This window comes from Vicugna pacos, chromosome 25 (assembly GCF_048564905.1).
Source record: "Vicugna pacos chromosome 25, VicPac4, whole genome shotgun sequence".
NCBI classification, from domain to species: domain Eukaryota; kingdom Metazoa; phylum Chordata; class Mammalia; order Artiodactyla; family Camelidae; genus Vicugna; species Vicugna pacos.
In genome coordinates, this window is record NC_133011.1 from 8787611 (window position 1) to 9917829 (window position 1130219).

The following is a 1130219-nucleotide window of genomic DNA, read 5'->3' on the forward strand; positions in this document are numbered from 1 at the left end:
AGATTTTTAACTCATCTCTGTTGTGATCCCCAGTTACTTCAGAGGTCTGGGAAAATGGATATTATGAAAGTGAGAAGACAAGGGGAAATTGCCTGGAAGATATTGTTACTGAGTGGGAGGAGATGAAATTAACATAGCCTGAGCAGTCCAGAAGAAATCAGCAGTGTAGTCTAACGCTATTTGTGTTAGATTGGAATAAAATCACCTTTGTTTCAACTGGTTGTTTATTATCCCATTTTCTAGAAGATTACTGCCTTCAGTTGAAGTACATGATATGTTTGCTACATGACACTTCAATGTTTCTTGGTTGGTGCCTAAAGAAATTTTGCTATGTGAAAAGCCATTATTATTCCTTATCTGTAGCACTCTCCTTCAAGGGGAGTCAAATAAGAAAATCAATTATAATGAATTTTCTGCCACCCATTGAGGTGATAGTTCCACCAACCTGAAACTAAATTAGCTGTTTAAAACAGTAGAAATGCGTTATTGGAGAGTACATTAAAACTGATTCAAGTCTTTATTCCTAATTAAAATAAAACTCATTTAAAATTTGATTAACTTTCTCTTGGAATCATATTAAATTTTGGTGATGTGCTTGTACCTCTGAGCAGGCAGGTTCTATTTAGATTTTCATGTGGAAAAGCCAAATAAAATGTCTCAAGACATTCTTGGCACAGTTAGAAGCATGAAGTGCCAAAAAGTTTCATGAGAAAAAGACAACCTATTTTCTCAAGATTTCTAGTCCAGCTAGCGAAATTCAAGGAAGAGGAGATTCTTAACTCCTAGAACTATCTTTAGCTTATGGAAGAGAAACCAAAGGCCAGCAGTTAAGTAGCAGAAAGCAGGATAGTAAAAAAGTGTTGCCACCTACTTTGCTTGATAAGAGGGAAAGATAAAGTGTGTGCACATGCGTGCAAGTGTGGGTATAAAGTGCAGGCCTTCAGAAGCTCAAGGTCAGTCCAAAAGTGAGTATTGATGCTGATTTGCTTCCAATTTCCAATTTGTTTCCAACTCTAAACACGGTTTAATGATATAAAGTGCTCCAAATCATAATCTCCTTTTTCACTTATCAGCATCTTTCTCATTTTTTCTTCAAACTACAGCAGTTTTATTAAGCAGCAATAATACCAAGACAAAAAAAAATCTTCTGCAAATATTTTGAGTCAACATTTGATTTTTTTTTAGATCTGGCATTCTTTTTATTTGTGATCACATATTAATCTACTTTTCTCTGCTCATAAGCAAATTTTCATTCCTTTCAAGCCTAATGCTGCTCATGCATGGCTTTGGTTTCTTTCATTTCTGTTTCATCATTACATGTTACATCAGAACTTTATACAAAAGTAATTTGTGAAATAAAATTGGATTTTCTTTGTTTTGTTTTTCTGAATATTCAGCTATTTATTTTTCACTTCCATCTCCTCCCCCTGCCAACCCCGCACCTCTGCCTCTCCCCACTTTTTATTTCATTTCCTCAGAAGGAAACAGCACTTATCATTTGCCTACTATTTGCCAATCTCTTTGCTTTTCACATTTACAGAGAAAAGAATGTCAGCCTAGAGAACTTAACGTAACTTGCCTAAGGTCACATAGATAATTAATGGATGAGTTGCTTTAAACCCACAGTCAGCCTGACTCTAAGACTGCCTCTCTCCAGTGTGCCTTGTTTATCCTTTTGTCCACACTCTTCAACTCTGTTCCCCCCTCCCCTCTCCTTCCCTTCCCTTCTTTCCTCTTTGGCAGCAATTTTTTCTCTGTGCGTTTCTCTTCCAGCATATTCTTTCCCAGCTTTCTCTTGCGGCCTCTCAAACTCTACCTTTTCTCCTAAATCACAGTTTTGTTTTCTTTCTAGTGAGAAATCAGAAGTGGCATCAGATGATGATTGCATTTTTGATTAAATAACTTAAAATTGTTTATATCTCCTGACCTTGTAATTCTAAGTTTATTCTTAAGAAATCATCGGAGACATATGCAAAATGTATGTACAAGAAAGAAAACCCAAGCATTATTTGTAGTTTTAAAAAAATTAGAATAATTTTGATGCCTAAGAGGAGGGTTAAACATGGGTTAAATAAATCCTAGAAGATATATATTGGACTGTTACAGAGTTCAGTGAAGTAATGAATACTTAATGACAGAAAAATGTTCATCATATATTATTTTTAAAATTCATTTATTATAACTCATTTATTATAAACCTATCCTTCATACAAAAGAGAACTAAAATGTACACATTTAATTTAAAGAAAAAAATGAATACCTATGTATCTACTACTCACTAAGATGAACCAGTTTCTTTAAATCCCCTGTTAAGACACCATATGATAAGTAAAAGAAACAAAAAAGCATCTTAGAAAATAGTACATAAAAATGATAATAGTGTGTTCAGTATAACTTAAATTTAGTGAACAAATATATGTATAGTAGAAGTCTGGAGAAGTATACACTACAGTTTTAGCAGTTGTTACCTCAGGTTGATGGCTTTGTGGGTGAAATTAATTTTTTTAAATTTCTAATTCTTTTTACCTCATTGTTTTCCAAAGAACATTGATCAGATTTATGATAAAAATACATAACAAATGTTTTATATGTACATATAACTTTATTATTATCCTTTTTAGTGAAAAGGATAGATTGAAAAGTCAAAAAAATTTCCTTTTTTCCTTTGAGGCTGGGAAGATTATAATTGGAGACTGGAAAGTAAAAGGATGGTTTCTGATTCACCAGTAAACACAAAGATTTTTAAATATCATTCTTAATCAGTATAACATTACTAGTTCCTTTCAGGGACAAGTTCTGTACTAGGTGGCTGGTATAGAAGAACTACAAGTGTGTAAGTGCTCGAGGTATTCAAAGTAGGCAGAGAAGTTCCTCTCTAGTTGCTGTGGTCAAAGAGTATATCAAGAAGGAAGGCTTTTTTTGGACTTTAAAGGGTACAGAAGATTTAGATTAGCATTGTCAAACTCATTTAATAATACTCTTCAAAATTATTGCGGACCTCAATGAGATTTTGTTTATGTGGGTTACATTTATCCATGTTTATCACATTAGAAATTGAAATTGAGAAAATTTAACATATTTATTAATATATTTCAAAATAAATTACATGTAAATATATATAATACAATTTTGTGAAAAATAACTGTATTTTCCAAAACAGAACCATTTAGTGAGGAAAATGGTATTGTTTTACATTTTGCATTTTAATATTTGGCTTAACAGGAGACAGCTGGATTTTCTTATTTGGTCTTTTGTGGTATCACATGTCATATAGCCTCTGGAAAACTCCACTGTCCACTGTGAGAGAATGAGAGTGGAAAGGTAAACAGCATCTTAATATTATTACGAACACAGGTTTGATGTCGTGGGCCCCCTGAGAACTACTGATTAAAATAGACTGAGGGCAAAATAGAGGGATGGCATAATCTCAGAGGTGGAAAAGCTTAGAGCATATCAGAGAGTGAACAGACCAATCTGGTGGTTATGAAAGATTCCTATGGGGGGAGGTGGGAGAGAGAGGGTTAGAAATGTAGGTTGGGGGCATCATGTCAATTGAAAAATACCAGCTTCCCTATTTATGACCATAGCCTCTGAACTCTATCTTTGACTTTAGAAAACCTCAGGACAGGAGCGATAAAAGAGAAGACTATACTTGGTTCCAGGCAATACCAAGTTATGTGGCTGGTAGTATTCTTATTGCCTTATTGATTGCTTTATTCATTCAATTTATTTATGGTTTACTACATTTCAAGCATCAAAATAAGAACTAGTGATACAAAGATGATAATGACATAATCTCTACCCTTTGACAGCTCTCAATTAAGTGGGAGATTCAGATGTTAAAAGATAAGTAATACGTTTTTAAACTGGAGGAACACAGAAAAGGGGACAGCTGCTTGACTGGAAGGTGTGGTGAACAGGTTGTGAGATGGACAGGAAATCTTAAAGGTTGAAGCCCTAGACACCAACAACCAGTCATATCTAACCATGGTGAAAAATACTAGAAGTATAGGGTTGACAAATGCAGAACTAGAATTAATACAGTAGATCTGGGGAGATGGTCAGATAATAGCATAGAATAATTTCCTGAATATATCTTCTCTTTTGGAAAGTACAAGTGTTCAAGGTCTCTTTCTCCTAAAGACCTACAGAGTCTTTCCACTGCCAGGCCTGGGAGACACCATCAGTTATCTTAACTTCTCTCTTCTCTTCATTTGTATCACCTTTTTTCAGTCTTTTTGTTCTCCTCTGTGACTCAGTAACCAGAGCGAGGGGGAGGAAGAAATTTTGACAATTACAACAGCTTGAAATCAAGTACCGAGAACACCTTTGCTTGCCCATATAATTATGGTTAAGTAAGTAAATAAATAAAGAACCTGTCTCCCAGCACCACCTGCAGGGGATGAAGAAGCCTGCAACAGGATTTAATACTTCCTTCTGTGCCAGAATATCTTCAATCCAACATTCCTTTATTGAGCATCTACTAAGTAAAAACCCTGATTTTAGTAGCTAAGGCGAACACAAAGTTCAGGAAGGGACCATGCACTCACACTCTAAGGAACTTCGTTAGAACTTGCCAGATTTTCGTGGTGAGTAGAATAGCGTGGAAGGAACTAGTTAATTCTAAGAGAATCAGGGTTCTTTCATGCAAATTGAATAGTAGAACAACTACTGCATTGCCTTTTTGCATCTTTCGTTGATAGAAACTAAGAACAAAGGTGATTCCACAGTTTCAAGTAGCGAAGTGATGAAATCTGTTGAGCCTGTAACATGATGAGAAGGGCCTGTGTTGCATACCATTTTATGTGGGCCAGTTAAGGTTGTTCATTTCCTAATTTAAGACTCTCTCCAGACAGCTGTCTCATGGACTGGTTCTCTTCTGGTCATAAGAGAGAGCAGATGGAAGAAGATACATAGCTTAGTATAAATCCATAAACGCTTATTTGAAATAAACTCAAAGTGTATCCTGGTAAGTGCCCTTTACTTTCCTTATCAAATCATGTCCCAGAAGCTAGGAAGAATGAGGTTTTCAAAAGTTCCTAATCTTTGACAGTCTTACAAATTAGTACAGAATATCTTTCTGATTTCTAGCGTTTAAAATAGAAGCAGAATGCACCACATACAAAAGAGGCAAAATAAATTATAACACCTTTAGAGCAAAGAAAGACTTCCGCAGGGTGAGGGATAAAGAATATGAAAAAGGCTGATTTGCAGGATGGCTTTCAGTGTTTTACTTTGTCTAGATTTGGAATCTTCTTACATATAGAGACAGGATTTTTAGGGGGAGCAGCCAGTCAGCTATCACTCCTATCACCCATCCCACAACCCCAGGCGAATGCATACATGAGTTTGGGTAGTCCTATTCTGGTATTTTTAGCTTTTTTTGACTAGGTATTTGAATTAATGAAGATTAAGTCTCCCAGTCGTATCTCTTTCTAAAATCACACCATTAAAGAAAAGATACGGTCTGGTAAGTAAAACAATACATTGTCAGGGGTTAGGGTGTAGCTCAAGTGGTAGAGTGCATGCTTAGCATGCGTTAGGTCCTGGGTTCAATCCCTAGTACCTCCTCTAAGAATAAATAAATAAACCTAATTGCCTCCCCCCACCAAAAACCAACCAACCAAACAAACAAAAACAATACACTGTCAGAGGTAAGGGGAATCTTAGTATCACATAGTCCAGTATTTCTCACAGTGTGGTTCCTTTGTCTGCTGAAGGGTTTCTTGCTCATTGCAACTGCAAATTTGGGAATGACATTAAAACTAATCAATTTCAGTCCTAAGGGTGACAACTAAGTATCTGCATTTTTAGCAAGCTCCTTAAATTGATATGTATATTAAAGTTTGGGAACCATTCATCTAGTCAAACTACTTCATTTGACAGATGAGGAAATAGTATCAGAGAAGTCAAGTGATTTAATCAAAGTGACACAGCCAGTCAAACGCAGAAACTGGACTACATTTCAAATCTTTTGACTCCCACATTAGAGTTTTTCAACTACAAGTAGTTTGTATTTATTTGTAAATTCCCAATAGAACTCAATGAAATGGAACTTATTCGAATTTTTTTTCCTTGCCAGCCTCCAACCCCAATTTAATACCAATAGTTTACCATCAGTGGGTTCCCCAGTACTTGCTAAGTAAGCTATTGCCTTGAAATTTTGGGAGTATCAATTGTAGAAGCTTGAGGACAAAGGTATTTTGTTACCTTGTTACCGTTCCCTTCCCCAGCCCAATAAGACAAACAACAATCAGCAAGAACATGTGCCCGTTTTCCTCAAATCACAAGAGACAAGAACAAGAAGTAAACGGAAAACCCTGCTACTAGTGTTAAACAAGAATATCCCACCCTCTGTAACAACATACCATATGGTCCTTCCCTACCTGGTTCAGTATTTAACCTAACAATTTATTGCTAGGCGTCTTGGCAGCAAGCTGTGCAAGCTGAAGTGGAATCTGATTGAGGTGAGTTAATTAATGTGGTGGCAGCTTGGAATGTTGTCCAGCTGCCAGTGAGAATTATGTTTGTTTGCCTTTGGCCCAAGTGTGAAATGGCTGGCTGTTGATTTCAGAAGTGTGAGTGTACATTTTTATATCTCGCACGAATGAATACATTTTTTGTATCCTACACATTTGGGGAAATGCTAAAATTTATTGGGTAATGTTATTTACCACTTGTGTGGCAGAAAGAGAAAGGTGGAATTTTGCCCCAGAGGTTGACTTTGCAACCGTAGAAAAAGCAAAAGCAGGTGGCATATAAATCTATGAGCAGGTAAATAAGCCATCTGAAATTAGCTCATCTGGGCTAATGTTTTCAGGAGTAACTGTAAAAGGCAGGTAAGCAAGATTTGAACCAGAAAAGAATAGCTCTTGTAATGATGAAAAGATTCTGAAAGTAGAAAGCACAATGTAACACTTCCCTTGAAAGGAATGGTTTTGGGATATACTATTGACTTCCGTTGAGAATTTTAATTTTCTCTTCCCCAAACACAACCTTCGGTTGAAGACATCGTCTCTCTGTGCAATCTTCTTTCCCATCAATAATTGATGATAGTGATTCCTGTGAAGTGTTTTTGATGTTGAAGGTACTGTGTAGTTTTGGCTGGTTGTTACTGATAGGGGCAGGCGTTCTCTGGCTCAGGTAGTCAATAACTGACACTAAACCAACACAGTTCAAAGTACATTTGAAGGGGATCAGATATTATTGTTCCTCTATTTTTTCTATGTCTAATACCATTTAGATAAAATGCTTTGACAAAAGTTTACTTTAGTAGACTAAGGTAATGAATACTTAAAAATGTAATGTATACACACATTCCTTTCTTTTATTCCACCATTCTGAAGAAATTTAAAATCCACTAAAACTAAATGTAAGAGCAAATCATATGAAGAAGAGTTTGCACACCTAACAAAATGAGTATCGCCAGAACTCCTTTTTGATGCTAAAAAGATTTCCTTAAATGTTGATGTTGCCATGAGAATATTAACAAAACTTTAAAATGAAAATGTTCACACTTTGAAGATACTAAATGAAATTAGTTTGTCAGGTAATGATCTAGCGAAAGTAGTATTTTAAGACTCACAGACATAGAAAACAAACTACAGTTACCAAAGGGGATGGGGGGAGGGATAAATTAGGAGTTTGGGATTAACAGACAGTACTATATATAAAATAGATAAACAACAAGGGCCTACTGTATAGCACGGGGATCTATATTCCATTTCTTGTAATGAACTATAATGGAAAAGAATCTGAAAATATATGTACATATATATGTATCTGTGTATAAGTGAATCACTTTGCTGTACACCTGAAACTAGCATTGTAAATCAACTACACGTCAATAAAATATAAAATTAAAAAACAGTATTTTAAAGGTGGAAATGTATAGAAAGAAAGCACAATGTAGTTCTTACCTCCTAAAAGCTTTAATCTAAGAAAATGTGATGATAGCGTTAAAACTTTTTTTCAGGTAAGTGAGAACTATTGGAGGTTTGGACTTCATTTTAATGGAAGTTGGAGAAAGGCAGTTTTTTTTGAGGCCTAATAATAGTATGTGATAATGTTTCCTCTTTCCCCAAGGGTATTTGATAGAATATTATTTATGATGCTTTTCCTATGCTGAAAAGTTTTAATAATAGAAGCAATTATTATAATTATAGCTATAGTTATCCCCAGGTAACTTTATTTTTTCTTTGTTAGGTATGACAATTTCAAATATGAGAAAGACATTTTGTATCAACCTTTCACATAAAAAGTCAAAAGGAAAAACCTGGTAAGTATTGTACCCTTCAGATTATAGGGTTATCATATCCTTGACCTTTCAGGCGAAAGTAAGCCCCAGAGACTTGTTTTAGATTATATTACTGTCAGAGTGAATAAGAAATCAAACATTTTAATCTAATGTACACCCTCCGGGCATCTCATAAGTTCAGACTTACCACAGATAACTGGCCTGAGAATGAACTTTTATAAATTATTTAACTGTTATTGAAAAAAAATTTTTAATTTAATTTGGCTGGGGTTTTTTAGACAAAATGTTTGCCCCTTAACATTTTCTGATGTTTATGGTATATTTACAAGTATGTAATGATTGTGAAAGATGTCCTTATGCAAAATTACCCTAAATTTGATTATTGTTCTCACATAAACTTTACATTAACAAAGTTAATGTGTTAAATACTTTTTGTGAAATGCTAACTTTTTAAAATGTGTTTTTTTTAAAGAAAAATCAGGATGATTTAATGAATGCTAATATTAATGAAAGGTCCTCAAAATAATTCTAACATCAGGAGATTAAAATAACAATATATTACATATTTTCAAAATAGTGGAGGAAACATTGTGCACCTTCTATGTACAAAATAATACATCAGTGGGGGATAAGTTTAAATAAAATCAATTGTATGGCCTAGTGAAGTAATTTATAGGAAGCTTTTTTTACCTTTAGTTAATGAGTTCCACCTTCATTTTGCACCACCTCATAAGTTCTATGTGATAACATTTGAGTTGTTATTAATGAAATGGTCAGTTTTTAAAAAACTATTCTGATTTTAGTGCACTTGAAGTTTTCTTAAGCATTAAGAAATCATTTGAATGCTTCTTCATTTTCCCATGTGCTTTTTTCAGATGTAACTGGGTTAGTGCAGTAATAGAATCATAGGTTCAGAGAACTTTTGACTTTAAAATAGAGAGGCTCCAAGTCCCTCAGTCTGAGATATAAGGTGAGCAAGCTAATGTCTAGAGATTTAAAGTGACTTAACATTGAAATCACAAACTAAATTATGGGTAGAGTCAGGCTTGAGACTCAGATCTGTAAGTTCAACGTGCTTTCATCTGTATTATTGTCCTAAATAACTATATATATGTATGTATAATTTTTTAGAATAGTTTTAGATTTACAGGAAAATTCTGAAGGTAGTTGAGAGAGTTCTCATACTTCACACCCAGTCTCCCCTATTACTGCTATCACGCGTTAGTATGGTACGTTTGCTACAATCAATGAACACACATTGGTCTATTATCATTAATTAAAGTCCATACATTTTCATATTTCCTTCCTTTTTACCCAAGGTCATTTGTTCTGTTTCAAGATCCTATTTAGGAATCCACATTACCTTTGGAGTTTTTCAGACCCTCCTTGTTTTCAGTGATCTTGACAGTTTGGAGAGGTGTTGTCAGGGATTTTGTAGAATGTCCTTCAACTGAGATTTGTCTGATGTTTTCTCATGATTAGATTGGTTATGGGTTTTTGGAAGAAAGACCACAGAGGCAAAATGCCGTTTTCATCAATCTTATCAAAGGTACATACTATCAGTGTGACTCTTGGTGTTGACCTTAATCAGCTGGTTGCGACTGTCAGGTTTTTCCACCATAAAGTTACTCTCCCTCATCTTTTTTCACCTTTTCATACTGTACTCTTTGAAAGAATTCACTATGTGCAGCCCCCACTTAAGTTATGCGCCATCTCCTTGGGTATATGCATAAGTTATTTGGAATTCTGCAAAGAAGATTTGTCTCTTCTCGTGTGTGTATCACTTCCTTACTCTCTGGCACTACAGGATGCTCCAGGCTCATCTTGTTTATTCCCTGCCAGAGTCCTAAAATCTACCAGGTTTCCACGGATCTCTGGGTCCTTTTATTGGAGAATGGCATTAGAAAATAGGAAGCAGGCACTAGGTATGATCATTATGACCGGTATGTCATTGCATCTAAACCCTATCAGGTGACAAAGCAGGAAAATAATTCTGCATGTAGATACACATATCTATAAATACTTATTTGTGTAACCAACTGCATCTATATTAAGCTAAACATTGATTCATTCTGTCTTAATTCAGTATATATATTTTAAAGTTCTCTTATTAGTTTGATAAATGTAATCCATATTTTTGGTATGAAATTTACATGACATAAAATTAACCATTTTAAAGAGTACAATTCAGTGATACTTAGTACATTAATAGTTGTGCAACCATCATCTCTATTCAGTTCAATAACTTTTTCATCTCTCCAAAAGAAAACCTTTACCCATTAAGTAGTCACTTTCCATTCCTCTCTCTCTCAGCCCCTGGTAACCACTGATGTCCTTTCTGTCTCTATGGATTTACCTATTGTGAATATTTATTATAAACCAAATCATGTAATATGTGACCTTTTGTGTTCTTTCAATTTGCATAATATTTTTGAGATCCATCCATGTTGTAGTATGTGTCAGAACATCATTTTTATGACTGAATAATATTTCATTGTATGTGTATACAACATTTTGTTTATTCATTCATATGTCGATAGGTATTTGGGTTGCTTCCATCTCTTGCCTATTGTAAATAATACTGCTATGAATATAGGTCTACAAGTTTCTGTTTGAATCTCTGTTTTAAATTCTATGGGGGTATCTACCTAATGGTGGAATTGATGAGTCATATGGTAATTCTATGTTTTAAGTTTTTGAAAGAGCTGCCATACTGTTTTCCACAGCAGCTGCACCATTTTACATTCCCACCAGCAATATACAAGAGTTCCAGTTTCTCCTTATCCTCATCAGTACTTCTTATTCTCTCTTTTAAAAATTATAACTATCCTAATTGATGTGAAGTGGTATATCATCATGTTTTTGATTCAGATATCCCTAGTGACTAATGATGTTGAGCATCTCTTCATATGCTTATTGAACATTTGTATGTCTTCTTTGGAGAATCTTTTCAAATCCTTTGTGCATTTAAAAATCGGGTTGTTGGTCTTTTTGTGGTTGTGTTGTCAGAGTTCTTGGTATATTCTGGATGTTAAAACCTCAGATATATTATTTGCAAATATGGTCTCCTGTTCTGTAGGTTGTCTTTTGACTCTCTTGATAGTGTTCTTTTATGTACAAAATTTTTAAATTTTAATGAAGTTCTATTTATGCCTCTCCTTCCTTTTTTCTTTCTTTCGTTCTTTCTCTTCTTCTTCTTCTCCTTCCTCTTTTGCCTGTGATTTTGGTGTCATTTAAGAAACCATTGTCAAATCTAAGGCCATGCAGATTTGCCTCTGTGTTTACTTCTAAGAGTTTTATTTAGAAGGTTAGCTTCTAAATTTAAACCTTTGATCTGTTTTGAACTAATGTTTATACATGATGTGTGATAAAGGTCCATTCATTTGCATGTGGATATCCAGTTTTCCTAGCATCACTTGTTGAAGGGCTTATTCTTTCCCCATTGAGTGGTCTTGGCATGCTTGTCAAAAATCAATTAACCATAGATTCGAGAGCTTGCTTTTGAGTTCTCTAGTCTATTTGTCTATCCTGATGCCAGTACTACACTGTTTTGGTTACTTACAGCTTTGTAATATATTTTGAAACAGGAAGTGAGAGACCAACCTTTTCTTTTTAAGATTGTTTTGGCCATTTGGGGTACCTTGAAATTTCTTATGAATTTTAGAATGGATTTTTCATTTGTGCAAAAATGCCACTGAAAATTTGATAGTTATTATATTGAGTCTGTATGTTGCTTTGGGTGGTATTGTGATTTTAACAATATTAATAACATTAACAATATTAAGTCTCCCATTTGTAAAAAAGTTTTGTTTTTTAACAGAGATGTAATTATACTATCTTCTTGATCAACTGATCTTTGTTTCAAGTATACTGTGCATCTTTGTCTCTTACAACAATTTTTGACTCAAAGTCTATTTTGTATGATGTTAGTATGGTTATCTAAGCTCTCTTTTACTATCTGCATGTAATATCTTTTTCCATCTTTTCATTTTTCAGTCTGTTTATGTCTGTGGATCTAAAGTGAGTTGTAGACAACATATAATTGGATCATGCTTAAAAAAAAAACCCATTCTGCCAATTCTCTTGTCTTTTACTTTGTGAATGCATTTATATTTAAGACAATGCTGATATTTGTTACTTTTTTCCATTGAATAGGCCATACTTTACTGTTTCTTTGTATAGCTCGTGATTTTCTTTTGGTCAAAAACTGAGCATTTTGAATATTATAATTCTGGAAACAGATTATCTCCTCTCCCCAGAGTTTGGTCTTGTTGCTTGTTGAGGGCTGCAATCATCCATTTGTCTAGTGATTTTCCCCTACTCCTTTTGCAAATATTGTATTTCTTATTTGTGTGTGGTTACTGAGTCTCATTGTATTATCTGAATTGTCAGCCAGTGACCTGACAGAGGTTTCTCTAAATGCCTGGAGTCAAAAAGAAAAAAACACACTCTTCCTGTTTTTGCAGATTGGCTCTAAGCAGAGGCAATCCTTCAATGCTTGGACAGGCCACCTAATTCTACCTCAGCTATTTACTTTCTGCTTGTGCAATCCCTCAAGATCAGCCAAAGGTGCAAGCTTAGGGTCCACTCAGGTCTTTTCTGAGCATGCATTGAGCTTTGGGGATGCATGTTGCACATACCAGTACTTCTTTTATTGCCAAATAGTATACCTTTTATTGCTAAATAATACTCCATTGTATGGACATATCGTATTTTATTTATTCATCTATCAGTTGATAGACATCTGGATTGTTCCCACTTTTTGGCTGTTATGAATAATGCTGCTATGAATTGTGGATTATTTCTAGGCTAGTATGTGTAAATATAAATCATTTCTATCTTAAGAACAGACTTATTTAGATATAATTGATACATAATGAACTGCATATATTTAAAATTTATTATTTGATCAATTCTAAACTATGTATAAGTCTGTGAACTCATTACCATAATTAAGAAAACAAACATTTTCATTGCTTTCACTTCAAAAGTTTCCACATGCCTCTTTGTAATCCTGTGCAATTCTACAACCCTATCTGACCACACCCACTGATCTGGTTTCTGTTACTATACATTAGTTTGCTTTTTCTAGAATCTTATGTTAGTATAATAATAAAATATTGCACTTTTTGTCTGGTTTCTTTCACTTGGCATAATTATTTTGATATTTTCCCATATTGTTGCTTGTAGCAATAGTTCCTTACTTTATCGCTGAGTAATATTCCATTGTATATCTGTATCACAACCTGCTTATCCATTACAATTACAAATGAGCTTCTAAATGATCTGCACTATTACAAATGATCCTGTCTAAGCATTTTTCTACAATCTTTTCGTGCACTAATTCTTTCATTTCTCTTTCATAACCGTTTAGAAGTAGAATGGCTGCATTGTATGGTAAGTGAATGTTTAACTTTTTAAGAAACTGCCAAGCTGCTTCTAACAATGAAAAACAATGACCATTCAGACAATAGCCAACTATTGTGTCATTTTACGTTCTTAACAGTAGTGTATGAGAGTTCCAGTTCCTCTATATCCTCATCAACACTTAGTATGGTCAGTCTTTTAAATTTCAGCCATTTTAGTATGTGTGTAGTGGTATCTCATTATAATTTTCTATAACGTTTTACTAGTGAGTAATGATGTTGAGCATCTTTTAAAGCACCAATTTGTTATCCATTTTTCTTCTTTAGAGAAGTGCATGTTCAAATCTATTATGTATTTTAAACTGGTTTTTGCTTTACATTATTACTGAGATTGAGGGATAGGAGTTAATAACATACTCTAGATAAAATTCCTTTGTTGTGATATGATCAGTGCAACTTAACCTTTACATGCCCGAGTTTCCTCATTTTGCTATACTTTTGTCAAAAAAGGAACGAGGTATAACATGTAAGAATATTCAGTGACTAACTCAGGGATAGTCTAGGTAAGTATATTTTAAAATTTAATTCAACAGTGACAATTTTATGAGTAAATCAATACAATTTTAATGTTCCTGAAGTAACAAAGTTGAATAGATTAAGCTCAGCTCATGTCTATTATCTATTTACCTGTGTTACTTAAAATAATGCTTCTTGATATAACAGATAAACCCCAGGATCTAATGATGTAAAAGGTTTACTTCTCAATTGTGCAAAATTTGGATGAATATTACTAATCAGCAGTTTGTGTTACTCTAGGCAATGATTCACAGACTCAGTCTTCTGTTTTTTTGTCCTTGATATCTCCATGGACCTTGGAGTCCTCTGTTGCATCCTACTTATCTAGCTTGGTGATGGGGGGACGAGTAAGGCTGTTATGTGAAAGGCTTTTATGAGTCAGTCCTCTGCCTACATCACTTCTAGCCACATTCAGGTGGTCAGAACCCAGTTATTGACACCTGAGTGTAAGAGAGCCTGAATAAAAATTTAGCTGTGTGCACAGGAGGAAAAGGAAGGCAGATTTAATGAATAATTGTTAAAATCCATCACTGCCACAACCTATTAAGTACTACATAATATGCAAGGTGCTAGGGGTATAGGTCCTTGTACTTAATAATCTTATACATACACTACACAGAATAGAAAAATAAATAATACACAAGTCTTTCTTTAACCTTTTTCAATCTTTTAAATACCACTCAGGTATTTAAAAACTTCACCTGAGACTTTTCAGTTTCTGGTCTAGTATATGAGTAGCTCAGAAGTTGCCACTCCATCTTAACAAATCAAAAGCTGAACAATCTGAAATACCACCAATTCTTCTTAGATCCATCAGAGAAGTGAGATCACAGGGTAAACCACTGCTCCCCAAATTGGAGACAGGTGTATACAGAGAATCACAACTTAACACAGCAGAAACCCATGAGCAGAAACCTCCTAGGAAATCAGTGTCAGGGTAGGAAAACCTAAATTGTAATTAATGAATTTCTGAAGGCTCAGTGTTGACAAGCCTGAGCAAGCAAACTTATTACTTGTCTTCGCTCCCTTGTGCACTAGTCCCAGTAAAGCCTCACCTGAATTTCATATCTGACCTCTTATAATTCCTATTGATTAAGGAGGCCAAGAACCCTGGTCAGTAACATTACAGTACAATCCAACAATTGTGCTCATTAGCATTTACCTAAAGGAGCTGAAAACTTATGTCCACACAAAAACCTGAATAAGGATATCTATAGCAGTTTTATTCATAATTACCCAAACTTGGAAGCAGCCAAAACGTTCTTAAATAGGTAAATGGATAAACTGTGGTACATCCACACAAGGGAATATGATTCAGTGCTAAAAAGAAAAGAGCTATCAAGCCATGAAAAGAAATGAAGGAAACTTAAATGCATATTACGAAGTGAAAGAAGCTAGTCTCAAAAGGCTACATACTGTGATTCCACCTATATAACACTGGAAAAGGCAAAACTATGGAGACAGTAAAAAGTTCAGTGGTTGCCAGAGGCTGGGGGAAGGGAGAGTTGAATAGGCATAGAAAATATTTAGGGCAGTGATACTATTCTGTATATGATGGATACAAGTCACACTTTTGTCAAAGTACACAGAATGTACACCACCAAGCGTGAATCCTAACGTAAACTATGGACTTTGGGTGATAATGTGTCAATGTAGGTTCATCAAATGTAATAAACGTACCACTGTGGCGTTGGGGAAGTTTGTATGTGTGTGGGGACAGAGTATGGGAACTCTGTACTTTCAGCACAATTTTTCCATGAACCTACAACTGCTCTAAAAAAAAAATTAATTAATTAAGAACAGCAAAAAACTTCACCTGACTCTGGAGAACTATTGCCTGTATACCTAACCTGTCTCAAAGCCTTCTTGAGATTTAAAAGATTCTTTTTTTGAAAAAAAAAAATCTTTCAGTAAAAAGACATATAATAGTAGATTTGGAAAAGGCTGCTTATTTGACATTAAAAAACCATGAGCAATGAACGAAACATTAGTGAAAAGGAACTAAATTTACCTTGACTGCTTACAGAACAGGGCACAGAACTGTTGAAAACCACTACTTTTTGATTCTTAAAACCAAACAAAAAAATAAGTGCCCAAATAATTTTTCCAAGGCATAATTTGGTAATTTTTTTGTTGACTCCAAGAGAAAATTTAGTATTCCATGGTTAGTTATTATTTTGTTTATACATTATAATAAAAAATCTATTTTAAATATCTGGCTAATTTATCTTAACTCCTTGGTCTTACTTATTAAATTGCCACACAAATAAGACTAAGCCCTTTTTCTTTCCCTAGAAAAATAACAAGATTTGGAGCTCCTGCTCTAGACCACCTAGAACTTTCTTACAATTAGAGGAAGCATTCATATTATAACCTCTGAGTCATGGCTTCAACCCGTTCACTTTTCAAGTGAAGCACATAACTAAGAAATTACTTGGATAATTTACTTAGGTGACTTTGCAGATTTTAATAAGACTCAAATTATTTGGGTTACTCATAAAAGCTTTCCCTGAGAGGACAGTTGCTCTGAGTTAGCAGTTAGCCGCTTCTCTTTCTTTTCCTTCCTTCCTCTTTCTTGAACACCTCCCCCTCCTCTTCCTTTTTGAAACTTAGTTCATTGTTTTCATTAGCACAACAGATCTAAACACCTTGGCATCCTCACTTATGCTTCTTTCCTACCGCAGTTTTTAAAATACTTTCAAGAAATCATAATCTTAATTCTAGCAAAGAGTTTTAGGAATTTACTTATGAACTTTAAATGCATCAACCAAGGTGGGTATTTTAATAACTTTATAAGGAAAGTCTATTTTCAAAATGCAATGGTAGGTGTTTTCTTCAGAGGTTACCCAAAATAGGAAATACAGATTAAGAAAAAAAAAAAAGGCAGCATGTCCCATGATATCCCTTTAAGCCAAGTGTATGTTTCCGAGTTTCTTGACTTTGGTTAGCTTGCAAGATAAAAGAAGGAAAGGTAATTTTAAAAAATATATTCATTTAAGCTTAATAAAATCAACACTGACTCCTAAAAAACTCTGAATTCATTCTCGATCACCTGTCCTCCTCCCGCCCCCCCATTTTGTCTTTAAAGGTCTTTTGTCTTCTTCTTTCTGTTACTCCCACTGTTTTTCTGAAGTCTCATATATCAGACCAATGGATAGCCACAATCTTCTCTTTATTCCTTCCTCGCTCCACAAAAGCCTGTTTAGCCATATTTAACCACTCCTTCGTCAAAGTAAAAGAACGCAAGAACCTGTCTACACGTTTGGTCAAAACGCATTCCCCGACATCACATATCCTAATCCCTGCAATTTCTCCTTTCCAGCAAATGAACCTCTTGATTTAAATTAAAATCCCTTCTCCTACCTGCAGCCTTATTGCTATTGCTCTGCCAGTGAACCCAAGTTCTTCCCAGGCCATTTCCTAAGAAAAATAATAACCACCTGTTTTTCAGGGTTTTAATCGCTAGCACCCGCTTTCTTTCCCTAATCCGCCCTGCGTGCTTCCCTACCCGGATTCCACCTCCACCATCCACAGCCACTCTTCCCGGAGCGCCACTTCCGGATCTCCGGTGTTTCCACTTTACGGGTCCGCCCACCTCCCCCGCGCACTTCCTAGAGCTTTGTCCTAACCACTGGCGGGGTGGGAGCGGAGACCCGGGCTCGCCGAGCGCAAGAGGTGTCCTAGAAGACGCACTGCGAGACTGCTCCAGCCTGAGAACTCCGGTCCTGCTGCGGAGTCGAGTGGTGGCGGAGGACGGACGGTTTGTTTCGAGAACCGAGCGGGGCACACCCGGAAGTGGCGCCGTACGGGAGCTGCGCCGCCGCCGTGGGCGGGTGCCAGGTACCGAGAGGAGGAGGAGACGCCACGGTACTCTCTGGCGTGAGTGTCAGCCGACGGTGCAATAACGCGGGGGGCGGAAGCCGGTCTGCCTTTGGCTCTGGTTCAACGGTGGAAGATCCCGCCAGGTTCCGGGAGGCGAGGGCCTCGTGGGGCGGCTGGGCTGGCGTAGGGGTGCGGCGGCCAAAGGCAAGCCTGCTTCACTTCATTTTCCCACTCCAGGGGTCCCGCTTTCTGCAGGTCACCACCTTTTTCTCCCACTCCTCGCCAGGGGAGTTGTACTAGTGAGGAAGTCGGGACTGGAGCAGAGAGTCAACTTGAATTTTCTCGGTTTCTGTAAGGAGGCGAGCGGCCGCTTTGGTGGGGATTTGCTTTTCGGCCTCTTCAACCCTTTCTGAGAAGTGCTTTTTCCTTCTGCACTACCGATTCAGTTACCTCTAATGTTTCTGTCTTTACTCTCTTCAGCATCTGACTTTGACTCCCCTGTACCTTAAAGGATGCTGGAGTCATACGTGACTCCAATTTTAATGAGCTATGTGAATCGCTACATCAAGAACTTAAAGCCATCAGACCTACAGCTTTCACTATGGGGTGGAGACGTGGTTCTCAGCAAGCTCGAGTTAAAGTTGGATGTGCTGGAGCAGGTAAGTGGTGTATCTGTCATTGATTGGAAATATTTTCAGCTGTTTAGAAGTAATCTTGTTTCCTAGAGTTTGACTTTATGCTTTGAAGACTTAGTTTTTCTGCTAATGTATTTTGGGCTACCCTGAAACTAGAGACCTTCCTTTACAGAATATTTTTAAAATGGTTTGTTACTAGTGATAGATTGTTAGAATCCCAAAAGTTGTCTCACCAGATGGGGAAACAATTTCCTTGTTCTTGCTGTCAGAATTGTTCACTGTTTACTCAGTTCCCTAGCATTACCGAATGTGGTGATTTACATTGCTAGAATTAGGAATATGACGCCAGATATTATATTCCTTTTTTCCTTTTTGGGGAATGGAAGGGTTGGAAAGACAGTAAGGTCAGATCTTGAGGAAAGTTCTGTTTCTTGGTAGGAAAGATGACACTACCCATGGCATCCTCAGAATACTGAGTAGACAGATGCAGATTGAGAATGACAGCATAATTGAAAACATCTTTCTTACTCACTTTTCAAGTTTCTTTTTTTCTTAATGTGAGAATGATCTGATGCAAATGAATTGAACTGTAAATTCAAAGCTCATATACTTATTAATTCGTTTAGTACATTTATTATTAGCATATGCGAGGCATCTGTTAGGCTTGAGGATACAAAAATTATCTCTAGAAACTCAGAAGAGTCAGAAACCAATTGGTTTTTAGGAGACAAGTGAAGACAATCTTATGATGATGTTATCAATAACTTTTAGTTATATTCTGCTACTTTATTATTGAGTAATCTAGAGTTAACACTGAGAAATGATGTTCTTGGTTCCTTTCCCTTCCTGTCTCCAAGGCTGATTATCTTAACAATGTTGTTGTATGAACGGTAGTTTATTCTTTGTATTGCCTTGTAGTATTCCATTGTATAAAGATCCACATTTACATATTTATTTTCCTATTGATGTACATTTGGATTGTTTCTACTTTTGGCTATTATGAAGAAACCTCTTATAACATTCTTGTATTTGGACATAGGTATTGATTTCCCTAAGTTACATACCTAGGTAGGCATATATTTAACTGCCAAATAGTTTTCTGGTGTGGTTGTACCAATTAACATTCTCATCAACAGTGTATGAGAGCTCCAGTTACTTCAGGTTTTTGCTGTTACCTGATAAGTTTGTTATTTTTAGCCTTTTTGGCAGTTGTGTAGTGGTACCTCATTGTAATTTAAAATTGTATTTCCCTAATGACTAATGATGTTGAGCACTTTTTCATGTTCTTCTTATTAGCTATTTGGATATCCTCTTTTGTAAAGTCTCTAATTCTTTTCCCTTTTTAAAAAAAATTGAAATTGGTTTTTCTTTTAGCCTTTTTTCTTACTGATTTGTAGGAGTTCTTAATATATTTTGGAAATGAGTCCTCTGCTAGATTTTATAGTATTTATAAAATTTATAGTATTCTTTGTAGTATTTATAAAAGTATTTTATAAAATTTATTTATAGTATTTATAAAAGTATAGTATTTTTCCCAATCTATGGCTTGTGTTTTTACTCTTAGAAGTGTCTTTTGATGAGCAGAAGTTTATAATTTTATTGAGGTCCAGTTTATCAATCTTTTCCTTTTATGGTTTACTTTTCATGTCTTGTTTAAGAAATCTTTGCTTATTCCAATAACATTATTTTCCTATATTTTCTTTTAGCAGCTTTATTGTATTTGTGAGTCATATGAAATTAATTTTTCTGCATATGTAAAGTAAAGGTCAAGATTCTTTTTTCCCCATTAATCCACTCAACTGATCCACACCACTTTTGAAATTCTTTCGCTACTGAATTTGCAATAAGTCTTCGCTATAAGTCAGGTTGTCATATGTGTGTGAATTTGTTTTGAACTCTTTTATCTGTTCAGTGGACTGTCCATTCTTGTGTCACTATCATACTATCTTTTACAGTAAGTCTTGATATCTCATAGTATAATTTGTACAGTTTTGTTCTTTTTTACTTCAGGACTGTCGTAGCTATTGTAAATCCTTTGCATTTTCATATATATTTTAATTTCATAAATTTTTGTATTTCCCCCCCAAAAAGGGAAACCCATTTTGAATTTCCCCCCAAAAAAGGGAAACCCATTGATGTTTTTATTGAGATTACATTGAATCAATAGATTAACTTGGGAGGAATTAACATTAGCATAAATTGTGCTGACTGACATACTATTGTGTTTTTCAGTTTGTGTTCAGGACATTGCTTTCTGTGTTTTTAGGTCTTTACTTTTTCTTAGCAGTGAAGTTTTCAGAGAGGTTTTACATGTTTCATCAAATTTTCTCTCTGTTTTTTGATGCTATGAGCAAGATTATTTATTTTTTGAAAATTTCATTTTCTAATTACTTGTTACCAGTACATAGAAATACAGCTGATTTTTAATATATTGACTTTTCCATTGGCCTTTCAGATTTGTCCAATACTTTTTGGTGGATTCTTTTGGATTGTCTGTACACAATCATGTCATCTGCAAATAATGACAGTTTTACATTTTTCTTTCCAGTGATTAAACCTTTTATTTTTCTTTCATTATTGTACTGTGGAGTAGAGATCTTGAAAATACATTCTTTGTTCCCAACTTCAGTGGGACATTTAGTATTTTACCAGTAAGTGCATTGTTAGGTGTAAATACTCTTTATTGGGTTGAGGGAATGTGCTGCTTTTTTTTTTTTTTAATTTTTATTTATTTATTTTTTTTGTGGGTGGGGGAAGGTAATTAGGTTTATTTATTTTTTAGAGAAGGTACCTGGGGAACGAACCCAGGATCTTGTGCATGCTAAGCATGCCCTCTGCCACTTGAGCTATGCCTTCCCCTCTGAGGGAATGTGCTTCTATTCCTGGTTTTCCAACAAGTTTTTAAAACCATGAATAGGTGTTGAATTTTATCAAGTATTATATTTAATGAATTGATAGGGTATTTTGTTAATGTGAATTTCATTGAGTTTTCAGATGGAGTTTGCATTCCTGGAATAACCCCTACGTATTATGTATTATCCTTTTTATATATGGTTGGATTCCATTTGTTAAGTTTTTGGTTAGTTTTCTTTCATCTATGTTTACGTGTGTTACTGGTTTGTAATTTTCTTTTCTTGTAATGTCCTTATCAGATTTTGATTATGATAGATTTGTTGGCCTTGGCCTCACTAAATTATTTGAACTATTTCTCTTTTCATAATTCCTGGAAAAGTTTGAGTAAGATTGGTATTATTAGGGAGTTTTTTGTGTGTAGTGAAATATATGTATCATGAAACTTACCATTTTAGTCATTTTTCATGGTATTTATTTTTTATATTTACCCTCTATTTGGAAATTAATAAAAGCTTTCCCTTTTATTTCTTTTTTTTCTTTTTTTAAAACCTTTTTTGTTGATTTATAATCATTTTACAATGTGTCAAATTCCAATGTAGAGCACAGTTTTTCAATTATAGATGAACATATATATATATTCATTGTCACATTCCTTTCTCTGTGAGCTACCATAAGATCTTGTATATATTTCCCTGTGCTATACAATATAATCTTGTTTATCTGTTCTACACTTTTGAAATCCCAGTCTATGTCTTCCCATCCCCCACCCCCTTGGCAACCACAAGTCTGTATTCTATGTCTATGAGTCTATTTCTGTTTTGTATTTATGCTTTGTGGTTTTTTTTTTTTTTAGATTCCACATATGAGTGATCTCATATGGTATTTTTCTTTCTCTTTCTGGCTTACTTCACTTAGAATGACATTCTCCAGGAGCATCCATGTTGCTGCAAATGGTGTGTTGTCGTTTTTTATGGCTGAGTAGTATTCCATTGTATAAATATACCACATTTTCTTTATCCAGTCATCTGTTGATGGACATTTAGGCTGTTTCCATGTCTTGGCTATTGTAAATAGTGCTGCTGTGAACATTGGGGTGCAGGTGTCATCCTGAAGTAGGGTTCCTTCATATGCCCAGAGTGGGATTCCTGGGTCATATGGTAAGTCTATTCCTAGTCTTTTGAGGAATCTCCATACTGTTTTCCACAGTGGCTGTACCAAACTGCTTTCCCACCAGCAGTGTAGGAGGGTTCCCTTTTCTCCACAGCCTCTCCAGCATTTGTCATTTCTGGATTTTTGAATGACGGCCATTCTGGCTGATGTGAGGTGATGCCTCATTGTAGTTTTGATTTGCATTTCTCTGATAATTAGTGATATTGAGCATTTTTTCATGTGTCTATTGATCATTTATATGTCTTCCTTGGAGAATTGCTTGTTTAGGTCTTCTGCCCATTTTTGAATTGGGTTCTTTATTTTCTTCTTACTGAGTCGTATGAGCTGCTTATATATTCTGGAGATCAAGCTTTTGTCGGTTTCATTCGCAAAATTTTTTTCCCATTCCGTAGGTTGTCGTTTTGTTTTACTTACGGTTTCCTTTGCTGTGCAGAAGCTTGTAAGTTTCATTAGGTCCCATTTGTTTATTCTTGCTTTTATTTCTTCTATGAGAAAATTTTTGAGATGTATGTCAGATAATGTTTTGCCTATATTTTCCTCCAGGAGGTTTATTGTATCTTGTCTTATGTTTAAGTCTTTGATCCATTTTGAGTTGATTTTTGTATATGGTGTAAGGGAGTGTTCTAGCTTCATTGTTTTACATGTTGCTGTCCAGTTTTCCCAATAGCATTTGCTGAAGAGACTGTCTTTATTCCATTGTATAGTCTTGCCTCCTTTGTCAAATATGAGTTGACCAAAAGTTTGTGGGTTCATTTCTGGGCTCTCTATTCTGTTCCATTTGTCTATATGTCTGTTTTTGTATGGATACCATGCTGTCTTGATGCCTGTAGCTCTATAGTATTGTCTGAAGTCTGGGAGAGTTATTCCTCCAGCCTCTTTCTTTCTCTTCAGTAATGCTTTGGCAATTCTAGGTCTTTGATGGTTCCATATAAATTTTATTATGATTTGTTCTAGTTCTGTGAAATATGTCCTGGGTAATTAGATAGGGATTGCATTAAATCTGTAGATTGCCTTGGGCAGTGTGACCATTTTAACAATATTGATTCTTCCAATCCAAGAGCATGGGATATCTTTCCATTTTTTTAAGTCTTCTTTAATTTCCTTCATCATTGGTTTATAGTTTTCTGTGTATAAGTCTTTCACGTCATTGGTTAGGTTTATTCCTAGATATTTTATTACTTTGGATGCTATTTTGAAGGGGATTGTTTCTTTACTTTCTTTTTCTGTTGATTCATCGTTAGTGTAAAATGCAACTGATTTTTGAACTTTAATCTTGTAACCTGCTACCTTGCTGAATTCTTCAGTTAGCTCTAGTAGTTTTTGTGTGGACCTTTTAGGGTTTTATATATATATTGTAACATGTCATTGGCATATAGTGACACTTTTACCTCTTCTTTTCCAATTTGGATTCCTTTTATTTCTCTCTCTTGCCTGATTGCTGTGGCTAGGACTTCCAGGACTATGTTGAATAGGAGTGGTGATAGTGGGCATCCTTGTCTTGTCCCAGATTTTAGTGGGAAGCTTTTGAGTTTTTCACCGTTGAGTACTATGCTGGCTGTAGGTTTGTCATATATAGCTTTTATTATGCTGAGATATGTTCCCTCTATACCCACTTTGATGAGTTTTGATCATAAGTGGGTGTTGAATTTTATCAAATGCTTTTTCTGCATCTATTGAGATGCATGTGGTTTTTGTCCTTTCTCTTGTTGATGTGATGTATTACATTGATAGATTTGTGTATGTTGAACCACCCTTGTGTCCCTGGGATGAACCCCACTTGATCATGATGTATAATCTTTTTTATGTGTTGTTGGATTGTATTTGCTAAAATTTTGGTGAGAGTTTTGGCGTCTATGTTCATCAGTGATATTGGCCTATAATTCTCTTTTTTGTTAGTGTCTTTGCCTGGTTTTGGTATCAGGGTGATGGTGGCTTCATAGAATGAATTTGGGAGTATTCTCTCCTTTTCATTGGTCTGGAAGAGTTTGAGAAGGACTAGTTAATCATTTTTGATTATACAGATCTTCACCATTGATTACATTTATATTGTTGTGCAGCCGTCACCAGAACTTTTCAGTTTCTCAAACTGAACCTCTATACTCACTAAGCACTAAGTCCCCAGCCCCTGGCAACCACAATTCTACCTTATGTCTTTATGGATTTGACTACTTTAATACCTCATAAGGGGAAACATACAATATTTATCTTTTTGTGGCCAGCTTATTTCACTTAGCACAATGTGTTCAAGATTCATCCATATTATAGCATGTATCAGAATTTCTTTTTTTAAAGCTGAATAATACTCCATTGTGTGTACATACAACATTTTGTTCATTTGTCAGTGCACATTTGGGTTGCTTCCACCTTTTGGCTATTGTGAATAATGCTGCTGTGGGTATACAAATACCTGTGTGAGTCTCTGCTTTCAGTTTTTTTGAGTACACATCCACAAGTGGAATTTGATAGATTGCATCGTAATTCCTTTTAATTTTTTGAGGAATTGACATACTGTTTTCCACAGCAGCTACACCATTTTATATTCTTACCAGCAATGCACAGGGGTTCTAGTTGTTCCATGTCCTCACCAACACTTTTTTTTTTTTTTTTTTGGATTATTGCCATCATAATGGATGTGAAATGTTATCTCATTATGGTTTTAATTTACATTTCCTTAATGATGGAGATGTTGAGCATCTTCCCATGTGCCATTGGTTGTTTGCATATCTTCTTTGGAGAAATGTGTTCAAGTCCTTTGTCCATTAAAAATTTTTTTTTTGTTAATTGAATTGTAGGAATTATTTATATAGTCTAGATATCAATCCCTTATCATATATGATTTGTGAGCATCTTCTCCCAATTTGGGTTGCCTTTTGACTTTGTTGATGGTGTCCTTTGAAGAACTAAAATTTTAAACTTTGATAAAGTCTAACTTAAAATTTTTTCTTTTGATGCATAGGCTTTTCATGTTATATCCAAGAAGTCAGTGCCAAATCCAGTGTCAGGAAGCTTTTCCCCTATATTTTCTTCTAAGTGTTCTATAGTTTTAGCTCTCACATGTAAGTCTTTGCTACGTTTTGCGTTTTTGTGTATGGTACAAGGATCCAAGTCCATTTGTTTTTACATGTGGTTAGTCAGTTTTCTCAACACCATTTGTTGAAGACTGTCCTTTACCTGTTGAATGGTCTTGGCACCTGTCGTGAAAAATCAATTGGCCATAGATAGGAGGGCTTATTTCTGGGCTCTGAATACAGTTCCATTGGTCTGTATATCTGTCTTTATGTCAATAGCCCATTGTTTTGATTACCATAACTTTGTAGTAAATTTTGAAATCAGGAAATGTGAAATCTCCAACTTTCTTCTTTTACTAATTTTTTAAATGTTAGGAAAAATTTAATCTTGAAGTCATGTGGGTCAGGAATTTTCTTAGTTGGAAAGTTTTTAACTCCTGATTTACTTTAACAAATATGGGACTATTTAGATTTCTGTTTATCCTTTTGTTAGTTTTGGTTAGTTAGGTTTTTCGAGGAACTTCTCCATTTCCTCAAAACCAGGGATCAGCAGACGATGGCGTGGGACTACTTTTGTAAATAAAATTTTATTGGAGCACAGCTATTCTCATTTGTCTACATATTGTCTGTGGCTGCCTTGGCAAACTAAAATGACAGAGTTAAGTAGCTGGAACAGAGTCTGTATGATTTGCAAAAGTCTTAAATATTTACTATCTGCTCCTTACTGAAAAAATTTGCCTGTCTCTGCTCTAAGTTGTCATATTTAAAACTATAAGGTTGAGTTTTTTTTTTTCCATTTTAACGTCACCTCAAAAACAAATCTAGGGGCTGTTAATATCCTCTTTTCATTGCTGATATTAGTAATTTATATTTTCTTCACCAGTATTGATAAGGCTTTATTAATATTTACAAAGAACCAACTTCATTGATTTTTTTCTTTTGTATTTCTGCTTTGTTATGTATTTTTGCTCTTATTTTTAATAATTTCTGTCTCCCTTCTTTCTTTGGATATGATTTGCTATTGTTTTCTCTAGCTTCTTGAGGTGGAAGCTTAGGTTATTTATTTTCTTCAGCCTTTTTCTGCTCAAATACATGCATTGAATGCTATAAATTTCTCTTTAACCACCTATTTAGATTTGTCACACAGAATTTTATATGTTTTCTTTTAATTATTATTCAGTTAAAATTTTAAAAATTCCATTTGATTTCTTTTTTAACACATAGGTTATTTAGAAGTATGTTGCTTAATTTTCAAACATTTAGGGAATAGTTAATTATCTTTCTGTTATTGATTTTTAATTTAATTCCATTTTGGTCAGCACATTCTCTGTATGATTTTGATCCATTATAATTTATGACTCAGTGTATGGTCTATTTTTATAAATGTTCTATGTATCTTCTATATCTTTGATTTTTCTGTCTATTGTTTTCTTCATTACTGTAAGTGAGGTCTTTTTTTTTTTTTTCTTTCTCAACTGTGAACTTGTTTTTATTTCTATTGGGAAATAGAGGATGGATTGGGAAATACTTATGTAAGTTATACCCCCCTAGGAAACGTCCATCCTAATCTTGCTGGGATAGCTTTTGGAGCTTTTTCTATTTCTTGGGGACACTCTTATTTCCTGATTCTTCAAGGTCAATAACTGGTTCCTCTTTTGGGAAGGATTTCTTCCTCTTAGGAAGACTAAAGCTGCCAGCTATCTCTTCAAGATCACTACTAACCAGCTTCTCCTTGGAAAAAGATTCTTTTTCTTGGGTTTGGAGAAAGAGACAGTTGGGTCTTCCATTCCATTTTCTGGAGGAGCCTTCTGGGGCTTTTGCTTTTTCTTCTTTTTGGGTCTTCCACTTGTCTCCTCACACTCCTCCAGAGAACTGCTGCTATTATATGAAGATGCCAGGGCGATTGCAGCTAGCCTTTTCTTTTCTTTCTTGAAGCTTTTCTTCTGTTTCTCCAACTTCCTAGTAATCTCAGCAGCTGCTTCCTCTCCCTGGCCAAAGAAAAGGGCTGAAAAGGCTTTGAAGATCCCCGGCTCTCTGGGCCCTCTCTTGGCTTTTTTGGAAAGTCTTTATGATTAGTATTGAATTACCTATTTCTCTTTTCAGTTTTTGCTTTATGTATTTTGGGGCTCTCTTGCTATGGTCGTGTATGTTTTGTGTTTTTTTCTTCAGCTGACCCTCTATCATAAAGTGTCCCATGTTATCTTTAGTAACTTTTTTTTTCTTAAAAGTCTGTTTTGTCTGATAATAGTATAATTACTCTAGCTCTGTGGTTTACTGGTTGCATGCAACATCTTTTTTTTTTTTTTCTTCTTTTTCCCCTCTGTATACTGCTTTTTAAACTGTCTTAGCACTTTTCCTTTGTGTTTCAAGCCTGGTTAGCATACTGTTTGAAAGTTTTATAGCCATGTTATTTGGCTTCCACAGCTCTTTAAAATTTCATGTGGTTAATAGTAATTTCAACCTACAACTGGGATAAATTATTTTTAATTGCTATTTATTTCCATTGGAGAAGAATCATGAAAAACAGGGGAAAATACTGTTGGAAATTAAGATCATAGAACTTAAAATTCTCTAAGTAAAATAGAATCGTATACCATTTCCCTAAATAGCAAGAAAATATGGTGATTTGAGGTATTCAAGACAAGCAACTGGATCACATGATTTCCTGGGATCTTGTTTATTCACTTTTTTATTGAGGTATAATTGACATATAGTGTTATATTAGTTTTGAGTGTACAGTGTAATGATTTGATATTTGTATATATTGCAAAATGATCGCCAAAGTAAGTCCAGTTAAAACTTCTGTCACCATACAGTTAAAAAATCTTTTTTTTATTATGATGAGAACTTCTTAAGATTTACTCTCTCACCACCTTTCAAATATGCAATACAGTATTATTAACTATATTCACCATGCTGTTCATTATATTCCAGGTATTTTATAACTGGAAGTTTGCATCTTTTGACTTTTACCCATTTCACCCACTTCCTATCCTCTTTGCCTCTGGCAACTACTAATCTGTTATCTGTATCTATACAGAAATAAGGTACAGTAAAATTATGGAAAAATAGTTTTTTATTATTTTCAACCTATTTGTGGCTTTTGAATCTAAAGGATGTCTTTTGTGGAGAGCATGTAGTCAGATATTATTAGTTTTTAAAATCCAGTTTGACGATCTTTGCCTTTTGATTGGAGCATTTAATCTTTTCTCATTTGATGTTTTTGTTCATATGGTTAGATTTCTGCCTACCATTTTGCTATTTTCTGTGTGTCTCATGTCTTTTTTTTTTCATAATCCTTTGCTGCCTTTTTTTATATTAAATATTTTTAATGTTTCATTTTAATTCCTTTAATTTTTAAATTATTTTTGAGTTGTTTTCTTAGTGACTGCTTAGAGGATTATAATATGCATCTAATTTATCAGTCTATTTGAGATTAATACTAACTTTATTACATTTAAATATGGAAACTCTTCACCATAGCTCCATTTCTTCTGCCTCTTTTGTGTTACTGTCAGGTATATTGCATTTCTCTGTTACAAATCCAATATTACAATTGTATAATTGTTTTATGTAATTGCCTTTTGAATCAGAAAATGGAAGAAAAAGACATTTATACTGTCCTTTAATTATTATATACATAAATACTTTTAATAATGCTCTTTATGTGGTTTTGCATTACAACCTGGTATTACTTCCTTTCAGTCTGAAGAACTTCTGTTAGCAATGAATTATCTGAGACTTAGTTTATTTGGGTATGCCTTTATCTTGCCTTCTTTTTTGAAGAATACTGTTGCTGGATATAGAATTTTTGGTTGATAATTATTTTCTTTTGTTATTTAAACACGTCATCTCACTGCCTTTTTGCCTTATTGTTTGTAATGAGAAGTTAGCTTTTAATCTGCTAAGTTTCCTTGTGTGTGACAAGTTGATTTTCTGTTTCTGCTTTCAAGATTTTCTTTTTGTCTCTGGCTTTCAAAATTTTTGCTCTGTTGTGTCTGGATGTAGGTTTGCTGATTTTTTCTTCTGCCAGCTCAGATCTGATATTGAGCCCTTTTAGTGAAGTTTTATTTATTGTACTTTTAACTGCGAAGTTTGCATTTAGTACTATCTTTTTTGTAATTTCTGTCTCATTCTTTGTATTTTCTGTTGGATGAATCATTGTTGTCATATGTTCCTTTAATTATTTAAATATGGCTCTATTTCTTTGAACATACTTTTGATAGATGCTTTGAGCATCCTCAGAAATAATTTCTGTTTGACTACTTTGTATGCTTTTCATGTTTCATAGTTTTGGTTGAAAACTAGACATTTTGGGTAATATGTTATAGCAACTCTGACTCTGATTTCTTCTCTCCAAGGAGTGTTTTTTTTGTTGTTGTTGCTGTTGGTTCATTATCTGTTTAGTCACTTGCCTGGAGTAAATTTTTATTGTCAGTTTCCCTTGCAGTGTATGGCCTCTGATGTCTCTGCTCAGTTTTCTTTTTTCTCCCCAAATGCTTTGTTCTTATGCTTGGATTTCTAGGGATTGTTCTTGGGTCACTATAATTGAGTCATCAGCTAGTGATTAGCTAGAAGTTGTTTAAACTTTTGAACCAATAAAGTTTCTAGTCTTTGGTGTGGACAGATGCATGTACTGGATAATGCTTTCAAAGGTCAAGGAGTCTAGAAATCTGACCCATTTTTTAACTTACTGTGTTTACACAAGTTCTTGGTTGACCATGAGTAGATTGTTAGGGGTCTCTGCGGTGTCTTCTAAGTAAGCACAAGCTGGCATGTCCATATAGCTTCACATACTACCAGCGACGGATCATAACAAGGCCGTCTTTGGCTATCTTGTTCTCTGAATGTCTCTGTTTATTTTCTGGCTGCTCTGCTGTTTTGTTGCTTTTACCATCTGGTGTTGTGAACTCAGGCTAGCCTTCCCTTACTGCTTCTGAGATTGCTATTGTTTTTGATAGCTTTGTCTAGGTTTGTCATTGCTTTTTGGTGGGAGGATTTTCTAGCCTTCTAACTCAGAATTCTCTATGTCTTGTCTTATGTTTTTATTTTGTGGTAAAAAGCACATGATGTAAATTTACCATCTTAACCATTTTAAAATATACAGTAGTGATAACTATATGCTGTATACTGTTGTTCAGCAGATCGCTAGAACTTCTCATCTTCCAAAACTTAAACTTTGTATCCACTGAACAACTGCTTCCCTTTTCTTACCCCAGCCTCTGGCAACCACTGTTCTGTGTCTAAGAATTTGACTGCTTTAGATACCATATATAAGTAGAATTGTACAGTATTTGTCTTTTTGTGACTGGCTTATTTCACTTAACACAATGTCCTCGAGGTTCATGGTATATTATAGCATAAGACAGAATTTCCTTTTTAAAGACTGAGTAATAATGTTTCATTGTATATATGTACTATATTTTTTAATCCACTTATATATATATATATATATAATATATATATATATTTAGCCATATTGCTACTGTGTTACTAAACCAAGTAGGTGAACAGTTCTTGGATCAATGAATAGCTTACATTTTCTTGACTTTCACAAGTAGAGTTATAGTAACTAAAAATGTGATTGAAATATAATCTGATTATAATTTATTTTTGTTGATTTGTAACCAATTTTTTCTGAAGGTGAAATAACTTAGTATAAAGTGATTGTGGTGACATTTTTAATAATAATGGAAACCAGTAAGCAAATATTTAAAATTTATGACCAAATAGTATCCTGGTACAATCTTTAATTAACTAAAGCTTGATAAAATTATTTTTCATACTTAGTTTTTATTTTGTCAGGTCATTCTGTCTTTAATGTAGTTCCCCTTTCAACTTGCCTTAAAATCCTATTCTGTTAGTTTAAAAAACATTTTGAATACATTTTTTTAAGTGGTGATTTTAAACTGTATACCATTCAATTATCTCAGTTACTGTTGCAGTCTACTACTGTTACTACCACCACCAGTACCATGTATGAGCCATTATTATATACCAAGTATTGTGTATTATTTCTATTTAGCAAGATAAAAAATGGAAGCCTAGACAGGTTAAGTAGTTTATTAAATGTAATTTGCACAGTAAGTTTTTGTAGTTTATCATTAACTGTAGTTTAGCAAGTTATTTGATATTGTTTGGTGAACAGTAATTCCCAGAGTGTTTTTATGTTGGAAGTTTTCTCTTTTCAGAAAGTTATTTAGATGTTAGAATGAAAAATATATTAAGCACTTACTAAATTTTATTTAATATTTTGTGTTTTAAGGAACTGAAATTACCATTCACTTTTTTAAGTGGACATATACATGAACTGAGGATCCATGTACCATGGACAAAACTGGGTTCAGAACCAGTGGTAATTACCATCAATACAATGGAATGCATTTTGAAACTTAAAGATGGAATACAGGTAAGAAAGTATTGAACCTAGTTATTTATGTTAACCAGTTTTGATAGTTATTAGTAGTTGATATTTCTTTAACTTTTGGAGTATGTCAACATAAACAAATCTTAGCTAATACACTTTTTATTACATACCTATTAAAGTAACATAATTAATTGGAAAAAGGTTTTCTTTTAAAAAAATTTTTTTATTGAAGCATGGTTGATTTACAATGTTGTATTAGTTTCTGGTATACAGCAAAGTGATTTGGTTGTACATACATATATTCTTCATATTCTTTTCCATTATACATTATTATAAGATAGGAATATAGTTCCCTGTGCTATGCATAGTAGAACCTTATTGTTTGTCTATTTTATGTATAGTAGTTTGTATCTGCTAATCCCAAATTCCTACTTTACCCCTCCCTGACTTTCCCCTTTGGTAACTGTTTGTTTTTTATATCTGTGAGTCTGTTTCTGGTTTGTAAATAAGTTCACTTGTATCATATTTTAAGATTACAAATGTAAGTGATATATGGTATTTGTCTTTTTTGTCTGACTTCACTTAGTGTGATAATCTCTAGGTCCATCCATGTTGCTGCAAATGGCATTTTATTATTTTTTATGGCTGAGTAATATTCCGTGTGTGTGTGTGTGTGTGTGTGTGTGTGTGTGTGTACGTACAAAAACCATGTTTTTATTCATCTGTCAGTGGACATTTAGGTTGCTTCCATGTCTTGGCTATTGTAAATAGTGCTGCTGTGAACATTGGGGTGCATGTATCTTTTCAAATTAGAGTTTTCTCTGGATATATGCCTAGGAATGGGGATGCTGGATCATATGGTTACTCTATTTTTAGTTTTTTAAGGAACATCATACTGTTTTCCATTGTGGGTGCACCAATTTACATTCCCACCAACAATGTAGGAGGGTTCCCTAAAAGGATTTTCTTTAATTTGGATAAAATATTCTTAAGGTTATTTCCATACTAATTATACTTAATCTGATGATAGGGATTATGTATATTACTTATTACCTATAACTACTAGAAATGGAGCATGATAGCATCCAATTTTAAGTGAACTTTTTTGGATTTTTGCAAAGAACTTGTATACTTTTTATTTACATGGCATTTCTTAATGAGATGAAAATTTTTCAAGTCATTTGTTGAGAAGATGAAAATATGTTCAATTTGCCTTCGTACTACTTTTCATTGTCTTTGAAGTTTTGTCATCAGAAACTGTTTTTTTCTGACTTACTTCTTCTCTGGCCCATGTTTCTTTTCAGTGTTTTTTATTAGGGATGATACTGATTTTAAGGAGTTTCTTCCAAAAATTTTCTGATCTAGGAAGCAAATAGCAGCATATTGTGATAAATTTTTCCACTTTTATCTTGTAGAAAAGTAGTATCTTTGTCTTTCATTTTTATTACTTTTTCCTTAGCCCATATTTAACTTTAAGTTTTAAGGAAAAGTTTCTAGAACCAAGTGAATTGATGAGTATTATTAAATTTTTATCTCTGTGAAATTAGTTAAGGTTATTAGTGAATTGTTAAAATAATTTCCTGTTATCAGTAGATCCTTTTAGTGTCATACGAACACACTGGGCTCAAATCTTTTTTTTTACTTTTGTGAAATCTCTAATTATAAACCTTTATTATCCAATTTAACTGAAATATTGTAGCTCTTGAAAGTAAGTGGACCCATGGTATATTCTCGTTAAAATTTACTTTGTGACCTTCAAATAGTTGGGAAATTGATCCAGGAATCTGTAGATAGTTATAGTGCAAGAAAGTTTTATTTTACATTTATATTTAGTAATACTTGACTGGTTCTTAATCATCATCTGTTCTTGGAATTTAATTTTTTTTAAAAAGTCTGGACTTGGTTATACCACCCATGCAGTACTCCATATTAAGAGGAAAAAAAAATCCAGACACTAAGTATTTTTTCAGTGGGAAGGTGGAAATTTCAAGGCCAGATGTCCCATAAGAAACACATTTTAAGAGGCAAATTACAACTAATTATAGAGGCTGCAGAAAAAGATTTGTAACACATGACAGTGTAACCTAGAACTAATATTTGATATTGGACCATGCAGATGGCTACTGCAGGAATGATCAAGTTTCCTGCTTGCATGGTATTTGAGACTTGAGTTTTGTGGTGTGTACAGCAAAAGGTCAAGTGTCATGAGTGTAAACCACTCTCAAAACAAGTATTTTTTACAGATGTTTAAAATTTTGAGGTAGAAGGGATTTTTGAAAATTACAGTTGACATTTGGACAAATTATTGAGCAGTATACACCCATGGATTGTAATAACTTGAGTTTATGCTAGTGATTGGAATTAATTTTTCAGTAAAAACATTATAGATGAAACATTTTTAAGAAGTTTATTTTCCTATTTTAAGCTTTGATTAGTATAGTAGGAAATTATGTTTACAAATTACACATGTACTAGTAAAACTCAGTAAGCCCATATTTATATTACTTTGAATTATTATAGACTCACAATGAAGAAGTCTTAATTTCTAAGTAAAATTAGTGTGGGATGGTAGGTTAAATGAAGAGGTGTTTTACAGTTATAGATCTGAATCTGTTAAAAATAACACTATTAATGTATGAGAATGTAATATAATTCTAAAGTTAGAAATCTGAGGTTTATTCAGAAAAGATCATTAATCATTACAAAAAACCAGTATTGCTAAATGCCTTTGATAAGAAGGCATGCCTAGTTTGTAATTTGTAAAAAATTAGTTCGTAATTTGTTAAAAAAAATTAGTTTGTAATTTAGTACAAACTAACTAGTTTGTAACTTGTAAAAAAGATTTATAATGATTGTGACTCTTGTGATAATAGTTATACTGCCTTCACGTGTCTTTGTAATCATTTTTAATTATAGAGATTATTTTTGATGTGAAGGTGACCAAGTTGTGTGGCAAAATGAAGTCACCTTGATGTTCACTGTGAATTATTTTAATATATTGTTATTTTACTTAGAAAATATTAACTATTTGCTATTTATTCTAAGAGACATCTGTGTCAGTCATGGCTACCTTGAGATCCTGCAGATCTGTCTGTCTTTTTCTTTTCTGGGCTTGAGACACAGATTTTGATTCATGACACATTATCACTAGTGGTCCAGGTCTGACTTTATTTAACTACTTTTGTCCACATTAATCTAATCTAATACTTGTGGACCCAGCACCCAGCCCAAGAATGAAATCATTACCAGGAAGTTACATTTAACTATGTGCTCCTCTCCTTTTGTGTATTCCTGCTTGTTCAGCCTCTGTGGGCCTCATCTGTAAAATAGGACGAGACTTGCTACATAGTTCTTTTATTCTGTGATTGTATATGCTTTCTCTGCTCATAGTGTTAATAAGTCTTGGAAAAAACTTCAACCTAAAGAGAGTAATAAATTTATTTTTAAAGTACTTATCTATTCTGGTCTTTGAATCAGCTATGAAGTAGACTTTCAGAATCTTTTAATATAATAATATGTAAGGCTGTTCTAGAAGTAATGCTTGTTATTAAAAAAAATTAAAAAAAATCTTTTGAACCTAAACTAAAACTTTAAAATTCCATTCAAAACTTGAGATAAAAAAACTAAGCTTTTTGTTAATGTATGTACTTTTAAATCCTGGTTAGTGCTTGGGGTTACAGAGCAATCTTGACTGTCATTTCCTTTCATGTTTTGGGGCTATGAAAATTGGTTATTGGCTTAGATAGTTGCTAACACAGTAGAGAAGTATCATATCCTATCTTTGAATCTTGAGCACTGTTAATGTGTTAACGCTATAGGAAGCTAGAGGAAGTATTGGTAAGGCTATTAAGAATATTTACATGTCTTTAAAAAAAAACACTTTAGTTCTGTTAAATGAAGCTGGATTAATCTGGTTAACTGCTGCTGTGGTTTGAATATGTCCCCTCAGAATTCATATGTTGAAATCCCGTCCCCCAAATATGATGGTATTGTGAGGTGGGGCCTTTGAAAGATGCTTAAGTCATGGGAGTGGAGACCTCATAAATGGGATTAGTGACTTTTAAAGAGGCTCCAGAGATCCTAGCCCTTCCTGCCAGGTAAAGACACAGTGAAAAGGCACTGGATGTGAGCAAGAAAGAGGGCCCTCACCCGACCGTGTTGGCACCTTGGCTTTGGACTTCGCAGCCTCCAGAACTGTGAGAAGTAAATTTCTGTTGTTCATTAGCTACCCAGTCTGTGGTATTTTGTTATCTCCCCAAATGGACTAAGACAGCTATCTTTTCAGAAATTCGGATAGGGCTCAGAATTGTTGATTAGGTTGTGGAATTTATTGTACTATTAATGATTCTTTCACTTGCACTGCTCCAGGTTAGTGACGGTGACGATGATAATAGCAGATAAGGTAGTCTAGATTCTGTCTGTAGATTCCATACGTGAAAAAAGAGAAACAGAGTTCCCTATAAATTATGAGTAGTGTCTTTATTCCGACTAGGGAACCCCTTTATGTTGGGTGCATAAATATTTACAAATGTTACATCCTTTTGTTGCATTGACCTGCTTATCATTATGTAATGCCCTCCTTTTTCTCTTATTACAGTCTTTGTTTCAAAGTCTATTTTGTCTGATAGTATAGCTACCCCAGCTTTTTTTGTTTCCACTTGCACGGAATATCTTTTTCCATCCCTCTGTTTCAGTCTGTGTGTGTCCTTATATCTGAGGGGTTTCTTGTAGGCAATGTATAGTTAGGTCTTGTTTTTAATTCATTCGCCACTCTATTTCTTGTGATTGGAAAAGTTAGTGCATTTACATTTGAAGTGTTGATTGATAGGTAGATACTTGGTGCCATTTCGTTTTCTGGCTGTTTTGTAGTTCTTCTCTGTTCCTTTCTTCTTTCTCTTTTCCTTTGTGATTTGATGACTTAGTGGTTTGCTTAGAATCCTTCCTCAGTCTTTTGCATATCTACTCGAGGTTTTTGCTTTGTGGTCACCGTGAGGCTTATATGTAACAGTATATGTTTATGATACTCTATTTTAAATTGATAACAACATACCTTTGAATGCATTCTAAAGCTCTGCATTTTTACCACCGCCACCACATGTTGTTTTTGATGTCACATATTACACGTTTTTATCTTGTGTATCCCTCAACTAATTATTGTACTTGGTTTTTCTTAACTACTTTTGTCTTTTAACCTTTACACTTCATAGCTTTATAAGTGATTGATTCACTATATTTATATATTTACCTTTACCAGTGAGATTTATATTTTCATATGTATTTTTCTTTTAAAAATTTAACTATTTCTTAAAATTGAAGTGTGATTAACTTGCAGTATTATATTAGTTTCGGGTGGGCAACATAGTGATTCAATATTATACATTACAAAAGGATCACAGGATAAGTCAGGTTACCATCTGTCAGCATACAAAATTGTTACAATATTACTGACTATATTCCCTGTGCTGTATGTTATATCTCTTTGACTTATTTTATAACTGGAAGTTTGTACCTCTTAATCTACCTCACCTACTTCACTCTTCCTCCCTCACTGCTCCCTTCTGCCAGTCACATGTTTGTTCTCTGTATCTATGAGTCTCTTTCAATTTTGTTACATATATTTTTTTGTTTTTAGATTCAACATGTAAGTGAAATGATAAGGTATTTTCCTTTCTCTGACTTACTTAGCATAATGCCCTCTAGGTCTGTTTATATTGTTGCAAATGGCAAGATTTCATTCTTTTTTATGATTGTGTAATATTCCAGTGTGTGTGTGTGTGTGTGTGTGTGTGTGTGTGTGTGTGTGTATGTGTATCTGTGTGTCTATGTATATATACTACATTTTCTCCATTTATTGTGAACACATAGGCGACTTTCGTATTTTGGCTATTGTAAATAATGCTGCAGTGAATGTAGGGGTGCATATATCTTTTCAAATTAGTGTTTACTTTTCTTTGGAAAAATACTTATGAGTGGAACTGCTGGATCATATGATAATTTTTTGAAGAAACTCCTTACTGTTTTCCATGGTGGCTGTACCAACTTGCATTCCCAACAGCAGTGCATGAGGGTTCCTTTTCTCCACATCCTTACTAATGCTTGTTATTTGTTGTCTTTTTGATAGTGGCCATTCTTGTAGGTGTGAGGTGATACATCATTGTGGTTTGATCATTTTTATTTCCCTGATGATTAGTGATGTTGAGCATTTTTTCTTGTGTTTGTTGGCCATCTGTGGAAAAATTCAGGTCCTCTCTGTATTTTTTAATTGGGTTGTTTGTTTTGATGTTGAGTTGTGTAAGTTCTTGGTTTATTTTGGATGGTAACCCCTCTTTGGATATATTGCTTGCAAATATCTTTTCTATTTCATTAGGCTGCCGTTTCATTTTGTTTGTAGTTTTCCTTCACTGTGCAAAAGCTTTTTAGTTTGACATAGTCCCATTTGTTTATTTTTGCTTTTGGTTCCCTTTTCTGAGGAGACATAGCCAAAAAATATTGCTAAGACTGATGTCAAAGAGTATACTGCCTGTGTTTGTTTCTAGAAGTTTTATGGTTTCAGGTCTACGTTTAAGTCTTTAATCCATTTTAAGTTGGTTTTTCTGTATGGTGTGGGAGTAAGTAGTCCAATTTGATTCTTTTTCATGTAGCTGTCCAGTTTTCCCCATTTATTAAAGATGGTGTCTTTTCCCAATTGTGTATTCTTGCCTCCCTTATCATAGATTAATTGACCATATAAGTGTGGGTTCATTTCTGGACTCTGTATTCTGGTCCATTGATCTATGTGGCTGTTTCTGTTCCAGTACCACACTGTTTGATGACAGTAGCTTTGTGGTATAGTTTGAAAGAAGGGAGTGTGATACCGCTAGTTTTGTTTTTCTTTCTCAGGATTGTTTTGGCTACTTGCAGTCTTCTGTGTTTCCATTCCATACAAATTTTAGAATTACTTGTTCTAGAACTGTGAAAAATTCCATTTGTCTTCTGATAGGGATTGCATTGAATCTGTAGATTGCCTTGGATAGTATCGTCATTTTAATAATAATAATTCTTCCAGTCCATGAGCATGATATATCTATCCATTTGTTTGTGTAGTCTTCAGTTTCTTTGATCAGTGTCTTACAGTTTTCAGAGTACAATTTTTTTACCTCTTTGGTTAGATTTATTCCTAGATATTTTATTCTTTTTGTTGCAATTATAAATGGGATTGTTTTCTTCATTTCTGTTTCTTTTTTTTTTTTTAACATTTTTTATTGATTTATAATCATTTTACAATGCATTTCTGTTTCTGATAGTTTATTGTGACTGGTAATAGGAACACAGAACATTGCTGCATATTAACTTTGTATCCTGCAGCTTCACTGAATTTATTAGTTCTGATAGTTTATTGATGAAATATTTAGGATTTTCTGTATATAGTATCATGTCATCTGCAAACAGGGACAGTTTTTTTCCTTTCCAATTTGGATTCCTTCTATTTTTTTTTTTCTTGTCTGATTGCTAGGACTAGAAGTCCTAATACTTTGTTGAGTAAAAGTGGCAAGAGTGGGCATCCTTGTCTTGTTTCTGATCTTTGAGGAAATACTTTCAGCTTTTCACCATTAAATATGGTGTTAGCTGTGGGCTTGTCATATATGGCCTTTATTATGTTGAGGTATGCTCTCTCTATTCCCAATTTGTTGAACAGTTTTATCATTAATGGAGGTTGAATTTTGTCAAAAGGTTTTTCTGTATCCATTGAGTAGATCATATGATTTTTATTCTTCATTTGGTTAATGTGGTGTATTACATTGACTGATTTGCAGATATTGAATCATCCTTACATCCCTGGGATAAATCCTACTTGATTATGGTATATGATCCTTTCAGTGTGTTGTTGAGTTTGGTAGGCTAATGTTTTGTATAATTTCATTTAAAGAATAACAAATATTAATGGAATTCTTCAGTATGTAATATTTTGAGGGTAGCTTTTTCCACTTATTGTAAGTTCCTTGAGGTTCAGTCAAGTTGGTGTGTATATCAGTGATTTTTTTAAAAATTGCTGAGTAGTATTCTACTGTATGGATATAACACAGATTGCTTAACTATTCATCCACTGAAAAACCTTTCAGTAATTTCTATTTTTCAGTATTGTAAGTAAAGCTACTATAAACATTTGTGTACAAATTTCTACGCATACACAAGTTTTCATTTCTCTGGGATAAATACCTGAAGATACTATTGTTGGATCCTATGGTAATTACATTTTTATTTTTAAACATGATTGCTCAACAGATTTCCAGAGTGGCTCTGCACACTGTACATTCCCATGAGAGGTATATGAGTGATCCGTTTTCTCTGTATCCTCACTAGCATTTGGTATTTTAATTTTAGCCATTCTGGTAACTACATGGTGATGTCTCATTGTGGTTTTAATTGGCATTTTCCATGTGGGAAATAATCTTGAGCATCTTTTTGTATGCTTATTTGCCCAGTGAAGTGTCTGTTCTTATGTTGATTTTCTAATTTATTTATTTTCTCAGTGTTGAATTTTGAGAGTTCTTTATATATTCTGTGTATAAGTTCTGTCTTTGTTAAAGTAATAACATGCCACATGTTATTAGTTTTTTATTTGTTCGGTTCACAAGCTCTATAGATTCTCTTTCAATCCATAAAATTCAACAATTCTCTGAATTTTGTCTTGATGGTTAGATGCTGCTAATTTTCTTTTTTCTTAAATTGATTTCTTTTTGAATTACCTTGATTTTCTTTTTGAAACTTGGGATATCTTATCTTTAGAAACTTTACTGAGCCTATAGCTGAACTGAGTTTTCTGTAGTCAGTTATAATTGGACATTACTAGTCTAAATAATAATTTCTGCCTATTAATTTTAGTTTTAGATTACTTACATTTTATGTGATTTTTAATATTAATCTAATTGAACTATTCGGAGTTCTGTAGTGATATATTAGTAGTCCTAATTTTAATTTTTGGTTTTCTAGTTTGAGATGATTATAAATACTATAATATTCAGATTTGCTATCTTACTGGTAAAGAATTAAATTTGCCAACATTGTCCAAAGATGGATTGATTTCAAAGAGTGCCTCTTGCTTGCTGTTGATGGTTATTTTGTGCATCTGCATATACAGAGGTACTGATGATCATCAGTACTCCTTAGTTGTTGAACTCTTCTTGAAGTCTAGACTCATACCTCCAGCTTTGCACTGTTTAGCTCTCCTGACTTGTCTTATTGTTTGCCTCAACTTGTCTAAAAATAAAGTTTTCTCCAAATTAGATCTCTTTCTCAACTTTAGTATCTTATTTAGTAGAACCATTATTTGCCTCTGAATGGCATTTGCTTTATTTATTTTTATTTTATTAAAAATTTTTAAAATTGAAGTATAGTTGGTTTATAATATTGTGTTAATTTCTGGTGGCATTTGTTTTTTAGGATAGATAGGATATATTATTGTTGACTGTAAATACAATTTTTCTAATATTTATAATGCAAGTGCAATGCCAAGAAAAAAGGGAAGAGTGTTATTTAGGGTCCAATTAAGTAGTTCAGATTAACAGAGGATTTTCGTATGCATCAAAGAAGAGCTAGTAAGAGACTGGATATACCTTTAAGAAACAAAATATCATTCTTATTTTCTTATTTTAGAATGAGACAAACTTTAAACTGCGAAAAACTATGTGCTCTGAAAAATTAGTTTATTATACATAAATTTTAATTTTTTAATAGATGAGACTATATTAGCCTCTTATAATAGTTAAAGGTATTTAGATCTTTTCTTAACCATTGTTTGAAGTGTCTGTGAATATGGATGGACACTCAAGTATAGAATATATGTTAGGGGATTTCAAGTACAATCTAAATAAGTGTTTCTTATTTAAACAGAGGTGCAGTAAACATTATGGCTCTTGAGGCTCCCCCCCCCTTTTTTTTTCTTTTTTAGCAGCATACTCATGCTATAGCTCTACAAAGTCCCTTTCATACCTAAAGTGAAATGAATCATTATAATCTGACTACTTAAGGATTTAAAAATTTTGTATTTGCTAATATTATTGTAGTGTATAGTTTAACTCTTTTAACCTTTATTTTAGTTCTTGAAAATCTTTAAAATTCTTTAAAACCTTCAGTTGGCTTCAGTAGTATTACTGAGATATATTCATGGTACTAATGAGAAGATTCTACTCTGTTGAAAACTCATCTTGAAATGTATTCTTTTCTTCTTATATACCAAATGCTCCCTGGGTTTCTCTTCTTTTGGAATTATCTGTGATTAGAAGCTGTATCCAGATTTCCCCCCATACTTACATATATCTTTTTTCCAAATTACTCTTAGGTTTTATTTTCTTTATCATGTTGGCCAAATTTTTAACTTTTAGTTTTGCATATGTTTAGAATGTTCTGTTTTGATAATATGCAGCAGTTACATATTCTTTCTTTCCAGAAATGTCATATTTTTTTCTCCTTTGAGTCTCTAAAATCTTCAGCCTGTTTTCTTACTGACAATTGCTTTCCTTTTTCTTATTAAACCTTTATTCTTTTGTTAAAATTAGTTAAAGGGATAACAGTAGAAATGACCTTGAATAACCAAAACAATCTTGAGACAGAAGAGTAAAGCTGGAAGTATCACATTCCCTTATTTCAAACTATACAGCAAAGATACAGTAATCAAAGACAGACACATAGATCATTGGAACAGGATAGAGAGTCCAGAAATAAATCCATGCTAATACAGTCAATTAATCTATGACAGTGGAGGCAAGAATATAAAATGGGAAAAAGACAACTCCTTCAATAAATGGTGTTGGGAAACTGGACAGCTGCATGGAAAAAAATCAGACTGGACTGCTTTCTCTCATCAGACAGAAAAATAAACTCAAAATGAATTAAAGACTTAGATGTAAGATCTGATACCATAAAATTCTTAGAAGAAAACATAGGCAACACACTCTCTGACATAGGTCAGAGATATTTTTTTTCAATTTGTCTTTCAATCTGAATTTTATATTCTTCTGCCTCAAGATTGTCTTGGCTATTCGAAATTTTTTGTGTGCCAATACAAATTTTAGAATTATTTGTTCTACTTCTATGAAAAATTCTATGGTATTTTGATAGAGATCGCATTGAAAGACACCATACATGCAAAAACTTTTGTGTCAGTATCACTGATGAACTTAGATGCAAAAATCCCCAGCAAAATATTGGCCAGCTGAATTCAGCAATACATTAAAAGGATCATGCACCATGACCAAGTAGGATTTTTCCCAGGGATGCAAAGATGGTTTGATATTCACAAGTCCATCAGTGTGATACATCACATTAACAAATTATATAATAAAAATCATATGATCATCTTAATGGAAGGAGAAGACACTTTTGACAGAATTCAGTGTCCATTAATGATAAAAGTATGATAAAAGTGCTCAGCAAAATGGGTATAGAGGGAGCATACCTCAACATAATGAAGGCCTTTTATGATGTAGCCCCAGGAAACATCATTCTTAATGGTGAAAGTATTTCCTCAAAGGTCAGGAACAAGATAAGGGTGCCCACTCTCACCACTTTTATTCAATATAGTATTGGAAGTCCTAGCCACAGCAATCAGACAAGAAAAAGTGGTAAAAGGAATCCAAATAGGAAAGGAAAAAATAAAACTGACACTGTTTGCAGGTGACAAGATGCTAAATATAAAGAATCCTAAATACTCCAGCAAACAATTAGTAGAACTAATAAGTGAATTTGGTAAAATTGCAGGGTACAGAATTAATATACAGAAATATGTTTTGTTTCTATAGACTAATAGCAAATTATCAGAGAAATGAATAAAACAAATCTATTTACAGTCACATCAAAAAGAATAAAATATGCAGAAATAAAACCAAGAGGTAAAAGTGTTCTACTCTGAAAACTGTAAAGACATTGATGAATGAAATTGAAGATGACATAAATGGAAAGATATACCATGTTCATGGTTTGGAAAAATTAGCATTATTAAAATAACCATACTACCTAAGGTGCAGTATACAGATTCATTGCAATCCCTGTCTGTGGCTGTTTTCGTGTTATAGTGGCCAATGGCAGAATTGAGTCACTGGGACAGAGTCTGTATGGCTTTACAAACGTAAAATATTTATTTTCTGGCTCTTTAGAGAAAAAGTTTGTCTACCCTCTTTTAAAGTATTTGATCATTTTAAAATTGACATTTAATTTCATTAAAATTAAAAATACAAAATAATAGAACATATATTGCCATTTCTAGATTGATTATTCTGAAAGGAATTTATATGTCGGTAGTTACTAAAAATTAAAAAAGCTGTATATGAGCTCTATGTCAACAGACATATGTTGAGGAGTTAATATTTTACAAGTGCACAGTAAGTTATTATGTATACATATATATTATATTTATGTTGAAATAGATGATTGAGAAAGGTAAATTTTTATTTAGTGTTAAATTACCAGATACTTTAAGTAATACACAAATAATTTGAGTCCTTAAATAAATAGAATCAATTTGGAAAATTTAGAGATAGAAGGAAAAGTTAATGATTAGAAATTAAATTATTAGAATATATGTATGTATGTGTATTTTGTTTGTGTGTTTGTTTTCATGTCTGGTATGAGGCAGGAATATGGCTAACCAGTTCTTTCTGTAGTATTTAAATGGTCTCTCTTTCCCATTGATTTATAATGCCACCTATGTCATGTTCCAGGTACTCATATCTATCTGGATCTGTTTCTGGATTCTTTTTTTTGCTTGTTTCATTTTTGTTTGTTTAAATTTTAATAATTCTATAGTAAATCATAATGCTGAAGGAGGGGCACTCTTCCCACTGTCTTTACGTATTATATATGTGTATGTTGATATTCATTCATTTGTATTTCTCTGTGAGGATCCTAATATGTTTACTTTAAAATCTTTTAAGCATGTTCTAGACGATTAATTTTATTGTGACTGAATTTCATTTATTTGTTTTGTTATGTTGGCAAAGCATAGTGATTTGTAAAATTTTTTTGAATAGGAGGGTCACTGTCTTTATTTCACCATCTTTTCTCTTTCTCAGCCCCTTGTTTTGCTCATCCTTTCTTGTCTAGTAGTTGTACAGTTACTTCCTCTGATCTCTAGTCTAGAACCGGTTCTTATTTTGGCAGTTCAGGGCTCCTGCAGTGTTGATATGGGATGATATAGAGTTACTTGTCTCAATTCTTATTTGCAAGGTTTGTTTCCTTCTGACTCCTTTTCCGTGCAGCTTCATATGAAGTTTTAGACAGCAGTTGGCAGCAGCTTTCTTCAGCCTCCTTGAAGAGTTGGGAGTTTTATTACGTTACTGATTCCAAGTGTTGGGCCTGGTGATGGTCTCCCTGCCTTACAAGGACCAGTTTCAGTCCTCTTTATTGCTCACTTGCCTTTGCCAGGTTTTGCATCTTGAGCTGGGGTAAAATTTTCCTTCTTTTCCTTTACTGTTAGCATCAGCGCCCACCCCCACCCCCCAGTGTTTCCAGTTATCTAGTCTTCCATATTTTTAGAAGCATAAATCCTTATCTTTTCTTTAAATTGGAAATCTAATTACTTAAAATATCACTTGTGTTTGGATGAGGCCCAAATCTTATCTAACTCCGATTGCTGTTTTTATCTTTACAAGTAAATGTTCAGTTCCCTTGTGGACAAATATGATTGGTGTGATGTGCCTTCACTGGAGATGCCACATATCTAAAATTGCATCTGCTATTTTACTTTAAAAATTAGATTTAAAAAGTCAATTGGTTATTTTTGGGTAGTCTGGAGCTTAGAGTCTATCCTATACAATTCACGGTCAAGCATCTCTCTCCTGAAATTTTCAAAGCTCGTTACAGCATCATTTTGCAAAGTTAGAGCAGATATAATAGAGTCTTAGGAGACTGAGACTACGGTAGTGACATCGACTGAATTGGGATGTAAGGACAGTATTTTTTTTTTTTTTGAAAGTAGGGGTTAGGGGAAAGGAACAGAATCTGTTTCAGAGTTTGAGTTTTGTTTTAACATTGAGTTTGAGGTGCTAGCATTTAAAAAAAATTCTCATGGCTACTTCCTTCAACATTTAATTTCTAACTTTGTATAATAACCTTTCAATTGTTAGTATCTCTTTTTTTACTTTTTGTCACATAACTGGAAGATTCTTCTTCCTAAATGAAATACTTCAGCTTGTTAATCTACTGCTTATAGGTTTCATTGGCTTGATATGTAGAATAAAGCTTACAATTCTTGACCTGATGGTCATGTTAGAGACCGTTTGCTTTAGCTTCTTTTTATAGCCCAATATTTCATTGCTCTACTTTACCTAAATTGGACTACTTATTTTATTTTCAATAAGACAAGTGCTTTCTTTTTTCCTACTTATTTTTGTTCAGCCTCTCCTTTTTTTTTTTTTCCTGCAGGACACAGTCTTCAAACCTTCTGTCCTTTGTGATGTTTTCCCGACTACTCTATCTCCCTGTGATCTCTCTTTCAGAATATATGGCGCTTAGTACTACACTGTTGTTGGCCTTTTCTTATAGGGAGGCTGTAGAACAGTGTAATTAGGATTGTGCCATTTAGTAGCGGTGTGATTTTGAACTACTTACTTAATCTCTTTATGCCTTTGTGTCTTCATCTTTAAATGGGGATGTTCTTGTATGGGGAATAGTGTACTTTATACGGTTGTTAAGAGAATTAAGAGATGTGAATGTAATGTCAGTAGTAGCTCATGACACATTGGAAGTGCCATAAATAAAAACTTTTTTCTCTGTGTCTTTTCCCTCTCCCTCCCTGCGATTCTTCTTTATTCCCTTTTCCCCTGCTTTCCTGTCTTTCAAGTTTAGTAGTAATGGGAGGGGCTTTTCTATCAGACATATCTGAGTGTTCATCCCAGCATTGTTACTTCTATCTTTTTGACATTGGAACCTCTTAAGCCCTAAAATATTTCCTTAAAATACTTGAGGCCTGGCACTATAAGTGCTCAAAAATTCTACTTTTGTTTCTTTGTGACACTTGTTATTGATGGCTAATTTAAATTGCTCTTAACTTTTTTATGCATATAAGTATTGTTCCTCAAGTAGGTAAGTAATGTTACCAGGATAAGGGTACTGGCTATTTGTACTATTTACGTTCTAACAGATACTTAAAAAAAACACTCAAGTATTCCTTGTTGAGGGAAGTGTGTGTATATATGTATATATTGTATATATATATATGGAAACAAAATACAGTTTTATTAATCTGTTGATGCATCCAATTCCCTCAGTGAATTTTTCTAAATATTAGATGGTAGAATGTGGTTTAGGTCAGAATATCTCTGTATAGTTTTGATCTTTCCTCCCTTAATTTCGGACTATTTCATCTTCCAAATCTAGCAGTGAGTCTAACCACTTCAATCCAATGGTTTGAAAAGAGGGGAGGAGAGCTTGGCAATATGATATATACCTACTGAGACAAAGGAAAGGGATGTCATAGACAATAATAAGGAACCATTTTTTTCCTAACACGTGGTGCTGTTAAATGGCATAGTTTGACTGTTCTCTGACTTGGGTGGTATCCTGGGTTAGGTGGCCATGAATGTGAAAAGAAGGCAGAGGAGCCATGGCTAGTGATTGCATCATCTGGGAAACTGCTTCTGTTACTCAGTAACTTGAATCTCAGATAGATGAGTAGCCCCATCACTTAGGTGTTTACAGTGAATACAGTGATCTCTTTGATTATTAAAAGGTAGCCTAATACAGCTTAATGTATGTTCAGCTTTGGCCTGTCAGGTTAGCTATTCTTCCTTTTGGAAGGTTCAAGTAAAAGGATGCAAGGGAGCGTCAACTCTCTTCTTCCCCAGGCTGTCATAACCTCTTATCCTCACTCTTGATGGGAGAGAAGCCGGAAGCAGCCTCTTCTGTGGGTTTAAGTTGATGTGTGAGGAGATTGGGAACATACATTTGTTTTTTGTTTAAGTGTGCTTGGCATTATTTTTAATGCCTAAAATTGTTTATTGATATTGCTGTCAGGGTAGAGGTAGGTGATCCAGAGATTCCCATTTTTATCACAAAAGCTAGTAAATGTGGTTTCTCTGGCTTGCTCTTGTGTTCTCCAAGTGTACCTCAGCGTTGCTGACTTTATTTCTCTGACCCCTGGAAGTTTAGGGTTACTCTTAGAAATTCTTTATTGCATCTAACTATTGCCATTGTACTTGCTTCTGGAGGAGATAGAGGTGAATGTCGCTAAGAGCTTTGTAGCAGTTTATTGCCAAGGTCCTCACACTGTTTCAGAGATTTTGGTGACCAGAGCTGCCAGGTGAGTGAGTCTCAGTCCTCCTTCTCTGCTTGCCAAGTTTGGTTCCTTAGGACTGAAGAGCATAAAGCATATCACTTCTTAGTTCTGCCTTTCAGTTTCTCCTTCTTCAAATCTTCCTTACTTTTAACCTCTTTGTTTTTAAACAAGAACTTAGAATGATTCAGTCACCTGTTTTAAGTTTTGTTCTCAATCTTATTCTCACAGTATTGTGAATGTGGGAGTAGATGGTTTTCCGGTTTTAATTGACTAGCCCTGTAAGGACTGAGGTGAAAAGTATGTAGCATGATTCCATAATCTGTTAAGCAGGAAAGTAATGGATCTGTTTACATACAGTGTTTACCACATTTTCCCTCTGTTAGGAACTTTTGTAAGGAAATGACATTCTTGCTTGTTTCATGAGGAGCAAAGGGCAGTATTTTCAGAAATAGCTATGTGGTCCCCAAGAGACAACATTCTTTTGCCATGAAATATACTTACCAGACATTTTGGAAGAATTGCAACCTAAATAAGAAAGATATAAATGTAATGTGTTTGGGGTTAAAAATTATCTCAAAACATTTTAGCTAGTATTTTTGGGAACAGAGTTTCTTTTATTAGAAATTAGAGGCTTTCAATGAAGTAAAATGTGTAATAGTCCAAAGTGATGCATACTGGTTAAAAGCAGATGATGAACTCAAACTAATGATGGAAGTAATTCCAGTTTTAATAGTAAATATTATAATTCTTATTTCACTTTATTTTTATTTCTTTAGTTGCAGCAGGATTTGAATGGAAGCTCACTTATAATTGGTGCAATTAAAATGAAATTGAGACGAAAACAAGTTGAAATTATCAAAATGATTATTTTCTAATATATGCAACCATGATTTCCTAATTATAATTAAGAAAGAAGTGTTTACACGTTTGGTAGTGTTTGTTTCATAGTATGTATCCCTGTGGGTACCATGATTAATGCTCATTTTTAAGGCACACTAAAATTTCAAGTTTATTAAAGTTTTTGTTTTAGCAAATATTTAGTTTGTTTTTCTTTTAAATAATAAAAATGTGTAGTTTGTAGGGAAGCTTTATTCACTGTGTTTTTTAAAAAAACTTTGAAAACTCATATTTAGTCTATACACTTTACCCCTCTTGACTGCTAATAACTTTTAAAAAATAAAGTAAAAATAACTTGTTCTTTCTTTTGCTTTAAAATGTTTGTCATCTCATGTATGCCAGATTTATTGGACTGCAGTAGTTTTAGTGCATTTTGGCTGGAATGTTTATTATGACATCACTGTAATCTATATACAGTATGTGATTTCAGATGGTTTCAGTGTTAAATATTTTCATAATTATGCTAGTTTTGGCAGTTCACTTGGAACTTTTTCACATCTCTTTAATGAATATGTTTTACTTCTGGGCTTTTGAGACAACCATATGTTTCAAAAATTAATAGTGTGCTTTTAATGTTAACATTGTGCAGAAGTGTATGACTACAGACATTTTTAAGGATGTAAGTTGAACTAAAAGTAATTACAGAATGGTTTTATTCACAGTAGTAGTCTTTTAGTATTTAGAAACTGTAACATCCCCCAAAATAACAGAAGATGTCATTATAAAAATTGAATAGTGTAGTTGTTTCGTGGAATGAAATGCTGTGAAGTTTGTTTTGCATTAACTTAAAATGAACATAAGTTTGTGTGAAATTTTTTTTATTGTTTATTATAGCAAAATTTAAACTTTTTGCTTATAGTCAAGTTTCAAACAAAATTTTTCTCTTATGCTAATATATTACTAGCATCTGAAGCTGTGCTATATTGTAAAAGATTCATCTTTATTTTTGTATAGTCTTCTTAGTGTGGTAGTGAGTAAGAATTTTTGTTTCCTAAAGGAGGTCCTGTCATTGTTCTTATTTGCCTCTGGTACCCTTTTAGATAAATTAGTGGTTATCCTTATTTTTGTTCTTTAATTTTTTCTTCAAATATATAAAATAGAAAACCTAAATTTACCACAATTCTTTTAAGTATTATGAATTAGTTTTATTATTGATCAATGAATTGATGGTATGCAGTATACTATCAGTTCCTCTTTATGTTGGAGAGATGTTTGATCTCTCCCACCTCATATGTATCTCTCCTTCAAGCAGAATGTGCTTTTATCCCCCCAAAAGGAATAAGCTGATGTCAGGTGCTTTTTACCACATACTACTACCCCACCTGTTTCCTCCTTGTAATACTTGTCTTCCTGAAAGAGCAATCTATAATTATTTTTTCCATCTTAACTTCTTATTCATTCTCTGACTACTCATTTACTTCTCCCACTCCTGTCCCTTTACTGGAATTACCAAATCTCCTTTTTTATAGGTTATTGGCACCCTCCTCCTAATTACCAAATCGTGACTGTCAGCTAGAATGAATACCAAATCTTGAGTGTTATCTAGAATGAAGACAGAGAACATCTCTGTAGTTCTTAACATAACCTTATTTTTATTGAACTAATCCATGCCTCTAGCTTCTGGTATTGTTCCCCCATCTTAAACATTGTATACTGTGGCTTCTTTTTTTTTTTGGACTGATCATTATTCCTTGAATATGCTACATGCATTTGTACTGTTTTCTTTATAGTTTTCCCCCTATTTAGCTGCTGATCTTAACCTAAAACATTCCTACATTCAGTTCTAAGGGCCTGATTTCTTTAATTCTTCCAAATAGAATGACTTTTGTGTTCCTTTCAGTTAAAAACAAAGAAAGAAAATTGCTTTTGTAGAACTGGTTATGTATGTTTTAAATAGATCATGAAATCCTTGAGGACAAGTATTGTATCTAATTTGCTTTGTAAATCCAGCAATTAACACATAAGAGTATTATGTAAATGTTTGTTGAATGAAATCAGGAAAAGAGTACTCATTTGCATTGTATACATTTCAAAAATATGTATGGTTTTTTGATATTTTTGTTATTCATGTCAAAACCCAATTAAACCTTGTGTCTAATCTGAATAATATTCAATTCAGTGAACATTGTTAAATAGGATGTCAAGGATTCTAAGGATGGTTAAGATTAGATAAGGATGGTTAAAGATGATTAAGAAGACAGCTTGAATTCTTATTTTGACTCACATAATAGTGAGGAGTCTTAACATATAAACAAATAGGAAAAAATTAAGACCTTTTCCATTTATTTTGCACTCAGATGGAAAATGTTTAAAAGTTTCTATAAAATTGTTGTCTTTTGCTGAAGCCATATATAAGAATTTTTTGACATTATCAAGTGGTTTGTTTTGATACCACCTAAAGAAATGAACAATTTGTAGTTTTAAACTTCTAGTTATTTTTGAAATTGAGAATGCTAATTATGAAAAATTTTGGTTATGTTGATTTTTAGAGCTAAAAAAATAAAATTAGGAGAGTCTTGTCTAATCACATTCAATAACTTGCATTCAGTCAACAAAACTTTTAAAAATTCTTGAATGCTGATTGATTGATTTACTTTTCTTTCTTCAAAATGAAAACAGGATGACCATGAAAGCTGTGGTTCTAATTCTACCAACCATAGTACTACTGAGAATACAAAGTCATCAGTAAAACCCCGAAGAATTCAGCAGGCTGCTCCCACAGATCCTGATTTGCCACCAGGTAACTTGATAAAAGAGAAAATTTTGATTGTTATTAATCATTGTTTTAGCCCTTTGGAGAATAACTACTTTCACTATTCCTTAGTGTCGTGAAGTGTTTAAACCATATGTACGTTTGCTGCATATTGTCAGGACGAATTGAAAGACATTTCTGAGGGCTCTGGGCTCATTTAAATTTTGATGCTCTTTTGCCCTTGGTGGTTATTTAAGTTTCTTACATCCTCTCCAAGCCAAGACTTACCTCTGACTCCTAGTCATAGTCTCTTTGTTCCTCTTGCTTCTTGATGAACAAAGGAATGACACTAGATTGTTCTTGAGTTTCTGAAAACTGTAATATTCACTAACAATCACACTGGGAGAGACCATCTCTTCTCTTTCATTTCCTAAAATTTTTATTTACCTAGAAGAGTAGTAGCTTACAAACAACAGTTCCTTGGTATTTAGTGAAGGGAAAAAAACAGTGATCATTACATATCAGTCCTGTGGCCAAAGTGCATTGCTGTCTTTTTACAGTTACTAGTTATCTATCACTTCTCTTTTGATTTTATTTATCAGTCAGTTTTTTTTTTTTTTTTTTAGCTATAGGTGACATTGGTAAATACTTGTTTTCTACACCAAAGATTTGGAAGCTTTCTGCTGGTTTTAACCTAGTTAATTTTTGATAGTCTTCTGGGGCATCATCTACTTCACTTGTAAGAGATTAGAGTTAGATATATCATTTCATAGCCCTCCTCCCTCAAGTACAGGTTCTAAATTGCCTTTGAATTGATTTTTTTTTTTGGTATATGTATTGCTGAAGTGAGCACTAAGCTGAACATTTTTCACTGTAGTGTTATAGTGATGTTAATGCTGATGCTTTGTGTTTTTAGGAACTTTACCTAATAGTTCTCAGTAATCCCTCTGGCTTTAGAATACATAGATTAATTGCTGTAGCTGGAGAAAGTGCCAGAAGAAGGTATTTTACTTCTGAATATTTCTAATTCTACTTTGAGTTGTGTGATGGTTACAGAACTTTCTAAATTCTTTTCTTAATTATCAACTCCTTGGGAGAAGTCCCTGGTGAATTAAACTGTAAGTTAAACTATAGTTTATTCTTGTTTATTAAGTAGACAACCCTTTCACCCCTCCAAATTTCTGACTACATATCCTCTTAAAACTTCTTTGTATAGAACTCTCTCAATCAATATCTTGGCAAAAAATAATCAGTTTTAGGTTTAACTATTAAGTCTTACTACATTTTTTTCTAGTGGGAAAGAACTTGTTTAAGAAAAATTTAATTCTTTTGTCAGTTTTTGATTTCACAGATAAAAATCTGTGGGCTAACCTGCATGTAATCAAAACAGGTCGCAGACTTTTAATGATTATTTAGAACCTGTTTTGCAATTTACACTGATAATCAGGATTAGGAGAATTGTTCTGTTTTTAGGAGCAGAAAGCATAAAACATAAAAACATAAATGTAACATAAAACATCCTATTTTTAGTGGCATAAAACAGAGCTGTATTCTCTGTGAACTACTTGAGGTAGCTTTTGGATTAACATGTGCTTTTCTGCCTCACCTAATAGGAGGACTCGTATCCTCTTTTATGCTGACATAAGTCACAGTTAAGGAATTGCTTTAGGAAGTCACTGAACTTATTGGGCAATTACTGGGAGGCAGAGCAGCTAAACGTAATCTTGCCAAAGGAAAAAAAAAGGGATAATTTGAGAATCCAGTGGGATAATAGTAAATCACTTTATTTAAAGATTAACTCATACAATTATTTGAGGACTCATTTTTGGTGACATTATCCTGCCTGGAAATTATATTAAAGTTCTTTTATGGTAGACATGAATTCCTGTTTTCAACATTTTCTAGGGAAAGTTATTTTTTCTAGAATCTGTGGTCATAATTTTGGAGTTTGAACATTTGCGTAGATCCAGAGATACTTTTTAAGAAAAGTTTTGGTGTTGCCAATAGTTGTTTGTAGAACAATATATTCTTCTCAAATTTCATTGAGGAAAACTATTTGCAAGGACATTATAGCGTAGAAGTATTATCTCGGTAACAGTTCTGTATTCTGGGAAGGGGAGCACAAAATATTGATGGATAGCTAGCCATTTCTGTCATACAGCTGTTCTTTTTCATTAATACGCTGATCCTTTTAAAAGTAGGTTATGCTTCAAACTATTATCTTGTTAATAAGCTTCAAGATATCTAACATTTATATTTTGTTTATAACAGGGAAAGTGTTAACTGGAGAGCCTTTATTTCATTCTAATTAGATTGAATTTCAAAACATTGCTTGGTGGTGGCAGACCCTTTAGTTCCCTAAATCTTTATTGCTGTGTGAATGAGAGTATGCTGGAGCAGCTCATTGGAGGCTATCTTTGCCCTCAGAGAATTAATGGCTTAGTATAGGAGACTTTGTGAACTACTAATTAGTGTAAAACCAAGGCAGAGAGAAGCTCTAAGGAAGCACAAGTACTGTTTTTTGGATACTGAAAGAAAGGAGTGGTTATGTCTGTGTGTGTGGCTTCTAAAATATGAAGGTAAAATGGAAAAGTAAGAAAGATTGCAACTGAAAGAACGGGAAATGGCACAGTAGACAAGTACTATCCAAAAATAAATCTCTACTTATAGCATAAAAATTAGGCAAAATGTAACTAAGGCAAAAGCATTGATGGACACACATAATAGATGCTGAATTATAATAAAAGGTACAGTCCTCCAAAAAAATTTATGACGATTTTTTATGTACCTAGCAACCTAGCTTTGAATTGTGATAGATCAAGCAAACAAAAATATAAAATCCCCAAACTGGATCTTTGAATATCAAAATTAACAAGATTGTTCTATAGATATTTGTAGAACTCTGCACCCACCAGATAAGACAGTTGTACATTTTTATGATGCACATGTTGGATTTCTATAGACATTGGGAAAGACTTGGTCAAAAGGAAGTCTTGACAAATTTCAAAGAACCACTATCATAAAGACCATCCTCTCTGGCCCCAATACATTTAAATTAGAATGTAATTACTATACCATTTGATATCATTCATGTGTGAAATCTAAGAGAAAGAAAAAAAAAAGAGGACACTAATGAACTCATCTACAAAACAGACTTGCAGACATAATAAACAGTCTTACGGTTACTGCGGGAGAGGAGTGGGAAGGGATAAATTTGGGAGTTTGAGATTTGCAAATATTAACCTCTCTATATAAAAATTGATTAAAAAATTTCTTCTATATAGCACAGGGAACGATACTCAATATCTTATAACAAAATTTAATGAAAAAGAATATGAAAATGAATATATGTATATATATGCATGATTGGGACATTATGATAAAATGGTAGAGATAAATTCAGTATTTTTCAGTTACATCTTTTGGATTTTCTGTATAAAAAAGTCATCTTGTAGTGACAATTTTGTGTCCTCCTTGTCAATGCTTACACTTACTTTTTTATCCTTACTAAGTTATTTAGAACTTCTGTGTCTATCTTAAATAATAATAAAAGTATCTTCAACTCACAGCTATTTTCCTTTGCTCCTGCAGTAGCTGCCCCAAGTTACCCTCTAGTTACCAGATCTGATGGATGTTTTTTAAATTCATGTGTTTTTGAACCTTTCTACTACTGCATTAGCAATAAGGAATCCTAATTCTTTCCTAAACTTTCTAAAAAAGTTTAATTTGAAATAATTTCAGCCTTCCAAAAGATGCAAGAACATTACAAAGAATTTACTTTTCTTCTAACTATTTGAGCATAAGTTGACTGTATGATGCTGCATAGCCCCCAAATTTTACACCAGTAAGTTGACCAGGATGTTTTTAGGTACTGTGACAAATCATCAACCATATAATTTCTGGTTTTGAGCAACTTGGCATCCTAGTGACCAACTTACAGTAAATCAATTGCAAATATTGTCTCTTTGTAACCCAAATTATTTGCTATACATTACTTAAAGTATATCAGAGAAATAATTAAGATACAATCTTTGTCCTCTAGGGTTTCATAATTTAACAGAGAAGGTAAGTATAGATAAACATATACAAAAGGCAGTTGTAACCTAAGCCCAAGAAGAGTGGTAAAGACACTCTCTTTAATGTTGATGTGGAGGGTGAAGGGCATTGGAAAAGAGGATATATGGCAGAGGGTATACTGGACCTGAACAAGAAGGGAGAATAGACAGACTGTTTTAAACAGAAGGAAGAACATGAGCAAAGTCAGTGAAAATTCAGTTTTATCTGGCCCTGTGGGTATATGTGTTGAGAGGAATGGGATTTACGGGTGGGAGAGAGTTGAATAGCGATAAGAATTTCTGGAAAGGCTGACTAGGCTGTTGTTCTAGAGCTATCTAATATGATATCTTAGAGGTTCTTATCCCCAGAGTGCTTGTGGAATAGATTTGGATTACTGTTACTTCATTTGAACAGATAAGATACACTCCCCGGGAGTCTCTAAATATGGAGTATTGAGAGCTATTAGATCTGCTGTTTGACCCTTTTCTGTGGCAAATTTAGAGCTAAGTCATTAGGAGGGATTAAAGAGAGAGTATATTATCTATTCCATTGGATAGTCACTGTTACTTGCTTTGGCATTGAATTTTTAAATAAGAAAATGTAGTTTTATGTAGTTCTATTTAGGTATTTGATTCTTTTACATTGGTGAATTGGCTTATTCATCTCAGTTTGTGTAAAGAGAAACTGAGAGAAGATATTAAAAGGTATATGAAAAAAATCTACCAGTAGGATTCTGTTAGTTAAAATACATTTACATTATTATGTTTCTGTTAACTGCTTTGCATTATATGTTTTGCCCAGTTCTATCTCTTGAGTTTTTTATTTATTTATTTATTTTTTATTTTTTTGAGGATAATAGAAACTCATGAACTCTTACAAGGTTTTTATGAGTTCTTTTTTATTGCTGACAGATTTTTCAGAAATAGGAAAACCAATATTAGTCATGCTTCTTGACTTTACAGAAACAGTTTATTTTTATTTTTAACATCTGTGTTGAGTAATAATAGCATGGGGAAATATACATTCTAAACTTGAAAATTTAGATACTTAAATTTTCTTTTTGAAACTTAATTTGTTAAGCATTATTGTAGCATATACTCACATAAAAGAATATTTTTAAACTTTAAGTTTGTTGATATTTTGTGTGTTAATTTTATAGCATATGATAATTGGCACTCTAAACATTGCTAATAGTCACCATGTATGTGAAAAACTTGAACATAGTCATTTTACATTTTTTTCCTATTTGTATCCATTGGGAATGAATGAAGGATTTGGTTTTTGGTTGAATAAATTTAAGTAAGCTTTCTCCCAGCAGACGTCAGTGTAGGTGTTAACAATGTCAGTTGCTGACAGAAGTTGGTTCTGTTTTGTCCAGTAAAGTTCTGGTTTAAAGAATACAACAGATAGTTATTTCATGAAATAAGCTAAAATTTTAATTAGCTTTTAAATAGGGTTTATAGTGGAAAATGTATTTGAATAAAGTGAAGTTTTTAATCTTTTTCTCCTGTGTCTTTTTAAATGCTGTTTATGTTTAGGTTTATTTATATTTTCAATTTAATTCCTCAATAATGTATCTCTATATACATTTATTGTGTGCGAGAAACTTCAGAGATTATGGATTCTCAATATGCTTTCATCCGTTCTCTTTCTTTCCTTACCCTTCTTCTGTCTTCTTCATTGTATTCTTTTTCCCTCTTTAATTTTTTCTATGTTTTCTTCCTCAGTCATACTTTCTCCCCTTCTTTGTTTCAATATTATGTATTCATATGTGGAAATAGTTGAATCTGTTATGATGGTCTTGTTTCTGTTTTCTTCTGTGCCTAACTTTTGAATATTTTTATGGCTATTTAAAGTAGGAAGAGAAGATGGCAGCTGGTTCAAAAAGAACCTTGAAGAAGCTCTTCTAATATATTGTATAATCAGTGTATATAGTAATATTGTTTCATTTTGGAAAATGTTTATAAAATAGGCAGAAATCAGACAAAGTACATGTAGTATAGGGTAATCATTTAATGGAATCTAGTATTATGTTATGAAAAGATGTATAGTGCCCATGGTTTCTCTTAATATGCGAGCACTTCGTTACATAAAACTTCTTTGTAATGGCTTTTTTTGGGGGATGGATCTGTTACTTACTAGCTATGTCACCTCGGTAAGCCTAGTTGAATGTTACCTAGGCTGAATGTTAGTTTCATCTTTACAACATATACTAGATAATACCCATCTTTTACATACATTAAGTTCAGTAACATTTTAAGAATAATTATTTATTGATAGACTTATGTCTAACTGAATTCTTTTTTCCTGTTTTATAGGTTATGTACAGAGTCTGATTAGACGAGTTGTAAATAATGTAAATATTGTGATAAATAATCTCATACTAAAATATGTTGAAGATGATATTGTTCTTTCAGTCAACATTACTTCTGCAGACTGCTATACAGTGGGTGAATTATGGGATCGTGCATTCATGGATATTTCTGGTGAGTAAATGTCAACAATAGTATAGATTTTTCTATTATTGAAACAGCTGTCCTGGATTCTAAAACTTTTCTGGGCCAACAGGCTGTTTGAAAAGTCTAATGAAAGCTTTATGCCTTCAGCCTGAAAAAAGGCATATATGTAAAATTTAGCATATAGTTATAGGAGGTTAATAAACCCTCAGATTAAGAAATTTCAGACTTTTTTTGATATTGTTAATTTTTATTCTTTCTTGCCTGTCACATACTTGTTTCAAATGTGATAAATAATATTTTACAATGCTATGGATTGAAGCAATAATAATTAAATAATATTTAGTTAAAATTTTGAATGTTTTTGAAGGAGGAAAGGAAACATGTTGCTTTTGCATAGTTGGATAATGACAAAACAGTGTATCTGATTGATTTATGTTTTAGGTTTATATATTGCAAAGCATAGTTGGGAGTTTTGGGTAGTCCCAAAGCCTCCTTTGTTACCTGCTGCATCTTATTCTGCTTATATTAAAAGAACTATTAGTAATAATTTTAATAACTCCATTTATTTATTTTATTATGTTCTACGTGAAACGTAGGCACTGTGCTAAGCACTGAAAATACAGCTGTGAAAGAAATAGACACTGCTTTTTCTTAATTTTGTCAGAAGGCATAATAGTTAAATAAGTCACAATACTTGTTGGTACATGTTCTGATGGGGTAAGGAGTGGGTATTTTTGGAAAATATAGTAAGGAGACTATCATGAGCACCTTTTATCTGTGACTTAACCATGATATGTAATTGCTAAAGTTATCCTACCCGAGTTTGAATCCTGGCTCTCCTACTGAGTACAGATTTATGACTTCACTGTTTCTTAGTTTCCTCAAATACGTATCACAGCATAAAAGTGTCCTGTACATAGTGCTCAGAAAATTAGCTGCTGTTCTTATTATTTATATTCAGTCTCAAATTTTCATAGCAGTTCCATAGAGTGATATCTTTTCTCATTCATTTACTCATCTTAAGTTGTAATTAAAAGAAAGTAAAGTGAAATTGAGTCTCTAGATTACTTGACTTGCCTTGTTAAGACATACAAATAGGAACTAGCAGAATTGGAATGCAGTTTCATTTTTGTGCATTCTTTAAGGTTTGATCTAGAAATTTTAAAAATGAAGAATAATTCTGGTCTCAGCTCTGTTGTGAGACATAATTAAGAGCACATGCAAAGACCCAGGGTTTGTTTCTGAGACATTGTTAATTCCTCCTCCGTCTTATCCTCTGTGGGAGGAAATACTTGGTAAAAATCACAGAAGAAAAAGTTAAAAAAATAGAAAACAAGCAGAACTGGATAATGCAGGACTGAATAAACGAGTTGACATTTTAGGGAAAGAAATTTCATTTATAGTTTTTTTTAATCAAAGTAATGCAAATATTACTTTGGGAAATTATTTATAATGAATTAGAGTATTGGATTGGGAGTTAGGGGGTCTTGGTTCAAATCTTGTCTTCCAGCACTGACTTAGTGCAACCTTGGGTAAGTCATTTGTAATGAAAATTCACATTTGTAAATTTGTAACTGCCAACCTGTCAGTGTATTTATGAGAATCAAGGATGATACCACGTGAAAGATCATGATGATGGTGGTGTTAAGGACAGCAAAAAGAGTAATTTTCATTTATTGAGCATTTGTTTAAATGCTGGACCTGGTGCTGTTTTTTTTTTTTTAAGTTAATTATCTTGTTTTAATCCTTTAATTTCTGAGGTAGATGTTTCCCCTTTTATTAATTTTTAACGCAACATTTGGTATTTAAAAAGGATTTATGTAACGTATTTGTTAAAAAACAATGTAATGAGCACTTATACTCTGAGTAGTAGAACATTGTTTCCCCCATCAGTGTGCTTTTCCCTGTCCCATTCCCTTGCTACCTCCTAGAATTAACTGCCATATTAAATATTGTTTATGATTTAATTGCTAAAAAAGCTGGGCTATAAAAAGGAATGAAGCCCTGATACATGTTACAACATGGATGAACCTTGAAAATGTGTACATACATATAAGCATTTCTAGGACATATACAGTACTTACGAGTAGATTTGTTGGATGGGAGAATATGCAGATATTCACATTTTCAAAATAATGTTACATCATTTTCCAGAGTGCTTCTTAGATAGGTATAATTATCCCCATTTTACAGATTAAATGGTAACACATTATCTAAAGTAAGTACCAGAATCAGCATTCATTTTGTATGTTTTTAAGATAGCTCCTGTTGTAATAATGTTTAAGAAAAACATTTTTCAAAGCTTAATCATTTCCTCTCTCACTGAAAAGTTTTCTGAAATATCCTTGAAGTATTATCACTTTATGTTCTCATAGCATGATGGATAGGAAAATGTGCTTTGGAGTAAGGCTGCTAGAATTTGAATTACAGCTCTGCTCTTCTTTATAAACTGTCTAACAATAGACAGGTTACTTACCCTTACTTTTCCTTTGTTCCACATCTTTAAACAGAGCCATATAAATATTATGAGATAATACATGTAAAAGATTTAATATAGTGTCTAACAGCAAATATTCAGTAAATTATAATTACTATAAAGAGAAGGAAGGAAGTATTTAGTTTCTTTCATGTCGAGTCCTATTATAATTTCTTTATTTTGTGTACATGTATATAATAATAGTAACTAAATCATTTATGTATATACTGTGTAAAATGAAATAATATGGTAACTTGGTTTTTTTTTTTTTTTTATAAAAGTAGATTTATTTAGAGAGATGTACATGGTAGGGTTACGGGTGGTGGTTAAAGTAAAGGTAGACGTACAGTCTGTAGACAGAGTGCAGGCCGTCTTGGAAAATAGAGCGACCGTTGTTTGTATATTTTTTCAACAGACAAATTTGATATTTGCTTAATGAAACTTTATTTTCACACATGTACATACTGTTTAAGTTTTTAAAAAGTAAGTAAAAACTAAATCCAAAAAAAGAAAAGAAAATTAAATAAGTTAATTAGAGGTTGTCAGAACATACTCAGAAATAGAATGGACTAAAGTATAATTTATTGTTTGATTCCCATGCCCATAGCATGTGGATAGCTGCTAAAAATTACTGATCAAGTAAATTTGGGCCTGATACTTACCTAAGAATTGCTTATTAGTTAGGAATAAAATAACTCATTTGCTGAAGGTTTCACCTTCTAGTTTATACTTTACCAGCAATTGTTTCCATTTTTATTCCCTTGAAGACAAACTTTATACTGTCATTGATAATTTGGTAATTTCTTCATTAGTTATTATTTAAAGAAGTGCTGTCCACTAGAATTTTCTGTGATGATTGAAATTTTTCATGTTTTTACTGTCCAGTACTCTAGCCACTACTCACCTGTGACTTTTGAGTTCATGAAATGTGGCTAATCCAACCAAGGACCTAAAGTTTTATTTTCATATAATTGTAATTAGTTCATAGGTAAATTTAAGTAACTACATATCACGGGTGGCTACCATATTGAAGAGTGCAGGTTTGAGAGTAGCAGCAGTGAGTTTTTTAGTATAAGACAAATGATAAATGTTAAATGAATGACTGTTACTCAAAATGTTATTTTTAATATGATTTCTCAATAATTTGATTGTATTTTAATATTTCATTGCAGATTGTGAAATGTGACAAAATTTTTTATAGACTTTGTCTACATTTGTAGTTAGGTGTCAAGCAAATTGGGGGTGAACTGCTTCATTTCTTTGGCTTCTATTTGATTCTTCATACATAAAATGGGGATTATTGTGCCTATTTCATAAGGTTGTTGGAAGACAAATTATATAATAAAGGATAAGTTCTTTTCTTAGGCTCTGGCATCATGTATTAAATATGCTGTTAATCTTATTTCCATTATTTTTATTACTATTGGTACTAATAAATAATAGTTGCATTTTCTTCTCTAACTTTCCTTTTTACTTAAAATGTTTTTCTTTTCTTTTTAGCAACTGATCTGGTGCTGAGAAAGGTTATCAATTTTTCCGACTGTACAGTTTGTCTTGATAAACGAAATGCTAGTGGTAAAATAGAATTTTACCAGGACCCTTTGTTATACAAATGTTCCTTCAGAACTCGTCTACATTTTACATATGATAACCTAAATTCCAAGATGCCATCTGTTATAAAAGTAGGTGTTTCTTTTTCTAATAGTTGAGTTGCATGTCTCTACTTGGTTTATTTGCTGTTGTGCATATTAATAAATATTGAAGAGCAAAGAAGAAATTAACCTCATAAACATATGTACCATTAATTTTTGTTAAAAAGTTTTATTTATATTTTTTAACTTTTATGTTATTATAGTTATAACTTTTTGCAATGTGTGTTCTAGTAGAGATATTTTGGGATCAACTTTTTTTTTTTCTATGACTGTACTTTCCTTTTTAGTTTGTCCAACTATTTGTTAATGATTTTTACTTTGAGGAAATAGAAGAGATCATATGAAAAAAGTGTATTTTTACCCACAGTGGACTGAGTATCAATCTGTATTTCAGTCCTTATAATTTGTTTAGCACGATCTGATAACTGTATAGTTACTGACTCTTACCTTTCTTAAAGATATATAAGGCTTAATTTGCTAGCCTAATCTTAGTTGATTGGTTCAAGAAATTTTAGCTTTTTATCTGTGGTTTCAAATTGTAATTAAAATCTTAGGAAAAAGGAAACTTTTCAGATAATGTCTTTTGATCTGTGTGAAACTTTGTTCTCCAAGGTACTGGTGTATATATTTAATGTGTATAGTTATTCTCTAAGTGTAAATCTTGTGTTCTTTTATTACATAACAGTTTTCCTACTTCTTGTCTGACTGTTTATCTTTGAAAAAGAACATACAGTGACTTGTCATCTGGTTAACTAAGTTTTAATGTGGAATGAATTTTTATTATTTGAATTACAAGCTTTTGAATGCTTAAGTACTGCAGTGGAAAAGCCTGCCTTGAGTCTGAACAGTGGTATTGACTACTATATGTGTTTGGGCATGGCTATATAAATGATTAGTTTTGCATAATGTTTTTTAAGACAACACTTTCTATTTTATGAAGCTTTATTAAAATTATATTTATACATGAAATCTACCTGTTTTTCTTTGGTAATGTTCAGTTATGAATATTTCATTTTTTCTCTGCACATTGTGCCGTGCGCATTGGTTTGTTTAAATTCTGTTACTTTCTTCTACTTTTGAATTAGCTTCTTAGGCAAAGATAAGCATGGAAAAGTATGAATTCAATAGTAATTAGGCCTCTGTCTCAGGACAATGGACTTAATTTCCTTCTTTGGCCTTGACTCTCCTCCTAAAGTTAGAGGATGTTAAGGGTGAATTAAAGCTATATTTTGAAAGCAAGTAATGCATATATGGAAGCCTTACTATATAAAAAACCCTTATTGATCATTGGTACAAATTCAATTGTGCATTCTAGGATGTGGCTAAATTAGAGAAGAGTATAAAGAAATGAACTTGAGGAAAGCTTAGTGTTAGCAATATTTGTGTTCTCAAAATTGATTAGCCATGACGTTTCATTGTAAAAGGCACTTCAATATAAATAAGCTTGTTGACTTGTGGTTTTTGACTGATAGTCACTGAGTATGAGATACTATTGTGCTCAAAAGAAATTCGGTTTTGAGTTTTTTATTAATACTATTGAGATGTAAGATTTGCTGTTTTGAGTTAGACCCATCATTCTTCCAACTCCCATCCCTAGGAAATATGTATTAAATGGACATGGTTAACCTTATCTATCACCTCAGAGACAGGGAATTTCCCAGAAGTGTTCCAGATACTGTAATTATTTGTGTAAGACTCTTATGTATGTTTGTTTGAGTGGCTTTTGAATTTGTTCATATTTTGGTTAGGCTTTTTATGATTTCCTGTCTTTGTGAGAAAAAAATATGTCTGGAGATTATATCACCTATGAGATATAGATCATATGGGTATGTGATTTATTTAACATTTCTCTTGGTTTTGAAAATTTACTTTTTTCTACAGTTTCAGAGGAATGAAAGTCTGCAATAAATCTTCGAGCACATCTCTGATTAATTCCTTATGAAAGATTTCTGTAATTGCAAATATCTTATTAATGGATTTAAACTTTTTAAGGCCTGTGATCTGTGCTGCAAAATTGTTTCCAGAAAAGTTTAACCAGTGTATATGCTCATGAACATTAAGGGGAGTGTCTATATTGCTTCTGCTGTCCTTAAATATGATCATGTTAAAAAATGCCAAATTGAACAAAAATAATATGTTTTAATATTTGGTTATTATTGAGGTTAGATTTTTGAAAATATGTTCACTGGCCATTATTTTTTCTTTGAAAAATTCATTCAGGTTCTTTGTCAGTTTTTCTACTGGGGATTAATCTTACTGATTTTAAAGATACTTACATATATATAATATATAAAATATATATTTTAATGACTGTGTGTATGATAAATACATTCATACATATATACAGGGTTGTTTTTTTGGCATTGGTTTTGCTAAGACAGGTTGTTACTGGTGCTTTTGGTGCTATGTAGTATTTAAAAGGATGTGGCAGAGAAATCTCAAATTTAAGAAGAGTTTGGCAGAACTGTACTGCATACTTTTCCCTTCCCACCCCCCTAATTTTCTTATCTCTTTATGGTGTAGTCAGTGTATGATTTTCAAGTCAATTTTAAGAAACCTATACTCATATTTGAATATGGTATGTTACACTTGCCCCATACAACTTTCTTCCCTTTCAAATACAGTTCTTCTTGCCTTTATGCCTAAAAATATGATGATTATCATTACCTCTTTTTCATGTTTCATAGACAGTCAAATACCAGGTAGTTAAAATAAACCTTCCAGGAGACTTGATTTTATGACTTAATTGGTTTTACTCCATGTTTATGTAACAGCAGGAAACCATTAGATTGAGGCTGTGTTTATATTCCATTGACGTCTCTTTCTTTAAGGAAAACCTAGATTTGTATCTTATGGATAGTAATTAATCTTATTTTTCACTTATAACTGATTCATGTTATAAATTTTATATCATGTTTAAATCTTATTTAAAATTTGTCTAAGAAACTTTCCTGAACATATATTTCACTTGGTTTTTGTATTTGACAATAGACATGTTTATTGTGTGCCTACTTCTGTAGTTCTAATGTTAATAATTCCCTCACTTAACATATGTTTTTAGGATGTGTATGTATTCTTTTGGTGAAGAAGGCTAGAAAGGGTGATTCAAGTCTTACTAAAATGACATAATGAAACTTTTATTCGTAGTTGTGACAGAGATCTTTCTGGTTTTTGTGGGAGTACTATCATATTCTTAACATTAGAGGGTGGGTATTTGCATAACAAAAACCTCTGGGAAAAATTATCTGGAAAGCCACTGTGACTGTATCAGCTCAATATCATTTCTATTTCCACTTATATACTTTCTGTCTAAAGTTTATTGATCATTATAGCAAAATTTGTTTTAATTCTTAAGATTTTAGAGTAAACTATTATTTTGTCTTAAATGTTAGAAGTTTGGAGACATTACTGTTTCTCCTGTGGTATTCCATTTTAAGACTTAACGTTTCTCTAGTTATACTGAAAGGTACTCTCTTTGAATATGCTTTTGTTGGTGTTTTTGTTTTTTTCAAAATACAGATTCATACCTTAGTAGAGAGTTTGAAGCTTTCTATCACTGATCAACAGTTGCCTATGTTTATCCGTATAATGCAACTTGGGATTGCTCTTTACTATGGAGAAATAGGAAACTTTAAAGATGGAGAAACAGACGATTCTATCTGTCACAATAAAGATATGTTAGGAAATATTACAGGTAAATATAACAAAAACTTTATTTTATAACTATTGTTCTTACAAAATGTTTTCATCATTGTGAAACTTTAAAACCTACGTTAGATTGAGTTTTGCAGTGTTCTAATGTGATGGAATGATTTTATTTTGGTTGTTTGACACTAATTTTTTTCTTTTCTTCATTCTGCATTCTATTCTGATTTTGTTTTTTCCACGTACTAAAAATAACTTTAATATTTCTAATAGGTATTAGTGTTCAGAATGTACGTTACATAAAACTTAAGTTAGTCCAACCTCAAGATTTCCTAGTAAATTATAGTACATTTGACCCTTGAACAACATGGGTTTGAACTGCGCAGGTTCACTTATACATTTTTTAAAATAAATACTAACTGTAGTACTGTATGATCCATAGTTGGTTAAACCCTTGGATGCAGAACTGTGGCTACAATGGAGGGTTGACTGTGAAGTTATACCTGGATTTTCAACTTGTGCCTTTAACCCTCTCATTGTTCAGGAACAACTATATTGGTAATTTGTCTGAGAAGTCTCACCAAGAGTTATAACTAATTAAGTTATTTATACTTAATTATTATATGTAATTATTATTAACTGTAATTATACTTAATTAACTATATGCTTCATTGGAGATACCTAGTTAATTAATTGGAGCATTAATTAATGAAGTATATACTTCACTGAAAGATACCTAGCAGGTTAACTTCAGTTATTTAATTCATTTTGCTTTTATTAACACCTAGTGTATGTAAGACATTATTGTTGGTAATGTGGGAAAATACAGAGAAATTCTTTCCTTAGAATCTTAATATATAATGGAGTGGACAGAAATGTGAACAGTTAAGTTTGATGTTTGGTAAAATGGTAGGATATTTGATTAAATAGAAGTATGAATGATCTGAAGTAGAAAAATGCTGAAAGGAATCATTGATTTGCATTGGGCCTGAGATTCAGGAAAAATTTGGAGAAGATGATGATTAATTTCTATAATTAGAGCCTTTAGAGAAGGGCATTTAAAACTTAGGAACAAATAACCCAATTAAAAAGTGGGCAAAAGACCTGAATAGACATGTTTCCAAAAAAGATACACAAAGGGCAATCAAGCACATGAAAAGATGCTCAGTATCATTAGTCATGAGGAGTAATGCAAATCAAAACCACAGTGAGATACTGCTTTACAGCCACTAACCAGTATAGTTATAATTAAAAAGACAAATAATAACAGTGTTGGCAAGAAAGTGGGGAGATTTGAACCCTTATGTATAGCTCATGGGAATGGAAAACAATCTGGTTTGTCACAAAGTTGAACACAGAGTTACCATATGACCCAGTAATTCTATTCTTAGGTTTATATGACAGAGTTGATAACACATATCTACATAAAAATTTGTATGTGAATGTTCATGGCAACATTATTCTTAATAACCAAAAAGTGAAATAACCTAAATGACCATCAGCTGATGAATGGACAAACAGTGGTGGTATGTCTATACATTGGAATATTATTCAGCCATACAAAGGAATGAAATACTGGTATATGCTGCAACACGGTGAACTTTGAAAACGTTAAGTGAAAGCAGCCAGTCAAAAAGGAACATGTTGTGTGATTTCATTCATATGAAATGTCCATAATAGGCAATTCTATAGAAACAAAGTAGATTAGTAACCTGGGCTTGGGGGAAGGAGGTAGCAGGGAGTGACTGCTAATGGATAGAGATTTTCTTTTTGGAGTTCCTTGTTTCTTAGAACATGAAAATGTTCTAAAATTAGATAGTGATGATGGTTGTACAATTTGTGACTGTATTAAAAACAGCTGAATTGTACATCTTTAAAGGCCAAATTTTATAGGATTCAAATTACAGGTTAAGAAGAAAAATCTTATCACCTTAAAAGAAAGCTTATGGGACAACATTAGTAAGCATATGTAGGTGTAACACATTTTATTTTATTTCACACTAGGCAACAAATTTCTGTTAGACAATGAACTCCTGAGACAGGAACAATGTCTAACACCTAGGACAAAACTTGGCATATAGAAGGTGCTCAATTCATTTTTTCCACCTTGCTATTATGATTAATTTGAAATATATAGAAAAGTTGAAAGAATATTATACTTTGGACACCCATATACTCATCATCTAGATTCTACAATTAATATTTTATCACACTTGCTTTATCTTGTATTTCTGTTTATCTAACACCACTTTCTCTCCATCAATTTAACCAATGTTTTTGATGCCTTTCAAAGTAAGTTATGGACATTAGTACACTTCACCCCTAGACTTCAGTAGCATATAATTAACTAGGGCTTATATTTATTAATAGTTCTTTTTATTTTTTCAAAGGTTGAATTTACAAAGTGAAATGCATTAATCAAGTGTATTATTCATCAAGTTTTGAGAGATGTATATGCTTGTGTGATGTAAAACACCCATCAAGATATAGATTATTAACATCTAAAAAATTATTCATTAACATCTAAAATTATCTCATGCCTCTTTCCAGTCATTCCCTCTTCCACCTGTCTGCCCACCCCTACTGCACTCAAGAAAATACTATTCTGAAGTTTTTGAAAATTCATGGATTAGTTTTGCTGATTCCAGAATTTCATGTAAATAAAATTATACAGTATGAATTCTCTTGTCAAAGGATCCTTTCATCAAACATAATACTGTTTTTTACCTTTTATTAAGATTTAATTTTTAGAGCAGTTTTACATTCACAGCAAAACTGAAGGGTAGATACAGAGATTTCCCATGTACCCCCTGTTCTTGTACATGCAGAGCCTCCCCCATTACCAGCATCCCCTCCAGAGTGGTGCATTTGTCACAACTGATGAATTTGTATCATTATAACCCAGAGTCCATAGTTTAAAGTTCACTCTTGGTGTTGTACATTCTCTGGATTTAGACAAATGTATAATGACATGTATCCATCATTATGGTATCATACAGAGTGTTTTTGCTTCCTAAAGGCATAGTATATTGGGGATTCATCTGTGTTGTATATATCAGTATTTTTGGGGGGTTGCATTTTGCCTAGAAACACTTGGCATTCTCTTTCTCTGCTGGGCGCATCAGGAAATCAAGAAAGTTTCTTGATCTTTTTGGTATTATGTTTCTGAGAAAAGTCAGTTTTTCAGCACTTTAGCCTTATTTTGGGGAGGTGGGTTTAAGTTGTTTTTTAAGTTAGTGAAATGATAATGAATTTATTTTTTGTGTTTATCAAATACATTTAGGGTTACATGATAAACTACTCCCCATGTAACATTGTCAACTATGAAAGGAGATTGATACAGTACAACATATAGAAACTTGAAAGGGGTAATGCTACATTATTGGTTTCAAAGAATAATAACCAATGTGTGATTTGTCCATACTTTATATGTAGAAAAAATCATGTGAGAGAAACGTCTTTGTATAATTCAAATTCCTATTTATCCTTAGTTAAATTGTCTTGATTTTTAACTTTATTTTGATTATTAGGTACAGAAGATGAAACAAGAATAGATATGCAGTATCCGGCTCAGTACAAAGGCCAAGAGCTGTATTCACAGCAGGAGGATGAGCAGCCACAGGGATGGGTATCATGGGCGTGGTCATTTGTGCCTGCAATTGTGAGTTATGATGATGGTGAAGAAGACTACCTTGGGAATGATCCTACATCAACCACACATCAACAAAAAACACAGACTTTGAAGGATCCTATTGTTTCCATAGGATTTTATTGTACAAAGGCAACTGTGACTTTCAAAGTAGGTTTCCTTTTTCTTGCTGTTTGTCTGTCTCTCAACTTTAATGTTTAAATTTTGATTTCCAGTAAGAATCTAGCTTAGTTTATTTTATACTCAGTAGATTTAAGGTTGAGTCTTACAGTCCTTAATTCTTAAAACCATATGTCATCTCTTCTAAAATCTCTGAATTTTGATGTCTTTTCCTATCTTCTTAAGGCCTTCTCCACTTTCCTTTTTTATTAGGATTATAAAAGGAAAGTTTTTTAATTAGCTTCATGGAAAGTTCTTCTGTCCCTTCTGAATCTTTCAGTTGGCATACAGGGTACCTTAATATTTTTATTAAGAAAGAAATACACATTAAGAAAATACCCTGTGACTTCATATACTTTTCCAGCCACTATTTCATCTCTGAGCTCTCTTTCATTACAAAATTTCTTTAAAGGGTCATTTATATACATAATTTATATATATATACGTATATATATGTATATATATATAAAATTTTCTTTAAAGGGTTATTTATTTCTCTCTGTTTTCACCTATCTTTCTTTAAGGTTGTTTAATTTTTTATTATCTAGTTCCTAATCTAACTCTATTTTTCAGCTGTGTTTAAAATACTTTGAATACTTCCTCCATTAACAAATACATGTAAAATACATTCTTAAAAGAGATTATATAATAGTTATTTTCAGGTGAAAGAATAATAAGGTGATCACTCTTTTATTTTAAAAAAATATAGTGCCACTAGTACTTTGGTACCCCTTATTTGTTCTTCTTTGATTATATAATGTCTTCTCTGCCCCTCAACTATAACCCAACCTTAATTTTGTGTTAATTTCTTGACTTTTTATAATAGTACTACTGTACATGTAATATTCTTGAACAGTATCAAATTCATTCAAGTATATATATTCAAATTAATACATATTAATGCTATCTATGTACCATTGTTTTGTCTCTAGAGAGCCACAGTGAATAGATCAGCTATCAATCCCTGCCTCTTAAAATGTAAATTGTTATTATAAACAAGTAAGATATATAGTATACCCATTATTATATGTAGAAAAAATAAAAGAGGAATAGTGAATGCTTCCCCTAGATGGGATGGGATTATGCAAGTTAAAAGCGATGATCAGGGAAGGGCTTAATGGAAAGGGGATATTACAGTAGAGACTTGTGGAAAAGGAAGCTTTGTTGATGTGTAGGAATGAACATTCTAGGAACAGCAATTTAAAAGCCCTGAAAGTTCAAGGAACAGCGAGGAGGCTGGTGAGGCCAGAGCAAAGTGAGCTAATGTGGAAGCAGTACAAAATCAGGTCAGAGAGGGCTGAGGAAGGTCCATAAATTGTCAAACCATGTAGGTCATTTTATGGACTTGGTCATCAATCCTGGGTGAGATAGGAAGATTTTGGATAATTTTTAGCATAGTGGTTATCGGACGATCTGAATTATATTTTAGATTGCATCACTCTGTTTGCTGTGTTGAGAATAGATTGTAAGGGGACAGAAGCAGAAGTATGGAGATCAGACAGAGGATTGCAATTTTGAAGCAAGAGTTATGATGTCTTGGACTAAGTGGTAACAAGTGAAGGTGGTGAAAAGCAGTTGGATTTTGGATGTATTTTGAAGGTCAAGTGTCCAGGACTTCCTGATAGATTTTATTGTGAGACATAAATGAAATAAAGAGGATCCAAGGATGAGTCCTACACAAGTAGGAGGGTTGAGTTCTGATTTTCTGAGATGGAGGAGTATGGCGAGAGGATTAGCTTTGAGATAAATATCAGGAGTTTCATTTTGGAGATTTCAGTGAGGGAAACTGAAAATAAGTGACTCAGGATGTAGGTGAAAAAAACCAATAGAGTGCCTGTCCAGAAGTGCCATGAATGTTTTCTAGTGGAGGGAGTAGGTTATTTGTGAGAATGGATGATTGGATTTGGCAATGTGCAAATTACTGTTGATCTTGACCAGAACAATGATTTGACACTGGTGGAATCTTAGTTGGAGTTGGTTAGCAACAAATGGGAAGATTGGTGGGAATGTAAAATTGTGCAGTTGCTGTAGAAAACTGACGGTTCCTCAAAATGTTAAACATAGAATTATCATATGATCCAACAATTACACTGCTAGGTATATATTGAGAAGAACTGAAAACTAAATTCAAAGAAATGAAAAAACACGAATCTTCATAAAAGCACTATTTACAATGACCAAACAGCTAAAATAACTTAAATGTCCATCAGATAGAGGAAGGCATAATAGCCTTTTCAGAAAGTAGTGGCTATTCTTTTTCCATCGTACACCAAACTCAGTAAGTGGTGGTTTTAAAAAAATGACTAGTTGTATCTCTGACTCTTGGAAATTGTCTGGTACATATTCAGCAAATAAATGTTTGTTGAATAAATCCATCATCTATCCATTTACCCATCTGCTTTACATTTTTCTATATTTTTGGACCCTCTTTTAGATTTTTTTTCTTTACTTTTATCTGTCTTTGGGCTTATTTTTTTCATGGAGGCATTTTTCTGAAAAAGATAAACTTATGTGTCCAACCTGTGAGGTAGCATTAAAGGTATTATTCCAGGCAACTTGTTAGATACTGGAAATGTAGCTGTGAAAAATCAAATTTCTGCTCTGCTGTCTTTAATTTAGCTTGGATTGTTTAACTGCTTGAAGTAAACTTTTAAAATCAGTAGTAAAGCTATATAATTATTAACGCTAGCAGATGGTAGATTAAAAATATTTTAAAATAAACAGTCTTTAAAGATTTTTCTTGTGAAAACCATTCAGTATTTTCTAATTTGACAGAAGCTACAAAATATAGAGGATAAGTTTCAACAAAAGTATAGTCATGGCATGATTGGTTTAAAGAATATTTTTTTGGGGGGTAATAGTTTGGGTCAGAAATGATAAAAATGCCTACATTAGCTGTACTACCTTAGCACTACTGTTTACGAATTTTATGAAATAAATTATTTTTAAATTGTGTTACAAAATTTACAGTTGAAATTCATTGATTTAGCTTTGTTTAAATTAAAGGGATATGGGTCAGTCTGCAAAAATAAAAACAATGAAATATAGAACTCTTTAAAAAAAAAAAGCCAACTGTTGCCAACTGTTTAGATATCTTGCCAGTTTTAGATGATCCAAATGAAGTTATTTTTGATTTAAATTTGTGAGGAAAGTTAAGTTTTGCTAGTGAAGAACTATCTTTTCTTACGATTTTTTTATGTATTTACTTTCAAAGTTGAAATTTTTCTGGCACTTTTCTGTGAACTTCATTGATGAGAAGAATAGTATTAAACTGAGTCAGGCAGAATAGGCATATATAAAACTTTTATAGACTTTTGGGCTAGTATTTTGTCATTAGTTAATACATCTTTTAAAAAATTTGAAACATTTCTGTCTTTCTAAGGTTCTGTAAAGGAGATATGTTGATATTTAGGAAGAAAACAGAATTCATTGTTCAGCTTGGATTTGAAGAATGTATGGAATTAATTTGTGGTTCATATTTTGGTCAGAAAATAAGGTCATGTTTCTACATTAGCATTCTGAACAGTTGATATTAATCCAACAAAAATCATGCCAAATTAAAGGTAGCATTTAAAAAATAATGTTGAAAATTATTCTTGTAATGTTTGAGTCCTTTTAATCAATTAATTGCTTTTTTTCTAGAATAATTGTAGACAGCTGAAGGTTAATCAAGTTTAAAATATTCAGTTTTACTTAAGCATTTTAGATTATAGAATTGTACTTTACAACAGCAACATTGTGTATACCTGTTTTAGAAGCCTCCAAGAAGTAAAGCTTAAATTTTATAAAAGCTATTTTTTATAAAGAATGAGAATAATTTAGTTGATTCTCAATATATAGAGTTTATCTTGCTTACAAGTATAGCTTTTCAGCTTTGACCTAAGTTAATTTTTTTTTTCTTTGGAAGTGTGATCATTTGTGAGGTCACTAAGTCATTAGCAACATGGAGAGAATATCTTTTAAAAAAAGAAATAACATTTTTACTTTGAAATAGTTTTAGATTTAGAGAAATTTGCAAAGATAGTACAGACATGTGACATATACTCCTTATTCAGTTTTTCCTGTTGTTAATGTCTTATGTTATCATAGTACATTTCTCAAAACTAGGAAGCCAACATGGTGCATTATTATTAAATTCTATACTTTAATTTCATAATGACCTTTTTCTGTAACATGATCCAAACCAGGATACCACATTGCATTTAGAAAAATATCTTTTTTTCCCTAAGAAAAGTATCTTTTAAAAATAATTGGTTTTTGGATACATAGAAATGTATGCTGTAAGTTTCAGAGGAGCAAGAATATATATAAATATATACATTTATTTGTCAGCATCTAGATTAGTACTTGTTATCTAGCAGGCACTCAGTATTTGCATGATTGAATGAGTCTATGACACATGCTGTGAGATTATGTACTTAGGAAGTAAACAGCCGTGAATCTACTTAGCTCATAGAACTAGAAAAAGTTTTGTTTAATCCATGTTTTTTCACAGCTTTCTTTTTGATTACAGATAGAGAGAGATCTTAGAAATGATTCAACTAAATCTGATTGAATAGTGCATATAAAATGACCTGAGGTTAAAAAGTATATTTAAATTTTTGGCAGAATATATGAGCCATTTTATGACTATAGGACTATTACAGCTATATAGCTTTCACATTTTTAAGAAATATTGTTAAGAAAAAGGAGTTAAATAAAATAAAGTGGTGCTTAAATACTCCATATGAATTTATTAGACTAGCATATTCAGCCTTTATACCATGGATAATCTGTTACAGCTGTTTTTGTTGCACCTGTTTTCCTGCTTAATAATTAAATTTCCCGAGTCTTAAAATTGGCCTTGTTTCCATCAATTCATCATAGTAATGACAGTTTATTGCCATTTACTACTAATTTGACTTACTTAATATTCTTACATCGTTTCTTAGCTCACTGAAATGCAAGCCGAGAGTAGTTATTACAGCCCTCAAAAAGTAAAATCTAAAGAAGTATTGTGCTGGGAACAAGAAGGAACTACAGTTGAGGTAATCTTTCAACACTGAACATATGTTTAAAAATCTTTTGAATGGTCCTTAAAGTTAGTATTCAGTAAATGCAGGTTTTTATCATAGGTAGTTTTAAAAAAATAAGTTTTCTGTTTCTGTCAGGGTCAGTATTGTTTGCAATAATTTTTCTTTAACGAAGATTTTACTGTGATATGTGACGTTAATTTTTTTCTTTCATTTTTCCATTTGACCTGTGTGTACTCATATGGATGTGTGGATTAGTGTTCTTGAAGTGCAGTTGAGGATCCAAAGTTTTGATGATACAGAGACAAAAAAGATGTTTCTTACTTTAATAGGGTTTGTGATCTGAGGAGAATAAATTTGGAAAGGTCATAATCCTAGAGATGTTTCAACTAATTTAGAAATTCTACAAGGAAAGCCTGTAACATTTTTATGAAATTCAAGTTCATAGTTCTAATGTTCCCTTTCCTCTTGTAGGCCCTTATGATGGGAGAGCCTTTCTTTGATTGCCAGATTGGTTTTGTAGGTTGCAGAGCCATGTGCCTTAAAGGAATTATGGGTGTTAAAGATTTTGAAGAGAATATGAATAGAACTGAAACCGTAAGTCAAAATCTCCGCTTTCACCCATTTTTTTTTTGGATAGAATGCAGGGATAATGAGGTGCTTATTGAAGTGTTTAACCATACCAAAAATTTTGTTGGACTACATATATCTTTGGCTTGAGAAGGGAACTTTACTATTTTCCCCTGTAAGAAATTATAGAGCTCCGGGGAATTTAGAAAGTTGGTAGTACTTAACACCTGGACAGTAGTTCCAAATACTTTCCAATTCATAAATGTTTCTTCTTTCTTGTTTATGGCAGCTACTTGGAGTTCCTCTTTGGTTTGTTAAAATGTTCTTTGCCAAAATAGGCAATGGAAATGGAGACAGCATTCCTTGTCTTTTTACAGGTCTTCAAATAGAAGTGATTTGTATTGACTACTGAATTGGTGTTATAAAACCAAAGTTTTATTTTCCTTAACTGTCTAATGATTTTTCCTCCTGTGCAGAAACTTTCTGTTTATTTTCAGGAAGCCTGTTTCTTCATTTGTGGTGAAAATTTGAGTTTAAAAGGTTTGACATACCTCACAAATTCATTATTTGATTACCGAAGCCCAGAAAATAATGGGACTCGTGCAGAATTTATCTTGGATGCAGTTAATCATAAGGTCAGAGAATATACATTTGAGCCAAATTCTAGGCTGTGTTTGCATGGACACTTTATGTGAACACTACTGATTGCCATCTTTTTTCTCAAAATAATGTATTCTGAATGCTAGTTGTTTCCTGAAACATCTAGAATACTTTTGTCCAGCTTCTATATCTAGAGAGGTTTGGGAAGTGCACAGAGAGATCTCTGCTTTCATACAGTATATAGCCAAGTTAGTTCACTTAGTCATTCCCTACTGTTAAAACTGTCATGGAAGAAACATGTAGAATTATTTCTTTGAATTTCAGTTACTTTTGAAGTGTGGAATTAATGAAATGAGATGAAGAATTTCATGTTTGACTTCATGTATATCTTAGTATTGTTTGAATTCTTCGTGTAAGATTATGTTAATGTACTTTTTAGGGCATAAATTAAAAAATTCAAAGAAAGTTACTGAAGAGTAGTTTAATAGAATCAATAATTTACATTTTAGCCCTTTTCACTACAAACTTAATTTTATAGTTGAACATAAAAGAATTTAATTTTTACCTAATTAACATGTATTTAAAATATTTTAGTATATCTTTAGTGTTTGAACTGTTTTATATAAATATACTGAAATATTTAAGGAGTAACTCTATTTGAGAGTATATGTTTGACAGTTTTGTGATGGTAATAAAGGTCAGGAACCTACTGTCCTACTCCATTATAGGTATTCATTAACCAAACATTATTGATGAAGTGGTCAAATTGTCTAGTAGAATTACAGATGTCCTTTTGTGTTGTTTGTAGCAGAGGTAACACTAACTTTTTTGTAACTGAATTCTTCGAATAACCTCTGTTCTTCCGTTTTGTTAATCCTTTGAGTTGGTACACATTCTGTGTTAGGATATATGTCTGATTCTTGACCTATTAGATTTTAAACTCAAAAGTCTCCTCTGTACAACATCCGTTCTGTTTGCTTTTCTTTGTTGACAGGAGACATACACTGAGATAGCTGGAATGCAAAGGTTTGGGGCTTTTTACATGGATTACCTGTATACAATGGAGAATGCCAATGGCAAAGGTACTGGTTTCTTTCCTTTATGTTTGCTTTTCCTTGAACAACAGAAACAAACACTTCTTAGGAATCAAGTGTTACCTGATTAGTGTTGCACTCTGTTACATCAGATTAACTTTCCATTACTTTGGGGAATGGTTTAATTTTAAGGTCATGTTAGAATTTTCTCAGATTCTTAATGTTTTTAGTCCTTTCTTTGTGCAACTGACTGAAAAGACATTTTGTATTATTAACTAGAATTAGTTCTAATATGTACCAAATATTGAAAATTTTGATACATCAAATTTTATATTAAGTTGTCAAAAAGCATAAATAAACATTTCTTTCTCAAAACATACATTTTGAAGATTATATAGATCCTAAGCATCTACTGTATGGCACAGAAAACTAAATTCAGTATCTTGTAATAACCTATAATGGAAAAGAATCTGAAAAAGAACATCTATGTGTGTGTGTGTGTGTGTGTGTGTGTGTGTATAACTGAATCAGTTTGCTGCACACCTGAAACTAACATAACATTGTAAATCAACTATACTTAAATAAAAAAATATTTTGCTCACAAAAACAAAAGTTTATATAGATTTTTTTATTAAAAAAGAATTTGTTGTTTCAAGCAGAAAAGTAGAAATAAGTTCTAGAAACTATGGACAATCTTTTATTATTTTATGTGTTTCATTCTTATTATGTTAGCAATCAAATGATTTCAAAAATTTAACTATTTGATATTTTATTTGCACATCAACATACTGTGTTGTGCTTAGTACTCCAGTCTTCATATTGAAAATTTAGTTAAAAGATTCACCATTTTTTGGGTTAATTTTTTATATTTTAATGATTTCTTTGTGTTAGGTGATGAGTTAGATATTGTGAATGCAAAGAAGACCAAATCATTTCTTAAAAAACCAATAGATAGTGTTTATGCACTTAAATAAATGATTACAATAATAAAGCATGTTAAGAATAGCAATATGAACACACAAGTAAAAGAGGTCCAGGTGAGAAAGTGACTGCTTTTGGCTGTAGGGTTGAAGACTTCATAGAGGAGTTGATCTTGAAGGATCGTTAAGTTTTGTTAGATGAAAACAGTTTAGGAAGGAAAGGAAGTAAAGAGCAGTAATTTTCTGCTTCCTCCTTTTGTAATGGATTTCTAAATGTTGGTGTTCTGAAAACCTTGGATTCACTTCTTTCCCTGAACTCTTCTTGAAGTAATTTTATTCTTTTCCATGGATTTAAGTACCTTCTGTATGTACATACTTGACATTTCCCCTCTGTATCTTACATATATCTCAAAATTGAATACGTCAAAAATTGAATTAGTAATACCTCCATGGTCACCTACTATTTCTCCCCTATTTCCAGTTTTCTTTTATTGGAAAAATTTTCTACCATCTTCTAGTTGCACAAGCCAGAAACCCAGGAATCATCACGACACACTTCTCTCCTAGCATCCTAACCATCAACACATTTTGTCAAATTTTATCTCCAGAATCTATCTTGAATTCCTCTCCTCATAAGCACCACTGCTACCACTCTTGTCTAATCCTCTATCTTCTCTAGATTCTAATAGCTTTTTTACTGGCTTCCTGTTTCCACTCTTGCCCTCCTATAATTCATACTGCAATCAAACTGGTTTAATTTTGTGCTTAAAATCCTCACTGCCTTTGCATTGCTTGATTTAAAAACAAAATTTAAATAGTTTATCAGATTTTGGTTTTTAGTTAGTGGATAATGATAACCACAAAGGAAGATAGAGACACAGAGGGAAGATGTTTGGAGGAAAAGATGTGTTTTGAGGTACCTGTGGATATTGGTAGAGATGTTCAGTAGCCAATTAGATGTTTCAGGTTCCCCCTGCTGTCCAGAAGAACAGCATTCCTGTGAAACCTTTGGTAATCCGAAGTGGTGTAAAGTGAAGAAGCAGTTACCTTAGGACACATCTTGTTAATGGATGCACAAAGTAAATTGAGATAAAATACAGATACTCACAGACACAATTCAAAGCTATGATGGCTTGATGCTGAGATTCTGAGTGTAGTTGCTGGGGAAGAAGCTTGGTGGTGCCACTCAGTGCTGGGGGTTTGCACTGCCTCTGTAATGCCTTGTTGCAAAACAAATGCTGAATGCTATTCCTGCCTTTTTTCGTTAAAGTGAAAATCCCCTTTGGATTCCTTTTGGTTAGGGAAACAGCTACTAATATAGATCTTTTATAAAAGTGAAATGGCATAAAGCTAACTTTTGAAAAGCAAGGGATACCTGTATATGAATGTGCAATTCAGAAGTCTCTGTTCTAAGAACTTGCAAATTATTATTGTGTTGTAGTTGCCAAATGTAGGTTGGTAGGTTTCTTCTGGTTTAGTGTGATGTCTTATGCATGTGCTATGGATTCAGTATCTTGTGAGGAGTTGGGGTATGAAGTAGTGGCCTTTCAAGGAAACCTAACACTCAAAGTTTTGTTATTTGTACATATTCTGATTCTAGAATTTTTAAGAGATTGAAACCTGATTTCTATTTGCTAGGGTGCCTATATGTTTTCTGCCTGAGAGGCTGGTAGTTAGTGTTTGAATTTTTCATATATTCCATTCTTGTGAATAGTATGTAGTGTTATAGATATCTTAGTCCTTAATTTTTTTAAACAAAATGATGGATCAGAACATACAAGCAGAAAAGTTCTATGCATTTATGTACAGAAATGCAAAGAATTATAAGCACCTGTGTATTACCCACACAAGCCAAGAAACAGGACAGTGTTAGCATCTTAGAGCCTTCTGTGTGTTCCTTTTCCATCAGTCTTCTCCTCCCTCACCAGAAGAAACTGCAGTTCTGAGGTTTGTGATAATCATTTTCTTGTTTTTGATTTACCACTTACACAGAAATTTTGTGAGCGAATAATTTTTTTGAGAAAATGATAAAATTCCACTGTTAATTTAACTTGTGAATGTCACATGTACTTTAAAAATGTATTCGTTCACCCAGTAATCTGTTCATTTATTCTTTGCCTGCTTTTAGGTAGCTGCTTTCATATGTTTGCTTCTTATTGTGAATCTATATTCACTTATAATGTAGTGACAGTGATTATAATAGCTAATGTATATTGAATGATTTTAAATGAAAGGTGCTGCTCTAAGTGTTTTATGTATATTAGCTTATTTAATCCTCATATTAACCCTATAAGGTAGATAATAATACCCTCATTTTACAGATAAGGAAATAGCAAATCTTAACACAGGTTAAGTAACTTGGCCATGATCAAATACCTGTTATATGGGATTTGAACCCAACTAGTATAAATCTATAGCCTACATTCATGACCACTGTGTTCATATTTTCTTCTTTCTTAGATTACTTGAAACAAGAAATTTGTAGATTTTTCATTATTTATGAGCCTAAGAAAAATATTTTGAATTTTCACAAGAAGTTAATTTTAAAACTTGGAAATATTTTATCTAAAATTCTTGATTGGTTGTGACTCGACGTTTGTTTCTTCAGTCCAGATTATCAAAAAGTGCCCTAAATTTTATTTTATCTAAATGTAGTATTAAACTGATAATTACACAAAGTTTGTAGTGAATTTTGAAATTTTTAAAGCAGATTTGATTGGTATGCTTTAAGTAGCTCACGCTAGTGTTCTGCTTAATGTAAAAAAAACTAGTAAATGCAGTAAGAAAAAAGGTTATATTATTTATTTCTGTTTTGGTAAATGATGTAGTAGTACTTTGCTCACATTATAAAATAGCATATGAAAAAAAATTCAGTTTATAAATTTCTGGCGGCTCCTGCTTGATATTAATAAGCATTCTGATAGTTATTTCATTTTTGTTATGCTACTTGAAAGCACTTAGTGTTTTAAAAATGAAATTTCTTACTAATGTAACTTTAAATATTACTGTTATAACTACTACCTTTCTACTCTTTATTTAGGAAATTATTGCCAATTTTTTATGGACCTAAAATAGATAGCTGAAAATGTAATCTACCATAGAAAGATTTTAGAGACATAGAGATAAAATTGAAACCATTCAGTTATTGGATTGAGGAAAAGGATGAGAGAGAGGCATCATGGTTCATTGCCCTTTTGAATCTGGATATCTTGTGACAGTATTGGTGTTAATTTAGGTGAATGTTGAAATAGAAGGATTCTTGATTCCTACATTATTCTCTTTAAAGGTTAACTTTCTAGCTTCTGGAGTAGAGCTATTCTCTTTTTTTTCTATAAAGGTACGGATTTTTTTTTAAACTGAAACTCAGACTTATAAGGTATAAGTTAAATATAAGCCAACTTTAATAAGAACCAGTAGGGAAAGAAATCAGGTGAATCTCTAGTGCAAGAGGACAATGAGGGATATATAGTTCTCACAGATGCAAGTAGAGTTCCTTCTTGCACACTGACAACACAAATGGTTGATGGAGTTGTTTTGATAATTTGCAGATTCCTCTTCAGAAGGGAAGAAGAATAATTTTGTGTTGTTAGATATAAAAGTACAGATAGGTGTGGGCTGTGCAGGTTTGTTGCCTCCGGTTATCCTGGAGGGACTGACAGGTCCTTCCTTTTTATTAGGCTAACTGGATATTGTCTTGACTTTTAATGAGAATAGTCAGATATTCAGGGAGCTGGAATGACCAGGCCTTGAGGGTGGTTACAAGTAAATACCTTGCTGAAAAGATACAGCTAAAAGCCATTCACAATTTTACATTTCAGATAAGCCACTGGTATCTAAATTTAAACTGCCTTATAATCAAGTTGCATTATCTGGGAAAAAATACAAGCCTTCTGTTATTTTAGAGGCAATCTGAAAAAAGAAATGTCTTCTCATAAAGTGTCATGATAGTCCCTTCAGTACTCAAAGCAGCACATTTTCCTTGTTTTTTGAATATTGTGATTTTCAACCAGATTCTTCTGGTTGTGTTTAAGTTACCTCATCCTAACAGGTAACTTCAGAAATGCCTGATACAGCTATGAAAAGAAATTTTTACAATGTGAATGGTATTTTATTTATACCTAACTTCTAATGTGACTCATTGTTATTTATGTGTATCATAAAATGATCATAAAATATGCGTAAGATTAACTTTGTATGTTTTGTGACATTTAATTCTGTGTGATCATCTTGTTAAGAATATATGAATAATTATTTTTTTGTCTGTGGTACCGAGACTAAAGATTGAACTGAACTCCTTTGTTTGAAATGAGGGAAATGTATTTTTGGAAAAGTTATTAAAAGGCATAGATAAGGAATTTTTGTGTTCAACTGGACCTTCCTAGATTCTAAAGATAGTAAATGTTGGAAAGTTTTTCTTAACTATATTTGTTTGAATAAAGAAAATGGCATAAGAGTTAAAAAATTAATATATGTTGTCCCTTAAAATGGTGGATTTATATGTTAAAACCAAATCTCTAATGTAAGGTGTGTACATGGTAGATAAGGAGACATACTGGTAAGTAGAGCCAGGGTTTTCTTTAGGAGACAGCTTTGGTTCCTCTTCAATATATGGGCAGGTAAGGAATTGAGGAAATTAGATTCTGCACCGTGGAGCATGGCCATAATGATTTTATTCTGGAAAAAGTTCAGAACGAGTAATACCTATTATTTACTTCCATGGTCATTATAAAATTCTCAAGGCACCTTGTGAACATGTAATTTTAAGCAATCTATTTTTCAGTGAAATGTCTAAGATAAAATAATAGTAAAATATAACTTCCTCCAGAGTCCTTCCTCCCAGTCAACATAATAGTATTTATTGTGCATAAAATTATTGGATATAGGCCAATTAGATTTTAGAGAATAATTTTTTAAGAATGACCATTTCAATTTTATAGCACTTCATTAAGTAGATATGAAGAATGCTTGTTTTTTATTTGTTTTTTGTCGATAATGTCTTCTCATCTGCACAAAGAAAACTATATTCCAGCAGGGTACTGTGTATCCAGCTGATGGAGAATTTGTTTTAAGGCATAAGCTATAAGCTAAAAAGATAAGAGTAACATTAAGACATATCCTTGATATATCTGGTGCTTAAAAATTAATATAAAATTTGGCTTCTTGTAGGTTCTGCAAATCAACAAGACTTTTCTTCAGGGAAAAGTGAAGATTTGGGGACAGTTCAGGAAAAGTCTACCAAAAGTCTTGTTATAGGTCCTCTTGATTTTCGCTTGGATAGCAGTGCAGTACATAGAATTTTAAAAATGATTGCCTGTGCACTGGAACATGAATATGAACCATATAGCCGACTGAAGCCAGGTTTGTTTTTTGCTTAATTTTGAATCTCTTGCTAATTGATTTGAATAATTATATGATCCAATTTGTTGTATTTTGCAAACTTAACCTTTTTAGTATGTTTTCTCTTATCTAATGTTCATATAATTAGTTGTTAACTTAAAGATAAACTTAAGTGTAGAAGTTATGGGAGAAGTCAAAATTTAGAAGTTACTTGTATAAGTACGTACTTTATTTGCCAGTATTTGTCAGTATTTTATTGTCATACCTTTTTGATACTTTTTCCATTGGATACTCATGAAATATGACCATTCTTCTACCATAGTGAATTCTAAGGAAGAGACATGAAGGTGGGTTCTGAACATACACATTTAACATTGAAGAAAACTTAGGTCTTACGTGTAATAAGGAATTTTCTGTATGACTGATATTTTCTACATGGTATGAAGATTTGGTTATCACGGTTTCATAAAATACATGTTAATATTTTATGCAGTAAAGCACTCTAGGACACATAGCATAATGAGGGTGTATAGAATAGTGAAGAACTTAGCCCGTGGGGTGAGACTATGGTTTGAATTCTGACCTCTACTTCTTATTGACCTTAGCAAATTAAACTAACATGACTGATTTTTCCATTTCTCTATCTCTATAATGAATTTAATTATTGTGACAGATAGTTAAATTGTCTCTTCAATATTCATTCTCCTCTTATTTTATAGTAATAGAAATTTCTATGGTAGAAATTTTATTACAGAAATAAGGACTCCACATCCCAAATGTAGTCATGTGACTATGTTCTGGCTACTGGAATGGAAGCAGAACTTCATGTGAATTTTTTTGTAACATGACTTTAAGAAGAAAAGAGCATGTCTTCCTTTTTTTCTTTTCCCCTTATTTCTGGATGAAAAAAATTATAATGGCAGAGCTGGAGCTCCCAGCTTAGACCATGAGATGAGAGCTGCATGCTGAGGATGACAGAGCAACTAGACAGAGCCTGGGTCTTCAGCAGTGCCGTGGCACCATGCCAGGATGGACCCTTTAGACTCACATTGTTGCATGAAAGAGAAATAGGCTTCTGTTTTTGTTGATGCTTCTAGTATTTTCTTTTGTTATAGCACATTTACTCTTATCCGAGGTGATACACTAACAGGACCCACTTGGAAAGATTAGTGCCTGTAAAAGCATGTAACCAGGTGCTTAGTCCATAGTTAGTGCTTGATATGTTCGTTCATTCATTTCTTGCATCTTGCTTGAATGCCTGCTCCATGCCAGACACTCTGAGAAGTGCTGGGGTAGTATGTACAGAATGGCTAGAACAAAAAATAGTGACAACATCAAGTTTGGGGGAGGATGTGAAGAAACTGGGTCACTCATTCATTGCTGGTGGGAATGTAAAATGGTATAGCCACTCCTAAAAACTGTTTGGCAGTTTTTTAAAAAAATCAACATGCAACTGACCATATAGGCCAGCAGCTGCACTCCTGGGTGTTTATCCCACAGAAATGAAAACTAATATTCACACAAAAAACAGTACATAATTAATTTTTCTCATGTAAAAGTCCAAGCTGGTAGGTACTACAGGGCACTAGGGTGACTCTGTTTTATGAGGTTATGTTAGACCCAGAATTCTTTCTAGCTATTCTGCCATCCTCTGAAGTGTATCTCCTCCACACAGTCAGTGTTGACTTACCAGTTCAAGGTCTAATTTTAGTCAACAGGAAGGGGTAACAAGAGAAAATAGTAGGTACGTAGTCTTGTTAAATGATAATGAACGGCTCTGTCATCCTATTGACCAAAACTTAGTAACATATGTCTATACCCAGCATCCAGGAAGGCTGGAAAATGTATGCTCTGAAGGAGTCCGTTTATCTGACATAAAATTCAGAAAGTTTTGTTGCTAAAAGGAAGAAGAGGAGTTTGCAATTAGCAGTCTCTTCCACAGTGGAATTATGCCATACAGACACACATACACATATACATGTATATATAAATTAATTTTTATTTCAGTTTTTATTTGGAATATGATGTATATAAGGAACAACTGCTAGCTGACTGTATACAGGCAGTCTCTGCATGGTAGTTAGAGACCATAAAGCTGTGCAAAATGAAATCAAAGTGATCACAATCAGTGGGGCAAATTAGTTATTCCACGCTTTTTGATATTTTTGTCAAAACAATAAAAGCTTTAACTATAAATTTTATAGAAGTGAAAAAATAGTAAAAAGTATAGCAACAAATTAAGTGTTTTGTTTCTTTGTAAAAAAAAAACTAGTAGTTTGAACAGTGCTGTCTCCTTCTTGTTGTATAACTTACAATATGGAGCAAATGTCTTTCCTATGTCTTGGCAAATTGTCAAACTCCCAAGTTTGGATTACATTCCAACATTTTATCCCATACACTTCAATGTCCTAAAAACCTCTGTGAGTTCCTTTAATGGAAAGTATTTTGCTTGCATCACTTCTGGGACATCTTCATCCTTTTTAGCACAACCACTTTTCTCATCTACATTGATGTTTGTCTTCATTAGGTTTCCCTAGCTGCACAATCAGGGTCTCTCCAGTTGTGGAGTGTCAGTATTCCCACAGTCAACTATTTCATCTGTAACTCCATTTGTTTTTTGTTAGAATTTCACTTCCAGCATTTTCATTTTTCTTTGCTGCACTTTCATCTTTGATTGCCAGTTCATTATTTCGATAATCCAGTTTTGTAAAATGTCACATGGATTTATCACTAGTAAACAAGGAATCAGTACAAGTACATGCTTTACTGTCTGTGCCAGAGCTATATGACAGGTACTGGTAACCAGTAACCAAATCTGACAGACTTTAAAAGAAGTGACATGATTGGTCACAGAGCATATGTTTATCTCTAATGATTGTGGACTGTAGGGTTAGTAGTGAAGTTAGTACTTTATGCAGTTATTTACAGTCATTGTACTGTGGGAGCTGATATTTAATCTGTGTTTTTTGGGAACTGGTTTTTTTTTTTTTTTAACTAAAACAAGGTAGTTGGAATTCAGAACTGTGCAAAGTGAAAGCTGCCTAAATGTACATATATATGACTGCATAGGGTTAAATCTTAAGTAGTTATAAGTCCTTCTCCACTCTTTTAAAAATTATGTATTGAAGTGTAAATACATACTGGAAAGCATACAAAACCTAAGGGTATAGTTCTGGGAATTTCACAAAGTTAACCACATCTATGTGTCTAACTGTTCAAGAATTGGAACTTTACCAGCACTCCAGAATTCTTCTTGCCCTCTTCTGGTTATTACTCTCACCTCAGGGGTAATCACTGTCCGTCCTTCTAACATCCTAGGTTTAGTTTTGCATATTTTAGAATTCTTGTAATTGTAATTGCACGGTATATACTCTTATCTATAGCTTTAGCTTACATTATGTTTGTGAGATTCCTTTTCATTGTAGTATAGTATCCCATTTTGTGAATATAGGATACCTTACTTATCCATTTTATTTTTTTAACATTTTTTTGAGTTATAGTCATTTACAATGTGTCAAATTCCATTGTAGAGCACAATTTTTCATGAATACATGAGCATACATATGTTCACTGTCAATTTTTTTTTTTTGCTGTGAGCTACCACAAAATCTTGTATATATTTCTCTGTGCTGTACGGTATAATCTTGTTTATCTATTCTGCATATGCCTGTCAATATCTACAAATTTTGAAATCTCAGTCTGTCTCTTCCCACCCACCACCCCCTTGGCAACCACAAGTTTGTGTTCTATGTCTATGAGTCTATTTCTGTTTTGTATTTATGTTTCTTTTTTGATTCCACATATTAGCGATCTCATATGGTACTTTTCTTTCTCTTTCTGGCTTACTTCACTTAGAATGACATTCTCCAGGAACATCCATGTTGCTGCAAATGGTGTTATGTTGTCGGTTTTTATGGCCAAATAGTATTCCATTATATAAATATACCACATCTTCTTTATCCAGTCATCTGTTGGTGGACATTTAGGCTGTTTCCATGTCTTGGCTATTGTAAATAGTGCTGCTATGAACATTGGGGTGCAGGTGTCTTTTTGAAGTAGGATTCCTTCTGGATGTATGCCCAGCAGTGGGGTTCCTGGGTCATATGGTAAGTCTATTCCTAATCTTTTGAGGAATCTCCATACTGTTTTCCACAGTGGCTGCACCAAACTGCATTCCCACCAGCAGTGTAGGAGGGTTCCCTTTTCTCCACAGCCTCTCCAGCATTTGTTATTCTGATTGGTGTGAGGTAATACCTCATTGTAGTTTTGATTTGCATTTCTCTGATAATTTATGATACTGAACATTTTTTCATGTGCCTATTGATCATTTGTATTTCTTCCTCGGAGAATTGCTTGTTTGGGTCTTCTGCTCATTTTTGGATTGGGTTGTTTGTTTTTTTCTTAAGTCGTGTGAGCTGCTTATATATTCTGGAGATCAAGCCTTTGTTGGTTTCATCATTTGCAAAAATTTTCTCCCACTCCGTAGGTTGTTGTTCTGTTTTACTTATGGTTTCCTTTGCTGTGCAGAAGCTTGTAAGTTTCATTAGGTCCCATTTGTTTATTCTTGCTTTTATTTCTATTGCTTGGGTAGACTGTCCTAGGAGAACATTTTTGAGATGTATGTCAGATAATGTTTTGCCTATATTTTCCTCTAGGAGGTTTATTGTATCTTGTCTTATGTTTAAGTCTTTGATCCATGTTGAGTTTATTTTTGTGTATAGTGTAAGGGAGTGTTCTAGCTTCATTGATTTTCATGCTGCTGTCCAGTTTTCCCAACACCATTTGCTGAAGAGACTGTCTTTATTTCATTGTATATTCTTGCCTCCTTTGTCGAAGATTAGATGACCAAAAGTTTGTGGGTTCATTTCTGGGCCCTCTGTTCTGTTCCATTGGTCCATATGTCTGTTTTTGTACCAATACCATGCTGTTTTGATGACTGTAGCTCTATAGTATTGTCTGAAGTCTGGAGAGTTATTCCTCCGGCCTCTTTCTTTTTCTTCAGTAATGCTTTGGCAATTCTAGGTCTTTTGTGGTTCCATATAAATTTTATTATGATTTATTCTAGTTCTGTGAAATATGTCCTGGGTAATTTGATAGGGATTGCATTAAATCTGTAGATTGCCTTGGGCAGTGTGACCATTTTAACAATACTGATTCTTCCAATCCAGGAGCATGGGATATCTTTCCATTTTTTAAAGTCTTCTTCAGTTTCCTCCATCAGTGGTTTATAGTTTTCCATGTATAAGTCTTTTACCTCCTTGGTTAGATTTATTCCTAGGTATTTTATTACTTTGGGTGCTATTTTAAAGGGGATTGTTTCTTTACTTTCTTTTTCTGTTGATTCATCGTTAGTGTAAAGAAATGCAACTGATTTTTGAACTTTAATCTTGTAACCTGCTACCTTGCTGAATTCTTCGATTATTTCTAGTAGTTTTTGTGTGGACCTTTTAGAGTTTCTGTGTATAGTATCATGTCATTGGCATATAGTGACACTTTTACCTCTCCTTTTCCAATTTGGATCCCTTTTATTTCTCTCTCTTGCCTGATTGCTGTGGCTAGGACTTCCAGGACTATGTTGAATAGGAGTGGTGATAGTGGGCATCCTTGTCTTGTCCCAGATTTTAGTGGAAGCTTTTGAGTTTTTCACCGTTGAGTACTATGCTGGCTGTAGATTTGTCATATATAGCTTTGATTATGTTGAGATATGTTCCCTCTATACCCACTTTGATGAGAGTTTTGATCATAAATGGGTGTTGAATTTTACAAAATGCTTTTTCTGCATCGATTGAGATGATCATGTGATTTTTGTCCTTTCTCTTGTTGATGTGATATATTACATTGATTGATTTGAGTATGTTGAACCATCCTTGTGTCCCTGGGATGAACCCCACTTGATCATGATGTATAATCTTTTTTATGTGCTGTTGGATGCTATTTGCTAATATTTTGGTAAGGATTTTTGCACCTATGTTCATCAGTGATATTGGTCTGTAATTCTCTTTTTTGTTAGTGTTTTGCTTGGTTTTGGTATCAGGGTGATAGTGGCTTCATTGAATGAGTTTGGGAGTATTCCCTCGTTTTCAGTCTTCTGGAAGAGTTTGAGAAGGACTGGTATGAATTTTTCTTTGTATGTTTGGTAGAATTCCCTGGTGAAGCTGTCTGGTCCTGGACTTTTATTTGTAGGGAGGTTTTTTATTGCTAATTTGATTTCATTTCTAGTGATGGGTTTGTTCAATTGGTCAATTTCTTCTTGATTCAGTCTTGGTGGACTGTATGTTTCCAGAAACTTGTCCATCACCTTTAGGTTATCCATTTTACTGTTGATGAGTATTTGATTAGTTTCTGGTTTTTGGTTGTTTTGGTAGTGATGCTACCAACATTCTAGCACATGCCTTTTGATAAACATACAAACTTATTTCTTTTGGGTATTTAAGAGTTAATATCACTTAGGCAAAAGGATTGCATATGGTCACTTTTAGTAGATATTTCCAAACTGTTTTCTGAAGTGTTGAACCACTTTACCTGCCTACCAGCAGTTATAGGAGATTTTTAGTTGCTCTTAATCATGGGGTTGGCAAATTGTGACTTACTGCCTCCTCCTCTCCTGCACCTTATGAACTGATAACGGGTTTTGCATTTTAAACAGTTGGAAAAAATACAAAGAAGTATCATATTTTGTGACAAGCTGTATGAAATATAATTTTCAGTTTTCATAGGTAAAGTTTTATTGGGACATAGTCAAGCTCATTTAGTTATGTGTTGTCTGTGGCTACTTTTGTCTTACAGCGGCAGAATTGAGTAATTGTGACAGAGACGGTATGGCCCAAAAGACTAACATATTTTCTATATGACTCTTAACAGAAAAAGTTTGCTGATATTTGGTTTACATGCTTACAAACTTTTAGTAATCTTAGTCTTTTTCATTTTAAGCGTTTTCGGTGGGTGTGTAGTGCTATCACATTTTGACTTTATTTGCAATTGTCTGATGCCTAATGATGTTAACTAACTTTTGACATATCTTTTGGCCATTTGGGTATATTATCTTTTGCTTGTTCATGTCTTTTTTTGCCCATTTTTTATTGAATTATTTGTGTATTATTGTTTTTTAGAAGTTTTTAAAGCTTTTGATTTTTAATATGCTGTGGCTACAAGTCCTTTGTGGCAATATCTATGTATGTCTGTGTATCTGTCTATGGCAAATATTTTCTCCCCGTCTGTGGCTTGCTTTTACATGATCCCAGTGGTGTTTTTATGAACAGAAGGTGTTATTCTTTTAATGAAAGATTAAGAGTTTATTGATTATTATTTCACTTTAGATATTAAGGATGAAAATGAAACAATGCGGAATCCTGAGGAAGTAGCATCTTTGGAGGAATATATTCCTACTCGACATACAAGTGTTACTCTCCTCAAATGTACATGCACAATTTTCATGGCTGAATTCAACTTGCTGGACCATTTGCTACCTGTCATTATGGGAGAAAAGGTATATTTTGTGATTCACTACTTGTTTTCTCATGTACATATATTTGTTGGTTCTATGATATTGTTGAAGAAGATGATAAGTAAAAGAATATCTGTTTATTAGTTATCCATGATGAAGGTAAAGCAATGTAACTATGATTTTTAACTGTTAGAAAGTAATTTATATATATTTATGTAATAAATAATCTCTAGCTTAGGCTTTATAAAGAAATGTTGAAGATCGTGGGCCTAGATATCAGACCATGTACAACCAGTGACACCTTATGAACTTTGTTTTATATCTCTAAACCATGTTTTCCTTTTCTGAAAAACAAGAGGAAATTGTATTTTTAAGCTGACAGATTCAGCCAGCAAAGAAGCAGCAAGCCTAGATAGTTTATTACTTACATAGACAACAAAAGCAAATCACTAATGGTATCAGCTCACTTTGTCCGTTTTAGGACAGCCCTGAAACCAGAGTGCCAAATGACATACAACACACATGGTAGGGTACCCTTTTGACAAGGATTTAGTTCCACACTGAAGCCAAGCAACTATATAGCCTACAGTTGTATTGTGAGAGGGGCAGATGGAAAGCCCCCTATCTTATGTGAATGAGGGATGCTGATGAGAAGACGTCCCATAGCAGCATTTCTCAAGATGAGAAGGTGAGTGAGAAATTGTCTCTTAGCAGCTCCTCACAAGACCACCTCACCTGTTCTCCCCTGTTCTGATAGTAACACAGGATGGACTGCTGTGGTTGAGCCTTGCCTTTGTGTTCTAAATGGATTTTAAGATTGTCAGGGAGCTGGCACAGAGCAGTTTCCCTACAGTACCTAACTCTTAAAATTATTTTGAATACTCAGTGAAATAATTCATGTAAACCATTCTGCATATATTAGGAACCCATGATTATTACTGCTACTGTTAATGAGAACTTACTAGATGCTTAATATTTAAGGTCTATTTACAATGTGTTGCTTTCTGAGACTGCTGTATATATATAAAGTATTATCTGTTATCTTTAATTTTTTATTTTTTGGGTTATATTTCTTTTGATGTCTACATAATGATGATGACTTTGAAAGTCAAAATTGTCCCAAATTTAAGAAGAATGTATGAAAGTATGGCAGAGGATTAAGCTGCAGTAGATTCATTTTGTATATTTGCTCTCTATTTGCCACTCATAAGTAATTATTAAATTGCTGGGTAAAGGGATCACCTGGGGACAATTTTCGTGGAGAAAATTAAAATTTGATTTTGATTAGGCATGAGCTTCAGACAAGAAGTTTAACTATGATTAAAAAGTTGAAGAAGAGACAAAAAAAAAAAAAAGAGTAGAAGATTTCAAAAGACCTCAGTCTGTTTGAAAAAAGAGAACCAAAAGAAATTCTGGAACTGAAAGTTATAACACTAGTTAGAAATAAAAAGATAAAAAAAAATATACCATTTAAATGCTAATCAAAGAAAAGATAGAGTGGCTATTTTAATATCAGAAAATGTAGAGTTTAAGACAAGAAATATTATTAGAAATAAAGAGAGCCATTCTGTAATGATGTGTCAACTCAAAGAATGAACAGTAGATAATTCTCACATGTTATGTTGGATGAAAGCAGGCAGACGTGAGTATATTCTGTATGATTCTGTTTATATGAAGCTGAAGAACAGACAAAACAATGGTGATTGAAGTGAGGATATTGGCTACCTCTGGTGGGATTTGATATTACCTGAGAAAGGGTATAGGGGAGCCTTCAAGGTATTTGAAATGTGTGGTGGTTACATACATAAAACTTTGTTGAGCTCTACAGTTAAGATTTATCTCCTTTACTGTATACTTCAGTAATCGAAATACATTTCCTTAAAAAAGTAAAGTAATTGCTCAATAAGTGGTGGTTTAAAAATTATTATTAATAATGAGTAAAAAAAAGATTGTACGTTCAGCTTAGTCTTAGGCATAGTGTTTCTCAATAGTGGCATGTTGGCTTTCTGTACTAGAGAAGGGTTAGGTAGCATTTACCATCTTTAGCCAATGCCAGCTAAATGCCAATACTGTTGCCGAGTTATTGTGATAATGAAAGACAAACAAAACAATTAAACTGCTCTTCCCACATATTTTCGCATACCCCTGAACTGTTCCTCATTGAGAGCTATAGGTATAGGAGTAAAGCTCAAGGACTAGAAGGGGTTGCTTGCTAATCAGAGTTCATGCTCTGGACATCTTGAAACTTAACCTGCATTTATGGGAAGCTTTGAAAGATTCTGTAACACTGAAAATACCAAACCCACCTCGAGATTCTTAGGAGTTATGAACCTTTACCTTGATTATTATTAGTAGATATGATATGGATCAGAATTTTTTCTGTCCTGCAGACTTTGCTTGTTGTGGCATATCTTTCAGACTGTCTTGAGTTGTCTGCTTAATATCTTAGTCTTTTAAATGAAGGAAAAGAAGATAAAAGGTGGCTAGCTCTGGGATATCTAGGATTTTTTTTTTTAATCATTGAGCTTAAGTAAGTACCTTCAGTGTTCCAAGGCATGTAGTGATAATATTCCAGTTGATTGAAAATAATAAAAGTTTTAGCTAAAAGGACATTGATAATTTTGTATTAAATAGGCATTCTTTGAAATCTGGGACATACCTGAAAATATGTTGAAGGTGTTTGTATTTGGTTATGGTAAGAGAGTCCCATAGGAAGGCATCATTTCCAGGATGATTTGATATCATTGTGTCAGTCTGAAGCTTGTGTAGACAGCTTTGTCCATCAGTCACTGTTCTCCTGAAGTATAAAGTGAATACTATTATTTTCCAGAACTCAAGTAACTTCATGAATACTACAAACTTCCAGTCTGTTCGGCCTTTGCCATCGATTCAGATACTGGTGGATAAAATTAATCTGGAACATTCTGTGCCAATGTACGCGGAACAGTTGGTGCATGTGGTTAGCAGCCTTACTCAGCCTTCTGATAATCTGCTTCATTATTGCTATGCACATTGCTACCTTAAGGTATGAAAAGTGAATTTTCTTCTGTATTAGTATCTGGTTGGCTTTGTGGGAATTAAATAAAACTTCATTCTTTGTTGTAATTTTACAGAATTAGTACTACATAAGATGAGATTTCAATAAGATATGGATATATTCATTATTCAATATAATTAATATAAAAAATAAAAGTGTACCTATTTTAAAGATTTCTTCAATTGGAGTTAATGACTTGATATTTATAAGGTAATTGTAATTTTTGAAGATTTTATATATCATTGATATTTATAAGCAGTATGAAAGAGCACTTAGTTTCTAAGGATGTTTTAAAGGCTTCATTATTTCTTTGAGGAGAACATTTATGTGAGATGATGTTTTATAGAGTGGGTTTAACACATTTTTTTTTTAGTCATTTTCCTCTTACTGAATTCATCTTAATTTTTTAATGTAAAGGAAAACTTTATTACTTTAAATCAAGCTATATAAAGCTAATTATTGGAGACTTTGCTCAGCTCTTCCATCTCCTTTTTTTTTGGTAAATTATTAATACATCCCAATATAGGTACTTAAAATGAATAAACTCAAATGTTGAGTAGTAAGTGTTTTTGCTAAGCAAACACTTATATATTTAATATCTAAGCAGAGACAGCATAGACCTAATCAAATTCTGTTTTATGGCCTAAGGGAAACTGTAACAAGTTGAATTCAAGAATAAAATACTAAAAATGCACTGAATTTTATGTAAAGTACTAAAAAGTTGGAGGACTCCAAAAATAGACTCTTGATTTTATCGGTTCATGCTTGATAGTTTGATGTTTTACAGTTTTTAAATATTTGCATGTTTGTAGAATTAAAAAAAAACCAATTTAGAGATAGCAGTTTTAGATCACCTCTGGGCATATTTAAATTTAAGATGTTAAAATCTGACTATTTTCAAACCACGTAGAGTGGAAGAACACATTTTTCTAAATGTCCATGCAAAGCCCATTTTTAAGAAGATGGAGGAATTTGACACAACATTGTAAAATGACTGTAACTCAATAAAAAAATGTTAAAAAAAAAAAGATGGAGGAGATTTCACTCCTTTGGTGAAGGAGTGACAGTATCATATTGCAGAGGGGTGTGGACACAGGAAAGTGTGTTTCATTGGGGGGCCATTATTACAATGATCTATCATAGTGTTTTATGTCATTTGGAGAATAGCAGAAGGTATTTTTGAAAGTTAGTTAATAGAGAATATTTTATACTTGTGCTTTTTTATTCATTCCCGTAACTAATACACTGAGGTGTGTGATTTAAAAAAAATATTGGTACAACTTGAATATCAGATTATATTGTTAAACATATTTGCCTTGTTTTGTTGAAAAAGTCTTAATTTTAGGCAGTTCTTTACAAGGTATTCTACTTCTTTGGGATTCATTCATTTGGTAAATATTAAGTTCTTACCATATTGCAGATACTCATGATTAAAGATGAGCAAGCATGCCCTATCCTCAAGGAAAATGGCCCTCAAAGCCATCGGTCACCAGTATGGGTGTCATCCATACTGACATAAAAGTTATTGGCATAGTTGACCACCTCTACTTGTTAATATGTTAAAAACTCATTTGAATTTTTAGGGAAATGTGAAAGTTACAGTGTAGTCCAGATAAAATTATGTTTTGGGAATATTTTGCTATACTTTCTGTCTAGTTATCTTTTATATTTTGGTTAGTTTGACTACAGCTACAATGGATAAGATAAATGTTCCAGAAAGTTAAATGTTGGGCATAGTATAGCATGTAGAAAAACTTTTCATTGGTATTAAGTATACTGAATATGTTAAAAAAATAAAGCTTTGACTTTTGACTATTTCATTGCCTTTTGTTTTTTGAAGGTTTTTAAAAAATTTTGCATTATTTTTTATTGAAGTATAGATAGTTTGCAATGTTGTGTCAGTTTCTGGCATACAGTGCAATGTTTCAGTCATACATATACATACATATATTCATTTTTTATTCTTCATTATAGGTTACTACAAGATGTTGAATATAGTTCCCTGTGCTGTACAGTATAAACTTCTTATTTATCTATTTTACATATAGTAGTTAGTGTCTGCAAATCTCGAACTCTCAATTTATCCCTTCCCACCCCCTTTCCCTACTGGTAACCAAAAGTTTGTTCTTTGTGAGTCTGTTTTGTTTTGTAAAAATAAGTTCATTGTATTTTTTTTTTTTAGATTCATACGGTATTTTTCTTTCTCTTTCTGGCTTCACTTAGAAAGACAATCTCCAGGTCCATCAGTGTTGCTGCAAATGGCATTGTTTTATTCATTTTTATGGGTGAGGGATATTCCACTGTGTATATACCACATCTTCTTTATCCAGTCATCTGTTGATGGACATTTAGGTTGTTTCCATATCTTGGCTATTGTAAATAGTGCTGCTGTGAACATTCAGGTTGCATGTATGTTTTTGAATTACAGTTTTCTCTGGGTATATGCCCAGGCATGGGATTGCTGGATCATATGGTAAGTCTATTTTTAGTTTTTTAAGGCACCTCCAGACTGTCCTCCATAGTGGCTTCACCAATTTACATTCCCACCAACAATGTAGGAGGGTTCCTTTTTCTTAACATCCTCTCCATCATTTATTGTTTCTAGACTTTTTAATGATGATCATTCTTGACTGTTGTGAAGTGATACCTCATTGTAGTTTTGATTTGCATTTCTCTAATAAGCCATGTTGAGCATCTTTTCATGTGCTTGTTGGCCATCTGGATGTCTTCTTTGGAGAGAAGTCTATTTAGATCTTATGCCCATTTTTTGATTATGTTGCCTTTTTTTTTTAAATTAAGCTGTATGAGCTGTTTGTATGTTTTGGAAATTAGTTTCTTGTCAGTTGCATCACTTGCAAATATTTTCTCCCATTCTGAGGTTTTCTTTTCGTTTTGCTGATGGTATCCTTAGCTGTGCAAAAGCTTTTAAATTTAATTAGGTCCTATTTGTTTATGTTGCTTTTGACAGTGTTCAGTTTTGAAAAAAATCTAGGTGAAGAAAGATCACTTATTGTTTATTGTTTCCTTGTTTAATTAGAAATACTTGATTTTCTTTCTACAAGAAAAGACTGTATCAGTTTTAGTTCAGAGTTTCTTTTTGTTTCAGTGGATACATGAATAGGAAATAGATTTAAAGTGTTTAAAGAATGAGTAGGCAATGAAAAAAATGTAGCATACTCCAGGCTACTTTAAGATACTTGCTGATAAGAGGTGATAAATGGCATCTTACTGATGGTTAGAGGAGAGGTAGTGGTGAGAAAGATTGTTTTTTCTATTCCAGCAATAAGTAATTCTAAAGTCCCCCTTTATCCTTTTTGGTTCTCATTTTTCCATATATAAAATAAGGTGATTTAGTTAAATTGTTTTCTAATTGGATTTTTTAAAAGGTGGCACTACATTTTTAACTTTTCATTTAACATGATATATAAGTCATCTTACTCAAGTTGACATTTCTTTCAGCTAAATTTTTATTAGTAGTTACACTTACTGCTTCAGACATTCTTTTTGCTTCAGACTGTTAGTTTGCGGTGTTAAGTACTTTTATTTTCTTTCTGAATATATGAACAGTCATGGTGAAAACAACCTCAGTTCATCCTGCGCTGGCTTCTTTTTTCTAGTAAAGTGTAATCTTGGCCAAGGGTTGTTAACAAGTTATTCCGTTATATAGATATTTTAAGTCTATGTATCATATCGCTGTAATTTAAAAGAGAGAACTGAAAATTGGTTATTTTGAAATAAGTATTTTTTGATGTGGTAGATAGCCCTCTTTCATTATAATTCATACTGCTTGAATGTTCCCTTCGAGGCATCTCTGGACAACATGTAAATTTAGTAAAAGCTTAAAAAAAATAAACCTGCAGAACAATAAGCAATTTCCCCAAAGTCCTTTGCAGTTCTGCAGACAACCAGCAGGGGATCTCCTCTACACCCAGTTTCCATCTGTGTATATTAATGATAGTGTCTGTAATTATACTGTTGGGACATTTATAGAATACTAGAAAGTGGCTTGAGAGTTCTTACTTGAACACAGATAATCTAGTTTGCTAGCACATTACTGTGATTCATACTGTAGAAATATTTGGAGGTTGGGCATTGTTTCAGTAATCATGCTTTGTATTAAGTGGTGTTAATAATTATAAATTTCATACTCCTTTAAATCCTGAGTCTTTCAGAGGAAATACAAAATGCTGGAATTGTACAGTGCCTACAAGTTCTTTGCATTTGTGCTGCTCAGAACAAGTCTTCGCAGAAAATGAATGTGGAATAACAGTCTTTAAGGTTGATCAATCAAGTGTTAGAAACAAGCTTTTTTCTTTTTCTTCTCACTTTAATTCTTGCCTCTTGATTAGTAGCAGGATTTATGGAATTAATAAGTATATCACTTTCATTTTTCTTGATAGTAATTATGTAGATAGATCCTTTGAAATGCAGTTTTTTTTTTCTGGAAACACAAAATTCTAACTAATGTCTGTTTTCCAGAAAATTATTTTGTTCTCTGAAAACTTGACTTTACAGGAGAAGATTTGACATTGTCAGTTTGATGAATGATAGGAGCATAGTAGCTTTTTAAAACCATTTGGAGCTACTTTTACTTTCTAAGAAATTGATTATTAGTTTGTGTTCATTAAATGAAAGTATTTTGTTTTGAAAATTAGTTATTGAGATTTTTATATGTTTCACTGTTGAATTTAGCAGCTAATATTAATTCTAGAAACAGGAAAGTCAGTGCTTTATAAACCTAAGGAATGAAAAATAAATGTTGGGGTTAAACTGTTTCTGCATGTTGTTGGAAAACAGTAACTGTTTGTTTTGTATCCCTGTGTGTCAGTGTTTCCTGTTTGAGACATTTATCTTTTATCTCAGTGGAAATAATGGAAGAAAATGTATCTGTCATATTCAGTTCTTTGGAATGTTTCATGTAAAGTGTGGTGTTAATACCTTGATTCTTCCTATTAAGGTAAATGTAGAGTTCAGGAATTTCAGAGAGTGTTTAAAGTTCTGATGGTGATCTGCTTGTTTTAAGTATAAACATATGAAGAATCATTTTTGCCATGTACAAAATTTCCTGAGGTGAGAAACCTTAGCTCTACAATTATTTTCACAAAAGAAGTGGAAAAGATGTAACACTTATGGGTATATCTGGATATCTGTTTTGTGTGTGTACTGTAACTTGAAGGCAAAATACATTTTTAAGATTGTTCATGTAGTTACTGTTCTTTTAGGCATAAAATGATATAACAGTAATTTATTAAAGTTAATATCTGTATTATGCACAGTGTAGTCAGTTATATATCTTAAGAGAGAATATGTGCATTTTAGCAGACAGTAACATGCTAAAGGAGAATTATGTGTAGAAATAAAATGTGAAACTTAAAATTAGTGAAAAGAGCAGTGATCTTTCAGGGTTGTGAATGAAATACTGTATATTTAAATCTCTCAATTCTTAGTATCAAATTGAATAAAGAAAATGTTCATGTTTGGGAAGTGGAAAAAGACATTGGAACATATTTAGTGTGCAGCTGTTGTAGAGCAAATTGAAACTGACGTATTTCATCCTGTGCTTATTAAAACATTGTCTCTGTGAACATTTGGATCTTTTCTTCTTGTTTCAGATATTTGGTTTCCAGGCAGGACTGACGTCTTTGGATTGTAGGGGATCTTACTGCTTACCTGTTCCCATTATTCCCTCTTTCAGCACTGCTCTTTATGGTAAACTTCTTAAACTACCCACATGCTGGTAAGTATTATGTTAAAATGTGGTTTATGAAAATTTTCACTTACTGTTTTAGGAGAGAAAAAAACCCAGTTGTATCTGTCTTATGCCAGTGTGTTAGTTTTATACAAAACCTTAGAAAAATCTCTGAAGTTAATACTGTAATATAACTTTTTTTAAATGTCTGAAATGTATTAGATCATAACATCTTTCGTAGTAGTGGTAACTGTTGCTGGGATAATAACTGTTAATTCATGTTGCAGCTATTAGTAAAATGTTGCTGCTTCACATTGTAGTGGGAACTGCAAGAGCAAGTACCTTCTTTCCTTTTTGAGGGGATACAAATTTTTTTTTACAATTCATATCAAGGCCAAAGTATTTATCAACTACATACAATTTCATGGTATTCCTAGCCACTGAAAAAAGTATACCCATGATATAGATTTAGTATATTTGATATGCCTGTGTGCAGTCACTGCATTTTGGAAGAAATTGATTTTAGCCCTTAACTTTCATTTAGTTTTGGATTACTTTACTTGGAGGTCATATTTCCTGAATTGAAAGAGATTTATGAAAGAGAGCCTATAGTTATTAATCATACTTTTATTTTTAGTTGAAAGCAGTAGTTTTAATATATTAAAGGAATAATTATTTAACTGTATAAGGCTTAAATACATGAAATTCTAGTGAAATGTTTCTACATTTACAAATTTGGATTATTTCAGTCATTTGGAATATATTTTACTTTCCTATCCTAACTAGTAATCTTATTTTTTTTGTCGGGTGTAGTTTCATTAGATATTTATGAAAAACAGCATAATTTTCAGAAAATACATATCGATTTCTTAATCTAAAGTACTTCATTTCTTAAAAATATATTTCCTTTAATAATATATAACTTTTGAAATGATACTTGTATCCAGGTGTCCCCTCTGAAAAAAGATACTTGTCAGTGCTCACATTTTCAAGGAAATTTGCCTGCTTATTAAGAAAATTAAAAAATATAGAACTTGAAGTTAACTAGGTCTTGGAACTAGCTTTTCTGTAAAATAAAATCATTGTTAAGTGATTATTCTTAATTTCTCCTGGTAAGTTTAATTTTGTCCTTAATTGTCTGTATTCCTCATATATCACATTATGTTGTTCAGAATTTCACTTTGCAACTTTGTATTTGTGTATGCATGGCATGTTGCATTTGAGCCAAATATAATATTCTGATCTATTACACAAAACCATGAGATATGTCCCAGTTAATAAGTTGATATCAATTTTAATAGATATTTGTGAGTACTATTATCTCAGTTATGTGCTGATTTATTTATCATTCATAACACTAAAATTTTATTAGAAACAGTGCAGTTTACTATAGAAAATACTTAAAAAATACAACCAAAATTTTCCAAGTGAATTATATTCTTTATATGAAAAAATTGAATATTTAAATAGGTAAGGCTTATTCCAAGGATGTATAAGGCTTACTATAAATATTTCCAAATGTGGCTTAAAATATGTCTGCTGACGTCTAAATGAAAATATTCCAATTAAATACTAAAAGTATGAGATCACAGAATACTAATATTTATTTGGAGGTGATTCTTTTTTTTTAGGTAAGACCACTTCTGCATTTTTTCAGTGATATTTTTGTATTGCTTTGAAATAGCTTCTTTAAATTGTTTTCCTTAGTAATAGAAAGTAAACTATAATTATTCTTAGCAACTCTAAATTGAACGTTGATAATTTACACATTCTTGATCCACGATTTTAATTTAAAAATAAGTACCTGAATTTTGTTTCAATTTCCTTTTCATTCCTTTGCCATTTTTTCTTTCCCTTAAGAAGCTTCAATTGTATTAAGGGACATTAGATGTCATCAGATATTTTTTGATTTTCTGTGTTTTGATAGACACTGTGCTATGTGTTGGGATTGGGGAAAGAATGAAGTAGAATGCAGTGAGGGTAAAAGATACGCCCTGACTATGAAAACTTACAGTCTAGTTGGGGCGGGAGGAGGAGCAGGACATTAAACACATATGTGAACAGTTGTCATTAAATCACCAAGTTGAGGCTTAAACAGAATGTGCTGTTAGTTTAAAGAAAGCAAAAATTTCTCTAGGACCTGAGGGATGGATAGGACTTCAGAGAATTGGCATTAGAATTGGGTTTTAATGGCTGTATCAGTTAGATATCCAGGTTTGAGGTTGACTGGGGTGTAGAGACTCCTAGGTGACAATATTGTTTGAACAAAGTTAGGGTTAGTCCATTAGATCTGTGAATGGATACAGTGGGGGAGGAATTTGGAAAATTACTTTGGGACTGGACTTGTACACTAATAAGGATGTCTAAGCTTTTTAATATGAACACTTTAAAATAGTTAAAATAGGTAATCAGATATTCACTAGTCCCCTTTCTTTCTGATCAGACTTACTGAACTACAACTGTAATATAGTTTTAAGTTCACCTTTTTTCCTATAATTGAGGCTTCAAAAATGTGATCTTATTTATAAGTATATTTTGGAAGTTCAGAGAACAATTACTTTGGTTTAGAAAGTCATGGAGAACGTGGAAAAGGTAACTTTTAAGTGGGTTGTTAAAGAATGGGTAGAATTTGAAAGAGAATACTTTTTTATACGGTGTCAGATATGTAGTTTAATGAAGTTTTTATAATAGCCCTGTGAGGTTAGGTGATACTGCCTCTTATAAAACTAAAACTCAGAGAGGTTACATAAATTGTCCAAAGTCACACAGTGGCTGGACAAGGATTCTCTTGGAGGGTTACTTCGTTCCAAAGTTTTGATCCCTTTCTTGCCTGAAAGGAATGAAGACATACATTATCTTTTGTTAATCATCTTTGAAAACTCAAGATCCTTCTTGTCTTATAGTAAACATGAAGTTCCATATATAGAGAGGCTAGTTATGATAGTACAGCTAATGAATCTGAATTCTCCTAGTGCCAGTTGGTAGTATATGGATATTATGATGCTGATCTCATAGAATTGGAGATAAAAGGGTTAGGCAGAGTCTTATTATCTCAGTTACTAAGTCTTTCTGACATAGCTTGATTTATGGTCATCTATCCAAGGCTTGTACATTTTATTCAAAGGGAGTTAGCTACTTTCACATGCAGCCGGATTCATTGTTGGGCAGTGCTAAAACTCTTTCTTTTATTGAATCAAAATCTGCTTTCATGTTTCTTTCTTTCTTTCTTTTTTTTTTTTAGTAATTATTGCTTCTTTATAACATGAGCCATTTTCATACTCATAGGAATGTGGGCAAAAGCATATTTCTTTACAAGATAAAGGATTCCATCCAAGTACCTGTTCCTTTCTTAGCACGGTGCCAGATAGCTTGGTTTTGAGCAGTCAAGTTACTAAACTGTTAATTTGTGGGAGGAAGATGCTTCTGTGGAATCCGTGTTTGAGTTCAGTGTTAAATAGGAAATACAGGATGTGGTGCTAGTAGGTTCATGGTATTGGTGAGGAGAGGGGAGGCAGATACTGATTTTTTTATCTCCCTGAAATGGAAACTGAAGTAGCCATTCTTCTGCTTTAGCTCAGAATAACACCAGAATAAATGATTTCAGCTTCAGTAGAAACTGGGCCCTTCAAGTCTAACAAAAATGCCAATAATATTTATTAGCAAACAGAGAATCAGTAATCCACCTCACAAGGCCCAAAATGATGTTTGCTCAACTGCCCTGTCTTTTATAGTAACGCAGTTTGTGACCTCAGGAACATAGAGTTGGGCGTTTTTAATGTTCCTGGAGATAGATCTTTTTAATTCCCTTGTTTACAAAGCTGTGTTTATTTTCTTCTGTCTGCTTTTGTGATTAACATTCTCCTTACAGAACTTCTTAAAACTGGTAAGACTTAACTGGGATGTTAATTCTCTTATCTCCACTTGAGTGGCAGCAACCTTATTTTCAGCTTTGGTTTGTCTGGCATCTGGAATGTGCTTCCCTGGAATGTTTTGAACTGAGAAGAAATACTGACATCATCTGTTATAATCTTCTCATTTCAAAAGTGAAAAAACTGAATCCCAGAGAGGTCAAGTTAGTTATCTAAGAGCACATAGTTAATATCAGTACCTCAGTTTGATTTTCATTTTCTTAATTCAGGGCTGTCTTTTACTGTATCACACTGCTTTAAAAATTATTTTAATTTTTATCATGATAAAATATACCTGACATAAAATTTGCCATTTTAACCATTTTTAAGTGTACAATTCAATGGCATTAAATACATTCACATTGTTGAGCTACTCTTACCACTATTCGTATTACCACTACCCTGAAATTTTATGTTCTATACCCATTAAAACAAGAACTCCCATTACTCCCTACCTCAAGCCCTGGGTAACTACAATTTTACTTTCTGTCCCTATGAATTTGACTGTTTAAGGTACCACATGTAAATGGAATCATGAATATTTGTCCTTTTGTATTTGGCATATTTCATTTAGCATACATAGAATTTCCAAGATTCATTTATGCTGTAGCATATATCAGAACTCCTTCCCCCCTTCCCTTCCTCCCTCTTTTCTTTCTTTTTCACCACCCCCCCTTTTTTTTTAATGAAGGTAGTGGGGGTTGAACCAAGGACCCTGGGCATGCTAAGCATGTGCTCTACCATTGAGTTATGCCCTCCCTTCTTTTCAGACTTTTTTAAGTTTGAATAATATTCCATTGTATGTAAATATCACATTTTCTTAATCTGTTCATCACTGGACATTTGAATTATTTCTATCTTTTAGCTCTTGTGAATGATGTTGCTGGGTGTACAACTGTTCAAGTCCCTTCTTTCAGTTCTTTTGGGCATATAGCTAGAAGTAGAATTGCTGGATCATATGGCAATTCTTTAAGTTTTTGAGAAACTGCTATTCTGTTTTTTACAGTGACTGCACCATCATTCCCATCAACAATGTACAGGCATTCCAGTTTTTCCACATCCTTACCAACACTTATTTTCCTTTTTTTGATAATAGCCATTCTGTTGAATATGAAATGATACCTCACTGTGGTTTTGAATTGCATTTCTCTGGTGGTTAGTGATTATTTTTCTGAAGTATGGTTTAGTATAATGTAATGATTCAACATTTAAATAAATTTTGAAATGATCATAAGTCTAGTAACCATCTGTCACCATGCAGTTTTTTACACTATTATTGATTATATACTTTATACTGTATGTTACATCCTTGTGCATTATTTTGTAGCTGGAAGCTTGTACCTCTTAATCCCCTTTACCATTTTCCCCCAACCCCTAACCTCTCTCTATCTTTTCAAGTGCTTATTGGCCATTTATATATCTTCTTTGGAGAAATTTATATATTCAAATTCTTTGCCCATTTTTAAATTGGATTGTTTTTGTTGTTGAGTTGAAGGTTATTTATTCTGAGTTGTAGTTATTTATTGTGTATATCAATCCCCGATAATATATATAATTTGTAAATTTCTTTCCTCCAATTCTGTGGGTCTACATTGCTTTTCAATGTCAAGTCTCTCTACTATAATCTAACTCCAAAACCAGAGGCTGAGTTTATCTTCTTTATGTTATTTGCTTTTTGTTTGAAATGTTACCTTTTAGATTTGACACAGTTTTTCTTAAGAATTAGTATTGCTTTAGCAAGTAAAAAGTTCTAGTGTGTTTATTTGAAATAGTTCTACCTAATTTGAGAAAAAGAAGAAAGAGATGAATTTATCAGTATTCTTTGGGTTCTTTACAAGTTTATCTTTACAGTAATTTATGCTCTTACCAACTGTGAGATGGCTTCCTTATAATTGTTTTTCTGCAGAATCATTTTATAAATTTCTGTGATATAGGGAGATCTTTTTCTGCTTAACTTTCTCCTCATTTTAAGCCTATTTTAAACACATATGTCTGTTAAGCTCTTCAAAAGTTAAATATAGTGCTTGACATAGACTTTACAGTCTTTAGATTATAGACCACTTCAATACCATAATAAAATAAAAATTAAAACAAATGATCAATCAATTAAATCAAATGACCATTCAGCTAGTAACTTTCTGTTATTCAGGATAGGGTTCAGGAAGACATGGAGGTTTTAGAAATAGCAGGAAGTTTGGGATATTAGTACCCATTTTTAATGGGAATTTATAAATACCTCATATTTCCTACTCTGGGTTGACATACATATATACATCATGTTTTGAAATCTGTATACATATTGGCTTCATCACCTTTTTGTTATTAGTAATTGTACTTATTAATTACTGGAAGATAGTTTTTTTACCAACAAAGTAATACTAAAGTAATCCAAAATTATTTAATTATTTTTGTATTATTCATTAAAAAGATACTATCATAGTCCTAGTGCTCATTGCTCCTCAACTTGAACTCGAAGAGAATATTGAAATATAACTCTTTGAGGTATTATTAAATGGTAAATCAGTTCAGTCAAGACACTTATCATTCTGATTACAAGATTATTTCTCTAGTAATAGATATTAATGTTGATTTTAACAATCTGATGCTAGAGAATATATTTTAACAAGTCCAAGCAAATATGAACACTGATCTTTGTACGGTCACAGAGTTAAACATTTCAGAGTAGACTGGGATTCATATGTTAGTCTCTGAAAAATCCAACATTGTTTGCTTCTTGGCTCTGTCACATCCTCTTGAAACTGACATATATTGCTGATACAGGTTTCTACTTCAAAGATAGATGAATTAAAGTATGATTTCTTCATCAAAGTAAGATTCAAACTCATCAAAATGTGTATATGGCTTCTGAAATTGTGACTTTTTTTCAGTCAAATGGCACTATAGTTCTTAATAATTTATGGGTCTTTTAAAGATGCTTAGAGAAGTTTGAGAGTGAGACATAGCAGCCTTCATGTGTCTTTGGCTGAATTCATGCATTCGCTTTGCATCTGAACTTGAGTTTCTTTAGAAAATGCTCTTTTTCGTCCATGTAAAATTTTAGACTGGGTACATAAAACTGTGCTAGCTGTGAGACCTTAAGGGTGGGGTAAGTCCAAATTTTACAGCCTTAAATGAAACAAAATATGCAAGCTTTATCTCAGTAGGTTACACATTAGAGACGGTTAAGTATAATCACAATGAAAATATTCCATTGTGATCAGTTTCTCCATTACATCATATGGCAAATTTGATTTGGAAAGTTCATAGTGCAAACTGTTCTCATAACAGTTTTCTCTTGATTTAGATAACTTGCTGAATTTTTTTTCTTTGTAGCAGATGATTAGGTCTTATTAATACTGCTTATTAAGGTGGTATATTTTTGTATGAGCTGTAATCTCAGGTCAGGCATACAGCAGTGGATTCATTCTGGATGGCATTGTTCTTGATGTAACTTAATCTTCCATCTTACGGGATTCTGTGTTGTGTGACTTGCCCTGCTTTGTTAATGAAACAATCTTTTCATTATTAAGCATTTTTTTGCATATTTTTAAGAACCTTTCTTCGTTTTGGTCATACTGTTTTTGCCTTCTAACTTTTTCATGCTTAATTCTTCTTTTGTGTCTTTATTGGGATAATTAAAGCAGGGAAGTCTGACCAGAATAGACAGGATACATGTTTTCTTCAATTTTTGAACAATGTTCCCCAGTCGATGGCACTTTTTTTTAAAACTCTAGTGAGTTTTTCCACTACGTCTGCAGTTTTGCACGTTTGAGATTGTTTTTTGTTTGTTCGATCTTTTCCACAGATAGAGATGAATGCCTGCTGTACATCCACTTTGCAGGGCCCTGGCTAGAGATGCACCAGTAAACAAAATAGGCACGATACATGCCCTCATGGCAGCAGAGAATACACAATCAATTAAGAGAATTTTAGGGAGAGAAAAAATGCTTTAAGAGGCAGTGTATATTGTCTCTTAAAATCTAGTTATAAAATTGTCCTTTTTGCTATCTTGGACCTCAGAAGGGGATGCTTATGTAGTTTTTAACTGTATAATGTTTTAAAATTATTCAGTATTTTTCTGTTTAATTTTTATTAATGATTCATGTTTAATGATTCATGTCTGAAATACAAGCCATCTAATTAGTGGAGGAAACACTGATTGAAACTGAAATATATGTTCCTGCAGATAAATGAAAACTCATTGAATAAATAGATTAAACGTATCAATGTTTTATCTTCCAGCTTTTTGAAAACATTCTTCAGTTACTATTGAATACTTTTGTGGCTTGTATTTGATAATTCTGGATTTAACGTAAGCTTTTTTCAAAATTTGATTTCTCAGCAGTTTAACATGTGTACAATCTCCAGTTTTTACAGAGGTTAACTTATATTAGGGCTTTTAAGACCTGTTTATAAATAGACACATTTAAAAATTGCATCCTTGCTTTATACTCTTAATATCCACTTTTCTGCATTACAACATTTAGTGTGAATACACATCAAAAATCTGTAAAGTTTTTCTCATTTGAGGATTTTTAATTATTGCGTTTTTAAATATGTATGTTTATATGAAGCTATATTCTCTTTGATTATAAATTACTGAGATTAATTTTTCTAGCAGGACTTTCCTAAGAGTCTTTTATGTTTTATCTCTTTAATCTTCACAGCAACTTTATGAGAGAGGTACTATTATACATTTTATATATACCTTTGTCTTAACTTGGTAATGCTTATACATCTACTAAATAGCAAAGATGAAATTCAGTTTTAGGTTTGTCTGTTTGAATCGTGACCCAAGATTAGTACTCCCTTCCACCATTGATGAGAGTGCATTGCAAGTTGGCCGTTACGTTTGTAACCGTAGACATCCTTTTATAGGAATAGCTTTGCTAATTTGTATCTTTTTAATAAACGCTTTTATTGAGGCATACTTTATACAGCATAAAATTCACCATTTCAAATGTACAGTTCAGTGGTTTCTGGTGGCTTACTGAATGGTGCAACTGTTAACATAAATCAGTTTTAGAACATTTTCATCCCTCCAATAAGACCCTTCATACCCATTTACAGCTAATCCCCATCTCCAGCCCCAGGTAATCACTAATCTACTTTCTTTTTCCATATATTTATCTATTCTGGTGTGTAAATAGAATCATACAATATGTGGTATCCTGTATCTGGCTTGTTCCACTTAGCATAATGTTTTTGAAGGTCGTCCTTGATACAGCATATGTTAGCAGCTAACTTGTCTTTTATTCTGCATCTCTGTGTGGCTTTTCCTTCCCAAGTAAAACATATTCAGGCTTACAAGTAACTATCCTTACTCTTATCCAGAGATGTTTAAATTCTAGAGTTGGATGAGGGGTTTGAAAACCTTGTTACAGTTGCTGCTGTAACTGTAACTGTGACTTGGGATGTTCTAAGACTATCCTTTCATGTCATTAGCCCTTTCTTCAACCATAAATAGACATAAGCTTTTGCCATAATTTCTGAGAAATTATGGAGGTGGGAATAGTGTATAGACTCCTTGCTCTGTGATTACTGGTATTGAAATTCATATAAATATAGATTCTAACTCTGTATCAGTCTTGCTTTTCTCAGGGAGAAGGATGGCTGGTAGTGTTTTTTTTTTTTTTTAATCTTTGATAAGTTAACTCACTTTGAAATGCCTAGTCTTGTCATTTTAGGACTTTATCATTTTTGTATCTTGACTAACTTTTCATATTTGCATTTATGCTCCAGGACCTAGCATATAGTTGATTTTCAAGAAATGTTAATTAAAATGAACTGAACTAGAATTAATTTTATAAATTTTTAAATCAGTTAACTTATGTTTTGACGATGACAGAAAAAAGAAACAGATATATTCAATCATATTGATGTTTAAGGAAGAAAAGTTAGCAAAACTACCCAAACTATTTCCTTTTTTGTTCATCCTTAATATTTTTTAAATAAACAAAGCTCTAATATTATGAAGTATTCTTTTAGATTCTAGCATCTAAAGAGAAATATGGGTTAAACGTATCATTCTTGAATATTTTCAATTTTTGTTCATCCTGATAAATGCGAATAAATATTCAGATATGAGTACTCTTGCAATTTGTATTTCTAGATGTTAGTGTTTTTAGTCTCACGATGTTCTTTTAACTTTTTTTGGAGGAATAATATTTGAAGGTGAATACTTAATTTTTAATACCTTATTTCTCACAGTATTATTTTAGTTTCATAGAATCCCTGTGAGTAATTTTAAAAAATTATAAAAGTACTGAGGGATCTTGCTACACCTGAAAATAGTGTATAACTGTGCTAAGCTTTCATAGTACTTTAGAGCTCTGTAGACTGTGGTAAGCTTCTCTAAAATGGTTTATAATATGAATTATACCAGTGTTTTCAGTAACGTTGTTTTCACTTTTAAATTAGACTATAATTTTAGTCTAAGTACAACAATTTTATGTGAACAATTCAGTGACTTTGACAGACATGTAGATGTCAGATGGTCATCATCAAAATCAAGCTATAGAACATTTCTTTCACCTCCCCCACCAGTATTTCTCCTTCTGGAGTTTGTCAGCTTTTGGTAAGGGCAGTTGGCTCATGGCAAAGGTAATGCCTATCTTGATTCCCCAGTTGTAGGGTGACCAGGGGATAACTGGTTGGCAGCTTGTTAGGTAGCAACTCACTGTTCCTTGCTTTGTTGCTCCATCCCTCACCCTAACCCATCAGGTGACTGGTTCTCTTCACTAGGGCTTCTAGGCTTTCTCTAGCCCACATGGCTGCCAGAGACCGAGCCGCTAGCATTTTCAGTTACACAATAAAGGATTTTGTGACTGTATTTTATATACACAATTTCACATATTTTCTTTTCATTTTTTGGATTCTTTTTTTGCCTAGGTAATTTTTTTTAAAGTAATAAAAAGAAAAATAGAAATGTAATTTTAACAAATGAGATATCATAGGACTCTGATGTTATTTTGTGACAACAAATATAGTAGCCTAACCCCCAAAAAAGACTGATTTAAAATTAAAAAATTATTTTACTATTGTTTACTACTTATTATTTACTATTTTACCTAATTTGATTAATTTATTTACAGCCTTGTATTTGTATCAGGGTGAAATTCTTAACCAAGATTTCATTTGATGTCTGAAATACCAGTTTATTTAAATCTGAAAGAATAGTTTTATTACATAATCCATATTTTTAAAAAATATTTCTTTTAGAAGTTGGGAAATACAGAATAGAAATGAATCTAGGCTTTATTTTGATTAAAGATGTTTTCTTCCCAAATAGGTTCTTACTTTATCTATGAATTTGTGTTGACTGAATGACTTTTAATAACAGATTTTAAAATTTTAAAGAAATAATGCCTCATAAATAATCTTTATATGAATGGTAGTCCAGAATCTTAAATTTAACAATTAACATAATTGGTTCAGAATGTGTTTTCATTAGATGTTCTGTTTGTTTCCATCTTAGCACTAACTTGTAAATTCTCTGCTTTTCTTGGTGTTGGATTTAGTTTGGTTACTTTCAACACTTTGCCACATTGTAGGTAAAAAAAATTCAATTATGAAATTATAAATACTGTATCATTGTATTACTATGATTTTATATGTTACTAATAAAGTACATTTATTTAGAATATTAATGTGTTATTATCTGAAAAATAGTACCTGGAAAGGCCAACTTTTATATATGTTAATAATCCTATCAATTTTTGTCATGTTTTGGTTTTGATTTTATAATGTGTTTAAATAAATGACTAGCTGAAAAATACCTATTTTTATAGTTTTTTAATGAGTGTGTATATGAATAGAATTAAAAAGACGTGAAATACACAGCTATAGGTAAATAGCACTTGTCTTTATACAGTTAGATTTTTCCCTTTGAGTTTTTTAGTAAGTGCATGAACAGCATACAACATATGTTAACAACCAGGACATGCTGGTCCAGTGAGAACAGAAGGTTTTCTCTGATTTTGCTTTTGCAAAATTTGGTATTTTATGATTAGTTAGGTGTGAAATTGTACAGACAAATATGACTCATCTATTTCTCTTTTTTAAAGTTTTAGACTTAGTAAAATAGTTTTAGTGATACCCAAATGAGCATTTGTAATTCCTTCTTAGATTATTGCTTTTAAATTTGAGTTATGGGTATTGGAGAGTATTATTACAAGACCTATACCTCTTTCTATGAGATGAATAACTGTCTTTTTCTCAGAATTTGATTTTATCTGTGTACGGTGGGAGACATTTTATTCTGTCTCAGTGTCAGTGTATTCTGTGACAACATCTACTGATAATATCTATTACATATGTCTGCATTTCATTATTTTTTGGGGGACTGAAACTTGAGTATTCAATAGAATTTTAAGTTATTAGTATATTTATTAAAAGAAATGTCTTGATTAGAAATCACTAAATTTTGACTAAGTTTTATTTCTTTAATCATTGCCTCTAAATTTCTTAACTGTATTTGACCATTTAATCTCTCTTTAATATACTAACTTGAAGTTTAGGAAAAAATAATCATTGGAGGCCCCTATTGGGGTTCAAAAGATCATACAGTGCATATTTGGTAGCAGAAGAAAACCTCTAAGAACAGTATCATAATATTCTAGTATAGCATTTTGCACTTAGCTGATGCACTACATACAGGGATTCATTTGCACCTCACAATGGATCTTTGGAATAATGAAGTCAGGTAATATTATCTCTTTTATGAATATGAAAATGGAGGATTAGAGAAGATGAAACTGTGGATCAAAAGAGGTAAAGTCACTTGTTCTAGATGTTCTGGAGGTCTAGTTTAGTTGGTGACGGAACCATTAATAGCTTATTGATAACTATTAGCAAACTCTGGATAATAGCTTTTATAGTATTCTTCATTATGATTTATAACTATAAATATATTTCCAGTTTCCTAAATCAATCTCTTAATACTTGGCACTTTTCAAGTTTCAACTGATTAATGAATCATTTGTTTTAGAAATAATTTTTGGCACCTACCAAGTGAAAACTGTTGTGTTGTAGGCCTCAAGTCCCAATATGAGTAAGACATGGTCTTTGCTTTTTCTTTCTTGATTCTTTGTATTTAGAGAGGTGTTCTTTAATACTGGCTAACTCATACATCTGAATCCAGGTTTGTTTGACTGATTTGTTTTTGGAAGATAATTTTACTTATGTCCTTCTCCTGCCTAAAATACTTTGCTTCTCACAGCTTTTATGATAAAGATTAAAATCTTCAAAACATTCTGTGATGCCCTCAGTGGTCTGGCCCCTTCTTGGCTGTCTAGATTCATTGAATATCTTCCTCTCTGTCTCCTTCTACCTTTTTGCCTTTTTTCAGTGTGTCCTTTTTCAGCCAAGGTTTTTACCATATCGTCTTAGGAGTCAATAGTTTAAATAATTTTTACTCATTCCTCAGATATTCACCCAGTTGATACTTTCTGTGACCAGATCACATCCCCTCAATGTATTCTTTCAAGTGATATTTTTCCTGTTGTTTCACTGTACTTTGCATAGAATTGATTTTACCCTGGTTTGTGTGATTATTTAAGGTGTTGCCATTCTTTTTACGTTAAGTTCTGTGAAGACTGTATCTTATTTTTTTGGGTGACATTTATCTTCCAAACCTTGAAACTATAGGAGAAAAAAATAAATGTGTTGGCATGCAGTTGATGATTTCTTCAGCAGTTTTAGTGTTTTTTGATTGATAAGGTTTTAGGTTGTATGCTTTTTTGGTAACCATGATTGTCTCCAATTTACTTACATAGTATATGTAAAATGTGCTCTTGGTCAAAGCAAAAACCAATGACTTTAATTACTGAAACTGAATTAAAATTTAAGTGATTTTTTTACTAATCAGAATTCTCAAGGTACGATTTCAATGTTTTTAATTACATGTGTAAGATCTATTGCATAAACTTACTTCCTTTCTCTCTTTTTTCCTGAGTAAACATTTTTACTTATGTGGATGAATTATCTATATTGAATAACTTGTCTGGGAGATGATGAGATTAATGAAGAGAAAACACTTTGGTCCATTCCTGTTTTGTTTCTTTGCTGACACCTGTAGTTCATTGTAAGATTTTGAGCTTTGTATATTGTAATAATCATGGCATTCATTATATTTTTATTTAAGTAATAGACAAGTTTTACTTCTCATTTTCTCTGTTCATTTGTTACCTAACACGTTCAAATATTTATTTCAAAAATTTGAAAAATGGTAAGATATTTTCATATTTCAACACAACAAGCTGTAATTTGTATTTTACAGCTATTTGCAAATGCTTAAAATCATTGTACTTAAATATATATGATAGTTAATACTGGTGGGGATGTTGAGAAAGTGGTATGCTGATACACTGCTGATGAATGTAAATTTTGATTCAAACAGTGAAATATCAAGTGTGCATTAAAAAGACCAGTGTGGAAGAATCTGTACTGATGCAGAAATGTCTTGATGATCAATCAGTTAGATCGGTTGCTTAGTCATAAAAGGCAGGCTGTAGACATGTATATATATCTCCATTAAAATGATACTAGTATCTATGAATGTATAAAATCAGTAGACAGAGATCTGTAGATATGTATGCTGAATTCATAAAAAGTGGTTATCTATGGGGAGTGGAGTGGATCAGAAGGAGGAAAGAGGAGTTTTAACCTTTAATTTTACTTATTTAATTAAGACATTTTTTCCCCTTTCATTGAATATGGATATATCGTGAACGTTAAAGTGTCCCTGTATGCAGAACTAAATACAAATTTCTTAGCTTTTTAAACTGCTTTCATTTCTCAGTTGAGTTAGTGAGTTTTACACTCATTTTATTTTGGAAAAAGTGATCTAATCTTATTTTACTGTACAGGATATGAGTAATAACAAAAATACATTTTTGGAACCAATTTGTAGGTTCAGACTTTGCATTTGGGGACTCTGTATAAATCTTTAGATCCAGCTGTTGCTGAGGATATTCTTTCAATTGCTATGAGGTGTGTTGATTTTAAAAGAATGGATGGTTGTTTCTCAAGTGTATGTTTGGCAAAAATTTTATGGTATTGCTATGAATGTGAATGGATTGTTTAATTCCTTTGCATCGAATAGTAAGAACTGCTCCCATGTTTTTTATTTAAAATTAAGGGAGAATTTTCTTTATAGAAATGCCAGATTGTTTCAGAATTTCATCAACTTTGTATTGTAATTTTTCAGCAAATGTACAGGCAGAGTCTTTTAAAGTGTTTGTTAATTAAGGCATATTCATTTTCAGTCTTTGCTACTACACAATCAAGACTTACTTGTTTCTGTTTCCTTAAATTTATCCTGGAGTTTGTCCAAGTTGAGTTTTAATGAGTTGTTTATCCCACTAGTTACATTAGGATTTATTTTTCCCTAGAGAGTAATGTTTGAATTGATAGTTTTTAAACCTATTCTGTAAAATGAACATATGTTCAGACTAGGACTTCTGGATATGTGAAATAGGCATTTGTTAAATAAATTTTTTTATTTTCACCAACTTAACTGTTAAAATGTAGGCTTAGTGATATTTAAAAAAACACAAAGTAGCCCAGAAGTTCTTAGATAATTTTAGTATGAATTTTATTGAGCTGTTTTATTTTAAGCAAAGTTTAAATAAATTTGTAGTGATATAAACCATAGGGAAAATTACACTTTTATTTTGCATTTTCATTGACATTTTAATGAGCTTCCCAAGTAGCTTTAAGTTATAAAGGCTATTGATCTGTTTAGAAATTCTGAAGCAAATATGCTATGGTGGTATGGTTTGATGAATTGGGTTTGATGAAATGGATACATGGGTATTTATTATTTTCTTGTTAACCTGTTAGAAATATTTCAAAATTGACAAAAACGAAAGAGAAAAAAACCCTTCATTGAGACTGTTAAACCAACAGGTACATTCTATAGTCTACCATCTATTGCCATATCATTTTTAAATAGTTTATTTTAGTTCACATGCTAGTGGAGTGTTTAACAGAAGTATAATAAAATGTACTTTTATTTGCAGTCAGTTACAGCTGGAAAGTAAAACAAACCACAAAAACGTGTCCTACGTGTATGATATAATTTACTTGTTTATTATTGAATTATGGCTTTTGTACAAAGTGAATTACTTCCTTTGATGTTAAATTGAACCTGAAGGAGAGAATTGTCCCCTACCCTTAGGCATCATTAAAATGTAGAATAAATTAACTTTTTTGAATTTGCATATGTTTAAGTTTTTATTCAAGTCTGTGTTATCCACTTGGGAGTCATTTTATGTGACATATGATGACTTAAAAGCTACAGTACCATATACAGTAGCTGAATTTTTTATGAAATAGTAAAGACCAACTTGTAAAAAGAATCCTGACTGTAATTTTGCCTTATAAATAATTATTGCTATAGTTATAAGAACATGGCTCTTCCTAAACCATAGGATTTCCTAACTGCCACAGAGTATCTGGCTGAAGATAGAGTGGCTAGATTAATTGTACATATTTATATTGTAGGTTTCTGTTTTGTTTACTTAGTGTCACTACTGATTAACTGTTTTTTCTGGTCAGGAATTATGAATGAAATTTGAGAACATAGTAGAGAGAGAACCACCTCTCGATTTTTAATAAAAGACAAGAAAGAGACTTAAAAAATGACTGCAATGTTGAAAAAGCACAAGAAACCAATAATGATAATGAAATATAAGTTGTTGAATTAGATCCTATTTGTCTTTCCTCCTGTCTCATTTAATCTTTACTATTTTACCTGATTGGTTGAAGGAATCTTTTATTCAGTGCATATTTCTAGTCCTTTGATTTTATGGTAAGATATGACCAGGATTGTAAATTGAATAGTAGATCTAGGAAGAGCCACCTATTGCTATTAAATATTTAAGAGTTGTATGGACAGGGTTTTAGATGTCTTAACGTGCAGCTGTATATTTAATTACGTGACGTCAGCTAAACAAGAGACAGATTATCCCAGGGTTTTGTTCCTGTTTTGATATTTTTGAGTAAGAGAATGCATTCATTAGTTGCTTGGACTAGTGTTCCTAGGAACAGAGTTCTGAATACTTGAGGGAGATCTTTTGTTTTAATTGAGGTAAAATCCACATAACATAAAAGTTACCATTTTAATTATTTTACATGTACAATTCATTGTTTTTTTAGTATATTCATATTGTTATGTAGTCACTATCACCATCTAACTTTAGAGCATTTTCAAAACTTAAAAAACAAAACCTGATTCTATCTCTGATTCTAGATATTTCATATAAACAGAATCATACAATATGTGACATTTTCTGTCTGGCTTCTTTTACTTAGCATGTTTTCAAGGTTTCTTCATGTATCATTACTGCATTCCTTTTTATGGCTTTATAATATTCCTTTATAGGGGTATACCACATTTTGTTTATCCATTCGTCAGTTGTTGTTTGGGTTGTTTCTACTCTTTGCCAATTAATAATAATACTTCAATGAACATGCATGTATGAGTTTTAATACAAACATGTTTTCATTTCTCTTTAGTATATACCTAACCATATAATTGTGTATTACCTTTTTGATGAACTGTCAAATTTTTACACAGAGTGGTTGTACCATTGTATATTTCTGTCTCCAGTGTATGAGTGTTCCAGTTCCTTCTCATCTTTCCCAACACTTGTTATTTTATTTTATTTTTTTTTCCTTATTATGTTCATCCTAGTGGGTGTGAAGTGGTGTCTCTTTGTGTTTTTGATTTTTATTTCCTTAATGATGTTGAGTATCTTTTCATGCTTTTTGGCCATTTATATATATCTTCTTTGGAGAAATGAGTATTCATGTTCATTTTTTAAATTGGGCTGTACATATTTTTGTTGTTGAGTTGTGGGAGAGCCTTATTAGATTTATGACTTGTGGACCCCCCCATTTTTTGTTTTTTTTTTTTACTTTCTGGATAGTATCCTTTGATACACAAAAGGTTTTAATTTTGTTAAAGTTCAATTGATCTGTGTTTCTTTTTATTGCTTTTGATATCATATTTAAAAGACTTATTAAAATCCAAGATTGTGAAGATTTACACCTATGTTTCCATCTAAGAATTTTATGGTTTTAGCTTTTTGATCAATTTTGAGTTAATTTTGCTATAGGGCATGAGGTAGGGGTCCAACTTTTTTCTTTGGCATTTGGATATGCAAAACCATTGTTGAGAAGACTGTTTTTATCCCCATTGATTGTTCTTGACCTCTTACCAGAAATCAGTTGATGATAGATGTCTGGATTTACTTCTAGACTCTTCAGTTCTAGTGCACTGATTTATATGATGTGTATTTTTGACTACTGTACCTTTATTAAAATTGGAAATTGGAAATTGTGAGTCTTCTAGCTTTGTTTTTCTTTTTCAGCATTATTTTGGCTATTCAAGTTTCCTTTTAAATCCATATGAATTTTAGAATTAGTTTACTCATTTACCAAAATAGACAGCTGGGGTTTTGATAAGGATTGTGTTGAATCTGTAGATGAATTTGGAGAGTATTGTCATCTTAGCAATAATAAATTTTCCAATCCATAAACATGTGATGTCTTTCCATTTATTTAGTCCCCTCCTTTAGTTTCTTTCAACAATGCATTGTAGTTTTCAGTGTAAAAGTCTTACATTTCTTTGTTAAATTGTTTCTAAGTATTTTATTCTTTATATTGCTATTGTAAATTAGGTTGTTTTCTTATGTTCATTATAAGTGTATATGAGTACAAAACTAGTTTTTGTGTAATTACCTTATTTCTTGCAACTTACTTGAACTCGTTTATTAGCTGTAATACTTGGAGTGTGTATGTGTGTTCTTAATGGTTTTCAATGTATAAGATCATGCCATCTGTGAGTAGTGATAGTTTTACTTCATTTACAATCTGAATGCCTTATTTTTCTTGCCTCATTTTGTGTCTAGAACCTCTACTACAATGTTGAATAGAATGGCAAGAGCAGTACTTGATGTCTTCCTGGTCTTGGAGAGAAAGCTTTCAGTCTTTGACTGCCAAGTATGATGTTAGTTGTGTGTCCTGTGTCATACTGAGGATGTTCTCTTTAATTTTAGTGTGTTGAGTATTTTATATCTTGAAACAATTTTGGATTTTATCAAATGTTTTTTCTCTGTCAGTGAGGGAACATGTTTTCTGCCCCCCCCCTTCATTCTATAATTATGGTATCTTGCATTGATTGAGTTTCTTGAGCCACTCTTATTTCTGGGATAAATTCCAGTTGTTGTGGTCCATAATGGGTTTAATATTATTCTGAATTTGATTTGCTAGTATTTTCTGGAGGATTTTTTTGTCTGTGTTCACAAGGGATATTTGTGTGTAGTTTTCTTTTGTTGCCTTTGTCTGGCTTTGGTATCAGGATAATACTGGCATTATAGAAGAAACTGAGGAGGGTTCCCTTCTCTTTGTTGTTGTTGTTGTTGTTAAAATTTGAGAAGGATTGGTATTTATTCTTCCTTAAATGTTTGGTTGAATTCACCAGTGAAGCCTTCTGGTCCTGAGCTTTTCTTTCTTGGAATATCTCTACTTCATTTTTGAAGGGTAGTCTTATCAGAATTATAATTCTTAATTGGCAATTCTTCCTTTCACCACTTTGAATATTTCATCCCACTGCCTTGTGGCCTCCATAGTTTCTGGTGGGGAATATCTTCAAAGTTCAACTAGGCAGTTTGCAACTCTGCTGCCTCTTCTTTTTGTGTAGACCCTGAAAGTCAGCCAGAAGTGAGAGCTTAAGGCCTTCCTCTTGCCAGTGTGCAGCCCTGAGCACATGCAGGTATGCCTTCTGTATTCCCAGGAAGGTGCTGGAGCTTTTCAACATTTTTATTCTTCAAAGCATCATTTCCAAGACTTTCTAAGATTTTGGTTAGTCTCTTTTCTCCTCCTTTTCTTAACCATTATCCCAGGCAGCAAGGACTCATGTAATACCTTTGCCTGTAAATATTTTCTGCAAGTGTACCTGGGTAGTTGTTTTAGTTCTGAATTACGAGAAATAAAGCAAGCCCTTTGAGTTGGTCCTCTAGGTAGCCACCAGATAGGTCAAAACAAACAACCACAATTTCTTGTGAACAAGGTCTGTTTTGCTTTCTCTGTTACCTCTGCCTACATTGGGAATATGGGCTGTTTGGTGCCACTGCCGAGCTGGGGTCTGGGGGATGTAACATGGGTAAGTAAAAAATAACACAAAACTCACTTTTCCTATTGATATTGAGCTGTTTTTTAAACTTTAATTTTTTTGTTAATATGTTTCCCTGTTGGCTGCAGACTTTTGGTTAGTTTTTAGAGTTCTGGAAAAAGTCAATTCTTGATAGTTTTTGCCAGCTTTTTTGTTGCTGTTATGGTGGGATAGACTTTTGATGTACCTTACTCTTCCAGTTTTGATGATGTCATTCTTCTTTTGGAGGCTTTAAAGTCAAGTTTATTTGTATGAAGATAAGAAATGCTTTGATAATCCAGTGTCAGGGCAGAGTGTGGAGGTAGTTTGGTAATGCTGATATCTTATCTTTGTATTTTAGAAGTATTTTATGAAATTATTTCATTTTGACACAGTTTGTGATTTCTATAGTCCATTCTTAAAATGTTGCAATTTCTTAAAATTTTTTGAAAAAAAATGATACTGATTTCTCAAAGGACCAAGTAAAACAATATAGACATGTATATAGGGGAAAAGGGGAGAAGATCACAGAAAAGTCATCCTCTGTTCTCATTTTTGAGGAATAATTTCTATTAATATTTCTATCCAGAATTTTTAATCTCAACATGCAAGCACATTCGGACATACTTTTATGTGTAGGTAACTCACCACTTCCTGCCATTATGTGGGACCATATTGTAATGCAACTATATATCTTGTACTCATACTTCAGGATATCCTTTCATGTCAGTTGGTTTATCTAACTTCATTCTTTTTAATAATCTGAGTAGTTTTGCATCAAGTCAATACAACACAATTTATTCAGCAATGACTTTTTCTCAGATTTAGACTATTTTAAACAATGTTGCAAACACTGTCATAGTGTAAGTATTCTTGCAGACTCGTGAGAATTCCTTTCAAGTAGATTCCTAAAAGGTGAACTAGAGGCTGAGAGATTTGCTAATCTGAAAGGTTAAAAAGAGTTATACATTGATTAGTTTGAATTTCCCTTTTTACTGGTGAGGCTTAGAGTCTTTCCATGTTTGTGGATCATTTCTGTTTTGATATTCTGTGAGTTTCCTGTTGATGTCCTTGCAGTATTCTTGTATTAGGATATCTTTTTTCTTTAAAGAATTTACAGTTATTCTTTTCTGAAATGGTTCATATTTATTCTTCAGTATTCAACTTAAATATGACACCTGCATAGTTTTGCTCCATCATTTTGGTGTATTTCACAGGAACCTGTACATAATAGTTCATTCTTGTTTCGTTGTACAGTGTATTTTTCTACCCTCTGCTTGGTTTAAGATTTTTTTTTCCAACAATTTGGTTATAATGTACCTTTGGTATGATTTTAAGTCTCTTCTTGGAGTTTGTTGAACTATCTAGATCTTTGGTTTTATAGTTTTTCTTTAGAAAAAAATTGCCCATTATTTCCTTAAACATTGTGCTTTTCTACTTGTGCCATTTCTCTTCTCTCTTTTGGGACTCCAAGTACACCTGTTTGAGATTGCTTGATATTGTCCCAAAGCTGATTAAGGTTTTTTTCCCCACAATTATTTCAGTCTTTTTTCCTCTCTGATCCTTCATCTCCTGAGACCTTCCTAAGAGGCCTCCTGAGACCTTCCTAAGAGGCTGAAATGCATCTCAGAATTGTCAGGCAGGGAAACAAAAGAGGGAAGCATTTATCCCTACACTTCCAGGCTCTGAATAAATGAACACACAGAATTCCCACTGGAGTCTCAAACTGTACAGTGGCCTTTTAGGCATTGCCACTGAAAATCTGCATTGAATGGTCTTCATAGCAGTGGCTGGAATAACGGGTGGGCTGAGAGGCTTTTGAGGTGATAGACAGGAGATGTCCAGTACTCTCCTTGTGGGTATGGTTGGGGAAATGATAAAGTGTTGAGGTTTATTGGGTAAGGAGGGAATTAGGTATCTGAGTCTACTATAGTAGCATCCTACTCTTTTTTTTCCCTATCTCTTGTTTTTCTACTTTCCACTTTATCTTGCATATTTCATTAACCTTCGCTGTTAGCTTGCTGCTCATAGACATATTTAAATGTTTCCTTACTTTGAAGCTTTGCTATTTAGGAAGTTCAATTAAGGCAGCTCAGTCAAAGGCAGAACCAGATAAATAAGACAACAATGAGTTAGATATTCCAGGGCAGAGGGTCTAAAAATAATTTTTCTGTTACTCTCAAGTAGGAACCTGAGTATAATGTAAATGGTTTGTAAGTACTTGTGAAAGTATAGGATAGAGGGCTCTGGATCAGATTGCCTAGACTTAAATTCCTAATTTTTTAACTTTTTAGTTATATGATATTTGACACCTACTTCATACCTGTATCTTAGTTTCTCCATTTGAAAAATGAAGATAATACCTCCATCAAAGTGTGTTATGAAAAGATTCTATGAGTTAATAAATATGAGATATTAAAAATAAGGCTGATCTGCTTATAAATTCTGTTTAAGTATAATTAGTATTATTTTTGATAATTGACTTGATTGAAAAAGTATAATTGTTTCAGCAGAATGCATGTGTATGAATATGTGTGTTGACATTCTAGTTTGTATTTTTATTTTATTATTGTGAGAGTTCCTGAAATAGTGAAACATATTTAGTTAGTAGAATTGTGTATCTATTTGGTTTAAATTCTATTTTAAAATATTTTTAATGTGTACTTTTTCTTTCCTTATAGTCTAGTTTATTTTATATGTTGTTTGTAAATGCTTTTTAATATATTACTTGCTGTTATTCTTTCTATTTTCTTATGCAGGACCAAAAGGTCTCAGATTGCTATAACTGAAGGTATATTTGAACTTCCAAATCTCACAATTCAAGCTACAAGAGCACAGACACTTCTGCTTCAAGCAATATATCAAAGTTGGTCTCATATTGGAAATATCAGCTCTTCAGCAGTGAATGAAGCTTTGATGAATGAAGTTTTCCAAACTATAGGTAAGAATAGTCTTTTTGACAAGTGTATGGAAAATTCTTATTAGAGATGACTGATATTCTGTCGTTCAAACCCATATGTGTGGCATGTTCAACTTAAATTGTAGTATATTTCTGTGAAAGCAGATATGTATAGGTCCTGTGTAAAATCCAAGATATAAGTTAAGCCATTCAATCTTTTTCTCTGCCACCAATTTGTGGATACGTTTTATAGTTCAAGAGATTATTTTCACCAACTCCTTGTACAATTGACCTTTTGGCCTTACTTGGATAACTTCTGAGGGGATCAGTATGCATGTTTGAAATGATAACCAAGTCAAGTATAAATATAAATATTTGATTATGGTGGTAGAGTGGCATGAAATTCTTGATATTATAGAATACATTAACACTTGGTAAGCAAATTATTCTTTTTGTGTGAAAATTATTAGTATTTCACCTTGAATGAATTAACTACAGAAAATTAAAAATCTGCTTTGATGCCTGTAAAAGAGATATTATCTTCATCTTATTATTCGCTTTGTCAGTAAGCAAAAAAATGTTACAGAAGACTTGCTTCTTTAGTTGTTTCAGCTCATAATAATTATGTTACTTTTGTCAGTGACACAAAAGAAGGATATATTAAGTGTAATCATGCTTAAAATAATAACATTTTTATTTTCTACTTCATTTATCTGTTGAAATATTAGTTTTATTTTTACATGATGCTTTTGAAGGTTTTAATTTCAGACCTTACTATAGGGAATATATTATAAGGTCTAAAAAATGCATTTTTATTTGAGTCTTTTCGTTTGATACAGCCATTGCCTAATGTGGAATTTTATAGTTGTGTCAGGTTTTAGGATTTTATGAAGAAATGACAAATGTTTCATTTATTTAGAAGTTCTTAACTTGGGGTTTATGAAAAGGCTTTGAATACTCTGAATTTCCTGAAATAGTATGCAAATCTTAGTGTGTGCATAAACATATGTCCCCCCCAACACATATTTATGTTCTCTTCTTAAATAGATTCATTTATTAAATGTGCTGAGTCTGTTCTTTATACAGTCTTTTGAGTTGTATCTATTTTTTCTTCTATTAACATTTATAATTAGCTTTTCTTTGGTTGGTATTTGCTATATTTTGCATTCTTTTACTTAAAACCAATGTTTTTATGCTTTACGTGTATGCCTTAGAAATAGCATACAACTGGATATTTTAGATCAAATTTCATAATCTGTCTTTTATCTAGTAAATTCAATCTACTTATATGTGTGATTGTAGTTTTTTTGACTTTGTTTCTGCTTACTATCTTACTATATTGTTTCCTTTTATACTGTTAGCTACAGTGCTTCTTAAAAATACTATTGTTTCTTAACTTACCTCTTTCTACTTGTTTGGAATTGTATACTCTTATTGAATTACTAACTTAAAAATAACTGATGTTGCTTTGGAAAACACTTTGGTAGTTCTTCAAAAAGTTAAATTAGAGTTACTATATAACCCAGGTATTTTACTCCTAGATGTGCACCCAAGAATTGAAAACATATACCTGTGTAAAGTCTTGTACAGGAATTTGTAACATTATTCTTTTTTCCTTTTGCATGCAAGTTTATTTTTTATTAATAATTTTATATATTTAAGGTATGCAATATGATATTTTGATATACATGGTTAAATGATTACTACACTCCAACTAATTAACAGATATGTCCCCTCACATAGCTACTATTTTTTTTTCCCTGTGGTGAGAGCACCTGAAATTTACTCTTAGCAGATTTCCACTATACAGTACAGTATTATCAACTATAACTATCATTCTCTACATGAGATTTCTAGAACTTACTCATCCTGCATAACTGCAGCTTTGTCTCCTTTGACCAGCATCTTTCATTTCCCTCATCTCCTTGCCCCTGTAAATACTGTTCTACTCTCTGCTTCTATGAATTCGACTTTTTAAGATTCTGTATGTAAAGGAGATCACATAGCATTATTCCTAATAGCCAAAAGGTGAAAACAACAGAAACATCTGATGAATGGATAAAATGTGTTATATATGTACAATGGAATGTTATTCAGACATAAAAAGGAGTGGAGTACTGATATATGCTGTGAATGAACCTTGAAAACATGCTAAGTGGAAAAAGCCAGATGCAAAAAGTCACATATTATGATTCCATTTATATGAAATACTTAAAATAGGCAAATCCACAGAGACAGAAAGTAGATTAATGATTGCCAGAGTTTGGAGAAAAGGAGAACTGGGGAATGACTTCATGAGTTTCTTTTGGGGTGATGGAAATGTTTTGCAATTAGATAGCAGTAATGTCTTCATACTTGTGAATCTGCTAAATTCCATGTAATTGTACGCTTGTAAAAGGATGAATTTTATATTTATTTTATTTCATTCAAAAAATCATTTTAAATTGATGAATATTTAAGTGGACTAAATTTTGTGTTATGCTCTGAATGTTTACATTCCACCAAAGTTTACATGTTGAAATTCAGTGCTCAAGGAGGAGGACGGGCCTCTGGGAGCTGATTAGATCATGAGGGCAGAGTCCTCATGAATGAGATTGATGTCTTTAGAAAGAGGGTCCAGAGAGGGCTCCTTTGATTCCTCCACCACGTGGAGGAAGTAGGCAGCCTTCAGCAGGAAGCGGTTCTCTTCGGAACCTGACTGTGCTGGTGCTCTGATCTTGGGCTTCCAGCCTCTAGAATCGAGAGAAATAATTTTCTGTTGTGTATCTGCTGTACAGTCTGTGGTATTTGTTATTAGAACCCGAATGGACTAAGACAGTGTTATTGCCATTGTTTTATGTGGAGTTACTGTGTGAAACCTCTTCTTTTAGATCCTCACCCTTAAGGCCTGTGGTGAGGCCTTTTTTGGTAGTAGCATTTTTCACTGTATATTATTTTGTTTGTCAAATTTGTTTCCTGTGATGTTCTCTCCAGAAGTTTGTTTGTTTAATGTCTCACAGTATTAATCCACCCTTATTTATTTAAAATTTTTGTTTTTGTCAACTTAGTCTAAAAATTCATATTAATAAGCAGGTGGTGGTGGTATTGACTTTTATAATTTTTTCCCTGACAAACTCATTCTGCATTTTTTTCGGAGTTGATCAAATGGACTGTGCTAGGCAGATTCTATGTAAAAGTTTTTATTCTGTAAATATTCTATCCTAATAGAATGCTGCATAGATATTAAAAAATGGGTCAGATAAGTACACAGAACAAGTGATCCATAACCTGATATGCTGACATTGAAAAACCTAAAATTAGTGGAAATAAGTTTTTGGAGATTAGAGGAGTTGAGGAAAATGGAATAATGTTAGGAAGTTTCATCTCTTCACCAAGGAATCTTAAATTTATGAAACGAAGCAGCTATAAAATTTATAATAGGTAAATTAAGAGTTAGCCAAAATTTTGTTTTGAAAATCTGGTTTCCAAGTGTCCAATTTCCTTATGTCTTTTTTTGCTCCCCCCAAATCTTATTCTGTTCATTTTATTCTTAACATAGTGCTTGCTTATAGTATTTCTCTAAATTTTCTGTCTTAAGATCCAAGAAGTATGTATTTAAGGTGTAAAGTTTATAGCATTTTATTGTCTTACATCTGTGGGCTGTCAGTAGACATCACTCAGCACTGTTAAGCTTTGTATATGTTTGGTTTAACCAGGGATCTTTTGCTTTACATTGCAGCTACTTCTCATTTATTACATTAATGAAGTGATAATGCAGGATTATGTACATTCTTCAACTTCTCAGATTTTTATTCTGATAATGTGTGGAAGAAGAACCATTATTCTTCCATTCTACAGTTGACTGTAAGCTAAGCACTTGTCTTCAGTGTTTCTGCCTCACCTTTCATGATAATCGTATACCTCTTGCCTACCTTCCTACTTCTTGCTGTCTTTTTATTGCTAGTTGCTAACCCACAGCATCAGTCTCCTCCTGTCCATCACCTTCATGGCTTTTCCCTCTGTCTCTGTTGAACGTAATTTTGATTTGATAACATTCTCCTACATTTTTCTCTTTTCTTTGATAACTAGTTCTTTAACACAAGTCGACACAGTTTTTTCCTTTCCTGTAGTTCAGGAAACTGTAATCTGCATTATAGTCTGCGGGTTCCATAAAAAAATTACATTTTTTTCCACATTTATGCCTTTGCCCAGGTTTACCCTTCTACCCCATGCCAGAAGCGTTTTATTTCGCTTGCTCTCCTCCTTCGCATTCCTCCTGTTCAGTTTTTCAAAACAGCGTTATTGAGGTATAAATCACATACCATACAAGTCACCCTTTTCAAGTAGGCAGTATTTAGCCTGTGGTATATTCAGAGCAATGTCTTCATCACCACAATCAATTTGAGAACATTTTCTTTACCCCAGAAAGAAGTCTCACATTCTTTAGCCATCGCTTCCCAAGCTTGCCATGCCCCCCAGCCCTAAGCAAACAATAACCTGCTTTTTGTCTATGGATTTGCCTATTCTGGGCATTTCGTATAAACAGATCACATAAAATACAGTCCTTTGTGACAGAATTCTTTCACTTAGCATACTGTTTTGAAGTTCATCCATATTGTAGCATTCATCAGTTTCTTTTTATTGTCAAATAATATTCCATTGTATGTATATACTATTTTGTTCATCCATTCATCAGTTGATGGACATTTGGGTTGTTTCCACTTTGACATTTATGAATGATGTTGCCGTGAACATCTATGTACAAGTTTTTGTGTGGACATACGCTTTTATTTCTCCTGGGTAGGAGAAGTAGGAGTAGAAGTGCTTGGTCATATGGTAACTGTATATTTAACCTTTTGAGAAATTGCCAGCCTGTTTTCCAAAGCAGCTATATCATTGAATATTCTTAGCTGTAGTGTATGAGGATTCCATTTTTTTCCCACATCCTTACCATACTGCTATCACCTGTTTTCTGGTTCCAGCCATCCTATTGGTTGTAAAGTAGTGTCTCACTGTGATTTTGATATGCATTTCCCTAATGGTTAATGGTTTTGGCCCTTTGTATATCTTTTGTGGAGAAATGTCTACTTAGATCCTTTGTTCTTTTTTTTGCTGGTCTGTTTATCTTTTTTGTTTTGAGTTGTGGGAATTCTTTCTATTTTCTAGATACAAGTCCCTTATCAAATGCATGGTTCACAGAGGTTTTCTGCAGTTCTGTCGGTTGTTTGTTCACTTTCTTCATGGTGACATTCTGTCTGACTTTTTCCTCAGTTGTAGCCCCAAGTATATCTTTACATTGGACCCTGTTATCTTTTCGAAGTGGTTTATTTCTCCTTTGTTACTGATTCTGCTTCTTGGTCTTCATCATTACTTTCAGCCTTTTAAGTTCTTTTAAGCTTTTAATATCACAGAATCCTTACTGCTCTTGTTACCCAAGGCCTTGATTTCCCAAGGCCAACAATTTCAGTGATACTAACCTTCTATAGTCATTTCTTCCTTTCTCTTTTCATCTTTGTTTTCTCCATGCCTGTTCTCACAAATAAGAAATTTATGTGTTATCTCTGCAAGCGCCAAAACAACACTATTCTATCTGAACTGAACTGTTACTGATTTGGGGGAGATTTAGAAAGATTCATTTATAATTGAGTTCTTATCTTACCCTTTCATTAATTGCAGGTTGTAACTTATTAGTTGGGTTTGAAATTGACATCTTTGGGTACTCCTAAGAGTTTGAAAGAAATGAACTAGAATTAAATAGAATGCATGTAATGTAGTAAGTTGAAGTATTATATTTATTATATTTATAAACATAAAAGGCATACATTGTTAGTAAATACAGTTATTGCTCTAAATTTTTTCTTGGTAAGACTAGGGATTAAAATTCTGTGCAACTGCTTCCTGAATATTTCGGTTTTGGAAATTTTGAGAGGACATGAGAGATGCCCTGAATAAAAAAAAGGGAAAAAAATTTAGTATTTTTTCCAAAGAGAAAGAACTAAAAGAATTGGGTGATAAATAATTAATGACATGTTTTTGAAATTCTAAAATTCTTTAGCTATAAGTTGCATTATTGATTTTTATGCTATTTTAGATGATATGATGAGGGATAGTACCAGGTCACTAGCAAAATACATGTACATGTAAAGCATAAGATGCTCCTGGAAAATTTTAAATGTGAAAAATTTCATTCTGAACTCTTGATTCCTAAGAAAACATGGTTATTGATTTCCTGATTCTAATAACAAGAAATTCTTAGTGAAGAGTGAGCAGTGTCAAGTTGTGAGATAATGTAATTTTATCACTCAAAGGAAATAAATTAGTTTGATAGTTAAGTTTTATGTGTCCGATTTATGTTGCATTTTAAACGTTTTTTAAAAATTGAAGTATAGTCAGTTTACAGTGTGTCAATTTTCTGGTATACAATATGCTGCATTTTTATATAAAGAAAACTAAGTGCAAAAAACTTCTTTGTTTCTTTATAGGTACAGAATTATTTCACTATTTTATCAACTTAGTTTTTTTTATAAATACGTATTTATTTGATCTTTTTTTCCTTTTAATAACTGAAGTTGTTAAACATGTCTCTATGTAAAACCAAGTAAAGTTAGGTTGTTGTATTTGATTGAGTCTTAGAATATGCAACAACCTTGTACATTAGTCTTCAAAATGTTGAAGTTATAATGGTACTTCAGAAATGTGATATCAGACTTAATTTCAAGCATCAAAACTGCAAAATTCCTTTAGGAAGAAAAGATGTTTTCTTTAATAGAGTGTACTATACTGTGACACAAAAATGTGGTAATTTTCGTTGAGTCAATTTTTAGTTTCTATTTTGTGAATGACTTTACTTAAGAGGCTTTAAGAGACTATCTGTGTGAATATTGAACTATACTAGTGTTCTTTAGAGCTACATCGATGAATTTTTCTTCCTCAGCTCTCGTAAAAGGAGAATAAAATTAAAGATATTAAATTAAGATGAATAGTAAAAAAGTTCTGTGCCACTGCTTCTTAGAGGTTTAATTTTGTCTGTTGAATTTTATTAATCTATATGCTATATAAATATTGGTGTAATGAATGTTTTACTATCTCTGTCAGGTAATAAAAATATTTTCACTCTTCGACTATTAAAATTTACTGAATTGTAGTGTGGAAATCACACTACTTATATGTCTAAAGAAAGGTCAGTTTGTTTCATTGAGTTTCAGTTAACTTTCTCATCTGTAAAATGGTAATAGTACCTTTAGATCTACTCATAGAGTGCTTGAGAGTGCCAAATACAGTGTTATTTGCGGAGTTGATTCATTGCTCCTGCCCTGGCTGTGGAATCCTGCTAGAATCATACATATGGGGATATTACCTGTGGAGGTGGTTGTAGGGTATGAGGTTCTTGGAGGCATGAGATAACTATCACTGTCAAAACTGAAGCTTCAGTGACCCAGTATTTTAGGTGAGAAGATACAGGGCAAAGGTAAATTCTAAGAGTAGGGCAGGAAAGTAAATAGGATAATGAAGTAGTGAACTTGATGAGAGAAGATTGAAATTCAAGACATTGGTTAGGTCTGGTTGTTTGGACTTAATGAAGAAACTGTTCATTGTGCTGCTTTAATACAGCTGTTGACAAGAGGCCTTGCAAGCTCATAGACACCTATGATGAATCGTGTATTCTCTCCTGTTAGGATTCCCCAGCGATGTGGAACAACAGGTTGCTGCAATGCAGTGGGAGAATAGAAATACGAAACCCTATCCTTTAATCTGCTTTTCATGTAGTGAGCAGCTGCCTACCAAGCATTTTTCCTCCACTGAGCTGCATATTGTAGCGACTGGATACCATAAGACTTACTGAATAGTCTGAATTGGCTCACCTTTTTAGGTTGATGTTTCTCACGCATTAATTCCTCTGGCTTCTCCCCAGTACTATTGATGTTGGCAGGTTATGTGTCCTGTGTTACACATGTGAAAATTTATGCGTGGAACAATTTAGTGTTCTTAAGCATCCTCCCACAGATACTCACTGAGTAAGCTAGTTTTTGAAGCCATGCCTTTGGACCCTTCTGTTCTTACTTCTGCTACTACATCAAACAACCTCTCTGGTAAATAAGACCAGAAACAAAGTAAGATGATTATAGTTTGCTATTCCATTAGGAATTCTATAATGAAGGAATAGCAAATATTGGAAACTTTATTAAAATAATAAAGAAGTTTATAAAGAACAAACAGATGTTAAAGTTTGAACTAAATATGTATTATTAATTGGGATCATTGAATTATGCACTTTTATTTTCATGTTTCTTATGGTACTCAAATCATAGAAATTGTAACCTTTGTAATTTTGCCAGAAGATAAAATACAAAGTCACACGTGGCTTTTGTTTGCTTAGGAAAACAAGGACTTGTTACCACGTTTTCCTTACTCAGGTAGTTCATTGTTTTGTTGACAGTCTAGTTCCATTAATCTGGTATTTGCAGGGAAATTACCTACAGACTCTCAAATCTATGCTGAAGGTGATCAAATGGACATTTGAATCTGTTATTTAAGTGATGTCTTAATGTTAAAATAAAAATCTACTTTCCAGAATGTAACTGTAAAAGTATTTTATGCAAGATTTCATGTGGGATACCTTAATGGTTGAATAATAAATTTTACCTCATAAAAATGAAATTCAATAATACAGTAGCTTTCTCAGCTCAGTAGCATCTGGTCTATTCTCATGAGAGCCAATATTTTCCAACTCATTAGGATCATGTCGTTCTGTATGTCGTCAACATTGACTTAGCCAAGCTACCTTTACTTACATAACCGCCAAACTATTAAATAGGTCTCTTGTGGAGTGAAGTCAAATATTCCTCTTACTTTACTTCTGCCTTAGAAGAGGGGAAGAAAATGTACATACTGTAACATTTAAACATCTGGTCTAAAACCACATCAGTGTAACTCTGAGCAAAGTTACGGATTTGGTATTCTTCCCAGGTGTGCATATAAAAAGGACTTTGGAGTTGCTGAACAGTTCTTTAACCATTTAGGAAAAGGATTGAGGTATATAGTGATATGCTTTTTCTGTTCCTCTGTTTTTAAACTACTTTTTTTCTCATACACCTCCAATGTGTTCTAAAATATATATTTTTGAGCTGTTACAAAATTTTCTTTCCAGATAGGAGAAGTATTGATTATGAATTTATCCTTGCCTAAAAATAAAAATGAGTTAGTTTTGCATTAAACACTACCAGTGAGACTTTCTGATGTTTACAATGGAGTAAAAATTTAATAAAAGAATTGAAGAAGACACAAATGGAAAGATATTCATGCTCACGGATTGGAGAAATCAGTATTGTTAGAATGTTCATGCAGCATAATGACTTGACTTAATATATTGAGAAGTGATTACCACAGTAAGTTTAGTTAACATCCATTGCCTTGTATAGATACAAAAAAAGAAAGAATATTTTTTTTCTCGTGATGAGAACTTTTAAGATTTACTTTTTAAGCAACTCTGAATTATACCACAGCAGTATTAGCGATAGTCATCATGTTGTACATTACATCCTCTACTTATTTATTTTCTAACTGGAAGTTTGTACCTTTTGACCACCTTTATCCAATTTCCCTACCCTCCATCCCCTTCCTCTGGTAACGACAAATCTGATCTCTTTTTCTGTGAGGTCCTCTCCCCACCCCCCCAATTCCTCATGTAAGTGAGTTCAAACAGTATTTATCTTTCTTGACTTACTTCCCTTAGGACCTCGAAGTCTATTATGTTGCAAATGGCAGGATTTTCTTTTTTGTGAGTGAATAGTATTCCACTGTGTACATACACCATAGTTTCTTAATCCATTCATCTGTTGATGGACACTTAGATTGTTCTCTTATCTTGGCTGTTGTAAATAATGCTGCAGTGAACATTGGGAGTGCAGATACCTCTTTGACATAGTGATTTTATTTCCTTTTGATGCAGACCCAGAGGCATAATTGCTGGATGATATCATAGTTCTGTTTTTAATCTTTTGAGGAACTTTCATATTGATTTCCATAGTGGCGCCAATTTACAGTCCCACCAACAGTGCTAAAGGGTTTCCTTTTTTCTACATCTTTGCCGGCATTTGTTATCTCTTATCTTTCTGATGATAGTTATTCTAACAGGTATGAGGTGATACCTCCTTGTGGTTTTGGTTTGCATTTCCCTAATGATTAATGATGTCGAGGACCTTTTCATATACCTGTTGGCCATTGTGTATCATTTGGAAAAGTGTTTAGATCTTTTGCCCACTTTTAGATCGTAGTGTTTGTTTTTCTACCATTGAGTTATATGAGTTCTTTATATATTTTCGATGTTAACCCCTTATCAGATAAATGATGTGGAATTATCTTCTCCCACTCTGTAGGTTTCCTTTTCCTTTTGTTGATTATTTCTTTTGCTTTGTGGAAGTTGTTTAGTTTGTTGTAGTCTCATTTATGGTAGCTTTTGTTCCTTGTGTTTTAGGTGTCATATTCAAAAAATGGTTGCTAAAACTATGTCAAGGCGCTTTCTTCCCCCTCCTCCATGTTTTCTTCTAGGAATTTTCTAGGTCTTATGTTTAATTCTGTAACACATTTTGAGTTAATTTTTGTGAGCGATGTGAGATTGAGATCTGGTTTTATTCTTTTACATATCATTTTCGAGTTTTCTCAGCATCATTTATTGAAGAGACTGTCTTTTCTTCATTGAGTATTCTTGACTCCCTTATCAAATATTAGTATGCATGGGTTTATTTTTGAGCTCTTGATTCTATTGTATTGGCCTATGTGTCTGCTTTTATGTCAATACCATACTTTCTGATTAATATAACTTTATAATATGCTTGAAACCAGGAAGTGTGTTATCTTCAGCTTTATTCTTTCTTCAGATTGCTTTGGCTGTTGGGGATCTTTTGTGGTTTTATGTAAATTTTAGGATTATTTTTTCTAAGTCCGTTAAAAAAAACCTGTTATTGGAATCTTGATACGAATTGCATTGAACTATATGTGGCTTTGGGTAGTATGGACATTTTAACAATATTAATTCTTTCAGTCCATGAGCACAGGATATCTTTCCATTTATTTGGGCCTTCTTCAATTTATTTCATTATTACTGTCTTCTAGTTTTCAATGTAGAGATCTTTCACCTACTTGATTAAATTTGTCAATTTTTCATTGTTTTGGATGACATTGTAAATGTAATCAGTTTCTTTGTCTACCTCCCCGACCCCAGATAATTTGTCATTAGTGTATAGAAACACTACTGCTTTTTGCCTTTTAATTTTGTTTCCTGCAACTTGACTTGATTAACTCATTAGATTAACAATTTTTTGGTTGAGTCTTTGGAGATTTTATATATATAAAATCACATCATCTGCAGATAGGGACAGTTTTACTTCTTTCTTTCCAAATCTGATGCCTTTTATTTCTTTTTCTTGCCTGATTGTTCTGGCTGGGTCTTCCAGTAGCATGTTGAATAGGAATGGTAAGAGTAGGTGCCCTTTTCTTGTTTCTGATCTTAGAGGAAAAACTTTCAACTTTTTACTGTTGAGTATGATGTTAACTGTGGGCTTGTATATGTCCTTTATTATGTGAGATTGGTTCCTTCTATACCCAATTTATTGGGAGTGTTTATCATAAACAGAAGTTCTGTTTCATCAAATGCTTTGTCTGTCTCTATCTAAATGATATGATTTTTTAAATTTCTATTAATGTGATTGTGTCACATTTATTGATTTGCATATTTTGAACCATCCGTACTTCCGAGGGATAAATTCCACTTGATTGTGGCGAATGATCCTTTTAATGTGCTGCCGATTTTGGCTTGCTGTTACTTTGGTGAGAATCTTTTCATTTACATTCATCTGGGATATTGGCTGGTAGTTTTCTTTTCTTGTAGTGTTCCTATCTGGCTTTGGAATCAGGGTAATACTGGCCTCATAAAATGAGTTTGAGAGTGTTCCTTTTTGATTTTTTGAAAGAGCTTGAGAGCCCTGCTGTCTGTCAACTCTGAGGCTTGACTGGTCTGAGCTTGTGTTCTTGTCATGGATGGACAGTGGATTGGATAGATGATGGATGGATGGGTAGCTATGGATGCACAACACCTTAACACATGTGCACACAAACTGCTGAGTGGAAACATCTCAGTGGGTATTACAGCCTGTGGCAGGAGTATATATGTGTGTCTTTTTGGACAAAATCTTTACATTTTAAGGTTTGCAAATATTCAAGAGGAAATGTCAAGGAAGCAGCAAAACCAAGGACAGTACCACCTGTGGGTTCTGAATATCACAATGTGAGCAGAACTGTGCTTGAAAGCCCTGATGAGTCATCTGTTAGGGCTTTGGTTAAATAAAACACTGAGCAAATTGAGTAACCAGCATTGTGTCTGTGGATCTCCTTCACAAGAACTTGTCTGACCCTGATGGTAGGATTGGGTCTGAGGCCGTGTCAGTGGATTGGGATTGGAAGGATCCTGGGGGCATGGCTTCATGCTTTCTTCTCTGCCTTCCCGTGAAGTCTTTCAACTCTTGGATGATAGTCCTGCCATGATTGGCTTTAGCTTTGAACTTCCCTTCATTTGGCTACTAAAGTACCTCTGGATTCACCCTTCCTAAAGCTCTGCATCAAGAAGGCAGGAGTAACCTTATCACTCTACTCCTCAAGAATTGTCAGTGGCTCTCCTGTGCCCTCAGGATAAACTTAAAAGACTCCTGGTATGGCACTTTAGGACCTGGGTTCTCCCCAAACATGAAGCTCATGCTTTACCTATGGTTGAATCAAATCCTGCATACTTTGCTCTTCAGATTTCCTTGCCTTCATGTCCCCCCTTTCCCCACAAAAGATGCACTGATTTATTACCTCTTTTCTATTTGAAATGTAACATTAGTATTAGTGTTTAGTATTAGCATTAGTATTTCCTCTACAAATACTTCTCTCATTCACTCAGAGTTAATTATTTTTTCCTTTGTGATATCATTATGATTAATATATTGCTCAGTTCAACAGATGTTTATTATGTAGTAACTGCTAGATTTGGACCCTGTTTTCAGAGATCTTTCAGTCTGGGAAATAAAATATTTAATTTTTGATTACACACATCATTCTGTATTATAGTTATGTTTGTACTGAGATTTTCTGACAAAATCTAGTATGCTGTAGTAGATCTTTGTTTAGACATTCACATGAAGTATCTTTCAGTTAGTATACTTAATCATAATAACCGGATTAAAAATTTGTTGCAAATATTCAATTAAAGTAAATTCAATAAGTCATTGGTTTTAATTATCAAATATAATAACATTTACTCCAGATTTTATTGTTAAAAATAAGTAACAGATAACAGATAGTCCTCCACAAAAATTTTTGTTGGTGATTAGAAACAGCTTTATTCTGTTTTATTAAAATTTAATTATGAGGAGAAAACATTAGAAAATTTCACATGATGTTAGACTAATATTATTTGTAAACTGGAAAGCAGAACTCATCAGTAAAATAGCTAATAATTTTTTCCATATCTGACTTGACCTCCTGTTGTAGATCTTCCCCCATGAGAAATAGTTACCTTTTCTTAATTCTTCTAAGAGCCTGCTTGATACCAACCTTACTCTTCTCTGCAGCTAGACCACTGATCTCTGCTTGTTTTTTCAGCCTTGCTCCATGTTTGGGTCTGATTCTATGATTAATCTGGGGATGATTTAAGGAATACACATCCAGGTGACTCAGGAGCATCTCCTGCGACTTTGCTTGACTATGTGCCTTAGCTCTATTGATTGAACTTGTACTTGAATTGTTCAAGCTGCCACCTTAAACTGCAATTTCAGTTGCTTAGATGCCTGTTTGTTCTGCTGGGCCATTCCCTGTCTCATCAAAGACTAACATCATGAATTTCCCTTTCTAGACTGCCGTAGGTTCTTGAGGCTTCTCCTTAATTTTCGCCCATGGATGTGGTACTCCCTACTAACTGTTACCAGACCAGTTTTGAAGAATCCACCTGCTGACCGCAAATGTTACCTTTTTTTTTTTTTTAAGGAATTATTGATTGTATTACATTTGCCTGCAGGAACTGCATTATTTCTTATTGAACAAGTATCTGATCTGACCACTTGTCTTAGCTTTTGCATTTTTTTTCTCATTGTTATAGATCTGGCATTGACAACTCTAGCTCACTGCTTGTTTTTGTAAATAAAATTTTATTGGAACGTAACTACACTTGTTCCCTTAAATGTCTGTGGCTGTCTTTGTCCTACAATGTCAGTGTTGAGTAGTTGCAACAGAGACCAGATAGTTCACAGTCCGAAATATTTGCTATCTGGCTCTTTACCAGAAACATTTTGCTGACCTCTGATATGGTTTATAGTCTTGTTCTTTTCATTTGGTGCCTATTTTAAATATTGTACTTTTTATTTTATAGAGGTTTTATGAGAAAATGACCATATTTATTCATGTGACTTCCATGTAATTTTTAAATTCAGTTAATTGGATGTTTGGCAGAAGATGTCTTGGACTTAAAATAATCTTCATTGTTAACTTTTTTCATTTTTTTTAACATTTTTTTATTGATTTATAATCATTTTACAATGTTGTGTCAAATTCCAGTGTTCAGCACAATTTTTCAGTCATTCATGGACATATACACACTCATTGTCACATTTTTTTCTCTGTGATTTATCATAACATTTTGTGTATATTTCCCTGTGCTATACAGTGTAATCTTGTTTATCTATTCTACAATTTTGAAATCCCAGTCTATCCCTTCCCACCCTCTACCCCCCTGGTAACCACAAGTCTGTATTCTCTGTCCATGAGTCTATTTCTGTCCTGTATTTATGCTTTGTTTTTGTTTGTTTTTGTTTTTTAGATTCCAGATATGAGCGATCTCATATGGTATTTGTCTTTCTCTTTCTGGCTTACTTCATTTAGAATGACATTCTCCAGGAGCATCCATGTTGCTGCAAATGGCATTTTTTTAACTACCATTTTGTTAAAGAAAAGTGTCTCTTCCAAAATAGATAGGATTAAGTGGTTATGATAATTGATACTTTCTACTCTAATCATCTGCCCATAGTAAATCAGTCACCAAGTGTTGTCAAATTTATTTCCTAAGTACTTTTACAATGCATCTATTTCTCTCCATTTTTACTTCTGTCACTCTAAGGCAACTTCATTATTTCTTTTCCCCCTTCCAGTCCATTTTCTACCACGTACCAGAGTGAGCTTTGAAAAATTCCGATGTGATCAAAGCACTCAGCCTTAAATGACTTCCTATTAACTTCAGGATAAAGACTCAAATCTGGCTCTGTACTTCATTAACCTTTCAGTGTCTCAAAAGAGCTGTGCTTCTTTTTGTCTTACGGTTTTTCTCAAGCCATTCCATCTTTCTGCAATGTTCTTCTCCCTCTATTTCACCTATTTATAGCAACTTGTCCTTTAGAGTCCAGCTCAAGTGTCACCTCCTCAGAAGATTCTTGAAGTAGAAAGTAGATTCCACGAGGGCAGGTTCCATGTTTCAATTTGCCCTGCTGTATCTCCAGCGACTAGTATATACTTTGGATAGTGTCTAAAGATAGTACATGTCTGCTTTTTTGAGTGAGAATTCTAAATGTAAATAGACTACAAGTTCTACCAATTCTTAGGGTCACCCCCCTTCCCCACCTGGCTCCAACATCATCTGTAGTATAGTAAATAGGAGCCAGGAGATCTGTCTGCTACTGATTGAGCAATCAACCACTTAAAATAAAGACTATGATTAAATTATGGGAGATAATTGTTAATAAGAAATTACTATGATTTAAGTTACCTGTGAAAAATGGTTAAAATAGAATTGCTATATGAGTTCTTATGTCTGGGGTCCCTAAGACCCCTATATTGGAGATTCTGTGGAAGAACTCAATAGACAGCATAGAGTATGTTTGTGTAACATTTTTGATAATTAATATTTAATAACTCAGAGTTATGTCTAGTATGGTAGCTTCTAGCCATTTGTGATTAATCTGAATTGAGATGGCTGTACATGTGAAATTCTTACTGGGTTCAGACCCTTTTTTATAAAACAAAATTATGTAAAATATCAATTTTTTGGGACTGATTAAATATTAAATGATAGTATCTTATATTTGGTGAAAAATGTTATTAAAATTAATTTCATCTATTTTTACTTTTTAATGTAGTTCTCACAAAATTTTAGGGGAGAGGGAAATAGCTCAGTGATAGAGCCAGTTCTTTGCATGCATAAGGTCCTGGGTTCAATCCCCAGTACCTTGTGGTAGATAAAGATTTGTTGAGATCCAGTGTCACCTTACCCATTTTCTTCACTCTGAATTGTATTTATTTCTTTCAAATATTCAGACTCACCCCTCAGATGATCAAGATTTGTCATTATTAGGACAGTTCAGAAGAAGACTTGTAGGTCATAAATGTAGTTGTAAATGAGGAGTACCAAAAATATTTTGTTCAGTGAGACATTGATGTAGTTTAAGACTACTTTGAAGGACAGTTCTTGGCTGTCTCCTAATTCACTATATCAGTCAGGATCTATGGTTTAAATTCTACTTCCATGCAACTCCCTCTTTCCCAGTTCTGCATACTAGTTTTAGGATCTTAGGTGCTTAAATTCTTGAAGTTTTAGTTTTGTCATTATGAAAATGGATGATAATACGTTTTTTATGGTTTTGTTGTGATAATTTGCATTCATCACAATGCCTGGCTTAATGATTGGTGGTTACTGTTACAAATTATATTGACAACAGTAATTAAAATATGTCGGATTATTTAATGATTTTATAAAAGATAGCAGGGTTTTCTAATTCTATAAAGGAAGAAATGAGCTAGAACTCGAAAAAATTTAGTTGGATGAAAAGAAGAACCAGTGGTGTTGCTGCATCTCTGAGACTGGAATGGAATGGGATGACAGTTACTCATTGAATGGCATTACATTATTTACTTGCTTTCTAATACTTCTTCCCTGTAGAAATCATTGTGTATGTTTCATGTAATAGCTGTCAGTGCACTGATCACAGGGGGTCAGTTATTTAAATATCTCCATTTCCTTTGAATGGATCTTTACTTTTTTTCTGAGGCACATGGTTTTAATGTACACTGTAAAGAGAGCCCTTACATAGTAAGTGTTCTTTATTGGTGCAGTATCGCTGTTCATACTGGAGATGATTTTAAGTATGTTGGAACCTGTTTTTAATTATAAAAATTATTTTACTGCATATTAGGAAAAATATATCCATATGTTACACCCATGATTTCAGATATTATTACTTAAGGTAATAATGGAATAACAGTTTGCTCATGAAATAAATTTATCATCAAGTAAAAGTAAAAAAATTGTGGGTAAATTTAAAGAAAAATGTTAGTATTAGCTAATTACTTATTTAGTCCTTGCTTTGAGCCAGGTTCTCCTCTAAGTGCTTGATATCTACAGAGTCTTTTAATCCTTACAACAATTTTGAGAGGCAGGTACTATTATTATCACCATTATACAAATGAGATACTGAAGCTCAGAGAGATTAATAGGCTTGCCCTTGGTTTTAGAACATGTGAATGGCAGAGCTGCAAAATCACTCCGTGTGCTCTGACAGTTTTCAGCCTCTTAGCCACTGTGCAGTACTGTGGCTTCTTGACTTTGTTAAGTCAATAATAGTACAAATGATACATGGGTAGAGTAATATTGTTAGTACACAAATACATGAAGTTTGTAAAAACTGCTCTAGATAAGAAAATTATTCTTATCTATAATGAATATATTTCCATACACATATGGAATTAAATAGAGATGCTTTCCAAATATCTGTCAAGGTTATTCTAAGTATTAAATGAAGCATTATCACTATCATGCCTTTAATACTTTAATACAATGAAATAATGCTATATTTAAAAAAAATCACAGTATTGTGAGGTTTGGTGTCAGTTTTATCACCACTTCTGCACCTGTTTCTGTGAACAGGAAATATTCATAGTTTATAACTAGAGAAAATTCTTTTTTCAGGTCATTCACAACTGTGTTCCAAACTGTTTTGATATTTTAGTTTCAGGATTTAACTTCCTAAAAAAAAAGTCATGTGACATCAGTAGTGAGGTGCAATGAAAGCTCTCTCAGGAATACTCTTAATAGAAAGGAAGACTTTGGGTCTGTGAGGTTGTGTGGGCTTGAATGTGATTTTTATTTGATATATGAGCTGTGACATAACTATTGCATGACTGAGATGTACTTGTAAGTGCCGTACTATGCAGATGGGTTTTTTCTGAAACAAAGCCAGAAACAAAATCTTGAATGCGTTCATTTAGTGGGGAAAGAATACTTCATAAAAACATATGGAAACATTTCTAAGTTTTTTTTCATTAAATGAGGCTTTTACTTTCTAAGCATTTTTATGATTGTTCAAGTTAATATGTCATTTGCCTCATATTTTCCAAGTTTAGTGAGACATGGGAGTCTTACAGAATTGGGATGTTTTGAAACAACCAGATCACTTTTAGGAATGTACATTTTAGAATTAGACAATTATTAAAAATTATGATTGAATCATGGATATATTTTTTATTAAATTATTAGTCATAAGACTGTCCATCTCCAAGTATTTTAACATTATGATTGGATTTCATGAGGAGATGTATAGAGTCGTTACTCTTTTTGTTCATTTTTAAGTTGTAAGAGCATAGGACAACATTAAAGGAAATCATAAAAAGAAAAAATACCACAAGTATAACATGACTGTTTTTAATTTTCCATGTTCTGTTCTAACCCATGTCCCTCTACATAAAGTTTTACATGGTTTTTATTTATTATGTATATACCACTTTATGTTATGCTTTTCTTTTATAACATCATATTAAATTGTTTTTCTTTTTGGTGGTCACATACTTTTGTTTTTTCCATTGTGAAAAGCATACAAAGAAAATTTCCCTAGATTCTGCCTCCCTCTCAACCTCTCATTTTATCTTCCTCTTTTCCTTCACAGAGAAATAACTTAGAATGATATACATGTTGCCTTGCCTCTTAGCTTTGATACTGAATCCACTATATATTTTGTAGTTTTTATCTTCCTTGACTATGTATTTGATACACAGAGAACTCTTTTTGATTTGTGGGCTCTTTTCCTTTGTCTTTTATCCTTGACCTTGAGGAAGTACTTGGAGTAATCTTTTCTTTCTGTGTGGCTTCAGCTACCACCCATATACTGACAACTGCTTCATTTAGTTCTCTAGCCCAGAACTTACTCCTGAAACTGATAAATTTGTTTGGATGTGCCAAGATATCTAAAACCGACTATACTCAAAATGAAACTTAACTCTTTTTTCTAATTATAGCTTATGATATTACCCATGGTCTCATACAAAACACCTAGGAGTCATGTTCTGTCAGTTCTTCCTCTTAAATCTTTCCTAACCTCTGACCTCTGCTTTGTGTTACTGCTTCTTTTTTCCAATTGGGATTATTGTAGTATCTTATCAAGTGATCACTCAGTCTTCTCTTGTTCTTTTCCAGCTCTTACTTTCCATTGCAGTCTCAGTGATCTTTATAAAATGGAATTTTGCTCATGTCCTTCGGTGGTTTTCCATTTGTCTTCAAGATAAAAGTGGAACTTCTTTGTGTATCAGTACAAGGTCGTTTCATGATCTCTCAGAACTATCACTCAAAACTTTATTCAAGTCCCTTCCTTTAGTCATTTTGAACTACTGGGTGCCCAAACACACAGAAGTTTCCCATACCTCTTTGCTGTTGCTGCACATGGTATTGTGTCTGCCTGGAACACCCTCATGACCATTTCTTCCTCTTGTCTGCTTAACTACTACTTTTCCTTTAAGACTTAACTGAGGCTTCATTTCCTTCAGTATGACTCAGGTGTACTTCTGTATTCCCAGAGTATGCTTTTTAACATGATGCCACATATATACTGTATGACTTAAAAATGCTTTTAATTGAATTATTAAATAACATTCCTCTGAGTTAATTTTTGAGAGTTCATTAACACTTGGAATTTAGGTGATTGATTCTTAGATAAAGCATTTTGCATCTTTGCATATGTTAATATTTTTAAAAGTTATTTCCCTGCAAAAATAGTCCAAGAAATATTGTACTAAAGGTAAGGACACTTTTTATGACTCTTGGGCATCCTCCTTTGGGTAACAAATTTTAATATCATCTTGCCCCAAATACATGTTATTGGATAGGTATAGTGAGTTTTGAAATCAATACTGTTGGTACTGGTAACATTTTCTCATTTCAAAAACATTTTTTATCTTTTAAAGAAAAACTGACCTTGGGATATTCATTCATTTTTGCATTTAGTAAACATTTGTGGGCACCATTGTATGCCACTCTTTGTGCCAGGAACTGGAAACAAATGTAGTAAGATTCTTCTCCTCCCTATTCTTATCTTGGTTAATTGCAAAATACATTTCCCAAAAGATTTGAACAGTGAGACACATATTACAATTCATACATGTTTATAATGCTAATTGGAGCTGTTTATTAAACAGGAAGACAAATTAATGTTAAATTTAACTGATTAATGCCATAAATTTAATAGAGTTTTTGTTGTTTATATTTGAGGGTGGTTTTCTTACTTATAAAATTGCCCTTTTCTATCTTAGCATTGTATTTTTGCTTTTATCCCTAATATTAGAGGAAGGTTGTTTCAATTAGGATCAGATTTTAATGAGTAGTAGAAATTTTTTTGTTGGAAAATATAATTAATAGATTGCTGAATGAAGTTTAGTTTTTTTAAAAACAAATTGAATTAATGGGTGTTTGTAATATAGTTTATCTGTGTTTATTTCTTAAACTGTTGTTCTGGTATGTTACATATTTCAATATTAAAATGTAAGCAGATGGTTATAGTATTTCTTTGTACATGATATCCACACAAGAACTCTTTGTACTGTTGGCGGTAGTGTTACACAGTTCCTTACTACAGTAAGTAAATACATTACCTCAGCCCTTAATCAGCCTACCATTGCCACTGATGACCCAATGCTTAAGTTGTAACACTATGCTGCTGACCCAGACTCTGGGGGCTTATTTTATTTTATTTTTTGATGCATTGCTGTAGGCAATTTTAAGGGTGTGGAACCAAGCCATTTTCTCCCTTGGACTCATTTCCACTTTTATTTCCTATGGGAGGCTTAGCCTTCCTTTAAAACACTAGGATTTTAAAATTGTTCACCTATTCTGTGATTACCGGGTGGAGGAATAATGTAATGCTGCTTGTCCATTTTAGCTCACTGAATTGAAAAAAATTAGTTTGACTTAACCATTGGTGTTAAACAATTCTCAATTAAAATTTTGGGATTCATAAAATGCTTTTCTGGTGTTAGACACTTTATTTTTGTGTGTGTATGTTTGTGTGTTTCATAGTTTAGATTTGTTTTTATGCTTGTATGCTAGGAAAGTTTGACCTGATTTTGTCCTGGGAGGGTGTAATTGAGAAGTGACAGGTTATATGAAGTCAAAAAGAAATTTAATGAGTTGTGAAAACCAGTGCTTCATTTTTCCTTGGTAACTAATATGTTATTTGTAAGGAAATATCCTAAAATGTTCAAAATGGGCCTCTAAATTGCCTAGTAGCTTTCAATTTTAACATTAATAACTGCCTCTTGAAAACAAAATGAAGTTTATTCACTAAGAAGAATAAAGTTATTTTAGTTTTAGAATATGAATGGGACTTGGTATGTACTTAACATTACAGATTAAACTATGTAAAAATAATATGCTTTTTAAGTTTTTTAAAAAATTACTTAGTCCATTTCCTTTCTTCATCAAGAAATTTATAGAACATCTTACTTGAACTAGGTACATTATAAGGCACTGGGGTTATTAACAGGAGGCAGGCACAAATTGAAGGAGCTCCACTCTTAATAGGGAAACATACATAAATAAGCATGTAATTTTAATATAATATGGTAAATACTGCTAGATTGTTAAAAAAGAGGCACAAAAAAGATCAGTTAATTGTTTTTGAAGGCTTCATAGAGGAGGTACCATTGGAATTAAGACTTATCTATAAATAAAGTAAGAATCTGCTAAGTGCCACGTGGTTAGGAGTTTGGGGGAGTGTGTGGGTATATTTGTTGTATGAATGTTAGTGGGGAATGGGGTGATGGTAACTTTTTTATCAGATGCTTGATATAAAGTGAATTCTTGATGCACTGTTAAAAATGACCAGCTTGATTCATAGTCATAAGGAGTGATTTTTGAAATGGAAAGAGTGCTGGTTGAGTTCTCCAGGGAGCAAACACTGAGATGGAGTTAGGCTGCGAATGCTTTACTGACAAGTAACACCTGTGAAAAGTAAAGAGTGGGAGCAGGGTTGATCAGGAGGAGTCCTTGCATTGTGAAGCTGACTTGACGACGTCTCTGCTAAGCCAACAGGGGCTTTTGAAACTAAGATTTTTAGAGGAGTCCTGCACTGGGTGGAAAATACTACTCGATCTGTGGGTGGTTGAATCTGCAAATGTGGAGCTTGCCGATACGGAGGGTTGACTGTAAGAGACTTGAGCATCTGAAGATTTTCGTGTCTGCTGGGGTTAGGGAAGTGGAGATCATGGAACTAATCTGCCGCAGACATCCAGGGAAGACTGTCCTTGACTGCATAGCTGAGGCAAACTCTAAAGAAGCTAACAGCTGGAGGCTGTCAGCTAGGCAGTGTGTCTTTTGTTGAAGGGTAATCTAAGGTGATCCATGTGTCTGTCCCAAGGATGCGATGGGCCTTGGGATGATAGTAACCATTTAGTAAGTAACTGTCACTGGACACTTACTATGCATTAGGAATATATTGTACTGGAACTGGGTTTTGTGAGCAAAGCAGATATGTTGCTGTTCTTACATAGGGCAGAGATCTGGAGGAAGAGTATTCCAAACAAAAGGAGCATTAGATATAAGGCCCCATTATGGGCAACAGCTTGACAAAAAGAGAAAGGGAAGGCCGAGTTGGAGAGTTCTGAAAAAGAGTGTTTGTGGAAGTGTATCTTTTCTGCAGACATTATACTGTTGCCAGCAGTGTAAAAGAATTCTCCAAGTGATTTCATTTTTGAAGAGCAACACTTTTTTAAAATGGGTTTTAGTTCAGAATACAAAGCAAAGTGCTAGTTGTTGCCTCAGTGATAGTATAGTGGTAAATAGTGACTTTTACTCCGCCCATTTAGTCAAGAGAGAGAGACAGAGACAGACAGACAGACAGACAGACAGAAGGGAAATGAAATCAGAGAGTTGGAGGGATCTGATAAAGCCTTGCAAGCCACAGTAAGGACTTTGGATTTTATTCTAATTGCAAGGGGAGGTCAGTGGAGAGTTTTAATCAGAGGAGGACACAATTTGACTTATGGTTTGAAAGTTGACTTTTGCTTACCAGTTTCTGCACTTAATAGTAACAATGCAAGTATGTTTTGTCTTCTGACTACAACATGTAGTCACTTGGGGAGAATTCTTTTACGTTGCTGGCAGTGGTATAATATCTGCAGAAAAGATACACACCCACACCCATACCCACACATGCACGTGTCAATTACTTTATTAGAGTCTGTTTTTATGCATTTTTCGTATTTCTATAGTAACTCATTAATCAGTTCTTTTGTTTTTAAGTGATTATATATTACTTAATTATAAGAGCCATATTAGTTATAGTTTTTAGTTGACTCCATAGAACTGATTTTTTTTTTTTTGCCTATTCTTAAGTCTGAAAAAAGCAAATAAACTTTTTTGGAATTTTATGTAGGCATTTGAAACTCTTCATGAGTTTGTGTTGTGAGTCTTTAAAGTTTAACTAGTCCCTCACTGAATCCATACAGCTCTCTGGTGTAGTGCAGGACAAAATTTAAAGATCCCAGGTTTCTTGCATATAGCAGAGACCTGCACATTGCTGGCTACAAGAGCTGCTCTTATTTTTCTTGAGATCGGAAGTTTGCCCTCCTCTCATAAGAATGTTTAGGACTCTATCTTCACCCCAATATTGACTTGCCTAATTGAGAATGATTTTGGTTGTCAGTGACTCTTTTTTAAGGCTTGTGTTGTTTGCTGAGAATTAAGTTCCGGTTCTGAGAAGTGTTTTCTTAATGCTAAAGTTTGAACCTTAGCCACGTCATTTATTACCCATGTGACTTAGGCAGGTTTCTTGACCTCCTGTAAGACTCAGTTTCCTTCTTTGTAGAATGAGGAAGACCAGTAGTACCTGTTTTTATAGGCCGATACTGAAGAGTAAGTGAAATAATACAGAATGTCTGGCATACCATGACTGTTCTATAAATGAAAATTATTACTGTTTTCACTCTTTCTTTAAGTATGGTTTTTACTTTTCTAGGGATGTACGCAAGTACAGATTCATTTTGAATATTTATTTAAAATCTGCTCTTTGGCTTTAGCTCTGACCTTAAGTCTTTGAAAGATTGATCACAGAATAACGACTTCAGTGCCATTTTTGGCATCTTTAAATTTGTGTGTAAAAATGCTTACCATCATATCTAATAGTCTAACAGCATCAGTTTACTTAATGAGGCATATCACTTGGATTTATTATTAATATCTCAATTTTCACTTTCAATTATATGTAAACATTCTCTGTGTAACCAAGTATGAGCATTTCCTCATCAGTTTTATGTGTTGAAATTGTCAGTGAGTTGAAGTATAAATATTTATTATAAGAGTAAAATACTACAAGTACCAACGGTTATAAACACTGTAAATTTAATGTGCAGAAGTGATTACTTTTTAATTTTTCAATGATTAGGTAAAGAGATTGATAGTTAATAAATATTAATAGAATACCTTATTTAGGTAACTTTATAAAAGTCTTAATTTTTCTAAGTTAAAATGTTCTTACACATTTGATAAAAAGAAATACATTAATAGAGGTTGGATTATAGCTTCATTCTTTATAGAATCTATAAAATTATTTAGTCTGCTAGCATTAATAAAACTTTAAAATTATATTCATTTTCTAGTTATTTTAGCAACAGTTCTCTGAAGGTAAGGTCCTGGTTGGGAATTCACATCTTATAAGTTTGAATTAAAGGCAGAAATCAGAATGTTTGTTGAGGAATATCTCAAAATGATGTTCACTAATATCTAAGAAAGTAATCTGTGATTAAAATATAATAATGGAAAAGTATAAAGAGTATGAAAAGAAGAAAGTGTTAGAGAAAAATGAGCTATCTAGAATGCATTCTGTTTTCCCAATCAAAATTACAGACTTTTACAATTCTTTACAATGATTCCTATGAAGGTTTAAAATTATTATCACAGAGAAGGAAAGGCTTAATTACTTAGTAGAAATGTCACCCTCAGCAATGTTAGCTAAAAAGCATCTTGCTTACTCATCTACTTCAGTTGAAAATTGAGCGTTTACTTAGTATTGCAAATACGTAGACTCAACACCACAGAAATAACCTAGCAGCAGACAGCAGATGAGAAACTGTGTACTATTTTATCAAATTAAAAGTCAGCTCTTAAGATGCTTAATAAAATTTATAGTAATTTTTTACTAGAATATTTACCCTTATATTTCAGAAATGCATTCTGTTATGATAATATTTGACCTTGGCTAAAGCTGAGTAGTATGCTATATTTTAATAATATAGGAAAGTAGTAAAATCTTTTTCATCTTCTTTGTGCCAAAAATATCAGTTTACCCAAAGTATGTAGAATGTTGGGTAATTTTAGAAGAAAGGATTTTTAACATCAAAATCTGCATTTTCATTCTAAAATTTTTCAGAGGCCAGTGTCTGTATTAATTAATAATTTAGTAGATTGCATATTATATATAAAATTTGAAGGGTTTCTTACAGGCTTCAACACGTACAAACAGAATCATTGCCAAATATTTTTCTTCTTAGTTATTTCATTACTTTAAATCCACATTAAAAAAAACTGAAGTACCTTTTAACATAATTTGATATAAAGAATACTACCATGAAAATATTTTATACCATTTAATATTCCCCGTAGGTCAGTGCATACAATATTTACTCTCAGTTCTTATGTAAAGATAGTTAGTGGTTTTAATAACTGTGAAATAGAAGTGATACATAAATAAAATACAATTTTGCCTCTGTTTTTGCTGCAGTAAAACACTTTGGTAACTCATTATTGATTACCTTGCCAGTGGATGGAACAGAATAGGGTTTGCTTATAGGTAGGGGATGGAGCTCTTAAAATTGAAAAGCAGTTGTGTAGCATCCAAATAAATAATACAGGACACATTTTAACAATACAAGCACTGGTTTAATTTAATTAACTGTGGTCCAATGTGATGTTTATCCCCACTCATGGTAAACCACAGTGGCATTTACTGGCTGATGCTTCAGAGCACTACCGATTTCATCCACTTTGGCCAAAAGTGTCATAGAGGCATTATCTAAGGTCTGGGAAACGGTTCTCATGTATTTTACTTTAATGATAAGTCTAATATATAGTTTATTTGTTGATATCAATTCAGTTGGACTTCTGAAATCTGTTCTTAATGACATTTTAGTGTGAAGCTGTGATGATTTTACCATGTTTGCTGAAGCAGAGAGCAGATGAACTAGAAGGATTTGTTTTTAGCTACAATTCAGCAATGATCATCATGACCTATTACATTCACCCCATAAAAGAACCTCTGTTGCTAAAAGAAGGCAAGTAGAGAATGGAGATAAAAGGATTACATTTCTTATATGTAGAATATTCTGGAAACTCTTACCATTTTATATTGCTGTGTCAACTGTCTTATACATAAGGCACTTATAAAAAATAATAGTTCTATAATCATTTTAACCCTTGGAGTAAATCAGATACCTGATTTTATATATATATATATTTTCTACAAATGTTTACTGTTTTCTTTTACAGACACATTTTGGATTACTTGCTAAGACCTGTAAAAATTGCTATAAAAGTAGAGGATTATAACTAACATTCTATCACTGTTATCTTTCAACATGTTGCCAATGCAATGGTGACAATCGAAGTCTTTTGTGAAAATGGTGAGGGCGGGTGACTGTAATAATAGGTTTATTTTAGTCAATAGGAAAGCAGATCATAAAACTCTGTTGTCAGTGAGAACTGAACAAATACTAATATGAAGTCATCATTCAAACAGAAAGTGTCATGAATGTCTTTGGAAAATGGGTTACACGATAGGGATATGTAATTAATTTAGGAAGCATTTCTGTTCCTACTTGACTACAATAATGCAGTTTGGGTGTTTGTTGTTGTTGTTGTTATTGTTATTGTTGTTTTAACTTAGGAATGGTCAAGTCCCTTACGAAATTCTAAATGGTCTTTGTTTCTCCAGCTGCACCTCACATCACTCACCCCTACCCTCCAATAAGTTCCATTTCCACTGACCTGCTGCAGACAGTCCCAGCTCTTTTCTCAGGTTCATGGCCCATGCTTGGAGTACTCCAGTTCACTCCACTCTCATTCCTTTTTCTGATTTACTTGTCTTTATCTTTCAGTCTGATTTCTCTAGATCAGGCTGGGACCCCTTTGTATATAATTTAAAGGCACTGGATACTTCTGTCATAGTGCTTATCACATTTTGCTTCGATTCTTTAATTATTCATTTCTCGAAATGAGTTTTAGATAGTTACTGTGGGAAAAGACAGTATCTGTTGTTACCAAGCACAAAGTAAATGTTTTGACTAAATGGATTCTGGTTCTAGTATTTACCAGTTCTTAACTTTAGGGAACACTTATTAAATACTTAGATATTACCTCTTTGTCCTGCCTGGTGGGGATGGGAGAGAACAAGTGGCTGTGGGGCAAGGATAGGTGAAAAGATGCCTGTACTGAGTTTTGAAAGATAACTGAATCTGGACATAGGAGCTGGAAAAAATAGAATAAATTTTGTTAGGATTTCTTAATCCTGTGTATTCTGGCACTATTTTAGTAGAATGAAAAAGAAGTCAAGGGATGCTATCCTGTAGTAAAATTTATATTTGAAAAAATAAAATTTTCAAAAGAAATTAATTTCATGTGAAAACTCTAAAAAGGCCATGCAAAGTGTGCAGATGCTTCATGTTAATTTAGACAGTTATTGTCTATTTTATCTTTATTTCAGTTCATTTTAAAGTTCTGAAAAGAATTAAAACAATTTTAAGCACTAAGAAATTAAGTAGATATTGAAGAATAAATAGCATTATATCCAAAACACGGAATGCCTTATGGTGGCATTTTGCTGTTCTATAGTGATTTAACTTGGTCTAGTGAATGATAACAGTATGTTTCAGATATATGTGTTCAGGATTTTACAGAACATGTCAAAAATTCAACACAAAGAGGAAGATATTTAACAAATAACATGTGAAAATACCTAAAACTTACATATGTATAAGAATCATGTGGAAGTACTGCTGAAATGCAGGTTCTCAGGCTCATTCTTAGGCAAGGACCTTGAATTTGACTTTAAATGAGCTTCCAGGCAATTTTAATACTTGTTGTTGACCCTTACTCTCCTGACTGTTTAGTGGTAGGACTGAAACATTCTGTATAAGCCTAAATTCTTTTAACCAGTTATGTTCATTCTGTCATGAATTTTGAATATTAAGTACATTGAATGAATGGGATGTTACTTTTTTGAATGCATGAGGCTTTGTATGTGGATTGATAAAATCAGAGTACTTTATACTTATCCTGTGGGTACTCAACTTTTGAGAGTAAATTGTATTATAAGCTATTTTGCTTATTATAGTCTGTGGAAAAATAAAAATCTCAAGGTCTGAATTGTTCAGTAATGTAAATAATAATCTAAACAGCAACAACAACAATAATAATAATTAGTTATCTTTATTGATCTTGTATAGTTTACTTTAGTATTTCTGGCATTCCACTAAAGCCATATCCTGATAGTAAGTATATCTTAATAATTGTTGGTAAACTATCAGTTTGGTTTTTAAAAAATAGTCAATTTAAAAAAATGTTGTAATATAGTAGTGTTTTTCCCTGACTTTGTAAGAGAATAACTTTCTTTTTAATTTTGGTTTTCTTTGATTATATGTTGCTAATATCTTTTATAAAAGCTTAGGCATTAATTTTGTTTTGTATTTTTAATTTTTTATTAAGTAAAAAGTAATACCAGGTAGATATCTTTGATGAATATAGATGCAAAATCCTTAACAAATTATTAGCAAACCAAATCTAACAATGTGTAAATAGGATCATACACCATTATCAAATTAGATTCATTCCAGGGTTGCAAGGATGGCTCAGCATTTGCACATCAGTCAATATGAGCCGTCACATGAACAAAAGGAAAGGCAAAAACCATTTGATCATTTCAATAGATGCAGGAAAAGCATTTAACAAAATTTAACATCCACCAATGATAAAAACTCTCAACAAAGTGAGTATAGAGGAAGCATATCTTAACATAATAAAAGCGATTTACAACAAAGCCACAACCAACATAACACACAACAGTGAAAAGCTGAAAGCCTTTCTACTAAACTCAGAAACAAGACAAGGATGCCCACTCTTGCCACTTGTATTCAGCATAATTTTGAAAGTCCCAGCTACAGCAATCAGATAAGAAAAAGAAATAAAAGATATCCAGATTGGAAGTGAAGAGGTAAAATTCATTATTTGCAGAAGATGTGATACTCTATGTACAGAGAGCCCTAAGTCTTCACACAAAAACTTTTAGAATTAATAAATGAATTTAGCAAGATAGCAGGATACAAGATTAATATGCAGAAATCTGTTGCATTTCTTTACCCTAATAACAAAATATCAGAAAGAGAAAGTTAAAAAAAAAAAAACCCTTTAAAATTGCATCAGAAATTACCTAGGAATAAACTTCACCAAGAAGGTGAAAGACCTATATGCTGATAACTGTGAAACATTGATAAAGGAAATTGAAGATGATTAGAAGGATACTCCATGCTCTTAAATTGGAAGAATTAATATTGTTAAAATGGCCATACTACCCAAAGCAATCTACAGGCTTAATACAGTCCCTATTAAAATACCCATGACATTTTTTCACAGAATTAGAACAAATAATTCTAAAATTTACACTGAATCTCAAAAGGTCTAGAATTGCTGAAGCAATCCTGAGGAAAAAGAACAAAGCTGAAGATATAACCCTTTCAGACTGAGACTAAACTACATAGCATCAGTAATCAAAACAGCATGGTATTGGCACAAAAACGATTATAAATCTATGAAACCAAATAGAGAGCCCAGAAATAAACCTATGTACCTATGATCATTATGACAAAAGAGGGAAGAATACACAATAGAGAAAAGACAGTCTTTTTAAGAAATGGTGTTAGGAAATCTGGGCAGCTACATATAAATAAGTGAAATTGGAATGCTTCACACCATGTACAAAAATAAACTCAGAGTGGTATCAAGACTTAAATATAAGACATGACACCATGAATCTCCTAGAAGAAAGCATAAGCAAAATATTCTCTGCTGTAAATTGTAGTAATATTTTCTTAGATCAGTCTCCCAAGGCAAAAGAAATAAAAGCAGAAATAAACAAATAGGACCTAATCAAACTTAAAAGCTTTTGCACAGCAAAGGAAACCATCAACAAAATGAAAAGAGATTCATGAGATGGGAGAAAATATTTTAAAATTATGCAGTTGATAAGTGGTTAATATCCAAAATGTTCAGAGAGCTCATACAACTCAGTATAAAAGAAAAAACCCAAAACAAAACCCCCAAAATGTGCTGGGGATCTAAATAGGAATTTTTCCAAAGACATACAGATGGCCAACAGGCACATGAAAAGATGCTCAGTGACACTAAATATTAGAGAAATACAAACCAAAACCACAGTGAGGTATTGTCTCAAATTGGACAGAACGACTTGTCATCAAGAAGTCTACAAATAATGAATGCTGGAGAGGGTGTGGAGAAAAGGGAACCTTCCTCCACTGTTGATAGGAACGTAAATTGGTGCAGCTACTATGGGAAACAGTATGGAGATTGCTTTAAAAAAATAAAAATAGAGCTGCCATATGATCCAGAAATCCCACTCCTGGATATATATATGTAGAAAAGTGAAAACTTTAATTTGAAAAGATACATGTACCCCAGTGTTCATAGCAGCACTATTTCTAACAGCCAAGACAGGGAAACAACCCAAGTGCCCATCAACAGAAAATCGGCTTAAGATGATGTAGCATACAGGTAAAATGGGATGTTACTCAGCCATAAAAAAGAATGAAATACTGCTATTTGCAGCAACATGAATGGACCTAAAGAATATTCTACTTAGTTAAGTAAGTCAGGCAAAGAAAGAGACAAATAGTATATGATATCACTTATATGCGGAATCTTAAAAAAAAAAGAATGAATATATGTACAAAACAGAAACAGACTTACAGGCATAGAAAGCAAACTTATGATTATGAAATGAGAGGGAGGGAGGAACAAATAAGGAGTTTGAAGAAAGAGTATTTGTAGATTTGCGTTGGGTATATGTATGTATTTTCATGAGATCATATGCATATTCTGGATCCTGCCCTTTTCACTTAATACTTTGTTATGATTATTTTTTCAGTATAATAGTACAAATATAACTTTCTTTTCTATTAATAGCTGCATACTACTTTATAGTGTAGGAGTACTATTATTTATTCAGTCATTCCCCTCTTGAACATTTAGGATGTTTCCTTTTTTGCCACTACTTGTGAGTAGTGCAGCAGGTAACTTTGCATATAAAATCTTTCCATATTTTTTTTTCTATAAGATAGATCTGAAATGTGAGATTGTAGGTCAAAGAGAAAGTGAATTTCAGCTTAATGAATTTTCTTTATAAGATACAACAGTTTAAATGTCTTTTACTGCAGAAATATTGTAGAAACATGGGAATTACTAGAAAACATGGAATGATATAAAAATCATAAGTCTGCCACCAAAACATAATCTATGTGATAAATCAAAGCACATTTTCCAATTGTTTTTTCTCATTATCTACTCTTTCCAATTCATTACGTCAATTGTGTTATAAGCAGCTAAAGTTTATTTTTACCTTATGAGAGAGGTTTTGCGAATTATTTCAAGTTTCTAATTTACAGGGTTTTTTTTAAGGGCCTTCAGTTTTTAATGTAGACTTGTCTTTGTTTTTTCTACCACTTTTGCTCAGAGGGAACAGCTGAAAATGTCCAATAAAATTTATAATACAGTCTAGGAAGTACAATATTAAAAGAGAGAGGAAAAATAGTTCTGAATTAAGACTGAGAAAGCTCTAATTCTGGAGGTGGCTTCTACCTGATTAGTCATGGAATTTTGGTTGTTACTTGACCTCTCAGAACTTCAGTTTCCTCCAGTTTCCAAGTGTTGAAAATAATGACTTAGTATTTTGAGAGTTATTTACCTCCAACTGAAGAAAAAGAAGCAAGGATGTCAAATAATCTGTTGATAAATGGTTTTACTCTATGTCTTAGAACCAGAAATAATTTCAAAGTTTTCCGGAATCAGTAATTGGGAGTTGCTTTATACTCCCTTACAAGTCAATCCTAGTCACCCCTGTAGCCAGTTCTTGTTTGATTTTTGTCACCATTGATTGCCTATCTTTGAAGTTCATGTAAGTGGAATCGTATAGTATATATTCTTTTGCGTCTGATTTCTTTCTCTCAGCAGAATATTTGTAATTCATCCACTTTGTACAAATATAGTATACAGCTATGCTATATAATATTATGCTGTGCCTTTTAATATTAATCATGTATTAAAATAGGTAGCATAAGTTCTAAGTAAAAACTAAGTTTCAGACTAATATGTACAGTACCGTGTCACCTTTGTTTTTAAGAGATGGCTATGTGTATTCGTGTGTGTGTGTGTGTGTGTGTGTGTGCAGGTGTACATGTGTGTATGTTATTGATAGATGACTAATTATTAGGTAAGATAGGTAGACTGAATTGACAGAGTTGTGTGCAAAAAATTTTATATATAAAACTAGTACCAGTTGTTACCTCTTGGGAAAGTGTAAGGCATGGATGAGATGGAGAATGGGGTATGTTAGGCCTACTTCTTTATAAAATTTAAGAAAAGCCGTGTAATTATGGGAGAATTTTACGTTTTCATGTTTTTTCCCCAAGTATCTTTTAAATGGTGAGAGGACTAAGCATCACCCTACCAAATCAATAAAAAGTTGAAAAATTCCCCCCTCTTTCTCTTCCTTATTTCATTCTGTCTCCTGAAAATTCTAATTTTTGTCAGAAGTGTATTCTCCAGTTTAGCTCTTAGCATTTTAAGAATTGCTCTTAACCTCCCATAAACAAGAATATTATAATGCCTGTTATGTTTTTTCTTGTATGTTGTCTGTGCATGTGTAAATATGTGTGTAGAAAGCTGGCTATCTATTATAATTAACTCTCTCTCCTCTGATTCTTTTAAGAGGTCTCTTAAAAGTTCTAGTAATTATTTACTAAGTATAGTTCTTTCAAGCAAGCGAGATATGATTCATTTAGGTAAAAGCCAAACTTTCAGTATTTGGTAGTAAATGTTTTAAACTCTTAAAGATTGATCATTTTTGGTGACGGAAGCATAATTCCAGTGTTTATATTTGGGTGTTAAAAATGTAAACAGAATTAGAATTAGTTTTGGGTATAGATTTAACCTCTAAGGAGTCAGTGAAAGTAGCTTGAAAATAATGATGTGTATCATACCTTGCTATCCATTAGTCACTCTAGTTTATAATCAGGTCCATGCATATGAATGTCATTAATAAATAACAACAAATTACAAAATAAAATACTAACTCTTTAATAGAGTAATTGCTGGCAAAAATAGGAATTTTTCTTTTTTTTTTAAAAACGATATTGTTACTATACTGAGGTAGCCAGTCTCCAAAGATGGCTATGAGTCATACTTGTCAGTATCCTTATATAGGTTCATCCCTCTGAGTTCAGGCCAGCCCTGTGATGAATCATCTTTGACCAACAGATTGTGGCAAAAGTGATACTGTATGACATCTCAGGCCAGGTAATAAGCTCTGCAGCTTATGCCTGGGTTACTTAGAATATTTGCTCTGGGTGAAGACAGCTGCCATATAAGAAGTCCAGTGACCCTGACACTGTCATGGTGGGAGGAAGCTGATGCTAGCCAACTAGAGAGGAGATGCCTATCTAGCCCCCAACTGTTCCAGTCCTTTTGACTGAGGGATCTGGCATGTGAGTGATGACACCATCTTGGATAACCAGCTCAGTAGAGACTTCAGATGATTTCAGCCCCAGTCACCATCTGACTGCAGCTGCATGTGACAGACTCAGGCAAGATCCACCCAAGTGAGTCCAGAGAATCCACAGAACTGTAAGAGATAAAAATAGATTGTTTTAAGCCACTAAGTTTTGAAGTAGTTCCACAGCAATAAATAATGGAAACAGGTACTATTAACTAAAATTTGTTTTAAATGTATTTTACTGTGGACATTAAGGGCCAAGATATTTTACTCACCCTCACAATGTGACATTTTTCTTGATGACAGTATTTTGGGCCAAAAGGTACTGATGTAAATGTTTGAGACAGAATTGCTGAAAAAGAGTTTTTCTGAGGTTCAGAACCAAAACTCAGCTGGATCCAACCTGGAGGATCTGAGGCTACTAGGAAGCTTTAAAGAGCTATAAATCACACCTCTGGGACCCATCAGTAATATGGGGATCCAGGTTGAATTCCAAGTATTTCCTATGTATAGTTTCAGAATAGAATATGACATGAGATAATTTGCTTTGTAGGAATCTAATTAAATAATTATAAGCCTTTCACCCCTTTTTTCACTACTTTTTCTTTTCCTACTTTATTCATTTAAAAATTTACTACTTTTTAATTGAAATATATTTGACATATATGTGTTTAAGGTGTACAACTTGTTGATTTGATACATTTATATATTGCAGTATGATTGCCATTGTGATGTTAGCTGGTACCTCTTATCACTGAAGCTCATTAAAACAGAGAGTAAAATGGACATGGGAGTGGGGAAATAGGAGAGTGCTGTTTAACGGGCGGAACTTGCAACTCGTGGACAAATAAGTCCTGGAAGATCCAATGCACGGTATACTGGTTATAGACAACAGTATTATACTCTAAACATCAAACTTCCTGAGAGACTAGATCTTAATTATTCCCATCATACTCAGAGTTCTAGATGTTACAGAAATGCCTATCAGCCTACAGCCAGCCTGACCTACAAAACTAGGGCAGATTTCAAGCTTTTGTTGCTATTGTTTTTCCTTCTTGTTTTATAAAGATATGATTGACATACAGCACAGTTTAAGTTTGAGGTATGGAGCATAATTATTTAATTACATACATTATGAAATGATGGCCAGAGTAAGTTTAGTGAACATCCATCATCTCATATATGTATAAAATAGAAGAAAAAATCTTTCCTTGTGATAAGAACGCATATCTCTTTTCCTAATTTAGATCCTATTTTTGTGGCTCATTTTAACTACTATAGTACTCAGTAAAATTAGGTTTCATGTAGAAGGGTGTGATTTGTATCAGACTTAGTTTTTAAATACCTGTATACCTTCCAGATATAAGAAAACATGAATCCCCTGCTGTCAGAGATGGCTAGGGTTCCTTGATTAGTAACTCTTTGACCTCAAGTTCACTGAAGATTAGTATATTAGGCATAATGCATTCAAGCTCATTTTCTAAGTTATCTTTCATGTTTTGTCAACTGCCAGGTGGACTCTGAGCATTTGGGGGGAAATGTGGTTAAAACAGTCATAATTATCAACTGCTTGAAGTGCTCACCTGGTATTTTGAAGAATATTAATAAGGTCACATTTAATTTTGTTTAGGGGCTTTCACTTGATTGCAAAATGATCGTGTCTTATATTTTCCTTTATTTCCCCTGCCATTACTAGGTTGATGTGCTTTCATATCATATTTGAACACTAAACATTTGTTGACAATTTAACATTAATATAAGCATGTAACTTTTGATAGTTAAATGTTATACATAATTTTGGACACAAATAACTAGCATTGGCAAGTTCATCTTAAAAGCATATGAATGTAAAAGTAGAATTATAAATATAATAAAATGTATTATAGAACTGATAAGTGTTTTAAAATATACTTATTATGATTTGTAAATATTATAGCCAAGGCATTCAGTTGAGTTAACTTCCAAAAACACAAAACGAATTTGAAAACCTTTTCACACTTTGCACTTAATGAACTCATTTATAGATTATTGCTTGTATTTAAAACTAAAAAATGAATTCCACTTTTCTGCAGACATTCTAACAAAAACTTAATAAGTAGGCATATCTTTAAAAATGACACAATCCACCAGTTATTTGGTAAGACTAGCATAATCATAAATTTCCTATCCATGCTTATTCCAAAAATACTAACCCATATTGTTCTCCCTGGACCTGTTGTAGGGATGACTAATCCAACTGCTGAGGTTTCCCTTTATGTGTTTGATGGAACACTTGGCTTGCTGGACTACAGCTGTGTGTTTATGTGCAGTGCACACCTGCAAGGGCCTGACAAATAGCTGTAGTATGCGGAGGATACAAAATTACCCTGGCAGTGCTGCAAATAAGGAAGTTTCTGTTTTGAAGTCCATATGTGTGTGTGCTTGAGATGCCAGCTGGTGTATTTATGTTGCATGCACAGATGTAAAACTGCCAACTGATTTTATACCAAATAAAGTTTAATCTTTTTATACGTACTTGGTGTCAAAGTTATGAAGTGGTACGTAGAATGTTCTCACGACTTAGGTCTTTTAAAATAAAAGGTGCTTTAAAAAATATGAACTCATGACATGATTAGGAAAGAGGATAGTGACATATATGGTATTAACTATTATCTTTGCGTGGAAGAATGCTGTTACTGCTATATCATTATATAAATAAGGCATAATTTATTATGATCATTGATATATATCCTCTTTTGTGGCTAGAGTCAATCAGGTCTGTGTTTAATCCAATTTATGAATACTGAAATGTGAAAGCCAAATTTATACGGTTACCTGAAGTCTTTGGTCTTTCCATTTTTTCAGTGTCCTTAATTTTAACAGGTTGAAATGATTGTGTATTTTAGGTGGCATTTTAACCAATGTATTTAATTTTTTTTTTCTGAAAGAAATACCAGTATTTATGGGGATAATATTTTCCAACTCTGTGGAAATTTAAACATCCACATAAAAACAGTAGAAGAGCCATTTATTCAAAAGAATCTTTGAAAGAGTTTTTTTTTTTTCGTTTAACTTGTCCCCTCTAACCAAATGAAGAAATCAGTTTTATTTAATGTGCCCACCCTAAATAAGAATGATGATTTAATTACTGGAAAATTGATCTTCAAATTCCTGTTTAGAAATTAACCTAGTCTTATTTGTTATTCAACTGCAGACTTATTTCAGAGTTGGAATTCTTTTTGATTAGTGTTTGATGCAGTCATTTTCTCTTAACTCTCATAGCTTACCACCTATGATTTTTTTCAATATATAGTTTCTAGTATTAATGGGCATGTTTCAGTTGAGCCATTTTCAAAAGTATTGATTTTTTCTTATATTTGAACTATGTCTTCAAATTAAGAATTTTTAGACATTGCATGAGAACTGGTTATCTGAATGGGTATATTTGTTTTTACTTTGTCTAGAGTTTCTTAGTAGTTTTTAATCTCACTGTATGTGATTTGTACTGGTTTATAACTGTAAGTGTAGAGGAGTTTAAGTGCTTATCTGAAATCATATTAAGTTTAATTAGAAAACTGTGATGATGCTGTAAAATTATGTTGGCCCACAATCTTCTATCCAAGTTTGCACCTGAAATACACTAAATGTGTGTTTTACAAATGTACATCTAAATATATTAATTGATTCTTCTTGCATTGATGTAAGTTATCAGTTTGTTCTGACTTTCTGCCTTATCATAGTTCTATATTTGATTATATTTGTGCTATGTTTTGTATACCTTTCTCATCCATTGTTATTGATATCATCAAGTTGATGAATATTTTTAATAATGCCTTAATATTTATATAAGTAGCACCTTAGTAGGCATGGTTTATTTTTCTTCAGTAGTAGACATTCTTTTGTCATAAAAGAATGTGCATTTGCTATTATTTCTGGCACAGTTTTATTTGAACTTTAGATTTCATCAACTATGAGAAGGGTCTAAACTTTTTGCATTGTCCTTTATCCTCGAAAGCATGAATTTTGATTGAATCAGGCCTCCGAATTCATGAAGACAGCTTTATCTGGAATAAGCTTTATATAATAAGACCGAAAGGTAGAATAAAAACTGCACCTCCTAATGGCTAACCTGGGGATAAAATGGTTCTGGCAAAATGTGCAATTAATCACATATCAGAAGTATATCAGGAGACCCAGGAAATTCCAAAAAAGGTAGAGCAGAAAGCAGTGTATTGCAGTTGAATGAGCTATTATTGATCAGAAGACAAAGAAACCCCAGGCTTGTTGCTCACAATTGTGTGATATATGGGTAATTTCCTGGAATTTCAGTTTTTCCACCACAGGAAGGGAATAGTAATTCTGGTTTAATGAAGTTAATGTGAGTATTAATAAGATAATGGACATAGATCTCTTCCTATTGTTAGTGTGCGAAGCATGTAGTAGATATTCAATACATTTTTTTTAATGGCAGTAGTTGTAACAATTTGAGATAAGTAATTACATAGGAAATAAGAGATGTATGTGATGTTAACTCAGAAAAGGATAGAAAACGGGAAGGATTAATTGTTGCCTTGTATTTTTTCTTAAGGAATATTTTAAAGAGAGGACCAAACCTCAGGTTTTTATAGCTAAAAGACAGAACCTTTTATTACTCATTTGAGAGATTATGTTCCATACATCGTTTTGTTATTTAGTGCCAGGGCCAACTTCTTTTAGTAGGGTATCACTTCAAACACTGCAGCCGCCACTGCAGGTTGCAAGCACATGATTGAAGGCTTCTAGTTCTCAGCTCATGCCCAGATGTCTTTCAATAACTATAGCCAGTAATTTCTTCAAATTGCTCACTTTATCAGCAGCACATGTCATCAATCCTGAAGTGGTTGCTCAAGTCAAACTGCAGAATCTTTAGCTTACAGACGCAGCTGCAAACAGGTGAACAGGCAGAAAGTAATTTGTGCAGCTTGGTGGCTGTCAGACGAAAGACAGACAATCTGTGTTTAAAACAGATTGCAGGCCTTGTATGGGCCAGACAAAAGGGAATTCTCCAACTGCAAATAATTCCAAGGTTAACATATTTTCCTTTCTGCCATTAGGTGATTTGTTAAAATTGGAAACAATGAACATTATAAATCTACACAGAAACTGGAGACAAGATGAAAGAGAAAATCAGATCACTAAATAGGTTTACATTTGTCTTTCTAGAGAAATACAACTGGCATTCATATAAGCTATTTTCTCACAAATTAAGTCAAGTTATAAAATAATTCTTTGAAACTTACAAGATTATAAATGTTTCAAGTTGCATTAAGAATTACTGGTATTAAGAAACAATGAAACCTGAACCAGTACAGTTTTTATAATAAACATCTTGCTTTTTAGAGTTAATTGTTAATTTGTGAATGTTAGAATTTTCTCTTTTAAAATATGATTTAGTTTTTCCGTTTAAACTTTCTTAATGTAGATTTAGAAGTAGCATATGCCAGATATAACACAATTTTCAGCATATAACGATCTATTATGGTTACAGAATAAAAATTCTTATAGAGAAAAAAATTTTCAGGGACTTAAGCATTTAAAAAAGTTATTTTCACATTTTATTTTCCTGGGAGTTACCAGAGCATGACTACGAAAGATCTGAATATACTTGTAAGATAGCCACATTTTAGAAGATTGTTCCACAGCGGTATTAAGAATATTCATTATTTGTCCATGTATCTCAAAATTGATACACTATGTTAGAATAGCCTAACTCAGCGACATATTACTTGTCAGTGTTAGTTCCTATGAGTGCTTACCCACTAAACATGAAAGAGGACTGTATTACATTAGCTTTATGAGTAGTTCGTCATGGAAGACTACTGAAGAAGATACACACAGACATCTTTATATATTTAAAATATACATGCGTGCGTATGTGTAGCACATGGGAGGTAAAAGATGAGTCTTTCTATCTACCAGAGCTTATGTCTGTGATACAAAGAATATCTATAAATGAATGTGACTGATCTGTTCTCCCTTGTTCTCTGGTTCTCTTGGCCTTTCTCTTTTGTTTCACAAGCACTTTAGTATTGTAATTGTTTTTAATGGATGATGAGCTTTTGTTACATAGTGTTTAGGAACTTACTCTTCAGTGTCAAACTGCATTCAAGTCCCAGTTCAGTGATACTGTATGACCTTCGACTAGTTACTTAACCTCTTAAGTATTCAGTTTTCTGGTGATGATAGTGCTGTTTGTCTAACTTGTGTTCTTTTTTTTGATATTTCAGAAAAATTAATATAAAACATTGTGCATGGTGTCTTGTGCATATTTAAAGGTTCAATAAACCTTAGCTATTTTATGCTACAATTTAAACATCCTGAGGAGAGGGAGTGTGTGTGTCTTGCTCCTAGCTGCTTCCTAACCATTTGCCAATTTGCCTTGAATCCAGTAACTAATCAGAATGAATTTATTATTGGTTCTGTAAATTTCAGAGTCCGCTTTACTTTCTTTAGTGGTAACAATCTTTCTTTGCTAAATACCTTACTTTAGAAATTAGAACAATTCTGATTTATGTTTTGAGTGCAGACAAAATGAAGGGATATGAGTATTTTAGTTTTTCTTAGTTTAGTTTACTTAACAGTAAGCTTATTTTTATTTTTAACTTAAAAATTTTTAATTGAAGTATAGTTGATGTACAATGTTATATAAGTTACAGGTTAATAATATAGTGATTCACATTTTTAAAGGTTATACTCCATTTATAGTTCTAAAATATTGGCTATATTCCCATGTTGTATAGTATATCCTTGTAGCTTATTTTATACATAATAATACAAAACTTATTTCTGATTGAAATTATTTTTCAAATATCATTGTTTTTTTCAGCTTTATTGCATATAATTGACAAAATTGGAAGATTTGATTTATTTACGTATTTGATAGTTGTGATGATTTGGTGTTCATATACATTGTTAAAGGATTAATACATTCATCACACATATTTACAAAGCCATGCATACTCACACACAGATGTATTTGGTGAGGACATTGAAATTTTAGCAAGTTTCAGTTATGCAATACAGAGTTACCAACTGTAGTTACTGTGTTATACATTAGATCATCAGACTTCATTCATCTTATAGCTGAAAGTTTGTACCCTTTTACCAAATTCTACCCAATTCTCTCACCCTCCAGACCCTGGCAACTAATTTTTAGTCTGTTTCCAATGATTCTGATTTTTTTAAAGATCCCACATGTAAGTGATACCATGCAGTATTTCCCTTTCTCTGTCTGGCCTATTTTACTGAATATAATGCCATCAAGGTCCATCAGTGTTGTCACAAACATCAGGATTTCCTTTTCCATGGCTGAATAATAATTCCATTGTGTGTGTGTACGTATATATCTATGTATATATATGTACACACGCCCCCTACATCTCTTTATCTGTTCATCAGTTGATGGGCACTTAGGTTTCTTCCATGTCTTGACTATTGTGAATGATGCTTCAGTGACCATGGGAATGCAGGTATCTCTTTGATTCAAATATATATTGATTTTTAGTGCCAGATTATTTTGTAAGTAAAAGCCTTATGATCTCTAGACCGACCCACCAGTTTTCCTCTTTGTTTTCAGGCCAGAAATTAAAGAGTGCAAGAATACAAGTCTTAGCTTTAGTTCTTGCACATTTCTCTGATCAAAACTTCTTTGCCTCTAGAGCAGTAGCTAGAGCATCTAAAATATACTGATGTGCAGTCCATACCAGACCTCTTATTTTGGAGGTCTCTGAGGGTGGGACTTTGATACTGCTCATTTAAAAAAACCTCTGTGTCTGTCTAATGTGGATCCAGGGTTGAGAACAACTCCTCTAGAACAGTGATTGGCAAAGTACAGCCCACAGGCCAAATCTAGCACACTGCCTGTTTTTCACTGGAACACAGCTGTGGTTGTTTAGTTTTGTCTATGGCTCCATGTACTACAGTAACAGAGCTGAATAAGTGCAACAGAGACTACTGCTCACAAAGCCTAAAATATTTACTGTCTGGTCCTTTATAGGAAAACTTTGCCAAACCTTGCTCCATATTCGAGCTCTGATTATCACATCTTTGCCAATTTTCTAGATTGCATGTTAATACTAGAATTAATCTAGTGGTGAGTTTCCAAAATTTTTGGTTGTCTTTTCATTTCTTGCCTAATGGATTATGAGATATTGGAGGGCAGGAACTATATTTTATAGTCTTTGAATACCTTAACACTTAATACAGTTTACTTTGCATAGTTGGGTCTAAGTAAATGTTCATTATTTGATGCTAGCTATTGGCCGTAGGTTATTGCTTGAGGGTACCAGCAAGGGGCAGCGTGGAGCTTTTGCCTTGCCCACTTTCAGTTCTTTATTTTTTACGCATTCATCTGTGATATTACAGTATGTTAAAATAGATATGATAGTATTTTATAGTATTACCAAGCCATAGTTTTACAATTATGGGAAATAGCTATTTATCTGTAATTCCCTTCAATCTTTATTAACTCTTTCTATTAGTTGTACTTGAGTTTTAGATCCGTCTCAGCTATAAAGTAGCATACCATGTTTTCATCATTGTTACTCTTTTAAATATTTTTTATTATGTGTTTTTATTGAAGTATAGTCAGTTTGCAATGTTGTATCAATTTCTGGTGTACAGCACAATAATTCAGTCATACAGGAACATACATATATTCACTTTAATATTCTTTTTCAGCATAAGTTACTACAAGATGTTGAATATAGTTCCCTGTCCTATACAGTATAAATGTTGTTTATCTTCTTTTTAAAATTTGCCTTCATTCATTATTTCAAGAAATTTTGGCAATGACTGGGTTATCCTTGTCTTGAAAATATTTTGGGGCCTGGCAGATAGGCAGGTGATCCAGCTTTATAGTTTAGCCTTACTTGCATGCCTCTAATGCGTCAAAATTAACTTAGCTTTTGTTTGTAGTGTGAATTACAGTAGTGTTTTAATTGTAGGTTGCTCAGGAGAAAAAGCAGGCATACAGACATCTCGTATAGGCTTCTGTTTTATTCCCCTGGAATGATGTGTTCAACTAGTTTTCAGCTATTACTGTACAAATTTTGTTCAAGGATTGTGTTTCACCATTTGTATTCCAAATATAATTCACATCCACGTGTTATATATTTATTAAGAAAGTAAGATCACCATCTTAAAAAGATTTTTTTCATTTGAGTTGTTGAATAAAGTGAGTATGTTATTTAGGGTAGGGAAAAAAAATAAAGCACTCAGGCAGGTTGCTGACTGCAGTCCAAATGGCTGATCAGAGAGTCTTTATATGCATTGGTAATGTGTTGTGCAATATAAGCTGAAATATATTCCACAAGGGAGGAAAACGGAATAGGTTACATACGCTGTTCCTAAGTGCAATGAATATAAAACTCCATTACTCACTTTAGGCAGGTGCTTTTTATATGAGGCTTTAAAGAAATATAAAACTGCTGGTGAAATGATTGGTTTGTACAGACACCACTTAGCTCCTAGTGCTTTGACCAGATAAAGAGGCTAAAAATATTCTTGCAAACATTTCTTGAATGAGTCAGGGATTGGAGGTTAATATTCTCTTGGTGTAATAACTTGTTAGTATAACTATTTTATAGTATGTGAAATTTGTCTCTGACTTGTTTATAAAAAATTATTTTCAGGGACACAAGGATAATTTTCTAGTTTTTCTTTTTATCTAGTTAATGATACAGAAATGCTACTTACCAAAAAATATTTTTAAGGTTTACATATGTATTTAAATATATTTTTTAGGAGCTTCTTAAATAATATTTGTTTGTAGTTCTTAATATTTGTTCTTTGAGAACTATGGAGTATTTTATAGGCATTAAAGTTGAATAAGCTTTTGGAATGTAAAATAATTCTTCTTAGGATAACTCTGCAACTGGTTAATGAATATCATGAAAAATTAAAAAGTATGTTAATTAGTCCATAAAGACTTATAGTGATTTCACCTACATATACAAATGCCTATATTTTTCTTCTCTTCAACTCTTAGAACAAGCACCTGCTTCTAGTTTAAACACTAAACATTCTTGTACAAATGAATTTTCATAAACATGATCTAAAAGGGAGATAGGGTAGTAAAATGGCATTTTTCAGATTTCTTTAAGGTTTTAAATATGTGAACCAGTAGGTTTTCTTTTTAAACCCTTCTTAGATTGATTTTTTTCTCTTTCTCTGTATAATTGAGGTAAAATTCTTATAGCCTATTATTAACAACTTTAAAGTGTACAATTCAGTGGTATTTAGTATATTTACAATGTAGTGTAACTGCCTACTCCCTGATTTATAAACCTTTTTATCACTCCCTAAAAGCACCTCATACCCTTTAAGTAATCACTCCCTGGTTCATCCTCTGCTTCATTCCCTCATGGCTTCTAATCTTCTTTCTGTTTCTATGCATTTGCCTGTTCTGGACATAGCATGTAAAAGTAATCGTGTAATATGGGATAATTATGTAAGAGAATTATCTAAGTTGTGTGTATCAGTAGTTCAGTTTTAGTATTGCATCATATTCCATGGCATGGTTAATCACAGTTTATTTAATCATTTATCTGTTGAAGGACATATGGGTTGTTTCCAGTTTTTTCCTTTCCTGTCTGTACCTGTTATTTCTCTTTCTTGTCTTATTGCAGTGGATAATGCTTAACAGCATTATGTTAAATAATCGCAGTGAGAGCTGACATCCTCTGCTTTGTACCAACCTTAGCGTGAAAGCATTCAGTTTTTCATCATTAAGAGCTTTAGGTATTTTTGTAGGTTCTCTTTCTTATGTTAAGGAAGTTTTTCTTTTTTCCTTTTTCTCTGAAAGTTTTTATCATGAGTAGATGTTGAATTTTGTCAAATGCATTTTCTGTATCAGTAGATATTATTAATGATTTTTTCCTTCAGCTTGCTAATATAGTGGATTACATTTATCTTCCAAAATTAAACTAAACATTCATTCTTGGAATAAACCCTACTTGGTCATGATGTATTTATTTATATTTTATATTTATATACCTGCAAACTCAATGCTGAATTCCATTTTCTAATGTTTTGTTAAATACTTTCATATGTGTATTGATGAGAAATATTTGTATGTAGTTTTCCTTTTTTGCAATGTCTTTGTTTTGGAATCAGGGTAATTTTAGCTTCATAAAATGAAATGGAAAGTGTTTCCTCCTTTTTTGTGTTTTGGAGGAGATTGTATAGAAGGGATATTAATTCCTCTTTAAAGACTTTGTATAACTCTCCATTTGTCTCTGGGGATTTACCTTTTAGGAGTGTTTTATTGTTTGTTTTTTGTTTGTTTTTTTTTTTGATTTATTGATCCGTATCATTAAAGTTATCACAATCTCTGTGCAGAATTGTTTGTGGTATTTTCTTATTAACCTTTTGATGTTTGCAGTCTGTAGTGATATCCCATTTCATTCCTGATATTGGCAGTTTATGACCCCTCTTTTATTTTTCTTTGTTAGTCTTGCTAAAGTTTTGTCAGTTTTAAAATTTCATTGATTTTTGCTAACTTTATTATATCCTTCCTCTGATTGCTTTGGGTTTATCTTTCTTTTCTTTTTCTATGTTTTTAGGTGAGAACCTAGATTATTGGCTTGAGACTTTTACTTTTCTCCAAAGTGTGTATTTAGTGCTATAAAATTTCCTCTCTGCACTGCTTTATTTGTGTTGTACAGATTTTGATATGTTGTCTTTTCATTCACTTCAATGTATGTTTTTAATTTTTCTTGAGTATTCCACTTTGACTTCTGGACTATTTTGACTTCTGGACTATATCTGCTTAACTTCCAAGTAATTGGAAATTTTCCTGTTATTCTTTTCTTATTGATTACTAAGTTGAATCAGTTGTGGTTAGAGAAGAAACTCATTTTTTTTTTTGTAATGTCCATGAAACTACCAGATAGGTTTATTCTGGAAATGTTTGCATTGGAACAGGAATTTAGTGCTTTTGCAAAGTAACAAAATGATCATACAAAGAAATTACAGTATCTCTTTGAGAAGAAACTCTGTTGACTGCAATTCTTTTAAATATATTGGGGTTCGTTTATGGCTCAGTATAATATGGTCTATCTTAGTGTATATTTTGTAGGCATTTGAAAAGAATGTGTATTCTTTTGTTGTGCTGCAATACCAAGAAGAGCTCATTGGTTGGTTGTGTTTTTGACATCTTCTGTATCTTTGTTGATACTCTTCTAAGTTTTCTGTCAGTTTTTAAGAGAGATATTGAAGTCTCCAGTTAGAATTGTGGATTGTTTATTTCTCTTTTTATCAGCTACATGGCACAGTTTTTTGTGGCTATATTAGTTTCATACAAATTTAAGATTGCTGTGTCTTTTTGGAGTATCTGATCTGGTAATTTTTTTTTTCCTCTTAAGTCTACTTTATCTGATGGTCATATAAGCATTTCAGCTTTTTAAAAAACATTGAGATTAAAGTCATACATATAAATTCATAACACAACATTTAACATTTAGCCATTTAAAAGTATGCAGCTCAGGTTTTTATTATATTCATAAAGTTGTGAGACCATCACCACTGTCTAGTAGAACATTTTTATATCACTCCAAAAGATCTCATATCCTTTTAGCAGTAACTCTCCATTCCCGCTTAACTCTAGCCCCAAGCAATCACTAATCTTTTGTCCTTAGGGATTCACCTGTTGTTAATATTTCCTATTAGTGAAATCATGCAATATGTGACCTTTTCTATCTGACTTATTTCATGTAGCATGATGGTTTCAAGGGTCATCCATATTGCTGCATGTATCAGTACTTCATTTCTTTTTATAACTGTATAATACTCCATAATGTACTACAGATTGTTTATCCATTCATCAGTTGGTAGAAATTTGAGTTCTTTCTACTTTTTAACTGTTAAGAGCAATGCTGTTATGAATATCCTTGTACAAGCTTTTGTGTGGACATATGTTTTAAATTCTGTGGCGTATTTACCTAGGAGTCGAATTGTTGGGTCATATGTTTTCTCTGTGTTTAACTTTTTGAGGAATTGCCAAATTGTTTTCTATAGCAGCTGCACCATTTTACATTCCGACCAGCAATGTATGTGGGTTACAATTTCCCCACATCCTCACCAATATTTGTTATTGTCTCCTTTTTTAATAGCCTTTTAATTGTGTCAAGTGGTGCCCTGCTATATTCTGCTTTCTTTTGAATAATATTTGTATCCTACCTTTTTCTGTTCTTTTACCTTCAACTTGCTTACCTCATTATATTTGAAATGAGTTTCTTGTAGATAGCATATAGTTGGGTCATGTTAAATCCAGTCTGCCAATCTTGTCTTTTAATTGCTAGATTTAGATCATTTACATTTAATGTAACTATTGGTTGGTTAGGCTTTAAGTCTGCCATTTTAATTTTTAGTTTTTGCTTTCTGTTTGATTGCTCTCTTTCTAATTTCTTTATTTTCTCCTTCCTTTCAGTTACTTGAACACTATTTAGAATTCCATTTTGATTCATGTATAGTTATTTTGAGTTATCTGAGTTATGAGTTATGTATAGTTATTTTGAGTTGTTTGAGTATTATCTTGTGAAACTTTTTTAGGGATTGTTTTAGGCTTACATTTCATATATTTAATTTAATACTGTCTACTTGTATCATCATTTTTCTAGTTCAGCTGATGTGTAGAAAGCATACATATTTTTGTTTCTTTACCATCTCCTGTTTATAATACAGGTGTCTTAAATATTTCCTCTATGTATATTGAGAACCACATCAGATCTTTTTGCTTCAACATGAAAGATATTTTAGAAAAAATCAAGAAAAGAAGGACAGTCTGTTATATATACTCTACTTTTGCTTATTGTATTCTTTCTTTTTTCCTAATAGTCCAAAGTTTTGTGTTTTATCTGTTTTGTTTGGAGAACTTACTTTAACTGGGTTCTTTTGGGGAAGGTCTGATAGTTACAAATTTTCTTAGTTTTCCTTCATCTGAGAATGTCTGGTTTCTCCTTTAATCATGAAGGATATTTTCAGCTGTTGAAAAGTGTTGTGCCACTTCCTACTAAACTTTATGGGTTCTAATTTTAAAAATCTGCTGTCATTTGAATTGTTCTTCTTCTGTGAGTAAGGTGTCATTTATCTTTTGCTCCTTTCAAGATTTTTTTCTCTGTCTTTAATTTTTAGAAGTTTATATGTAATGTGTTTTGATTTCTTTGATTACTCTGGGGTTAGCTCAGCTTCTTAATTTTCAGGTTTATGTCTTTTGCCAAATTTGAGAAGTTTTTTGCAATTATTTCTTCATGTATTTTTTTCAGCATCATCTTTCTCCTTTTTTTGGGATTCTGATGGCATGAATGTTAGATCTTTGGTTATGGTCCTGTGGATAACTGAGATTCTGTCCTTCCTTCCTTTCTTCCTCCCTCCCTGCCTTCCTTCTTTCCCTTTCTTTCTTCTCCTTCCTTCCTTCCTTCCTTCCTTCCTTCCTTCCTTCTGTATAGTGCAGATTGGGTAATTTCTTTTGTGCTGTCTTCCAGTTTAGTGATTCTTTCCTTCATCTTACCCAGTTTGATATTGAACCCATCTATTGAGTTTCTTCTGTTACTGCATTTTCCAATTCTAAAATTTCTATTTGAGTTATTTTTATGTTGTAATCCTGTCCTCTCTCTCCCTTCTTTCATTTCCTTCCCTTCTTTCCTTTCTTCCTTTGCCTCTCTCCTTCCCTCCTTTCCTTCCTTCCTTTCTGTTTCTTTGCTACATTATTATTTTCATTTGTTTCAGGGATGCTTGTAATTGCTTATTGAAATACTTTTAAGATGGCTTTTTAAAAATCTTCATTAATTGGTTCTGACATCTCTGTCATCTCAGTGGCATCTATTAATTCTCTTTTAAAATTCACTTTGAGATCTTGGTTTTTGGTATGACATGTGACTTTCTATTGAAGCTTAAAAATTTGGATGCTGTTTTCTGAGGCTGTAGATCCTATTTAAACCTTCTGTTTCATATGGCTTTATCTGATAATGCTCCAGTGGTGAAAGGGGACATGCCCCCTTTTTACTACCAGGTGGAGTAGAACTCCAGGTTTTCCACTTGGCTTTCATAGATATCCAAGTGTGGAAGAGCTTTGTAATTCTGGCCTGGGGTAGAGATTCTAGCTCTCATTTAGGACTCCAGTGGTAACCTCCTGGCTTGAAGTGGTTGGATTTTCTCATTACTACTTCCCATGAGGTACTGACACCACACTGATGGAGTGGCTCATTGTTGCTGAAGTTTGGAGAAAGTCCTGACTCTCCACTTGGCCTTCTTTGATACCACCCTGGAAGTTTGAGGGGTGCCTCCTTATTGCTGGATTGTGTTGGAAGTCCAGGTTTCCTATTCAGCCTTCTTTTATACTCCCCAAGTTGGGGGCTGTTGGGTTTCCTTCTTAGAGCATGTTGAAAATGGAAGTCTAGGCTTCCCATTGACCTTTGTTAGTGTTGGTGGGGTTTGGGACCACAGTTTTTTCTGTGGTGTTTGGCTGGAGTAGAACAATTATTGTCTAAAAGATTTTTGTCTTGCTTGCTTTATTCAGGTGCTTTGGCTAGGGAGAATAGGCTTTTGTTAGGACTTTTTAGTTCTGTACCTATTGGCCTTTCTTGGTTGCTGGCTTCTTTAGCTTCAAGTCTGGAATGTATGAGGCAGAAACAAAACCTGTGTACCTCACCACTGTGTATTTCTTTGGATTCTGTGGTCCCTAACTGGTTACCTTCTTTTACCTTTCAGAGTCTTTTTGTTTGTTTCATACATAATTTTGGGTTTTCAGTTGTACTTAGCATGAGAAATAGGGAAAAGTCTACTCCATCTTCCTGAAAGTGGAACTAGTTTATTTCCATAATGAACTAAGGAAAAGTGTCTTTAAAAATCTTAATTGTGTTTCTTTTTGGTTAGTATAGGGGTGAATGTGACCTTGAGTAGTCTTGTGTTTGTTTTATGCTTTTATTTCTTAGCCTAGCCATACCTAAGCTACCTGACAGGATATCTAAATCTGAATTTGGCTGTAGTAATGTTTGTTCTTAGGGATGTGGCATTCATGAATAATTTAGAGCTCAGTTTATGTATAGATTGGATTGTCATTTCTATTCTTTCTGTCCTAGCACATATTTTAAAATTTTTTTTTAGTTTCCTGAGATTTTCCACCATTTAATTTTTATATTTGAGTTATTTATTGGAAAGCTAAGTGTTATTTGTAAATTTACACATTGATCTCTGTTTATCCTCTTTTCTTTCATTTATAAATTTGGATATATATGCCAGAATTACTCGGGGGTGTTGTTGCTGTCTTCTGATACTACCTACAGTGATTACGTGGTGTTTTTCTGTAGTCTTTAATGTGAAACCTTATTGTATGATGGTACTTAAGCTTCCAGACTTAGTTAATTTTTGTTATATATGAAGTTTTGGAAAATTTCCTATTTTACACTAATGCCAATTTCTATATAACTTATGTTATTTTTCTGTGTGTAGTTTTCATAGTCGTAACTGTATTGCATGTACCATCTAATGTTCTGTTGTTGTTTAACATTTCTTAATAAATATATTTTGTATACTTCCACATAAATATCAAGTAAAATAGGTTTTTAATAATAATGAGATATTGATAATGCATCTAATGATTTTCCTTTTAAGTATTTTTGATTTTCGCTGCTGTAATTAATATTGCTGTAAAACCTTTTTCCTTCTTTTTAGTTTTTTCTTTAAGATAAATTCCCAATACTGAATAACTTGGTTATGGATTATAAACTTAAAAAAAGTAGCATATAGATGTATTGCTCTCTCAAATCATTCCATGATTGTATACTGCAACTGGTAATGAGGTTTCAGCAAAACCTCGACAACATTAAATATTGCTATTTAAATTTTCAATTTTCCTTTAACTCACTTTTCTTCAGTTAGAGCAAAACTGGTCTTGCAAAACTGGTCTTTCATCACATAGCTTTTTATTATTTGTGTTTCCTCTTAACATGTGAACTAGCTTTTGTGTTCTTTACCATTCACTGATTCATGAATTCATTTATTCATTCAACAGATAATCTAAGTGCTTTATTAAGTGATTCCTTAAGCTTTTAGTCCGTTTGTTAAAGAAATTTTTTAAGTTTCTGTAAGTTAAAGTCTTTGCTTCTCCCTCTGAATAGTTATTTATGCTGTCAAAATCAAAACATGTCAAACTGTCAGAGAGGGCTACATTTGATTTCTTCTTATAACAATAATTTTTCCCAGCAGGTTTTATGTACATAGTAGTTGATAATCTTATCTATTATTGTTATTACCTTTATGAAAATGAGACTTGGTGGTATATGGCCCTTTGAATAAATGATGTCCACATTGGCTGTCTGTTTGCTATTCTGGTTGTGACATTGTATCTAGGCAGACAGTATCCCATGGGGGTGAAACTTTTTTCCCAGTTCTTTCTTTTGGCTAATTTCTTTGTTGTAGCTTAAGCGGTGTTTTCTTAAGACTCCCCCGACTAGTTTAACCCCTCCCTTAAGTTTTCTGTGTACTTCCCATTTTTAGCATTTTTCATAATATCAAGTATTTTTAGCATATTTTTTAGCATTTTAGCATTTTTCAAATATCAATACATATTTGTGTAGTTATTGGTTTAAAGACCAATAGCACTTCTTTCTATAGATTGTGGATTTCATGAGAGAAAAGCCTGAATTGGTTTTGTTTACCCCATAACCCTGGACTGTGCTTGGTATATAGTAGTGTATTAAAAAACGTGATAAGTTAGTTAAAGTTAGTATTTGCATGAAGAACCATTAGTGGATGATCATCCTTAGGGGCAGACAAGAACTTGTATCCTTAAGCCAGGAATATTGCCCTTTATGGTGAGAAACAGTCTAGAGTTCTATGCAGTAGACCTTTGATTTTGTCATTGGAGGTCAGTAATTGAAGTAGCAAGAGTGAATCTTGGTTGCATGAAGTCAGAATTCTTACAGTAAAAGAATGCTTGTCAAAGTCAAGGTTTCACAGTGCTCAGGTACTTAGTGTGGCAATTTTACCTTGTGGTAGAACTGAGAGTGGTTTAAGGCAGAATTAAACTAAGGAAAAAAGATTGATCTTGTCCTCTGCAGAGAGAGTGAACATTGTATTTATTTTTATTCTGGTGTGCCCTTTACCAGCTCCTTCTAAACACACGCGTGCGCACACACACACACACACACACACAATTTCCTTCATTTAAAAGATAATTTTGCCCTTTGCTATGATGTCATTTACTTTACCATCTAGTCATTTAGCATTCTTATCCACATTTAAATAATTAAAAAAAATCTTCGCCACAATTTCTCCTATGTTTATAGTAAGCTTTCAAAAAATAGATTCTAGGCTTCCTGTGTGATATTTTTTAAACGATTTCACTTCATTTTTGCCCTAATGCCTGCATAGTGTTTTTTCTTAATTTCGTGCACATGGGTGATGACTTTTTTCCCTGTATCCACTTTGGCCGTCATAATGTGGAGTTTAATATGACTTTTATGTGGTAGTCCTTCTTTAGATATTTCCACCAGTGGTTATTAATGAGAATTTATTTTTATATATTTTCTTTCCATATGTGTTATGAAATACCTAATCCAAGAAGGAGGCACTTTGTTTTTTTCTAAGCATTTTATTTTCTTATCCTAAGTTTTATTTTTTAAAGTTTATATATGAGGATAGTACTAAATGATCATGACTAGTAATTGGGTGTTATTTATTATTTCAAATAAGAACTTTTATGTATAGAAAATCCCAATCTAATAATGTATGACTTTATTATTTATATCACAAAGTAGTCATTTATTATCATTCTTCACCTGACATTATAGCTCTAGAAGCTAGGGGGAGATATAAAAGATTTCAAAAGTTATTCTTGCAATATCAATTTGTAAATTATATTTATTCTTTTAAATTTTGTGTTTCTTCTTTCACTAAAGTCACTGACTTTCCTAGTCCATATATTTTGTTAATCATATGTACACAAACATCATAACTGCTTCATCTATTAGTGTAATTTTTCTTTGCCTTTAAAAAAAAAACTGATGACAGATGACAGTATTGCTCCCTTCAAAGGCTACTTTTCCTTTCCATATATCCCCTCATACAGTCTTTAATCTCCTTTCACTGAAGTTAATTATGGCTTTCAATGCTTAAAGAAATCTTAGTCATAGTCAAACCCAATCACTCTTTTTTTTTTTCAGTTGAAGAAATTGAGGTACAGAGATTTTCAGTCCAAGATTTCAAAAGTATTTGATGACAGAGTTTATACTAGAATAAAAGTCTAGTGATTAGTGTATCATTTCAGTAAACTCTCTTATTCCTCCTTAATGTATATAAACTGAACTTCCATGATCTAAGCTTGTATTGTTTTTAATAATAGTAACAATGAGAATTAACATTTATTGAATACTTACGCACCAGATGCTCTGTTAACCACTATCCACTTTTTCATATCAGCACTCAAGATTATTCTGTAAGGTAGCTAGTGAATTATGCTCACTTTATAGTTACAGAAAGAGTAGTTAAGTACATTTTGGGGTTCATACTATGTTTAATATCTCTGCATAACCTGCAGTGTTTAATCTTAAAATAATAGTCCTTCCTCATCTATCATGGATGAAATCGTAGGGAGGAGAAAATTCAATTACAAGCTATATTTACTTAAGAAACGTATAGCAGAGCATGATGACTTCTATGCCTGGTAGCATGGCATGCTAGTTAACCTGAAAAGCTTTCCTCTACAAACAACGATAATTCTAAGTGAATTGCTCTCAACGTACAAGAAAGAAAGAAAAAAAAAAAAGTCCCCAAACAAGGATGAAACTGAAAACCAGAATGGGAAGCAGGCATTCATGCTTTAACTATCCTAATGGGCTGTGGCAACCTCGGTTATCAGTGGTCTTGGCTTTTAATCACCAGAAGTGGGATGGAGACAAGAAAGGAAGAATTGGGAAGTGATTTCCATTTCCCTAAGCTCATAACTTCTGAGGACTAGTGGAAAGGGGGACTGTTTCAAAAATCTGCTCCACTCTCCATTTAACAAAGGAGCTTCTTTATTTTGGCCTTGATGGGGAAGGAGGAGGGTGCTTTCCCGAGAATTTGTAACCACAGTCTTGTCATCATGCAGATTTTAATTTCTGCATGGTGTAGGAACCATCACACCAATAAGTTAACTTAAACTGTGATCCTGGGTGGACTGGTTACATCTCTGGATATCTAGCAGTAAACACAAATATTTGCTTTTGGCATATACCCTTCACTCTGGCAATGTATTTAAAAAGGAAAGCATTGTGGAATATTAACTACAAATCCAAAGTTACTGAGAACTTAAAAATAATCCCTCAAGAATAAGACCTCCAATGGCTAATTTAGTCTCCTAGAATTTCAGTAATATAGTAACTGGAAAAAGTATAAAATGACTAAGTTTGAAATTATTAAAGAAATAAAAATGCAGTTGGAAATATGAGAGAGGCACAGATATTGTCAGTAAAGACTAGAGAATTTAAAAAGAGAAAGTCAGAAGTCACTGAATGAATGAACATAGGTTAGATACAGCCAGACAGTATTTGTGAACTTAAAGGTGCATATAAAGAAATTATCCAGAATGCAGCATTGAAAATATAGATGAAAATGTGAAATACAGGTCAATAGATCTGGTTACTAGAATGAGAGGATTCTGTATAGGTCTAATACAAGTCTCAGAAGAAGAAACTAGGAGAGGGGCACTAGAGACACTTTTTTTTACCCTACAAAATTGGTGGATGATGTGAATCTTCAGATTTAAGAATCATAAATCCTGAATAGGAAAAATAAACTTAAATTTCTAAGTAGATACATTGTGGTGAAACCCCAGTATGCTAAAGACAAACTTAAAACTTTAAAAGCAGCCCAAGGAAAAAGAAATTAATGATATGATCTGCCAACATTAATGTTAGTTTTTTAGTTTCCGCACTTGGAACTGAATATCTCAAGGATAAATAAACTTGTTCTTGAACATTTATTAAATTTGAGGCACTATGGTAAGGTATCTGGAGTTCTTTTAAGCCCATGCAGTTTGGTGATCTTTCTCTTCCCAGCCAAAATTGGTTATTGAACTCGTCTTCTTATCTAAAGACTATGTCCCAAAGTTGTAAGTTCTTCAGTTTTCTAATTAGGCTCTGCCTTGCTCCAAATGAAAAGATTTTTTTTTCTAGTTCCTTATACCCAGGAGTGTTTAAATTCCTACACCTGTAACTGTAGTGTAATGTTAAGTAAGCTTGAAGAAGAACAGGTTGATTCTTATTAATAATGCAGACTAGTTTTCCAAGAATGTATGTGGCTATGTGACAAAGCTATGTAGGAATGAGACTCTGATTCATAGAATTTTAGAGCTAGAAGCAAATTTTATTTTGTTAATATTTAAGAATTATGTCATAAAATAGGTGGCAGAATATATTGTTTTAAATTAAGGCATCTTATTTCATTCTTTTGTCAGTGTGAAGTTGAGTTTTTGTCAAATGTTTATTTGCAGTTATTTATGTTACAAAATATTAAGAATTAAAGAAGCCAGTCTGTAGATAACATGTTGCTCAGTAAATACCTGTTGACTCTCTTTTTGTTGGAAACTGCAGCAATATGGACAGGGATTGCAGTGAGAGTAGAACAATGAAAAGTTGGCTCTTGCTGTAGAAGACTTTGTGGTTTGGTCCTTGTGAAGATTTAAAGTTCAGTTCTGTCACCTAATTATCATTGTGAGCTATGCTTTTGAGATTACTTTTTGTTTTATATCATTTAATTGGTTATAATTCAATGGTTATATTTTATATTCTGTTGAGAATATTAAGTGATTTTTACTGAAATACTTTGGCTTAACCCTGGAATGTTACTTCATCTGCTTTTCCATGTTAAAGGCAATAAAATCATCATCAACAGTAATAATAAAACAACCACTATCTTCTAAAGTTTGCTGTCCCCTATTTGCGTGTGATCTCACTGGGAGCCTTTCCAGTCTTTGTCACGTATCGAGGCTTGAAGCTAACCCGCTTTCCTACTACACCTATTTGTTCTTGCCTGTCCAGCCATTCTTAAGACTTCCACTTTCTTCTCCTGTGATAAATCTTAAAAACTCACTCTCATTTCACTTTCTCCTTTTATTTTTCATCTGAAAGGCTAATGCTTGGTTTTTACTACAATATCAACCATTTGGAAGCTCTTTACTTTTGTCATTTTGTGGAGTGTTCCTTAATAATCCTACTGGGATGGCTATCCATTCAATGCATATTTTTTTAAGAACTTAACTGCTTCCCTCTTCAGAAACCTTTACTATTGGTTCACTGTTCTCTGATTTTTATTATTTTTGTGTATCTGTACTGAGTCCTGGATGCTTGAGTGTCCTGAAAGACTTTGTGTTTTATTTGATTAAATTACAGGTTTTGTAAGGCTGGTAACAAAAAGGGCAGCCCTCTGGGCCCTTATCATCATCACTGTTTTATTAGAAGCAGTCATTTTCACCTCAGTCTTAGATACCTCTAAATTTCTAAATAAAATGTGTACATTGAAATTTTTTAACTTCTGCGTTTAGGTATTATGTACATACTTTACTAAAACAATCATAATGCCTTAAAACAACCTAAGTTTATTTTCTTACAATTCTGTAGTTTAAAAGTCTAAAATGAGTCGCATACTAGAAGCATGGTGTCAGCAGGGCTGTGTTCCTCTTTGAAGCCTCTACAAGAGAATCTGTTTCCTTGCCTTTTCCACCTTCTATAAATTACCGGCCTTCATTGGCCTGTGGCCCGCATCCCCACCTTCACAGGCAGCAACACTGTGTTTCTGTGAAAGTGCTTCTGTTATGACATGTCTTTCTCTGACTCTCCTCTTCTGCCTTCTTTCTTTTTCAAGAATCCTGATGATTACGTTGGGTCCACCCAGCTAATCTCTGTATTTCAAATCAGCTGATTAGTAACCTTAATTCTGTTGCAACCTTAGGTCTCCATTGCCATGTAAGGTAATATATTCTCAGGTCCTAGTATTATGATGTGGACATTTGGTTGGGGGTTGGGGGCAGCATTATTCTACCTGCCAAGGGGATTTAACTTCTAGGGCCAATACTCACTCTTCTTATCTCTATTCTTCTTTTTTCCAAAATCGTTGACTATAATTAATTTTCAGTTAAATATATATTCAATATTAGTATATTATGACCATGTATACATGAATTATAGTGTACTATCATGCAGTTTTTTTTAATGCAGTTTCTATTCTTGGAGGTAATAACTGCTTTTTTTTTACTTCATTAGTATTCCATGTCCTTAGTATTAATTAATTCCCCAGAATTCTTAGAGAAGCATAAGTCTTCTCTCAGTATGTTGAGATGCATTAGATAATTCATTTTAACTTTTGTAGTCATCATTTTTTTTAGTGTACTTTCCTCCTATTTCAGTCTCTGTCTGCTTCTAATCCTGCTGTAGAGATGTCTTGAGATTTCCTTTTATCGTTGTCCTGAGAATTCCCTTTTCTCTTATGTTGGATCCCCTGTGTCTTAGGTCACATATGTTATTCTTTCCTGATTTACTTCCTCTTTTTGGTGGAGCATAATTCTCTAGTTATCTTTCTTTTTTTTTTAACATTTTTTATTGATTTATAATCATTTTACAGTGTTGTGCCTAGTTATCTTTCTAGCAGAGGAAGTAAACTTTTTTCAGATCTGTTGTGTTTGAATGAATCTTTATTCTACCTTCGTACATGAAGGTAGTTTGGGTGTATAAATAGAGTTGTAGGTTGGAAATGATTTTCCTACAGAATTTTAAAAGCATTGTGCTGTTGTTTTCTTGTTTCCAGTGTTTCTGTACAGAAGTTTGATGCCATTCTAATTATATGTTGTATGTTAATTTTTTTCTGTTTTTATGCTTCTGTTTTTTCCTCTCCGAAGCTTTTAGGAGCTTTTCTTTAGCCTTGATACTTGTTTTTTCATTTGCTGTGCTGGATACATGGTTTACCCTTTTAATTTGAAACTCATGTACTTCAGTTTGAGGAAACCTTTTTGAATTATTTCTTTGATTATTTTCTCCATTTTGTTTTAATAGCTCTTCCTAGAACTTTTGTATTTCAGATATTTCTTTCTGTTGATCCTTTCATTTTTGGGTCATTTTTCTTCCATTTTCAATCTCTTTGGGTTTTTTGTTTTTCATTTATGTGGTAGATTTCCTCAATTTTCTTTTCTTTTCTTCCTGTTAATTTAGGGAGAATTAACATCATGTTCTTAATTTCAAGACATCATGTTCTTGTTGTAGTATCTTCTGTACTGCCTCCGAGGATACTAGAAGTAGTAGTAGTAGCGGAAGTGGTAGTAGAAGTAGTAATAAATAATAAATAGTAGTAATAAGTAATAAATGATAATAATTATCATTATTTTAAGTTTTCTATTCCTGGCATTGTCTTTTTACCCCAAGCTCCTTTGTGTGTGTGTGTGTATGTTTTTTTTATCTCTACCTTTCATGCTGGTGATTTCTACCTAATACCTGATGATTCTTCATATTATAGAATAAAATACTAAATAATTAATTGGAACCTGTGTGTGAGATTGCAGCTTATTGGATGACTGGTGTTGTTGTAGGTGAATTGAACACTTACTAACTTTTTGTCAGGGGATAATCGGTTATCAGTATCTCTGCTTCGTTTTTCTTGGACTGGCCAGTTTTCACAGAGAGAACTCCATCCATTTCCTTCCTGCAGGTAATAAATCTGGCATTCAGAGTTCTTAGAAAGTGACAGAAAGGAGATTTCATTATCTAGTACATCTATTTTATATAGCTTTTTCGACAATCTCCCATTTTTAGCATGCACCCTTTCTTTTGATTGTATCCTTTCAGAGTCCTTCTGGTTCAAACTCTGACAAGTGAACTCTTCAGTTTTTTGCCAGGATGAGTGTGAGGTAGTTGTGTGGTGAAGGATTAAGGCAAAGGAATTGTAGTCATTAGACAGACTTTCAGTTACTCCTCATCTTTTCAGCCTCCTCTGTATTCCTGCCCTCTTAACTGCCTGGCTTCTTTAATTCTTATCTTTCCAGGGCTTATTGCAGATCAGCTTGCTTCCTAGTTTGGTTACCCACAGGTACTTTTCTCTAAGTCATTTTGTTGCTACTTATTCATCTGTATCCATCCTCCAAATTTTTGATGACAGCTCTCGCCTCTTCCAGAGCTGCGCATTCAGCTCTTATCTTTTCATCTTCATTTCTTTGTTGGTTTTAGGACCCTACAAATTAAGGAGGAAACGGAGGTAAACTTACATATGGCTTGACTCTTTAATCTTTTACTTCTATACAGATATGTAGGTCTTTCTTATTAGTTCATCTTTTAGTTTGTAGATGATAATTACAGGAGTGATCATAAGTTGATTACTGAACACTGGAGTTCACACCAAAGGTTAATGTCTCAGTGAGGCTAGGAGAATTATTTGGGCAAGAAAAGTGGTGGAAAAGAAATCAGAGTTAATAGTGTACCACAGGAATAAGAATATTATTATTAGGTGTTAGGAGTTAATATTTTTCAGAAAAATCCCCTATAAGAAGAAGAAGTAACTGCATTATTTTATATTACATCATATTACAAAAATTCAGTATTATTTTTAGATTATTACATTGATAATGTTTACCATGTAAAATTATATTTGTATTGCAGTGCCTTAGGGATTCCCTTTTCCCTTCCTCTAGTAGATTATGACAGCAATGTTTGAGTAAATGTATATGAAAATGCTTTGTAGTCGTTATTTCAAATATAAGACTTTGTCACTGTCTTTGTGACTTTTATTGACTCATGTCAGCTAACTATACATCTTACCAAAAGTCTGCACCTATTCCCTAAATTGTGTTCAAAGTTCAAAATTATGTATAAAATTCAGCTGATTTCTCAGAGTTAGATACTCTGAACAATAACTCTAGTATTTTGGCCTCCACAGGTAATAATAATAGATGGCTTCCCTTAAGCCATCTAACTATTTGATACATAACGCTGCCTGCATCTGAAACCTTGCTCTTTCAGTTTCAGAGCTTTTGCTCTTTTTGTTTCACCATATTGCACTGATAACAGGAGATTTCCTTTCACAAGTTCCAGAAGCAGCCTTCGTGTCCGTTGGGAACAGTGTGAATGGTTGTGTAGTCCTGAGTTGTGTAGTGCTGAGACTGCTCCTCTCTGCCTCCCTAGTGTTTATTACGTTTGGGGTGTTGTACAAATTTTGGTTTGGTGATAGAGTGGAAAGAAATTAAGTTTGTAATAGAATTCTTTTTTTTATTAATACTTTTTTTTCCCTTTAGAGCAGTTTTTGGTTCACAGCGAAATTGAGGGAAAGGTACGAGATTTTTCCATGTACCTTCTGCCTCCGTATCTTTCTGCGTTGCTTCCCCCTCACAAGAGTGGTACATTTGTTACAACTGATGAACCTACACTGACATACCATAATCACTCAAGGTCTTATATACAACATACATTACGTTTTAACAAAGATCTACCATTTGCGATTCAAGGTAGAGTCGTAAACTTGGTAAAAAGAAGCAGTGTTAAGTGTTTCTTAAAAAGCCATTTTGGCCTATTTATCTTTCTTTCCTTTTGCATCTACTAGAAACTAATTCATTTCTTTTGGTTCTTAACACCCCCAGTAACCCTTGAGAGAATCTTTCAGTAGCTCTTGCCTGCTGATCACTATCTAAATTCTTCAAATTTTTCAAAAAGTTGGCGTAGAATGAGTGTCTGACTCTGGGGGCTTAAGAGCTAGAGGAAGGTATTATTCCATTTTGTATCCCTCTCATCACATAACATGATGATTGGAGCAGGTTGAATTAGCCGCTGATTATAACTTCTGCATCCGCAGTGAGATGTTAAGTACACATAGTGGCCCAGCTTCTTTTCTAATGGGGAAAAAAGTGTTGGTTGAAGGCCTCCCTCCTGTCTAACTTGAGCCTGGGCAAAATCCTTATTTCTCTTAACCTTGGTTTTCCTGTTATGTAAAATGGAATAGTAAATAGCTACCTCTTTTTTTTTTTTTGAGATGAATAAAAATAACAAACTAGGCATAGTGCGTGGTACTTAGTAAGTGGTCAGTGAATGTTAGGTGTTGTAACTACTGCTGTGTTTATATATGTATTGTTGGCATCATTTAATTTTGTGACATACTGCTTAAGTTTTTTGAGTCATAAATTTTGAGAATTTGAGAAAATCATAGGAAATGTGTAAATACACAGCATTTAGACTCTTGCTATGAGGATAATAGATACCACTGCAAATGGAAATAACATGGTGGTAAATACTGGAAAAATAAACCATTGATACATGTTTATATAACAATCAAATAGAAATTGATAAATAGATCCTTCTAAAGTAAAGATTAGTATGTGAGAAGGTGTTACTCAAGGTGTCCTTTAACCATCTGCAAACCATGTAGTTTATTAGCTAAACTGCAGGTTCCTGGGCCACATCTCAGGAATCCTCTTGGAGGACTGTGGGGCTTTTTCAATACACCAGAGTTTGAGATTAGAGATTTTAGAATAACATTTAATATATGTATCATATAAAATTTATAGTTTTCTTAGTTATTCATACATAGTTCTACTTAAAGGAGTTTCAAATATGAAGGATAATATATATTTGATTGAAATGTGGAATGAGGGAAAGTAGGGAAGTTATGTTAGCCAGTCTTCATGCACATGGGTGAAATGATGGGTGAGGTTTTCATTGATGGGACTAAGTTGTGTTAACCACCCCAGCTCTTCTACTGCTGTAGGATTGAGCAAAAATTACTTAACTCCTCTAATCCATTATATCCTAATTTGTAAAATGAGGATAACAATAACATCTTTACTACAGTCCTGTTGTGAGAACTGAATGAGATAGTGTGCATAGCACATGGTAAGTCCTCAGTAAACGTTAGTTAGAGTTCTTTGTATCCTCATCATCATTTAAGTGGTTTGCAATAATGTTAGTATAACATTCTTAAGGTTTCTCTGCCTTTTTAATTCTCACCTACCCTTCAGGGCCAAAATGAGTTTCTCCCTTTTGAATTAAGTTTTCTGTACCATTTATTTCATGGTAATTGTTCCCTTCTGTGCTTTTATGTCCTTCAGCAAGTAGCAGACAGGAGAGACGTTCATATTCACTTTTTTGTCAAGTGATATAGTATCCCTTTGGTTTCTTTTATCTACACATGGCATGTCAGTTTTGCTTATAAGCTATTGTATTTTAACCTAGGAGCTGTTTCAAGCTGTCTTGTTTCTCTCTTTTCACCCCATCTGAATAAGATATTTTGAGGAGTCTGTTTACTTAGGAAGTTTCCTATTTAAGTTAAACGTCTCTGCCAAAATAAAGCTCAATTTGTAAGTTAACTTTGTTTCAAATTAAAATCTTATTCCATATTCCAAAATCAAATATGATTTTTAGTCCCCTCATTTTTAAACAAATACTTGTTTAAAATTTACTTTTATCTCTTGAGCTTGACTAAGAGCCAACTTTGTATAAATATAGTTGTGAGAGTTCAGCCCATTTATTTTAAAATTGCATCTTTTTACCTCCTAAACAGTAAACTGTGAAACCTAACACAAATACTGTAAGAACATCTGAGGTAGATAATTAAAGTATAATTAAGTTTAAATGCCTTGGTGAAGGAGTATAAAAATTATTTAAATTCAATCGGCTAGTACATTTGCAGTTTTCTTTTATTAGGTGTGAAATCTAAGAATCCCCTGCCAACTCTTGAGGGCTCAATCCAGAATGTTGAATTGAAGTACTGCAGCACATCATTGGTCAAATGTGCCTCTGGGACCATGGGATCAATAAAAATTTGTGCCAAAGCCCCAGGTATGTGCAGCTGGACCGTGTAAAACTTTATTGCCTGTATAGGAGAATTGGCCTTGCATTTTACAAGGAGCGTTACTGAAACAAGAATTTACTCATTGTTCCTATGAATCAGAGGTTTTAAATTTTTTTATTTTTACTTGAAAAAAATTGTTAATTGTGCCAGGATGATACTTCTTGACTTTAATAAATTAATTTTTACTTAAGGAAAAAAAAATCTTTGCATAATTTTAGGTGTGGTTATGAGGGAGGAAAAATTAAAAGAAAGTTTATTCCTATACTTTTAGTGGGGAAATAGGAGGTTTACATATATATGACACAGAAATTGAATTAAAATGTTGTTAGTGTAATAAAATTAAGCAGAAAACCCAGCTGTTTTTCAATTTAAGGTTGTAATTGACTTCACCTTCTTACCAGTACTTTATTTCATAATATTTTCCTTAAACTATTTGTAATTTAATTTTTTCCAGTGCAAACTAAATTTCTAGATATGTTTAAAGTGATACAGATTCCACTGAATATTTAGTATACAGTATGTTCATGTTGTTTTATTTTAAATCTTTTCTGAATATGTTCTACATTCATTAGCTAAGTATTAAAACAATCTTTTAAGAGTTAAAAGTGCTTTTAATTTTATCATACTTTTTAGAGTATAACTAAATATACAGCTAAAATTACCAAATGGAAATTGAAATTTTAATTATGATGTTAGTAAATTTTAAGATCAGGCATCTACAGGCTGTTCTTATAATTTTATTTGATGAATTTCTTTTTCATAAATATTTCTCCTCAGGTGACAGTGGAAAAGAGAAATTAATTCCATTGCTTCAGGGTCCTTCTGACACTAAAGACCTTCATAGCAGCAAGTGGCTCAATGAGAGTAGAAAGCCAGAATCTCTCTTAGCTCCAGATCTGATAGCCTTCACAGTCCAAGTTCCGCAGTATATGGACTACTGCCACAGTTCCGGTAAGGACATCATTATTCATTTATTTTGCATTTTCTTTTTCAGCAGGGCTTTTAAAGACAACACTCCTTAAAAAAAAAGTGTTCATTCTGATGAGAATGCGTATGGATCTCTAAGGAAAAAAAATTGGAGAATGAGGCCATGACCTAAGACTGTGCCTGTAGATAAAAGATTTTACCCATCTTCTAAGGCAGGAGCTGGTAAACATTTTACTAAAGGGCCAGATAACTCACATTTTAATTTTAGGCTTTATGGGCCTTAGGTCTCAGCTATTCAGTTCTCCTGTTATAGCACAAAAATAGCCAGAGACAATATGTAGATGAACAGATATGACTGTGTTCCAATAAAACTTTATTCATAAAGCAGGAGTTGGGCTGGATTTAGCCTATGTGGTTTGCTTATCCCTGTTTTAGGGAGAAGGGATTGGTGGTTAAATAAATATCATGCTTTTGTTAATGCCTATTTAATCAAGTTTTTAACATATGTTGTTTGGGAAAATCCTTTATATAATTGTCCATATGGTAGTTTTCAGTAGGTTTTGTTTTCAAATCATCAAGTCATTAAAGTATTATTTAAATGACCTGACAATCTGGTTAGAATTTTGATACCTAGGGAGGGACTAAGCTTATTTGAATCTATTGCATACTCTTTTTTGGGGGGGGAGGGGTTGGCATTAGGTATGTTGGTTTGTTTGTTTATTTTTAGAGGCGGTACTGGGGCTTGAACCCAGAACCCTGTGCATGCTAAGTGTGCGCTTTACCACTTGAGCTGTACCCTCCCCACTATTGCATACTCTTAAGTTGGACAGGACTTTATGTTTCTTGTTTTGCCATATACACAGAATGACATGAGTCAAGCTTATTTAAATAATAATCTGATCTTTCTCATAATAATATTCATGTTATTCTTTGTAATTTAAATGCGTTTCTAGGGTCACAGAAATATATTTGCTTTTTGAACCTTTTCTATGGATCTAAAAGTAACTATTATAAAAAAATTATACCTATGATGTTTCTAGGGTAAAGTTTTACATTTTTTCTTGCCATTAAGGGAATTCACCTAATCTTCAACATTAGTGTTATGTTTAGTAATATGTTTATGGATTTGCTTGTAAAATTTTAATGTGATCAAACATTTGGTGCTTTGAAAATAATCCTTCGGATGTGTTTTACTCCTAAAATGTAATGTGTTTTTACTTAAACTACATTCACGTACTTTATTTACAGTATTTTTAAATTTAAATTTTCCATCTATCCTGGGAACTGCCACCCACATTCATGGCTTAGGCATTTATGGTATGGTTATGAGAGAGCTCATAAGTATTATTTTTTAAAGCCAATTTCAAAATAATATTGATGAATCGTATGTTCCTATAAGATTTAAATTGGGGAAGTGTGTGTGTGTCTTTGTGTGTGTGTATGTATATTGAATGATGGTATAAATAAATTGTAAATGAATACATCTTAAGTAAGAAATAATTTGTTAACAATCTTTTAAGACTTTACTGAAGTATCATGCTTTCAAGCACGTGCTTTTCTGACCAGTGCATATAAAATTTTTTTCTCTCATTGACATATGCACATGCACACAAACACTGACACATTTTACTTTCCCACTCTTCTAAAGTTTTTCTTAGTACTTATCACAGTCTGTATATGTTACTGATTTCTCTTGTTGATTTTTTTCCCCCTCTGCTATTAGAATTTATGCTTCATTAGGGCAGGAATTTTTGTCTTTTTTGGCCACTACTGTATTCTTGGTGTCTAGAACAATATCCCACATAGAGTGGCTATCAATAAATATTTAGTCAAACTTTAACAATTCTACCTAATAAAACTGAAAAATGAAAAAAAAAAAGGAGCAGGAGAAGCAAATAAAAAGGAGTGGATATAAAATTAAAAAAAACAAACAAACCAAATAGTGAATGCATGAGCAAGTAAGTGATGACTACATTTGCTTTTCTTTTGTTTTTGAGGCTAGAACACCTAAGGGAAATGACACAGAATGAGTCTTTCCTGATTTTTATTTACTTTTTAAAAAGATGCTGGGTAGTGAAACTCATGTAGATAACAATTAAAGGGAAGCACAAGTAATCCCTGATGTCTTTTTCACAGACAGACAGATGTCCAAGTGAGGTTGTTAATGACCTTTCCCCATGGGTTTATAGTATTTGAATGAGAGGTATTTGAATGCAGAGTAGTAAGTGATCAGCTAAGTGATTTGAGGCAATTTGTGTATTTTAGAGGAGTTTGGTGATCTTTCGGACTGGCTTCTGTTTATCATGGCATGATTTGTGGAAGATAGCTGCCTTTGTGCGTATGCCCCCAAATTGAAGGTGGGATATTAAAAATAGGGACCAGAAAATGTTGTGTATATTATATTAGGAAGTGAGTTTTGAGAGAAGCTCAGTTAGGATAAAGAGAGAATTTTTTGACTCTTCAGAATGTGAGGGAATGGACAGCTTTATTAATGGGAATGAGGTATTACTTTACTGAAAGAAATATTATTAGTGTTAGTAAAACTCATTATAAAAATAGGATTTTACAATTTAAAAATCACTTTCATGTAAATTATTTTCTTTGATTATAAAACAAGACTTTTCAGCACAGCAAATTATATTCTGTCTTACAGAGGAGGAAATAGATGCCCAGAAACTGTCCTAACTGTTTAAGAAGTCAGACTCTGAACTTGAACCTGGGTCACCTAACCATGTAACATTTCCCACTGTACTAGGGTATTTATCATTTTGCCTTTTAGTCTTAGAATCCATATCGCTAACGTGCCCTCCCCAATACCTCCCCCACCTCAAGCCTTGTAAGTTCTTACCTTTGAGGATCTCCTTTCTTACTTCATGTTATGCACTATCTAAAGAGCCACACTTCCATGTCACAGAATTGCTTTGTCTTTGAAGTTTTAGCAACTCCCTTTGCACTTTTTCCTCTTCCCCTTGATCAGATTCTTTCCTTGACTGGCTCTGATTACGGTGAAGTAGCTGAAGGCTTTTGTGGGAGTCCAGTGTTCTAGCCCATGGTCTCTATTCATTGCTTTTATTCATGGGAACCATTTAGAGGTGCTTCTTTTCTTATATTTGTAGATACTAGATGCCTCTTTGGCTCCTTCAGAGGTAGAAGCACTTGGTGACTATAATTGATGTGTGTAAAATACTTTAAAATGGGTTCTAAACAGTTTTCTTCCTTTATCTTTTACATATGAACTTTAGCCTTTCTTTGTATGCTGTATTTTGCCTATTATTACAACAGAGTCGACTTGTTAAAAAGTCCTTAGTCTTTGTTAATCCTGGTATTAATGTGTAAATAAATTTTGAGGTGTCTGCTATTTAGGACTATAAAATGATCACTAAGTACTACAAACTTAGAATCCAAGGAACTTCGAGGCCACCCGTTTCCATTTCTATGCCAGTGTTAGGAGTCCTTTCAGCGTGTCCCCCTCTCTGTGTGCTGCAGATCTTCTTGGCCTTCTTTCAGTTTCCCAGTGGTGGTTATGCTTTTGTATCTACTGTTTTTTTTTGGTTTTTTTTTTTTGGTCTGGGATTCTTACAACTGTTCTTACCCTTTCCCCTCATACTTGTTTAATTCCAGCTTAGTCTTAAGATCTTTGTTCAACTACCATATCTTCAATTAAGCCTTTTCTTGATGCTGCTCCCCCACTCACAATTGGATTAAGTATTTCTGTTACATTTGTTTTCCTAGTTCACTGTATGTTTCTTTCATAGCACTTAATGACAGTATGTATTTATGTAGTTGTGTAATTTGAATGCTGTCTTCACCACTTGACAGTGAATTCTGTGAACACAGGGTTAGTCACTGATTCCTTCTTTTATCTCCAGGGCCTAACATTGCCTGACACGTAGGGAATATTTGAAAAATCATTTGTTGAATGAATGAATAAATGAACATTAGTGACAGATGGTCAAGGGTATGAAAGTATCTCACAGATAAATAGTAAGCACTTAATACTTATTAACTGCCTTCCCCTTTCTCTCCCTGTGCTTCTTCCTCCTCTTACTTACATATGTATCTACCATTGGAGAGAATATCTACTAGTATCTTTCATTGTTAGACAAGTCTGGTTACTACCAGATCCTCTTTTGGCCTGTAATTTCCATTCCTTGGTCTGGTTTCAGTCTTATAAGTGACATGAAATAATATATCAGTCCTTAATATACCTGACAAAATTTATTGTTATCTTACGTTTCTTGGCATTTGTGTATGACTGTACCCTTTCTGTTGAAACATTAGTCTCTCTTGGCCTACAGGTGTTGAGAGATAACTCTTATATGTCTTGAGGTTTTACATATCTTGGGAATGGAGTCATTGACAGCTCTTCATTCTGGACTATCTTTTTTAAGGATGTTTGTATAGTGAACCATCTTGGAAGACAGATCTAGTGTCCCTCTGGAGGCAAAATGGCAGGCGTACTTACTGCCCCTTATAAAAGATTTGGTGCCTCAATTCAGGGTTCATCTCTTATAATGCGTTTCACTTCATGTGCAGGTATCCATCTAGATACATCTTTATTGTCTCCTCTGTGGACTTGGGGGCAAAAGGAACTGAATCAGGTATGTTGATACTCAGGCTGCTTGCTGTGCCAGGAATAATAAAGTCCTTTGTCTGACTCAGGAGTCTCTTGTCTTCTGTATTATTCATGATAGTGTAAAAGCATAGGCTCACAATTCTTCACACCAGAAAATGTAGTTTCTTGGTTCTCCTTGCTGATCCATCTTCATTTCCCCCCTCAAATATGTTTCTTTCCTTTGTGCCTTAAATATAGGTTGTTCCCAAGGTCATATTATTGGCCCTCTACTATTTGGATGATTTAGTCAATACTGTACGTGTGTGTGTGTGTTTGTTTGTGTGTTAAAGCAACCACCCATATGTGTATAGCACTTTGTCCATTTATTTTCTTTTGAAATCCAAACTTCAGATTTTAGGAGTCCTCTTTACCCTTGCCCTGTGGATATTTTACTGGTGCCTAACATGTTTAAAATGAAACTCAGTGAAATCTCCCCCACCCTCTTACATACTCCATTATTCAGTTGCAATTAATGACTACTTCCCTCCTAATGCTGCAGATTTTAATACTAGCTCAGCTACTCCTTTTCCTCTGCATATGGTAGATGTTCCACAAAAGCTTTTTTAAAAAAATTGAATAGTCCAGGCCAAATGTAATAAATTAATTTTAGTCTCTTCTCATATCATTTGCCTTCAGATTCATTGCCATACTGATTACTTCCACTACATGTTTGAAAATGTCTCTTTTAAAATTTAGCACAATCTTCCACATAGCACAAAGTACAGAATGTATTTCCCAGATATGAATCGTGAACTTCTATTTAGTTACTGTTTATTTTAGGCTTATGTGCCACTGGACGTTAGAGTTCTTTTTCACATAACCTCTCTTAAGACAGTTTTCTTTATTTTATAGCCTACATTAATTTATGAATTTACATGAATAATACCACACTTATTCCTATGAAATTTTATCTGATTGATTTTGGTCCACCATTTATAAAGAAGATATCTTTAAAAGTATCTGTTTGGCTGTGGTTACTTGTGCAAGTAAGATGAACATACTGTATTTACTTTTGATGTATAAAATTCAAAATAACTTTCTTCGTAACACTAGAATAATAGAATTAAATGATTATAATGTTATTTAAAAATAATTTAAGGCAAGTGTTCCTCTTAAAATGTCACTTAAATATAATACAGTTTAAGCCAATCTTTTAATTCCCTAGTATAATCAGTTTCAGAAATAAAGTTTTAATTTTACTAGATTGTTATATATTAAAAATTATTTTATATTTCTCCCACCAAATATGGACAACTTTTGATCATCGTTATTGGAGAGGAGAGCCACATTTACAGTTCTGTTCTCAGGAAATTCATAGTTAAATTGGAGGAGTAATTCTCTTTCTGGATTAAAACATACCGGCAAATACACATGCTCTTATTTCACCATCCAGAGTTGGTTGATTAGGATATGAATAGTTAAGGAGTTTTTAAAATGAAGATATTTTAGATTGTAAATTTTAATTTATGGGAAATGGTTTTTTGTTCCAAAAAATTCTCCTCATAATGTAGAATTAAGTGAATTGCCTTGAAGTTATGTTTTTAGTATTTTTGACAGGACACATGAGTAAGAATGCTTATATATTGTAGCAATTAAAGACAATTCACATTTGTGGTTTGGGCATAAATGTGTAAAAATTATACCCATCTATCTTATTACATTTCCTCTCTCCTCCCTGAGAACTTTACCTTGTACTTTATCTGTAATTGTTGCCAGTTTTCTATCATGTTCCCACTGGGCTTCTGGTGCAAAAAATCTTATCCTCTTGATGACAGAGCTTGCCTGAATGATTTCATGCTCCTAGCATTTTTGTTCACGGGAATTAGGGGCAAAATGTAACTACAGCTGAACAGAGCGTCTATTTTTGTAATTTTGGAGTTTAGGCTCTGTTATTGGAACTAAATGAAGAGATGCAGGTGTTCTCCAGTCTAAGCCCTTTGGGAGTTTTGATGGTAGATGCTTGAAAAGAAAATGCATGTGTTTCCAGAGTCAAACAGCAGCTGTGACACAAGGATTTATGATTTTCTCAGAACTTTGGGATTTCAAAATGTTACATTTAATCACAAGCACAGAAAGGGGAGCAAATGTTAAAGATGTTACGCATAAAAGTAAGTTTACTGATTTCTTTACCATATGAACTATTTGTGGGAATATAGGAGCAAAGTGGTTTTTAATCATAATATAAACAATTTCTAAAGGATTATGATAGTTTCCAGGACATAGCCTTTTGAGAATGTTGCATTTGTAGCACAGAGAGTTTTTTTATCTTACTAATTACTTTAAAAAATTTCTTGTTTTTTTTCTTCCCCCTTTAGACAGATACACACACACATACAATGAAAGGTTTGGTAAAAGATTTGCCAGATGAATTTTTATTATAACTTTTTTGGAAAAAAAAAGTAAATCATAAGTATCTTATAATAATAGCCCGGTGTTTTCAAGTACAAGAAATATAAATTCCTAGCTAGCATAGTAATTAAGACAATATACATATACATGAAACCATATTTTTTTACATATTAAAACAGAAATTTTTTTAAACATTTTTCTTTTTCAAATAATGAAGTTTGTGTTGTGATTGATTCTCAAATTCATCTATTTAAGTAAAGGAAAACTTTCCAGTATTTCTTTGCCATTCTTATATTATTTCTCTTTTTTTAATAAAATTATTCATTTATCCACTCAACAAATATTTATTCCAAGTTCTTTTTGTATAGAAATATAATGAACATGAAAGGCTCTACGGTAAAGGAACATATTGAGGACATAAGCATATAAACATCAAGGGTGAATGAATGAAAAATGAATGAATGAATTACAAAAAAGCTTATATTCTGAGTGCAGCTTTATTCATTGTAAGCTATATTACTTTGAACAAGTCAACCTCCTGAGTATGGTTTCTTACTTGTAAAATGAGTATATTCTTATCTGATTGCTAGGATTGTTGTGTGGGTTGAATTAAATACTGTACCTTCAAGTCCATTGTACCTGTAAAAATAATGCAGAGTTTAAGTATCAATTACTCTGTCCAAAATAGTACCCTATATTAGTCATTTTTTCATTCAAGCCTTTAGGCTTTTCTCTGGAGTCCTTTCCTTTACTACCATGTTTTCTGTATGTCTGCTGATTTCCACCCACTTGAAAGTTTTCTTCAAGTTAATTCTATAAACCTGTGGGTATGCCGTTGTGAAGCTAGGAGCAAATCTTTACCTAGACCCAGGATCCTGCCTTCTTCCAGTTTGAAATGTCTCCTGGATGGCATGATGCTAGGAGGCAGGAACAATTTCAATAGCAACAGGAAATTACTTTGCTTGTGTCTTTGAAAGGTCCCAGATTCTGGAAGGAGGCCAATGGAAGAAATTCATGAGCCTTGTAGGGGACTAGTTGTTTTCCTTATTTATAGCACAAGGTCAAAATTTTTGCATTTTTTTAACTGCTTATGTAGTAAAATGAAACTGGTATTCAAAATAAGCAAGTGGTAGCATCATTTGTAAATAGTAAATTATTATTCTAAGAAGTATTTCAGGTTATAATAGTCTTCAAGTGATCTTCAACATAAAATGTATAATGCCTTGTATGTTTTTATGTGGATCAAAAAGCTACCATTATTACTTCAGTTTATTTTATATTTTAGATAGTGATATATCTTCAAAGTAAGATTTTGTTTTTTTGCAATTTCTGTTCAGATGTTGAAGTTGGCTGTGTAGTAGTTGTCCTAATGGCTGAATGAAAAGTCGTAGCTTTAGTGAACCACTAGCAGTTGATTTACAGAACTCTTAGGAGTGAAATTCTCATCCATCCTTGCTACCTGATTCTTCCCTTAATTGTCCCATCCCTTCTAGAAGAAACTTTATTCCACAGATAGCTTTTGCATCCACTTCAGTCAGTACAGTATACATAGGAACCATCCTTATGCTTTTACTTTGTTTCCTAGATAAATGATGAAAGTCTGTTGTCCATTAATGTGTGAGAACTTTTAATCACTTTTCTTACTGTGTTATGTTTTATTTTCGCCTTCCTCTGACTTTTGCTTTTACTCCACCTCCTCTTTTTTCTCCCTCTTCTCTCTCCTCCCTTATGAATTAATTACTCCCTTCTAAGCAGCACCATGGCACTTTGATCATATCACAGGGCAGACACTTGTAACTGTTTGTAGGAACCTTCCCCGTGAAGCTGGGCAGGGATCATGACAAGTACATGATAAGTATTTGGTAAATACAAGAAAATGCTTTCTGCCATTTGAGCATAGCCCTATTGTCTACAGGCTCCCATCATTTTATATCTAAATTGATCTCTGGGGGAAAAAATGTAATCTGACTTGAGCCTATTAAAGAATAATTTTAAAAAAAGTGAAATTATGACTTGTACAGATATGAAATTGACAAATGTTCAAGATTATTAACATCATCAATGAGACAACTAGGCAGATGTTACAACCAAATCAAAGGAGAATTAAAAACACAGAAATTTATAGATCAATAATACTATAATAAATTTGGAAATAGTCACAAAATAGCCTTCTTCCCCACAGTGGGAAAGAGAGGTGAATTGAATTTCTACCTGACAGAATTTACATGCGTCTATAATGAAGAATTATTTTGCACTGCTGTTGGTTATCTACAATTTGCAGATCTGTAAGATAGCTCAGAGGCAGTGAAGAGGTGCAGAGTCCTCATAGAATCAGACTCCGATAACCTGGGAGGGTGTACTCTCAACAATGCAGAGCTCTTCGTTGAAGCACCATTTTTTCGCTGTAACTACTAAATTCCAGATGGCTAGGCTATTTTTAGCTGTGGTGGTTTAAATATAGAGGCAGGTCAGAAGTAATTTTTTGTGAGGCAAATATTTAGTACCTGCAGGGAAAAATTAAAGGAAAATAATACCACCGGCAGAGGGCAGTGATGAAGTTAACAGTTTCCTCTTGTCTAAAGGCTGTATTGATTGTTGAATAATTCTGGGCTAATTCCGTAGAACTTGACTTGAGTTTAACCTTTGAAATCTTCTCATAGTAAGTTCTCTTCAACCAGGTGCTTTGTCAATATCTACAACTTTCCAGAGAAAGGACTTTTTTTTTTTTTTGTAGTTGTTGTTAATTAAGTAGAGAAATGAATAAAATGTTCTAACCTAGTCTTAAAGTAAATACTGTGTTCTAACTTACTAAAAAAGCTTTCCTGAGAGAAGTGTTTGTACATCAAATGTTTGAATACCTACTTTATATATAAATATCAGGCACTGCTTTTAGGTATTGTGAGAGAGGGAAACAGTGTGTGTGTGTGTGTGTGTGTGTGTGTGTGTGTGTGTGTGTGTGTACATACAGGAAAGAGGAGTTCCCACACCTCACAGAAGTAACATTTTCTTGATTGACATTTTTATTTTATTTATTTAAGTATATTGTATTTTTTCTCATTAGAATTGAGTGCTTTATATAATATTATCTAAATTATAAGAAGCCTTTTTTAAATGAAAAATTATATCTTCTCTGATTTTTTTTCCACTTAAGAGATAGAATTCTGATACTGAAAGTATTTGTGGGACTATAACAGAGTTATGCAGAACTTCATTACAAGTAAATAACAAGGAAAAAGTAAAAGTGCATCGCAGGAAAATGGCCAAAACATAGAAGTAAACAATATAAATGGCCAAAAACACATGAAAAAAGTCAAACTAACAAATAGTCAAAGAAATTGATATATATAATGTCCAGTAATAATGAATAATTTTTACCTTTTTAATGAGTTTAATAAATTATAAAACTGAAAGCTGGGAAATTTATGATAAGCACTTTAGTAAAAGTCTGGTCTGACTATTAATTGTTGCTGACTATCCAGAAGTCAATCTCACAATTTATTAAAGACTTTAAGAGTGGTCATCATCCAATAATCCTACTTTCAAGACTATATCCTAAAGAAATAATCCAAGATGCATTTAAAGACTTGTATTTAAAATTAAGAGTAGTTATGTCATTTTATTTATAATAATCACAAATCTTTGTTGTTCAATAGTAGGTTAAGTATAAAATAAAGGTACGTCTTTGAAATCAGGCAATAGAAAATGTTCATAGGAAAATGTTCATAATAAAAGTTTTGTGAAAACAGTGTATAAACCTACATACAATAAGACTGTGGTTTTAAAAATTTTCTCTCGATGTATGCATATGAATATATATTTACATGTGTATTCATAGAAAAAACTTACTTTTTAATAGTGATTATGAATGCTTGATGGGATTATGAGTCATTGGTTTAATTATAGTATTTTTCTTGTTCTTCCTATGTGCCAGATATTATGCTAAACATTTTAAGTAGAAACAGTTTGACTGTAGAACTCATGCTTGTAACCATTACACCAAAGAGCAAAGATAGTGAAGAGATTCAGTCCCCAAGACGTTGATTAGTCAGTTTATTTAATTCTGTTTAATTCCATTTATTGGCTGCTAGCTGAAAGCATGAAGCTGCTAAAGGCTGGTATAAGAAGATATTTGATACAGGGCCCTATGGAGTAGTATACACGCAGCTGATTCTAAAACAAGCCTAACTTTAACAAATGCTAAGTGTTTGGGAGAAAAGTGTGTCTGTCTGAAAATAAATGGGAGAGATTAATTTGAATGGGAAGGGAGGATTGAATGATATTAAGAAAGGCTTCTCAAAGAAGGATAGCTATTGAAGCCTGGAATGATAAAAGATTACGTATGAGTTGAAAATTCTTATTTAAGCATTGGAAATTCTTTCAATTGGCTTATGTTGTCTTGTTTTAAATGTTGGTAATTATTACTAGCTCAAGTCCATATTTTTGTATATTGTAACATTTTGTATGATGTTAAAAAATGCTTGGTACATATTTATGGTAAGGTAGTTTTCCTTCTGAAGTATTTAAGTATATTCAGAGAACTATTACCAAAATTGTATTTAAAATTTTAAAATTTTCAGTGTGATTGTAAAATTTAAAATATTTGAATATTTGCTATTACTGCTTTTGTTTTCTAAGACAAAATTTTAAAATTAAAGTGTGTTGAGTTCATTAGATTGTATTTAGTTTATGTGGTTTAGCTTGAAGTTAATTATTAAGTAGAATTCCATTTTTAGCTTTAAAAGAACAAATGCAGCAGTTAACAAATCTTTTTAAAAATATATTGGATTCATTGTTAACAAAGCATAACATAAGTAAGCCTCAGTCAGCCTGTGAAAGGGATGAGTTAACACAACTGTTGATGCATTTGGAGTGAAACATCTTTATCAAGTTAATACAAGAAGCAGTCATGCCCTACTTGAATTACTCATTTATAATAGCTGAACAGCAGCCTGCATGTGGACTTTGAAATCCTGGGAAAGTAAGATGCCTGTGTATATCCAAATGTTGAAAGCCTTTACTCCTCAGCAGCTGGAAAATGTTGAGCTCTGTTGTCATCTAGGTTTTTGGTCTTCAGGGAGATGTGATCAATTTAATTACTGATCAGCTTTACCCATTACTTTTAATGATTGTAGCCTTTGCAGTCATGCTTTGAAGTTTGTAGCTTAAAAGGTAATGTTAAAATATTTCATATTTAAAATTTACAGAAATCAAACACATAGTTGATATTACTTTGCTCAAGTTTATCACATATACTCAAGATTACTAAACATGAAATAATTCAGATATAATAGTAGAAATTAATTATTTACTTTAAATGAAGTCTAAAATGTGTTTGTCTCCAGGGTTCACAAAATATACTCCATATATTGCTCTACTGGATAAATTTTATGCATTAGATCCATTTATATGCATAATTTTTAATTTCCCCTGTTTATTTTGAATCACAACTACCTATAAACAAAGGAACTAATTATTTATCCTGCTTATTTAATCATCTTTTCACTACCATCTGATATCTGATGCAAAGTGAATTTTTAGAAAATATGGAATGGGAAAAGATTCATGTTATATGAAGGAAGAAATGTATCTGTAACTTCAAGACTGTTACTTGAATTCTGGTCTAACTGTGAGGCCCAGTCTTTGTATAAATCATTTGATCTCACTTTGTTTCTCAATCTGTAACATGATTGCAACACCAGGCCCTGGATACTTCTGTGTCATTTGTCCATTATATAAAGACATCCTTTTAAAGAGGTCACCATTCGTGTCATAAACCAAATGAATTTGCTTATTGATATTATTATTTATTGCAGGATTTTCAGGCAGATGACAGTAAAATGATTATTACAAACTTGGTATATTATGATCGTATTGAACAGATGGATGTAAAGTTGAGGAAGGTGCCATGTAGCTGGTTCATGGCTATAGGCAATATTGATGTTATCATGTTTGATATGTTTCTTTTTTTAAGTTGATAAAAGTATTTCTCAGTATTAAGTGTAAGATATCATCCTCACTGACAAACAGTTGATCATCATATATTTAGAGTTATTATGCTGGTGACATAATGAGAAATTTTTACAGATATTCATAGTAACTATGCTTATTCTTATAACATAGATGTAGAGTTAACATGAGCTAAATAGGTTGCTGTGCTTCGGTATATGATTATATCACTACCACCTGCTCATCTAGGAGCATGTTTCACAAGGAAAAGTTTTATTTACAACATCAGATTTGTATATGTTTCTGAATCTTTGAGTCTTCTTTCTAATCCTATCTTTTGATATCCTTTCCTACAGCTGCTTTATTTAGACCCCTATAAACAAACCTATGTGTGTGTGTAGCCAAGGGTGACACAGTTTTGCAAGGCTTCCCCCAGCATAATATCAGTTCATATACCCTCATTTATTTTGTATGACCTTCTCTTATCTTCAGTTTCTGAAATACTCCCAGAACTTTATCTGTGGTTATACCTAAGTTAATAGTACATGGGGCATTAATTTGCTCTTTGATAAACAGTAGGTCACTTACTCTAAATAATTTTATGTCAGCTTTTCAAAAATAATTTGTCAGTTAAAAAAATTTCTCAACAAAGTGTTGGTTGTAGAGTAAATACTGAAATAGCATGCAATTATGGTAATGTTGGTATGGGGGTATATCAGGTATCCTAAACAAATGGTTCTTTGAAATGTATTTAGACCTTTTAAAATTCAGTGAGTCATACTTAAGTTGCTGTATCTCCAAATCAGACTGAACAACTGTGGTACCTGTTTGATTAAGAGTACAGTACAGGTTTCCGGATCCTTATTGCTTTGTTTCTTCCAGCCTTGGTGTTAGTTGTGGAAGGGCATTTCCTGGGAGATCTGATGGGTCTTCCTGTGTTCTCTTACTTGTACTTCTTTTCCTTCACCTACCTGTTTAATAGGGATTATTGTAGAGCTGGATTCAAGACTCAGATGCATCTTTTATTGGGTATTTGTCACTTACGTAATGTGTACCTTAAGTATTCTCATCTGGGAAATGGTAATATTAATAAATACTAGCCTAACTCATAGGGTTATTGAAAAGAGCAGATGAATTAATGTGAGTGTGATTTTTTTTCATAAACTGCATTCTGTGCGTATAATGAAAATACTAGCTTTTAGTGGGTGCTTCTTAGTGTCGGGCACTATTTTAAGAGTACTATCTCATTTTATCCTCACAATAACTATGGAACAGGAATTTTATTTTTTTAAGTTGGAATTAGTCATCATAGATGATATATTAAATGTGTTCATGTAAAATGAGGCAGAATTTGTATTTGAAGTCCTTGATTCTACCTACAGCAGAATATTGATGAATAAATAAACGTTTATGTTTTATGTTTAAGTAAAATACTTGGGGTATCGATGTATTCTTAGGATTTCTCACTTTACTGATTATTTTTCTCCATCAGTTCAACCAGTTGTGTTTGTGTGTGTGTGTGTGTGTGTGTTTGTGAGTGTTTGTAGCCAAGGTCAAGTAAGCCATAGTGTCAGTTCTCTCTAAGTGAACCCAATCTAAGAAAGCAGGGCCTTCCAGATTTTCTCCTGCTATAAATCATCATCCAGGGGTTTAAAGATAATGAGTTTTCTGCCTGTTACTAGACTCATTTGGCTATCACTTCATCATCTCCAGCCAGATTACTAGGGCAGTCCCTAGTAATCCCTAGTTCTTCAGATTAGTACTTCAGTATTTTGATGTTGAATACCAGTAAAAATTATGCTAAGTAACATGAAAAGGTCTTACTTTGTTGTTTAAACCCAGTTGAGAAAGTGAAGAGATAAAGCATCATTATTTTGCAAAATTGATAATAGAGACAGTGGTCACACATTTCTCATACGGTGGAGATTTACCCATAATTCATATGGTGCTTCAACTGTATAACTAGCTATGTTTTCTGTATAGTGATACCACCATTAAAGGTATTGAGGTGGTGGTGAAAATGAAGAGTGTTTCAAATATTTTTAAAGGCTGGTGCATTCTAGGATCAGTGAATCCAAAAGCAAAATTCCAGTAGCAGTAAGATTTCAAAGCAGCTGTAGAAATTCTGGGCATAGCCCTCCATGCCATGCAGCTTTAGAGTGCTTGTTTCTTTGGTGTGCCGACTCAGTGCGGGTGTGGCTCAGTGCCTGAAATTTATACTACAGGTATCTCACTAAGGAGAGCTGCTTTTCCGTTTATACTCAAATCTGCTTATTCATTTCTATCTATAATTCTTCATAGCTTCCAAATAAGTTTTGATGTTTACATAATCCTAATCTGTTAGAGAAGTATCATTTATGACAGATGACGTAGTATAGTAGTTAAAAGCATCGGCTTTGAATCAGACTGATTCCTGGCTTCATTATGTACTATCTCTCTGATCATGGGCAAGTTTCTGGAGTCTGGAGTCTTCAGTAACTTTGTTTTCTCATTGGTAATGGGAATAATAATAATATCTACCTCATAGGGCTGGCACAAAGATTAAATGAATTCATGTGACCAAAGCATTCAGAGTAAGATGGGCACATACAAATGTTAGCAGCCATCATAGTGGCAGAAGTTTGTGACTAGAACCCTCAAAACAGAAATAAAATAGTCTTTTCTGTGAGAGAATATTCATGTATAAGGAAAGGAGGAAAATTTTAATTTAGTTCATATTTGCTATTGGCAAATCTGACTTTTAAAAAACATTATTTTTTCATGGAATAAAGCATGGTATCCAGTGGGTAAAATGAATTGATATTGTGTGCCCAACATTGGATAATTCCAATCAGTTCTGTAAAGATAAAATGTTACATTTGTGCTATTCCCAACGTATAATATGGAGTGCCAGCATTTTCCCTGAGCAGCAGATGAATTTTTGGTTATACATGAACATTTCTCTTGGATAATTCACCGGAACATTAGACTCAGCGCTTCCAAGTTAAATTCACCATTTTACTCCAAGTTGGCACCTTGACCTGTATTCTCTGTATCAGTGAACGGTGGTAGTATCGGAAACCTAGGGATTGTCCTAAACTTTTTCCTTCCCTCATTTCCCATCTTTCCTGTTTGGGCAGTCATAAGATTCTAAGATCTTCCTATGAAACTTCTGTGTAAGACAAATCTAATCCTTTTACTTCCTTTTAAAATAGGCTTTAACATGCTGATTGCCACGTCACCCAAATCTAGGTGACAGCTGTGTTTCCTTAGGGGCACCCAACACACAGTGGACAATCAGTGTGTTGAAGGCTCTCTCATTTCTTTCTGCATAAAGATCAGGCTTCTTAGCCAGATATACAACTCTATCCTTGTATAAGATAGTGTTTTCATATGTACACCACATTACGTGGAACTGTTTTCAACCCCGGGAATGTGCTATTCTCACGTACTGTTCTCATTTGTGGATACAAATTTCAAGTGCATGGGAAGCTTTCTGCATGTCTTCTCTCTACTTTGATCTACTCAGCTGAAGCATTACTTCCATTGAAAATTAATTTGCAAATTTCCGTCCGAGACAAGTTAGGTGCCCCTCATGGTTTCTACTCCTGTTGCATTCTGTAACCTCTTATGAATATTTTATTAAACCATTTATAAAATTATGATGATTAATATTTGTCAGCATTTTCCACTAAATTATAATAGCTCAAATACAAGGATTATTTTATTTATCTGTGAATGCTTAATATTTAGTTTTAAGCAGATGGTTGGTGTTCAATAAAAGTTTGTTGAATTAATAAATGGTTTTGAACGAGAACAAAATCTTTGGTAACAGCTACATACGTGGTAAACCTGCCTTTAATGGAAGATAATGAGAATTAACTGCCATTAATTATTCTCAAGAGGCAAAAATAAGAAAATGGACTGAAATTCAAGCTTTTGCCCATTTTATGTTAGTCATTCTGTTAGTTTCTTCCTCTTATCACTTTGGCAGTCACTACTTGGTCCTGTCTTCTTTTTTTGTTAGTATTAGTCATTGTCAGAAAGTGCCTCTCACTTAACCTGTTTACAGCATCAGTCTTCTTAACTCTTAACTTTTAATTTTATGAATGTTGTTTATTTTTGTTTTATCAGATGACTGGAAATATGCATTTCTCTTCTTGTTTTGCATATTCATTGTAATAAATGTAAAGTGGGTTCACTGAGTTGATATAAGGGAATTTTGCAGATTGGTTAGGAGGACTAGTCCTTGGAGGACATGAAGACAGGAATCTGTCGTTCACAGGATAAGAGGTCAGAGAACTGTGTAAATAGGATAAATGTATGTCAGGGAGTTTTCTCTGAGAGTGGCCAGAGGCTAAATATCTGACCAGGCGCAGGTCAGGACTTTGTGGCCAGGAGCTAAAAGTGGTATGTAGAGTGCCAGAAGGGCCACGGCGATAGGGGTTGGCATGTCTTCATTATTGTTGAGCGATATCTAACTTTTAAGTTAGGAGAAAATGCTGTTTGGGGGGAGACTGGATGTGGATACCACTTAATTCCCATTAGAAATCGATACAGCATATAAATAATGGAGCACCTTGGCTCTGGTAGTGTGAAAAAATTATTTTTATTGTATTGACACTCCTAGGTTTAAAACTATGTATTATTTTTGCCTGTGAATAACCTGGTTCAACTTGGCCTTAGCAGAAAGCTAGAGACTGATGTTCAGATCTATTTAGTAAATAAATTTGACTGGTTTTCTGTGCCAATGGCGGAACAAATTAAACTTTCACTGGTTGAGTGCTTATATCTACACGGTGTAGTGTGGGAGGATTATCAGCTAGTTTGTCTTATTGGTTTATTGGCAGCAGAAAACTCTTAAACTGAGTTTTCCCATGGAAGAGGTATCTTTCTTGAAATCCCACAACTTTTACTAAAAAAATTTATGAAGTGGGATGACAGTAAATTACTGAAGAATCATCAAAGCAAGTGTGTTATTAATTGACAATTTATTGACTTCATCCCCAGGCCAGTTTAAAGAAAAGGGAGAGTGGGTTAGATTTCAAGCTACACTTTGAATGCTGTGTGAGGTCTGTTTGAGCTATTTTGGTTAGGCTGTGATTAATTAACTCAATTAAACAAGTGTTAGTACATGAGTAAAAGTACACCCCTTGATGGATCTGTCAAATTGATAATAATGGATTCAGTACTAGTGATAAAATTGTGAATCTAAATCTGGTTAACATTAAAGGCACACAAAAATTCACCTGTCGTCTTCAATCTTCTTTGATAAAGGATGGAAGTAATTCAGGGTTCCCTATATGTCTTCTCTATCTTTATATATATATGTGTATATATATATACATCCATATGTCTATAGATGTCTATATTCATTTGACTTCAGAGATAATGAAATTAAGCTTTAAATTTCCTTTGAATTGTATTTTAAAATATTAACTTTTCACCTAGTTTGACTCTTTTAAAAACTTAGAAATTGCTATCCTTGGGCTCTGTATCTTACATAGTTATGTAATTTTACTGATGCATGTAAAAACAAAGAAAAATTTGAGACTTCTCTTCTTACTGTAAATACTCCTTAAGAAAGAGGTGCTTCCAGTTTATGAACAAGAAAGTATAATTCCCTAGCTAGAACTTTGTGTTTTTTTTTTCTTTGAAAAATCCCTGACTATTGAGATACTGAATCCCTTTGTTCTATTCCCTAAGTATGATTTCATTTGTTTTTGTTAATTCTGAAAGCATCTGTATGCTATTTCATTGATTTTCATTTTGCAGCTTTTCATATTTTAGCATCTCTGAAATTGAGTCAGTGATATCTCACAATTGCTCATGGCCTAAGTTGAGGTCAAGGTCTGCCAGAGAGGTTATGTGTTGGCCTCTGCTGCTCATCTGGTGGCACTGCAACTTGAGACTACCACAAGTTAGATTGTCTGCTTGAGAAGTTTTTGGTCTTCATTGGTAGTGTGGATTCAGACTGCAAATCTAAGTGAATATCTGCTTATGGTTCAAATTCCCTAAGATTTATATTTGTCTCTCTACCCAATGTGAAGCTTAAGTCAAACAACTTACCTTTCTGCTTGATGGCTTTTTTTCTTGTTTGCCATTACACTGGCAGGTTTCATGTGTCAACTTTATGCAGGACTTCCCTCTTAGACTTTTTTGAAAATTTTTTTCTTTTTTAATGACACATTAAATAATGCTGAATCTTTAGAATTAATAATGTCTTAGCTGTGATGATATGCAGGGGCTATGATGTAGCCAAAAGTCAACTGCATATAGGCAGCAGAAAATGGTCCATGGCCTTGGAGCTACTTCAGAGGTGGCTTGGAGTGGACTTTTTAGTGTCACTTTTTGTGGCTCAAAGTGGTAATGAATTCATCTGCTGTATTGCCTACCGTATTTATAAGAGAGACCTCTTTGAACACTGTCCCAAATCTGGTAATGCAACATAGTGCTGTATCTTGTGTAGTCATTTATGAGCAGCTCTTGACCTGAAATTTAGTAAAAGGTCTAGAGATGCTGAACCATACAATTATTATATAACTAGTGGCATCTTAGTCTTATTTTTGAGGTGAGAGTTATTAGAGGATTCACTATTAATAAGGATTTGAAATGGGGCAAAAATTATTCAACTCATTCTTTTAAAGTTTTGTCAAGAATTTAGGTGTATGCACCAGAATGTAATGTGAAGTCCATAAGCTAGTAGAGGATACTTGCTTTCTATAGATACGTGTCTATCTCCAAACAACTATTGTATTTTGTGGTAGGAAAGTTATAGGATCCTTGGAAAACTTTAATTCACAGTTAGTATTTTAAACCTTTACTTTAGTTTTTAAACTCAGATATTTAGACAGTGCTATTGTGTGCCTGCTATAATTTACTACCTCTGCAAATTGAGAATTCTTTTTGTGAAATTTCATATTGGGTGGGAATAATATTTGAGTCTATATACTCTATCAAAAAACTATTGTGAGTTAGAAGCATTTATAAAATGGTTGATGTATTGGATTGTTCAGTTCATGAGCACACTGATACTGAGTAGGAATGCTATGGAGTTAATTATTGTTCTATGACTAGGCATTCATTGAAAACTTAACCGGGGCATATGGTAAGTAATAGTGAGACTGATAAATTCCAGTGATAAAATACAGCCTCTACTTGTTTCTTCTATTTGAGCTATTCTTGTCTTGCACAGTAGATGTCTTAGGACAGAGGAAAGAATAAACATTTGAATTATAGAATAAGGAACTTTAGTTCATTATAAAAAATGTCCTGCCATTGAGAGTATCTTTTATGAAATTTTTCAAGAGTAGAGTTGAATCTTATCATTGGAATGGTTCCAACTGTGTTATTTTAAGGCCAAGAATATAGCCTAGTTAATATCCCAGTTAGAACCACGTGGTTCTCAGTGCTATTTCTATAGCATGTATTTTCTGATAGCTCTTTATTATCTTGATATACAATTTATAGTTAATGTATGTTTTAAGCTGATAACTTATGGAGAAATCAATGTTGATTTGCCATAGTTTGCCATTGATTTGCCATTGATAATGCCATAGTTGTAGTAAGGGATAAATAAGAGGAAAGCGATTTATTCAATATTTAGAATGTAAGTAGACTAGAAGACATGATGAAGTGCTCAGGTAAGTCATTTAATCTGCCACATGTGTTATATCAACACAGTTATAAATCTTACCTGCCTGCATGTTTGATACATTGGCAGTACAGATACTCAGATGGAATAGCCATGAGTGAAGTTATTTTCTGAAATGATAAACACCTCTTGGTCATTTCTCAGTGATTGATAATTTTTCTTCTGATAGATAAATTTCTGAAACTTTCAGGTTTATTAAAAGTGAGTATGGAAACCACTATGTGTTTAAATGTAAAATGGAGTTAGAGTCTAGATTCAAGTAATTATAAATAGATTTTCCCTCACATGAACTGTCAGGATATTTGAAAATTGTGTAGGATGCAGAACCATTCTTATGTAAGGGACTGTTTTGAGCATTGAACAACTTTGAACATTCTTGATTGGTATCTAATGTCGGGTAACATCTCCTAATCATTGTGACAACCAGAAACATTAATTTCCAGAGATACTCCTAATGGATGGTACAACACTTATATAGCATCTACTGGCTATAGGATAGTGAGTACAGGCTACTGGCAGGAGTCACAGTCTTGGATTTGATTTTAAGTTCTTCTCCTTACAGACTTGTTGTTGACTGTGACTTTAGACAAATCAATTAACCTTCCTTAGTCTCAGTTTCCTTTCTGGAAAACTGGGAGAATATCTTAACAGTTGTTAGGTGGATAAAATATAATATGTTTTAGGAATGTGATTCATATGAGATGGGACTCTGTCTCTCCTATTCACCTCTTTATTTTCTAATACTGGTAGGTATTTAATAAATATTTGCTTACTCTTATTATTTAACTCTTCTGTGTTACACTGTTCCAATATTAAAAGCGTGTATGGGAGTGATTGCTTATAATAGGTACAGGGGCTATCATCTGTGTCTTTACTCTTGTGTTTTGGAACTTGTGAATCTTAGCTGAGAATGCTAGCACCCTGGGATTATGTCCTCTAGTTTCCAAGAGTGTATTAAATTAGAAATATGATGATTTGCTTTCTGTTTGAAAGAGACCTGTAGGATAAGGGTCTACCCCATTAAGCACGTTCATTTCCCAGAATACTAAATTTTCTTAATTATGTTGTTTTGCCAATGTCAGAGTGTCAGTGGGGGCTATGGTAAAAGGCTGAGTACTTTTAGTTTCTTGTTAATGCTGATCTTTGTTACACAGATGTTTAAAATACATCATCAATAATTTAGTTCTCTTTTTCAACTCTTTTTTTTCGTCTTTCTGTCATTATGGCCAACGCATTTTATTTTCTCAGTAAATATTTGTTATCTTTGTCTTGTTATTTGATTTGTTCAACTTTCATCTTAGTCAATTCAAACCATTTACTAATAGACTAAAATGGAATAGTTACTTCTGGCAATTGTAATGATACTAATTACTTTGAAAATGTGGAAGGTACCCCAAGTCTTCTTTTAAAAATTGCCATCCACTTTAAGAGAGGAAGCATTTAATTGTAAGTGCTGCCCTACATTTTTACAGACTTGTGAACCTTGTAAGTATTGAGGTTTTCTGCAAGTAAATGTTTTAACTCACTTAAATATATGATGATTATTATGAACATGAGTTTTTAAAGCAGTTATTTACTTGCTTTGATATTTACAGTATGAAAAGCTAAATTTTTCTCTTTTCCTTTTATTCCTCCAGGTCACCTTTGGCTCAGGCATTGCTACTTTTGCTAATATGCTTACTCTTAACTTTTAATTGCTCAGAGTTTAAGTTTGGTTCTGAGCCAATGACTGATAAAATTTTTAAAATTAAAAAAGTGTTTAGCATTCATTTGTTTTAAGAATGGTTTAAAGACCAATTGTCTTTAAACATTCAGCCTCTTCCACAAGAAGAGTAACTATTGTCAGCTTCAGGCTCTATTACCAAAGTCTAATTCTGGAGCATTCTGTAAAACTACTGAAAACCTATCTGATTGTAATGCATAAAGGTTCAGATGGTTTTAGGTTATTTTAAAGTCTGAAGATTCTTCTGTGCACAGTTTTATGAATCTGTGTAAATAATTAAGATGAATGATTATATTAGGTAATGACTTTTCCTAAAAAAGTTAAAAAATTTAAAAAATCTGTTCTATTATTAAACTTGTATCAGATAAACTTTTTATTCATTTCCAGTGCTGAATTGGTTAATTTAAAATTTGCATTTGAATAGCATTTATAGTTTTACTTCACTTGCAAATAACATTTTTTTGCTTAGTAAGTTTATGGGTCATTTATTTAACTCCTACCATATATGAAATGTGACATGGGATATCCAGAGGATTAGTATTTAGCCATAATAAATAATTAACTTTATTCAATCTCATTTCTTTCTGTTTGCAACGTAGAGGGTTTCTAGACTTCTTAGATCTCTTTTATATATGCAAGAAAGAAGATGGAGCTTTTGTGTTAGGGTTGCTGTTCAAAGTGTAAAATTCCCAGGAATGCTCTTTTGCTTTCTGCATTGTAATTATTGTAGGGAGCCAAACAGGCTGCTCACAAGTGTGAGAGAACACAATAAAATCAGGGCCTATTTGCCTGTGTATGAAGGCTTTTTGTGTCTTTAGTTGTATCATTCTGATGAGAGCCCCAGTTATTGGTTTCCTTTCTTTGTCTTTATTCATATGACCTTGTTCTTTCCTTAGAGCTCTTTGTTATTGACTGCTCTTTACTAATAGTGTTGAGTGAAACAGTCACTTTTTTGTGTGATGTACTTCAGATCTCATGCATCACTGAAATGTACGTTTGCTCTGTTAAAATGTGTTCAGTTAGTAAGGTCAAACTGAATTGTTAGATTTAGGGCTTTACTAGATTACTAACATTTTCTGAGGTTTTGGGGATACAAGTCTGCTCTTTATGTTGTGCTGGATGAACAAATGTAAATTTGCATATTAAAAAGTCTCCATATCTTAAGAGAACATAAGGGGAAAATAGAAGTAAATTTTTAATTTGAGGATTGCTTTTGGTTTTTGGTCATATTAATCCAATGTGAACAGTGATTACAGTATTTTAACTGAATTATTAATATTAACCAATTTTCTTATAGACATGTATTGCTTGTGAGATTAAGAGCATGAATACTTGTTTACCTATTGAATTGGGAATTTAATATGAATACAATCCACACATCGTTGTCAAAGATTTTACTGGAAGTGGGAATCATAAATGTGCAAAGGCTTAGCTTTTGCAGGAGTCCTGTGTTGTTTCCTTTCACTGTTCTGTTTTGTTATCTGCATTTACAAAGGGATTTGAAGAAATTAGAATGGATTCGAAGAAGAGGCATAATGATTAGGATAGCAACCAGGACATATGGAAATTATACAGCAATGGCTTGTAAATGTTTTTGCCTTAATTCATTGATAGTTTACTCTAACATGTTTTATTCTCTGTACCCTACATTTAGTCACAAGGATCGTTAGCATGACCAATCCAAATTATTTTTATCAGAAAGAATAGCAGGGAGGGTGTTGTTGAAATGGTAGAGCACATGCTTAGCATGCGTGAGGTCCTGGGTTCAATCCCCAGTACCTCTAAATAAATAAATAAATAAGTAAACTTATTACCTCCTCCCTCCACCAAAAAATAAAATTAAGTAAAACTAAGTTATTAAAAAAGAATCAAACAAGCTGAGAGCCACAGAACATCACTAAAAAAAAAAGAGAGAGAAGTATAGAACAACACCCCCCCCAAATAAAAGAAAGGTTAAGAACTAAGAAAAAAAATAGAACAGAATCAGAGTATGAAACACTTTCTTTTGGGAAATTAAAGTTGGACAGTTTGAATTTGACTTGCTCTCATGTCAGTTCGCTAGACTATACAGGTGTATATTATTGGTTTGGGTTCCTTGCCTTTCCTACCTATTTTTCTGGGAGAGAAAGTTTCAGACCTGAAAAAGTGGCATCCTCTCCAGGTTGTGATGACAGGTCTAAGCAAGCTGTAATGCCTGGTACTTAATAGTTGTCTAATAAATGTCAAGGGAGCTCTTAGTCAACAAACTGCAGCCCTGAATAGACTATAGCTTTTGGGTTTCGCTGGGATTAATTTCTGTCCATTTTGGCAATCTAAGAGTGGTTAGAGTCCACTGTGAAGATTCCTTGGAAGGTCTGTAGCATGGTCAACAAGAGATTGTAAAGATTTATTCAAGCCTGGGCTATTCTACTTAAAGGTACTTGCTTAGAGGATAGTTATCCAACATGGTTTAATGACTGTCATGAGGGCCAAATACTAGCAATGACGGTGATCATCAAGTTAGAGGCCGGGTACACAGGCTTGGCCAGCTTATGTTCTCTCATTCCTGTTGAGCAAAGGAAAATAGATGTGTTTAATAGGTGTATTTTCACATATGTGTATGCCAAAAACTGTCCCTTACACTTTTATTCCTTTCATAATTACCCTAACTTTCTTGACTCCATGACTGTACATGCAGAGATGAGATTTCTTAGTTTTGGTCTCAGAGAGTGTAGAGAGTTTCAACAGTAACTCTAACTAATGTTGGCAGTTTTCATTTCTACAAAGGGTAGATAGAGGAAAACTAACAACTATTGAACATTTACTATTCTTACCCACACTGAACATTTATTAAAAATACTGTTACCAGGCACTATGCTTGGTGCTTTTGTCTGACATCTTTTTAAAATCAGAATAGCCGAATAATGGAAGAATTATTTGCTTCATTTTTACATGGAGAAAACAGGTTTAGGGAGGGTATTAACTATCTCAAAGACACATAGTTAATAAGTGGCAGAACCAGGAATTGAACCAGTATGTTCATGTCTCCAAAGCTCTCTGCTGTCTATCAAACTGTCTCAAATCCGGTATCTGAATGATTGGGAATGATTGTGATAGATAAGTATATCTGTTTAACTATAAGAACAATTAAAAACTAAGATAGGTTACTAGGTATGTTTCAAATCATACTGCTGTACTCTATTTTCCCCAAAGTTTGTGGTTCTAAATAATCAGATTGTGTTCTGATTAATCTTTATTGTACTCTGATGCAAATTTTGCCTTTATTTGACTTGCAACCTCCTTTATAGAGTTAGTGATTTATTAGATATCTTGGAAGCAAGTGCTTGACAGGCAGTATTTTAAGGTGAAATTGCTATGTGAGGATTTTGTTAACCTGACATTTTGTGGTTTCGCCTCATAAAACTGGCAAAGGACTCCCAGCGTGGAATGTTAATGGGGTGAAGTAATGAATGCAGGCTGGGATACAAGTAATGAGACATGAGCAATCCTATAGTTCATACTCCATGATTCTTGGGGGAGGTCTTTGTCAACAGTAGCTTAACTGAAAGATAAAAGCAGTAGGAGATCTTTTTAACTCAGCAGTTGATCAAACTCTTTCTGAAATTTAGGCTTAGAAGCCAAGCAGTGGTACGAACATGGGAAAGTAATTAAAATTAAGCAAGTGCAATCTCTGATGATAATTTTCACTTTCTCAAGCTGTTGAAGTAAATAATTATTGAGTACCTATTTCCTCTAACCAAATAGTAGCCTTTTAATTCTATTCAGCTTTCGAGTACTGTCTGTTTCACTTGTATACCTCAATCTGTCAATAAGGTAACTAATTTAATTTTAGTGTTAGTTGTGCAGATTTTATCCCACTGGACAAAGCAATATATAATTTTCTCTTTTCCATTTAATTTAATTTAAAAACTGCTCTGCAGAGCCCAAGGTTTCTTAGAGTTGCCGTTGGGTAAGGCTCTGGACCTTTATTTCTAGACTCCATAAAAGCAACTCTACTTTTTACTGATTAATTTGTTGAATTACTGTGTAAGATTTTGTTTGAGAAAAGGGTTCTGCTCATAAGAAAGTCTTAAATTCTCATATTTAGCTTCTATTTAATTTACAGACGATTAGTTTTAAAATATATTGTCAAAGTTTTTATGATCAAAACTTAACGTGATGAAAGGGTATATATAGATTACCTTGAGTCTTTTATTCTAAAGAAGAGAAATGATTATTTACAGGTTGAGGGTGATTTCTGAGATTTGTTCCTATGATATAATCATTTTGTAGGATTATCTTTAGTTGCAGAGATTATAAATAGTTCTTAAAATAATTGTTTTGTTGTATTTTGATACTTTTAATTAAAGGCTTTTTCCTTCCACTGGATAAGCTATTAAAATATTTTTTAGATAAAATCTGAAACAGTTGTATTAACCATCCTCACTTTTCATTTAGGTCCTGAACATGTAAACTAATATTGTTATTCTAAAAAGGCATAATTTAATCTATATTCTGCTTTATTGCTTATTCAGTTAACAGGTCTTAAAGTTTTTTTTTTCTTTATGATTCTTTTAAATTTATCCCTTGCTTTTTATTCTTACTTCCCATACTTTAAACTAGATTGTCAGCATTAATCACAGAGTAGTTGGATCACTTAAATGTTCTCTTGCTAATTTTGCCTTCCTTCATTCCTTCTGTATAAACCGTCCATTGATTTTATCACTTGAAAACCCACAGTGATTCCCATTTGTCTGTCAGATGAAATCCAAATGTTTCAACCTTTCCAACTGTTCATATATTACCTAACATATTGAAACAAGCCAGTTTAATTTTATGTTTCATTTGTTCTTCAAAATATTACCTTCTAGGCTAAAAGGTATTGACACTTGAGTTCTCAAAAGCAGTTTTGTAGAATTTATTACTAAGAGCAATCTTAGCAGAGTAGTTCTAACCTATGTGTATGTAAGGTTTAGGTTACAATCTCAATCAACATAAATCTGGTATCTCAGGGGAGAGCTATGATTTAGTTCTCTCAGGAGCATTATTTTACATGATTGACAAAGACCTAATCAAGACGTTAGTTCCATGTAGTGAAAGGATCACTTTTGGTAGGACACAGGTAAGTGCATCAGCTTTCAAGTATGAGCCAATTTCCTGGGAGAGTGTTTAAACAGGTGCCTGTCAATTCGTACAGTACTTTTTATATTATCCCTCTGTTGTCTACCTTCCAAATATTTATATTATGCATTCTTTTCAAGGTTTTTATTATTTCTAAGAAAATGACATTTTCTTTCTTTGAATTTTTCCCCCTCGTTAAATTATTTATTTGTTGCTCATAGGAAATGGCTTCGGGTGGCTGTTCTTCCATGCGCCCATAGTCGTACCTTAATGATTCGTTACTTTTTTATCTTTGCCACTAGTTTATTGAGAGAAAAAAAAATCTTATTCATCATTCTTCCTTCTCATCTATTCTGTACTGGATTCCCTTCTATCCTGTGCATCTGTGTTTACCATACCTGGAAGAATTGAGAAGATAATGATTCAAATAATTTTCCCTCTTTTTTGGTTCAGATGAGGAACCATATAAGACTTATATGTCTTTTGAAAAGGCTTGTATGTTCCCTGGCATTTACAACAGGTACTCAATATATATACTGAGTGAATAAACTGGTGTTAATTCACATTTAATACTTCAGATATGTAATTTGTTTCCAGCTAGCTTCTAAGCTTCATGAGAGCTAAGACAGTGTGTTCTCTGTTATGTGAATGTTTCTAGTTGTTGAGTAAGTAGTTTATAAAAAACTTAAATAATTTGGAATAAGGCAGAATTTCTCTCTACCCAATTGGTTAAAAACAAATTAGTTTGTAAAACTAATTTTGCTCAAAATGGAAATGGAATTTGATAGTTTGGCAAACCAAGATATTACTTGTAAGAGTTGAAAAAGAACTTGAAAAATCTCGAAGTTAAATTGTTCAAAATTGATTCAGTTTCCTTTTTGAATAACGCAAGTAGTTACTATTGAGCACTTTCGTGTGCCAGAGACCATCCCATGCTCTTTCTATATATTAGATTATATAAAGGTCATAACTGTCCTGTGAGGTATAACTCTTCTTCCTTTTCCTTTTTTCCCTTTCTTCTTTTCTTCCTTTCCTCACCCTTCTTCTTTCTCTCCCCACCCCTCTTCCCCCAACAGGTGAGAAAACCATGATACATAGAGGCTAATTACCCAGGATCAAGCTGTAGGTAGTCAGTTAGGATAAAAGAGTTCCATCTCAGGAAAGTTAAGAGCAGTGCTCATGCTTTTAACCAAATATAAACCCCAAACAGAGAGAGATGCAGCCTTGGAGAGGAATTCTAGCATTCCGACAAGTAAACCAAGTGGTGATTTTTGGGTAATACAGAGCCTTTGAAGGATGGTGAGAAAGTCCAAAATAACCCAGTGCAGTGGTATTGTTGGGTGGGGCAGTAGGCTACTGCAAAAGATTTACTACCATTGCTGTTTTATTTCACTGATAGGTTAGATTGCTCTTCAGTTAAGTCTTAACTGTTGCTTATTTTGTCACTTTGAGTGCTTCTTGGCTTACCATTGCATATGTCTTAAGAGTAAGTACCCTTTTTTGAGAAGTTTAGCTCAGGATGAATTCTAAGTTTTCATTTAGTATGGCTATTTCTGGATTATAGGACTTTTCTGCTTATAAAGAGGTATCTTGCCAGTTTTATGTGAAATGTACTGGGTGAAATTTTCAGTCTCTTGGCATTTTTTGAGAGGTCTAAACCCCGTGTTTTAGTTTGAGGCATATTGTTTTGAACATCATTTCAATAAATACTACTTAAGTAGCTACTGTGAGTTAGAATCTGTCCTATTTTGAAGCATGTGTTTTATAAAATGAATGATTAATTTTGAAAAGATACATTTTTAAGTTATTCTGAAAGGACACTGTAATCTGTGTATCTTGTTTGACAAAATCACTTAGGGAATGCTGATCAAAATTTTGTTACATTTTTTTGCCTTGACATTCAATGCATGTTGTTAGTGGTTCAAGGAAACCCATCTACAGTAAAGAGAAAAACCTTGTTAGTTCCAGCTTATAAATAAAACTGATCTTTTTGCAGTGTTACTGCCAATTTCAGTTTTGAAGCAACTTACTTCTTTTTGAGACATCAACTACAGTGGATTATATTAAATTTAACCACCAAGCTTTCTCAGTGATCTTTACTTTCCTGTTCTGTACTATGACAATATTCCCTTTGAGATTTCACTAAATAATGTCTTTATTGCAACAGGTTCTAATTTTTAATTTTTTTTAATTGAAGTTGATTTACAATGTTGTGTTAGTTTCTGGTGTACAGCAAAGTGATTCAGTTATATATATATTTTTCATATTCTTTTCCATTGTAGTTATTACAAGATATTGAATATAGTTTCCTGTGCCATGCAATAGGAGCTTATTTATCTATTTTATATATAGTAGTTTGTATCTGCTAACCCGAAACACATAATTTATCCCTCCCCCTGGTGACAGATTCTAATTCATATTGCAGTACAGACATTCTGCCAGTAAATAATTTACTAACATTCATTGTTTCTTTTTTTTTTAATTAAAATTTTTTTGGCAGGGGGAGGTAATTAGGTTTATTTGTTTGTTTTTTCAGTGGAGGTCCTGGGAATTGAACCCAGGACCTTGTGCATGCTAAGTATGTGCTCTACCACTTGAACTATACCCTCATCCCTATTCATTGTTTCTTTAGAGCAAAAAATTTTTTGACAATGGCTCTACTGACATTTCTGAATAGATAGTTCATTGTTGCTGGGGACTGTCTTGTACATTTTAGGATATTTTCTAGCATCCCTAATATCTACTCACTAGGTGCTAAAAAAAAAAGTTCAAGAACCACTTATTCAGCATGTATGTTTTATTCTGTAATTTATATTAAGTAATTGGAGATGCCTATTTAAAAGTGTTCTCCTAGGATTTTAGGAAAGAATTGAAAGTATGGACATGTTATTTGGAGCAGTTATCTTGGGGCTACTATTTCTGTATGTCCTATACTGGAATTGTTTTATAAAAATTAAAGTACCCCATATCAAAATCTTTTGACCACAGTATAATGCTAAACGGTGACAGGATTGTCCTCATTGTTACATTATTATGGCTATTTATAGAGAATATAAGGTACTAATTAGGGTCCCATGATGGAGTGTGTGTGTGTGTGTGTTTAATGAAATTTTTTTATTTGAAGGGTGGAACTTTAGAAGAGAAAGGAGAAATAAATTTTGGGAGTTTAATCAAGTGCTGAGTAAACGTCAAAGAATAAGCTTGAAGTTTCTTAACATTACTTAAGATAATTGTTTCTTACCCCTGGACACAAGCTCCTACATTATTCTAGCTTGTGTCATTTCCTCTTTCTTCACATAATCCTGCCTTCAGGCTGAATTAATTGTAGCTCCTAAGTATTCCCTTCTTTGTGACTTCATTTTTAATATCCAAGTATTACCATCTGTATTTTAATTTTTGATTGTCTCCTACCTTCTGAGTTGTGGGAGAATGGAGTACTGGGTTGACAAGTGAAGGAGTTAGGAGGAAATCATAGTGATACGAGGTACTATGTTAAGTTAGTTGATCCTTGTGATTGTCTTTAAACAGAATGGAAACCATCGATATCTTGTCTTTGAATAGCCTTTAAGAGAATCTCCAGTTCTCTTGGTAACTAGAGACAGTTTTTTACTAAGAGTCAGTAGTCAGAAATTTATTTTTTTCCACTTGTCTTAAAGCATTTAGTATCAATTTAGTCTTTTATTGAATTATAGCAATAGATGGAGTTCAGGTTCTTAAAGAAAATTCACACTATTCCTGGTAAGGATTGTTCCTTCATTTTTCAGCTTAACACATTAAAAATGCTTTCCTCCAGATTCTTTAATCATAGATAAACTTATTGCACATCCATTGAACTTCCTCTCTTATATTCTTTTCAGAATAAGGATAGATAGTTCGACTAAACTTTTATTTATCTGGCCCGTGACAAGGGATAAACCCTATAGAAGAAAAGTTAAACTTAAGTGAAGACTGCTGGCAATTTACTTAGCTGTTTTTTTTGTTTTGTTTTGTTTTGTTTTGTTTGTTTGTTTGTTTGTTTGTTGTCATGGATTGGTCCTGAAGAGTGCTTAGAAAACCTTACTTGAGGGATTGACTCTGTTCATTCCCTTCCCCCCAGTTGTATTGAGAAACAATGGGCATATGTCACTGCATTAGTTAAAGGTGCACAGCATCATCATGTACTGCAAAATGGTTACCACAGTACAGTGTTGGCCGAACTTACTGTGTCAGTCAGCTTTGTCCATTTTAAGCAGCATTTCCTACCATGGCATTGCAAGATAGCCATTTACTACAGTAGCACTACAATGAGAGCTAGAGGACAATAGAACTGTCAGACTGTGTAGCAACATTATTTGTAGCTACATAATTTGAATCTTGCAAGTTATAGCTCTAGGGCACTGAGACTTCTTTATGAGGAACCTCTCTTTTAATAGGCTATGTTCTCATTAGCATAGAGGCCTGAGTGTGCCTTTATACTTTTAGTATATATGTTTGTGTCATTTAAAAAATTTATATTTCATATGTTTTGATTCCTTTGTTAGTTATATCCTTTCAAAAATGGCTTTTTAATTCAGTATTAAGTTTTCATTCCTGTAACTCTTACTTCGTCATTTAACTGCTGTATAGTAATCTCTTTTATGAATATACTGCAATTTCCTTTCTTGCCATGGTTCTCATATCTGATCACAACCCATCTGATGCCATGTTTCTTGTAGTAGTCAGGGCAGTCTCAGGGATAGGACAAAACTCCTGGGTGACAATATTGTGCATGGAGTTATCCTTGCTGTGTTTGATGTTGATGGTGCCAATAAGCAGATTGTTAGAGATACTATCCATGTGCCCCAGAACTTGAGCCAGGTGCCAACAGTCAAGGTTTGATAAGTGATATATTCTCCTTTGACCTTTATAAAGATCTGTAGGCCACCTGGTTCTTTGCCATTCACTTGTCAAAAGGCTCCAGGAGCTTCAGGCTCTGTCTTGTGGGGCTCATATCCACTCTCGGCCCAATGCTGTCCTTGGGGAGAGGGTGCTGGTAGGTGTCCTGCCTGGGGTCTGCCTCCACTTAGGGTAGCTCATCTGCATCTGGAGCTGCCAGCCTGAACTTTTTTCCATCCTTGCCTGTCAGGAAGTCAGTCTCTGGATTGCTTATGAGGGTGCCAGGAATGACCAGGGTTGTGACAATGCCTGGGGACACAATGGAGGCATGAGTCTCAGTGTTTACACTCTTGTGGCCCTTGAAGTTCCTGTTGTAGGAGTTGAGGATTGTGTTATTCCTCCTGTTCTTCTTTCTTTCTGTTCTACCAGCCAATGCAGTGGCCACAGACATTGGCTAGGACAAGGCCATCCACATCCTGTCGGATCTGTGTATAGCCGTTTTGCTCAGTGGTAGTGTATAGATCTGCTCAGATCCCAGTGCATTGGTGAACTGGGACTTGTGCTTGAGCCTGCAAGCCAGCTCCTGCCTGGCCATACCTGCTGAATGCCCCCTGGGCTCATACCTTGAGTTGGTACAGCTGCTGATCAGCCCTGCTTGGATGATGAGAAGCCATGCTTCCTTCTCTGCCACAGTACCCACTTCTGCCCTAGAGTGGGCTGGATCATGGTAAAGGGCACATCAGTGTGCTGCTTCACCTTGTTGAGGTTAATTTCAGTCAATTGGCTGTAATGGCAGTTAGGGTCAGGAGCACTGGTACCCAGTGATCCTTAGTTTTATATGCTAGATTTTCCATGTCTCCTCACCCTCCTTCACTCAGGTATTTCTTCATTCTGTGCTTGTAAGAGAGTACTGAGCCCCCCCCCCATTTCTTTGCCCATGCTGTAGACTGTCATCATGTCAGTATAGGAGATGGGTTCTACACCAGGCCCATGGTACTCCACAGCAGCGCCTATGTCACCTTTCACTGCAGGATGCCTGCCACCTTCGGGATTACATCTGTTGGTGAGGTCTCTCTGGAGAGCCTATCAGTTTCACACCAATCACCTTGGGGAAACATAAACAGCTCCCATGGCTGTGCCATCCACAGCTTCAACACTTCAATTCCATTTCAGATGCCTCCCAAGCCACCGCTGTTGGGAGTATGGGAGTAAGCTCCCAGCAGAAGAATCCCAGGGTATGTGATTTTCCAAAGTGATACAGTGAATAATTCCAGATCCAGGCCCTCATTAGGACATACTATACTTGGAAGCTGAAGTTGCCAGGAATTTATGCACTTTCTGGTTTATGTCCTTGGCATGGGGTAGATGTTTCTCTTCCCTGAGCTGGGCCTTGATTAAGTGGTCACAGTGGATGGTGGATAGTATGGTAATTTTGGGCACTCCACTGCTGATGAACCATTTGTGTCATAACATCCTGCCTGGCTGTGTAGTCGGGCTAGCAGCCACAGATACATCTTGCCCAACTCAATCTCCTGGTTGGCTGGGGTCATTCAGGTTTCCATATACTATCTTCTGGAGAGGATCAGGGCCTGGTTCAATAATTTGTAAACAGCATTAATGTTTTTCTCTAGCAGGTCTGAATGGATGTGCTCATTGGGCTCTAATAAGCTGATGACCACCTTGGCCCACTGGTATGGGACTGATGCTATGTAGTAATACTGCAAACCCTCGGACTTTCTGCACCTGGGTCACTAATAGGCATTATTTTGTGGACCGATAAAGATGAGATCACATCTTATATATACTTTATTTAAATTAAATTTTTAAGTTCCAGGAAAATCTGTATTTGGACTTCAATTGAAATCTTATTGTTCTTCTTGTCTGTATTTTATCTTACGTGTATGTGAGTGGGTGTTTTTATGTCTGTTTTATACTCCATGCATATAATTTTAGTATATTTTATTTTTTATTTGTGTTTTAATTCGCTGGCTAGGACTTTCAGCACTGGGAGTAGTGGTCAGCATCTTCTATGTCATGATTTTTTAAAAAATCCAATGTTTCCCCATTAAGTATGATATATTATTAAGTAGAATGTGGTGCTAAAAATATATGTGGAACATACCGTAATTAGGTTGAGAAATTTCTGTTAAACTATTTTTGCAGGCTTACAACAAACCCATATTAGTCATGATTTATTTTTTATTTTTACTAAAGATGATACTGTCAAATTTTATGAGAGTGCTTGGAAATTTAATTTATACACCCAAATAATTCTACAGGTAGCCATGGAGAGAGATGGGGGGGAGGGGGGAGAGAGAGAGAGAGAGAGTGAGAATGAGAAAGAGTGTGTGTATGTGTGTGTAAAATAGATAACTTTAAAAAAATTCTGGAAGAGTTTGTTAAGGTCATGTTAGCTTTGGCTAACAAGTGAAACAGAATAACTTTTTATGTGATTGAAGAATAGATTTTTTTTAAGGAATTCCAAAAAGGAGATTCTAAAGATTTTATTCAATAAGAGCATAATTTGACTGAGTGCTTTTTCTTCCAAGTTTTAATTTCTAATAAATTTACTTAAAAGCAAAACCAAACAAAAACATTTCTGTTCTTGATAGTCACACATGTATGACTGGGGAAAAAACTGGTAAAAAGGGCACAGTAGTCCCAGTGACTGTTCTAAGGAAAACTGCATGACAGAAGCTTATAATAAAACATGTGAAATTAGGACAAATAACCTTGGAATTCTAGTTCTTTCACATTGTGGAGCAGTATGTAATGAGAGGTTAAAGGATGGTTAATTTTAGGACAAACAAAAATTAGTTCATTGATTTTAAGGGCAGGCCTACCTTAGGTTTAAGTTGAATAGCTTGTTTTAAGGAGATACAGTCTAATATAGCAAACTTCTTTCAAAAAGGCCAGAGTGCACAGCACTTGTTTGCTAATGTTATCACTTATTAAGAAAAGATAGCACTAAAGGCATTCCTTGATCTGATTCTTGTTCCATTTACCTGACCCAAATCTCCCCGAAAGTCTCTCTTTTTAAAGTGATTGAACGTATTTGTAAATAAGTCCTGGATTTATATCCTTGAGGAAGGCTCTTGATGATTTTTAGCACTTAAAATAATTATGAAAAGCAAGAAATGAACTTTGAAATGTACACTGTGTTATTGTATAATATTATCTATGGTTTTATGTGATTTTTTTCCATTTTAAAATGTTTTATTTTGTAGAATACATGTGTGGCACTTATAATTGATTGAATATAATTATCTTGGTTTCCAAAATTACCAGTTTCATGATTAAGAAAATAACCTGTATATTACCAGCGTTTGTATGAGAAAATGAAACTGAAGTCATTTCAACTCACAGTTTATTTTCAAATATACATGTTATAACTATGAAGAATTTTTGTTTTGAGGAATAGAAATTGCAACACAGATTGCTTTCTGAGACTTGGATAATGTTAGGAAACATTTGGTTAAGTTGAAAATGAGATTTAATTTTCACTTAATAATTGAAAACTTAGAACTTTGGGGCAAAACCATTATGATGAGGTTTATACTCCAGGCCTTCTTTTCATTTTGTATTTCCACATCTGTGCTTTCTAAACAATAGAGAAGAAATATCCCAGGATACAAAGAAATGAAACTTAAACCAAAATTGGATATTTCATCAGATTCCAGACAGTGGTTTTAATTTTCATAAATATTTTTATTGTGTTCACATGCTAGAAATTTGAATATCTTTAAATATTTATTCTCAAACTGCATAAAAATTTGCCTGCATTCAGAAAACATGTCAAAATTGGATTTTTAACTGAAAATTGCCTATCACAGTCTGCGTTATCTTTAGTGTTTTCTTGTATAGGACAAGTCATATTGTTCAGAAATCTGTTTATTTGTGGAGATGTCTTTTTAGTTGCCTCTGTTCAGAATCAAAACTTTTTAAAGTATCAAGAGTGTTGAATTCAGGCAATTTCAGTGGTCTTTAGAGACAGAAATCCAGTTCTGGTTGAATAGCATTCAGAGCGGACTTCCAGCCTTGACAGAGGAAAAGGAAAAATAATAGAACAAAAAAAAGGAAAACTGTCCAATCATGGGAGAAGGGAAGTTGAGAGTGAGCAGTGGAGAATGCTACCAACAGTCTCTCCTAGAATGGAGCCTCTAGAAGAGAGCAAGTTTCGTCAGAATGTCCTCTCTATTGCTGTTATTACTTGTTGGAGAGCATAATTTCCTTCAGTGTTCGAGGTGGGGGAAGGTTAAGAGTTGCTAGACTAGTACTGCTTTAGCTCTCATTGGTGTCTCTGCTTCTAAGCTTGCACTGCTGTATTCTTTACATCACACTGAGTAATTGTTTTCCCCTTTAATATATAAATAAGCTCATGTTATTGCCCGCTATTTCCTATCAATTGGAAACGGAAAACTCCAGCTGCTTTTTCTAACTTAAAAATCCCCTACCTACCTCTCTGACCTAATTTATGACTCTGTCCCTTTCCCACTATATTTTGGCTAAACTGCCTTTATCGTTGTTTAGGGCTGTTCTAGCTGTGCCTTCTGTTTGGAATGGTGTCTTACCGCTTTGCACTTGGCTGGCTCTGTGTCAGCTTACATGTCAGTTTCATAGCGAGGTACTCATGACCATCCAATACTAAAGATTCACCCATTCATTCTTTTTCCTATTACTGTATTATAATTCTTTGAATTATACTTACCACTATCTGATGTTTTCTTGTATGCTTGCCTTTTGTTTATTTCTCTATTAATTACTGTATCTTTAGTGCCTAGAATGGTGCTTAGCATATCATTGGTGCCTAATTAATACTTGTTGGGTGTAGAAACATATGATCCACTGCTCTGGGGCTAGATATGCTACCCATGTAGTATTAATAACAGTGTATGTGGTTTAAGTCATACTGTCCATAATTTTTAGAAATTTTACCTGCTTGCACTATATGTTTTATTGTAATGAAAATACAAACCAAACAGTAAAAGTGAAAATGAATTTTCAGGTCAAAGTCTGGAAAACTGGGTTGGAATCTTAGCACTTTCAGGTATAATATAAATTAGATTTATTCACCTTACTTCTGTGACTATGTTCCTTCTTCTGTAAAGTAACTTATCATAGGGTTGTTCTAAGGTTTAATTAAAATAATATATTTAGGAACTTCTTATGAAGTCACTACTCAGATTATCTTAAATTCTCCCTTATTCCCCTCCCCAAAAATCTTTACCTATTTTTAATGATAAAGTAATTTCAAAATATGAACTTCAGTTTTATATTACAATTTTACTACATATACTGTACAATGATATAACTTAAAATTAAATACCTTAGAGAATCTCCTATATTGCTTTTGAATATTTTATGAATAGCAAAATGGTTGACTTAATAATTTCTTCAACTTTTTTTCCTATTAGTTCTTTCATTCCTGTGTCTTTTCCATTTCTTTCTGTCACGAGTAGCCAATTTCTTTTTGATTGGTTCTTCATGTAACTTGAAATCCTGTTTCTTTTTCCTTTCTGAAGTATTTATTATAGAAAATATATTAGCAAGAAACATAGATATATTTATTTATCTCTAGGCTTTGATGACTATGGAAGAATAAAGCCCATTTAGCTTTTCTTTACTTTTTTCTCTGTGTTAAAAACACTACATTTAATTACATTGATCTATTCCTGAACACAATTTACAGTTTTCTGCCTCCATACTTTTAGTCATACATTAAAATGCTCAAAATGTCCTTTCTTCCTTCTTCTCACTTGCCCAAACCTCTCTCTTCATAAAGATTAGTTACAATCTACCTTTTTCTGGTGACTTTTCCAACCTGCTGTATCTGAAGTGATAGCTTATTTTTAAAAAATCTTAAGTCAGCTATTGTTTGTAATTAATCATATTTTACCATTTCTAATCTTACTTTGTTTTCTTTAGTCATTGGTTATTAACCACTTTACTTTTTTTTGCTATCTTATTTTGTGGTTTTTAATTGCCATTTTATTTCCCAACTTAATGAGGTGTATATTCCTTTCAAGATTTCAAGCTCTTTGAAGTCCCTTTCCATAGTGTTGGCTATAGCATTTTTTTCATTTTATATGCTTAATAAAAGTATTTTTATTCCTCATAACAGCCATTTATTTTATTCCCAAAGGAAATAGTTCTGTATTTTATGAGTGGCAATATTATGAAGTGGTTAAGTGGCAGACTTACTGTAGCCATATTGCTTGGATTCCAGTCCCAGCATAACCACTTAATAATTGTAGGACCTTGGGAAAGTCACCCACTTTCTCTGTGCTGCAGCTTGGTAATCTCTAATGAAGAAAATAATAATACTTTATAGGATTGTTGTGTGGATTAACTGAGAAAATAGACATAAAATGTTTAACACATTGCCTGGCACATAGTTGCCACTCAGTGTTCACTAGCGTGTGTGCGTGCTCTCTTTCTCTCTCTCTCTGTATATAAAATAGTTATATACTTATACATATATAATATATATGTAAAATAGTTTATATATATATATATATATATATAAATCAACTTTCTCTAGTAACTCTTTCTCTCCTTGTCTCTATCTGAATTGCAGTTGTATTTCTAGAGCCAGACCACTGCTTTCCTCCCTCCCTCACACCCTCTCATCTTTCTTCTCCCCTTTTTCCCTCCCTCTCCTTCCACGCTTCCTCTCTGCTTCTTTTCTATTTTTTCGTCTGTGTGTGTCTGTCTGACTATAAGCAACTCAAGGAAGGATGACCCTAACAGTTGGTTTAGTGTTTTTAGAACGTGAATTGTGTGAAACCCTGACATGTTTTTCTAAGAGTCCATTATGTTAAGAAGATGAGTAAGTATACAGAAATGAGTGAGAATGTTAATTTGGGAAACAGATTTTGGCAGTATGAATGTGGATTTCATAATACTGGCCTGTTTTATCATCACTTATACCAGTGTCCCACATAAGAACCCTATTGATAAAGAAGTCTTGACTTGTACATGACGATAGTTTATTCCTTAAGTGTAAATTAGTAATTTCATCTAACAGCAGTGTAAAGATAGTTGCTTATACGGTCACCTCCTTTTCATGTAAAATATTGTAACTAAATGTGAAGAACGTTGATGCAAACCAAATGTTAACTCTAGAAAATTATTAATTCAAAAAAATTTTTCTACCAGGAACAATCAAAAGCTTCCCAGATTGTTAATGGTTTGGTTTTTCTCTTAGACCAGAGAATGTTGTAGTTGGGTAAACACCGTGTGAGTTCCAGAGCCTCATCTTAGGCCACATCTGAAAACTAGCAGCAGTGGTCTATCCAGCCAGTTATGAGAGAATATTAGCACCACCTTGTGGTGTGTTCTATACCCTGCCATTTATTTTTAGTGCCCTGTCATTACAGGGATCTTGATAATCAGGAAAGGAAAAATATGGAAGACCTCAGTTTAGCAATTACTTTTCCAAAACAAATACACATTCTGGTCATTCTTCTTACTATTGAACTCTTAACATTTCCATAAGATTTTTAATTTCAGACCTTGCCTATTATAATAATTGATTTAAGTACTTTAAATTCTTAGGCATTTGTAACAAGATAGTTTTAAAGTGTGTAGGAATAATATTCGAGACTACTCTGGTAGAAATTATATTTTCTTTGAATTATGAAAGATTATTGAAAAATAAGTCCTTTTATATCTTAAAAATATTTTAGAAATAAGTATTTAAGTACAATGTATTTGTTGAATTTTGTCTTGATTTCTATTGTAATATGTAGTATATAAACTGACTTAAAATACAGTTCTTTGCAAATTAAAATACACTCTTAATATTTCTTGAAAAAATTTTATAGTCATGAACTGACATTGATGTTTAAAAGCAACATTTTCATGAAAGTTAGAATATTAATTTTCTTACAAGGATGTATTTTATACTTTTATGTTTTGAACAGCTGGTTCCTTAATTTCATTCTTTGTTAAAATATTTTTAGATTTTTCTAATTTGTCTGGAAAGTAAAATATATCAGTTATATTCAAGATTATGGGTTCTATGTAATTTCTGAAAAAAATCAATGCTAATAATGATGGATAAATATAAAGAATTGGAGTAGTGTGGGTATCATAATGAGGACATTTTATGTTTTAGACAGTAATGGAACATATACTGTGTAGACTGAGTCCTCCATATAATTAAAAAGTGCATACTAATTTTTTAATGTAAATTTCCAAAGTTGACTGTGTGGCTCAACCTTGAATAGTTGTAATAACAGAAGAGAACAATTTAAGGTTTTTTTTAAAAGGATAAATCTGTAGTTTATTTAGATTTTGAAATGCAACAAAAAGTTTCAAATCAATCAATCTAGCTAAAAAGAAAACTGAAATTACTAGAATTAGTAAACACTTCTGATTTGTAAAATAGTAATGAGCAGTGTTCATTAAAAAGTAACTTATGATAAAATAAACAATGAAGTGTAGACTTAAATAGAATTTGTCTAATTTAGTATGTGGGTTAACCACATAGCATTTATGCAGTAAGCAATGTGTTCATTCTAATTGAAAAGTAGGGCCACTAGGTTATGAATTAGTGTATGATCAAGGCCATGCATTAGTATTACTTGATTACAAAGGAAAACCACTGTTTTTTTCTTTCAAAACATTATGTTGTAAACTTAGTGAAATTATAACCAAGATTAATTAATTAATCTTAATTAATATAACTATTTTCTTTTTTTGAATACCAACTTTCTTTTCAAATAAGGAAATTTTTAAAAAGTTACTACTGAAATTCACCTTCATTTCATAAAACAAAATGCTAAATTAATGTGAACAGTTTAATAGGAGGGCATAATTTCAGACTAAAGACATATTCTCTTCTAGTTATCCCTTTCTCAGTGGATTTTTGCCTACTCGTGTATGATCTACTGGCAAGAGCAAAAGGTGTTATAGGTGGTAAGTGATATAACTTGGAAGACTGAGAGACTTACGGTATCACTGACAGAAACAGGAGAACCAGCTGCAGGAGCCAGTTTTGATACGCGTGTTTAGTTCTTAGCCACTTGCAAAAAGCTTCCTTGGCTAGATTATCCCTTCCTCTTGGGGATGTTGGTTTTGGTTTCTATAGAGCATTTGTTACTTCATCATTATCCACTTCAGTGTGGAAAATTATTTTCTTTTGAGGGGGATCATTAATTTCGATTTCTTCTACTCTCTGTACTCTTATGTCAGACAATTGTTATACCTTCGGGCTTTGGAGGACAGAATACTTAGTTTGACATACTAGCTAAAGTAAACTTGAACAAGTTACCACCACTCCCTGATCCTCAGTTTCCTCATCCTTAAAATGAAGGTGAAAATAGCTGGCATGCAGTAATAAGTGCTTGGTAAATAATGGCTATTACCTGGTATTATTACCAGAAATGGACTTCACAGTGGTCTTACCAGAGTCTTAATGGAAAATCCATTTGACACTGTCTTATTAAGGAACTGGTAGTCATTCCCTGCCTCTCAGTGTTGAGGCTTGGAGTCATACCTCTCATACACTGTCTTAGATCAAGGGTTGGCAAACCTCTTATAAAAGACTGGATAATAAACATTGTAGGCTTTGCATACCATAGGTCTCTGTTTCAGTTATTTGACTCTGCTGTTGTAGCAGGAAAGCAGCTGGAGACAATATGAAAATGAATGAATGTGGCTGTCTTCCAATAAAACTTTATTTATAGACACTGAAAGAATTTAATATAATTTTCATATAATCTTTTGAACTTTTTCAACTTTTAAAAAATGTAAAATCTGTTCTTAGCTATATTCTGTACAGAAGCAGATAGAAGACTGATTTTGGCTTGCAAGCTGTATTTGCTGACCCTCTCTTAGAGCAGAAATACATGAGAGCAGGGTAGCAGGCAGTCTCTGTAGCCAGATGTCAAGATAGCATCTCCCAGGAATGAGGGATATCGGACTTGTACTTCTGATGCAACTGTAAAGCTGATCTTAATTAAGATAACTTGGAGAATATTATCATCCAGGATTGTCAGTCTTGCCTCCTTGTATTCTTAGATAAATGAGGCTTTTTCCCCAATAGGTGCCTAATGTGCAGTATTATCCTCCTCAGATGTTAGCAGTTAGGGACAGAGTAATTCTCTCTCTGTCAGCTATTTTAAAGACTTACACAAATGGAGGGAAAGGATTGCTATTTGGTAAGTCTCCCTTTAGGCATCTATAGAAGTCATTTCTTCCAGGACCTTCTAGTAAGGCTGGTTTGGTTAACGTATACCTCACTATTGGTTTATAATTTTGACTCGACTAGATTTTCATTTCTTAAATGTGCCTTTAAGAGCACTGCATCCCCTCTAGCATAGGATGCTGAGTCTTTCTTCCCTCACATCTGTCTCTTGGAAGACCATTTTGTTGGATTGGTTACCTTAGATAATTCAGCAAGCTTTTGGTACTGGAAAATGGCATGTCTTGTTCTGGGAAATCTAAAGATAGAACTATTTTTAATTCTTCATTTAATTTCCTCCCTAAGATATGATAATGATGGTGATGATAATGATGATTGCAGCAACTCTCACTTTTTAGGTTTCTATGTAACAGGCATTTTATAAACATTTTCTCATTCATTTTTCATAACAGCCCTATAAACTATGTGGTATTCATCTCGTTTAACATTGAAGAAATTTGCAGTGAGATGGTATGGTTAGGGACTTCACATAGGTGGTGTCAGTGCCAGATTCAGACCTATACCTTTGACTTTGAAGCCTTTCCACTAAACTTTGTGCATGTCTAGGGCATTACTAGTCTTACTTGTTTATTAGTTCAGTGTCTCTATTGAATAAATATTAATAAGGTAGTGATTCCCGTCTAAATTTGTATTTGTACCTTTGGTTCCTGTTATAGTAGGTGCCCAATGAATGTTGATTGAATTAATGATTGACTAACCGAGGACAGATTCAATATAATGGTGAAATAAGGGAAGAATGGTCTCATTTAAATTAGGAAGTCTCCATAAGTAGTGTAGTATGGGTAAAGAGGGACGTTTAATATAAAGTGAGTCTTTCCAAAGACCCTTTCAAGGTTTCTAGTGACATTAGATATGTAATTGTCTGTTGAGACTGTTTCAGTTATCAGATCATTAGATGTATATGGTTATTGCTTTAGGTGCGTTTTTTTTTTCTTTTTTTTAAAATCATACCCTTTTGAAGTAAGTAAGTCATGGTCAGGCCTAGGATAGTCCCAGCTACAGAGGTGTCTTCACTTTCTCCTCCCTCCAACCCAAACCACCTTAGGTAACTTTCTCTCTCTTGTATTTGTGTGTGTGCGTATATACATAAAAGTCATTAGTGGAGACTAATTAGGATACTAATTAGTGTGTATATATGTATGCATATGTGTATACATATTTTAGATTACAAGTAATTCAAAGTTAATAGATCATGATTATTGAAATGAGAAAACTGTTGAAACTTTGTGAGAAGCTCCTGTGAAAAGTATCATACATGTGTATGTGTGTGATTGTAAAGATGTTCTACAGTACAGGCATATCTCCCATAGTGCCAGGCACGCATCTTTGAAAAATCTTGCATTTGGCACATAAAATCAACAGAGCTTTTAGGGAAGATAGGACTAGAAGTAGTACCACTCATAAAGTATGGAACTTTATAGCAAAAGTATTAAGAAAAACAGTAACAATTTTGGTAAAAATACTAGTACAGTTACCTCTCCTCTGACAGTTGTAATCAGCATAGTTGTCACGATAGCCTTAAATCTTGGGCTCATGATTTGTTTATGTAGATGTTTGAGAAAATTTGCTTTTAAGGGTGATCACTTTCACCAAGATGAAAAACAATGGAGCAGTATATGGACTTTTTAATAAAAACAATTCTTTAAATATAGGGTAGATGTCTTAGCATCTTCTTCCTCTGCACTCCCATCTTCTTTAGAAAGCTTAGCATGTGGAAGGTCTAGTGAGTCATGAAGCTTCTGAATCAGTCACTGCTTGTGTGAAAGGAAAGCACTTCTGTTGGATCGTTGGCCTTTTCACATCATATGTTGTGAAAGCTTTCTCTTTCATCGTGAGAAAGCTGATAGCTTCAAAGTGTGCTGAGCGCCAATTTAAATCAGTACAAGCTTTTGGTTATATGTATATTGGCTGATACCATTTCCCTATTTGCCAAACATAGTTGACTAATTTGCTTTAAAGAAACATAAATTATGATATATAACAAACTGTTTAAATTTAGTCTTTTTGCTTCAAATGAATAGATACTGACTTATACTTTATTCTTACTCCAAAATAGGATAAATTCTATTACTGTTTTTTAAGAATCTTAATTATAATTAATAAAAATCTAGTTAACAACTTACTGCATAGCACTGGGTAATGGAAATAATGTGAATGGACAAAGTTAAAAAAAGGCATAGGGACTAAAAGAGGTTTCAGTAAAATTTAAGTGTACATGGAAGAAATAATAAGATTTAGAACTTAAGGGGTATGAGGAAAATAGGGTGTTTACCTGAAATACATATTTTGTAAAAAGTCACTTGTGGATATTTGAAGAGCAGTAACTTCTTTGAGAAGTATTATAGAACAGAGTTTATATGTGTAGGGTTAGTAGTCAAGTTGACCTGATTTTGAATCCTATCTTCTGACCTTATTTGCTTTTATGATCTTGGACATGTTACTTCATTTTTCTAGGGCTCAACTTTAACTTGTATAAAATGAGTTTGATGTGTACCTATTTCCTTGGATCATTGCTAGAATTAATGAGATAAAGCCTTGGAAGTTTTTAGAGTAGTGCCTAGCACATGAAAAGTGCTATTGTTTTTATTTTGCAACCTGAAAGAAGATTATAAGAATCACAGATGGATTACTCTTTTTTGCATTTAGATATAATGATAATAACAACAACCATTTAAGGTGAAATCTTTTATTATTCCAGGTAACAACTCTTTGAGATCAGAAAAAATACATAGTCATGTTGACTGACCTCACTGTAATTTTGCGACCACTATCCTAGAAACAGGATCACTTACTTGCAGTCATTCTTTTTTTCCCCGCTATTCTGTTTGTCCTATGCTCTTATATACCCGTGCTACTCGAAGTGTAATCACTTTGGAGAAGGACAGTAGCGTCATATGAGAGCTAGTTAGAATTGCACCATCTCAGGCTACACACCAGAATCACAATCTGCTGCCCCAGGTGATTCTTAAGCACTTTCAAGTTTAAGAAGTACTGTCCTTAAACCACTGTTTCTCATTTTATCTTCTCCTCAAACTCACCCCCATCCTTAACTCAGCTCCTTCAAACCCATTTCATGAATGATGACCTTGCTTCCTATTTCTCTGGAAAGAGTGATGCTCTGAGAGGAGACTCTCATACACTTACACACAACCATCTTAACTGACTTTTCAGTAACTACACCAGTACGGAGCCTTCCCGTTACTATAGATGAAATAACCACGCTCTTATCTAAAGCTTGTTCACTACATCCTATCTCTTCTCCCTATTCAAGGACGTCAGCTCCAGTAAGTCTGTACTCATTCACTTGTATCATTCATTTTTCCCCCTCTGCTGGATCAGTCATTTCCTTCAGCCTATAAACATGCTGGGTTTTTTTTTTGGTCCCATCTTAAAAAAAAAAAAAAGAAACAAAACTTTCTTTGTATCCCACCTTTCCCTTATCAGCTACCATTGCATTTATTTGCCTCTGCAGTGAAACTAATCAAAACAATTGTCTTATACCTATGGTATCCATTTCTTCTCTCCTTGTTTCTGAATCCACTCCAATCAGTCTTTTGCTCCCCCTACTTCACTGAAACTGCTCTTGTCCAAATTACTAGTAACCTGAACATTGTTACATCCTACTGGAAGATGACAGTCCTTGTTTTCTCTAATGTGGCAGCAGTATTTAACAAAGTTGATCACTCTCCTTGAAATACTTTCTTCCATTTTCTTCTTCTCTTGGTTTCTCTTCTTTTTCTCGGAGTGTTTCTTATTCTTATTGTCTGATTCCTCTTCCTTTCCCACTTAAAATATGAAACCTATTTCATTTGGCTTCGTTCACTTAGCATAATGTTTTCAAGGTTCATCCGCACTGCAGCATATGTCAGTGCTTTATTTTTTGTGGCCAAATAATATTCCATTCTATGTATATACTACTCTTTGTTTATCCATTCATCCTTTATGGACATTTGAATTGTTTCTACCTTTGGGCAATCGTGAATAGTGTGCCTAATGAACATGTGTATACATATATTGTAGATACATACATGTATGTGTACATATATTGGTTTGAGTACTTGCTTTCAATTATTTTGTGAATTTACCTGGGAGTTGAATTGCTGGGTCATATGATAAGTCTATGTTTAACTTTTTGAGGAATCTCCAAACTGTTGCCACAGCAACTGAACCATTTTGTACTTCCACTAGCAATGTACTGTGATTCCTGTTTTTCCACATTTGTTATTTTCCATTTTTTTAATCATTGCCTTTCTAGTGGGTATGAAGTGGTTGTGATTTGCATTTCCCTAATTAATGATGTTAAGCAGCTTTTCGTGTGATTATTGACCATTTGTATATTCACTCTTTCTTCTGTGTGTTGAAAACTTGAGGAGACCCTTTGAAGATCTGTGGAGCTCTCTCTTCGTTCAGCTCTTTCTCCTCATTGGTGCTCCTTCCTGAGAACTTGAGGCACTCTGATCTCCCTGTACTGTGAGCTCTGTTTCGTCTGTTTGGGGAGAGTGCCGGGCTTTGCTTGGTTCCTCTCTCTGCACTGCATCCTGGAAGTTCTCTCAAGGAAGTAAGCTGGGATGATTGTGGGGCTCAGCTTGTTTGGTTTTTGCATGTCAGGCAGGGTCCATAGTCCTCTGTTGCCTAATTTCCATTGTCTTGCATACTTTTGTTTCATATATTTCCCCCAATATTTTGATTGGTTTGCATGAGAGGGTAAATCTAGTTCTGTTACTTGGCCCCATGTGGAACCCTTTCATCTTTAAAATGGAGAAAATAAGGCTCAGAATATGCCAAATTCAGATTAATTCTGCTGAGATTCCCATGAACAATTCATGTCGTCTTTCCATGTACCATCACCATCTTGGATGTCAAACATTTGTGCTTTGGCACTCTAATGGCCGGACTTGGCAGAGTTTGATGCTGGTGCAGGGGTGTATAATCAATTGGTTTACTTTGTCAGGGGTTGTAGACATTGATTATTATTCACCTGGGAGTGGAGAACTTTCTAAATGAAATTTGAATCTTTTTTATGACTACTGGCAAGAATTGAAAAATTCCCAATAATGAAAATCACATGTTTTAAAAGAAATGGACTGAGGAATACTTACTTTGTTTTAGCGATGTTACGTTTTCTCTTTATTTGTAATGGAAATATCTCTTCTTTCCAGGAATGTTAAGAGACTTCATGACACAGACCCTTTAAAAAAAAATTCACATTTGCCTAAAAACACATTTATGCAAGTATATGTTTTTAGTAAATACACACTGACATATTTAGAGGTAAATGGGCACCATATATATATCCAGTATATTCTGAAATGGATCAGTAAAGGATTCTACACATGCATACACAGACGTACACACATGCTGATGTGTGTTGGCGTGTATAAAACAGTTGGGTCCAAATTTAGACCATTGAGGGATTTGGTTGAAAGGTATTTTAAAGTTCCTTGTACTATTCTTGCAGCATTGAAGTTTGGAATTATATTAAATTTATCAAATTTTTAAAAATCACAACATTGTAATCATTTACTATACTGACTCCTAGGTGTGAAGTGTGATATTTCTTTTGCTTTCGCCTGTTCATTGTTCATTTCCTCTTTATCTGGTAGTAGCTGTAAGCTATATAGTTCAAGTGGGATTGATTTCACAGGGTAGTTCCAGGATTGAACATGTGACCCACGCCTGGAAATACAATTTTTTGTTTTGTGTGTATGTGTGTATGTATATATGTATATGTACATACACACACACACACACATACACACACGAGTTTTTTTTAAAGCTTGATTTGATTAGCATTCAGTGCTTTGGATCATTCCCTTGAAAATATTGAAGAAAAAAAGATAGGATGTATCTTAATTTTTCTGTATTCTAATTCTGTCCTTCTAACCATTCTTTAATTTCTTTTTCAAAATTTTCTTTCAATCTGTAACCATCTGTACATAACCATCTAATTTTCTTGATGAACATATTCCAAGGTAATTTTTTTCTTTGACTACAGTTTTAGCTATATTTATTTATTTACATATATATTATATAAAATATATTTTATATATAATAACTATATTTATATATGCATTGTTTTCACTGTTTATTATATTGTATCATATTTAAATATGTGTTTATTTTTATTTTACCTTATGATTATAATTTGATTAATATAATTCTTTCCTTCCATGTAGTTCAGTTATACTTCTAGTACCAGGGATAATGTTCTACCAAATAATGCTGGCCTATATATTATGATTACTAGCAAATATCTTTACCTTGGTGTCTAATAGACACCCCAAATTCCCATTTCTCAAATTGCTATCTCTACCTCTGTCTTCAAACCCATTTCTTATTTTAGTTCATTTTATCAGTAATTGTACCACTGTATCTTCTCACTGGCTTGAGCCATTCTTTCCTATATCTGGCATCTAATATAGTTATGGAATGTTATGTCTACCTCTCAAATAAAATATTTCTGACTTCTTTTGTGTCAGGCTATGCTTTTATGGTTTATGTCCTAAATGCCTAATTAATTATAAAAGTACCAAATTTTACCAATTGTTTTTTGCCTCTAACCCCTCAGTCCATAATTCATACTCTGTTCATTTTGATCATTCTGAAATGCACATTTCTTTTTCTCCAGGTTGAAAATCTTCAGTGGCATTTAACAGCCTCAGAATAAAATACTAACTCCTTAGAATGAACATTCATGGTCTAGTAATATGCTTTACGTATCTTCAGCTCCAGCCTTTTAAAATTACTTGTATTTTCCTAAAGACACTGACTTTCCCTTACCCATGTATTTGCACAAGTGGTATTTATACTTGTGGTGTCCTCCTTGCTTCTTGTCCAGCAAGGGCAGAATTCTACTCCTTCTTTAGAACTCCATTCAGAAATCATTTATCTTTGTACCTTGAGTGCCTTGTACAGTATCTTATACATATTAGATCTATAAATGATAGGTGAAAAATGGAAAAAAGGGAGGGAGAGAAGAAGAGAGGGTTGACCAAATCATATGCACAAGGTAAAATGAAATAGATTTAGCTTTATAGGCAATTTAGGACAAATTTAAGGTACTAGATTTCAGTCACATGCATATCCTTTGGGCAGGGAAGTATAGAATACCTTGATTGATAATCCCACTAAACTATGTGTGATTCCAAGGGAGAGTGCGTGATAATTCCTGGGAGGGAACTGGATGGAATGCTTTTACCAGAAGGATCAAAAGAAGAGTTTCTCGGGTTCCTCAGAAAGCAGAAGCTAAGAGAAAGGCTTATGTGCTACTATTATTAGGGATTATAGTCAGATGAAGGTTATGAGTCAGCAACGGAGGGAGACCTATATGGAGACGTATAGTCTAGTTGGCTACCACTACTTCCTAGGACAGTTCTTTCTGGGAGAGATTTTTTTTCCCCCACTGGCTCCCACACTCCATTGGTCAAGGTTCTACCCTTCAGGGCACTAACTTTGCTGCTGTTCCAGCTTCTGCGTATGTTTGTGGGCACTGAGTGTGGAACAGCACTGTTCCTTATCTCAGGAGTCAGCTGGGAGGCCCTGGATCCAGAGGAAGGGACGTGTTGGATGGGCACAGGTCTAGGCTCTTTCAGTTTGCCCTGATGGAGTTGGTTAGGAACCCACACAGAGGTGACCACCACTGCAACTGCGAGAGTAATTTAGGCACAAGTAGGGAATTAGAGGTATTTGAGTCACAGGAAAGGAATGCCGGAGAGTAAAAAGCAATAGCTCTCTGCTAAAAATGACGCACGAAAAGGCTCATCATGAAACATTGAAGAAAAAAATGTATTATAGAATGTAATGCTCGTTATATCTTTAGAAAATATATTTATTTCCGGATACCAGCTTCATGTGACTACAGTGTAGACATAGATGTTGAAACAGCTGGGGTTTAAGTCCTCAAACATTAGGAGTCTTATCTACAGCCAGATGTTAATATTGATTAAAAATATTTTTCTTCTAGTTTTTGTGGACTGTAAAATATCTCCGCATATCCTATATTATTTATATAATCAGAAAAAGGCTTAACACAACATATATGAAGTAGTATCACACTGGAATATTGGATTACAGGCCAGGAAACAGATCTGTTTGTTATCAGTAATCAAAATGTGTCTTATATTAAGTAATATTTGGGATATTCTTTGATTTGAAACATATTTTTCAATAATTGCTTCTGAATGAAATGAAACTATACTTAACAATAAGTACTTGAAAGATTAAAGGTAAGTATAATCAATTATTCATATATTCATTCATTGAATTTAGCATTTTCTATGTGCCAAACCCTGTGCTTGGCATTGGTCACATGTGAACAGTAGAGATAGTCTGTGATCTCACAAGCTTACATTGTATCTGAGGAGGGAGATGATGAGTAAATAAAAAATTATATAATCATAAATATAAACAAAGATACTGTATGACAAAGAGTGGGAAAATCTACTTTGGATAGAGAGATCAGAGACAGGCCTGTATGAGGGATAACAGAGAGGTGACTGATGGAGCAGCATAGAATTTGATAAGTTCAAGGATAGTTGGTTATGGTCAGCAGGGAAGAGGGTCAGAGATGAGATTGCAGAGAGGTGAGTCAGATGTGTCATGGCTTTGTAGGCTATGAGAAGAATTCTACATTTAATGCAAAGGAGGTTGGGAAGTCAGTGAAGCAGAGGAATAACATTTTTATTACCTAAACACATGAAATCTTTAGATATTTTCATATATTGTTCTTATTATAGATGTAATTATATCTCTGGTAAGTAGAATTTGGAAAGTTAAGAAATCTAGAAAGCAGAAGAAAAAAATTAACCTGCAAACCATTATACATCATCTTAGGTTTTTTTTCTGCTATGTATTTACTTCGTGTTAAATTGTATTTAAAATTTCTGTTTATGTCCTAAAAATTTTCTTATTATCACAGTCTTCATAACTAGCATTCTAATGATCGTGTGCTATTTTGTCACTTAAATACATCAGTTTTCTTAATTAGTCCTGACTGTTAGAGATTTAGATCATTTCAAATATTCTATTGTAAATAATTAAATGTGAAATTCTTGATGGTAAGTAACCCTGTATTTCCTTAGCATAGGTTTCTAGAAATGAAATTAATTAGTTAACAGTATTAACTCTTTATTACCAAATTCATATGTAAACTGTTAATTAAACTCCTGCCAGCAATGTGTTAACAGGGGTCACCAAACTTTTTCTTAAGGAGCCATCTAGTACATATTTTAGGCTTGTGGGCCATATGATCTCTCTAGCAGCTACTCAGTTCTACTGATTTTGTGCAAAAGCAGCCATAGACAATATGTAAACAAATGGGCATGGCTGTGTTCCAAAACACTTTATTTATTAACGTAATTTTACCAAACTATCTCAGTCTGTGAATGGAAGCCTGTATACACTATCAGTTTTGTAACCTTGCTAGCATTTCAATTTAACCTTTTAAAATTGTATGTATAGAAATTCTGGGAATTAAATAAATTGACAAACTTACTTTAAAAAGTTCTAAATCACATGTCATTCAAAGCATCATTTTCATTTTTTAAAGTTTACAAGGTAGTATGAAATTTGTATGCTTTATAATTGTGGTTGAAATTAATAGCTATAGCAGTGATTCATTAATTTTCCTCCTGTTCTGTATTTTATATACTTGCTCCATATTAATCTTTGATATTACGGAAGACTCTAATCCAGTTTGAATTCCAAGAATAGTAATGACTTCTTAACTCTTTCAAGGGTTGGCAACCATGAATTCGATTTAATACTGGAATGCTGTTCAGAAACCGAAACTCTTTGAGTTTTAAAGCCTCTACTTTTGTCAACTAATCCTCCCACCCATGTAAGCTTTGTAACCTTGAGAACTGTGTATAAGGCTAATGTTGCCTGCTCTTCAAATTTACGTGTATCTTCTAGTGTTTTATGTCTATGTCACAGAGGAAAGATGTAAAAACTGCAACCATACGTATAATAAAGTATTGGCATATTTCAGAGACCTGCTGTTCTTTATGCTGTGCTATATGGTGTGAATAGAGTAAGATTCTAGATGACCATCGTCTCTACTAAGTTCTCTACTAAGTATTTTTGGAAAATAGTAAATAGGCTAAATTAAACATGCAAATTTACTTTTTGAATCAGTCATCAGTTTTTTTCCCCCAAAGGCAAGCCATATCAGGGGGGAAGATCATTTTAGTTTCAGGTTACTTTGTGAAAAACATAAATATTAGGGGTTTTTTTTTGATACATGCAGATAACACTTTTCTAAAACGTTTTAAAATTTATGGTGATCCTAGTGTTCTTATATTTAAAAAGCAGCCTTAATTTCTGAAAAACTGAAAGAAATAACTTGGCTGGAGAAGAATGACTGATGGGATGAAGGGCAGTATCCTGGACTTAGGAATGTCAGAAATCTATCCTGTGATTTACGGCACAAGATTTCAGATGAAATGAGAAGTCATGATATCAAATATCAGAAAATTCATGCTTGACTGGTCTTCATCAAAAAAGCATTGCTTTTCATTTCCACATTAAGATTTATTATTATTAATAAAAATTCAGTATGCAAAGAGTTCATAATTAAATCAAAATGTATATTCTGTCTCTTAGTTAGTCTGCTGAATATTATCATAATTTTGAGAGAGTCCTTTCCAACCACTACTGGTATATGAAATTTAAAAACTACAGACACTGTGGATGACTTTGAAGATTCCAGTTCATATTACGAATCATCATCATAAAAAACATTTGTTAAGTTTCCTGCTAGCATCTGTAACAAGAAATACATGCGTATGATCCTTAACTCTGTGTGCTTAAAATTTAAGCCAGATGTGGGTAACTTTCATATAGTCAGCAAAATGAAAATTCTAAATCAGTACATTATTAATTATTTAGAACCAAGCAATCATAGATTATCATTATTGGCTTTAAATGCCTTAAACCAACTAAATACACAGTTTTATTCTGAGTTATTGTACACTGATTCATAGTTTACGCTTCATTAATTCAAAAGGTAATTCTCTCCTATTGTTGACAGTGTCTTTACAGTGCTCGTAGCCTCAGGTTATTTTTTTTTAACATTTTTTATTGATTTATAATCATTTTACAGTGTTGTGTCAAATTCCAGTGTTCAGCACAATTTTTCAGTCATTCATGGACATATACACACTCATTGTCACATTTTTTTCTCTGTGATTTATCATAACATTTTGTGTATATTTCCCTGTGCTATACAGTGTAATCTTGTTTATCTATTATTCTACAATTTTGAAATCCCAGTCTATCCCTTCCCACCCTCTACCCCCCCCCCCACCCCGGTAACCACAAGTCTGTATTCTCTGTCCATGAGTCTATTTCTGTCCTGTATTTATGCTTTGTTTTTGTTTGTTTGTTTTTGTTTTTTAGATTCCACATATGAGCGATCTCATATGGTATTTTTCTTTCTCTTTCTGGCTTACTTCACTTAGAATGACATTCTCCAGGAGCATCCATGTTGCTGCAAATGGCATTATGTTGTCGGTTTTTATGGCTGAATAGTATTCCATTGTATAAATATACCACCTCTTCTTTATCCAGTCACCTGTTGATGGACATTTAGGCTGTTTCCATGTTTTGGCTATTGTAAATAGTGCTGCTATGAACATTGGAGTGCAGGTGTCATCCTGAAGTAGATTTCCTTCTGGGTACAAGCCCAGGAGTGGGATTCCTGGGTCATATGGTAAGTCTATTCCTAGTCTTTTGAGGAATCTCCACACTGTTTTCCACAGTGGCTGCACCAAACTGCATTCCCACCAGCAGTGTAGGAGGGTTCCCCTTTCTCCACAGCCTCTCCAGCATTTGTCATTTTTGGATTTTTGAATGACGGCCGTTCTGACTGGTGTGAGGTGATACCTCATTGTAGTTTTGATTTGCATTTCTCTGATAATTAGTGATATTGAGCATTTTTTCATGTGCTTTTTGATCATTTGTATGTCTTCCTTGGAGAATTGCTTGTTTAGGTCTTCTGCCCATTTTTGGATTGGGTTGTTTATTTTTTTTTATTGAGTCGTATGAGCTGCTTATATATTTTGGAGATCAAGCCTTTGTCGGTTTCACTTGCAAAAATTTTCTCCCATTCCGTAGGTTTTCTTCTTGTTTTATTTCTGGTTTCCTTTGCTCTGCAGAAGCTTGTAAGTTTCATTAGGTCCCATTTGTTTATTCTTGCTTTTATTTCTTCTAGGAGAAAATTTTTGAAATGTATGTCAGATAATGTTTTGCCTATGTTTTCCTCTAGGAGGTTTATTGTATCTTGTCTTATGTTTAAGTCTTTAATCCATTTTGAGTTGATTTTTGTATATGGTGTAAGGGTGTGTTCTAGCTTCATTGTTTTACATGCTGCTGTCCAGTTTTCCCAACACCATTTACTGAAGAGACTGTCTTTATTCCATTGTATATTCTTGCCTCCTTTGTCGAAGATGAGTTGACCAAAAGTTTGTGGGTTCATTTCTGGGCTCTCTATTCTGTTCCATTGGTCTATATGTCTGTTTTGGTACCAATACCATGCTGTCTTGATGACTGTAGCTCTATAGTATTGTCTGAAGTCTGGGAGAGTTATTCCTCCAGCCTCTTTCTTTCTCTTCAGTAATGCTTTAGCAATTCTAGGTCTTTGATGGTTCCATATAAATTTTATTATGATTTGTTCTAGTTCTGTGAAATATGTCGTGGGTAATTGGATAGGGATTGCATTAAATCTGTAGATTGCCTTGGGCAGTGTGACCATTTTAACAATATTGATTCTTCCAATCCAAGAGCATGGAATATCTTTCCATTTTTTAAAGTCTTCTTTAATTTCCTTCATCATTGGTTTAGTTTTCTGTGTATAATTCTTTCACCTCCTTGGTTAGATTTATTCCCAGATATTTTATTACTTTGGGTGCTATTTTAAAGGGATTGTTTCTTTACTTTCTTTTTCTGTTGATTTATCGTTAGTGTAAAGAAAGGCAACTGATTTTTGAACATTAATTTTGTAACCTGCTACCTTGCTGAATTCTTCGATCAGCTCTAGTAGCTTTTTTGTGGACCTTTTAGGGTTTTCTATATATAGTAACATGTCGTCAGCATATAATGACACTTTTACCTCTTCTTTTCCAATTTGGATCCCTTTTATTTCTTTCTCTTGCCTGATTGCTGTGGCTAGGGCTTCCAGGACTATGTTGAATAGGAGTGGTGATAGTGGGCATCCTTGTCTTGTCCCAGATTTTAGTGGGAAGCTTTTGAGTTTTTCACCGTTGAGAACTATGCTGGCTGTAGGTTTGTCATATATAGCTTTTATTATGTTGAGATATGTTCCCTCTATACCCACTTTGGCGAGAGTTTTTATCATAAATGGGTGTTGAATTTTATCAAATGCTTTTTCTGCATCGAATGAGATGATCATGTGGTTTTTGTCCTTTCTCTTGTTGATGTGATGTATTACATTGATTGATTTGCGTATGTTGAAGCAGCCTTGTGTCCCTGGGATGAACCCCACTTGGTCATGATGTATAATCTTTTTTATGTGTTGTTGGATTCTATTTGCTAAAATTTTGGTGAGGATTTTGGCGTCTATGTTCATCAGTGATATTGGTCTATAATTCTCTTTTTTAGTAGTGTCTTTGCCTGGTTTTGGTATCAGGGTGATGGTGGCTTCATAGAATGAGTTTGGGAGTATTCTCTCCTTTTCAATCGTCTGGAAGAGTTTGAAAAGGACTGGTATGAGTTCTTCTTTGTATGTTTGGTAGAATTCCCCGGTGTAGCCATCCGGTCCTGGACTTTTATTTGTAGGGAGGTTTTTAATTGCTATTTCTATTTCCTTTCTAGTGATCGGATTGTTCAAGTGTTCAGTTTCTTCTTGATTCAGTTTTGGTGGACAGTATGCTTCCAGAAACTTGTCCATCTCCTCTAGGTTATCCAGTTTGGTTCCATGTAGTTTTTCATAATATTCTCGTATGATATTCTGTATTTCTATTTTGTTTGTTGTAATTTCTCCATTTTCCTTTCTTATTTTGCTAATTTGTGCTCTCTCTTTTTTCTTCTTTGTGAGTTTGGCCAGAGGTTTGTCGATTTTATTTACTTTTTCAAAAAACCAGCTTTTGGTTTGGTTGATTTTTTTCTATGGTCTTGTTAATCTCTATTGTATTTAATTCCTCTCTGATCTTTATTATTTCCTTCCTTCTGCTGTTTTTTGGGGCTTTTTGTTCTTCTTTTTCTAATTGATTCAGGTGGTGGGTTAACTTGTTTATTTGAGATTGTTCTTCTTTTTTGAGGAAGGCCTGTTAGAAAAGAAATGATTCTAAAGGTTATTTTAAATATGCTAATAAAATTGATGTATGTTAGAGTTTGGGGCCTATGTTTAAAAGAAATGGAGAAATATTTGAAATTAATAAAGCTATCATAATATTAGTAATAGAAAAAAATTTACTGAAGTATATGAGTCAATGATAATAAGTGATTATATGCTGATTTTATTTTGATTATATTTCACTGTAAAGTTCAGTTTAAATTGAAGAAGTGGTTTTAAAGATTACTTTTTAAAAGATTCTAAATTTGTTCAGGTTGGTTTGGTGCAGGATATTGGGATGGGTATTCTGAATAATGAAAATCCTGAATAAAGAACAGTGACAAGTTGAAAATAAATAAAAGAAGACTTATATGAGATCTGGTAATTTCCTAATGGTTTTTACTTGTGGTGAATCAAATTTTTGCTTTTGTTTCTTCTTTGAACCAAAGTTTTTGTTGAAATTCAAGTTTTTGATCAGGAAAAATGCTGATGTAGCTTCATGCTTTTAGAATATCGTCAATATAGTAATACATTTTTTAATCATGAAGTAGTATGTTTGTTCTCCCTTGATTTATATACAGCTTGGTTCGTAAACCTGCAGATTTTTTTTAAACAGCGTATCAGTTGTATATTCACCAACATCTACACATATCACTGTTTTATGTTTTAATATACTTACATATATAATACCTGAGATTTCTCTGCAATACACTTGCATATGCACTTTAACTTTTTAACTTTAAATATACTATTCTGTACTTGTTTCTGTGTCATTATATACCTCTGTGCTTCATAATTTAATAGCTGAATGATGTGCCATTAAATAATTGTAATTTAACTATATACATAGATTTTTTTTACATGTTTTTGTTGCTGTGTTACTGTAAATAATACTACAAATGAACATCTTTGTGCATATACTTCTAAGAGCATCTACAAGTGCTAATGTAGGATTCGAAGAACTAAAATTGCTGCATCAATGAGTTGCACATTTAAAATTTTAATAGGTAATTCCAAAATAGCCTTCCAAAATATTGTACCACTTTCTTTCATCAGTGCATGAGAATGCTTTATACTTCACAGCCTTATCGGTTAATAGAATTTAATTCATTTAAATTTTTGTTAATTTGTCATTGAAAAATTGTCTTATTGTTTGGCCTTGAATTTCTTGGCTGTTAGTAATGTTGAACATTAGTAAAGGCTGGTTGTATTTATTTTGTGAGTTGTCTATTTTCTTTTTCCATTTTCCTGTTTGGTTGTATATCTTTTTTTCTTAGTAATTTTTAGGAGGTCTTCATATGTCATGAATATTATCTTTGTTATCTATTTTTCCTAATATTTTCTTCTAGCCTGAGTTTTGCCTGTACTTTTGTCTATGATATCCTTTATCATTTAGAACTTCTAAGCTTTTTGCTCTCAGACCTGTTCATAGATACCTCTATGGTTTTAGGATTTTATATCATGAATATAAAGATAGAGGTAAGAACTTTGAAATGCCACAAAGTATTGATTATTGACACATATCTCTTCCAATTGAGAAATAAGACACCAGAGTCACATAGAAGGAAATCAGTTATTAACTTAATACCTGAAAAAACTGATTAGGTAACTGTTTGACCTAGGGAGAAAAAAAGAAAAATAACAGCAGGAAAAATAAAATAACGCATGGAGTCTTATTGAAGTCCAGTTCTTCTGCCTTCTCTGTACCTGAACTGGACTGGAGAAGAACACGCAACCAGGATGAGTTAACTCATTTTGAATTCATGACCAGGAAATACATATGTGTCTTTCATGTTACAAAGCAATAGAATGTATCACTGTTTCACATAGTCTGCAGTTTCCTAAAGCACTCATTATCTCCTTTGCCATTCTTATTTTTAACTTATAACATTCTTATTTACTGAGAAAACTGAGTTGAGTCAGTGACTAAAATGAGCTCTGTAATACTCATTATTGCAGTTGGCCAGAGAATGGAAAGGGTAATGGTGATAAGCAGTCTTAATTATGGAAGTTAATTTGAATCAAAGGATGTGTAGTCTTTGGATACATGGAAATAAAAAAGTACAGTTGTACATAAATAGGTGTTTAATAAGTATTTTTAACTTCATCTAACTTGGGCTTGAGAGTAACATTGATATATGTATATGTTTGTGTGTGTATGTAATAATAATAAAATTTTTAAAGAGGTCTTTATTAACCAACATGTTTTACTCTTTCTGGTGTCCATTCCTTTCCTAGAATTGAATTTCTGTCTGGTATAATTTCCTTCCAGACTAAAGTACTTCTCTAATAATTTCTAATAGTGCAAGTGTTTTGGTGACAAATTGTTCTTGTTGTTTTGTTTTTTTAATTCTGTCTTCATTTTTAAAGAATATTGTCATTGGATATAGAAATCTAGTTTGTCTTTTCTTTTAGCACTTTAAAGCTATCATTTCATTGTCTTCTGGCTACCATTTATTTTGATGAGAAATTATCCTTATTGTGTTTCCCCATATATCTATATATATTGTGTCTTTTTTTTTCTCTGTATGATTTCAGAAGTTTTTTCTATCTTTGGTTTTCTGTGTTTTGATGATGATGTGTCTAAATCTGGTTTTCTTTTCATTTATTCTTCTTGGGGTTTGCTGAGCTTTTTGAATCTGTCAGTTGATATCATACATCTGTTTTGGGAAGAATTGTAGAAAGAATTCTTCACTTATGATACTGCATTTTTTGAATTCTGGTATTTCCATTTGGCTCTTTTTAAGTTTTTGTCTCTTTGCTGCAATTCCCCTTCAGTTCATGCTTGTTATCTACCTTTTCCACTACATTCTTTAGCATATTTCTCAGAGTTCTGTAAAGTTCCTGTTTGATAATTCTAGTATCTGCCACCTTTGGGACTGGTGCTATTGACTGTTTTCTTCTTTGGTATTAAGTCATTTCTTCTTGTTTTATTGTGTGTTTCATATTTTTTTTTTATTGAATGCCAAACATTGTAAAACGAGTAATAGAGCCTGTGGTTAAAAAAAAAAGTTGATGCCGAGAAAGGGGCATACCTCTTATTTTGTTACATTATTGATGTAGTTGAGTTGAATCTGGTCTTTGCTTTCTGTTCTCTGGTTGACCTGGATCTGATTCTTGCTTTAATTATGTTAAGTCACTCCAGACTTCAAACATTTTTGAGAGCAGGATCAGAGTTTTCTTTAAGTGTGGTTTGTGATTTTCTCTCGGTTCTTCTGACCCACCCACAGACTTCAGCACGCCTTGTTCATCTGTCCTTAGTTCCTCTTTTCTTCTCCTGGCACAGGTTGCCCTGCTTGGTGCTCACTGAACAGTTCAGAGTGGCTATGAGATTTCTCTCAGTTCTTCTTTGCACTCAGCCTTCATCAGGCTCCATGTGCCTGTGCACCAGTGGGATCTTTCTCATCTTCCCAGACCTGTCCCTCATTATTCTGATGAGCATTTGGTGGAGGCTTGTTGAAAAGGGATGGCAGGTGGGTGGATTCCCTGTGTGTCTAGGGTTCTCAAAGATTCTATACTGTCATTTCAGCCCCCAACTAGGACTTTAAACATTTGTTAAAAGTTCAGCTGTTCTCTTCTTACCAGCTTTCTTCTCCTCTGTTGCTGTGTCGAGAATGAAAGCCACTATTCATTCCTTCTGCCCTATGAGGGGCCTTTCACTTTTATGATTTTTGTTCATAAAAAAATCTGTCTGATGAATGTTGAAAAGCTTTGATAAGTTACATGACTTGTTCTTATTGTTACAATGGGATCGAGTGTTCTTGTGATTTTCTACATCCTAAGAGAAGGGGAAATAATTGTTAATTAAGTAACATGAGCTACCATACACACATAGCTAAAAGATCTTATGATTCATTTATACTAAATTTGATAGTTACCTTGCATAATCAGATGCCAGCAGTTGGCAGTGCATCCCTGCTCTGTCCTTCCTTAGCCTTTGATTGCTCTGTCTTGCATTTATTCCCCACCCTTGTTTTTGAAGTATTGTTTCTTCCTTTTTTGTTTATGTAACTGTGTAGCCAGAATTCTTGAAATTATTCTTAAAAATAAGAGTAGCAAATATTTCATAAGAGATTTCATAAATTAAAATACTTCATAAGAGATTTCACAAATCTAAAAGTTGTTGCTTTATTGTAGTTGCATAATAGAAAAATAGTGAGTTTTAGCCACTTAAACTTAGATGAAGATTCATATATCTGTGCTTTTGTCTCATTCATTGATCCAAGATAAGTGCAAGACACTTTTTTCATGTTGATAATTTGATATTTTACAAGACCGTCTAATTGGTTGACAGGGTTTCTGTAGCTAACAAGAAACATGTATGTTTAACTTCACTGCTGTGCAATTTTGGACTCTAACCCTTAATTCAGTTCTCATTCTTCAGCTTAGGATGTAACTGAAAATGACAGTGGTTCCTTGGGTTAACTAATTGGTGAAGCCTGAATGGAATGTGGATAAGTGAGCCATTTTGGCAATGTGCAGAGAAGTAAAGTACACTTTTCTCATTAGTTGTCTCCCAGGCTAAAATTAAACAGAATAATATATTGCCAAATTTTAGTGATTTATGGGGACTCTGTTCTGAGTCAACTCAGTATCAGACTAATTGTCTGCACACTTATATGTCAAAACTTGTGTTATTTTTAAAGGCTGTATCTTGTAAATGGAGTATACTATAAAAAATATCCCCTTAAATTTAAAAGAACATAATCTCTAAATTACAATTTCATTTATATTGTTGTTAAATTAATAAGATTATTCTCTCTCTCTCTCTTTCTTTTTAACTTGTTTAACACTCATGAGGTTCAAGTTCTGGCTATGTCATTTAGTCATTTTTGGTTTTAATGTAATCATGTAACTTATATGGATGTTGGTGAAGTATTTAACTTTTTCATTATAATATAATAAATAAAAGCTTCAAAATTAATTGTTCACATGAAAATATTTACTTGTTTACATTTGTTTCTCTAAAATCCCAATTTAAAATTGTGATAATAACTTTCTGAGAACGTTTTTCAAAACTTACTCAACATGTTTAGTTTTTGACACATACGAAAAGACTTTTAAAATAACTTGCCTAAAATGGAGAATGTCTGTAATTCCTCAATTTACTGTTATGTTTTTCAGTTTGCATTATTTTAAATTTAAAACACGCAGATCTTTTTGCATATTTTTTTATCATAATTAAGAAAAAGTTTATATGTGGCTTGTACTTGAGATGTATAATATTAGAACAAAACTTATCCAGATATATTTGCTTTTAAAAAATCAATTTAAATTCTTCTTTTATCATCTTTTAATTGTTCATTTAGGGTCCTTTTCTGATCTTTTTCTCATCAGTGTTTTGTATCTCTGTTTAATGTAGGTCTGTTTTTAGTTATACAGTTTGGGTTCATTGGGCTTCTTGAGTGTGAGGCTTACTGTCTTTCAACAGTTTTCTAAAGTTCTCAGCTGTTACCTTTTTAACAGTAGTGCCTCTGTTCATTCCTTATTAATTCCCTTTGGAATCTGATTAGTTTTTGTTACTCAGTCCTCATATCCCCTAACATCATTTTAATAGTTTTCTTTCATTTTTCTATCTCAGATATATTCTGAGTTATCTTACTGTGTTTCTTCTATTTCATTAATTTTCTCTTCAATGACATCTAATTTGGTGCTTAACCTACCCAATGAGATTTTTACTCAGCAATTAAACCTGTTATTTCTATAATTGCCATTTTTCTTCAAAATATGTTCTTTGCTTATACATTCTCATTGTTCCTCTTCATGATTTCATACTTTTGTGTTTTAAACATTTCCTTCATAGCTGTTTTATGTTCTGTATTCAGATGTCTTCAGTGCTTGAAAGTCTAAATTTGTTGTTTATTCATTTTTCTGACCCTCACTTGCCTCCTGCAGTGCTTACTGATTTTTTTAAATGAGAACCATTTACAGATCTTAGTTTGTGGCTATTGTATGACAATGAATTGGAGAATTTTTTTCAAAGAGAAAATTTTGTTCTGCTTTTTGCTAGTGGCTGTAAGGAAGAAAGAAAATCTAAAGCTCATCTACTTCTCTTTTCTGTTGTCCCCAGTTTGAGAGCTCCAATTATATTTTCTCTCATGTCAACTGCACCTTTTTTTTAATGTTCCCTGTTCAAGAAGTAGCTAGTTTCAGATCTTTTCAGTAATTATTTTGGTGTTTACATCCATATTTTTAAATAACAGGGCTTTTCCTGCTCTTTCTTGATTGTTCATTTTAGAGCATCATTTATTATTACCTTACTGTGGAAAATGAAAATTGGCCAACTTTACCCTCTTCAGCTCCCATCACACATTCCTCTTAGGTACCCATAGTCCCAGTTTTGCTGTATCATACATTTGATTAATCAATTAATTCATTTTTTCAGAATTTACATTATTCTGTCTATAAATATTACTCATGGCACAGTCATGTTTATCCTATGATTAGTTATCTTTTACTGTATAACATTTTCCCCATATTTAATAGTTGGGTTTATTATTACTAAGTTTTCCATGTATCTGTCACTAATTTACTGTTGTGATCCTGGGGATTCCCATCACTTTTTTCCTATGTTGGATCCTTTGTCCTCTGGATCCCCATGTCTGTTTTCTTGTATTTCCTTCTTTTGATGAAACACATCCTGTATTGTCAGCCATGTATTATTTTGGTGTGTTTAATATTTGTGATACTAATTATAAAACAGACTATAGTGGGGTCATGTAGCAATTCATAGTAATTTAAATGTAATTGTAATTTCTTTTCTGTGTATGGATTTTTAAAAAGTCTTAACTTTTGTGATTGAATTTTACATTCTTGAATTTAAATATGTTTTTGAACTCTCTATTTAAATGTGTTCAACTCATTTCTTTAAAATAAAAAGGTTTTGATAAGCAGTTTTTAGTAATTAAGGCCAAGTTCTGTTTCTCACCTAGTAACTAACATATTTGAAGAGGATGAATTGTTATAAAATAGGAGTGCTCTTTAAATTAACTCTTGTTGTTTTTATGTACTGTATCCTGCTACATTTTTATACTAATATATCTGTGTACTGTATTTGTGTTAGTTTGCAGATATGGTAGTGACTGGTATAGTAAAGCTATTATTTTATCTTTCTTAATAAAATATAGCATTTTAAGCCTTTATTCTGTACACTAGTAGTAGTTTTTGAGAAGTAGAAGGATTTAGATTCTTATGAGAGATCTGTATTCTATTAGAGGAAAAATATATGTTAAATTGCCTTTTCCAGTTGACTTCAATTATAAACCCCCTGTTTTGCAGTCATTTTGTATTTAGCCTCTCACCATCATCCCTTTCTGATATATGTTTGAGTGAATCACTGCTCACTAGCACATGCATTTGTACATGGAAGGTAGGGATTGCTTGTGTTGTCTCGGCATGCTGCCTAAGAGTCTGTGCTGATTGTGGGTCCCTGGGGGAAGCAGCACTGTAAGGCAGAACAAGAGCTCACATGGCAAATTTTGGTTCCTTGAAAATTCTGTGCAAAGCTTTGAAAAAAGTGGACATTTCTCTTTCATTTGCTTCCTCTATTCCATTCTTGTATCTTCATCTTTGTGTGGTTCACTTTTCATAGGACTTTGTATTAGTGCTAATTATACAAATTGTACTAGTTGTTTAAATTATATGCAGCATTATAAAACAAATGGCTCTTTCCTCCAACTAACGTGAGAATCTATTTACCATTTATTGTGACTTTTTTTTCAGCCCCTGCCAGGTGGTAGGTACTTTTTTAGTTGCTGGAAATACAATTGAGAGCAAAACTGACTAATATCCTTTCCTTCATATTCCATACATCCTAGTGGTATTTTTTTTAATCAAAAGATAAATGTAGAAATGTAAAATCTTATTTATGGATATTTATCACTTGCCACACATAAATTTAAAATGGGGTGCTTTGCTTTAGTTAAGTTTATGTGAGCTACTTTTTATCAGAGAGGGACAAAAATATTTTAGTTAGTAGGATGGAATTGCAACTTGTTACACTTCAGCTTTGTGTTTTATGTCAGAGTGTTGGCCTACATTTCATCTAGGCAGATCTCTCTCTTTGCTTCTGCACATTTAAAGCTGTAATTTACAGTGATTTATTGAGTGGTTATGATAATACTTCCTTTCACATTATGAGTTAGTTTTGTAATATAAACAAAAAAGGAGATAATATTCCATTCTCATGGCCAGTATAGAAATTATTGTTTGCCTAAAAATTAAACTTATTACTATTTTGTGAAGACAAGTGCACTTTTAATGAGATGTAAGTCACATTCCATAAAATACTTTATTTTAAAGTGCATAATTTAATGGTTTTTAGAATATTTGCACGCTTGTACAGCAATCACCATTTGCTAATTACAGAACATTTTCATCACTCCCCAAAGAACCATGTATCTATTAGCAGTTATTTCCCATTCTTCCTTCCCCGCAGGCCCTGGCATCCACTAATCTACTATTTTTCTTTATGATTTTGGTTATTCTGGCCATTTCATATAAGCAGAATCATATAATATGTGGTTTTCTGTGACTGACTTCTTTCACTTAGCATGTTTTCAAGGTTTATCCATGTTGTAACATGTATTGGTGCTTCATTCCTTCTCATGGATAAATAATTTTCTTCCGTTTCATGACTGTGCCACATTTTGTTTATCCATTCAGCAATTCATGGGCATTGATGTTGTTCCCACTTTGTGACTATTGTGAATAATACTGCTGTAAAAATTTGTATGCAAGTTTTTGCATGGGCATGATTACCGCTCTCTTGGTATATACCTAGGAATAGAGTTTTTGGGTCATGTTGTAACTGTCTGTTTTGCTTTTTGAGAAGATGTCAGACTGTTTTCCAAATTATTTGCACAATTTTAGTTTCTACCAGCAATGTATGAAGGTTGAATTCCTCCACATCGTTGGCAACTTATTACTGTTTGTCTTTTTATTGTACCTATCCTACTGTAATTGATGTAAAGTGATACTCAGCTTATTATTTTTAGGAGGAATTGTAACAGTTTTCAAACCTCGTTTTTTAGGTGCTATGCTTCTTTGTAGTGTACAAGGACTAGCAGTTAATATTGACCCTATCTTATACACTTGGCTCATTTATCAACCTCAGAAACGAACCAGCAAACATATGCCACAGGTGAGAAACTCTTCATAATTCTCAACGAGTGACTCTTTTTCTCTTACTTATCGAAGTTATGTATTTCCTCTATTGATTTTACTTATGGATGTATCAGGATTCTTATGACCCCTGCTATACCCCTTTAAAAAATTCTTTAATTTCTTTACAAGAAATTACAGCTCAGAGTTGAGTTGAATTAATTTTTAAAGGGACTTGCTGTATAATTGCTCGTAAAGCAGATACTTTAGAGAGACTAGATTACTGGCCTGTTTTCCCTCAAAGTGCCTACATGTTTATTCTTAGAGTGCCTGATACATAAGACTTGTTTTCACTTTATTATCTCTACATTTCTTCGTATTTATGTTTATTCAACAAAAATGCACTGAGTGTGTCTAATCCTGGTATTGGGATGGTTGGTGCAGATGACCTGGGATATATGTTTGGTTAAGGGGGTATAAATTACAGAGTAAAGAGTAGCCAATTACAGTCTCTAGGATACTTATACGTAATTTTCCACATCACGATACAAATGTAATTCTGATGTTTTTTTATTCCCATTTTAAAGATGAAGATATTTATGCTTATTGAGCTTTATTTACCTACTGTCACATCTGGTATATTCTAGAGCCAAGAATTTTTGAGGCCAAATTTATGCAGTATTGGATTGCATTTTCCCATTGACTCAATTGCAGTTTTACAGTATTCTACTTGAAATAGCTTTGTATTTTTTTCCTGAGGTAACTTAAAGCTAGTTGATGGGAGAAAATGCATAATTTTATATTTATATAAGAATATACTAAATTAACTAAAGTATAACTCTGCTTCTCAAGGAGCATCTGTTAAAGGCTTTTCTTCTTTGTCCTAATGTCATTTGAGACTTCTGCCATCCTTTTCCCACTTCATGCTTCCTTTTGTCAAACAGTTGCAGAATACAATGTAGTATGTTAGATATGGGGCTACACAAATAAAATCATGGTTGAGACCATTCCTCCCTCTAGAAGCAGTTAGTGCATTGGAGAGTATGAAGGAGTATAGTAATGCCATTCTTAGCACAGTCCTTCCTCGGTATCCACAGGAGATTGGTTCCAGCCCTTTCTCCCACGTGGATACCAAGATAAAAACCTTTGTATCAAGAGAGCAAGGATCTTACATGTGTCCTACACAGCTGTATTCTAAATACTTATAATGGTGTCCAACAGAGACCCTCCATAAATATTTGCTGAATGATTGCTAATGTAAGTGCTGCAGGTCAGGCATGAAAAGATACTGGGTAAAAAATAAGATGAGTGACTCTTACCACTTTTCTGGAAATATGGCTACCCCAGTCAAAACAAAAGCAATGCCATTTATTTTTAGCAACCTCTCATTGCTCTGCTTACATGCTTCTACCTTTTGGTACTGGATATTCCCCCAAATTTCAGTGGCATTTTAGCCCCGGCTCTGTCCTTTCCTTGCCTCATCAATATCCATGGTTCCAAAATACCTAAGAAGCCTTTCGTCCTTCTTCCTATAAAATTTTCCTATATTATTAAATTTAATAAGTGTTAAAAATACAGAAAATTATAAAGAATAAAACATACATATTCTATTATAACAGTAATTACCGGCAATTTATCACATTTGCTCATTTTTAAAAGAGATGAATAAAATATTACAAGTAAAGCTAAAATCCCCTCTGATTGCTAACTGACCACCCATTCCTCCCAGAGTCAGTCACTATTATGACACTGATACAATCCTTTAATTTTTACACCTGTATTTACTTATATACACATACTATATATGTAGCATGTATAATATGAAATATATAATTTGTGACATGTAATATATAGGGTGGTTTTGGGAAAATATAATTTTCTCTGATTATTTATTATTTATTAATTTTGACCCTCAAATTTGTTGTAATTTCTTAGAGTTCTTCATCATATTCTGAGTTTATAAATGATGGCCAAGAAACCCAAGGCATTATAGAATCACTAAATATTAGAGCATAAAGGATTTTTCCAGTAGACATCTCCATCCTGTTAACTTTCATAGATGAGAAAGTTTAAATTATGCTCAGCATTTCTCATTTAGGTTTTAAATGCTATTTCTTATTTGGAGTTGTAGAAATATTGTCAGCTTGACTAAATATTTACATAACATGAAAGTGGGTGTTCTACATTGTAGTGGTTCTCACAATATAATCTTTTCATTTTCTCATTATCCTTTTTCTTGTCCTTTTACTCAGCCTAAGTAACAACTTGCAAAATAATCTGGCTTTTTTTTTCCTCTAAGTCATATGTTGGTTGAATATATTATACTGTTACGTAATGTACATATGTTCTCATTGAAATATTTATTCACAATTTAAATGATATTAAATAAGACTCATAAGTTGGGTGAGGCTTATAAAAGTGTGGATGCTGTAGTGTTGAGGGTAACATTAGACTGCACTGCAGCCTGACCAGCCTCCTCCAGATTCACCATCTGATGCAGCTGTATCACAGTTATCATCTGTTGTTTCCCAAGCTGCAATTTCCTTCTCAGTTTGTGGCTAAAACCCAACATTAGATGATTGTTTTCCACCCAGTTCAACATTGATCTTTGATCCTGTAGCAAACTTAAAATACTTTTTTTATTTTATTTGCCAAAAATCTGACAAGATTGTGTTGGGCGTCATCAGCAGTAACATCAGACTTTATTTCAGTGAATAAAGATGAAACAGCTGCGTTATTGTCCAGCTCAGGACTCATGCATTCAATATAGGATCATAATGTTTTCCAGCTTTCCCTAACTATAGATATTTTTCTATTCTTTCTAAATATGCTGTGAATATCACCTTGTCAGACAAAATATAGAGATTCTCAGCAATTCTTAAAAAAAATTTGACTGTATTAACATGTGCATAAACACTTTACAGAAGTATGTCCCTAAAATACATTTTATAACTTTTCATTTTCTAATAATCCTAAATTTCAAAGTTAATTTTAGTCTTGATTTATCCTTACCATTATTATCTTTATACTTCTTATTAAAATTTATATTAAATTTTAATTATTTCCAAGCTCTCTTGGGTTTTGAACAGAGTTATAATTTAAAATTGAAATTGAGTGTCCTTGTGTGAGTGTGTGTGAAAGAGACAAAGAGGGTAGGTGGCAAAGATTGATTAATTTGTTTAAAGTAAAAAAGCCCCTTGTACAACATGGGGTATATAATCAATTATATTGTAATATCTTTGTATGGTGAAAGATGGTAACCCAACATATGATGGTGATCATTTTGTAATGTATAGAAGTATCAAATCACTATATTGTGTATATGAAACTAACATAGTGATGTAAGCCATTGGGGGGAAGAAAAGATAAACATTGAGAGGAAATGTATCAAAATGCTAATGATTATTATCTCTGGGGTGGTGGGGATTATGGTAATTATTAGTTTAAAAAATAATAATAAATAATGAAACCTCAACCCCAACATGTGAAGGACTTTCCTCAGAGATGCTGTGTTTAACCTTCTCTGCTTTAGAAATAGTAAATAATTTACTTTTTCATTTGGCTCTTCCAGCAGCCTGTGATAGCTGTTCCTCTTGTTATGCCAATTAGCAGAAGGAAGGAGGATGAAGTGTCTGTTGGAAGTGCACCCCTGGCAAAGCAACAGTCTTATCAGGCCTCTGAATATGCCAGCAGCCCTATAAAAACAAAAACAGTAACAGGTATGTGTCAAGAACTCTAAAGGGTCTGTGATTTCACCCTACCTCTAAGCTGACAAGTTATCATGTTATCCAGGATACAGTTTCATCAATGTTTGCCAAAGACATGAGGCTCGTGGAATGGAGACAAAAGACTTTATAATCTATGGCATTAGGAATTACCAGAGTGTTAGCATTTTCTTATGTCCTTGCCCTACACCTGATTCCCACAGGGTGGCACAAAGAGGGCCAGGGGATACCTGTATACAGTGGATTATGTTATAGCAGCAGAACCCTCCGTTAGGGAACCTGAACCTTTAATAATGGGTGGAAAGCATGCCTGCTGTTTTCTCTCGTGGGGAGCCCTATGTATACCTAGCAAGACTATAAGCAAACCTGCTCAGAAAAAAAGACAATGTCTGTCTTCTGAGGGTGTACACTGTACAGATATCCTTAAAAACACCTTTGGGAACAAAGGCATTCACTGCCTCTACTTGTAAGACATGCAAAAGCACAAGAGACCCGTGGAGAATCATCTCCTGATATTTCCCTCTTAAAGTGAATTCTTGCAAATGCAGAATATCTCAATCTTCTTTCCTCCTCCTCTTTTACTTTCTTAGCTAGAACATCTATGCAAATATAAAACAATGTTTTAAATTTCCTTTTAATGTAATTAAAAAAATTGTATGATTTCATTTGAAGTAGTGTTTTTCTCTTTAACGTCTAATAATAAGCTGTAATGAATTTGGTAAGGTATTTATAACTTCTTACATATCATTTTTCTTGTTTTTCTTGTACTTTTACCATCTTAACCTTTTAAAATGTACAGTTTGGTTGTATTAAGTATACAGACAGTCCCTGACCCACGGTAATTTGACTTCTGGTTTTTCAACTTCATGATGGTGTTAAAGCAGTACGGATTCAGTAGAAGCCATACTTTAAATTTTATATTTGATCTTTTCAGGGGCCAATAATAGCAGTAGGATACTCTGATGATGCTGGGCAGGGGCAGTGTGCTACAGCTTTCAGTCAGCCATGCAGTCACGAGGGTAAACAGCTGATAACACCCACAGCCATTCTGTCCCCATACAGCCATTCTGGGTTTCACCCTCAGTACAGTATTCAGTAAGTTACATGAGCTGTTCAATACTTTAGTTTAAAATAGGCTTTGCATTAGACAGTTTTGCCCAATTGTAGGCTAATGTAAGTGTTCTGAGCACATTTAAGGTAGCCTAGGCTAAGATATGAAGTTCAGTAGGTTAGGTATATTAAATGCATTTTCAACTCAAGATATTTTCAACTTACAGTGGGTTTATCAGGATGTAACCCCACGGTATGTTGAAGAGGATGTGCATTCACATTCTTGTGAAATGCATATTTTAATTTTTTAACTGAATTTCACAGTGAAAAAATGTGTTAATTTATCCCTGAATTCTTATTAAAATAACCTTGTAGTTTTATATCCTCAACCTAAAGTCCAAAGATGTTAAGTTCATCCCTGTGTTATATAGTATTTTTGGCTCAGGAAGACCAAGGGTTTGTGATACTGCACTGGGCTTGATTTTCCTTTTTTTCAATAAGAAGCAGACATCCTCTTCCAATCTCAATTAAGCAGTTTTAAGTAGCTGGTTGCAGGGGGAACATGTGCTTGATGGCTGAAAATGTGTTGACAGCAGAACAGCACAATTTGAGAGATATAGGCACGCAGGGCAGGCCAAGCCAGAATAAAAGCATGTTTCACATGAAGATAATATATTATCACAAAATTCTAAATAATCTTCTAGAGAATCTGTATTTTCTTTAAAACAAGGAAACCACTAAAAGCTATGCCATCTGTTTACCCTATGTTTTGGAAATGTTATGAACATTAATTTGGAACTCTTGATGAAAATGTCTGTAATGGAGATGAAAACTTTAAAAAGCAGGATACTTCATAAATGATGGCTCTTTTAAAAATATGAGCCATTTTTATCTTAGATGTTTATGTATTACATCTCGTCTAAAAGCACTGTGAGTACACAGTTAAAATAATAGAAGGCATTTTAATTTGACTCTTTAAATGCTACCGAGATAATAATAAAGATGTGATAATTAATGATGTAAATTTTAGTAGATACTGCTGTTAATTAAAATTGTAGAGCTTCAGCTTCTGCCTGTGATGGAGTAACAGGGACTAGATTTATATTCCTGTTGTAAATAACTAATAAACTGGTCAAAACATATGAGAGAACAAAAAAAGTTTCTAGACATCAGACAATAGGCAGTGCAGGACTATGATCCCTCATAGAAAGGAAACCAATTAGTTGAACCTTAGGGTTGCCCAGGCTTTTTAGTTGAAGGCGCATTCCAGACTACGGAACAGGGTGGGATATATCAAGCTGAACGCAGCTGTTTTGCTAAGTTGAGGTTTAGGGAAGCAAAGGGATCGAAGTAAAAGGAGGCAGCAATAGCTGGAAATTACAGGACAGAGTTCCAGAGAGAGAAAACTGTGTAGCAAAAGAGCTTCATAAATCAGCAGTGGATTTATCCTTGAGTATTTGCCGAATAGTGAGATGTGCACATGTAGGATGAGATTACAAAGTTGGACAAAGGATGACCAAGGAATGATACCCAGGTCTGAATGATCCCCAGAGCTCACACAGGACTGGAAGGCATTCAGGTTCCTACTATGCATAGTTCACGATTTCCGTTGATCATTTGGGAAATTGAATAGAGACCCCAAAAAGGCTGTGCCTCAAGAGTGGAGCTAAATTATCCATAGGAAGGCCTATGCTAGACCCATCTTAAATAAGCTTTGAAATGCCTCTCTGAAGAAACCAGAACAAGGAGTTATTTCACTGCTGGTAAAATGAAGCCCAGTGCTGTTAAGAGGAATACAGTAAGATCCAGACAGGTAACAACTTAAAAATCACAGTGTCAAGTATTGAATCAAAAACTATTAGAGATGCAAAGAAACAGGCAACTTTGACCAGGAGGGAAACTAGCCAATAGAAATAAACTGAGAAATAACACAGATGATAGAATTGGCAGGTACATTAAATGCCTGTGCGTTAAAATAGGTATTATAACTACATCCAGGTGTTTAAGAAAATATGAATACATTTCAGAGAGAAATGGAGGGTATAGAAAAGAACTGAGCCCGAATCTAGAGATGAAAAATATAGTATCTGAAATGAGAAACTCACTAGGTGGAATTAGCAGGAGAGTAGACATTGCAGAAGAACAAATCAATGAACTTGAAGACGTAGTGATAGAAACTGGCCAAAATGAGGCACAAAGAGAATAAAGGGGAAAAAATGTACAAAGCTTTAGTGAACTTTGGGGTAAAAATTAGGGTAATTACAGTAGGCATCACTGAAAGTTCATATTTGACCAGATACTTGAAGCAAGTGAGGGAGTAAGGCATGTGGATACCTGTAGAAAAATCATATGGGATTGTATGTATATCTAGGAATAAATCATCTAACCTTTCATTTTATAATCAAGGAGATTGAATCATCAAGAGATCAAGCAACTTACCCAAGCTTAAAAAATATTTAATGAGACTTTTTAGAAATGAAAGTCCCAGGTTACAGTAGTCATTGTGTGAATCATCAAGAGGTCAAGCAACTTACCCAAGCTTAAAAAATATTTAATGAGACTTTTTAGAAATGAAAGTCCCAGGTTACAGTAGTCATTGTGTGATTATTAGTTGTCTCTTTTATTCCTTAATCACATAACCAACCCTAAAAATGAGGTCTATGTAAAATTTCCCCTCTAAAACCTAATATATAATCAGCTAACCTCTTAGTGTCTTTTTCTGTATCGAAGGAATATTTTAAGTTTTCAGCCCAGTTCCATAGGACTAAGATGGTGAAGAATTTTGCATCAGAGCTACCAATGTAGGTATAGTGGGAAACACCTAACCTCTGTGATGATCAAGGAGGTTCCTTCTGCCTTTAATTGGGTGTCACTTCAGTGGCACAACTCCTGGGTGAAACTCCAAAGTGAAATACTACTACTGACATACTTTTTCTTCCATGAGAATGGAATGATTCCCAGAGCTCACACAGCTTACATGTCCTTACATATATCCCAGTGTCACTGATGCTTCTAACAAAATTTAAAATTTATGATGTTTCAGATGTTTAAAATTTTTGTCAGGTATACGGAAATTCTGTTTTATTTAGTTTTCAAAGAGAATTAAATATGCCATGTATAACTGAAAAATTGTGCTCTATGTAAAATGACTATAACTCAATAAAAATGTTTAAAAAAATAAAATAAAATAAAAAGAATTAAATATGAAAAATCCTGAATTTTTTAAAGCACTTTGTATTATAGATAGTGAAAGGTTTCAGATTTTTTTCTTAAAAGAATCTTTTGACAGTGAACTTGGGCTATTATGTAGAATATTTCTAATTATTTTTTTCTGACCATTTCAAAACATAGTATTTTTAAATTAAGCAAGAGTTCAGTAATTTAGTTATGATTCTTAAGATTGTGTTAAGTTTGGCTGAAAATATCAGAAAACCCTTGTTCAACCTTTGGTTTAAACAAGATCAGATTTTGCCTCTCATGTGAAAGCTTCGAGTAGACACCCAGAGGTGTTAAGTTTCTCCAAGATGAGGTGCTTTCTCTTCCACTATGGGTAGCCTGTGATGTGAGGCCTTCTGGTCCACAGTGGTTGTTTCAGTAGTTTATCATATCTGCATTTCAGTGAGCAGAAGTGAGTAAACAGGACCCTTTTATCTCTAAAAATTAAACAGAAGTTGCATACTCCACTTTTGCTCCATTTCTCTGGGCCACAAGTTAGTCACATGATTGTATCTAGCTGCACAGGGATCTCAGGAGTGCAGTCTGTATTCTCTGAGGCACATGCCTGGCCAGAATGTGTGGGTTCTAACTAAGAAAGAAGGGGGAGAATGTATATCAGTGGTTATTTAACAGTCTGTGCCACAATAACTTAAAATGGAACGTCACAAGCTGAGTTTTGGAAGACAGAAAATAAATGTTCTCCTTTTATTGGGGCTATCAGAAGTCAAAGCTGGTAAAAGTCTTTTCACGTCTGAGATATGGCTTAGATTTTTCACAGTGAGAGATACAGGTTTGGGAGTCATCAACCTGTGGATCATAGCCAAAGCCTCTCCAAGGGCATGATCTCTCAGGGTGGCCTTACACTGCAAGATAAGAAGAAAGCCCCAAATCCAATTCTGAGTTACTTTCTCATTAAAGAGTAAGGAGTAGGAGCCAGTGGAGGAGACTGAGAAGCATCATTCTGGAAAGCAGGCAACAAAGGAACGTCTAAGATGGATAACATAATTGAAAAGAGTTGTAGGAAGAGGGTGTGACTGCGTGGTGTGCTGTAGTCATCAAGAAAAATGAGACTGAAAAACTTTAATTGGCCAACATCAGTTGGCCAGAGGAGCTTTAGTCGTTAGGGAATGAACGGGGATTGAGCATGTAGAGACCAGCCTCTGTCTGTACACAACTCTTTCAGGAGTTTCGACTCTTGAGAAATTTGGGTAGGTCGGTCAATAGTTGTAGTGAGGTAAAGAGGAGAGAAGAAAAAATTGGAGATACAGTAAAGTTGGGAATAATTTATACAATGAGATCATAGGTCTTAAAAACAGATGTAGGATTTAACAGAGAATTGTCACTTCCTCTGAGAAAGAGGTAAGAAGATAAAGAGTATGTACCATTATAAGCCAATTTAGTTGATTTTCTCTTCACAAACAAATATTTATGCAGACTAAGTATAACTTTCCTTGCCCTGTTTCAGAGACTATAAGAGATTAGGAAATGTATAATTTTTTCAAGGCAAGCCCCTTGTTTTTCACATACAAGGAGTATGTTCCTTCTAAGAAAATAAGAGATGACATTACACTTGACCTTTTTTTTTTCTAAGTTTAATATATTACACCAAGTTTGAAATTCCTTTGAGCCTTAAAAAAAATCATTCTCTCCACAGGCAGTATAACTTATAGGATGGTTTTAAGGAGGGAGATTTCCAGTTTTTGTTAGTAATAGTTCCTCCTGAAGGCACTGATGTATTTTTGGATTCTGATTTTTTTTAAGAATTGTGAAGTATAAGTCAAATGGATCACACCAGTATAGTTACTCATCTAAAAATGGTTAAGCCATCCTTAATTTGATTAAGCTTGAATGTTGAGCAGATATGTTTGTAATTACAATATAGAATTAGTGTTAATGTACATGGAATATATTTTTTGTGGATTTATGTATCTTAGAAGTTACTGTAATCATGTAGGTTATAAAATTCCATTCCTTTCTGTTTAATTATATATTTAATTTCATTAGAAAATATTAAAGCATGAGTACACACTAATGCATAATATGTAATTGATTTTATTCTTTCAGGGATAAAAAAATGTGGTTTAAAAATATTTTCTTTTTATAGACTAGAAAAAGCTTTAAAATAAAATGGTTTATTTAGTAAAATATATTTGAAATAAATTGAAAATATCATTCATATAGTAATCAGAATTTAATGCAAATATAGATTTATTAAATTGTTCTTTTTATTTTTTTACTTTGTAAGAAAAATTACTTTCATTTCTAAACCTAAAATTTATGGGGAAAAGTATTAGCAGCCTGCAGAGTTTAAAATGATACTTAATATTCCAATTGTAAATTGTTTCTCTACTATTCTGGGCAATGAACATAATTTGTAATCAGATACCTTTTTTCTTATTGAGTTATAGTCAGTTTACAGTGTGTCAATTTCCAGTATAGAGCACAATTATTCAGTTATACGTGATCATACATATATTCATTGTCGCATTCTTTTTCTCTGTGAGCTACCACAAGATCTTGTGTATATTTCCCTGTGCTGTACAGAATAATCTTGTTTATCTATTCTACATTTGTCTGTCAGTATCTACAAATTTCGAACTCCCAGTCTGTCCCTTCCCACTTTCCTCCCCCTACCATTTCTAAGCTTAGTTTCCTAAAGGATTCAGTAGATGCCAGATGATCGTTTGACATATCAGCCAGAGTCTAGATGATTGCAGCTATCAACTACAGTTTCTTCATACTTTGATTTTTTTTATGTTTCACAAAACATCCCTTGATCACTTGATGATGACCTTTTATAGATATGTTTGATAATTGCATTGCTCACTTGGTACTACTACATACATGAATTTCTTTCATTGCTAGTGTTCATATGAGGACTCCTCAAGGAAATCACCAGCTCAGGAAGAAATGTCGTTTGTACTTTTTTAGTGTGTCTCCTCCTGTGTCCAGCAGAATGCTTATAGTTAGTGTTTGCCAATTAATTCCAAGAATGTATTCAGTTTGTTAAGCAAACTACATTTATTGATTTTTATTTTAAAAGGTACTACAGTTTGTATAACATGCACATAGTCTTTTCTTCTTGAAACCTCAATTCTCGAGAACTAGACCAGTTACTATTTCGTATTTAATTAAACAAAATACTGTTCCATTAGCTCCTTGACTCATTTTTTTTTAATTCTCTAGGACAGTAAAGGAGATTTGTTTATGTATGGTTTCTTTTAATATGTTCAAATTTTACTCTCACTTTTACTCTGAAGGTAGACTGTAGCCTCCACTGAATTTTGTCAGAGGCAATGTCTTTAGAAGAAGGTAAATTATTTTAATTTTGAGACGTTACTTTTAAATTCTACATCATTTGGAGTTATTTTACTGTGATTACTGTCCTCACCACCTTACTCCTTCCCCTTTTAAATTTCTTGGTCGAAGCCTGGATCAAAACAAAACTAAGTAGAAAAAACAAAACCAAACCACTGTTTTTGGTTTCCTTGAACACAGCTGAGGCAGGCTCACATTTTGTTAAAAGCATTACTAAATAGTAAAAGAATGAATTAAAACAAGTACAGAGGAAACAAACTGTTTGAAAGTAGTTTATCTTTAGAGTAGTAGTCATCAAACTTTTTTCTTAGTACTTTCTTATCAGTGAAAAATTTTGAGCCAGCATCTGTGGTATATCATTTATTGATTTATGCATTATATATGTGTATCACTATATTAATACATTATAAAGCATTCAAGAAAATGTTAACTTTAACATTTAAATCTTACTATTCTGATTGAATTATAATAATACATTAACCATATTAACAGTAAGAGTAAAATTATACTTCATTTTTAAAAATAAAGTTTAATGCTTTGTTATAACAACCTAAAGATTTAGTTCTTAAGTCAGTTTATTTCAGTAATTGATTTTAGTGGCTAACATAACTGACAGCCACCTCATTGAGATATATGGATTCAAGAGGAGAAGAGGCATCATTGATGTACTCAGGACACTTTTCATTCTTAGCCATTTTGCAAAGATCTTATCAACATCAGGCTAGTGTGTTTCTATCTTTCTTATATCAATAAGATATTCTTCCAAATTAATGGAAAAACGTTGCCTTTTTTTTAAAAAAATTAGTGGCACCTTTATTTTCTTGTTTTTAAATTAGTGGTCTCTTTAATCCATATGTTTGGGTATGTGTATTTTACAGGAATCTTTTAAAAGTATGTATCCAAATTATAAGGATTCATTTACTTATATGTAGGTAATACAATTTGGTTAAATGTAGATAATAAAATTTATAAATTTGATTAACTGTGTATGTGTAAATTGTAATATGCCACAGTTAACTGAAAACTGGAGTGAAGGATCCCTGCCAGTTCCTTCCTATTACTGAATGTCTGCTCTTCCTTCAGTATATTTAGCGTAGTGTTTTGTGTGGCCTTCTGACATGGAGAAGGACCTCAATGTGAGTCTACTTTACTAAACATTAACTGTCTTTTTCATTTTTAGATAAAAGTAAATAGGAATACATATTTTTCTCATATTTGTCCCCTACAGCTCAGTGGATGGTCTTGTGGTTTTGTGCACCACATTTTTGGAGGACATTGCTATATTGGGATGCAATTACCTGGAAGTTTAGGATAATCTAGAGAAAGTCTCTCATATGAGGTCCAGGTGGGAGGGTCCCAAGGAGCCAAGTTAAACTGAGAGAAGTATTGGCTAATGTAGTTCAAGAAATCTTCTGGGGTGGAAAAAAAGATTAGAGGAGTTAAAAAATCAATAGCATTCCCAAATACGCAGGCTCAGGCAGAAAATCATTGAGAGAATGACCAGTAAATGTGGGAATGGAAGGAGGGAGAGCCAGGTGAGCTAGGCAGGGAGTGAAGCTGAATAGCTATTAAGGAAGTAAGCCCCATGTTATGCTGACAGCATTCTGTGGTGTTTTGGAGCCTGTGCCGGCTGTGTAATGATATTACATGGACTGGGTAGGTACAGCTACTAACATGTTGCCTGGTTTCCCCTAATTAATAGATGATTCCTTTACTAAAGAAGACACAATTCTAAATTAGGAAGGGCTCTCTGATAAGAAGAGAAAAACTATATTCAAGTGGTTTTTAGTTTTAAAAAAGCAGATTATTTATTGGTTATCTCATAACCAAATGGTAAGAAAGGCAAATATAAATCTTTTCTTTGGGATGACTTAGAGATTTCATTCCATTAGGATTCTGTCTTTTAAAATGTTGGCTTATCTTTCTCTTAATGACTGTATTTTTCTTGACTTAGCGGTGTACGTGGCTGTGATACCTCTGGACTCACATACTTAAGTCTCTCTGATCAGAGAGAAAGAGATCTGTTCCAGTGTCTGTTGAAAACATACCTGAAGAAGATTTTATTTGGCCTTTTTGGCTCATGTGCACACATCTTGGACAATCACTGTGGCCAAGGAGGTTAGTTATGATTGGCCCGGTGGCAGCCCAGGTTGGGTCACGTGTCTACCTCTGTGTTCAGAGGAATGAAAATGTAGGGATAACAGAAACATGGCCTCTGGGGATAATTTTTGAGAGTCAATCAGCTTTTCCAATTACATCTGCTAACTTTTCACTTTACTGTCAGTCAGAACAGCTTGAAAACACAAAATGTTGATTATATTACACTTAGACTAAATCACATTCACACATTTCTGTTTTGATAGGAATAAGGTAAATGAATTATGAAGGTAATGCACACATGAATGGAGGGCAGGATGAAAAATAGTTTAGAAGAGAAAGACATAGGATTACAGACTTTACAACATGTTTTCATTTGTTTCTTAACTAGAGTTTATTCAGCTGGGGGAAAGGAATTAAGAGGTGTTTTTGTTATATACAGTTTTGAAAAGACAGTTCTGCTTTATACAGTTTATTAATTTTGCAACTTTGTTTTATTATAAACAATTTCTTATAGAGATTCATTAATTTGAGTTATCATTACATACAATTTAAAACATGTCAGTTAATTTTAAAGTTCTTTGAGAACACATGGTGGTGTTAATAAGTACGTAGAAAGGTTTTCGAATATAGAGTTCTTCTCTGGAAATAAATTCTTTCTAATATAGAGTTTTTACACAAACTGGCAAGAATTCAGCAAAAATTCAACCAAACTGTTTTGTATGCAGTCTTTTCCCCCTCCTTTTAGCAGTCAGAGAAAGATTATAGTTTCCAGATGAAATTCTCAATGTCGCATAGTGATGACATATATTTTCCTGGTTGGCTCAGCATAAGATGCAATTTTGCATGCCATGTCACGCTGACTTGCAGAATCCAAAAGCCATTATTTCCCAAGGGGCTTTCTGGAGTGATAGTATCAAATGAAGTTTGTATTCTGATGAAAAGTCTCAGGCATTGCTGCAGTTTCTATGGCAAGTTGCTTAAAGCTTTATATATTATCCAAACTCCAGAAATTCAAAAATAGTATTACTATGTAAAGGGCACTTTCTATTCAAGTTATTTAAATTTATATTGTCAAATAGAGTTGCTGAAAATAATGATCAATGAAAACTACAAATCAAGAATTTGGAAGATACAGCAGGAAAAAACAGTAAATGAACAACAAAAAACCACATTTTTGACCCACTTCCCCCCTCCCACTTCAAGCTAACCTCAGACAGCCACATTTTATTCATTTATAAAATGGTAGTAAGTATACCCAACTATCTCACAGATTTAAGTCTTCTTGTAAGACTTAAATAAAATAAGGTATGTGAAAATTTTATAAAATGGTTAAACACAATTCAGATAAAAGGATCATATTTTTCATATTTGCATTTTAAAAGGAAAACTGTAGGCTTCAAGCAAGGTAAAACTATCTTTAGTTCTTGACCCTGCATTGTAATTTTACTTTTTCTTTTCTTTATCATCTTTATCATGTTTCTTTTTCTAAATCATCTTAAGTCTGCTTTAAACTCCAGCATTTTCAGTCATGCCTACATATTAGTGTTTATTTCAGATTGATGATTTATTTTATATTTGTCTTAACTGGCTTGCTTTGTTATACCAGTCTTTTCTTTTCTTTTGATTTCTTCTTCTTCTTCTTCTTCTATTTCTCCTTCTCCTTCTCCTTCATGTCTCACATCCAGTTGCCTCTACATCACTAAATATCTTACAGGCTGCGGAAGCCGGGCACGTATTAAATCTGTACAACTCTGTAACTCTCCCTCACCATCATTGACTATGTTGCTCAAGGCTGAAATTTAGGATTGATCCTTAGTGTCTTCTGTCTGTTCTGTTTCCAAATTATATCTCGAGTCTTTGTTTCATTCTGTCTGTATGCTACTTCCCTAGTCAGAACCACGTAATTTCTTGTGCAGAGTAATGTAAGGGTCTCCTAACTAGTCTCAGTGCTGTCATTTACAAATTATCTTGTCACCTTTTGTCCAGATGACAGCGTGAGCCATCTTATTAAAAAATCTAAATTGGATCATTTCCTTCCCTGCTTGAAACACTCTTGTGACTTACTGCACTTAAGATAAAATTCAGGCTCCTTACCAGGACTTACAAAGTTTGATCTGAACAAGCCTCTCTGTCTGGTTCTTCCATTCCATCTTCTGTCATTTTTCCTTACATTGATCCTCTTTGATTTCTTCAAATACTGCATGTTTTTTCTTGCCTAGGATCTTCTGCATATTCTGTTTCTGTTGTTTCCATTGCTCCTTTCATAGCTGTGTGTTTTTCATACTCTAAGTCTTTGTTTAAATGTTATCCTTTCAGTAAAGAAACCTTTCCCATTTGGTCTTTCTAAAGTAGGTCTGTACCACTCCCCCAGGGTTCCCTACCTTAGCAGCTCTTTTCTGTCCTTGTAACGTTTATCAGTTTTCCACTTTTTTTTTTCTGTCTCTTCGTCCAGACTGTATGTCAAGGGTCATATCTGACTTGCTCATTTTTGTATTCTCGGAATCTAACAGCTATTTCTAGCATTGAGCAAATTGAGTAAATAATTGTTGCGTGTGTGAATAAATCCTTTTTCTTTTGTTGTTTTTATTTAGGGGCTTAATAATCACATTTCTTAACCTTATTTACCCTCTGTCTTTTAATTGATTTAAATTGATGTCCTGTAACTTTCTAGATCAGTTCCCAGATTTCCCAGAGATACTTATCAAATATCTGGGAGAAGGTAGCAGCTTATAGCACAGTTTAGATTGGTACACATTGTCTTTTGGGGTATTCTGGCTGCGTCAGAAATTTAGATACGTTTTAAAATGTTGAACTATGATAGTAGTCCATGTACAACCTACATATAGAGGTAAATTTTTATTTTTAGTCAAATAATCAGTAAATATAACCTTGAATTTTTTCAGTGTTCTTAACCCTGTTCTCAGTAATTTTGGGAATTGAAAGTAGTATATGATGTGGCATCTGTTCCGATAAACTTTAGGTTCTAAATAAAGGGGGGAATGTAGTGTGCTATGTGGTAGGCTTTATAGAACTGAGGAGGATCTAGAGAAAACACTATTAATGTAGATTTTAGGAATTGGAAAATTTTTCATTTTGTAAGACGTACAACTTGAAGGTCAGTCTTAAATAGATGGGGTTAGCATAGTCAAGAGGTTGCAGTTTACTTGGATGGGAACAGCCTGGGAAAGATTTTGAATTGGAGTGGAAAATAAAGTTGAATAGCTTCAGAAAGGCTATCTATCTTAAGGATCTATCTATCTATCCATCAGTTTTTGCAAGGGGTGAGTAATTGGGTTTATTTATTTATTTCTTTGGTATTTCACTGGAGGTACTGGGGATTAAACCCAGGACCTCCTGCATGCTAGGCATGCAGCTCTACCACTGAGCTGTGTCCTCCCCTGTTGCTATTTATTCTTGAATAATATCCTATGGTTGAGACTAGTCTGTAGGATGGATCTGAAGGAGGAAGACCCTTTGCAGAAATGTGAGTTACCCTGCTTAATAGCGATAAAGATTTTCAGCAGGTTAGCAGATGTGGGTTGGAGAAAAAAGTACAGATATAGGTTATTTTTTAATGTGAAAATTCACTTTTCTTCCTTACCTTTGCAAGAGGTATTTATATTTCTTTCCAGTGACGTAAAAGTCATTAGGATTATGAATGAGTTATAACTTCTTGTCCATGGCTATATGCAAGTGGTTTAGAGAAGTGTGAAGGGTCATTATAAGACAATGCTTCTACAGTTATTATACTTCTTACATTATAGTAAAATTTTCTGAAATAGGTCTGTGCCAACGATCCATTTAGTAAGTTTGTTCCCCAACTATTTCCCTCTTTTTGGTGTAAACTCCTCAACGACATAATCTCAGTCTTAGGCGTATTTGTTTCCAAGGTCCTAGCATAAGTAGGCACTCAGTAATGCTTACTGAATTGAACTAAGCAACTTTTCCAGAGCTCATAAGTCTTGGAAGAAGATAGCATTTTCCTTTATCTCATTTTCAAGTGTTTTCCAAGCCACACCAATGGAATGGAAGAATAGCAATATAATAAGATTCACAAATTGGCATCTGTCTGCCTTTATTCCTGCTCCACTGAAATTTCCTAAATCCTTACTGATTAAGGAAATGGGAGATGGAGAGAAAGGTGGTGGGTGGCATGGTTCCTCTTTTGCTGTGTTCTTCAGCCCAGTATTTTTGCCAGTATTCTTGCCTTCAAGGAACAGCAAGGAGGACAATCTAGCTGGAGCAGGAAGAGCACCACTAAGAGGGATGTAAGGGAAGGTCAAAACTGCTGGTGGGAATGTAGTTTGGTGCAGCCATTATGGAAAACAATATGGAGATTCCTCAGAAAACTGAAAACAGACTTACCATTATAATCCAGCAATCCCACTTCTGGGTATATATCCAGAGGGAACTCTAATTTGAAAAGATACATGCACCCCAGTGTTCATAGCAGCACTATTTACAATAGCCAAGACATGGAAGCAACCTAAATGTCCACGGACAGATGACTGGATAAAGAAGCTGTGGTAAATTTATACAATGGAATACTACTCAGCTATAAAAAAGAATAAAATAATGCCATTTGCAGCAACATGGATGGGCCTGGAGATCGTCATTCTAAGTGAAGTAAGCCAGAAAGAAAAAGAAAAATACCATATGATAGCACTCATATGTGGAATCTAAATTAAAAAAAAAAAGAAAGACTCTGTGGACTCATCTACAAAACAGAAACAGACTCCCAGACTTAGTAAACAATCTTATGGTTACCAGGGAAAGGGGGTGGGAAGGGATAAATTTGGGAGTTTGAGATTTACAAATGTTAGCCACTATATATAAAAATAGATTTAAAAAAAGGTTTCTGCTGTATAGCACAGGAAGCTATGTTCAGTATCTTGTAATACCTTTAATGAAAAAATAAGAAAACATATGTATGTATATGCATGACTGGGACATTGTGCTGTGCACCAGAAGTTGACACATTGTAACTGATGGTACTTCAATTGAAAAAAAAAGACAATGGGGAAGCCAGATTCTATAGGGACTTAATAAGCCATGTTAAGGACTTTGACTAATAAAAGTGAATAAAATGGAATGCCATAGAAGAGTTTTTATTAGAGGAATATTGTGGCCTTTTGGGGCAGTTTTAATAGTATTTATTACTCTGGATGCTGTGTTGAGAATGTGACCACATTTGTGCCATGTGGCTATTGCCATAGTACATGCCTATAATCACAGTGACTTGGACCAGGGTAGTATCACTAAAGAATATAATGTCAAATTCTGGGTATATTTTTGGATAGAGCAATTTAAATTATGCCAAATGTCTGTCTCTAGAGGGGTCAGTGTTTTTGTTTATTTGTTTTCATCTGAGCAATTGGAAATGTGGATTTGCTATTTACTGAGACCTGAAGGAATATAAAAGGAAAGATCTAAAGGCAGAGGGAGACTCAAGAGTTTTGCTTTAGCCGTGCTAAATTTTAAATTCCTATTAAATGGAGACATTGAGTAGATAGTTGGATAAGTAGTCTGGAGTTTAGGGGGCAGATCCAGACTCTTCCCTGGAAATTTTCACAATGTAGAGGATACTTAAGGCCATGACATGGAGTGAGATCATCTAAGAAGAGAACATTTACAGAGAAGAGACACAGCACAACAACTGAATCCCTGGATCTTCTAAATGATTAGAGAGCTGGAAAATGAACTAGCGGTGACACCTAGAAAGAGCTACCGGTGAGGTAGGAGAGGAACATAGTATAAACAGTGGTGTCCAGAAAGAAGTGAAGAAAATGTTCTAATAAGATGGGAATGACCAGCTGTTTCAGATTCCTCTAGTAGTCAGTCAATTCCTTGTAGTCAGTGTTGTCCAGTGGCTGCAAAAAACAACCACAAAAATCTCAGTAACATTACACTATAGAATTCATTTCTTGTTCAAGGAAAATCCTTTGTGTTCACAATGAATCCCTGCACAAACACTTAGAAAGCATGTTTTTATAGATACCCTGGTGTTCAGGACTGTCTTTAGCTTCTGAAAACTTGTAATGAAACAGTCTATAGCCCTGCTTCAGGTCCTCTCTTTCCCAAGCTTATAACTCTTCCCTCTTTATCCCTTAGTAAGCCTTGCTTTCCCATATGGGCAATTTGTGGATTTGTCTTGTCTCTTTGCCTGTGACTGTTTAAAGCATGCTGCCTTTCCAGAATGATCCACAACCTGGTGTGCAAGGCTTTTTCTCAGGAGGTTTTCTATTTTTATCTTTTAAGTTTCCTATAAATAATTCAACTCTGGTTAAGGCAGCTGCCCCGTGGCATTATTTTGTCTGGGCAGTGAGTACATGGCTGAACAACTTGATTTCCCATGAACAGAGAGGATAAATAAAAGACTGAAACACTTTTCTTCTTGGTGATCATTTAAAATTTTAAATAAAAATGAAATCATAAATTTTAAATATGTACCTTACATAAAGGTACATTTTTGACCAAAATGTCAAGTAATATGCTACTATGGAAAGTTTAAATAAGGTACATATGTGGTTTTTTTTCTCTTTTTTAATCATTAATGATTGATTCAACTAATGTTTACTGAGCAAGGCACTATACTCTTTCAAGATACAACATGAAATAAATAAAGGAAACATGGATTGTCCTTTCAGTGAAATGAATACTCTCTTGGTATTAGCACTGAACTGAATAAAGTGCATAAACATATGAATTAGTGGTAAGAAGTCTTATGTTTATAGGAAAAATTGCTATAGGAATTTTTTTGTTGTTGTTGTTGCTTTCCTATTAGAAGTCATCCTCCCCTATTGACCAAGTACTGAAGTCGGCCTGCCTTTGTGATAGCACGTCTCTAAGACTTTCATACAACAGATGATAAAAACCTGAAACACAAAGGGCTTGATTCTGAGAAGCACTTACTGTGAGAACTGAATTCTACTGTAGCTGAACAAATGTCTTCTGACTCTTTGGTATCACGAAGTAACTTTGTTATTATGAGAATCTTTAACTCCTAGAACATAAGCCATTTGGTATCAGATGTTATTATTTGGTGTCATTGGTTTATATATACTATACAATACTTAGAGTTACCATTTAACCATTGACATCATTACTCAAACCCTCAAAATAAGAACAGAGGTTTTTGACATACTAATGTTGAGTAATTGTTACCAGGTTCCATCCAGTTCAACCATAAGGAGATGAAGGAATGTTCTGATATAAGTCACTGATTGATATTTAGAGGCAAAAAATAGTCATTTGACTCTGTGCCTTGGTGTTTTTAGCTTTATGTGTTTTCAGTTAATTTTATCTAATTCGTGTTATGTTAATAAATATGTACATAAAGATTATTTCTTATTGGAAGAGTAAGATTAGTAGGGGTCGGAATCCAGAATTATCTTCAAAGTCCAGCCATTGACTACTACCGTTTATTGCTACCCCATATTACTATGTTCTGCTGCTTTTGGAGAGACAACTATTTAAATGTTTGATAATATACCACGAAGAATTAAATATATTCACAATTATGTTGGAATTCTACAAGATTATAGAGGAAGGTCCAAATCTGAAACCTTAAGTTGACTCTAAGTGCGGTACTTTTTCCATGACATGAAAAACAAAGGAATAATATTGTACCAAGTTGGATGGTACATGCCTGAGAAATGAATATTTTAACTAACAGAATTTGGACCTCAAAATCACCTTAATTGTTGAAAACAGTAAGTGTAATAGATATCAGACTACCATCTTAAATGTAGGTTTTCTACAGCTCCAATGAGAATGGACAAGTATACTGTTTTCTGAGCTATTTGTGGTACCAAGATCCTCAGTAGAAATGTACATTTATTACATATTTGGTAGAACTAGAAGTCATTGCACAAAGTTTGAGAAATAGAAGAGGCATGATAACATAGTAGTTTAAAAGCATGGATTTTGGTATTAGACGGCCTAGACCTGCATCCCTGTTTTGCCACTACCAGTTAGGTGAGCTACGATAGGTTACTTACCTCTCTGTGAACAGTTTCCTTATCTGAAAATGGTAGTAATAAGAGTAAATAATTGTGTCTTCATCAGGGGTTATGAGGTTTAAACTGGCGCATATTTGTAAAGCGCTTAGAGTGGCACCTGGTATGTAGTAAATGTTACAGAAATTTTGGTTACAGTATGGATCAAGATTGGCAGACTTTACAATGTATACATGTCATACCTTAACATACACATAATTACAGGGAAAAAACTGTCCTTTTTAAAAAACAAATTTGTCTTCATATTATCTTTAAGAAAATATGATGGATTGAAAATTAGTATATCCAAAATAGGGTGCTTTTACACTTCTAAAAGCCAGATCATGTTATTTAATGAGAATTTTAAACTGATTATGTTTTTCATAGCCTTTTGGAAAGCACTTTTAAGCCATATACAGATTTCAGGGTCTCCTTTAACTTCTTAAATTAAGTCATTGTATCACATAATACAGCATTTATAATAAACATGTGGCTGTTTTGTTTAGTAGTGACTTGAAATACTGCTTAGCTGTCAGATAATGGTGCCCATACTGCTTGATAACATTAATTAGATGTATTTATTTTCAAACTGTGATAATATTATTTATACAACACTAGTATTCTGTTATCAGTAGATTTAAAAAATTCAACCATAAACAAATTTTGTAGAACTTTTGCTATTCATGGTTTCAAAGAGTTTTAAAATTTGGTCTGCATTTTAAAATATTTATTTTTTACAGACTTTTTTTTTTTAAGGGTAGTTTTAGGTTCACATTAAAACTAAGGGGAAGGTACAGAGAGTTTCCTCATACGCCCTGCCCCTGCAGACGCATAGCCTCCCTCATTATCAAAACCCCTCACCAAGATGATACATGGTTATAATTGGTGAATTTATACTGACCCATCATTATTATCCGAAGTCTATAGTTCTCATTAGGGTTCACTCGTGCTATTATACATTCTTATGCTTCGGACAAATGTATAATAACATGTACCCATCATTATAGTGTCATACAGAGTAGTTTCACTGCCCTAAAAATTCTCTGTCCTCTGCCTTTTACTCCTCTCTCCTTCCCAGCTCCTGTACTGAGCTTTTTATTGTCTCCATAGTTTTGCCTTTTCCAGAATATCCTATAGTTGGAATTAAACAGTGTGTAGTCTTTTTAGACTGGTTCCTTTCACTTAGTAATATGCATTTAAATTTCCTGCATGTGTTTTTATGGCTTGATAACTCATTTCTATTAAGTGATGAATAACATTTCATTTTCTAAATGTATCTCAGTTTATTTAGCAGTTCACCCACCACAGGACATCTTGGTTGCTTCCTGCTTGGCAGTGTTGCATAAAGCTGCCTTAAACATCTGTGTGTAGGTTCTTATGTGGCTGGTCTACATTTAAGTCAGTTGTTTAAATTGGCAGAGCTCTACAATAAGTTTACGTAACCATCTTCTTCTTGTAACTACTAAAGTATAAAAGAATAGCAGTGAAGTCCAAGTGAATGGAAAGTAAATTAAGGTGTGTTTTATTTTAAAAATTACAATGAGAAATTCACTGTTGTAAAACATTAATTCTGAAATATACAGGGTAAAGAGTTAAGTAGCTCACCTCACCCCTCATCAGTTCCCTTTTACTGTCCTCAGAGATAACTTCTGTCAAGGGTTTGTTTTTTACCCTTTAACTTTTCTGTGTATGAAATGAACAAATACATGCTCAAACTCACACTGTTTTTTGAAAAAATATGTGGATTATACCACACATATTTTGCTTTCACTTTACAAGTTACTGAAAATGATTTCTGTCATACCTTTAACTGTTCAGCTTTAAATGATTAAATTATAATCTGTATTAAAGGTATTCCAAAGTTAATTTAACCATTTCTTTTTTGATGGACAGATAAGTTGCTTAGCATTTTCTTTCTCCCTTCCCCTTCCTACCTTTATTTGTTTTGCTGTTTTAAATAATACTGCTGATACTGCTGACGCTGAACATCTTCTCTAACTTGCTGATATGCATGCACTCTCACATGTGTTAGTATTTCTGTTGCCTAGGTTCTTAGAAATGGGAGTTTTTGTAGAAAAACATGCATGTTTGAATTCTGGTAGATACAAAATGTCCTCTGTTGTAACTTTAGTGTGTACTTATTTGTATTCCCTGTATGTGAAGCATTCTAACGAGGGGCTTTGACACTGTCAAAAATTTTTAAATATAAGTTAGCTCTAAAATGTTTGCCACCATGACAATTGAAAAGGATATATGATTGTTGCCTTAATTTTTGTTTGTTAGTGAAGTTGAGTGTCTCTTAATAAATTTATTGGCCAAATTACATTTTTTCTGTGAATTATCCATTCATATTCTTTTCCAGTTTTAACAGTTGTTTATCCTTTTGCCACCTTGTTATCTTCAGTTGGATCTGTAATGGAACTCTCAACTTGACAGTCTAAAACTACATTTCTTTCCCTCTTGATTCTTCTCACCCTACAGGTTCATCCTTTCAGTTGCTCAGACGTAAAACTTAGGAGTCATACTTGCTTTGCTTTTCTCTCTTCCTGTACTTCTAGTCCATTAGTAAATCCTGTTGGCTGTATTTTGGAAATGGATACAGAATTTCACCACTTCTCACTACTGCCATTGCTGCCACCATCTTTCATAACTTGTCTTCCTTTTTTAATACTTAATGTATGTAGTCAGCATTCTACACAGTAGCCCGAAATATTCTTTCAAAATATGTCCATGAATTTCATGACTGTGTTTAGAATCCATCATCGTATCCTGGCTCCCTCAAAGTAAGACCCAGCTTTCTTACCATGGCCCACATAAGCCCTGTGTGATTTGGTCCCTAGCGATAGCTCTGTCCTCGTCTCCCATTTCTCACTCTTCCTCTGTTCTAGCCATCCTTGCTTTTATACTGTTTCTTGAAAGTCCTAAGTACACTCCGAACTTGAGACTTTGTATTGTTCTCTCTGCCTAGAATGCTCTACTCCTATCTCCACAGATCTCTCTTAAACTTTTTTTTTAAAACAAAGATTTCTTGAATTTCAAATATGTACAGTGTGTTAGACTGTAGAATTATGAGAAAAAAGATTTATGTCCCATGCCTTCAAGATATTGTTATCTAGTATCAATACAAATATGCGAACTAAGTTGAGAGAAGAAAAAAAATATGAGTAGATATAGGATTTGTCATCCTTATAGTGGTGATATGGTGGCATTTACTTTGGAGACCATTCTGTGATCATCAAACTTAGTAAAAGTCTTGAAAAGTAAGATCTGTTTTATTTATCTTATAGTATTTAAAATAGCACCTATAAATTATATGTTTGCATTAACACAAAATGTATTACCTAAATATATATGGATCTGTTCAGATATATCTTACTATATAGTAAAATTTTTGGAATTTACATATAAAATTATTGAAGTTCTCTAATTTCTTTATTCTAGTTGAACAAAATTTTTAATAACATAAAACTGCTTTTTATGTAATCAGTACTTCTTTTGGTTACCAGCAGTTTTAAAATTCAGTTTTAAATCCGTTTTAAAATTGAGAGATCTTGTGAGTAAGGTTTTGTTATCAGAAAAATTCACAAATGGGAGACATATTTCCTATCAGTTTCAGGCAAAGCCAGTGCTTTGTAGTTGTATTTTTTCCTTCAAGTAAGATTTTTATTGCTGTGTTAACTTTATACTGAGAAATGAACAGATTATTAGGTTACAACTTAATAAATTTTCATGGAATGAATACATCCATGTATTCAATAAATAGAACATTACCATTGCTCCCCAAACCCACCTCCCAATCATCAATCCCTGACAAGAGTCAGAAATACTCTCCTGACTTTTAATAGGTTAGTTTTGCTTATTTTTGAATAATTGTAAAAATCAGTAATTATGCAAGATAAAATGATCTAATGTGATATTTTATAATCTCATATAGAAGCTTTAATTTTAGGCAAGGAAAGAAATACTCTCAAAATATTTTCTGGATATTTTTGTGAAAGTGTAAGGTGTATTTCTGTTAAATAATTAGTTGTTCTTATACTTAGAGTCCAGACCATTGTCAGTTCCTGTGAAAGCCATGCTGAATATATCTGAAGGCTGTAGAAGTCCTGAGGAAAGAATGAAAGAATTCATTGGAGTGGTGTGGAATGCAGTAAAAAGTCTCACACTGCAGGTAAAATAAAAGTTAGAAATATCGTGGTTTTAGTTTATATGATTCTTTTTAATTTTCAGAGGTACCTTTAATATTGGTAAAAAATGTTCTCACTGGTGATTCTTATGTATACTACCTCATTTTCATAATTTAGAAGAAAACTATTGCTGTACTTTGCATGTTATTAACAGTGATATGAAACACTTGTGCTTTTCCTGATAGATTTATAAAACTACAGATTTTGAGATGTTCCTTGAATTAAAAAAATTAATTAATTGTACTTTTTGTTTCTTTTAAGCTTTATTTAATATATTTTCAATGGTCGGTGTATAAATCCCATCCTTAGTGCTAAAATAAAAGCTTAGTTGGAATAATTAGATAACCCTTCTATTTTTTCCTACCTAACCATAAACTAGATATGAAAATTATAATTATTTATTTATCTTACTGTTATTAAATTTTCTTTTTACTTATTTTCACTTCTAAGTAGACATAATTTAATCTTTTAAAATTACCCTTCTTCTACATCATGTTTAAACTGATGAAAATATACAATTAAATTCTTATCTTCTTTCATAGGTATTAGGTAAGGGTAACTCAACAGTTTTTAAGTTTTTGTGTAACTTAAAATAAGGTATGGAAGACTGAGGTCAGAGGCATCTTTGTGGAGTTTTATGTGTACCAGACAGTAATATCTAAGTATTGGAGCCTTTCACTTCTGTTTAAGATGTAGAAAATTGCAAAAGAATGTTGTTCCCACCTTTTGAACACGAGCAAGGTGGATGACCTGGAGATTATACCGGGAAGCTTCACACACATAAACTGCAGGATAATGCGTATGTGCTGTTTTTCGCTGCTACATTTGTAGTAATTTGTTATGCAGCATAGAAAAGTGGTAACTCACAATACAAACACGTTATGCATAGCTGTAATGTAGTCTGATTACTATTATGAAAACTTACCAAAATTACTTTTCAGAAATCTGAAACATCTCCAGTTGCCTCCTATCAGTATGTGAATATGATTACTGTTGACCCTTGAATAACATAGGTTTGAACAGTGCAGATCCACTTACGTGGATTTTTTTCAGTATTTCAGTACTACTTGATCTGTAGTTGAGTCTGCAGATGCAGAACCGTGGATCCAACAGGTGGGCTGTAAACTTATATATGGATCTTCCGCTATGAGGGGTCAGTGCCTCTAATCCTTCTGTGGTTCAAGGGTCAACTGTATTTCAAATCTATCTAATACCAGAGCCACTAACCTGGATTTTGGGAATCCTTTACAGCCTCTCTCTTCTGTGCATGCTGCTTATAGAAAATTCAGAGAAGAGTAGGAGGAAGAAAGTGTGTTTTGTCATTCTTTTGTTGTCATTTTAACTTTCAGCTTGCAAGAAATATGGCCTTTTCACAGATAACAGCTGCATCTCACCAATCTCAGCCAGTGTTAGGCCTTTTACTGTTGATATTATCCTAGTAACTGTAACTCCCTGTGTTGACTTACCTGTCTTTCTCCTTTCAAGGTTCTTTTGATGTGTTGGTGGCATCAAATAGGAAGACGAGATAGCAGCAATGCAGGAAACATTCAGTGCCTTTACATTGCTTGAAGTTGATTGTAGAAGCAGAAAACAGACAGTGCTCTTAACATGTTGCTGATCATTTATAGTCAATATTACTTTCTTTAATCTATAGTAAACTACTGTCTCCTTATGATCTTTTTTTTACTATTTTTCATTCAGTCCTTGTATAAACATTTACCCATGCCATCCTTCATGATAGTAGTGTCTGGTTTTGTTCCTCATAACTATTTATATTTATTCATTTACTTGTACGTAGCTTTTCTGTATAACAAAATCTTTCATCTCAGGGAAGACATTACTGATGGGAATGAGGGTGGTACATGGACAATTGTATCTCAGTTACATTCTCTTTCTCAGTTTGGTCCATCTGAGTCTGTATTCTTAGGTTACTCTAGTCTGTAGTCACAAGAAAATAAATTTAAGGAGTCTTTTTTCTTATTTCTTGTGTTTCTGCATAATGCCACATGGGCTCGTCTAAGTTCACTGATTAATTAACACATTCTGTTTTTACTCTTCAAATCATCAGTAAATTAAGTGGGTTTTTTTCCCTGATAAGTACTACCCATCATCTTGTTATGTATTATTTTGTTATCTTCTAGAAAGAGTAATCTGTGGTGTATTTAGTAGTCAATAAGTACTAGAGTGATTAGTAATTAAGAAGATGTATAACTACTTAGAGCATATATTTCTACTATAATTATTACATAAATAAATAACACTGAACTCATCTGATTATAGTTCAGTCTTAAGTTCTAAATGTTAATTTAATATAAATAATATTTCATGGAAGAAAGGAATAATCCAAATATTAGATCTTTCTGCGGTGCTTTACGTTACATATCATGCCTTTCTTTAGCACTTTACTTTAAGGCATCTTACTCAAGAATTAGTTGTATTTTGATTTCATTAAACTAGGGCTAAGAATTGTGGTAGGAAAGGTATGTATTCTTTGTGTCTTTTCTAAGACTTATTCAGTGTATAATAGATCTTTGTGGACACTTCCCCTGAATATTGATGTCTACCTATTATACAAAATTTGCTTTCTCTTGATTCTTATCTATAGCTTTCTCTTTCTGGCAACACAACTCCTTTCTTTTTTCTTTTTCTCAGTTTTCCTTCTCTATTCTAGTGAAAGTGCTTTGATACCAAAATAAGCTTACATAGTATTCTTTCATTTCACACGCATGAAATATGTATATGCAATATATAGGTATAGAAATAAAAGTTCGACTATAGTGGGACTGTAGCAGATCCCTTAGTACTTACATGTCTTGTTAAAATTAATTACCTTGTACTCCCCTCAGAAATAGCCCTGGAGTTGATGAAGAGGGGGAATATAATTTGAGGAATTGCTCCAAGGTCCTGTTGCTCCTTCATATATACTGCTTTGCTTTCTGAAATTCCGTATGTCCTTTCTGATAAACATTGTAGTTCCAGGAAAATCTTGCTAAAATATAAGTATTTGCTTAATAATCATAAGCACATTAACTCTTTAATACCTTAGTATAAACTTGTTTATTTTTTAAACAACTAGTTGCCTAGTTGTGGAATACTTTCTTTCCCTCCATGTATTATTATTTCATTTGTCCTCACATTCAGCACTTAATTTTTGTTATATATCATGCCAGAGGCTGAGGAGAGCAAAGAAACATAATAGTTCCCTTGGTCTAGCAGGAAAAAAGCAAAGAGCCATCTATGAAGTCTTGTGGGGAATGTCTCTTAGAGGGCTCCCTTAGAAAACTTTAATGATCTAAAAGAGAGATGGGCATGTGCAGGTAAATTTCACTTACTGAAAGGACTCCTAGGGCATGCACTGAGATTCATGATGAATTTAAATACTGTTCCAGGGTAGTATTTATTGATTTGTAGAACTAAAGATGACACTATAGCATTGTCCAGTATGTAATGACTAGCAAGAATATTTAGCTGTTAGTCTACTTTAGTCCTAAATATTATTTCATGATGCTATAAGTAGTTGTATTAAAAGTAACCTCATTCCCTTTTATCCATTCCACAAAAAATGGACAATTTACTGTAATTACACTTTTCAAATAGCATTTTGAGTAGTCATATAAAAAGGATAAGAAAAATAGTATTAGGTTACGTGATTATTTGACAGCTCTAGGGAAACTTTCCAATTTAAAATTCCAAGTGATATAATAAATTTTTATGGTATTTGTAAGCCAGCAAGTAGACACATGAATATCCCACAACACAAGATATTCTGGAAAACATCCTCCCCTGCCCAGGATGAAGTAACAGGAACTGGATTTATCTTGCTGTCTGAAACAACCAAAAATAGACATAGTGTATTAAACAATGGTTTCAATACACTAGACAATACGAAAAGCTAGGCAGTGATCCCTGTGAGACTTAAGTGTAAAATCAGCTGAACCTACTGACTTATGGATTTGGAAAATGAGAGAAAGGAGCAAGTCTGGTATTCCAGATCTGGTGTGGGTAGATAGAGATGCCATTATATGATAAGAGAAGCAGCTTTTCAGGGTTAGCGGCAAATTGGGAGTTTGAATTTACATATGTATTTGAAATGCCTGTGAGATATCCGGTTATCTATTAGACTGAATATTTGTATATAGAGTTTAAGGAAGAGTTGCACAGTAGCAATACAATTTTGGGAATCCACAGATGGTTAAAACTAGGAGAATGAATCATACAAAAAAGTACAAGAAGTTGAAGGAGCAATGGGCCAAGTGAATACCATTTCTAAAGTAATCAGTATAAGAGAAAGTATTCTTGAAAAAAACCCTAAGCAAGTGATCAAAAATGTAGGCGGGAAGGCCAGAGAGTTCATGGAAGCCAAGAGTGTATAAAATTTCAAGGAACCGTTGGTCAGCAGTATCAGATTCTGAATGGTAACTGTGGGCTTTACTTTGCTTATCTGTGGTATGAGGTGGTTAGATTGAGTCATGTGTAAGGTATTTCCAATTCTTACATTTTTGTGATTCTTTTGCCTGTTTTGTAATGATGCAGTGCCTTCATTAGCTTGACCATGAACAATTAACTTAATCTTATATGTCATTATAGATTAGCTGTAAGTAGAGATACTGATGTTCCTCATTTTTTTCTTCTTTTAGTATTTTTAATTGTGGCCAAATCCACATGTAACATTTACCATCTTAACCATTTTTTAGGATACAGTTTAGTCTGATGTCCCTCATTTGACTAAGTTTATTGAGTACAAATTAACATTTAATTACAGGAGTACTCAATGATACATACATGTTATTTTGCATATGATCAAGGAGCCCTGCTTGCCTCACCCCTAGTCCCAGCCCTGCATTATATTTAGACATGTCCAGATGTTAATGTATTCTGAAAAAGTTTAAAGATAAAACTAGAGTTTGATCAAAATCCAGGCCCTAAAACTGAGGGTTTTTTTTAAGTTAAATCCATTTTCCAAGATGTTTTATGAACCAAAACATACAAAAGAAAGCCCTGAAGTTGACATCAGATAAAACAGGACATCATAACTTAAAGCCATCAAAGGATTATTCTTTTAATGGAAGTTTGAGCAAGTAAATGTGTTTGGAATCAGAGTTTCTGGAAAGTTGATTTTGGAGCCCAAGTTGATATTTGCTAAGCCCATGTACTTTTTAACTTATGGTAGAAAGACTTTACATTGCATTGAGACATAAACAATACTTGCAACAACCTATTCTTCAAATGGTGGAGAAAAGAACTTCTATACATCATTGTAGTTGGATTATTTTATAGTTCTAGATGTAGAACTTGAAAAATTGAACAATTTTTTTTAATATGGATTTAGTTTGGGGCCCTCTTCACAGTAGATTAGCATAAACTCATTGTTCTTTGCAGTTTTTGTCTGTCTGCTCCTCAGCAAAGATCTTATCTATTATACTTCAAAAAAAGTGACATTTTTATTCTGGAATCACATAATTGTCAATGGCATGTAGTTGACAAAACAGAACTACTCTGGCCTAGAATTCAGTAATAAAGGGTAACATTACCCTGGCTTTTGCCAAACTCAGTCTCCTTGTCTTTTACATTGAAGAAAATGTTGCTGCCTTATGGCATTTCCTGGGTGTTTTTTTGTAGTTTCTGAAGTCTTCTGATTGTGGACAGTATAGTATAATGGACTCTATTTTTTTATCCTTATCTCCTTCTTTTGCTAATAATCTTTTATTCCTTTTAGGAAATGACTTCCCACATTTTGTGTGATTTTGATGAGGATGTCAAAGTGTCTCACGTACCATAAGCCAGTTGAGCTACAACAAGTGAATTTCCTCTCCCAGGAAGTTACAGATAGAGAATGAACAGTGATGCAGTAATCATGTTGCATGATTCTCTTAATGTCCTCAAGGCCAGTGAACTTCCTGACTTATCGCCAGGATTAAATAAGAGTAGACATTTTAGCTAGACATAACAACTGTCAGTTATCTTAATTATAAAAATAATTATTTACGTTCAATGATTAAAATTTGCACACAGGACCATATTTTTATTTATAGGCGTTGAGAAAGTGACAGCAATTGCAGGTTAGTTCATTAGAAGGAGAAGGTCTGGGATACAAATATAGGAATGTTTTTTCATGTTTTCCCTTGACTGATGTTTATGGGAAAAATGTGGAGATTTATAATACTCACTGTGGAAAAGAAGACAACCACGGTTCACTTTTGAAGTTTTTAACTAATGCCCTAAATTTTGTATATTCAGATTTCTACTACATAGGAAGATACCCCAAATATTTTCATAATGTATTAAAAATTTATAGAATAGAAAAATTGACTTGAGCAATTGTTTATATATGTTTTGTAGTGCAAATATAATACTGCTTATTTTGGTGGCGTCTATATACATAGATAGCTAAACCATAAGCAAAAGCATTTTAAAATAAAAGGACTGTGAGCAACGTTTATAAATCTACGAAGGCTAATATATGGGTCTAGTATATGTTAGATATTTAGTATATGTTCATTGACTTTATTCAGCAAACATTTATGTGGTACTTAATATGTTGCATCTTTATATCAAATTGATTTCCCCTCATTTACAGATGAGGAAATTGAAGTCATGGAAAGATTAAATAACTTGTCAGAGGTTCCACAGCTGGAGTTGAACTCCTGTGGCTGAGAAGTCAGTTTTATTAATTATTCTACGAGGTGTCTCTGTGGAATGAAATGGTGAACAACATACATTAAACAATTATTTTAATTAATATCAATATCTGATGTCAATAAAAATAATTGTGTTCCCTTATTTAACGGTTGTTTATTTAGTACCTAGTACATGGGAGGTACTGCACTTTGCTGACACTGTAGAGTACAAAACAGTCAAAGGAGCTGGCGATTTGTTCTGGGAAAATCATGTAAGGCTATTAGCATTTTAAAACCTTCTTGTTCTTAAGTGCTAGGACTCTGTCTTTTGTCTCTATTCCTGACTTCCAGCTCACTTAATGGTAGACATTAAAGGATCCATAAATAAAAGAAAGAAAAAGTGAGTGAAAATAGAACCTGCATTACTTCTTCATTTTAATATTTTTTTTACTTGAAACTGTTTCCTGAGGCAGTAAAATACATTCATACTGAGAACATTTCATTCTGTATAAATTTTTTAAATATAATTATCACTAAGTTTTGAAGTTTTGAAGAAAGGAAAACATGTTACTTTGGGAATGGGAAGTAGGAACATTATTTAAAGGGCAGACAATATGGTAAAGCATTTATATTAAGTATTCTGTATGATGGATGGTGGGCTAATTAAAATGCTTAGCTTAATGTATAAGTGAAACCTATATAAAATCTCCTCTTTTTAACTGAGTTATGATCGCAGTTATGTAGCACACAAATTAGAAAAATCCGAGTTTACCAAACCTTACTTCTGGAGGGTAGGGGTACACAGTGCCATACATCTTTTCAAGCAGCACTTGAAACTTAAGAAAAAATGGAACTTGGAACTTCAAAATGCATAAGAATCATTTCATTTATTAAAACCAATACCAAATAATTTCTGCTTTATTGGTTTATCCTCAGCATATGATACTTAGGTATGTAGCCCTTGACCTAGTAGGAATCAAAATAGAGATGGTTCTACTTCAAGAATTTGTAATAATCCCTTCACTTTAACACATGAATGTGTTCAATATTGGCGAAAGAACATGTTGCTACCAAAACTGAAATAAGATCCGTGAAACAGAAAGGATGTTGCCATGGAAAAATGAAGTAACACTCAGTGCAGCTGTGATGCATTAATGAATAGGATATTTTTTTAAAAGATCATTTGTGTTTGGTGTGGCTCAGAGGGTCCCAACCAGATGGTTTCCATGAACATGATCTGACCCCCAGTTTGAGGACTTCTTACTGGCAGATTACTTCATTTTCTTTCCCTTGGATTGTCAGATCCTTACATTAACGCAAAATTTACTGCTGCAGATTTATATTCACTTACATAAATCACTCAACATTTTACATTAAAACCACAATTTTAGACATACAGTTTAACAGTTATTTTTAAAGTATAAAAAGATTTATGTGATATCTTTAGTATATATAATAGATGTAACTTTATCATTAAGTTTGAGCAATTTGGATTATGTATTTGTTTTGCTTCTTATCATTAAAGAACCCCACAACATATATTTGTTTATTTTTTGGAGTTGTTGTATACATATGTAAGATTCATATGCTGTTGATTCTGCATGCATTGCTGAGGCTGTTTAAATTTGATTAAATAATTTATTTCTGAATTAATGGAAATTTAGAATATATTGTGATTTTTGGAAGTTTTGGCACAATTGAGATTTGTTTCTCAGGACATCTATGTATATATTTATGTATGGTGGCATATTAACCTAATTATCTCACATTGTTGAAAGCATTTTTCAACATAGGGTCAATACTTAACATAAAGTATTAAATACTGACTCTTCATAGTTTGACCTCATAACCATAATTAGTATAGGAGAGTACGCGCTCAGTGTGCCGCTTCAACTTGTACCCTTCTACGTGCACATCACTAATGAATTAGTTCATATTTCGTACATAAATGTAATACATCTGAGACAATATACACTTCTATTTCAGAAGTTAAAAATGTTGTGTTCTTAAATCACTTAACATATACACGCTTAAGCTACAAGATGAAATTCTTGAATGAAAAATTCTCATACTGCATGAACCAGTGTATTTATTTTTGCAAAATAATATATTACTATTTTTCTTCACAAAATTCATCAGTTTGTACATGTACAGAAATGTTGAAGGAAAGATGAGTAAGTTTGCTTATTTATAAGACTGGTAAATTATCTTATCAAAGAATTCCAGACCTGTTACATATCATGCTCTGGCTAAGGAATATATTAGCTCCAAGAGAAGGGATATTACCGTATTCTTAGTTATCTTTTATAAAATATAGTCTCTTTGTTATTTTAATTTGCTAGAATATGTAAGCATTTACCAAACAAATTTTAGTTTTTATTAGATAAAAGCAGATAATACTTTTGTATGCCAAATGTTTTATAGAACAGGTCATATTTTGTATTTTTTTAAAAATGATTTAAGTATGCTAGGCTGTTTGAGCAGTTTACTAACCAGGTACAGAATATTACCTTGTTAAAGAGCTAACTGAGACTAATAGGCTTTAACCTACATTGCTTTTGAATTAAGAACTCATGATGTATTCAGTTTTTGATTTTATCTTACTTAGTCTTATTTGAACTCTACAAGGTCCTGGCAACCTAAGTAACTATACTGGGGATACGGGAACATAAAAATTTCACATGAAATTACAATTTAGGTAATAATTCGAAGTATGATAAAAGTAAGGACTAATGCACTGATTTTTAAGTCTCTTGAATTTTCTTTATTACTATGTATGTCATAGACATATTCTCCTTTAATTTTTGTCTTGAGATATAATTGAATGTTGTACACATTTTTTCTTATATTTCAGTCATAAAGTAAAAAGGAAGGGACAAATTCACATAGAAATAGCTGTTTGTGGTTTTTTTTTAAATTTTTTAAAGTAAGAGCAATAAAATGCTAGTCAGTCCGAAGGCCTTAGCTGGTGTTAACAAAACCTAATGAACTGCAAAAGGAGGAGGATTTTCTCACCTTTTTTGCCAGCACATTTTCTTACTCAATCTTGTTTCTTGGAAAGAACTGTGGAAAGGCAGATATGTTTTCATTTCATGTCACTGTGCTCTTTTGATCAACTTTATAGCGAGAAACAACACCTTTTCAAGTGTTTGTTATATTCTTTAGTAGAAGTAACTCATAAAGACATAAGTATGGGGCACTTTCTTTTTTGGCTTGCCTCTGTACTCTGGTAAAGATATTAGGTCTTTGAGGATACATTTACTCTCAAATATGCTCTGATCCAAAATATTTTGATTCTGCTTTTTTTCCCTAGCTTGAAGTACAGTCTTGTTGTGTGTTCGTCCCAAATGATAGCTTGCCTTCCCCAAGCACAATTGTATCTGGTGACATTCCTGGAACAGTAAGAAGTTGGTACCATGGACAAACCAGCATGCCAGGAACGCTTGTCCTCTGTTTGCCGCAAATAAAGATTGTTAGTGCTGGCCACAAGTACATGGAACCTCTGCAGGACATTCCATTTGTCATCCCACGACCCATCCTTGAAGAAGGTACATCTTTTAAAAAGTCTTCCGAGGGTTATTGTATTTTATATTGATAGTTTTAGTTTTATTGTTTTTTTAATATGCCACTGCATCTGTAAATCAGTCTTCTCATTGGAAGAACTACATGAAAATGAAATAAGTGATCTATAACGTAGATTTAAAATGAGAGCTGTCCAAAGTAAATGAGGTAAGTGATGTTTATTGATAGCCATATCCTTTAATCACACACACATATACAGACTATCTACAAAAGATCATATGCAGTATAGTATAGTCACTGAAATGCTAAAGATAGATAAAATTAGCTCAAGAAGAAAGTTGGTTTCAGATGTTTGCATTAGGCTGAACTAAGAATTATAAGTAGGTTGATCTTAATTTAACCCACTTGAGTTATGAATGGATATATGATAAATACATAATCAAATGACTATATTATTTACATCAAGCATAATATATTTCTAGATTACTCATTTATTTAAATGAAGTAGACAGTTGTGCAATGATTGAAGCCATGGCTCTTTCTTCAATAAATACGTGATTTCTGATGTTGCAGTGTTTTTAGTTGCAGATTCATACCCTTTTGAACTTCGACGTATTCATTTCAAAAAGTATGTGAACTTGGGAAAGTTTTGAGTCACAAAGTAAATAATGTGAATCTATATTTTAATAACAAGCTTCAAATTTTTGACAGTGCTAAATAGGTCAACACCTTGTTCATATTATTAGAATGTAAGTGTCTGAGTCATGATATCATTCAGGTTACCACACATACTGTTACTGAAAAGCAGATACAGTCTGTGCAGTTTTTGACTTTGACTTGATGTTGATTTCTCTCTCCTTTTCTCTATTGACATTTCCATTGAAATCTAGTTTTCTTAGAATTATCAAAAGTACTCAAGATTTTACTGCCACAAATTAACATTTGTACTTAATAATATGAATACATTATCATAAGATCATGGAGTCCTAAGAGTTAGAAGGAATTTCTTTAGAGTTTTTCTCATGTGCTCTTTGTCTTGGTCATTGCTGTAGCATATTGCACAAATCTGTTCTTTGCTACTGACTTTTGGTTATAGGGAGCTATTTCTTATCACAACAGCTGTTGCATGTCGTATCAAAGATATGCTAGCCTCAAAGTTAGCTGGAGCATGCTCCCCCTCCCCTTTTCTTTTAAACTATGGAATAATTTTTGTAAAATTAAAACAATTCGTACCTTGACTTTTTGTTAAAGCTCATTGCTAAAATTTGCATATTGTAAAATTCTTCCTTTTAAAGTATACGTTTAGATGATTTTCAGTATATTTACAGTTATCACCTTAAAAAGAATTGGTATATCATTACTCCTTATTCTCCCTTCTCCACAGTCCCTCTGAACTATTGGTCTTTCTCTGTCTATGAGTTTTCCTATTTTAGACATTTCATATGAATGGAATAAAAAATATGTGGTCTTTTGTGACTGGATTCTTTCACTTACCATAAAATTTCAAGGTTGATTCCTGTTATAGCATACATGTCTTTATTCCTTTTTATGGATGACTGATCATCCATTTTATGGGGATACTGCATTTTCTTTATTCATTATTTGGTGGACATTTGGGTTGTTTCTGCTTTTTGACTATTATGAATAATGCTGCTGTGATCATTATTGTGTATGTTTTCGCATGGACATGTGCTTTATTTTGTTACATACATACCTAGGAGTAGAATTGATAGGTCGTTTTGTAACTCTATACTTAGCTTTTGAGGAACTGACAAATTACAAAATACCTGTGTCATTTTATAATCCCACATCAATGTGTGAAGGTTCTAATTTATTCACATCGTTTTATTGAAGTATAGTTGATTTATAATATTAATTTACTCATATCTGTGTCACTGCTTGTTACTGTCTATCTTATTGGTTCTAGTCATCCCATTGGGTGTAAAGTGATATCTCATAGTTTTGATTTTCATTTCCCTAATGACTAATGATGTTGAGCATCTTTTCATGTGCTTGTTGGCCATTTGTAGATCTTGTTTTGTATTTTCCTCTTCTATTCATATCCTTTGCCCACTCGTTAGTTGAATTATTTGTCTCTTTATTGTTGAGTTGTAAGAGTTCATATTGAGATATTAAACTCTTATCACATATATCATTTGCCAATATTTTCTCCCATTGTCTTTTCACTATCTTAATTATTTGCTTTATTTAATTATCAATTTAATTATTTCCTTTACACTGTAATATATATTAATTTAATTATTTTTTCCCTGCTGTATTGGAAATTACTTCCTAACAAATCTTTTTTTTTGTTCAATCTTAGAAATTATCACTCTTCAAAGTCAGCTCTAGTCCGAGAAATGTTAAGCTGCCTATTTAACTTATTAATTATGCAGTAAGTCAAGCTATTTGCTCTGCTCCTGAATAACACACAGGCCTTAAAATGCTTTAATTCAGTTATTGTCTCTGGAGTAATTGGTTATCACTTTAAAAAATAATTGCTTATATTTATTACATATATATAACCAGGGCAGGGGTTGGAAAACTTTAGTAAAGTGGCAGATAGTACATATTTTCAGTTTTATCCGCTATGTGGTTTCTGTTGCAACTACTCAACTCTGTGGTTCAGAAGCAACCGTAGACAGTGTGTTAGTAAACTAACGTGACTTTGTTTCTGTGAAATTTTATTCGCAAAATCTGATAGCCAAGATTGAATCATGGCCGTATTTGCTGACTTGTAATACTAGTACCTTATTGGTCATTCCCTCTTACAGCTCAGTCCTTCATTTATATTTTTATTTTACGTTATATTTATATTATTTTTTATAGTCCTCAGATCGTTTTCCTTCTGCCTATTTGTTATGATATGCTGTTAGCAAACTTAATTTTGAGATCCATTTTCAGTGTGTTTCCCCGAAGGTATTTTGACCTTTTTCTCTGGTAGCTTTAAGAATTTTTAAAATCTTTGTGTTTTAAAGTTTTAACATGGAGGGGAAGGTACAGCTCAAGTGGTAGTGCATGTTTAGCATGCATGAGGTCCTGGGTTCAGTCCCCACTACCTCCTCTAAAAATAAATAAATAAACCTCATTACCTCCCGCTCCCCACACACAAAAAAGTTTTAATATATTGGTATCTTTTATGAGTTGTACAACTTTTCTGGCATTATCTCTTCAGATGCTGCTTCTGCCTTATTCTCTCTTATGTGTAGTTTATTTATTTATTTATTTTTCTTACATGTAGTTTTGAATTTTTCCACTTTTTACTGTATCTTTCTTGTCTGTCCTTTGTACTTTTTGTATTTTATCTCTTTAACTTGCTGACCTGCATTCTGAGTAATTTCTTTAATATGATTTCCATTTCATTATTTTTTAAGTTATGTCTAATATGCTGTTAACGTTATTCATTGAATTTTTATGAATAAACTTTTATAGAATTTTATAGAATTCTCATATACATTTCATAAAAAAGACCTACTCATGTTGCCAGCATCTGAATCAAGATCAAAAATACTGTCAGCACCCAGGAGATCTCCTCTAGTCCCTTGCGAACCTTTATTTCTTCAGATTCAAACTGCATCTTGACATCTGAAACCATCAATTAATTTTCCTGGTTTTGAACTTCACGCCACTTTATTAAATTTAAATTTTACTTATGATATTCTTTATATTTTGATTGATTTTTAAAACTCCTCACTTTTTATTCATTATTTTCAAGGCTTTCTTTAATTTCTTGATAAATGAATCATTTATTTCATATTATTGTCTAATTCCTGTTGACTCTTGCCTCCTATGCCTAGGATTCCTTGTGGGAAATTTCTCTCTGAACATTTTTTGAAGGCTAGCTGAAAGCCTCTTTCTATGCATGCTTGAATTTACTTCAGATACACTGGAAGTATTACCAGTTCAAGACAACCTGAAACAAAATTCCTTGTTAGAGGTTTTATGCCACTCAGATAATAAAAATTCAAGTTACAACCTCTTACGAGGCTTGGCTTGTGGTTTTGAGTTTTTTTTTTTTTTTTTTTCCTCTGTTCAAGGTTCAGTTTTCCGGGAGAGTTTTAATAGGGTCATGTGAGGAGCAGAGAAATGGGCAGTTTTATTTCTAGTTTACCCTAATATTAGTATTGTAAGTCTTTTGCATATAAGCCTATTATATGATTAGATTCTACACTGCAAATTGGCCTCCAACTTTATCTTTAATCAACCTTACTTGTGAACAAGGATGTTCAGTTTCACCAGTTTTGAAATGTCTCAAGTGGTTTGTTTTGCTTATCTGTGATTTTCTGGCTTCTCTCATTCCTTGGCCTTAATAATCCTTACTTTACTCATTAACGAACTTAAGGACATACTCTGTGTGTGTGTATAAACAATTATAAGTTTTAATCATAATATGTGTTACACATAAATATTTTATAAATACATTCCATCATTTTCATTTGTTTTTAGCATAAGGGTCATTCAGGGCACTAAATCTACCATGATTCTGGAAATAGAATCCTTCAGTGATGTAAAGATGTTATGACAATTTTATACCCTCTTTTCTCTAATGAATTTCATGAAAGAACTGATATATACTACCCAATATTCTTTTTCTCTTCAGTACTCATTTTAAATCCCTCTTATTCCTACAACTCTCCTGCCAAATTCAACTGTTTGTCATTTTCATATGGTAAATTATTTTATTCTTATCTTGTTTTTTTCCAATATATTATGAATGACTTAAGAACTACAGAAGTCTCCATCTTTAAAGCATAAGGTGTTATTATATTCTCAGATTTTTTTCTAGAACTGAGACAACATCTTAGTTTATTTTCAGCTTTAAAAAAATGATATAACAGATGGAGAGGACTAGAGTTAAATAGAAACTTCTTAAGTCTATTTTTCATACTCCCTAAGAGAATATAGAATGACTGTATAATCAACATTGAAACCTAAAGTTGAAACAATTTTTTTAACCATCTGGTTATCCTCATTGGCCAGACCTATCCTGAGGAAATGAGATTACTTCAAGATATTTAAGACTTCTTTAGGCATTAAAAAACTATAGGTATTAACTTCTTATGAAGGACTATAAATATATCTTTATTCTTCATTTGAAAGGCCATTTTTGAAAATATTTGTGTGTAACCCTTTCATGCATATGTGTAAAGAGTAGTTTACTTTTTATCTTTACACCCAGGCATAGATGGAGAAAGAATTTGGGAGATTTCCTCATTTTCAAGTTTCAGCCTGTCCTCCTGGTTTCACTGTCACTTCTGTATTCTCTTTTTCAAGTATATTTGAGTATTAGAACCTGTCGAGGGCTGGATGTCATGAAGCAGATTGATCCTTTATAGTTTACTGCTCTGGGCCTTATCATTTGCTGCTTATCTATTACCTTTCCATTTTTAAAAATTTGGTGATAATCCTTGTCTGCTGTTTTGTCCTTTCCTGTTCTCATATTCATTTTGATTTACAATGCTTTTTTTTCTCTCACTGTCATTTTGCTGATTTCATAATGTCGATAAATATTTTCAGTCATTCATGTTCAGCTAGATTATAAATGTGTCTAAATCTCTACCGCCTTATTTTTTTAACATTTTTTATTGATTTATAATCATTTTACAATGTTGTGTCAGATTCCAGTGTTCAGCACAATTTTTCAGTCATTCATGGACATATACACACTCATTGTCACATTTTTTTCTCTGTGATTTATCATAACATTTTGTGTATATTTCCCTGTGCTATACAGTGTAATCTTGTTTATCTATTCTACAATTTTGAAATCCCAGTCTATCCCTTCCCACCCTCCACCCCCCTGGCAACCACAAGTCTGTATCCACCTTCTGATTATACTCCTTTCTACTTTGCTTCTGTGATACTGTTGCTATGTTCAGCTCATTTTTTCAGTAAATGTTTTTTGGTAAGTGTAGAGGTTAGATGTGGTGGGGGCTGGGGTTGGGCACGGATGCAGGGGAAGGTAGGAAAACTGGAGGCAGGGAGATGAGTTGGATATTGCAGGTCGCTATTATAGTTGTCTAAAAACATGACTTTCAGAATCAGAATTGCGATAGCGATGGAGAAAATGAGAAAGAATAGAGAAATATTTGAGGTTAACAGAAAATTGGCAAAACTCTGTGACTAGATTAGTTATGGATAGTAAAGGAGAAGTAAATATGTAGAATAACTTTATGGTTCCTAGCTTGGATGCCTGTGTGCATGTTTATATGGTTACCATTATGATTACAAATAAAGAAAAAGGTTTAGTTTTGGAAGATAGGAAGTGTGAATTTCCATTGGGGCATACTGTGAAATGTTCGTGGGGCATTCCTGTAAATATATCTAATGAGCTGTTGCATAAATGGGTCTAGAGTTTAAAAGAGGAATCATTGTTAAAGATACATAATGATAGCAGAGAAAACCATGAAGAAAGATGTGATCACCCAAAGTCACTTGTACAGAGATAAATAAGTAGAATCCAGATAGAAGAAGGGGGGACACTAATGCTTGTTGGATGAGAAGAAAAGAATAATCTATGATGGAAACTGCAAATAAAATGTGAGGTAAGTACAGGAAAAACCACGAGGCAGTAGTATCATGGAAGACAAATGATTCAGTCTTTTAAATGTAGCAGAGATGCCCAATAACAGGAGGACTAAAAGGTGTGAGAGGAATTTGACAATTTGGCATGATTGGTTTCTCTTATCACGGTACTTTCAGAGGAGTAGCATTAATGCATGTCGGCTGATGGTGGCCTAATGACTAAACAGAAAGTGAAGAATTGATATAATAGATTGACAGTGTCTTAAAAAGTTATTTGAGAAAGACAGAAGAGAGAGGATGGTGTCTAGATGTGTATATATATCTTGATATTCTTTGGTTGCAAACAACAGAAACCAAGCCAGGATAATTTAATCAAAATGGACCTCAGTGACTCATTGTCTGTATTCTACTATAGAAAACAACTTTGAATTTTTAGTTAAAATTGTGATATTTCATCATTTGACTCTGGTGATTATGAAGACCATGTTTCCAATTAAAACTTTTTTATTTCTTTGCTTTTTTTTTTTTTTAGCTTGTCCTCAAGTCTCCTGTGAAGTCAGTTTTCTCATGCTCTTTGTGTTTGGCTTTGCTTGGTTATCATTCTGGTGTTCTAAATTTCTATTAAATCCTTAATTTTTTAAACCAGTTGTTTACATTCAAGGTATAGTGAACTAGTCATTATGATATGAACAAAATTTTTAAAAAACCCTCTAACATTACAAAGATGATCAGTAGGATGAACAAAATGGGTTCTCATTATAGATTTGAGGCTTCTTCTGTACTGAACTTGGACTTCTAAAGTTCAAAATGAGAAACTGTTTGTTGGAATGTGTCATCTGATTTCAATTGCCCTGGAAAGGGAGAGATGCTGTCTAATATAGCCAGATCCAATCTGTGTAGGGTGTTTGGGTCAAAATCAACATCTTGAGTTTCATTAGAGAGCATTTGCAGTGAGGCTTACAGATGTAATTTGCTGCATCCACCTCACACCTCTGAGCAGATGGGTTTCTACACTGTGTCTAGCAGAGGTTTGTTTTTCCTTCTTTGAAAGAGTTGCCTGTGACTTTTATAAAATATTTTGACAGAGATGGAATATTGAGATCATTTATAAATTAAAATTCTGCTGTTGTTGGATTTAGTTTTGATAGACACTGATGTGAAAGTTGTTGAACATCTATGAAAAACATGAGGGCTATTTTTCCTTGTAATTCTGGTCACCTCAGTGGTTCATGTGTACTGTTCCAATACAGATTTTAAAAAAACAACAACATAGTTTGATTATCATAATTTTTCCTTGTTCTGAAAGATGGTGACGTACTATTGCAATAGATGTTTTTTCCCGGTTTTACTCAGTGTCTTTGACTTTAATTCTTAAACCGTATGAAAATGAGATTCCCTGGGGAAAAGACAAAGTTCAGAAGAGAGTTTCAGATTTGTTCTTAATGTTGTTGTTATTAAACAAATCTCTTGGATGCCATCATATATGTCTTACAAATGAAATTAAGCTATTGAACAGCCTAAAAGTATTTAATATATAATTGTTATAGATATTATTCTCTTTTCAGTAGCTACATCTATCCTACTCAGTCATTTGTTTAGGTTATGTGACTTAGGCTGGACGAGGAACCCTGCTTTATTTCTTGTTAATCAGTTTTGCATTTTCACCCCCCTAACACACACTTATTTTAAAAACAACTATTAATATGGCAGATCTAATAATGCCATTTTATTTTTCCTGCTCATCTTTTAAAAATAAACTAGATAATTTACATTGGCATAAAATCTTTAAAATATGGTTTTTAAATGATACCATAGAAACACATTCTCATTAAAGGGAATTTTTAAAATTGAGAAATAATTGATATGTAAAGTTGTATAAGTAAAGTATACAACATACTGATTTGATACATTTATGTATTGCAATATGATTATCACTGTGGTGTTAGCTGTATTTCTATCAGGTCACATAATTATCATTTCTTTTTTGTGAGATCTAGTTTCTTAGCAACTTTGAAGTACATAGTATAGTGTAGTTGATGGTGATCACTATGCTGTGCTTCAGATCTTCAAGTCTCACTCAGCTTTTAGTTGCAAGTTCGAACCCTTTAACAATATCTCTCCATTTCCCCTACCCCCAAACCCTGATAACCACCATTCTTCTATTTCTCTGAGTTTGATGTTTTTAGATTCTGCACACAAGTGATATATATGGTATTTGTCTTTCTCTGTCTGACTTATCTAACTTAGCATAATGCCCTCATTAAAGGAAATTTGAAAAGCAGGAAACATACAGAGTAGAAAATAAAAATCAATGATAACCACTTTTAACATTTTGATTTTTAAAAATTTCTTCCCAATGTTTAATCTTTCAATTTTGTGTGATATATACATATATAATATTTATTGTGTAAAATGATTATATTCATTATACAGTTAGGATAATAATGCCTGACAAATTTTACAGTCTTGTTTTTTCTTTTACTGTTTTATCATGGACATTTTATATGAGATTGACATTTTTTGCATCCATTTCCATCTGAAAGTAAGAGGATTTAGACTTTCACTATTAAGTAAGATAGTAGCTGTGGATTTTTTATAGAGGCCCTTCATCAGGTTGAGGAAGATCCACCTTATTCTTAGTTTATGGAGACTTTTTACCATGAGGTGTTTCGGATTTTATCAGTGTTCATATGGATCTGCTGAGATGATCATGTTTGTTTTCTCCCTACTTTATGCTATTAATGCAGTAATTAATCAATTTTACATAAATAATTGCTAAACTAATCTTGTATTTTGGTATATATATGCTGATTGGTTGTAATATATCCTCTCTTTATTTGATGCTGAACATAGTTTGCTTTGTATTTTTTTAATCTACATTCTTGAGGGATTTTAGTCTACATTTTTCTGGCAGTGTCTTTGGTTTTCCTATCAGGGTAATGCTGGCCTCATGCAGTGAGTCTTTTCTCCTCCTCTATTTCTGAAAGAGTTTGTGGAGGGTTGGCATTATTTCTTTAAATGTTTAATGGAATTCACCAGTGAAGTCCTGCAGAATTGGTGGACTTTTTTTTAGTAGAAAGTTTTTAAAGTAATAATTCAATTTTTTGTTACAGGTCTGTCCAAATTTTTGATTTTTTAGTCAGTTTTAATAAATCGTGTGTTCCTAGAAAGTTGTTCATGAATCTAAGTTGTCTGATTTTTGGCGATATAATAGAGTTGTTCATAATACGGCCTAATCCTCTTAATTTATTTAGAGTTAATAGTAATATTCCTTAATTCCTGATTTTGTTTATTTGTGGCTTCTTTCTTTATTGAGGTTAGCCTAACCAAAGCGTTATCAGGTTGCTATCTATTCAGAGAATTAACTTTTAGTTTTATTTATTTATTTTTTGTACTGTTTTTCAGTTTCCTGTTTCATTGATTTGTGCTCTAAGCTTATTTTGTTTTAGTTTCATCTAATTTTTTTCTAGTTTCTTAAGGGGAAAACTTAGGAAAGTGATTTGAGAAATTTACTCTTGTATCATATTAGGCATTTAATGCTATAAATTTCCATTTAACCACTGTTTTAACTGCTTCCCAAAATTTTTGATGTTTTTATTTTCATTTACTGCACAGTATTTTATAATTTTCTTATGATTTCTTTCTCGACCCCTGGGTTATTTAGAAGCGTATTGTTTAATTTCCAAATATCTGAAAATTTTATAGATTTATGTTTTGATGTTTTTAATCTAAATCCATTGTTGTCTAAAACATATATTGTTATGATTTTAATCCTTTTAAATATATTAAGAATTGCTTGATGTCCTAGCATATGGCCTGTTTGGGAGAATGTTCCGTATGTACTTGAATGGTGTTCTACATGTCAGGTTGAGTGGGTTGATACTGTTCTTCAATTCTTATATAGTCTTACTGAGTTTGTCTAGTTATTCTGCCACTTATTGAAAGTAGAATATTGAAATATTCAAGTATTTGTATTCAGCCATCCATTTCTTCCTTTAAATTCTATCAGTTTTTGCTTCCTACTCTTGAAACTCTGTTGTTACATACATATGTACATATATCTGTTAAGGCTTCCTAAAATATTAACCCTGTTATTATAAAACTTCCCTTTTTGTCTTATAATACATGATTTCTTACTTATTTATTTGTGTTTTTGAAGTATAGTCAGTTATAATGTGTCAGTTTCAGGTATTGAACACAATGTCCCAGTCATGCATATGTATTACATAATTTCTTAAATCTATTTTATTTGTTATTTTTTATAGCTACTCCAACTTTTTATGGGTATAGTTTTTCAATCTGACAGTCCCTTATTTATAAATGGAGTGTTTAGACCATCTATATTTCATGTAATGTTGATATATTTTAACTAAATTGGTCATTTGCTGTGTTATCTGTTTCTTATTTTTTGTTGCTCTGTTTCTCTTTTAACATCTTCTTTGTTTTAAATGTGTATTTTAACATATCATTTCGTTTTCTCTGTTGTTCTTTTTTCTGTTTATTATTTAATGGTGGCTCTAGAAGATTATATTATGCATCTGAATTTATCACATTCTATCTCAGATATATTTTAACTTAATTCTGGTAATTTACAGAAAATTTATTTTAACATAGTTCTATTCTCTATTCCTTTCTATTCACATGTATGTACATCTCCACGTATCATAACCCAGCAATACACTGTTATAGTCATTGCTCTGTATGGTATACTGCCTTTTAAAGTACATAAGAGGAAAAATGAGAAATAACATGTTCATAGAATCTTTCGTATTAACCCACTTTTATGTCATATCCATTGCCTTCATTTCTTCCTGTGGGTTTGAATTAACACCTGAAGAACTGACTTTAGTATTACTCATAAGGCAGCTTTGCTAGCAGTAGATTCTCTCAGCTCTTATTAATCAAAGAATGTTCTTTTTCACCTTGATATTTGTTACATAGTTTTTCTGGATGTAGAGTTCTTTGTTGGCAGTTTATTACTTCCTTTCATGTATTTGAATGTGATTTTGCACTGCCTTCTGAACCCATTGTTTCACATAAAATTGGCTTTTAACCATATTGATTTTTCACTATTTATGTAATGAGTCATTTTGCTTTTGTTCCTTTTAAGGATTTTTCTTGTTCTTTAGTTTTCAACAATTGGATTATAATATATCTAGATATTTATGTCTCAGTATTCATCCTGTTTGGCCTTGGGTTGAGGTGCTTGGATGTATGTACTAATGTTATTCATCAGTTCGGGGATTTTTCAGCCATTATTTTTTCAAATATTTTTCTGCTCTTTTCTCCCTTCTCTTTTCTGAGTTTGAGTCTTCTATTACATTTACATTCATACACTTGATGTTCCTCAGGTCTCTGAGATTGTCAATTTTTCTTCAATATATTTTGCTTGTTTTTCAGGATGAATTTTTTTGTTTGCTTTTTACTTTGAGGAATGTGCAACATTAGACTTTATTATCATCTTTTTTGCACAAGCACTAAACAGGATAACATTTTAGGTACAGGGTAATTATTCCCAAAAAGCAGGATGTCAAAATAAAGTTTATAGTTACTGGCTTGCGATTTTGACAGGAGCTGTGTGAAAGTCCCAGAGATGTCTCCAAGTTACAGAAAAGGGTGAAAGTCCCAGAGATGTCTCCGAGTTACAGAAAAGGTTAAAGATGAGCATGCTGTGCAGGCAGAGGGAGGTGCAAAGGTAAGCCCCACTCTGGGGCATGTTGTGGAGTACAGAGATCCTGGGCTGGCTCTCTTACAGGCTGCTTAGAGCAGGTCCTGGGAGGGTAGCTTCATGTCCACGACTGAGTTTGTCCCTTCCGTTAATGCCACACGACTTCTAAGGACAATACGTGGTATTAACACACCTATTGTTCCAATCTTGGAGTTTTATTCACCTGTCAGCAGAACACACAGGTATAGAAAGTGTATTTATCCTACCTAAGTGGGGTTGGTGGGGTGGGGTGGGGCACACTCCAGTAGATGCCACAGGCCAGTGGAGGATTTAAAGGCTTGTAGCTCTAGCTTCTAAGAGATGCTATCTCTGGATATCTGACTTATGCCAAATTATATGAGTTTATTTAGGCTTTGATTAAAGGACATGATGGCTTTGTCTTCCTAGATGTCATCCTTGCCAGTAGGCTCTTCGCTTGGGCTTGCTGGATGGCTGATGCTGCTCCTCTGCTTTGCCAACAAGGAAGGGCTTGTGGTGCAGACCTTTTCATGGCAGAAGGAGTGAGAGTGGCACCAGGACCCTGGGGAGACCACTGTCTCTGGGCTCTGGACAACTTTTGGCCTGGCTGCCCTCCCTGACTACCTCAATGACCCCAAGTTCCCTGCCTGTTTTTCTAGATCCTGAAGATCCTAACTGCATTAGCTATCCTTTCTGTTTGTGTATAATGGGGAGTGTTGGATGCTTACTTGAGTGGGGCTTGAATATGGTCTCCAAGTACATTTCTTCAGCATGGACATCTTTCTCCCTCCCATAGGCAGCTGGGGATGATTTGTTTTTACTGGTCTCCTTTTGGTTTTTTTCCCTAGTTAAGTTATATAATTTCTGTTCATCTGTTTTTAGGTTCATTGATTTTTTTCACTTCTGCCGTCATGAATATGCTATTGAGCTTCTCTACTAAATTTCAAACATTTTATTTGTCTGCTTTAAATTTTGACTTGGTTCTTTTTTTGTATTTTCTTTCTCCTTATGAGATTATTGATTCATGTTATCATACTTCTTTTGAATTTTAAAAAATATTTTTCTTTTATGTTCTTCTGTATGTTTCCTTATGTTTTTCCTTATAAAAAATGCCATCTTTTGTTGCACTTCACGCGACATCTGTCGACACTTTGTGACAGTTTTTATTGACTGCGTTTTTTCCCTAGGAATAGGGCACACTTTCCTGTTTCAGTATTTGTCTAAAATTTTGAGGATTTTAGCTGTGTGTGTGTTTATGTGTGTATTCTTTTTCCCCTGACGGTTGTTGTTCTTTTATATATTTATGCTTCTTTGTAAATTAATTTCCTTGGGCTAAATCTGCTTCTCCCCAACTATGTGACCACTGACATCTCAGCTCAGTTTTGTTTTATTCTTATTATTCTCGGTTTTATTTTTATCCCTGGCTTTTTAGGTATCACTGTTTTCTTATCTTAGTGGTCAGCCAAAATCCCCAAATTGAACAGAGTTAGTTCTCAAATAAGGCTTTTGTCCTCTACTAATAGATGTCTGTATGCATAAGATTGTGCCTTCACTGTTCTGTTCATTTTCATAGCTGCCACACTTATGCTCCCCTCTGAGCCTTTCCACAAGTCCTCTAGACAAATGCACAGTCTCAGGGTTGTTTGGGAGTATCCAGACAACTCTGTTCTTCTGCATTCACTGTGCTTGTGTGCCACCACAGTCAGGAGTGTGCCTGCCCCAGTCACATCCACAGTCTCAGGCTAGCAGAGTTGTTGGTCCTCCCTTTTCAGCCATGACTGAGATCATCATTTCACTGACCCCACTTCTGGGTGTGTTGGTTGTTCACCACTACAAGTCAAGTGACCTCTTTTTGACCATGCCACCAGTGCCTCCAGTCCTTGTGACCTGCCTTCTCCTGGCACAGCCTCCACACTGAGCAAGCCCTGGGGGAGATCAGTGTGGCCCATACAAGAACACCACAACTGTAACTCTTCTTACCCAAAGGTCAACAGTCTTTAAGCGTAAATCCTTTGCAGGCTGTTGGATGTCTTTCTTTGATTTCCACAGTGCTGAAATACTTTTGTTTTTTTCCTTGTAACAAGTGTGTCCAAATTTATAGTTTATTCTTGGGAAGAGGGTTTGTTAACCTCCTCACTCTACCAGAATTGTAAATCTCATCTGATTCCCCTTCTTCTGTTAAGTCACTTCATGGGCTACTAGTTTTCCTCATATTTATCCTGGACGTCTCTTTAGTTTGGCCCCATCAACAATCAGGCAGCACAATGCATTGTGACTTAGCAAAAAGAATTACCCATTGACTGCTTTATACAGAGGAAGGCTGTGAGTGTGGTGGTCATGTAGAGTTTTAAGCACTGTCCAGTACACACACTCTGTGTAATAAATAAATGTGTAGTTGCATGCTCTGGTAGATTCTCAATTTGTTTTGTTTTAAAGTTGAAGTATAATTGACTTACAATACTATTATTAGTTTCAGGTGTACCAAATAGTGATTTGATGTTTTTATGTGTAATGAAATTACCACATGGTAAGTCTAGTTACCATCTGTCACCATTTATTACAATGTTATTGACTATATTCCCTATGCTGTAATGTAATATCACAATGACTTATTTATTTTGTATCTGGGAAGATTGTACCTCTTAATCCCCTTCACCTTTTTCTTCTCTCATCCCTCCAACGCTTACCCCTCTGCCAGACACCAGTTTGTTCTCTGTATCTATCAGTCTGTTTCTTTTTTGTTATGTTTGTTTGTTCTGTTTGTAGATTCCATATATAAGTGAAATCATATTATACATATCTTTCTCTGTTTGATTTATTTCATTTAGTATAATACCCTCTAGGTCCATTCAGGTTGTCACAAATGTCTGAGTAATATTTTATTGTGTATAACCACATCTTCCTTTTCTGACATGTAGTTGGTTTATAATTAATTTCAGGTGTACAACATAGTGATTCAGTATTTTTTCTAGATTATATGTGATCTAAAATTATTGTAAAATATTGGCTATATTCCCTATGCTGTATAATGTATCCTTGTAGCTTATTTCTTTATACACAGTAATTTGTACCTGCCTCTCCCCCTTTCATTCTCCCCACCAGTAACTACTGGTTTGTTCTGTATATCTGTGAGTCTGTTTCTGTTTTGCTGTATTCACTACTTTGTTTCATTTTTTAGATCCACATGTAAGTGATAGCATACAGTATTTGTCTTTGACTTATTTCACTAAATATATACCCTCCAGATTGATCTCCGTTGTTACAAATGGCAGAATTTTTTATTTTGTGTGTATATGTTTGTATATATGTGTGTATGTTTATATCTGTATATACCAGATCTTCTTTATCCAGTCATCTATTGATGGACACTTAGGTTGCTTCCATAACTTGGCCATTGTAAATAATGGTGCTGTGAACATTGGGATGCATGTATCTTTCCAAATTAGTGTTTTATTTTCTTTGGATCTGAGAATGGAGTTGCTAGATCATATGGTATTTCTACTTTTAGTTTTTTAAGGAAAACCAATCCTGTTTTCCATAGTGGCTGCACCAAATTACATTCCCATCAACAGTGTGCCAGGTGGAAATTTTCTCCTTTTCTCCACATCCTCCCAACATTTTGTTATTTGTGGTCAATAGATGTGAGGTGATAATCTCTTTGTGGTTTTGATTGGCATTTCTCTAATCATTAGCTATGTTGAGCATCTTTTCATGTGCCTGTTGGCCATCTGTATGTCTTCTTTGGAAAAATATTCAGGTCTTCTGCCCATTTTTTAATCTGGTTGTTTGTTATTTTGATGTTGAGTTTTATGAGCTCTTTATACATTTTGCAGTAACCCATTATCAGACGTATTATTTGCAAATATTTTCTCCCATTTAGTAGGTTGTTTTTTCATTTTGTTGATAGTTTTCTTTGCAGTACAAAGCTTTTAAGTTTAGTTAGATCCCATTTATTATTTTTTTTCCTTTATTTCCTTTGCCTTAGGAGACAGATCCAAAAAAATATTGCTACAATTTATGTCAGAAAGTGTTCTGCCTATGTTTTCTTTTAGGAGTTTTATGGTTTCCAGTCTTACATTTAGGTCTTTAATCCATTTTGAGTTTATGTTTTAATGTGTTGTGAGAAAATGTCCTAATTTCATTCTTGTACATGTAGCTATTTCCCCATCACCACTTAATGGAGGGACTATCTTTTCTCCATTGTGTGTTCTTGCCTCCTTTGCCCTAGACTAATTAATTGACCATAACTGCATCGATTAATTTCTGGGCTCTCTGTCCTTCTCCACTGATAAATGTGGCTGTTTTTGTGCCTGTACCATACTGTTCTGATTACTGCAGCTTTGTGACATAATCTGAAGCTGGGGCACATGCTACCTCCAGCATTGTCCTTTTTTCTCAAGATTGCTTTGGCTATTCAGGGTCTTTTGTAGTTTAATACAAATTTTAAAATTGTTCTAATTCAGTGAAAATTGTTATGGGTATTTTGATAGTGATTACATTCAATCTGTAAGAATGCTTTGGACATATGGGCATTTTAACAATATTAATTCCCCCAATCCATGAACAAAGGATATCTTTCTATTTCTTTGTATCATTTTCATTTTCCTTCATCAGTGTTTTATAGTTTTCAAAGTATAGGTTTCTCAGTCTTCTCTTCTGCTTTGTTCCGGGGAGTTACCAAGTGTGTGCTCACATTCATCAAGAGTGGAGTCTTGTTTTCTTACAATCTTCCGTTAAGTCCCATTGGTTTTCCAAGCAGCTACGGGGACTCATCACTTTAGTGTCAGGTTTTAGAAGCTGAGGTGCCCAATATGTGGTGTGAACCTCTCACTCCCCAGGAAGGACTTCCAAGCCCTTGATATTCCCTTCCTCTGGTATGTCCCCTTTTAGAGGTATGGGTCCCCACCTGATTGCCTGTCTTCCCTTCCTGCTCGTCTCCCTGTGGGTCTTTCTTTGCAGTCTTGATTATAGAATAGCCTTTCTGCCAGTCTCCACTTTGTTTTCAGTGAGAATTTCTAAACGTGTTGATGTATTTTTGATGCGTTCACTGGAGGAGGTAAGTTCAGTGTCCTCCTACTCTGCCATCTCGATCTCCTTCTACACCACATTTTCTTTATCTGTTCATCTACTGATGGACCCTTAGGTTGCTTCTATATCTTGGATATTGTGAATACTGCTATCAACAGTGGGGTGCACATGTTTTTTTCCAATAGTGTTTTTGTTTCATCGGGTGAATACCCTGAAGTGGAATTGCTGAATCATATGGTAGTTCTGTTTTTAATTTTTTGAGGAACTTTCATCCTGTTTTCCATAGTGGTTGTACCAGTTTACATTCCCATCAACAGTGTGCAAAGGGTTCCCTTTTCTCTACATGCTCTCAAGCATTTGTTATATATTGTCTTTTTGATAGTAGCCATTTTGAAAGTTGTGAGATGTTAACTCACTTTGGTTTTGATTTCTGTTCCCTAATGATTAGTGACATTGAGCATCTTTTCATGTGTATGTTGGCCATCTGTATGTCTTCTTTGAAAAAAAATGTCTATTCAGGTCCTCTGCCCTTTTTTAAATCAGATTGTTTTTATGATACTAAGTTGTATGAATTCTTTTGGATATTGTAGGTTCTCAATTTCTTGGAAGAAAATGTAGCCTTGGATCATTTCAACATTTTGACATTTGAGCTTTTCTGAAGTTCTTGACAATTTTTTAGGGGAAAAAATGACTTCTTGCCCTCATTGATAATTTTGTAAACTTTTTATAATTCCTTTCATGCCTTTCCACCCCTCATAAAAGCTGTCATAAACATACACCATTTTCCTCACAGTTTTCTGATGATTTTTCCCTTGTCAGCATACAAGTTCCTTATTACTTTAATGAAAGCACTGACAACTTCCCATCCCATCATGTTCCTGCTACAGGGTCTTTGCATTTACTATTCCCCTTCTAGAACACTTCCCACTCTCCCTCCCAAGTAGCTTCATGGCTTATGTCTCTGCAGAACGTCATTTTATCTGAGAGGCTTTTTCTATCCTGTCTTAAAGTGGCAGCATCATCCCCTGTTCTGTTACTCTGCTCTATTGTTCTTCAGAGTGCTTATCACCACCAATATGATATTTGTCATTTACTTAATAGTTTATTATCCTTCTTTCCACAACTGGAATGCAAGCTCCATGAGAGCAGTGAGCTTATATTGTTCACTGTACTCTCCCGGGATCCTAGAATAATATCTAACATATATTTAATTCAGTAAATATTTGTTTAACAAATGAATCTACCTTACCTAGAATAAGTCTTCAGTCTTCTGTCATTGCTTAGGACTGAGCCATTTTTATTCATTTATGCATTTCCTTCCTTCCTTAATCAAATACTTATTGAGTGCATACTACATGCTATACGCTGTGTTTTTAAGGAACTTGTTTCATTAGTTATAATCTCCTTACTTAACCCCTTTTATATAAAATGCTAAAATATCTTTCATCTTAATTAAGAAAACAAGCCTCTTCATTGCAAAGCCAGTGGAAACCTTTTAATCCTTGATGTTGTTCATTGATTCTTTTTTGAAATTCTTTCTTAACTTCTGGACAACTTTGGTTTGTCTTTGGTTTGTTTTCTGTGGATTGTGGCTACTTTTTCTGCATATCTTTCATGGGCTCCTTTTCTTCTGCCCTTTCTTTAAAGATAGCTGTTCTTCATATTTATAGCTTCGCTGGATACTCTGATCTATACTGATACTTAAGCTATCACCTTTTCACTGATGGTTTGCAAATCTGTAAGATTGTCATAGACCTGGCTTCTTTTTTCCTTTCTTATATCCTCAGGTATGTATTTGACTTACATTGTTCATCATATGGCACTAATAACATGATAGAATTTTCTGTTACCGAGTAGCATCTATTTTCAATACCAAAAATTGCTCTGTATCTAATTTCACGGCTAGTCCCTGGTCACACCTGTCAGCTTTAGCATGGTTTTGATGTGGTTCATGTGAGCCCCAGACACTGAAGCCATACTTGAGGTGCTAAGTTGTGAATAACAGTCTCCAGGACTGAGGTTTTCTTCCATACGATTCCCGTCTTTATGAGGTTTTCAGGAAATACAATTCATTAATTCAACCTCTGTAACTTAGAATTTGGAATAGTTTCTTGAACTGAACGATTCTTAGGGTCTTTGGTGAACTCGCTACCTTTCAAAAAAATTCTTCAAATAATGAAATTCATTAGAGCTTTACTTTTTACCTTTTTTCCTTTAATCTTTTTCCTTTTACTTCGCTTTTCATTTTTGTCTTTTCTTTTGTCACTAAGTTGGTTCTTTTATTATAATGAAATAGTCCTCTCAGTTCTTGCCAACAGAAAAGGCATGAAATGGCTCAACACTTCACGTACAAAAAGCAGAGAATTTAGGCATTAGCATTTCTCCCCTAACACTAAGGGACTCTTAGAGCTAGGATTCTTACCTAGGTCTGTCTGATGCAAAATCCAGGCTCATTCTGCTGTACCAGGCAGTGTCATAGCATTCTAGTGCACTCAGTAAACCAATTTATCCACTTAAGTAGATCAATATGATCTGTCAGTAATATAAAACGAAAGCACAAATGCATATCTTTTATTCCTCACAAATACTCATTTCCTAGCAGAGTTAAAATGGCAGTGCTTTTGTATCATTAGCCATGACTTTCATCTAATAGCAGCATACATTCTTTTGTAGAAGTCTTGGGAAAGTAATTGAGATTTGACTCAAATTGACTAAAATAACTACATGTACTGTGTGTTAAGAAAAATGATTGAGTGTATTTGATATCTAGGATGTTTGTGTTGTAAATGTTTATAAGTATTTTTATTTTTTTAAATATAATATATATAGCTGAAAATGTTTTGGAAAGGGAATCATGTCTTAAGCATCTTTCTTATCTGTTATTAAAGTTTTGAGAACATGGTGCTTGTAAAATACATATTCAGTTAAATAGCTTAAAAAGGAATAATTGGCTATTCAGTTATTTAGGGAATAACTAAAGTAAGAAACAATCAGGAAGCATAAAACAACATTTCAAAATAAGGATATTGAAAATACCCTATATTTATTTCTAAGTTTTAATCCGTATGTCGTATCACTGAGTGATGAGATTCAATAAATATTTTATAATTTTCTTAATTATGTAGACATCTTTATGTAATAATTTAAGTGAGACAAGGATTGCCACTAGTTAGTGGTAAGTCACTTTTGAAAATATGTGGAATTGTAACATTTCTTGACAAGCTAGATGAAGGGAGACTATATCTTGTTAGCTGACCATATAACCTTACATATATCCTGCATTGTTACAATGTCTCTTTTAAAACTGTAAAGTGGTTACTCATACCTTCATTCCTTGAAGAACAGTGCTAATCTTGGGGGTTACTTTTAGTTTTAAAAGTGATAATTCTGGTTTTGCATTGTTTATGATAATAAGTTTTAAAGAATTTTAAAACCAGTGTTATATTTCTTTATGCAGTAATGAAATTTTTGATGATAATGATTAAGCCAATAATAACTTTGAGGAGAGTACTTAGCATTGAATGCTGTTTTCTAGATGTGAAGAAAGTACTTCACAAATTTGAAATGAATTATCTATTAGTATGATTTAATAAACATGATTTTTGTATTTTTATATAAATTTCATTCATAAAATTTTATGTATTTTAATATTTATATTACATTATTTTATGCATGCAGTACATTTTACATTTTCTGTTACTAAGTGATTTTTTTTTCCAAATGTAGAATTTTGGTTACAAAGCGAATCAAACTATAGGTTGCTCATTTTCATTTCCTTCTATACCAGGTATTTCAGGAGTTCTCTGCCAGAAAGATTGATTATAATTTATATCATTTTTAACTCATTCATTCCTTGGAAGTTCCCAATACTTAAATTAATACCACTTAGAATTAAAGAACCCCTTCATTTCAACTGTCTTTAAATCAATTAAATGCTAAGTGGTTTAGGGAGACAGTGTCAGCAGTTCTGGCTCATTTATATTTGTTGAATACAGTGTATCTCTCCAAATTGTTAACCCTCACAACTAGGTTATACTAATTCATATTTGAAATAAAAACCTTCCTGAGTTATACTGGATTGTGTTGTACTGGATTGTGGGACATAGGAACAAAAATCAGGGAGAAGAGTAAGGTACTTTTTTGTTTCTTTCTGAAGACTAAGGTTATGAAATCAAGAAAACTGAGGGAAATATTTCTAATGTTGTCTAACTTTCTTCATTTTCATATTGATGTTTGTTAAAACCAAATATACATACTTTTCCCTAAAGTATAGCATTAATAGAATTGGAAAGACTGATCCTCTTTTCAGAATATTGATCCCTGCTACCAATAGTCAAGGTTGTAAATTAGATGTGTATGATGAGGGTCTGTATAAACAGTCACTATTTCATGATGCCAACATTGATAATAAAATTTTTGAAATATATATTTTTTGAGAGAGAGAATGTTTTCTTTTGTTATCTAAGTCACTCCTTTATCTTCAGCTTCTAGTGTTATACAAAATCAGCAACGTGTGATACAGTGTAAGAAAATCAACACTATATAATGTTTATAATTTCATTCAGTTTTAAGTTAATATTATGTAATGAAGTCCCCCTTCCCTGTTGTTGATACATGTATCACGTAGTATCACAAAATTTCTCTGTTCATTTTGTCCTAAAATTCTGTTACACTTACTCTCTTTTACGTTACTTCATCTGAAGTATGTTAGTGTTTGGTTATCTTTTTTTTTTTTAGAATTTGTTTACTGGTATTCCTGTCTCTGTTGATAATATAGAGGTTTCACAAATTCACACAGAAATGCAGTTCTCAATCCTCCTGCCTTGTTTTTATTTTTTCTTGTTCTTGTTTCTGAATTATGCCAGCAATAATTTTTCTAAAATGATTGGCTAATTTTATAGCATTAGAACTTTCCAATTAAAGTAAAAATACTAATTTTGAAGGTCTCAAAATAGTCCATGTTCTTGGTCTGTCATGGATGCCTGAGCATATTTAGGGAGTCCCTAGAACAGTATATTGCCAGTGTTGTAAATATATAAGGAGTTTCATGTGCATGTATGTGTGTGTAAAAGGGATAGTAATGCAGATAATGATGTGTTTTGGTAATTTTTTTTCACAGTGATTAATTGTGGGAGTTTTTGTCATTACATACTAGGATCTTATTTTCTAGATAGAGTTCAGTTTTTAAAACAAATGATCTGCTTGCCAAATAAGTGGACATTAAGTTATTACCTTAAAAGATTCTGTTTAAGACTTTGAATATAATATACCCAGTTTCAACTTATGATCTGATTCCAAAGAGGAAAAGAGTCACATATCTGAGATAGTATCAGTGTTACTTGGAATTTTTTTAATTTAAAAAATTAAAATGTGGTCCTTTCTATCAAGCATAATCACAATTTAGCATTTCTTGAATAACATAAAAAATTTAAAACTCTATATAGTTCACTACCAGTTTTAAAATATGTAACCTGAAATCATTCCAAAATATTTTAAGATAAATTTGGCAAAGCCTTTATTTTGTAAATAGCATGGAACACTCTGTAGGTTTTTAAATAATTTCAGAATTAGTTACAGATGATTTAAAGTTTGTCATTCTTTCCTGGGGGAAAATATTTTAAATCTTAAGACAGGCAGAGTACCACAGTGCCGACCACATATTAGTACGCAGTTTTCATTGTTTCCAGTCAAGTTATTTTGGGCTACTATGTAGCTAGATTTATTTTATTATCCAAGTCTCAGTTTGAAAGTTTCTGTTTTTAATTTTATTAACCACTTGGCCAAGACATTTTGAATGTTCAAGCTTTAATGAGAATCTATTTTGTAGCATCCATTGCGTATCAGCATTCACAATTCAGCTGCATATTTCGATTCCTTTACAATATATATTTTTAGCATGATCCACATAGTTACTCACTTGGAATTTTTTTTCTTGCTGAAAAATAATGTGAAACTTAAAGTACAATGTAATCCTGATTCTAACTGTGTGGGTATGTTCAACACTGGGGTAGGGGGAAGGCTTGAAGGAGACTTTAAAGAAATGTAACACTGTTAATAGTGCGTATGACTGGGAGTAACCAGATGGAAGGTGAAATGTGACTGGTTTTGACTTTTCTTCTTTATATATTACATTTTATAAATTATTTTCAGCGAGGTACTAGTAGCTCTAATGAGAAAAGTAAATGAATATTTTAAATTTGTTTTAAAATAATCTAGATACTTAAAGAGAAGCCCGTAATCTACTATCTATACTGACAAGTGCTAGTAGAATTGCACAGTCAAAAATACAAGTATAGGAACGCATTTGCCATCAAACTGGCATCCCAATAATAAATGTCTATAAATACTCTAATACTGACTATACTTTTAAACATAATTTCACAAAGTATTTTATCTGTTGTCACAATAAAAAAATCAGATGGCTTTATCTCATAAATTTATATTAAATTTTTCTCTGATTAATAAAAGAATAAATATAAAACAATGAAAGGAATTTGCTTTTAATCTTGAAATTTGAGTGCTTTTTTTTTAAATCAGGTATATTTTCTTTAAGAATTACATTGTCCATGAGACTCACCAATGGAAGATATCAGCATGCATCCTGGGTCTTTGCTACCAGACAGTCTGTTATATCAGCACTCACAGGATTCTGGTGCAGATGGTCCAACAGACCATAGAAGATTGTTTATTTTCCTTTTTTATTTCACAGTCAGATCTGTGGTCACCTTTAGTCCATTTTCCTAATTTAACACATTTTCTGTGGTTTTCGAGGTACAGTGCATGCATCCCCAGCAGGTGTACTGTACAACCCACTAGCACTAAGGTGAGGGGAGAAAAGTTAGAACTTCTGTGCATATTTTTATCTCATTTCCTTAATTTCTACTTTTGTATGTTTAGTAACGTGCATAATTATTGTTACAGTAGTATAATAAATATAAACATAAACATTTTTTAAAGGTAACCATTACATAGCCTGTAAACTAGTTTAACATCATCTTTGGGGTACTATATTCCCTTTTTATGGTGACATATTAAGGTTTTTATATTTCAGATACTAACAATAGACACATTACTGTAAAGATAAAATTAACTATATTTTTGTATGTCTACCTCCCTACCCCCTTTTGTCCCCATTATCAGGTGATGCTTTTCCTTGGACTATCAGTTTGCATCATTTCAGCATTTATACCCTCTTTGGAAAACAGCTGACACTTTGCCTCGTGGAACCTATGGGTTGTACCTCTACTCTAGCTGTTACATCTCAAAAACTACTCGCTACAGGACCTGATACGAGGCATTCATTTGTTGTCTGTCTGCATGTTGACCTAGAGTCACTTGAGATAAAATGCTCGAACCCCCAGGTTGGTACATTTGATTTATGAAAGGAAATTTAAAATAATGTGATTTAAGAACAATTGTTATCCATTTTGTTGAAGAGTTTCTCTTCTATTAAGCATCCTAAATTATTTTTAACAGGGCCATCAAAATCAGAATGGTTAGATTAAGTATTGCTTTGAAGTTCTCTCAAGTTTTGTAATTTAAACTCTTCTGAAAATGTAACAGTGGCAGCATAAATGCATCTATTGGCTGATGGAATGAAATCAGTTGCAGATGTAGTTTTAAATGGTGAAGAACTACTTTACTGTCAGACTGGAAGAGTCTGTCAAAGTGATCAAATATAATTTTCAATCAGATTCTCACTCAGAACTTCTTTTGCCCAACACATTAAAAAAAAAAAAAAGAAAAGAAAAGCACTGATTACTTTTGTGAAAACGCCTTTTGTTAATCTTACAACATTTCAGTTGATATAGGCCAAAGCGTTGTATTCTATAGTTTGATAATTTAGTATAAATTCACATCTTCTGGGTTTATACAAATTATTAATTGCGTACAATTTAATGCTTGTTTCTTTGACCTCAAGCAGATTGTGCTATGTTTTCTACATAGATTGTCAATGTATGAAGTTGTATTTGAAGTTATATTTTTATAAACAGTATTTTCTAGAACCTCATTGGATCTGACAGGTCACTGTGATAAATCTTTGTTTATCTCAGCATTAGTGGTTTCAAACCAGTGTTTAAAGTGTGTTTCTTAAAGTGAGTTCAAATATTATTCCACATTTTATAGTGCCTCCTTTACTGATACCATCCTCTTTCTTTCTCCTCTTTTCTCTGCCTCTCTCCACCTACTGTATACTACACAGTTTAATTTAATTTTTACATATATTTGTGCATTTTGCTAATATCTTAGTGGTGGATGACCTTATTATAAAAATACATAAATTATTTTGAGACAGTTGTATTAAATGAACATTACTGTAAAATAAAAGCTTGTCCACTATTATAAAAATAATTTCTTTTCTAACCAGTGGTAAATTATTTTGAATAATATTAAATAATCTAGTTTAATGGCCATTTGCCATTCTATGATGATCCATAGTGATATAGAAGAGAATAATTATGAAATGACTTGCCCTCTCTTAGATTATTCTTTGAATTCTGCTGTTGATGATTGCTGAAAAACATTTCCAAGAGGAAGCGAAACTGTTACAGGTTGAATTGTGCCCCCCCCCACCAAAAAGATATGTTGAATTCCTAACCTCTAGTATCTCATAATGTGACCTTATCTGTTAATAGGATTATTATAGAGGCAATCAAGTTTTAAAATGAAGTCATTAGGGTGAGCCTTCATCCAAAACGACTAATGAAAGGGACATTTAGAGGTAGATGCACACAGAGGGAAGTTAATAGGAAGACACACAGGGAGAGTGCCATGTGCAGTTAGAGGCAGATGCTGGACTATCCAGCTGTGAGCTGAAGAACACAAGGATTGTTGGCCGCCCCAGGGAGAAGATGAAAGGCAATGAAGGATTTTACTCACAATCCCCGAGGGAGCGTGGCCCTGCTGATATGTGGATTTAGGGACTTGATCATCTCCAGAACTTTGAAACTATCATTTCTGTTCTTGTAAACCACCCAATCTGTGATACTTTTGTATGGCAGCTCTCACAAACAGATTGTAGAGAAACGGATTCACCTGCTTTAGATCCTTAATCACAGAAAAAGGGGGAAAAAAAGATTTAATTCTATCATAGCATCAGAGGCCAACCTCAGCCCCTCCCACTGATTAAAACTAACAAAAAAGCAAAAACTAACAACATAAATGAATGTTCCCAACTTGTTTTTTATATAATTCAATTCTAAAAAAGACTTTAAGGCAGCTATTATACTTTTTTTTCATGAGTTATAAAATAAAGCACGCTGAATGAGAAAGGTAAGAATTTTCAATGGAGAAATAAAATATAAAGACAATCCAGTGGAATTTCAGAATTCAAAATATAGAACCTGAAAGAAAAAACCAGGGTGTATGGGCTTATGCATATGATAGAAGAGTCATTGAACTTGAATATAGGGCATAGAAATTATTGAATTTGAAAAACAGAAAAAAAGACATTTAAAAAAGGACCAAAGCTTCAGTGGTTATGGGATAAAGTGTCCAAATATATATGTAATTGGAATTCCAGAAGGTAGGGAGAAAAAGCTTGGGGCAGAAAAATGTGAAAAAATAATTGTACAGAGTTTCCAAATTTGCAGAAGAAGATAGGCTTTTACATATTGAAGCAGTTCACCTAGTCCTAAGCATGTATATCTTTGAGGATAAAGTCAAAGATCAAGAAAAAGCCTGGAATGCCTGCTTTCATCATGTATTTCATTTCATACTGGCCATCCTAGCCATTATAGTTACTCAAGCAAAAGAAATAATAGATATAAAGATAAGAAAAGAAGTAAAACTCTCTATTTTCATATGATCAAATATTTTATAGAAAACCCCTGAGGAATTAAAAACCTATTACTAGAACTAATAAGCATATTATGATTGCAGGAGACAAGATTAATGTATAAAACCTAATTGTATTTTTATGTACTAGCAGCCACCAATTTGAAAATGGAATGAAATCAGTTTCATTCATATTGGTGCCAAAAAAAAACCCGACAAATGAATCTCTTAAAAAGATGTGCAAGACCTCTACCCTGAAAACCACAAAACATTGCTGAGAGAACTTGAACATCTAGTTGGAGAGAGATACTTGCTCCCAGATTGGAAGACTCAATATTGTTAAGATGGCAGCTCTCCCCAAATTGATCAAAAATTGGACATAACCAAGTTTAAAAGCGTTTTCTCTTTAGAAGACACAGTAAGATAGAAATGAAAGCCAGACACTTGGAAGAAATTTATCAAACTGTTATCCAGAATATTTAAGGAATCCTTTCTACTTGATAACATGAAGGAAAAGAACAATAAATAAAATAACATGAATGCAAATAAAGGGAAAAAGATTTGAACACAAGATATATGACTGGTCAATGAGCACAAGATGCTCAACATCATTATTCGTCAGGGAAAAACAAAATAAAACATAAGGACGTATCACTACACACCTATTAGATTGACTAAAGTTCAAAAGATGGGATATTGTGAACCAGCTAGAACTCTTTGTATACTGCTGATGGGAATTTAAAAATTGTATAACAACTTTGGAAACAACTTGAGAATTCCTGAACAGGGACAGCATGTACTTACCCTACGGCTCAGCCATTCCTCCCTAAGTATTTCCTCAGAGAAACAAAAATGTATGTCCACACAGAGACTTTTACATGAATGTATTTAGCAGTTTTATTTATATAGACAAAAGCCAAACATAACCCAAATGTTCATCAGTAAGTGAATACTTAGACAAATGATTGCCTATCCATACAATGTAATACTATTCAGCCATAAAAAAGACTGAATTATTGATAGAATGAAACATCATGGATGAATATTGCAATCATTACACTGAGTGATGGAAACCAGACAAAAAAGACTACTTACTGTATAATTCCATTCATATAAAATGTTGTAATCTTTAAACTACTACATCGTGACAGAAAGCAGGTTCCTTGTTGTCTGGAGGCAAGGCAGCGAGAGGGAAGGAGAGAGTGATAGGAAGGGTAGATTACAAAGGAATATGAAGAAAGTTTTTGCAATAACAGAAAAAATATTTCTATTCATAGTTTATACTTAGTAATAGCTCAATCCCTGCATCATAGATAGCTAACTGCCACTTGGAGTTGTCTAGCAGGAACCTTTTATTTTAAGGACTTATTTTAGGGATCATTATAGCCTTGGAAGGATTGCCCTACTCCACATGGTCTGGTTGTCCATAGCTCTCTCAGCTGAGAATAAATTCTGTTCCCATTGTTGTTCTAGCCTGGGGCTCCATTATTATTAATCTTAAAACATTTTTTTTTCTTTTACTTTGACGTCCTCAATGGTATTGTGATTTCTATGGATTCTTATTATATGTAATACTGTTGGTCAAAACTGGAGCTCTGGGATATAGTCTTTAGAATTTTACCTTGTTTGTTGTTGAAGTATATACCAGTTTTAAGCTAAGTCATCACATAGGTCGAGCCTATGGCCTGATATTTCCTTCTTAAGTCTTATCCCTCCTTTTGTTCTTTCTTCTGTCACTGGCTCCCAGGGCCTCCTTGCTGCAGTTCCCCAACTACTAACAAGGATCTTTTTTGGATTTTTTGTTTGTTTGAGAATTAAACCAAGGCTGAATGAACTTCATACCCTGAGAATCCTTTTACACTCAGAAAGCAATAATTTTTTTTTTATCTTCTTGATAATTCCTGATAAACCAGCCTCTGTTAAATTGTTACCAACTGCTATATCCAAAGTTGATCACAAGGTTATTGGGAAGTTTTAAGTGAGGTAATTTATGAAAGTAGTTTGCAAACTCTGATATGCAATCTGAATGTCGTTTTGTCAGTTTAGGTTGACTCTGATATAAAATGCAAGACCCTCTACCTATGTAAATTGGTATGAATATCCCCAGTAGAATGTAGCAATATTCCTGAAGGGACAGGAAGCCACAGAACAAAATAACACTTTGAAGGATCAACATGTACTCAAATATTTAGTAAGAAGTAAATACTCTCATATCCTTGTGTGCTAGATTGACCTACATTTTAATGGTAAAACATGAGACTTCAAATAAACCACTTTTTTTTTTGTGTGTGTGTGTGAATGGTTGCTTTAGCCTGTGCTTCCAGACTCCCTCTGGATTCTGTCAGAATTACAAAGGATGACTTGATTTTTTTTTTCCCTAAGTGAATTCAGCAGATATTTATTGAGTACCACATATAAACCAGAAATGAGGGGGAAAAGATGAATAAGATAAACACATGAAGAAGGCCATGCCTACACACATCATAATTCAGCTGTTGAAAGCCACAGATAAAGAGCAAGTCTTGAAGGTATCATGAGAAAAATGACACATTACATACAAGAGAATCAAGATTTTATTGTTAGCTTGCTTCTCATAAGAAACTATAGAGGTCAGAAGAGCAACATCTTTAAATTGTGGAAATTAAAAAAGAAAAAAAAAAAGAAGCCGCTCAACCCAGAATTCTAAATAAAAAATATATAACATTTATGAATGAAGACCAAATAAAGACATTTTCACATAGAAGAATCTATCACCAGTAGAACTGCACTACAAGAAATTCTAAAGGAAATCCTTCATGCTGAGGGGAAATGAAACCAGATGCTTGAGCAACTTTTCAAGTGTTTATTGGCCACTGAGTTTGCTCTTTTGTGAGTTGACAATCCATTTGTTTACATTAATTTGTATTTTCTGATTAGGAATAAGGATGAGCCTACTTTCAATGTTTTTTGACCAGTGAATTTGCTCTCTTATGAGTTGATATATCATTTACCTAATTTTTCTGTTAAATTTCTTAGCAATTTGAAGAGCTTCCCTTATATTCTATAAATACAGACCCTGTATCTGTAATGTAGTTATTTGCCTTTAAAGTTTATGGAATCTTTTGCCAAAATGTTGAATCTTTCTTAGTGATACATATCTATGTGTCTTTTTACATTTTCTGGGTGCCCTGCCTTATAAAAAGTATTGTGGGCCCCTATAATACAAATATCCACGTGCATATAGGATCCTAAAATTTCTTTTACTGTTTTTATTATTTTCTTTTAAGATTAATGACTCAAAATAAACCTTTTCTGTATGTGTGAGTGATTGCTCACTAATTCATCTTGGTTTTGTTTGTTTCTGTTTTTTGAAAGTACTTCTTGTTCTTTTTTGTGCCATAGACTTCTTCAAGAATCTTACAATAGCCTTTTCCCCAGAACAATGTATAATATATACCCACTAAATTTTAATATACTGTCAGAATCTTTGTGCACTTCCGATTATAGCGAGTATATAAGTGTCTTGATTCCATTCAAGTACTTCCTACTTAAATACCATTCTTTTGTTTATGCATTAGAGTGACATCAGAAGTGTTAACACTTGTCCATGAATTAATGTTTCATTATTGCTTAATGCCCTCAACTAATTTCTTCTACTTTAAAATACAGTGCAAGCTCTATATGTAGGGCAGGCCCAGAGCAAGTTCATTTTCATGTTCGACATTGTTGTAAATCTCTGTACCAACTACAGAGACCTAAACTACTGTGTCAGTTCTTAGAGTTCATTGCCATTCAAGGCCTTAGACACTATAAATATTTAACCTGGTTGGATATTCAGAGAATTTGTAGCCAGGAGTGATTTCCATCAACCTTGCTTTCATCTTAAGTGTTTTGCCAAAGTTACCCAGTTCCCTTTGTCTTCAGACACTAGTTTCTCAGACGTTAAAAATTGTGTTTATTCCAAAATTAAATGAGCCTGGGGGATCCTCTAATAAAATTGCAATTTCCCCTCAGCCAATAAATAGATACATTTTGTTTTCCTATAAGACATCCCAGGAACATAAAACTATCTTTTCATTTTTGAGTTTTTTGTATGTGAAACTAGAGAAAGGATGGATTTCATGCTCCTTTCCTGTCCATTTATTCATAGCTTTTATTGTTATAAGTTATGTTTAATTTTTACCTAGGCAGTGGAATTTGGCTTTAGTCTAAGAACACAAGCATTGTGTTCAGACAAAACCAGATTTGTGTTCTTCCACTATTCACTCATTTTTAATTTCTCTGAGCTCCTCATTTCCATTTTTATCTCTTAAAATTAGACTAAATGTAATGTCCTACATAAAAAGGGTTTTTTCAAAAAAACGCTTTCTTTTGCAACTGAATTTTAATGATTAGTAAACAACCTGCATACCAAATAAATTAGACTTTGTAAATTCACATTCTCTTGGAACTCTTTGTTATTCAACATGGATGAGTAATTGTTTTTTGAAATTCCGTTCCTGCTTGGTTTCCATTGACATTGTATATCTAATGTTTTTTCTTCTTCCTGTCTACCTTTATGTTCCTTTATGTTCACTCCTCTATCTGACTTTCCTAATACACTGCCAAACTTTTCATGGGCCTACATCATGTCTCGATCATTTTCTGCACTTGGCTATTGCTCTTGCTATTCTTATGACTGGAATGGCTTTCTGCACCCATTTAAATCCTATTTATCTTTCAAGAATGTATCTCCTTGAGGTTTTTCTCCACTTCACCAGTCCAATTAAGTCTCCTTTCTGATTGGATTTGGTTAAATGAGAAAAAGTATGTGCAGTTAATTTTTAAACAATAAAACATTTATATTCAATCAGTATTTGATATTTAAGATACTATTGATATTCATTCACCTCCATACATAACCCACAGAAAGCTACCTCACATAGAGCTCATTTTTTAGAGATTTTTAAAAAGTTTTTTGGGAGTAAAAACGTAAATGCAATAAGCTACACATGTTTAAATTATATATTTGATAAAGCTTGGCATATATATTCCCATGAAGTCATCTTTACAATCAAGATAATGACAAATCCATCATCCTCAAAACTTTCTTTGTACCTCTTCGTAATCCTGTCTTTCACTCCTCCCCCCAATCCCAGGCAACCACTGACACTGTCATTATAGGATTTGCTAGGATTCCATATAAATGGAATCATACAGTTGTATTCTCTCTCTCTCTCACCTAGCTTCTTTCAGTCAGCATAATAATTTTGAGATTAATCCATATTTTTCCATGAATCCAAGTTTATTTCTTTTTATTGGTAAGTATTCTGTTGTATGGATATTCTAAAAATCATTCACCTACTTATTGGTTACCATTTGAGATTTTTTTTTTTCCAGTTTTAGACTATTACAGCTAAAACTGCTGTGAACATTTGTATTCAGGTCTCTGGACAAAGACTTTAATTTTTCTTGGGGAAACACTTAGGAAATGGCTCAATCATATAGTACATGTATCTCTTTTGGAAACTGTGAAACTGTAGTGTAAATTTTACATTCTCTTAGCAGAGAATTTTAGCTGCTCTATATCCTCACCAATACTTAGTTTAGTTATGCTTTTTAATTTCAAATGTCTTAATGGCTGGTTGATAGTAGCTCATTGTGGCTCTATTTGGCATAGTTTTCAGTACAGCTTGAAGGATAAGAGTTGAACATTTATCTTCTTAACTTTTTGCCTTTTTTAAAAACTCTGAATTTGGAAAGTCTGAATTCTGTGATATAAATAAAAATAAATATTTTGAAAATAAAAATATATTTTAAGTTTATGTCAGTGTTTGCTTGGTATGCTAAATGCACAATGTACTTGGTGACATTCATATATAATTCTTTTATGATACCAGTTGAAATCAGGAGTAGTGACAATAAAAGCAGCATTGTTTTAACTAAATAAAACTTATGTCCTTAAAACTATTTAGAAGTATTTATGCTTTCCTTATTTGTCAGTTCTAATTGTTTACCAAAAAGTAAAAATCTTTTTTAAAATTTTGATTTGCAACAAAATGGTTTCTTTTCAGAGATTTATGCATTATCTTATTTAATGGCCAAAAAGGACAAAAGAATTTGAACTAAAATTTCTCTCATAAGGTTTTTATAGGATTTCTAGCCATTAACTTATTATTTTAACAAAAAGAGCTATAACCTGAGATTTGAGACTTCATCACACAAAAAACAGGAGAAACTGTAACCATGTACTGTTTTATATCAAATAAGGATTGACAAGAGTGTTTTTAGGCATCTGTTCTGCCCACATAAGAAGGCAGCTTTATCATCTGGATATGTCCTGCGGCTGAAACTTCTTATAAATATGAGAATTTCTTTCTTTCTTTCTTTTTTTTTAATGGCAAGCAGAATATGGTATCCAGCTGTGGATTTGCTTATATATTGTGTTTGCATTTTTTTCCTAGGCTTCTTTTATACAGTATATGGCAATATGTTGTCATACAAATTCCATGATTAATGCTTATTTATGAAATCTTATGTAAATATCTTACAACTTAGTCAAACAACGTGCAAGTTAAACAGTTTTTTCTCTGAATATTGGATGACAAATCTGGGGGGAATAGTAGGTTGGATAGTTTATGTTCTTTATCTATAGAAAAGTTTCATATGTAACATTTTCCTTTTACTGTTCTATGTTATATCATTCTTTTTTACTTTATTTTGCTGCACAAGAAATCCAATTTCAGATTTATTCCTCAGAAAATAGAGAAAATTTAAATGCAGAAATAATTTAGAAATAAGAATGGTGATTATTTCATGTATAAATAGTCATATTCTAGGATTTATTTGATTTCTAATTTTGATCTTGACCTCTGTTTAGGTGGCATTTCTTTGTGTTTGTTCTATTAGTTTTGTATTAAAAGAAATCCTCTGTCCCATAATAAGCTGTTTTATTAGCATTATTACCATCTTAGCAATATTTTCTCCCAAAATGCTAAATTGCTTATAAAATATTACAGTTTGGATATATGGCAAATTTTAAGTGTAAATAAGTTCATTATATCTGTCTCAAATTCAATTCATGATAAAATGTTTAATATTATACATTTTTATATGAATTCTTTTTCTCTATATATCTCATCAAAATTACGGTGTCATGACAAAATGATCATATATATGATAAATACAGTGCATATAATATATAATAGATTATAGGTCAGGATATAATGTCATGATCAGTGATACACTGATAGATTTTTGTTTCATATATTCTTGTTTCCCTGGACTTGTTTTAATTTTCTCACGTTTAATTAGTATTTTGGTCAATTGTGACTAGAAGTTGAAAGACTTGTTCTTTTTTTTACCCTTCTACTCAGGTGCAGCTCTTGTACGAGCTAGCTGATATCATGAATAAAGTCTGGAATAAGATTCAGAAGAGAGGCAATCCCAGCCCTTCTTCAGCTTACCCGGAGGCCGTGGCAGGGCCTGTGCCTGGTTCCCCAGTTAGGAGCAGCATAGGCACAGCTCCTCCGGACACCAGCACGTGCAGCCCGTCTGCTGACATTGGGACTACTACTGAGGTCAGTGTTTCTGAAAAATCCCGTTACTAAGTGAAGGGTGATGTGTAGCTCACAGTTCCGTCTCAGGGCTGAGAATGAAGATGGCCTCACCTCTGTGGCAGCCGGCAGGGTCACGGGGCTCCTGAGGAGCTGTGGTAGCAGTGGCCGTGTGGCACGGTTTCTTTTAGGTCCAAGTATTTTAATCACTTTCAGTAGGAAGTGAAGTAGCTCATGACAGTGGGCGTTCTGTGAAATGGCAAAAGCTGAGGCACAGGAAATATGGTTCCTCAGAAGTATGGAAACTTAGAAGCTGAGTGCAAAAGAGGCTCATGCTCCCCGCTCCTCTTCCCTCTCTGCCTTGTTTTTGTTACCTTGTAGTTTTCAAGTTTGTCGGACCCAAAGTTCTCTCCTCCTTCCTTCTGATCATAAAAGCCTTTCTTTTCATTTTTTAATACCGTAACCTCACCCAGTATGCCAGTGCCCTTTTTTATGACAAATATTTTATAATGCCCCCTTTACTATCCTGAAATGAAAATAAAAAATAATATAACCTTTTTATATATATAATTATATATTATATATATAATTATTATATATATAATTTCAAAATTTTCTGATATCTTGAATAAAGTGGAAAGGATTAAAAGAAAGTAATTTAAGGTACAGTAATATATATTTCAATATAAAAATGCTCAGGCATGGCTACATAGAAGACATAATGAAGTAGCCAGGTATATGCAATTACTATGAATGCGACTGATACAGATAGACTTGTTCAGGCCTGTGTTAAATACCACAAGTTGATGATGTGATTTTCTGAAGTGATAGCAAACTTGGTAAAGTTTTGAACAAAACAAAGTTTATTCTCCCTCTTATTTCCGTAGTCGCATTTCTAGAACTCTTTGTATGTGAGAAGATCATGCAGAAATGCAAAAAAAAAAAGTGTTTACATTTAAAACAGAATCCAATTTGATGCCCATATGTTTGTTTATAAATAGGATTTCACCTACTTCAATGCCTGAGAGATAGGCTTCATTTTTCAAGATTGTCCTGTTCATCACAGGACCTCTTGATACCCTAACTGGTAACTCTTAAATGCCAGTAGTAACATTGAATTATCAGTCAGCCAGAAACATCCTAATACATTTTCAAAACACTGCCTAGTGGCCTGAACTCTAACCCCCGAGAACTACTGTCATAGATGGAGGTAGTTTTCCTTTTTGTGTAAACACGTGTTGAAGTAGATCTGTTTGACCCCTGCACAAGCAATTTCTCTGTCTCTGCTTATTCCCAATCTTAAGAAACTCAGTGAACTAAGTGATAGGTTTACTTTTTGTTTTCCCTTCAAATGAAAATCTAGAAATATTCCCTTTTGAAGTCAGTAAGGCATATCCTTTTAGGGTAAAAACAATGAATTCTTTCTGGAGATTCCTAATGTTCTTAGAATAATATAAAGGCTCCTGCAGTAAAGAAAACTTTTTAACTTTATTGAATGTAGTAGTGTCCAAACATATTTAACCAAAGACCCCTTTTTCATACACTATATGTTAACATTGCACAAAATACACGTAGTAAAATACTTTGGTAGAGTAATCAAAGCTCAGGGTGTTAAAGTGCTAGACAAGGCTAGTACAAGTGAAATTATGAATTAAGTTAAATCTTCTGGATGTTTCCGTGGCAGGAGGGAGAGTGTTCCACTAAACAGTTCTTGGCTAAGTATTGTATTAATTGTGATGGTAATATGAACATGACTGCCTATCTTGGGAGTGGTCTTTTAGAAAGAGTTACTTAAAAAACACTGCAGGTCCAGAAAAGACAGGGCTCCAACAGGAATGATCATACCTGTTGGTCATACATCTAGGGACTGCCATTCACACAAAGTACAGTTTGAGTGGTGCTCTACAAATTATAAAGAGGACATGGTGACCATGATATAAGATGTAATAGAGATAATCATACTCTGCAATTATAGAGAAATGATTTCAAATTCAGTCTACAGAGGTATTTTGCAGAGGAAGTAACATTTGAAATGGATCTTAAGAAATGTGTAAGACATTGGTAATAGTTTTGCTTTAGTAGGTATATAATAAATAGAGTAGACTGGAAGAATGATGTCTTCATTAGCGAAAGGAAGAGATTAACAAAGGGAGAGGATTTTCTCAATCACTTAATTCTGCTTTTAATAATAAGTTCCTTCTATGACTGCAACTAATTTAAAATTGGAACGTTGAGAATTTTTTCTAATTGGATTATAGAAATAAATGATAACGTTTCTAGTGGATTTGTTAGTTTTTTGTCAACTATGGATTTAATCTGATCTGATTTAAAAAGATCTGAAAATGAAAGAATCTTAATGCAAAAGATTCACATTAATATTCAAGAGAGACCATGTAAAGCAGCTTACAAAAGGTAACAAGAGTTATGGGGGGAAATGTGGTAAATAGTTTCAAAATGTACCCACTTTGTTTACATAGTGTGGGCAAGAAAAGAAGTGAGTGATGACTAGTAGTTCGATATGGATTTGAAACTCACAGTCACTTGGGAACCTTGTTCCCTGAGAAGTATCTTAAAGTAATTTCACTGGTTTGTTTTCTGTAAGGAGCAAGAAGATTTTTGTGAAGACTGTTATGATATGATAGTCAACGTTAAGGCTTGGATTTAACTTTACAACTTAGAAGGAGGTGTTCATATATTGAATATTTCATGTATAATTTGTCTGCTTGCTCTCAAGAAAATAATTATGTGGAGATCAAGATTAACTATGTATTCATCTGAGTTGAAGTTAACCTCTTTGAGAATTAGTAAATGATGGCATCAGAAAACATAGTCACTGTCTTCTCCTTTGTGTGTGATTGCTTCATCTGTGACTAAATCTGTGGTTGTTTAGTTGTTGCAGAATTCAGAATTTGTGCCCAGACTTTGATTTCTCATTTTCTTTTGTTTATAGTGCTGCTAGAACTGTGGGTAATGACCTTTGTAATTCTCATTCTTTTTATTTTGAGTTCTAACATGGTAGATATGTTACTATGATCCTTTGAATTCCATTTTAAAATGTTCTGTAACTTTGGTGAATTTGCCTATATATTTAAATTTTTACTTGACTGAATGGTGATACAACCCTGTTCTCTCACTGGAGAAACTATTTAATGAATGGTGCTAAGGAAGACAATGTGGAGAGACACACATATATTTTCTTTTAATCTGTTCAGAAGCCTTTATGACTTTTCAGACCTGGCATCCCTGGCCTCCCTTTGCTTCTCTTGCTAATCATTGTCCTAGTAATCTTGTGATTATAAGACACTCTCTGGATAATAGCATCATGTAAGCAACAGTACTCTCTATATACAGATTTACATATACTGTATCTATTTTGTGGTTAATTGTAGCAGTAACTTCCCTACCCTTTTCATGACATTGCATAGATAGAAAATGATATTTCTACCTGGAGTAATCAGGAGAAGCTCTAAGTCATTGAGAGCTTGATTCACCCCAGCCCTTCCCCACAAACTCTGAGGGCCATGAGACCTGTGTCTCAGCATAGACATGCCCATGGTGTCACAGCACACTAGTTAGGAAGTTCTGAGTGATAGTATTTCTTTGATAAATATATTCCTAACACTTTTGTTACTGCCGCAGTAAAAGGTGTTGATGTTGATGGATTTAAGTAAAATTGCTTCTCCTGCCTCCCCCAAGTTTTAACAAAATAGCATTATAACAGCATAGGGCTGCTGTGGTATACTGTGTCCTTAGTGTGACAGTCTTCTTCATGCAGCCAGGGCTAAGAAGAAAATGAAAAGTTTTTCGAGTATCCACTAAACTGAGCACCTTATAAGCATAATCTCTTTTAATTTTCAAACCCATATTATGAGGTTGGTAGTATTACTTACCTTTTACAGTGAAGAATTTGTGGCTCCTGAGGTTGAGTGATTTGTTTGAGATCATACAGATAAGTGGCAAGGCTGAAATGAAAACTTTTGCATTGTGACTTTAGAGTCCCTAAGATGTATTATCATATGAATTCTAGGACTTAATCCATTGGTAAATCTTCCTTTTTAAAGTAAACTGTTGCCACCAAGTGCAGATGTGTTTTTTCTCCTTTGTCCTGCTCAACACTTGAGTTTTGTGGAATAGTTCTCTTCAATTCTAAAACACTCATTGTCACTTGACAAAATACTTCTACATTCTCCTTAGTTTCTCTTTCTAGAACTTCTCATATTCCCTCTCCAAGTCTTTGAACCACTGTTTGTTTTTTGTTTGCATTTTTATTTTGTTTTTTCTTTTCTGTTTTCCCCCTTTTTCCCCTACTCTTTTAGCTCTTTGTGTTTTCTCTCTAGGGCATTTTTCTCAATTCCTTTTTTTTTTTTTTTAATTCCCTTTGGTAAATGCCCTTTTAGCTATTTCTTATCCATTTGGTTTAGTCAGTGGGTGATACAGACAGGAGATCGGAGGGTAATAGAAGTGAGAGGTTGGTGGTTTTTGTTCCTTGTTCCTGCCCCACTTTGGTGCCCCATATGGAAACCATTCATGACATTTCTTCAGTCTGGGAAGCCTCGTGTGGATTGTCTGTTTTTACTGAAGAAGCAGCTCTTTTTGGTGCGAGGCTTTATGCAAATGGCTCCAACTCAGACTCTTAGCTTTTTCCAGTCCCTGAAGGAGTGTTAAAATGGCATTGCTTAAACCCCTAGACCTTTCCCTTTACCTGAGTTTGAGACTTCCATTTACCACCATAGACTCAGTTCCCAGTCATTACCCTGACTTTGTGTTTCCTCTTCATTTCTGACATCTTGAGATTTGCCTCTTCTTATTTCAAGTTTGGCTGTTAAAAAAGATGGCATTCTCAAATTGGGCAGTTTTAAGAGAGTTTAATAAAAAGACAAAGGTGTCCCAGTTAATTTTTTTATGTCAGTTCTTCTATTGTGGTAAAACATACAGAACATAAAATTTCCATTTTAACCATTTTTAAGTGTACCATTCTGTGGCATTAAGTACATTTACATCACCATCAACCATCTTCAAAACTTTATTTTTCTTAACTGAAATTTGGTACCTGTTAAACAATAACTTCCCATTTTAACATCAAGATCCATGAACATGGGGCATTTTTTCCATTTATTTATGTCTTTTTTCATTTCTTTTAGCAATATTTTATAGTTTTCAGTATATAAGTCTTTCACTTCCTTGGTTTATTTTATTCTTTTTGATTATAAATAGAATTGTTTTATTAATTTCTTTTCCTGATTGTTCACTGTAACTGTATAGAAAGATGATTTTGTGTGTAGGTTTTGTATCCTGCAGCTTTGGTGAATTTGTTTATTAGTTCTAACAGGTGTTTTATATGTGTGTGTGTGTGTGTGTGTGTGTGTGTGTGTGTGTGTGTGTGAAATCTTTAGGGTTTTCTGCATATAAGGTCATGTTGTCTGCAAACAGATAATTTTACTTCTTCTTTTCTGGTTTAGCTGCCTTTTACTTCTTTTTCTTGTTAATTGCTCTGGCTAGGCTTCCAGTAATATGTTGAATAAATATTTCACTCAGCTTTTTAAATATTGGATAGTATTTTCAAGTTGAACGTAATTTTCTCTTTTGACAGTCATTTTGTTTGAAGGAAACCTTCTAGCGTGTTTCAACAAACAGATTTTGTTCAGATAGCAAAAGACATATTGAATAAATGACCCTTTGTTGCTTTTTCTGTTTCCATATTAGCTATACTTTTTATGCAATTTTTTCATCTAAAGTAAGTGTTAAGTCAAACAAACATTATACGTTAGAAGTAAGATGATTTAGACTGGGAGACTTACACTGACTAAGAAGTATGGATGTCAAATAATGATTATATTGTTTCAGTGACATCCTGGATGTGAAATACAAACTTTCTACTATTATTTTTAGTATCTGAGAATAACCCTAGTTTAAGCAACCAGAACCTACTCAGTATCCAGCACTATTGTTTGGTACAGAGCAGACTTTAAACACATTGTTCTTGAATATATGGATGTTTAATGATTTGGAAATATTACCTCATTTATGATAAAATTGAACCTGATTGATTATGGTGTGGTACAAGATGTATAGATTCATTGTCACTACAAATATATTTTGATGTAAATTCATAAAACTGTATAATGAGGTTTTTTTTCAGTTTGTTTTCATGTCTTCTGTTGTTTTAAACATAATTCTTTTATATTATTTATCAGATCTGTTATCTGAATTTCTTGAGAATCTAATCTTGCTGTTTATTTTATTCTTAACTCTTGCTCTTACACCGTTGCCGTATGTGTTATGTACTCTTCTGCTGGGAGTTCTTCACTAGTGGGACTTTATGAGGCTCTTACATAGTGGTCGGGAGCCTGTTCCCCAACAGAGATTTTATGTGTTTCCTTCTCTGAGAAACTCCAAAGGCTATCACTAACCTGGGGCCCCTTTGCTATTAATTTCATAGACATTTCTTGAAACATTCGGTAGTATGAGACCAAGCCCTCAAACCTACTTGTAACTTAGAGTTGTGTTTAAAAAGTCTCAAGGGTAACTGTTTTCTACTACCCAGGCTAAAATAGATACTGCTTTTTTCTTGGGTTTATTCTGTTGCTTTTCTAATTTTTTTAATTGGGTACTTAGCATAATAATAGTCACCTTTTTTTTTAATTAACCATGCAAGGCACAGTCCTTTATGCTTAGAGGAATTTATAGTATTTAAGTTGGGGGATGGATGTGTGTATACACATGATACATAAGTAGCCTGGGAAATTTAGCCTATAATTACATTGCTGTTTCCCAGAGAAAATTCTGTATTACATGGAATGGGGAGCAAAATTTTTGCTGTACCCAATGTGTCTCTGGCGCACAAATTGCTGACATGGACTCAAAGATAAATAAGACTTTACCCGTAGACTTGAAGAACATACTCCATTGTATTTTGGCTAGTTAAAATTGTCAAAAGTTTGTGTCCCATCAGTTGTTCAGGAAAGTGAAACATTATATAATTATTTTAATTGAAATATTTATGCCATTTTGCTTACAAGACAATCCAACAATAAAAACTACCTTTAAAAGCACTAACATTTTCATGATTTCATTTACATAACAAGTAAACAAAGCAAACATACACACAATATACAAATACATGCACACTCACATACTTCCCTTATAGGGTAAATACATAAACTGTAACTCTTTTGGAGGCTGTTGTAGTTATGTAAAATGATATTTCTCTCTTGTGCATTTTCAATACTTTCCATAAAGGGGATACAGAAAGGACAGTTATTATGGATAGCTATATTGTATTGATGAAGCTTTCTCATGTGTACACATGTAAGATCTTTGATAATGTCATCCTTATTCACAGTATTGTTATAAGAAATAATTTTAAAGCTTTAGAAAAATCTAAAATGCTGAATGAATGCTAGAGTATTGTTTTATAGTTCAACCTAAATTAAAAATTGACAGATTAAACACACATGTTGGAAGCTTAGGATCATGGCAAAATTTGAATTCCATGTTTTATTGATCTAGGAGTTGAAATTGCTTTAGCAGCCGAGTTCTCAGAAAAATCCAGCATGAGATATATTGTACAGCACAGGGAATATAGCCAATATTTTATAACAACTTTAGATGGAATATTATCTGTAAAAATATTGAATCACTATATTATACACCTAAAATTAATATACTACTGTGCATCAACTATACTTCAATTAAGATAAAAAAATTTATTTTCAGGAAAAAAAATCCAGCATGAAGTGGTTCATTTCTTAGTTTCTAATAGTTATTTAGAATGCATTTATTTTAGTTAAATATAAAGGGAAAATTTGGGGTGGAGGGGACAAAATGAGTGAAGGTGGTCAAAAAGGTACAAACTTCCAGTTATAAAATAAATAAGTCCTAGTGATGTAATGTACACCATGGTGACTGTAATAATACTGTACTGTATATTTGAAAGTTGTAAGAAAATAGATCTTGAAAGTTCACCTCACAAGAAAAAATAATTTGTAACTGTGTGTGGCAATGGATGTTAACTAGACCATACTGTGATTATTTCACTATGTATGTAAATATCAAATCATTATGTTGTATACCTGAAACTATTATAATGTTAAATGTCAGTTATATCTCCAAAAAAAGAAAAACGGAAGTTACTTGACAGCAACTGCTGTAGCAAAGCTGCCATTTTTTCAATTATAAAAAGTTGTTACTCACTTATGTATTAAGTGCAGTTAACCTAAGCAGTAATCGACCTCAATCTGTTATTCCAGACATCGTTATAGAAAATAAATTTAGTTTGAACTTTTTTACTCAATTTCTATTTTAAGAACGTCTCATAATAATTTTATATCTGTTCCTGAAAATAGACTTATTTCATGAAATATTTATCTTTAAATGGTTTTATCATCAGCATTTAGAGAGAAACTTTTATTCAAAATGTAGGAATCTTAGCATTTAGATCATTATCTCATCAACTGAGTAGCTGTTGAAAGAACCAAGATAATACATACATCAAAGCAGGTACTGCTTAGCCTCCACATACAAATCAACAAAACATTTTGTTTGTTATTTTCTTATTTCAAAGTCGTCATACCAGAAGATGCCTCTGGTTTCTCGATTATTGGCTTATTTTTTAAAATTCAAATAGTTTTATTGTATAAATATAACCTGTTAATCTGAGGTCACCTTACATTTGTTGCGCCTACTTATGTCAATTATGGATCTGGGGACCACTTTTAAAATGCAGTTTTGATTTTTAAAAATTTCTTATTAATACTTGCACTCAAAAAGTTCATGAAATTTTAAAACATTTACTGTTTAAGGTATTTCTTGCTATTTCTTGCTGAGTTGGGTCAAAACCATTATTTTAAAATTATTTTGACTGTAAAGAACTCACTGTAAATGGATCTAGTTTTAAAAAGCACACTCTTACCAATTGTTTGTGTTAAGTAGAAGAGAAGTATTTGTTTATATGATCCTTGGATGATGGATACTTTAAACTATGAATAATTCTTCTTATGTTGACATGTTGATAGGGAGCAACATACTTTTCAGTGGGTAAATCTCTAGCTTCCTGAATATCAATCTGAGTGATAGTAGAGGGGGAAATATGAGTGAGAGACTTAAGTACTGAGCTTAAAAACAGTTCTTTATTTTTCCCACTCTTCACATTAAAATAGGGAGAGCAAAGGTAGTGGAAGCCACAGCAGGCCACTTGTTACTGTTGACTTAAGTACAAACAGTCGTGGAAGTGTTTAGCCCTTTGGGAAGTTTAGTGACTGAACAAGAACCCTGGAGTTGTTTTGATAAGGGGGAGTAATATGGCCAAAAGTATGATCATCCCTGAGCTCTGAAGCAGGCCAAGGATAAAGGGTTGAAGTATTTGCTCTTCCAGATGAACAAAGATAAATTCAGTTAGCAAAATAAACTCAGTATTTTGGTCAATTTGTGACAAAATGGTGAAAGAATTGAATTGTGTATTTTAGAACTTGGCATGAAGAGGTGTGGGAAAATAGTTCAGCATCTCTAGTTCTGGCTCAGTTTTTGCTATAGATTTAGAAATAGAGCAGAAAATTAATGCAGAAACATGTTTAATAGTACCACCCAAATGTTGTAAATCCAAAATGAAAATTGAAACTATATGAAGAAGGAGAGCAAAACTTTTTCTCAGGAGTCCTTACTTATTAAATTTGAGCCACAGTTTTCTTAGCATTACTACTGAGTAGTGTTAAAAATCAAGGCCTCCATTGATGTGAGGTGCCCTTTGCCCTGCAATTCCCATTCTCGGGATTATGATGTTCTTCTCACTCTTGGAGAGAGAATTTAATTTGTAAATGCTCTAAGAACCAGTCTGTAGAGAAAGGCATACTGACACATTATGTTTATTACTTTTATTAAATTTAACTTTGTAAAATATATCTTTTTCTGGGATTAGTTTTTGCTTTTCATTAGATACTGTTTTACTTTAGACACTTATTTAAAAACTTGAATTTTTTAGCTGTATTTTTTAAATTGAAGTATAGTTGATTTACAGTGTTGCAGGTATATAGCAAAGTGTTTCAGTTTGATATATACATATATTCTTCTTCGGATTATTTTCCATTGTAGGTTACTACAAGATATTGAATATAGTTCCCTGTGCTATACAGTAGGTCCTTGTTGTTTATCTATTTTATATATAGTAGTATATATCTGTTAATCCCAAATTCCTAATTTATCCCTTCCTCCCACTTTCCCCTTTGTTAACCATAAGTTTGTTTTCTACATCTGTGAGTCTATTTCTGGTTTGGAAATATGTTCGTTTGTCTAATTTTTCTAGATTCCACATATACATTTCTCTGACTGACTTCATGTAGTGTGATAATCTCTAGGTCCATCCAAGTTGCTGCAAATGACATAATTCATTCTTTTTTATGGTTGAGTAATATTCTATTATGTGTATATGTATGTTCTTTATTCTTCTTTATTCATCTGTTTGGACATTTAGGTTGCTTCCATGTCTTGGTTATTGTAAATAGCACTGCTATGAACATTAGTGTACATGTATCTTTTCAAATAAGAGTTTTCATCTTTTCCAGATTCCTGGAATCATATGATAACTCTAGTTTTCTAAGGAACCTCCATACTGTTCTCCATAGTGTCTGTACCAGTTTACGTTACCAACAATGTAGGAAGGTTGCCTTTTCTCCACACTTTCTCTAGCATTTATTATTTGTAGACTTTTGATAGTGGATATTCTGACTGGTGTGAGGTGATACCTCATTACAATTTTGATTTGCACTTCTCTAATAATTAAATGATGTTGAGTATCTTTTCACATGCCTATTGGCCATCTGTTTGTTTTCATTGGAGAAATCTCTGTTTAGGCCTTCTGCTCATTTTTTGCATGGGTTGTTTGTTTTTCTGATACAGAGCCATATGAGCTGTTTGTATATTTTGTAAATTAATCCCTTGTTGGTTGCATCTTTTGCAAATATTTTCACCCATTCCATAGGCTGTCTTTTTGCAAAACCCTAAATTTTTGTATAGCTTCTCAAATTCTAAGAATTTCAATTATAGCAGATTTAGGACCACTTATGTTTTAGAGAAGCATTTATATAAAAACATCCCAAACAGTAAGCTATTTGCTTTGTTTGGTGTAATTGGAAGGAAGGATGACTATACTATATTCAGATTTAAGTCTAATTTTGTGTCACACTGAATTGCAAGACACTATTGCTTTGCTGTGCTTGGTCCTTAAGTATTCCAACACTAAACACTTCCCTGTAGTTTTGTGAAAATCTTCCTTGTTTGATCTCTTCTGGGGATTCAAGGAAACTGAGTTTTCTTCTGGTTGAAAGATGCTGTAAAAGTGAGGTCAGGGTAAAAACTTCATATAGAACTGAATATGCCTGCAGAGATGGCATGTCTGTACTAGCGAGAGTAGGGTTTTTTGGTTTTGTTTTGTGTGAGGTTTTCCTATCTTCCTTGCTCTTTAGGTGCCAGTCTAATGCCTTGACTGGGAGGTAAATGGGTTCTGATCTGAGAAACTATCCAAGGAAACAGGGTACTGACCATGTTGTATTTTCTTCTATTAAACCTTAAAGGCTGTTTTGTCTGGTAGTTGGCTACTGGTTATGAATCCTTAGCATAGGAGATGAACATTTTGTTTGAAACACTCAAAGCAACAGGTGAGTGTTACAAGTTGAACATATATGGCAAAGGAAAATGTCCTGAAGTTAGAAAGGTGACAGAATGAGAAAGGCAAGAGGGTGTAGGGTATAGGATACCAAATTCTACAGGGCAGAGAGTAACAATTTCTAAGTAGTAGCTAAGCTTGATAGTGATTACTATACATACCATTTATGAATTGTATATTATAAATTGTCACTTTATATTTGTGTTCTTCCTTAATCTTAAGTAAGATATATATTATTATTATATAATAAATATAATTATAATAACCATTTTGCAGATGAGGGAACAAATTGAGAGGTTAAATTAATTACAGTATCTGAAGTCCTTAACCTCATATACCAGGCTGCCTATCAGACTGAGCTTCAGCACATATAACTAATATTTAAATAAGCATGCTAGAGTATAGGTGATCAGCTCACAGAAAATGGGTTTAGGCTCTCAAGCTTTTTTTTTTTTGATGGTTTTAGATGTACAGCAAAGTTGGGATTTTAAAAAACCAAATACTTGGTAGCTAATCCTAAAAGGGTGGAGTGCATGAGTGAGTGATCACTGTTTCTGGCACCATCTCTTCCTGCCTTTGAGACTGAAGCTGTTCACCTCCAAACTAGGATTTGTTTTTCAGCTGCTGAAAAGAAAAAACCCAACAAATCTTTTACAGAAAGTTTGTTAGTACCAAATTTAGGGCCTTTCACATATCCAGAATTCAGTGTGTATTTGTTGACTTGAATAAGCTCATGCTCTGTTCCTCTAATTAAGACACTTTTAATCATATAAATCATTTGAAAAATCTATCATCAAATCTATTAACTTTTAAAAGTCTCTATAGTAACATATGTGAAGCATGATGAATGTCTTGCTGTTTCTTAAATCATGCTACTTATGTTTTGCTATGGTTCTTGTAGAGTCAGACATTAGTATTCCATAGCAAGGGTAGGCAACATTTTTAATAAATGGCAAGACAGTAATATTTTAAGCTTTGTGGATCATAGCACCTCTATGACAGCTACTTAACTCTACTAAATAGCAGCCATTGGCAGTAGATAAATGAGTCAATGTGACTGTGAGGCAGTAAAACTTTATTTCCAAAAACAGAGCCCAAACGGTCCTTGACTATAGCTTCTCGATAAAGAAATACTCATTAGTATGATCCTAATTTGTTTAGAGGAAACTGGAAGGGCATGCCTGTACATTGTAACTAAGAAAAGCATGTGAGTAGTATGTGTTTATATTACTGTCATTATGTATTAGCATAAGCATCTGTATGATTAGCATTAGCATATATTATAAGGATGAGTTATAAGGAATCATCGCAGGTTTTTAATTATAATTTTTCAGTTATTTTTATTTAAGTTACAAAGTATTGTTGTTTTTTCTCATCCCAGGGAGATTCTGTTCAAGCAGTTGATGATTCACCGTTCTCGGATTCTGTTACCTTGGAACAAACTACAAGTAACATTGGTGGATCCAGTGGACGTGTTAGTCTGTGGATGCAGTGGGTGCTGCCCAAAATTACTATAAAGCTCTTTGCTCCAGATCCTGAAAATAAAGGCACAGGTATAGGATTACTTTTCTACTGAAAAGATAAACTATTAGACAGTATTGTTCAGAAGAAATTGGAGACTCAGTTTTATCTGTCATTGTCATTTTTATCAAATAAACATTATTAGATCTAATTCAAGTGATTTCTACTAGTAATACTAACATGTTGACTCTATTTCCTAAATCTTGTCTTGTTTGTATTAAAATTCATTCCGAAAACCCTAAGGTAATTTTTCCATTGTTCAGATTGATGCATTAGATCATCACTAAACGAATTACAGCGATTGTTGACTGATACCAGATGTAGCACTTCAAACATTAACTGAGATTTCCCTTATCTTGAAATAAGTATCCTGTCTTAATTATTAGGGCTATATTGATATAAATTTCCTTATTATTTTAGTATCTTGTGTGGTTAATGAACAGAAAGTCTCATTCCCACTTTAGATCTGAAGGATATCTATGCCAATATTATATGTGAAATAGAAAGTTTTAATACTGAGTATGAGGCCTATACTGATATTAATGTTTGCTTCTTATTGCAGAGCTTTGTGTGGTCAGTGAACTGGAAGACCTCAGTGCTTCCATAGATGTCCAGGATGTTTACACTAAAGTGAAATGTAAAATAGAAAGTTTCAATATTGATCACTATAGAAGCAGGTAAATAATGAATAATGAAATTGGGAAAAGCTATTTTTACTTTGAACAAATTCTATATAAGAATTTTTGTATTTTGGTCTGATTAGTAAAATATTGTACATATTCCCAGAGGGTTTTTAACAGATAAATTGGTTAATTTTACTTGGTATTCATTCATATATGGAATATAATAAAGTTTTGTTCTATAAGAGGGCAGATCTGTTCATAAACATCCACACAGCTATACTGAATGAAAGAAGGTACCTCTACTAATTATCTCACAACTTGTTACATATGTTGTATATTTGTTTAGATTCCTGGGACACAGTGGATGGCTTTGGTTTTTACTGTATATTCCCCATCCACTCCGTATACCAGTATAATTATAGATCGAAATGGAGCAACGTCTCATGTCCCTTTGCACTTTGGAGAGTTCTCTTATATCACAGATGATTGATGTACAAGTTGTAGATGTGCCTAGAACCATATATTTCCTTCTTAATAAATTTCTGTCAAAAGTAGATCATAAACAAATATAATTTACAAATATAATTTGCTTATACTAATAAATAATGGTAGGACAAAAGTAGAGTTTTACATATTTTTATGAAACTTTACAGCAATTTTATCGTTAATTTTTCCCAAAGAAAGATGCTTTTTTTGTTTATTTTGCTTTATGCTACCACCCTAATTTTTTAATTGAAATATAATTCATATACCATAAAACTCACACATACTTTTTAAAAATTATTTTTTAAACAGCATTCTATTTTCAACTTCATAGTATTTTGGCATAGAAACAGCCTGAAATTCCTTTTTTTCCTAGATTCGTAATATTTATTCACTCAACAGTTATTTATTAAGTGCCTGCAGAAGCATGTATGTTTCTGTACCTTTATTGATGCATTATGTATCCTAAAAACCAAAGGCTTTTTTATTTAATGGGTTTCTGATTTTATATTAAATGTATTTGAAGTTTTATTCTTTATTGTATATATCATTTTTGTCAATTACTATTAAATCTGTCACAATCAAAAAAAATGTGTCATATCTGTGAAGTTCAAAATATTTTGCTGGATATATATTAAGACATATTATACTAGTATTATCTTACCAAGCTTATGATAATTGTTTTTGTTGTAGTAACAGTGAATCACTAATTGATTTTTAATAATGGAATGGTTAGCTGTATAGTTCCTTTTGAATGGTATATCTCTATGTCAAAATGATTTTTGTAAGTGATACATGAATTATATTTTACTGCTGAAAAAGTGTCTTTTGATTATGTGAATATTACAATTTATGTTCTAGGCCATCAATGACTTTTAAATTTATGTAATTTAATGATATTTATATAAATTACTTATTCATTGATTTAATAAATATGCTAAGCTCTGGGGATATAGTATTTAACAAAAATAGACATAAACATGCCCTTACGGACCTTAGCATCTCATGGGTAAGAGAGAAAAATAATCAGCCAAGTAAATATACAATTTACCATTAAGACAGATGCTTCTGTGCAGAACTACCAGGGTTTGGTGCTAACGTAAACTGTTCTATTGGTTGCATTGTCACATCCACGTTTTAGTTCAGTATAGTGTTGTTTACATCATAACTACTTGAAATAGTTATATATGCTCAATTTTTTAACTCAGAAAAATTGAAGAGAACAGATAAGGTGAACTTATGTTTTCCAGGCCAGGGGAAGGTTGGCAGTCAGGACATTTTGAAGGAGTATTTCTACAGTGCAAAGAAAAACCTGTGGTGAGACTCATTTAGTAATTATGATTTTTTTAACAATGTATTATAAACTGTTTGTTTGTTCTTTCATGAGTAGGACTAATGGTTACAAGAATTAGAGCTCCGAGTAAATTTTTTGACCTTTTCTTCCCAAATTACATTATAAAATGAAGCTATTTATCTTTTTAGGCTGCTTGTGTTTTGTAACCATTTTCCTGTTCTAGCAATTAAGTAAATTTTTCAATAAGGCAAAGGTAGGATTGCTTTTATTAATACACGTTGTCATTAATGTATTATGTTGACTTTTAGATGTTTTTTCCCATTCGTAAGTGAATTCCTGTTAAATTGTCCTTGTTATAAATTGAAAGTAGCCATTTACACTAAAAGCAATTATTTTTCTGTTAACAATGCTTTTGCAGAAGATGGTTCTGACAGAGGCCATGCCTAGCAGTGGCTCAAACCTAAACCTGTGCAAACTTGAGCGGAATTAAAATTGTCCAGGTTTTTTTTGCTTATGGCTTTTATTGCTTTTGTCTTTTCACCTTCTTTGCTCCTGTCCGTCACCTCAAGCCTTGGGGAAGAGTGTTGGTCTCTGGGGCAATGTGGAGGTGTCTTCCTTTCCTGTACTGACAAGCTGAACAGACGCACCTTGTTGGTTCGACCCATCAGCAAGCAGGACCCTTTCAGTAATTGCTCTGGCTTCTTTCCTTCTGTAAGAAATCGTTTTTAAATTGTGCTACAGATCTCCTCCCATTAACAGGAACCCAGAGAAGGAACTGAACTATCCATAGAGTCAACTCTTGATTTTCATCTTTCCCTTTACCACCCACTTTGTAAAAGAACTAAAACGTATTCTTAAATTATAGGCTGCTTTTCACAATAATCTGTTTCTCAGCTAATTATGTATGCTGTTTGTCATTCTGGTTTTGTGAATACAAACGAATTTTACTATCAGCATTAGAAAAGCAAAATAGATTGTTAAATACTGCGTGTATTGAATGATCAATGATCAAGAGTTGACCTACCGCTTTTGTCATTTCTTTTATGATTCTTACTTAGATTGCTTTTTGTCCTATTACTATGCCATTTCCTTCTCACAACTAACTCCAAGCACCTTATTTGATGCCTCTAAAATCTGGACAAGGCTGTATGTACATCTGTCATTGACTGGATGGAAGATGAACACTAGACTGTATATCAGTGGGTTTTAGAAGTTTAGAATCCTTTCTTTTCCCTAGTGATACAGTATATCTGAATATGTTATAAAGCTAATTCTTTTAGTGACATTCTGTTTTTTAGTTGAAGTAAAGTTGATGTACAATATTACATAAGTTGCAAGCATATTAAGTGACATTGTGAAAGTTAATAAAATGCGTGTAATTTTAAAATATTAAGAATGAGTTATCATAATGGCAACATCAATTCTCTTAAGAATTTATTAAATCAGAACATTATTAGATAGTTTCTCAGCATGTGTAAACTCGTACTTATTTCCTTTTTGTAGCTCAAAAGGGATTTAAGACAAATATCTTTAAAAAGATTTTTTAAGTTAACCAAATATTTTAAATAATTTTGTTCTTAGACTTAATGTTTAACATTATGTTTCCATAGCCAAATGCTAGTTTCTGATTTGATTTTTGAATTTTTTCTAGTCTTGTCTGGAAAAAAGAAATGTCCCTAAATGTGGCTTTTATGTCAGTGAAAGTTCTGTCTAGATTTATTTTCTTCTCTTTGAGTGTTTGTTAGTGTCCATGAGAAATACTGTTAATAATTTTAATATGTATTCATGAAAGAAAGCAAAAATTACTGTTAATTCCCTTTAAAAGTTTTTAATCAATTTTTCTAAATTTAAAATTTTTAAGATTTCTTGAATTATCAGTTTTCTAGCTTATAATTTTATTAAGTATTTATTATTACTCTGTGAAAGTAACATTTATATTACCTCAATTCCAGGTAGTATTCTTTCATTCTTTCATTTCTCCCCCTTCTACTAGGGGAGTCAGGAATGCAGAAGTTGAGCAAATAAACTTTCTCCAATGGGAGTTTACCTTTCAAGAATACCTACATTTATACATTGAGACACCTTTTATACTAATTGCAGAATTCAAATGTTGCCATTAATGAAAATTTGAGTTGGGTTAGTTAGGTTAGTGGTTGATTCTACTCACTACCCTCATCCCCACCCCCACCCCCATTTCCCAGAAGAGATGCCTAGAGTGTTGCTGTGACCTCTTCCGCTGGGGCCACTGACAGCCACCCTTTTCCACTCACTCCTGCCTACAGTTCAGCAGCATGATGAAAAGACTGGTATCACTTTTCTTGTTTTCCTGTGTTTCCTTTTGTTTTGGGTGTAAAAAGCGAAAGGTAAGGGAAATCAGACAAGAGGCAGTGAGAAAATTGGAAACAGTTAAAAAAAAAACACCGAGGGCAAAATAGTTATAAGAAAAATTATATTGCACAACCATTTAATGCCTACTTTCCAAATTTTTTTTAATGCTAGGAAAATTAACTTTAAAAAAGGATAGTATGCAAAGGTAAATTTTATCTCACCTTTCTTCATTATAAAGTCCAGGTAAAAACTAAATTAGCAGTGAAAACTGAATTTCACTGTGTTTTCTTCTCACCATGTCGCTGGGTGACAGGCAACAACAGGAGAGGAAGAAGACGAAGCAGAGGGTTACTAGTGATGGAATAGCAGGCTCAGACACCTTGCTGCTCTGCTGCTGCTCACTTTTTTCTTGTTTGTGTGAATATATTTCATTCTTCTTCTTCCTCAGTTCACTTCCTCTCTTAGCATCACTCTTTGGACCCTAATAACTTTGAAAAATTTCATCAGGCCTTGGGAAGAAGGGATGGGACTGTGGAATATAACAACCTAACTGATTTTATATTGAGTAATTTGCAGAATAGAGTTATGTGTACATTAACTGGGCCAGGAAAATTTTTTGCAAGAACTGTCCTTTTCATATGTTGAGAAATAACAAAATATGCATTTTACCTTTCTTTAAAAAATACTTTATTTTACTATAATTTCTTTATAGTGTACAATTTGAATATGAGTTAATTGGACAAGTTTTGTCAAAAATATTAAATTTATAATGATACAGTTTTCACTATTTAATACAGTATAAAACACAAGGAATATGAGCTTTTGGAGGATTGATAGATTTTGTAAACAATATGATAATCAAAATAGGCAAGTTCTAAAAGATGTTTTATTTTTATGTCATGTTACCATTTCTGTTAAACATGCATTAAATGATTGATTCAAATATGAAAGCATAGTCTCAATGAGGCTCTTTTTATGGGCTCAGTCTTCACATAAATTAGCAAGATTATCAGATGAAAAACTTTATTCATATAAGTGTTGTCAAAGTCAATTATCTTTTCTATTCAGATTATTGATCACAAATGGAAATATATAACATGCTTATTTCAATTTCACTTGCATAAACAACCCCTCTGTGACCCAAATTATAACAACATATTGGTCCTCTTAATGAAGAATTATTAAGAATGAAAAGATGTATCTAGAGGTGGTCTGTTCTAAATTCAGAATGTCACAAAAAATGTCAAAATCATAGAAACAGGCACACAGAGGTTAATTACCTCTCTCAAGATCTTGAACTACAACCCAGGATTCGTAACTTTGAGTTCATTCAAAGTCTTAGGAGCTTTTTCCCTGTTTACAAAATTGATCAGTAATGTGCTCATTAAGAAGTATGGACATAATAAAACGTGAGATCATTTTCTGCTTTCAAATAGGTTTTTTTATTTCCTTTTTTAATGAAGTGTGTATTGTGATTTCCTTTTCCTGGAACAGACGACTGCAAAACTTCTAGATGGCTCTCATCAGCAGCATGGATTTCTCTCTTTGACATACACAAAAGCTGTAACAAAAAATGTCCGCCACAAGTTAACATCAAGAAGTGAGCGAAGAAGTTTTTATAAGTTATCTGAAGGTTTAACAGATGGTTCCCCTCATTTTCTTCATGAAATACTTCTTTCAGCACAAGCTTTTGACGTTGTCCTTTGTTTTCCTCTACTTAATGCCATTGCAAGTATATTTCAAGCAAAACTACCAAGGACCCAAAAAGAGAAAAGAAAATCTCCCGGTCAGCCCATGAGGACCCATACTCTGACTTCACGCAATTTGCCTTTGATTTATATCAACACAAGTGTAATCAGAATTTTTGTTCCAAAAACAGAAGAAACGCAGCCAAATATTGAAGGTATTGTCTTCAGAATTATTTTTTCAGTCTGATTTTAAATAACTTTCATCTAGGAACTTTAGTTTTCTTTTTTTCTTTTTACTTTTTTTTTTCCTTTGGTAATATGGTAGCTGGTTGTAGTTTGCAGTTTTGTGTATTTTATAAAGAATGTATATGTTATAGTGATTTTACAACTAAATCTTTAAAAGTTATGTCAAAGTATTGGGTATGTTTCTGACTCTATTACTTACTAGAATAAGAAATGTGAGATTTTTTAACTTCAGATCTTTTGCTAGTAAAGCTTATACTTTCTGTCCTTCATTTTATTAAACTCAAATGTTAGGTTCCATGTACCTAAGGTAACTAAAAATTACTTTAAGAAATTAGCCAACATATCAGAGCTCCTGTGGCTTTTTCCAGGCTTCTCAGTGCCCTCTGAAATTATTCTAGAATTTAAAATGAAGTGAATTGATTATTCCTCTGCCTCCACCCCCAAAAGGGACTTGAAAATTTTTGGTTTCCTCCATGTTGTAAAAGAATGAAGAACTTTAACAATTTTGAGTGAATTTACAGCACAGTGGTTAATGGTATAGGATAACAGCATTACCATTACTTGAATGGTAAAGTTCAAATCCCAGCTTTACCCATTAGGAACTGTGAAGTCTTGAGCAAGTTCATCTCAGTTTCTCTGTATAAGATGGTAGTAGTAGTGCCTAACTTGATAGTAGACTTTATTAACGGCTCACTTTCAAACTATAAGAAACTGTGTGCCGAGTGTCAGTCCCATAGTAATCTCTCATTAAATAAAAGTCTGATCAGGAGAGGATTGTGCCCTTTCGTTTAAAATAGGATTTCTGAAGTCCCACATTTCACTACCTCTTCCTCCTCATTGGCCAAAACTTAATCATATGACTACATCCCACTGTAAGAGAAGCTGAGAGGTGGTGTGCCCAGCTGATAAATTAGTGTCCTGTGAATTTGAGCAAGGAGAGAGAATGGATATTTGAGGGATAGGTAATAACCTTGCCACGTGAAAACAGCAAAAGTTGGCGGGGGAGCGTTGGGTCTTTTTTCCTTTTAGTTAAGTGGAGGAGGCAGAGGTTGAATCGTCAATGATGATAAGTAACAAAAGAAAAGCATCTAGTTCCATTATATTTCTTCTTAGAGCCTAGTCTGTCTCGTTCTGTCTTCCAAAGACAAATGATCTTAATTAGGGAAGATATTCTGCCAAATACTATCAATAATTAAATTTTATTCAAAGTAGTAGGTTTTTTTTTCTTTACACGAAAAAAAATGTAGAGATTTATAGTTTTTAATTACCAAGATGTCTAGAGATAAATTTGTAGTATTATACTTAAAGATTCTCAATACACACCAGTTTCTATTCTTTTCATTCTAATATTTGCTAGGGACTGTCATAAAATTAATAACTTTGAGATGTCAAATTAATATTCTCTGCTTATGCTATAATCTGACAGCACTATATAATTTTCATCTTTTCAGATCATTTGTAGAAATATATGAATGGTAAAGAATAAAGAGTTCATCTTTTTTTATTCAAGTATAGTTGATTTAAAATGTATTAGTTTCAAGTGTACAGCAAAGTGATTCAGTTATACATATCATATATATTTTTTAGATTCTTTTCCATTATAAATTATTGTAAAATATAGAATATAGTTCCCTGTACTATACAGTAGGTCCTTGTTGTTTATTTTATATATAGTAGTGTGTATCTGTTAATCCCAAACTCCTAATTTGTCCATCCACTCCCTTTCCCTTTTGGCAGCTACAAGTTTGTTTTCTATGTCTGTGAGTCTGTTTCTGGTTTGTAAATAAGTACATTTGTATCATTTTTTTTTAGATTCCACATATAAGTGATATTATATGATATTTGTCTTTTTCTGTCTGACTTACTTCACTTAATATGATTATCTCTAGGTCCATCCATGTTGCTACAAATGGCATTATTACATTCTTTTTTATGGCCAAGTAGTAGTCCATGGTGTGTGTGTGTGTGTATACATCTTCTTTAAGAATAAAGAATTAATCTTTATTGAGCAATTGCAAATGGTATGAGAGACAAACTACTAACCAGAAAGAGGCTGTGTATTCATTGTACAGGCAGTAACCTTTATATACTTCTATTATTATTATTATTATTATTATCATCATCATCATCATTATTATTATTATTATTATCATTATCATTATTATATGTAATCTACTGAATATTTAGATAATTTATATTATAGTTACATAGATTAAAAAAGAAACCTACGTTTTTACACCGTATAGTTCTCTGAGAAGCAGTTTGAGAGTCATAGTAACACTCTCTCATAACCATACAAGAAAAGGAACAGATATAAAAGATCACTGAAATTTTCAGACCATCTTTTTGATTTTCCAACTCAGAATAGGGGAAAACACTATGGAAGCAGGAGTAGTTTGGCATTGTTATTACAGAAGATTTATTGTTATTTTGGAAAGAGAGTCTGGGTTAGTACATTAAAATTTTAAAATAGCATTATGTTGTAGTATTTATAACCTTTTCCACTAAAATAAAACTACAGAAATTTTGTATTTAGATAAAAATAAGAGTAAATTGAGTCTTACGATACCTCTATTATGAAAAATCCTGATTTTTTTCTAACAATTAAGGATATTATTTTCCACAAACATCTCTCTGGATTGTACAAAAGCATTCATTTTACTAATGAGAATGAGTTCCAGTAATTTCATTTAAAAGACAATATGGTAAGTAAGCTTTTAGGATTTCCTGAAAATTCCTTGTAGCATATTTTTATGTTCCCCTTCTGTAATTTTCTATTTATTTTCATTTAAATGTAAACAATTGGTGAGGCCAGAATTTCACTGAAACCTAAAGAAAAAAGTGGTATTAGAGGTTAGAGACTAGGATGAGGTGGGGAGAGGTGCAGGGAAAATGCTGTATGAAAAAATAGGAAGTGTTCATGCAGACACGCCAGGAAGTAAAGCAGTGTATCTGACTATGGTGCCTTTGTAGTAATATAGAAGTGTTCAGGAAGTACAAATGATCCTCAAATTATATGAGCTAATTGGTCTCTGAATAGCGACTGCATGTTAACTAACCCTAAGCTAAGTCTAGTTTCTTAATATCCTCCGTGCTGTTTTAATTTAAAGTTTCACACTTTAATTTAATGCTATAAAATATCAATATTGGTCACAAATACAAATAAAAAGAAAACAAACCAAAGGTATAGGCTTCATCTCTTATTTGAGTTATGAAATTGGGCCTAGAATATAAAGCAGTGTCAGTATGTTGTTTTTTCTAGATGAGCCATTCTGGCTAAGAGTACTTAAATAGGTGTCCAGTCATGTTTATACTGGGAAGTCTTTCTGAATCAAACATAGCTTTTCCTCCAGGTGTGCATTTGAGTGGCATTTAAAATTTGCTCATTTGTCTTAAAATATTTTATCCATTTGATGTTTTCATCCATTTGATGTACTGAGCACTTCTGAATGCTTTGGACTGTCATTTATTAGTACAGGAAATATTTCCGCAGTGAATTGCTCTTTCATTTCAGTTAATCTTCATTGCAGGGCTTCTTGGAATGAAATTCTTGTGACTAACCATATGTGTGAGAGAAGTTTAAATGACTTACTTATTTTCACCATCCATATCAGTGTCATGGCCCTTAGGTGAACATCACTAGGAAGACCTTATGTATAGTGTTAAGTTTTTCCTCTTAAGAGAGAGTTTGCCTATAAAATGTAAAATGTCTTGTTCATTGCATTGGAAGTCTTTTCATTTTTTATTATGGTAAAGTACATATATAACAAAGTGTTTTCCATTTTTAAGTGTAACTGACAGCATAAATTACATTGACAATGTTGTGCAGCTGTCACCACTATTTCCAAAATGTTTTCATCACCCCAAATAGTAACTCTCTACCCATTAAGCAATAACTCCTCCATGGTAGCCTTTAAATTACTTTCTGTCTCAGTGAATTTACCTCTTCTAGATGTCATACAAGTAGAATCATACAATATTTGTCCTTTTGTGTCTGACTGACTTCTCTTAGTCACGTCTTCAAGGTCCATTCATGTTGTAGCATGTATCAGAATTTGATTTCTCTTTTGGCCAAGTAATATGCCATTGTATGGATATAGCACATTTTGCTTATCTATTCATCTATCAGACACTTGGATTGTTTCCATCTTTGGGCTAGCTGTTTTTGAGTAATGCTGCTAATGAACACTGGTACACAAGTATCTGTTTCAACCCATTTTTCATACTTTTGTTTTTATGCCTCGGAGTGACATTGCTTGCTCATATGGTAATTCTTTGTTTAGAATTCTATCATTTTTGAGAAACCACTGATCTGCTTGTAAGCCCTCTTGACTAGTGCAGGATTTGTGGTATCTTCTGAACAATATTGAAGTGCAGACACAGTTCAGTCAACAGGTGACAAAGAAGAACAATGGAAGCTCACTGGAAGGGGAGAGGACCTTCATAGTGAGACAAAGGTCAGAAGTTCCTTGGTCAACATTAGCTTCATTTTTCCATCATGCTCAGTGGGAGTTGGCTGAAACAGTTTCTGTGCTTCGTTGATTTGTATAGATGCCTGAAGGTATACAAATCTGGCTATTTGAGAAAAGAGGGAAAGGAACTATTTGCTTTGTGTGTGCGTTTGTTTTGTTTTGCTTGTTTGTTGTTTTTGGCTTACTGTTTCATAACTGTTAACTATTACTATATATCACAGTTCTGTTTATGTTGTTTCAAATTTCCCATTTGGCTTATGTAACTAGGAAAAATCCCCTATTGATTGTAATTGCAAGAATGATTCTAAACTCTCCCTATCTTGTTTTTAAGCTAGCTAGCTTGCTTGCTTCCTTCCTTCCTCTCTCCCTTCCTTCCTCTTCCCTCCCCCTTCCTCCCTTTCCTCCCTCCCTGTCCCCCTCTCTAATCTTCCCTCCCCTTCCCTCCCTTCTCTTCCTCTCTTTTTACTTCTCTCTTTCTTTTCCAAAATTCTGATGACTAAGTACCCACCAAGCAGGTAACCTTGAATAAGAACATACAGGGTAAGGGGGTGGGATCTTGTCATAGCCATCTTTAGAAAATACAGGCTGCCACATGTCTCTGTGGACTTTTGGTTAATTTTAATCCTTTGTTTATATAAACACTTTTTGCAATTAACACCTTTTTAGTGGTACTTTTCATGACTTGTGTTATAATAAATTCCTAGCAAAAATACTGCTAGATCAAAGGGTACCTTTCACATGCTAAGGGATGTAAAATGGCCTCCAGAATGGCTGCACCAGCTTGTACTGTTTCCTCACTGTCACCCTAACAGAGGTTTATCAAACTTGACTTTTTGTCAGTCTCATTAGTGAAAAGTGCGCTTTCCCCCACTAGGGAATTGCTTATCTTTTCTTTATCACTTATCAAGACCTATTTATGTTAAGCTTTTTGTTTGGACTATGTTGTATTGCATACATCTTATTATTTTAGATTTTGTGGGTTTTTTTCTTTTTTCTTCTTTTTGCCTTCTGCCTGTGTGTCTGTCTATGAATGTATCTGTATCTACACGTATGTATCCCTACTTATATGTATTCTCATAGCTGTATCTATTTGAGATGTTATGAGTTGCCAGAATATGTGCATATCCATAAACAACAAATATAAAAGTCTATGCCTGAAATTTAGAGGTTTGACATATTATGTTAGTTTTTTCTTATGCTTTATCTTTCATTATTGCTACTCTTAATTCAAATGATCATAATTCACCCAGGAGAAATTTTTTACTGCTGTAAAATTTGCATAGCATAAAATTCACCATTTTAACCATTTTAAATTATAGATAAAATTTTAAATGTATGTTTTTATATGCAAGGTTGGATGTTTCTATATAATACATTTTAAAAGATGTGACTAAATAAGGAAAAACATGATTGAAGCAGCAATTCCATGGGAAATAAATATGATTACTTAAATGAGTCCAGTAAGATCTAGTAAGAATCAAGAGCATAGTATTCATTTTACTCCAGAAAGTCTTAAAAATTTTACTCACGCAAACTTATTTTTAATTTAAACTTATAATAAATCAGATTAATTAAACTGAATGTAAATTATATGATAGCATAGCAAAATGTTGCTATATCATACTTCTCAGAATAAACTATATTATAAAAATATTTCTAAGCAATTTGTGCTTGAAGATCAGAGATGATCGGTAAACTAGATGCAACATATTCCAATTAACATACGTAATCACTGGGTTACACACTTATTGGACCTTCCTTCTGTCTTCAACTGCAAATGTGGCAGTAACGAATAAAACCTTTTGTGCAGAGCTTTGTGTAGAGCTGTCACTACTATTGTGGTTTTATAAAAGTGTAATATTGCACAGTGGCAGGTTCAAATACTCTTGAGACTTCCGGTGTTTTACTATATAGAGTTTATATTGAGAATCTTAAAGGAAAATCTTAAACTCTCCAAAACACTTACATTTCACGTTGAGTTTAAGAAAACTTAGTTATGAGCAACAGTCTTATATTGTCTGACAATTACACGAAAATTCTGGAAGAGAGTGGATGGATATAGCTCAGTGGTAGAGCGCATGCTTAGCATGCACAAGGTCCTGGGTTCAGTGTCCAGTACCTCCATTAAAAGAAAAGAAAAGAAAAAAGAAAATTCTGCTCTTTATGTAAGTTTTTGGTTACTTATAGAAGCTCAAAATTTCAGAGTTGTTCATAGTCTTTATATTTTCAATACACAACCTTTTTCCCAAGACAAGATAGTTTTTCAGACATATTTCATGTTACATTAAGTGTAAAAGTTTTTAGTAGTTCATGTATAAAATTCAGTTAATAATTAAAAAATTTAGCATTCTAATATTTGAAGAAGTGATATTGAAAGTCTGGCTTTCAACTTAAATATTGCTTGCATTATGTGCAGTTATCCAGATTCTGAATCTAGGTGTTTGATTTCCAGCCTAAGCTATTTATTTCAGAAGAGAGGACTGTTTTTTTTGGATCTGGTGTGAGTCTTCTAGAGTCAGTCGTTCCTCATGAGCCTCAATTTTTAAAAAATACAGTTAAAGCAAAGAAGGAAAACATTCATTTTCATGTTGAAAATGCTTCTAGAGGGAACATTTCCTCATATGGTCCAACTATTAAATGCAGGTGAAGTAAACTAAAAAAGGGGAGCTTGGTTTTTTCCAACTATAAAGTAACTGAAGAAATGACTCAAGGCACTTTCTTTTTTAAATCCCTATTTTTATTATTTTTTCTTATATCTCAAAGATACATTTTGATAAGCTGAATACTTTCTATAATAAAATTGATTATTTTAATTTAGCTTGTGAATGATCTGCATTAAGTGCTTGTTATTATTATTAATATTATAACTTCATAGTCAGTATAATCTAGTGAGAACAGTTTTGGCTCTAACAGAAACAGAATTCTGTTCTTGGATCTGGCTTTGTATGTAACACCAAGTACGTCATTTTTCTACCATATGTACCTCATTTACTGCAGTGTTTCTATTACATTTTAGACTTTCATATGGTGGGTAGTATCTGTAGCCTGGAAGAACAGTTAGCAAGTACACTAATTGCACTTTTGTGGTACAGTCTATTCTCCAGGCTTACTATTTATTGATTTAATTGATGCCTTTTGCTTAATCAGAGGTTTTACCCACATGGAACTATTTGATAAGCTTGCCATAAAATGCAAGATCTGTGAAATGTAAACATTGTTCACAGTATAAGGACTTATATAATCAAGCCAGACCTCTAGTCGTTTGAAAATAGGGCAACTGCATGAGAAGTAGTTTTCTATTTGATCTTCTTTGCTGTGGACATTTGAAAGTACTTTCTTTATTGTGGCATCCGCATGCTAATACTGTGATAGCGCATCTCTTTTTCCCCCTTTTTGCTGGTCCTCCCTTCCCAAGCCCCCTGCCATTTTGTTTCTCCCCTTATTTACATCTTATTCTGGTTCCTTTTTTCCCACACTGAGTATCTTTCTTTTTATTTTTTTCTGATTTTCTTAATTCTGACTTTCTTTTTTAGACTAATCTAAGTCAGACCATACCAAGTGTTCTGCTGAAGCAGCTGGAAATAATCTCTTAGCTTTTGCATTCTTTGGGCAGCACAGTTTGGAAAGTGTGGATTGTATGCCTTTGTAGGCGTGTTCTGTTCAGGATATTCCTGAGGTCTTGCCGCCAGTCCTTTTCTGTTCCTTCTGTGGCAGATGATAGTTCTTTGAGAGAAATTTTGAATTTTAGTATATGTTTTCTACAAAAAACCCAGAAAACTATATATTGATAATAATTTTTAAACAATTTTAAACAACTGCTACAGTAGAATCATCTATGGAAGAAGAAGGAGTAAAATTTAATATAAATTAATGGGGCTATCAAGAATGCCTATTCATTCCAGATAATTTTTAGAAAAGACACTGAATTAGCCAGTGATCTACAGAAAAATAGTTGAGTTTTACAACATGAGAACATATGGTAAAATAGTTTTACTCAGTACAAAGAAGAGAATCAAAATTAATATATCTTTTTACCTTTTATTGTTTTCTAAGAATACTTACCTTAGTTTTAGATTGCATTAGGAAGTAGAACTTTTACACAGGTGTGAAATTACTATTTCTCAAGCACACACCACCAGTAGAAATTATCAAAATTTAAAGTGCTTAAAATCACAAGCTGAAGTGTTCTTGTATATTAAACAATCACTTGGTTATTTTGTTCATTCACATGTCAGATATTATATTTCTTCTTAATTTGCTGACATGTTACAGCTTAATGTACTATCATGTGTGTATGTTCTACTTAATTATTATTATTAATCATGTAAATTTAAATGGCTTGAGCATTTGTTACTGACTTTGTTACTGCCTATCCTTAATATATTTGTAAACAACACTGCAGTGTTGAAAATCCAGGGCTAAAAAAATCACTTGGGAGAAAGATGTAGTGTAAGAACATGAAATTAGTTAAACATACTACTTCAGTACCACATACATATGTTTAATCTCATATGTTTTCATGTCAGGCTGAAGTTTTTTGAATTGCCATTTTAATTGTGTGTACAGAGAACTTAATGGGATATAAAGGAAATAGTTAAGAAAAATAAAAAATATTTTGATTTTTAACATAATTTTTCTTTGTTCTCATTTATTCGTCTTATTGGTTCTCTATCCTATTATTCAAAAACTTCTCCTTATACATGAAATTACACGCAGACCTACTGCATACCTCATAAATCTATTCCTTTTGTTACAGTTAATCAGGCAGCCAAAGAAGACACTATGGTTTTGAAGATTGGCTCTGTTGCTATGGCTCCCCAGGCTGACAATCCCCTTGGCCGATCTGTCCTCAGGAAAGATATTTACCAGTAAGTTTATTTTATTATGTTCAATCTTGCAACAATTTCATACGCAAAGTACACTGATCAATAAAACTTGCTTAGTGTGGCCTGTAGAAGTACTTTTCATTCAGGGTCTTTTGATATTTAAAACCAGGTTTTTCTGATTTTCTTCAGTTGTGGGTTTTTAAATTCCTTCAGACAAATCAAGTATTTCTGTGAAGTGTTGATGAATAACAGAATGTAAGTACCAAGTCACCATAAAACTGAAGAAGCGCAGTTTTGGAAAATTTTAGCAGACTTTAAATTTGATCAAATCTCTAATCACATGAGAAAATGAGGTCCTCTCTAAAACTACCACATCCAGTGCAGTCATATTGTATCAAATTGAAGTATTTTCTTAATTTAACTATAAGCCATTATTTGAAATGTAGGGCTGTGGATGTCATGTGGATCAAAGCTGTAAAGAAAAGCAAACTTCTAAGGAGAAATTTCACAGTAAACACTTTCTGTGAAAATGCCATGCTCTGGATTTTGTCACTGACTGTTTGCAAACCACACCAAGCATAGCTGGACAACTAAACTGGTGAACATATGTAATCAACATGATAAAACTAATACATCATTCATACTGAAGTTGGCACTGCTGCCAGACATAAAAGTACAGTTGCAAATAAAACCAAGTGGGAAAAGTCACAGAAATACAGATGAACAAGTGTCTTATTTTCCTGCTGGTGTGTTTTTCAGATGTCTTCCTCTCTCACTCTTATAAAAAAAAATAAATAAATTTCTACTGTTCTCCAGTAACTGTTACTGCTAGGAAAGATTCTGAGTTTTGTAACGTATTTACCACCTAGAGGGTGATAGCTATTTTGTACTTAAAGTGGACCTAGGGATTTTGTTTTCTCATTTTTTCCCCATTATTCAAGTTGATATTTTTTTACTTTGAATTACATACCCTGCTCTCTCTTGTATTACTTTTTTTGGGTAGCTTATGGTCTTCATCCCTTAGGTAAGTTTTTATTTTGCTAGCTTATGTGAAATTTAAGGGTGTCAGAACTGAAGGAAGCCTTAGGAATGATCTAATCCAACTTCATTATTTTATAGAGTAGGAACCTGAGGATCCAAAAGAATAATGATGTCAAGTAATGATAGAGCCAAGATCACAGCGCATGTCTTGTGACCTGCTTGATATCTAGAGAAAGGATTACAGGGGAACCCTTTTAGAGAAACAGTTTAATTTTCTAACATTTGGAAATTCTTTCAGGTATATTTATCTTTTCTTTTCCACTTTAAAAGTAAGTGATCCTCAAAGAGTTTCCTGCTTTACTTTTGGTGAAAGAAATATGTTTCAGATTTTTAAAAGACCCTATTGCCATCAATAAAACAAACCACGAACAAACCCCCTCCCCTTCTCTACCCTTTCCCTCTCTGGCTCTTCAGCCATTTGTGAGGGTCCTTATTTACCTTCCTATTTTTGTTCAGGCCTAATTTTTCCTTCCCTTTTTGTATCTTCCATCTGTCTTTACTTTTCCCTTTTCATATTTTTCCTTTCTTTTTTTTTTTTTTATTTCTGACTTTCTTTCCTTGTATCTCTTTTCCTTCCGTTTCACTACTTTGATAGTTTGACTTGCTTTATAGAATATAAAATATAATGGCAAAAAGTGAATTAAGGGTAAAATGTACATTATCTCTTTAGATCTGCAGTGCCTCACATCCTACCTCACACAGAATACATAAAAATTTATAAACAAATAGTATATTTATAGAATAAATGCCCTTACTTTCTTTTTCTCATTGGCAAAACTAAGGCACATGGAATTTTCATGTTTTTCCAAAAACATATACTGAACTAATGACAGAGCATTTCTGAATCTATTTCTTCTGAATTCCTTTCAGAGTTATTTTTAAATTCACATTTTCTGTCATTTAGTCCCTCAATTATTTAGTCATTTAGTAATTTAGTCATTTCATTTTCCTGCTCCCTTTCCATATGTTTATACCTCCTCTTTCTTTTAATCTGTTTGTGTTTCTTCTTTCTATCTTGGTTTTTCTGTCTTCTTCAACCTGATAAATGGCATCTATTAAAAAAAAACAAAAACCCACAGCTGATATACTTCATGGTCAAAGACCAGATGCTTTTTCCTTAAGATCCAGAGCAAGACAAGTTATGTGCTCTCACTACTTCTATTCAATGTTATACCAGAGGTTCTAGCCCGGGACGTAGGTAAGAAAATGAAATAAAAGGCACCTAGCTTGTAAGGAAATACGTCTGTTTGCAGATGGCATGATCTTGTATGGGGAAAATCCTAGGGAATCCTCTTGAAAACCTACTGGACAAATAAACTAGTTCAACAAGGTTTCAGGATAAAAAAAATCAATATACAGTTGACCCTTGAAGCAACAGAAGTTTGAACTGCATGGGTCCACTTGTATGTGGATTTTGTTTTTCAATAGTAAATACAGTATTACACAATCTGTGGTTGGTTGAATCCACGGATGCAGAGCCATGGATATGAAGGGCTGTCTGTAGGAGTGTGGTGAGTTTAGTGTCTGTGGATTCTGGTATCCCAGCAGATCCTAGAACCAGTTACCCACAGATACCGAGTGGCAACTGTATAAAAGTCAAATTCACAAGAACAGTAAGCAGTGAACTATCTAAAAGTGAAATTAAGAAAACAATTCCATTTATAACAGCATCAAAAAGGATTCAATACTTACAAACAAATTTACCAAAAGAAGTATAAAACTTATACTCTGAAAACTACAAAACGTTGTTGAAAGACATGAAAGAAGATCTAAATATATAGAATTACATCCCATGTACATAGAGCAGAAGACTTAGTATTTTTAGATGTCGGTACTCCATAAAATGATCTGCAGATTCAACATAATCCACATCAAAATTCCAGCTAGCGTCTTTGTAGAAATTGATAAAACTTCTAAAGTTAATATGGAAATTATTCATAGAATTTTAGAGGGCCCAGAATAGCCAGAATAATCTTGGAAAAGAAGAACAAAGTTGAGGACTCACGCTTCCAGATTTTAAAACTTAACGACAAAATAGCAGTGGTCAATGTAGTGGAGTACTGATGTAAGGACAGCCATATAGATCAGTGAATGGAATTAAGAGTCCAGAAATAAACCATCACTTTTACTATCAAATGGTTTTTGGTAAAGAAACCAAGACAATTCAATGGTAAACAATATTTTTTTTTCAACAAGCAGCACTCAGACATCTGGATATCCACATGGAATTGGACTCTTAACTGACACTATACACAAAAATTAGGTCAAGTGGATCAGAGACCTAAATTTAAGAGAGAAAGTTCTGCAACTTTTCGAAGGAAGCATAGGAGTAAATCTTTGTGACCTTGGATTACGTAATAGTTTCTTTAAAATGACGCCAAAAGCATGGTGGACAAAAGAAAAACAGATAAAATGGACTTTATCGAAATTATAAACTTTTGTGCTGCAAAGGACTCTATTAAGAAAGTGATAATCCACAGAATAGGAGAGCATATTTACAAATCACATATCTGATGAAAGACTTGTATACAGAATATGTAAAGAACTCTTACAACTCAGTAATAGAAGGAAAACCCAGTTTAAAAATGGGCAAAGGAATTTGAATAGATTTATATCCAAAGAAGATATAAACATTGCCAATACACGCATGTAAAAATGTTCAACCTAGTTAGTCACTAGGGAAATTCGAATCAAGACTACACCCATTAGAATGGTTGTAATCAAAAACGCAACAGATGTGGAGAAATTGGAACCCTCATGCATTTCTAGTGGGAATGTAAAATGGTGCAGCAACTACAGAAAACTCTTTGGCAGTTCATCATAAGGTTAAACACAGAATTACCAAATGATGCAGGAATTTTACTCCTAGGTTTGTACCTAAGAGAATTGAAAACATACATCCTCAAAAAAGCATGCACACCAATGTCCATAGCAGTGCTATTCATAATAGCCCAAAGTTGAAACCACCTAATGGTTCATCAGCTGATGAATGGCTAAACATATTGTGGCCTCATGCCCATAAAGTAGAATATTATTCTGCTGTAGAAAGGGGTGAAATATATGCTGTAACATGGATCAACCTTGAAAACACGTGAAGGGAAAAAGCGAAGCACAAAGAGCCACATCTTATATGATTCTTCAGTGTGAAATTTCCAGAATAGACAAATCCATAGAGACAGAAAGTAGAAGCGTTTTTAGGAGGGGAAAAAAGAATGACTGCTGATGGGGATAGGATTTTTTTTTAGGGTGATAAAAATGCTCTAGAATTGGAATCTACTAGTGAGGTACAATGAAAGATGTATAATGAGTACAACGATAGTATACAAAATAAAGCACTGAATTGTATACCTCAAATGGGTAAATATTGTGGGATGTCAATTATGTCTCAGTAAAGCTGATTCAAGAAAAAAAAATAAAAGATTGATATCACAGAAGGATCCAGAGGCACTAAATTCTAGAGAGAGAAGCACCCTTCCTAGACGAATGGAAACTGCGTACTCTTCATCTCTGGAATTATTTGTCTTGTCTGGCTATAAGCAGAGAGGTTTTGTTGTGGGAAGGAGAAATCAAAGGACATGGGCTAGGTAATGAGTGTACATCAGTGAACAAGATCAAGAAAAATCCCTACTCTTAATGGAGGAGATAGATAGTTACAGTTACAAATAAATAAATATTCTAGTGTAGAATATAATCAGTGCTGTGGAGGCAATGCAGTGGGGAGGCAGATAGGAAATGGGGAGATGGAGCTGGACATCTCACTGAGAAAGCACAGGATCCTGAGGCACGAGTTTGCTGAGGAAGCCAGTGGCAGCTGAAGCAGCATGTGCGGGGGGACATAGTAGGCTGTGAGGTAAGAGACACTATGGAGGAGCCTCACGGACTAGTGTGAGGACTTTGGCTATTATTTTAAGTGAGTTATAGTTGTGGGAGACAGTATTTCACACCTGCAAAATTTTGAAGTTATGCTTTTGTTGTTTACCAGATACCTACCTACAGAAAGAAATGAAGTGATCACTAGCAGGGACTAAATATCGACAAAGAGAAAAGAGGTGGAATGTGTATTTAGCAACAAAGCGACTCACAGTTCAAAAGAGCAAGTGGGATTTGGATAGTGATCTCTAAAGGAATTATTTGGAGGATTATTTCTGTTGTTTGAGTCAACTGAATATGTGATATGAAGTTCTTTTGATTATTAGGGAGTTGATTTCTTCATTAAATGAGAAGCCCTCAGAGGGTTTGAGCAGAGAAGCGGTATGGTTCAGTTTATATTTGAGCAGATAATTCAGGCCAACATGTGAAGCGTAGACTGTAGGCAGGGAAGAGCAAGGGTTTGTGATTGTTGCAGTAATCTTGGCAGGAGATGATGGTGGTTTGGCTCAGGGTTGTGGTTGCGGAGATGGTGAGAAGTGGTCAGATTTTGGAGATTTTTAGAGGTAGAGCCAAGAGAATTTGCAGATGGATTGCAGATGGGGTTTGAAACAGAGGAGATAAGGATAATTCCTCAGTTGTATGTCGTAAGTACCTAGAAGGATGAAATTAACTGTGGGAAGGCAAACTGTGGTTGGATTTAGTTTGAGGGTTTGGCAGGTGGGGATCAGGAGTTTATTTTTGAAAATGTTGAATTGGACCAGTGCTTCTTGAGGTCAACATGCATACAGATCACCTAGGGGTCTTGTTAAAAGGCAGGAGGCCTGAAATTCCCCATTTCTACCAAGCTCCTGAGTGAGTGGGTATGACGCTTTTGCTGGATCATACTAATGTGCTGCTTCAGGGACCACACCTTGTATAGCAGATGGGATCAATGGTTCCCAAAAGTTTTGAGCAAAGAGGATTTTTTAAAAAATAGATTTTTAATAAAGGTTAATAATTTTAATACTAAAAGTTCAAACATTATAAAAGGCTCTATGACAAACGGCAAGTAGCTTCCTCTCCCATGTCTTCCCACCCAGTCCCTAACAAGATCACTAAGTGGAGTCTCTTCTTAACTTCAGAATTTTCACGAGCTTTCAGTTGATAGTGGTTGTTTGTTTTAGAATCTTTGACTCAGAAAATGTAAAATATAAAACTTCCATTAAGTTACTAATACCTCATATGAATTCATACCTTATTATTCTAAAAACCATCTGACCCACTAGAAAACAACAGAACATGAATAACATGTTATTTATTCAGTCTTCATGCCCAGCTGTTTATGGTCACGAGCTCCTTTCTTCACTCTCTATCTTCTTCACCTGCCTCCTCCTTGCCTGTTGATTTAGACAAGACCATCTCCCAGTTTCCTTTCAATTCAGCCTGAGATTTTCCTATTCTGTGGTGTGTTCAGCCATTTCCCTGACTTATAATGAAGTTCTGAAGCTCACTCTGGCCTAATAGTAAGATCTTTGATTTATCTTACCCAACCTCTTTCCCTGAGAGATGATTCAAGCTCTTATCTCAACAGAGAAACAATTAAGGATGAAAGGTTATAAGGGCAGACTTTTTAAAAAGTTACCTATGGCAACAGTGTTACTTCATAGACTGATTTAAGGAAATTAAAATAAAATAGGGATTATAAAGTATTTTAATTAAAATGTTTAAATGTGTTTGTAACTTAAGCATATTAAGAATTTGATAAATTTGGTTACTGTTTTCTTATAGAAATAGTTTATATATTTTTAGAAACTTAATGTTCTACAAATGCTGGTACATCATCTACAGCTCATGAACTGTAGTGTTTATGGTTGTTTCTGTTAAAAAATGGAAATAGGTCTCAGTCATGATCTTAAGCCGTTTTATAGTATAATTGCTATAAAGAAAATTATATTGGATTTATATTATTTCTCTTCCTAAGACTTTTCTAAAAATTTCATTGACTGTGATCCTGGATACTATCTCAAAATAGTTTGACTTGGTTTTCATCGTTCTAATAATTTTTCAAGAATAGCTTTCCATATGAGAAATGGAATAAATAGCCCTATATATCAATCATTAGAACAGTAGGGATCTTTGAGACATTTATGCCATTCCGTTACATGTGTGCATACATTAATTTATTCATTTATTACACATACACCAATTAATTATTTCAGTTATTCAATAGGTATTTATTGACTGCCTACAATATATTTGACTCTAATGATAGATACGTATTTTTGACTAGAACTTATGGTACACCCCCTTCATGGAACTCAAAACCTCAGCCACATCATTTGAGTCAGTGAAATTACGTAGTGAAACTGTGATAGCTTTGATATCATTAATAATTCATGCTTTGTCTACAATACCACCCACATTGCCTGGATTGATGAAATAAGCAAAATCAGAAGTTATAAACTTGCACCCCACACCTTTTCTTAGGTCCCATTTTTGCTATAAGTGTTCTTACAATGATTCTGTCCTGCATCTTAAAATTATTACATAGGGAAAGAATGATTCCAGAAGTTCCATCCAATTTTGCAGTTTTCACAGGAAGGAATAGAGAAAAGTGTTCTTCAATTCTGTTCAAATTTTTTTCTTTTTAAAAGTAGCCAAAGGAATAGAAACATGAACGTTAATTATTCATTAGTCTGTGTAAGTAAAATATATCAGTTTTTTAGTGCCTTTTAATTTATCTGTTTTTTTCTTTTTTATTCCAAATTTTTTAAAAATATTGTTTAAAATTTAGTTTATCACTACTGAGTCATCTTATCAAATTAAAATATAAGTTAAAATAAAAAGTTAAATAATTTATAAACTGATAGAATGACACCTTTTTGTATCAAATCTACCTTTAATCTGTTAGTAAGCCTATAATAGGAAGACTTTTTAAAATAAAATTAAAACAAACATAAATAATACCAAAGTGTGTGCATAGAAAATGGAATTCCAAGGCTTATTCTGAGCACTGACCATTTCCTTACTCTGTGGCCCCTGTTAATAATTAGGTTAACATTCTTTTCGACCGCGCGTGCGTGTGCGTGTGTGTGTGTGGTGTGGTGTGTGTGTGTGGTTGTGATGTTGCTGTCTGTTTTAAATAATGGGATTGTACTCTACATGGTGTTCTGCCGCTAGCATTTGTGTTACTGCAATAATATGTATATATCCATGTATATGTATAGACAGAGGGCATCCTTCAGTGTCACTATAATTCAGAAACACTTGTCTGTTTTTAAACTAGCTGTTTTAGATGGTCAGAAGAGTCTTTAAGGACTGCTTTTCTGCCTCTAGCCAACAAAGTATTCTCCATTACTAAAAAGCTCCATGAAAATTTTTGTAGAACGTATTGTGACCACGATTTACCAGTTTTCAAAACATTATTATACCTGAGAAAACATAAAAGGAAAACTGAGTTGTTTCCTTCAGTGAAATAGCTATTAGGATGATCCTTGAGAACAAATAGGTCAGTACCAGTAGGAAACTGAAATTGCTGTAGCTCAAGTGTTCTGTTACCACTTAAATTGCAAAGGCCAAGTGATTCACAATTCAGCACTACTATGTGAATTAAAGTATTGTAGGCGGTTTTGGCTTTAGTGTACCACTTTGAAACATTATTTGATGATAGCAGCTCTGTTTAATATCTGTCATAGTGCTCAGTTTTTAACATGACAAAATCCCTGTCTTTTAATGCATCTTCTTCTGTGATCTGACCTCAACCTAGACTTCAAATCTTCCCACTAATTACTTTCTTACGTAAGACACTTATTCAAGTTAAATATTTTATTTACCCCAGTAAGGCTTATGGTTCTTTTCTATGGCCCTTGTTTATGCATGCATTTTCAACTTACTTGAAATACAGCTTTCTTCCAGCTCAGTTTTTCAAAGTTTTTGTTATAAAAACTTTATATTGATGAGGTTATGGATTCTTAAAAATCTTTTTCTTTGGTGCTCAACATTGTTAATTTAAAAAACATTTTAAGACTCACATCTGTCTTTTAATGTCTCACTTAAATCCTTCTCTCTTTTTGAAACATTTCATAATCAGTTTACTTAGAAGTAATGTCCCCTTTCTTTGGCCTTCTACACCCGTGTCTAACAAGCCCTTCTGCAATGTAATATGTTAGTATCAGCAGCAGTAGTCGTGGTAGCAGCAGCAATGACTAACATCTATTGCGTGTTTTGTGTCAAAAGATTCTACTTGATGCTTCAGTGCAACGCTTCCGAAACACAATAACCTTAAGAGTCAGGTATTACAATTATCTGTATATTAGAGACGAAAAAAACTGAGTCTATAGACATTAAGTAATTTCTCCTAGGTCACACGTAAAATAAGTAGGAGAACCAGTTCCCACTGCCCATGCTCTTTACCACTACATCTTACTGCCTGAAACTGAGTTTCTTTTAAGACAGACTGGCTTTAATTTAACTAACTCAGTTAACCAAGATATGACATTAAGTTTGAAAGTTAATTTTTTTGAAGTTTCACATTCATATTCCATTAAATTTTATTGCTGTTTAGATGTCAGACTTTTTTTAAAATAGCGTTCTTGTTAACAGTGAATAAGTTGAAAAAACTCTCAGGTACCAGTTTTTGTGCGTTTTCTATGCATTTTCCTTAGGTTTTGGAAAATATTCCAAGCTGGGGTGGACTTACTATGATAGATATTAAAGCCATAATTTATGGTGAAAACTCATAATTCTAGTGTTTGAGGTCTTTGGTCCTTGAGGGCATTGGAACCTGTCTATTTGAAAAGAATTTTTATCAGGTTGTGCTGAATACTACTTTTGGATCCACAGAAAATGGCTCCCCATTAGCATCCCTCGCTCATGATTTTGATCGTGATCCAGTTTTTTCTCACATTTATTATAAACTCTAAAGTGAGTCATGACCAGATATGAATATTTACATAGATTTGTTGATAAACTCAATATATGTTCTCTCTAATCCTGTGCAATTGAGAAATATTGTGTTTAAGCTACATACCTGAAAACAAGGCTTATAAAATTAGGTATGTAAGTTTGGAAGCCATTTAAGAGTACCTGTTGACTCCCTGTGTCATTACTGTCATGTTGTCTAAAATTCATTGTCTTGTAAATACCTACCCTGAAAGACTTAAATAATAAACTAGTGATTGTAACAATAAAATTTAGTTTATATTTTTTCCCAAAATATTTTATTTGTTAGAAGAATTTCAAAATGTTCAAAACAGAACTTTTTTTTTCTTTTGTAATATTTTTAATTGCAAAGTTTCTTAACTTTAATCTTTTACTTGAGGGAACTATATCCTTGTAATTGGACATTTGTGAACCTCTGCATACAGCTTTTGGTTCATGCCATAAATATTTGTGGGTCTTCTGATGTCCCTTATGGGATTTTATCTGTGACTAATTTATCCCATAACTGTTTAAAAACTTTGTCAGTTGTTGAATTTTTCAGCCATACCTTTTTTGTAGACATTTGCTAATCCTTTTTAGTGCATTCAGTACTTAATAGATTTGAATCTAGTATTGAGTTTCAGCTTTTCTCCACAGAGAATTTCAGTCTTTCAGAAATTGTCTACAAGCATTATATGAAAAATCCATGGTAATTTTGGCAAACTTTTTAAAGACATCTTTTACAAATGAGGCTTCTGACAGGTGTACCGTATCTGTAGCAATTTAATTCATGAAATTCTACCTTTAAGGAAGTATAGAAGTTAGGGGAGCTGATGTATTTCCACTCTTAGAGACTTGAATTAATAGAATTCTTCCAGCATTATATACAAAATTTGTTTTCCATCTGTTTATTGCTTTTTTATGGGCAACTTTTGCAATAGTGGTTGCTCTCCATCTCTCACTGTGAGCCTGATGCGACACCACCAATACAGAAAGAGTGGGAAAAAACATGCTTTGTTCTGACATAGTTGATCGAGAAATTTAACTTTCATTATAAAAATTAATTTTATGAGTAATATTTCAGAAGCATAGATGCTCAACACAAAACATGCATATTTCCTAAATGGAAGTTTTACTGGAAGCTTGTAAAACAAACATAATTTTTTTTTAAACTACTATAGAATGTCTTTTAATTTTTTATTAACTTTAATGTGTATATATAATCACTGTACTAAGATTTTTAAAATCATAGTTTACTAAAAATCAGGAATCAAGTACCTTGCTAAAGGTTTAAATAAACAGACCTTGATGTAGTTCAAGATATCTGCAGGCAACAGAGTTGTTTCATACGTTAAAATGTTGAGAGTATCTTTTTGTAACTTTTAACTCTCTAATGGTTGTCCTTATTTCTCAAAGGGTTAATGTTCGCAATATGAACTAACATTATATTGATGTTAGTGACCAGTGAAATTCGTGGTTGAGATTGACTTCATTTTTTATTTTGTTTTACATGTATACTTCAACAATATTCATAGGCTCAAACACTTGATAATTGAAGCATATGACCTACAGAAATTCTTAGATGAGATTAACAACCTTTAGATGAGCTTAACATCATAAACAGTTGGGCATGTATGCTTTGAAAATTTGTCTTTATTTCAAATAGGAAAATTATTCTTTTTCTGGAAATATCAATAATAGGCTTTCTTTATTCCTGATGAATGTGCAGCACACATATGTCATTGCTCCTCTGTATGTCTTTACAGTTTCTCCTAAAACCTATCTTACCATCTACTTTAACACTGAGCTGTAGTTCCCAGATACATTGTAAAGATTAAATTCTACAGATCTCCACAGAACTATGCCCTTTCTTTCCCAACCATTAATTTCTTCCTAATTTTCTTTCTATATCATGTTCTCAGAATAACCATTGTGTTGGGTTTTGGTGAGGTATGTTTCATATCTAGTGACTTTATGTCCCTAATCCTATAATGCATAGTGTTGGTTTCAAAATAACTCTTTTAGCAAATCAAGAGAGATTGGGATAGTAGGTATTTAGAGTAACTTGCCTAAAAGCTTTATTTGAAAATACTGTTGGCAGACTTTTAGTCCCTATCGTGTTTTTCAGCTGATCTAGTGTGAAGGCCGTGGATTTATATTTGGCCCTCACCAAAGTAGCTGCATCTTTTGTGGCTTCCTGTAGCAGGATGTAGGTTTCCACGAATGTGTTTCTACTTGCTGCCAAAAGCTACCTCAATAACAGTGTTGAAAATGACTATAAGTTCTACTGTCATAAATTTTGGAATGTTATATTAAATGTATTTAATGCTTTTTATTGATATTTTTGATGCTTTCCTCTAGAAACTCACGTTGAAAAGCTGCAGAATAGTAGAATATGTTTGGGTTCACATAATAACGGTTTTTTATTATAAAGTTGGAAAATCTTTCTTATACATATTTGAAATACATTCTTGTTACATACCGTATGTTGGATATGTAGTATCTTATGATGTGTTTCCTGATTGTGTGTTTTTATTGAGGCACTTACATTATCATGTGACACTATTATCTAAATACCTCTGGACTTAAAGGCACGTGAGAGAAAGCATAGTGTACCTTTCAGATACATCTTCAGAGTTTCTAGAATATGATCATTGTTCATCAGAACCACTGACATACAAGACAGCTCTTTAAAAAACAAAAGAGCAGTAAAACATTGTGATGTAAAGGAAGAATACATTTTTTTCTTATTAATAACAAAGACTGAATATTATAACTTAAGAGTAACCTGCATGTTTGTTCTTATAGTTATTCATATAATGTACCAACTCAGCATCCTAAAAGGATTCAGTAGGAAAGACAGATGATTGATTGATAGGAAGAGAGGTAAAAAATCTTTGACCAGCTTTGAGTTTAAGAAATGTGTAAATGTGAGCGGCAGTGCTGGCTTTGTAATTGCAGTTTGAGGGAGGCCCATTTTACCTTTTGTTGACCAGTGTCTGTTTTCAGCCTTCATATCTCCTCCACAAATATCAAAACTAATTACAAAGCAAGTTAGGAAGCAAGCATCTATGCGTTCATTTGATATGTGGGATTAATAATAAATTACTTCTATACATTATTTAAGAGTACTTGCTAACCACTGAGATGCTGCTGTCCAAAAATTCTTCTAATTTTTACATGAGACCAAGGAAATTATTTTCTAAGGTAACAATTTAAACAGTAGCTATTAATACATAAATTTATGTTTATTTCTCATTTTATTCTGTGTCCACTAGGTCACTGCCCTAAAATAAATTACAGTTTTACCTGTTTTATGTACTAAAAATACTTCTCTGTTGGGAGACTGTGCATCCTCTGTGCTGAGGATTGAGGAAATACTTTTCTTATGCATCATTTCTAACATTAAGCTCTGAGCAAAAACTAGATACCTGAAAGTCATTCCACACTGACAAAGGAATGGAATGAAAAACACAAATGTGACTGCAAAGATAGATTAAAAAAAAAATCAGCACAAATCTAATTTTTTTCTGGTTTGTACTTTTTTTCATATCTTTTTATTTTTTATTGAATTATAACTTACATTTAGGGAAGTGCACTAATCATTTGTATACAGCTCAGTGAACTTTTACATATGTACATAGCTATGTTACAACCACACAACACACCCAGTACCCAAAGAGAAACTTTCCTCCTTCCTTTCGCACCCAGTACCCTACACTCCAGAGACAGCCACCATTCTCACCTTTATAGCCATAAATTAGTTTTGACATACCTAAATGTTAAAATGAAATCTTAAGTTGTGAAAACTTTTTTCTCAACATCATTCATCTATAAGTCTACCTGACATAGTCAAGTCAGTGTCAAATCATACAATTCAAAATGTAATTTTGATCAGAATTAAAAAGCAATTTTTAACTTCAGTTGGTTGTACCTTAATATTAAACTGTGTGTTCATTCACTATGATATTTTCCATGTAAATCACTAATGAATGTGAAGAAAAAGTAAAAATTTCATGTATGAATATTAAAATTTTTCTTAATAAACATCTTCATTAGACAGATTCCTAAGATATACCTTAATAGCTGGTCATAATGTGAGCTTTTGAACCAATTTCTGTGAATTTTATTTACTAAGGCATTTATTTAATGCAGATTGTCATATACATATGCCTGTGGCATTTGTACGTCTTAGAGTATATTGCTTCTCAAAGGGAAGTAATGCTTTGTATTCAGGATTCTATTGTCCTCTAACTGAACTGACTGTCGTCCAGGTATGGGTTTGATAAACTGACACAACAGTGAAAAGAATTTCTGTCCCATGTCAGCTTATCAAACACACTGTGGACAGCATGTCTTTGGCATTGAACACACTCACAGTCATTAAAGTTCTGAATAGGAGTCACGAAGAAGCTCATGTTCAATGAAACACAACCTCAGTATTTCCAGGTGATTTTAAATAACACCTGATAAAACTGAGGTATAGTTCCACTCAACTTTAAGAATTATCCACAACATTGACACAACATTGTAAGTGATTATAAATCAATAAAAAAATGTTAAAAAATAAAAAAAAAAATTATCCAAAAAATAGGGGGAAAAATATGCATAGTTCCGGGATTGCAATGTTACTGCTTCAGTTTGGTGATTGAATAGATATTAATGAAATACACAGTAATTAACATCCTGTCATTCTGGTAAACAGTATCAAATTATGCTGTAAACATGTTTATACCATAGAATAAAACAATAAAATCAAGTACTTTGTTTCAAACCCTAGCTCATATCACAACAGATATCTCCTAGGAAAGTTATCCTTCATTCTGAATTTGTCAAGGTTTTTTTTTTTTTTCCAACTTCATGTAATTATTGTATTTGAAAAAGTTCATCCTCAGATATTTAGCATTCTTCATTTTGAATAGTGTGCCAATATCATTTGTACATTCTACAAGTTAAGTATGGGCACATTAAAAAGATACTCTTTTCAAATTCATTCTTAGTACCAGGAGTATATTTTGGTGAAAATCTAACTTACAAGATGATGTAGGTCAAAACATGTTTACTTGTATAGCATTTAACTTTATTTACATTTATAGATATATATAGTAAAATAACATTCATGAGTCAGTTTACCTGATACTATATCATATAAAATGTGAAAACATACTTTTCCAGGTTTATTCATTATCTACACTTTTAACCCTTCAAAGAAGCTACGTTATGCAGTTACAGTACCTCATCAGTGGAGCTCCATCTCTGCTGCAGGTTGAAATGTAGTGCAGCAGTGCTGAGCAGAAGCTGCTCTTCTCTTTGGAGAAAACTGCAGTACCCAAGAGCTTTTTTAACAAGGGACTACTCCTAAATGTGCCTGGTCACCTCAAAGGATATGTTGAGCATTTCCTGCCAGTAGAATTAGAGGAAGGAAGCACCCGGCCAAAATGTTTGATGTGTGATGTACTGTAATTCTTTTCATGTGTTCGGTGGCTTTTATATGTTGATCAGTGTTCTGCTACCAATTGTGACCCTAGTGTGGTCCAGGTCATTAAAATTCGACCCTCCTTAATGTATAGGGTCATTAACTATACCTAGCAGCATTATTATAATTAAGGATGCTGTGTTCTTTTAAATAACCACCTCTCGTTTTCATTAAAATATTTATTTTTCATAATTGGATAATGCTCCTAGAGACTGATTCTCATGAAAGAGATGATTCAGTGTTAGAGACTGCCAATACTAAAATTACTGTAGCTAGATGCTCTTTGGGGTTCCTTACTTTACTTTTTATACCTGATGTTTAAATCAGCATTTTCTTCCCATAGTTTCTTATGAACATATAAAACTCAAGATGGAAACTAGCTGTTTTTTTTAATTAAAAATTTTTTTCTCCCCATTTTATTGAGATATAATTGACATACAGCATTGTGTAAATTTAAGACATAAAGCATACGTACATCATGAAATGATCACCACAGTAAGTTTAGTGAACATCCATCATTTCATATAGATACAAAGTAAAAGAAAAAAATTTTTTCTTTGTGCTGAGAACTCTTAAGATTTGTTCGAACAACCTTCATATATAACATACAGCAGTGTTAATTACGTTAATCATGTTGTACATTACATCTAATTTTATGGTATAGTTTTCCTGGATGTGTGAGTCTTATAGGCAATAAGAATAAGTTTTGACAAAATCACTATCAACAATGTTATGTACCTTTAATGAAACAAAGTTGACAGTTACACATATTCCTTACTATTCTAAGATCACATATTCAAAAGCAGTTGAGTGCTAGTCGACTGTAGGTTTACGCTCATTTTTAAACATAAATGAGCAATAGGAGCTAATTAATATAATGGCAGATTTGATAATCTAAATGCTTGACTGTAGAAGATTGGTTAATATAATAATAGTGTATCTGTGCAGTGAAATTCTAAGCAACCATTATAATGATATGGGTGCCTGTTTATTACCATTAAATGAATAAAAGTGTTTTTTAAACTGCATGTATAGTATGATCTAGGTATATGTTTACATGTGAACAGGAAATAGCCTGGATGGTTGTCAAAGGTGTGATTATTGGTATATGAGAAGTTGTTTTTCTTGTGTTTATTCATGCATATTTTCTAGATTTTTTTAGACTAATTTGAATTCCATAATTGCATTTTTAAAAAGTAGGGGAAAATTGCAGTTCTATATACATTATATTTTAAAATCTTCAGATACTGTTTCCAATTTTAAGATTTTTTTTCTATTCACTCAGTGTAAAATATATGAAAATAGATCTTTTATTCTTTCATATTCATCCTTTCTATGACCTTTATATTTAATTGCTTTTTGGATATTTTTAAACTTCATTTTTAATATAGTATCATTAGCTCACTCATTAGTCATTCAGCTCTGGACAGTGGTGTTTCTAAAGAAATATATGCTCTATTCTGATGTGTGTGTACACGAGTGCGTGCGTGCGTGTATGTGTGTGTGTGTTGAGGATTATTTTGCTTGTTTGAGGAACCAGTTTAATGTTTTCCCCTCACATGTGCATCCACATATTTGCAGTATTTTCTTTCGTCTCTTAGTACTAGTGCTGGATATATCATTGATATACTGATTTGACTAATAGTACAAGCATGTGCGAGATGCCTAAAAGATTCTTTCTATAATATAGAAATAATGTTGTTATTCCTTACATAATAAATCACTTTTATTATATCATTTATTTATTTTCTCAAAAATATTTGTGCATGCTTACTATTTACTAGCTATTTGCTAGTTGTAGGGCTCCATAACATCTAAAAAACTTAATAAAAATATTCAGTCTTTACCTTCATGGAACATGAGTTAATCATCTTTAGTCTTAAAGTGTATTAATTAATTGACTAATTTTTTTAAACATCATTTTCTATAGGTAAAGAAATACATATTCAAAATATAAAGGAAGACCTTCCTGAATGTTTTAATATTCTTAGTATATTTATGTAATATCTACACTTATTTTATCTTGTAAGAAATGTTTCACTAGTTTTGTAAGTTAAAGTTACTGTCATTATAGCTTAAGTTGTCTTCAGGTCATGACATATGTTAATATTTAAGATCAAAATAATCATGATTAAATTTAAGCATACAGTGTAAAAAGTAAAAAAAAAAATGAAGTAACTAAGACTTTTCACCAGTAATTTGTACATAATTATTCCGTTGGCCTTTAAGAAAAGGTACAATAATCTTCTGCACGTTCTTTTGTATTTTTTGCATTATGTTGAGATATAGATATACAACATGTTTAATTCAAAAACATATTGATGTTCACTGAGATTTCTATTTTAATATAAAATGTGATTTTATTAATGCACACACAATATGAATGGCAGATTATGTGAATATTTAGGGAAGGAAGTATATACAATAAAATAAAATCGATAATAATGAATAACTGTAGTAGATAATTGTTAAATAAATTGTTGATAGAAAAGTTGCTTAGAATTAGATATGATAATATCTTCTCTATTTGGAAGCAGCTACTTTTAGTGAAGGTATGCCTTGTTTCTTCTTTTTTGGTGCCCTAAAGCAGAAAGCACATTATTCTCTCTTTAAAGTTATATATAAAGAGTTACGTATTTAAGGAATATTTCACGGTGTTCACAGAAAGAAAAGATATTTAAAATTCATCACCAGCTAAGTTGGGAATCATTTTTGTAGCATCTCTTTAACAGCTGTTCAACCTCATTATTTCTCAGTTCATAAATTTTATTTTGAATGCTTGTACCTCAACACATGTGCTAAGGTGTGAAAAACATCCCTTTTTTTCCCCACCACTTTTATATTTTAGTTTTATTGGTAAAATATTTCCTAGCTGTTCCCCTACTTCTGACCATGTCTTTCAAAACTAAAATTTTGGATTTGAAGAATTCAGAGGTAAACTTAAATTTTTTAAAATTTTAAGTCAGTTTCTTTTGTATTCCCTTTGAGTGATATTAAACTTTTTGTTTTTGTATTTATTTTGTAACCAAAATCTAACAACTACGTAATTGTTCTCTGAGATTTTACTGTGGTCTTGAGTCCCTATTTTGTACAACTGTGCTTTCGTATTTTATATATTTGTCTTTGCTATTGTTCAACATTTTCTTTTCTACTATAAACTTATTTTCTTTGAATGTCATGGTATAGAACCACAAATACTAAAGGTTAAATTTTTTATAATTATTATTCTGGTTATAAAAACTGCCAAATGTACATTATTAAATTGTTTATATATTGCCTTAATTCTCCCTTTTTCTTTTCTGTTTTAACATTTTTTATTGATTTATAATCATTTTACAACGTTGTGTCAAATTCCAGTGTAGAGCACAATTTTTCAGTTATACATGAACATATATATATTCATTGTCACATTTTTTTCTCTGTGAGCTACCGTAAGATCTTGTGTATATTTCCCTGTGCTATAAGGTATAATCTTGTTTGTCTATTCTACAGTTTTGAAATCCCATCTATCCCTTCCCACCCTCTGCCCCCTTGGCAACCACAAGTTTGTATTCTGTGTCTATGAGTCTGTTTCTATTTTGTATTTATGCTTTGTTTGTTTGTTTTTGTTTTTGTTTTTTTTGAATTCCACATATGAACGATCTCATTTTCTTTTCTGTTTTAATTATAGCTTAGAAAATGTCTAAGGGTAATATATTTAGAGATTATACTATATAGTAATATTTATTTATCAGATTTTAAGATTATAAAAGAATATTATTCTCTGGAATCAATTAAAGCTTATATATAATATGTTCTTAAACAGTATAACTGAAGTATTTTTGTCAGATAGTTCATATTTTGCTGTAAAGTCAATACTGTATGTTATTATGGCAGGATTCCTAATCAACTCTTGTTATGCTATTAAGAATAAGGTTATCATATTTGTTATCTCCATAGTTATACATTTCTTGCCATGTTAAGACATTGATGCTCAATGTAAATAAAAATATCTCTATACTTTGAGAATAAGACAGGAGAAAATATTTTTATGTTATTTTCCTGAAGAAAAAAATGTACATCTTAGGATAGGCATGATAGTGTTCCTGAGTGAAATAGGTAGTGGTTTATTTTCACTCATTAATTACTGAATCAATGGATAAAATACTGTAAGTGGAATCTTAGTAATATGTAATATTTTAAATTATATCTTTAAATCTGGATAGTGTTCAACCCTAAATTTAATGGAGATCTTTCTAGAACCTTATCTCATGAGATTAAATTTCTATAAGGAAAAATTTTAAGATACATGCACCTCGGTGTTCATAGTAGCACTATATACAATAGCGAAGACATAGAAGCAACCTAAATGTCCATTGACAGATGACTGGATAAAGAAGTTGTGGTATGTTTATACAATCAAAAGAAGAAAATTCTAATCCCAAACCTTAGGAAACTGCTAGCACATGTCTTGACAGTGTGTACATTTATTACTGACAGGGATGTCCTTAGAATTTCCTTGTTGCAGCATTGCTGTTTTAAAATCACATAGTCTCCTAATTTGTATCTGTGTAATTAATCACATTTTGATTATAGATGGTGCGTTAGGGAGATTTTCTGATAGAGAAGACTTTTGATGCTATGATATCTAGAGGGAATCTCCATGGAAGAGTTAGAACTAGGTGAGACCATTGAAGGATACTTTGAATTGTAGCAGATACGTCAGGAGGAGGGAAATAAGGAGTCAAAGAAGAGAGGCAGGTACAATTTAGAGACCTGAGCAGAGGATTGGTTTTAGGGGCGTAATGAGAGAGAGGTGGGGAAACATAATTGAGGTCAGATTGTGGAAGCTTTGAATTCCTGGTTAAAGATTTGTGCTTCAGTGCCTGGCTGATGGGGGAGGTCCTGAGTGTTTTTGATCAGGTTTGTACTATTTTTAAAGGATTAAACACAGTATCAAGGACATAATAGACGCTTAAAGAGTACAGTTTCTGGTACCACACGGTCTGGATTCAGGTCTCAGCTTTTCCACTCACTAGCCAAATGTCCTTGGACAACATATGATGCTGAAGTGTGTTGATTTCCTTTCTGTAATGCAGGAATAATACTACCTACCTTACAGGGTAGTTATGAGGAGTATATAAATTAATGCTTGCTAAGCATTTAGAATTTGACTGGCATATAGTAAGCATTCAGAAATATTTACTGAATACTTATTTGTATTAGCTGTCATAATTATTGCTGATATTTTAAAAATGATTACTTAGTCTGGCTGCACTGTATTGATTAATCTGGGGAAAGGATTCCACCTCTAGTCCTTGCTTATGCAAAATTAAATAAGAATCACTGGCAAACTAAGAAATGATAGTTTTTTTATGTACCACATAAAAACATATCCCACCTTATCCTACCTACCCATGAGGTTTAAAATCCCCAGATAATTTTCAGTTTGTATTTTTAAGCCCTATATAATACTAGCTGACACTTCACAGCATTTTATATTTACAGAGTAATTTCACATATTTTACTCCTTTAATTTTCACTGCAGCCATGGGCACTTGTTACTATTATTCACGTTTTGCAGCAGAGAAAAACAAAGCTCAAGGTTGCCCGAGATCACACAGCAAGCTTGAGCTCTTAACTCCGCTATATTGTAATTCTTCTTGGCCTTTTTATTGAAACAGCTACATCAGAATAATATAAAGAATGAGAAAACGTGTTCTGTACCCACCACCTACCTCTGTTCTGCAGCTTGCTCCTTAACTCTGTCTTATTCATGTCATACTCATCACTTGGATGTTCATAATCTCATTCGTAGATTTTTTTTTACTGCTATTTAGTAGTCCATTGCATGAATATGCCAGCTTGTTTGTCTTTCCTTCTAATAATGGACATTAATGTTTAAAATTTTCTCTATCACATATAGTGTTAAAATGAATATTCTTCAGCATTCTACTTGTACACATATATAATAGTTTCTCTGCAGCAGTGCCTTACAAAGAACTTCCTTCAGTGATAGAAATGTTCTATATCTGCCTTATCCCAATATGGTAGCCACTAGATAAACATGGCTGTTGAAGACCTAAACTGTGACTACTATGACTGAGGAATGAGAATTTTTTAAATTGTATTGACCTTTAATTAACTTAATTTTCAGTAGACGCATGCAGCTAATCTCTGCTGTATTGGGCAGCAAGCCTCTAGGTCGTGTAGCTAGGAGTAGAATTAATTCATAGATTATACATAGCTTCAGTGCTGCTGGATATCACCAAATTGTCTTCCAAAGTGATTATATCAGACTTACATTCCCATTGGCTGAGTGTCAGAGTTGCCATTGCTCTACATTCTGGCAAACACTTGGCATTAATACCATTGTATTAGACACTACAGACAGGATTGTCTTACCAGTGGAAGTGAATGGAAGACCCGTAGGAAAAATATCACTCTCTACACCTGGAGGCAATGTGTGATGTCCTTATATGATGATCAGATATATAGATGTGTCCCCTCTAGTGTACGGTGGTAGAAGGGCACTACCCTACTCTACAACAGGAAAAAGATACCAGATTTTTAATCAAATGTGAGACTATGTACTTTACTGCTGACTGGAAGATTCTTGATTGGTACCTTTCCTTAAATCATCTTTACTGTGATTATTTTACATGTTGGTATATTTATATTTTAGCATCACTTATTAAGAGATTTCCTGAACTATTGCTGCATTTTCAAAAACTACAATTTTCCTTTATTAATAACAGAGTTGCTTAATACTTATTGTTGTAAATTTGAGGATCTTGACCTCTGGTTCCTTTTTTCTTTGACCAATTTTATAACATTTGTGGGTTTGAAGCAACTCAGTATGTTATAAACTATATAAAATAATGTGGAAACATATTTTAAAGGAGTTGCTTTGTTATATACCAAATCTGAAGTTTTCTCCTCCACTCCCTACCCCTAAATTTCTTTATATCTACCCTAGTCTGTAGTCTTAGAAATACTGTCTTCTTTAAATTTAATTTGACATCTCTCAGTTTTTTACCCAGCTATATCATATATACATTTTAATAAAGTATAATTTTACATTTTATTTTGAAAACCAGTTTTCATATGAAGTATAGAAAAGAGGTAAGAGAGAGAACTGAATTTGCAGTCACAAGGTGTGGTTTCCAATTTAGAGTCAGCTCTAACCCAGTCTCCTTACCTAAACCATCAGCATCTATAAAATGGAGTGTACCTGTCAAGACTCTGTGCTTGGTCATTTACCTGAGACGACATTGAAAATCCCTTTGCAAACTACTTACCTGTATACAAATTTTAAAGTGATATTATTAATATTATTACTATCATGTGTATTTATGTTTTCTGTATTATAAGACACTTTATAGTTTGGTAAGAGAATTGGAATAATGTGTAATAAAAGAACATGATTAAGAAGAAAAAAGTTTAAAGATAGAATTAGAGGCATATTAATAAAAATGAATCTAGTAAGAGATAAAGGGCAATGTCTTTGTTTAAATTTTTATTAAAGATTTCCCGTGCAATGTAGAATTAGAAGTTTAACATGTAGTCCAACTAATTCAGCTATGCTTTGCTTTACATAAGCACTTTTATAAGCTTATAGGATTTTTTCTTACTATAGAAGGTATTTAAACAATTAAGAAGAATCTACCTTTCCTATTTAACAATACCTATGAACATTTCTCTCTCTGTGTAATTAAATGATCTCTTAAAACATCATTTACTCACCAGCCTATTTAAATACTGTTATTATTCCTGACAATCTTTAGCTGAGATTTTGAGTAGAGGGCAATCCTGAATCTCGATTTAAATGATGATTTTTGGAAGGAAATCTTCCATGTAATAATGATGTTAGGAGTAGGAGATGATGAGTAATGATTGATGAGTAGAGAAAGAGGGACTATTACACGTGAGAATTTCATAGAAATGTTCAAATAGGATTTGGAAGTAAATGAGGACGCTGTTAAGTACCAAAACCAATTGTTTTGAGTAAATGAAATGAAAAAAATTGAATAAAGATTTGAAAATTTCTGAATGAAAAAGAGTGCTAACACAGTTGGATAAAGTCTGGGTGGTTCATGATTTATATAATAGGAGTTGATTTGCAGTCATGGTAGATTTTATAGAAGAATCTAAATCAAGAGTGTTGCCAGAGATTTGTTGCAGAAACATTAGAAGCAAATAGGAAGTCTGACTATCTTTTAATAAGGACACATTATAAATTTGATCTATTTTACTATCATCTTTAGAAATCTAAACAAACTTGAAGAATGCATTTTACTAAATATACAGTTAACCTTTCAAAGTTACCTATGTGGGAATTGCAGTAAACTTCACTGCTAAGTAAGACCATTCTGGACTCTAATATAAAAAGTTAACTTTTATGCCAAGTACTTAAATGTTTTAGAAATCTATGAGGATTTTATGTAAATACACCTGTACTATATTATTATAACATACTGAAAAAAACTTTCTGATCCCATGTTGTCAATGAATTATTATACATTACTATTTGAATTGAAGCTATGCAGAAAAATGCACTCATTCTAAAATTTTAATGTTTAAATATTAATGACAGAATAGTATTTAAGAATTGTTATTTTACTAGTGTGATAAATAAGAGATCGCCTAATCCTGTGAGACTTTATAGTATGTGTATAGTGTATGTTAGTCTATTTAAAAATTAAAAGGCTGAATGATAATGTTTAAATATTAATGACAGAATAGTATTTAAGAATTGTGTTATTTTACTAGTGTAATAAATAAGAGATCGCCTAATCCTGTGAGACTTTATAGTATGTGTATAGTGTATGTTAGTCTATTTAAAAATTAAAAGGCTGAATGACATTTGACAATGCTTTTGGTATTTCTTTTCTTTCCTATAAGCCAGCCTAACTAACTCTAGGCTTTTTGTTGTTATTGGCCTTTTTTTTGTGAAGTGTTGTCAAACCATCTCTTTCACATCTTGTACTTACAGAGTTGGTTACTTGAATCTATGTATGGGTTTTGCATTTATTCCTGTTAAATTTCATCTTATTAGTTTTGACTCTGTTCCAATATTTTGACATATTACATAATCCTGATTCTTGCATTCAGTGTGTTAGCTGTACTTCCCAACTTTGTGATATGAAAATTTGATAAGACAGATTTGTATGAATTAATTAAAATTAATGAATGATAAAAATAATTGAATTGAGCCAAATCCTCTGGCATGTTATTAGAGACCTGACTCCAAACAGATATTATTTGGATCAGCTCTAAATCCATTTTACTGTGCTTTCATCAAGCCCATATTTTTTATTACATTAAGAAAGTATCTTATCAGTTACACATCTTCATAACATCAAGTTCCATAATATTGATGCTTAGTTTCTCATTTATTATGGCAATACAACCAAAAAAGGAAATAGGTTTGTTTTGGCTTGATTTATTCTTAGGTAATTCATATAACTCCTAATACGTACCACTTTCTAACTGCTCAAAACCTTTCTGATGAATGAATAATCAATTTTGTTGAAGATCAATATGATAATTAGATTTTTTTTTTACAAAATTGAAGTAACATTTCCATTTCTCTATATTGTAGTGGATCTCAGTAATTTCTCTGAAAGCACATGTAGGTTCTTTGATCACATGAACACCTTTTTCAGTGCAATACATGTTCAGTCAGTGCATTTTTGTAGACCATGTTTCTAATGGGATGACAATTGTTTGGTGTATACTTTTGTATACTTTTCACATTGCCCATACATTGTATACCTTACAACTTCTTAAATCACTTTACAAATATACCTTGTTTATAACATTATTGAGCAAATGAGTACTTAACAGCACATGTTTGTGACTGTTGAGGACAAAAACTTCAAAGCTCACCTTTTCCTGAAGATAGATTCTGAAAACCTAGTTTCTTATTTGCTTAACCACTAAGAACATTTTGAGAATCTTCAAGCAGCAAGAGATATTTTATATTCTAATGAAGTTGCCTATAACTTAGCCATCAAAGGAAAATAATTGGTAAATATGGCTGTCACGTCACTATTACTTTGTATTTGTGGATTTGTACACATAAGTCATTTAAAAGTTGTATAACTGAAAAAGTTGAATTTTATTATTACCCCATTATAAAACCATTGTTAATGTGAAGTTGTTGTTTATTAAAAAGTTTATTTTAAAAATTAATTTTAGTTTCTGAAAGGTGTGATATCTCAGAAAATGATTTAATAACCAGGTTACTCTTTTTGCTTCTTTACTTTTATAACTCCCTTCTTTTGAGAATGTGAAATACATGATTAATTTATCCCTTGGACTGGAACTGTAGAGAAACCATTTTCTTACTTAATCTTCTGTTTGAACTCAAGGAATTATATTACGACCCATTTGCTTAAATTGAAGTGTCTGTATCTTCAGTATACTTTTGGATTTTATAGTACAGAGTAAGTGAGACTGATGGATTGATTCCGAAAGCAGGCCAGCCAGCTGCTTTTTCATGCACTGTAGCAATAACAATAACCAGGGTGTCATTATAAGATAGTAGGCATGTTAAAGTTATGTACTTCTTCCCAAACAAAACCTCCGTACTGTTATCTCCTTACAGAGAAATTTGATACTCACTGAGTAGTTGACTTCTCCAAGGACATATGTATAGCCTGTCAGTGGTAGGCTAGAATTTGAATATGATTGTGACATTAAAATTCTTGCTTTTAATACAGTGTTATACTGCACTCTCCTTGGCCATGGAGCCCTAATGGCAGCCAGTAGTCTTACAGATGTGTGCCATTATTCATCATTGAATGGACTGGGCCAGAAAATAAAAGGAGATCCTAAGAAACCTGTCTCCTTCATTAGAGAGATAACTGAAAAATACATATACTGACATTTGTGAATCAGTTGTGCTCCTGGATGCATAGAAAGCATAACATTAAACTGAAGATAAAAGCCTGGAGATCACTAATATTGAAGGATTGAAGGGGAAAACAGAGAAAAAATCTAGTAAAGGAGATTAAAGAGGGACAGTTGGGGGAGTTTGAAGGCATTCAAGCTCATGGAGGAAATTTCAAGAATAAGCACAATTGTGATAAATAGCCTTAATATGTAATTATTTACTTCCTGTCAGATATTCCTTTGCATGAATTAACTCATTTGACTCCCTTCATTGACTCCGCTTTTCAGATGAATTAAATGAAGCGCTGAGCCTTTAACTGGCCCGAAGATACCCAGTGGTAGGTGGCAGAGTTAGAATTATGGACCCAGGCAGGCTAAATGTGCAGTGTGTGCTCTTGACCAGCATGCTGTACTGCCACTTTGAATTGTCAAGTGCCCAGAAAGGTTAGGTGAGTTAATGACTGAAAATCGTCCGTTGGATCTGGTAATTAGAAAATGAGTTGAGGGTCTTTTCCAGGAAAATTTCAAAGGAGGGATAGGGATGACATCTGATTGTTCTTGATTAGAGGAGAAAATAAGTAGGAAATAGAAATACTGAGAGAGAAATACACTTCCGTTTAAAAGGGAATGTGGCAGGGTGTCAGCTGGTGTGGGTGTACTGAGTCTTAGGGAGTCTTTCTCTTTCACGAGGAGAATAATTTGAATGGTATTTTTCACCTGAATGGTAAAATTTCAGGAGAAAAAAAGAAAAAATGATTGAGTATAGTCTCCAAGGGAAATGAAGAGAATAAAGAAAAATATTTGTTATTTATTCAACTTTCATATATTAAAAGCCTACCTTGTGTCAAGCTCTGTGGCTAAGTACAAGCTGGTGAGAAGACAGACACTGACCCAGCCTTCAAGGGTGAAGCGAATTAACAGAGATCTTGGCCTTGAAGAGAAGAGGTGCTTCCTCTAAGGAGTTCAGTGAAAGAGGAAGGACAAGTATTTCTCTGTTTTATAAGTGAAGTAGCCTTAGATTTACTGGTCCTCGTTCTTGCTCTCCTCAGTTCAGATAGCAGAGATAATGATGTTCCAAGTCAAAAAGATACGATGCTCAAAGTATCAGACTGTGGTTTTTAGAATCAATAAGGATAGTAGCTTAGATTTAAAAAAAAAAAAAGAGGAAAAGGCATTCAGACCTGCTGAATCAGAATTTTTGTGGTTTAGGAACCTAACATTTTTTAATAAGCTCTGGGTGATTCTTCTGCACTCTAAAGATGAGACCCTTCGCCCTAAGTCATTAGTTATGAAAGTCAGCAGTTGGTCTTAGCATGATGGTCAACCATCTATATCCCCTACCTATATACTCTCAAAATTACTGTCACTTATGGAGACTCAGCAATAAAAATGTAGACATTTAATTTAATCAAGAATATAAATTTTACTTCTTTTTACATTCCTATTTTTTGGCTTGTTTAACATTTTGTAGATCTCAATTGAGCTGTAAGTAATGAATTTTACTTCTTTACAGTGAGGTCCCGAGATATGCCTATTCAGCAGCGAGCAGTAAGTGGTTCAACATGAGCTGTTCCTTATGTAAACATACAAAAGGCCTGACCCAGACTAAATCAATTTAAAAAGGAAAACATTAAAGCTATGTTTCCTGTTATATACTTAAAGTCTTCTTTGGTTCCTTATGATTATATTATTGACCAGCTATTGCAGACTTCAGTTTATCCTCCTACACCACCTGCTGAACAGTTCAAATGGTATGGAGATGAGTTTCGGAAGGGCAAAGCAATTACAATTATAACTCCTACATTTTAGCTAATAAAGCAGCATTTTGTGTTAAGAGTAAGGAAGTTATGGGCATCTTGACTCACTCCCTTTTCTGATTTGAATTGCTAAAAGATTTTAAAGACTGTAATAAGGAGGGAGAGTGAAGTTCATAGAGCTTTTAGAAGTATGTGAATTTGAGACAAGAAAATTTGTTTCCTATTTATGATATCAAACATTTCTAGGAAACATTTAGTTAAGAAATAATATGAAGCTTTCCTTATTGAGATATCATAATTGTATTTTTTAAGGCTAATATTGTTAATTTAGACATTTACTGAAGCCTTAAAAGTGCTTTTTTTATGATTTAGTTAAGTATCATTCTATTAAAATTCTTTAATAATTTTGCAGTTTTTTTGTGTGTGTGTGTGTGCCGTGAAAATGTGATGCACTAAATCAAAGCTTTCTTGAATGAGATATACTTTAATTTTTGGCTTTGCAGTCAGATTGTTTTTCACACTTAACAGACTACTTTTAGTTATAAAGTTCTTATTTATGGAAAACAGCATTTTAAAAGTTGTATGATGATTTCCAGCCTTTGAAAAAAAGTAATTTTCAATTCTGTAGCTGTTTATGTGTTTATACCTTTAAAAAATATCTAGTATACCAAGAGATGTGAAATATATCTTTCACAAGACACCTTGTTCTAATACTGCCTAATAAAAGTTAATGTATGGTATTTGAATGAAAACATTTTGAGTACGTTTTCTTAATTTAGTATTGAGAAACAAAGCAAAGTACTTTGAATATTCTATATTGTAATAAGAGGAATTGGTTTTAAGTATGCATAAAACAAAATGAGCATATCTTATACTTTAAAGGATAAAGATTAGTGACTATTTCAGGTTGAGGGAAAAATCAAGTACTTTTTGGAAAATGACATAAATCAATGCACCACTGTATGTTTTCTGACTGTAAAGAATTAAAAATAAGTCATATTGATCATGTAATAAGAAAGAAAAATTAGATTTTATTATCTAAGTTTGGAAATACTTATCCTGTATTTATTTTTATCAGAGCAAAATCAAACCAAACGTATAGTTTGTAAATATTAGCAATTCTTTAAAATATATTTAATCTTTATATTAACCTAAACTAAAAAGCCAGATGGCCTATGTTTATTAATAGTAATTTAAATTTTATACTTGGGAAACGGCAGAGTTTTGTAATTTGATCTCTCAGAAGGTGAAAAAATTGTTGAAGAAAATGATTTCTTGAAGATGGAACTGTGTTTTTTATTGGCCTAAATTTTATACAATAGATTGTTTCTTCCCTTAGAAAGTAAGGAATTTATTACATACTAATGAGTGTGCTGTTAAAATATTTTTACATTGATGAGATATTAAATTAGAAAATTTGGGCGGAATTCATTGAGTTTGATTAAATTGCAGGTCAGTGATGCTCTCTGCTCAGGCTTCTGTTTTTTTCTGAATCCTAATATGTGCTTTATCTGAGTGAGTCTCTCTTCCTCTCAATTTTTCAGTTATTTCACGTCTATTTAGCATTTTATACAAAGGCTGAGGAGTGAATCAAAGTGAATGATTTTTATTTTCTAACACTTACTGAGGTTTTTACAATGTGGAAAGTTTTGTGCTAGGCTCTCTATATATTATCTCACTTAATTTTTATAATTAAGATAGAAGCCCAGTTCTTTCTCCTCTTCTTGACTGTTACTCCATAATTTCTATAACCTTCTTGGCAGAAGAGAAAATGCCAATTTGCTAGGCAAGCCTGACCTGTGGGCCACACCTGTAAAAGGGTAAAACCCCCAGAGATGGGCCTAGTACAGGCCACTGACACTTTGTGAAGAAAGGCTTGTCTTTGGCTTGAAGCCTCACTAGCCTTATAAGGCTTTGCTTCCTTCCATGCCTCTCTCCACTCCAACCATTCAGAGCCTCTTCAGGGTTTCTGGATGGGCTGCTGTCTCACAACTTTGGGCCTTTGAACCTCTTGTTTCCTCTGCCTCACTACTTTCTTCATTGTGCTAAATGAGATTGAGCTTTTTTTGAACTCCCTTAAACACTGCCTCCACTTTCCTGGGCTCCCCAGATCTGGGTCAGCAGTCCCTCCTGTGTGCTTCCAATTGCATTCTGTACCTAACCTTGTATAATGTTGACTGTTTTATAAGTCCTCTCTCTGCGTGAGGGCAGGACCCAGTGTCCTCAGGACCTAGCATGTCTTGCCCACTGAATAGCCTTTGAATGAATGAATGAATGCAAATTTTCTTATTGGGGACAGTGCTGTTCAGATAGAAGGATACCCTTTTGGCAGTCTTGACTGAGGTGAGAAGTAGGGAAATGGTTACTTTTCACCAGCTATTATATCAAATAGTTGTTTTTATATAGAAAAAGAGCCATGATAGACATACGGTTATATTTGGTAGAAGAAATGGGAGGACAACTTTTATATTTGTCCCATGGTGAAAAGGATAAGACATATCTTCTAGGGCAGTGATTAAGTAGGAGAGATTTTTTTCCACAATAAATTGTAAAATCTTTGTTCCTATAAATCTTCCTAATATCCTTGTAATATCTGTTTAATCTCCACAGTGTCATAGTTATGTTTCCGTTTTTATTGCAAATGTAGTTTATTGGCCTCCTGTCTTTATCTCTTTTTTGTCCTTGAATTGCTAGAGGTTTGTTTATTTTTGGCTTTGTTGATCTTCTCTGGCTTTTTTATTTCAATAATTTCTGCTCTTATTTCCTCCCCCTCCCTCTTTTAAGGTTTACTCTGCCTTTTAATGTTCAGCTCATTAACTTTGAGACTTTCTTTTTTTTGCTAAAACAAACATTTTAGATAATAAATTTCCCTTTAAGTACCACTTTAACTGCATTCCACAACTTTTAATGCACATTTTGTTTTTAAGTATTTCTGAATTTTTATTATTGTTTTGATCAGTGAGTGACTACATAGATGTGTGTTTTTAAACAAATACAGGCAATTTTGCAGGCTCTCTTTTTTTTAATAAAATATCTTACTTTTATTATACTCAGAGAATATATAGTCCATCAGATAATAACCTACTGAAATGTGTTGAGGCTAGTAGCTTTATTGCCTTTTGGGTGACTGGTTTCTGTAAATATTCCGGTATGCTTGAGAAAAATATGTATTCTCTAGTTGTTGGATACTGTGTTCTATAAATGTCTGTTTCAGCAAATGTATTTATGTTTTTTAAATTTTCTCTATTTTACTTTTTTTTAATATGCTTATTCAATTCATTACTAAGGGAGGTAGGTTAAAATTTTCCACTACAGGTGATACATTTGTCAATTTCTTCTTGTGGGTATGTCTGGTTTATATATATATATGTTTTTTTAATTATGTTATTACAAATAAATTCAAAATTGCCTTAATTTCCAGGCAAATTGATCTTTTACATTTAGATAGTAACTATTTTAAATAATTTTTTTCCTTAAAGTCTATGTTGTCAAATATCAATATAACTACTCCAACTTTCTTTTGGCCTAATATATACATATTTTTTCTATTTGTTGACTCAATCTTCCTGTGCACTGAAGTTTTTGGTATATTTCCTAAAAAAACAAAATAAAACTATGATTTGTTAAAACCAATCTGACAGTTTTCTCTTTTAATTGGACAGTTAAATTAGTTACATTTATTCTGATTGAAGTTATCTTTGGATTTGTTCTTATTATGAGCTATTTGTCTAAGTTTCTCTGATTTTTGTGCTTGCATTCTAATTTTTACTTCACTTACTTGAGAGTTACATGTTCCATGTCTATTATTTTAGTTGTTACTCTAGCTGTTTTCACATATGTACTTAAAAAGTCTGAAGTTAGTATCTTTGTCTTCATTTCCCCCCTCCCCAAATACAAGGACTTCAGAAAACTTTACCTAAAATTACCTGGTCCCCTAGTTTATATACTGTCATTGTCCAGTGTCTTATTTTTAGCTTATTTTCTTCTCATAATTTTGGCATTATTTAATATTTTGAAGATAATGTTTGTTTAGGTGTAGTCATATATTTACCAGTTTCTTCCTTATATTACTTCTTGGGATTCTTTGGGCTGCCTGGATCTATGGTTTGGCATTTTTCAACAGTTGTAGAGTAACATTGTCTCTTCAAGTAGTTCCTCCATGAATGAGAACTCACTGTACTATCTCCCTGGGACTCCAATTAGGTCTATTTTAGACTTTTTCTGTCCTTCAAAGGGATTATTAAGTTGCTTTAGTCCTCTTTTTTAAAATGGGTTTAGGGAATTTATTTAAAATGTAGAAAGCATTGGTTAGTTTAAAATAAGTAAATGTAACTTTTATATGGGGAACAATAATCTAGGGAAATCAGCTGGGCCACCAAATGCCAAAGATACTTTCTGTCTTTCAGAGATTATGTGGTCCTGCAGCAGAAGTTTCCTGTCTGGAGACTCTGTACTCTTATTGCTATAGATAGATTGATTCCTCACTTGAGATTTTTAAAGATTTGTATTAGTTCAAATCAGTGAATTGAAACAGCACTTACTGATTGTTTAATAGAAGACAGATTCTGTCTTCAAGAAATTTATGTCATATTGAGAAAGACTGACAAGTCACTGTGATGTTCTTATATTTATAAGTATAGAAAGACCCTAAGAGCTGAGATTTGAGAGTAAGGGAGTTTGAAGAAATGGTGGTCAGGAAGGGCTTCTTAGAAAGTGAAGTTTGAGCTGAGCCTTTAGAATTAACAGAATTATTTGAGTATTCAAATGAAAGGAGAGTGTTCTACCAAAATAGGGATATTCAGAATGTTACTCCTTCCCACCTGCACCCTCATTCACTCCTTTTTTTCTTTCCCTTCATTAAGGCAAATTGAAAGTGTTCACAGCCCATTTTCTGGGCCCTATTCTTAATGTAATTCTTGGGTTATTATAAAACTTAAGGGCACCTTTTCTTGCATGCCCGTTCCTAGATTGTAATGTTTCTAAGTTAGAAAAAAGAAAAAGGAGATTAGGTTCAGCTCTTACCTTGGGTATAATGAGAATCCATCTCTCTGTTTTCTAGCTCCCACTATGACTTCTGACCAATGTCTGTTTGTTTTCCTGTTCCCTGATTGTAATGCCCAGTGATATCTCCCTTCCTGAGCTGCCGGCTCACTCTGTTCCAGGCCTCTCCGTTTTCCTCTCTTCACTTGAATTTGTTAGCCTCAGCCCTCTCCTTGCCTGGCCCAATGCATGCTATCTCCATGCCTGAGAATCTGGCCCAGACTCCTGCCATCTTGAGTCTCAGTTGTCATCCACCTTCCATCAGTGTTTGACCAGTCTCTGGGCATGGTCTGACCCACACTGTTTACTTAGTCTTGATCCAGACATAGTCTTGATCACATTCTTACTGTTTCTCTATAGTTTTCATACTAGGACCCAATGCTTCCCTCCCTTCTTCCTCCACTAATCAGTTTTATTAGTGTTCTCTTGATGTAATTAACTTAATTGTATTTTTTCTGACATCTACAGTTATGTCTGTGCTAGTAAAGCTATTTTATCCCCTATATAATTTTATTTTTTTGTGTTGATTGAAACTTTCACAAAGGCCAAGTGGTACTCTCCTTTTGATAACTCACTTTAAAGCATTTGTGAGCCAACATAACTAAAAAGTTCCCAACTCACACAAGCCTAGGCTCAACTGGCTTCCAATTAGCCTTCTTCCCACTCACGATACTGCCTTGCTATTTTTCACTCTAAAACCTTCATGAAAAATTTAACCATTTACTTCTTTTAGTTTAGCTTTAAGCTGCTGATAATTTTATTATTTTACTTAAGCTTGGGTCCAGTAAGATCAAAGTTCCAACTCTCTATGGGCCAGTAATCCTTAATTGTGTTTCTACATCAGTAAGCAATGTAGTCTTCTCAACAGTTTAGTCTCTGTGTTAGTGGGTTACATAAAGAACCAAAGGCGTGGGGTAGGGGAGTTAAATAAATCAGCAAGGCTTCACCATCTTTCCTAACAAGACATCAGAGTGCTGAGGAAGGGAAAGTAGGTGTTTAGCATTGGAAAGAAGACAGGGTGTTTTGAATTGGAAAAACCTGGATTTACTAGCTCAGTAACTTTGGCTAAGTCTTTCAATCTCTCTGCATTATTTTCTCTTCAGTAGAAATTGAAATAATAATAGAACCTTGCAAATCTCAAGAATTGACATCATATTATGTGAAAGTGCTTAGAGAAATAACACAATGCTGAGAATAATGTAAGAAATCATTATAGGGTAGATACCATAAGTGATCAGTTTTGGATGTATTTTCAAGTCATAATATGCGGTAACTTTCTAATACCTGCCTAATAGGTTTGATTAACCCAGTAATCCAAAGGAAAGAACGATAATGATATTATGTTAGGGAACAAGATAAACACAGAAAACTTATTTTATCTGTTTACTTTTTTTTTTTTTCGCTGTCTTTACAGGAGAGCCTTGAACTTAGGAATTCTTCGAGACCCTGGGTCAGAAATTGAAGATAGACAATACCAAATAGACCTGCAGTCCATCAACATTGGTACTGCGCAGTGGGATCAACTAAAACCAGAGAAGGAAAGTGGCACAGGAGGGGTGCTAACAGAAAGTGAAAGAAATTCTCAAAATCCAGCCCTGGAGTGGAATATGGCCAGCAGGTACGAAGTGGCTGAGAAACTTTTTACTATTTCATTGCCATAGGAACAGTTGATGATACAGTCTTTAGTCTGCCCAACCTAAGTGTTTGGATGTTGCTTCTGCAATTCATGGCAATCGTAAAATGTATTTTGTAATTGTAACTCATGATTTTGCTTGGAAACCTGCTAGTCCTGATAGGTCCTGTTACACTGCGATTATTATAAATTTAAAGTTGTGTCAGAATTTTTATTTTTTTTAAATCTTCCTCTTTGATGAAAGATTCCTCCTCAGGCTAAGGATACATTCATATTTTCCCTTGAAATTCATTATCCTCAAGGTCAGATTTTTTTTTTTGTCTTTCTTATGAGGTTCTTCTCCTTTAGGTACCCACATTCCTTTCTAACGTTGTTATGCTATAGTCATAACGAGCTGCTTTCAGCTTCCTGAAGGTAGGATTTGTCAGTAGTTACTAGCCTTTGCGTGTGATCTTCTCTTCGCCTGGAACTCTCCAAACCCACCCTTCACTTGCCTGTCATTCATTAAGTCTTAGACTAGACATTGAGCAGGTTAGGGTCCCTTTCTGTATGCTCTTACCATATCACTTGGCATATTTAATATTAATTATCGATACACTTTGTGTCCTGAAGATAGATCATCACTATTTTGTCCATTTATTTATCCCTAGCACAGGGCACTTCCATGATATGAAATGTATTATTACAGCCCTTCATTGTCAAGTGATTGCCTATGCACCTAAGGAGGGCTCTAAATTTGGGTGATAAATCTCCCACAGCTGGCCAGGTACATTTCAGGAGAGGGATGTAGTTATGGAGCCATCTGCTTGCAACACTCCTGGCAGCTGGAGGCAGTGAGTGTTTTGGTTCTGAAGGGAGGAGCTGGGTCCACACCACAGATCCTGATCTCTAAACATCACGTGATATCAGCCAGGGTCCATCCCCTCATTCCTTCTCTTTGCTTAGTTTTCAGATTTAGAAACTACTGTCTTACAAAACTTCAAGGTCATCATTTCTTAAAAACCACAGATGCTATCATCAACCAGAAAGATGAGCCTTATTTTCCTAGGAAACTTTATGACCATCCAGCCTTAACTGAGCTGTTGCTGCTATTCAATACTTAATTCATTTAACAAACAATTTGTGTGCATATGTGTGTTTGAGTTGAATTTCACATACATATAATTAAGAACTTAAAGTGAACAATTCAGTGCATTTTGTACATTCAAAATACTGTGCAACCACCACCTCTATATAGTTCCAAAACATTTTCTTCACCTTGAAGTAAAACCCTTTGTCCATTAAGCAGTTTTTCTGCATCCTTCTCTCTCCCCACAGTCCCTGGAAACTGCCAATCTGCTTTCTGTCTCCATAGATTTATCTATTCCAGATATTTCGTATAAATAGAATCATGTACTCTGTGATGTTTTATGTCTGGCTCATTCATTTAACTTAATGTTTTGGAGGTTTATCCACATGATAGCTTGTGTCCATACTTCATTCTTTTGTATTGCTGGGTAATATTTCACTCTATAAGAAATATCGCAGTTTGTTTATCCATTCATTCATTGATGAACATTTGGACTGTTTGTACCTTTTGGCTATTGTGAATAATGTTGCTGTGGCATTAATGTTTGAGTACCTGTTTTCAGGTATTTGGGATAGATAACCTAAGAGTAGAATTACAGTGTCCTATGGTAATTTTACATTTAAATTTTTAAGGAGCTACTAAACTGTTTCCACAGTAGAAAAACCATTTTACTTTCTCACCAGCGATGTTCAAGGGTTCCATTTTCTCTTCATTCTCACCAACGCTTATTTTCCTTTTTTTTCCCTTTACTTTAGCCATCCTTCTGGGTGCCATTTTGATTTGCATTTCCATAATGTTTAATGATGTCATGTACGTCTTCATGTGCTTCTTGGCCTTTGAATATCTTCTTTGGAAAAATATATGTTCAAGTCTTCTGCTCATTTTTAGATTGAATTGTTTGTCTTTTTGTTGCTGATTTGTAGGGGTTCCTTATTTATTATGGCTACTGTACCCTTATCAGATATATGATTTACAAATGATCTTTTCACTTTCTTGATTATGATCTTTGATGCACAGGTGTTTAACTTTGATAAAGTCTAATTGGCCTATTTGTTTTTCTTTTTTTGCCCATGCTGATGGTGTCATATCTAAGAACCCATTGCCAAATCCACAGTCATGAAGATGTATACCTATATTATTCAGAGAGCTTTATGGGTTTAATGCTTCTAGTTAGGTTGTTGATTTATTTTGAAATTTTTTGTTTGTTTCTGTATATGGTGTATGTTAAAAGTCCAATTTCATTCCTTTGCATGTTGGATATCCAGTTGTCCTAGAACCATTTGTTGAAAAGATTGTTCTTTCCCCATTGAATGATCTTGGCACCCTTGTCAAAAGTTAACAGACTTTCAAGCATCCAGTATATACACTAAAGAAATAAAATAAAATAGCTTCTAATATGTCCCTATCCCTTACAGAGCTCAGCATCCAGTCAAAAAGACAGATTAGTTAATTAGTTATTAGAGTACAATGTGGAAAGTACTCTGATAGACATAAATAAAGGATATTTAGGATTATGGAAGAGCCACAGCAAGGCTGGGATAAACACATTGCATGAACATAGGACATCTCAGTCTAACAGATGTGACATAAACACAGAAACAAACAATAAATTAATGTAAAATCAACATAGGTACAAATAAAGAATTTAAAGAAAGAAATGAATGATTAACTCTATGGGTAGGTTTTCAGGGAAGGCTTCACAGATTATATGGCTTCTGAATGTGTTTCCACAAAGGATGCGTGGCAGGAGAGGGATGGGGGCATTTTGAACTAAGAAAGCAGTAGATCCAAAGAGTAGGAGCATTAAAACATGGCTTGTTTTATTCACTTCTGAACATCCAGATGATAACAACTTGGCACATAACAGGCACTTAGTAAAGATTTGAATGAATTAATGAAAGATTAAATGATTAGATGATTAAGTAGGACTAATAAATCAAGTGACTGAACGTGAGTGTTTCTGAGAGATACTGATTCAAATGAAGACAAGAAATTTTAGATCTGATGTTGCTCAGTTCTGCCAGTTAATCTTAACAGAAATATAAACAGAACCTTAACATTATTATGCTTTTGCTTTTCAGTAGATATTACAGGTAGAACTCAAAAGATACACAGCGAAGAATAATTTGCTCCCTCCCCTAATTAATATTAAATGGCAACTTTTATAATGATTTTCATTTATTCCTCCTGATACATTACTCATATTTTGTCTTTGATCATAATGTGTTTATGTGTGTGAGTTGGGGAGAAGGAAGCAGGGAAGTTAAGCATAAAGAATCATCAGATTTTAAAACTAGAAGATCTTTTGCTTCCATAATCTTAATTTTTCAGCTGAGGAAATACATCAGGGTTCAGTCAGGGCAGCACAACCACTATAATCATTGTAACATAAGGGATTTATTTTAGGAATAAGATGGTACCCAATTGTGGATGAAGCTGGGTGACCTGGGTTAAAAAAAATAGTACAAATAGTAGCACTCCAGGGAACCTGGGAAGCCAGGTTCCAGCAGCAGTGGGACCAGGCACAGAGGCTGTTAGAGAAGTCCATGGGAGTCTGTTCGCTTGCTTCTGGAGTTGAACCTGCAGTTGCTGTTGGTCAGCAGGGCCAGCGGTCTGGATAAGGAGCTGGTCACGGAGCTGGGAAGAATGAGGACAAGCTGGAATCTGCCAGCCCCTCTATGTGGTAATTTCACTGCTGTTTAAAACAGGATGGCATGACTGGGACATTGTGCTGTATGCCAGAAATTGACATTGTAATTGACTGTACTTCAATTAAAAAAAACCCAAAAAACAAAAACCAGCATGACTTCCAGAGACTATTATCCACTATTTCTCTTCCACATTCCAACTCTCATGTAAATGTCTCTCTAAACTGAACCATTCTTAGCTATAGAGCAAAACCACTATAGTAAACTAAGTTGGAGGAGATTCCTTGGCTTGTCCAATGTCACTTAAAGACAGAGCTAAGTACAGAACTGTGCTTTACTTCCTTAGCTGCTTTTCTTCTGTTCAACGCTCTGACCCCTGACACTTATGCTAAGTTCATTGTTAATCACTTTTTTTTCTTTTCTTTTAGCAACCATTTTTGCTACATCTGAGCTTATTTTATAATCTGAGGAAATGAAGTGCTGAGTATTAAAATAACCTGTACTGACGTCTGCCATGTGCAGATTACACGTTAAAATCACTGCTGCTGTTTTACATGGTGATCAGTACTTAGGGCAGGGTTGGGGGATGGTGTGGAAAGTTTATCTTATAATTTCCTGAAAATGCCAGTAAGCCTTTATTCTTCAAGTTAATACATTTTTCTTGTTTATAATATTTAAAGATACAATTTGAATAGACTTGAAAACTACACTTGAAAAATAAATAATTTAGTTTTTATACCAAATACTTTTATTTGGTCCTATGACTATCTGTGTTTGATTTCCTTGGGTAATTTATCTTTCAAAATTTATTGAGAGGAATAGTCACAGCATATTTATTTGTTTAAATATTTTGATATACATGTACCAAATTATATATACTACCTTTAGGCCTTTTTCCCCACACATAGGATTTTTTTTTTAATTGTTGTTTCTGTGTTTGCTTAGCAGGCTGAATTTGAATTTGACAAGTTCTTAAAATCTGTTACTTCTGTGTTTCACAGAATTAGTAACATTGACTGTGTGGGAGAATGACTTTGTGTTGATATTGAAGTCCCTGAAGCATATGTAATTGGCCTTAATTCTGAGAGATAGTGACTATTCCATCTGTCTTTTGATCACTTACATTTTTATTTTTTGAAGTGAAATATCACCCAGATTTTCATAGGAGCCCTTGCATATTTTGACTTGTGATTAATCAAACATGAGAGTTTTTCAGAATTGCACCTGAAATCATAAACAAGAATGTGGAAGGAAAGCATTTTCTTTATTTTTACCCTTCACTCTGAAAACCATCACTTGTGTCTTAATTTGTGAGGATGTCAAGCAAATTTTTGCCTAAACAAAATTATGTAAGTTAGTCTAATTCTCATAGTTTATAGATTAATGCCTGGAGTAACCTAAACCTTGTTGAATTGTCTGATTTGATAATAATCCCCCTTAAACTTTGTCATGGCTTTACATGGGAAAATGTGATTTCTCCCTCCTGCTCAAAGTGCCTGGGACTCTGCGTGGTGTGAAGGGAAAAGAGATGCTGATGCAGCAGGAAGGAGCGGTTGGTTTATCCTTCCCGACAGCCAGCAAATATTTTCTTCCTTACATATTGGCTGAAGGTGCCCTTGGCAACCTGAAAAGGTGGCATAGAGATAAAAGGACAAAGATCTGTCTTGCCCAGCCTTACTCTTTGTATCTCAGCATAGTTACTAACAGACAGTAGGTATTCAAAAAGCCAGAAAATATTTAAGTTAAATATAATCATCATAATAGTAGATCATAAAATTTTAAAAACCTTCCGTATCTTGAGTTACTTTGTAGTCTTAAAGCTCCTAATATCATAATTGTTATCTATATAAACATAGATAATAAAGCCCTGATTGATCTAAACCCAACTGACCAAAGCCCTAAATAGCCCTCCTTCAACATTTTAATTTTAAGAGATGGAGCCAAACAAGATTATATCAAAATTTACTTAAAAGTATATGTGCAACTCATAACTTTTATACACCATCTTGTATAATTCTGTGAGTACTCTGCCTGGTAGATCAATGCATGCTATCAAAGCTTTAAAAATGAAATACAGTAAATCTCATGACCATCCAGCTCTTGGTGGATTCCTGTTTATATCCTCAACACACAATTTCCAAATGTCCTTTTCTCCGAGAAACTTTGAGTAGTCCCCCTGGTTTCTCCCTCCTCCATGAAGTTTATTTTGAAGTTTTTTCTCAGAAAAGAGCTATCAAGTAGAATTAAATGCAGGAGTTCCAGACTACAAATATCAACAGCTGGAAACTATAACCAGAGCTATTACGCACTGAACATCTCAGTAAAATTGAATTAGGTCACTGTTTCAGGATAGGTGTGCGCTTAAGACTTGTTTTGGAGACTGTTAACACATGTAGCACTTGTGATCTTCCTCACAAATATGTTGACCATTGTTTTGGTTTGTTATTTTGTTTGGGGGAGGGAGAGTTTTTAGTTTCTATTTTTTTTAAAGAAGGAGAATATTTTAATAGTATTTTATTTTGCAAAACTAAATTTGTACTAACATTTTATTTAAATGTACCTTAAAATTATTCTCATTTCAAATTGTAGTTCCTAACAGCATTGTTCACAGACTCTATGTCTTTACTATATAATTCCTTATGTAAGTTTAGGACCTTGAACCCTTACTGATGTTTCTGTGCCTTTCTGTCCTTTCTTTATCAAACTTGTCTTACTGTATGATTATTTTAATTTTTTCTGAACTCCATGCATCCATCTTTGCCATTGTATTTCCGGCACCTAGCAGAGAGTCTGCCACAGTTGTGGACCCTCAGTCCATGTTCTCAACATTTCAAAGAGTGATAAGTGCTAGGAAAATAGTATGGCAGTATAATGTGATAAGGGTAATTGGGAGATTTCCTTAGATTAGGGTTCAAGGAAGGCCTCTTCTGATACCTGAATGACAAGAATGAACTAACCATGGAAATACCCCTGGGCTGTTTCTGCCAAGAGTGTGGTGGGCAGAACTTAGACCCTTGAGTTTGGAATAAGTTTAGCACATTTAAGGAACATGTCTGACTGGGAGGAGAGCAGTAACAGATGAAGTTTTAGGTAGGGAAGGACTAAATTATGAATTGTCTTGTAGAACATTGGGAGTCTGGATTTTATATTATTTTATATTTTTGGATGTTACCTTAATTGCATTAGAAAATCACCAGATAGTGTTCCTCTTGGAAGGAAAAAAAAAAGCCCACTAAAATGGGCTTCAATGCTTAACTAAATTTAAAGTCACTATAGTCAAATGATTTATCCTTTGACTATGTAAAAATAAGAGGAATCTATAAATAAGCATAGTTAATCAAATTAAATAATTTTCCAAATAGCATATATATTTATTATTTATAATAAATATGTGTGAATATTACTGTTTTTTTACATTTAAGAATATCCACTATAAAGTATTCTCTCGGTTGATTCCCACAAGTCTTGTGTCTTCTATCTGAAGTGCAGCTGTAATGCCGTACCAAGAAAGTCTTCATGTCACATAAGAAATACTCTATGCGTACATAGACCATCTAGCACTTTCTGTTCTGTCTTTTTGGTGGAATATTTTGGAAACCTTAGTACCATTTTTCCTGCCTCTACTTTTCCATAATATGAAATTTTTGAAGTATGGTTCTTAAACTGCTTTAATGTTTACCACAAAGTCATACCAAGATATTTGGGAGATGGGCAGAAGAATCTTAGCGTAAATATGCCAGCCCAAGGAAAATGGCCTCAGCCTCCTAAACCTGTGTTTCCATGAGGGCTTGTGGCAGATACACGTGCCTTCTTGCTTAGTGACAATTTCAAGGATCTGTAATTTTTATTATTTAAAATCTCCTCCTCCCAGAGCTTAACAGAATAGCTTAACACACATATAATTACTTCCCTGTCATTTAACACCTTATGGTTGTCAAGGTTTTTTTTTTAAATGCTTAAAGAGGGTTTAATAAGTTTCTTTGAGCCAAATCCTCTGCATTAGAATGATAGGTGCAGGTCACTGAACCATTTCTTTGTTTCTGTGGACAATGTGGAGTAATATTAAATCATTGTTACAGTAGAACACATCAGAGAAATACTTCTTCTGCAGCTTTTCCAACCCCATATGTCTTAACATTTTCTCTAGCTGATTTTAAGATCGTTTACTCAGCAAGATATTTGTAATTGTGGATTTTATTATATTTGTCTGAACCAGGACTCACTGTGCTCCTGAATCTGTCGATTCCTATCTTTCAGCAATTCTAGAGAGTGCTAAGTCATTATTACTTTAATACTGTCCCTTTTGCTTTCTTTTCTCTCATTTGGAATGCCAGTTAAATGTATCAGACTTGCCCCTCCTGTCTCTTAACTTTTCTTTCAAACTGTCCACTTTAAATTTACTTTAGTACATTTCTGGAAGGTTCTCAAATCTATATCCTAGTTTACTAATGTTTTCTTAAGTTACATCTAAAATTCTATTTATCAATCTATTATGTATTTAATATTAGAAGAATATAAAAAAATCCCATTATTTAAAATTTTCCCATTATTTTTATTTTAATTTTTAAGTTGAAATAACGGGGAGATCTCTGGGTTTTTTCCATAAGCTTTCTTGCCAAACCAGGCAGGCTTCCTTGTTCTTTTCTACTTCTGATGGGAAGCTGCTTTTCTGGCCTTTCAAGGGCCGGGATCTAGGTTGGCAGCTCATTTCAAAATCCTTTACTGTCAGGGATGTAAGGATTAGCCTGTTGTCTCAATATGGCCATTAAAAATCTATTCCCTTGGTTTACTGAGAGCCTGAAGTCATTGACAATGTTAGTTAATACTTTGAGTTGTACTTCCCTCTTTTGTTATTTTAAACCCTAGACCATTATCTAGTAAAATATTGGCAGAATGTAATTCTTACTGTAGTTACTTCTTCAATGTTTATTTTTTCTTTCTTTTGAATCCATCCTTGAAAATATTTGAGTCTTCTAAAAAGATTTTATGATTAAAAGAATATATGTTCTTACCTCAAATACTTACCAGAAAGAATACAAACGTTAGCACTCTATACTAGCAAAGTTCCAGTTTTATGAGACTATTGACTTATTAAACCCTGTTTTAAATCTCTGAGGTCATGGGTCTTTCATATGTTATGCTACTTTTTTAATTCACATAATGGGAAAAAATTACGATACGGACAAGTACTTTTTTCCTCCCATCAGGGCTTCAGTTGAGATTTGCTCTTATTTGGTGTCCTGCCATCTTTTCCATTTTAAGGTATTTTCAATACATCATATATTTTAGCACTCCCCTGTGAAAGCACATCAGATGTTACATGTTTCTCACATTGGTCATTTTATGGAATTTGAGCTATTAGGCCATAATTATGGTGTCTCTCAAGATCTCAGCCCTTCCTCTGTATTGAGATTTTAATAGTTCTTCCTGTTACTCTCTATTCACCAGATCTCTTAATTCTTTAAAATTGACTCTCTTGAAATCCAATACTTACGTGTCACAGAACCAGATGATCCAATTTGCTTTTTTGGCAAACACCATATAAAGCTCTGCCCATTGCAAAATTCAACAAAAGATACTAGTTCTCTCTAGACTACTCTTGTAGAAAAGGATGTGGACAGACTTGAGGTTTGAACTCATCTGGGCTTTTTTGTGAGTTAACTTATGCCAATTCTCTGATCTCAACTTGATCATTTTATAATAAAAGAGAGTAATAAGGAATACCAAATTAATGGTTCCAAGGCACTTCGGAGGTATGGCTTACTAATAAAAACATAGAGCTGTATTATTTCATAAAATGAAAACTAAGAATATGGTTAGTAGCCTTGAAGATCTGCACCGGCACAAGATTTGGTTTCTAATGATGTTTTCCAATTTCATCTTCTACCATGAATGCAGTACTTCCTTTGAAATTATTAGCAATTAGCAATCTTAAACGTAGGGTAGAAATATTGTGCTAAGTAACTGAGCAGAAGGTGAGAATGTATACGGAAGAATTGAAATCGAGGTTAAATGCTGTTCTGGTATCAATTTACCCTTCAGGCCCACTTGTGGAACCTTTCTTTCCACTGGGTGGCCTTAGCCCATCCCTGAACCCATTTCCTCACAGATAATGTAGGGCTAGTAATGGTTCTTACTTCACATACAGGGTTGTTGTGAAGAAGAATTCAGTATCAGAGTCACCAAAGCCATTTCACAAACTGTAAAGGCAGTAATGATCTATGAACTCAGATGGTTTTAAGAGTTAAACAAAAAAAATCAGAGATTAAGAGAATATGCTTGTGAACCTATTGAGATTGGAGAGGTGGCAGTTGTCAAGTAGAATGTCAGAAATACTAAAATTAAGAAGTTAAAAATGATCACAAAATAGTGAGACTTTTGTTGGTATCAAAAGAGATACTAAACTATTTGTAAAAACAAAAAGAATTAAAAATAGACAAAGTAATTTGTTGAAAGGTCCTAGGATGCTACTAGTATGTAATTGGTTAATGACATCTGAGTTTCTCAGTGATTTTTTTTATCTTTTATGAATCTGAAGTTAAGTGAAGTTACAAACTAAAAAATATACAAATAGACACACTCAAAATAATAATGTCATTTTGTCATATATGTTGGTAGTACAAAGACTTGTACAAATTTCATGAAAATTATCCTTAAAATGAAATGGCTAATAATTTTTTATTTATCTTTTAGCATACGACGGCATCAGGAAAGAAGAGCAATTTTGACTCCCATCTTAATGGATTTTTCTGTTCGAATAACTGGAGCACCTGCCATCATTTTCACCAAAATAATTTCTCTGGAAAATATGCACACTGAGGTTAGAACTTAACTTAGGTTTTGTTTTAGTCTAAATAATGGAGCAGCTTCTCTTTGTGTGTTACAGGGTTTCATAGTTTCAGTGCACAGGAACACAAATTAGCTTATTATTAATAAGATACTACTGTAGCTAATAATTATTGAGCGCTTTTTGTACTATTCAGTTATTTCTCTTTGTGTAATAACTCATTTAATCTCCATAATAATCCCATTAGCTTCTCCTACTGTCCTCATTTTGTAGATGAGGAAACAGAAGCATAGAGTTAACTTGTCCAAATTTTCACGGGTAGCAAGGAGCAAAACATGGTGTAAACCCAGCTGGTCTGGTTCCAGGCCATACACTCCTGACCTCTACAACTTCTTTCTAATGAAAGCAACAATAATATTGACAGATCACTTAGCATTCTCACATGGGTTACTTTACAAAGAGCATTCTACATGAATTATCCTATTTATTCTTCACAGCATCCGTATGAGATAGATAGTACCAGTTTCCATGTTTTATAGATGAGGAAATTGAGATCAAAAGAAGTTAAATAACTTGACCAGTATTACTAGCCAGTTACTGGTGGATATAGGTTTGAAGTCTGATCACTATGGCATACTGCTTCCATGCCTAGAATAGAAATGTAATAATAATCTGATCTACCATAACTCTAAAAATATTCTTCATGAAAATTCATGCTATGCTAAAAACATGATAAACTTTTTGATCACTGAATTATAAACAGTTGTCATGAAAAGTTCAGAAAAATTAGATACAGATTAAATATATTAATCTAAGTTGATAAAAAGTTTACAACCTTCTCTGAGTTTTTGAAAAACAGCATTTAGTATATATTATTGTCTTTGATGTTTGTAATAGCCCTATGGGGAAAGTTAGGTTGGGCATAATATCTTATATATCCACAAAAGGTGTATAAAAATGAAGTCTGCTATTATCTTTCAGTTACTTAGTAACACAATTGGTTTAGAATACAGAAATATATTCCTTTCATCATTACTTGAGGAATAAAATAAGAATTTAACTATAATAAGTAAATGCTAGAAAGTTTAGGGGGCAAAAGTTTATTTAATTTTAAAAAGTAGGGATCATTTCCGGCCTGCTGTTCTTTATGGCTTTATTAAAAGCTGTTCTAAGCTGTGTGGTTTGTATTTGGACCAGTCGTAAGTCTGCTTAAATCCCTTCCCTTGAAAGACACTAATAAGAAGAAGGTTTGTTGGACATTTCCAAGCATTTGAACATTATCCACATGCACTTCCTGACAAGAGGCAGGGCTTCTGCTTATTAAGTGAAGCTTCCAGATTGTTTTTCATTTCTGTTTTCCTTCCCTGAGTGGTTTTCCAACAATGAATGTTCAGGCGACTCAGTTATGCAGAACAGCACCAGTTAAGCTGTGGACATCTACCTAAAGCTGCCAAGATTTTAGAGTTTAAAAAAGTGAAATTAACTAGCCTAGCTGTTTTTAGCTTCAGCACTCCGTTTTGTTGTAAATCATTTGGAACGTGCCCTTAGGAAAATACTCAGACCATACCACTTGTGATTGTAATTGCCTGCCGATAGTTACCTGTTTACATCTGTCTGCCCAACTGGATTGTAACCTTCTCGAGAGCAGATTGCCCTTCAAGGCTAGCCTTACCCTCTGGTGTTCCCAGCACTCACGTATGGTACTTGTGACTTAGGAGATGCTCACTAAATACTTGTTGGTTTGAATGGATGAACAAGATTATGTTAAGAACTACATCATCGCTTACGTATTGAATCAATGATAGTAGTTTGAGGTATGAAAAAGCCAAATGTGTAGGAACTGGTGAAAATAACTAGGACATGGCCTGCCGCACAGCAGGCCCTCATAAATGTTTATTAAATTAATCCATTAAACTGTGTCAAGTGGCAGTGCTCACCATGTGTGCTGTTCTCATTAATAAGTGAACTTGAGTCCCAGGAGAATTCATCAACAACGTAAGGGTCAAATAAGTAAGAATGATAAATTATCATCTAATGGCTATCATGTTTCTTTATCTGTATTCAACCTTTTTTCCCTTCAGGAGATTTTAGTATGTGGCCATTCCTTGGAAGTTAATATAACCACAAACCTGGATTTCTTCCTAAGTGTGGCTCAGGTTCAGCTCTTACATCAGTTAATAGTAGCAAATGTGACTGGACTGGAACCATCAAGCAAAGCCACAGAGGTAACTATTACCTGATTTTGATTAGGCTAACTACATTTGTGCCAACCTTACATTCATAATAGGAAAACTAAAATTAAATGCTTTCTGCTAATTATTCTGTATTTAATTTTATTCAAAATATGGTCATAAATCATTCTGGATTAGTGTTTTTTGTTTTTGAAATTTGCTGTCTTTTCCTGTAATTTATCATGCACCTTTGCAATATCGCTGTGGCCCAGCCTCAGAAAAGTCTCTGGTAAAAACATGATTTTATTAGCCTGCTGCAGCTTTTAAAGCACAGTGCATGAAACCTGGTATAGTTTTCACTTGCTCAGATACTTACAGGGATAGAGCCTCTTTTGGAAGTGAGCTTTTGTAAGTGTACTATGGGAATATCTTTAGTAAATAACCTCTAAAGCATTCGTTTCCCATGCTCAGTAAAGAATGGAGACAATCATAAAACTTGAATGCCTGCCTAGAATTTTAATTTCGATCCAGTGTTCATTGGAAGCCTGCGTTGTAACCACAAAGCATGTCAGTATGAAACAAAGAAAGCTTCTTGTTAGATGTGTCTCAAGATACCTTTCTTTGCTTTTTGTTTCTGTACTTAGAATAAATCTTTTATAGAAACTCTAGGGAAGAAACTGTTTATCTATGAAAAAGGCACTGCTTTTATTTTTGTTATGAGTTATGCAGAAGGCTCTAAGTGCTATTTATTAAGAAGGAAAATAAAGAAGATGTATTCACTGAGAGCCGCTTGATGCTAAGCAGGTGTGTCAGGCATTTTCATGTAAGTTAGCTCATATATCTTCAAGCATGTTACTACCGCCGCCCTGTGGGGTAGATGTGGGCATTATCACCATTTAACAGTTTAGGATATTGGGGCTCACAGACAGTAAATAACCTGCTTGAGATCATACACACGAAACTAAAAAATGGTGAATCTGAGGTTTTTAAGTCTTTCAAGTCAGTGCTTTTTTTTTATTCTGCCACAGTTGGTGTGCTATAACTATAACATTAGTCTTAATCAGCTTTTTAAAAAAATTATTTAAAAATGATAAAGCTTTTAACTTTCATAAACAACGATTCTCTAACTAGATTATCTTGTATCATCCATGCTTTCTGTTTGTTCATGTCTTTTTTAAAAAGAATGTAGAGCTATATACTCTTCAAAATACTGACTTCTCCCCCAGTATATTTTAGACAACCCATAATAATACAATTATATGAAAATAAGCAGACCAAAAATATTTCCTCATGGCATTTTTCAGTGAAGTCCTTGAAGCAAGTTGCGTTCCTACATTATTTGTGCTATTTTATGAATCTATCATGTCAGTGAATTCTAACTCACAGATTTCTAATGTGTTTTAGGAATTCATAGAACTTCGCAAATTGATTGCTAACACCTATTTACCTACCTACATCTAATACCTATTAATAGGATCTGATTTCAGTAAATAGGATATACTCAGACTATGATTACCAATAACTCTTACCTGAATGTTGAGTCATTCCTCACAGTTCCATAAACAAGCTAGGATTGTTTTTGCTGTTTTAAAAATGTGGTTGTGGACCTTAATTCCTTCTTGGAAGTGATATTAAAAGTACAGATAATATACTGAAATACAGTACAGAAAATACACTGAAAAATCATTAAAATAGTAAATTTTATTTTATGTATGTTCTACCACAGTTGGAAAAAAAGTACAAACTGTCACGAGGAGGGGCAGTTTAGTCCTATTCCCTGCCTCAGTGGTGTATGTCTCTGAAAATTCCAATATTAAGAAAAGACCTCCAGTGAACTAGAAGAATACTTTTATAGTCACAAATGAGTAGCACAGCTCACACCTGATAGTATAAGAACATAAAGACGTTTCAGCTGCACAGAGTACACTGCTTATAATGTCACAATATGTTCTGAAAGGGCTGATTACCTTTAAAACAACCACACTTCTGTAATTTACATTCCCACTGACTATGTGAAGGTTCCCCTTTCAACACATCCTCTCCAACACTTGTTATTTATTGTCTTTTTGATAATAGCCATTCTGACAGGTCTGAGGTGTTATTTCATCGTGGTTTTGGTTTGCATTTCCGTGATGGTTAGTGATGTTGAGCATCTCTTTGTGTGCTGTTGGCCATCTGTATGTATTCCTTGGGGAAATGTCTGTTCAGAGCCTTTGCCCATTTATTAATCAGGTTCTTTGTCTTTTTGATGTTGAGTTTGTATGTGTTGTGGGGTATTTTGGGTATTAACCCCTTATCAGATATATTGTGTGTAAATATCTTTTCCCATCCACCAGGGAGTCTTTTCCTTTTGTTGATTGTTTCCTCCCTGTGAAAGTGCTCTGTGGTTTGATGTAGTCCCATTTGTTTACTTAAGAGTGTACTGCCTGTGTTTTCTTCCAGAAGTTTTATGGTTTCAGGGCTTACATTTAACTCTTTAATCCATTTCGAATTTATCTTTGTGCGTGGTATGAGAGACTAGTACAATCTGTATACTTTTATTTCCTTTTCATGCCTTAATGTATTAGCAAGGATTTGTAGTATGTTACTGGAAAGTAGTGATTAGAGAGGATAACCTTCGCCTTCTACCTGAGCTTAGCAGGAAAGCTTCAGGTTTCTCACTGTAGATGTTTTTGTCGATAGTGTTTATCAAGTTGAGGAAGTTCCCCTCTAGTCCTAGTTAACTAAGTTTTTATCATGAATGGGTTTAGATTTTGTCAAATGCTTTTCCTGCACCTATCTGATATGATCATGTGATTTTTCTTTTTGGTCTGTTGATAAAAAGAATTACATTAAATTATTTTTGAATGTTAAATCAGCCCTGCATACCTGGGATAAGTCCCACTTGGTCATGGTATTTAATTATTTTTATACATTGTTGGATTCCATTTGCTAGTATTTTGTTGAAGGTTGTTACAAATATGTTTATGAGAGATACTGGTCTAATTTCCTTTCCTTGTATTGTCTTATCTGGTTTTGGTATTAGGGTAATCCTAGCCTTACAGAATGAGTTAGGAAATATTCTTTCTGCATCAGTCCTCTGAAAGATGTTGTAAAGAATTCGTATAATTTCTTCCTTAAATATTTTGTAGAATTCACCAGTGACCCATCTAGGCCTGATGCTTTCTGTTTTGGAAGGTTATTAATTATTGATTCAATTTCTTTAATAAATGTAGGCCTATTCAGATCCTCTATTTCTTCTTGTGTGAGTTTTGTCAGATTCTGCCTTTCAAGGAACTGGTTCATTTCCTTGAAATGGTCATCAAATTTGTGGGCATAGACCTGTTCGTATTCCGTTATCATTCTTTTAATTTCCATAGGATCTGTAGTTTAACTAAAGTCCCTTCTTTCGTTTCTGATATTAGTAATTTGACTTCTCTCTCTCTCATACTCTCTTTTTAAGCCTGACGAGAGGCTTCTCAATATTACTGCTTTTTTTAAGGAATCAACTTTTGGTTTTATTGATTTTCTTTACTGGATTTCCTGTTTTCAGTTTCATTGGTTTCTGCTCTAATTATTATTTCTTTTGTTCTGCTTACTTTGATGATGTTTAAATTTTCAGACAATCTTTCACAGGTCTTCATTTGAAACATTAACTTTAAATGTATTCAAGAATGTGAAAGGGGGATTTTTGTTAGTAGAGGAAACATCTCTCTAAACAAAGGGAAATAAAGATGGACAGATCTTTGGAAATTGAAATGAAAACAGTGGAACAATCTAAGGATTATTGCTAGAAGCAATATTTAATATCAATTTGAATTTATAGGGAACTAATGCATAATGAAGCTTTCGAGTACATAGCTAAAAGGGAGGCACTTCAGGTAATAAGATAACCACCTACAGTTTAGGCAAATTGTCTCCTACATTGACTAAAACTTTTCCAATATTTTTGCTCTGAAAACATACACTCTGCTTAGTAATCAAGCAGCCTGTATTTGTACTCTTTGATTTTCAGTGTCTCTTTCAACTGTTAGGACTTCCATGAGTGCTGGCTCCCAGAATATTCAGTTTCTTCATGTTAAATTAACCTTTTCTTGTTCCTCTGTATATATTATGACAGGCTGAGAAAGTACAAAAGAAAAGTAAGCATTTAGTATTCGAAAAGCCAAAATGTATTCCACATCACAAAGTACATACCCTTCTGTATTCCGTTCTGTTGTTTTTATCTTTATGATAACATCTGACTGTGCTAGCACAACAGGATGCTATTTGGGTTCCTCACATCCTAGTTCCCTGCCATTTACACAAGGTGGGAGTTCATCTCCTAGATAACGTCATAGTCAAATCTAAATGTGCAATTCTAATTTTTCTCCAAAATAGGGCTACACTACTCATCTTTGGTTTCTTTCCTAGTGTTTAGCAGGGCTGTGGTGATTCACACAATTGGTTTACTTTTTGAGAAGATTTTTCATCTTCTGACAAAGTAGTCCAGGTTCCGTAAAGGCCCAGTTATATGCTAGTGGTTATTAGTAATGTAATCATAACATTCATGCAAGAAGGATTAACAAGGGAGATAATTTAGTTACATGTGCAAGTAAATGTCAGGAAATTTTTGAAAACAAATATGAATAAACAAAGAGTTAAAGGATTTTAATTTGTGCAAATCTATTTATGAGGTGATAATACAGGCCATTTTTATATAATAGTAAAAAGAAACTAAAAATCATTGTAAGTATTCATAAAGCTGTTGGTATGCAGGACATTATAAGGAATTGTTAAAAAGAAAACAAACCAAAAATTCTACATTTTAAAAACATTTTATTCAGCTTGAGTCACAAAAAAATGCACCATAAAAAAAGATAATTTTTATAGAATTTTAAACTAGTAGAGTGCCTTAAACTGAGATAAAAGCTAAGTAATCTATCTGAAATTTGTAAAATTATAAACAATATAGATAAAATACTAAAATTAGCCTGTTAAGTTGAAATGGTTTGTTTATTTTTATAATATTATTTTTATCAAAGTAATACATGAATTTTAACAACCAAATGTTGCTAAACTAAATATATCAAAATTGTGTCAGTACCTTCATACCCCTACTTTATCCTGCTTAACTGTTTTAAACTCTATAAGCCCTTTCTTCTCGAACTTATTGTCATATTTCTGAATAAAATGAATGGACTGACATCTCTTGACTTACTCATTTTAGTATTACCTGTTGACTTGCTATATGCTGTAGATGAGAATTTCACCTTGCTTCTACCTTTCCCCCACTATTACATTCTCCCAATATTCTTGTATTACATTTATAAAGCCAGTACGAATTGTTTTCATTATAAAGACTATGTAAATATTGTTCATTGCTTAGTGAAGGAATATAATGTGATTATATTTCCTGTCTTTTAGAATCTTGTTTTTCCTGAAATTAATCATTGCCACATTTTCTTATTTGCTCAACTTTTGTTTTAAATCTCTACCTCTTCTTTCTCTCCACCCAACCCCAACTCCTACCAGTGACTCTACATAATACCTGACAATTTGATTTTTCACACTTTGAAACATAAAATAATGCCCCCTTTGTTTGAACCTTTGGGACTGTTCTTCCTAAAACCTTCCTTCTGCCTTCGCCATTCTGGACCAGTAATTCTCTAGACCTGCTGCACTCTTGACACAGCAGAGCCAGATGAGAGAAGATTGTGATCTCTGAGGTTAATGATAAAGAATGTTGGAAAATTATAGGTTATCAAGTAAATAATGTTTTTTTCTATGAAAAAAAATTAGTAAAATTGCCAATATCTTTATCCCACTGTTCTAAATAAAATACTACATATTTGAGTTCCTATATAGAAGTAGTGTAATAGTATAGAAAAATATTGTAAATAAGGCTTGTATGTGCCTCATATAGTTTACTTGGGTGTTTTTACAATTTGTTATAAAATAGAATGTAATAATTTGGACCTTTTTGAACTGTGATTGAGTGTATGCCCTAGGAGTGATGATGAAGGTTGTTTTGTGGTAATGTTATTACAATTTTAGCTTGGAAATTATCTGCTTTGGAGTTGTGCTTCATTGTAAGAATGGAAATTCTTACTTTTCAGTCGATGATGAAAAATTCTTACAAGATCTACTCAACCAACCTAAGGATTGCTAAGAAAAATTGGAGCTAGAAACTTAAGAGTAAAGAAGAGGGGCAGGGACTTTGAGTGGTGATGTAGTAGCAGGTGTTTTCTGGAGCAGAGCTTCAGGCCAGATGCGGGAAGTAGAGACAGATACACCCTGAGAAGACATGTGAGCGGAGGTAGGGTGGGAGAGGATGCTGATGCTGTGGCCTATCTGGGGACTTCTATCTTGAGGTAGGCATGAATGGGAAAGGCCATTTCAGAGGTTACCCAAATATGGAAACTTTGTTCCTTTCTGTCACCTTTCTCCTTTAGAAAAGGAGGTAGGAACTTCGGGTAACATGCGTGTGGTGACTTTCCGTCGGCGTTACTGTGCTGAGTATTTGTTTCCCTTCAGAGGCACCTGGATTGACTACTTGTAACCAGGCAGTAAACCCAGGCTCCAATAAAATACAGAATCAAGCAGAGCCTTAAATGGACAACAGGGCCTGTGAGGAAATACACTGAATTTCTTAAAATCTTAGACCTGGAAAAGCTATTAAGTGTTTTACTGCCTATTCTCTCTAAGGGAAGGACTTCTTAGGTACATTGAACTATCACACCTGTCTCAATTTTACTCAAGCTTTATAAATGTTAAAAATAGTATAATTTTCTCCTGATAAACAAGCTTATGCTTAGAGAGAAACATGTCATAGTTACTCCAGGGTAGATGATAAACATCAAGAAAACATAAAATTTTTAATTTTCTGGCCTTGCTGATGTTTAGCCCATGTAGATTTCTTGACCAGAAATCCAGTGAATGCATTAAGTTTTCCTACGTGCCATTAAACTTTCTGCCCTAGTCTTATTCAGCAGCGTTCATTGAGGGCTTACTCTATACTACAGAGTTATGACATAGGTATGAAAAATAAACATTCCGTGGTCCCTGCCCTCTAGGGTTTTCATAATCTGGTTAAGAAATAAAAAATAAACAAATGAATTTACAACTAAGAAGTCAGCAGTAAATGAAGAGTGTCAGATATGCTCTAAAGTAAATTAGTGCTGTAACTGCTATCCAGAATAAGGAGAGGAGGCGTTAGGTGCTCAGAGATCTAGTTTCATGGAGAAGTGGGAACTGACTAGAGAGAGAAGAATGCCTACTTATTTACTCAATAAATACTGAATTCTTTCTATGTGTCAAACATTATTCCGGATTCTATGGGGACAGCATTAAACAAAAGAGGTAAAGTTTCTGATTTCATGTTCTAGTGTTCATCTATTCAGTGAAGAAGATAGACAGTAACAAACAAATAATTAGAGCTAGATCAATATATATTGATATCTTTATACATAACTAGTCATATATGTATGATATAAACACAAATGATAATATAAACACAAATACATGTATAAAAACACATACTTGCACGTAACTAGTCACATACATCACTTTCCATTGGCTCAAGGTTAGCATGGTCACACCTAATTGCAAGGAAGTCTGAAAATATAGTCTTTCTAATGTATAGCCATATGCCCTGCTAAAAGTACCATGAAAGAAGGCAATAATGAATAATGGGGTGCACCTGACAGCCTTGGCCACAGAGACTTCAAGGTTGCCTTGTCGTCAAAGCTAGGATATTCCTTAAAAAGCAGCTTCAGCTCACTTCAGTATTTTGACTATATCATAAAGTTCTATGTCATATAATATGGCAGAAATAATGTTAGCTTGAAGGTTGTTCAGAGCTGCTCTAGTGACGAATACTGTCTTTGCCCAATGTTTCTAACCCTCTTCATCTGCTAATAGAACTTCGCTTCCTTTGGCTAAACAACATTCTCCTATTCCATGCGATTTTGATGGGGATTCCCATTACAGGGTAGACGTGAGACACGGGCCTGGCTAATTATTATATGAATCCCCTGGTCCAGATATAGGCACGCTCCTCAGGCAAGGGCAGTGTTGCATATGGAGACTGAGAAGAACAAGCCCTCTCTGCTAGGGATGATTAAGTGAGGATGTTGCCATGTTGGAGCTTTCTCTGACCGTGGCCCCACTCTTCTCCTTCACTACTGTCATGTGAAGAAAATCTGTATTAAATTAGAGGACTTGAGCTCACAGAAATAAGCAAAGCTGAAAGGAGGAGAAAGTCTTTGACATCATGTGACTTCCTTGACACAGTTCTAGTCAATGAGGTATGAAGAGAAATAGTCTACGGATTTCTGGGAAAGTCTCTGTTTTCTCCCTTTTCCTCCTTGGAATAACAACAGCAGAAGTGACTGGCCACTTTTTACCATGTGATGACAGACATGAGGATATAAGGCATGCAAAGTGGATAGTTAAAGTGATCCTGAGATGTGAATGGCGTCATGGAGCCACTGCAAGCAGCCCTGGACTTCAGAATATGTGAGGAACATAGATGTGAATTGTTACACCACTAATATTTGGCTTTCTATTACGTAAGGCCCAACACAACCCTCACTGATACAGACACTGTTACAATGTTCTGAGATGGAAATGATAAAACCCAGGGGAAGTGCTGAGCACAGAATGGAATTTGATGCTGAATAAATGCTTGCAGGATGAATTAATAAATGAATTCCTTAATTCATAGGAAGTCCTATTTCTGTGCACAGACATAGGAAAGACAAGGTATATGCCACATATACATCAAAAGAACTGGAAGAAATTGATGATTATATGTTTGATGGAGACAATTTGGGTACATATTGTGGAAGGCTTTGACTATGAGGCTGAAATGTTTTAAGTAAGTAGGCAATAGAGAGGAGGTGAAGTTGGGTGAGCTGGAGAATGACTTACACAGATGGGCGTTGAAACTCAGATCCATTTTAGGCTGAACCTGTCAGTAGTACTCAGACATTGATAGTAGGTGTATGATCTTTGAACATAAATATCATAGTTACATTTTCTTCTATTCTTGTAGAATAGAATATGTTATATTCTAAAACAGTATCAGTTTATTTCAGTTAGGATTTGAAATAGCTATGGCATATAATATTACCTATTGTTTCCAGAAGCTACAATTCTTCAAAAAAAAAAAATAAAGAAGACACTTTTAAAATTGACTAAATGGAAGGGTGAGAGAGGTAAAATTGCCCTGGGTTATGTTCATTTGGCTGCAGTAATTATTCTGTTATTCCTGAATAGCAAGTAATCATCTTATTAAGCCTGCTTACAGAAGAGTATATGTAAGGAGTAACACATGCTCATTTTCAAATGAATGTTTTTGAGTAAATAAAACTTTTACAGCAAAATAAAAACCATATTTTTAGGGGCAGAGAATAGAACCACATCATTGGGGATCGGAAGGTGGGGGTTCTTTGATCCACACACTGCATATCCTGGAGAAGAATGTAGACAGCTTGTAACACTAATTGAGCATTTCTTCCTTTGCCTTCTCTCCTTCCTCTCCTCCTTGTCCTCCTCCACTTAACCACTTGGTTTCAGGCACTTCCTTCACTCCCCTTTCCTTTCAGTCTCTGGCAGTGACTCACTTGGTGAACTGTGCCATGCGTGCTTGGTGCCTATTCTTAGACTCTCTTTGATGTCTGTAAGGAAAATCTCATTGACCAAAAAGTTACTTTAATTATCATGAAATACACGGTACCTAGTCCATGTTTCTTCAGATTTCTAAAATAATAGGTATTTCTACCAAAATAAGGTTTCTATTTCCTCACACTTTTTGCTCTTATTTATTGTATTTGGCTTCTCTACAGCAATTTAAAGAATTAAGAACTATGTAAAGCATTATATCTAACTATCTAGGAAGCATGATAAAGTTAGAGTAAAAAAATGTTACGGTCAAGCTGGTCAGAGCAGGTAAAACTCCCTTGGCTCCAGGCGCATCTCCATCTTTAGTCGAAGCCTGTCTGCTCAAGACTACTCTCCGTTGCATCTGTGCTTCTCCCTGGGCCTCCCTTGTCTGTTTTATATTTGTATTTCTTCCTATCCATGCTAAGTTACACGCCTTCTCTCTGACCTTGAATTCTCTTTGATAATTGCTCCTTTCCCAAATACTTTTCTTGAATTTCCAGTGCTGTCTTTTAATACCATATTTCTCATGACCTACAAAAATACTTGTCTATATGGTGAAAGCTCTAGGAAAATAGGTTATAAGTAATTCATTATTATTTTTTCTGGGTAGAAATAGGATAAAGGAACTAGCTGTTCAAAATAACTGAGGAGCCATGGTTGGCTTGCTTTCCTATCTGACAGTTTGTGCTTTTCTAACAAGCAAACCTTTGGGCTTTCAGTTGCTGTTACATAAAAGAACTGACTTTAAAAAAAAAATATGTTAGCGTCAGCGCCATGGGAATGTGTATAATTCTCATCTAAGATTTCATACATTTTTAAATTGCTTATTTCTAGAATTTTGGCTCTTCTTCAAAGGTTTTCTGCAGCAAATGACTAAAAGTCCTCTCATAGAGTATAGAGATACATAAAATAAACACCAAAACCTAAATCCAGTGATCTTCCTTCTACAGTTTTTTAAGATCCCTAGACTTCAGCAAATGTGCCACTGGAGCTTTCCCACCTTTCTTTCTAGAAATTAGCCCATTTGGTAATGCACCTTTGGAAGACATGAAAGCATTCTGGGGAGATTGAAATGTTTTATATTTTGATTGTGACAGTGGTTATACAACTGTATGTATTTGTCAAAGCCCATTTGACTGTATGTTTTTAAAGTTTAAATTTTATTTACAAATTATATTCCAGTAAACTTGGCTTTAAATTGTTTGGCCACTCAGCAACACAGCCTTGGAAGACACAAAGCCCAACTGGCAACAGTGATTTAAAGTCAGAGTGTCTGTCACTGCAGTAGCTACCCAGAATCTGTAATACCAGCAAACAGTTACTGGGTACTCACCATGTGCCACATAATCAAAGGGTTTTATATAACTTAACTCCTTTAGCCCTTTCAATAACCATCTGAGTTTGAGGCTCTTTTTCAGGTTGTACAGACATGGAAACTGAGTCTCAAAGTTCCTTAATTTGCACATGGTTACATAGCTAATAAGTAACAAAGTCAGGCTTCCCCCCCCACCCCAACCTGAGAATATATTGGTTAAAAGAGCTGTTAGAGGCAGTTCAGTCACATAACTGGTATGGATGTGAGTGTTTTAATGGGAGAATGAAGCGAAAACTAGTGTATATAGACCTCATTTGTCCTTGTATAAAGTTTATATTTTATTATATTGTAATGATAAGCTGTTGAGGGATCTCAACAACAGCATGACGTGATCAGATTCACACTTGGAATAGTGGCAGATGGATTAGGTAGGAGTCTGCTAGAAGCCCTAGAAGTGATCCAGGTGACGAGAGCGCCGACTGAAGCCGTGATTAGGGAAGGGAAGGAAAGCGAATAATGGGCTAAGTCTGCATTTGCTTGAAAGTTTGTATATAAGGAGGAAAGGCCTAGGAAAATGGGTTATAGCTTATTCATTATTATTTTTTCCGAGTAAAAATGTCATAATTGAGCTGGTTTATCTCTGCACATGTGTTAAGGGAAAGGCAGTGCTCTAGATGGTTCTTTCCCCTGCTGTTCTAAACTAGATGACAAAGGGCAGTGACTCCCCTGCTACATGTCTGCTTATAGGCATCAGCTTTTCCTGAATTCAAAGCCCGCAGGCTGGGATCTCCCTGCACTTTGCACCTTCTTGAACTGTTGAATACTCAGCTCAGTATTTCTTTCATGCCCCCCCAATAAAAATGTTGAACTGGGCTGTTGTCTTTTTAAAGGCTCAAAAGAGGGTTGTTATTTATTTGTTTATTAGTTTTCTTTTTAAATATAGAAAAGACAAGCATCCTGAAATGTCAGTGGGAAGGATTCAGTTAGAAGAAAGGTTGAAGTATACTGGGATGAGAAGAGAAAATCAGTAGTATAACATTCCTAAAATGACGAGAAAATAATACCTCATGAATGAAAGCTAGAGAGATTGACACCCCTTCTAATGCAACAGAAGGGAAGGAAGAAGGGTGGTCATATATGGAAGAAGATTCAAGAGTCGAGTAATACGGAGTTGGGAGTTGAGGAGGCGCTCACTTGATATTTTACTCCATGAAATAGGATGTCCTACCTCTATTAAGAAATGGTGCGGAGCTCAGAAATTTGAGATGGAGGCAGGAAGCTGCTTATTCTATTTTAACTTTACTTTTTTGCCCAGTAAATATAGATTGGAGTCTACAAAGATGCATACAAAAAAAATGGTAAAATAGATTTCTAAAATTAAGACCAGAGGAGCAAAAAGACAGCATAAATTGGAGCCACAAGGACTGAACTCTTTGGCTCTTAACTTGCGACCAAAAGAAAAGGGAGATTCAGATACTAGTAAATTGCTAAAAGATTTCACCAATTTTTTGAATGTATAGATGTTTTAAAATACTCTTTATATTTTAAAATAGTTTAAGATTTACAGGAAAGTTGCAAAACTAGTATAAAGAGTTCCCATATGCCCTGCACCCAGTTTTCCCTATTGTTAAAACTTTACACTGCTGTGGACATTTTTCACGACTCATGAACCAATATTGATACATAATTATTAACTAAAGTCTACACTTTATTCAGATTTCCTGTTTTCACTGAGAACATTTTTCTAATGTCCTCTTTCTATTCCAGGATCCCATCAAGGATACCATGCTACATTTAGTTCTATGTCCATGGGGTCCTTAGACTATGACGGTTCTCATATTTTCCTTGTTTTTGATGACCTTAAATGTTTTGAGACGTAGTAGTCAGATATTTTGTACAATGTCCTTTATTTTAGGTTTGGCAGATGTTGACAGAGTATCTACATAATTCAGTTGAATTCTTCTGTACTGAAGATTTGTCTACTCTCCTTTTTTTTAGGATATATGTATTATTAATAGATGCACCTTTTACAGTCAAAAATTGTAAAAGTAAATTACTAGTGTAGATTGCAACTGTAGTTAATCCCTTATATGCCTGGCATTTCTTTAATCTCTTAGAGCTTTAACATCTTCATCTGCAAAGTGAGAGCTTTGGACTATGCTGTTGACCTTCACCTCTTTTCTTGTCTTTCGTTGGTGCTTTTGATGACCCAAGAAAAGCCCAAGACCGACCTCCAGTGGTAATCCATGCTGCTCTGTTGAGATGAATTGGAACAACTAGATAGTTAAGAAAAAGTAGCACAGCAAGGCGGTTTCTAATTTATTCATCATATATTGGTAGTTAATGACAAGTTTCAATTTCTCTATGATATGACTAGAGAAATTTCTGTCTAAAAGTGACCCCAAAATGTCTTTCTTCTGTTCTTCTGAAATTTCAGCCATTTGGAAAGAAATGAATCTAAACTCTTTTTGTCAATGTATAGGTAACTCTGATTCTGGGTATAATCATTTCAAAATGTCTCTTTCGCCTAAGTGAGTTCCTCTCAATAATTGAGTAAAGTTTTTTGCAGTCATTAATTTTAGTTCTCCTAAAATATTTTCCAGAGTTAACTCCCCATCTTTCTCATTTTTTACCAAGGCTTATCTCTCTTCATCAAACCATATTCATGTAAAGTCTAGTCCCCCCCACCCCGAAATAACCTCAGAATTTATTTGTGAACCTATGGAATTTGAGTGTATTTCTACAGGAAAATTTCCTATAGTATTGTTTTTAGCATTCTCCAGAGGGTGGATCTCAGTTTTCTGGGATCTGAAGTTGGCCCTTTTTAGAAAGAACAAATTACAAATGTAAAATTAGGTTCAGAACCTTGAAAAATGCCCTATGCAAGCAAGAGTACTTGAAACTGAAACTTCTTTTTAACTTTATGTGAAATCTCCCTCAACCAGTTTTGGATGAAAAATGACATTACCACCGTATTAGTTTTCTAATGCTGCTCTACCATGTTACCACACATTCAATAACTTAGAACAACACAAGTTTATTACTTTCTCTTCTGTAGGTCAGAAGTCTGATACTAATGTCTCACTGGACTTAAGTCAAGGTGTCTGCAGAGCTCTGTTTCTGCGGGTCCTAGGGAAGAATTCATTTCCTTGCCTTTTCTAGCTTCTAGAAGCCTCCTCCATTCCATAGCTCATGTGTCGTCCCTCCATCTTCAGTGCCAGCAATGTCAAGTCCTTCTTACATCACATCTCTATAACCTTTTTTCTGTCATCGCATCTGTCTCTAGCCACAGCAGGGGACAATTCCCAGCTTTGAAGTACTCATATGATTAGATTGGGCCCAATCAGATAATCGAGTATAATCTACCCATTTCAAAATCTCGTAACCTCAGTCATTTCTCCAGATCTAACATGTCATGTTCACAGATTTAGGGGATTAGGACTTGGACATCCCCAGAGGGCCATTATTCTGCCCAACACAGCCACATAGGAGTATGGTCCTGTCTTCTTTCCACTTGATGATAATGATCAATGACATACTCTTACTGACTCAAAAAGGCAACAGCAAGCTAGCAAACTCAAAGCTAGGCATATTGTCCAGAGTTAAACAACACATCAAAAATCGTAACTGTATCTTTGGAGAGAAGACATGGTACAGAGAAAAGTATTAGAGATTGCTTATTGTGTATCCAATTCGAATTTGGAGGTTAGCATTACACTGTGGTAGCAATGTGTTCCTGACTTAAAATGATCATTTTTATGAAGTAATTATATTTTCCAAAACAAAAATGGTAATTGGCATTGTCTTAATTTTTTGTAAATCTCTGTAATGTATGGCTTAAAGGAAGATAGCTAGATTCTCCTGTCTGCTTCTGTGTTCAGTCTGTTGCAGCATGTTTTGGTTGAAGTAAAGGAAGGAAAATCCAACTTCACAAAGATATGTAGTCAAAAAAGGGAGTATTTTAATAGCCTTTACGATAGTTGTGGGTATTCTTCTTTGATATGTAATAAAACTTGAGATATAATAGTTTTTTAATCTACTTTATTGACCTTATATTTTAAACAGTTTTTTCTAATATAATCAATAAAGTGTACAATTAGCCCATTTACAATATGCAATTCTGTGTTTGTTAGCATATTCAGAATTGTGCAACTATTACCATAATCAATTTTAGAACATGTTCATCCCCTCAAAAGGAATCTCATGCCCCTTAAGCATTGTCTCCTAACTCTTCTATTCCCTCCATCAGCAAGGTAACCACTAATGTACTTTCTTTCTCTATAGATTGGTCAGTTCTGGAAATTTCACATAAATAGAGTCGTATTACTGTATGTGGCCCTTTATGAGTGGCCTTTTGCATGATTTCTATATCATTCCTCTGTGTTTTAGCCTGAATCAATGCTTCATTTTTATTGCTAAATAATACTCCACTTTAGATATAGATATAGATATATATATAGATAGATATAGATATAGATATAGGTATATATATATATATCATATTTTAATGTATTATTCAGTTGTTGGGCCTTTGTTCTTTTTCCCATTTGGGGGCTGATATGAATAGTGCTGCTCTAAGCATTCATGTGCATGTTTTTGTGTTGATACATGTTTTCATTTGTCTTGGGAATATACCTAGGAGGGGAATTGATGATCATATGGTAACTCTATGTTTAATCGTTGTAATTTCTTCAAAGGTTAGTTACAATGTGGAACTCAGAACTATAGTGATGAACTTTTCTTATTTTGTTATGTTACAATTCAGTGGTTTGTCTTGAGTTTTAATGAATCTTTTACCCATGCATGACTTTGTAACATCATGCATTGATCTTCTGGAAAGTATTTGTTTACTTAGTTATGCAGATCTTCTAAAAGTTGACAGATTTTATTACATAACATCAAAATACACATTTGTTAATATTATCAGAAAAGACTAAATATTGGGAAGCTGTCAGGTTCATGATAGCCAACACAAGAAATGCTAATTTTTGCTTGAAAGCTTAAATTTTACTTTTGGCAATAAATACTATTCTATTATTTTCCTTTAAAGAATAGTTTATTTTAGAGAAAATATTTATGAAATACCCAGTTCTGAGTAATCAGTCACTCATTCAATTAAAAAAGATTTTTATGAAGAAATGAGCTTATGTATAGCTAGCAGTTCAGCTGTGTATCTGCTTTTCCTCAAGACAGCTGTCATTCTTTGGTGTGCTTTGTGCATGCTTCCCATTTCGTCACACTGAATATTAAAACGATATCTATTCATTGATCAGGACTTAATGAAATGAGTAATTTTTGCTGTTTCATCACGAACATTCTTACATGAAACTGCTATTTGCTTCTCTTTTTTCTTTTTTATTGTAATTGTATGCTGGAGAACTAGCTCATTTTGGTTCTATGGCTAGATTCATGCTAAGGCACCCCTATTGCTTTTGCACCATCAACCAAATGCCAAGATAGTGAAAAAGAAAAATTATGTCTTAGTATTACTGCAAAATTAGTTTTGACCTTTTGGTGTCCTTGATAGGGTCTCTGGGACCTCCAGGGGTCCGTGGACCACACTTTGAGAATGCTGTTCAGACATTAAATTTTCTGTCTCTGTTTCTCTTTCTCAAAAATGGTATTTTCCAAAAATATTAAGGTTAATGAAAAGCCAAAATATATTCTTGGTATTTTGGAATGTACTTTTTAAAATCTCGTTTCTCCTACCCAAGCTACTTTCAGTAGTTTCATTGTCTAGAGATATTCAGAAAGTAAATAAACTTCATCCTCATTTTAAAATGAAAAAAAAAGGAAATCTTCATTTATTTGTCTAAGGTTGACCAATTAACTTGGTGTACATTTTAAGTTGAAATCCTAGGCTTCTGATTTTCAACTACGGTGCTTTAGCTTTCTATAGGCTGCCTTACTAGGAAATCTGTGTGAAATATCATGATGCCTTAAAAGTAAGAAATGAAAGTAAAAAATGTAGGCTTAAATTGTCTGTCACACTGAATAGTCTTCAGATAATCATCTTTCAGGCTTCAATCGACTATATAAATACTTTGAGAAGGGCACTGAGGGAAATGGGTGATGATGCTCAGAGGGTACAAACTTCTATTCATAAGTCTTAGAGATGTCCTGTGCAGCATGGTGACTGTAGTTAACATCGTATTGTATACTTGACAGTTGCCAGGAGAGTAGATCTTAAATATTCTCACCACACACAAAAAAAATGGGTAACTATGTGTGGTGACAGGTGTGGTAACTAATCTACTGGCGGTAGTCTTTTCACAATATATACATATATCAAATCATCATATTGTACACCTTAAACTTACACAGTGTTACATGTCAATTATATCTTCTTAAAACTGGAAAAAAAATACTCTTAGATTAGAAATTGGATATGAATTATGCTGACATTCTAACACTCTCATGCTGAATTCCCCTAAGCAGTGTTCTATGGGAAATGAATTCATTTAAACAGATTAAAGAAATATTTTAAGGATGAGATAATACCTTTAGTTATAAAACCTCTTATTGCTGCAAATATACTTAAAACTTTTGCAGTAAGCTGAATGAATTAGTTACATAAAAATCTACAAATTAATTTTCTATATAAAACATAGTAAACATCAAATAAATTATGTATAGGTATTTTATTAGCTGGTTGAAATCTGAAGTCTAGGATTATTTTTAGTGAAGAAGATCACTTACTACCTTGCATATTTTTTTGAAGACAGGCTCAAAGTCTGATTTATCTTTGAGTGTCCCAAAATGTATAGCAGTATGTGTTTCACCTTGTAGGTATTTCTGAAGGGTAGAGACCCTATTTTAAATTCGTTGGGAATAAACTACCTTATTTATCTCAGCACTGCTGGTACCTTGCATACTGCCAGGCCAATAATCAGTGACAAGTTCTTGTGGTCTAAAACAGTGTATTCCTCTTACTAGACTGAAAGTTTTTTGAGGCAATAAAGCCATATTTATTATTTGCTTACTTAGTTCCGTTCTCATCTCCTGTCTATCCATTCATCCATTCCCTGCTTCATTCAATGAGACTGGAAGTACTGGCAGGAGCATCTTGACTTCACTCTATATAGTAAGCAGAGACAGCAGAATTCCTTTTATGTGTTCAATTTTTTTTAAAAAAAATATGTTTAACATAGGTGCTGAATATGTTTTGTTGCATGGATTGGTTATTAACCTGGAGCATAAGTTAAAGGTGAAAATATTTTCATGCCTTCCTGTTGTTTGGTGGTGAAGTATCATAGACGTCAGAGCACCCCAGGACCTAAATCACAGGTTATGTACATGTAGAGCTAGCTAAGTACAGTTCACTTTAACATGCTGGCATTCTATCAAACAAGTATAGACTCCCAGCAGCCCATTTTTTTCTCCTAGAAAAAGAGACCCAAGAAAATACTGGCTTTGTCTCGATGTATATGGGGACCTCTTAGTACTTACTAATTTCCACTCTTCCTTAATTAAATAAACAAGGATAAATTAAATGCCAAATTTGAGGGAGTACATAGATTTATACTTAGAGATTACTTGTAGTCTGTGTAGACTAATGTGATTTCACTAGAGAAAATAATTCCAAGAAAAATCTTTTGTTTTAAATTATTTTTCTTTTAAAAGTGTTTCAGTATGAGAAAGAGGTCTCATGGACCAGGGTAATTTTAACCTGAGTGTCATATGGGGATTTGAACTTGATCCAGATCATTTTAGATAGCTCTACATTACTTAATTATTTAAAACAAAACTTTATATTTTCATTATTTGGGTTAAATATACATTTATTTTATTTTGTCTCATACTAAAGTGGTTATCTAGGGGAACAAAAGGCAAATGCCTTTACCAAGTTTCATTGTAAAATTTTTGCTTGCCAAAATCAGTATTAGGACATTTCTCAGATCTATTGAAATTTGCCTTTTTTTCAGTGCAATAATTAGTCCTTATATGATATTAGTAGTTATATTATTAGCTGTTTTCTAAGTGAAGTAATATAGCATAGTGCAAGAAGTATAGACTGATAAGAAAAGCTGAGTTCAAAACCTGGCCCAACCAGTTTATGTCTTTGAAAAGTAGGCAAACTGTTTGATTTCTGTCCCTGTTTTCTCATCAGCAAATTTGAGATAATACTTCTTCATTCTTAATTTCATAGTGAGGCCTACATGAGATTTTGTGTTTAAAAAAAAAGCACTTAAGCTTGGCTCTTACTACAAATCCCTCAAATATTTTAAGAGATTTCACTGCTAGAATTTGCTATCTCATGTTAACTTACAAGGTTGTTTTTTTTAAGTTTATTCTTTTAAAAAGGAAAACTGAATACTTCAGTGCGTTTTGGCAGTTTATAATTGGTAATTTTCTAAATTTTCTTTGGATTTTTTTCAATAAATCTAAACTAAATTAGAACTTGCACACTGTGATATTATGAGAATAAATCTTAACTAAGCATCAGAGAAATTGGTGTAAAATTTGCTTTGCCACTAATGATAGAATCTTGGTCAAGTTGCTTTCCCACTGTGGACTTCAGTTTCCACACTAAACTAAAAAATGTGTAAAATGAGAGAATTAGAGCAAAGGAGTTGTGATAAGTGAAATTAAAGCCCCATTCCATTCTAGAATTCAGTGTATATTTTTGGAATATTATTCTGATTCATTCTGAAGGCCTAACTTCTGTTCATTTTTTAAGTGTCCTTGTTTTTTTGTTTGATGCTAATATACATGTATATTTTATGCAATATACATACATATAAGTGGCTGTTTTCTTAACTTGATGATGATAATGATGAAAACTGGTTAAAAATCTCTAGAGATTCTGATTGAGTAAGTCTGGAGAAGGCCCCAGAAATCAGTAGTTTAATAAGTATCCCAGGTGATTTAAGCCAAGTTTAAACTGCTATATTCTTTTTATTGTATTTTATCTAAAAACTACTCTTTGCAGGGGAGAGAAAGAGTCTGTATTTTGGGATGCTGAGATCTAGTCTGTGGACATTTACTGTATCCAACAATTGCTCATTGCACATTTACAATGCCAGATAAAAAAGGAGTGTACTGGATAGTTGGAGGACTTTTTAAATAGTGAGCAATAAATGTATGAATAAAGGGATGAGGCGAAGAGAGAAGGTTCTGCCTGTAGGGATAGAGAAACTCCTGCCTGCTTAAAAGAAGTAACATTCAGGATGGACTGTGAAAGAGGGCATTTCCCCAGCAGAAAGTAGGGGGAAGGGTATCACAAGTAGAAGAAGATACAGTATGATCAGAAAGTATAAGAATGGCAGATATAGCTGGGTGACTTTGAGCAGCATGGTAGATGGGACAGGAGAGAAAGGCTACAGGAAAAGTGCTCAAAAGGTTGGGCTTCATTCTGACGACAGTGTGATGGAAGGAATGGAGAGGTGCACAGGAATGCGTGTTTTCTAAAGTTCACTCTGCCCTGGTATAAAGGGTACATTTGCAGAGTGACTGCAAACGACAAGGCAACTATGGTCTCCACTAGGAAGCAGTACTCGTGACTACGAGGGGCTCGACAACTGGGGCCTGGCTGCCTGGCCTTAAATTCTGGTTCTGGCACCTACTGGAAGGTTCCTAAATTTTCTCACCTATAAACTGGGACATTTTCTTCTACTTATCACTTGGAGTTGTTGGGAGGTTGAAAAAAGATAATATGTTTAAAGCACTTGACATGGTCCCCACAGTAAGTGCTCAGTCATTGTCATCTGCTACCATTATTGTTGTTGCTGCTGCTCATTCAGGATTGTAAGGGCCACGATTAGACTAGAGGCGGCAAGAAAAGAAAAATAAGAATAATACAGAACCGATTTTCAAGGATTTGGTGATATATTAAATACATGATGATTGATGGACAGAGATGAATCAAAAAAGATTACCAAGGTTTTTGTTTGACGGATTGGATACCATTTAACACATTCCACTTGTTCAAAAATGGTATCTCATAAACAAAGCATGTTAGCTCACGTGTTCAGTGCGTAGAATCACAGATGCACCAATCACAATCTGTTTTAAAGAAAAGTTCTTTAGCCTAATTTAAGAATTTAACCACCCTGAGAATTACTGTTATTCATAAACTCTTAGAATCTTAGAACTGGAAGAGCCCTTAGATATTATTTAATTTAATGCTTTCTTTACAGATGAAGACATTGACATTCGGAGAGATTACAAATTACAGATTATTACAGCTACTGAGTGAAAGATGTAGAACCAGGCTGTAAGTGATCTGAGTCCAACCAGCACTATTCTCTAACTGGAAAAAACCTAACATTAGAAGAAAACCAAATATTCTCTATATAAAAAGGCAGACAGACAAAGGGTTAATAATATCCTTTCTAGAGTTCTTATAACTATAAACATCCACCATGATCCCAATAGATAAACAGGTAAAATATATGCAAAGCAAGAGGGAATAAAAATAGGTAATAAATATAGCAAAAAGCCATTCAATCTAGCTAGTAGTTATATCTTACTAGTGGCAATATCATTTGGTACAAACTTTTTAGGGTATATTTTGGTAGTATGTATCAAGAGAAGTAAAATTCTTATAATTTTGTCTAGTAATTTTGCTTCTAAGAAATTATCTAAGAAATTATCCTAAATAATAATTAGAAATATAGGATCAGTATATATATAGTTATTTTTGTAAGGTATGCTATTTTGGGGGGCCGGGGAAGAATTAGGCTTATTTATTTACTTTTTAAATGGAGGTATTGGGGATTGAACCCAGGACCTTATACCTGCTAGGCACAAGCTCTACCACTGAGCCCCACACCCCGCCAGCTACGTTATTTTTAATATAAGTATATATTAAATGCTCAAATGCATAATAGAAAGTAAATTAATTAAATAATTTGTATATAGACTTATACACATAATATTTAAATTTATTCAACAAATATTGGGAATAAAATAGATAAGTCATACACTGAAATGCTCCATGTGAGATAAAGTTTTACAATGAGTTTTAAATGGTAATTCATTCTTCTTCTTTATTAAAACAGCAACTACAACAACAATAAATTTCAATGTTGAAAATTTAGGGAAGTTGAAAAACACAATTATTACCTATAATTGTACTGCCCATGGAAAACTATTAGAATATTTTCATATATTTTCTTCCAGATTTTCCTTCTCTGTCTTACTGTATGTCTGTTCACGTATCCATTTATCCATACATACATAAATATATGCATCCCAAGTGAAAACTGAGCCAGTGTCATTTTATTTGCACCTAGCTATTGAATCAGTTTACTTAAGGCCAGCATTTCTTTTTAATAAGGAAAAACGATAATTAGAGTATGTTCTTAGGGTTTTGTATTCCCAGAAAGCAGACATGCCTTATTTTCAGCCTCCAGGTGGTACAGTTAATAAAATGAAGGAAGAATATTTTTATTTCAACCATATTTGGCTTTTCAGGGCATAAAAATATCATGTAGGTAGAATGAAATTATAAAGAATCTTTTTTTCCTTCAAGTTTTATTGACATAATTGACATACATCACTGTGTAGATTTAATGTATGCCACATAATGATTTGATTTCACTCATCATGAACTGATTATCACAATTGTTTAGGGAACATCAGTCATCTCATATAGATACAAAAAAATTTTTTTCCTTGTGATGAGAACTGTTAGGATTTACTCTCTTTAAACTTTCATATATAACATATAACAGTGTTGATTATATTTATCATGTTGTACATTACATCCCTAGTACTTATCTGTCTTACTACTGGGAGTCTGTACTTTTGACTACCTTCATCCAATTCCTCCACTCCCCACTCTGGTAACCACAAATTTGATCTCTTTTTCTGTGAGTTTTTTTTGTTTTTGAAGTATAATTGGGATATAAAACTGTTAATTCCTGTTACACGACATAGTGATTCAGTATTTCTGTACATTTCAAAGTGATCGCCGTGGTAAGTCTAGTTATGATCTGTCACCATACGAAGATATTACTTAGTCACTGATAGTATTTCACATACCATACATTTGATGCCCTTGATTCATCTATTTTGCAACTAGATGTTTGTAGCTTTTATCTCCCTCACCTATTTCTTTCCTCCCCTTACCCTTCTCCTCTTACCCTTCTTGCCTCTGGCAAATACCTGTTTGTTCTCTGTATCTATGACTCTGTTTCTGTTTTGTTATGTTTGTTCATTTGTTTTGTTTTTTCAGATTGTACACATAAGTGAAATCATATAGTATTTGTCTTTCTATGACCTATTTCACTTAGGATAATACCCTCTAGGTCCATCCATGTTGCAAATAGCAAGATCTCATTCTTTTTTACAGCTGAGTAATACTCCATTGTATATATATACTATATCTTCTTTATTCATTCATCTTTTGATGGGCACTTAGGTTGCTTCCATATCTTGGCTATTGTAAATAAGGCTGCTATGAACTTAGGGGTTCATATTTCTTTTCTAATTAGTGTTTTTGTTTCTTCAAATAAATAGCCAGAGTGAAATTGCTGGATCATATGATAGTTCTTTTTTTCACTTTTGGAGGTACCCCCATATTATTTTCTCTTGTGGCTGCACCACTTTACATTCCCACCAATACTGCATGAGGGTTCGCTTTTCTCCACATCCTCACCAACACTTGTTATTTGTTTTTTTTTGGTAATAGCTATTCTGACAGGTATGAGGTGATATCTCATTATGGTTTTGATTTGCATTTCCCTGATGATAGTGATGTTGAGCATCTTTTCATGTGCCTGCTGATCATCTGTATGCCTTCTTTGGAAAAATACCTATTCAGATCCTCTGCCCAGTTTTTAATTGAGTTGTTTGTTTTTACTGATGTTGAATTGTGTGAGTTTTTTGGATATTAACCCCTTACTGGATATGTCATATACAAATATTTTCTCCCATCAAAGAGATGGCCTTTTCACTTTATTGATAGTTTCCTTCCCTGTGCAAAAGCTTTTTAGTTTAATGTAGTCCCATTTGTTTGTTTTTGCTTTTGTTTCCCTTGCCTGAGGAGGCATATCGAAAAACATACTACTAAGACAAATGTCAAAGAACACATACCTATGTTTTCTCCTACTGTCATCCAGAAAAGCTTAAAAGCAAGATCTAAAGGATCAAATTGTTTCCAAGTAATGCATCACAGAGCAAATATTTAAAGGAATATTTAAAGAAATACAGATATTTAGAGAAGAACAGAAATATCTTGATTCAAAGTTAAATTCATAATGTCTGGGATCCAATAAAAACTGGCATGAAGAGAAGCAAGAAAATATAACCCATAATGTTGAAAAATTAATCAATACAAAATAGACCCAGAAATGGCAAAGATTATAGAATTATTAGACAAGGACATTAAAAACAGTTATTATAAATTATGTCATCTGTCCAAGATGGTAGAGGAAAGCATGACCATGCTGAGGAAAAACATGAAAGATATTTAAAAATTGAACTTACACAGATGAAAAATACAGTATCTGAGATTAAAAAAACCAAGTGGGATTCACAGCAGATTCGACACTATAGAAGAAAATCTCAGTGATCTTTAGGACATAGCAATAGAAACTATCCAGAATAAAACATACAGAAAAAAAGGCGGGGCTGTGGTGAGAGTGGGGAAGGAACAGAGCACATCAGTAAGCTGTGAGAGACTCCAGTTAGCCTAGTGGGTGTGTAACTGTGGTCCTTAAGGGGAGGAAAGACAGGCAGAGGCAGAAAAATTCTGAAGAATTAATGGCTAAACATTTTCCAGATTTGGTAAAAACTATAAACCTGAGAAATCCAAGAAGAATCCTAATCTCCAGACACAGGAAGAAAACTGTACCATTGTCAGATTGCTTAAACCACCAATAGATCAGTCTTTACAGTAACCAAAGACACAAAGGTAAATTAATTGCAGCTGACTTCTTGTTGGAAGTGCAAGCCAGAAGACAGTGAAGCAGCATTGCTGAAGTTCAGAACAGCAAAACATTCGATATCCAAACAAAACATCTTTTAAAAAACTGAGGCAAAATAATGATTTTTTTTCAGACATACAAAATCTGAAATAATGCATCACCAGTAGACCTGCACTCCAAAGATTGTTAAGGGGAGTTCATTAGACAGAAAATGATGCTAGGTGAAATCTGCATCCACAAAAGAATGAAATCACAGAGGATAATAATTATGTGAGTAACTTAACTGTAAAGGATGTTCCCTCATCACTTCTTAAATCTCTTTCAAAGACTATTGACTGTTTGAAGCTAAAATAATAACAATGTAATTGGGGCTTTATAACATGTGGCTGTATGATGTATGATAACAGTAATGCAAAAGCTGAGAGAGGAGGAATTAGTGTGCACTGTTAGAAGGTTCTTAGACTGTATGCAAAGTAGTATAATAGTATTTTAAGGCAAATTATGATAAGTTAAATTTTAAAAAATAATTTCAACACAGATACACACAAATAGCATTTGAAGAGTCCTAAGATTTGACAACTCAGATAGGTAAATAAATCTGGAGTTAAGAATTGTATCTTTCTTTTATCTCAAAAATAATTCTTCACCTATTTGTTTGATCTGCTTTAAGGCTGAAAATGAAAGTTGAGGGTAAGAGATATTTACATATAATATTGCTCTGAAGTAGTAAAACCCAGATTTTGTTGTTGTTGTTGAACACATAACTTGCTTTGGATCAAGTTGGGTATAACTCCTATAAGAAACAAGAAGACAGTGTGAGCCTGGATTTAGCCATCCATCACATTGAAAGATTTATAAACAACTTCTACCCTCAGTGCTGCTAGGCTTTGTTGTTTTAAGAAGGCAAAGTGAATAAATAGTCCCAACTCAGGCAGAATTGTTATGGGGAAGAAATGTGTTGTCCATTCCCTCTCCTCCCCCAATTTTGTTGGTTATCAACTTTGTACTCAGCTCTGGCAGCTGATCCACAGTCTCTCGGCTGTTATCGTGTTATTTTCTGACACTCTCTTTCCCCCAAAATGTACCCACCTTGGTAAGCTGCACTTTGCTTTCCAATGTAATAGTTATCAACAGTGATATGAATGACCTAACTCCTTGGAGAACTGCACTTTGCTCCATCAGCACCATGCACCAATCAGCTGGGAAGAAGAGGGAACGGATAAATAATCTACTTCTTCCTCTACATAATAATGTGGCAGTTTTTTTAGCATCATTTCTTTTAATGATAGTGACTGACAAAAGCCATCTACTTGTGAGCAGAAGCTAACATAGCATATTTCCTTAATAACGATTCCTCAAGTTTGTATTTCACAAATGATCTATCAGTTGCTCCTCAGAGCATTCCCAGGGCTTTTCAGTTTGGGAACTGAATCCTACAAAGTCAGTAACAGTGGCAATGGGCTGGAGCCTGAACTGGAACATAGCTATGCCACCTGGCAGTTACTACGGCCTCCAAAGCAGAGGGAAGAGTCTGGGGACCGGGTGACAATGTGGTTATCTGCATGTAGGGGCTGCTGGCCAAAACTCATCTAGACTTTTTAAAGCCTGACTGGAATTCATTTCTCTATAATATGTGGTGGAAATATAAGGCCTGTTCTTCAGGGAAGGCCTCAGAGTTCTGCGCGTGAACAACCTCAGGAAACTGCTGCTGCTGCTAACCCCCGCCCCGGGAATGAAGTCCCCCAGAATGCCGGCCGTCCACCGCAGCCGCCTCACGCGGCAGACCCTTCGTACGGCTCTGTGAACAAGACGCTTTTAGTGTGCTCTCTTAGCTATTACATTTTTCTGTACGGTATTTTTGGCTAGTTTTCTCTATCAGCTATGATGTCTATACTACAACTAACAGAAAACCCAAACAGTATTGTGCAGTAAGGAAATATATTGGCTTTCATAACTTGAACTCCAAAGGAAGGGGAGACTTGAGAGTTACCTCAGTCTAATGTAATAGTTTCTTTTTTCTCACTTGCTCTGCTATGTTCTCCTTGATGCATTGGTTCCATCCTTAGATTGCTTTCCGCCTGCTGGCACCGTCACTAATAGTTCTTGGCCTCGTGTCTGTACTTCATGGCATCTAGTTGTTTCCCAAAGCTCCCTGATAGGGGTGAGGAAGCTTTTCCCAGAAGCCCTGAGAAAACTTCTTCCCGTGAATTATCAGACCAAATTGGGTCACATGGCCATTCCTGAACCAAGCTCCCTGATTTAGGCAGTTCCTGATCTGATTGGCTTAGGCCTGAATTTCTGAAACAATCAAAGAAAAGGGTTGAAGGTATGGTTAACTATCCCTGAGACATAGAGCATGGGGTGGACAGATTTGTGAAAAACTAGATTTCTCTTCGGATGGGAAAAATTAAAATGGATGATGGACATGTAACCAGTAATGTCTCCTTCAGTTGACTAGTTTAGGTTTTTCTCTTTTGGCTTTTAGGATCAGTTTAGAGTATTTAAGAGTTTTGGTGCAAGTCTAGCACTCAGGGACCTGCTGTGGGGCTTTGCCCAGCTCCTTAACCCCTCTGAGCCTCAGTTTCCCTGTAGGAATTTTGTAAGGATTAGAAGTAGTGTAGGTAAGGGACTTAGCACATAAGGGTGCAAAAAATAAGCATAGTTGTTATTAACATTTCTGTTGATTTCTTAAATCATAAACAATAAGTAAATAAAAGTGCCCTTTTTTTCTTCTGAGACCCATTCCATCCCTAGATAGTGATTAAAACAAGTAAACAAGAAAATATTCATTAAAGAATCTAGGTGGCAGCTATACAGATGCTTACTATAAAAGTCTCATCTTTTTGTGTGTTTGAATATTTTCATGGAGGCATATTGAAAAAAATGAATTTACAAGATGATGGTGTTGTAATAAAAACCACTGAAGGTGACTCAGAAGAACTAGAAGCCAAAATTTCTCAAGACAGCAGTAGTGTAACTTAAGTGACAATTCAGATGAATTGCTGGAATGGTATTATCCCTTTATGTTGGAAGCATTCCATTTGTAAGAAAATGCATGGCCTGAAATTCTGTGTTTCCTGCCTTGAAATTGCTTGGTATTAACCATTTTATGTGAGCAGTCTATGACACAAAAGGATAATGAAGTATATGTGAGAACTCACTACAAGAGCTCTGGAATTAGCCACTCAGAAATAAAAAGCTGGGAGGGAAAGCTGTACACAGAAGGGGACTGAGGAAAGTGACTTTTATTGACTTTCTACGTTTGTTTCTTTTTTATAAGATGGTGGGATGCATGACTGAATAAATGAATGAGCAAAAACAATAGAAAAACTGTGGGCAATAGTATTAATAGCTTCTAACATTGGTATAACTCTTCACAATTCATGAGACTTTGTCACTTGCATCACTTAATCTCATACCATCCTTATAAAGCAGATATTTTCTCCATTTTATGTGGTCATCAGTGAGCTCCAAAGATGTTAAAGTCCCATCACAGGGAAGGGGAGGAGCCAAAGTTTGACATACAGGTTTTCTTATTCTAATTCCAGAGCCCTTTCATCCTGCCCAAATTGTTCTTGAATCTAGGGGCCAAGAAGCTGTAAATACATTTGTTTTGGTGAACGGAAAGCAATCAGGAATTTAATTCTGAAGCTAGTAGACTAGAATTTCCAGCTACTAGTGAGAGAAATGTTAGTTTTAATGAATAAAAGTTATATAAGGTCTCCAATGCAGTTCTAGATACGGTGCCTAAAGAGTAAAAGACCATAGGTTTATTTTTAATCTACAAATAAATGTATGCTAAGGAGAATGAACTGTGATTGTAAAGTAAGGATTATGGCATTTCACTACATGAGGTTAACATGTTCAAGATGAAACTCCTGATCTTTCTCTTCCTCCAGACCTACTACACCTATAGTCTTTTCTGCATGTCAGTCATTGACAACTCCCATTCTTCTAGTTACTAAAGCCAAAATTTAAGTCATATTCACTTCCTCTTTTTCTATTATACATCACATCTAATCTGTCAGGAAGCCCTGTTGGCTCTGCCTTCAAAATATATCCAGAATTCGACTCCTTGTCACCACCTTCACTGTTTTGCCCTGGTCCAGGCCACCAGTATCTCTCAGCTAGGTGACTCAGTAGGTAGCCTCCTGATTCATCTGTTTTTATACCCTCTTCTCTCTTCCTCATATTCTCAGCACATCAAGCCAGAGTGATCCTTTAAAAACCTAAGCCAAATGATTCTTTTGTCCCCTCAAAAGCTTTCTTCACTGACTCCTGTTTCTCTCAGAGAAAAGCCCAAGTCTTTACACGGACAGCTTCCCAGGTCCTGTAAGCTCCGCCCCTTCCTCCCTGTCTGATCTCCTCTCTTCCTCCACTCCAGTCCCGCTGGCCTCCTTGCTGTTCCTTGAGTGTGCCTGCTGGGATTCCTGCCACCAGGCATTTGCAGGGCTTCTTTCCCAGCAGTTCCTCAAGTCCTTACTCCAATGTCTCCTTTCTAATGAGGCCTCCTGTGACCACCCTGTTTAAAATTGCTGTCCTTTCTCAGAACTCCTGGTCTCCTTTGCCCTGCTCTTGTTTCTCTCATACTACATTTGATTGACTAACACACTGTATGATTTACTTCCTTGTTATATTTATTACTTCTCCCCCTTCTCAGAATACAGACTCCACAACGAGAGTTCTGGGGGTTTGATTTGTTTTGGCTTTTTGTTCAGTGATACAGCCTAAGTGCCTAAAATCACTGGACACGTGGTGGGAGCTCAGTATAGATTTGTTAAATGAAAAAATGATGACTATATGTAATGAATGTCTCAAAGCAAAGAATTTACAGTTATTGGGGAGGTAATACTCTGCTGGTTCTAATAACAATTGACCAATGCAAAGCACTACGTGATAAGACTACTGATAGAGGTAACAGAAGTGAGGGAGATCTGAGGGCTGAGCAGTTAATCCAGTTACAAAACTCCTCAAATAAAGAGTAGTGGCCTTTGTTTTTAAAAGGAAAAAAGGATGAAATGAAATTGGCCGTGGCTTCCTAAGTGTTACTTATATAGCATTCGACATGATATACCTTTCCCAGATCTGTAAGGGAACCAGATATTCTGTACTTATTCATTCAAACAAGTATTTTTCACTTTTATGTGCCATGCACTGTGTAACTAACTTCAAGTTGAAACCTGCAGCAGCTACAAAGAGTATGTTTTAGTATATCTGTATTTACTGTAGAAAAATGAAAATTTCACTGGTTTGTTAGGTTAGCTTGCCGGCATTGCTTGTGTGCATCCTTTCAGCTGTTTTAAAATCATATACTCTGCACATGCAGGGATAATGCTACTTACCTTTCATTGGTAGGACATGCACTTGGACTTGAATTGTTCTTTTGCAATAGTAATGTGAATAGTAGCTCACATTTGCAAGAGTATTAGCCAGAATTAAGACTATAGGGTATGTCTATGAAACAGTTTTTTTGTTCTGTACAAATCTAATTTAACTAAACAATCTGTTATGTGGGCTCGTGAGAGACAGAGAATGGAAAAGGTCACTAGCAGGTTATGTCTGTCAGTTGGTGGCCAGTGGAAGTTAAATCCTAATAGTGTTTTTCTAATGCTCTGACCATTCTGGTTCTTTTGGGTTAAAGGACCATTTCCCTTTTCATGTAGTAAGCACTTTTCCCCTATGAAATAGCCCATTCCTTGGAACGGAAACAGCATTGGGTCTTTGTAACTTGGGTAGTTTTTAGCACTGGATTGTTTAGTTTGTAAAAATATTTGATTTAGACTGAGCTTGTGGCCTGATGTTTAGAAGAGTGCCAAAGTGTAACTCATAGAAGATGCCAGTAAAAACCAAAGTTGGAAGAGGTGAATAATGGTTGCGTCATTTTCCTGGTAGGTGTAACCAGGCCTGAAAATCCATCACTGCCATTTTTAAAAGTGTTCCTAAGAATAAAGTCAACTGGTATTCTGTGAACTACATTACGTATCAAAATAAAATATCTGCCAGTGCCTTGAGTCACTGTCCCACTGTCTTTACATTGTTAAGGAAGCTTTGTTTCATCATTGTGTTTTATTGCCAAAAACAGCAGTAATATTTTTCCCTGACTTTTAATGAGCATTTTTGTTCCACTGAAAACCTTCAGCATACCAGATTTTTCATTGTGCTTTAACTTTGATATCAAGCAAATTCTTATTAACAAAGAAGTTCTTGTAAAATGTTTTAAAACTTCTATTCTTAAAATATCCTCTCAAATGAAGTCTAAAGACCAATATAGCTAGGGAAAAGAAGCACATTTGGTTAAAATAAAACTAAGTTTTGTGAGTATCATGCAATAGTCAGGCCAACACAGCAAGTCTGATTTTTACATTAATAAAGTACAAACAAAAGATTTTAAGATTCAAACACAGTACATTAAAATGTGTTTAATTCTCCTGGGTTAGTGCAGGATACTTCTAGAAATAGTGAATGTACAATTCCCTGACTCCTGTTGTGAATGAAATATACCTCAGTAATTGATAAAATGTATTTGTTTGTTTGCATGTGTGTCTTCGGCTGTGTCAGGAGAGCCTGTTAGGAGATCTGAGGTGCTGGAGCAGATGGAATCATAAAACCATTTCCTGCTCCTTGGGGAGTAGAGGTTCAGGGCAGAAGGGGAACAGGCATGTAGAATGCAAAGTGAATTACTAGCATCTGATAGATTTGGGTACACCAATTATAGTGTGGGAGGCAGGTAGCAAGAGAGAGTAGTGTGAACTGTGTTTTTTTCTCAAGCCCTTAGACCAGACCCTTTTTTTAAAGGGAAAGAATCCATTTCCCCTTCAAAAGGCTGTCGTTGGGCTCGGGCATGCCATCTTCATTAAGGAAGAGCATGTGCACAGGCACGCTGGGGGAATGGAGGACGGGGGCCTGCCCGTGGGAAAGTCAGACTGCTTTACCCACAGCCATCCTTGGGAATGTTTCTTTGTGACCTTAACCACAGTTTACACTTGTTTATAAAAGGATAAAAAGAACAGTCAGAGAGACAAGTGAAGACTAGCTCTTTTACTTTTTTTCCTTAGTTGGCCAGCATTCTCAAAACCCTTTTTTTTTTTTTATTCTTATGGATCTAACTGCAAGTGTGTCCCTTTGATCACATGTTTGTATTGTCCTCATTTAACTTTTTTCTTTGTTTTATGCCTGAGCCCAGGACCACAAGGAACACTCAAACAGAAAGGGACTAGGAGGAAGCTGGATGGAACCTGTAGGAAATCCACAGTTTCAGACCAAGGCTCTTGGTAGAGTGACCATATGACTTACCATCTGACAGGAAAACTTCAAGAATGGCAGTAGACGCTATTCGTAAAGAAGATAATAGGTGTGAAATAGGACTGGCCCGAGCCATCCCAGATATGTGACCATTTGAATGGAGGGGTGGGTAAGAAGCTGCAGTTGCTTCAACCCAAACTCCTCACTTTCTCTAAGTTTTCTGTAAAATAACAAGAGATAGAAAAACAGTAGAGAAAATCAACAGGACCAAAACTTGGTTCTTTGAAAACAGCAAAATTGACAAGCCCTTAGCTAGGCTGACCAAGAAAAAGACAACTGAAATTACTAAAATATGAAATAAAAGAGGGAAATTAATACTGACCTTGTAGAAATAAAAAGGATTAGAAGAAAATACTATCATGCACCATATACAAAAATTAACACAAAATGGATCAAGTCCTAGACCTAAGAGCTACAGCTAAGGTCTTAGATTAGGCAATGATTTCTTAGATATGACACAGAAAGCATAACAACCTAATTAATTAATTGGACTTAATCAAAATTAAGAAAGTGAAAAGACAATGCACAGAATAGGTGATAGTATTTTCAAGTTGTATATCTGGTAAAGGGCTTACATCTAGACTGCGTAAAGAATCCTTACTTGTCAGTAATAAAAAGGCAATTAATTTTAAAATGGGCAAAAGATCTGAATAGACATTTCTCCAAAGAAGATATGCAAATGGCCAATGGATACATGAAAAAACTATCAGTACCGTTTAGCCTTCCATGAAATGCACATCAACACCAGCATGAGACACCACTTCACACCCACTACGATGGCTGTGATGATAGAGACAGATAATAACAAGTGTTGGTGAAGATGTGAAGAAATTGGAACCATCATACACTTGATGGGAATGTAATATGTTGTAGCTATTTTGAAAAATAGTCTGGCAGTTCCTCAGAAGATTAGACATAGAGTTATATACAGCCCAAGAGTTCCACTTCTAGATATGTACCCAAGAGAAATGAAAACATTTGTCCTCACAAAAACTTGTACCTCAGTATTTATAGCAGCATTATTCATAATAGCTAAAAAGTGGAAGCAACCCAAATGTCTATGAACTAATGAGTGAGTATTAGGTAGTATATCTGTACAGGAGTATATCACTCCGCCGTATAAAGGAATACAAGACTGACACATGCTACAACAGGTCTGGACCCTGTATACGTGGTGCAGAGTGAAAGAAGCCAGTCACAAGAGGCCACACACATACTGTATGATTCCATTTATATGAAATGCCTAGAACAGGAAAATCTATAGAGGTGGAAAGTAGGTTAGCGTAGGGGCTGGTGGGGAGGGAGGAAAGTGGGATAGTGAAGGAAAGTGACCACTAATGGGTATGGGATTTCTTTTGGGGGTGACAGAAATGTTCTAAAATTGAGAGTGGTGTTGGTGGCACAACTCAGCAAATACACCAAAAAAAATTGATTTGTACACTTTACATAGATTAACTATATGGTATGTGAATTACTGTCTCAATAAAACATATATTTAGAATTTACATTAAGGGGTAGTTGACCTGTAGCAGATTTGGACTTTGTGACCCTCAAATCACCTGCATACACATTGGTGACCCAACCATCCTGGGCAGCTTTGCTTTTATCTGTTTTATATATTGTGCATCTGCCCTCCCCGACCTGGCCCTCACCCACTACCCCATTGCCCCGTAAGATATTCTTTGAAGAAATGGTACTGTGGCTAAAAAGTAGTTTGAAAATCTCTGGAAACAATGAGCTCCAGAACCTCTTCCAGCTCTAATAAGTCATTATTCTGCTGCATTGAACTGAGAACTTGAGTTTGGCCTAGATTACCCCCATTTTAGCTCCATGTCAAAAAGGAAAGTTGTGAACAAAGAGTTTTTTTTTTTTTTCCCACATGGCTGCGCACAGGTGTGACTTAGTGGAAACTGTGGAACTTGGCCAGGTCTTCATTCCCTGGTGTAGTACTCTATCTCCAAGCCCTGCTTCCTGTTCTTGAATATAGTGACTTGCTAAAATAGACACACCTGGTCCCAGAACCTTGCAAAATGGATTTCTTCTTTCAGCATTTCAAAATGTATTTATATATTGATGAAGGCTTTCTCTGGGAAGCCATCTGTCTGCAATCTGCAGCAATAAAAAACTTCTCTAGTCCCTTATATATTTATAATGGTATTTGTTGCTTCACTCCTCTCCTCCTTCCTTATTTTTTCATTTATTTATTCATTTGTTTCCAAAGCATGTATTTATAAAGCGTCTACTAAGTGCCCAGCACTAGGTATATAGCACTGAACTAAATTAACTCATCCCTACAATTAAGATCTGACCATCTAGTAGTGGGACATATATTAAGAACAACGAAGAGCTGTAAGAATTTCAAATTGTAAGGGCTATGAGAGAAAGAAATAAGGTTCTGACGTAGAGACTATGTAGGTTATGATTTTAACACAAGCATGGAATCCTAATGGCAGTGTTCAAATCCAAACTTCACCATTTACTTGCTGTGTGATTTTGAACCCATTACATATGTTTTATCCCCCCCCAGGCCTCCATTTCTTTTAAAATGGGAATAGTAATAATACTTCATAGAATTCTGAAGATTAAATGAGTTGATATAGAAAAGTGCCTGATATATACCAAGTGCACATAGAAAAGTGCCTGACACATTCTCAGCATCCAGTAAGTGTTACCTATGTGCTAGTGTTGTTGCTTTAGAGACTATCAGGTAATCAGCTTGGTGGGCTGTCATCATTGCGATGTTAATCACCTTCATCACTGTCATCCTCATATACTGACCTCCCCACATACACGTGCTCTGTGCACAGGATTTACAAAAATGGGCATGGCGTGTTTCTGAACTCAAGAATCCTACAATTTGAGTGAAGATACAGAGGCAAGAAGGTGAATGTGAAGTTCCAGAATGGAGACTTGAGTAAAGGAGCAGTGAGGGGTGGGTAGAGAGGAGGTCCCAGAATACTGGTTAAATTATTCAGTAGGCAGTGGTCTGCCATGGCCAGATTCTGAGCTGGAGTGATCAAGTGAGAATTTTCTCATTCATCTGCTGAGGCGCACTGCTTCCTATGTTACTTTATTTCACATCTCTGGTGTCATCATCTGGTCAACTGCTTTCTGACTGGTGGTGCTACCCAGCACATCTCTGCTCTCCAATCTCCTACTCCCACCGTTTTGTTCACATTAATTTTTCTTAAGCATTCTTTTGTCACTTATTTGCTTAGAAAGTTCTAGTTTTCAATTGTCTACAGCAGTTTCTCATATGTTAGTGTGCATAAAATTATTTATTACAAGTACCTCTCACCTTGAGATAAGATGCTTCAGTCATGGAGCCTGAGAACCTCTGTTAAAACGCTGGGTGATTCTGATGCAGATGGTCAAGCGGCTCTGCTTTGAGGGAAACTGGAATAAAACTGAAAGTCCAGGTTTCTTAACATCCACCTAGAATCTTGCTTTATCCTACCTCATTTTTCATTCTTCTCATAATTTTTTTGTCTGAGAAAATTGGGACATTTCCTTTTCCATTCTCTTACCCATACCCTTTTTTGTCTTTTGTCCTTTTTTCGTTTATGTTGTTCTCTCAGCCTCAGTGTCTTTAACTGCCATTTCAAGAAGTCCAAATTCTGGCTTCTTTCAGTCTTGGTTCAGATGTGTTCTAAAAGCATCTTTATTAAGTAAGTATCTCTAATCTAGAAGGCAGGGTCCAAGTTTAAGTGATTTTTATATCTACTACCCAACACAGGAACCTAAATGAGCACCTTGCAAATGATTCAGTTCATTTGTTCGTTCTTTCGTTTATTAAATGTTACCAAGTGCCTCCTGTGTATCAACCACTGTTCTGAAAGCTGGTGATAAAGTAGAAAAATAAAAACAAAAAATCTCTGTTTCCTTGGATCATACATTCTAGCGGGACAAATGTCTTTAAGTAAACATGGAAAGTGTTTTCTTTCAGAAGAGTTATCTGCCATTACTATATGGGGTGCTTTAGGAAAAGGAGAGACCAGGGAAAGAAACTAATTAGGGAACTCTAGTAGTGATCCAGTGTAGAATAGGAAGGCTGCATGAAAATAGAAAATATGAAGGTAACAGCAAAGGTAATTAATGAAATGAGGAATGACCAGCAGTATTTGGTGGATACTGGGGAGAAATATTTAATATTTGAGCCTTCTGAGAAGGAACAAATGAACAAAAAGTTAAGGCATAGAGGCAGTATTTTGGGGAGAAGCTATTTTTAAATGTTATGGTGATCTTTTAGATGCATGATAGTAACAAAGGGACATCCGAGTCGAAATGCTCGGTAACAACTATGAACATGAAGTTCTTGTAAGAGCCCAGTCCTCTCTGTTCTTGCCCTTCTCCAGCTAAACACACAAATATTCTTTCAGTCTCAACTCTTCCAGGGCCAAAATTCTCCCAAGAAATAATCTGTCTCATTTATTTAATTTTCTGGGGATGTGGTGTGACTCCATGTGTTGGCCTCATTTCCCTGCTCTACAAGTGTTTGTCTAGAATGAGGCCTAAGCCCAACTCCAAAAAACCATCTCTAATCATAGCCCTTCCTTGAATAGTTCTCAGCTGACACGATTTGCTTGCTGGAGGAACTAGGAAGACATCATAATTGAACTGGGGGCGTCTTATTAAAACTGGGTTTGGTGGGATGTCATCATCTCTCTGTGTGAAGATCACGGTGGTCCTTTTTGATTCTTGGGAAAACAGGCAAAATTTAGAAAGGCAAATTATTAAAGCGTTGGCCTAACTCAGAGACTGGTAGGGAAGCTGCTTGCATAGTCTGGAAAATCATCTTTTCTCATTCTTGCAGCTGCTCAAGCCAAAATACTCAAATCAGTTTCAACTCTTGTCTTTCTCTCATACTACCCAACATCCACTCTGTCAGCAAACACAGGGTATGAATGTGTGTATGTATTGTATAAAATTGTATGATCTGACTTTCGCACTAGAGTGTGGACTCCATGAAGGTAGGGGCTTTGTTTCTGCTGTATTCCCAGCCTGTCTCTGAAACATAGTAGATGTTCATTCAATAAGAACTTGTTAAGTGAATGAATAATGAGAAATCAAATTGTATTCCACACTTTGTTCAATAATTTTGACACTGGCTGTTTTCAAGCAACTCAGGAAATATTTTATCCCAATAAAGTTGTATAGCTGAAGTCCAAACATTAACCATACTTGAGTGAAAAATGTTACCTTAAAAATACAGTTGACACTTGATCAGTGCAAGAGTTAATCCATGTATCATTTATAGTCAGCCCTCCAGTATTCTAGGTTCCTCTACACCTGTGGATTCAATAAACTATAGCCCATGTGGTACTGTAGGATTTACTATTGAAAAATATCCATCTATAAGAGGACTTGCACAGTTTACACTCATTCAGGGGTCAGCTGTAATTTTTTTAAAAAATAGAAACTTTATTCCTTAATAAGTCTAGAGAGATGTAAGTTTTTTCCAGGCCTAGTTACTGGAGTGTTTGCTATTGGGAAGGAGGTAAGCTTCTTTTTCTTTCTAACTTCTAAACTTTTACTCAAGTATTCCCACATGACCGGGAATATCTTTAAGGTATAGATTGGATTACCTTCATTAATATACAGAAAGTTGCTTTCTTGGGACATATCTGTATATAAAAATTTACTAATGATGTAGGGCTAGCTGACGAAAGCTAAGTTAGGAATATTTACCTGATTTAGAGAATGGTTCAGATTTCTAAGGATTGAAGGGAGAGGTTGATGTGATCAAAGCAGTGTGTGTGGAAGGTCATTTTGTCCTAGTGATGCTTTTTATGGAGTAGCAGAGAAGAACAAAGTTGTTCTAATGGAAAAGAAGAAATGGCTGCAGGGCATAAATAAATGTTTCTAACATCTTGAGCATTTTGCATTTCAAGTCCATTGCATCATTAAGGTACTGATAACATATGACACACAGAGAATCAATATGTACCTTTAGTTCAATTTGAATTTAATCTGCCATCATGAAGTTAAAGGGGAGCCAACAAAAGTTTGTAAATGACCCTGTATTCTGTAATGTCTTGATGTACTTCAGTAAAATCAGATACAATATAGAGATTACTAATATTCAGGTTTACTTGGAAGAAAATCTACAGTTAACTGGCCAGGTTGGTTTAGATTTAGTAGATAGAATATATAAAAATGAAAATCAGCTTAATATTTCTGTTAAGTAACTATATTCTATTTGGCAAGGAAGATCAGCTACTAGTTAAAGGAATAGATACACTTAAACCATGTTCATTGTTTTTCAACTTGTACTGAGTATTAGGGGAAATTTTTAACACATGCTTTTGCTTCATTACCATAAACTGCGTAGTTTCTTTAAAAGAGTGTATGTGATTTGAGGGATAAAATAACCAAGGATTCGTATTTTTTTAATCAATAGAAGGTTTTCCAAGTTCAACTATAGTTTTCTTATCAGAAAATCAGGTTCATAATTGTCAAGCAAAGGCCTGCTGGAATAGTTAATAAGCATGTTCTGCTTCTGCACTACTGCAGAAACTAAATGCAAACTTCTCTGTGACTCTCACAGAGAATGCATAGGCTGGGTAACCGTTCATCTGCTTCAGGGTCAGGGCTGATTCAATCTTACTGCAGGTTTATGAGAGTGGCTGATGTGATACAGTTGTTTCTAGTAAAATCAGACTAGCTCTAAGGAGCCAATCTAAGTCAGTCTCTAAGTAAAATTCTATGAGAAACAGACTCCAACTCAGACACAATTGTAAACCCTGATATAATGAGGACTTGCAGCTGATTTAATCCTATTGAAAATCTTTAAGCAGCCATGGGACAGAATGGTTTCCACATTGACATCAGTGGAATGAACCTTGGATTTCATCAGTGTGAGGAGTATTTACCTTGAACACATAGTAGCAAACTGTTTAAGAATTAACATTGTGGCCATTTCAAAGCAGGTTGTTGTTTCAGATACAGAGATATCTTTGATTAAGATCCAAGTTCCCAAAATGTGTCACGTTTTATTTTTTTAAACTGAATTCATTATAAAAAGCAAACAAGTCAAACTTAGAAGTTAGTATAAATCAGATAGATCTAGTCTCCTTTAACAAAAATGACCAAACTATTCCAATTTTATATGAGAGGCATAGAGAGGGAGAGAGAATCAGAACTGTTTCTGAGTTAAGATTTAGTATGCAAAGTCTTACCTGTAACTAATTTTTTTTCATGAATTTAGAAGCCCCTGAAAGTAAGCTAGTGCTGTGAAATCATACAGATATATAAAAGGAGAGACAGGCACAAAAGTCTTAAGGATCAGCTCTGCTGATAAAAATCTCAGTAGGATTTGAACTTGTGCAAAGAGATTGGTGTGTTTACTTCTTTTTTTTTAGCTCTTTGGTTTATCATATTGAAACAGACACTGATAATAATCTAGGTATTACAGTCAGTTTAGTACTAGAATTGGTCCCTTTTTTGCAATTTACAACTTAAATTAGGACAATAGATCAAACACAACTGCAGTAAAACACAACCTTGCCTGAACTGTCTCCATGCTCCTTTTATTGCAGTTAGCACTGGTCTTGAAATGTGAGTATCTGAACTGATACTTAGCAGGCAGTAGTGGCCTCATACTGTTACTTCAAAGAACCGGAAAAGTAACTTCATGAAAGGGAAAACTTGAAATGGTCCTCTACCATTCTATCTGTTAAGCAGTGATGAGTATCATTAGTTCTGCTCTCTTGCATAATTACTGCAGTATTGTGAAAACTTTTTTTGCCATCCAACTGGGAACGATTATATCCTGTGGGATTTTGTATAACATTTGGCTTAGAGAAATAAAATATAAAAAGCCCTTGTTTTCTAGCACTCTGTATCTGTAGTACCCAGTGCATACAGTGCTTGTTAAAGTTTGTTTTTTAAATAAAAAAATAACATGGGCTGGTGACACTGAAGGAGGTATTTCATATCAAAGTCAATTTATTGTTTATAATGTTTTTAAATTTAATGTGCTTAGATAAATTTTATCCAGCACATCCCTGAGCTGCGATTGTAATTCATCTATAAAATAATAAATGTTCATAAAGTGTAATGCTAACATCACTGAGAATATGAGACTTAAAAATATACTTTTGTTGTTCAGTTGATTAATTAATCAAGTTGGTGTATTTCTGATTGGTACAACAACTTGTATTTATCTAAAGCTTCCAGCGAAGACTACCTCTGTGTTAAAAGCCTACGACAACCTTTCCCAGCAGCACCACCCTACCCTATCCAAAAACCAGACTTCTTAAAGATATAGTTAGGAGACCATGTTTGCAAATGTTTAGACAATGAGGCACATAATTTTTTTAATGTTTTAAAAACTCTCTTCTGTAATTCCAGTACATAAAATCATTAAAATACTGTAATCAATTTTTTATTGTATTTAATTTTGTAAGATAGACAGAATGTTTACTTCTTTGAAAATACTACATTTTAGCAAGTATAAAATAAATTAGAATAAATGTCACAGTAGTATACAGGTGTGATTGTCACTTAGATTTTGTGGTTTCACACTTTTCTATAATTTATAAGATGTGAAAAGTGATCTCATGATTGGCAAAAGATATTTTGATCAAGGTTAAAATCCAACTGCTGCTGTTTTATATAACCATAATCATGCTAAGAAGGTGGGAAAATATGTGAGTATGATCATGTTTGGTATATAGTTTAAGTTTCCTTTAAAAGGCAAAAGAAATAATGTGAATTAAAATATTGGAATAGGTGTTGCATTGCCCTTTCTTGTCAGCCATCAAAACAGAAGTTACATTTGTTCTAGTCCTTGTTCATTTTTGAGGTCAGTTTCTATGTATTTTCTTAAAATTTTTAAATATCCATTTATTTGCAGCATTTTATCAATAAGGCTGACTTTGGAGTGTGCTCACAAAAATGTTGATATGGCCAAACAAGAAGTTACAATCAGTCAAGCTTATCTTTCTCCACTCCAAAATGCTACTGCAGAACATCTAATTAATGTCATTCGAAATTATTTTAATGCATTCTTTGGTACTGTCGCATACTTAGTGTGGTTTTAGCCACTGCTCTTGAGACACTGTGGCTCTTACTTGATTCCAGGGTGAGCTAGTAAACTTACCTATCTCAATACATGAAAATCAGGGATTAGCAAGAGTTCCTTAGCTCCTAGTACTGCTTTCAGCACCTTTTCCATGGTGGCTAATATCTGTACCACATATAGCTGCGAAAGGATGGGGAAATGCGCTGAAATGATCTGAGAAGTAAACGATCAACTTGACATGTTTTCCTAGCTATTGAAAACCTTCTCATATTGAAACCCATTGATAGTGAAACTGTAGAATTCCTCTGATTTAAGTACCATCTGGTTGTGCTCAAGGCTTTAAAGCTGTTATCTCTGCATAAAATTTCAGAGTCCTATACTTTTTTCTTCACCAAACTATCCATTTTTAAGCCACAAATATTTTTCCAGCTCTTTCAGATTTTATCTGAAAGTATATTTTAGCAGTATTTAAATAGTTCTTAAACAATAACAATTTATCTTGATAGATGGCATGCTGTGTTTTTTCATTTTATTTTAATTAGCCATTGTGGAACCAAATTCCCTTTTGTTTTAGTCTTTGGAATATTGTTTAATTATAGTTATCATGCCAGATATCTTAAAGGTTATTTTACCAATACAGTTTCATTTAACATAACCCATATGGAATCAATAGCCCAGTTTCCTAAAGTGAATGCTTGGAAAATCTTACATTCATATGTTAAGAGTACACATCCTTTCCTCATTAGTTGGAAAGTACAGGGATTTTGGCACAGGTTCTGTGTGGAAGCATTGTGCAGCTTTTATATGGATTTTGTTTTTAGCCTTTGATGACACTGTTTAGAATAGGAAGTATCTAATAAGTAAAGCATTTTGTCTCAAGTGCTGCCAGTGTGTTTAATATATGCCTGGAGGTCTGAAACATTATCTTCTTCACTGCAGTAATATGCATTTAATTCTCTGAAAGCAGAAGGTCGAACTTTTAAAAGGGACGTAAAGTACATTTTCAAACAGAGTAATTCAGAACACATGGAAGAGGGGAGCAGAGTAATGTACAGTTGGTTTTTATGGTTTAATCATGATCATGTTAATGCACACCAGTAGCTAATTAAAGAAAACTTTTATTGTTCATTTTAAATGAGTTAGGTAAAGAGCGGGAGAGCTGATATAACAGCACTGCCCAGAGATACGTGTTTCTGCTGCATTCACTAACAGCAGGCAAATATTGCTGTTTTTGACAACTTAAATTATTAGTCCCTGTGGATCATAATAAAGGAAAAGTTATTTTCAGAGTTATTACATTGTGAACTTTTCTTTTTCCACAAAGGAGTAGTAAATTGATGCACAGTTTTAGGGCTTAGCACACATAATTAATTATAAAACTTTCTTAATAGCAGGCCAGATACTCTTCAATATAATAGATGAATCTGCAGTGGACCGGTGACAAACCAATGGATTTTTAAATGTGTCCCAAAAATCACCAGCTTATTTGTTTCAGTTCTGCAAATGTCTGGAAACTTAGAAAAATGGAGGAAATCTTGGCTTTTGGCCCATTTTTAAGAATTTAGCCTTCTAGTACTGGGGAAGTTGTACTTCTTTTTTCTTTTCTTTTTCTTTTTCTTTTTTTCCTTTCCCAAGAAGAGTCTGAGTCTTTCATCTCTGCGTAATTGGTTCAAATTTCATTCTGCTCAGTAGTAACTAGAATTAGTTACCAGCTGACTTCTGTTCAGTAACCCGTGTGACCCAAGCAGATAGCTGCCATCCTGCCCTTTTGCTGGTTATTTATATCTCAAGATTGTGCCACTTGACATAGGCTGGAGTCTAATGTGGCAATCTCAACAGGTAATAGGGCTGGACACTGCATTTCTTTATCTTTACCTACAGGTGGTCTGTCTTGTCATGTTAACACCAATGGGAACACTTAATTCACTTCAAAGGAGAAACTAGATTTTAAATACAAATCTGTAAATCAGAAGAAGAAAATATAATCCTCTGTTCATTCAAAGTATATAGTCTCCCATAGTTCATTGCGGTTGCCTTTCCTGAGTGAGAGAATAAAAATAAATGAGTGCTTGTTTTGAATTTGCTGTGCAGCTAACCGAAGGGATTTTTTTTAGTTTTGCTGTACACAGCTATTCAGTTTGTAATGTTTCAAAATGTGACAGTAAATCTCAGATTACTTATATACTTGATTCTTTTAACTTTTCACATACTATTTGCAAATTCCTAGCTGATAATGGATTTGGAGGTATATTTGAAATTTTTATAATACATAACTAAAACCTTTCCAATTAAATTGTTCCTTTAATAGTCACCTTAATTATATTTATCTTACTGAATTTTAAAATTAAACTTGTTCATTCATTTGTTCAGTCAACACATAATTACTGAGCTTGACTATGTGACTAGCAGTATGGTGTGTGCCATGGATACTAATGGTGTTCTCTCCTACCTTTAGCCTGCTAACTGTCTGACCTTGGGACCTATTGATTAATCTCTTTAAGCCTCAGTTTCCTCTACTGTAAAATGGGGATAAAAGTACCCCCTTGAAAAGTCTGTAACACTTAGTAAAGAAAATGTATGTCATGTGCTAACAATGTTTGGCAAATAATAAACATACTCAGTGGTATCTTACTTTTTTATCTTCAATTACAATCGCTGAGACACAGCAGTGTTTGAAAAGTGCTATAATAACAGTTTGCTATAAAAACAGAAAAGCTGGAGAGACTCACACCACCTGGAAAGGCTGAGGCAGTCTTCCCAGAAAAGGTGACTTCTCTTCTGAACTTACCCTTTAGTGAGTGCCTGCTATGTGTGGTCAGTACAATACCTGGTCCAATGTTGCAGCAGCTTTGTGGCTTGGGTATTAACGTCCACGGTGTGAGAATGAGCATCCAGCAGAGACTGAGAGGATTGCTTGAAGTGTGAGCAGCCCACAGCACGGAGGATGCAGATAAGGAAAGGACTTGTGAATAGTCTGAAAAGACCTTAAAGAGTACAGTATACCCATATATTTACATGTTAACGATAACGTATTTCTAGTCTGCAGAGCAATTTTTTCCATTTAATGTTGTAACAGAAACTAACATCTCATCAAACACTCATGCATCCTCCCTACAGTGTGTCAAGCACTGTGCTGTTCCTTGGTGCTACACAGAAGCAGAATGATAGGGCCCGTCCCTCCTGCATCCTTCACGTGAATAATAAATGAGACAGAGCTGCCCATCCCTGGGTATTTACTAGATGCCAGGTACTGTGCTCACCTCTTTAGGTACCTGAGCTCATTGAATTCTCATACTAACCTTTTGGGGTTGGATTTATTATCCCCATTTCACAGATGAGGTTATATACCCTTAGAGAGGTTTGTAATTTGTCCAGTATCATACAATTAGAAAGTGTCACCCTTCACCCTGCTTCTGTCTGGCTCCAAATCCTTTATATTGTGTTAACACTTTTCTGTTACCACCACCACAGAGCATTTTAGTAGAAAATAATACATCCTAAAATAGAAATATAAGTACTAGGACCAGCAAGAAGGAAAAGCGTGCGAGCACAGTTCTCAGACAAGTGTCGTTTGTTCTGAGTCTTCACGTAGCTAAATGTCTGCCAGCTACAGCAAGCTCAGAAGGGGGCTCCAGGCAGGGAGACAGCATGGGAGAGATAGAATGGCTTAAAAGAGCGTGGTGTCTTCAAAGAACACGGATTATTTGTTTTTGTTTCAGATACCTAAGGTTGGATTTTACTGACGACAGTGTGCCTTCCTCAACAACTTTAAGATCAAGTAACAAAAAATATTATTTGAAAACTTTTAATAACTATCACATCATTGTCCTGAATTATTTAACTGTCCTCTAACATTTTCACAAGAAACTTACAATAATTTGTAGCATGCGGAAAAATAATACTATATTTACCAAAATAAGGAAGAGTCTAAAAAATTAGAAGCAATACCCAATACTTTGGGGAGTATTTTTCCACTGCTGTTGGTAATGTAAATTAGTGCAGCCTTTTTGGAAAAGCACTGGCAATATTTGATAGCCTTAAACTTTTTCATACCCATTACCTAGTAATTACACTTCTAGTAATTCCTGTCCTAAGAAAAATCTTACTGGGTTTGTCATAGATGTTTGTTGGCAAAAATTGAATACTCGAATGTCCAATTATATGAGAATACTTGAACAAGTGGTTCCTAACAGTCAATGAAATGTTACGCAATTTGTTTAATGACATTTATGAAGAGTATTATTAGCATGTTAAAAAATTGGGTAACAAATTGGTCTCTATGGTATGATTATAAACATAAAGGTGTAGGGGCAGGGAGGATAAAAGACCAAAAGGAAATACGCTGAAAGATCGCCATTGGTTATGTTTGGTGATAAAACGAGGGTTAGGAGGATTTTGTTCTTCTCTCAGATTTTCCGTGATCTCTTTAATGAATCTGTATTACTTCAGTGAGAAAGCAAATGAATTATCTAGGTCTCAAATACTGTATCACAAACTGATGGTTGGGAGACTGAAAAAAAGGAACCAAGGAATCAAACTGGAGGTCTTGCAGTTGTGCTGCCAAAGTCATATTAACTGCTGCCAACACCAAGTTGTTCTCTGTTCTCCACGGAGGCAGGATCACTTACATTTACCTTTGTTTCAAGCCCTATTGTTGTAAAGGAAAATAAACATCATTTGAATGGCATACCTGTATTTTAGATTACTTTTCTTTGTCCTTTAATTTAGAGCCACTGACTTTTTCCTCTATTTCTTACTATCCAAAATACTATAAATCAATTTTATAATAAAATGGGTACACAATATAAACTACTCCTGCCTAAGATATAATTTTAACCAATAGTAATCATGATTTGTAAGCAATTTATTATACTACTTGGAAAAAAATCACTGTAAAGAATACTAACCAACATAATTGTTTAAAAGGTATATTTTTGATATATACTGCTTCATATTAGTCCAAAGATAGAAAGTCTGGCACTGAAAAGTATATTTTAATGATAAACATGCACATTTGATTTTTTGTTTTTGTTTTTGTTTTTTGCTTTTTTAATCTTTTATTTATTTTTTAATTGAAGTACACTTACAATGTGCCAGTCTCTCGTATATAGCACAAAATCCCAGTCATGCACAGACATGTATATATTCGTTTACATATTTTTTTCCATTGGAGGTTAAATTTGCTTTTCTTTTTAAACATTTTTCATTAACTTATAATCATTTTACAATGTTGTGTCAAATTCCAGTGTAGAGCACAATTTTTCAGTTATACATGAACATACATATATATTCATTGTTACATTTTTTTCTCTGTGAGCTACCATAGGATCTTGTGTATATTTCCCTATGCTATGCAGTATAATCTTGTTTATCTATTCTACAATTTTGAAATCCTGTCTGTCCCTTCCCACCCTCCACCCCCTTGGCAACCACAAGTTCGTATTCTATTTCTATGAGTCTATTTCTGTTTTGTATTTATGCTTTGTTTTATTGTGGGTTTTTTTCGTTTTTTTGTTTGTTTGTTTTTTAGATTCCACATATGAGCGATCTTATATGGTATTTTTCTTTCTCTTTCTGGCTTACTTCACTTAGAATGACATTCTCCAGGAGCATCCATGTTGCTGCAAATGGCATTATGTTGTCAGTTTTTATGGCTTAGTAGTATTCCATTGTATAAATATACCACATCTTTATCCAGTCATCCGTTGATGGACATTTAGGCTGTCTCCATGTCTTGGCTATTGTAAATAGTGCTGGTGTGAACATTGGGGTGCAGGTGTCATCCTGAAGTAGGGTTCCTTCTGGATATATGCCCAGAGTGGGATTCCTGGGTCATACAGTAAGTCTATTCCTAGTCTTTTGAGGAATCTCCACACTGTTTTTCACAGTGGCTGCACCAAACTGCATTCCCACCAGCAGTGTAGGAGGGTTCCCCTTTCTCCACAGCCTCTCCAGCATTTGTCATTTGTAGATTTTTGAATAATGGCCATTCTGGCTGGTGTGAGGTGATACCTCATTGTAGTTTTGATTTGCATTTCTCTGATAATTAATGATATGGAACATTTTTTCATGTGCCTTTTGATCATTTGTATGTCTCCCTTGGAGATTTGCTTATTTAGGTCTTTTGCCCATTTTTGGATTGGGTTGTTTGGTTGTTTCTTATTAAGTCGTATGAGCTGCTCATATATTCTGGAGATCAAGCCTTTGTCAGTTTCATTTGCAAAAATTTTCTCCCATTCCTTAGGTTGTCTTTTTGTTTTACATATGGTTTCCTTTGCTGTGCAGAAGCTTGTAAGTTTCATTAGGTCCCATTTGTTTATTCTTGCTTTCATTTCTGTTGCTTCAGTAGACTGTTCTAGGAGAACATTTTTGAGGTGTATGTCAGATAATGTTTTGCCTAAATTCTCTTCTAGGAGGTTTATTGTATCTTGTCTTATGTTTAAGTCTTTGATCCATTTTGAGTTGATTTTTGTGTGTGGTGTAAGGGAATATTTTAGCTTCATTGCTTTACATGCTGCTGTCCAGTTTTCCCAACACCGTTTGCTGAAGAGACTGTCTTTATTCCATTGTATAGTCTTGCCTCCTTTGTCGAAGATTAGTTGACCAGAAGTTTGCGGCTTCATTTCTGGGCTCTCTATTCTGTTCCATTGGCCTGTATGTCTGTTTTTGTACCAGTACCATGCTGTCTTGATGACTGTAGCTCTATAGTATTGTCTGAAGTCTGGGAGAGTTATTCCTCTAGCCTCTTTCTTTTTCTTCAGTAATGCTTTGGCAATTCTAGGTTTTTGATGGTTCCATATAAATTTTATTATGATTTGTTCTAGTTCTGTGAAATATGTCCTGGGTAATTTGATAGGGATTGCATTAAAACTGTAGATTGCCTTGGACAGTGTGACCATTTTAACAATATTGATTCTTCCAATCCAAGAGCATGAAATATCTTTCCATTTTTTAAAGTCTTCTTTAATTTCCTTCATCAATGGTTTATAGTTTTCTGTGTATAATTCTTTCACCTCCTTGGTTAGATTTATTCCTAGGTATTTTATTACTGTGGGTGCTATTTTAAAGGGGATTGTTTCTTTACTTTCTTTTTCTGTTGATTCATCGTTAGTATAAAGAAATGCCACTGATTTTTGAATGTTAATCTTGTAACCCGCTACCTTGCTGAATTCTTCAGTCACCTCTAGTAGTTTTTGTGTGGACCTTTTGGGGTTTTCTATATATAGTAACATGTCATCAGTATATGGTGACACTTTTACCTCTTCTTTTCCAATTTGGATCCCTTTAATTTCTCTCTCTTGCCTGACTGCTGTGGCTAGGACTTCCAAGACTATGTTGAATAGGCGTAGTGATATTGGGCATCCTTGTCTTGTCCCAGATTTTAGTGGGAAGCTTTTGAGTTTTTCACCATTGAGTACTATGCTGGCTGTAGGTCTGTCATATATAGCTTTTATTATGTTGAGATATGTTCCCTCTATACCCACTTTGATGAGAGTTTTTATCATAAATGGGTGTTGAACTTCATCAAATGCTTTTTCTGCATCTGTTGAGTTGACAATGTGGTTTTTGTCCTTTCTCTTGTTGATGTGATGTATTACATTGATTGATTTGTGTTTGTTGAACCACCCTTGTGTCCCTGGGTGAACCCCACTTGGCCATGATGTATAATCTTTTTTATGTGTTGTTGGATTCTATTTGCTAATATTTTGGTGAGGATTTTGGTGTCTGAGTTCATCAGTGATATTGGCCTATAATTCTCTTTTTTGGTATTGTCTTTGCCTGGTTTTGGTACGAGGGTGATAGTGGCTTCATAGAATGAATTTGGGAGTATTCCCTCCTTTTCAGTCTTCTGGAAGAGTTTGAGAAGGACTGGTATGAGTTCTTCTTTGTATGTTTGGTAGAACTCCCCAGTGAAGCCATCTGGTCCTGGACTTTTATTTGTAGGGAGGTTTTTTATTGCTATTTCGATTTCATTTCTAGTGGTTGGTTTGTTCAAGTGGTCAGTTTCTTCTTGGTTCAGTCTTGGTGGACTGTATGTTTCAGGAAACTTGTCCATCTACTCTAGGTTATCCAGTTTGGTTCCATATAGTTTTTCATAATATTCCCGTATAATAGTCTGTATTTCTATCTTATTTGTTGTAATTTCTCCATTTTCCTTCCTTATTTTGCTAATTTGTGCTCTCGCTTTTTTCTTTGTGAGTTTGGCCAGAGGTTTGTCGATTTTATTTACTTTTTCAAAAAACCAGCTTTTGGTTTGGTTGATTTTTTTCTATGGTTTTCTAAATCTCTATTTTATTTATTTCCTCCCTGATCTTTATAATTTCCTTCCTTCTGCTGCCTTTTGGGGTTTTTTGTTCTTTTTCTGTTTCTTTTAGTTGGTGTGTTAAATTGTTTATTTGAGATTGTTCTTCTTTTTTGAGGAAGGCCTGTATTGCTATAAACTTCCCTCTAAGCACTGCCTTTGCTGTGTCCCGTAAATTTTGTGTGGTTGTGCTTTCATTTTCATTTGTCTCAAGGTATTTTTTGATTTCCTCATTGACCCATTGGTTTTTTAAAGCATATTGTTTAATCTCCATGCTTTCCTTTTGTTCTCCTTTGTTTCTCTGTTGTTGATTTCTAGTTTCATGGCATTGTGGTCAGTAAAGATGCTTGAGATAATTTCTAACCTCTTAAAATTGTTGAGGTTTCTTTTATGCCCAAGTACATGATCGATCCTAGAAAATGTTCCATATGCACTTGAAAAGAATGTATATCCTATTTTGGGGGGGGGGGGTGTAATGCTCTGAAAATATCCACCAAATCTAGTTTTTCTATTGTAGTATTTAATTTCTCTGTTGCCTTACTTATTTTCTGTCTGAAAGATCTGTCTAGTGATGTTAATGTGGTGTTAAAATCTCCAACTATGATTGTATTCCCATCAATATCCCCCTTTATCTCTGTTAGTAATTGTTGTATGTATTTAGGTGCTCCTATATTGGGTGTATATATATTAACGAATGTAATATCCTCATCTTGTATTACTCCTTTAATCATTATAAAATGTCCTTCTTTATCTTTCTTTATGGCCTTTGTTTTAAAGTCTATTTTGTCTGAAATCAGTACTGCTACACCTGCTTTTTTGGCTTTTCCGTTTGCATGGAATATCCTTTTCCATCCTTTCACTCTCAATGTATATGTGTCCTTCTCCCTAAAGTGGGTCTCTTGTATGCAGCATATTGAAGGTTCTTGCTTTATTATCCAGTCTGCCACTCTATGTCTTTTGACTGGAGCATTTAGTCCATTAACATTTACAGTAATTAATGATAGATGTGTGCTTATTGCCATTTTGAACTTATCTTTGCAGTTGATTTGGTATTTTCCCTTTGTTCCTTTCTTCTTCCTTTTGTGGTTTGGTAATTTTCCATTGTATTATGATGGATTTTATCTAGTTTTTGTGACTCCCTTGTAAGTTTTTGGCTTGTGGTTACCCTTTTCTGTAAGTTTATTAGCCCATTACTATATCTCAAACCCATCCTACCGAAAACAAAAAATTTTAAAAAGAAAGAAAAAAATACTCTATATTTTCTTGCTTCCCTCTCCCACTCTTAATGATTTAGATGTCTTCTTTTACAATTTTGTGTTTATTTGTAATTCATGAATTATCACCTTTCCAGTTACGAGTTTCTCATTTCTGTAGCATCCTGCTGCTTTTCTATTTAGAGTAGACTTTTTAATATTTCTTTTAGCATGGGTTTAGTGTTGCTAAACTCTTTTAATTCTTGCTTGTCTGTGAAATTCTTTATCTCTCCTTCTATCCTAAAGGATAGCCTTGCTGGATAAAGTATCCTAGGCTGCATCTTTTTTTCATTCAGGACTTTGAATATATCTTGCCACTCCCTTCTGGCCTGTAGTGTTTGTGTAGAGAAATCAGATGAGAGCCTTATGGGGGTTCCCTTGTAACTCACTCTTGGCTTTTCTCTTGCTGCCTTTAGGATCATTTCTTTATCCTTGACTCTGGCCATCTTGATTATGATATGTCTTGGTGTGGGTCTGTTTGGGTTCTTCCTGTTTGGGATCCTTTGAACTTCCTGTACTTGGATATCTGATTCCTTTTTTAAGTTTGGGAAGTTTTCAGTCATGATTTCTTCAAAAACCTTTTCAATCCCCTTTGATCTTTCTTCCCCTTCTGGGACCCCTATTGTGCAAAAATTGGCATGCTTTATATTATCCCATGGGTCCCTTATGTTGCTTTCATTTGTTTTTATTTGTTTATCTTGCAGTTGTTCTGATTGGGTGCTTTCTGTTGTCCTGTCTTCTAGGTCACTAATTTGTTCATCTGCATTATCTAGTCTGCTTTGCACAGCCTTTAGATCCGTTCTCATCTCAACCAATGAGTTTACCAATTCTACTTGGCTTTTCTTTATAGCTTCTATTTCATTTTTGACATATGTTATATCTCTAAACACAATCTCTTTTAGTTCCTTCAATACTTTGATCACTCCTTTTTTGAAATCTTGATCTAGTAGGCTATCGACGTCTATTTCATTGATCTTTTTTTTAACATTTTTTATTGATTTATAATCATTTTACAATCTTGTGTCAAATTCCAGTGTTCAGCACAATTTTTCAGTCATTCATGGACATATACACACTCATTGTCACATTTTTTTCTCTGTGATTTATCATAACATTTTGTGTATATTTCCCTGTGCTATACAGTGTAATCTTGTTCTTTTAATTGGGAATGGTTTCTCTGCTTCTTCATCTTGCTCATATCTCTCTGGCACTGTGGCTTATGGAATATCAGTTATCTATTGTGGTCCTTAAAAAGAGTTTATTTATTTATCTATCTAATGCCTATGTAGGAATAAAACTTGAAAAAGGAGAGAGAGAGAAAGAGAATTTTAAAAGAAGGGAGAAAAAAAGGTTTGAAAACAGTGTATAATCAATTATAGAAGGGCAGTTTGAATCAGACTAGCATTTGAATTGAGACATCTTTTTAAAAACCCTTAAAAAAAGGGAAAAAAGATCAAAAAATGATATTTGAAACCTATTTATAATCAATAACAGGAGATCAAACCCCAAGGAAATGAAAATGAAATCAGGTGGATTTTTTAAAAATAATATAACTACTTTAAGAGAAAAATTTTAAAGGAATTAAAACTAGAAGCATATACAATTGTTTAGAAAGTAGAAATTAAAAAGGTAATAAAAAATAGAACAAATAAAGAAGATATAAAGAGAATTTTGAAAAGGGGGAGGAAAAATAGGTTTGAAAACTGTATAATGAATAATTGAAGAGCAAGTTGAAGCAGAATAGCAGTCGGGTTGAGACATCTCTTAAAAACCTTTAAAAAAGGAGAAAAGAGGAAAAAAATATATTTGAAACCTGTGTATAACCAATAACAGGAGATCAAAACCAAGAGAGAGAAAAATGACATGACGTGGATTTTTTAAAATAATAATACTTTCAAAGAAAAATTTTAAAGGGATTAAAACTGGGAGGATATATAATTGTTTAAAAAGTAAAAATTAAAAACGTAATAGAAAATACAACAGGTAAAAACAGATTTTAAAAAAAAAGGTGGGGGGATGTTCTCCTGGAGACTGTGCTCTTAATGAGAAGTCTTTGTGTCTTCCTGTTTCCCAAACTCAGCTTGCTGTTTCCAATGGCCCTCTGTTGGCGCCCCCGCCTCTCCTCACGGATAACCTTCCTTGGGTTTTCAAAGATGGGGGTATGCACCCTTCCCCCCAGGGCACATCAGCCGTGCTGTTTTATGGGGGGCCCAGGTTGTTCTGCCTTGTGCACCGCTCATCCATGTTGCACAGCACCCTGCAGTTCCCCGGGACTGCCTCAGTGCAGCCGTCTCTGTCCTCTGCCCGGCTCGGGCAGCCTGTCCCAGCCCCCAGCTCCCGGCTCAGGTCTCGGGCTGGGTGTCTCAGGGACCCTCTGTGCCCGTTTAACTTAATTCTGTCAGTCAAGGGCTGCTCCGTACAGATCCGAGACTCTGAGGCTCCCGCTCCATGCTGCTGGCCTCTCCGTTGGAGAGGGGAGACCCAGCGAAGGAGCGCCAGTCCTCCTTTGCTGCTCCCTCCCTGGGGGATCGGTCCCTCACTGTTTTGCCTTTTTGTCTTTCTTTTTTCCTTTCTCCTACCAGATTTTTGGCTTCTTTGTCTTTTGAACAGGACAATGTTCTGTCTGAGTTCCGCAGGTACTCTGGTTGGCTGAGTGGGTCTGTGGATGTGAGTCTTGGTGTATCTGTGGGAGAGGGTGAGCCATGAGCGTCCTACTACTCCGCCATCTTGGCCTCGTTCCTACATTTGATGTTTTTTTTCTCAAGTGTTGCCTTGTCATTTTAATAAGAATAATTGTTTTGAATGGGCATCTACGTTGTTTTCCTGATTACTCTGTTAGAAGTTAGACTGGACCCATTTTTAACATGTTTCTGTAACATTTGTATAGTAACACTTGGAATGTAACTAGTTTAAAATGTTTTATTATTTTTCCTTACAGATCTCTAAGCAAGAACAGAAGAAAACGGATACATTTGATGGAAGCATGGCTGAAACTTCGTCTCGGTACAGTGGTGCTCAGGATAGTGGAATTGGCAGTGACAGCGTTAAAATCAGGATAGTGCAAATAGAGCAGCACAGTGGTACCAGTCAGCATCGCATTGCCCGCCCCTCCCGCCAGTCATCAATTGTGAAAAACCTAAATTTTATTCCTTTTGACATATTTATTACTGCAAGTAGAATCTCACTGATGACCTATTCCTGTACGGCCTTACCCTCATCGAAATCGCAAGAGCAAAAGGATAATGAAAAAACAGGCAAGAGTTCATTAAATCTCCCAGAAGTTGATTCAGATGTTGCTAAGCCCAGCCAAGCATGTATTTCCATGGTAACAGCAGAAGATCTCTTAAGCAGCAGCGTATCTTTTCCTTCAGGGAAAAAAGTTGGGGTCATCTCCCTTGAAAGTCTTCACGCATCCGCAAGGTCATCTGCTAGACAGGCACTTGGCATAACTATCGTTCGGCAGCCTGGGCGAAGAGGAGCCGGTGACTTGCAGCTAGAACCGTTTTTGTACTTTATTGTGTCCCAGCCTTCTTTGCTTCTGAGTTGTCACCACAGAAAGCAGCGAGTGGAAATATCTATTTTTGATGCTGTGCTTAAAGGGGTGGCTTCTGATTACAAATGTACAGGTAAGAGCCTTCAGATTTACTGGGGTGCTAATACCTACTACTACAAATTAAGTTTTATTCCCAAAGCTTCAAGATTGATCAAACAGAAAACAGCTGGCAGGCCAGACGAGATTTCTTTTCTCTGCAGAATATGTAAATATGTAAAGTTCATATCCCACAGCTGAGTCGTGTTTAAGTAAATGTTTGAAATGGAAAAAGGGTTAGCCTGTTGTTCTTACCATGCCTCTGAATATTCATTTGTTTTCAGAAGCTAAATGAAACAGGGACTGTCTCTGGGCTAAATGCTTAACAATTTCCAGTGATTAGGGAGCAAAGTTGTCTTTTTTTTTTTTTCATATTAATGGCCCATAAGTGGTATGCTTTCCATGTTAATGCAAGTATTTGGATAAAGAAAGAAAAATCTTAGAAAGTGAAGTTTATTGTTTTGGTATTCTTTTGCTCAAGTCATCTTGCTATAACAGCATAATATGAAATGTATTCGAGGAGGTTTATTAGTAAAGTAAGATTTTTATACATCTTCAACGAGCATGTTTATTAGCCATATTGGCCAGCTGGCTCTTGTTGTCCCATCCACACCTTTCTTATGACCAGAGAGCATCATATATTATAAGCATTATATATAACTTCTGAAGCTTCTTGCCTACGGAAACTAGGAAAGTGATCAGGGGTACAGATTTAAGACATATAGGCTGCTAATTAACAAAAGATAATGGAAACAGGGCCAAACAAGATATAGGGACCTTTTCCCTGAGTTAAGGTAGAATTAGAAATATGGCTGCAAAGACCACCCAGAGAAGGTAGCTGAAATCATCTAAAATTCGACATGGGAAGGGGGCCCTAGCAAGCTCAGGTATAATTCAGGCATTTTATTGTTCTCAGGTGGTCCCGTCTAGCAGATGGAAGACAGCAGTGAGGCATTTGGAGAATTTGTCCAGTTTGGAAGTCAGCCTGGTTCGTTCTTGGCATCAGGGAGAACCGTTTTACATGGCAAGCTTTTGGAGAGTAGATGGCAGGTGTGAGGATCAGGATTCAGCCCAAGAAAGTAGGGTCAAAGGAGCCCTTGGCTTTTGCTGAGGTACAGTTGAAGTCCTCCGCTTTAGAAGGGGGTAATTGGCCAGTTGCTAAGAAGGAATAACCTAGAGTTACCTCCTGGGCTGCCTGCTGGCCCTCTCTCTGTCAGTGTGCTGGAGCTGGCTCATACTGGCTCAAAAGAGCTGTTAAATTTTTAGGAACTTTGAAAGACAGTTGTTAAACCACTGGTAGTTTAAATCGGCCATAGTGAGAGTATTTACGCCACAGATATTGGCAAATGCTATCAATCAGCTCTCCTACTCTGAGAGCCAGTTGTTAAACATTTACCAGTAACCACTGCCTCCCTTCTTCAAGCATGTTCTCATTTACTGAGTGCCTACAAGATAACAGGTACTCCCGGGAGCCTGGAGATGGGAGAGGGTCTGAGGTAGTCGGTGTTACGGGATTCAAGGATTCATGCCTGCATACCTGATACTGTTTGGGTGTCTGCTGAGCATGGGCAAAAGGTAGGTGTAGGATTGGGAAAATGAATTTCAGTTCCAAGCCCCTCCTTAAGTGCTTTCTGCTGTGGTTGGTTTTATGGCTGTGTGGCATCAGCAGCCTCTACTAATACATGATGATACTAAGTTCAGCAAAGTTATCAGGGTTCATAGCAAACGTGTGCATTTGAATTATAACTGGTCCCTAGGTTGAAATAACGAAATATTTTTTGTTTGAAAAAAAAACCCTTTGTATGTAGAGTAAGATGGAACCTAATTTTAGTAGATGAAGCTTAGAGTGAAGTTTATGGGCCAGATTCAGTATAGGGGATTACGTGTGGGAGGAAAATGTCTTAACATATGTCCCACAGAGCATCCTTTGCGTAATACTGTTGTGGATGCCTTTCCTTATACAGAAGGCATCTACTTGGACATTTATACTGTCCAAGTAAAGAGTTAATCAATATAAATTATCATGTTTCTTTAAAATGAATTTAGTGATTTGGTAAAATTTGTCAGAAGCAAGCAGTTAAAATATAATGAATGGCTAAAAAATACAACTAGCAATTATTGAGAATTCAGTCTGTGCCAGGAATCATGCTAACTGCTTTAAATGCATGATCTCATTTGATCCTCATAGGATTAAATGGGAAATATGTTCCCATCTCACATTCTGTGTTTTAACTGGTGAATTTGTACATATGTGTCCAAGATGTGGCTACACAGTACAGCCTCTCCTAATCATATGACAAACCTGAGCTGAAATTCTAACTCTTGTCACTGGCAAGATGTGTACCTGTCTATATTGTAGGGTGATTGTGAAATTGAAAAGAGATAATTCATGAATGTACTTAGCATTGAGTCTGGCGAGTAGTAGACCCTCATAAATGTTTGCTGCTTCTGCTTTAGCTGTTCTGTAGTAGGAAGATGACCAAACCAGGAGCAGAAAGCCTGCGATTTAGTATTGGCCCTGCTATTAACTAGCAAAGTGATCTTAGCCAGGCAGTTCACTTCTTTGGGTTTCTGTTTCCTTATGTATAAAATGCGATGATTATAATAGATATTAACAAGGTCCATTCCAGTTCTAAAATTTTATCCTTCTGTAATTTGGAATGCATCTCCCCATACTCACCTTTCTAAAAATATTTAAACTAGCTTTGGCCTCAGGGAGTTGACATCTCTAAGCCACCTATCAGATAAAATTTATTTTGACTTGTTTTAAAGATGCAGATTTTCTTCTGATATTCTGTTGGAGCACTGATTAGTTAATTCAATATTTTAAATACATAAATGTGTATTAATTGTTAATGAAGCTATTTTTCAAAAACTGATTGGGGAATTTCTATTTTGAATTGGTTCAGTTGAATGAACTATCCGAGTCCCATTATCAATTTAGTTTATCCAGAAACACTTCATGTAGCACTTTTCTACCCAGAACAAAACAGTGTTCCATGTCCAGATTCTTCTGAAGCCCTGCAATAGTTACCATGTGGGTAAGAAAAAAGAAAAAAGTAAAAAGTATAAATAACTGTAATGTTAGTATCCACACGGGGGAGGAGCAGTAAGGTAGAGATGGCCAGTTGCCTTTCACAATTCTGAAGTGAAGGACTACTTACAGTGTCTTAACTGGAGGGACAAAAAGGGACAGCACTGGAAAGCTTACTTTCTGAGAAAAGTCAGGGAAAAGTTAAAGGCATCATAAGCTAAAAATGAAAGGAGTATTATATTAGATCTTTCTGTAGTGTTCATACTTTCCTGATACTAAAATTCATCCTCTTTTATAAGGTAACTCAAGTGGCAGTCAGCCAAGAGCAGTTTTAGCATATATGTGCATTTCATTCATTGCCCAGTTTCAGCATTTCAGACACGCCTGAGGTTGTTACGGAGATAATAGGTTTTCTTTTTAAAGAGGAGAAAAACATTTGATTGTTAAAAAAAAAAAAATCCAGCTCAACAGTTTGTAATTGTTAACTGTTTTATGTGGAAGTCATAGACCATTATTACATGTGTTCATGATCCTTTGTATGGAAATCATATGGAACTAAAAGTAAACAAAGGATTTTGTTTCACTCTTTAAAAAGACTTATCATGTTCAGAGGATAATTTCCAAAAAGTCATAATTCTTATATAAACAGAAAATGGACATGTCAAAGATTTTGTTTAACTCATTAATTAATGAGGAAACCAATAAGAATGTTACAAAGGAATTCACAGTGCAGGAGACCTCTAAGGCCCTAGTCGTCTCAGAAATTTTGATTCTCTAATTCATTAAGATAATAAAAATGGTACGAGCCACTTCATCCTTGATTTTATTCATTGATAAAGCATGGCTCTGGGTAATTCTAAAAAGATGGAAGTATTTTTAACATGAGATTATGAGGATGTGGTTTTTATTTAACATATTCAGGAGACTGCAGTGAAGACCCTGAAAGCAAATACTAAAAATCCTTTGAGCTTTGTTAGAATATGGTGTAATAGCTCAAGGTAACTACTTTAAATTAATCAGCATGGTTTTTAAAATCACACCCTCCTGTTTTATACAATCATCTTGACATTAGTTTAGAATGAACTTCTAATCCCTGGTGTACTTTCATTTCTACATCCAGACAGTCTTTAGGACTAGTCTTTCATTTACTTCATTTGAACCCTGGCTAATTATCAGACCTGTTCAAAATGAGGAGGAATTGGTAATAAGACCCAGTTCTGTCCTTCAGGCATGTCCCATCATTTAATAATTACACTTATTATGATGAATGATGAAAGTTGAACAGGATATGGGTCTTCATGATATGGAGGGCTGTGAAACACTTAAAGTTAAGTAAGAGCTGTAACTTCTGGAGAAGCGGTTTAGAAAAGCTTAGTAAGATTTGTATGAAATGACTTAAGGAAAGCTGCTTGGGTTTTGAGGAATGATACAGAACTAGTCTTCAGAGTTTGTTTTTTTTAAGTGGTAGTAGATTCAGCTCCAGCTACAATTCAGAAGAATTTTATTATTCTATTTATCTATTTGCTCTTTGGCTGTATGTCTTAAAATGTATTTTAGTGTTTGCTCTGAGGTTTCGAATATGCTTACTTAGTCTTTCACAGTCAGTATATTTACACATACTGAAAACCCTACTAGATAAGATTTTGATCTTTATTTCAATAATCTGACATATTTTAAAGAACTAAAGAAGAAAAAACTAGTATATTTTATATTTCCCAGGTACTTACCATGTCCAGAATGCTTCCTTCTTTCCTAAAGTTCTGAGTTTTCCTCTGGAAATTAAGAACTTCCTTTAGCATTTTTTTAGAGCAGGCCTGCTAGCAACAAGTTGTCTTAGTTTTCCATCATCTGGGAGTATTTTATTTTCTCTCCCTCTCATTCCCAAAGGATATTTTTGCTGGATATAGAATTCTATGTTGACGTTTCTTTCAGCACTTTAGAGGTATCGTTCCACCATCTTTTACCCTCTGTGGTTTCTGATGAGAAATTTATGGTAGTTCCAATCATTGTTTCTGTATCTGTAATGTGTTTTCCTCTAGCTGCTTTCAAGTTTTTCTCCTTTATCTTTGGTTTTCTGTAGGCTTATTATATGATGTGTCTGAGCTTGATTTCTTTGAATTTATCCTGTTAGAGGTTCTCTGAATTTCTTGACTTTGTAAATATTTTCTTAACTAAATTTAGGAACTTTTTGGCTATTATTTTCTAAATATTTTTCTGTACCAATCTTTATCCTCTCCTTTCAGGACTCCAGAGTTAAACCTTTGTATATTATCCCTCAGATCCATGAGACTCCATTCATTATTTTTTCTTTTCTCCTACCTGTTCTTCACATTGGATAATTTCTATTGGATTTTTCTGTTCTAAATTTTTTTTCTTTGTAGTTTCTATTTATCTTCTGAGAACTTCTATATTTCCATTCATTTCTAGCACGCTTACCTTTACATCATGAAACATAGTTATAGTACTCCCACAAAGCCTTAAATGCTTATGTCACTGACACCACAGCACAGCCATTGCACTACCTCTTCACTACACACACACACACACACACACACACACACACACAGCCCACCCTTGGGGCAAAACCAGGAGAGAAAAAAAGAAAAATAAAAAGCAGCTGGTTTCCTCAACAGTCTTGAAACCACAGGGGCCTTATCTTCCAGACAGGATTTCTGTTGGACTTGGGGCTGTTCCTGCCCAACAACTTAGGACTCACTCTCAAGTCAAAGTTACAAGAAAAAAAGAGGAAAACCAAAACAAAGTGGAAAACTCACCACTATGGGGTCATATCTACAAGTTTAAGTCCCCGCCCCAGTCTGCATTGTTCTTGTTTATTGTGGGGTTTTTTTGTTTGTTTGTTTGGTTTTGGTTTTTGTTGAGTTTCTAATTCAAGCAACATGAGAGTTGGACTGCAGTGAGCTTATTCCAATTTTGGCTGGCACCAGAATTCCTGCAATTTTAAGATAATAAAAATATTTTCTAGTCTATTAGTGGAGGCATAGTTTTCTGAGAAACTTAATACAGGATTTCCTCCAAAAGTGATACTTTAATATCTTTACATCTCTGAGCACAGCTCACTTAAATATATTGTAATGAATAATTACTGCTCCCAGGGAGTTGTCAGCATTAACTGAATTCTGCCCATGTCGCCATTAAGCAAAGTACATACGCAAATACTCAAAGGGTGGTAATAATGTCCTCGCAGTGTGTTCCTTAGGGATATTCTTTCATATATTATAAAATCAAGTTAGAAGAGGAAATGCTGTGAAACTCATTGTTCCTCATGTCGATCTGCCTTCTCAACACGTGTGGCTAGTATATATACATATGTGCATATCATATATACCATTTATACACATATATATTTAAAAACCAAAATTCTACATCTACCCAGAATTAAATGGAATCAATATTTATACCTATATCTATATCTTAACCCAAAGTGAAATAAGTATGAGGAGAATTGCTTTTGATTTTGAAAGTGTTATTAATAAAGTATAAGGCGGGAGGGTATAGCTCAGTGGTAGAGTGTGTGCTTAGCTTGCACAAGGTCCTGGGTTCAATCCCCAGTACCTCCATTAAAAAGAAAATAAATAAACCTAATTACCTCCCAATTTTTTTAACTTAAAATATATATGATAAAACTTAAAAATATATATAATAAAAAATAAAGTATAATTGCCAATCTGTGTAACTTATGATCTTAAATTATGCCAGCTCTACCTGAAAGAAAATATATGGTGCTTTATGTTACACTCCACAATTTTTTAAAAATGGCAGATTATTTTTTGAAATCTGAATTATCGACTTGCATTTCTTTTATGACTATTAATACTAATTACCTATAGATGATTTTCCATATAGTCCAAGCAGATAGTACATTGGTGAGTTAACAAGTTTCTTTTTAAAATGATAAAATAATGCCCCTTTTCCATGCCCTTCCAACTTGGAGCAACCTCTGAGAGAAATGGGATCTTCTGTCAGCACCTTTACATGCAGCAGCTGTACTGTTGGCAATTCTCATTTAAATAAAGATGTATGTAGTTGTTTTAACATCATCATATTAGTTGTGTTTATAAATATTTAAAAATTGGTATTTGTTTTGTTTATGGTAATGGAGTCCAGATTTGAAATTGCCTCATATCTTGACTATGCAGCCCAAGGCAACCTCAAAAAGTCATTTTTCTTCTTGTTTGTTTGGGGCTTTTTGTTTGTTTTTGAAGAAATGACTGTGCCATCTGGTCAGCTGTGAAGGAGTTGAACCATTCTGAGGGAATTTAACCTACCCCCGACCCTGTACTTCCTCAGTACACAGTTAGTCCAGCATCTTATTACTTGTTAATGTGGGCTAGGAACTAACAAACTAATTTGAAAACTTTTCTACCTTATTATAGTCTTTCAATCATCAGCTAGACTAAAATACCAAAATTACAGTTGATTAGAACTTACCTTACTGAAAAAGCAGGTAATAACACAACTTCTCTGTAGGACAGAAACATCCATGTTATGATATTTCTAGTATGGGACGCTTTCTTCATTTTAAAGTTTTGTAAATGTTACAAATATGACATCAGGTTTAAGAGGCAAACACGGAATAGAGTTCATTAAAAGGTCAAGAGTTGGAGTCAGTCAGTCCCAAGTTCTGATCCCAGCTCTGCTACATATAGCTGTGTGACCTTGGGCAAGTTACTTAACCTCTCTAAGCCTCAGTTCCTTATCTTTATTTTTTTTTAAATGTAGTTGATTTACAATGTTGTGTTAATGTCTGCTGTACAACATAGTGATTCATTTATACATATATGTATATTCCCTTTCATACTTTTTTTTCATTATAGGTTATTACAAGATATTGAATATAGTTCCCTGTATACAGAAGGACCTTGTTGTTTATCTATTTTATATATAGTAGTTAGTATCTACAAATCTCAAACTCCTAATTTATCCCTCCCCATAAGTAACCATAAGTTTGTTGTTTGTATCTGTGTGTCTCTGTCTCTGTTTTGCAAATAAGTTCATTTGCGTCTTTTTTTTTTTTTTCCGTTCCACATATAAGTGAGATCATATATCCTGAGGTTGCTGTGAGGGGTAAATTATGTATGTACATGAAGCTCTTAGCTAAGTGTGTAGCCCTGGATGCAATGAATATTAGTACTGTTGTTGATGCTTCTGTCATTATTGTTAATACCTTTAAACTGATTTTTAAATAGTGGTTGTAATCGGCCAAAAAAAAATTAACATCATTTTAGTGTACTTATAGATATTGTGTAGTTTGAAACTTTTCAGTTATAATAATTGGCTTCTTTACTCTTTCATGAGTAGGTCTACAGGAAATGTGCCAAAGACATTTGAGTAAACCAACAGTTAGAAAATCATAAACTGGCTCCTAACACCTCATAAATCATATCTCTATTTCATTCAGCTATTGTGACTTTAAGAGAAGGATTGAATTACATGTCTTTTTAGAATTAAGGTTTTGCTAATGTCCCTGGAAAGACTTAGAATTAACCTGTGACTTGAATGTCATAATGATCACAACTTAAACATTTATCTGAAAATGTAGCTGCTAGGAGCATTTCTTGCTGGCCAGTAATGTGAAAAGAAATTATTACTTTGACAGGAATCGGCAAGTAAGTAGATTTTTTAAATGGGAGGTACTCTAGTAGGTCACTCAGGGAGAGTTGTGGTGAGAAAGTTAAGTAAGAAGTGACCCAACCAGTGTGGGGAATTAATGTGTGGGGAAGGGTTTTGGAATGGAAGTTAGAAATTTTGACTTTCAGCCTTGACTCAAATGCCATCGCTCTTTCATGAAAATAACTAAATTTCTTGGTGCTTTAGTTTCCTTATCAATGAAATACAGATACAGGCATACCTCAGAAATATTGTGGCTAAGCCACAGTATATATGCAAATATTGCAGTAAAACAAGTCACATGAATGGTTTAGTTTCCCAGTGCATATAAAAGTTATGTTCACACTGTAGTGTGGTCTGTTAAGCATGCAATAGCATTATGTCTAAGATGCAATGAACATACCTTAATTTAAAAAATACTTTATTGCTAAAAATACCAACCATTATCTGAGTCTTAGGCAAGTCTTAATCTTTTTGCTGGTGTAGGTTTTTGCCTCAGTGTTGATGGCTGTTGACTGATCGGGATGGTGGTTGCTGAAGGTTGGGGCGGATGTGGCAATTTCTTAAAATAACAGTGAAGTTTGCCGCATTGATTGACTCTTCCTTTCATGAACAGTTTCTCTGCAGCATGTAGTGCTGCTTGATAGCATTTTACCCACAGTAGAACTTCTTTCAAAATTGAAGTCAATCTCTCAAACCCTGTTGCTGCTTTATCAACTAAGTTTATGTCATAATTCTGCAATCTTTGTCGTCATTTCAGCAGTCTTCCCCATATCTTTACCAGGAGTAGATTCCATCTCAAGAAACCTCTTTTTTTTTTTTTTTTTTTTTTTGCTCATCTATAAGAAGAAACTTCTCATCCATTAAAGTTTTATCATGAGACTATAGCAATTCAGTCCCATCTTCAGGCTCCACTTCTAATTCTGGTTCTCTTGCTATTTCTACCATATCTGCAATTACTTCCTCCACTGTTGTCCTGAACTCTTCAGAGTCATCTAAGAGGGTTGGAATCAACCTCTTTTCAACTCCTATTGATACTGGTATTTTGACCTCTTCCCATGAATCACAAATGTTCTTAATGACGTCTAGAGTGGTGAATCCTTTCCAGAACGTTTTCAATTTACTTTACCCAGATTCATCAGAGGAATCATTGTTTATGACAGCTGTAACCTTACAAAATGTATTTCTTAAATAGTAAGACTTGAAAGTTGAAATTACTTCTTGATCCATGGGCTGCAGAATGGACCTTATGTGAGCAGGCATGAAAATTACATTAATCTTGTTGAACATCTCCATCAGAACTCTTGGGTAACCAGCTGCATTGTCAATGAGCAGTAGTGCTTTGAAGGGAATCTTCTTTTGTAAGCAATAGGGCTCAACAGTGGACTTAAAATATTCAGGAAATCATGTTGTAAACAGATGTGCTGTCATCCAGGCTTAGCTGCTCCATTTCCAGAACACAGACAGGGTAGATTTAGCCTAATTCTTAAGGAGCCTACCATTTTCAGATGGTAAATGAGCACTGACTTCAACTTCAAGTCACCAGTTGCATTAACCCCTTAGTAAGAGAGTCAGCCTGTCCTTTGAAGCTTTGAGGTCAGGCACTGACTTCTCCTCTGTAGCTATGAAAGTCATCTTTACTTTTCTGTTAACGGAGATGGCTTCTTTCCTTAAACATCATAAACCAAACTCTGCTACTTCAGACTTTTCTTCTGCAGATTCCTCACTTTTCTCAGCCTTTATGGAGTTGCTGTAGATTAGGCTTTGACTTAAGGAAGTGTTGTAGCTGATTTGATCATCTATCCAGACCACTAAAACATTCTCCATATCAGCAGTAAGGTGGTTTTGCTTCCTTACCATTTATGTGTTCACTGAAGTAGCACTTTATAGTCAGAGGCCATTGTAGGGCTATTAGTTGCCTTATTTCTATATTGTTTTCTCTCAGGGAATAGGGAGGTCTGAGGATAAGGAGAGAGAGAGGGAAATGGCCCATCAATAGAGCACTCAGAATACACACATTTTTGGGTCAAGTTTATCATCTTATATGGACATGGTTCATGGTACCCTAAAACAATTACAATAATAACATAAAAGATGACTGATCACAGATCACTATAGCAAATATAATAATAAAGAAGTTTGAAATATTGGAAAACTTACCAAAATGTGACACAGAGACACAAAGTGAGCAAATGCCTTTGGGAAAATGGCACCATTAGACTTGCTCAGCACAGGGTTGCCACTAACCTTCAATTTGTTTTAAAAAATGCAGTATTTGTGAAGCACAATAAAGCCAAGTGCAATAAGACAAGGTATACCTTTATAATAATATCTGGGTTTTGTGGGCAAGTAGTTTAGTCCGTGCTCCAAATGAGGTAATATTTATGAAATGCCTTGGGAGCTATGAAATATTCAGCTATAAGTTGGGGCTTCTGTAGTTACTAGCAGTAGAAGGGAGAGCTTAATAGACCTTCCTTTTTGGACATGAGAAAAAGATTAGTGTCCTGGCCCTTTTGACACCAGTTTTAATCATCAGCATTTACTCAAAATGAAGGGAAAATGGGAGGAATCATTTTTAGCCACTGAATTGGCTTTCGGTGTTACAGAACCCAGACTTCAGTCAGAGCAGAGAAGAGGCTTACGATTAGGATTAAGTTGATCTTCCTTGGATATATTTGGCTACATTTTTTGACTGGACAGCACCCTGTGTTTACTTGCTCTGATTTAATCAAATGTTCTCTAAAATATCTGAACCGACATTAGAATTTAACATGAAAACAATGAAATGGGAAAGTGATCAAGAACACAGAACAGCCTAGAAAATAAAAAGAAATATTTGAAATGATATTTCATGTATTGTCTGCTGATTAGCTTCATTAAGTAGAAAGAATGCACTTTCTTCTGGCAAGATATAGAAGATTTGGTTCTAAAAGTTAGAGCCAACAGACACTGATGATCACACATGCCAGCGGCCATTTTAATCTTTTCCTCTTTCTCTTCCTATGGGCTCAGGCTTGGGATTTCAAACCAGGAAATCTCTTCCCCTTTCTGTCACATTTTATGAGGTGCAGAGTACAGCACATGGGAAAAAAATGCTTGTGGAGTTAGCCAAGTGCCTGAATACCAACAAGGAGACAGCGGCACTTGCCTTGCATCCATAGCAATTTAGAATTGGTTTCTTGGTCGGTTTTGCTGTCCTAACATTGAATTGTTACTGTGTTTTATGGGTCTAGGTTCCTTCAGGATTTAATTTTCAGGTACTGTAGGAGCCTCATGGACTATATTTGCTTCTGTGGCTACATTTTTTTAAAAAAAGAAAAAGAATAAGAAAGTCATTAAACTAAGGATCATAAAATAAACAGAGAAGAATATAAGAAACTCAGTAAGCCTGTAGCTTTGCCTTTTGTGTGTCCAGTGGTTGGAAAGTGACCCCTCTGATAGCAGCCATTTGTTGCAGGAGTTACACTTCCCACCACTGAACATACCAAACCCAAGCACAACCATAGCTTCCGAAAGAGGCCCCTGGAAGCTTTAACCATATTGATTTCATAGACAGAAGCAGTAGATCCAGTACAGTAGATCCTCCCAAAATGCTTTCCTTTAAATTTCATTCAATTTCTGTTAAGGAACACCTTTAGGTATTTCTGTCTGGAAATAAGAGAATTCAGCTAAAGAACAATCTAGGAACATCTTGTCAATGAAGTCAGAAAGCAGGGAGTCTCTAAGCCTGCCCGTACTACCCTGATTCCTCTTTAGGTATTTTCTTCCCCCCTTTTCTGATTGGTTGTGAATTCTACTTGATCTTCCTTAAAAAAGAAAGCCTTGTGAAATTGAAATCCTGATGGGTTCACCATGTTTATTTGTGTATTATTTTAGAATGCCATTTCAATCTCTTCTTAGTGGAAAGGTTGATATAGCCAGACACCTTTGTAAAAGGGGTCTCTAAGTTTTAGTTTAAAAATTAGAAAGGAGTCAACCTTCTATGTAATTATCTATATCCCTTGATTCATCTGTAGGCCAGATATTTCTAAGGGATGAGAAAGACGGTAAGAATATAAGTTTGATAATTATCAGAACCAAAATGCAGGGAAATTGTCAGGTCTGTAACTCCTACTCAGCCAAAAGTATTTGCCAGGGAAGTAAAATATGTTGACTAGTATTTCAGGCCTCAATAATTATTATTTTCAAAGCTAAATATAAATAAGCTTATTAGCTTTACGATCAAAATTGGGTATAATTTTCACTAATAAGCAAGGCTTTTTGTTTTTTACCTTTTATTTTCCTCTTATTTTAGATCAGCAATAGAGATTTTTCAAAGTTAAAAAACAAAAACAAAAAGCTAAGAATAAATACTTGAAAGATATACCACACACATACTCCTATTTTGTTTAGAATTTGTGTTTAAGAAATCAAATAGGGACCGTTTATTGAACTCTTACCACGACCTGTCCCATGCAAACCATCTTACATATATTACCTAATACAATAGTCTCAATATCCTCACAATTTAGTTTATTATCTTCATTTTGGAAATGAAGAAAGGAGGACTCAGTGAAGTTAAAATTAAATTTACCCAGTTCAGGAAGCCCAAGGAGTCAGGATTTATACACAGCTCTACCTCCAGAGTTCATGGCCTTTCATCACCCTATATTTTCTCCTGTGTTATAACCTAATATAAACTCTTCTATAGAACAAAATATTAGAAAGCTCCACGAAAGAAAAGCTGTGTTCAGTAAGTCCAGGGACAGTACAATAAGTCCAGGGACAGTAATAAACTATTTCACAAGCCTTCTGTTGTCCCTCAAGAGTTCATCAGAAGTCACTTAAATGCTCTTTCATAAATAGGACGTCCCTAGATACCTCAGGCCAAAGAGAACCAGTCTCCCTAAGTAGCATACATGTCACTTTGGTTCTGTGACACCCTCAGACAGGCCTGAGCTCATCAGCTCCAGCAGACTTCACGACACTTGTGACTCGAAATAAGAGGTCATTGAAGACTTTGAAAAAAGGTGAATAAAATATATAGTCTGTTTTTCTTTTAAAAAACACCCAAGTAATAATAAAGCTTACAAAATCTGCAGCATTCAGCTGTTCTATATAAGCGTGGAAAATAAATTTTTGTAAGTAGAAAACTATAAAGAAAATAAACGAGTTCCTTTTTAAAGTTTCATTTTGAGTTGGCCACACTGAATCATGTTATGTTTTATATAATTCAAACGTTAAGCAAAGGTATACTAAACTCTGAATATTTGCTAAGGGCTAAGAAATAACAATAATGAGCAGCACCACTGTAAGAGTCAGAGGAGGACCTCCCACACAGTTAAGAGAAATGAAGGTTTTGTGAAGAAGAGAAAGATAACCTGCAAGCACAGAATATAATCCAAATCAAGTCTCTGAAAGCCAGGAGTACCTTGATCCATCTGAGAATGGACTTCAGACTCTAAATCTTCTCGGTTGTTTTCTATGACATGTTATGATGAAATATTTTCTTCTGGAGGCCAGGTCATCCAAGAAGAAAACCAAATATTATAATTTTGTCAACACCAGTGTCTCATTGAAGTGAATTCTAATTAACTTTGAACAAGATTTATGGCTATGAGCAGCTTGTCATTTGCTCTGACCCATTTCCCACATTCTGTGACTCCTAATAAGATAAGGTGTTCTCCTGTTTCTTAGGCTTAAGGATGACAGTGTACATGTAAGTGTGCTCATCGGTAGCAATAGGAGCTTATTATTTTTGAGAGCTTCTTGTACTTAAATAAGTACAAGAGTGTTTGCTATATATGGAGAAGAAACTGGCAAAGTCTGAAGTGGCTCCCGGTATGAAACAGCCATCCCTGTTTGCCACTCCATTTATATTGTATTCACAGGCTCCTTTCATCTTCGTTTATCTGGTGCTTTCCCAGCTATGGTGACCCTGAGGAATGTGTAACATGACTCCTCTTTTCTAGACCTTGATGATGGAGTTAAGAAGAAGCTAAATTGAAGACAGTACAGGAAGTCTAGCAGTCTTGCCCCTCAGCATCTAGCCATTCAGACCATAAGGGACTAAATGGTGACTGGCCGACCCGAGCTGTTCTGTGGGATTCTGACACCACCTTCCTGCGGCTGCTGCTGCTTCATCTGACTGCCATGACTGCAGGCACAGCCGAAGCAGAGATTGTAGCCAAACCTGGGAGGGTAGCCACCAGCTCTGTCATCCCTTCAGTATTCATCAACCATGCAACCAGTGTTTTCCTAAATTGTCTTAATTTCAGTTTTTCTGTTCTCTCAGTCCTCTAAATACAGTTGTACTTTTTAAACCAGTTGTGTAGTAATATTAGGCCAATTATATCATTAGACCAGTAATATTGGGGGGGAAATAGTCATTGAAATTTTAACTTCCTTGGTTACGTTTCCTGGACTTTTACATTTTCTTCCGTTCCTGATTCCTATTCTGATTCCTACTATTGCCAGGTTTTTTATTTTATCTTTGTTGAGTCATATCCATCAGTAATTGCCCCAGTGCAGACTCCCTGACTGGGTGCCAGATGGCCAGGCCCTCTAACTTCTACCCAAAGAGAAGCAACCTGCATGAAACCCATGTCCCCTACTTGGAGAACTCTCATTCACGTTATCAGAGTTTGCTGCTCCCCCGTCCATACCTTGTTGAAGGTAGGACATCATACATCCTTTGAAATGCTTTTTTCTTATTTTAATTTTTGTAAATGCTTGGTATGTAGTCCTGTTTTTCTTCAGCTCTCGATAAATTATAGGTCCGTGTATCAGTTTGTGCTTAGGACCATCCTAAAGATGACTATCCTCCAGCACTAAAAAGCCAAAACGTGTGTGTGTGTGCGCATGCGTGCGCAGAGATAGGCTTTTTACATTTGAAGTTACTAAAGCTGTGTGTATTCTGTTCCTTTGTTTTATTCACTTAACAAGACATTTTGAAGCTTTTCTATATCAGTACATCAAATTCATTAGCTTCTTTTTATTAGCAGCATAGAATTCTGTATTCACAATATAGTCATAATTTATTTTACCATTCCTCTGTAGATGGATATTTAGTTTTGTTTTTCCCAGATTTTTAATATTTCACATGATGCTGCAGTCAACTTCTCTGGACATTTATCTATGTATTCTTAAGTATTTCTTAAGAGAAATTCCTGCAGTGGCCTTTCTGATTACAACAGCATGGATATTTAGAATTTTAGTAGACACTCATTTTCAACCTTCACCCCACCCATGGAAAAATACTGTTTTTACACTGTTATCCATCACATATGGGAGATATTATCAGTATTTTTAATTTATGCTAATCTGATGAGTGAAAACTTACATTTTTGTTTTAATTTGTGTTTGTTTAATTAATAGTGAGACTGAGCAAATTTTTCCTATTTTTCATAAAACAATGTTCTCCAGAAGGGTTAAATAAGTAAAAATTAAATTTTTTAAATGCTTCAAGAAACTATAGGAAAATATATAATCAACTAACGGATAAATCCATAAAATATAAGTTAATGATTTTTTCACACCTATTAAAAAAAAGTGTGTTTGCAGAAAGCATCAGAATATAGTTAAAAGGCAACTAGCATACCAAGAGTAAACATTTGCTACACACGGCAAACAAATCATTAACACCCTCACTGAATAAGGAGCTCCTACAAATCAGTCAGAAAAAGAACCCAATAGAAAAACAAGTAAACACATATTTCTGAAAGAGGAATCCTAAATCACAAATAAATGAAAAGATGCTTATCCAGCTTTTTTTTTTTTACTATTAACAATATAAAGTGGCTGTCTTATTATGTCAGTACATATAAATCTTCTTGATTTTTTTATACATTGCATGGATTATCATTGTTTATATAAATGTTAATCAATTGATGGGTATCTAGGTTGTTTTCTACTTTTTGTTATGATAAAAAATCATGCAATGAATGTGTGTGTGTGTTTCTATGTCAGTTACATAGGCTTTATCAGTTTTTTTAGTCTTGGCCTGATAGGTAGAAAGTTCTATTTATTTTAAAAGATTTTTTTCCTTTGATTATTGCTAAGATTTAGTAGCTCTTAATGCTTATATTTTTAACTTTTTATGTCATATGTTTTTCTTTATTCTTTATTTTCCTTATTAAATAAATACTCATACTATCCTCTACCTATTTTTCTAGTAGTATCTGTATTGATTATATGAACTCTTTATATATTCATGATATCCCTTTTCTGTCATATGAGTTTGAATATGTGATTTCTATAATTTGTTTCACTTATTATTTCTGTTTTACTTGCCAGTTTTGTACACATATTAATATTTCTACATCATTTTAATTCATCTCTGTTCATTCTTTGTGAGATGATTGTTCTCTCTCTAGATTCAAAATGAAGAATTATGTCTCCTCGCATAGGTCTGCCACAGTATTGCTTACTTGATAATAATGGCTTCTTGATGATGGCTGCACAGACCTAGAGGCCTAGAAATAGACACTCAGATCCTGGCAGTTTACATAGCTCCTACAAACTATTACAGATGCTGATTATAGATCCTACCAGCAACAGACTTCTGTCATCCTTTCAGTAGACTTGACCATTATATTTGAAAGAGAGAATAGTATAGTGTTACTATAATAGATCTACTATGCATATTCTCACTGCTTTATATTCACTGATCATATAAAAAGAGAAGAATGCACTAGCTTAGTGTTTGATCTTTACCACATAGATCTAACGTCACAATCAATTGCTTTCAGTATTTTCTTTGAAATCACATAAAGGTTCATATGTGCCAAATTTCATGAGAATCACATGATAAGGTCAAGAAACACAAATTCCAAGGCAGAATTTATATGCCCAGTTCACATATGACAGTAATACTATATAACCATATGTTGAATATAATATACAGTATGTAAATGCTATTCTTGAAAGCAATCCAATCAATAAAGCCTAAAATAAATAACACTTTAATAACACATCTCAAATCGACTGAAAATGGAATAGATGGACTCTGTGGCAAGGACATCCCTATAAAATTGACATTCAGAGGCCATTAAAACACAGACAGTAAAACAATCTTGAAACTAAAGAAAAGCTGTGAATATTTAGAAGTTTAAAAAGCCTACTGCATTGTATGCCAAGATACAGCAGTCGTTTTTATTTAAAGAGCTATTTCAGTAAAAACTGTGGATTGCCAAGAATTAAAAAGCTAATTCCATTTGCCATCATCAGTAGCTAAAAAATACTTTTTAAAAATGTACAATGTTAACCTTAAAAAGAGTTTAAGATATTTACTGTTTCATAGAAAAAGTCAAACTGAAAAAAAGGCAACTTTTAGTCATAATTGGAACTATTAAAAGATTGACCAATTTTATCATTAAAGAAGGTTATGGGAAAGCTACTGAAGTTAACTTCAAAAGCCTAGTAGTAAAAGTGATTGTAATGTCAGTAAAACTCTGAAACAGATCGAATAACCCCTAAGTAGTACTAATCCACTGCATCTTTGAACCTGTATATGCCTCTTTTTAAGCTGAAAAGGTTGCCATTTTTTTCTTAAACTTGTTTCCAACATCCTATTTAAAAAAAAAAAAATCTAACCGTTCAACTGTTAACAGTCAGCAGCTCAGAGTACAGAAATTTTATCTTCATTCAAAGATGATATGACTTCAGATTTGAAATATCTTTCCCTCTTTGGCTTGGTTCTGGAAAATATGGTTTCATTATTCTACCTTGGACAGAGAGCTTCTCTTTCTCCATACAAGTATTTATGTACCGAATATGTACAAACAAATGAATTAATGAAAGTTACATATAATGTTTTAACCATTTTTTCCTCTTGTTTTCAGCTCATACTCTTACACCAAAATGGGATGTTTGCTTTGTAATTGACATTTTTAATTTCTATTTTTGTCACTTCAGATCCTGGAAAGACTCTGCCTGAAGCTCTTGATTATTGCACAGTTTGGCTGCAGACAGTGCCTGGAGAAATAGACAGCAAAAGTGGTATTCCACTTTCCCTTGTAACGCTGCAAGTTAAAGACTTTCTTAATGGACCAGGTAAGAAAGTCATAATTCAATTTTTTTTCATGTGGGTATATTAATATGTACATAGGATCTGTTAGTAATCTTGACATTCCTTGCCAAAAATAAGTAATTCATTTTCCAAACTTTTCTCCTGCTGCCATTCTAGGCGTCAAAAGGCAAATATTAATATGCGTTAAAAATTACCATTAGTCTGACAAAAAGTTGTTACCAATTTAAAAATAATTTTAATTGATGATTTATTTCTGCTTATTAACTGTGTGACCTTAGGCAGTTACCTAATCTGTGCCTCAGTTTCCTTACCTGTAAATGAAGAGAATAAAGTAGATAATGGGTGGGTACATGGGTGGGTCAGTAGGTGGATGGATGAATGAATGGGTAGGCTATGTGACATACATACACAAGATAGTATGCGCAGATAGTTTCAATAGATAGATAGATAACGCTTATTTCAAATGCTTAGCAAAGTGCTTGAGGCATATTAACACTCAATTTTAAATAGATAGATACAGATATCAAAGGTATTGAGTGCTTTTTATGTCCCAGGTACTAAGTGCTTTACATACTCATATAGACCCAGGGAGCAGGCACTGTAATTGTCCCTATTTTATAATAAGGAAGCTAAGACTTAGAAAAATGAAGTAAATTGCCCAAGGTCATAGTAGCAGAGGAACATTTCAAACTCAGGTCTTTATGACTCAGAGACCTAGGTCACTTTTGTACTGCACTAATTGCAGCATAACTAAAGATTTTTTCTTTCTTCTCCATAGTCTCCTCATACTCCTTTTCTATTTTTCCTGCTCTGTTTCTTCTTCCTTCACCTCACGTTCCTTCTTCTCTTTTCTTTATTACTCTTTCCTCACCTCAGTGAAATCTTAACTATTTATTTAACAGAAATTACTACATTTCAGTTTCCCTTTTGTTAGCTTACAATTACAGTGCTGCAGAGCATGTTAGTCACCAAAAGAATGCTAGTTTCTTCATTACAGATTTAAAACAACAGTATCACACTGCCTTAAGCTCTCTAGCAATACTCTGCAAGGCATGAATTTTGATGATTCAAACATATCCCTATGTGAACCTGATTCAGTTTGTATGCCATGACATGCCAATGCACTTATGACCCATGACGACAGTTAGAGAAGGTGGCCCATCACCTTGTCTGGAGTAAAAAGAGCCTGAAACCACCTCAATTGACCCTTTCATTGGAGCCCAGTTCTTCTTAAGCATGTTTCTCCAGTGCTGGGATTTAAAAGGTGTAGAAGTATGAAGAACTATTTCTAACCACTATAGGTATCTAGACATGGTTTTAAAAACTCAGGGGAAAGCGAGAAGCTGATGATAAAGGTTGAGACAAGAAAGTTAGAAGAATCCTTCAGAGTGAGTTGGATGGACTGAGAGGAGTGTGAGTCCTTGTACTTGGTTAGTGAATGTGAAGTACTGAATTTTATTGAATTTAAGTCACCATCAATTGTAGGAAAAAACATTTTATACACCAGTAAGGAAAAAAAAGCTGCCATTTAAAATATGATTCAGTGCTTTCTTACTACATCAGTTGCAAGACAAAAGACTGAACATGCTACAATGAATGAATAGGATTAGAACATGAGGCTGGTTCATGAAGTGACAAGGAAACTTGTATTTACTTCTTATTTCTCTCTTTTAGTTTTAGATTTCTTTGTTTTGAGGCACAGTCTTTCACCATTTTGGCTAGGAAGTTTTCTAGCTTATGTTTGATTTGTTTATAAAATGGATGGGATCGCAAGTCAGTGGTAAATTGTGTGCCTGGCAACCAAAAAATTGAATTTTAAGAGAAATGTCAATGAACAAATGAAAAATTATGTATTTATAATTCTGTCATTTAATGTGCCTGGATAGCAGAAGTGTGATTTTTACAATAGTTGTACTTTTGTGTTTCTTATACTTTTTAAAATTGGAAACTATACGTATGCCATTTCTAATTTTATGCACATTCAATAATAGTGATAATCTATCTGGAGATTCAAACTTCTAAGTAAATGAATTGACATTTATTTTATAGCAGCACTTCTCAAACTTAAATGCACATTTTTTTTAAAATTTGTATTGAAGTATAGTAGATTTACAATGTTAGTTTCAGGTATACAGCAAAGTGATTCAGTTATACATACATAATATATTTTTAGATTCTTTTCCGTTATATCAAAGTTGAATGCATATTTGAACATCTCCGGGGATCTGGTTAAAATGCAAATGTGATTTAATAGAGATGAAATTTCCGCATTTCTAACAAGCTCCCAGGTGAAGTGGATCCTGTTGGTCTGGGGACTACACTTTTTATAACAAGAATTTAAATAACTCGTATATTAATAAGATACATACAATTTGTGTGTGTGTCTGTATATATATATGATTTTCTTAATACCATCAGGAACAGTTACTGAGGTTCAAACTGCAGATATTTTGGGGCACAGGAGAGGGGGATGATACAAAGAACAATGAGTGGTCTTTTAAATGGTGCTTTTATTATGAAAAATCAAATACAATGTCCAATAAATGGTTTAAGTTCTTCAAAATCTAAACATTTTCACCAAGAGTACTTTTCTTTAGTAAATTATTTGATGGAAGATTAGTTTGAATGATATATCAGCTTTGTGGGATTTCACTAGAATATTAACCTAACAGCTTTGAACTTCCAGAATTTACTATCATAGAAGTTTCCTTACTATAAGCAGTTTGTCATATAAAGTATATAAGTAGATGTTATTACATAAATAATTATAATCTCTCACTACCCAGCCACTCTATATTAACTTAGAGATCAGCTGGAATAACAGGACATATTGAAGCATTTCTTGTTATAGGAATGTACTAGTTAATAGATTTTTGGCAACTCAAGAAAACTATGTTTTTCCAGATTTTATATAACAGTCTATTAAGAGCAATATTATTTATGCTGAGCCTCGGGGAGAAAACTTTAGCTTTATATAATATTCCCCAATACTCTTCTCTCCCCTTGAAAAATAAAAAGGCATTTTTTTTAGTATTGCATATAATGCTCATTTGTGCAGTATCGTCATTAAGTATCTTTTGCTACCATTATTTTAATCTATTATGCACATCTTATTTAAGTATCATTCCCAAAGAATGTTTATTACATTTCTAAAATAGTAGGTTTTCATTTATTATTTTCTTGCTCTTGAATTAAGGTTGCAGTAGCAATAAAAGTTACAACCCTGAATAGAAAGGAAATACTGATTATGACTACCTAATGTTAAGTTTTCTTTATAAAGATGCAAACTTAACAGCTTTTGAATTAAGCCTTTCAGATTTTTTTTCAGGGATTATTTTATCTGAACAAGGTGATGTAAGTGCTGCTCTGTAGCATTTGTTTTTGGAAAAATAGCTCAGTGTTCTTGAGTATCCCTTTATTTCCTCTGTTCACTTAATAATACCTTAGAGCAAATGATAGGTCCTTAACTTCTACATCAAAAACCCCTTCAAAGCTCTCTCAACCCCACCTCCTTCCTTCAGAGGCAACAATTGTACCCATTAGCAAGGTCAGTGGCTTGGAGAAACCTGGAAAACAGCAGCTACCAGAAACCTACTAGAATAATATCTCCAGCAGGTGATAGATTAGTTGGAACAAATTGGAACCATTGCAGTTCAGCAATCCTGGTTTCTTTCAAGCTGTTTTTAAAATGTCGTCATTTTAATACACAATCTAAGCCCCGCGGAACAGTCCACAGCAGGTTAATTTGAATCATATGATGTGTCACTGCCCTCAGCTGACATGAGCTCTATTCCATGTGTGAAGCCATAATAAATCCATTCCCAGCCGAGGAAAATTCCCCGTGAGAAGGTGAACTAATCCAGGCCTCACACTGGCATGCTCGCCCTCCGTAATTGAAAGCAGGGCCACCTGTTCCCAGCACAGTTAGCCTGTAGAGAAGAAATTAGCATTAGAGCCGATTCTTCTTACATTGAAAAATCTTTCATACTTCTCGCAAATTCAGATTCAGCCGTGAACTGCTTAGTATGACATCATCCAGAAACGTAGGAATGGGCCCACCTGATCCCAGTTTAAAAGTTTTGTTAACCATGGGATTTCTTAACTTTGAAATGAAATTTTTTTTTCATTTAATGAGAGCTGACACGTGAGAAGAAGAACGGGGAAGGGTGCAGATTTTTCTAATTAACTCAGGGTCATTTACAAAAACATTTGAGCTCCCTGGTACTTTTTTAACTTGTTCCTTTGCAGACATACTTTTGAACACTGTCACTGTAGCCATGAAATAGGCATTTAAATGACAAAGGAAAATATGCCAAATTGAGAGGACATCTCCACATCATTTAGGTTTTATTATAGATAAATTAGCATGCCGCAGTCTTCATATAAATTTAAGCAACATGGTTATATCAAACATGAAGTTGTAACTGCAGTTTCACATTTCTTTTATTTTGGTCTACCTGGTGTCTCTAGTTGAAACACGTAGCCACTGATATTTTTTCTCTTAATAAAATCATTTGTTTAGTCTCTTGTTTAACCTAACCTGTTCATTAATTTACCTGTATTGTTTTCAGGTTTTCTGATTTTGTTCTAGCTTTGGATTGGTTTTGTTTAAGTTTTATCTTAAATTTTTATTTGACTTTTAATTGGTTGTAATCCTACTTTGAATACTGTTTTCTTCGCATACTTTATGGGTTAACTTACTGTTTTATAGGCTGCAATAATTTTAATTTTTACTGTTAAAAATACCTAAACATCCTAAAATATCCCATTTCCACAAGATTCTTGGATTTGAATGAAAATATGTACTTAAATAATGTATTTACTGTAAAAACATCTCAGATACAGAAATGCACCATTCAGAAATTAAATTGTTTTCCCCCAACACTGTATTTTTTAAATGTTTTTACTTGGTGAAATCTGCTTTTGTGTTCTGTTATTACAGAGTTCATTACTCACTGAGGGTTAATTTAGACATATGTCAAAGGCAACTGATTTGGGGGAATTAGGATACCTGAAAAAGATGATGCAAATAGCCTCCTGACATTTTTCTGGAGCAGAAAATGAAGATTAATAAATATGATTGTTAAATGCAAGAAAATTCAAAGTGAACAGAAGCACCTTAAAAAGCTCATTTTAATTAATTTATTTCTCTTAGTATAACCCTGATAGTTAACCCTTTGCCTCTTTTCTCTTTCCAGAAATAGGGCCAAGACCCATACCCTAATCACTGGAGTCCTATCTCTGTCTTAATTCAGTTTTACAGCCATGCAAGCAGGCTATCTTCTACATTTAAGAAATGTAAACTAGTTAATAAAAATGTTAGACCATTGACTTTTGCATTTCCTGAGTTTTATAGGTTCCAATTTGCAGTGTCAGCATTGCATTATTGTAGTTTATTTTCCCCATGATTTATCAAAATGAAGCAGTAAATTTGATGTCAGGGTGTCAAAGAGAGAATAGACCGAGAACTTTATTTTATTTTTTAATTTTTTGTATTGAAGTAGAGTTCATTTACAATATTGTGTTAGTTTCAGGTGTACAGCATAGTGATTCAGTTTTTTTGCAGATTATATTCCATTATAGGTTATTACAAGATATTGGGTGTAATTCCCTGTGCTATACAGTAAATCCTTGTTGCTTATCTGTTTTATATAGAGCAGTTTATTATTCCCATATTCCTAATTTGTTCCTCCCCCTCTCCCTCCCCTTTGATAACCATGTTTGTTTTCTATGTCTGTGAATCTGTTTCTGTTTTGTATATACATTCATTTGTATTATTTTTTAGATTCCACATATAAGTGATATCATGCAGTATTTGTCTTTGTCTGACTTATTTCACTAAACATAATATTCTCTAGGTCCATCCATGTTTCTGCAAATGGAAATATTTCATTCTTTTTATGGTTAATATTCCAGTGTGTGTGTGTGTGTGTGTGTGTGGGTATATATATATGTGTGTGTGTATATATATATATATATATATATATATATGTATGTATTTTCTCACATCTTCCTAAGCCAGTCATCTATCAGTCGGCACTTGGGTTGCTTACGTCTCTTGGCTATTGTAAACAATGCTAGTATGAACATTGGGGTGCAAGTATATTTTCAAATTAGAGTTTTTATTTTTTCTGGATATATACCCAGGAGGAGAATTTCTGGATTATATGGTAGTTCTGTTTTTAGTTTTCTGAGAAACCTTCATACTGTTTTCCATAGCGGCTGCACGAATTTATATTCCCATCAACAGTGTACAAGTGTCCCTTTTCTCCACATCTTCTCAGTACTTATTATATATGAACGTTTTGATGATAGCCCTTCTGACCAGTATGAGGTGATACTTCATTTTGGTTTTGTTTGCATTTCTCTAATAATTATGATGCAGAGCATCTTTTCATGTGCCTGCTAGCCATCTGTATGTCTTCTTTGGAAAGAATGTCTTTTCAGGTCTTCTGTCTATTTTTGGATTGGATTGTTGTCTTGATACTGAGTTGTATGAGCTGTTTGTTTATTTTGGATCTTAACCCCTTGTCAGTTGCATTGTTTACAAATGCTTTCTTCCATTCTGTAGTTTGTCTTTTCATTTTATTGATGGTTCCTTTGCTGCAAAAAAGCTTTTAAGTTTGATTAAAGCCTATTTGTTTATTTGGCTTTTATTTCTTTTGCTTTGGGGCACTGATCTAAGAAAGTATTATTACAATTTATATCAGAAAATATTTTACCTATGTTCTCTGCTAGGGCTTTTCTTGTGCCATATCTTATATTTGGGTCTTTAAACTATTTTTAATTTATTTTTGTATATGATGTGAGAGAATGTTCTAATTTCCTTGTTTTATGTGTAGCTGTCCAGCTTTCCCAGTGCCACTTGTTGAAGAGATTGTCTTTTCCCCAAGGTATATTCTTGCCTCCTTTGTCATAGATTAATTGACGGTGGATGTGTGGATTTATTTATAGGCTCTCTATTCCATTCCATTGATCTATGTGTCTGCTTTTATACCAGTAACATGCTGTTTTGATGACTGTAGCTTTGTAGTATAGTCTGAAGTCTGGAAGGGTTATACCTCCAGCTCTGTTCTTTTTTCTCAGGATTGTTTTGGCGATTCTTGGTATTTTGTGGTTTCATATAATTTAGAGTTACTTATTCGAGTTCTATGAAAAATATCATGGATATTTTATACGGATTGCATTACATCTGTAGATTACTTTAGGTAGTTTGGCAAACAGTATTAATTCTTCCAATCCAAGAGCACAGGACATCTTTTCATTTCTTTGACTCATCTTCAGTTTCCCTCATCAGTGTTTTATAGTTTTCATCGTGTAGGTCTTTCACCTCCTTGGTTAAGTTTATTCTTAGGATTTTTTCTTTTTTTTTTTTTTAATGCAGGTTTTAAACAGGGTTTTTTGGTTTTTTTTGTTTTTTGGGGTTTTTTTACTTTCTCTTTCTGACAGTTCATTACTAGTGTATAGAATGAAACAGATTTCTAGATTAATCTTGTATCCTGTAACCTTGCTGAATTCATTTATTAACTCTAATAGTTTGGGGATGGAGATTTTTGGGTTCTCTGTATAAAGTATCATGTCATCTGCAAATAGTGACAGTTTTACCTCTTCCCTTTCAATTTGGATGTCCTTTTGTTGCTGTTGTTTTCTTATTGCTGTGGCTAGGACTTCCAGTACTACGTTAAATAGAAGTGGTGAGAGTGGGCATCTTTGTCTTTCCCTGATTTTAGCAGGAAGGCTTTTACCTTTTCACCATTTAGTAGTATGTTGGCTGTGGGTTTGTCATAAATGGCATTTATTATGTTCAGATATGTTCCCTCTGTACTTACCTTGATGAGAGTTTTTATCATGAATGGATGCTGAATTTTGTCTTGAGCCCTCTGTTCTTAGTACAGACAGTAACCTCAGCTACTCCTTTTATGCTAACTTCCAAATGCTTAGTTCTAGTTTTATTATGTATCTCTAATAACTTATTGTTTCTCCATCTGCCTATTAGATGTGTTTAGTTATTTAAAATTCACTACATTCACATTAAAGCAAACCAATTTTCTCCCCTCTTCATATACACTCCTTCTCTTAGTATAGTCTTTAAATTTCTTCACATGCGCTGGTGATAGCAACATTCTGCCACTCATGTCTTCTCTTAGTTTTACTGTCACCTTTGATTCATCCTTCTTTTTATTCAAGTCCTTTTAGTTTTCCTTTGAAATGGTCCTCCATTATGCCTGCTACCTTCCTGGCGTGTGCCCTCGTTACTTCTTCAGTCTGTTTGCTGGCAGCCCTCACTTCAGATTCTCCTTTTATTCAATAATCCTGTACCTTTGCTTTTGCTAGATTAACCTTCTCTGCCAAACTCATAAGAATATTGACCACCCACCTCCTTCTGTTGATCAAGTCATAACCCTCCTCAGCCCCCAAGAGTGGAGATTTAGGGAAGCTTCTCTCAGCCAAGTTCATATACTTGAATGAAAAGGAGTTAACCAAAGACATGGAGGGGGGGTGGTTTTCTGAAAGAATGTGTGCAAAAGACTTTGTGGGGAAGGGGATCGTGGCACCCTGAAGGAAATGAAACCAGGGCAGAGAGGGGGAACAGTGGTAGGAGGAGAGGCTGTAGAGAGGGGCAGAGGCCAGGCCTTGCTGGCTGTAATAAAGGATTTTGGATTTTTATCTTAAAAGCACTGGGGAACCACTGAAGAACTCTTAGTGGGGCATGTATGTTGTTGAGGAGGAAGGAGGTGTGTGTGTGTATTGATATGATTACATTTGCGTCTTGAAAAGAGGATTCCAGTTGCAGGATGGAGAGTAGGTGAGAGGGGCTAGAGTAGAGGCAAGCAACCAATTAGGAGACTATTACAGTAGTACTGGTGAGGGGTCATGGTAATTTGGATCAGGGGATGGTACTAGAAATGGAGAAAAGTGAAAGACTTGGTAGATACTGGGGAGGCAAAGTGCACAGACTGCAGTAGTGGAGTAGAGAGGATAGAAGGTAAGAGAGATTTCAGCATGACTTACGGGTTTCTAAGTGGTCTTAAGTGGATGGATGGTTGTGGTGTGGACTGAGTTGTATCCCCACCAAATTAATGTGTTGAAGCCCGAATCCCCGCTGTGATAGTTTTTGGAGATAAGGCCTTTGGGAGATAATTAGGTTTAGATGAGGTCCTGGAGGTCAGGCCCTCATGGTGGGATTAGTGCACCAGAGATCTTGCTGGCCCTCTCTGTCTTGCTGTCTCTCTGTCTCTGTCTCTGTCTCTCTCACTTGCTCTCTGCCATGTGAGGACACAGTGAGAAGACTGCCATGCAAGCCAGTAAGAGAGCCTTCCCCAGAAACCAGCCATGCTAGCACCTTGATCTCAGAATTCCAGCTCTAGAAATCTGAGAAAATAACTTTCTGTTACTTAAGTGACCCAGCGTATGGTATTTTGTTATGGCAGCCTAAGCTGGCTAAGACAGGTGGTAATCCTGTATAGTGAGACAGACAATACTTGAAAAGAGTCATATTTTGTTTGTTTGTATGTGTAGGGAATAGGGAGAGATCATGAATTTTATCCTGAATATGTTGAGTTTGTGGCAATTGTACGTACATATCTGGAGCTTACAACAAAGACTAAGACTAGTGATAAAGGATTGGGTGTTTTGGAGCTTTGGGATGTAGATGCTACTTCAAGCCACGGGCATGGATGAGGTTACTCAGGGAGGAAGTGGAGAAAAGAGCCTAAGACTTCATTTCTGAAGAAGTTTAATCAGTATTTCTTGTCCAAGAGGAAATGGGGGAGCCTTGAGAGGAAACTGAGGGATAAGAGGAAATTTGGGTGTAAGTCAAAAAAGCCAAGGAAAAAGAGTGTAGAAGTAATAATGTCAAGTAGTCATTTGAGATAGAGAAAGACAAGAAAACAAAAATATCTAGTGGATTTATAGACATTGTGACTGCAAGTACTTCCTCCCCATTGGATTAACCTGGATGGACACTAGTCTGGGATGCATTGAGGAGTAAGCAGGAGAAAAAGAAATGGAAGCAGGATATAACTCTTACAAGAAGTTAGGCTGTGAAGAAGAATAATGAGGATAGTATATAAAGGAACATTTTGTTTTTGACTTTTCCACTTTTTTAATTAAAGTATGGTTGATGTACAGTATTATGTAAGATGCAGGTAATTCACAATTTTTAAACATTATACTCTATTTATAGCTATTATAAATGAAGGAGCACTTTAGATCAGAAGTTTGGGGTTTATTTTTATGTTGAAAGAGACTTGAATTTTCTCATATTTAAATATCAGCAACAGGAATCCAGTTGAGAGAAGAACTGGATAAACTAAACAGAAAAGATAAAGGCAGGTTCCTTAGAAAGCAGGACAGAGAAGAATCCACCACACATGTGAAAGAACTGGTGTTACCTAACAAACTAAGGAAGGAAAGGAAATGGCATATGCAGGTAGGTTTTCAATTTGGTAACAAGAAATCGAGGAAAATTTAATGCCTTTAACTTTTTCCTTGAAGCTAGAAGCAAAATCACCTATTGAAGTTGAAGAGAAAAGAGAGAAATTTGATAGTTGGGAGGCAAATGGTTTGAAATCATATTCTAGTATGACTTTTTCATGTACCAAATTCACTATCATCTCTCTGCCTTCTTAAAACTTTTTATTATGGAAGATTTTAAACATATACAGAATTAGACCGAGTAGTATATAGAACTTCCTGCGTAAGCAATTGTCAACTTATGGCCAATACATTGTTTCATATATACCCCTGGGCATTTCCTCATCTTCTATATTTGGAGCAAATCCCATGCATCATAGTATATCATCTGGAATACTTTAATATGAATCTCTAAAAGATAAGAACTTTTGAAAACAGGACTGCTATACTATTATCAAACCTAAAGAGAATAATTCTTCATTATTATCAAGTACTCATTCAGTGTTCAGATTTCCAGTTATTTCATAAATATCATAATGTGTGTGGGTGTTTGTGTGCCTCTTTGTTTTTTGTTTCTTTGTTTTTGAACCAGAAGCCAGATAAGGTCTACACGTCGTTATTGGTTTTGTCTTTCAAATTTCTTTTAATTGGTAGGTTTTCCTCTCTCTTTTTTCATTTCTTGCAATTTGTATATTAAAGAAACCAGATCTTTTGTCCTGTAGCGCTTACCACAGTTGGGGCTTTGTCTACCCCTGTCCTTTATATTTCCTACATATAAACTGGTAGTTGGCTTAATCTGATTCAGGTTTGTTTATTTTATTTATTTACTCACTTTTAGCACGACTGTTTTGTAAAAGGTTTTATATTATTCCATGAAGCACATAACGTCTGAAGGTCTCTTTTTGTGATGTTAACAACCAGTGATGCTTAGTGCCTAAATTCAGTGGAGGTTGCAGACAGTAATATTTTAATTCTAGCATTCCTTTTTAATTCTAGCATTTTAAATATTCACATTAGCTGGAATATTTCTGTAAAGAGAAACATTTCCTTATCTACTATTTGGTTACTCAGTAGTATTGTTCACCTAAGAAAGGTAGGATAAATGCTTAATTCTTTCCCTTTATTTACCCATGAAAAAAAAATAAGTTGGTTTTTTAGATAGGAGGAATTTTTTCACAATGTACATGTGTATCAAATCATCACAGTGTACGCTTTAAATATCTTACAATTTTACTTGCCAATCATGCCTCAATAAAACTGGGGGGGGGTGTGGAAATGAGTTAGTTTTCTAGATATTCCAGTGGTGGCTAATTAGTTGTTGTTTGCTGTTATTCTGAATTCATTATTTTTAATAATGCTCAAATTGTCTCATCATTGGCAGTGGGAGCCTCTATAAATTGGCTTCTCTGTGTTTTTAATTTTCCTTCAATCTGGAATCCTTGCTCCCTTATCTCAAAACACTTCACTGTTGCAAAAATCAGATCTGCTGTCTCCACGGATAAGTATATGCCATCATTGAGAATAGAGAAATAAGAAAAAAGAAATGGGTGCCAAAAAAGCTGCCACAATTATTAGAGCAATGGAATATACTTAGCCTTCTATGATAACTACTTAGAGGGAGAGAGGCTCATTTAGATGAGTTTATTTAGTTCAGTACATTTATTTTAGAAAGCCAATACAATTAGCCTATAATCAGAACTTTTATGTTGTGATTTTTGGGGAGTGGGACATTGTCGTCCAAAAATGTCAGTGGTTGATCAAAAGAATATGTGCATGAGTAATTATGCTACTAATGATGACGCCCAAATCCCGGTGAGAAGCACCACTGTAAGTAGCTGCTGACTGACCAGTCAAGGACATACGTCAGTCCATGTCTCTGAGCCTCCCCAACAGCTCATGGGACAGCTTGCACCCAATTCCATTTGGTATACTATTGTTAATTGACACGCTCACATCTGCCACCGCTGAGGTCTTTACACTTCAATGAAAACCTGTAGATCTCACTGTCATGGGCAGCTTTTCAAATTTTCTAGCTCTCACACCTGTGAATACTCAGTTTCCACTGCCCATTATCATCATGAATACCTTTACTTGGACAGTGTAACCAAAGTCTGAATTTGAAATGCTGAATAAGAGGAAAAAAACCATACTATGACCTACTAATAAAAAATATATATTTTATTAGAGTTACTATAATGCATAAAGTCAAATTTGATTGAAAATGTGTTCTTTTTTCTTTTTTTCTTTTTTTTTTTTCATTTACCCCTCTAAGGTTGGGGGAAAAACACCATCGTTCCTGTGTCTGTTCATAGCCACTGACTATTTTCCTAGTAAATCCTGCTTGTCTTTAAAAAATTGTCTTTTACAAATAAAATTCCAAAGGAAGAAACACTTAACAAAGAAGTTCTCTTTCATAAATGTTATGATTTGGGTATAACAAGCCATATTGAATCCATTGGGTTTTTGGTAATAGATTTCAAAATACATCATAAATGTAAGTAATATGATGACTAATGGGTCAAGTAAAGTTGGAACATTTTAAATGAGAAAATATCTGGAACAGTTTTCAGGAAACTTTTCCAGTTGGTATTTGGTCCCCCACAAGGTGTGCATTAACATAACTTAGAGGAATCACCTCTGGGGCTTGAATTCCCTCTCTGATTTCATTATTACAATATGATTCTTTTCCTTTCACTATTAAGTCATCTCCTAGGGTGATGGGAACATAAAATAAGTATAATTTATTTGTATTTGTCTAATCTCCTTTTAACTCAATAATCTTTCCATCATTCTGTTTCCTGGTAGCTGTTCAGAAAGTTTTGAAGGGTAATTAGAATCTAATAATTGACAGGCATGGATTTACTTGGTAACTTAAAGATACAGAATGTGTTCTGGGGATGGCGAGAAATTAAGAGTTGGCAGAGAAATAGATGACTCAGCTGAGAGATTCTCTATTACTACATAGTCTTAAAATCTAAACTTTGAAAATAGTCCACTTATTAAAGTTCAATGAGAATTATGAAAAAATTTAAACCCTTTAAACAAGAATATGATAATAATTGGAGTAAAATTCACATTATCAATCTATGCCTGGTTCTTTATCCAGTTATATTTCCATGTTCTTTTATTCTATATAGCTCCTACTGTGTTTCTGTTGAATAAAACTTTTTATAGTCCATTTCTTTAATGTTTTCATCTTAATAATGAAGTTAAATGTTTTTCATCAATTTTTTAAAAGTATAAAAGAAGACTAGAAAACATGTTGCCCAATTTTTATGTTATATGTTTAAGAAATGCCAAACTTTTATGTTGTGTAACTTTTCCCATTTGTAAAAGTAATCGTCCTATCATTATGAAGCTGAAAATATTTGTAATAAAGGCACTAATTTTCTACCTAAAAAAAGTGCCTATCTATTTCAAGGACATAGAGGTCTAGAGACACTAGGTAGCAAAAGTAACAATACAAATTTATTGAATTACCAGATGTGATGATGGCTTCATGATTTTAGTTGGAGGATTCACACATGTTGATGGACTTTGTCCAGCAGGAAAGGGTGCTGTTGCATTTGTGGTTCTCCTCATTCTGGTGTTTGCTGTGTGTCTCTTGATGGACCTGCTGCTTTGAAAGGAATACGTAATATTACAGTATGGCCTCATTTCCACTCTGCTTTTTGGGCTCTTGGCCTAGAGTACTATCCAGCTCACCCAAATGGGACTGCTCCAAGCCCTCTATTTATACATAGGACAGACTGTGTCTTGCAAGGAATGTGGCTCAGCATTCTAGCCATAGGGGGGTGGAGGAGAGGAACTCTGTGACCTAGTGGAGGGCACCATGCACAGAGATTGCACTGTGTGGGAACAAACAATTAAAAAACATCTGAAAGGTAAATTATTTAGATGTTTTAAATATCAACTTGTTTTTAATAAAAAGTTAACATCTATCATGTGCTATGTATCTAGCTCTTCTAGATTTTTGAACTAAAACTAAAAACTTTCATCAGCTGGTATTCAGTGACTGAGAGATTGAATTTGTACTCCTAGGTTTAAGATCACTCAAAAAATGAAGTTTTGATGCATACATAACAATTTTGACCTGACCTCATAGGAAAGATAAATCAAGTGACCAAAGTGTCCAAACAAGAAGCCTTCCTTTAGCAATCCACTGGCCAAAGAAAGTCATCCAGAAACCAGACTATAAAAAGTTAACATTAAAAATTCACATTTCAAATTCATGCAGCCAAAGGAATTTAAATAATTAAGCTTTAAAATGATTTTTAAATAATTCTGTAGCATTTATTCTTCTGAAGTTATTAAAGTTTAAAATCACACTGATACGTTGGGGACAAACTATATGAGATATATGAGAGAGAGAGGGCCAAGATAAATTACTTCAGACTTTCTCATTGCTAAAATTTGTTGAGTCTTGGTGAATTGTTATATATAAACTTGTAACCTAGTAGAGATTCATGACTTAAAGATAGAGCAAGAGAGGCAACTGTAATTAATTATGTGTTTGCCATCTCCATTTTGAGCTACCAGACTTATACCAAATACATGTCATGGGCTGACCTTGACATTGCTTAGAGAAATGGGTCTTTCTGATTTTAGACTACTCAAAGAATTTGTATTTGGTAGAATAAGGTCAATAATGTAACTCTATTAGATTCATGGTTGAACTTCACCAATATGTTTAGATTTTTTTAATACACATTTCTTTTCCTGAATTTATCAGCATTTGACTCCTACTGATAAAAAAAAGGGACCTTTTTAAAAAATTTCTTTTGTAATAGCCAAGTCATGTGAACAGATATTTCTCTCTTGTAAAACTCAACTGCTTTGGGTGGCACCAAACTGACCTATGCTTTTGAGTTTTACTGGCTCAACTGACTCTAGTCCAGCTGTTAAATTAAAGCCTCTAATTTTCATGTGTCACAACATTTGGTGTTAGTAAGATCAGGAATTGTCCTGTGGCTTCCCTAACACTTAGGAGTAGCAGTCCCCCTTTTTCACCTTCTACAGAAAGGCCACCCTGATCTCACCATTAAAGGTATTAGCACAAATGTTCTACTACCTTGTTGGAGGGGCTACAGAGAATGGAAAGTAAACCTCAAAAACTGACCCAGTAGCGTTGGTTAACGCTCAGGCATAAAGTGGGCTTCCCTACACATAGGGGCACATTGAAGCCCTTTGGCCTTTCGAGAAGCACACGTGTGGGTAAAAAATAAATGGAGTGGAAAATACTTTCCTATCATGCACAGGACAAAGTCATTGAAATAACTTGTGTTTCTTTTTTATTTTTTAAGCTAATATGTAGTAAAATTGTCCTTCTTTGGTATACAATTCTATGACTTTTAATACATGTATAGAATTGTGTAACCATGGCCATAGTCAAGATACAGAACAGTTCTACCATGTTAAAAAACTCTCATGGTATTCCTTTGTAATCACATCCACCAATAAACCCTAATCTCTGATAACTACTGCTCTCCATCACTTTAAGGTTTTTTTTGTTGTTGTGACTTTCTAAGTATGTTATACAAATGTAATCACACAGCATGTAACCTTTTCAGACTGGCTTCTTTCACTCACGTACTGCCTTTGAGATTGTACTGCCTTTGAGATTTGGTCAAGTTGTCACGTGTATCAGTAGCACATTCCTTTTTATTGCTGAGTAGTATTCCATTATGTAGATATACCACAGTTTAAGACTTCATCTACTGAAGGACATCTAAGTTGTTTCCAGTTTTGGTTATTATGAATAGAGCTACTTTAAACATTCATGTATAGGTTGTGTGTGAACATTAGTTTCATTCCTCTATAATAAATACCTAGGTATGAAATTGGTGGGTCATGTTAAGTAATAAGAAACTACTAAAATGTTTCCAGGTTGCCTGTATCATTTGACATTTCCACCAGTGATGTATGATAATCACACTAGTTCTGTATCCTCCCCAGCACTTTGTATTGTCAGTATGTTTTATTTTAGCAATTCTAATAGATGTGTCATTGTCATTTTTTTGTACTTTTCTGTTGACTAATGATGTCTTATGTTTTTATATGTGTTTATCTGCTACTTATATATGCTTTTTGGTGAAGTTTCTATTCAAGTCTTTTGCCTATTTTAAAATTAACCTGTTTGTTTCTTATTGTTGAATTTGGAATTTTTTCCTACATTATGGATGCAAGTCTTTTGTCAGATATGTGATTTGCAAATATTTTCTCCCAGTGCATAGCTTGTCTTTTTATTCTCTTAATGTTACTTTTTACAGAGTGAAAGTCTTTAGTTATGAAGTCCAGTTTATAATTTTTAAAAAGAATCATGTTCTTTTTGGTACTGTATATAAGAACTGTGCCTAATTTCAGGACTTAGAGATTGTCTCCTATGTTTTCATCTTTAGAAGTTTTATAATTTTACATTTTACATTTAGATTTGTGATTCATTTTGAGTTAATTTTGGATAAGGTATAAAGTTAAGTTCAAAGTACTTTTCTCTTTTTTTGGCACCATTTTTTGATAAACTAATCTTTATTGAAGTATCTTTGCACTTAAAAAGAAAATTCACAGTATTTGGTTGGACTCTTTATTTCTGGATTCTGTGTTATGTTCTGCTTGATATACATGTATATCACTTCTCTGAGATTATATTGTCTCAATCATAGTAGCATCATACTAAGTCTTAAAATCAGGTAGTGTAAGTCACCCAGTATTATTCTTCTATTTCAAAAGTGTTTGACTATTCTATTTCTTATGCTTTCCTGTATACATTTTTTTATTTGCAATATAGTTAGTTACAAGATGTCAGTTTCTGTTGTATAGCTCCTCTATAAATTTTAGAACCAGCTTTTCTATATCTACAGTAAATACTTATGGAATTTGATTGGAATTATGTGAAATCTGTAGATCAACTGGGAAAAAACATCTTTATAACTTTAAGCCTTTCAGTCCATAAATACATTATGCGTACAGCATATCTCTCCATTTACTTAGGTCTTTAATGATTTTTCATTAGCATTTTGTAGTTTTCAACATACAGATTCTGTATGAGTCTTACTAGATTTATACCTAAGTATTTATTTTATTTGGTGCTATTATAAATGTTATTTTCTGTTTAAATGTTTTTATTCCAACTGCACATTGCTAGTTTGTACAAACTCAATTGATTTTTGTGTGGTGGTCTTGTATTCTAAAATCTTGCCAAATTCATTTATTAATTCAAGGAGCTTTTCTGTAGATTTCTTGGAGTTTTCTACATGGGTAATCCTGTCATCTGTGAACAGACATCATTTTATTTCTTCCTTTCCAGTCTTCATGCCCTTTTTTTTTTATTGCCATATTGCACTGGTTGGGATTTCTAGTATTATGTTGAGTATGGGTAGTGAAAATGGATGTCCTTATCTTGTTTCTGATCTTAGGGAAAAAGCATTCAGTCAATCCAATCCTTCATGATTAAGGATGATGTTAACTATAGGTTTTTTCATCTGTGAATTTTAACAGGTTAAGAAAGCTCCCATCTATTGACAGTTTGCTAAGAATTCTTATCATAAATGGCTATCAAGTTTTTCAAAAGCGTTTTCTGCATCAATTGATACGATCATGTCTTTTTTTGTTGGTTTTTTTTTTTTTGGAAACTGGTAATATTACTTTGATTGATTTTCTAATACTGAGCCAACCTTGTACTCTCAGAATAAATCCCTCTTGGTTGTGGTATATTATTACTTTCATACATTGTTTGATTCATTTTTTTTTTTTTAGGATTTTTATGTCTCTAGTTTTAAGAGATATTGGTCTGTAATTTTCTTTTACTATCTTTATCTGACTTTGCTATCAGTAATGTTGATCTCACAAAATGAATTTATGAGTGTTGTCTCCTGTTTCCTACAGGACAAGATAAATAAGGGGGAAATGAGGGATTTTCATAGTCCCTGTGAACATTAGAAATTTCCTTACCATTCCTGAAGCCAGAAATAGAGAGTTTCTCTTGCTGCTCCCTCTGTCCATACCTGATGCCCACCTCCAGGTTTTGGGCTACCTTTAGTCCAGGCTGGGAGTACGGGAAGAAAAATGAGAAACTTACTACATTTTGGTGGTGTTTTGAATCTAGTCATCTTCCCCAATCTATCTGTTATCATTTACTTTTTTTTCCCTATATATTCATTGTATGTATGTATGTATGTATGTATGTATGTATTTATTTACTTATTCATTCATTCATTCATTCTTTTTTTAATTGAATTGTAGTCAGTTTACAATGTTAGCTTCAGGGGTACAACAGAGTGATTGAGTTATATATATACATGCATACTTTTTTTTTTCAGTTTCTTTTCTGTTACAGCTCATTAGAAGAAATTGAATAAGGTTCACTGTGCTATACAGTAGGTCCTTGTTGTTTATCTATTTTATATATAATAATGTGTGTTACCACTTACTTTTCTGAGTCCTCAAATAGCTGCTCTGTGTAGGTCTTATGACTATATTCTCTCTAGATATTATAACTGCATAAAGTGGGAGAGACAGTGTTCCGTTTTTCCTGGAACTCTGAAATAATCTAACAAAGAGAAGAGCAAGGTATATTAGATGTTTTTGCTTTGGAGGAAGAAGATAAAAGAAGCTGAGGCAAACATTCCTAGGCCTTGAGACTTCATTCATGATCATATTAGAAACTAGAACTATCCTGTGGGTACATGTGCATATGGAATTTGATGTATAACAAGTCGCTACAAATGTAGTGACTTATAGGAACACAAATTTATTATCTCACAATCCTGCAGGTCAGTATCCTGACCTACAGAAGTCCAGGTGGGTTCAGCTGGATTCTTGGCTCAGAATCTCACAAGGCCAAAATCAAGGTGTCATTCAGCTGGGCTGGGCTCTAAACTAGAGGCTCTAGGAAAGAATCCACTTCCAGACTCATTCCATTTGTTTGCATGATCCATTTCCTATGGTTGTAGGACTGAAGTCCCCAATTCCTTGTTAGTGGTTGGCCAGTGCTTCCTTCCCTCAGCTTTAGAGCACCCATTCCTTCTCAAATGGCCGCCACCATCCTCAAAGCAACAATGACATACCATAGAGCCCTTCTCACATTTCTCATCTCTCTGACTTTCCCTTCTGCCTCCTTCATGTACTTTTTAAAGGGCTCATGTAATAGATCAGGCCCACCAGATAATCTCTGTGTCATAAATTCAATTTATCTGGGATTTTTATCACAACTGTAAAATCCCTTCACAGCATAGCATTACCTAGATTAGTGTTTGATTCAATAATCAGGGGAGATGAATCTTGAGGGAGAGGGGGTCATCTTTAGAATTCTGCCTACCACAGAGCCAGATTAGAATGTTCTGGAGTGCTCCAGGTGAAGTGACCAAACATGTACTTCATGCTGAGTTTAAAGCCCAATGCTAAGTGTTAAAGATGAAAAACATGCACTCAAATATCTTCTTAATTGGGATTATATCTCATAAAAAACTACTTGTGCAGATCCAGGTTTGTGGATCAACTTTTTGGAGCAAATGCTGAGCAGCATGCTGAAGACTAGGTGTCAGGCAAGGAAAGGGTACATTAGACTAAGGAGCAACATGATCAAAGGCCTGAAGGTCTGACATAGCGTGGGTTGGAGGAAATGAGCTCTGTAAACTCTTTGATATTTCTGGAACTTTAATCTGTGGTGGGCAATGGCTATAAAGAAAGGCAAGTTCTTTTTTCCATTCTGAGGAGCTTGGTCTTTCATCCCATAGGTAAAGAAGAGCCATTAAAGAGTTTTAAGTACTAGTGTGCCAATCAGGATCACATTTGAAACAAATCATTTGGAAATTGCTCTGGAGAGACTGGATTAACAGGAATTGGTCTAGACAGAAAAGCCATTTAGGAGGCTTTATAATAGTTGAATAATATCAAAGGCGTGAACGAAAAAATGGGGAGTGGCTGGAATGCTGGAGAGAAGGAGACTGGATTCAAACAATATTTTGGAAGTGAAATTAACAGAACTTAATCATTGAGCAGATTTGGACCAGGAAAAGAGAGAACGAAATGAGTCCAAAAGTCAGATTTTTTCTTAATATGAGCCAAATGGAAGATTATAGAGCCAGTAACTGAGGCTGGGAATATAGCTTGTTTGAGAGGAGTTGATGGATTGTTCCGGATGAATTGATTTGATGAGCCTGTGGGAGTTCAGTAGAAAGGAAAAAGTCATTCATTTTTTGCCTTCACTACATCATTAAATATTCATTTAGTACTCACTCTGGACTAAACAGTAGTTTCAACACTGAATGTTAAGACGTAGGACAGTCCTGACTGTTCAGGAGCTCACGGTTAGCTGGACCAGGACAGATACCTAAGCAGTAACTATATAAAATAATATAAATAGGTACCTGATGATGACACAGCACATAAGATACTCCGGAAGCAGTGGATGAGAGGTACCTTACTCAGCCACAAGGGTCAAGAAAGATTTCCTGGAGGAAGTAACTCAAAGACTAAGTCTCAAAAACAAGTTAGGCAAGTAACTAGAGGTGTAGTTTTTTTCTGTGTCACTGGGACATGATACCTGAGATGCGAGGATCAACGGTGAGATGGTAGTTAGCGACTCTCATACGCGCCATTGCATGGATGCTTTGCTGGTCCACAGGCAGGGGAAGCGGATCCCTTAGGCTCAGCAGTTGGTATAGGTGGCTATTTGGGCAGCTTCCTGGGTAGGTCACTAAATTGTTTCTGTGGCTACAGAATGAGCACTTCTGACCCTTAATTTAAATCTCATGTTATGAATCCAGACAAAAGCAGATATTTTCTGTGAAGCCACCAAATTTGGAAGCCCACAGAATAGGATTTATAGGCAGAGCAGGTTGATGTATGAGTCATTCGAATCATCCAATTTCCCTAAAATATTTTGCTCCCCAGCCCCTTTCAGTACCCCAAATTCTACAAGTCAAAAAATAATGCCATTGAATTGTTACACTTTAAATGGGTAGATTATATGGTGTGCGAGTTAGTATGTCAGTAAGGATGTTAAAAAATTAATTCCCTTAAATGAGGTGTTTTTTTTCTTTCTGTTTAAAAAGTGTAGGGAACATTTTAGTATTACAGAAGGGTGATTCAGGGGTCTGACCCTTTCCAGTGGACAGCTAACTGGAAGCAGGACTCTCAGCATTTTCCTAGGCCTGATTAAAGAAACACAAGGAAAGGCACACTCAAAAGGCATGGTACCCTGAGGGAGCCTGGGTACCAGGAAGAACCCTTAAGGTGCTGATATCTGAGGAAGGTGAGAAGGGGTCCTCCTTATGAAGACAGAGATAGAATATGAACTTAATCTGCTTGATAACTTTGCTATTTCTAGCTTCATCTGTGGTTGGCTTGTATTACATCCTCAGGCTCCAATGAAAAGAACACTTGTTAGGTTCAGTTCACCTCAACCACTTATTGAACATGTACATTTGAGAGAGACACTGTGCCAGGCGCTGGGTATAAAAAGTTATGACTTGCTCTGCCTTCATGATGCTTATAGTCTTATGTCTTATTGACAATAAAAAAGTAAGAAGACAAAAACTGAACTAATAGGACCTAGTTAGCTTTAAAGTCAGGTGACTAAGTGGCAAATAAGGGCACTATGTGATAAATGATACATGGCAAATGAGCTGTAGATTTTAAGAAATCTCAGTTCACCCATCTGACGTTGGATGGGATCATTGATATTTTATCCGTGCAGAATGTAGGGAAAGATGTAGGCACTCTTCTGGTTTTTAGCAGGTCACAAAGAGGAAACAAACAGAAAGTTGTGGAGAGGCTACTTCAGTGAATCACGTGGACAGATATTCATGAATACCGGTATTTGTGTCAAGCATTGTGCCGAATGCTGAGGGAAGAACTTTTACCTCCAAAGAAAGATTGTCAGTGCCAGTAACAAACTGGAAAGGCTGCTTAATTTTGCCTCAGAGTGGAGAGGGCAGATAGATGTCCATGCGTGGCCTTCACCCTGTTGGGAACAGTCACATGGATGGAGACAGGAGTGTAGGATGTAAGTAAGCCCGGGAAAGTGTTCCTTTAAGCAACAAAGTGGGAAGAATAGTTAGGTGATGAGTAGAAGAATTATAATGGCATCATAATGAGTCCACAGTACAGGTGTTGAGGAGCTTAAATAGGAGCTTAACAGGGAAGTAAAGGCTTATAGTTAATAAGAGAGCTTCAGTAATTTTCTTCTTTTTCAATACTATAGCAGACATCAACTTGGATATATCAAAACCTTTGAAAGCAAACCTGAGTTTTACCAAGCTGGACCAGGTAAACCATTTTTTACAGAAGATAAAAAGTGCACAAAGCAAAGAGACCTCAGCTCTGTCAGACACCACGCTGAGTAAGGATGAGCTTCCAGCCTCCACATGCTACCGTGGAAAGTTGTCTAAACTGAAAGTTCATGGTGATGGAGCACAAAACATTCCATTTCAAGAAAACGTGTGGAGAACTGTTTCCTGCTTTCAGAAGATTTCTGTTCATACTACTCAGATTGTGGTCTCCATGGAAACTGTCCCTCATCCAAATAAACCATGCCTGTTAGCATCTTTATCAACACTCGACGGAAGCCTTAACATCAAAGCAGCACAAAAAGTACCTGGTAAGTGACAGAAAAGGGGAGAGGGAGATGACAATATGACTTGTTCACACCTGAAAGTGCATAACTCTGAAGGTTGATCTATGCATGTAGAGGTTAAAAGTTTCTGGGACCATTAGAGATGGAGACATTTTTGGTTTGTGACCTTACTTTACAGAAAATTTTATAACAAATTATTTAAGCCCTGAACTAAACTGTTCCAATCCACTTCTTCAGGCATGTTCCTACAGATGTCTTTAAAACTGCTCATTTCTAAATTTCTTTTTACCTAAAATAGCTATAGTGGAAGAACAGACTACATATCAGGTTTTGTGAACCATTAATAGCTTTCAAAGTGTGATCTCAGGACCAGCAGCATCCACATCATCTGGGGACTTGTTAGTAATGCAAGTTCTCAGACCGTACCCCTGACCTACTGAATCAGAAACTGGGCATGGAGCCCAGAAATCTGTGTCCCAGCAAACCCTGCAGGTGATTCCAATGTGCTCCATTAAGTCACTGGTAACAATTTATTTAAAAAAGAAAAATTGCCCTGGTGGCATGAATGCTACACAAAGTGTAATAGAAGCCAGGGTTCAACTTTGCAAAGACAGTGCCATTGAGGATTATCAGGTAGCAACACCTGGCAAGGAAAGGCTGTGCTTCTGTGCCCAGCTGAGCAGAGGGAGCTGTGGACCGGCCAACTGAAGCCCCTTGATGGTTGGAGAGGTGAGAAATTAACGGGCAGTGACATCTACATTTTCCTCTTTTCTTACCGTGACTAGTTTGTTACGTGCTTTTTCAGACTGAATCAAAAAGGGTGGGCAGGAGGGGAAGAGAAAAGACAAGGTACAGGTGGGAAATGACCATTTTCAATCACAGAAACTGCTACTGTAAACGTTCAGGGCAGGATGCCAGAAATTTTACTTTGAAAGTAAAAGTCGCAAGAGGGAAACATTTTTTTCCACTTGAATTTGCAGTAAAGAAGTGGGACTAGATGCGTAGTGCGGGTGGCGGGGTGCGGGGGGAGGATAAAGTAAATCCTGAAACTATATGCAACTTATTGCTTTCTATAAAGTAATTAAGTGGCAGCTGGAGACTAGCTGTAACTTAGTTCCATATAGCCAGTTTGGGCAGAGTAACTGAAGAGATAAAGAATTTTGGAGTTGAGAAGTATGAATTTTAGGCCAAAAAAGAAATGATTTCTTTCTTTCTCACCAGAAGTATTTGTGACGAAGCCAGCTAAAAGCACTCTATATTTTTTAGTCTTAAAGTTAGAAATGAAACATGTAAGGTCCACCGGACATGAAAGGCTATGAAACACTGGAGGCTACAATATCTGATTTATCCACAAGTAAATTGCAACCCAGACAACACTGGATCCATTCCCACTCCTTTCCAGTTGTACCTTAATCATAGGAGGGAAAGGGTTAGGACTCAAACATAGTGAAAGAATTGAATGTGTACTGTACCTAATTCTAGTTCCTATTCTTTTTTTCATCCTCATTTCTTATTTTATTCATTTGCTATTTGTATTTTACCCACTTTTAACAGTGTCAATTTTGAGTAAATATCTAAAGTATAATTAAAATCCTCTCACTGAGCACTACAAGGTAGTAGACTCATTCTGTTTTGTTTTGTTTTTTAACTTGTTTTTCCCTCTTATACCAGTACCCCTATTCCTTTTACCTGGTTAAATGCAGAAGTAGAAACTATAGCTCTGACTAAGACTTACCTTATACAGCTCTAATGTGGAGCATCCAGCAAATGTTCTGAAGTAGTTATTTACATCAGGAAATCAAATCAAATTCAAGTTAGCCATTTAATAGGAACAACTTTATTATGAGAATGTAACAAACACAAAATCTGTTTTCTCTACACTTCTGCTTAATGCGATGACATGCTCAAATGTTTAAAAGATAAACGAAGTCAGCAAGGTAATAACAAATTATAATTAAGTGAAATAAGATTATAAATTTTAATTACTGCTGTAGGCAGATTTCTAGGAAATTATAATTGAGAGATAACTACATAGTTTTCAAAAATTGACTTTTAACTAAGCGGAATTTTTTTTAAAGTAATATGTAATTTAAACCTTGAACATCAATTTCATTGTGTAATTGAGTACCTTAAAAAATCATGCTTTGCACCTTGGTCGAAATGTATGCAAATATATATTTAAGATATGTTTTTGATATTTGTAAAAAAAAATTCTCCTCACGAAAAAATAACTCTCCTACCAGTAATCATATTTCTTTGTGTATTTTTCAAGTGACATCATAATGTGTTCGACCAAAATTTTTTATATTATTTCTCTGAGCACAGCAAAGTTAATGTCAAGATTTTTATAGTTTGAATCTAATGCAGAAATACTTAACTACGTCTTTGATTGTACAGTTTATATAACTGTTGTGACCATCTGCAGCAGCTGCACTTTTCAAATTATTTGCTGAACCAAATTGAGCACAGTGACAAAAGTAGTCATCTCAGACTTACTATTAAACAGAAAGAAAAAGGAGCATTGCCTTGGTACAGCATAGCCATCTGCTGTACAGATGTTATTGTATAGAATGACTTAAGATAAAATAATTGTAGAAAATTTTCATTAAAACCTCAACAATTTGCACTTGTTTATGCGAATCTGCATAACTCCCCAATGAGACAACACACTTGGGGTTTCTTTGGTTCTCACTCACTTTCTCTTTGATCCTTTTTGATGTGCTGACTTTAATAAACACAGTCAAAAACACTGTGCAAAAACATCATGGAAAAAACTACAAAGGAACAATTATAGCAGCAGAAACTACTCTAATCCCTAACTTACGCAAGCTATTTTTAGTGAAATATTTTTTTTAACACTCTTTATGTGACAATGTTATATAAACAGGGTAAAACGGTCCTTTCCAGATGAGTTTTAATTTAGGATCTGAAATAGATTTGTAATGCTAGAGGAATCTTATGTTCTGAGTAATATTTAGAGAAACACAATTGGGAATGTGTTGTAGGCATGTTTCCTCACTTCTGGAAAGTACAAAAAATATTTGAGTTTGCCTAATGATTATATTTTTTATCATCTAAACCGTCATGCGCTTATGGGAAGTGCATGGGGAAGGGAATGATAGAAGAGTGAGAGAGAGAAGTTAATTTTCTTCCCAGACACTGTCGATACATTAAATCTGATATCCTTTTATAGTCACTTACTTGTTTTTACAACAAAATATGTACAGATTATTCACTGAAATGGTTTCATCATTTGAACCAAAATGAAATGGTTAAATATTTTCCACTTAATAAAAGAAAAATCCATGAGTCCTTCATAGCCTCCTGTACTGTTCTGCGGCCCTAAACTATCTGTGTTTCAAGGGACTTGGTTTTGGGTTTTTTTTTTTTTTTTAAATACCACTCTACAGATGCTAGTTTAACAGTGACTTACAATTAACCTAACTCATTTTTCTGCTAAAATACTTACATTCTCCTGTATGTCTTTGGTAAAATGACCCTAAAGTTCTGATTGTAGTAGACATAATGCTTGTATTTTTTAAATTGCTCTATAATATTGCAAAAATTTCTGATTGTGTATAATATCGCAAAATTTCTATGATTGTATTATTTATAACAAAATTAATCTTTTTTTAAAATTGCATCTTATTTTCTGAAACATTTTAAGGCAGATAATATTTCTTTTGCTGTCTACTAAATCCATCCCATTCTATAATATGTTCTTTTTTAGAAGCAACCCTCTTCCTCCCCCCCCCCACCCCACACAGTCTTTTTTTGCTGTTTGAAGTGTGTCATTTTGGAGAAACCATAAGTATGTAGCTATAAATTCCAGACCAGCAGTGTAGCACTTTGCACAGGCAGGGTGAGGAGTGAGCTGCAGACTTTAGCTCCCCTTGTCAGAGTAAATTATGACTCTATTAGGGCGGCACTTCTTAGATTTCGGCAAATAAGGGTACGCAATTCAGGCTGTGAAATAGCTGTGCTTTGGGCTGCCTTGCTCTTTCTCAGGGGCACTTAGAATAGTAGCATCCTCCACATAGACGTGGAAGAGGGAAATAGGATATGAACAAATTAGGTGGCACAGAGGGTGGGAGGAAGAGCCGAAGTGAGGCCATCTTGGCCGGCATTTTAGTCAGAATTGGGAGAAAGTTGCAAAGATCCTCTTTCCATAGGGACTTAGGGGACTTTTCATCCATGCAGGAAGCAAAGAGTTGAATTCCTAGTCAAAGAGCTGTGGTTTAAATAACTTCCACTACCCCAGCCTCTGTCATCCAGATGTACTTACCTTTGTGTATAAACAAAAGTAAAAAGAAAGCAAGCATAACCACATTATTTTTCAGATATACAAATGCCTCTTCTCAAGTTCACTGAATTCGGGACCAATAAAACATAAAGAACCTAACCCTCCTTTTCATGTATTGAAAAGTGAAACTGGGCTTTAATTGATACAAAGCGGAGCTCCAGCTTTTCATTCCAGAGTCAACTGGATCTCCTGAGGAAAATCTCTTAAGGCATTGTCATAGCCATTGGATGCTGCAGAAACGCAAGGAAGCCTGAGGGGAAATAAAGCATTAAATTAGATATGAATACCTAAAGTAATATATTGCAATAACAAGCCATTTACAATACCCCAAAGACTTTTGTTACTTTTAGAAAGAAATAGCATCTCTGTCCAATGCCTGAACAATAGGAAATGAATTCTTTGACAGTTAAAGTCAGAGGACAAACTTAACTGTTACGGAGCCACTGAGAATTGAAGTGGAAGTTGGACTTGTGGACAGCTATACAAATCGCTAACAAACCGTAATGAATATTGGGTGTGGGCATCAGGGTCCTGTCATTTTTGACACTGTGTCCCAAGCAGCTTAAACCCAACACTCAGGGAAAGGTGGAGACCTCATAGAGTCTGTAACATCTGGGGTTTTATTTGTCATTTTGGCATACCTCGCAAGCGCAAAAGAAAGAGTAAAAGGGGATTATCTTGACAATGAAATGAGTTACTGAATCTTGTGATAATGAAAAGCAGAAGAATTCTAATGCCTTTCTATAGTCCCTGAGGTAGAGGTGCGTTTATAGTTTTGCAGAAGTAAAATGTAGGCAGGCAGAGCAGATGGCCCAGAGTCCGTGAAACATGACACCGCTCATCCCCGAGCTGAGTACCACCATTAATCCTACTCAGATTCCCTCCTATTACTTTATAACAAGGTTCAAAGTTGCTACTGAGGAACTGGCATGTCCCTCTTTTTATTTTTATTTTTTATTCTTAAATTACCTGTACATTACTGATTTTTTTCAACAGTGATATTTTTCTGTGCATACTGGTGGACTACTGAGACATAAAAAAAAAAGGTAGGATAAGAAGTTCTAAAAAATGAATGGAAAACAAGTGGAAAAAATAAAATTTTCATAATTTCTTTTCAAAATAATGTCCCATATTTTTTCTTTAATGTGGTAGGAAATAAAAACCATAAACGTATAAGATATCCTCTTGGGGAGTAATTCTCTTGTCCTCTCTTTTAGAAATCACATGCAGTGGAAAAGGAATCCCACCATACAAGTTTTATTCTCCTGGCTGTAATGGTTAGCATAATACATGATTAGATAGAATTTTGGACAATAATAAGCAATATTAATACTACTCTCTTAGAAGTGATCTTTTTCGACCCCTCACAAAGAGAGGTAAACAATTAAAAATATTGGATGTTAAAAATAATTTCTACTAGTATATATGCTGTTCAGGCATATTTATATGGTTGTTCGTTTTTTTGTTTAACCAAATTATGCTTATTCACTCTTTACATCTTTCATTTGGGATATTTAAGTTTTTCTGTGTTAAAGGGTTTATGCATTTTTTAAATATCTGTTGAGTGGTTTTTGTTCTTCATGTACATTTTTTTAGTGATGATCTTTTCAGTTACTATAGCTGTTTTGGATTTTAATGGGAAACCTTTAAATACATAGGAAAGCAACTTCAGGAATTTAGATGATGACTGCTGGGTGAGATTTCTGATGTGTTCATCTCCAGGCTGTATTAGAGGTAAAAATCATCTAGTAAGCACTGGTCCTAAGATGTCAGAGCACTGTCGTGCGCCTGGCATAGTGAACATGATGTACCTGCCCAGCCGTGCGTAGAGGGAGATGAGCTCAGCGCAGAGAGATAACCATCTCTCTGACTTTTTCTTCTGATTAATCACCGACCTGAACTCCACTTGAACCTTGTTAGACAAAAAACAAGCAGAATTCCTGGCCCAAACTATAAAATATAATTAAGCCCTTTTGAAATGATGTGTAAAAGAACATTGCTGTACCCCCACTTATAACCACTACCACCACCACAACCAATAAAGTTAAATCAAGCGCTGCCTGTAATGGATTAAAATAATAAATGTTCCTGGATTTCAGCGTTTGAAGTACTTGAAGAAAACAGGCTCCCAGCAGCCCGGGTAGCTGAATGCAGGAGAGACATTTATTAATGACGAGTTCAAGGATTTGGCCTGTTTAAGATCATTACTTTCTGTTTACCGTGTGTTACACATCCCTTATATTTTTACACAGCCCACATGTGTCCACATGCAATAATGAAAGCTTGCTCTTTCCTCAACAAAAGAATTGTTAATTGTGTAAATATGGTTCTCTTGGGAAATATGAAGTCTTCATAAGACTGTGTTTCCTTCTAATGAGAAATCCAGTACCGTTACTCTGCTCTTCCAAGTATATTCACCTTCAGCCCTTGTCTCTGGCTAAATTAGCCTTCTCCCTATTGTTTTTAGTTACCGAATTCCAAACTTAATCTAGACTGCTAGAAAACTGTTGGCTTCAGATTACATATTTTAAAATTGTGTCCCGTTGTCCTGGGCTGTGTATGTCTTATGTGCTATAGGGGAAAAAAATGCTTTTTATTTCTTTTCCTTGTTTTAACAAAAGTATGGCAAAGGACTGTTGGCCTAGATTTAGATCCATTTGAAGGGAAAAAGGGACAACTGATAAAAATTTCCCATATACACATATTAAAACAGAGTGTTCCTTGGACAGGAGGAAGAAGGGCCTTTGAGACAACAAAAACGCTATCAGTTAACCTGAAGATGTCTCACCGTGAAAAATGCTATTGGAGAAGAAAGTTTTCAGTCCGAGCAATTCAATACTAGAGAAATTTTTTTCTTAATAGTTTCTCATCTTCATCCTGATGATTGCACCTTATGAGTTAGTATTAGATGAAATGGACAAGAATTATTGTAGCCCCTAGCAGTGGGACTATGGAAAAAGAGAAGGTTAGAAGTAAATGTCCCCGACTCCAGTGAATTTGTGACACTATTTAGTTTTGCCTGTGGTCACAGCAAATTGCCCTCTCATCCACATAAGCCAGAAGGCTGTTTGCTAGGAAAGTTTCTGGCAAAGCAACCCTGTCAGTGATGAGTGGCTGAAGACACATCTTAGATGTTCTTTTGCTCTCTGGCTGGGCCTCTGGACCTGTAGGCTATGTTGGCATAATATTACTGGGGCCTTGCAAGACAGCTGGGGACAGGAAAAAGCATTTATTTGCAACCCTGTTACCAGTTGGAAAAATGAAATTACTAAAGAGCTAACTAATAGCAGTAGTTTTTATAAGGCAACATGGTGCTGGAAAGAGGCAAACTCTTAATCCCAGCCCTGCTACTTGCTGACAGTTAACTGTGGTAAAAATTACAACACAGCTCATTTCCAAAATAAAGGCAAAAGTCCTTACTTCACAGGGCTGTTGAGAGGATTAGGTGAGATAATGTGCGCTGAGTACACATTCCTTGGCATAAATGTATTAAATTCCTCATTAAATATTTGTCTTTTTGTATCGTCTTCTCCCAACTCAGTCACACCACATGAATGCTGAGGTCATAGAGCATTAAATTTTAAAGCTGAAGATTATCTCAAAGATCATTCTTATCTTTATCAAGAACCCTTTTTATCCTTTTCTCTCCATCATCCAAACATGCTGTATTTAGGATAAAGTAAATAAGGATAAGATAGGTAATAACATAACCATACCAACCTGATATGACTGTAACCAAAAATAAAAACTTTGGTACACCTACTCAGCCCTGTCTCCAACAAATTCATGATTTATTTCAGGCTCTTTGAAATACTGAAAATGCCATGTGGATCACCATTACTGTGTGGGTCCACTAAAGTGTCAGAGAACCCTGGTTTGAGGCCTGCTGAGCTTAGTCCGAGGTTCCTAAATTAAGGGTGTTGAGATTAAGTGATTTGCCCAGGGATATTCTGACTTGCAGTGAGGACCATAACACGTCTTCTGGCTTCCAGTCTTTTTAATAAACCAGTCTTTTAAAACTTGGATTATGTGGATCAGGACCAGTTTCTAAGCCATTGCAGTAAATCGCTTAGGAAATCATTTTGCTTTCAACATTGTTTAAGTTTATACCAAGTCTTCCATCCATGTGACTTACTTTAAAAAAATTGATTCACCAACAGTATTCTCATTTAATTAAATTAACTAGCTACCGTATTCATCTGAGAAACTTTTGAAGTACATATTTACTGCTGTTCTTTCCTTTGTAAGAAAGTTGTCATCTGCTTTCCAATATGCAGAGTCAGATCTGCTAGTCTGCTTTTTTTTTTTTAAGCATAGCCACATGATCCAATCAAGTTTTATTTTTCTAATAAACTGACACAACTGTAAAAACAGTACGTGTGGTGGCAGATTGGAGGGGAAGAAAGAGGCAAAGCAAATCTTCCATCACCCTTTGGTATTTTCAGTTTAGTTTTTCTAGGATCCAAGAGTTATAAAACATTTCTCAAAAAATGCATTTCCCAGGTGAGGGCCGAGTATACATAGCCAACTCAGTAAACATTGTCATCTTAGTGATTCTCCCTTTCTTTATGTGAAAGAAAAAGAAAATTGTATTCCTGCTATTTGTCATTTTCTTGTGTCCAAAAGAAGAGATTTGGATTAGAGTAGGGGTCCCAGCTATTACTCTCACTAGATGAGAGTCCCTGGGGACTGGAAGTGCCGCCCATGAGAAATCATCAGGTGCTTTGGAGAAGGGACACATGTTAGCAGGTGGACCACCCAACTGACCTCTCATTTTGAGGACTAAACTTTTTAGTAATTTTGTTCGGGGCACCAGCATCCCTTTCAGCTTAAATATCAGTATTCATGTAGGTCTCTGTCAGTTCTGTTATATTTTTGTCCTATACATTAATCTTATATTTTACTATAGCCTACTGTAGTAATAGATTCATATATATGGGCCTGTTACAAAATAGAATGTAATTAAACAGGATCTGAACCACTTGCATGTTCTGATCAAGATGGGGGAAGCAAGCTCTTTTTCATGGTTAAAATACCCAAGTGCCATTTTTATGTGCTTCAGCGTAATTAGTTGAAAAGATTTTTAATCATCTCTTCATGAACCAGACTTACAAAAAGATTTTTCCAGTCATCCAGTCACTTACGGTCATCTCTTTTTTTTTTTTTTCAACTTTTTTTTATTGATTTATAATCATTTCACAATGTTGTGTCAAATTACAGCGTAGAGCACAATTTTTCAGTTATACATGAACATATATATATTCATTGTCACATTTTTTTCTCTGATGGTCATCTCTTTATGGATCATACTTACAGAAATTTTTCTTCCTCACTTCTGAGGCAAACTCATGCTTCACTATTATGCAAATTGACTTCTGGATGTATCTAACACATGCTTGCTGATTTTCTAGTAGCCTTAGATTATTTCCAGCTGGATAAAAATACCTGGCTATGCTTTGCTAGCATATGTCATCATTGAGTACTCTTTCCTAATGACATACAGAAGCTTGATGTAGATTGCACTTTGCACAGTCAGCATGTAGAGAGTAGAAGTCTTACTAAAGATCTAGTAGAGACTGAGGATGTAGGGCTGGCAGCATTTTGTAAACATTCTCCAAAACAAGTGGTTTGCATTTATTTGTCTTCTGAAGGAGTATTTTTTAAAGTCATGAAACTATTTGTTTATTGAACTAAATTTTTACACTCAATGAAAAGTATGTCAGTTTGCAAACAAAGCAAGATAATTTCTATGTATCAACCAGTTGTTTCTGAAATTACTTCTCAGTGTTGCTACACCTCATTTAGTTTAATTAAATATCTGCCATTAGTTTGCTAGAGCTGAAATTAAATATATAAACACAGATTTTTGGAAGAGCCCAATGGAAAAATTCAGGCAGAAAAGCATTCTGTTGAATGGAAGGAGGTAGAGAGAAGTTATATACCTGGTCAGAAGTGACCTGATCCCACAGTTGATAAAAGCAAGATAGGATTCTGGGTTGGATCCTGGAACAAGAAAAGTACATGAAGGGAGAAAGTGGTGAAATTCAGATAAGGTCTGTAAGTTAGTAGTATTGTGTGGATGACAATTTTCTGGCTTTTGAGAATCATACCGTAGTTTATGTAAGTTGGTAACATTAAGGGAAGCTGCATGAAGGGTATCAACTTTGCTGAAAGCCTGAAATTATTTCATAATTAAATTTTGAATTACCTGATCATTGATTACATAAATTGCTTTAATAATATTTGTACCTGTAAAGTTTAAGTGATCATTTTAAATCTTGCACTTCAATTTTTCTTTTCTTTTCTCCTTGTTGTTTTTATAAATTAGGGGAAAAATTTAAAGTACAGAAAATATAAAGGATAACACATCAAATGCCTATACACTCACCAACTAGAACAGATGTAAACATTTTGTCATATTTACAATATGTAAACACACATACAAACACAGGGGCAGAGGAGTGGGTAAAACTTCACAGAACTATTCTGCCTTTTCCAATGTTTCAATGCTAAGAATTTAGTTTTTATAACTTTTACCTGTAGTCATATAGTCCCATAATACATTAGTCCGTTACGGAGAAGAATAATACGTGCCTTTAACTCACTTTCTGTTGCCATTTGTACCAGATTTTGAATGTATAAATATCCAGCTTATATGAACTCTGAGTATTCTCTGTGGCCCTGGGTTTATATGTGTGGTGATATTTAAAATAAGATTCATTTTATCCTCTGGAAGATATTTAGTATGTTTCCTGATTTAAAAAAAGGTGGGGGGATGACATCCCATAGGCCAGCTTCTCACAGAGTGAAAGAAGGGGGAAAGGAGAATTAATAACCCTGTCGTGAATCCCAGGGCTTATTTTCATGTTTTGTGGTAGAAGTGTGAACTGCAGTTTACCATTTATAAATGACGCTTTGTGAAATTAATCACCACTCTTTCTTATTAAGTGATCACCGTAATCTCTTATTGCTGGTCATTTATACCGAGATTAAAACCACTTGGACTAACATGTTTTTCTATTACTTTGTTGTAGCTTTTTTTAAAATGTAGCAAGAAATGTTCAAAAGGGAATGGAGACTATTTTAAACTTACAAGCGTATACTTGTGGGTGACCCTTTCTCTGGTGCCACAGGGAACTGGATCCCCTCATGGAGGAGCAAAGCTACAGCAGGCTGGTGTGTGTAGCAGGTGGACATGTGGGGATGAGTTAAATTCGTTGTTTAAGTCTCCATAGTGAACCATGCCTAATTTCCTTGTAGATTTGTGGCATGAAGGAAAAGAGACAGAAGGAACCAGGCAGGGCACGTTTATATCTCTAGGTCATGTGTGTTCTTAATGCCTCAGGCAGTACCTGTTCCTGGGTCCTCATAGCCAACATTAGCATCTTCAATTCTCAAAGCGCCCTGTGTGTTTAAACAAGCCCATGGTCAATGCTGGACAACCTGTGATAGAGGGAAGTGCAAACTGTAAAGGAAAAAGTAAAAATAGAGTGAGTGAGGGGTAGGCTGTTGGCAAATAAAAGAGGAAAGAAAAGAACAGCACCTTACACGTGGGTATTCAATTAAATATTTGATTAGCGTGAAAGAACTGACAGCACAGAAAGTGAATATAAAGCAGAAACTCAAAGTAGTTGTATGATAATAGGGAAGTGTTTGTGTTTTTCAACAGTTTACTTGCTTGACAGAGTCAGTATTATAAATGTTGGTTGTCTTTTTTTTGCCTCCAGTACTTTCTGAGATCTCAGAACATTGCCAAGGAAAAATCTTGTGATGTGGAAGACAGTTGCAAATTACTTTATTTTTATATATACCCAGTGTATGGTAATCAGCAAATGTTTTTGAATAATGAATATGTTCTTGCATAAACATCAAGCTGGAGGTGATCCGGGATATCCAATCCCCTATAGACAGTTAGAAACATGGGAGCAGTACTTATTCAAGAAATGAAGCGAGGTTATGGATACTGTCGTAAGAAATTTTACTTAAAGCCATGGTAGTAAAGAAGTTCACAGAAATAAGCTATTAGGGACGGGGGGAGGAATAAAACTCACGCTTGGAAATCCTTTCAGTTTGAGAATGTATATCAAGTTGGGATACTTTGGGGCTATAAATGGCAGAAAATCCAAACTAAACTGATTTAAGCAGTCCCATGTAAGTGAAAAGCCTGGGACCAGCACCTGCCATAGGTATGGCAGAATCCATTAGGTCTTTCTTCTGCATCATACAGCTTCAGTCTCGGGCTCCACATGGTGGCCGCTCCAGCACCTTCATTTTCTTAACTTCACAGCTGGACAGCAGGAGGAAAGATCACTTTCCCCAAAGTATTATTGTACCTCATTGGTTTTCATTGAATCTCATGTTCATCCTTGAACCAAATCAAACTCCAGAGAGTATCAAACATGAAAATCTAGAAAGGACAACAGGTTCCCAGCCCTGCTAGTCAACTTTCTAGAAAACCAGTCATTAGATTCTATTGCTGGAATGTAGCTGTAGCGGGGTGAGTGCCTTCACTGCCGGGTCTCTTGTATCTCAAGCACATTGTGTCTTCTCCTGCCTCCTCAGTGCTCACCTGAGTCTGGCGTGCTTGCTTTCTGCTTGTTTCAGGCTCCCAAATGTTTGCCTGCCCATTGGCTTCGTATTGTTAGGCCATTTTCCTGGGGTTTCAGTCCCTACTTTTATCTTTACCTTCCCGAGAATTCTAGGTATCTCATTCACTCTACCCGAGCAGGAACAAATGGAATTTGTATGACAGTAGGAAAATGTTCACATGTTTAGCAGTGGACACAGTAATATAAAAGCTGTCAACATTCTGATATTTGTTTTGTAATCAAGTCTAGAATTTTTTCTTACATCCCTCCTCTACCCAGCCAATAAATACTTCAAATTGTGTAACTTTGGGGAATTAAGATGAGCCCTCCATCAACCCTGCTTATGTTCTTCTTTGAGAAAAGATAGGTATTCTTAAGGAATATACAGTCAGGAATAATGAGGCAGATTTTGTCATTCTAGTACTATTTTTTTAAGGCAAAATCTCAGAAATGAATTTAGTACAGTAACAATATTTTGAAGTCATTCCTGCATAGCAAAAATATCTAGTAAGGTTCGAATTCTGTACGCATTAACTTACTTCTACAAAGATTCATCCTAGGCTTACAAGTATCTTTGTATAAGAAAGCTGCTATACAATGAGAAAGACTTATCATTTATCTGTATGCTCCAGACAAAATGTTGTCGAGCCCATTTTTAATGAAACTCCTAAATATCAGCTCTTCCTTTTGATGGTCTTTTCTTTGGTAGATAATTACCTCTGCTTTCATTAAGCTGTCCTTTATGTCTGTCTTCACTCATTTGCTTCAATTTCAGCTACTCTCTCCGAAGGTGATGTTTTAGGGATGATTAGAAGTCAGCACATCAGAAGGGGTACTCTGCAGGTTTCTCCCTGTCGTAGGAAGACATTTCAAATGAGGAGAGGGAGAAGGCTAGAAGCCACCCTGTGGTGTTGGGTTAGAGCCAGAGGCATCAGTATGAATTTATGATTTTTAATACATTTACTGATGGGTACAGAAGCACAGATGTGTGCATATACACGGGCCGTATACATGCATTTATCTCTTAGCCCTCCCTGCTGAAAGGGCCCAGAAGCAGTGACACCCTAGCAGCAATGAGCATACCTACCGCCCAGATTTTGGTTTCTAGATGCCATTCTTCAGCAAAAGAGACTAAAGCTCTTTGGAGAAGTGACTGATACTAGAGACGGGATGGGGAAAAAACAAGATGAGCCTGTAAACATCTTGAAAGTAATGAAGTTCTCAGATAATATTGGCGGTATGTCAGAATGACACAGGAACCTATTTGAAAGGGTTCCCAAAGGCCAAATCTGGCTCAATTTAAGCAACAAAGGAAATAATGATAATATTAGATTATAACCCATAAAATAAAATAAATGTACATGAACCCATCCTGGTATAAATAAATAATTGAACTAATAGGGTAGAGGGGACAGCTTTTTTTTAACTCTAGAATACTAATTAATAAATGAAGAAGAATAGGAGAAATAGGAAATCAATATTACCAGCACCATGTAATAATCATTGCAGGCAAGAGCTAGTGATGGATGCTAACTACTGGGTGAAAATTTGATGTAAAAGTAGATACTCGTGTAATCTCCAAATATCTCCCCACAAGATATTTATTATTTTCAAATGGAAAAACAACACCTTTACAGTGGCAAAACCTGGCAGACACCACTTTAGCCATGTGATGAACATTAATATTACCGGTAAGTAGTAAAACATCAATGTCACTTACCCCACAATGATGCACCGAGAAGGGCAACCCTACTCTGGTATTCTTGCCAAAAATGCATAATCTCATTCTAATGAGAAAGGATCAGACAGACCCAAATTGAGAGATGTTCTGCAAAACAATTGGTCTGGACCATCTAAAAGTATCAAGGTCCTGAAGGACGAAGAAAGCTGGAGGATCTGTCCCAGATTAAAGGAGATTAAGGGGACTTGGCAGCTAAATTCAGTGGGGTTCCTGGATTGGATCCTGGACCAGAAAAAGGACATTCGTGAGGAAAATGGCAAAATGTAGATAGGATCTGTAGATGACGTAATAGCATTATACCTGACTTCATCATTTGTACTACAGATACCTAGCTAGGTGGAAGGTATATGGGAACTCCATTTATTTTTGTAACTTTTAGGTAGGCCTAACGCTATTTCAAAATAAAAAGGTTGTGTGTGTGTGTGTGTGTGTGTGTGTGTGTGTGTGTTAGAGGAAGGGGACTTGGAAAGACGGCTTCTAAGATCTCTTCCATGCAGTCTTATTCTATGATACAGTGATGCAAAATGAAGAATGGCAAAAGATTTAAGCACTTTTCAGTCTGTCACCTAAGAAATATTTTGCAGCAGCTGAAAATAGGATCAGATGCTAAACTGTCAGTTGAGTTCAGTGGAATATGTCCTGAGTAGCTACTGTTGTGCTCGGTGCTGTACTGCACAGGCTGGTCCTTGCTTCCAGAGTGGTCACAGTCTACCTGTGAAAGTGATGTGGTCTTCCCTCTCAATCACTTAGATTACTAAGGCCTCTCTTCCTTCATGTTTTAAAATAATAAAGTTGAATGGAATAATACAGAAATTGAGAGACCCCCTCCCCACCAAAGCGGGCTCCAAGATTTTCCAGTTTGAGGTACCTGATGAGAATGATAAACTTTAAATAAGATAAACAACTAGGCCTTTAATATTAAATACTTCGTGTATAAGGGACCAATGGGACATTGACATTAAGATTACCACCAGGTAATTGAGTATTTCATTGTAGAGTAGTATGAAGATGCGTGTATTTAGAATAAAGGGTAATGTACTTCTGACATTCCCTTAATGCTCATTTGCTGGATGATTGTATGAATTAAGTATATCCTTTAATAATCCCACTATGACAGTATCCCAGTAATGAATTGGTATATTTAATTTAGCAGCCATTTACTGTTGAGAAGTAAGTATTTCTCAACAGTAGGAAGGAAATATAATGCAGTTAAGTCAGAAGTTATGACTTAAGTTCTAAACTCCATCAATAAGGACGATCTTTGATTCTAATTGATGGGTTTCTATTTTTTAATTTACTTTCTTTTTTTTAGTCTAAGTGAAGTGTACCTTTGAATCAAGAAAATTGTGTCAATGAAATGGAAATCTGACTGTCACAATATATTTGATGAACAAACTTCAGAAATTGATTTCCACCATCACAATTTTAACCAAAGTCTTAACCCTAACACTTTTGTGAGTGTAATTGCCTTCCACGGAAGATCAGAAGTTGTGTATCTTATTTCTGCAGTAGGAACATACAACATATATGAAGTTTTCAAGTCTCTAGAGAATTGAAAAGTCAGTGTGGGTACTGTACTTTGAAACATGTATACTGTGGGCCTAAGGTGTTTTTTAATCTTTCATCTCTTTTAAGGATCAAATATCATTAGAAAAATAAGCCATGGGCATTACAAACATGGTCTGGTGAAATTCAATATTCACAATGACAATTCAGAATGTGAGCTCCTTAGGGGAAAGTTAACCCACCACTCTTAACTTTGCATCCAAGTATCTTGAAGTGTGCCATTGGTTTTATGAAAAGGTTTTGATCTACACTTCTAGTTTAAGTTCAAAAGAAAACCTACGTTTTAAAGTGTATTCCTTTTCTGGGTATATTTACTTTGAACTATAACGTACAGTTTTTCTCATAAATCTAACCTGCCACTATCTGTTTTTAAGACTTTGTAAACTTCAAGTGGTTATGATGTGTGAAGTTTGGATTAAACTGAAATTTTTTAGAAAACACATGTTATATATTTTGATTGTTTTGAATTTTAACATAGGCCAGTCAAAAACTTGAATGTCTAGCAGAGTAATATACTGTACTCTGTTACTATAAGAAATCACAGAAAATTGCCCTTTCCCCATCATGTTAACAATAGACAAATGAAGCAGCTGTTCTTATTCTTAATGTAGTTGTTTGAAAAACTTCCTCAATTTAATGAAAATGTCTCTACTCATAAAACTTAAAATGCTCACACATGGAAAAAGTCATAATGTTTTGGCAAATATTGCTTTGTTAGGAATGTGAATGAGGTATACCTGCTTCATAACTAGAATTCTATATAAATGGCATGAAACTGTGGGGGAAAGCCAACCAAAAAGAAGGCTCTGACAAAGGAGGGTGAATAAACGTTCTTTAAAAACATAGATAGTTCTTGCCCAAACATATTTTTTTTGAAGAGGAAGAATTATAATATATTCCTCTCTCCATCTCTCTCTCTTTTTTTTTGTCAGGTTTAATTATTGGGTCATCATTTCTACTCACTGTAAATGATCTTCTTCTGAAAACAAGTCTCAAAGAAAGAAGTCGGATTCTAATAGGACCATGTTGTGCTACTGCCAATCTGGAAGCTAAATGGTGTAAACACAGTGGCAATCCAGGCCCAGAACAGTCCGTACCAAAAATATCCATTGATTTAAGAGGAGGTCTGCTACAGGTCTGTGGAGATTGGCTCCATGTTTCCCCCATAAATTTTTAACTAGCCTTTGTTCATTTTTTGAACTGTTCCATTACATTTTAAATCTTGATGTAGTAAGAAAGGGTATTGTCAGATTGCTGTCTTGCTAAACTTGTTTTTTCTTACTAAACTTTTTTAACAGCTTTATTGAGATATAATTCACATACCATACAATTCACCTAAAGTATACAATTCAGTGGGGTTTTTTTTAGTATATTCACAGAGTAGCATTGTCTTCACAACAGTCCATTTTAGAACATTTTTACACACATGCCTCCAGAATCCTTTATGTATTAGCATTCACCCCCCCCCATTACCCTCTAATCCCCTTTCAGGCTAGGCGACCATTAGTCTATTTTCTGTTGCTACATATTTGACTCATTTAGACATTCCATATAAATGAAATAATATAAAATGTGGTCTTTTGTGACTAGCTTCTTTCACTTAGCATGTTTTCAAAGTTCATTCATGTTTTTGCAAATGCCAGTACTATATTACTTGTTATGGCCAAATAATTCTCCATTGTATGGGTACACCCCATTTTATTTATCCATTCAGCAACTGATGGACATTTAGGTTCTTTCCATTTTGGGCTATTATGAATAATGCTATTCTAAACATTTGTGTACAAGTTTTTGTGTGGGCATATTTTTCCCTCCTCTTTGGATAATATGACTAGGAGTGGAATTGCTGGGTCATTAAACTTTTTTTCTAATGTGTGGACTTCCCTGATTACAGAGTAGTCAACCTGTCTCAAGCACAGTGTCATCAGGAATCTGTGAGAACCATTTCCTAGTCACAGATTCTTTAGCTGTTATAATGTCTGATGACTAACTTGATATAAAATCTTACATTGCAGCCTTTTATGCATTTGACTTACAGCCAAGTTGGGGGTTTGTGAGGGTACCCAACTTATTTTATTTGATAATTTCCTTTTTGGATGGAATCTGAATGTATTCTTTATATGATTTGATGTCTCCCAAATTTGACACAAGTCTAAAAAGCTTGAGAAATTCACAGTTATAGAAAATAGAAATGACTAATTTGTTAATAACGGAGGCATATTAAATGGGAGTTTCTTATTTTCATCTAAAAGTTGTATTGCCTCAAACTTTTCACCAGTTTTCTTGCTGACACAGAGCTACATGTGGGGGATCCTAATAATTAATGCTTTTTATTGCTGTGGAGATTTTCAGCATCTATCATAAATCTTCATGTATTTACTAAGCTTGTGAATTTGTGTTGTGTTTTCAAGAATATTAATTGTATTACCATTTTTCCAAGGGAGCAAAGTAACTCTACCATAAAAACAACATTAAGAGCAAAAACAAAGTATATCATCTCTACATTATAAAGTGTCTTGACATTTTAAGAGCTGGGACACAGTGTTTGACTCCCCTAGCTTTTCACCTATCTCCATTTCTCAGGATTCAATAAAAATAAGATTGATGAGAAAAAAAAATAGACTTAGTATCATATCTCTTACCTTCATTTCTGAGATGCCCTAATTCCAGAGATCAAGAGCTAAGCTTAGGGTTTAAAACTTACCCACAAGGTATAGGCTTATTCTTTTCTATCTCTGTATATTTTTTTGTTCTTTTCTGTGTTACCCGGTTCTCTTAGAAATAATAGTTGTATTGCCTTTATCCAATATAATCAGAGAAATTTAACATTATTAAAATTTGAAATCCTCTGACATTGATCATTATTGGCCACTGGTCGTACTTCTGTTGTAGAACAACATTCTTCACCTGTAGTAAAAGGGAACTTGATCCTGTCTGTTAGACAAAACACCAAGGCCTCTGTTTGAAACTCTGCCGTAGCTCCTGTCCATCTGGTTCTCAGAGGCTGTGGAATACTGTGCATTGGCACATTCTCGCTAAACACAGAGTTGGGAGCCTTCTAAGTTCAGGCTCATTGAGCATCTCGTCTTTTTCTCTGAAGAGTGAAAGTGCAAAGAAAAGAACTCTATAGTCTGACTGAAACGTTGTGCTGTACACCAGAAATTGACACATTGTAACTGACTCTACTCCAAGTACAAAAATAATAAAATAAATAAATATTACTATTTAAAAAAAAAGAAGAAAAGAATCCTATAATCAAGATGTGTTCATTTAACCTCATGGCAACGTGTAGGAAGCTTTTCCACGAGGTTATTATTTTATTAACATTTTCACCCAAGAGGATCTTCAGTGCCTTCTCTCACACTATGATTGGTGTTCTTTTCTCTCTTAGCTAAGTTAATTCACAAACATTACTTCATGTCAACATAATTTTGTCACTAGTTCAACATTTAAAATTGATTGTTATTCACACAGTATATGATGTAATTGATTTTCTTGTTTTGATGTATTTACCCAAATAATAGAATTTCATCTAATAGGTCAATTACTTAAAAATTGTAATTTAGTTATTGTCAGTAATTAAATTAAACATAATTACAGTCTTTGATTCAAATATGACTGTACCTAATTATCCTCATGAAATATTTGTATTTAAAGCTACTGAATTTTTTTATATGATTTTAAAGGTTTTCTGGGGTCAAGAACATTTGAATTGCCTAGTTCTTCTACATGAATTACTCAAAGGATATCTTAACGAGGAGGGAAATTTTGAAGTGCAAGTTTCTGAAGCAATGCCACAGATGCCGTCTCCTCTGGAAAAGAATCAGATGTTTAAAAGTGAACAAAGTTCAGACGACCTGCGGACTGGTCTATTTCAGTACATACGAGATGCTGGTAAGTAGTTCTAGCTTCAGTATGAGTGTGTGTGTGTTTGTTTTTAGCTGCACACTTGCTAAATGATAGCACATCAAGATCACTTGAAAAGTAAGTGAATACCTGCAGGACAAAAATAGTATGTTGTCATTCAGTCTCTCTTAAGGGAAAACTCTTGATTTGTTCCTGTGTCAAACCATATAAAAATGATCAACCAGCTTCTTTTCTTTTTATTCTCATAATTTTTTTCGTGCTATAATAAACCCATGTGTCCCCCTTCAAAAGCATGCAATTAACTATTCTTTCATTTAACAGAACCTTTGAAAATGCCTGGTGTCTATGAAGTCTTGTTTTACAATGAAACTGAAGACAGCCCGGGCATGATGTTATGGAGATACCCGGAACCACGCGTGCTCACCCTTGTGCGGATAACCCCTGTGCCCTTCAACACCACAGAGGATCCGGATATTAGCACAGCAGACCTTGGCGATATGCTCCAGGTATGTAGGGACTATTCATTCTTAAATAAAAAATTTGTGGGAAAGTGCTGATTCGATAGTAGGAAAAATGTTGGGAGCATATCTGTTTTTTCCATCCATAGTATCAGAGAGAATACACACACGTGTGTATGCAAACACATACATACACAGACACACACACACTATAAATTTTTTAAAATAAGGGAATGTTATTCAGATTCACAGTACACAGCAATTTTGAGAGACCTTAATTTGCCCTTGGTCCTGTTACAAGTAGCTTACATGGTCCCTAACTGTCATGGGACAAACAGGTGTCACTCAGTTCCCCACACGTTTTCCAAGTACCTACCATGTGCTCACACTCTTCAGCATTTTTAGAACTGCTGTGTGAAATAAGATACATCCCCATAAGGTCAGAATGGATGACTCAATTTTCATTTCATTTCCAGAACTGAAAAAGTTCTTGGGCCCTGAGGCTAATAGGAAAACCATCTAACAGTGATGAGATTCCATATGATTTTGTGAAAGTTTGTTGCTTGTCAGTTCCCTGCATGTGGATATCACTAAATTCTTATTCTATTGGTTAATATTCTACAGATCTGGATTTCTCCTAAATTTTGTTTTTCTCTTAGTCTTCTACCTATTACTAGATCAGACAGCCATCCACTCAGAGTCATTCCTGATTGCTCTCTTTCCCCAACTCCCCACATCTCATTCATCAACAGGTCCTGTCAGCTCTGCCTCCAAATATTTCCCTATTTCACCTTCTTCTTTCTGTTTCTGCTGGTACAGCTTGAGTCCAGGCTACCATCTTCTGTTCCCACTACAGGAGCTTCCTCATTAGTCTCTATGATTCCATCCTTGACTCCTTGTAATACATTTTCCAAACAGCAGCTAGAGAGATCTTTTGAAAATGTGGATTAGGTTACATTCCTCACTTGAAACCTGATGGTGGATTCCTCTAACACTTAGAACAGAATGCGGTATTTTACTGTGACCTGCAAGTACCTATGATCTGTGCCCTGCCCACCTCTCTAGCTTGATCTCATGTCAGTCTCCCCATTTCTCACACTGCTCCAGCCCTACTGGTCTCCTTTTTCTCCTTGAGCATACCACTTGACAGTCACCTCTCTCACTTTTTGTCAGTCAGGTACCAGCTCAAATGTCATATCCTGGCTAGCTCACCACTGCTTTTTTATTCTGTATTATGTTACCTTGTTTTACCTTCTCCATAGCTCTTATTTCTATTCAGAATGAGCCTGTGCATTTATTTATTTACTTGATTATGGTCTTTCTCTACCATTAGAAAATAAGCTTCCTGTATGTCTTGATCACTTATCTTCAACCTCTGCTACATAGAGGTATTAACCAATTTTTTAAATGACTGCACTATACTTAACAAGTCAGAGTAATAATACAAATCAGAGAAATCTACGGTACATATTAACATAGGTATTATTATATGCTTATTTAATTCTTGTTTAAATTCCTGATTATTACATAGTCAGATATACAACTTCTGAGTTGATAACAATGAAATGTGTCATCGTTTGTCAAGTGAACTAGAGTGTGCAGAACTATCCAGTTTGCCAAGATGTCAACAGTCTCACCTTTGATTTTTTTTTTTTCTTGTGATGAGAGCTTTTAAGATCTACCTTCTTAGCAACTCTACTTTGATTCTTAATTCCTCAGATTTGCTTCCCCTTCTGTCAAGGTCAGACTCATGATTGTCTTCTCTACCAGTATTCTTGGATTATCTTTGCTAAGTAGAATCACATTGTCTTTGAATCCTACTGTCTTGTTAGACTTGCCTAAATGCAGAACATCTGTAGTATTTTTGATCAAAATGAAAATACTCATACATCAAAGTTTCAGCATCGTATAAGGGCTTCTTTATAACTGATTTTGGAGTTCAGATTTATAGCTAAATGTTAATTAACATAAGCCTGATAACTGTTGGTGGTAGTATTATGCCAGTTGTATTAAACAGAGCATTTAAGGTAGTAAGTACACTCTCTAGGTGACGTGTCCTTCATCTTTTCACTGCCGTTGGAGAGGCAGGAGAGCTTAGTGGTTAAGAGAATGAGCTATAGCCAGAGTGTCTGGGTTCAAGTTCTGGCTCTGCATTTGCAGACTGTGTCACCTTAAACAAGTAACTTAATCTCTCAGCCTCAGGTTTTCTGTTTTGCTTTTCTTTCATCAATAAAATGAAACTATTACTAACGTAGTGATTATAGGAATTAATATTTGTGAGACATGTGGAACAATGCCTGGCACATAGTAAATGCTATGTCAGTATGAGTACTACCAACACGATTAATATGTTCCTCATCCAAAGTCTTTTCAACAAGCAGAAGCACAGGCTAGACTAGAGAGACCCGGGGTCTAATGAGTCCATAGGCCGGCTCGAGTAGTCTAGGAGATCTGGGACGGTCAGAGGGGCCTACAGCAAGCAAAGACTTGGTATCAGAGACTTCCTGCTGTATTTTGTATCTTGTTGGAGAGACAGGAACTGATACGTGGCAGAGTTCAAAGACAGGGATGCTGGCATAAGAAGCAAGACAGGGTTGTACCTACTGTAAGCTGAAAGGGAAAGCCTGATCCCCACGATAAGAAAGGACACCAGAACTGACACCAGGAATGAAAGAACAGAGCAGGACTGGCAGAAAGTTGCTATGCTCCTGAGCCCGTGAGCCCCCTTCTGTTCCCATGACTAGGAGCAGAATTTGTCCCAGGGGTGGGGGTGAGCCTCATCTGTAGAAATAACTCTCTGGGTTGCAATCTTACCATACAAATGGTCTGTTTCCTTGGAGCTTCTGTTGAGAACAGAAAATACATTGCATAAATCACAGGTGGGACTCAGTATGGCAGCTTGTTGCTTGAGCACTTTGCAGCACCAGACCCTGGGCATACTCCCGGGGATTCCGAGTCAGGTAAGACACTGTCTGCTCAGAAGAAGCTCTCAGTCTATCAGGCAGGTTTCTGTGGTTGTTTGGGGCAGAAGAGTTTCCTTGATTTCAGTATGAATTATTTGTATTTTGAGGGGCAGGTAATGGGGTTTCTTCATTGATTTCTGCTTAGAGGAGGTACTGGGGATTGAATCCAGGACCCCTTGTGTGCTGAGCATGCGCTCTACCAATTGAGCTATACCCTTCCCCCTCCTTGATTTCAGAATCCAAGCATTCAGCATTAAACCTCTCTGTTGTCAGAATCATTCTCCTGCTGTATGCAGTTATCTCTAGGTCTGTACCAGAGGCACAGCTGAAATACTGAACTACCAATCCTGAACAGCAAGGAAGTTAGGAAAAGAAAGCCCTTTATCAACACAGCATAGTGTAGATAACCCAGACGTTAAAGTCTCAACTGCTGACTCCTGTTCCCCTCCCCTTTGTATTTTACTAACTCAGTGATCTTAGGCAAACTACTGATCTCTTACTATCCTTGATATCCTCAACTGAACACCGGAGTTAATGTTATTTACCTTTCAGAGTTGTCACGAGAATTAAATGAAATATTACAGCTAAAACAAATAAATGCCTTACACATGGTGAGCTCTTAATAGATGTTAATTTCCTTTCCTCCACTTCTTCACAAACAAATGCCTGGGCCACTAGAAGAGCCACCTGAGTGGAATGCCATCCTTCAAACTCTTCTTCCACCCTATCCTACTAAGTTCCTGAAGGAACATAAATATCATTGATTCCCTCAGAAGAACCTTCAGTGGTCTTACCACCCTGCTAGACTGATTGGGACAGCCCTGCAGAACCTCCCGACCCAGCTTTGCCTTCCCTTACACGCTATCTGTGCTCTGGTCAAACCGCATTTGGGGTATTCGACATTCCCCAAACCAGCCTGCAGCATCCCACTTCCACACCACTCGCTCTTCATGTGAATCTCTCCCTTCTCCCATCCACACTTGCAGGCAGCTCAAATGCCATCGATTCCATGAAGCCCTTCACGGACACCATCTCCAGACATGACACTGCCTTTCTCTGAAGTCCTGTAACACTCCATGGAACCACTTGTATGCTAATTCTCACCTGTTGCTGTCATTTTAACCATCTATAGCTTGTCTGCCTCCTAGATTGGAGGTTCGCAAAGGAAATGATCATAGCTAATTTGTCATCATGTTCCTTACTATGCCCACTGCGGTGGAGATGCTCAGTACATTGAATGGATGAATGAGTGCATGAATGTCTGTTCCCAGCCCACATAATTCAGAAGTATTACATTGTTTGCCACTATTTCATGGTGCTATTGATGCATTTGGTTTTACAAACTAAATTACGTCAGGATGCATTATGTTATGCTTCAGTGGTATTACCTACTATAAACACACAGTCTACTGTCATTATGTTACACAGGCTCTTGGTGAGATCATTGAATATTCTGCCAAGCCCACTGCCCCCTAGGCAGAGGCTAGTTCTTAAATACAAAAATAAGTTGATCTCCTTGGTTTTAGTCATAAAAACAAAATTGAGTTTGGATGACTTCTTCCTTTCAGGACCATTTAGTTCATAAAAAACTTGACCTTATACAGTTCCCTTGTACAGAACCCTTAAATGTATCTGTTTATATATTTTTCCATGATTGATATTGGGATTTAAAAACAGGCTCCTCTTATGACTTTATGGAATTTATTTTGCAATTATACTAAAAAATATGGAAAACATGCCCATAATATTAAACTAACCATAGGTGCAGAAGAAAAACCCTGAAATTAATGTTCACAGAAAGCAAAAGGAGCTTATTTTGTGGTCAACTTATAATTTTATCATGTTAAATTTTAAGGGTTAGTAGTATATTTAGATGTCAGTAAAATCAGAATCTGTAAGATAGAGTAATGCCATCAACCTAGAAGGACTGTGGTGCTGTTTAAATGAGCTTAAATGTAAGACATTGCTGGCACTGCAGCTGGCACATACTGTAAGTTCCCGTCTCTCCCCTTCCCATTGTGTACACTGCCTACCAAGGATTCCATTTTGGAAATGCCTACGTTCTCAGATTGCAGAGTTTTAACTCATCCCTTGTAGTAGAATGGGTCGTGGATATTCTGATTCTCACACACGTCTGTCAGGGGGCTTGTTCCTGTTCTCTCAATTCTGAATTATTCTTCTTTCCGTATTTATTTTCATGTATGCATGGCACTAAATTTTTAGATACCTTCATTTGCTATGTGACAATCAGGCAAACTAAATTTCCTCTTTTCCCAGAAATCTAAGATTATAAAGCTTGAGCACTACAGTTCAAGACAAACACTGAATGTTGGGTTGGGATCACTTAAGCAATTTGAACAGAGAGGAAGCAAAGTTAAAGAAGTACAGTGAATGATAACTGAATGAATTGAAAGGAAGGATACAGGAGCTAATGCAAGAAACATCTAGGGTGTACATAAGATACTGATGTTAAAGTCAGGTAAAAGGGAAAGAAGGTGTTTAAGTAATTTAGGGAAGTTTTTACATAGATTTACAAAATCTTATATTAGAAAAATTAAATACACACTTAAATGCAGAGTTACATCTTCAGAAAATGTGAATATAATTAACAAATGAGAAGATAATCATGTCTCTGTTATTTTTATTTTCACTTCCTAGCATTTATCATTAACAAATAATTATTCAGTATCTTCTCAATATCAGTAGAGGGTTCTACCATATACAGACAGTGAAGATATTAAGAGATGGAAAATCTGTCCTTACTCTGATAAGGTTTATAATCTAATTGAAAAGACAGGGCATAAATGCATATACAAACTCAGAGAAGCTGAGTATATTTTAGGGTCCATTTATAGCAGAGGAATCATGTAATTTGGGGAATTCTAACATCTGAAGAGTAAATTGAATTAATTGGGAGAAAAAGAATAAATTTGTTACTACAGCTCTGTGATTTCATAGCACTTTCTCAGTTACAAAGGCATTTTCAAGCTTCAGAGTTAAGTGCAGAGCTCTTGAATATGACAGAAATTATGACTAGAGTCCTTAATGATGCCCTCCCGAGAATAACAGGAAGGAAAAGACAAAAGCGAGCTGTGCCGTTTGCTTGTTTCTGGTGGAGAAGGAGAGCAGCAAGCCAGAGAAATCAGTGCACTCGTGCCCAGTTCATTTTTATTTATCCAGTTCAAAAGTCAGGGAAATTAGTTTTTAAAGTAACACTAATATGATTATAAAAATCAAAGTGAAACCACATTGGAAGAATAGTGAACAAAAAACAAACATATTTGGAAGCCCAGGAAAATCTAAATGGTTAAGATCTGTATTATTTGTGCTCCAAAGTGTTGTGATCATCTTTGTGTTTTTCTCTCAGCACTGTGCTAGGTGTTTTGTGTACATAACCTTATTAAATCTCATTTTATTCCGGGTGGTGGGCATTATCCCCATTTTATAAGTGGGGAAACTGAGGCCAAGAGGAATTAACTGGTGTTGAATCATAACTCATGGTTAACCAGTGGGGGAATGGGGATGGGAAGAGATAAATTGGGAGTTTGAGATTTGCACATTCTAACTATTAAATGTAGGATAGATAAACAACAGATTTATCCTGTATAGTACAGGGAGCTATATTAAATATATAATAGTAACTTACAGTGAAAAAGACTATGAAAAGGAATATATGTAGATACATGTATGACTGAAACACTATGCTGTACACCAGAAATTGACACAACATTGTAAACTGACTATACTTCAGATTTTTTAATGGAAATTTTTTTAAATAAAACTTAAAAGTAGGGGAGCCAGAATTTCACCTCAGGACTTTCTAACTCCAAAACTTATGTTCTTTACCCTATTTATAAAATAATGGGGTATTCACATTGTAGAGGATACATTTAAGTGATAGTGAACAACTCTGTTGAGAAATATGGAAAGAAGGAAAATAAAATTATTTTGCTTCGAATTGTTTAATCATAAAATAATGAATCAGACCAAAGATACGCAAAATAACCTTAAATAAATAAAAGGACTCCCAGATACAGATGATGGTTTGGGTATTATGATATCTTAAAAAAAACAAAACAAAACAGCGTTTCCTTCAGAAGGAAAATTGCTCAGCTGTAGGAGCCTAGGATGGTCAGGGAAGCATCTGTCAGAAGAAGCCCTCCTGGCAGCATCCAAAGAAACGGTGCCCGAGGCTCACGTGGCAGCTAAATCCCCTTTATGGAGATGAGTGTCGCAGCTGTCAGGTCTCTGTGTCTAACATTCAAATCATCTTATCACCCAAACAACCTTCTAATAGTTTGGCTCCCAGTGCACTCTGTCTACAGAGAGTTTCAAACATTCTCAGGCCAGCTTCAGTCTCCAGGCTGCTTGGCAGTTATACATCTCATGGTAAATTAATAACTTGGCATCTGGTTAATATATCAGTCTCTAGTGAACTTCGTTACATGACTCAGCATTCCTGAATGGAGCCAGTGCTAGGACACCATGGAAATGTTTTGAGACTGCAAGACCAATGGCCAGATGGTAAATCATGGTTCATCCATCATGCTAAGTCCCCTCTTGTGGCTACCTGCCTTCCCAGCACGCGGGCCTCTCCCACATGATGTCTCTATTGTGCAGTGTGTCACAAACCTTTCCAAACAAAATGTTACTCCCGCTACCTTGAAGAGTTGTGAGAAATAAAGATAATGCATGTAAAGCACATAGTGCCTTAACGCAGTCAGAGGCTCAGTAAGTTATTATTACAGCCCTTGGTAACTGCTGTCATTGTCGTCATATCATCGTCCTCGTTATTGTAATATCTGCTGATCAAAGAACCTGGATCCTGCTGTGTAGACCCAGAAAGCCCTGTTTTCTGAGAAATACACTGTGTTTATAGTCTGTTAAGGTCGTAATTAATTATTGAGAACGATGGCTCTGCACGTGATTAGTGGAATGCTTTCACCGACTGGGAATGGCTGCTGGAAGAGACACCGCCTTCCCGCAGCTCCATGGTCAGCGGCCTCTGAGGTGGTACGTCAGCCACAGTCCTCCAGGTTGCAGGCAGCAGAAACCCTGCTGGAGCTAGACTAGCGAAAAACAGAGGAGGGATCTAGTATCAAGATACAGTGGAGGTGGGAGGGGTATAGCTCGATGGTGGAGTATATGCTTAGCATGCATGAGGTCCTGGGTTCAATCACTAGTACCTCCATTAAATAAATAATAATAATAATATAAATAAACCTAAACACTTCCCCCTCCCCCCCAAAAAAATTTTTTTTAAAAGATAACAGTGGGGAGTCCTAGAGGCCAAGGGCAAAATGCAGCTGGGCCTGTAGAAAGACAGGGCCAGGAAGAGAAGACAGGAGTCCAGGGGAGTATTTGCCCATTGTCACTTTTCTCTGCTTCTTTTCCCATTTTTGCTGTATTCTTCCTTTTCAACAGAGTAGCTTCTTTTTTCCCCTGCTTCTCAGGCCACCTGGTAGTCCCCACACAACTCCTAGAGCTCCCGGAGTCAAATGTACAAGTCCAGCCTCTGGTCCAGTTCTGCATTCCAGATTGACCTAATTTGGTGTCAGGTGCTTTTGGCCCATTCAGCTGAGGCCATGGGGGTGGCGTCATGTTAACCAAGATGGCTGTGAATTAGGGGTCATTGTGGGCTTTGCAGATACCCACAAAGGGATTCATCCTATATCGTATCTCTTTTACTGCTCCTCTTTGCCACCATGTCTGGCCTGGCCAAACTCGTGGTCAGTACCTGTCTCACGCTGTAGGCTGCTTCTGTCCAGTCTGATCGACTCTGAAGATCTTCACAGTGTATTCTGCTCTTCCAAGAAGAAGCCTTTTATATATTGTCTGTGGTTTTGGAGAAGAGTCGCCACTGGCAAGAGGGTCTCTTGAAAGACTGCCTCACTAAAGAAATTTACTCCTTTTTGCCATGGTTTTTCCAGTTCTTCCCTTTGCAAATATCTGGCAAAGCTGTTTCTGTCTGCACATCACGGGCTATCTGTATCTAGAGAAGAGCTTCCTATCACTTTTTAAATCTTCTCATTCCACCCCCATCCCCTGCGTCTCCCTAAAATATAGATTAGGCAAGCTACTATGTCTTACAGACACATAAGAGCTATTTTCTTGTCCCCAAGTATCTTCTGAATTCAATGACTATATAACACATTAGCAACTTCACAGACTCTGTAAGTACTGTCTTAGTTCTAATGATGTATGAGAGCTTTACATATAAAATAATTTTCAACTTTTGAAATTGAGTTTACAGTGTGATGCTTAATGTCTGTAGCTGAGTGGTGATTTAATTGCGTTTGGTTTTCTAATAACATTTTATCTTACATGCTTATCTACAGACTGAACTAAAGCTTCATTAAACCTCATAGTTGTGTGGATTTTACTCTTTTTTCATAATTATATGCAAAAATGTTCAGAGTCAGACAGTAATACTCAACATTACCCAATAAATTAAAAACTAGACTTTTGCTGCTTTAAACTTGACTTTACAAGCTTCCTGTGATTCTAAAGCACATGGACCTGATAGGCAAAGGTTATGATATTAGCACATGGTGACACTACAGAAAAAGAATCCTTCTGAGAGTTACTTGCAATCCAATATGATTTGCGTCTTCCATGCACAACTTAAAAAGAATAAAAGGAAGTGTTCTTGGGTGTTTCTTTTCAGCTGTGTTGGGCGGTTCACTTATAGCTGCACATATGTTCCCAGAATCCTGAGCCTTTTTATTTTATAAGCACCTCCTGCCCACTGGCAGCTGTACTAATGTGTCCCAGAAGGCTTTGCTCCTATCCATCATCTTTAGGAGGGGTGCTCAAAGCCAGATATGCGATTCATTGTTGTTGAAATGCAGAAAAGAAAAAGAAGCCTTGGGGGCTTTGAGGAAGTCAGAGGCAGAGCCAGACTCTTAGGAAATAAAGGAAAGGAAAAAGTCTTGTGTACCCAGTGGACACAGTAATAAATGGTTTTGAATAATGGGGAACAGTGCTGGATTGACTACTAAGTATTTTGCATCCAGAAGCCATTGCTTCCTTTTTTGGACAGTGAAGGGGAACCTAAAATAGAGTATTCCCTGGATACACTTTTAATCATTCTGTCTTCGTAGTGTTGTAAAAGTATTAAAAAAGGATCTAGGAATATATTGAAAAGAGCTCCGCCTGAGAATTTTGAGGTTAATTCAGTAAACACAGATAAAGGGGTTTGAACTGGGGCCTTAGGAGATACAAAGGAGAAGAGGTCTCTAGTCCTGCTCTGAAGGCACCAACAGACTTTTAGGAGAGATAAGTACACAAAATAAGGCGAGACAGAACCGTGAAGAGCCACAGGAGACACTGAGAACGTGCCTTTTAGACAAGGAGAGTTTACATCTGGCTGACACATCAGGAAAATGCTTCATGGAGGAGGTGACAACTGAGAGGATCCTTGAAGGCTAAATAGGATTTCAGCAGATAAAAGGGGGAGAAAGGACATATTAAGAAAAAATCAGTCAGAGCAAAATTTCAGAATTGAGTTAGAGAAGACAGAACTTCCACCTGGAAGGTGATAAATAATCTGCTTTGACCAGCACGGATTATACAAGTAAAGGATGAGCGGATGAGTGATGAGCTGCACCTCTGGGTTTTTAGGCTATGACCATTCATTCCATGGAGGGTAGAAGAAGGTGTCGCATTTATTGAGCACCTAGTGTATGTACCAGGCACGAAACATGTCCTTTTATATGGCATGTCTCTTCTATCCTCTCTGTAACCCTGTGTAGTTTGTACTATTATCTCTACTCTGGAACTAAAGTTACTTAGGTTCTGAGAAGTTATATAATCTTCCCAAGATCACAAAGCAAATAAGGAGGTAAAACTGAGACTCATATCTAGGTTTGTATGAATCCGTAAGGTTTTCTTCTGTGTTGTGCTACCCTGACCACTTTTAGAGTATGGAGTTTATACTTCATTTGATGGCATTAAAGAACCATTGGCAGCCCAGGACTTTGCAAAAATGAATCCAGTAGTCTGATAGAGAGTGGAATGGAATACAAAGGGACCAAAAATGAGAAGATCTGTCAGGGGTCTGTAACCTGGGGGCAGGAGCCGGGGGAGGTAGCAGCTGATATGGGGAAAAAGATATGAATGTGGGAGACACTGCAGAGAGATAATCTATGTTCTTGACAGTGAATATGATAATTTAATGAGAGGGATAAGGGAAGTCATAGATGATGGCTAGATTTAAGCTCAATGAGAAGTACGGTAAGACCGTTTACAAAATTTTGAAAATATGAGGAGTGCCTCTCATGCTGGGCAGTATTCACTGTGCTATGCACGCTGTGCAGATTACATCTACTCCTGAAGTCAGCTGCAGAGATGAGTGGTCTTCTCCCCTCATTACAGATAAGAAAGCTGGGGATCTGAAAAGTTAAATGAATTGCCATGGGCCTCTTCTCCTTGAAAAGGGCATGATTGCACATAAGATTTAACATACAGATTCAAAAAGTATATAGATTCCTGTAAACTGTGTATGAATCTTTGGTGAAGGCTCCCAACAAGAAATACAGCCAGAGCTCCATGTCAGTTAGGATTAGGTTCAGATATGAGAGACAGAAAATACAGAATAATGGCAGCTTAAGCAAAGTAAGCTTCTTTTCCTATCGTACATGAGAACAGTCTGAAAACAGGTGATCTATGTCTCTATGAAGTCATGCGGGCCCAGGTCTTCTTGCTTCCTGCTGCTCTGCCGTCCCCTGCACTGGCCTTTCTTTCATGGTCCAGGATGGCTGTACAAGCTTCAAACATCTGGTCCCCAGTCCAGCCACAGGAAGAGGAAGGAACCAAAAAAGAGCATATGCCTCCTCCCTTTAAGGATGTTTCTTGAAACCACACCGTGCATACTGTGTTGCCAATATCTCACGGTCTAGAATTGTAACATGTGGCTACTCCTAGTTAAAGGGGAAATTGGGACTCATTTGCTGAGGAAGAAGTGAAGGAGAGGTTTGGGGAGGCAATCAGAAGTCCGTGCTGGCATCACAACTGTAACTCCCGAGAATCCGGGTCCACAGTTGCCACTGCGCTAGCCAGCCCTGTGACCTGCGTCTGCTTCTGGCCTGCTTGTGAAATTCACCATTTAGTCTATGGTGCAGTAAGAGAACTCACTTTCTAGTTTATTAGTGAATGGTCTGCTGAAACAGAATTTATAGAGAAAACTTAAAAAGCAAATGAGATTTTTGACATAAAAATAAACAGATAAATAGTTTAAAATGCTAGCATTCCTTATGCTTCGAATAAGTAAGAAAGAGGTGGAGAAGGAATCTGTCAATAAGACGTGCTTTTAAAGTAAATGGAAAACATTTGCAAACTGGGAGAATACTGAAGTCGTTTTTGTCCTGCACTTTTTTTGGTGGGAGAAATTTTATTAGCCTATTTCTCTTTTCCCGTGAAATACTCTTGCATTTAAAAAGGCCGTGGGGGGGAGCATTTTTTTCTGGAAATGAACTATACTTAGCAGTCAGTGTTTTTTGATGTTTATTGCTCAGCATTAAAAATGTTAGAGGTATAAAAAAAAGAAAAATAGTAAATATGAACTGATGATCTATGATCATCTTTTTAGGAATTATTCTCCCCCAAATAGAAATATTTCCCTCTATGAGAATTACAGTAAAAACTATTATTCAAAAAGTATAAATTGTTTTCTGAAAGCTACATTGTTGAGAAAGTGACAAACAGAAAGAAAAGTGAAGTATAGAGAGGCAACATAGCATAGTTGTTAAGAACAAAGATTCTGGAACTCAAGTTTCTGGGTCCAGATCCAAGCCCCACTGGGTGACCTTGGGTAAGATACTTAACTTCTCTGTACTTCAGCTTCCTCATCTGTAAATTAGGCACAACAGTTTTGGTTGTTGGGAGGAATAAATGATTGCTAAATGTAAAAAGCACTGAAGACATTGTCTAGCACATAGTTAATGCGTTATAAATGTTAGCAATTACGACTTGCCTCTAAAATCTTACCATCTCTAGGTGCCAGTTTGTCTCTTGTTCTGCCCTGAATTTTAAATATTGGAGAAAAACTGAGTTTTGGTTACAAACTAAAAGCTCTTTATCCTTTTACCCATCCTTTTCCTAAAGATATCGGTCTGAAAAATTCAAATTTTTGTCATATGTTTTCAAACATGCATGGCTTTCCAATTTCCTTATTCAAGTTCTAGTTAGGAGAAAAAATATCAAACTTGAGAGCCTTACTTGTTTTGTACCATCATCGTCAAATGCTACATCAAAGTTAAGAATCTTGATTGTGTTACACTGTTAGTACTTTTTTTAGCAGCTCTTTTGAGATACGATTCACATACCATGCAATTCATCCATTTAAAGAGTACAGTTCAGTGGTTCCTAGTATATTCACAGAGTTGTACAATTACTACCACAATCAATTTTAGAACATTTTCATCATCTCAAAAAGAAACCTAGTAGCCTTCAGCTATCAATCTCCAGTCTCCCCGTCCCCAGCCCTTAGCAACCACTAATTTACTTTCTGTCTCTATATATTAACCTATTCTGGATACTTCGTATGAATGGAATTACATAGGTTGTGATTTTTTGTGACGGGCTTGTGTCATTTAACATAATGTTTTCGTAGACCACCCGTGACGACTCATACATCAGTATTTCCTTTTTGTTACCAAATTCATTCCTTTTTATTACCAAATTCATACATTGTATGGATTTACCACAATTTATTTACTTACCATTCATCAGTTGTTGGACATTTTGGTATTAGTGTTTTTGAGTCCTTAGCCACTTAACGTAGTCTCTCTTCTGTCCTGCAAACTTGAGGGGAAGGACCAAAAGGTGCTGATGATGCTCAATAACATTTACATGGTGTTTGTACAAGCATTATCTCTAAGAGCTTACAATCCAAGCTTCGTGAAACAAACCCATAGGCAACTAGCACCCGGTGTGATACCGTAAGTGTTAATGGAAGTACAGAGAAGGAGTTCATACAGTAGTTGATGAGCTTGCAAAGTAGACTTAAACCCCAGACAGTGGAGGATCTTAAATGCTGTCTGAGCCATTTGGGCTTATTCCATAAGCGCTTTATTCCGTGAGGGTCGTCGTTACGGTTATCAAGCTGAGCAACCACCTAGGCCGATTACAGAGGGAAGGGTGAATTAGAGGCTGCTCCAAGCGTAGACCTCATTTTGAATGTGCTTCACTTTATTGCGCTTGACAGATCTGTGATTTTTACATAATGGAGGTTTATTGCAATCCTGCATCGGGCAAGTCTGTTGGCGCCATTTTTCTAATGACATTTGCTCAGTTTGTGTCTCTGGGTCGTGTTTTGGTAATTCTTGGAATATTTCAAACTTTTTCATTACTTTTATATTTGTTATGGCGATCTGTGATCTTTGATATCACTGCAGAAAGATAACTCGTGAAAGGCTCAGATGATGGTTAGCAATTTTTAGCAATGAAATACTCTTTAAATGAGGAAATGTATGTGCTTTTTAAGACATAATGCTAGCACACTTATTAGACTGCAGTATAGTGTAAAGATAACTTCTACATACACTGGGAAACAAAAACATTCGTGTGACTTACTTTATTGGGATATTCACTTTGCTGTGGTGGTCTGGACCCGAACCCACAGTATCTCCATGGTGTACCTATACAGGTCAGCTGCGTAGAGACCTATTCAGAACACAATTTGGAACAGGAAGGAGGAAATGAATGTAAGAGACATCTGGAGGTAGAATAAATAGATTTTAATACCTAGATGCATATGATAATAGGAGAGGAAAATTAAATGACCCTGTGGGTCTACAGCCTGGGTGACTGGATGGATTGAGCATCATTAATGGGGACTGGAAATGTCAGGAAGAGTGGGGTTGTCCGATTTGTGGAAGAGATAGTAAGTTCTACATTGAACGCTCACCATTTAAGGTTTTAGAGGAATTATCATGGTGAAATGCCTACCGCAAGTTTGGAAACGTGTGCTGACAGCTCAGAAAAGGGTCAGGCTATTTAAGCAATGTTTTGCGAGTCATCCTCACAGAATTAAACACTGAAGCCATAAAGGTGCAATGGAGAGATGTCACACTCAGAGAGAAAGAAGAGTTCAAGGACAAGAGAACTGAGAATAGAATCATGAGAAATCTCACCCCCTCCAGTAAATAAATAGTAGATTAGGAATTGAAGTGGGCTGAATAGTGTCCCCCCAAAATTCGTTTCTACCTGGAAGCCCAGAATAGGACTTTGTCTGGAAGTAGGGTCTTTGTAGCTATAATTAAGTTACAAGGAGGCCATGCTGGATTAGGCTGGGCCAAAATCCAGTGACTAGTATTCTTATACAAAAGGGAAATTTTAATAGAGACAAGCACACACAGGGGGAAAGGCCGTGTAAAGGCAGAAACAGAGACGGGAACAATAGAACTACATGCCTAGGAAAGCCAGGGATTCCCAAGAGCCCGCAGAAGCTGGGGAGAGCAGAGGGAAGGACCTTCCACCCTAGAGCCCTCAGAGGAGCAGGGCCCTGCGGACACCTTGCTTTTGGACTTCGAGCTTCCAGAACTGTGAGAGAACAAATTTCTGTTGTTTTAAGCCTCCAAGTTAGTGGTAATTTGGTACAGAAGCCCTGGGAAACTCATACAGGAATCAACGAAGAAGTGGTCAGAGAGGAAGGCCGAGGAGACAACAGTGTCAGCAAATCCAGGCAGAGTGAAAACTAGGAAGCTTGGAGAACTTGGCAGTATCATGACTACACACACGGTACGTTGTGGACTGGAGAAAAGGGTATCAATCCGACAACTTTGAGATCACTGTTGACTTGGAGAGAAGCTTTAGTCACCAGGGCACCATGGCAGCCATTGCCCTGCATTAGCCCATCTCCGTCTTGGACTCTATGCTTGTGTCACATTGGACTTAATTGTGTGACACCCTCACTAGACTGTAAGTTCCGTGAGAGTAAGGCCCTGTGCCTTATTCATCAGTGTTTCCTTGTCACTTAGAGACTGGCACATAGTAGTTGCTCAGTAATGATTTGTGGAATGATCTGAGGGATGGAGAGAAGTTAGGATTAGAAAAGAAGTTACTAATTTAGTTTACAGTTGATTCTGTGGAGGAAGTTATTGGCAGGAGGGCTTAGAAGCAGAGAGTTGAGTGATAAGTTTCATTCCTTAGAGATGGAAGAAATTAAGAGGCAAGATGTAAAATTAGGGGGCAAGGGGGAGATAATTAGGTGTGTTTAATTTTTTTATTGGCGGTACTGGGGATTGAACACAGGACCTCATGCGTGCTAAGCACACGCTTTACCACTGAGCTATACTCTCCGCTAAAGATGTCAAATTTTTTAAGTTGTAAGGTGCCAATGACAGGGCCTGAATAAAGGTTTCACGTATATCTGTTTGCTTTTGTATTCTAGCTAATAAACCGTGATAGATGGCAGTGTGCTGAGGACAAAAAACAAACTTGGAAAACGATCCTCGGGTTTCAGGATTGAAAGGGGTAGTTCCTGCCTTTTTCCCCTCTCTCATTTATTGTTTGCTTATTGCTTTCTTATTTAGTGCCAGCCATTTGCTAAGAGTATTAGATGACTACCTTACTTTATCCTCAAGCTACAAAAACTGTTATTCCCATTTTACTAAGGAAACTAAGGCTCAGAGCGATTAAGTAACCTACGGAAGATGTCTTTCATGAAACACACTTTTACGTGTGATCAGTGTTTCTTAACTTTCGGTGTCCATGGGTGGGTCCAAGCAGCCTCCCTCAAGCACAGACTTGTTGTTTGAAAACACTTCTTGTTTTCCATCCAGATTCTACATTCTATTCTATAATGCATTTTTATTAGTCTTACTATTACAAAAGAGTTTCCCGTCTATCTCGTTACCAATACTATAGTTACTGGAAGAGAGCCTCTCGTATTTTATAAAACTGATTGAAACCCAGAGAAAACTGTGTCAACAGTTTTTTCTATCTTAGTGTCACAGTGTTTTGAAAGCCTAGACTTACATAAATAAGTAACTGCAAATGGCAGTTATTTCTTCGTAGCTTTATCGGACACATAGTAGTGAATCACCAAGTAGAGATGCTCAGAATCCTGCCAAAGTAACTAAATAATATGATGGTTTTAGGCTACTATTAGAAGGAATTTTAATAAGTGTTTTTTCTTTTCTTTTCCCAATTTTTTTTATTAAAGTATATTCAGTGCACAATGTGTCAATGTCTGGGATACAGCATAGTGTTTCAGTCATACACATACATACATATATTTGTTTTCACATTCTTTTTCATGTTAGGTTACTACAGGGTATTGAATATAGTTCCCTGTGCTATACAGTAGAAAATTGTTGTTTGTTTTATATATAGTAGTTAGACTCTGCAGATCTCAAACTCCAAATTTATCCCCTCCCACCCTCTGTCCCCCCAGTAACCATAAGTTTGTTCACTATGTCTATGAATCTTTTTTCTGTTTTGTGGATAAATTCATTAGTGTCTGCTTTTTTCTGTTTTTGGATTCCACATATGAGTGATATCACATGGTATTTTTCTTTCTCTTTCTGGCTGACTTCAGATAGGTGTTTTTTCTTGGTAACAGTTCTCGTGTCATATATTGGACTGGAATGTGTGCTTATCCAACGTGGGATACAGGCGACAGCCTCGTTTAACTATCTCAAGGAAATAATACTCATCAAAGGGTGTTTTAGTGAAGAGATGACTTGTACTTTACTTGTGTGAGTCTTGCTGTATATAAACTGAACCAAGATTCTCAAAGGACTCATTTTCACCACAACCAGCTTTCTAACACAGCTCTCAGACTTCGTTTTACTGCAGTGATCTTGAAATATATATAAAGTACATTCATGGTTTTGTCTTATTTGTTGATTAAAAAGTATTCAGCTTTAGAAAAATATATGCTATATAAGCCAACTTTGAACCATTCTTTAAAAGTAAATAATCATTTAATTAATCGTACCCATCTTTTTATCCCCTCTTGTGACATCTCTTTTTTTTCCTCCATGAGGAAAAGTCACTTCCAAACATTGACTAGGACCTTTTTCTCTTTAGCTACGTCATGGTACATGTATGTAAAGTAGCAAGTACAAATTTGGCCTTTTCTGAGATACATACATGGCTTCATCACAATTATTTATATGAGCTCTACCTTCTAAAATGATTCTTAAACTGATTTTGCAGGAAGTTTTGAGCAATTTTTAATTGTTTTCTTGACTGATACGTTTATTATATTATTCCTAACAGAGACTTCTAACATTCGATCAATTTTAGTTAGGGAAAAAAATCTGATGATTTCCCCTTGGAAAAAAAGTTTCTATCATGAAAAATGTACATATAAGAAAGTAAAGAGGCTAGCGTACTAAACTCTGTGTGTCTCTAACACGTCGTTAGTAATGATCAGTATCCTAGTGTCCTTGTTACACCTGTCCTTCTCAGCACTTTCTGTTGATCCTGTTGTTGTAAAAACTAGAGAATTTTAAAAGAAGTCTCAGACATCACATCGTTTCACCCATAAATACTTGAGTAAGCATTGCCAGCAGGTAAATATTTTAAAATACGACTCAATATCTTTATCACAGCCAACAAAATTAACAATAATTCCTTAATATCATATAATAGTCTACATTTAATTCTCCCTGTTGTCTCAGAGATATTTTTTTAGAGTTGGTTTGCTTGAATCAGGATCCTGCTGAGTTCCACACATTACATTTGATTGATATGGTTCTTAAGTCTCTTTTAATCTATAACAGTTCCCTCTCTCTTTTTTTCTCTCCTGTGTCATTTATTTGATGAAGAAATTGGATCATTTGACATACAAAATTTCCTACGCTCTGGATTTTGGCTCACTTTATCCTTATAATGTTGTTTAACATTTTCCTCTATTCTCCCACATTTTCTGTAATCTAGTAGTTGTTATGGAGGATTGATTAGATTTGAGTTGCTTTTTTTTTTTTTTGTAAAGAATGCTTCCCAAGTGACACAATATTCTTTGTGTTGCATCACAATGAGAGACACATGATATCTGCTTTATTTCACTTTTAGCAATGTTAAAGTTGATCAGGTCATTATCCATCATTATCAACTTCCCCATCAACCTTCTGCAGATTGGTTTTAGCACCTATTGATATGTACCATAGTTTGTCAGTAATTTCCCCAAACCACAGAGAGTAAATTAAGTGACTCATTCTTCCCTAAGAGGGAAGAGGCAACTTGCATTTATTGAGCAATTTCTATGTGCCAGAAATTTTGCTTGGCAGTTTATCTGCATTCTTTCATTTCCCTTCCCAAAATCCTATGCATTCTATATCATCATTATAGTTTAATAGGGAAGGAAACTGCAAATAGAATTTGCCCAAGGTCGTATAGCTAGTAAGTGAACCCAGTTATGCTGGTTTTAGGAGTTGTTTTTACAGAAAATTAACCTAAAAATATTAATTTTCATGTGTATGTAAAGGTAGATAAGAGAATGTAAAACTAAAGACAAAACTGAATGAAAAATGAAAACATCTATAGCATTTGTATTACTGTCATAAAATGATGTCAGTGTCAAAATAAACTGGGTACCTCCCTCGCTCCAATTATGGACCATTGGAGCCCAGCAAATAATTTATTTCAGTCTTAAATATCCCTTTAATGGACTGAAAATGTAAGCTCTATGGTAGTTCATTTTATAGAAAGCCATGATGTCTGCCAAATAACATTTTTATAAAATGAAAACTGTATCATAAAGCATTTTCTAATAGGGAGATGTGCTAAGCTCTGCAACGCTGATGAGAGAAATCTTGAAATTTCTTCTCCAAGTCTTTAAACATCATTTGTCTTCATGGTTTGGAGTTAGTCTTGTCCAGAGCAAGTTGATGTCTAAATGACCTCCCAAAGTCCTTTCTAGTCCTGTGATTCTCACACTAATGAATTCAAACAGAAAAGGATTATTGGGCCAAAACTCGGCCTGTCTTCAGAGCCAGAATGTAGGAAAAGTTACAAAATACAGATGTCTGTCAGGGATGAGGTCCAAAGGGAGAAAGAAGCAGGCCAGAATTTAGAAATAGATATGTTATTGTACCAAAAAAAGTTTTGAATTTGGCCTTTAGCCAAAAGAATTTTTTTTAATACTTAGATCAAACTATTAAGCCATAATATTCAGTTGAGGTACAATAAAGCCCTGTGGTTGAGGATATATAGTCAAAAAAAAATCATAATTCATTACATTCAAAGAAATGCAGACCAACTCTCAGGTCCTCAGACCTGTGCCAGACTGTACATTTTAGAGAATCTATAATCCTATATTTTTCATTCAGGAGTAAAATCATTCTGATGCTTTTTGGAAGTGTCAGTGTTTGCGTAAGAAGAATTAAAAATGAAAATCACAGTCTTTAAAATACTGTATAATTATGTAAGATATAACAGAAATGTCTGTACTTTTTAACACTAAAAGTAAAACAGTCTTTTTTTTTTATGGAAACATCTGTAAAGTTAATACCATTTATTTTAATTGGTTACTAAATTTTTAAGAAATGGTTGTATTGGGGAATAATAAAGAATCTGTTCTTTGTGGTTTTTGACTTTTTTAAGAGTGACATGTTCCAAGAATACTTTTTTCCCCTGGGCAGCAGGGTCAGGGGAAGACGATCACCCACGAAGATGCCTGATCATTCTGTGTGAATATCAAAACTGTTCTATGGGCACAACATGTGGTTGGGTATTTTTTTTTAATCCTGTCCATACTATTTGTTAGTTTTCTATTTTACTTTTTTTCCTTTCCGTAAATCTCAAGAGAAACATTTGTCACATAAAGTCTATGATGTACCCCTAAACAGCAAATTAGGTGGCTGCAGCTTTTATTTGAGTCTATGATGTGTTATGAATTTAACTAAATTGTCTAAAAAGCATTCCCGAAACTCATCTTTTCCACATTACATTCTTTCTACATGATGATTCGCTTAATGGGACATAGGTCACCACCAAATAATGGTGGTCAGTACAGCCAGAAATTCTATCTGCAGATTTATGAGGAAAGAGCCAGTCATTCCAGCCTAGAAAAGTTGCCTCTCTGTAGATTTTCAGAGATGATTTTGCAAGACTTAGAAAATTACAGATATCCATGAGAGCCTTCTTTGTTCCCTGAGCCACCTGAAACGTGAACACAAACCAAGCAAACAGAGCTGTGGTTTGATATGTTCAGATATGCTATGTAACGGACATATTTTCTAACACCCTCTGGCTGTTCTTAATGGTAAATCAGGAAAGTATAAGGTTAAGAGTGAATGGCACTAAACTACTGTAAGTCATTCTTTCAGGCAAATTTGACATGACAGGTAATAGGAAAAGAATCGTAATTAGTGTCAAAGACATTCATGTTTCCTTTGTAAGGGAATAAATCATCGACGTGCCTGGATACTTTTCTTTTGCGTTTCACTTTTCTTTTGCGTCTCACCTTGGGACTACAGTGTTGAGGTGGTCATTTGTGAATGTTTGTCTTAGGAAACTATATAGTTTACCCATGTTTCCTTTATCAGATTTGAACATACATTTTGAAATTCCAAACAGTTTCATGTGTTATAAACAAAATTTAATTACATACATAATGATAAAAAAATGCTTCCTGATTTTCAAGTTTATCATCAAACCTTATCCATTTTTAAAAATGGATATTCCACAGTGGTTTATGCCAATTACATTGTCATTTCTTGTCAGTTGGGTTTTATGTATATTTGAAATAGCACAGTTCAAATTTAGTTTAATGATACATATTTTGTTTTCCTTTGTAATATAATATTTCCAAGGTAGGGAAGACTTTGACTCCTGAGAAGATGAAACACATCTTGTACATCTATGAATTGTTTTTGTTTACATTTATGTATTGTTCCTTTCTGGTCCTCCAGGAAGCTTTCCCTGATATCCTCTGTCTCCACCCAGGCTGGGAAAGTTGCCCCCCTTGAGGACATCCGTATTACCCTGCCCCTATTTATGTTACTGATTCCTTCCTTCACTTTAGGCTTCTTGAGAGCAGAGTTTATGATATTTATCTTTGCTCTCCAGTGCCTAACACAGCACTTAATGGGTGTTGACTGTGACTGAGTGAAAGCTTAAAGTGAAATAGAATAAGGTTAGCTTAATGCGTTGAGACTGTGTCCTGAAGGTAGTTGCCTAAGTAAGGCCTCACCTACGTACTCATTTTAGTCTGGGCTTTACATACTATTGTCATGATGGGTTTGGTGGATCTATGAAGTCTCCTAAATGAACAGGCTGAAGACAAGGAGAACCCAGTAATATTTCTAACAAGAGGTTTAAACAAAGAGAGCTGGAGTTGTAGCTTATTCTGCACAGGAGAGGCAGGGAGTCACAAAGGTACACAAGCTGGAGTTCCATCTGCACAGATAGACACAGATGACTCTAAGATAGTATTACCAAGTGCCAGGAAGAAGAGTTTAAGCCACATGTGTCTAGGGAGAAATCGCTTCCAATTTTGATTGTTAGAGAAGGATTTTTTGTTTTGTTTTTCTAGAAGGAGGTGAAGAGAATAGTTTTGAAAGATGGTTGACATTTCAAGAAGCACTGATGGAGACAAACTAATGGCAGCTAAGTGCGTATGTAAAAGTGTAAAAGTAGGTGGTTAGTCTGGGGAGACAGGGAAGGGCCAGAATTTGGGGATACTCCCTTAGGAATGTTAATGGAATCTGCACACAGTTTCATTTTTACTACATTGAGATTTATTCCCCTAGGACACTTATCCAGAATACCAGAGGTCAACCAAGGTTACTATTCCAAAATTTATACTGCGCAGTCTGCCCCTTACTCAAGGGTTGATTGTGCAGACTTAGTTTTTTAAATTTTTCATTGCTTTTCATTCCTGCTACCTGCCAACAAATAATTCTTCTTCCCATAGTACCTCCATCAGAGTTAAAATTATAAGTCATTCTTGCCTACTTATTAGCAGCTCTGTAGAAGATCTGGTGAAAAGATAGTATGAAACTATGGACATAGGCTTTGAGAAAATAAACCCTCCCACTTATAAATAGTTAAACCACATTAATTTGGACTCAAAAGACAGATTCAAATTTACCAGAAAAGTATGGAGTAATTGTGTGAAAAAAAATTTTCTTAACACACTTTAAATCATGCCTGGCAACGTCAGGTACTTAACTCTGTATTCCTTATTTGTCAGTTCCATGAAGTCATGAACCACGTCTGTCTCCCTTGCTGACCGCTGTATCCTGAGCTTGCCCTTATCCTAGAAACAGTAAATATTTGGTGAATAAATAAAATATAATTGGTAGGCTAATTAATCTCACTTTTACATATACATTTATGTATGTGTAGGATATATGTGATACATAGAAAAATATATGCTAAATAAAGTATAGGTGTCAAAAATTGTAAAGTGTTTACCCCATTTGCAAGTTAACAACTTAGCCTGCCACAGTCTCATGGACGCTGATAGAAAATAGGGGCATGCTGGATCAGAGATGAAGGACAGTGTATTACTGACAACAGAGTGTCTGCACATGTGCCAGTTCCCCAAGCCTCAATTCCCTTAGAGTAACAGGAAGAGAGCCAGGTGACACTTAAACACACAATGAGTTACGTTCTAAGAAAGGAACCCCAAACTTGGGGAACCTGAATCTTTTGAAAAGGAGGTAAACATGCCTGCCCCTTTCTTTGTAGAGAGACACTGTCTGTATCTTCCACAGCTGATGTGTGTGTGTGTGTGTGTGTGTGTGTATCTTTATCACTTTAAAGTTTTAAAGAGCTGGAGTTGTCTTATTCCATCATCTGATTTTTTTTATAGGTAAGAAGAGTGAGGCTCAAATTGGGTCAGTGACTTCAACTCAAGGTTAAAAACTAGTGTGCAACTAAGTTTAGAGTAGAGTTAAGCTCCCCTGATTCCTTGTTAGCGTTCTTTACAGTGTACCATGTACATCTGACTATTCCATACAGATGAGTAAAATACCTGAATAGTTAGAGCTGAGACTAGAGCACAATATTGAATTTAGGGTTTGTAGTCTCATTAAAAGAAACCATAAAATAGTACAGTTGCCCCTGTTCTAAGTTTGTTTTGACTTAGAAGTTCTTAATATATTTATATTATTTGTCTTTATGGGAAATATTATCTTGAAAGATGTCATATTACACACCTGCATTTGCTTGAAACTTGGTAGCTTGATAAATTGATAAGATAACTGGGTCGTATGTTAAGGTTTTTGAAAAACCAACCCAAACATAGATCCTAATGAAAGAATGTTACACATTTCCTTTTAAAGGCTAAAAAAGTATTTCTCAGGACTCTTAAATTACCATATTCTGATACCAAGGGAAAATAAAATCTGGACTTAGAGTCTTGTTTGTACTTAGAGGGTTTTCCGGACAGGAAGGCAGTCTTGATGCAATGCAGTAAGCCACAATACCAGTGGGGCATTACAGGTGAAAAATCTGCAGCTGTACCCCTTCACCACAAAGTATTACAACTTATGCTGGAATATTTCCTGTACAGAAATAGGGTTTGGTTAACTTTGTTTCCCAAGAGTAGATCACATTAAAATGTTATAAAATCATGATTTCCTGCATTTGAATACTTGTGGTTTCTCAACTGGTTCCAATATTTTAAGGTTTTTTTTTTTTTGGTATGATTTCTATTAGTTGAAGATGTATAGAAGCTTTTCTTTTCCTTCTTCAAAATCTACTAAAAAGCAAATACATATAAAAATAGTATAATAAGCTGAAACATTTGAAATTACATACATATCTGTATTTTGTTATTACTAAATGATAAATTTTTACTTTGAAGTAGACACAAAAAACTGACAAATGCCATTATCAGAATACATTTTACTTTTAATTGACCATTGAAAATCAGTTGCGTTTGTTCTGTATGATGAATATTTTTTTCTGTTATAATGATAAATAACTGATTGTAATAAATGTTCTTGATGTTTAAAAGGACAGTTAAGTCCAGTCACAATCATAAGTAGAAAACAGTCTTCTTTATTTATAGAGGCAAAGCTGGTGTTTTAGCTTATTAGGTTTTAATGTTTATATTGCTGTTAGTTTACCTTAATTTATATAATACTATATAGATACCCATTTATCCAAATTTCTATAATAGTATGTAATAAATTGTCCTAATTTATGTAATGATATGATGTATATATACATTGTATCTTTCAGTCATGCATCAATCCACTATTTTATGCTCAGACCTCACATTCTATGTTTTAACTATCCACATACCTACTCTCTTCCAGTCATCAATTAAAAATTCTTTATCTACCTTTTGTTTTTCCACTGGATTCCCCAAGGGGGAATATATTTGGTCTTATCATCACATTGACATTGTGATAAATGTAGTATACACTTTTACTTGGTTAATGAGGTAAAATAATTTTCTATTAACAAAATGAAGGTTTCATAACAATTACTCTTTCAAAAGTTATCAACTAGGAATGTTCCAGTGTGAAAAGCCCTTTACCTACCCAAGGGTGTATGTGAGAAAGCATTTTTTTTAAATGGTGCTTGAAGCAGTGGATAACAGATAAACTTTTAAGCTAAGCAACAAGCTTAAAAGGAAAAGCTGGGGAATGAGATGTCCACAGACAGTGTGAAAAGCTCCAGCAGATTCCTGGGAAACTAGTGGGATACGCACATGCATAGGTCTGTGCATTCACCCCTGGCTCTGCGCATGCTGAGAATGATGTAAGAAGGCCCTATGCTCTCACCTCTGGCTGACCTTAAGACTCTGCACAAGCAGGAAAGGGAAGCTAAGGCAGAGTTGAGGGTATGCCTCAACGGCACATAGAGTCCCTCAGCAAAGACTGTGGGTGCTTACTGATTCCAGGCCTTTAAGGAAAGAAGAATTATTTGAAAAACTAATGGCTGAACACTTCTCAAATTTAATAAAAAATATTAGTCTACACATCCAAGAAGTTCAGTGAACTCCACATAGACAAAACTCAGATTTCTGCACGAAATAGTCAAGAAACAGTCTTGACTGCAACTGGAGAGAAGTGACTCATCATATATAAGGGATACTCAATAAGATTAACAGCTGATTTCTCATCAGCAGTGGTGGAGATCAAAGGCAAAGAAATAACGTATTCAAAGTGCTGAAAGAAAAGGGTTGCCAAAGAGAAAAAATTTGCCAAATTAAGTAACTGGGATAAATGGTAAGAATCAAAATATTGTCTGCATTTAGATTTCTTTCTAAGAATCCACTTTAAAAAAACTGGAACTGGAAATTGTGGCTGATAGTTTCCTTTGCTGTGCAGAAGCCTTGATGCAGTCCCATTTTTTAATTTTTACTTTTGTTTCCCTTGCCTTAGTAAACATACCTCAAAAATATTACTAAGGTCTTTCTCAAGATTGTTTTGGCTATTCAGAGTCTTTTATTTCCATATAAATTTTAGAATTATTTGTTCTGTTTCTGTGAATTATGCCCTTGGTAATTTGATAGGGATTACATTAAATCTGTAGATTGCCTTGTGTATTATGGTCATTTAAAAATATTAATTCTTCCAATCCATGAATATGGTATATCTGTTTGTGTCATCTTCAGTTTCTTTCATCAGTGCCTTACAGTTTTCCAAGTAGAGATCTTTTACCTCCTTATTTACATTTATTCCCGGGTATTTCATTCTTTATGATGTGATCGGAAATTAGATTGTTTTCTTAACTTCTGTTTCTGGTAGTTCATTGTTAAGGTATAGAAATGCAATGGATTTCTATATATTAATTTTGTAGCCTGCAACTTTACTGAATTCATTGATGAGTTTTATAGTAGTTTTTTTGGTGGCATCTTTAGGATTTTCTGTGTGTAGTTATCATGCCATCTGCAAACAGTGACAGTTTTACTTTTTCCTTTCCAATTTGAATTCCTTTTATTTCTTTTTCTTGTCTGATCACTGTGGCTAGTACTTCCAATACTATGTTGAATAAAGTGGCAAGAATGAGCATCCTTGGCTTATTCCTAATCTTAGCAGAAATGCTTTTTTCACAGTTGAGTATAATATTAGCTGTGGGCTATAAATGACTGGGATAAATGATAAGGATCAAAATGTACTCTGCATTCAGACTTCTTTCTAAGAATCAACTTTAAAGAAACTATGACTAGAAACTTGAAATGATACATTATCAGGTCTGTTTTTCTTCTTTAATCTAAAGGTGATTAGTTTGTAGAGCACAGGATTTATAGCCAAAAGGTCTGCACTTACTAAATGTGTAATCTTGAACATATTACCTAACTTCTCTAAGCCATAGTAACTTATCTGTACAATGAGAGTAATATTCTCAATAAGATAATGTATAAGAACAATCTTTGTAAATTGAAAAAGGCTATTCTTCTACCACAGCTTCTTCCATCAGTAGTATTATTACTGCTCCTTCCAAAAACACAGGTGATGATGGAAGCTTTTCTTACCTCTACGATAGTCACCTCTTGATTGGTGTCCTGGGAAATCTGGACGTGTGGTGGGAGGCTTTTTTTTAACCAGGCTTTAAAAGCTTACTCCTGAATGGAAGCTCTAGCTTTCTGCACACTAACTAGCCCTACACAGTCAGCTAGACTGCCTCTATTTTGTCATAACATAAAGAAAAGGACAGTTGAAGCAGATTGATTGATAGAATAACACTTGCTAAATAGTACCACCTCTTTATTACATACATAAATACAGAGAACACACTTCCTCTGTATCCTTTTCCTGGGTTTCTTGGTGGCGCTGAGTGGGCAAAGGGGCAGTGGCCCAGCTTCAGCAGCCCCTGCACAAAGCATTTAGAGCTATTTATCTATGAGGACAGATGGGCAGTTGCAACCCTGCTAATAGTCTTGGCAGTACAAGTTAGTAATAAAAACAAATTAATTGCCAAAATATTCTTTGTACCAAAAATATTTTTAAATGGCCAACACACATGCAGATCTCCCCAAATTAGCCATCAAATGGAAAAAAACTGTGGAATCACATTTTAAATGCAAAAATGCATGTGCTCTTACCAACTGGCAGACATACAACTTAAAATATATTCCTATGCAAAGACGGCATATGCTTAGAGTACAGTTTATTATGTATGGCTGGCTAATTTTTTAGGTCCTGTCAAAAATGGATAGGAAAACAAAATGTAATAAAAATATACATAATCTTGACAGTCATTTGAAATGTACCATGTGTTACAAGTGGAATGGTTTCCAGTGAAACCAATTTACTTGTTCCCACTTCCCATGACTCAGTACTAGATAGTCAGGCTTTCTAAACTATTTTTTGGCAACCAGACTTTCTTGGAATAGTCATCTTTCTTTCAAGTTATTCAGTGCAGGCATTAATAATAAATCCTCAGTTATAGATATGAAACTAAAGATCATTCACATCATCTCTTTCAAACCTAAAAGCACACAATAAAGTTATTTTAAGTAGATCACACAAAATAGAGCCCAGAGTTATTCCTGAGAGTAATTAATTGCTACCATATGAAGCACAATGTGACTGCATTGGGTTTTCAGTTTAATTACGTTACTACTTACCTAGAGATTAGTTGGGCAATGTCTGCTTCTAACTGAAAGGCAAAGGAAGATTAGTGAGCTGACGAAAAGTTTGTTAAAAGCGGGTGTGATTACAAAATCTGGCGGGAGGGCTCAGTGTATAAAACAAGACCCTTTTAGAGTAGAAAACTGTGAAAAAGATCATTGTCTTTTCAGCACCTATCTTCTTCCATAAATTTAAAAACTATTAAGCGTGTACCATGTACCAGACTCTATTGGAGCAATAGGTCGAGTTCTTTAAGAATGCTTGGCAGAGAACACACAGAATGCAGCCAGGCCTCAGGAAGGAGCAGTAGGCTACTTTTAGAGCCACAACCATTATCCCTCCCCTCCTAAATCAGGTCTCAATTCCAACACATGCCTCACTTCCGTCATTCCTAGTCACTACCCAAAGTGTAAGATCTGTCCCCTTGCATCTGGATACTGATTTGTATCCCCTTTTCCTTCTCTTACCAACCTCTTTCCATCTCTACCTCCCAAACCCTTCCACTGAGCCCTCAAGGAACATCTGCTCTATGATGAGTGAACTTCCCTAAACTTCAACCTCTTGTTCAAGAATTGTCCCTACCCCTTTACCTTAAAAGAAATCTTGCTGTTCCCTGGGACTCTCCACAGCATTGGAACCTCCTGAGGTGGAAGCTGTTTATTCTCTCACATCCCTTCCACCTCACGGTCGAGAGATAGGATGTCCTCCTGCCCACCAGTGCCACTTGCATAGAGTCTTCTTTCCGCCTGTGAAATCCTCCTCCTTCTTTGATGCTCATTCCATCCAGTCTTACCATCCTCACCCCACTTTGTTGTTGCCATCCACTCACTATATGGTCACTTTCCCTCATTCTTATGTCTTTGGCCCATGGCTTCCAGCCTTTTTCTTCACAGCCATCAACATCCATGTAAAAGATCCAGCCAAAGCCCAGCTTGAGCTTCTCACTCTAGTGATCATCTCCTCCACTCCATGTAAGTACTCCCTTCCACACACAAGCCTTGGAACTTGTCAACATCCCAAACTGCTCTGCCTCCCAAATCATTCATTCCAGCATCCTAGTCCCACTCGCAGTGTCTCAGCTTCTCCTACTTGCTCACTCAACAAGCCCCACTGTAGTCATTCATTCTCCTGAAACCTGTAGTTCTGCTTTCTCCCTATCCATCGGCTTACTCTGTTTTCACATCCCCTTTTAACCAGTTTATAATTTTCACCTATCATTTAAAACCCCCTCTTGCAAATAAGTACCATAAACTTCCCTGCTGAGTGTCTTTTCCATTCCACTCTCCTGACGAAAGGTTAAGGCTGGATGAGCCTACAGCTGTGTATCAACACAGTTAACTCCCTGTCCCACTCTCTAGAATAGCCAACTCCATACTCAAGAGTTCCACATGGATGGCTCATTGGTGCCTCCAACCCAGCTTGTCTAGAAATGAACTTATGATCTCCCCCTCTCTACGCTACACATACCACAAACCTGCTTCCCAGAGGGACAGATCAGTCTCACCCATCCCAGTAAATGACATCAGTATCCATACAGCTGCTCAGGCCAGAGACCTGGGAATCATCCTTAACAACTCCCTCCCCTTATGTCTGTCAGTTAACATAATTTTTATGCCCAAGGATCTCCTGCATACCATTCCACTGCCACTAACCATACCATAAGCCATCTACAGTTCTAGCTTAGACCACTGCCCTAGCCTTCTGTCTTTTCACATCCATTCTAGCCCCATTCTCTTTTAATACATTCTCTACCCAGTATCCAGAAGCTTTTAAAAACATAAATTCGGCATTAAGCATTGCTTCTTTGCTTAAAACCCTTCAAAGATATCCCACTGACATTAAGATAAAGTCTAAAATTCTTAACATGGCCTAAAAATTTAGTTTGTATTACCTACATTTCACAAATGAGGAAACTGAGGCTCTGAGTTACTAAATAAGGTGCTCAAGGTCATAGAGCAGTAGTTGTCAGTGCCAGGACTTTATCCTAGGTGAGTATAATTCCAACAAGATTTTTTATGAGAAATTTTTTTAAAAAAATAAAAATTCTGTCTACATGGTTTATAAATTTATGGCTCAGTATGTATTTGAGTGCACAGTTGACTAAAATTACCTTTAAAATACTAATTGTACCGAGTGTTGTTCCTAGCTTTTCTTTTGAGGTTTTGAAAACAAAAGTGTTCTTAAAATGGGGGAAAGGATTAATATGTGACTTTTACAAATGCACTTACAGGCATACAACTTTAAAAACATTCAACAATTTTCATTTGGAGTGAATTTGTTAATACCTCCTTATTAACCAAGGAAAATAGGATGTATACAGGAAAATCTTGACAAACACATAACTGACATATTGTAAGATGTATTTCTGTACTAGTTTTCTGTTGTTTTCTAAATTTTGAGAGTAACCTGGAATGTTCCAATTGAAGTATGTAACCACAGAGCTAGCCTCACACAAAGTCGTGAACTAAAAACAGGTTGGGTTTTTGTTTTGTTTTGTTTTTGATGTTCTTCCAAATCTCTCTTTTTGAACTTTCACAGTTTCTCCTTCCTAAGCCCCAGTGTTGGTTCAGTTCACTTTCATTGCCCTTAAACTACCTAATGGCTTCCCACAATGGTTCCCAGCTAGGATTGCCTTTTATTATGGATCTATTCCAACTCTCCCCTGTACATCAAAACTGACTAGCACTTTTTTCCTAAGGCCCCACTGTGAGTTCCAGTGTGACATCCAGTTTTCATAAACTTTTATACATTAGTTTTAATGGAGAATTCTGGAGACAACACCAGAAACAAGTCTTTTTTTCACCCTATTTGCTATGTGACCTCTCTACCAAGAAGATGATGTTGATCTTTACATTCTGTTAACTTATTGTTAATAAAAATCAATAGGTATATTAAATATGCTTTTTCTAAACTCATTTGCACTCTTCCATGAGATTCTCATATGTTTCACTACACTTCCCACATCTTATCCATTTCTGCTTATGACTTTCCTAAGCTGAAGGGCTGACTTACTGGCAGTCTAGAGAGGAGTTAAGCAAGGAGATATTTCTTTATGTCTCAAGTAATAGCCAACATACAGGGACATATTTTAATAGATATGCAGCAGAAAACCATATTGAACTATGATTACAGTGTTCTTGAACATCCAGATTCAAGGTTTATTATTTTCTTCCCACAAGTCCAACCCATGGTTAGGAAATCCAACAAGCAAGACTCTTGTTCACAACCTACATGATTCTTTTAACGACACCCAAGCGTCAGAAGTGTTCTTTGAGCATATGAAGGATGACTAATTAGTAGCTAACATTTCTTAAGCTTTTGCTGTATAGTATTAAACGGGATGCTGTACCTCATTTATTCCTCATGACAATTTGTGAGAGAGTTCTGCTACTATCCCCTTTTTAGAGATATATTGGTACTGATGTTAGGGAAACTAATGTGCCCAGGAGCTCATAACTAATGGAGCTAGGAATTGAATGCCATCAGGAAGCCAAAGTTTATGTTTTAAACTTCTATACTACTTTGTGGAGAATTTTTAGTGTGCCAGAGATAGAGTGAATCACCCAGGATGTGTATATTCGTTCATTCACTCATGAATTATTCATTCCTTCATTCAGCAACTTTTTTTTTTGAACATTCACTATATACACTTGGCCAGGTGCTATGGAAATCCAAAGCTTAGCCAAATGGAAATCATTCTCTCAAAGAATGTGTCTACCGGGGAAGATGTCATGTATAGAAATAACTGTAACATGAGTTGTATAGTGATAAGAGCTATGAAACAGATTCCCATTTTTAAAAACTATTGGAGTTCAGAAAAGGGAAAGCATGTCTCCATCTGGGAGGTGTAAAGGCTCAAATAAAGGTGGTATTTCATTTGGACCTTGATAGATGGGAAAGATTTAAACATCAGACATTGAGAAACTAGGGAGTCTACAGGTATTTCTGGCTGGGAGATAATATAGGAACAAAGACCCAGAGAGGGGAAAGTTAGGGAAAAAAAATGTCATGGAAAGCAAGGAGAGGGAGGATTTCAAGAAATAGTATTTCCATTGAAAGACTGAGAATCACTTATTCAGGAAGGAAAGGTTAAGGAGAACTCTGTTCATTCAGGAAGCTTTCATTAATATCCTGTTGTGTTCCCAAAACTGTGTTAGATGCTAATATTTTTTAAAATAATGTGCCATTTTTGCCCCAAGAATCACAGAGTCAACTAAAGAAGATGTACATGTAAATAAGGAATTGCAAAGTGTAATGACTTCTATGATAGAGGAATGTGTTAGATATGAAAGTGACACGAGAGAGGTAGTGATCAACTCCGAGGGTGATAATAGTTAGGAAATGCTTCCAAAAGAAGAGACATAGCTGACCCCAGTCTTTTTTTTCTTTTAAGACAAATGGAATTAGCCCATATATTCTATTTTGAAGCTTAATTTTTTTAGTTTAATAATACATCTTGGATGTCTTTTGTGTTAGTATGTGTAGCTATTCCTTATTCATTTTGAGGTTGTACAGTAATCAGTTCTGTAAATCTACATGTTATATTTAACTAAACCCTTACTGATGTATATTTGAGTTGTTTCCAATTTCTTACCAATATATGTAGTACTGAAGTAAATACACACCATGCAACACACACACTCTTGCATTAGAAGATCTGTAAAGCAATTTCATAGATGTATTCTTCCAAGCATTTAATAGATATTGCCAAGTTTCTCTCCAAAAATATTAAGAAGAAATGCATTTTCCCACATCTGTACAGAAATTGGAACTGTTAGGTTTTTAAAACTGCCAGATTAATAAATAAAAATATTGCATTATTGCTTCAACTTGAATTTCTATAAGTATTAATGAAGTTGAGTATCTTTACATGTGTACTGGCTGGTTATGTCTTTCCTTCTGTGAACTAATTGCTGTCAGAATCTGGGATTTTACCTCATGCATACTAATAAATTAGCCTAGTAATGTTTATGGATGCTGACAGAAGACGAGACTTTTGGGTCAGAAACAAAGAACATTATTGCTTGTAGCGCAGCAAGTGCTATGTGCATCACGATCGCATTGGTTCCTCTTGCTCCCAAATCCCATGAGGGCAATGCAGAAGGGCCCCAGGGGGATGCTCTGCATGCAGGAGATCAGTGGCACTGCAGGGAATATAGAGCTTGTCAAATCCACCTTAACTTTTAGAGCAAGTCTGCTCTTTGTCCGGGAAAGAGGCTTGACCTTATCGCTCAAGGTTGCTCTCTGCAAACACAACCTGAGAAGTGGCCCCAAGTAATAGCTTTCATGGCCTTGCATCTTTTGCACACTTGGCAAGAACATGGAAGATCATTCAAGGGTTCCAACGACAACCTTTGCTTATTTTTCTATATGCTTACTTAACATTTTCTCACTGATTTCTAAAAGTGCTCTGCTTTCAAAAGTGTTCCTAGATCCATCATCAAATATTACTTGTTTTATCCTAGTTTGCTTTTTTTAAAATTTGATTTTATGATGTGTGGGATTTTTTCCCATCCATGGGTTTCATGCCATACATAAAAAAGGCTACCCTATTACGATAAAAATATTAACTGATTTTTTTTCTCTTATGCTTTCAGTTTTTAACATTTTGATTCTTTTGGAATTTACTTTCATGTAAGAATGATGTAGGGACCCACTTAGGTTTTGCCAAATGGCTAACCAGTTCTGCAACCTCATTTCCCATCCTTCCCCTGCTTATTTGAAATGGTACCTCTATTAACATGCTACAGTGTATCTACTTGTGCTTTATAATTTTTTTCTTCTATTTTTATGTTAACTACTTCAACCTTACCTTTTAATTACTTTAGCTTTATAAAATACTTCATATCTTGTAGAATTTTTTTTCCCATTTTTTCTCTTACTTAAAAAATTTCTTTTCAAAAACTTGGCTATTTTCACATATTATTCTTGAATGGTTCTTTTAAAATAAAGTAGGTAAACAGGATGACAATAACTATGAGGAGAAACCCTAAACTACTGTCCTTTACAACTGTATTCTCTTTTAAAAAGTCTCATTAATGTTATAACTTTTATGAAGATTCAATTTGCATGTCAACAAATACAGAAGCATAGTTTCTGTTTGCAGCTCCTAAAATCTTCTTTCTTCTACTACAGATTCCCTGTAGTTTGGAATACTGGGATGAACTCCAGAAGGTTTTTGTTGCATTTCGAGAATTTAGCCTGTCTGAAAGCAAAGTTTGTGAACTGCAGTTGCCAGATGTCAATCTTGTGAATGACCAGAAGAAACTGGTGTCCTCGGACCTTTGGAGAATTGTCTTGAACAGCAGCCAAAATGGAGCTGATGACCAAAGGTAACTCAGTGAACAAAGAGAAAATGAAATAGTGATATTTACTAGGAAACAATCGTCAAGTCATCTTATCCAGTGAACCCTCACTTAGCTGTGTCTCCCCTGTCTCGCAGCTGCATCTGGCTGAACTACAGATAAGAACCAGGAAACAAGACAGAAACTGATGTTTCGAAGTCTGTATACTAAAATTTCTGTGTTTTACTGTGAGCTCTCAGTACCTGTTCCTTAAATATATATATACACAAAAGAGCCAAAACAAACCACAGAAAAATTCAGTTATCCTGAACCAAAAAAAAAAAAAATGTAGAGGAAAAGAGCCATATACACTTCAATAGACTCTTAATGACACAGTCATCAGTATGGGTAATGTTAACCCTGGGGCATTAAAAGAAAGGTTAAGTAAACTGAATTGTCTCCTTTTAAAAAGATAAATTTTGAAGATATTTCCTTCCTACGTGTTTTTTTTTAAAAAAAAAAACTTTAAAAAGACAAAGCTCCAGACGTTAGGAAAACTTGGTTAACAAAAATAACTTACACTCAAAGGATTTCAGATAGCCGGAGTTCTACCCAGCTCTAGAGTCTACTTGACCGTGATTTCTCTCTAGAGCCAGGTACTCTGAATCATGTCCCCAGAACTTCGTGTTCCACACCTCCTACCAGATACCTGGTTAGTAGCAAAACAGGGCCAGATTGTCCCCATTTCCAATGTTTGCCTGCTTAATACATCCACTCATTTAGAGTAGAGGAAAATGGCTTCAGCAGTTTATTCTTCAGCTCCATATCTCTTTCATGTCTTTCTGTTCATGCTCCCATAAATGACAAGAAAAAGAAACCAAATCACCATCAGTGAACGGTTTCTTGGGTCCTGTGCTGTGCATATTGTGGGCATTTGCTGATCTTTCTGTCCACCAAGTTCAATGTCCTATCTTCCAATTCTCCTGGTGAGTTTGCTTTAGCATTATCTTGCTCCCTTTCTATAATCCCTCCATTTTCGCCCCAAAGAACAGTTTGACACTAAGAGAAAAAAAACATCCACCATTCCAACACCCTACAAATGAGCTGTTTTCTCTTCTCTGTTAACGTTTATTTTTGTCCATTAAGTGTATGCCTTTACAAGGTTATAATCACAGCATACCGTTTTTGTATTCTGATTCCTATTTTATAGATAGCTATGAATGCTTTATCTTTATTTAATTAGTAATAATATATATTCATTGAAGACCACTTGCAAAATAAAGAACACAATGCCACCCATAATCGTGTCACAGCGAGACAACCGCTGTTCACGTTTTAGTCTGCATCCACAGTCATTTTCATTGATTACTTTGTATGCTTAATAATAATATGTTTTATATATTCTATTTCTAGGTCATTTGGGCTCTTTAAAAATTATTACCTTCCTAGTATATTACCTAGTAATGTAAAAATGGTGAAAATGTATTAGAGCAGTGGGATCTTGTTTTTACCCAAATGAAACACAGCAATGAAGAGAACACCCATCGTGTGAGGAGTTACAGCAGATGGACAGAAAGACTGCCTCTTCTAAGCATCGGTTACCTAGGAAATCTCATAAAACAAAGCTGTGGAGAATGAAATTGACTTTTTAAGGCCTGAGTTTAATTATTTGTATCAAGTTAGAAAACATTTCTTGATTCTAATTATGAAAGAATGCATTTTCATCATTGAAAGAAGCATTTTAGACAAGGTTCATTCCTCTGAATCTGAAACATTCATGAAAATCACTTTGTGGTAAGCTTAGCACTGCAGAAATGTGGAACCTTTAAGGGATGGAAATTTATGCAGACAATCAAATTTAGGCAGTTTTTCACCAAGCTTCTGACATTGTAATCACAGATCTTTTGTCCTCACCTGCGATTTTTCAACTTGCCTAATATTTCAGAATTGACTCTAAATTGTTTGACATTAAGCATTTTTCAGATAGAAATTGGTATTAGTGAAATGAGGTTTGAAAATCAACATAATATAACACTATTAAGACATTTTTCAAAGGGAACAATAAATAAATTTCATCTTATTTCTTGAAAGAAACATCACTGCTTTGATAATATGTCAGCACTTCATGTAGAAATGAAATTGCTGTATTCTGTTATGAGAAGTCTAAAACTGGACAAAAACCTGACACCTTTATGATTAGAGATTATCTTATCTTAAATAATATTTATGGTTTGAGAAGAATATACATTAGACCATTATACACTACTGGAAGAAAGCTCCTAAAAATAAGTTCCATGAAGCTTAATCTTTAAAAAAAAAAAAAAATCTTGCCCACACTTGGCAAAAAGTGCAACAGTGTAAGGTTCTTCGTGGTAATAGCATCACTGTGTATATGTAAATAGAAGCACGATTTAATAGAGAATTTCAAGTTAGCAGACCTGGTTTAAGTCCTGGCTAGCTGTTTGGCCTTGAGAAACTGATTCCTAAGCTGAGGCCTTAAGGAATGGACAGGAGCTAACCAGTCTGGGGAGTGGCAGGTAGCCTTTGGTACAAAGGACTAGAGACAAAAGACTTAAGTCTCTCAAACTCTGTTCCATTTATCCCATGCAGACATCTTTCATTTAATCCCCGTGTATTTATAATAATTATTTTCCACTATCTTTAACTAATGTTTTGCTTGATCACATGAAAATGAATGATTGGTAATGATTGTATTTTTCAAGGTAGCATTGGAAGTAGAGTAACTTCGAGCTTAGTTTCCACAACATTATTGACCTTTAGAAAACTTCTCCTGTTTGTTGTGCACTGGACTGAGGCTAGAGATACAACATTTACTCTCTGATCAGGATATCCATTTCAGCTATTTGTTTTTAATTTCATCATGTATGTATTTGCCCATCTCCATTGCCCATTGCTGAAGTCTAAATAAACCCCTTTTATCTAGGTCCTGACAGGAAACAGATGGCACACTCATCCTGGGAGGCTGAGGAGAGTTTAACGTAGATTATTTACAGAAGTGGTGGCAAGGTTAAGGGATAGTACAGGAGCCTGACACTAGAAGCCCCGGGGAGCCATCCTGTTCTTAGTCCTGAAAGAACCAGGTGATTGAGCCGTTACCAAAACTCAGAGCAGGTGGTTGTAGCTGTTTTTGATGGAAGGATGCAGCAATGTGCGAGATGTGGCTAAGAAGGAACCAGGGGAATACATTCATTCCCCCACCAACTCTCTACCCACCTCCAGTCCCCTGTGGGCACCTCCCACTGGCTGAACCAAAAGACAAGCCCGAGGACGACCTAAAAATCCCTTTTTAACCATTGCTTTGTGTGTTTAATTTAGGAAAAGTGAATAATGAATCAATTTGTTATAAATGAAGTTGGTGGCATATTTGTGATGTTTTAGCAACCTTTTTCAATATGTTATAGTATTTGCTACTCTCAAGAGAGAAAAAAGTAAATCTTGGAAAATCTCAAAAGTGTGAAAAATTACAGATGGCGAGAAAAATTCTTCAGATAAACACCTCATTGCGTACTCGCTGTTTTAAAACTGATCTCAAAGAACTCTCACCTGGATTTTTAATAATATTTTGACTAACACTATACCAGTATTTTTAAGCACTTCTTAAAGTAGTATAAGGAAAAGAATTCAGATTTGTACAACACATGTACAACTAACACATTTTGGAATTTCTGAATAAATACAAGTTTTAATTTTACCTTGCCAATGAGACCTTTATTTGTAACTCTAAAGATAAATTCCTAGAAGGCTTTTTGGATGAGTATGCCCATTTATAGAAATTTTAAGAATATAGTTGGATACGTTTTCACACAGAGCATTTCATCGGTAACGTAGTGACCCAGAGTTGTGTTTTCTTTCAATACAATGGAGTGTTTCTAACATTGCAATAAATACCACCACATAACTCTAAACCCCTTGAAGTTAAACATTCAGTAAACCTAGCTTTCATTTTCGCCAGCCTTTTCCCAGCTTCTTTCAAAACTCCGCTGAAGATTAACTCTCTGAGAACCGCACACAGTTCACCCCGTGCCGTTCTTAACTCCTCCTCAGTTGCCATCCTGGCAGCACTTCTGACTCTCCTATTCCCGGATGGTTGTTCTGTTTTCTGATGTTTGCAAATGTCTACATATTTCAAATCCCCAATTAGACTGAGTTCTTTGAAAACCAAGGATTTATTTCTTCAGTTTTTCCTGTCATAGTCCTCACTAGGATATTATAAACCACAGTGTTTCTCCTCTAGGCTCTTCATGAATTAGGGAGCCAGGTGACCATAGCTGTAGATCAGACTTGGAAGGACAAGGACCGAAGACGATGATGGGGATTAAGACAGCATCCGATCAGTGATCCGCAGTTACCGGGATGTACTTGGTCCCTCCCCGTCAGCGCTCATGCTTCTACTGGCATTGAGGCGAGGCAACTAGACTATGGGACCTAGCTTTAAAAACCCTTACAGAGAGACATTTATATGATATTGGGAAATTTAGGTTATTGAACTTCTTTTATTTCTTATCTCCCACAGCTCTGCAAGTGAATCTGGTTCCCAAAGCACTTGTGACCAACTTGTAACTCCACCAGCTCTGGCTGCCTGTGCCCGAGTTGACTCCTGTTTTACACCATGGTTTGTCCCATCTCTTTGCATTTCCTTCCAGTTTGCTCACCTGGAGTTCCACCTTTGTCATCACCTTGATCAGCTAGGCACAGGTACTCTTTACTTTAGCAAAGTAACATTTACTTAAAACTTGTTATTTTGTCCTGAGTGTTGTTAAGACACAATTTGTTGATTTTTACCCAATTTATTGTCAGGAAGTAAAAAGGCCTGGAGAGGTTTCCATTCTGTGTACCACAGTATTAGTGATGTTTCAGAACGTGATTGTCGATCACTCCCCGTCTCCCCCACCGCCAACCAGAGCTCCTTCTGTGCTGATCGCCACCCACATGGTGGTGGAAATATTTAGAAGCAGCATTCCTTTCTGCCAACAGTGAGCACTTGCAAAGGTCTCCTGAAGTTGATTTCATATAACAGTTGAAATCTTGAACTCCATCTTATGGACTTATTACATAAGTTACCAGTTATATTGAATTGCCATGATTTTGCATGCTTCCTAATGAATTTTCAAGGAAATTACAAAAATCGCCGGTTTTACTATTACTCTAATTGTGATCTTTTTGACAGAAATACATCTGTTTTTGTTCTATATCCTGAGCCATTACATTAATGGCAAATAGTTTCCAAAAGTACTTGATATTACCTTATTTCAGAAGCACAAATACCTTCTACCAAAGATGGGCAAATTCTCAAATAATGTAAAGGACCAGCACTTTTCCAAGTTTGTAAGGTAGAAAATTAAAATGTTTCCACACACCACAAGTGGCCTTTTATATATTTGTTCATTTTACATGAATAATTATTACTTAAAGTCAGTACCAAACCTTCTCTAGTTAATACATTTAGATTCTGGTATTAGGTTTTCAACCTCCATGTAATGGAAAAAGGAAAAAAAATCAGATTAAAACTAAACACAGCTGCTGTTAAGCATCTTGCCTTTTCAGCAAAAACGGAGTTTAACCTGCATTTTCTAACTCTCTCTGGGTCATGTTTTCGGTTTTGAGATTTGGTTAGTAGATGCAGAGCACTTCCGTAAAACTCTCCTTCGATATTTACCTCCTCTTCATTTTATTTGTTGTCTTTTGTGGTCAAATTTTTATCTAGGAATGTAACCTTTGGAAAGTATATATATATTTAAGAGACCTCTTTATTGCACAAAGTTTTGTCTGCAGATATCAAATGGTATTAAAATACTGTATTATCTTCAGGAGAATGCTTAAATTTATGTAACAGCAAATATTAAAATCAGTTATGAAGAAGGGAATAATTTAAATTAATTCATCTCTTTATATCCATAAAGTATCAGCTCATCTCAGTTGCTGTTTTTCTTGTTCGTTCTCTCCACAGCTCCGCCACAATACCTCCAGCCATTTATTTCTGATAAAAATGTGCCATCTGAACTAGAATACATGATTATTTCCTTCAGAGAACCACACATGTATCTTCGACAATGGAACAATAATTCTGTCTGTCAGGAGATCCAGTTCTCAGCTCAAACAGACTGTAAACTTCTAGAGTGCAGAAATGTTACGATGCAAAGCGTGGTAAAACCCTTCAGCATCTTTGGACAGATTGCAGTTTCCAGCAATGCTGTAGAAAAGCTGATTGACTCCACCATCATGGTTGACTCTGTATTTGTAAACTTTGGGCAACATGTGGTTCATTCTCTAAACACTGCAGTACAAGCTTGGCAACAGGTATGCACATTCTAGAACAGTTTACAGTTTGTCTGTGGGTGATCTTTTACTAGTCACTCTGTGTTATCACGTCTAATAATAAGTTACGCGTAAACAAAAGTGCGAGAGAATGAAGAATCTGATGGGCACCATAGTGTTTGGGCCTTCTCTGTTTTGGCAAAGTGATGCATGTTATTTTTAAAACCTTTGGAGAATATGGGTTCTCTACACATGCATCAGAGATCATGCCCACATTTTTGTGACTAATGTACCACATCTGTGTGGAAAGTTACATATTCCCAGAAACTTTTTCCAAGTCTTATGGCTTTAGTTTGCCAAAGCGTCAACTTAGCTATGCATCAAATTGTCTAAGCATCCACTGCAGAAATGAAGAGCCTGTGTGAGCCTTTCTGAGATAAGCATTTGAAAGAGAAAAGGCAGTGAGAGGAAATGTGTGAACACAATATAGTCTCAGTCTTTCCCCCATTATCATTCTGCCATTTTGAGTCACTAAAAAAGCACTGGATAACAGATTTTTTAACTAGTTAGTCTCTGGACTGGTAATTGTTTTACTTTTATCTCTTGGCAGAAATCAGCCACCTCAGAAAAGAGATGGAAAGTCTGTTTTGAATGGTGTATTTAAAGTGGGGAAATGCCCACATCCACTAGTATGAAAATAATTTCACGAAATGTTTGGATAGTAATATGCTCAGTGACTTAATAACAAATCACTTCTGCTTCCCTTACTGATTTTCAGTATTGTGTTTCCACATAGTTTGTGTTGCTATTTAAGCTGAGACATTTCCCCACATTTTGTATGTTACATGCATTTGTGTGGACCAACTCCCCAAGAGAAACGGTCCTTCATTCTGCTCTGACCTCATGGGGGGATGGGGCAGTGGAGAGGGGGAGGGGCTTGAGTTCCCTAACTTAAGAATTTTTATGGGAATAAACTCTTTTCTTTATATGCATGAAGACCTATACAAGACTAAGGAATTAATTACCTAACATGGCACTACAATAGCAAAGGGAAAGAAGATAACACATCTGTTTTATATTTTAAAATTCTTTTTTAAGGGCATTCCATGGTTTTCTTGTTGCAGAGGACATGCGTAAAATAAGAGCTAGTGTGATCTAAATCTTTGCAGCTGGTTCGAATAGCAATGTGAAAAAAACCTCCATGGCTCCAATTTCTGTTTTTTGTCATATTTTGAACAATGCATTTAATAAAAAACAAACCTAGAAAATACAAAAGACTCATTGATAGAGCATTTAAACCCAGGATATTTTTGTTCTGGTATCAGAGCCAGTATAAGGGGACTCATGTGTAGCAACTACTGCAAAATGGCCCTCAGAAATATCTGTTTCCTCCCAGGGTAAAAATCTTCTCTTAGACACAGCTATACATACAAATAAAATACGGTGCATAAATATTTAAATGTTTTAAACCACATCAGAGTGTGAATGACTGACTGGCTAACAGAGTGCCTTGAAGGAATACTCTGAGTTTTTTTTTAAATGGAATTGTATATTTGATTAAGTAGAGCCATATGTCACGTAGCATATTGCTGACAGGTACATTCTATGAATAGTTGGTTCTGATTTATACAGGGATTTGGCAATGTTAACATGAGCCACAAGAGGATATACTTCTGTAATTGTTGCTGTAATTTTCTTGTTTCCTCCCATGTCAAGGGTACTTGCCACCAAGTTTTAATGTGGTAGGCATCTAACCCTGTGTATTCTAAAATAAATACCAAAACGCACTACTTTGAAATTATAGGACATTTGACATTGAAATGGGCTTATGGAGGGGTTATTAAGTTCATTGTTTCTAAGATGTTCTGAATGTGGTTTATCCCCTTTAGAGGGAGAGATTAGTTTCCCAAGCTTGGATTTTTATTGTGTTCTAATGCTCACATGGAGTATACTCCCAATGAGAAAGTGAAGTTAATAAGCAGAGTAAGTTATTTGAGTTCTCCACATACTTTTTATCGGATATTCATATCCGAGACAAGTCATTTGTATCCAGTGTGGATGGACCAGACAGTTGAAGCATGAAACAATTTGGCCTTTCACCTTTAGGTCATGAGTTCAAGATTAACAGAAGCCTTCATCAGTGTCCGATTTCTCTGGCTGTAGGTTTTTTTTCTCTTTTGTAAATGATTAATGTTTTGCGAAACCAGATTAAGGACCCAAAGTGCCACTTGCAGTTTGCTTTATATTTCTATGTCACATTCCCACATTTAGACAAAATAGCATTTCAAGATTTTTACTTAAAAATCAAAGTTATGTTCATGTGTCTTACCTTACACCAAAATGATACCTCTCTTTACTTGCAAATGCCTGTATAACACTGCAGCACAAATCTTAAATGTAGATGAGCCATCTTTTAATTACAAATCTGAGTGAGCATTCTGAGGTTTAGCTTGTATGATGTCATACAAAATGTGTATGAATTTTCATAATATACTAGAATTTAAACATTCCAAGAAATGCTTAAACTTGTTACAGTCATAATGAACTCTACAGATGAAGAAGCTGTAGAGAAACGGTTCCCTGAGGATTCTGAGTATTCTTTAGAAAAATGTAAACAACCCCCTTGTGCTCTTTCATTTACATTTTTTCCTAAAACCCTCATCATTTATTAAAGGTCAGTTTTTAGAGATGAGGAAAGTAATGTGATTTTTTTTTTCACTCAAGCCCCATCTGGTAACTTAACCTCTGTGTTACCAGCAGATTGATCCCAATTCATTATGAAAACTGAATTTCAATCTCAGGATGTCTGTCTGAGTGGGAGTTTGGAATCTTACCCCTTTCTTCATGGTTGTACTCTTGGACCTAAAGGAGAAAAAAATGTTTACAAGGAGAGCAGTTTATGTTAATTATACAATACTAAGTGGAAAAATCTCATCAACACTAATTATACACTGTGACTCCAGTTTGATTAAAGGTTTCTAAACCTTTAAATATATTAGATATCTAAGATAGGACTGGGTAGGGAGCAGCTGGGACACTCAGAAGTGAAAAATTGCTGGAAAAAATTCACCAAAATGTTAACAGCAATATCTCTTAAAATAAAATTAGAAACTTTTTTTAAAATTCATACTGTTTGCACTTTCTAATCTTTCTACTGGGAGCATATATTAGTTTTATAATTTTAAATTTTAGATTTACTCATGTGTTTGTTTCATGAGTGTTTATAGAGTACTTATGCGCCAGGCATTATTCTGAGCACAGGAGATAAAGTTGTAAGTAGCAGATCTCGTTCCTGCCCTTATGCAGTGTGGAGTCTAATGATGGAGAACAGCGAACCATAATCATGCAAATAATTACTCAGTCCCTGAAGGGATCAGTGCTGTGAAGGTGAAATACAGTGTCGTGTGAGCATAAAGTAGGGGGATCAAAATTGGTCCAGGAGGATCTCAGGAGGGCATGACCTGGAAATAGGAAACTGAAAGCTGAGTAGAAAGAAGTTAGCCAAGCAAGGAAGAAAAGAGGTCCAAGCAAAAGAAAGGCACTGAGGCAGGAAGGACTTTCATGTGTTGGATGAACTGAAAGGGGGCCAGTGTGGTACTGGAGGAGCTGAAGGGGCTGGCGGAGCTGGGGTCTAGTGGGCAGATGGAGAGTGGTTCAAGATGCGGTGGGGGCCGGATCAGGCAGGATGCCTGAAACCTGCAGACAGTCCAGTTTTGAAATCATAGGTCGTGATTAAAAGCCACAGCAAAGAGCAGTATGGTAGACAACAGGTAATTGTTGGTCCTAACTGCTTCAGTCTCACTTAGCCAGAGACTCTTTTATCTATGATGAGCGTGGCTGTCGAGCAAGGTTCTGCCCCATGAGAATAGAGAGGTTTGGTGAGAATAGACAGATGATAGATCGAAGGCTCAGGAGTCCTCGGGGGTATCTGGAAGGATGAGATATTCCAGGGCCTCCTCACCAACTGCACTTAGAGAGCTCTGCCCACCCACTTTGGGGGCCTTCTGGATGATTAGATAACTGTTCTCGGTGAGGTTCTAGGTCAGGTCTTGGTCCAGGCTGGATTCCAAATACATTCATCCGTAGACTCCTTGGCTTCAGGCCACATGATCACTGAAATCTCTATGCTTATGAGTGATGTATCCCTTTTCACTCTCCCTCCCCTCAGTAAAATGACAAATGATGGAGCATGGCATTGTGACAGTATTTAGATCCACAGCCAGGAAATAGAGGCCAACTGGAGAAGCATCAGTTACATATGAGCTCCCATTGTCTGCAAAGTCATTGGCTAATTGAGATATTTTTGTTGCATTCTCAAGTTAATCGTTTGTTTAGCTATTGTTTTCCTTTACCAGAGGTACATTTATTGTTTTTTAAGCCATAACCTATCCAAAGTGATAAAAGAGTAATCCCAGAAATGCTCTATCGCTTGGCCAGTGTTTTGATATAATAGCAACCTGTGGAGATATCGCTGAGAAGGAGGTATCAACACAGGAATATAGTACTAATTTGCTGAGTCTTGCTAGATTAATGGAAGACGTTAGCTGATTGATTATTAGCTGAAACAGACACCAACAACTGTTTTTCAGCTAATGTTATTTCTCTCGAAAACTACAGCTCAGCTTACACTGACTCTGAGGTTGATCTGTTTTGTGTGTTCAGCCTCTTTAACAATAGAGGGAGAGTTATGGTTTTATTTACATCTCTCCCTGAGCAGATTTACACACACACACACACACACACCCTCCCTCCCCCTTAAGGAATCTGGGGATGTATTACCTAAATGATCCTTACTTTCTGTAGGGTACAAACTGTGGCTTTGGTAATTGGTCTTGATTGTCAAGTTTAGAAGGTCGGGAACATGGTAATTCTAGCCCCTGGTACTCTGCTCAAAAACGTGCACTACGCAGTACAGCAGTCTTTGTAGCATGTTAATTCATTTTAAAATGCTAAGAGTTTGAGGGATCTCATTGTTCTTTTACTCTTCTGTGTATATGATTTATTTTGCAGGAATATAAATCAAAACATGTTCTTGGAACATTTAAGATCTCTTTAAGGTATTTTCTTGTGCTTATCCTGGAAGTATAGAATACTTTGTATACCAGAGCTAATGACAACAGATCTTTTAGTATTTCTGTGTTGTAACAATCGCCACTGGGCAGACAGCTGCCAAACATCTTGCAATTAACCTGATGCACGTTGGCTTTCGTATTCTTTTTCTTTCAGAACAAATGCCCTGAGGTAGAGGAGTTGGTCTTCAGCCATTTTGTGATCTGTAATGACACACAGGAGACACTGCGGTTTGGCCAGGTGGACACCGATGAAAATGTTCTGCTGGCCAGTCTCCATAGTCACCAGTACAGCTGGCGCTCTCACAAATCCCCACAGGTATTTGGAGAAAAAGTCTTACAAACACAGCAATTGTTAAGGTTGGGGAGTCATTTATTCTGCATTTGTGTGCCTGTGTCCAGTTACTTCCCTTTTTAAGTCTCCCAAGAAACCGCAAAGTATAGCTACATCCGATCAAAACCCAGAGATGTTTAGAGTGGGGAGCACAGTGTCCCCGTGCTTCTCGCGGAGTGGATGTCTCCTGGTTCGCGGGGGGTTTATGAGGTTAACTCTAGAGCCACAGGACGTGGGCTTGGATGCTGGCTCTGGATTACCTCGCTTTGCTTTCCTGCCTCAGTTATCTCATGTGTAAACTGGGGATAATAGTACCTATTTCATAGGGTGGGGAGGGCTAAATCAGTTAATATGTATAAGGCACTAAAATTGTGCTTGATACACTACTGTAAACATGATGCCTTCGGTATTATTATTCATTCATTTATTCTGATTCATAATCTGCACCAGTCATGTCCTAGGCACTGGGAATTCAAAGGCAGAGAAGTCTCAGTTCTTACCTTCCAAGGACAGCTCACGATCTGTGGCAAAAGTGAGCACAATGGCAAAATATGCCCAAGGAAGCACTGAGAAAAGACATACCGAAGGATGTCTGTTTTCCAAGTAGTATAATTCCATTTTCCTGTCACTTTAGATGGGAATAATTAGAGGGGTGTGCCCTGCAGGGGTAACTGAGGGGGAATTAAATACAAAGATGTGGTCTTAAATGAGTGAAAGAAAGCCTAGGAAGTATTCGCAAGAATAATGTATTTCCAAAACTCTGGGTAATAAGGAGACTACTGTCTGCTTGTAATTAAAAGAAAGTCATTAGATTAGAGAACAAGTTTTCCCATCTGGGCTATAGACCAGCTTTAGAGTATGTTATACCCTCAGGCTCCCAGTTTCCTTTTTTTTTTCCCCCCCCAGTAGGCTATATTCAATTTCTTACTTGCTTTTTTGTCATACTGCCACACTATTAGTATAAAATTTGGGAAAGTAAATACAGTGCAATTCTTCTTAAGTCTATCTATTTAATTCTAGTTAACCTAACAGCAGATTAAAATGCCACAAATCCTTTTTTAATAAAAGTTCTTACCAAAGTCCCATATATGATATTGCACTTGTATTTTTAAAGTGAATGACTTGCCCTTATTTTCTAATTTTCCTTTTGAGAAATGTCCATGTTAGAGTGTTTTTAAGTTATTTGGTTATTTGTCCCTTGTAACATAATTAAAGAGCAATTAGTTGGTTGGTTCGTTTCAAAATTGTTTCAAAATTAAATCATTATTTTTTTCTTATTAATTGCACAAATGAGACTCTAGATGAGATATATAAACCAAAAAGAAAAAAGAAAAAGACGACTTATAATTCCAACCAGCTAGAGACAATCCATGTTAATACTTGTTGTGTAGCCTTTTAGCCCTTTGAAAGGTTTCTGTGATAATTGCATTCCCAGAAGTGAACTAGTAGTGACAGGAAAGAAACTTCTGAGAAGGTGTGGTAATGTGTGACCATACACTGTACCTGTAGCCACTTCCCCCATTTGCACACATAAGCTGCAGCCCTCAGCCAGTGGAAAGCAAAGCAGAGGAAGCTTCAACTCCCTTCCAAGTCATTTTTAGATGCATAGACTACCATGGCCCTCCGTGACCCTCAAGATTCCCTGGACACTGAGCCAGGAAAGGAAGGGTGACGGTATAAACAGCTGGCTCAGGGGTGTGGAGGAACAGCAGTCTTCATGTGATGGACTTACAGTTTCTGGATGGGAAGGGGATGAACAGGAAAGAAGCATGGATGACCATGGGCACAGTACACCTTTCGCTTTTCTACTCTTTTGCACTTTTTCAAGGTCTTTTTGTATTTTTTACTGCTTTTGTTTTCATAATATCCCTGTGTGATTTGAATTTTTATTATGACTATTTTATAGATAAAGAGGCAGAAATGTAAAGCTAAGATAGTGGTAAGCTGGGACTGAATCCCGTATCTTTTCATTCTCAATATAGTGTTATTTCCACAACACTGTCAAACTCTCCCAGGTTTTGGCAGCATGATTTGTCAGTTAGAATAGCCAAGCTGTTTTAAGAGGTTTTAAGAAAAGGGCTGAGAAATCACTAGCATAGTACTCCACACTTAGGGCTAGACTAACATGGGATCCTTAGTATGAGTATGAACCTTTGCAAAGCTTTAAGAACCAAAACCAGTAAGAACCTTTTCATGACAAGCTGGAAACAAAAGACAGGTATCTATTAAACTTTTGTTTTCTCTTTTTAATTTGTAACTGCATCTTTTGGATACAAATCTTAAGATGAGCTATGTCATTATAATCTTTCACTAAAACTTAGATCAACTCCGTGGAAAGTGTCTCTTTGCTACAGCTATGTATGCTGAAGGAAGTGTGTTTTAGGACTCTCTGAAGTCAGAGAGGTCTTAATGGGCCCAGAGGGTCTTCAAGGAATTCCTTAACATCCACAATTGGAAATTCTGCTGTGTTCTAATGAGAGGTTACATCTGAGGTTCTGAAAAACTAGCCACTTAGCTTCATACTGCACCTGGAGGTAGTCAGAGACTCACAAGTGAGCAAGCTGTTCCCATTTCCAGACTCCAAGTCATATCCTGCACTGCCCAGCAGGCTGGGTCTCAGGAACATTTGTGTCTGCGTGTTTATGCTACCTTGGGCGTTAGTCAATTCATAGTCTCAGGGAGGATTTCTAAAGTTCATAGAACTTAACTCCGCTGAACAATGTAGCTTATATTGCAGAGATCAAGAAAGTGGCAATGACACCTGGAAAGGTTTCAAAGAGGTCAACATGTCTTAGAACCACACAGGAGGTTGCTAACAACAGTAAGTCCCAATAGGATGGGAAGAAACATGGACACGACCAAGTCCAGAAAGCTAAAGCAAAAACCTTTTAGAATTGAAGTTATAACCTCTCCTTATAGTTTCTAACACATGCTCTGAGGCAGAATCACTTAAAACGCTGGATATTCCACAGCAGTCGCTTGTCTAAACAAACAAAGGAAGAACAAAGCTATTTCCTAGGGAATAACTGAGCATGCTCAGCTGCACAGTCATATATGCCACCACAAAGGACCCTTTAATCCCCCAGTTCAGTAGACTTCAGACCAGGTTGGATGAGAGCAGTAACCAGCAAAGGACTGATCTTCCGAGAAGTGCTTCACGTTACGTGAGGTTGAATCTAAGGACTGGATAGGTGAGTTTGTGGAATCTTTCCCCAGAACATGGGCAGGATTTGCAGCTCAGGGTCAAGGGAAGTTTCGTTCAATTTAGCCAAACCAAATACACTGGCACTTCCATCATAGTAGGATTTGTGTATAGACTGTTCAAGTGAACCTCTTTTACTGGTTAAGAGAGAGCACTCTTGGCCGATTAAACTGCTTGAACTAGCAATGACTGCCTCAATCTTGTATATAAGAAACTACAATTGCTTTTACCCTGAAAACGTGCCCAATTTGTAGATGATGCAGTTTTTTTAGACTTGCAGAATTCCAGTGACCTGTGGAATTAATTTTAGTAATCAAACCATCAGTCAAGGTGGAAATGGGCTCTAGACAGAACTATAGGAAATAACAAAATATTGCTTCACAGTGGATATAATAGAAAGCTTCATAAGCTTGTAAAAATGGCAGATATTTTGAAATGCAAAATGCCACAAGGTTAAGAATCAGTTTGGAAGAGCAGCAGAGGATCTGGGGAATACTTGTCACAGTAATCAGATTTGGTGAAGAAAATATAAATCATATATTCGTTTCAGGCAGACATTGGCAAACTTTTTCATGTTGGACCAGGTGGTATATATTTCAGACTTTCAGGGCTTTAGACCCTCTCTCACAGCTATTCAGCTCTGCACAAAAGCAGTCGTAACAAATGTGTGACTGTGTGCCAATAAAATTTTATTTATAGACAGTGAAATTTGAATTTCAACAATTTTCGCACATCACGAAACAGTATTCTTCTTTTGACCTTTTTCAACCATTTGAGAATTTCAACCATCTGAGCACACAGGCTATACAAAAAAAGGCAGTGCACCAAATTTGGCCCACGAGCCATGCTTAGTTTGCCACCCCCTGCTTTCAGGTCTCTTCAGCTGACAAAATTCAATAGACTAAAAAAATAAATAAAATTTAAAAAGAAAGAAAGAGAAAATATATATATATATATATATTTATTGAAATGTTATGCTGTACACCAGAAATTGACACAACATTGTAAACTGACTATACTTCAATAAAAAAAAATTAAATTAAAAATTTTTTTTAATTAAATAGACTGAAGATATATGATTTTAAACTGTTTTCACTCTGGTCTAAATGGTATTCCCATCACCTGAAAACTTGGTAAGATGTTTCAGAAATTAAGACATGACAGGTAATATTTTAAATCTAACACATATAATCAGCCTGGACTTATCACAAAGCAGTAAAATATTTTTTGCTGTACTTGTTTTTGGCCTACACAGACAGAAAGTTATACAGTTCTTCTTTTGGATGTAAAAATATTTTAAAGTGAGATTTGATCATTTTTTCTCTTGTCAAAAGGGAAAGTAAAGGATTTTGAGTATCTTCCTGTCTTATGGTAATTCCAACCAGTTGTCAATTTTATTAACTAGATTGTAGTTCTTACTTAGTTACTGCTCTTTTCATACCCATTTATATAATGCATGTGTACCCATCTAGAGAATGAGCACATTTCTTGTTGCCACAGTCACAATTTTGAAAATTTAAAAGCAGACTTAGGGAGGCAAGGAAATATTCTGTGTTGGCAAGGAAATATTCCGTGTTGGCAAAGCTATTCAAACTGATACATTTTTCAGGTGTTTGCCTCTGCTGTTATATGGCACATGGCATGCATATCAGAGTTTGTTTAGAAAGAGCAAATGAGGAAGACAGTATGGACATTTCTCCAGAAACTAAAAATAGAACTACCATATGATCCAGCAATTCCACTCCTGGGTATATGTCTCCAAAAAAAACAAAAACACTAATTCGAAAGGATACATGCACTCCAGTGTTCACAGCACCATTATTTATAATTGCCAAGATATGGAAGCAACCTAAGTGTCTGTCAACATATGAATGGATAAAGAGATGTGGTATATATATACAATGGAATACTACTCAGCCATTTAAAAAGAACAAAATTTTGCCATTTGCAGCAGCATGGATGAACTTGAAGGGCATTACACTAAATGAAGTTAGAGAAAGAGAAATATCACTTATGATACCACTTATATGTGGAATCTTAAAAATACAACAAACTAGTGAATATAACAACAACAACAATAAAAAAGCAGACTCAGAGAACAAACTAGTGGTTATCTCTGGGAGGAGTCGGGAGGGGCAATACAGGGCGGGGGGGCAATTGTTTTTCACAAGCAAGGATGAGTCATCTCCAGCACACCACTTTTTGGAGGAGTTATGTTCTGAAGAGCCTGGCAATCCATTCTGAGGAGAGATACCTGTATGTGGTGGGAAGCTTTTGGCTACTGGAGGGTTTTAAGTAGAGGAGTCAGAAGATCACAGTTGCATTTGGAACGATTCCTGTGGTAGTTGAGAAGATGCTCGGAGAATTGTATGCACACTACTGCAGAGTCCGGGGGTGAGAGAGACAATAGTACCTGAGCCAGGACAGAGTAGAAGTCATAGACTGGTGTAAACGCCTAACAGGCTGACCTTTCTGTGACAAATAGCTATAAATTCTCAGCAAAACACTAAACAACTACCTCTGGAGATGAACAAAGGCAGGCAGATTTTGGAAGGGCGTAGAATCTCTGAGCTAGTAATCTGCACAGAGTGAATTACCCATTTTGTGTGGCTTTGCTTTGAGGGCAACTACAGTTGTAGCAAGGCAGGGGTGGCCCGTTGTCTTTCTGGCCCAAGGCACCAGGTGAAAGAGCTCAGGCAGTCAAGGCTGTAGAGAGTGGAGAGAAAACCTTGGAAAAGGGAACGCCAGAGAAAGGGAAAATAGTGTGTTTAAATTTAGCCCCGCTTGTAGGCTTACTGCTGAACCACGCATGCATGCATGAGACAGACTGAAAGCAGCTTGTACCCAGGGCTTCAAGACCTGAATTAGTCTGAGCTGCCACTCATCCAGATGTAAGAATTTTCAGTTTGAGTATAAATGAGTTTACTTACTTCTTAAAAAAAAAAAAGTGTTACTCAATTTCAAGGGAAAGATAATTAAAATTTAAGATGCCAACCCCCAAGATGACCCAGAGGTTGGAATCATCAGACATGTAAAATTTTTTTTTTTAACTGAAGTTACCATCACATATGTAACTCTAAAGTGACTATAGCACCTGTAAAGGGATTTTATGGATGTAAGTCCCAAATTAGTTGCTTTTTTTAACCTTTTTTTTTAAGTATAGTTAATTTACAATATTGTATTAGTTTCAGGTGTGTAATACAGTGATTGAAAATTTTAATAGATTATATTCCATTTAAAGTTATTATCAAATATTGGCTATATTCTCTGTGCTGTACAGTATATCCTTGTTTGTTTATTTAATACATAGTCGCTTGTGCCTGTTAACTTCCTGCGCCTATCTTGCCCCTCCCCCTTCCCTCTCCCCACTGAAAATCTCTAGTTCTCCATATCTGCTTGATTTTTAGTTAATCAAAAATAGGTAATTCTGAGTGAGCTGAGTTAATCTAAAGAATCCTAAAACAGGTACTGACTAGGCCCTTTTGTGAGGAGAGAGAGATACGTACATTCCTCCTGGCCTTGAAGAAGCAAATTACCATGTCCTGGCTGCCTGTGAAGAGGGCCACGGGCAGGGAGCTGGGGGCAGCTTCCAGGACCTGCAGGTGGCTGCCAGTGCCAGTCATTAAGTCAAAGCCCTCACCATATAGACAAAGGGAAATAAATTTTACCAACAACCTGAGTGAGATTGGAAGTGGATTCTCCCCAAGTTGAGCCTCCACGTAAGAATCTAGCCCAGCTGACACCTCAGTTGCAGTCTAGTGAGACCCTAAGCCGATGACCCAGCCAAGCTATGCTTGGACTCCTGACCCACTGGCACTGTGAGATGATAAATGTGAGCTACTTTAAGCTGCTGAATTTGTGGCAGCTTGGTACTCAGCAGTAGAAATAATACAACATGACAAAAGAAAAAAGTGAGTAAACCTGAAGATGGATCAATAGAAATCATCCAATCTGAAGAAGAGAGGGAGAGGAAAAAAAGATCCCAACAAAATACTTAGAATTGCAGGGACCTGTGGGGCAGTTTCAAAAGGTGTAATCTATGAGTAATTGCAATGAAAGATTGAGAGAAGAGAGAGAAAATGGGGCAAAAAAAAATTGAAGAAATAATCCCAGAAAACTTCCCTAATTTTGTGAAAGTCAGAAATCTAGAGGCCCAGAAAACTCTAGTCATTTCAAAGAAGTTCACACTCAGGCAAATAATGAAACTACTAAAAGCCAAAAGTAAAGAGGAAATCTTGAAGCAGCCAGAAGAAAACGAGAGGGGAAACAACAGTTCACATAACTCTGGACTTCTCTTTATTTAGAATGGAGGCTGAGAGACAGTGGGACAAAATCCTCAAAGTGCTAAAGAGAAGGTTTAGATTGCAAGAGATCTGTTTGGAGGATATTTTAGAGGTTATAATCACCAGGATTTGGTGATTGTTTGTGGGAGAGAAGAGCCTGGTTTGACTCCAAGGTTTCAGACAAAGGGGACAAGTTGGCAGTGTTACCTTTGGCAACAGGGAACTGAGTAGGAGGACCGTGTTTTCAATACAGAGAGTGGGGCAAGATGTGGGAGCGCAGCAAGGTGTCCCTGAAATCCATTCGGAAACGCTGACTTTTAGGTTACTTTGGAGGGCAGGAAGGAGGATATATTAGAAAAGGCACAAAATTGAAGCTGTGAATACCTGAACTTCACTCCTAAAGATTTTTAGCTGCATAAAATTGGCCATTGTCTTATTTCCTAGGAGCTTCAGCATCTTGTTATGCAAACTTAAGATATTATTATGAATATCCCATGAAATAACATTCATAAGGTGCCTTCCTAAGAACTTGGCTCTGTATATCCAAAGGTTCCTTTCCTTCCTTTTTTCCTTTTTAACCACACATCCAAGTGGCCATGTGGAGTAGACAAAGTGAATGTAATAGCCTGAAGCTCAAAAAGATAGTCTGGCCTAGAGATAAAACTTTGGCCTTTCATCAGTGCCTAGGTAGCACTGGGAATAGAGAAGAATGCCCAAGGAGGGAGTGCTAAGATCTGAGGGCTTTATTAGTTATCCTTTGCTGTAGAAAAGTGTCCAGTGGTGGTACAGGCGTAGGATAGCTTCTGTAGGCACTCCCATTGTAAAAGGAGAAAACAGGAGATGCGTAGGAGTTACTGGCCCATAGAAACTCTGAAATCCAAATACGTGAATATTGGAAGTTTCTGGGCTAGTAATCATTCATATTTCTGCTTGAGAATGATTCTCCATGGCTCATGGCTTTGGACTCTTGGATCAAGCCTCTGTGTCATCCATCCTTTTCCATGAAAAGTATCCGTTGTTTGCACTTCATAGTTTTCTCAGCCTGCTTTCTACCAATAGAATTATGAGGGTTTAGAGGCCTCTTTACATTTTGTAGTGTCTTTGCCTCTTTCAGTCTAAATTGGCAGTGGGGGTGGTGGGTATAGCTCAGTGGTAGAGCGCATGTTCAGCATGCATGAGGTCCTGGGTTCAATCCCCAGTACCTCCATTAAAAAACAAAAAAGATTATAATAAAATAAATTGGCAGTGTTTCTGCCAACGTAATTCTTTAAACAACACTGTAGGTCTCTTGTTAATCTTACTGAAGTTCAGCACTGTAGACAAAAATCGTACCCACATATCCTACCCAAGATGATTCCTTCCCTGCTTAAGATTCTGCTGACATTGCTAGGGGACATCACCCTTAAGTGTTGTAGAAGCCCTACTGTTTGACTAGTTTGCTGAGACACCAATTTTGATCTTCCTGAGATCTTAACAAAGGATTTTACAGCCACGTGCTCAGCTTCATCTCTCCACTCAACTTTCCTGGCTGTGTCCTGACTTTGACCTTAGCCTGGAAGCTATTTCTTGCTTTTAACATCATTTGCTGTCTGGAAGGCTGAAAATTTTCAAAACTAGCAAGTTGTGGCTCCTGTTTATCTAACAGTCCTTCCTTAAGTTTAGAGCACCCTTCTTGGACTTTAATATAAGCAGCAGATAGAAGCCAAGAGGGACTTCAGCACTGCCTGGAAATCTCCTTGGCTAGATAGCATGGCTTATAAGGCACATTTTCTACTTTCCAAGTTACTGCAGGTAATGGTGTTGCTAAACTCTCTGTCACCACATAGCAAGAATCCCCTTTTCTCTAGTTTCCAATAGCATTTTCCTCGCTTCCTCATTGGCAGCCTCCTCTAAGGCCATCAAGTTTCTATTAATAATATCTTTGAAGCACCTTAGACATTCACGAATGCTCTCCTCAAGTTCTTCCACTTTCTGCTCGCTTACCTGCTCCAAAGCCCCTCCCACATTTTAGGCTTTTATTGCAGTAGCACCTCACATGCAGATACCACACTCCAGATTAGTTATGCATTGCTGTTTAACAGGTTACTTCACAATTTGAGTAGATAAAGCAACAAATATTTATGATCTCTGTTTCATTAGCCAAGAATTTCAGGAGTGGTTTACCTGGGTGGTTCTAGCTCAGACTCTCTGGTAAGGCTGTTGTCAAGACATTCACTGGAACTGCAGTCCTTTAAAGGCTTGACGGGGCTGGAGGATCCATTTCCAAAATGGCTTCCAATATGGTTCTTGGCAGGAGGCCTCAGCTCCTTGCTGCAAGGATCTTTTCAAAGAGTGTCTTGAGTATTCTCATGACATAGCAGCTGACTTCCCCCGGATCAAGTTATCCAAGATAGAACAAGCCAAAAGCCACGGTGTTTCTTACGACCTAGGCTCAGAAGTTATTCATTGTTGTTTAAGTAATATCCTGGTGCTTACCCAGGTCAGTCCTATTCAGTGTGGGAGTGGACTACCCAAAGGCACAAATAGAAGGAAGCAAGGATCACTGGGGCTGTCTTGGAGGTGGACTGCCATGAGGACTAGTAGTAGAATTTAGGGGTTAGGCTGAGGAATGGGATCCATTGAAGAGGAACAGGAGAAAGCAGGAAAATCAAGATGTGGTAGGAGGACTGGGACATAATGGTGTTCTAAAAGCCAAGAAAGGAGAATGTCTACTAGGATAGGATTATCAGTGTTGCCAGATGCCATAAGGAGATTGAGTGAAGCAAGGACTGAAGAGACCATTGTATTGGGCACTTGAGAGGTCACTGATAGCTCAAGGAAGGCATTTCCAGTGGCAGGATAGGGATAGAAGTCAGACTGAAGTGAGTTGAAAAATGAATGGGAGGTGAGGAAATGGGGAGAATGAGCATGACTTTTTTTTTTTTTTTACTCTGGATTGGGTGTTAGCTAGAGAAAGCTGCAGGGTCAAGCAAGGGTTTTAAGTGGAAGTAACTTGGGCATGTCCACATATGAGAAGAAATAAATAGCAGATAGGTTGGTGATGTAGAAGACAGGAAGAATGATTAATGGCATGAGGTCTCAGAAGGTGAGAAGAGGAAGAATCCAGATCACCAGTAGGACTGACGCTGGATGGAAAGAGGTTTATACCAGATATCTACCGCTGCCTAACAAACCACCCCAAAAGTTAGTGGCTTAAAATAGTTTATTAGCACATGAGTCTGTTGGTCAGAAATCTAGATGCACTTAGTTAGGAAGTCAGTTCTTCTGCTGATCTCAGCTGGGCTCACTCGTGAGGCTGCAGTCAGCTGGAGGGACAGCCAGGGCTGGGTGGTCCATGGTGGCCTCGCCTGCATTTTTGGTACTTGGCAGTCTGTTGGCCAGGGTTCTCTTCCATGTTGCCTCTCCTGCAGACTAGCCTAGACAGGAGAGCAAAAGCAAAAACTGCAAAGCCTATTGACCTAAGCTCAGAGCTCTCACCGTATCTGCTGCCACATTCTACTAGGCAGAGCAAGTCACAAGGTTAGGGCAGGGCCGAAGAGTAAGGAACAAGATGTTAACCTCTTGATGAGAGTTGCTCAGAGAATGTGTGATAATTAGCAACTTACCACAAAAACCTCCTCCTGCTTTGAAATAGGAGAGAGAGAATGAGGACGAGTGTGTGTATAGATGTGGTTTGTAGTGAGTATTTGCTGAAAGGAAAAAGGTGGGGGCAGTAGGAGGGTTTTATAAAAAGTGATTTTCCACAATATCTAACCCTAAATCTCACTCATAATCAGCATTTGATAAATGCTCACTGAATAAATAAATGTTGAGCTGTCTGATAATGTTTCTGACATTTCTCAAGAACATAGATTTAAACGCTTAATTTAACAATATGGAAATTATGAGCAGTATTCTTTGTATCATGTTGGATGCTTTTGTGTATATTCTACGGACACATGAAAAGAGGTCCTCTAATTTCAAAATGTACACTTTAGTATACTGTCAGTGCAATTAGACGCTTAAGTAAGAGTAGCTCCTGGTCTCCCCGACCTCCACCCCTTTGACCTCCCAGTGGCCTCTCATGGAAACTATTATAAAATAGTAAAATGCTGCAGGAGGGGATTAGCAGTAAGCTTCAACTGAGACCAACTTTCAGGCCCACATGCATGTCCAACTCCACCTACTTGTGTTTAACTCTGAAAAGGTTTTATTGTTTATCATAAACTAAAAGTACATCGTACGATTGACCAAGTATTATTGATTTAAAGTAGATATTATTGCAAGTTAAATTTGCCTCATATTGTCTCTTTCTCTAATCATGGAACTAGATCCCCAGAAACCTGCAGTATCGCCCTTGCTGTTGGGTAGGGCACAGCTGTCTGCATCTAGCAGTTCCATCTGGGGAGGAAGGATTGTATGCCTTCGCTCCCCAGTGGCAGTAACAAGCTTCTTTCTATTGTTGCTGACACTAAAATAGCTAAAATCAACAGTGAGGTAAACACTTCTTGGGACCATCTGGCAAGGATTGTAATCCAAAATATTCTGTAAATAAACACTGACCCCATTTGAGTACCTGAGACCTACCATCCAGTCACCATCAAATACATTTTTATTTCAGTTTCAAGCAGTAATTGAAAGAGCAAAATAGTAGACTGTAGACCCAGTCTCTTCACCTAGCTCTCTTAAATTCTCTTAAATATTTTTAGTTTCTTGAGAGATTCCAGGAAACTTACATTCTCTGAGGGAGATTATAGGGCCTAGTTGAAGTCACCAGTAAATGGGGCCCTAACAGTTTGGTCATTAAGTATTTAGTGAATAGAACATATTTGGAATTTGTTCAGTTTCTGTTGGGAAATACATTCACTCTATTTAAATGAGAGGCAGAAGTTTGGGATTGAGTTTTCTTTCTCCTGTATGTTTCGAAGTTTGTGAAAGTGTTTTCCAAAATGACCTAGTTAAGACTTTTTAAGTCTTTCACAAGCAATGGCAAAGATAGAATTGTGATAGGACACTGTATCCAGTCCCAGGGCTGATTCCTGGACTTTTCTACAAGCTTGCATGAAAGAGAACGACTGGGGATTATTTCAGCTGCGAAGCACCCAGAGGAATGGCGCTGGTGCTGCTAATGGTCTCTCTGTCCCTTCTCTGGCAATAAATTTCAGACACTGAAATATAGCTTTGGAGAAAAATGTACTGAGGATTCCTTAAGATTTTTACAAGACACTCAAAGGCTTTTCACAAGCTAGTGCTCTGCAAATGTGAATTCTTGGTGTCTAAACATAAAGGTACTTGACTGAACTAATTTTAAATGTGAATTTTAATACAGAGTGCTTGGAGAAAGGAAATGCAGCTGGACCATTAAAACATGGTATTTTGCCATTTTTAAGTAATAGGAAATACTGATTAAGAATGTTACAAAGATTTCAACATACATATGATCGTGTTTAATCATAGCCTATTACCACAAGTCTGTGTGACAAAAGCGTTAACTCTGTTAAAGACAGTGGCGCACCTATTATGCTGTGGCACTTCTTAATTATTTCCATGCTGAACAGGATATTGAAGGGCTTATTATCTAAAGGTCAGAATAATGCCCAAGACATGGCCAAGCCCAATGAGCGTCAGATGCATGGAATGTTGGATGACTTCATAGTTATGAAATTATTTCATTTCTCATGATAATTCCTGACTTGCCAAGTTAGTGAATTTTAAGAACTCTGAGAGCAGATTTTAAGATAAATGTGAAATAATCCATACTTTTGGAGTCAGGGACTTCCCTTCAGGCATTAGTTCACATTTGACTTGCTTGACTTACACTTGGGGATAAAATGAGTTAGGGCAAGGTCTTAGATACCACATTCGCTCACTGGGAAAGAAAACCAACTTGCACAACTTTGGCTGGCTCATGTTTCTTGTTATACAGGCACTGAGAAGCAGCGGTTGCCATGAAATACTTTATTTAACCTTTACAAAAATGTTTTCTTAGTATGGCAAGGCAGTTTAGTTAAAGGAAAATAAATAACTAAAAATTTTGGATTTCTTTTATATCCATCTGTTGACTTCTTTTTTTGCTAATTAAAAATTAGGGTTAACAATCATAATTGTCTGAATTGCCATGATGACTAAAAATCAATTACAGACTGCATGAAACTACTTGGTCTTTTCTTAGGACACGTGTTGGCATGTCTTCTATTTTATGTTAAACTAAATTTTGCTGAATGATGAATGTTACATTTAAGAACAATTTAAAAGAAAAATTTTATTCAAATGTGGGTTAGGTTTCTCTATTGCGTATATTTGTATTTAGTCAAAATTGATTTTCAAACAAAAAGTACCTGACAATCTGGCTCAGAACCTCAGAACATTTATCTAAATCTGAATGACTATCAAACGATATCTCCAGCTCCTTATCTTTCTGGCTTCCATTTCTCAGCTTACCTAAAATATTCTTTATTATTTCCATCCAACATATTCTTACCTTTTCCACTGAAGAGTTGGGTTCAACCAAGAGCTTGATGACCATTCACTATCATTCTGTCAAGAAAATGTGTCTACACAACACCAGAATCTCCTGGCTGTTAGTGCTAAGCAATTAAAGTTCTTATTTATTTAATTATTTAAAAATAAAGTGTGAATTAGTTCATATTCTATACACAGACCATCCTGTTCTGTACACACACATACACATACATAACAAATTTCATGAATTTTCACTTTTCAACCCCTTATGGCAGTAGCATCAAGGGTGAACAGCCTCAAAGACTCTCTCACAATTCTGGACGTAAGGCCGCTATTAGCATCACAGCTCATGTTTTTTAAGTCATATATCATTTAAACATAGGGAAGCCCACACCCTTTAGAAACATGAAAACAACAGATACGTGTAATGTTGAAATGGCCTCTTTAAAACAAGCCTATACGTCATTTCATGCTTTTTTTTTTTACTGTGTACATTATATCTGATTCCATGATTAATGTGTTCCTAAAAAGTTATGTGTAAAAGTAAAAAATTTAAATATAAGAGAATTTGCTCAGTAAACCTTTTTGCAAAAAAAAATTGTGAAGTAAATTACTTTTCCCTAATTTAGATACTTTAGGTAACTTTTTAGCAAAGAATACCCAATTAAGCATCTTATTGTTTCATAGATAATGTATAAATTTAAAGTACCACTATTCTTCACCCTACTTTTTCTTTTTTTAACTTATTTTTCTCTTAAGTATGTAAATTTTAGTCAACGATTGAACAGAGACTAATGCCCACTGAAAAACCATAAATAAATTCTTCAACTCAGTTTATAGTTATTTATGAAAAATCTTTTTTAATTTTTAAAAAGATTTTATAACTTGATTGTAGATATACTGGAACATTGATTAAGCCTTGATATTTACTAAAAATGTGTGATACTGATATCCTATTTACTCATGGAAATTCAAATGATGTGAACTATAATTTCCTTCGTTCACAGCTACTGTTTTTGTTGTTTGTTTTTTTCCTGACTCTTTCTTCATCTGTTTATCTTGTGATGACTACTCATAAAATACAGTGGGCTGCTACTAGAATCTGTTGTTTCCTGGGAGCTACTATCTCTGAGTAGAAATAGAAAGACCAGGGAGATAGTGAATAGTATATTATTTCAAACAACCCAACAGCTGTCACTTTCTGTGTTTCAGTGTCTTTAATGTTGCAGTCCCTGGTGTTTACTGATGATTGATGCTCTGAGGGGAAGTGACAGTTCCTGATCTAAGAGTTCACTGCCTCTTCAACCTCCCTTTCTCTACCACTGTCTCTCAGGAACTCCTCTTACTAACTCTCAACTCTCCTCATCGCCAAGAATCTACAAACATGCCTCTTGGCTTCCCAAGAGCAAGATCTGACCTCCTGAAATGATCCTTGTTCCGGTGTGACTCTTTCCTTTCCAGGATCAAAATGTAGTGGCTCCATTTGGATTATAGTCAGAGCTATTGGAGGAATAGCTTTGATGAGTTCATAATATAAAGTTTATTTTCCAAGTTACGTTGACAAGAAGTTATTTGAACAAATGTTTTGAAGCCATAGTTTGCTACTTTTTTCACTTGTCTTTGTTTGTAATGCAATCAGTATGTTTTGGAGACATTAATTTTGTACAGAAAGAACTACTCCAAGTTAGGCCTTCACCTTTGTTTATTAGAAAATAGTGATCTTATATGTCTTTTTATTCTATTTCAATGTGTCTTTTATTTTTCATGTTACTTCTTTGGATAAGTAAAATATTTCAGTCTCTAGTCAATCTTTTATTTCCCCAAGCATAATACCTCTGGAGTCCTACAACGGTTTTTTCCTTCCTTTCATAAAGTTTTACAGTATAATTTTTCTCGTTAGATATCTCTCCACTATATCGTGAGAATTTTCTGTGTGTCTGTCTCATTTGTGTCTGTATCTGCCATGTGTAGTACAGTTAGTTGGCTTATGGTAAACATTAAATAGATGTAGATCCTGAAAATATTTGCTAAATTGAAAAAAAAAAAACTATTGCCCTAGGGAAAAAACTCAAATAATTACATTAAACTGCTCCAAGAATCATGTTAATAAGTATTACAGCAAGCCAGACCCTGTGTGAGGAGCTGTGGTAGAACCTGCAAAGATGAACCGAGGATCGTGTCACCCTTTTAGCAAAGTGCCGGCAGAGCAGGTGGGGAGGCGGTGACACTGACTAGGACCGACGAGGAGACTTCGTGCAGGAAGCCGAAAATGAGTTTTTAAAATTGGCATGTATAATTCCTTTTTACTTAAAATGCAGGCTCTGTATGCTTTCTATTAGACAGTTTTTCATTTTAACAACATTAATTTTTATCTGATTGCAAAGTAATACATATTTATAGCATGAAATTTGGAAATTACACAAAAGCACACAAACACACAAACAAAAAGGAAACTTAAAACACATAACCCCAAGATAACCACTGTTAGCATTTGGGTATATTTCTAGCCATTTTCTCCCTTAGGAAAAGGCATATATACTTTTTTGTTCATTTTACAAAAATGGGACATAGACTGCACATATCTTTTTGTAATGTGCTTTTTTCCAGTTAACCTTTTGCTAAGTAATATTATTAACATTTTTTCATGCTGTAATTTTCTTCAATGGCTTGAGAGGATTCTACAAGGAACTAGATTCAATATCTTATAATAACCTATAAGAATATGAAAAAGAATATATACAACTGAATCAATATGCTGTACATTTGAACCTAACACAACATTGTAAGGGAACTATACTGCAACTTAAAAGAAGAGGAGAGGCTCTGAGTAAGCACACTTCTCAGTAAAGTTCAAATCTTATACCTTGCCCTCCTCAGTGCTGTGGCCCTAGGCAGGTCACACAGCCTCTCTGTCACTCAGCTTGTCTTTTCATCTGTAAAGTAAAAGTATCTGTGTGTAAGATTGTTTTAAGGAATGAATAAGAAAATATATATAAAAATTACTCAGCCCAGTGCTTGACACAAAGTATGTGTCTAATAAATGATAGCTGTTATTGTTTTTGATTATATTTTATTTGACCAATTTCCTAGTAATACCAACTTTCCATTATTAAAACAATACTGGAATACATGTAGGTGAATCTTTGTGCATATGTATAATTATTGTATTAGGATAAATTCTTATTTAGAATTGATGTCAGTGAGTATCTGAAACTAGACTTTTGATACAAGGGTAACCCCTCCAGCTGCAGTTTTCATCCTAACCAACACTGAGTGAGTGTGCCAGGGTTCCCTGTTTTGCAAGTGGTTGTTTTATGCCGATTGCACAGAATTTGTGGCCTTCACTGAGTTCAAACAGTCTTGAGGGAAAACCCACAAGCCTCAAAATTTGTGTGATGATGCTTGTGTGATGACAGTGAAGCCTCCATTGTATCACCTCCTGAAAGGTGGATTTGGAAAGCTTTCTTTTTCTTTCTCCTCTTTCTTCCAGATTACACTGCATCAAAGAGTCCAAGTTGTTCTACCAGAAAAAAAGGGTTCAATTTGATTTATTTCCACTTTATCATTCTTTTAGGTGTGAGATTATGTTCTATAAATGTAAAAGGGTGTGTAGGGTCTTAAGAATTTTGGTGTTGAATCAGGGTGACACCAAGCATTAGCCATTGTCTAGAAATTTTCCTGCTTGGCTTTTAGCATTATTTCAGATACTCTTAAGTATCCTGAAATTCAGTTGCCTTGAAAAAACAATAATGAGCTACAGATTTCATTTTGTTTTTATGTCAGTTTATTGGTGTGAAATGTACTGTCAGTCCCACATATGCATTCTAAATAAGCAGTTAACTTTGATCAGTTTAATTCAACCTGTAGCTTTTCATTCATTAGACCAAGAATTTTTAAAATATTTTAACTTAACTTTCACTCATGTTGCTCACCTAATAGATCATTTGAGGTCTGCTTTGTGCTGTAATATCAATATTGCAATGTCTGAATTAATGATCTAAGGGATTACAGTGATTTGTAGTTTAATCTAGTTATCATTATCCACATGAAGCTAATCTCTTGTATTGAAAGGTCATTCATAATCGGAGTTGTTTCTAAATATTTTGATTTGATTCTCATTTTATGATATTTATGTGTAAATATTGCCTAAAATTTCTGAATATCTACTTTGAGTTATTTTTCAATAATCTTGATTCATTTATTCAACAAAGATTTTATTGAATGCTTACTATGCACTAGGCTCTTGGTACATAGAGATAAGTTTAGAAGTTTAAAAAATAAATAAGCTTAAGCTTTAATATATATACTAACATACATTATATATTATATATTTATTATATATACATCTATGCAGTAGCTTATTTCACTTGGATTTCACATTAATTTTTTAGAACTCCTGAAATGTCTTAAAAGACTACAGTGAATTAGGGAAATATGTTGAAGTTATTTAGATTTTCAGTTTCTTTTTAGAACATTATATATTACTGAATAGTAAATTATTGTAAAATGTAAAAAATATTAAAGTGAATCTGGAGACATTTTCAATTTCTGATTAGATAGAAATCATCTTGATAATAGTTTTAAAATGAATAGTGAAATAAAGTTCACAGAAAAGTATCTAGTACCTTCATTTATATTTAAGAGATACTTAAATTTTTTTTTCTTAACTATCCCCTTTCTCTTTCTCTTCCTTGGAGTACCCTGTTCTCCTGGATTTCATCTTGTTTTTCTTTCCTCTGTAATCCGTGGAATCCTCCCTTTAGATGTGACTGTGGGTGGTCCTGAGAGCTCAACCCCCAATCCCCTGATCAGTAATTCAGTCTTAAGTTTTACTTTATATTGAAAAACATGAGTGAGAAGTTCTGTGCTCCCATTTGAGGTCTTCGGTGGAAAAACTACGAATTTAATCTGGCTGCCAGTGCAGCCCAGCAGGGTTGCGGGTGGGGTGATCCGCTGCAGCCCCTTGAGCCCTTCCTTCCATTGAGTGTGGCCGCTGTACAGGCTGCCTTATACTTAGTTTCAGTTCCCACTGAAAAGTTCAAACAAGAGTGGTTCCTATTTGCCTTTTTTCCCAATGGAAAATACTAGACACTGGCTAAGTAGGCCACAGAGAATGAGAAGTTCTGAATAGAAAAGGTGGTGAAGGAAGTGAGTCAGTGAGGGAAACTTAATTAAGAAAACAAAAAAGAGGGGAAAGAAAATTTCCAAGTCGATAAGAGAACATTAAACATACCTTGTGCTCTAGGCAAAATGGAGGGTGATATCTCGCTAAGCCTGTTGGCTTTTTTTCTCACGTGTTTCTGGCCTACGCTGCCCCTCGTTCTGTGACCGTTGTCCTCACGTCTGCACTCCGCTCTCAGCATCCTTCAGCACATGGTGCATCTAAACAGAAGGCTGATTCCTGAATAAAGCACAGCTTCCTTAGCTTAGTAAATCAGTGCTGGCCACAATCTCTATCCACCTGTCTGACCTTATCCTTCAGTCTTTTTCACATGTTCCCTTTTCTCCGGCCAGTTGAGACTGTTAACTTTGCCCGGGCAGACCTTCTGACTTCACCTCTCGGAGTGTGCCTTTGGCCTGGAAATGACTGCCATCTTTACCAGTTAAAATCCTACCCCTAACTCTAAGACCCAGATGCTTCAGGGAGCCCTCCTAATCACAGCAGTCTAAACCAGCCCTCCCTTCTCTAACTCCTGTATCAGTTTGTACTTCTTCTAATGCCTCATGTTAGTTATTTGTGCATGCCTTATTTTCCCTGCAAAATCTTAAGCTCCTTGTGGGACAAAGAACAAAGCTCTTCTCTTTATTTCCCCCATAGTTCCTAGCATATTACCTTCCTTATAGTATCTGAGCAAGAAAAATGTATTGGATGAATGATAGAAGTCTCATAGAATTAGGCAGTCTAACATAAATTTCAAATTTGTATGCCTGATTTTATAGTTTCCTAGATTTAGAAGTAAAAATAGATACATGAGCATATGTTATTAAATGGAGACTTTTCAGTGCCTATAGCAGTGAAATTTAGTGAGTTGGTCCAACAAGAACGGAACTTCCCACCCTCAGTTGAAGTCCATGGGTATCTGAGCCCCACAGTCTAGTGCCCAATTCAGTCACACCATGGGAAGGAGGACTAAAGTCCTGCTGGGTCTTTTTGTAGATTTTCTCTCTTAGGAATGTCATTCGTTTCCTAATAAATTACATACATCTAATTGCCAATGATATTTAGATGCTTTTTAACTGTAGACCAAACATTACAGATTCTCTACTGGTGATGCATGTGGGTAAAAATGTCATGTTTTTCTCCCACTTAACTTTTCTGTGTGAACTAACTCCAAATATATCTGAATTTTCATAATTCAAGGAAAATATACGTGCCAACAATTTGAGAACAAATAGCTGCCAAGCGAAACCTGACAGCATATTCCTTGGTGACATTCAGTCATTAAAAGCTGTGGACACAAAGTGAGCAGCTACCTAAAACTGAGCTCATCTGCAAATATGAACACTCCTCAATTAAATTTACATTGTGTACACTAAAACTTTCTTTAGAGGCTATGGAATTTTCAGGAAAAATACAGCTGGACTTGACCTTAAGTACCTTGCTTCATTATTCTTTTTTTGTCATTTCCAGCTACTAGTCTCTCCAAAGAAAACAACTTTCTTGTTTCTTTTAGTTTTGTGTGTACCCTGAGCTTTATTCCCAATTGCTGCTAAAAAAAAAAAACTGAAATGGTTCCAAACACTGCTATTGTTTTCCTTTTTTTTTTTTCCTGTAACTAATATTTAAACATCAAAGATACTCTGGTACTTTTATGTTGTAGAGTGTATATAAAACCAAATTTTTCCTAAAGGTTTTCTTTTTTGTTTTTTCCTGCCGTCCAAGGTTTTTTTTTTTTTTTTTTAGCTGTTAGACTTCTTTTTTAAAAGTCATCTGAATGGTAGCCTTTTGATTTCAAAAGATCACTAGCAGTTATATGGAGGAAGAACTGGAGTGAGGCCATATTAAAAACAGGGAGATGAGTTAGGAGATTTTTTTTTTATGTATTTTATTAAGATACTTAAAAACAAAAAAAAGTCCTCTCTTAATTTTCCACCAAAAGTCATATTATGATGACCAGTGACCTTGGGAAATTTTCAAATTAAAGCACTTTAAAAGAGGTTCTCCTAATGCTAAAACTTAAAAAAAAATCTTTTCATCAAAAACTTTTATTATGGTGGCAATTTCCATGTAAATCCTTAATGTATTTATTTCAAGAGCCTATTATGATAGTTCTTATAGAATTTTTTAAAAGTTTACTCATTCTGTTAATTGGGAAAATGTTTCATGTGATTAGCCTTTGGCTAGCTCTTGTAAAAAAAATTATATATGATATGAAAGAAAATATTAATTTTGTGTATCATCTAAATGTTTTTTCTAAAATATCAGTTTTATTTCTTTACACTCAGTAATCATATAGAACATTGCTTATTTTCATTTAAACATGTACCCTAAAGAAGCAATAATTGTTGTTGTTTTGGAATACTTGTTCAGTTAAACTGATTTCCTTAATCGCAGTTAGTGGGTAGGAGTAGAAATAGAAAATATTTGCCAACCTTGAAAGGAATCTAAATTTTACCAACATATGAATGTGGATCAGGAGACTCAATTGGTAAAAGTTACAATAGACACACACTAGAAAAAATAGAACAAAGACATTTTCTCACACATTCAAAATGTTAAAGGTATTTCTCACTTGATATATGTGATCTCATAAGGAGAATATATTAAATGAACTGTATCCTCAAATTGCTTTTGTGTTCTTTCTCAGGAGAAAAAAATAAGGAATGGCAATTTAGGGTCAAAAATAATGCCACAAACCAAATTTAGCTTTAATTACTGTCTAGCCGTAAGAAGGAATAAACTATTCAGCCAAGACCAAGGTTCTTTGATCTCACATTTCAGCCTTCTTGTCCTCCAGATGAATGAAATGGTCTTTCCTCAAATGTTCACCAGGCCTTTTACCATTTGATAGGACAATTATTTTTAAGAAGGTTTAAAATGTGATCTGGAAAACCACATTGACTCTATGTGGCATATTTGCTATTCTTAGCCTGGTTGAATAAGCTGGAAGTGGATGAATAATGCAGGTTAGAAAGAAAACAGATGCTAGATATTACAAATAGGAAGGTTTTCCAGCAATGAGACTTTCATTTTAGGACTAGATTTTCGTTGGCACTTTTGGCATTATGATGATTATTGTTTTTCTCTCCAGCTGTTACACATCTGCATTGAAGGCTGGGGCAATTGGCGCTGGTCAGAGCCCTTCAGTGTGGACCATGCTGGGACGTTTATTAGAACTATTCAGTACAAGGGTCGTACTGCTTCGCTCATCATCAAGGTCCAGCAACTCAGTGGAGTACAAAAACAGGTGAGTTCCTTTCTGTTCATGACCCAGATGACTCTTAATTATTTGGTGTAATTAATGGAAGGGAAGTGTAAAGAAATGAAAATAATCACTTAAAAAATCACAGGACTGAGCCAAGTTATGCCTACCATTCCCCTGCACATGAGCCCTTAAAAAGTGCTGGTTGATGATTGTGATGATGATGGTGGCTTCATCCCCCTTGTCCCAAGCCTTTTACAAGAGCTGCTAACGAGCAGTAAAATTTACTGATTTTCATTTCACCTCTTCTCCCTGTCACCACCTACCTTCTGGTGGAGGTGCTAATGAGCTGTGAAATGGCCAGAGGGTCTTTATGGAGAAGAAAAAAGAAGCGAAGGATGGTGAGGACTCTGGATAATCCAACAGTGGATAACCAGGAGTTGATTCTCATACGTGCAAAAATAATCTGCAAGGTGTTGTGATAGTCTCCCACGACAGAGCGGGCCTGAGTCTCCAGCAAGCTTTCTTTTCCTAGGAGTTAATATTAACTGCAGTAAAAATTCACTGCAGTCTAACTGTTGGCATATAAAACCTCAGCTCTCAGCACATATTTTTACGTATTTTATAAAACTTCCTTTTGGCTGTTTTTGAAGTTCTAAGACTGCAAAGGGGGGAGAAAAGTATCTAACGCTTTTTTGTGTTCTTAAGATGTGAAAATGTGGTTTTTAAAAGATGTTTTTCAAGCGTGGAGCATATGACAAGAGTAGAAAGAAAAAAAGGAAGTATTAAAATCTGAAAACTGGCTTCACTGCACACATAGTAACTGGATTTGTCATAAGAGTTTTAACATATACATCTGCATCTGGACTGTAACAGTGGATCCAGAGCTTATGTGAACTGGGGACATGATAGACACAGCTTTGGGACCCTAGAAAAGGAAAAAGGGAGCTTTTCATATTGGGCGTCAGAGGCTCCTCCGTTGCTGTATGCCGGGGGGCAGGCAGGAAGCAGCTGGTGAGGGCAACAGTAGGGCCCATACCATATACATTCTTGGGCTGCACCTAGTCAAGGAGCTGGACTTCGGGGTCTCATTTTCGTGGGCAACAGAAGTGAAAAGAACACTAGCAGAGGAGTCTCAGGAAGGGAGCATGGAAGAGTCTTCCCAATCACCCGACCACTCCTCCTAATGTTTGTTGATTGCCCACCGTAGGACGGGGTGAAAAGCACTAATCATGTGACACAGTCTTCACTCTTTTAACTGAAAACTTACAGAAACCCAACAATGCATACAGCAGACAGTAAGTGTGAGGGAATTTAGAGGTTTCACTAAGAAGACGGCTTGAGCTGGGCTTCGGAAAACATGTAGAATTTGGATTAAGAGTCGGAGTTGGCAGTGTGGGATAAACAAAGATACGCATATGGGACAAATGGGTCTTACCCAAGGACTCTTGAGGAGACCAGCCTAGGTAGTGTGGGCTTTGAGCTGGGAAGTCATAAGAACAAGAAGTGTCACTCCCACCTGCCCTCAGAGCTCTCTTATGTGGACAGGCTCCCAACAAATACCTGCCCATTACATACAGGTTTTCTGAACCTGCCATTCACAGTCTCTCAAGAATGCCTCTCTACCCTCCCGTTCACCAGTGTGCCTGAGAAACGGTCACTCAGCATCCACTTGAATACTCCAAATGGTGAGAGTCTCATTCTCTCCCATGGCAGCCCTTTCCATTGTCCGTTACTTCCAGCTATTCATGAAGTTCTTTCCTAATCTTGAGCCAAAATCTGTCCCCATTCAGCCAGTGTTCACCATTCCTCAGAACTTGTGAGGCATACCCAGGAGGCACACAACTTGTTACCTCTCTTCTGTACTAGGGCCCTCCAAAAACAGGGGAAGATTTAGCGTATTTCCCCTTAGTTTCTTTCCCTCTAGGCTAGTGGTTTTCAAACTTGAGCATTGATCAGAATCCCCTGGAGGACTTGTTAAAACTGCTTGCTGAGTCCCACCCTCAGCGTTCCAGACTCAGTATGTCTTGGGTTTAGCATGACAAGTTGTATTTCTAACAAGTTCTCAGGTGCTTTGTCTACCACGGCTCTGGCTTACAGCTTCCCAATTCATTCAGCTCTTTGGCATGTGGTTGCTAGAACGTTTACCGGTAAATCAGTGGAATGGCAGGGTCCTTCCTGGCCCACTGTCCTAACGCATTAAATTTTAGTGCAATTACAATAATATTCCCAGGCACAAGTAATGCTAGTTGGACTTTTTTGTGTTTCTATATTAATGCCTCATCTTGCCACCAATATTATCTGTTTTCAAGAAATGGTATTAAATTTCAGGGATAAATTAATATATACAGTGTACCTGAGCAGGTAACTATTACAACAGTATACCGTAAGTCAAAAAAGTTAGTTGTGAAAAATCCATTTTTTTAAATTCTCACAAAATTTTACCTACTTTTTTTTTCTGATCACAAAAGATTTCTCAGCCCTAGTACTTATTACCTATATGACCTTAGGCAAATTCCTTAACATTTCTATACTTCATATTCCTTTTATAAAAGAAATTACCCAATAAATATTAGTTCACAAAGTTATTTTTATATTAATTATTACAAAATATACCTGGAAACACAGAAAAGTCTTATGAAGAAAGTAAAAATCACCCATAAATCTACCACTCAAAAAATATGTTCTGTTATTACTTTAGTGTATTTTTTCTGCTCTTTTTTTAGTGCTGATAATTTTTTAACCAACGTGAGATCTGATTGTAATTACACTTTTCAACTCATTTTTTCATTTGACAGTATATAATGCTTATTTTCTCAGATTATCTAGAATTCTCGAGTTATCCCTTTAATGGTTGCATAATGATTTATCATATGGCATATCAAATCACATCTAGACATTTCCTTGTTGTTGGACTTTCAGTTAATTTTCAATTGGTCACTATAATAAATCCTTAAATAACTATCTTTGTATATTAATATATGACCAAATTTCTGAGTCTGTCCTTAAAATAATTGCTATAAAATTTAATTACCCGAACAAAAGAGTATGAATGTTTTTGTGGTGCTTGATGCACATTCCCAAACTAAAAACATGTACTTTATTCCTTATACAAAATTCTTTGTTTTGTCTTACCAGAGTCTTTTTGGGCTATACTAAGCTTTTAAATAACTCAATATATATTTGTCCTTAAACTTCTGCTGATTTCCTGAATTTTTCAAACCATTAGCATTTTGTAAAATCTTAAATATTTATAAGAAGTGTTCAAATCAGAACTGAGGAAAAATTTCCATACATTGGAAGTTGAAGGAATCCTTGTAATCACTCTCGCTGTTAATGTCATCACTGTAGATTTTAACGCATCTGGTGCCAAATTACATTTCAAGACTTTTCGAAATGTTATTTGTACTGTTAAATGGTCATAATCCTTTTCTGTGGGGAATGCCTCTCACATCTTTCTCTGCTTCTACCTTGCTTGTAATAAATACTCTTAAAAAAAAAAAAGTCAAATCTAGCCAGGCAGGTAAGGACTATATGGAGAGCAATAAAAGAGGCATAATCCTCACTCCCAGAGCATTTACCTCTTTGAAGGGAAGTGTCTTCTTCTCCTACAGGAACTGGGAAAGTCCATTTTATGTTCCCACAATCATGGGCAGATATGCAGATAACTTATATTTTGAGTTTTAGCACTTCTTATCATCAGATGAAATTGAGCTCTGCATTAGGACCATTTTTAAAACTGAGCAGAGCAGGGAAAAGTGGAACAAAGCAATTCACTTAACCTAGAAGGAAGCAAATGGAAAATGGTTCATCAGGAACTCGGGTAATATGAGGTTCAACAGACCACCCCTGCCAACCTCAAACCAACTGTTCATGTGTCAGTGTTGTGAAAATGCTTCCTAGACAGTGTTTTTCAGCCTCTCATCTCTCTCTCTTTCCCCATCTCTGTCTCGGTCTCTCTTTCTTTCTCTCTCTCTCTCTCTCCCTCTCTCTCACACACACATACACACATAAACACACACACACACACACACACACACACACACAGGTAAAAATATATTACTTCTTTTTAAATTGGATTTTTTTTTAATGCTCAGGGTAGATTAACTAGCATTCAGATTAGCTGTAGTGAAGTTACATCAGAGACCCAGGATTTCTGCAATTGGCCTGGCTAGGAAGGAAGATGAGGAACCAAGCTTCCAGAATAGGTTCGTGGATTCCTGCCTCCCTTACGACTTGGCTTCTCTCCTTCTGCCGACTTGGGCCTGGAAATTTGCAATAAACTGCAGCTGCCTAACTACCAATCCCCATTTGGGGAGCTGAGTGTGTGCAGCTCCCTGATGTACCTTAACCACGTCAATATACCACTGGACAACAGAGAACTGGCTAAGGCTTGTTTGAACACTGGCGTTTGGTTATCTGTACATCTCTCACTTCCCCAGTTGAGTGAAAATTGACCACTGTAAAGTTTCTCAGGAACTCTGTACGTTACACAACTACTTAGGTACACGTATTTGTGTCCATGTTTTCCATCCCTTCGTTGAGGAAAGCTTTATCCCTCTAAAAACTTAAATGTACATATGAATGTATGCATATATATAGATACATATTTGTATCTTTATACATGCACTTTTAATCATGGTTCAGATATCATTTTCCAGTGCATCTGGTACTCTGGAGTTATTCTTTAATATCACTATTCTTCTTGGCACTGATCTAATAAGAGTTCTGAAACCTGCTAAGTAAAATCATATGTGGAAATCTTCAATACACATCTTTGTGGCTTTGGGGAAAGAGGGGAATTAGTGTGAAACCTGGAAATGTGTATTAAAGAGAAAGCTGACATTAAAAAAAAATTAAGAAGCTGTCTTCAACTGATGAATTAGTCTTGAAATTCTAACCATAATTTTCAAAATAACGGCATTGTAAGTGTTGCCACTCTGAAGAAAAGCAGACATGGCTCTCACTGAACCCTACGTGGGAGCAGCCATGAAGACCCCACTCCAAGGAGTCGCCATTTTGGATTTTCCTTCATCCAAGCAGCCTTCCCTCCCTGGCCACTTTTAAGGGTTTTTCTTTTTATCAAATTTGAAAGCCTATTTAATAGGCTTTTTAGTTGAAAATGAAACTATAAAAACCGACCAAGAGGATCTTTGTCTTTAAACAAAGTGAGTCCCAGATGGTTGTGGAGATTCTGTGGTTTCTGTGAGAGACAGCCAAATTCTCTCCTAAATCACGTGGGGCTCAAAGGTTCTGAGCAAAGGCAGTGAGCACACATTGCCAGGCCTGGGCACATCCAGAAGAAGAACCGAGTCACATACTGCCTCAAATTTCAACTGTTTGCTCGAAGTTAGGCAGCACTGTGGCACCATAAGGCTTCTCATGGTGTCTAGCAGCCCCTAGTATTTGCTCAAGAAAATGTGGGGCTCATAGTTCAATGGAATTCTGTGTTTGTTATTTTGAAAACATTGTTTTAAAAGATAATAATGGCCAGGGGACCTAGGGGAAATGTAACAGTTAAGCACAGCTTGGTTTTTACAGATGTGTTCCTTCTAAAGAAAAGTCAAAGGAATAGGTAGTTAGAAAATAAATGTTTAAGAAAGTACTAAACCTCACTATTCAAATAATGCTAGTCAACAACATGACCTTAGTTTTTGGTCTATTAATCTAGCAGACTTGTTTTGGGTGAGTAATAATTCATTCATAAATACTTAGTTACATTTATTTGTGTTAAATAATAGTTTTGTTTAAAATGATGGTTACAGAGTATTCCTAGCGACATGGGAAAATATATCACTTAGGATGCTTTCAGCGTGAAGTTACAGAATAGGGTTCTTAATCTTCTTAGCAAGTTAATGAGGCAGATACTGTTATGTTCCTATTGTGTAAATATTATCTCATGTAACCAGAAGGAAGAAGGCAGGTCCAGTGTCATTTAGTTAATTAAGCAACTCAGTGCAGTGTCTGCTTCTCTGCTGTTCTCTTGAATTTGTCTTCCTAGTCTCAGGATGGTTGCATAAGCTTTGACTATCCTCTCATAACATCTTTCACGGCGGAGAAAAGGAGGACTTTCTCTTCTCAAATTGTCACCCTTGTTATCAAGGAGTGAAATCTTTCCTAGAACATTTTTACCAGTTTTCCTTTTTTATGTTATTAACCAAAACAAAGTTCCATGCTCACCTCTAAACTCATCATTGACAAAAAAGGGAATATAATGAGCAGGACTGGCCTGAACCAGTTCTGGTCCAGCTCTCGGGGCCAGGAGAGGTGGCCACCTGCCCTGGTGCTGTGCTGCTTTTTGAGACCTAAACCAAGTTGGGGATTTTAATAGCAAGGGGAAAGGAGAGACCAGCTGTGTGGAATGGAACCAGTGGTTTTGGCCACATTTACCTTATGATGGGCAGCCTTTATTCTCCTTTTTTTTTTGTGGTTTCTATGTTTTATTAATTAGTACAGATTAATTTTTTGAAATATGGAACATCATGGTGATTATCAACACAGACTCTGAGCCAAACAATCTGTGTAATATCAGGCAAGTTGTTCAGAATCTCTGTGCCGCTCCTTTTTCTTATTAAGATGAAGAGTCATTGTAGCACCTGTTTTATGTGGTTCCTGTGAGAATAAAAGAGAGAATTTGTGAAAATGCTTTGTGTTAGGGTTCTCCAAAGAGACAGAACCAATAGGATGTGTGTGTGTGTGTGTGTGTGTGTACATATGACTGCACATAGAGAAGGAAAGGGACAGATGTATTATAAATTGGCTCACATAATTATGGAGGCTGCACAGTCCCACGGTCTGCCGTCTGCAGGTTGGAGAACCAGAAGAGCTGATGTGATGTGTAGTTTCGGTCCAAGAACCAGCAGACCGGTTTACCAAGAAGGGCTGATGTTTCAGTCCACGTCCAAAGGCTGGGAAAGACCAGCTCAAGCAATCAAGCAGGTGAAGTTCCTTCCCACTCAGGCTCTTTGTTCTTTCGGGTCTTTGATTGATGGCATGAAGCCCACCCATGCTAGGGAGAGTCTACCAATTCAAATATTAATCTCACCTATAAACACCTTCCCAGACACACCCAGCATGGTGTTTAACCAGTTGCACACCCTATAACCCATTCAAGTTAACCCATTAAAGTAACCATCATATCCTTAGACCAGTAAATATGCTATATTTGTATATTACTTATTACTATTTTATAACCTGGGAAAATATTACAAACAAGGAAATCCAGTATGTGTAAGTTCTGCCTTCATATAGAAGAAGGATTTGCTTTCTAAAAAGCATTCACTACATAAGAATAAATTTTGCATTATCTTTTCAATTTCCACCAATTGAAGAGAGTTTTTTTTTAATACAAGATATATTGTGTCCTTTTTTAATTTTTAGTTTTATTTTGGGGGGAGAGGGAGTTATTAGTTTTGTTTTGTTTTATTTTAACAGAGGTACTGGGGATTGAACCCAGGACCTTGTGCATGCTAGACACACACTCTACCACTGAGCTATGCCCTCCCCCTAAAAAGATATTTCTTAAGGCCTACTCTGAACTATACGCTTAGCTGGATGAAAATTTGAATAATCCATGGGTTTAATGGATAATTCTGTGTGTTTTATAAAGATAAATGATTCTACAGTATAGGAAAAACCTGAGTAAGATAAAATATAATTAGACTTATGAGTTAAAAGTGGTTTGTATTATCTGTTTATGCAGAGATCTTGTATTGCATATGAGTACAATAAACCCTTGGGAATCAGCCTTGGGGGATGGACTGATCACAACTGTTATCTCAGCTATGAGAACTGAAGTCTTGTTCTCAGTCCCCATCCTTTGTGCTTGCTGCCTTGTTGGATACCACTGACCACCACTTCCTGTTGGTCTCTTCTCTCATGACTTCAGCCACATTGCTTTCTCCTGATTCACCTCCACAAAGAAGGAAATCCAGTATATGAAAGCTCTCTTCACATTACAGAAGGATTTGCTGTCTCAAAGCATTCACTGCATAAGAATAAATTTCACATAATCCTTTCAATTTCTACCAATGGAAGAGATATTTCTCCTGCTTTCTCTTCCTTTCACACTTCTTCTCTAGCCCCCACTCTGCTTCTCACCTTGGGTCTGCCCTGAAAGTGTTGGTCAGTTGCTCGGTTTGAGCCTCCACCCTGTTTTCCAGATAAAGAGTCTGTGCAAAGCTTTGATTTTCCAGATCTTTTATCTCCAGCCCCACCTTCACTCTCACGTACATGACCAGCATTTCTAGCTGGACATGGATCCTGCCTACCTGTCTGTGCTTTGAATACCTCAAACAACATAACCAAAGAAAAATCCTTTCCCTCCTTCCAAGCCTCTTTTTCTTCTTGAACTTTCTAAATAAGCTAATGGCTTCATTTTCTTTGCATTAAAATCAACATCATTTACTCTGAGCAGTTATACACAGGCATGCCATGTTTTATTGCACTTTGCTTTATTGCACTTTGCAGATACTGCATTTTTACACATTGAAAGTTTTTGGCAACCCTGCATCAAGCAAGTCTGTTGGAGCCATTTTTCCAACAGTGTTTGCTCACTTCAGGTCTCTGTGTTACATTTTGCTAATTCTCAAAATATTTCAAACATTTTCATTTCTTATATTTGTTATGGTGTCTGTGATCACTGATCTTTGATGTTACTATTGCAAAAAGATTATAGTCCACTGAAGACTCAGATGATGGTTAGCATTTTTTAGCACAAAAAATTTTAATTAAGGTATATACATTTTTTTAGACAATGCTTTGCACACCATCTATTATAGTATAGTGTAAATATAACTTTTATATGCTCTGGGAAACCAAAAAATTCACGTGACTCCCTTTATTGCAATATTTGCTTTATTGCAGTGACCTGTAACCAAACCCTCAATGTCTCCAAGGTTTGCCTGTATTTCCAGTTTATGGAATCAAGATTGATGAAGTCTCATTGATTGATTGATTGATTGATTGTCTTTTCCAGATTATCATCTGTGGAAGACAGATCATCTGTAGTTACTTGTCTCAAAGTATAGAACTAAAAGTTGTTCAGCATTACATTGGTCAAGATGGACAAGCTGTGGTTCGAGAACATTTTGATTGCCTCACAGCCAAACAGAAACTGCCTTCATACATCCTAGAAAACAGTGAACTGACTGAGTTGTGTGTGAAGGCCAAAGGAGATGAAGACTGGTCGAGAGACGTGTGCCTGGAATCCAAGGACCCTGAGTATAGCATTGTCATTCAGGTATGAGAAGTAATACAATCTAAAATAGAGCAGGTTTAAAATGTAAAATTTCTCATTATGCTCTTTATTCAGTGCAGCATTTAATTTATTAAGAAGGGATCTATACAGAAGAGGGGATGCCTGAAATAATAAAAAATGGCTTTGAATATTACTTCTCAAACTTTTTCCTCCCTATCCCACAACAACACATTTATGTCAGTTCCCATAGTTCTCATAGCCAAGACTCTACCCCTCCCAGATGGAGATGAGTTATATCTTGAAAAAGATTCTGATGCACCAGGGCTTTGAGGGGGTGGGAGGGCATAAAAGTTGTCCTCCCCATGTGAGAATCTTTATGGTGATCTGCTACTTTTTTTAGCAATCTCTCAGTCTCCACCATCATCACTTTCATTCCCATAAAGGACAAGTCCTGTCTTTTGTTCTCCCACTCATGCTTGTATCAGCCTCTCTGCATACGAATCCCTTCATCTTTCTGGAAGGAATTGGCCCCATTGACTCACTGCACATTCACTTGATGCCATAATGAAGTCTGCTTTTGCTTAGTTATTCTTTAATGGCTTTTTTCTGTAACTTTAAACTTTTTTCATCCTGCACGCTGATATCATATCTGCGCCTTATTTTGATTAATTAGTGAACCATGTAGTATTTAATAGGATTCTTTTCTATCTCATATGCAGGTGCCATCTTCAAACAGTTCCATTATTTATGTTTGGTGCACAGTTTTGACTTTAGAACCCAATTCTCAAGTGCAACAGCGAATGGTGAGTGCTTTCCAATCCTAAAATATGGTATATGACTCTGACCTTTCCTGTTCTGAAATAAATTAAGGTCAGAATGACCCAGGGAAGAGATTTATTACAAGTTTGTTTCAGCATCAAACAGCTGGAATACTGCAACAAAGCAAATATGAAAGTTGTTCTGTCCTTTTATTTTTATAGATTGTGTTCAGCCCTCTTTTTATCATGAGGAGTCATCTTCCAGACCCCATTATCATACATTTGGAGAAAAGGAGTCTGGGATTGAGTGAAACACAAATTATTCCAGGAAAAGGACAGGAAAAACCACTGCAAAACATAGAACCTGACCTTGTACATCACCTGACATTTCAAGCAAGGTACTGGAAAAGTCCTTACATTTTCCTAAGAGAGAGTCAGTCAAAAAATAACCTTGTCCTATTGAGGGGGAGAGGGAGGATGGAGTTTTTTTGTATGATTCCTTATCTTATAAGAAGATTATTGTAAAATTGCCCTGCCTAGTGTTCTCTTACTCTCGTCTGTACATTAAGATAAAATTCAGCCCCTTTATAAATAAATAAGAATCATCAGAAAATTTAATTGACACATAATTTCTGTGGTGGAATAAAAAAATGAACAGAGCACTGGGGAGGAAAGGCCATGGCCCAGATCATCCCCAAAACTGTGTCATCACCCCTAAATCACCAAACATTGACTCAGTCTCACAAAAGGAAGCGTTGGTTTGTAATGCATCTAATACTCATTCTTGTTTTTTCTCTCCATTTCCTAGAGAAGAAGATGACCCTTCACATTGTGCTGTTCCCATTTCAACATCTCTCATTAAGCAAATAGCCACCAAGATACACCCTGGAGGCACACTTAATCAGATCCTTGATGAATTCTACGGGCCAAAAAAGTCCCTTCAACCTGTGTGGCCCTATAATAAAAAGGACGCTGACAGGTAATGTTCTCCAGTGCTGTTTTTCTACAAACATTTCCCAATCTTAAGAAATAAACGACCATTCACAAAAATGTTAGATACGGGGGGTTTTCAAAAAGATGTTTGCACGTATGTGTCAGATTCTGACCTTTTATCATCTGGTAGATACGTTTTGTAGATTGCTTCTTTCCTAATGTGGAACGTAATTGCATGAAAAGTTCCTTTCTCCAGGATGCAAATATAGCATAGCATTGCATGACTCTGGTGTGAGGAAGTGTCACACTGGAGTGTCGTGTGTCTGGAATCCTTAAATATGTTTCATGAATCCTGAAGTCATCGCGTTTCATTGTGTCTCTTGGATGTGGTGTTTGGCACAGGAATGAACAGCTGAGTCAGTGGGACAGCCCGATGCGAGTGAGGCTGTCAGCCTGGAAGCCGTATGTGAGGACCTTGTTGATAGAGCTGCTCCCCTGGGCCCTGCTCATCAATCAGTCCACGTGGGACCTCTGGCTGTTTGAAGGAGAGAAGATTGTTCTGCAGGTTCCTGCTGGCAAAATTATTATCCCTCCTAATTTTCAGGTACTGTAACTTTTTTTTTTTTAACTAATATGAATTCTTGTCTTTCAACAACCAGCTTTTATTCTGAGGTTACATTTATGTTCTCAACAGAATGAATCAGTTGTGGAAAACTGTCCGCCTAGATGCATGTGTAAGGGGTATGGAATGTTCTCTGATATTAGAGATACTTCATAGGTCTTTTTTTTCTTCCCATCAGCAGTATTCATGCTTGAATTATCATTAAATTTGATAACTTTACTAGTTACAGGCTTATTTCCATTGTGTACAGAATGTTTGACAAGTATTCTGGCCTACTCAGGATATGTTAAGAATATAGAGTCGTATTCTGTGCTAAGCCACCCCCTAGATATTTTTGTGATTTTTGCAGAAACTCTCTTAAGATTTGCAAGGCGGGTAAGAATTAAAGATTTCTGAACAACTGGTTTTGTCAAGGCCCTTTTTCCTTTGTAAGGGGACTTAACTGTCCGTAACCGTGGAAGCCCCCTCCCCCGTTATCGATAATAGCAACATAGAATCATTGCTAACACAGAGGAAAAATCTCATTGTAAAACAGAATTTCACAGGAAGATTTTATGTTCCATCAGAGGAGAGCTTTCTTGATAAGGCTAGCCCAGTTCAAGAAGACACATAAATCTGTAAGAAAATAGAGTACAAGGAATTCCTAAATAAAGTGTTTTCCTGATAGGGAACAATTTGAGAGTACTTTTTCTTGACCTCCAGTTTATAAACATCTTTATTCAATTGCATTTTTCCTTTTTTTTTTTAATAATCACATGATGTTACCTTATGGAATTGGAATGTTGACCTACATGTACCTAATATTGCATATTATTCTCTTGTCAAATGAAATGAAACCTTCGGGTTTTAAGCCGTTGGTATTTACAAGGCAGAAGCAGTTTGGGTTGATGTTTTTTCCCTCCTTCCATAAATATGAATTCCATTGTGAAGCAAAGAAAGCATTGGGAACTAAAATAAAATGTACGTTGCCATTATCAAAAAAAAAAGGAAAGAAAACTGTAAAGGGATTGGTCGCCTAAGTAGATCAATTATATAACACACAAAAAAATTCCTATGAATTGAGGTAAAAATATCAAAGTTAAGAAAAATACTTTATAATTGAGGCATTATTTTTCCAGGAAGCTTTTCAAATTGGAATATACTGGGCAAATACAAACACTGTGCACAAGTCAGTAGCAATTAAACTGGTCCATAACCTGACGTCTCCCAAGTGGAAAGATGGAGGTAATGGTGAAGTTGTGTCATTGGACGAAGAAGGGTTTGTTGATGCTGAAATCAGACTTGGTGCTTTCCCAGGACATCAGAAGGTAGGATCGGAGTCTGTGGTTTGGGGGGAGTAGCGTGCCATCCCCTCAACCTGTTTAAAATGAGTCTACGCTTTTCTTCTTCAACCCCTTTTTGGTATTACTTGTTCTAAACAATTTATAACAGTGAAACGTGATTTCTTAGACCTCTCTGTTTTACAATGTCTTTTTTTTTCCTTTACCAGTGATAATAGTTGTGTCACATAATTTATCCAATAACCACTCTATTTCAGAACACTCAGCAGTCACTTGATTTATTGTATGTGGGGGAAAAATGAACTTCCTCCAAAATATCCACAGATTGTACTTGGCCTCCTTGTTTTAGAGCAGGAAGCAGAGTTGCTAACATTCTGAGTATTGAGTGAAAAGACAAAGGCTCCTGCAGCAAAGGTTATTTTCCTGGAAAGGGCGTCCTGACAAAAATGAGGTGGATCAGTTCTGATTTTCCCATAGAACCAACATTATGAGAGAGAGTTGTATTCTTTTTTTTTATAATTAAAAAAATTTTTTATCTTTAGTTGAGGGGGAAGGTAATTAGGTTTAGTTAGTTAGTTATTTTAAATGGAGTTACTGGGGATTGAACCCAGGACCTTGTGTGTGCTAAGCATGTGCTCTGCCTCTGAGCTACACTCTTCCCCTCTGGGAGTTGTAATCTTGAACAAGGGACTGGTACCCATGTTTGTAAAGATGTGAATACAAAAAACATACTTAGTCAGTTATTTAAGTACAAATGGTATGTGCCTTTCAGCATAAATTTTTTCTCAAGTAGTGTATGAAAACCAATTAAACTGAGTAACATAGTAACAAATCACAGTTAACTGGATGTATGAAAGTACAGTATCAACGTGTACCATGTAGAAATCTCATGCTGTGCTTAAGAATATCTTCATTATTTTAGCCGTCCCAAATCAGTAAAAGAAGGGATACTTCATCAGAGTGGTATAATTCAGAATGACCTTTCTCTGGGGAGAAGTTAGATTTTGACAGGCATCTTTGAAGAGCCTCTTGAGACAAGTTAGGGTCATTTGATGACTTTTTAAAAATAAATTTCTCTGATACAAAGAAGTTGGTCTGCAATCTTCAAGGCTGGTATCCATTTCCTCTAAGTTGTCTGGGCAACACATGTTTATGCTCTGCTGGCCAAAATACTGTAACATGGGTGTAAATGGCAAAGAGCTGTAAGCGTGAATCACCCAGAGTTGAATAGCTGTAAGTTGAGAACTACCATCAAAACCTGGAGAAAAAGTTATGATATACAGTCAAACACCCAGTGCCTCCAGCATCTCACAAAGTGGCCACAGCAAATGCAAATAAATGTTGGTGAATGAATGAACTGCTGAAAATGTAATATTACTATGTTTGTATCTCATTATTCTTTAGCAGTGATTCTCAAACTTTTTAGTTTTAGGGCCGCTTTACACTCTTGAAAAATACTGAGGACCTCCAAAAACCTTTTGTTTATGTAGATTATAGCTATTGATTTTTATCAAATTAGAAATCAAAGCAGAAAATTTTAAACACAAGAATTCACGAACATACATTTCATTAGCCATAAGAACTCTGACATCATATGTCATACAGCCTCTGGAAAACTATACTGTACACTCAGGAAAAAATTAGAGTGAAAAAAAAATAGCATCTTACTGTTATTGTAAAATTCGTTTTGACCTTGGGCCCCTGCAAGGATCTCAAAGACCATTCCCTCCAGGTATCCGCAGACCACACTTTGAGAAGTTCTGTTCTGACATGACCACTTACTAGATGGGTATCTTTAGGTACATAATACCGTCTCTGAGCATCAGTTTCTCATACAGTGTGGTAAGACAGTGAGGTGATACACGTAGTGGTTAAGAGCAACACCATGAAACCAGAGTGCATGGTTTCTCACTTCAAGCCCTGGACCCTCTTTTTCTTTGTGACCTTGGGCAAGTTGCTTACCAATTTGTGCCTCATTTTTTGCTCTTCTGTAAAATGGGGATAGTAGTAGCTACCACATGTGGGTGTAGTGAGGATTCCGCAAGTTAATATGCATAAAGTACTTTAAACTGGTGAAGCACAAGAAAGCAATATGCGAGGTCCGTCATTACTGTCTTCTTCATTATCGCCATCAATATTACTGTCAGAACTCCCCGTGGTCCACATACACCTACGGTGAGGTGGTTGCTGGGGTGAGCATGAGGAGGAGGGAGGGAGTGCTGGACGGACTTCTTTTTCTTTTCTTTCTTTCTTTTTTTGTATTGAAGTATAGTTTACAGTGTTGTGTCGATTGGATTGATTTGTTTATGTTGGAAAAGATAAGTGGCATCGGTTTAGGTGTAAGTGCTGTATAAATAAATATTTTGTGAAGGAATTGGTTAAATAACTTGAAAACCACACAGTAGCCACTAAAGCACCCTGTTGAAAAGTAGATACTGACAGTTTTGAGACTGAAAAGGAACTGTATGAAGTACTGTGGAACAAAAGGTAAAATTGACATAGTCCTGGGCAAACCAATGGCTAAAATGACCTTTCGAAAATAATCAGATTTTTCTATGCGATGTAACATTGTTTAAAGTACTCTTTCCTCAACTGTCCCGCAGTTATGTCAGTTCTGCGTTTCCTCCATGGTGCAGCAAGGTATACAGATCATTCAGATTGAAGACAAGACTACAATAATCAATACCACGCCGTATCAGATATTTTATAAACCACAGTTATCTGTCTCCAAACCCCACTCTGGAAAGGAGGTAAGCAATTCAAACGTGACTGTTTTGTCTAAGTTTTGATAAATAAGTAATAATTAGATCAGCTTTTTTTTTTTTTAACCTAGAACAAATGAAAAGCTCACACAGAATCTAGGTAAAGATTCGTGTAGTTTTGCTTTCATTAAAACCGTGGCCGCACGGGCAGCGCTTCCAAGGTAACTAACGTGGAGACGTCCTACGAAGCCGCAGATCCCGGCAGCTGCGGGCGGAGAGCGGCCGCCGTCTGCCCGGAGGCTGCCGCGCACCCGGGCGCGCTCACTAAAGCCGGGCCGCAGCGGCGGCGGGAAGTGGGCCTGAGGTCCGTCCCGTGGAGAAGAACATCTGCTTCACAGGCTGTGCTGCCTGAAGGAGCCATGTGTGCAGAAGGCCCAGCCCAGCCGAGCCCCAGATCTGGGAGCACCGGGCTCTGTGTCCGCAAGGAGAGGAAATGGGAAAACAACGTACCAGCTCATTTATGTTAACGTCTCTATGGCAGAATATTCGGGAAATGAATCCAAGGAGGATTTTTTTTTTATTCAGTTCTTGATACAGTTCAGATGAACAGTTTCATTTTAAGAGAGTAAGGGGATATTTAAAAGGAGTTAAAAACAGAATATGCTAAGTGGTATGCTATTATTTTATGCTATTGAAACCATCATATAGAAAAGTATTATTTTTCTTTACTTTCATCTGCACTTATTGTTATCCCTTACTTTCAGCTCCTAAAAAATTACATTAGAACAATACACAAGGATGAAAGTCGATTACTCTTCTAAGCTTAGGAAGCATTATAGTATTTATAAAATGTCAGAATACTAGAATTTCATCTTGGGTCACTGAAGTACTGATAAAATAAATAGGTGACCAGAAGTCCCCTGTCAGGAAGTAAAGGTCAATGATAATTGAGCTGTAGTTGAGGATTTGAGGATAGAACCAGCCTGTGCCCTGATAATGTACCTGCTTCTCCCCACCCTGAGATTTTGGGTCAGAGCTTTCCAGACTGACACGTCCTCATCTGAATATGGGCACAATTCTCCATTCCTTGCAAGGTTTGGGTGAAGATTAAATGAGATGATATGAGGAAGAAGACTAGGCACTCAGGAAATGAGAGTTGCCGGAAACCCCCTCTACACCAGCTCACAATCGGCTCCTGGAGAGAAGCAGAAATCCTCGTTCTTTCTGCAGCCGAGGGGGCCCCTTTTTCCAACCCTGACCCTGCTTCGGGCAGGTGTGGGAATGTTTTAAAGACATGATAATCCCTACCCTCTCTAGGAGACTGTCTGAGACAGTGGGAGAAACAGCAACCAGGGCAGGGGAAAGGCTGGCTTCCGGCCAGGCTCTGCCACACCCGGCTCCGTGCTGCTGGACAAATCATCGGCGCTCTAGAAAACAGCTCCCTCGCTGTGGAAGAGGAGGTGCCAATAAATTATCTCTAAGGCCCTTTTTAAGTCTCAAATTCTGAGATTCTTCTCATGTGCCAGAAACCATTTGGAATTCTAACTGAGTGCTGGAGATCAGAGTTTCCTGCTCCCTCGGGATGAGCCTTCAAAAAAAATGCATCTTCTGAGCTCCCAGCTTACCTTCTGTATCTCATTCAGGTCTTCTTCCCAAGGTCCCCCAGGGCGCCCGCCACCCTCTCCGTCCAGCCATACCGTTCCAGGAGGACTCCCTCCCAACAAACGGCATTTCTGCCACCAGCATCTGGATTTTTTGCAATACCTGGGGGATATCAAGAACTTTACATCACCTCTTAAATCACACCAGCTCTATGACGTTTCATTATGCCTAGAAGAGCAGACCCTGCCTTCACTGCTTGTAATCATCTCATTAGGGCTTTCTCATGGGAACAGGTCTTCCAATATTACCATGTCCCCCACCTGGCTACCTCCTGAGAATACACGGTTCTGGTTTCTTAGAAGCTGTTATCTAAAAGCCTTAACTTCTCAGTGTGACTATAGTAACGGCGCTCTCTGCATTTTTTCTTTTTTCAGTATTTTCATGTTCCAGACAGCACTACTTTCAGCGTTTGCCCGGGTGGTGAGCCACCTGCTGTGACATCCAGCTCCCTCCCTTGCTGGGACTTAATGCCTGACATCAGTCAGTCAGCGTTGGATGCATCCCTGCTTCAGAAACAGATCTTGCTGGCTTTTTCCGCTGCCGCAGCTGCCGGCAGCTCACAGTGTTGGAGCCTGCCAGCTCTGGTCAGACCGGAGTTTCCCAGACAGAGTGTGGCCGTGCCTTTCGGGAATTGTAGGGAAAATGGATTCTGCACCAGGTAGTTTACGTTCATGTAAATGCCCTTCTTCGCTCATTCATCCAGGTGCCAGAAAAGACAGGATAGTTGCGGGGCTCACCGCATGTAAAATTAGGTTTGATTTTTATTTTCAGCGGCTTCTAGACATGGTCTACAACTGGGCAAGGGTTATGATCACACATAGGATGTCCCGGTGTACTACTGATGAGATTTTTCCCCTAACACATTCTATACCCAGGGAAAATGTGGTGTTTGTACCATAGAATAGCAGCACCTACCTATCATAATGAACAGATCGCCTTCTTTTATGACTTCTTAGCCTCTGTCGAGTGATAAGAAATAAAGGTTAAAATATGAGAGAGTCAAGTTGGAAAGCATTTTCTCTTCCGATATTTTACTTTTACTTCAAAATGGAATTTTTCCCAAAAAGTCATTGAGAGATAACTTAGATAAACACAAGTCACAGAAGACTCTGTTCTGGGTTGTTTCTGCACGCAAGTTGCTCCAATTACCAGTTATGCAAATAACAACCACAGAATCAAGCCAGAGACGTGTAATGGTTTGCTCATACCGGATTTTTATTTTGTGGTCGCTTTGCACGCAGTACGTCCTTTCTGTAGCTGTCGGGAATAACTTATTTATGGTATATGTTAAAAGTACAAAAGAAAACATATTGTGACCTTATGAGAGGTACCTTATTCTCATGATTATGAATTTATAGACTTTATTGGAGATTTTAGCCATCTTAACTTTGATGTATATAGAGATTGCTAGAGGTAATATTTCAAAAGATAACTTCCTAACTCAAGTCATCCATAATGGTAAGGCTCTGTTCCCCACACAGATCCTTTCTTCCTTCACAACATTCACAAACATCCCTGATTTTATCAACACTTTCCATCTCTAACTCCAGAGGATTGGATGTCCTTAATGTTCTGGTTAGAGAAGTTAAGTGTGGTAAGTTTAAGGAAGTATTTTTGAAAGCAGTGTAAACCTATGTGTAGAAAACCAAACTTATTTTTAAAACTGAGAGGCAGAATTTAAAGTAACACAATGAGAAATTATGTTTAAGTTTCTAAGATTTTATTAATGTAATTTAACCTTATCTATAAATAATAAGATAGGTATTAGATTGAAAGTACCATATTTTAGTCCTGGTGCCCACTTTCTTGACTTTCAGTGAGACATTCTCTGAGGTTGGCCTGCCTGGCTCTTCCAGAATTAGGCTGGGAAAGAACTTCATTGTCAATCCAAAGATTATACTCTGAAGTGTTTCATCTCCTCCTCTTTGTCCTCCCCTCAGTACGACAGTGCACATGTGATGGTGTTTCCTCAAATGCTAATGGACAGTTCATCTTGACATCTCAGACAGATAGAGTGTTTGGGAAGGATTCACGCTGGCAAACAGGGTAGATGGTGAATGGGAAATTCTTTAGTGTGTTACTGACCGCTTATAATCGTGTAAACTAAGGGTCACATTTGGCAAGTATATGCCTTCTTTGTAATTTAAACTTAAGAGAGAATTCTTTTTCCTGCTTTGATATAAAACATTGTTTGGTGGTCTCTAGGTCTAAATGGGAGAGTTTCCCTCTGTCTGTTGTAGAGGGCAGCCTATGCCCGCACAGCAATGTTTCTGATGCCAAATAGGAAATACAGTTTTGCTCTTGGTAGTCACAATGGAGATCCTGTAAGGTGTGATGATCTTGTGAAAATGGACAGCAGACATAGTGAGCCTACCTACCTGTAGAACAAAAGCAGAGCAGACACCCAGATTCTCCAGTCGTCCTCCTAAAAGCACATCAGCTCCCCCTTTGCCAGAATTTACCAAGTGCTTCTGAGGAAGAAGGCAGCCCATCAGAAGAGATTAAAGCACATGTGCAGAGAGGGGAAAAGAGCAACAGGAAAAGCTAGCACGTCTGTAATTCTCTCTGAGTGGTAGAAGCTGCGGGATTTTTATTTTAAATAATTTTTCACATTTTTTTTAATATTTCGTATAAATACGTGTTACTATTGTCAGAAAAAAAATTAGCAAACCTATAACTAGTGCTTGGCAGTTAATAGATGAGAGGGCGGCCTCATTTCTCTGAAAACATTTCCTCTGATATATAAGAGAGATGTTACAGAGGTTCAGAGTATTGCAAATCCGAATGAACATGTACCAGGAGAGAAAGCATGCATCTGTTTCTAAACCGTCTCTGTCCTGTGATCGGCTTCTCTTCCAGGGCAGTAGCACTGACGTATCAGGAACACTTGGGGGTGACCTATCTAACCCTCTCCGAAGACCCTAATCCTCGAATAATCTTCCACAACAGATGCCCAGTAACAATACTTATAAAGGAAAATATTAAAGGTATATGTTACAATATTGAATTTAAATAATATAAAACCTATCTTCTTTCTGGAGATTTTTGACTTAATAGTTTCCTGTGATCCTTAAATAAAAAATATTATTCTTTAAGTAAACTTCCAGAAGTTTCTCTCACCACTTACGTTTAATATCCCCAAGTCTTTGTCTTCAAGGCCTCGGTCTGCCTATGCCTTTTTTTTTTCACTCTTAGATATTCCAAAGTTTGAGGTGTATTGCCGAAGAGTTCCTCCTGAGTGCTCAATCCATCATGAGCTGTATCATCAGATTTCCAGTTACCCAGACTGCAGGACCAGAGACATACTTCCTAGCCTCCTTCTGAGAGTGGAATTGCCGGAGGGAATGACGACCGAGTGGAGTGATGCCGTCGACATCAACCATCAGGGAACACAGGTCAGTGGGCTGCGTGTGTTCCTGCCAAAGCCCAAAGAAAAAGTCCCTTTTCGAGGGTTTCCATGGTTGTCTGTTTTTAAACATAGTTTTCTAAATGCTGAACTTCTTGTCTCTGTGTGAGGGCACACGTGTGTCCACTTTTACATCCTCATTTGGTTATGAATTCTCAAAGCAAGCATGTATCTCCAGAGTATGCCCTACAGCTGTTTATGAGAGAGGAGCGCTTGGTAGAGCATCCCCCTCCTGGGTCAAATCCAAGGTCAAAAATGAAATTAAATTACTTACCTTCTGCCATAAAGAAGGTGGTCCAACTCCCCAGATTTTAGGACAACCATAATGCCAACCCTGGTTTAATTGCCTCTTTTGAAAATTTGCTAGTTTAAAAATATACGTACTTATCCCAGGAGTACATGAAACTTTGCAAACATAAGGACAGTTTTAAAAACCTGAACAGATCTATGTCCTGGTTTGTCTCTTGTCTTACTCTGGATGCTAATGATGTTATTTTTGTTGAAAATGGCACAGGAACCTAGCATTTCCTTTCTGCTCTACTTAAATTTATCATTTTAAAGTACACTTCAGTGGCATTAAATACATCCACAATGTTGTAAAACCATAACCACTATCTATTTCCAGAAACTTTTCTTCATCCCAAAGAGATACTCTGTACCCATTAAGCAATAACCCCCCATTCTCCCCTTCCCCAGTCCCTGGTAATCTCTGTTGTGCTTTCTGTCTCTGGATCTGCCTACTCTAGGCACCTCATGTTAAGTGGAACCATACAGCATTCGTCCTCTGGTGTCTGACTTGTTTCACTTAGCATAACGTTTTCAAGGTTCAGCCATGTTGTAACGTTGTCAGAACTTCACTCCTTTTTATGGCTAAATAATATTGTGTACTTTGCAAAAGTTCTTTCACGTCTGTTAGTTCATTTAATATTCACAACAAGCTTTGAAGTAGGTCCTATTGTAATGGTTACAAAACACAAGTTATGAATGTATTTACAATAATGATAGTGGTTATTTCATAATCGCTTACTGTATACCAGGCATTGTGCTAATGAGCACTTTACATTCATTCTTATTTAGCCTTTGCAACAGTCATACAAGATAGGAACTGTCCTCTCCAGGTTACAGAAGTGAAAACTAAGGCGTCCAGAGGAAACGTGGCCTAAGTCCCACGTGTTCCCAGGGAAGGAACTTGTAGGAAGTAGCGTTCACGCGTAGTGGTCAGAGCACGTGCTTTGGAGTCAGGCAAGCCTTAACTCCCCTCTTCCCCCGTCCTGCTGGCACACTCTGCCTCATCTCTCAAGGGATCTCTCCACCCTGGTGAGGTCTCCTCCCCACCCCCAGGACCCCCTACATACTCCAATAACATTTGTAACATTTAATGGCACTTATTTCTGGAAATGATTTCCTACCAAGTCAGGATCCCTGGTGGTCAGATACCTGCCCTGTTCATCCTCGGCTTACAGCAGAGTGACTGTCCACACAGTCAGATGTGAATAAATATCAAACGAATAGATGAATGACTGAATAAATGAGTGAGAAGATGAGGTTCCCAAGAGAGATCTTGTGAAGGAGGGAAAGAAGGTCGCAGGCTATCCTTGGGAAACTCCAACATGTGAGTGTCGTGCGTAGCAGGGGGAGAGGCCGGCGGGGTGGAAACATGAAGGCCCTGAAAGAGGAATCCTAGGAGGTGGAAGGCAGGGGAAGAGGGCAGGCACGATGAGCACTGGAAGTTACAAGTTCAGAGGCAGTGGAAGTGAGGGAGGGCGAGAACGGGTGGTAAGTGCTCTTTTCAGGAGTATGGCTATGAAGCAAATGAGATTGGGGGCTGGGAGGTCGCCCTTTATTACGGTAGGAGAGGAGCCAGTCAAGCAGCCGTGACCACAGGAAAGAGGAGTGGCAAGTCCAAAGCTCCGGGGGTGTAATTCTACTCGAGCAGAAGGACCGCGCTCTCTTCTCTGACAATGGAAGAGAGGTGGGACTGGGCAGAGGTATAGGTAGAGATCTTTGGAGGGACAGGGCTAAGAAATGGGGTGAAGTGATGCTTGGTGGCCTTAAGTCTACTGTGAAGGTTTGAATCAGCTGCTAAGAGAGAGAGAGAGGGAAAGGGTGGGGGGGGGCCGGGGAGAGCAGTAGCTGTGCAGACAGGTGACGGACGTGGCCAGGGACAGGGGCTGAGCAGGCTGGGGTCCCCGCTCACCTTGGAGACCTGCATGTGTGGTGGCCCCAAACTGAGGGCTGTGATTTCCATCCGCAGTGCTCATGTGATGAACAGGGAAAACCTGCTGGCTCTGTACGGCCTTAGGACACGTCCCCCATCTCGTCTTGGTAATTTACAAAATAAGTATCACCAACTACTCGAGGGTCCCAGAGCTCCCCTGCATCATTATGAAGGTTTTTGAAACTTGCCTATATATGTCTAGAGAATTCTTTACAATAGGCATTGTGCCTGCCAAACCTTAGTTTGGGGATTCCCGTTCACTCTAAATTTCCTCAAACCTTTGTAGTCAGGGACACTTCAAAGCTAAAAGGAGGTACTCTTTCCAGCACCCTTATCATCCCTGGTCTGAGGACCCAGCGAAGTCTCATGTTCCCATTAATCTTTAAGGAGCTGCGGGCCATATGTCCTCCAGACCACGGTTTACTTCCTACCCTGGAGGAAGATTTGTTTGAAACCCTCACTGACATCTCCTCAGTAACACACCAGGACATATAAATCACCGGGGAGCGTGGGGAGCTGTGTCTTCCGATGAAAGGAGGCAGCCCTCCTGTAGGAGAGAGCTTGTCTCCCAGAAGCCTTTCCTCAGCCCTAGCTCTGACGTACTTGATGTGAAATTCAAAGCTGACCTAAAAAAGCAGAATTAAAACACCGTAAAATCCCCATTATGCCGCAAGGGAGAAAACTCACTTAGCTGTTGTCAGTCATAGGTACGCCCCTGCCTCGGTTTTGTAAATAGGACCGTGTCATGTGGTATAATTTTGAGGTGCAATATGGGAGGGAAGAGGCAGAAAACCACTTTATAATCACCCAAAGAAGTATTCTTTGGATCAAGAGTTATCAAAAAGACCTGAGAGCATGCAGGCTGCAAAATTCTCATTGCTGTGGGTTCTCTGGGGTCGTGTCCCCGGCTCACATCCAGTCAGAAGGTGTCTCAGCCAGAGGCCCTGCAGCGGCAGCTGTGGCTGAGAGCCGGACTTGAGGGGGAAAATATCTTTAGATTCTCAATAAATAAGTAAAGGCATGAAAAGTAAGCTTAGGTTGATCATTTTAAGTCATAATTTTGACCCCATCAGGGAAATAGTTTAGAATCTTGTCATAGTGTATGTGATTTCAATAGCTGATACAGCCTGAAACCTTATTTTTGTCAGAGCTAGGCAACATTCTTCTGAAAAATTCCAAACCAATAAAGTACAAAGAAAGCATCGTAGTTACCATTTAACTAATATAAACATTGTGAAGTATACTTTAGTCATTCAGTCAGCAAGTACTTAGTGAGTTTCTAGTACATGTCAGACGTAAGAATTTTGGTGTAAAGCACAGTGAACAGAAACGCAACACAGCCCTTGCCCTCAAGGAGACTGCGTTTGGAGGAGATAATTCATCAGCAAGTAATCACATAGGTCATTTCTTGTTGTGAACTCTGATAACAGCTCTGAAGGAAAGGTAGGTACAGTTGTGCTGTCCCCAGCAGACCAGTGTGAGAGGCCAAGGAGTGTGTCCCTGGCCAGTAGACCATGCGTCTGTGCCCTCACGGAGGAACAGGCATTAAGTAGACAAGAGAATAGGAGAGTTTTCTTGGCAGAAAGAACAGCATATTCAGAGCTTTGGTGCTCAGAGGGTGCACGTGGGCCTTTCAGGGACCTAGCTGCCAGTGTGTTGGTAGTGCCAGAGGAAGGAAGAGGGGGAGGGAGAGGAGGCCAGTGAGGCAATTCAAGGCCAAACCTGGCAAGATCCTGTCGCTCCAATCAAGGATTTCCGTTTTTATCTTAGGAGCCATGGAAAGTGATTGAATTATTCATGAAAAGCAGTTACTGAGCCAAAGAAGAAGGAGCAGTTTGAACCCCAAAAAGCAGATTAAAATGTTCCCTTTGCCAGTAATTTCTCTTCTACGAAGATCCAGTAAATTCTCATGATCTTTGACCCTTAGCAGAAGTGTTTAGCCAGGTCAGCCTCAGCTGTTTTCTTCTCCAGTGAGCTCTGTACCTTACGGAGCGCTTTCACATCTGACAGTCCCCATTCTTTCAATTATTCAACAGGCTTTTGCTGAGGACCTATCAAAGGCCAAACCCTTGCCCCGAATAATGTGTAATTCCCACCTTCCAGGCACCTGAGTAACTAAGTAAATGCAGTCAAGTGTAGTAAGTCCTAACACAGCGCCTTTGATCACTGCAAAACTTCTGAGATAGTCGGGGCAGTCATTTTGATGTTTATGTTACTGATGAGAGGGTTGAGTCTTAAAGAATAATCCGCTGGGTTCTTCCTAATTACGTAGCATCAGGCTGGAACCTGGGTCTGCGCACTTGTGGCTTGGTCTTGTCTTTCCTCCACCAAGTTGAGGTCACTGCCATGTGGAGTCCTGCCCTGGCTACAGACTTTGCTACCTGACAGTCAGTGAAAGCACGGGTTAGAAGAGATTTTCTAATTTCCCCTTTTCCCTAAAACAAGAGTCCCCTCCATGACATCCCACCTTGGAAGACTCCCAGGGTACCAGCAGGGACTATGAGAAAGTTTCTGCTTGTATCAAACCAAAAACTCTGTCTGTAGCATCCATTCATCCTTCCTTGTGTAGCCCTCTGGGGCATCACAGAATATTTTCTTCCCCTTTAATACAGCCGCACTACAGTTATTTGAAGGCAGCTTCAACATCTTCTCTAAGTGTTCCCTTATCCAGGCCAAACATTTTTGGTTCCTTGAATCATTCCTTCAGTAAATGTGATTTCCAGACCCATCACCACAGTTACCCTTGTCTGAACACACTAGTGTGTTCTGTTCCCTTTTAAAAATCTGGCAGCCAGAATTACACACAGTATTCCAAATGTGGTCTAACCAGCTATTACCTCCCTATGCTTCCATTAATAAAGTAGAAGATTGAGTTAGCTTTTTATTAACGAGTTCAGACTGTTATTATTGAACTCGTGGTCAGCCATATCCCCCAGGTCTTTATCATATGACTTGCTGTATAGTTGACTTTTTGAACCCAATGACAGGACTTTACATTTATCCCCAATAAATTAAATCTTGTTGCTATTAGCATAGTCTACTTGTTGAAATCACTTTTTTAAAAAATTGTGATGCTGTCATCCAACATATTAAGAATCCCTAGTAGCTTTATGTCATCTATAGATGTGGTAAGCATGCAGTCTACGTGTTCATCCAAGTCATTAATAAATGCGTTGAACAGGACAAGTCCAAGGTCTACATACTGGTGAATCACCAGACACTTCCCTAATGCATGGGTTCAATCAGCCACTAATGCACCAAACTCTGCTGTCATTTAGCCCACATTTCTTAAATAAGAAAATGCATCTAAAAACACTTTGAATCTCTACTGTATAAGATATTTCTTATCTTGCTTACAAGAGCATCATGAGACACTTCGGTAAATGCCTTGAGGAGCCAGGACTCAGATGTGTCATCAGTCCATTTGGTGCAGATCAGACAGGAGGAAGCCTGAGCACTGATGCTTCCAGAGCGTGCAGTCATTTGCAGAGCTCTCTTTAGCCCCAGTCCCCAGATTCTTACAGAGAGAAGAAGTTACTAATCCAAGTGAGTACCTGATTTAGCAAATGTGTAGTGCAGATGTTTTGGCTTCTTGCTTACTTCTCTCCCTCACACCCCAGATCAGGGCCAGAAGAGATATCAGCAAGTTGGCAGCCACTTCCAACATCTGCCAAGTGGCCTGGTCTAGAGTCTCCTGTGTGTTTCCAGTTTGTTTTGGTTGAGTCACCATTGCTACCAAAGATACTTGGGAGTAGGGATTTCCCTGAAATATTTTTCAATAAGTATACAGAGGGAAGAATGCACCCAGAATGTCTGCTGTTTTCTTCTCATCTTTGTCCAAGCTTTTCTACCTTGATCATCTTAGAAATTCGTCCCCCCTTTGTTTCCTCTCTCAGAGATCTAATTCATCTCAGAGCTGTAGCTACCAACTATCACCCCATCACTCCCAGATGTCTATTTCTGGCTCCCACCTCCCTCCCAAGCTCCAATCTCTACTTCTAGCCACCCACCAGACATCTCCGCTTGAAAGACCTACAGCCACCTCGAAGCATCGCCGTCATCTGAAACCAAAGTGACCCCTTTCCATTCCACAAGCCAGCTTCTCCTAGAGTCTGTACTCCAGTTGACGTCATCACTGTTTTCCCAGTATAAAAGCTTAAAATAACATTGATATAAATTTGTATGGACTGCCTGCTTTATGTCAAGCACTTGACAAATATTGTCATTAGTCCACATCACATCTCATAAAGGTGAATGCTTCCTGAAGCTCAGAGAGGTTAACTTGCACAGAGCAAGTGGACCTGGGATTCAAACCCAGGACTGTCTAGGTCCCAAGCCTGTCTTTCTCTGCCGCATCCTAGTACCTTCCTTTCTCTCTCTTCCCCCGCACATCCAGTAAGTCACCAGGTTGTGGTAGAAATTCCTCCGAAGTGTCTCTGTGTCTGCCCCTTCTCTTTGTGACCAGGGTCTACCTCAGGCCTTTTATTTATCATCTCTCTCTCTCTCTCAGATTTTAGCAGTAGCCCCTTAAAAGGTCTCTCTGTTATCACCTCCCTGCCCTCAAATCTGTCTCCACGACTTCCAACAAAGTGATTGCTAAAACACAGGGCCAGCTCAGAAAAGCCTCTCCAGCCCACTGGACCGCTGAAGACAAACCACTCCCCGTGACCAGGCAAGCTCCTCTCACTCCCTTCCTCCCTCTGCAGGTCAGACTTCAATCATGTGGAACTCTCTTCCTCCCTTCAAAGTCTGAGTCTTGAATTCTTCTGTACCATGCTTTGCCTTCTTAAAACATTCCTTAACAAACTGTTTGATCTGGAGGTATAAGTAAATTTTATATTTATTCCTTACCCAAATAGAGAGTGAAATGTTTTATGAATTTTTGCAAAAAGTCAGCAGAACAAATGCAATGTCTGACTGCCATGTGATTAAATCAGTTTCTGGAGGCTAAGACATCCCACAATCTGCTAGAGACATGCTGGAAACCCAGGAAACCCATAGCGTAAAATTCCAGTCCAAGGGCAGGAGAAGATGAAATGAAATGAAATGTCCCAGCTCAAACAGCGAGGTGACAAAAAGGGGGCAAATTCTTTCTTTCTCCGCCTTTTGTTCTACTCCGGCCCTCAATGAATTGGTGATGCCCACCCACATTCAAATGCAGATCTCATCTGGAAACATCCAGAAATAATGTTTTAATCTGGATGCCCCATGACCAGCCAAGTGGACATAAACTTAACCATTAACAGGAAAGTGAAAATGTGCGGGGGTCGGGGTGAGATGAGTCAGGTAGAGGGAAAACTGGAGAGTGATGAAGTCCAACAAGAGACACCATAGTGGGAACGAAGCCCAGCTGAAGAGGAAATCAGTACAGACTGGAGGAGTGTGCAGCTTAAAGCCTCTCAATAACAGGGATGCCTGTTATGTAACTCGGCCGCAGCACTGGGATGCTTTCTAACTCCCTCTTGGTTATCCCTGGATTGTCACATATTGCCTGGAGGGAGTGGTGCAGGGTGGGTGCGGGGTTGGGGGAATGGGAGAGAAAGGAAGAGACGTGGACTTTCAAGAATTTCAGTTACTTCCTAGGCATCACCTTGTAACTTACTTACTGTGTAAAATTAAACTGGTATAATTTTTTTAAAATGTTGTTTGTTGGCTGTAAATATAGTAAATAACCATTTTAATAAAGATAGCTGAATATGCAGCAAAGCACAGGTCATATTACACTGCTCTTGCTGGTAACTGTAGGAAAAGATAACATACTATGTAGAAGGCAGGACCTAGGCTTCAAAGTTTTTCTTCTCTAAATGCTTACTTACTGATCTGAGCGCTCTGACACAGGTACAAATGGCAAAACACAGAGTCCTCCCTGAGTATTGTGTGGATAAAGCAGCAAGTCTCTTACTGTATGTCGCCTGTAGCCTACCATGCACACCCTCACACTACCAACGTGAAGAAAGTGAAAAATAGCTAAACGACAGCATTCATCAGGACTGACTAGCTTATACTGTAATAACAAACAACCCAAAAAGAAAAATCCACTCGGCCATTAATCATTCACTTCATTCTCCACTCCACCCCCTACACTACCGCCCCAAACACAACAGAACAAATCTCCCCAGGGTTCTAACCAGTCACCACATCCCACTGGAAATCACGTACTTCTGAGTGGTGCTCTCTGAGTCTGGATGTGACTCGTTTTCATCTGGAGACCTATGATCCCATCAGCCCCCTGCCAAATGACAGGACAAGAGAATGCTGGTAACTCCTCCAAATTAGAAAAAGGGGGAATGAGAGGCATACATAGCCTCTTGTCCATGACAGTTCTGAAGTTTCCCCGCACACCCTGCGGGCACACCTTGGAAGCAGGGAGCAGTCTTCAGGCCCTCTCGCTGCTTGTGGAAGCACTCTTTTACCATCATTTTTCCAGTCCCTGGTTTACCCTCCGAGGTCTTCCTCGGCCACATCTGAAGGCATATTGAGCCCTAGTCAATCCCAGTCTCCTTTAGTCCATGTTCATGAATTAATTAGGCAGTAGTGATTTCTCCAGAACTCGGTGGACTTCTTATCTATTTGACTCCAGAGAATCCCACATGCTAATAACCACATCCTTAGTTCTTAAGATGTATTTTCTGTGCTATCTTGCTTCCCTACCTCTGTCTGAATTTAAAACAGGCTCTGTGGCAAAGTTATACTCTCCATCTAAACTTTTTTCTCGGTCACTGAAACAGTTAAGTTTTAGCAGTGAGTGGGATGCCTATACGTAGCCCTCAGCATGTCCAAAGACTACATTTTATCTCTGGCTGTTTGGGGTTTGAAAGCGTTTCTAACTCTGCAGAACCCTGAATTTCTGGAATCTCTTTCTTCTCTTTAGTTTTTATTTGCAAACTGGCTAGTTCTTTCCTGAGCTCATGTCTTCTTCATAATACGTTGCCAGGCGCAGCCAGCAGCAGCCAACACACACTGCTAATATTTTGTTTTCAAACCTCATCTTCTAGAGCTACAAATAAATCTGTTAGGTGTACAATCTACCTCTCAGGTCATCTCAGACAACGGTTTTACTGAGTGTCTTGCTGCTTTGTAACGTGAGTTCCCGTTCTTGTAGATTTCAATTGCAATTTCTAGTGCCTACCATTAAGCCAAGGAGTCGTATTTTAGGTTTTTGCTGGAACCCTACTATGACCAGTATCTCTGTCAGTATAGGCCGCATTATGCTGCCCGGCCCTCATCCTAGCTTTTCCTCCTTGCTCGTGCTACATGGCCAGTGCTCATCACCAGGGGGCTCTGTTCTGCATGGTCACACAGGGACCCAGGTTGATGGAGGCTCCATCATCTTCCATTGCCCCATTGTAACAGACCACCCCAAAGCATGGAGACTTGAAACAGCAGTGATTTGGAGGGTCTGGTTGGGTGATGTTTCTGCGTGATGAACCTGAGACCACTCACGCAGCTGCATTCAGGAGGGAGGTTGGCTAGGGATGAGTTCAGCTGGGAAGTCTGGGCAGCTCTCCTACCATGTGGTCTTTCCCTCGTAGGGAAACTAGACCAGGCTTCCTCGCATGATTGACAAGAGGGTAAACCTCAAAAAGCAAGCTGTATCATGCCTCTTCTTGTCTCGTGCTTGCTGACATCCCGTTAGCTGAAGAAAGTTGCAAAGCCAAGCTTTGTGTCATTATGGGAAGGGATTAAACAAGGTCATGGATCCTGAGATGTGCAATTCCGTGACTGTCTAACAGTCTACCACAGCTACGCAGAGCAGGAGTCAGCAGACTTTTTCTTTGAGGTCTACATAGTAAATACTTCAGGCTTTGCAGGCTCCATAGTCTCTGTACAAGTTCTCTACTCTGCTATTAGAGAGAGTCAGTACGTAAATACACGAACATAGCTATGCTCCAATAAAACTATTTAAAAGAACAGGCATCTGCTTGGATGCGGCCCCCCAGTGATACGGAACATAAAGCCTTTATTCCGTCTCTGCAGCAGGGGAGAAGGCTGGCGCGTTTATGCTTTGGTGCAGAACTGACATCTGTCAGTTCTGCCCTCAGCCCGTTGGCCAGAGCTAGTCACGTTGCCACAGCAGCGGGGCAGGGAGCATAACCCCGCTCCCCGCCGAGAAGGAGGGCAGCTCGACGTGGTGGGCACTGGAAGTCTCTACCACAGGAACCACATTGAGATGATGTCCATTCAGATCTTCATTGAGCGCAAGGCGCTGGTTATAAATACTGACGAAAATGCACACAAAACTCGTGCCCTCACGAACTTATACTGAAGACTCTGGTAGTTAACACCCTAAGGGGGAGAAGCATTTTATACATCTCTGCCCTGGAACTGCTAGCTCTTATTTCATTATTTGTGAACATGGCTTTAAACATCCAATAAATGATTGGATGATTAAATGATCAAACATGAGACCAAGACAAGGATTGATTTTAATTTCTGGGGGACCTGGGTGTAGGTGCCCAGTTCCTCTGGCACTTAGGTACCTAACTCTCTAATCCCTAAAGCTCACACTGTACAAAATGTTTGACGTTATGAGTTGTTTCTCCACATGCGGAAAGAACTAAGAATAGGCACCAGGAGTTAAGGTCTGGGTTTCTTCCGTTCTAGTCGTGAGTGAAAGGGGCACTCTGCAGAATTTCTCTCCAGAGTCTACGTTTTTGGCCAGAAGAAGTACCTCAAAGGTTTGGGTTGCTTTGCTTGCTTTCAGGGTCCCCTGGGCAGTTAACAGAAACCATCAGCTTGCCTTATCTTTCCGATCTTAGGAAGTCCAAGTGTCCTCACTTCATACTGCCTCCAGATCGCTTTGAGATTGAGCAGAACAATACGTACTTCCCTCTTCTGATCACCTCCTTCCCTCTTGGGAGGGGTGGTAGTTCTGGTTTCTAACACTGTCTGCTAAAACCCTGGAGAATGCTCTGAAATTATGGACAGTCCTCGAGAGAAGGGAATATGGATGGGAACATAGGACCTTACAAAGATTTGTGTCAGATGAATAATCCCATGTCTGTAAGCCTAGTAAAAAAGCAATCAATTTCCTTTACATATCATACTTTTTATAAAAATCATAGCTTTTTATAAATGTGAATGTCTCTCAGTACCTGTTTTGTTTTAGATTCGTGAGCTGAGCCGTTTTTCAGGTTGGCTGCATTCCACATTTTATCATAGTCAGTTCAATTCTTATCTTGGAACAAAAGGAGCAAATTCAGGAAACAAGAGTTTTCTGAAACAGATACTTTTGCAAAACAATCCATTTGGGAAACATGTCACTAGCGAATACAAATGGACTTCACTCCTGCCCTTAAGAAGTTGACAATCTAGTGATTGAGTCTGTGATAGAAACCAGTGACTGTAATACATACAATAAGATTTGTCATCAAACAGAAGCATGGTTAAATTATTTTTAGAAATGTACGAGTAGGTATCAAGCCAAGGAAAGGAGTAGAAAAATTAGAGAATATCTTCCTGGTATAAGGTGTTCTTACCCTATAGGTGCAAAGATACAGAGAATTTGGAAAGGCCTTTCATGGGGGAAGGCATGTTCTCTGCACAGAGGGTGCCGAGGGGCAGACAGGGGCCTAAATAAGCTACAGCGATGGCTGCAGAATGAAAAAGCTAGTGCAGGAGCCGGCAGAGCGGGAGATGAAGATAGGGAAGAGGCAGAGATGACCTCCGGGTGCCCTGGACGCTGAAGACGCTCAGAATTTCTGATGGAGGAGCCAATATTCGAGAAAGAAGCCCAGTGGTCTTGAAGTCACATCCAGGAGTGAGAATCACAGACTCCTGGTACCTCTTCGTTTGGTCAGAATTAGAATACATCCATTACATGCCAGGTGGACATCTAGCTTTGTTCCCTCACCCAGGAATTTTCAGTCCTTTCTTCTTTCATTTGCTGTCCTAACAATAATAAAGGGCCCAGACTTGGCCTGCGTTGGTATTGCAAATTACCACGATCAACGTTCCCAAACACAGGGAGGCTCTTGCCCTTAACCTCAGGTAATGCTGGCTGTGAACATGGTGTTCTTGGAGTTGTTTTTCAAATAGTTCTGTTCTGTTTTCAAATATTTATCCATTTAAGCACCATCGGTATTTAATGCTGAAAGGACATCTGTTCTGCTGGCCTGGCACCTGGCTTCTGAGATAGAACTTTTTTTTCTAGGTCTTAGTCCACCTTCTCATGGAAGAAAAATTAATTTTGACTCCAAGCAAATGAAGTTATCTGACATCCTTGTTACAGTTATGTGAGGGACCTTGAGGGGATTATAGCCTGTCCTGTTGGTGGTTTTCAGGTGTCTCCAGCATAGAAGGGCATCCTTGTGGCAGTAAGTCAATACTCAAGAGCCTGCAAGTTTTTTGCACATCGCATTTCAAATCCTGAGTTTTCGGGGTTTTTCTTTCCCCACAGAGATTCATATGCACGCGTAAAGCTCGCCCATGGCGGGACTCCAGCCCTTGTAGAGTTATTTGCCAATTCCAGAGAGCAGAGAATGAAGATACTCATGCCCCGTCATCCATCTTTCTTTTTCTGTGAGCCTTACAGCTGGATATTGAAAAATCTGGATTTGATTTTTTTTTCTCATTCCAAGTCAGCGGAATAGCCTGTACAAATGGATATAAAGGAAATATAACTTGTGGTATTGAATTAGAACTTAAAACATCAGAAGCCATTTCAATAGCATCTTTTATTTCTTTTCAATCAGATTTTGAATACTTTTTGCAGGTTGTGTTTCTGACTGGCTTTGGCTATGTCTATGTGGACATTGCCCACCAATGTGGCACAGCCTTCATCACAGTGGCCCCAGAAGGAAAAGCTGGACCTGTTTTAACTAATACCAACAGGTAGGCTTCATTATTATCCCAGTACCAGCATGGTAAGTTTCCTGTGTTAAAGTTGTCAGCTTACTGTTTACCATTCCTCATCATCCCTGAAAATAACATTGAAGCTTTTGGTTAATTGTTGTGTACTCCATAAGGATGTGGTTATTAACATTAAATGACACCAATAATAAGAAGCAATATATCATCTTGCATGGGTACCGCTTCCAGTTCTTCTGTAGTAAGTTTAACAAACTGATTTACAAACTGAGACGTGCATCTTAGAATTATACATTATCATTAGCATGAAATGCAAATTAATACTTTTGTATCCACAGCACAACCTGGTAATTGGTAATCAGATTTAGCAGTTAGAGCTGCAACCAAAGTAAATTCACCTCTTAGAGCCACATTTTCCCCTCTTCGACCTGGATGTCGCCATCACGTTTTAGACATGTGAACCATAGTTAATATCCTTATTTTAAAACAGCTCATATAATTCAGTAGGTATGATACAAAGATAGTCCCTCCTTCTAAAAATTAAATAAGGACAAAAAGCATGAACAGAAAATTCTAGGAAGAGGAAACACAGGTAATCAAAGAAGTGCAAATTTAAGTAAGATATTAACCATGATGTTCCATCATATACAGTCCTAGTAAAAGTGTAAGTTGTTACCATTTTCTGGAGAGCACTTTAGCAATATATAGTAAGAACTTTAAAATCCCTTTGGCTTGGAAATTCCACTTTTAAGAGTTTTAAGAGCTTAAGAGTTAAAGCAGTCATTAGGGAAATAGGCAAAGATATGCCAAGAGATATTTATCACATTGCTAATTATAATGGCAAAATATTCAGAGTACAAATCCCATCAGTAGGGGCATAAAGGATACATTAATGTGTCATAAATGGTATTTCCACAGAAAAGACGCTTGTACGATTTTAGTGAAATAGAAAAATACATACAATGAATCTAAAATAAAGCAAACAAAATATAAAATTGAATATATATGTATCCTAATTATATGTACATATATACACATAAGTACATGTATGCACACACATTCTCACAGAAAACATTCCTCTGAAATTCCACTGAAAAGAAAAGAATGAAAAATTTTAATAGATGTGCAGTTGTAAGTGGTTATTTAATAATTTTCTGTATTTTAATTTCTATAAGAATTTTATAATCATAAAAATGACTATCATTCAAATTATTTAAAATATGAACTAGTGATATCAACTTTCATACATTTGTTTAAGCCGTCTTTTATTTTTTAGTTTCTTGCTTTTCATATATGGTTAAGAACTCCTTACTTTGGACCTTGTCAAATTATTATTAATTTGAATTTATCATATTTCAAATAGGTTGGACAGACTGTTTCCTTTGCCCAGAAGTATTTGTAAAAACTTAATACTGTAATAAGGCTGGAGGCTAAATTTTAAATTGCATAACACAACTACTTTATGTAAAATAAATAAACAGCAAGTACTACAGTATATCATAGGGAACTATATTCAGTACCTTGTAATAGACTGTAACAAAAAAGAATATGGAAAGAAATACACACATACACACAACTGGACCACTATGCTGTACACCAGAAATTAACACAACGTTAGAAACCAACTGTACTTCAATTTAAAATAAATAAATAAATACAGGGAAATTTTTAATTGTATAACAAAATTTCAAGCCCACACAATTTCAGAAACGTTTTATCTAGGGCATTAGTAGAGCATTGTTAATGATAGTAGCAACAATCTATACACTCAGTGGTCAAAATAAGAAAGGTACAAGTGTTTACTCGTATTTTCTTAATTCATTTATTTAACAAATATTTTTCAAGTGCTTCCTGGATGCCAGTGCTGTTCTAGGGCTGTGGATACATCAGTGACCTAAAAGTCCCAAATCCCAGCTCCTGAGGAGACCACATTCTCATAGGTTTGGAATAAACAGAGAATAAACATTAATTTAAAAAGGAAATTTTATGGTTCAGTAGAAGGTTGGCATTCTGCAAGGATAAAATAGAGCCTGGTAAGGATCAGGAATGCCAGGGCATAGGAGCAGAAAGAGCGTGGTTTTGAAAAACTGGTATAGGTAAGCCTCACCAGGAAGTTTACATTTGAGCAAAGACATGAAAGCAGCAAGAGGGTTAGTAACGTGGTTGTCTGGGGCGAGAGCTCTCTAGACAGAGGGCACAGCCAGTTCCAAGGTCAGGAGAGCATGCCTGGCATATCAGAGGACCAGGGAAGAGGCCAATGTGGGCCAAATGCAGTGGGGGAACGTGAAAGTAGCAGTGCTTGAGGTCTGGGAAGTACGTGCTGGAAGGAGGAGATGTGTTGTGTAGGGCTTAGTTTTAATTCTGAGTGAAAAGGGGAAGTCATAGGAGCTTTTTGAGCAGAGAAGTTACGTGCTCTGACCTAAATTTTAGAAGACCACTGGCTGCTTTTGAAGTAGACTGTGGAGAAACAAAGGTGGAGGAAGCAGGGAGACCAGTTAGGAGGTTAATACAGTTATTCACACGAGAGGTACTGATGGCTTGGACCACACTACCAGTGGAAGTGATAAGAAATGGCCTGATTTTGGATATACGTTTAAGGAAAAGCCAGTGGGAGTTCCCTGACACATTGGATAAGGGTTGAAAATAGAGACATCAAAGAGGACTCCTAAAGTTTTGATCTGAGCAACCAGTAGGATGTGGTTGTCCTGAACGAAGATGGGAAAGATGGTCTGTGGGTTTGAGGGTGAGATCTAGAGTTTGACTACAAACATGACCACCTGAAATGTCTTTTAGACATACAGTGACTACTGCGTGGATGGGCAGTTAGATATATAAGACTGGCGTTCACAGGGAGTTCTAAGCTGAATACGTGACTCTGGAAGTCATCAGCATATATAGATGGCATGTCAAGCCCTGGGACTGTGTGAAAATCTCCAAGGGGAGTGAGTGGAAATGGGAGGAAAGGAGGACCAAGGGCTGAACATTGGGCAGCTGAACTTGAGGAAGTCAGAGAGAAGAGTGGGGAGGCACATAGGTGATGAGGATGACTGACCAGACATGGAAGAGCTGAGAGCAGATGTGCAAAAAGATAGTGTTTCCAGACAGAGGAATATTTGACCACATCAGATAGCCGCAAACTAAAAGCCAGTCATTTGGCTTAGCCATACAGAGGTCACTGGGGACCTTGACGAGAACCACTTTAATACACCGGAGAGGGCAGAAGCCTACTTTGGTGCAAGGGTAAGAGAAAATGGAAGGCAAGGAATAGGTGACGCCATATAGAAAATGCTTTGGAGTTTTTGTATATAGGTGACCAGGAAAATGTGTAGTAGGTAAAGGAGGAAAGGGAATTACAAGAGGGATTTTTTAAGATAGGAGAATAACAGCATGTTTATAAGCTGTTAGTAGTGAAGGAAAAAAATAAGGGTGCCTTGCTGGAGTGATGACCTTGAAGGGGGCAAGAGCACAGTGATTTAGCACACGGTAGAGGGGTTCATGGAGACCGGAGCCTGGGCAGTTCAGCTCTGAAAATGACAGGGAGAGCAGAGAACACGACCTGAGATGCTGGTAGCTGGGCCATTGTGGTGGGAATTCATGGTCAGTGTTCTTCTGCTTGCTTTTCTTTTCCAATTTAAGTCATGTTGGTTATTTTATTATGACTTTTTGCCTTGTGACAATCACGACAGAGAATTAGTGCACAAAGAACAAGAGGGATTTTGGAATAAAAATCTCGTGTTGATAAGGGAAATATGATACAGAAACACAAGAACTTGTAATAGTCCCATTGGGAACATTTCCCAGTACCGCTGGAGTGTGATGGGCTCTGTCCAGACACGATGTACTGAAAGTTAAGTTCTTGTTTGTTTCTTATGAGAATCTGATGGGACATCAGGAGGTGCTTAATAAGGTGCTATCATTAGAAAATAAGAAATTAGAGAGGAGGGAGGGAGGTAAAGAAAGAAAGAAAAAAAAGCAAGGGGAGTCTAATGTTCTCTTCCCTTCCTCCTCTAGAACTCTGGAGAAGATCGTGACATTTAAAATGTTCATCACTCAGTTGAGCCTGGCGGTGTTTGATGACCTCACCCACCACAAAGCATCATCTGAACTTCTGAGACTCACACTGGACAATGTTTTTCTCCAGATGACCCCAGGGGCTGGTCACCTCCCTGGGGAAGAGACGGCCACAGCCCTCTTCCACCTTTACTGTGTCGAGGTCTGCTGTGGGGACCTGCAGGTGGACAACCAGCTGTACGACAAGTCCAGTTTCCACTTCGCTGTCTTGGTCTGCCGGGGGGAGAAGACAGAAGCCGCTCACAGTTTCAAGATGCAGAATCTCCTTGTATCCAGCAAAGATTTGGAAGAATACAAGAAAAATTGTTTTATCAAACTTTGCCTCACCTTAACTGAGGGCAAGAGCTTCTTATTTGATATTAATGAGTTCAGTTTTGAATTGAAACCCGCCCGGTTATATGTGGAAGATACCTTTGTCTACTACATCAAAACTTTGTTTGAGACCTACCTCCCTAGCAGCTGCCCGGCTGGTCAGGCCACGAGGCTCTCAGGTGGGAAACAGGGGCTGCCCGTGCAGGTCAGGCAGCACGCCAGGGCCTTGGTGAATCCCGTGACGTTACGGAAGCTGGTGATACAGCCGGTGAATCTCCTTGTCAGCATCCACGCGTCCCTCAAGCTGTACATAGCCTCCGACCACACGCCGCTCTCCTTCTCCGTGTTTGAAAGAGGCCCCATCTTCACCACGGCCAGGCAGCTGGTCCACGCGCTGGCGATGCACTACGCCGCAGGGGCCCTCTTCAGAGCAGGTGAGGACACGGGCTTAGGGTCCGTGATGGGCTGGAGCCCGAGCAGAAAGGAAAGGCTTCAGGGTGGACTCGCGGACCTCAAGACAGAGGGAGGCAACACAGTGGGAAGTGAAGAGCGTGGCCTTGGCAGTTAGACAGCAGTGGATTTTAGTCTAGACTCAGCCGCTGCCGGCTGTGAGGCCTTGGCCAGGCTACTGAACCTCCCACGTCTCGGTGTCCTCATCTGGAAAATGGGCTTTAAGATTTCTGACAGGATAAAATGGCAGGGGGTAAAGTAGTGAATCTGGGTTGGCACTTCAGGAACACCCAGCAGTAGTCACTGCTATGCCAGCTGTCATGTAACGTGGAATTTCAGTCTCATTCAGCGCTCTGTGAGCTCCCCGCAGGCACCAGCTCTGTGCGAGCGCACGGGTGCCTCCAGGAAAACCAGCCCCGGCCCTCAGCCCCTGGGCCTAACAGGAATCCAGTGCTGGCTTGTTAGCTTTCTTCATTACAGCCCATGAATAGCTCTAGGTGAGAAATTCAGAGGATTTGTGTGCTCGTCAGATGCACAAAGAGCCTTCTACCTACCCCGTGAGGCCCTCCCTGTCTAGACAGATGGCAAAGAGAAGGCAGTGGGTGTCCCAGCCTCTCCGCAGCCCTGAGCGGGCAGAGTCTGCTGGGGGCGGCTTGAATGTGTGTACAGAATGTCGTATGGAGTGTGCTGTGCGCCCAAGGGTGTTGTCTCTTGATGCTCTATGGTAACTGGCTTCAGAGCACCCCCTCCTGAGCTAAATTCACTCTAAAATGGTTTCCTTCTGATAATCTGGCTCCTCAAGTTCCCATGAATTCAAGCAACCAACACCAACCGACTGGAGTTGATCGTGAGATTCATTCTGGTAAAGAACATGGAGATCTTGCTTTCTGAAAATAACAAAGGAGAGACCTTTGTCACGTGGTACTTGTGATTGCCTTCCCCTGTGAGGTTAACCTGGTAGCACCAGCTGACCCATGCTGTTGCCACGTTGGAAAGATGACACTTTCTCCACAATGAAGTTCACAGAGTTAAGAGGGCTGCCCAGGACTCCCAGCTGAAAATAGCGAGGTCTGGAGAGCGCCTTGCTGAAACTGTGGTTTTGATAGCTGGTACAAGAGTGAAAAGAATATTACCCTCTGGCTAAGAAATTCTTTAAAAATAAGCCACAAACATTTCAAATTTAATAGACGGGTATATTAGGAGCTTACTCTTTCGGGCAGTTTTGGCTTTTAACATGAGAAGCAGGCATGTCAGCTACTGAGCTCTGATCAGGAGCCTGGGAAGGAATCAGCCTCCTGTCCATCTGGTCATCACGTAAGGCTGAGGTGTGGGGAGCACCCACCAGAGTAAGAGACTCCAGCTGTGGCACCAGGAACTAGGTCCCTGCAGCCCGTGTGCTAACAACAATCTCTCTTTGTTTTGTTTTTCATGAGCTTTCACAAGAACATTCTGTTTGGATTTTTTGTAATCCACCTAAAAATCCTCCAAGCTGTTGTCCCAATCTCATTAGATGCTGAGACAAGAAATTCTAAAATAGGGGGCCAACTTTTTAGGCCTGTTGGGAGTTCTGTCACTCAAGGCCTGCACAGTCTGAAGATTATCAGGAGGAAATCAGTGATTGGAAAGAGCTGCAAATGGGAAGATGGCAGGAGGTTACTAACACCCTGGGTAGACGTGTCATAAGGAGGATGTACTGGCGTTCCTACAGAGGCCAGGAGAGGGCTGGCCTGGGAGTGGACCAGTTGCCTCTACATCTCACACGGGTCAAGATTCACCCATTGGACTTATTTAGAAGGTTTCTGACCTCGATGTCTGAAACACCCTGACCTCATTTCTAGGGAAGTAACTTGTAGAGGTTTTAACAATAAAGTAATTAGAAATGAGTAACAACTGGCCCTATTTGAAGGCAAGAATGTGGACTTTGTAATTTCCTGGCATCCCTCTTTACCCCCAAGGCTCAGTTTGATGGGAAGCCAGACCAACACTTTTTTTTCAACAAAATCTCCAAACAAGTAAGCAAAAGCTGTATTTGCTTTTGAAGGGAAATAATTAAAGAAGGAATGCCCCTGGATGCTTTGGCCCTTTTCTGGCCAACTCAGATGCCCCTGAGAAGTAGCTCTGCAGCGATCCTAACCAAGGAGAGACTCCCTCACCTTCCTGTCCGGGGGGCAGGCTGGGGGCTGAGGCTGGCCGGTTTCCTCGCACTCCGTGCCTGCCGCACTGGCCTGAATGGGCCCACAGATAGAAGAGTGAGTGGTCTTTGCTTGGCAGTAGCTACTCTCCCTTTTTTTAATCTCTGTATAGAACCTTTGGAGAGAAGGGGAAATAAGATGTTTCTAGTCGAATCTTCTGCTTCCAGGCAAACCTTTCAACTATTCCAGGCTAAAGAGAATCTGTTGTTTCTTTACCTCCAGAGAGGGCCCTCCAAGGGAAAATCTCCGTACCCTCCATGGTACCCAGCCTTCTGGGTACAGCCTGGGCTCCCCGAAGGAGGGAGGGTGGGCTTTGGAATCAGGTAAACCCGGCTTGGAAACCCCTCCACGTGTCTCACCAGTGGGGAGATTGTGAGAATTGACCCAACCTCTGAGCTACAGTTTCCTCTTCTTCCTGCCGGCCCTTGAGATGGTGGGCACAGGGCAACACCACATCAGATCAGGCTCTGTTTCCTGTTCCTGGTACAGAGCCTGACCTGGGAGAAGCTCAGTCTCTAGCTAATCTGAATGTATGTGAAGGCAGGTATGAGTTCTTGCACTGTTGCTGTGAGAAGTGAGTTGAATGCCTGGCACCCACAGGGCCTCCCGTTTCTAATCTTCATCTTCTAGAAATTATTCCCTCTTTTAACCTAAACCCTAGTGTTACCTCCTAACGTCGCAGAGAAGAGAGGTAGGCTCAGAATTTAAGAATCATCCTCCTGACAAGGGCTGGGCCTGGGAACCCTTTGGTAAAGGCTCTGGCTTGGCACCCACACCTTCCCCACCCTCTGGGATGGATGACTTGATGGCGGGTCTCTGTCACAGGCCTGGCCTCCAAGAACCTGCTGGGGAGGCAGGATTGGCTCCCGCATGGGCCCTGTCCCCACGGCCTCCCCATTAAAGCGCTCGGCCCCAGGCTACGGAGGTCACTGTGTTCCCAGAGGAAATTATCTGTTTGGAATCATCCTCTCCTGAGCCCTCCATCCTTGCCGGCACCTCCTGTCCTCTGGGCTAGAGCCCTGAGCCCCCACCCCGGGAGGGAGAGGAAGGGTAGCCACTCCGGGGTCCACACCACAGCCGCGTTCCCACGGGGCCGTGCGCTCGGCACTCAGGCCGTGGAGCAGGCCAGCTCCTGGCAAGCCCCGGCTCCAATAGGAAACCCGATCCAACACTCCCCTCCAGGGACGTTCGCGGGGAACACGCCCCTCTCACTAACCTAATCAGTATGTCCCTGTCACCAGAGTTTACACAACTGAAGCTGGGGTTGAAGGGGAGACGTTTCTCTGGCTCCAGCTCCACTCCAAAGGGAAGCACTCAGCTCGGTAGGATTGGGAAAGATTAAAAGTAACTCCCCCATCCTTGTCAGAATTGTGTGTCCCCTTCACAACACCCCATTTAGCATCTGGCCCCCTCCCCCAACCAGGCGTCTCTTCCTCATCCTGGTGCCTCCGCTCCCCAAGGAGGTTTTCAAGATGACTTCCCAGCCTGCAAACACCTGCAGCCCGAGGGACCGCCTTTCCTTGGGCGGCTGGGAGCGCCCGTCCCCTGTACACGGGTCCCTTTTAGCAGGAACCAGGAGGCTCGGGCAGGGGAGTCATATTAAAGCCATTTGTGAGGCTGCCAGAAGGATCACTTTGATTTATAAAGTATGAAAGTTTGCCATTTATGAATTCACAGTGGATGAGTTATTTCCCATATTTGGCTCCAAAGGAGCTTATTACATTCTCAATTCTAGTGTGAAAAATGAATTGCAGGGAAAATGGGTCACTTTCCCCAAATGTTGAAAGGGCTGTATTTAGGGTTTCAGTAACCCCTTCCCCTTGGCCCCTCGCAGGCTGGGTGGTTGGATCCCTGGAAATCCTCGGCAGCCCGGCGAGTTTGGTGCGAAGCATCGGGAACGGGATCGCCGACTTCTTCCGGCTTCCGTACGAGGGGCTGACCCGGGGCCCCGGAGCCTTTGTGAGCGGAGTTTCCAGAGGGACGACATCATTTGTGAAGCACATTTCCAAAGGTAGCTACTTGGGTTCCTTGTAAACGATGCCTTATTTTCCTTCCTTCCCTGTCTTGTTTTTTATTTTTGAAGACCGTGTTACAGTTTTCAGTGAATTAAGTTTGCCTCTAGCTTTGTTTGGCTTGTTAGCTGGCAGTGAAAGGTTGGAGTTGTAGCAAAGCTCGTATATAACGTCTTATGTTTTAAACAGATCACTCCTTGCCTGCAGTGTGTGAAAATGTTTCAGAAACTGCAGAATTTTAAACCTCCCATTGGGAAAACCAGGATTGGCTCAACTGTTATTCCATGTGATAAATACAGAAATATTAAAGGTGTTCAGGACTTCTGCTAAACATCAGAAATCCTACACTGCGTTGCCTCATCATATTTTTTTAAATGTAGATACAGTTGTCATAACTTTTGTAAGGATACGGATATATTTTGATGGGGAAGCCGATCCGGAGGTGAAGGAGCCAGCCCTTCCCTAGCAGGCCACGTAAACAGTGCCATCTTGTGGCCCAGACTGGTCACCAGCCCAGAAGTCTGACTGCCGCCCACGAGAAAGAGCGTGCTCTCCTTTCATCCATGTGTTTGTTTGCCCACATTCGGGTCAGGTTGGCAGTGACTCGGGAACTAACAAGGGCCATCTGAGTCCCTGTTTCTTCTCGGCAGGAGGCAGGGGAAACAGGGCAAAGGCCTTCTCCCCCATAAAAGGCTTTTTACTGTGAACTGTGCTGTAACTGTTATGAGTAGGCAGCTTATAGAAGTCTCTAGAAGGCCTCAGAAGAGACTGGAGCTTGGAGCTTGAAATGGAAGAACCCAGGATTCATCGAGCAGGGCTGGCAAGAGAAGGGCGAGAGCAGTGGACCAAATTCCGTGGACGACGGCAGGACCGCTGCCCCGGACCCCACCACCCGGGAGGCTGCGGGCAGAGCTGTGGGGACTCACAGATGATTCCCTGGTGGATTTCTCGCTCTTGACACTTGAATCTCGATAGTTCTGTTGTTTTTATTTTAAAGTAAGACAACAAGCACCAGCTCAACTGAACCCTGGCGGTAATTTTAGCATACTGACTCACTGGATGTTTTTGTCGCTTGTCCTCTCCTTCTCTTAGCAAAATCTGTTTGGTTTGTCAGTGGGTGTGTGCACATGGATTTTGTTCTTTTCAGATTACTGGTAGAGATGCAGCTGCAAAAACAACATCTTCCACTTCTTCTTGAAAGTAGACATCCAAAAACAGATGATCTAATTCATTAGCTTCAGGATATGTCCACTGATGTCTTTCAGTTCTGCTCACGGCGATCTGTGCGGACTCGCTAGAGGGGGTTATGACTGTCTGAAGCAAGATGCAGAAGTACCTTCCTTGGGAAAACCAGACAGAGTCGTGGCTTTCACATGCTTAACTCCCTTTTACTGTCCTTGCGTTTTTTTTCACTTAACATCCTGAATATCAAAATCACACATAGTCTCTGTGGCATAATAATTACTGCCTCAGAATATCACGTAATAAAGTTTAATATCTCCCTTTACGAGGACTGAAGTAATAAGGAGGGAATACATTTTATTCTGAAAGTGGAAACATTCCTTTACAATCTGTTTAAAATTCAGCAACATAACCTTAACCTTTAAAATCAGAGCAGACAAATTGTATCCTTCAAAACTGGGCCTCAGTAAGGACTTCTGAACTATTTTAGCCAAGCCCTGACCATCAGATGATAGTGATAACTTCATCGGAGACTTTAAGCATTTTTCTGGTAACAGAGATTCTGTTCCACCCCTCATGAGGGGGGCCATCACCCTCGTAAGCAAGTGTCCATCATCACCTCCTTTTCTTAAGGCTGTCGTTTCATGCTGCCCAAGAGGAAGCCACTGTCACTCTCCACAGGCACGTCCAGAAGGCAGATGTGCTTCTACTGTCCCCTCCCTCCCCCACAGCGCTCCGGGGACCCCTCACCTGGGGGCCACCATGCATGTGACCCGGAGGCCAACCCGTGCGCTCTTGTGCCCTCAGGTACCCTCACCTCCATCACCAACCTGGCCACGAGCCTGGCCCGGAACATGGACCGGCTCTCGCTGGATGAGGAGCACTACAGCCGGCAGGAGGAGTGGCGGCGCCATCTCCCGGAGAGCCTGGGCGAGGGGCTCCGGCAGGGCCTGTCCCGGCTGGGCATCAGCCTGCTCGGTAAGGGGCCGAGGGACCCAGGGGCTCTGGCGTCTGTGTGCGGCTCTGCCAGCAGGCCACGGCGCCCAGGCCCGGGACCGGGGGTGGTTGTGGACTGTCTCTCTTTCTGCAGATGAAGCTGGGGCTCAGAGAGGATAAGGCACACATTCTGGTTCCTGCGCTGATCATGAGGCTCTGGAACAGGATACCCTCTCCAGAGCCTGGTGCAAACGTGGCTCGCACCATCCCAGGCCCTGCCCCATCACTACTCTTGAGCAAACGCCCCAGCCCTACCTTCCATTGCCTCTAGTGGAAACTGCCTCCTCGTGGCTCTAAGAAAGCATCATTCCACAGGGGGCTGTGCGCGGGGTGTCGGCACAAAGCTGGGGTCATGCCGCTGTTTGCTTGCAGAAGGGAGTAACAGGCAACCCTCCTGAAGCCCCCACTCCTTCTCTGTCACAGACACTGCAAACGCCTGCTCTTGTTTGGGAAGCACTTGAGCAACGTGCAGGTGTCATGTAAACTTCAGTGAGGAGCCCACTTTTTCCTCTTTCTTTTGTAAGAGCGCCGGATCTGCCTGATTCCAAGTGATTAGTGACGGTCGAGCAGCCAGATGTATAGTTAGAGATGCAGATTGCGGTGGGTATTTCCAAATACTGCAAATGTTTGAAAAATAAGTTGCTTTGGAAAATCTATAAAAAGGAAGCTTCAGAGCTGAAATTTTGCAGAGCAGGATTTTCAAGAGTATCTTGTTTATTTGTTTGCAAAGGAATTTAAAACTGTATTGCTTGGCAGCCTGCCTACCGAGCATCTGAAGGAGTGTGCATCTCACAGAGATCAAAGTGGCTGGAAGCAGCGAGAGCACAGGTCAGAAAAGATGAGCTTGAAAGGATTTGTCCTCTCTCCAGGCTGCGGTTCTGTACACGACCCCTCAACCCGCAGCACGGCCAGCTGAGGCTTTAAGAGGAAGTAGTAAGATGTTCCAAGTTCAGGCTGAGTTACTAGAAACTGTTTAAGTCCTAACATGCAGCAGCGTGGGGCACGGTTTCAGGTTACTGTGTGGGAATGGGGACTTGGGTGGAGCAGCCGGGTTAAGGGGAGCCGGGCAGGCAGCGTGGTTGCTCTGGGGAAGAGGAAGGGGGTGACCACGCTCCTCAGGAGCCAGGAGACCCCAGGTTTGGGTGTCCACGTCCTTTCTTTATGACCTCAGGCCTTCTCCTTTGTAAATTGGGGCTGGAAATGCCATTGTTAGAAGTAACGATGGTCAGTTGTGTGCCAGGCATAGGGGTTGTGTTTGGTAAACAGCACCCACAATTACACTGCAGTAGCAAAGGAACTGCAGGAGTTGCCTGGTTTCAGAGAGAGTCTCAGCAAAGAGAACCATGTGAGTGATGGAGGAGCATTTTTGCTTTAGTTTTAGTCCTCTGGGTTAAGCTGTTGTAACCACGGGAAGTGATAATGAGGTTATCTTGGAGGACTTGGCTCTTTGTTTGGGATCTGTGGGACCTCTTTCTGCTAAGAACGGTGGCCTTACGTGCCCTCTGCTCTGGGCAGGACAGCTTCCTTCCCTCCATCCAAGCTCTTCTTGGATGGAGGTGCTCAGCAGAGGAGACCGGAGCTGGCTGGCATGTGGCTGTTTCCATCCTGACTCATCTGTTCTCTTCCCACCCAGAGAAGCCGACACCCACTACCCAGTTTCCACTGCATAAAATGGTACCTGATGGTGGAAATCAGTTAGGTGGGGAGCCGTGATTCTGCCCTTGTGATGTCACCCTTTTGAGCGTGGCTCCTGTTGTTAACTAGGGTAGAAAATCATAAATCTTTGATCTTTGCTGTAGTCATTGTGTCTTGTCCATGCATGGGAATCAGTTAGCCTGTCTGTGGAAACTGCAGTAGGCTCAGGGAGTCTTTCTAATCTCTGGTAATTTCCCAAAACCTGGGAGTTCAGGGAGTGATGTAAATCCCTCCCCCGTGTGAACTGATTGCGCCTGCAAACACTGGTTTGGCCCTGCGCCCCCAGGAGCTCCACTGCCAGCAGCGCACCCGGAGCAGTGTGTCCATTTCTGTGCTCCTCAGACCAAGGGTGGCCCAAACCAGCTCCCTTTCCTGGAGGAGTTCAAGAACCTTCTGTATTCCACGTAAGCACCGGGTCATCTCAGAACATCTGGTCCTTGATGTGTGGCAGGAAGAAGAGGGAGAGGAAAGTATAGATTTATTGCCCTTTAATCCATCCCCAGAAATGGTGTTTAAAACGGCCCAATGCAAGTAAGTGCCCAATTGAAGTTAGAGCTATTACATGTAAGAGTTTGAAAGCCATGCTTAGTGACATCAAAATGCTGGTTCCTCGGTTTCTTCCTTTATAAGACATAAACACTGATGACCCAGTTAGTAAAAATGTATTTAAAGAACACTTAGGGGTTGACAAAGCACTTTCCCATGTGTCATCTTATTTGATCTTCAGACCCTACTCGTGGGTGAGGTGAAGTGACTCGCCCAGGTCAGGCCTCCAGGCAGGACCAGAGCCTGGGCCTCTCCACGTCAGCTACCCTGGAGGGCTTCAACCTGGAAACAATCAGCATGTGGGGAGGCTGAACAGTTGAAAGTTCCAGGGTAGGAAAAACACATTTCCCCCAAATGTTTATGAGTTTGTGGGCCTTCTTGACTCTTCTTGGCCCTCGTGGGGACACTGTGCAGTGTTATGAGGCACTTGAGAAATCAAAGCTTGTCTTTAGCCACCATGCCCAGCCACATTGCCCCAGGTCAGCGAGGAAGTGCTGGCCTGCGAGAGATGCGGCCGAGGTCCCTGGAGGAGATCCACAGTCGTTTTCAGAAAGCAAAAGCTTTTGGAAAAACTCCATGGAGCCTGCAGAATTGGCACCAGGCTTGCCCACATTTACCAGGTCTGTTCCCCCGACTCCCCTACTTTCTGCTTCATGCTGGAGTCTGCTGGGAGAGGATGTGAGCACCGCGTGGCGGTGACACGGCACGTTCCCTCCCGGATGTGACCTGTGGTGCGTGAATACCAAGGACAGGATGTCAGAACTTGCTTCTCTGACCCACGCTCCTTTGAGAGCACCTGACTGAGGAAGCGTGGCTGGATTTCCCAGCGACCACACCCTCTATCTTCACAGCCACTCCGGGGGTGCCTTTGGCGTCCCAACGACATAGTTCCCCACCAGGTGAATCGCGGAGGTTTCCTGAGCGAGTGGGTATTGAGCCAGCACCAGACAGCACTTACGAGCTGTCCCTCTGATGCCGCCCCTGCAGCCTGGTTTGCAGTTGGAAGGGAATCTAGGAGTAACAGACATGCTTCCTTCTCAGTTTGCTAATCTGTTCTGGTCAGAAAAAGCCAGCCTGAAGCCAGAATACCGAATACCCTCTGTGGGGCTTGTTTGTCCCTGAAATAGTCAGCTAAGGAGAGGTGTCCCAGCCCAGGCCTGTCCCTCTGCTGTTATGATTTAAAAAAAAAAAAAAGTGGCCAAAATAAAATCACAGTGTGTGGGAAGGGCAGCTCCGAGATACCCCACAGGCGGATCTCTGACCCAGTGTTTCTGCCTCAGGCTGGGGAGGAAGTCACAGAAGAGGTGGGGGAGGGCCTGGTAGTTCCCTTGTTTTGCAAAGCAAGCCCCCCTCTTCCAGCGAAGGGCAGGAAAGGAAACGGTCCCGGTTTCAGCCCTGCCCAGCACACGGGGTCCATGGAAGCGTCCCTGCGAGGCCTGTCCCTCCTCCCCGGCCTCACTTGTCACCTCACAGCTGGCTCCATGTGGCCCCCCGCCCCGTGGGCCTGATGCCAGCAGACAAGTATGAGGATCAGTTTCCACTCCCTAAAGCCTTAGAGCAGAGTTTGAGCACATGACAGTAAATAATTTACCAGTGGTGGGATTTAGCTGGATTACACTTAAGAAGAGAGCCTTCTGAAGCCTGGAGAAAGCTGCCTCTGGGCTCGGCTGCAGACCGGCCGGGGCTGCCGGCCTCTCTCGGCCTTGCATCTGGTGCCCAGTGCAGTGTCGGTGTGTGACAGGCCGGCCTCCCCCGCCCCAGGACCCAGTGCTGGCCCAGGGCATGTGCCCTGACAGCGCTTCTCTGCCCCTCAGAGCCTCACACCTTGTCACAGGGCTCAGGCTTCCTGCCTCTCAGGCTGCCCGGTTTCTCTCTCAGAGCCACAGGAACCGAGCCTTCGCCGTGGCCGGTGGCTGGAGAAAGTGGAAGATCAAAGGGGAGTTTCCCTGTGGGACCTGTTTGCACTTAGCCGGATGGAGATGCGAGCCCTGTGTGGACAGTCTCGGCTCCCTGCTCCTGGTGCTGGGTGGGCCTGGCACATTAAAGAGAAATGGGAGATCTTCACCTGCCCCCGGCTCAATTTTAATAGTCTGATTGGAAATCTGCACTTGAGAAAAGACATTTCTCCCAGAAATACAGGCAATAATTTAACTTCTTGGTGAATTTGGCATTATCTACCCCACCTTTTCTGCTCTTCCGCATAGAGACCTTTCAAAGATACCAGAGAATGAAATCGCAAAAGCTGTCTTGTTTGATTGATGCTATTCACTTCAAACTGTCTGCTTTGAAGTGATTGGAAGGGAAGACCCCAGGGTTCTTGCCTCCCCACTGCAGCCAGTTCCATGAATACTTCCCAGCTGCTCTGAGTCCTGATCTCATAGAGGGGGAGAAGAACACCAGATTCCTCAGACTGAAAACATGAGGTGAGCTCCCAGCGCAAGTGCCAAGACCAGTGTCTTGTGGGGCACTGAGACCGCCATCTTTTGGCCCTGAATGGCCAGGGTGGCCGGGCCAGCTGTGAGCAGCTTCCCACGTAATTTCTTTAGGAGGTTAGGGAAGCAGTGGTCTAGGCTGGGAAACAGACCTGTCACCTCAGGTCATTCTTAATCTGTCAATACATAAACTTAAATGGCTCTGTCAAAATTTAGAGGAGTGGAATCCATGAAGAACGTTCCCTTTACAACTGATCTGAAGGAACTGGCCTTTCGTTTTACTGGACTTGGTTCAATGTAATACTGCTTGAAATTAGCAGGTCATTAACTGAGACCTGGAAATCTCCATTTACCCAGGAGACTTTGAATTAGTGGCATTTGGAATAATGAGATTTGACATGTACTAAAATTTCTACCAGGGAGACTGCATTTTCATTAATCCTAGCAGGTTTGAGTTGAAAACAGAGAACTCGGTCAAAAATTGTAATAAGATTTTTACCTCTTACTGGGTCTGGGCTAGGGAACCCTTCACTCTTATGGAAAAAATATCTGGACTGTTGGGACTTCACTGAGACTCATCCCGGGTCCCTCAGAGTGAGAAGAGCGAGGAGGGGACCCACAGCAGCTGAGGGGTCCACCCCCCAGCTCCATGCCCGGCCTGGCCACCCTGGGGGAAAGCCGTTAGAGCAGAGAGTCATGAGCACAGGCCTTGTAGCTGTTCTCAAGTGAAGTGTAAGTGGCCAAACCTCAGCTGAAGCGAGAGAGAAGGAAATTTTTCCCAGAGTGGCAAAGGGAAGAGCCTGTTTTATAAACAGGATCAGTGAATAGCTTGGTGGTTAAGAGCAAGGTTATGACTCCAACTCCCTAAACTTAAATCCTGGCTCCAGCATGGGACAGCTGTGTGACCTTGGGAACAACTCCTTAACCTCCCTGTGCCTCAGGGGCCTTATCTAGGAACTTGGGATAAAAACCATGCCTGCCTCCCTAGGATTGTGAGGATTAATGACCTCCTACAGTTAAAGCTCTTAGCACATAGTCAGCACTCAAAACAGATTCGCTATAATGGAAAGAATAATTGCTATATCAGAATTATGCATTATTAAACAATTATTAAAATATAAATATTGAATTATTATTAAATGATTGCTCTTATTCTTTCTAAAAGAGACAACATGGAAAAGGCCTGGCCCCTTCCAGTTTTTCATCCTCTTCATTCAGGGAAAATGTCCGAGGCTGAGCAGACTCACTCTTCTAAGGAGCTGTTAGCTCTCTTCCCTAAACTGTGCTGCCTGGTTTCTGGAAAGGTATAAGGGTGCCACTTCAGAATGGTCTGGCATGTTTATTAAATTCTGAACTGAACTTCACAGGTCCCAACTGTGATGGGCCAAACCCAGTCTGAACCTGTAGTTTTGATGAAGATAATAAATGTCTAACTTAGCCTCAATGTACTTAGACAAACGGGAAATAAATACGTAGTAAAGAATTTCATAATGAGGCTGGGGTTTCATTGTCAGTCCGAATAAAACTATGTTCCAGACTGAAGGTTCTCACTAGCTCAGGACTTTAAGCCTTAGTCCTCATCAGGGACTCATTGTTTTTCAGGTGCAATTGCTGGTATCGTCGATCAGCCAATGCAGAACTTCCAGAAAACATCGGAGGCGCAGGCTTCAGCAGGACACAAGGCCAAGGGTGTTATCTCTGGCGTGGGGAAAGGAATCATGGGGGTGTTCACCAAGCCCATCGGCGGGGCTGCTGAGCTCGTGTCGCAGACTGGCTACGGTGAGTCTGAGTCGGCGGAGAGCCTGTCGGGCCAACTCAGACATGACCCGTTCATTTGCGTTTCTATACCGAGCCCCCCCCCCTTAGATAATCCAGCCCCTCACGTGACAAAGGACTGAAAAATAAAATAGATAAATCTATAAATAGATAAATCGCTATTTTTCTCACCTCCTTATGCTTATTTATACAAAGAGTAGAATTGGACTACTAATAATAAATAATAAAAGTGTAGAACCAGGAAATCAGTGAGTAAATTCAGTATATATATGTCACAGATCTTTTTCCAGTACATTTAATAAAATAGACTTTAATGAAAAGTAACCAGTTAGAGGTTGAGGGCAAGATGTAGAATATACTGAAGCTGAGAGTAGAAGTACTTTTTCTGGTGAGCAATTTGAAAGGAAAAAAATAGGTTATACGGCAGGAAGATATTCTTAAATGACAAAGTCACTGTCACACTGGAGAGTGAGAGAGGGGGCCTGTGTGTAGGTGGGCGCATGTGCACTTGTGTGCGCGCAGCGTTGGGCATGGCTTTCTCGCCAACAGACTGTGGGGGCTGCTGCCACCTGGCCGAGTCTCCTGGCCAGTGTCAGCAAAGACACATGATCTGCAGCCGGAACTCCCCTCTCCCAAGCGCAAGGCTGCAGAAACCCTGGGCTCCTGGAACTACCGTGCTTGGGGGGTGCCTGGGCTCTCCACACACGCCTGCGTGCACGGGAGTGCCGGGTGCCTGGGAAAGGAAGCACCTCCTCCTTTGCTAATTTTCTGCCGTCTTGACTGAGCACGTTAAAGGGACTTTCAGTAAACAGGTAACTGGAATTGTTACCTTTTTTCCTAAAATCATGTCTTTATTTTGGTCACAAAGCTGCTGTCTAGCTGGCATCGCCAGCTACGAGAAGGCCCTCCTGTTTGTCAGCCCCGCGGGCGCTCTGCATCTGCATCTAGCCATAAAGCCCAAGGGCTATGTTTCACTGCGGCATCCTGCGCCTCACTAGACCTGACAAGAGGCAGCCAGATCAGGCATAAAACACTGTCGGAAAGGAAGAGAGCAGGGGACGAATGCCCACACTCAGGCAGCCATCCAGAGGGGCTCCTTTAAGAGACCACACAGATAGGAACATGTGTTCCCCTCCGCTTTCCCCCTCGCCTCCCGCTCTAGTTCTGCCTCTCCTTCTCTCAGTGACATTTTCACTCGCAGGGAAACTGACAAAAGAACTGCTGCAACTCATAACTGGACAAAGTTAAATGCTTCCTTATCAGATGCTTACACAGTAATAAAAACTATTCCTTCTGCGATGGACGCCAGTGAGGCAAAGTCAGCTTATACTTCATAAATTCCCTTGGTCTTGAGAATGCCATTGTCCCTCACTGTGCGCTTCCCAGGGCTGCGGAACTCTCCCTTATGTAAGAGCATCTCAGAACAGAGCTTCACATGGACTTGTTGGTTTCCATCATTCTTGTAAAACTTTTATTACCGCACTGAAGGTTTTACAAACCACTAACTCTTAGTCTAATGACTGTGCCTCCTTTATAAACATTTACAAGCCCTCAGAAAGCACACATGCTGTACCATCTTTGGTTCTGGAGAGTCTCTTTGGAGGACTGCGTGGCCGCTGCTGGGTGCCCTCGTTTGGTGCTGGCACCAGGGAGAGCGTGTCATAAACCAGAGGCCCCAGGAGCGCTCATAAATGTATATGGATTCATGTTTAACAGCTGGATTAAGTCACTTAAATACTTATCTAGGCAAAACATGTGCCTTTGTGTGCATCTGTGTGTGTTGTTTTTTATTATTTGACCAGCCACAGCAGATACAGAAGTACTGTAATATTAAGCAAGGAAGTTGACTAACAATCTTGACTTTTTTTATCATATAAATTGTAAATGATGTGTAAGCTGTTGCTCAGGACTGATTACTCCCAGGAGCATTATGCTTCCTCTAATTGCCTGTCTGCTTGGACTGTAGCTCATTCATATTTCAGTTTGTAGCTAATGTAAGATCACCAGGGTTAAGAGCCTTGCACTGTTTAATGATTATCTATGCACATGCTTCCAAAGATGTGACATCATTTTGGATCTGTAGTAGTTTATGGATGGCGCTAAGCAGATGACATCACTCTAGCGTGAAACTGTTTTCCAGAAAACAACTAGTAAAACTTCCTTACTTCTCTTACCACAGGTATTTTACACGGAGCTGGACTTTCTCAGCTCCCCAAACAGCGCTATCAGCCAAGTGATCTGCCTGCTGACCAGGCTCCAAATAGCCACGTCAAATACGTCTGGTAAAATCACCTAGACACTGGGTCATGGGTACATGCGCACTGTATGGTTAACAGGCTCTGGCTTGCTCTCAAACTAACGGGCCGTGCTTCCAGGGGAGCCCACACAGGACAGCTGCTTTCAGGGAAAGTCTGCGGTCCACAGATCTGGGCTGGCAGAACTCCCCGCCCTGTGTGTCCCATTCAGGGGAGGATGCACATTGGCAGAGGAGCCCGGGCCTGCGAGACGGCCTGAGATTCTCTGTGGAGCCAGCATTCCAAGTAGGGGTGACATTTCTAATGGGAAGAAGAGGAATTAACCAGAGCCAAGGGAGGTATGTCTCCAGAAGGAGCTGGGTTCTGTTGATCAGTATCAATTTGAGATTTAAAGTTGACAGTTACATCTCAGGCTGAAATTAATAATCAGGTTGGTGAGGGCCTTTTCCTTGGTACACACAGTGAGCCCTGAGAGGTGACCATCTTTTCAAAGCTGCCTCCTGGCCTCACTTTTCTCCTTTGAAATAGGAAAATGCTTCAGTCTCTGGGCAGACCAGAAGTCCACATGGCCCTGGATGTGGTTCTGGTGAGGGGCTCAGGCCAGGAGCACGAAGGGTGCTTGCTGCTGACGTCGGAAGTGCTCTTCGTGGTGAGTGTCAGTGAGGACACCCAGCAACAGGCTTTCCCCGTCACAGAGATCGACTGTGCACAGGACAGCAAGCAAAGCAACCTGCTCATCGTGCAGCTCAAGCAGCCAAGAATGGCCTGTGATGTGGAGGTACATTTCAGAAAGCAGGGCGACCGGGGCTTGCTGCCGGCTGAGTCGAGACACAGGGTGACCGGTGGTTCCAGGCATTTTTGAGCCCACAGCCTGTAGAGTGGCTGCTGGAGACCAGGAGGGCTGTCGGGGGAGGGTGTGCGGGCGGTGAGGCAGCCGTTGCAGAAGCGGGTGGGGAAGCGCTCGCCCGGGTGTGCGTGTGAGGCTGTCACAGGAGAGCCAGGCAGGAGGCTGGATGGACTCACAGCTGGGGCTCAGTCACCACAGGAGTTGAAGAAGGCTTGGTTGTCCTGAGGCTTGGGCACTGGAGTGGACAGGACAGTGGAGCTCCAAAACAGGCAGGCCTGTACGCGAAGGGGCCGGGGCCGAGGCAGCAATTCCCTGAAAATACTGCACGGAGCAGACCTCCTGGTCTGAACTCCCTGGGGCAGACCCACATGTGCACGTGGTCTGGGAGTGACTGCAGCAGGTTTGTGGGGACCGAAGGGGACCACCATTGAAGTGAGGGGTGTCGTGAGTGAAACAAGGCACAGGCAGTAGGCCGGACCTTTGCAAGGTCACAGACCAGGAGGTCTGACTCCCTCCCTCCCTCCCTCCCTCGTTCCCAATCCCAGACTTCAGGATGAAAACTTTGTCAGTGTGTGTCTCTCTCCCACCTCCTGCTCTGTGTTCTGTGTTCCCTTTCCCAGAGGACAGTTTCCCATCCCTTATGGACCAAAGGGGGCCTCCTGGGGATGCTGCTTGGGCTCTTGGGGCAGCTCCCTGGCCACACAGCTTGAGATGTGCTGGCTAATGGCTCCTGGCCACACAGAAGTTGATGTAGAATGGCTGTTCAGGTTGGTGATTCGGGGTGTCAGGGGTCAGAGGTGAGCACCAGCTTCCTGCAGTCCAGGCCGCGGTGAGCAGGTGCACCCACTGGAAAACTGCCCTCCCTGCTGACTGCCTGATCCACAGGGCCCTGAGAGTTGACCCCAGATACAGGTATCTTTTCCCACACAGCTCACTAGAGGTAGACCAGTGGCAAGCTGGAGCCTGCTGGTCCTAATTTAGGGAATGAGGAGCCCCAGGAGAGGACAGCACACCTGCCTCCTGCCTGATTCCTTCTTTCTTTTCTTCCTGGTATGGGAGCCTGCGTCTCCCTCACACCACCGTTTGGGTAAAATTATCTGAGAAGATGGAAGGCAGCCAACCACAACAACTCTAAGATTTCTCTAGTTTCTTGGATCATAATCAGTCAGGCTTTAAGCTGGGGCTTGGCACTAGGACTACACTGCTGGTTCGAGTTGATGACTTTCTGGGAATAAACAAGAGGTCAGATGTCCAGGCTGACTTTATTAGATCTGCCAAAATCTTCTGATCCAGTTGACAATAAAGCAGCAGTAATCTGGCTACAGGACTTGGCAGGGGATAGTATCATTATCTTCAAGTCCTTGGTCCTTAACGAGAAACTTCCAAAGCCCTGAGGAGTATCTGTGACCATTGTTATTCCTTAGCTGTTTGGGAAATATTTCAGATCTTAAACTATTGAGACTAGAGAATCATCTTTTGCTGTGATCCCTCTCTTTGGCTTTCCTGTTTGAGAAGGGTACTGTCTGAGGAGGGGACCAGACCTGTTTCTCTGGGGGTTGTTGAGATGATAGCTGGAGTCACCACCCCTAGGCGTCGCCAAGGCTAACTGAGACCGTGGGACCAGCTGGAGGCAGAAGCGCTGACACTCTGGACACCGAGCTCACCACTCGTTTCCCACTGGTGTTCAGGGGTCACAGGACCGGGGTTGAGGGGTGGCTGAAACAGAGGCAGGAAGAGGTGACCGAGAGCAGGGACACTGGTGCTTCTACAGCAGCACCTGGCACTGGCAGGACCAGGTGGATCCCCAGCACGCCTTCAGCCCCCAAATTCTGCTCTTACTATCTTCTCACAGAAAACAGAAAGTAACTGCCACGTTAATCCTGTGTCCAAACCCTAACCTCCCCTACTCACCCCAGTGGACACCCAAGCTGCAGAACAAAATGCCTTTTTTTTTTTTTGAGACAGTAGACCCTTTAAGAGTGCTACATCCAGTGTATTTTCAAAGTGGGAGTAGGGGGGCCGTCAGTAGTGCTGTCCTGACAGTGAACTGTCCCCAGTGGCCGTGCCCACGTCAGTGCTCACCAGCCTCATGCACAGACGTAAAACTGGGCTGAGAAGCCTACTCAGTGTCCTCCAGTGGAAACTAAAGAACAGAATTTTAAGGTCTTTACATAAAACGGCTTTTCTGGGATTTTGCTCTCGAGGCTAGGAAACTCAGCTCCTTTGCGTTTTAGAAGGAATTAATTTATAGATGACATCATTCAGTATATTCAAATATCGCAGGATTGATTTCTTAAAAATCAGCATTTGCTCTTCTTGGTTAAATGCAGCCATTTTTAGGGTAATAATTGCTTAATATGCCTGGCACACTGTTGAAGTCCCATATGAGACACTCAAAATGAGTCAGAAGGTCAATTTATTCCTTGGCCATGTTCCTTTCACAACACGGGTTTTCCTGTGCTGCTGTTCAGGAGGAGCAATTAAGACTGTGTGTGTATTCAAAGCTTTCCAGCTGAATTCTGACCCCATCAAATGATATCATCAGAGCTCTGGCTTTTGCCTGGTGGTGCACAGCTTTCATCTGTCAGTGTACCTTTGGGGGCCTTTCTTTTCTCTACCAAGCTTAAAAAGACAGACTGAACTCTAATGCATGGATGCCCTATGTATTGCTCTGGCAGGCAGACCTCACCCTTTACCAGCCCACTGGCTTTCTACAGCTTTTAAAACACCTTTAGCTGCACTGTCTCTGTGCCCTACACAGAAACGTGTACATTCTTTACTATTTCAGGAAGTAAGAAGCTCACATTAAAATGTAATTCTCCCAGAGTGGTCTTGCCAGCATTTGCTAGGTAAAGACCACTGAAAGGTCAGTGGCTACCTGATTCCCACAGATCAGTGGCTTTTGTTGCAAGTTTCCAACTGCACTTGATTTACACACTACATAGCTGCAGGATTTCAGGATGGGAAGAATTTATAGCTCCACTTGCCTTTGATGGGTGCTTTCTCAGAAAATCTTGCTTAAGAACTTAGGTAGTATATCTCAGTTCTCCTATTTGAGTTCCACTGAAGATGAGCCAGACTTTTATGAACCATAAATGTACTTTGCATCCTCCCTCTTTTCCATAAAAATTTCCCCTTCCTCTGCCCAGTTTTTTTATTTTCTCTGGCTTTAAATCCTAGTATTTATAAAAACAGAAAATGTTACAGTTCAAAAGGTATTTATTTTTTTAAATGCTCGGTCCAAAGCCACTGGTTTGAAAGAGGCGCTATTCTCCATTTTTTCCTGTCAAATTAAAGAGGTTCTGTCTGGAGAGGTTTGCAGAGACAGGCAAACAGCTTTTATCTCAGGGTACAGAGTTTAATGTTGATGAGATTCAAGTAGAAGAAAGGCACTTTTCTCCTTTCTTCCTGGACTAGGTCAGTAAAGAATAGCGACAGATGACTTTTAAAAGCAAATCATCAACTTTAAACCTCGGAATTTTACACACCAAATGCTTATTCAGGGCCTTTATTAGATAACCTAAAAGGCCTAACAGTGTATCAAGGCAAGAGAAGAGATATCTTATGGAAAGTTTCATTATGGGGGCTTGGCAACTAAAGAATCTTTCTTTTGGACCCCAGGTGGACGGAGCTCGAGAGAGACTGTCAGAGCAACAGTATAACAGACTTGTGGACTACATCACAAAGACATCTTGTCACCTGGCCCCCAGCTGCTCTTCCATGCAGACACCTTGCCCTGTGGTGGCTGTGGAACCTCTCCCCTCCACTGTGAAATCATACCATTATATGGTTGATCCACATTTTGCCCAAGTCTTCATTAGTAAATTTACCATGGTGAAAAATAAAGCCCTGAGGAAAGGGTTCCCTTGAGCCCCCTCTGAAGTGTTGATTCCTGCTTGTTTCTTTTTGGAAAAGAAACCTAACGAGTTTTTTAGGGTTTCTAACGTCTAATGCAGACACAAGGACAACACTGTTCTATAGTTATAGTGATCTAGCCTCTAAAATGAATTCTGATTTTTCCTTTTCCCTAAAACTAAGATACTTTAAAATGGAGTGAGCAAAAAAGAAAAACTTCCTTTCCTGATTAACAGAATCCTGATTAACAGAATCCTTAGTTTTATCACAAGTAGAAAATGCATTCCTTCTTGCTCTGGTATTTGCTAAAATCTCAACTATAATTAAGATGTGTTAACTCTGTTCTAACACAAAAGTCAGGCCTTAGAATGGTGACAGATTAAAACTTCACACCCAGTTGCATCTGTTTTTAGGCTAAGACATCACCTTTAACACCCCTGTATGAAAAGATTTAAATTCTTTAAATGAAATTAAGTGCTTAGGATTCTGTTTACCTTGTTAAAATTGTTACCTAAATGTGATGCTGTTCTTTTAAGTGAAAGCTGACATGTATAGTCCTACTCTACATTCTGCATTTTACTGAAATTTATAAAACATTCTGATGACTGTCCAGGTGCGTTTTGGAAAAAATGTTTTTGTTTTTCTAGTTTGTTTTACTAGGCAAGCTTGGAGTAAATCTTTTGTGTCTGCTGATAAAAACAGACCCAGAATGCTCAGGTGAGTTTATCTTATACTCCAATTAAAACACATTTTTACTCATTACATTGAAACTTGGGCCTTCAACCTGACATATACAATTGTGAGATGCTAAGAAAATTAAATTTCAAATGCCCACATTAACTTTCTTTACCTTAGACATCACATGCTATTGAGCGTAAGAAGTAACTACATAGTTGTTTCTAGAATGTAAGACTGTTAATAGACAATTCAGGCTGAATGAATATGAAAAAAAAAAAGTGGTTTGTCCATTACTTGTATCATACTCATTTAAGAAAGTTTAAAGTTTTGTCAACCTGAAGAGTAAAACTATTTTTAAGAATGTAAATATGTATTCTTGTATCTTTTATGGTAATTTTGCATATTACTTCTAAAAATTGTTAAAAATAAAAAGAATCCTTGAATTACTGATCACACATAAATGTGTTGTTACCAGGGGCTCTTAAAATGCGGGTTTTCACTGATACCTGTGTTTACTACATTCCACAGTATGGGACTCAAGAATTTTGCATCAGTTAATAACAATAAAACTGGGGATTAAATTAGCTTTGCCTAAAATACACTTTATTTTTAAAGCTCTCTATAGTATCAATCATTTGATCACAACAAAAAACAATTATGAAAGGGGAGAAAGGTCCTGAGACCTCCTCTGGAAAAAGTTACCACACTGTAAATTAGCAGGCATTACTCAATTCCAACGAAACACAACTTTTTGGATTAGACATTTTCCATACTGTACATATATTCTGTTAGCTCTTCCATAATACTGAGGAGAAAGACTCTTAAATTCCAATTATCTATTATTACATCTGTCCGGTGGCTGGATTCAGCAGGGCTAGAGACAATGAAGTCCAGAAGCATCTAATGCGTGTGTGTGTGTGTGTGTTCATATATATATATGAATGTGTGTGTGTGTGTGTTTTCATATATATATATGAATAACGGAGCAAAGACTCAGTGTCCACAGTATCTGTTAATTGTTTATTTATCAAGAGAAACTACTCCTTAACCAAGATATTCATAGTTTCATAGTTCAGGAACGCAGGTAAGTGACAAACTTCCACGGAATTCAACCCAAAGAAATTCTGTGGAGAAAAAAAGAGTAGCCAAGTTAACAAGCTTTCTCTTAGTACCTCACCATCCTGGAGGTCCCCTGAAGTCTACTGCTACCAGTGGAGCTGAATTTCGCCCAGGAGCCTGAGCTCTGGGTCCAATCTCCCCCATGCGTCCTTACCTCTCTGATCAGCCTCTTTGCCATTTGGGGCATACATATCTTACCCCAGAGGTTTCTTGCTTTTATTTACCAAATTCTTTTTTCCCCTCAAGTCCACCACCCTCCATTCCCTTCTCATACCCATACCGTTCTTAAAAAGCAGCCCACCAGTTCTAAACATTTCTATTCCTGTCTCCAAAACAGGAGAAAACAAAAATCAAAACTGAAAGGGGACCTATTTCCTCCAAAAACAACAATCAACTTCTTGTAAGTAAAAGGTAAAATAAACCTAAATATTTAAAAATCAGCCTGTTAACATCTGAGTATGAAATACATACCCACTGTGGAAATTCTGAAAATTTCAAAGGTATAAGAAAACAGCAATGTTAAGATTCCACACAGAACCACTAATATTTTCTTGATCTTCTTACCTTCAGTTTTTTTTTCTATGCACTTTTCACTTAACATAGCTCACCCTTTACATAAAACATTCTTAATTTTCTATTATAAATTTCTTCATGTTACTTTGTGTTTATCATTTCTAATGGACCTAACAGTCCATGGTATGAAAGTCATAATTCCTTTATCAAATTTTCCAAACACTGGGAATAAAGTTGTTTTTCTATTGTATATTACCTATGCTAAATATAAACTATAGCTTTTTATGCATGTTTTATCTATAATACAGATACTTAAGATAAACTATAGAAATGGACTATAACAGAGTTGAATTTCACGTTAGGCAGAAGTTACTTATATTCAAAATCATCCTTAAGTCTTAGAAAACTGATCTGAGTCCAATACAGCAGGTCTTCCTCCACATCCCAGATCTTAGCAAAGATCACACACACTCTCACACATACGTACGTATGGCAGTTGGAATGCTCATTAAGGAAAAGTCTGCCTGAAAAAAAAAATAACATTCATACTCCCCTTGTCACATCAAACTCACTAAGGTGGCAGACAGGCTCTTTTAACTCTCCTTGAGTTGCTCTTTTTTGTAGAGCTTGAATCAAGTTAAATACATGAATGACAAGATTCCAGAGTATGAATAGTTCCATCAGGTACTGCACACATGCTTTTAAATCAATTTAATAAGCATATGGAACATCCTCCAGGATAGACCATATGTTTGGCCATAAAGCAAGACAACAGATTTTAAAAGACTGAAATCATAGAAAGTATCTTTTCTGGTCACAATGCATGAAACTAGAAATCAATACCAGAAGGAAAACTGAAAAATCCAAGTATGTTGAAATTAAACAAACACTAACAACTACTGGGTCAAGTTAAGTATCACAAAAGAAATTTTAAGAGATCTCAAATCAAAACCTAAGTTTACACCTTAAAAAGCTAGGAAAAAAGCAAAGCTAGCAGTAGGAAATAAAGATGAGAGACAAAATAGAGAACAGGAAAACACTACTGATAAATCAACAAAATCAACAGTTAGCCATTTGCAAAGACCAACAATATTCACAAAACTTTAGTCAGACTAAGACAACTGAAAACAAACGAAAGCAGGGATATTACAAATGATTTTACACAAAGTACTATAAAGGAATACAATAAGCAGTCACACCACCAAAGGTTGAACTGGCAATCAGAAACCTCTGGACACAAAAAAGTCAAGGATCAGGTGGCTTCACAGATTAAACTCTACCAAATATTTAAAAGAGAATTAACATTAATCTTCCTCGAACTCTTCAAAAAAAATTCAAGAGTGGGTAACACTTCTAAATTCACTCTACATATTTTATATGTATTTATTTTCTATATATTGAGACACTTTAAAGATTTCTGGGTAGAGGAGAGACTGTCCCTACCATGTTTCCCTGAGCCTCTCCTGAGTCTTTTGTGGCCACACCTCACTGACCATCTCACTAACGAATACAAAACATTCTGTAAGGCCAGCAGTACTCTGATATCAAAGCCAGACAAATATAACACAGGAAAAGTACTGAGCAACATCCCTAATACAGATGCAAAAATCCTTTACAAAATGCTAGCAAGCAGAATTCAACAGCTTATTAAAAGGATCATCAAGGATGATTCAACATATGGATATCAAACATAATACACCACAGAAGAACAAGCCACATGACCATCTCAACTGATACAGAAAAAGCATTTGAAAAATTTAACAATCTTTTTATGATTTAAAAAAAAAACTCAAAAAATTAGGAATAGAAGGAAGCTACCTCAACATAATAAAGGTGATATACAAGAAATCTACAGCTAATATACTCAATGGTTAAAGACTTAAAAGCTTTTACTCTAAGATCAGGAGGAAAAAAACAAGGATGCTCATTCTTTTTTATCACTTCTATTCAACATCAGACTGGAGGGGGAGGATATAGCTCAAGTGGTAGAGCACTTACTTAGCATGCAGTGAGGTCCTGGGTTCAATCCCCAGTACCTCCCCTAAAAATAAATAAACCTAGTTACCTCCCCCCACCAAAATAAAAAGTAATTAAATAATACAATAATAAATAGAACATAAAGCTCTTTAAGGAAAAAAAAAAAAAAGACAACATCGTACTGGAAGTCCTAGCCAGAGCACTTGGGCAAGAAAAAGAAATAAAAGACATGCAAATTGGAAAGGAAGAAGTAAAACTATCTCTGCAGATTACCTGATCTTACAGGCAGAAAACCTGAAAGATTCCACACAAAAAAACCTGTCAAAATAAACTCAGCAAAGCTACAGCATACAAAAATTAGTCATTTTTTTACACACTAACAATGAATAACCAGAAAATTAACAATACCAATTACATCAGTGTCAAAAAAAAATTAATAAACTTACCAAGGGGGCAAGACTGTTATACTGAAAACTACTAAACATAAACTGTGCTGAAATTGACACAAATAAATGAAAACACATCTTTTGTGTTCGCAGCCTGGAATACTTGTAATTAAGATGTCCACAATACCCAAAGTGACCTACAAATATAATGCAATCTCTATTAAAATCCCAATGGAATTTTTGCGGAAATAGAAAAATCCATCCTAAAATTCATACAGTCTATTAAAGGATCCTGAACAGACAAAACAATCTTGAAAAAGAAGACAAAGTTGGAGAACTAACACTGCCTGATTTCAAAACTTACCATAAAGATACAGTAACCAAAACACTGTGGTATCAGCATAAAGAAATATAAACCAAAGCAACAGAAGAGAATAAATATTAGATAGAATAGTAATTAAATAGACAAAAATAAATCCTCACATATACAGTACAAAACAAACAAACACACCAACAAAGGTGCCAACATCTAATGGGGAAAAGTCATTTCAACAAATGGTGTTGAGAAAACGGGATATTCACATGCAAAAGAATGAAGTAGACTTTTCCCTCAACATCATATCCAAAAATTAACTCAAAATGGATCAAAGACCTAAAGGTAAGAGATAAAACTATTAAAACTTTAGGAGAAAACAAATACTTTATGACATTGATTTGTCAATGATTTCTTAGATGTGACATCAAAAGCACAGGCAACAAAAATTACATAAATCAGACTCCATCAAAAATTTAAACACAATCAACAGTGAAAAGGCAATCAATCTACATAATGGGGGGGAAATACCTGTAAATCATACCTGACAGGGGGTTTAAAGAACTACAAACTCAATAAGAAGTCCAATTAAAAGTGGGCAAAAGAAGCGGGCATATAGCTCAAGTAGTAAAGCACATACTTAGCATACACAGGGCCCTGGGTTCAATCCCCAGTACCTCCTCCAAATTTAAATAAACCTAATTACCCCCCCCACCGCCAAAATAAAATAATCAAAAAGTGGGCAAAAGACTTGAATAGAAAAAGATACAATTAAATGGTCAAAACGCACAAGAAAAGATGCTCAACATCATTAACCATTAAGGAAATGCAAATGAAAGCCAAAATAATCACTTCACATCCACTAAGATAGTTACTATTAAAAAAAAATGTTGTCAAGGATGTGGAGAAACTGGGACCCTTGTGCACAGAAGTTGGTAGAGTGTAAAATGGTGCAGCCACCATGTAAAATAGTATGGCGGTTCCTTAGAGAATTAAAAATGGAACTGTCGTATGACCTACTTCTGGGTATATACTCAACTCCACATTTGGGTATATACTCAAAATACTGAAAGCAGGTCACCAGAGAGAAATGCACACATCACAGATCATTATTCCCAACAGTCAAAAGGCGTAAGCAATCCAAGTGTCCAGTAACAGATGCATTAATTAAACAAAATGTGGTATATACATAAAATGGATTATTTAGCCTTAAAAACAAAGAAAATTCCCACATATCCTTTAACAGATAAGCCTTGAGGACATTACATTAAGTGAAATAAGTCACAAAAAGTCACTTTATGATTCCCCTTACATGAGGTACTTAGAAAGAATGGTGACTGCCAGGGGAAGGGGGAAATGTGGCACTTTTGCAAGCTGAAAGGAGTTCTGAAGACTGGTTGTACAACAATGTAAATGTACTTGACAATACTGAACTGTACACTTAAAAATACTTAAGATGGTGTACTTTGCCACAATTTTAAAAGATTTTAGAACAGTAACTTCAAATAACCACATTACCTTTACATTCCAAGATCATTTTGCACTCTGAAAGATACCAGCCTTCCTCATCTCCTCAAAATCTTTCATGGAATCATAGTTTCTGTAGAAATCTGCATATGCCTTCTTTCTTGGTTCAGCCACACCAAACTAAAAAGTACAGGTTACATTAGGGCTTATTTTTTAGATTATTAGAAACAATATCTAAAGACAACATAAATCACAAAGTTAACTTTAACTTGACCCTATTAGGGCCCTTAAAGAGGTAAATAAGTTAAAATGAGGTCTTTAGGTTGGGTCCCAATCCAGTTTTGACTTGCACCTTTACAGGAGAAAATTGAGACAGAGGCAAGCTCATATATACACAGGACCATATGACAAGAGGGAGAAGACAGCCATCTCCAAGCCCAGGAGAAAGGCCTGAGAAGAAGTCAACCCTGCAGCAATCTTAATCTTGGATTTTAACCTCCAAAACAAAAAACAAATTTATATTGTGTAAGCCACACAGTTTGTGGTACTTTGCTAACTATGGCAGCCCTAGCCGACTAAGACAGCTTCATTTAAAGATGGAGGACAAAGCTCTTTGGGGAAAAGTATCGTTTTCGATACTTTCCTGTCACACAGAGGTGAACAGAGAAAGGGAACGTATTAAACAGGGAATTTCTTTAAAAGACTCTTATGAAAATAAAACACATTTCCAACTTTAAGACACATTTCTATACCATGAGCACAAAATAAAAACCAAACATACATACCTTATACAAGGTTGCAACTCCCAGGGATACAACGAACGCTCCAACAATATGAAATCGCAGACGCTTGGCCAAAAGGCCTCGCATCTGAGGTTTCGTCAAAGCACCGGAAGTCATGGTAGTTATTACCTTTGACAGCTAAATAGTAATAAAAAGAAAACTCGCATAAGACACCTAAAGAATTCTGCACATCTTAGTACCTAGAGGGAAGGATAGAGGACCGACTCCTCCCCCAAAGCCTAAGGTGTTTACTGGCTCAGCCGGCTGCACCCTGTTTTCCCTCTGACTACCCTAAATAAGCAAGACAACTGCAGCACAACAGTAACCGGGGATCAAAAACGACAAAAAAATCTCTTGCAATTACAGGGAAGGTTAACAGTGGCTCTAGACTGACAATCACATTTCTAAGTATTTACAAACTTCCCACCAACTCATTTAATCGTCCAGAGGACCCTGTGAGACAGTTACTATTTCCATTTAATTATGAGAAAACGAGGTTAGGGAACTACTCCAAGGTCACGCGGTCAACGACTAACACTGGGTCGGCACCCAGGAGCTGCCTGCAGGGCCCACCTAGTGACCGGAGCGCGTCCGTCTCATCCCCGGGCCGACCTTGAGCGAGCGCGGCCGGGGCCAGGCCGGAAAGGCGGTGGGCGCGCGGAGGGGGCTGCCTGAAGCCCACCCTGCCCTCCTGCCACAGGCATGGTGACCCTCCTCTAGCTTCCCAACCCTAATCACGAACGCCAGCACACAGCGGACGCAGACCGAGGGCCCACACTGTTCCTTAGACCTCAAGTCCGGCCGAGGGAGAAACCACCCTCCCTTCAAGCGAACACACCGGGACCAGGCAGGTCAAATGACGTAACCAAGGTCACACAGAATGAGGGTAAAACGCAGCGGGGACCGAGCCCGGCGGTTCCTCCTGGCCCCGCAGCCCACCCAGCCTACGTGAGGCCCCTGCCACCTGCCCACCTGCCCGCCTGCCCGCAGAGGCTGCGCTGGGGTCGACACGGGCGAGAGGTCCGAGGATTCCGACCGCAGAAATGCAAAATCAAGACCCAACTCTAAAGCACACCGAAGGAGGGTACACGCAGGAAAACCGAACAAGGGAAGGAAAAGCAACACGACTCACCTCAACAACGTCCTTCCAGACTGATGCAGAAATGGCTGGCGTTCCTGCAGTGCGCAGGCGCATAAATAGAGGGCGGGGCTAGGACCCGGCGACGGTTGCCGAAAGAGATCAAAATGCCTCTGGCGCACCTCCCGCTGTTCACAGCTGAAGTTAATCCCTGTGTTTAGTCTCTTCCCCGCGGGGCTTTGGGTTTAGGGCTTGACTTTATGAGTCCGCTTCCTTAGTTATTTGGAGATACTGATCTTACTAATACACAGAATTAGGGAATTCAAAGATATGTAGTACGTGAATTTTTTAAATGTACCCTATAAATACAGTACAAATCATCCTGGGCATGGATCACCCCAACAATGTACACAAACCGACATTTTCATTATGACTACCCTTATGCGTCCAACCGCTTGCTTGTTTGGCTAAAGAGTGAACAAGACAGCCAAATTCTAGGAGCTCACAGCCCTGCAGATGAGACAGACATAAAGAGATTAATACCAATCCTAAACAGTGGTCCCTACCACACAGAGGTGACCCAGGCTGCTGCAGAAGCAATTACCTGCTTAGCAGAGCAGAGCAAGTTTTGATGGAAGTATTTGCGTGGGGTTTTAGTAGAAGACAAGTGTTTTAAAGGAAGGCATCTGCAAGTTTATGCAAAGTCGTGTGTAAAGGTAAGCCTCTTGTACCTTAGGGGTGTCTGGCTTGGTTTTTATTGAAACAACCTGGATTTGTATCGTGTTATTTAAGTCAACTCAGCAAGCAATGTGAAAGATTCCTAGGGACACAAAAGATACATGATACCGATTCAACCCATATTGATTGAGCAATTACTATGTACCAGACTCTGCTATTATAAATCATCGAGGAAGTGGTCCTTGTCAGTGAGTCTTTGTCTTCAACTTGTTAACAGAGATTCTGGGGCGTGAAACCTTTAGGTCACAAGGAAAAGGTGCTGATTGAAGGTCAGACTGGGTTTGTACCTCAGCAACATTTTTTTCAGGCTACTTATTGTTGAACCCAAGTTTACAAGCAATGCACAGTGAGGTCAAACGAACTGAAACATCAGATTTTAGAGCAGAGAAAGGCCAAGAAAACCACACCAAGGGCTTGCCATCAGATTCTGCCTGGGTGAACTTCTCTCTTCTTGAAGTCCTCAAAATACCAAGATTCCATCATCTGTCAGGGGGCAGCCTTTCTTATTCACCTGATAAGCTGCGTGGAACCCAAGAGTTTCCAAAGTCTGGAGAGATCAGGTTGAGAGAAAAGATAAATGTTTTAATTCTACTTACAAAAGTGTAATTTACCAAATTGCTCTAAGTCATAATTAGCTCGAAGGGAAGGGTTTCCTCATAGCTGGAAAACCCAGATCAAAACCAGTAATGTTCCAAACAAAACCATGAAAATTATAACCATATTCACCAGTTACTCAATAACCAAACCTTTTGTTAATAGTTTTATGAAGCCATCAGATTTTCCATTGGGATTTTTAAATTTCTTACCCAGTTCAGCATTATGATCTGAAATTCATCAGAAACTTGTATTTGTCAAAGAGTCCTTCCCATGAATTTTCTTAAAGATGAAGCACTTTAACAAAAGTACAACAATAACTGTCTACAAATAACAAGACTTTAAAAGACATTGTTAAACACCTTATTACAATGTAATTGACAAAGAAACTTGGTCACGGCTGTGACACACAACATTTTAAGATACTAACTAAAATAATGGCTGATAAGGTTTTAGCAGATAGGGCACGGGGTCCCTGGAGGAAAAGAACCAGACACAACTTTTTGACATACGAGAAGCCGGTTTAGACCTAAGCCATTTTGTGATCTAAGCCTGGCCACATTGCTTGCCCTTGAACAGATCTCAGTAATAATGATCTTAAAGGAAGACTGCAAGTTCTGTTTCAATGGTAGAGACCAGCCTGAAAAACTTTCTTGAGCTGTTTTGCAGAATGTAAGGTAACCCTCCTTGGGCATTCAACTGGAACCCAAGGGATGATGGCCTTTTCTGACCCTCGTGACTTCAGTCACCTAAAGCTGGGACTCTGTCGACCTTTGCCCCGATTCTATGCTGAATTCTCCTCTGCTGTAGCCCCTTCATGAACATGCATATACCCTTAGCTTAAAACTTTGGCTGTTCAGGAAGACACTGAAAGATCTTTGGGAAAGATCGCAGGTGGTCTCCTTACTTGCTGCAAGCAATAAATCCTTTCTTCCCCCTGTCTTTGGCTTGGTTGTGTCTTCTGGCTGACACCAAGAGGCAAACCTAATTTTCAGGTAACAATAACATTATATACCAGGACATGTCCAAATTTGAGAAATTCATATAATTTCTAGAATGTCTATATTAATAAAATTTACCCGTACAGTATAACCTGAGAAGGTTTAATCACTCATTTCACAATGCTTCCCATGTAATTCAACACACCAAATAATCCTAGTTAATTTACCCTCTCTGAGATGCTGCAGGTTTCCAGAGTGAGCTGTAGATGGAAAAAACTTCAATTAGAATTTGATATTTGGGCAGTTTATCAAAAATATCAAAAAGGTTTCAAAACACTTGGTCACACAGGATCACAGGTCAGTGTGAATGCTATTCACGTAATTAAAGCAACAATAAAAGATTTTTAAAGCAAATACAGATCACTTACACACAAAGAAACAATCTTATCAAAAGCAGCATTCTGAGAAAAGTTTGTTCTCTTAACATAGTGAGAAACCAAATCCAGCCCTACACCAGCCTAGTCTTAAAAACAAAATCAGTTTACCTAGTTACATTTAATCTGTCAACTGAAATAAAATGCACAACCTGTAAATTGAGAGTTATATTTTATTTGGCGGACTTTCTGAGGATTCAAACCCAGGAAGCAGCCTCTCAGATCACTCTAAGAGACTGATCCAAATTGGCAGGGGAGGAGCCAGGATAGATGAGTTCTGCCACAAAGAACAGGTAGTCAGAACATCAAAAAATTACTGTTAATTAAAGAAAATCAGACATCTCGAGTTCAGGAATTTAGCACTTTTCTATGTATGGGGAGATGCAAAGGTCTGAGCTCACTGAAATCATTCCTTTGATATGCACCTAGCTCTCCAGGGCCAGTCTCCTGCTCTTCCACAACCTGAGTTCCCTCAGGGTGCACTGTTGGGGATGGCTGCAGAGGCAGGTAGTAGCATACGACTTGATGGCCATAGCATCCTTTGTTTACTGCTATGGCTGACTATTTTTCATTCACAAATCTTCACAAATCCAACCTGAGCAAATCCTGACCATGTACAAAACTTTTCTCGGCATTCCTTTTCTACAAGCCCACAACTTTTTGTATCCATTTTATTTTGGCCTTTGTTTTCTTTTCCCTTCAGAAACAAACAGCTCCAGGACAAAACTACCCTTTTTCCCTTTAACAAAATGCCATTTTTGCCGTAACAAAATTTCCATTCCTCCTACCTCCTTTTACTAAAAACACACACCCTACTCTCCTGGCATACTGAAATGTTTCCCCTATTATTTTAGTAGCTTTATATTTTAATTTTAACCCATAAAATTTAACCTTAAGTCCCTAGCAAAAACTGAGAAGCAAGTAATTGTAAACTGTCATACCAGCATTTCCTGCCTTAGTTTTTTTCTTGTAAGAAGCAAAGGTAGGTAAACTCAGACCCACTTAGCATTTTATCTTCTTTGAAATAACCTGGATTTTCAATAAATTCCTATCATTTAATTGAATTTAGCAAAACTAAAATTTCAAGTTATCAAAATCTGCAGAGACTGTTTTAGAAAGACATTTCCAAAACATAATTATTCCAAAAGAGTTTACCTAAGACCTCTTATCTCATTTACATTGAATTTACTTATAATTTTCATCAAACTGTTGACTGAAAAAAAGATGCACAACCTAAAAGTTGAGAATTAATTACATTTTCTTCAGCAGACTTACTGAGGTCTTCAGTGTAGGATACAGTCTCTCTCAGTTATCTCTGAGAGACTGTCCAGAGATAAGGGAGGAGTCAGAATATACAGGACTTTTTGCAAAAAACAAAAACAAAAACAGTTGAACATCAAAAGATTACTGTTAATTTAAGAAAAATCAGACAACTCAAGTTAATAAATTTAGGACTTTTCTCTGTGTGAGAAGATGCAAGAATCCAGACTTAATGAAGTTATTTCTTTGATGTGCACCTTAACTATCTAGGACCAGTATCCTGTTTTCCTCCATCCTGGATACCCTCAGGGTACACCTTGTGGAGGGGAGAGGGCAGCTGCAGTGGCTGATGGCTTGATGGCCACAACATCCCTTGCGTACTGATATGGCAGGCAGCATTCTTTGTCCACAGTATCATGTTACTTTCTTTGCTGACACATTGCAACAGATTATTTGACTTCCAATAAACCTAGTAAAATAAAAGTATACTTCTTAATACTGATGACCTTAAAGACATGTCTATATTAATCAAACCAACAAGCTTAAGCTATACCAGATTAAATACCAGATATTAATTTAATATTGAATATTTCCCAGATCATGTCAACCTGAAATTCATTCTGGCCAGTTTGTTTTATATTTCTGAGAATTTATATGAGTGCTTAATTCTTTTAAGCCGATTAAACAGAGCTTATCCACAAACCAATCTTGGCAATGCCATTTGGAGGCAGAGACATATCACACTTATACTGTACACATGTACATACATCTATATAGACACAGCCAGAGGTCTCACAGTTTTCCTGCTTCAGTTTAAAAAGACCTCTTTTTTTCTTTAGTCTCGGTGATCACAGATGATTAAAGTTCCCAAGAGCCCAGGTAGATCATTTACAATAATACATATCACTCATCACATTCACATGCTTCACTCATTTCCAGATGGACTTGAATCAGCATTCAAGTTACTAAGACCCCCTAATGAAGGTCAAAAGCAGAGAGAGAGAACAGAATTCGGACTCCTATACTAAGACACTCATGCACACACCCAAGATAAAAGCCAAACCAATTCCAAAAAGCTCACTTTAATATAGTAACATAAAAGCCTATACATAAGGAATCTCATCCCATTTTCCCTCCCTTTTACAAAACAGTTCTAGCAGTTGAAAGGTGATGTTATAATTTAGAGAGCCACAAGGAGCCATTGTTCTCCTATGGAGTACTGAGGCCTAGCAGGGTTACAATACAGTAGCGTCTTCTCTCACTCATGGGAGCATAGCTGAAGATCTCCCAGTGATCCTGCCAGCTGTAGTCCTCCCTGGGGACCATGGGATGGAACAGAGCTCTGATCACCCATACTTAATTACGGCAGGTGTTAAATATCAAGTAAACAACAAACCAGTGCAATGCAAAGTGGCAAATGGTCTTGCGACTTTGAAGAGCTTTAAAGTTCCTTTGAGGGCCTCTAAATTGAATTACCAATTTACAGGAAATACAAGCATGACAGAGGAACATGTTAAAACACCACCATAGGGATGCAGTTAGAATTCAGACTGGGAAACTCTGCAGGACAGCCTGGTTTCTTTCTTTCTTTTCTTTTCTTTTCTTTCTTTCTTTTTTTTTTTTTTTTTACAAACTGGTTTCTTTAAAAAAAAAAATTGTAAGGAACTAAAAAAGGGAGTGAGAATTGTCAAGCAATCACAATGTGTGGAACTTGTTTGGATCCTGATTCAAATGAACTGTAAAGAAGGAAGACAAAAAATCTAAAAAGATTTATGCCTTATGCCCTGGAGGTAATGGGAAATTTCCACACTAATTGGTTATTTATGAAATTCAGAAATTATTGTGAAATCTCTTTTTAGGAATGATAATGGCATTACAGTTTAGAAATATATACTGAAATATTTCCCAATCAAATGACATCATGATGATGATGATTTGCTTCAAAATAATACAAGGGAGGTTGGCAGGTAGATGGACAAGAGTAGGGGATATTGATTAGGGGAGAATTAATCAGCAAACTGTTCCTATAAAGGGCCAGGTAGTGGCTGGTAAATGCAAAAGTAAAACAGATAAAATATAAAGAAATGAACATGACTATGTTCCAATAAAACTTTATTTATAAAAATGAGTAGTGGGCTGAACTTGGCCCTTGGGCTGTAACTTGCTGACTCCTGGTTAGTAAGCATTATTGCAGCTGGACCACAGTTACACAGGTGTTCACTATACTATTCTGTCTACTTTTGAGTATGTTTGATGTTTCCATGATAAAATGTTTACAACAAATGAATGTCTTCAGCATCGTTTCTAAGCCTCAGACCACTCTTCAGTTGTCTTGGTATAATTTTTGCAGGCGACTGTCCCTCATACCTGACTTTGACGACATAACTTTCATTGCCGCTTTTGTACATAAGCTTTTAAACACCAAACTCACCTGAGGGTTCCCTGAACAACTACATTAATTTTGGTGTGGCTTCTATTTCAAAACTATATTTGCATTTTTAAATTTAATTTAATTTTTAATTTTTGTCCTTTCATTCCCCTTAAGCCATCCCATTTTAAATGGAATCAGACCACATCTCACATTTCTCTAAATAACTTTAAAAATATAAAAATCCTGCTTTCCCTCCATCTAAGATGCTTATTCTACAAATATTTACTGAGGTTAGTACGGGCCATATCTTGTGGCAGTTTGTGTGGAAGCAAAGATGAACATGATTCGATCCTGATCCTTGGGGAACCCCCAGAGCCCTGCAGACCCCTCCTTTCTCATTCTGAACTCCAAGACACTGCCCTCTAAGCTTCCCATCTCTTTAATATCACCAGCTATTCTCATTATTGATAGACTTAAGCTCAATGTATCAATTAGCTGTGCTTTCCTCTCTGCCTTCTGGAGAGGTAGACTGACCCAGGACCAGTAAAGATAAGGGCAGCCCCAGGAGAGAGGGTCTCAGTGTGCCTGCAGCCTAACCCAAAATTTCCAAGCTTCAATTATCTGCACACTCCTATACTATTACTTATTAACATTTTTCTTTAAATTGACTCAGAAAAAATCAGTATAGACATTAATATTTGGAGATGCTAAACTTGGGCGTTCCTGCTGTCCATAGGGCCACCACTCACCCCAGGGGAAGAGCTTTCTTTACACACTGTCCTCAGGGTAGTCAACTTGTTGAAGTGATTTTGAACCTCTCAGTTGGCAAAGTCTTAAAAACCACAGCTTTTGATTGGTGTGAGCTTTCTAAGGAAAAAGAAAGTCTTCAAGAATCAATAGCTTAGTCCATTAGGAAGCAGGGGTATAAAGAAAGTGGGATTATAAGCAATAAGTCCAAAATAAGCAGTTTTTTACTCCAAAGAAAATTAAATGAGATGGGCGGAGAAGGATCAGGGAAGAGGTAACTGGAGCTTGGATATCTCACTGATTACTTCAGAGCAAATCCCAGCTACCACATAATTTCATCTGTAAATATCCTATTATATATCTCAGAAAGATAAAGTCTATTTTATAATAGAACTACAATATCATTATCACACCTGAAACAATGATAATCCCTCACCATCAATAAATATCCAGCATTCAGATTTCTAAGTGTCTTTTTTTTTTAACTGTTTGAATCAGGATCCAAATAAGGACCACATGTTGCGATTGTTTGAAATGTCTTTTACATCTCTTGCAATTTATAGATTCCCTCACCTTTTTTTCTTGCAATTTATGTAATTTTTTAATGATGTATTTGCCTTTCACATTGAACTTCTTTTTCCCAGTTTATATTTTATTCATTTTTAAAATGGTGGTATTGGGGATTGAACCCAGGACCTCATACATGCTAAGCTTGGGCTCTACCACTGAGCTATATACCCCAGCCCCCCACCCCATTTTGTTTGCTTAGTGCAGTTGCTGTGTACTACTTTAAAATCATCTTGCAGTGAGTTGTCCTGTACCTGGAGGAACATTGAGTCTTGGTCAATAGTTGTAACACACTAATGTTTCTGAAGCATAGACAGCTCTCATAGATACAGGGTTGGGAAGAATCACAAGCTAGAGGCATTACTGGGTCCCCCTCCCAGTCTATGGGAGGCTTCATCAAGGACTCCTCTGTTGACTATCCCCACGCAACCAACAATTTCCCCAGATTAGGACTGTCAATGCCTTCTCACAGCTTGTAGGTCAAGTTCATGCTCCTAACAGAGTGAAACAGCAGATTCTAGTCTGATCCAGTCCACCTGTTCAGTTTCTTGCCCAGAGTCACCCTATAAGGAAACTCATCCACGCTCCTGGTTATACAGTCCTCTCTCTCAATACGCCTACTGTCATCCTACTCTGCAGAAGCAACTATTTTTACTGTTTCTTCCATTTATTGTCTTTATATTTATGAATCATAGCTATCATTTTGCAATCATATGCTACCATGTGAAAGCATAAATAATATACTATCATTATGTAGTAATGTGCTATCCTACTGCAGGGAAGGAAAACTTTTCTTTTCTTCCCTTCTAGGTTCTTTGGCTGGTCTAATAATTAAATTGACATAAGACAGATTAACAGGAGAAACAGAAATTTAATTTCATATGTACAGGAATTCATGAAAAATATGAGATACAAAGAAGTGACCAACGGGGGCAGCTTTTATACCTTTTAGGCAAAGATACAATAAATCTGTGCAGAATTGACAAGAAAAAGAAGTTTGGATTTGGGGTAATAAATCAGTGAAGAACTAACAAGGTTTATAGCTTTTTAGAGAGCTCTAAGTTCTCTATCTCTGGTGATGAGGTACATTTCTTCAGTATCTAGTACAGGGAGGGTGCCTTTCACAAGGGAGATTTATTTCCTGCTTTCAGAGGGACAAAGGAGGGTCAGAGTGTTCTCTTGCACTGGCTGTTTCTAGAGTGACTTTAATTCAAAATAATCAATATGCCAAAGTGGCACATTTGGGGTAGCATATTTGGCTCCCCTTCAATATGATAGCATAATATGCTATTAAGTAAATCTCTTGTGGCTCACCCTGGAGACCTAAAAGCTGGTGGCAGACATTTGCAGAGTGTTTATCTGCATGAGTTATCCTAGAGGCTGACATCTTGCTTGGATTGTTAGCACCAAGACCTAGCCCCACCCAACAGCCTGTAGGCTTAAGTGCTGGGAAGCCTCAGGCCAAACAGCTTACTGGGTCAGGCCAAAGTGCTGGGCTGGAATGCAGCCCCACCCATCAGCAGTCCAGAGCAGCCTAGGCACAGCCCTATCCACCAGAGGGCCAGGACCAAGCATAAAAATGGACATAAACATCAGTGGAACAAGATAGAAGGCCCAGAAATAAACCCATGCACTTATGGTCAAATAAACAAAGGAGGCACAAATACACGATTGAGGAAAGACAGTCTCTTCAATAAGCAGTGTTGAGAAAACCGGATAGCTATGTGTAAAGGAATAAAATCAGAACATTCTCTAACATCATATATAAAAATAAATTCAAAGTGGATTAAAGACATAAATGTAATACCAGATACTATAAAACTCCTAAAGGTAAACATAGGCAGAACACTCTTTGACATAAATCGCAGCAATATTTTTTTCGAACCAGCTCCTAGAGTAATGAAAATAAAAACAAAAATAAACAAATGGGATCTAATTAAACTTAAAAGCTTTTGCACAGTTAAGGATACCATCAACAAAATGAAAAGACAATCTACAGAATGGGAGAAAATATTTGCAAATGATGCAAACAACAAAGGACTAGTTTTCAAAATATACAAACAGCTCATTCAGATTAATACTGCAAAAAAAAGCAACCCAATCAAAAAATGGGTAGGAGACCCAAGTAGACATTTATCCAAAGAAGACATCCAGATGGCCAACAAGCACATGAAAAGATGCTCAACATCACTAATTGTTAAAGAAATGCAAATCAAAACTACAATATCACATCACACCAGTCAGAATGGCCATTATTAAAAAGTCCACAAACAATAAATGCTGGAGAGAGTGTGGAGAAAAAGGAACCCTCCTACACTGCTGATGGGAATGGAAATTGGTACAGCCACTATGGAGGACAATATGGAGATTCCCCCAAAAAACGAAAAACAGACTTACCATATGATCCAGCACACCACTCCTGGGCATATATCCAGAGGAAAATATAATTCAAAGAGACACATGTATCCCAATGTTCACAGCAGCACTATTTACAATAGCCAAGACATGGAAACAACCCAAATGTCCATCAACAGATGACTGGATAAAGAAGACACACACAATGGGATACTATTCAGCCATAAAAAGGAATAAAATAATGCCATTTGCAGCAACATAATGGAACTGGAGGCGAGCATTCTAAGTGAAGTAAATCGGAAAGAGGAAGAAAGATATCATACAATATTGCTTATATGTGGAATCTAAAAAAAAAAAGGACAAAAATGAACTTATCTACAAAACAGAAACAGATTCACAGACATAGAGAACAAACTTACGGTTACCAGTGGGTAAAGGGGTTAGGAAGAGATAAATTAGGAATTTGAAATTTGTACCTCTTCCGGAGTCATGGAAATGTTAGCTATCTTGATTGTAATGGTGGTTTCATTGGTATATACATCTATCAAAATTCATCAAATTGTACACTGAAATATATATAGTTTACTGTATAGGAATCATACCATAATAAAAGTGTTTAAAAAAAATGAGGCAATATAAAAGGTCATCTTCAGATCTGTGTTCATGGCAGGGCCTGTCAACTGGAAAGTATCACTTTAGGTGAACAGACAAGGAGAAGCCATTGAGCTTTGGATGTTATAAAATGAAATGAGGAGAGCTGTGTGCTGACAAAGGCACTAATTCACATGCTTACTGCCCAGTCTCTCACCAGACAATTCTTTCCATTTCTTTTGTTTTTTCGGTGTTTATTTTGGTTTTTGGTTTTATGAATTTGTTTAAATTCCTTTTCCCCCAGCTTTATTAATGTATGATTGAAAAATAAAAGTTGCATAAACTTAGGTTGTACAATGTAATTTTTTTCTTCTTGTTACAGTAAGCAATGTGGTGCTTTAGTATATGCATACGCTGTGAAATGATATACAATGGAATATTACTCAGCCATAAATAAGGAAACCCTCCCATTTGCAACAACGGATAAATCTGGAGGACATTTTGCTAAGTAAAATAAGCCAGACACAGAGAGACAAATATTATATGATCTCATTTCTATGTGGAATCTAAAAAAGTCAAACTCAGAATCAGAGAGAAGAATGGTGGTTGTCAGGGGCTGAGGGATGGTGGAAATGGGGAGATACTGTCAAAGGGTACTAACTTTCAGTTGTAAGATGAATAAGTTCTGAGGAGCTAATGTGCAGCATAGTGACTATAGTTAACCATACTGTATGATAGTCTTGAAATTTACTAAAAGTATAGATCTTAAGTGTTCTCACCACACACAAAAAAGAAAAAAAATAGTATCTTTCTATGTCTTTTGAAGTGAAATTAGTCAATGTTTCCCTCACACTCTTGCTCTGTCTCTCTTTCTCTCTTTGCTTGAGGAGAATGAGGCATTCTCTGCAGAGATTCGTATGTATTAAGTGTTTTGCCTACAAACCCTCCAGTAACTCCTCTATTTTCATCCCCATGTTTTGCTGTCTCAGAAGACCTGGCACTTCTGAGTCCTCAGCCTCTCCAGGTTTATGAGGGGAAGTTGTACAGTCTCCTCAACTACAATATTTACCATGCATTTTTTTAAGTGAGGTTTCCTCCCTGCCTCATTAAATACTTACTCCATCACCCACTTTCAGTCTCCAGAAACTTGCTGAAACCTCTGATCAACTGATGCCCTCTATTTATTTTTGTGGGTTTATAACTTTATCCTTTATAGTAATTTTTAGGGATTTGGAGGAAGAGGAGCTAAACACGTGTGCTTAAACCACTATATAGAATTACAAGCCTGAAAGTATAGTTTAGAAATCTTACAATTTCCAGCGCTTTTCTCCTTTCCTGCAAATGCAGGCTCCCATTTGGGATCCCATCTGGGATCATTTCTATTCAGCCCTGGGAACTTCTTAAGTATTTCCTGCAGTGCAGGTCTAGGGCCAACAAATTTCCTTAGCTTGTTTTTCTGAAAATGTCTTTATTTGGCCATCATTTATCTATCATTTAAAATTTTACTTTGAATTAATTTTAAGCTTACAGAAAATTGCAAGAATAGTACAAAGAATTCCCATATACTCTTCCTAACTGATAACATTTACTTGTCAACATTTTGCCACATTTGTTTAATCATTCTCTTTCTGTCTCCCCCTGTCCCTTTGTCCCTGTGTGTGTGTGTGTGTGTGTGTGTGTATAATATAATTTTTGATATTACACATAATATAATTTTGTATACTATACATAATATGATTTTTAACCATTAGAAAGTAAGCTATAGATCTAACAACCCAGATTCAAGGAATTAACACTGAAACAATACTACGATCTAATCTACAGATCCCACTCAAATTTCACTGATTGTTCTGACAATATTCTTTATAAGTCTACAATCCAATCCAGGATCACATGTCACATTTAGTTATGATGCCCCTTTAATTTCTCTCAATCTGGAAGATAATCTCTGTTTTTGTCTTTCAGGAACTTAACATATTTTAGAAATGTACATGCCAATTATTTTGCAGAATATCAATCAGTTTGGGTTTGTCTGATATAATCTTATTTTGAAGGGAGGTTTTTTTTTTTTTTTGGTGGCAGGAATGACACAGAAGTGATGCTATGTTCTGTTCAGTGGATCCTTTCAGGAGGCACACAATGTCAATTGTCCTCATTACTTGTAATGTTAATTTTTATTACTTGGTCAAGGTGGTGTATATCAATCAAACTTGAAAAAGAAGGACAAAGTTGGAGGACTCACACTTTCCAATTACAAAAAAAAAGGTAGTACTGGCATAAAGACAGACATATAAACAAATGCAACAGAACAGAGTCACTGCCCCCCCCCACAAACACACACACAAAAGCTCCTTACACACACAGTCAAATAATCAATTGTGAAAGGACAGTCTTTTCAACAAATGGTGTTGGGAAGCTTGCAAAAGAATGAAGTTGGACCCTTTCCTTACATCATATACAAAATTAACTCAACTTGAATCAAAGACCTAAAGGTAAGAGCCAAAACTATAAAACTCTTAGAAGAAAATAAAAGAGAAGCTTCATAATATTGGATTTTGCAGTGACTTATGAGATATGACATCACAAGCACAGGCAACAAAAGAAAAATTAGATAAATCAGACCACATCAAAATTTAACTTTTGTGCATCCAATGACTCAGTCAACAGAGTATAAAGGCAACCTACCAAATAAGAGAAAATATTTGCAAATCCTATGTCTGATAAGGGGCTAATATTCGGGACACATAAAGATCTCCTACAATTCAAAAAAACCCCCAAACAACCCAATTCAAAAATGCACAAAGGACTTCAATAGACATTTCTCCAAGAAGATATTCATATGGCCAATTAGATACTAAACTTCACTAACCATCAGAGAAATGCACATCAAAACCACAATGAGATACCATTTCACACCCATCAGGATGGATATTATTTTTTTAAAAAAACAGGAAATAATAAGTGTTGGGGAGGATGTAGAAAAACTGGAACTCTTGTGCCCTATTGGTCAGAATATAAAATGTTGCAGCCACTATGGAAAATAGTATGGTAGTTCCTCAAAAAAAATTAAACAGAATTACCATATGATAACAGAGATTTCACTTCCGTGTAAATACCCAAAAGAATTGAAAGCAGGTTCTCAAAGAAATATTTATACACCCATGTTCATAATAGTATCATTCACAATAGCTAAAACATGGAAGCAACCCAAGTATCTATGATGGATAAATGGATGAATAAAATGTGATATATACATACAATTAGATATTACTCAGCTTTAAAAAGAGGAAATTCTGACATATGCTACTACACTGATGAACCTTGAAGACACCATGCTAAGTGAAATAAGCCAATTACAAAAATACAGATACTATATGATTCCACTCATATGAGGTACCTAGAATCATTAAATTCATAGAAATAGAAAGTTGAATGGTGGTTGCCAGGGGCTGCAAGAAGGGGAGAATGAGGTATTATTCTTTAATGGGGGCAGAGTTTTACTTCATGAAGATGAAAAGTTTCTGGAAATAGTGATGATAGCTGCACATCAATATGAATGGACTTAATGGACTTTAAGTGTGAGCTACACACTTAAAAATGGTTACAATGGTAAATTCTGTATTAAATTTTACCACAATAAAAATGTCACATGCTATGTTTCTCTACTGTAAAGTTGGTAAGTGTCTTGTACTTAATACATTTGTAACTTCCTCCTTTAACATTGAAAAGCTGGCTCCCATTATCCTCAAAATACAATTTGTTAATCCTCCTGTATGTTATTAAACATATAGGCCATCCTCTCAGTGCTGCCTCCACCAACCATACAGGCCAAAGCCTTGAGCCTGGCCATACTGATTTTGACAACTGAATTCATGGCTCTGACAAAGATGAAATGAAGGCTGTCAACTTTGAAGGATATTTTCACTGGATATAGAATTTCAGGTTGACTTTTCTTTTCTTTCATCACTTTAAAAATGTCATTCCATTTTGGCTTCCATTGTTTCTGATAAAAAGTCAGCCATCATTCTTATTGTTCTGTGTCTAAATGTATTACCTCTTTTTCCTCTGGATGCTTTTAAGAATTTTTTCTTTGTCTGAGTTTTCAGCAGTTTGACTATGGATGCACTTACGTGTACTCTTCAAAGGATTTATTACACTTGAGGTTCTCTGAATTTCTTGGATCTATAGATTGTTGTTATCTTTTATAAAATTTGGAAAAATCCAAGCTGTTATACCTTCAAATATTTCTTCTACCCCATTCTCTCTCCATCATATACATTATATCATTTGATATGGTCCCACTAGTCTCTGATACTCCGTCTTTTTTTTTTCCACCTTTTACTTCCTCTCCATGCTCTAATTTGGCTAATTTCCATTAGACTGCCTTTAAGTTTCCTCATCCTTTCTTCTGCTATGTCCATTTGCTGTTCAGCCATCCAGTGGAGTCAATTCAGCTACTGTATTTTTCAGTTTTAGAAATTCCACTGGGTTCTTTTAAAGATTTTCCACTTCTTTGCTCCAGTTAATCCATCTCTTCAGCCATTTGTTTAATCTTTTGCTTTAAATATTTTTATGGCTTAAAACACCATTTATCTCACAGTATCTGTGGGTCAGGAATCAGTTTGGCATAGTTGTTTCAGCTGGATGTCTTTGGATCGAGCTGTCTCATGAAGTTGTAGCCAAGATGTCATCCAAGGCTGTGGGTACATATGAAGGCTCAATAGGGGAAAGATCTTTAACATTTTAAAACACATTTATAAGTTTAAAGTCCTTCTTTACTAATTCCAACATCTTGGTCACCTGTGAGTCTCTTCGATTTACTATTTTTTCTCTTAAACTATGAGTTAATTTTCCCCTGCTTCTTCACATGTCCAGTAATTTTTAAAATCTTGTGCTGGACATAGAAAGACTCTAGATTTTGTTATCTTCCTCTGAAGAGTATTGTATTTTATTCTGGCAGAAAGTTAAATTGCTAGGGCATCACTTTGAGTCTGTTGAGGTTTATTTTAGGCTTTCATTGTGGATATATTTCATGTTTTCCTTAGATTAAAGGTTTAGCACTTACTTGTATGTATCAGCCTTACTCCTAGGGCATGGCCTTTTTGAAGTCTCAACAACACATCTCCACTCTGAATGGGCAGTGACTCCAATGTCATCACAGCATTGTACAACTTCTAAAATCTAGGCTTGCTTTCAGCTTCTCCAGCCATTGTTTTCTGACATGCCTTGAAGAGACTCACCCGGCAAATATGAAGCTGAGGATTTGGCCAAGAGTCCGAAGGAAACTTCTGTGCAGATTCCTGGGGCTACTTCTTTGAGGCTTCCTTCTTCTTATGTACCTGTACTGCAACTTCCAACCACTTTAGCAACCTCAATCTCAATTTTTCCTCTCCAATTTCCTGGAAATAGTTTAGAAAATGCCCTCAGGTTGAATATAGAGCTCTTATTTTGTGCTTTTCTCTTAAAGATGACATTGTGCATTGTGTACTGTCTGATGTCTCAAAACAGTTGCTCTGTACGTTTTGTTCAGTTTTGCAAAACTATTAATAAACAGAAATTTCAATTAAATAGAGCTGGGAGACCAGAAGAGGGAGCTCTCACATTCTGTGACAACAGCCGAGCCCAAAAGGAAGAAGAAAGACTTCTTTCTTGGCAATAACTTGACCAAAGAAAAGCTGTCGACTGTTTACTACAGTACTTCCAACTTCCTTTTCCCTCTATAAGAGTTCTTCCCTTGCTAAGTGGGGACTTGGCATGTGATTCACAATGGTTGCAGACCTTAAAGTGCAATTCTCTGCTGATGTTAAATACCCTTTTCTCTCTCTTTCTTTTTATTCCTTCCTTCCTTTCTTTCTTTCCTTTCTTCCTTTTGCTCCTTCTTTCTCTCCTCCTTTCTTTCTTTTTCTTTTTCTTTCTGGAGAAATAACTGGCAGCCTATTTGTTTTAGGCCAACAATTTAATAGTTGTTTATGGCATGAGGAGAGGTCTGGTACTGTTACTCCAACATGTTCAGTGCCAGAAGTCCTCAAATATTTCTTAAGTTCTTATAGATCAAGCTTATATTTATCCAGTGAGAAATTAAAGGTGGGCAAACCTATATCGCATGATTTCCAGTTTAGTTCTGCACACAGTAGGAAACATGTGGACCCTTATCTGTGTGCTTCCTATAACTTTTGTCATCTCAACCTGCACTGAGGATACAGAAAATATGATCGGTAAATTCATTAAAACAGAGCTGAACATCAAGAATCCATCTAAGTCATACCTAAGTACCATTCAGTTTTTATTTTAAGCCACTTAGATTTCAGGGTTTATTACAATGGTATGGCCTGGCTTGTCTTTGATCTACCAATCAAAGATTATTTTTAACAAGTAAAAAAGAAGCTATATGGTACCCATATTGTTATTACTCATGAACAAGAATATCATGAGCATGTGCATTAGTAATTAGATGAAAACTAACTTACACCTATGCACATGCATATACGTGCACATTTAAGTGGCCATGCCACAAAGTACATCTCAGAGATCACTCAAAAAATAACTTCCACATTTAAAAAAGGACTTTCTCATTTCATTTGAGAGTTCAAGTGGCTAATCAATTCTTACATGACCAATAAAACAAAATTATACTTTAATCATTGCATTATCAAAATATATGTATAAATGTCAGTGTCTTTAGGCCAAACATCAGAGTCTAAAACCAAAGCCAGAGCTTCACAATGTAGAAAAATCAAATATTCCTAAGAGGTCATTCCTACCTGTCACAGAGGTATGCGGTCTGCACTTACCACTTAATCATCTACTCCACCTACAAATAAGCAATGTTATTGTTACTGTCAAACGAGAAGACTAATTTGCTTCATATGAGGCTTCAACTTCAATTCTTTCTTATCGCTGAGGCTACGAGTCATAATGATACAAAATTGTGTTGGTCTTGGATAGGCTCAAAATAGAATTAATACTGGAAGTCATCATGGTTTAACGATACAAGTTTTAGCAGTGTAACCATGGATAAGTCAACCTCTTTGTGCCCCAGTTATCTCATCTGTAAAATAATTTTTTGTTGATGGCGCTGGTTCTTGTAAGGAATGCAGAACAAGTTGGTAATTAATAACCATTTAATAAATGTTAGCAATCATCATGTTCAATAATCATTACCACTATAGTATGAACGTTCAGATGTTACTAGTACAGATGACAACTTTGTCATTCACTTTGCATGAGAATGCGACTAAGAATGTAAGCAATATGTTTCATCATTTGGGGCTTTTCCTTTTACCTTCTTTAGTAAAATAAGAGTATTGCTATAAACGGCATACTGAAAACTGGGACAGATGTTTTAAAAGTGAAGTCAAGAAATACATTTCTGAACCAGATTTCTGTTTCAAAAATCAGGATATGCCATCCTGGAAAAGATATTTTTAAATTATGAGGAAAACAGCCTTAAGCAAACCACATACAAGCTTTTTCCTCATACATTTTTAAACTGTTGTTTTGGAATCAGCTTGCCATTCCTTTGTGTTTGCTCTCACACACATTAGACAGAACACAGGGGCTATGTTAACACAGGTACTGCCAATCAGAGCTCAAGGTAAATATATTATAAACTATAATTTCATTAGTTAATCCTGGAGCCTTGGGCTCTTGGAAATATGGTGGAATCCCATTCATCAGAAGGTCTCAGGGGACACATAAAGCTTTCAAATACGTGACGATTTGGATCGGGTAACATGGCAAAGCTTTGAACTTGGCAGCATAGGTTGCTACATCTACGGCACAAATTCACAGAGTATCCTTTCCATCTCCCTTGGTTAACAGACGGCTAACGAATGTGGCCAAATGAGTCCACTAAACAAAGGTGTTATGTTCCCGGACCACTGAATTTGGAGTTTCAAGAGCAGTTTGTTTTTACTTTTCACCAGTTAGCTAGGGTTGGAGAAATCTAAGAGCTGAAATTTTTTTTCCTTTTTTTTTTTTAAGGTCACACTGTCTTCTACCATGAATTGAAAACTTAACTATAATCTCAGGAACTCCAAAGTACAGTGCTGATAAAACCATCCAACTGTTTCTTCAAAGGCTGGCCCCTACACGCTGCTCAACAAAGACTGAATTGATGTGTACCCACATTGTCACAAGACAGCATGCAGAGAAGGTGACCCTAATTAGACTCAGTCAAAAATATATGGCACCCTCTGCATCTGCTAAAAGCATAGTAGGCAAATTAACCCAAGTATTTTAAAGTTTATTCAATACCAACTAAAATATGATGGATATACCATAGCACTAACCAAAATTTTTTGAGAAATTGGTCACAGACAAATCTTCAAGCATAAAACTGCAAATCTGACCTTGGTTTCCTGTACAGGATTCTCAGGCTGGCCAAAGACCTATGGAACTGGAATTTGTCCCTTAAATTGGTATTGCTTAATGCAGTCATAAGGGATTTACAGAGCCCATGGAATTGTTCATTTTTATAAAGCTGGAATGCTGTTGGCTTATGCATTACTTGGGACTTTAAAAAAATCATAAAATAACCTGTTTTTACTTTATTGTTTTTTCTTGAAAAAATCTAATTAGGAAAAAGTAGATCTCATATTTCTGTTCCATTGAAAGGTTTGAGCTTCATGATTAATCGTATTGGCAGCAGATAGTATAAACAGTCCTTCTTGAATGCATTTTGATTAAATGCATTTAGAGTTCCACTTAAGATGCATTTTGTCATGTTCAGCATGGTGCTAGACATGGGGTGGAAAAACAGCAGGTATTTCTCCAAGCAGGAGGCATAAGATTGCTAAGATCTTCAGCCTCCACCACAACATTAATTAGCGTGTTTCACCAACCAAGGCTGTAAGATTTGTAAATGAAATTCTAGAAGGGGCATCAAGCTAAAACAGGATATGGAAGCCAAATGGAAAACATGAACCAATAAAAGAAAAAAGCTAAACTAGCTAGAAGTCTAAGTTTAGTCTTTGAAGTCAGTTCAAGTCCTGCATGCTTTAATTCTGATGTAATCTTAAGATGGTGGGTACAAACAAGAACTCAGAAACAGCTTTTGTAACTTTTGGACGAACTGCACATGAATCAGTTTGTTGATGGCTATAATGATTACACAGTGGTCTTTGCTGAATCACATCTGAATTAAAACCGTCATTCTCCTTACGCTGGAATATAGTAATGAATACTTATCAACAAGAATAGCCATCCTCCAAACACACATACACCCCCTACACACACACTTACAAAAATTGTACATAGTATGTTACATTTCGTTCGTATATCCCATTATTTATCTTAACAACAGTGATGCATAAGCTCTTGCACGCTAGCACATTCTTCCTGTGTGACAGCGTGTTTGTTCCTTGTTTGTCCTGTCATTTGTCTCATATCACATTCTACTTAATGAGATGATTGTTTTTCTGTGTGCGAGAATATTTTTCTGAGAAGAGATAATTCTCTTGATTTGAAAAAAATATTTCTGTCAGGATGGGAACTTCAAACACGTATAGCATAAAAGGACCATGTCCATAATAGTTCTAGCGGACCAAAAAATTCAACTAGACTCACAATCCATTAAGGGTATTCTTCTTGCCTGCTGACAAGTCTTAAAAATGAATAGTACACAAAATGAAAAAATGCACACTGATTTTTTTTGGTAACAATCCACTTAAAACCCTCAGATGGAATAAATGTTATCACTATATTCACATAAGCCAAATTAAGTATTCTTTGAAAAACATGTTATTTTCTTCTTTTGATGATAAATGGAAAAGTTTAGTATATAAATGTTACTTTAACTTAAAAAGAAGGCCTTTTTGATAAAACAGCTTTGATTAAAAACACTATACACAATCTCAGTATTCTCATGATGGGAACTGAAAATGTAGGTTTGTATTTATTTATAGAACATGTATGTGAACAACTAGTGAATAAGTGCTCCCAACTAAGTCTGTTCAGTATTTTGATCAGAAGCATTTATGCTGTAGATAGCTTGCTGCAAGGATTTTTGCTGCAAACATACTACATATGGGTCCCATCAGAGGCAGTTTCTACTGACTAGTTTTCTTCCTGTGTATGGGTCATACTCTTCTATTTCTTTGCACCTCCTTTAATTTTTTGTTGAAAACCTGACATTTTAGATGATATATTGTACTGTCTCTAGATTCCAATTCACTACCCAACCTGGGGGGTTGTTTTCATTTGGTTTATTATTTGTTTATTGGCTCACCTGGGCTAAGTCTATAGAGGCTATCACTTCTACAGTGTGACCACCTGCACAACTTAGTGGTCAGCCAACGATTGGTCAGAAGTTGCACTTAAATACTATGAGCTAGTAAAGTTTTCACTCTTTGCTGATGCGCTGAAGTGTTGCATCACAATGCAGTGGCTTAGGGACTGCATTCAAAGTTTAGGCAGTCTGTAAGTTTGCTTCAACTTTTACTTTCTGAGTAAACAGGCCTCATATTCAACAAAAGATGAGAGATGGTTAGGGTTCTCTCTGACCTCTCTTGAGCATGTGTGCCCACCAGCTTCCAAACCATCAGGGATATGTAAAAGTTTATCAGTGCCACTATGGTTCTTCATTCTGATTTCTGTTCTATTTCTGGCTGGTCTGCTGGTATGTCGCTGGCCCCAACCAGTGGCATGACCTCAGTCTGGCTATGAGGTTGGCCTTCCTGGATATTTGCTCTTGTTCTTGGATTGTCCTACTGTATTGACAAAACTCCTGGGGATGAGGAGTTCCAGTGTAAATCAAATCAGCTCCCTGCAGGCAGCGAGGCTGCTGGTCCTGGCCGACTGCCCACTCCGGTAGAATTACTGCATACGGAACAGCACAGGGGAGAGGAAGCAGCCCTAACCCATGAATCCACAAACCCCCAACTATTCCTATTGAGATTCAGTCATTTTTCCTGAATAAATGTTCCTCAATTTATTATATATTTGAAGTAGTTCTTTTGACAATTTTGTCCAGTTTTATTGTTTTTTTTTTTTTTTTGGTGAGATGATTTACTAAACTTCGCACTCAGCCTATAAGTCCCACCCTATTTAGGAATTAAGTAATTTTTAAAAAGTTACTAAAGACACCAAATTTGATATGTCAAAACTAAGTATATACTTTCTAACACCTCCTTCTGAAAATCCTACATGTATGATAGCACATGAGAATAAACATATCACAGTATTGAGGATCACAAAGGAATTCATCAGGGGACAGAGGTTTTGACACTATAAGGTAAAAAGCTGATGGGACCATATTGACATAGAAACAATGGCAGAGAAAAGAAACAATACAACATGATGGCTTGAAAGGACAATACATAGTAGTCAGAATTCATCGTCTTGGCTAGAATTGTGAAAATACCTTGTGCAATGAACTGAAATTCATACGCTGAAATCCTAATTTCCAGCGTGATGGTACAGTGTGACGGCCTTTGGGAGGTTATTAGGTCATGAGGGGAGGTCCAAATGAATGGGATCAGTGCTTCATAAAACAGACCCAAAGGAGCTCCCGCCTCCTTTCCACCACGTGCGCACCCAGCAAGAAGACAGTCATCTGTGAACAAAGAAGTGGGTTCTCACCAGACACTAAAACTGCTGGCACCTTGATCTTGGACTTTCCAGCCTCCAGAACTGGGAGGAATAAATTTCTGTTGTTTAAAGGGCCACCCACTCAATGGTTCTGTTATAGAAGCCCAAATGAACACACTGTTAGAGCCTGATTCTACTCTGTGAGGGAGAAATTCTCTTGTTCCTACTCCTCTGGGGCCCCTGACTTTGCCTTCTGAGAAAAATTTCCTTACCTATTATCTTGTAGGCCACATCTCAAGTTGGCATTGGAAAGTAGGCCTCTTTGGAGGTTGTATAAATTTCACAGCCTGCTTTCTGATGATGCAAGTTTGGGGGCTGGTGGTTGTTTTATAGACTGAAAAACTACAGGCACTTTCAGGCCAGGTTTGTGGTTTTCTTGAGAATACAATTCCATCAAAATTTAGTAAGCTTTCAGTCTATTTACTACCAGTTGGTTCCATGTCAAAATTTCTTCTTGTCATTGTTTTTAAGCCTGCCAACTCTCTTATTCACTTCTGTGCGCAGCACATATCACTCTTTGTTACTTTAGTGGTGGTCATTTTAAGGTCATTTAAAACAATAGGCTAGATTAGCAAGGCAACACCTCCACTCTGACCTTTGTTATAGGGCCACCATTATTCAGATGAAAAGTCTTAATGAACAGTTTTTGAAAAGGGCACTGACCAAAGGCTCTGCTTTATGAGGCATAGTTGCAGTTGAATTTTCCAGCTTTGAGGAGCCAAATTATCAGATTTTATGTCAGTTTTAACTGTAAGCCACAGTCAGAGAATGTGACTCCCTTTAGCTTTCATTTAACTTATAAATGGGTTAATTCTACCATAATATATCACTCATGGTACCTTGCTAAAATCAACATGGAACAGCCAACACATAAACACACACTAATATTCTATTTTTTTGGGGGGGGGACCACTTCCTTTAGAAAGCTATGGGCACAGCAAGCACATGGTCTACCTTCCAAGTCATCAGAAGTAACAGGTCCACCAAATATTTTTTCATGACGTTACAAAGGTCGCCACCTTTCTACCCTTCAATTATCTGTTTCCTTCTGCCCAAAGACTGACTGATTAACCAATGTCCCATAATTTAGGTTTTTGTTATGGCAGTACTCTACCTTTGATAGCAATTTTTACATTAGTTAAGGTAAAGTATAAGCTGCTATAACTAAAAGGCACAAAAATAAACTCTCTCACATAACAGTCCAGAGCAAGGTGTCTCTTCTTCATGAGGTCATCGAGAGACCCAGGCTATACAATTCCTTAGGAAGGTGCCCCAGCTATGTGGTGGGACCTTGTCAGCCAGCACTGCAACTCTGATCCAGCTTACAGGAAGAGGAAAAGAGAATGGTTGGCAAGCAGTTTCATTTTTAAAAAACTTGAATGGACATTTCACACTTCTGCTTATATACCCCTTGGCCTGACAGTGGTCATATGGCCATATCTAACTGCAAGGTAAACTTGGAAATGACAATTAACTCCAGTTAGGCTTTCATGGGCGCAGCTAGAACTTGGGGATTCCATTACTAAAAGACATAAGTTGGACAGACGTTGGGAAACAGCAATCTCTATCACAATGGGGTTGAAAAGGGTGGTTACCACTTAATAACATCATATACTGTTGAATTTTTTAAATGAAGTATATACATTAGTTTTATAATAATTACAGTAAAGAAGAAGTTTCTAAAATAATAATAATTTCAGGCCAGGCCTATACCTTAAGTATTTTACTCTGGGAAAGGAAACAGTATAGAATTACTTTCATCTTTTACAAAATTATGTAAGATTCAGGTGTGCAGAATTATAATTCAACATTGATATACACTACAAACCTGGTTGCCATCCATTACCACATAGCCAATCTCCTTTGACTCATTTTGCCCACCGTAACCCCCTCCCCCTCTGCTAATTTGTTCTCTGTATCTATGATTTCTTTGTTTTGCTTGCTCAATTTTTTTTGTTAGATTCCACATATGAGTAAATTCATATGGTTTCTGTCTTTCTCTATATCTGGAAGTGGAACAGTGGAGTCATATGGTAGTTATATTCATAATCTTTTGAGGAATCTCCATACTGCTTTCCATAGTAGCTGCACCAATTTACAGTTCCACCAAGGGGGTACAAGAGTTCCTTTTCTCCACATCCACTCCAACATTTGTTATTTCTTGTCTTTTTGATAATAGCCATTCTAAATGATGTGAGGTAATATCTCGTTGTGGTTTTGATTTGCATTTCCCTAATAATTAGTAATGTTGAACATCCTTCCATGTGCCTATTGGTTATCTGTATGTCTTCCTTAGAAAAATGTCTACAGTTTGTTTGTTTTGGCTTTTAAAATAGTTTTACTCTGGCTATTTTCCAATTTATAAAAAGCAATGAGAATAATATGATGAACTCCCAATATCCAGCTTCATGTCAAAGCCAAAAATCAGACATCATATCATTTCATTCACCAATATTTTAGTATCTACAAAATATAACTTTTTGAACATAACCATTGTAGCATTATCCATGCAAAAGTTGTGAATAATTCCTTAGTGAATCAACTTAGTTTTTAAAAAATTTTTTATTGCAGTGCACTTGATTTACAATGTTAGTGTCACATGTACAGCAAAGTGATTGTTATACATACATATATATTCTTTCTTTTCAGATTCTTTTCCATTACATGTTATTACGAGAAGTTGAATATAGTTCACTGTGGTATACAGTAGGTCCTTGTTGTTTATCTGTCTTATACATAGTAATGTGTGTTTGTTAATCCTCAACCCAATTTATCCCTCCCTGCCCATTCCCTTTGGTAACTATAGTTAGTTTACTATGTCCGTAAATCTGGTTTTGGTTTGCAAATAGAATTTGTATCTTTTTTTTTTTTCAGATTCCACATATAAGTGGTATCATATATTTGTCTTTTTCTGTCTGACTTACTTCATTCAATATGATTAATTTCTAGGTCCCATGTTGCTGTGAATGGCATTATTTTTTGTGTGTGTGGCTGAGTTAATATTCCATTGTATATATATATACCACATCTTCATTATCCAGTCATCTGTTGATGGACATTTAGATTGTTTCCATGTCTTGGCTATCGTCAACAGTGCTGCTATGAAAATTTCGGTGCATGTGTCTTTTCAAATTAGTTTTCTCTGGATGTATGTCCAGGAGTGGGATTGCTAGATCATATGGTAAGTCTAGCTTTAGTTTTTTTAATGGATTCTTTACATATTTTGGTATTAACCCCTTATCAAATATATGATTTGCAAATATCTTTTCTCATTAAGTAGATTGTGGAGTCAGGTCCACAAAAACGGTGCTAAGATCACTGTCAATGAAGATATTACCTATGTTTTCTTCTCCGAATTTTATGGTATCAGGTCTTACATGCAAGATTTTAATTCATTTTGAGTTAATTTTTGTATATGGTGTAAGACAGTGATCCAGTTTTCCCAACACTATTGTTTCTTTTTTTTCTTTTTTTTTCTTACTTCCCAACACTATTTGTTTAAAAGGCTGTCGTTTCTCCATTGTATATTCTTGCTTTCCTTGTTGTAAATTAATTGTCCATATATGTATGGGTCTATTTCTGGGCTCTCTATTCTGTTCTATTGATCTGTGTGTGTGTTTTTTGGCCAGTACCATACGTGTTTTGATTGCTGTAGCTTTATAGGAGAGCTTGAAATCAGGGAGTATGATGTCTCCTGTTTTATTCTTCAGTCTCAAGATTGTTTTGGTTATTTGGGTCTTTTACGGTTCTATACAAATTTTAGAATTATTTGTTCTAGTTCTGTGAAATATGCCACTGGAATTTTGATAGGGATTATACTGAATCTGTAGATTGCTTTAGGTAATATGGACATTTTCACAGTATTAATTCTTCTAATCCATGAGCACAGAATACCTTTTCATTTATTTGTCTTCTTCAGTTTCTTTCATCATTGTCTTATAGTTGTCAGTGAATCAATATTTTACCTGGTTCGTTAAATTTATTCCCAGGTATTTTATTATTTTTGATGCCAATTGTAAATGGGAATTTTTAAAATTTCTCTTTCTGCAAGTTATTAGTTTATGCAAAGATCACCGATTTCTGTATATTTTGTATCCTGTGACTTTACTGAAATTCATTAGTTACAACTTTTTTTTTGGTGGACTGTTTAGGGTTTTCTATATATAGTATCATGCAATTGGTAAAGAGTGATAGTTTTGCTTCTTCCTTTCCAATTTGGATTCCTTTATTTATTTTTCTTACCTAACTGCTACAGCTATAACTTCCAATACTATGTTGAGTAAGAGTGGTGATGGGGGTATCCTTGTCTTGGTCCTGATCTTAGAGGAAATGCTTTCGGCTTTTCACTGTTGAGTATGTTGCCTGTGGATGTGTCATATATGGTCTTCATTATGCTTTAGTATGCTCCCTCTATACCCACTTTGTTGAGTGTTTTTTTTAATCATAAATGGGAGTTGAATTTTATCAAATGTTTTTTTCCTGCATCTACTGAGATGATACGATTTTTATTCTTCATTTTGTTAATGTGATGTATCATGTTGATTGATTTGCAGAGGTTGCGTCATCTTTGCATCCCTAAAATAAATCCCACTTGATCAGGGTGTATGATCTTTTTACTGTATTGTTGGAGTTGGTTTGCTAATATTTTGCTGAGGATTTTTGCATCTATGTTCATCAAGGATATTGGCCTGTGACTTTCTTTTTTTTGTAGTTGTCCCTGTCATTGATATCAGGGTAATGCTGGCTTCATAAAATGTATTTGGAAGTGTTCCTTCCTCTTCTTTTTTTTTTTTTTTTTTTTTGGAATAGTTTGAGGATAGGTACTAACTCTTCTTTGAGTGTTTTGCAGAATTTCCCAATGAAGCCATCTGGTCCTGGGCTTTGTTAGGAGAATTTTTATTACTGTTTCAATCTCCTTACTAGTAACTGATGTATTCACATTTTCTATTTCTTCTTGATTGAGTCTTGGAAGATTGTACATTTATAGGAACTTATCCATTTCTTTTAGGGTATTCAATTTTTTGGCACATACTTGTTTGCAGTAGTCTCTTATGATTCCTTATATTTCTGCAGTGCCAGTTGCAACTTCTCTTCCATCTCTAAATTTATTTAAATTCTGTCTCCTTTTTCTTGGTTAATCTAGCTAGAAGTTTTTCAATTTTGTTTTCCTTTTCAAAGAATCAGCTCTTAATTTCATCAATCTTTCCTAGAGTTTTTAAAAATCCCTATTTCATTTATTTCTGCTCTCATATTTATTATTTCTTTCCTTATACTAATTCATTTTTCAGTCCCTTTAGGTGTAAGGTTAGGCTAATTGACACTTTCGTTGTTTCCTGAGGTAGGTTTGCATTCCATGGCCACACTCCCCCTCAGTAAGTATCTTTATTAACATTATTTTTAAAATCTTTATCAGATAGATTGCTTATTTTCATTTCATTTAGTGCCTTTCCTAAGGTTTTTTCTTATTTCTTCAATTGGAATATATTTCTCTATCTTCTAATTTTGCCTGTTCTCTGTTTGTTTTCATGTGTTAGGTATTCAGCTCTGCCTTCCAGTCTTGAAGAAGTGGCCTTATTTAGAAGATGTCCTGTTGGGCTCACAAGTGCAATCCTGCCAGGCACTAACGGTTGTCCCCAATGTAGGTTGCATGTGCCCTCCTGTTACGACAAGGCTGTGGCTGCTGTAGAGCAGTGCTGGATGGCACTATTGCCCAGCCAGCTGTGAGGCTCAGCTGGAACAGAAGGGTAGGCAGGGCTATCAGCACGGCATTCCTACTGACACTAACAGGCTAGTTGGAGAATTCCAAAATGGCGCCCACCACCACTAGTATTAGCAAGGCAGCCTAAGACTGCATTAATGGCTCCTGCCAGTGACTCAATCCCCAGGGAGCGTCCTACTGATTTTTGCCTCTCTGTCAGATGCTTCAAGATTAGTACACAGATCCTTCTCACCCATGTTCCATACACTTTTCCATCTGGTGTTTTTGTGCTGATTTTCAGGTCAAGTGAGTCTATGCACAAGCTCTTTAAGACCAGGTTTTCTGTTTCCTGTAGTTCTGTAGTTTTCCTAGGTATATTCCCCATTGGTTTTCAATGCCAGGTGGTTTGGGGCTTGTCTCTCCTATGCAGGATCTAGAGGCTGGGGCGCCTGACATGGATATTCCTCAGGAAAAAAGACCCATACGTTTGTGATCCCTCGCAGTTGTGGACTGCTGCATCTGGCATGTGGGTTTTCCCTTGCTGAGTCTGTCTCTGCCTCTCCTATTGGTCTTGCTGCTGTCCTTTAACTCTTCATTGCAGAGGCTCTGTTCATCTAGTTTTCTGGTCCCTTTCTGAGGGAATTATTCCATATGTAGTTGTAGATCTGTTTTCTGTGTCATAAGGTGAGTTCAGGATCTTCCTACACTGCCACCTTGAAACCTTCCCCTTCATCTTTCGATCTAAGGCTCTAATTTAAAATAACTGCACATTGAGGAATACACCAAAACTCTATCTGCAGTTATAAATTAAAAAGTTCTAATATCAACTTATAGAATCACAGAATATTAGTGCTAGAAAAATGACCTTTTGTTTCTTATATATAAGTAAACTGAGATTCAAAGAGGTAAAATAATGACTCCAAATCAGAAAGACAGTAATTGATCCAAAATTAGAACCAAATTCTCCTCAATCTTTGGATATATACCAACTGAGATATTTTTGAAGTAGAAAGGTTATGGTAATTTCAAAAAGAATATGTCAATTAAAAAAATTATTCACAGATAATATTCTATAATTTTCAACTATATAACAATTGATAAAGATACATATTTAACAAATACAGCATGAATTAGGTTATCTCTTTAACACTAAATTTGTTTATTAAAAAATAATATACACAAGCTGAATCTGAGCCAATTGGCCAAATTACTTTTGGATTATTTCACTATTGTATTTATTTCAAACTATTCACTCAAAACAATACTGTAAACAAAGTATAAGCTCAATTTTCACATGTTTTGAAGGATGTAAGCTGACATAGTATACGGAATAATTTGTGTTTTTAAAACCTAAGGCTTCGAAAAGTAAACTTTATGAGAACTCAAAGTCAAGAAGCACATTAGATGCAAACATGTAGCACAGTTAGAATTTATTTATTTATTTGTACAAAGCCAAGACAGATTTAAGGGCACTTTTAAGATTACCTAAAATATAGTATATGTTACATTAAATCTAAGGAATTTGTGTGTTATTAATTCAACAAACATTGGCTGAGCATCTCCTTTAGGCATTTTACTTTCAAAGATGATGTAAAAGGAGAAATTATTCAAGTGGCTGTAATAACAGCTACTCACTAAAACAAACAAGCTGTCATCAGTTAGAAGGTGCTGTTGGTAGCATAATGGAGCTAACAGGCATTATACTTTTAAAAAATGATATGCTGGGGAACTAGAATCTGAAGATTCCATTGTAATTAGAGATTTCAAAAAGTAAAATGCAAAAATGTTCCAACGCTAAAGTAGTTCTCAATTAGGGATGATTTGGCAATGTCTGGAGATGTTGTTGGTTGTCACAGCTGGGGAGGGGCTACCAGCATACAGTGAGTAGAAGCCAGGGATATTGTTAAACATTCTACATTGTATAGGACAGCCCTTCACAACAAAAAAAATTAGCTGCCAAAAATGTCAATAGTGCCAAGGTTGAGAAACTCAGGCTGAAAGTGACTTAAGTGATTGAATGTGATTTAATATGTGTTAATTTTTTCTCTGAAAGACACGATGACACATTGGTCTATTTTCATAAATATGAAAAATGGTATAAAATAACCACATTACTGGGCATTTATCATTACAATAATACAAGTGGAAAATTTTTGTGAATAGCATTATACTGACATTCTTAGATGAGCAATACTTTTTACCTTTTGAAGATTTTAGAGTGGAGATATTTCCTTCATTTTTCCAGCAAATATTTAATAAACATCTATTTTCTAGATGTTCTATGTCAGATGCTAGTATTCAAATAACAATAAGAAAATTTTAAAAAGAAGTATAATTGATATGCTAAGAGAGAAAATGGAATCACATAAAATGCTCAATTAAAATCAAAAGAAGGCAGAAAAGGAATGGAATTAAAAAAAAAAGAAGACAAGGGCAATGAATGGAAAACAGATACAAACGTCTTGGCCAATATGGGGTCTAGAGGAGTGTGGGAGCAGAGGGAACTACAGGGTTCCAATGCTTAAAAAAAAAAAAGAGTCCAAAAACCACTGCTTTAGGGAAAAAATGCTCTCTGATGTGTGCCTCCTGATGCTTTCCCCCTTTAAAATGTCCAACTCTTTAGTGAATTAGGAATGGCAGTTTCTACTTGAAAATACTTTCTGGGATCGTAACAGAGTGTAAGTCCAGTGCCTCCAAGCCACTACTCCAGGTCACAGCTTCTGAGTCCCAGGGCCTACGGATGGTGAAGCTTCACCCCCCAGATCACCTCTCACACATTCTCCTTTGCCTCCAGGAAGAGGACAGGAGGATGCGTGTCTGGGTTCTCTCTGCTACAAGTGTAACTCCAGTTAATAAGAGAGCTTTTACCTTTTAAAGCTCTTCTCTTACTACCCTAACAGTTTACGTCAAAGAGTGGACTGTGGAACACCTGTGTCACAGAGACAACGAGGATGTCTGTTAAAGAGGGAGATTCCTGGGTCCTGTCCAAGAACTACTGAATCAGCCTCTCAGAGGGTGAGCCCAGGAATCTGCATTTCTAGCAAATGTTACACTGAGTCTGATGCACACTAAGGTTTGAGAACCACTGCTTTAATGGGGTTTTTTTTTTTTTTAGAATTGTGTATAGGGATAGGGATAAAGTGGGGAAGGGTCTTCCCTTTATGTTTTGGGTCAATTTATTGCTAGCAATATTGGTCCCCTGACCACTTGCTGAATATATCTACTAACCAGATACAGCTGACCATTGAACAACATGGAGGGTAGGGGTACTGACCCTCTGCAAAGTTGAAAATCTGCATATAACTTATAGTAGGCCCCTGTACCGAAGGTTCCTCCATGTATGCAGTTCCGTATCTGTGGATTCATCATACAGAGATCTTATAGTATTGTAGTATTTACTACTGAAAAATATCTGCATATAAGTGGACCTGCGTAGTTCAAACCTGTGTTGTGAAAGGGTCAACTGTACAGTGAATACTCAAGAAACATCTGTTGAAAGACTACTTGAGGAGCAAAACATTTATTGCTCCTTAAGGTCTGTGATAAATGAAACATTTTGACTCTTCTAACCTAGATAGAAGTTGTTTTATTCTAAATAAGTTTAAAAATTTTTTATAGTCTTGTATGTCACGTGTACAGAGTAGCTGTAAGTTTCGAACTGTGGAAGTAAAACAAGCCAAACTTTATTTAGATGATAGGCTTGCTCTAAAGCAGACTGTCAAAAAGCATTTGAGCTTCCATTGTTAGTTAAATTTGGTTTAAAGAATTCCTGCAAAAAAAAAAAAGGAGAAATGATTGAAACATAAACAGCTATAAAAAATTTAAACCCAAAACAACAAAAACAAAAACTTAGAGAGTTGTAACAAGGATCAAAAAAGTTAACACATGTCAGCACACCCTACGTGCCAGAGGCACTGTGAGGTTGGTCTCAAGGGTGGGGGAACTGGCAGCGGGTGCAGAGGCGAGGGCAAATCCGAGGAGAAAAAAGATGAGCAGGCTAAGAACATACAGGCCTGCTCATCAAACCCTCCCGAGAACCAGAAAACTATGGATTTTAAGGAACGAAAATCTAAGCTGCGAGATGGAAGGTAAGAGAATATGGACTTCTGCTGGGTGTTCTAAGTACTGGGTCAGTGCGTTACACAGATTACACCCCTGCGCTACTCTGCACGGGCATCGCTAAACTCTAACATTAGTATCTGACTGAAATTGCATAACCTCATCAGTATCTCTGTGAGAGATGGACTCCAGCTTGAGTTTTGGTTCTTTATTTTCAGTTCCTTCTTATGTTCCTATCTTGGGAAAATGGAACTTAAAAAATTCAGCTTGGGAGAACTTGGGAAACTGAGCAAGAGCCCATTCTTTCATAAATATTCTTTGTGGAAGAGAAGACTAGATAAGAAGTAAACAGAAGCAATAAATGGTCATTCCCCAGAGGCCTTCCTACTCAGGAGGCTGTGTTCAGAAGGCAGGCAAGGTGCTCCTACCCACCAACTTGTTGGTGGGGAGTCTAACTATGTGTGTGTGTGCTTTGTGTGTGCGCTCTGTACAGGTGTGCATGGGCATCAGTGTGTGAGTCAGCGGGACATGGATGGGAGTAATCAATGCAGTCTCTTACTTACCTTGTACCTACAGCAGCTCCCATGAGTGCTGTCACTCTGGGAATGGGGCAAAGGGTTGGGTATAGGCTTAGTCCTTCCTCTTCAGCAGAGGAGAAAAAACAGAGAGACAGGACATGCACACGCACACACACACACGGAATTCTCCTAATGTGTGGATCAGAGCAGTTGGGAGGGAGTTGTTCCTCATCCCTTCCTGCCCTCTATATTCCAGATGGTGAGGTGAGAGGTGAAGCTCTAACAATTAGAAAGAGAGAACCGAAGACAGACTAGCATTTGAAACTCACTCTGGATGTTGTGAGAAGATATGGTCTTTTTCAGAGACATATTGGAAGCAGTAGACTTGAAAGTTGTAAAAGATGGCGTGGCTGCACAAAAAATAAGAGAGAGAAATAAGGAAAATAGTGAAGTAACCATCAGTCAAGCCCTCTAAACTGAACCCATGATAGAAGATAACAAAGCAACTCTGTAAGGAAAAAGCAAAAACTACCTGCAAACAACTTTCTTTCTAGTTCTTCTTGAACTTTAAGAAGAATTCTTTCCTGTTCTAAAGCTTCTATGTACTTCGAGTAGCACCAGGTTGGCTAGAAAAATAATTTTCAAAGTTAATTTGGAAATATTTGCCCCAGGAAGTAAACTGAAGGTAAGATAGCTTCTATCATCCCCTTTATTTAAAACTTTTATTGTAGAATAACACATATAAAGAAAAACACAGGTGATAAATTTATAATCATATGAATTTTCACAAGCAGAACTTGCCCATTTAAACTTTTAACTGGGTGCCACAAATTGTTATTGGTCTACATTTATGTACATATATTTATGATAATGTAAAGGTACTTTTCTATAGCCTTGATCCAAATTTTTAATAATTTAATTTTTCTTCTAGTTTTATTGAGATATAATGACATATAGCACTGTTTAAGTTAAAGGTGTACAACATAATGATGTGATTCACATCATGAAATGATCACAAGAGGTTTAATAAACACTTATCACTCATATACATAAAACATTAAAGAAATATAAAAAACATTTTTCTTATGATGAGAACTCAGGATTTACTCTAACTTTCATTTATAACATACAGCAGTGTTAATTTTATCATGTTGCACATTACACACCTAGTACTTATGTATCTTATAACTGAAGATTTATATTTTTGACTACCTTCATCTAATTCACCTTCCTTTCATCCTCCACCTGTGGTAGCCACAAATACGATCTCTTTTTCTACGAGTTTGTTTGTTTTCTTCTTCATTTCTGAAGTATAATTAACCTACAACACCATGTTAGTTTTGGGTATTTCTATACATTTGGTATTTCATTGGTAGTTTTTGATATTTCTATACATTTCAAAATGATCATGATGATAAATCTAGTTAACATCTGTCACCACACAAAGATATCACCCAACTACTGACTATGTGCCCCATGCTGTACATTTCAAACCTGTGACTGGTTTATTGTGTAACTGAAAGTTTGCACCTCCCACTCTCCCTCACTCATTTCTCTCCTCCCACCAACAACAACCCCTCTGGCAACTACCTGTTTCTTCTGTGTCCACGACTCTGTATCCGTTTGGTTCTGTTTGTTCATTTGTTTCGTTTTTTAGATTCCACATATAAGTGAAACCATGCAATATTTGTCTTTCTCTGCCTGACTTATTTCACTTAGCTTAATACCCTCTAGGTCCATTCATATGTCACAAATAGCAAGACTTCATTCTTTTTTATGGTTGAGTAATATTCCATTGTGTATATATTACATCTTCTTTATCCATTCATCTATTGATGGGCATTTAGGTTGCTTCCAAATCTTGGCTATTGTAAATAACTCTGCAATGAACACAGGAGTGCATCTATCTTTTAGAATTAGTGTTTTTGTTTTCTTCAGATAAATACCTAGAAGTGGAATTGCTGGATTCCACTTGTATGGTAGTTCTAGTTTTAATTTTTTGAGGGGTCTTCATACTGTTTTCCATAGTAGTTACACCAATTTACATTCCCACCAGTAGTGCATGAGGGTTTCCTTCTCCATATCCTTGCCAACACTTGTTATTTGTTTTTTTTTTTTATAATAACCATCAGACAGGTGTGAGGTGATATCTCCTTGTGGTTTATATTTGCATTTTCTGATGATTAGTGATGTTGAGCATCTTTTCATGTGCCTGTTCACCATTTGTATGTGTTCTTTGAAAAAAAAGTCTATGCAGGTCCTCTGTCCCTTTTTACTTGGGTTGTTTACTTTTTTGATGTAGAGTTGTATGAGTTCTTTGTAAATTTTGGATATTACCCCTTCAGATACATTGTTTACAAATATCTTCTCCAGTTCAGTAGGCAGCCTCTTCATTTTGTTGATAGTTTCCTTCCCTGTGCAAAAGCTTAATTTGAAACAAAAAAAAAGTCTGATGTAGTGCCATTTGGTTATTTTTGCCTTTGTTTCCCTTGCCTAAGGAGAGATATCCAAAATTTTCACTACGACAGATGTCAAAGAACATACTGCCTATGTGTTCTAGCAGTTTTATGTACTCAGGTCTCACAGTTGAGTTTTTGAAAATTTTGAGTTTACTTATATATATGGTGTGAGAAAGTAGTCCAGTTTGATTCTTTTGCATGAAGCTGTCCAGTTGCCCCAGAATTATTTATTGAAGAGGCCATTTTCTCTCTTTAGCCTCATTTCCAAACAAACACACCTCTACTACTATAAAATGACTGGATTATTGCACCCTGCTATCCAGTGCTCTGTAGAAGAAATGTTATCTGTGGCATCTTCCCTGCTTACCTGTCGGCCGTACGCTTGCAGGCCTAAACCTGGGTCACTGACTAAAGTGGCTGTTTTGATAGCAGATCCTGAAGTACTCGGATACTGTTTGATTCCATCCTGTAATTATATTAAATTAAATTATTCCCCAAAAGGGAAAAATGCTATATTAATATAAACTTACAGTTCAGAAGTCATATCATGTAAAAAAATATTTTGTGGTGAGCACCATACCTGAGATTTCACCAATATCACTAATATAACACAATCTACTGTTATGATCTTTAATTTTATTTCATACTAGTATAAAAATACTGCAAAATAAATGAAATTATGAAGTAGAATGTAAAAATCACCCCCAAATTCTAGTTTCTAAGAAAAACCACTACAAACATTCATCCAAACTTCTCACTAGAAAGATGCTTAGATATAATCTATAATTTTAATATGTATATTTTATTACATAAATTTCATACACATGGTATTACACTATATGTGCTCCTTTAAAACCTACTTTTTCATGCAAAATATTGTGAAAACATTTCTCTGTGAATAAATATAGAATAGGAATGTAAGGGCATGGTCTTTGTATCATATACCAAATATGCCTACAGTAGAACACATAGTATATACTCAAATATTTGTTGGATGATGAAATGAATAAATTAAATTATTATTTTCTATGGACGAACAGTCTTATGCACACAAATATTTGTTGAATGATAAAAGAATAAACTACATTATCATTTCAATAAGTGAATAATATTCTAGTAAAGGAGTGTACCATAGATAATTTAACCACTGCCTGCTATTAGAAATTCAGGTCACTTAAAATTTTGGTATTACAAATAATGCTATGTACACATCTTTGTGTACTTTTTTGATTCTCTCCTTTACGATAAATTTCTAGAAGTGTATTTGCTAGTTTAAAAAGAATGAATATTTTAAACAATGTAAGTTCTCAAACTGCCCTCCAGAAACCGAGTATCATTTTTATACTTCCTCCAATAATGCATGAATTTGTAGGACTTTTTCTCATACCCTCAACCAACACTGGATTTTTTTTTTTCTGCCACTCTGCATGTCTTTGGTTATCAGTGAGGTTGAACATCTTTTAATGCTTTTAATCATTCGTATTTCTTTTGTGAATTGTATGTTAATGCCCTTTGCCCTATCTTCTGTTTAAAGTATTTATCTTTCATATTTTATTTTTATAACTTGTATCATAAATTTTTTGAAATATCATATATTTTCCTAATTTGTCTTTAACCTTGTTTATTTTTTGCCATTTACAATTTAAAAGATTTAGTTAACTTATTATGATCCTTGTTTAATGAATTTGTCACTGTTCATTTTAAGTACTTGACATTAAACTATATGAAAGCTTTTCATGACATTCTTTCTCCTATCATAACTTTCTTCAGATTACCTAGCTCCATTTGATTCCTTTATAAGAATAATAGATGAAGGATATAATTAACATTAGTATTTTTGTTGTAAGGGACAGTTATTGTTACCTTAAATAAGATAATAACTAACATTTACTTTATGATATTCATTATGCTTCACATGTCATATTTAAGTCTAACCTATATTCTTTATTCAATAAGTATACATTTAAAATCATTCACTAAAATCCTACTTTTTAAGACTAACTCTAATTTACCTTTCCTTTGAGATCCTTTACCATTCCCCACAAATAATTAATTGCTCATTTTCTGTGGTTTCAGTTGTTTGTTTATACCATTTCCAGTTAAGTGTATGTGTGTGTTTACCTACCCTTGCACAATAGGTAAATTATATTCATATCCCTAGCTTATGTAGCAGGGATCAATATGAACAAATGATCCATAAAACTCTATGTAGTAGATAATTAATAAAAGTCCAGTGAAAGAAGGAAGAAAAGGACTAGGATGGGAAGTTCTTTTGAGGCACTATTTAGGCCACATTAGTAGAAAATGCAGCAGAATCACAAGAGACATCTGGTTGGTGAAGTTATTCATGTGCCACAGGTGGAATCAGAACAGAGCTCCTAGTGTACATAAGTTAGACAACATTCTATTTTTTTCCTCCCTCAATCAGCCCTTTAAACCTTCCTGAGGCTACCAACTTAGGATCACATTCATACAGCTCAGCTGGATATGGACTTGCCTCAAGGGACTGGAGAAATTAAATGTGAGGATTTTTATCAACCTCCAGATGATAGAAAACAACCAAAGAGAAGCTTCTGAAAATCTGATATTTTTTGTAGCATCATTCATATAGAAATGTTACTAAATATTAAACACAAAATATTTGTAACACTCACATCAGATATGAATAGTAACAATACCACCAAAGCTTAAGAAGTGCAGTATCACTTTGTATCATTCCTCAACCCCATCATTTAACTCCACTCAACCCACAAAGGTAATGGCTATACGGGATTTTATGTTTCTCATTACTTTTGCTTATTTATAGTCTACCATATTTGTATTAATTAGTTCTGCATGAATTTTTACTTTATATAAGTAGAGGTTACTGCTTCTATTCCTTTGCAACTTTTCCACTCAACATTATACTCCTGCTATACATCTACACTTATTATTGTGGTTATGATTTATTTGCTTTTCATCACAGCACAGGATTCTACCATATGAATTTATTTTTCCAATCCCTTGTTAATAGACATTTGGATAGCTTCCTACTTTTTGCCATTGAAAACATGGTTGCTATAAATCATGTGCACATTTCCTGATGTATGTGTTCATGAATTACTCTAGGATATACGTACATATAAGCCTAGATTTGCTTAGTTGAAGGCTAAGTGCATCTTTAAATTTATTGGATAAAGTCAAACTGTTTTCTGAAGTGACTATCAATTTATACTCCTATTCACAGTGTGTAAGAGTTCTGATTGTTCCACATCCCTATTATTGGTTGTTGAAGAAAATATGACAGTTCAAAATGAGCAGAAAATGGCAGGTGATGGCCATATAAAACCATTATAAGAACAAAAAAGAAAATGAGAACTCCAACACTTTAGTTGATAACAGTACTCTCTAAGAAATCCAATCATGAATCAGAGGAAAACTCTAACGTAGGATCCCAAAATAGATAAAATATTCCTACAAAAATACTTGCATATATAAAATAATACTCCAAATCATAAATACAGAAACTGAGGACAGAAACAGACAAAAAAAAATTTTAAAAAGGAAAATGTAAAACTGACAGTTTACTGAACTGAAAAAAAATTGAAGAAAAAACCAAAATATCTCAGAAATGAAGCTATAAGGTGCCCAAGGGATTATGCATATGGATCAGAAATAAAGTGTATGTATACACACACATATACACACACACACACATATATATATACACACACACACACACACAATGAATATATACACTATGAATATAAATATACTATGAATGTAAATTCCCCTCATCCAATCTTGGCAAAAGATATAAACCTACAGACTCAAGAACCCAAGTAATCCTCAAACAGAATCAACTCCCCAAAATACCACACAAGATACATTATAATCAAAATTATGAAAACTAGAAACAAAGGAAAAATCTTGGAAGAAGTGAGAAACAATACCTTACTCGTAGGGAAAAGAAAGAATAAAATAATAAATCCTGGAACATCAAAAAGGAAGAAAAATGGAAAGAGCAAAGGTACGGGCAAATACAACAGACCCAATAAAGAGGACGAACTATGTGTATACACAACAGTGTGGACAGATCTAAAGGGCATTTATGTTGAGTGAAAAATGCCAATCTCAGAAAGTCACATATTATATGACTCCATTTATATAACATTCTCAAAATGACAAAATTACATAAATAGGGAACAGACATGTGGCTGCAAGACATTAGGGATAATTGGGTGGATATGACTTGTAGTCACAAGGGAGAACTTTGTGGTGCATCTTGGATGTAGTGTTAGCTACTTGAACCTACACATGTGACAAAGTGGCACAGAACTATACACACACTTTGTACCAGTGTCAGTTTCCTGATTTACTACTGTATATAGTTCATGTAAGATGTAGCCACTGGGGGAAACTAGGTGAAGGGAAAGTGGGACTTCCGTACCATCTTTGCAACTTCTTGTGAATGTTAATTATTTCAAAATAAGGTTTTTTCTAAAAAAATCACCTGGAATTGGAAATTTAAAAAATAACAATAGCAATATTTTGAATATGAAATACTTTGGAATACATTTCATAAAATACATTCAAGACCTGTCATTGAAAATGACAAATCATTGATGAGAGAAATTAAAGAACTTAATAGAGATAAACTGTGTTCATGGACTAGAAGACACAATATTGTTATAATGTCAATTCTCAAACTGATCATAGGTTTATTACAATCCTGATCAAAATGTCCAAATAACGTGTGAAAAGTTGTTCCATTTTACCAATAATTAGGTCAATGTAAATAAATGCATTAGCATGATGACATACTGTTTGTCATCAACACATTGGCAAAAATTTCAAAGTCTGAACGTACTAAATGGGGAGAAGCAGTATTCTCATATACCACTGGTAGAAATATAGACTGACACACGTACATACTCTACTACTCAGTCATTCCAGAACATTTTTATACATGTGAATATGGAGACATTTACAGGAACGTTGCCTGCAGTGCTGTCTGTAATGGTGAAAATTGGAAAAAAAAATCCAACAATAAAGAAATAGTTAAATAAAAATAGTATATTTATTCATATGATGGAAATGCAGCAATAAAACTGAATAAACTAGATCTAAGTAGTGCAGTAGAATTAAAAGACAAAATGAATTTAAAAGCAAGATGTAGAAAGCATAATATATGCTATGGAGTGAATTGAGTCTCCCCATATTCATATATTGATGCCCTAACTTCCAGTGAGACTGTACCATGAGATACAGTCTTTAAGAGATTTTTAAGGTTAAATGACGTCATAAGGGTGGGGTGCTAATCCAAAGGAACTGTGGCTTTATATGAAGAGGGAGAGAGAGAGAGATCTCCATCCCTCCTCAACTAGCAAGGACACAAGAAGGTGGCTGTCTACAAGCCAGGAAGAGAGGTCTCACCAAGAATCCAATCAGCTGGCACCTGGATCTGGGACTTCTAGTCTCCAGAACTGTGAGAAAATAAGTTTCTGTTGCTTAAGCCACCCAGTCTGTGTGCTATGGTAGCCTGAACAGACTAAGAGAATATGGTACCATTTACATAACTTAAAATATATACAAAATAGTCCTCTGCATTCTTTATGAATCCATATACCTACATAAAACATCTTTAAGAAGAGCTGGGAGAATGTACCCCAAAATTAACAGTTGCTTTTTGGGATGGGGAGGGTAATAGAACTCAGGACTGGGGTTAAGAGAGTTTACTCTTCTGCAATTTTTCACTTCTTAAGGAAAAATGAAAAGCAAATGAGGAAAATGTTAAGAGTGTTTATTTTGACCTGTGCAAACTGGGGTGTTCATTATATTACTTTTGTTTCTTTTAAATTTCCTTTAAAAAACAGAATAGAAATAAATTTATGAATAGGATTAAATATATTACTTGTTACTCCTTTTCAAGTCAAAGAAAACAGATAAACATAAAGAGAGCTAGATGAATGGATGGATGAATGGATGGACAGAGTAACAGACAGGCAGGCTGGACAATTTATGACTTACATTAATAAGTTTCACAGTTAATGTATCATTCTGTAATTTTAATATTGAAAATGCTGCCCACAGTACATAATATTTTTTCATTCATTCTCTTATTCAGTAAACAATGATTAATAATTGATCATGAGCCGGACAATGGTGAAAGTGTTAAGAGTATCTTTGAGGATCTCAGTCCAGCAAGAAAGACAGATGCAAAAACTTACTCACAAGACAATATAAAGTGTTCTCCAAGAGAGGCAGGACTGCTTTTACAGCAGATGTGAGCTGCTGTGCTAGGAGGGTCCAGAAAGCCTTCCCATAGAAGAGATGACATTTGAGATAAATTTTTAAAAGTTCAAAAACAAGTCTGAAATCTCTGATTGAAAGCATAAAGCCACTAAAATCTGTATTCTATAACTTCTCTGTCTTTTTGCCCAATCCAGATTCTTTAAATTCACACATATCACATACCTTTTAAAGGTCTGATTAAACCCAAAATGATTCTTGTCTCACCTTTGCAGATTTTTCATCTTCTGTGACTGCTGATTTTTTTTTCTGCTTACTATATTCTTGTCTTCTCTCCAAAACACTCATAATTTTTTCATCAGTTAAGTTCTTCCTAAACGCACAAAACTGAGGCCAATATTTAAACAGAACCCCAAAAATTGTCATCTGTATAAAAAACAAAGTATGCCTCAGATTACAATTTTATACAAATGTACCAATTTAAACTCTAATTCACCATAATAATGGATTAACTATTCTATCTTTAATATACAGCATGTTTCTTCCAACTTATTGTCTCCAGACATCTTGGTATAGTTTAGCTCAGCACATGCTTATCATCAATGTTTTTTTACTACCAATGAAAAGTCTTTCTTTCAAAAAAAAAATACACTTAAATACACTTAAAAGTCACTTTATTCTTTATGCTTCTCTAACCAATTGATTGTATTAATAAAGAATCCATTAGGTCTTTCTAAATAAGAAATTTATGTTTTCTTTTATAACATACTAGTTGATCTGCCACACACTCTGTTGTTTTATGCAAGTATTCCAAATATTCAGTTCATCAAGGGGAACTCCTCTCTACCCCCTTTTCCTTCTTTCAGAGAAAGGAAATACCATTTTGCCTCTGGAAAAGCTCTTAAACAAAGCTGCAGACCTAAGAATAAATCTTGAGTAACTTTTAAATGATATAATCTCTCTTTTATGTAAGAGCAAGAAAAGTAACATTTAAAAAGCAGAGTGGTATCCTGGACAAATGCTTTCTATGAGGACACTCTACATTAAGTGATTAATTGTGATATTTATAGAGATAAGAATTGTTGCTCAAATCCCCATGCCAAGTTTTTCCATTAGTTCCAAAGGCACACATTGCTTCCAAGAAGGTAGGACTTGCCACATCAGATGAAATCCAACATCTTGTTGCTAAGAATGGCCTTTACCTCATGCCCTGGAGAAAAGTGAACCATCCCATTAGGCTCTAAGCCAACTCTTCAGGGGGAAAGTGGAATTTTTAAAAAGTAAATGCTGCTGTGATCAACAGAGTCCTGAACTGATACATTTTATTACTCTTCCTTTCTGTACATGAATATCATTAGTAATTGTAAAATTATTTACTCCCTTTAAAATACACTCTTATTGAATTCTATAGCCTCTTGAGATTGTAAGCACAAAAGCTAAAGATACTTTATTTGATGAAACGCAGGCTTTAAGAATGTTTTTCATTTACAGTTATCTGCCATGCATTTAACTAAGTAACCCCCTGCTCCAATGTTATGGGATCATAGTGGTTCTCATATGAACTCCTTAACGTTAAATACTCCTCCTCCTCTATTTACCAACTATTGACACAACTTCTCAGTTATCGCTTCAAAACCTGAGTCATTCCCAGCTCTCAAATATATTTATTTTCATCTAGAAGGCCTTCCAGTAAGTCACCCTATTAGGACACAATTTTTCAAGGCAAACATAAAATTACTCTACTTCTAAAAGTTGCAATTAAGGTTAATGACATACATGTTATTCATGAAAATTGCCCTGTACCTCCAGAACCTTAAAAGATAACCTAACTATGTATGGGTAAGGAAATGTTTTCATAAATAGAGAGCTACTTTGCTCGCTGCCAGCAGATGGCAATGGCTGTAGTTTTATTTAAAAGGGCCAGTGAAAATACGGCTGAGTGATGAAACCTTTCAAGCCATTAGGAATGCAGGCAGAGGCTACAATGATAAGGATGCAAAAACAGGCAAGTTTTTAATTTACTATTCAGCCCTTTTGTTCAGCTTCGCTTTCATTTCCAACTTGATCTATTCCTTTCTGTCATGATGGATCTCTTCTCACACTACTCTTTCATTTATTCAAAAGTGTCAAGTGTCTATTCTGTGCCAGGCACTCAGGCCACAAAGGTAAATAAGAAACACTCCCTACCCTCAAAGACCTTATAGTCCAATGGGGAAGTCAGACATGAGAATAGTCATTTTCAATTTTGTGTGATAAGTGTTCTGACAGGGACAAATACAGGACATTACAGAAGTATAAGGGAGAGAAGATGATACTGCAAAAAGCTCTGGAGGGAAGAAATATTTCAGTACGACTGGGAGATAGATGGCAGCGGGTGGGACGACGTGGTTAGAGAGATATGCAGGAAGGAGTATGGTCTTCATTCTGAGGATGATGGGGAGCAATCGAAATTGAAAACAGAGAAGTGACATGATCAAATATACATTTTGAAAAAGATGGCTCTGTCTGCAGTGAGTTAAATAGTTTCAAGAGAGGCTAGAGGCAGGGAATTTTGCTAGTCAGTGTAAGACACTGCCTTGTGAACTGAGGTAGCAGCATGGAGTTGGAGAAAAGTAGATAAAATAACAGGTAACAAGGAGCCAAGTGGGTATGTTTTAGTGACTGAAGATCACCAAAGGTAAGGGAGTGAAGGAGAGGGAAGCCATGAGGATGGCAACCAGACCTGTGGCTTATACACCCGGGCAGGAGGCAGGCCATCCCTTGAGCGTCCTTAGGCACAGAGGAGTAATAGATTTGGTGAGGTGTTTTCTGATGCTCCAAAGTCCATATTTAAGATATGTCTAGGACTTTGTTTCGGGAACCCAGGGAGAAGGCATAAACTAGGAGACTCCAGGAAATTTCCCAAGCTGCAATCCCTGGACAGTGTGGCAGAACTTACCAATGTAAGCAGCTCTGGACATTCACTGTCAGACTCAAGGTCTACGCTCTAGACGGGCAAGCCCCGGCCTGGGCTGCAGGAGACTGAGGCTAGGCTGAGTGATCTTTTCATTAACAGATGCTACGGTTCTGGCACCATGTTTTCTCTATTTCTCTCTAGCAATCCTCAATCATTCCTTTATATTTTTGCCTATTTTAATGCATAATTTAGATTGTGAGTCTACTTTCAGTTCCTTTTAGGACTTAGAACACAGCTGGCTTGCAAATGCATGTTAAGGAATAATGGCTTTTTTTCCATGCTCAAGGGCAATCATACCCTAAGTCTCTGTTTCATATCACTTAAATCATGACACAGCCTTCCCTGTTACCCTTATTATAATTTATTTTTCTTAATCATTTTTCAGGAACAGCATCACTAAAAGGCTTTTCAAAATGCAAATAAATTATGTTCAACAAAGCAGTGTTTTCTATTATTTACCCAAAAAAGAAGTAACCTGAGCAGGTTAACAGGCCCGACTTTCCTTTCATGAGCTTGTGTACTTTATGTTGGTTGGGTACTTAAATCTCCTCTCACTTATTTTATGAGCTATGTGAATATTCCAATCTTTAAAAATATGCAAATCTTGGGACATACATATTTTATACACATCTGTCATAGCAGATATTTTAAAAGGAAATATGAATGGCGGGAAAGAAAGGAGGAATTAACTGGAGTTTTGTAAGTTAGAAATAAAAATGATAACTATGCAAAGTCAAAGCACAGTATTTAAATAATGGTATTTTCTGTACATTATCATCAACAAAATATTAAGTTACTAGTTTCCATGTTCTGTGGCATATGCAAAGATTTTTTTAATTAAATAGAATAAATCCCAGCATTAGGAGAATTAGAACCTTGCAAAATATGAATAATGCAAAAACTTTAAAAGAATATCTAGACTGTTCATCTGTTTCAAAGTATGCTTAGCCACATGCCCTGACTTCTTACCTGTGCCTCTCTAAATACATATGGTCCTAACTCCTTCCTGTGTTCAATAATCTTCTGGGCTTGCTCTAATGGAATGTCAATTTGTAAAGCTGGTGGAATACTGGAATTAATAAAACAGTTGATAATAGTCATGATCTTCTTGTGGATGACAGACTCATCACAATGAGAATGGCACAAGTCCTAACCAAGGAAGAAAGACAGAACAATACATGATTGATGCGTTACTAGAACACTTTATAGAATGTGTCGATATGTCCTTCAGTTATTATGTACACTTTAACTTCAGGTCAAGAAGGTACTAGGACATGCAGACTACCTTAGATATCGTAGCTTTTATTTCTCTTAGGTTTGAGGAACCTAAGACTTTGATGCATGTACCTTACATAAATACAGGTTTTATTTAATCCTGATTGCTTTTTCTCCTGGCAAAAGAGCAGCTTAGTGTCTACTTTGACTCAGTTAACACATTTATATTAAATGCCTCCTATATGCCAGACACTGAGCTGAGCCCCGAGACACAGCACCTGCCCTTTAAAGGCTCAATATCTATTGGAAGAGAAGCATGAAAACACGTCACTCCGATCTGAGATAGTTACTAAGTGCTCCGTAAAGGTACCCGGGGCCCTGGGAGAGCACTGAGAACAGGCACCTAACTCAACTTACAGGTGGACACAAAAGCTTTTTCCACCATAACTGCTTCTACACCAAGGTGACCTAGGCTCAAAAAGCCTAGCAACATAAGCGGGAATCCTGTGCTGGCAGGTGGGGTATTACACATCTCTTAGTATCTACATTGTTTTAAGTTAACTTATTACATTATCATATTTATAGCTAAAGAACTTAACAATAGTAATTGTACATTTAGAAGACCCAGTTTTATGCCCAGATGTAGGGCTATCGTTTTTTTAAAATAAAGAGGTAGCTTAGCTTGAATCATGATATTTATCTGTCAAAGACACTGCTCTCTAAATCACTAGAAGGTAAACATATTTGGAAACTTGTAATTCTAGGCCAGAAATAAGCCAACATTTACTAAGTACTCACTATATGACAGGCATTGTAATAACTGTCCTATGGACACTATTATAAAGAAAGAAAAATTCTAGTGCTCACCAAATAAAACTTCACATACATAAGTTACAAGTTTGGAATAAGTTATCTGTGAAAAATCTTGATATAAATGTTACATTGAGGCAACAGTTAGCATCTTCTACTCAATTTAGTATCCCCTCAGAATATGCCTATTTATAACACATATGTTTGGTACGTTACCAAAAATTACCATTACTAGTGAAATTATCATATCAGATTATTTGGCAAGCTGGTTTATTATTATTATGGGCTGCAAGACTTGTGAAATAAAAATAAATTTGTGAAGTTATGCAGTTTTAATTTTGAGAGTGTAGAAACAGAATTCTGGAAGAATCAGAATTAATATTCTTTCCTAAGTGTTCTGCCCTACTATACCACTGGTCAAGTTAACTTTCACCCATCATTAAAGTCTCAGTTTGAGCACACAGTTGACCTTTAAACAACATGGGGGTTAGGGGCACAGACTGCCACGCAGTAGAAAATCTACATGTAACTAGAGTTGGCTGTCTGTAACTCAATTCTGCAACCTGGGATTCAACCAACAGTGGATTGTGTAGTACTGTAGTCTGTATTTATTTTTTAGAAATCCAACTATACATGGACCTGCACATTTCAACCCGTGTTATTCAAGGGTCAACTGCAATGTCCCCTAGGAAACGTTCCCTCAGTCCAGGAAAGATGTCCATTGTAGGTAATTCCATTGCATCCTGTGTTTCCTCCACCACTGCACTAATCACACTCTTATAATCGCCTAGTCTATCACTTGTCTGTCCCTCCCACAACAGTGTAAGCCCTAAGAGGAAAGACTGTTCACAGTTGCACCCCTAGGAGTTAGCCTGGCCCTTGATAGGTGCTCAATAAGTATTTGCTGGATGTATATATTCTTCCAGTCTTTTCTCTACGGACACACACACGCACACATGTACAAACATACTTTCGATTAAAATCATACTGTTCTCTAGTAGCTAGGTGTTGAAAAATCAATGAGATGAATATCTTTTCCCATCATTGATTATTCTCCTACAGCACACATTCTAATGGCTACAGAGTATTCTATTGTATAGATGTATCATAATTGAGTAACCCGTGTCCTGTTGCCAAACATCTGGGTTCTTTCTAATTTTTAACAATTCAGAACAATGTTTGAGTAAGATCACTGCAGCCATCTCTTTCCATATTACTACAATCATCAGCGGAACGGAGCATAATTTAGTGGTTAAGGGCACAAGCGTTAGCAATAGAATGGCTTGGTTCAAATTCCAGCTCTACCACTTGATTAGCTGTGTGAGTGATGTCAGGAGTTTCTCAGATTTTTAATGCCTTAGCTTCTTCATCTGTAAACTGGTGAGAATTATAGCTTTGACCTAGGATTCTTATAAAGAATAAATTAGTTATTACATCAAAAGTATTAAGACAATATCTGGCAGACAGTAAACACTCAATAAGTCACATGAAAGCGAGCACAGTAAGACTCTGCTATGTGGAATGCTTTTCCCCTGGCAAACTTCCTCAAGACTCAGTTCAAGTATCATCCCTTCTGCTGAGATCTCCCTGACCTACCAGCCTCCCTGAATCATCCTCTCCTCTGTGCCAAAACTATGCCTAGTTAGAACACGGATCAGAATCAATATTATTTCATGACATTTGTTTTCATGGACGTCTCCTTCCTTGAGGGAAGGCAGTGCATTGTATCCACCTTTTTATTCCTACAATCAGCACAATGACTGGCATATTAGGGACAATATATGCTTATCAAATGAACAAACTTACTCTTACAGCATGATTTTTAACAGCTACCTAGTGTCCTTCATTCTATACCACAGAAAAGATATTTAAATGGGGACCAAAGGCAGCCTTAAAGGAGAATCAGCCACAGAGTTAAGGGTTGACTGTGTATGAGACCATGGTTTTTTAAAAAGCTTGTTCTGCACAGTTTATTTCATTACCTCTTGCCCTAGCAGGGCTGGCCTGACTCATACTCGTTTTAGCTTACAGACTCTTCTGCCCACTCATCATCATTGCCTGTCCTGCAGAACAGACTCTACCCCCTTTCTAATTTTCAAAAAAGTATTTTATTATTACTTAACTTGTGACAGATTTTTTTAAAACTTATTTCAAAATACTTTTTTTTCCTGAGGAAATTTCTTCATTGAGAAAAGTATAAAAACTGTTGATAACAGAAAAGAGTAGAAAACAGTTTCATGGCATGCTGGAGAACGTCTGGAAAGAAGATTGCATTGCACAGCTACCAACTATATAGAACATACATGCTGCAGAGTACTAGCACTGCATAATACATACTAAGATTATGGGCCAATTAAAAGCATTATCCTCTCAAATTCCCGTTTTATTTTTATTCTCAGCTTTTATAATTGGATAAAATAGGTTTCCTGCAAAGAAATGAGCCTGCTAATCTGAGAGTATTTAAGCTGGATGCCTATTCTTAGGTATTTCTGGACAATATTCCTGTATTCAAGTCTAGAATATAGCCTAGAAAGTCCTTTCCTCCTCTTCAATGCAAAGATTCTATATGACTCCATCCAACAATTAAACCTGAAAAAAAAAACTGTTTTGTACCTAAAAACCTGTTCTTTCACTTATTTATTTTGTTACGAATTTGGCCACTCTAATAGAAAATCCTCTCTCATCTCTGTTGGTTTATTTACCTATAGTCCATTATCTTTGATATCAAAGATATTGATAACAAAGCTGCAAATAAGTCAGAAGGAATTCTTGTAAAGAGGTCTTGGTTTAAGTACTGAATATGGATATCTTCAGGAAAAAATGTGCATGGTACATTTATAGATAAGTGATATGCAAAAATTAGTTAAAACTTTTCAGGAAGGTTCTCATTTGATCATAATACATGTGAACACCTTGAAAGGCCTAATACTATCATTTCAGGGCTTGCTGTTAGAATATTACTGTAACTTGCTGTTACTCTTGCTGTTAGAATATTAAATGTATCTAACATAGAACAATAAACACCTCAGTACTGACATATTTGTGTGAAGACATCAAGATTTGGGACACCTTAATCAAATCTTGTCCATAAAATTAGTTAGAAATCTGATATGTTAATGCATTTCCTCTTCAAAAAGAGGTGGTTTTCTCCAGTTTTTAATGTAATACCTTATATTTTTGTACTTCTTGCCAAAAGAGCACCCCATTTTCCAATAAATCTCCTTTCAGAGCCACAAACCGTTGAAATTGTCTTGCGGTAACTGGATTCAACAATGCTTTACGGAAAGCAACGATTTCACATGATGAAGATATCCACTTACTCTCCACAGGCTGTCCAAATCAGAGAATACAGAAAATTAGCTGTGTTCTAAAAATTAATAATAAAGTTACTTATTAGGCTAAAAGTGACCAACTTCTGTCTCCTTTACTTTTGGCTGTTGAAATTCATGGCATGGATGAACAGAATTATGCAAATTTCCCCCTCTGTTCTTCTCTCTTTTTTCTCCTTTATATTTTTATGGCATCATGTTTTTAAGAGGTAGAGGGAAAAAGAAATGACTGGATGATTTAGAACACATAATTACATTAAGAGCGTTAACAATCATTACAGTTTGGGACTAGGATGAAAGACTACAATTTGGTGTACAGTATGAGTTCTGTGCTTAAACAGAACAAAGTAATCATAATGTTATGATTACATATTGTTATTAATTACATGTATTATGTTATATATTATATGTTAATATATAATTCCTGTCTTTTAAAAAGTAAAAGCAGTTAAACACTTAAGAATTTTTTCAAACATTTTAGAAAAAACTACCAATGAATCCTATTAATTTAAATAGAAAATTTACTATAAAGCTTCACTATAATTCTGCCCTAGAAAGACCATGTTTTTAGGTGAGATATCTTTATATTATCTTAATAATAAATTGCTATTAATAATTAACAGCAAGAAGAAATAACTATTAATGGATAGTTTAATAATAAGCTTCCTCTGACTGAGGATTTACTTTATACAGCAAAACAACCAGAAGGAACCCAGGGTGTTTTGCTATGGCTAAAGGTATTATTTACTTCGTATCTTCACAATTTTGAAATATGATGTCTACTTTTTTTACTTTGACCATTTTAGATCACATATTCATCTTCCTTTAGCCTCTCAGATTAAAAAACTTAACAGATTTTATTGCACTCACTGAATTAATTTTTTCACTCAATAAATTTACTGAAGTTCCCTAAATCTGAGTTTAGCCTACAACCATGCAAAGAAGCATCATTTTAAAGGCAATGTTTTAATGAACTTAGGAATTACAGTAACAATCAATGATAAAGATCCACTATGCATGGTAAATATCCACTACTGACAAGGCATAAAATAAGTTTCTTGAAATAAGTCATATGTGATCATCAACATAAGAGTTTAAGAGAGCTGTGTAAAAACTCTATGGGAACACAAAGGAGGGAGTTACTAATTCTGCCTGGAGGAGTTAAGAGCTTGGGGAAGGCCAGAGAAGGGCTTTGAGGATGACATCTGAGTTGGAGACTGAAAAATGAAGGCAACCGAGGCAGTCTAGATGAATGGTGGGTCCTTTACCCAAGATAAAGTGAACAGATGTCTATCACTATTTCAGTGAGGCACATGCGGTGTTCTATGGATAAAAACATTAAGACCCTCACCATATGGTCCCTATTAAAATTACAGCCCCATAAATAGGAACAACTATGTATTAGACCAGGATGTTTATTTAAAACCCACTCAACAAATAATGTTTTAAGACCTGCTTCTTAAGATACTAAAACTTAGCAATTTAACTAAAACCTGTAATTTAACTAAACAGAAAATAACATAATAGATAATGCAAAATAATATGAAGTATAAGCCCATTCTATTTAGTATTTTAAAAAATATAAAGCAAAGGATAAATATAAGGACAGTTTATTTCCTTTCAAGAGGAAAACACAGAAGAAGAGCACCCTAACAGATACATACATTCCTCTAACAGTCTAATAAATTTTTATCTTTGCTAGTTGTAGAGGGTCACCTGGGTCTAGCTTGACATTTTATCAAGACCCGTAGCAAGATGAATACACACGGATTTGCAGGCTCAAAAAGAGGACTGTGTTTAGCATGCTTGTTAAGAAGCAAAATAGGCAATTTCTAATAAGGTATTATATTACAGTGGTTTAAATAATCACCAAAATGATACCTATTTTAATTGTTTTAAAGTTAAAATGTAATTCTAAATCAAGAGGATAATGTAAGATAATCTAAACTGCTGATTCTGCTGCATACTTCTCATTCTTTTTGTGTAATCCACTCCCAATAATAAATAAACTACCACATGCTGGAATGAACAGCTTGTCTCCATAAATCCATCACGAGCAAAATAAATAAAAATATAGATTTAAAGTCCAATTGCACACTTCTTGGGTTGAGCAGGTAAAGGAATTCTTTAAGGTGAGGGCTCCAGTAGACTCACACTTTCCCCTAGATTCCAACAGCCAGTTAAGAACAGTGTCAGCAGTCTGTTGGTAGCTCAGAAAGCAGTGTCTACAATGAGGTTCTTTGTATAAGAAGAAGAAAAACAATCATTTGACAGAGCAGAACTTACAAGAGGAAGAATATAACAAATATTACTTGCCTTCCAGACCCCGATTTTCCTTTCATGCTTCTGTAGTAAAAGCTCTTCAGCTATGTCTCTCATCTGTACCTAGAAGCAAAATCAATGATTTTATCCCAGTTATTCAGAATGTCCCCAGTTTTGAAATTATCTACTAATTTAATAGCTTTTAAAAATGATGTAAAGGTCAGTGCAGATAAAAGACAGAGAACAGGAGAAAGAGGATAAGACTTAGAAATGGAAGCCCTGTCCAGGTTCCTGGGCAAGTCACTCAAATTCTCTGAACAGTTTCTTCATCTGCAAAGTGGAGACAAGAACACCTGAGTGCATTGCGCCAAAGGTAGACAACAGTTTCACTCTGGGTAACATGGAAACTAAAGCTAGAAAGATAATTAGAACTTCCCAGATTTTTGTGCTATTTTCCAGTAAAACAACTAATTTTAGAAGAGCAAAAATGTTACTCAACACAAGGAAGAAATACAGTAGGTATTTCTTGAGGTTATTGCCTATTCACAATATTTTCCCTTTCTTCGGAACCATTCCCACCAAATCTGCACCATGTGACCATACCTCCCTGTCCATCACACATCACATCCAGGAGCTGACCTAGAGAGTGACCCAGAGTCACTGCTGCTGAGTCTTTTGGTAGCCCCAGCCTGGAGAAAAGATCTGAGGATTCTTCTTGCTGGGTTCCCAGGGCTGTCCTGGTCTCTAGCCTTTCTAAAGCTTGTGTGTCAGTTCTTCCCCTAAGTTTGTGAGATGCTCCAGCATCATTTTGTAATAAATACTTGTTCTCTCTTTTCTTTTGCCTTTGGCTTAAGGTTGCCAGAATCAGTTTATGTTGTTGACCATCCAAAGAATTGCTAAGCAGGAAGTGGCTGTAGGTAACAATAAAATTATTGTGGTAAACATAGTGAGAAAACATGGTAAATAATATTAGTAAGCCAAGTATCTTTTTACTTGGCTTTGGATAGAGAATTAGAGTCATCATGAAGAAAGAAAATGAGAAAATCTGAGTTGTCCCAAAGCTTATTTCCAGGAATTTTTTGCCTAAAGCAAATCAGGTCTTCTTCCTCATATAATAAGTCCTATGCTTCCAGCTGTACTGTGTTTTCTATAACTTAAGATATGAAGAAGACTAAGGATATTTCCAGATAAGTAAGACTCAAAGTGTTTGCTAAATTAAATATGGAGAGCAGCTTTTTTACATTCTTCCTGATCAATACTAGCGGCATGTGCACTAAAGTCCAAAATTACATGCTCTTTGCCTCTTGTGTTCTCTTTGTAAAGATCATGTTCACCTATTAAATGTGATAATGGCATTTTAAATTATCAAAGCAATACATGCTTCTTATAACAAAAAAAGCAAAACAGCAACAACAAAAACCCTACTTCACAAAGTAAAAATCCTTTTCACTCCCTAAACCTATTCCCAGGATGCAGATCCTCTTCTGATTTTTGTTCATAAACATAAATATAAATAGAGAAAGAGAAAGAGAGAGCGATGCATTAAATAGACAGATACAGAGATATGAGCATATACAATAGGATTATTTTCTATATATTTTTGTTCTGCATCCTGTTTGTTTCAGTAAATAACATCTTTCATTATCAGGATATGTGGGAATCTCATTTTTATAAACTCATTTACATGGAAATCTGCATAGTTTTCCATAGTATGGAATTATCATAATTCATTTAACTATTCCCCTTTGTACATCCTCCCCATTTATATGAGGACTCAATAATAATAATATAAAAAATAACAACTATATTTAATAGACAATATCTGAGTTTGCTGTGTGCCAGGCACCATGCTAAGAAACTAAACATACGTCATTTCATTTCCTCTTCATAAGTCTTATGAGGCAATTACTCTCATTAACCTCATGTTTTTTCAAATGAGGAACCTAAGGTTATAAAACTTAATGTTGCACAATATGTGACAGTGCTGAGATTAAAACTTGGGAAGTCTGACTCCATGCTCTTAACCACTATGCCACAGAAGTACAATAGCTGGGTCAGCAAGTATGTGCATTCAGTTTTTGAGAGGTGCTGTCAACTGCTATCCCAAGATTACATTAATGTATATACCTTTATCTTTTGACGTGCTGCAAACTGTTCACTTGCAAGAAACAACGGCAACCACACATTTTCTAGCCTATTTAGGACGTGCTTCTGAATTTCAATCAGAACGGCTGCATCAAGCTGCTCATGGAGAATCTTTCCCCAGCCACCACTTAAATTCATTATCTAAGGAAAAAAAAAAGAAACTTCTGTAAAGAAGAGAAGAAATACTAATAGTCATTAATTTATTCATTCACCCCAAAACCATTTGCTGAGCACCTGACAGATGCCATAATTTCCATTTTCTGTAAAGTATCTCCTGGCTTTACTGTGTATAGTAAAGAGAGATAACTCCCCTAACATCAAACAGAGAATTGTGGTCTATGTGATGGTTGTGTCAGATGTATGGTTTTGCATATGGTATGTTTCAAAGAACACAGGGATTTTTATTCTGCATAACAACTGCAATGCCATTTTTTTCTCCATGGCCTCAGTTTCTTCAACTGTAAAATAAGGCATTAGCTTGTGAGTCCTTTTCTAGAACTAATACTTAGTGAATCTGTGATTCTACTCAAATGGACTTGTTTGAGAAAGCATTTTCTTTTGTGTAAGAGAAAAATAAGGCATTAATTACTTAAGAGACGATCTTGACTCAGATATTATAAGTATGTACATCACAAACAAACACTGGGTTGGAGATGGTGGAATGACGGTGGTGGTGGCAATGTAGGGCTGTCCCAGCAACTTCAAAGAAGAAAACAGGCAGCAGGAAGTAGAGGAAAGTCAGGTTATATAGACAACAGTCTCTTACTTGCACGGGTAGCACCTTTTATAAACATAATTCTTTGTGGCCCAAATTGTCCTTCTGCATAATTACTGACTTCAACAATACTAATGGCTACTTCCTGCTATAAATCATTCTGATTTTTTACCTCTTTCTGTGTACAGACCACTCAAAATTTTTGGACTCATCATTAGAAAAATTATCTCTTCTTCATTATTTTTTGATTAATGAGATTAATCAAGTCCTTATAATAATATCATTTCATTAAAAACAAAAGGGAACCACAGAAATACAAAAAACTGTAAGAGAATACTATGAACAATTAAATGTCAACAAATTGGACAACCTAGAAGAAATGGACAAGTTTCTAGAAACATACAGTCCAGCGAAACTGAATCAAGAAGAAATAGATAATTTGAACAGACCGATCATTAGAAAGGAAATAAAATCTGTAATGAAAAAAAAAAATCCCTGCAAACAAAAGTCCAGGACCAGATGGCTTCACTGGAGAAATCTACCAAACAAACAAAGAAGAACTCATACTGATTCTTTTCAAACTCTTCCAAAAGATTGAAGAGGAAGGAACACTCCCAAACTCATTCTCTGAAGCCACCATTACCCTGATACTGAAATCAGACAAAGACACCAACAAAAAAGAAAATTATAGGCCAATATCACTGATGAATACAGATGCAAAAATTCTTAACAAAATATCAGCAAAACAAACCCAACAATACATAAAAGAGATCATATGCTACGATCAAATTGGATTCATCCTAGGGTCACAAGGATGGTTCAAACACACTCACATCAATCAATGTGATATACCACATCAACAAAAGAAGAGACAAAAACCATATGATCATCTCAATAGATGCAGAAAAAGCATTAGATAAAATTCAACATCTATTCATGATAAAAACTTTTACCCAAGTGGGTATAGAGGGAACATATTTCAACATAATAAAAGCTGTTTATGACAAACCCATAGCCAATATAATAGACATGGTAAAAATTTGAAAGCCTTCCCACTAAAATCTGGAAGAAGACAAGGATGCATGCTCTTACCACTTCTATTCAACATAGTGTTGGAAGTCCTAGCCTCAACATTCAGACAAGAAAAAGAAATAAAAGGGATCCAAATTGTCATTGCATGCAGATGACATGATGCTATATATAGAATACCCTAAAGACTCCACACAAAAACTACCAGAGCTGATAAATGAATTCAGCAAGGTAGTAGGTCACCAGATTAACATACAGAAATCTGTTGCATATCTTTACAAAAACAATGAAATATCAGAAAAAGAAACTAAAAAAAAAAATCCCTTTTAAAATTGCATTAAAAAATACTTAGGAATAAACCGGACCAAGGAGGTGAAAAGCTTATATGCTGAGAACTGTAAAAATACTGATAAAGAAAATTAAAGATGACTTAAAGAAACAGAAAGATGTCCTATGGTCTTGGATTGGAAGAATTAATATTGTCAAAATGGTCATACTACCCAAAACAATCTACAGATTTAATGTGATCTCTATCAAATTACCCAGAATATTTTTCACAGAAATAGAACAAAATAATCCTAAAATTTATATGGAATCACAAAAGACTCAGAATTGCCAAAGCAATACTTAGCAAAAGAACAAAGCTGGAGGCATAACTCTTCAAGACTTCAGACAATACTACAAAAGCTACAGTAATCAAAACAGGCTAGTATTGGCACAAAAGCAGACATATGGATGAATGGAACAGAAAAGAGAGTCCAGAAATAAACCCACACACTTACGGTCAATTAATCATTGACAAAGGAGGCAAGATTATACAATGGAGAAAAAGATAGTCTCTTCGGCAAGTGGTGCTGGGAAAGCTGGACAGCCACATGTAAATCAATGAAGTTGGAACACTCCCTCACACCATACACAAAAATAAACTTAAAATGGCTTAAAGATTTAAATATAAGACAGGGCACCATAAAACTCTTAGAAGAGAACATAGGCAAAACATCCTCTGACATAAATTCCTAGGTCAGCCACCCAAGGCAACAGAAATAAAAGCAAAAATAAATACACCAGAAACTAACACATCATTGCAGGTCAATCATACTTCAATTAAAAAAAAAGTAATAAACAAAAGAGAAACCTTCTTAGGCATCCTTTAACAATAGTAATCAAAATTTAAAATAATACTATTTTATATAAAAAGAAGAAGAAAACAGAATCAGGGGAAAGATTACTTTACTACTCAGACTGCAAATTGGCCACACAACTAAAATTAGAACTAGTATGGTCTATATAAAACATAATGTGATGAAGATATACTTAAGTATAAAATAGGTAAAAAAAATTACAATAATAATAGTAAAAGTAAAGACAAAGATGAAGAGGAGGAGTCATTCGGAAAACCCCTCTGTAGTAAGCACAACCATTTGCTATGACAGCAGTGAGTGACTTTTTCCACTGAATTTTAAGTTCTCAGCATGTTTTACTGTGGAGGGTTCACACAGTAGCATCAGATACCATGAAACCTCACGCAATGCAGCACAAGCCAAATAGAAAACAAATGCTTTCCATGTGTTTATTTCATACTTGTGCTTATTGAGATACTCCCAATCACTTTTGCTTAATATATCCCAGATTTGTATCTCCGGGAACTAATGGCAAAGGCATTCTTGTTAAGGTTGCTTAATTCTAGAATTTCTTCTTCCTCTTTTTCCCAAGGACTTTTGCTTATTTTTCCCCAAAAGATCTAGCTTTTTAATGTGGTATGCTCTACTTGTGAACATCTCTAAATTTTTTTTACTTTACTGAATTAATCTGAGATTTTTATTTTATAGATGTTGCCATTAAGATATGCATCCTGTTTAACTACAAAAGAAATCAAATGCTATACATTTGATCTGACAAACTTCTAGGACTAGCAAACTTCAAATTAAATAAATTATAACACTTAATCCTTTATATTTCAAAGCCATAAAAACTGAGTTAAATTTATGTGATCAAAGTGCTACATGAATACTCAAACCCAATGCGGAATCCCAACCTGACATTTTTGATGTAAATAATGACATTGTATAGTTATTAATAAGTTGTGATGAAGGGTATGTGGTTTTGGTTCAACAAAATGGCAGACCTATGTTCCTGGTCAATAAAAACAGCTTTGGAGGACAATACAATGGCAAACGGGATTTTTCAATGATCCGTATGTTTGGAGTAACATCAGCTACGAGAAGAACAGAAAAGAGGTAGAGATGAGGCTTAATGGCTAAAAATGGCTATTTTCTTGCTAACTGAAAGGTGCAAGGACTTTGTTTACCTTGTTTACCACTTATCGTGAGCACCTAGAACAGTGTCTTGCATATCACAGGTACCCATACTTGTCAAATGAATGGGTGAGTGGATGAACAAAGTTACTTTCATTCCATAAGTTACTTTTTAAAATAATACTGCTTTTATAACATGTAACATTTGAGTGAATTGTAAAGACATTTGCAGATACTTATGAATACCTTAAAAAGATATCAAAAGTGTCTAACACACAAATCATAAAAGCAAAAAAAAAAGATCACTTTGAAGTTGTTGGTAAAAAAAAATAAATTACTAGTTTTTATACTTGAATATAGAAAATGTGTTTCCATGTTGATACCTGGTCTTGCTGATAAAGAGAAGCTGGACTGTTGGGTCCAAAGAAATATTTTTTATTAAGATATTTGTTTTTAATATATATAGATTTTGCTTCCCTTTGCTCTCGATCTCTGTAAACTATTCTTCGGAATTGTTCAATGTCCGTCCAGCACATAAGGTCCATGCTAAAATGAAAACAAAAACAAAGTACAGTCCTTCTTAGTTATTTCTTTCAATTATACTGAGCACCAAACAAGCTGTCTTTCTGACAGAACTTAGAAAATGTCATCTTGACTAGTTAGCACATCTGATTAGATCGTGAAATTAATGAGTACAACACTGTCTTCTCCTGGCTAAATATATGAATGAATAAAAGGAGCACTGGGATCAGAAAAGAAATCTCCCACCATATTGGCAGGGTCTCAGTGTTCTTACATTAATGATGAACTAGTACTGTCATTTTCAAATATGTAAAAATTTCCACCTATTGCATGTCTATTTGGCAACATGCTAAATTTAGAATAATCCGCATCACAAAGAAGAGAAGCTGTATATGTGAAATTTGGCTCCCAGGTCTAACCCGTTTTTGCTAACTTGAGAGAAAAGTACTGGAAAAAATATGATTAATGCTTCAGTTTATATTAGGTATATGTGTCATAAGGTTCCAAGATTCTGTGCAAAACTACAATGTTTCACTTATGTATCAGCTAACAAAAATTATAAAATAGTACAGTAATTTCAATAGCTTAGTGAAATATAAAAGAGAATCTTTTCAGAAATAGTAATTAGAGCACTTGTGTAGAAAAATACAAAAGAAGCAGCAGAAAAGGGAAAAAATAAGTCACACTGGTGTTTTCATTTGGCCAATGCTAAAAGTATCAACACATCTTGTTTGATCACTGAAAATAACATTTTGGAGGCAGCTGTTATGAAAATGTGATCTCCACCAAAAAGTTACCCATACAGGTTTGAGACAATTATGCTCATTAATTTTTACTGAAATGGCTAAAATTGAGCACCAAATCACTTTATCAAAATAAGTAGCTCAAAAAGTAAATAGCTTAGAAAAATACCATTTTAAGAGAGAAATAAATTTTAAAATGGTTATGTTCCTCACCTTGAAGAATGAGCTTCAAGAAACTGACGGAAATGTTCAAACTCCAATTTATTGTTAAGCAGATCATTAAAAGTAAAATGCTTATATTCTGCAGGCACATTATTCCAGTATTCTGATTGCTTAGAGACATGAGGAAGTGGTGAAATTCCAGTTCCAATTTCACAAGTGGTGTCCTAGTGGAAAAATATTTTCCATAAAAATCTCTTAAATACAACAAATTACTTTCCAAATTTAAATAGAGAAACTGAAATAAAAGTTAACTATTAGGCCAATGCCATTTATCACTTCAGTAGTAGAACTGGGTAAAGAATATAGAATCTGGTTCTAACTCACATCAAATTCTGTTCTGTTCCTTTTCTTTCCATTCCCTTCTTTTCAGGAACATTTAGTAAACATTTACTATATACCTGCTTATAAAATGTTACTTTTATAATTTTTTGGTACAGAAGTAATATGTCTTTTGTAATAAAAAGAAAACATTAAGCATACACAGTACTACCATTCAGAGGTAACCACCATTAACATGTTCACGTGCATCCTTCTAGTCTTTTTTGTATTCATACATGTAGTTTATCAAAAATGAAGATAGGCTTAAACAATTATGTATGGTTTTGGAACTTGGTTCTTTTCCTTAGTATATTATGAACATAAAACATTATTTTGTCTATAACAATTTTTAAAGTTATCAAGTAATACAAGATACTTTAAATGTAATCTCCTTCATATAACAGTTAACTGTGAGGTATTTTAAAGACTGCTTATGTTTTGGGAACAGTTTATAAGCCCTGCAGGGCAAGAGCTAAAGAGGTTTATTCTTTGGAAATCCCTCCTTATGTAACTTGCTGTATAATTAACTCATCTCCCTATTTGATTTTGAAAAGCATCAGACCATGAGATAAATTACCAATGTTTAAAAAATCAATTTTTGATATGTAGAAGTATTATGAATAGTATTATAAATTAAAAAAAATTTAAATACAACTTTCTAATGTGCTATCTTTATGGACTTTTGTGTATCCTTTCCAGATACTGTGTTTCATACAAAGAACTTCCATGTTAATAAGGCAATATCATGAAGATTCCATTAAAAAAAAACTTTACTGTTTGTGTAAAATTTTACTGTAAAAGAAACAGATTTCAGGTAGGTAAAATTAGAAAGTAAAAAATTCCCTGAAATCTTACCTCTCAGCACTCTCTTTGGTATTTGGATGAACATTTGTCCAGACAGCTCTCTCTGCAAGTATGTATGCAAGTAGAAATGCTGTATAATTTTATATAAATAGGATTATATGATCCCAGTATTTTTGTTCCCTGCATTTTTATATAATAATATTTTCTGGGCATTTTCCATATCAATAAACATGAACCTAAACTGTCATTTTTACATAGATACACACATCTAATCTTACGGCTTTATCAATCTGTCACGGTTTACTTAGCCAATCCAAAAGTTGGCACCTTTATAAATCAAAACAACATTTTAATATCCTAGTCAATTTTATGATCTTTGTACTGACTCTCGCAAGCCCTCTCCATATTTTTTTCTTTATTGTTTAGCTTACTGCTGTCACACAACAGTTCCTTTTCTGTTTGGAAAACTCGATTTAATTCTTTTGTGACTTGACAACAAATAGAGCTGTGGCTATACAGAAAATAACTAGTAACATTCCAAGGAACATAGTGTGGCTTGAAGGCAAGTGAGGATCTTGGCTCCCTATGCAACCTCATCTGCTTTGTTTTTCTGGCTTTGCTGTTAAATTGTCAGTATAATGTGACACCTGTCAAATGCAGCACGCTAGGCAAAGCAGCAGAAAATGAAACCGCCTGTCCCTTACCATATCAATACATGATCTTCTCAATATAGATCCCTCTCCCACCTCCTACCTATGCAGTGATAATCGTCTCCAGGTTAAAATACTTGTTTTTCTAAGTAGAATGTTTCTTACCTCCGCTTTCTTGAAAAGTGTCTCTTTATGCAAAGCCTGTAGTTTTCTGAAGCATGTGGAATCTAGCTGTCGAGTTTCTTCCACCAGCTCCACCTATAATAAAACAATAATAAAGCTTGTAACATCAAAAGAATGTGCATTATGAAGGAGTGGGGAAAGAATGCACAATTTGCCAATAAAACAGTGGGCTAAAAAACAAATACACTTGCCAGTAAAGTAAGCTAGTCTGGAGACAAAAGCAGGAAGACCAACATGGCGAAAAATATTAGAGACAGCAAAGTCAGGATGCAAATGCATGTGATTAAAAATATACATACATTTCTATGTAATGATACAGTGCCACCAAAGATCATTCCTCCTTTCTGGATACCCCATGTGAACTAATAGACAGTGCAAACATGTTGGGTGACATTTCCAGCTTCTATTCACTGTAACAGGATAACAGTCATGGAGGTAGGCACTGCTAGCTTTGGGGACCTAATAATACACAATAGAATAAGAAATGACTGGACTCTACTGTAACTGGTCTGTGAGCAAAGGTTTTATAGCTGTGAGAAGAGAGGAGAGGGTTAATCCTCAAATTAAACCTCACAGTAGGGCTCAGCCTTCAGCGTGTGCCCTGTACTGCTTTAAACGGTCAGGAGAACAAGCTCATTCTCCATCTCTCTGCTGCAGGGAAACACCAGTTTGGCTGACTGAGAACTTCCTGTGTTTAACAGCTAATTTTGGGTAAGTCTCCTCGTTTATCCTTTTTGGGGAAGAGTCTACATAATCCAGTCGGCTGGACTTTTAGAGAAGTCCTCTGGGCTGAATTTAAGTTTCTAGAATTAAGAGAAATTTATTATTCCTCTTATTAAAAATGGTATATAATTTGTCCCAGGCATTTTATAAGAATCACTACTAATGCCCAAACTTTTTGGTTTAGGGAAGTTAGTCATAATTCTAACTGTTTTGTCACCCTAGGACCGTATCTCAGATCCAGTTTCCTCTACATTATACAACTATATTTAAAATAATTACTGGAGAGAATTTTTTTAAAATTTCATTTATGATATCCCAATTTTCCTAGTGTAAAACACGTATTTTTGTAGTAGAAAGGATGTGAAAGCTAATTTTTCAGGATGAAAAGAAATCAGGGATTAAAAACTCATTATTTTGGTCAGTGAATTTAGTAAGTCATAAAGGTTGTTTTGGTCACAATCCAATAGAGTCATTCTATCCAAGGTGTTGTGGTATTAATTTTATCCTAATTACCTAACCCATCCTTCCTGGAAGAAGACATGACTCAGAAGTTGTTGAGGAGATACGAACGAAGAAGGGCAATACAAAGACAGCAGAGTTCCCTTTGAAATGACCTCATGTACAAAGGATAAGCTTTAACTTAATATTAAAAATACACACGAATGGTTTTAATTTGTGATTCAGAATAAACATTTAAAGAAATTTCCTCCACCCATCAAGAGAAAAGTGAAAATATTCAAGCACTGAGGTTTAAAAAAAAATGACCTTTTTTGGAACAAAAAAAAAGATGTGTTGACACTTTTATCCCATCAAGCAGTCTGACCTGATGAACATCTGGGGTGTTTTAAAACAGCAGCACTGAAGTCAGAGAGTATGCCTTCCACAATACATATGAAACGTTTATATTTTCCATGGGTGTAATATTCACTATAACTCATCCAGCAGAAAAATAAACGGGCTTTTTCCATTAATTAAATTAAGGCCACTGCTGAGAAACACAGGAAGGGACAAAGCCACTATATTATCATGGCGTATTTTATTGATTCATAGGAAACCAAAACTCAGGTTTCTCTCTGCTGACATATTTGTAGAGAGAATTAAAAAAATGACATTGATTTTAGTCTTTTGTTAGGAGGCAATAGGGAAACTGATAAATAATTAAGTTAATAAATACTTTCCCTGCCCCAATTTGTGTCTGCCCAAATCTTAACTCTGAGTCCTTGGCCCGTATAAAACCTTTTTCCAGCTTTTCTCTCTTGTGAGTTAACTTATCATCAGTTTTGTAGTAGATCTGAATGGTCCACATACAATTGATCAGAGCCACAATACCTTTCCGTAAGCAACTTGGTCTGATTTTACCATCTTTGTCCAGGGCTCAAGAAGGAGGAGAAGGATATATTCTTCTGCTGTGTCAAAAAGGTCTTCAAATGGTGGCTGTATTTTCATATAAATTTCTTTTTTCTTTTCCTGGTGGAGTCCAATGTCAAGAGTGGCTGAAGGAGCAATGTATGTGGCAAAAAGATACTACAGGAGAATGGGGAGAAAGGAGAGGATATTGGGAGAAAACATAATGGTTAGTAGTTTCCTTAGCAAAAGCATATTTTAAAAGGTAAGAGAAGGCAAACAAGTTCAAGTGATTTTTTTTCTTGAAGAGATGTGCAAACTACTCAAGACAAAGCAATGTGTTTATTCAAAAAACTTTGCCTTTCATTTTTTTTCCTATTTCTTCATTGGAAATTAGTCAATTGGCCAGTGTATCTTGTAAAAGAATGTATGATATGAATATTCCATTTTTTCTCAGATTACTGCTATGTACTATTATGATAGATTCCACACTATATGTCCCCTTTTTTTCTTATGTTCATGACATTTCTAACACATTTGTGCTACTTTCCAAAGTGGTTTGAAATGCCCTTTTGGAAACAAGAGGCAAGAATACACCAGGGCTGAAAACTGGCTATCACTCTTCTAGTCTAGAGACCCAGGAGACCACCTGCCCTCCCTAACTGAGGTGCAGAGTTCTTACACGTCTCCACCTGGTGTCTAATGCAGTGGAAGGGATGCAGAAGGAGATAAGAATGAATGGAACAGATGGAACTTCTAGCTTCCTAGACAAAGCTGCATAAGTATGTATTCCATTTTACTCATTTGTCTTCTCCCTCAATAACAGCCATTTAAATCTGAGAGGTAATTTAATAACATTTTATTTTTTAAATGATATTTACTGGATATGTCATGCCCTGCACATCAGATTTAAATGTAGTTTTACTAAGAATCTCTAATTGTATTTTATTTCAATTTTATTTTTATACTTAGATTTTGGACCTAATAATGCCCAGACTCAACCCAAGTGATAGATATAGATTGGTGCCAAACACCAAATAATAGTCTTATGTAAAAGAGCCTTTCATAAATTTTAATGGTTTCACATTGGTAAGTATTTGCCGAATATCTGCTACATCTTAGACACTTGAGTAGGTGCTGTGTATGCAGAGATTAATGATTAAGACCCAATGCATGCCTGAAGAAGCCTTTTGGTGTGACATGGAGATGAAAACCAGTGGTAACAATATAGCATGGCAAGCACCACAATAAAGGTATTCATTGCAAATAAGATCTTCAATGACTGCCTGTTCATTCTGTTCAAGCTCACCCCTTATCAATCACCTTTTAAGCTTTATGCTCAAACACCGATTTTTCTGTAATTTCCCTAAGCTTTACTGTTTTCTCATTCCATACCACTGCACAAGTTGTTCCTTTAGCCTTGGATATTTGCCCTACCCCATGCACGTAGCCTGCTCAACAAACTCTGAATTATTCTTTAAAAACCAATATGGTGCAGCAACATGGATGGACCTGGAGATCATCATTCTAAGTGAAGTAAGCCAGAAAGAGAAAGAAAAATACCATATGATATTACTTATATGTGGAATCTAAAGAAAAGACAAATCAACTTATTTACAAAACAGAAAAAGACTTACAGACATAGAAAACAAATTTATGGTTACCAGAGAGGGAAGGGAGTGGGAAGGGATAAATTGGGACTTCAAGATTTGCAGATACTAATTCAGCCATAAAAAATGACAACATAACGCCATTTGCAGCAACATGGATGTCCCTGGAGAATGTCATTCTAATTGAAGTAAGCCAGAAAGAGAATGAAAAATACCATGCAAGATTGCTCATATGTGGAATCTAAAAAAAAAGAAAAAAGAAAAAGACAAATGAACATAAATACAAAACAGAAACACTCAGATATAGAATACAAAACCTGTGGTTGCCAGGGGGGAAGAGGGTGGGAAAGGACAGACTGGGAGTTCAAAATTTGTAGATACTGACAGGTATAAATAGAATAGCTAAACAAAATTATACTGTATAGCACAGGGAAATGTATACAAGATCTTGTGGTAGCTCACAGTGAAAAAGAATGCAACAATGAATATATGTATGCTCATGTATAACTGAAAAATTGTGCTCTACACTGGAAATTGGCACAACATTGTAAACTGACTATAACTCAATAAAATAAAATAAATTAAAAAGATTTGCAGATACTAATGTATATAAAATAGACAAACAACAAATTTATACTATATAGCACAGGGAACTATATTCAATATCTTATGGTAACATATGGTAAAAAAATATGAAAACAAATATACGTATGTTCATGTATGACTGAAGCATTAGCTGAACATCAGAAATTGACACAATATTGACTATACTTCAATAAAAAATAAATATACAAAAAAATCCAACATGGATTTCTTCTCTTCCAGGAAGCTTTCACTCACATCTTCCTCCCAAGATCATACTTTTCTACCCTACCAGACTATAATGTGATCATGCATTCATGTGTCTTCTCTTCTAGAACAAGGTCCTTGAGGGCAAATACTGCAGCTTAGTCTTCTGTGATTCTCCAGCTCCTAAAACTGTTCTTGGTAGAGAGCAGATTCCATAAACGTTTATTGAATTGTACTGAATCCACAGAGAAGACCTGTTTTTGTCTTGGAACTGGGGAAGGAAAAGGTCCAGAAACTCTTCAAAGAGAAGAAAAGCTTCTTATCCTTAGTCTTTAATTTGAATTTTTAAAGATGAGTTGGAGTCAGCCAGTAAGAGAAGGGAGTCGACGAGGATAGTTCAAAAAGGAAAACATCGGTCAAGGCAAGGAGGCCTAAGAAGGTTTTATAACCTTGGAGAGTCGAGTCTCCAAGCAGGTAACACTGGCTAAAGGACAGAGGTAGAATGAGAGCGGTTGCTATAATGGGAGGCAGGTACCAGAGCATGGATATGATCTTTTATCCTTTGGTAAGGAATTTGGATTTTTACCTAAAGATATATAATGGGGAAAATCTGAGGAGTGACATCATTACATGAATTTTAGAAATAAATCACTATGGTATCAGAAGGGAGAAATGGTTTCAGTAGATCAAGATTTGAGGCAGTTTGGAAGTTATTTTAACAGCCAAACAAAAAATTACATGCCACCCTCATCTCTAGCCTGTTTTTTTTTTTTTTGCAACAGCCTCTGAACTGGTCTTCTCAGGTTCCTCTTTGCTTTCTTTCAGTCTCTTATTACCACAGCAAAAAGAGTAATTCTTTTGAATATCACTCCTCTAGTCAAACTCTCCAGCAACTTCCCATCTCATACAGAATAACAGTCAAAGTCCTTAAACTCCAATTTGAAAAGATACATGCACCCAATGTTCATAGCAGCACTATGTACAATAGCCAAGACATGGAAACAACCTAAATGTCCATTGACAGATGACTGGATAAAGAAGTTGTGGTTTATTTATACAATGGAATACTACTCAGTCATAAAAAGAGAATAAAATAATGCCATTTGCAGCAACATAGATGAATCTGGAGATCATCATTCTAAGGGAAGTAGGTCAGAAAGAGAAAGAAAAATACCATATGACATCACTCCTATGTGGAATCTTAAAAAAGAAAAAAGCAGACACAAATGAACTTATTTACAAAACAGAAACAGACTCACAGACACAGAAAACAAACTTATGGTTGCCAGGGGGAAAGGGGGTGGGAAGAGATAAATTGGGAGTTCGATATTTGCAAATATTAACTATTATATATAAAATAGATAAACAAAAAGTTTCTTTTGTATAGCACAGGGAACTATACTCAATATTTTGTAGTAATCTATAAAGAAAAAGAAGATGAATACAAATATATGTATGTATACATATGACTGGAACATTACGCTGTACACCAGAAGTTGACACATTATAAACTGACTGTACTTCAATTTCTAAAAACACATTACCAAAAAAACAGTCAAAGTCCTTACAATTACTATAATTGAAGTTTTTGGAAATTTCTCAATGCTGAGGGGATAAGAATTGTAGTTCAGGACCTGTCAGTGAGGAAATACCTACAAAAACCTCAGGCTCTCAAAAAACTCTAAGAGCAGGGGTCGACCAGATATAGACTCTGGCCTTGAGTCTTTAACGTGCCAAAAGAAAATAACTGCTAACCTATAATTCTATACCTAGTAAAAATATCTTTCTAAAATGAAAATAAAGATGTCATAAATCAATAAACAAAACCAGAATTCATCACCAGCAGACCTGCACTAAATAAATAAAAAAAAAAGGGAGGCCTTAGACAAAAGCAGGATGGAATTCAGAACAACAAAAAGCACACATATGTAGGTAAATATCAATAAATATTGATTGGAAAATATAATAATAATGAATAAAGTCAGAGGAAATAGTAAAAGAGCCTACAAAAGAAAAGTCAGAATGGAAGGTGTAGAATTAAAGTGCAATTGAAATGATCTACCATGAGGCCTGTTACAGGTAGGAAAACAAAACAGGTTCGAATCAGGGTAGTAACAAACAATAAGCAGGGCAGAGTATCAAAGAACGAGGAGTGAAGATAGAGGAGGAGCACACGCACCACAGTTAGAAGGGAGTACTATGAAGTTCAGGACATAATAGGCACTCAATAAATATTTGCTAAATGAATGAATGGAAGAGAGGGGCCTGAGATTATGATCTGAAAGGGAAATCTCAGAGTTCAAACATTTTAAGCTGAACTAGTTCCAAATTATGATGAATCCTAGGATATGGCCATCCCTACAGTTAACTTAGGAAAAATGGAGATAAAAGACTTTTGGAACTGGGTAAGTTAAGAAACACTATATAGCACATATGTTGTAAGGATTATTAGTGTGGATGTAGAAAGAGCTTCAAGATGATAAAAGAGAGAAAGTAGGGAGAAATTTCATGAGTCATGTATTGAAAACTCCTAGGAAGATAAATAGAACTTAAAAGGTCTTTAGAAAACATTAATGAGGTTAAGGGGAAGGGAAATTAGCAGATGGAATAGACTTCAAAATTTTTGAAGCTATTAAAAGACGAGTCCTGAACAGCAGCAGAGGACATTTTTTTCCTAAGTGTTGTGAAATATGGGAGAAAGGGCATATTTAAGAGCCACTGGGGATCTTCTATATAATTAGGTCATCTACAGTCTGGAAACTTCCTTCTCTAAAACACAGGTACATAGTCTGCTGGATTTAATAGTCCAAAGTGAACCACGCTCTTACCAAGTGATTCTATAGTATCTAAAATGAAATTTGCTTCACATACACATGACCATTTTTCTTAACCTTGGGAGTTATTCAGAAGAATGACTTGTAAATCTAATCTGTTTGAAAAGCTAGAATTTTATCAGATTCAGTTCTACTATTAAACATTTTCTACACTGGAAGTTTTAAAAACCGCACTAATGAAAATAATGTCTATACTAAATTAAGAAACTAAAGACTAAAATGATCAAATTAACAACACTAAAAAATGTCTCCAGAATTCGTTTCAAATTTCAAATTTACCTCAAAGGAAAGTAAACTTGACTCCCCAAATCACTAAGCTAACATCAGCAGTCAGCTTTCACATTGGCAGGAATATCCTCTCACGGCCAAACCTCTCATGGTCCCCCCTGGCAATCATAAGTTTGTTTTCTATGTCTGTGAGTCTGTTTCTGTTTTGTAAATAAGTTCATTTGTGTCTTCTTTTTTCTCTTTTTAGATTCCACATAGGAGTGATGTCACTGGGTCAGCTGTGTTCAAAGCTGTGCTTTTCAGATGGCCTGATGTGTCACCTGTCAGACTCTATATAGACATCAGGGCGAATCCTCTGACTTAAAAGCATAGTAGTGAAGAGGGTAAAATACAACAGCTGAAATGGTGACTAGAATAAGAGCGAGAGGACTGTCAGATTCCGGTTGATACCCAAATCGATTCCTTTCCTTTTCACTCCCAGTCTTGCCTTCACTCTCGTGTCTTTTAAAATCTGCTGCTACCTCCAGTCCTATGAGAGACTCTGGATGCCATGTACATACTCTGTCACTCACTATACACTGCTGGCCATCTCATGATGTCAGGATAAAGCCAGATCATGTATGCAACTGGATCCAGTTGGCTTGGCCTTTTACCTTCTGGAATTCTGCTCTGTGGTTTTCTTCAGAATGAAAAGCATTTCACTTTAGCACTGACTATATAATAGCACAGCTTCTTCTCTCTGACCATTACTCTTCATCCTTTTATACCTCTCACCAAGATCTGTTACTTTCAGCACAATCTGCAGCTTCTTCATGTCCTCTAAATGAGTCGTGTACCACCTAGTTTCTCATACTTTGTTACACAATTAGGACTGAAGACTGTCCAGCATTTCAACTGCACTCTTAAAACATCCTGAATTCCTCCCACCACGATCTTCTTCTGCCCTGTCAAGGCCCAATTCTGGGTCAGCCTAATCATTCATTTTTCTAATTCTATCTTCAAGCTCCCAATAAAAACTATGATAATTGGCTTCATTATTAACAGATTTTAACAAACAGAAAAAAAAAACCTTAGCTGTGATTGCAAAGCTTGGCAATTTTGCTTATTTCTAATCAGCTCCATCCCCCCATTTCTAAACTTTGCCTCCTCCGTGCTTGTTCACTCAGTGGACTTTATCTTCCACTTAACTCAGAAAAACCACTGGTATGAATGCCCTCAATTTTCCTCTCAAGAGCTTTCTTCCAAATCATTTTCTTTCTCTGTTTCAAAGGACTCTTTTCCAAGGCTAAACAATTCATGTGTGCTGCTGACTCCATTCCCCGAGAACCTCCCAACACCAATTATGTCCTTATCTTTCCATTGATACCATCTCCTTCCTTATCCTACAAAGGTGTTCAAATGAAGCATCTCTCCCATTCTAAAATATTCTTCCTGTTTTGTCCACAAACTACCACCCTTTTGTCTCTTTCCCTTCCCTACAAATCTTCACACTCACTTTCACTCATTTCTCAATCTACCGCAATCTGCTTTTCGTGCCAGTGAAACTGATCTCTAAGATCACTAATAACCACATAGCCAGCAGTTCAATATCTTCTCTCCTTAATCTTAATCCAACTTGACTCCTTATGCAGCTTTAACACTGCTGACTACCCTTCTTGACTCTCCCTTGCTCCACTCTCATCCTCTTTTCCCCTTTAGCTGAGCTTCTCTCCATCCCAAAGGACCAAGTCTCCTGAAGTCTGGCTCAGGAGTCATTCTTATGTATGCCCATGGGACCCTGTATTTGTGTGTTCCTCCCACTGGATCACACGCTTTATGAAGACAGATTGGGTTTACTTTGTTTATTACTGTAATTCTAGCATCTAGCGTAATGCTGAGTTTAGAATGAATGATGGATGAATGAATGAATTAAAGACTTCATCCATTCTCAGAGACTTAACAGTCAACTACAGTGGAATAAGCCCAGATATATATAGCTTTAGACCTGACTTCCCTCTTGAATTCAAAACCTTTGCTTCTGGCTACCTACTTGTTATAGCTACATGGATAGCATACAGCCCTTCAAAGTCAAGGACTCAGTAATGTAAAAAATTACCATTCCCTATCTTCCCAAGCCTGTCATTTCCTTCTGTGTTTCCAGTTTTTATTAATAACATACCACTCATGGCATGATCTTTGACTCCTCCTTTCTCCTCAAATGCAAGTCCTATGAACTTAATTCTCTATAATGAAACAAGCAGAAACTGACAAGACCAAGTGTAAAAATATGAGGAGGAAATACAGGGCACCATTTCCATCCAATTAAAAAGATAAAAAAACTCAGTCCTCTGGCCAAGCTAGGTCAGATCCTTTCCAGGCTACTGTGCCCAACTCGTACTATGCTCTATAAAGCCACAGGGGACTATGTGTAATATTTGTTATTGTTCAACTATTTTGTTCCAGTTTTATTGAGATATAAATGACATATGGCACTGTAAAAGTTTACTGAATACAGCATGATCTGACTTACATATATCATGAAATAATTACCACAGTAAGTTTAGTTAACATCCACCATCTCATATAGATACAAAAACAGAAAAAAAAGAAGGATTTTTTTCCCTTGTGATGAGAACTATTAGGATCTACTCTCTTAACTTTCATACATGCTATACAGCAATGTTAACTATAGTCGTCATGTTGTACGTTACATCCCTAGTACTTATTTATCTTATAACTGGACGTTTGTACCTTCTGACTACCTTCATCCAATTTTCCTTCCCCCCACCCCTATCTCCAGTAACGACAAATCCGATCTCTTTTTATGAGTTTGGTTTTTCTGTATATGATTTAACTGTATATCCTACAGCCTCAAGGAACTACAATTAGGGTAGCCATACAACTTCGTTCTGGTTTAAGCCCACTGTCTTGGCATAATTATTAATCATTCCCCTTTTACACTCAAAAGAATCCTGGTTTAGATGGTAAATTATATGGTCTCCCTATGTTTAACTGTCATCCGTTAGATAAAATTAAAGTTTCTCTAAAACAAGACTCAGGACTGCTTGACACACTTAATGCTGAAAATATAGGAAAGAAAGGCAGAGGATATTCCTTTCTAATAAACACACATTTGTCTAATTTGCAATCATATGAATTGAATAGCTGTTATCAAAAGCCAAAAATCCCAAACCAGGAATATTTTATTTAGAGCTTGGATTTGAAGCTTCATGGACTTTCCTCTTTTGAAAAAATGCAGTAAATGAAAATCTTAATAGAAATTAAAATATTTCCCCTCTCTGTATCTAAATGTAGGTATTTGCTCTTCCATTTTTTTTTCTTTCTTTTTTTTTCTTCCTCACAGCCAGTTTATCAGAACATTGTTCATTATCACCTAAGTAATTCTCTTTGTTCAAGTATCAACACCCGACCCCCATGATAACCAGCATAATCCTTAAGAGCAATATACTCCCTTCACCTCACTGATTGTTTACCAGTCTTATTATAAAATCACAGAAAAGGAAGCATTAGAAAGGGGCTTGAAAGTTCATCCTCCTACGCTGTGCCTACGCTGTGCACCTGTATTGTCTTCCTTTGAGGCTCGGTCTCTGGTCTCTCCCTCTTCCTCACCTCCCCAGGTGGGTAGGGACCAAGGTGGTTAAGGAGGTAAAAAGGAGAAAATTGATTTGATTTGTCAACCCTTAATTAGGCCACACAGTAAACTTTTAGTACATTCAACTTAATTATGCCATTAAAATCTGAGAATGTCTTTCTGATATGTTTCCAATAATCCAGAGATAACTGATGAGTGGACAAGTGACCACTAACTATATATAATAAACACAAAGGATGTAATCATATATATGAAACAAAATTAAGAAGCTAAACAACATCTTTAAGGTCTATATAAAGATGATGAAAATCATTTTTAAGTTGATGTAAGCTGACTTTCCAATGGAATCTAAAGATTATGCTTTATGATCGCTAAATGATAAACTCTAGTTACAGGATAGAAATATTAAATATCCTGGATCATTTGCTTTTTTATTGGCCACCCAGTTCTTCCCTTCTAGCCACTGAGCAAATAACAATGTAGCTAATGTTGGAAAAGAAAATGTTCCCTTCGTTTCGCAGTCAGTTACTCTGATTCACATTAAAGCAGAGATTCACTCATGCACAGCTGTGGCCAACATCATTCCAATTTAAACACTAACCTATGATGCTTTAACAACACAGCAGGAAAGTTTCTGAGAGGGATACAAGCACTGCCTGTCTGTGATCAGACTGCCTGGCACTGCACACAGCATGGCTCTAAACCCCCTCTCTCCTGGAGACACTCAGAGGTTATGTAATCAGGAAATGCACGACGGGCGGCTTGCCCAGCCCTGCTCTACACCTGTGCCTGTGACTCACTTTCTTGGCATCTGTATCAGATAGAAAAAAAAAAAAAAGCAACGCCTCCCCCTAAAACATCTCTTAGTCTTGAAATTCTGCAAGTTAATTTTCTTTTTAAACTAAACTCCCAAGACTAGTAAGAGAAAAAGATGTAGGATGGATACCTTGGAGATGAGAGGAAGAACTGAATTGGAAAGTGGAATGTAGGAACAAATTGGGAGAGATGAAGACGAAGGCAGAGAGAAAAGGAGAGAAATATTTTCATAAATATTTTGCTTTTTCTAAAAGATGTTTAGATGACAAATAACATTTAATTTTATGAAAATGAATTAATGTATGTATACATATGACTGAAACATGCTGTATATCAGAAACTGACACATTGTAACTGACTGTACTTCAATTAAAAATATATTTAATTTAAATTACTATTAATACCCATTAGCTTGTTGGTATTATAGGAAAAAATAAGAAAATATTTCTGTTTGCCTCTTCAAGGAAATCTCAGATGCTTCATTAACTAGAAGTAAAATCCTGAACACAACAGCTGTATTGTACTACATACGAGATGGCTCAAATTAAAATATGACATTTTCCATTTCAATTTACATTTTCACCAATGCTAAGATATTATTCATGTAATATTTCAGCACTTAACAGTTTTCAAAATCATTTTGAAAGTGCATGTTATGAGCATATTCTTGGATGAAAGTGGATCCATACCACATGGAAACAACCTAAATGTCCATCAACAGGTGACTGGATAAAGAAGATGTGGTATATTTATACAATGGAATACTACTCAGCCATAAAAACCGACAACATAATGCCATTTGCAGCAACATGGATGATCCTAGAAAATGTCATTCTAAGTGAAGTAAGCCAGAAAGAGAAAGAAAAATACCATATGAGATCGCTCATATGTGGAATCTAAAAAACAAAAACAAACAAAAACAAAGCATAAATACAGGACAGAAATAGACTCATGGACAGAGAATACAGACTTGTGGTTACCGGGGGGGGGGGGGTAGAGGGTGGGAAGGGATAGACTGGGATTTCAAAATTGTAGAATAGATAAACAAGATTACACTGTATAGCACAGGGAAATATACACAAAATGTTATGATAAATCACAGAGAAAAAAATGTGACAATGAGTGTGTATATGTCCATGAATGACTGAAAAATTGTGCTGAACACTGGAATTTGACACAACACTGTAAAATGATTATGAATCAATAAAAAATGTAAAAAAAAAAGTGGATCCATACCTCCTTTCAAGTGTATGAAAATGCATTCCAGTCTTGGTTTTCGGACATTTTATTGATTCTCATAGACCCTGGAACATATTGATGTTTTCCTACTGCACCATAAAGCCTAGATGAGCATATCTGGGAGAGTAGAATTTGAGGCTTATTGAATTTATTCTTGTTTTTAACAGTGTAATAGAAAGAAAAGAAAGAAAAGAAAGAAAAGAAAGAAAGAGAAAGAAAGAAAGAAAGAAAGAAAGAAAGAAAGAAAGAAAGAAAGAAAGAAAGAAAGAAAGAAAGAAAGAAAACAAACCAAAGAAAGAAAGAAAGAAAGAAAGAAAGAAAGAAAGAAAGAAAGAAAGAAAGAAAAAAGAAAGAAAGGAAAGGAAAGGAAAGAAAGGAAGGAAGGGTTTCCACAACTCTTTGTGCTATTTGGATTTCTCTTTGTACCAGAGACTAAATGATGACAGCTATGGGGTTAGATTCCAATTATCATGCTGTAGAAGCACCCAGCAAAGCATGCTCGCTGTGCCAAAGGTGAGCACAGTCTTTGGGAGAGCATCTTTTCCATAAGTAGGGGCCATTTGATGAGCTGCAGCTTGACACTCAGCTGTGTTCCAATGAAAATAAGAACAATTCCTGTGTAGCCTTAAAAGGCAAAGTCAAGAATAACACCAAATGTTGTAGCACATGTGTTGATTTGCTATGTTACATTTCAGCTGTTAGTTATGTTAATGGAACAGTCTCACATACTTTGTTCTGATGTATTTATTTTAATGATCATGTATATGTATCTTTCTATGATTGCCTGGTAACACTGATTGCATGATGTTCTGCTGTCACCACCAGGCCAGGGCTGGAAGTAAGAAAAGAAATGTAAAAGTTCAAACTTCAGAACTGTATGACTTAAAATGAGTCCCTCAGTACACTAGATACAAGATGTTTCAAAACCTATATGCTGTGAGGTCTTAATACTAGATTACAGGACATTGAGCAGAGCATATTACCAGGTTAAGTAAAACTGGGGACATTTAAAAAGCAGATTTTCAATATAAGTTGTTAAAGTAGTCCAGAGACTAGCTGGTATTTCCTTCTACTTACTGGGAGGTAGCATTAGGGTCCTGCCAGATGGACTGACAGGGTGTTATCAACAAAGATCCAGCTGGCTCCCGGGGAAGAAGAAATATCCTATAAGACCCATGACACTACTTTATATACTTGAAAGATAAAAGAAGAAAAAAAACTTTGGCTACTGAAATATACAAAGATTTTTCACAGGCTCCTTCTTTCAGTTCACAGCAAACAAACGGCAGCCAAGGTTAATATGCTTTCTCTGGTAGGTAAAAGTGAGAAGCTCATGGGCAGTCTCTAAAGGGTGGGAGAAAAATTTGATGGTGGAAGATCAGGGTCTCCAGTTAGAATGTTAGAAAAACCTAAGACTGAAGGATCAGAGTGATTCCTTCCACCACTATGAGCACTGGTATGCTGGAGCCAGCTCGTAACAGCGCACAAGAGCTAATTCATGAATTTTCAGGAATTTGGTAAGTGGGTTGTTAAATTTAGTCATTATCAAAAATTAAATTATATAAACTTACAATTAAAAAAATTATACTAAAAACAAAGATAATACTCACAGCCCACACTTCCTAATGACTTCACTGTTTCACAACTGTCCGTGCTCTGGAGGTCCTTTACCTCCGTGCTGTCTGTCTGGTGGAATACTGTGTAACAATGGGCTGCTGCACCTCTCTTTCCAACTCTAGTAACGCCACGCGGCAGCTATTTACACCCAGAGATCTACGAATGCTACAAATCAGGACTGCTTCCCCAGCCCCAGAGCTGGTTATTAAACATTTATCACCATATCACTGATTACAAGGCAGATATAATTCTCTTTTCCTATCATGATGACTAAAGAAAGAGAAATAAAGTAGGAAAAAAGCAAATGACACTAACTAATTGAAATAATCACTGGAGGCAAAGCACGTACCAGAATATACCAATTCACACTAAAACATGCCAATTTATAACACAGTTTACTTAAATATTATTTAATTGACATCCATTTTTTAAAATATGGATGTAGTAATGTACTTTCTAATAGTTAAAGTCAAACTACAAGAGGAGGGCAAATAAGTTTCTCTTTGAAATTGTTTGTTTATATTCTGAATAGTTTTTATTTAGAAACGGGCAAAGCTAAGCTTCACATGTTAAATTTAACTTCAATCTGATTCGTAAATCAGAAGAGGTAAGAGTTTAGTGGGGAGAAGCTTGTTAGCTTGTCCTCATGAAAAAGTACAAGGAGCAGCTACAGCGAAGAAGCATTAAAGCCTCCTGAGGAATGAAATTGGTACTGATGGGTCCTGATGCAGTGTCTGGACCCCAAGGAGACCAAAATCAATTCACAGATAATCAGACACAACAGAACAGATGTTCCCTACACTGTAACAACAACAAAAAACAGATTACTGTACTTGAAGGCAAATAGCAAGTAATGTGGGATCTTCTCAACTGGGCTCAATGATTCCATCTTTGGAATCTATATTTAAAAAATGAAATGAAACTGTGCTCCAAAAAGCTAAAGGCAAAGAGCCTCTAGAGAGGTTTATAAAGGGAATGTAAATACCCTGATACAGGACACCTTCAGAAATTACAAAATATTCACTTCAGCAAAAAAAAAAAAAAAAATCTGTTTTCATAACGATTCTCAGCTCTAGCAGCACTGAACATCATCATCTGGGTTCATATGAGGCAGAAAAAAAGAAAATAATGAGCAAGTTCAAGCAATCCAATTTTTTTTTCTGCAAAAAGAGGAAAAAATGATGATTTTTAACGATCTCTCACATCCAACTAGGAGCTCAAAAACATCACTGAGGAACTATGCCGAGAGGGAATAAATTACAGATGGAGCTTTCCACAAGTGGATTTTCATGTGAGGGACCTTGGGGTTTTTCAATTAGGAATCTTAAAGATGGGATCTAGAGATTGCAACATTGTGATACTCAGAGGCAAACTACCGCAGAGAGAAACACAAGACGGAGCTGCACAAAAAAGACAACGTGATGACAATCAAACAATTTCTGGCAATTACTCAGACTCTACTACTCAATGCAGAAGAGAAGCTAAGAAAATGCCAATAGGATAAAAGAATAAAACAAACTTGAATCATTTCGGGCAAAATGAAAAATCAAATGGGAAAAGAGCATGTTAAGTAAAGCCAAAAACGAACCACAAACTCAAGGGACAAAATAGAATAGGCTTAAGACCGACTTGGGCCATTGCTTAATGTACTTTAAGCAAAATTGATTAAGTATATGAGGAATAAAATAAACAATTACACAAAGAGTTATTACTAAGCAGTTCAGGCAACCTAAGGAACAAATAAGGATTTTATGCTCATAACTTTTGGATTCAATAAAAAAAAAACCTATTAACTGACAAAAGCAAAATATGTATTTAAACTAATGGAATTATTTAAACTCTAATAAAAATAATTCCTTGAAAATCAGCAAATAAACGATAATTCAGTGAGAAAAGCATGACTATATTAACATTTTTGGCTTAAAAAAAAAACCCTGTCCCTAGAGAAGCCAGTCCATGCTAACAAAGCACAAGAAACTGACACACAAAACCAGAGCATCAAGGGGTCACTTTACAATGAGAAAATCAGCTGTCAAACAGGTGGAGTATTTCTATTCACCAGCACTCCACCTTGGAAAGCAAGCTCAAATGTAGCAGGTTCCTTGGAGTCAGAATAAGGGAAGTTAACTATGATTCTATGGAAAGAATCATCTTTCCTTCTAGATCTATCAGGCTGACCAGGCGTTCTCAGGAGTAGCCAGCTCAGCACAGTGCTTCAAGTGTGTGGTCAAGGACCGCCTCTGTACATTTTCCCTTTCTAAAATGCCACTGCTGACCAATGCCTCTTCTTGCCTGGAACACTCTTTCTTTAGATGTACTGGTACATTCACTGTAAGTCCTGAGACCTGTGAAACCATTCTGTCTCCAGATAATTGCTCATATCCTCTCTGAATTATTACACACTGATTTCATAGTTTAAGTTCAGAAAGCAACCTTATTTTTAAGTTCCTTGAGTGAGGTGGGAGGATACAGGGAGATTTCACTGTTATTTCAGTGAAGCTTGTTAAGAGATCTTTATTAAGAGTAATCTTGGACTATAAACACACTATGTCTGGAAAGATAGAATACTGATCATTGTTAAAGCTGAGTGATGGAAGTTCATTAAGCTTTTTTATTAAAACAAAATTTTTTTAAACTAAAAACATCTGGCTGGCAGTCATATATAGATAATCAATCATTATGTATAATTAGGTCTATAATATGTTGCTAAGAATATAAACACGCCAATGAGTTCATTCAGTCATTCAAAAAATATTACAGCACCTTTTATATGCCAGCTCTATTTCTGAATATACAAGGTATATAAACAAAGCAGACTGTCTTCATGGAACTTACAGTCTACTGGGGGGAAATGTTAAGGGTGAATTTGATATTTAATATTCACAAAAGCTTTAAGATATCAAAGTTAAAATTAAATAAGGTGATTTTTTTCTAGCGACAAGTAATCAGAGAGCAATGACTTAGAGGTTAACTGTATAGGGTCTGGAGTCAGAATACTTGGTTTAATTCCAAGCTCACTAATTGCTAAATGCAAAGTACTGTCTTAGGAAAGTATTCAACTTCTCTAAGTCTGTTTCCTAATCTATAAAATGGAGAGAATACCAGTATCTACCTTTTATAATTGTCAAGAATGAAATAAAATTATCCATGTAAAGTGATTTCCACAGAACCCAACAGATAGTAAACATTAAATAAACATTAGGTATAATAATAATTATGGTTTAGAGAAGTTCAGGTGTTGATTTTTCTGGATACAAGAGGACGAAAAAACGAGCTTTTCTGGTCCATAATCTTATAATAGTCACAATTTTAAAACTGAAGATGGGTAGCTGGTACAAACATGAGGAACAGGGGAAATGAATGACTAACTGAAAGGCAGAAAGCTGGCTGCTACACGTGTTCTTCCTGAGTCCCTGTCACTAGTAAGCACCACAAAATGGGATGCAAGAAGAGAACCCTGCCGATTCTCGGCTCAGTGATTCACAGTGCTTGAGATTCCAAGCCGGACTGCTGCTTGGGACACCATCTCTCTGGTAACAAAAACAAACAATGTAACAAAGCCTGAATAATAACTGGCCCCGCACTCAGAAACAACCTAATTCTGAAGACACTGAAATTTGTCATTAAGCTATAAAGAGGTACATGATTTTTCACATTTAATCATCACCCCAGCCTCACCCCTCACCCATGCCCATTCACCTTTTAGGAAACACAGCTTTATTCTCAATGCTGCTGCTGTATAAAGAAAGAATGATCTCGGTTAGGGCACCTGAAAATACACCATCAGCCTAGAGAAGGAGCACTCAGCTCATAGCACTTTAATGAAAATGTCAGGACCACCCTGAAGTATTTAAGTCTTGTAAATGCCAAGTAAAGAGAGTAGCTAAACAATTAAGGTAATGGATGACAGTGGGCAAAGAAAAACCAGGCTGATTATCAGAAAAATCTTCAACACTGATCTTCTTTGCCATAACATTTTTTTTTCTCGAAGGAATTTGTGGTAACACCCAAGGTTTTGGTTACATAAAATTAGCTCAGACTTCAATGGAAAACATTGTCAGGACAATGCAAATTTTAGAGAAAGAGCTACATGGTCTCTTCTTTCTCAGTCTTTCTAAGGCTTACTGGAAAAGCAGCCAAGAAAAGAGCATATTCTTGAACCTTGACAGCACTTGCATGGCAGCACCTGTGTATGCTTTGCTCCCCAAAGTGTTCCCCAGTGTGGCTTAGAGCCTTGTATATACTAGATGTTTGATAAATGTTTGTATAAATATCTGTGGATTTCTTAGGCTAGGGAAAATGTGCTTATAATAGCTGGTCTAAGGGCTATCCGGTTTATATTAAGTTCCTGTTTCTACAGTAATAGACAACCTGGTACAACCTAATGGAAAATTTAAATGATCTGGGTCCAGAGAGGATGAAAAGGATAGCAATAAATAATTGCTATGATCAATAGGCACATGAAAAACTGCTCAATATCACTAATTATCAGAGAAATGCAAATCAAAACTACAATGAGGTATCACCTCACACCAGTCAGAATGGCCGTCATTCAAAAATCCACAAATGACAAATGCTGGAGAGGCTGCGGAGAAAAGGGAACCCTCCTTCACTGCTGATGGGAATGCAGTTTGGTGCAGCCACTGTGGAAAATAGTATGGAGGTTCCTCAAAAGACTAGGAATGGACTTAGCACATGACCCAGTAATCCCATTCCTGGGCATATATCCAGAAAGAATCCTACTTCAGGATGACTCCTGCACCCCAATGTTCATCACAGCATTATTTACAATAGCCAAGACATGGAAACAGCCCAAATGTCCATCAACAGATGACTGGATAAAGAAGATGTAGTATATTTATACAATGGAATACTATTCAGCCATAAAAACTGACAACATAATGCTATTTGCAGCAACATGGATGCTCCTAGAGAATGTCATTCTAAGTGAAGTAAGCCAGAAAGAGAAAGAAAAATACCATATGAGATTGCTTATATGTGGAATTAAAAAAAAAACAAAGAAAGCATAAATACAAAACAGAAATAAACTCACAGACATAGAATATAAATTTGTGGTTGCCAAGGGGACAGAGGGTGGGAAGGGATAGATGGGATTTCAAAATTGTAGAATAGCTAAACAAGATTATACTGTATAGCACAGGGAAATATACACAAGATCTTATGGTAGCTCACAGAGAAAAAAATGCGACAATGAATATATATATGTTCATGTATAATTGAAAAATTGTGCTCTACACTGGAATTTGACACAACATTGTAAAATGATTACAGATCAATAAAAAAAGTTAAAAAAATAAAAATTTTTAAAAAGGCATTAGACCACAAAAAAAATAGTAATAATTGCTGAGTGAATAAATTAATGAATTCTGCATTATTATTACATCACAACTTATGGTTTCCTAAAAACATCAATACACGGTATAGGTCTGAATACCATAATTGACTCAGTTTTTTTGTTTTATTTCTCTCTTGTGAAATCCTGCAAACATAGGAATAAACTCTTATAGACCCTGGGGAGATAGGGGAGATGGAGTAGTCACTTAACACTGACAATTATTTGCCATCGACCCATCAACTAATTTCTCTGTAGGAATATAAACAGAGGCACAAGAGTCTCTCACTAGAGCATTAGGCCAGAATATTTCCAAGCTGTCAAATTACTGGGTGTAGATTGCAGAAATGGGACATTCAAAGGTCAAGATTTCATCTAGCTACAGTTAAAGATATGGACGAGATTGGAGATTTAGTCTAAAGTCATTGATATGAGTAAAACAGGACAGTACAATTTTTTTGTTTGAAGAACTGTCACCCAAAAGACAGAGATTTATTTTGCATTGCTTCACAGGGCAGAAATAAGACCAAAGGATTAAAAATGTTTTGGCCCAAAAAAAAAAAAAAAAGGAAATAGTTTCCCTTCCTTCTACAGGTATTTGAAAAGAAGTTGATAATTTTAAAAAATGATAACCAACTTTTATCTGCTGGTAAAGAAAGAACTTACTTAATCTCCAATTAAGATGCTGTTATATGTTATTTTATTTCAAATGTGACTGAAGTACTTCAGCAATTATTTCTCTCCCCAATTGGAGTGTGAGCTCTTTAAGCCAAGAACTTTGTCCTAATCATATTTCATATTCATAGAACATTACTTGGCATATAGTAGGCTCTCTGTGAACGTAAATTAATAAGTAAGTAACAGGATATTATAAAATATATCTTAAAAGGTTGTAATTCTATGAAGCGTATTTTAAGTTTTATTTTGAATCTTAGAATAAGTTATAGTAGTGATTAAGTGAATATCTATTGGCTTAGGAGCTGCTGTTTTTCCAGCCTATTTTCTTCAATTTCTTCAAATTCCTGCCTTTCTTCCCCATTAACCAGATAACTGACAGAGCCTTAAGTACTGACTCTAATAATACTACATACTTCTTCCATAGAGTGCTCTACATTAAACTACAGAATACATCCAACTACATCATCTTATGCAGTCCCTGCAAAGTCCTCCGAGGCAGTCATGAGGAGCTTTCATACGCATAGCAGAGAAGGCAAAGTGCAGCACTGAAGCAGGTTCTGCACCACAAGTCTGAGCTCAGTTTTGTTCCCAACTATGAAACCTTGGCAAGGTTAACATTCCAGAGGTCTAGTTTCTCATTTATCCACAAAAAATAGATAAAAATACCTCACATGCTTACCATGGGTATTAAATTAGAAAACATAAGACTGCTTCTTATAAAGACTCCTTTTTTGGTAGGCTAGATTACTTGAAAACCTTTCCTCTATAAATTGCCTAGAAATGTTGGATAGAGTATAACAAATATCCTCTTAAATGCGTGGCTGAGATCATACTGGAAAGTCACCAGGGATCAAAATGAAGGAGTGTACTGAAAATCAGGGTGATAAGCATGAGCTTTTCCCATGAGACAAGACTACCACGGGGTAAGTCAAAGCTGTGGGTTATAAGAGCCACAGGTAAAGGAGACAAGGCCCTGGACCCTCACAAAGTGAAAAGGTGACACTGAGATCCACACACATACACCATGATCCTTGAAGGGGTATAGAAAAAGTGAAATGCAGAGTGGGAAAAATGAACATATATACACCTACCAAACCTAGGAAACAAAAAAGCAGCATGCTTGTCTTGGCCTAGACTCTATGTGGAGGAAAAAAAAATCTCCTGAGAATTCATTATTGTGAGTTTACCATCATTTGGGTTTGATTTTCAAGATTACACTTGGCAAATGAGGAATTTCTCATCTACTTCTCCAAGATGAGAAATTCACATTAAAAACGTGCCCAGCAGAAGCACCACAGATAAAAATCTCACTAAAAAGCTCATAATGCAAAATTAAAAAACTCACAAAGAAAGAATCCATCATTTCAGCAGAAATAATAAATAGCAGAATTAGTTCTCCCAAGAACTACAAATCATGGAATTATTGGATCCTGTAGCAGCCAGACTCTAGGGTGGCTCCCATGAACGTAGTGTCTCCTGGTGTTCATTCCCTTTCAAAACCCTCTCCCCTAAGTGTGAACATACCTATAGCCTGCTTCTAGTCAAGAGAATATAGACACAGTGATGAGATTTATGTGATTACATGTATGTGATTATGTTCATAAAATGGCAATGCTAGTTCTACTGAGAAACTTTCTCCCATGCTGGTTTTGGAGAAGCAAGCTGCCACACTGTTAGCTGCCATGCAGAGAGGGCCACATAGCACAGAGCTGAGGTGGCTGCTAGCTGACAGCCAGCAAAAAATGGAGTTCTTATTCTGGTGGCCTGCAACGAACTGGATGATGCCAACAACCATGTGAGCACTGAAGTAGATCCTTCCTCAGTTGAACTCCAGATGAGAAACCAGCCCTGGACAACATCCTGATTTACAGTTTTGTAGAGGATGCAGCAAAGCTGTGCCCAGACTCCTTACCCATATAAACTGTGAGATGATAAATGCATGTTGTTTAAGCCACAAAGTTAATACCCTTATGCAGGAATAGATAACTAATACAGCTACAGACTACAATATATGTTTAAGATGCTTAGAGACATAAAATAAGAAATAAGAAAAAGAAGAAAAAGTAAGACAAAGAGAAAAAACATCAGGAAAATTTGAAAAACACAAGTAGAATGTCTAAAAACTAATTAAAAGGAAAAAGTAATTCCTTAAATGATTCCTTAAGGAACTCAAAGGATGGGTTAAATAGCAGATTGAAATCTGCTGAAGAAATAATATATGAACTGGAAAATAGATCAAAGGAAAGTGATCGATTTCAGTTTATAACATATAACACAGATATTATAAGGTGGAAAATCTTGAGATTAAGAGAGAGATATGATAGACTGAAAAGCACCCACATTGACCAGAGAATTGAGAATGACAGAATACAGACAGGAAGAATAGAAAGACTGAAAGAAATAATGGCTGAGGATTTTCCAGAACTGATGAAAGACATGATTCCTCAGATTCTAGAAGCAACTTAGACCCAAGAAAGATAATGGTAGTAAACACATGTAGGTGACATACAGAATCCTAAAGTCAAAGGGAACATCATAAAAGTAAACAATGAGAAAAAACATCCTCCTTTAAAAGAGCAACAGCAGACTCTTCAATAATAGCAACAAAAACTAGAAACAAAAGAATAAAATCTGCAAAGTGCTGAGAGAAAATTGTCCACCTAGAATTCTATATTCATCTAAATGATTATTGAGAGAATAAAACAGACATTTTCAGACAAACAAAATCTTAGAAATTTTTACCACCAATAAATCCTGATGAAAAACCTACTAAAAGACACTCTTCAGAAATCAAACCCAGAGGGAGGAAAAGATCCTAAAAGCAATCGTAAACAAAACAAAACAAAACAAAAAAAAACAGTGTGAATAAATCTACATAGCATTGACAAAAACAAAATAGTGAAGACTACTTGGTGGCAATAAAACAAAATCTAAAATGCCATACAAGGGGGAGACATCAAGATGGCGGAGTAGGACACGAAGCTCATCTCCTCCCACAAATACATCAAAAATACATCTATATGTGGAACAGTTCTCACAGAATACCTACTGAATGCAGGCAGAAGACCTCATACGACCAAAACTCCAAGAAAGAGCACCATGGAACTGGGTAGGATGGGGAAAAAAAAAAGGAATCTGGATGGAACCTGCACCCCTGGGAGAGACCTGTGAAAGAGGAAAGGTTCCCTCACCCTGTAAACTCCCTTCATTGGCCGGGAGTTCAGCTGGGACAGACAGGGAGCTTCAGAGGCTTAGAGGAGAGTGCAGCAGCCTGCTCATGGCAGGCAGAACAAAGAAAGACCAGCACGGAGAGTCCTGGCCTCCTTGCTGCAGTCTCTAGCACAAGATGCACGTCTGCTGGGGCGTGTGTGAGCTGGGTGTTGAAACCTGGGCTTCAGTAGAAAGACCTGGAGAAAGCACTGGGGCTGGCTGTGCGGAGATGGCCCGAAGGGGCTCCAGTGTGGCCTGGGCCACAACTGGTGGTACACAGGACAGAGACTGTTAATTTTTCTCTTCCTCCATCTCATTTAATTTTTTTAAAATTTTGAACATGTTTGTGTGTATGTGTGTCTACATACGTGTAAACATGTATAATACTTATGCATCATACAGGTTCACTAATTTTTTTTTAATCTCAATGTATATGCTATAGAGAGTGGTAAATTCTAAATGCATGGTTTCTGTTGGGATACAGTTTATTTGAAAGATTTCCACAAAGATGGAAGAAGTTACAAAAGACAGTGGTACCCACATGTACTTCATTCTACTGTAGTGCTCTGTCACTGGAGCAAGTAGGTAATGTTAAAAAAAAAAAGCAGCAGGACTCCCTGTGGCAGCAATCTGGGCTCCAAATCTTGGCAATGATGGATGGGACCCTGGCAACTTGTTGCTAGAATCAAAGACGGTACCTCTGCACTATAGTGGTGATTCCCTTTCTCCTTGCCGAGACCATTTCATTAGGTTTCTAACCACATTAGTCTGTCTTAAAGCTGTGAAACAAAATCTTCAGGATGTGCCCGGGACTATAGTTCAAACTCTTGGACCAGAGTTAGTCATGGCAAATCACTGTCACTGACCTCCCACCTGGTCTGCCTACAGATATTTCTGTAGTACTTCTTGAGGAAATAAAACTTTAAGATACATAATTTGCCCACCAGCATACAGAAGAGCATATAAGTGTTTTGTAATCAACTCTTGGTCTCCTACCATACAGCTTGTCAGATGTATAAAAACAATATAAAAATCAAGTTCATAGCAACTGTAACACAGTGCCAGCCGATGATATTCTGCCATTGACATGATCAATCCAAAGATCTGTCTTGCAAATGTACCCTTGAATGAAGTCATACAGCATTTCTATTATAAAGAGATGGTGGGAAAAAACAAACAATCCAATCCAAAAATGGGCAGAAGACCTAAACAAGCAATTCTCCAAGGAAGAAATACAAATGATCAATAGGCACATGAAAAAATGCTCAATATCACTAATTATCAGAGAAATGCAAATCAAAACTACAATGAGGTATCACCTCACACCAGTCAGAATGGCCATCATTCAAAAGTACACGAATGACAAATGCTGGAGAGGCTGCGGAGAAAAGGGAACCCTCCTACACTGCTGGTGGGAATGTAGTTTGGTGCAGCCACTGTGGAAAACAGGATGGAGATTCCTCAAAAGACTAGGAATAGACTTATTACCACATGACCCAGTAATCCCACTCCTGGGCATATATCCAGAAGGAACCCTACTTCAAAAAGACACCTGCATCCCAATGTTCACAGCAGCACTATTTATAACAGCCAAGACATGGAAACAGCCTAAATGTCCATCAACAGATGGATAAAGAAGCTGTGGTATATTTATGCAATGGAATACTATTCAGCCATAAAACCAACAACATAACGCCATTTGCAACAACATGGATGTTCCTGGGGAATGTCATTCTAAGTGAAGTAAGCCAGAAAGAGAAAGAAAAATACCATATGAGATTGCTCATATGTGGAATCTAAAAAAAAAAAAAAAGAAGAAGAACATAAATACAAAACAGAAACATACTCATAGACATAGACTACAAACTTCTGGTTGCCAAGGGGGCAGGGGGTGGGAAGGGACACACTGAGAGTTCAAAATTTGTAGATACTGACAGGCATATGCAGAATAGCTAAACAAGATTATACTGTATAGCACAGGGAAATACATACAAGATTTTGTGGTAGCTCATAGCGAAAAAAATGAGACAATGAATATATGCATGTTCATGTATAACTGAAAAATTGTGCTCTACACTGGAAATTGACACAACATTGTAAAATGACTATAACTCAATAAAAATATGTTAAAGAATAAAGAAATGGTGTTTCATACTGTGAAACAAATCCACAGGATTATGGTATTTGAAACAATTCTCAACTGTGGAGGCACAGAAATCTCGAATAATTAAAACCTGAACCAATTTAGACAATTGCTTTGCTAACCAAAAAATAAAGTAACCATAGAAACAAAAAGCAAGCAAGTCCAAAAAAATCACACTACTTGCTCCTTTTATTTCCCTGTATTAACCTAAAAGCAAATGTCTCCATGGCTCTCCTCCCCCTACTCTCCTTTACTCACCAAAAGAGAACGTAGGGAACAGAAAACAGCTTATGGGCCTCGCTAATCCCAAAACAGGATACTCCATCTCAGAATAACCAAAATGGGACTGTATCCTGCTTCATAATCATTTATAGCTGGTTGAATGCCATTACAAAGACTTACTATTTACCATGCTCAAACAGAATTTCCACTTTTACAAGTGCATGGAAATATGGTGATTACAATCATAACAAGAAAATCTGCTTAACTGAGCTGCTGAAGATTTTGAAGGAGTAAGCTTTGTAGCAGTGAAAACATAATAAAAACAGATGGTACTTTAGCAGACAGGGGCAAGAGGTTAGGGAAGGAGGATAAGTAGAGAGTAGATAAGTAAGTACTTTTATAGGTAAAGGATTAACAAGCAGAAGAGCCAATTGTGTGGTCTCAGAAAATGGTATTGGCAAGTTAGAGATATAATTTTATCATTTTACGGAGTCAGATCTGGGCTATGTAGGAGCTGAAGCCCTTATTTTCATGGTAAAAAGTACAAAGATCTGTCGGCTGATTTACAAAACATAGTTATTAATACCGGAGTCAGGGTGGTGGAAGTTACAACGAATAGCCAGCAGTACTCTCTGATGTCCCAAATAAGATAACAGGAAGATAATAAACAGTATGACAGAGCTAATCTGTTCAGCATTGTTCAGGGAAAGGTCCCCTGGAATGGGGTTATTTCAGGTTATAAGAAGCACTTAAGTGGCCAACAGGTACAGAAGTGATTGGCAGTTTTCTAGGCTTAACGATGTCTCTCCATAAAAGATCAGGACAGCCTAAGAATAAAAAACTGAAGACAAGTGAGCTTGAGTCATAATTCCATTCCCTTTCCTTCTCCTCAGAGAATCGTCTGTTCTTCCTCCTCTATTTTGCTTTGGAGAGGTCTTAAGATACTCTTTTCTCCAACTTGGCGTATCTGTGTTACATGGCGTGTAGCACAGAAGCCCAGGCAATGATGCAGGGTCTACACCGCACAGTGTCAGTCAGCATTCTTTCCTCTTCTTTAGACAGGCCAACAGCCTACGTATACCCAACAGCTGATTTCTGCAGGAAGCTCAGAGCACAGCTTTGGTCAATGCCTCCATTCCCAGTCACTTCAATGATTCATTATAAGCCCTCTTTCATGATTCTCTTTTAAATGACTCAGAACTCAACCAAAAAGGCAAAAATTAGGAAAAAAAATAGGATGTCTTTCATTGGAAGAACAATTAATTGGCAGCAAAGAGAAAATAGAGCAAATCAAATAAAACAGATAAAAATGAGAACCCACAAATCAGATTATAAAACAATATTCTGCTGACGTTTAAATAAAGTAATCCAATGGCAACAATTTAACTGCACTTTTTCCCCACACTCCCAGATTTCTCTTGTTTGGGGCTGGAAGCAACTTTTTATTTCTCGGTGTACTCAAAGCTTCACACTAAACCAGCATTATTTACTACTTACTTGCGCTTGCTTGCATACTTTAAAAGGGTGAAGTGTTTCTTGGTAGAAAAGCTGATGATAAGCTTGTAGGTCAAACCAAAAGTACACACTGTTCTTCCACAACTGCAGATGGAAAAAGTACATAAATTATTACCACCCAATCATTAAAGCTCTACAAAGCTTTAATTTCAAATATAAATAATTGTTTAGCTCCTTGGTGTTACTATAAATCATGTTCAATTTAAGATGGTTTAATCTTCTATCACAAACTGGCAACATACAAAATATTTATTGGCATTGTCACTAGAACATTTTATTTCTGCATCTACATTTTTTCACATAATTGGTCATTAAGATAATAAGTGTTCTAGTTAATAATTAAAGAGTAATCACTTACTTCTGGCATAAAACCAAAATCTGAAGGTATTTTGATATCTATGGGCAAAAGTTCATTATACCAGAATCAAACACTACTCTAATAACTGAGCTAGTGTAATACTTTTCATCTGAGCAAAATGAAGACTATTTGTGACAACTAAAAAACATACAACCTGGAAATAAGTTTGTCACTATTCATTGTAATTGTAATTATTAGAATTATTAAAAATAAAAATTAAAGGACTGATAAAAATCAACTGAATTTAATATATATTACATTGAAACAAAGTTACAGGAAAGTTAACAACTGTTAATAATACAAGTCAATCCTTATCTATCTGTATTTTACTTCTCCTTGTAATTTTAGTAGGCTAGTGAACCAAAGAGAATTATTATTAAGACACTTAAATTTTTACTAAATATTTAGCATGAAATTTCTTACCAGGAGATGGGAATTTTAACATCAAATATAATTACTTGAGCCTTAAATTATTTCAAACTCTCATTTTAAAATGAAGTAGAAGTGTAAAGTCAGATTTAAAATAATTATCTTCTACCTTGTTCCCCGAATTCTCGCAGAATTTAGTAAAGAAAAATCCAGCTCTATTTTCTACATACAAAGATTGCAACAAATTTTCCATGTCAAATCCTCCCAAGGCACCATCTGCCATGGTTTTAATCTAGATAACAAAACAGAAGTACATTATCCACCCAGAAACATTGTAATTTTTTATGGCATTGTACAACAACAGGATTTCATAAATTCTGCCAGGCTGTCATTTCCCCATTGAGCTATTTTATTTTATTTTATTTTTGTACCATATATGTAATTAATGCAGTATGTTTGTATCTGACTGTCGCATAAGATTGATTTTTGGAGCCAACCGTAGCAGCAGAGTTCATTCTGTTATAAGCCAATCTGATTTCAAACTTAATGTTACACTGACTTCCCAACCTCAACTATTTTCACATTTCAGGCATAGTGATACCATTTTAGGAGTCTTCCAAATCTCTCTTGGTGGCCTCTTTCCTACATACTTACTGTTGTTTTAGCTGTGAGTTGCTGCTGTAATAGCTACAAGAGAGTTATAAAAAGAAATATCTTCATGGCCTCTTAGCGCTGTTCATTAACTGTCCTTATGGGGTCCCTCTTTGGACAGTCTCACTCCACACAGGTCATGGCCTTCAGAGTATAAATGGCTGGATAAGTTCTCATAAAACTTTACTGTTTATGGGCTTCTCTGCCAAGGACGCTGGCAAGCCTAACACCATTTTTAAGACACAGAAGGCTGGCTATTTCTCCAAGCATAAGAGTAACTCTGCAACAAGCAAAGGCATCCACTATTCACATGAACTCTTCGCTATCTGCTGTGTGGAACTCAGACTTCTTTGTAATTTTAAGATAACTATGGCATGAACAATTTAACATTTAAATCAGGTCCTTGCTCTCTCTTTGTTACAATGTCTCTCTGCCTCTCTATCTTCCTAAACATAAAAAATTTAATGTTTTTATGATGTTTAACCACTGGCATTCCAAAACTACAATAATCTTTTTCGTAGGAAAAGAAATACTAAATAGAAGAAAAGGAGAACTGTTTGCTTACAATAAAATAAATAGTACAAAATTATATCTAAGTGTTCAGGCTATATGAGGACTACCAAGCTTTCTACCTAAAGTATAATTGTTAGAGAATGTGAAATTCTCACTGAGAACTGATGTATTAAATATACATTATCAAGGCAGCCACACTTTGGAAAGATTCTGCTTTATAAAAATTCTAGGGTTCCAAAGTATAACATCAAATTTCATCTTTTTTTAACTGTTAAATATTCAACAAAAATCCTAGAGGATCTTATTTTGTGTCTGAGGTGTGATCATACCAAAACCAGAACATAGGTGTTTTTCAAAACAGTAACCAATGGAGTATATAGCAACATAGTTCTACAAAAGGAAATAACGTGTGTTTTTTTTAATAAAAATCCTTTTGCAAGGAAAAAATAAAATTTTTGTTCAGTAAAGAAAAAATTACTATGGTAAATCAATTAAAAATTCTCTAAAATCAGGGGAAATTGATTAGGTAAATGAAAAATCAGATTAATCGGTCCTCAAAATACTTACCAAAGGTTCTTCTGTATAAGTATACCTTCTATCCAGCTGGGGCTTCAGACATTCAGAAATGTCAGTAAAAGATGTTAAACGAATAACTCTGCTTTCTGACATGTGCCTTGACCTAAATTATAGGGATGAGATCACAAGTATTTTAGGCACCTTTGGTATACATGGCATCAAATATTAGGAGATTTCTTCCAAGCATTGTGAAATAATTAGAAAAAAAAGGTATAAGCATCAGGTCCAGCCCTCAAGAGGTAGTTGAAAAAACGAAGCAGTCATATAGAAAGTTATATATAGTCATATACAAAGACAACTCCCAAGAAGATAACTGCTGATTCAATTCGAGAACATATTATAGATGCCCAATGACTGGGCTGAATAATAGAACTATGCAAGTGTAAGACTGAGAAGTTCCTTTAAGCTATATTAGTAATTAAAGAAATTAGATTCTTCCTGAATAAAAGGGTTAGACATATTCTGTGTGTGTGTGTATTTAGAGGCGTTCTTCAGATAAGAATACTGAACAATATATGAAGGTAGGCAAGGAAAGTCTTGTTTAAAATGCAGCAAGTTAACTAATTTTCTTAAGGTAGGAGGACACTAAGAACTAAACTACAAAGCAATCATTGTGCCAAATAAAATTCATATTATCATATTTAATCCTCACAACAGGTGGGATTCATAAGGGTTTATATTAGCAGTCTGAGATGAGATAATGGAAGACTTTAGAGTTAGAATAATGACTCTGGACATTATCTTTTTATGTTCTCTTATCCAGCTCCCTCTCCCACAGCCCACTGCAATTATTCTAAACCTCATTTTCCAGTGCCACAAAACGTGCCTGTTCCAACACACCAATCTACCCCGACTCCAACTCACCAGCAGATTACTTTGCAGGTTCCTCAGGTTCTTCTCAAACAAAATGTAGGTACAATATGCTTTAGTCTCCACTTCCCCATGTAGCAGACACTGTGAATTGGCTAACTCAACACCCATTTCCAGTGGCACGATTCTATAATGAGCACCACTAAAATACTAAAAAGCTAAACATTCACTTATCAAGACTCCATGCGTGGAGGGGTAGTCATGTAATGCAGTTGTGACTAATGAGATATAAAATGAAGCCTGCTGCAGAGCTTCTATGAGAACTTGCTTTCCTAACCAAGGGAGAGGATTCATGGATATTGCCCCTCCTCATTCTTTATGATGTGAAAGCTTGATGTCAGGAGCTGTAACACCACTGACTATAAAGGAATGGCCAAGAGAATCACAAAGATTCAGGCCTTAATATTCTGAGACAACATTTGTAAACATTTATGTGCCAAATATACAAGCACCTACATATATAAAGCAAATTCACAGACCAAAAAAGAGAAATAGACAGCAATACAACAACAATAAGGAAACTTAATATCCCACTTTCATCAGTGGACACATCATCCAGACAGAAAATCAATAAGGAAATATTGGCCTTAAATGACACACATTAGACCAGATGGATTTAATAGACATTTACAGAACATGCTATCAAAAGCAACAAAATATGCATTCTTCTCAAGCACACACAGAACATTCTCCAGGTAGATCATATGTTAGGCCACAAAACAAGCCTTAATAAATTTAAGAATATTAAAATAATATCAACCATCTCTTTTGACCACAATGGTATGAAACTAAAAATCCATCACAAAACTGAAAAATTCACAAATATCTGGAGATTAAACAACATGCTACTGAACAATCAATGGGTCAAATAAGAAATCAAAAGAGAACTCAAACACCATTTGCTGAAGAGACTGTCTTTATTCCATTGTATATTCTTGCCCCCTTGGTCGAAGATGAGTTGACCAAAAGTTTGTGGGTTCATTTCTGGGTTCTCTATTCTGTTCCATTGGTCTATATGTCTGTTTTGGTACCAATACCATGCTGTCTTGATGACTGTAGCTCTATAGTATTGTCTGAAGTCTGGGAGAGTTATTCCTCCAGCCTCTTTCTTTCTCTTCAGTAATGCTTTAGCAATTCTAGGTCTTTGATGGTTCCATATAAATTTTATTATGATTTGTTCTAGTTCTGTGAAATATGTCCTGGGTAATTGGATAGGGAAAACTGGACAGCAGCATGTAAAACAATGAAGCTAGAACACACCCTTACACCATATACAAAAATCAACTCAAAATGGATTAAAGACTTAAACATAAGACAAGATACAATAAACCTCCTAGAGGAAAACATAGGCAAAACATTATCTGACATACATTTCAAAAATTTTCTCCTAGAAGAAATAAAAGCAAGAATAAACAAATGGGACCTAATGAAACTTACAAGCTTCTGCAGAGCAAAGGAAACCAGAAATAAAACAAGAAGAAAACCTACGGAATGGGAGAAAATTTTTGCAAGTGAAACCGACAAAGGCTTGATCTCCAAAATATATAAGCAGCTCATACGACTCAATAAGGAAAAAATAAACAACCCAATCCAAAAATGGGCAGAAGACCTAAACAAGCAACTCTCCAAGGAAGACATACAAATGATCAAAAAGCACATGAAAAAATGTTCAATATCACTAATTATCAGAGAAATGCAAATCAAAACTACGAGGTATCACCTCACACCAGTCAGAATGGCCATCATTCAAAAATCCAAAAATGACAAATGCTGGAGAGGCTGTGGAGAAAGGGGAACCCTCCTACACTGCTGGTGGGAATGCAGTTTGGTGCAGCCACTATGGAAAACAGTGTGGAGATTCCTCAAAAGACTAGGAATAGACTTACCATATGACCCAGGAATCCCACTCCTGGGCTTGTACCCAGAAGGAAATCTACTTCAGGATGACACCTGCACCCCAATGTTCATAGCAGCACTATTTACAATAGCCAAAACATGGAAACAACCTAAATGTCCATCAACAGGTGACTGGATAAAGAAGAGGTGGTATATTTATACAACGGAATACTACTCAGCCATAAAAACCGACAACATAATGCCATTTGCAGCAACATGGATGATCCTAGAAAATGTCATTCTAAGTGAAGTAAGCCAGAAAGAGAAAGAAAAATACCATATGAGATTGCTCATATGTGGAATCTAAAAAACAAAAACAAACAAAAACAAAGCATAAATACAGGACAGAAATAGACTCATGGACAGAGAATACAGACTTGTGGTTACCGGGGGGGGGGGGGGCGGGTAGAGGGTGGGAAGGGATAGACTGGGATTTCAAAATTGTAGAATAGATAAACAAGATTACACTGTATAGCACAGGGAAATATACACAAAATGTTATGATAAATCACAGAGAAAAAAATGTGACAATGAGTGTGTATATGTCCATGAATGACTGAAAAATTGTGCTGAACACTGGAATTTGACACAACACTGTAAAATGATTATGAATCAATAAAAAATGTAAAAAAAATAAAATAAAATAAAATAAAATATGGTATGCATTACATCCAATTGAAGCCTCAAAAAAAAAGAGAACTCAAAAATATCTTCAAACAAATGAAAATGGCAATATGACATGCTAAAACAGAATATTGTAAAAGTAGTCTAACAAGGAAGTTCATAGGGATAAATGCCTACATCAAAAAAATTAGAAAAATCTTAAATAAACAACCTAACTTAACTCTTCAAGGAACTAGGAGAAGAAGAACAAAGTCCAGAGTTAGAAGAAAGGAAATAACAAAGATCAGAGCAAAAACAAATGAAACAGAAATTAAGAAGACAACAGAAAATATCAATGAAAATAAGAGCTGGTTCTCTGAAAAGATAAAACTGACAAACCTTTAGCTAGGTCACCAAGAAAAGAAGAGAGAGGACTAATAAATACAGTCAGAAGTGAAAGAGGAGACGTTACAACTGACATCACAGAAATACTGAGACTCAGAAGAGACTACTATGAATAATCAAACACCAAAAACTGGACAAACTGGAAGAAATGGATAAATTCCTGGAAACATACAGCCTACCAAGACAGCATCATGAAGATATAGAAAATCTGGATAGACCAACTACTAGTAAGGACATCTGAATCAATAATCAGAACCCCTAACAAACAAAAAGTCCAGGGCCAGATGGCTACACTAGTGAATTCTACCAACATTTAAAGAATACCAATCCTCAAACTCCTCCAAAAAATAGAACCGGAGAGAATACTTGCAAACTCATTTTATGAGGCCAGCATTACCCTGATACCAAAACCAGACAAGAGCACTACAAGAAAAGAAAAGAAAATCATAGTCCAAAATTCCTGACGAGCACAGATGCAAGAGTCCTCAACAAAATACAAAAAAAAACAAAAACAAAAAAACAAATTCAACAATGCATTTAAAAGATCACATGCCATGCTCAAATGGGACTTACTCTAAGGATGGAAGGATGCTTTAATATCTGCAAATCAATCAATATGATATACCACATTAAAAAAATGAAGTATAAAATCATATGATCAATCTCAACAGATGCAGAAGCAGCATCTGACAAAATTCAACATCCATTCATGAGTAAAACTCTCAGCACAGTCAGCGTAGAGGGAACGTACTTTACCATAATGAAGGCAATATACGACAAAGCCACATCTAACCTCGCACTCAACAGTGAAAAGCCGAAAGCTTTTCCTCTAAGGTCAGGAACAAGACAAGGATGCCCACTCTTGCCATTTTTATTGAATGTAGTATATTGGAAGCCCTAGCCAGAGCAACTAGGCAAGAAAATAATCGGCACTCAAATCTGAAAAGAAGAGGTAAAACTGTCATTGTTGGCAGATGACATGATTATAGAGAAAAATCTAGAGACTTGACCAAAAAAACTTTTAGAACTAATAAATGAATTTAGTAAAGTTGAAGGAAACAAAATCGCTACACAAAATCAGTTGACTTTTACACACTAATAATGAACTAAAAAAGGAGAAATTAAGAAAATAATCCTATTTAAAATTGCATGAAAAGGAACAAAATCAGAATTAACCAAGAAGGTGAAAGACTTATATAATGAAAACTACCAAACATTGCTGAAATAATTAGAGGACATAATGGAAATATACCAATGTTCATGGATTGAAAGACTTGATATTGTTAAGATTTCAATACTACACAAACCAGTCTACAGAGTCAATACAACCCCTACCAACTTTCTAAGGATATTTTTTGCAAAAATAGAAAAATCCATCTAAAACTCATATGGAACCTCAACGGACACTGAACAGCCAAAATCAGTATTCAATTTCTATTTAATTTTTAAATTCTTCAAAAATCTTACCATTGCAGAAAAGCACGTCACACAAAAAGCTGCACCTACCCTTTCTCAGTCACATCCTCCTTAGAAGAAACTGGATACAAAGACTCACTCTTCAAAGGTTTTTGAATTGCTGTTTTTACTCTGGGTGGTTTCTTGGGAGATTTCGAAAGTTGCAATAAACTGGATTTTTCTTTCTAAAAAGTAGTAAGATAATGAACAGAATGAAAAATGGGCACAATGGGGGAAAAAGGAGACAAAGAATAAAAGCATAGCTCTCCATATACACTTCAAATTTGTTTTGATCACTAGAGGATTTCTTCCTTCACTCTACCACCTACTATGCTTCTGGCTAGAATAAAAACACTCCCACTTTTATGCAACCAGCAGGCTGAAATCCCTACAACTATTTAAAGTATAAGGGGAAAAAAGCCAAAGGCTTGTATATCCTTGTATCATTGTGAAAAAAGACTCTTTCCTGGAGGAAGAACTTTGCAAAAAAACATTTCTTTATTCCATAACTGAATAGGTTTTAGTGCTGTGTGTGGATGTGGATGGGTGTATGTGGGGAGTGGGGTGGGGAATGCAAGTGGTGGTGTGGTGGGGTGAAGGATGAGGATAGCACTGGTCCATAAGACACCTTTATCTTAACAGGGCTACTTCCTCTCATTTTTGGACATTTTATTTTCATCGGTATTGTTTCCACTTTTAAATGTTCTTTATGGTAAAAGTGAATATTTAAATCTAGAATATGAGATGCTACATGCATGAATCAAAAAAGTACAAACACAAAAAAGTACAAACTGTCCAAAGAGAGGAGAAAGAAATAATTAACTGTGTATGAGATATACATAAATGTAACACTATATAATACTTAAAAGTAAGAGCTATGAAAATTATGACACACATGGAAAAATACTGATGATGTTAAAAGGAATTATCAGAATACAAAAATATAAGTATATTAAAGCTAAACAGTCACAAGCCTAAGAGAAAATAAAGTTGTCTAGAAGTTGGTGAGACAGGTGTAATCTGTCTCTTCAGTTTCCAAATGTACAGTGGTTTTATTATGTTTATAATTTGAAAAACAAACTTCTCTTACATGTCAACTTCAATTAGAATGTGATATATGCTGCTGAAGTGAAAGAAATATATTTGTGATGTTTTATTATCCAGAAGTAATAATAAAAAATCTCGTATACACTCTAGGTGTCTAACAACTACTACTATTTTTTTAAGAATTCTGTAAATTAAATTACTTAAGTACATTTCACATATCACTTCCCATGTCTCAGGGCTCACATCCGTTTTAGTAGTTCATAATACAGCATGACATTAAGAAACGCTCAATAAATGAGTGGGACCCAGGGAGCTGAGATTATTAAAAGTGGTCGAATTCATAGAAACAAAGTAGAATGGTGGTTACCAGGGGCTACAGGAGGATTTGTTTTATGGGTATACAGTTTCAAATTTGCAAAATAAAGCCATTCTGGAGATCTGTTTCACAACAATACAGATATACTTACTACTGTAGTATATATTTTCAGATGGTTAAGATGGTGAATTAAATTCTACGTCATATTTTTTAGCACAAGAAAAAAATTTTAGTATTAAAAAAAAACTTAAGTGTATTACACTTAAAATGAGAGAATGGCCTAAGTTAGAATTTCTGAGATTTCTGGCTTGGGTGAAAGCTAGAAAAGTAAGCCAGAAAGAAACTGATGGGGAAAAAACTGACAAAAGGACACAGCAGAAGTGGGGGGCAGCGGGGGGGGGTGGTAAAGGAGCTGTTCTGTATCATGATTGTGATGGGAGTTACACAATGTATATATTTGTCAAAAATCATAGATCTTGTACATTAAAAAAGGTGAATTTTACTGTACATAAATGATATATTAACTTTTAAAAGAGGAAAATAAAGAAAATGGAATTGAGTTCCATTCCCTGGACAGTTTTCCACCAAGGAGAAACAGAGTGAGATCAGAATGAGTTATCCAACTAGAAAACATCCATGACGACACATGGTGATGATAAGAAAGCGAAGGGAAGTAACAGACGAGGTCAGTCCTGTCTATACCACCACACACAAGCCAGTCTCCCCCCACTCCTCTGGCATTGCTCTTTCATTCAAGTTCCTTTCGTTAACCATACATTACTTGTTTCTCCCTTGCCTCTCAAATGCTGCACAAGTGCCATCTGTTTATGTGTTATGATGTACTTTCTACACTACATGTTTAAGATGTGTATTAACTTGGTGACTAGGTCACAAAGTCACATGGGCTAAGAAGGTAGCACAAATGACATAAAAAAGGCCACCATTAGTTCACTAAAGTGACACTAACTCTAACAGTGGTCCCCAGACCAGCAGCAAGAGGCTCACCTCAGATGGAGCTTGTTAGAAATGTAAATCCTTGGGCCCCACCCCAGACCTACTAAATCTTCTTCCTTAGGTGGAGCCCCAGGATGTCTAGTTTACCAGGCTCGTCCGGTGACTCTTAGGTATGCTGAAGTTTGAGAACCACTAGCCTACAGCAGTGTTATGCATACAAACCACCTAGGAATCTTATTAAAATCCAGTTTCTAAAACGTGACTCTATGTTCAGGCAGGATGAGAACCTCAGTTCTAAGCCAACCCCCTGATTTTACAGAATGACTCCCACCCAGTCTAGATCAATCAAATCAGAATCTCTGAAGATGGGACCTAGGCATCGGTATGGTTAAAAGCTCTCTGTGTGATTCTAATATGTATCTACAGTTAAGAAACCACTGACAGAAAATCTAAGATCTTTCCAGCTCTAAAACACTACTTGTAGATGTAGAATTTTTAAAACTATATTATACGTCTTTCTACCTTTTAAAAATAAGATATCCTAATCATAAAGTAATCTTTGCTGAAGGGGTTGACTACGGCCAATAACACTTAACACTGGGTGACACCTTTAAAGGTTACAAAGATTAATAAGTTTCTCCTCTTTTGAAATGCATATCTTAGCTACATTTATTTTGTAGTTGTGTCAAAGCATGCAGGGTTATTTACTTCTTCTCCATAAATTGGTTAATTTTTCTTCTCTTTCTGGGCTTTTTCCCCAGAAAGAGAAGAAAATTTGTATTATTTTATTCTTCCTTGTTGTGAAAAATTCTCACTCTTTCTAATTTTGCTGTTGCTACTTTTCACTTATTTGTTCAATTTATACTTATTAAGCAATTATTATGTGCTGGGCACTGTTCTAGGCACTGAGGAAAAGCAGTTAACAAAAAAGTCCCTTATATTCTAGTAGGAGGTGAAAGACAATAAACACAAATCATGTGATCCAAAGGACAGTGATGGAGGGTAGCAGTGCTGCTCTACACGCGTGCTTATACAGAAGAGTCAAGGACAGCCTCTCTGATTAAGTGATATTTGAGCAGACGCCAAAATGAGTGAAGGGCAAGTGCTCCAAGTAAAGTGCCAACTCCCAGGCTTTTGCTTGGTGTATTCAAAGGACAGCAATAAGGCCAGTGTGGAGTGGAGTCAGTTACAGAAGAGTGGTAGGAAATGAGGTCAGGAAGTTAGCAGCAGCGTGGACAGCTGTGTAAAGACCTTGGCTCTTATTCTGAATGAGAAAGGAGGCCAACCAGAGAATTCTGAGCAAGTGAGTGCCATAATCATGTATTTTTAAAAGACCACATTGGCTGCTTGATGGAGAACAGACCATCGGTTTTCTTATTTCCTAATTGTTGCACCATGTACATTAACAGCAATATAACAAAAGAACTTATGATTAAACTTAAGTACTAGTGTACAAAATTCAAGCATGCGTATTTTGCTACAAACTTAACAATGAGATTAAAGTATCAATGTACACTCTGCCTGCACCTCAGATATCTGTGGAATGCACGATTTAGGTCTTAATGGCAAGAGCGTTGCCATTTGTGGAAAAGGGTCAACATCCTTCCTTGGTTTCTCTTGACGAAGGTGCCAGAGCTTCAGTTCAGCGCTAGCATGTTTTGTTGAGGATGAATGAGTAATGCAGAATCTTGGTGCCCTAGGTAGAGGAAAAACAAATTTAAGATTAAATTAGGCAACAAGCCTCAAAAATCAAAAGCCTAACAAATGTGTAATACCCATGGTCACAACAACCAGTCTTCCATACCCCTTTCTAATACTTCCTTCTTTTTCTGTTGTCTAAACCCTCCCCAACCAAATGTTATTCTATACCAACTGCCTGAAGTCACATTCACTTATATAAAGAAGCAATATGCATGAAGAAAAAACAATTTATAAAATATCCAAATTATTAAGAGAAAGAAATCTATATATCTATCTGAAGAAGGAATTTTTAAAAATTATTTTTAGTTTATAGCAAAACAAACATAAAATGCACCTGGGACCCATTTTTAAGCAGTTTAGAATTTATCTGTAGTATCAAATAAAAACTGGTGGATGAACAAAAAATAAAATTAAAAAACTGGTAGATGAAATTAATATTTAAAATATATAAACATTTCTTGAAATAAACTTGCTTTCACTTAAATGTATATATATAAACATTTTTATAATGCTTAAGTATACTACTAAAGAGGGTTATAATTCATATGATCTGTTTTCAAGCTTCAAACTTGAAAGTAAGAATTAATTTTACAACAATTTATATACATGAAAGACCAACACTACTGCCAGAAATTTAGGAAAGAGGATGTTGGGCACAATATCAAGGCCGCACTTACTTGGATGGACATTCTGGTACTCAGTCTGTAGGCTAACTCTATACTGGCTACAGGGTTAACTTCAGCTGCCAGGGCCTGTTAATTGCATCTTGGACTAGGTTTTCCCCCTGAGTTTGGATGGCCCAAAGACTAATTCCCACTCCATAGTGCTTCCCTTTAAAATAGGAAGAAAGTAGATACTTCCCGGATGTGAAAACAGATTATGGGTGGAAGAGAAAAGTCCATGATTAGTTTAGGGTCAGAAAACACCTTGTAAAGATCTGCACGGTTGTTTTACACTATATTTCTAAACCTTTACTTGCAGACTTGGAAGCATCTAAAATTATCTCATTTTCATGCTAACAAGTGGGCATATCTACAAGATCCTTATCAAATAAATCATACATGTGCTGGAAAAGAAATCTAGGTACCTCAATTTCTGATTCCCATCACCACAGTATATTCATATGACCCCATAAGTCCCTACTAACCCCTACTAATTTAACCTTGCATTCTAAATTTCATTCATTGCATTAATTTCTTATTAGCCACTATGTGAATTCATCAAATATTGTAGACTACATTTCACAGTCAATACTAAACTGGTATTGGATTTTTTCATGCTTCTGTCATACCAGTTTTCATGTACATTGATTGTACACGTCTTAGTTCTCAAGCCCTCAAGAGTGGGAAAAGATATCTGTCACATAATACCACTAAAGGAACTGTATCCAAGAAACTGTGAGTGTAAACATATGTATATATATTTATGTACGTGTTCATATGTGTGTGTGTGTGTGTGTGTCCATCTATCAATCAATCAGTCAATTTATGTATCTACCAATGGAAACTTGGTCAAAGAAGATAAACAGGCAATTCAAGAAAGTTGAAATCCAAGTGACCAATAAACACTGAAAAGGTTATCAATCTCACCAATAATCCAGGAAATGCAAGTTAAAAACACAGTACACCAATGACATACCAAACACACTGGCAAAAATCTTTAAATCTGAAAATATTAGATGTCATCATGGATTTGTAGCAATGAGTACTCTCATATTCTGTTAGTGGAAGTACAAATTGTTACAACTACTTTGGAAAAATGGATATGTGTACAGTACTGCTTGTAATTGTGAAAAGAGAAAACAACACAAATGTTAGAAATAGCCAGTAAGTTACAGTATAGTCACATACTGGAATACTATACACAACAAGAAAAAGTAATAAAACTCTTAAATACAGTTACAGACAAATCTTACAAATATACTGCTGATAGAAGACACAAAAGATTGCATGCAACATGATTCCATTTTTATAAAGCTGTAGAACAGGCTGATAAAAACATACATTTAGGGATTTATTTGCATACATGGTTGGTAAAACTATAAAGAAAAGCAAGATGATAATCACAAAAGTTAAGATGGGAGTGAGGATGTTGTGATTAGCATGGCACCTTCAAGGGTCTTGGCAATGCTTTATTTCCCAAAGAGCATGGTGGTTACATAGGTTGTTCATGTTTTAGCTTGAATTTTAAAGAATACGCAGGGTTTAGCTAGATCAAGAAAAAAAGGTAAGAGAGGATTCTAGGGAAATGGCACTGTCAGTCATATTGTTTTTTTTACCTCTCAGAATCCCATCATAAAAAGAGACAGCACAACTAGACAGCAAAACCAAAACTCATGGACAACACTTGCAACAAAACCTTCATAAGATAAAGTATCTTTACAAACACCAAAATACAAGCAGGTGGGAACAGACAATCAGCCATAAGACCTGCATGATATTGGTGTGTGGTGAGAGGAAGAAGGAAGTGTCTCATGAAAAGATGCTCAACATCACTAACATAACTAGAAAAATGCATATCAAAAGTTAATACTGTATAACTTAATTTATGACATTCTGAAAAAGATGAAACTATAATGGCAAAGAACAGATTTGTGGTTGCCAGGCTTTAGTTAGGAGTGCAGAAAGCGTATAATGACAAAAGAGAAGTCTGAGAGTTTCTTAGGAGGATAACTGTACATTGATTGTCATGGTGGTTGGTTATGTGAATCTATATAATTCGCTTTTACTGTATGTTAATGTAAAACAAAGAAAGAGGAAAAACAGGCTTTTCAATAAATGAGGATGAGCAATTAGATATCAATAAGCAATTAAAAAAAGAAACCATAACTCAATCTTGACCTAAACTTCATACCTTATATAAAAATTAACTCTAAATGGTCCACAGATCTAAATGTAAAACACAAGACTTACCATATGACCCAGGAATCCCACTCCTGGGCTTGTACCCAGAAGGAAATCTACTTCAGGACGACACCTGCACCCCAATGTTCATAGCAGCACTATTTACAATAGCCAAAACATGGAAACAACCTAAATGTCCATCAACAGGTGACTGGATAAAGAAGAGGTGGTATATTTATACAATGGAATACTACTCAGCCATAAAAACCGACAACATAATGCCATTTGCAGCAACATGGATGCTCCTAGAGAATGTCATTCTAAGTGAAGTAAGCCAGAAAGAGAAAGAAAAATACCATATGAGATCGCTCATATGTGGAATCTAAAAAACAAAAACAAACAAACAAACAAAAACAAAGCATAAATACAGGACAGAAATGGACTCATGGACAGAGAATACAGACTTGTGGTTACCGGGGGGGGGGGCGGGGTAGAGGGTGGGAAAAAAAAATTACAAAGCTTTTAGAAAAAACAAAGAAGAAAATCTTCAGAATACAGCACTAGGCAAAGAGTTCTTACGTTCAACACTAAAGGTATAATCCGTAAAAGGAAGAGCTGAAAAACTGGATCTCAACAAATTTTTAAATTTTGCTCTATTAAAAAACCTTTTTTTTTGGTCTTTAAGATACGGTTATATTTATTCTTAATAGTAGGTGCAGGCAGCAACATTTGACATAGAAAAGTCGCATTCGTTGAATAAACTTGGCCCAAGAGGGTAACTGCTTCTATTCTAATGAAACATTTGGAGTAAAACTTATGTGAAAATCTTCAGTTAGAGAGCCCCCAATACACTCCCCTCCACCAGGGAAAATTTCACACACGATGAACCTTAGACTTTCTCTCACAAGTTGTTTCTTTCTTGTCTGCATGGCCTGTTTGATTTGTCCTGTTTTTTCAGTGTATTAGTCTTCACAATTGAGTATGGTAACTTGAGCTTGTGCAAGATGCATTTTCCATTTGCACCTCTAATTCCAGTTCATCACCACAGGATTCAGTCTGTTCTCTGACACATTTGTAACTCTCTTCCACCTTGATGAGAATTCTGGTTCCCATTATCTACAATATTTTACTTGTTTGCTTAATGTAGATTACTGGCTTTTTGTTAAAGGATATAGCACAGAGAGAGCCAGATAGAAGAAATGCACAGGGCAAGGGCTGTGGATGCACCACCTTCCCAGCACCTCTACGTGCTCACCAACTCAGGAGCTCTGAAAGAACCTTTTAAGAAGTTTAAAGACTGGAAGAAAATATATGCAGACTATATATCTAACTAATGACTAGTACCTAGAATATAAAAATAACTGTAAAAATCAACAAGAAGAAAGAAAACATCCAGTTAGAAAATAGATAAAACAGGTATTTCACTGAAGTGGATGTGCAAATGGAATATAAGTACATACAAAGATGTTCAGTATAATTAACAATTGGAGAATTGCAAAGTAAACCTATAATGAGACATCACTACACACTTAGTAGAAGGGCTAAAAAAGAAAATTGTGACAACATCAAGCATTGCAACGATGCAGAGAAACTGGATCATTTATGCACTGCTGGTGGGAATGTAAAAGGGGACATCACCTCTGGAAAACTAGTTTGGCAGTTTCTTTTGAAACTAAAAACAGACTTACTATATGACCCATTAATCTCACTCTTGGGCATTCATCCCGAGGAGACTTATGTTCATGCAGAAAACTGTACATGAGTGTTCATAGTTGCTTTACTAGTAACGTCAAAAGACTGGAAACAACCCTAATGTCCTTCAATGGGTGAATGAATGTATAACATCCATACAATAGACTACTACTCAGCAATGAAAAAGAACTATTGATACACACAACAATTTGGATGGATCTCAAGTGAATTATGCTGAATGAAAAAAATATCCCCCAAATTACATATTGTATTATTTCATTTATATAATAGATTAGTAGTTTCTAGGAGTTAGAGATGGAAAGAAAGGGGGAAAGGAAAGAGGTAGGTATGGTTGTAAGAGGGCAACACAAGGGATACTTGTGGTAATGCAACTGCTCTGTATCTTGACTGTAATGGAAAATGCACATGATTATACAGAACTAACTATACACACACAGACATAAATGCATGTAAAACTGGTGAAAAAAATGAAAAAAAGATTAGCGAGTTATATCAATGTCAATTTCTTATACTGCAATATTATACTACAGTTATTCAAGATGTTATCACTGAGGAAAACTGGGTGAAAGGTATACAGAATCTCTTTGTATTATTATTATAACTGCATATGAATCTACAATTATTTCAAAATGAAAAGTTAACTTAAAAATGAAAGCTTGTACTGGATTAATATTTTATTAAGTTTGGTAGTTTGTACATAGGTGCCTACTATAGTATACTTTATACCTTTCTGCATGTCTTAAATATTTAAGAATAAAAGTTTTTAAAGAAAGAAAGAGAAAAAGAATATTCTCTCTATATATGGAAAAATACAAAGTATACAAGAAATCTGGAAATCCTAGATGGGAGATAATGCTAGAAGGGTAGGAAAGGGACAAATCATAATGACCTCATATTTGCTAACTTAAGGAATCTGAACTTTATACTGAAAGCTTTGGGGTAACTATTGAAAGATTCAGAGCAGAGAAGTGACACAATCAGCTCCATCATGGCCACAATGGACAGCTCACTGATCCTCATATGACACACATTTCTTCTCTAGGTCCATTCTCTTTTTCTTGCATAGTGTCCCTTGAGTCCCAGGGGAAATATTACTCCTTCTCTGTATCCTGTGCATTCACCACACTTTCTGTATTATACTTATTTCACATGCATGTTCCTCCCACTAGACTAGAATCACTAGACTTGACCATGTTTTACCTTGGTATCTGTAGTACAGCACTTAGCCTACAGTAAGTGCTCAAAAATGTTTATTGAGATGATAAATCTAACTCTAGCTACATGTACACACACAGACACACACATCAATTTGACGAGATACTGAGCATAAAAAACATCAGGTGTAGAAGGACGGGCTCACAAAGTTAAAAAGGAGCTTAAGTAGTCTCCAGTCTTATTATGGATTTAAAGGTTCCCAAACTCCCACTATCTAAAGGATAGATACTTTAAGGAAGGCCAAAGATATAATAATCTTGTCATTTCAAATTTCCATATATAATATATCCTTAAGACAAAAAAAGTATAACTTGTAACTAGCTTAAGAAAAGTGAAAGCAAATAACTTTGATTCACTTTATTTTTCTTACCAATAAAGAAGTAAGGGTTTTACAACCTCAGACTGAATGTTTTTTAAGTGTCCTTCGTTCCACTGAGATCCATCTAGCAGTTTAAATTTTGATAAGATTTCTGCAGAAAGGTAGCAATCTCCACTGCTCACCAGATAGCACTTTTTCATCTTCTCAAGATGTCTGAAATAAAACATATACACATTGATCCAATAGTCAACTAGCCAAATATTTTCACTTCCAAAATGTTTCAGACAAGTAATGAACTATCTTAAAACCAAAAGTGAGTTACAGGGGTACCAATGTGGAGATACAAATATTTCTCATAGGTATGGAAATGGGAAGGGTATTTCTGGTAGGCTGGACAACAAATGGCCTTGCAAAGATGGCAGTATCCTAATCTCCAGAACCTAAGACTATCACCTTACATGACAGAAGGGACTCTGCAGATGTGATTAGGATTTTGAGGAGATTATCCCGGATTATTCAGTTGGCCCTAATGTAATCATAAGTGTCCTTCTAAGAAGGAGGCAGAAGTGAGAGAGAAAAGATGTGAGACAGAAGCAGAGGTCAGAGAGGAGAGATGACGTTATGCTGCCGGCTTTGAAGATGGGAGAAGGGGCCACGAACCAAGCAGGTGGCCTCAGAAGCTGGAAAAGGCAAGGAAATAGCTTCTCCTCCAGAGCGTCCAGAAGGACTGCAGCCTTCATACCCATCTTAGACTTCTAACTTTCTCACTGTAAGAGAATTCATTTGTGCTGCTTAAAGCCTCTAAGTTTGTGGTAGTTTATTACTGCAACAATAGAACTAATACAGCATTAATTCTAAAGAACCAGTGTAGGTGGCTTGCATAATACCTTCCCTAACGTGACTTGGAAAGTGGTAGTGGCCTTCCACCCCAGGATCAATCAGGTCATGCTTCATAATCAACCATTTGGTAACTCCTGCTCTTGTAACTATGTACAACAATAAGCTTTATGATCTGAACGCCACTGAGATAACTGGAATAGCCCAGTCACGAGAACATATTCAGTCAAACCCTTAAATGGGAAGAAGTCTACTCTAGCTGAGCTGTTTCACAGAAGATCCAGAGAACACAGACAATAAAGACTTCCCTAAAACAGGGTCCTCTTAAGGTTCTTAAGACTTACAATGACCCAAAACATATGGAGCAGCCAAAGACCTGCACCCACCCCCTCAGACCTTAACAAGGCTCTCTAGAGGACATATAGCATGCTATCTAGTGGAAATGAACTCATTCAGGTACGAATGTCTAGGTGGCATCCACCTAAAGAGCATAGAATTTGTTAAACCAAGCACACTGCTAGGAACCGTAGTAGATATCTTTCATGTAAGGTATCTTATGCCACTGTGGTCATATAACTGATCATTTTTTTAATAAAAATCTATCATTGGAATATTATAAAAATAAAAAAGAATGATTAATCTCAAATTAAGTTTAGAATCTATGGGGAGAAACATTATGTTTAACAGCAAATAATTGCTACTATTAGCATCTGAAAGCTATGAAATCACAGAACTAGTGAAATCAATATTATAATAAAATAAATCTTATTATTCATTTCTATAAAAGTATAAATTACATTTATATATTATTTCAGGCTTTCTGCCTGTGCTTAAATAACTCAAACTAACATTCTTTAGTTTTAAAACCATTGACAAAAAAAAATAGAAATACCTTTGACGTCTTCCAGGATCCTTAAGAACTTTTAACCTCTCAATATCCATCCATAGCCACCAGTATCTCTCCCCCAAAGTACCTTTTATAAATTTCTTAAATCTTTCGAACTCCTTTCTATTGCCAATGTCATAAGTTTTGTGAGAAACACACCAGTCAGCCCTGCCTTCTGGTCCAATGCTCTCAGTTTTTGAAATTCCTTGTTCTAACATTTCTTCTGACTTTTCCGTTGTGGCTTGAGCCATTTCACTTAGCAAAACATTCCTGCCAGAGGTAGGCCCCAAATACTCATCAAGCTCCACTTCTGTTACATGGTTGAAATTTATATAATCTGGGCTTTCTCTAAGCGGAGCTCCAAGAATTTGATGAATTGCCACCCTCAAAATAAAAGTTATATAAGATTTTAAAAATTCTTCACATGTTGAGAAATGCAGTATCAGGCTTTCATCAACATCCTGTTTCTTTTCAAGGTATATCCTCAGAAGAGCTTGAGAAGGAGTGTCTTGTAGAGATACAGATCCATCTTCTTCAAATTCAGAAATTAATCTAGTGGCTTTAGATGGGTCCTTTTTCATCCTGGGGTGAACTCCATCATCAAAAATAAAACTCTCTGTATTAAATCATAAAAGGCTATTAGGTGAGGTATGAATGTAAACATTTTTTAAATTACTAACTGGATGTTATAGAGCTAGGATGGCAAATGGGTTTAATACAGTTTGTGACTACAGGGACCTATGTTGTGAGGAGTTCTAAACTGCTGGTCCCACATTTGGGACCAGCAGAGAAAAAACTGCCAGCAGGGATTAGCCATGTCTTCCCTGGACGTGAAAGGGGATAATGGTGGCAGATGAACTAAATAATTGATATCTCTAATAAAGAGGATCTCCAAAAAGACATTATACCACTTTTAAAATGCAATAGTTCAGGCTGCTAGAGAATGTCAACATATAAATGCCAAATCTATTAAAGAATTAGAATGTGTACATCAAATAACTACAGTGCTTTAATATTTCATGTATATGGTAAAATAAAATAAGCCACCATCGATGATGAGATGAAAGATCAGAACTGGAGTCATATTAGTAATTTTTTAAAATTCACTATTTTATCAGAAAGATTCAATTACTACTACACTTACAAACTATCATTAAAAATTACAAAATTGCATAAGGCCCTTCTGAAGGCTTACAAATAGAAACGGAATGTTTTTACATCTTTTCTAAAGATACAGTCTAGCTCCTATTTTCTGTCTTTCAGAAATCAGTGAAAAATCTGGTATCAATACTTCACTTCTCATGGCAAACCTTGATGTGCATGCTCAATTTTCTCAGCAAGAGGTTTCAAATCTCAGTGAACCAGAAATGTTTCACCACAATTTTTATTGAAGATAAATATATCAAATTTTGCCAATATTAAGATAAGATTCTCGTAAACCTGTGAAAGGATACTGAGTCTCCACTCAACCCCACTGACGCGGAGGCAGAGCGAAGGCCGGCATTTCTGCTCACCACCTTCCTGTTCACCTTTCTCTTCCTGTTGACTACCTTTACTCTCCAATTTCCTGCTTTACTATTGGGGGAGATAGTAAGAAGATCCATAAATTCAGCTATTTTCAATTAGGAAGGTTATTGTCCTCTTTACCTGGATTTAGGTTCAGTTCCAGAGAATCCAGACTTACCCCTGGAGGTGGCTTATACTTCTCAAAGGAAACATGTAAGAACTATCACTGAACTGCTGAGTTCCCCTCCTGAATCACATTGCTAGATTTCTTTTTTTGCCTAGCAATATTATACATGTTAATCACTCTCATTTCTGGAAGATTCCTTTTATTTAAGAAAAGTCTGTATTCCCACAGTAGAAGTTTATCTGCTTTTCAAGGTGAAAAATAGTCTGAACTTAAAAAAAGGAAAACTCAAGTTCCATGAATCACTATTCACTTTCGGGAGGAGAGAAGGGTTGTATTCTATTTCAAAGGCTTAGTAAGAGTTTGTAAACTGTGATAGGAAATAAAGACAAACATTTATTGACTGTCTATTAGATACCAAACACTAGGCCAGGCATTTTCTATGCATTTAGTATGCATATATCATTATTTTAATCTTACAGATGACAAAGCAAGACTCCCAGAAGTGGAATAATTTACAAAAGTCACAAGCTAATAAGTATCAGAGCTGGGTTTAAACTCACGCTCTTTTCACTATACCAAGCTGTCTCTTGAAAAACAGTAAAAAGTAAAGTTGGAGGGGGAGGCAATTTTTCTCCCCATCCACTAAGTGTCATGCTATAAGTTTAGAACAATAACAAAAGCGGCTTAAAGAGCAGTTTTTAAGTCATTCTCGTCCTTTTTTGCTTACCAGAAACAGATGAAATAACTGGTGATTCAGTTTTATTGTGGAGCACACAAGATGGTAATGAAAAGGTTGATACTGTTTGCTGACTTTGTTTTGCTAATGTAAACCAATCTTTTGTTTGAGTATACGACGCCTACGAAGAAAGGAGCACATTTGTTTAACATAAGATTAGCAGTATTCTTCCAATCACAAACCTGGACAAGTCATTATGATAATATGCCAATTGCATAGTACAATATGTAAACAAAAAATTATGCCATGAAAGAAAAGAATGTTGTATACAGAAAGATTCATTAGCTGCAAATAATGGTAAGGAAATTTCAATCAAGATTATTTTCGCATCAGATGACCAAAGGGAAAAGGTGAGCGCAATACTTATCACATTCTTCACTCTGCCCCCAGAAGCATGTAACCTTGCCTCCTGTAATCACTACAAGCTCATGCCATCTAACTTTAACTTGAGCAGTCACCAAGGCTCATCAGTCTTTGGATGCATCTTTTGCCAGCTGTTCCCATTTACAACTTTCCCAATTATTTCATGCCCCTGATTCTGTCTGGCCTGGCTCAGTGTTTTTAACAATGCGTCCATAATATGACAAAAATTTACTGTCAGTAGCACTGGAAACCTCTCTAAGCTCATCTGCCCCTTTGTCTTAGATTCTGTTTTCCTGACTTGGCTTGGATTGGATGCTTCCTGAAGGCTGATTCCTGACTCACCTGCCCCTGGATGGAGTTTTCAGTTGCTCCTTTCTTTTGTGTACTCTTGAGCCAGCTGACCAATTCCCAAACTGACCTGCAGCTTTTAGGACCCCAGTCCTAAGAAACCCCATCTCAGATTTCTTGGGAAAATTCCTCTTTCTACTTCTCTGGGTAATGTCCTCACCTATCTTTCTGGGATAACCCAAGTTATTCAAGCGAAGCAGAGAAGGCAGTGTCCAGCACTGCCCTCATTTCTCCTTTCTCCAGCTGAGTCAGCTGGTTGCCCCTTCACCCGAGGAACATTCACAGAGGAGGCAGGGCTCAAATGGAGTAGATACAGTTCCCTGGTCATTATGCAGAATTAGCAAGACAAGTTAGGCCACACAGTAAGACCAAAAGCAAGAGAGAGAAGTGACAGGTGCCATCTGTGTAGTCACTGCCCCTCTTCAAGGTAAGGTTTCCTGGGTAGATAAAAGCTTTGAATCTAATTTCCTTTTGTTTCCTCTTCTCCTTCCTCCAAAGCTAAGTCATTTATTATCAATAACATGTTCATTCAAAATATTTATTGAATGACTATTCTATTCCAAGCAGTATCCTAAGCACTGAGAGGAAGCCAGAATAATTAAGGAACTTTCAAGGAATTGAGAAAGACCAACATACAAGAGTCCTTGCTATTTCAACTGCACAAAAAATGATGAAGACAGGGGAGAAAGAAGTAGTTAGCCAAACATAAAAGCAGTTAATTATTCCACTTTATATTCTTAAAAGATGGGTCAATTGTTTGTGTTTAGACAGTAAAACTGAAGACTCAAATATTACCAATTATCATAAAGATTAACCCCTATTTAATAGTCATGGTTTAATGACTTAAGAGCCCAAAGAACACTGAATTCTCAAAGTTCAAAAGCTATTAAAAGGATAATATATAGTTAAAGCATGACTCGAGTCAACAGAAATGAGATTTTTTTCATCACAGAAAATAGCAAAAGTAAACTAGCCTGCGTTTTCATTCTCTTAGATCTGATTCAATTTACAAGTGAGGAATCAGAACTTACTCCACTAGATTGATTATTTCCTTTGCATGTTTACTGATCTCTGTACTCTATATTGATCAGTATATATTTTTGACATTCCTGACATTATTATAATACGTAAGTTAAGAGAAAAAATACTTAAAAATAAGGATAAGAGAGAAGGAAAATATGCCTTTAGTACATCTCCAAGCATCATTCAGAGGAAATAATGGGACTGGCATAATTTTTAACACTTTTGCCAAATATTACCAATAGAAATGCCAAACTACAAAATTAAATAGGAGCTTACACAGAAAAAAAAATGTTAAAAGCAAGATAAGATAAGGATATCTATTCCAACAGAGATGGCAAATAGTTTTTGTCTTGTATGACATCTTTGATCAATTGGAAGTGCCTGCCTAGAGTGTCGTGTTGACAAGAATTTGGAGCCAAGTCCTAGCTCAGCAGGGTAATTGCCATGATTGATTAGCAATGTCTGTCATGAATGGAGAGCAGAAGAAGAGCAACACATGGGCCACATATTTGCAATTCTTGGTTTGTAAAGAACTCTATTTTGGAAATGTGTTCTCAGACAGAAGATGTGAAAATTAGAGGCTAAAGAGAAGCAGAATATGTGACCTCAAAATGTGCCACTTTGGCATGTGGATTATTGTGAGCTGAAGATAATCAAGACCCAGCAGACTCAAGAAAAACTTCTACCTCTCTCTTAACTACGCAAAAGAACTTAGACAGGGGGCCTGGCTCAGAGAGGGCTATTGCCAGAGATAACTTTTATCTGATCGACCTATCTGTAGGCAGGCAAACATCTAATTACCAAAGGTCTGCTCTTCTTACCCTCCCATGAATTACCCTCCTCCCCTTTGAAGCCCCAGGCCCCTACCCTCTTCCTTAGCTGAAGAGGGGACATCAGCCTCACTGCTCAACTTGCTCGTGGGTCTCATATTCTCATAGGACTCCCATACATATGAAATTACATTTGCTTTTCTCCTGTTACTCTGTCTTACGCCAATTTCATTATCAGACCAGCCAAAGAACCTAGAAGGGTGGAAGGAAAAATTCTCCTCCCCAGCAAGGCCAGAGATCAAACAGCAATTTTCACTACACCATGTTTCTCCAACACTTGATTCTAGGTTATATCTCTTCAAACGTACTCATACAACCCAACACTCTCCAACCACGGAGGACAGATTTACCCGACAGCAGTTAAACAGTAAGGCACTTTATTACTGAGGAATAATCTGGACAATAGGGAGGAGAAAACCCAATTTATCAAAAATTAGAGAACCCAAATAATAAAAAATTTGGAATGAACAATGAAACCCTTGCTTCCCAGGTGACACTGGGCACATTCTTCCATCCGGCATTTCTCCTTTGTACACATGAGGATAATAATTCTAATTACATTTCAAGTGAAAGAGTGTAGGGCAAATGGGTCAGCATAAAATAAGTATTTGAAATCATTTTCCTAGTCAAGTGGTGCAAATGAAATTCATGTCCCTAAAACGAGAAGCTTCACTGAAGTGCCACGTCACAAAGAAACACTCACACTTTTACCTCGCCAAGAGAAATGTAGAACTTTTTCAGAATCATAACATTGTCGTCTTCAACAACAGGAGGTGGTGGACTGGGTGGTTTTTTCAGGACCCAGGGAGAAAAATCTGTACCTAGTATGATGTTCATGCCTGATTCACTCCATCTTACTTGTGAAACCAATTTGGCTAACCTGCATTGTAGAAATCATACAAACTTGAAATAAGTTTCAAATATAGTAGAATTCAGGAAAAAAACCCAAAATTTTATTTTATGTATTCAAGCCAACCTCCCTTCCTAACTCTGCAGGATGATTCTCTTAGGATCTGCTAAAACTGATGGCTTATTCATAGAACTGCTAATTAATTAATTAATAATCATTCTGTTATTTTTTAATGATTATTCTGTTTTATTTTATTTTTATTTTAAAAGATGGTTGTTTTAAGCAAAGGTCAAGTTTTAGTAAAAATTCAGAGTGTTTAGGTACTTAAACTTTAAAAGTCAGGGGACACAAAAGAAAAACTTGGCCCTGCACTACAACATTCTTTTTCATGACACTCATGTTTATTTTTTAACACCCTCCACATAAATACCTTCACCACAAATAGAAAAGATTTTAAATATAATGATCAAAGAAGCAGAACTGAAGTACATTTGTTAGGCACTGCTTCTGTGAAATCTCTTTGGAAAAGTTAAATGATTTTCACCAATGCTTCATCACTCTTATATTATAGCAAGTGGAATACAAACTCCAATCAGTTTCAAGGTATACAATTTCATTAAGAAAGTACAGAGAAATGATTTTAGGTGGAAAAAAACCAAGCATTTAAAAATATGTGTAGTGATGAGACTATAATACCTGTATTCAAAGTAGCAATCACTTTCCAGAAATGCTGGAAGTCTTTCTTTTTTGATCCACTGAATACCTTGTTCACGACTGAGACACTATTAGAGAACAAGTGAAAAAGAAAATCACCTTGTAGGACAATTATGGCCTAATCACTGGAGCAACACTACCTCTAGCTCCTCCTGGGAGCCCTGCGTCTACCCTCTCTTTGCACAAGGGAGGGCAAGAACCCTGAGTCACAAATTTGAAGCTATTTCCTGCCTTCCGGTACTTCTTTCTCTCAACAACCCTATATCAACTATTATCTCCACTTTACAGATTAACAAGCTGAATCCGGAGAAGTTAAGTAACTTATTGAAGGAGGAAAAAATGAGGAAAAAAAAGTCAGTTAGTCTCAGTATTTTCAGTCATAAAATCGGTTAAAAATAATCACAAACAGAAAAAGAACTAACCAGAAAACTTGGTAAGGCTGCTAGAGTAACTGCAAGCCCTTGCCCTTCCATATTTAGAAAATTTTGTTAAATATTTAATATCCCCAGGAACTATCCTTGAGGACACCAAGGTTAACAAGAAAGATAAGGCCCTTCTCTTATGGAGTAAAGATACTTCAATAAGCAATAATGGTTGAGTGCTGTTAGTGCCATGAGCGCAGGCTCCCGCGGGAGGCCACAGGGCACGGAGAAAGCAAAGGTTTCCCACAGAACATGGCTGACTGGAAGCATGATGAGCTTTGGTTGAAGAGGGAGCAGGAGAGGAAACATAGATAAGTTTAGTATAACTAGATCACAAACATACTTTCTTACCATAATATTGTAGTTGACGTTAACAGTCTTATCTTCATAGTGGGGGGCATTCACTTGAACAGGTTTGACATTATTCTTTTCTTTTCTTACAACATCATAGATGGGATTCCGAGGTTGCTGGTCTAGCAGAATTTTTTTCAGTTGCTTTTCCAGAAGTTGTGGAGCATTGTTAACTACTTCAAAAACTCCAAAGTCCGCATTAAACCTAATTGCCTCTGAAAAGGTCTGCAAAATTAATTTGTGGGAATATGTTTAAAGATCGTTTAAATCCAGAAATTCACTGTCTCCAAGAAGTTCTGATACTTACATATATGCATATATACTCACACAAAGTTTTGTGTTCTTAATCATTACCTCTTTCCTTTTAGGAGCTTGGAAATCTCTTGACTACAGGTAAGGGAACCCACTGAATCCTTCCTTCCAAATGTACTTATGCTGTAAGTGTCAGGGTATATTATGGAAGAAATTCCCTTTGTATAACTTCTCATCTCTGTGCCTCTTTGGAACTGGAAAGAAATACACACCTGGTCTCTAGGAAGCAATGTTACTCCCTTAGAAGGGGGCAGATTCCCAGGGAAGAATGAGCAAAGAAGAAATAACATTCCTATTGTCTCTTTCACCCCCAGGAACCATGAAAACTAAGTCTTTCTTGCCCAAAAGGAGAAAATTAAGTACAATGTGTTCTTCATTTAAGACTATTTCAACACCATTCCATTCACTGTGACAAAAAAAAAAAGGAGAGAGTGAAAGACAATAACATTTCTGAGTTCTTCTCAGTAATTACTAAATGGTGCCAACTTTTATTTAAAGTCAGTCCGTTAATATACAACAGTCAGCAGTCTTGAGTTTGAATACCAGCTTGCCAATAAGTAGCCCTGTGAGTATGGGTAAATCACTGACATATTTGGGGCCTCCATCTCCACACCAAGTAAAGTGGGGATTGGCTGTGCCTTTTTCCATTTTGCCCTCCAAATCAAGAATTGGGTCCCTTTTTCAGAATATTAATTTATTTTAGGATACCACCAGTGAACTGCATACTCATATAGATTAATCTATATATTTCTAGCCACATGGTAGAAGACATTAAACCCTTCCCTGTGGATCAGTAAGTGTCCTAGGGAGAGTACCAATTCTTCCCAGTTTTACTAAGATATTGCTAAATATACTGCAGTTAAAATCTAATAAATGGCAGGGATGTTTAAATTAGAGTTGGAAATGTATGTGTGAATATGTATAAACCTATTGCTTGTTTGCATATATATTCATATTTTTTTATGTCAGGTCAAATCACATCTCTAACGTCTATTATTTCCCCTCCTTAGGAATTTAAAGTGCACAGAAAACAGAGTTTAATATGAATGTCAGCCCACAGTCCAAAAGGCCTCATGGCTAAGGTTTCCCCTCAAAGGAGTGGGGTGGGGGGATGAGGGAAATAGGTGAGAAAATGAGTAAGTACAAATTTTCAATTACAAAAGAAATGAGTGAAGAAAACGAAATGCACAGTGTGGGGAATACAGTCAATAGTATGTAATACCTTTGTGTCGTGACAGATGGTGTCTAGACTTACTGTGGGGGTCATTTTGAAACGTACAGAGATATCAAATCACTGTGTTGTGTACCAGGAGCTAACATAGTGTTGGAGGACAATTATTCTTCAACAAATGAACAAACCCGTACAAAAAAGATCGAGTTTGTGGTTACCAGAGGTCGGCGAGGTGGGGAGGGGAGAGGAAACTGAATGAAAGTGGTCAAAAGGTACAAACTTCCAGTTATCAGTAAACACTAGTGATGTAATATACCACATAATTAAGGTAATTAACACTACTGCTGTGTGTTATATAGAAAAGTTAGGAGAATAAATCCTAAGAGTTCTCATTAAAAAGAAATTTTTTTTCTTCTATTTTGTATCTATATGAGATGATGGACAGTCACTAAACTTACTGTGGTGATCATTTCAAGATTTATGTAAGTCAAATCATTATGGTGTACACCTTAAATTTATACAGTGCTCTATGTCAATTATATCTCAACTAAGCCAGAAGAAAAAAAGAAATACAAATAAAAGCTAAAAAAAAGATTTCCCCTCAAAATGACAAATACAACTCACTGGATAAGTAACAATAATTAGCAGTAAATTGTGTGTCAGATTTCTTCAATAAATACATTTCATTGGTTTCCCACCACATTTGTCTTTCAAACATGAGATTCTAGTCACCACACACCTGAATGTCAAATATTATCTCCAATTTATACCATCACTAGACTAAAGAGATAAGCAGGTCTGCTGATGTCAGAGACCAGATTCATCCAGTTGGAGTAAGGAACTGAATTAAACTTGATAGAGAGTGGGCATCAGATATTAACTGGGGTGGGGGGAATGCAGCAGTATAATGTGAAGGACCATGTGGAAAAGATTCTTCTAGCTCTGAGCATGGAACAAGAGAACAAGCTTGACCTTCATTTACTGTTTTCTTTTCTTTTTTTCTGACTTTTATCCTCACACCTGTAGCTGAAGGAACACAAAGCTGTGATAGCCCAAAGCAAAAATTGCCAAGTAATTATTTCTATGGACAAATAAAATATTTTCTGTTAATCCAGTAAAAAAAAAAATGCTCAAGTAAAAAAATTTAAAGGCATCGTGACACTCTGAGACCCTCAGTAGCCAATCTTATTAGTAAAGTAGTTAGGGTGCAGTTGGTAGAAATAACAGGAGTGATAAGAACCACAGTTTACCGAACATCTACCAGGGGCCAGGCATGTGACAGTCGCTTTAAATGCACTGTCTTGACTCCTTCCAACATTCCTGCGACTGCTCTTTACAGAAAATGGACGCTCGGGATGGTTACGTGACGGACCACGGACTCAGCTATAAATATAGCTGGTTTGGGACTACAGAACCAAATCTGTCTGGTTCCAAAGATAGCACGTTTCCCCTTCTTTACTATGTAGCCCCACGCATGATAAAACTAGCATGAACTGACCATCTTCTTTATGCAAGGCACTGAAGCAGCAAGATATATGCGGGTAGTTTTAAGCAGTTTAATGCTAATAGAATAGAACTAGAATAGTTTATAGGTGGAAGAGTTTAAGGAACAGAGAGAAGAGACTTGAAGTAGATGAGGTAGATAAGATCAGACCATGGAAGGCTTTGCACGCCATTTTAAGAAGCATAAGCTTATCCAGATCCTCTGAGGAAAAGGGTGGCATGGGCAAACCCTAAGCAGAGGAGTAACGTAGTCCCATTTGTGTTTTAGGAAAATTCTCCCCGTAGCAGTGTGGAGTTTCTCCTGCCGGCGCACGAACTGGTGAGGCAGACTGTCCACTTTGGGGAGATCTCTTAGAAATCACCCAACTCTAATGTTCCTTTGTTTGTTCATGCATTTATTCAATGAGTATTTATTGAATCCTAATTTTTTTAGGAAAGATTTAAAAAAAAAAACAAAATGTTTTATTTAAAAAAGTAATGGATTTAACACACACAAAAATGTTGTATCTTATCACAAGAAACCATGGTCCACTCTGCATACTAAGGGGATAAGAACCAAGCTTAAAGTTTTATGGTTAACATCATCCTCCCAGTCCTGCTGGAGTAGCTCTTTACAGTATTTACTGAATCTTTATTACACACCAGGACAGATGATCTATTGCTACATTGAGTGAGCCGATTCAGAGCATCCTCCACAAGCCCCAACTGAAATGAATGAGACACAGATTTCATCTCAGAACAAACAGAAGAAGAAAGATACGTAAATACGCAGAGAAAATAAAGACTCATCCTTCAGCAAGATGGCAACTTGGGAAGATCCTAAATCTACCTCCTCCAGTGGACACACTGAGTCCACAGCTACATGTGGAACAATTTCCTCTTAAAAAAGCCTAAAGGCTGGCTGAGTGATAACTACACATTGGGCAATCAAGAAGAAAATCACATCAAACAGGTAGGAACAGGTGGGACACAACCTCGCCAGAAAACCCACCCCAGTGCTGTGACCCATAATTGAAAGGGAACTCAAAACCCAGAGCTTCTCCATGAGGAGCAAAGGGTTCGAACTCCAAATCGGGCACCTCAACTTCTAAGACCTGCACCTGCGAGATGAGACTCCAAAACATCTAATTTCGAAAATCAACAAGGCTCACATCCCAAGATGTGTCCTGAGATGCGAGACATGAGAAATGGATTCTACAGTCAGCACATAAGGTGAAACCATATTTAGTCAAAATTATCCCTTGAAATCCTTGAAAACGCATTACACCCATTAAGTACAATGTTGTCCTATCTTTCAAGAAGTTGACCACGGTCATTTTTTCCTCCAACCCTGAAGTGGTCACTAATTCTTTAGTGAGAGACCAGGTGAAGTGGTGGGCATGTGTTTAAAGCTCATGTTCTACAAAAATAGGTATGTTTAACACCAGAATCACCCTTAGCAAGATAAAATGACCACACTATGAGAAGAAAGAAGGGTAAGAGCCACTGAGGGAACTGCAGATGCTCATCTTCCGTCTCACCCGCTCTGGGATACTCACGGAGTGGTCTGCATGTGCCAATGGACTGGAACGACAGAGTCACCCTGGCTCTTTAAATCCCTCTGCAGAGCACTGTTCATTCTGAGTAGTAACGCGTGTATAATGCACGTCCACTTTAACAAATAATAACTACAGTAAAGGTATATACAGATGGAGTAACGGCACAGAAGGACTTGCTAACTATCTTTAGGAAATTAAGGAAGTTGTACGGAGAAAGTTGAGTCTTGAAGAATAAACAGGCATTCTCATCAGAGAAACAAGGGAGAGAAGGGAATTCCGCACCAGAAACAGGTAAAGACAAAGGTCGAAGCCCGCATTCTGTCTGCTACTTCACGCTGACTTCCGTGTATATTCACATACACAGAGGGGCTGGCCATCCACCTTCTCCACACAGGAGAAAGAACCCTGGTCTTCATTCCGCAAAGTCCTGCTGTCTGCTTAGAAAGAATCTCTCTCACACAGCGAGTCCTCTGTTTTTACACTTTCTAAGCTTACCTACAAAATTCCTCAAGTTAGTTTAGTATGCTACAATACAAGACTTGTACAGTGGGGCAGACAGACATGAACGATGGAGGAAGACTTTCCCCGGAAAGCTGAGTAGGCTGATTTAGAGAACACTCAGCTTTTAATCATCCGACAGGAAAAACTGTTCAGTCTGAGCCTCAAACCCAGTCCTCCACAAGTTGTTACAGACTGCTCTTTCCTTTACTGAATTTTCTTATTTCAAGGGTATCATTTTCCAAATGTTCTAAAACGAACTGACCTGAAGGTGGTGAAAGCTAACTTTGTAGTACCAGTCACCCATGTGCGAAAAATATTTTCACAGAAAAAGCAAGTGCATGAAAATATTTTTACCACAATAAATTGCTGGTTCCACATTTCTTTGAAAAGAGGTGGGGGGCGGGGGAGAAGCCTGTGAATAATTAGTGATGTGCTTAAACTGCCAGCCCAGCATCACTGAAACTTACCGGGTGCCAAATTATTTAGCTGAACAGTATTTAAATTAAAAACTAACGACTAGGTTAATTTAATACATGTTCATCTCTACTCCAACTCTGTCTCTACTAATTGAGCTCCAAAGCTGTATTTTACACATGCGTCTTAGTCAGTGAATGAAAAACAGCTGACTGCTTGAATATAACAAGTCAGTTACAAATAACTACTTCTTTTAATGTAAGCTTTATTGTCATTTTAGATGTTTAACCAGAAACTATTTACTGGACATATTCACCAATAGGGTGGAAGGAATAATGTGTCACATAAAATGCACAAAAAATAGTTACATCAGGTAATTTGAGTGCTTTATGTTTGAGCTGCAGGCTTATCAAAACACCCGTAGTTACAAGTGCTGAGCTAAGCAGTACTACGTGGAGAACTGGAACTCCATCAATGCCTTTAAAAATCAATCTCTAAGTATTTAAATTATGGTTGGGGAAGACCCAAGTCCTTCATCCCCCTTTGTCTCACTCATTCCCCAAATCTATACTCTCTCTCTCTCTCTCCTTACTCAACAATCTATCTAACATATAACTTCTTCATAAAGCTGCAAGAAGTTATCACAGTTCACAGATTTTTTTTAAAAAGGGTGGAGAATCATTCCAAAAAAAGAAGTTATGGTAAAATTCCAAAGGCGCATAGCTAAGCATGGTCTGGCAAACACATGACATACTTATCTTTGCAAGGAGGGTATAGAACAGGCCACCCCTTCAGCTTCTGCAAACCATAAATGTCACAAACATTCTAAACCACCCACAGAGGACCAACCTAAATCTGTATGTGGGCTCATCTACTCAGTACCACAATAGTCACTGAGCATAAAAACACACAAAACCAAACCAAAAGGAAAAAAAAATGTTTTCACACTATAGCATAGAAGAAAACTTAATAAGCAAACACTTGTCCATAAAGAGTTGACAGCAAAAAAAAAAAAAAAACCTCCCAGACACCAAATGAAAACAATATCTGAATGTGAACCTGGCACCAGAACAAACGGAATGAAGTTATGAAAGCTAGGATTTGGAAAGTGCCATAATTATTTATAATAGCGGCAACTGTCCCGGATTCCCCTCATCACAAAATGAACATGGAGGCAGGCTACCAGCCACCAGTTTCTGGATCTTACAATGTGTCCCAAGCGGGTAATGGTGTAATGGAAAGAAATGGTGTAGGAGCCAGAAAGCCTGATTCCTGGCCCCATTTCTGCCACCATCCGGTTATGGGACCTTGGGCATATCGCTCCAGATGTGGGAGAAGTCTCAGAAATCTAAACAACCTAAGAGCTCTTCTAGATAGAGAATGTTGTAATATACATCCACACCCTCAGACTTAAAATTGTTGGGAGCTTTGTTTTCTTTTTTTGGAGGGTGGAGGTGATAGAGGAGGGGAGGCAGAAAAAAAGGAGATTAGAAAGTTTGTTTATTTCAAGGATCTCACATGGAAAATGTAAAAATAAAAACAGAATCTTCCTCAAGAAGTTTTGGGAAATACAGAAGAAACGGATCTATCCTTGCCCCCAGCAAATGTGTGGTGTATTTCCTGAGATAAACAGGGAAGAAATTAATCAAATTTTCTTTAGCCGAAGGAGTCTAATCTCCTACCCAATACATATATCCCCTAAAAAATATTCCCCCGAATGACTGCCTAACCTATACCTGAACATCCTCAATCACAGGGAGTTTAGTCCTTCACAAGCCAGCCCATTCTTCTTGTTAGAAAACAATCTATCAACATCTTTCTTCTACTGAGTGAAAATCAATTTCCTCATAAATGCTGGCCCTGGTTCTGCCCTCTAGCTTCACAGAATGTGTTAACCCTTCTTCCTCTGTCAGATCGTCAAATATTTGGAAAGGGCTGACCATTCCCAAGGCAGGTTCAGCACCCACACTTCCTTCCACCCTTACTCATCCGACATGGTTTCCCGAGCATTCATCGGCTGAGCCTTCCTGAGCCTGGTCTGGCAGAGCAACTCTTAACGTGCGGTGCAACACAATATTCCAAATGTGGTCTGACGGTTCGATCCAATTCAGAAAAACATTTATTGAGTGCCTTCTAAGCTCCAGACTAATATTTTTCTTGATCTTAACTATACTTCTATTAATGCATCCTAAAAACATATTAGCGTTGTTTGTTCTAGCCCATTTCAGGCTACCATGATAAAAATGAGACCAGACTCTGTTATCCAAACTATCAGTTTGCTCCCTGGCTCCCAGTTCTATAGGCATTACAGTGTGGTAGGACAAGTTTTGGAATCATGTGGACCTGGGTGGACCATGTCATTTACTAGCTGAGTGACCTCAAGCTGGAAAAACACTAGTTCATTTACAATGTTTCATTCAAGTCTCTGATAAAAAACAATTTTTAAAAGCCAAAGCCAATGTAGCAAAAATTATTCTCTAGAATGACAATGACCCATCAGTCCAATTAAAGAGTGACTGCCCCTCATGTTCAGGTATGGAAGAGGAGATGGTTTAGTTAATGAAGGAAAGAAGAGAAGCACGAATTCTGTGCCAGACACTTAGTATACTGTTACCTCATTTCATAACAATCCTGTAGGATAGTTACATTGTCTTCACATAGAAAGGAATCGAGGAATTAAGTGATTAAGGGATGTGCCTACGATCACGTGGGTAATAAGTAGAGGAGCTGAGCTCAAACAGTTCTGTCTCCCTCCTGTTCCTGTTCCAACCACCGCACCGGGAGAGAAGCACAGGAAGAACGTGTGTGGTCGAGGAGGGTGAGGGGAGGCAGGAAAGGGTGCTCAGGGAGACACAAGTAGCATGAAGCTAGAGATAATGTTGGGAAGGTTAGATTGAGGACAAATGGCAAAGGGTCCATGTTAAGGAATTTGGACTTCAATTGTTGGCGAAGAGTCAACCCCTAGTAGCTACGGTTAGTAATTTCACAGATAATGATAATGATGTGGCTCTGGAAACAAATAAAGCAGCGTAAGTGGAGCAGTGTTGTGTGTATTGTTTTACACAGGGTTGGGAGGGAAGGCTTTCTGAACAGAAGTGATTTAAATCAGGGAGAAAGTGAAACAAGTATCTCAGGGAAGAGCACTCCAGGCTGGAAAGCCCTGAGCACACCTGGCATATTCATGTTTGAAAAACACAATGAAGGCCAAGTCTCCCAGCCAGGCTGGAAAAGCATTAACAAGGGGAAGAAGCATAGGAAGTAAAGACCAACAGACGGCAAGAGCCAGATCATACAAGATTTGGAATTTTAGCCTTAGTTTAATGAGAAGCCACTAGACAAAGTTTTGAGCAGGAAGTAACATGATTCAATTTATCATCAGTACTATTATTTACTGAAATCATAATAAATTAAATTTATGGTTCCCTGAAGTACCAGTCCATAACTATCCAAAAAAGAGAGAGAGAGAAATTAGTTTGGCTCACTAATTCTCAGTAAACCCACGCTGGCTTCTAATTCTTAGTTAAGTGCTCATAAACCAAACACTACTAATCTGTTCTAGAATCTTGCCAGGAACTTGGTGTGAGAATCCATCATTCCTTCTCCTCCCTGCCCCTAAATTCTTTTTGAAAACCTGTGACATTTCCCCTTCTTCCATCTTGTGGTATGAAGTATAGGTAGTTAATAAGTCGTTGTGGTGGTACCAAATGTAGAAGCTAAGGAGACAGACAGACAGGCAGAGAGAATGTAAAAGCAGAAGGATGTGAAGACACAGAAAAGAGGGAGAAGTGGCCCAGGTGGGCTGCATGGGACGTATGAACAGGCCAAACTGCAGGTGTCTGCTGGAGAGGGATGAAAAACATTATCGCACAGAGTTAACAGAAACCACATTCTGTCATTTCACCTAAAGCCTGAAAGAAAACATACAAAAAAAAAAAAAAGGTAACGTCTATTCTAACTAGATGGCAAGACTATGGCTGAATTTTCCTTACATTTGAGGTTAATTTTCTATACTATTGTTATAAGATTTCCATAAGCGATTAAAAAAAAAGTTAAGCACGGGGGTTTATTTTCCAGAGCAAGTAAAAGTCAAGGTAATCAACTCCTGAGACAATAAATATAAATCTTGAGAAGCTGAAATCAGACTCAATATAGATTCTTCTTTTTAAAACTTCACAATAATGTACTTTTTGTTGAGGAAGAATGGAGAATGCAGAGCCTAGAGGAAAGACTACACAATCCAGAAGAGCAACATTCTGACAATTTGGTGACTCTGATGGGTTTTTTTTATAATACACAATTGGATGATGAAAGCTGAAGAGTCAGACCACAAAAGAGCCTCCCGGGGTGCTCAGGCCTGTGGCTGGAAAGGGAGAGGGTGCCTTGGTGTCTCTACTAGACCCCCCTAGTGGTTCCAGAGACCCAGTGGTGCCGCATGGAGGAGAAAGCAAATTCTTTTGTAAAAGAGAATCAAAACAAATACACATACATGCACAGATACATACATATACATAAAGACTAATCTGGGCAAAAAAATGCATCTAGTTTTTTTCTTTCCAAAAACATTTTCAGTGGTTGGGCTTTTAAGAGATTTTGCAGCTTACAGTCGATTCTCTTTAAAAATTGTGTTTTTTTTATATTTCAAATTTTCCCTGCTAAGTATTTGAATTAAAAAAATTTTCATAACAATAATGAAAACCTTTTCTTATCTAACTTCCTTTCATCTGACATTCCCAATGAACTTTATTTCTATACAACAATGTAAGTGTTTTTATGCATCCCCATTTCACTTTTCCCAAACCCTCAACATTTACTCTATCAGTCACTGCTGGCTAAGACCACAAATCTATTATTTGGCATCTACCTATGTTACACCAACACAGTGTCTCAAGGCCTATTTACTATTGACATAAAACTCCAGTTGCCTTAAACACAAATTCCACTTTAAAATCTGTCCAACAGGATGACAACAGTTGCCTACAGGCAAGAAATTTACGTTCTTAAAGTTTTTGATATTCTGCCCTTATCACCTCTGTCCAAAGCCTAAAGTGGTACCAAATACAACTGTATCAGATTTTATACAGAATGCTTTTGATGGTTAGAAAGAATCCAGCTTTCTTTTTCTTCTCTTTATTTACTTTTATTGTTGTATGACGGACCCAGTTTTCTTCAATAAGAGTAATTCCTAAATATGATCAAACCCAAATGATTAACTCCTTAAAAAAGACACAAACTTTACCTAAATGTTTTAATTAGTATTTAAAAAAATATTATCGCTGATAAATCTGTCTCACAAGATAATCTAGTGTTTACAATATTTTGCTTTGATAATATACTCTACAGAACACAGTAATACACTCACTGGAAGGCTTAGGAATTCATTTAAGTAGTCCACAAGGAAATCATCTGTTGCCAAAGAATTTTCCTGCAAAAATATAAAAACACAATATTATGCTTATACTAAGATGTTTTAAAACATGCCAATATTATTCTCTAATTCTGATATTAATACATTATAATGTAGATCTTCAAATCTTTACCAGTCAGCGGTGAACCCCCACTAATAAATAGAACATGGTGCTCTGAGCTCTGGAAGGAAGAAATAAGAAAATAGAATGGAGCATATTCTTAAAAGACCTTGCTACTGGACTCAGCTGGAAAACAGAACACAGGGGAAACGCAGCACAGCACTTAAATAAACTTCAGCAAATACAAAATACTACACGTGGTAAATTTCCCATGGACTTATTAAAATTATTTATTTCATTAAAAAAAAAAGGTAGAGTCAGTAAAGACAGCACCAATGTATGGAGTTAAGTTGAGATTCAGATTAAAATTTCTTAAATCACCTAATGGAATTGTGATCAACTAAGTGAAGAAAGTATTCTACTGCCTCACCTTCAGGATGAGACAGTGTTCGTAACTTGGGTCCTCCTTAACTTTCGCATTAAGAAACTTTGACAGTACATGTGTTCTAAGCATAAGGATTGTATACATTTTTTTCCATAACTATTTCATCCACCAACATAGTCACTTTCAAAGTTGGCAAAATTGGAAAGCCACTGCCAAGAACGAATTCTCTCTTCCAAATAAAACACCTTACCTGATTAGTAATTGTTTCCATTGTGTCAAAAGTACTTCATGGCATACTCTGTTGTATAGCACATGTGTTTATTTTGTTATTCATAATTATATTTCAATTTCACAAATCTAACATGAAAGCTGACAATATGACATAAGGCTATTATTTCCATATGGCTGATTATTTTCTTCTTATACTGGCCAATTTTAAAAAATTTGTTGAAGTACAGTGTGAAATATAAGGAAGAAATTATAATATATTAACACCTACTTTGGAAAACAGATTTTCAGGGTAATTTCTTTAAGTAATTGCAGTGTCAGTACAGAGTTATGAACAATCACTTAGAGGATTTATATCAAGCAATTTAGTAAAAATCTGGTTAAAAATGACAACAAACTAAGGACTTAGTTTACTTAAAAATCTCAACTGATTAAAACAATAACAACAAACTTAGGATCTCACAAACCTACTACCTTTATAGTAGTACCTTAGTAATACATTCTCAAACAAAATTCTGATTGGCAAAGGTCTCCTAAAGCAGAACAGGGCAGAAAACATTTGTGGAGGCTAAAAGGATAATAATAATCTTTCAAGCTTTACCTTTCAAAGCTACTCTAATTTTCTGGACTTCACTTAGTGAACTACCTAGTTCCTGCTAACTCTTAGGAGAAATCTACTGAATTCAAAAAACATTTTTAGGATTTCCTAGGTAAAAGGCATTGTGTTACAAGAAAGGTGGCCAACTTCTACACTACTAGGCTCATGATCAAAAATCCACAGATGGGAAGGGTGAGTATTTTAAGTTAGTAATTGTAATGGAGGGCAGTCCCGTGTTCGTTTTTCTAAAATAGCCATTTTGTTTTAAATTTTTAGCCATAAAACAATGTGTATTTCATGGGTGGTGGACCTAAATATTGCTTAGAATTTGGCCAGCCACATAGCCAGGAATCTCTAGGGAATCCTCAGATTCAGGTATTCATTTCCAGATGCCTCACACTTCTAAGAGACTCAGTGCTTTCCAAACCACTTGGGATGAAGTACCTGTTTTGTTTTGTCTTTTCCCTAATTCATTTCAGACAGATAACTTTTGTAAAATGCCATAGAATGAACTGCTAGAAAATGAAATAAAAATATACATAATACAAGCCCAACTTTTTTTATTATTAAATTCAATAGCTATAAACATACTCTGTCAAATTACCATAAAGTTTCTAAACATTTATTCTTGATTTCTGAACTCATTTCCTGATGGGCGGATAGGAGTTCTCAGGAGGCACAGTCCGCACACCTACTGGAGCAGAGCTTGCCTTACTCCCTGGTGAGCAGGGTGCCCTCAGCTCCCTCAGGTTCCCCCAAAGCAGAACTACAGCGAGAGGGCATTTCCTTGGCATTCAGTCACATCCTCAGGTTTGCACTTACAACCGTGGACCCTTAAAATAGTATTCAAATCCATCAAATTCTGTATTTCTTTTCAGAAATTGTATCTTAATTTCTACCAATATTAAACATCTGTATCTGCTGGTATCGGGGTGGTCAGATCCACAATGGAAATAAGTGTAGCCTCCAAGTGTCATCTGCTCAATCCTCTCATCACCCTTTAATGAGAAGGCCTGCACGTCTCTAAGTAAGTGAGCATATTTTCCTGCTGCAGTCTCTAGTCTGATGTGTTCAGATATCTTGCCACATCAGTAACAAAGTCTTGTGAACCTACGAGGATCTGATATATCCTTTATTCTCAAAACCTCTTAGGTAAAAAGAAAAATAAGTTTAAAGCCTTGATCTGCAGAAGCAGCCCAGTTACTCTCAGTATATTTCCACAATCCAGTCATTTGGCTGTAGTAAAATGAACTAAGTCTCCACATTCAGCTTTAACATCTTCCAAATAACCAATAAACTGCTGATGGTTAGCGGTACAATCAAGAAGAAAACTGAGTTACAATCAATTCCTCCATTACATCATTCCATGAACCTGATTGCAAAGTTTGCAACACAGATTCTCTGCTGAATGATGCAATGGAAGGTAGGAACAGTCTTTCAGAATTGAACACGCTCTTGAAACCAGTTTTTTCATGTATTACAGGTGTGCCATCTGTGAAAGTGAAGTCATCTTTTCCATTTTTAGTCCAAACTTCTCAAATTTCTTCCTGAAAGAGGGTTAAACGAAATAGTTTATATGTGTCTGCTAATTTTTATAGGTAAAATTTTTCATTGTTTAAAAACTCATTTTGCTGGACCCTCAAATGAGATCAACTACAATTTCTTCACAACCCTAAAAGATGCAAGATATACAAAGAAGATCTTCTAAACAAGAGGAAATGGGGTAAATACAGATAAAAGCCATCATCCAAGAAAGAATATAATACATGCCAAGAGAAAATTACAACATAAAAATTTTCTCCTGAAGGAGGCAAAGATATTACTTGGTAAGAGGAATCAGAAAAGACTCAAGTGGGGAAAACGGCATTTGAAATGGATTTCAAATAACTTCGAATTCTGTATTTAGAAATACAGAATGACAGACATACACATGACAGGCAATACAGTGTAAAGAAAGAAAGAGAGGATGGAATGCAAAACATAGTAATGGTGATCACAGTTGGCTAATGGCACAGTAGAAAAATAATCCAAATTTCCAACTTCCTTTCAAGCCATTCACACATTAAACCAAAGCCATTCATCTAATTTCCTATGCAGAATCCTAAACTGACACACTTTAGATTGGGGATGCTATCATCGATCAGGAGATAGGATAGATCGATCATATTTCCAAAATTTTACCTATCAGGATGGACCTCTTTTTTGCTTTTTCTTCCTAAACCACATATAAATTCTATCTTTTCTCCTTTCTAAACAAGCCAATCATTATACCAGAGCTTTCTACCAGGTATGCAATGATAAATAGTGGTGTGCAGACAACGGAATTCAATGGGTCAAGTGAAAGTAGAACTCTTCAGCCCTCATGTCAAACAGGCAGAGTCAGGGATGGCTGGTGCTTCCAGGATTGCAGTTGTGAGCAGCCTTGTTTGGGACTCCTGAGATCCAACTCCCTGCCCTGGAGACGGTGATTTATGAGCCACATCCCACACCCAGATACTGAGCACAGCCAAGGAGTTGCCCAAGCCCCTGGACATGAATTTATTAGCTAGCTGCAAAGTGTACCACTGCCCTGTGAAGCTGCTGGGGAAGTTTCTGTTTGAGATGTCCAAGAAAATAGTTCATAGCTGAAGATGCTGACAGCTTGGAGGAAAGGGGAGGTAGATCCTGCAAGACTACAGATGATGGCCCCAAATCTTCACCTTCACTTATACCAGGTATTTCTGTCTGTTGGCAACTGACGGATTCCTGTAGTAATATACAAGCTAGACATAAAGTGATCACTTGAAAAATGTATGTATATGCTGCAACTGTAGAGTTTCATAATTATTTTAAAATAACTGAAATATTTAACTGACTTCTAAATTTGTTTATTGTAAGAATTTTTAACATTATATTTGTCATAAAAAAAGGAAGTACTGCTAAATTTAAATTTTAATTTCAACTATTGAAATTGTGAATGGTTATAAAGATAGTACAAAAATGTTATTATTTGTTGGGAGCTATCATTTCTCACCAATAGAGACTAATCAAAAATAGTAAAAGATCAACATTAAAAAGTCTTGATTAGGAATTTCACATAGGCACTTCAAGCATAAAACCTAACATGAAAAAGTTACATATATTCAAAAAGGAAACTAAGAAAATAATTCCATTTACAGTAGCAGAGAAAAGAATAATAACCAAGGAGCCAGACTTGTACACTGAAACTAAAAAAATTGCTGAAAGAAATCAGAGAAGATATAAATAAATGGAAAGATATGCCATGTTTATGGATTGAAAGCCCATGCTATTAAGATGACAATACTACCAAAGCAATCTACAGATGTAATACAGTCTCCACCCAAATCCCAATTCCTCATTCCTTTTCTTTTCTTTTTTTTTTTGGCTGAAATGAAAAACCCATTCTAAAATTCATATGGAATTTCAAGGGACCTGGAATAGCCAAAACAATATTGAAAAAGAACAAAAATTGAAGGATTCACATATTGTGATTTCAAAGCTTCCTACAAAACTACAGTAATCAAAACAATGTGGTACTGCCATAAAGACAGATGTATAGAATAGAGACCAGAAATAAATCCTCTCATACATGGTCAAACAATTTTCAACCAGGGTGCCAAGACCATTCAGTGGAGAAAGGAAGCTCTTTTCAACAAACAGTGCTAGGAAAACTAGATACCCACATTTAAAAGAATGAAGTTGGACCTTTTCCTTATAACATACACAAAAATTAGCTCAAAATGGATCAAAGACCTAACATAAGGGCTAAAACTATAAACTACTTTGAAGAAAACATAAGGATAAATCTTCATGACCTTGGATTTGGCAATATATTCCTAAATACAACATGTAAAGCATGAGCAACAAAAGAAAAAATAAATAAATGGGACTTCATAAAAATTAAAAACTTTTATGAATTAAAGGGACCCTACTAAGAAAGTGAAAAGACAACCTACATAATGTGAGAAAATATTTGCATACTAGGTTAGAATAATAATAATATCCTCATGCTTTGGAAATGCTGTGTTTATAACAATTCCATTCAACCTATACAAATAACAGAATATGAATCTGAACAGACTAGCGATTAGCTCAAAAAATACGATTTTTAACAAGGAAAATACAGAAAATACTGCTTGAAACTACAGTCTCAATTTGATGGTAAAAATAAAGGGCATCTGCTTTAGAAAATTTTTTTCTTTTTTTTTTAAATGTCGTCTGTTTTTTAACCTGAAACTGTGGTTGAAAAAGAAAAGCTGAAACTGTGGGTTTTATATATCTGAAAATCTTTAACAAGATATTATATTACAAAATTTTTACTCTACCAAGACTATTTTGAAGCATGGCGTATCTATATGTGTAGTTTCAATTTTTAAGGCACAACAAAAATTATGATTATTTTGGATTTAAGAGTCAAGTACTCACATCTTTAACACTAACTTCTGTTTTAAAGTTAAAAAGAATTTTAGGAGTCACTGTCACTTTAAACTTTTTTCAGTGTATATCTAACATACAATCAAATCCCAATGTATCATAAAGCAGTCTGAACTCCACTATTTTTGCTATGATAGATTTATATTTCAGTTTTTATGGAATACAAAAGAGAGGCTGAGATTTAGGGAAGTAATAAGGAGAAGCATTCACTTTATCACTTTTATTATTTGAATTATTTGTAAGAATGTATTTATATATTGCTTATGTAGTTAAAAATATACCCCCAAAGGAACTAATGAGATAATCAAATATTTAAGTTTTTGGTGTACATTTTTCCTAAGAGAATTATCAAAGACCAATCAAATACAAAGTTAATAAAGACACTAAAGTAGAAAAAAAAAGTCAAGAGAGAAATACTCAGGAAATACAGACTATGTATCAAATTAAGCTTTGCAAAAAATTTAATTATAAGTGAAGCAAATTATATTAATTGTTATCTATGAAAATATCCATCAACCAAAATGGATTATTAATCATCTAATAACATATTCTGGGAATCATGCTACTTACTAAAGGGAATATTAAGGTGTACTCTATAGGAGCTCACAATTTTGTTAAGAAATTGCAAAATTTATAAACAAAAAGTTAAAATTATACAAGGCAATGTGTCCCTGACAACAAATGATTTATCCTAAATGTTATTCTCTCCTTTGAAGATTAAGACCCGACATAAAGGTTACGTATTTTGCAGACATCCATATAGCACTGTGGATTTTAGATCACTGAGTGAGAAAATGCAATACGAAAAAAGTTCCTATGAATATGGAAGCACTTTATATTAACATAGGATTATACTGACAACAATGGAAAACCAAAACAACACTACTTACATAAAATAGAAGTTATTTCTCACATAATTATAAGCAGTTCAGAACTGGCATTGTGGCTTCCCAACGTATCCGGAGCCCAGGGCCCTTTGATCTTGTGACTCTGACATCCTCCAGATACCACTTCTACCTCATGATCCAAGATGACTCAGGGATGAGCTCCAAGATCACATCCTCATTCCAGCCAACAGGAAAAAAGAAAAAGAGTATGTTCTTTCCCTTTACGCTTACCTAAATGTTAGAAGCACAACGACCCAAGTTCTAACTGTGGCTCAACCAGCCACTAGCTGTGTGACCTCTGGGTTAGTTATTTAATCTTTGTAAACATTAGGTTTCCAGAAATAGGACACAACACTTCTGCTTACAGTCTATTAGTCAGAATTTGGTTAAATTTAGTTGCAAAGGAGGCTAGAAAATGTAGTCTTTATTCCGGAGAGCCATGTGTCTAGTATGTATTATGGAAAATGGTAGAATGGACTTTGGGGAACCAGAGACCTCTGCCACACACTTTTTTCTAAGAATATTAATGAGAAAAAGAGAAACTTTTACACTTTTGAAAAAGACAGATAAATATTATCTGTCTGACATATGAATTATTTAATCGACAGATAATGCTTGGTGAGCATATGAATTTGAGGATCTCGTCACATACGGGTCACAAACTGAAAGCTGCACAGGGCTCAAAGGCAATCTGGGTGATTATAGTTTGGAAACGGAGGAGATGAGCTGGACCTCGAAGAATGTGCAAGATTGTGAAATGGATGGGGGAGAGCAACTGAGACAAAACTCGACAGCAAAGGCAAGGAGGCAACCAAGGCAGTTTGGCTGGAACAGAAGGCATGTGGAAGTACTTTATAAACACCAAAAACAGTATGAACATTGTCTTTATCACACAGGAAGTACTGGGAGGTAAGGTTAAAGAAGCCTGAAAAGTTACAGAAAACGATTCTGAACGCTAAAGGAAGGCGTTTGACATTCTGGTTCTGCCAGTTACTAGATGTGTGGCCTCAAGCCAAGTTAGTTAACCTCTGTGAACACTGACTTCCTCATCTGTGAAATGTGGGTGTTAATAACCCCCTAATAGGGTTGTTTTCAGGTTAAATACTAGTAGGTAGTCAGCATTCAATAAATAGTAGGATTAATGAAAGCTCTGAGCAATCGAGTAATGTGATTTTTTAGAGTTAATAGCAATCTGTTAGCTACGGCAGGAGTGAGGGGAGAAAGGAAAAAAAAAAATCTAAAGGCAGAGCAAAGCCACAGCAGGTAATTCGCATAGTTGATGCACAGGAGTTTGCACTTTATGCCTCAGGCAAAGAGAAATTGAAGTCGGCAGAGAGAGTATTGGAGGCAGTGATAATCAGTTAGGACTACTGCCAAAGTCCACGCTCAGGGATGAGGGCTTGAATAAGACAGGAGCTGCAGAGGATGAAGAAAAAGATCTGGCTATGAAAGGAACTTGGTAAATGACTGCAGGTGGCAGGTGAAGAAAAGGGAAGAAAGGTTCTGGCTTAGGTGACTGGCCACTGACACCACTAACCAAAATTATAAAAGAGGAAGAAAGACAGAATGAAGGAGAAGGGATGGGCGTTAGTTCAGTGTAGACTACTGACATGACTCAGGGACATCCAGATCATGAAGGTGCCCAACAACCCAACAGATACAGAATTCTGGCATCAGAAGATGTGTGTGGGCTGGAGGTGTGCGGCGCTGGGTGGGAGTCTGGGACATAAGGGTAGCTGAAGCTATAGGAGGAGAAGAGGAGTGCCCCCAGAGAATCCTGAAGAAGGTCAACACTTTTGTGGGCAAGGAAAAAGAGAAGCCAGAAAGGGGGACTTCAAAATGAGAGACAGGAGAACTAGGGGAGAGTGGCATCAAACAAACCAAGAAAAAGAGGAGTAGCTAATAGTCTTCAAGGCTATGAGTTCCCACAAACTGGGAAAAGACCTGGGGAGGTTAGCAGACAGCTTAAGTGTTAAGTATAATATTGCTAAGTGCTCTTTAGAGAGTTTATGCTGGCGTTGCATGGGAAAGGATTGCCCCCAGAAACGCTTACTCCTGGCTGGGATGAGGAACAGCTCAGGAAGCAGTTTAAAGAAGTTTACCACTGCACAGTGTTATACCAAGGCAACAGGAAGACAGGTGGAGTTTCTGACTGGCTCTCTGTGCCTCTGTCTTGGTCCCCCTCTCTCAGTGGTGGACCAAAGGGTGAAAGTGGAAAGTGCTAGCAGATTCAGCTAGCAGAGACCCTCTCCTCTCGTAGCCCCTCCTAGACAGTGAACTTGTTGAGACTTATCCTCAGCATGGAGCACTGCACTGTGAATACAGAGGCACTCACGTTTGTTGAATAAAAAGCCAAAGCAAATAAGATAATCGACCAGCAAGAGAAATTAAGTGCTGTAGGACATGAGCAAATAATCTAGAGAAGTGGTCAGAGCTCTTGGAATCAAACCTGAGTAGAAATCAGGCTCCACTCCTTCCTATCTAAGTGTATTATTACCTTGGGAAGTTCCTTAAACACACAATGGGAATTATAGTTGAAGCTACCACCCTAGATGCAGCGCTCACCTACACGAAAATGTATATAATGTACTCAGCAAAGTAAAGTACTTACTATTACTCAGCTGTCCAGAAGTCTGACCTGAGAACAAAGTTCAGTACACTTTTAAAGGAATTATGCCTATAAATTGACCACTTATTATCAATCAATTCCACCTACTACTGTTTACTGTAACCAGGAACTGCACAGCCACATCACAATAAAACTATGGAGATAAAATCTACCTCCCAAGGAGTCATTTAAAAGTTCAGCAAAATTAAATGAGACGATTTGTGTAAAAGAACTTTAACAATGAACAGCATCCACCATAAAAATCAATTGGCCCTTTCTTAAAAATGCACCTGTTAAAAAATACAAGACGGCCTTGTACTCAGCACCACTGTTATGAAACCAAAGCTTCTATTTATACCCATTTGGCAAAAAGAAGAAAAGAAAATGCACAGCTTTTTTCTATGATAATTTGCTGTTAAAAAAAGAAAAAGCCAAGAAAAAAAAAAAGCAGCCCTCTAAATTGTACTTACAAACTCCTCTTCTGTAATAGCTGGTGGCTCTGAAACAAGATAAAAAAATGACATTATCTCACTCAAATCTGATTTCCTTTTAAAGTAAATGAAATAATTTGAGACAGTACTTAGCCCTACTTTATACGTGGGCAACTCAGTAAAAATTTTGGCCCTCTGTCCATTCTCTGCACATGGATTGAATTTTAAATTGGAATTCAAGGTGGAAGTGGGGAGGAAAGGCCTCTGGAATCCAGCTTGGTCACTACTTCACTGTGACGCTGGAGTTAGCCTTACTAAATGGAGGTCTCTGTTATTCCCGCTGCAAAACGGAGAATTAAGCAAGATAAAATAAGAGGGTGCCAAGGAGGCACTGTAAAAGCGGCGTGGTTTCGGTAAAATTCGTAATAAAACGCAATGAGAGGGCTTTGAAGCCAGGGCTTCGAATGTTTGGAAGAGGGGACGCCCGGGCAGAGGGGGAAGCCCAGAGGCCGTGCGCGGCGGGGCCGCCCCGCGGGCCAGAGCGGCCGTCCGCGCGCCCCGGCCCCGGCCCACCTACCGGCGGAGAGCCGCTTCTGGGGCATGCCGCCGCCGGTGCCCGCGCCCGGGGCCCCCGAATCGGCGCGGGCCCTGAGGCCCGGGAGCGGAGGGCGACGCGGAGCGGCGCGCGGCCCCGGGCTGCGCCGGCCGCTGTGGCCCCCGCCCGGCCCGAGTTGCTATGGAGCCGAGACAATGCGGGGGCCGACCAGCGGGCCGCTCCGAGCGGTCACACGCCTTTGGGGGGCCCCCTGCGGCCGAAGAAGGGACTCGCCGGCCGCCCCAGCCCGTCCTCCTCCCGGCGGGGGGCCGGCGCCACCGCCAACGCCTGAGGGACGCCGCGCGCCCCGACCCCGGCGCCGCCACCGCGAGGGCCCCGGACACGCGCGTCGCCCTTTGCCCCCGCACCAGCCGGGGCCTCGTTGCCGTGGTGACCGCGGCTCGGCCAGTGCTCCCCGCACGCGCTCCCGCCCGCGCCGTCCAGGAAATGTGGAGTCCGTGGAAACAAAAGATCCGCTCGGAGCGGGTGCGGGAGTGGAGGCCAGACGGGCTGGTCCTCCTGAGATGAGTGGGTAGAAAGGGAAGAGTTTTTTTGATACTAAAGGAGGACGAGTACTCCACACACATACTCTTGCTTGAGCTCATTCACAGTTGTATCAAATGCCTCCATCAAAAGTTAAAATATTCGCGTGCCTTAGGAACCAGGTCTTCCCCACATTTTTCCTCCAGTCGGTTAGGACAGCCGAATTTTCAAGATAGGTAGGCTTTAGCCATTACCAGAGGAGGCAAGAAGACGTAACAGTCAACTGAGGATGCCCACGGTGTGTGTTCTAGGGAAAATTATAATAGAGCAGTTTTAAGTGAAAAGAGAAATTTGCAAAAAGAAAGACAATGCTTCTAATGGGGGGGGAGGGGGGACACTTTTAGAAATGTCGTGGCTAACTCAAATTTCCAACCCAGACCTCTCCCTCGAGCCTCAGAACCCTAAATTCAGTTGCTACCAGTGGCAGATCTTCTTGGATGCTTCCAAACCAAAATGTCCTAAAGGAAATTCACACTCTTCTGATTTCTTATTGTCAAATTTCATCTTCCTACATAAATTCCATGTTCAGTAAATGGTACCTTCATCCACCAAGTGACCCAGGCCAGAAACCCCATATTCAGCCAAGTGCTAGGTTCTGCCAATTCTACCTTAAAGTATTTGTGGAATCTGGAATCTTCTCTGCATTCCCACTAACAACCGCAGCCCTAGCACAGGCTCCCATTTGGACAGCTGTAAGAACTTCCTAACTTGTCTCTTAGACTCTGCTTTTAGTGGAGTTCCCCTTAAAATCCATTCTCCATGCAGAAAGCAAAATAATCTAAATGCAAATCTGACCTACTTAAAAGCTTCAGTGGCTCCACATTCGCCTCCCAGGGACCCACAGGTGTGAATGCTTAAGCAAACAAGGAGTAAGACAATGGGTGCTTGTACTGCCAGGAACTATAACACCTGCTTAGTTATATTTATTGCCTTTTCAACCATACACAGGCAAAGACAAAAAATAAAGCAATGGACTACTCCCTTGGCCAAACAAAATCAGTGTGCCGAACGAAATCAAGGGAGAGTAGTGAAGAGAAGAAAAAGGTGACATGTGAGGGAAATCAGAAAGGGCTTTGTCCGCCCTCAGATGGACTCTCATCCTGCCTAAGATGCGAACTACAGGAGTTGTGAAGAGGCGGGAGGGTATGGCTCAGTGGTAGAGTCCATGCTTAGCATGCACCAGGTCCTGGGTTCAGTCTCCAGTACCTCCTCCATACATACATACATACATACATACATACATACATAAAATAAGTTACTTTCCCCCTCCCAAAAAAAGGAGTTGTAAAGAGAGATTTCACATGTATTTAAAAGGATCACTCTGGGTGCTGTACGGATAGAATAGAGATGGGCCCAGGTAGTAACAGATCTGGCTCAGAGCACGGTGGTAGCAGTAACAGGCTTGAGATGGACTCGGATTCTGCATATATTTTAAAGTTAGAACCAGGATGATTCCCTGACAAATTAGATGTAGGAATGAAAGTAGTTGAGAATAACTCAGAGGTTTCTGCCATGAGCAACCTGAAGGATGGAGTTACAGTCCTTGGAGATGGGGAAAGCTGTGAGTGGACCACAGGTCAGACAGAGGTTAAGCTGCCTCTTAGCCATCCAAGCAAAGATTTTGAGTTTGCAGTTGACATGGGAGCCTGGAATTTGGGAGATATAAATCTGAGAGTCGACATATCAACGGGCTTTTCAGGCATTTGCTTGCAGTGTTTCTGTCACCAGGGAAGTCCGTCTAGCCTTTTTTTACCAGGCTAAATTATCTCATTCTCCAATACTCAGCTTGGGTGTCACCTGCAGGATACCTTCTGATGAATTCCTTTCATTAGCTTCTCCTCTTGCTGCTGTATACTTGGTACAAACTCCTATCTTAAACCTGTATTAATATTAAAATTATCTGTACAGGAAGGTGTACCCTCTACTCTCAGTGCCACTAACCAGACAGTAAACTCCTGGGGGTGAAGGAGATCCATGTTATTTTAAGCACACCCCCTCCAGCACCCACCACTGAACGCATACCGCTCAGTACGTTATGTATTTGTTGAAACATCTCTCCATTACAATCATTCTGCACTGTTCCCTGCTCACAGACAAGACTTCTTAATTCCTGTTTTAGATAGCACATTGATGATGAGTCAATAATTTGTTTTAACATTGTGTGGCTAACACTTATTGCACTCTCACTGTGGACCTCTAACAATAACCCTAAGAGACCAGTATTGTTCTCAACAATTTAAGAAACTGAGACTTGGAAAGGTGAGATGAGTTGCCCAAAGACAAACAATTTGCAAGTGTTGCAGCTACCAGCTGATCCAGTCTGTCTGATCCAAAACCTTTGCTCTTTAACAACTGTGCTAACAACTTAGCCTAAAAATAACCTCATCAGAGATTTTTAAAACAGCCTAAGAATCATAAAAACAGTAACTTGCACCCAAATGCATAGGTTATAAGCTATTTTAATGTTTTGATGATTTTTTTGGTAACAGCTGTATTGATATATAATTCACATGTCATAAAATTCACCTGTTTAAACTGTGTGATTCAGTGGTTTTCAGTATATTCAGAGTTGCAACCATTACCATAATCAATTTCAGAACATTTTCATCACCTCAAAGAAAACTCACACCCTTCAGCTGTCACCTCTTGTCCCACTCCCACCTGCACCCACTAATCTACCTGCTGTCTTTATAGATTTGCCTATTCTGGATACTTCGTATAAATGGGATCACACCATATGTTGGTCTTTTGTGACTGGTTTCTTTCACTTAGCATATTATTTGTAAAATCTAGCCATCTATGTTGTGGCATGAATTGGGTTTTTATTTCTTTTTGATTGCTGAATAAGTACATTCCAGTGTCTGGATATACCACTATTTGCCCACTCACCAGTTAATAGACATTTGGATTGTTTCCACTTTTTAAGCTATTACGAATAATGCTGCTGTTAACATTTGTGTACAAGTTTTTGTGTGGACATATGTTTTCATTCCTCTGGGGTATATACCTAGGAGTGGAATTGCTGGGCAATATGGTAACTCTATGTTTACTTTTTAAGGAACTGCAAGACTATTTTGTCTCTTTTTTTTAGAATTTTTTTCAGGGGAGAGATAATTCATTTATTTTAAATGGAGGTACTGGGGATTGAACCAAGGACCTTGTGCACACTAGGTATGCGCTCCACCACTAAGCTACGCCCTCCTTCCCCTGCAAGACTATGTTCCAAATTGACTGCACCATCTTATATTCCCACCAGCGGTGGATGAGGGTTCTGATTTTCGTACATCTTCACTAATACTTGTTACCATCTGTCTTTCTGATTGCAGCCATCCTGCTGGGTGTGAAGTGGTCTCTCTCTGTGGGTTTGATTTGCATTTCCCTGATGACTAGGTTTGACTAACTTTTAACACATGATGTTTCTGCCCCTAAACTAGCTCGTTTTTCCAAAAAAGCCTTCTTCTACGACCAGTCTTTACCACTGCTGAAAACCAAGGCAGTTCAAAACCACAAGTTTATAGTGAGAACTATAGCTGCATAAATGGACTTAAGTTTTTGTTTATTCTCTTCTGATTCTGGACCTACTGTTAGCAAATTGGAAGGATATGTTTGAGACAGATTTACTTAAACATAGACTTTGTGGTACACCTAAAATTCAATCTGGGTAGAGCGTATCAGACAGTCTCCCTGCAAAACAGTTAAAACTGTGATACGGTGAGAAGCCAACATAACTGTGGAACAGGACGGAAGTGATGCCACATTAACCTGCTGCAGACAAAGAAAAATGATCAGGTTTCCAAATACGAGCCTCAAACCAAATGTCACGAGGGCTGATCTGAGTTGCAAGGATTAATTTGCATTAGGGCTACTCTGTGTAGCCTGCTCGGGGTGAGAAGGGATTTATCCAATGATTCTCCCACGTACTGCTGAAGGGACAGGTGTGTTTGGGTATGTGTATGTGTATATAGCTCCTTGACAACCAAGAGCTTATTTTTAGGCATCCTACCTATTTAATGATTTAAAAGAAGCGGTCCTTCCTGGCATTTAATGTGGTAGGGTCAAACTTAAGCCTAGTTCTAAATCTTTCTAAATGTGAACAGGAAACAGGAATAGCATCAAACAATGAAACTCCTATTATCATTGTGATTTTAACTTCTGATAGTAATGGGATATTTAACAGGCTGAGAGTCTGAATGTACAAATGGACAATGGCTAGACCATTTACGACAACAGAATTTAATAACCTCTGCAGCAACCAGCCTGGGAAGCCAAGCCACACTTCTGCAGCAACAGGCCTGGAATGGTCTGGCTTTGGTCAGTAACTGCCAGTCTCTCTAATTTTTGTCCCCGCTTCCAACTCAGGATCAACCAGAGAAAGCCAAATATGCTTCCCTAACTAACAACAGGACGCCTGCTAGATTCTGGTTGGCCTACTTCCAGCTTCCCCACGCCCACAACCTCCAATCAGAGCACACCTGACGTCTTCCCCTCTTCACTGTACAGCTCTTCCACTCTCTTGCGTGCCTTTGAGCCACTGCCACGTGCAAGTGATGGTGGCCAACGCCTTTGCTGTAGCAAACTCTGAATAAGTAGACTTTTATTTGGGTTATTTTCACTTATTTCCACACAGCCAAACTATATCCTTAACTTTCACATGAATCATTTTTATTCATGAATAAATGAATCAAAATGACAAGACAATGCAATAGAATGTCTCTCCGAGGATCCAGGGGGCAACTCAGCATCTAATGATATATGATGCCATCCCCTACTCCAGTCCCTAAAGCAACTGCTGTTGTGGCAAGGAGATCAGTTACACAGGTTAGAAAATGTATGTTGTTTCCTTCCATCCTCTTTTTGATAATCACTGATTCTTTCCTTTCTGTGAAATTACATATCTTATCTACATTGGATAACAACTGCACACATCCGTATCACATATAACTAGAAAATAGCCATTTTTTTCTATTTCCTAACTTAACAGTTCATAATTTTTTGAAGAAGGAACATAATGAGTTTAATACTGTCATTAGGCAGTTTCTTAATTTATCCAAGATAACTACCAGCTGGACCTGCTGTTTTAGATTTATTCTAATTGTCAATATATTCCATTATATTACTTTGTTTCTTTCACAAACTGATGAAATAATTCAAGTTTTTAACCCTTCCCTGCTTAAAGTTTTAAGTCTAATATTGCTCTAGGATGTTGTAATTTTTACAAATAGAGAATGCATTATTTTTTCTTTTTTCCATTTTTTTCTTCCTCCCCTGTCCCACTTTTTTTAAAAAATGAATTTGAACTCAAAGGGATTTTTTTGACCTGTTTTGGTCTCTCCTGTAGCCCCAGGACCTAGAACAAAGCCTGCCATGATACTGTAAATAACAAATATGTGTTAAATAAGTGGATTATATTTACTGAATAAAGAAATAAAGATTATATTATTGGAAGTTATAAAGTAAAACAACTATGAGATACCACTACACACCTTTTCAAATGGCCAAAATCCAAACCCTGACAACACCAAATGCTGGTGAGAATGTAGAGCAACAGGAACTCACCACGTACACTGCTGGTGGGATGGCAAAAATGGTACAGCCACTTTGGAAGTCAGTTTAATTGTTTTTTATAAACTAAACATACTCTTATCATACAATCCAATAATTGTGCTCATTGGTATTTACCCAAAGGCACTGAAAGCTTATGTCCACACAAAAACCTTCACAAGGATGTTTACAGCAGCTTTATTTATAATCAGCAAAACTTGGAAGCAACTAAGATGCCCTTCAGTACATAAATGAATAAACTGTGGTATATCTAGACAATGGAATATTATTCAGCACTAAAAAGAATTGAGCTATCAAGCCACAAAAAGACATGGAGGAACCTTAACTGCGTATTAGTAAGTAAAATGCAAAACTGAAAAAGGCTACATACTGTATGATTCCAACTATACAACATTCTGGAAAAGGCAAAACATGGAGACAGTAAAAAGATCAGTGGTTGCCAGAAGTCAGTGGGGAGAGAGATGAACAGGTAGAGCACAGAGGGTTCTCAGCTCACCGACACTGCTCCGCACGATACTACAGTGGGGGCTACAAGTCATGTGTTTGTCCAAACCCACAGCGTGTACAACACCAAGAGTGAACCCAAAGGTAAACTATGGGCTTTGGGTGATTATGATGTGTACATGGAGGCTCCTCCATTACAGCAGGTGCACCGCCCTGGTGGGGATGCTGATAACAGGGTGGCTGTGCAGGTGTGAGGACAGGGAGCTTAAGAAACCTCTGCAACTTCCTCTTAATTTTGCTGTCAACCTAGAACTGCTCTAAAAAAGATTTTCTGAAAAGGTATAAAGAACATTAGACTGGTAGATTTTTAAAAAATCTCTTAATTTTTAATCTCCCAATCGGGTACCAGGGATCAGGAAAAATACAAAGTCCAATAGCTTGATTTCCTATCGCCTCACCTGAAGCCAGACCAACAGCACGTGATTCTCTAATCACCAGGGAGCAGGAGCAGCAGAGGCCGCGGCCACGGCCACGGGAGAGGGCACTGCGCTGGTCGGCACGGGCAGGCGGGAAGCTCAGCCTCAACGTCTGGCGGCAAACAGCCACCATGTTAATCGCAGCCCTACATTCACTAGTGGGCTGAACACAGTTTTAAACTCCTCTGAGGCTTTTCTGGGGAAAAAGCAGCAAATACTAACGGTACCACTTTCACAGCATTGCTCTTAATATAATGAGATCGTGTCTGTAAGTTACATGGTTCATTTCCTGACCAAATTAAAAATTAGCCCCAACAATAAAGAGCTGTAAATATTTTAAATTGGGGTCACTGTCTCAGGGTTTCACAGCCCATGTAGTCAACATTTACTGTGTCTCTGGTCACACTAGCAGACACTAGAGCACCAGACAGCGGCAGGAGAAAACAGCCCCTGCCCTTGGGGTATTTACACTCTTCATGAAACAATTCAAAAGCGCTTACAAAGCAACCTGAAAACGAGTGCAGGTCACCGTCTGTATCAGCAGGAAAGGAGAGAGGCAGCAGTGTATGTGGAGGTTCAACAACTACAACCCAGGTACACGGCTCTGGCAGCACAGACTAAGGAAAAAGGAGGCCTCTCCTGACAGCAGCCTTGGCAATCCCTCATTTTTAACAACGACACAGAGCTCCCTCTCTCTGCTCCCCATTGCACCCCACGTAGACCTAACCCAGGCTGGGCGTAGGAGTGATGGCAGGAAAGCCTTTTGGTCCACACTGAACTTCCGTTCAGTGCTGAGGCACTAGATTAAGTGCTGAGGACACAGACACCAACCGGTCAGAGGACCTCCCTGCCTAAGGAGGAAAGCATAAAAGTTCTGATAAAGGCTGCGATAACACAGATACAAACGGTCTCCGGGGAGTGACACAGCCAGCCTGGGAGGGGGGAAGGTGATCAGCCCTGCTGTCCACTGAGCAGAGTTCTAAAAAGCAAATAGGAGTGAGGCAGAGGGGAAGGGAGAGAATGCCGATCAGATCCGAGGGAGGAAGCAGAACAGGCAAACTGTAAGTGGCCAGAGAGCTGGAGCAAAGGGAGCATGAAGCAGGCAGTGGCTCAATTTTAGCTCTCTCAAAAACAAACAACTGTACTTGAAGTTCCCTATGATCTCAGCTGAATAATTAAAGAAAACTGAGATTTGGATAAAATTTATCTCATATGGCAACCAATTATTATTAATTCAGCAAGTCAATTAATTAATATTTAAAGCAAATGAGAGATATACTCAGATTTGTACCTCAGTAAGATCACCTAGATGGTAATTTTTTTGTTCTTAACCCATGGCTTTATTATTAAAGTATTTATTTTAAATATATAAGATTATCCAGCTTTTTTTTTAGGTGACACCTAAATAAGCTTCAAATTATTTTTATTTTTACCAAAATTATTAATATTTACCAAAATGCATGAAAGCATTCAAGAAATCAAATTACATCTAGCTATAAGATTAGCAAGTTCTGGGGATCTTATGTAGAGCATGCTGATTACAGCTAACAATACTGTATTGTATACTTGCAAGTTGCTAAGTGAGTAAATCTTAATTGTTCTCACCACACATACACTAAAAAGTAATTATGTGATGGGATGGAGGTGTTAGCTAATATAATACCATGGTGGTAATCATTTTGCAATATATGTTAAATAAATGTAGTATACCTTAAATTCACAGAATGTTGTATGTCAATTCTTTCTCAATGAAGCTGGAAAAAAAGAAATATTTTCTTCCTTTAATATACTATGTTTTGAACACATATTTCCTTCTTTGTAACAGTAACACACACAAAAATTAAATCTCTTTGCCACCCTAGCACATAAAAATTTGAACGTATGGTTTACTTTCTGCATGTAGTTACGACCACTTAACCATAAATTGATGCATATTTTCCTCTAAAGACCGAAATCCACTGCCCTTAAACATTTAACATATGTATATGTATGTATATATGCATACATGCATACATATCTTAATTCTCATTCATGATATTATCCTATTATATGTCACCGTCATGATTCATTATAATAGCATGTAATAATCATCATTAATTCAGCAATTCAATTAATACTTGCTGCATCCTTTATCATGCACAAGACACTCTGCTAAAAGAGAGAGGTGAATAAAACAATTTGCTTTTAAGGAACTTGGTAATGGTGGAAGACAAGTAAAGAATTTAATACAAATAAGACATGCCAGAAATACCCCAAGAAAGGTATAAATAAACACTAGATTCAAAGAAGGTAAGAATTCCACCTTGGAGAGATCAGAAAATGATTCAGGGAAAGAAACTAAGGATTAGCTGGATTTGGCAGGATTTCGTGCGGCGAGAGAGAGGAAGTGGGAGAAAGCACAGGGGAAGTTTAGAAAACAGTAAGGAGTCTAGTTTGGCTGGAACAAAGTGTGCAGAGTGGAATGGTGGGAGAGATTACTAGAAAGTTAGGACCATTAGGAGATTCTAAATTCTGCTACATTTTTAATAGGAACCAACATAATTGGAGCCACATTTTAGTACAAATAACCTGGCAATGGACACTTAGAACAGAGTCAGATGGGGAGAAAGCAGAAGCAAAGAGACCTGTTAAGAGGCATGGAGCAGAATCTAGGCAGGAAGTGAACCAAGCACCACCTTGCTGCAGAAATGAGAATTCCAGAGGGAAATAGCTGGTAGCGCACCACCACCATTCACAACCAGCGCTCACCTCTGTGTTTCTACTGCTCCTTCTACTCCTCTGGCTCCACAGTCCATGATGAGGGAGCCAGGATGGTAGAGCTGTTGGGCAAGTGAACACAGATGGCCAAGGTACAGACCCGGCTACCAAAAAGCTGCTCTCATTAAGTCATCCCGTAAAATAGTACACTCTTGTAAGCCAGATAAAATATTTTAATTACCAACTCTAAGTATTAACTATTAACAACATTCATTCTATATACACTTAAAAAATTAAAGAACATGGCCCCTATCTGGCAATGCCATAGCACATCAATGTCAAATATATAAAAACTAAATTTACTTTTTTGAAGGGGAGCCAAAATAACCATAAATGAGTCTTTGGCGCCCCCTTGTGGAATGTTTAGTGTGAGCTTTGAAATATTTACCCTCTTCTACACAGAAACAATGGGTATTTCCATCTTTTAAGATATTTAAAGCACTTCCTACATATATTACACTATTTTAAAGAGACACTATTTAAAATAAATCCATATTAATAACTTAATGCAAACTAGGAACATAAGAGGTCAAATGTTGAAAATATTCAGTAAATTTTTGTGTCATAAATTTATGACGGTTTTCCTTTGTGTCATAAATTAAGCAAAGGTAATTGAAAAAATTTTTTAAAACTTAGATTTACACAGTGCTATGTAAGTATCAAAAATATTTTCTCAATAGTACTTCTACCCTTAAATTACTGCTAAGAAATCCGTAAGACTTTGTTAAGTCTTTAAATAGGTGGAATAAATTTAAACATCCATATTTTTGCCCACAGAAATGCTACCATAAAACAATCAGATAGCACTTAAAGTGCTGTTTCACTTTATATACTACTTATCACAAGTTTATTACCATTTTTTTTCCAAATGAGGGGGGTCAGAAATGGGAAATATCTGTCCTTCCTGGAACCAAGTGGAAGTCAAAGAGAAAGAAAATTCCTGCCATTAGATAGCACGGCTGCAGGGGGACACATCACAGGAGGAAAAGACAGATTCTTACCCTAAATCAGTAGAAGGTAAAGCATTTATTGGTTTTCCTCGGAATTAATACTCATTCTTTTCCTTATGCCTTCATTAAGAAACAAAACAAAATACAAAAATAAAGTGCCAAATTTAATCATCCCCCTTGTTTTGAAATCTTGGAAACAGAGTAGTCCCAGCAATAAATGTTTGGTGAACCTTTTCTCATTACTTTCCCTCATCCAGTAATCAAAACCTGTTAAGAATGTAGTCATTACTAGAACGTGGTAATGCTCTTGTCTTCATGCCTTGTGTCTTTTGATTACAAAGGCCTTGGGAGCAGTGGCCTCTGGAACTGAGATCCCAGATAATAATGTATTCATGCAATTCATTAGTTCATCGAAGATACAGTTGTTTAAGCCACTCATGAGCTAACGAACTACTCTATTCAGGCAAAGTTGTTCTAAATTAGAATTATTTTTCTCCGGTATACCAATAATTTTTCCTAATTGGCAAAACAATCCATTTAAGACACAATAATTATATGCATAATGAATTTATCAACAATGGTTCTGCAAAGAGTTTTGTCACATACAAGTGACAGACTCCCTCTGCTAGAATTCTAGCTCCCCTCACTTGCTGTCTGTGCAATCTTAGACAATTACCCTTATTCTTGGTTTCCTGATATAAAAAAAGGAATGATAATAAATGCATTAGAGTCACTTTGAAGAATAAATGAGTTAACTCATGTAAAGAACTTGGAACAGTGCCTGTATATAGTAAATGCTCAATTAATGGTATATTGAAATTTTTTTCAACCATTTTTCACAAGCAGGTTAGAGACGACTTTACAGCTTCATTCAGCATAGTGCTAATGATACCAAGGTCAGACATTCTACCCCAACAAATGTTATTTTGTTTTATTGTATTCATATAGCCAAATGTGTAACACCGGTTGGTGTAACACAGAGTAATTTCGCACTACATCATTTCTTTTAACTTCCCTTATTTACAGTTAAAGAAATATACTCAGAATCAGTAAATGATATGAATAAGGGCACAGCTAGCAGGTGGTTCAGGATGCCAAACCCAGCTTTCTGATTCCTGGTCCAGTGTTCCTTCCACTGCACCCTAACTAATTGTAAGAAAAGTCAACTAAAACAATGAGTAGACCAAACAAATCCACTGATTACATGTTTAAAAGAAACTTAAGAAGTCATTTAGATTCCACTTTTTTGTGTAATCAACTCTTAGTCACTGAAATCAAACATTAAAAAAATTAACACATTATTAAGGTAGAATTATAATGGTTTACTTAAATAGAAAGTAACACTGGTAGCGCTAAAAAAAAATTCCACTCATTCAATGAGTATTTATTGAGCACCTGCTACTTGCCTGGCACTAGACTAGAGATGCAATGGTATTTAAATCAAATACGACACAGTCCAGGCCTTCAAAGAGCTTACAGTCTCTTGGGGAAAAAAAATTAAGGAAACAATTTAAGTAAAGTGCACTAATCCCCATGACAGAGGAAGCACAGGACGCTCCTGGACCCTCCAGCTGGGGCAGCTGCGCTGGCCAGTTACTCTAACACGTGGTGATTTATAATTAGGATATTGATGATTATTTTCTGGATAGCTGGAGAGTTTGCTTATTAAGGTTGTTCATGCCTACCATATGCTTTTCTTCCAGTTAACCTACCTACCTCCTGACTTCATCACAAATGTAAAACCAACCAAGAAGTGTGGAATCAGCTTCATTCATTAACTTGAATTCCCATGCTGATCTTTTTTCTTCAGAAAGTTTCATTATAAACTCATTTAAATATGTGGTACTAAGTCCTTATACTATTCCAGTCATATCTACTTTGTTATAATATTCATTCCACTTTAAAGCCAGAAATATTTTTTAAAAATTGAACTTCCATTGTTTAACAGTACCTGCAGTAGAGAGGAACATATATAGATGACCAGTTTCTAAAACTAAATGTGGTTAAAAATCTACTTTTTCTCCACAGGAGTAAAATAAAAAATTACATTCTAATGGACTGGGTAACCAAAAGATGACAAATGTGATCCCACTGAGAGGGCAGTGTGGTTGCAACACATAAAACAGTAACAAAGTGCCTTGTAATGGGCTAGAAATAGGATTCCAGGTTTCTACATTGCACAACTGACAACTTCATGTGTAAAAGAAATTTATATGTGACTCGTGGCAGGTTAGACTAAGACTCCCATTGTGAATAACCACATATATCTAATAATTTACTCTTTACATCTCCTTAGTTGTCAATTTTAAGTAAGTTTTATTTAACCAGAAGTCTGTCCAAATATGATACTCTTTAAATTAAGAGAAAGATTGAGGTTACAGAGTAAATTCAACAGAACTTCTGAAAACATTTTATTTATATTTCATTTCAGTCAAATAGTCAAAGATTTCAAAATCTGCAAAAGCCATCTGTCTCAAGTTCAAAATTTTAAAAATTATTTGGAAAATTATTTTTTAAAAGTGACTGAAGAACATTTCAACATAGGGTGATGAAATGCACAATCTTCTAATGTTACACAAAACAGTTATATACATATATACGATAACATTGAAAATTCTTTATTTAAAAACACTAAGTTATTAAAATGAGTAAAAATGACATAGTAAAATTAAAATTTCCAAAACTCACTACTTGAAAGAAAACAATGACATGGATTAGAATATATATAAAATAGGAAATAAATCATCATCTGTCATTAATGGGAAGACTTGCATGCTTTCAAAATATTCATAATTTTAAGTCAGACAAACAAAAGTTGCTTAGGGGAGGATGCTTCTTTTATATTTAAAGTCTCTTTAGAGGCGTTTTAGGTTCCGCTTACTCTGGGCACTTCCTGGAAGAGCATCTTTTCTATTTCTTGGCCTTGCTGCTCCTCTACTACATTCTTCAGACCCATGATAAGCACACAAACATAACACACAAAAGTCAAAACCACAGGCGGTGCGACTACACAGTCCCCTTTTCTTATAGGGCTGGTACTTAGCAGGGGATTGGCACCTTGGGCAAGGTTTTAATGCTTCATCAATAAAAAGTGTTTTGGCAACCTGCGGTGAAAGCACACACACTAAGTCTCCTGGTTTCACGTACAGCGTTGCTTTATTTCAAAGTCTGTAAACACTTATTTCTAATAACTTATACTACATACTTACCTTAACATATTCTTCCTGTTTACTACTTAAGGGAGTAACAGCAGAACTTGCTACGGGTGTCAAAACTTCTCCCCAAGGAGAAAATGTTGAAATTTGTTCTCTCTGAAAACCTGGTGTCCTAGCCTGTGCTTGCACAGATCTTAAAGCTGATCGATTTAAAAGATGGAGCCGAGTGGCAGCATCCTCAACATTTAATATAGCCCCCTGTGGTAAAAGACAAGAGGGTCAACACTGTAACAGCAAAAGATCCCGGACAGCTTTACAACGCATGTATTCGAATGTTTGAAAGTGGTCTGACACCACTAGGAATTCCTCCCTAAACCATCCCTTTCTAAAAAAAAAATTTTCTCTCATCTAGCATTTAGAAGTCAAAGAAATATAAAAAGAAACAGATAAAACAATAAATGCTAGCTTTGAGTTTGCAGGATTTCTTAATTTTTCTGTTTAAGGCATGGGTCTGCAACTTCCTGAAAAGGACCAGATAGTTGCAAGCTAATCAACTGTTCTGTTTTTGTCTTTTCCTTTAGCAAAACGCAGCTGTAGAGGTAGAGGTACATAAATGAAGGAACAGGGCTGTGTTTCAATAAAACTTACTTTAAAAACACAGGTAACAGACAGGATTTGGCCCACGGACTGGAGTTTACCAAGCCCCCTTTCAAGCTAAAGTCCAAGTAGAGATGAATCTTTCCAAAGTTTGCTATGCGACATAATTTGAAGGTTTCTTACCTTAGCCACACGTCAGAAGAATAATGGGTGTGATTAGACCATGAAACCCAATCTGTTTGGCTGGTTTTCACAAATACCAAATACTTACAATACTTGTAAATGCCTGATTAATTTTTACCCTTAAGTTTTAAAAAGCTTTGATATTTTAAGAGAAAAAATCTCTTATTTGAACTGGATTTCCACATGACTCAAATATTTAGCCAAGAAATACTCTCAACGAGTAATCCTTATAGCCTTCTACTTCGTTAAAGTTGGGAATGAGAAAAAAAATAGTAAGTTTTTTTTAATAAATTGGCATTCTTAACCAATTATCAAAATAAAATGTACTACACGTGAATTTCCTCAAGTGTCCAGCTCTAATTGCTTCCTCTCCATTGATAGTCTCCCTTTGCCACAACTGGCCCCTAACAACGGGAGAGCTAAAACATGAGAAATTATACTCAGATAAGTATAGGAAATGAGGCTAGCTGGTCACGAAAAATTGTGCAATGAACAGTTTAACAACATATGCATAAGTGTAATGGATGAATATTGGTTTTCAGAAATTAGAATGAATTCAGTTAAACTTACCTAAGGATTCAATCAATATGTCTCTTTATAGTACGTTCTAGAAATGATTTGCAGCCTAGGCCAGAAGCACATGACTTAAGAGCAAGCTAAAAGAACACACCCATTGGATATCAATGTAGTTGGCAAACACAGTGATGAGGTGTACACCAAAAAATCAATAGAGATATATTGCTGAAGCAAATTTCAGCCACAGAAGAAACATTCCTCCATTTAACAAATATTTGTAAGACACCCAATAGCTTCTGAGTGAATCAAACAGTCTAACTCCTGTCCTCCTGGACCTTAAAACGTGTGCTGCTATCTCTGAACAGCAGAAGGCTCAACAGTCATCAAAGGCACGTGTTCGTGAGCAACAACATGTTTCAAAGGATAGTCATCATCACGTTACCAGAAAATATTTAAGGGTAAGAGTGGAGCTGCCTTATTGTTGTTCATTTCCATGTTTATAAGAAAACAGTGAGGACTACAGTAAATTAAGAAATTTAATCGAAAAGGTGTGATCTTCCAATTTTTATGGTCATTCTCATTTTGCAAAGCAAACATAAAATTGAGATCCTATTACATGTAGTTGGTCTGTGCATTTTAATTTCACACATAAGGAACTTTCAGTGATGCTATACAAGCCTGAGGAAAACCACCAAACAATTTTGTTTTACACTTTTTCTGTTTCAGTCAATGACATACACTTGGATAGTTCAGGTAGAAAGCAACCAGTCCATTTCAGAATAAGAAGGCAAAGGGCACCAGGAAGATTGTCTCTGAGGAAAAGAAGGAACCGTTAGAATACCTGATTTATTCAGACTTACACAGAGGAGATTCCCAGTTCTGGTGGATAATAGGAGATGAATCAGGGATCTGTACAGAGAAAACACTAAGCAAAAAAATAAAAAAAAAAGAAAGAAAAAAAGAAACTGGGCAATTATTAACTGAGGAAAAAAGTTATATAAGAAAGAGTGTACAATAGATACAATCATAGTCTACTACATGTTACAGCTGTCAAAAAGTCATAATAATCTCTACACAGTCTTAATAATGTTAGCACCCAATTCAGACTTGCTCCCAAATGATGGCGGAGTTACCTTCATAAGACAGGAGGAAGGATTTCATAGGGAGAGGCAGGTAAGGTGCAGTGAGAAGTTAGAGAACTAAGCTAGTCCCTCTATAGAAACAAAACAAGAAACAGCGGTGAAGCCATGCTGTTTGGAAACATGGAGGTAAACCTCACAAGAAACAACTAAAGAGTTCAAAGTGATTGCTTTGATGAGGCAAGAATCAAGAGTGGGAAGGGACAGGGCAGGACAACGTGTGTTCTCAGCCTCAAAGTCCAATTTAACATTTTAAACCAGGTACTTGTTTTTATTTTTAAAAATTAAAAAGCAAATAAATATAGGAAAAAAGCACAAGGAAAAGGTATAGTCCTTTAAGAAACCAAGTTTAAAAAATAGTGGTAGCTAGCACATGAGGGTAGAATATTTTATCTAGAATTACCCAAAGGTTGCCAACACAACCACATGCTCCTTTCATATAGGATGTAAGGAGGATGTGGAACTAAAAGTTTAATATTAATAGGTACTTGCTTAAAAATTTGGGTTTTTTTTTGGTCTGTCCTTAGCATGTAGGGCAGCATTCTAAAACTTAAGAATTTTTATTAAGAGTTAATAATTAAGAAAGCAATTAATGTCTTCACTATTATAAGCCCCCAGAACCAAGCACTGCAGCAGTAAGTAGCCAAGAGCCGGGAATAAGTCATGAAGGATTACCACAGGTGAAAAGGGAAAACTTTTCTTCAAATAAAATGGAAAGGCAACGTTTTAGTTCATAGCAGTCCCTAATAATTTCTTGGAATGAGAAACGCCCCAATCTGTACCTGGATATTCATGTTTGTCTATGCCGTGCTTCATCTCAATTATTGTATTTAGTCAAAGTATAAATTTACTTATGTTATTAAACACTTTTTACTAGAACAAGGATAAGGAAGTTAACTCTCAGAGTTTCTTTGTTATTGATGTCTAAGAAAGGCCTAAAAGTTGAATATACAGTAAATACGGATGCCAGAGTCATCAGATGCTGTTATGCATAGTGTCCCCAGAAAGAATTAAATCAGCTGTAGGACTTCTTATAATTTCAAAGCTGGACCTCATATCTTCAGGGAATACAGGTTTATGATGCTTTACAAGTACTAATCTGCCACACTCACTCACCTCCAGGCCTTCATATATGCTCCTCCCTCTGCTGAAACAGAGTCCTCACCTGGCTAATGCTAACTCATTATTCAGGTCTCAGCTGAGATGCACTTTTCCCTTCTCTTGATCCCCAAGTATCAAACACTCCTTTTAAATGTTCCAATAGAACTACGTCTGGGCTTCCCCTACCACACCTGTGTTGTAACCACCTGTTTATACCTGTATCCCCCACAGGATATGAGCTCCAAGAGAGCAGGGACCATGTCAAAAATGTTCTCCTTTGTAATCTGAGTGACTGGTCTGTAAGATCCACTCAAAAGACTGGATAGAAAATGCTATAAAGATGCCTAATGACAAATAGGATCCAGCACATCCTAATCGAGTGGTGTTCAAATTCTGCTAACAGCAGATACACTTAAACAACAACAAAATCCAGCAAGACGTTCTTGGCATCACTCAGTCTACTCCACTTACAGACTGGCTAGAAATGGAGTTTGGGGAAAATCAAGAGTTTACAAATGAATGTTGGTAAATGGTGAGGTTAAAAGATAGCAGGAAAACCAAATTAGGTTGTCCAGCAATTTGGGGCTATTAGGTATTTATACAAATCCAGTTTATAATAGTATTACATACATTACCTCAGAATCCGTTTTCAGTTGTGTGATATGAAATTTCCTCCTCCGATTTGCTTTTTTATCTTGAACAATAATTTCACGCCAATTTCTACTCACTTTCCAAACACTGTAACAAAAAGATCAGTCCTAATATTGTATATATTCCACAGAATTAACATTTTTTATACATAGCAATTAATAAGAAAAGCTCATTTTAAAGATTTTGGATAGTTAATTTAAACCTAAAAACTTACAATAAAAATATTACTTGATCTGCCTAGTTGTGAAAGAATACTTCTTAAAATAAAAATATTGAAACATACCAGCACCATATTATTATCTTATAAACGGTTAAGGAAAAAACAAAGTTTCATATAAACTCGATATAAGTCCACTGGGAAACTGATTAAGATAATTTAACTTAAACGTGATACCAAGATTAAAAATGTGGAACATGACATGCAGCAAATGATTATCATGTATAGTGCAAGAGATTTTTGTAAATTTCTCCTCTTATTGTATTTAACAAATCTGTCGTTTTGATTAAATAAACACAAGAACAATCAATCCTTCGCTGCAAGTACTAAGTACCAAATACAGTTGATCCTTGAAAAATATGGGTCTGAACTCTGTGGGTCCACTCATGTGTAGGTTTTTCTCACTAGTAAATACTGCATGGTCCCTCATTGGTTGAATCCATGGAAGGGGAACTGTGGATGTTGAACCTTGGATATGGAAAAACCTCAGCTATGCAGGGTTGACTATAAATTATACAAGGATTTTAGACTGCACGCTGGAGGCTCAGCACCACTAATCCTTGGTTGTTCAAGGTCAATTGTAATAAATATTATGGGCAGCACTACGAAGTTCCTTTTTTATAAAACAAAGTTTATGAGAATGAAACAACTAAAGAAAAAACACAATTTATATCCAGTGATGTATTTACTTATCAATAACTTTGACTATATTAATTATTAAAGAAAAGCTAATCCTTCAACTGTTAATCCGGTCTTTTTTATTACTTTAACTTAACAAGTCACTCAAAGTGAGTAACGTCAGGAGAAGGTTGAAAAACAAGTCACTTGGTATGGAGAGCCCCAGGTTATACTTGAGTTGTCAACACTCCCTAAGCAGATACATGTGCCTTATAGCAGATAGGTGGAGAATAGTCAGAAAGTCACCCATTAATGGGGAAGAAATGAACTACATAATTGCGTATTCGCCCCTCAGCTATTTCAACTGACTAGTCTCTCACATTACCGAGAATAAGCACTGCCAACATCACACATGCATGCCACAGTACAAATACTATAAATTTGGAGGGATGGACAGGAAGGGCAATTATTGAAATATGACTGAATATCATCTGCTCCCCCAAGTGAGCACCCAAAAGTGTCACCCAAGTTTTTAGTTTAACTGGTTGTATCCAAATACTCCAGTATATAAAAATAAAACTCCAATATCTCAGCCATCTCCTTTATTTTTTTAAAAAAAATGTATTTCATTTGAACATTTTTTGAACATTTCTTATTGATTTATAATAATTTTACAATGTTGTGTTAAATTCCAGTGTAGAGCACAATTTTTCAATTATACATGAGCATATATATATTCATTGTCACATTTTTTTCTGTGAGCTACCATAAGATCTTGTATATATTTCCCTGTGCTATACAGTATAATCTTGTTTATTCATCTAAACCTTTTTTAAAGGCACAAGCATATATGTCATTGATCTGCTTATTATCCTACTTGGGTTACACCAAATATATTCCTGATCAAGCCTATTCTGAGAAGCCTTAACCTTAATAAGAGTCTGTGGGACTTAGAAATCAGATGGCTCAGTTGTAGACCTGGATCTATTCCTATCTCCTTGAGTGACTACTGGCAGGTCACTTAACTTCTCTGGAGCTCAGTTTCTGCATCTGCAAAATATGTGACAGGACTAGATATTTTAGAAGACTTCCAGCTATGAGATTCTCCAATTCTCCACAGTAGCCTACATTTAATTTATGGGGAAAAGGTGAAGAAGGGCTTTAATGGAAGTAGGGGCCACAAAAAGAGCAACGACTCTATGAACCAAACTCTTGACATCTACCTGTTACAGAAGAGGTTCGCTACCTCCCTTAGATGCCCTGCCCCAACACCTTGCAGAAATCCTGTTCCACATGACCTCCCTCCTTCCTGCTCAGGGTATACCCAAGGGGCTTGTCTTCTGATAGTCCTGTGCTTCCCAAAATTGCCAGTATAAATGCAGTCTCACTGTAGTTTTTGTCACTTTAGTTAGTTCCCAGCCTCAATTCTCCTATATATGACTTCGTTTCTTTCATTATTAAGCAGCATTCAATATACTGAAATTTCTGTGACATTTCTGTGACACTGAAGAATTTCACTAAATCGCCTTTGATAAAGTATAAGATAACCAAGGTAGAGATAATAAAACAAAACAAATTTAAAAAAAAACCCAGGGTGATTACTCAATTAGCAGAAAAACTTTCCAACTTAAAAAAAGAAAGTGATAAAAGGCAACTGTATTTCAGAAAAAAAATTTCTTACCTGCATAGGCTTTCTACAGTCAAAGAGTCCAAAACCATAGCAAGAATATGCTTTAAATTTCTGCATTTTAATTCTGTTAAGATGTCCAGTTTTTCTATACCCATTTTCTTGCCAATCAGTCCTGCAAGTACATGCTGTAGTACAGCTATTCTCTCCCCGTCCCTTTCTTCTAACAATTCATGGGCACCATTTTGCTGGAATCTTTTCCTTTTGCTTTTCATAAAGAGCTCATGCATTAATTGCAAAGCTGGGGTCTTTGATAAATTTGGAAAGCTTAAAATCAAATCCTCACTCTTATTATCACTGCTTGGCTGACTCTCTGAGCTGTCTGAAGCCACCACTGGTGTTGTTTCAGGACCAGAGTGGTTGACCAGCTGTTCTTCTTCTGTCTCTGATTGTGAGCTTTGCTCTCGAAGGGTGGACAGTCTTCTCAACCTTTCAAGATGCCTTGACTTCCTTACAGTGTCCCCGACTTTGAGAGTTCCCTTATGTTTTTGAAGTAGTTCTTGAAAAGAACCCTCTTCTTCAGAGAGGGAATCTTCTGATTTATCTAAGCAAAGAGAGTTAAAACCACTGTCTTCGGGTGTTGAAATGTTGCGTCTCACTTCAGTTGAAGGAGTAAGCCTTTGACTTACGGTAAATTTAATATTTGCTACAAGATTACTTATTGGAGTCACAAATATGTCCTCATCTGTTCCATATGCTGTTCCACTAACAGAGGAGCCCAGAAGTTTGGGATGTGTATTCTCATCGTTAACACATAGACTGCTATCACTGAAGTCATGTGTGAAAGAATCTTTAAAACCACTGCCCTGAATTGGAGATATACATTCAACTTCAAATAGGCCACCATTATCTTTGGAATCATCAACTGTGGAAGTTTTCTGTTGAGAAAAATTAAGCCTCAATTTTTGACTGCTGGAAGTTGCTTCTTCTGTTTTCAAAGTGCTATTAACTAAAGAATTGAAATTATTTTGCCTTGACAAACCTGAAGCAGTGCCTGGAATATTTTTGTTTAAATTGGGAACTTGGCTTATACTACTTTCAAGAGAACTATTTTGTGATTCAAAGTCCCCCTTTAGAAAAGAGAAAGATATGTCCAATCTTCTGCGCAGTAAAAATTTTTTTCCACTGACTTTAGGAGTTTCGCAAAGTTCTGGAGTTTTATCCTTTTCCTTTCTAGGGAAGACAAATCTTACTTTTTGAGTTGGAGACTCTAAATTAGGTGTTAAGGCCAGGCTTGAAGTTTCGGGATGTTCATGGATTAATGTTGAGCCTTTTTCTTTTTTTCCAAAAAATTCTTTATCTGTATTATCAAAGCTGCAAGATTTTAACAGCTCACTGTAGCCACTATCTTGAAATGAAGATGTGGAACACAAGTCTCCAGAGCTGGAGTCCTTGACATTGACAATAGGAGAGTCTACCTCATTTCCTGCTCCAGTGCCAGCTTGACCTGAATGCCTTTCTGACATCTTCAAAACCCGTTTCTACAAAGTGAAAACAAATTTTATTCTTACTTTGAACAGCGTGGCAACTTACACCAAAATACGCTACTTGTTATGAGCATAGATAATACTGGAAAAGTTAAGGCAATAAAAAAGTTACTTTAAAAACAAATCTACTCTACAATATACTCATGTGTATCTTACTTAAAACAAGGTTTTATCATCATAAAAAACAAAATTTCCAGGATATAAATATTCAGAGATTAACTGACTAAGCATAGTTTAGGCACCATGCACAAATATTTCCTGGAAATACATTTGAAGAGAAAAACCTCTCATGGCATCATTTTTAGATGATTTTATTACCTTATGACTTCAACAGCACTGGAGTAAATTAATGTAGTTTTAATATTCTAGCACATTTGTGCTGGCCTATATCTAGTCAGCTGGATATTTCCCTTCAAAGTTCTGGGATGTAAATATAGCTACTTAAAAAAGTCTATATATGTCTTTGGGAAATGGGACAAATGAGTGCTGCCACTGCACTTAACTGTAACTTGGCTAAGCAACTCCGGGATACTGTTATTCATACTTGTAACACAGGCCTGTCTCAGAAATCCAGTCCTCATGACCATTGACAAGGTCTGAGTTCCCAACTTTCATCTTCGCAAAGACTCTTTGGCTCATTGATAAATCACTAACATATTCTTCTTGAGCCAACCAAAATCAACCACTGCCCCACAAACATGGGGCCATTTCAAACCTGGCATGTTACACTCATTCATATCTCATCTCCTAAATATTTTGAGACATAAGGTCAAGTTGCAGGCTTGAATTCACAGTAAACTGGCAAATATTTGCGGACAACCCACCCTTTATAATATATTCTTGAACTTGCAAATAAAAATTCAAGTAAATTACTTAAAGAAGAAATGCGATTCAGTAATTATATTTGTATGGAATGACACTAGGAAATACTTTACTCTTTAACTTTTTCAACAGTATCATTACATTCCTTCTTTTTAGAAACTTGAATTAAATCTTAACTCAAAGAATAAGAAAAAAACAGAAAGTTATAGTTTTTGATACTTCTCCAGATTATTCAAAGGATACTAAGAAAATTTTCATTCTTTCAAAGTTTTCTCCAGACCAAACACATGATTTTTCTCTATTAAAAGGATCCTGGGAAGATACATTTCAGTTGAGTACAACGGGAAAGTTATTTATGCTTAAGCTACATCAATTAAATATATAAGTGGATGAGATTTTATTTTTAAAAATTGCTATTCTAACCACAAAACCGAATAGTTTCTTTATGGTCTAATGATCATTAGAAGGTCATTATTACTGGGCAAAGTATCTAAGTGTTTTTCAACCTTTAAACCTTATATTCCATTTTGGTAAATCTCATACATGTTCTCTTCTGATTTAGATCTCCCCGGATTGTGAGAACCACGGTTCTCTTCTTTGCATGCTTACCAGCCAAGATGATCAAACTTTGCTTTTTACAATTTGGATTATACTTTAATACAATTTTTGTTTTCAAAATATTAAATAAAATAGAATTTGTTTTCAAATTACACCTCCACTCATAAATGTTTCCCCTCTCTGAGAATCATTCTATTAAAAAATAGTTTTCACTCCTGTCATTTGGAGAACTTAGGTCGAGACTTTTTAAAAGTTAAACGTAACTATTCTTCTACTTCACCACCAGGTGTCTCACCATGATAGAATTTGGGGAACTGAGAGGCAAATGGTTAGAAACAAAAGTCGGGGTACAAATACCATTCTCGTCCCGCTAAAAACCACAGACCTCTTGCTTTAAACATATAAAAAACTAATTTTTTCCAGTTCATCTACACATTTGAGGTTGCCTCCAACATGCCTTCTGCGGTGTCATCATTTTCATCTTTCACATTTTCAACCCAAGATAAAAGGTTGAGAACATGTATCTCTATGATGCTCTTAAAAAAAAAAAACTGGTTAACTCAGAATAAAATACTTGTAATAACATAAGGACAAATTAGAACTAAATTTCCTTCATTTGTTAAAGTGGAAAAATCTTACCATCAGTAAATCTTGAGCTCTAGATGTCAATGTTTTGTAGGATTCCAAAAAAGAAAATTTCTCACTTTGTCTTTAAAATTCATACCAAAGTAAAACCACTTAAAGAGAAAACTTTTGTTTGAAAAAGTAATTGAAACGTGCAGTAGCACGATGCCGGCTAAAATTTTCAGGGTCCATAAACTACATGCTGTAGGGATTATTTCTAACACTCGAAACTGCCTTACTTATTTTGAATTTCCTCCAGCTTTCCAGACAACAGTAATTTTAATATCTTTGATTTCTCCAGCTAGTCCTGGATCTGAGGAAACTCCCCAAATTCGGGTTTCCGACAATGCAGTGTAAGCTGCAGCGCTGTCATCTCCTCCCCCGAGATGCCGAGGGCGGGCGGGTGGTTAATGGTGTCCCCAGGTTGTCAACTAGCCCGCCCGCCCCGCCGCGGACCCTCCCCGGGCCAGGCTGGGAGGGAGGCCCGGCCCGGCCCCGAGGCCCGGAAAGCCACCGAGCGGCCGAGAGTGGGCGGGCGTCACCTGGAGCGGAGAGAGCGGAAAGTGAACGGCGTCGGGGCGCCTCTCTAGTCCCAGGGCCCGGAAAGCAGAGCGGGCGCGGGGCCGGGGGACGCCCGAAGGCCCGCTAGCCGCACACGCCTGGCGTCCGCCGCGCCCGCCCACCTGGACACCACGGCGCGGCCGCACCGACGGGGCCGACGGGCGGGGACACAGGCGGCTGCTGCTGGAGCGCCGGGGAGGAGCCGCGGCCTCGCCCCCAGGGATGCCCCGCTATGGCAACCCCCACGCCGGCTTCGCGTGGGGCCGCCGCGTTTCCCTCCTTCGGTTTGAACCGCCCGCCCCGAGTAACCGCTATGCGCCGCCCCGCGCCGCGCCGCCCCTCCCTCCCGCTCCGCGGCGCCCCCAACGGCCGCCCCGCGACGTGCAGGCCCCCGGCCCCTGCCTCCGCTGGATGAGGTCTGGTCCTCGCTTTTCCACCCTCAGAGGCACAGCGAGGGCTTCCTAGTTTGCTAGGCTTTTCCCTGCCCCATTTTAACTCTGGGAACATTGTATGGAAGGGCTAATAGATCCTACAGCGGGATGCCATCAAAAATTACGTAGAAGAACATTCACTTGAAAATGTTTCCGGAGATGAAATTGAACGTGAGAAGCGGGTTACATAAACTGAATGACTCCTTTTAGGTTATAGATATACATAGCATAACGTCTGAAAGGTATGACTAAGTTGGTTATAGCATCTCTAGATGAGATTATGCTTTTTTTTTTTTTTGGCATCTAAAATGCGATGTTTTATTTTATTTTCTGGCCAGGCCCCATCCTTTTGCTCTTGGCAGCTTCTTTCTAATCTCTTTTTTGTGGCTTCTTTTCTTCTACTTATTCCCTAAATAGGGCGTCCTGCCCAGCATTTTTCTTACTTTACCATTTTGTGCTTACCTAATTCTCAGAGCGACAACCATTGCTTTAAAGCCAGTAACAGCCACTGCTACGACTCTCCTCCAACAGGCCATTTCTCCATCTGGATGCCCCTTAGATATCCTAAATGCCATATATCCAAATCGAACTCACTAACAATTATTAAGCTTTGACTATGTGCCAATTCCTGGGCTCAGTACTGGGAATACAAAGATAGACACAGCTACCCTGAATGCTATAGAATGTGGTAGAGGAATGGTAGTAGCGCAAAAGAAAGACGTATTAACTAACCCTACGCCAGAAGAGGGGCCAGAGCTAACTTTAAAAAGGCTGTGACATGAGATGGATTTTGAAGGACGAGTGGCAGTTTCAAAGACAGATAACAGGTGATTCCAAACTCAAAATGTGCAAGAGCAGGAAAATTGAAACAGTTGGGCACACTAGAGAAACTAAACAATTTGTAATAGCTGGAAACTAAGAATTGTTTGAGGAAAGGGCAAAGAAAATTCTTGAGAAGGAGAAGAAACCAAGCTATGGAGAATTTTGGATGCATATTAAGAGTCTGAAGTTTATCCTTTAGGCAATGCAGAGCATTTTAGAAAGACCACTCTGGTGGCAGAATGGAGGACAAGAGGAAGATAAGTGAGGGTGGCTTAGGAAGCTGCTGCATTACTCTGGAAGATAGTGCGGTGGGGGTGGGGGGGAGAAGAACCTGGACTCACATTCAGTTGGCAGAATCAGCCGTATGGAGCAGGGGGTAAGGAACAAAGAGTACAGGTTTAGGAGAAAGTAAGATGAATTTAGTGTGAGGTTGTTAAGTTTGAGGTACCTGGAGGACTTATGGTATGGAATTGGTAAATTACACATTTTTCAAGACAGCAGCTCCTTGAAGCCTTCCTCACATGCTCAGGGAGAGTAAGTTGTGTTCTTTCTAGCCCCTCAAGCAAGTCTCTTTACAGTAAAGTCTCTATTTTGCCACTCCCTGCCCAGCACTTGCAGTCCTCTGCTTTTGAATTTTCTCCATGCAATTTATCATGTTCTAAAATACATTATTTACTTATATTGTTTATTGTCTGCTCCCCACTACACTGTAAACAGGGCAGGAGATTTTGCCTATGGTTAAGTAAAATCCACATGACCTTAAACACCATTTAAACATTGCCCTTTTCTCTTTCTCTAGTTAATTATTCTTTAGATATTTCACTATGACTGAAGAGTAAAAGAGCATATCATAGCACCCTTTTATTCATTCAAAGAATAATTTTTACACCCCTCCTCCCAAAAAAGGGCAAAAAGACACCTAGTTTCATGTAGCTTGCCCTAGCTTTACTCATATACCCCAAATTTAAGCTACTGAGCTGTATTTTCCTATTCTTTACCCATCACAGTCTTTGGCCTTTTTCCTTCCTTTTCTGTATTGGGTGTCATCCCATTACTGACCTCAGAATTCTAAAGCCTGTATGTTTTCCACAGATCTAATGCTTCTTTTGGGGACCATCTGGTAAAACATAATGGAAGACTTTTCCATCGTGATATTCAAGCTATGCAGATATACTTAAATGAATATGATCAAGGTTAAAGGAAAACAGATATTCAGGGAAAAAAATAGCAACTTGCATCTCCACAACCATATAATAAGGAGTTAAAAGCACTAGTATCCAAGGGCAAGACAACACCCTCATTAGTAGAGAGCAATGCAATGATATCTGGCATAGTGTAAATGCTCAAGAAAAGTTAGCTGTTACCATTGATAAGAGCTTCCACTGACCATGCTCCATAATGATCCTTAAACTACTGGTTCCTGCTGATAGGAGAGAGTGTTGGATTGGAAAGTAGCCTCAACATGAACTCTTGCTGAAATTCTGGATCTCCTTGCTACAACATGTCTTTACCCTACCCCTCCGTAGGGTCCCAGGACCCATTGGTATTCTACATGTGTTGATCCATTCTGATATCCACAGACTGTGTTATGTGCCAGCATCATGCTGATACCTCAAGCTGGAGAGTCAGAATCCAGGTCAGCTTGCAATGATTAAAGTTCCACTTTCTGGATAAGTCCACCAACTTTCTCTTATGATAATAATGGTTTTATTTAGTACTTCTTGGAGGGAAGCTTATTTTGACTGTTCTATTGGATTACCTCTTCCCTTTGGCTAAGAGGAGAGGGACTTCAGAGGAGAGCTGATGGTCAAAATATTTATGTTCTATCTTAGCCTCTCTGTGGGGGAAAAAGCGGGACACTCCACCGTGTTTTCGGGAAATTTAAAAATTGGCATCTAGGAAGACTGGGAGGATCGAGTTAAAGCTCTCAAGTTGGTTTGTGGAGGTGCAACCAGTTGGAACCTCTTCTGGAAATGAAAGGTGAAGCTCTAAGTTTTCGAGTTGCTGGATGGAAGACCGGAAAGCAGCATAGCCTGCTTAATAAGAAACCAAAGTAGTGCGTGTTGCAGAGAAAGAAATCTGCTTCTCCTATTAACTGTTAGTTATTAACAACTGGTTATTTCCTAAATTTTAATAACTTTTCTTCTCCCTCCTTTTGATGTACGTAAAATATTTGCTGTGAAAGAAGCAAACAAATGTTGTGAACCCAACTGATATTCTCACAAATATTTTGAGCTTTTAAAGAACACGCCTCCACTGGGCAGGTCGTTTTGTTCTTCTGGGGAGGTATACATGGGACGAAAGGAGAGTCAGTAGACATTTACCACTACCTAAATCCCTTAAGTGGAAATAATTGATGTAGCTGCCCTCAAGCCCGCCTATGCTTTAAGCGAGTGAAAGGCACAGGTGAGAGGGATGATAGACGTCTAGGCGAGAAAGGGTCAAAAAGGTAAAACGAAATTACACGAAGGATAGGGGGCAGTTGCTCCAGTGCCCCAGCACAGGTACCAAACGATTTGAAATACATAATCTGATAAGTCTTATTCTACGTGAAAATCAGCAGCGGAGCCAATTTCTCTACGTTCCTCTTAGTAACGGTCAGTTTAGAATTCCAAGAGCACTTGCCCTTTGGGTTTCTCTAACCCTCCATCCTCTTGGAAAAGTGTTACTTTCTACCGGCTTCATTTATCAGAAAACAAATCTCCTTGGACACAAGAAACTGCTAAAAATGCTCTGCTTTCCTGAACTGTGAACAACTACACACTTTTGCGCAGCGAGGTTAACAAACAAAAACCCCGCCTTCACCGTTTGTGCTTAATCCAGGTTCCTCGGCCACGCCCTGGGCGGAAGGGGTGGAGACTCCACACTGCGTCATATGCTAGCGCCGGAAGCTGGAGGCGACCCAGCGGCGAGCTGGAATCCGCTTGTAAGTGCAGAGAAGTTCCTCCTTGCTAGGTGGGTAGGGAATTGCCAGTTTGGGGTTTGTGGGGTGGGTATTTGGGCCAAAACTGGAAGGACACTAGAGGTTAAAAAGGTCCGGTGTCGGGTTAAAGTGGGAGAGGCTGGGAATAGAGTTGATGCTGTTAGCCCTTTGCTTGGTTTCTTTCCGTTTAGTTGTTTAGCTGTTGGGAGTTGTTTCATTATTTTTTCCTTGGTTCGTAGGTTCCCGTGTTGAGGGATACAATTTTTTGGTCCTCTCCTGCTAAAGTTTTGAGAAGTAGAACTTGTTCTTGTGTTAAATGAAAACGCGAGTTTCCCAGTTAGATCTAAATCTCTGTGCCTCTTAATAGATGAATAATCCTGCCGAAACTAACGTCCGGAAACCTCGGTTTCTCCATCTGTAAAACTCCATCTGTAAAATAAGAGTATTACCCAGTAAGACTGTTGTAAAGATTATAATGAAATGACGTGTATATATGAAATAACATGTTAAGTGTTTATTATTTCCAGTTTGGGGGTAAATGCGGGGTTACGTTGTTTTTTGTTTCATCCTTTAGATCCACCCATAGGATTTGAAAAAAGTACAGATTAGGAATAGGGACCTTTTTAGCTTTACCTGAGGAGAATGAGGGCTGGTTGGATTTGTGAGGAGCCCCTTTGGGATAGTCAATATTTCAGTCTGTGATTTCAGGGACAATGGACACCCAGAAGGACGTTCAACCCCCAAAGCAGCAGCCAATGATATATATCTGTGGAGGTAAGAGTAGTGCTTACTTAAAGTAAGAGTATTTTACTTCAGTTTTTTTTTTTGTTATTGCATTTATCTTTGGCTTAAATGAGCCATTCATCTTTACAGTTAGAAACGAGAACGCTTTAACAATCATTAAAAAAAAATCCTCTCATTAAGATTTCACTTTCTCTCTTAGTGTTACTGGGAAAAGGAAAATAAGAATTACCTCGGTTCTTAGTCACCCGAAAAAATAATTTTTGACAAGAGACAGAAAGCATGATATAAGCAAGATTTCTATTAGTGAAGTAAAAGTAGTAAAAGATAGTACACCCCTGAGAATTGGGAGCGGACCAATCCAAGAGAGGAAAAATGGCGCTGTTCCTTTGTTTTTCCTGTTTTTATATCCTGGTTTCTTGATTAATTGACTGATTGACCTCTCAGGTTCCCTGCACTCTGGCACGCCCATCCCCTTTTGGGCAGGTTCATTGGGTCAAGTTATACCAAGTCCCCCTCCCATGAACAGCTGCAGCGCTTTGATTTTAACTGGCTTTCTTCAGAAAGTAATTTCTGGAGTCCCTTTTCCTAAATGCAGACACACTGCCATTTTCTGGGTTGTTCCTTTCCCCTTCCTCTCCCCCTGCACAGTCCTCATTTCTATCTAAACGTCCTAACACTAGGAAAAGTGCATTGCCCACCACTCTTTTTTTTTTTTTTGACGCCCTTAGTATATTGGTAATAGCAACATACCCTTGAGATTGAGTGTACATATTTTAGTGCTTTGAGTGAAAAGTATGGTTAAGATAATTTGCTTGTCTGTAATATTTCCATTCTAGACATTGAATAAATGTGTTTTCTTTTCTAGAATGTCACACAGAAAATGAAATAAAATCCAGGGATCCAATACGATGCAGAGAATGTGGATACAGAATAATGTACAAGAAAAGGACTAAAAGATGAATCCTTTTAACTGTGCTTTCTAAATATGAGCTAGGAGGAAGTGAAGGCTTGGGTTGATAGTCAAAGACTAATTTCTGGTAAAAATGGTAACACTGTTTGAATTACTTACCAAAAAAGGGGCATGATTAATTTTTATGGACCAGTATGCCAGTGTATAGGCCTGTGCTAAATAAATACTTGTTGATTTGGGTTTTCATAAGTGTATTTTTCAGGGATTCTATATTTAAGTACTCATTCTTGAGCTTGAATTTGTGGACAAACTAAATTATACAAGGAGAAATACAGATATTGAATATGCTGCCTCATGGGAAAAAAGGAGGCTTACAAATTAGCCCGGAAGATTGAGAGTAAATTGTTACGTAGTAACAGTATTTTTTAAATCACTAAGGTGCCACCTTTAACAGTGCTTCAGTGTTCTTTAGTGCACTGGTCTCTTGCATCATGGGAAGGGGATTAATAAAAATTAAAATAGTTTATATAATTTTAAACTGCTTTTTTTTGTCCTTAACTGAATTTAATGCAGTGGTGGTTTTTGATGCTCGATGAAAGATGGAATTAAGAGGAATATCTTCATTTGGATTTGGATTTGCTGTTAATGTTGTATAGCTTTTGATTAGTTTACTTTATGAATACAACTATATACACATGATTTCATTTAAAAAAACGTTGTGTTTAGGTATCTATTAATAGTTTATATAAAGATATTTTTTGTTCAGTCACATGATTTGTGGTTTTATTGTGCATGTAAACTAACACACAATGAAGGTTAAAAGTGCTTCCCCGGACTACACTTTAATCAAAACCTAGAATCATCTGAGGCCCTTGTTTAAAATGAAGTTTTCTCGGGTCCTCTAAAGGACTGATTAAGTAACTTCCTAAGAGGCCACTGTTTTACATCACCAACTGTAAATTCTCCAGCATCATTCTATGCTGTATGGAGTACACAAATGTACTTAACTGTCAGTGTGCATACCTCATTTTGAGTTTTCATTTAACTTGGCATAGGCCTTTCTGTGTATGTATGTAATGCTTGACTATTTTTTGAATTTTGGGCAAGGGAAAAGAAACTTTAATGGTTGTTTTTTGTAGGGCAAAATCAACCCCAAGTAAAATGGATGAAGTGGACTATTAAGGCAAGTTCAGTTTCCCAGGTATAATCATTCATTAAGTTAAAAAATTCTGCTTTCAGGATATGAAAAGGAGTTGCTTTACACTGAACTATTGGATAAATGTTTAAAGCTTTTGCCTTGATTTTAGGGATATGGATACTTAGATACTTCATCTGTTCCAGGAGTTCATCATTATGGAATGCCATATTGGCCTTCCTAATACTCATTTTGAAGATTAGATCTATTCCAGCTTTATTAATAGCTATGTGTGTCTCTGACATTAAAAAAATTAACTATGCTATTAAAAAAATGTTATTCTATCACTATCCTCAAATACTAAGTTCTATAAATTTATGTGCTATACAAAGTATTATTATGCTCAAAATTTGTACAGTACTTCCTTGGTCCAGGTTTTCCTGGACTGTGGCTTTCATAATTTGGTAATTCTGCCATGTTCCTTCTTGACCTTGTTCTTTTTATATAAAAGAGTTCCAGTAAATATCTTTTTGATAGTACCCTAAACATAACCGAACTCACTGGGCAGCGCTTGCTAATGATTCTGATTTCATCATAGGCCTTTTGCGTATCAGTAGTTTAATTGAATATTGTTATTTGGTTAACTAGACAGTGATTTGATGGGAAAAGTATTACCACTGGAACTCAAGACCATCATTTCAATCAGTTACTTACCCCTTGGTGTCCCCTTCATGTATAAAATGGGTATAATTTTACTTCTTAACCTACCTGGACAGTTTTAAGCAAGGGTAAAATAGATATAAAATAGCTTTAAAAAGATCCTTTTGCATAGTGTTTGAAATATAAAAATCAGTAAATCTGAGCTTGAAGTTAAGTCATAACTTGTCCCCTACTAAACTGCTTACCAGTGTCTCTAGACATGCAGGTCCATCAAAAAAAAGCATGGAAATTGGTTCACATCCAACCCTGCTACTCAGTTACTGGCCAGTTCACTTCATTTCTTTTAACTTCAGCTTCATTGTCAAAGTTGAGGAATTAATGATGGTCAGAACAGTGCTTTGAGATTCTGAAGCTATCTTCAGAGATTGAAGTTAGGAAAAATTCAAAAATAGATGAAATCAGAAATGACCAATTCTAAGGAAGAATAAACTATCGCATAAGGTGAGAAAGTATAAGCTGAGAAGATGTAAGAACAAGTTGCCTCTTCACATATACAAATCCACCCACCCGACCCTCTGCCCAGACTCAAAAGATTTCTCCATCTGTTCTGTGGAAATTGTCACTATAGGGGAAGCCAGTTAGGGGCCACTTGTACTAGTCAATGCTACCATTAACGTGGTGATAGCTGTGGAGGGAGTGAGAAGTAGATGGTTATGACATGTTTTGAAGTTGAGCTAACAGAGCTTACTCATGGGTTGGTTAGTACTTAAAAGAGTACTTAAACAGTATGGACTTTGGTGAAAGGCTTTGGGTCCATATTCCTACAGTGTCCCATGTTAGATGGCAGTGACTTTACCAGGATTTACTTTCCTTATTTGTAACATAGGCATGAAATAATAGCCCTACCTCAGAGGTTTGCTGCAAGATAAAATGAAATAATCCATAAAAACTCTGAACCTAATAGATGTTAACTGTTAACACCTTTACTGTAAGTATTAGCATTTTCTACACGGATTAGCCTTAGGGTTAGTCTCAGCTACTGGTCTTGCTGTCCTCCATACTCTTCAGCTTACCTTTTCTAAAATAGAAATTTCGTGGCGCTGTTCTGCTGAAAGTCCTCAGTAGCTTCGCATTTTGATAAAAACCAAACTGTTGGGAATAGTGTATTTGGTCCTTAATAATCGGAATCCTTTCCTGCCTCTGTCACCACTTGCAACACACCTCTCAATCTTTTGGTTATAAGGAAACATTTGCAGTTCCTTAAGCAGGTAACAGACCTTCTTTCTTTCTTGCCTGTGCCTTTTTTCATGCTTTTCTCTCTGTAAGGACATTTTTGTGTGTTCTTCACCAGCATCAGAATTTTGAGGTATTGCTTTATTGTCTTCTAGCTTTCAGTATTGTTGAAAAGTCCAACGGTGTAGCACAGTTACAGTGTTTTAACTATCTGAAAGCGCGAAAAGTGAGAGAGCTCACACTGCTCCTCTTATTTTTCGGCTTCTGTTCCTTTGTCGGGGTGAAGCTGGGCCTGCAAGGCCAATCAGTGGGGTGTCAGATCGGAGACTAGCCAATCATCCCGCAGATGCCCTAGTCCCCGCCCTCGGCGGTCAGCTGCATGCCCTTGGGTGCCGAGGCGGGGCGACACGCCCTTCCCTCGGTAACTGCTGGGCAGCGGGTAAAGTGTGCGGCTGCGGCCTCCTCTGCACGGCTCGGGCCCAGAACCAGGTGAGTAACTCCCGGCTGGGAGTAAATTACGTCTTCCCATCGCGATCCCTCTCTCCTCGAGCTGGCGTGAAAGACGGACCCAGTGGAGCAAATTCCCTGTCGGACTGGAGTGGGAGGGAGTATGTGGGATAGAACAATCTTCTTGGTCAGGGAAAACAAACTGGGGGCGTTTTGTTTCTCTCTGCCGACAGTGGCGCATGTTGGGGCGTGATGGCAACACGGGGGTTCTCGGGGTCTGCCGGCTGCCACCAGGCCTGGTGAACAAAGCCGGGGAATGGGGAGCAATTTCATGGGGTCCTAAGGGCCTCCTGACCGTTGCAGGTTGGCTGTAGAGCTCCCGGATCCCGGCCAGTCCCTGACCCCGCCGCCCTCTCGCGCCGCGCTGTACATAGAAACCGTTGCTACGGCCGGAGTTTGCCTTTTCCTTTCGGTCTCTGGCTGCAGGGGGCGCTGTGAATGCTGGAAAACGTGCCCAGGTGGAAGAAAGCAACTTTTCGTGTTAAGTAAACCCATCACGGCTTACTCTGAAGGTATTACTGATAAACTGATTAGGAAACATGGGAAATTGATGTGGATCAAGATGATGGAGAAAAAATTAAAACCAACTAGGACCAAAGTTATTCTGAATCAGAGACACAAAGATTGCAAAAAACATGGAAGAGTTCTAAACCGGGCAAATAAAGTATTGTATAACTTATTTTGGGGAACATGAAGATTAACATTTAGTGGTCTTGAGAATGTATATCCTGCCAGAAAAAGAAAAGGTGGTTTTCAAAAAGGATTCTTAGAAACGTTATGAAATTCGTTTGATTAGTTAGGAGCTGTCTTTATCATTTCAAATGTTTTTCACTGTTGTTTTATTCAAATCATGAAATCTCAAGAGTTGCAAGACTCCTTCAATTCGAGGTAATCTGTTTCAATCCCATTAGATGCTTAAATCCCATCAGAGATCCTCTGGCTCTTTGGAAAAATTCTCCTAAAGACAACCCATTTTATTTGGGGCAGCATCAATAATTTAAAAATTCTTCACTTTCCTTCTTGTAACTTCTAGACTTAAGGCTCTCCTTGTGATGAGAGACATTCATCATACTGGTTCCCTGGTGGTATGGTGTGAAAGCCATTCTCATTTCTCAGCTGGATTTCATCCAAAAGCTGACAAACTGTTACCTATTTACTATACCCAAGTCAAAGCCAGCAGGGATATGGAGGAGATGTTGACAGAGCATCCTCTTTTTCTGCAGACATTTGATATATGACCAGACTCCCAGAGGGCAGACACGGTGAAGGAGATACTAATGAGTTAGACCCATTGCTACTTCTTGTTTTAAAATTTATCCAAATATGTTTTAGTGCAGTGGTCTTTAAAAACTTTGACAATAACTCATAATAAAACTTTTTTTTGCAACACGTGCACTGTATACACATATATTTATAATTCTCTTTGTATAGTCATGAAATGAAAGTTTTTACAAAACAGTGTTTAATGGTGTGTGTTAGGTGGTCTGTTTTTATTGCTGTTCTATCATTATAAAACAATGCTGATTGCAACTCACTAGATTTATTTCATGGGTTGCCACCTGCAATTTGAAAAGCGCAGTTAAGTATGATGGTTAAGTATGCGGGCTCTGTAGTTACCTACTGAGATTGAGTTCTTCAGTTCACTACTTAATAGTTTAATGACTTTGAGTAGTTTGTATGCTTGAAATGTCACCTTTCTTATCTGTAAAAAGTAATTTTAATATCTTTCATGAAAGTGGTTTTGAAGATTAAGTGAGATAATCCATGGCATATAGTAATTTAGTTCCATAAATATTAACTGTTACTACTGCTCTGTATTTAAAATAAACCTATATGATGCAGTAGTAGTTGAAGGATTAATGAGGTAATAATACACATAAAATACATTAAGAACGGCATAAGTATTTGTTCTTGTTATTATCATCATTAGTAGCAGTATATCATTAAAGTGAAACTCTCCAAGGCCTTATTGTCAATTCAATTGAATTCAGCAAGTTTTTCTTTCTTAGGGGATATAAGACAGTACTTACTGAAATGTTAGTTCTGAAGCTCTGAGATGAATAAAGTAAAATCTCTCACAATCTAGAAGGGAAGACAAAAAAACATAATTTAGATACATGAAAAGAGGTATGTATAAGATGCCATTAGAACACAGATCTAGGAGCTGTTCATTGTTGGGAGTGGGTAACTGGGAATGTAAGGAGGCAGGGAATGGGGAAGAGGGTGATGTTAAGGCAAGTGACAGAAAGGACATTATTTAAGTTTGTGCTGAATCACAAAATGATGGTTGTGATGTTAACAGCCAAAGTAGAAGGTCATTCAAATCAACATTAAAAGATACCTTAAAAAGCAATCTGAGCATTGAAAGGGATCACAGTATGCCACCACTAGATAGGCCACTTTGGCATAAGGATTATCTTGAGCTTAAGGCAGTTAAGAAACAGCAGCGCTGGAAGAACTCTCTGCCCTCCTCTTTTCTACCTAAAAGCAGGGCATAAATTTCCCTTTATGAAGGTGTCCCCTCCTCTCCTCTCTCCATACCAAAGCAAGGAGAACAACCCTTATCACAGTAGATGGACAGTTAGCACTTAGATGAGTCTGCATAAACAAACCTTACTTAAACAACCCTTATCTTCCATTAGTTTCTCCATATATTTACCTTCTCCTGGAAGCCAGAACTTTTCCTTTGTCTAATCACTTCTGCGCAGTTTATCACCCTCTGCTAAAATGGTATATACGTTAGAGAACCTACATAGGCCTAAAAGTTTCTTTGGGTTTTCACTTTTCTATGAAGCCCCTGTGTGCGTACAAAATAAATCTTTCCTTCTGTTAATGTCTTTCGTCAGTTTAATTTACAGTCCTCAGGTACTGAACCCAAATGACTAGAGGAAAAAAAATTTTTTTCCTCTCCAGCACCAAAATTTGCTTTGTCATTGTATTTCAACTTTGCTTAAGTGAAGATTAATTAAAATAATCCATGTACAGTATATGGTAACTTAGCTTCGTAAATGTTAAATGTTCTTATCAGGGAGAGAGAATTTAAAATAAGTGGCTTCCTCCTTAGAAGAGATACTCCATCTCTTTTTATATGGAAATGAAAAACAAATATTACAGATGTACCTAGATGGTTATTACTATCCGAATTGAGTATACATATATATATTTAGATTCATAATAGTTATGAGTATATATGTATATATAATGAGATTCTATAATTATTTTCCTATATAATATTTCAGCCATGACTGCCAAAGATTATCCATCATTGTGGGGCTTTGGAACAACAAAAACATTTAAAATTCCTGTTGAACACTTGGATTTCAAGTATATTGAAAAATGTTCAGATGTTAAACACTTGGAAAAAATTCTTTGTGTGCTCAGGTAAGCATTTAAAAATCATTTCATATTTCAGTGTACCAACTTAAATTATATTGTTGACTTCTGAAAGTCAAAGCTACATAAGAAATTTTGGAGCAAATTTTCAAATGTTGAGATTGTTGTTTTTGTCCATGATAGGTTCCAAACTAGTGGTTTAGATTCTGTGCTTAGTTTGGAGGGTTCTGGCTAGAGACTTCGGCTAATTTGTATCCAAGAGGGCATTTTTTTGGCTTCCTCCCACTTCCTAGGAAAAGATAAAGCAGCCATTAGGAGGCCCCAGCTTACTCTGATAAAATTCTCTGGGACTCTCCCACTTCATACTACAGCCCACAAATGTGGGTGACTCCCTGGGAGCTGTCACACACAGGATGCTGGGAGGCTAGGAGGGAGGACCTGGAGGCAGGGAATCCAGGCCTTCTTTGGGTAAGAGGCCCGTGGCCGTGATTGTCAAACTTTAATATACACCAAAGAAGGTGGTTAAAAAAAAATGCACATTTGAGGGCCCCTTTCCTAGAGATTCTGACTCAGGAAATCAGGAGTGGGGCTAGGAACATGTGTTTTCACAAGCACACTGGCTGATCAGTGTGCAGGTGGTCAAGGGAACTCTCTACAAACAACACTGTTCCATGGCTGCCAACCTGTGCCACCTATTTTGGGTTTTTTGAGGAGATGTCTTTTGGAGTTGCAGTAGCACTTATGAGCACAAATTGCCCCTTTCCGGAACATCAGTAGTCTTCCTTTTGCTCAGTGGTTCTGTCTTGTCTTTCCTCTGAGGCCCTTCCTTATCACTGTGTCCTTTCCTTTTTCTTTCTCATCACCTTTAACCCCCTGTCCTTCCTAAGCATCCCTTGCTTGTCCGCAGCCAGAGTTGATGTATTATGTCATCAATTTCCCTTTTGTGTTTCTCAACATATAAGAACATTTTCATTTATATTTGGTCAAGAACTAATAAAGGAAATGAGAAGTTTGTAGGATGAAAGAGTTTGAAAGCCGCAGTGATAATGTTGCTTCTAAGACATTTTATGAATAGCCTAATTAAATTGTGTTCACTTGGAATTATTTTTTTTAATTTAATTTGAAAATGGGATTTATTTCTATGGTTCTAAAAATGTAAAAATGAATAGACTTCAAGGGGAAATATTGATTTTCCTTAAAAAAAAAAAGGCAAAAAAGAGCAGGTATGTCCGTTTAACTCTTCAAGGAAGGAATTCTGTTCCTTGAGTGGTAGAATTTAGAGGTGTGTTGTTCTGAACCATTCCTGTGCACTTTCTTCCCATCATTTTGAGGGGGAAAAAAATTGAGTGGCAAATAGTAACTCTGTGTTGGAAAGAAAGTCGGAAGTCTCACTCTTTGTGCGCCTCTAATAATGAATTTCCACTTATAAGTTTAAAATTACCTCACATACAAAATGAACATATGTATGTTAAAGAGGAGAGAAAATGTTATGCAACTTTTAAAGGGTGCGATGAAAATTGGTGTCTTTGGCGCTCCTGTTTTCCTTCATCACATCACTCCATCGTTCCAGACGTGTGGGAAGGCAGCAGCCCAGCCTTCATTCTCGTGCAGGGGCAGACCTTGAGATCCCCATGGAACCCCTGGGCTCCATGGAACCCAGTTTGCAAACCACTGCTCTAGATGATCTCTAAATAAAGCAGTAACTCTAAAACTCTGAATTTTTTTAAAGGTCTGGTGAGGAAGGATATTATCCTGAACTTACAGAATTCTGTGAAAAGCGCCTCACAGGCTTGGCTCCAGAAAGCAGAGCTTTGAGGAAAGATAAGCCAGCAGCAACATCATCCAGTTTTACTGCAGAAGAATGGGAAAAAATTGACGGTGATATAAAGGTACAGGATAGCGTCACTTTTTTGACATTGTCACGAATATATATCTCCTACACTTATCTGAAATCCTAGGCTTCTTATTTGTCAGTAAATGGCTTTTAGTGGTGATCACTGAGGTGGTATTGTTGGCTTCTTAAACCCAGGAGAATATTGTGAATGTGTGTGTTTGTGGATTTGTTATGTGCGTGCGTGCTTGTGCATTTGTGTATATTTTAAATGACAGTAATATTCCATTCTATGGAAGAATCACAATTCAGCCACCATGTATAAAGAGTGCTATCCAAGCATGTTTGTTCATAAAGTTTTTTGGTACCACTCTGCTTATTTCCTAGGGATAAATTATTAAAATTCAAGTTTCTTGATCCAAGGATTTTAATATTTTTAAAGCTTTTGAAATTCATCTCTGTGTTCTCAGAAAGTTGGACCTTTGTACTCTCCTGCTGGCAGTGTATAATAATGCCAGTGTTTCAGATACTCTTTGCTGGATACTATAGTCAGTTTTTACACTTTAAAATCAAATAGTTGAAAAAATTATCATACATAGTGTATTGTTTGATTGCTAGTGGAGATAAATTTTTAATAGTCTGTCACTTGAATTTCTTTTGTTAATGATCTGTATGTATCTTTACTGATTTCTTTTAATCAGCTTTATTGAGGTATAATTTATGTTCAGTAAGAATTAGCTATTTTATGATATTTTGCTGAGTTTTGACAGATGTATATAGAATATTTCCATTACTCCTAAAAGTTCCATTGTGTCCCTTTTCAGTCAATACTGACCCCACATCCTGGCTCCTGGTAACCACTGAACTGCTTTCTATTATTATACATTTGCCTTTTCTAGACTTTCATATAAATAAAATTATGTAGTGTATCTTCCTTTGTGCCTGGATTCTTTCACTTAGCGTAATGCCTTTGCTGAACTTCCAGGTTGTTGCATGTGTCCAGACTGCATTCCTTTTAATTGCTGGTGAATTGCATGATATCTCACACTTTAACCATTTACCAACTGGTGAACAAATGCCAAAATGTTTTCTAGAGGCAATCAGTCCTGCCAATAATGGATAAAAGTTCCAGTTGTTCTAGATCATGGTCAATACATAGTGTTGTCAGTTTTTTTAATTTTATCTATTCTTTAGGTATGTAGTGGTATCTCATTGTGGTTTTCATTTGCATTTCTTAATGACTAATAATGTTGAATGTCTTTTCATGTGCTTACTTTTCATCCCTATTATCTTTTGTGAAGTGTCTTTAAATTCATTGCCTATTTAAAGGAGGACACTAATGAACTCATCTACAAAACAGAAACAGCCTCGCAGACATACTAAACAATCTTATGGTTACTGGGGTAAAGGGGGTGGGAAGGGATAAATTTGGAAGTTTGAGATTTGCAAGTGTTTGCTACTATATATATAAAGATAGATACATGCTGCTGTCCAGTTTTCCCAGCACCACTTGGTGAAGAGACGGTTTTTTCTCCATTGTATCTTATTGCCTCCTTTGTCAAAGGTGAATTGACCATAGGTCTGTGGGTTTATTTCTGGGCTTTATTCTGTTCCATTGATCCATATGTCTGTTTTGATTACTGTAGCTCTGTAGTATTGTCTGAAGTCTTGAGAGGGTTATTCCTCTAACTTCATTCTTTTTCTTCAATATTGCTTTGTCAATTCTGGGTCTTTTGTGATTCCTTGTACATTTTAGGATTATTTGTTTTAGTTCTGTGGAAAATGTCATGGGTAATTTGATACGGATTGCATTAAATCTGTAGATTACCTTGGGCAGTAAGGCCATTTTGATGATACTGATTCTCCCAATCCAAAAGCAGGGATATCTTTCCATTTCTTTAAGTCTTCTTTAACTTCCTTAATCAAGGTTTTATAGTTCTCCATGTATAAGTCTTTCACCTCCTTGGTCAGATTTATTCCTAAGTATTTAATTATCTTAGATGCAATTTTAAAAGGGATTGTTTCTTTATTTTCTTTTCCTCCTAATTCATTGTTAGTGTAAAGAAATGCCACTGATTTCTGTATGTTAATCTTTTATCCTGCTACCTTGCTGAATTCTTTTATCAGCTCTAGTAGTTTGTGTGGAGCGTTTTGGGTTTTCTATATATAGTATCATGTCATCCGCATACAGTGACAATTTTACCTCTTCTCTTCTAATTTGGATCTACCCTCATATACTATTGGTGGGAATGTAATTTGGTGTAGCCATTACGGAAAACAATATGGAGATTCCTCAAAAAACTAAAAGTAGACTTATCATATGATCCAGCAATCCCACTCCAGGGCATTTATCCACAGGGAACTCTAATTCGAAAAGCTACATGCACCCCAGTGTTCACAGCAGTACTATATACAATAGTCAAGACATGAAAACAACCTAAATGTCCATCAACAGATGACTGGAAAAGAAGCTGTGGTATATTTATGCAGTGGAATACTACTTGGCCATAAAAAGAATAAAATAATGCAATTTTCAGCAACGCAGATGGATGGACTTAGTGATCATCATTCTAAGTGAAGTAAGCCAGAAAGAAAAAGAAAAATACCACACGGTATCACTCATGTGGAATCTAAAAAAAAAAAAAATCACAAAACAGAAACAGACTTGCAGATATAGTAAATAGTCTTATGTTTACTGGGGGAAAGGGGGTGGGAAGGGATAAATTTGCAAGTTAGATTTGCAAATGTTAGTCACTATATATAAAAATAGATTTTAAATAGCCAACTTTCTTGTTTATAGCACAAGGAACTATATTCAATATCTTATAATAACCTTTAATGAAAAAGAATATGAAAACAAATATATATATGTATATGCATGACTGGGGCATTGTGCTATATACCAGAGACTGACACATTATAACTGACTGTACTTCAAAAAAAAAAAGATAAATCCTTTGCCTATTTAAAAAAATTGAATTGTGTTCTTATTAAGTTATAAAATAAAAATACATGTCTTTCATATATGTTACACACAAAGATACCTCTTGATAAGTATTTTCTGATACTCTGTAGTTGCTCCCCTTTTCATTTTTTTTTTTAACAGTGTCTTTGGAAGAGCAAAAAATTTTACTTTTTTTTCTTAACATTTTTTATTGATTTATAATCATTTTACAATGTTGTGTCAAATTCCAGTGTTCAGCACAATTTTTCAGTCATTCATGGACATATACACACTCATTGTCACATTTTTTTCTCTGTGATTTATCATAACATTTTGTGTATATTTCCCTGTGCTATACAGTGTAATCTTGTTTATCTATTCTACAATTTTGAAATCCCAGTCTATCCCTTCCCACCCTCTACCCCCCTGGTAACCACAAGTCTGTATTCTCTGTCCATGAGTCTTTAGATTCCACATATGAGCGATCTCATATGGTATTTTTCTTTCTCTTTCTGGCTTACTTCACTTAGAATGACATTCTCTAGGAGCATCCATGTTGCTGCAAATGGCGTTATGTTGTCGGTTTTTATGGCTGAGTAGTATTCCATTGTATAAATATACCACCTCTTCTTTATCCAGTCACCTATTGATGGACATTTAGGCTGTTTCCATGTTTTGGCTACTGTAAATAGTGTTGCTATGAACATTGGACTGCAGGTGTCATCCTGAAGTAGATTTCCTTCTGGATACAAGCCCAGGAGTGGGATTCCTGGGTCATATGGCAAGTCTATTCCTAGTCTTTTGAGGAATCTCCACACTGTTTTCCATAGTGGCTGCACCAAACTGCATTCCCACCAGCAGTGTAGGAGGGTTCCCCTTTCTCCACAGCCTCTCCAGCATTTGTCATTTTTGGATTTTTGAATGACGGCCATTCTGACTGGTGTGAGGTGATACCTCATTGTAGTTTTGATTTGCATTTCTCTGATAATTAGTGATATTGAGCATTTTTTCATGTGTCTATTGATCATTTGTATGTCTTCCTTGGAGAGTTGCTTGTTTAGGTCTTCTGCCCATTTTTGGATTGGGTTGTTTATTTTTTCCTTATTGAGTCGTATGAGCTGCTTATATATTTTGGAGATCAAGCCTTTGTCGGTTTCACTTGCAAAAATTTTCTCCCATTCCGTAGGTTTTCTTCTTGTTTTATTTCTGGTTTCCTTTGCTCTGCAGAAGCTTGTAAGTTTCATTAGGTCCCATTTGTTTATTCTTGCTTTTATTTCTTCTAGGAGAAAATTTTTGAAATGTATGTCAGATAATGTTTTGCCTATGTTTTCCTCTAGGAGGTTTATTGTATCTTGTCTTATGTTTAAGTCTTTAATCCATTTTGAGTTGATTTTGTATATGGTGTAAGGGTGTGTTCTAGCTTCATTGTTTTACATGCTGCTGTCCAGTTTTCCCAACACCATTTGCTGAAGAGACTGTCTTTATTCCATTGTATATTCTTGCCTCCTTTGTCGAAGATGAGTTGACCAAAGGTTTGTGGGTTCATTTCTGGGCTCTCTATTCTGTTCCATTGGTCCATATGTCTGTTTTGGTACCAATACCATGCTGTCTTGATGACTGTAGCTCTATAGTATTGTCTGAAGTCTGGGAGAGTTATTCCTCCAGCCTCTTTCTTTCTCTTCAGTAATGCTTTAGCAATTCTAGGTCTTTGATGGTTCCATATAAATTTTATTATGATTTGTTCTAGTTCTGTGAAATATGTCCTGGGTAATTGGATAGGGATTGCATTAAATCTGTAGATTGCCTTGGGCAGTGTGACCATTTTAACAATATTGATTCTTCCAATCCAAGAGCATGGAATATCTTTCCATTTTTTAAAGTCTTCTTTAATTTCCTTCATCAATGGCTTATAGTTTTCTGTGTATAATTCTTTCACCTCCTTGGTTAGATTTATTCCCAGATATTTTATTACTTTGGGTGCTATTTTAAAGGGGATTGTTTCTTTACTTTCTTTTTCTGTTGATTTATCGTTAGTGTAAAGAAATGCAACTGATTTTTGAACGTTAATTTTGTAACCTGCTACCTTGCTGAATCCTTCAATCAGCTCTAGTAGCTTTTGTGTGGACCTTTTAGGGTTTTCTATATATAGTAACATGTCATCAGCATATAATGACACTTTTACCTCTTCTTTTCCAATTTGGATCCCTTTTATTTCTTTCTCTTGCCTGATTGCTGTGGCTAGGACTACCAGAACTATGTTGAATAGGAGTGGTGATAGTGGGCATCCTTGTCTTGTCTTGTCCCAGATTTTAGTGGGAGGCTTTTGAGTTTTTCACCGTTGAGAACTATGCTGTCTGTAGGTTTGTCATATATAGCTTTTATTATGTTGAGATATGTTCCCTCTATACCCACTTTGGCGAGAGTTTTTATCATAAATGGGTGTTGAATTTTATCAAATGCTTTTTCTGCATCAATTGAGATGATCATGTGTTTTTTGTCCTTTCTCTTGTTGATGTGATGTATTACATTGATTGATTTGCGTATGTTGAACCAGCCTTGTGTCCCTGGGATGAACCCCACTTGGTCATGATGTATAATCTTTTTTTATGTGTTGTTGGATTCTATTTGCTAAAATTTTGGTGAGGATTTTGGCATCTATGTTCATCAGTGATATTGGCCTATAATTCTCTTTTTTTGTAGTGTCTTTGCCTGGTTTTGGTATCAGGGTGATGGTGGCTTCATAGAATGAGTTTGGGAGTATTCCCTCCTTTTCAATCGTCTGGAAGATTTTGAGAAGGACTGGTATGAGTTCTTCTTTGTATGTTTGGTAGAATTCCCCCGTGAAGCCATCCGGTCCTGGACTTTTATTTGTAGGGAGGTTTTTAATTGCTATTTCTATTTCCTTTCTAGTGATCGGATTGTTCAAGTGTTCAGTTTCTTCTTGATTCAGTTTTGGTGGACAGTATGTTTCCAGAAACTTGTCCATCTCCTCTAGGTTATCCAGTTTGGTTCCATATAGTTTTTCATAATATTCTCGTATGATATTCTGTATTTCTATTTTGTTTGTTGTAATTTCTCCATTTTCCTTTCTTATTTTGCTAATTTGTGCTCTCTCTTTTTTCTTCTTTGTGAGTTTGGCCAGAGGTTTGTCGATTTTATTTACTTTTTCAAAAAACCAGCTTTTGGTTTGGTTGATTTTTTCTATGGTCTTGTTAATCTCTATTGTATTTAATTCCTCTCTGATCTTTATTAATAATTTCCTTCCTTCTGCTGCTTTTTGGGGCTTTTTGTTGTTCTTTTTCTAATTGATTCAGGTGGTGGGTTAACTTGTTTATTTGAGATTGTTCTTTTTTGAGGAAGGCCTGTATCGCTATAAACTTCCCTCTTAGCACTGCCTTTGCTGTGTCCCATAGGTTTTGAGTGGTTGTGCTTTCATTATCATTTGTCTCAAGGTATTTTTTAATTTCAGCTTTGATTTCCTCATTGATCCATTGTTTTTTCAATAACATATTGTTTAATCTCCATGCTTTTCTTTTTTTCTCCTTTGTTTCTGTGTTGTTGATTTCCAGTTTCATGGCATTGTGGTCAGTAAAGATGCTTGAGATAATTTCTATCTTCTTAAATTTGTTGAGGTTTCTTTTGTGTCCAAGTGCATGATCGATCCTGGAAAATGTTCCATGTGCACTTGAAAATAATGTATATTCTATTTTTTGGGGGTGTAATGCTCTGAAAATATCCACCAAATCTAGTTTTTCTATTGTAGTATTTAATTTCTCTGTTGCCTTGTTTATTTTCTGTATGGAAGATCTGTCTAGTGATGTTAATGCAGTATTAAAATCTCCAACTATGATTGTATTCCCATCAATATCGCCCTTTATCTCTGTTAGTAATTCTTGTATGTACTTAGGTGCTCCTATAGTGGGTGCATATATATTAACAAGTGTAATGTCTTCATCTTGTATCACTCCTTTAATCATTATAAAATGTCCCTCTTTATCTTTGTTTATGGCCTTTGTTTTAAAGTCTATTTTGTCTGAAATTAGTACTGCAACACCTGCTTTTTTGGCTTTTCCATTTGCATGGAATATCCTTTTCCATCCTTTCACTCTCAATCTATATGTGTCCTTCTCCCTAAAGTGGGTCTCTTGTATGCTGCATATTGAAGGTTCTTGCTTTATTATCCAGTCTGCCACTCTATGTCTTTTGACTGGAGCATTTAGTCCATTAACATTTACAGTAATTAATGATAGATGTGTGTTTATTGCCATTTTGAACTTATCTTTGCAGTTGAATTGGTACATCCTCTTTGTTCCTTTCTTCTTCCTTTTGTGGTTTGGTAATTTTCCTTTGTATTATCATGGATTTTATTTAATTTTTGTGACTCCCTTGTAAATTTTTGACTTGTGGTTACCCTTTTTTGTAAATCTATTAACCTATACCTGTTTTTATTAAACTGATAATAACATGATCTCAAACCCATCCTACTGTTAAAAAATTTTTAAAAAGAAAGAAAAAAAATTCTATATTTCCCTGCCTCCCTCTCCCACTCTCAGTGATTTGTATGGCTTCTTTTATAATTTCGTGTTTTCTTTATTTGTAATTCATGAGTTATCACCTTTCCAGTTGTGAGTTTCTCATTTCTGTAGCATCCTGCTGCTTTTCTATTTAGAATAGCCCTTTCAATATTTCTTTTAGCATGGGTTTAGTGTTGCCAAACTCCTGCAGCTTTTTTTTGTCTGTGAAACTCTTTATTTCTCCTTCTATCCTAAAGGATAGCCTTGCTGGATAAAGTATCCTAGGCTGCATCTTTTTTTCATTCAGGGCTTTGAATATATCTTGCCACTCCCTTCTGGCCTGTAGTGTTTGTGTAGCGAAATCAGCTGAGAGCCTTATGGGGGTTCCCTTGTAATTCACTCTTTGCTTTTCTCTTGCTGCCTTTAGAATCATTTCTTTATCCTTGACTCTGGCCATCTTGATTATGATATGTCTTGGTGTGGGTCTATTTGGATTCTTCCTGTTTGGGACCCTCTGAGCTTCCTGTACTTGGATATCTGATTCCTTCTTTAAGTTTGGGAAGTTTTCAGTCATGATTTCTTCAAAAACCTTTTCAATCCCCTTTGATCCTTCTTCCCCTTCTGGGACCCCTATTATGCGAAGATTGGGACGCTTTATATTATCCCATAGGTCCCTAATGCTATTATCATTATTTTTTATTTGCTTATCTTGTAGTTCTTCTGAATGGGTGCTTTCTATTGCCCTGTTTTCTAGATCACTAATTCGTTCCTCTGCATTAACTAGTTGGCTTTGCACAGCTATTAGATCATTCCTCATCTCTGTCAATGAGTTTACCCATTCTGCTTGGCTCTTCTTTATAGCTTCAATTTCATTTTTGACATATTTTATCTCTCTAAGCACTATCTCTTTTAATTCCTTCAGCAATTTGATCACTCCTTTTTTGAAATCTTGATCTAGTAGGCTATCGATGTCTATTTCATTGATATTTCTTTCAGGGGATTCCTCTTGTTCTTTTAATTGGGAAAGGTTTCTCTGCTTCTTCATCTTGCTCATACCTCTCTGGCACTGGTTTATGGAGTATCAGTTGTCTATTTTGAATCTTAAGGATTTTATCTATCTAATGCCTATTTATGAATAGAACTTAGAAAAAAAAGAAATAATAAGAGAGAGAGAGAAATATTTTTAAAAGAAGGGAGAAAGAGGGTTTGAAGACAGTGTATAATGAATAATAGAAGAGCGAGTTGAAGCAGAGTATTAATCGGGTTGAGACGTCCTTTTAAAACCTTAAAAAAAAAAGAAAAAGAAAAAAAAGGGGTGGGGAGATGAATAGATGTATTTGAAGCCTGTGTCTCATCAATAACAGGACATCAAAACCCAAGAGAAATAGAAATGAATTAAGAAGTAAAAATTAAGAGAGTAATTGAAAATAGAACAGGTAAAAACAGATTTAAGAACAAAACAAAACAAAAAAAGGGGTTGTCGGTGTTCTCCTGGAGTCTGTGTGCTTTTAATGTGAAGTCCTTCTGTCTTTGTCCTGTTTTGGAAGCTCAGCTTGTTTTCATAGGCCCTCCGTTGGCGCCCTCTTCTGTGCTGCTCCCAGCACCTGTCGGCAAGCCGATCGCGCCTCCTCCTAACACGAGGTCAGGTGCAGCTCTCCTCTGCTGTGGGCAGGCGGGTCACTGCCCTTCCGGATGTCGCAGTCAGATGTTGCAGACTGGCCAGGCAGGAGGGCGGGTCGTGCCCCCTCCCAGCACCGTGGTCAGGGGCTGTGTTCCTGCCCGACAGGCGGAGGGGGGGGCGCTCTCCCTCTGCCTGCACCGCCGGTAGCTCCGCTGCACTGTGCGGCTGCGCGCTCTGCCCTGGTCGCGCTCCGCCCTGGCCGCGCTCCGCGGGTGGGCTCCGGGAAGACCGAGGGGCAGCCTCGTTCCTGCTCCGAGCCAAGACCCAGCTCCTTGTTTGTCTTTGTGGAGGAAGTTCTCTGAGGGACCAGGATGGAAGGATCCCACCTGCCCCGGGCTGTAGGCCTGTCTCAGTCTGGCCCTTGAGGCTGCTGAGCCCTTCGGTGCGGATGCAGGTTTCGCCCCTGCCCCGGCCTGGGTGCTAAGCGCCGGAGAATATGGCGGCTGTGCCTGGGCCCCGCCTCTCTTCCCCTGAAAAGTTTCCGCGGGTTTTCAGAGATGGGGGTATGCACCCTTCCCCCGAGAGCACATCAACCTTGCTGTTTTATGGAGGGCCCAGGTTGTTCTGTCCTGTAAGCCCACAGCCACGGCGCCCAGCCCCTTGCAGTCCCCCGGGGCTGCCTCCTTGCAGCCGCCCCCCCGTCCTCCGCCCGGCTTGTGCAGCCTGGCCCTGCCCGCCGCTGCCGTCCCGCATCTCAGGCTGGGTGTCGGGGGGACGCTCTGTGCCCGTTTAACTTAGTTCTGTCAGACAAGGGCTGCTCTGTACAGATCCAAGCCTTGGAGGCTCCCCCTCCGTCCCGCTGTCCTCTCAATTGGAGAGGGGAGACCCAGCGAGCAAGCGCCAGTCCTCCTTTGCCGCTCCCTCCCCGCGGGACCCGTCCCGCGCTGCTTTGCCTTTTGTTCTTTCTTTTTTCCTTTTCTCCTACCAGATTTTTGGCGTCTTTATCTTTTGAAGAGGGCGATGATCTGTTGGAGTTCCGCAGGTGCTTTGGTTGGCTGAGTGGGTCTGTAGATGTGGGTCTTGGTGTATTTGTGGGAGAGGGTGACTTACAAGCGTCCTTCTACTCCACCATCTTGCCTCTTCAGCCAAAAAATTTTACTTTTGATGAAACCAATTTTTCTTTTTATAGTTTGTGCTTTTGTGTCCTATTTAAGAAATCTTTGTCTAATCCAAGATCCCTAAATTTTCTGCTGTGAGTCTTCTAGAAAGTTTATAGTTTTAACTCTTAAATTTAGGTCTAAGATCTGTTTTATTTTTTGGACACACTCATACAAATACATACACACATGTGCACACACACGTTCATACATACTAATATGAATATCCCAGTGTTCAAACATCACTTAATGAAAGATTATCCTTTCCTCACTGAACTTCTTGGTACCATTGTCAAAAATCAACTAGGGGTGAGGATATAGCTCAGTGGTAAAGTGCATGCCTAGCATGCCTGAGGTCATGGATTCAATGCCCAGTACCTTCATTAAAAAAAAATGAATAACCTAATTACCTACCCCCCCAATTATGGAAAATAATTAGTTAAAAAAATAATAGTTGACAAAACAATTTTAGAAATTAAACTTAAAAAAATCAATTGATCATGTATGTGTCGATCTATTTCTGGACTCTATTCTTTTCATTAATCTAAATGTCTGTCTTTACTCCAGTACCTCACTGTCCTGATAACAGTGTCTTGAAATCAGATAGTGCAAGTCTTCCAACTTTGTTGTTCTTCTTCAAAGTTGTTTTGTCTATTCCAGGTCCTTTGCTTGCCAATTTCTGCAAAATAACTTGCTTATATTTGGATTGGGATTGTGTTGAATTTGTGAATCAGTTTTGGAAGAATTGATATCATAACAATATTGAGATTTCTGATTCATGAACATTTTTTTATGTTCATTTAAGTCATTAGTTTTTTGAAGCAATGTCTTGTAGTTTTCAGTGTGTACTTCTTATGTATTTTTGTGAAATTTATTCCTAAATATCTAATATATTTTATGCCATTGTAAAAGTTAATATTTAAAAAATTTTTTTGCTCATTCTGAGTCATTCCAGCTTTGAAATCTTATTGGTTTATTTTCATTGTGGTAAAATACACATATAAAAAGTATCATCTTAACCATTTTAAAGTATACAGTTCGTTAGTGTTAAGTGTATATATTCATATTGTTGTGCAGCCAATCTCAAGGACTTTTTCATCTTGCAGAACTGAAACTCTGTACCCATTAAACAGTAACTCTCCAAACTATTCCTACCACGAGCCTCTGGCAACCACCATTCTACTTTCTGATCCTATGAATTTGACTAAGCTAGATACCTCCTATCAGTGGAATTTTAATTTTAGTTTTTATTTGTACATTGCAAGTTTATAGTTATCTAATTGATCTTTCTATATTGACCTTGCATCCTATGTCTTGTCTAATTCAAATTAGTTCTAGTAGCTTTTTTGTAGTTTCCTTGTATTTTCTTTGTGCAAGATTATGTCATCTGTGAATATTGAGAGATTTTCTTCTTTTCCAGGCTGGCTGCCTTATATTTCTTTTACTTGCTTTATTCCACAGGCTCAGACCTGTAGTGCAATGTAGAAATGAGAGCAGATATCTTTGTCTTGTTCTCAGTCTTAGGAGAGATCATTCAGCTTTTCACCATTCAGTATGTTACTTTTAGATTTGTGTAGATGTTATTTGTCAGGTTGAGGAAGTTCCCTTCTGTTCCTTGTTTGATGAGAATTTTTATCATGAATGGATGTTTAATTTTGTGAAATGCTTTAGTCTGCATTTATTGAGATGAACGTATGGTTTTCTTTGTAGTCTGGTAATAGGGTAAATGATTACACTGCTCTCAAATGTTATAGCCATCTGGCGTTAATGGGATGAATCCTATTGGTCATGATGTATCTTTTTTATATGTTGCTGGATATGATTTGCTAAAATTTTGTAAAGGAGTTTTTGTGTCTAAGAGTCATGAGAGATATCAGTCTGTAGTTTTCTAGTGATGTTGTTGTCTGGTTTTGATAGCCGGGGAATGTTGGCCTCATAGAATGAGTTGGAAAGTGTTCTTTCTTCTATTTCCTAGAAAAGTTTGTGTATAATTGGTATTATTTTCTCCTTAAATATTTTCTAGAATTTACCGTTGATGTCATCTGGGCCTCGAGTTTTCTTTATTGGAAAGATTTTAACTGTGAATTTAGTTTCCTTAGTAGACACAGGGCTATTCAGGTTATCTTCAGAGCTTTCTACCTGTCTAACTCTGTCCTCTCATATCTTGTCCCCCACATCTTTGCAGTCTTGGCCTCCCTGAAGTCTGACCTCTGTTCTTCTAAATTCAGTGAGACCACAGGGTTGCTAGCGTTTCCTTTCCCTGTGCTGCATCCTGGAAACACTAGGCAGTCACTTGGGGGCAAGTGTGTGACTTACTTCGTTTGTTTCCCTTCTTTCAGGAATGATTGTCCTGTGCTACCTATTGCCCAGGGTCTGAAAACCATTGTTACATTCATGTATTTTATCCAGTTTTCTAAAGCTCTAAAGGCAGGAGGGTAAATCCAGTCCCTGTTACTCCATCAGGGCCAGAAGAGGTCCCTTTTTTGATTTTTCTATCGACATGTCTCTTACTTATTTGTAAGAGTTCTGTCCTACATATTCCAGTTCTTCCGTCAATTTGTTATTTGCCTTGTAAATTTTGTGCGTGGTATTTTTCTGTTTATTTTTTTTTATGCAACCACACCTCTTGATTTTATCCTTTGTGATCTTTACATTTGTTTTATACTTAGGAAAACTTTCTTTCTGCCAGACACATATTTACCAATATTTTCTCATAGTTCCTCTGTGGTTCATTTTGCTTACGAAATATATATATATATATATATATATATTTTTTTTTTTTTGGCGTCACTTGGCCACACCCAGCTTCTCCTCGGTGGCACCCCTTGGTCCCAGTGGCAGTGGTGGAGACAGTAGGTCATAGGGACAGGTTCCCCGGGCACTCCCCCATGGAGGAGGCGGCTTGCACAGCTGCAGCGCTGGATGCTTGCAGCTCCCATTGGACTGTGATGAAGGCTCAAGCTCAGAATGGGGTGGCTAGTGTGGCCTGTGTGGGAGTGTTGGCCGAGTTGACCTGGGCCAGAAAGCAGAGGGGATGCCGCTCAGCAGGCCTGCAAACTGGGGCTGGAGCTACTCTGCCAGGGCTTAAAACTTTAAATGAGAATAAAGGGTATTATTTATGAGGAAATGAGAGTGAAGTCATCGCTAACCTCCTCCAGACTTTTTTTCATAAGAGAGACCATATTAAACTTACATGCTCTCCTGGCTGTGACTGAGCTTCAGGTACGCAGAGTGGGCAGAACATCACCTGGTCTGAAAATAGTGAAGCAACTGTTCCTTCCAGGACTCTTCACACTGGTGCCCTGTTTTCAGACTGTTTGAGACTGCATCATCCTGCCTCCAGCACCAGCAGTTCTCTGTTCTTGATCACTGTGATTCACAGTAATTTCTAAAGTAACAGAAGAAATGAGCCAGGGGCCTGGAAAGTATGACTTTTACATTGGTCTGGGATTGGCTATGAGCTCCTGCATTTTCATTGGAGGGTGTTTCATTTTGAAAAAAAGAAAAAAAGGCCTTCTGCGGCTCGCCAGAAAAGGCTCCATGAGGGCAGGTCAGGGCGGCTGTGCATATCTTAAAGAATGGCAGTGCTGGCTGGACTGCTGGCAGTGGGAGCTGGCCAGGTGGCCAACTTTGCTGCATATGCTTTTGCACCAGCCACCTTAGTGACTCCGTTAGGAGCTCTCTGCATGCTAATTAAGTGCCATTCTTTCTTCATACTTTCTAAATGAAAGACGTAATCTTGATGGAAAAACTGAGTGTTTGCTAAGTGTTCTGGGATCTGCAGTTATGGTTATTCATGCTCCAAAAGAAGAGGAGATTGAGACTTTAAATGAAATGTCTCACAAGCTATGGGATCTGGGTTTTGTGGCCTTTGCAACACTTGTGTCATTGTGTCCTTGATACTAATCTTTGTGGCAGGGCCTCGCCATGGACAAACATTCTTGTTATATCACAGTCTCCTCTGTAATTGGAGCATTTTCGGTCTCCTGTGTTAAGGGCCTGGGCGTTGCTATCAAAGAGCTATTCGCTGACAAGCCTGTGCTGCGACATCCCCTGGCCTGGATTCTGCTGCTGAGCATTGTAGTCTGTGTGAGCACACAGATTAACTACCTGAACACGGCCCTGGGCGTGTTCAACACTTCCCTCGTGACTCCAGTATATTACGTATTCTTTACAACATTGGTTTTAACTTATTCAGCTATTTTTTTTAAGGAGTGGCAAGCTATGCCTGTTAATGGTGTCATTGGTACTTTGAGTGGCTTCTTTACAATCATTGTGGGAATATTTTTGTTGCATGCCTTTAAAGACATCAACTTTAGTCTAGCAAGTCTGCCTGTGTCATTCTGGAAAGATGAAAAAGCAACAAATGGCAGTCTCTAATCTGTCTGAGATTCTTATAATAATGAAGAACTCTTAGCCTGTGGAATTTAATAACATACTGGTGAAAACATCTTTCGAAGAAATGGAAATCTGACAGCTTTTTAATCAGAAAGATGTAATTAAAAGGTTAATCTGTAGTTGTGTTATAAAGTGGATTTGAATATCAAAATGTGTCTGAAAAAGCATTGTTCTCAAATAATGTTCTCTAGAGACAATCTTTTTTAAGGTTTCACTAAATTGGACCAAGAAATTACTTTTCTTATATTTAAATGATGGTAACTTACTAAAATGACCTCAGTACATGGCCAATTTCTATTAACGTTGTATTACTGTAGAGATATTTTAAATGTTCCTTCATCAGAATCTAAATGCGCTAATGACAATTTTAAGTCTATAAATATGCTTCATTTTTTTTCCTTGTTAATGAAAGTCTGAAATGTACATTTGTCATCCCCACTCCATCAATCTCTGACCATTATTGGCTTTTTGATTTTAAAAAGAGCAAAATTAATACATTAGCTTATAATTTACCTTACCTATAAAAATGGTATCTGTTTGATGAATTTTGAAATGTTAATTTAAGAGACTCCTAAGTTATTAAGTGAAGAAAACTCATTTATAAAGCAAAAAAGGAACTCACCCAATGGAAATATTTCTCAGGCTGTGACCTGACACCGTGCACATTTGATGGTCTTCCTAGATGGCATCGCGTTAAACCAGCACATCCTTTGTCTTTTGTCTGTCGGGCTGCAGCCTACCTGGATTTATTTTTCAGTTACTCTAATCCCTTGATACCTGGAACCTTGATTACCATTTTACATCAGCTTTAGTACTTTTCAGTATGTTTTCATAATGAGTTAATATTGTCATTTAGCTCTTCTAACAACTCTGGGAAATAAAGTCAGACGACTAGGGTAATTTCTTAAATCTAGCTCATGTTATAATAAAAAGATAAACTGAAACAAAAAAATAATTTTTTAAAAAGACACACTCTGGAAAAATAGTTTTTTCTGTTTTACTTTATTCAGCATATTTTTCTGGGATGAACAAGACATCTGAAAACAATTTTGAGGTTTGGGTATCCTCTACCTCAAAGTGCTAACTTTTATAAAAACTTTCAGCTTTCTCATTTTATCATGTTATTGACTTGAGTTTGAAAATCTGGTAACTAATCTACAAGTAAAAATAGCAGTTCATGCCCAGAATTCCTTGGCTTTATTATCTGGAAGGGAAACAGCTGAGTTTTCATTGCAGGGCCTGCTTTTTCCCCAGTTGTGTGTTCTTTCTCTGTCCCGTCTTGAGTCTGTCTCCTTCTCATCCCCCTTTCTTCATACTTTTCTTGCCGCTCTCCATTGTTCCCCATTCCCTCTTACCCCCTTTCCTCTTCCTCTCTCATTTTACCCTTCTTCCCTGTTGTTTTTCTGTTTCTCTTCCTATTTCTCCTGTTTGCCTCCTTTTCATCCTCCCTGCCTCCTACATAGGTAGGACAGTTAATATGTTTATCCCAGGGCCTATTTTAAGAGTATCTGACAAATATTAGACCCTCCCTATGTATTTGCCGAGTAGTACATAATAGAACTTCACACATAATAAAGACATCTCTTATTCAACTTTTTCTGGTCTCTGACAATTCAGTTTCATAAACATAGTTGTGAACCTAGAATATGCCAGACACTATGTTCGGATTTTGTTCGTTTGTTCATTTTTGTTTTTCTAAGTATTCCAGCTTTTCTTGTATCAATTTTGCTAAGTTGTATTTTTCAGGGAAATTTTTTTTTAATCTAAATTGCAGAATTATCATTATAAACTGTCTAAAACATCCCCTTTCACCCTTTTAATAGCTGTAGAATTATTAGTGATGTACCTCTTTTTTGCCTGATATTGGTAATTTATATTTTTTCTTTCACTTTCTTTTGACTAGTCTTGCTATATGTTTGTCAATTGTATTAATTTATTTCGAAAAGATGAGTTTTTGAGCATTAATTTTCTTTTTTCCATTTTAGGAATTCCTACTCTCATTTATTATTAGTATTATTTCCTTTTTTCTACCTACTTTAGTTTTGTGTTCTCATTCTTTTATTAGCTTTTTGAGGTAGACGCTTAAGTAATTGATTTTAAACCCATCTTCTTGTTTAAAGTTGTAAATTTCCCTATAATACTTTAGCTGTATCCTACGAATTATGATGTCATGTTTTCATTATCCCTTAGTTCAGATTATTTTCCAATTTCCCATCTGATATCCTTTTAAACTATGGGTTCTTTATAAGTGTATTGTTTAATTTCCAATTATTTGGGAATAGTCTAAATACTTACTGAATTCTAGTGTAAGTCTGTTATGGCCAAGTACTGTAATCTGTATAATTTCAAGCCTGTGAAATTTATTAAGACCTTTTTTGCCTATGTTCTTTGTGCTCTTGAAAAGAACATATAATTATAATATTGATGAAGTTGTGTTGTTCAAATCTGCTATTGCATTACTGATTTTTTTTCTGTCTACTCTTTTCCTGTGTCCATTCTACTGTTAATCAAATGAATTATTTATTTTAGATACTGAGTCCTTCATTTTCAGCATTTCCTTTGAATCTTTTTAAAGTTTCCATTCTTCTCCTGAATTTTGCAATTGTTCTTGTATGTTGTCCACCCTTTTCACATATTTACTGCATCTGTTTTCAAGTCCGTGTTTGTTATTCCCAGCATCCATCCACTCTCTGTGTCTGCTTCTATTGACTAGAGGTAACCATTTTTCTGCTTATTTGTCTTTCTTGTTATTTTTATATTTTATGCTGACCATTGTATATATTTAAAAAAAGTGAAATCTGCAGTAATTAATATATAACTATAGAAAAGGGCCCTTCCCTTCTGTAAGACTGCTGGAGTTGGAGACTAGGTCAATCTAATATATAGGTAGGTTGTATCTGATGTCCTAGGCTCTTGAATCACACAAATGAGATTAAGACTTAAGGAATTTACAGTACAGACAGAGGGACAAACAATAAACAGAGGATTTGAAATCTTTATGCTGATACCTGAAGGAGGAGCACTTTTAGCCCAACCAGAAAGTTCAGAGAAAACTTGCTGAAAGGGACATTGAATAAGATCTTGCAAGATAAATAAAAGTAGGAGGGGCGACAACAACATGAACATACTGAGAGTAAGAAGGGCGTTTCAGGTAGAGAATGGCATGATCATATTGTCACCTCAGAACTGACCCGTTGTAAACTATGATGATGTATAGTCCTTTCTAGTGCCTCATGAATTTGATACATTTACCTACCTTTTTTTCTCCCTTCTTCTCAGAGTTGGGTATCAGAAATTAAAAAAGAAGATGATAAAATACACTTTCATGAAACTGAAACATTTCCAGCCATGGAAGATAATTTGCCTCCAGTTCGTGGTTCAAATAGCCATCTTCACGTTGCCAAGGTAGGCCTTTTTGGTAGGGAGAGAAAGTTGTTGTTAAGTAAGGATGTTCTCTCAGTTTAGTCAGTGTAGCCAAAGCATGATGTCCTCCAGGAGAGCTGGAGATTTTTTTTTTCTGCTAACCTTGTGTTATCACCTTGAGAAGGCCTCACTTGCAGATCAAAATGAAACAGTGTTTTCCTTTGAAGACTTGCATCTTGGGTTTACTGCCTTCTCCATTTTTTTCTTTTACTGTTCTGTTTCTTCTCCTCTGACAAGTTTTGATGAGTACATAAGATACAATTCAGGGTGAGAGTTCCAGGGAATAATTTTCTGTATCCAGAGGAGGTATAGAGGGAGTAGTTTATTACATTATTAGGTATACATAATTGAATTTTAAGTATTAAATGGAAACTTTCAAGCAGTTATAGTTGTCATCCCTCTGTCTATTGCATTTTTCCTCCTTATCCCCAGCCCCTCATGGTTATTTCACTGAGATCGGCTCCTGTTTTGCCATGCATATCTCTCCTTTTTAACTGACGTGTTCCATAGACAAGGGGCCTGTTGGAGTTCCAGGTTCACTCTGCTTAACTTCAAGTTAAAAATGAGCTTCTTGGCATCCACTTGACCCTGATATGATGGAACCCAGCCCTCGTCTCCAGTGGGCTTTTGCTTTGGATCATACATTTCATTCCCTCTGCCCTCCTTTATTTTTTTTTTCTTTTATTCCTATCATTTCTCAAAGGATACCTACCTAAGTCTTTTCATTCTGGGTTGTTCTGGGTTGAGTCTTTCCTGTTTGTCTCATCTCTTCTGTGAATCCTCAATTTTATTTGAAAAACATGCATAGCCCTTCATCATTCTGCTCCCTGGAAATTCACCTTCCTGGATCTTTTTACTCCTCATTAAGGTAACTGAGGTACATGGTAAGTAAGTATGGTAAGGATGCCATTACCTGTAATCAGTCAATTTGTATTTACTGCACATTCATTATGTGCTAAGTCTATGTCCCGAAAATATAGCAGTGAGTGACATTTGGTCTCTGTCCGTAGAGAGCTTATCGTCCAGTGTGGATAGACAGACTGGTGGTACAGTGGTTCTCAAAATATGGTCTGTGGATACTGGTTGTCCCAGAGATCCTTCTAGAGGATTCAGAAAGTCAGTGTTATTTAAAAAAAAAAATAATGCTAATACTTTGTCTCTTTCACTGTGTTGACATTTGCACTGAGGGTAAAACTGCTGGTGCTTTACCATGAATCAAGGCAGTGGCACCAGCTGGACTAGTGGTCATTGTTTTCTCCACTGCTGTATACTCGTAGTAAAACATTCCAGTTTAACTTAAAAATGTCCCAATGAAACAATAAAACTTTTGTTTGTTTAATCTTGAATCTTGAGGACACATCTTTTTAGTATTCTGCATCATAACAATGTGGAGTATGCAGAAGACACTTCACTGTGAATTGAAATATGACTGTCATAAGAAAAAGCACTTCTGTGATTGAGTTGCCAGCTAAAGTAGCCACTTTTTCCTGGAACAATTTTTACTTGAAGAAGTGACTGACAAGCTCTGATTATTCAGAGCTGGATTTTTGGCAGACATTTTCTTGGAAGTGAATGAAATGGTCTGTCACTTCAAGGAAAACAATGAACAATATTTGTTGCCAGTGTGAAAATCTGAGCTTTCAAGTAGAATTTAGAGTATTTCATATTCTTATGGGGCTCTCAAATACCTGCTTGTGACAAAAAAATTTCCCCTTAAGGAAGACAGAGATTTTTCTGATGAGCTCTATGAGGATTTTTAAAAAATTTTTTCATACTGAGATGTATTGGATGTACCGTATTTACAAGTTACAGGTGTTACAACATAGCAATTCATAATTTTCAAAGGTTATACTCCATTTATAGTTATTATAAAATATTGGCTATATTCCCTGTGTTGTACAGTATATCTTTGTAACTTATTTTATACATAATAGTTTGTACCTGTTAATCTTGTACTCCTATTTTTCCCCTCCCCCATTCCCTCTCCCTGCTGATAACCACTAGTTTGTTTTCTGTATATGTAAACCTGTTTCCTTTTTGTTAATATTCACTAGTTTGTTTTACTTTTTAGATTCCACACATAAGTGATGTCATACATCTCTGACTTATTTCACTTAGCATAATACCTTCCCAGTCCATCCATGTTGTTGCAAATGGCAAGATTTCATTCTTTTTTATGGCTGAGTAGTATTCCACTGTGCATATATACCACATCTTGTTTATCTATTCATCTGTTGATAGACACTTAGGTTGCTTCCAGAACTTGGTAATTGTACATAATGCTGCTATGAACATTGAGGTGCATTTATCTTTTTGAATTAGTGTTTTGGGTTTTTTTTTTTGGATATACACCCAGGAGAGGAAATGCTGGATTGTATGGTCGTTCTATTTTTAGTTTTTTGAGAAACCACCATTACCATTTTCCACAGTGACTGCACCAGTTTATATTCCCACCAACAGTATATAAGGATTCTCTGTTCTCCACACCCTTGCCAGCATTTGTTGTGTTCTTTTTGATGATAGCTATTCTGACAGTTGGGAGGTGATATCTTGTGGTTTTAATTTGCATTTCTCTGATGGTTAGTGATGTTGAGCATCTTTTCATGTGCCCGTTGGTGAGCTCCATGAAGATTTTAACAGATAAGGTTTTTTAATTGTATAATGAAATGTAGGAATTTTTGGAAGATCTGTATAACTCATAATGACCAATGCACAATGTTAAAAAATTGTGCTTGCATAAATGACCCATTCAGATGGTTTCAAATTATCACTTTTAAGAAACCATGTAAGGAACTATTTGTGAGCATAATTGCTATTGTTTGCTTTCCTCATGTTCCCTTTTGGTGCTTGCAGTGGATGTGTGACCAAATGCTTGGTTAGGGATGGGCACATAACGCAAGCTAGCTAATTAGAGTCCTTCCCTGGGATTTCTCTAACTAAAAATGGAGAGAAGAGTCACTCTTCCTTTTCCTTTCTGGTTGGGAGGCCTGTGAGGTTATCATCCCAGACTGCTTCTGGCCACATCCTACTACATGGAAAAAGCAAGTAGCTAGCAGGGAAATCAAAATCAGACAGAGAACAGCAGAGACTTCTGGGGGCGAGAGGGAGAGTTGCAGAGAGAGGGTATATGAATTCGTTACCCAGCAATACTCCTGCCCTTTCATCAGGTAGGTTATATAAGCCAATAATGTATTCTTTTAAAATAAAATTCATCCAATTTGTGTGTGTGTGTCATTGCAAGCAAAAGAGCTCTGACTAATATAGCAAAGGAGTTATTGTTATTTCTTCAATGCCTAGGTTTTAAAAGAATGATAGTTTAGTAATTTTTTATTATAAGAAAATCAATAATAATCACATTTCATATATGTAAATTTAAAAATTTTGTATATATACTTAAAGTCCTGTTGATCACACTCAGAAATAACTACAGATTTAAAAACAATTTTTTACCTGCTGTGTTTTATTATGTTAATAATTATAACACTGGAGTTGTAACTTCAAGGTTGCCTGTTTTTCTTATTCATTCATTTTGTATATCTTAATCTAATACTTCACATTTACAGGAAAACTTGCTAATCTTATATTAAATATCTCATAAAATATTTTATTCTTTTAGGAAAAAAATTCTAAAAGTAGACCAGCTAAAAAGAAAATTCCGAGGGATTATGCAGAGTGGGATAAGTATGTTTTATGTCTCTTCATTTCAATTTTTGGGGGATAGGTAATTAGGTTTATTTATTTATTTATTTATTTTTATTGAAGGTACTTGGGAGTGAACCCTGGACCTCATACATGCTGAGCATGCACTCTTACCACTAAGCTATACCTACCTCCTTCTATTTTTTTATGTAAAATTGTCACTGAAAAATTCTCCACCATAAAATACTGAAATAACTTAATTATTTTCAGTCTAAACATATCAAAAATACCAAGTTATATCAGTAGAGTTCTAAGAATATCTGCTCTAAGCACTCTTGATTTTATTTTTTCATTAAATAAAAAACTATTGTATCCTTTTGTTTATAGGAATACCAAAAATAACTAATACTTACACCCATCCAGAATAAAAAAGAACAAAATTTTAAATTGAGAGCAATTGTTCACAGTTTTAATTACAAAGTTCTGCACAATTTAGGTCTGATTAATATTTAAGTCCTCACTAAATTCCATGTTTTCTAGGAAAGAATACAGGTGACTCATGAAACAAAGCTATTATGCATTTGTGGAATATTATGTCTAAAGGCACAAGTGATATAAACACAAGAATATCAATAATTTTATTCTCTTGCTATATTGTACTTTTCCCCCTAGTTTTTATTATTCTTTCATTTAAGATTTGACGTGGAAAAGGAATGTTCAAAAATTGATGAAGATTATGAAGAAAAAACTGTAGTAAACAACAAGGCACATTTATCTAAAATTGAGACAAGACTAGACACAGCAGGTAATTGGGGGAAGATAAGAATAATTTAGTAGTCTTTAAATTTTTTAAATTATAAATGCTCTCTGCCCAAAGACATTCTCTTAAAATGCTGCAAATTTCCATTAAATGTTTATGGATTTTCTCTTAGAGTTGAATACCTCTTACAAATTCCATTCTATCCTTTAATTACTTAATTTTATGTGAGTAATAGTTATAATAATTAACTTAAGTAAGACTTTAAAATACATATATAAACCTATTTTTTTACTGTAATTCTTTTAATTCATTTTTCATTCCTTTTTTTTTTTTTTTGGAATCTTCTTTTTCTCCAAAACTCTCAAAAATTTTTCTTTTTGCCTCAAAAAAAAAAAAGATGGAGCACTTTGTTTTCATTTGAAGTCCACAGGTGGATAGTACTGTTAAGGTAAAACCAATCAACCATACAAAATTTAAACCTTCAAATATTCTGAATGATTAAAAAAAAGAAAAGAAGTATCTCTAAACTTAGGAAACCTTCCATTTTCTTTTATTTATTTTACAATTTTCTGCTCCTGTTAAAATAAGCATTCTTGGATTTAAATTTTTTAAAATTCTATTAAATTATATTTTTACTTATAGCAGATAACATCTATTTCTAGGTCTAACTGAGAAGGAAAAGGATTTTCTTGCTACTCATGAAAAGGAAAAAGGAAACGAAGCTTTTAACTCAGGAGATTATGAAGAGGCTGTGATGTATTATACTCGGTGAGCAGATTTTCATTGTGGTTTATACTTGCCATTTAAAAAAATGCTAATATTTAAATTTAGATTGTTGAAATGATATAGATAAGCTAAGTAATCTGCTTCAGAATCACTCAAGATATTATACTTGTGATTTATCAGAAATTCAGTTGTGTTTGCATTCTATTTTCAATACTTTTCTTAAACCTCTAAGCTTCCACTCCACCCCCACTTTTGACAGAGGTCCTAACTTTGCTATTTGAAGAAAAAATAGAAGCAGTCTGAATGGAACTTGACAGGAAGTCCATATAGCATAGGGGTAAAGAGCTCAGGTTCTGCAGTTAAACTGCCTGGATGTAACCCTAACTTATGGTGCCACCTCCCACCACAGGGCCTTTGCATATTCTGGGTCCTCCATCTAGAATACTCCTCCCTTTTCTCATTATCTAGTTAATTTTAGCTTATTCTGCAGGTCTCAGTCTGTGCCTCGCTTCTTTGGGGAGATCTCTCTACCTCTCAGACTAGGTTATATCTCTGCCTACTCCACTTCCTCCCTCCAATTTATGGACTTTTATAGCAATCCTCTCTTTTGTAGTATTTGTTGGCATTACAATTTTAATTTGTGTGATTTGATACTAACTGGACTGTAGGCTCTCTAAGAGCAGAGCCCACTTGTCAGGTTTTTTGGTTTTTGGTTTTTGTCTTTTTTTGTGTGTCACTGTATCTCTAATGCCCAGCAAAGTAGCTAGTTCATAGTAGATGTTCACTATATGTTTGTATGACTTCTGGAGCATTTACAGTCTATGAAAAGTAGACTGATTCCCTAAAATATTTTTAACAAACTACATATATATAGAATCACTAATGCCATCTTAGAACTAAACTCTATACAATCTTTTTCCACCTTTGGAAGGAAGGCATTTTTTAAAATTGTTGTTTGCATCTGTAAAGAAATTTGCTGAACTGTTTAAGTGAATATACAAGGTAAAGAGGATATTGAGGTAGCATTCATTCAGTACAGCCTCCCCTGTTCAGGCCGGTGGAAGTCAGCTCTGATACTGTTACATCTCTTCTTGTAGGATTCCACCAGTGGAGACTCTTGTCTATTACAGGGAAGAAACATTTTTCTTGTCTTCCTCTTTGAAGGAATCATAGAGGTGAAGAATTAAAGCATGGTATAATGGTTAAGGGAACTCAGACTGTCATTTTCTGGCCTTGGGCTGATTCTTCACTTCTCTTGCTCCAGCTTTCTCCATGTGATGAGGCTGTAACAGTGCCTACATCAGAGCAGCTGTGAGAATTAAATAAAACAACATGCTGGAAGGCAGGATGACATGATGGTAAAGAAAGCAAGTGCTGGAGTAGACTGCTGGGTTTTGAATCCTGACTTTATCACTTATAAGCTTCTGGCCTTGGGCATGTTACTTACCCTTTCTGTTCCATTTATTTTCTCATCTGTAAAATCAGAAGAGCAGTAGTACCTCCTCCCTGGATTGTAATGAGGATTAAATGAGTTTAGTGTTCAGTGCCTGGCATGTGGGAAGTACTCACTGTACTTGTGTTATTCTTATGTATATTTTCCATGTTTGGTTTCTACCCAACCATGTAATTTCTCTATATTCTTCGTTAATGATTTTAGTAAACTGATACTTTTTGTGACTTTTCCATTTTTATATTCTCTTCTTCTTCTGGATTTAGAAAATACAGTGCACTGATATCCTTAACTTTCCTATGTGTAGGAATACATTATTTTACAGAATTCCAAGTCAGTTTTTTAAGCAGCATCCAGGTAGGTTATAAATTCTTCTTTTCATTAATTATTGTACATTCATACCCTTAAATGTAGTAAAATTTATTTTCTTAAGGTCTGTATTCCTCAATTACTACTATTCTCTTCTGTTTTCTTCAACTAAATTCCTCTGAAAAAATTATGATCATTTCCTTAGCATTAAATCTACTTATAGATTACAGACTAATTTGTGTCTATTAACACAGTAACAGTAATAAAGAATATTAGTTGTGGCTGATTGCTCCATTTTTTTTGGTACTAGGAAATTGCAAAGAGTAAAAAAAAGTATTTGATACCTCATATTAACTAAACTAGTTTTTAAGAAGTTCTATTTAAATTACCATGTCACTTCTCAAGCCAGAGTCAACTTTAAAACTGGATATTTAAGCATCTGTCCAAAGTATTGATTTAGTATGTTTGTAGAATTGTGTATTATTTTTTGGTGTCATTACTTTTGATGATGCAGGCTGTATTAGTTTGCAGGCTTTTCCATACAAAGTACCGCAGACTGAGCAGCTTAAACAACAGAAATCTATTTTCTCACAGCTCGGGGGGTTAGAGATTAGGTCTGAGATCCAGCCGTCTGGGGTTGCTTCCCTCTGAGGCCTCTCTCCTTGGCTTGTAGGTGGCCGTCTGCTCTCTGTGACTTCAAGCAACCTTCCTTCTGTGCGTATCTGTGTTCTCATCTCCTCTTCTGATAAGGACACCAGTCACACTGGATTAGGGAACACCCTCATGACTTCATTTTAATTTAATCATCTCTTTAAAGACTATCTCTAAGTATAGTTACATTCTGAGGCACTGGGGGTTAAGACTTCAACATATGAATTCTGGGGGACACAATTCTACCCATAACACAAGCCACGATTATTTTACTTACAGCTTTAGCTAACTAAGTTTCTCTGTTTTACGTTTTTCTCTCATCTGCTTGTTGCCATTAAGTCTCTCTTTTACAGGAGCATCTCGGTGCTTCCCAGCGTAGCGGCCTATAACAATCGTGCTCAAGCAGAACTCAAACTGCAAAGCTGGAACAGTGCTTTCCAGGACTGTGAGAAGGTCTTGGAGTTAGAACCTGGAAACATAAAGGGTAAAAAAATGTTTATAGAATGCCTTTAACTTTGCAGCAGGATCTGTTAAAGACCATTTGTAAATGCTCATTATGTTTACACTGAAAATACTTCAGATAAACTCGAATTTCTATCATTACCTTCATAAACTTACTTTTAATTTCAAGTTTAACTTGGAATTTAAGTTCCTAATCATTTACATTGAAGTAGGTAATAATCCCAGATGATTGAATAAAATGTACGTGTGTTTTTAAAGAAATATCTCACACTTGCTTTTGAACTGTTTTTTTTCTTTCAGATTTTTTAATTGTGGTAAAATACACATAACATAAAACTTACCATCTTAATCATTTTTAAGCATATAGTTCAGTGGTACTAAGTATATTGTGTAGTCGTCACTACCATCCATCTTCAGAACTTTTTTAATCTTGCAAAACTGGAAGTGTACCCATTAAACCACAACTCTCAGCTGTCCCCACCCCACTAGCTCTGGCAACCAGCAGTCCACTTTCTGTCTCTGATTTTTACTGTTCTAGTTACCTCATAGAAATGAGATCATACAGTATTTATCTTTTTGTACCTGGTTTATCAAACTGTATCTTTTTATCCAAAAAATAAATTTAAGTATAACTTAATATAGATTTTTTGATATGTATTAATATAATTCACACCAGAGCTCTAGAACTTTCTACCCAGCTGCCTCATTGGTGTTGCTACCTAAATGTCCATTTTTAATGTTTAAATTAAACAGTGTTAAATTAAACATATCCAAAACCAACTACATCTTTCCACCAACACCTGCCTGCTGTTCTGATTTCCTGTCTCAGTGACTGCACCGTCGTGCTGTGGTCCAGGCCTGAAGTATGCAAGTCAGACTGCACTGCCCTTTTCTGTGATCAAGGAGTCATTCCAAAAAGGAGTGGCATAAATTATAATAGACTCGTTCTATTTCTTTAAACATTTATGGATTCAAGTAAATATACACACACAATTTTTTCCCATGGGACGTGTGCTTTTGTGTCTATAAACATGGTGGGCAGGAACCACGGGTGTGCTGAGGGTTCCCAGCAAATCAGCCTGACTGTCAGTGTCATGGATTGCCCTCCTTTCCCCAGTACAGGTCTCCTGTGCCTGTGCTTTGTCTCTGCCACAGAGTACGGGTGGTCTCCCAGCTCTAGGCGGGTGCCCAGCCCTGTGCCATGTCTTACGTGTATTAGCCTCGTTAATTTTCACAACAGCTCAATAAGGGTGCAAATACCGTTACTAGCACACTCATTTTACAAAAGGAAACTGAAGCATAGAAAGATTGACCCTCTCCCCCAAGATCACACAGCTAGTAAATGGCAGAGCTGGGACTCAACACGGGACTCAACTCCAGAGCCCACATGCAGCCATGGCGCCCCTCTCTTGCCAGTACAATGGCCTTCTGTTTCCCTTCTTCCTTGTTGAGTAAATTCTTAAATACCAGAATCTTCACACTATAAACAACAAGTTTGACAGAGCCAAATCTAGTAATCAGTATGGGCATAAAACTTTAAGAAGTGTGGATAAATATCCTCCTCTTCAAACCTTTATTTTTTACTCAAAAAGTAATTGTTCTAAATGCAATGTGGTATTTGGATTACATCCTGAAACAGAAGAAAGACATCAGTGGAAAAATTGATGAAATCCAAATAAAGCCTATAGTTTAGTCAACAGTGTTGTACCAATGTTAACTTCTTGGTTATGGCAAATATACTGTAGTTACATAAGATGTTAGCACTAGGAAAAGCTAGGTGAAGGTATGTGAGAACTACCTGTGTTATCTTTGCCACTTTCTGTCAATCTAAAATTATTTCCAAAATAAAGTTTTAAAAATGGTGATTTTTATGTCATTAATATTTCTTTATGGATATTCCCTTCTGAAATCTGAGTAGTAATAGTAATAGCTAAACGTGCACTTATAGTGCTATAATTTTGATTGAATTTATGACAAAATGATTTATCCTTTAGATAAATTTTCGTGAGTCATTCTAAGACTAAAATCAAATTGGTCAAATTTATGTTTTAAAATATCATATTAAAATATATCAGATTTAAATTTCTCGCCTGATTCTTTTCAAAGTAGTGGCTTAGTACACAGAATTCTCTCACTATATGATTAATAATGATGGGTCCAAGAATGCATTCATTTCAGTTTCAAAAAATTATCTAATTAGACATTGCAACCTACAAAAAAAAAACACTGATACAGATTACTAAAGTGCCCAATTTCTAAACCCAGCTGACTCAATCATCAGGATTTCTTCAGTTCCCTGTGTGAAATAGCTCCTTCCATCCGTTTTAGAGATTGCTACAAAGACTTGACTAATGACCCATATTCTGGGTCAGATGCTGGTCAGTAATGCACTAAATTTGAATGGTTTTCTAAGTTTTCATAAAGTGGCGAAGTAATACTAGTGATGATTATAAGGAGGAAAATACTGTTGTTTAGTGAAAAGCTTCTCAATATTGCAGCACGTCGTGGTGCCTCTGAAGGTTTGAGGTATAAACTCTCAGCCCTTGGGGGAGCTAGCAGGACCTGGGGCTGTCAGCGCGCCAGTTGTTGGAAGGGACAGTTGCCTGATGCAGCCTCTACTGTTTACTTCAGTATCCTTTCCTGTATTTGCAACAATGTGAAAATGGGTGTCATTTGCACAGCTGCATCCTAAACTGTTCCATGCTACGTATAGTCTTCTACTTGAAAAATGTGTGATGATCGTAATACCATATGTTAACAAATATGACTTTTATTTTGGCAAATTTTCAGCTCTCCTGCGCCGTGCCACTACATATAAACATCAAAACAAGCTCCAGGAAGCTATAGAAGATTTGAATAAAGTACTGGATGTTGAACCTCATAACGAGTTGGCCAAAGTGAGTACGGAAAGTGATACCTCCCCTAACTTTCTAGTTTGCTCTATCGGCATTATGTTAGAATGATATCAGTCTTGCTGGATGATAATCCAGCAAGGAAGACTACCTTTACTTTGACTATTCAACACAATTTCATGTTTACATATAATACCTTAACCAAATGCATTTTTATCTTAACCATATGCAAAGATTAACGGAAAGTGGCTCATATAACTTAATATAAAACCTAAACTGTAGAAGTTCTGGAAGAAAACATAAGAGGAAATCTTTATGACCTTGGATGAAAAGATATTCCTTAGATATGGCACAGAGGCACAGTGCGTTAACAAGTCGATAAATCAGCTTTCATCAAAATTAAAAATTTTGCTCTTTGTAAGGTACTATCAGAACGATAAAAAGACAAACCACAGGCTGAGAGAAAATATTTACAAATTGTGTGTCCAACAAAGGGCTAGTAACATGAGTATATACAGAACTCTCTAATAACAAGAAAACAGGCAAATAAAAAATAAGCAAAACATCAAATGACACTTCACCAGAAGAGCTGTGTGGATGGAAAAGAAGCACATAAAGAGTGCTCAGTATCATTAGTCACTAGGGAAATGTAAATTAAAACCACAAGAGATACCACTTCAAATCTGTTAGAACAGCTAAAATGAGAAAGATTGACACTACCAAGTGTTGGCCAAGATGCAGAGGAACTGAAACTCTTGGAAATATAAAATGATCCCACTGCTTTGGAAGGCAGGTTGACAGGTTCATAAAAGTTAAACAAAACAATCATACACCTGCCACCTGACCCACTCCTTCCACTCCTAGTGTTTACCAAGAAAAATGCAAGCATATGTCCATACAAAGATTTATGCACAAACATTCATAATGACTTTGTTGGTAATAGCCAAAAGCTGGAAATAGCCTAAAATGTCCATCAGTAGGTGAATGGATAAGTAAATTGGGTTACATTCATAGAATAGAATACTGCTGAGCAATAAAAAGGAACGAACTGGTAGGTACATACAACAACATGGATGAATTTCAAAATAATTTTGCTGAGTAAAAGAAGCCAGACAAAAAGAGTATACATATAGTATGATTCTACCTCTATAAAATCCTATAAAACGCAAACTAGTTTATCATGACAGAAAGAACAGTGGTTGCAAGGATGAACAAATGGGAAATATAACAGAGACAGGAAGAAATGTTTGCAAATGATGGATATATTTATTATTATGTCAAAGCCAATTAACTTGTACACTTTATAAGTATGTGAGGTTTATGTCAACTGTACCTCAGCTGTTAAAAATGAGGAAGGAAAGGAAAATGGTTTGATATATTTTTTAATTCTAACAGGCATAAAATATTAAAGAACTTTCAAGATTAATTTAAAAACATGTATACTATTTAATTTTCATAAAACTGTGCATCTCTGTGAGTATATATGCACAGGAACATATCCAGGAAGATGATCATCAGACTGTCAGTAGTGTTATCTGAGTGGCAGGATTTCAGATGATTTTTTTCTTCCTTTTTTATACTTGTTATGCTTTAAGTTTTTACAATGGACATATATGATTATAATCAAACAGAGCAATGAAGTTGTTTGAAAAGAAAAAAAAACAACCACCATGAGAAGCCTTATCTTAGTCATCTTTACTTTTTAATATCTTCATATTCTTACCTGCAAGAATAGTTTTTTTTTAATTAAAGGAAAAAATTTTTCTTTGATGTGATTATGTTGCAGAAAACCTTGTCAGAGGTTGAAAGAGATCTGAAAAATTCTGAACCTGCATCTAAGACTCAAGTCAAGGGGAAAAGGATGGTTATTCAGGAAGTAGAAAACTCAGAAGATGAGAGTGGAAAGGACCATGGAAGAAAACATGAAGATGGCAGTGGAGATAAGAGTAAAACATCTTTTCTCTTTTGTTTATGCAAAAAACCCTTCTCTTGTTACGTGATGAGTTGGTTCAAATTTTCTATTTGTAAAAAAATTCTTAGTCTACCAAACTTTCTAGCCTTTACCTTGTAAATCCACAAGTAAGTTTTTCCGTAATACAGCTTGTCTTTTTTTGTTTTCTTATTGATATACAATTAAGTTGTAACATATTAATTTCAGGTGTAGGACATAATGATTCAGTATTTGTATACACTGTGAAATGATCACCATGAGAAGTCTAGTTAAACTCTTTTTCTTAATCTTCAAACCAATTTTTCTTCTTAACCTGACATCATTTCTAGTGCTCAGTTTAATTAATTATTACCTTTAAATGCAAATGGCTGTGTCTGTGTGACACCTACTATTTGCAAGTTCATCTTAAATCCATCTCTTGGATGATCATTTTATATGTAACTACTTGGTTGGAAACATATGTTTTTGGCTTCAGAGGGGTTATATACCTAAAATGAATGCACTGTTGGCAAATTGCTGTGGGTGCCTCTCAAAATTTTTTCATTTTTGATACAATTTTTAAAAAAGAATCTAGAATATATAAAGCTTAACCTTCATGATGTAAAACGATGAAAGTTATATCAGCTTTAAGGGGAAAGTTCTGCCTTTTCACTTGACTGGGGGAGAAAAAGGTTTTCTTCTCTCTTAAGAGCTCTTAGCAGCTAAGAGGGGAATACCAACTTTGAAAATCATTCACAGGTAAATATCAACTGTAAGTATTTTGACAGAATATTTTAATTTTTAGATAGAAATATAAAATGTTCTATTGATTTGACTTAAAAGAAGAACAAGGAGTATATGTTTTTATTTTATTTATTTTTTGAAGTTTTTTAATGGTTAAAAAATATGAAGTGAAATATATACCTCAGGTTAAAATATGATCAGTTAAGCTAGGATGAAAACAAAGGCACACAAAAAAAAAGGGAAGAGAGAAGAAGAGACAGAATAGAGCACCAGAGGGAGATGGGAAAGGAAGGGAGGGCATCAAAGGAGGAGAAAAGGAGAAATTAAGGTAAGCATCTTGTCAAGGATTGAGGCTTACCTTTAAGTAAGTTCTGGTAACAGATGTTTTTCTGTTTATATTTATATTTAGCTTAAGATAATTAGTCAAGCCCCTTACAACGAAAGGAAATCATTTTAAATCTTATCTGGGACAGGATATAGTATAAACTGTATTCAATGCTATTATTTTAAAATTATTTTTAAAATATACATATAGTAAAAATGGACTTTTTTAGTATACAGTTGTAATGTGTATAATTGCATGTAACCACCACAGCAGACAAGGTATAGAACAATTCCATCACACCAGAAAACTCCTTGTTGCTTTCCTTTTAGCCAAACCCTTCCGTCACCCCAACACTTGGTAACCACTGATCAGTTGTTCTCTGTGGTTTTACCTTTTCCAGAATGTCATATAAATGGAATCAGAGAGTATGTAACTTTTTGAGACTAGCTTCCTTTACTTATCATAATATCACTAAGATTGATTCATGTGATTGCGTGTATCTTTGGTTCATTCCTTTTTATTACTGAGTAGTACTCCATTATGTGGTTATCCCTTCATTTGTTCAAGGACATTTGGGTTGTTTCCAGTATTTGGTATTTATGAGGAGAGCTGCTGTTAACACTCATGCACAAGTTTTTAGGTGAACATACGTTTTCATTTCTCTAGAGTAAATAGTAGGATTGCTGAGTCATATGGGAAGTGTATGTTTAACTTTATTAAAAAATCTCCAAACTGTTTTTCCAGAATGGCTGTACCATTTTGCATTCCCATTAACAACATATGAGAGTTCTAGCTACTTCACATTCTTGGCAGCACTTGGTATTTTATTTAACAACAATTTTTAGCCATTTCATTAGGTGTATAGTGGTTTCTCATTGTGGTTTTAATTTGCATTTTACTAATGGCTAATGATATTGAACACTTTTCATGTGCTTATTTGCTGTGTCTGTATCATTTTTGGTGAAGTATCTGCCAAAATCATTCAACCAGTTTTTAAAATTGGCTTGTTCTTTTCTTAACTGTTGAGTTTTGAGAGTTCTTTTTATATTTTTGATACAGGTCCTTTGTTAGGTGTGAGATCTGCGAATATTTTTTTCCTATTTCTAGCTTTTTGTTTTCATTCTTTTTTTAAATTGAAATATAGTTGATTTACAATATTGTGTTAGTTTCGGTATGCAGCAAAATGATTCAGATTTATATATGTATATAATATATATTATTTTTCATTATAGTTATTATGAGATTTGAATATAGCTCCCTGTGCTATATTGTAGGACCTTGTTGTTTATCTGTTTTATATATAATAGTTAATATCTGCAAATGCCAAACTCCTAATTCATCCCTCCATCCCTTTTCCTCTTTGGCAACTACAAGTTTGTTTTCTATGTCTGTGAGTCTGTTTCTGTTTTGTAAATAAGTTCATTTGTATTTTTTTTTAGATTCCACATATAAGTGATATATGATATTTGTCTTTCTCTGACTTACTTCACTTAGTATGATAATCTCTAGGTCCAACTATGTTGCTGCAAATGACATTTCATTCTTTTTTATGGCTGAATAATACTATACTGTGTGTGTGTGTGTGTGTGTCCCCTACAACTTCTTTATCCATTCATCTGTTGATGGACATTTAGATTGCTTCCGTGTTAGCTGTTGTAAATACTGCTGCTGTGAACACTGGGTGGTTTCTTTCCAAATATGAGTTTTCTCCAGATATATGTCCAGGAGTGGGATTGCTGGATCATATGGTAACTCTATTTTTAGTTTTTTAAGTAATCTTCATACTGTTTTCCAGAGTGGCTGCACCAAATTACATTCCCACCAACAGTATAGGAGGGTTTCCTTTTCTCCACACCCTCTCCATCATTTATTATTTGTGGACTTTTTAATGATGGCCATTCTGACCGATTTGAGGTGATACCTCGTTGTTCTGATTTGCATTTCTCTGATAATTAGCAATATTGAGCATCTTTTCATATACCTATTGGCCATCTGTCTATCTTCATTGGAGAAATATATGTTTGGGTCTTCTGCCCATTTTTTGATTGGGTTACTTGTTTTTGTTATTGAGTTGGTATATTCTGGAAGTTAAGCTCTTGTCAGTTGCATCGTTTGCAAATATTTTCTCCCAGTCTTTTCATTTTGTTTATGATTTCCTTTGCTATGCAAAAACTTACCAGTTTGATAAGGTCTCATTTGTTTATTTTTGCTTTTATTTCTGTTGCTTTGGAGACTGACCTAGAATAACATTACTACAATTTGTATCAGAGAATGTTTTGCCTGTGTTCTCTTCTAGGAGATTTATGGTGCCCTATTTTATGTTTAAGTCTTTAAGCCATTTGAGTTTATTTTTGTGTATGGTGTGAGGGAGTGTTCCAACTTCATTGATTTACATGCGGTTGCCCAGCTTTCCCAACACCACTTGCTGAAGAGACTGTCTTTTCTCCACTATATAATCTTGCCTCCTTTGTCAAAGATTAGTTGGTCGCAGGTGTGAGGATTTATATCTGGGGTCTCTATTTTGTTCCATTGACGTCTGTTTTTGTGCCAGTACCATGTTATTCTGATTACTGTAGCTTTGCAGTATTATCTGAAGTCTGGGAGGGTTATGCCTCCAGCTTTGTTTCTTCCCCCTAGGTATTGCTTTGGCAATTCTGGGCCTTTTCTAATTCAAGAGCATGGAATATCTTTCCATTTCTTTAAATCATCTTTAATTTCCTTTATCAGTGTTTTATAGTTCTCAGTGTGTAAGTCTTTCACCTTCTTGGTCAGGTTTATTGCTGAGTATTTTATTTTTTTAATGTGATTTAAAAGGAATTTTTATTTTTTACTTTCCTTTTCTGATATTTATTCTCAGTGTAAAGTAATGCAATAGATTTCTGTATTTTAATCTTGTACCCTGCTGCCTTGCTGAATTGGTTTTATCAGCTCTAGTATTTTTTGTGTAGAGTCTCTAGGATTTTTTATATATAGTATCATGTCATCTGCAAATAGTGACAGTTTTACCTCTTCTCTTCCAATTTGGATTTCTTTTGTTTCTTTTTCTTGTCTGATTGCTCTGGCTAGGACTTCCAATACTGTGTGGAATAGAAGTGATGAGAGTGGGCATCCTTGTCTTGTTCCACATTTTGGTAGGAAAGCCTTCAACTTTTCACCGTTGAGTATTATGTTGGCTGTTAGCTTGTCATAAATAGCTTTTATTATGTTGAGATATGTTCCTTTTATTCCCACTTTGGTGAAAGTTTTTTATCATGAATGGATGTTGAATTTTATCAAATGCTTTTTCTGCATTTGTTGAGATGATACGTGGTTTTTTTGTCTTTTCTTTTGTTGATGTGGTGTATCACATTGGTTGATTTGCATATGTTGAACCGTCCTTGTGATCCCAGGATGAATCCAGCTTGATCGTAGTGCATGATTTTTTTATGTGTTGTTAGATTCGGTTTGCTAATATTTTGTTGAGAATTTTTTGCATCTATATCTGTCAAAGATACTGGCCTGTAATTTTCTGTCTTGGTAATGTATGGTTTTGGTATCAGGGTGATGGTGGCTTCATAGAATGAGTTTGGTAGTGTTCTTTCCTCTTTTGTTTTTTGGAAGAGTTTGAAAAGGATCAGTATAAGTTCTTCTTTGTATATTTGATAGACTTCCCCGGTGAAGCCATCTGGTCTGGGACTTTTGTTTGTAGGGAGGTTTGGTTTTTTTTTTTTAAATTACAGATTCTATTTCACTTCTAGTGCTGGTCTGTAAAAATTATCTATTCCTTCTTGATTCAGTTTTGGTGGACTGTATGTTACTAGAAACTTGTCCATTTCTTCTAGGTTTTCCCATTTGTTGGCATATAGTTGTTCATAATATTCTCTTACAGTTCTTTTTTGTATTTCTGTGGTGTTGGTTATAATTTATCCTCTTTCATTTCTTTTTTTGTTTAGTTGGTTTCTCTCTCTTTTCTTCTTGGTTAGCCTGGCCAAAAGTTTGTTGATTTTGTTTATCCTTTCAAAAACCAGCTCTTGGTTTTATTGATTTTTTTTCTATTTTTTAAATCTCTATTTTATTTATTTTCCCTCTCATCTATTATTTCTCTCCCTCTTCTGACTTTAGGTTTGACTTTAGGTTGTTTGTTCTTCTTTTTCTAATTCTTTTAGGTGGTAGGTTATATTGATAGGGTTTTTTCTAGTTTTTTGAGGAAGGCCTGTATTGCTGTGAACTTCTCTCTTAGGACTACTTTTGCTGCATCCCATATACTTTGTGTTGTTGTGTTCTCATTGTCATTTGTCTCAAGGTATTCTTTAATTTTCTCTTTGATTTTTATTGTTGACCCATTGGTTTTTTAGTAGCACGTTATTTCATCTTCATGCAATTGTTTTTTTCTCATTTCCCTTTCCTGACTGAAAAGTTTTGGGTAACAGTTTTCCTGCCTGACTTCTGTGGACTGTGGTTCTAATGTCAATTTAGTTTCAGAACCTTTGCAGTGCTATTTGGACTTGTCCCACTTGTGCACCACCCTGCTACCAGCTGGAGTCTTGGCAATGGTTTCCCCTTTAATTCACTTCTAAAATTTTTTCATATGATGTTTAGGGTCAGATTTATGCATATGGATCACCTGCAGTGTGACCTTATTTCAGATACAATTTTATGAAATTGTTTTCTTGGGTTCCCTCCTTTCTGTGATTCCTCTCTGCTCTTTCTGCCTTTCAAAGGTTTTCCTTCCTCTTCCTCTGGCTAGAAAACCACACTTTTAATTTCCCCATCCTACTGTACAATTTCCATGAGTATGTGCCTCCAGGACTGAACAGCAAGAGGTCAGAAAGAGAGGGAAAAAAAAAAAAAGCAGTGGAGACATTCTTGGGGCCACAGTTTCTCTAACCAGAGATAAGAGTTCCTCTCCCTCAGTTTTAGGTATCTCCTTGGTTGCTTACTGCCACTGCAGCAGCTGAAGGATTGCCTGGCGGCTGGGATTGGAGACAATGGAAAAACAAAACAAACAAAAAAGAAATAGGCAACTTCCCCAAAGAAGCCAGCTATCTTTCTTGCTTTAGATAAATAATAGCATCTTCTGAAGCTCTTTCTGTCCATACCCAGTGCACAGTCTGGGTTTCAGACTGCCTTTGATTCAGGCTAGAAGATATCAGGGGAAAGAAAAATGAGATACTCACTGCTGTTTGAATAGTATTTCAAATTCTAGTTCCTTTCCCCAGTCAGCCTGCTGCCATTTACTTTTCAGTGTCCTCATGTATCTTCTCCAAGAATTCTGGCCCAGATTTTCAATGGTATTGAGTGTGAGAGACACTCTGTCTCTATCTTGACAGGAATTGTTTATTTAAATAGATATTTACTCTATCTTGACAGGAATTGTCCGTCTCATTAGTTTTTTTTTATCTTGAACAATTAGCACATTTGATGAACTATGAAAGCACTTTACATTGATTATTTCACTTAATCTGCAAGGAAGCTCTACTATTCATACATTATACACTAGACAGTAGAATCTTAGAAAGGCTATTTACCACATTTGAACAGTTGTAAGTCATATGGTTAGGGTGTGGCCCTAAATCTTTGAGATTCCAATGTCTCTCTCTCAAAAGTAGTTATTAGATGTCAACTAAGAAAGTGTAGGTTTTATAAAACACAGGCTGAACATCACTGGGCTACACTGTCAAAGAAAGAGATATAACTTGGTGGTTATCCACTCTTGTGCTCACTGATGTTTTACCAAGAACTCATCAGAGGTTGAATCTATGTTGAGAAGCAAATGACTTAAAGACTAATAAGATCATTTTTTATTAAAAAATGGGCAGAGGAACTGAACAGACATTTTCCAAAGAAAATATTCATATAGCCAACAGGTACATGAAAATATGCTCAACATTACTAATCATCAGTGATCAGAATCAAAACCACAGTGAGATACACCTCACACCTATTTGAATGGCTGTCATCAAGAAGACAAGAGATCAGAAATGTTGGCAAAGATATTGAGAAAAGGGAATTCTTGTGTGCTGTTGGTGGAAATATAGGCACTATGAAAAACAGTATGGAGCTTCCTCAAAAAATTAAAAATTGAACTACCATATGATACAGCCATCTCACTTCTGGGTATATATCCAAAAGAAATGAGATCACTTTCTTGAAGAGATATCCAATGTTCATTGCAGCATTATTGCCAATAGCCAAGACATGGAAACAACCTAAGCGTCCATCAAAGAATGAGTAAAGAAAATGTGACATAGACACACACACACACACACACACACACACACACACACACACACACAGAGGGATATTATTCAGCCATAAAAAGAAGGAAATCCTGCCATTTGCAACAACATGGATGGACCTTGAGGGTACTATGCTAAGTGAAATAAGTCAGACAGAGAAAGACAAATACTATAGGATCTCGCTTGGAATCTTAAAAAGGCTAAATTCATAATAGAGAGTAGAATAGTGGTTGCCAGGGGCAGAGGGGTTAGAGTATTGGGGAGAAGGTGGTCAAAGGGTGTAAACTTCCAGTTATATGGTGAATAAGTACTGGGATTCAGTATTCAGCATGGTGACTATAGTTAATACTGTATTATATACTTGTTGCTAAGAGAGTCAATCTTAAATATTCTTATTACATAAAAATTGTAGTCATATGAAGTGATGGATATGTTAAGTAACCTTATTGTGGTAATAATTTTGTAATATATACATGTATCAAATCACCACATTGTACACCTTAAACTTATACAATGTTGTACGTCAATTGCATCTCAAAGAACATCCTAAAATGCCTTTCTCACAAGTAGAGATAAACAGAAAAGATAAAAAGGAAAGAGATAAACGAAAAATTAGTAATACACTTCCATGATTATAAATCTGAGCCAGGATTGATGTAGTGTAATATCACTTAACAGACTAATTTGTTTCTCTCTGAGTTAGGTGGTTATCCCTAAGGTAAGTTCCACAGAGAATATTCCCATCCAGATCTCCAAGCAGCCAGAGCTGTAAGAGAACCATTTCTGATCCTGTTATTCATGCCCCCCAATAATTATTTTGTAGTTTAGGGAACATATAAAAATATGTAAGAGTCAGAAAAGAAAAATGTCTGGACAGAAAGAATGTAAATTCTAAGACCAGTTAGTTCCCTTTTATTAGGAAAGCAAATCAAGATTAGGTAAATTAAATGGCTGGAAGCCCAGAAGTCATCCTTTTAAGATAAGATCAATGAAACTATCCTATGTTCATCTCTACTAAGTTCTATTGTTAAATGACATGTAAAAATAGGTCCTGGAGCCTTGGACAAGACAGGAGAAATCCAGGTCACTTTTAGGAAAACAAAGTGAAAGCCCAGAGTGAGGTTATCAAGTAGGAATCCTTGCTTGTGGTTCCTCTTCCACCAGATTCCAAGAAAGAATTCTTAGTCATTATGGGGTATGATGCAGGAAGCCCTGAAGACCTTGGGAAGATGCAACATTTAGTGTGTTCCAACCTTGGCTGATAATGCTGCTCCCCCGCTGGCTCCCCTTGGGTTGGCCAGGCCTGGTTCATGCAGACTGAGGTATAGCATAACCAAGGGATTTAATTTAACAGCTGACAGTTACTGAGCACCTACTCTGTGTCACGTACTGAGATTAGACAATTGATAGACGTTCTTTACCTGTCCTTCTAAGGACTGGTATGAAGAAACACCTGCCAATTTGCCAGGCTGATTAGACTGGGGTTCTGAGTTCATGGGCTTTCCCAGAAACTTACCTTCTCTTTGTGCTGTCCTTCCCTCATAGAGAGCATTTGGAAGTGGCCATGAGACAAGAGTTAATGTCTAGACTCCCTTGTAATGTTGTTGCTTATTACTTGCTTAAAAAATGGAATATGAGAAAACTAAAGTCATTAACAGAAGAATAAAATCTAAATAAATACTTACCTTGTCCTAGAATTGGTGGGATCAGGAGGGTGGGAGTATGGGGATTTTAAAGAGTTAAAACAGGAGACAAAATCATAAAGAGAAGGGTAAATGATTTTGATTATGCAAAAACGAAAAACTTGTATAATAAGATGCCATAAAAAAGGCAAATAACAAATTAGGAAAATGGCAAGGAGTTAATAATCTTATAATATGAAGAGCTTTTACAAAACAATAAGAAAAAGTTAAAGAGAACAAAGTATATGAACAGATAAATCACTAATGAAGAAATTAAATCATTAATAAACTATGTATTGCTAAAAAATGAAAATTAAATATAGATCCTTTTTTTCTCCCATCATATGGGCCAAGGTGGGGAAAAAAGTATTTAAATGTCATAAAATTCATCCTTTACAAATTCAGTGGATTTTAGTAAACTCATAGGATTGTACAACCATCACTACTGCCTAATTCCAGAACATTTTTATCATCACAGAAAGAAATCCCATGCCCATCAACAGTTACTCCTATCTTCCCTTCCCCTGGCAACTACTAAGCTACTTTCTGTCTTCATGAATTTGCCTGTTCTGAATATCTCCTGCAAATGGAATCATATAATATGTGGTCCTTTGTGTCTGGCTTCTATCACTTTTCTTAATGTTTTCAGGATTCATCCATGTTGCAGCATGTATCAATTCTCCATTCCTTTTTTCCCTTCAGTTTTATTGAGATATAATTGATATACTGCACTGTGTAAGTTTAAGGTGTACAGCATAATGATTTGACTTACATACATCAAGAAGTGATTACCACATTAAGTTTACAGAACATCCATCATCTCGTACAGATACAAAACTTTAAAAATAGAAAAAAATGTTTTTCCTTCTGATGGGAACTCTTAGGATTTCTTCTCTTAGCAACTTTTATATATAACATACAGCAGTGTTAATTATATTTATCATGTTGTACATTACATCCCTAGTACTTATTAATCTTATCACTGGAAATTTGTACCTTTTGACTACCTTCATTCAATACACTCTCCCCCCACTCCCCACTTCTGGTAACCACAAATCTCTGTTTCTTTGAGTTTGTTTTTTTTTTTTTTGCTTGTTTGTTTTGAAGTATAATTGAAAGCACTATGTTAGTTCCTGGTACACAACATAATGATTCAATATTTCGATACATTTCAAAATGATCATCATGATAAGTCTAGTCATCTGTCATCAAATAAAGATATTACATAATTATTGACTATATTCCCTACACTGTACATTTCATACCTGTGACTCATTTATTTTGTGACTGGAAGTTTGCACCTTTTGATCTCCTTCACCTATATCTGTCCTCCCCCCAACACTCTCCCTTCTGGCAACCACCTATTTGTTCTCTGTATCTATGACTCTGTTTACACTGTTTGGCTATGTTTGTTCATTTATTTTGTTTTTTAGATTCCACACATAAATGAAAACAGACAGTATTTGTATTTCTCTGTCTGACTTATTTCACTTAACGTAATACCTTCTACATCTACCCATGTTGTTGCAGATGTCAAGATTGTGTTCTTTTTTACAGATAGGTAATATTCCATTGTGTGTGTGTGTGTGTGTGTGTGTGTGTGTGTGTATCACATCTTCTTTATCCATTCATCTATGGATGGACATTTAGGTTGCTTTCATATCTTAGCTATTGTAAATAAAGCTGCAATGAACCTAGAGGTGTATATATCTTTTCTAATTAGTGTTTTTGTTTTCTTCAGATAAATGCACAGGAGTGGAATTGCTGTATTGTGGTGGTTCTATTTTTAATATTTGAAGAGCCTCCATACAGTTTTCCATAGTGGCTTCCCCAATTCACATTCCCACCAACAGTGTAGGAGGGTTACCTTTTCTCCATATTCTTGTTAACACTTGTTATTTTTTTTGATAATAGCCATTCTGACATTTGTGAGGTGATAGGTCATTGTGGTTTTTGCATTTCCCTGGTGATTAGTGATGATGAGCATCTTTTCATGTGCCTGTTGGCACATGTCTTTTTTGGAAAAATGTCTATTCAGATCTTCTGCCCATTTTTAAATCTAGTTTGTTTTTTTGCTATTGAGTTGTATGTGTTCTTTGTATATTTTGGATACTGATCCCTTATCAGATATATCACTTATAAATATCTTCTCCCATTCAGTAGGTTGTCTTTTTGTTTTGTCCATAGTTTTCTTTGCTGTGCAAAAAACGCTTTTCCGTTAGATACAACTTCATTTATTTGTTTTCCTTTTGTTTCCCTTGCCTGAGGAGACGTGTTCAAAAAAATATTACTAAGATGGATGTCTTAGTACTTCATTGCTATTTGTGGACAAATAATATTCTTTTGCATGGATAATACCACATTTTCTTTAACAATTAATCAGTTGATGGACAATTGGGTTGTTTCCACTTTCTAGCTGTTATGAATAGCTTCTATGAACTTTCATGTTCAAGTATTTTGGTGTGTGTGTATATGTGTTTTTAACTTTCTTAGGTAGATACTTAGGAGTGGAATACTGGATTATATGGTAACTCTGTTTAACTTCTAGAAGAACTATAAGACTGTTATTCATTTTATATTCCCACCAGCAGTATATAAAGACTCCAATTTCTCCACATCCTTGCAAATACATGTTATGGTTTGCCTTTTTGATTATAGCCATCCTAGGGGGTATAAAGTTGTAACTCCTTATGGTTTTGATTTGCATTTCCCTAGTAACTTATTATGTTGACCATTTTCATGTTTATTAACCATTTGTATATTTTCTGTAGAGAAATGCTTATTCAAGTAATTTTCTCCTTTTAAAATTAGGTTATTTGTCTTTTTATTATTGCATTATAAGTATTCTTTATATATTCTGGGTATTAGACCCTTACCAGATACATTATTTACACAGAATTTCTTCCATTCTGTGCAGTCGTTTTACTGTCTTGATAATATCCTTTGATGCACAGAAGTTTTTAATTTTATTTAAAAATTTTTTTTATTGAAATATAGTTGATTTCCAATGTTTTAATTTCTGGTGTACAGCATAGTGATTCAGTTATACATCTATATACATATTTTTTCCATATTCTTTTTCATTATAGATTAAAAGTTTTTAATTTTAATGAAGTCTAATTTATCTGCTTTTTCTTTTATTGCTTATGCCATGCATCGTATATAAAAATCCATTGTCAAATCCAGGGTCATGTAGATTTACCCCTATGTTTTCTTCTAAGAGTTTTATGGTTTTACCTCTCAGTGGTGAGAGGAAAGGGGAGAGGTGCAGGGTAGGAGTAGGAGACCTAGGGTACAAACTATTATGTATAAAATAGATAAGCTACAAGGATATATTGCACAACACAAGGAATTTAGCCAATATTTTATAGGAACTATAAATGGATTATAACCTTTAAAAATTGTGAATCACTATGTTGTACATGGGAAACTTATATAATATTGTAAGTCAATGATACGTCAATTTAAGAAAGAAACCTGACTGACATGGTCCGTGTGTGGTTTTTAGAAGTTTCATTGTACTCTTACATTGATTTGCATTTGGTAAAAATTAAAACATATTTTAACCCCCCCAAAAAAATCAGTTGGCTGTAGATGTATAGGTTTATTTCTGGACTCTGTTTCGTTCATCTATATGTCTGCCCTTATCCAGTACCACACTGTTTTGATTGCTGTAGCTTTCAGTAAGTTTTGAAATTAGAAGTGTAAGTCCTTTGATTTTGTTCTTTTTCCAGATTGTTTTGGTGATTGTAGGCCCCTTGCAATTCCATATGAATTTGAGGATCAACCTTTCCATTTCTGCCAAAAAGGTTGTGGAGTTTATCATTGATAGAGATTATGCTGAATCTGTAGATTGCTTTGTATAGTACTGATATTTTGATAACGTTAATTCTTCTTATCCATGATCAAGAGATATCTTTCCATTTATTTAATTTCTTTACCCAGTGTTTGCTTTCAGTGTATAAGTCTTTCACCACCTTATTACATCTGTTCCTAAATATTGTATTCCTTTGGAGGCTATTGTAAATGGAATTGTTTCTGTAGTTTGCTTTTAGAATTGTTCAATGCTAGTGTATAGAAACAACTCATTTTTCTATGTTGATCTTGTAACCTGAAATTTTGCTCTATTTGCTTATTAGCTCTAGCAGTAGAGTGTGTGTGTATTCTTTGGGAATGTATGTTAATTCATATATAAACAAATTTTGTAAATATATAATCCCAAGGAATCTATCTTTATATAATCATGTCATCTACAAATAGAGATAGTTTTACTTTTCCCTTTATAATATGGATTCCTTTAATTACTTTTTCTTGCCTAATTGATCAGGCTACACCTTCCAGTACAATTCAGAGCAATTCAGTGAAAACAGCATCTTTCTCTTGTCCCTTTGCTTCAGGGAAAAGCTTTCAGGATTTCACTATTGAGTATGATGCTAGTTTTGCGTTTTTCTTAAATCTACTTTACAATGTTGAGAAATTTTACTTCTGTTCCTAATTTTCTTAGTGTTTTTATCATGAAAGGGTGATGGATTTTGTCAAGTTCTTTTTCAGTGTCAGTTATGATTATGTGGTTTTAAAAATCAGATTAGAATTTGTTACAAGAGAAAGCTGAAAAGTCTGTATTCAGTGCTTTGAAAAGATAAATTGCTTTGTTTTAAATACTGACACCCATCAATGAAATATTTATACGTCATTTACATACTTTAAAGTCAATTCATGTAAACAATACCTAATCATAGAAGTTCTAAAACGAAAATAGCCGAAGAAATTATTCATAGAAAATATTCAGACTTCTGCTGCACACCTACCCCCTAGCAAATCAATTCAATGATCAATTACCAAAGCTGATAATACCTGAAATCTTTCAATCAAGATCAAAGGAATTTTTTAATTTGAATAAGGCGTTGTAATGGAAAATTTCCTGTCTTTTTAAGGTTCACTTTAAACTAAAAATTACGTGCCTGTTTTATGTGAGTTCTTTGCTAAATTGACTTTTCAATGGCTTAAAAAATCACATGGACTTTTTTTTCCCTCAAATTATCTTTTACTCCCAGTCCTTTAACATAAAGAAAGGGGGTATAAAGTGGTAACTGCTTATAGTTTTGATTTGCATTTCCTAACTTTGGGTATCAGGATTGTATTCAAGTGTTAGTAACTTCCTTCATTCATTCATAAATTGTAAATCGAAGAAAAGTACGTATTTAAAGAGCTCCTTCGACACGTATGCTTTGACGAAGGGAGTGATTTTGAAATGCCGGTTTTCACGTTCCAAGCTCTTTCAGCGTCTGAAGAGTTAAGTCCGGATTTGGCTTCCGTCCGTAGCTGGGGAAGGCGCGGGGCCTCGGAGCGCGGCCTCGGCGGTCAACCTTCCGGGAGGACGCGCCCCTGGCGGCGCGGGAACCTCGGGGTTCCGCCCAAGGGGCGGGCCCGCTCCGCCCGGCTGACCTCGCGAACCCGCCCCTCGCCGGCTCCCCCGCGGCCTCCGCGGTAGTTGCTCCCGATGATGCAAACACTCACTTCCCGCATCCACTTCCCGCAGAGGCCGCGGAGCCGGCGGGAGCCGTGCGCGCCGCCGAGCCGAGCGCCATGGGCAACATCCAGAAGAAGCTGACCGGCAAGAGCCAGGGCGGCAAGCGGCCGGAGAAGGGCGCGCCGCGGCGGGGCCGGGCGCCGGGGGCTAGTGCGGACAAGCGGGGCGGACCTCGGGCCCCGGCGACGGCGGGCAGCGTGCGGGGCGCCGGGGACCCCGCGTCCCCCGCGCTCCCCGGGCCCGGAGCGCCGCCGCCCGCCCCCGCCGCCCCGGTGGGCCCCGCCGGCCTGAAGAGCCAGGGCAATGAGCTCTTCAAAACCGGGCAGTTCGCCGAGGCGGCCCTCAAGTACTCGGCGGCGATCGCGCAGCTGGAGCCTGCAGGTGAGTGGGCTGCGCCCACGGGGTCCCAGGCCCTCGAGATGAGGCTCGCGGAACCTAAAGGGGCCACCGCGGGACCGGCGCAGGCCACCTCCCGAATGACAGGCGCTCGCCTCTGTACGTTCCTTCCTGGTGACCGCGGGCAGGGCGGGTGCGACTTGACCTCCCCGAGCAGCATCTTGGAACGCGCAGCATGTGCCCGGGCGAGGCGCGTTCGCAGCTGCCCCTACGGGCTTGGCCTCTGTGACCATTGCGGGCCCAGGCGGCGGCTCGGAGCTGCGTTACCAGCCGCGTGTAGGACCGCGGTGCCGCTGCAGGCCTCTGTCGTCTTATAATTCCGGTGATTTTGCTAACGGATTTTAACTGTGTTTAATTAAATGTGATTTTAGGAAGTGGAAATGCAGAGGATCTAAGTATCTTATATTCTAACAGAGCAGCGTGTTACATAAAAGACGGAAACTGCAGTGGCTGCATTCAAGATTGTAACAGGTAAACTGCCTGGTTTCAGGTTTGTCACGAGATTATCATTTCGATGTAATTAATACAATATTTAATTTGTTCTAAAGTTTTCTGCATTAGAGTCTGATTTTTTCTTTTAGACATTTAAGGGATGTGAATTGATAAACACATAAAGGTCATAAATTCTTTCACATGTATGAAGACAGTTACAAAAAATTGTGCAAACTTTCTTTATTTCCCCTGCTACCACCTGAGTTCATGCTCTTTTCACATCAATCAATCACATCTTTTTCACATCAATCCCTGAGAGGCTAGTTAGAGTACTTCTAACTAGTACTAGGGTACTTCTCACTCTACAGGACTTCTAACTAGTCTCTCTGCTTCCTCCAACCCACTGTGACATCAGAGTAACTTTTCCTGAAACGTTATTTTGTGCGGACTGTTTCAGGGAGCATTCAGTGGCTTAGTATGGTCTTCCAGATAATTATAAGCTCCTCTTTCACCATATTGCCCCCCAGACAAGCTTTCTACTCCCATTTGGTCCACTATATAATGCCCTCTGCACGTTTTTGCTTCTGAAGTCCTCGCTCAGCTGCCCCTCGTCTCTGCCTTCCTGGTCATCTCAGGCTCCCTGGTGATCTACACGACTGTAGCTCCTGCACTGTCACTGTTACACCTGTAGGTACTTGTGTCATCCGCTGCGTTGGATTTTAAGCTCCGTGAGGTCAGGAGTCATGTTTTACGCAGTGTTGCATCTGCCCAGCACAGTAGTCACCCATGGTACTCAACAGGTTACATGCTCAGATGGATGAGTATATTCATATGAATAAAAAGTTTTGGCTTCTTTTACCATTAAGTAATAAGCCTGCTTCAGGAGCCCTTTGGGAAGAAGCTACTATTAGTGCATCTAAGAAAATCAGAAGTCACATGTCCTGGTTTGACCTTCACCGTCCTGGCTTACTCCTGTAGTCTGGGTATAATTATTAATAACACCCCCTTTCACTTTCAGAAGACCTAGTTTGGACAGTAACATGTGTGGACACCTTGATTAGAAGGTGAACAATTTTTTCTCCCATTGATACTATTCATTTATTGATAGGGGTAAAAACTTGCTAGTTTAAACTGTGCCTGCAGTTTTAAAAAGAAGGCCTTGAGCCACTTGCATTTTTTGCCAATTTTGCATGTTCAGATTTAAAATAAATAATATTTGTAGTCACTTTAGTCAGACTCTAGACCCCGTCTACCGTTTTGCTAGCTCACACTAGCTAATTGTTACAGTTTTAGGATTTTGTGAGTTGGTGGAAGTCAAGGTGCTAATTGAAATCTGACGTGGTTGGAGTACTAATACCATGAAAATACGCAGACGCCACAAACCTGGGCCTTTTTCCTAGGAGAGCCAGTTGTTAAACATTTACCACTGCCCATAACTAACAACAAGACCACATGAACTTGCAGATTATCAGGCACGTTGTGATTTGCAGAGAAACACCTTTCAGCTCAAGTGTCTGTTGCTAATACATTACCCCTCAGGCTTGTCTTAGGTCTCCCTTCAGTGAGCGAGCTCAGGACTCTTTAGTTGAAAATTGGGACCCCTTCAGGAAGGGCTACTGCAAAACAGTGGAGTGACTTTGTCCCTATTTGAGATCGTTTAAGGTGGCAGACATTTTCCTGCTAAAATTTGTTGTGTTTTAGTGTAGACCCAGGAGGAAGTTACAAATGAGACTGTCTAGGGAGGCTGGAATGGAGGTTTGTCCTGGAGGAGAGCAGAAGATTGCTTACAGGGAAGGCAGGGAAGTGGGTGATGGTGTAGGTAAGGTGTCCTTAGTTAAGGGCTGTGTTCTAGGCCAAGGAATCTGGCTCTGCTGGTCACTACTGACCTTTCTAGAGCCCGACCTACTTAGATGTTTTTTCTGATATCTGGCCTGTGAGTCTCAGCATAGGGGCATGGGGTGATTCTACTCCAAAGCAGTGATTCTCAAACTCCTCTTTGATGCCAGAGAAACCATGATTTGCTTTTGTGAACATGCTGAAATATGGATGTGTTTATATCTGTATAAACTAGGAATCAGTCATTAGCAGAAACCTTGAGAAGACTGCCTGCATTTTAAAGAAGCCTATTTTTCAGTTTTTTATTAAATTACCTTTGCTTTTTAGGGAGTGGTTTTGTATTCCATGAGCCCTTATTACAAGGCTAGTGGTAGCAGGATTCAGACAGTGAAAAGGAAAAACTCCCTGGGGCAAAATTTAAAACAAGGGGGAGGGGGAACCTATGAAATAGCTTTCATAGATTTACCAATGAAAACAACTTTTTATGTATTTAGGGGGAAAAGGATTTGATTTTAAGTGTGTGCACTTGTGGGGCCTGCTCGGAAGCACGTTCCCTGAGCTGCTTCCCAGGGCCCTTGGAGAGTGAGGAGTTGTCCAAGGAGCTGAGGGTCTGCGAGCTCTGCCCTTTCCTCCATCAGTGGCTCCTGGTTCCCAGTTTAGGCCTCCTGGTGAAACATGGAACAGGGTTTTGACACCTAAGGAAAGTTTAAACTGTTATTCTACAAATTACTTTTTCATTCTCATAGTTGTTTACCAGCTGAAAAAAAAACTGCATTGTTCCCATCTGTCAGAGAACTTTTTCGGGTTATCACCAAAAATCCTTCACCAACTTTCCACGGAAGGTATTTTGACAGACTGAAGACAAATCAGTGTTGCCAAGTGCTTCTCTGCTTTTGCTCCTCTTTTGCTGCTCTCTGATGAACTTGAATGTAGAAGACTTCAGAGTCTTCACTGTGTTAACTTGAATAGTTAAGCTTTCATAAACTCTGGTTGAAAAGTTCTCTGTGTTGGTTTTTATAAATGACTGTGCTTTTTTTCCTGAGTGGAATTCTCATTTATAAGCACGTATAATATAAGATTAATATATGAAACAAAATATAACAAAACTGTTACTTTCAGGATTGTGGTTAAAAAGAAAAAACCTTCCATTTACTAGGCTGGGGAGTGCTAAAAATTAAATGGATTAGATGCATTGTCTCATTCGATTTTAGATTCCATGCCTACCTCACATCCATCTTGCATGGAGAAATAGCAGTTTGGGCACTGGAAGGAAGTCTTTGGTAAAATGAGGGTAGTCATGTATCTGTAACCTATATTTGTAATCACTGTGTAATTAATATTCCCTTAAGCATTAAACTAAGGTTGATTTAAGGCAGTGGTACCGGTGATAGATCCTGATATCCGGAAACCTGTTTTCTAGTGTTTGAGTGTTTTTAGTTGATTTTTTAAATAACTTCTACTGGCTACAAAAGTAACACATACCTATTACAGAAAAAAAAATTAAAACCCAACATAGCACAAAGGAGATCATTCAAATCACCCACAATCCTAACACCGAGGCAGAGCAAAATTGGTTATTTTTCAAAGGCTTGAGGCTAATTAGATTTAATGATGTTGCTAGAACAACTTGCATGGTACAGAGCCCAGGAACACCCCATGTGTGCAGTTGAGTATCTGTACAGTGGAGAGAATTATGAAGGAGTCTGAGTGGCAGATGCCTCTGAATTCCTTTATTTGTGGTGCTTTTGTATGTGTTTGTGGTCAAAAGAGTGTAGGCCCTGAACGTTCGTTCAGGAGGTGTATACTGAGTGCCTCTCGTGGCCCGGGAATGATTTAGGCACTGGGAATATACTGGTGATCAGGACAGGCGATGCCCTTGCTTCCCCGAAGCTTAAATTCAAAAGGCACATGAGCAGATGGCTCCATGTGTCTCTGCATCTCCTCACCTGCAAATGAACACATTAATGTTAACGTGCAGGCTCATTGTGACCCTAGGTGAGGGCGTCCGCAGTGACTCACACTGGCAGATATTCTGTGGGTGCAGCACCCTTGCCAGGTCACGGGAGACAGGATAGATGGCAGATCTTAGGGCTATTGGGAAGAAGCAAAGCAGCCCTTCCTCATGCATTTCCTGAAGCAGGTTGGGTGTCTGATACGTGAACTGCTCGTGCATAAGAATTAGTGGAAGAGCAAACCTCTGCCCCCAGTGTGGACAGTCTGGTGCAGATTCGCTTCGGCGGTTTATAGAGAAAGTAGGCTCTTCAAAGAATCTCTGCACAGAGCACTTCTTTACAGTTTCAGTTGATTTTCTTAAGAGTACAATAGTTTTCATTCATAAATACAGTCTTTGGATTATATGCTTTATTTCAGAATATAATGAAGTGCCTTAAGTAGTGAGGTAGCTTTAAGCAGTTACTTCAAACAAAACCAAGGAACATAACCTTGAAATACATCTCCAGTGATACTGGTGACACTTCATAGACTAAAAAGTACAAGATGAAAATTCATGACTTACAAGAAATCATTGTATACTTACCTCCTTGATTCCCTTTGGTCTGTTTTTGAAGCCCTCGGGCAACAAGTAAATCATAATCAACTATATTAAGTTTTAGACAGCTGATTTTCAAAAGGTCATACAGGTTTTTGTGGGTCTGTGCTAAGGTACCTTATTAAATACCTTGGTTCAAGTCAAAGTTTTCCTTTTAATCTGTCAATAACAAGAACGTGTTGAAAGTCTGCTCTGTGCCTGCTGCCATAGGGGGCTGATCTGTTAGCGCATAGGGGAGGGGGGAGAGGGAGGGCACTGCCTGCTGCCAGGGAGCTCGGTCTCACTGGGGGAAAGAGTAAATGCCAAAGGGCTTTGGTCCTGGTTTAAAAGAAAGGAAGTAGGAGGGAGGTTGTAGCTCAGTAATAGAGCCCATGCTTAGTATGCATGAGGTCCTGGGTTCGATCCCTAGTATCTCCATTAAAAATGTATGTAAATTAAAAAAAAAAGAAAATATTGAAATAAATAAATAAATAAATAAAAGGAAGTAACCACAGATTTGATTGCTCTGCTACTCTGGGTTTGCCTTTCTGGTGTGTTGCCAAGTCCCCAAGGTGAAATATCAGATGTGTATGTATGTGAGGGTCCAGTACTGTTAGTAATTTTCAAAACAAATGACATGTAATATTTCTGTCTCCTTTAGGGCTCTGGAACTTCATCCGTTCTCAGTCAAGCCTCTTCTTCGACGAGCAATGGCCTATGAAACTTTAGAGCAATATCAGAAAGCTTACGTGGATTACAAAACAGTGTTGCAGATAGACTGCGGGATCCAGATAGCAAATGACAGTATTAACAGGTAACCTAACCCGAGGCAGCTGCCTGAGGTCTAGTTGTTTCATAGTTGAATGAGATTTGATTTTCTTCCTCTCCGTCGAGAGTGATGTCAAAGTGTAGACATGTTCTCCATCACTGGCCTTACATGAATGATTGTCTTCTCTCACTGGCGCACGCTCTCTCTAGCTTATCTTTCTATCACATGACACATTTTGAGTTGTCCTCTAATACCTTTATGTTTGTTTCCTGGTCCATTTATTACTGTCCAGTGGATATTCTATATATATATTTATTTTTAATAACACAGGATGTAGCTCTTTTGTGCTGCTCAAAAATGCACAGAATTTGATTTTGATATTTGTAAATATCTGTGGGGTTAGAAAGATGGTTTCAGTGATGTCATAAATCAGTACTAATTATAGGACAAGATCCAAAAATGTAGTGAAAACTGCCATGTTGAATCTTTTCTGGCAGAATTTGCAGGTGTTCATTGGCACCACACCTGTCAGTGGAAACACATCTTGTTTCTCCTCAGGAGAGTGGATGTCTTCATGAGTCTGCTAGCTATTTGTGTTATATGTCCTTTAAATAGACACCCATCTAGGATGAGTATTAACTTAAAATGGTGAAATAGCAAAGAATTTGGGTCTAATTTATGTTGTGACCTATTGATTCCCTGAGTGAGAATGGGCAGGTAAGAATTTCCAGACTTCCATAAGTTGCTTTCAGGTGAAACTTGAAAAGTGACTACTTGGATAACAGTTCTAGTTATGTATACTGTTTTCTGATTCCATTTGTCCAAAGTATAATTGCTTCCAAGTTCCTGTGTGTTACACTGTGCCCTGTGTTGGTCTAGTGCGCATTGCCCCACTCCCCACAAAAAGACAAAAAAAAGAAGAAACTGACGTAGTCTCTGTCTTTGAGCAAAGCAGAACATAGCTGGGGAAAAAACTCAGCGTAAGACAGAGTATCCTCAAGTGTGAACATTTGTTCATGAGGTCGGGGGACCACAGAACGGCCAGCCCCACTCTGTCCGTGTGGCTACAGCTGTTGGAGAGACCGCGCAGGCGTGGTCTGTGAAGGGCCCTGAGAGACCACGAGGAGACCTGGAACAATGCTGTAGAATATGAGGTGGCATGTTTCAAGTAATTCATTTTTTAAAATCCTGCCTTATCCTCCCCACACAGTGTCACTGCACTTTGGAGGAAACGGCTGGAAAGATCTGGGTGGCGAGTGGACAGCCATCTCGGGCACCTCCACTCTGTGGTCACAGGGATCCTGTCTGGTCCCAGGCTAAGTGGAAGAAAGGGATAGATCCTGGCTGTCAGATCTAGAGCGGGACCGGATGGCAGCTTGGGCGTTCCCGGCCTCCTTGGCCTCCATCCTGCACAGTCAGGCGTGCGTGCCTTCCCGCTTTTCGTCTGGCTCATTCCTTCTTGCCCTTTAGGTGAGAACCTTCCCTGATCCACCCGTCTCCCCAGCTCACGCACCTTTCAGAGTCCCCTCCTCGGTGCCTGTGCAACGCTGTGCCCAGCTTCCATGATGTTGGTAAACTCCTTGCCCCTCTCTTTTTGTGAAGTTCTTTTCCTCCCATTCCACTAGGATTGGACTTTATCATCTTTGTAGCTGTGGACCCTTGCACAGGGGTCTCCTCAGTAAAGAGTGTGGAATGAATGCATTCCCCAACAGAGAGGGCAGGGCTGACTCTGCGCTGCGGGCTTCTGCCCTTACCTTGCCCATCCTCAGTCTGGGAGTCTCCCAGGTAGCTGGGGAAACTAGGACTGTCTCACAGAGTTAGGGGTTCCCGTGAAACAGAGCAGGAAGACACCTGAAGTGCCCAGCAGAGACGAGGGCCCTGTTGAAGAGGTATTTTAAGGAAATCTGGCTCATAGAGACAGTGATCACTCACATTTCTGAACTTTCTATGTTACACTTAAAAAAAGAAATAAAATTCACGTGACAACTCAATCAACCATTTTAAAGTGTATACAATTCAGTGGCCTTTAGTACATTCACAGTGTTATGCTACTACCACCTCCATCTATTCCCAAAGGGAATTCCCAAAGGGAAACTCTGTCCCCACTAAGCAGTCCCTCCCCATTCTCTCCTTCCCCAGCCCCTGGCAACCACCAGTCTGCCCTCTTGTCTCTATGGATTGACCTATTCTGGATAGTGTTCATATAAATAGAATCATACAATATGTTCTTTTGTGTCTGGCTTATTTCACTTAACAATGTTTTCAAGGTTGGTCCATGGTGTGTCATGTGTGACGACATCCTTTCTTTTTATGACTGCATAACATTCCATTGTATGGGTATATCACATTGTGTTTATCCATTCATCCGATGATGGATATTTGGGTTGTTTACACCATGTGGCTGTTGCGAATGGTGCTGCTATGAATATTCATGTGCAAGGTCTTATTTGCATACCTGCTTTCAGTTCCCTTTGTTGTATATGTAGGAGTGGAATTGCTGGGTCATATGGTAATTCTGTTTGGCTTTTTCAGGAGTGTATTATAATTTTTATATGTACTCAAGGAGTTTCTTTTATACCAGTTGACTTTTATGACCCATTTATTATTTTATTTTCTTAATTTTTAATTTTTTTAATTGAAGTATGGTTGATTTACAATGTGTTAGTTTCAGGTGTACAGCAGAGTGACTCAGTTACACATATACATGTACATATATCTGTATATACCTTCGTTTTCAGATTCTTTTCCATTACAGATTATTACAAGATACTGAATATAGTTCCCTGTGCTATACAGCAGGTCCTTGTTGTTTATCTGTTTTATATGTAGTAGTGTGTATCTGTTAATACCAAACTCCTAAGTTATCCCTCCTTGCCTTTCCCCTTTGATAACCATAAATTTGTTTTCTATGTCTGTGAATCTGTTTTGGGGGGTTTTTCTTGGTTGTTTTTAAATTGAAGTAAAGTTGATTTACAACGTTGTGTTAGTTTCTGAGGTACAGTATAGGGATTCAGTTATACATCATATATATTTATTCTTTTACATTGTAGATTACAAGTCATTGAATACAGTTCCCTGTGCCACACAATGGGACCTTATTGTTTTTCTATTCTGTATATAGTAGTTCGTATCTGCTAATTCCAAACTCCCAATTTATCCTTCTTCCCCACCCTGCTTTCTCGTTTGGTAACTGTAAGTTTGTTTTCTTTGTCTGTACATCTGCTTCTGTTTTGTAAATAAGTTCATTTGCATCATATTTTAGATTCCACATGTAAGTGATACCATATGATATTTGTCTTTCTCTGACTTACTTCACTTAGTATGATAATCTATAGGTCTGTCCATATTGCTGCAAATGGAATTATTTCATTCTTTTTTATGGCCAAGTAATACTCCAGTGTGTGTGTGTGTGTGTGTGTGTGTGTGTGTGTGTGTGTGTGTGTGTGTATATGTGTGTGTGTATCTTCTTTATCAGTTCATTTGTTGATGGACACTTAGGTTGCTTCCATATCTTGGCTTTTATAAATAGTGTTTCTATGAACATTGGGATGCATGTATCTTTTCGAATTAGAGTTTTGTCTTCCAGATATATGCCCAGGAGTGGCAAGAACCATTCAATTAAAAAAAAATGTTTTATGAGAAGATGAGGCTTTGTCTGTATATATATTTTCTATATAATATCCATTTAAAAATTTCTCTATTCTTTTTCATGAATCCCCATATTTATGCTTGCTTTTCTAAGTAATGATAGCTTTTTTTTTTTAATTTAAACATCTGTGCTTATTTTGTTTGTGTCTTCCATTAACCATATTCCTCTCTTCCTCTCCAGGAATCTTATGTTACATTTCCCCGCATATACTTATTTACTCCCTGGCAACACATGATCTCTTTTCAGCTGCTTCTTCCTTCTTCTCTGCTGGTAATACAGGTTTTGCTTGAAAATTCTTTTTCTAAAGCTGCTTTTTCTTCTGCAGTTGTGGGTGGTTATACATTATTTTTCAAATTTATTTTTTTACACTAAAATATATGAGATTTGGTTATCATAACCAAAGAGCAATATTGAAATTTCAGTTTAAGAACTGTAGGGAAAGTATGTGTATTATATTTGCCTCTATGTAAGGATAAAATTTTTATACACTAAAAGAACTACTGAGTTAACTAATTTGAATGCATTCTATAAATAACCAGTAAACTCTCAGTCTTGGGGAGCACCTTTTTAAAACCAGATGTATCCCAAAGACATAATTCAATTTTGTTTTAAAATGTAAGTATGATATTTTGGATGTCCAGAATGATGAGAAAGTGATAGGAATGTTCATCTGAATTTTATATGTTAGCAAATGGCATTAATACAAGGATCGTCGTCGTAGACACCGGTGTCCTATTCTTCCATCTTATGCATATGAAAACAGAATGAGCGGATAATTTTTTGGGGGGGGAGGTATAAGTGGATAATTTAGAGATAAAAAAATACAAGGTAAAGGAAACTTAACCACATGTAAATGTTTTAAGAAAAAAGCAATATTTCATGCAACGGCAACTCATCACTTTCAGCAGCCAGTGTGCACCTGTCTTTAGTATATAGTTTGGGCATAAAATTCTAAACTACTTCTGATTATTCTCAAGAGTAATACGTTATCAATTTAGTAATTATATTCAATGTTATGTGGGACTGTGTTATTTCTTCTAGGCTTCCTAAATTTTATATATTTATATTTCACTTTTTTAAAAATTAAAATTTTATTGCATATACATTAAAAAATTGTTTAAACAGTTAGAAGTGTCTTAATTTTTCCTTTTGATATAAAAAGGATCGAAAGTTACATAGTTTGGTGCAGCTTTTAAAAGTTCTTTTAAAAGTTTAAGTGGACAGCAGATAGTTCAAGATTATGTGTTTTCTACAGGGAAGTACACACATGCATAGCATTTATAAATTTTACTCTTGATATGACCGTCAGTAATACAAAAAGCAAATTGCATGATCAACAGGAAACTCATTTTCTTTTTAGAATCACAAGAATTTTAATGGCTCTGGATGGACCGAGCTGGCGGGAGAAGCTGTCACCCATTCCCGCTGTGCCCACTTCCGCACAGTTGCGAGCTTGGCGACCTGCAGCAGAGGCGGCCCCAGAGCAAGTGGGAGACTCCTGCAGCCATCAGCAGCCCGGTGCCACAGGTAGGGGAAGCTGAAGGTTATCGTGAGCCGTGTGTCTGTTTTCACGGTAAAGCAGAAGGACAAGGGTATGAACTCAGTCATCAGACCTGGGTTTAAGTTAAAACCCTGTCCTCCCTCTTCCTAACTACAGTCTTAAGAAGTTGCTTCACACCTCCAGTGTCTTAAGTGTATGTGAGAAGGGGGAAATGGGGAAATACGAGTAACTGTCTCATGGTGTTATTCTCAGGAACAAATGGAGGTATGCATATAAAATACTTAGTGCGTGTGCTGACTATGTAAGCTTATAGTAGCCTCTTAGTAAAGGTTAAGTTAGCATTGTTAATAATAAGAAAAAGAAGTAGCGCATAGTTCTTACACACCACGTATGTGGCAGAGCCAGTGTAATGAGATTGATGAAATAATAAAACAAAGACCTACAACACATGTCTAGCAGCACCTCCTGCCCTGTACCGTGGTGGTCCACATCCACACCTGCATCCCACAGTGCTTGCTTTAGTACTTTGTGCGGAGTGTTTAATAGATGTGGCTTCACTCTTGCTTTCTGTTGGAGTCAGCTGAGGCCCCATTTCTGCTGCCTGCTTAGAAGCCCCACTTGTGGCTGGGGTCAGCTTCATCTTGCAGAGTCCCGGAGTCTCCTGAGCCATGATGTCCCAATGGCTAGTGTTAGACCCTCACCCTTTTCATTGTCTAGAAAGAAGGCGCAGGGAACTTCTCTTGGGGATTTTAGGTGGAGGTCTGTAGTCTCTCAAGTGCATTATTAATGGGGCCTGGCTCAAAGTATTTGCTCAATAAAGGGTAGCTATTCATTATTAATGAGGTGCATATACTAACCATCCCATAGATAAATGATAGTAGGTCATAAGTACAAGTAGAATCAGCTCTTTTTTGTTCATATTTGTGTACCAATCATTAGTGAGACTGGATACCCAAGACTTAAAAACAATGTGGGGAGAAAAGCTTGAAGAAAGTTTTTCAGCAAATTAGAGGGAAAAAAACTCCTCTGTAATATTCTGTCTTAGAGCTAATATATACACAAGAATTCTTGGGAAGTGTCATTTGGCACCACAGTGAGATCTTTTGAAACGTGAAACATTAGGCAGAAATGCTCTGTGATTTGAAATAAAGGATGAAAAACCAGTATTTCATGCCATTTGTGCAAAGGGACAAATAAGAGGATTGTACACATTCCAACTTTATACTTTAAATTCAGTGTGTCTATCAAGATTTTTAGATTGAAGCAGAATTTAAAGGTGTATTTTAAGTTTATGGATTTTTATTTTATATCAAATTACTCATACAGTAAAGTTATTTCATGGCTTTAGAGCTTCTAATTTTAATACTTTGTGTGTGTTAGAAAACTTTGGTTGCAATTAAGAGAAAAATCTGTTGACTTAAAGGAATGGTTTTGGCTCAAGTAACTGAAAGGGCCCAGGCAGACTCTAAAATCAAGGCTCAGGCTCTGGCCGGAGACAGTAGAACCATAGCAGTTTTATCATGTCTGTACCTGTCAGTGTTCAAAGGGAGAAAGACGCCGTTGCTTTTGGTGGCCTTAATTTAAGGATGAAGAAATCAGTTGTTCCAAAGACCTAGCTTGTTTAGCCTGTGTTATTCTTCTGGCTCGAATTCCACTGGTACTTATTCTAATGGGTCATGTGCCAGTCCCTGTGATGAAGGAATGCTCTGCCTGATTGGCTTAGGCCTGAGTTTTCCTGGTCAGTGGGATCAGCTTGCCTTGAATACATGGCCTGAACAGGAGAGGAGGGATAGCCGAATGAATATCGAGGTCCCCCGAGGAAGAAGAAAGTGGAACCTGAGCAGGGGTCAGCCATGATCACTGTGAGATAAGAGGTACTAGTAATAGTTGGGACTCTGACTTCAGATATTAGAAAACCCAACCCTTCATGGCCTAAGCAAAAAAGGTTGTTTATCGTGCCTCTTGTAACACAGTCCACAAGAGTAGCTGCAGGGATGGCTGGATTCAGGACTCAGAGGTTAGTCTTTAGTTCTCCATCTTGGCCTCTCTCTTGCTCTGCTGGCCCCATTCTCAGATTCTCCCCTTGTACTGCAGGAATGCAAAATAGCTCCTCCTTTTACACTCCTGTTCCACGGGGGAGAGTAAGAATTACCTTATCAGAAGCTGCCACAAAAATCTTATTGTAGCTCATTGGTTCTCACAGGTCCATCTGTGACCAGTTGGATCATTGTGACCAAGGGGATATAATGTGTTGATTAGTAAAACAAAGATTACCCCCAAAGGGAGGGCTCCGGTGGGATTTGCTTTACCTAAGCTGCAGGAGTAGAGAGTGGAGGTGGTGTGATTTTCCAAGGAAACCTGGAGTGCTGGACAGATGTCTGCTGCAGGGTTTAATGGGTTTGTGTGTTCATTTTTCATGAAATAGTTACTCAAGCAAACACTCTAGCTACTTGTATCTCAAGCAGAGAAACAAAGGCATACCAACATGGATAAGATGAGAGAATCACTCATATTTTATTTTCTAATTTGAAAAAAATAGTGTCATAATGTATAATCACTTTTATTTATAATCAGTTTATCTTTTTAATTTGTGTACAGTTTTATGTTGCATTTCAGCTTTATCTCTGTACAGTGTATAGTCAAGTTAATTTACAGTACATTTAAGATTTGTAGAGATGCTTATGTGAGAATTTCCTCTTTCTTCTGTGTGTCCCATAGATGAAAAAATGTTTAAAACCCTTAAAGAAGAAGGAAATCAGTATGTAAAGGACAAAAACTATAAAGATGCCCTTAGTAAATACAGTGAATGCTTAAAGATTAACAACAAGGAATGTGCCATTTACACTAACAGGCAAGTTCTGTGTAACTTTATGTATTTCTTATGTGAAGACTTTTGATTTAAAAATATAGATGGATTGATTGCGAGAGTCTTTCTTCATGTTTCTGAGAATTTATATGGCAGGTTGTTCTGTTCGTGTATATATATATATAGCAAAGCGAGTGCTTTTCTTTAAAGAGGTAGGGCCATAGGATTTCCAGAGAGGTGGAAAGCGTGGTGGTGTGGCCTGGGAGGCCTGACATGGTCTGCACTAAGGTTCCTGCGCTGCCGTCGCTGCCCGGGGAGCGGGCCTCACTTCGCCCTCCGTGCCGTGGCCAGAGCAGGAAACTTACCCTTCAAACTGGTGTCGTAAGTGCCCCTTTCTCTTGAAGCGCTAAGGGAAGGGACTGGCATCTTTCAGTGTGCAGACTGTTCTAGAATGCTGCTCAGGTGCCACCTTTACCACATTATGGTGGAAAAGATAGTTTCCTAGAATACAGTGATTTGGGGATTTTTAGGGAGTAGATAGAGTCTGGGGTGACAACAAAGAATAAGGTATGGTTCCTAAAGAGTAGGGGCGGGTTTTCCTAGTTATTTCAGATGCATTTTTTAAAACTTAGCCCCCCACTGCTTTGTTTTTGTACGTGTTTTCCTCTCTTGACAACTTTTTGCCCAAACTTTTGTCGCTAAATACGGCAGGTATCTCTCTGTCCCGCTCCTGCTCGGCCTGTGCGGTCTTGGGCCTCCGTGGCCCCTCAGTGTTCCCTGGAGACCCCCTCTCTCTTGGCTGCCGTGCAGACAGCTCGCTTGCTGGGCTCTCCCCTTCCCCCTTTGTGAGGCTTTTCTTTTTCTGGGATTCTCGGGGTTCTAAAGGTGTAAATCCCTTTTTTGCTCTAGTGCTCTCTGGCCCATTTCATCCTCTCCCCAGCTCTGGTCACCGCCTTCCAGTTGTCTCCCAAGTCTCCGTCTCTGATGTGGACCTGAGCCCTGCCCTTTTGCACTCATGGCCAGTCATTGTGCCTGACCGCCGCCTCGCTCTCCCAGTCTGTCAGCAGCTCAGGTGTCCTACCTTCCAAATTCCTCCCTCCACCCTCACCGCCAGTCCCTGCTCTGAGCCATCACCGACTGTCCCCAGATGTCTGCAGTGCCCTCCAGGGTGTCCCTGTGCAGTCTTGTTCCCTATCATTCTCTAAGTTGCAGCTGGAGTGATCTTTCTAAGACCTGGTGAACATGTCAGGCTGTTTAAAAGCCCATCACTGGACTGACATTAAGTTCTGGATAAAGCTCAACCTCCTTGCCATTATTTACAAGGCCCTTCATGTTGCGGCCTCCCACTCTCCCAGCCTCATCCCCACATGCCAGCCATAGGGCTCTTTCCTTAGTCTGTCCAGAACACCGTGTTCACTCTCACTGTAGTACTTGACATGCTGTACCTGTGGCCTCTACTCTCCCTTCCCTGCATCTTAACTCTCAGCCCAGTGCCTTCATACTGGATAATTCTCATGTCATACTCTGGACATCAACTTAAATGTCACTTCTTCTGGGAAGTCTTCCTTGACTACTCCTCCCCTCGCTTCAACTCCACTGGATCTGATGAGAGTCTTAGCTCTATGTTCCCAGAGCATCTAGTACAGATTTTGTGTTTGCTGATTTTAACTGTCTGCCTCTTCCTTCGACTGCAGCCTCCTTGAGGGCCGGTACTGTATTTTGATAGTCATTGTGTCCCAGGGCCATAATTAACATGTATTGCAAGAAAACGCCATAATTGGAGGAAAATGTTAAGTTTCAGTTGCAGCAGCTGTGGTATAGAAACAGACTTCCTTAGCTATTTCTGATTCCTGTTAGCTGTCCAAATGTATAGATAATGTTGTCTTTACCTTTCATAACACCCAGTTCCATTGCATTATACCAGAGCTCTCTGTTACTTGAAGCTGTGCCAGTTTGAAGAGGCAAAGCAGGACTGTGATCAGGCTCTTCAGATAGATAACAGGAATGTGAAAGCATGCTATCGACGAGCCCTTGCTCATAAGGGACTCAAGGTGAGATCTTCATTATAATGTGTAAGTTTCAGCTCTGTGAGCAACTCATGTGGTTTTCATGAACATAACTTGTGGGACCAAGGAATGGGAGTGACATAATCCTGGGATTTAATCTTAGTTCTGTCCTCATCAGTCCTGAAACCTTGGAAGGTGTCTCAGATTTTTCCTAACTGTACCGTGGAGCTAGATAATTTCTGAGATTGCTTCCTACTCAAAAATGATGATTTATTTTCTGATTTTCTAAGGAGTGGTGTTGGTTATAAGTCCACTTTAAGGAACAGGAAGGTTTGTTACTGAATTACTGAAGGAGGGCCACCAGCAATGCCTGGGTTCCTCTAGTGAAGGTTGTCTGTGGGGTGGAAGGAAAGGAAGGTGTCAGAATGGAAGACGTGTTCACCAGAGGAACTTGGTAGAGACATACCAGAGTTTGGGAAGTTCATATGGTCTGGGCCTTAATGGCCTGTGGGCAGTGTGAGTCTACAGAATGACACATATATATGTATGTATGTATTCCTTTTCAGATTCTATTACAAGATATTGAATATAATTCCCTGTGCTTTACAGTAGGTCCTTGTTATTTACCTATTTTATATGTAGTAGTTTGTATCTGCTAATCCCAGACTCCTAATTTATTCCTCTCCCATCCCCTTTCCCCTTTGGTAACCATAAATATGTTTTCTATGTCTGTGAGTCTTTTTCTGTTTTGTAAATAAGTTCATTTGTATCTTTTTTTTTTTTAGATTCCATATATAAGTGACATCATATGGTATTTGTCTTTCTCTTTCTGACTTACTTCATTTAGTACGATAATCTCTAGATCCATCCATGTTGCTGCAGGTAGACTTATTTCATTCTTTTTATTTCGAGTAATATTCCATTGCATACACATACCGCATCTTTAGACATTCATCTGCTGATGTGCATTGTGGTCACTTCCATGTCTTGGCTATTGTAAATAGTGCTGCTGTGACCATTAGGGTGCATGTATCTTTTCAAATTAAGAGTTTTCATCATTTCTGTATATATGCCCAAGAGTGAGATTGCTGGATCATATGGTAACTTTATTTTTTAGTTTTTTAAGGAAACTCCATGCTGTTCACCATGATAGCTGTACCAAATTTACATTTCCACCAACAGTGTAGGAGGGTTCCCTTTTCTCCACACCCTTCTTCATCATTTATTGTTTGTAGATTTTTTGATGATGGCCATTCTGACTGGTGTCAGGTGACACCTCATTGTAGTTTTGATTTGCATTTCTCTGATAATTAGTGATGTTGAGCATCTTTTCATGTGCTTTTTCGTCATCTGTATGTCTTCATCACATCAAAAAGGATAAAATACCTAGGAATAAACCTACCTAAGAAAGCAAAAGACTTGTACTCTGAAAACTATAAGACTGATGAAAGAGACTGAAGGCAACACAGAGGAAAAGAATACACAATGGAGAAAAGACAGTATCTTCAGGAAGTGGTGCTGGGAAAACCGGACAGCTACATGGAAAAGAATGAAATTAGAGCATTCTCTAACACCATATACAAAAATAAACGTAGAGTGGATTAAAGACCTAAATATAAGACCAGATACTATTAAACTCGTAGAGGAAAATACAGGCAGAACACTCTGACATAAATTGCAGCAATATTTTTTGGATCCCTCTCTTAGAGTAATGGAAATAAAAGCAAAAATAAACAAATGGGACCTAATTAAACCTAAAAGCTTTTGCACAGCAAAGGAAATCATAAGCAAAATAAAAAGACAACCTACAAAATGGGAGAAAATATTTGCAAAAGATGCGACCCACAAGGGATTAATTTCCAGAATATACAAACAGCTCATACAGCTCAATATCCAAAAAAAAAAAAAAACCCAATCAAAAGATGGGACAGAAGACCTAAATAGGCATTTTTCCAAAGAAGATATACAGATGGGTTGTTTGGGTTTTTTTGATACCAAGTTGCATGAGTTTTTTATATATTTTGGATATTATTAACCCCTTATCAGATACATCATTTGGAAATATTTTCTCTTACTCAGTAGGTTGCTTTTTCACTTCGTTGATGGTTTCCTTTGCTGTGCAGAAACTTTTTAATTTGATGTAGTCGCATTTGTTTTTGCTTTTGTTGCCTTTGCTTTTGGTGTTAAATACAAAAAATCATTGTCAAGACCAATGTCAGGGAGCTTACTGCCTGTGTTTCCTTCTAGGACTTTTATGGTTTCAGGTCTTACATTCAGTTCTTTAATCCATTTTGAGTTAGTTTTTGTGTATAGTGTAAGAGAGTGGTCCAGTTTCACTCTTTTGCATATGGCTGTCCAGTTTTCCCAACACCATTTTTTGAAGAGACTACTCTTTCCCCATTGAGAATTTTTGGCTTCCCTGTTGTAAATTAATTGACCATATATGCATGGGTTTATTTCTGGGTTCTCTATTCTGTTCCACTGATCTGCGTGACGGTTATGACGGTACCGTACTGTTTTGACTGCTCTGACCTTGTAATGTAGTCTGACATCAGAGAGCATGATGCCTTTACTTTTGTTCTTCTTTCTCAAGATTGCTTTGGCTGTTTGGGGTCTTTTGTGTTACCATACAAATTAAAGGATTGTTTGTTCTGTTTCTGTGAAAAATGCCATTGGAATTTTGATAGGAATTGCATTGAATCCGCAGAGTGCTTTGGATAGTGCAGCCATTTTAACAATATTAATTCTTCCCATCCATGAGCACCGAACATCTTCTTATTTGTGTCATCTTCAGTTTCTTTCATCAGTGTCTTCGTTTTCAGTGAGAGGCCTTTCACCTCCTTAGTGAGGTTTATTCCTAGGTATTTTATTCTTTTTTGATGCAGTTGTAAATGGGATTGTTTTCTTAGTTTAGTCATTGATTTTTGAATAATGTACATTCCTTCGCAGCCACCACTCCAACAAGAAAAGAACATTTCCGTTTCTCCGGAAAGTTCCCTATGTCCATTGACCTTAATCTCCCTCCTTCCACCTAGACCCTAAGGCAACCACTCATCTAATTTCTATCATTAGGGATGTTTGCCTCTTTTTGACATTTACATAAATATAATCATGCAGCATGTCCTCTAGTTTGGCTTCTTTTGCTCAGCATGGCGTCTCAGTTTCATCCTTACTGTATGAGTATCAGGAATTGTTCCTTTTTATTATTGAGTTGTATGAATATACCAGTTTGTTTCACATCTTCACTAGTTTATGACATTTAGGTGTTTCCCGTTTGGGGCTGTCATGAATGAAGCTGCTGTGACATTCTTATGTGTATTTTTATGGCCTTGTTCCTGAACTGGTACAGCTGGATGCCAGGTGTGGGTGGGGGTGGGGAGGGATGGTCAGATCCCAAGAGGCTCAGAGGTCATGCTATGGAGGCTAAGCTTGATCCTGAGGGTGATGGGGGGCCCCCAAAGGGTGGAAAAGGTGCCACAATTGATTCAATTTGGGGATGTTGTAGGTGGTGGATCAGAAGGGTTCCCAGCGTGGAGGAGGGAGATGGGTGAGAGGCCAGCGAGCCGAGCAGAAAGTGCCTACAGGAAAGTAATGGCAGAGGGGAGAGAGAAGGTGTTTAAGTGTGCTCTGACTGCCCTAACAAAGTACGGCAGCTGGTGGCGGAAACAGCAAATTTATCTTCTCAAGGTTCTGAAGACTAGAAGTGTAAGATTACGGTGTGGGCGGGGTTGGTCCCTTCTGGGGGCCGTTCGGGAAGGATGTGTTCCGGCACCTCTCCCTGGCTGTCTTGTCCCTGTGTCTTCACTTCGTCTCTTCTCTGTACACACCTGTGTCCAGATTTCCTCTTCTTATAAAGACGCCAGTCATATTGGACGAGGACCCACCCTAATGACCTCAGGACCCACCCTAATGACCTCATTTTGACTTGATTACCTCTTTAAAGAAACTGTTTCCAAATGTGGTTACATTCCGAGGTACTGTAGGGTAGGACTCCAACCTAGGAATTTTCAGGGGACACAGTTTGGCGCATAACAGAAGGTGAGGGATTAACTGAGGATTGAGGGTCAAGGTGACAGGTCACATGGAGCAGTCAGACATACGGGGAAAGAAGGGGAAGGAACAGAAGGGCTGCTGCCCCCGCCCCCATCTGTGTCAGTGGCCAAGTGGATTTGATGACAGAGGCCGCACAGCAGGAGGGGGAGCCTCGAGGGAGTTTAGACCTTGTTGAGTTTGAGATAGTTCTTTTAATCCCATGCCCATCACTGACAGGGAAATACCTAAAACTGTAGTCCGTAAAACTTAGGTTTAGTTGGGCGAGGGTGATCATGCCTTGTGTCCTCTATCATGAGTTCGATCCGTGCATCGAGCGATGAGGCTTTTCTGGATCCTGGAGCCCTCAGGCTGCAGGAGCCACACCCTGTGTGGATGCCATGATAGGACCCCCATTCCCAGTGGAGCCTGACCTCCCCCCAAGCCCTGCCCGGCCCTTCTGAGTTTGTTGTAAAGGATGCAGACGAACAGCCAGGTGAAGAGGTGCACAGGGTCCAGGAGGGGATCAAGCACAGCAGCGTCTGTCCTCAGGGAGCTGGGGTGTGCCACCCTCCCGGCCCTTGGACGCCCACTCACCAACCCACCAGCTCCCAGCCACGGGATTCTGTGTTCACTGTGTGTTCAAGGCGCCCAGGTGACCGAGCCCTATGGCCCCTTTCTGTTAGTAACATAATAATTTGTTAATGTCACATGAAGATTCCCTGTGTATGTGGCACCATGAGTTAAAGATGCTCTTTGAAAATTTGCTCCACTGCTTTTGAACATAAGGATTTGGGTCCAAGAGGGTTCCGTGTGGTCTGCATGCCTCACGAGTCTATGTGTATCCGGACTCAGCACACTTTCCTATACCCGCTGCCTGACTCTTTGGTCTCGTTTACTTGACTCAGAGTGAGAAGGTGTACCGAGTGAAAGACCAGAATTGAATACTTCCTCAGATGGAGTGCTGAAAATTGTATTGTCACACAGAAGGCTGATCCCAAATTTGAGTAACCCTATCCCCCTGGATTATGAGGCTGGCAGCTTGTTTTTCTGGTTTGACTTTTTATAGCTTGATTTATATCCCCTGTAGTTTGAGTTGTGTGCCAAGTGAATTTAAATTGAGGATCTTCAGAGGCCGTAGCTGCTGGTAAAATGCAGCAGAACTCACGCCTGGCCCCACTTCCCCGTGTGACCGGGGGCAGTGCTCAGGGTCTGGTGGGGAGCAGGGCCTGCCTGTGGCTCCCAGCTGAACCCTCTGCTCTCTCAGATCTTCGGTTTGTTTTCTAGTGGGCTTCTTTTTTCCTCCTGTGTGTCAGTTTTGAAACATAAAGGGCTTTCCTTAATGTATAGCTGTTCTTCATAGGAAAAGATAATGGAACATTTTGCTTTTAATTACAATTTGTGTCTTTTACTGAATGTCATCTGGTGTCAGGCTTTGGGAGCGCAGAGGTGAGTAAGACATGGTGCCCACTTCAGGAGTTTACAGCCAACTGGGGATGCTGTAGGGTCAGAATTATCAAAAATAGTAGTATCTTATAAAATAATTGTAGGTTAAGCACATTTACTAATAGTACGTGTTACTGCAGACACCTGATTATACTTTACCTTTTTTCTTTAAGGCCTAATAAGGTCGTTAGTAACTTTCACTGTCTTCGTTTTTGCCGGAGCCACACTTTCTCTTGGTCTGAGCTCTGCTCTTCCCTCCCCTGTGCGTGGCTGGCTTCCCTCCTTCCCTCCAGGCCCTGTGTTCTCTGACAGCTGCATCAGAACAGAGGCTCCTTCCCCCTCGTTAGTATCCCTCCCAACCCTTGCTTTTCTTAAATGCATGCATGACAGTCCATGCTCCTCTTATTTACTCATTCGTTTGTTTTCTTATTGTTTCCCTTCATAAGACATAAGTTCCCATGAGGGCCAGGGCACGGCTGTCCTTCCCCCGCGTGCTCCCGCTCCTGGCACAGGAGTGTGGAGATGGGTCTTGTCTGTGTGGCTCCGGGATCCAGCCCCTCCTCTTCTCCTGCTGTCCTGCCCTCTGTCCAAACACATAATTAAAGTGCATTTCTTGGTTTCTTAGGTTTCCTCCAACCAAACAGGTTGCTCAGTAGCACAGACATTCCTTGGAAACAGAAAGCCTGCCTGCTCCCGCGGCGTTGGCCTCCCGTTTCCAAGGCTGTGGGCACAGATCTGCACTTCCAGCCTCTCACCTGAGCCAGTGTCTGATCGTCCACCTTCTGCTCGCTGCTGCCTTGCTCATCTCACAGAGTACCTTTCTGTGCCTCAGTCTCCCTCTCTTTAAGTGGGGACAATGAAAGTACTTACAGGGCTATTATGAGAGCACAGTAACACTCCTTGCAAAATGCTGCAAATGGTGAGAATTAGCTTCTGCTCCTCCCTCAGCTGGCCCCGCCACCCCCCTTCCACCTGGCTCCCTGCCTGGAACACTTAGGACGGAAATACGATGTCATTTGTTCTTCTGGGGCAGGTTCCATCTGTGCTGTTGTGACACGGGGCTGTGTGGAGATTTGTTATTAATAGTACTCATGTACTATGGTGTGTAAATAATTTGCCTTTTCAAAAAAGTAAGTTAGATCAGGTTTAAGGTCATCCCTGTAGACATACCACTCTTGCTCTGGTGCGTTACTGGATGGGGGTGGGGGCAGTGGCCTCGCAGCTAGGCCCCAGGAATGTCACGGCACCACTGGCTTGTTCTGCCTGTGCCTGTGTCCCGTGCACGCTGGTTTCAATGTGTCATGAATACTTGAGCTGTTACACATCATTGGAATTCTCCACCTCCTCACAGAATTAATTTTGGTTTAATTAAAACATGGGTGTAGCCCGTAGTTGTAGAATATGGCCTGTCACAGCAGACTGTGATTTTGTGGCATCTGTCTCTGCCACGCTGTGTTTCATTACTTAGATTCCTTTTCATTCCCCTCAACCTCTCCAGTGTATTGTGTGACTCTGTCGATTAATCATTGTTGACGCTGGCCGGTTTGAACAATGAGTAACTTCGAAGGGTTTGTGGAACAAGATATTATGGTAACAACTAATATAACAGCCCTTTATAGGTTTAAACCATTCATTATTTTATTAATTCAGTTATGACTTGGCACAGCCTTGTGAAAACTAGAATAAAGCTTTCGTTTTCCTTATTTTAAAGATGAGAAAACTGGAACTCAGAAAGGTTCTAGGCTTTTGTTCAGGTCGCTGCTGGGAAGTGCTGGTGTGAGGGTGTCCATTCTTTCATCTGTTCGTTAGCAGATGGCACATGCCCGTGTGCGTCAGAGACCATGAAGCTCGTGGTGATACAGACCTGGCCTCACTCCAGGTTCCGTGCTCGCTTTTCTGCAGAGGATGTTCACTGTGATGTGGGTTGTGATATTTCAGCCCAAGACTTAACCCCATAGGCCTTCCTTTGTAACCGTGGTCCTAACGGGAACCCAGCGCACACACACCACACACCCCCCTCACCATTCTCACCCCTACTCGGGCACATCTGTGCTCCTTCTTTTATTTACGGAAATTATTTTCTCTGCCTTTCTACTTTCAGAATTATCAGAAAAGTTTAAATGACCTCAATAAAGTTCTCCTGCTAGACCCAGGTGTTGTCGAGGCAAAGATGGAACTGGAAGAGGTAACCAGAATCCTTAATACTAAGGATGGTGCAGCATCATTCAACAAAGAAAAGGAGAGAAGGAAAATTGAGATTCAAGAGGTAATTTGTATTTGATTATCTTTGGAAGTACTCTTTTGGGGATCCTATATGCATGTTGGTTTCCTAGGTCACATTCCATGAGTTCTACAACAAAAATTTAAAACTTTTTATTCTGATGATCAGTGAAGAAATTTTAACCGATTATAATGTCAAAACGTTTCCTTTGCTGTGATAATTAGCCATTGCACTTCCCAGCGTGGGCCCAGGGAGGTGCTGGGAGTCTGGGGTCTCCCTTCTCTGCTACCTCCCCACACCACCGGGCCTGGGGGGGTGATTGCTTGCACTCCAGATTGCCCTGGGCGCCTGTGGCCGTGGAGAGAACCCTACAACTGATTCAGTTTCAGTGGCCCTGCAGGCCACACCTCACGGAGAGATGTTCCCCTCTCCCCGCTTGATTCAGACCTTTTCAGTACACTGGAACGAGACTGGCCTCGCCAGGGATCCTGGACTTCCCTAGACTCAAACCTCCCTGTGTGACCTCACATAACTCAGGCCTTTGCTTTAGTGAAGGATGTCAGCTCATGAGTTCCTCTGCATTCATGAGTGCCAGTGTCAGACCATCTGTCAGCTTCCATTTCCACTAAGAGTAAGAGGCTAATGTGAGAGACTAGGAAGCTTTTTCCCTCTAAGGAGGGAAGGCAAAACTGTTTTAAGAAAACTGAAAAATATGAGTTCATTTCTCTGTTAAGTGTAAGGAAATAAGTCAATGTAAAATTTATCATGAAGAAGAGAAGGTCGTTATAGGTCTTTTATATGGTAGCTTTTATTCATGGAAAATTATAAAAAAGTTTACTGTCATATTTTCAATGTCAAAAAAGTTTTTAACTTTAAAAGTATGTTTATGAATGGATACTTATACCTTAAAACTTCTCTTCTTGAAAAAAGTAGATTTTATGATTTATTACAAATGAGACATTTTTCACTTAGAACTTGACTAAAATACAGTCCCCTTGTGGTTTTCAGTTCCTTCCCACTTGAAGAAAGGTAACTTAGGATGTGCTCAGTGGCTGTCGTTTGTGTCACACTGCAGTTTTTTTTCCTCATGAAGGTGAATGGAGGCCATAAAGAGCCTGAAAGGACCTCGGAAGAGGTCTCCACCCACTGCCTTGCTTCCGAGAAGGGGGACACGAGCAACGGGCCACGAGAATTCCACGAGCAGGTGCCGATCGCCAAGCCCAACAACGCCTACGAGTTTGGTCAGCTCATCAGCGCCCTCAGCGCTCGGAAGGACAGAGAGGCCTGTGCACACCTTTTAGCCATCACGGAACCGAAAGACTTGCCAGTGTTGTTGAGTAACAAGCTGGAGGGGGATACGTTCCTCCTCCTCATTCAGTCTCTGAAAAATAATCTTATTGATAAAGATCCCTCTTTGGTGTATCAACATCTTTTGTATCTGAGTGAAGCAGAAAGGTTTAAGGTAGGTGGCAGAACATCTTATTCATAGAGATTGATTATTTTTAGGGTTTTTATAACTTTAAAATGTTAATTTGCATGCTAATCTAATTTTCCTCTTTCTTTCAGATGATGTTGACATTGATTAGCATGGGCCAAAAAGAGCAAATTAAACAGCTCTTTGATGACCTCTCAGACACACCAAGCCCACGTTTTACCTTAGAAGATGTACAGGCCCTCAGAAGGCAGTATGAGCTTTAAATCGAGATTATTCTTAAATTTCTTCCATGCATGTATGTGTTCCAGTAATGCTAATGAGATGGTATTGTAATAGAGCTGCACGGATAAAACCTGGCTTAGAAAAGATCCCTTGGTCTGGACTATAAATATTTGACTTATTTTTATACATAGAACACGTATATTCTACAATATGTGCTTTTTATCAGTTGTAAATATTTTCTTATGTACCAGAGCTAACATCTATATATTTAATAATAAGTATATTTGGAACTTGTTAAATGCATTTTAATTTATGTTACACATTTTCTTCTAATTTGTTAAAAATTTGAGTTAAATTACATTTCTCCGGGCTATGAAAGAGTCCTCTTAAGTTTGATAAAACTTCCTTTAAAATTCATTTTTAAAAGTGAAAATCATTAACAATGATGCTCACATCACCTTTGTCTCCTGCTAAGATACGTATATAAATCCCATTGTATACTACTTGCGGATTACAGCCCACTAAGATGAAGTGCAACACCTAAGTCTGCAATATGAAATGATTGTTAAATTGTGATTATTAATTTACAGCTCTAAGAACTTATTTTTTCTAGTACAGAAGCATTGCCTAATAACTAAGAACAAAAATTGCCAAAAATTCTACCACTTTTTACCAGATTTTTAAAAGCTAGTACCCCTCATATACCACTTATATAAGCAATAACAAAACGCCACCATATAAAAGCAGCTAAGCCTGTGTTTCTGTTTGAAGTGTCACTCCCACATTTCCCCCACACATTTAAAATATCTTCTTCCTCTTTTGTTTTCCCTCCGTTAAGCATGATCATATTTATTCCCTTAGAGTAAAAGGGAAAGTGAAGACCTCTTAATTATATTGAGAGCCCCCTTGTTAACTGGGCCAAAGTAAAGGTGTTTCTTACAATAAACCGGTCAGGTGTCTATTAGTGTTCTGTCATTTATTCCTGTAATCTTTAGTCAGTTGTCCTTTTCTGGAACATTTTTTTGTTCTTTACAAGTACAGATGAAAGACGACTGTCACTTTCATTATTACCATATCCATTTTTCTTTAATATTTCATAATTATAGAACATTAAAAAAAACTTGTAGGTAAGTGATTTCAAACAATGCCATTTTTCTTTTAAACTGTTCTTTCCTAAGTTCATAAATGAGAATCTACCATAATGGGTATTTATTTCTAGTCTTCAAACAAACTAGTTTTGTCCTCTTTAATATTATTAAGTTTTTGTACAAGTAAATGATGGAGTGTGTTAGTAACTTTACAGCAGAAACATAAAAAGGAAACATTCTCTTTTGTCGACAGTTGCCTACCAGGTACCAGCTGTGCAGGGCGGCCTCTCCCGTAGAGGAGGTGGGAAGCACGAGCGGGTGCTGGGCTGGCCCAATTGCTTGGGTGGCGCCTGGAGAAACCTGTTTCTCCCCAGCAGCACCCAGAGCCCTGAGGTGGACCTCCATGACTGAAGGAAGGGAAGAGGCAGTGAAGGAAGCAGATAAGAATATCGAGGGCATGAAAGAAGCACGGCTCCTGCTGATTGCTTCAGGACTCCAGCAGGAAGTCTGCCCACCGGCCTCTGGATGTACCCCACTGAGGGATTTCCCCACTGGGTCCGTGGGGCACCGCCAGTACCCCAAGTGCTATACCCACACCTCCTCCCACTCCATGGTCAGATCCTTCTGCACGCTCCTGAGTGCGGCGGTGGGAGCAGGTCTGGTAATCAGAGTGTTCTCAGAAAAATGGACCAGGGTCTGTGGATAAGCGAGAAACTGCACCTGGAGCTATAACACCACCTGCTGGAAAACAAAAGAGAGCCTTCCAGCAACCAGCCTGGTGAGTTCTAAGAGGAGGAGGATACGCAAAAGGTTAAGAACTCTGCAACCAGGCGGAACAAGAAGAGTAGAGCAGACTTGTGAACGGAGGAAACCCCTCGTGGAGTAACAGAGACCATCAGTACCCAGCCTGAGGCAGCCGATAAAGATCTAAGGAGGTGTCTGCTACCTCAAATGCAAAAACAGCAACACAATAACAGGGAGCATGAAAAATCAAGAAAACATGTCACCCCCAAAAGATACCAGGAATTCTCCAACAACTGAGCTCAAAGCCACAGAACACATAACGAACCCAGAAGAGCTGTTCTGAAGAAAGTTAGCTACAAGGAAACTCAGGAAGGTAGTTCAATGATAATAGGATGGAAAAGACCTGAACAAGATGACCTCCTTGCCGAACAGGTAGAAATAATGAACTAAACAAATTCTGGAGCTGAAGGCTGCAGTGAATGAGGTGAAGAGTGCAGCAGAGAGCACCTGCAGCAGCCAGAGCAGGCGGAAGACAGTAAGTGACTGAGGGTTGAGGATCCTGAGATGACTCGGAATAAGAGAGCAGAGAAAGCATGCGTGACCTAGGGGCCCCAATGCAGACAGCATATACTAGAACCGGGGAGCCAGAAAGCTTATTTAAAGAAATATTAGCTGAAAACTTCCCAAACCTGGGGGGAGACCTGGACATCCAAATTCACAGCTAACAGATCACCCTATTTTCTCAATGTGAAACACCTTCTCCAAGACACACTATGGTGAAACTACCAAACATCAAAGAGAAAGAATCCAAAGGCAGCCAGGGGGAGAAGAGTGTAACCTACAAGGGAACACCCATTGGGAAATCAGCTGATTTCTCACCTAAACACCTACAGTCCAGGAGACAGTGGAATTACATATTTTTACATATTCAAAGTGTTGAAAGATAAAAACTGCCAGCCAAGAATACTCTATCTAGCAAAGTTATTCTTCAGATATGAAGGAGAAAAATAAAGACCTTCCCAGACAAAAGCTGAGGGAGGTCACCACACTAGACCTGCCTTGCAAGAAATGCTGAAATGAGAAGAGGCTGATTAGTGACATGAAAACACCTGTGCACTGGTGAAGGCGAAAAATACATACTCAAATTTATAAAACTCTAATTCTATAGTAGGATGGTGTATTAGCCACTTGATTATAGTATAAAGATTAAAGGAAAAGAATATTTAAAATATAGCTAACATTGATGAATATACAATGTAAAAATTGTGACATCAAAAATATAAAAGGGAGAGTAAGGAGGGGGTCTTTATAGGCAAATGACAATAAGCTGCTATCAGCATAAAATGGACTGTTTTATCTATAAAATGTTTTAGATAAGCCTCATGGTAACCACCAAGCAAAAATCTAGAGTAATTCATGTAAGATTTTAGAAAAAGAAAACAAGAGCATATCACTGTAGAAAATCATCAGTTCACAAAGATGGAGAGAAACAGAGTGGGGAAAACACAGAAACAGAGGGGAAAGGAACAGTGGAAATACAAAACAACCAGAAGGTAACCAATGAGATGCCAATAGTAAGTCCTTGTATATCAATAATTACTCCAAACATATGGATTGAATTCACCAATCAAAAGGCAGAGTAGCTGGATTGATTAAAAGTCCCAACTATATGCTTCCTTCATGAGACTTCAGTTTTACAGACACACAGATGGTCCATGGAAATGGAACCACAGAAAGTGGGGATAACCATACTTATTTATCAGACAAAATAGACCTTAAGCCAAAAATATAGCAAGAGGCAGAGAAAGTCGTTACGATAAAGGGGGTCAATAAGCAAGAAGATACAACAATGATAAAGATACATGCATTCAACGTAGGAGCACTTAAATACATGACTAAGTGGAATTTATCCCTGGGATATAAGGATGGTTCAACAGATGCAAGTCAATAAATGTCAAAAAATACATTAGAAGAATGAAAGATAAAAATCACACGACCATCTCAACAGCTGCAGGACAAAAATATGTAACAAAATACAACATCTTTTCATGATAAAAACCCACAACAGATTTGATACGGAAGGAACCCACCTCAGCATAACGAAGGCTTTGTGTGACACGCCCACAGCAAACACACTCAACAATGAAGAATTGAAAGATTTTCCTCTAAGACCAGGAACGAGACAAGGATGCCCTCTCACCACTTACTCAATACGAGGGTTGGAAGTCCTCACTAGAGCAATTGGGCAAGGCAAGGAAAGAAAAGGCATCCAAATCAGAAAGGAAAAAGTGAAATTTTCATTATTTGCAGATGATGGTTTTATACACAGTTAGCCCTCTGTATCCATGGGTTGAATTCTGGGGTCACTTGAATCTGTGGTTTCAGAACCCATGGGTACGGAGGGCCAACGATACTACGCCATTTTATTTAGTGCACATCCATGGATTTTGGTATTGGTGGGGGTTCCTGAAATCAGGCCCCACAGATACCGAGGGATGACTGCATAGAAAATCCCAAAGTCTCAACCAAAAATGGTTACAGCCAATCACCAAATTTACTAAAGTTTCAGGACACAAAGTCAGCATAGAGAAATCGGCTGCATTTCTGTACACCAACAGTGACGCGTCCGAGAAAGAAAGCTGTCCTACTCACAAAAGTGTCAAAACACCAGGAATACGTTTAATCAATGACGTGAAAGATCTTGTCAGTAAATACAAGACTTTCCTGAAAGAAATCAAAAAATGACACAATTGGAAAGATACCCCATGCACATGAGTCAGAAGAATTAATGTTGTTAAAATGTCCATACTACCCAAAGCCATCTATAGGTTCAGTGCAATCCCTATCAAAAGTCAGATGGCATTTTTCACAGAAATAGAAAAGGAATCATAAAAATTTGTATGAAACCACAAAAGACCCCAAATAACTAAAGCAATTATGAGGAAGAAGCGCAAAGCTGGAGGCATCACATTTCCTGATTTCAAACTACACTGTAAACCATGGTGATTAAAACAATATAGTACTGGCATAAAAAGAGACACATGGAGGGTATAACTCAGTGGTAGAGCACATGCCTAGCATGCACCAGGTCCTGGGTTCAACCCCCCGTACCTCTATTAAACAAAAACAGACACAGACCAATGGAATAGACAGTGGACCCCAGAATTAAGACCCCACGTTCATAGCCAACTAGTATTAGACAAGGGAGCCAAGAATAATGGGGAAAGGATAGTTACTGCAACAAATGACATTAGGAAAACTGGATAATAAAATGCAGAAAAAAGGAATTGGACTTCTCTTACACCACTCACAAACATTAACTCAAAATCGAAGACTTAAACATAAGACCTGATCCATAAAACTTCTAGAAGAAAATGAAAGAAGCTCCTCGATACTGGCCTTGGTAATGATTTTTTTTAATATAGGACCTCAAAAACACAACAAAGGCAAAAATTAACGAGTCGGACCTCATCAAACCAAAAAGCTTCTGCACAGCAAAAGAAACCAACAAAATGGAAAGGCAGCCTATAGAATGGGAGAAAATACTTGCAAAGCATATACTGGATAGTTAACATCCAAAATATATAAAGAATTCATACTACTCAGTAACAAAAATCTGTTTAAAAAATAGAAGAACTGGACATTTTCTTAAGGAAGACATACAAATAAATGGTTAAGGACAAGAAAAGACACTCAGTGCCGCTACATCAGGGAAATGCAAGTCAAAACCACAATGTGATACCACCTCACACTTGTAAAAAGAGAGAAGTGTTGTGGAGAGAAAGGAACCCTTGTACACTGTTGATGTATATATATACACATACACACACACACACACACACACACACAATGGAATATTATTCGGCCATGACAGTGAAGGAAATCCTGCCATTTGTGAGTGTGGGTGGACCTTGAGGATATTATACTAAGTGACATAAGTCAGAGACAAATACTGTATGGTATCACTTACATATGGACTCTTAAACCTGAACTCATAAAAACAGCGTAAAATGGTAAATACCAGGGGGGTGGGGATGGGGGAATAAGAGAAACTGTTTAAGGGTACAAACTGGCAACTAGTAGATACATAAGTCCTGGAGATTTAATACACAGTATAGTGATGACAGACAATAACTGTATTGTAATCATCAAACTTGCTAAGAGACTAGATCTTATTTGCACCACAAATGATAATTATGTGATAAAGGTGGTGGCTAACACTACAATGGCAATCATAGCAACACATAAACATATCAAATAACATGTTATACACCTTAAACTTATACAAAATTATATGTGAAACATATTTCAATTAAAAAATTATTGCAGGTGATATTTTTTAGCTTCACTCTGTGCCAGGCACTATGCGTTTATCACACATTGTCTAATTTAATCCTAGTAACAACTCTGTGAGGAAACCATGGCACAGAGAAAATGAAACAGAAAATTTAAATTAAATCCTTGTACATTACCAACGATTACAGATGTAGCAAATGGTCGGTCCAAGGTTCAAATCTTTCTTTTGAACACATAGGTACTGTGTTGTATAATGGAAAGTATTAAATATATAAATGGAATAACAGACCTTCAAGAGTTACAGCTTAGTAGAGGCGATGGATATGTAAATTACCAACCTTGGTACACCTGTGAGGTGCTTATAGTGATGACGCAGAGCAGGAGGAATGCCCAGCCCTGCCTGTGAGACAGGAAAGGTTTCAAGGAGTCAGTGTTGCAGCCTGAGTTCATCATTCGAGTGAGAGAAGAGGATGTGTTGGGCACAGCAAATGGGACACAAAGGCATCAAGATGCTTGTTGAAGGTGCCTGTGGAATGAAGGTGTGAGTAACGGCGTGCTCAGGGAACTGCATGTCATCTCTGTGTTAGTGGAGCATAAGCTTTGTGTGATGAGCCTGAAGGTATGATAGCTGGCTTACCTGCAAAGCTGCATGCTACATATAAAGTGGCAGAGATGTCAGTTGTTTACTTATACAAATAGTTCCTTTCTTTCTCTTCTGGGCATACACAACACTGCTTTTCAGCCCCTTTGTGGTTGGTTAGAGCCATGTGACCACTCCCACCAACAGGGCAGCAGTAGAGTGACCTGTCACCTCGGGGCCAGGTATGCAGGGGCTGGCCACAGCCTCCCCCCGCGCCACGCGGACTGCGGAGCCGCCTGCTCCAGCTCCCAGCTGACAGGCCCGGCCCTGTGCCTGCAGCCTGAGGCAGAGTCCTGCGTCGGCACTGGACAGACAGCGTGAGCAAGAACTCAGCTTTCTATGTTAAGCCACTGAGATTTGGGATGGTTTGTAGGTATATCCCAAGACTCAACCTCTCACAGTCTGTTTCTGTATCTCTTGTCTAAAGCCCTTAAATCTTTCCTGAGCTGACCTGTAAAGCCGACTGCAAACTGTTCATCTCCACAAGGATGCCTCATCACTACACATGTAATATCCCCCAGCTGAACCCTGTTCCCTCAAACTTAGGCCTCACTTGTTTCATGAAAGCCACTAGCACCCGTACACCGGCCCAAGCCAGAAACTCTGGCTTCATCCTGGCCTTTTCTTGCTCTCAGACTCCACGTCCAGTATTTCATCCAGGCAAACTGTTTCCTTACTCAGTCAACACGGCTCACTCAGCACTGATTGCTTCTGCACAGGGTGCTTCTCTGCTCCAGCGCTCTTCTCTCTGACCTCCAAAAACCACAAAGCTAATCCTTAGTCATCTTTTAAAGTCCAGTTCAGATGTCACCTCCCAGAGGCTGCTTCTTACCTGCCTGGGCTGAGTTCCCTCTGTTTTCTTGTGGTGCTATGTACACAGCTCTCTTGTAGCTGTACCCACCTCTTTGGTGTTTTGAGTTGACTTGTCTGTGACAGAAAATGTCTGGTTTAATTCTGTTCCTCATCTTGCTCAGCAAAATGCCCAGTGCATTGGAGAATCAATAAATTTGTTGAATGAGTGAGAAGCATCACTCACTTTGTACCTGGGGTACATGTGTTATTTAAAGTATTTCAGTAGAACGTTAGCACTTGTTACACCTGTTGGGTTGCTGTAAATCATGAATCCGGAACTAGAAAAGTCTCAGAATAATTCTACATGGGGGGAGGAGGGTGATTTAGTATCGAAGTTTAAACTCATACGTTAGGGACCTTATGATCAGTTTCTAGACTAAGAATGAGAGATAAAAAATTAAAATAGAAAAGGAGGGGAAAAAAACAGAGGCTGCTAAATGAAAGCTGCACATGACAACACATACTAGGTGTGTAACACCCAAGCAATCCCCATCCCCATAAGTCTGCGTATTTTTAAATGATTAGTAGATACCATCTGGGTCGAATCATGTTTGTTGTGAAATAACAGACAAAAATACCTTTCAGCTACATACAACAGAAAACACTGTCATTACGTCTGGTTCATGGACAATGTGAAAGCTCCCTAACTGTGGACCATCAGTTCATGTCCAGCCTCTGCGGTTGTTACCACGGGATCCCATGGTCCACTGCCCTGGTCGCCCTCGGCCTCCTAAGCTTAACAGGAGTAACTGAGGCCATCCCATACGACCGCTCCAGTCAGCTTCCCTTTTGACTTGCCACCGAATTTCCCCAGCCCCTCCTCTCTTCCAGAAAGTAGTATTCTTCTCCTTTCTAATGCTGATCCCTGATCCCGTCCCCTCAAGGACTTTCCCCCGAGAATAGCACCTCTCTTGCCTCTGCAGTCTGTCCCCTTCTATTGCTGCCCTCCTCTGAGCCTACAGCCAACTGGACTCTCCCCTCCCAGAGAAAAGTCCCTCTTCTAACCTGCAAACTTCCATCTTTTTCTACACCATTATGTTTTCAAAAATTGGTAATTTTCTCCATTTTCCCTACCTCCTAATTTTTTTTTGAAAGAAATTTGGCTTCTGCTTTCCATCACTATTGAACTTGCTCCCAACAACCTTGCTCAAATCCAGGAGCCTTTTTTTCAGTCATAAAATTGGGTTACATTGTAGCCTGAAGAGAATTTTTTTAGAGATTGGCTCGGCTTATCTAAATCTAATCCCTTTATTTAGAACAAAACCAAAATAAGCACACAACAGAATATTGTATAGTGTGAAATGCTGAGAAATAGTGACTATTGGTTTTGCCCTTTCTCTGAGGTTTGTGGGCGAAGGAGGTGAAATTTGGAAGGCGAAGAAGCAAAGCTTTCAGGGCAGCTACAACACTGAGTCTAAACTGGCTATTCTGTTTCTGAATTGCTCGGAACGAGTGTTAATCTCAGGCAAATTCAGAGTATACTTCCTTCAGGAGCAAGATTTCAAAATTCAAAGGGTGACACTGCACAAAGCGACACTGCAAAATGGTGGATGTTTTGAGAATTTGATGTTTGTCAGGAAAAGTTCAAAAACATGGAGCTGTGAGTTTAACCTTTTCATTTCTATTTCATATGCATCTTGGTGAAAACTCCCTTCATGTGACAATTTGTGGGGCCTCACTGAAAATGGTATACCCTTCACTAGAGGCCTTAGGAGGAAGTAAAAGGGTTGGCGCAATGTTGTATGCAGAGATTAACCATGAGTTACAGCAGAACATTATGCTAAAGTGAATTCAAAGATTTCATTATACTTGCTTTTCTATTATTTTACGGGTTTGCTATCGGACGAAACAAAGGCTGAAATTTGTTTTGCTCTCCTATTAGTTAGTTGGCACCACACAGACCAAAAGGACCCCGAAGGACCGATGTGGACAAGTCACAGAATCCTGCCTCTCTCAATTCTCCACGCAAGAGATGTCTGTTAGCACAAATCTGTCTCCAGACTACAGTGCATTTCATCAAGTTTATAGGTTTTGATGCCTTTGGCCAAAATTCAAATGAAAGAGATGGCTGAAGGTTAATTGATAAGAAAAATCGATAAAGAAGAAGCAGGAGACGAAGTATAAGAGACAGTTGCTCCCTCTTTTTTTCTGGGAAACTGCTTTAGAGCATAGACTTTGGCATCAGATAAACCTGGAATTAAATCCCAACTCAGGATTTAACTGATACTCAGGAGCCATATAGTCTCGACCCCTTTAGGCTCCTCATCTACAAAGTGAGGAGGGGTATCTTCCCACCGTTCAAGGTTGTAGGATTATGTAGTTCATGTAAAATACCTGTAATTACTTAGTAAGTTCCTTACCTTACCTTCCATGTGTATAACTGCTTTCTTCCCAGAAGTATAATGATCTCATCTATGCTGTTATAAAAGGATAATTAAACTCTTTTCAAATATTATGGACACCTTTATATTTACTTACTGGATAAGAGGCCCACAGTAAAACCATGCCAATAGAAACAGTATAGCCAGAGAAGTGGTCTGGTGCCACCTCCTGGAAGTTAGTCATGTTACAACAGCCAAGAGATTACTCCATAGGTTGAGTTTAACAGAGAATCTATTTGTAACAGCACGTGTCATTCTTTTCCAGCCGTCACTGTTGAGGGTGGGCCTGACACAGGCTGGAGGCTGCTTAGTAAATGCTGAATGACTGAATCTAGAGGGTGCTGCCCCGAAAGGTGCCCTGGTTTCCAAAATTCGGATGAAAGAAGTTCCTATTACTGACACTAAATATTTCTCAGTCGTTCTTGGAATATTTGTATCAAAATCACTAGGGAATCTTCGAGTCCAAGGGGTGGGGAATCTAACTTTTAAAGTATTTCTTGTGATTCTTAGTCAAGTTAGAATATACCACCCACTGTCCTAGAAACCGTGTGCAATAACTAATTAATGGCTGAGTTGCATAAGCATTGTAAGTGACCTAAACTATTTATGACCCTATGAATAAAGTATTGTGAGGGATAAATTAAAAAGATAGTAACACAACATTGTAAAATGATTATAAATCAATAAAAATGTTTAAAAAAAAGATAGCTTATGACTAATTTGAAAGAAACAGAAAATAAAACCAAGACTCTAGTAGAAAAAAGCATTAATAGAATGTTCAAAGTTATTAAAACAGCCAAGCAGAGTTAATCAAGAACATTTTCAGGAAGAGGTACAATCTAAGCCAGGTTTTTAAATTGACTGGGGCTGATGAGAAGAGCTGGGTATGGCTGAATTGCTTACCTGTAGACTCTCCAGTATCAGTGCACCAGAAACTTCGCCTGAAACCCTGCCACTGCGGACACTGTGCAGCAGGCAGAAACCAGACAGGTCACTTACAAACCAAACTGGCTTGGTTTTCTATTTTCCCTCACGGTTTTAACGGTGGCCTAAATCAAATCCAGAATAGCTTAAAATTTAATCTGACTAGCTGTTATCTGACCTCTTTTATGTCAGTTTCCCACCTGTAAAATTGGACCAAGTGTTTGCTGTAATTAAACACTGGGTTGGGGAAATTATTTCAACAAACACAATTTTAATCCTAATTCATATTTGTGCTAAACAAGGGCAAAGATTTCACTAAGATGGTTATAATAAAAGACAATAACGAATGTTGGCAAAGATACAGAGAAATTAGAAGCTACATATATTGCTGATGGGAATGTAAAATGGTGCAGCTGCCTTGGAAGACGTTTGGCAGTTCTTCAAAGAGTTAGGCAGTGTTATATGACACAACAGTTCCACTCTTAGCATTATGCCAAAGAGAACTGAAAATACATACTCACACAAAAATGTGTACAGGAAATGTTCATAGTAGCATCATTTATAAGAGCCAGAATTGTGGAAATAACCCAGAAGTCCATCAATTTACTGATGAATGAATAAACAAAATGTGGTTATGTCCTTTCAGTAGAATATTCTTCAGCCACAAAAAAGAATGAAGTACTGATACATGCTGCTCCATAGATGAACCTTGAAAACACTGTTAAGTAAAATCAGCCAAACACAAAAGCCACATATTACATAATTCCACTTATATGACATGTCCAGAATGGACAAATCTATGTAGACAGAAAGTAGATGAGTGGTTGTCAAGGGGTGAGAGGAGGGGGATATGGGAACTGAGTACTAACATGTGCAGGATTTCTTTTTGAAGAGATGAAAGTGTTCTGGAATTAGGTAGTGGTGATGGCTGTATAACCTGTGAATATACTAAAAACTGAATTTTACACTTTGCAAAGATGAATTTTATATGTGAACTGTATCTCAATGTAAAAAACTGAGGGTGAAAAAAAGCAAACCGCCCACAGCAGACAACTTCGGGGCAAATGCCAATCAGCCCAAAAAGGTCACCCACCCCCTTACGGCTTGTCAAGAATTTACAAGAAGGAATAAAAGCTAAGGATGAGTGAAAGACTAGATACTTCCATGCTGTGACTGGAAACAAGGTAAGGATGTCCACTCTAAGCCATTCCCATTGAATGTTGTGGTGGAGGCTGAAGCCTGTAAAATAAGGCCAACCCCCCGCCCCACCAAGGTACTACAGGCATCCAGATTGGAAAGGAAGAAGCAAAGCTGGTTATCTGCAGACATGATTGTCTATGTAGAAAAATCCTATAGAATCTACAAAAAGTTATCAGAATTAATGTGACTTGCAGTGTTTGGAGGATTCAAGATCAACCTGCAAAAATCAGTTGTGTCTGTACACAGGCAATGTGGGAGACATTGCGGGTTGGGTTCTAGACCACTGCAATAAAGTGAGTATCACAATAAAGTGAGTTACATGAATTCTGGGGTTTCCTAGTGCATAAAAAATTTATATTTACACTATACTATAGTCTATTAGGTATGCAATACCATTATGTCTGAAAAATTATACATACCTTAATTAAAAAATACTTCACTGCTAACAAATGTTGACCATCATCTGACAATGCAGGGTTGCAAGAAGACTTCAATTTGTAAAAATATTATCTTCAAAGCACAATAAAGCAAAGTGCAATAAAACGAGCATGTCTGTATACTATTAATGAATAAACAGAAATTGAGATTTTTAAAAAGATCTGCACACTGAAACCACAGAGCATTGTTTAAAGAAATTTTAAAAACTGAATAATGGATAGATACAATGTGTTCAGGGATTAGAAGAACCAATATTGTTAAGATACTGATTTCCCCCCAATTGATCTATAGATTTAATGGGATCACAATCAAAATCCCAGGCTTTCTGGTAGAAATCTAGAGATTCCAATATAAAGATAGCATTTAGATTGGTGGGAAAGAACAGATTATTTAACAGTGCCATCACAAACAGCTTTCCTGTGGGAAGAAAATAAGATCGGGCCTCTGTATGATATACTAAACAAATTAAAGACAGATTAAAGCAAATGTAAAAAATTACATAAAAATCTCACAAGAAAGTGAGGAGTTTTCTCCTAGCTAGAAGACTTACAGGACTATAAGTATCATTTAGGAGCAGAGGAGACCTTAACCATGACTAGAGGGCCTCAAATATACCATTAGACACATTTGAAAATAGAGCTTTCATATGGCAAAAAAAATAATATATAGGGGTAGGGTATGTGGGAAGCCTCTGAGTTATCTCTGAATTAGCCTTTTCTATAAATCTAAAAATATTCTAAACAAAGTTTAAGAATAAAATAAAATGCGCAGCAAAAAAAAAAGTTAAAGTCAATAATCAAATACTAGATTTGGAGAAAACTATAATAAAATATAGTACATAATAAAGCTATCTTTCACAGTGACAAGGAGAAAATAACCCAAAAGAAAATAGGGAACACATATTAAAGTCAATTTAGGGAACAGCAAATCAAGTATCACCATTCCCCGCTCTCCATAAAAAAAGAAAACCACACACAGAGATGTAAAAATGCACTAGTAGTAAAGGATGTGAACAGTCAGGTAACAGGTGTTACTTTATACCAAACAGCCCTGTAAAAGCTAAAGCTTGTAATACCTACTGTTGGAGAAATGCAGGGGAAAGCGGACTCGTGTATGGTTATTAGAATTGTAAGCAGCCTTTTGGGGAAGGCGATCTGGTAATCTCAAGAAAATAAATATATATATACTTCCAACCTAGCCATTTGATATCCATGAATGTATCTCCCATAACCCAAAGTATCAGAAAATAAGGACTTATGGATGAGGATGTTTCTTGCAGTGTTTTGTAGTGAAGAAAACACGAGACACACAAAGTGTACACCCATCAATATACAGCCATCAGAAGAATGAACTGGAGATATACCACCTGACTTGGATTGATTTCTGTAAGATATCGAGAAAATCACAATAACCAATACATATATGCATTGTGTGTGATTATACGCACGTGGAGAAAACTACTTGGTCATTGCAGTGGTTACAGGGGAAGGTAATGTGGGAAGAGGGACAGAGAAGAGAAAGAGGGGAGCAAAGGAAAAAAAGGAGAGGGGGGGAAGGGAAGGGAATTCTTTTGTGCACATTTCATTTGAACTCTCAGTAGTAACTGCCTCTAAAATATTAGTTGCACATTACCTCTAAAGCAGCAATGATTTCATTACTTAGCTGAATGTATTACATTTTCCTTAAACAAAAACACAACAAAAAGCCCCCAGAAAGCAAAATTAAAATGCCTTGGCTACACTAACCCGGAAAACATGTTCCAGTGGCCATCATACATATCTGCAAATTAACCTATTTGGCATTAAACCTTAACAGTGACTGACTCTTCAGCCACTGTCTTATTTCAAAACTTACTCTGGTGTGCAATGCGATGAAGTGACGCTGGTCACCAGCTCTGAGGCCCTGGTTCACAAACATCCTCCTGCCTTTGCTCAGTTGTTCTGTCTCATCTTAGCAAGCTTATCCTCAATTCCCTCTTCACACAGAAAGTACCTATAAGTGCAAACTTATAGGAAAAAATAAAGGAAAGAGAAGGTTCTTGCCCTCGAGCGCCTGTAGTTTCTTTCTAAGGCTACTGTTGCCCCAGTACCCTGAATTCAGAATTTGGAGGCGCTTGGTACACGTGGTGTTGTGAAATATTTAATTTTTACCTCCTTCATCCAGGACAAAAGGTAACAAATAGGTGCTCCGATGCTATGAGGCAAAAGGCTGGAAAGAGAAAGAAAAACAATAAAAGCAGGACGATACTGGCACCAGACACCCAGCAAAATCTACTCCCTCTAGGATTAGCAGACTCTCCCCAAGGAGAGATCTTGCCAGGCCCTGCTGTTCACATTACACAGATGAAAACGAATTGTTTACTAACCCTGACAACCTAGCTCTCTGTGGTATTAAAAAACAAATTCAGGAGGTCCAGACAGCCTTAACAGCAACTTGTATTAAACATTCAAGGAAGACAGAATTCCAATCTTACACACTCTGATACTGAAGTTTATCCCAGGAGGTCAGTTTAACATTTGAAAAATCAAATTCACTGCTACCACATTAAAGGAGTAAGTCACAATTATATGACAGATGCCCCCGCCCCCAAAATAGCAGCCAATAAAATTCAACGTTTCTCAGGATAAAAATTCTTGGCATTAGAAGAGACTTTAATAAGTTTGATAAAGGGTATCTCCAAATATATCTGTAGCAAGTATCATAATTAATGGCTGGAATGTTGAAAGGTTTCCCTTTGAGATTATTAAGTTAACAGTGCATTACTGCTAATCAGCATTATACACTCGAAGTCCTAGCCAGCACAAATGGGCCAGAAAAAAAAATACATAGTGTGAAGAACGAAGATGTGAATCCCTGTTCTGCCACTTACCAGCTATGTAATTCTGGGCAAAGTAATTAACAACTTTGTGTGTCAGTTTCCTCATCTATAAAATAGGGACGATTTGTTCTAAAGAGTAAGTTAGTATTTTAAAAGTACACAAAAAGTCTTTGACACGTCAAAGCACTGTAAAAGTATTTGTTGAATAAATAGAAACAAATTATTTACAGATGATGATTGTGTATAGAGAAATCTCAAAGAACCTAGAAATAAACTCTTGAAAATTAAAGGAGTACTATCCCTCAGATGCAAAATCGTCACACAAAAATCAGTTCTCTCTATGCAGGCTTAGAAACAGACAGAAAATTGTATCTAAAAACATCAAGTACCTGAGAATAAAATTTAATAAAAGATGTGAAAGCTCTCTATAGGGATAATCCTACATTAAACGCAATCCCAGTCAAAACTGGTGGAATGAAACAAGGTTATTCTAAAATGTGTAATGAAATGCAAAATGCTAAGAACAGTCAAGACCATCTCCAAGAAAAACAAGGTGGCTAACTTGCCTTTCTAGATATTAAACAAATTCTAAGACTGATGTCTAAACGGTCCACTAACTCACCTGGGAGGTCTCTTTCTGGAATGTTCATCCAATAGACATCTTCATATTTCCTCCTTCACCTCCTTTAGATCTTTGCAACGTCATCCAACATCTTTCCAGTTTGCTCTGTACAAAACAGCACTGCCCAATACCTCTAGTCACTTTGTTCCCCACACCATATTTTTCACAGCATCCACCACCTGACATTATTTTAAGCTATGTGCATGTTTACTATTTATGTCACTCGCCCAACGATAAGCTTGTTGAAGCCAGAGTGTCTATTTAGTACAATGCTGTATCTCTAGATCTATTTTATTTCTTCGCTGAATGAACAAATCAATCGCAGAAATCACAGAAATTCTGACTGGCATATGAAATGTAGCAATTAAATTCGAACTAAGTGTATAAACCAAACTCTCCTTCACTCTTCATCTACTAAATGATGGCGACCAAAATACTGTAACTCTCCCCAAGTTTAGAGTACCACTTTGGGTATCCTGAAACAACCAGTTTGTAAATACTGACTTTTAGCAATGGTACCTCATAATCAAGGTAAATAAATGACACAACAAACCCATTAAAAGAACCGTATAAAATGCAGCTCTAGAATCCTAATTGACTCTAAAATTGGCAAAATGATGTAGAGCAGTATAGGCATTTTGCTGATATCACGTATGAATTACTAGCTCTGATGATTTTCAAAATATGTTTTATCCTTTTGTGATCAGTTTTTTTTAAATTTTTTAATTGAAATACAGTTGACATATGATATGATGTTAGTTTCAGGGTGTGCTACATAGTGATTTGACATTTACATACATTACAACATGACCACTAAGATAAATCTAGTAACCACACATGTCGCCATACAGTTATTAGAATGCTACTGACCACATTCCTTATGATGTGTATAACAACCCCGTGGCTTGTCTATTTTATAAATGGAAGTTTCTATCTCCTAAATCTCATCACCTCTTTTGCCCAAAGTTCCCCACCCCCAAATCTGGCAACCACTCATTTGTTTTCTGTATCTATGAGCCTGTTTTCACTTTCTCTTGTTTTCTTTTTTAGATTCCACAAATACGTGAGATCATGTATTTGTCTTTCTCTGACTTATTCCACTTAGCACAATACCCTCTACATCCATCCATGTTGTTGCAAACGGCACAATTTCACTTTTTTCATGGCTAATATTCTATCATATATATATGTGTGTGTGTTTACATACACACCCCACATCTTCTCTATCCATTCATCTTTAGGTTGCTTCCATATCTTGGCTACTGTAAATAGCACTGCAATGAATGTAGCATGTATATGTATCTTTCCAAATTAGTGCTCTTGTTTTCTTTGGAAAAATACTCAGAAGTAGAATTGCTGGATCATATGGTAATTCTATTTTCAAGTTTTTGTGAAGCCTCTAAACTGTTTTCCATAGCGGTTGTACCAATTTACATAGCCACCAACAGTGCAGGAGGATTCCCTTTTCTTCACATTCTCACCAATACTTGTTGTTTGTTGTCTTTTTTTGATAAGTCATTCTGACAGGTATGAGATGATGTCTCACTGAAGTTTTGATTTCCATTTCCGTGATGATTAGTGATGTTGAGCATCTTTTCATGTGCCTGTTAGCTCTGTCTTTTCTGGAAAAATGTCTATTCAGGTCCTCTGCCACTTTTTTAGTGGAATTTTTTTCCTTCTGATATTGAGTTGTATGAATTCTTTATATATTTTACATATTAACCTTTTATCAGACATGTCATTTGCAAACATCTTCTCTTATTCAGTAGGCAGCCTTTTTGTTTGATGGTTTCCTTTCTCTGTGCAAAAGCAAGTGGGTCTGATCTGGGCTCCTTTCAAATGTCTGCTTCTGCACTGGGACTCGGAGCAGGTGAGATTCTGCATGCGTCCTCTGAGAGCAGAGTCTCGGTTTCCTGTAGCCCCCCAGCTCTCAAATGGAAGTCCTGCTGTTTAGAACCAGCCTGTTTTTCAAAAAGTCGTTTTTCAAACCAGATGTCCTGGGGGCTCACTTTCCAGCACAGGAGCCCAATGTGGGGCTCAGGCCCCTCACTCCCTGGGGAGGATCTCTGTGCTTGTGACGGTCCTTCAATTTGTGGCTCACTGACCTGGCTGGGGGTGGGAGTCCTGACCGTACCACATCTCTGCTCCTCTACCCACCTTGTTGTGGCTCCTGCTTTATATCTTTAGTTGTGCAAAGTCTTTCCACTAGTCTTCAGGTCATTCACATATAATTGTTCTGTAAATAGTTGTAGTTTTGGTGTGCCTGTGGGAAGAGGTGAGTTCAGGGTCCTCCTCCACCATCGTGGAGAATTTATATTTAACCAGAAAATATGCTATGAAGTCTTACATATTTATAAAGTAACCCAATTTCCAGTGAAAACAAGAGTGATGAATTTTATGAATTCAACATAAGAAGCTAACTAATCCAGCGCCCTGAAGCTGGAAGTTCGTACACTGAAGAGAACCCAGTTAAACTGCTGGCCTCCGTAATGAACAGTAGGTGTGTGGTAATTATCTTTGTATTCTCTACCGTGGAATTCTCCCCACAGGCCTTAAAGGAAGCAAAGTTTAAAGTGTTTTAAAAAGATTTTGGTGAGTTAAGGCCTGTCTTGAACTCTAGAGTATTCTCTTATGCTATGCTAGCCCAGGGTTGAGCTCCAGGGGAATCTGGTTTGGTCCTAATTTAATCCAAGTTTGAAGGACCCCTGGGAGATGAGTTAGCCAGCTGAAAGGTTGAGAGCACTTTCAGAGTGAGACTGAGGTGGTCCTGGCTGAGGGTACAAGCAGGAGAGGCATGGGACGAGCCACCTGCACTCACTCCCACAGGCACCGCTTCCGCCGTCTTCCTCCTAAACCATTTAGCTCTCCATTTAGCCTTTAGCTTTTCACAGAAATGTCATAAGGCTGTCAACATATTCTTATACATTTTTTCATAAAGTATGAATTAACTATGTAACAGGAAAACAGAGAAACCATCTATGCATTTTATAGAGGCTCTGAGAATAGAAAGCACTTCATTACAATTATAGGCTTGAATTTAAATGGCTCTCGTGTCATAACCTAATGTTGCCAGAGTAGAATCTCTTAAAACAGTCTAAGATCTTTTTACTTTTCTGTTAAGATGAGGATTTATAATACTTTTCTCTTCACAATTTAATGGTAGATCTATGTACTTTCCAACCAATTTACTTAAAAAAATGAAATTATGTTGATGAATAAAACAACTTCTTTCTGGAGGAAAGGCAGGTATCAGACATGAAGAAAGGATAGTTTCTAACACTCTTTGTTGAGAAGTTCAGCAGGTGCTCCCTCTGGGCTGAGACTAGGATGCAGGATCATCTCAGTGGCCTGCAATTATTTATGAATAACAACCACATGGCAAATGAATACTCCTGTTCTTATAAAAACACTTGTGCACAAACCATAAGGCAGTGATACATTAGTATTTACATTTATTTCATGTATGCAGTTTACACACTCACTACTGAACAAAACTGGAATGCAAACAAATATACAGAAACCATAATAAGCATTATCAAATAAAATAACTGGCACTAGTGTTATAAGCATATTAATGGACCTAGTGAGAAAAAGTGATGAAAGAAGACTGCAGCCCATATGGCATTTTTCTTTTTGTCAAAAGAAATGCTCAGTAGCACCATAATGGTAATACTTAAAGGAAATACGTAAGATGGAACATTTTAACCGCTATCATTGAGGTTAGCCTGTTTTATTTAAGTGAATTATACAGGAAGTTAGCAGTACAGGCAGTATTTTGGCCAACTTCTGTTTATGTCAGCTAAGTATCTTCCATAAACAAAAGCAAAGGAAAATAAAGCCAGTCGTGTATGGACCCCTCCTTACTACTTGGTACAAACTCTGCACCATGCTTTGATTTCATGACTAGAGAAGATAAACATGTTAAAAACTGAGGTTACGTAAAGTTACTCACTAAAGCCTGAGTGTGTCTTTGGTAGGCTAATACTTTTTCAGCACTGTTATTATTAATCATATTGATGTTTATTTATCGTGTATTTTTCTACATTCTACATAATCCAAGGTGGCTAGAGGGGACGTTGTGGAAAACAATACAGCAAAACCCTCAACAAGCAGGCCCTTTAAATCCAGTCTATTCCAAAGGCACCAAGAATCAATGGGGTGCAAACTTCCCCTTAGTGAAAGGTGACTTTTTCTGTAACACTTGTAAACTAGTGGAATTTTATTCTGCAGTTTGATATGTCTTATTTGGTGCTGTCAGTATACTTAATTACCTACTTTAACACTTTTCTTCTAAGATGGCATCAACAATATACAAGATATATAGAGTACCAGGTATTTCTATTTCAAAGTTGTGCAAAAAGTGCCACAATCTTGCTCGAAGTGTCTAAGTATCCAAATGGTAGCAAATGGGCTGCATTAAGCTTTATATATCCACATTGCATATGAAGAAAAAAAATGAAATTTATGCCCAGTTATGAATAGAAATATTACAAAGAGTATCATATACTGAGAGTAACCTGCAAGTATCCCTTAGTGGTTTCAATAAAATGTCACTAACCACTTATCCCTAAGCCTCAACTCTTCTTCATGAGAATGCTATAGAACTGTATTAGTATTTTATACTGATTATAAATTAAGCCAAATTTCTATCTAACTACACAAGTAAGTGCTTCAAGCAATGTTTTGTGGCAAACACAAAACATAATTCTCTAAAGAATTACTGTCCTTACAATAATGCACTTTTAAAGCCTTCATTTCATAGTTTGGTAATTAAGATCCACATGAAATACAACGCTTTGCTGAACACAGAAAAATGTATCTGCATTATGATTATGTAATCCGGCATCTGCTGGTAACCTGAAACCTAAACGAGTCACATGTAGTTTAACCAGCTCCAAACAAGGTTGTTCAGGGGTAATTATTTTGCAGCATTTACAAGGTCTAAATCTCAGTCTGAATCGCAACTTTTAATTCCATTGTCTGATGTGAGTGGTTGTTATTTGTTTCTTTCAGTGCATTACCAAGATACAAATCAACACTGGGTTTTATTCCACCGTCACCATGCTCTTCAGCAATGTGATTCGACTGCAGGACTTCAGAGCATGAAGCAGTTTGGGCAAGCACAGAAGCAAGCACAGAAGCACTACGCTGATGCGGGGAATTTTCCAGACGGTCACTTTCCACCTCAGGAAGAATGCTAACAGCAGCAAAGCGAGCGTGATAATCAGTGGAACCATGACTACAAGAAGTTTTCATGCTTTCTAGGTCAGAACAGCTAAATTCAGAGAAATGACTAGAGTGGGAATCCGCTACCGATGGCATACTGTCACTGAGGGACGGAGCCTCAAATTCACTTGAGTTCGTGCTTTGCTGTTCTAACAATTGTGCATCCATGTCCTCTCTGGTCTCATTTATCTTCATGTTACCCTTTTTTCTCAATTTACCACTTTTTGATTTCTTTCCTGCTGTTGCTTCTTTGGACCACTTGGTGGCACTGGATTTACCTTCAGGCAGGCCAGTGCATGAGCCACCAGGATGACTTCGGGCTGCACTGCCATCCTCCACACTACTGCTTCCGCTGTTGTGCCTGAATTTGGATGGCTTTGATTCAATATCTACTTGAACCTCCATACTGTTGCCTTCTCTGGAATATAAGAGTAAAAAATACAAATTTCTGATTTCCATTTTTTTAAAAAATTCAAATGACAGCAAAGGGGTAGAGATTTCTGTGTGAAAAAATTCAAAGACTATAAAAGCTATCAGAACAAACTAATACAACGATACATTCTACTAAAGGAAAAAAATGCTTGAAATAAGAAGACTGTCTTTATAATAATGCTTCAATTAAAAAAGCACAATTTTGCTTGTGCTGTTCCAGGTACCATGCTACCTTCTCTGTTTTTTTTCAGAATAGCTTTATTGAGATATAATTTACTTATCATAGAATTTACCTGTTTAAAGTGCAAAATTCAGTGGTTTATAGTATATATTTGTGCAACCATCACCACTACCAAATATTTTCATCATCCCCCAAAGAAACCCTGTACCTATTTAACAGCCAGTTCCCATTCTTCCCTTCCTCGACCCTGGCAATCACTAATCTTTCTGTCCCTCTGGATTTGCCTATTCTGGACATCTCATCATTTTCTTTTTTCGGAGAACCTAATAGTCGATAACCATTATTCATAATAATTCTGCCTAATGATAAGGATAGTTCTTTACAAATTAATTTTAAAAAATACTTCTTTTCTTACTTGTCCAGTGGGATGTAGGAATTCAGAATGGATCCCGCCATGGCCTTGGTGCTGGCGTTGTCACTAACCGTCCCCAGACTGACTGTGCCAGACTCTCCACTTAGACTGTACCGTTCTTTCTGTACATCTGCTTGTACTTCCAGCCTTCAAGAGAGGGGTATCAGGTAAAAACCAGACTTACATATAACATCACCACTGCTATAACAAAAATATTATCTTTAAATAATTCATTTAAGAGCTCTAGTAACAAGAAGCTACTTTAGAAACAATTATAAACATTATTTTTTTAGTTTCCTTTTATTTGATTATTCTAATTCTACTGCAGCACACTGAACAGTAGCAGCTATCCAAGTATGAGAAAATTCGCTGTCTGCCAAGTAAGGTTGTAACAGAAGAACACAAAAAGAACCCAAAGGGTTTTAACTTAAATATGCTCCATTATTCTCACTCAGGATGTAGCATTTTTCTTGCCACATTTCAGTGCAAAACACCAAATCTGAATACAAATAAATACATTAAAAACCACTGTATATATGTGTGTATATGCATGACTGGGACATTGTGCTATACACCAGAGATTGGCACATTGTAATTGACTGCACTTCAATTAATAAAAATATAAAAAAAAACATTCTACATGACAGATCAGTGGATCAAAAAATCCTGGGCATCTATATATTAAAGATGGTTCTAAATTTAACACCTGACTCTTTAGAAAAGATATAATATGCACCGCTGTAATTTAAGAGTTTGTGTTTGAAAGCACATTACCTAAAAATAAAATGAGTATTACTGATTTATCTTTTAATTCATGTACTCTGCCCTATGTTTACACACACACACACAAAGCTAATAAAACAGAAGTAAAGAAAGTGAATTAAAGAGGAAACAAGGGAAGATAAAATGCTTTCACTTGTCCTACTTATCTACATGACTTTGGGTAAAAGACTTCGTGAGAAGGAAATAACCATTAATACACAGAGGGACCCAGGCAGACTACCCCGGCCCTCAGTTCATGTGTTGCCAGGTATCCGGACTCCACCTGCTCCCCCAGGCTTCAGCCAATGTCTCATTTCCTAACGTCCAGCTGCGGTCACCTCCAGAGTCAAGTCCAGTCTTATGGTACTGCCTTTTCTGTGTTAACTGACAGTCCTAGCATTGATTCATAACATAAGATCTGACAAGTGCAGTGGGAAAATGGCATAATGTTATGCCTTAGGCTTAGTTTTTACCTAATCATGGACACACTGTGACAAAAAATTCGAATGAGTAAAACCTTCCCTACTCACTCTTTACCACTAAATTTCATTTTTTGAAACATTACTGTTTTCAACGCTGACACATTAGGGTTATATGTAATCATGCTTTGTGTCCAAAGTTCTCATCTGTTTAATAATTTGGAGTTAACAGAAGGCAAAAACAAAACAAAGCATATCTTTTTTATTTAACATTTTTTTATTGATTTATAATCATTTTACAATGTTGTGTCAAATTCCAGTGTTCAGCACAATTTTTCAGTCATTCATGGGCATATACACACTCAAAACAAAGCACATCTGTCTTACCTGTTAAAACAGTTTACCATGGCACTTCCTGACAGACTCCCCGTTATACTGGCTCCAGCCAGTGCCATGGTGCTGGCCGTCTCACTCAGGTTGTCCCGGATGGCTCCTATTCGATCCATGTGGCTGCCGCTTGCACTCAAACTGCCAGTCAGACCACCAACACTTCCCTCCCCTATGCTAGGGTTGTGTCTTGCTTCTGCTACTGAAGTTGTGTCTAAATGCAAATATTTCAAAGAAATTAAGTACAATTAGTAATTTTCCTCTCAAAGGTCTTCATGATTTCAGATAGAACATATTGCCATATAAAGTATAAAACATACACAGGAGTAGAAGAGACGTCTGGAGCCAGGGACACACAACTACGGGGTAAGAGCAAAGGGAACTATCTCACCGCGTAGAGCTGGATTAGGGACTGACCCTCGGTTTTAAATGGTCACTGCAGGCATACTTGTAGATACTGTGGGTTCAGTTTCAGACCATGGCAATAAAGAAAATATCACAATAAAGTGAGTCACATGAATATCTGGGCTTCCCAGTGCATATGAAAGTTATGTTTATACTATACTACAGTCAAATGTGCAACAGCATTATGTCTTAAAGAAGCCAATGTATGTACCTCGATTAAAAAATACTTTACTGCTGCTGGGCATGGTGGTCGCGCACCTATAGTCCCGGCTACTCGGGAGGCTGAGGCAGGAGGGTCGCTCGGGCCCGGGAGTTCTGGGCTGTAGCGCGCTATGCCGACCGGGTATCTGCACTAAGTTCAGCACCAACATGGTGATCCCCTGGGAGCAAGGCCCACCAGGTTGTCTAAGGAGGGATGAACCGGCCCAAGTTGGAAAAAATACTTTATTGCTAAAAAAAAATGCTAACCATCATCTGACAACTCAGAGTTGCACCAAACCTTCAATTTGTAAAAAAAAATGCAATTATCTTCAAAGTACAATAAAGCTAGGTGCAATAAAATGAGGTATGTTTGTACTTTAGAAAAAAAATATAGAAGATTTAGAAATTCTATGAAGAACCTGGTTGTTAAAATTAATTTAGCTGACTTCAGAAGAAAATTATATGAGTTTTTAATAAGGGTGTCATTTAAAGAGCTTGGTATTCTCTAGGTCAGTAAGAACAAGTTACAAGTTTTCTTGATACAGTCCACAGTTCCTACTGTCTATGAGCAATTACGAGATCTGACACCACTGTATCCCAATCTTATAGTACTTTTCACATGCTTTGTATTGAAGGATTGGCTTATTTGCTTCAATATATGAGCTCCTATTACATACCCAACACTAAAAAGCAGTGAGGACACAGTGAATCAAAGAGACAAACATCCTGCCCTCAAGAAGCTTACATTCTAGTTGGGAAGAGCAATAAGTATATTATATGGTGAGAAATGCCATGAGAAAAAATAAAGCAGAGTAAAGGGGGGTGAGTACGACAGTGAGAGTGACAAGGTATGTCTATGTGCCTGCGTGCTGCTTTCTACCATGGGGGCAGAGAAGGCCTCTCGGATAAGGTGACACTTGTAAAAACCCAAAGGAAGTGCAGGTGTAAGCCATGATCTTATCTGGGGGAAGAGTATTCCAGACAGAGGGAACTGCAAGTTTAAAAACCTAGAAGTGGAAATATGTCTGGCATCAACGTCAAGGATGGGCGGTATAATACAGAGGGACAAGGGATGAGTTCAGAGATGTAGCTCAGAAATGATCATGGGGTACTTACAGGCCATGATAAGGATTTTGGATTCCATCCCCCTCGCCCTCAGGATAGTTAAGAAGCACTGGGAAAGTTGTGAACATAAGAAAGACATGATTTAACTCATGTTTTAACTCATGTTTTAGAAGTATCTAAATAGTGAGTGGAATAGTGAGTGGAAGGGGAGAAGCTGAAGGATCAGTTAAGAATATTACTACAGGCCAAGGAAGAAGAGAGTGGCCTAGACTAGTGGAGTAGCAGTAGAGAGGGTGAGAAAGGTCTGTATGGCTAAATATTGAAGGAAGCAGCAGAATTTGCTAATGGATCATATGTAGGGTAAAAAGGGAAAAGGGAGAGTAACACTAAGTGAAGTTTTGGCACAGCAATGGCAAGAATGGAGAAGATACCTGACGACGTGAGGATGACTGACAGAACACAGGTTGTGGAGTCAAGAGTGTAGTCACAGAGAAGTTAAGCTTGAAATCCTTGTTAGACATTCAAGTACAGATTAAAGATGAGAGTTAGATGTACAAGTATGAAGTTCAGAGGACAGTTCTAGCCCAGATATAAACTGAAGAGTGGTCAGTCTATATATTATTTACCAGAGGAGATTACCTAGATAAGGAAGAGAAATATGAGAACTGAACCCTGGGAAACCTCAAAATTTAGAGGTTAGCAGAGGAAAATGAATCAGCAAAGAAGACTGGAGTGGCCAGGAGACACGATGAGATGAGAAGTTGTTTTCCAGAAGACAAGCAGAGAAAATGTGTCAATAAAGAGGGCGTGGTCTACCATGTCAGGTGTACTGTTATATTAAAATGAAAACCAAGAACTGGCCAGTATATCTGATGACACGGAAGTGACTGATGACTCTGCTTTGGTGGAGTGGCAGAGGTGAAATTCTGGAATAGCAGGGACCAAAATCTGACTGAAGTGAGTTCATGAGAGTTAAGAAAGAGAACATTATTTTGCACAAACGCTCAACTACACACAAACCTCATTTTACTGCACTTCACAGTTACTGAGTTTTCGTTTTGTTTTTAACAAGTTAAGGGTGTGGCAATTCTGCTTTGACCAAGTCTACCAGTACCATTTTTCCAACATCATTTGCTCACTTTGTGTCTCTGTGTCACAATATGGTAATTCTTGCAATATTTTAAACCTTTTCAAACAATATTTAACAATATTATCTTTCTTGTGGTGATGTGTGATCTTTGATGTTACTATTGTCATTGTTTTGGGGCACCATGAACTGTGCCCACATATGACAGTGAACTTAATTAATAAATGTGTGTTGTGTGCATATTCTGACTGCTCCACCAATGGGCTGTTCCCCGTCTCTCTCCCCTCTCCTCAGGCCTCCCTATTCTCTGAGACCCAATATTGAAATTAGGCCAATTAACAAACCTACAATGACCTCCAAGTTTTCAAGTAAAAGGAAGAGTCGCACATATCTCACTTTAAATCAAAAGCTAGAAATGATTAAGCTCAGTGAGGAAGGCACATCAAAAGCTGAAGCAGGCCAAAGGCTAGGCCTCTTGTACTGGTTAGCCAAGTTACAAATGCAAAGAAAAAATTCTTGAAGGAAATTAAAAGCCCCACTCCAGTGAACACATGAATTATCACAAAGCACAACAGCTTTATTGCTGATACGGAGAAAGTTGTAGTAGTTTGGATAGAAGATCAAACCAGTCCCAACATTCCCCTAAACCAAAGCCTAATTAACAGCAAGGCCCTAACTCTCTTCACCTCCAGGTGAACACTATAGGGCTAGTAAGAGGGAAATGCAAATTCTGCCTTGCGTCTTATCTACAGCCTCCATTCATGCATACTGCTAGTAAGTACGTTTTCCTCCTTTGTAGGACTTACCTACAGCCGTGTTAGTTCCACCAACATTTATATCATTTTCATCATCAAATTCAATCCTGACTCCTTTTCCATTTCCTGCTGAGACTCCACAACCTCCACTTCGGCAGAGAGAAATTGGAACAACGCCATAGACGTAAGCTAACATAATAGGAACACCAATCCCTAAAGAGGAATTAAACTAGTCACTACAAACCAAAAAGTAAATCACAGACACACATGCTTTATTAAGTCTTTCTAAGAGAAGTGTACAGGAGAAAAGTGTTAGGGTTCTGCAACCCTTCCCAAAAGTGAATTTACCAGCTGTTAAATGATGCAAACAGACACAAAGCTTCTAGCTTATCGGTAACACATGAGGGAAAAAAAAAAATAACGCAGATCTTTTTCTTTTTCAGTGCCAGGGCTCTAAATTGTATTCTGATGGGGACGAAGGGACATTAGCCACTAATAATCTACCAACTGTCCCGAAGGCTAGGTTCTTGGGTTCATACTACTTTTAACCAACATGGCTACTGAATGGGAGGCTCTCAGTAGGCCCAGCTTAAATTGTCCTTAAATTAATAAAAATGTAACTCTCTTATCTTCAACAATATAATGCTTTGTTTTTTAAAAATTTCCACAAACTAATTCTATAAAATTTGAGGTAATTAGTATTTTTAAGCATTTCTTACCTACAGTTACTGCAGCTACAACTGGAGATACAATTACAGACAATGTTACACCACCTGCTATGGCCAGATTCCGCTTGTGCTTTGAAACATCCTTGCCTTCATATCGATTGTGAATCTGAAATTAAAAATAAAAATGGGGGTGATGGATTAAACAAAAAATATATTATATACATATTTAAATGAAATAGGCCTACATTTCCTAGAAATTCCCAGAATAATTTCATAGTTAAGTATCCTAATTCAAGGTAAACATACTATTGTTCTTAAATCATATTCTTACACATAATTTGCTTATTAATAATTTGCTTACATAAGACAGTGATTTAATAGATTTTACTTTGTTTACTTTTAAATAGTCTTGAGTAAAACTAATCCTTTTAATGTTATTCAAGAACAGTATAAATCATATTTTGAGCAAAGAAGAAGGAATTAAGAATATTGTTTTCAACATAGTTATGAGTTAGATGTTGGACTAACAGGATTAATTCTAAGAAATTTAGCATTCCACAGGTTTCTAAACAAACAACCCTAAATGGTAAAAATTGGCTCCTAGGAGAAGTGTTTACAATCCTTTTTAAAAAAAAATTAACCATAAAAGCAGTACTAATAAACAAATAATACTAAACAGAAACAATTTTTTTCTCATATCCCTTTTTATGGAGAAAAATATTATCAAATGACTCAGGTTCCTGGGCTCCCATTTATAGCTCAAAGTAAGGGGTAGAAAAAGAATAAAAGAATGATGCTGCCAGAGGACAGGAGATGGATCTACTTAGTATCTTTGTAGAGGACAGGTGTTAATAAACAGAACTTAATATCACCATGGAAGTGTCTTGTGAGATACCATATGAACTTGAGGAAATAGCTCAGTGTCTTTGTTCTCCTGGTTTCCAAGGGCTAAAGCTAATAAAGTACATTTCCCCTTGGTTTCGAGACAGATTCAAAACAGCTTCAAAAGTGTACAGGTAGTCTCTCAAAATACTTCACTTGTTTATAAACAGTATTACAGACAAGGCATAATAAAATAATCTATCATTATGCAGTTATTTTGAAGGCTGTAGAGTACAACGAATCTTGTGGGATGTATTAAATAGTGAAAAGGCTGGGATGGGGAATGGGCAAAGCATGCATGGGACAAGGAACACTTATATTTCCTAGTCAGAATCCTGTTCCCCAAAATTGACTATATGTTCCCAGGGAATGGGCCTCTACATTTCCTAAATAGTCCGCGCAGACATAGATGGCAGACTTTCCCAAGGTACCTTTCATTCAACCATTTGAGTACATGTTTGAAAAAAGGAGACTTGTTACTGTACCTAAGATTGAACAATGAGGTAAATAATCTCTCCTCTATAAATTATTCGTAGGTGTGTGCAATACAACAGCCTCTCTTTTCCTTCTACTTCTAAGTAAACAGTTTTGTTTTCAGCCAAACCTTTGGACAACTGTATGAAAATTACTATAATCAGCTACTATGTTTGGGACTTTAAATTTAGTTACTTAAAATCTTTTGAAATAAACATTTGGCTCATCAATATCTTTGTCCTCTGTCCCAAAGCTAACTTAAAAAAAACAGTATGTATTGTTATTTTTCTGATTTTAAAAGTAATATATATTGAACATAAAAAAAAAAGTGGCTGTTATATGAGGGAGGATTAGCCTTGTACTGAGTTTGGTTCCAAAAGACAGAACTAGAATTAAATGAAATAATTTAAAGGGAAACAGATTCTGACTCACTGTAAGAATTTTCTAACACTTACAGCTCCCTGGCAACAGAATTGGCTGTCCCACCATTGAAATGCCCAAATGGCTAGTTTGAAATTTATCAAAAATCTTATATTAAGGGTTTATGCATTTGGGTTTACATCCCAGTTCTGTTTCTTTCTGTGTATCTGAAGATAAGTTACATAAATTTTCCTAAACTTCAAAAGTTTAACATATAAATTGCTGTGAGGTTAAAATGAGTCAAAGTACATAAAACACCCACCATATAATTAGAACTCAACACATGCTATTTCCCTTTTTAAAAAATTCCTATACTTTGTTCTGCTTGGCTGCATGGTTGGGATTAGATAATTTCTGAAGTTACTTCTCAATTCTGAGATTCTGTTAACTTAGGCAACAGCAGACTTCTTAGCCACTTCCTAAATTATCCCTTTAATCTTTCAAAAAAATTATTTGCTTGACTCATGAAGCATAATTCATCATTCAGGCCAGTGGTAAGTATTGGTGTTCTGACTTGTACAAGATTGTTATAATCTACAAAACAGCATATTTACTAATAACAGTAATCCGAGGGGAAAAAAAACCCTTGAATTAAAGTTGGAAATAATTCAGGAACTGGCTGATTATTCTTTATCTGAGGGCATATGTTATTTAGCTATTAACTTTTTACAGACCTGACTTTATAAGGATCTACCCATGAGAAAAATGTCAGATGTGCACACTTAAGTATTTTATACTTAAAGTTGATTTATAATGTAAATGTACTAAAGGTTTTAGATTCATATAATTTTAAAGCAAGTCTACTTTTTATGCATACATACAAGCTTGTAAAACACTGAGAATTTACTCTTATGAAAAAACAGTAATTGTTTTATACTTATGATACTGAAAGTAACCCTTGTCTTTCAAATAAATAAAAAATAAAATAAAAAAGCAAAACCATCAATCCTAAATCTAAACATTTAAAATAAGATAATAAATCAGCAAGGAAGTATGCAGTTTACCTTACGGCCCACATACACAGGAATGCCAATAATCATTGCAGGGATAGCAATGCCAGCTATTAAAGCAATTCCTACAGGAGCACCAACAAGTGTTCCCAGCTGCCACAGTATTTTCTTCTTTCGGCTCCAGGGTTTCTTCCCCCAAAAAGTACATCCCGATGGACTAAAGGAAAAAATTATAATGTAAAGTAACTGCTGCAAAACATCAGAACAATAACTTACTATAGTACGTTCAGCAATGACTGTAAAAGAAGCCTCAAGCTTAGGAATGAGTTTTTTCCCCCCTTTCTTTGAATTCTGAGTTCATTAAAAGTCAAAAAATCAAGGTAAAAGCCACCATAAACTATAGTAAAAGGATACTGATAACTGGGATTGAGGTTAAATATTTATCCTTAGTCCTCCATTAGCCTCAAAACCTTACATTAGTTTTTGAAAAGTAAATTAATGTAAAATACACTTATTTTATCCCTGTTTTCGGCACAGAATTATCTGATTATATCAATAAACTCATTCTGTGGCCTAAATGAAGAAATTTATATATGAGAAAATTAAATGGAAATATTTATGACCTAGCATAATTACATAAGGTATTAAATGCTAGCTTTCAAGTTAAACAAAAAACAAAACAAAACAAAAAAAGAAGCAATTTCTGTTTCTTATTTTTGACTATTAATTCCAAGTGACTAGCATAATAATTGGGCTCCGGTTAAATTCATGTAATTAGAATAAAACAGATCCCTTCAAGCATCTTATAAATCCCAAGTTCAAAAATACCTAGGATAATACTTTTCCCAGAAAAGTCTTTTTGTCTTGCAATATAGAATTATATTTAGATATAAACAGCCCCTTCTATAAGCTTACCTTAGGTAATGTAAATCTGAGATCTCTTTCATACACAACCAACAAAACTCACAACCACAGACAGCACATGTCATGTGATTACAGCTCCCATCATTCATCTTTATTATATAAGCAGCACATCGTGGACATGGCTTTATATCATCAGCTATCAGGAAAACAAAGAGACATTTAGTATATGAAACTGGTCTAAAAATAATTTTTAGTAGTTTATCAATTGTAGTCCTGCCAAAGAATCTTAACATGTACTGTTAGTTTTAGTATATAATGCACTTTTCCTTCTGAGAAAGGAACATATTTTAGATTAAATTTTCAAACTGTAAACATTTTCCAAACACAGTAGGAGAAAACTGAGGACAAAGAATAACAGAATAGTCACAAGAGAAATGAGAACCAAGGACAGCTCTAGGCAAACTGCGAACTATATGAAATTTATCTTTGTCCCGACCCCACAGCTGTGTCAATGAGTGGCTTTTCATATTCTCTCTTCTAACCGTTTCCACTTAACGTGCAGATATTCTGTATACTGTTCCTTTAGTGAATGAACACAGGAAATGACAATTTGATAGTAATCTGAAGCACTATATACAAAAAGCACTATGAGTTTACTTCTCTCTTCTAAGTAACATCAACTTTGAACACTGTAAAAATAACAATACAGACATCTGTAGAAGAGCAGCCTTTTTCTCATATTTTAATTCATACAATAGACAGGTGGGCCTTGCAAAGAATCAGAGCCTAAATAAAAGGGAAAAACTAAGAGGCTAAGGAAGGATTATAAACACTTAATGGAAAAGTTTCAGAATTAAAGCAACCATATGTTGATCATGCTCCTGATTGCTTTTAATTAATCATCTTTGTCCATTTTATTCATTTGTTCAAATGCTGTTGTTATATACTTTGTGCATAGTAATATGGTTACAATGTACAAATTGCCAAGTTAAAATCAAGTGGTACATAACTTTAGGAATCACTGACACAGGATAAGAGTTATTTCCAATTATACGACGATTTTGAACTTTGGCATCAATTTAACTAGCAACTACCAATTATTCACTGTCACTAGTAGCCACCTGTATTTTGTAACTACTATAGACAGTTAAGAAAAGATATGTATACTGCTAGTCACGGAATTCAAGTATTCGCTCCAATTTCTTACATGGTAAGCATTAAGCTACATTTTATTTTCCTTTCTACAAGTTTTATGGTCAAATTTTACCTGTGTTTTATCAGTGATCTTGGGCTTCCTCAGTGCTTCACTTAGCTGTTTTTTATCTTAAGAACTGGTCAATGCTCACAACTAGTATTTTAATAATTCAAGCAATTTTGAGAAAACTGATAACTTGATGTAGCCAAACCAAGACAAATGATAATTACTAGAATATGCAAATTAAAAATATCCATGAGTCAAAACTGGACAGCTGCATGTAAATCAATGAAGTTAGAATACATCCTCACACCATACACAAAAATAAACTAAAAATGTCTTAAAGACTTAAACATATGACAAGACACAATAAATCTCCTAGAAGAAAACATAGGCAAAACATTATCTCACATACATCTCAGCAATGTTCTCCTAGAGCAGTCTACCCAAGCAATAGAAATAAAAGCAAAAAAACCCCAAATGGGACCTAATGAAACTTACAAGCTTTTGTACAGCGAAGGAAATCATAAGCAAAACAACCACCTATGGAATGGGACAAAATATTTGCAAAAGATTAGACTGACAAGAGCTTATTTTCCAGAATATATAAATAGCTCGTATGACTTAAGAAAAAAACAAACAACTCAATCCAAAAATGGGCAGAAGACCTAAACAAGTAATTCTCCAATGAAGACATACGAATGACCAATAGGTACGTGAAAAAATGCTCAATATCACTAATTATCAGAGAAATGCAAATCAAAAACTACAATGAGGTATCACCTCACACCAATCAGAATGGCCATAATTCAAAAGGCCACAAATTATAAATGTTGCAGAGGCTGTGGAGAAAAGGAAATCCTCCTACACTGTTGGTGGGAATGCAATTTGATGCAGTCATTGTGGAAAACAGTATGGAAATTTTTCAAAAGACTAAAATTACACTTAGCATATAACCCCAGCAATCCCACTCTTGGGCATATAACCAGTGGGAACCTTAATGAAAAAAAGACACCTGCACCCCAATGTTCATAGCAGCACTATTTACAATAGCCAAGACACAGAAACATTCTAAATGTCCATCGACAGATGATCAGATAAAGAAGTTGTGGTTTATTTATACAATGGACTACTACTTAACCATAAAAAATGATAAAAATAATGCCATTTATAGCAACGTGGATGGCCCTGGAGAATGTCATTCTACATGAAGTAAGCCAGAAAGAGAAAGAAAAATACCATATGGTATCACTCATATGTGGAATTTAAAAAAAAGACAAAAGAATTTATATATAAAACAGAAACAGACTCACAGACAGAATACAGATTGTCGTTGCCGGGGGGAGGGGGATGGGAAGGGATAAACTGGGAGTTTGAGATTTGCAGACACTGATTGGTATATATAAAATAGATAAGCAAGTTCATACTGTATGACACAGGGAACTATATTCAGTATCTTGTAGTAGCTTACAGTGAAAAAGAATGTGAAAATGAATATACGTATGTTCATGTATGGCTGGGGCATTGTGCTGTACGCCAGAAACTGACACAACATTGTAAACTGACTGTGCCTCAATAAAAAAAAAAATCTGTAAGTCATGATTTAAATGATCCAAAGAACATAAAATTCTGCTCTAAAATTTTTTTAACATTGGGGCATGAATGAAAAAAAGCTGGCTTTTATAGCTAATATAATGTCTAGTACATCAAATTAAAGAAATGCTAATTCTGTCTGCTTAAGTGATCTATTAATTGATAAACTTCCTCATCCCAGAGTATACTCAAGCAGTACATATCCTAATTAGAGATGACAGTAGAGACTCAGGCTTTGGTTCTGATATATGCATTCAGAACAAACTGAAAGTTGACATCTCCATTTATTCTATGGTTCTAAAAAACACAAAACAGCCTTTTAATATGCTACAACTACATGTTAGAGAATTAATATCGTAATCAATATATTTTTGATATGTCTCTTTACATATCTGTACCTGCAAATTTTCACTCTCTGTATACTTATTTTTCTACAAAAAGCTTTTTTGTCTTTGTCTCTTTTCCTAAAAGCAAACTAGAAAAAAAAATTTACTGTGCACATTAGATAATATATTTCTCTCAAAATAGTGTCAAAAAGCAAAAATCCTAAATAAAACTGTTTTACTGATTATATGGTCAAATAATGCCTCATTCTCTAAACAACAATTAATCTACAGCTCATTTGTATTAAAAAAAAAGCTTGCCATTTCTATTCAAAGTATTTGGCAAAGCTTGTGTATTTTTTTAAATTACAATATTTCTACTTATTGTTAAAATATGGGCTATTGTCATGTTAAAAAAAAACAGGTTACAAATACTATGTTCTTAAAATTTGTTTTAAAACTTTCCCCATCCCACCTCTCCACATCACCTGTAAAAACTTACAGCAAAATATTAACAGTGGTTATCTCTAGGGGTGGTTGTAGTAGGGGATAGAGGTGACGGTGGGGAGTCAAATATACTTTTATAAAGGGGTAAAAATATGGTAACAAAAACGAAAAGTATGTGTCTCATTTAAAGTGCAACTCTAAGTGTATTAACGCCCTAGCTCTAAGTCTCATGCTGATGTAGTACTAATACAGTTTAAAGACAAATATAATCATAATATAAATAATTTAATGTATCATATGATTAAGCATACTTATTTATCTTCAGGTGACTGATTAGAAACAGCCAACCAATTATAACTATTACACCAAGCAATTATTAAAAGTGCAGACTATTTTTTAAAGTATAATGATAATGAGACACACAAAAAATACCAAAATACCTGGAATAACAGGAATTCATAAAACTATTTTGGATGGTAATTCCCTTTTTTCTTTTCAGAAGTCAGCAAGAAACCAAGTTCAAGTTTTAAATTTTTTATAGATTAAATCAGAAGAAACTGTCACATAAACATCTATTCTGAGAGCTCTGAGTTTTGGAGCACTGTAGGTAAAAATGCATCTACTTTGAATTTTCTGAATTATGAGGTAAAGATTTTTAAACCAACATGGAAAAATTTCAAATAAAGTTTAAAGTAATCATCCTGGGAGGCAATTTATTCCAACAATGCCACTATTTAACTCAAATCATTTGGAAGTTTGTCTTTCATAACTCCTTTCAAAGCTACTTTACATTAAAAGAAGTCACCCTCATGATCATATAATCATATCTTACTTCGGATCTACCCCAAACCAATGTTTCAACTTGGTATGTTACCCTAGTTGTTAAGACTTAGTCATCCCCAGAAACCAAACTGATGTTAAGAGGATAATTTAAAGTGAATGTATGAGGATCTAAAGGTTATGGCCAAACATAACAAACAGTTTAAGCACTGCTTAAACAAACATAAAATCTCCCATGGTGACTACAATAAGGAAGACCAAGATTCATCTGGATGACTAAATCACGATGTTTACTTTAAAATTAATAACAAAAGACATCTTTTAGTCATTAAAAAAAAAAAAGATGGTCCAGATAAATGTGTATCTCTAGCAGGTGACTGTGGTTTCTTTAAGTTTCCCTATTTCATATAGCCAGAGCACTTACTCTGAGCCTGGAAAAGTTTCAACCTTATGGACCTAAGTATTAGTATCTTCATTTTACAGATAAGGCAAGTTAACTTGCTCAGGGTCACACAGAGAATAAGTGGAGAAGCTAGAATTTGAATCCAGACAGTCTGATTCCACAGTCCATTCTCTTACTCTATGTGTCTTTGTGTCCTGTAACCTTAATAAATATCCATCTCCACTTAGAGAAAAGGGGTATCATTTCCAAGTTGACCATTTAATAGCTATAGCTGACTCTGCAGAAGAAAGTTTAGGTGTATTCAGGTTCTCTCTGAATTGCTTTTGAACCAATACTGACAAATTATTATTAGTATCTTTGGAGTTCCACCCCAAATCTTCAGGAAAGGAAATAAGTCAATTAGCAAACACATGTGAAAATCCACGTCCATTATGTAAAATATTAAGTGTTGAATTTAAAGTTTATTTAATTTTAAATTCAACTTTAAATACCAAGTAAGACTTTTTTTCTTTCTAGTAGCATAAAGTGTGTGACTATCTCAGTACACTGCTGGTAGGAATGTAAATTTTTTTCATAAATTTCTGTATATTCCAAATTTTTCCCTTTTACAATCAATAAGAAAAGTGAATTTTTTAAAAAAAATGACTGAAATTCCAATAAACAACGAAAATTCTATGAATGTAAAATATTAATTTTTTGAATTTTTATTCAAAGAACATTAAGATGGTCAGATTTTTTTTTAATTTTTGAGATTTATGAGATGCATGTTTGTTCATGTATAGAACTCCAGGTAATTTTTAAATTCCCAGCCAAAGACACAAAGTTCTTAGTGTACTCCCCACTATGGTATGAATCCTTGGTCCTACAGTATCTGTAAATAAAAGAATTATTTTGCAAAAAATGTAAATGAAAAGAATTCCAAAAGTAAATACTGTTTTAAATCTGTAACTCTGTGATATTTTTACAACTAGAAATAATTTAAGGGTGATACATTCAAAAGTAATATTTTAATGAAAACATTTGCTAATAAGCTTTGCATAAAACACCTTCACAGTTTCAGACCATCTTCAGCTATCAGTTACATAAGTTATTATTGACACTTCCTTTTTTTTAACAATAAAATCTCTCCAATCTCAATACCACTTTCTTCCACAGGAAAGAATGTTTCTGGGACAGAAATACTAACATGTAAAACACTTCTGAAAACTAAAAGGAGAACAGGGACTGAATATGGAATTTTTTATCAAAATAATTCCTGTATGTGTCAAAATTTTACTAAAAAAAGTTAGATGTAAATACCTGCTGCTCCAGACTCTTGACTATAACTGATAGAGGAAGAACGTATAGTTCTCAGACGTAAACTCTGGGCTCTCTCCTGTCGAGCAGCATCACAGGTCTGATTGGGGTGCCAAATCTGTTTACAATGGTAGCAAAACTCTGTTCCACAGCCTTCTCGCCCACAAGTTAATTTTGGACAGCTAGCACATCCAAATGCTATCACAGCATACCTTGAAAGAACAGGAAAAAAGATTTAAAATATGATGTAAAATAAGAGATATTCATTAAGTAAAAATATTTTCCAACTTAAATGTATTCCTGAAAAAGTTTTCTATTTATGCATGAGCTAACAGTCATAAACCTAACACTAATAATGTCATCTACAAATGATGACATATAAATAACTAAAAAATATTATTAAAGTTTAATTTTTAACTTTTAGCTTTCAACTTTTAACCAGGACATCAAACTATATATTTGGCCTAATCCCAATTTTATAAGAATTTTATTAAATTAGTATTGTATACATATAGAAAAGACTAAGAGGAAACACACCAAAAATCCCAACAGTAGTTTTTCTGGTATTAGGGCTTTTCTTCTTTATATTTCTACATTTCTAATTTTTACAGTTATTTGTTACTTTTAAAATCAGAAAGATAAAAAAATTATCTATTTAAAATGATAATAACTATGAATGTTACATCTGTCACTCAATAGTGAGGCCAATTCTTACATCTTGTGAGTATCTTATATTTACACATAAATTCTCATATTTTTGTTTATTAGATGCATGGCAGAAGTGGTCTCTGGTGCCAATCTTCTACCAAAAAGTACACAAATTTTAATTTCTCAATTAGGAAATTTGGTCTTTTGCTTCAGATAAGACTGAGAACAGTAAGTAGATTTGTGATTAGACCTAATATCTATTTTCTGAGTTAATATTTTTGGCACTTAAAATTTTTTTCTGACTTAAATTCTGGGCACTCTTGGTATTTATCTCAGAGCAATGAAAACTTACATTCACACAAATGTTTACAGTGGCTTTGTTTGTGATAGCCCCAAAAAGGAAACAGCCCAGATGTTCTTCAACAGGTGAATGGTTAAACAAACTATGATGCATACATACCATGGGATACTACTTAACAACAAAAATGAACTACTGATACACTTAACAACTTAGGTGAATCTCTGGGGAATTATGCTGAGTGAAAAAATTCAATCTTAAAAAGTTAACTTATTTTGTGATTCCATTTACATAACATTTTTGAAACAATAACATTTTAGAAATGGAAAACAGATTAGTGGTAGTCAGAGATGAGGTAGGGGTGGGAGTGGACAAGAGAGAGATGGATGTATTTAAAATGAGCAATATGAGGGTTTTTTGTTGTGATGGACTGTTCAGTACCTTGACTGTGGTGGTAGATAAATCTACAGGTGATAAAATGGTATATAACTAAATATACACACACAAATAAGTACAAGTAAAACTGGGGAAATCTGAATAAGATAGGTAGATTGTATCAATGCCAATATCCTGGTTGTAATACTATTTTATAGCTTTGCAAAATGGTAACACTGAGGCAAACTGGGTGAAGGATACACAGAATTTCTTTATTATTTCTTACAACTACACATAAACCCACAATTATCTCAATAAAATTTTCAATTAAAAAGTCTAGGGGCTTCTGGTTCTCTTTGTAAAAGAAACAAGTCATTTATGTATAAGAGGCTTTTGTAAATATCAAACATTTCCTTTTGCCTAGAAATTTAGGGGAATTTTCAGGGTTTCTCTTGTTAAAGGCAATAAATTTTAAATAATAGTTATAAGTGAGATTTTACTGAATTTCAAGATAATCTATTAAATTATGCAAAATTTTAAGTCAAGAAGTTCCTCTATTTGTGGACCTATTGCTCCCTTAGCATCTCATTCTTTAAAATTAAATTTTGTAACTTTTTTCTTTTTTTGGAGCAAAGAAAGGTTTATTGCAGGGCCAAACAAGGAGGACAAACACATGGCCTGTGCTAAAAACAAAACAAAAACAAAAACAAAAACAAAAAAACCTCGAACTCCAAATTTTACATTTTAAATTCCAATTTATTTCTGACAGACCAATTCTCCAATTACCACTGTCTATCATAAATACTTTCAAACGCGACTGAACTGAAGACAATTTAAATCAACATGGGGTAATCTAGCAAAGTTTCATTTCCCTGAGCTTTAAGATTTCCCTGAGGGCTTATTCACTGCAATCTCAATAAAAAGAAAAAAATTCTTCAAAGCCTATCTTCTCCCAACTCATAATCTAAAGCAGTCTCTTTAACAGTAATTTCAATGAAAAGGAAATGACATTCTCTTCTAAACCTCTTCTTTATTCCACTTTTTCTTGAAGGAAGAAGGGAAGAGGAATGACAGAATGGGGAAGTCTGTGTGTGTACAGAGGACAACGCTAAGCCCAACTTTTTTTTTGTTTTTAAGTCAGTCGCAATTTATAATGGCAGAAGAAAAGTTTTGTTTGTTTGGTTGTTTATTTTGTGGGGGGGAAGGTAATTAGGTTTACTTATTTACAGATTACTACTATTATTATTCTGGGGGGAGGCAATTAGGCTTATTTATTTTTAGAGGAGGTACTGGGGATTGAACCCAGGACCTAGTGCATGCTAAGCATGTGCTCTACCACATGAGCTATACCTTCCCCCTAGAAGAAAAGTTTAGACTACCTGGTTCAAGTTCCACTTCCACTACTTATTACCTGCATAATTTTATATAAGTAACGTAATCTCCCTACAGCTAAGTATTCCCAAACATATAAAAGGGATTCACTGACTTTGGCTTAGCCTCAATATTCAGCCAAAAATCAGCTTCAGTCCTGGCCTTGATCTGTAGTAGGCCAAATAAGCAAATGATGGCTTCATTGACATTTCTAGTACTTCTGCATTTATGTTTGATTAATGACCATGTGATCATATAAGTTATGATCATTTCTACATCAATATAAATAAATGTATGTCAATTAGACTGAACATTAATATCTGAATATCCATTTAAGAATAAACATTGATAGCCATTCTAGAGATAAGAGTAAAAATCTTATTGCTTTATACAGTGAAATTTTACTGGACAACTGAAGTATAAGTATACATTGTGTTGTCAGAATAAAATGCAATCATTCTTAGTATGATTGTGAGAGCCAACTTTAGATACAAACTTAAAATTTTTCAAATAATTAAATAAGGAAACAGATTTACAGTAAAGATCAATATAGAGTGTTAAACTAGATAAATTAAGAACTTATCCTTTCTAAGCAAATTAATATTTATAAAACAGATGAGGCAGATTAATAAAATTAGGCTATATCATAATTCTAATCTTTGTAGAGTATACTAGTATATCACTAAACAAAACTTTAAAGAACTGACTTAATTTCTACTTAGTGATTTAGGCTACTAGAGATAGCCTTTCAAGAGAAAGTTCTATTAGGGAATTCTTCACATCTGGACAAGAAGAATTAAAAGCAAAAGGTCAGAAAAAAAAAAAAGCAGGTCAATTTTGCCATTTCAAAATTTCATTAACAAGAGAAGTTCCAAAATCTAGCAAATTATCCATAATAAAATGAAAGGGTATGGCAAGAAAACAGAGAAAACTGAGGACTCAAAATGCATTTTCTTCTCAATAAACTTCCAAACAGCTTCATAAATTGCTTTAATATGAAAATTCCTTATAGTTTGGGGTCTAGATACTTAAGCTTGTTGAAAATGACTGCTTATAGATAACGACTATCAATCTAGAATTTTTCAAATATGCAGCATAATTTTCAGGAGCAAACTAACAGCTGACATGTGGAGTAATTATATCTGCATTATTATGTCAAACATTTAATATCTGATCACTAATTTCATAAAAATATTTCTTGAAATTTTATATTTATTCTTGTATCCCAGAAGTTCATCACATCAGTCAAATTGATGATATTTGACTTTAGCCTTGGATGAGTATCAATTAACATATGGCCACTTGGCTTTTGCTGAAAATTTAGGTTTTGATGCATCTCAAAAACTGGAATAAAAACACACAACACATGTGTTTGTGTGTGCACACACATGCATGCAGGGAGGGAGGAAGATAGCGAAAGAGAGGAGAGGACAGGTGGGAGAGAGAAAGAGAATTAGTTCACAGCATATCATATATACTCAAACGTTACAGTACATCAAACTTGTTTTATGCTACTTCACAGTACTTATTAATAGAAAAGCTAAGATACCATACCCCAGAGCTAAACAATTTAGTCCCATTCAATCTGAGCAAATTCCAAAGAAAAATAGGATTATATTTAATAGTACTAACCAAATATTTTCACAAATGTGTATATTTATAACTACAAAAGTTAAGGTAGTTTGTCTAGAAGTTTATTCTTATGCAAACAGTTGTTGAGTGCTTACTATGTAAGTGTTCCATGTTTATACATATTCAATCCTAATAATAACCGTGTTAGGCACATTCTGTAATACATCAAGGAATTAAATGTACACAGCATTCATATATTTTGAAAACAAAATGTTAGGACTCTTGAAAGTGACTTTCACTGTGTGGGAGCCAAATTTATTTTTCACTGAAAAATAGCTCTCAAATTGTAATGGAAATAAATAGTAAAATTAAATTAAACACAAAATATTTGCTTTAAAGAAAAATTTCAGGAGTCTCTCTGCTCTGGTGCATTACTATTTGGGGAAAGAATAGGCTCAGAAGAAGGTCACAGAAATAACTGAATAATACTAATTAACTAACTAAATATCTCTGGCTTAACCAGTACCCAAACCTTGGTTTAGAAGATAGTTCCATTTCCTTCTATGACCCCTTGTTTAACTCAAGTCTTACTTTCTGTCTCTATTCTTCAGCTGGAGGGCTCTAGCTACCTGAAATGCTTAAACCTTCCTACTTAGCAGGAGTGGAGGGATAGGAAGAAAGTGGGGAAATAGGAAGGGACTGAAATAAGGCAGTTTTTCGAGAAATATTTTCTATTCTCTGGATTGTTAATAGGTGACCCAGACTAAGGAAGAACTCAGTGGTCAAGTTAGGGACCTGGTAAGCAAAATTAAAGCGCTTTTTTGTTTGTTTACTTACTACAGGATTTGCTAAAATAACTTTTAACATACCAATGTTACATATAGAGTGTACATATATGGTAAACATTATTTCCCAAATTTATTTGACCATGACTTCTATATTCTGGGAGTGCTTCGCAGTACTAGAGTCCTACCAATTAGCACTGAGAAAGCAAGGATAACAACTAGAACAGTATATTCGGCCCAGAGCAAATTCCTTATGAAGACACAAGCAAGAAGAACAACCTATAACTAACATGAAATGTAATCCTAAGAAATACCAAACAGTCTCAATAAAAATTTTAATTAAAAAATGAGAAACAAGAATAAAAGATTATCCAGGGGTCTCGATAACTTTTTTTTCCAAAAGCACAAAGCTTTAACACAACCTTTAAAGAACGAAGAAAATATAATCAGAAATATCAAAATTATTTGATCCAGTTAAGGGGGAAAGTCAAGTTTTATATCCAAATCAACAGGCTCATGTTTCCACTAGCAAGAAGTTACTATTACTCCAGTGGGAAAGGAGTGACTTGCTTGATTGACTACATTTGAGAGACGGTCTAGACAAAGTGAGGCTCATCTCCTGGTTCTCTCTTTCAGGATCTGCTTTCCCAGAGAAGATGCATTCTGCTCTGCTGCCCACTACATGCTGCAGGAGAATCCTACAGTTACAGAGAATTATCCCAGACTATTTGCAGAAGTCTGTCTAGTTTAGGGGTGGGAGCCATTTTGCATATATACCTAAAGCTAACTTCTTTAGCTAACTAATTAGAGAAAGCAGATACGTTTCCTGTGTCTTACATATCAATCTGGTTCTTGTTTTCTAAGACACAAGTACTTGTTTCCTTGGGAGAAAATCAAAGTTGGATCTGTTCTCTGCATAAAATTTCTAAAAGGTTAGCCTACAAGAGCATTTCCAGCATGTCAAAAGATGGGTAAGTTATGGCTAAAACCCTTCTTTGTAGGATGGGAATGACAGTCATATGGAAAGAAAAACAATTCTAAAAATACACATTATTTAGTTCCTAAGCCTATAGTGCCATTTTTTAAACTCCATTGTGAATTCTATCTTCCACCAGAATAAGTTATTATTTAGTCATTTAAGTGTCAGCAAATTAGCTCAAAGTTAAACACACCTGATTACAGTTGAGCACACTGCTTTAAATGGTTTGTTAACTGTTCCTAAGATATATGACACGTTAATGGCATATAGTCAGATTTGTTCATTCGACAAGTCTTTATTAAGCAGGGAGTTAACTTATGGTTACACGGAAAAAATACTTTTTTTTGCTCTTGAGAGGCTCACAGACATGAAATCATTAATTATATTCCAGTATAATTAATGCCCTTGCATAATCAAAGCTCCCCAGCAAAGTCAGAAGCACTTGCATGAGATGACAGGGATAATGTGTGCTAGCAGAAGGGTGGTCTTAGCCAATTAAAACAAGTGATGACAGAAACCAGAATGCCAATTTTTAGCTATCTTCCTAGACAATGTACAAACTAGGACCACTAGGCAGAAAGTAATCAGATACTTTTATCCAAGACAAGTTTTATGCTTTCCCTCCCACATGCCCCTCACCCTAGTTCTTCTCCCCAGCCATGGCCAGACTTTCCTCTGAACCTGTGTGCATCAGCATGTTCTAGAAACAGTCTAGCTAACTTCACCCTGGTTAATCACAGCATACAGGTTTGGCCTTCTAGGCCCCTTCTCAAGAGGGGTTTTTAGAAATATGTACTGTCCTTTAAACTAGCTTAATCTGCCCCGGCCCTGAAAAAAGAATATTAGGTCAGAAACCCTCAGAGATCTCAAGTAGAAACCAGGTCAGTTTTTCTCTCTACTCTGAGCTAAGGGCAGTATTTCTCAAAGTGTGTTACATGTTTAAAAACACTGATATCAGATGCGGAAAATGGTTATATTGGTAAGTATCAAATGCAAAGGAGAAAACTTACAATTTCACATTTATTTCAGGAAAAAAGAAACCTTCCAAGTGTGCTGTATAATAAAAGGGGTTAAAATGCTACACACGCACTTATGGTCCTAGCCCTGCTGCCTAAGTACTGCTATGAATAACTGCCAAACAGTCAGATATTTACCAGTGTTCCTTGTGCTAGATTTAAACAATAAATGGAGTTTAAATTAGAAATTTCCCTCCGCACATCCAAAGATTTTAATAAGTTCCAAGAGGGCAGGGATTTTCATCTTTTCTTCATTAAAAATCTCCAGTACCTGGCACATAGGTGTATCAAATATTTGAATGAATGACTGATTGAAGAAAAATAATAACAAAACTTCAGAAATGAAGATAAGGGATGATAAACAGCTATAAAAAGCTTACTGTGTGCTAGGAATTATGCCAGCAATAACATTAAAGACTTATTTCAATCCTTATAACAACATGATAGGATAGAGATTCAAAGTCAGGTCTGTCCATGCTCATGATAAGTAAAACTGTAACTTTTAATGACAGCTTATGCAGTATTCTATATTTTCAAAGTATACATATAAATTTTTTGTTACTGGGTAACATTTACATAACACAACCATAAAATCTATAATGTAATCAAGTATATAAAATATGCTCTTAACAATTTACAAAGCCAGCATAAATCAAATATAAATGAAAATACGTAAGTAAAAATAATCTCTGTAACATATTTTCTTTGTCATTTGTAGGTAAGACTATTGATAATCACCTAAACAAAAAAATTAATTTATAGCCAAATTAATCAAGGGTTTTTAAATTAAACTTATATGACAATATAGTGGTTGTCTTCCCAATAACAATCTATTAATGAAGGTGTTTCCATTATTTTATGGTATTTTATACTTAACATTTAAGTTACTCTCTCCTAAATATTTAGAATACTAAGCCATTTTACTTTTAAACAATGAAGTCTCGAAAAAAAATGTGCAAAATACCTCAAAGTATGAGATTATGAAAAAATTTACTGAGAAATGTCATACATACTAAATGATTCATAAAGAACAATAAAACAAATACCCACCTGCATCTACCACACAAGAACAGTGTCACTAGGGTGATCATCTAATGCACAAACTAAACTGTAACACTTGAGAAAAAAGGTAATGCTGGTAAAACTTACATCAGTACCATAAGCATGAATTGGAACTATCCTGGGCAAATCAGAACTTATGATTATCTTATTTATCTGTGAGTTCAGAAGTTCCCTGATTGCCCCTCAAAGTTCATATCGCTTCTTCCTCCTTGCAAGAGGTAACCATGAAAATAAATGTATGTATCCATTTTACTGAATGAACATTTGTCAGGTTTTTGTTTGTTATTATGAACATTCTTAAACATGTCTCCTAACCAGATGTCTCCCGGCACACAAGTAGAGTTTCTCTAATGTATTTAACTAGGAGTAGATCTTCTAAGTTGTAAGGGTTAAGTGTGCGTTCAGTTTTCATAAATATTATGCAGTAGGTGAGCTAATCATTCACTAATATTTTCTTTTAGCTTAATTTTTTCTTTTATTTATATAACTTACCTCTGTAATCTGTTTTGATTTTTTGATTTATTATGTGTGGTGACAATCTAATTTTTTCCCTTCAAATAGCTAATTTTCACAGTTGTATATATTGAATCATCAATCCTTTCTCAGTTGGTTTGGCATGCTTCCCCCCAAATCAAGTTCTTATACAAGCTAGAATCTATGTCAGCCCTATCTATTGTGTTCTATTGGGTTAACAGCACTGATGTTATTCATTATGATGATATGGTCCATCAACCAGCACAAGAGAATATACCTGTTTAGTGACCAGAAAGCTTGTGCTCCTGGATTTATCCTCTCAATCTCTCCTGGTCACAAGTTCTGACAATTATGCCTCCTTTTAATTTGTCCCATTATTTGCACACTATAAAGTTACTAAATGCTTGAAGAAACTTGTGAAATATCTGTTACCCTGGGGTTCCAAGAAAGACAGAAAATCACACTTTTTCTCAAAATTAAAACCAATATATTTCTTACTATTTGAACCCTTACTATAGGAGTATTTGCTATAATGATTTGCAAAAGGAATTTTTTAACCCAAAATATGCTATCCAAATTGAAATCCACTCTAATGAATGTGCACTCGCACCAGTAAAAATGTGCAGGTGTCCAAGGGATCAAGAGTGATACAATTTTATCTAAGCTGTTGTCTGACAGAATACTGTCTCCCGCTCAAGTTATTTAGAGGTATTGCTCATTATCCCTGTTTTTTCCCCACCTTTTTCTTTGAAGAGTTTAGCCTTTTATGGGTCCCAGAGTTAGCTTCTACTATATACCTGGAAGCACAGTCTATCTTGGCCCAGTTTAAATAGTATCTCTAACATATTATTTTGTTATTTATGTTATAGTACACGCAGTACAGGAGAGCATAGCACTAATTTGATACTGAACAGAATCTCTGAGTCCTTCATACAACTAATGAATTCATAAAATGTTAAATAGCATGATGACTTTTCTCATTTAAAATTATGGAATTCATAGACTAGATGCAATCTGAAAATCTGCTACTACACAAGCTTTTGATAATTAACTTGATTGGAGTCCTGACATTGTCATTTGGTAAATTATAAACTCACATCCCAGCCTTGTCTCTGATTACACCCAGGTGATCTTGAAGTTCTGGGTTTTCCCAAACTCTTACAATCTCTGGTTTACTAATGGTACGCTAAATCACATTCAGTGTTTATGGCTCTCATTAGTCTTGAGAAGCATATGACTGTTTCTTCCTAGTTTGGACAACTGTACATAGTAAATGCTCTATAAACAGGGGCTGCTGTTAACATAATAATCAAATATAAGTAAATTATTTTATTTTAAATATTGGAAAAACGGTATTTGTAGTTAAAAAAACTTTAGGCAGTGAAGTTATTACATAACCTCTAGATCTCGATACTCACAATACTTATGTATTCCAACATGAACGCATCATACTGCGGCACATGTGAAGGTACCTTTCAAAAAGGTCATTTAAGTTTATATAACTGACACCCCTACCAAAAGCAAACATGATCATTTCATCTATTATACCAAAATAAAAGTTCTCCAAATAGTTGGGGAAAATCAATTTGTTCATGACTAGATCCTATATTCTATCATCTTATCCTTTTCTTCTGACAATGCTCTTAAGTGAATATGTGATGCAGAGACAATATAAAAATGAGTAAGAAAAGATTCCTGCTTTTAACATCTAACCCTGTACTTGACACATGGTACGTGTCAAATATGTTTGTCTAGTCAATGAAAAGAATTACCTGGCACGCTAAGATTTTTCTTTTGAGTAAAGCTGAGCAAATTCTTATTTTATCCACAGAGAAAAAATTAACTCAAGAAAAATCAAACAAAATCTTCTTACCCACAGTCTGGAGCTGGACACCACCTACAATCAGGATCTGCAACGAGCCACCGTCTTAGCATAAATTCTTCATATTTTTCCATTAAGACATCATCACTTAATATCAAGCGAATATCATGGGGATTAAATCGTTCAGTACATTCTGGGCAACTGATATTAACTCTACTTTCAGAAATTTCTATCCTTAGATATTGTCGTAAGCAATCCACACAAGATCTATGATGACAAGTCATTATTTCAGGAAATCTGTCTTTAGAATGCCGCAAAAGGCACAAGGGGCACTCAATAAAGTCTCCAATTTGTTTGCTGATGGAAGTTAATCCATTGTCAGAGGAGGTATTTGTAGAGAAAATGGAGTTCTTATCAGTACACATTTCAGAATGTATACTTTCAATACTTGCAATTCCATCCACCCCGCCATTTAGCTCCCTTGATTTACGTTTGTTATCCTTTTTCCTCCGAAACAGAGAGCCTATTGAAATTCTTCTTTTTTTGGGTGCCTTTTTGACTGAAGGCAAGCTCACAGATGAAGCAGAAGATTGAAGATCTCGATCTGAACCCATTTGCCGATGTAAACTCATGTCTAAAATACTCATTAGAATTGAGTCAGGGTCTGTGTTTACACACAGCCCTTCATTATATTTAGAGATAAAACTTATTTCTTGTTCTTGCATTCAGATTAAGTCATGATGTTAGAAAATCCTACTTGGTTCCTTCAGAGAGTTCTTGAGAAAGTTCAATTTACCGAAAACTGTTATCATAGATGTTCTGAAAAAACAAAACAAAACAAAACAAAACACCAAGATTATTTCATTATATTCTTAGTATGAATGTTTTTTAATAAACTTATAAACTCTCTATGAAACTTCAAACAAGTATGTTCTTTAACACGTAGCTTTTAAAAAAAACAAAAATAAGGCCAGTTGGGTAGCATACAAGAGAATATGTAAGACCAATGCTGAAATAACAAGGACATTCTTTAGTCTTAATAAAAGAGTCTAGATTTGTGTGACCTTATTAAAATCTTGTACAAAACTTTTGATCATTATCACACTCAGACCTCAATGATTCCCATTGCCTTTATGAGTTTTAAAAAAATTGACAATAAAATGTATGCACAAATACAAAGAGTTAAGCAGAGCTTACATAATCTTGAACAAACTGTGTATGTATGGAGGGGGGAGTGTGCTCTTACACTGTCAGATACGTTATAGTAAATTAAGAAGACACTGTGGTACATCACAAACATGGACATAAAGACCAATGGAACAGAACACAGTCCAGAAAAAAAAAGTCCCATATATACACAAGGATATTTGATTTACTATCAAAAATAACACTGCTGAGCAATAAGAATGGTCTTGTCAAAGACAAAACAAAAACAACATAATACTGTTTTACTGGTAACCATCTGAGAGACAAAAGGAACTTAATCTGTAACCTACAGCTAACCCCCTGCATAAAGGTCAATTTCAGATGGTTTATAGATCTAAATGTGAGAAGTAAAATCATAAAGCTTCTAGGAGTCAATAGAAGAGAATATTTCAATAAAAAGATTTCTTAAACGGAACATACTAAAGAACTTACCATAAAATAAAAGATTGTTAAAAAGGACTATAATAAAACAAAGAGACAGTATTCAGATTAAGGGAGTGGGAGAAGACATTTGCCACACATAACTAATAAAGAACCAGTATCTAGAATATGGAAAGAATCCTTACAAATCCTTACAAGCAGACAATCCAATAGAAAAATGGACAAGGGACATTAACAGACACTTCACAAAAGAATATGAAGAAGTGCTCAACTTCATTCATAATACACATTAAAGCTACACTGAGAGACCACTACACACCCAGCAGGATGGCTAAAATTCAGACTGACGTTTCCAAACATTAGCAAAGATGTGGACTGCTGGTAGGAGTGTTAGATGGCACAACTACTTTGGAAAACTGTTAAACAGTATCTACCAAATATGAACATATGGATACTCTATTACCCAATTTATACGCCTAGATATGAATGCACATATGCATTAAAATATATACATAACAATATTCATAGCAGCACTAGTTATAATAAGCCAGAACACTGGACACAACCCATATTCCTTCAGTAGTAAAGTGGATAAATAAATTGTGGTATATTCATTCACACTCTAGGATACCAGAAAGCAATGAAAATGAACAAAATACTGCTACAAACAAAACAAGGATGAATTTCACACAAAAGGATGGATACTGTATAATTCCATTTAAGTAACATTCAAAACCAGGCAGAACTAATCTATGATGTTACAAAAGTCAGGACTGTAGCTACCTTTTGAGGAGGTACAAGTATACAAGTATAGTGGTTACAAAGACATGTACTCTTTGTGAGAAATCACTGACCTACAAACTCACGATTAACGCACTTCTTTGGATGACTGTTTTACCACAAATAAAGGTTAAACAACAACAACCACCTGAGCTGATATCCATACACATCCTTGAGAAAGTCATACTGATTTTGTCAATGCAAAATCTAGCAAAACATTTCACTCAGGCAAACTCTATTCATGGCCATCAATTTATATTTTTCCCATCATTTGCAGCACCCTCCCTTAATTCTGAGGAAAATATAGAGTGTAATGATAGATTTTACTAAAATTTTATACGTATTTTCTTCTTTATATTTTCTCTTGCATCTCAAAATGCTCTCTGTACTCGAGGGTTCAATATATGTATCACAGACCAGAACTGGACCCCTGGGAATCTATCTTGGGTATCTTGTCCTAAGAATTTATCGCTTAAAATATAAAACCAGTGGTACTTGATGAGTATCACCCTGTGGACTTTCTCAAAATACACACTTTTAGAAATTTGATAGCCAATTTGATAGAAATTTATTACCCAAATGAGAACCTGGTAAGAATGAATGGAGGTGCTGTTAATATTTAAACTAGGATAACAGGGGCAAACTAGAACATATGGTCATCCCACTTAGGAGGCTGTTCTAAAATATGGTGCCAATAAACACATATGCCTCAAAGGAAAATAAACGAATTTGAATACTAAAAATTTACTATTTTTACATGATAAAAAATACTATAAAGTTGAAAGACATGATAAATTAGTAAAAGACATATATAAAACAAACAAATTTCCTTACTATCCACATTAGTAAGAAAAAATGTACAACCTAATAGTAAAATAAGTAAAGATATAAGGAGAAAGAGAATTAGAAAAATTAGGAAGAAAGGATAAACAGTGTTCAACAACAATAACCACCACAGAAATGAAAATTCAAACATTAGGTATCATCTTTGTACACATTAGACTGACAAAGGTTGAAAGGGTTGGTGAGTGTGTACTCGAAGAAGCAAGCACCTCGCTGTTGGGAGGACTGCAAATCAGCACAGCTTTGGGGAATCAATTTGGCATTATTTATTAACTTCAAAACGGAACTACTCTTTAATAGCAATCCTCGTGAAATTTATCTTCCAGAAAAATATAAGAACATAAGTGTGCAAAGACATATTGTGCAAGGAAGTCACAGCAGTGCAGTTGGTAGAAGCAAACAAAACAAAGCAAAAAACCCCACACAAAATCTGGAAATAAATTGTCCAATAGGGGACTGGTAAAAAATAAATGAACCAACTACAATCTATGTGTAATGATAAGGAAAGATCTCTCTATATAGTACCGAGTGAACAATAATAATGCAAAAGTACTATTTATAGTATGAACCAATTTGTGGAAAAAACACACACATACAGTCCTACATGTACACACACAATTTCGGAAAACTGTTAAGAAAGCATTAACAATGCTACCTTGGGAGAACAATGTTTAGTATTCACTTTCTGCATCCTGCATAGTTTATAATTTTTTCATGAGCCTCTATTGCCTACAGTTTAAAAATAAAAACCTAACTGAACCCCACAAACAGTAACAAAAAACATAATCTACTTTAGAGCTACCCAGTCAATGAGGCTGTAGCCCTGAATTTGTATATTCTGAAAATGTTTCTCTGTACTTTAGTTGCACGCTATGGTCAAAAACTACTAATACTAAAGAGACTGCTAAGCACTCTGACTTAAAAACAGAATTCTATATAGACTTGGTCTCTAAATCAAGGCTCCTTGTTTTTCATTACTTTAGGTTGACTTAAAAACAGAATTCTATATAGACTTGGTCTCTAAATCAAGGCTCCTTGTTTTTCATTACTTTAGGTACTAAAAATAAAAGTTCCACTTAAAAAAAAAACAGTTTATAGTCATTGTCCACCTATGGGGTTACAGTTAGGTGTACTTAACCACCAATGGTACAGAGTTAGAGAAACATTAAAAAAAAACCAAACACATAATTTAGTGACTAATCTTTTGTAGAAATAATCCACAAAAGGTGTTTGCAAGCATGTGACTGAAGAGTTATCTCAATCAAGGGGTCTTTGGCCTAATTTCAGAGTTAAAATCTGGCCCAGTATGTGCTGAACCTGAGGTTATCACCATGAACAAGACAGACACCGTCTCCATCCTCAATGTGGTATGTCTGGAGAAGAAATACCTACCACAAATCCAATTATTATAAACCTATACACATTAAATTTGTCTCTGTAACTACATCTCTTGAATCAACTTTTACCAGATTTAGATGGAGTCTTTGAGACATTACAGCAAACTACAGGCTATTACAGAATTTACCTTAAAAAGAGAGGAAGCCATCTTGCAAGCCAGCTAAAGCAAAATTAATAGGAGGTCTTACATAACAGCAGATTCAGAAGATACGGTCAATATTTCATTCCACCGCCCTGAAGTGTAGGCATATCCATATCTCCCTTCTCCTCCTCGCAATGATTTACAATTTACAAGTTTTAGCCATATACATTTTTTCACTACTCTGATTTTGCAGATGGACAACCAGAGATTCAGAGTATTAAGAACTAAACCTAACAATTTTATTGGTACATGAAATTGAGATTATATGGGTCACCCATACAAAGAGTTTTTAATCAAACTGTTTATTTGCATAAACATTTTAGAAATTAGTAAACTGACTTGGATTTCTAAGACTACACTCTAAACCACTTAAAAAAAAAAAACCACTATAGAAATTCTGCCAATGTGAACAGGACAAAATATGTGAAGAATCTTTCAGTGATTCAAGAACTTTACTTATTTTTAGAAAAAGCAGATTTCATTCTCCAGTGGGGAAAAAAATCTATTACTTGCATCATTTAATATAGCACTATTCTTTTTTAACTCAGCTTTTCAAAGTAAACTATCAGCTGTATGAATCTGTAAGTGCTATTGTTATGTTCTGCCTCAAAAATGCACTCACCATTAAGACAAAAATATTATTTGAATTTTAAAACAAATAGTTGGGTTGCTGATTGGAAAAATAAGGGAAAATATGTTGTATATAATATTATCACTAGACAGTAGAGGTTTTAAAGTGCTTTTTATTTGTGTCTTAATTTAAATCTCACTCCCCTATGGAATGGGTATTACTATCCCTATCTGATAGATGAGAAAACTGAAGTTCAGAGAAGGGTAAATATTACAGAGTTAGTAAATGACAGGATTAGGTGTCAAATTCAGGTCTTCTGATATCTAAGTCTCAGTACTGTCATTTGTCAGCAGTCACCTTCATGAAACAACCTTTCTAATAACTAAGAAGATATCAAAAATTATCTCAGAAAATGAAAGACAATTCTTTTTTTCATATCATCTAGGGCTGGTCTTAACTATTCCTCAACTCCAAGCCTCACTCAAGCTATTCCCTTTTCTCTCCTCCTAACCAAACTGTACTCAAGTTTTATAACTCAGATAAAATTTCACTGTTTTTCTTCCGATTACCACCTTCAATGTTTTAATAAGGTTTTAAAGGTAGAACTTGAATATTTGTGATTTCTTTAGCACAACACAGAGCCAAGATAGTGAGTGTCATGAAAATAAACATTGTGAATAAATACCAAAGAAGTATTTCTTAAAAATGACACAATATCACTAAAGTGATGATACTATTCCATAGCCACAAGAAAGTATCAATCTAGTTATTTCATTGTCATACCTCCTAAGAATATACATGTTTTATTTTTTTTAAGTCCAATTAATTCATACTGGGTTTACAAAGACAAATACGAAGTCTGCTGGATTAAATACAGGATAAATTATATATAAAAACCTAAAATAGTTCATACCATTTCAGAGCAGGAATAAATTATAAGAGGCAGTAAATATACTTAATGATATAATTTGAAAAATATCCAACTCCTAATAATCCCCAACTTAGCAAGCTCTTTAAAATGACTTACTATCACAAGGATTTGTCAAAATACAGTGCCTTAATAACACGAAGAAAAGTGGTTGGGGAAAAAGATAACTGAGGTTGACCTCAGTTTGGCTTAGTGGGAATACCTTCCTCCCCAAATAAAAGTATGGATCTGTAATTAAAAACGCTAGAAGAATTTAGTTACTGAAACAGAAAAGGAGGGTCAAATACAAATAGATCCCATATTATGTATTTTCAACTAAGTATCTAAAATCATAAAGGAGGCAATTCTCTAACACCAATGTCACAAGAAATTTCAGTCACCTCTTTAGTGAAATATGAGAAATGTCTTTTTTCCCCTCTTTCCCAGTCTAGCACAACTCCAGCAAGTAACCAAGACTCTGCCAACTGCTGTTACACACTTTCATCCCCCTGAAGAAACTGGTTGGAGAATTAGTTTTTAATCACTGGCAAAGAAGCCCCACTCAATGTACTTCAATTGAAGAGCAGCACCTGAGATTGGTATTAAGGACAAAGACCTGAATCTGCTTACCTGACCTTCTCTAGTCCATAGTGCTTACATCTCTTTAAAGTCAAGATCTCTTGATTCGTACTTTTTTGTACCTCTTTAGGAATATGTGTGAAATTAAGAAATAAGAATAACTCAAAACAAAAGTATTTCTACCACACATATCAAAACTTTGTGGACCGTAGGTTTAGTAGAAGTGCTGGTAACTTTGTATTAACTCATCATAAAATACATCTAATTTGGCAGCATGCTATTTTTTTATATTTCATAAAAATTACAGAAGTTGACCATTTCAAGTGAAGTATATAACCAACAATTACCATATTGTTTTAAGTGAAAATGTGTTTCAGATTTTAAATGCTCAAGTTTTAAACACAGGATACATAAGCACAGTCAGAAAGTTCAAATCCATAGGAACAGTAGCCCATTTTTTAATAAAAGCTGTATGTATCAGTCAAGGTCCCGGCAAAAAAAAAAAAAAAAAGCATTTTCAAAGAGCTAACTGAAGGGCTATTCAGTATCTGCTAGTGCTTCACATAAATCCAATGAGAAATCAACAAAGTAGCCCAAGTGAGGCAGTCCTTAGAGGTCAACCCCTTCTGGGAAGGCAGAGCAAGGCAGGGAAGGGTAAGGAGTAAAGCTCGAGGGGCTAATAAAAAACATCCAGTCTGGATGTATAAAGAAGAGAATTTGGGAGTCAAGACATGGCCAGCCAGTATTAGTTATAAAATCCTAGATAAAGTACACTCCTGAGTCTGTGATCTCCACTACAAAATATGAATGATACCACTTACTTCAAATAGATGTTACAAGAAGAAAGTGAAATTGACATGTGCTGAAAGTACCTAACAAAGCCTGGGACTATACTAAATGTTAGTTGAAATGAAATGTAAGACAAGCTCTGTATCTCTAGTACCTAACACAATGTGTAACTTACAGTAGGTGCCAAATAAGCTTTGGCTAAATAAATTATGATAGAGAACACATATAAGTGGAAGTGAGGAATTGAGGATTCTGTTCACATCTTTGCTTTCACCTTGTTATTGCTGTGAAATCCTTATTAAGTGATATAACCCTACTACATCCAGCTTTTTAAACTGAAAACACAAGAATCTTTACCTCATAAAGGATAAAGGATATTGCTATAGGATAAATAAGACATGTTGACATGATACAACTTCGAGAATTACAGATTTAAAATATCAACCAATAACCATCTCCTAACCATAAACACTTTAGTAGCATCTTCTAGCCACCCATGAGTCTAAAGGATTTAAGACTCATGAGAGGGTACTGTGGAGATAGAAGACTGGGCAACAAAAGTACATAGACAATAAAGAAATTATTTCCCAAGAGAAAATCACACTATACTCTCGAATATCTGTTTTTGTCTGTTACTCAACTAAAATTAGGTTTCTTCTGTTACTGCTCAAAAAGGTAAAAATGTGAAGAAAATCCAATAATTCTGTGTAGATAAATACTAAGGATAAAAGCAGAGTACCTACAGCTTCTAATTTTAATTTCTTTTACTGATGTCTGACACACACGATGTCTAGCACCTATAAAACATGCATGTAATAAAAGTAGCATATAAAAATACTTACTAGCACTGTTGAAGAAAATGAAAAGAGGGCTAAGTATAAAGTTATTTTTTGTTTGTGTGAGGAGAGAATAGGTACAGAGATTCCCAGCAGAGTTTCTACTGAGCATTAATTCTGGTGGCTAGTGAAGCCTAAAAAGAAACAAGGCTTTCTATTTTATATGCTACTAAAATACTCTTTTATATTAAAAAAATGCTATTAAACTTCTTCAGTAATATATGCCTATGTTGAGAGGTGAAGAGAAGATGATGAATAAGGCAAAATTTAAATTTTAATAACTATATATTTGGTATTATAATATAATATTTGGTTTTCTCCCATGTTTACAAGTCACATTTCACTTTTTGTGAACTAACCACATGTTCATATTCTGCTGTTAGGCTTTTCTTTATTGATGTATAAGATCTATTTACCTATAAAGGAATTTTGCTATTATATGTCAAATACATTCATTTTTTAAAAACTGTATTTGTATGTTTTTTTTCCAGTGTAGAAATTTCAAAATATTTTGTGTGTCAAATTCACATAACTTTCTCCTTATTATCTTTGGGATCTATATCTGTCTTGGAACTACCTTGTTCATTCCAAGATTATATTTTTAAAATTTGCTGTTTTTTTCCTATAATTTATTTATTGCTTAAATCTCTCATCCATTTCAATTTACTTTCACATTAGAAATAAGTAGCTATCAAAATTTGATTTTTTTCTAAATGGCTAGCCAGTTATTTCACACCACTTATTGAATAATGATCTCCCTTTCTACCTACTTCTGACTTTTGATAAGTTACTTCTTGGTGTATGAATTTCCTGCTATCTAGATGGCATGGACTTCTAAAATACGCTCTTGAAACAAACTACAAAACTGTTTTGCTCCAATTTCTGTTTCAATCAGCCAGAAAGATACTTATTTCCCTGAATTCTCATCAACATCCTATATTATTTCAATAGCTCTAAGTGACCAAAAAAACCAAAAAAAACCAAAAGTAAATACTTACACTTCCTCTTTCAGTACTAAACAAATGGAACATTGTTACACTTACAGCTCTCTTTAATCTTTCAATGATTTATCTACTCATATTTTTTGCCTATTTTTACACTGGAACATTAATGTCCCCCTTTAGTTAACAAATGTAACTAAACCATTTACTGGGCAAAACTATTGAAAAGATTATCACGCTTAAGGTTAGAAATAAACTGAAACAAATTGCTGGCTCTGAAATAGCTTTTCTAATGCAATTAGAATCGTTAGCCACTTGCAAGTTTGGAATATATCATTATTGTACATGAATTTATCTAAGGGAAATATGAATAATGTTTTCAGCCTTCTTTATATACCTACAAACCTACCACAAGTGGTCTAATGTTAAAAAGGGAATAAATAATTTCAACTCAATTTCCTATAAATGGGGGAAGTAAAAGTAATTCAGCAGATCATTAACATAGGCAGGTATCACTTTCCAGCAAGTTTTTTGGAAAGTGAATGCTTACCAGGACTCAGACTATCTTGAGCTCTAGCCTTTAGATAGTATCTATGATCTCCTAGAAACACAAAGCTGAAAGTTCAGAATAAACTACTCCCATATGCCACAAAGCCTCCCTAAAGGGTTCTTAAACAGCTTCATAAGCACACACCTGCCACATTTACCTATTTAAGCCAATTCTTATTTGGGAAGTAGAATAGAATGGTATTTTGTGGCTTTAATAACACATTACAAATTGTATTAATAACTCAATCCACTACAAAAAATAAGGTGCTACAGAATGAAAAAGCATTATTTGTTCCATTTTTCCAATACAAAAGATTTAAAACATTTAGACTAGGTCATTCCAGGGACCCTTTGTTCAGAGGAACAAACAATATACCAATAGGGAAATGGTAGGAAAAGGATAGTGCAAAACGGCAGGTATGAGGGAGTGTCCAGAGACATGCAGGTTTTAAAATTGGTTTTAAAAAAGATACCCAGGTGTCAAAAAATTTTTTTGAACTGGTTAAAATATTCACTGCTACAGATCAACAGAAGGGAAACACTAGTCTGAGATCTTAGTCAAGTCTGTCTACTTTTTGTATTTCAATTTCCTTATTTGAAAGCTGAAGTGGCTGGATGAGATAATGTTTAAGGTCTTTTAGTTCTAAAAGAATATGATTCTAATATACAAATATACAGACAGCTATAATACAGAGTATACTCTAGGGTTAAAAGTGGATAATTACTGTTTTCTGAGATAATTTTTGTTTCTGTTCTTAAAAAAACATCTCCAAAATCTCTCAAATGTTAGTATACTCTTTTGTCTTAGTAAATCCATTGAAGTACTATTACCTTTGCAAGTTAAATCTTACAAGTTTCATCATTAATCTGAATAATTCCACTATTTGTACAATTACAAGTATTAAGTGTTTGGGCTAATTCTGTCCTAACCATTTTTTTGGAAGTTTTTTTTTTTTTAAATAAAATGTATTGATAACAGCAGTATCCTGCCTCTCCAATTTTGGAAGTTCACTTGTCTCTTTCTCCTAAAGACTATGAGGGGTTGGGGAAGAGGAAACCTGGTTAGGGTAAAGCATTACGTGTTTCTTTCATTTTCCGACGTTCGTACATAAGGAGATAGCGTACAGGCTGGAAGGGCTATTTGGTAGAAGTTCTGAAAGCTATTTATAAAACTTTCTTCAAATTATAGAGTAATTCTCAGAAGGAACAATATCTCTTGGGAAACAGGCACAATGAGCGAAATGTGTCCGTTTTTCTTTGGATACAAAGCATTCATACAGCCTCTCTCTAAACACGTCCCCTCAAATAAAACCAAAACTAAAAAACAAATGAAATATTAACTTCATAAGGGAAGAAAACAAATAAGGAAGTATATTATAAAGAAACCATAAGAGTTCAGGTAAGAATTACACAATAGGTAAACAATCAAAAGGTTTATCATTGTTATGGTTTTCTCATTAAGAATTCAAAAGAAACAAAACAGGTTTAACTGAAGTCATGAAACATATTACTAAATGAGATACATTAGATATTTTACTACAGAAATCCAACTATAGATATTTAACTGTAGGGAGCATCAACCTAAAGACAAATTTGAAAAATCAGCAATCGAGACTGAATCTCAAGTAAGTTATGAAGATACAAAGAATGAAAAGGGTACAAACCTGGCACTATTTCATAAATGCTAGTCACGCACAGGTGCACCTGCCAGACACGTGATTGCTCGTCCCAGATCACAACACCAACTTTATTCTGGCTGCAGAACCCATCCTTCTAGTGAAACTAGTGTTCTAATCTAATCTTAACATTTTTAAGTGAGAAAATTGTAGTCGAGAGCTACTCAGTTCAAGATATCATCACTAGCTACATGAAACTATGTAAGTTTAAACTAAAAAAATTTTTAATTTCAATTCCTCAGTTGCACTAGTCACATTCCAAATACTCTACAGCCATATGTGGCCACTGGCTATCATATTGGACAATAAAGGTCTAGAACATTTCCATCACTGCAGTCCTGGTCTAGAGATTATTTGATTTATCCATATAGCTAACGTGGCAGAGCCAAAGTCTCAAGTTCTCTTTCTACTATCTTATTTCCTAAACAAGGCCTTCATTAATCACCTGGTTTCTGAATGATCACATTGGCCTTTCTGTTAAGCTCTGCATACAAATCTCCATTTGCTTCCTATAGATAAATAAATCTCAAACTTTGCATGACATTCAAAGCCTTTCACAATGTAACCTTAGTCTCTTACCATTCCCCAACATAAAACACAATCTAGTCAACTGATCTACTTGTTAAATATATTAACAAAACATAGTTTCACCTCCATGATGTTTTCTACGCCTTTGTCTCTGCCTGGAATACTCTTTTTCATCTTCTCTGTTCTGCTTCAAGTCCTACTCTTCTTCCAAGGCCCAACTCCTGTCTTATTTCCACAAATCATTCTAGGTCAGTAATTACAGTATTAAAGTATGAAAAATTATTTCATACTCATATAGAAGTTTACAATTTTCTAACTATGTCATCTAAATATTTTATTTTGACTGTTTGCTAGAATGTGGGGGGAAGTTAAGCAGAGTAAAGGTGATCAGGATTGTGTGTATGTGTGATGATTACAATTTTTTAAAGAGTGATCAAAACTTACTGAATGAAAAGATTACATTTAAACAAAGATTTGCAGAAGGTAAGGGAGTTAGCCATGTGGAAATCTAGGGAAAGAGCATCCAAAGTAGAGGCAACAGCCACTGCAAAGGCCCTACGGTGGAAATGTGCCTGATATGTTTAAGGAAGAGCTAGGGGCCAGAATGTGGCCAAAGGGAAATGAGCAAGACAAAGAATATATGAGATAGGTCAGAATGTTTTGGAGCCAGGTTGCACAGGGAGTTACAAGCCACTGTAAGAACTCTGGTTTTTATTTTAAGTAAGATGCGAAAACATTTGGGGGCTTCTAAACAGAGATAATTAAGAATTTAGGTAATTTAAAAGGATAATTCTTCTGTTAACAGAATGGGAAGGAAGAGGTAAGGTAGTGACATGGAGAACAGTTTAAAGGCTACTATAATACTCTAGGAGAGAGATGATGATGGGCATAAGGATATGTTTTGATGCATCTTTTTATTATTATTTTTAATTGAAGTGTAGTTGATGTACAATACTACATGCCACAGGTGCACAATATAGTGATACACAATTTTTAAAGGTTATACTCCATTTATAGCTATTATAAAATATTATAAAATATTGACTATATTGCCTGTGTTGTACCTAATAGTTTGTACCTCTTTATCTTTTACCCAATATTGCCCCTCCCCTCTTCTGTCTCTCCACTGGTAATCACCAGTTTGTTCTCTGCATCTGTGAATCTGTTTCTTTTTTGTTATAATCACTAGTTTGTTGTATTTTTTTAGACTCCACATATGATATCAGGTATTTGCCTTCCTCTGATTTATTTCACTTAGCGCAATGCCCTCCACTGTAGCAGCAATAGGAAAATTTTCACTCTTTTTTATGGTTGAGCAGTATTTCACTATAGATATACATCACATCTTCTTTATCCATTCATCAGCTGATGGACATTTAAATAATACTGCTATGAACATTGGGTGCATGTATCACATCAAATTAGTGTTTGTTTTTCATGGATACATACCCAGGAGTGAAATTGTTGGATCATATGGTAGTTCTATTTTTAGTTTTGAGAAACATCCATACTATTTTCCACAGTGGCTGCTCCAATTTATATTCCCACCAACAGTGTATGGGGGCTCCTTTTTCCCCAGACCCTTGCCAACATTTGTTATTTGTAGTCTTTTTGATGATAGCCATTCTGACAGGTGTGAAGTGATATCTCATTGTGGCTCTGATATTCATTTACCTGTTGATTAGCTATGCTGCGTGTATTTTCCTGTGCCTGTAGGCCATCTGCATTTCCTCTTTGGAAAAATGTCTACTCAGGTCTTCTATCCATTTTTCAATCAGGTTGTTTTGTTGATGTTAGTTGTATGAGCTGTTTACACATGTTGGGTATTAACCCCCTTATCAGTCATATCACTTGCAAATATTTTCTCCCATTCAATAGGTGTTTTTTTTGTTTTGTTATAGTTTCTTTTGCTGTGCAAAAGCTTTTTTTAAAACATTTTTTATTGATTTATAATCACTCTACAATGTTGTGTCAAATTCCAGTGTTCAGCAAAATTTTTCAGTCATACATGGACATATACACACTCATTGTCACTTTTTTTCTCTGTGAGCTACCATAACGTTTTGTGTATATTTCCCTGTGTTATACAGTATAATCTTGTTTATCTATTCTACAATTTTGAAATCCCAGTCTATTCCTTCCCACCCTCCGCCCCCCTGGCAACCACAAGTCTGTATTCTCTGTCTGTGAGTCTATTTCTGTCCTGTATTTACGCTTTGTTTTTGTTTTTTAGATTCCACATATGAGCAATCTCATATGGTATTTTTCTTTCTCTTTCTGGCTTACTTCACTTAGAATGACATTCTCCAGGAGCATCCATGTTGCTGCAAATGGCATTATGTTGTAGGTTTTTATGGCTGAGTAGTATTCCATTGTATAAATATACCACCTCTTCTTTATCCAGTCACCTGTTGATGGACATTTAGGCTGTTTCCATGTTTTGGCTATTATAAATAGTGCTGCTATGAACATGGGGGTGCAAGTGTCATCCTGAAGTAGGGTTCCTTCTGGATATATGCCTAGAAGTGGGATTCCTGAGTCATATGGTAAGTCTATTCCTAGTCTTTTGAGGAGTCTCCACACTGTTTTCCATAGTGGCTGCACCAAACTGCATTCCCACCAGCAGTGTAGGAGGGTTCCCTTTTCTCCACAGCCTCTCCAGCATTTGTCATTTGTGGATTTTTGAATGACGGCCATTCTGACTGGTGTGAGGTGATACCTCATTGTAGTTTTGATTTGCATTTCTCTGATAATTAGTGATATTGAGCATTTTTTCATGTGTCTTTTGATCATTTGTATGTCTTCCTTGGAGAATTGCTTGTTTAGGTCTTCTGCCCATTTTTGGATTGGGTTGTTTATTTTTTTCTTATTGACTCGTATGAGCTGCTTATATATTCTAGAGATCAAGCCTTTGTCGGTTTTATTTGCAAAAATTTTCTCCCATTCCGTAGGTTGTCTTCTTGTTTTACTTATGGTTTCCTTTGCTGTGCAGAAGCTTGTAAGTTTCATTAGGTCCCATTTGTTTATTCTTGCTTTTATTTCTTCAAAGGAGAAAATTTTTGAAATGTATGTCAGATAATGTTTTGCCTATGTTCTCCTCCAGGAGGTTTATTGTATCTTGTCTTATGTTTAAGTCTTTGATCCATTTTGAGTTGATTTTTGTATATGGTGGAAGGGAGTGTTCTAGCTTCATTGTTTTACATGCTGCCGTCTAGTTTTCCCAGCACCATTTGCTGAAGAGACTGTCTATTCCATTGTATATTCTTGCCTCCTTTGTCGAAGATTAGTTGACCAAAAGTTTGTGGGTTCATTTCTGGGCTCTCTATTCTGTTCCATTGGTCTATATGTCTGTTTTTGTACCAATACCATGCTGTCTTGATGCCTGTAGCTCTATAGTATTGTCTGAAGTCTGGGAGAGTTATTCCTCCAGCTTTTCTTTCTTTCTCTTCAATAATGCTTTGGCAATTCTAGGTCTTTGATGGTTCCATATAAATTTTATTATGATTTGTTCTAGTTCTGTGAAATATGTCGTGGGTAATTGGATAGGGATTGCATTAAATCTGCAGATTGCCTTGGGCAGTGTGACCATTTTAACAATATTGATTCTTCCAATCCAAGAGCATGGGATATCTTTCCATTTTTTAAAGTCTTCTTTAATTTCCTTCATCAATGGTTTATAGTTTTCTGTGTAATATTCTTTCACCTCCTTAGTTGGATTTATTCCCAGATATTTTATTACTTTGGGTGCTACTTTAAAGGGGATTGTTTCTTTACTTTCTTTTTCTGTTGATTCATTGTTAGTGTAAAGAAATGCAACTGATTTTTGAACGTTAATTTTGTAACCTGCTACCTTGCTGAATTCTTCAATCAGCTCTAGCAGCTTTTGTGTGGACCTTTTAGGGTTTTCTATATTATAGTAACATGTCATCGGCATATAGTGACACTTTTACCTCTTCTTTTCCAATTTGGATCCCTTTTATTTCTCTCTCTGGCCTGATTGCTGTGGCTAGGACTTCCAGGACTATGTTGAATAGGAGTGATGATAGTGGGCATCCTTGTCTTGTCCCAGATTTTAGTGGGAAGCTTTTGAGTTTTTCACTGTTGAGTACTATGCTGTCTGTAGGTTTGTCATATATAGCTTTTATTATGTTGAGATATGTTCCCTCTATACCCACTTTGGCGAGAGTTTTTATCATAAATGGATGTTGAATTTTATCAAATGCTTTTTCTGCATCGATTGAGATGATCATGTGGTTTTTGTCCTTTCTCTTGTTGATATGATGTATTACATTGATTGATTTGTGTTTGTTGAACCACCCTTGTGTCCCTGGGATGAACCCCACTTCGTCATGATGTATAACCTTTTTTATGTGTTGTTGGATTCTATTTGCTAAAATTTTGGTGAGGATTTTGGCGTCTATGCTCATCAGTGATATTGGCCTATAATTCTCTTTTTTTGTAGTGTCTTTGCCTGGTTTTGGTATTGCAAAAGCTTTTAAGTTTAAATAGGTCTCATTTGTTTATTTTTGCATTTATTTCCTTTGCCACAGGAAACAGACCCCTAAAATATTGCTACAACTTATGTCCAAGAGTGTTCTGCTTATGTTTTCCTCTACAACTTTTATGGTTTCTGGTCTTACACTTAGGTCTTTAATCTATTTTGAATTTATTTTTGTTTATGGTCTTATAGAATGTCCTAATCTCATTCTTTTACATGTTCCTGTCCAGTTTTCCCAGCACCACTTATAGAAAAGACTATCTTTCCTCCATTGTATATTCTTATTCTTGACTCCTTTGTCATAGATTAATTGACCGTAAGTGCATGGGTTTATTTCTGGGTTTTGATGCATGTTTTGAAGGCAAAACTGATGGGACTTCCTGATGGATTCCTAGACGATTTTGGTCTGATTAACCAGAAGGTTGAAACTGCTATCCTTTGAAATGGAGAAGGCTGTGAAAAGAACAAGTTTTAGGGAGGAGCAGAGAGTAGGGGTTCATTTCCAGACATTTAAGTCTGAAATGCTTTTTGTATCTTAGGTGAGAATGTACACTCAAATAACCATATGACAAACCTGGAGAGTTCAGGGAAAAAGTCTGGCCTAGAGAAACAATTTTGGGAAGACTTGTTATTTGGATGGTGTGTAAAATCATGAACATGGATGAAATCCCCAAAGGAGTAACTAAAGAAGGGTTAAGGACTGAGCCCTGTGGCATTCCGACATTAAGATATAGGAAAGAAGAGGAGGATCCAGTAAAGGAGACAGCAAAGGTGGCAGTCGTCCTCTCCCTTAAATATAAACTGTATCTTAAGAAGTCAAAAATCAAATAAGAGGGAAATTGGGAAGAGTGGAAGAATGACAGGAGAGACAATAACAATGTATCTTAAATGATACAAACTATTTCTTAGGCCTATTCAGATTTGAGGGTATTAAGACACTTCCTCTGGTATTTCTAAGAAAGGATTAGAATTCTAAAGGAAGGGATGTCTAGTCTCTGATAGTCACAATGCATGATATAAAACAAAGATAAACACAGATCTTTGGCTTACTAAAGACTTTAGACTGCATATTAGCTTCCTGTAACAAATTACCACTAAGTGGGTGGCTTAAGACAACAGAAATGTATTTTCTCACAGTTCTGGAGGCTAAAAGCCCCAAATTCAGCAAGGTTATGATCCCTTTTGGGGTTACACTGGAGAATCTGTTCTTTGCCTCTTCCAGCTTCTGGTGATTAGAAGCATTCATTGGCTTGTGGCCACATCACTCCCATCTGCCTCCATGGTCACACTGCCTCCTCTTCTTCTGGGTATCTTCCCCTCTTCTGCCTGTCTGTTTCCCTCTGCTTTCCCTTATAAGGACAACTTACTGAATTTTGGACCCACTCATAATTTGGGATGATCTCCTCATCTCAAGATCCTTAATTACATCTGCAAAGACTCCTTTTTCCAAATAAGGTATCATTCACAGGTTCCAGAGATTAGAGTGTGAACATATCTTTTTGAGGGCCATCATACAACCTACTACATGATTCCAGAAATTTTTGCTAAGGACATCAGTTAAGTGTGTTATGTTTATGCAAAAAGCCAAAGGATGTTCATCCATAATTTTTTAAAGTTATTAATATTCTTAATAAGGAGGCATCTATTTGATTTGGCTATGTATTTGATTTAGCTATATTTGGCTATGAATAACTGCTTACCAGGTAACCAGTGCAACCCCTGATCTGGATAAGAGTCAGTCATTGTGCTATACAGTACATATCCTGTGATGACAGGCTTTTCTATATGGTTGTTTTGCTTTTCCTACTCCAATGCACTTAATTAGTCTCTACCTCTTCTTTTTTGGTTGAAGTCTACCACCAGATGTGTTTAGCAAAGGAATATTATCCCTCAGTCTTTAGCTATGCAGGTGTGGTTACATACAGTTATGTCAGTGCTATACAAAGCTAACAAAAATTGATATCTCATGACTTTAAAAAGCCAAAGAAAAATAATAATTACTGATTGGAAAAAAAACCATCTAAGGAAAATTTAGCTGATCTCCATAAGTAATGAGATTAACATTTTGCTAAAAAAGTATCAACCCAAAACCTTTCAGCTCAAGTACTTCACATATGATCATGGATCCTTTAAGACCATCATTAAACTACTTGTGCTAGTTAGCCAAACACAATGCAAATACAACCAAATATAAATTTAGAAACTCAGTTTTCTTTGGCCTTCAGTCCAATAAGGCCAAATTTTTATACAGGCTTCAAACAATAAAAGAGCATAAAGCTTAGCAAGAAACCAGCCTTGCATATGACAATCAATTGGCACTTGTTAGTAGCATCAGAAAAACAAACAACAATTCTCTAAGATTTCCCTTATAACCTGAGTAGGGAAGACATATAAGGAGGCAATTCAGATGTAAAAGCAACCAAATTTATCCACAGCTTACTCTCTGCCAAGCGCTTAACTTTTATGTGTTATTACAAATACCTCTCTCCCTTCTCTCCCCTTGAAAAATTCAGAAAACTACATTTTTCAATCCTCAGTGACCTCCAAATTGGGGTAGGGGAGGCGGGAGGCAAGGATGATTAGAAACCAAAGAATTTCTGTAATAAGTCTAAATAAGTGTTTAAGATAAAATCAGAAACTGCCATAATATACAAGAGATTCTCTCAAATGTTAAAAAGAGTTTGCTTCAATTATCTGTATTTAATTCCATCTAACACTCCCATAAGAATAGTATCATTCAATCTGATCCCATTAAGGAGAGGCAACCCCAAGTGTCTTAATTCATAACTGCAAAAATATGATTTTATGACTTCCCCTATTTCAAAGTTGTTTAGTGCATTTATTTTCCACTAATGAAGTACTTCTAAAAACAGATACTAACCTTCGTATCTTTCATGTGGTAGGTAGGAAAAAAAAATCGTTCATTTAGTCAAGTAAAAAGGCACCCAAGATTCTACCAATCACCACAAAAATTTTTAAAACTCCAATACTGATCAGAAAACACTAAAATGGACTGTTCTTTATATAAATTCTATTGATCAACTGAGGCATCATCCAAATAAAACAAGAATATTTCAAGTAGTTACTATTTGGAGACTAAAAATTGGGTTGTGTTTCAACTTCTAAAATAATGTTTCAGTTTTCAAAGTTAATCTTATTGGAATCCTCCTGGAAGTCAGAGATACTGGAAAAATATACTAACATTGTTGCCAAACGAATTTTTTTCCTCAGAAAGACACTCAGCATGACATTAAATTAGTTTCTGAGGACACATGAAATTTAAATTTCAGTCATGTTGTATATAGTAATAAAAAGGAAAATATTTAACAAAGAAAGCGTTTTGTTGTTGTTGCATAATTTGGTCTATTAAGCCTCATGACTTAATTCTAAATCTTTACCAAGGAATTGCATGTAGGAAGCAAAGAACATTCGAAAATAAACGTTAACAACAGAACATCGCCATTTTCTAAATAGAGATAAGTATTTACATTTTGATTCAGTTCTGACAGTTGGTTATGGGTATTAAGGAAGTATAAACAGGCAAATGTGACAATAATAGCCTGACATAAACACAAGTGGAAAGATGCTCATTAAGATGGCTAATGGCAAAACTAAAAATGAAATTTGGGCATACCGTCAGACTTCATACAAACAAAGAGTCAAGGAATTAGGTTAAAATTAAAATAAAAAATGTAAATAAAAAGAGCCGTATTCTTACAAAAAAAAATGTGGAATGGAAAGGAAAGACCACATTTTTGCTTTATTCCCCCACTGTTTACCAACATTTAAGACTAGCATTTCCAGCCAAAACCTGGGTTTGAAAATTGCAGCGGCATTTAAACGCTATCCTCTCCAACGTCAACCCATCAAGACCGCAACATTCTGAATAGTAAACATTAACCAGAATAAAGCATCGTTGGTATATTTCTACCTTCAAGGGCCAATACGAAAAAAATTAAGACCTTTCTCCCTTATCTCCCACAAAGAGCCTTACCCAATCTCTCTCTCTTATTTACTGCTCTTGTCGCGAGGTTAATGAACCCTCAACTTATTTTCCTTCTTTCCATTAATGAAAATGGGGGTGGGGTCGGAAGCAACGGCAGAAAGGAACCCAGATGATAGGAAAAACTGTAAATTAAAAACAGTGGCATTACTTGCTGAGTGAAGGCTGAGAACTCCCTGAAGGTTTAACATGAGGGAGACAATCCTTAAGACCCTTCTTAGACATACTTTACCCCACGACCACACCATTTTTCGTCTGTTTAGTTTCTGTTTTTGAACGGGGTGGCAGTTCTCCCGGATGCACGTTCCCGGGTGCATGCCTCCATTTTCCCCCGGACCCCCGGCCGTAAGGGTTGGGGGCGTTGGCCCCGGCTCCGAATTTGCAGCGAGGCCCGGAATCGGTCCCGTTAGAGCCGATTTCACCCATCAGGAATGCGCTCCGCCCCCGCCACCTCCCGGCGGCGGCCCCCCTCCGCGTCGCCTGCTTCAGAGGCCGGGGAAGTGCGGGAGGGGACCGCCGCCTCCGCCCGTCACAACACCGCCGGGTCGGCCGCCGTCTCCCCAGACTGCCGGGCCAGGAGGACAGGGCTCGGGGCGGATCCCACGCTCCGCCTCCGCCCCCGCCCGCGCGGCCGAAGGGGCGCCAGCGCTCGGGCCGGGCGGGGGACGCGGAACCAGCCCGAGGTCTGACCCCCGGCGCCGCCCCAGCCCCGCGCCGAGCACCGTAAGGAGTGCCTTTTCAGTGGGGTTTCCGAATCCGTTTCCGTCCCGGGCAGAGGCGCCTGGGCAGTGGCCGGAGCTCCCCGTGTCGGAAACGGGAGCCGCCCCGGCCCTCCGGCTCCCGGGCGCAGCCTCCCCCCGCGTCCGCCCGTACCTTCAACTCCTCAGCGCGGCGGCCGGAGCAGGGCTGCGGGCGAACAGGCCCATCTCCCGGCCGCGGCGGCAGAAGCCGGAGGAAGTACGGAGGAGGGACCCTCAGCCCCGCCGAGGCGCCTCTCAGCTGGGGCGGAGGGAACGGAGAGGAAGGGTTCGGACGGCCGCTTTCCCGAACTCCTCCTCCGCAGTTCTGCCTTGACTGCTGTTCCCAGGAATCAGCGCCGCAACTGCCATTCTCCCCCTCCCTCAGCCCCCGCTGTCTCCGCCCCCTCCTCCCACTGCTTCCTCCCGCCCCCAGCCCGCCCCGCCCCGCCCCTGCGCGCCGCCCGCGTGCCGTGCGTCATGGCGTCACGCCCACCGGGCCCGTCGCGGGCGGCTCTGGGACGTGGTCATTCGCTCGCACACGTTCGCCCCACGCCCGCCCTGGGCTCCTCGCCGGCGACTCCGGTGGTGGCCAAGAGTGTGGCCTATCCCTCCCCCGCCTGTCCCCGGAGCGGGGCAGTCAGCAGTCCTTCCTGCCCCTCAGCCCGCAGGACTTTTCCCGGAGCTGCCGGACCTGTGGGGCAGGTGTCTCTTCCAAGGACGGGTTGGGGAGGCCGGAGCTGCTCCCGAGGTGTAGGGAGATGCTGGACTTGGGGTCCCTGGCTTTTGGCGTTTCCTATTCATTCCTTTGTGTTCCCACGGTTCACCTGCTAGATTGGCAGCCCCAGGGAGAGCAAGGCCGGACTGTTGCACAGAGTTTCTGTCGCTCTCCGTGAGGAAATGTCCTTCTCCGAGAGTGGCGGTGTCCCCACCCCTTCTTAGTTTTAAAAGTCGTCAGTTTTCCGCAGGGGCTTCTAGGAGCAGCACTTAGCCACAGTTAAACACCCTATGTGCGGGTTCTGAGAACATCTTCCACTCACCTTTTTTTCCCTCCTCCATGTCACAGTCGCTTAAGTATTCAGAATTCATATTTCAGTCCTTTTAGAAACATTCTGAATTTCTTTAATCCACCTTTATCTGTTACATCCCTTCATATCCTTTAAGCCAGTCAACCCTTTGAAATTTTTAGCCTACACGCGACTGGGTATCAATTCTTATCTGAATAAACACATTCAGTCCATTCCTTTCTGGTAGATTTCAAGATTTAGTTGCTTTTTTGGAGTACTGAGAAACAGGAATGTGATAGATGCTGGACAGAATGTCCTTTCGCCATCTGTTACTTAACTGAATATATCACTCTATCAATCCTTATTTTAGTGTGTCTAATTTAAATTAGAAACGAAGTAAAGTTATGGTCTTTCAGAGGGTACTTGGTATCTTTGGTAACCCAGTAAGTGTTCACCAATTAGAACACTAAACAAGCTAGGCAGTTTAGATCTAAGTATCTGACTATGAATTTTAACCGAAGTAATGGTGGATGTGGCTGTTTTCATTTGTTGGAAATTTTAAAGCTGTTATATATCCCTTTAAATGCTATTTGAAAGCTGCCAGCAATTTAATCAATGGGATACATTAAGCCTACAGGTGGTACAAGAATAGTTCAGTTAAATGGATTTTAGGAAGTTACCCATACATAATATAATCCTTCTTGGCAATATATCAACATGTTGAACAACATTTCAGAACAGATGGGGCACTAGTTTGGAAGGGAGTTTTGAGTAAAGAGGCTGTGCAGAGTGGGAATGGTCTTGTACTCTGTACAACTGTCATAATTTCCAGAGATGCCTTTTCCTACTTCTCTTGTCTTCTTGAAAATTAGAGGGATTTCCTATTCTCCACTAGGGTAAAGTAAATCTATTAAGAAACAATTATCTATTGGACATCGTCACTCAAATCACCCCAGGCACTTCAAACTGAACCTGTCCAGGTCAGAATTTGTTATCTTTTCCTCAAAACTTGCCTCTGTCTTTCACCCAGGCCCAAGCCAGATCTAGGATTCTTCCTAGGCACCCACCTTTCGATCACTTCCAATTCATAATTAACCACCAAGTCCTGCTTTTGTGTGTCCTAAACATCCTTGCACTGTCTCTTCTCTATCCCCCTTCTGCCTTTAGGACAATGGTTTCAACTTTGGCTGCAAGTTAGAATATCTTGCGGAGCTTTTAAAATCCTGATGCCCAGGCTGCAGCCACCAATTAAATCAAGAGCGTTGAGGATGGCACTCAGGCATCAGTAGTTTAAAAAATTCTCCAGGTGATGCCAGTGCATATCCAAGGTTGAAAACCACACCTAGGGCCTCATCATTTCTCACTGGGTTACTGCAAAAGCATAATAATTGGCCCCAGGTGCCTTAATTTTTGGCGCTTTCTTCTTTCCCTACTCTAATTCATTCAATATCAATTCAATAAATATTTATTGGGTGCCTAGCACTTTGGATGGAGGGTTTTGCTATTATAGAAACTGAGAATACAGGAATGAAAAAGACAGGCCTGGTTTCTCTCTCATGGAACTTAACTTCTAGGGGGCAAGGTTGGAGACAGGCAGAAAAAATAACAACAAAGACATAAACAAAAGCAAATAAACTTACCAGAGTAGCACGTAGAAACCAGCGAGCCTGTTACCTTAGTTTGGTGTCTCAAACTAAAGTCCATTCTTCTGACATTTGAGCTGGGTTCTACAAGAAGGAGGCAAACGAGTTAAGGGGTGGGAAAGGCAGAGGGAACAGCAAGTGCAAAGGTTCTAGAGAGACAAACTTAACCAAGTTCAAGGCAACCGGAAGCATAGTGAGTAAGAGGGAGTATGATGTGGGTAAGAGGGAGCCAGGTTAGTTGAGGCCTTTTGAGGTCATGGTAAGGAGATTTCTAAATGGTTGGGATGATGTGTGATGAGACACAATAGATTTTTTTTAGTGCCTAACACCCAGTTTACATTTGAAAAGGATCGCTCTAATTGTTCTGTGGATCAGATTGTGACAGAGCAAGTGTGGGAGCAGAGAGACCAGTTAGGAGACTACCACAAGAATCCAGGAAAGAAATTACAGTCCTTTGGACCAAGGTGGAAACAGAAGAGGATGGTTTGGGTGTTTGTTTTAGAGGCAGAATTGCTAAGACTTGCTTGGAATGGAGTTAAGAGTAGGGAATGAGAGAAAGAGGACAATGGGGTTACAATAAGAGATATTCTTTATTGAATACATATTATATGACAGGCACTGTTTTAAGTACTTTGTAAGTATTATAAAATATATATAAGCTGGGATTTGGATCACACAGGCCGTCTGGCTCCAGGGCTCCTACCCTTCTCCCAGCCCTCTCCCAGCCCTCTCCCAGCCCTCTCCATTGGAGACACAAAGGGAAAATTTCTTCAGCAACACAGAGCTACTTCCAGTACCACACATCCTCTCCTTTCTCCCTTCCTCTCCTCCATCTTCCCCCACCCCCACCCCCCACACAAGCATCTATTTTTCTTGTATGTGTCACTACTCTGCTTGGAGTGCCCCCTCCCATCTCCTTCTCCATCTGACTCAGTTTATCGACCTCCGCTTGTTCTTTAAGGCTAGGCTAAGCCCTTCTTCTCTGGCTCCACAGCAACCCTGTGCTTATCTCTATAATTTTCTGTGTAAAACATTTTCTTATCATTTATAGGTCTTTCCCTCTAAACTTTAAAAGCAGGTAGCTTAATGCCTGACACTTACGGAAGAGAGGAAGGACTCCAAGATGCCCAGCTACACGCCTTCCCTAGGGGACGGGAAACACAAATATGGTAAAACATTGTCCCTGGGCTGCTAACTAAGCTAGATTTCTGGGGGTCCTGGAAGCTACTTTTTAACAAGCTCCTCAGGTAACTCGTATTACATGTTTGAGAACTATAGCTTAAGTGCTTCAGCCACAATGACAATATCTCAACTTTCAGTAGTTTCTTCCACTAGATCTCTCACTGAGCCCTTCAGGAAGGAGTGTACCTTTTCCCTCCTCATGGTACCTTCAGTTACCTAAAGCCTGATTCATTCTCCCTCCCACACGTTATGCAGAAGTGACATCTCCTTTCTCCTCTTCACATTGGAGACCAGATCCTCAGGGCACCATTGCCCGTTGCTGACTCTAATATTTCTTGATCACCTTCCCTATTTGGCTGACTCGTGAGCAAATCAACCCCATGCTGGTGACCTGGGCCAGAAACCCTCAGAGTGCCCTATAACTAGAGCTGGTTAGTCTCACTCCATGTTGGACAGGATGAGTTTGGCTGACTAGGTCCACAGTGGTGGGCTGCATGGAAATAGGATGTCAATGGGGGATAAACAAGGACTTAGTATTGTATGTCCTGGTTGGCGCAGGACATTCCTGGCTTACATTAATGGTACCACCTTGCACTCTCAAAGGATTCTGGTCATCCTGATAATGAGCCTAATGTCAAGACCACAGTAGCAATGCTATAGCCTCTGAATTGTTCCTAGACCACAGACTTCCTACCTTCCCAGCCTCCAATCCCATGCTGTGGCTCTTAATGAACCTACTCTGGTATCATTACTTTGGGCTTACATTAAGGGATTTATAAGAAAGCACCATGACATTTGTTGCTATATTTACTCTCTCTGACAATTTCTGGAAAATATTTTTCTTTCATTTTAGCACCTGGTATAGTTGTATTTCCCTTGTTTATTATCACTATTTGTTTTGTCTTCAGGATACAATTGTGGAACTGACAGTGTTTTCCTTGGCTGTGAGGAAGCTTAGAGTCGTGTATTCGGAATCCTTCTGGCTTGTGTATCAGATTGAACAGGATGTGCTTTACATACTTAACTCTTACTTAAATCCTTTGTTTTCATTTCTTCATAGAATTCAGATTTAATTTTTCTGGTGTTAGGTGTATCTGCACCCATCTTTTATCCTTTTTGAAATGACAGGTACAAAAAAATGTGTATGAACACATGCCCACAAACTGGTACTGATTGGTAGTTATATAACTGAAAGGGATTATTTTTAAACATACCCAAAGAATACTTTTCTCACTTACAACACAGAATATTAACAAATAAATAGCACTTGAAGTACTGCCGGATATCGCATTCTTCAGCTACATTATTATCTAGAAAGTGAAAAGATTCCACACTAAAGCAAACAAACAAGAGATTAGATTAATTTTCAAGCTGAAATATTTTTAGCTGTGACCCAGAACCTTGTACCAGAGTCACGTAATGAAGAACGCACACTACCGAAACCACATGGCCCAATTAGACAGCAATCAGGAGTGTTTGCCTTCACAGCGAAGCCCTGTGCTGTTGGAGATGAAGAAAGGGAGAGGAAGGAAGTGGGCAGGGAATCAGATGTGGGGGTGTACAGTGCAGATAATAATGATGATCCATGAGGAGTAGTCTTTGGCCAGAAGCGTGTGGCCTGTAAGAGTCTCCAGACAACTGTTGGCTTTGATAATATTGCAGGGGTCTTGTGGGACCCAGGGGGAGGCCCTTTGTGGTTTGCAGCTAACAAAACCACATAAATAAATTCACCTTAATGAAATGATTGAAGAATACATTTTATGACTAGTTTATTTTGGAGGTTGCACGGAGTTTATAAGACTCAAAGCTAGCTATTCTACGGATGGTATATGGAGTTATTTTATGGATAAATTGGGCATCTAGTTAAATCTGCTTCAGAAAAACTTTACACCAAAATACACAGATAATGCTCTGTGTAGTGCTTCCTACCTTTTGACAGCATGAATATACCTATTTATCTTTCTTAAGATGGAAGAATTTTTTTTAAATACAAAAAATTTCAAAGAATAAGGGAACAAACCATGTAGCTCCTGGTGGAACAAATGTTAACATTTTCTCATATTGTATTATTTTCTAATGCAAAAGAAAGGAGACATTATAGAGTTGAAGCCTACTTTGTACCTTCCCCCCATCCTATTCCTTTCCTCCCAAGATAACTTATCCTGAAAGTTTTACCTTTCTGGTTCCTATTTGTATCCTTTTACTTTGAAAAATGCATATTCACAAATAACATATTCTGTTGTTTTGTGTTCCAAACATAGGTTTTACTATACAAATTTTTACATAAATGATGTAAATTCATATCATTCTACATGTTTTTTTTTCCTACACAACATTGCTTTTAAGAGCTACCCATGTTGATACATGAAAATCTAGTTTATTCATTTTAACTGCTATGAAAATGAGCATTCCCCTTTTGCATATATGGGAGTTTCTCTGGGGTATATACTTAGAAGTAGAATTACTAAAGATGCTCTTTAATCATTTAAAAATACTGTAACCCATCTTGTGGCTCCTTCTCCACTCTGATACACTTGTAGGTGTTAGTAGTCAATAGGTGAAAAAATACATGTGTGCATTTGGATTCTCAAAGCCCTTCCAGTAAAAGGTCTAAAATTATTAACACAGGGAGATAAACGCACAGAGACCAAGGTCCCATCACATCTCTTTCCTCATCTTTACAAAATGAGGGTAATAAAAAAAAGCTCTTTCTTAGAGCTTCTGTGAGATATAGATGAAATAATAAATGTAAAGCCTTTAGCACTGTGCTTGGCCATTAGTAATAGCTCAGTAAATGTTAGCAATTGTCAATAGTATTATTTTAAAATGAGTGGATAGTGGATTCAGTGGCTTTTATTGGAAGATAGTATATCATAGAAAAATAGAATTTTAAGGAAGAAAGGAAATTTTCTTCCTCCCTGTAATACCATTTTTGGAAGTTTTATCTATATGTTTTCCTTTTCCTTTCAAATTGTGTTTAATATTTTTGGCAGACTCTCAGCACTGAAAGAGTAAGAAGACACAAAACATTTCAGCAGGGAGAGAACAGCGGGGAGAGGCAACTGATATGAACTAAGCCCTGCTGCCAGTGGACAGCCTGTTCTGCGGCTGCCATCTTTCGCCCTTTCTCTGCCATCCATTCTGTTTGATGGAATCATCACTTTATCTCCATGTATGCTAGCCAGGAAACTCTTCAGCAATTACCAAAAACAATTCTGTTTCTAGTATGGTTCCAATTTTAAAAATCCCATCTACCTTTGCCAGGGGAATCCCATCAAAAGTGTGTTAGGAGAAGACAGATTTAAGCAGTTATTTCCTAGCAAATGTGGTCAGAATCCAAAATGGCTAATTCAAAGTCTGTGCAATATAAAAAGATGGACAAGACATGACATGTAATATCTTGAGTGCATCAACTGATATTTAGGGCTAGAGGGGGGAATTTGACTTCGTTAACTTGTTGAAATTCATACTTGGGAGTTTTTTTTTTTTTAATCACAAGTTTGGAGCTAAAATGACTCTTTCAAGCCAACATTCCTATCAATGATCAAAGAGAATAAGATTTTAAACTCATTGGGTAACTGAGCAAGGGAGAAAAATATCTGAAGTCTCAGGGCCAGAGATCTGTATTCAATTTCAAATTGTTTCTAGGGGTTTTATATCCTGTGATAAAAGCAAACATTTTAGACAATATATCTTGAGGACAGGAGGGGAAAACTAAACAAAATTGCTTTGGTGCTGTGCTTTTGAGAGGGCTTTGTTCAAATAAAAATTCCCACACACTAAAGTTGTATTATAACTTTTTTTAAAACCAAGAACAGGAATGTGCCCAAGCCAGACTTTGTATAATGTTGGTTTCACACATCACATGAGCTCTTTTAAATTATCTTGTCTATGTTTTGGTGTTGAATAAAAGAAAAATAATTTAGTAGTAAGCACTTTAGGATTTAGAAGTAATACTTGAGACATACTATTTTTGGAAGTACAAATCTGCAACACAATCAAATTCAAGGACTTACATGACTGAAGTAGATGATCAGCTGCAAAGAGGAATTTCTGTTGTTTACCACCTTAATATTTTATTGATTTATAGACCTAATAGGAAAACAAGTGTAGAGTTTTTGCTTTCCTTTACAATGAACAATGGATTCCCTTGAAACATTATAGTTTGAAGACTCAGGAAATCTGGAAGAGAGTGGAAGTTCCTTTCATTCTCTTCTCCCTCTACCTCACTTCCCATCTAACAATAAGTCACTGTTTCTCTTAATTAGGCTTCTCATGCACCTTTGCATTGAGATTTCCTAAGAATTTCCAACCTGAGAATCCTATGTATACAAGTATTTGCAAAAGAAATGGCATGAACAAAATTTAAAATAAAATAAAATAGAAGAATCTTCTAGTAAGACATTTCAAGAAGAGGTGATAAGAAAATTAATTCAAAAGATTCATCTTTAAAATTGAAAATTCTAGACAGGAAAATACGTTTGATATTGAAGGCAGAGAATTTAAACGGCTGATGGGTTTTAGCAAAGTGTTTGATTCTTGAGCCTTCCAAAGAGGCAAACACAGAGCATTTCTGGATTTTCACTTTCTGTATGGTACCTACTAATTTGCCCCTCTGCTTGACCTGGCCAATCCTATGGTCTTTGATCCTGTGTCACTTCCAGGCCCTTTCCTTTTAGTAACTGACCTCTGGACAAGATGCCTGTACCCAGGAATTTGGTTCTGATTCTTTGCCCTCAGCAGCTCCAAATCTCCAGCCTGTCCCCTGGGTCCTCAAGCCCAGTGTTTACCAAATCTTGGTCCCATCCTACTGCATAGAAGATAGAACAAAACTCAACTAATTGACAGCTTTTCCAGTCACTGTTGTCAACCCCAATACTGCAGAAAACATATGGAGAGGTTTATGGTGGCATGTGCATTTGTGAGTAGTATTATACACCCCCCCAACTATTTATACATTTATAGAAACATAAAATGTGAATAGCTCATAATTTTAATAGATATAACACATGTCAATCATGTCATCCTTTCTTCTCTCTTCCCTTTTTTATCCATTTAATTAACAAACTGGACTATAAGAGTTTGAGCTACAAGATACAGTTCACATCTGAACATTCACAGAATTTAGAGTAAAAATTTGAGTTAGATCCTTAGCCTGTTACAAAACTATATGCTATACTGGTGTTTTAAAGGGCTCTTTGCCTAACACACTCAGAAGTACTTGTAATCTTGTGAACTTGGCAGTCCATTACTGCTTTCAGTCTGTCTCCACCCTTGACCCCATTTGCAGCCCAGCCTTCATCACCCTCACATGACTACTAGAACTTGTTACACTTTTTCCATTCCACTCTCTTGGTCACGCCAGTTTCCATCTAACTGCTTTTCTGTTCTTGCTTCTGAACTTCAGAGAAATGCCAATTCCATTTAAATGCATACCACCTAACCTCAGATTTACAACCCCATTGTTCATTTCTTGTTGATTCCTAATATAGCTATTCCCAGCAATTGTCCCGAATGACCACACTCTTTCATTCATCTTATTCAATGAATACTAACTGAGAATCAACAATATGCCATGCACTGTGCTAAGTGGCAGAGAAGGCAGTAGGGGACAAAACAGATCCAGTCCTTGCCCTGACAGATCTTACAGTCTAGCAGGGAAAACAGGTAGCTTTCTGCCCTTCTGGCTTTACTGGAAACATCCAGGCCTTAGGGGAACCATCAGCCCTCTCATCTTTCCTTTCTCTGTTACCTCCCTCCGTCTTCTTCAACTCTCTCTACCTTTCCTCCTTTATCAGAAGAAGAGCCAATCTTATATTCTTTCCCAGGCATTCTTAAATTCACTCCTTCTTCCCTCTTCCAAGACCTTACTCCCTATGGCTCTAAATATTGTTTATTCTAAAATAAATTCTATTTATCCTAAATCCTTTAAACAGCCTGTATTAAATACAAAGCTGTACTTTGACTCTGTCTGATGAAAGAAATGCTGAGTACATTTGCTAATATCTTCAAATTCAAAATTGGCAGAGTTTCTTTGAATACTATCTTGTGTTTTTTCCTTTTGAAATTTGTGTTCTGGCCCAAAATAATCAACATAGGAGCCAGTGGACTGACATTCTTGGATGTGGTCTCAACATTCTGATGAACAGTTCCTCAGCAGATGTGTCAGCATTACTTCTTTCTAAATGATTTGATTTGGATTGCCTTCCAGGTACTTTTTATTTTGCTATGAAAAAGTCCCACACAGCTAAGCTTGGTTTTTCAGTTTTCAGTCTTAGACTGGCTGGCAGATATAAAGAAAAAACTATTTTAATTTTCTGATCTACTAGCTATAAATTGGTAAGGAAGATTTTTTCAGTATCTAGAAATTCTTACAAAATTTCCTGTTAGATTTAGTAATTTCTTCTTCTTCTCCTTCTTCTTCTTCTTCTTCTTCTGTAATTACTTCTTATACACTCTTTATTCCATTGAGTCATGAAAGCCTCTCTCCTCTATGTGATAGCATCCATTACTTTATTGTGGTCATAACCTGGAAAATCCTGAGTGTATGGTCCCTCAATTCCAGTGTCTCATTTTTCGGAAAAAGGGTGTTAGACGTTTCCCCTTAGGAAAACATGTGGTTCCTCTTTTTAAAATAATACAAAAAGGGCATCACAAAAAACAAGTTTGGAAAGGTGATGAGAGGATCACTGATGGTTTTGCTTTACCACTGCTCTTCAAGCCAGCATTTCTTCTTCAGTGACACAGAATATGTGAGCCAGAAGCACAAATATGTCATCTCTCTACTACTTTTGACACAATCTGACAATGGGCTCTTTTAGAGATTCGTGGGAAAACTAAGAAATAAATCCTGACAAACAGGTAGGCTTTTCATATGTTTGAGGTGTGAGCCCTATCTTGTAGGGAGAGTCAGACCTCAGTCCTTCTTCTTTAAGGGTGACTGAATTGGGTCTTAAATGCATATATTACAAGAGACAGGATGAAAGGGCAGCTGGTATCTACCTCCGGCCCAATGTACCACCTTTCTTTGGGTCAGGGAAGTGGTGCCGATTTTGACCACACCCTTAGTGTCATAGTTGCACATTTTCTTTAATTCTCATAATTGGCACTTTTCAAGAACCCCAAGTACTTAACATCTCCTGGTACAGAAGCAGGCTCAAGTTGATAGAGGGTGGCGGTGCTGGGACTGAGAGAACAGTGGAGACTGATCGAGCAAGGAGTTATACTCTATCTGGGAGCAGTCAGCATTCAAAATCAAATCCAAAATAAAACAAAAACAAACCCCCACCCCAAATCATCAAGTCAAAGGGACAAGGTGAATGCTAGTTCACTTTGGAGCATCTATATGCAAAAGGTCTAGTCCAAGGGTCCTAGGGTGATGTGTAGGAGAAGGCGTCTAGATGTTAGCATGTTAAGACAGCAAGTAGGTGTAAAAATCTTAGATTAAGGAGGCCCTTCCCAATTCTGGGGGCATATGTAAAGCCCCTTGAAAAGTATCTTCTGTGAATGCAATGAGGGGTTCATAAGGGAATCAGGACCCTTGATGACACAGCAAAAGTCAAGTGGGCTTCAGTTCCAGTAAGGATTGGGGTGAGGGAGGGGTTGAGCATCTAGGAATCTAGGACTTGTGTCGAAGGTGCATCAGCCAGTCTGGCTACAAAGTGATGGTTAATTAGGGCTCTGACAGCCCTACTTTAAAGCCCAGGCCAGATGGGACTGATTCTAAATCCTTCTGGAGCTGACAGGGCTGCTGCCATTTCACTGGCCATGGGAGAGGGTTGGAACAACATACTGGCACCAGTGTCTGCTCATCTAGAACAGCTGGCACAAAGCTGGCAGTGACTGCCCTGAAACACAGGCCAAAGCTCATCACCATCATCTCACACACACACACACACACAGCTATGGACTAGAAAGCCTGCCCACTTGTTGGTGGTGCACCATATGACCAAAGCATCATCAAAGAACAGAAACCAGATTATTTAGGAATCAGGTGTGAGAGCTAGCCCATGTGTAAGCCAAAAGACCAGCTGGGTTAATGGCCAGAGGGTGGTTCTTCTTTTGTGGTAAGATCTCCAGGCCTTACACCACTGAATTATAAAGGGTCACCTTTTGGCAGAGCAAGTAACAGGTTGGAGTCTGAAAGAAACAACAAGAAGAGATTTAAAAGAAAAAAATTAGGAAGTTCCATTCTTCTGGCTCAAAGTAAAAATACCACCTCATAGTTAGAAAAGGCCTGACTTGGCAACCATTCATGAGAAAAAAATACCTGGGGATTTTATTGGTAACAGGCTCAAAACAGGTGACTGTACAGAGTGTTGCAAAAAAAAAAAGCCAATTAAATCTGAAATTGCATTAGCAAAATATGGTGTCCAGATAAAGGGAGGCAACAAAGAGAAAAAGAAATAGAGAAAGACAATTAGTCTGTAGAAAAAGCTGGTAACCAACTTGTCTGATATGCGGTCAAAAGAACAGGTTGGATTTGGCCTAAAGAGAAGAGGTGGGGGCAGGAATGTAAGTGTCTTCCAATAAAAGGAACGTCCAATGAAAGTTGTAGCCTTAAAACTTGTTAATCCAGAGGGCAAACTGAGAACTAGATTTCAGCTCAATGAAAAGCACACATTTTTAAAGAATTAAACCTGTATGACAATAAAATTAGATACTTTCTGAAATCATGAGCTAACCATTATGCATATGTTCAAGCAGAGTTCAAATGGTCCTGTAAGGGGTCCTAACTTGCGTGTGTGGAGTCGGGTGGGGAGGCTTGCAGAAGAGATGCAGGGGAGCTGCATTAGGTGGCCTCCATGACCCTTCCCAGCCCTGCGAGTCTGTAACTATTCTTTTCCATCAATGTTTCCATCTGAACACCATCCCTGCCCATTTCTTTCAGAGTTTCCTCCCACAATTTCCCCCACCATCTCTAGCATCTTAACATTTTCTCCCTTGAAAGATTCTTTCCAATTTTTATTCTTAAAGAATGGAAAAATATTCATTTGATCTTTTGTTTTCGCTTAGAGCACTATTCTTGTTTTTACTTGTTCAGCATCTTTGTCTTTGGAAACAGAATCCTGATTTCTTTGGGGGACTACCCCCTTCCTCACTCTTAGTTCATTAGATTAGAGTGGGATTAACCCTTTAGGGGAGATCATATGACCCTTGCCTGGTCTACTAGTATTTTTGAACAAGATTGTTTCAGGGATAGGTATGTGATTCAAGTTGTCCAACAAGTATCAGTTCTAAGATATTTCACTAGAACTAGTAGGACTGCTGGGGCCACTTGTTTGTTCTCTGTAAAACTGGAGTTGTCAGAAGCCAGAATGTGTGAAGAGTCTATGAGAGAATAAAGCCAGCACAGAAAAGTCGGTGTGGGAGTGGAGAAAGAAAAATAATATCCTAATGATATTGTTGAAGCTCTGGACTTTCCAGCTACACAAGCCAATAAATTCCCTCTTTGGTTCAGATCTCTGTCTCTTGAAGCCAAAGTAGTCTGAACAATATTTGGACTTTCAGTTTCTTTCTAACTTCCCTTATTCATTCTTCTCACCCCTTTACGTGGTGTCTGGGGCCCATGGCAACGTGGCCCCGCCCACCTGTCCCTCTTCCTCTCCACTGTCGTGGACAACGGCGCAGGCACAGAAAGGGCAGGCTAGCTCTGAGCCAGTCCTTCCGAAGCCCGACTGCCTTGCAACATTTTTGCAAGTTACCTTCTTTTCACTCCTAAGTGCTTTTATCTCTGAGTCTCCCTTTCACATTGGTCTGTCTCTCTCTGTGGCTCTTCCATTTTTCTATTCTTTAGCTTAGAATCCTGGTAGGCACCTAAGACATATTTATAAAGTACCTCCCATCTGGGCTAGATGCTCGTGATTCAACCGGGACGTCAACGATGACAGCCCCTACCATCTCGGGCTTACAGTCCAGAGCAGAACGCTAACTGATGGAGCTTCTTCCGAATCACATCTTGGAGAGAATCCAAGCAGCTTCCCTTTTGAACCTTAATTTTACACAATGTAGAAAAGCCATCATCATACTCTTAACAGTCACATTTTCCCATTGTAGTTATGTGACACAAAATTCAAAAGAAACATTAGGGATAGAGCAAAATTCCTCTTTTTTATCTCTGCCCTTCAGTTCCCACAATACCCCTCCCTCAGGCAACTGTTACTGTCAGTGACTTACACATCAATCCAAAACAAGTGTGTGCACACAGAAGCAAGTGAACACCTACCCTCCCCACCCTCACCACTTTTACAGAGTGGAAGCCTTTGCACCTTGCTTTTTCACTCAATAATATATCTTGGCGAAATGCTATATCAGTACCTACAAAGGCACACTGTTCTTTTTAATGGATGCATAATATTCAATTGTACAGATATACCATATATTATTTAAATAATCCCCTACTGACACATCTTAGGTTGTTTCTAATATTATGCTCCTATAAACAAATTTGCAATAATTATCTGGGTTATATATTGTTTCATATATATTATGAATTATCTGTAGGATAAATTTCAGAAGTGGAATTATTTGGTCAAAGGATACACCTATTTTCCACATTGGTATCTATTGTCCAATTATCCCCTAAAGGGATATCTAAATTAACAGTATATCAGCAATGGAGGAATGCCTGCTTTCCAACATCCTCTTTGACAAAGTCTACTATTAAACATTTCGGTCTTTGCATATCTAAGTGGAAACACTATCACATTTTCATTTTCACTTGCATACTTTATGGTAAGTAAGGTTGAGTATCAGTTTGTATGTAAAGTCTACCTGTGTTTCATTTTCTAGAGCTGTTTGTCATATTTTTCCCCCCATTTTTCTGTTAGGTTGTTGACCCATTGATTGGTATAAGTTCTTGTATTTTTTGGAAATTAAACTCTTTTCTACCGTATGTGTTGCAATTTTTTTCTAGATTGCTATCTAACCTTTCATTTCATTTATGGGTTTTTTTCCCCCTTGCTTTGTCTTGTTCATTTTGCCAAGAACATGACAACTTTGAATCTTCTCTCTTTTTCATCCTCAGTACATTGCTAATGATTAAAATTTGTTCTTTCTAACTATTTCTATTTGGGAAAAAGAGAATGGACAAATCATTCATACAAGTGGCTAACAAGCACATAGAGGTCAACCTCACAAATGTAAAAAAAAAAAATACAAATTAGATTTCATTTTTTACTCCAGAAAATTTGGAAAGCTAATTAGAGTGAAACCAGCATTGCTATACTCTGCTGGCTGGAGTGCAAAGTAGTTCAATATGTTGGAAGCAAATGCTCAGTAAATATTAAGAGTTTTAAATTAAAAAAACTTTATTCAGTAATTGGATATCTAGGAATTTATCCTAAAGATAATCACCAAGATGGACAGATTAATGCATAGGGATGTACTTCTACACAGCATTGATTTAACAAGGGAAGAATTGAAAGAAATTTGAAATATATTATCCTACAAATAAATCACAGTGCAATAAAGACAACACAGCTACAATAATAAAGCTTAACGCTATTAATGGCAGAAAAATTCTCACACATATTATATTAAAGATAGGATACAAAATTGCTTAGTGAGGTCACAACTGCATAAAAATATGCAAAAAAACTGGAAAGAAGTATGTCAAAGCATTGGTTTAGAGAGATAATGCACTTTTCTCCTTATTTTCCTGTGATTTCTTAAATTTTATAATGTGCATGCATTATATGGTCTGATAAAAATCAAAATAAGTACATACAAAAGGAATGTAAACCTATTTCTAGGATTTATTCTTTTTCTTTATCTAGTTCTACTATGACCACATAGGCCTTCTTACCCCCCTCCCCCCAATTGGGACTATTGCAACAGTCACTATTACCCAGTCTTGCTATTTCTGGTCTCCTCCACTATTCTGTTAGATTACTCAAAAACATTGCCTGTCATTACTCAAGACCCCAGGACAGCATCTGTACTGCATGATGTTTAAATTACTCAGGCCAGTACAGCAGCCCCACTCTACTTAATCCCAGTGTACTTGCTACTACTTCCCAGGAATATCCTGCACCCTCAGTAGAGCGGTCTTGTCACTGTTTGTGCCACCCAATGCCCTCTCTTTGACTCTGTTCATTCTGTTCACTGTCCTTGTAACCACCTTCCTCAGGCTCCCTTTGTGCCCAGATCTTATTCATCCTCAGGGGGTCTCATCTTCTGCATATTGACCTTCACCTCGCCCTTGGCTGAACTCTCAGAGCATGTCCTTCTAATCACAGCCACAAAGGAATGCTTCACAGCCCTAGGACCATTTCTGGTGTGCTAATATTGACTCTCCAACTGTTCTGAAAGCTCTGTGAAGGTGGGCAACACTATTCACAATCTTCTTTTCTCCTCCTCACTTGGTTTCTACAGTGTTGAGCAGAGGGTAAGGCCTGGCTGACTCCTGAGGAGGCTGCAATGATGAGCAAGCTCTTGGGCAATGTCTTCTTTTCTCCTTTCCTCTGTTCCTGCCCGGAAGCCTCTCTTCTGAGGAGGGCCTGCCGCGTGGCAGAAACAAATTAGAAGAAGCCTTGGTGGGGTTCTCAATCGTGACTACACATTATAAGCATTTGGGGAGCTTTAAAAATATGGTTTCTTACTGTCTCTCATACCCCGCCCCACCCCTGAGGTTTAGAATTTAATTGGTCTAAGGTGGGACCAGCATTGATGTGTTTTCTGAAGCTCCCTGGCTGATTCTAATAATTCACTGAGTCATATTCCTTTCTGGCCTCAGCCCTTTTGGCGTTTCATTCCAGCACTTTCCTGTCTTGTTTTCAGACAGGAAGTCATCCTAGAACTGGCCAGAGACTCAAAGAAACTGACTTTAGATAAATCCTTTGGCATCAGCTTTAGCCTTTGTTGTTTCTCAAAGGTGTTTAGTTTCAAACTGACAACTGTCTGCGTTGGGGCCTGCTCTGAAGAATGCTTTGCAGGGCTTGCCTTTCAGCCCAGGCATCAAGATAAGCTAACAGATAGACCAGCACTAGGGTTAAAATAAGCTCAGATCCCCCCCAGACAAAACACTGGTGCTGTACAGTACGGCAAGCTGGCTGAAGCAGTTTGCTTCATGTGGAATTGCAATACACAACTTATGTGACAGAGCTAGAACCAAATGTCAGAGACTACATATGCACAAAGAGGCCCATCTCAACCGTTATCAACCACTACGAAAATTCTCCTACTGCATTAGTACATAGCTCCCTTATTTATACAATAACAAAACAATAGCAGAAATAATAATAATTAACAATTTTTAGCACTAACTATGCGCTAGGTACCCATTCCGAAGGTTTTATTTGGATTATTTTATTTAATCTGACAGCTCTACAAGATAAGTACTATTATTACCTTCATTTTATAGATGAGGCAGTTGAGGAACTGATTTACTAAAGAATTTGCTGCTGGTAAGTGGCAGAGCCAGGATTAAAAAACTTTCCAGGCTTCTGTTCTTAACTTTGTAGGACTAATTCCTATTTCAATGGAAAATGAGATTTATTATTATTATTATTTATAATTTTTATTATTTTTACTATCCAAGGTTTCTCAAATATCTGAGTACACATTAAATACCTTCTATTATTTTTAATTTCATAATTTTAAATAGAAATTCTTCCAAAGGGTACTGTACATATCACTGATCCCTTAGATTGAGGCCACTGTACACAATTTACCTTTTTCTTAAAGACTCTGTGTTAGTATCAGAGACTTTATTTCAAGAGGCTAAATGCAACCTGATTTTCTAAGGCTTTTTAAGTTTTCCAGAGCTAGGGACCTCAGACTCACTACATTGGTCAATTACGGGGTCTGCCTTTTCCCCAGCCCCTTCTAAAGGTAACTGTGCTGCTCACAGACCCTGCTGAGGTGCCAGACAGCTGTGCTCTGTTCTTTGCTGGCCTTGCAGCCCCTCAGCCACAGCTGCTGACATGGTGTGGACTCCTGACCTAAAGCTGCCATACTCTATGCTGGCCAGTAGTCTACACCATTAACCAGTGGGAAACGTTTAGCCAAATATGGGCAAAATGGTCCAGATTCTCCCTTTGGGGCATTTGAACTGGGAATTACTGGTTAGCAGGGGGAGCTAAAAGGATGTACAGAGAGAGCCAATGGGGTAGCATAAGCCAAAGTTATGAGGAAGCAGGTATGATGACAAGCAGAAGCTGTGAGGCAGGAAAGAAATAAAAGCAAAAATAAGTGAATGGGACCTGATTAAACTTACAGGCTTTTGCACAGCAAAAGAAACCATAAGTAAAACAAAACAATAACCTACAGAATAGGAGAAAATATTTGCAAATGATGTGACTGACAAAGGCTTAATTTCTAGAATATATAAACAGCTCATACAACTTAATAACAAACAAACAAAAATACCCAATCCAAAAATGAGTAGAAGATTTAAATAGGCAATTCTCCCATAAAGACATACAAATGGCCAATAGGCATGTGAAAAAATGCTCAATATCACTAATTATCAGAGAAATGCAAATCAAAACTACAATGAGGTATCACCTCACACCAGTCAGAATGGCCATCATTCAAAAGTCCACAAATGACAAATGCTGGAGAGGGTGTGGAGAAAAGGGAACCCTCCTACACTGCTGGTAGGAATGTAATTTGGTGCAGTCACTATGGAAAATATGGAGATTCCTCAAAAACCTAAAAACAGACTTACCATATGATCTAGCAGTCCCACTCTTGGGCATATATCTGGAGGGAACTCTAATTTGAAAATATACATGCACCCCAATGTTCATAGTGGCACTATATACAATAGCCAAGACATGGAAGCAACCTAAATGTCTATCAACAGATGACTGGATAAAGAAGTTGTATATTTATACAATAGAATACTACTCAGCCATAAAAAAGAATAAAATAATGCCATTTGCAGCAACATGGATGGAACTAGAGATTATCATTCTAAGTGAAATAAGCCAGAAAGAGAAAGAAATAAATACCTTATGATATCACTAATATGTGGAATCTAAAAAAAAGAGGATACTAATGAACTCATCTACAAAACAGAAACAGACTTGCAGACATAATAAACAATCTTATGGCTGGTTACCAGGGGAAAGGGGGTGGGAAGGAATAAATTTGGGAACTTGAGATTTGCAAAAGTTAGCCACTATATATAAAAATAGATTTTAAAAAAATCGATTAAAATTTTTCTTCTGTATAGCACAGGAAACTATATTCAATATCTTGTAAAAACCTTTAATGAAAGAGAAAATGAAAATGAATATATGTATGTATATGCATGACTGGGACATTGTGCTGTACACCAGAAACTGACACATTGTAACTGACTGTACTTCAATTGGAAAAAAAAAACAAAACGTAGAGCCCAGGCGTCACAGACTCCCTACCTATGGCAGGGTGCAGACTATGAGAATGAGAGGAGAGAAGAGAGTATGGAGAAGGTAGCGGGGGCTTGGCAAGGATTCCGGCTACTGCCAAGTTCATGCCCCACCCAAAGACTTTGGAATTTTAAACAGTGAAGGCACCATACCAGCCAAACAGAATGAGTCTGCAGGTTGCAATAGGTCAAGAGCTAGCAGTTTACAAATTCCATAGAGGGGTGAGGAAGCAGTTTAGGGGAGGCAGAGAAACCACAAGACACTGCCAAGAGCAGCCAGAGGGAAGAGCTGAGGCTCATAAATAAACTGATCGCTGAGGTGACGATGTGCGAACTCCCGATGCTGAAGTCCTGGAGTAACCTTGGGTTCTTGATGGCGTCCTGGTTCAGTCTTCCTGAGGCCTGGCTCCGATACAGCGCCTGTTCTTCCAGAACCTCAGTGCTTTGGCCTTTGGTGGTTCCCACGAGGCCCTGTGGGGTTGAGATCCTTGTTTTCTTCATTCCTTACAACTCCTTCCCCTAATATTAGATGTAACTTGAGCTGTTCCTCGGAACTCAAAGAGCCTGACGAAAACACTCTTTGCGGCCCCAGATTGCTCTTTTTTTCCCCTCCAGAATTATTGTTTTCCTATTTATAGTTTTTCTATTTCCTCCTTTGCTGCTAGGCTGTCAACTGTCACTTTTTATTGTGTAGCGTGCTTGCTTCCACCAGCCGTTCTCTTTGTGATGAAGGCTAATCATAGACCGGGACACGAGATCTGGAAGCTTGGGGAAATTAAAAAAAATCCAAAGTAAAGAGGCAGTTAAAGAAGGGTGAATTTTATAGGATGTGAATTTTATCTCAGTAAAGCTGCTATAAAAAATTAAATAAGCAGTGAAAGACTTTTAGTGTCACTGAGCTTTAGGAGATAGTATTTTGGAAATGTAATTTGACAGTTCAGATGCCTTTCTTGTTTACTTTTTGACTTTTGGCTCTAGTCCAGTCAGTGGATGGCTTATTAAACTATCCCTTGATTATGCAGAACCAAAACATTCTGGAGACAGTACAAGGAAAGGAAAGGAGATTTATTTTAAGACATTTACAGAACTCAACTGAAGGAAGTATGCATGGTCAGAGAGCTTCTCTCTCATTCTGTTTCTCCTTCTGTCTCTCCCTCTAGCTACTTGGTTCCCTAATCTCTCTCCATCCTTGTTTCATATCTGCTCAGTTTTCCACTCTGCAGGTTAGTTATTCTGCTTCTCTATCCAGTTTTTTAGTTTATTTTCCTTCATAAAACTGGCTTGCACATGGCTTTGGGCTGCATGCTGCCGATTCTGGCAACAACTCTTCATGACCTTGCATCTTCAATGCCAATTCAGCCTTCGTGTCTCTGAGAATATGACTGACTCAGCTTGAGCCAAGTGTCTGTCCATGGTCAAATAAGCTGGTCAGAGAGCAGGGCAGGACCACTCCTCCTTAAGGAATGCTCTTCCAGTCTGCAGGCAACTGGCTCTCTGAGGAGATTGTGGCAGTGAGAAAATGATTGGCATTTCAACCAGTGAAAGATCGAAACATTTGAACTCTGATAGGTGATGTGTTATTACATATTTATATTTCTTCTTCTTTGTTATTCTCGTTAGTGCTTAGAGTCCTGCTAACAGTAAACAAATTGTTGATGATATTACCTACCATCGTCCAGAGTTAGATGATCTAGCCTAGTCAATAGTCATTATCTTGGTTTTCATTCCTGTACAAATCCCAAAAATATTTAGCATTCAGTTGTGGTTTCATTGTAGTCGCAAGGAGAGGCAAGCTCGTGGTCCTACCACTCTGTCATCTTGACCGGAACTCACAAATCCAAAAACTATTAGAGTCAATTCTTCCCTCCAGTTCTTTTGTGTCATCTCTTAGGTTCCTATTCCTCGGTTATCTTTGTAAAACGTTAGTCCATGTTAAACCAAATATAATGAAAATTTAATTTTTAACAACATAGCTAAAAGCTGTTGTTGATATCAACACTGAAAAACCACGTGCATCTACACAGAGATATTTTCCTGACCAAAAGTGGTCACTAATCTAGGGGTGATTTGACAATCTGTCTAAAATCACAATTTTTAAAATCATGTAGGCTTCCCTTCGCCAAGGTATGAAATAATTATGAGTCAATCATGGGTGGAAGGGTTTATTATTTGTTTTTCAAAAGATGCCAAGTGTTAAAGGAAAATTTTCTCCTAGGGCAACACAAAAACAGTTTTATTTTAAAAACAATAAAATGCAAATTAAATGTTCCTCCATTTTTAGTCTAGCATTTGAATGGCACTAAACAGTTTTCAAACATTTTTTCATGCATGATTGAACTTAATACTCAGAAGAGTGTTCTGAGGTCGGTAGTGTCATTTTGTAGCTGGAAAACAGGCTCAGGGAAGCTACGTGACTTGTCCAAAGTCACAGTGCTATGTGCTCAGGGAAGAGTTAGTCATTTTATTCTGTCTTGTTGGTTTTGAATGGTACTTTGCCCTCCTTTTACATTGTCCCTAAGAATTTGGGGGTGGGGCGCAGCAGGTAGGCATCAGTTAAGTGTTGCATCTAAGTGTTTCAAGATCCACAAATCCTCAGTATAAACTCTTCAGTATAATCCAGATTTGTTTCTCTAATTCCAAGGCCCATACACTTGATGACATAACAAAACTACCATCTAATTATTTATGAAAAATGGAAAGTGACAGACTGAGGGTTACCACAGCCTAAGACAATGCTTGACTCTGTCCCTCAAAGTTAAAATCATGTATACTATTTAGTTCAGTGTATCCCTTTCTAACCCTTTCTAATTTTGTTGGAGATGCAACCCTAATTCTTGGGATTAAAATAAAATGCAAATCTCTAACGAAATCATTCTTGGAATGAATAACTCAATGCTAGCCAAACAGAGGAAATTGGTCCTCTAAGTGAGACTATGATCGTGTGGTTGTGGTGTAAAAGCCTATGTAAAAGAAACATTTTAAAGGAGATTTGTGCATTTGCTATACTTATACGTAAACTGATCCTACTAACTACCCCAAGTGTTATTTGATCGTTAGAGTAGGTGAAACTTAGAAAGCCCTCCTTAGCAGTTCAAGTTATTCTAGGGATAGGAAAATAATGCAATGATTTAGCTTTTTAAAATAGTCCCTAATTCAGACTTTCCATAGATTTAGATTTGTTTTTCCCCCTACTAAGTCTAAAATGAGCAAGATTTTGCACTGTTAATTATTATACAAAGGGAAGTCATTAGATTGGAATTTAGGTCCTCTGTGTGCACTATTTACAAAACTTTGTTTGTTAATATTACATTTAGTGCTCATAACAGGATTCTCAGGACTGTGCCAAGCAGAGGAATTCTAATGGTTCTTACGGTCTAAAGAGTACAAGCAAGAAATGGTCCACTAAGCAACAAAGGGTACCTGCCAACACATGAGTTACTTTTATTTCTAATTCTTACTTCTTTATGTTGACTGTATTCCTAATCTCATTGCTTAAAGGCGTTTAGGATCACATTGGGAAAAAAAATCATCTAGACATTTAGGCAACATTTTAGGGGAAAGGAAAGCAAGTACAACTGACAGAAAAGAATGAAAGTATGAGAGCTGCAGTTTGGAACAAAGGAAAAGTTAGAGATAAACACAGAGGGATAGCAGCAGTTGATTTCTCTTAAGAGTAAAAGGATTAAGGTGGGTGTTAGGAAAAAATGAGAAAATTTATTAAAAGAAGAGCACAAGATCTGAGAACTGTGAATGTAGAGGTAGAATCCCGTTTTCATATATGAGATTGGGAAAATGTGAATTAAAGTAAAATGTATGAGGATATGAAAATGAATATGTGAAATCCCAGTCTATCCCTTTCAAAACTGTAGAATAGATAAACAAGATTACACTGTATAGCACAGGGAAATATACACAAAATGTTATAACTCACAGAGAAAAAAATGTGACAATGAGTGTGTATATGTCCATGAATGACTGAAAAATTGTGCTGAACACTGGAATTTGACACAACATTGTAAAATGATTATAAATCAATAAAAAAATGTTAAAAAAAAAAAAAGAAAATGAATATGTGTATGTATATGTGCGACTGGGATGTTATGCTGTACACCAGAGACTGACACATTATAACTGACTATACTTCAATTAGGAAAAGAGAAGTAAAATGGGTAAGGTAAACAACATAATTTTACGTTTTAAGGGGAGATGAAATCCTGTGTGTGTGTGTGTGTGTGTGTGTATGCTTCTTAGATCTAATCTTTGATGATATGGCTTTAGCATTTTACGCATATTCTCAATTTTGCATTTTTCCATCACAACTGGGTAAGAACTAACCAGTTGAAGTCTAGAAAGCATCTGAGTAGTCTGAAGATTTGCTCCTTTCTGACAGTCATGGCTGTATTACGTTTATAAGACCAATGCTTCTTATTCCTCTCATCAACTTTTTTATTTTATATTTTACACTCTTTTAATAAAATAAAGGCAAACTGCAATAATCTATTCAACTATTTGTCCAAACAGTGTGAGGCAGAGAAAGACGGCAATATATTTGAAGCTGACCTGTTGCCTACCAGCCACCTTCCCTCTCTGACCTCAAATAATCATTTGTTAGCTGAAACACAAAGGATCTAAGTTTGGCACATGGAGGAAACTTGGGAGCATCAGTTAATATATGATAGTAGGTTGACGTCAGGGAAGTCAAAGACAGAAAGTGTTGAAATTATTTTTTCATAAATATCTGTAATGTATTTGGATGTATATTAATTAAAAAAAAAACAAGAGATTAGGTGGAAGGGGGATTTTTCATTTTTTAAGTAAAGGAAAAGACAGTGGAAATTTAGCTATCCTGAAAAGGCAAATGCTTTAGTAAAAGTTCAAAGGATTTTGTGCATTTTTATCATAATCTCCATGGGGCTAAGTGCCTTGGACTTGAGAAGTCCTGAGTGACCCCAGGCAAGTCCTTCCCTTCAATGGGCTTCATTTTCCAAACCAAATAAATGGGAAAGTTATTCCTTGACTGATGTAAAGATCTGTAGGAAAAATAGTTGAAACACCAGTGGAGAGACTGTCACTTAGGTACTTGATAAATGTTAGTGATTTTCTGTTAGATATTCTAAAGAATAATGACCTGTGATTATCACAGACAGTTCTGCACTGTTATCACAGTTAGCGGAAGGCCAGCCCGGCTGGCATTGGGGGAAGTCACGGCAGCAGCAGCAGCAATCACTCCATGGCTTAGGTCTCGAAAGGCTGGTTTAGGGGTGATGCTTTACAAAGACAGGAACCATATGGTAATAATATTTCCAGGACACTTTCTCTTCATCACCCTCTGAAATGGTTCTTGAATTCATCCTCTTCTTTCCCTTCCTGCCACTGCCCATATTTACGCTCATGCTGTTTAGCCAAAACCATGGCAAAATCTTCTAACTAATTCCCATCACTAATCTCTTCCCCCTAACCATGGCCTCTAGTCACATCCTTATAAAACTGATTTATATTAGTTACTTGCTTCTTCAGAGCCTGTGATGGCTCCCCACTGCTTACAGAATAAAGTCCATCTTCCTTGCTGTTTTATGCAGCCTTCCACAAGGAGACCCCAGCGCACCTCTGAAGCCGTCTCACCCTGGCCTTGAAAACCTCATCCTACTGCCACAAGAAAAATGAGATCTTTGAAGAATTAAATCCTATACTTTCTAACTTCTGAATCCTAGCCTTTTCTGTTTTCTATGTTCTTAGTGTACAACGTCACTTTCCTGGGTAAAACTCCAATCATCCATCAGAGTTCAACTCAAACCCTATATCCTCGGATTAGAATGTCAAGTAGGAATCAGTTGCTTCCCTCACTGCTCCCATCACGTGCCACCTTTAAGTCCAAAAATGTGCTGCATATTGTGACTATGAATTTCTGTTTTCCTTTCTAGACTGTAAGTTCCTTAAGAGCAGGGAATATTCTTATTCATCTTTGTAAAATTGTCTCCTGGAAACCACTGAAAGATGACTGAAGTCATGTCCATGTTAGATGACTGAGGTGTAGCCACTCCTTAAGGCCAGGAACTGGATCTGAAGTCCCTTTCATGGCTGTAGGTTCCTGTAGGTTCATACTAAGGTACTTTTCTAAAAGCATTAGGCGACAGACACTGAAAGTTGACTGCTCAACAGCCCTTCAACCTTGCTGGCAAATCATCGCCAATTGTAGAAACTGGGAGCCCTGTTACTGGCTTTTCTAGCCGCCATGCTGTATGGTACAGGCGGGTGACTGGGTCCTGGCCAGTGGGAGCAGAGTGAAATCTTGTGAGGAGAGGAATTTCAGGAAATATTTTCCTTCATGTTAAGAGGAGACACATGGGGATAAACTCTTTTCTTCCTTTACTTTTGAATATGGCCATGAAAAGATGTGCTTGGAATTCTGATAGCCATTTTACAATTGTGAGGGTAACCAAGACAATCGCAGAGATACTGCCCCGGAATCCCCACACCGTTGTGCCACTTCTTTAACCACTTCCAGAGCTTCCCACCTGTAGACTTCTTGTTATGTGAGAAAATGGGGTAAAAAATCTGTTATCTAAGTCATGTCTTGGGGGGTGGACTTTTACTTGCAGCCAAATGCACCCTAACTGATATACAGAATATGTAATGTATCCTGTAAACAAAAAGCATAGAAGAATCATTGGATTGCAGGTTTGCTTTTCAACCTCAACCAGAGCTATAGTGCCTGTAACCTTCCTTATTGTCTATGAGTACCTCCTGGATGCATTTTCTTTTCTGTCCAAACTCCACATCAATTTTTCACTGCATTCACCCTCTTTCCACTGCCAAGTCCCTCCTTGTGTTGGCCTTCAGCACTTGTACACTGTAGATATTGAGCAATATAAGTAAGGGAAATTGCCCAACTGTGCAATTGAAACTAGTTTCAAGGTTTCCACACATACCTGGGCCCCTAACACCATTTAGCTTCTTTTTCATTTGTTACTGGTTACTTCTCTTTCCCATTCTCCTTAACATCTCTTCCTAGATCTATTCTTCTCCAATCTATTTTTCAGCCCTGTCTCCCTTCTCTTATCAGACCATCTTTTCTCCTTTGCAAGGCCAAGAGGCCAGAGGTATGAGACCATTTAACTTTCTACTCCCTTACTTACAAGTTTTGTTTTAATTTCTTTCTCTTCTATTTTAGTGGGAGAAGGAATGCATTTCTGCCATTGTAAGCATCTTTTCCAATCTCCTTCTACCTCTTTTACAACATTGCTATATCATCTACTTCCAACACCCCCTCTCTCTTTCACTATAAATATGTTCAAATCGCCTCTCCTCTAATTTATGTCTTGGCTCCAGATCAAAATGGTAGTGTAGGAAGATCCTGAGCTCATCTCTTCCCATGGACACACCAAAACTACAACTGCATATAGAACTATCTCGAAGAATGACCTGAAGATTAGCCAGATTTTCTACAACTGAAAATATGAACAAAAGGCCACATTAAAATGGGTAGGAGGGACAGAGATGAGGTCTAATCAGAGCCCATACTCCCAGTGTGGCAATCCCAAAGTGGGAGGGAGATCCCAACCATGGACTTCTTCCCTCAGGAGTGAGGAATCCAAGCACCTCCTTGGGATCCCCAGCCCAGGGCACCTGCAGCAGGAAAATGAGCCCCATAATGCCTGGCTTTGAAAACCACCAGGGCTTATGTTTGGGAGAGTTGGAAAACTGGAGGAAATGAGACTCCACTCTTGAAAGGCTCACACACAAACTCACCTACTTCAAGTCCCATCACAGAGGCAATAGTTTGGAAAGCACCTGGGTCATACGAGAAGATTTATTGACTAACATTTGGGCAGGTGCCAGTGGGATAGAGATCTGCTGGAACTTTCTCCGGGGATGGAAGCACCGGCGGATGCCATTTTTTCCTTTACTCTCCTTCCACCTAGCTGGTCTGGCACTGGCAGGTACCATTTCTGTCATTCTCAATCAACCTAGCTAACACTGTGCACCCCACCCCAGTGTTCTCCTGAGGACAGGCCATGCCTAACCTGCCACCCTCTAAAGTGACTGTCACCCTGCCCCATCTAGTGGGAAGCCCTAGCTGGCATCAGTGGGGCTCTCTCCAAAGGGGCTCCTGCTCTGAATATGACACAAAAATTTGCACCAGCAACAAAAGCAAAAATTAATGAATGGGACTACATTAGACTAAAAAGCTTCTGCACAGCAAAAGAAACAATCCACAATCCACAAAATGAAAAGGCAACCTACTGAATGGGAGAAAATATTTTCAAATTATGTGTCTGATAAAGGGTTAATATCTAAAATAAAGAACTCATACAACTTAACAGTAAAACAATTAAAAACGGGCAGAGGAACTGAAAAGTTGTTTTCTAAAAGAATGCACACAAATGGCCAACAGGTACATGAAAAGGTGCTCGACATCACTAGACATCAAGGAAATGCAAATCAAAGCCACAGTGAGATATCAGCTCACATCTGTTAGAATGGCTATCATCGACAAAGACAACAAATAACAAGTGTTGGAGAGAATTAGAAGAAAAAGGAATGCTTGTGCACTTTTAGTGGGGATCTAAATTGGTACAGCCACTATGGAAAATAGTATCAAGTTTCCCCAAGAAATGGAAAATAGAACTATCATATAATTCCCACAATCCCACTTCTGAGGATATATCCAAAGGAAATAAAATCAGGATCTTGAAGAAATACCTGTATTCCCATGTACATTGTAGCATCATTAACAATAGCCAAGATATGGAAACAACCTATGTGTCCACCAACGGATAAATGGATAAAGATGATGTGATATATATAGATAGATAGATAGATAGATAGATAGATAGATAGATAGATAGATAGATATAGATAGATCTAATACTATATATGTATAATAGAATATTATTCAGACACGAGGAAGAAAGAAATCCTGCCATTTGTGATAGATGGATGGACCTTGAGGGCGTTATGCTAAGTAAAATAAGTCTGAAAGAGAAAGACAAATACTGTATGATATCACTTATCTGTGTAATCTAAAAAGGCTTAAATTATAAAAACAGAGAGTAGGACGGTGATTACCAGGGGCTGGGAGAGTAGGGGATATGGGGAGCCAATGATCAAAAGGTATAGACTTCCAGACCTAAAGTAGAGCATAGTGATTATAGTTAACAACACTGTATTATATACTTGAAAGTTGCTAGGAGAGTAGATCTTAAATGTTCTCACTACAAAAAGAAATGATAATTACATACAGTGATGGAGGTGTTAGCTAACACTACAGTGGTAATCATTTCAAATTATATAACTATGTCATATCAACATATTGTGCCTTAAATGTGCACAATAAGCCAATTATATCTCAATAAGCTGAAAAATAAAATTAGTAAAAACTTAAAAAGATATTTCAGCAAAGAAGAGGTACAAATGGCAAATAAAATACGAAAAAATGCTCAGGATAATTAGCAGAGTGCAAACACAATAGGAAAGATAAATTAAAACCAAAATGAGACAGCACTATGCATGTATCAGAATGGTGAAACTTTAAAAAATTGACAATACGAAGTGCTGTGAAAAAACACAAAGCAACAGGAACTGTCATATGTTGTTGGAATGCAATGCGGTAGAGCCACTTAGGAAAACTTTGGCAGTTTCTTATGAAGTTAAACTTAAACCCAGCAATCCCAGTCCCAAGGATCTCTCAAGAGAAATGAAAACATATGTCCACACAAAGCCCTGTGTACAAATGTTTACAGCGTTTTTATTTGTAATTGCCCCAAACTGGAAGTAACCCAATATTCATCAACTGAGAAACAGATGGACAAGTTGTGATATATCTTTACAATGGACTACTATTCACCAACAAAAAGGAATGAACTACTGAAGCATACAACAGCGTAGATGAATCTCAGAAGCATTATAGTAAATGAAATGAGCCAGAAACAAAAGGCTCCTGTTCAATTCCACTTACATGATATTCTGAAGAAGGCAAAGTTTATGGGGACAGAAGTCAGATCAGTGGTTTCCAAGGACTGGGGGATAGGGAAAGGGTACACGGGGACTTTTTGAGATGATGGAAATACTTTTTGAGATGATGGAAAATGACAGTATATGTTTGTCAAAACACATACAGCTGTATGCCTAATGCAATAAACCTGAAAAATATATGTATCTTATCTAAAAAAACCACTCCTTCACCACGCATCTTACTCCATTTGTTTATTTATTTACCTGACTATGAGGTTTCTCAGGGAAGGGACTTCTCCTGTCTAGTTTGCATTCTGCTGGTGTGTATTCACTGCTTGCCATGTGCCAATGTCTGCTAGCTGCTGGAAAACCACGGTGAACAAGACGGTTTTCTCTATTCTCAATACATTGTCTTAGGATTAGTTATAGCCTGATCCCCTTCCTTTTTGTTTCTAGCAAGCTTTACAGAAGAATCATCTAAACTTAATGCTCATATTTCATCTTCCTGCAGTCCGGATTCCCCCTCCATTTCAATAAAATTCCTCTAGGTAGGTGACTAAGGACCTCTCATGGCCAAAGTCAATGGAGGCTCTTCAGTTTTATCTCATTCAACCTTATTATGATATTTGAACTGTTCACTCTGTTCTCCCTTCAACCTCTTTCTTCCTTCATTTTGGAGGCACCATTCTGTCCTAATGTATGATTTTTTTCCACAGACTTCTACACTGACTACTTTACTGTGCAGCAATTCTCAGTATCCTTCAGGGCCCTAATCCTTAGCCCTTCTCTCTTCTTACACCATGCTCTTCCTAGGAAGCTGCCTCCACTTTCCCAAAGATTTAACAGCTATGTATGCATCTAGCCAGAAATCTTTGTTCATCTTTAAGGAAAGTCACCATTTTTGCAACCAACATAGTAAAAATTGATCTGGACAAGAATCATCAGAGTGCTCAATCCAGGGAGGAAAGTTTGCTGCAGAGCAGAACACTTATATGGCCTTAAAGTATTTTTCCACAGATTGTGTCTTGGTCACAAAGGGGAAAATAGTAACCATACCCTGGAGGAACCAGACAACACCCTGACCGGGTGATCGAGGTTAACACAACCCACGAGGAGCAGACAGACATCATGTGGCCTCCAGATGTGACCCCGTGAGGGACACGACATTGCATATGTGGCCTTCCAGCTGGAAACGCATAGCCTGAGTCGAATCATGAGAAAACCAAAATTAAGGAACATGAAGGAGCGGACCTGTACGTTTCAAAACTGTCAGTGTCATGAAAGATAATGAAAAGCTGATAAACTGTTCCAGATTAAAGGAGGCTAAAGAGACATAACCATCAAATACAATACGTGATCCCGGACTGGATCAAAACAAAAGGCTCTAAAGGACACTATTGGGACGTTTGACTAAACTGGTAGAGATACTTCAGAGAGAGAATGAACAGGACCTGATGACTAGTCTTGCATCTGTTTTCTTCTTTCTATCCCCAAAGCCACTGTCTCAGTTCAGTTTCTCAGCATTTCTCCCCTCAGCCTATTTCTAGAGTCTTCCAAATAAAGTCCATTGTCCTTCCCTTCCAATCTGTCCTCCATATTGTCAGCAGAGTGATTTTTCTGAAACACAAATCTGATTATGCCACATTCCCTGTCTTAGTCCATTTGGACTGCTATCACAAAAATAGCATAAACTGGATGGCTTTTAAACAACAAAAATTTACTTCTCATAGTTCTGGAGGCTGGGAAGTCTAAGATTCTAGTGCCAGCAGGTTTGATGCCCGATGAGAGCTCGTAGTCTCATTAAGATCATTAAGCTTGTTCTCCACGCAACCTCACAGGGAGGAAGGGGCAAGGGTGCTTGCTTGGCCAAGATCTTTTATAAGGGCACTAACTCTATGCATGCGGACGCAAACCACATGGCCCAGTCATCTCCCAAAGTCTCCACCTCTTAATACCATCATGCTGGGGGTAAGCATTTCACCACGTCAGTTGGAGAAGGCACAAAAAGCCCATCTATCGCTCTCCTAATCAGAAATTATCTGGGGCCTAACCCTGGCCGTTGGAGATCCTTCTCTGCATGGATACATGGATTCAGAGTTCCTTATGGGGCATTTTTTCTCCCTCACTCCCATCTCACATGGTGCCAGTGACTGACTGGTCCCCACACCCTCGGTGGTCATGACACAATGCCCAGGATGACATAATGAGGACAAGGATGGGATGGAATAAGCCAGCCAGAGAGGGAGATATTTTAAAGCTCTTACCTCATTTGAAATATAGGCTGGACTACCATGTGAAATGACTCCATTAAAGTTTTTTAAAGGAATTAATTTTTCAGAGAAATAAATAAGTGTCTACTGTTTGAGCCAACTCAAAGGAAAGGGCAAATGAAGATGGGCTTGTTGGCTGACTTCCACCCTAAAATTTCCTGTGAGGCTATTAAGATGCAGCCAGCTAAGGATCTCATTATCTTAAGCCGAATTATTCTATCAACAGCCCTTTTTCTCTGTCACAGCTGGTGCTGAGAGCCATATGTCATAAAACTCCCTGTACTCCCAAACTTTAGAAGTTCTGCTGAAATGAAAATAAATCACTGTTGTTGAATCAAGTGACCTATGGGGTTCCCAGGAGAATTACCCTTTATATTTTATAGTTAGGTGGTAAAAACTCATAATTTTTCTTACCCATGTGGCTTTTCTCCCATTTCCCGTCTGTTTACTCCCTATAATTTTTCCAAAATGTTATTCCATCAATCTGTTCAATAAAAAAAGAAAGATTGCTTACCTCACTTGCTCTCAGGAATAAGAAAGCTTCACATGAATTGCATTTAGTGATGAGCTGACATAATTCTTTTCCTCTGGACTTATCAAATAAGACTGCCAGCAAATGAATACTCATCTAGAATTCAAGACAGTAGATCTGTTGTATAATATCTATTCCATAGAGACATGTCTTTACCCAAACTCACATTTTTTAAGGCATCAGTTTCAACTGTGGTCAAGTATTCCCTTTAAAGTCAAGTCTGTATAACGTAATAAACAGGGAGGGGGGATTAGGAGTTTAATTGTGAATTGCTTGAGTGAAGATTATTCCCTCTGCGCCATGTGTTCTCTCCAGGGGAAGTCTAATTTGTGACCAAACACCATGTTCATTTCCACATAGGAGAGATGGTCTATGGAGCTCCTAGTAGCTTTGTCTTTCAGAGGGATGCTGCTACATCATTTTAGACCTAATCTGTGAACTGGAATGCCTATTTCCTCTTTGCTGTGTGAATTTGAAAAGTCTCTTACTTTGTATTCTTGGAGTAAGTAAAGGAATATATTATTTGTGACAGCAGCAATTTCTAAGCTATGGATCCATTTAATATAAGTTATTGTACTTAGACTTGAAATCATGCAAGATTTTCAATTAGATTCCAGTAAATTGATGGAAAAAATCTGATAACTCTCTTACCTTCCCAGAGGAAGGTTCATCAATGTCTATGCAAGTTTCCAAACAACTGCCAAAAATCTCACGTTTGACGCTCCTAAATACACTAAATTAGTGATCCCTCTTTTAAGGGAATAACTGCTCTCCCTACCTCACAGGCTTGTGAGAATCTTTTGAAATAATTTACAGGAAAAAATATTAAGTGTTTTTCTAATGTTAAGCACTATAATTAAAAATGACAGTTACTTAAGTTGCATATCTGATTAGAGAAACATAAATCTTGAGAAATCATCTAATATTATTTTCCGATAGTAGGTAGCCATGTATTCTGTTCACAAACCAGGAAGAGTAAGTTCCAAAGCCCAGTGTGCCTTTGTTCACTGCCAAGGTGGGATCAACAGAGCTCGGAAACTCGTCTTGGGGTGAGACTTCTAGGGCCTGGATTTGACCTGAATCATGCTCCCTGCCCCTTTGCTTCATTGAAACTATCTAAGGGAGCATCTTTTACTAACCTTATTTTCCCCATTCTCTAAAACAGTCACCAACTGCAACGGATTCAGCCCTGGAGGGGGAGGGATGGTGGTAGAGTCCTATGTCCAGTATAGCCATGCTGATTGTTTAAGGCTGGCATTCGTTCTGATTGATCAGAGCCTGTCTTACACACCTTATGAGGCAGATGTCATTTATTGTTGTTATTATCCTCATCATCCCTATTTAAAAATTAGGGAATTGAGAGGTTAAATAATTCTCAAGGTCACAGAGCGAGTAAGTGCTAGAGCCAGTGTTTGAGCTCAGACAGTCAGGCTCCAGGATCTGTGCTCTTAACCTTGACACTGTTGACAAGTAGCTGAGTACAAGGGCCTGTGGAAAAGAGTCATATCCGGGATGTGCAGGGGAATCAGACGCGTGGAGAGGGTACAAAGGGGAGATGGCAGAATCCCAGAGGTAACTCTGTCTGCCCTACCCCTAGGAAAGGCCTGGATGGAATATCTGTAACTGAATATTATGCATTCAAGGAGCACTTGAACAGATGGAAACTTGAGAAAACACACTAATGCCTTCTTTTCACAGATGAGGAAAATACAGTACCAGAGAGGTTGTGTGAGTCACCTAGGGTCACATAGCTCATTCATTCATTTAATAATTCATTTAGTCAAGTACCATGCTAGGTTCCAGAGGAAAAAAGATAGCAGGTCACCTTGCCTGCTTTCAAGAAAGTTATATTTTAGTCAGAAAATCATGTACAGAAACCAAATATAGCAAAAATACTATAAAAGAAATATGAAAAAAGCGTATGAGAACCCAGAGACTTTCCCTGGGGGAGTCCTTAAAGGCTTCTCAGAGGAGGTGGCATTTGAGCAGAGTCTTGAAAGATGAGCAGGAGTTTCCCTGATGGACAATGAGAAGAAAGTCATTTCCAGCAGTCCAGTTAATTAAGACTAATTAATTAGTCAAGTGCAAAACTCAGACTCCTGTATCCTCGCTCAGTCCAGCACCCACCTTCCCATACTGCCAGAGAAAGAAATCCCCAGTCTTGGGAAGCAGTCTTGACAGGACTGTTCTAGATCACTGGAGAATGCATGCCAGAAAGACATACACAATCAGTGGTAACTGTGAATATTTTAAATCATTTCTACTTCCTAATCCAAGAGTTTCACGTCTCTTGCTACTGACTTAATTATAACTTGCAGCTCTATGTAAATTACATGTAGAAGACATTTTAACGTATCTATTTTCTCCCTATTTTAAAATGGCAGAGATAATTTATTATACAACGGTCTCAAATTACTCTTATGATTTTTCGCTCAAAGAATTCATGGGGGAAATTTTGTTATTACTGTTCTTTTAGGCCTCATCTGTGATTGGTGAGAGTAACCGCTATTTTTCAATTCCAATCTCTGTTTGGCAAAGCATTTATCAACATTTCCTTCAAAGAACAATCACATATTTTGTTCTCTACTTAGGATCCTATTCTCTTAAGACAGTGAGACTGGCCCCAGCTTTTAGGATTCAGTCTCCCTTGTCCTGAATAGTTGCCAAAATTGCTGTAAAATCCATAGACTTTCTTATTTTTTAATTAAATGATATTTTTCTTCCCAGTTTTTTTCCCTTCAAATTAAAATAGTAACTAAATTGGTTAACTATGTTCAGAGTATATGTGTCAAGGTTATATGCTGACCAAGGGCTCCTGGAAAGGGGGTGAATTAGGAGTAAAGTCCAGCCTGAGTGTTGGCAGGCTTAGGAAATGAAGTCTTTCCCTGATTTGCAAGGAAGTGTCTGTTGGGCTAGCAGACCTTATTGTTCTTCAAACATAGATTTCATCTTCTGTGCAAACTTAGGAAGACTTAGAATACCAATTCCAGTTCAACTTTGGGCTTTTAGAAGAAGGATTATCACGCAGGGCTGGGTTCTAATTACACCATTAGACCAGCTTTGACCCCATGGTAGACTAGGACTTGAAATCAGACAGTCTGACTCCAGAACCCTTGCTTGGAATCATCAAGATGTGTTGACCCCACTGTGCAACTCTGCCTCTAATAAAAATATACAAGTCAAGTCACATCATAGCATTGGTGCCCGAAGCCCCCGTGCCTGCAGTCTGTCCATCTCCAATCTCCACCCCCACCCCAAGACCCCACCAAATAAAGGACCTTCTTCCCTGGCTATTTCTGGCAATTCGCTAAGATAGGGGACGAAGGATGAAAGTGCTCACAAACTTTCCTGTTGACACTGTTCCTTCTCGTCTGTTTCTGTTCCCTTCATCAATGTGTGCTGTCTAGGAAGGTGCTTAAAGGGGCCTCACTATTGCCACAGGCAATGGTGTCTTTCCAAAGAGTGTTATAACAAGCAGCAAATACCTGGATAGCAGTTACCATGTTCAGGCACTATTCTAAGGGCTGGACAAATATAATTGGTTTGATCCTTTAAATGACCCTGTGAGGTGGATATTATACTTATCCTCCTATTTTATAGATGACAAAATGGAAGCACAGAAAGATTAACTTGCCCAATAAGGTAATAATAAATAATAAAGAAAGCTAGTCTGAGGGCAGTGCCCATTATGTACTGATGTCCCGAGACACATTCCTGATGCGTCCAACAGTTGAGGTGAAAGAAAGGCTCTGTATTCCTTTCACGAGTGATAAGAAGGGAATGCTCCCAACTGGGGCCACAATACTCAGTCCTCTCAACTCCAGGGCATCACCTGTGCTCAGATTCTTTCCAGCCCTTTGATGCAAAAGCTCCTTGGTTTTCTTGAGTAAATGCTTCCTACAAAGTATTCACGTCTCCATAAGCACAGGCAATGGTTTACCTGCACTTACAGATCCCTGTCCCACACACAAAACTTGAAATCAGACACAAGTAAAGTCTGTAACCATGCAGCAGCCAATGGCAACCCAATTATTTTATGTTCATTTATTCACTTTTTCCTCCAACAAATATTTACTGAGCACCTACAATGTATTCCGGCAACATAGTGGTAAGTCACGTAGCCCAAATTCCTGCCTTTATGCAAGTCATATTCTTAAGCAGAGCAGTTGAGCTCCTTGGAGTCGTACCTCAATCATTTCCATGTGATTGGCAAATATTTAAAAAGGTCTGTTACTACACTGTTTTGGGTAGGATATGAAGAAACAGGCATTTGCCTGCGTTGTTGAACACAGTGCAAATTGCTATATTATCTTTGGAGGACAACTGACAATATTTACGATAAAAATACACCCCTTGACCCCTGCTCATTCCACTTTCAGAATGTTGTCTTATAAATGTACTTCTGAAATTGCACAAGAATATTCATTTCAGATTTTTTTTTCTAATAGAAGTCCCTGGAATAACCTAAATGACCACCATATTGTAATGGTCATATAAATTATGACTCATCCATATAGTGGAATAGTAAAAAATTATACAGATCTAAAGCAAGGTTTCAGAGGCACCATTGCTGTCCTGGGCTAGATAAACTCTCTGTTGGAGATTGTCCTGTGCATTGTAGGAATGTTCAGCAGCATTCCTGAACTGTACCCATGAATTGCCAGCAGCACCCACGTCCCCCCTGCACAAGACGTGACAATTGAAAATATCGCTAACATCACCCTCAGTGGAAAAATCACTGCTGTAAATGAACTGATATTTTCCCCAAGATACATTAAGTGAACAAAGGAAGATGCAGAAGTGCAGTCAGTGTGCTACCACTTATGTAAGCTATTTACCTCTATCTAGCTGTATCTCCTTTAAATAAGACGCTGATAAATATGTTCAGTGGTTCTGAAAGAACAAGAAACCGGTAACAATTCTTGATTCGGTGAAGAACTGGGGGACAGAAGGTGAATGGAGAAGAAATCTGTTCATTTTCTGCTGTTTTCTTCTGTTCAAATTTTTAACATATAACTATGCATTACTTTCTAAAGAAGCCTAGAAACTGGTTTAACTTCGTTTAATGCAACCGCTCCTAAAGTATATAATTCCAGAATTTTCCCCTCTGAATAACATCCAGAATGAACTTTGGGAAACATTTCCTTGGTTCACTTTCACAGTATCATTTTTGAGGATCTAATCATTTTCTTGTTTGAGTCAAGGAAGGTACTAGTTTTAGAAGGTTTTGAGCTGAATACAGAGAAGCCCATTTCACAAAGTTGACTTAAGCAGAACCACTGTAATTAAATTCAGTTATGCCAAAAGGCTAAAAGTTTATTAGTCTTGCCTGCCTTCCAAAAAGCTCTGCTGATGCAAATAAAGCTGTTCTTTCCATACAGCGTTCCCTTTTAGCTGGCCTAAAAAATTTCCCTTCCTGTTTCCTATAAATGTGGTTTCCAGTTGTTCTGCGTTGATGCTTCAGCACATGCTTTTATCCTTGCTAAACTTTCTGCTGTTGAAGATTGATCGTGGTATTTTCTTATTAGAATAAACATTTACTGAGGGTATAATAAGTGACTAGTACTGTAAACAGGACTTTAAAAATACTATCTCTGTTACTTACAACCTTGCAAAGGTAATATTATTGCTCCCGTTTTACTGATAAGGAAGCTGAGGTTCCAAAAGTCACTTGCCCAAGGTTCCTCAGCTTTGAAGGGATGTTCCTAGGATTCAAACCCCATATCCTCTACCCTCGAAAAAACCTGAATTCTTTCTGCTAAATTCTGGTTCCTTACTCTCTTCTGCTATCACGGGTCTTTTATTTCCTCAACAATTCTTTTTCTGCCACTTTAAATGCATCTCAAGCTAGATTTTTTCCCAGTTCTTCAAGGATTGGGCTAAAAGCAGTTAGAGGTTGATAAAAATGTTACTTTCATATCTCGTAACAAAGCAGTGTTGTCAGGATTCAAGTCTTATCCTCTGTCATCTGTTATGTTTTGAAACAGATTTGCAAGAAAACCCTGCTTGGTCTGAGCTTATTATTATTATAATCTCAGCTGGAGAGATACAACTGCCCAAACCGATTAAATTAAAATGCAATCTAGACTTGGAAAGCTGCATGTCTAAAGGAATAAAATGTACAATTTCTCATATATGAGTTCTAAATATTCTAGCTGTCCAAGGTATATTTGGGTGTCTGCAGTTCTTTGCAAACTGAATTGCCTTTGTTCCCCCAAGATAAGGAGGATTTACTCACCTCTGCATTAACTAATCTGGGCCAGTCACTGCCCACCCAAATGTGTGTTAACTTTTCAAAGGGTTGAGATACAAATGCCTTTTGTTTAGCAACAGAGGATATCAACTGAGCCTGACGTTAATAGTTTCCTCGTGCAGTTACATTTAACAAGATACACAGTCCATTAGGCTCTTGTTTAAGGCCTTGGGCATAGAATGAGAATTTTTCAGCAATTAGTTTGGCAGAATTTCTCGTTTTTGAGATCCCTGAGGCAAAGAGTTAAAAATCAGTAATGACCAATGAGATCATGTTCATTGTATTTCTTTTAACTTTACTGTATCAGGCCTTTCCTTTAGCAGTTTTCAGCTATTTTAGTCCACTTTTTAAGACTGCATAAATTAGTGTTTTCTGCAGTATCTTCAGGAGGCAGCTAGTCCCCAAAAAGTATTCTGCACTAAAGAATCTCATAATCAAATATGTTTGGGAAATGCTGCATCCTACCGAGCTTTTTTGGACAGTTGCAATGTACATAAGTAAAACAAAGGCTCTGAGAGGTGCTGAAACAAAGAAACGTGTTTAATTTATTTTAATCTTATTTTCCTGAAATTCGTTGAACCGAAGACCACCCTACTTCTCCCTCCGTCTCTTTCTCTCTCTCTTTGAATAACACCAATTAGTCTCACAGTGAATTTCCTTTTGGAAAACACTGACATTGGTCATTGTGAGGTCAAGGGGACAGTTTACTCCTTTAACCCATCTCGTAGGGAGACACTGGGGAAGTCTGGGGGATGCAAACTCACTGAAACTCCAGGCTCCCAGTGAGACTCAAGGCTTAGTGCCTGACATGTAGGCATTCGCTAAATGTTCACTGAATGAATAACTCCTTCTTTGGAAAAGTGAAGCTGGTTTTTTAGATCAGTGTTAGATTTACAGAAAAGTTGTGAAGCTAGCACACAGAGTTCCCACAGAGTCTGCACCCAGTGTCCACTGTATTAGCATTTTATATTATTAGGGTAGATTTGTTGCAATCAATCAATGTGGATACATTATTCACCAAGGTTCATACTTCAATCAGATTTCTTTTGTGTTTATCTAATATCCTGTTTCTGTCCCAGGATCCCATCCATGACACGGTATTACATTTAGTCATCATGGCTCCTTAGGTTCCTCTTGGCTGTGACAGTTTCTCAGACTAGCTTGTTTTTCATGAATTTGACAGTTTTGAGAAGTGCTGATTAGAATGGTCCCTTTTAATTTTCCTTTTCCCCATCTTGCTATCTAACTGATGGAAATGAACCATTGGGGGTGCTCTTTGCTAGTTTTTGCATAAACTTGTAAACAAACTCCCCACCCCAGTGGGAAACGAAGGGCCACATGAATTGGGAAAACCTGGAACACAAGCAAGTGCCGAATAAACCAGGGTGTGGACAGAGCTGCAAGCGGTGTACTATTCTTGCCTGCACTGCTTTGCTTTTTGCTGTTCTGCTGTCTCCTTTTTTATCTTCCTTTGTTACTAGCAAATGCCTTGGAGGTGAGGAAATGAGATTTTTCAGCTTTTCACATCCCTCGATGCGTCCTGTTTAGATTAAATCTCTCCTCTGTATCAAGTGCATACTCAGAAAAAAACAAAGCCCAGTAGGATTTGATTTTGGCAAACACTTGTGCTCTTGTGGTCTTCCTCTCGGGTATTTGTCTTAAAAAGGAGAAATGCCTCGCCAGGCTTATTCTGGTATTTTAACAATCTCTATGCCTGTGCCTAGAAATCTTGCTATGAGGTCCCTAGGCACCGAGGATAAAACCAGATTTTCTCTGGTGTGACCATCACTGGGGCTTTCCTATCAATGAAATAAGATTCATGCTAATGAAATGAATGTGTAGACTTTTTAATTTCTAGTTTTAAAATAATGTCCTTGTCTTTTTTTCCACGTAGGCTCCCCTCATTGATTATTATAGTCTTTTAGCATTAGGGTTTTAATCCTGAAATTGCTGCTTGCTTCTTTGCAAGGAATTTGGTGACTTCTTGGAGAGGGATCTGACTCCTGAACTCATTTGCTGAAACAGCCCAGTTTTGCCAGGAGTTTTGAGTTCATCTCTGTCAACTGGACTATTCCTCAGTTGAGAAAAGACTAGATTGTTTCATTCACGGTCACTTGATTAATCATTCTAACTCACTGCCATCTTGTTTTGCTTTCTTGAAGAAGAAATGATGTGATCATGTCAATTGCAGAGAAAGCAGGGGAATTTGTAAATTTCTACTGCATCGTCCCTTTCCCTGGCTCTTTATGGATTTGTTTGTTTGGAACAAATTTCTTTGTGACTTTGCTTCTTCTCACTGCCTCCCTCTTCCCCTTCTTTTGCTCTGTCTCTCTCCCTCACTTACTTCCATCTTTTTCTCACCTCTGCACTGAGCTCAGGTGTGATTATGTCAAATAAAATGAAAGTGGGGGGAAAGGCACACTCTGTAAAGTTCTTAGGGAGTATCTGCAGTTTGTTAATCTGAAAGAATTTCCCACCTGAGGCTGTGTTCGGGGATGGGGTGCGGACGGGGAAGCGGGGGAGGTTTGGCTGGGTATCTCTGCTGTTCTTTACTTATACCAGAGATTGGCAAACTTTTCCTGTGAAGGGCCAGATAGGAAATACTTTAGGCCTCAGGGGCCTTAGGGTCTTTATTGCAACTACTCAGTTCTACCCTTATAATTGGAGAGCAGCTGTAGATAACACATCAACAAATAAGCCTGGCTGTGCCCAATAAGACTTCATTGAAGGGCACTGAAGTTTGAATTTTATGTGCTTTTCGTTTGTCACGAAGTGGTATTTTTTGAAAAAATGTTTTGACTATTTAAAAATGTAAATGCCTTTCTTCTTTCGTGGGCCGTACAAAAACAAGGGGAGGGGCAGCCGCGCACCTGAGCCTGCCCACTCTCTCTCCTGAGAGTGTACTATCGCTTAAAAAATCCTCGCTTTATTTGACCAAAAGAAAAAAAAATAGGGGGAGGGATAAATTTGGTCTGCAAGCTCTGGCTTATGTCAGGATTCCAAGATTCCCCTTATACCAGCCAACCAATCAACCACGAAATAAACAAACAGCAAACAAAGCATGCAGCCGGGTGAAAGGAGGTAAGGGAAGGTGTCTTGTGGAGGATCATGCCTTCTGGGTAGATAAGGGGGAGGATGCTACAGGCAGAGGGGCAGAGCCGTGGCTGATGTCCTGTGCCTGCTAAAGATAGGTGACAGGGTCAGTTAGGGCCACCGAGGCAGTAACATTGGCACCTCTCAGCATCTTCACATTAAAGACAGCAACCATTTACAAAGCACTCACCTTGCGCCTGCCACTTGACGCTTCTGATGGACTCCTTGCTCTCCTATGCAGTAGGTGTGATCGTCCCTCTATAAGAGACACAGAGCAGTTGAACCCCTCGCCAGAGTCACACAGCTGGCGACAGAACCAGGACTCGTCCTGGCTGCCCCACAGCCTCCTTCCTTCACCCACTCCATGCTGCTCTCCTAGGCAAGACTGCAGGAAATCAAGGCAACTGTCGTCCCCACGACCCCATCCTGCTGCAGTTCGCAAAGCAAGCCTGATCATGCTGAACAGGAGACAGCTTTTAAAACCTGGTCAATCCCTGTAAGGCTCAGCAAGCCCTCTGAGCTGCTGACATCCTCCATCAGCTGCTTTAGGGGAGGAGGCAAAGGGATGTGATGAGAAAGAACACCTGAGCTTCACTCCTGGCTCAGTTGTTTACTCCCTGGGTGACTGACTTACCTCCCTGGGCCCCAGTTTTCTTATCAGAAAAGTGAGGAATAAGAGAAACTACCTAGCAGGCTTGTGAGAATTTAATGAGACGATGCAGGCAAACCACTGGCATTGTGCTTGTCACAAAGGAGGCACTAAATCAGCGCTGCTATCCTTTCAGCAGTCATTGTTTGTTCATTCATTCTATGAGCATCTGTTAAGTGGCTGCTATATGCTGGGTACCAGGTAAGCACTGGGATCAACAGATGAGTCAGACAGTTCCTGCCTCCAAGGAGCTGACAGCCAGTTGAGTGACAGGCATATAAGCGAATCAGCTTTGTAAGATGCCACAGGAATGGGTGGGGCCAGAGTGAGAGTACAAACGAAGGCGTGGATACTTCGAAGTGAATAGGTGAAGAGGACCAGAACAGGCTTCAGAAAGGAGGAAGCGGAATTTCTGTCCAGGCAGCCCAAGTTAGCTGATCTTGCGCAATTCCTGCGGCTGATCACTGACCAACATAAATCTCATCTCATGGAAAAGATGAAAAAACAACCCACTTTTCCTAAAAGCATTAAAAAAAACAGTATGCAAATTTTGGAAAGCAAAACAGGAAACCAAATTATAGGCAAGGAAAACACTCCTTCCTTCTCAAGTCTCTTGTGCTTGGAAGTTTCCTGCCAGGATGTTGACCAGAGAGAGGAACAGCCTGACCAAGTCACTGGTTCCTCGTGAGTTTCTTTAAAAAGAAGCTGATTTTATTTTTTTAATTTTTGTGGCCTTGGGAAACACCTTCTACGAAAATAGAAATATCCAAAAGAGCTTAGGGAGAAATGATTCCTTCTGGGTCTAAACTATCCATATGTGACATTGGCATACCGCCTCTGAGCCTGCAGAGTTTTTATAGGAAACACATTTTATAGTGGAAGGGGGCTGGGGCAGGCTGCATGCGTTTGAGTTCTGCCTCCACCGTTTAATAGTTATGTGACCGTGTGGCTATTGGGAGAGAGAAATGAATGCTACACAGAAAGTGATGATCGTGGCACCTGGCCCAAGAAAGGTTAACACTTTATCGTCATTTTGTCTCCCTTAGAGTCTGTCTATTACAGCCGATGAGGCACAGTCTGCTCCCCCTTTCCCCGTGTGGTTTTGCTCTCCCAGTCCCTCTGCCCTCTTCTTGGTTCAACATGAACCATTCTCCTCGCTTCAGTCTTTTCACTGCTCTTCCTTTACCCTGAGCAGCTCTCACCTCCCTGCTTCATCTGCCTGACTTCTATTCATCCTTTGTATCTCAGCTCAAACTGCCTGTTCAAGGAAGCACCCCCACCCTGACCTCCCAGCCTAGGTCAGGTGCCCTGGTGAGTGCGCCCATAAGCCCAGGATCTTTTCCATTGTGACAATGTCACACTTACAGTTACTCATTCATGTCCAGAGGCTGCTGGCTCTGGGCATCTAGCTCGGTGCCTGGTGTGTGACTGCACTCTACAGATACCTGTGGACTGGGTGGTACGCAGGCGGATATAATTACCCGTCTTATAGGGGAAGAAACCGAGAAACCAAGAACCCAGTGGGTATTAGAGACAGACTCATGATCACACAGCCAGGAGTCTCAGGAGCCAGGACTTGAATCTTGGTCTTCTGACTTCAAACACAGTGATGCTTCTAGGAAAACCCCCCGAAGTCTTGGTTTAGACTGCCTGGACTCCCATTTATTTATAAGTGTGCAGAAATGTCGAAGACCTGCTGTGACGCCACAGACATGCTGGGGAGCTGGGCCTCTCTTTTGGTCAAAACCCTCTCTTTCAAGTCCCAAGCAGGGTCTTTCTCAGCTCTTCCATTCTTACTGGTAGCACTTGGCCCAAGGGTTTCTCTTGCTTTCCTTGTCTTCCCATAGTCCTAGTAACGTTTCACTTTGAACCTCTTTCTTGGCTGAGACTGACTTTCAGGGGACGTAGAGACTCTGTCTCCCACCCCTCAATTTCACCCTTTGCTGTTTCTGAGACAAGCACACAATCTCATTTTTATTTTTAAAGGTTTTTACTGCTTGATGGAAATAAAGTCACACACACACACACACAAACTCTAGAGGGGGCAACAAAACTTCAAGAAATCTCCAAAGTCTCCAGCAGTCATTGTCCCTGACTTTCACACTTTCCTGTCATTTTCATTTGAGGGGACTGTCCCGGACGCCCCCATCTGCACCCGCATGCTTCTGTGGTTGATGCGGGAAGGCCAGGATCAGGCATGGCGCTACCAAAGGCTAAGTTCACAGAAGAAGGCTTTGTAATGGAACTCAGAACAGGAAATCAGAGAATTTTAAAAGTATAATAAAGTCCAAAAATTAGGTTAACAGGGAGGACATATGGACCTAGTGGGTGCAAATTGCAGAGATTAACCAGAAGGATGATACCTTTAGGGAGTGCCATCAGTGAAAAGGCGACCACGTGCAGAGACGGCCTAGCTAGAGAAACAGTAAAATTGACTCCTTGGCGGACTTCCTCCTCCTCCTCAGAGAAAAGCTACAGACACGTCTTCCAGATCAAAGATAAGGAGTAAAGCCTAGGAGGGGTGGGGGGAGAGGAGGAATCAAAGTAAAGGGACTACAGCCTTTCACAGATGTATGTTTCCATAGCCTTTTCCATCCCCTCGGCCTAGATTTCATCAGGACAGCTGGTATATCTTATTCTGTCAATCACTCTTTTATTCCTGATGGTGAACCTTCTTAGACTTACCTGGTTTTCATGGGAGATACCCAGATAACCCTGTTAGGGTGAAATAATAGGAGCCAATCAATTGGTTCAAGTGCTCCAGACCCAAGATTCATTTTGTTTCAAAGCAACAAGAGAGTCCCTTCCCTCCCAAATCTCTCCTGCAACATAGAGGAGAAGTCAAATTAGGCCACGTCTAAGCCAAAACTGTTGGAGTAAGGAGAGAGGAGTCAGAGAGACACATTCTTCTCCCTGATGGTCACTCATCTGAAGGTCTTTTGCCTCCCTGAACAGTAGAGTCATAGTCCCTGCCCCTGAAAACCGTGGCGATTCCCAGGAAATGGTCTATCCATGTGGACCAATGGTTGGAGGAGTGTTAAGTATATAAAAGAAAAGGGGAAGCTCTCTGCCTCTCCTGTGGAGAGCAGGAGCCATGCCTTAATCTTCTTTACATCCCCACAGCCTAGTGTCGGGTTTGGCATGAGACAGTGTATCAATAAAGATCCACTGAGCTGGAGAAAACTTCAGAAATGAAGAGATCTAGAGAGCACTGTGATCCAATGCCGGTGGAATGCCTGCTGGGAATGGCCTTTAGGAACAGAAGAGGAGGAAGTATAGATTAGGCGGACTGACTGGAGGTGTGTGTTCAAAAAAGGGGAAGGTGAGTTTGGGGAAATTTATGTGAGCAGGAAATTAGGGGAGGATCACCACTTCAACTACCTAAGACCACATGGAGTGTAGTCTGGCCTGAATGGGTGGGCATGACCCGACCCAGAGAGTAGGACCTTTTTCCTCGGTGACCGAACAGATGAGGCAAAGGACTATTGGTTCAGCTGGGCAGAGGGATGGAATTAAGAAGTAGATCTGGTATCAGTTATAAAATTTAAACTGTATAAACATCTCTCAAAGTAGTTTAAGTGATGAGACTATGTACTTCTGGGGTTATTCAACCACTGAGTATAATTTAATCAGATAAGGCACCATCAAAGAGGGCTACAAGGAGAGAGATGGAGAAAGATATGTATGGAAACGGGGTGGTCTTTGGAAGAGAAGTCCTTCTACTCAGCAGTACCCATAGGAAATCTCCTGGCCACAAACCCTTCTGTTGGGGGTGCTGTCCTGGGCATTATTCCCAACCCTGTGTTTGCTGGGGATACTGTGCAAGCCTGAAATCAGCAAATGAACTTAATCTCCATTAATGCCAATTTGGAAAGTGGTGTGAGGTACTCATACAAAACCACACAAGAACAGACTTTGATTGGCTATAAAACCAGTATAATACTCTCAGCATTATACTTGGTGGCCTCATAGCAGTTTTTGCTTTAAACATAACAATGTAGATATCTAAAATTCCTGCCTGTGTTCTTATCATGCCCTTGAAAAGGATCCAGCATCTGGAGCTGTTTAGTCCTGCGCCATCTTTTCATTATATAGTGACTAAAGAAAGGCTGTATTACTTCTTCTCTTTGACTTGGGAGCATCTCAGGGCTCTGGGAAGAGCTGGGAGTGAACCCTGAAGAAGGATGCTTGGGCAACTGAGGAGAAGCAAGTGAGAGCTTTAGAATGAGTGGCAGTCTCTGGAAGTAGAACAGAAAACACCAGGTTTAGGAAAAGAAAGTGTGATCAGTGTCAAGGAAGAGGGGCCTTGACTTCATTCACTCATTACCTCAACAAATATTTAAAATATTTCAGTGAGTGTGGCACTGAGCACAGCACTATTCGAGGTGGGGTGGAGAGATGATGGGGAAGGAAACAGAGAAAGTTTAAAACAGTCTTTGATATCAAGGGGCTAGAATTTAATACAAGATGACAACTAAATATGCAAGATAGTATCTGATCGTCATCACCACTGCAAAAGGCTCGGTTTCAAGAAGAACTAGAAGATACGAGGGAGACTAAATGGTAAAATCAAAAGCAAACCAATCAGAAATGAATTACATTGGTTTCTTTCTACGTCAAGATGACTTAGCCATTCAATTCCACAAATATGTTTAGCATCCATCCTAAACAAGAATTATGCTAAGGGCAATGGAGATTATAGTGAAGAATAAACATAGTTTCTGCTTTCATAATATTTGCTATCTAGGATTGGGATAAAATAAGGACAAAATCATTTAAAAGGCACCACAGAGTATAACTGTTAGGTGAGAGATGCTAGGGACACGGCATAGAGAGAGGAATCTCCATTGAGGGAAAGAAATATTTCAGGAATATGGGAAAGGTGGTATTTCAGATGAGCCTTGAAAGATATGAAGAACTTGGATAAGCAGAGGTGTGGACAGACATTTCAGGAGCAGAGGGGCCGTTTAAGCCAAGCAAAAGGGGTGATGAAGAGAAGGCTGGAACGGTAGGGTGGATGCAGACGGCAGAGCCCGGATGGCCCAGGCTGAGGAGGTGCACACAGCACTGTTAGAAGGAAATCAGAAGTCACTGAAGATTCTCGAACACAGGTTGCAAGGGAGGAGGGAGGGGAGGGGGAAGTGACATGATTCAGCCCAGACTTTAAAAGATCATTTATCAACCACATGTGAGATATACTATAGGGAAGACAATGAATGAGGAGAGAAGTTAAAGAATATTCTTAACACGGTGAGTCAGAGATAACAGAACAGAATTATTTTATGTTTTGCATTACTGAGGATTCTTCCTGACAGTAACAAAACATGAGGCTATTTCTGTCTCATGTGAAGGTCCAGTTAGGCTGTCTGGGGCAGATGTGGCAGCTCTACAAATCCCTCAAGACCCGAGGTCCCCTCGGATCCCCACTCTGCCATCCCTAAGAGTGACCAGCTTCCCCACGGCCCAGGGTGACCACATCTGGGTCCTCGCAGCAAGATGGAGGAAGGGCTGAAAAAGGAGGGCAATGAGCAGGCTCTGGGTATCTTTTAAGGAAAATTCCCAAGAGCTTCCACTTGATACTTCTGCCCCATCTCATTAGTCAGACCTTAGCAACAGGGCCACGTCTAGCAAGGGAAGCTTGGAAATAAGGTGTGTTGTCTGAGGATCCACAACCCCAACTGAAAAACCAAGGATTCTGTTACCGAGAAAGATTTTTTTTAAAAAAAAGTGGATATAGGGGCTTCTCTGGTTTTCTCTGCTATAATGTCATAAAAATAATAACTTTAGAAAGCAAGGCTAAGAGGTTATAACTTCATAATAGCTCAAAATTATCCTCCAGATCTTAATGAAAATAATTTTTAAGTGAAGATTCCATCCTAGAATCTTATCTTAAAGCTGATTTGCCTTGAGACATAACAACACCCTCACTCTTGGATAACACTGGATTTGACTCTGTGGCCAAGGCCGTCTAAGCATTGGTTCGTCCAGGTCTTCATGACCCTGACTTACTAACTCTCTCTCAGAGTTGTTTTTAAAAGGAAAATAAATCCAGTATCATCATGACATTGTTAAATTCAGTGAACTGTAAACCCAAAATGTGAGCTTCATGGAAACTCGGTCCTTATTGAACAGAAACACAGCTTTGCTGTTATCACCCAGCTCTGCTGCTTTGACTCTGAGCTCCAGCAGCCAACCCCCTTGAGTCACTTTGCATTTTAACTCATCCTAGTGCATCTCTCCCCCTGCTCCTGTCCACCCTGCCCACCAGTGCCTGAAGAATCTCCCAAGGGCACTTGCCAGCAATGTGGAACTATATTCAACATGTAACTAACATATGGCTCTCCAATGTTCAACACCTTAAAGGAACTCCTTGGTCTGGCCTCCCAGACCTGTCAAAATCTTAGCCAACCAATTCAGCCAGATTTTCCTCTGAGATATTGCTATTGCATCCTGGTATTTGGGGGACTATAGTAAAGGTGATTTGCGCTCTCCTCTTTCATTCTATGCCCTTTGCCTTTTGTTACCAACTAGATGATTAATGGTCCACTCACTGAAATAATATAGTAAGTTTTGTGGCTTAAGCAGAATCAGTGTTCCAAGGGGAATGTTAAGAACCCTAGAGAAGTAACATACCTATGTCGAAATGCATTAACACTGTATTTATAATGGAAAACATATATTAATTATTAACATGAAGAAATAAACCAAGATACCAACTAGAAAAATAATTCTAAAAATTTAAGTATAAGCAAATCATTCTTTCTTTCTTTCTTTCTTTTGTTTTTATTGTGGTGAGAACACTTAGTATGAGATCTGCTCTCTGCATAGATTTTTAAGTGTAACAGTACAGTATTGCTAACTAAAGGCCCGATGTTGCACAGCAGGTCTCCAGTATTGCACGACCGAAACTTCACACCAGTTGAACAGCAACGCCCCCCTTCCCCTCCTCCAGGCCCTGGCAACCACCATTCTCTCTGCTGCTATGAATTTGACTATTTTAGATTATCTTTCTTTGAAAGAAATGAATTTGTTTAAGTGTTTGTGATCCTCCTTTTTATTAAATGCTCATCACTCTCTCATTTTCCTCTTCTTTACTCCCATCGATTATTTAACAGAGAGATTTGTGAGCAAAAGGAACTACTTGTATCTACTCTATTTAATTCATACTCAGTTTATTAAAGTTGAACATTTTATTTTACCTTTTTAAAGCCTTCAAACTTAACCTATAAATCTAACTTACAAATTCTATTTGTAAATATAGTAATTTTTATATAAAAATGAGAACCATTGCTTTTCTGTTGTTTGATTAGTGTTCAGTTAAGCTATAGATTTAAAAAGATTAAATTTCCTCAACTGACCACCTTAACACATGTAATTCTAAAAGTTTCCTAAAATATTTTTCAACTACCCTTACAAATTTAATATATGTGATTTTTCTGAAAGATGTCAAATGCCTGATGGGGCAACACTTAAACACAAAACCTAGCAAGTAAAATCTTTCAACATCTCAATTAACTCTTAACAAATCTAATAAAACTAACCTGTAGTAAATTGCATTCTCTTAAACATTCAAGCACTATTTATGAATATATTCAATTATTTTACAACTTTCAAATGAAAATCACAAATCAAGTACCAATTTATCATTTCAAAATAAAGTCACAAGGCTAGTTTGTTAGATTCCCTCAAATATTTCAAACTCCTTAAATAACAGGCACAAACTGGTGATCACAGTGGTTACAAACCTTACTCCCAAAACTTAACACAATAATTCTACGAGTTTGACTGGTTTCACAATCTGCATACTTTTTGTAATCATTTCCATGGAAATAAAACCACTTTAACCAGCCAAGGGGAGCAGGAAGGTATTTCAGGCAGGCTGGAGTTATTTAGAATTGCCATACAGATTATCTTTAAAATATACAAAACTAGGATTTTTCCCTCCTCCCAGGGTGACTGTATCTGAGCAACGGGTTAACACACTGAGCTGCTTTTTATAGTTGGATTGGTTCTTTCTACTGTGTCACCAGAGGAGGCGTGCACCATACTCCCAGAGTGTCTTTCAGATTTTACCCTTATCCTATTTTTATCATAGCCTCTTTCACTTTTCAACACATGATTTGGGTAGATAGAATTCTGCAGTCCCCCTTGGGGTGTAGCCTATCTTTTCACCAAGTGATTAGATTTAATTGAATTTTCCATCCTTCTTCAGGTTATAGAACACTCTGTATCTTTCACTTTATTAAATCTGCTTTATTGTGGCGGCTACTGGCTGGGTCCTCTTCTCCCCTCTTCCCTCTTCTTCCTGGGCACGGAACTAGACTTCGTTTCACAGCCTCTCCTGCAGTGAGGTGTGGCCATGGGGCTGACTTTTGGCCAGGGAAATGTGAGTAGCCTGGCTCATAAACACTCCATCATCCAGGATCCTTCCTCTTCACGGCAATCTTGGGAGCTACATATTAAGGATGGTGGAGCCGTAAGTTGTAAAGAGTCTGGGTTGGAAAAGAGCTGTGGGTTCATCAGGAGCATCCATTTTGGACTTGGCTTGAGTGAGAAGTAAACTTCAATTGTGATGTTAAAGCAATTATTTATTTTTGGAACTGTTTGTTATCTTAATGAAAATGCCCACTAACCTTTATTTATCGTCATTATAGTGAAAATCTTTAAAGTTGGTGATAGCAGTGTATAAAATTCGTATCATTCTAGTTAACACTGCACGTCCTGAGTCAGTGGGGAACATGACGTGGAGGCATTGGGTACGTGACTGGCCAGAGTCATTCTTGACCTATACATGGAAACCTGACCTAATTAACTTTTTTCTTTTTCCCAAATAGGGACAAATGCTGTGAGACTTGTGGACCATTTTAGACTTTTTCTTTTAAAGCAACTCAATAAAACAAAGTCAGCAGCCCATGGACAATTAAATCAGCAACAATATTCATGAGATAAAAATAAACCTATTGCTCAGCTATAAATAGTCTCAGTTCTATGATCGGACAGAAAAATTTTCCCAAGGGCCCTGATAAACAGGATACTACGTGATACAATGGACAATATCCTTAACAGACAAAACAGTATGTCAGTTCCCCAGACTCTCAGAAACAGACAGGAGGCACCTATTCAAGGCATTAGTTTGAAAATGATAAAACATAGAGATTTTTCTTTCTTCTAAAAAACAAAATTTTCTTTAAAATTTTAAAGATACATTACTGTAACAAAGATCAACAATAAAGCTCCTTTTTTTTGATTCTTGTTACTTCACTCTGCTTTTGGCCTTTGAGGTTGCTGAAGGTTGTGGGTTTCTGAAAGTATTGTCTTCATGCACAAAGAGGCCTGTAGTCAGACAGCCTTGTGCTTACAGACCAGTCAAAGTTTCCCTCTTGTTCTGCACCGACTGATTCTGCCATGTGTGGGTTGCAACTGCCCCAGGAAACCTTTTAATCTAAACGGAGCAACACACATTCGAATTTGAAAATGAAATTACTCATGAGTGTATTTCTTTCAAGTGGATTTTGTAAATCTACCCCTCCCCCCAATTTAAACTTAAACCTCTATTTCTATGAGAAGAACCTGTAGGGATAATAAAAACAGACTTTAGATAGTACTGAAATCCACAGGAGAGAGAAAAAGAGGGAAATGGTGGATATTTAGGACGAAGGATTAGAGTGAAGATCAGTTAAGCAGAGGATGGATGTGGAATAAAGTTCTTTCCATAAATCACTTGTATCAGTAATCAGTCCATTTAAGTAGCAAAAATCTGACTAAAAGTGACTTCAACAAATAGGGTTTTCATTTCTCAGAACACATGTAGGGTGGAAGTAGGCAATTAGTGGAGTCAATTCCTCAGCTCATTGATGGGATGCATGGTAATGTCTCTGCAGTGCTTTGTCCTTTCATTATCATGACAAGGCGACTGCCCTGAAAGGCTGCTGTCGCTCTAGGCATCACACCACTCTCAAGGAAGGAAGAAAGGGAGAAGTGGTTCTTCTATCAGAAAAGCAAAAGCTTTCTCCATGCAACTGTGTCACCTGGCCATTCCTAGCTGCAGAGGCTGAGAAAGTGAATGTGTACTGACTGGAGAGGGAGAAGAGGAAATGGAAGGGCACACTGGAGGGTCAGTCAAACAGCAGGTACCCTAAGAGTGGACGGCTTATAGTACTCACGCCTTGTTGATCATCGCACAATCAGTTCCCAAGGCCAAACAACGCTCCATGACATGCTTTTCTCAGTCCATGTTCATATAAGGCACATGAGTAGGACTTCAGGTTTTAGAGAAAAATAAGGTTGAACTTGCCAACTGTGTCCTACCATTAAGTAGTGACTGCCCTCCAGCTCATGTCCTTCTTAAACATTCTGCTAACTAAAATTGACACCTGCCATCTGCCTCTCCAAGGGTTGGATCACGTTGCCACTGGCCATCTAACTCTGCTTGCATTTAATCATGAGCCGCTGCAGCCACTGACCTCCAACACTCCCTGAAAGGAGTTGAGGATGGAGGCCAGGAATAAGGCACTCTATGCTCTGGGAAAACTGGCTGAACAGGCCTTCAGATAGTCAGATATTTTTAGGAGAAGATTTTATGACACCAATTCTTACATCTCCTCATATCTAGAAAAGCACTAAAATCATTAATGGTGGCATCTGCTCCTCGTGACCAGCAGCGAGCCTCTGCCTAGATGTGTGCTTGACTGCACGTACCCCCTTCACTGAAATCATATATAACACTGAGTTTTCCCCCTGCCTCTTTGGAACAGTTTCTCAGCGCTTTCTGGGATGCTGTCTCCCGGGCTACAGTCCTCATTTTGCCCCCAATAAAACTTAACCCACAACTCTCATGTTGTGTGATTTTATTTCAGTAACAATTCAAATACTTGTAATTAAATCCTACCTAAACTCCCTAAAAGGACACACCAAAGTATCCATGAACTTGGATGAGGAAAAACTTCCTGGTTTCTGAAACATTTTATCTATTCCAAGGAGGAACTGTGAAAATCAGCTAGCAAAGGAATTTCTAGAAAGTAACAAGTATATATAAAAAAAAAAAAAATCCAAAACTTCTGATTGCCCAATATAATGTGTTAAAAGAGATTTGAACTTAAAAAAAATTAAGCCATCTTCCCCTTTTATACTACGATAGATAATAAATCCATCTAGAATGGCTCCAGTGGTACCATGCTTTCCCAGTTGTAGAGCCTGCACATCTGGGGGATAGTTTGTAATACAAGGAAAGCAGAGCAACTTCCTGCTGAAAAAGGACAATGGCGGCCCTGCCTTCCCACCTCGCCCCCCGCCCACCCCAGCTCTGAAACAAAGCAGTCAATTGTGTTTAGCTGTAGCTTCAATGGGTCTGGCTTACCTCTGATTCCAAGCTACGTATTCATATTGGGCAGGGTTAGGTGAACTGTGCTTGGGAAGAGCAGGCTCGGTAACACCTTCAGTCACAATTAGCACAAAGTCTAGCAGAATTTCTCCTCTGTGATGTCTTATTATATTTAAGCAAAAGAATTAATTCCAGGGCAGCACTCGCCGGATTGCTCCTCTGAGTTATATGACTGCTAAAGACTGGACAAGGTGGTTATAAGATTCTGGCTGAGTTTGAAAGTAGGCTTCCTGTTATGGGCCTCTGCAGTTGACTAGAGGAAAGAGTGTGTACAGAGAGGGGGAAAATTAAGTCCACATGGCGAGTTGCGTGCAATGAAATTGCCTCTTAGAAAAGGGTTGCATGCTCCCCAGATCAGATACGCCTAAGTTCTACCTCCAGGAAAAAATTTTCAGAGGGAAAGACTCTTACTTTTCTCTTAGCCTAGAATCCACTTTAGAAAGCCCATAAATAGAGTTATAAGAAGGAATGAATCACTGATACATGCTACCCTATGGATAAAACTTGAAAACATTATGCTAAATGATAGAAGCCAGACACAAAAGGTCACATATCATATGATTCTATTTACATGAAATGTCCAGACAGGGCAAATCCACAGAGACAGAAAGTGGATTAATGGTTGCCAGGGCCTGGAGGAAATGGAGAATGGGGAGTAATTGCTAATAGGTACATGGTTTGTTTTTGGGGTGATGGAAATTTTCTGAAATTAGAAAGTTGTAGCTGTACAGCATAGCGAATGTACTAAAAACCACTGACGCACACACATTAGAATGATGAATTGTATGTTATGTGACATAAATCTCAATTTTTTTAAAATGCTAAAAAAAAAGCCCACTTATGGGAGGATCATTGAAAAAAATAATGGCTGTGCTAATGCACACACAAAAGACAGAATGATACATATGTTTTTGGCAGGGGGAGGTAATTAGGTTTATTTATTTCTTTACTTTTGGAGGAGGTACTGGGGACCTTGTGCATGTTAAGCATGTGCTCTACCACTTGAGCTACACCCTCGCCCCAAGAACAGGACATATTTTGTGATGTTGAACATTGTGGTAGAAAGCAGTGGACTGAAAATCAGGCACCTAGGAACTCTTAAAGTCACTTAAGCTCTCTGGGCCTCAATTTTCTGTAAACAAAATGTGTGGCGTAGAATAACCCTGTTTCTTTCCACTTCCTGTATTTGACAATTCCCACATTTCCTTTTAGAGTCACCCCCTTCCCTCTGCCCCACCCACACCCTCCCCCACACGCTGTCAACTGGACTTGGACCTGGGGGTCCTTGCCTTCATCTGTGCTGAAATCTCCCAAAACAAGGTAAGAAAGCAGAACGCTAGGAGGTGGCTGGAGCCTCCTCCAGAAAAATGTCCCCTGTTGGAATTTGGGTACCTTTCTGTGTTCCCCGGAGTAGAAATTCGGTCTGTATCCAGGAAGGCAAAAGACTCCCCAGGGGGCCTCAGCCCTTAATGTCTGTTGGATTAATGCTGTGTTATTTAACGTAGAGACAAATGGAAATGCATTAGAATTTGCAAGGGGGTAAGTTGGTTGACATTTTTGCTCATTATCTTGAAATTATTTGGGCAAACTACCTACAAATGTTGACAGTTTTAACTTTATTTATTAAAATGTCTAAGGAGGTTTTAGTTATAAATGGTAAAATGAAAAATGTCTTTAAAAAACCGAGGAGAAACATGAGTTTATTTTTTTAGTCTTAGATCATACGTGTGTGTGCTTGTTTCTGTTTCATTTTGCGCTATCAGATATTGTGTTAGTGATCCTTAGAGGGGTGCAATGTAATAAAAGCCAGGGAGATAAGGGTTCTAGCCAGGCTTACATCTGTACTCGACACGGATTCTTAAAAAATTCATCTGTTATGTGATTCATTCACTGATATGTTAGAAAAATTTACCTATCAGAAGACTTTGTGAATACACAGGAATATTTCAGAGACTGAATCAGCACCAACAAGATGGATGTTTAATATTCATCTTGTTATTATTCTCATTATTCACATTTTTTAAAAAAGATCCTTCAAATGTTCTCAAAAATCCTCAAGGGCTTCCCACTGCCTGCAGAACAAAGCCCAGACATGTTGGGCAGACACAACTACCAAGAATAAGCTTAGCTCCACTAGCCCGTATGGTGTCTTTGTGCAAAAACCATTTAAAAAGCTTTTGATCCATATCACTATGTTGGCCTGCAAAAATGCTGTTTGCTCTGCTTTTATTTAGCCTAGGGATATCAGAGAACTTTTGTATGCCTAACTCACCATTTTGTTTTACCAACCTGCATGATAAAATACTTTATGCTCTGGAAAAAAAAAAAAGAGAGAGAGAGACGGCTCCTTGGCATGACTGCCACACAGCAGGTGCGCTGGCGGAGGGCTGGGTGTCCTTCCTCGCCAGCCCACGTGGCAGGATTCCTTCGTGCCAGGTACAAACCGCGCCACTAGATACTATTAAGATTTGGTTCCCAGCCCTCTTGTTGGTCTTGCCTCCTGCTGTTTCCTTCCACCCACTCTTCCCTGGACTTGCTAGGACTTTGCTACCTCTGGAACTTTGCTCACATATAGAGCAGCCTCCTTCTTCTCTATCAAACTCCTTCTCATTCTTCAAGACTTACCTCATCTTCCTGTCTGAAGCACGATCACCTCTGCAGCCAGAGCCCTCCAGCATGATATTTCTCTATTTTTAAATTGTCATTTTCTGGTTTGTATTATAGACTGATGTTTGCACCTATGTATTTCTCACCAGATTACAAAGTCAGTTTCAGGACTTACATCTAAGTCATCTCTCTAATCCTTACAAGGCCTAAGAGAGAGCTAGCATGTTGGAGGTGCTCCATATCTGTTGGTTAAATAGAAATGAAGGGAAACATGAATATCTCAAGGCTAAGCATGGAGGACCACACAGAGCACAGAAGATCTGAGAGGCCTCTCTCCCGTATCTTCCAGGCAGGAACCTCAGCCTCATTTGCTGAGATAACAGACATACGGTTCCAACAAGGTGTGTCTCTAAAGGCCAGGTGTGACTATTAAAAAGACTGACTTTCACTAACACTGATTATAACAGAAAATGTCCAGTTGGCATTGGCAGTATTGATGGAATAAGCATGTGATAGTTATGCATTTGTTCCCTGGCGCTGGAGAAGGAAATGCCATGTTCTTTTCATTTTCAAAATCAAATGAAATTGAACTCATCCCCCATCTATCAGCATTGGCAGGTATGTGAAATGACCTAAGCTAGTCTGAATATTCACAGTAACTGGTTCTTATTGGTAGCCATCCTTAAGGTAGGTGACAACCACAACCACGCCATCTCCTTACAATGAATATGAGTTTCAGGCTGGATTCTGCCACACACAGAGACATTTTTTACCAAGTGGGTACAAAAACAGTAATAAAGCTTGTTTGAAAGTTTCACCAGAGGTGGATATGACAGTATTTTGTGGCAGAAGTCAGCTAACCTTCTGCTCAGTCGCCAGTAAGCATGAGAGGACTAGAGCAAAACCCTAAACTGGGTGCCACATTGAAGGGAATATGGGGACAGACTCCTGTGCTGACTTGATTCTCAGACCTTGTTCCTGCAAGGGCAGGTGTGCCACTACAAGACTTCTGTCTGGTCCACACATCTTGTTCACCATTATTTTCTCCAATGCACCGTCCCTTTCAACATCAATTTTGCCAATTAACCGAGTCTCTGGTGTTCAGAGACTAAGCCCATGGGAATGTGGGTTTCTAATTTGAGTCTTTCAAACACTAACAAACTACCTTAGAGGGTGTATTCTGATGCAGATATTTCAAATGCCAGCTATCTGCCCATAGGGTTTAGAATAAAACTAATGCACACTGTGCCTCAACTGTTTTAAAGCAACTTAACAGACAATATGACAGCTGATTACATGGAAAATCTGATCTCAGGCATGTGGTGGAGGGGAGGGGTGGGGATTGTGGATGGAGGCCTCCTCACTTCTCTGCTGAGCTATTACTAGAACACTGAGGTTCATGGCACCCGGGAAACTTGAGAAAGAGTCCATCCTGGCCATCACCAACATCAAGATGCTCACTAGCCGGGCCCACCTTGCCCATTTGAAGGTAGTGCTCATGGCATCCACCCCATCTGTGCCCGATGTGGCCACACAGACCTTCACAGAAGCTCCTGGTCCCTGCACATCACACAGACAGCCCTGGAAGAGATTCTGCTACCTTGGAGGTGGTACTTAAAGTGGAAGAGGCTTGACGACCCCACCTTTCCAGAACCTAGTTCTCTAGGATCAAGAGCTTCAGACCATCTCCTCCCTTCTCTCATGGCTTCCACCTCTTTCCCTCAAGTCAATCCAAATTCTATGCCTATGACCAGAGTAGCAAATCCAAGGCCTGTGGTCAGGCACAAGATTCACGTACAAGTTTTTAAACACCTTGAATTAATGAACAATGTATGAAAAATTGAGAGATTTAACAAACAGACAAAAATATTAATTTCTGTGTTTCTTCCCCCAAAATTGAAAGCTCTGCAACATTAGGCCATATACCTACAGGCACTGTGCTCAGTGCTGAGAATGTGATGGCGAATGAACATGATGGATATGTTTTCTGCCCTCTTGGAACATCAACCTAGTGGGAAATGTGGGCCTATCTAAAGAAATCACACAAGGCAAACAAATTCATGAGATAGTATCAAGGCATTTAAATGCTGAGATGGAAATACACCAAGACACAGAGTTGACTTAGCAATACACCATTGGTGGGGAAGCAAGTTGGTGAAATGGAAGAGGAATGGAGCTGGTGGACACACAAGGATCCCTTATTTTGTTTTATAATCTTCCATGTGTCTCATATATATTTCATGATTAGATAAGCTTTTAAAAATGAAAGTAAATAGAAGGGATATTCTATAACCTCATATTTTTTGCCTTTTTATTTTTAATCCTAAACTCAGATTAGGTAACATTTTAGAAATCTATTGCACGAGAGTGGATTTCCAACTCTACGTACTCATCAGAATCACTTAGAGCACTTATGGAAAATACAGATTCCCCTAAACTCATTGTGATTATCATTTCACGGTGTATGTAAATTGAGTCATTATGCTGAGGACCTTAAATGTATATAGTGCTTTATGTCAATTATACCACAATAAAAACTGGAAGGAAAAAAGGACTGTAACTAATAGAAAAAATAATTAAAAAAAAAAGATTCCACAGATTCTCATCTCTAGAGATTCAGGAAGAGCATAGGCATCTATTTGTAACAAACACCCAGAGGATTCTGACGCACTCACGTAAGGGTTCTCATTTAGGAATCACTGGACAAAGCAAGGAAGGTTGGTAGTTGTGCGCCTAGAAAGATGCACATCTTTTTAAAAGAACTCACTTTTTAAGAGAAGATGGGGAGATAATTTTTGAGATGAAAAGAACTTTTTGTAACATGAATAAAAGCCAATCAGTTCATGCACCCAAATATGCACACACTGTATTTCCTTCAAAGAGGACACATGTATAAGGGCGCTGCCTAGGAGCATTTCTCCAACAGAGTAAGCTGGCCTCTTCTGTCTATCCATTACTTTCATCTTGAACACCAGTTTGGACATGTTAAAATAATGCTTTAAGTTAGTATCACAGAGGCCTATGTAGTCAAGGTCACAAGCTCATCTCTGGATGTACCATTGCACTGTGCTGTTCTTCTGGCCATACCCAGCCCACGTGCCCTTCAGAGACCAAGCCCCTCCAAGCCACCCTCTGATGGTGGTGTCACAGTGTCCTGTCTGATGGGTCTTCTAGGTATTACCTCTCTGGGCCCCAGCAATACCCACCCTCTTCTCCTAACGCCAGCCCCCCTGCCCAAGCAGAAGCCTAGAGACGCTTCCAAAGGACTCTCTGCCAGCATTTGGCAGATGAGGAGGAGAAGCCTCAGCCAGGACCACAACATCTCTTATAAAGTCAAGCTTTGAATCACTGTGCTATTTCAACACTGTTGCTTATTGGTTTTTTGGTTTTTTTTCCTCATTAGTGTTTTCCCGTCGCCTTTTCTTTCCTCCCCTTCTCGTGTCACCAGGAAGCTGAGCAGGGCAGCCTGCTAGAAAGGCCTGCTTCCAGCATGAGGGCTCCCGGTGAGCAAAGCTCTGTTCCCAAATTCCTGAGTGCTTTGGGGCCCCCAGAGGATAACCCATGAGAATGACTTCCTGGTAACTGAGCTTGCAAATGCTCCCCCGCTCAGGAAAGGAGGCTGCCCTGGGCTTTGTCACTTTGTTGAGAGGCAGCAAGCTGTACACTTGCTAGCCCTTCCTGTCCAGGGCAGGAGGGAAGGAAGGAGCAACTGTTTCTTTCCTTCCAACTGCACCAAAACCCATGACACACAGGGCTTTCTCCTAAGGTCCAGAGTGACTCAATTTCAGGTGTCAAACACTTTCATTCCATGCTGCCTATTAATTTTAATGAGTTAGACAAATGATGATGGAAAGAGGCATACTTTTCTAATCAATCAAATTGATTAGAAATGTCAGAGTCTAGACTACATGTACATATTTATCAAATAGCAACTGAAGTGAGCTGGGAGCACTAATCGTGTCTAAGATAATGCTGGAGCAGGTACCCCTGGATTTGATGCTTCCCCATCAGGCCTCTTACCTGGGTATCTGAGCAATTTTCTTAACCTTTCCAAGCCTCAATTTCTTTATCTAAAAATGAAAATAATATTACCTGTGTTTAAAGTTTGCTATAAAGATTAAATAAAACATTATATAAAAGCACCTAACATGGGGTCTGGCACCTCCTGGGTATTCAATAAACAATAACTCACAAGTAATGCTACAGGAAAGGATTTAGCACTTAATATATATATATATATATATGTATCACTGTATTTAATCTTCCCCAAAACTCTGTGAGGTAGGTAGTGTGATGGTCCCCCACTTCACAGATGAGAAAACTAAGGCACAAAGAGGTCGAAAAAACTTGCCCAAAGCTGACAGCCCTGACTGGTAGTCAGAACTTGAACCCATGCCATCTGGCCTGAGACTTTGTGCTCTTAACCAGTTACACGAATGCTCTTCTAATACACCTTTTCTTTCTTATCTTCGCCCCTGCCCAAGTGATTACAAAAATGCAAATGTTTAGGCCCTTTCAGGATCCAAAAAGCAGATGCTTGCTTAGGGAGCACAGCCTTTCTCTCACGTTATCTGTCAACCCAATGTCATGTCATAGAGTCTCCCAGCTGGAACGGAGGCACCAAGAACCAGCACTTATTCTGGTCAGTGTGTTTCTTGTTAAGTCACATGGCCAAGGCCAAGAAGATGCATTTTCCTGTTCTGGGGTTCCAGACTGCTCATTTACCTGCCCCTCCCCCTCCTCCATCCTTATTTCAGGCAGCCGTCTTGCAAAAATCTCTTTCTCTGTCACAAAAGATACAGGACTGAAGGGCATTGATGGATGCATTCAGACTCATCACTGCTAGAAACATCACTGCTAGAAAAAAACGGGCTTACCTTTCACAACCCCCAACTCTACTCACAAAGAGGGGTTTTAGAAAAATCTGCTCTGCCCACATCAACTTCTGGTTCCCTGTGTATGTGTTTGTTTCTGTGCCTGCCCTTCTATCTTAATTTTTGTTTAAGGGATTTGACATTTGTGTGTGTGATTTATGAATTACTGAAGAAAACTCTGGCACTTATTCCAGGGTTACTTAATAACCATAGAAGTCAAGTAGTGTTATTATGCTGTACACCAAAAATAGACACATTTTAACTGACTATACTTCAATTAAAAAAAAAAGGCAAGTAGTGTTAAAACAGGAAAGGATTTAATTCAAAGACAGCACATCTGGGTTTCCCAGCTTGTTTCCAAAATTATGTCTCATGAAAACTTCATCTCTTATAAAATGTCATTATAGCAAATTATCCTAATAAAGATCTACTCTGAGGAGGGTGCTGAAACAAGGCATGCCAAAATTTGGCAAGGCTGAATCTTTATCAGGCAACTGTAAACTTATTAAATTTTATTGCAAAAAATCCCACAGCCTGGTTAAAAAATACACACACACACACACACACACACACACACACACAGTCCTCTTAACAACTGGTTAATGTCAAAGTATTTTGAAATTTTGAGTGTTGCGGAGAAGGCAAGTCTAATGGAAAATTCTGATTAATGCCAATTTGGAATCTCATAAAGTTCCTTTGCTAGCTGACTAAACAATTTAAATATAATATCTGGAGGAAACTCTAATTTGAAAAGATATATGCACCCCAGTGTTCATGACAGTATCATTTACAATAGCCAAGACATGGAAACAACCTAAATGTCCGTTGACAGATGACTGGATAAAGAAGTTGTGGTATATATACACAATGGAATACTACTCAGCCATAAAAAAGAGTAAAATAATGTCATTTGCAGCAACATGGATGGACCTGGAGATCGTCATACTAAATGAAATAAGCTAGAAAGAGAAAGAAAAATACCATATGATATCACTCATAGGTGGAATCAAAAAAAAAAAAAGAAAGAAAAATGAACTTATTTACAAAACAGAGACAGACTCACAGACATAGAAAACAAACTTATAAAACAAACCAGGGGGGAAAGAGGGTGCGAAGGAATAAATTGGAAGTTCAAGATTTGCAGATACTAACTACTATCTATAAAATAGATAAACAGCAAGTTTCTACTGTATAGCACGGAGAAACTATATTCAATACCTTGTAGTAACCTATAATGGAAAAGAATATGAAAATGAATATATGTATGTATATGCATGACTGAAACATTATGCTGTACACCAGAAATTGACACACTGTAAACTGACTATACTTCAATTAAAAAAAAAAATCTATGAGCCCGTGGCTTTGAAAAATATTTTTCTTCCTATTTACACTCATATGAGGACATCTGAAAAACACTCTGACTCTCAATCCCTGTTTTTCAAAGTCTGTTAACCCTCCCAGTCTTGGTTTTCCAGGCAGTGTTGCGGTGACCATCCTAACTCCTTGTTGGCTCTTTAAGCTGTGTTGTGGTTTGCTTTACTCCTCTCCATTATGATGGGACTGGATTTTCTAAGTGCCCAAACCCATATTCTCTGAAATGCCCTAATGGATATTACTGGGAATGACTCTATTGCTTCAAAACCATTTAAAAAGTATTTCCTGGGAGTTGAGCCAAGACGGCAGAGTAGAAAGGCTCACAGCTCTCCCTCTCCCACAAATACATCAAGAATTACATCTACAAACCCATTGAATCACACAGAACACCTACTGAACTCTGGCAGCGTGTCTCTGGCTTCAAAATACAGGAGGATTCTCATGAAATCTGATAAACAACAAGTTTATACTGTACAGCACAGGGAACTATGTGCAATACTTTGTAGTAACTTATGGTGAAAAAGACTATGAAAACGAATATATGTATTTCCTATATGACTGAAGCATTGTGCTGTACACCAGAAATTGACACAACATTGTAAACCAATTATACTTCAATAAAAATATATGAAAAAAAAAAGTATTCCCCTTGCAGGGCCCAGCAGGACTCTGAATGACCCTGTCTTATCGTTGGTCAGTAAGTAAGAGCTGAACAAGAACAACAGAGCTCTGGGAAAGTGAAGAAAAGTTGAAGCAATCCCAGATTTAAATTTTTAAAAACGCTTCTGTGTCACTAATCTCATATCGCTAAAGAATTGCCATAAATTCTCTTAGGAATGGACAAGAAAAGAATCCCTTTTCTCCTTGAAATCATGTTTGCGATTTTTCAAAGACTGTCTTCCCAATAAATGATTAAGTAACCCCTTCACTCACCAAGGGATTCTTCAGTCAAATGTACGTTAGCTAGCCGTGATTATCTGAACACTTGAATTCACAAACCTTCTTCATTTTTAGACTTGGCAAGGAAGACAAGCCTTTTCTCTTATGTCCTTAATCATAGCTAGAGCTCAAAAACTATCCTCTCTCCGTGTAAGGTCCTAACCCTTTATGACATGGTGGGGTGCGGCATCAGGGAGACTGAGACAAAACAGGTTCTAAGTGGTCCAATGGGCATCTGGGCTAAACCGTTCTTATTAGGAGCATCACTGCAAGCCAATGAGATTGCCTTACATCTTGGAGGAGACTCATTCTCTCTCTTGCTACACACAGGAAAAAAGCAAAATCCTCTGCGCTAGGCCCTGGGAGATTGCATTGCCTATGAATAAAATATATTCTCTTCAGTACATAAAGTCAATGCTGTGTACTTTAGTCGCCTTTTAGAGGACTTTCTGGTTCTTGGCATTACTCTGGATCATTCAAACTACTGTGTAAGTGTTGGGAAAATAATCTGTGTCGGCTGGGACAAGTTTCTTCCCGTCAGCAACCTGGGTGTTCTCTTCTGTAGGGTCGGGGTGATAGTATTATAACCACAGACCTCCCAGGGTGGTTGTGTTGGTTCCATGAGACACTGTGTGAAGCTGCCTTACTCATAGAAGAATCACAAAAATATCAGTTTTCCTCCCCACATTCTGTGGAGTCCAGGTGGAGTGATGCTGGTTAACAAAGGGGTTGAACTGGCATTATTAATGCTGTTGCCAGCATTTGCCATAGCACTCCACGGCGGTATCACCTGCTCTTGCCAAGTTTGCAACAGAGTCAAAAGCCAGCGTCCGTTCCCAAATCTACATTCAAAATTATAATATTCCCTCTTGCCTCCGCCTCTCTCCCAGCCAGGCTGAGCATGCTTGGGGAAGCAGAGTTCTGTGACACGTCCACTTCGTCCTTCAGTTCACCTGCTTGGGCAGCCGTGTTGAGTCATCAGTCTCCACTTCCAAGTTCTCATCCCTGGGGACTGGAGGTGGCTTCAGTCCAGCATCCCTGAGCAGGAGGCTGGTGGGCCAGAGCTGCAGGAAAGGGATGCTGGGGGTCATGCTGTGGGCGCCTACCCGACCCCAGGGTGCTCACTATGTGCTGCATGCTGGGCTAAGGGCTTTGCTGATCTTCTCTCAAGCCACTCTCTTAAGAACCTGATGGAGGAGGTGGGGTCAGTCTCCTGTGACTCAGAAAGCTTTTGCAATTATTTTTCACTGTCCTATGGAAAGTAAATGGCAGAACTGGGTTCAGTCTACACTGGCTGATTCCGAAGTCAGCACTCTGAAGAACTCAGCAGCTGGAGGAGCGCGGAAGTGCCATGTGAAATGTTCCCTCAGACTCCCTCTGCTACACTCTTGGCTGCAGTCTTGGCTTGTATTGATCAAAGTACTCTGCATTTTGTATTTTGATTATTTGTTCATATTTGATCTCAAAGCCATCTTCTTGATCTTTGTACAGCCAGAATCTAGGCATATGTCAGAATTATTTGGACAGCTTTATAGAAGTATTGCTTTCCTTTGAGTTAGAGAACGAGGCTGGAAGACAAAACCATGCAGCTTTTCCTCTCCCCATGAGGTGCTGTGAAAGAGTGACATTCAAGGTCCTGTCTAAACAGCTGGAAAAGAAACCTCCGGGGCCCTGCATTCCAGAGTCATAGTTCAGAGCAACTTCCAGCATCAGCTCAGTGGAAGAAGAGAAATAGATCAAAGTGCAGGCAATGGTCATCCCTTTGATAATCAGCATGTTTTTATCATCAATGAAGCATAAGCATTTATAAGAATAAAATTTTAAAAGATGAAGTTATTGATTTGGGCTATGGTCATTTTCTGCTGGTTCCATTCTCATCAGTGGGAGTGCCTGAAAATTCTGTCAGTGTTTCCTAAGTTGTCTCCACAATCGAAGTGAAGTAGAAGGCTGATAATGTTTCCCGAATAGCTGAAAGATAGGGCTAAGAGGTTTTCTAGGAGATTCAACAAAGACCCTAGGTTTGAGAGCTTGAAGCTCTCTGGAGAGCAAACTATGCTTCCTGTGGTATCACATTCATATCACACTCAACACACACACACACACACACACACACACACACACACACACACACACTCACTTTTTTCCCCTACTCTAAGAGTAATATCTAAATTAAGAGTTTGGGATTAACAGATATACATTACTATACATAAAATAGATAAACAACAAGGACATACTGTATGGCACAAGGAACTATATTCAATTTCTTGTAATAATATATAATGGAAAATAATCTGAAAAGAAAATATATACATATGTATGGATATAACTGAATCACTTTGCTGTACACCTGACACTAACATTGTAAATCAACTATACTTCAATATAAAATAAACTTTAAAAAGAGTAGTACTTGTTTTTTTTGGTAGACATTTCAGAAAATACAAAGATAAAGGAAGGGGGAAAAATCTTATAGATTTTAACCATCCTGAGAAAGACAGTTATTGATTGGGGAATCTCCTTCCAGTCTTAGCGTATATATTATAACCAAGTATGGCTCATACTGTAGGCATGGCCTTGCAGCCAGACTACACAATATTCAAAGGATGTTGCTCTGGGTGACTGACACTCACCTGTAGTAGACATAATACAGATGTGGTGTGGCACTAGCTAGGGAGCTCCACCCTTGGGAGTTTGGATAAGAGGAAGGGAAAGCTGAAGTGTTCCATCAAGGGCTTTCATTCCAGTCTAAACAAGAGCTTTCCTGGGTGACTTCACAGCTGTGGTGTAACCTAAGCTCCCCAACCATGGTTTCAGGCTACAGCCAGCAAGGCCAAGAGCTGACCCAACAAAGCTTCGAGAACTCCAGGGAATATATAGTGACAAACGTTTTAGTTAACACTGAGCCATCGGAAAATCAGATTCCTTCCTACCAGACACACAGATGAAGGCCATTCAGAGAGCCCCAGCTCGTCTTTCAGCGCAGAGGGCTGTGTTGAGAAGAATTAAATGCTATGTGGTTTGGAACCTGTCTATAAAATGCACACTGTTGACAATAGTTCCTCCCTGTAGTCTACAGAAGTCAATCTGTACAAAGAAGTGGCTGGACTAATTGATTAAGTGAAAGATTGGAAGCCAGGCTCTCAGATGGGGCCTCAGCTGTTGACATAGCACACAGCTCTCACATGGTCATTTCTCAATTTGTTTTCCAGAGAAACTTTTGGGGTTGACAAAGTGATCAATTCTGGTGGCTTGGCTTGGGGAGGGTAAAGTTTTGGGGTTCGGTCTCTTAAGTGCATGAGTTCCTCAAGGCTAATTCCAGATGGTGTGTGGTTTTGCACTAACGTAAGATGAAGTTCATGGCTAAGCATTATGGAGGTGGTTTTGGCCAAGGCATAAGTCATAAGACTGTTAAGGCTCAGCTCAGCAACGCTCGGCTTTCTGGAGCCTTGCTCTGAGACATGCGTGCTGAGCGTTCTCGCAGGGAGGATTTGTATAAACAAGGCAGCGCCAGCCTCAAAGCGGTTCCTATAAGCAAGGAAGAGGGCTGCTCTGCTGTCCTGCCACCTCCTTCAGGTGCCTGCCAGCAGAGACCTCAGATTCTCCTTTTCCAACGAGGGCACGAAGCAGTGCCCACAAATGAGCAAGGAGAAGCATCTGCTCCGAGCCAGCGTTTCAGTCTGCTGCAGATGATGGAAAATGTGCTTAAGGCTGGGAGTTGGGAAATGTGTTTGTGTTCACTCGGCTCCCATTTTAACCACATCTGTTATCAGTCGGGCGGGCTGTGTTAGCACTGAGACTTTCTCAAGCCTGGAGTTCTCCTCTGTGATGTTTTGGCTGAGAGCCTTAAGCAGAGAAGGCTGAGAAAAGCCGACTCTCTGTGCTAGTGATGGTTTTCCCTTGAGTTCTTCTAGAATCTGGGTCTCAGGTAATTTATATTTTCTCCGTTTAAGAACCTAATCTCAAAGTGAAACAGAATAAGGAGCTGCTCTATCTTTTGTTTTCTTTCTTTCTTTCAATTTTGGGGGGGGGGATAATTAGGTTTATTTATTTAATTATTATTTTTTAATGGAGGTACTGGGGATTGAACCCAGGGCCTTGTGCATGCTAAGCTTGTGCGCTACCACCTGAGCTACACCCTCCTCCCCTGCTCTGTCTTGTGTTCCTGGTTTCTCAGCCATGCTACCAAGTTTGATCAGTTCACAATGTCCCACTTTTCCACCTTCTTTCTCACAGCTGGGCTTAAGTTTTCTCTGACATTTCCTCAACTAGGATCCTGTGGCCAAATGGTTTGCCATAACAGGATCATGCAGTATTAGATCTGGAAATGACTTCAGGGATCCTCCAGACCTGTAGCTCTTAGGATCTACTCTTTGGAGGAGGTGACTCTGGGATCACCAGGGGAGGCGAACACAAGAAAGAACCAAGAATGCACCCCTGACACACACAACACACACATACAACACACACACATGCACACACACTCTATTTAGCAGCATCCTCTGAGTAATATTCCATTTGGACAAAGGGTGATGTGGCTGAAGTTTGAAACCCCCAATAAATTCTTCCTCCTAATTTTACTGTCTAAGAAATAAACTCCCAGGGAGGTTAACTGACTTACCTAAGGCAATTGGTTACTTTGTGGCAAAGCCAAGACAAGAATCTGTGTTCCTACTAGCTTTCATTCTTTTATTCATTCGTTCATTCATTCATTCATTCACAAATGTTTTCTGTTCCAGGCATTGCACTAATTGCTCTATCCAAAAGGACTTACTAAACAATTTAATTAAGTCACATCTATTGAAAAAAATTATTTTCCATGAATTTGAGCAACAGGTTATATAATAACTTATCTTTCAGTGACTTAGTTAAAGGCCTTTCCTCATTAAATATCACATTTCTTCTGATTGCCCTGAGGAATTTGTGGTAAGTCCTATTACCATTTAAGATATGTGGAATATATTAACATTTGCAAATTCCATTCATTTTCAAAGCATCTTTGTAGTTTATGTTAGTGGAGTCATAGTTGGCATATATTCAACTGTATAATACCACTCTATATTAAGTTTCTTTCAATGGAGGCAACATTTTCAAAATGAACCGTTTTATGCTATGTACAGCTCAGTCAGTACACCAACCGTATTATTTTATAATTACTTGTGTGTCTGTTTCTCCCAGCGGAATATGAGTTGCTTGGGGGCAGCAAGAGAGTCTTACTCATCTCTGTATCCCCACAAGGGCTCAGAATGTGTTCTCGATAAATGTTGGGGGTGGACCATGTACAATGCCTCTCTACAGATTTTTTGTTTTTCTGACACGGAAAACTTTCTGAAAGATTGTAGTCCTCTGTTGAAACCAATCCTCTGAAAATACAATACAGCATCACTGTTCCTGAACAAAGGAGTCTTGTAATTGTCTTTTTCAGATTGAGAGCAACCTTCTGAATGAAATCTGCTCAGGATTAGAAGGGAGTCACAAGAGGGTAAAGTCACAAGAGGGTTCCCCCCTATCTGTCTTCTATCCTGTAAGTATTCCAACTACAAAAAGAAAATTCAGCAATCTTTTCCCTTCTTTAAACATTTACCTTCTCTAAGGAAACTATGATATACACATAATATTTGTTATGAGGCACATTTTAAAACATGCATAGAAGTTGAGATGATAAAATAATGAACAACCAGTAACATCAACCCAGTTCAACAATTATCAACATCTTGTCACTCTCATTGCGTCTTTCCCTTTCTCTGGTTTAAAACTGTGTTAAAGTAACATGATAGAATATCAAATGGATATTAAAAACTATAGTCAGGTTAATTATGACCAAAATGGAAATGCTTACATGAAGTAACATCTAATTACAACCACTGGAGTAACAAGAAGACATTGATTATCACTATATAAAATTTAACATTATGTAACTATGTAACATTTAACAAATAAAAGAAGAAAAACTTGAAACATTATAAATTGTTCAGGGTTTAATGTTTGTTTAGGCCATGTTTGATAGCTTTGCTTTATCTTACTTTAAAATCTCTCTTTTATGAAAAAAGCATTCCAATGTTTCACTCTCATAACATGTGAAGTTTTTCAATTGTCTGTGGCTCCAAGATTTACATTTGCCTCTAATATCTATTCTCTTTCTTTTTTAACTAGTAGAACCCTCAATTTTCAGCTGGGCAAAAGGCCACCTGAAGTAAAGACTGCATTTCCATTTCCCTTTTCCTTTGCTGATAGACATGGACATGTAACTAAGTTCTGGCCAATGGGCTGCAAGTGAAAGTGTCATGTACAAATTTAAGGAAATGTCCTCTCTGCTCCTTCCCCCTTCCTGTTGGCTACAATGCAGATATGATGGCTGGAGTTCAAGCAGCCATCTTGGGTTCAGGTAGAATATGCCAAGAATGGAAGAGCCATGAGAAGGCTAGGTTCCCTGATGACCATAGCTACTTCAGCAGCTCTGGGCTACCTCCCTCCAGACTCCTTTCACATGAAAGAGAGAAATAAACTCCTATCTTATTCCTTAGGCTTTTAGTCTTTAAACTCTTATTTATTTTAATTGAAAGAAAAACATCGACTAAGACCCTTCTTGGTGGTTCATTTCCTCATTTAGTTTTGCACACAGAATCTTTATTATAGCAATTGCAGTCTTCCACATTTGATTTCTAAACAAAGAAATCCTTTAAGATGTCTCATTAAAAAAAATAGTTGACAAATCTGTGGCAATCCCTTAAAAAATGTGTAGAACTCAGGTTAAGTATTACAGCATTCTAAGCCATTTGCCCTTGCAAATGGATATACAGAAAAGCCATCTGGTGGGTCTCTCTGGGTCATTTGACATCCTGAAAACCTTTTCTACCAGGAGTGTTATGTGGTAATGAGTTTTCGTCTCTGAGATTCAGGCATACTCTTCGTATTAGTCTACTCAGGCTGCCATAGCAAATTTCCTCCAGCTGGCTGGCTTACACAGGAACTATTTATTTTCCCACAGTTCAAGGTGTCAGAACATTTGGGTTCTGGTGAGAGCTTCCTTTCTGGCTTTAGACAGCTGCCTCCTTGCTGTGTACTGGGAGTGGGGATGGGTGTGGGCAGGGGGCAGCTCTCTGGTATCTCTTCTTAAAAGGACACTAATCCTATCAGATTAGGGCCCCACCCTTGTGACCTCATTGAACTTTCATTGCTTCCTTAGATAGAGGCCCATCTCCAAATACGGCCACCTGGGGGTCAGGGCTTCAACAGATGAATCTGAGGGGGAAGGGACACAAACATTCTGCCCATAACCTTCTTAAACTGTCTCACCATGTTGCCTCAAATATGGCAAATTGGGAAGCAGCTAGGAAACTGGAACAGGGCAGACAGTGAAGCTGCACAGCTCTAGAAAGCAGTTGATGGCAGCAGTTTGATGGCACTGCTTTTGAAAGGGGGAGACCTGCCCCCGACACTGCCCTAGTCCTACCCCTGTCCTCCCTCTCTCCAGGCCTTTGTAAGCTGCTGCAGAAGTTAAAGAGCACTGCCCAGTGCACACTCTGATTTCAAGTGAGTGAGGAGTATGTGTTGTTTGCCTTCCTGGTATCCATTTCTCCTGCTCCAGCAACAGCCCTGAGGTCCCCTAACAGTGAGCCCTTGGTCTGTGGATCTGGGTGGATGTGTTGCTCCAACTCTGGAGCAATCAGCTGGCCCCAGCCAATCAGTGTATCTCATTTCCTTGGCCACAAAGATTGACTTAGTGGACATGTAACAGGGAAGAACAACTCTGACTCCATGTTAGATCTGTTCCTCTAGCCCTAACCCTGGGCTCTGTTTCCTGGGCTCAGTCATGCTGGTTCTGCACCTTTTGTAAAAGAATGTTGCCTGCAGCCTAAAATATACAACATAGTCCATTCTCAAGGCTCTGACCTCTAAGGGTATAACACTTTTCCATTCGCACAGAGATAAAAAAAAAAAAAGTTGCAGAACAGAGGATAACATTTGTCTTGGAGGTTTATAGGATCATGGAGACCTGATCTACATGGACGGTGGCAAGAACAAAGGATTCTGACACCAACAAGTCTGCACCAACCAACCACACTCCCTCCCCTTTTTAGTAAAAGGGAGTCTGAATTCTGACTTGAGTAAGATGGTTCCCTAGGACATTAGTCCCCCCATTTTCTCAGTCTGCTGGCTTTCCAAATAAAGTCATTATTCCTTGTCCCAACACCTCGTCTCCTGATTTATTGGCCTGTCATGCGGCAAGCAGAATGAGTTTGGACTTGGTAACAGACATGTGATCTAAGCTGATCTAATAAGAATGACTCTTCAAAGTTTCATGGGAGCTTTTGGGAAAACAACTTTTCTCTTTCTACCAACTCTGAATTTAAGAATATGAATGGAAAACCACAGCTATCTTGTCACCACAAGGAAAAACCCTTATCTGAGGATGTCACCAACCTGGGGGAGGCTGAAATGGACAGTAGAGAAAGAGCAAGTCATGTTCTTGGTAACATAATTTAGGCCCCAGCTTCAGGCTGTGCTGAAGCCAGCCCAGCCCTTAGACACCTCAGTTTGCTAAGACAGTAAGTTCCAGATTGCTATGGTTGGTGTCGTATGACTTGTAACTGGGGGTGCCAGATAAAACAGAGGACATGCATTTCAACTTGAAATTAAAATAAACAAAAGGCAATTTTAAAATTATAAGCATGTTCCAAAATTTGCATGGGGCATACTCATACTAAAAAATTATTTGTTGTTTATCTGAAATTGACATTTAACTGGATGGTCTGTATTTTTCTTTGCTAAATCTGGCAATCCCACTTGTAACCAAAATGCATTAGTGATGGATGGTGAAACACAGTGTTCGGGAGAGGATCTGAAACGTCTGTTGTTTTGGTGAATGGGAGCTAGGAGTCCCTGGCTGGGATGTTACAGAAAGATAAAGCCTAAAGATGTTGCTCCCAACATTGTTTCCAAATCACATGTTGGTGTTAGCAGTGCTGATGTGGGTGGGTGAGTGGCCAGAAGACAGGGGTCTGAGCTGAGCCAAGGATTAACCAGGAAAGCCCAGACCCAGACGTACACAGGAATAAAGGTCAAGGAAAAATGCTGCTGAGACACATGTGTGGTTCCCTCCACGTTCAACAGGAGAGACAAGGAAGGGGGAGAGGGAGGAAGGGAGAGAAAACAGCAATTAAAACCATGTCGATGATGAAGGTGGCCCTGAAGACTGTTTAGGGGGTGGTGTGGGGCACAGAGTCCCCCAGCTGGCCTATGACAGTGCCAGCATCTCAAGGGTCACTGCTCTCACAGGGCTGGTGGTCAAAGTGTTTAACAACTGGGACTCCAGACTGGTGTGTCCCTGCTGATTGTCATCAGCTCTGCTGTTTGAGCAATTTCCCCTTGAACTATTGACGTCGGCCCTGAACTTTCGCAGAAGTGGTCTCACTTTAGAAGGTGAGAAAAGCTGCAGAACCCAGAGGTCACAGAAGACAGAGGCACGAGGAGGGTGGGAAGGTTGGTGAGCAACGTGCTTTGCAGGGCTGTGACCTCCTCGTGTTCCCTTCCCTATCGCACCCTGGGTCTCCCTCGAAAGGAGTTGCTGGGAGTCTGGGGCCCCCTCTTTTCTTGACTCTTTTTGCCCTCCAAAGAGTCTCCAGCCCCAATTTCTGAGAACCTTTGGCCCTCTCCTGGCCTCAGGGGGTCTCCTCTTCCCTCCCGAATCTAGCCCTTCAATGGCCAAAACTCATCATCAGGTTTGATAAACTCCATCGTGTCATGATGGATTTCCCAGACCCCAAAACTTTCCAAACCTTCATGGTCAGGCTGCATGAAAAAGAAAAATCAATCTCACTCTTCAAAAATCAGCTGAGAAGGTGAAGAAGAAACAAAACCAAGCAAGACATCGTGTTCTGTATGCCTAAAGCACAACCGATGCACAGACCTGTAGTTGCCTGCTCCCCGGGAAAGGGCAGAGGGAGGAAGGCACGGCCCTGTGATGATGGCGATGGAGCAGAGGGTTCAGATCACCACACACTAGTGCAGGGTGGAGGGGCGGTGGGTGACTCCACCCAGCTGTGCTTCACTGAGGTATTAGCCATGTGTAGGCTGAAAAAGATCAGGGGCATGGTTTGAATTTAAAATAGTAAGGCAAAAACATTTCCTGTATTTGCTGTGTAACCCGAATATCCCCAGACCTCATTGGCCTGTGGGTAACTGAGAGACCACATAACATCAGAATTTGAATGTTAGAAAACGAAGAGAGAGAGAGAGAGAGAATTTGAACATTACTAGGCTCAAAGAGGGTGTCAGGAGGTGAGAGGGTCTTGGCTACATGGTCTGGCACACTAGTAGATGTTAATATCAGACTTCACGGAAGTCCCAGAACTGAGCAAGGGATCGTGTAAGAAGGATCTGATGGGTTAGTAGAGGCGCTGGTGTTACTGCATCCGCAGCAGCGGCCCCTCCTCCTCCAGCTGTGACAGGCACCTGGCATTATTCCTAGAGCCCCTCCTTTACTTGCTACCTCTGCTCCTTGACACCACGCTCAGGCAGTCTTCCCCTAGGTACTGGGATCCATGAGACGAGGAGGTGTGTGGCGGGGGTGGCTGGGGGAGATGCATAAGGCTTCCTGAGTAAGGAGTAGCTGTAGATGTCACACCTGGCCATGTCCACGACCATCGCCCCTTCCAACCCCATCCCCCCCACATCACCCTTAAGAAATTCTTTAGGGATAACAAATTGCACTTTATTTCAGGCGTAAACACTTCTTGCATTAAGGGTTAAGTCGAATGATCATTTTTCACACCTTTCTCTTATTTGCCTTCATCCCCCCTTAGCTGAGCACAGAGGAGAGAAACAGGAAGCGGCTCAACTAGAAAATGTGGGTGGCAGAGGGAGAGCACGGGAGGGCAGGAGAGTCCAGAGCAGGGGAGCAGCTTTGCACCCACCTGGCTTTGACCCACTTTGCCTTCCTCTTTCCTTCCCACCTCTAGCCTGTCTCCATTTAGGATGAATTCTGAAAAAAATCCCCACCCACAGGGCCTCTCCCTGATGGCAAACAATATGAAAATAATGTTCTTTGCCCTCTGGTTTGAGGTTTGGTCCCAGCTTTTGTCACCAGCTCTGGTTTCAGTTTCTGGCCTACAGTTGTCTCCTCCCCCGTCCAGTCTCACACTCTGGCTCCCAAGCCTCTGTTGCCACGGCAACACGATTCCTTCTGAAGCCTTCCAGCCCCCGCCCTCGGAGGGCTCCTCCCCAGAACCAGGACTGTCCATTCCCTGGGTCCCCTGCTGGGTGAATCCTAGACAGGGTGCACAACATGAGGTAACGGTCAAGGTCAAGAGAAACTCTGCACAGTGCTGTCCCTCCTCTGTGAAACCAGAGGTCAAATGGCCCCTCTTTCTCGTCTTTGAGCCCTTCTCCCAGAAAAGGATCCTCATGATAAACGCAATAATGAACACAGTAAATTTTGGTTTACATTCAAGAGGAGAGGAGGAGAGAATTTAGGTCCTACAGCTCCAGGACTTGAACCCCAGCCTGGATATTTCTGTTCTCCCAAGTTTATTTTCAGTGCTTCCTTCCCCTCACCCCATCCTAACCCTCCTGCCTTACCACCACCTGCCCTGCCAACACAAGCACTTCAGTCTCGTCCCAGCTCCCATTTTAAAATGGTTCATCAACCCTCAGGGCAATCCTCCAGAAGACAGCAGTCCTGCCTGTTCTATTTCAGATCCATCTGAGACAAGCTGTTGGTTTAAAGCGTCAGTCTGGATCCAGATTGCCTGAGTCAAGTCCTAGCTCAGATGTTTTGTAAATGTGTGAATCTAGGCTTAATTTCTCTGTTCTTTTATCTGTACAAATGAGGATAATAGTATCTACACAGAGTATTGTTACAAGGATCAAGTGAGACTGTTACTAAACTCATTCCACTCTCTGCACGACAGGCCAATAAATCGGGACACAAGGTGTTGGGGCGAGGAATAACAACTTTAGTCAGAAAGCCAGCAGCCTGAGAAGATGATGGACTAATGTCCTAGAGAACCGTCCTCCCCCAGTTTGAATTTAGGCTTCTTTTATACTAACAGGGGAAGGGGTAAAGTCCTGGCCCCAGCCAGACTCCAGGGGGGATATGTTAATTTCTTCCTGCCTGCAGCCATTCACAGGTCGGCTTGGTCAGGATGTTTCCTGTGAGCTAAACCAAGTGTCAGTTTAACACTCATTAGCTGGGAGGCAGGGTTCCCAGAGATGGGTTATTAATTATATAATTTAAACTTATAGGTAACACCCCTTTAGTGATTAACAAGCAATATAATACAAAGGTTAAAGTAAAAGAGACAGATCTAATACAGAGCCTGATTTGTTCTTCCCTATTACAAGATAACATATAAAACTCAGAACCTACTAGGCACACTGTAAGTGCCACCACTGCTAATACAGTTCTTACTTTAAGGCGTTAGTCTTGGGAGGTGGCTTATCAATCACTGTTGTCGCTCTGAATGTAACCTCTACCCCAAGCACATTCCTTCTAAGGATGGTCAGTGTTCTCAGCTAGCGGGTTTACGATGAATGAAATATTCTTCATCAAAATACCTTTACACTAACCCTCATTCATTCATTCGGGCTTAGAGAAATTCCTTCTGCAACATCTTGGTTTCTAGCTTACTGACTTTTACTCAGTTAATGGCCCCCACCCATGAGCCCTCTACCATACGTTAAATCATGCTGCTTCATTTCAGTTTTTCCATAAGACTTCCCCATGTCTTTTCAGTGGGCCCCCAAATTAGTTTGAGTCAGGGCTCCTGGCTCTTACTGTGTTCCCTCTTGTCAAATGATGATGGCATTAGCACATCGCAAAAGCACGTTTATAATTTTAAAAGTATATAGGAACACAGGGCGATACGAGCCACAATAAATAGTGAAGCTGAAGTTTTCTAAAGATAGCAATCCACCGATGCGTCAAAGCCCAGCTACAGTTGTAGAATTTCACCAGGCTTTTATGTTCCCATGGTAACCAGTGTACGTGCAAAGCTTATAAACATATATTAGGAGAGCCTGAGATGGGAAAACACGCAGCGCTGAGTGAGAAGAGCCAGGTCCATCCCCAACTCTGCGGCTCCTCGGCTGGGTGGTCTGGTCTGGGGAAGCTCTTCATAACTGTCGGGGCCGGTGTTTCAGACTCCATCAGTTTTTCTCGAAGGATGTGCCTCAGATCACCCACCTCAAAATCAATGGTTATGCTTTTTTAAAGTGCATATTTTTGGGCGCCTTCCAGGACAACAGAATCTGAATCCCTGGGGATGGGGACCAAGAATCACACTGGTCACGAGATCCCTGTGTGGTTTTTAAACACTGGAATCTGAGAATCACAGGGTGGTACGATCCCCCTCCAACATGTTCCTGCCTATTCATGCAGGTCAGGATTTGCTTGCTCTGGACCCACAGAAGGATTGCAGAAGGCCCTGGGCAGCAGCTGGCAGAAGCTCTTCTTCAGCATATTCTTTCAATAACTGGTATTTATTTGGCACTTCATACGTGTCAGGCAGTATTCTTGGGATGTAGCATTCAAAAGAGATAAACATGCCTGTCCTCTTGGAGCTTACATTCTAGTGTGTGGGAGTGTTAGAGCAGGCAGACAGCTAGATAAGAGCAGAGAAAGGGGGACACAGACCAAATGGCAGGAATTGGGCAGAAAGGAGGGGCACAGGCCAAATGCAGGAAACCACACATCATGGAAGCACCAGGGGTGCCTGGGCAGAGAAAGAAAAGCAGGAATCTTTGGGCTGTTAAGGGACCACACCTTTTGGCCTGGAGACCAACAAAGAAAGGTCAGAAAAGGCAGGAATTTCCAGTGTCCAAATGTAACCTTTTGCTCATTATGCCCTTGTTTCAGTAAAATCAGCCTTGCAGTTCAGAAGCACCCATCCTGCACCAACGCCATGACACTTCTGATCCAGACTAAATAAGGACAGAAATCCCTCCTCCCTTTGGGAAGGTGGAGTTGGGATGATAATCAGGAAATATGACCCCAAGCCCTTCCCTCCTCAATGAATATTCCACCCATTCATTTTTACACCCTGTTTAACTAACTTGCCAAAGAAACTCAGGGCAGCCGCTCTCCCGAGCCTGCCCGCTCTCCCGAGCCTGCCCGCTCTCCCTTGAGAGTGTACTATCCATCCTTTAAACCCTCACTTTACTTTTCTTAACCTCTACATATTATCTCTGAATTCTTTCTGGGACGGGACAAGAACTTGGAACACCCATTAGATTCACCGGCAACAGGAGCAGAGATAATAAATGAGCTACTAGTAAATATAAAAATAAGTGAATTGTATAGCATATTAGGTGGTGATAAGGATGGTGAGGAAAAAACTGAGCAAGGTAGGAGGTGCAAGATAGAAGGGTGTTAAAATTTCTCCTAAGTTATTTGATCCATGAAAGTCAACTTCTATATTTATTACCAAGGCCTGACAGAGGGGCCCAACTGCACCTTGAAGGGAAAGGAGTAGATGCTCTTGGTGCCCCACCCAGATCCCATTTTGGGCTGGTCTCCCCTCCTCACCCCCTTTCCCCCCACTTTTCAACTCCCTCTCAGTGACTCAGTGACTGGCTATTGATGGCCCCTTGCCTTAAGGAGGGTCAACTTGGTGGTATAATTTATGCTCCCTGAGCTCTCCGGGGGAGGCCACATCCTTGCTGGTTCCCCACCCCCTACCATACCCTGCTCCCCTTCCTCCCCTGGTCCTGGGAGCACTCTCTGTGAATCACTTGCACAAGAATCCCTATCTATCTTTGGTTCTATTCTAGGGAACTCAGCCCAAGGTAGGCCCCCAGGCAGTAGGACAGGATATTGACTTCAGTGGGGATCTCCAGACCCAGACGAATGAAGCTGGCTCACTTGCCCCATCCACAATCATTCATTGTTCCATTTTCATCCTCGATTTAACCGAGCATTCAGTCTTTCAGTGCCTGACATTGCCCTGCAGAGAAAAGCTGCCAGCCCCTCTGAGGTCCATTGCTTGCTGTCTCCTCTCTGTTCCTCTCATTCCTGCAGCAACAGCCATTTCCCAAGTGGCAGCACCATGCTGGGCTTGGGGGTGGCACACAGCACAGCATGAGGTCCCCCAAGTCCCATTCTAGGCCGCAGACATCCAATTTCTGTCAGATACCTAGTATAGACTTGAAAATGACAAGGCTTTTTGTACGATCAGCTGGCTTACGGACAATGTTCCTATACCTTTCTCATCAGCAATGTTTTTTCTTTTTTTAAAATCCATCTTTGACCCACCTCTCCTCAAATAAACAAACATTCCCATCTTGACTGCCTCTTTGAAGCAAACAGAAGGGAGGGCAGGACCAGAAGGGACGGGTGCCAGCAGCGGGTTCTAATGGAAGAAGAGATGAATGTGTCCACTACTGGCTTTTATTACAAAAAGAAAAAGCCCGCTTCTTCTTTGTAGACTCCACTTTTCACATTCACCACATCAGAGGCTGGTTTTTTGAAGGATGTTGATGGAGGCTGGAGCAGACATTCCTCACCGCCTTGACAGCACAGACATTCTTGAAATAGTTGCAAGATTAAAAAAAAACCCGCTTGGGAGGTTTTCCTTTAAAATAAATTCTAGAATATAATTCTTTGCTCCTGGCACTCGGTTGGGGGTGGGGGGTAACCTGGAAAAAATTAAAGGGGTCCATCTATGGAAGTCGGCCAGGGGCCTCCGTGGTTAAGCTCGACCTGCTGGCTAGTCTCAGAGGGCTGAGGGTAAGGCCTGTGCCCAGAAAGAGGGTGGCAGTGAGGGTCTGGAATTGGCAGACTCCCACCCCCAGCATTTGGATGCAGTCAGAGCCTCCGCCAATGCTTTATGAATGTGGTCCTCCAATAAGCAAGAGAGAATAAACAGTTTTGCATAAACAGAGGGCTGAAGGCCATGCATTCTGGTGTTCCCATCTCCCGGGAGAGGGGACGCACCCGGTAGAGCTTAGCAGGAGAGAGGGGCGGTGACTCACGGCTGACCGGTCAGGCCCTCAGCAAGTAACCCCTCCCCCCGCAAGAAGAGCTGCTGTGTTACTCACAGTCCATTGTCTTCCCCCATCTGTCCGCAGACCCACAAAGGAAAGTGCCTTCGTGGGCCGGTGGTTCAGCTCTCTGGCTGCCTCCCCACCTCTCTCTCCTTACAGCCAGGAGGGGGGCCTAGGGCTCACTCACCCCTCAACCAGCGTGTGCAGGAGAGTCAGAGGGGGGGTCTTATTAAAATATGGAATTTGAGTCGGCAGCCCTGGGTGGGACCCAACCATCTGCATTTCTAATAAGCTTGCAAGTGATTCTAATGCTAACATGGTCTCTGAATCCCACTGGAATAGCCAGAATCTGGCTGGTTCAGAACCAGCCACACGAAGGGACGGAAGTTGCCTCTTGTGGCCACTATGTTGATAAAGCTGATTTTTTTCTAGTGGCAGCAAATCTCCACTCTTCTCCCTGGTGAGGATCCCAGCAGTAAGTTGCTGCCATCAACGTCTCTAACTGTCCCTCTTTATCCATCACACAGTCCGGCTATAATGCTCTGGCCAGCCTGCCTTCCTGCCTCCTGCCACCAGCCCGGAGCAGCCCCCCTGGAAAAGAACATTCACGAGACACAAAGGCGGAAAACGAAACCTCGCGTTCACCAGGCAGATTTTCTGCTCCATCACGCCGCCTCCAGCTGCTTTATGAGGCGCGGCTCAGCACGGCAGCTCTTTCTCTGCGGCAGCGAGGCGGGCGCTTCTAGCCGGAGCCCGCGCCTCCTCCGCGGTGGCCTGTACTTTGCATGAAACAGCCACTCCAGATGAAAGAGCCATTTGCTTCTAAATTGCATAAATTGCTATTCCTTTATTGCTCTCGCAACAGGGGCTGCCCTAAAATTGGCGTGAAGGGCTCGCAGTTTGCGGTTTCTCCGGTTTTCCAGGCTTTGCTCATTTTTCACAGCTCTTGAACCCTCCCTCTCAGTTGCAGCCTGCCTGAGTGGGCCAGCCGAGGTTGCGCTGGGGGCGGAGGGCGCTAATTAGCCCCGGCTGAGAGCAGCCCTGGCAAGAAGCCACGCGAGGGGAGGCCTCCTCAGGTGGAGAAGATGACTCAGGGATGGCAAGGGAAACCGCCTAAGGGGCAGTTTGGGTAGCAACCAATATCTGGCTTGAGTCACAGATGGATGTTTACCCTAGTATTAGAAGGGAAGGCTGGAGCCATGATGCTTCCTAAATAAGGAGAGACAGGTTGACACAGACATGAAAGCTGTCAAGTCAGAATAAGGCACGGCTGTCAGCTATGTCGCCAGATTTTGTGTTCTTTGATTATTGCCACAGAGCACGGAACAGCGTGCACATGCCTGTCTGGAAGCATCCTACCATTAATCAAAGAGTGCCCGCCTGGCTGGGGGTGGGAGGGGGGTGGGAGGGGAGTGGGCACACTGCATCGGGGAAGGGGAACGACTTGCTCTCCTTCTTGGAGGCCACCTCTGCTCACCAAGAGGTCCTTGAGACTGTCCACTCCAGAACTGACTTCTATGAGGCTGGCCTGGGCTGCCTTCAGGAGACTGGGTAAACACAGCTCTCCCGACGGACCCTCCAGGATCTCCTGCGATCGTTCTCAAGGGTTATAGGTTTTGCCTGGGATCCACAGGGATGGGTGGGGGAAACCCTTTAAATAGTAGGAGAGTTTAAAGAGCTTAGAACAGCATCTAGCCTTATAGAAATCCTAGCTGTTATTATGAGACAATTCGATTCACTCCAGAGGTGCCCCCAAGCCCACCTTGTCAGTGAACAGCATCAGCCTGTCAGAAGTAGCCTCCTTCCCTGAGCTTCCATATATCAGTCTCCACCAGTCTGCCACGACCAATGTCATCTATGTTGCAATGAGGTCTTCGCTGATCAAAGAGTAAATATTTTCTACTGATTGATGTTTTTTAAAAAATAATTAAATTAGAATGGATTTGAAGGTGTTCTCCAAATAGTAGAGAAAGTTAGTTATAGTTAAGTCTCTGGGAATTACGCTTACCCATCAGCCTTGCCAGCTATGCTGTGGTGCAGGATGGTGATTGGTACACACACTGTCACTAGCTGTGTGACCTTGGCCAACTACTTTTACCTTCTTTACCTCAGTTTCCTCATCTGTGGAATGGAGGACAATAAGAACATCTATCTTAGAAGGTCGTGGTGAGAATAAAATGTGTCTGTGTGTGTAGAGCACGTAGCACAGTGCCTGGCATGTAATCAGTGCTACCGTAGTGTCACCTTTTTGGAAGTACTGGCTGTCATTGGTCACATGTCTATCAATAGAAAGAAGACGAAGAACCACTATACTAGATTCTCTGTTGGTCATTCCATCAGTATATTGGTCAGCATTTATCTAGGGTTTTCTTGTTTGAAAATTTGGTGCTTCACTTACAGAAAACCAATTCTGTATATCCCAGTTTCCAAAGCTGATAATCTAGGGATTAAGTGACTACCAAAGGGTTATCTGTGTAGTTTTTCAAAGATTTGATGTAGATATCCTTTCAAAATCTACCTCCTTTAGTGCGTTCTAGATATGACTCAGTGAAAACATTGATTTCATGGAATGTTCCAGAATATGCCCAGAATTTGTCTTGTCTTTTTAGCATGAAACAAATTTCCAAGTAACCAAACAGCCCTAGTGGATGAAGGAAAGTTCTTTTGTGTTGAAATCACAGAGGAATTGAATTATGAAGGAAATGACCATTTGGCAGACCCTAATGAAAAACTGAAACAAGTGGTGATCGTTAACAGGGGCTAAAATAGAGGCTAATGAAGAACCTGACAGCAGAGCCCTCAATGACCAGCCGAAGTCACTGACCAATCTTGGCATCACTAAAAATGCAACCAGTTATAAATATATCTCCAGATAGGATGTATAATGGAGTGAAAGGATCACCAATGAAGCGTACTTGGGGAAAAAAATTGAACTTGAGTCAAGTCCAGTCATCAACTCTAACTTCTAGTTGATGGAAAATATAGTGGGGAGATGGACATGCTAAATGGCATCATGAAGACGGAATCAGGGACACAAGACACCCTAGAGAAGCTGTCTTGGTTTCTTCAGTAAGTCAAACACTTGTAAAGAAACATGCAGGGATGACTCTCTAGATTAGAAGAGATTTGAAGAACACTTAAGAGATGTAACACTGCACGCAATGAATGGACTGTTCATTGCTCAGTGATTGGAGCAAGCAACTATATAAAAATAATTTCAGTGACTGAGAAAAGTTAAATATGGCCTGATATTAGATGATATTGAGGACTTATTGTTAATTTTGGTAAATGGGATAATGGCACTATAGTTATACAGGGACATTTTGGGGGAGTCATGTTGTATTTTTGAAAGATGAAATGACATGATACTTGGAATCTCTTTAAAATATTCCAGCAATAAATAAAACCCCCAAAGAAGCAGAGGGAGAGGGTAGATGAAATAAATATGGCAAAATATGTTTGTTGTTGAAACTGGTGATTAATACATGATTTTGTGTGTGTGTGTTTTCTACTTGTGAGTATGCTTGGACATTTTCATAATAAAAATGTTAAGAAAAACCTCAAAATAAACATTATTAAAACAAAAATTAAATAAAATTGCAACAACCAATACTCTCCTCCATAACAGGCTGAATTGCGTCTCCCACGAATTCACATATTGAAGTCTTAAGCCCCAGGAACTTGGAATATGACTGTATTTGTAGGCAGGGACTTTAAAGAGGTAATTAAGGTAAAAATGAGGTCATTTGGGTGGGAACCAAATCCAATATGACTGACGTCCTTATGAGAAAGGGAGACAAGGACACAGATACACACAGAGGGGAGACCATGTGAAGACATGTGGGGAAGCAGGACATCTACAAGCCAAGGAGAGGGGCCTCAGAAGACGTCAGGTGAGCCAACACCTTGGTCTTGGATGTGTGGTCTCCAGAACTGTGAGAAAATTAATTTTTGTTGTTTAAGTCACCTAGCCAACTAAGACATCCCCTTTCCTGCTTGGTTTTCTTTACAGCATTTACTGCTACCTAATGCATTAGATATTTATTTCCTTATTGTCAGTCTTCCCCTACTAGAATGTACACGAGAGCAGTAAATTTTGTCTGTTTTGTCAACTGCTGCATCCTCCTGCACCTACAACAGGGCTTGGCTCATTGAGCAGAGGAGTTGCTCAATAAATAAATGTGAGATGTTGGGGCTGATGAATGAACATAAATTGGGGGTACTTCATGATTACCTCCTAAGTTGCCCATATTTTCCCAGGCTAAGAACTGTCATCCAGCTCATTCTGCCTCTGTCTGTCTGCTGCATCCTGCAGCCTGTCTCACATTTCTGAACTTTGCCTGGAGACTAACACCTTGGGAGTCTGGCTTGCAGAGAAGCCACTCTGTATTCTGATTCTCTTCCAGCCTACAATGAGCCCAAGACCTTTTGCATGTCAGTACAGAGAGAAATTTGTGAGAGGCTCCAAACATTTTACTGTGTCTCTGTAGGAGTCTGAAGAAGCAAAGTATAAGTGAGGCTTTGGAGAAGTGAAAGAGTGGTTCGGAGCTAAAAAGAAGAGCAAAATAAGAGCCTATCCATATGGGAATTTGTTCACATTTCCTGGCTGCATGCACAGCACCTACTGAAAACTCTTCCTGTGTTTGGTGTTTGGAGAAGGTCTTGCCCATAAGCCCTGGCTCCCAGGGTAAAATATTTTCCCAGGCTCCCTTGCAGCTAAAGCACAGGCATGTTACCTTGGCTTCACCAATCAGAAACCAAGCCCACCCAAAACTTCTCTTTGAAAGTGGGCAATGTAGGAATGCTGGCACCATCTTGAATCTATTTTCTGATGAAGATGGTAGAGGGGATTTTTGGCAGTGGCAGTGATTGAAAGGTCAAGTTCTTTTTTTTTCCACCTTTCAGAACCAAATTTTAATTTCCAAGTATCCAGGGCAGGAGTAAAATTGTATGTATATTAGTTATCACCTTACAGCATAGAAACTGAAAAGAAGTAATCAGGGAATGACTTAGAGGGATAACCTTAGAAAAGTTTAGAAACTACTGGAATGAAGAAGTGGTCAAGTCTGAAAGGCCAAGTTCTTGATGCAGAAGGGCTACGAGTGCCGAAGGCAGTGGCAGTTGCAGTAAAGTCAGTCCCCGGTCTAAGCAGCAACGCTGTGCTTGGTGGCCATGGTGCCAGCACAGTTCTGCAGCACAGCTGTGACTGTTTCTCCTCAAAACACAGCCCCGAGCCTGCTTCTCCAGTCCTCCTGATAATTCTGTGAGCTGCCCAGTACCCTTCGAGTACACCCCTTTTCTACCTAATCAAAGAAATTTAAGCAAAAGGAGTGTAGGTTCGTGAACCACAAAACACATATTTAAGGCATATCCCTGGAAAGAGAATGAAAAAAAGTTTTTGTGGTAAGATATCCATAATGTCAAATTTACCATTTTAACCATTTTAAAGTATACATGTTGTGCAACCACCAGCGCTATCCAGCTGCAGAACCTTGAGAATGAAAAGTTTAAACATGGGGCCATGTCTTGGAAGAGTCTAGATTTTGAGGTCACTTTTAACTCAAGTTAACAAGCATTCGCTGTCTGCTTTCTACAATGTAAGCTCCACAGCTCTGTTGTTTACAGCTGCATTGCCAGCACTTAGTAGGTGCCCGAAAAATATGTGTTTGATATGGAATGGGCAATGGGATATTCTGTAGTCTGGTACTTATACAGTCTGAATGGGGTGTTGACAGGTTATACACACACTGTGTGTGGGCAGTGTGTGTTCCTTTACTGGGCAGAGGTGGGATTACTGAATGCGTGAAGCAGCAGCTCCCAGCCTAGGGATGCCTGTGCCCTGGCTGTGGGGGGCTGGGAAAGCTAATGTAAACTACTTTGACCCAGGATGAAACTAACAAGGTTGACTAAAGACCCCCGTGGCTGGAATTAGAACAAGGGGGTGAGGGTATGTCAGTCTGTTTCTACTTCTTAGACACTCAGACAGGCTCTCAGTGATATAATCTGAATTTCTAAAATTTGGGGGAGGAAAAGTTGTAATAAGACAATACTTGGAGGTAAAAGAGTTGAGGGGAACATTTGCTTAACAGTATTTGCTGAGTATCTGCTGTGTGTCAACTTTTTTTCCCAGATACTGAAGTCTTTGCCACAAGAAAAACAGATACATGTCTCATTTCTCAGAGCTTGCATACTCCCCATTAGGGGAGAGACAGAAATTAAACAAAAGTCAGATATGTCTGGTGGGGAAAGTTCTGGAAAGAAAAATCAGCTGGGGTAAGGGTGGAGAGAGTGACTAGAGGTGTATGTTGTTTGTGAAGCAGTCACCATGGAGGAACTCTGAGGAGGGGACTTTTGGGTGGGGACCTGAGGAAAGTGAGAAAGGGTGTCACATAGAGTGTTCCAGACAGAGAGCAGGAGCGATGAGCTCGGAATGTGCTTGGCAGATCCGAGGAGCCACAGGGAGCTCAGCGCAGCCAGCGTGGAGCAAGGGGAGAGCTGAAGATGAGAAGGTCCAAGAGGCAGCAGATAAGACACTTCGCTCTGGAATATTTGGAGTGAATTTTGTAAGACATGGCGGACATACCTCCTGGGCTTCAAAGGAGATGTTTTCTTGAAAGTGTTTGCCATCCTGCAGGGCAAGGCAGACAAAGCGACCACCTGCTCTTTCCTCACAGGCTTTTTGGTAGCTCTTTCTCCTGAGTGCTAGCAATCAGGGTGAATTGCCGTTTTTATTTTCTGGCTTCCTGGACCTCAGCTGGCTCTTCTGCAGTGAGAGGGGAACCATGTGTCTGCTTTCTGCGAGCCGGGGGCCGAGTGTGTCCCCGGTGCCTGGTATGGGGCCAACCGTGTTGTCAGTGAGAGGGAGGAGAGGCTTATCAATGCGGTAAAGATGCAAGTGTGAGAAGAAAAGGAAAGATCCAGAGTGGAGGACGAAGGGAGGAGAGGGAACTCCAGGACAAAAAGCCCGTGAAGAGTGGAGTGATGAAGATGGTAGAAGATATGCTCTCCCCTATCCCCACAACGTTTGCTTGGACCTCTTGCAAATGAGTGCCTGGAATTCTGCCTCATGGTTTCCCATTCATTTCATTGACATCAAGAGAAAAGACAAGACTGCTGGAGCTGAGCGGAGAGTCTAATACACAGCGGGTGCCCATGTCCCTCCCCGGGATGCTCATGCCTGCAGAATGCGTCAGGTTTGAAACTGGCATTGTGGAGTCAGCCAGGGCCACATGTACCCCCTGTGCAGCTGAACATCTGGTTCAATACAAGAGGAATTATGCTGTTTTCTTTCAGCCTGTTCTTTGCTGGCATAAACTATTCTTTGACATGAAGTTGAAACTGTCATGTTCTGTCTGATGGGTAATCTCAGCACCCCCACGTTTGCAGATCTTCTGTAAGCTCATTTTTCTAATTCCCTGGTTTAATAGCCTGAATCTTTGTCCTGCATGACTGAAGGAAACCAGTCCCCTCCGGATATTTCTGAGGGGGGCTGGCAAGTGTGTGCATGTCCTAGTGCTGCACGTCACTTACCCACCACGTCCCACCCCACGGAGCCTTCCGCTCTTCTGTCAATAGCTATCCCCTCACTTTCTTTCCAGGCTACTACTCTCTCCCTGCTCTGCTTTAATCCAAGTGTGGACACAGCCCCCTCTTTTATTCCCCACTTATCTCCAAAGCCAGCTGGAGGCAGGGGTGAGAGTTAAAATATTTAATAACTGCTGTGTTCCGGGAATGGCCAGTCAATCCTAAAGGACCCGAGCTGTGTCAGGCATAGCACGTTAGTGTCTGGATCACTGGGGAGGTTAAAGGGTCCTGGAGCTGGGGGCCAGGGCCCTCAAGGCAGTCATGGTGGGAACTGGGAGAGAAGGCTCAGGACAGAGGCTATTTACCACTATGAAATATTTTAGCATTTTAATATCTAGTTTAGCTATACAGTATTACTCACTAAACAGTATGATCTACTGTAGGGTTGAACATATTGTTGGGGCAACTTAAAATTAGGTCTCAAACATGACCGTAAGCCTGTCAGTTGCGCCCCATTGGTAGGAACCCCTCCCTGTGGGGTCTCTCTCCTTGGAAACCAGTTGGCCGCCATGATTCTGGGGTCCCTTCCCTCAGAACCGAGTTCCTTCTCAAATCGACTTTCACTCTCAAGTCCAGAATTACCCCCTGACTCAGCTCAAAAATTTGTCTGGGAAAACTGCAAATCCCTTCACAAAAACAACCAACACTGCCCTCCAAGGAAGTCAGAGTCATGGTTTTACCACATTTATGAAGGGCATCCTCAGCCCCTCTCCCCCTCGGTTTTGCATCACCAAAGTGCCATTGTAACAGGATGTTTTCCTCAACAGCAGAGCAGTTTCATCTCCAGGATGGGCTCTGCCCCAACCCCCTAGAGCAAAGGGTACAATGGGCAGCCATCTTTTAAAATCGCATTTTGGGTTTTCTACCTTAGACACAGAAAGCACTTCACCAGTGCCCAGTAGATACTAGAGGCCGAATAAGAGACATTTTTGTCCACCACTCCTTAGCCACACCTCTTAGTATTTTCTCAACAACTTTATTGAAGAAATGGGTTCATGCCTTCATTCATCAGTTCTAAAATATGTAAGGGGAGCCAACTATGTGTTAGACGCTGTGGTCATTTGGGGAAACAAAAGAAAACCAAAGAAAAGACAAAGACCCCCCACTCTTGTGGAGCATGTATTTAAGTGGAGGAGACAACAGTCATAAAGCAAGTGAGTGAATACCGGGCACGTGAAACAGAAATAAATGCCAAGAAGCTAAAAAGCGGGAAGGACGAATAGGTAGTGCTGATTTTAGACAGTGATTTTGATTTTAGAGATAGAGATTTTGGGTGATTTTGGATAGGAAGGGCCTCTCAGAGGAAGTGACATTTGAGTGGCGAGCTCATGCTGATAACTGGGGTGGGATGGGAAGAGAAAACCGATTACCACACAGCCAGCAAAACCAGTGACACTGAGAAAGTCGTTTGTAATAGGGACTGATTTCAAATACCGACAGATGCTCTAGGTGGTCCTTGGTTTTCCTCTTCATTCAATAAGGACTAGATGTTTTTGTTTTTCTTTTTCAGAAGAAGGAGCTACTTTTCCTCACTTTCAGTGCTCTTGGCAATCATCACACTTTTCCTTCCATCTCACTAAGTTCTAGGAAGAGAAGTATCTCCAGCACAGTAGAGTCAGACTATTCAACTTACAGTTTGTTTATGGCAGTAAATAAAGACAAATGTGACATTTCTTCCCTTGGGGCCCTGCAGTTCCCCCTGTAAACCAATCACAGGTGGGAACTTTGGGGCTGCTTTTATGTACCTGAACCGGGTCTAGCTGTTCCCCCAAAATGTCGCATTGAAATAACCCAATAATGAGCGTTTGCTATCACATTTCCAGAGCGTATCTGCATTGGGCAGATTTGTTAGTCCACAGATTCTAACTATCGCCTGGAGCAACAAGTGTCTAGATTTAGGTTGGCAGGAGCCTGTGAGAAGTGATCGATTTTTAGAGGATTTCAGTGTTGAAAACCAGCTGTGTCCTCTGGTGGCTCATGTTCCTGCCATATCTCGTGCCCTCTGGGTTTGGAGACAGCGTTCTTACTGATACCAAAACCATTTGGGGTCTGTTTGGTGAGCTGTGGCTGTGAGCTGTTATATTTGGACAAGGTTGCTGTGTGGACCTCCACCTTTGTCCTACATATCCTTTATGTGTGTGTGTAGCGGGTTGTCTCTGGAAGGACCAGCCAGCTCATACTCACTAGCCATGCTGACCTCTCTTCTTTTCAGCCATGCTCTTTAATACTTTGATTAGATTACCCACCAGAGGAAAATATTATTTGAATGGTTAATCCTGGTGGGAAAAAATCCTGATAGAACTTGCACAGTGAGAAGAAATGATTTCTAGTTGTAGCCTCCTCATTTCTTTCGGCGAGTCATTTAGTTTCTCTGAGCCACAGTTTCCCCATCTGTGAAGTGCAAAGAGTGGCACCCATCTCATAGGGCGGTGGTGTTCATTAAATGAAATAATGTATATAAAATATCTCACGGGATGCCTAGCTTGGAAGCAAGTCATGGGCACTATTATCTGTTATTTTGAAGATCAAGTGAGGTCACAGTTGTGGAAACATTTTGTCCCTTGTAAAGAATCATCTCCCTCATCACCACCACTGTCATCAAGGAGCCCTGTCTTCTCTACATAATTAAAAACCCCTCTTCAACTCAACACGGTTCTGAGTATCCAAAGGACATTTAGGTTATCCCATTTGCTGTAGTCTGCTATGGAGACGGACACGAGACGAAAATCAGAAGTCTTGTGTTCTAGTCAGATTTCTCCACTAGATCTTTACATAACGTCAGAGAAGTCACTTGGACTCTAAGCCCTACTTGACCATCTGTAAAATGGAAAGGCTGAACTCCTAAACGCCCACAGTGCTCAAAACTTTACAGCCCCGTGTAAAGCGAAGGCAAGAACGGGGAATGTGGGGACAGATTTCTGTGAAATGGGAGACTAGGGAGGTTTCCACTTCAGTCCTGGCTCCCGTGTTCTGCCGACCTTCAGCCTCATCCTGAAGGTGAATCAGCCGGAACATCTTTCTGATTGTCACTTGTCTGCTTAAAATCTGTCCCTGACCTCCCACTGCCTTCAGAATGAAATCTAATCCTATGGCGTGTCATGCTAAGGCAGCTTGTAACCGTGAAACGTTGGAAACAACACATGTGTCCCCTAATGAGGAAACAAACTAGAATATCTCAATACTTAGAATATTATTCCCAAGTTAAAATAATGTTCCTGAGACTAAGTAATAACAGGGAAAGTGGTTATAATGAAGTTTACAAAGGCAAGGCAAAAATATTTCACATATTGTGTGATTATAACTACACTAAATAAAACAAAATGCTTACTTTTTAAAAAAGACAATTAAAAAACCCCCCAAAATATGGATATTAGTTGATTTGCATAATTTGTCCTCCTTTAAGGGTCACTCTACTATATTTTGCAATTTTTCTCTTTATTGACTGCATATTATTTTTAAAATTATTTTCATTGCTTTCTTTTCTTATTCCAAAAGTAAAACATGTTCATTTTGGAAACTTAAGAAAATCCAGCTAAGAAAAAAACAAAAAACAAAAAACTACCAGTACTCCTTTCAGAAATAATCACTGTTAAATCCTCTTGTATATTCTTATGTGTATACACACACACACACACTCACTCACACACACATATATATATCCAAGAGGATTTAATGGGAGATTTATATATATATGAAAATATAAAAAAATCATAAAAGTTCTGGTACCCAGAGTAAGCAAAAAAAAGATGAACAGCTCTCTCTGTAGGGCCTCTTAATGAGGCTCGCTCCTACCTGGGCTCCCCACATCTTACATGAGGGTCACTGGCATTCTCTACCCTGGGATGGCAGCTCTGTTTTCCACTTCCAGGACCCACATGATGGAAAGTGCTTCCGGGTCCCAGGAGACGAAAACTGCTTTGAGAAGTTTAATTGCCTACAGATTCTCATTTCACTCAATGCTCAGAATCGAACTTGAGAACTCTCACTGTAACCACAGAGGCATCAGCCCAGGCTATTAAGTCATCTATAACACTCCGGTCCTGACCGTCTTCATGAGCCTATTTCTTAGAGTTTCTAATGAACTCAGTGGCACCCGCTGTTGCTCTGGTTGAAGGAAGGGACAGGTGAGTGTGGGATGAGGCCTTCTTCTGTGGGCCCAGCCCCCACTGTCCACAACTAGGGAACTGGAGACGTGAATCAGGAGTGGCAAACACACTCATTTTTGCCCACAAAGATAGTTTCACCAGAATTGGAGCCCAGGAGGGAGATTTTTATAGAAACTCAGCCCACTCACAAACCTGGTCCTACTGGGAACCGAGCTGTGGGACTTGCCCAACCCAACCATGAAACATGAGTATTCATCCAACAACCACTTGAGTGGTAACCGTATCGATGTGCCAGGTGCCAGGGATACAGCGGTTACCAAGACAGGAAGATCTCTTCTGGTGATGGAAATGCTCCCTCCTCCCAATGAAAGGAGTAAACCTGGAAGGAGTCACTTGGATAATGGGCAGCAGGAAGGGTTTTCCAGGCAGAAGGGACAACGTATGGGAAGGGGAGGAGGGAAGAGCTCGCTATGTTCAAGGAAGTGCAAACAGACCAGTGCGGCTTAAGAGCAGTGAACAGGAGGTGGCAAAGGATGAGGCGGAATTCCCCAGGGGATTGGAGGCCATGGTGGCAAGTGTGGATTTCATTCTCAGGGCAGTAGAGGCAAGAAGGGATTTAAGCAGAGTAGAGACATGAGGGGTTGGACTCTGGCAACTCTGGTTTCCCTCACTTCCCTCCAAGGTGTCCACTTCCCTGTTCCCACCTCCCCCCCAACCATATTCTCAGCTCCTCCCTCCATTTCTAAGATAAGCTTCAATCATAAGAGGCCAGAAGACATTCCCAGGAGTTTGTAATGGTAGTTAAGGCCTCCAGACAAGGGCTGATTATCTGACTGCAGAATTGTGGGCATCGACCAGGAGGTAGGGGAGAACTAGTGGAACATTCTGGGATCATAGACTGTTCTTCCAGCTCTGGTCACACACCTGGCAAAGGGTTCAGACTGGTCTCCAGGGAAGCCAAGTAAGCACCTGGTGCCCTCTGTCCTGATGGGGGGACTACAGCTCCATGCCCACATAAAGAACAGCACCCAGGGATCCTGGAGTTCCCTGGGCCATAGCCCACATCACCCAGGCTCTTCTGGAGGGCAGGCTCAAAATACTCCATTTTTATCAGATTTGAATAATTGGCATTTCATCATGTTTTCCATCTCTTGATCACCTTCTGAGAGGGGCTAGTGAATGGAAAAAGAGCTGACAGGGTCCAAGTAATCCACAAATTAGACATCTCATGTCTGTGTCGTCGGAAATAATCTGTGTTCCATTTTCATGAGAAATAAACCTAAATCTTGAATGACTAAGCTATTATCTCCCTCTTAGTCTTATCATGCAGTGTTTTCCCTTGTAGATCTTCGAGTCGCCTCCAAATCTTTGAAATCTTATCATGCAGCTGCTGTAATGTATCTTTTGAGTGATGGAAATTTGAATGCAATAAGGCTTCTATGTTGCCTGAAGTGAGTGTCAACTATTATCTGGTAGATCTCAGATACCCCAGGTGTATCTCTCTTTCTCTCCCACACACCCACGCCCCCTCCTACCCCCTTCAAAACACCAGCCTCGACTTTGCACCGTGGGACTCCGTAAGTCACCTGTGTCAACCGTTCAGCTCTGACTGACCCATTTCCTGCCTCAGCCAGCGCGAGGCTAGCTTGGTGATGTTCCATTTACTTTGTAAAAAGTTAAATGTCACCCTCTGATGTTTACTCGCTTTGAAGTTTCCCAGCCACAGTATGTGGGGAAACTTTTCTGTCTCCATGAGACTCCTCCTCACCTGTCCCCCACTTCTCTGTGCCAACCAGACCCTCATGTGATCGCTCAGTTCTGTCCTCACATCCTTTTAGTCTTTCAGTTGTGGGGTTTCTTATTGTCTTCCTAACAAAAATAGCAACAGTATTTACCTGGGACTTAACTCTGAGTCAGACACTCTTTTGTACACACATTTGCATATATGAACTCATTTCATCCTCACGACAAGTGTTTGAGGTGGCTGTGATTATGAACCCTGTTTTACAAACAAGGCACTGACTGAGAGGCTGAGAAACCTGTCCGAGGTCACCCAGCTACTGAGAGGCAGAATCTGGGTTCCTAACCAGTGAGATCTGACTCTCCTATCTCCCATTTTCCTGTTTTCCAATGATCTCCTGTGCAACCACATTCAACCAACACTGATTACTCTGTGCCAAGCGCTCTGCTGGGCACTTGGGACTCAGGGATAAACACATTGAAACCCTCACCTGCAGTACAATGGAGGAGACATGCAGGTGCACGATAACGCAGAGTGCCGGTTGGGGAAGGGACGGCTTGGACCACAGACAAGCCTGTGACATCTTGTCTGGGACACGTGATGGGCAGGCGATAATGCTGTAAACCATAAGCCTCTCTTCCATTGTCAGACATTGTTCTGTTTGCCTCTTTCTCTTTCTGCAGGTTTTGAAACTTCAGTTTTCTTGGCCTTTAGCCCCAGGAGAGCAGTTTTTGCACTTAGTGGTGCATTAAGATCACCTGTCGTGGCAGCAAAGGGCTGCTGCTTCTTGGCTACTCAACTGACCCATTTTTCAGTCCCCCTCACACGCAGAGGTGGCAGGTGCCTGAGTCTGCCGATGGGATGGGGGGCAGAAGCTGTGCCAGTCACCTCCGAGCCCGGCCCATAAAACCTCTCTCGAAATCCCCCACCCTCCCTCCCCAACCCCAGCACCCAGTGGAAGCCTCAGGGAGATTCCCCAGGACCTGCGGGTTTAAGAATCACTAGCCTGATGTACTTGTTTGAATTGCTGCCCCATTGCCCTTCCTACAGAGAGATCACTTGCCTTGATGTTTCTTAGGGGGTTGACAAACCAGTTATTTTCATCCTTTGTTCTTTTAGAAAACCCTCACCCAGCCAATGTTTGCTTTTGGATTTACCAGTGAGCAGATACGAGCTGTGGGCGTCTGAGGGTCGTAACATGTACTGGTGTGATCAGGAAAAAAAAAGCATTTTCTTCTTTCTTGGGACTGGGGTCATGTCCTACTGCATGAGGGCAGAGACACTGAGAGTGACCCTACCCACAATAATAAATGTAAATATAAGTAACAAAATAGCTCTTATTTTGACAGAATCCAATAAACATAAATACACACATATATGAACACAATCATGATCGAGCATCTGGTATCCAGCAGGCGCACCACGGGATGCAGTCTACGCGCAGTATCTCACTTAATCCTGACACTGGCCCTCGGCGGCAGGCATTGTAACTGTTATCCTATTGGACAGATGAAACCAAGCCAGAGAAGTGGAATTATTTGCCTGGGGTCACGTGATAAAGAAGACGAGCCAGGACTGAAAGGCCATCTGACACCCAGGCCCACAGGACAGAGTGTGTAACATCCACATACAGGACCTTCACATAGCTGCCCCCCGGCCCCCATCCCACTGCCACCCTGTCCTACCCCCTCTGGGTGGCCCCTTTCAACCCAGACTTGTCGTAACTTCCCTTACCCACTGCCCAGCACACTTTCTGTAATTAAAATGTAGTCATTCTGAACAAAGCCCCTGGACCTAATGATTTCCCCCTAGTGTTTTCCACATAGCTTGAGATTCCCCGGCACCATGGCAACCAGATTTTTAGATGAAACGGCATCCCTGGAGGTAAGGAAATGCAGAAACTAAGTGAAGCACCTTGAAAATTCGCTGTGCTAGTAAGTGGTTCCTTCAAGGGGCATCCACCCAGATTCCCACCAGCCTCATGCTCCCTCATTCAGGGCCCTTCTAGCCATTAAGTACCCTCAAGAGCCCACACAGATGTTTCAGGCTCTTCTAAACGACTTGTAGGGAACTCCAAAGAAAGGAGAGAAAACTGCAATGTTGAACTTAATGGAGGTTGGATTAAATGCCGGCAAAAATATTATGCTGAACCTCATGAAGAGTTAAATTTGGAATTCATAAAAAATTCATGATGCTTAAAAACAATAAGGCTTGCTTTTCTTACTTTGCAGAGATTTTCTAGTTCACATAATGACTGTTGAGAAACCATGGCCAATGGGAAATTGTACGTATTCCTCGTAGGCGAATCATTTCAGAGGCAGAATTACAAAAATCATATCGTACCTTTTACAGCCAAAACATTAAATAATTTGTTCAAGTTGTCCAGCTGTTGAATACCTGAAATGTGGATGTTTTGTGATATGTTTAATGTAACGTGGGTGAAGTCTTCAAAAGGAAGAATCCCTTAAACCCCCTGGCATCATAACCACCTCTAAGAAAGTTCTGTGCAGGCAAGAAACAGAGCCAGGACGCTGGAGGTAAAGGGTGGTCCTGATGGGGGCAGCCCTCAGCCTTGAACAGGGAGGCCCAAGAAGGGAAAGAGCATTCTTGAATGAAATACATTTATCCAGCAAGCCCATCTCAGAAAGGGTGACTGAATGTGTCCAATAGATTCCAGCTGCCCCAACTGGAAACAAGCCAAGAAAAGCCTGCGCCCCATTTTTCCCTTCGCTGTAGGAAGGAGATTGAGAGGCTTGTATTTTTTAAAGCGGGGGAGTGAGAGGGATTGCAAACGCCAGTGTTATTCTTTCCCCTTCAGGACTGGGGAGTGCGCCTTCCTTATCATTCAGCACTGGCCCAAGAGCTCATTTTGACTGGCAGCATCATAAATTCATATCGCTTTTCTTATCAAAGTCCCAGACAGGAGGGAGAGCCCAGCAGCTGTCTCCCCCACATCAGGACTGACGCAGGGAGAGCTCTGTGGTTCTGTGATAACTTGAGAACCAGGAGCTGATCCGGGGGCTGCCTTCATCCTTTGTCTGGGCTGCCAACACATCCCTGATAACTTGGCAGAGGCCCCAGGAGCTCCTGGGTTCTGGGGTACAAGCCCTTGACAGAGGAAAGTCTCAGGTCCTTGGATTTTTCTCATCAGAAAATGAGATAATAATCCCTGGCACTTTTTTCCTATCAGAGGAACGGAGGGCTAGACTGGGATAACAGGGACAAAACTACCTTAAGAAGTTAAAGCTTTGCTACTCCAAGTGTGGCCCTCAGATCAGCAGCCTCAGACTCACCTGAAAGCCTGCTAGAAATGCAGACTCTCGTCCCCCTCCTGGGCATATATCTAGAGGAAACTCTAATTTGAAAATATACATGCACCCCAATGTTCATAGCAGCACTATTTACAATAGCCAAGATATGGAAGCAACCTAAGTGTCCATCAACAGATGACTGGATAAAGAAGTTGGAAAAAGAATACACACACACACACACACACACACACACACACACACACACACACTGGAATATTACTCAGCCATAAAAAATAATAAAATAATGCCATTTGCAGCAACATGGATGGACCTGGAAATCGTCATTCTAAGTGAAGTAAGCCAGAAAGAAAAAGAAAAATACCTTATGATATCACTTATATGTGGAAACTAAGAAAATGACACAAATGAACTTATTTACAAAATAGAAAGAGACTCATAGGCATAAAAAACAAACTTACAGTTACCAAGTGGGGAAGAGGTGGGTGAAGGGTTAAATTAGGCATTTAGGATTCGCAGATACTAACTACTATGTATAAAATAGATAAACAACAAGGTCCTACTGTATAGCATGGGGAACGATATTCAATATCATGTAATGGTCTATAATGAGAAAGAAGATATAAAGGAATATATATGTTAAACTGAATCACTATGCTGTACACCAGAAATTAACACAACATTGTAAATCAACTATACTTCAATTAAAAAATAAAAGGAATGCAGACTGTCAGGCCCCACCCCAGAACACTGAAACAGAATTTGCATTTTAATAAGATCCCAGGTGATGTGTATGCCAATTAAAGTTTGAGAAGCCCTGATTTAAAAAAAGAAAAAAACAACTCTGCAAGTTTTGTGAGGTATTAGTTATCACGAGATGATTTGTTGAAAGTCTTTTCTGTTAGCTCCATGAAGTTAGGCCCTAAATGGCTTGTTCTCTGCTGTACCCCACTTTTTGGCTCAATCCCTGGCATATCATAGGAACTCAATATTTGTTGAATTAATTTATAAGCCTTGTATCCTGTGTGACTGACCACACAGAGGGTAGGTGGAACAGACAGGATAGTAAACTGACTTCCCAGTGAGCCACACAGTCCACCTGGCGGGGTTATCATGCATTTGGCCTGTGGTACATCACCCAGCGCAGTGCTGTGATGGTTCTCAAACCTTACCACACATCAGGATCCCCTGGAGGCCTTGTTAAAGCCATAGCTGGGCCCCACCCCCAGAGTCTTTGATTCAGTCGGTCTGGGATGGGATGGAGAAGCTGTATTTCTAACAAGTTCCAGGTGATACTGATGCTTCTGGTCCAGGGCCCCCACGTTGAGAACATGGCCTAGCACACTGATGATGCCTGAACAAGTCTCTTCACATTTTAAATGCAGAATAGGAGGCGTTCACAGTGACAAAGATACCAAATTGGTAGGAAAGCATTTTCAGACTGAGGGATGTGGGACGATCTCAGGCCCTGGCTCCCTGTCAGGTGGCTGGGGCAGCCTGAGATTGGGCAAGGACAGGAGGACCAAGGGACCAGGGGCCAGGGGGTGGTACAGGTGGCCACGAGGTGCTAATCTAGGGCTCAAAGGCATGTTTCCAGGTCCTGGCTGTGTGTCAGCGTCACCTGCATGACTCCTAAAAGCTACAGTTTTCCTCCTCCTGCCCAGCCTCCTGAATCACCAGGGTGGGACCCGGTGTCTGTCAGTGTGGCAGCCCGACAGGCACTCTAGGGCTATTTGCTAACAAACAGTAACAGCGGGGCAGCCATCCCCTCTCTGCCAGGCCTTGATCCAAGTACTTTACATGTACAAAGTGTTATAACATTGCCACAGTAGCCCACCATTCTTGCTACCGCGTTGTTTTCTCACTCCCCTCTGGGCTGGCTTATCTGGGAGGCAAAACACACTGCAAGTTTCATGTAGCCAAGAATCTTTCTGCTTTGCTGTATAATGAATGACTGGGTGTACCAGTGAGAAAGAGAATGGAGATGGAAATATACAGAAAGCCACCAGGTTAACACTTGCCGTGTGATCCTGCCCCATATCTTTTTATTTGTGTGTTTATTGGATTACCATTCAACACCCTGTACTGGGTTGAGCAGTGTCCCCACACCCCAAATTCATACCCACCTAAAACCTCAGAATGTGAGTTTATTGGGAAATAGTGTCTTTACAGGTGTAATTAGTCAAGATGAGGTCATGCTGGTTTAGGGTGGGCTCTAAATCCAGTAGGACCAGCGTCCTCTAAGAGAAAGGACATTTGGGCACAGACATACAGGCACACGGGGGAAGGCCACGGAGGTGTGGACGGAGGTAAAGGCTGGAATGAGGCATCTACACGCCAGGGAATGCCCGGGATGGACAGCAAGCCCGGAAGCTAGGAGCGGCAAGGCAGGGCTCTTCAGCAGAGACTCGGGAAGGAGCGCGGCCCTGCCAACACCTTGATTTTATGCCCTGGCCTCCAGAACCATGAAACAATACATTCCTGTTGTCTTTAGGCCCCCGTCTGTGGCCTTTCTTATGGCAGCAACGGGAAACGAATACACACCCAGTGAGACTCTAAAGCCCTTGAGGGCAGGAGCCACGTCTGTTCCGTTCATCTCTGGATCCCTAGCGCCTCGCACAGTGTCCAGTGCAGAGCTGGTCCAAGATAAACGTCACGGGAAGGTAGTTCAGCCTGAGCACGTTCGACCAAAGCAAGAGGGAAGAGCGAGGACTGAGGGGATTTGTTTGGCCCCACAGAGAAAAACAGCAGCAGTGGAAGGGAGTCAGCGACTGAGCCTGGCTCTTCCTTCCCCATCTCACTCTCAGATGGTGAAATGACTATTTCGGGTGAATGCAAATCATAGCTGCGGCCAAGGTCTTCAGTCCAAGGCCGCAGATGCATGAGGCGAGCCAGGGTTACAGTCACTAGTTTATTTTTAAAGTAACCACGCCTGACCTGCAGGCTCAGAGGCCTGGGGACACAGACTTTCCCGAGGGCCACCCCCGCGCGGCCAGCTCTCCTCCGCAGGGAAAAGCCGCAGCTTCCAAATGGAAGAAGCCCCCAGCGTCCCCCGCACGCGGCTGAGGAGCACCCTCCTCCATCCTGTCGCCCGCACGCTGGCCACTCTCTGGCTTGTTTGACACCCACAAATCACAAGCTGTTGCTCTTGGCTGGCTCCAGTTTCTGGAATTAAATGAGACGCGTGAGCGGGCCCTGCAGCCCACAGGGCCGGACGGCCTCCCCCAAAGGCGGGCCGCTCCTGCTCGCCCTGGGCTTCCCCGGGAAGGGACAGCAGAGCCTTCTTCAGAGCTGCTGGATTTGGGGGGGTTCCTGCTAATTCAACCACAAGTCAGCTGCAGTCAGCTGTCCGGGGGAACAACGCAGGTTCCAAAGATGGGGCTTCTCTGTCTCAGAGTTCTCCCCACTTCTCCTGCTATGTACAGAATAGATCAACCACGAAGTCCTACTGTGTAGCACAGGGAACTATAGCCAATGGCCTGTAGTAACCCATGATGAAAAGGAATATGTGTGTACATTTGTATAACTGAGTCACTATGCTGTGCACCGAAACTAATACAGCACTGTAAATCAACTATACTTCAATTTAAAAAAAGGGGTGGAGTTGGGTGGAGAAGAACATGTTTCTCGAAGGTTCAATCAGCATTTGGAAAAAAATAAGGAAAAATGGTATTAACCCGGCAGGACTCAGGGTAACTTACTCTTCTTCATTCTCACAAATTCTTATTTAGTCTTTGTACCAATAAAGGATGACTCTGACACTCTCTAGATAGATAGATAGATAGATAGATAGATAGATAAAATTTGTTTTAAAAGGAAGGAAAAAAGGACACGTGACCCATTTGTTCCCAAGCTGGGTTTCCAGGGACGTCTTTGCACTCACTCTCACCCACCGTGGGAACCCCTTGGACTTATTGAAAAACTGACCCGACAGCTCCACACATCTGATTCCAAAAATACCAAGGAACAATGTCGATTTTTACTGAAGGTTTCCAGAGGACAGGCAGGGAAGGCCAAGACTATGTCACGCAGCATGACCTCCTGTAAAACTGCCTTCAGATGTGCCTTTCTACACCCGTCACTCCTCACAAAGGTTTCTCCTCTCTTCTCCGTCTCGGTCTTCCCAGTCCTCCCCATCCCTCTCCTCAGTCTTGCAGCCGCACAGGCTCTTCACCAGCTCCCTCCTCTCTCTGGCCTCTTCTGCTCTAGAAGACCCCTTCACCTGGGTAGTTCCCTCAGCTGCCCTTGGACGGAGTAGTTAGGCCTCTCTCAGCCTCACTGGTTGTCCTCTTGGCCCATCACCCCGCACAACCCAACAGCTGGGCTCGTTGAGCTAATAAGAGGTCCTTCCTTCCTAGAAAGCATGTGGTTTTCCACTCACAACAGAAACCTTTGGGGGATATAAACAACCACACCTTTAGTTGACACACATGATACCGGGGTGCTCTGGGCTGGTCCTGTTTCATCCTCCCCATTTCCTGTGAGGTTAGAGAGCTAGAGAATGTGCAGTAGAGAGGAGGCAGGAGAGGGTCAGGGCTTCCGCTGAAGCTCCATGAAAGGGTCCAGGATTTATGAGAATCAATATGAGCTCATCCCCACCCCGGAGACATACCAGACAGGAGTTTATAATGTGACTGGGACAAACCCATGAGAGACAATTCTAGAACAAGCTGAGACAGGGACATGAGCTAAGGGCCCTGAATGTTTGGAAGGGCAAGTGGATACAGTTTGGCGGAGTCTCAGGAAGCTTCAGGGATGGACCTAGAGGACGGGCCGAGTCTAGCGAGGTGGAGAGGAAGAGAGAAGGTAGCCCATTCAGGAGAGTCAGTGTGAACAGAGACCAGGGGCTGGAAGGGGTCACATGGTGGGGGACAGAAATCAGGGCCACCTGGCAAGTGATCCGTTTCCCCAGGCACATAGCTAGACCAGTCTCGTGACTTCAAAGTCGAACCTGAACCACCACCCTCCTGGAACTCCTCCCAGTCCCGTCTGTCAGGAGGCCTGTGGTCGAGGGGACAGGCAGCCAATCCTCCATCACCAAGGACGGAGGCTCCAGGACTGTCCTCTAGGTTGGCTGATTGGACCTAAGCATACATTTCCCCACAAAAACCCGGGGATTAACACAGGTGTAGTAAGACTAAAATATGTGTGTACTGGGCTGGGGTGGGTGTGATGCGTGTATTACTTTAACACAGTTGTGGTAGGTGAGCTCTAAGCAAGTAAGAAATTTCATGAAAAATTAATGTTTTTTTCAAATGGGTCATTTCTAGAATTCATAGAAATGCCACGTTTTTACAATATTCCATGTGAAGTTCCTGAGAAATGATCCCGGAATGAGAGTTAGGCTCCTGGACTGTCCCAGAAGTACTAACAGTGACCTGGAGCCCCGCCTGCCCCGGAGTCCAGGACCAGAAGCATGAGGCCTGCTGGGGCTTCAGCCACACAGCAGTGGAAGAGAGACCTGGGGCTTCACCAGAGGATGGAGCCCGGGGGTGCATCTGTCTTTAGAGCATGGGACTGAGCCGAGGTGCGCGCAGCCATCACAGCTCTGCGGCTAACCAGGGCAGAGGACACCACAGTGAGGGTCAGGTGGGAGGAAATATGGAAAGGCAGCTGGTGCTGGGGTTTCAAGGGGTTTAGCTTATGCCCTATGTGAGCTCAGGCCCCGCCTGGTGGGTTTGAAAGCAGCATTTAATACTCCAAGGAAGGGTCTGGAAGAGCTTGGTTTGGTGTTAGGCTCCACGAGACTGGCTGAGATCCAGAAACAAACGTCAAGCGGTGAAGGTGAGTGGATACAGACGCCCAGTCGTGTGAGCTGAGCCACTGTGCCCAGGACCTGGAATGGTCTCATTTGGATAGTTCATGTGTGGCCAAGAATCAATTAATCTTTCTTATTCCCACCCACCCACCTACCTACCTACTTTCCTTCCTTCCTTCTTCTCTTTCTTTCTCTCATTTTTTCACACATATATACACACACACAACATATATGTCAAGCCATGAGGACACCATGATGAACACAATTCCTACCCTCATGGAGTTTATGTTTATGGCGGGGCAGACACATAGCAACGGCTACATTCATAATGATGTAGTTATAGTTACAGACAGTATTCCAAAGAGCAACAGCATCTAACAGCAGTAAAAGGGAACCTAATCATATCTGGTTGGGGTGAGGGGAGCTCAGCAAGCCTTCCCTGGGAAGGGGCATCTAAGCTGAGACCTGAGGATGAGAAGCCAGCCAGGCAAAAGGGACAGGGGGGATAAAAAGAGGAGGAATATTCTAGACAGCGGGAAGCACATGTCACCAAGGCAGGAGGGAGGATGGCAGGTGCTGGGAACTTGCTGGAGAGAGTGAGCAACTGAGACCACATGTGAGACGGGAGGAGCAGATCACTGGGTGCAAGTCCAGGGCCGTTCACAGTGGGCGGGGCTACCAGTGCCTCTGACGGGGCGGAGCCTTTGGGGATTAATAATGATGACAGTATCTACCTGTGACAAAGTACTGTCTACGTGCTACATGCTTTTCAAGCCTCATGTTATTCAATCCTCACAATCCCCTAAGGAATTAGTACAGGTATCTACCCATTTTACAGATGAGGGAAACAAGGACTAGAGACACAAATGGATTTGCCTAAGGCGATGTCGCCAACAGGTGAAGGCACTCAAACGGGACCCATGGCCTGCCTGATGGCAAGACTCTTGTTCTAAAAACTTTCCCCTACTGTCTTTTGGTATGTGGCTTGCTGAGAGGGGTTGGGGAGGCCACCTCCAACACTTCAGCTTCTCTGAGCCCTGAGAAGGATGGAGGCAGTGGGATGAGGGACAGGGCGCTGGGGGCTCAGGCTGTGGCAGAGAATTGTGGGGGAGAACTCCAATGGTGGGGGTGGTAGGGACACACTGAGCTGGTTCATGTGGATGAATCATTCACAGGTTGAGGATGAGTCAGAGGCCAGCTGTGTTGTTCCGGAAGCAGTGGGCTGGGTGTGGACTCAACCTGAAGTTGCCAGGGCTGGGTTTTTTTCTCTCCTGGTGACATTGTGAACTGGGGAAGGCAAGCCAACTTTGAGGGGTGACTTTCAGTGCTTGCAGATGACTTTGAGGATTGTGGAAGAAAGGTCCGCGTTAGGAACTTACAAAGTCCTCGATCAGACATGGCCAAAGTCAGGATGCCCCACCCACAGAGGACGCTGGCTCTCCTTTCTGTGGGCTGCTCACACTCAGCAGTACCTGGAGATTTCAAATTAGCTGGGGAGTCTGGGTTTTTTGAGCATGAACCACCCGTTCTCCTTGCTTGGCCCTGCAATAAACCTCTCTCTGCTCCCCTCCAAAAAATAAAAAATAATAAAATAAAATTAGTTGGGGAAGGAATTTATCACCAAAATAACTCAGAGACTTCCTGGCAGATCTTTCTGCCTGTGATTCAGAGAGAACTCCCAAGCCCCTTAGGTGTGTTAGAGCTGAAAAAAATCTGAAATTGGTTTTGGTGCAATAGGTTGCAAAAGGGCAAAAACAAGAACCACTGTAGAATTTAGGAGAAGCAAAATAACTGCCCTTCTTGGGACAAAGACTCCTACCATAACTGTGGCCCTGGTGGGACATTCCCCTATAATTTTCAGGATGTCTGTGTGGATGGGATGTTTCCCATTGAATTTGACCCTAATATTTGTGATTCAGGTATAACTGCTGTTCAAACACCAAAAGATAGACCACTCATGGAATGTTTGTCCTGCAAGGGACATTTACTTATTCGTGCAACCAAAATTTCTAAGAATGCATTAGTACCAAGCATTTCTTTAGGCCTGTTACAACTTACCTCTAATGGTCCTTGGACTATTCCAACCCCCACAGTTAGGATGAGGAAGTCTTTGTTAATAATACTGTATTATACACTTGCAAGTTGCTAAGAGAGTAGGTCTTAAATGTTCTCACCACAAAAAAAAAAAAGTAATAGTAATTATATGACTTTATGGAGGTGTTAACTAACTCTACGGGAGTTTTTTTTTTTTTTTTTGCAATTAAAAATCATTTTGCAATTTAAAAAAACAGTTTAGGAAGTCATCTTGCCCAAGGCCCAGTGTTAGCAGCCGTTTCTGTGGCTAGCAACAGTTGGGGTTCCCTTCCTTCTTTTTCAGGATCCTTAGTTCAGTAAGAAGTGGGTATAGAATATTTATTGTAAAGGGAACCTCTGAGCATGAGGGACTCTCTGTACTAACTTATGGAGCTGGAGTCTCAGTGAGAAGGCTGTGTGGTCAATGGACGGGAGCTCTGCCTCTCCCGGTATAAATCCATCTCCTAGGTGTGACCTGGGGCTAGGTCCCTAACCTCTCCTTGAGCCTAGGTGTCCTTGCCTGGAGAGTAGAAACAATTAGACGTTCCTCACTGCATTTTTGTGAGGATTAAGTGAAATAAGAAGCAACCAGATGAGGGAAAGTTTTAATTATATATAATATTTGGTATATTGCAAATTTTCTAAAACATGTGGATATCATACACATCATCAGATATTTTGTTAATTAAAAACAAAAAGTAAGAATATTAGCACGTCTAGAGCTTTTACTCCTGTACCTGGCACACAGAAAGCCAACATGAACCTTACCCTTAACTATTAATAATAACGAGATGCCCCAGGCATGTCCAAGCAAGTCCAGGGAGCAGGGAGGGCAGCCCACCCTGGCTATATCTGCATGAGAGTCTGAGGCTACTCCTGGGAGAGAATTTGTGCTTAAGGAAGAGAATTGAAAGTCCTATGTCAGCTCATGGGCAAAGCAGGTTTCTAAGCACAGCCTTGTGTCCTCCCTGCCACCCCGGGTCCCTGCCTGGTCCCCGTGGACTCCTGTCTGAGCTCTAGGGGAGGGAGTGACAAAACTAAAAAGACATTGCCTGAAATTTCTGCTAGACTTTGAGAGCTTTAGGCAGTCTGGTTTGTAAACTTTTAGCCTGCTGTTCGCCAGGGGAACAAAGGGGACTTCCCCGTCCCCGCCCAGGGGTATCTGCCTGAGTCTGGAAAGCAGGCAGCAGGGACTGAGGCGTTTCCCTGGTGTCTTGGTGCAGTAACCTCTCAGGCAGCCTTTACTGCAGGGAGAGGAGGAGAACAGCAGCCCCGTGGCACCTGAGAGGGTTCCCTAAGCACCTGGGACATTTTTCTAGGGATATCAGATCTATTTAGGAATCATTTATTGAAGACCTCAGAGTGTTACTGAATGGGAGTTGGGCCATGTGAATGGGGAGGTCCCCCAAGGGGGTGAGTCCTGCCCTGTTGGCTGGTGGGTAAGCTAGTGGACCTGTCTTGTCTTCCTCTGCTGGGTTTTCCCTGCGGCTTTAACAATTGCTATGTCAACATTTTTTTAAAATGCTGCCAAAGCAATGCTTCAGGGGAATATGCTCAGGGAGAGCAAACAGTCCTCTTCCTCTATCTCAGCTATACTTTCTTAAAGTTCATTTTTAAAAATCATGGTAAAATATATACTGTTGACCCTTGAACATCACAGATTTGAACTGCATGGGTCCACTTATACATTTTTTTTCCAGTAACGACATACTACAGCACTACATGAGCTGCAGTTGGTCGAATCTGCAGGTGTGGAACCGTGGATTCAGAGGGCCAACTGTAAAGTTACATGAAGACGGTCAACCCCACAGAGGGTTGGAGCCCCTCTCCCCCATGGTGTTCAATAGTCAACTGTATGTATACCATAACATTTGCCATTTTAACCATTTTTCAGTGTACAATTCAGTGATATTAAATCATGAAGATTTTCCCTAACGTCTTCTAAGAGCTTTATGGTTTTAGCCCTAAGTGTAGGTCTTTGATCCATTTTGAGTTGATTTTTGTCTATGGTGTAAGGTAAGGGTCAGATACTGTGTGTTGAGTCACACCCTGCAACTTTGCTGAATTTATTAGCTCTAGTAACTTTCTTCTGGGTTCTTTAGGGTTTTCTACATTTGGATAATGTTGTCTGAAATGAGATAGTTTTACCTCTTCCTTTCCAATTTGGGTATTTTTAAATTCTTTTTTGTCTAGTATCTCTGACTAGAACTTCGTATTCAATGTTGAATAGCAGCAGTGAAAGCAGCCCTCTTTGTCTTGTTCCTGATCTTAGGGAGGAAGCTTTCAGTCTTTCATTATTGACTAAGTGGTTTGTCATGGGCATCACCACATTAATAACTCTACTTTTTATCTGAGAGTGTCTTAATTTCTACCTCATTTTTGAAGGAGTTTTCCTGTGTATAGAATTCTCAGTTGACAGGGTTTTGTTCTTTTTTTTTTCTTTCTTTCAGCACTTTCAATATATCATCCCACTGCCCTTCTGTCCCCCATGGTTTCTGATGAGAAATCAACAGTTCATCTTATTGAGAATCCCTTGTGTATGATGAGTCACTTCTCTCATGCTGCTTTCACAATTCTCTCTTTTTCCCTTAGGTATGTAGATTCATGTCTTTAATCAAATTTGGGAAGTTTGTGGCTATTAAGCTATAGATATTCTTTATACTCCTCTCCTTCTGGGACTCCCATAAGTCACTTGTTGAGCCACTTAATGGTGTCCCACAGGTCCCTTAGGCTCTCTTCACTTTTCCTTCCATCTTTCTTCTTTTTTTTTTTTCCTACCCCTCAAACAGCATACTTTCAATGGTCCTATCTTCAAGTTTGCTGATTCTTTCTTCTGCATCTTCAAATCTACTATTGAATCCTTGTAGTAAAATATTCATTACAGGTATTGTAGTTCTCAGCTCCGGAATTTGTATTTGGTTCCTTTTTTAGGAATAGTCTCATTTTTTCTTGCATACATCATTTTCCTGATCTCCTTTAGTTCTATGTGCATATTTTCCTTAAGTCCTTTGAGCACATTTAAGATAGTTGTTTTAAAGTCTTTGTCTCTTAAGTCTGATGTCTGGGCTTCCTCAGGGATGGCTTCTGCCCATTTATTTTGTTCCTTTGGATTTGCCGAACTTTCCTGTTTCTTTGCATGCCTTGTGGGTTTTTTTGTTGTTGAAAACTGAACATTTGAATATCATACAGTCACAACTCTGAAAATCAGGATCTTCCCCTTCCCCCAAATTTGCTATTTTTTGTTGTATTTTTTTCTGATTGTTGTAGGCTATGATTCCCTGTTTGTTTAGTGACTTTCCAAACTATTTTTGCAAAGATGATTCCTTGGCATGAGTGGTCACTGAAGTCTCTGTTCCATTTGCTTATGTTCAGCTATGTTTGACAGAGATTCCTTTAATGCCAAAAGCTAACGCAAAACAAAATGAAACAAAAAACACAAAAAGTGAAAAAGCAAAACACAAAAAGCAAATATTTCTCCGAATCTTCACAGGTTGACTTTCTGCTGTGTCACTCCAACTTATTCAGGAGTTTACTGAGCCTGACTAGGGATTGGCACAAGGTGAAAAGCTTAGGAACTACTCAGGTCTTTTCTGAGCGTGAATCTTGCCTTGAGCATATGCATGGCTTTCTAAATTCCCCAAGTGCTTTGAGAATGTCCCAATTTCCCAAAGAATTTGCCCCAACTTTTCCTCCTGGATCTTAGGTGAGCTATTGTATGTCTGGATCATAATCTTTTGCCCCAGGCTTCTATAGGTTGTTAATTCATCTACCAACATTTTCAAGCAATGCCTACTGCTTTTCTGGTCTGAGGTCTGAGGCAAAACTGAGACAAGCACCTTCAGGTAACCCCCAGGCAGGTCAGAACAGGCATGCATACCAACGTGTGAACAAGATCTGCTCTGCTCCTTCTGGGACCATGGACCAGGACCCCCACACTGCAAACACAGGCTGCCATCTCTTCAAAACTGCCTTCACATTGGGGAAGGAGTAGGGTGAGGGCAAGTAAAAATGCCAAAAACTTTTTTCTACTGTTTTCAACTTGCTTTTTTCTTGATTCAGCATTTACTTGGTTGCTGTAAGCTTTTGACTGCTTTCTGGAGTTCTGATAAAGTTGGTTCTGACAGTTTCAGCTTGGTGGGTTTTTTTTGGTTTTGTTTTGTTTTGGTTTGGTTTTTTGGTGTTTCTGTGGGGAAACAAGGGCTTGCAGCTACCTACTCCACCATTTTGCTGACATCACTCCCCAGCTGTACATTTGATAGTGATTTTATTTTTACCTCTATATTGCTGTGGCCCGGGGAACTGGGTTATACTCACAGAATCAACCTTGTCCAAGTCCTTGAACTGGCGAATGATATCATCTTTTTGTAGAGCAAGTTAAAAAGTTCACGGGAAATAGACTGGAATCAAATTTAAAAAATCAGTCTCCATAGGCCATACTTTTTACCTGTGCACAGTTGTAAATACTGTGTAACAGTGTCTACATTGCTGCGGAAGGGTTGCCAAAATTAGTCTTCACTTACAGTCGATAGTAAAAGGGCACTTTCTAAAATATTGGCTTGAAAGTTCAATAGTTCTAGCTGGTCCCCTAGGTGTGTGTTGGCAAACGGTTTTAATCTCTTATGGTTGTAGCTGCCTGATGCAATTCTGAAGGGTTACAAAGACAGTCCAGGCTCAGGGGACAAGAGTTCCATAATCAATTGGTGTTATTTGTCATAGGCACAGGAGGAAGGAGTGCCAGTGTGTATCGACTGCAGTGTAACAGATTACCTCCCAACTTGGTGGCTTAAATTAACAATAAACGATTATCAACTCTTGCGATTTCCGTGGGTCAGGAATACGGGAGTAGCTTGACTGGGTGGTTTTCATTCAAATTCTCTTATGAGGCTGTAGTCAAGATGTCAGCTGGGATTGTAATCATCTGAAGGCTTGGCAGGCTGGAGGAGTCACTTCCAAGAAAGCTCACTTCTACAGCTAGCAAGATGGTGCTGGGTATTAGCACAAGGTTCAGCCCCTCGCCTCCTGGCCCTTTCCATAGGGCCACTTAAGTGTTTTTAGAACAGGGTGACTGGCTTCCACCAAACAAAGCCATCCAAGAGTGAGCCAGGCAGAAGCTATTGTTTTTATGACTAAAGTTAGAGTCACATAGCATCATTTCTGCCACATTCTACTCCTTTGAAGCAAGTCACTAAATCTGAGAAGAGGAGTTAGGTTTTACTTTTTGAAGGGAGGCATGCCAAAGAATTTGTGGACAGATTTTAAAACCACCACATAGCACTGTGCCTACTTCAGAATACCTCCTGATCCCTAACACAATCTGAGCCACACAAAGTACTGACTTCCTTACCAAAACAAATTTTTTTAATGCAGAATCAAAAGAAGAGAATGTGTGTGTGTGTGTGTGTGTGTGTGTGTGTGTGTGTGTATGAGTGTGATAGAATGGGAAGAATGGGAGCTTCCTTGGTTTCTTAGAGAATTACTCAAAAATTGATTAAGGGAACCCCAATAACATAACTATCTCAGGAGTGGTACATCTGAAATCTATCTCTTAGGGTATTGACAGAGAGAGGAGGGCATAAAAGGGATCTGATTCTGCCTCCTTCATTGTCTTTCCCTCAGAAGGTTCTGCCAGAGGATTAGGATTCCAAGTCCTGGGGAAGATTCTACATTCAAAGCAGGTGATTTGAGCAGAGCATCCTAGTTAGATCTGGTCAATGCAAACAGTTCCCTTGCTTAACAGAAACAACCCAACAGTACAATGCCACTGGCCAACGGAACTGCAACGTGGGAGGTATAGATGCAAATGTGGACACCTGCATTCAATATTCTTCACTCGGGCTCAACAGAAAAACAACGACTCAAGCACAAAAAAAGTGATCCTGTTTTCTGCACATTTGGCCCTGAGAGTCATATGGTCTGTGACCTCCTAGCTTTTAAGTATGTCTCCTCGTATTTTGAGTAGCAGATTCCTCTTAGCAAGAGAGCACTGGGTACTCTCCAAGCTTGGAAATGGGAGGTTTTTCAGAGCTGAGTGAAAATATTGTGTTGACAGCCCTTTGCCTGCTTAAAGCAGCAGGGTTGTTTCCTTGGGCTGGAGCGCAGCTTTGTTGAGGCAGAGAGTCATGATCCCAGCCTCAGAGTTGCCTAGCAACAGGTCTATGCCATGCTGTAGAATTTCACAATGGGCTGGACCAGAAGAACCCATTTGGAGGGATTTCCAGATGACAGTCTTATTCTCACTCTGCATTATTGCTCCTAAAATCTGAGTCACATAGCAAGACCCAAGAGTATTCAGTGTCGCCCAGTTATTTTTTTTGAAAAAATTAAAAAGAACATTTGTTTGTTGAGTATGTTTCTTTAGATCCCACAGAAAGTTATTCACTCTAGATTACTGAAAATATCTACTTTTAGTTTAATTTCATATAATTCTAATAAGCCAGTTTAATATTCAGCGAAGTAGCTGAATGTGTACAGTGATCATTTCATCAACAAAGATGGTACATTTTTAAAATATACTTTGCCATTAGAAACATTATTACCGGGGAAAGAAATCATTTATTGACATAAAGGTATGTACTACTGCCAACAGATTGGAAGGACTGGACACAATTTTTTTAAAGACTATAATTTTTTCATTTATTAAACATTTAAGAAATGACTACTCTACCAGTTCTGCAGCTAGAAAAATTAACAGAACATTTTCTACCTGCCTTCCTAGAGCTTACAGTATAGCAAGGAGGAAATAATAGCCCCAAATGCTGTGGAGAAAAATATGAGTGTTTGGGAACTGTAATGTGAAGTGGGAGAAGTTAAACGGAGGAAGAAAGGGTCTGGAGATTTGAATGTGCTTGAGGAGAGGGGTTCTGCATGCTGGAGGGTGAGGATGGGTATGCAGTACACCTCCCAGGTAGTCCTGCAAATTGAGCCAACTGTAACACACCCTCTTCTCTACCAACAGAAATGGGGCACAGAATAGTATTTTTATTGCATAAAATTGTGAACCTGTATACATATATAAGGTTCACAATTTTATGCAATAAAAATACTAACTCTTTAAGGGCATAAACTAAATCTTTCCATCTTGCTTTTTATAGTAGCTTTGAAAAATCATATACAGGAGGTGTTGGATGTATCCTTTATTTTTTTTGTAATGATAATGGCATAGTCATTGCTGCTAATTACAGAATTATGGCTAACATTAACTAGTTAATTCAAATACCAGCCCCATGTGCTGAGTATTTCTAACATTTTGAAGGAAACCCAATTTAGAATTTTGGAATATTTGGAATGCTTGAAAAATTCAGTTTAAGAATCACTTCAGATCACAGTTACTCATTTTACTTCCTGTTAAGATTAGCTGGCTAATATCTAGCTAGGAAGGGACAGATAGCAGGGGCAGAGAGCAAAGATCAGGTAGAATAGACATTACATTAAAAGTGACTCAGGTGGGTCATTGATGAACTGTTTTGAATAAACTACAATAAACAGGAGTTTTGACACAGGTAAGGATGATGACAGAGTTAAAACAGATAATCTTGAGCTACATCTAGCCTACCAATAAGATTATATGATTTTATATTTAAAGTAGAGAAAAGTCAACAAAGATGTTTCTTACCCACTCAATTTAGCTGTCATTCCTGACTTTGGGTAAGGTTCAAATTTCATAGTCCAGAGTATGTTCTCGCGATCTGGGGCTTTCTCCAAAACAGATCGTCACCATTTGTTTTCCAGTGCAATGCCAAGAACGTCAACGAATAAAGTTTAATTATTCATTACTTTTCTTTTTCTCTAGCTTAGTCTGTAAAAGGCTTCTCGACTGTGAAACCGGTTTTCATCTAGAAATGGCATGTGTTATGTTTTCCCTTTAAAATTTGAAATACCTGAGGCATTATTTCTCTTTCAGAGATATTTCAACTTGCTCTCCTCGTATGTACGCATACGGGGTAGTAAATTATTTTAATTAATTTACTGGAAAGGGAAACAGCTGCAGGACCCTCAGAAACCTGGACCTCTTTGGAACTGGACAGACCTGGGTTCACATCATGTTACAGTTTATACTTCTGATTCTATATTTCTTAGTAATGTAACCTTGGGTAAGTCACTCGCAAAGTCCTCCTAAAGCCTTCATCACTAATCTGTAAAATGAGAAGAATGATGGTACTTACCATATGAAACTGTTATTAATTATTAAACTCAAGTTGAGTGTTCAGTACAATTCCAAACACTTAGTAACTATTCAAGAAATGTTAGCTATTCAACAAGGTCCTACTGTATAGCTCAGAGAATGATATTCAATGACTTGTAGTAACTTGGAATGAAAAAGAGTATGTGTATATATATGTATAACTGAATCACTATGCTGTACATCAGAAATCAATACATTGTCAATCAAAATAAAGAAAGAAAAAAAAGTAAGAGAAAGAAATGTTAAACAGTAATGCAATTATCATCGCTAGTACATGTTATGAGCTGAATTTTGTCCCTTACCCCCAAATTCATATGCTGGACCCCTAACCCCTAGTACCTGAAAACGTGATTCCACTAAAGAGATAGGGTCTTTAAAGAGGTAACTGAAATTAACTGAAGGCCCAAGTCCAAATAAAAAGAGGAAATTAGAATACAGACACACAGAGGAAAGGTCACGTGAAGACACAGGGAGGCGGTGGCCTTCTGTAAGCCAAGGAGAGCGGCCTCAGAAGAAACCAACTCTGCTGACACCTTGACAGAGGCGTTTAAACCACCTGGCCAGCGGCACTTTGTGACAGCAGCCCTAGCAAACTAACACAGTTCTGACATGTAAAGTTACATGTAAATTACTTGTTAAACAGTGTAAGGTAAGGAACCTTTCTGAAAGCTACTGTGTTTGTTCTGTTTCTATCATTTTTCTTGCATGGAAAAAAAAAATCAACTGCATATTCTGTTCTCTGGCCCTAAGCTGCTGTCTGTGGGATTTGGCTAGCGTGGGTTAGGCCTCAGATGAAACACAGACACAAAGATCATGCGGCAGTTGTAACCAAGATGCCCCAGAGCACGCTACCAGCAGCTCAGTGATCTGGTGTTTGTTATGTCAACACTGGTGAGAGCAGTAGGTCTAGGGTCAGGGAGGCAGAGGTGAATCAGAGCGAGTTTCATATTTAAACATCACTCCTTTGGGATGCTTTGTGTTTTTCCCTAAGCAGAGCTAAAGATGCTGTTTGTTCATTTAGTGTTATTATGGGAACAAATCATTAAACACTATAGATTTTGTTTTCCTTAAACCAGATTGAGTCATGGTTTCCTTGGAACTGGGGGTAATAATGCCCACGTGAAAGGCTTGATTGCTCTTGGCAGGCTCTGAACTCCAGGTGACTCTTTTTCCTTCCCAGCCACCTGGTTTCCTTTTCCAAGGATTGGATTCCCTCTTCCAAGCCCGTCCTTGCTGACTGCTCATGTCCTTCGCTCTGCTTTCCTTCCCCAGGCAGGCCGATGTTGGCAGGGTGTAGGCACGTGGAGACACTGACAGTGACAGAATCCAGGCCACTTGAGTCACCTTGTCCCCCTTTTGTTAAGCCCAAGCCCACCTCCTCCAGAGACAGGAAGCCAGGACTTTCCCATTCCTGCCACCTCCAGGAATCCCTGCAGCCATTCTGAAGCCCTGATTGCTCCCTTGTTGATTAAAAGCAACTTGTCCATTGTCATTGGAGGGAACAAAAGAAACCGAAGTCATTAAAACTACCCAGGAATGTTCAGGAGGTTGGTGCTCCATCAGAGAGGCAGAGGCATGTGTTTGTAAATTGAGGCAGTAAGGAACCGCTCTTAGTCTGAATCTCTGTGAGCAAAGGAGGGGGGGCGGGGGGTGGGGGTGGGCGGACAGGATGCAGGTGCAGGGTCCACAGCTGAGATCTGTGCCGCCTTCAGTTCTGCATCCTCAGGGGTGCCTTGCCTTCCTCACTCCAGTCCTACAGCTGCAAACTTGCCATTGGCAGTGTGGACAGGGGAGCAGCTGGCAAAGGGGAAATGTGGTTTGTAAAGTCCCAGCCCCAGCATCACAGAGCCGAGGAGGTTTAGAGCCGAGAAACAATAGCACTTACTAGCCGGCATAGTCACATCCGCCCCACTGCTTGGTTTAAACCTCATGACAAGCCTGAGAGGTAGAGCATATACTCACTCCGTTTACTCGGGCCACTGACTTGTAGCGGCCTTGGGAGTAGAACTGGGGCTGGGCTCTGAGTCTGCGTCGCTGTGCTCAGGTCACGCCCACACGCGGCAGCCCCCTCAGCCTGTCCACAGCCATAGTCAAGGGCAAAGTGGAGACGTGCCACTTTCACCCAGCCTGCACAGCCTGAGCCAGCCCCCGGCTGCCTTGTTTCTTGTATCTCGTAACAATGTCATTGATGGAGAACTTTTATTTTTGCGGGCTTTCCGAGGGCTGCCAGGAATGTTCCCTGACCTGTGTTCTCCAGAGACCAGATTAGCAGGAAGCCCTTTATCTCTGCCACCAAGGGTCACCTGGTTCTCTCTGGCACTAGGACTGCTTGGACCGGTGTTTCCTGCTCTCTCTTGCACCCCAAAAAGGAGACGCAAAGAGTACAGGTTGGAGGTACCTGTCCAAGGCCCAGGTTTCCCCAGCTGGGAAGGGCCAAGTCTGGAAATTGTGCCCAGTGCCCTGGTGACTATGGCTTTGCCTGCCTTGTTTGTAGAAATAACTTGGCCTGATGGAGCTGCAGAGGAAAACTATAAAAATCAACCTTGGGCCTGTTAGGTGATTATGCATTGATCTTAACACTTTGTGCCAAACCCGATGACATCTTGGCCTGCCTGTTTCCAGCTTACACAATAAGGCTTTTCTGAGGACTGGGGGTTGGCCGGGGCGATGGTGCTGGGGAAAGAAAACCAACGCATTTTATGCTGAGTCTCCCAATCTGTGTGCCAGCATTCTTGAGCAACTGTGAGAGAGGCCAAGTTCAGAGGCAGGCAATCTGTAGGGTTTGGAATTCCCCTAGAGGTTCCCATGGAGACTCCCAGGAGAGAGCCCCTCCTCCCCCACCCCCCAGACCTGGAAGGAGCAGGAACAAGGAAGGAGGGTCTGTCGTGGCTGGGATGGAGCTGGGTGTGGGGGACCCCAGTAGCCTGCCTTGTTGAGGATGGGCCTGAGTAGAAAAAGCCACTCCTTGAAAATTCTGCTGAGAGGAGTATTTCTGTGGTACTCTTGCTCCAGACAGTATTTAAACACTCCAGGGGAAGCCTTGGGGATCCTAAAAGGGTGAGAGGCCTGCTCTGGATGGGAGACACCCCAGTGCCAGTCCCAGCTGCTCTGGTCACCATCCTGGGTGGCAGAGAAGCCCGAAGGTGAGGGGGTCTGCTCAGGCCCTGGTATAGCCCAGCAGTTAGCAGCTGTCTGCTCCCTGACACGTACCCACAGATCCACAGACCCACCCCACTGACTAGCTACACCTGGGGCAGGAATGAAGGCAGGGCTGACTTCTCAGTGGGACTAATGGCTGTGAGACTGTAAATGCTTAGAAGAGGCAGGAGTATTGTTATCAGTCTGCTTGCCCTGGGACCCTCTGTGTCTATTTGTTTGTTGATTCATCCAAGTAGAGCTCTTGAGACCCGCTGTGTGTTGGGTTGGATGCCAGGCCCTGGGGGCACACAGATGAGCAGGCAGACATCACTGCTGAGGCCACAGAGGGGAGAAGCAGCAAATTTGATTCCAGTGCTGCCATGGGAGCCTGGTCCCCATGTGGGAGGACACACTGGAGAGGAGGGGCCCCAATTCAGCTATGTGAAATCAGGGAAGGCTTCCTGGAAGAAGTGACAACTAAGCTGAGACCTTGGGCCGAGTTCAAACGCAGGCCCCTCCACTTGGTCTGTCTGTGCAGCCGCTTCTTGTCCTTTTGTCAAAACTGGCTTTTAACACATGCCCCTTCCCTCTGCGGGTCTTGTCCTGACCTCTATCCCTGCCCACCCCTCACATCCAGCCTCTTTTATTTCTACACCTTTAGTGATTGTTGACCTTCTGCCAGGCATTAACCTAGGAGCTTTACAAAGTTTACCTCATAGCAACCCTATGAGACAGTAGAGTCAGCTGCCTGAGTTCAAATCCCAGCTCAGTCACGGCAAGCCTTGGGGTCTTGGCGAGTTGGTAAACTTCTCTGGGCCTCCATTCCTGGAACTGTACAATACCTAATGGTGGCGCGCTCCAGAGTGCTTTTGTCAGGACTAAATGAATTCATATAGTAAAGTGCTCAGAACATCTGGGATATTATAAGAACTACATAAATATTTAATATTATTGCAGCCTTCATTTTATAGAGGAGGAAATTAAGTTCAGAGAAGTTAAGCTATGTGTCCAGAGCCACACAGCTGGCAATTGTCAAAGGCAGGATTTGAAGACGGGATTTCTGGCCGCGTGTCCAGAGTGCCCTTTTCCACAACAGCACAGATATGCCCTGTGTCTAAGGTCGTGACTTCCCGCTATGCTGGACTCTGCTGTACCCCACCGCCCTGCTGCGCGGCTGGGCCTGTTCCGCCCCAACAAGGCCCACACCTGGACCCTGGCATACATGAGAGCTCAGGCCCCCAACCTCCCTCTCTGCCTGGTTCCTGTCCACTCCAACCGGCTCTGCTTATGCAGCGAGGGGAATGGGCTGCCTGGAGGAGGTGTCATCAAAAGGCAATGGAGGATGCTGGAGTGCTAACACAAAAGAGAGATGTAGGGAGGTGTCCTAGTGGAGAAGGAGACAGGGCCAGAGGAGACAGAGGCGGGTGGAGTGAGGCTGGTAGGTAAAGAGGGTTTCAAGTAAAAGAAAACTCTGCTTTGCGGAGCCTTTCTGATGGGACTGCTTGCATATGCAACACTGACTCGAGCACTGAACATCTCATTGCCACTCATTTCAAGTGGAAATTCCTATAATTGTCCTGGAAGTTCTCATAGCAACTCACCAGGTCTGGGTGACTTTAACCTACAATCTTTTTGGCTGTTTGGGAGGAAAAGTGGCCTCACAAAGGTGGGATGGACCAGAGGAGTGAGAAACTGGGTGAGAAACTGGGACTCCGGATCTCCAGGTTATGTGTTCTCCCTGTGACCTTGGGAGAGAGAGAGGCTTGTCTTTCCAGAGCCTGTTTCCTCATCTGGAAACTAAGGGAAATTTTGCAGTTTTCCTCTGAGGGGTATTTTGAAGCGAAGTTACAGACCATTTTCCAAGCACAAAGTGTCAGATGTACAGAAAGAGTGCTGGCATTTCAGAAAATATGCAGCTCACAAGTTTTTAAATCTACTATTATTTCCATCTAGGGGCATTTTCCTAAAGAGAGGCCAGGTTCGTCCCAATGGCTTCAATGCTATATTCACCCACCCCTGAAAAACAAATACTGAAGTTATTTATTTATTCAAGTTTCGTTTGAGACATTTCGGTCCATTATCCTGTAGCTGGACCACTGAAACTACACTCAGAAATGAGAACCAGCTGCCTAAATAAACAGTCACATATGGAAAAGCAGCAGGAAACGCCTTCCAAAACTAATAATACTAACAATTTTCCAAGGGACACAGATCCATAATTAATGACAATTTGAGGGGAAAAAAAAGACCCCAAAACTTGGATTTGAAATATGAGTCTAAGAACAGCCTGTTTTTTGGGTTTTTTTTTTTTTCCTTAGAATCCATCCACCCTTTTTTCTGGCCTCTTTCCCTTCTGACAGCGCATTTATTCAAATTCTTTCTGTAAATATCTTTAGTCTGCGGATTTAAATCCTGGGATTCAATATTTCTTGCCTGGACTCCCAGAGTGGCCTGTCAATAGGAACTTATTTTTAAAAAAACCCTCAGTAAGTCATGTGACCAGACGTAACTGATACAAGCTAAACCCACAGGAAGGATGGTCTTACACTTAGAGGCCAGTTCTCTGGCAAGTCTGCCACTGAGATCAGATTCAGGGACATTAGACCGCATGCCAGGGAAGACCAAGGAAGAGCTCGGCCAAGATTCAGCAGGCCACAGATGCTTGGGGAATGGCCTTGACCTCTGGGCTCCGCTCCTTCAGAGAGGCCCTCGTCTAAGTCCCTGGGGCACCCCGCTTCCAGTGCAGCCCATACGATGCGGAAATTTGGGTGTCTTTCGCCTGTGTCACTTGGTGGGCCCTCATATCACTCTCCACTCTTTCTGTAAAGTGTTCCTGTAGAGGAGTGGCTGGCTGATCCCTGAAGAATCCGTCTCCTTCCAGAGTGTAGAGATGCTGTTCAGAAGTGGCTGACCAGCCAGGGACTACATTTCTGACCTCCTCAAACCACCTGGGTGACTGATTCTGGTGAGTGATCTCTGAGCCCAAGGGATGTGGCACTTTCTGGCTGGTGTGTTAAGTAGCCGGCGTGTCCCCCCTCACTCTCTTCTCACCTCGTGTCCCCAAGGGGGTGGGGCCTGGGTCCCCAAGTCCCTGAGTGGAGCAGAAGCCCAGGAGAGCTGACTGCCCGGGACAGTCTGATGAGAGTTGATGAGAACAGAAAGTAAACTTGTGTTCAGCTGTTCCAGGACCGGGCTGTTGGCTGCAGTGGCCTGCCCTGAGATAGTGCCTACGCAGCATTTCCAAAAGCGCTGTCTTGTGATGAGTGGGACTTCCCCAGCTCCTATCTTTCGTGCAGAAAACACCAGTCCTGCCCACATGCCGGTGGCCTTGAGTCTTTTCATCTCTCTCTTTCCACGCTCCCAAATGGAACGTTTCTTTGTGAGGAAAGAGTAAAGCATGAGTAAAAGTGAAAAGCATGTTCGCTGAGTCAGACTGCCCCGGTTCAAATCCCAACTCCAGCACTTAACACGTGAGCAAAAGGTTTCACATCTCTGAGCTTTAAGTTTCCCCTCGACAACAGAGGGCTGTTACCTCGCAGAGTGATTGTGAGGACGAAATGGAAAGTTCTGTGCAAAGTACCCGGCACATGATCGGCACAGTGAAGATGAGCACTGCTGTCATGATATCCTGAGCCTGCTCCAGCGTCACAGAGATGCAGACCGGCTGCAGCCAGTAGCATCACCGCGACTCTTTTCTCTCCTCCTGTTTTCTCTTCAAACTGATGACTTCTGTCAATAATTCCCAACAGTTTTCTTTTGTAGGTAATGCTATTTCTTTTATCTCAGTCCCACAGACGTCACCCCACCTTCTACTATTTACCTGCGGTGCTATGACAAATTTAGAAAAAAAAGTTTTTGCAGAATGAAAGCTGAGGCCAAAGGCAGCAGGGCCCACACGTGCACTGAATGGGCATTTATCTCCTTCAGTAGATTTGATTCTGGGCGAGAACTACTGTCGTAATGGATAAGTGCTGCCCTCCCTCCCTTGCCTTCCACAGGGTTCTGTGTTGCCATACCAGCTGTCAGGAGCTTCTGTGATACAGAAAACTAAAGGGGTAGAAGAAAAATAATTATCCAGATTAATACTGGAGAGGGCTTCCCCCAGGATTTCAGAGGAAAGCTCAGCTAGAGCATGTGCGAGGTAAGAAGGGAACAGGTGGAAGAGAGGAGGACTGTGAGCAGTATTGCCCAGGCAACCAGCTCCTTGATGATGTTCGGGAGTGCAGATGCAGGACTTATGTTGAATAGAAGTGCTTCCTGGTGGCTGACTGTCTTTTGTGTATCATGGTTTTACTCTGAGACTGGACTGTGTGGGCCACAGCTTAAATATGTCATTATAGATTTTTTGCATAGATTGACATTAGTCTTAGGCTCAGATTAAGAAGCTTATTTGAAAATTTAAGTTAACTCTTGCAGCATTTGTTCAGCTGAGTGATTGCTCTTCCCATTTCAGGTTCTGATTAGAATTCAGATGCACTCATAACATATGCAAATCAACATGATACACCCCATCAACAAGAGAAAGGACAAAAAAACACATGATCATCTCAATAGATGCAGAAAAAGCATCTGATAAAATTGAACACCCACTTATGATAAAAAAAAATCTTACCAAGGTGGGTATAGAGGGAACATATCTCAACACAGTAAAAGTTATTTATGGCAAATCTACAGCCAGCATAATACTCAATAGTGAAAAGCTGAAAGCCTTCCCACTAAAATCTGGAAAAAGATAAGGATGCCCACTCTCACCACTCTATTCAATATAGTATTAGAAGTCCCAGCCATAGCAATTAGACAAGAAAAAGAAATAAAAGGGATCCAAACTGTCACTATATGTGGATGACATGTTACCATATATAGAAAATCCTAAAGCCTCCACACAAAAACTACTAGGGCTGAGAAAAGAATTTGGTAAGATAGCAGGATACAAGATTAACATACAGAAATCAGTGGCATTTCTTTACACTAATAATGAAATATCAGAAAAGGAAAGTAAAGAAACGATCCTTTTTAAAATTGCATCCCCCCCCCAAATTAAATACTTAGGAATAAATTTGACCAAGGAAAGAAAAGACTTGTACATGGAGAACTACAAAATGTTGACTAAGGAAATTAAAGATGACTTAAAGAAATGGAAAGATATCTCATATTCTTGGATTGAAAGAATTAATATTGTTAAAATGGCCATACTACCCAAAGCAGTCTACAGATTTAATACCATCCCTATCAAATTACCCAGGACATTTTTCACAGAACTAGAACAAATAATCCTAAAATTTATATGGAATCACAAAAGACCGAGAATTGCCAAAGAAATACTGAAGAAAAAGAATGAAGCTGGAGCCAGACTTCACACAATACTATAGAGCTACAGTAACCAAAACAGCATGGTATTGCTACAAAAACAGACATGTGGATCAGTGGAACAGAATAGAGAACCCAAAAATAAATCCACAAACTTTTGGTCAATTTATCTTTGACAAAGGAGGCAAGAACATACAATGGAGTAAAGATAGTCTCTTCAGCAAATGGTGTTGGGAAAACTGGACAGCTGCTTGTAAATCAATGAAGTTAGAACATTCCTTCACACCCTACACAAAAATAAACTCAAAATGGCTTAGAGACTTAAACATAAGACAAGACACTATAAACCTCTTACGAGAAAACACAGGCAAAACATTATCTGACATAAATCTTAGCAATGTTCTCCTAGGGCAGTCTACCCAGGCAATAGAAATAAAAGCAAAAATAAACAAATGGGACCTGATTAAACGTACAAGCTTTTGCACAGCAAAGGAAACCATAAGCAAAACAAAACAACAACCTACAGAATGGGAAAAAATATTTGCAAAAGATGAGACTGACAAGAGCTTAATTTCAAGAATATATAAACATCTCATACAACTTAATAACAAAAAAGCAAACAACCGAATCCAAAAACGGCAGAAGACCTAAACAAGCAATTCTCCAATGAAGACATACAAATAGCCAATAAGCACATGGAAAAGTACTCAATATCGCTAATTATCAGAGAAATGCGAATCAAAACTACAATGAGATATCACTTCACACCAGTCAGAATGACCATCATTCAGAAGTCCACAAACAGTAAATGCCGGAGAGGCTGTGGAGAAAAGGGAGCCCTCCTACACTGCTGGTGGGAATGCAGTTTGGTGTAGCCATTATGGAAGACAGTATGGAGATTCCTCAAAAGACTAAAAATAGACTTACCATACAATCCAGCAATCCCACTCCTGGGCATATATCCAGAGGGAACCTTAATCCCAAAAGATACATGCACCCCAATGTTCACAGCAGCACAATTTACACAGAAGCTGAATTTGGCTGGCAGATCAAAGGCCAGCCGGTCCCCGGGTGTGAGGAGTGAGAGAAGCTGCCTCCCAGCCATGGGATGGGAAGCCTCGGAAAGTGGAGATCATGACGGAATCCCTTCCTCCTCCAGCCCTGCGCTCCCCATCAGCTGTGAGCAGAGGGTATCAGGTGTGCATCCAGCTACAGATGCCCCAGGACCATCCACTCTGCTCACTGCGCCTTCGCCTCTGCATGGCTTCCTGGGCTGTCACTCAGCAATCTTTACACAAGTCCTCAAGGGTGACTGGCATTTCACGAGAGGAGAGTCAGTCCTTTGGTTTAAGCCTCTGTCCTCTATTACATACAAATATCCTGGAACAAGAGGCACCCTCATGGGAGAGCTAAGAGCTGGATTCTAGTACCAGTTGTGCTGCCAGTTTCTGAGAGACTGGGCAGCCTCCTCAAACTGGGTCATGGGACACCCTCTCTGAGGGTTAGTCAAAGACTGCCAGGATTCCAAGGTAAACAGATAAGAATGAATGACCCTCACACTTGACTGTGGTCCTTTTCCAGAGAGCAGCTTAGTGGGAAATGGATACAGAGAGGAGCTGGGAGGCTGTGAGCCCTGAAAAGGAACTTTACTACCTGGCTTTGGGCTGCCCAATGCAGAAAAGTCAGTGCTCACAGAATAGAGTCACAATGTGATGCCCTGGACAGCGCATCTTGAGCCCTTATGACGCTTAGAGGAGAGAGGATTCTGGGATACTCCTCTCTCTGGCATGAGGCTACAGAATAAGCTAGTGGGAAAGGAGAGGGACCCACTGAGTACTTGATTGCTCCTTAATCACCAAATATCCCCTGAAGGTTTTATACTATAAACACACTTGCCAGTTTTCTCCAATAAAAGATGAGATGCCTCCAATTGTTTTTTCTTTTTTTCCTTCTGAGGACCCACTACTATTTGAGTTTGAGTACCCATTTTAGGCAGAGGAGTTATTGTAGCCTGGACACAGGAGAGTTGAACTATGTTAGGCAAAGAATTTTGTTGTAGTTGACATTGTGCTTAACATTGGTGGATGGTGGATGTTTGCCTTGGGTTTGTTAAGAGGTTGAGTGAATTAGACAATTGCAGTGTTTCCCGGCTGTCCAGCAGCTTTTTAACCTATCTTTGCTCTATTTGGGAAATTCTAGCTTTACGAGTTCTACTTCATTAGGAAAAATCCAGAAAACCAGTTCCCAAACTTCTGTCATTAGAGTACAGGTATATGAACTGGATTCCACCAATCAGAGTTCCATTTGACTTGAAGATGAGGACTTTAAGGAGAAAGGCTCTGGGTGGAACCCGTAGTGCCGGCAAGGGGGCAGCCGAGGTTTCCTTTAGAAGTAGAACAGAAATAGTGGCAGTGCTGGTCTTCTTTTCTTGGTGGGGCAGCCACAAGGCAGCAGCCTCTTCGTCAGGACAGCTCTGTAGTGTGGATTCAGAGGTGGTTCTATGTGACTGGTTCTCCAGGTTCCTCCCAGTTGTGAGCTAGCCCATTTCCTTTCCATAAACTCCCTCTGCCTGATGACCAGAATCAGCCTCTGTGGCTCACAGTGGAGGCCCCGAAGGACTCAGCAGTCAGCCACTAAGTCCACCACTCCTTCCCGCAGACACTCTGGCTCTGGGATCGCTGGTCCCAGCAGAAGCGGGAGTCTCAGCCAGAACTTCAGAGTCCCCCTCTTCAAACCTTGCCCCTCTGCCAATTTCCTCCCGCCTGTAAGATCCAGGCCCCCGGCTTGGTGGGCCTGGACCTGTCCTCTCACAATGCCAAGCTAATGGCCGCTCTACCAGGAAATACAAGGGGAAGAAGGGGCCTATAAAACCCATGTGACCACATGAGTTGTCCTCAGCCTGGTTTCAAGAGCCAGCCTGTAATCAGAGAGACTCAAGTCTCCTCTCCTGTACTTGAGAGAAAAGCCATGTGCTTATCCAGGATGGCTTGTCAAGGAAGCCACTTTGGGGTTTCCATTCAGCTTCCAAATGCCTGGCCATCGTTCATTGCGTTCACAGAACCTTTGAGTTCCTTTTGCTTAGTTAATTCACCACTGGCACATGAGAATCTCAAGAAATGCCCACTGACTTAGGTGATTGCTGCTTGCCTCTGATTAGAAGTATTTTCAGAATGTAAACTCCACTTCATCAGAGATGAAGCTGAACAAATGACCAAAGCTAGAACGGGAAACGCTCCACCAACGCAGGCGAAGCCAGTGCAACAGGGAAGGACACCCTGGTGTTGTCACACGTGAGACCTGTTACTCACCAAAGACATCTCAACTGGCCAGTGCAAGTACTGATATACACACACACACACACACACACACACACACAAACACAAATGACATACATGGTCCCACAAAGTCGGATAAGGGGTAGCCCCAAAATGCCACTTCCACTCCTAGACAGAGGCTTCCAGAGCGGCCTGGCTCCCTAAAGAAAACAGACCCAGAGCAGCTCCCGGTGAGCCCAGAAGGCTCACTTCCCTTCCAGGTGGAAGCAGAATTTTCCCATCCTATGCAAGCTAGAGTGGCTCACTCCAAAACCATACACACAAAACACCACCACCAAATAACCTACAGTTGCACAGACAATCAGAGGAGGTGTGGTCTGAAAATTCCACTTCCACTCCCAGACGGAGACCTCCAAACAGACTGGCCCAGCTCTTGAAAGAGGACGTACCTGGAGTGGCTTGCAATGAGCCCAGAGCTGCTCACTTCCTGCACGGGAACGAGCCAGATGGAGTGGAGAGGATCCCAGCCTGAGCAAGCTGGAGCGACTCACCCCAGGCGACGCTAAATGTGGACCACAGCTTCTTCGGAAGGTTCTCAGCTCCAAACAGCCTCATGCCAGCAGCTGACGCCTTCCAGGGAGGGTCCCTCCTAGCTCCCCGGAGTGAAGAGAGCTCCGGCAGCTGCTGGGACCCAGGGAAGGGGCTGGCTCTGGCCAGATCGACCTACCACAGGCCCAGACTTCTAGGCTGGCTTTGCCAAAGTTATTACCGAATGCAAGTTTGTGTGCCCAAAGCACAGTGAGGCTAAACAAACCAAATGTCAGAGTTTGGAGCAGACAAAGATTTACTGCTGGGCCAAGCTAGGAGGATGGGTGGCCCATGCCTAAAAGTCCCCGAACTCCCTGAAGGGTTTCAGCTGAGTATTTTAAAGGCCAATTGAGGGTGGGGCGTCCCCGATCAGCTGTGCACAATTCTCTGACTGATTGATGATCAGTCCTTTCGGGCCAGAAGGTCTGGGGGCCATGTGCTCAGGATCATCAAGTAGTTAACTTCTTCCATTTGGTGGTGTTTTTTAGCTACTGTCCGCAAAGCTCCTCATCTTAAAAAAAAAAAAAAAAATGAAGGAGCAACCGTGCATATTAACATCTTTGGTCTCAGGCCTGCTTGAAACTGGTCTTTAATGCCTACGTGAATTAAACACAGGCCTCCCATGACGCCACCCCTTTGTATGTGGCCTTCAGAAGATTGTGCAGAGTCTCGTAACAAATATACTTTTAGTGTGTGGCTGACACTAAAACGCTTGCATGCATCACCTCACTTATCCTTCAAGGCCTTTGAAGGATATCCGTTATAGAATAATCTCCATTTGACAGATGAGGAAAGTGAGATATTAAATGATTGGCCAGTGGATGGTGGTCCCCAGGTTGTAACCCAGTCCAGCTGACACCAGAGCCTGTAGCCCTAACCAGTGAGTGTTCTGTGTCTGGTAGACAGGAGGGTTTCTGAGGCCCCTCTGCTGCCTGTGTGTGGGAGAAAATGCCCAGAGATTCTTGTCACCCCCAAATATCCAGTCTCCACTCTGACTCTCACAGCACCTACTTGAGACCCAATGAGAGGCACTATGAGAACTTATACATCCTAGTGAGACTCACCGTTCCTAGGAAATTACTCTCTTGTCTTATACCCCGGCATCCCCTATCCTCACAAATGCAACCTTTAAGAACCAATTATCTCTAGAAAGGTATCTGAGCGTTCATTCAACAGAATGCAAAGACTCGATTTTCTATTTTATTTTTTTGGTCAAATATCCTGTCCCCTAACCTCACTCCAAGCACACGGGACCCACTTTTGCAACTTCTGTGATGGATAAAGTTGCTCTGGGTTGCCACGTGCCCAAGGTTTGACAGCAAGATGATTTGCCTTAATTTGCCAGGAGGAAAAACTTTGTCACCAGTTACTCCAGCTACTTCAGACTTATCTTCAGTTTGTCGAAGAAAGTTTGCCTGAATAATTTAAACACAGATGGGAAGTGAAGTGGTGGAGGGTGAGATGAATTCCTCTATTTTCCAATCCCTTCACCCCTAATCCATCAAATGAAGAATGAAATGTATAGACTAAAATGTATAGACTATTTCAAAAATAACAGCCTCTCGGTCACAGTGCTCTTTGACAGTAAGCTGCGGATAAATGATTTTTCAGGTGCTTTGAACATTATTAGTATGTTTGTTGGGAAACTTTTTGTCATTGTTATGAGACCCAGATGTAAGCTGGACACTGCTGTGATTTAAGTTGGCTGATGAAGTCCCCTATCTAAAAGTCTCTCATCTATACCTCCTTTTTTTTTTCACAAGAAGGACATTTTTGGACATATTCCTTCTTAGGACAGAGCACCGAAACATCCCCCCCGGAAGGGAAGTGGATGTTGACCTGAGCTGATTCTACAATGGAGCTCTTTCTCTTCTGCTACCCAAACTCAAACCTAAAAATACAAACCTCCTTCTGTAGCCAACACCAAGGTGAAAACAAACAGAAAAAACAACCATTTAAACCATTTCCACTTTTTTGCCAGAACAGGAAGTCATTACCAAATAGAGGATCTTAATGCCTAAGTTTGGTAGAAAAACCAAGAAAAAGTAACGCAGCAGAGTTAAGCCAGTTTTGGGGGGAGTGGAGCATTCTCTTCCCACGCTCCCCGAGAGGTTGCTAAGCGAAGTGTCTCACTAGCTGCCCAGCAGTGGGATGGCCACTTGGTCCAGGGAGGGGGCTTTCTCATGTCCTGGGCTCACCTAGGAAACCGGAGCTTAACACAGCCCCTGATTACTTTGCCATGTCCACGGCAGCATTTTTCCTGGAATTGGAAAACAGCTGAGAAAGTCGGGCAAGTCCTCCTTGCTCATATGATTCCTGTCCTTTGGTTCCTTGTCCATTTCTTTGAAACCTGGGACCCATTCCAGCCCTTCTTCTCAAGGGTGGGGCCTGCAATTTGGTTTCAGTTTGATCTGTCTCAGTATCTAACCCGGTATGGAGTTCAACAAAGAATTTTATAAACACTTTCTGAAGCCAGCGTCTGTGTCTCACAATCTAGACATCTGGACATAATGTTAAACAAACATTACCAGCCACAAAACCAGTTGGAGCTGTCTGTGGTTACTTCAGCCCTGAGAAATTCCTTCTTTCAAGATTCTGGCCTGATACCTGCGAGAAGCAGCTTTTGACCCCTTCAGGCTCCTGGCTCAGTGAGTTAGAACTGCCTCTGAATCATTTTCTTCCCTCTGCGATCCATCATACAAAGCTGGATGGCTCAGCCCCTCCCTAGTGGGCGGCTCAATGTTCTTCCTCTGATGCCAACCCTACATGTGACAGTTTCTGCTAAAATACTTTTCTTTGGGCCAGATTCTCAACAAAAACAGTGCAGGGTCAAGACTGATTCTCTTCATTTGCTTAGAGACCCAGGAGGCATTTGGGAGCAGCCTTTCAGAACCCCATCCTATGTGACTTTCCATGTGCTCTTGGAAAAGTTTTCCACCTGCCGTCCATACCCTGATCTTCCCTGAATATAAGATAGAGATGCTGCAGTGGTGGATTCACCAGCATTGTCCAACCAAAGCCCTACATGTGGCTCTCATGTCACCCACAATCTCATCATTGCTAAAAATAACAGTAGCTACTGTTTATTGGTCATTTGCTACATATGCAAGGAATTGTTAAGCCGTTTGCATGCTCCATCTCATTTATTCTTATGATGACCCTGCGGGGTAAGTATCTCTGTTATTCCATTTTACAGATGGGGAAGCTAAGGACCAGTAGGGTGGACTAGCTTGTTCAAGGGCATACAGCTTACCAATGGCAGAACCATCACTAACCCAGGTATTTCCAACTCCAAAATGCATGCTTTTGATCCTGACCTTAAACTGCCTGTCAAATCAGGGTTGATGAAAGAGAAAAGAAATCTCAGTTTTTATACTTACTGCTCGTTGTGTGATGACGTGTCAGGACCAAGTGCACAGCTCTTATTCATTCCAAGGTCCCTCTCTCGTGGCTGTCTTTCTCCCTGGCCCAGGATGCCAGCAAGCACAGGACTCTGAATGGAGGTGGTAACAGAATGAAGGAATAGTTTAAAGATGCAGAGTTGGGGGAAGGGAGGAAGGAAATGAGCTTATTGGGGAAATAAGGAGAGAGAATATTCTTTGAGCTGTCTAGAAAAGTTCAACCCTGGGATCAGCCTGGAATGATGATTTTGGTGCTTCCAACAGGACCAGTGTTTTGACTGTGAGTTCCAGAATGTTCAGCCACCAGCACCCAGACACCCAAGGGAGTGAGGATGGCCGAAGTGGGCTCTATGGAGGGGAGTGGTCACTCCCACACTACCCTGGCATTTGCAGTCTCCAAAAGGTGTATGCTTTTTGAGGGTTGACCAGACTCTCCCGCCTTGTTTTCACCCTTAATCATCCAAAGGGGAAACTCACACCCACGCTACCTCAATCACACAGCAAAAGAACACGCCGTAAGTAGCCCAAGCTTGCTGCCTGCAAGAAGTAAGGGCGGGATGCCTGCTGTAGCAAGGGCTCAGGTTATCAGGACGTCTTTTCCTTTGCAGCCCCATTCTGCAGGACATTTCTAGTGGCTTATAAGTTTTGGCATAAAGAACTAAAACTAGGTAAGTCTTGTCAGAAATAAACACATGCAGCTGTGCTATAATATAGCCTTGGGGGTATACGTATGTTTGTGTTTCTTGCTGACAGGTAAACCTTGCTGATGTATACGTCCACACTCCAGGGGTCACGTTTCCATATCTGTTGGTGTAAATGGAAAGCAAGATACTGTCCGCTTCCCTTTCTTCAGCCAAGCAGCTATCTGGACCCGGGGCAAGCTGGCTCTGCCAACGTGCCCGAGGGCAGCTGTGGGTTGTAAACCCATGGGTCTAGGTTACTGTTTAATTATGTTTATATCATCCCCGATAGGGGGATGGAATTTGCCTAATGACTGTGTTTCCCTGAAAAGTTAATCAGTGTCTAGAGGAGCCAGTCACAGACCACCACGGAAGTGCAGTGAAGTTGGACTCTGAGTGCTTGTTCTCAAGGGCTGTGTTCCCGGGGTGAGAGCAAGAGGTGAGCAGTGTCTGTGGCTCGAGGAGCCCGGGGCGGTACTGCTGGTGGACTGCTGTACGCCTATGCAGAGCTCTAGGCTCCAAACGCCAGGGAGGCATCTCCCTAGCATCGTGTGTCCTGTCCGACCAGCACACCTGGCTATGGTCCTGCTTTCTTCAGGCCCCTTTATCACCTTGACCAGGGGCCCTCTGTGCCCACTGCTTCAGGGCTGTTCCTTCTAGAACTGTCAGTCAGAGGGGTGCTTTCATTCTTGCAGACATACATTGAGCATATGTCACGTGCCAGACCTTGGGGCTACTGAGAGGGAGAAGGTGGGCAGATCTCAGCCCTTAAGCAGCTGGGAGAGAAGGGAGACAGAAAGACAATTATAGTCTGGTGTGTGACACACTGCACGAGGCAGTCTGACCCCCGTTCACATCTTGGGGACCAGGGAGGCCTCTTAGAAGAGAAAAATAAAGTCTCAGCAGAACCTAGAAGGTCAATGGGAGTTGTCCAGGTTGATGGGACCTCAAAGATACGTTCACTTTATAATCATCAGAGTCGGTGAATTTTACCTTATATGACAAAAAGGGCTTTGCAGAGGTGATTAAATTAGGATCTTGAGATGAGAGTTTATCCTGGGTCATCTGAGTGGCCCTAAATATAATCACAAGTATCCTCACAAGAAGGAGACAGAAACTAAAAAAATGAAAAAAATTGATGAACTTTATCAAAATAAAAAAACTTAAATATGTATATGTATTTACATGCAATATATTGTATATGTGCACTCAAATTGTAACAATTCTACCTAATAAAACTAAAAAATGAAAAAAATTGATGAACTTCATCAAAATAAAAACTTCAAAAAAAAAAGAAAAGCAAGAAGGAGACAGAAGATTTGACTTCAGCAAAGAAGAAAGCAAGTTGACCACAGAGACAGAGACTGCAGTGATGTGCTTTGAAGATGGAGGAGAGGACCACAAGCCATGGAAAACAGGTAGCCCCTAGAAGCTGAAAAAGGCAACATTCAACCCTGGGTCTGTGGCTCTAGCAGCTCCCACTGGATTTCAGAGATCTCCTCTGAAGTAACAAGGACCCAGAGCAATTTGATTTCATTCAATTAAATACTGAGTCATTCCTGACTTGTGCAGGAGTCCCCACATTTGTTCTTTATGATAATTTGCCTACAAATGTCACTGTGTTAGGCTTGAGTTTTGAGATATGAAATTAGGCTGTGCAGGTGGATTTTTCCAACTGTATCTTCGGTAACCATAAAGAGGAACCTAAATGCAGCTGCGCCTGGAACTGGTGAGCTGGGACTTGGGGCCTAGGAGGTGTGTTTCTGTATCTTTGGGGATTATATTCAGATAAGAACCTACTACTGCTGATGCTTTCTGGTCTCTGGACCCTTTACCCAGGTGCCAGCAGCGGCTGAGCCAAAATCCCAGGTTCCTTGTGCTCTTCTGGATGCCCTCAGATAGAACTTGCTACAAGAGTTACAAACCTAAGTGTCTGCAGGCAAAACATAATAGAGGTTGGTGGTGTCTGTCCTACCTAAAAACATTTGAATTCAAATATTTAAAAAATACATCCCATGTAGCTTCCAAGCCAGCTTTGCAACTCTGATGAAATGAAGCCCTTTTCAAAATCAGCCTTCTCACAGTTTCATCAGGAGATCGGATTTTTTTTTTAAGAACCGACCACTGTGGCTGTTTAAAAAGTTGATTTGTGTTATGGGGGAGGGGGACGCTGGAGAAGGAAAAGCCGAATGGAGCAGGTACCAGAAGCTTCTGGAAGTACAGACCCAAGGAGTCAGTAACACTAGCTCTCACTCCTTGTCACCTCCAGCTGCACCAGCGACGCTTAGACACAGTTTACAGAACATTGCTAATAATGAACTAAACCACTTAGAAGAAGTCATTGGTTCAGGATATGAACTCAAGGCTGGGGTCTGTGGCCAAGGAGAAAAGCATTTGAGAGAAAGATCTTTCCTCTCAGGCAATAGGAATGTTGTAGCCCTTCAAACATAAATAAAGGACAAAAGAGCTTCATAACAGGATGTCCTTATTTAACAAGAGGTCTGGGGTTGGGGGGTGCTCCCAGGCCAGGAAATGTAACTTGTGATAAACTTTTTTGGGGGCAAGCTCGTTTCATTGAAGGAGTAAGGTGATGGGTGGTGAGGGGAAGATGACAACTGAGTAAATTAGCAAAGAACAAGAGGCCTGGAGCCATAATTTCTGACCTCTGTTTATACTTCTGGCATCTTCAGTCTGTATATCTGTATAATGGTGATAATTTACTTTGCCCCAAACCCTGTGCGTCAAATTCTGGAAGGAAAAAAAAACACCTATCAACCCAGAATTCCATATTCAGAGAAAATACACTTAAGAAATGAAGGAGAAACAAAGACACTTTCATGTAAATGAAAACGAAAAGCATTAATCATCAGCAGACCTAAATTACAAGAAATGTTAAAGAAAGTTCTTGTATACCAAATGGAAATGAGATCAGATAAGAACTCAAATTATCAGTAATGAAGGACACTAGAAATGCCAGATATATGGGAACTTGTAAGAGTCTATTTTCTCTTAGTATCTCTTTTAAAAGATGAGTATTTAGAACAAAATGTGTAACATTGTATCATAATGTATACAACATATGTAGATGTAATACATATGACAAGTATAGCACATAAAGGCAGTGAATGAAACTGCACGGTTGCAAAATCCTTTCATTTTTGTGAAATGGTACAATACTGACTCTTAAATAAATTGTGGAAAGTTAAGAATATTTATTATTATCATAGAGCACCCACTTAAAAAAAAAAACTAATGCACATAGGGTTAGCTAAAAAGCCAGTAGATAAATTAAAATTTAATTTAAAAAAAAATCAACTAACTCCAAAGAAAGGAGGGCAAAGGAATAGAGGAATAAAAAATAGATTGGACAAAGTAAAAACAAACAACAAATAACCACATCAATACATTAATTATATTAAATATAAATTGGCTAAACATTCCAGTTAAAAGTCAAAGATTGCCAGAGTAGTGGTGATGCCATTCTCATGATAATTAATATCATGATGTTATTGATAAATAATATAAATATGATAAATAGGCCTTCAGGGTGATGCTGAAGAGACTGCAGCAGGTATTAAAATGAGATGGGTCTTCCCATGTCAGACTTTCAGCCTGGAGAAGGCTGGCGTGGTAGGGAGGTTGGGCTGTCTCCTCCCTGACCTCAAACCCACATCAGGCTATCTTTGACCTCTGGGTGGTTTCCCAGCCTGGAAACCCTCCCCACCTCTTCTCCCTCTACCCCAATTCTCCAAACTCCTCAAGGTCTCCCTTTCCCCTAAGACTTCCCTAACTCCCACTGAGCAGAATCTTATTGCATTGGTCACCTGCAAAATTCCCATTCTGCAGTCTTCCTTTTTTAAAACCAGAAATGGTTATTCTTTCACATTCATGCTTTCTGTTCCTGCACTAGATACGGAGGGTATGGTGAACTGAAGCCAAAACTCCTTTATGTTTGGAGAATTCTCCACCTCATGAATGAATATCCACCTCCCACTGCAAATCAGAACTTTCTAGCCTCCCTTGCAGCAGGATGAGGACACGACTCGGCACTGGAGGCCCTGGAATCTTCAACCTTGCAGTGCTGACAGTGGTGTCCTTACAAGTTGTTCCCACGGGCTCACACAGTGGTGCTTCCCACCCTCCAGCCTCTCGTGCTTGCTGCCCATTTTCTGAGCATGTGGTTCCCGGCTATACTCTTGTAAATTTCTTTTCTTTTGAACCAGTCAGAATTTGTTTCTGTTGCTTGCAAGTATGCAGCCTAAGACAAGTAGATTTGCTCTATAAGAGCATTTAAGATACAAAAAAAATTAAAGATTCAGGATTCAAACTAAGACTCAGAATTTGTCTCTTTAAGAGTTTTCCTGGCCATGTAGGCAGTTGCACTTGCTTTTGAGAGCCTCCGTGTGGTCCTCTTTTCAGAGAGCTTAGCTCTCCATCCAAATTATAAATGCTTTGAGGTGGGGGCTGTTCTGAATACCTCTTGTATCCCAGCAGACAGGCCAGCCTGTAACACTGCTCTGTAAATACTTGCGGATAAAGGTAATTTGCCCTCCACAAGCCTGAACAATCCTTATGAACCAATAACTCCTACAGGTTCCCAAGAGCATAATGTGCATTTTCTAGCTACAACAGGAGTCCATTCATTTTTGCTTATCTTTTAGCTCTGATGGTTCACTTCAGCCTTCTCCAGCCTCCTTTTGGTCTTTAGCTTAAGAGCAAACTTGTTTAGCTCATGAAAGGCTAAGTTTTCTCGCAGCTGTATTCAGATCCCTCCCTGGCTGGTAGGCTCCCTCCCTGCATATCTCATGACTTTGTCCTCTCCCTTTAAGCTGAGACCCACGAAGCACACCAAGGACTGTCAACATGGCCCTTATCCCAGAAAACAAAAACCAAAACTGTGTACACCAGTTCCATCTGTCCAGGCCATTGTCAAGGCTCTTGAGTTCAACGTCATCCACTTGCCAGCATTGGCTCTTTCTTAGAAAACACTGCTGTGCCGACACCTGCCCTCCTTGAGTCATAGCAAAGGTCTCCACCCAGTTGAGAATCTGTGGATTGTGAACATAAACAGCACAACTTCCTGTTCCTCTAAAAACATCCTGCGGAGAGAGGAGGTCGGCATTAACTAAAGATGCCGTCTCCTCTCCTGTCTCTTTCTGCAATTGTGTCCTGGGTTTGTGACCTCATCAATCAACCAACTGCCAGGGAGAGAGTGAGTACATACTATGTGCCAGGAGATGGCCCCAAAGAAACAGAGAAGACAAGGCCCTGGCTTCAGGGGTCCCAGGTCGGTTCAACAAGTATTTACGGAATTCCGACTTAGGCAAAATGGTTTAGGATGGTGTGCCCAAACCAGGGGTGAATCTTGGCCTGGAGCTTTTGAGACAGGAGGGAAGTGGGCAGGGCACAACCACTGAAGGAATGACAGCAACTGAGGAAGGACAAACTGGTGAGAACCAAGATGGCGGAAGATTTGACTTCCAGTAGACCTGGAGCCTCAGGGCACACCCACAGGCTCCGTGAGTTCCCAGGCTGACCTTAAAAGGCCAGAAAGTGGGCGGGGAGGGGGGCCCAATTCCTTGAAATCCCTGCCCCTTCCCCACTCGGGGAATTCAGGGCACAGATACAGATGGGGACTGTTAAGGCGGAGAGGACGGAAGCAGGAAGGTCTTACCAAAGTCACACACAAAGAGTGACAGCAAGTTCTTAAGCCCCAGGAGAGTAAGAGATGGGTGTGAGGACAAGCAGAGATCATTCAGTGGATTAACAGTAAAGACAGGCCCTGACCGGGGTGCACTCACACTCAGAATAGTTATGAAGAGAAAGGGGAGCCTAAGGTGACAAAAAATAAACAAACAAAAAAACCCCTGAGTCTCTTGCCTAAGGCAGCAGCTGGCTATCTCCAGTGAACAAATTCCCACGGACACAGTGGTTCCTGGAGATGCCACACTGGCCTCTCCTCACCCTTCACCCCTCCCCCATCTCCAAGCCAAAAGTTCACATTATTCCATGGGACACCCAATCAATGTCCAATACCCCCCTAAATCTTGACTTCTCTCATACCTCAGTAGACTGGAGGAACCAGCCTCAGCTGGAGCGGGGGTGGAGGCTGCAAGACCCCGTGCCAATGGCTGTAACCCCAAGTCTGGTCCTGTTTTCCATTAACAATATCATTAAGGCAAATGCACCTGAATGGGATCCTTGTCCAAAGATTAATATCACGAGACTGATGCTGAGCTTGAAGCTCTGAAAGGCATTTGTGCTCAGGGAGGATGCTTGCTACTGCTTGGTTTTTATTTCCCCTGGAGCTGGTAGACATCAGCGAGGCCTGGGGATAATGAGTAACAGCACCGACAATAAATTTTAAACCAAACAAAATAAAAACTCCAAGAACGCTAACGCAGACCAGGGCTGGGGTACGGCGAGTGTTGCTATGACAGCAATGATTGGCGGGCAGGTTCTAGTATCTGCTCCTTAGAAGCAGTAGGTGGCCGACTCTTGATGGTATTAGGTCCTGAGTCATCAACTTCTCAGTATGTCACACTGTGAGGGTGACAAAAGAAGTGAGAGTGGGAGGGTGAGGGTGGGCTGGGGAGGAAGAGGAATGGGGTCTGCCGCAGGGGCTGTGGGCTTTCCACCAAAACCCACCTCTCTCTCCTTCTCGCTGAGTGAGAGCCGGGCGGAGTTTCCCAACCCCTCTTGCACAGAGGGGCGACCACGAGACTGACTTCCAGCCAATGGAATACGAGGAGCTTCTGAGACAGCACCATGCATCCTTTATCTTCTTGTCCCCTTTCCATGGACTCAGGGCCCTTGGGGATGATGGAGCTACAGCTGGAAGGAATCTGGGTCACTGAGCCGCCATGCGGCTTAGAGCCACCTGCATGCCCACCACAGGAATTCTGGAATGGGAGGGAGGGCCACAGAAACTGCTTTTCATGAGCACTCTCTCCTCGAGCTTCTGGAGAAAAGGTGTAGAGGACACCAGAGCTGAGGGTCAAGACCTGGGACACCGAAGCAGGACAGACCAGCCAAACAAATCAAACACAACAGCCTTCCTTTAGGAGCCTGGTAAGAACAAAAATCCGGGAGGAGCTGTCAGCTGCCGGGTGAGTGCTGTACCAGTGGCCCAGCGCACCAAGGGCTCCTCTGTAAGCTGGTTCCCCAAAGGCATTGCCGGACAGTGTGAAGGCAGAAACCCTCGGTGGGGCCAGTGCTCCTGGGGGGCGCCAAGGGACTGTGCGCACAGGGCCCCATCAGTGGGAGAAACAGGTTCACCTAGAACGTCCCGAGAAAGGCCTGAAATGCGGGGCTTGGAATCCAAGAGACGCTCCCTCGTGGTTGAACCCATGCCCTCGATTCCATCTCCTCCAAGACCCAGTGATCCGGAGACCTCAAGAGTATATTTAAATACGTGTTAAATCAGTATGTTAATGACATTCCATGATGCTTGTGGATACATATCTGTAAAGATGGACCCCCATGGAAAGATATTTTCAAACTGGAGGGAAAAACAAGATTGTTTTCTCCAAAGTATTCATTAAGTAAATATTTACTTCGGCATTCCAAAGATAGACAAGGCCTACCTCCTGCCCTGTTGAGCTAATAAAATACAGGTGTGGTTTTCCAAAGTAGACGTACGGATGTCAAGAAGATGAAGGAGCAATCAGAAATCAGTATTCAGGGAAGAGAAAGAAATGAAATATATTAAAATTCAAGAATCTCATATGTGTACAATGAATTAAATTACATTCCAGAATTATTCCAAAAATGTCCTTTCAAATCCTACTGACTTTCTAAGCGATTTAGCTTGACATAAATGACATCTTTGTGTACACTCAGCAGGAACTGAATTTTAACTGCCTGTAACAATCACTTCCCAGTCCTGGAGAAGGTGTGAGCCAGAGCTTAGCATTGAACCGCAGCTTGGTGGGTCTGAGAGCAGATATGTCTGTGCCCCTGGAGGGCGGTCAAAGACAGAGAGGCTCAGAGCTGAGGACAGGAAGGGAGGCGTGACTGCTGTACCTTTGTGCTTGAGAAGTCTCTTGCTCTTATTGAAAGAGTTGCAAATCCCCAGAACAACTTCAGCACACACATTAAAACACACAACATCCAAAGTAAAATTAAGTTTAAAATACTGTTTACAAAACTAAACATATACTTAACCATAAAGTCCAGCAACAGTTCTCCTTGAAAACTGAACTTTCAAACGAAGGCTTGCACACAGATGTTTACAGCAGCTTTATTCCCAAACCTGGAAGCAACCAAGATGTCCTGCAGTAGGTGAATGGATAAACTATGGTCCATCCAGACAAGGGAATCGTATTCAGCGATAAAAGAAATGAGCTGCTAAACCACAAGAAGACACACAGGAACCTTAAACACATATTACTAAGTGAAAGAGCCAATCTAATAAAGGCTACATATTGTATAACTCCAACTAACGTGTATGACATTCTAGAAAAGGCAAAACTGGAGACAATAAAAAGATCAGTGGTTGCCAGGGGTTGGGGCAGGAGTAAGGGGTCAGGGACTAGAGGAGAGGGAGGGATAAACAGGTAGAGCACAGGGCATTTTTCGGGCAGTGCAACTCCTCTGTATGGTACTGCAGTGGTGGATACACGTCATCATACATTTGTCCAAACCTAAGAATGTACAACACCCCGGGATAACTTTAATGTAAACTATGGACTTTAGTTAATAATAATGTATCACAATTACTGAGCCATAAAAAGGAAATAATGCCACTTGCAGCAACATAGATGGACCTAGAGATTATCATACTAAATCAAAGACAAATATCATACATCACTTATATGTCTAAAAATATGACACAAATGAACTTATTTATAAAACAGAATGAGACATAGACATAGAAGGTTACCAGGAGGGAGAGAGGGGAGGGAGGGATAAATTGGGAGTTTGGGATTGGCAGATACAAACTACTATGTACAGAATAGATAAACAACAAGGTCCTACTGTATAGTACAGGGAACTATATTCAATGGCTTATAGCAACCTGTAACGAAAAAGAGTCTGAAAAGGAGTATATGTATGTATGTGTGTGACTGAGGCATTGTGCTGTACACCAGAAATTGACACATTGTAAATTGGCTATACTTCAATAAAAAAAGCATATGAAAAAGAATATATATGTATAACTGAATCACTATGCTGTACACCAGAAACGAATACAGCATTGTAAATCAACTATATTTCAACTTAAAAAAAGTTTTAAAAACTGATGTATCAACATTGTTTCATCATTTGTAACAAAAGCTACCACATTAATGCCAGGTGTTAATAATAGGGGAACCTCGGCAGGTGGGGTTAGGGAGGATATAGGAACTCCGTACTTGCTGCTAGTGTTATTCAGTCCCTGGTCCTCTAATTTCAGCTCCCAAAATGTCAATCTAATAGTTTGAGTGGCTAATCCAGAGCTGTCAGTGCAGCTTCGGAAGTCACTCTGATTATTTCCTTTGTGCTCATGGAGGAGTTACCACTCTTCTGCACTGACCGGCAAGGGGGCAGTGGGAAACCAGCCCCAGAGTTCTGACCTGTTGGGAAAGCCAGGAGGGTTTGCTTTCTGGAGCTTGGCCAACTCAGATGCCCGCACGCTGGCTATGGGTTCCCCAGACCCCTGGCCCTTGCCTCCCCTGGGAAGGAGACGAGCATGGAGAAGCAGGGCTGACCAGGGAGGTCAAGTAGTGCAGTGGGGAAGCTCACAGGCTCTGGGCTGCTGTCCCAGGTCTCCCCTTACTCATCTGTGAAATGGAGCAATAAAAGTACTTATTTTATAGGGCTCATGGAGGGAACAAATGAGATGTTAGTCGAGACAATGAGCACAATGCCTGGCATGTTGAAAAAGCTTAATAAATGTTTATTTATTAAAATAAAGTTAAATTTGTTATAATTAATTATTACACCTATTATACAAAGGTATAATAATTATAATAATGGTTATTGTTATTTTACTTCCTTTCTCATGGGTTTTTGGCGAGGAATACATCAGAGGAGAGAACAGGTATAAACTGCTAGAGGTAGGAGAAGGGTTTACAGACAAGAAACGGTAGCTTTACAATTGAAACATCAGGTTATGTTGTTCACTGTTGGGACGTAGAAAAGGACAGATGTAGATGCTTGAAAACCTCACGGGTGAAGTCCTGCTGGGCTCTAATCATGAAGGCTGCAGTTCTAAAAAGAAAAAAGTCCTCTGTTAAAACAGTTACCAGAAAACAGTCACCTCCCTCCCTGGCCAGCTTCCACGCTCACTCCAGTAGGAGCATCTTTTATGAGGTGACAGGACAGGACCTCACAGATACGCAGCCTGGAGGTGGATGGACCACCGGGTCTGTGGGAGAGAGACGGCTGCTTTTCATCTTCACGACAGGGGCCCTGCAGGCCGTCAAAGCCCAGGCAGGGGATCACAGGCCTCCATGGTGACCGTCTGTCCTGGCCCTTGGCAGATGTGGCCTCCAGCAGGCTCTCGCCCCGCGGGGGACAGGGATGACCTCCAGCGTCTGGGCAGCTAGCCCCAGCGTTCTTGATATTTCTGGCTTTGGATTGTTGGGGTTTGGAAGGCAGAACAGGGGGTGCCCGAGAATAAACTCCTGTTGCTGTGGAGGGCTGCCTCCAGGCTCTGCATGCCCTGGAGACCTTTGTAAAAACCTGGTCCAAGGAGTGATAACAGTAGGGAAAGAGACACAGGCACAGAACCTTTCCAGTGATACGTGCACAATAAACATCTCTGAATTTTTCCATCTGGACAATGCAAGCAGCCCCAGTGTGTGATACACTAGCTACACACTGGCATGTCTTGTACTGGGAACAAACTCAGTGACTGGGCCCCCAGGTATTTGGCTCTTCTGTGTCTGTGATGAAGATTTGCAAAGAATGTTCATGGGGAAAACAGCTCCCACCTATGGGGAACACAGGGATGCGCTATGATTTGCATTGGGCAGATAAGACCCAGGTCCTGTCCATTCCAGCACTTTTGTGACTCTCCGGTGAGCAAAGAGAGGCAAGGGGGTCTTGGTTAACCTGAGAGAGAACAAGGACCAGGTCTGTCTAGGGCCACCACTTCTCTGAATGGCCCTCCCTGGGGACTGTGCTAGGTACTGAGGTACTGTGTGACATGAGCTAAACATAAGCGTCCTGGCTAATGCTTAGGGTGTTTACAACGTGCCAGGAGCTGTAACAATCTCTGCAGTAGAAATGAGCAGAGTTAATGGTTAGCAGGTGTGCCCTGGGCCGGGCTGACATTCATTTAATAGGTTAGTGCCCAAAGCTGATTATTAAGTGTTTTCCTGGGTACTAGATTTGGCCCCCATTTTACAGATTAGGAAACAGGTTAAGAGAGGGCAGCAGCCTTGCCCGAGATCAGACAGCTTGTCCGTGCAGAGCCTGGACGCAAAGCCAGGCTGTCTGAGGACAGACCTTGGCGCTTCGCCTGGGCGTCCACTGCGTTTAAGACCCACAGTCAATATCTGGGCGAGAGCGCCGTTCCTTGCAGGGACACGCCTCCCGCCCCCTGCACGCCTGCGCAGCGCAGCCGCCGCGGGGCGGGGTCAGTGGGGCGTGGCTCGCTGTCCTGTGTTCCAGTCCTGCAGGGGAGGCGGGGATCTGGGCTTCGGAAGTACCAGCTCATAAAGAAGAAAAGATAACCACGCTTAATGGAAGAGAGGGACTCTCCCTCCTTAAGAGAGAACCGAAAAATGAGGCAAGACGGATGCTTCTTGGGAAAAATGTCAAGTCTTCAAGTCATCTTCTTCCAGGGTCGTCAAGCTGGAATTTATCTGACACATTGCTCCACGAGCTTATTACGCACAATGCTAGACTAAGTATTTTGCGTATATTTTCTCATTTAACCCTAAAGCAACCCAGCGTGGGTGAGGTACCATGACTGTGCCCATTTTACAGGTCGGGGAAGTGAGGCTGAGAGAAGTGAAAGGACACACTGGATCTGACTGCTGTGTAAACCCCATGATGCTGGTAATCATTATTCTGTACTACCTTCCTTTTAGGAATTTCAAAAACAGTGAAGGCATAATGTGGTCTGTGGCTTTCATATACATTTATTTTTTACAGCTATATTTCCTCAGCACCTGCTATGAACTAGGAACATCTGTTCGTTTATTCAACTGATTTGTCAAGCCTTATTGCGTGCCAGGCCAACTGCTGGGCACTCAGTGGTGAAGATCAGCATTTGTCCTTACCTTAGGGGTCTTGCAGTGTTGGGTGAGGCAGGTGGAAGGAGGAAGGAGGAAGGGGAGAAGGCGCTGGGAAAACTGGTTCACATTGTAGAGAGCTTCCTGTGAGCCAGACACTGTGCTGGGTGCTAAGTGATACGTCATTTCACCAGAACTGCCCCCTCCATCAATAGACTCTCAGGTAGATTATTCTTTTTTTTTTTTCTAATTGAAGTATAATTGATTTACAGTATTATGTCAGCAGTGCACAGCACAGCGAATCAGTATTTTTGCAGATTATACTCCTTTACAGGTTATTACAAGTTAATGGCTATGGTTCCTTGTGCCGTACAGTAGGTCCTTGTTCCTTATCTGTTTCATATGTAGTAATTTGTATCTGTTAATCCCATGCCCCTAATTTGTCACTCCCCCCTTGCCTTTCCCTTTCGTAACCACAAGTTTGTTTTCTCTGTCTGTGAGTCTGTTTCTACTTTGCTTATATGTTCGTTTGTATTATTTTTTTAGATTCCACATGTGAGTGATACCATACACTATTTGTCTTTCTCTGTCTGACCTGTTTCATTCAGCATAATATTCTCTAGGTCCATCCATGTTGGGGCAAATGGCAGTCTTTCGTTTTTCTCTTTTTCTTTTGGCTGAGTATTACTCCACTGTGTATATGTAGATACCACATCTTTATCCAGTCTTCAGTCATCTGTTGATGGGCACTTTGGTTGCTTCCATATCTTGGCTATTGTACACAGTGCTTCTAGGAACACTAGGGTGCATGTGCATTTTCAAATTAGCATTTTCATTTTTCCCAGATATATACCCAGGAGTGGAATTGCTAGATCGTACAGTAGTTCTATTTTTAGTTTTTTGAGAAAACTCCGTACTGTTTTCCATAATGGCTGCACCAATTTACATTCCCACCAACAGTGTATGAGGATTCCCTTAGACAATTCTTATTAACTCCATTTCACAGAGGAGCAAACTGACTTGGAAAAGTTGGATAATTTGCCCCAAGTTTCACAGCCAGAACACAGTGGAGCTGGGTTTTGGACTCAGATATCTGACTTCAAAGCCTGTGCTTTTATTTGCTGCTTTATATTTCCTACTTTTCATGTGTATTACTAGCCCTGGACCTGCAGGGAGCCAATATCAACCCCATTGAACTGATGGGAAACCCAGGCTCGGGGGGAAAGTGGTTTGCCCAAGGTCTCTCTGGCTAGAGCAGGGGGTCTGAACCCAGGGATTCTGGTGCCAAGTCCAGGGTGTGCTCGTTACTCAGCATCACCTCTCTGTGACAGAAACCTGGGGCCAGGAACCAGGGGGTGGGGGCTCCCCCAGCCTCCCGGCTGCACCTCTTCCAAGCACTGGTGGAACATACGTCGTGTGGCTGGACACTGTTTTACTAATGTGTTTAGGGCTGGCATCCAAGCATCTCTTGAAGCTCTGTAGGAAGCTGGGTAGGTGGGGAGGGGTGGGTGTACAGGGATGCACTCCACTTCCCGCCACCAAAGAAGGGGACTGGAAACCTTTGTGCTCTTTCTCCTGTACTTCATGTTCCAGAGCCATGCCCCGTGATTTTCACCATTTCTTGATAAGAAGGAAGAGGCTGCTGATTCACACTGAAAGGAAATGGCCTGGGTTCTGAAACTTCCTGTTTATCTGGTATCTGCAACGATGTCTGTGTTATGCAAATATCACTCCTCACTCCTGAAAAATGCGGGCATGTACACACACACACATACACACACATATACACACAGACCCCTCGCTTGGCCCTGTGCACTGGGTGTCCTCTGTACCCAATAAACTGAAAAATGATTCCACTAACACAATAGCCAGGCTCCTGGGGGAACCTGCTATAGGAATTTATGATCATTAAAATAGCAGCTTTTGTCTTTGGGTCAAAGAGCTTAGCAGATGTTCCCACCAGGTAAGTCCTCGCTCTGGCTCCTGGCCCAGGGCTGGTTTGGTCTCTCCCTGGCAGAGCCTGGGAGGTGGGGATCCCTGATGAGGGAAGCAGAGGTGTGAAGGGAGCTCCTCCAGGCCTCAGGCCTCACTGCAGCCTGGGAAGGCCATTCCCTCACAGCCCAGCTCTTCTCTCGCTGGGCTTCCAGAAGTGCCACATGCCACTCCCAAGCCCGTGGTAAGTCAGGACAATGAGACGTTGAACATTTCTGTTGGTTCACTGGGACCTTTTTGCAGGTCTATCTTTCTTTCAAAAGTTCAGATCTGAGCCCCAGGCAACCCCTTGCTGCACTGGTCTGCGCTCCCAGAGAGAGATGGCCCCTGGAGCAGGCCCGGGACCCAGGCTGTGCCGCTGGCTGCTGGCTGCCTCCACACTGGGAAGCTTTTTTCAAAAAGCTGAACATAAGCTTCGATTTTAATAGGTGAAAGTGAAAATGACATGTGACTTCCAGAAAATTCTCAGAAGTTCAAAAGAATTCTTTGTAATGAGTGAAATAGCACTCTTCAAATGGCTGAATGCTTTTCTTATATTCAGAGTTGAATTAGGGGAAACAGATATAAACTCCTGCAAGGGGAAATCTGGTTAGCTATAAATTAAAAAAATTCTTTTCCACTCTAGTCTTTTCCTGCCCCCATCCAAAAATCCTCAGCCAGGCAGCAGGAGGGTGGCCTTTCCTTCCCCTACTTAGAAAGGGATGCAGCTGAAGTTCTGGGGGAGTGGCCATCACTGGCTCGGAGCTGGATTTGCAGATTCTAGGCCAGTGCTCAAAGGGAGGGCCCAGTGACAGGAGCATGAGCTGAGACAGGTCAAAGAGTGTGGACATCCTGACTCTGTTATTTACCAGCTGTGTGACCTTGAGCAAGTGACCTAACCTTGCCAGGCCTCAGTTTTCTCACCTGTAGAATGGGGTTATCATAAGGATGATGGGAGACATAGTGCCTGGTCCAGGACCTGGAGCACAGGACAGGGTCAACTGGGAGGTGTCATGATGGCCACATGCTACGGAGACACTCACGATGCTGATTCAGCCTCACTCACTACAACAGGTTACGTGGGACCCGAAAGATCTTCAGAGTGTTTCTAGAATCTGTCTTTGGGGCAGAAGTTTGCCTCCAAGCTCACTCTTTTTTTAGGGATGCCCATGAGGAAAGGATGAGGTGAACAGTGAAAACTTTTCTGAGAAAGGAAATCTCCACCCCTGAGAGGGGCCCAGCATTGCTTTTCACACTTATCCATGAACTTGACCCACTGTGTCAATGCCCACTCAGGCTCTGGGAAGTGAGAGATCACCCTGCGCTTCTGCAGATATGAGACAAGGCCAGAGAAAAGTGGAAACAAATGCCTTAGTGCATAACCCACATGAGGCAACTAAAGACACAGATTCAGCCCACATAGCCACTGAGCACTTACTGTGCACCTGCTGAATGCCTGGTGTGCTGTCGTGCATCGGGGAGACTTGTGACACTAGAGTGATAGCTGTGTCTATACTGCAGTCCAGACACCAGGCTGGGTGCTCTGCAAACAAGATTTCATTTCAACCCCCCAGGAGCCTCTCAAGTATGTATTAGCATCCTGACTTATCAGTGAGGCACAGAGAAGTGAAATCCCTTGCCCCAGGCCCCACAGTAGCAGGCTACACTGGAATGCATGTCCCATCAGCTGCAGTCTGAGCTGGCCACCCTCTCCCTGCCCCCTGCCACACTCTGGAGGAATGTAACATGCACCCTCCAGCCTGTGGGAGTTAAAAAGCAGGAGACGAAACACACAGCCCAGAATACTGAAATAAGGATACAGATGCCAAAGAGCCCAGAGGAAAAACAGACAAAGGAAGCGAAGGAGCCAGGGATGACTTCATGGAGGAGGCGGAGTGGGGATGGGACTGGAGTGTATCTGGGAGCAGAAAGCAGGGGCAGGAAAGAGAGTGGAGAACGTAAGAATGCGCAAACCTTGAGGAGAACTTGAGGAGACGAGGGCATGTCTGAGGCCACTTTTCGTCCCCCTGGAACTGAGGACAGAGCTCTGGGAAGCGGCTGGGCCCTTGGATTGTCTGTTGTCTGTGGGTTCTGGGCTCTGAGGCTGGCCTGACACTTGCTTGGCAAGTTCTCCCTGCTCCTGACAACCTGCACGCTCTTCTGGATGATGGGTGTTGGATGACGGTTGCCTAAGGGGCTGAGAGTTATCTGTACAGCTTCCCAGCAAGCGGACAAGCCAGGTGCCTGCTCTGACCAGCCGAGAACTTGCCCTGCTCCTTGCAGATCATTCGCATCTACCCCCAGGGACACCGGCGGCATGTAGAGCAGGTCTTTCTAATCAATGGAGCCAGTAGGTTGGGTTGGAGCGGGGGACACTGCAGAGGAGAGCGAGCGTGGGACAGGGCAAGAGCTATCACACTTGCTCCCCTCCTATCTGTGGACTAGGGTGAGGCCTGGACCTTGGAAGGGTGATGACCAGGGAGGTAGGGGCAGGCACAGCCCCCTCTGTGTGGAACTCAGCATGGCTGCCTCCCGAGGCAGGTGTTAAGACCCAGTCTTTTTTTAGTTGACTAAAAAAAAAAGGCCCATCCTAAAAGCTGAGAATTATGTTTAATTTGGTGGACAAAGCTGAGGACTTAAGCCCAGAAGACAGGCTCTCAGCTAGCTCTAAGGGACTGCTCCAAAGAGGTAAGGGAGGAAGGATATACAGTAATTTTGCAACAAAAACCAGGTAGTCATAAAATCAAAAGATTATTATTAATTAAAGAAAACCAGGCATCTCAAGTTAATGAATTTAACGCTTTTCTGTGTATGAGAAGATGCCGGAGGCTGGGCTCACTGAAACCATCCCTTTGACGCGCTTCTTAATTCGGTGTCCTGCTTGTTTTCATCCTGAGTCCCCTCAGGGTGCACAGTCGGGGCAGCTGCAGTGCTGATGGCTTGATGGCTGCAACACAACGTCCTTTGTTTACTGATAGGACAGGTGACATTTTTCATCCACACTTGCATGGCCGTAGGCCTCCCAGTGTTACTCATCGCAGCAAGTCCGTGTGCCCGACACACAGTGAAGCCAAAAAATACTGAAACATCCGAGTTTGGAGCAGAGAAAGCCTTACTGCTGGGCCGAGCAAGGAGGACGGGTGGCTCGTGCCTAAAAAGCCCCGAACTCCCTGAAGGGTTTCAGCTGAGTATTTTAAAGGCCAATTGAGGGCGGCGCGTCCCAGGGTATGCGATCTGCTGTGCACAGTTCTCTGATTGATTGACATCATGCCTTTGGGGCCAGAAGGTCTGGGGGCTATGTGCTCATGATCATCAAGTAGTTAATTTCTTCCATTTGGTGGTGGGTTTTAGTGTCTGAGAAACTCAGGAAATATGCAAGAGATACTGTTATCTGGGTACTTCAGAGAGGAGCTCGGCAGAGGATACGCGGGAGGGGTCTGTTGTGGGAAGGCCCCGCATGGTGCTCCTGCCCGCTTACACCAGCTGGGCACTGTCCTAGCGGCAGTGCTGAAACTCTGGCCATGCCCCTTCGAAGGCTGCAGACATTGCCAGTGGGGCCAGAGCAGAGGGAAAACACATCCCACGGGAGACACTTGGCTTCCCTCCACCTGTTTTTCCTCCGATCTGCCCTTCTCAAGCTACCAAGACCAGAATTTGAGGGGTCAGTTTTAACTCCTCTCCCACACCTGTCCCATTCAGCACAACTCAAAATCTTGTCGGGTCCACCTCCAAAATGCCTCCTGGGCCTGCCCACTTCCCTCCAGCGCCATGTCCAGCTGTCTCATTCAAGTGCCATTGTCTCTTCCTCAGCCACTGCCGTGGCCGCCTGCCTTGGGGATGCCCCATTTCCACCTTGGCTTTCTCCAAGCCATTCTGCCCAAAATAGTAAGAGGAGTGGTGATAAAACACAAAGCAAATCACCTCTGCACTTGTTGCATCAAACTCCTCCTCTAACCCCAGGGCCCCTTCCTGCGGGGAGAAGGGGTGGTGCTTCATTCCTGGGCTACTCATTCATTCACTCACTCATTCATTCATCCAACACACAGTCACTGAAGCCCTGTCATATACTGTTTTTAAGACCCTGGGGGCAATGACAACATAGACAAAATCCCCCGATCTCTTGGAAGGAAGTTTTAGTGAAGGGGAGGGCTGCCGATCAATAAACCGATACAGAAGATGTTACAGGTTAGATGGTAAGACTAGGAAGAATGCAGGGCAAAGACGGGAACTAAGGGTGCAGCGGCTGGGGGTGGGCCCCAGGGAAGGCGACACTGAAAAAGTGACACTTAAACAAACACCTGAAGGAAGTGAGGAGTGAGTCACGGGGATACACAGGGGGAAACGCCTTCTGACAGAAAGAACAGCAGTTGTGCCCCGCACTGGGAACACACCTGGAGGCTTGAGGTGTTTTTAAGGAAGACCCAATCTCCTGTTTTTAAAATCACAGTGTTTCCACAATTTATGGTTATATATTTTTTAGATTATTGTGTGCTTTCCCTTAATAAGCTGTCAGCTCTCTACAATCAGTGATGCATCTCTCTTGTTGACACCTGAATCATTCGTACGATGTTATTAGCACAGGGCCTGGTGTCTCAAAGGTATTCAGTAAATTTGTGTTAAATGAGACAATAAACCTGCGAACTGGCACTACAAAGGGGCATGTGTGAGGAGTCCCTTTGGGGGCTTCTGAAAAATGGGGACACTTTGAAGGGAGTGGAGCTCCACTTGAGCAGGTGGTTACCTCTGTGGTGGGGGTGGGGTGTGCTGTGAGCTGGGCATCACTGTGGCCCCACTGTATATACAAGCTTTGGGAGTCCCGCCATTGCGCTGGTTTATGAAATAAAAAAGAAGGCATGCTTCCTTCTTGTTAGCTCTGATACCCTGTTTTCAGTAGTCCTCGTCCCACTGTTCATCCTCCCTAAGGATGGGATGGAGCAGACCGACTCTTCTCAGAGCAATTTCTTTTCTTGTCCCAGCAGCAAAGCCCACCTGTGGTACAGGGGCTGTTATGACTTGTAGGTTTAGACCACGCCTGCCCTTCCAGCCAACGGTACAGAAAACCTGAGAAGCAAGTTCTACTTGACAAGAATTTCTTGCAGACCCTGGAAAGGGCTTATTCTTTTTTATCGTGAAGGTTCTGGCCAGCTGTGGTAGCAGGAATGTTAACTATAGATGAGGAGGAGAAGATAAAATCTCGCCACCCTCCAGGGCCTGGAATTTCCTCATTCCTGAGCCCAGGCTTCCCTGAGAGAGAGACTGCCAGTGCCTACTCCTTACCCAGTTTCCCCTTGTGCCTTACTGAAAGTAACTGACTGGGGGAGGGGCAGGCACATATCCAGCTAAAACACCATTTCCCAAATCTCTTGAAACATGGGACAGACAATGAGGTATAAATGCAAGGAGTTGAGTAAGGCTTCCTCCTCTTAAAAGGAGCTAGCAAATGTGCTCTCCACCTGCCCCTCCCCTGTTTCTCCCCCAGAACACTGATGTGATAGCTGGAGCTCTAGCAACCATTTTCGACCATGAGGCAACCTTGAAAAGGGAAGCTACAAACTAAAACATAGACTCTCAATCTTTAAAGTTGAGAAAGAAAAACACAGCCCCTGACATCTGGAAACTGGCCTAATACTTTCAGCTGGTCTTAGTCTTGTTAGAAGCTGGCCTAGACATTCTCTTGTTGGACATAAACGATCTCACAGAACACCAACAATGGTCAGGGTCACTCTGTGGCTGTGACAGAGTGAGTCAAACAAACCACTTCATAATTTTATCTAAAAACAGACAAAAACAACCACAAAATACTGAACATCTCCCTCTCTTGGCTAATTTGAGTGACGGCTGCTTCTTTACCAATTGCAGCTTTAGCTGTGATCTGGTCTGCCCTCCTTACTGATAAGACTTACAAAGATATCCAATCATAGAATTGTCCCATTTCCTGACAGCATCCAATCCAGAGCAAACCCCTGCTTTCTTGGACCCTCCCCAAATTCACCTAACCAAAGCTCAAGTCCTTCAAGTCCTTTCAAACACCTTTTTACTGAGATGGCCCCTGGTTCCCCAGGGTGAACAGCAAGTGATCAGACCAACTTGTTCAGCTACAGGTATTCAAGTAAGTCACGTGGAAGGAGTTACAGAGCAAACTGTGGGTCTGCATTATAGAGTGGCCCATGTCTGTGTTTCTAACACTTTCCCAGCAATTCGGAGGCTGCTGAGCATTGGGCCCCACTTTAAGTAGGAGGGCCGTCAAGGACAGTGGATTCCAACACGAGAAACACTTGGGTTTGGCCACAGGACGCCCACATGAACCCTAGACTGCTTTCTAGAGACAATATGCCTGTATTTCAATTAAGCCACTGCTTGCTGCTTCTCTGTAACTAGCAACCCAATCCAATCCATTGCCCGGGTCCTTAGAGAGGCATGTGGGTCCAGCTGCAGGAGCTGTTGACAGGGCCTTGCAGTGGCCAGGTGTGTGCAGACCTAACAGGGCTCAAGGAATGATTGACCAAATATGTCGCCTTTGAGGTGAAATTTCGAGCAGTCAGAGAAACCAAGTCATTCCACTTAGCGGAAGGGTTGAAAATCCTCAAATGGTCCCATGGCAGCTGCATGTTGGGCTCTTGGGCTTGAGGACCAGAAATACGAGTTTCCAAACTGCTCTCCCAGCTTAAGTTGTCCGGGCTTCGCCCCACCTCGCCCTCCAGCTCCAAACTCACCATCCCACACGTAAGAGCACCACGATGTCTCCCACCTCCTTGCCTTTGCTGTTCCTTTCGCCCTGGATGCCTTTCCCATCTCCTTTCACCAGCTCAACTGCTAACTCTGACCCGGCTCAGCCTCCCGCCCCCCGGCAGCCAGCTGAGCGCCCTTCTCTGTGCTCCCAGGGCACCTGGCTCCCCGACCCTCGTTCTTTCTCAGATTACATAGCCTTGATTTCTTCTGCAATCATCTTCCATTGGTCGTCAGCTCCCAAGGACAAGAGCCATGCTTTCTTCATCATCACATCCTCAACACTCAGTAAATCTGAAACTGAACTAGAGGCTTCAGTAGCCCACAGCTTGCCCTTTAACCTCGAATCCACTGAACGAAGGTTAAAGGAGTGAAAGAAACCCTTCACTAATGTTTCCCCTTTGGGCTCATGTGAAACTGGGGGGTCCAGGGGCTTTAGGTGTGAAACTATAGGTCATAGCCCCCTTGGAAACTTGGCCCCCAAGAAAAATGTGGGCTTCTGAAAACCCACAGGGGTATGAATTAGTGTTTAGTAAATAACCCTTAAACTGAAAGTTAGGACTCATCTATATCTGGGCTTTTCATACTTGAATATGCTTATAAGTCACCTGAAAAGCACATTCAATTTAGCCCCCAGGTGAGTTTTACACGCTGAGACCCGAACATTGGCCTCACCCAGCAGCTGCTTAGAAACTCAAAATCTTGGAACCCGCCTGAGTTCTGCCGAATCAGAATCTCTAGCGGTGCGACCCAGGCATCAGTATAAAACTCCAGGTGATGAAATCCAGGTTCCTGGAAACAATGAAAGAATGGTAAATTACAGCAACAGTGTCCACCTAAACAAGTGAGCTTACACTGTGATTGACTTACTTTCCATCTCACAATAACTGAAGGGGAGTCGCTGAAAATGGACTTTGAAAAGAGAGAAACGCTAATGACAGTGCCTGGATGATGATGATGATGATGATGACGATGAGGATGAAGATGAGGATGAGGATGTAGCAGCATCCACTCTGTGTGTGCGGGGCTGTGACTATGTAAGTGTGCATGGGCAAACTTTTGAAAGGAAATAAGCTGAAATGCTCACAGTAGCTGGATTATGAGTAATTCTCCCCCTCTTCTGTAATTAAAAAATTAACTTTTGTATTATTTGTATAATAGAAAGATACATGTATTCAACTTATAAATGTGCTCTTACTTCACACTGTAGGGGACAAAAGGGGCTGTGGGTTGGGACGGCTCAGTAGTCTCATGGCATCTCATGAAAACCAGACTGTATGAAGAGGGGAGGTGGGGTACAGCAGGCACATGGGGTGGAAATGCCGTTAGGGTATTTGTTGGAACAGCTTCAGTGCAAAAGACAAAAACCAAACTCAAACTGGACTGCGCCAAATTTAGGTGAGAAAGAGGAGGAGAAGAGGAAGGGGGCGGGGAAGAGAAAGAAGAGGAAGGAAGGAAGGAAGGGAGGGAGGAAGGGAGGGAGGAAGGAAGGAGGAAGGAAGGAAAGAGGGAGGAAGAGGTGGAAAGGAAATTGCTTGGTTCCGTAAAAGAAAAGACCAGCTGGAGCTGAGCACTCCGAGGGTGCTTTCAGGGCTGTCCACCTCTTAGCCTTCCTTCCCTCAGCATCAGGTCCACTCAGGCAGGCTGTGCCCTAGACGTGAGTCTGGCACTTCCTGCTTGAGTTGCCCCTGACTGGCCTGGCTTGGGTTATGTGTCCATCCCTGGGCCGTAGAGACGTAGGGCTGTGGTCTGGGCCATGTGCCCCCTAAGGAAGCCCGGAACAGAGAGGGTTGAAGAGCTCTCCTCCTAGGAAAGCAAAGTGCTGCCGTCAGAAGAAGGAGGTGCAGGGCAGGAAAAACCACTGGATACCAGCTCCAGTCAATTTTGTTACTGATGCTTGGAAGATTGGCTCTTAGATATGCCCCAGGCATTTATCAGACTTGGGTTGAGAGTCTAGATAAGACGCAGAGTGGCTGCAGTCTTCCAAAGACCAAAGCTGCCCCCGGAGGCGTGGGGGCGGCGGGGGTTCTTACTCACCGAGTTAGCACTGTGCGCAGTGCTCTCGGGAGGAGGTGGGAATTTCCACGTGGTAAGTTCCCTTCCCTGTACGATGAATTACCGTCTTGATGAGAAACCCGTGGGTATTCTCTGAATGAGAAGGAATTTACCACCTTCCTTTCAATGGTGACAGTGCGGGTGCCACGACAGGGTGCGGACTGATTGATCTACGCAAATACCCATCTACGCAGACACCATCCTGCTAGCCTCTGCAGAATACGCGCCTGGAGATCATTTTTGCCGCCCAGGATACGCCACCTTTGCCACAACCACTCTCCCCACCACCCGCGCACCCTGCGGGCCCAGGCGTGTCGGCCCGGAGTTCCCCGGTTAGAACCAGATGAGAGATCTCCGGGCCTAGGAATTGCGGAGGTGGGGCTGGGGGTGGGGGTGGGGGCGGTAAGCTGGCTGGCAGTGGCCCAGGTCCCTCCCAGGGACCGTCCCGGGCCTCTCTGTCCTGCCTCTTTCATCCCAAAGGGCTCTTCCCCAGCCCTGGAACTCCCACCCGCACTGGGCTGTGTCGGGGCAAGAGCTGGGGAGGCGGGGAGGGTGGGGAGCTGGGAGAGAGACCGCCCCTTCCACAGGCACCAAGGGGTTCTGCTGGTGCCCCGACCTCCGCAGGTCCCCTGACCTCCGCCAGTGTCTGAGGAAACTAAATTATGAGTAAAAGTGAAAACAAATTTTTTTTGTTTTGGGTTTTTTTTGGGGGGGGGGATAATTAGGTCTGTCTGTCTGTCTGTCTGTCTGTCTGTATTGTTAATGGATTGGGGATTGGATTGGACCCAGGATCTTGTGCAAGCTAAGCAAATGCTCTACCACTGAGCTATACCCTCCCCCACTAAAAGTGAAATTGTTTATGAAAAAAGGTAGAAACAGTAAGAGTGAAAAAGTTTTCAACCCTGGCTGAAGAAGCTAAAGACACTCTCACACTAGTTTGTTCTCTGCTGGGTCATTTCCATCAACAGACAGGTATGCTGTTATTTCTCCTGGCTTTTACAGAGAGTCTTCTCTATAAATAATGATTCAACAAATAAATAAATATTATTCATTGATAATTAATCAACTAATAAAAAAGAAGAAAATCTCTTCTATAGAAGAGTTCCAAATAATACATCGTAGACAGAACCCTCTCCAGGAGATGAGGTGTAAATCCCTGCTCCTTGAGGGTGGGCTGCACTTAGTGACTGGCTTGCAAAGAGCAGAATGTGGAAAGGGACTAGTAATTTTATAGGAAAAAAACCTGGCAGACACCATCTTCATCAAGTGAGGAAAGTAACATTGCCAGTGGTAAGCCACGTTGCTATCACGTACCCTCTGATATGATCTAATGAAAGGGGTACTTTACCTCTGGGGTGTTCTTCCCTAAAACCCCTAACCCCAGTTGAATCATAAGAAAACCTCAAACTCAGATTGAGGGACACTCTGTAGAATACCTGACCTCTTTAAGACTGTCAAGATCATGAAAAATAAGAAAAGACAGAGAAATCATCACAGATTGGAGAAGACAGACATGATGACTAAATGCAATGTGGTGTCTTGAACAGAAAAAGGACATAAGTGAGAAAATCATGAAATCTGTTTAGAGTTTGTAGCTGGGCTACTAGTATCATACCATGTTAATTTCTTAGTTTTGACAAATACACCATGGCTTTTCAAGACGGTAACATTGGGTAAGGCTGGGTCAACGGTATACCAGAGCTCTCTGTAAACAAATAAACAAACAAACCTTCCTCTACAATTTAAAGACTGACAGAATCAAGTGTTGATAACTCTGGAGCAACTGAAACTCATACATTGCTGGTTAGAATGTAAAAATATGTAGTCATTTTGGAAAACATTTTGACAATTTTTTTAAATTAAGCACATTATGATATGACTCATCAATTCTACTCCTCAATATCTGTCTTAGAAAAACTGAAATTTATGTCTAAACAAAGACTAGTATACAAACACTTCTTTCACAGCATCTTTAATCATAATAGCCAAAAACTGGAAACAATTCAAATGTCCAACAACAAGTGAATGGGGAATCAAGTTGTGATATATCCAGACAATAGAATACCACTTAACGATAGAAAGGTGGAGCTATGTCTCAAAAACGTGCTGAGCAAAAGAAGCTAGACACAGGAGTACATCCTGTATGATTCAATTTATATGAAATTCTAGAAAAGGCAAAACTAATCTCAGTGACAAAAAGCAGATCAGTGGTGCTGGGGATTGGAGTGGTGATGGAGAGAGGGACTGACCATAAAGGGGCATGAGGGAATTTTGGGGGGGTGATGGAAGTGTTCTGTATCTTGTGGTGGTGGTGGTTACATGGATGTACATGGCGGTTACAAAACTCATTGACTTGTATACTTCGAATCTGTTTAATGTAAATTTCGTCTCAGTAAAGTTGATCTTTAAAAGAAGCTTGCTCTTGACCTCACTTACCCTGCCAGCTACTCTTTTGTAAGACTCCTGAAGGAGCTGTCTCTACTCATGTCTCCAATTCTGTCCCATGTATTCTCTCTTAAGTCAACACCAGTTAGGCTTTTGTTCCCATCATGCCTTGAATACTATTCTCATCAAGATTACCGTGACCTCTGTGTTGCTAAATCCAATGGTCAGTTTTCATTTCTCAGTCACATCTTACTGACCTATCAGGAGCATCCCATCCCATTCACACTTTCTTTCTAGAAGCACTTTCTTCCTTTGGCTTCCAGGACACAATAATCTCTTGGTTTTCCTTTTAACTCAACTACCCCTCAATCTCCTTTGCTGGTTCTCTTTATCTTCCCAATCTCTTAATGTTGGAGTGTCTTGGGACTGTCTTCTCTACAGTCACTCCTCAGATGATTTCATTGAGTCTTGGGGTTTTAAATTCCACCCATATGCTGGGAACTCCCAGATCTGTATCTCTAGCCCCGACCTCTTTCCCAAATTCTAGACTCATAATTCCAACTGCCTACTTGACATTTCTACTTGGATGTTGAATAGACATGTCAAACTGAACATATTCAGACTTGAACTCCTGGTCTTCTCCCATAAACCCGCCCACACGCAGCCTTTCCTCTCTCTGTAGATGGCCCTGACATCTTACCATTTGCTCAAATCAAAAACCTAGGACTCACCCTTGACTATTCTTTCTCTCACACCCCACTGGCTCCACCTTGAAAACATATCCATAATCTGTCTGTTCTTTATTATCTTCATCACTACTCGCCTGGCCCAAGCAGCTTTCACCTGGATTGCTGAAGCAGACTCCTAACTGGCCCTCCGGGCTCCACCTTGGCCCTTCGGGCTCCACCTTGGCCCTTCTCCACTCTGTTCTCAACACGGCGACCAGAATGACTCTGTTAAAACTTCAGTTAGAGCGTGTCATCCAAAACCCTGTAGTGATTTTCTCAGACTAAAAAATGTCCTTGCCGTGGCCTGCAAGGCCTTCACGTCCAGCCCCCTACCCTGCTCCCCACTCCATCCCTGTGACTTCATCTCCTAATACCCTCCCCCTCCCCCGGCCCACTCCTCTCCAGACACACTGGTCTTTTTGCTGTTTCTCCACCTGTCAGGTATCGTCCTGCCCACCTGAGGGTCTTTGCTCTAGCTGCTCCGTCTGCATGCGCCACTGGCCAACTTCCTCGCCTCCTTCAACTCTTTATACAGACTTGCTCAGACCTCACCTTCTCAAGGAGACCTGCTCTGACCGTGACATTTAATATGCAACCTGCCCCGCCTCCAGCTCTTCTTTCCTTACCTTGCTTGAGTTTTCCCTTTGTTTCTGTGTCACTTCCAATTTTCGAACATACTTTTCCATCTTATATATTTTGTCTACTTTTTATTGTCTGCCTACTCAAGGGCAGGATTCTGTTTTGTTCACTGCTGTACCCCAAGTTCTAGAACAGTGCCTGGCACAGAGAAGCTGCCCGGTGAGTATTAGCTGAGTAAATTAATGAAGTTTCTCCAGAGGGAGCAGATTTCCCACCCTGGCCTAATAGCCCAGATCTGACCAGGCTGGCACAAGAGGAGGAGGATCTCTAGGGATCCCACCCCACATCATGACTGAGACAATCGGGAGGCTCGGACCCCCCCTGTTTTGGGTTGTGCTCTCGGACCTCAGACAGACTAGGGCCTCCCTCTGGTTTGCGGGGCTGCAGTGGTCTCAGAGCGAGCCCCCACTTCCCAAGGTCACAGCTCCTGGGGAGCCTTCCCGGTCTGTCGCTGCATTGTTTAGCCCCACGTGGCTACCAAGCCCTTGAAGTGTAGCCAGTTCAGATTGAGACGTGTCAAAAGGGTAACATTTCCAAGACTTGATACAAAAAAGAATGTAACATAGCTCAGTAATATTTTTTATATGTTGATTACATCTTACTATTTGGGATAAATTGGGTTAAATAAAAACACTATTAAAATTAAGTCCACTTGTTTCTTATTACTTTTTAAAAATGTGGCTACTAAAAGACTGAAAACTAACTACTTCAGTGGCTTGCATTATATTTCTATGGGACAGCACTGATCTACAAGGGAAAACTACTCACGTTTAGAAGTCAAATCCCATGAGCTTGAAAATCCACATTTCCTAAATGCAAACTGATGGTTCCTTTATTTCCAGTCACACTGAGATACAGTAGGATTCCATTAAGACAAAAGCCCCTTTAGGATTTGACTAATTGGGTTAATGGGGACTTTTAAAGAAGCTTTGGCTTTGTCTTTATTCTTCTATCATCTGCCGCTGCTTTGCCTGCGGGGCCGAGAGCCCTCCCGGAGAACACGCGCCTGCCCCGTGGCTCCTCCGGAGTGTACTGAAGTCCCACGTGTGCAGGGGCCGGTGGAGGCAGGAGGTAAAGAGGGCAGCTCTGGGCCCCAACCCTGCGTCCTGGTGGGGCCTGCCTGCCGCTCGCGGGCAGTGTCAAGGCCACGATGGCCCAGCTCAGACCTGAGGGTGCAGCTGTGCGCACTTGGGGTGATTACCCCGTGGGTGCTCAGGCCTGCTGGCAGGCATGCAATCCCAGACCTTAGGCCAAAGGGAAGGACGAAGGCAACTGATTCTGGATGGAAATAAGAGGCTGTCAGCGAGTTTCAGGAAAGACCCGCTCCCAGAACCTGGGAGCACTGTGGAGCTGTGACTTCCAGGAGGCCAGGCCCCAGAAGAAGGGTGCCCCAAAGCTGGGGGTCAGGGGGCACAGGGAAGACGGAATGAGGGGCTCATTGAGCTAGGGGCCTGGCGCCAGGCAGACACAAGGATGGAAGGAGGGGCTGGGTGAGGGAGACTTTCTTCTGTTTTCCAAAATTCTGTAATCTTGCCATGTTGTTTTTATCTAATTGGAGTGGGGGGAGGGGAGGGGAAGTGGGGAGGGGAGGGGAAGTGGGCAGGGGGAGAGGAAGGTGCAGCGTATCTTGAAAACTTGCCCCTGGATGTAAGCCATCCGCCTGGCCCTGCCTGGCAGTCGTCATTCCTTTCTGACTCAGGGCTGGGGATCTGGACTGGGAATTATATTCTTAAGTTTCTTGAGAAAAGCAAAATAAGATTTCAGCCTCTGTTTTCTCCCTCTTTCTCATTGAGCATGCTGTAGGGGGGAAAAAAAAGAAAAAGAATATGAAAAGCCAAAGCCAAAAGGATTCACGAAAGATTGCAAAGTTAGGAAGTGAATAAGAGATGCAAACGAAGTAAGATGTTATTTTAAATTTGCATGAACAACAACTCAGAAATGCAGGTCAATTTACAAGAGGGAAGTGGGCACAACTGTCCCAGATGTTCTAGGGATGGACGGGACAGGAGGCAACTTAGGACAGGGACCAAGGTAACATGTCCCTAGCCAGCTTGCTACTGGGTTAGGGGGTCTCCTCAGCGAATGGGGGCTGCTGGGAGTCTTGCCAGAAGCACCCGAGAAGTATGGTGGGGATGGAGGACCCAGCCTCTTGGGGGCTCAGAACCTTCCATCCCCGAGCCCTTGTCTGCCTGTGAGTGAGCTTCCATCAGCCACAAACTGTATTTATGGCATCTCAAAATTTTCCGAATGAAGTAACATTTTTCCCCAGACCATTTTCTTCACAAGTGAAATCGGATCCCCACAGTCCGTGGAGACAAACCAAACAGTGTGACATCACCCTCTGGGGAGCCGTCACTTTAGATACCATCGTAGCCTTTTATTCAAGATCGAATGGATGTGACTTGCCTTGTGGAGGTCGTCGAATCCTGCCCCAGCAGAGGCGGGGAAGGACCCCTGGGCTCTGGTTGAGGAACTGGAAGGGCGGAGGGTGGCAGGTGTGCTGGGTGGCCTGCGGGGCGGGACTGGACAGGAAGGGCCCGTGGGGAGGTCTCCCTGCTGCCTCTCTAACTGAAGAGATGCTGCTCCATGACGTGCCATGATGGGGCAGCGCCCCTGCCAGGGACACTGGCCCCTGTGTCCCTCCTCTCTCAGCCTCCCATGCTCTGGTGACGGTAGCCAGGTGCCGACAGCGCTGACCTGGAGGTTAGACAGCCTGGATTCTGCTTCTGTTCTGCCTTGCAGAGCTTCTGAGCCTCAGTTTCCCTCTCTGTGAAGGTGGCAAGGGTCAAAAATCCCAGCTCTGCTACACTACACAGATGCTTTGGGACCACACAAGAGAATAAGCATACGGACCTGGGAAGCACACGCCTGCTTCTCCTGTTCCTGCCCGCAGATCTGTTAACACTCAGAGGGGAGTATTCTGTAGGTCCTCAGCCACAAAACCCACGGCTCCCTACAGGGAGAGTCTGGGGGGATTGGCAGGGACTGTGATCCACGTCCTCCTGAGCTAATAACAAACATGTTATTTAATGAAAGCACCAAGAAGACGAGAAGCCATCCTGTCATCTGGAAACCCAATAAGCCAGTGCCAAGGTCCCGACCCATCACTAGAGAACAGAAGTTGTCCTGTCTTTCTGCAAGTGAAAGCTTCTTAAAGTGTAGCACACGGGCTGTCATAGTTCTAGGTAGTGGTTGGCCATGAAGAGAAGTAATCCCATAATGATGCTAATAATCAGGAGTTACTGCCCACCAGGCTTGCACCGAGCATTTTACACCCTGGTCTCCTTTAAGCCTCTGGTTGGTGCTCCAGTTCTCGCCTAACGGATGACAAACCTGAGGCCACTTCACTCTGACCACAGGCTTGGGATCCAAACCAGGTCTGTCTACCTCAAGGCCCATGTGTTTAACCACCACACCATTCTGCCTCCCGGTCACAAACAGAAGCTCTCTGTGAAAAGCTGTGCCTTGTTTATTTTGTTTTCTTATGAATTTGATAGACGATGAGGCAGGGAGACCAAGGTGTGTGTGCTTCCTCGGATGCAGAAGGTGGGACACCTCACCTCCTCTTGTTGTATCTGTTCTTGCAACTCAGAAGCACCATGTTGACTCTGTTATAACCTATTTTATCCGAATTAAATGATCAAGAAAAATCACATATCTGGATATAGTTTAAAAGGCTGACATTGAAAATAAGTTGACAGTAAATATTTATTCCACAGCTGGGAATGTTATTTGAGCAGTTATAAACTAGTGAACCAAAGTCAAGCCACTGTCTGGGTCATTAGGACTCCATTAAAGGCACTGAAGAATTTCAATCAGCAGGAGAAAAAGGGTGCAGCCACATTACTTCAGAATTGGAATAACTTCTAATAAGAATAAGTCTTTTGACTTAATAGAAGTTGTATTCTGAGCAGGGTCAGATGTTTAGTTTGTACAAAGAGAATCATAATTTCAGGCAGTGGGAGCTCCAGGCCCTTCTGCGCATAGCATTTTCTGAGTCAGGGCCAGAGAACAAGATGACTGCTTGCCTTCCAAGTTTCTCTCTCTTTCCTCCAACGACAGCTCGAGACTAGGGCAGGGCAGGCCTTGGAAAGGTGTAGGTCCAAAGGGGGAAAAAGGAAGGCAGAGCCCTTTTATGTTGGGGCTGGGGCTGCCACATTCCAGAACGGGGATTCCAGAATGGCTGGAGGTTTGCTGATTGAGGATCTACTGTGTTCGCATTTCAGGGACCAGAACATACATTTTGAAGATCATAAGAAGTACAGTGGGTTACTAAGCTCAGCCATGAAAACATTTCTGTCATCAGGCAAGATGATGTCACCACAGCTCTGGGGATCTGATGGCGCCAACATACGGATATAAAAACCAAGAGAGAAAGGTTTCATGCTACCTACATAGAAAACAAGCTCAAATAGAAGAAAAGATATGCTTCCCTAATTCTCATTTCTATGTTATCATCAAGAGTACTTCTATTAGAGGAATCCCTTCTAAAATAATTTAGCAAACATGGCCACCAATATCCGGATCTTTTCTCATAGAGCTCAGTGGAAATCATCTTCTTGAGTCTCACAGGGTGTGCATTTGGCATTTTAAACTTCAGTTGTCAAAAGGCACTTCCCACCTCAATGTACACTTGAGACTGGACAGTTCAGAGGTTATGAGCTGGGGCATTTCCCTTCTGTCACTGGAGAGGTCTCTGGGCTCTACTGATGGCTGAGAGGCTCCTTCACTGCGGAGGGGCTGTCAGAGCTAATGAGATGATGCCTGGAAGGTTCTGTAAGGCCAATGAAAAATAACGGACGGGAGTTGTAATTAATAAGGCAGTTATTAAAGCTTCCTCATCGAATCAGAAATTATATGATAATGTGTAGATCATTTGCACACAAAAAGCTAGAGTTCAGCCACTAAATCACATAATTTATTCTGCTGAGAGAAAAGAAGTAGCTTGTATTGAGTTCCTATAAAGTACCAGGTACTTCCAGATATGGTGACTCACTTAATGGGAGAGGCATCATGTTCTAATAATGGCCACACGCAAAACCACTGGAATTAGATTCCTGGTTTGTTCCACGACCTTAAGAAACATATGTAACTTTTTAAGCCTTGTTTTCTTTATGAAGAGAACAGCAGTATCAATCCTTGCAGGACCTAGTACACGTGTACACACAGCCCTTGAATAAGACAGTTTTATTATTATTAATTATAAGTCTCTGTGGGGGGCTATTATTTCTGTCTTACAGATAAAGACAACAGTTCAGAAAATCTAAATTTTTTGAGCAAGGTCAGCCCATATTAGGTAGAGCAAGAACCTCTCAGCTCCAAGACTACATGTTTTCCAGTATAACCACAGACTGTACCACCTAATCCAAGACTGGAACTTAAACTAAAATAACAAACGAATGTGGATAGCTCAGTAAAGTGAATACAGAACTGATATCTGGTTAAGTATGTCTCCCCTCCCCAAATCAGGGGCTCGACTAAAGTGAGAACCGCCCAGGCCTAAACTTACAGAAGAAGAATTCAAGGATCCTCACATTTTATTTTCTCCTAAATTTGAGTCAGAGTCTAAAAGAACAGCCTGTGCTGATGGAATTGTACTAACTAGGACTGTCCAAAGTAAGTTATAGTTTTTTGCCAGCTTTCTGTGCCAGTGACCTAGAAACTATTTCAAAACCTATTTTTGTTTCTTAGGGGCTGAAATTTCAGTGAAGCAGTCCAGCCAACTCTGACCTGGAGTCTTCAAATTTAGAAATTAATCCCCAAAGAAAGGGAATACTAATTTTTATTATGACAGAGAATAACCTTCTCATAGCCCAGTTACAGGAAGAAACAACTAATGCTGTAATGCCACACCTCTAAATGCTTGCAATTTATAGCACTAAGATGCAAGAGAACTAGGCTAGCAATTATCCATGAACCTCCAAAAAGGAATCTGGCTTATGGACATGCACAAAACGTAAGCATTCTGTAGAGATAACGCTGCATACCATACAATTTTAACAGCTCACAAAGGGATACTGGAAAGAAAGAAAAAGAAAGAAGAAGAAAAGAAAGAAAGAAAGAAAGAAAGAAAGAAAGAAAGAAAGAAAGAAAGAAAGAAAGAAAGAAAGAAAGAAAGAAAGAAAGGAAGGAAGGAAGGAAGGAAGGAAGGAAGGGAGGAAGGGAGGAAGGAAGGAAGGAAGGAAGGAAGAAAGAAAGAAAGAAAGAAAGAAAGAGAAGAAAGAAAGAAAGAAAGAAAGAAAGAAAGAAAGAAAGAAAGAAAGAAAGAAAGAAAGGGCAATTGAAATTTGCTAAAATGTATTCACACATAAAACAATATGGGTACATGTTAATTTGTAAAGATTCCAGCAAAAAAAAAATCCATTTGTTTATTTTTAAATCTCAACAAATTTACTATTGCACATTTCAACTTGAAATTACCCTTGGTCAGAGCTTATTATTAAATTGATCCTTAGATTAATATGGACATGAAAAAATAACCCAGAATTAAAACAAAACAAAACCTTTACGGGAAAAAAAAGGGGAAGAAGAATCTATTGAATACCGCTCGGGTGAGTGATCCCTAAGCAGATACACGGATAGTGTCATCCCAGTGTGGGGTATTCTCTTATCTTCACACATTTCTCATTTTAGAGATGCTTCCAAAGCTGTGGGAGAGGACACACAGGAACACATATTGCAGAGCTCAGTTATCACCCACAAGACATCTCGGACACTGGGGCACCAGGCAGTGAATGGCCTTGTTAAATACCATCCAGCAGGGCATCCTGCAGCTCCAGTGCCAAGCTGACAAATGGTCCTGCAGTCATCAATCTCCTAACTTGAATTAAAAGTATGCAGCAGACAATGGACTGAAGAAATAGCTGTTCTAATAAGGAAGTACTGTGACTGACCAGTGACAAAGTGGTAACACCAAGCCTGCTGTGGAAACTTTGGAAACTTCTGCATGGCTTCCTCACAGCCTTTCCACAGTGTAAGGTGCTTTATAGAGAAAGTGCACTATTTGATGTGAATTTTTTTATTTTTTTGAGAAGTGAAACAATTTCTCACTTAAAATGTTTATCAAGTGAAGATGATAGGTTTACGGTGATTCTCCTGTTCATAAAAAAAAAAAAAAGGAGATTTGGGTGACAGGAAAATATTTCCCTGGCTTATGACAGCTTACTGAACAGGTCAGTATCCTGGTTAATTATTAAAATACGCAGAACACAATGCAAGGTTTATCTTTATATAGCTAACACCAGATACTTGTATTTTTTTAATAACAATTAGAATAGCATGTGGGAAGTCAGTGGATGGAGACCAGTGAGTAAGGGGCAGTGTAGTTGAGGTAAGAGTAATAGACTACAGATAAACAGTAAGTTTCTTCTGTATAGCACAGGGAGGAACTATATTCAATATCTTGCACTAACCTATAATGGAAAAGAATATAAAAACGAATATATGTATATATATGTATGACTGAAACATGCTGTACACCAGAAATTGTTGACACTGCATTGTAAACTGACTCTACTTCAATTCAAAAAAAAAAAAAAGGAAAAAATAAAAACTAGACTGAATTCATGTAACGGTTCTGCCCCTTTCTTCCTTGAGGGGCCGCAGTCACTGAGTCCCTTAGTCTTCTCCCCTCTCCCTAGATGACTTCTAACAGCCCTCATCTCTGAAACTGTGATTACAGAACTTGTTAATGTTCATTTTTTTGACTTCACTCAAATGATTCACCAAAATGCTAGAAGAGAACTAGGACATTTGATTTCCAGCATTTAGACTATTACCTGCTTATTCAGCAGGTATTTTAAATCCCTTTTGGAACAAAGAGACACACAGAAATAAGGTAAAATGACCATCTCAGCTATGCCAAAAACCACATTGCATTTTGCATAGAACGCAACAGATGATTGTTACCAACTGCAAAAGGTCAATGCAACTGACAGGTTAAGTTCGTGGCAGTCCTATCAATCCAACTTAACTGTCTAATTAACTACCCATCTCCCATCATGATTCAAAAATGATATAAGGGGGCTTAAATAATACAGAATAGCATAAATGAAAAGTGAACATTCAGAATAGGAAAATAAAACTAAAGATGAGGGTATAAAATAAACCAGGAATGATGTTCTAATAAATCACCATAATGACCTATATTACAATCTGCTCCTGGTGGAACCCAAATTTGGCATTAAGCTTGTCAGCATCCAGTGTGAAAGAGGAATTCTACCTGATCAACTACATAATTCATAGAGAACATAAGATGGAAGCAAAGCTCAGCAGAAATGCAGTTGTTTGCGGTTGTAAGAAGCAATCAGGGGGTCTTCACACAGAACTCGCCAACAGCATCTTCAGTAGCCTTCCTTAGAGTGGATGCAATGGTTAGTACACAGGGCTAGTCCTCGAGACAACTCTCACTTCGAGACAACAACATCACCACCAAGCAGAGGCAGGCATCACAGTATGA

At 37.0% G+C, this 1130219-nt stretch overlaps 7 protein-coding genes and 2 pseudogenes across 26 annotated transcripts; 4 read left to right on the forward strand and 5 right to left on the reverse strand.

Annotated features, from left to right (window-relative positions):
* Positions 1–17942: 17942 nt before the first annotated feature.
* VPS13B (vacuolar protein sorting 13 homolog B) lies at positions 17943–643565 on the forward strand. Of its 6 annotated transcripts, none has more exons than XM_072949533.1 (62): positions 17943–18078; positions 18502–18680; positions 31953–32096; positions 51820–51940; positions 58267–58434; positions 62384–62565; positions 66055–66229; positions 69711–69979; positions 74920–75015; positions 75475–75597; positions 76068–76205; positions 77165–77252; positions 83291–83482; positions 90778–90947; positions 93736–93930; positions 99555–99679; positions 122458–122639; positions 185350–185484; positions 186275–186448; positions 252177–252286; positions 255818–255965; positions 277696–277823; positions 287770–288004; positions 312358–312578; positions 322329–322532; positions 335546–335717; positions 336248–336362; positions 338042–338108; positions 341908–342316; positions 351576–351687; positions 386021–386224; positions 396650–396776; positions 398825–398968; positions 452551–453238; positions 471758–471895; positions 494491–494886; positions 511993–512195; positions 514747–514954; positions 515249–515433; positions 549977–550173; positions 554660–554841; positions 556094–556443; positions 561628–561789; positions 583983–584138; positions 593071–593334; positions 594012–594095; positions 594273–594448; positions 594859–595029; positions 595386–595587; positions 596724–596912; positions 599489–599635; positions 601624–601907; positions 604109–604236; positions 604445–604644; positions 617588–617706; positions 621694–622499; positions 626542–626718; positions 628709–628879; positions 635173–635349; positions 637526–637628; positions 638130–638379; positions 642070–643565. In XM_072949533.1, exons 2-62 carry the CDS (start codon positions 18534–18536, stop codon positions 642316–642318), a joined length of 11982 nt encoding a protein of 3993 aa, XP_072805634.1. In that variant the 5' UTR covers positions 17943–18078; positions 18502–18533; the 3' UTR covers positions 642319–643565. The 6 variants fall into 6 exon arrangements, with proteins under 6 accessions (XP_072805634.1, XP_072805630.1, XP_072805633.1 ...); XM_072949529.1 differs by lacking the exon at positions 338042–338108 and adding an exon at positions 338655–338796; XM_072949532.1 differs by lacking the exon at positions 338042–338108 and adding an exon at positions 338655–338796 and having other exon boundaries at positions 494494–494886.
* LOC102533736 (aconitate hydratase, mitochondrial pseudogene) lies at positions 218346–223304 on the reverse strand (annotated as a pseudogene).
* Positions 643566–643982: 417 nt separating the features above from the next.
* COX6C (cytochrome c oxidase subunit 6C) lies at positions 643983–650807 on the reverse strand. Of its 2 annotated transcripts, none has more exons than XM_072949549.1 (4): positions 650671–650807; positions 649542–649676; positions 648808–648936; positions 643983–644105 (listed from the first exon to the last, which is right to left on the reverse strand). In XM_072949549.1, exons 1-3 carry the CDS (start codon positions 650731–650733, stop codon positions 648823–648825), a joined length of 312 nt encoding a protein of 103 aa, XP_072805650.1. In that variant the 5' UTR covers positions 650734–650807; the 3' UTR covers positions 643983–644105; positions 648808–648822. The 2 variants fall into 2 exon arrangements, with proteins under 2 accessions (XP_072805650.1, XP_072805651.1); XM_072949550.1 differs by lacking the exon at positions 650671–650807 and adding an exon at positions 650511–650560.
* Positions 650808–654766: 3959 nt separating this feature from the next.
* On the reverse strand, positions 654767–788326 carry RGS22 (regulator of G protein signaling 22). Of its 3 annotated transcripts, none has more exons than XM_072949535.1 (27): positions 787689–787783; positions 787151–787179; positions 777435–777497; positions 766637–766861; positions 765846–765931; positions 765011–765179; positions 761727–761856; positions 759373–759982; positions 757695–757856; positions 751380–751548; positions 747587–747720; positions 742298–742409; positions 740736–740858; positions 739822–739923; positions 713979–714173; positions 711909–712001; positions 709963–710135; positions 708868–709030; positions 704468–704626; positions 702395–702463; positions 699918–700079; positions 695694–695873; positions 692036–692194; positions 685905–686003; positions 683611–683704; positions 683408–683488; positions 654767–655052 (listed from the first exon to the last, which is right to left on the reverse strand). In XM_072949535.1, exons 1-27 carry the CDS (start codon positions 787711–787713, stop codon positions 655033–655035), a joined length of 3786 nt encoding a protein of 1261 aa, XP_072805636.1. In that variant the 5' UTR covers positions 787714–787783; the 3' UTR covers positions 654767–655032. The 3 variants fall into 3 exon arrangements, with proteins under 3 accessions (XP_072805636.1, XP_072805638.1, XP_072805637.1); XM_072949537.1 differs by lacking the exon at positions 787689–787783 and adding an exon at positions 788296–788326 and having other exon boundaries at positions 654841–655052; XM_072949536.1 differs by lacking the exon at positions 654767–655052 and adding an exon at positions 682072–682270.
* Positions 788327–800734: 12408 nt separating this feature from the next.
* Positions 800735–812370, reverse strand: FBXO43 (F-box protein 43). The gene is made up of 5 exons (XM_072949544.1): positions 812336–812370; positions 808297–809783; positions 805765–805867; positions 801648–801851; positions 800735–801542 (listed from the first exon to the last, which is right to left on the reverse strand). The coding sequence occupies exons 2-5, from the start codon at positions 809766–809768 to the stop codon at positions 801294–801296; spliced, it is 2028 nt and encodes a 675-aa protein (XP_072805645.1). The 5' UTR covers positions 809769–809783; positions 812336–812370; the 3' UTR covers positions 800735–801293.
* A 354-nt stretch (positions 812371–812724) lies between these two features.
* POLR2K (RNA polymerase II, I and III subunit K) lies at positions 812725–818953 on the forward strand. Of its 7 annotated transcripts, none has more exons than XM_072949545.1 (6): positions 812727–813027; positions 814700–815243; positions 816431–816533; positions 817239–817304; positions 818140–818232; positions 818758–818953. In XM_072949545.1, the coding sequence occupies exons 2-6, from the start codon at positions 815196–815198 to the stop codon at positions 818778–818780; spliced, it is 333 nt and encodes a 110-aa protein (XP_072805646.1). In that variant the 5' UTR covers positions 812727–813027; positions 814700–815195; the 3' UTR covers positions 818781–818953. The 7 variants fall into 7 exon arrangements, with proteins under 7 accessions (XP_031547056.1, XP_072805646.1, XP_072805647.1 ...); XM_072949546.1 differs by having other exon boundaries at positions 815134–815243; XM_072949547.1 differs by lacking the exon at positions 814700–815243 and adding an exon at positions 815440–815587 and having other exon boundaries at positions 812729–813027; positions 816431–816562.
* A 2643-nt stretch (positions 818954–821596) lies between these two features.
* On the forward strand, positions 821597–898452 carry SPAG1 (sperm associated antigen 1). 4 transcript variants are annotated; one of them, XM_072949538.1, is made up of 20 exons: positions 821597–821701; positions 822023–822231; positions 824959–825100; positions 826782–826941; positions 844797–844922; positions 848557–848621; positions 849275–849384; positions 850002–850107; positions 852829–852959; positions 855728–855834; positions 857576–857735; positions 872228–872599; positions 872986–873085; positions 878071–878223; positions 883188–883354; positions 886047–886179; positions 888059–888185; positions 895717–895881; positions 896930–897298; positions 897403–898452. In XM_072949538.1, the coding sequence occupies exons 3-20, from the start codon at positions 824961–824963 to the stop codon at positions 897532–897534; spliced, it is 2823 nt and encodes a 940-aa protein (XP_072805639.1). In that variant the 5' UTR covers positions 821597–821701; positions 822023–822231; positions 824959–824960; the 3' UTR covers positions 897535–898452. The 4 variants fall into 4 exon arrangements, with proteins under 4 accessions (XP_072805639.1, XP_072805640.1, XP_072805642.1 ...); XM_072949539.1 differs by having other exon boundaries at positions 821598–821701; positions 822146–822231; XM_072949541.1 differs by lacking the exon at positions 822023–822231 and having other exon boundaries at positions 821614–821701.
* Positions 840525–841604, forward strand: LOC140689104 (magnesium transporter NIPA2-like; annotated as a pseudogene).
* An 18479-nt stretch (positions 898453–916931) lies between the features above and the next one.
* On the reverse strand, positions 916932–969623 carry RNF19A (ring finger protein 19A, RBR E3 ubiquitin protein ligase). Of its 3 annotated transcripts, XM_072949508.1 has the most exons (11): positions 967026–967277; positions 966144–966277; positions 945577–946344; positions 935127–935335; positions 929138–929282; positions 928277–928439; positions 925548–925662; positions 924880–925041; positions 921316–921529; positions 919751–919894; positions 916932–919140 (listed from the first exon to the last, which is right to left on the reverse strand). In XM_072949508.1, exons 3-11 carry the CDS (start codon positions 946248–946250, stop codon positions 918438–918440), a joined length of 2529 nt encoding a protein of 842 aa, XP_072805609.1. In that variant the 5' UTR covers positions 946251–946344; positions 966144–966277; positions 967026–967277; the 3' UTR covers positions 916932–918437. The 3 variants fall into 3 exon arrangements, with proteins under 3 accessions (XP_072805609.1, XP_072805610.1, XP_072805608.1); XM_072949509.1 differs by lacking the exons at positions 966144–966277; positions 967026–967277 and adding an exon at positions 969537–969623; XM_072949507.1 differs by lacking the exon at positions 966144–966277 and having other exon boundaries at positions 967026–967285.
* Between the last annotated feature and the right edge of the window lie 160596 nt (positions 969624–1130219).

Bases quoted from the DNA above. Each gene is read 5' to 3' on its own strand.
- VPS13B (XM_072949529.1), top strand. From the start codon at position 18,534: ATGCTGGAGTCATACGTGACTCCAATTTTAATGAGCTATGTGAATCGC. The intron at 336,363-338,654 runs GTAAATAATGAA...CGTCACCTCAAG, and splicing joins ATTGATCACTATAGAAGCAG to CCTTGGGGAAGAGTGTTGGT. The intron at 396,777-398,824 runs GTTAGAACTTAA...TTTTCCCTTCAG, and splicing joins TGGAAAATATGCACACTGAG to GAGATTTTAGTATGTGGCCA.
- COX6C (XM_072949549.1), bottom strand. From the start codon at position 650,733: ATGCGCCTGCGCACTGCAGGAACGCCAGCCATTTCTGCATCAGTCTGG. The intron at 649,677-650,670 runs GTGAGTCGTGTT...ATTACTATTTAG, and splicing joins TCTGGAAGGACGTTGTTGAG to CTGTCAAAGGTAATAACTAC. The intron at 648,937-649,541 runs GTATGTATGTTT...TGTACTTTTTAG, and splicing joins GAGTTGCAACCTTGTATAAG to TTTGGTGTGGCTGAACCAAG.
- RGS22 (XM_072949535.1), bottom strand. From the start codon at position 787,713: ATGCCCCAGAAGCGGCTCTCCGCCG. The intron at 702,464-704,467 runs GTATATACATTA...TTTTGCTTCTAG, and splicing joins CAGCACGTCAAAAGATAAAG to GTACAGATGAGAGACATAGC. The intron at 683,489-683,610 runs GTAGTTTTTGCT...TTTTTTGTGCAG, and splicing joins AGAAAGAAAGTTGTTTGCAG to CCACGCCATCTTTTACAACT.
- FBXO43 (XM_072949544.1), bottom strand. From the start codon at position 809,768: ATGTCAGAAAGGCATTCAGGTCAAGCTGGCACTGGAGCAGGAAATGAG. The intron at 801,852-805,764 runs GTAATGTATGTA...CTTTTACCACAG, and splicing joins AACTGAAAACGGATTCTGAG to GGGGCTATATTAAATGTTGA. The intron at 801,543-801,647 runs GTAAGTATGTAG...CTTTCACCGCAG, and splicing joins AACAGGAAGAATATGTTAAG to GTTGCCAAAACACTTTTTAT.
- POLR2K (XM_072949545.1), top strand. From the start codon at position 815,196: ATGTGCCAGCATCATGCTGATACCTCAAGCTGGAGAGTCAGAATCCAG. The intron at 816,534-817,238 runs GTAAGTGCAGAG...CTGTGATTTCAG, and splicing joins CGGCGAGCTGGAATCCGCTT to GGACAATGGACACCCAGAAG. The intron at 818,233-818,757 runs GAATCCTTTTAA...AATTTAATGCAG, and splicing joins CAAGAAAAGGACTAAAAGAT to TGGTGGTTTTTGATGCTCGA.
- SPAG1 (XM_072949540.1), top strand. The intron at 852,960-855,727 runs GTAAAAAAATGT...GCAAATTTTCAG, and splicing joins AGAACCTGGAAACATAAAGG to CTCTCCTGCGCCGTGCCACT. The intron at 857,736-872,227 runs GTAAAACATCTT...CACTTCCCGCAG, and splicing joins AGATGGCAGTGGAGATAAGA to AGGCCGCGGAGCCGGCGGGA.
- RNF19A (XM_072949509.1), bottom strand. From the start codon at position 946,250: ATGCAAGAACAAGAAATAAGTTTTATCTCTAAATATAATGAAGGGCTG. The intron at 928,440-929,137 runs GTAAGCTTATAG...TTTTTCCTTTAG, and splicing joins TCAGATTTACATTACCTAAG to TCCATCGGGATGTACTTTTT. The intron at 919,141-919,750 runs GTAAGAAAAGAA...CTTATATTCCAG, and splicing joins TCCTACATCCCACTGGACAA to AGAAGGCAACAGTATGGAGG.